The sequence below is a fragment of the Hyla sarda genome, chromosome 1 (genome assembly GCF_029499605.1).
Source record: "Hyla sarda isolate aHylSar1 chromosome 1, aHylSar1.hap1, whole genome shotgun sequence".
Taxonomy (NCBI): Eukaryota; Metazoa; Chordata; class Amphibia; order Anura; family Hylidae; genus Hyla; species Hyla sarda.
In genome coordinates this window covers 261,104,797-262,224,931 of record NC_079189.1, presented here as the reverse complement: position 1 = coordinate 262,224,931, position 1,120,135 = coordinate 261,104,797, and the positions used below count along the sequence as shown (strand labels likewise).

Here is a 1,120,135-nt window from a genome sequence, read left to right as displayed (position 1 = left end):
GCTTGAATATCTGTCGACATTTAAAGGGGTACTCCAGTGAAAACCTTTTTTCTTTTAAATCAACTGGTGCCAGAAAGTTAAACATATTTGTAAATTACTTCTATTAAAAAATCTTAATCCTTCCAGTACTTATTAGCTGCTGAATGCTACAGAGGAAATTCCTTTCTTTTTGGAACACTGATGACATCACGAGCACAGTGCTCTCTGCTGACATCTCTGTCTATTTTAGCAACCATGCATAGCAGATGAATGCTAAGGGCAGCATGGTGGCTCAGTGGTTAGCACTGCTGCATTGCAGTGCTGGGGCCTTGGGTTCAAATCCCACTAAGGACAACAATAAATAAAGACTTATTATAATTATTATAATAATGTCAGCAGAGAGAACTGTGCTCGTGATGTCATCAGAGAGCATTCCAAAAAGAAAATAATTTCCTCTGTAGTATTCAGCAGCTAAGTACAGGAAGGATTAAGATTTTTTTAATAGAAGTAATTTACAAATCTGTTTAACTTTCCGGAGGCAGGAGAACCTAGGAGGACCCCACTGCTGACACAGAGACATATAAAAGCAAGACTACATTTTGCCAAAATGAACTTGAGTAAGCCAAAATCCTTCTGGAAAAACATCAGATGAGACAAAGATAGAGATTTTTGGTAAAGCACATCATTCTTCTGTTTAACGGAAACAGAATGAGGCCTGCAAAGAAAAGAGCACCGTACCTACTGTCAAGGATGGTTGCGGTAGAGGCCTTAAAATGTGCGTGACTGCTGCTGTATAATGTTGAGTGTCGATATAAAGAAATATACACCAGACAAAAATGTTGGTATAAAGCTCTTTCTCAGTAAGAAAACTCAGTTCCCAAGTGTTATCCGAGAGAGTTCTGCTTCATTTTACGAAAGCATATTAGTTTTTACATTTGACAAAAACAAGAGGTTAGTTATGACATCAAAATCATCATGTTACATTTTGAATGGTTATTTGAGCTTTATCTCTGTATATATTAGTATATTTAAGCATTTCTTTCTTTCTTGGCCAAAGTTCACTTATGCAGCTCTTTCACTCAGTCTGGAAAAACCCAAATCTTTGCCCTTCTATACAATCTGTATTTTCTTCAAATGTTTCGTCTTCTGATGTCTCATCTTGAGCCTCCTGGTGTCATTCCAAGGTCTCTCTCTTAGTTGCAAGCAAATAGCTGGATATAGGTTAAGAGTAGGGATCGACCGATATCGGTTTTTTAGGGCCGATACCGATAATCGGTGGAGGTTAGGGCCGATAACTTATACCGATATTCCGGTATAAGTTATCGGCTATTTATCCCCCTCGACACCGCTGCAGAGCATTGATTTAAAGCGGGCGCTTTAAATCAATGCACTGCAGTGTGGCTTTTGCGGGGCCATAGGCCGCCACCACCCGCTTCTCTCTCCTACCTGTCAGGGTGGTCCGGGCCATCCATCCATCCTTCCTTCCTGTAGTGTCCGGCGCCATTCCGGGTGAAGGGTGAACCGGTCCGGGCTGTCCTTCTCCGGGGGTCATCTTCTCCACTCCGGGCAGGCTCCGGCCTAGTACGCTGCATAGACGCCACTGCGCAGCGACGCACCTGACGTAGCGGCATCTATGCAGCGTACTAGGCCGGAGCCTGCCCGGAGTGGAGAAGAGGACCCCCGGAGGGTGGGGGAGGGGCCCGACCGGTATGGGGGGGGGGTGGCCGCGGTGCGGGGCATTATCGGCTTATCGGCAAGGTGATTGCCGATACCGATAATGCCCAAAATCGTGATTATCGGCCGATCCCTAGTTAAGAGTAAGTAACAAATATATATTTTTTGCATTAGAAATGGCATATAAATATATAAGTATTAATATATATTGATCGGCAGTCAGAATCATTTGAATCAACTTGTCAATTCCTCCCTAAAAAGATATTTTGACCTAATCTTTCCCTACAATATACTCTGCTTAACAGTCTCAGGTGGGAAAAAGAAAAAAACGGGTATGGGATGCTTCACTGGTTTGAGACGAGTGGCTCCTTGTGAACCACCCCCCTTTTTTGTACCCAGACTGATCCTTCACCTGAGACTCCTATATTAGATACATGTTGCAGTATGGCATTTATTATTGGTCTCAACTGATCTTTGTACTCATTTGAAATGGCCATGTCCATTAGGCTGGATTGTCCCCAGTTTCCCCTTGAGTGTCCTGCCATGTACAACCCTAGAATATATTCCCCCTGATCTTGTGGGCCAGGTTTTCTATCTTGATAGTAAGAGACATACTAGAACCAGTTTTCCCATTTTCGTTACAGGAGCCCGATTTTGTAAGTGTCTTTCTCTGGACTAGAGACTTGCCGGTATTGTCTTTTCTTTTTTTGGCACTCTGTGGTCTATAGTGCCAGTCAGTCCCTGTGTTCCATCTCACTGCTCCCCAATAGTCACATTTGTTCCCCCAGTAGTCATCCATCACACATATATATATATATTGAAGTGTCATCTCCATACAGAAGACATTTGTTTGGCACCTCGGGACAATTCACTATATCACAGTAGTCAAATTCAAAGGTAGCCACTCGGGCACTGGAAGAGTTATCAAAATGTGGGATACAACTCTTGGGTCATTGCCCAGTCGTCCCAGTTCTGTTGTGGAGTTAAATTGGGTTGCTGGCTTTGCAATCCACTTATACGAATAAGGATATGTATCAGGAGCATGGTGTAGGAACCCTCTTGCAGTGCGAGGCGTGTATCCATGTTGATTTTCCTTCCAGTTTCACCAAGGTCGGAGTTGTCAGTAGAGCCTGGTAAGGGCCTTCGAATCTAGGTTCCAGCGGCCCCCCTCACATGTCTTTACTCTCAGCTCATTGCACAGTGTAATAACAAACTTTACCAGACTATCATTCCCTGCACTAAGCTTCTGAGGGTAGGAACATCCTAGCTTAGGTACTCCCCCCCCCCCCCCCCCCCCCCAAAAAAAAAAAAAAAAAAGTGTCTCATATAACAGAGTACAAAGCTATGGGCAGCACTTCTGGCCATGGAAGGGACAGTTCTTTACTGGCTTTTAGGAATTTGTTCTTTAGGGTGCCATTCAGTCTTTCAACTTTCCCACTGCTCTGGGAATGATATGGGTATGGAGTCCAAGGTCTGCTCCCACCATTTTCCAAAGTTCTCTTGTAATATCCACAATGAAAGCCGGTCCTTGGTCGCTTTCATTTACTTCAGGGACTCCAAATCTGCATACCAGCTCTGTTAGTAAACAAAGGCGAGGAAGAAGTTGGAAGCTTGGTGACGCGCTGCTGTAAAGATCATAATGTTATCTTCGGGTAGGGATGTACTTTTTCATTGACACACAACGCGTTTCAGGGAATTAATACCCCTTTCATCACGCCTGATGAAAGGGATATTAATTCCCTGAAACGCGTTGTGTGTCAATAAAAAAAAAAGTACATCCCTTCCCGAAGATATCATTATGATCAGCGCGTCACCAAGCTTCCAACTTCTTCCTCGCCTTTGTTTCCTTGTGCATGCCGGTGATCCAGCGTGGGAAGCCGCTGCAGCTATTCGTTTATTCACTCCTCCTGGGAGTTGTCAGTGTTGTGCCTGCAGACTGCACAACCTTACCAGGTGAGCACGGTCCTACTGGCTGCTATTTCACACTGTACCCTGAGAACCTTCACATGGAAGCGCTCCTGTTCTTTTCAGCTCTGTTAGTAGTCTCTTTACAGTAGTCATTGCTGTAATATTAGTGACCGGGTAGGCTTCTGGCCATCCTGAGAACATATCCACCGCTACTAGCACGTACTCAAACTTTCCACTTTTGGGCAATTGCATGTGGTCAATCTGGATCCTCTGAAATGGGTTGCAAAGTTTGGCCAAGTGTTTCTGAGAAGTAACTTCTGTTCTTCCAGGGTTACAGGTGTTGCAAATGTCACATCCCTTGACATATAGTTCAACTGGTGTCGTTATTCCTGGTGCAAGGTAGATTTTATTGATAGAAGTGATCACTTGGTTTTTTCCTCTGTGGGTGACTCCATGAGCCCATTGAGTCACTCCCCTGGGTAAAGGGCTTCAGGAAGACAAATCTTGTTTGCTTTTTTCCATAGGCCACCCGATTCACTGAGTTCATTTCCGAACTCTTGTGGACAGATGATACCAAGATGGAGCTTTTTGGTAAACCACATCATTCTACTGTTTACCGAAAAGAAAAGGCCTACAATGAAATATGTTGGAGGTTCAGTGATGTTTTTGGGGTTGTTTTGCTGCCTCTGGCACTGGGGGCCTTGAATGTGTGCACGGCATCATGAAATCTGAGGATTACCAATGGATTTTGGGTCGCACTTTACAGCCCAGTGTCAGAAAGTTCGGTTTGCGTCCGAGACCTTGTGTCTTCCAGCAGGACAATGACCCCAAACATATGTTAAAAAGCACCCAGAAGGGGGCGTGGCCTGAATGGAGAGCTGAGTGATCGTACTCTGCACTTCTCCTGTTAGCCCAGCTCTTATTATCCTTTACTACCCGGTTATCCTGTGGCCTCAACTCACCATTCAGAGTCCCGGATCCTTGGGAGGCTCTGGCATTATTACTACTATTAGACAGGGTCTTGTTGGGGATGTTTTATTTGTATTTTGCATTTGTTTGTGTTTGTGCCCTGTTTGTCTTAGTGCTGTCTTGTCCTGCGTTCTGTTTGTCGTGTGTATGGTGTTTGTTCCCGGAGAGCCTCAGATAGTGGCATTATTTTCTAGGTGCACTTTCCCTACTGTTTTGTGGGAAGGAGGGGGTTCTTTGCCCAGTCGTGTTTCTACTGTGTATTATTTTTCCAGGTATTGATTATGGGGTCACTTAAGATTGAGTTGGAAAGTTAGAGGCCTTTAACTCCAAGTTTAAACTGGCTCTGTGCTTGGACTTTGTAAAGAAACAGTCCCCACACCTGATTTGTTTACACAAACTCCTCTAACTGGTCAAAAAATTCTTGGCTCTTTAAAAGGGCATGGATAGCTAGGGGTTACCACTCCACTTATTCTTTCTCTGCTAGGGGGGTGTCTATTTTGGTAACTAAATCCCTTCCCCTGGTCATTGGTCAAGTAGCTTGCGACCATTTTGGTAGGTTTGTGATTGTTCAGTGTTCCTTACATGCCTTCAGTTTTCTTTTGGTGTCTGTGTATGTCCCCCCCTGTTTCATGTTGATGTCTTAGACTGTGTTAGGTCCAAGTTACTGACATTTCCCTCTCTGCCTGTTCTCCTTTTATAGGTGACTTTAATGCGGTCCCAGATCTCCTTTTACTCAGCGGTACATAAATCATTCTCCAGGATTGATTTGGCATATGCCTCCTCTGATCTTCTACCTCTGGTAGATGTCATGTACACCACTAGGGGGATCTCTGACCATCTCTGTCCAACATTCCACCTGAGAGGTGTAAGAAGCTTATTGATGGTTATAGGAAGCGACTGACTTCAGTTATTTTTTCCAAAGGGTGTGCAACCAAATATTACGTTAAGGGTGCCAATAATTTTGTCCAGCCCATTTTTGGAGTTTGGTGTGACATTATGTCCAATTAGTTTTTTTTTTTCTCCCTTTTTTTTGGTTTAGTTCCAATACACACTAAGGGAATAAACATGTGTATAGCAAAACATCTGTTACTGCAATCTGTGAGAAATACTTCATTCTCATGAAAAATGTCAGGGGGGTCAACATTTACGGCCATGACTATTTGTTTACATATTATTTTTTATTTGATTTTAAATGGGGAAAGAGGGGGGGGGGGGTGTTAAATCACATTTATTAACTTTTTTTACACTATTACATGCAATCCGTAGCATAGCACTGATCGGTGTTATCGGTGCTCTGCTGCTTTGGCCTGCCGTGGCTGAAAGGAGCTTCAGACGAATGATTGGACGGCGAGGAGGCAGGTAAGGGCCCTCCCGCCATCCTCTAAGCTGATTGGGACACCAAGGTTTTACCGGCATGATCCCAATCCTCCCAACTTACAGTGGGGATCAAAAGTTTGGGCACCCCAGGTAAAAATTTGTATTAATGTGCATAAAGAAGCCAAGGAAAGATGGAAAAATCTCCAAAAGGCATCAAATTACAGATTAGACATTCTTATAATATGTCAACAAAAGTTAGATTTTATTTCCATCATTTACACTTTCAAAATAACAGAAAACAAAAAAATGGCGTCTGCAAAAGTTTGGGCACCCAGCAGAGTTAATATCCTGTACTGCCCCCTTTGGCAAGTATCACAGCTTGTAAATGCTTTTTGTAGCCAGCTAAGAGTCTTTCAATTCTTGTTTGAGGTATCTTTTGCCATTCTTCCTTACAAAAGTCTTCCAGTTCTTTGAGATTTCTGGGCTGTCTGTCATGCACTGCTCTTTTAAGGTCTATCCATAGATTTTCAATTATGTTGAGGTCAGGAGATTGTGAAGGCTATGGCAAAACCTTCAGTTTACGCCTCTTGATGTAACCCCCCCCCCCCCCCCCCCGTGGATTTCGAGGTGTGTTTAGGATTATTATCCATTTGTAGAAGCCATCCTCTCTTTAACTTCAGCTTTTTCACAGATGGCATCAAGTTAGCATCCAAAATTTTCTGACATTATATTGAATCCATTTTTCATTCTAGAAACAGAGAGATCAGTCCTCAGTGTCTCACCCAAATGTGTGAGTATGTGATGGATATCTTGTGTAAATAATAAAGCCAGTTACAATATACAATAATAAAATATTAATAAAAAATGTCTCTAAAAGTTGCGCCTCCGCAGGGCCCCTGCGGTAAATAGGCTCACTAAGAGAATATTTTAATACAATTCTTTTATAGAAATAGTGATCCGATATATTACTGTGGTTCACCCTTATATAAATTGTTATATGTAAAAATCATATACAAAACCTGCAAAGAAAATAAATAGAAATAAACCTGTAGAAAATAATAATATTGCCAAAAAATAAAGTCCTGTAGTGGAATAACCTGTAAAAATAACGTCCTGAAAAAAAATAATAATAATAATAATAATAATGAAATGCAAAATCCAATTAATTCCTAGTGTTTTCAATCCTGTAAGTAAATGATATGTCCGAATTTGATACAATAATATTATTCCCAGCAGACATTGTATCTTTAAATTGAGTGTCTCGATGGATATCCTGTTTTGGAGGAAATTTGGCACACTGTGCCACTCACCGCCCTTTGCTCAGATGTTCACAGGGTCTATTATTCCACTACAGAACTTTATTTTTTGGCAATATTATTATTTTCTACAGGTTTATTTCTATGTATTTTCTTTGCAGGTTTTGTATATGATTTTTACATATAACAATTTATATAAGGGTGAACCGCAGTAATATATCAGATCACTATTTCTATAAAGAATTGTATTAACATACTCTCAAGTGAGCCTATTTACCGCAAGGGCCCTGCGGAGGCGCAACTTTTAGAGACATTTTTTATTAATTTATTATTGCATATTAAATAGTTTATTATTGTAACTGGCTTTATTATTTACACCAGATATCCATCACATACTTACAGATGTGGGTGAGACACTGAGGACTGATCTCTCTGTTTCTATATTTTTTCCATTATATTTCTTGAGTGAAGGAATCCAGTTAACCTCGTGTCCCTTTAGTGTGAGCTCCACATGCTCATTTTTTATTTTTTTTATTTTTTTTTTTTTATCTAATTTTTCATTCTACTCGTGAGATGTTCCCTGTGCCACTGGCTGCAATACAACCCCAAAGCATGATTGATCCACCCCCATGCTTAACAGTTGGACAGAGGTTCTTTTCATAAAATTCTGTTCCCCTTCTTCTCCAAACGTACCTTTGCTCATTCCGGCCAAAAAGTTACATTTTAACCTCATCGGTCCACAGAACTTGTTTCCAAAATGCATCAGGCTTGTCTATGTGTTAATTTGCAAAGTTAAAACGCTAATTTTTGTGGTGAGGACGTAGAAGAGGTTTTGTTCTGATGACTTTTCCATGAAGACCATATTTGTACAAGTATCTCTTTATAGTGGAATAGTGTACCACAACTCCAGTGTCTGCCAGATCTTTCTGGAGGGATTGTGCAGTCAAACGTTGGTTTTGAATAGCTTTTCTCACAATTCTGCGAGCTGTTCTGTCTGATATTTTTCTTGGTCTTCCAGATCTTGCTTCAACTTCCACTGTTCCGGATGACTGCCATTTCCTAATTACATTCTGAACAGAAGATATTGACATCTGAAAACGTTTTGCTATCTTCTTATAGCCGTCTCCAGCTTTGTGAGCATCAACTATTTTCAGTTTCAGATTTCTAGACAACTGCTTAGAAGAACCCATGGTGCTGATTGTTGGGGCAAGGTCAGATGAGTCTTGGCATTTAAAACCTTTGAGATTGACATCACCTGGTCTTCCCAGATAATGATTGAGAACAAGCCATGAGACTGGCAGGTCTCAGCTTTGCAAAGGGGCAGTGCATACTATAAGTTCTGCAAGGTGCCCAAACTTTTGCAGACGACATTTTTTTGTTTTCTGTTATTTTGAAAGTGTAAATGATGGAAATAAAATCTAACTTTTGTTGACATATTATAAGAATGTCTAATCTGTAATTTGATGCCTTTTTGGAGATTTTTTTTCAATCTTTCCTTGGCTTCTTTATGCACATTAATATAAAATTTTTACCTGGGGTGCCCAAACTTTTGATCCCCACTGTAGCAGCCGGGATAGTGTGTGTTTTTATTTTTTACATTATGGACACCGCGATCAACTTTCATATTGGCGTCTAAAGGGTTAACGCCAGGCATGACTGCGAATGGTGATGTTCAGAATTGGCCACTGGTCTCGGCGGCATCATTGACATATTTTGATAGATCAGACATTTATGTATGTGCTGATAACAAATATGTTTATTTTTTTTACTCTTTTTGGAGTAAAATTGGGGGGGGGGGAAAGGGGCAATTTTTTTTTTTTTTATGCGGGAGGGGCTAGAAGGCAGACCAGAATAGAAGACCCTGGGAAAGCGATAGTCAGGTGAGGGGACCTCAGTCCACCACCATCTTGGCTGATTTGATCTCCGCAGGCGATCTGATTAGCCATTGCAATTGCCTTAGATGCCATGATCAGTGGTTATCACAGCATTTTAGGGGTTAACACCCGTAAGGACAATGGACATAAATGTACGTCCTGATACAGTGGTACTTAACGCACCAGGCTGTACATTTACGCCCTGTACATGACGCGAGCTCTGGAGCGGTGCTCGCATCATGTATGGCAGGTCCCGGCTGCTATCAGCAGCCAGGGACCAGCCGGTAATGGCGTACATTAACAATCGTGCTGATGTCCACCTATAACCCCTCAGATGTTGTGGTCAATACAGATCATGGCATCTGCAGCATGCGGGCGTTAGTTTGGATGATCGGATTTTCCGCGGCACTGTTGCAGGTATCCGATCATCTAAAATGGTGAACGGAGGTCACCTCACCTGCCTCCACTGCTCTCCCGGCGTCTTTTGCTTTGGTCTGACATCGAGCAGACCAGAGCAGAAGATCGCCGATAATAGTCAGTGCTATGCCTAAGTGAAAAAAAAAAAGTTTAAAAAAAGTGTGAAAAATCCCCTCCCCTAATAAAAATTTACATTGCCCCTCTTTTATAATTTTTCCTCCAAAAAGCATTAAAAAATTTAATAAAAATTCATGAACATATTTGATATCCCCGCATGTGTAAATGTCCGAACTTTAAAAATATAATGTTAAAGAAGTATAATGTAAAAAAAAATGTATCCCTTATCCTAGTTTTAGATTGCAGGGGGACCAAGCGCTGGGGCTCCCCTCAATCTCCTGTTTGGAGCCCCGGCTCTCCTTCACAGCCTGGCGGCATCTCCCCTGCCAGAAGAGCAGGCCGCCGGGCCCTCTCTATATAGCTCTATGGGAGAGCTGAAGATTGCCGAACAGCTCTCCCATAGAGCTATGTGGCAGCAGGAAGCTTCGGGTGGGGGTCGTGGCACACTGCTGTGAAGTAGAGCCGGGGCTCCAAACAGGAGATCTTCTCCTTTTAATGATCATGGACAGTGAACGGCATAAACGTAAAAAAAAAGCCCAAAACTACTGCTTTTTGTCACAGAAAATGTATAAAAATCAACTAAAATGTAATATATATGCAAAAGTGGTACTAAAACAAACTACAGGTCATGGCGCAAAAAATTAGCCATCAAAGTATGTAAATATGGATATAATTTTCATCTTATTGACCCACAGAATAAAGAAGTCATGTCATTTTTACCCTAAAGTGTACAGCGTGAAAACAAAACCCTCCTAAATGTGCAAAATTGCGGTTTTCATTTAAACTTCCTCACACAAATAATAATTTTTGGGGTTCGCCATACATTTTATGGTAAAATGAGTGATGTCATTACAAAGTACAATTAATCGCGCAAAAATTAAGCCCTCATATGGGTCTGTAGATGTGGATTTTAGAAGGCAATTAGGAAAAAAACGAAAACTCGAAAATAAAATTGGCCTGGTCCTTAACCCCTTGAGAACGCAGCTCATTTTCACCTTAAGGGTGCAGCCATTTTTTGCACATCTGACCACTGTCACTTTAAGCATTAATAACTCTGGGATGCTTTTTACCTTTCATTCTGATTCCGAGATTGTTTTTTCGAAACATATTCTACTTTTACATAGTGGTAAATATTCATCGTTATTTGCATCCTTTTTTTGGGTGAAAAATCCCCAAATTTCATAAATTTTTTTACTTTTTTTTTAGCATTTTTCTAACTTTGAAGTTCTCTGCTTGTAAGGAAAATGGATATTCCAAATAAATTTATATATTGATTCACAAATAGTCTACTTTTATGTTGACCTCATAAAGTTGAATTTTTTTTAACTTTTTGAAGACATTAGGGGGCTTCAAAATATATAGCAGCAATTTTAAAAATTTTCACTAACATTTCAAAATTAGAATTTTTCAGGGACCAGTTAAGTTTGAAGTGGATTTGAGGGGCCTTTCTGTGAGAAATACCCCATAAATGACCCTATTATAGAAACTGCGACCCTCAAAGTATTCAAAATGACATTCAGAGAGTTTGTTAACCCTTTAGATGTTTCACAGGAATAGCAGCAAAGTGGAGGAGAAACTAATATGTTCTTGTAGACCCATATTTTTTTTATTTTTACAAGGGGTAAAAGGAGAAAAAGCCCCCCCAAAATGTGTAACCCTATTTCTCTCCAGTAAGGAAATACCTCATATGAGGATGTAAAGTGATCTGTGGGTGCACTAGAGGGCTCAGAAGGGAAGGAGCGACATTGGGCTTTTGGAAAGCGAATTTTGCTGAAATGGTTTTTGGGGGGCATGTCTCATTTTGGAAGCCCCCATGGTGCCAGAACAGCGAAAGACACCCCACATGGCATACTATTTGGGAAACTACACCCCTCACAGAATTTAATAAGTGGTACAGTGAGCATTTACACCCCACTGGTGTTGACAGATCTTTGTAACTGTGGCCTGTCCAAATGAAAATTTACATTTTTAATTTTCACGGATCACTGTTCCAAAAATCTGTCAGACACCTGTGGGGTGTAAATGCTCACTATACCCCTTATGTTCAGTGAGGGGGGGTAGTTTCTGAAATGGGGTCACATGTGGGTATTTATTTTTTTGCATTTATGTCAGAACCAGTGTAACCAGCAGCCACCCCTGAGCAAATCGCCAATTTAGGCCTCAAATATACATAGTGCGCTCTCACTCCTGAGCCTTGTTGTGCGCCCGCCGAGCATTTTACGTCCACATATGGGATATTTCCGTACTTAAGAGAAATTGTCATTTTATTTTTTTTTCCTTTTTACCTCTTATGAAATTGAAAAGTATGGGGCAACACCAGCATGTTAGTGTAAAAAAAATTACAAATGTTTACACTAACATGCTGGTGTAGACCCCAACTTTACCTTTTCATAAGGGGTAAAAGGAGAAAAAAAAAAAACACCCAAAATTTGTAGCACAGATACCCCATATGTGGCCCTAAACTGTTGCTTTGAAATACGACAGGGCTCCGAAGTGAGAGCGCCATGCGCATTTGAGGCTTAAATTAGGGATTTTCATAGGGGTGTACCCAGATGCAAGCGTTCCAAAACTAAAAACTAAAACTGACAGACCGTGCATGCTGGGAGTTGTAGTTATGCAACAGCTGGAGGCACACTGGTTTGGATTGGGAAATGCTGAGTTAGGTAACAGACTACTGCATTGTTTCCGCACCACTGTCTGTTTCCTAACTCGGTGTTTCCCAACCTGTGTGCGTCCAGCTGTTGCAAAACTACAACTCCCAGCATGCATGGTCTGTCAGTGCATGCTAAGAGTTATAGTTCTGCAACAGCAGGAGACACACGAGTTGGGAAACACTTAGTTAGGAAAAAGACAAAGTTTTCCAACCAGTGTGCCTCCAGTTGTTGCAAAACTACAGCTCCCAGCATGCCCAACAAGGACATGTTGGGAGTTGTAGTTATGCAACAACTGGAGGAGAACAGTTTGGAGACCACTGTGTAGTGGAGCGCCACTACAGCTGATCGGTCCTCCGGTCCATCTCCATCATATTTCCCTGTGAACAAAGCGTCACATGGCGCTCGGCCTATCGCTGGCCGCTGCGATGTTCAGCCTGGGCCCATAATAGGCTGAGCGCCGTGTGACGCTTTGTTCACAGGGAAGTATGATGGAGATGGACCGGAGGACCGATCAGCTGTAGTGGCGCTCCACGGGAACCCAGGAAGGTGAGAGATGGTTTACTTTCATTTTTTTTGCAGCCTGGGCAGGACGGAGCAGGAGTACTCCTTTAATGGAGGGGAGAACTAGAAACTCCCAGCATGCCCTTTGGCTGTCTGTGCATGCTGGGAGTTATAGTTTTGCAACAAATGGAGGCACAGTGGTTGTTAAGCACTTCTCTAACTCAGTGTTTCCCATCAGTGTGCCTCCAGCTGTTGCAGAACTACAACTCTCAGCATGCCCACAGTTAAAGGGCATGTAAGGAATTGTAGTTATATAAACGGCTGGAGGTTAAACGGCTGTAACCAGATAGCTGGTCCGGAGCCTCTGGACCTCCAGTACAATCACGGCACTACTTTGGACGGGCAGAGATTTGAATCACCCGCTAGGCGCTGTTATTGGTCAGTCCCTGCCACTTGTGCCACCTCCCTCCTGATGCTGAAGGGTGATTTGTGCTGTCTTGGACAGCACCAATCACAATTATTTTCCGGGTCACCGGAAACCCGATTGGCACAAAAGCGCCGTGACTTACCGGTCGAAATCACAACTATTACTGACCATAAAGGAGGTCTCGGGCACTCCTGGGCAATGTTCCAGAATGACTATTGATAGATATCAGCAGTCATCCCGTTCTGATCACCGCCCGGCACTTTTTATTATTACACTTTTTAATGACACCTGAATTATGAACCAATAATGATAACTGCATAAACATATTTCTGAAAGTAGAGACATGATAACGTAAAGCAAAGTTCATTGGAGGCTCAAAAGGGGAACTGGCTGTGATCTTTTCATATCACTTGCTCTAGCTTTTATTTGCTTACAGCAAGTGTAGTTTGCCCTCCTGCTAATGTGCTGTTAGTGCGCGACTGAGATTGCATTAGAGGTACTCCGGGAAACTAAACCTTATCCTATCTCAGCCGCTGATTGGCTGAATGGGCTGTCACTTTCACTAGTCTCAGACTGTGGGGGCTGAAGGTGGGTGAGTAGGAGGACCCTATACAAAAGAACGTGGCAGGGAGGGGGATGGTCAGCTGTCGGACCCCCTGTGGTCAGACACTCCCTAAAGCACATTTTTTTGGGGAGAACCGCTTTAAATAGATGCTCATTACAAAATCTGATTTTATGTCTACATCTTTCTCTTAACAGATTGTTACAGCAGAAGTTGAAGGATCATGTCCCAAACAGCAAAACATCTAACTGGAGTATTGTGAGTGTTTTTTTTTTCTTTTTTCCTTTCACTTCGTTCGTGATAAATGCACAGCCATCCCAAGTTAAAAAATAAGGGAAACAATATAGGGGGAGACTATATGGATGAGGGTTTTTTTTTTTTTTTTTTCTTTTGACAGTTTTCAATGTTTCTATGAGACTATAACTGTGACCGGTTTTACAATTTCCTCAGCAGAAATTCCATTGAGTGCACAGTGCAATGGGACTCTGCTGCTGCAGTGTAATATATGTGCAGACTTTTTGTGAGCATTTTGCCCTGTAAATATGGCCTCACTCTCCCAGTTACTATTATTTTGACTATTTTGATAATGATACACAGATTACATTCAGGTTTATCACAATGTTAAGTTATATGTAGAAAATAACTCCTTAAAAAATGGTCTCAAGGGGAGTGTTGCTATACTGCTGTGGCTAGCATTAGGCTGGGTTCACACCACGTGTTGTTAATACGGGAGATCATGTTTTCTCCACCACTGAGATTGCCACCTTCTGATTGGGACAAGAAAACAGTGAAGTTCCTCTTCTCTCCCGTGTATTTTTTTGTTTTGTTTTTGTGCTTTAACTAGTGCAGCACATGCAAAACAACAAAAAAGCAATAACAATGCAATTCAGAAAACAAACCATAGGCTGAGAGACAATAAAGTGCAAGGTTGTCCGCAAAGATACAATAAGACACTTCATATTAGACAGGGCATGTCCAAAAGGCATGCAATTCTTGAGCCAAGGTGTGCACTGTACAGTTTATACCACTTAGTGGGAAAGCCATCCGGACCTGAGGTCTTACAATTAGCAGAGATGGCCTTTTAAGTCTCCTCAACTGTAAACCAGAAGAACCTCTATGAATAACGTGAAAATTAAATGTGGTGATATTAAAACTTTCAGGAGATACAGAGTGTCTTATAATAATTGGCCACTAGGTGGTGCTACAACGTTGTGGAGCTGTCCTATTTCTCACTATGCCGGTTCTCTACCGCTGCATAGTGACTCCACACTTACAGCAATCCATACACTTTTTAGACAGGAATACAGTTTGTGTCTAAGTGTGGAGTCACTATGCAGCGGTAGAGAACCCGCATAGTGAGAAATAGGACAGCTCCACAACTAAAGTTGTAGCCCCACCTAGTGGCCAATTATTATAAGACACTCTGTATCTCCTGAAAGTTTTAATATCACCACATTTAATTTTCACGTTTTCTATGGACATTTTAAGAAATAATAATAAAAGTTACATTTTAATTGGGTTATTAGGGTATTGTTCCCCAGGAACCCCCAAGGGGGGTTTCCCCTCCTGAAGGGGATTGGAGATTTATTTAGAGCCTTGCCATGACATCATCTGAGGCCACCCTATGATAGGTGTATATGTACCATCCCCCTATCAGGACGTAGGTCTGACTCCTAACTGAAATATGTAATACCATAAGGTGTCCCTTGAGATCTTGCTGGGCATCAAGCAGTTGGAAGGGAAAAGATTTAGCGACTAGGATTGATACCCCGTGCATTATTAGAGTATGGTATCTGTGACCCACCTCCGCTTCTTTAGGGACAATACTTTCTCATCCTGCAAATTAGTCTCTTGAAAAAGAACAATATCAGGATTATATGTCTTAAGATGATTGAAAACCAAAGAGCGTTTGAACTAACAATTTAACTCGCGTACATTCCAAGGAACAATTTTACACTTAGCCGTTGTCTGCTAGCCTCCTGAGCGGTATTCCCGAGCGTGACTCGGGGTTAACTTTCCCTGCTAGGATCGGTAACCCCGAGTCACGCTCGGGGTAGAATTGCAGAGTTCCCGGCCGGGCTGCACGATATATCGCAATAGCAATGCGATATAGCAATGCGGCCCCCGGGAAAACATGCGATTATCTGCTCGGGTCGGCTCCCGTTGCGGGTGCCGGCCAGAGCAGGTAAAGAAAAATACTAAAAGTCAGTGTTTCCCTACCAGGGGGCCTCCAGCTGTTGCAAAACTACAACTCTCAGCATGCCCGAACAGCCAAAGGCTGTCCGGGCATGCTGGGAGTAGTAGTTTCACAACAGCTGGAGGCCCCCTGTTAGAAAAACACTGAGCTAAGTGTAAAAGGAAGAAGTAGTAAAATAAAAAAAAACTTTTGCTCACCTAGTCCCGGTCCCTGCAGATGCCGTTCCCCTCCGTGCGGTCCGGGTAGTCCTCTCTTCACTATTCATTTTCTAGGACCTTTCACTTTTCAGCCAATCACAGGCCGCAGTGGTGTAAAGCCTGTGATTGGCTGAAGGGGAAAGGGCTTGTTCTGCAGGAAATACACTAGGTTTGAAATCTGCCGGCAAACCCAGTGTATTTGCTGCAAGAATGTGACAGAGGGGGGGAATGTGACAGAGGGGGGGAATGTGACAGAGGGGGGGAATGTGACAGAGGGGGGGAATGTGACAGAGGGGGGGAATGTGACAGAGGGGGGGAATGTGACAGAGGGGGGGGGGAATGTGACAGAGGGGGGGGGGAATGTGACAGAGGGGGGGGGGAATGTGACAGAGGGGGGGGGGAATGTGACAGAGGGGGGGGGGAATGTGACAGAGGGGGGGGGGAATGTGACAGAGGGGGGGGGGAATGTGACAGAGGGGGGGGGGAATGTGACAGAGGGGGGGGGGAATGTGACAGAGGGGGGGGGGAATGTGACAGAGGGGGGGGGGAATGTGACAGAGGGGGGGGGGGAATGTGACAGAGGGGGGGGGGGAATGTGACAGAGGGGGGGGGGGGAATGTGACAGAGGGGGGGGGGAATGTGACAGAGGGGGGGGGGGGAATGTGACAGAGGGGGGGGGGGGGAATGTGACAGAGGGGGGGGGGGAATGTGACGGGGGGGGGAATGTGACGGGGGGGGGGGGATGTGACGGGGGGGGGGGGATGTGACGGGGGGGGGGGGATGTGACGGGGGGGGGGGATGTGACGGGGGGGGGGGGGGATGTGACGGGGGGGGGGGATGTGACAGGGGAGATGTGAAATTCAGTTAAAAAAAATTGTACCGCTTTTGGTACAAATTTCCAGACAGAATCATACCGCCAGGGAGGCTAGGAAGTGAATTAGTGAACCATATACCGGCATAGACAGCTCGCATACCACACTCCCTGCACACACAGTTTTACAGAACCAAGAAACCGTAAACCCATCCTGTCCCACCCAGATCAAACGCACCCAACTTGCTTGAGCCTCCATACCCAAATTTAAGCTTATACTAGCAATTTTGCAATTGTAGAGGCAGTGTGCACCTAAACAGGTGCTCCTGCAGTAAATGGAAGAAGTTTACCCCCAAACTAAACTCCTAATCAAGTAAACAGGAAATTTGCTGTTCCTTCACTTCCTTGGGAAGGAAGGAACCACCAAACCTGTATTATGTAATGACTTGAGAAAGCAGAAAAAAAAAACATCCCAAGGTATTTTGAGAAGGAGACTGCTGGGAAGTGTTTGACTTGCAACCCATGTATCTGATAAGCAGCGCACCCTGGGTGATGCTAGGAGGGAGGACAGGTATGGGAGGGTGTATAGCAGGATACCGGCACGAAGAACATGGAGCAGACACAGTCTTAAACGCACCCCTTTATGTGCAGGGAGTCCCACCAAGACCCCCAGATGCAGAGGTCAAGTGTCCAGGGAAGCGACAGGGCAGGGGGTATAATCTCAATACAGCACTGGGAATCAGGCAGGATACATTGCAGCCAGCAGAGCTTCTAGGCAGAGGGGTTACTGGTCCACAGGCAGGAGAGTGTAGAGACACATTGCACACCAGCGTCCTTGAACAGAGGCAGCCTACAGTCCAGCACAAGCGGGGGTTACAGAGCAGAGGCACAGAAGAGCACTGGGAGTGGAAAGACGAGCAGGAGTGGAGAGACGAGAGTCAGGCTCCAGTCAGTAAGCGCCGCTTGTCACAGGTGCGTCACTAGCCCAGGTTCAGGGGAGAGGAGAAGCACGCCTCACCACCGTGACAATTTTCTGCAGCAGCTAACTGTGAGCTTAGGGCATAGAATGGAGGCACAGAGGAGTGCTTGGCATGACCAGACACTCAGCACCGCTTACGACAGACCTGCACCAGCCTGCACAGGCAGATGGGGCCCGCTGCATGCCGCAGTTAGGAACAGCGCCGTACTCAGAAGGATCAGGCTGTGTGCCTCACCAGCTGCTGGAGGATGTCAGCAGAAGGGAACAGGACACTCTGGGGGAATAGTATATTTCAGCCGTGGGACAGGATATATCCAGTTGGAGCGGGAGCAACACAAATGTCCTCATGCCATCTTGGGCCATTCCCCCTCACCAGTGTATTTTTAAAGAATACCACAGGAAAAAGGAAACTGAGAAATCGTAACAAAAATAACCATGTGAAATGTAAGGGTGCTGTCGTGGAGACTCCTTAGAAAGCAAAGAATGATGACCAAAAGAATCGTCTTGGGGGTTGGGTCATTGACTACAGCGTCGAGAAGCTTGCGGTCGAAGGCCATATCCTCACTAGCTGACAATTCAGATCTATAATGTATGAAGCTTTTTTGCTCTGCAAATTTGTTCTACTGATGCAACACCCTTTTCAGCCCAAGATGAGGAAACTGCTCTGGTTGACTAGACTTTTATTTGTAAGGGGGATATTTTTCCCTCTGTCTTTGCAAGCTTCTGGCCCCTCTAATCCATCATGGAATAGAATTTATTATTGGGACCTGCAAACAAAATAAAAATATTTTATATCCTTCCATGATCATTTTTTGGGGAGAGAAGGATAATGTCTTGAGACCTAAGGAATGGTATCCCCGTTCAGGTAAAAAAAAAGTGGTCTAGTTTAAATATAATTCTATCTAGGACTCTGATTCATAGTTCTTGTATTGATGATGCCTGTAACTCACAGACCATACGAACAAATGTTGTTGCTACTAAAAAAAAAAATAAAAAAAAAAGTTTTTAGGGTCAAATTTTTAAGTGAGATGGCATTAAATATGTTTGAAGGGTTCAGATGACCACATTAAGGGAAGCACACAAATTGGTTATCCTAGGCCAAATTCACTCCATGGCTTTGATAAATCTGGCACATAAAGATTGTCTATTATTCTATCCTTATACAAGGTTACTTAGTCTTTGTCCACACTATGGCCATTCAGCCAGTGAATATCCTCTTGCAGCTGAGCATCACTGAATACTTCGGCGGTATGGCCGTGCAGACATACTTTCTGCAGGCAGAATTCCGCTGTGGCAATTTCACACTGAACAGAGCAGCAGAATCCTACTGAAAACAATAGGACTCTGTTGCATGTGGAATTCTGCTGGCATAATGTCCACAGTGGACGAGCCCAAAGTATGTTAGTGGATAGTCTTAAATAAAAAAAATAAAATAAAAAAAACCACCATGGACAAAAAAACTAAGATCTAGGGGGTTAAAAGTCGTCCCCACACCAGGACATACATTTGCTAAACCTTAGAGTAGATGAAAGAGGTTGTGGATTTTCTACTCTGAAAAACAGTGTGGATTTTTCAACTTCCATGCAACTAAATGCAGGTTTTGAACCTGATGGTAGGAGGCTGGGTTCACACTACGATTTGAACTACGGTTGCCGTATACGGCTGGGAGGAGGGGTGGGCGGGGCTTAATCACGGCGCCTGCACTCAGCCGTATTCGGGAACCTTGGTAATGAATGTCTATGAGCCGACCGGAGTGAACCGCAGCCTCCGGTCGGCTGCTTTTTCGGCCGTATGCGGTTTCCCGACCGCAGGCAAAAAACTTGGTCGGAGGCTGCGGTTCACTCCGGTCGGCTCATAGATATACATGAACTACAGTTCCCGAATACGGCTGAGTGCGGGCGCCGTGATTAAGCCCCTCCCACCACTCCTCCCAGCCGTATACGAGAACCGTAGTTAAAATCGTAGTGTGAACCCAGCCTTAGAAGGTCTGGAAGAGCAAAGAATAGGATTGGCATGTCCTGAGAGGGAGCTTTTAGTAGAGGAAACCAACCCTGCTTTGGCCATGGTGGTACCACCAGTATAAGAGAGCAATTTTGAGATTGGAATTTTCTTAGCACCCTGGGGATTAACAGTAGTGGAGGGAAAGCGTATGTTAGATCTACGGTACAATTCTAAATTTATGCATATACCGCTTGAGGTTGGTCTCTTGGATTAATTAAACATTTTTTTTACTTTGCAATTTTTCTTTAATGTGAGCAGATCTAAACTTGGAAGCCCACACTTACTATCATGTTGAATGCCCTAGGTGCTAATGTACATTCTGGTATCAGCAGCCAGGGACCCGCAAGTAATGGCGGATATCAGAGATCTCGCTGATGCCCGCCATTAGCCCCTTGGATGCCATGATCAATACAGATCACTGCATCTGTGGCAATGCTGACATTATATTGGGTGTTTTGGATCACCCCCGGCATCCGATCATCCAGCATGGCGGCTGGAGGTCCCCTCGCCTGCTCTGGCCGTCATCCCAGGCTCTTCTGCTCTGGTCTGACATCGAACAGACCAGAGCAGAAGATCGTCGATAATACTGATCAGTGCTAGCACTGAACATAATTAGCAATCAAATGATTAGTCCCCTATTAGACATAAAGTGTAAAATAAAAATAAGAAAAAAGTGAAGAATGTAGAATGGAAAATCATTTTACCCCAAAAAGCTTAAAAAAACAATAAATAAACCTATTTGGTAGCGCCGCGTGTGTAAATGCCAGAACTCTCAAAATATAATGTTAATGATCCCATACAGTGTACGGCGTGTAAAAAATAAATAAATAAATAAATCAAAAATAAAATAAAAATTTGATTTTTGGTCACATCACATTCCCCCAAAAAATCTATAAAAAGTGAATAAAAAGTCATAGCCACAAAAGTGGTACTAAATAAAGCTTCAGGACATGGTGCAAAAACTGAGTACTCATACATGCTAGTAAAATTTGAAAGTTAATAGGTGGTAAAAAAAAGGGCGATTTTAAACATACTTGCGTTTTTCATTTACTGTATATACTCTAGTATAGGCAGAGTTTTTCAGCATAATTTTTCATACTGAAAATGCTCCCCTCTGCTTATACTCGAGTGAACTCTCCGCCTGTCAATCCCTTCTCAGTGGTCTTCAACCTGCGGACCTCCAGATGTTGCAAAACTACAACTCCCAGCATGCCCGGACAGACCACTGCGGCCTTCGTCATCATCCAGACCCCCCCCTATTCGTTTTCTTCTCGCCTCCCCTCGGTGGGAAGGAAGGGTGAGCTGGTCCGGGCCATCTATGCTGCAGGGACCGTCCAGTGGGGAGGGTTAGTCGTTCCGGGATGTCCATTTTCACCGGGAGGCCCTCTTGTCCGCTCCGGGCCGGCCCCGGACTAGTGACGTTGCCTTGATGATGACGCACAGGGACGTTCGTGGGCAGGTATGTCTGCTGCGCACGGACGTCCCTGTGCGTCATCGTCAAGGCAACGTCACTAGCATGCTGGGAGTTGTAGTTTTGCAACAGCTGGAGGAACATTGGTTGTGCAACACCGAGAGTTTGTTACTTAAAGGGGTTCTCCGGTGCTTAGACATCTTATCCCCTATCCAAAGGATAGGGGATAAGATGCCTGATTCCAGGAGTCCCGCCGCTGGGGACCCCCGTGATCTTGCAAGCGGCACCCCGTTTGTAATCAGTCACCGGAGCGTGTTCGCTCTGGGTCTGATTACTGTCGATCACGGGGCCGGCGGCGTGTGACGTCACCCCTCCGCTCCCGTGTGACCTCGCGCTCCGCCCCTCAATAAAAGTCTATGGGAGGGGGCGTGGCAGCTATCACGCCCCCTCCCGTAGGCTTGCATTGAGGGGTGGAGCGTGAAATCACACTGGGGCGAAGGTGTGACTTCACACGCAGTCGGCCCTGTGGTCGCCGGTAATCAGACCCGGAGCGAACACGCTCCGGGGACTGATTACAAACTGGGTGCCGCGTGGAAGATCACGGGGGTCCCCAGCGGTGGGACTCCCCGCGATCAGGCATCTTATCCCCTATCCTTTGTATAGGGGATAAGATGTCTAAACACAGGAGAACCCCTTTAACTGTGTTTCGCAACTAGTGTGCCTCCAGCTGTTGCAAAACTTTAACTCCCTGCATGTACAGTCTGCATGCTGGGAGTTGTAGGTTTGCAACAGCTGGAGGCACACTGCTACAACTCCCTGCATGCCCTTTGGTGGTCTGTGTATGCTGGGAGTTGTAGTTATGCAACAGCTGGATGCACACTTTTTTGTAGAAAAAATGTGCCTCCAGCTGTTGCATAACTACAACCCCCAGCATGCACAGTCTACCAAAGGGCATGCTGGGAGTTATAGTTGGAACTCCAGCTGTTGCAAACCTACAACTCCCAGCATGCCCTTTGGCCGTGCCTGCTGAGTTGTTGCTAAGCAACAGCAGGAGGTGAACAAGCCACACCTCCTGCTGTATCATGCCACCGAGACCGCAGCTGCTGCCTCCGCTCCTGCCGCGGGGACCGCCGCTCCTGAGGGGACCCCCGCCGGGCCAGGGAGAGGTAGGAGACCCCCGCTGGCCCTGATCGCCGCCCCGATCACCGCCCAGCAGGGCAGTGATTGGTCGGTCGTTCCGACCGATCAATCACGTGATCGTGTGGTGGCACCCGTGCCAACTTGCTCCTGCTAGATAAGGGTGAATGGGGCTGTCTCGGACCATTCACCCCTTTTTTTTTTTTTTTCCCGGGTCACCAGAAACCCGATTGACCCGGAATCGCCGCAAATTGCCGGTCAATTCAGACCAGCGATTTGCGGCGATTCCGGGTCAATCGGGTTTCTGGTAACCCGGAAAAAAAAAAAGGGTGAATGGTCCAAGACAGACCCATTCTCAGGAACCCCCCCCCCATGGGGTTTGCAGGTGGTGGCTGCTGAATGATTTCAGCAGGCAAACTGGTCCGGTCTCTGCAAAGTGAGCGGCAGGGACCGAAATTCCCACGGGCGTACAGGTATTCCCTGGGTCCTTAAGTACCAAAGAGCCAGGGTGTACCCATGCGCCCTGGGTCCTTAAGGGGTTAAGGCCAAAATGGGCCTGGTCCTTAACCCCTTGGGGACGGAGCCCATTGTAACCCTAAGGACGGGAGCATTTTTTGCAAATCTGACCACTGTCACTTTAAGCATTAATAACTCTGGGATGCTTTACTTTGATTAAATTTGATTCCGAGATTGTTTTTTTCGTGACATATTCTACTTTATGGTAGTGGTAAATTTTTGTCGATACTTGCATCATTTCTTGTGAAAATTCCAAAATTTGATGAAAATTTGAAAATGTTGCATTTTTCTAACTTTGAAGCTCTCTGCTTGTAAGGAAAATAGACATTCCAGATAAATTATATATTGATTCACATATACAATATATCTACTTTATATTTGCATCATAAAGTTGACATGTTTTTACTTTTGGAAGACATCAGAGGGCTTCAAAGTTCAGCAGCAATTTTCCAATTTTTCACAAAATTTTCAAATCAGAATTTTTCAGGGACCAGTTCAGGTTTGAAGTGGATTTGAAGGGCCTTCCTATTAGAAATACTCCACAAATGACCCAATTATAAAAACTGCACCCCTCAAAGTATCCAAAATGACATTCAGTAAGTTTAACCCTTTAGGTGTTTCTCAGGAATAGCAGCAAAGTGAAGGAGAAAATTCAAATCTTCATTTTTCTTGTAGACCCTTGTAGGAGAAAAAGCCTCCAAAAATTTGTAACCCAATTTCTCTCGAGTAAGGAAATACCTCATATGTGTATGTCAAGTGTTCGGCGGGCGCAGTAGAGGGCTCAGAAGGGATGGAGCAACAATGGGATTTTGGAGAGTGAATTTTGCTGAAATGTTTTTTGGGGGGCATGTCACATTTAGGAAGCCCCTATGGTGCCAGAACAGCAGAAAACCCCACATGGCATTCCATTTTGGAAACTACACCCTCAAGGCATGTAACAAGGGGTCCAGTGAGCCTTAACACCACGCAGGTGTTTGACGACTTTTCGTTAAAATCGGATGTGTAAATGAAGAAAAAGTTTTTCACTAAAGTGTAGTTTCTTCCCCAAATTTAACATTTTTACAAAGGGTTATGGGAGAGAATCCCCCCCCAAAATTTGTAACCCCATCTCTTCTGAGTATGGAAATACCCCATGTTAGGACGTAAAATGCACTGTGGGCGAAATACAATGCTCAGAAGAGGAGGAGCGCCATTGAGCTTTTGGAAAGAGAATTCGTTTGGAATGGTAGTCAGGGGCCATGTACGTTTACAAAGCCACCTGTGGTGCCAGAACAGTGGACCCCCCCACATGTGACCCAATCTTGGAAACTACACCCCTCACAGAATTTAATAAGGGGTGCAGTGAGTATCCTCACCCCACTGGTGTTTAACAGATCTTTGGAACAGTGGACTGTGCAAATGAAAAATAAAATTTTTCATTTTCACGGACCACTGTTCCAAAAATCTTACTGCTTACTGTACCCCTTATTACATTACACGAGGGGTGTAGTTTCCTAAATGGGGTCACATGTGGGGGGGGTCCATTGTTCTGGCACTATGGGGGCTTTGTAAACTTATGTGGCCTTCAATTCCGGACACATTTTCTCTTCAAAATCCCAATGGCGCTCCTTCTCTTCTGAGCATTGTAGTGCGCCTGCCGAGCACTTTACATCCACATATGGGTATGTTCTTACTCAGAGGAAATGGGGTTACAAATTTTGGGGGGCTTTTTTTCCTATTTTCCCTTGTGAAAATGAAAAATTTAAGGGAACACCAGCATTTTAGCATTTTTTATTTCATTTTTTTTTTAATTTCTTATCCAACTTTAACGAAAATTCGTCAAACACCTCTGGGGTGTAAATGCTCACTATACCCCTTGTTACGTTCAGTGGGGGGTGTAGTTTCCAAAATGGGGTCACATGTGGGTATTTATGTTTTTGCGTTTATGTCAGAACCACTGTAAATTCAGCCACCCCTGTGCAAATCAAGAATTTAGGCCTCAAATATACATGGTGCGCTCTCACTCCTGAGCCTTGTTGTGCGCCCGCAGAGTGTTTTACGCCCACATATGGGGTAATTCCGTACTCAGGAGAAATTGCGTTACTAATTTTGGGGGCTCTTTTTCCTTTTACTGCTTGTGAAAATAAAAAGTATGGGACAACACCAGCATGTTAGTGTAAAAAATAAATAAAAATGTTTACACTAACATGCTGGTGTAACCCCCAACTTTTCCTTTCCATAAGGGGTAAAAGGAGGAAAAGCCCCCCCAAAATTTGTAGTGCAATTTCTCCCGATTATGGAAATACCCCATATGTGGCCCTAAACTGTTCCCTTGAAATACGACAGGGCTCTGAAGTGAGAGAGCGCCATGCGCATTTGAGGACTAAATTAGGAATTGCATAGGGGTGGACATAGGGGTATTCTACGCCAGTGATTCCCAAACAGGGTGCCTCCTGCTGTTGCTTAACTCCTAGAATGCCTGGACAGTCAGTGGCTGTCCAGAAATGCTGGGAGTTGTTGTTTTGCAACAGCTGGAGGCTCCGTTTTGGAAACCCTGCCGTACAATACGTTTTTCATTTTTATTGGGGGGGGGGGGGGCAGTGTAAGGGGGTGTATATGTAGTGTTTTACTCTTTATGATGTGTTAGTGTAGTGTTGTGTTTTTAGGGTACATTCGCACTGGCGTGTTACGGTGAGTTTCCCGCTAGGAGTTTGCGCTGCGGCGAAAAATTTGCCGCAGACCAAACTTGAAGCAGGAAACTTACTGTAAACCTGCCCGTGTGAATGTACCCTGTACGTTCACATGGGGGGACAAACCTCCAGCTGCTTCAAAACCACAACTCCCAGCATGCACTGACAGTGCATGCTGGGAGTTGTACTTTTGCAACAGCTGGAGGCACACTGGTTGGAAAACCTTCAGTTAGGTTCTGTTACCTAACAGTATTTTCCAACCAGTGTGCCTCTAGCTGTTGCAAAACTACAACTCCCAGCATGTACTAATCGCCGAAGGACATGCTGGAAGATGTAGTTATGTAACAGCTGGAGGTTATGCAACTACAACTCCCAGCATGGTGAGACAGCTGTTTGCTGTTTCAGCATGCTGGGATTTGCGGTTTTGCAACATCTGGAGGGCTACAGTTTATAGACCACTGCCCAGTGATCTCCAAACTGTGACCCTTCAGATGTTGCAAAACTACAAATCCCAGCATGTCTAGATAGCAAAGAGCTGTTTGAGCATGCTAGGAGTTGTAGTTTTGCAAGGTCTGGAGGGATACAGTTTAGAGACCACTATATAGTGGTCTCAAACTGCAGTCCTCCAGCTGTTGCAAAACTACATATTCCAGCATGCCCAAACAGCTGTCTCACCATGCTGGGAGTTGTAGTTTTGCAACATCTGGAGGGCTACAGTCTGACTGTAGCCCTCCAGATGTTGCTAGGCAACTTACCGGCTTCTGTAGGATCCAGGGAGCCGTCCTCTTCTGCCGCCCACGCCGATCACCGTCGCCCGCAGCCTCCGGAGGGGTAAGTGGACCTTCGGTGTTGGGTCCCCGTCGTTTTCCCCGTCCTGCCCCGCCTATTGTGGGTGGGCAGGACGGGGAAAACTAAAGTAAACCCCTTTGTCGCGTCTAGACCACAAATAGCAGGGATAGGAGGGGTGGCACCCCTGCCACCTCACTCCTATCACTGTATGGGGATCGTAGTTGTCTTAGACAACCGCGATCCCCCTTCTATTCCGGGTCACCATAGACCCGTAATGTGAATTCACTTGCGATTTGCGCCGATCGCCGACATGGGGGGGGGGGGGGGGGGGTCTAATGGGCATTTGCACGGGGTGCCTGCTGATGGATATCAGCAGTCACCTCTGTCCGGTCCCCGCCCGGCGGGGACCGAAATTCCCACGGGCGTATGTATTCCCCCCTCGTCCTTAAGTACCAGGACGCAAGTGCGTATGCATACGCCCTTCGTCCCCAACAGGTTAAGGGGTTAAAACTTGTTGTTGTGTGAAAACCTGTTAACTCTTAAGGCATATCATACAGCTTAAACTGCCATTCTGCGTTTACATGGCCTCTGGACCAGTATGTCCTCGGTAGCCCCATGTTTTCCCATAATTGGTAATCGCTATCATCTGATACTGAGACCGATGTACTCCATTCCTCAGATTGGGCACAGAATGCTGTATGCTGCACAGAACTCTGCGATCAGACATCTTCTTCCCTTTCCTTCTTCTTTCCTTTGGATAGGGGATAAGATGTCTAAGGGCGCAATACCCCTTTTAACCCCTTCCCGACCTATGACATACCTGTACGTCATGGGTGGCAAGGTGTTCCCGACCCATGACATACAGGTACGTCATGAACATTACTGCCGCTACTCGCGGCATCCCGCAGCGCCTGGAAAGATGGTGGCTATCACTGATAGCCAGCCATCTTACCGTGCGACCACGGGGGGTTTCATCCCCCACCCCCCCCCCCCAGCGATCGCTGCTATCAGCTGGTCAAATATGACTAGCTGATAGCAGCGTTTCGCTATGAAAATACTTAGCAGCGCGGTGTGTGAGTCCCGATCACGGGGATCGGGACACACACCGCTCTGCTAAGTGTCCCTGACCCGTCCCCCGGCGTCACTTACCCGTCCGAGCGGTGTCCCGAGCGGTCCCGGCGGTCCCGGCGTCCTCCATGCGGTCCCGGCTGCGCTGCGTCCCGGAGGTGAGTTTGCAGCAGCAGTGCGGCATCTTCATTGGCAGCAGTGAGATTGCCGTAAAGCGATCTCACTGCTGCCTCTGGGAGTTTAAAAACTGCAACTCCCAGCATGCCCAGACAGCCTTTGGCTTTCTGGGCATGCTGGGAGTTGTAGTTTTGCAACATCTGGAGGCCCACAGTTTGGAGACCACTGTATAATGGTCTCCAATCTGTGCTCTTCCAGATGTTGCAAAACTACAAATCTCAGCATGCTCAGTCTGTCCAGGCATGCTGGGAGTTGTAGTTCTCTAACATCTGGAAAAGCACAGATTGGAGACCATTATACAGTGGTCTCCAAACTGTGGACCTCCAGATGTTGCAAAACTACAACTCCCAGCATGCCCAGACTGCCCAAGCATGCTGGAAGTTGTAGTTCGGCAACATCTGATCCTTCAGATATTGCCGAACTACAACTTCCAGCATGCCTGGGCAGTCTGGGCATGCTGGGAGTTGTAGTTTTGCAACAACTGGAGGCACACTAGTTGGGAAACATTGTCCGTTTCCTACCTCAGTGCCTCCAGCTGTTGCAATTGTTGCAAAACTATAACTCCCAGCATGCACTGACAGACCATGCATGCTGGGAGTTGTAGTTTTGCAACAGCTGAAGGCACACTGGTTTGGAAACACTAAGTTTGGTTGCAAAACACTTGAAAGTTTATTACTTAACTTAGTGTTTCCAAATCAGTGTGCCTCCAGATGTTGAAAAACTACAACTCCCAGCATGGACGGACAGCCAAAGGGCATGCTCGGAGTTTGCAACAGCTGGATGTTTGCCCCCTACCCCAAATGTGAATGTACAGGGTACACTCACATGGGCGGAGGTTTACAGTGAGTGCTGCAAGTTTGAGATGGCGCAAATTTTGCACTGCAGCTCAAACTTCCAGCGGCAAACTTGCTGTGAACCTCTGCCCATGTGACTGTACCCTAAAAACACTACACTACACTGACACTAACCTAAAATAAAAAGTAAAAAACACTACATATACACATACCCCTACACAGCCCCCCTCCCCTCCCCAAAAAAATGAAAAACGTCTGGTACGCTACTGTTTCCAAAACGGAGCCTCCAGCTGTTGCAAAATAACTCCCAGTATTGCCGGACAGCCATTGACTGTCCAGGCATGCTGGGAGTTTTGCAACAGCTGGAGGCACCCTGTTAGGGGTATTCTATGCCAATGATTCCCAATGTCCACCCCTATGCAAATCCCTAATTCAGGCCTCAAATGCGCATGGCGCTCTCTCACTTTGGAGCCCTGTCGTATTTCAGGGCAACAGTTTTGGGACACATATGGGGTATCGCCGTACTCGGGAGAAATTGCCTTACAAATTTTGGGGGGCTTTTTCTTCTTTAACCCCTTATGAAAAGGTGAAGTTGGGGTCTACACCAGCATGTTAGTGTAAAAAAATAAATTTTTTACACTGACATGCTGGTGTTGCCCTTTACTTTTCATTTTCACAAGAAGTAAAAGGGGAAAAAAGACCCCCAAAATTTGTAACGCAATTTCTCCCGACTACGGAGATACCCCATATGTGGGCGCAAAGTGCTCTGGGGGCGCACAACAAGGCCTAGAAGGGAGAGTGCGCCATGTACATTTGAGGCGATTTGCACAGGGGTGGCTGATTGTTACAGCAGTTCTGACAAACGCAAAACAATAAATATCCATATGTGACCCCATTTTGGAAACTACACCCCTCACGGAATGTAATAAGGGGTGCAGTGAGCATTTACACCCCACTGGTGTATGACAGATTTTTGGAACAGTGGTCTGTGAACATGAAAAATAAAATTTTTGATTTGCACAGTCCACTGTTTCAAATATCTGTCAAACGCCAGTGGGGTGTAAATGCTCACTGCACCCCTTATTACATTCCGTGAGGGGTGTAGTTTCCAAAATGGGGTCACATGTGGGGGGGGGTCCACTGTTCTGGCACCATAGGGGCTTCCTAAATGGGACATGCCCCCCAAAAACCCTTTCAGAAAAACTCACTCTCCAAAATCCCATTGTCGCTCCTTCCCTTCTGAGCCCTCTACTGCACCCGCCGAACACTTTACATACACATATGAGGTATTTCCTTACTCGAGAGAAATTGGGTTACAAATTTTAGGGTGATTTCTCTCCTTTTACCCCTTGTAAAAATTAAAAAATTGGGTCTACAAGAAAATGTGAGTGTAAAAAATGAAGATTTAGAATTTTCCCCTTCACTTTGCTGTTATTCCTGTGAAACACCTAAAGGGTTAAAACACTTACTGAATGTCCTTTTGAATACTTTGGGGGGTGCAGTTTTTATAATGGGGTCATTTATGGGGTATTTCTAATATGAAGACCCTTAAAATCCACTTCCAACCTGAACTGGGCCCTGAAAAATTACTATTTTGAAAATCTTGAGAAAAATTGGAAAATTGCTGCTGAACTTTGAAGCCCTCTGGTGCCCTCCAAAAGTAAAAACTTGTCAATTTTTTTATGCAAACACAAAGTAGACATATTGTATATGTGAATCAATATGTAATTTATTTGGAATATCCATTTTCCTTTCAAGCAGAGACTTTCAAAGTTAGAAAAATGCTAAATTTTCAAAATTTTCATGAAATGTTTAGATTTTTTACCAAGAAAGGATACAAATATCAGTGAAATTTTACCAATAACATAAAGTAGAATATGTCACGAAAAAAACAATCTCGGAATCAGAATGATAAGTAAAAGCATTCCAAAGTTATTAATGTTTAAAGTGACAGTGGTCAGATTTTCAAAAAATGCCCAGGTCATGAAGGTGAAAATGGGCTGGGTCATGAAGGGGTTAAAGGGGTACTCCCATGGAAAACTTTTTTTTTTTTTTTTTTAAATCAACTGGTGCCAGAAAGTTATACAGATATGTAAATCACTTCTATTAAAAAAATCTTAATCCTTCCAGTACTTTTTAGGGGCTGTATACTAAAAAGAGAAATCCAAAAAATAAATGCATTTCCTCTGATGTCATGACCACAGTGTTCTCTGCTGACCTCCGCTGTCCATTTTAGGAACTGTCCAGAGCTGCATATGTTTGCTATGGGGATTTTCTCCTGCTCTGGACAGTTCCGAAAATGGTCAGCAGAGAGCACTGTGGTCATGACATCAGAGAAAATGCATTTCTTTTTTGGATTTCTCTTTTTAGTATACAGCCCCTAAAAAGTACTGGAAGGATTAAGATTTTTTAATAGCAGTGATTTACAAATCTGTTAAACTTTCTTGCACCAGTTGATAAAAAAAAAAAATAATAATAATTCCACGGGAGTACCCCTTTAATGACTTAATGCACATCTGTGCTTTGGAAAGAAGTCTTCCTTTCTGCTAAACCTCCTGGTAACTTATCCTGAATGCACCTTGTTTCTGGTACATCTTCCATATTTAAAGAGGCTGTAATGGTTCTGATAAGCTCCTCAGTGTCTTTTACATAAAAGAAAAAATTCTTAAAGGGGTTATCCAGGAATAAAAAAATTTTTTCTATATTAATTGGCTCCAGAAAGTTAAACAGATTTGTAAATTTTTTTCCTCCCAATGTATATTTTGAGTCTCTTTAATAATATACAGGTTTCATATATATAGTTTGCACTCAATTTATAACTGTTATAGGTGCTTAATAATTTATGATTTTATACCTGTTATGTTTAGCAGAGGGGCGCCTCAACTTTTGGAACGGACAGGGTTAATCCCTGTCATAAGATAGTTGTTTTACTCACCTGTTCCATTAGAAGGCTGGGATATATTCCCCCTCCCCTCTGCTTCCCACCATCCATCTGATGAAAGGTCACATGACCTGAAACGCGTCATGCTTGGCGCTGATTCCTGGAATTTTAAATGTTTCTCTCTCCATGTCGATGATTTTACGTGGTTCCAATAAAGGTGAAGTTTCATTATCGCTGGCATTTACCTGCTTTCTTCGTAGACTTGTAAATTACTTCTATTAAAAAATCTTAATCCTTTCAGTACTTATGCGCTTCTGAAGTTAAGGTTGTTCTTTTCTGTCTAAGTGCTCTCTGATGACACGTGTCTCGGGAACCACCCAGTTTAGAAGCAAATCCCCATAGCAAACCTCTTCTAAACTGGGCGGTTCCCGAGACACGTGTCATCAGGCAGGGCCAGAATGGGAACATAAATAGGCATTTTAGAATAAGCATATCATTTTTTTGGTGGGTGTCCGACTGCAGAGACCCCAACTGATCACCTTAGTTCAAGTGGCTCTCCAGCCGTTGTAAAGCTACAACTCCCATCATGCCTGGAGAGCCACAGATTGGAGTACATTGTCACCCATCATAACAACAGAATTTAGAAGCTCCAGCTCGGATTGGACAGTCGGAAGAATACACAATAGTATCAGTGACCTGATTGACATCTTCTCTGCAGAGTCTGACACCTGGACATCATTGGTTTCATCACATTGATAAATAATCCTCATCCTCTGTATGAAAATAATAATAATTATAACCCTGCCATACACTGTGCCCCTGAATATATCCCTGCCAGAAACACTGCCCCTGCCACACACTGTACCCATATCAATAATAATACTGACACATACTGTTTTTTCTTAATTCACGTGAATCCCTACCCTACACTGTCCATCTCCTCCAGACCCCTCTGTCCACCTCCTCCAGAGCCCTTTGTCTTTCTCCTGGCTTCTCTGTTATCCTCCTCCAGATTCCTCTGTCTTCCTCCTCCAGGCTCCTCTATCACACTTTATCCGCCCTCACCCCCAGCCCCTCAGACCCAAACATCTGTCTACTCACTCAAACACACACTCCCCTCAAAACCCTTATTGTTTCTACAGACTCCTCTTCCCCTCCCCCCCCCCCCCCCCCCCCAAGACATGCAAGTCTCTCAGAGTTCAGACTCATGCATGAGTACTAACTCTCATAGTGCAGCCTGGGCAATGACGAGCACAGCGCAGCTCCCTGCCGGTCACTCAGGCAGATGGGAGCGAGTGCTATGCACGCTGCATGGCGCACCTCCGCTTCATTAAACCATGCCTCCAGTGAGCAAGCTTTGAAAGAGGATTATGAAGGAAATACTGGATGAAAATGAAAAAGAAAAACTGCGGTGTGCAGGTAATGAATAGGTCAGCATACCAGCAGAATAATATTACGCAATGGAGATGGTGGCAGGTACTCTTTAAGTCCAGTGTATGTATGATAGATGTGTGTGGATGTGTGCATGATAATGTGTATATGATAGCCATACATAAACAAACACACACCTATCGTATATACATATATCATACGTATATCTATCTTAGATACATACTTGCTTAGATCTATCATACATAATTGCATACATACATCTATCATGCATGCACACATCGATAATTCATACATCTATTATGCATGCATACATCTATCATACATAATGCATACATCTATTATACATGCATGCACCAGTACAATCACCCTCCTTACCTGGTGATCACCACCACTCATCAGGGTCCGGGGATCAGGTCGGAGGCAACACAGACTATGCTGGCCATCACACCTTGCCCCCACTCGGCGCTGATGGGATTTGTCCAGGACACAAGGAATATTATTACACAGACAGTTGCTGGCTAGGAGCAGACATGCTTGCCTGTGCAGGGAGCATGTCTGCTCCCAACAGCCTCTGCAGCTCCCCGATCTCATGGGACTTTGGGGCCAGTGCTTGGGGCACGCCTCGCTGTCTTAAAGCTGCGGTGGCAATAATTATAGACCCAGGGCTATAGCCCCCTTAGCGCCCCTCCCAGCAACACCCCTGGCCAGATTTATCAAACACTGTGAGGGGGAAAAAAACTGCACAGCAACCAATCACAGCTCAGCTTTCACTTTACCAGAACTTGTTAAGAGGGAAAAGCTGAGCTGTGACTAGTTACTGTTGGAAAATCTTTCCAGTTTTTTTCCTCACACATTTTGATAAATCTGGCCTAAAATCGCTGCATTCTGGAGGTGGGATGTTAATCCAGGTCTATTCTTAATCTATAGTCTATTCTTATTGCCAGACTTAAAGTCAGGAAGGGTTTTGTACCCCCTAAAATGAGAGAAATTGGCTTTGCATTACGGAGTTAACACTGTATGGTACTAGGTGGAACACTATAGAGTCATAGGCTGAATTGGATGAACAAATATGTGTTTTTTCAGCCTTAATAACTATAAGCTAGGGTAGATTTACATAATGTTCTTTAGATATGACACCTACATGGGATAATATTGGGGATAGTGCTGTATGTATGGTTAGCAGAGAGTTACAGTTGTTGTTCTTATGTTCCAGGCATCCTGTGACCAAAACGCATAGTGGGAATTTTATAGTAGCTGTCAAACAGGAGAAGGTTGATGTGCCCAGACCAAGTGGAGAAAAGGGCACAGTAGCTGAGGAAGAGGTAATAAAACATCTTTGAGAGTTTGATGTTACTTTTCTTTGTTTTGTTATGTGTTATTTTGGCACATAAGTATAATGCACTAAAATTACCTAAACAATGTATTCTGAATGTTTAGATTTTTTTTTAAGTTTTCTCTTCTCTATGTGCTTCTAGCCAGTGAAGAAGAGAGGATGGCCCAAAGGGAAGAAAAGGAAAAAAATCTTGCCTAATGGGCCAAAAGCACCGGTTACTGGTTATGTGAGGTTTCTGAATGAACGCAGAGAACAGATTCGAACACAACATCCTGATTTACCTTTCCCAGAGATAACTAAGATGCTAGGAGCAGAGTGGAGTACACTGCCAACGCAAGAAAAACAGGTATTTGATTGAAATGAGCATGGTGATACAGTCATGGCCATAAATGTTGGCTCCCCTGAAAAAAGGAGGGGAAAAAAAAGAAACATTGAATATAATGTCACATAGAGCTGGGCGGTGTGTATCACTGTATTTTTGTAAATTATGGCGGTTCCACTGTATTTACCAGCCCCCCCCCGGTTTATCAGACCAGCGCTGTGCTGTCCCCCACATCGGGGGACTGATCATATGTGACCCGTGGCCGCTGCTTCTCTTCCCCCCCCCCCCCCCCAAATAATTCAGCCGCTGCGCTGTACTGTACTATCCTGTGCCCGGGCTGCAAAAATAAACAAAATAAACTTTAACTCCCCTTCCTACGTTCCCCCGTTACCAGCCTCATGGTCCAGCGATGCGAGCCTCATGCTGCTTCCTGGGGATGGGAACGTCACAGAGCAGTCAGCCTATCACCAGCTGCAGCGATGTCCCGCCTTGGCCGGTGATAGGCTGAGCGCACTGTCATGTAAGAAGCCGGCATTTTACATGACAAGTGCGCTCAACCTATCACCGGCCGAGGCGGAACATTGCTGCGGCCGGTGATAGGCTGACTGCTCTCCATTCCCGTTCCCAGGAAGCAGGTGAGGCCGGTACCGAAGGGGAGTTTAAAGTTTATTTAGTTTATCTTTTGCAGCCTGGGCATAGGGATACAGCGTACAGTACAGAGTTCCAGCGCCGGCGGCCGCAACAAACAGGAGGAAGAGGAGGGCAGCGCTTGCGGGTGACATGTGATTAGTTCCCCCGATGGGGACAGCGCAGCGCTGGGCTGATAATTAATTGGGGGGGGGGGGGAGAAGCAGAACAGCACTCGCGGGTCACATGATTTGGGGGGGGCTGTTAAATACCATGGAACCACCACAAGTTACAAAAATACCGTGATACACAATTTTTGTCATACCGTCTAGCTTAACATAGCGCCACGAAAAGTTTACATGTCCTTAGATTGTTCTTCAGAGTCTGCTTCTCTGGCTATACGAGAGGGCCCGTTTTACTTGGTCAGGGTGAAAGCTGTCAAACTCTATATTTCTCTGACTACATTTTTTGGTGAAGTTTATATTCATGTCATTATTTTCAATATAGTTTGTAAATATATTGAAAGTCTTTTTCCCGTTCCATACAATCAATATGTCACCCAGATATCTGTAATACGAGAATATTTCTTTCAAGAAGGGATTTGTGCAGCAAAGACGGACAAAAAAATATTAGTGAACGTAGATGCGACAGGTGTCCCCATAGCTGCTCTGGTACATTGGGCATACAACCTGTCCTGAAAAATAAAGAAGTTATTCCCCAAGACTAGGCTCAAGGCTTCACAAATATTTCTTCTTTTTGAGCAGCCTCCAGAAACTCTTGGCTAGCACCATTTCTTGCGGGATCCTTGTATAAAGACTTACGACGTCTATTGACGTTAAATTAAAACTGCTCTGCCATGACAATGTTTCTATGGACAGGAGGAGATCGTCTGTTCCTTTACATGAAAGGATTTTCCTGAGCATCGGACGTAAGAGCCATTCAACATACTATGACAGTGGCTCTGTTATGGATCCGATGCTTGCCACTATGGGGCTCCTGAGGGATCTTTCATATTTTTGTAAGTTTTTTGGTTGCACTTCAATTATTATGCCTTCACCTGCAGTAGACTGTGCACCTTGTGGGAGAGTAAAATCCCCTTCTAAATTTATGCTGCTGTATGCACTGTCACTTTAATATTTATATACATATATGTATTTTTATTTTTTTTTAAACTTTTTATGTGATGTATATCTTCATTATCATGTTTACATATATGCACTAGTCACCTTTCTACATGGTATGATACACGTCATTTAGCACTGTCGTTATATGCAGAGTGGTAGATGCATATTCATACACTGGCATATTAACATTCACGTTATACATATAGTTCTTGTCGTTGATCACTTATATTTGTAATCAAATTTCATTACATGTCACCTTTTATACACTTTTACATATTTCTTTTTCATCTTTTATTAGATTCTTTTACACAGCTGTATGGTTTGACAAATTCCCAATAAGTATATATTATGTACTGTACTTTGATTTAATGTATTTATTGGCGTATAACACGCATTTTTTAGGCTAAAATTTTTAGCTTAAAGTCTATCTGCGTGTTATATGCCGATAAACTTGGTTGAAAAAATGCGCAGAAGCCGCTGCAGTTCAATGATTTAAAGCAGGCGCTTTAAATCCATGAACAGCAGCGGCTTTTGCGGAGCCAGAAACCTGCCGTCGCTGCCCGCTTCTCTGCCCCTTGCTATCCTGGGGTCCAGAGACCGCCACTGCCCCATTGCCTCCCCCATCCCCGGTTTTATAATTACAGTATCTGTTCCCGGGGTCCGCACTGCTTCTGGCCCGACACACAGTGACAGCTAAGGACGCCTACAGAGCCAGAAGCAGCGCAGACCCCGGGAACAGGTAATTATAAAACTGGGGATGGGGGAGGTAATGGTGCAGCGGCGCCGATAGCCAGGGGGAGAGAAGCTGCGACAGCAGGACTCTAGACCCCAGGAAAGGCAGGGGCAGAGAAGCGGGCAGGGACTGAGGTCTGACCCTGCAAAAGCCGCTGCTATCAGGGTATTCACATGCACACACACGCACCCTCATTTTACCAAGGCTATTTGGGTAAAACTTTTTTTACTCAAATAGCCTTGGAAAAATGAGGGTGTGTGGTATACCCCGATAAATACGGTAACAATGAATATTTTCTTCTGCATGGTGATGGATTTTTTTTTCACAATTGTTTGTTTTAGGTGTATTCACTTTTTTTCTGGCCAATATACTTACCTGTTTTGAGATTGTTTTGTGCATGTCTCCTTTTTATCTACTGCTATCCACCGGTAACTAATGGGTTAATGCTGCATGTTCTGCTCCAATTCTATCTGTAAGTGAAGTCCCTCTGTACATATCAGAAGTAATCACATGACCGGCCACTGTTGACCAGCGCATATCATCCCCCTTCTATGCCCAGTTTTCTCTTCGATCTCCTGCTCTGACAAGGTCCGCCCTGGACCCCCCGCAAAATCACAGATCTTATCCCCTATCCTTTGGATAGGGGATAAGATTTGTAGGAGCGGGGTACCCCTTTAATTAGCATAACTTACACTTGAGGCACGTGTCACGTCTCGACTACTCAGCTTTGAATTCTATCTGATCTCACAACTGCACCACTGGAGATTATATTAAACCTAATGGGGACAGAAAGAAAAAATTCTACCTAGAGGCACAGTAGAGCAAATACACACTTATCCTTCAATTTTCATTGTACAGTCAGCCAAATCACTTCACTTGCAGTCAATCCTTCGTTTTTCTTTATTCCAGAAAATAAAATCCATCTTTTTTGCACTGCAGCCAAAACCATAACCATATACTTATATACCATATACATCTACTATTATAAGCCATATTGTAAGAGCTATATGTCTGCAGTCCTCCTCATAGTACAGTAATCAGGATAGTATGTATCCAGAATCAGGAGGATTACCGTATATGCCGGCGTATAAGACGACCCCCAACTTTTACAGTTAAAATATAGAGTTTGGGATATACTGGCCATATAAGACTACCCCTCCTAGCTCGATGTACGGTACCTTGTAGTTCCCCCCCACATTAGGTAGGCATCATGTTCCCCCACATTAGGTTGGCAGTATAGTTCCCCCCCACATTAGGTCGGCAGTTCCCCCACATTAGGTCGGCAGTTCCCCCACATTAGGTCGGCAGTTCCCCCACATTAGGTCGGCAGTTCCCCCACATTAGGTCGGCAGTTCCCCCACATTAGGTCGGCAGTTCCCCCACATTAGGTCGGCAGTTCCCTCACATTAGGTCGGCAGTTCCCCCACATTAGGTCGGCAGTTCCCCCACATTAGGTCGGCAGTTCCCCCACATTAGGTCGGCAGTTCCCCCACATTAGGTCGGCAGTTCCCCCCCACAATAGGAGGCAGCTCCCCCCCACAATAGGAGGCAGCTCCCCCCCACAATAGGAGGCAGCTCCCCCCCACAATAGGAGGCAGCTCCCCCCCACAATAGTAGGCAGCTCCCCCCCACAATAGTAGGCAGCTCCCCCCCACAATAGTAGGCAGCTCCCCCCCCCCACAATAGTAGGCAGCTCCCCCCCCCCCACAATAGTAGGCAGCTCCCCCCCCCCCACAATAGTAGGCAGCTCCCCCCCCCCACAATAGTAGGCAGCTCCCCCCCCCCCCACAATAGTAGGCAGCTCCCCCCCCCCACAATAGTAGGCAGCTCCCCCCCCCCCCCCACAATAGTAGGCAGCTCCCCCCCCCCCCACAATAGTAGGCAGCTCCCCCCCCCCCACAATAGTAGGCAGCTCCCCCCCCCCCACAATAGTAGGCAGCTCCCCCCCCCCCCACAATAGTAGGCAGCTCCCCCCCCCCCCACAATAGTAGGCAGCTCCCCCCCCCCCCCACAATAGTAGGCAGCTCCCCCCCCCCCCCCCCACAATAGTAGGCAGCTCCCCCCCCCCCCACAATAGTAGGCAGCTCCCCCCCCCCACAATAGTAGGCAGCTCCCCCCCCCCACAATAGTAGGCAGCTCCCCCCCCCCCCACAATAGTAGGCAGCTCCCCCCCCCCCCACAATAGTAGGCAGCTCCCCCCCCCCACAATAGTAGGCAGCTCCCCCCCCCCCCACAATAGTAGGCAGCTTCCCCCCCCCCCCACACATTTGTAGGCAGCTCTCCCCCCACATTTGTAGGCAGCTCCCCCCCAACAGACATACAGCTTCCAGCCATATACAGTGTATGGCTGCAGGCTGTATGTCTGTACTGGTCTGCCCCCACAGTGTTCCGATCACCCTATGGACTATGGACCATAACAGTAGGTGCCAGGACCGGGGAGCGGTGACCGGATCACTTAAGATAGCATGGCCGGTCACTCACCAGGCCCGGTCAGCGCGCGTCCTCCTGGTCCTGCGCTTCTCTGCTTCTATGGTTGTAGGCACGTGACATCACTGACGTCCCGTGCGTACAACCAGAGACGGAGGACGGAGACGGAGGACACGCCCTGCCGGGGAATGGTAAGTGACCGGCGGACATCCTTATGTCCCGAAAAGATTTTTCGGGAGACAGGGATGTCCGGCATAGGAATACCTATGATTATCTGCCCGGGCCGGCTCCTGTGTGTGGCTGCAGGCGGTGGCCGGCCAGAGCAGGTAAAAACGAATCCTGTATACTAAAAATCAGGGGGCCTCCAGCTGTTGTAAAACTACAACTCCCAGCATGCCCGGACAGCCTTTGCCGTGCTGGGAGTTGTAGTTTCACAACAGCTGGAGGCACCCTGGTTTTCAGTATATAGTATTAGTTTTTACTTGCTCTGGCCGGCCCCCGCCTGCAGCCACACACGGGAGGCGGCCTGGGCAGATAATCAGAAGTTTTCCTATCCCGGACCTCAATACCCGGCGTATAAGACGACCCCTGACTTTTCAGAAGAAAACTTGGGGTTAAAAAGTAGTCATATACGGTAGTTTGTATTGATGACTATTTTTAAACCCGGTGTATACAGAGTTGGTTGCTTAGTCACGTAAGTCACGATTGAATTTAGTTTGTATTTATGTAGCTATATTTTCCTCAAGATCTTGTAATTTTGACTCCATATCATTTTGTAATTTGGTTAATTCAGCCAAACTTTTATAGGGTTCCAATGTTTTTATTATTTTCCAAATCCTAAATTTTTCGTTGTTGTCGTTCTATAAGGATGGCTATTCATTTAAATGAACATTCAGAAAGAGCACTATTCCATCTTTCCGAATATTCATCATCATTTGAAGCAGCGGAGATTTTTCGGATTCTTAAGCCACGAGGAATCACGTTTTTAACAGTATACTGCTTTAAAGTGGTTATATCCCACCATGTCCGTAGCTGTTTGAATTTTAGATGTTCTAAATCCCATAAAGTTTTTTTTCAAATCAAAGGGCACTGCAGTATCTCCATGGCCAGAAAACAAATTGGCAACACGTGTGAGGCGTTCAGCATTGTCCACCTGAAATTCCTTCCCATCCAGTGATGTTCATAGGCGGTGAGCTGGTTCATTTCTCTTATTGACTTTGTTACTATTTCCGCAAAGTAACCGTGCTTCTCCTAAGTGATTTATAATAATTTTGTGAAGGACTTTCATATTAATATACAATTGAAATTTGTTCATATATATTTTTCTCTTAAAATGATACATCATCATGAATTCTCAGACTAGCAGTGATAACACCTTGTCTGTTTCAAATGCATCTACTAATGTCAACTTGGACAATGCTGAATGCCTCACACGTGTTGCTAATTTGTTTTCTGGCCATGGGGACACTGCAGTGCCCTTTTGATTTGAAAAGAATCAAAACAGATATGGCCGATTAAATAGATGATCTCTTGATCATTTGGACGAAGTCCAAAAAAGAAGCATATCGGTTTCTTGACGAAATTAATATGAACAATCTTGGTTTAAGGTTCACAGTGGAATGGGGTGGCAGCTCAATTAATTTTTTTAGATGTCACATTAACTGTTATTCCAGTAAATCATACCATTCAAACAAAATTGTACAGAAAACCGACATCTAGTAACAACATTTTACATTACAACCGCTTCCAGCCCAAACATGTAGTGAACAATTTACCCAAAGGTGAATTCGTGAGAGCCAAACGAGCCTCCTCTAACTATGATCTTTTTCTTGAAACCTGTTCAGACTTAAAACGCAGATTGAGTAAAAAGGGGCTATCCTAGGGGTATCCTTGCCAAAGCAGAAAATGCGGTTGCTCACAGGTCGAGAACAAGCTATCTACAATCTAAAAATCATGGTTCTGCACATAATCATTCAGACATAAATAATGCATCTATAGTTTTTTCTACTGCTTACAGTACAGAATTTACAAAAATAAAAATTATTATTCTCAAACATCTTCCAATCTTATATGAAAAAGAGACCATGACTACTATATTACAACAAGGTGTGAAATGTGTAGCGAAAAGAGGCTGCACCTTATCGAATAGGTTATGTCCTAGTGATTATTTAACATCATGTGCAAACACCAGTCGATCACGGCTTTATATCCAAGGTAATTAGAAATTCTCTCAAAATAGATGTAACTTGTGTCCATACATGCATAAATCCAATATGTTTAAATTGGTCATCACAAATGATGATCATGTAAAATAGTTTATAAACTGTAATTCCACACATTTATTCAGTGATATGTTCAGTTAGCAATGTACAATATATTGGATGCACTACAAGAAAATTAAAACGTTGCATCTATGAGCACCTGCATTTTCCTTCATTCAATACTAAAGGTATGTCTGGTTTGTCCAGACATATATTTGAAGTACACCAAGGTGATACCTTTGAAAATTATGGGTATTGAAAAAATAGTACGTCTTTCTCGTGCTGGAGATTGGCATAAGAATGAGAGAAGTCAGAATGAGAGAAGCTTTTTGGATTTTAAGATTCCACTTGGATTAAATTTCCGTCAAGAATTACATAAAATAGCATGTTTGGTTCCCATCAGTACAGGTGTTTACCTGAGTAATCACAATGCTGTTGTCTCCCCGGAACTCCCGTCATTGATGGGCGTTCCCAATTCCTCCAGTCTGGCGTTCAGTCTTTACATGACTAGAGTATATATAGGATGCATTTGTCACACTAGGTTGTGCCATGACTAAGAACCGCATGGTTAGAAATGCGTCAGCGTTTCTGCTTGTTTTTATTCACAATTTTGGGTATCCTTTTACGATTGGGAGCTGGAATGTTTGCAAAATAGTTTTTTTTTTGCACCATTTTCTTTTTTGGATACTGTTCACTCTATACTCCGTGCTTCCTCCACCATCTGAAATTCCTTCCCATCCAGTGATGTTCATAGGCGGTGAGCTGGTTCATTTCTCTTATTGACATGAAAAGCATGCTTCTTCATGGTCACTTAACGTGTTCGTTTTGCGGTTACGTGAGGCACTGCATGCATTGGTCTTTATTCTTAAAGTAGAGAAGTCAGCGCCTTATGTGCGGCTGTCAGCCGTGGCGCTGTCCCGGGCCGGGCGCTCTCAGTGCCGACTTACTTTCACTTTGCCGCCAGCGCCTTATTCGCGGCCGATAGCCGCGGTGCTTGCCGGCAGCGCCTTATCGCGGCTGATAGCCGCAGTGCTCCTATGAGCTTCTTTCTTTTTCTGCCGGCGTTGGCCGCTCGCTCTATTCCCCCGTGCGCACAAACGGCCGACTGGTGCGCATGGGACAAGGAGTGGATGCCATGACAGTTTCTCTTTGGCGGTCTGTAGCTCCGCCCACAGGGCTGGGAGCGCTCAGAGGCGCAAAGCAGCCTCCAATCAGCGCCGTGGGCGCGAATTTCAGTGGGAAGGGGTCAGTTAGTTAGTGCCTTGCTTCAGGGACCGCCCCCCTTTTCCTATTGGCTGGCCTGGGGACACAGACTAGGGTGAGAGAGTTGCTATCTCCCTTCTTTTCCCACATTATGTCCGTACCCAGAGCTGTTCCTCCCTCTAAACAGAGACCCGGAACCTCGGTGACTTACTATCTCTGTAAGCACTGTAATACCAAGATGTCTGGTTCTGCCAAGCCCACTTGCCCTGCCTGCTCCACTGCTCCCCCAGACCCCCTGGTACCCCCTGATGCCCCTTTGGTCCCGGTGGAGCCAGCCGCTCCCCCAGCCTGGGTTTCTTCCTGACCCAGTATATGGCTGACTTGACCCAAGCAAGTCTCCCGCTCGGTGGCTGAGGCCTCCCGGGAAGTGGTGTCCGCTTTGAAGGGGTCTTCTCTGCGCAGGACTTCTGGAAGGGCTCGCTCTTCGTCGGAGTCGCCGCTCTGCCACTCCAGAGCCGCGTACTCTGTCAGTCTCCCCCCTCCAGGACTGCCTCTACTCATTCCCCTGGTGGACGAGCATCTGACTCGGAGGACTGCCTGAACTCTTTGGTTACAGCCCTAAGAGACACCTATCATCTAGAGGACCCAGGATGTTCGGATGTCAATCCAGGAGTATCCTTTCACCATACCCAGGTATCTGTCTCCATCCGCACTTGTATAGAAGTCCTGGGTCAGATGGTGGCAACTATGGAGGCCATACCTTTTGCCCAGTTTCATTACCACCCACTTCAACTGGCGATTCTCTCCCGATGGAACAGGTCTCCTCTGTCCCTCGATCGTCAGATTGTTCTCCCTCGCAGGGTCCGTCAGTCTCTGCTCTGGTGGCTCTGCTCCCCCCTTCTCAAAGGGCGGTCGTTTCTTCCCCTTCACTGGCAGGTTGTTACAACGGATGCCAGCCTGTCGGGCTGGGGCGGCGTGTTCAGGGATTGGACGGTTCAGGGACTCTGGTCTCCGCAGGAGACCCTTCTTCCGATAAACATATTGGAATTACGGGCGATTCTTCTTGGTCTTCTTCATTGGGAGTCCCATCTTCAATCCCGTCCTGTCCGCGTTCAGTCGGATAAATCGTCAGGGCGGCACTCTCAGCTCGGCAGCCATGGCCAAGGTGACACAGATTCTCTCCTGGGCGGAGAGCAAGGTTCCGGCCATTTCGGCGATTCACATCCCGGGGGTGCTCAACTGGGAAGCGGACTTCCTCAGTTGGTCCTCACCCGACCCCGGCGAGTGGTCCCTACATCCAGAGGTCTTTGTGCAACTCTGTGACCACTGGGGCATTCCGGACGTGGACCTCTTCGCGTCCCGGCACAATCGGAAGATCCTTCCGTTTGTGTCCAAGTCCCGGGACCCTCAGGCTCTGGCCGTGGATGCCCTAGTGATTCCTTGGGCGGGGTTTGCCCTACCCTATCTGTTCCCTCCTCTTCCGCTTCTTCCCAGGGTGCTGAGGAAGCTCAAGGCAGAGGGCGTCCCCGCCATTCTGGTAGCTCCAGATTGGCCCCGAAGGTCGTGGTACGCCGATGTAGTCAGGCTCCTAGACGACGCTCCACTGCGCCTTCCGCTCCGTCCGGACCTGCTCTCTCAGGGTCATCTTTGCCACCTCAATTTACAGTCGCTGCATTTGACGGCGTGGCGGTTGAGACCGCGGTTTTGAGAGCCCGTGGGTTCTCTTCCCAAGTTGTTTGCACCCTGCTCAAGGCTCGTAAGCCCTCCTCTGCAAGGATTTACCACCGTACTTGGAGGTCTTATTTTCGTTGGTGTGAAGTAGGGATCGACCGATATAGTTTTTTTAGGGCCGATACCGATAATCGGTGCAGGTTAGGGCCGATAATTTATACCGATATTCCGGTATAAGTTATCGGCTATTTAACCCCCTGTGACACCGCTGCAGATCATTGATTTAAAGCGGGCGCTTTAAATCAATGATCTGCAGTGGCTTTTGCGGTGCCATAGACCGCCGCCACCACCCGCTTCTCTCCCCTACCTGCCAGGGTGCTCCGGGCCATCCATCCATCGTTCCTGTAGTGTCCGGGGGCGTTCCGGGTGGAGGGTGGTCAGGTCCGGGCTGTCCTTCTCCTCCGGCGGGCCTCTTCTCCACTCCGGGCAGGCTCCGGCCTAGTACGCTGCATAGACGTCGCCTCGCAGTGACGCCCGTGCGCAGCGACGCACCTGACGTCACGGCGTAGCGGCGTCTATGCAGTGTACTAGGCCGGAGCCTGCCCAGAGTGGAGAAGAAGACCGTGGGAGAAGGACAGCCCGGACCGGACCACCCTCCACCCGGAACGCCCCGGACACTACATGAAGGAAGGATGGCCTGGACCACCCCCATTACGGGTAAGTTAAATTTTTTTATTCACTCGGAGGGTGGGGGAGGGGCCCGACCGGTATAGCGGTATGGGAAAAAATCCATACCGGTATACCGCCTAGCATCACGGTGGGGGGTGCGACGCGGTGCGGTGGGTCGGAGGTGCGGGGGGTGGCGGGTGCGGTGGGGGTGGTGTGGGGGGGCGGGGCATTATCGGCTTATCGGCAACATAATTGCCGATACCGATACTGCCCAAAATCGTGATTATCGGCCGATAATATTGGCCATACCGATAATCGGTCGATCCCTAGTGTGAAGCACAGGACTTCTCCCCGGTGACCTTCTCTGTTCCCCGTCTTCTCTCCTTTTTGCAGTCAAGTTTGGAACTGGGGTTGTCTCTCAGTTCCCTTAAGGGTCAGGTTTCGGCCCTTACTGTTCTTTTCCAGTGGCCCCTGGCTTCTAATCCTCATGTCCGGACCTTCCTGCAAGGAGTGGCGCACGCTGTTCCTCCTTATCTGTCACCTTCTCCCCCTTGGGACTTGAATTTTGTTCTGAGTGCCCTCCAGGGTACACCCTTTGAGCCCCTTAGAGAGGTGTCTCTCCGCCTCCTTTCATGGAAAGTGGCGTTTCAGGTGGCTATCACCTCCATCCGGAGGGTGTCTGAATTGGCAGCCCTTTCCTGCCGTTCTTAGTTTCTGGTGATCCACCAGGACAAGGTTGTTTTCCGGCCAGACCCTTCCTTTTTACCTAAGGTGGTCTCGGCCTTTCATCTCAATGAGGATATTGTCCTCTCGTCCTTTTGCCCGGCTCCTTCTCATCCTAGGGAGCGCTTACTGCACAAGCTGGACGTGGTTCGGGCTGTTCAGTCTTCTCTCCATCACTTCTTCCTTTCGTCAGTGTGATTCCTTTTTCGTCCTTACGGAAGGTCGTTGCAAGGGACAACCTGCTTCCAAGGGCACCATTTCTAGGTGGATTCGGTCTGCCATTTCGGAAGCCTATCTCTGTAAGGGGAAGATTCCTCCTTTCAGGGTTGTGGCTCAGTCCACTCGTTCTGTTGGGGCATCCTGGGCTCTCCAGAATAGAGCCTCGGCCTCGCAGATTTGCAAGGCGGCTACCTGGTCGTCTTTGCACACTTTTTCGAGGTTTTACTGATTTCATGCTTTCGCATTGGCTGATGCTACCCTGGGGCGTAAGGTGTTGCAGGCGTCAGTGGATCAGCCGTCTGCCTGATTACTTATCTGCCCACCCAAGGGACGGCTTTGGTACGTCCCACTGTCTGTGTCCCCCAATGGAGCCAATAGAGAAAAGGAGATTTTTTAACACTTACCGTAAAATCTCTTTCTCAAAGGATCCATTGGGGGACACAGCTCCCACCCTTTTTGGTTTTTCCTTTTGGCTCTCTGTCCGAGGGTGTGTTCAGTTATGTTTTTTCTTCTGGTTCTCGGACAGTTTGGGGTTTTTCCGTGACCTATTGGTCTCCTATTGCTCTGGAACTTAAACGGACTAGCTCAGAGCCTGAAGGCGGGTATATCTTGCTGGGAGGAGCTGACTTTTTTTTATTACCATAGTGTCACACCTCCTAGAGACAGCAAGATACACCCACTGTCTGTGTCCCCCAATGGATCCTTCGAGAAAGAGATTACGGTAAGTGTTAAAAAATCTCTTTTTTTTTTTTTTTTTTATTCCAATCTAAATTTAGGAGTCTGAGTCCGTGCATTGTTTGCCGACTCTGACTCCGACTCCAGGTACCCAAAATTTCGTTCGACTCAGACTCCACAGCCCTGCACAATACTGCCCTGTTCAGTCAGATGTGCATGTGTTTTCAGTAAAGAAAGGGAAATAAGCAGTTGCGAACATCTTTGGTGGCTGATTCTATGTTACAATAAAAGACTGGGCACTGAAATTTAACATGCTTGGTCCTTTCCCACTGGCATAATCTATGTGGGTGGGAGCGAGTTTGGGGGCCACCATAAACATAAGATAGTTAGCTGTTTTGTCAAAATTAACACGTTAGGCAGCTTTGTCTCTAATGTAAATTATGCCTTTTTGATGGAAACACCTTTTATTTTAGAGATATCTTGATGATGCAGAAAGAGAAAAGCAACAGTACATAAAGGAACTTAGGGAGTATCAACAGTCTGAAGCTTATAAAATGTGTGCAGAAAAGATTCAGGAAAAGAAGATTAAAAAAGGTGAGATGTTCTCTCTATCCCCTCTTTTTTTTTTATTTATTTTTTTTTTTATAACAAACATTTGCTTTTCTTCAGTATCAGACAAATGATTTGTATACGTAATGTGTGTTTTGTTTTATATATATTTTTTTTATATTTTTTTTTTGCTCTGTTATATTTTTTCTTTGTGCCATTCTATCTACTGTTGTGTGAAATATCTTGGAAGATCAAATTTTCTGCTCTGGATATGCTTTTCTACTAACCCAGAACCTAAATGTATTATTTCACAGGGTCAGTAAACTGGACACTTGATGGGCGCTTGCTGTGTAGTCAGTTAATAAAGCTAGAAAATAACCGTGGAACGGGCACAAACTAATAAACAAATAGAGGTTTTATTTGTCAATATAAGTGACAATGCATTTCAAGGGGACCTGCTCCCCCCTTCCTCAGGTTCGCAGTGAATACAAGTGTGGTCTGGTAAAATAGACCAGACCATGCTTGTATTCACTACGGACCTGAGGAAGAGGGGAGCAGATCCCCTCGAAATGCATTTACCCTTATATTGGCAAATAAAGCCTCAATCTGTTTTTGTGTCTGTTCCCTAGTTATTATCTAGCTTTATTCACTACAAAGCAAGCGCCCATCAAGTGTCCTTTTTCTCCCCGACATGGTGTTTGTTGGTGCTACTACTTTACTTTTAACCCATTAAGGACATAGGGCATACAGGTACTTTAGAGTGTAGTTGCTGCGCTTGCTTCATAGCAGTGGGTGTCAGCTACTCAGTAGCCAGACACTCACTACTGATGACATGACAGGCATCACGTTGTCTAAAATTAAAGTCAAAGTTGCCTGTTGCTCAGGGGAGCATAGATTCGGTGAGCTATCGTCGCGGTGGAGGTCCCCTTACCTACCTCCTGTCCTGATCCAATGATGTAGCTTGGCTTAGCCAGATAATATCGGTGGATCACCAATCCTATTGTGTTATGCTATGTCATAGGCAAATATATTATACAGTAAATGCAATATATTGATTTGAACATAAAAGTCCCCTATGGGCACTTAAAATATTTAAAATAAAAAAGTCTCTAAAAATATATATATCTATAAAACCCCCTGCCCTAATAAAAAAAATCAAATCACCCTTATGCAAAAAATTAGAATAGTGGTCATAAAAGGACAATTTTATAGATACCAATTTAATTAAAAAAAAAATAAAATAAAAACCCTTAACCCCTTAAAGGGTTACTCCACTGCTCACATCTTATCCCCTATTCAAAGAATAGGGCATATGATGTTAGATTGCGGGGGTCCGCTGCGGCACCCCAGTCAATTGATGCATGGAGCAAACTCTCTGCTCCGTGCCCGATGACTGCCTATGCCAGCAGCCACGCCCCCTCCATTCACCTCTATGGGAGGAGGTGTGATGGCTATGTACTAGCGTGTTTCAGGCACCGCCGCTGCCGACCCAGAGCTCAGTAAGCTACCGCAGATTTTTACGTTGCTCTGAAAGCCTCTCTTCAAAGCCACTTAAATTTCCATGCCCGACACTACTAAAACTGCGGATAGGGGATACGTTTTTCTGATCGGGGTCAGAGCACTGTGGCCCCCTGCGATCATCTGTATGGGGCTCCGGCTCTCAGAGTGGTGCGTCACAACCCCTGTCTGAAGCGGAAGGCATCGGGGGGTGTGGAGGCCCCAGCTTCGGCAGGAGGTCATGAGACTTCTTCTTTAAGGGGACGAGGGGGTACCTGTAAGCCCTGCGTCCTTCAGTGGTTAAAGTAGTACAATAATAGAAAACCTATATAAATTGGGTATCTTTTTAATCGCCTTGACCAACAGAATAAAGATAATGTATCATTTTTACCATAAAGTGCACGGCATAAAAACCAAACCCCCAAAAGTTGCAAAACTGCCATTTTCTTATGAATTTCCACCCACAAATAATTTTTACACATAATTTTTATGATAAAATGAAAGATTACAAACTTCAATTGCTCGCACAAAAAAACAAGCCCTCATAAGGGTCTGTAGGTGGAAAAAGAAGTTATACCTCTCAAAAATAGAGGAGGAGAAAAAGAAAAAACGGCAGCCATGGCGTGGGACTATGAAGTCTGTACTGGCTAATGCCATAATATCTCTGATTAGTGTTGTGGTCTGCTTTAACCCTTTAGACGCTGCAAGTTCTAAAATGCAGAAAACAAGTGCCGGTAGCTACGTGGAGCTAATTGGGACTCCCACGGCAATAACATGGGGTCCAGATCAGCTGAGAGGATTGGCAGAGGGTCCCTACATGCCTTCCTTCCGTCCGATGGGTGCAGCAGCCTGTAGTAATGGAGTGCCGATAACACTGATCAGTGCTATGCTATTACACAGCATTTATCAGTGTCTGCAATCAAAGTATTGCAAGTAGTAGTCCCCATGGAAGTTTTTTTCTAACAGTGTACCTCAGCTGTTGTAAAACTACGCTGCTCAAAAAAATAAAGGAAACACTAAGATAACACATCCTAGATCTGAATGAATGAACCAACCGTATGAACTACTTTCGTCTTTACATAGTTGAATGTGCTAACAACAAAATCGCACACAAAATATCAATGGAAATCAAATTTATCAACCCATGGAGGTCTGGATATGTAGTCACACTCAAAATTAAAGTGGAAAACCACACTACAGGCTGATCCAACTTTGATGTAATGTCCTTAAAACAAGTCAAAATGAGGCTCAGTAGTGTGTGTGGCATCCATGTGCCCGTATGACCTCCCTACAACGCCTGGGCATGCTCCCGATGAGGTAGCCAACTCCTGGACAGTCTGGTTTGCATCATGGTGCCAGACATGATGTCCCAGATGTGCTCGATTGGAGTCAGGTCTGGGTAACGGGCGGGCCAGTCCATAGCATCAATGCCTTCCTCTTGTAGGAACTGCTGACACTCTCCAGCCACATGAGGTTTAGCATTGTCTTGCATTAGGAGGAACCCAGGGCCAACTGCACCAGCATATGGTCTCACAAGGGGTTTGAGGATCTCATCTTGGTACCTAATGGCAGTCAGGCTACCCCTGGCAAGCACATGGAGGACTGTGCGGCCCCCAAAAGAAATGCCACCCCACACCATTACTGACCCACCACCACCAAAATCGGTCATGCTGGAGGATGTTGCAGCAGAACGTTCTCCATGGCATCTCCAGACTCTGTCATGTCTGTCATGTGCTCAGTGTGAACCTGCTTTCATCTGTGGCAAATTTGCCAATCTTGGTGTTCTCTGGCACATTTCAAATGCTGTAAGCACAACCCCCACCTGTGGACGTTGGGCCCTCATACCACCCTCATGGAGTCTTTCTGACTGTTTGACTGGACACATGCACATTTGTGGTCTGCTGGAGGTCATGTTGCAGGGCTCTGGCAGTGCTCCTCCTTGCACAAAGGCGGAGGTAGTGGTCCTGCTGCTGGGTTGTTGCCTTCCTATGGCCTCCTCCATGTCTCCTGATATACTGGCGTGTCTCCTGATGTACTGGCGTGTCTCCTGATAGCGCCTCCATGCTCTGGACACTACGCTGACAGACACAGCAAACTTTCTTGCCACAGCTTGCATTGATGTGCCATCCTGGATGCACTGCACTACATGAGCCACTTGTGTGGGTTGCAGACTCCGTCTCATGCTACCACTAGAGTGAAAGCACTGCCAGCAGTCAAAAGTGACCAAAACATCAGCCGGGTAGCATAGGAACTGAGAAGGGGTCTGTGGTCACCACTTGCTGAACCACTCCTTTTATTGCTGGTGTCTTGCTAATTGCCTATAATTTCCACCTGTTGTCTGTTCCATTTGCACAACAGCATGTGAAATTGATTGTCAATCAGCGTTGCTTCCTGAGTGGACAGTGTGATTGACTTGAAGTTACATTGTGTTGTTTAACGGTTCCCTTTATTTTTTTGAGCAGTGTACAACCCCAGCATGTCCGGACAAACTTTGCAACAACTAGAGACTATTTGAAAAATGCTGCCATATGGGGACTAAAAGAATTGTAAAAGGGTGAATAAGGCCCTCCTGTAAAAAAAAGTTTAAATCACCCTCTCTTTTTTTTGCCCCCCCCCCCCCCCCCATTTTAAAATAAAATGTGAAAAATAGACAAACATATGGTATCTCTGCATGCGTAAATGTCCGAACTATAAAAATATAACATTAACTTGTTCAGGATGCAGAGAGTATGTGTATGCCCTTACATTCTGGTACTTAAGGGTGCAGGGCGTACCTGGATGCCCTGGTCCAGTTACCAGGGTTTGAAACATGCTCACGTTCTGAGCACGCTTCAAACCCGGTTGGTCCCGACCATTATTAGTAGCCAGGACCCAGGTTTAATGCCGGGCACTGCTGATCGGGCTGATGCCTGGCATTAACCCTTTAGACACCTAGATTAAAGCAGCATCTAGAACGATTCAGAGTCAAATCTCTGCATTGAACAGTATATGCAATCAGAAGATTGCATGGTATAGCCTCCCATGGGGACTAAAAATAAGTGTTAAAAAAAAAAAAAAAAAAAAAAAAAAAGTTAAAAGTGAATTAACCCCCTTCCCATTTTTCAAATAAAATTTATGTAATAAAAAATAATCGTGTGGTACTGCTGCCTGCGTAAATGTCTAAACTATTAAAATATAAGGTTAGCTAAACTGCACAGTCGATAGCATATATGTAAAAAAAATACCAAAGTCCAAAATTGTGCATTTTTTGGTCACTTCATATACCATAAAAAAACTGAATAAAAAGTGATCAAAAAGTCCCATCAAAACCAAAAAAAAACCTACAGATCACGAAAAATTAGCCCTCCTTTTCCCCATATGTGGAAAAATTAAAGGTATAGGGGTCAGAAGAGGACAATTTTAACCCCTTCAGGACCAAGCCCATTTTGGCCTTGAGGACCAGAGCGTTTTTTGCACATCTGACCACTGTCACTTTAAACATTAATAACTCTGGAATGCTTTTAGTTATCATTCTGATTCCGAGATTTTTTTCGTGACATATTCTACTTTAACATGGTGGTAAATTTTTGTGGTAACTTGCATCCTTTCCTTGTGAAAAATCCTAAAATTTGATGAAAAATTTGAAAATTTTGCATTTTTCTAACTTTGAAGCTCTCTGCTTGTAAGGAAAATGTATTTTACAAATAAAAAATTTTTTTATTCACATATACAATATGTCTACTTTATGTTTGCATCATAAAAGTGACGAGTTTTTACTTTAGGAAGACACCAGAGGGCTTCAAAGTTCAGCAGCAATTTTCCAATTTTTCACAAAATTTCCAAACTCACTATTTTTCAGGGACCAGTTCAGGTTTGAAGTGGATTTGAAGAGTCTTCATATTAGAAATACCCCACAAAAGACCCCATTATAAAACCTGCACCCCCAAAGTATTCAAAATGACATTCAGTCAGCATTTTAACCCTTTAGGTGTTTCACAGGAATAGAAGCAAAGTGAAGGAGAAAATTCACAATCTTCATTTTTTACACTCGCATGTTCTTGTAGACCCAATTTTTGAATTTTTACAAGGGGTAAAAGGAGAAAATGTATACTTATATTTGTAGCCCGATTTCTCTCGAGTAAGCACATACCTCATATCCCCATTTTGGAAACTAGACCCCTTGAGGAACATAACAAGGAATAAAGTGAGCCTTAATACCCCACAGGTGTTTCACGACTTTTGCATATGTAAAAAAAAAAAAAATTTTCACTAAAATGTGTGTTTCCCCCAAAATTTCTAATTTTTCCAAGGGTTAATAGCAGGAAATACCCCCCAATATTTGTAACCCCTTCTCTTCTGAGTATGGAGGTACCCCATAAGTTGACCTGAAGTGCACTATGGGCGAACTACAATGCTCAGAAGAGAAGGAGTCATATTTGGCTTTTTGAGAGCAAATTTTGTTCGGGGGGCATGTCGCATTTAGGAAGCCCCTATGGTGCCAGAACAGCAAAAAAAAACACATGGCATACCATTTTGGAAACTAGACCCCTTGAGGAACGTAACGAGGAATAAAGTGAGCATTTGCCCCCCACTGGTGTCTGACAGATCTTTGGAACAGTGGGCTGTACAAGTTTTCATTTTCACGGACCACTGTTCCAAAGATCCGTCAGACACCAGTGGGGGGAAAATTCTCACTGCACCCCTCATAACATTCCGTGAGGGGTGTCGTTTCCTAAATGGGGTCACGTGGGGTTTTTTTTTTTTTGCGTTTGTCAAAACCGCTGTAACAATCGGCCACCACTGTGCAAATCACCTCAAATGTACATGGTGCGCTCTCCCTTCTGGGCCTTGTTGTGCGCCCCCAGAGCACTTTGTGCTCACATATGGGGTATCTCTGTAGTCGGGAGAAATTGCGTTACAAATTTTGGGGGGCTTTTTTCCCTTTTACCTCTTGTGAAAATGTAAAGTATAGGGCAACATCAGCATGTTAGTGTAAAAAATTTAATTTTTTTACACTAACATTCTGGTGTAGACCCCAACTTTTCCTTTTCATGAAGGGTTAAAGAAGAAAAAGCCCCCCAAACCTTGTAACGCAATTTCTCCCGAGTACAGCGATACCCCATATGTGACCCTAAACTGTTGCCTTGAAATACGACAGGGCTCCAAAGTGAGAGCGCCATGTGCATTTGAGGCCTAAATTAGGGATTTGCATAGGGGTGGACATAGGGGTATTCTACGCCAGTGATTCCCAAACAGGGTGCCTCCAGCTGTTGCAAAACTCCCAGCATGCGTGGACAGTCAACGGCTGTCCGGCAATACTGGGAGTTGTTGTTTTTCAACAGCTGGAGGCTCTGCTTTGGAAACAGTGGTGTACCGGACGTTCTTATTGGGGGAGGGGTGCTGTGTAGGGGTATATGTAGTGTTTTTAACTTTTTACTTTATTTTGTGTTAGTGTAGTGTAGTGTTTTTAGGGTACAGTCACATGGGCAGGGGATTACAGCGAGTTTCCCAGCGCAAAATTTGCTGCATCTCAAGATGCGAGAAACCCACTGTAAAAGCCTCGCCCATGTGAATGTACCCTGTACATTCACAGGGGGGGGGGGGGGGGGATGCACCAGCTGTTGCAAAACCACAACTCCCAGCATGCATGGTCTGTTAGTGCATGCTGGGAGTTATAGTTTTGCAACAGCTGGAGGCACACAGGTTAGGAAACGCTGAGTTAGAAACAATGTTTCCCAACCAGTGTGTCTCCAGTTGTTGCAAAACTACAACTCCCAGCATGCCCAGACAGCTGAAGGGCATGCTGGGAGTTGTAGTTCGGCAACATCTGAAGGGCCAGATGTTGCTGAACTAAAACTCCCAGCATGCCTGGACAGTCAGTGCATGGTGGGAGTTGTAGTTTTGCAACAGCTGGAAGAGCACAGATTGGAGACCATTATACAATGGTCTCCAAACTGGGGCCCTCCAGATGTTGCAAAACTACAACTCCCAGCATGCCCAGACAGCCAAAGGCTGTCTAGGCATGCTGGGAGTTGTAGTTTTCAGACTCTTAGAAGCAGCAGTGAAGATCTTCACTGCTGCCTCTGAGGACTACATACTTACCTGCCGGTCCCGTTGCTGCTCGTCCACGTGGCCGGTCCTGCCGCTGCTCCTCGGTCCCGCCAGGTAAGGCCGCCGGTCCCCTGGTGTTCCCCCCCCCCCCCCTATGCCGCAGGTCCCTGCGAGCCCCCGCAGCCATCGTCCCCCGTTCTGCCCGACTTCCAGGGGCGGGCAGTGCGGGGGATCTGAACTTTCACCCCAGATCACTGTGATTGGTCCACAGGGACCAATCACAGTGATCGCTGACCTGGACCATCAATGGATGCTCCTGGGGGGTGAAGCAGAAGTTGTCCCCTGCTGGAAACAGCGGGACTTCTGTCAGTTAACCCGTGCGATGCTGCGCATTGCCGGGTTAACTGAATGGCATATATAAACGCCGGGATGCGCGAATGCACTGCACAACCCGGCGTTTATATATGACATTCTGCGGGAAGGGGTTAAACATACTAATTTTGGTGCATGTAGTTTATAATTTTTTTTATAGTAAAATAAAACCTACATGAATTGGGTATCCTTGTAACCGTATGAACCTATAGAATAAAGATCAGGTGTAATTTTTACAGAAAAGTGCACTGCATAGAAATGGAAGCCCCCCAAAAGTTACAAAATTTTTTTAAATTTTTTTTCACCCCACAAATAATTTTTTATTTTTTTTTAATTTCCGCTGCAGGTTGTTGTAAAATAAGTGATGTCATTACAGAGTACAATTTAGGATGCAAAAAACAAGCCCTTATATGGGTCTGTAGCTACAAAATTTAAAGCGTTATGATTTTTAGAAGGGGAGGAGGAAAAAACAAAGTTCAAAAACGAAAATTGGCCGGGTCCTTTTAGACCAAAATGAGTCCTTAAGGGGTTAATCAAACTACATGGTCAATGCCATAAAAGTAAAAAAAAAAATAATAAATTAATAGGGCTGCAAGTTTTTGGTCACTTCATATACCAGGAAAAATGTATGAAAAGTGATCAAAAAGTCCCATCAAAACAAAAATGGTATAGACAAAAACTACAGATTATGGCATAAAAATTAAGCCCCCACACAGCTGTGTATGGAAAAATAAGTTGTTTGTGACAAAAGGACAATTTTTTTAGCATACTTTTACAAAAAGATTACATTTTTAGGTAGTGAATTAAAACCAAACCTATATAAATTAATCACTGTGCAAAAATTTGCATACTCCTTTTTCGTACAAAAAATTATAAATCTTTTTTAAAAGTAGGTTTTATTTTGCTTTTACTATCCAAATTGGGTGATGTTGTAACACTGAAACAGAGCAGTCTACATTCCCTCACCACTCCCACCCACATTGCAAGCTAGAGCAACAAAATAGGAACCGGACAATATCTGCCCCCCAAAGTAACAAACTAAGGCATCCGCAGCATCAGAGTTCCATACTGCACCAGCATTCTAGTTCAGTACGGAGCATGGCAAAGAGAGCCCGGCAGGCCTGTTGGTGAATCTAAAATTCATGGGCATTTGGCAATATGATAGCTGCATCCACTTCATCAAAGAAGTGTGTGGTCCCTATGGCAACCACAGAGACGGGCAGGCTACAACCTGGACCACAGCTGCTTCCTGACATCCGTAAATGTGGCCCTCTTCTTCTGGACCTCTGCCGAATAATGTGACATGAAAGAGAGGACATGTCCTTTCACAGGAAGTGGTTGTCTAACCCTGGCCAGCCGCAGGATAAAATCTCTGTCTCGGTAGTGCTACAGTTTCACCAACATAGGACTTGGCGGACTTCTAGGAGGTAACTGTCTGGTAGGGATCCTGTGGGCCCATTCACAGCATAAAAAGGAGTAAGGTTGGAAGCACTAAATATAGGGCTACTCCCCCCCACCATTTCCAGCAACCCCACAATCATCACATTATTCCGGCAGAGCCGATTCTCCAGGTCATCCACCTTGGCTTTCAAGAGAGCAATATCCTGGCTATGTCATGTGCTATCTCACACCAGAGGGACTACAGCATCCTCAACATCGCTGATGCATCGGCTCCGCAGTAGAGATGAGATCCGTTTCTTTAGATCTTAACAAATTAGCGATATGTCAGATTACACTGTGCCACCTTGAGTTGTTAAAGGAAAACTCTCAGCCAGTTCACCCACACTATATTGGGTTTAGTGTGGGTGAACTGGAGTCCAACGAGGGGTCACTTACTTTACTGTGTCCCCTGGCCGCTGTGTTCTCCCCCAATAAAGTTTATTTTTGTCCTCTCTGTACTCTCCCTTTGAAGGCAGTCTCCCGGTGTCCATGTTGCTTTGGGTCCCGGAGGAAGGGGTCTAAGCCCGCCCCCATGGTTTGCATATTAATGTTCTTTACATGCCCCCGGAGCGCAGCGCCCTGTCTGCAGAGCGCATGCGCTTAAAGATTTAACACAGCTCTCATGTCCAGATGACTGCACATGCGCCAAAGCCCTCACTACTCCCAATTTCCGTAGCGAGGGCCCGGCGCATGCGTAGTTATGTTGAGCAGAGAGTTTTCCGGGGGCGCACAGCTCTCAGGTCATCAGGAGGGGAGAGCTATGTAAGATCTTAAAGCGAATGCGCTCTGCAGACAGAGCACTTCAGTCCAGGGGCATGTAAAGAACATGAATATGCAAACCACGGGGGCTTAGACCCCTTACTCCGGGACCCAAAGAAACATGGGCGCCGGCGGACTGCCTTCAGAGTGCGAGTACAAAGAGGACAAAACAGAACATTATCGGGGGAGAACTCAGCGGCCAGGGCACACAGTAAATTAAGTGACCCCTCGTTGGACTCCAGATGGTAGAGGGCCCACAGCCACAGCAAGGTCAGCCAGATAGGTAGTCTGAGTCTGTAGTAGCAGCCTGCATAAGGTCCATAGTCCTCCCAGGTCAGGTGGAGCAGTGAAATCAGCCATTGTCAAGGATGCCCCTCTGTGATCAGGGGAGTCCAGGGACAGGGGACACAAGGTAAATCGCTCCAGCCTTGCCACTACCTCCTGCCGCATAGCCAACTTACTGAGTAGAGCAGAGAATACATTAGTACCCTGCTGCAAAGGTTGCTCTACCTTTTTTATTTCCGGTCCTTCTCCTTATATTAAAGGGGTATTCCAGGAATTTTTTTTATTTGACTATGCTACAGGGGCTGTAAAGTTAGTGTAGTTCATATTATAGTGTCTGTACCTGTGTGTGAGTTTTCTCACAATTCTTATGGCATACAAAATTACTGTTGTCTCAGATTTTTCCGAGGTTGCAATGCGGCCGAGACCTGACTTACTAGTCAGCTGATGACAGGGAGCCTGTCTGCTGTTGCACTGTATAGTATTACAGTTAAAGGGGTTCTCCAGGGCTTAGACATCTTATCCCCTATCCAAAGGATAGGGGATAAGATGCCTGATCGCGGGAGTCCCGCCGCTGGGGACCCCCGGGATCTTGCACGCAGCACCCCGTTTGTAAAATCAGTCAATCAGTCAGCAATCAGTGACGTCACGCCTCCGCCCCTCAATGCAAGCCTACGGGAGGGGGCGTGACAGCTATCAGACCCCCCATCGTAGGCTTGCATTGAGGGGCGGAGCATGACATCACACGGGGGCGTGACGTCACACGCTCCGGGGACTGATTACAAACTGGGTGCCGCGTGCAAGATCCCGGGGGTCCCCTTTGGATAGGGGATAAGATATCTAAGCACAGGAGAACCCCTTTAAGGTTATTGTGTAACATGCTGGGAGTTGTAGTTTTGGTTCGTGTCAGCTGCAGAGCCATAGGCTGTGTCAGGAAATACTGGAAATTGCAGTTTGTAACTACAACACCCAGCATGCCCTGATGCAGCCTATGGCTCTGCAGCTGACCCGAACCAAAACTACAACTTCCAGCATGTTGCACTTTATAGTTCTACAGTTTAGGTTATGGTGCAACATGCTGGGAGTTGTAGTTTTGGTTCGGACGTGTTTGCGTGCATCTGTGGGGCTCTTGGTCGGCGGGTGAGTATGAAGGGTGGGATTCTGGTGGTGCAATTTAGAGCGGGTGGCCAGAAGCCACTAAAAAAAATTTAATAAAATTACTGGCGGCAGCACTGGTCAGTCCGCCCCTGTACAAAACATACATGCATACACATATCATACATACACCGGCCACTGCCCCCTATGTCATACATTACATACATACATCATACATACATACATAGACACACCATACATACATTCGCCGCTGCCCCTCCCAATTAACTCCTGCAGACGTGCGGACCTCGGGCTCTGCCCTCGCTCGGTCCGAATTTTTCATAGGTTTTCTTTCTTTTTTTTTTCACCTCACGCCGGCCCCTCACGTCTGCAAATCTGCTCCCAGCGACAATCACGTAGACAGGCAGAAACACCGGCTGGGGGGCTCTGAACAGCGGCCCCCGGCTACTGAAATCAGCTGGGGGCCGCTGCCGCCCCCTCCATACACTTGCATCGGCTCCTGCGCCTCACACCGGCATTAAAGAAAAATAAGGGGGAAGTCGGTCTGTCCCTGCTTGCCCGATACAGGGCTAAATCTATGAAAAATTCACCTGCCCAGCGCCCGGAACTACATGTCCCGGGTGTCGGGCGATAGGATTTCCACATCCCTGATCGGATTTGTAGTCAAGAAAAGAAAAGTCACACAGGAAATACCAGTCCACAAAAAGCTAGCCACAGTGTTCTGGTAATCTCACAACATAGCCATTTAGCCCCAAAACAAGCGCAGATCCTTCCTAAGCATGTCCATTACTGTCTGCCAGGTACGTACTAAAATCACCTTATGGTGGATAACCCCTTTAACGCCCCATATCAACTCAGTCAAACACTGAGAGGAACACAGCCACGCTGCTTGGTAGGAGATATTAGAGGGGCCCAGGCCAGCACCAGTTAGGGTGGAGAACCATGCAGCACAGGAGAGAGGCAGCAGTGTCCAGTACAGCGGGTAAGGACACTAATGTCCAGCACAGGGGGAGAGGAACTCTGCACTTGCAAGAATAGTACCTGTGTCCAGGACAGGGGCAGAGGAGTTCAGCACTGTGGAAAGAGGAGTCAGGGGATAAGATGTCTAGGGGGGTGGAGTACCCGTTTGTTGCTTATTCTGCGGCCCACTCTTTTTCTTTCTTTCTTTCATTACTAAGTTTATTGCTTTGCCATAAATTTTTGGTATTTCTGTGTTTGAGAAGCGTCTTATCTGCATCTGAAAATACTATCTTACTAACAGTTTTATCCCTTGGATTGATGTGTTTTTTTCTTTCTGTATTTTCAATCCTACAGAAGAGAGCAGTACCTTGTCTACAGCCGCTGTATTGAATGGACACCCACAAAAAGTAAGCTGTGCAATAGTCATATTTTATAATTTTCTTACACTTCTACATCAGTATTAGCAACACTGTTCAAATAAATGTGTATAATGTTTTTTTTATTTTTTTTAAGTAAAAATGTATTTTGTTGCAAAATAATTCTCTGTATTGACCTCTGTGACCCCCAACCAGTCCCCAGCCAGGAACAAATTTGTTGCAGTGCAAATTCATCACTGATTTGCCCTTCCCCAAGCTTCCAGCCACAGAACTGGGTCAGGAACTGCTGCAGTTCATCTGCAGAGCAGGTGGTCTGGTGCCACCGTGCAGGGGAAGAATGTAAGGGAACCTTGGCACTAAATCAGTGCTGCATCCCTGTAACAGCTGCTGATTTAATTTAGGGCTATACCAGGCTAAGGCTATGTTCAGATGGCGGAATTTTCGTGCAAAACTTTTCAGAAGAATTTCTCCAAAATTTACTGTACATTTATTCCAGTTGGATTCTGCTGTCCCATTCAAATAGACTATAGGGCTTAATTACAATAGCCCATCACCTCATATCTATTGCTCTTTGTTCGCCTGAGGATGCAATGATATTGTGCTAGAAACGTGTTTGGAGATTGTTGTTATGGATTGACAATAGGCCATGGTGTTAAAGTAAACCCACAAATATGTGGTAACTGCAAGTTTTTGTAGGTTTCTTTATGATTTGGTGCTGGCCTATTAGAGCACAATCACAAAATTGGTGATTTTTTAATGTATATCTAATAAAGGTTACATTTTACGGCAATTCCCCTAACTCAACACTTTAAGGGTGGTTTATTATTTTACATTTCTATACTGGGAATATTGGGCCCCTTGCAGGCCATCTTTTGATTTTTGTATGCATATGTTTTAATTCGAGTTATGGCTGGTTCACATCATGTTTTTTCCCATACGGGAGCGCATACGCCAGGGAGGAGCTAAAACCTCGCGCTCCCGCATGCCTTTCTATGCGCTCCCATATGTAATTCATTTCAATGAGCCGGCCAGAGTGAAACCTTCGCTCCGGTCGGCTCATTTTTGCGCCATATGCGCTTTATCCCTGGACCTAAAACTGTGGTCAAAAATGAGCCGACCGGACCGAAGGTTTCTCTCTGGCCGGCTCATTGAAATGAATTACATACGGGAGAGAATAGGGATGCGGGAGCGCAAGGTTTTAGCTCCCCCCGCCGTATGCGCTCCCTTAAGGGAGAAAACGTGATGTGAACCCAGCCTTAAAGGGGTACTCTCCCAGTAAAAAAAAATTTTTTTTTTTTTTTTTTATCAACTGGTGCCAGAATGTTAAACAGACTTGTAAATTACTTTTATTAAAAAAATCTTAATTCTTCCTGTAATTATCAGCTGTTGTATGCTCCAGAGGAAGTTCTTTTATTTTTGAATTTCCTTTCTGCCTGACCACAGTGCTCTCTGCTGACACCTCTGTCCATTTCAGAAACTGTCCGGAGCAGCATAGATTTGCTATGGGGATTTGCTCCTACTCTGGACAGTTCATAAAATGGACAGAGGTGTCAGCAGAGAGCACTGTGGTCAGACAGAAAGGAAATTAAAAAAGAAAATAACTTCCTGTGGAGCATACAGCAGCTGATGAGTACAGGAAAGATTAAGATTTTTTAATAGAAGTAATTTATAAATCTGTTTAAGATTCTGGCACCAGTTGATTTAAAAAAATAAATAAAAATTTCAGGGGAGTACCCCTTTAAAAAAGCACTACAGGAAATGTTTTGTTGCTTACATAGTGAAGAACAGGTTATTAAAAGTGAATAATGTATGGATGTTTGTTTTAGCTAATGTTGCATGCATGAGTTGTCTACCATCTTGATTTCTGTTTCCCCAATTATATTTTTTCTAATGCTGCCTACATTTCTTATGATGCCTCTGGCTGTGCAGAGAAAGAAATTACTCTACCCCCTCTAATTGCAGCAAGTGGTAAATTACAGGCATAAACTGTCTGTCCCATTACACCATAGAGTATTATATGACAAACTTGCCCAGATTTATCAATCAACCCTAATTGCCTGGTATCTAAGAGCTCGTTGGATATGAAAGTTGATCTGTGATTGGTTGTTATGGGAAAATCCAGACAATTTGGGCTGATTGATAAATCTGGGCAACTGTCTTTTCTCCCTTTTACTCTGTAGCTCTTACATGCAGGAGAGCAATGTCAGACTCATGACCTAAAACACACTAGAGAGTCTATTTACAACACATAGCGGAGACAAGCAGTGTAATCAGGAAAATGTTGTAACTCTGCACCTAATCACTGAAAAATCACTGACTACTACTGAATGTTACTGCCCTTCTGGTTCCATAGAGATAACTCAGATATAAGTGGTCTACTTCAGTGTGTAGACTAAAATATAACTTTTATTAAAGCCTATTAAAAAAAAAGTATTGACTTCACAAAAAGCTCAAGCTTTGCAAAAAAAAAAAACACCAAATTGAACACACCAAAACAAAAAGTGGCAACTACATTCCACCAAAAAATATATATCAAAAGTATAAGAAAAACTACCACAGTTAAGCAAATAACAGTGTCATTTGCTTAACAGTGGTTGTTTTACTTATCCTTTGGTGTTTTTTTTGCTCAGGTTGAGCTTTTTGTGAAGTCAATACTTCTTTTAATAGGTTTTAATAAAAGTTATGTTTTAGTCTACGCACTGTGAAGTAGGTACCATAGAGGTAGCAGCATTCTATAGAGAGACATACCTATCCGATCCATCCAGGCAAATTAGACCTTTGCCTCACCTATATCTGTTTTTGATAATGTAATCCTATTGCTCAATTGGACTTTTGTCTAGTACCCCTTGCAATATTAATAGGAGAAGAAAGGAGCACCCCGTGTTAACCCTGGCAGTGGACTTAGAATACAGGCTACAAAGCAGAATAAAAAAATAAGGAGCAAACCCCCAGCTACCCAAAATTAATAAAAATATAGTCCCAGTTACTAGAATCAAAGACTTTATGAAGATCCCGTGAATGACATACGGTTGAAGCGTCCTCAGTCCATGCCAATTTAGACCTCACAGAAGAAATAAGGTCAAAAGCCCTCCTAATTTGGTTAGGCAGGCGCCCCACTTGATCAGGATGAAGATACTATGCAAGAAAATAATTAAAGCTTGTCTGCCAAATTTTTGCTAAAATTTTCATATGCACGATAAGGGAGATGGGCCAAAAATATCCAACTACACGGGGTCCAAAGACCTACACTTTTATTTTTATATTTTTGTAATAAAGGTTAGAGAATCCATCTGGGCCAGGAGCTTTCTCATTATTTTTTTTATTTTTTTCTAAAGCCTCAACCTCCTATGGACACAGGACTGGCATGTGACCTAAGCAGCTAAGCACGCTACTTGCCCGGTGTGTCCCAGTTGCTATCAACAATCGGGACCCACAGCTAATGCTGGACATTGATAATTGGTCCGGTTTCCAGCATTAACCCTTTAAACACCCCAATCAAAGTTGAATATGACATCTTAAGGTGGGTAATTTACTTCCCAACTAGCAGGCTGATTAAGACCACTGCCTCAAAACTGCAGTGTCCTTGCTATCTGATTGGCGCTCCAATGCTACAGAAAGCCATGGTAGCTAGAAGCAATGGAACACTGATGATGCTGTGCTATGGCACAGCTTTGAACAGCGTATGCAATCTAAAGTTGGCATGTAATCTGTAAAAAAAAAGTGTTAAAAAAGTAAAAAAAAAGTGTTAATAAATGTAAATGAACTCCTTCCTAATAAGTTTGAATCACTGCACTTTTCCTATTTTTTAAGTAAAGTAATGTAAACAAAATTAAATAAGTGCGTAAATGTCCAAACTATTAAAATATAACAAAGTAAATCGCACAGTCAGTAGCGTTAAAGGAAAAAAAATACCAAAGTCTAGGTTATGCATATTTGTGGTTACTTCATACACTGAAAAAAGAAATCCTAAAATTACCTAAAAAGTTGCATTAAAACAAAAATGATACTGACAAAATTATAAGACTTCTCTTAAATTTTGTGAAATTCCTTTTAGAGCCCTATTGAAGTTCATGGGACTCTAACTTTGAGTGGAATCTGTGCTTTGAAAGCACAGAAATTCTGCTCTAATTTGTGAAAAATCTGCAGTCTGCTTTTCTGAGCGAAATATCAATGTGAACATAGCCTTATAGCTACTTTTCTCTCCTTTTAGACTGAGCTGAAGATGAGATGTGTACAGACTATATTCTTTTTGTCAAAATCTGTCCCTGCTCTCACATTGCTTGCTCTGTGGCCCCACCTCTGCTTGTTTTTTTACTCTTCTTGCAGTGTGCTTATTGTGTAAAGCCTTGTGTCACTCAGTTACGACTATTACGTGTGTGTGTGTGTGTGTATGTATGTGTATATATATATATATATATATATATATATATATATATATATATATTCCCTATCATACACTGCAGGTATGACCAGATGCTTAAAGAAGTAGTCTACTGCAAAGTCCATTGTGCCCGGGCTGCAAAAAGATAAATAATAATAATAATTTTTTGCAGCCCGGGCACAATGGACTGCAAATACTTTAAAAGCTAAGTTGTAGAGAAAATTTTAAAATGGTTATTGTTAAATCGTGACTCAATTTAAATTGTGCTGCTTCCCCTTTAATATCTTACATTTAATGGCACCCAGACATGTGCCTATCCTTGTCCCGGCCTTATTTGTATGGTGGTTTTCTAGCTGTTGACAGTTTTGGGCAGTGTTTCCAATGCGTGGTCGTCGAGTACCCCCAACACAGGTCATGTTTTCAGGATTTCCTTAATCTTTCACATGTGATATAACTAAGGTTAGTGCATCAGCACAAGTGTATGGGATATGTTTAAATCATGACCTGTTTGGGGGTACTAGAGGGCTGCACTTGGGAAACACTGGTAGAGGTAATGACGGATTTTGAATTCTTTGAAAAGTTTTATCTATGAGTAGTTTAGTACTTAAATCCATATTTTATTTTCTTGTCATTTGACTAAACAACTTTTCCTGGTCTTAAATTTATGGAAACAATGAAGCATAATATTTGTCTATTTTAGGCTGGAGATTCTCAGAGTGACCTTTTTTCTGCTTTTGATGTACCGATTTTTACAGAAGAATTCTTGGACCAAAACAAAGGTGACTATTTAATCGTTATTTCAAGAATCTGTGGTTTAAAGGCCACACTTCCAAAAATACAAAAATTAGCAAGCAGTGTTTATTTTTTCTACAGCATTTTCCAGTAAAATGATGGACACCAGGTGGAAATCTGATAAACCTTATTAAAGCCCACGTAATAATAAGAGTGCAGCTGGCACTCCTAGGTGGTAGTGCATGTGTCCTAGGCTGTTCTGAATTAAAGAGGGACTAACTCCAATGGCCATAGCTAGTTGGTGCTCAGCTTACTGAGAGAAGCTTCTCACATTTGAACAGTGTCCAAAGATAGTAGAAGCGGTACATGCTGCATGGTCTTTTTTTTTAATTTTTTTTATTCTTTCTTTTATTGAAGCATAGAGTTCGCACAGTGGGATCAAGCAATAATGCATCGGCACTTTACTCCAGAAGGGCGATGGCTATTTTGTAGTGCCCTGATTCTTCCAACCCTTAGTCAGAGAAGTCTTTCAAACTTCATTGGTGTATGTTATGAAGCTCCATTTTTTTTTACCCCAAACGGAATCTATAACAGAGGCTCTGAATGAGGCTTCTGATGCAGATGTGAATCTAGCATTGCACACACCTGTCAAAACTGATCTTGCAGTAACATTACACATAATGTGTGGAAGCAGGCAGCATTTGGCAATGTATGTAAGCTGTATATAGAAAAAGTGCCTCCAATCTACTGGTCCAGCATTCCCACAGCCTGACTCCAGGATCTTGTGACTAGCCTTTCCCAGAGCTCCCGATAGGCTTGTTTCCTTAGGGGCTGACACACTCCTTCTCAGCCTCTCATGCCACTTGTTTCAAAAAGAAAAGCGCATCACAGCTTCTGTCACCTAGTGGCCTGACCAACCGTAACCCAGGCCAAGATTTTAGTGAGGCATACCGGTTTGCACGCTTTTTGTCTAGGGAACCCACACAGCCTCACTAGGTGTTCCCCACTTTCCACCAGTGATCAGGACCACTTCTCCCATGGCTACAGGGTGTATTTAGCATACTATGAAATCTGCCTCAGTGACACTTACTAGACAGTAATTGTGTTATTATTATGCAGATTAGTTTCCTGTTCAAATGCATAACCGATATACAACACAGTAAAAGAAATTGATGCAGACCTCAAGGTATATATTTGTATGTGAAATGTGGTGTATAATTGTAAGAGTAGGAAATAGTTAGAATAGGATTTGTGTTCGGGGCTCCATACGTGTACTAGTGACAGGAAAGATTGCCTACATACCAATACAAGATTGCCTACATACCGCGTAATGGGGGCACGCCTATAGAGGGCATGCACTATAGTGAAGGAATAAGATAAGGGAGGGTTGGGTGGGTTCCACAAACGTCACGTGCTCCGCCCCTGTAGGAGAGGGGAAGTTATATACACACGCCCCCACCTGTTCCCAATAAGCCCCACCTGGAAGTGCAGGGAGCGATAATTACTTCTGCCCCTCACACAAATACAGCCCATCAGGCTTTATACTTAACAGTATTTTATTAAATTACACAGACTAGTCCAAGCAGGGCCCTTGCTATGAACTAGACAACATACAAATTAATGCAATGATAATATACCATAATAGAAGATAAAATGTAGATTAAAAAAAATAAAAAATAAATAGAAAAGAATTAATAGTAAAAATAATTAGTCCATATAGCAGCCACCTATTGGATAGGAGTTAGTCTGATGCTGACCGTATATCAGTAGACTTTGGCCATAGCTTTTGGCAGATTAGTATAGCGAGTGTTCTGATAGCAATGATTGTAACAGATGGTGTCAGAGTTAGTATCGTAAGTTGCAACAAAAGTTAATAGTTGTAGGTAGATAGTTGTTGGTGCTTCTGCACCACTCACTGCTCCGTATCCCTGAGATGGTAGCCCCTGATGTGCTGGGCTCCGTGGCTGGCTGTGCTGGGCTCCGTGGCTGGCCCGGTGCGTCTGTGCGGTAAAGTCTTAGGGTTCCTCCGTTGGTGTGGAGAGTTTTGCGGCAAGCAGCTGTGGTGAGTGGACGCAGGCAGTGATGATCCAAATACCGTGTATGGACGGTTTTCACTTGGTGGAGTGAGCACTTCCTGGTGGTCCCTTTTGCAAGGGGTTCCAGCTGTTGCAAGTCTGGATAACTTGATTTGGATCCTATAGGTGGTCAATATGGTAGGGTAGAGTGCTAGACGCATTTCGGGGAGACCCCTTTTTCAATAGCTACACCAAGTGAACGCCTTCCATACACGGTATTGGGATCATCACTGCCTGCGTCCACTCACCACAGCTGCTTGCCGCAAAGCTCTCCACACCAACGGAGGAACCCTGAGACTTTACCGCACAGATGCACCAGGCCAGCCGCCGAGCAGAGCCAGTCCGTGCCACGGAGCCCAGCACATCAGGGGCTGCCATCTCAGGGATACGGAGAGGTGAGTGGTGCAGAAGCACCAACCACTATCTATCTACCTACAACTGTTAACTTTTATTGCAACTTACGATACTAACTCTGACACCATCTGTTACAATCATTGCTATCAGAACACTCGCTATACTAATCTGCCAAAGTCTACCAATATACGGTCAGCATCAGACTAATAACTCCTATCCAATAGGTGGCTGCTATATGGACTAATTATTTTTTACTATTAATTATTTTTTATAAAAAAAATTTTTTATCTACTTTTGATCTAATATCCTAATATATTATCATTGCATTCATTTGTATGTTGTCTAGTCCATAGCAAGGGCTCTGCTTGGACTATTCTGTGTAATTTAATAAAATACTGTTATATATACAACCAGTCCTTTCCCAACTATTTCCTACTCTTACAATTATACACCACATTTCACATACAAATATATACCTTGAGGTCTGCATCCATTTCTTTTACTGCTTCCACTAATTGACACGTGGGTTACGTGTTACGCATAAACCTCGGTACATATTTTTCCACATCTATTAGTGTGAGCCCCCAATCTCCTTTTATATTATGATATACAACACAATGAGCCACATTGCCCGTGAACAAAGCAGGAGCAATTGTGTAATATAGATTTGCAGAAATAGATTATCATCGCATCCAAACAGGCTACAGTATTTGTGTTCCAGACAGTGCTGAGCAGCACTCAACAGGCAATCCTAAAAGAAGGAATGTCAGGTGCAGAATATGTGCTGTGTTTTTGTCCTTTTTTTTTTTTTTGCATAGAAACTACAATTAAGTGAGGTAAATGTGAGTCATGTGTTTCAGGTGTTTACCACCCTTACTCATTCCATGTATTGGTGATCCATCTAAAATAAGCAGGATTCCGCTGTTGCTGGAATATTTTCAATGACCAACGACCTTAGTCAAGGGTGAACATGCCTACAGACATTGCCTACAGACATTACATAAACGAGCGAAGAAAAAGACCTTTAGCTCCAAACGCTGCTCACAACATCAGGATCAAGAAATTCTTTTTGGATCCAGGGCAGGATCCAATTTTGAGATAATAAAATACAGGATAACGTGTTTCAAGGGTAGCCCCCTCTTCTGTAACATCTGCATACCTTGTATACTGATCTGAAGGTTTAAATACAATGAAAAGCACAGAAAAAAGGCACCAGAAATAAAGGGGAGTGGCCTGGGTTCAAAGTTCACAGGTACACATGAAAGTAAACAAATGATTCCTACCACATCTGTTATCAAATTATGCAACAGGCATTTCATGTACAAAGTGTATGATTATCTGCTCCGGAGGATAACATGTGTATAGTCGTTAGCGTTTAGCAGGGCTGTAGAGGCAGGAGTGCTAGCCCACTGCGAGGGTCCGGTATCCAGTGACGCGTTGCTAGATGTCCTGGTCATATGGTTCGGTAATCCAATCACACTGAAGGAGGCGAGGCCGGGACGGAACACAGTGAAGGAGCGCACAGATCAAGGGTAATACACGAGGCGCCGTATGCGGTCTGTCTTTTTCCCTCTACTGTACTACAGACATAACAGACCCCTTTCCCCAGCTTTTGCTCTGTACAGTTAGAGTACCCCGGTGAAAAGTAACTTAACCCCTAAAGTAGCTGATTGCGTGGAGTCCGATCACGCGATCTCCAGGAGGGGACCTCTGTGCTCTCAGGGAGGAGTGCGTGTCATCTTCCAGTAGACGGCACACACTCCATTTATTTCTGTGGGGCAAAGACTATGCCCAAGAGCTGTGCTCGGGTCTTTTCGGAACTCCCATAGAAATTAACGGAACGTGTGTCGCCTGCAGCATGCGCTCAAGTAAATTTTTGCCGGCGATCTCCTTTAAAGGTCAATGACTGAATTGCCCCAAGTTGCTTCAGTTCACCTCCAGGACATGATACCTTCTTCAAATTGCAGTTTCTAGATATTCTCCCTTCTCTACTTCAGCTGGAGCTATATAAGAACTACGTGGAATTAATCCATTCTCAAGTTCTGTTCTGCCAGCTGCATTTTTAATCTTAAATGGGCAACTGTCATTCAAATTTTTTTTTTGCATGTGATACAGCAGGTAAAATAAATAAGATTTGTAATTTAATCCCTGTAAGAAGAAAGAAAAAATGTCTTTATGTAATCCTTCATGGCCCTCTAAATCGGGCCACTAGGAGTCTCCCTTCTGGGCTAGACCGCATTCAGTCTGCTCAAAAGCACAGACTTTGGTCTGAATAGCACTTACTATCTGTCTGTGTATGAAACAGGGAGAGCATGTGCTGTTCACTGCCTATGGTCAGACTGCACTTCCTGAGTTTGGTCTCCTGCCAATCCAGCAGGAGACAAGTCTTTGCTTTTGAGCAGACAGATTGTGGTCTAGACCAGAAGGGAGACTCCTAGTGGCCCGATTTAGAAGGCCATGAAAGTGACATAAATACTTCTTTTTTTTTTATTTTATTTTTTACAGGGAGTAAATTACAAATCTTATTTATTTTACCTGCTGTATCATATGCAAAACATTTTTTTTAATGACAGTGCCCATTTAAGCTATAGGCTTCGCAGTTGAAGATGCAATCCTAATGCCTACAGTCATTCAGGTCATTCAGACCATGATCCTAACCAGGAAGCTGACCTCTTTAAACCCTTTTTCTGTACAAGACCTACTGTACTTTCTCGCCCTAATCTTCTTGCTCTTCTGTCCTCCTTAACTCTTCCAAAAGTTATTGGCAGCAACATGTGAAGATTTTTTTCCCCCAAGATGTCACACAGACCGTTCTCACCCTACAGGCCCCTTAGCTCTTGTTATGGCTTTATGGAGAGTCTTCCGCTTAAGTCCATTGAAGAGCCCCCTTTTATCTAATTTCTTGGAATGTTGACTTTCTGATCTCTTCTGCCCTCCCTATCTCAACTTTACCAGAACAAGGTGGTTCTCCCCCCCCCCCCCCCTTATTTAATGGTTTTTTTCTGAAGTTCTGCTCTTTCTTCCACCCAGATGTGGCATTTGTCCTGCTCTCTTTCTTTCCCACTCTTGGTAGCAGATTCTCCGCCTTCTTAATATTGTAAAGGCTACATGCGCACCACTGTCGACACTTTCTTCAGGCAACAGAGCTAGCTGTTCCTCTTATGCACTGACACTAGAGGTTACCGATTTCAAAGGAGACCAAAATCCAGTAAATCCTCTCTAACTTGAGAAATTTGTTGGAAAGAAACTACGCAGAAAGGGGCGAGACCCACCTTCTGTAGTTCTCCTCTCCCTATATGATCCCTGTGTGCTTCTTGGGCAAGTTTGCCATCACGTCTCGGCTCTTCTTGTGGCTGAACCACTGCTCAAGTCTTCGACCCACTTTCTTTATTTTGAAGTTTTAAAGGGTACAACCCTTACTTGCATGCTTACTTGGGGTTGGATGAAATACACTTTGTGTACCCCAGTGTCTGAGTTGCCCCTGCAATAGCATGTTTTATACTGCATGATCAATAAAAGGAGGTTTTTGCCACAGCAGATCCTGAGTTCCACTCGTTGACTTTTTATGTGGGACCAATTGTACTTTGTAATTAAATCACAAATTTTACCACTAAAAACTACAGACAATAAGATTACAATGATACTCAATGAATATAGTTGTTTTATTTTATTTTTTGCAACTTTTTTAACCCGTCCGAACACAGAGCGTATAGTTACACCCTGGCATCCTGGGACTTAAGGACCCAGGGCGTACTCCTGGCTGTAGGGGCAGCAGCGTCTTCAGTGGCGGCGAATGGATACAGCAGGTGAGTTCTTTGCCTCCTGCTGTTGCTTATCAACAATTCCCAGCATGCACTGCCGAAGGGTATGACCACAGCTAGTGGCACAACTACAACTCCCAGCATGCCCTTTGGCTGTCTGTGCATGCTGGGACTTGTAGTTATGCAACAGCTGGAGGCAAACAATTCCTGTGAAACACCTAAAGGGTTAACAAACTTTCTGAATGTCATTTTGCATACTTTGAGGGGTGCAGTTTTTATAATGGGGTCATTTATGGGGTATTTCTAATATGAAGGCCCTTCAAATCCACTTCAAACTGAACTGGTCCCTGAAAAATTCCAAATTTGAAAATTGCTGCTAAACTTTAAAGCCCTCTGATGTCTTCTAAAAGTAAAATAATGTCAACTTTGAGGCAAACCTAAAGTAGACATATTGTGTATGTGAATCAATATATAATTATTTGGTATGTTGTATTTTCCTTATAAGCAGAGAGCTTCAAAGTTTGAAAATGCTAAATTTTAAAAATTTTCAAGAAATGATGCAAGTAACGACAAAAATTTACCATTATGTTAAAGTAAAATATGCCATGAAAAAACTCTGTATCAAATTCATAAGTAAAAGCATCACAGAGTTATTGATGCAAAAATGCTCTGGTCCTTAAGGTCTTAATGGGCTTGGTCCTTAACCCCTTAAGGACCGAGCCCTTTTTCACCTTAAGGACCGGAGCGTTTTTTGCAATTCTGACCACTGTCACTTTAAACATTTATAACTCTGGAATGCTTTTAGTTATCATTCTGATTCCGAGATTGTTTTTTCGTGACATATTCTACTTTAACTTAGTGGTAAAATTTTATGGTAACTTGAAAAAAATGAAAATTTTGCATTTTTCTAACTTTGAAGCTCTCTGCTTGTAAGGAAAATGGATATTCAAAATAAATTTTTTTTGGGTTCACATATACAATATGTCTACTTTATGTTTGCATCATAAAATTTATGAGTTTTTTTACTTTTGGAAGACACCAGAGGGCTTCAAAGTTCAGCATCAATTTTGAAATTTTTCACAAAATTTTCAAACTCGCTATTTTTCATGGACCAGTTCAGGTTTGAAGTGGATTTGAAGGGTCTTCATATTAGAAATACCCCATAAAAGACCCCATTATAAAAACTACATGCCCCAAAGTATTCAAAATGACATTCAGTAAGTGTATTAACCCTTTAGGTGTTTCACAGGAATAGCAGCAAAGTGAAGGAGAAAATTCAAAATCTTCATTTTTTACACTCGCATGTTCTTGTAGACCCAATTTTTGAATTTTTGCAAGGGGTAAAAAGGAGAAAATTTTTACTTGTATTTGAAACCCAATTTCTCTTGAGTAAGGACATACCTCATATGTCTATGTTAATTGTTCAGCGGGCACAGTAGAGGGCTCAGAAGGGAAGGAGCGACAAATGGTTTTTGGGGGGCATGTCACCTTTAGGAAGCCCCTATGGTGCCAGGACAGCAAAAAAAAAAAAACACATGGCTTGCCATTTTGGAAACTAGACCCCTAAGGGAACGTAACAAGGGGTAATGTGAACCTCAATACCCTACAGGTGTTTCACAACTTTTGCATATGTAAAAGGGCATGCTGGGAGTTGTGGTGGTCTGCCTCCTGCTGTTGCATAACTACAGCTCCCAGCATGCCCTTGTTGCATGCTGGGAGCTGTTGCTAAGCAACAGCAGGAGGCTGTCACTCGCCTCCAACGATCCACACTGCAGGTCAGTCCCTCGCAGCCGCCGTCGCTCCTGGGGCCCCGATCCCAACAGACGCCGGGGATCGGGGTCCCCAGCACCCGGGGTCTTCTGCCCGCACCCGCTCACGTCCTCCGGAAGAGGGGCGGAGCGGGTTGTGGGAGTGACACCCGCAGCAGGCGCCCTGATTGGCCGGCCGGTAATCCGGCCAACGAATCCGGCCACCTCACTCCTGCAGGCTCTGGCTGTTCGGGGCTGTCTCTGACTGTCTCTGAGACCCGATTGACCCGGAATCCGCCGCAGATCGCTGGACTGAATTGTCCAGCGATCTGCGGCAATCGCCGACATGGGGGGACATAATGACCCCCCCTGGGCGATATGCCGGGATGCCTGCTGAACGATTTCAGTAGGCATCCGGCCCCGGCTCCCCTCCGGCTAGCGGTGGGGGCCGGAAATGCTCAGGGCGTATCCATACGCCCTCGGTCCTTAAGGACTTGGAAACGGGGGCGTATGGATACGCCCTATGTCCTTAAGGGGTTAATCAGAATTTTTTTTTGTTTAACATTTTATAAAACATACAGCATACAAAAATAAAGAAAAACATAAACCCATAGAACCATCCCACCCACACACATGGTTTTAATTTTATAATCAATTCGGATATAGTAGGTGGGGAAAAGCGCAATCAACCTACGAACTTGGTACAAAATCGCATCCACGCTCAGTTGCCCGCTACCTCTTGATAACGCTACGTTGTAGCGTAACATGTTGAGGAGGGCAGAGTGGATATTTTAACCATGGCAGCGCTTCTGCTCCTAAGCATTAACCCTGTATGACCTGCAGGCATACAGGACAGTTCATTCACAAACAAGAAGCAAAACTAGCAGAGAAGTCTGCATTGAGAATCTAATATTCAAAGGATAACTGGAGCAAACAGCGCTGTTTGATTTTAATATATATGTGTAGAAAATAATAAAGCTTATGGGATTTTTATTTATAATAAGTAGTATATGGGAAATTAGGGTTTTTTTGGATTCCCAAAAGGGAATCTATTGGAAATAAGCATACAAATTTAACCCTCCATATACTGGTCTTACCAGGTATGGTGAATGTGAATAGAGGTTAATTCCCTCTTTTGAAAAGACCAGGCAATATTGCCAACATAAGTGATGGCAGGCTTTTTATCTGGGAAACTAAATCCAGATTCGTTCATTACTCAGGCGCAGCATGTTTTTTCGGCCAATGAATTGCCACTAAATCAAATTGACATTAATTCCGCATTCCGCAATCTCCAAAAAACATATAAAAAATATCTACGTTCCTGGTGGGAGATTGCAAGTCTGGAGACTTATTTGCAACAAAAAATAGTGTATAGGGGATTTAGGATAAACATCACCCCTAACTCACACCAAGAGGATTTGGAGTTCATTAAAGGTTGGCAACAACTCCTAAACGAAAATTCACTTCGGATGTTAGACTATTTAGTCACATACGAGAAAAGGGTTTTTAGTGAGGTTACTAAGCAATTGGAAGAACAGATAGAAGAAATTCATGTCTTTAAATCACAAACAGAATTTAATAATTTAGAACAACAACTCCAGAAGCATATTGAGAGCTTTCAATCTGAATTGAAAGAACGCAAGCATCGAAAATACGTAAGGGATAAAAAAGACTTTGACTCTAGTCTGATATATATAAAAAGAGGCACAGAAAACGCTTACAATCAGCATAATAAATATACTGATATATCAGAGTCAGAAATATCAGAGTCTGATGATCAATTAAGTGGTAAGGGTGCCAATTATAGCACTGGGAGATATAAAGCAAAAAACAAACAAAAATACAGCTATAAGAGACAAAACAAGAATCAGACTAACAAAGGTCAAGGACCTGGGGGTCAACAGTACAATCCGTATAATCAACAACAAAAAAATAATCCCAATCAATATAACTATACAAATCCGAATTACCAACAGCAGCAGACATGGGTACAAAACCCAGGACCTCAAACAATAGCACAACCTATTGGAAACTTGCAGGACTCCTCCTTGGCACCCTATTCCTCTATACCACCATTAACATCTCAGACCCAACAGACTCAACAATTGGCAGTGGTTACTCACCCACACACACAATCTGGAGGAGGAATAAATCAACCACAAACCCATTTTTTAGGAGGAGGTATCCAACTGAGAGACAGGGAGAAATGGGGATACCTACAAAACCCACTACATCCCAGACCCACTTAGGGATAAATGGAGAAATGCAGATATGTAACCTTGCAAAAATACAGCTAACATCAGACCAGAAGTCAATCTTACGGAAGGGGTTATCTTTCACTCCCACCCCTAACTTTAACCCTTTTACATGGGTTAAAGATATTAACCTTTTTGCGAGAAAGCTTGCCTTGCATAAAGTACACAAAAACAACTCAGTTAATTGGAGTGAAGATAGGAGAGATGAACAAGTGATAACTGACCTTACGGACCTTCTGGACGAGAACGAGACAGGAGTCCGGTCGGCGGTGCTTCCACCTTTCTCTACTCTAAAACCTAAATGTAAAACAACACCAACATTCAATCAATTCAATAATATAGACACCTTTGTTAAAATGGTATGTTCGGAAATCGAAAAGATAACACCCAGTAGACACAATAGTAATCTCACTAAGAAAGAAAATCAAGCTCTTCAAGAACTAGAGAAAAATGACCAAATAGTCATTAAGCCCTCCGATAAGGGGGGCAACATAGTAATAATGATGAGAGATGACTATAAAAATATGGTGTTAAGACTCTTAAAAGACCAAAGTACCTATAAGAGGTTAGACTCAAATCCCACAAACAGTTATGTCATAGAGCTAAAAAAACATCCTAGTGGATGGTAAATCAAAGGGCATGATTACAGAAGATGAATACAAAGCAATGATGAATGAAAAACCTACATTGGCAACGTTTTATGCGTTGCCAAAAATTCACAAACAAAAGGATCCGATACCAGGACGCCCGATAGTATCGGGAAATGACAATCTAACAGAAGGGATAAGCCTTTATGTAGATCAGATGTTATCACCTTTTGTGGCTTCCTTGCCCTCATATATAAAGGATACTAGAGACGCTGTTGCCAGGCTTGAAGAGATCACATTCCCATCTGGCACATAGATTGCGAGCCTCAATGTAGAGGCCCTATACACAAATATTGAACATAATTTGGGAATAAAAGCAGTGGAACACTTCCTCACCACTAGAGGCACACAGTTCACTGATCACAACAAATGTTATCACTCTTCTACATTTTTACTCACACATAATTATTTCACATTCGATAGTCACTTTTATTTACAACACAAAGGCACGGCAATGGGCACAGCATGTGCACCTAATTTTGCAAATTTATTTTTAGGGTGGTGGGAGGACACGGTAGTTTTTTCAGATGAGCACGATGAGTTTACTAAGCACATTTTATTTTGGGGGCGTTATATAGATGATGTTCTTTTATTTTGGGATGGCACCACCACCTTATTTCACAAGTTTGTACAAAATCTCAATAATAACCAGATTGATATGCACTTCACATCAGAAATTCATTCTCACGCATTATGTTTTTTGGACCTAGAGATCTCTTTTGAACCTGGTGGCAGCGTCGAGACAAAAGTATACAGAAAAACCACATCTACCAACAGTTTCCTTAACTGGAAAAGTTTCCATCCGAGACCTCTGAAAAGCGGTATACCTATAGGACAGTATCTTAGGGCAAAACGTAATAGCTCCAATGAAGTTGCTTTCTTGGAGGAGAGCAAACTCTTATACCATCGATTTATAGCTAGGGGCTACCCTAAAAAGATTCTGCATCGTGCGTTTGCGAGGGCCAGAGACACCCCAAGGGCGGATCTATTGAGACCAAAAAAGATTGGTGAACAATCACGAACAGTGAGATGTATAGGAACCTTTGATCAAAGTAACAAGCAGGTTTTAGAGATTCTCAAAAAATACTGGCCGATCCTCTTAGAGGACAATGACCTTAAGGAGGTACTTGCCTCGGGTCCCAGTGTGACCTATCGCAGAGGCAGAAATGTGAGAGAGTGCCTGGTACACAGTCACTATAAAGAAGAAAAAACAAACAATGTGGTTAAAATCAAAAGTAAAAGGATCTTATCCATGTGGAGGATGCAACTTCTGTAAATTTATGCCCCAAAAAAAGGAATTTGTTAACGTCACAGATGGACGTAAATATGAAATAAGAGAATTTACTAACTGCCAGACGACCGGAGTAGTTTATATAGTGGAATGCGGATGCCCTAAGATGTACGTAGGGAAGACTACACAACAGCTGAGAAGGAGAATTTCTAAACACCTTAGTACAATTAGAACGGGTGTTGATACTCCTCTAGCTAGACACACCCGTGAGGTACATAGAGGTGATTTGTCAAATCTAAAATTTTGGGGTTTTCTTAAACCCAGTCTGGGCCTGAGAGGTGGAAACCTAGACAAAAAACTGCTAAGAGAGGAGGCTACATGGATATATAGACTAAAAACCCTTAGTCCACATGGACTTAACGAAGGGTTTACTTTCTCCGCCTTCCTCTAAAATTGCCTGCCTATCATTCAATCAACATATTTTATTTTTAACAATTTGTTTATAAATTCAATACTAGTCTACACAAGAGCAGATGTCGTGTCATGAGTAGGAAAAGGAAAAGAACGATTATTAAGCAGGTTGTGCCTATATTAATTTAATGCAGGTTCTGTTGGAATCAAAAAAGTAAGCGCCCTGTAAACTTAAATATCATAATGACTAATCCTAATACCATTTAATAATGCCTAATAGAGATCTTTAGAGCATGGTATGTATGTGTATGTGTGTGTGTATATATATATATATATATATATATATATATATATATATATATATATATATTATATACAAAAAATATGATTCTAGTCGATTCAATACTTACCTGTGGGGAGGACAGATTCGAGTTGTTGGGGATTTGAGGAGCAGGTTCAATCTAGATAAGGAATGAAAAGGTGACACAAAGACATAACAATTATTTGCCATCCTTTTTTATTTTTATTTTGTTATGGTGGGGGAGTGGGGAAAAAAGGGGGAAGGGTAAATAACAATTATTTGCCATCATTTTTTATTTTTTATTTACCCTTCCCCCTTTTTTCCCCACTCCCCCACCATAACAAAATAAAAATAAAAAAGGATGGCAAATAATTGTTATTTAATTCCCATTTATCCTTAATATTCAATGGATAGACCTCATGGTAAGAGGACAGCAGTTTGCAATACAACACAGATATCACACCTTTAGTAGAAATCTGAGTGAACAGATCATCAACCACCACAGATGAGCATCAAGGGCATGTCACAGTTGTAGATAACGATAAATGAGTGAGGCAGAATAAACTCCTCCCGCAGTTGAGCAAATGACTTCAATATCGGCCCATCATACAGCTGCGAAAGATACAAAACCCCATGGATAACCCAAAGGGAAATATCAGGTAGCGAACACAATTCAGGTAGACCAGGATAATGCCATAAAGGAGAATATGTAACAAATATAGGATAGTGCATAAGGGTTTTAAATTTCGTCCACACCTTACGGATAAGTACAAAAGTAGGAGGGGTCACTTTACCAATACGCCTTGAGATTAGATCACCCGTGTGCCCCATGCTCAAAAAGGAAATACCAGTTCACAAAAAGTTAGCCACAGTATTATGGTAATCTCACAACATAAGAGTAAGTAAATAAGGGATCCAAAGAAGACAATTTTAACCCCTTCCCGCAGAATGGCATATATAAACGCCGGGTTGTGCAGTGCGTTCGCGCATCCCGGCGTTTATAAATGACATTCAGTTAACCCGGCGATGCGCAGCATCGCACGGGTTAACTTGCAGAAGTCTCGCTGTTTCCAGCAGGGGACAACTTCTGCTTCACCCCCAGGACCATCCATTGATGGTCCTGGTCAGCGATCACTGTGATTGGTCCCTGTGGACCAATCACAGTGATCTGGGGTGAAAGTTCAGATCCCCCGCACTGCCCGCCCCTGGAAGTTGGGCAGAACGGGGGACGATGGCTTGCGGGGACCTGCGGCATAGGAGGGGAACATCAGGGGACCGGCGGACTTACCTGGCGGGACCGAGGAGCAGCGCGGGACCGGCCACGTGGAGGAGCAGCGACGGGACCGGCAGGTAAGTACATGGTCCTCAGAAGCAGCAGTGAAGATCTTCACTGCTGCTTCTAGGAGTCTGAAAACTACAACTCCCAGCATGCCTAGACAGCCTTTGGCTGTCTGGGCATGCTGGGAGTTGTAGTTTTGCAACATCTGGAGGGCCCCAGTTTGGAGACCATTGTATAATGGTCTCCAATCTGTGCTCTTCCAGCTGTTGCAAAACTACAACTCCCAGTATGCACTGACTGTCCAGGCATGCTGGGAGTTTTAGTTCAGCAACATCTGGCCCTTCAGATGTTGCCGAACTACAACTCCCAGCATGCCCTTCAGCTGTCTGGGCATGCTGGGAGTTGTAGTTTTGCAACAACTGGAGACACACTGGTTGGGAAACATTGTCTGTTTCTAACTCAGTGTTTCCTAACCTGTGTGCCTCCAGCTGTTGCAAAACTATAACTCCCAGTATGCACTAACAGACCATGCATGCTGGGAGTTGTGGTTTTGCAACAGCTGGTGCACCCCCCCCCCCCCCCCCTGTGAATGTACAGGGTACATTCACATGGGCGAGGCTTTTGCAGTGGGTTTCTCGCATCTTGAGATACAGCTAATTTTGCGCTGGGTAACTCGCTGTAATCCCCTGCCCATGTGACTGTACCCTAAAAACACTACATTACACTAAAACAAAATAAAATAAAAAGTTAAAAACACTACATATACACATACCCCTACACAGCCCCCCTCCCCCAATAAGAACGTCCGGTACGCCACTGTTTCCAAAGCAGAGCCTCCAGCTGTTGAAAAACAACAACTCCCAGTATTGCCGGACAGCCGTTGACTGTCCACGCATGCTGGGAGTTTTGCAACAGCTGGAGGCACCCTGTTTGGGAATCACTGGCGTAGAATACCCCTATGTCCACCCCTATGCAAATCCCTAATTTAGGCGTCAAATGCACATGGCGCTCTCACTTTGGAGCCCTGTCGTATTTCAAGGCAACAGTTTAGGGCGACATTTGGGGTATCGCCGTACTCGGGAGAAATTACGTTATAAGGTTTGGGGGGCTTTTTCTTTAACCCTTCATGAAAAGGAAATGTTGGGGTCTACACCAGAATGTTAGTGTAAAAAAATTTAATTTTTTACACTAACATGCTGATGTTGCCCTATACTTTACATTTTCACAAGAGGTAAGAGGGAAAAAGCCCCGCCAAAATTTGTAACGCAATTTCTCCCGACTACAGAGATACCCCATATGTGAGCGCAAAGTGCTCTGGGGGCGCACATCAAGGCCCAGAAGGGAGAGCGCACCATGTACATTTGAGGTGATTTGCACAGGGGTGGCTGATTGTTACAGCGGTTTTGAAAAACGCAAAAAAAACAAAACCCCACATGTGACCCCATTTCGGAAACTACACGCCTCACGGAATGTAATGAGGGGTTCAGTGAGAATTTACCCCCCACAGGTGTCTGACGGATCTTTGGAACAGTGGTCCGTGAAAATGAAAACTTGTACAGCCCACTGTTCCAAAGATCTATCAGACACCAGTGGGGGGCAAATGCTCAATGTACCCCTTGTTACGTTCCTCAAGGGGTCTCGTTTCCAAAATGGTATGCCATGTGTTTTTTTTTTTGCTGTTCTGGCACCAGAGGGGCTTCCTAAATGCGATATGCCTCCCGAGCAAAATTTGCTCTCAAAAAGCCAAATATGACTCCTTCTCTTCTGAGCATTGTAGTTCGCTCATAGTGCACTTCAGGTTAACTTATGGGGTACCTCCATACTCAGAAGAGAAGGGGTTACAAATATTGGGGGGTATTTCCTGCTATTAACCCTTGGAAAAATGTGAAATTTGGGGGGAAACACACATTTTAGTGAAAAAATATATATTTTTTTTTACATATGCAAAAGTCGTGAAACACCTGTGGGGTATTAAGGCTCACTTTATTCCTTGTTATGTTCCTCAAGGGGTCTAGTTTCCAAAATGGTATGCCATGTGAGGGTTTTTTGCTGTTCTGGCACCATAGGGGCTTCCTAAATGCAACATGCCCCCCAAAAACCATTTCAGAAAAACGTACTCTCCAAAATCCCCTTGTCGCTCTTTCCCTTCTGAGCCCTCTACTGCGCCCGCCGAACACTTTACATAGACATATGAGGTATGTGCTTACTCAAGAGAAATTGGGCTACAAATATAAGTATACATTTTCTCCTTTTTACCCCTTGTAAAAATTCAAAAATTGGGTCTACAAGAACATGCGAGTGTAAAAAATGAAGATTGTGAATTTTCTCCTTCACTTTGCTTCTATTCCTGTGAAACACCTAAAGGGTTAAAATGATGACTGAATGTCATTTTGAATACTTTGGGGGGTGCAGTTTTTATAATGGGGTCTTTTGTGGGGTATTTCTAATATGAAGACCCTTCAAATCCACTTCAAACCTGAACTGGTCCCTGAAAAATAGTGAATTTGAAAATTTTGTGAAAAATTGGAAAATTGCTGCTGAACTTTGAAGCCCTCTGGTGTCTTCCAAAAGTAAAAACTCGTCACTTTTATGATGCAAACATAAAGTAGACATATTGTATATGTGAATAAAAATTTTTTTTATTTGTAATATACATTTTCCTTACAAGCAGAGAGCTTCAAAGCTAGAAAAATGCAAAATTTTCAAATTTTTCATCAAATTTTAGGATTTTTCACAAGGAAAGGATGCAAGTTACCATAAAATTTTACCACTAAGTTAAAGTAGAATATGTCACGAAAAAACAATCTCGGAATCAGAATGATAACTAAAAGCATTCCAGAGTTATTAATGTTTAAAGTGACAGTGGTCAGATGTGCAAAAAACGCTCTGGTCCTTAAGGCCAAAATGGGCTTGGTCCTGAAGGGGTTAAGCATGCTCCTTTTCATAAAAAAAAGTTAAAATTTTTTAAAAGTAGTAAACATATATGTATATTTTGTGTATAGTTGTAATCCTAAGGACCTACAGACTAAATAGAGAAGGCCTTATTTACTGAGCCTTTTCTGAGTAGAATTTGTAGGGTTTTCTGCGTCTGATGTGTCGTGCCCCAGAATTTCCAACAAAAAAATCGTTTTAATTCTCCACCTTACTAAAATGTCATGGATTTGAGCTCTGGAAACCAAACAGCTCAGAGCAGATGTAAAAAAAAGCAAATTGTGGGATAAATTTGTAAGTACCATGAAAAAATACCAGTCGGGGGGCGGGTAACTACGTAACACTCTTAATACACTTTTATTCTACAGAATAAGGGTGCGTTCACACGGAGTAATTCAAGAGGAATTTACTCGAGTAATTCCTCTTGAATTCTACACTCCAAATTAATGCACATCTCCTCTGCCCATTGACTTTAAAGGGATACTCTGCCCCTAGACATCTTATCCCCTATCCAAAGGATAGGGGATAAGATGTCAGATCGCCAGGGTCCCGCTGCTGGGGACCCCAGGGATCGCTGCTGCAGCACCGCGCTATCATTACTGTGCAGAGCGAGATCGCTCTGCACATAATGACGGGCAATACAGGGGCCGGAGCATCGTTACGTCACTGCTCCGCCCCTCGTGACGTCACGGCCCGCCCCTGTCAATACAAGTCTATCGGAGGGGGCGTGGCGGTCGTCACGCCCCCTGCCATAGACTTGCATTAAGGGGACGGGCCGTGATGTAATGAGGGGCGGAGCCATGACGTCACGCTGCTCCGGCCCCTGTATCGCCCGTCATTACGTACAGAAGGAACTCGCTCTGTGCAGTAATGATGGCGGGGTGCCGCAGCAGCGATCCCCGGGGTCCCCAGCAGCGGGACCGCGGCGATCTAACATCTTATCCCCTATCCTTTGGATAGGGGATAAGATGCCAGGGGCGGAGTACCCCTTTAATGTTATTTCTGCTGGCCTGTTCACACTGCGGAAATTCTGCTAGCAGAATTCAGATGCTGAATTCCATTCCGCTTGAAGGAAGAACATGTTCAATTGATTTCTGCTAGCGGATTCCGCTTGAAGAATGAAGTCAATGGTAAAAAGAAATTCTGCCCGACATCGTTTTCACGGGCAATTTGCACACAATTTGCGCGGAAATGGCTGAAAAACCCTTCACTTCTTTCTCCCCCATGTCTGCGCGCAATTCCGCGCAAATTGCGCACGAATTTCTCGCAAAATTTTTTCCGCCCGTTAATTTTTCAGCATGAATTACTCTTCATTTACTCCGTGTAAGGGCCAATATGTCATTTTTACTGAAAAGTGCACTAGTAAGAAACCAAAGCCCCCAAAAGTTACAAAATGATGGGAGTTTTTTCAGTTTTGCCCCACAAATTATAATTTTTTTGTTTCATCGTAAATTTGGTGGTAACATAAGTGCTGTGATTACAAAGTACAATTGGTGGTGCAAGTGGTCTGTAAGTTGATATTAGAAGAAAAGGAGAAAAAAAAAGGAAAGTGCAAAAATGAAAAATCCTTAAGGGGTCCAAAAATGTATAAAACTTTAAATGTATATTTCTGACCATTGTCAGGTTAAAGAGCCTAAAAAATGAAGATATAGTTTAAATAGCAACACAGCACTCCAGGAATGTGAGAAAAAAACCAAGTGAATTTAATTTAGCCCATGTCAGCAGCAATATTTCAATTAATCAGTAGAATATTTTTCAAGCAGAGTGATACACAGCATTATGGGGCATTTTATGCCCAGAAAAGTGATTAAAAGTGCACATGTGGGGAATTAATACCTTAATTACATAAAAAGTACAAAATTACAGTGAAGATTGTGAAATTTACATACAACCATGTATGATGTTAAGTGTGAAAAGTGCATATACAGTGGTCCCGCAACATACGATGGTAATCCGTTCCAAATGAACCATCGTTAGTTGAAACCATCGTATGTTAAGGAATCCATGCAATGAAAAGAATAGGAAGTTGTAATCACCTGTCCCCGCCGTTCCAGACCGTGACTGCTGCCCTGGATGTCACCCTCCATCGCTGTCGCCGCGTCCCCGGGGTGTCCCTGACGCTACAGACGTCTCTGCTTCCCCGGGATCCTCGCTCTCCCTCGCCGCCATCACGTGACTACGCACACCGCTCCTATTGGATGACGGGACGGCGTGCGCAGCGACGTGATGACAAAGGAGAGCGCCGGCGATGTAGGGAATCCCGAAGATGATGCTCCGGAGCCCCGAGGACAGGTAGACCATCACCAGAGTACACAGGGCACCGTAAACTGCTATCCGGCGGCAGCTGAAGCAGTCTGCGCTGCCGGATAGCCGTTTATGCATGGCCCCGTCATACAAAAGCATCGTATGTTGATGTTGCCCTCAACATGCGATGGCCTCTGAGAGGCCATCGCATGTTGAAATTATCGTATGTCTGGGTCATCGTAGGTTGGGGGGGGTCACTGTATATACAAAAATTCATAAAAACATCATGAAGATATGTAGAGATACTTATACTAATTAACAATAGTTGAATGGAGTTCAAGACATCATCTGTAAACAATGAATATCATAAATGAGAGGGACATACAAATACTCCGTTCAGTGTGTAAAGATGGCGCCGTTAGCGTGGGTCCAAGTCCACTGCGCATGCGGCCAAACAACTCAATAAACACTGATCATGTGACCAAACAGTACCTAGCACCCAGTGTAAACTAGAAGCCAGATACGATTATGTGAAAGATCACATGATATGTATCTAGGCAACAGAGGACCCGTGGTGTCCATGCGCTGCAGTTTCGCATCAGCTGAAGCACCAGCAGCGCGCAAGCTCCCTGTACATAGGTAATAAGTGCGGTTGCCTGGGAACCTGTGGAGCACTCGACTGAGGACAGCAGGAAAGCCACAATCGCACATGTGAAACGCAACCTTCATGTGAACAGGGGCATAATGTACAGGGGGGGGGCCATATTTTATATGGATACACCTTAATAAAATGGGAATGGTTGGTGATATTAACTTCCTGTTTGTGGCACATTAGTATATGTGAGGGGGGGGGAAACTTTCAAGATGGGTGGTGACCATGGTGGCCATTTTAAATCCAACTTTTGTTTTTTCAATAGGAAGAGGGTCATGTGACACATGATACTTATTGGGAATTTCACAAGAAAAACAATGATGTGCTTGGTTTTAACGTAACTTTATTCTTTCATGAGTTATTTACAAGTTTCTGACCACTTTATAAAATGTGTTCAATGTGCTGCCTATTGTGTTGGATTGTCAATGCAACCCTCTTCTCCCACTCTTCACACACTGATAGCAACACCGCAGGGGAAATGCTAGCACAGGCTTTCAGTATCCGTAGTTTCAGGTGCTGCACATCTTGTATCTTCACAGCATAGACAATTGCCTTCAGATGACCCCAAAGATAAAAGTCTAAGGGGGTCAGATCGGGAGACTTTGGGGGCCATTCAACTGGCCCATGATGACCAATCCACTTGATGTGTTTCCCTCTTTATGCACTGAAGCTGGCACGTTCCCTGAGTTTTTCCAGCAAGATGGTGCACCACCATATTATCGGTGTAAGTTCCAAGCATTCCTAGATGAACAGTTACCTAGAAAGTGGATTGGTTGTCGTGGGCCAGTTGAATGGCCCCCAAGGTCTCCTGATCTGACCCCCCTTAGACTTTTATCTTTGGAGTCATCTGAAGGCAATTGTCTATGCTGTGAAGATACAAGTCTAAGGGGGGTCAGATCAGGAGACCTTGGGGGCCATTCAACTGGCCCACGACAACCAATCCACTTTCTCGGTAACTGTTCATCTAGGAATGCTTGGAACTTACACCGATAATGTGGTGGTTCACCATCTTGCTGGAAAAACTCAGGGAACGTGCCAGCTTCAGTGCATAAAGAGGGAAACACATCAAGTGGATTGGTCATCATGGGCCAGTTGAATGGCCCCCAAAGTCTCCCGATCTGACCCCCTTAGACTTTTATTTTTGGGGTCATCTGAAGGCAATTGTCTATGCTGTGAAGATACAAGATGTGCAGCACCTGAAACTACGGATACTGGAAGCCTGTGCTAGCATTTCTCCTGCGGTGTTGCTATCAGTGTGTGAAGAGTGGGAGAAGAGGGTTGCATTGACAATCCAACACAATGGGCAGCACACTGAAAACATTTTTGTAAGTCGTCAGAAACTTGTAAATAACTCATGAAAGAATAACTTTAAAATCAAGCACATCATTGTTTTTCTTGTGAAATTCCCAACAAGTTTGATGTGTCACATGACCCTCTTCCTATTGAACAAAAGTTGGATTCAAAATGGCCACCATGGTCACCACCCATCTTGAAAAGTTTCCCCCCTCACATATACTAATGTGCCATAAACAGGAAGTTAATATCACCAACCATTCCCATTTTATTAAGGTGTATCCATATAAATGGCCCACCCTGTATATTTTATACTTCTGGTATGTTAAATATAGGGCAAAATATTGCAATCTATAGACTAGGGCTCAGATGCTAAATTACTACAAAAAAAGGAAAAAAAAAACTAAAAAATCAATGGATAGGTGAATAATAAATGATAAATCAATCAATAAATAAAAAAATTCATAAAAAAAAAATAGAAATAGATTATAAGACCTGTACCCATTGCAAACATGTCACATTTATTCATAGGGAAGTCACTATCTCTAGGCCAGGGGATGGCATGAACCCTGACACCAAAATCTGGGCCAGAGCTCATACCTGTAGGGGTGCAGGAGATTGGCACCAACATAGTCATGGCCATCCCCAGCATCACCATCCACTGGCAGCCTATAGAGTATATTGTGACGTTTTTTGTCCCCCCAGTCACTCTTGCATTCAATCATGGGGAAAAAAGGTCTGTATTTTAATGTATTAGTGATACTGCAGGTGTATAAATTAACACTGCCTCGATTATACAACATAAAAAATAAAAAATAATAATAAATTAAAGCAGAAAATGTAATAAATAAAATCTAAAAAAAATGAACAATAAACGGGGAAATTGCCCTTTTTTATCTCCTAGTTGCGTCACATATGCTGACTTTAGCCCACTGCCTCAGTATCAAATACAACCACTTTACCCACGAAAACCGCACAACCACACAAAATATAGAAACATTTTTTTGAAAATATTACAAATAAGATTAAAAAGTATGTATACAATAATAGTTTTTATTTACTTAACATATAACACAAAGTATAACTTCAGCATAACCACTGAACGGGTGTGTTGTCCACTCTCTCACGTATTGTCTTCATAAATTCCAATACTATATTCCATATAATCTGAAAAAAGATGTTACATTTAGTATATGTATACAGAAACAATCATATTTGTGTATCACCCCCTATGTTGAAGAATGAGGTAAGTACTTCTTCCCGGGAAGTCTCATGGGAGAGCCGCCTATCATTATACTATTTTAAAGGGGTATTCCAGGCAAAAACACTTTTATCCACTATCCAAAGGATAGGGAATAAGATGTCTGATCTCCCTGCAGCACCCACATTCTATGCGGGAGATGAGTCTCCAGTTTCAGAATCCTCCGGGTTTCCGGGACTGGGGGAGTGATGTCATGACACACCCCCTCTATTCATGTCCATGGTAGGGGGCGTGATGGCCATCATAGACATGAATGGAGGGGGCGTGGTGTGATGTCATGTCCCCAGTCCCGGAAACCCGGAGTTTTTCGAAACTGGAGATGCAGCTCCCGCATAGAATGCGGGTGGTGCAGCGGCGGGCCCCCCGTGATCAGACATCTTAACAATAAAATGTTTTTGCCCAGAATACCCCTTTTTAAATTCCACATTTAGTCCATGAGGCCGTAAAGTCCCCAACTTGTGGATCCGCCATAGTTCTTTTTTGTTATGGAGAGCTAGTCTGTCTCTTTTCATATAGCAAGTGATCGCTCCAAACCTCACTACCTCCGTTGTGCTCGGGCTGTGGCTTAGCGCCTCCCCTCCTTCAGTACAAGCAGAAAAGAGTAATCCGGCACCAACTGCAGGTAAAAGGATCCACTTTATTGAAGCATAAATATGAAATACCAGCTGGGAACAGCAGGCTGCTGTGCCCAGCTTGTATTTTATATTTATGCTTCAATAAAGTGGATCCTTTCACCTGGCGTTGGTGCCGGATTACTCTTTTCAGCTAATCCGTCTCCACCTCTTTTTGGAATTGGCATAAAATCAATGGCCATAAATTTAAGGTCCCTTTCTGTGTGGCCTGCTTTGGTGAAATGTTTTTAAACGGGTAATTTTAGACTTTTTTTTTCTGATTGAATGCCTGTGGTTGTTTATACGGGTTTTAAGACTCCACATAGTCTGTCCAATATATATCAACTTGCAGGGGAAAGTGACTGCATAGATCACCCAAACGGAGTCACAAATGAGAAAATATCTCAACTGGTAAGTCCGTTGACTCACAGGGTGAATAAATCCACTGCTTTATTTATTATCTGGGGCAATTTACACAGGAAAGGCACTGATAGAAGCCTACCTTTTGGAGTTGTCAAGAATGTCCGTCTCGGCCCACTGGTGGCCACTTGGACATCCGCACGGACTAGCTGGTCCCTTAGATTTTTTTTTGTACGTCTATAGGACATGAGGGCATTCGTTTTAAATTGGAAGACAGGTGACGCGTTTCGGCCACAATACGTAGCCTTAGTCGTCTACTAAGGCTAAGTATTGCCACGCTGGACTCTCTTCATTTCTGCTGCATTTGCTGGACTGGGGTCCGGTCCTGTCCGTGTCGTGGCGAGGGCACAAGGGTGAGCGGTGTCAATTCTGCTCTGCTTCACCCCAGACAATGTCTGAAGTGGTGCGATACATAGACTTGTTCCTCCTCTAGAGATGTTACATACTAGGGATTGACCGATATTGTTTTTTTAGGGCCGATACCGATAATCAGTGGAGGTTAGGGCCGATAACTTATACCGATATTCCGGTATAAGTTATCTGCTATTTATCCCCCCGCGACACCGCTGCAGATCATTGATTTAAAGCGGGCGCTTTAAATCAATGAACTGCAGTGGCTTTTGCGGTGCCATAGACCGCCGCCCGCTTCTCTCCCCCTACCTGTCCGGGGGTCCTGAGTCCTATCACCGACACCGCCCCCCCCCCACTGCCGCACGGCTACAAGCCCCCCCACTGCCGCACCGCTCCCCCCACCGCCGCAACGCTCCCCCCATCGCCGCACCGCTCCGCGCCCCCTACCATGTCGCGTCGCACACCGCACCGGCCCGGCCCCATTGTCTCCCCCATCCCCGGTTTTATAATTACCTGTTCCCGGGGTCCACTCTACATCTGGCTCCGGTGGCGCCCTCCTGAGCTGTCACTGTGTGCACTGACGGTGACGTCACATCACTCGTCATTGCGCACAGCGTAACGCAGGACGCAGCAGGAGCCAGAAGTCGCATGGACCCCGGGAACAGGTAATTATAAAACCGGGGATGGGGGAGGCAATGGGGCCGGGGCGGTGCGGTGGGGGGGGGGTGCAACGCGGCGGGTGAGGGGGGCGATGCAGGGAGCATTATCGGCTTATCGGCAAGGTAATTGCCGATACCGATAATGCCCAAAATCGTGATTATCGGCCAAACCGATAATTGGTTGATCCCTATTACATATAATATTATTACACATACATACACAGAGTAGGGATTTAGTCAGTATTTAGAGAGGCCTGTAATTTTCATCATAGGTACACTTCAACTATGAGAGACAGAATTGGGGGGGGGGGGGGGGGGGGGAGATACAGAAAATAACATTGTAGGATTTCTAATGAATTAAAGGGGAACTCCGATGGAAAACACACACACACACACACACATATATATATACTATATGAAATCTCTCTTTTTTTTATTTTATTTTTATCAACTGGTGCCAGAAAGTTAACAGATTTGTAAATTACTTTTATTGTAAAATCCTAATCCTTCCAGTACTTATTAGCTGCTGTTATGATCCACAGTAAGTTATTTTCTGCTGAGAAGTAGTGGAAAGATTAAGATTTTTTTAATAGAAGTAATTTACAAATCTATTTAACTTTCTTGCACCACTTGATAAAAAAAAAAGAAAAAAAAGAAATATGTTTTCCAGTGGATTACCTCTTTAACCCCTTAAGGACCCAGCTCATTTTCACCTTAAGGACCCGGCCATTTTTTGCACATCTGACCACTGTCACTTTAAGCATTAATAACTCTGGGATGCTTTTACCTTTCATTCTGATTCAGAGATATTTTTTTTCATGACATATTCTACTTTGTGAGTGGTAAAATTTCACTTGCATCATTTCTTAGTGAAAAATTCCCAAATTTTATGAAATGTATTTTTATTTTTTATTTGAAGCTTTCTGCTTATAAGGAAAATGGATATTCCAAATAAATTATATATTGATTCACATATACAATATGTCTACTTTTATATTTGCATCATAAAGTTGACATGTTTTTACTTTTGGAAGACATCAGAGAGCTTCAAAGTATAGTGGTCTCAGACTGTAGCCCTCCAGATGTTGCTAGGCAACTCACCGGCTTCCGTAGGCTCCAGGGAGTCGCATAGACGTCCTCTGCTGCGGGCGATCGTCGCCCGCTGCTGCCGCCGATGGGTAAGTGGACCTTCGGCAACGGTCCCCGTCGGTTCCCTGTTCTGCCCAGCCTACTGTGGGTGGGCAGAACAGGGGAACCGAACGTTAACACCCCCCCGCCCCCGATCTGCTATTGGTCGTCGCTTCTGAACGACCAATAGCAGGGATAGGAAGGGTGGCACCCCTGACACTCCCGATCTTCCTTATTTTCCGGGTCACCAGAGACCCGTGGGGGGGGTCTCAGGACCCCCCTGGGCATTGGCACGGGATTCCTGCTGAATGATTCCTTAAGTGATGGGACGCGAGGGCGTATCCATACGCCCTCCGTTCCCAACAAGTAAGGAGTCTCCTCTGTTCTCCACTTGTTACCTGTATTAATGGCACCTGTTTGAACTTATCAGTATAAAAGACACCTGTCCACAACCTCAGTCACACTCCAAACTTCACTATGGCCAAGACCAAAGAGCTGTCTAAGGACAATAGAAACAAAATTGTAGATCTGCACCAGGCTGGGAAGACTGAATCTGCAATAGGCAAGCAGCTTGGTGTGAAAAAATCAACTGTGGAAGCAATTATTAGAAAATGGAAGGCATACAATGGAGTCAAAATGATCCCAAGAAAGGTGGGCAAAAATCCCAGAACCACATGGGGGGGACCTAGTGAATGACCTGCAGAGAGCTGGGACCAAATTAACAAAGGCTATCATCAGTGACACACTACGCCGCCAGGGACTGAAATCATGCAGTGCCAGACATGTCCCCCTGCTTAACCCCTTAAGGACGCAGCTCATTTTCACCTTAAATGGGCACTGTCACCAACTTAATTTTTTTAAATGTTGTAGTACTTATGTACTACAACATATCTCTAATATACTTTTATTATTTTTTTTGTTTAATTTACATTTAAAAACCGGCCACTGAAAAAGGACTGATTTTGGAGTGGTAATCAGGCTGCACCCGCTCCCTGCCTGTCAGACAGGCGGGAGCGAGCGCATTGGCTCCCCGGCCACTGGCTGGGAGGCTACTCCTCCCGCACATCGCCGTTGCCGCCGCTGTCCCTGCACGCCCGCTGTTGGACTCTGCAGTAACTGCAAGTGTAATGAGGGAACGGGGTATGCGGGGCGGGGGGGGGGAGGAGTGAGCGGGCTAGTGCCGTAGCGGGGGGGAAACGGGCTAGCAAAAAAAAAGATAGGATGGTGGGAGCTACCCTTTAAGGACGCAGCCCTTTTTTGTAATTCTGACCACCGTCACTTTAAGCATTAATATCTCTAAGATGCTTTTACCGATTATTCTGATTCTGAGATTTTTTTTGTGACCTATTCTACTTTATTTTGGTGGTAAATTTTTGTCATAACTTGCATCCTTTTTTGGTGAAAAATCCCCAAATTTCATGAAAATCTTAAAAATTTTGCATTTTTCTAACTTTGAAGCTCTCTGCTTGTAAGGAAAATGGATATTCAAAATAAATTTTATATTGATTCACAAATACAATATGTCTACTTTATGTTGGCATCATAAAATGGACATATTTTTACTTTTTGAAAAAATTAGAGGGCTTCAAAGTATAGCAGCAATTTTCAAAATTTTCATGAAAATTGCTAAATCTGAAGGGACAGATGTTACAGAACTACAACGTCCAGCATACCTGGGCAGTCTAGGCATGCTGGGAGTTGGTTTGGCAACCACTGGAAGTGCACCAGTAAAGATCACTTCACTGCCCCCTTCCTTCCCCCCCCCCCCCCCCCCCCCCACCGTAGCTTCACTACCTGCGCGGCTGATTTCCGCAGTCTCCACTGATGATCGGCGGTCCCCACAGCATCTTCTGTTCAGGTAACCATCGCCATCTTCTCCCCCCGTTCTGCCCGACATCCAGTGATGGTCAGAGCAGGGGGTGTACATGGCAACCCCCTGCCGTGCGCTGCCATTGGTGAGTATTCATTTCTGACTAATGGCAGGGGATAGGAGGAGATCGCAGCACTGCAATCTCGCTCCTATCCATCAGGATGATCGGGGCTGTCACTGCCAGTACATGTCCGGGCCCATCTGAAGTTTGCTAGAGAGCCTTTGGATGATCCAGAAGAGGATTGGGAGAATGTCATATGGTCAGATGAAACCAAAGTAGAACTTTTTGATAAAAACTCAACTCGTTGTGTTTGGAGGAGAAAGAATGCTGAGTTGCATCCAAAGAACACTATACCTACTGTGAAACATGGGGGTGGAAACATCATGCTTTGGGGCTGTTTTTCAGTAAAGGGACCAGGACAACTGAACTTATCCGTGTGAAGGAAAGAATGAATGGGGACACGAATGAATGAATGGGGCCCAGTCTCCAGGACTCAACCCTATAGAAAACCTTTGGAGGGAGTCTAAAGTCCATGTTGCCCAGCGACAGCCCCAAAACATCCCTGCCCTAGAGGAGATCTGCATGGAGGAATGGGCCAAAATACCAGCAACAGTGTGTGAAAACCTTGTGAAGGCTTAGAGAAAACGTTTGACCTCTGTCATTGCCAACAAAGGGTATATAACAAAGTATTGAGATGAACTTTTGTTATTGACCAAATACTTATTTTCCACCATAATTTGCAAATTCTTTAAGAATCAGACAATGTGATTTTATGGATTTTTTTTTTCCACATTATGTCTTAGTTGAGGTATACCTAAGGTCTCTCATCTTTTTAAGTATGAGAACTTGTACAGTTGGTGGCTGACTAAATACTTTTTTACCCACTGTATGTATATATACATATATACACACACATACATACAGTTATGTCATATATGTAAATTATTAAATGTGTGGTCTGAATAGACAGTTTTGCCACAAGAGGGCATAAGTGCTTTCCCCTGCTGTCCTTGAGGCTACTTTTGGGTAGTGTACCTGATGGTGAGAGATTGTTGGTTGATAGACACCCTTAAAGGGGTTATCCAGGAATAGAAAAACATAGCTAACTTCTTTTAAAAACCGCTCCCCGTCTGTCTCACAGGTTGGGTGTAGTTCTGCAGCTCAGTTCCATTGAAGTGAATAGAGTGAAGTTGTAATACCACACACAACCTGGGGACAGGTGTGGTGCTGTGTTTGAAAGAAATTAGCTCTGTTTTCTATTCCTGGATAACCCCTTTAACATGTTTAAAGACATTTTGGGCAGTTCACAGACTTTGAGAGGAGGGAATATCATTGGAATTAGAGAAGCAGGGTGGTGTCTTCATTTTTGATGAATTGACCACCATCTAGTCCATTCTGAACAAGCTGTTAGGACTTGTAAGCAGTGAATATGTGAGGGCACGCGCACACAGTGAACAGGCTCTGGGTGACCCAGACAGACCACCAGTAGAAAGAATAGTTTGATCCACCATCAAGCAACTCCCACAGTTGCCTTATCCACCATCCAGACACAGGTGGCACCTTCATGACACACACATCTCTGCCCAGATCAGTCAGTGTGTGTCTCCACAGAAAAGACAGGACTGAAGTGCTCACCACCAGGCCCTCTATACTCAAACTTAACACCAAAGATTCTTCTGCCAAATGCCTAGAAATGGTCTGGGCAGAGATATGTATGTAATGAAGGTGCCACCTGTGTCTGGATGGTGTATAAGGTAACTGTGGGAGTTGCTTGTTAGTGGATGAAACTATTCTTTCTACTTTCTATTCTTTGCTGCTGCGAGCAGGCCATGGCTAACTTAGCAAAAGTAGTATTTGGGAAGGTTCACATGTAACAGATCCACAGCGTATTTTACACTGAGGATCCGCTCGTGACCCAACCTATTGTGTGCCTGCAGCGGTTGCCACGCCTTGCCCCCTGGCAATCCGCCACTCCGAGCAGCCACACGGGCCTGCGAGTCGCCGAGTGCACTCGCAGTGTACTCAGACATCACTGCTGCTCTGTGATGTCCGAGTGCACTGCGCATGCGTGCTGCAACTCACAGGCCCGTGTATGGCTGCTCGGAGCAGTAGATTGACAACAGCTGGAGGCACACTATGGGTAAGGTCACCAGCGGATCCGCAACGTAAAATACGCTGCGGATCCATTAAGTGTGACCCTACCCTTACATGGTAGCCATTCAAATATATTGCTAACCTTGTAATGTAAGGACATCTGAAGTCCACAGTAGCTGCTTGCACAGAAGAGCATTCTGTTCTGGCTCAAAAGAAAGGTCTATATACTTTCTTTGGACACATGCATAGGGGTTATTTGATATTACTCCTTTTAGTAATGGGTGACAGATAAGATTGTGTCCAAAAATCAAACCCCTTGACTTTTTTGACAGTGAGATGAGACTATAATATTAAGTTTTTGCAATTTAATCTTTTTCCTAAAGTCCGTGAGGCAGAACTGAGGAGATTGCGCAAAATGAACATGGAATTTGAGGAGCAGAATGCCATCTTACAGCGACACACTGAGAGTATGAATAGTGCCAAAGAGAGGCTGGAACAAGAGCTGGCACAGGAGGAAAGGCAAATGATGATCCTCCAACAACAACTACAAACAATTCGACAGATTTTGCTCACAAGTTTCTCATCCCTCCCAATTCCAGGTAAATCATTATTGAACATTTAAATGGGCACTGTCACGATCACACCCTATCGGTCCAGCTACGACTCTAGAGAGAGTGTGATGGTGCAAGGGTTAAAGCCGCCAGACCTCTGGGTATCCACTACTAGTCACCATATTAACCCTTAGATAAACGTGTTTCCACCAGAGCTGCCTTCAGAAAGGTGAGCTCATATATTTAGAGATCAAAGACCAGAGCTGATTAAACATTTAATCTGATAAAAGGTATCACAGTGCTGACTATATAAAAATACAGAAACAAATGACATACAGTTACAAAAATATATAAAAGTTTTGCAAGACAAGTTCAGAAAACAAAAGATTAAGTTCTTACAGCATGATGGTATCAGTCCCTGAGAGTGAGAGTCCAGCTGTTCTTAGGATGGTCTTGTCAGCTTTGGGCACAGCCTTGAACACCCTGAGTCTAGCATTGTTTTAAATATCATATCTGCTTTCTTGGGAGGGAGACTCCATTCCCCCCTCCCCTCTGATCCCACCAGGGAGTCTTCTCTCTTCTTGGCCCCTTATCTGTTTGATTATAGGATGGGACTAGAGTGCATGACTTCAAAAAAGCCTTTGACTTCAAAGGAGATGGAAACAAACAGCCAGACCCCCAATAAAAATGCAATACACAAACCCACAGTCCGAATGACCTCTCCCCCATGGCTTGGATAATACATCACACAGTTATAATTATAATACACATATAGGATTTTAATAATTAGGCCTTGGGCCTGACAGGCACATACAAAAACTTTTGATACATCTTCCAGAGGGTGACTCCCTCCAAAGATTTTTTTTATCTGTTCAGGTCTGGAGACTGGCTAGACCACTCCAGGTCCTTGAGATGCTTCTTAGGGAGCCACTCCTTAGTTAACCTGGCTGTGTGTTTCGGGTCATTGGTATGCTGGAAGACCAAACCACGACACATCTTTAATGCTCATACTGAAGGAAGGAGGTTGTTGCCCAAGATCTAGTGATACATGGTCCCATCCATCCTCCCCTCAATACGGTGCAGTCGTCATGTCCCCTTTGCAGAAAAGAAGCCCCAAAGAATGTGGTTTCCACCTCCCATGCTTCACAGTTGGGATGGTGTTCTTGGCGCTGCAGGATCTTAACCCCTTAAGGACCAGGCCAATTTTCACTGTAGGACCAGAGATTTTTTTGCACATCTGACCACTGTCACTTTAAGCATTAATAACTCTGGGATGCTTTTACCTTTCATTCTAATTCCAAAATTGTTTTTTCGTGACATATTCTACTTTGTTAGTGGTAAAATTTTGTCGATACTTGCATCATTTGTTGGTGAAAAATTCCAAAATTTGATGAAAAAATAGAACTTTTTGCATTTTTCGAACTTTGAAGCTCTCTGCTTGTAAGGAAAATAGACATTCCAAATAAATTATATTTTGATTCATATATACAATATGTCTACTTTATGTTTGCATCATAAAGTTGACATGTTTTTACTTTTGGAAGACATCAGAGGGCTTCAAAGTATAGCAGCAATTTTCCAATTTTTCACAAAATTTTCAAAATCAGAATTTTTCATGGACCAGTTCAGTTTTGAAGTGGATTTGAAGGGTCTTCCTATTAGAAATACCCCACGAATGACCCCATTATAAAAACTGCACCCCTCAAAGTATTCAAAATGACATTCAGTAAGTGTGTCCACCCTTTAGTTGTTTCACAGGAATAACAGCAAAATAAAGGAGAAAATTCAAAATCTTCATTTTATACACTCGCATGTTCTTGTAGACCCAGTTTTTGAATTTTTACAAGAGGTAAAAGGAGACAAATCCTCTCAAAATGTGTAACCCAATTTCTCTCGAGTAAGGAAATACCTTGTGTATGTCAAGTGTACAGCGGGCGCTGTAGAGGGCTCAGAAGGGATGGAGCAACAATGGGATTTTGGAGAGTGAGTTTTTCTGAAATGGTTTTTGGGGGGCATGTCACATTTAGGAAGCCCCTATGGTGCCAGAACAGCAGAAAAACCCCCACATGGCATACCATTTTGGAAACTACACCCCTCAAGGCACATAACAAGCTGTCCAGTGAGCCTTAAAACCCCACAGGTGTTTGATGACTTTTCGTTAAAGTCGGATGTGTAAATGAAAAACATTTTTTTTTTCAATAAATTTTTTCCCCAAATTTACCATTTTTATAAAGGGTAATGGGAGAAAATGCCCCCCAAAATTTATAACCCCATCTCTTCTGAGTATGGAAACACCCCATATTAGGACGTAAAATGTTCTGCAGGCAAACTACAATGCTCAGAAGAGAAGGAGTCACATTTGGCTTTTTGAAAGCAAATTTAGCTGAAATGGTTTTGGGGGTCATGTCGCATTTAGGAAGCCCCTATGGTGCCAGAACAGCAAAAAAAAAAAAAAAAAAACACATGGCATACTATTTTGGAAACTACACCCCTCAAGGAACATAACCAGGGGTACAGTGAGCCTGACTTTTTTGTTAAAGTTGGATGTGTAAATGAGAAAACATTTTCACTGAAATGCTGGTTTTTCCACACATTTTACATTTTTTACAAGGGGTAATAGGAGAAAATGACCCCCAAAATTTGTAACCCCATTTCTTCTGAGTATGAAAATACCCCACATGTGGACGTCAAGTGCTCTGCTGGCGAACTACAATGCTCAGAAGAGGAGGAGCGCCAATGAGCTTTTGGAAAGGGAATTTGTTTGGAATGGAAGTCGGGGGCCATGTGCGTTTACAAAGCCCTCCGTGGTTTCAGAACAGTGGACCCCCCAACATGTGACCCTATTTTGGAAACTACACCCCTCATAGAATTTAATAAGGAGTGCTGTGAGTATTTACACCCCACTGGTGTTTGACAGATCTTTGGAACAGTGGGCTGAGCAAATGCAAAATTACATTTTTCATTTTCACTGACAGTTTTCTGGAACAGTGGTCCGACGCCTGTGGGGCGTAAATGCTCACTGTACCCCTTATTACATTACGTGAGGGGTGTAGTTTCCAAAATGGGGTCACATGTGGGAGGGGTCCATTGTTCTGGCACCATGGGGGCTTTGTAAACACACGTGGCCTTCAATTCAGGACAAATTTTCTCTTCAAAATCCCAATGGCGCTCCTTCTCTTCTGAGCATTGTAGTTCGCCCTCAGAGCACTTTACATCCACATATGGGGTATTTTCTTACTCAGAATACATGTTTTTTTTTTCCCCATCCAACTTTAATGAAAATTTGTCAAACACCTGTGGGGTGTTCAGGCTCACTATACCCCTTGTCACATTCCGTGAGGGGTGTAGTTTCCAAAATGGGGTCACATGTGGGTATTAATTTTTTTTGCATTTATGGCAGAACCACTGTAAAATCAGCCACCCCTGTGCAAATCACCAGTTTAGGCCTCAAATGTACATGGTGCGCTCTCACTCCTGAGCCTTGTTGTGTGCCCACAGAGCATTTTACGCCCACATATGGGGTATTTCTGTATTCAGGAGAAATTGCGTTACAAATTTTGGAGGTCTTTTTTTCCTTTTACCTCTTGTGAAAATAAAAAGTAAAGGGCAACACCAGCATGTTAGTGTAAATTTTTTTTTTTTTTTACACTAACAGGCTGGTGTAGACCCCAACTTTTCCTTTTCATAAGGGGTAAAAGGAGAAAAAGCCCCCCAAAATTTGTAGTGCAATTTCTCCCGTATGGAAATACCCCATATGTGGCACTAAACTGTTTCCTTGAAATACGACAGGGCTCCGAAGTGAGAGAGCGCCATGCGCATTTGAGGACTAAATTAGGGATTGCATAGGGGTGGACATAGGGGTATTCTACGCCAGTGATTCACAAACAGGGTGCCTCCAGCGGTTGCTAAATTCCCAGTATGACTGGACAGTCAGTGGCTGTCCGGAAATGCTGGGAGTTGTTGTTTTGCAACAGCTGGAGGCTCCGTTTTGGAAACACTGCTGAACAATACGTTTTTTTCATTTTTATTGGGGGGACAGTGTAAGGGGTGTATGTGTAGTGTTTTACCCTTTATTTTGTGTTAATGTAGTGTTTTTAGGGTACGTTCGCACTGGCGGGTTACAGTGAGCTTACCGCTAGGAGTTTGCGCTGCGGCAAAAAATTTGACGCAGCTCATACTTGAGGCAGGAAGCTTACTGTAAACCTGACTGTGTGAATGTACCCTGTACATTCACATGGGGGGGCAAACCTCCAGCTGTTTCAAAATTACAACTCCCAGCATGCACTGACAGACTGTGCATGCTGGGAGTTGTACTTTTGCAACAGCTGGAGGCACACCGATTGAAAAACCTTCAGTTAGGTTCTGTTACCTAACTCAGTATTTTCCAACCAGTGTGCCTCCAGCTGTTGCAAAACTACAACTCCCAGCATGGACTGATCGTCGAAGTGCATGCTGGGAGATGTAGTTATGCAACAGCTAGATGTACGCAACTACAACTCCCAGCATGCTGAGACAGCTGTTTGCTGTGTGGGCATGCTGGGATTTGCAGTTTTGCAACACCTGGAGGTCTACAGTTTAGAGACCACTTCACAGTTATTTCAAAACTGTGGACCTCCAGATGTTGCAAAACTACAAATGCCAGCATGCCCAGACAGCAAACTGCTATGTGGGCATGCTGGGAGTTGTAGTTTTGCAAGATCTAGTGGGCTACAGTTCACAGCACAGTGATCTCCAAACTGTGACCCTCCAGCTGTTGCAAAACTATAAATCCCAGCATGACAGCTGTCTGGGCATGCTGGGAGTTGTAGTTTTGCAACATCTGGACAGTCACAGTGTAGAGACCACTGTATAATGGTCTCAAACTGTAGTCCCCTAGATGTTGCCAAGCAACTTACCGGCTTCCGTCGGATCCAGGGAGCCGTCCTCTTCTGCTGCACGACATGCCGCCCGCGCCGATCTCCGACACCGATCGTCGCCCGCAGCCTCGCCCGCAGGGTAAGTGGATCTTCGGCGCCGGTCCTCCATCGTTTCCCCGTCCTGGCCCGCCTATTGTGGGTGGCCAGAACGGGGAAAACGAAAGTTAACCCACCCGCCCTCGATCTGCTATTGGTGGTCGCGTCTAGACCACCAATAGCAGGGATAGGAGGGGTGGCACCCCTGCCACCTCACTCCTATCCCTTCAGGGGGATCCCTTCACTTTCGATTTGCGACGATCGCCGACATGGGGGGGCGCGCGGCAGGGACCGAAATTCCCACGGGCGTACTGGTACGCCCTTGGTCCTTAAGTACCAGGGAGCAAAGGCGTACCTGTACGCCCTTGGTCCTTAACAGGTTAAACCATGAGGGCATAGTATGTTACTAATGGTTGTCTTGGAGACTGTGGTCCCAGGTCTCTTCAGGTAATTGACCAGGTCCTGCTGTGTAGTTCTGGGCTGATCCCTCACCTTCCTCATGACCACGAGATGAGATTTTGCATGGCGCCCCAGACTGAGGGAGATTGCATGTTCTCTTGAACTTCTTCCATTTTCTAATAATTGCGCCAACAGTTGCTGCCTCCTCGCCAAGCTGCTTGCCTATTGTCCTGTAGCCCATCTCAGCCTTGTGCAGGTCTACAATTTTCTTCCTGATGTCCTTACATAGCTCTCTGGTCTTGGCCATTATGGAGAGGTTGGAGTCTGTTTGATTGTGTATTGACAGGTGTCTTTTATACAGGTAATGAGTTCAAACAGGTGGAGTTAATACAAGCAATGAGTGGAGAACAGGAGGGCTTCTTACAGGGGTACTCCTGTGGAAAACATTATTATTATTATTTTTATTTTTTTTAATCACCTGGTGCCAGAAAGTTAAACAGATTTGTAAATTACTTCTATTTACAAATCGTAATACTTCCAGTACTTATCAGCTACTGTATGCTCCACAGGAAGTTCTTTTCTTTTTGAATTTCTATACTGTCTGACCACAGTGCTGTCTGCTGACACGTCTATCCATGTCAGGGACTGTCCAGAGCAGGATAGGTTTGGGATTGTTATTTGCTCCTGCTCTGGACAGTTCCTGACATGGACAGGGGTGTCGGCAGAGAGCACTGTGGTCAGACAGAAAAGAAATTCAAAAAGAAAAGTACTTCCTGGGGATCATACTGCAGCTGTTAAGTACTGAAAGGGATAAGATTTTTAAATACTGGTAGAAGTAATTTACAAGATTTTGTAACTTTCTGGCACCAGTTGATTTAAAAGAAAAAAATTCCCAGAAGGGAGTACCCCCTTCTGTGAGAGACGTAATTCTTACTGGTTGGTAGGTGATCAATGAAATGCTAATTAATTTTTTAAGAATCATACAATGTGATTTTTCAGATATCACAGATATGAAGTAAGCTTGCTTCATAGACCTGCCGCACAACTGTGCCATATATATACAGCGGCAGTCGTTAAGGGGCTAAACACTGTTACACAGGCTGTGCATTCACCACATTAAATTGTAGTAGGTGGTCACTTCTTCAGTATTGTCACATGAAAAGACAAAAAATGTGAGGGATGAGCTTACATGAGATACACGGGAGATAATGAATGTGACTTAGGAGGATGCCTGTATACATTCACCTTTCATTGTTGTACGAATTGATCAAATCATTTTTTACCCTTTCAGGACTGATTTTTATGAGGTTTTGTTTTTTCTTACTTTCCTTCAAATAGACATAATGTTTTTTTTTTCATTTAAAGACCCGTATGAGGGTATTTGTAGGGCAAAATTAAGAAAAAAAATTTGCAACTTTTGTGGGCTTCTGTTTCTACCTGGTGCACCTTTGGGTAACAATGACACATTATCTTTATTCTATAGGTCCGTATGATTAAAATCATACCCAATTTATATAGGTTTTGTTTTATTTTACTACTATTCTAATTCTAACTTTGTGCAAAAATTAGTATGCTAAATCCCTTAAGGATTTTCAGTTTTTGCACTTTTATTTTTTTCCTCACCCTCTAAAAAAAATAAAAATAACGCTTTGTTTTCCACCTACAGACATGAGGGCTTGTTTTATGCACTACCAATTTTACTTTGTAATGACATCAGTCATTTCGCCACAAAATCTATGGCAAAACCAAAAAACAATTATTTGTGGGATAAAATTGAAGAAAAAATGGTTTTGTAAATTTTAGTGGCTTCCGTTTCTACGCAGTGCACTTTTCGGTAAAAGTGACACATTACATACGGTCACAAGTATACCCAATTCATGTAGGTTTTATTTTATTATACTACTTATAATTTTTTTTTTTTTTAACTACATACACCAAAATTAGTTTGTTTAAAATTGCCATCTTCTGACCGCTATAACTTTTCCGCATACAGGGTTGTATGAGGGCTCATTTTTTGCACCGTGATCTGAAGTTTTTATTGGTACCATTTTTTGTTTTGATTGTTTTTTTAAAAATATTTTTCCCAAAATTTTGTTTTTTAGGGTATAAAAAATGACCCAAAATACGCAATTTTGAACTTTTGAATTTTTTCACGTATACGCCATTGACCGTGCAGTTTAACGTTATTTTTATAGTTCGGATATTTACGCATGCAACGATACAACGTGTTAGTTTTTGTTTACATATTATTTTTTTTTTTTTCTTTAAATGGGAAAAGGGGGGTAATTCAAACTTTTATTAGGAAAGGGATTAAATCACATTTCACAAAACAGAAAAACTCTTACGACACTGCGGTGATTCAGGAGATCTATTGCACGGGCTTGGGTGGTTCTTGCAGTTCGATAGTGGCGGTGCTCAGGCTACCAGCAGTGTGCAATCGTAGACATATTCATAAGAAGAAAGACAAAGCTGGCAACTCACCAAAGTCCATTTTCTCGCTTTTATTGCAGCATAAAATACTCACAGATACAAAGGGAGAGGGAGGGAGCGGGGGGGGGGGGGGGGGGTACAATGGCGACAAGCTTCGTTTCGCACTTAGCAAGTGCTTTCTCCAGCCATACAACCTTCTTTAACACCTTAAGGACGCAGACAATTTTATTTTTAAGTTTTTTGTTTTTTCCTCCTCTTTTTCAAAAAATCATAACTCTTTTTTTATATTTTCATCCACAGACTTGTTTTTTGCGTGACCAGTTGTCCGTTGTAATGCCATCATTCACTTTACCATAAAATGTATGGCGCAACCCAAAAAATACTATTTGTGTGGGGAAATTAAAACAGCAATTTTGCTAATTTTGGAAGGTTTCGTTTTCACGCCGTACAATTTACGGTAAAAATGACGTGTTCTTTATTCTTTCGGTCAATACCATTAAATTGATAACATGCTTTTCTATTAACGTTGCGCTTAAAAAAAATTGCAAACTTTTTAACCAAATTAGTACGTTTAAAATATCCCTATTTTGAAGACCTATAACTTTTTCATTTTTCCATATAAGCGGCGGTATGAGGGCTCATTTTTTGCGAAGTGATCTGTACTATTTTATTGATACCATATTTGCTTATATAAAACTTTTTAAATACATTTTTATTAATTTTATTTGAAATAAAATGTTATAAAAAAAAGCAGCTATTTTGGACTTTTTTTTTTTTTTTTTTAATGTTCACGCCGTTTACCGTATGGTATCATTAACATTTTATTTTAACTCCTTAACAACAATGGATGTAAATGTACGTCATGGTGACGTGGTACTTAACGCACCATGACGTACATTTACGCGCCGACATGATCGCGATCAGCAGCCAGGGACCCGCCGGTAATGGCGGACATCTGCAATTGCGCGGATGCTCGCCATTAACCCCTCCGATGCCGTGATCAATACAGATCACGGCATCTGCGGCATTGCGGTACTTTCAATGGATGATCGGATCGCCCGCGGCGCTGCCGCGGGGATCCGATCGTCCAGCATGGCGGTCGGAGGTCCCCTCACCTGGCTCTGGCAGTCTCCCAGGGTCTTCTGCTCTGGTCTGAGATCGAGCAGACCAGAGCAGAAGATCACCAATAATACTGAGCAGTGCTGTGTCCTATACATAGCACTGCACAGTATTAGCAATCAACTGATTGCAATGAATAGCCCCCTATAGGGACATAAAAAGTGTAATAAATAAATAAATAAATTAATTAAAAAAAGTTAAAAAAAAATGAAAATTCCCCTCCCCCCAATAAAGTAAAATGTCCGTTTTCCCATTTTACCCCCCAAAAAGCGTAAAAAAAATAATTAATACACATATTTGGTATTGCCACGTGCGTAAAAGTCTGATCTATTAAAATATAATGTTAATCATCCCGTACGGGGAACGGCGTAAACGTAAAAAAAATTTTAAAGTCCAAAATTGCTGCTTTTTTGTCACATTTTATAAAAAAAATATAAATTATTAATAAAAAGTAAAACCTAAGCAAATGTGATGCTGATAAAAACTGCAGATCATGGTGCAAAAAATGAGCCCTCATATCGCCCCATTTACGGAAAAATGAGAAAGTTATAGGTAGTCAAAATAGGGCAATTTTAAACATACTAATTTTGTTAAATAAAAGTTTGTTAGATTGTATTAATTCTTGTGTTTTTTTCATACTGTCTACTTTTTTTGATGTTTCTGGATATGCTCTCTCCTTCAATCTTGCTTCTAACTCGTCAGCTTGAGCGTGAGAAGACTCTTCTATAGTATTATTCCTTTTTAATCTGATAAATTGCCCATACAGTATTCCTTTTTTTTTTTTTTTTTTTTTTTACTGCGTGTTGATGTGAGTTATTATAATGAAGTAAGGTATTTCTTGCAACTTCTTTTCTGTACCCTTCTCTGATAAGTGTATTGTTCATGATCAGTAGCCTTATGTCCAAAAATTCAAATGTTTCCCCCCCATATTGATGCGCAATTGTCATGTTCACTGTATTGATATTATTGAAGTGACTGACAAAATCAATAAATTGTTGTTCTGACCCTGACCAGATGACTAAAATGTCATATACGAATCTAACGTAGGTCTTAATGTATTGTAGATATGGGTTATTTGAAGTGTAAATGTACCTGTCTTCAAACATTGCTAAAAACTAATTTGCGTAGGTACAAGAGACTGGAGTCCCCATAGGGGTCCCAGTCTCCTGTCCATACCATTCTTCAGTGTCCTTAAATGTATTATTGACAAGTACAAACTGAAGTCCTTCAGTTACAAACTTCCTTAGCCCTGTTGAATTGCAAGAATTCTTCTACAGCCTGTACACCCGGGTCATGCGGGTGTACAGGTTGAATACATCAATTGAGCATAGTTTAACGTTTTCTCCGCATTGAATATCTTGAACTGTATTCAATAAGTGACTTGTGTCCTTTATGTAAGATGGAATTGAGGGTAAGAGGGGATTTAGCAGCCAATTTATGTATTGGGATAAGTGTTCTGTCACTGAGCCGATCCCCGCCACTATGGGTCTACCAGGGGTCGGCCCAGTGACTTGTGCACTTTTGGAAGATGGTACAATCTTGTGGGTCTTGGAGAATCGGGGATTAGTCTCTGGGATTAGTCTGTCTTCCTTGATAGAATTCCTTTCTCTACATATGTATGGAGGAATGATCTCAAATTGTTCATGATCTTGTGGATAGGATCCGCGGACAGGGTGGTGTATGTCTTTCTGTCGGCTAATTGCCTTTCAGCTTCCTCATCATATTGCCTTTCGGCTTCTTCATCATATTGCCTTTTTTTTTTGAATGACTATACTACCATCTTTGTCCGCTCTAATAACCACAAGAGCGTTCCTATTTTTTTTTTTACTTCATAGCTTGAAGCTCAGCTGAAGTGAGATTATGCCCTTTTTGTGGATACATGATGGACTTCACATCACTAATTACAGCTTAAGTAAAAATATTAGATTACTGCCCTGGGGACTTGGGGGTGGGTGGGGGGGATTTTGATTCTTTATCTTTTGTAAACCTCCTAGTTACCTGGGCCTCTTTTATACCTTATGACTGATATTCTGCAAAACCTGTGGCTAACAACGTTACGCATTCCCTTTCCATCTCATCAAATTCAAATGGAAAAAAGCCCAAAGGGCCTATCACGATGGTCTGTTCGCCCTCTAATATATTTTGCTCATGCGTAGGTTTATTAGAGAAGAACGTATACAAATTAATGTCTCTAATAGATCTAGCCAAGTCTATTTCGAATTAGACTTCAAGACCGTAGTTGAGTCCTTTGGACAATAAGGATAATGTTGCTTCGTCTAGGGGGTCGTTGGTTAAGTTGATCACGTTAGACTCTAATTCAGCGGTTTCCAGGCGGTTGCTTTTCGTTTCTTCTGCTCATGTGGTATGGGATCTCTGTCCTTGTTTCCTTCTTCTACCCCATTTCATGTTCTTTTTTTCGTCCTCTAAAGGGACCTGAGGTGGGGCTGAGTGGTCATCTGTTGCCCTTTTAGATTAGGATCTGCGATTTTTAAAGGGACTGTGCAAGAGGCTTCTGATGGAGCTGGCTTGTTGACATTTCCATTTGAATTTTATGAGATTGAAAGGGAATGTGTAATGATGTTAGCCACAGGTTTTGCAGAATATCAACCAGAAGGTATATAAGAGGCCCAGGTAACTAGGAGGTTTACAAAAGGGAAAGAATCAAATTTTTTTATTTTTTATTAAAGCTGTAATTAGGGATGTGAAGTCCATCCTATATCCACAACCAGAGCCTAATCTCACTTCAGCTGAGCTTCAAGCTATGAAGTCTCTGTAAAATAGGGACAATCTCCTGGTTATTAGAGCAGACAAAGGTGGTAGTATAGTCATTAAAGTAAAAGGCAATATGATGAAGCTGAAAGACCCATAGTGGCGGGGATCGGCTCAGTGACATAACACTTATCCCAGTACATAGATTGGCTGTTAAATTCCATCTTACCCTCAATTCCATCTTACATAAAGGACACAAGTCACATATTGAATATAGTTCAAGATATTCAATGTGAAGATAATTTTAAACTATGCTCAATTGATGTAGTCAACCTGTACACCCGCATCCCACATGATGCGGGTGTACAGGCTGTAGAAGAATTCTTGCAATTCACCGAGATATCAACAGGGCTAAGGAAGTTTGTAACTGAAGTACTTCAGTTTGTACTTGTCAATAATACATTTAAGCACTCTGAAGAATGGTATAGACAGGAGACGGGGACCCCTATGGGGACCCCAGTCTCTTGTACCTACGCAAATTTGTTTTTAGCAATGTTTGAAGACGGGTACATTTACACTTCAAATAACCCATATCTACAATACATTAAGACCTACATTAGATTCATAGATGACATTTTAGTCATCTGGTCAGGGTCAGAACAACAATTTATGGATTTTGTCAGTGACCTCAATAATATCAATACAGTGAACATGAAAATTACACTTCAATATGGGGGGAAAACATTAGAATTTTTGGACATAAGGCTACTGATCATGAACAATACACTTATCACAGAAGGGTACAGAAAAGAAGTTTCAAGAAATACCTTACTTCATTATAATAGCTCACATCAACACGCAGTTAAAAAAGAAATACCGTATGGGCAATTTATCAGATTAAAAAGGAAATATACTATAGAAGAGTCTTCTCACGCACAAGCTGACGACTTAGAAGCAAGATTGAAGGAGAGAGCATATCCAGAAACCTTAATCAAAAAAAGTAGACCGAGAACGAATATGAAAAAAAGACCGGATTTAATACAATCTAAACTGAAATACAAACAAGAAAGGCTATAATGTCTCCGCTGTCTCGTGGACACAGCTTCACATCAAGTTTATACCGAATCTCAAGGAAAGACACGCTGGTTTGCTTAACTGATGTAATCTTTACTGAGATATAATGAAAGTGGTAAAACTGTAAAACAAACATATGAAAGACAAATGTAAGCATGGCTATTCAAGTGCCTTACATTATGCATAGCTAATACATAGATAGGGTCTAACATGTGCTCACTTACTACACACTGAAAACACATTATCTATCTACAAATGCCTAGCATCTCTCTCCACAGGCTAACTAACAATTCCGTACTCACAGGCTTTGGTATTTATCAGATTTGCAGTCTGTATTAGCTTTAAGAAGTCCTGTGGATCTGGTCACTGTGGTGGCTGGAGCTGGAATGAATGAGACATGCCGGATCTAGCCCTATGCTTTAGAGAGAAGGCCCGCCTCTAGGCTTCAAGAAAATGGAGGGTCTTAAAGGAACAGTCCCTGCTGAGTGCCAAGCATGTAAAATACATTGCGAAGGCAGCACAAAGGCGTTGTACATTTGTGTTTTCGAAAATTTGCCCATGAACCTTTGATAGAAGCAGATGAGGATCTAAGAAGTGTTGCCAATAGAAAACCTCTGGATGCGTACAGAAAAAATAAAACGACAGGGGACAACCTAAAAAAGAAGGAACAAAAAATTCAAAAAACATGGTTGGGTGACCTTATACCAAAAGGGAATTTTAGCTGCAGGAATTGTAATTTCTGTAAGTATAAAATAAGGCAACAAAAAACTTGACAATAGGTCAAATTTTTCACACAGTTAACGATTTAATTACATGCCGATCTAAAGAAAGAAAGAAAAGTATGATGACAATCCAGAAATCCTGCGATTTGCGGGACTTGAAAAAGTTGAGGCCAAGATAGTAAAACGGACAGACACAATACTCCTGAAAAGAGAAACACATTGGATCATTCAAACCAATGCGACAGGCCCTCTAGGGTTAAATGAAAGAACAGACCTAGCAGTATGCTTCTGATTTTGGGTAACACCCATCCGAGACGTCTGACATGTGTGGGTGAATAACCGGTGTATGGTTACCTGTTTTACTTACCTGTATATCTGTAATGCAGTGTTAAAGAAGGTTGTATGGCCGGAAGAAGCACTTGCTAAGTGCGAAACGGAGCTTTTCTCCTTTGTACCCCCCGCTTCCTCACTCTCCCTTTGTATCTGTGATATATGTATTTTATGCTGCAATAAAAGTGTGAAGATGGACTTTGGTGAGTGGCCGTCTTTTTCTTTCTTCTTATGAATATGTTAAATCACATTTATTAACTTTTTTTACACAATTTTTTTGTCCTCATATAAAAGTTTTTTACATGCAATCTTCTGATTGCACCGTTCAATGCAATGCCATAGCATAGCATTGATCAGGATTATCAACTCTCTACTGCCCCAGCCTGTTGAGCAGGCATGGAGCAGCAGATCAGACGGAGAGGAGGCAGACAGGGACACCCCGTCCTCTTTGATGTTCGGGATGCCACAATTTAACCGCGACAGTCTGGCTATGACACACGGTCGGGCTATGCGACTACTGTCGCCTCACCTACCTACCTGTTACCTGGTTTTTGGATACCGTTTCTTCCTTAATTACTCCTTTCCCCGCAGCAATCCGGTTTGAGGAAGGTCATTATTGACCGAAACGTCTCATAATTTTGGATTGCAAGAATAAAATTTACCCTTATTTTCACTGCAAGTGGAGTGCTATTTTATCATTTCTTTGATTACTACATGGGTTGGGACCCTAACTGTGCACCCACGCCTTGACAGAGAGTGCCGTACCTTCTATCAATACACGGTCGGGCTATGACACACGGACTGCAAACGGTTGGCCAATAAACACATGTAGAGGTATCTAAATCTAACAATATAAACCCAAGGGGTTAGAAAAAAAAAACTTCTATATATACATGTGATATAATTAAATAAAACTTTTATTACAAAATGGCCCTCATTTACTAGTGGAGTGTCGGTTTGTGTTTTTGCAAGTCCTTTACTCCTTTTTTTTTTTTCTGATGCTATTTACTAATCTGTCGCCCAATTTCCCTTTCTTTCTGTCGCAGGTTTTTTTTGTCGCACAAAATGTATTCTGTGCGACAAAAAAGTCTCTGCAAATTCTGACTAAATTAGTGCTTGTACTACTACCCCCATCATGGAACAGGGTCTGTCATGTTGGGGGTAGTAGTAGAGGGGCTGAGGGATTGATCGCACCGGGTCTCACTTCTGAGACCCGATCTGATCAGATGTTATTAAGCAGGGGAGCGGGCGGCATGTTCCGATCCCCTGCAATGTACAGTAAACTTTCATTTTTAAATTCCCCACCGAGGAGCTAATCAGGGCTCCTGGCAGGGTTTTAATATAGAAGCGCTGTAGTGGGCAAAGATGTATAGAATCGCTGGGGGGGGGGGGACGGGACGGGACTATATATCTGGCCCCTCCAGCGTTTCTATATATCTTTCCCCCTGCTGCGCTATATCAAACTTAGTGCCCGCTGTGCTTCAATAAATGTACTGCCCCCCCCAGCGCTATTATATATCTATACTGACCCCCGCTACGCATATACTGACCCCCGCTGCGCATATACTGACCACCGCTGCGCATATATATATATATATTTATATACTGCCCTCCCAGCTGCGCATATTAATATTCATATTTTCTCCCTCCCCTGGCTGCCAATGAATGAAAACTCTATTAGCGGCGGAGCGGAAGGCTGCTGCCCGCTCACGCTGCTAAGAGTTTGTCATTCATAGCGGGCAGCAGCTGCATATCATGCTGTGAGGGTCAGACATATGGATATATGTCTGACCCTCACAGCATACATATACAAATGCCGGCTCACTGCTATGAATGACAAGTAAAGCAGTGCAGGGAGGCTCGCGCTGCTGCTCCTAATAGCTTACTTGTCATTCATAGCGGTGAGCCGGCATTTGTATATGTATGATGTGAGGGTCAGACATATATCCATATGTCTGACCCCCACAGCATGATATGCAGCTGCTGCCCTCTATGAATGACAAACTCTTAGCAGCGTGAGCGGGCAGCAGCCTTCTGCTCCGCCGCTAATAGTTTTCATTCATTGGCAGCCAGGGGAGGGAGAAAATATGAATATTAATATGCGCAGCTGGGGGGGGGGGGGGTGTCAGTATAGATATATAATAGCACTGGGGGGGGGGGGGGGGGAGTACATTTATTCAAGCACTGCGGGCACTAAGTTTGATATAGCGCAGCAGGGGGAAAGATATGTAGAAACGCTGGAGGGGCCAGATATATACCCCCCCAGCGATTCTATACATCTTTGCCCACCACAGCTTCTATATTAAAACCCTGCCAGGAGCCCTGATTAGCTCCTCGGTGGGGAATTTAAAAATGAAAGTTTACTGTACATTGCAGGGGATCGGAACATGCCGCCCGCTCCCCTTCTTAATAACATCGGTTCGGGTCTCAGAAGTGAGACCCGGTGCGATCAATCCCTCAGCCCCTCTACTACTACCCCCAACATGGAACAGACCCTGTTCCATGCTGGGGGTAGCAGGATTCACTCCGTTTTGAGGAAGTTACCGACAGCTGTGACCTGTCGGTTTTCTGTGAAGCAAAACTCACAGGTTTTCCTGTGAGTTTTCTTCACACTCGGAGTGTTTTTTCTCTTTTTGTCGGGAACACACCCCTTTTGTCGGGAAAAGCGCCCCTTTTGTTTTTTTTTCACTCTGAGTGATTTTAATTTTGTCGGGTTGTGTGCCAGATTCGGGCGCAAATTCTGGCGCAGAAAGAGTTCTGGCGCAAAACCCGACAAAAAGTGTCTGGATCCTGTTAGTAAATGAGGGCCAATGTGTTACAAAAAAGTGAGAAAACACACAATTAAAAACAGTATCCCAATTGCATCAGTGTAGTGCCTATTTCTGACAATGTCACTCTCGAGTGACCACAGATTTGCGCACTGGTCAAACAGTTGTTAATGGCCCTAGTGTGCTTATGTACGCACACTTTGAGTGTAATAACAAGTGTCACTATCACTGCCACAGTGGGTATTTGGTGAACTCTGTATATTAGGGGTGCCCATCTACCCTCAGAGCTCTTTGCTCAACTATTTACACTGATTGAGTGTAGATAGCTGAGCTAAGATAAGCAGACTAAGGCTATTAAAAACTGTTTGATCAGTGCACAGATCTGTGGTCACTCGAGAGGTGGTCACCACTGTGATGCAATTGGGATAGTGTTTTTAATTGTGTTTTTTCACCTTTTATACACATTTTGTAACAAAAGTCATATTTTATTATAATGTGTATACCGTATATAGAGGTTTTTTTCTAACCTTTTGGAGTTATATTGTTGTTAGATAGCAGGGGAGTGTCCTTAAGAGGTTAAAATTGTCCTCTTCTGACCCCTAAAACTTTTTTCCCCCATATACTAGGATGTATGAGAGCTCATTTTTTGCGTTGTGATCTGTAATTTTTTATCAGGACCATGTTTGTTTCGATGGCACCTTTTTTGATCACATTTTCTAAATTTCTAGTATATGAAGTGACCAAAAATTCTTATTTCTGGACTTTAGAATTTTTTTACGCTTGCGCTTTTGACATTAACATTATATTTTAAGAGTTTGGTCATTCATGCACGCAGCGATACTACACGTTATGTTTTTTTTTTTTACATTTTATTTGAAAAATGGGAAAAGGGGAGAGATTCAAACTCTTATTAGTTATTACTTTGTTCCATTTGCAGGAACTTAAATAGCGGTTATCCAGCAGGAGGGAAGTTTCAAAACTATGCCCATTGTGTGAAATATTTAGAAAAAAATAAATAAGCCCTTACTTACCTCCAGTGCTTCCGCTTTACTTCTGGTGTCCTTCTCCAAACCCCAATGTGATCGGTTTTCTGTGCAGCAGCGTGTCTGTCTGGCCCGGGAAGCATCCGGTTCCAATGTGTTTTACTACTTTTACGGGACATCCCTGCAGGCAGCGATTCACTGAGTAACCATGAAATTTTGGGCCCAGGTGCTTCCCGTCTCGCTGCAGCTCAGGAAGACCATCGCACTTTGGGACTGGAGCAGGACACCAGAGACATCGTGGGAGCACTGGAGGTAAGTAGAGGTTTATTTATTACATTTTTTTTCATATCCCACACAATGGGCATAGTTTTAACACCCCTCCCCCGCTCTGCCAGCCAGATGAGCCAATTAATTAGGACCTCACAATACCACTGGATGCATTAAACATGCGGAAAACATATTTAACTCCTTAAGTACCAAGCCCATTTTGGCCTTAACCCCTTAAGGACTCAGCGGTTTTCAGTTTTTGCATTTTCGTTTATTCCTCCATACCGTTTAAAAATCATAACCCTTTCAATTCTTCACCTAAAAATCCATATTCTACTTTGCAGTGACGTTGGTCATTTTAACCAAAATCCACGAAGAAACGGTAAAAAAAAATCGTGCAACAAAATTGAAGAAAAAACGCCATTTTGTAACTTTTGGGGGCTTCCGTTTCTACGCAGTGCATTTTTCTGTAAAATTAGCACCTTATTATTCTGTAGGTCCATACGGTTAAAATGATACCCTACTTATGTAGGTTTTATTTTGTCGTACTTCTGGAAAAAATCATAACTACATGCAGGAACATTTATACGTTTAAAAATTTCCTCTTCTGACCCCTTTAACTTTTTTATTTTTCCGCATATGGGAATATATAAGGGCTTATTTTTTTGCGCCGTGATCTTAAGTTTTCATCAGTACCATTTTTGACTTTTTGATCGCTTTTTATTCAATTTTTAGTAGTATAAAAAGTGACCAAAAATACGCTATTTTGGACTTTGGATTTTTTTTTACGTGTACGCCATTGACCGTGCGGTTTAATTAACTATATATTTTTATAGTTTGGACATTTACACACGCAGCGATACCACATATGTTTATATTTTTATTTAATGGGAAAAGGGGGGGTGATTCTGACTGATTAGGGAAGGGGTTAAAACACATTTATTTACATTTTTTTGCAATGTTATAGCTTCCATAGGGGACTATAACATTGCACACACTGATCTCTTACACTGTTCACTGCTACGCATTAACATGGTATTGATCAGTGTCATTGCCGCTCGACTGCTCCTGTCTGGATCTCAGGCACGGAGCAGTCATTCGGCGATCGGACACGCAGGAGGCAGGTAGGGATCCTCCTGGTGTCCTTCAAGCTGTTCAGGATGCCGTGATTTCACCACGGCAGTCCTGAACAGACCGACTGAGCTGCCAGGATGCTTTCAGTTTCACTTCAGATGCGGCGGTCAACTTTGACCGCGATTGGTGATGTCAGGTATTAACTTAGGGTCCCGGCGGCCATCAACGACCTGATATCGTTACATCGTGGGAGTCTGCGCAGGATGTAAATATACATCCTGCGTCCTTAAGGACCTGGACAATTTTCATTTTTGCACTTTGTGTTTTTTTCTATACCCCTTCTTAAATCGTAACTCCTTCAATGTTGCACCTACAGAGCCATATGAGGCCTTGATTTTTGCATCATCAATAATTTCATAACTAAATCTATAGCAGAAAAAAACATATTTGTGGGGTGAAATAAATAAAAAAACTAAACATTTTGTAACGTTTGGGTGCTTCCGTTTCTATGCAGTGCACTTTTCAGTAAAAATTACACCCTATATTTATTCTGTAGGTCCATGTGGTCTACAGGATACCCAATTTATGTAGAATTTTATTTTATTTACTACTTAAATAAAACTATAACTACATGCACCAAAATTTGTATGTTTAAAATTGTCATCTTCTGACCCCTATTACTTTTTTATTTTTCCGCATAGCGGGCTATATTAGGGCTGATTTTGTGCGCTGTGATCTGTAGTTTTTATAAGTACCATTTTTGTTTTGATGGGACTTTTTGATCACTTTTTTTTTTTCATGGTATATGAAGTGATTTAAAGATGTGCAATTTTTGACTTATATGTGTACGCCATCAGCCATGAGGTTTAACTAACCTTATATTTTAATAGTTTGGACATTCACGTACGTGGCAGTACCACATATGATTGTTTATTTTTGATTACATTATTTTACATTATTTAAAACATGGAAAGGGGGGGGGGGGGGGTATTCAAACTTTTTATTTTGTCCCGATAGGGGGCTATAACATGCAGTCTTTTGACATAGTATAGCATTGGAACAGCAAACGACTTGAGTATAAACCAGGATTCAACGGCTCTGTGCAGTACTTCAATCACGGGAGACACCAGGTAACTTGTAAAACTTTACTAGACAATCATGCAATGTCACTACGCATGCGCAGCTTCCTCAGGCATGTCAGTTAGGGACATCAGAAATTTTGGGGCCCCTTACAGAGTTTGTAGTCTGGGCCCCCCTCCCTGCGGCACACGCTGGATTTTATCTTAGTATCTGGCTTAGAAACATAAAATAATATCTCCACTCCATATTAGCCCTAGTGACTAAATAATACCACCATACTGTAAGGAAATAAAATCCACTATATGCAGACCAGTATCCCTAGCAACACCACAATACAGAGGACATATAATTCTGCCACACCATGACTACAGTACTACCATTACCATTGACTAACACTGCTATGTTGAATAAAAACCACTATACAAAAGATCAATAACCCATATATAGAGGTAGACCCATATATAGAGGTAGACCCGGTGAGATCAATCTCTCAGGCCCTGTACTACAACCCCCATCATGGAACAGAGTCTGGTCCATGATGGGGGTAGTAGTAGTACAAACACTAATGTAGCCTCCTCAGCCACCGTCAGACTCCCGCAGACAGGGAACTAATACTCGCATCATGGAAGCAAGTCTGTTCCATAATGGGTGTATTAGTAGTCCCTCAGCACTGCAGGAGTCTGCTAATGTCACCTCTTCTGGGCATTCTCAGAAGTAATAACGGATATTATAAACCAGGTGCAAACGAATGACATAAAGGCTCATCCGTGTGCCATAGACTTCAATGTTAAAAATAACGGACGTTAATTTACCAGTTTCTTGTGACTGAAGAAAAATTTGTGCATGTGCCGTCTTTTCTTCCTTCACAACTAACGTCCGTTATTCATGACTGGCTATAACGGGTCATAATAGATCATCAAAAAATCCCATAGACTGGAATGGAACTTTGTAACGGACGTTTAACAAATGTTTTTAAAGCTTTTCTAACAGATGTTTATAACGGATCTTTTAACGGATGAATTTTATAGTGTGAAAGGGGCCTATGCTTATTCAACCTGGCATGGACCCTATGTATGGTCCAGCCAACATTATTGCAAATTACAGCTGCATTAAAATAGATACACAGCAAAAGAAGTATCACAATGTATACCCTTTTCCGCATATTTCTGTATTTTCTATATGTGGGAAGCCTATCAGGCTGAATTTGTGTGAGGGGGCGGGAATTCCCACACCCCTCGCACCTCTAGGCGGAGCCATGTTAGGGGAAGGAGTATAAAATGTCCCTGCATCATGTAGGCGGGGCGTACGTGACGTTTGCGGAAGGACGTCGGCAGTTGGTCTGGTTCTCTGAGTGGGGCCATGTGTGTATGGTGCAGCAGAGGATGAGCGTAGCAGTTCGAGATAGCGTCAGGAGCGGTTCAGTAAGCGCCGGGCTCCGGCAAGGTTTCTTAACTTTTGGCTGGTGTCCTGAGCCGCAGCATTATGCTCCCCGGGACCCGGCGGGCGGCTTCCGGCACCAGTATTGTTCTGTCCGGCTGTGCGGCTGGTCTGCACAGCTGGCGCTCCCTTGATAACTGATTGCGGTCTACTGGTCTATCCTGGGGGTCTTCGGCAGGAGCCACTCGCTCGTGGCCACGCTGCTGGGAAGGGGCCGGCGTCTCACGGGTCTAGCCTGGGACCGGCATCCCACGTGCTTTTGCTTACTATGGTGATGGCAGGCTTGGTTGCGGCGGACGGCATCTGTTTGCCTCAGCAGGCCTGCGGTACCGGTTTTTAAGCCGCCTGCAGACGGCAGGTGATGCTGTTGTAAAAAAAAAAAGGCTCTGCCTCAGACCTGAGAATTCGGGAGCCGGAGCGCATATGACCAGAGTATAGTATTAATGTCATAGCGTTACCAGCACATAATTGCAGAGGGTATTTAGTGTAAAAAAGGGGGGGGGGGGGGGAAATGTTTGCATGCCGGCAGCATTATATGCTGGACGCCCGTCGCCCTCAGAGCCCCAATGTTGCGTCCTCGGTGGTACTGGAGGGGGGGGGGCCTTCTAGCTTCTCGAGGCAATTTGAGCCATGTCATTATAGGGTGCCAGTATGCAAGTAGTTCCTGTGCTCATTTCATACGGGTTGTAGTGTTTCCACGCTTTCATTCACTGCACCATTACCATAGATTCACTCATAACTGGGCGATCATTATTTGCAAGCCTGCATTCCATGCATTCTTACAACATATTACATATGTACATGGTGCATTTGCTGCATTTATACCGTTCATTACGTTCATTCCGTGTAGTCACTCATTACGTGCAGTCCCTCACAGCATTTATAATGTGCAGTCACTCTTAAGCGCTCATACCATTCCGTGCAGTCACTCATGTTGTTTACCTGCAGTCACCTATAGCGTCCACACCGTGCAGGCACTCATAGCGTTTCACACCGTGCAGTCACTCAAAGCATTTCACTCCGTGCAGGCACTCATAGCGTCCATACCGTGCAGGCACTCATAGCGCCCATACTGTGCAGGCACTCATAGCGCCCATACCTTGCAGGCACTCATAGCGTCCATACCGTGCAGGCACTCGTAGCGTCCATACCGTGCAGTCATTCAGAGCGTCATACTGTGTAGTCACTCATAGCGTTTCATACCGTGCAGTCACTCATAGCGTTCATGCAGTCGTTCATAACGTTCATACCGTACAGTCACTCAAAAAAATAAATAAATAAAAAATGTGTGTGTATATATATATATATATATATATATATATATATATATGGTACATACATGCGTTGTAGCATCATATACAGAAGGTGCAGTTACAGTGTCGTATACAGTACACAAGGTCATAGTAGCATGCAGTAGGTTACAGGGTTAGGCATAGCACATGCACTCGTGGCGTACTTGCAGTGGGTACGTTGTTGTATCGTATACAGTACATACGCTCATAGTGTTATATTGCAGTGATTAGTTAGTGTTGTATACAGTCCATGCGCTCATAGGGTTGTTGCAGTGGGTATAGTTAGTTTGTACACCAGTATATATGCTTATAGTGTTATTTGTAGGGGTTACACTCATAGGTGATGCATACAGTAAATATTCTCCTAGTATCACATGCAGTAGGTACAGTTAGGGTAGTTTGCAGTACATATGCGCAGTGTCATATGCAGTGGGTACAGTCACACTGGTATGGTATACCGTGCATACGTTCATAGTGTTATAGGCGGTAGGCACAGTTAGGTGGCATACAGTGATTATGCTCAGTGTCATATGCAGCAGGTACAGTTAGTATTTTTGTTACAGTACGTACACTCATAGTGTCATATGCAGAACCCACAGTTAGTGTTGCATACAGTACATGCGCCCATAGTGTCTCATGCAGCAGGTACAGTTGCGGTTGTGTACAGTTCACATGCTCGTTGTGTCACACGCAATGTGTACAGATATAGGGTCATACACTCAGACCTTGAGCACTGTTCGTGTGCTTGTCGTGGTCACATTGCACTTATGCGTGCCGTCCTTTCCATACATGCGCAAGTCGCTGTCCAGTACACATGCTCATAACTATTGTTGTATCTAGCTTCGTACGGTCTTACCATACACACGCTCATAGCTTGCTCTGTTCATACGCCCATGGATTCACACGGAATATACTATACATACGTTCGTACTTTCATACTTTACAGATGCTCATAGCTTGTTCTCTACAATAATTAATAGTTACACCGAACATACCTCTGATACGTTTAAGCTTGCACTGAACATATGTTTTTAGCATTCCACGGTGCGTACGTTTGCAGTTTGTGGTCAGCATCAATCTGTTTAGTCCATTCAGGTCAACATCACGCGAGCGTGCATCACGTCCACAGCTTTATTCAAAGACCTGTCACGTCTACAGGTACGAGGTTTGTTAGTTGGTCTTGTTACAGGCACGATGATTACGCAAAGACCTGTCACATCTACAGGCACGAGGATACGCAGGACCTGTCTAATCTACAGGTACGATAGGCACGCGGAGACCGATCATGTCTATGGACACACTGCTTGTGTTAAATACAGCAGGTACAGTTAGTTTTGTTTACAGTACGTACACTCATAAGTGTCACATGCAGGAGCACAGTTGGTATTGCATATAGTACATGCACTCATAGTGTCTTAGGCAGCAGGTACAGTTACTGTTGTGTACATTTCATGCGCTCATTGTGCTATATGCAATGTGTACAGACAGTGTTAGACACTCAGGCCTTGAGCACTGTTCGTGTGCTTGTCGTGGTCATATTGCACTCACGTGTGCCGTCCTTTCCATACATACGCGGGTTACTATCCAGAACATATGCTCATAACTGTTGTTGTATCTAGCTTCATACTGTCTTACCATACACATAACTCGCACTGTTCATATGCTCATTGTGTTATATGCAATGTGTACAGACAGTGTTAGACACTCAGGCCTTGAGCACTTGCACTCACGCGTGCCGTCCTTTCATACATACGCGGGTCACTATCCAGAAACATATGCTCATAACTGTTGACGTATCTAGCTTCGTACTGTCTTACCTTACACATAGCTCTCATTGGTCATACACTCATGGATGCATACGGAGTATATTACACATACGTTCGTAGCTTTCATACTGTACAGATGGTCATAGCTTGTACTCTACAATCACAAATAGTTACACCGCACATACCTCTGTGCCAGTATACTTCGCATACGTTAAATTTGCACTGAATATACAGTGGTAGCAGTCCACGGTGCGTACGTTTGTAGTTCGTGGTCAGCATTAATCTGTTTAGTCCAGTGATGTCAACATCACGCGTACATACTTCACGTCCACAGGCTTACTCAAGATCTGTCACGCCCACAGGTACGAGGTTTGAGTTAGATTGTCTTGTTACGGGCACGATGATTACGCAAAATCCTGCCACATCTATAGGCACGATAGTACGCAGGACCAATCTAATCTACAGGTACGATAGGTACGCAGAGACCGTTAATGTCTTCAGACACAATGCTTCTGTTGATACCTGTCACGCGTTCATGTACGACAGTCTATAGGCGCAATTGTTACACGAGTTCTGTCAAATCTACAGGAATGTGCATGACAAGGAGACCCATCATTCGCTGCAGGTCGTCACTCCTCAGATCTTATTTAGGACGACATGTTGGGCAGGTGAGGGTATGGCTCACTGTTCAGTCGAGTCAACTCTTCAGGCAGGTTGCTTATTTGCTTAATTGGTATAGGCGTCATGCCAATGTAAGGTCATTGTCACCAAAGGTCGGTTATTGTGTCAGGTTGCGTATCACTTGACTAACAGTGGAAACTTTGCCACTTATTAGCAGGGACTGGAGTATGTTATGCCTGGTAAGTTTATCAGTTCCATCTTGCTGCATTTGTCACAGTAAGTAAGTCAATAGGCTCGAATCAGCCAGTATGTAGTCGGGTCCTGTGCCAACGTCAGGCCGTCCGTAGTAGGCGGCTCTACCGTTACTCCTCAGGGTCAGGTACTGCCAATGTGGTCGCGAGCTGGCAGGTTCAACTCTCTTGGTTGCTCGAGGTTAGTTCAGTTAGGGGTAGATAGATATGACTAGTGGTGGTGTGGGTTATCTTGATCAGGAGCAATGTTATCAATCCTATGTCTGAGTTTCTTTTCCCCTCTTCAGGCGTGCCCTCATACGCGGTTATGGGCACAATTCAACCGCTGAGTTAGTCATTCTCATTGGTATAGGTTTAGGTCTGTCTGTAAGGTGCAATCTCAGGTATGGAAGAACTCTAACCTCTTGGTAAGTCAATATGTGTTTATGTGTAAATCGGTAGTCAACTCTTGCAACCACGTGCACGAATGAAAGCCCTGAGTACAAGTGGGAAGCCTATCAGGCTGAATTTGTGTGAGGGGGCGGGAATTCCAACACCCCTCGCACCTCTAGAGGGAACCATGTTAGGGGAAGGAGTATAAAATGTCACTGCATCATGTAGGCGGGGCGTACGTGACGTTTGCGGAACCCTCCCAACCCTCCCTTATTCTTATCAACTCATCACAGGGCATGCCCTCTTCAGGCGTGCCCTCATACGCGGTTATGGGCACAATTCAACCGCTGAGTTAGTCATTCTCATTGGTATAGGTTTAGGTCTGTCTATAAGGTGCAATCTCATGTATGGAAGAACTCTAACCTCTTGGTAAGTCAATATGTGTTTATGTATAAATCGGTAGTCAACTCTTGCAACCACGTGCACAATTGAAAGCCCTGAGCACAAGTATGTATTTTTTATGGTTTATATTCACGTGGTAACATATATGTATTATTATTGCGATTTTACATTGTGCTTATTGTTGTGGAATATTGTATTTGAATAGAAGGGGTTAAAACCCTCTGGTATAAGACTGGGAGGGTTTTCCCTAACTGATATGCCTGAGGAAGCTGCGCTTGCGCAGTGAAATGCGTAGCATGATTGTCTAGTAAAGTTTTACAAGTTACCTGGCGTCTCCCATGATTGAAGTTCTGCACAGCGCCGTTGAATCCTGGTTTATACACAAGTCGTTTGCTGTCCTATTGTTTTGCACAGAAAGGCTGCAATCAGGCTGAACGTCTTCTTACACTTATGCGTTCACCATTGTTGTGTATGTAGGTACCCAACTTGCTCCGGTAGGCTGCTTGTCTTTCCTGCCTGTATATTGTGGTTGTCCTGCACTATGGAGCGCCTCTCCTTTATGTTATAGCATAGCATCGATTGGACGGCGAGGAGGCAATTAAGGGCCCTCTCACCTTCCACTCAGCTAATTGGGACCCTCAATTTCAGCGCGGATGTCCCAATCAGCTGTCCTGAGTTAACTGGCACCATTAACCCTACATTTTAGATGCAGAGATCAACTTTGATTGCAGCATCTAAAGGGTTAATGCTAGGCATCGGCTGATCAGCGAAGCCCGGCTATTACTGTGGGTTCTGGCTGCTGATAGCAGTCTGGACCCACAGGGTATGAAGCGTGCTCTGCTCGTGAGCATGCTTTAAACCCTGGTAAAGGAACCAGGGTGTACAAGTACCAGGACACAAGTGCGTACCTGTACAGCCTTCGTCCTAAAGGGGTTAAAGTGAATCATCTTACTAAACCAGTGATGCACACACTTGGGTTTTAGGTTTTATAAAAAACGTCAATATTGCTTGAGTTTTCCTTCATTACAAGTTTTGAGCAATTAACCCCTTAACGACGCAGGGCGTATATTTACGTCCTGCGCCGGCTCCCGCGATATGAAGCGGGATCGCGCCGCGATCCCGCATCATATCGCGTCGGTCCCGGCGCTCATCAACGGCCGGGACCCGCAGCTAATACCACACATCGCCGATTACGGCGATGTGCGGTATTAACCCTTTAGAAGCGGCGGTCAATGCTGACCGCCACTTCTAAAGTGAAAGTGACCCGGCTGCTCAGTCGGGCTGTTCGGGACCGCTGCGGTGAAATCGCGGCGTCCCGAACAGCTGACAGGACACCGGGAGGGCCCCTACCTGCCTCCTTGGTGTCCGATCGGCGAATGACTGCTCCGTGCCTGAGATCCAGGCAGGAGCAGTCAAGCGCCGATAACACTGATCACAGGCGTGTTAATACACGCCAGTGATCTGTGTAAAAGATCAGTGTGTGCAGTGTTATAGGTCCCTATGGGACCTATAACACTGCAAAAAAAATGTAAAAAAAAAAGTGTTAATAAAGGTCATTTAACCCCTTCCCTAATAAAAGTTTGAATCACCCCCCTTTTCCCATAAAAAAAATAAGTGTAAAAAAAATTAAAAAATAAACAGATGTGGTATCGCCGCGTGCATAAATGTCCGAACTATAAAAATATATCATTAATTAAATCGCACGGTCAAAGACGTACGCGCAAAAAAAATTCCAAAGTCCAAAAAAGCGTATTTTGGTCACTTTTTATACCATTAAAAAATGAATAAAAAGTGATGAAAAAGTCCGATCAAAACAAAAATCATACCAATAAAAACTTCAGATCACGGCGCAAAAAATGAGTCCTCATACCACCCTGTACGTGGAAAAATAAAAAAGTTATAGGGGTCAGAATATGACATTTTTAAACGTATACATTTTCCTGCATGTAGTTATGATTTTTTCCAGAAGTGCGACAAAATCAAACCTATATAAGTAGGGTATCATTTTAACCATATGGACCTACAGAATAATGATAAGGTGTAATTTTTACCAAAATATGCACTGCGTAGAAACGGAAGCCGCCAAAATTTACAAAATGGCGTTTTTTCTTCGATTTTGTCGCACAATGATTTTTTTTTTCCGTTTCGCCGTGCATTTTTGGGTAAAATGACTAATGTCCCTGCAAAGTAGAATTGCTGACGCAAAAAATAAGCCATAATATGGATTTTTAGGTGGAAAATTGAAAGGGTTATGATTTTTAAAAGGTAAGGAGGAAAAAACGAAAGTGCAAAAACGGAAAAACCCTGAGTCCTTAAGGGGTTAAGGGAAGCCTGTTAATTTCACGATGCTCAAATCATGGCCAGCACATGAAACCCTGACAGACACCCTTTTACAATATTCTGTGACTCGCTCTGAATTGCTGTGCAATTTCAGAATACTCATAGTTGTGACTTCAACTGTTAATAGGGCTCTGAGTCATTGGGTTGGTCCGCCAGCTCTGATTGACAGATCAGGGCTGGTATGACATCTGTCTCAGTTTACCCCTTGAAATATCCCTAGAGGATTACCCATATATGGTAGTGCATGCCATATAGTATTGTCTTGATAGAAGTGGCAATGTTTTGGTTTCATTAAATATGGGTACATTGGTGTCCACTTTCATTCCACAGCCAAGATTTATTAGTTGGAATGGGTTTTTATATTTTAATATAGATTATACTTTAGTTCTAAGATTATAGTTATTTATTCAATGCTTATTCTATATTAATCGATGGATAACAATGTGACTACCTGGTCAACACAGGATTATCAAGTAGGTTTTCTGTGAGGCACCCCTAATTGAAGGTAAGCCACAGAAGGAAGACTAATTTGGATAAAGAAACATTTAAAATCTTTGCATTGATTTTGACAAATGTATCTCTGTATTTTGTCTGCTGAGGCTTCAGTAGAAAACAGTTGATAAATCCTGGTTTGCTGTAACACCTAGAAAACCTATTTAGAAGGTTTAAGTCTGTACTTTTGACAATGTCTGTCCTTCGGATATACATGTAATTGCTTTTCTCTTCCACTTTATAGGAACAGGAGAAACTCCAACAGTGGGTAATCTAGACCTTTACATGGCTAAACTCCACAATGTTATAGAGGGTAACCCAGTTCAGCATGAGAAATTGGTCATCCGGATAAAAGAGATTTTATCCAGAATAAATAGGTGAGTTATGCCTAAGACTTAAAAGGGTTGTTTACATTTATGTTGCCATTATAAAAGTTGATTTCCAGAGGATTGTGACCCTTTCTATCTGTTGTTGAAAGTACACCTATCACACAATGGTGGCCAATTGTAGGCATAATCAATAATTAAGTTTGCTCTCTCTATATACCTTTTTTGCCTTGTGCAAGTATTTCTCTTATCAGATAACCCTCCAACTTATCCCATTCAGCAGCATCCTAAGCAAATGCTATGATGTACTTTTATGACATACAATTATTTGTTTGCTTTCATTAAAACCTACAGATTTTCATTAACAATATAAACATAGCCACAGAGGTACCAGAAAAAGAATTTGTTATTGCTGCTTTAACCCCTTAAGGACACATGACGTTCTCATACGTCTCCATTTCCGAGTCCTTAAGGACACATGACGTATGAGAACGTCATGTGTTTTACCGGCCCCCCGCAACCATCTGGAGCGGAGCTGGTCCCCGATGCCTGCTGAAATCGTTCAGCAGGCATCGGGGCATATCGCCCAGGGGGGTCATTATGACCCCCCATGTCGGTGATGGCCGCAGATCGCTGGACAATTCAGTCCAGCGATCTGTGGCGGATTCCGGGTCAATCGGGTCTCCAGTGACCCGGTGACCCGGAATTATTGGCTGATCGGGGCCGTCAGAGACGGCCCCGATCAGCCAGAGCCAGCAGGGGTGAGGTGGCACTGGTGCCACCTCACGATCGCCCTGATTCGTCGGCCGACCTGCTGCGGGTGTCACTCCCGCAACCCGCTCCGCCCCTCTTCCGGAGGACGTGAGCGGGTGCGGGACGTGCACCCCGGGTGCTGGGGACCCCGATCCCCGGCGCCCCTGTTGGGATCGGGGCCCCAGGAGAAGCGGGGCAGCGGAGACGACGAGGGACTGACCTGTGCGGCGAGGATCGTTGGAGGTGAGTGACAGCCTCCTGCTGTTGCTTAGCAACAGCTCCCAGCATGCAAAAAGGGCATGCTGGGAGCTGTAGTTATGCAACAGCAGGAGGCAGACCACCACAACTCCCAGCATGCCCTTATGGGCATGCTGGGACTTGTAGTTTTGCAACAGCTGGAGGCACATTCTTTATGGAAAAGTGTACCTTCAGCTGTTGTGTAACTACAACTCCCAGCTTGCACAATCAGCTAAAGTGCATGCTGGGAGTTGTAGTGGTGCATCTGGTGGTTGCATAACTACAACTCCCAGCATGCCCGTTGGCTGTCGGTGACTGCTGAGAGTTGTAGTTTTGCAACAGCTGAAGGCACACTGAGTTAAGTAGTAAACCAGTGTGTCTCCAGCTGTTGCATAACTACAATCCCCAGGATCCCCAGCCAAAGTAGTATGCCTCCAGCTGTTGCATAACTACAACACCCAGCATGCCCTTCCGCTGTCCGTACATGCTGGGGGTTGTAGCTTTTGCAACAGCTGAAGGCACACTGGTTGCAAAACACTGAGTTTGTTACCAAACTCGGTGTTTCACAACCAGTGTGCCTCCAGCTGTTGCAAAACTACAACTCCCAGCATGCACTGATAGACCGTACATGCTGGGAGTTGTAGTTTTGCAACAGCTGGATGTTCCCCCCCCAATGTGAACGTACAGGGTACACTCACATGGGCGGAGGATTACAGTTAGTATCCGGCTGCAAGTTTGAGGTACGGCAAAATTTCTGCCGCAGCTCAAACTGCCAGCGAGAAACTACTGTGAACCCCCGCCCGTGTGACTGTACCCTAAAAACACTACACTACACTAACACACAATAAAATAAAAAGTAAAAAACACTACATATACACATACCCCTACACAGCCCCCCTCCCCTCCCCAATAAAAATGAAAAACGTCTGGTACGCCACTGTTTCCAAAACGGAGCCTCCAGCGGTTGCAAAACTACAACTCCCAGCATGCACTGATAGACCGTACATGCTGGGAGTTGTAGTTTTGCAACAGCTGGATGTTCCCCCCCCCCAATGTGAACGTACAGGGTACACTCACATGGGCGGAGGATTACAGTAAGTATCCGGCTGCAAGTTTGAGCTGCGTCAAATTTTCTGCCGTAGCTCAAACTGCCAGCGAGAAACTACTGTGAACCCCCCGCCCGTGCGACTGTACCCTAAAAACACTACACTACACTACCACAAAATAAAATAAAAAGTAAAAAACACTACATATACACATACCCCTATACAACCCCCCTCCCCAATAAAAATGAAAAACGTCTGGTACGCCACTGTTTCCAAAACCGAGCCTCCAGCTGTTGCAAAACAACTACTCCCAGTATTGCCAGATAGCCGTTGACTGTCCAGGCATGCTGGGAGTTTTACAACAGCTGGAGGCACCCTGTTTGGGAATCACTGGCGTAGAATACCCCTATGTCCACCCCTATGCAAGTCCCTAATTTAGGCCTCAAATGCGCATGGCGCTCTCACTTTGGAGCCCTGTCGTATTTCAAGGCAACAGTTTAGGGCCACATATGGGGTATCGCCGTACTCGGGAGAAATTGGGCTTCAAATTTTGGGGGGTATTTTCTGCTATTACCATTTTAAAAAATGTAAAATTTTTGGGAAAACAAGCATTTTAGGTAAAAAAAATATATATTTTTTTGCATATGCAAAAGTCGTGAAACACCTGTAGGGTATTAAGGTTCAAATTACCCCTTGTTACGTTCCCCGAGGGGTCTAGTTTCCAAAATAGTATGCCATGTGTTTTTTTTTTGCTGTCCTGGCACCATAGGGGCTTCCTAAATGCGGCATGCCCCCAGAGCAAAATTCGCTTTCAAAAAGCCAAATGTGACTCCTTCTCTTCTGAGACCTGTAGTGCGCCAGCAGAGCACTTTTCACACCCATATGGGGTGTTTTCTGAATCGGGAGAAATTGGGCTTCAAATTTTTGGGGGTATTTTCTGCTATTACCCTTTTTAAAATTGTAAAAATTTTGGGAAACCAAGCATTTTAGGTAAAAAAAAAATATTTTTTTTTACATATGCAAAAGTCGTGAAACACCTGTAGGGTATTAAGGTTCACATTACCCCTTGTTACGTTCCCCGAGGGGTCTAGTTTCCAAAATGGTATGCCATGTGTTTTTTTTTGCTGTTCTGGCACCATAGGGGCTTCCTAAATGCGGCATGCCCCCAGAGCAAAATTTGCTTTCAAAAAGCCAAATGTGACTCCTTCTCTTCTGAGACCTGTAGTGCACCAGCAGAGCACTTTTCACCCCCATGCGAGGTGTTTTCTGTATCGGGAGAAATTGGGCTTCAAATTTTGGGGGGTATTTTCTGCTATTACCCTTTTTAAAAATGTAAAATTTTTGGGAAACCAAGCATTTTAGGTAAAAAAAATATATATTTTTTTTACATATGCAAAAGTCGTGAATCACCTGTAGGGTATTAAGGTTCACTTTACCCCTTGTTACGTTCCCTGAGGGGTCTAGTTTCCAAAATGGTATGCCATGTGTTTTTTTTTGCTGTCCTGGCACCATAGGGGCTTCCTAAATGCGGCATGCCCCCCAAAAACCATTTGTCGCTCCTTCCCTTCTGAGCCCTCTACTGCGCCCGCCGAACAATTAACATAGACATATGAGGTATGTGCTTACTCGAGAGAAATTGGGTTTCAAATACAAGTAAAAAAATTTTCCTTTTTATCCCTTGCAAAAATTCAAAAATTGGGTCTACAAGAACATGCGAGTGTAAAAAATGAAGATTTTGAATTTTCTCCTTCACTTTGCTGCTATTCCTGTGAAACACCTAAAGGGTTAATACACTTACTGAATTTTTTTGAATACTTTAGGGGGTGTAGTTTTTATAATGGGGTCTTTTATGGGGTATTTCTAATATGAAGACCCTTCAAATCCACTTCAAAACTGAACTGGTCCCTGAAAAATAGTGAGTTTGAAAATTTTGTGAAAAATTTCAAAATTGCTACTGAACTTTGAAGCCCTATGGTGTCTTCCAAAAGTAAAAACTCATAAATTTTATGATGCAAACATAAAGTAGACATATTGTATATGTGAACCCCAAAAAAATATATTTTGAATATCCATTTTCCTTACAAGCAGAGAGCTTCAAAGTTAGAAAAATGCAAAATTTTCATTTTTTTCATCAAATTTTGGGATTTTTCACCAAGAAAGGATGCAAGTTACCATAAAATTTTACCACTAAGTTAAAGTAGAATATGTCACGAAAAAACAATCTCGGAATCAGAATGATAACTAAAAGTATTCCAGAGTTATTAATGTTTAAAGTGACAGTGGTCAGAATTGCAAAAAACGCTCCGGTCCTTAAGGTATAAAATGGCCTGGTCCTTAAGGGGTTAAACTAAGTATTGATAAAACAGAGTGAATTAACCTCACTGGCTTAGCCCAGCACATTGACTGACTGACTGACTCTGTCGAGTATTACAGATAAGCCCCATTGAAAGGAATATGTTTGACTCTGTTCACATAACATTTTTTTTAACCCCTTAAAGGAAAACTGTCAGCTTTCTTCCCCCGCACTAACCAGCGGTACTGGCTGGTAGTGCAGGGGATGCTGATCAGTTTGATCCTTACCGTGCCCGGGTCTGCTGCGCCGTTCGGCCTTAATCTTCTATTTTCTGTATATTCAAATGATGTGCTAACTGGCACTCCGAGCCACCCAGCTCATCAATATTCCTCCCCTCTCTCTTCATTAGAGTGGGGAGAAGAGGGAGAGGTGGAGGGAGGGGAGGAATTTTTTTCCTTTTAAAGGGGTACTCCGCTGCTCAGCGTTTGGAACAAACTGTTCCAAATGCAGGAGCCGGCGTTGGGAGCTCGTGACATCATAGCCCCGCCCCCTCATGATGACACACCCCGCCCCCTCAATGCAAGTCTATGGGAGGGACGTGATGTCATGAGGGGGCAGGGCTATGATGTCACAAGTTCCCGGCTCCTGCGTTTGGAATGGTTTGTTCAAAACGCTGAGCAGCGGAGTACTCCTTGAAGGACTCATGATGAGGAGGAAAAAAAAAGTGCAAAAATGAAAAAATCCTAACAGACATATACGCTATTTTGTAACTATTGGAGGCTTCTGCTTCTACACCTTGGACTTTTCTGTAAAAATTACACACTGGCCCTGATTTTTACGAAGAGTGGAGTGTAGTTTTCTTTGTGGGCTTTAATTCCCTACAGGTATTTTTCCATGGTATTTACTAATGCTTCCCTTCATTTTAAACTTTCTACTACATTTTTGCTTTTTTTACAACTGCCCTGAGCTGTGCGGTTTTCCAGAGCTCAAATCTACCACATTTTTTGTGGAAACCTTATTTAAAGGGGTACTCCGGTGAAAAACGTTATTTTTTTTTAAAATCAACTGGTGCCAGAAAGTTAAACAGATTTGTAAATTACTTCTATTAAAAATTCTTAATCCTTCCTGTACTTATTAGCTTCTGAATACTACAGCGGAAATTATTTTCTTTTTGAAACACCGAGCTGTCTGCTGAAATCATGAGCACAGTGCTCTCTGCTGACATCTCTGTCCATTTTAGGAACTGTCCAGAACAGCATATGTTTGCTATGGGGATTTCCTTTTACTCTGGACAGTTCCTAAAATGGACAGAGATGTCAGCAGAGAGCACTCTGCTCATGATGTCAGCAGACAGCTCTGTGTTTCAAACGGAAAAGAATTTCCACTGTAGTATTCAGCAGCTAATAAGTACAGGAAGAATTAAGATTTTTTTTAATAGAAGTAATTTATAAATCTGTTTAACTTTCTGGCACCAGTTGATTAAAAAAAAAAAAAAGTTTTTCACCGGAGTTCCCCTTTAATATGTTGTAATTTATTTATTTTTTTTATTCAGGGACACGCCCTTTCCCTGATGGCCACTCCCCTTTTTCAGGTTTTCTGAGTAAAATGGAGAGTTGGCCGGGTTTCTACATTTTTTTGTGCAAATTCTGGAGCAGACACAATTTGTGGCGCACAGCCCGAAAAAACAATAGTTAATCTGGGCCAATATCTTTATTCTGTTCCTTCCATTCGGTTAAAACTATACCCAAATTATATAGGTTTTATTTTGTCTTACTACTTTAAAAAAATTATCTTTTTGTACGAAAATTAACGTGTTTAAAAATGTCCTCTTCTGACCCCTAAAACGTATTTATTTTTCTGTATACCGGAATGTGTGAGGGCTAATTTTTTGCATCATAGTTACATAGTTAGTATGGTTGAAAAAAGACATGCGTCCATCAAGTCCAACCAGGGAATTGAAGTGAAGGGTGTAAGGGGATAAGGGAAAGGGATGTAGTTTTATAATTCTGCATAAGCATTAATGTTATTTTGTTCCAGGAATGTATCTAACCCTGTTTTAAAGCTGTTCATTGTTCCTGCTGTGACCAGTTCCCGAGGTAGACCGTTCCATAAATTCACAGTCCTCACGGTAAAGAAGGCGTGTCGCCCCTTTAGACTAAACCTTTTCTTCTCCAGACGGAGGGAGTGCCCCCTCGTCCTTTGGGGGGGTTTAACCTGGAACAGTTTTTGTCCATATTTTTTGTATGGGCCATTTATATACTTATATACGTTTATCATATCCCCCCTTAAACGTCTCTTCTCAAGACTAAACAGTTGTAGCTCCTTTAATCGCTCTTCAGAGCTAAGATGTTCCATGCCTCATATTAGTTTAGTCGCGCGTCTCTGTACCCTTTCCAACTCCGCAGTGTCCCTTTTATGAACAGGCGACCAAAACTGAACAGCATATTCCAGGTGAGGCCGTACCAATGCTTTATAAAGGGGGAGTATTATGTCCCTGTCCCTTGAGTCCATGCCTCTTTTGATACATGACAATATCCTGCTGGCTTTGGAAGCAGCAGCCTGACATTGCATGCTATTCTGTAGTCTGTGATCTACAAGTACACCCAGATCCTTCTCTACCAGTGACTCTGACAGTTTAATCCCCCCTAAGACATACGACGCATGCATGTTCTTAGTACCCAGATGCATAACTTTACATTGATCCACATTGAACCTCATTTGCCAAGTGGATGCCCAGACACTTAGTCTATCCAAGTCATCTTGTAACTTATGCTCATCCTCTATAGACTGTACCGTGCTACAAAGCTTGGTGTCATCTGCAAAGATAGAAACAGAGCTGTTAATACCATCCTCTATATCATTGATAAATAAATTAAACAGCAGCGGGCCCAGTACTGAACCTTGGGGTACACCACTAATAACCGGGGACCAATCAGAGTATGAATCATTGACCACCACTCTCTGGGTACGATCCATGAGCCAGTGTTCAATCCACTTACAAACTAAAGTTTCCAAACCCAAAGACCTTAACTTACCTGTCAGACGTCTGTGGGGGACAGTATCAAACGCTTTGGCAAAATCCAGAAACACTATATCCACAGCCATTCCTCTGTCAAGGCTTCTACTCACCTCTTCATAAAAGAAAATTAGATTGGCTTGACAACTTCTATCCTTAGTACACCCATGCTGGCTATTACTTATAATACAATTATCCCCTATGTATTCCTGTATGTAATCCCTTATAAGTCCTTCAAACAATTTACCCACAATGCACGTTAAACTTACCGGTCTATAGTTTCCTGGGGAAGACCTAGAGCCCTTTTTGAAGATTGGCACCACATTCGCCTTGCGCCAGTCCCTTGGCACAATACCAGACACCAGAGAATCTCTAAATATCATGAACAGGGGTACAGATATTACTGAACTTACCTCTCTAAGAACTCTTGGGTGTAGTCCATCCGGCCCTGGAGATTTGCTTACATTTATATCACTTAACTTACCTTGTACCATCTCTACATTAAGCCAGTTCAGTACATTACATGATGTGTTACCAGCACTGACCTGGCCAATGTCAGCTCCTTCTTCCATAGTGTATACAGAACTAAAGAACCCATTCAGTAGCTCCGCCTTCTCTTGATCGCATGTGACAACCTTCCCATTATCATTATTAAGGGGTCCTACATGCTCTGTCCTTGGTTTTTTTGTATTTATATATCTAAAAAAATATTTAGGATTAGTTTTGCTTTCTTTGGCCACCTGTCTCTCATTTTGAATTTTTGCTGTTTTTATTACCTTTTTACAGATTTCATTAAGCTCTTTGTACTGTTTAAATGTTATCGCTGACCCATCAGATTTGATTTTTTTGAAGGCTATTTTGTTGTTGTTTATTGCTCTTTTAACATCATGTGTCAGCCATGTAGGATTTAGTTTTAATCGTTTATATTTGTTCCCCTTTGGTATATATTTAGCTGTATAGTTATTTAGAGTTGATTTAAAGATGTCCCATTTACCTTCTGTATCAGTATTTGACAACACCTCCCCCCAGTCTATGTCCTGTAGTGCAGCCCTCAGCCCAGGGAAATTTGCCTTTTTAAAGTTATATGTTTTTGTCTTCCCCGTCTGTCTCTGTTTTCTACATTTTAAGTCAAAAGTAACTATATTGTGGTCGCTATTACCAAGGTTTTCCCGCACAGTTACATTACCAACCAGCTCTGCGATGTTGGAAATGATCAAATCCAACAAGGCATCACTTCTTGTTGGGTCCTCCACAAACTGGCCCATAAAATGATCCTGCAATAAATTTAGGAATTTTCTCCCCTTTGTAGTTTTAGCCAACCCCGGACCCCAATCTATATCTGGATAGTTAAAATCTCCCATTATTACCACTGTACCTGCCCGGGCGGCCCTCTCTATTTGTTTATACAGCCGACCTTCTATCTCTTCAGTGATATTAGGGGGTCTGTAGATTACACCAAATATAATTTTTTCAGAATTTCCCTCCTTGTGTAATTCTACCCACAGTGATTCCACATCCTCAGAATCATCACACACTATGGCATCGTTCACACTGACTTTCATACCACTTCTTACATACAGACAGACTCCACCACCTTTTCTGTTCATTCTATCCTTGCGAAACAATGTAAACCCCTGCAGATTAACGGCCCAGTCATGCGAGGAGTCCAGCCATGTCTCAGTGACCCCAACTATATCAATATGTTCCTCCAGTATCAAGGCCTCAAGCTTCCCCATTTTATTTGCTAGGCTTCTGGCATTTGTGAACATACACTTTACATTTACATTAAGTTTTACACATATAGTCTCACTAATGGGATTTTCAGAGTTATTGGGGTTAATGTTGTTATTTGAGTTATAAGGGCTAATTGTACTATTTAAGTTATTGGGGCTAACGGTATTTTTTGAGTTAATGGGGCTTATTGTAGTTATTGAGTTATTGGGGCTAATGGAATTTTTTGAATTATTGGGATTACAATTTTTTGGGCTACATTTATTTTTACAGCTGGTTTGTAACGCATGGATCTCCTTATCCACTGCTCTTAACCTCCCCCCACAGGACTCCTCTCCACCCACCATTATGTCCTGACCCCTCTCTAACCTATCCATCCCACTGTCTGCTTTCTTTGCTTTATTATCCTCCGCCACTCACCTAGTTTAACCTCTTAAGGACGCAGGGCGTATGGATACGCCCTGCATTCCGCGTCCTTAAGGACGCAGGGCGTATCCATACGCCCGTGGGAATTCCGGTCCCCACCGCTAGCCGGTTGGCTACCGGAACCGGATGCCTGCTGAAATCATTCAGCAGGCATCCCGGCATATCGCCCAGGGGGGTCCTGAGACCCCCCCATGTCGGCGATTGGAGAAAATCGCATGTCAATTCAGACATGCGATTTTCTCCAATTCCGGGCTGATCGGGTCTCTGGTGACCCGATCACCCGGAAAATAGGGCTGATCGGAGTTGTCAGCAACACCCCCGATCAGCCTAAAGGATAGGAGTGAGGTAGCAAAGCTGCGATCTATTCCTATCCCCTGCCATTACTCAGAACGGAGTTCTGACCAATGGCAGCGCAGGACAGGGGGTTGCCATGGCAACCCCCCGTTCTGCCCGCCCCTGGATGTCAAGGGGCTCTGGAAAGAAGATGGAGGCCGTACCTGCAGGAGAAGATGCCTGGGGACCTGGGATCTTCGCTGGAGCCTGCAGGATCCTGATCAGGTAGGGAATCGACAGTGGGGGGGGGGGGGGGGGGGGGATTGAAAGTGAAAGTAAATCGATCTTTACTGTGGCAACCACTAGGGGGGCCAAACTGCAACTCCCAGCATGCCCAGAGAGCCAAAGGCTGTCTGGGCATGCTGGGAGTTGTAGTTTTGCAACATCTGGAGGGTCACAGTTTGGAGACCACTGTTACAGTGGTGCCCAAACAGTAGCCCTCCAGATGTTGCCAAACTACAACTCTCAGCATGCCTTGACTGCCCAGGCCCTTTAGATTTAGCAATTTTCATGACATTTTTGGAAATTGCTGCTCTACTTTGAAGCCCTCTAATTTTTTCAAGAAGCAAAAGTATGTCCATTTTATGATGCCAACATAAAGTGGACATATTGTATTTGTGAAGAAAAATAAAATGTATTTGGAATATCCATTTTCCTTACAATTAGAGAGCTTCAAAATTAGAAAAATGCAAAATTTTCATGAAATTTGGGGATTTTCCCCAAAAAAGGATGCAATTAACGCCGAAAATTTACCACCAAAATAAAGTAGAATATGTCGCGAAAAAACAATCTCAGAATCAGAATATTCGGTAAAAGTGTTTTTGCGTTATTAATTCGTAAAGTGACGGTGGTCAGAATTGCGAAAAAGGGCTCAGTCCTTAAGGTGAAAAAGGGCTGCGTCCTTAAGGGGTTAAATACTCAGCCACCCCTTCCAGGATTCTCTCCCCCAGCACAGCGGACCCCCTTCCATTCAGGTGCAAATTATCCGTAGAATAGAGTTTGTACCCCAATGAAAAGTCAGCCCAGTGCTCTAAAAACCCAAACCCTTCCCCCTCACACCACGACTTAAGCCATACATTTAACTCCCTAAGCTCCCGCTGTCTTTCCTGCGATGCGCATGGCACAGGAAGTATTCCAGAGAACACAACCTTAGAGGTCCTTCCCTTCAGCTTGGCACCTTGTTCCTTGTAATTATTCTTCAAGGACCTCCACCTACCATGTATTCTATCGTTGGTTCCCACATGGACCACGACAGCTGGGTCATCCCCAGCCCCCCCCTAGTAATTTGTCCACCCTTTCCACCACATGCCGAACCCTGGCACCAGGGAGACAGCAAACCATTCGGTTGAGGTGTTCTTGGCGACAAATTATTCTATCCGTCTTCCTGATTATAGAATCCCCTACCACAACTAACTGTCTTAGCCTACCTGCGTTACCATCCCCCACACTACTAGTTGAGCTGTTCCCCCGGCTGTTAGGGAGACCAGTATCCACTAGGGTTGCCATCTCTGATACTGAGGCCTTCGTATCATCGCCCAACTTGGCAATTTTACTTGGGAGATCAGAAGTGACCTTCCTTTTCCTTGCCCCCTTTCCAGTCCCTCTAACTACATTAACCCAGCTCCCTATTTGGGCCTCCTGGCTAGTTTCTCCAACCTCCATTTCTACCCCACTAACTGCTTGCTCTGTAAGATTGTCAATCGCCCTCAATGTTGCATTTTGCTCCTCTAGATCTCTAATACGAGCTTCCAGGTGGGCAACATGCTCACATGTGTCACAGCGGTATTCACCCTGAAGCTGCTGCTCCAGAGATGTATACATGTGGCACAATGTGCACTGAAGAAAACCTCATGATCTGTATTTTTTTTTTTTTTTTTTATGGGACTATTTGTTCATTTTTTTTAAATAAATTTTTGTGCTTTTTAAATGGGTATGCAAAGTGTCCAAAAATACGCAGTTCTGGACTTTTGTACGTATACACCATTGATCAAGCGGTTTAATTAACATGTTTTTATAGTTTGGACATTTACACATGCAGAGATACCACACATGTTTGTTTTTGTTCATATATAAATACAGTGGGGCAAAAAAGTTTTTAGTCAGCCACCAATTGTGCAAGTTCTCCCACGTAAAAGATGAGAGGCCTGTAATTTTCATCATGGGTATACCTTAACTATGAGAGACATAAAATCACATTGTCTGATTTTTAAAGAATGTATTTGCAAATTATAGTGGAAAATAAGTATTTGGTCAATAACAAAAGTTAAACTCAATACTTTTATATACCCTTTGTTGGCAATGACAGAGGTCAAATGTTTTCTTAACAAGGTTTTCACACACTGTTGCTGGTATTTTCGCCCATTCCTCCATGCAGATCTCCTCTAGAGCAGTGATGTTTTGGGGCTGTCGCTGGGTAACACGGACTTTCAACTCCCTCCAAAGGTTTTCTATGGGGTTGAGATCTGGAGACTGGCTGGGCCACTCAAGGACCTTGAAATGCTTCTTAGGAATCCACTCCTTTGTTGCCTTGGGCGGTGTGTTTGGGATCATTGTCATGCTGAAAGATCCAGCCACATTTCATCTTCAATGCCCTTGCTGATGGAAGGAGGTTTTCACTCAAAATCTCACGATACATGGCCCCATTCATTCTTTCCTTTACACGGATCAGTCGTCCTGGTCCCTTTGCTGACAAACAGCCCCAAAGCATGATGTTTCCACCCCCATGTTTCACAGTAGGTATGGTGTTCTTTGGATGCAACTCAGCATTCTTTCTCCTCCAAACGAGTTGAGTTTTTACCAAAAAGTTCTACTTTGGTTTCATCTGACCAAATGACATTCTCCAAATACTCTTCTGGATCATCCAAATGCTCTCTAGCAAACTTCAGATGGGCCCGGACATGTACTGGCTTAAGCAGGGGGACACGTCTGGCACTGCATGATTTGAGTCCTTGGCAGCATTTTGTGTTACTGATGGTAGCCTTTTTTTACATTGGTCCCAGCTCTCTGCAGGTCATTCACTAGGTCCCCTCTGTGGTTCTGGGATTTTTACTCACTATTCTTGTGATCATTTTGACACCACGGGGTGAGATCTTGCGTGGAGCCACAGATCAAGGGAGATTATCAGTATTCCTGTATTCCATTTACTAATAATTGCTCCCACAGTTGATTTCTTCACACCAAGCTGTTTGCCTATTGCAGATTCAGTCTTCCCAGCCTGGTGCAGGTCTACAATTTTGTTTCTGGTGTTCTTCAACAGCTCTTTAGTCTTGGCCATAGTGGATTTTGGAGTGTGACTGACTGAGGTTGTGGACAGGTGTCTTTTATACTGATAACAAGTTCAAACAGGTGCCATTAATACAGGTAATGAGTGGATGACAGAGGAGACTCTTGAAGAAGTTACAGGTCTGTGAGAGCCAGAAATCTTGCTTGTTTGTAGGTGACCAAATACTTATTTTCCACCATAATTTGCAAATTCTTTAAAAATCTATGTGATTTTATGGATTTTTTTTCTCTCATTGTTTAGGTATACCTATGATGACAATTACAGGCCTCTCTCGTCTTTTTAAGTGGGAGAACTTGCACAGTTGGTGACTGACTAAATAAAAACTTTTTTGCCTCCCTATGTGTGTGTGTGTGTGTATGAATATATATATATGTATATATATATATATATATATATGTATGTGTGTGTGTGTGTGTGTGTGTGTTTTAAATGGGAAAAGTGGAGTGATTCATACTTTTATTAGGGAAGGAGTTATATAACATTTATTAAAGTTTTTTTTTTTTTTACACAATTATTTTTTTAGATTGCATACACTGTTCAATGCTATACCATAGCACAGCTTTAATCTGTGTTTTCAGCGCTCCATTGCTCCAGCCTGCCATGGCTGATTAGAGTATAGGAGCACCAGTCGGACAGCAAGGAGGCAGGTAAGGGCCCTCCCGCTGTCCCCTCCACTGAGCAGCCGGAATAGTGTTTCTTTATATTTCAGACGCCGCTATCAATTTACATGAGCTGCAGTTAATTTGAATTGCTGTGGTTCTTAGCTGTAACTACACAATCAATTTAGTAACAACTTTAATCCTTCAGTTAAATGGTACCTGCCTCTTTGGTGGTGTCAGAAATATTTATCGACACGGGTCCCTTTGCAGAGATCCCCCCCCCGATCTCAATGGTGTGTTCTGCATATCATTATTATAATTTTTTTAATCGCATATCTTTTAACCCCTTAAGGACATGCTCTGTAAATGTACAGTGCTGCAGCGATTAACTTTGTGCACAGGGCCTTACATTTAAGGCAGTGATCGTGCCAGGATGGCTGCTGTTCACCCAGGGGGTCTTACCGGCGAATCACAGCTTTTCCAGGCCAATTGGGTATCCTGTGGTCCTGAAGTTAAGGGTGAATGGTGCTGTCCGAGACCTCCTGATCGGCCTACCGACTAATCACAGCAGCTGCAGGAAATATGTATTCCCGTTCCTCTGCAATAAGCAGAGCGGAGCTGCTGCACCCCGATCTGCTGAACAGAGCGTCTGGCACTTGTAGTGCGCAGGCGGTTGATTGCTGGTGAGTGGTTCTATCTGGGGGTTAGCTGCCTTACCCAGGCAGTACTTTAGGGTGCTGCTGCCTCACCCCAGCTTTTTTTTAGGATTAAGTGTGTGTTGCGTTTTTTTTTTTGGCCATCCATGGTTTGTGCCACCAACAACTGTTTGGTACTGCGTAGCTGGATGGTGATCTATTTTTACTAATCAGCTTTTATGGAGGTTAGGTGTTTTTTTACAGGGGGGATGAAGTGTTTGCAGTACGTGGATATTATTTCTATTCTGTGCAACCTGCCACCACTGAGCATCCCCCCATTTAGACACCTACATCTCTAATTCCCCCCCCCCTCACCCCCCCCCCCCCCCCAAAAAAAATTACAATGACCAAGTCATTCATTAAGTGAGAAGAGGAAGACCCCTCTTTCCTTCTTTTTTCCTCTTCCCTTTCTTTATCATCCGGTGATGATGAGCCCCCCTAGAAGGTGACTCGGCAGGGCAATGCCAGTAGAGTCAACTAAACTAGTGTCCCTTTTCCTCATACCAATTTGCCTGTCCCTTTTACAGATGACCCTGTCTGGACCCCAGTTCTGGACAATTATGAGCCACAGATTCCTGGGTTTGTGGGACATCCAGGAATCCAAATTCACAGGCCTCCCTGAAATTAGACTCTTACATTTTTATTTTTTTAGTGACTACTTTGTCAGTTTGATGGTGAGACAAACAAATCTCTATGCCTAACAATTTTTGACCCAGTACCCTGGATCTTTTTTGGCTAGGCCCGAGAGATGGACCCCCTCAATGCAGTTAAGATGAGGAAATTTTGGGGCCTTGTGTTGCATATGGGCTTTGTAAAAAAAAAAAGCATATGGCAATACTGTAGTGGGGATGTTCTTCACAATACCCCACTTTACCGTGTGGCCATGAAAAGGGCTTTATGCAGATAATGCAACATGCCAGACCAGACATGATCCTGCAAATGACCGCCTGTTTAAAATCGGGTCGGTCATAGATCATTTTACCAATAAATTTGCAGAGGCCTATGTCCCCCAAAAATACATGAAGAGTCCCTTATTAGTTTGAAAGGGAGGCTCCGTTTCCGCCAATTCATTCCCAGTTAGAGGGCAAGGTATGGTGTGAAAGTATACAAACTCTGTGAGGGTACCTCAGGGTACACTTACAGGGTTAGTGCATAAGAAAGAAGGATTCCTGCATTGAACTCCTAGAATGCCTCCCCATCCTGGGAGTTAGTGGGAAAATTGTATGGGAACTGATTTATTTGGTAAAATGTATGATTATATCACATTTTTATTTTACCCCAATGTAGTGTGTGTTACATGAGCCTGGATACAGTGTAGTTCAACTTTTTTTTCCCCCAATGCATTGGTGGCATTGTACAACGCTTTTCTGATTCACCAACAACACAGGGACGTTCCATCAGTCCCTGGTTGTAATAATCAAGGCCCAAGAACTTTGATCCAGGGATTCACTCTGATATGATATCTGCCATATTTGGAGTTGTGTAGTACGGGGCAAATGGCCTCCGCCTTCCTCTGAATCAACACAGTAGGGATATAGGGGGAGATTTACTAACTCTGGAGTTTTGGTTCACTGCACATGAGTAAAGTTCTGTCGCTCTGTCCATTTTCAGTCCGCTAGATTTGCTAAGAGGCGCATGCTTCTTAGTAAATCTAGCGGCTCTATGGTTGCCCCCAGCACAGAAATATACACCACCTATGGAGGTGGTCTATATATTTCCGCACCTTTAGGTGTCGCAAGTTTGGAGGGTGAGCCCCTGGCGGGTGCAAAACAGAGCTCAGGAGTAAGAGAGCACCATAGTGATTCTAATATATTTGGGACAGTGGGCCGTAGACCCAAATTTTTTTATTTAAAGGGGAAAAAGCCCTTCTAAACTTGTAACACACTTTTCTCCTAATTACAGAAATACCCCATATGTGGCCCTAAATTGTTGCTTTGAAATACGACAGAGTCCAGCGAGAGAAAGCACAACGCGCATTTAAAAGGGTTATCCAGGAATAGAAACACACAAGTAATTTTTTTCCAAAATCACGCCGTCTGTCTCAAGGTTGGGTGTGGTACTGCAGCTCCGTTCCATTGAAATAAATGGAGCCAAGTAGTAATACCACACCCAACCCGGAGATAGACAGATGGAGCGGTTTTGGAAAGAAATTACCTGTGTTGTTCTATTTCCGGATAACCCTTTTAAATGTGCATGGTGCTTTTCCTCTCTACTGACATTTTTCAAAAATTATGCAAGTATTGCCGAAAATTTACCACTAACATAAAGTAGAATATGTCACGAAAAAACATTCTCTGGATCAAAATAAGTACAAGCATCCTATAGTCATTAATGCATAAAGTGACACAGGTCACATTTGAAAAATGTGGCTGTGTCCTGAAGGCCAAAACAGGTTGCATCCTTAAGGGGTTAATTGAAGGGAAAAAAATCACAAACATACATATGGGTAAGACCTCATCATACCCCATTCATTTCAATGAGCCTGACTGTGTCAGCTAGTGACTTCGGTCGACTCATTTTTGGACCTTATCCATTTTTGTTGCCGAACTGAAACAGCAGCAGACTACTATTTTCAGTCTGGCAACAAAAAGTGATACGGTCCAAAAATGAGCAGACCGGAGTCACTAGTTGACTCAGTTTGGCTTTTTGAATGAGGTACGCCAAAGGTCCGGCATGGATACGGCAGCAGGCGGTTTTCAAATTCTCCCAATATTGCAGCTCACCAGTACATGTAAATGCAGCCTAAGCCTTTTACTTTTTAGTTTTTTTTTTCCAGTTTTTTTTTTACCAGCTAATTCATATATAATACCGTATATATTTATTCACTTTTTTTTTTTTTTTTTCAGCGATCATCTGTAAGATATGGTTATATATGGAAAACCCAAGACTAACTGGTTTGAAGTTGAAGAATAATATGTGGCTGTCCATGAAGATAATAGAACATTTGTAATTTTTTAAAATCTAATGTGTTGCAAATCTGGGCATGTAAGAATACTGTGGTTTTAGGAAAATAAAATATCAAATAGTTAATATCCCTTGAAATGTTCTTTTTTATTTACTCTATGTGCAGATGCAGATAACTGTATCTGCTGCATGGCTTTCTGTGCATGTGGATGCAGATAGATGTACGTGAAGTTTTGTCAAAACCTTTTCACATGCCTTGTACAGTAGTGTCATTGTGGAAATTCAGTGTAGCTTCTAAAATAAAAAATCTGCAGCTGATAAGTTGAAAGTTTGTCTGGAACAGTGTGCAAAGGCCAGAATTTTGGTATTCTAATTATCTCTACAGGGCTATCCTCTCCAATATTGCAGTTCACCAGTACATGTGCAGAAGGGATCTAAAAGGTAAATGCACACTGGCAGCATTGTTATAAAGGTGTTGCTCACATGTGTATTTTCAGCAACACTACCTGCTGTAGGTCCAATAAATTAAAAAGCTGCAAATCTTTTCATTAAACTTTCTCTCTGAAAATACTGACAGACACCTGGATGTGAGTGAGGACTTACACACAACAGAAAAACGGTTTTGCAAATGAGTAAGGACTTTAAACATTACTGTCACTTTTTAAAAAACTCTTCACAAGTTGTACAGACCTGTTAAGTTTTGAGCTTTTCGGACCTAGGTGTCCACACCCAAACTTGTTGATAGATGGAGCCATGAGAAGTGTGCAGCTGAGTGCTTCACTCCTTGGCTTGCAGCTTTTCTCATCTTGTTGTAGGAATCCAATTCCTTAGTCCTACTTCATAGAAATGGAGAAGCAAGCCGCAAAGAGAGTCGCTCAGACGCTTGCTTCTCCAGCTCGTTCTAGTGATCAGTGGCGCTCTGAACACCCAGACCTGACCAATCAAAGCTTTTGACATATCAGATATGTTGAAAGTGACTATTGTCTTAAAGGGGTACTCCGGTGAAAAACTTTTTTTTTTTAAATCAACTGGTGCCAGAAAGTTAAACAGATTTGTAAATTACTTCTATTAAAAAATCTGAATCCTTCCTGTACTTATTAGCTGCTGAATACTACAGCGGAAATTATTTTCTTTTTGAAACACAGAACTGTCTGCTGACATCACGAGCACAGTGCTCTCTGCTGACATCTCTGTCCATTTTATGAACTGTCAAGAACAGCATATGTTTGCTATGGGGATTTCCTTTTACCCTGGACAGTTCCTAAAATGGACAGAGATGTCAGCAGAGAGCACTCTGCTCATGATGTCAGCATACAGCTATGTGTTTGAAACGGAAAAGAATTTCCACTGTAGTATTCAGCAGCTAATAAGTACAGGAAGGATTAAGATTTTTTATAGAAGTCATTTACAAATCTGTTTAACTTTCTGGCACCAGTTGATTTAAACAAATTACCAATATACAAGGAGGAATATTATCACCATGCATATTAACATCATATTATTACTGACCAAATCCAGAGTACTGGGACCATTATTACCAATAATACCAGTATACATGGAACAGATTATACCACCACACAAAAAGACTGGATAATACGGAGTAAAAACCACTATACATAGAATAATTGGCAGGTATATCCTCAGGAAGTTAGAGTACCATTAAACCTGTCTTTTTACCCCTTAAGGACCGGGGGGTTTTCCGTTTTTGCATTTTCGTTTTTTGCTCCTTGCCTTTAAAAAAAATCATAACTCTTTCAATTTTGCACCTAAAAATCCATATGATTGCTTATTTTTTGCGCCACCAATTCTACTTTGTAATTACGTCAGTAATTTTGCCCAAAAATCTACGGTGAAACGGAAAAAAAAATCATTGTGCGACAAAATTGAAAAAAACAAACGCTGTTTTGTAACTTTTGGGGGCTTCCGTTTCTACGTAGTACATTTTTCGGTAAAAATTACACCTTATCTTTTTTCTGTAGGTCCATACGATTAAAATGATACCCTACTTATATAGGTTTGATTTTGTCAGACTTCTGGAAAAAATCATAACTACATGCAGGAAAATTAATACGTTTAAAATTGTCATCTTCTGACCCCTATAATTTTTTTTTTTTTCCGTGTATGGGGCGGTATGAGGGCTCATTTTTTGCGCCGTGATCTGAAGTTTTTAACGGTACCATTTGCATTGATAGGACTTATTGATCTTTAAATGATATAAAAAGTGACCAAAAATGCACTATTTTGGACTTTGGAATTTTTTTGCGCGTACGCCATTGACCGAGCGGTTTAATTAATGATATATTTTTATAATTCGGACATTTCCGCACGCATTGATACCATATATGTTTATTTTTATTTAAACTGTGTTTTTTTTTTATGGGAAAAGGGGGGTGATCTTTATTCACTTTTTCACTTTTTTTTTGCAGTGTTATAGCTCCCATAGGGACCTATAACACTGCACACACTGATCTTTATCATTGATCACTGGTTTCTCATAGGATACCAGTGATAGATGATTCTGCCGCTTGACTGCTCATGCCTGGATCTCAGGCACTGAGCAGTCATTCGGCGATCGGACAGCGAGGAGGCAGGTAGTTCCTGCAAGCTGTTCGGGATGCCGCGATTTTTGGTGCGGCTATCCCGAACAGCCCACTGAGTTAACCGGCAGTTTTTACTTTCACTTTTAGCCGCGTGGCTCAGCTCTGAGCGCACGGCTAAAGGGTTAATAGCGCGTGGCGCCGTGATCGGCGCTGCGCGCTATTTGGGGTGGGTCCCGGCTTCACTGTGACGCCGCTCCCGCCGAGATAGGATGTGGGGTTACCATGTAACCCCGCATTATATCATGGGAGCAGGACCAAGGACTTACCTGTACGTCCTTGGTCCTTAAGGGGTTAAAAATAAGCTCTATAGACATCATTATTTTCATCTATCACCTTCGGGATTTAAAAAAAAATAAAAAATGTAGCTTTTAAAACAAAGATTCCTACCCATTATGGCTACTCACTGTTGTTCTGCAGCGAGGAGAGGGTGGGGGGCGTTCCCTAGCCGGCGCAACATCATCTGAGACAGTGCTGGGGATCGCTTGTGCCCGCTCTCAAGCTTCACCTGCTTCCACTATGAAAAAGTATTGTTTATCTTATTAAAAAACATAACAAATATTAATTGTCTAGAGCTGATGAGTAATCTTAGAGTAAAAAAACAAACAAATGATGCAAAGTGCCATCCACATATAACACACGTAAATACAGTGACCCCCCGACCTATGATGGCCCCAACATATGATCATTTCAACATATGATGGCCTCTCAGAGCCCATCGTATGTTGAAGGTAGCATCGACATATGATGCTGCTGTGTGTCGGGGCCATCGTACAAACAACTTCAGCAAATGACAGATAGTTGTTTAATGTGCCCCGTGTGCCCCGTTCTGCCTCCTGTTACTCACATGCTGTCCTGCTAACTCACGCAGGCTTCCACTGTGAGCTCCGTGTAAGCCCCACCCCCCAGTGCAGCCATAGCCAATAGCCTGCAGCATCTTGCTGCAGGCATCCAATGAGCTGCTGGCTGCCCTCCCCTTCCTTTCCTATAGAGCTGTAGTCGGCAGGATCGTAATGGAGAACATTCTGCCCCCCCTGAAGGTATTTAAAGAACTGTACAGTACTGTATGCGATGTCACACATCACATACAATACATATACACACTATACACCCCATACATCAATGTTTCCCTATCAGTGTGCCTCCAGCTGTTGCAAAACTATAACTCCCAGCATGCCCAGACAGTTAATGGCTGTACATGCATGCTGGGAGTTGTAGTTGTGCAACAGCTGGAGGCACCCTGGTTTGTTAAACACTCCCCATACACTCCACATACAATGGTCATCCCAGAACCAATTAGCAGTTTCCCATAGACATATATATTCACCATACAATGGTTCCAAGGTCCCAGAACCAATTACCATTTTTACATAGACATATGTACTCGACATATGATGGTTTCAACATATGATGGTTCTCCTGGAACCAATTAATATCATATGTTAAGGGACCACTGTATTGCATCTTACTATTCTGGACATGTAAATGTAACCCTGTGTCAAAATGCTAAATCCCGGGATAAATGCAAAGCTGCTTTCAACCTATACTTATAGGCCCTGATTTATCAAACTGTGGTTCCTGTGGGAAAATGTCTCCAGTTCCCCCCCCCCTCAATTACAGCTCAGCTTTTTACTTTACCAGAGCTTGAAAAGCTGGACTGGGATTTAAGCTATGGGAAAATTACTCTCTTACTCACTTTTTCTGTCACACAGTCTGATAAATCTGAGCCGAAGTCCCTGTTATCTGCTGCACAACTGGAGGTATATGCTCTTTTGCATATATGTCAATTCTATAAGGTGCCCCCACAAAGGGAAACCAATGTTAATTACTCTTACCCATGATTGGGAATGTGGTATTCTCCAACCCCAATGCACATTTTGGAATCATTTTCAAAAGGCTGTGCTGCCCCCTCAGCTCTTTTGTTTGATCAGCTGCAGAGCTACTGATGTGATGGTGTCTGCGTATTCCGTGTTCTCAGATAGATAGTCCCTCCCCAATAGGTAAATAAATCATTAGGGTACTTTCAAACAAGCATATTTTTGGCTGCAGATTTGCTGAAAACAATGGGCAGCAGATCTACAGCAGAAATGTGCACATGTGATTGTACCCTCAGGTAGCAAGTTCAAACGTCCGCCCCCATTAGGTCATTACAAAGTACAATAGGTGGTGCTAAAAAACAAGCCCTCATATGGGTCTGTAGGTGGAAAATATGAAGTGTTATGACTTTTAGAAGTGAGGAGGAAAAAACTAAAGTGCAAAATAAAAAATTAAAAAACCTGATGTCCTTAAAGGGGTACTCTGCTGAAAACATCTTATCCCCTATCCAAAGGATAGGGGATAAGATGTCTAATCACACGGGTCCCCCGCAATTTCCAGGCCCGCAGCAGCGGTGTCTGGAACATGGAAGCTTGGAACTTCCGCATTCGTGAAGTCATGCTACGCCCCCTCCATTCATGTCTATGGGAAGGGGGCGCGTCGACTAGTATGGTTGGGAATCAATGGGATAGGGGACAAGATGTTTTCGGTGAAGTACCCCTTTAAGGTATTAAAGTCTAAGCATATCTGAGGTATGTCACATGCTTAAGGAAGTAGTGAACGGGATATTGAGCATCATATAGAGCTGACAGATTCCCTTTAATCCCTACAGGACCAGGCCAACTTTGATGTTAAGGACCAAGGTCCATTTATGCATTAAATACTTTGAGATGCTTTCACCTATCATACTAATTTATGAAATATTTTACTTTAGGATAGTGGTAAATTTTCATTGATACATGCAGCGTTTCTTTCTGGAAAACTCCAAAATATAAGTAATATAATATATGTACTCTTTGCTTGTAAGGAAAATGATCATGTCAAATAACTTTACATTTATTCACATATCCAATATGTATACCTTATCTACACAAAAATGCAACTCAATATTTAGTGCCCTAATTCTGCATTTTGGAAACTACCCCCCTCCAGGAATGTATCAAGGGTTGCAGTGCACATTTAGACCCCACAGGTGTTTTATTTTGTCATTTTGATGAGGGGTAAAAGTACAAAAAGTCTCTCAAAATTTGTAACACAATTTCTCATGAGTACAAAAATAGGAAGGAGTGCCATCTGGCTTTTGTAGAGAGAATTAGGATGTAATAGGTTATTTTTTTGTCTTTTTTCAATATATTTTAATTAGTTTTAAGTACTCCAGTGAAAAAAAACTTAGCCCCTATCCACAAGATAGGGGACTAGTAGCTGATTGCGGGGGGTCTGACCACTGGGGCCCCTTGCAATCACCGGGACGGAACCCCGGCACCGATGATTCTCCAGAGCTGTACTCGGGTCCTTTCGGCGCTCCCATAGGAATGAATGGAGCACGTGCCAGCTGCAGCACGTGCTCCTCACTGAGCAGTGGGGTCCCATCCCAGGAGTTGGATCCCCCAACAATCAGCTACTTATCCCCTACCCTGTGCATAAGGGATACGTTTGTTTGTTTTGCCGGAGATCTCCTTTAACCCCTTAACGACGCAGGACGTATATTTACGTCCTGCGCCGGCTCCCGCGATATGAAGCGGGATCGCGCCGCGATCCCGCATCATATCGCGTGGGTCCCGGCGCTAATCAACGGCCGGGACCCGCGGCTAATACCACACATCGCCGATCGCGGCGATGTGCGGTATTAACCCTTTAGAAGCGGCGGTCAAAGCTGACCGCCGCTTCTAAAGTGAAACTGAAAGTATCCCGGCTGCTCAGTCGGGCTGTTCGGGACCGCCGCGGTGAAATCGCGGCGTCCCGAACAGCTGATCGGACACCGGGAGGGCTCTTACCTGCCTCCTCGGTGTCCGATCGACGAATGACTGCTCCGTGCCTGAGATCCAGGCAGGAGCAGTCAAGCGCCGATAATGCAGATCACAGGCGTGTTAATGCACGCCAGTGATCAGCATTAGAGATCAGTGTGTGCAGTGTTATAGGTCCCTATGGGACCTATAACACTGCAAAAAAAAAGTAAAAAAAAAGTGTTAATAAAGGTCATTTAACCCCTTCCCTAATAAAAGTTTGAATCACCCCCCTTTTCCCATAAATAATATAAAACAGTGTAAAAAAAAATAAAAATAAACATATGTGGTATCGCCGCGTGCGTAAATGTCCGAACTATAAAAATATATCATTAATTAAGCCGTACGGTTAATGGCGTACGCGCAAAAAAATTCCAAAGTCCAAAAAAGCGTATTTTGGTAACTTTTTATAACATTAAAAAATGAATAAAAAGTGATCAAAAAGTCCGATCAAAACAAATATCATACCGATAAAAACTTCAGATCACGGCGCAAAAAATGAGTCCTCATACCGCCCCGTACGTGGAAAAATAAAAAAGTTATAGGGGTCAGAAGATGACATTTTTAAACGTAAAAATTTTCCTGCATGTAGTTATGATTTTTTCCAGAAGTGCGACAAAATCAAACCTATATAAGTAGGGTATCATTTTAACCGTATGGACCTACAGAATAATGATAAGGTGTAATTTTTACCGAAATATGCACTGCGTAGAAGCGGAAGCCCCCAAAAGTTACAAAATGGCGTTTTTTTTTCGATTTTGTCGCACAATGATTTTTTTTTCCGTTTCGCCGTGCATTTTTGGGTAAAATGACTAATGTCACTGCAAAGTAGAATTGGCGACGCAAAAAATAAGCCATAATATGGATTTTTAGGTGGAAAATTGAAAGGGTTATGATTTTTAAAAGGTAAGGAGGAAAAAACGAAAGTGCAAAAACGGAAAAACCCTGAGTCCTTAAGGGGTTAACAGTTTTACCCAGAGTCAGGACAATCCTTTAACAGTTCAACAAAGTGCGGTAGCTTCATATATTATATATAAATATTATATACTCTAAATAAAGTATAATTGTAGAAACTAAAAAAAATAAAAATAAAAGTTTATCAAGTGAAAATAAGAAAAGATGAATGAAAGTACAGCAAGTAAGGCAACATCCACATAGCATTTTGAAAAATGCATTAAAAAAACCCTACCCCTCACCACCCTTCATCCCTCTCTCCCCAAAACTTAGATTAGGTTAGAAACTTAACACAGATCCCAACAAACAGGCCAATCTTTACAATACAAAACCATATGCAGACCCTGAATGTATGAAAGAACAGTCTGTACAGGATGCTCTCTCTGAGTCGGACTTAGCATGCTCAGGTGTGCTTACTCCTTCCCCTGTCCTGCTGGACTGGAGTCAACTTCTTTCCCAGATCCTGACAAAGGTGGATTTTCACTCGCTCATTGCTGAGGTCAAGGACACTTGCAGGGGAGAAATCATCCCTATGCCGAGATTTGCAGCATGTCTCGGACAGGGTGGAAAACTTGGAGGACGCCCATAACTCTACCAGGGCCTACATTGCTCAACTCCACTCTACTATTGCCTCTTAACCTGTTCAGGACCCAGGGCATAACTTTACGCCCCGACGCCCTGGTACTTAAGGACCCAGGGCGTAAACTTACGCCCTGGCGGTTTCCGGTCCCTGCCACGCGTCGGGCAGAGATCGGAAGTGGATGCCTGCTGAAATGCTTCAGCAGGCATCCAAGGCAAACGCCGAGGGGGGCCATGTAGGGAAATCGCCCTTGCGATCTGCGGCGATACCGGGCTGATCGGGTCTCTGCGGCGATACCGGGCTGACCCGACCGCCCGGTAATTTTGCATGATCCCGGCTGTCACAGACAGCCAGGACCATGCTTAAGTATAGGAGCGAGGTCCCCTGCTGGTTAGTTAACCGACCAATCGCAGGGGGCGGGGGGGGGGGCGGTTACTTCCTCCCGCCCTGCCCGGACCCTGGAAGTCCGGAGGACGCGGCGGGGGACGGGGGAGTGTTGGGGACCGGCCCCGGTACTTACCTCGTCTCTGAAGACCCGAATCCCGGCGAAGAAGACGGCGGCGGCGACAGGTGAGTTCCTCTTCAGCCGCGGTCGGGCCCTTTACAGCAATGCACGTCGCCGTAAAGCGACATGCATTGCTGTATTGGGACCCTGTATACTACAACTCCCAGCATGCCCAGACAGCCCTTGGCATCTGGGCATGCTGGGACTTGCAGTTTTGCAACATCTGGAGGTCCACAGTTTGGAGACCACTGTGCCCTTCCAGATGTTGCAAAACTACACATCCTCAGCATGCCCTTACTGTCCAGGCATGCTGGGAGTTGTAGTTCTGTAACATCTGGCCCTTCAGATGTTGCAGAACTACAACTCCCAGCATGCCTGGACAGTTTTGGCATACTGGGAGTTGTAGTTTTGCAACATCTGGAAGGGCACAGATTGGGAGCCACTGTATTAGTGGTCTGCAAACTGTAGTCCTCCAGATGTTGCAAAAATACAACTCCAAGCATGCTGGGAGTTGTAGTTCGGCAACATCTGGCTCTAAAAATGTTGCCGAACTACTACTTCCAGCATGCCTGAGAATGTTTGGGAGTTGTGGTTTTGCAACAACTGGAGGCACACTGGTTAGGAAACATTGTCTGTTTCCTAACTCAGTGTTTCCCAACCCGTGTGCCTCCAGCTGTTGCAAAACTATAACTACCAGCATGCACTGATAGACTGTACATGCTGGGAGTTGTAGTTTTGCAACAGCTGGAGATCCCCCCCCCCCCCCCCTGTGAATGTACAGGGTACATTCACATGGGCAGGGGGCTTACAGTGAGTATCAGGCTGCAAGTTTGCGATGCAGCAAATTTTGCGCGGCAGCTCAAACTCGCAGCGGGAAACTCGCTGTAATCCCCCGCCCGTGTGACTGTACCCTAAAAACACTACACTAATACAAAATAAAAAGTAAAAAACACTACAACTACACATACCCCTACACAGCCCCCTCCCCAATAAAAATGAAAAACGTCTGGTACGCCACTGTTTTCAAAATGGAGCCTCCAGCTGTTGCAAAACAACAACTACCAGTATTGCCAGACAGCCGTTGACTGTCCAAGCATGCTGGGAGTTTTGCAACAGCTGGAGGCACCCTGTTTGGGAATCACTGGCGTAGAATACCCCTATACAAATCCCTAATTCAGGCCTCAAATGCGCATGGCACTCTCACTTCGGAGCCCTGTCGTATTTCAAGGCAACAGTTTAGGGTCACATATGGGGTATCGCCGTACTCGAGAGAAATTGCCTAACAAATTTTGGGGGGCTTTTTCTCCTTTCACCCTTTATGAAAAGGTGAAGTTGGGGTCTACACCAGCATGTTAGTGTAAAAAAATAAAAAAATTTTCACCAACATGCTGGTGTTGCCCTATACTTTTCATTTTGACAAGAGGTAAAAGGGAAAAAAGCCCCCCAAAATTTGTAATGCAATTTCTCCCAACTACGGAGATACCCCATATGTGGGCGCAAAGTGCTCTGGGGGCGCACAAGGCCCAGAAGGGAGAGTGCGCCATGTACATTTGAGGTGATTTGCACAGGGGTGGCTGATTGTTACAGCGGTTTTGACAAACGCAAAAAAAAAAAACCACATGTGACCCCATTTTGGAAACTACACCCCTCACGGAATGTAATGAGGGGTGCAGTGAGAATTTACCCCCCACTGGTGTCTGACAGATCTTTGGAACAGTGGGCTGTGCAAATAAAAGATAATACAGCCCACTGTTTCAAAGATCTGACAGACACCAGTGGGTTGTAAATGCTCACTGTTACGTTCCTCAAGGGGTCTAGTTTCCAAAATGGTATGCCACGGGGGGTTATTTTGCTGTCCTGGCACCATAGGGGCTTCCTAAATGCGACATGTCCCCGAGCAAAATTTGCTCTCAAAAAGCCAAATATGACTCCTTCTCTTCTGAGCATTGTAGTTCACCCGTAGTGCACTTCAGGTCAACTTATGGGGTACCTTCATACTCAGAAGAGATGGGGTTACAAATTTTTGGGGGTATTTTCTGCTATTAACTCTTGCAAAAATGTGAAATTTGGGGGGAAACACACATTTTAGTGAAAAAAAATTATATATTTTTTTACATATGCAAAAGTCGTGAAACACCTGTGGGGTATTAAGGCTCACTTTATTCCTTGTTACGTTCCTCAAGGGGTCTAGTTTCCAAAATGGTATGCCATGTGGGGGGAGTTTTGCTGTTCTGGCACCATAGGGGCTTCCTAAATGCAACATGCCCCCCAAAAACCATTTCAGAAAAACGTACTCTCCAAAATCCCCTTGTCGCTCCTTCGCTTCTGAGCCCTCTACTGTGCCCGCCGAACACTTTACATAGACATATGAGGTATGTGTTTACTCGAGAGAAATTGGGCTACAAAAATAACAATCCATTTTCTCCTTTTACCCCTTGTAAAAATTCAAAAATTTGGTCTACTAGAACATGCGAGTGTAAAAAATGAAGATTGTGAATTTTCTCCTTCACTTTGCTGCTGCTATTCCTGTGAAACACCTAAAGGGTTAAAATGCTGACTGAATGTCATTTTGAATACTTTGGGGGGTGCAGCTTTTATAATGGGGTCATTTGTGAGGTATTTCTAAAATGAAGACCCTTCAAATCCACTTCAAACCTGAACTGGTCCCTGAAAAATTGTGATTTTGGAAATTTTGAGAAACATTGGAAAATTGCTGCTGAACTTTGAAGCCCTATGGTGTCTTCCAAAAGTAAAAACACATCAATTTTATGATGCAAACATAAAGTAGACATATTGTATATGTGAATAAAAAAAAATATTTGGAATATCCATTTTCCTTACAAGCAGAGAGCTTCAAAGTTAGAAAAATGCAAAATTTTCAAATTTTTCATAAAATTTAGGGATTTTTCACCAAGAAAGGATGCAAGTTACCATAAAATTTTACCACTATGTTAAAGTAGAATATGTCACGAAAAAACAATCTCTGAATCAGAATGATAACTAAAAGCATTCCAGAGTTATTAATGTTTAAAGTGACAGTGGTCAGATGTGCAAAAAATGGCCGGGTCCTAAGGTGTAAAATGGCTGGGTCCTTAAGGGGTTAAACATCCTAGACTTCCTCAGTGATCTCCACTCTCATGTTGAAGACTTGGACAATCGAGGGAGGCAAAATAATATCCGGGTGCGGGGATTACCTGAGGAAACAAGAGAGGAATTATCTCCATGTGACTCTGGAGGCTATTTTTAATCTCATTCTGGGCGAGCCATGCTCCCATAAAATTTTACTGGATAGGACACACAGAGCCTTCCGCCACAAATCCACTTCTGGCGCTCCCAGGGATGTTATCTGCTGTGTGCATTATTTCCAGCTTAAAGAGGCTACCATGGCGAAGGCTGATCCCTGAGGAACTTTGATTTTGATGGGGCCCATATCCAACTCTATCAAGACCTCTCTTGGCTCACTTTACAGAAATGGCGGATGCTCCAGCCTCTCCTAGCAGTCCTGTGATCTCATCAGGTGCCTTACCTGTGGAGTTTCTCGTTTGTCCTTAATGCTCGCAGGGATGGACGCTCTGCGGTTGTGCGTTCTATTGCCGATCTCCCGGCCTTTTGCTCTACGCTGGTTTTACCTGCCACTCAGCTGGTGGACTGGGACTTGACGTCTCCTCCTCTCCCTCCGGTTTGGCAGCCTGTCCGGTCCCGTAGGTCTGGGCACAATCAGAAGTTTATGCCTCCTTGAGGCTCTTCTCGGGCCCCTCCTTGACCTGTTGTGCTATTTGTTTTTTGATTTTTTAATATTTTTCTCTAGGTGGTGGCGTTGGGATTGTTTTTGGACTCTGGTTCTCTCCTGACTTCAGTTATTTTTAAAAGCTTTATATCCTCACTATGTTTTTGCATATTTGGCCACCTGTGTTTTCCATGCTTTTGTCCATTGGGAATGGTCTCGGGATGGGATTTTTACTCCTTTGGTGGCGGTTTTCTGGCTGTAACATTCTCCTACTTCTGCCCCCTGAGGCTGTGACAATGGACTGGATCTTTTTTGGATCCTTCTGTTTCCAGTTTTTTTCTTACATCTTGGCCTCTGCATTGTCCCCTCCTTTTTTATTTTATTTATTTGGTGTTTTGTTTTCTGTTGTCTTGTACTTTTCTCTTTTTCTAGGTTTTTCTGTGTCCCCTTCCTCCTGTTGTGGCCTGGTTGGTGGGTCCCTCTTCGGTAGGTCCTGGTTAATGCTTTTAGTCTCATGAGTGAGTCTTCATTTGCGTTTTTTCTCTTTCCCCGTTCAGGATGGCTAAGTGTGTCTCACTGAATGTTAAGGTCCTTAACTACCCCCTAAACAGCGTCTTTTACAATGGGAGTTGCTTACACTGCATGGCGATATTGATTTCCTTCAGGAGACACATTTTAACCGCACTGGCTCTTTTCAGTTTCTCCATCATCTCTATCCTCAGGTTTTTTCAGCTACCTCTGATAGGAAAGTAGCCGGGGTTGCTGTACTCATCTCTAGATCTTGCCTGCTTCAAGTCTCCTCCTCCTATATTGATCCCCTGGGACGCTATGTGATAGTGGAGGGAATGTTGGTTGGTGCTCCGATATTTCTTTGTAATCTCTATGCCCTCAATTCCTCTCAGATCTCGTTTTTACGTAGGGTCCTAGCTAAGCTCCATAAATATCCTCCTTCTACATGGCTTTTTGGGGGGAAGGGGTTGGGGGGAGGGGTATTTCAATCTTGTTTTTTTTGCCTTCTTTGGATCGCCATTCCCTTTCTGCTGCCCCTCCTCCACCGGCTCAATCACGCTTGGCCTCGCTTTTTCGCCGCCTTATTCGAGCTTCAACGTTGTACGATCTTTGGCGAATTAACCACCTGATGGATCACTCTTTTAGTTTTTATTCCCATCCCCATAGGTTGCATACGCGTATAGACTATTTTTTTCGGTAACCTCCCGATGGTTCGTATGCTCTCAACTGCCTCTTTGGAACCTATTTCCTGGTCTGATCACTGTCCTGTTCTTTCTTTTCCTCCCACCTCCTCTTCTCTCTGGCACTGTCATTGGCGTCTCAATGACTCTCTGCTTAAGTCTCTGCCCTCCCGTGAGTCGATACAGGCATGCCTGACTGAATATTTTGCCACCAATGAGGGTTCAGTTTCCTCTCGGGATGTCCTCTGGGAAGCCCAAAAATCAGTGGTATTTCCCTTAGTTCCCATTTGAAAAATGATGCCCTGGCTCGCTCCCGGGAGCTTAGAGCTTGCATTGCAAACTTGGAGGCTCTTTTACTGTCTTCCTCTTCTCTCTCGATCCTTAGATGATTGGTAGCTGCCTGGGCCCAATTGGCTGAGCTTGCGCTTCACAAAGTTAAGTGTCATTTGTTGTATGCCAAACAGAGGTTTATGAGAAGGGTAATAAGGCTCACACTATGCCAGGTGCCTGAGGGACCGTGCGGCTGCTCAATCCCCTTTGGCCTTGAAAGATTTTTCAGTTTTTCAGTTGTTCTTCATTATCATCCTGCTGATATTTCCTGTCTCTGTTCGCTATTATTCTGATCTTTACTCCCTCCCTTCTCAGCTTCCGTCTGACCCAGTGGAGCATGCTTCGGAACTTGACTCCTATCTCTCTCGATGCGGCCTGCCGACTCTGTCGGAGGCGGAATGTGCTGTCTTGAACGCTCCTATCACCCATGGAGAGCTTCAGGAGGTCCTCAAGCCTCTCCCTGCGGGTCGCTCCCCCGATCTAGATGGATTCACTTATTTATACTATAAGATTTACTCTTCTGTCCTTCTGCCCAGGCTGGTTTCTCTTTTTAACTCCTTTATAGGGGGAGGGAGGGGCGCAATCCTTTCTGCACTCCTTAATCGCTGTGATACCTAAGCCCGGTACGGACCCATAGCCCTTCTTAATTCCGATATGAAGCTATTCTCTAAAGTGCTGGCTGTACACCTTTGCTCTTTTTTCCCCTCTCTCATTCACAAGGACCAAGTCAGCTTTATACATTGCCATCAGGGGGGTGATAATACTAGAAGGGTAGTGGATCATGTTGACCCGATCAATCAAAGATCTGAACAGGCTTTGATTCTAAGCCTTGATGCAGAAAAGGCCTTTGATCGTCTGGGGTGGCCTTTTCTTTTCGCCACTTTGCAGAAGTTTGGTATCACTGGTAACTTCCTTACTGCACTGCAAGGTCTTTACTCATCCCCTACTGCTTCTCTTAAACTTCCTCATGATCCTTCCCCGACCTTTCCTTTGTTTAATGGTACTCGCCAGGGGTGTCCATTGTCCCCACTGATTTTTGCGTTATGTATCGCGAACCCCTTGCTGCTATGATTTGGGGGCACCTGGACATCACTGCCATAACCATTCACCATAGGGAATTTAAGGTTTGTTTGTTTGCTGATGATGTTTTGCTTACTCTCTCCCATCCTTTACTTTCTCTTCCTTGTCTAGATTGGTTTCTGCATGACTATGGGGTGGACTCTGGGTTACAAGGTCAATCTGTCTAAATCTGAAGCTCTCCCTCTTAACCTTCCTTTGCCCCTCTCTACTCTCCTATGTGCGAAATTTTCTTTCAAATGGTTCCCAACTTCTATTAAGTACCTGGGTGTCTATCTTACCCCTTCCTATTCATCCCTTTACTCTACGTATTTCCTCCTTTTTCATGATCTCAGAGACCTCTTGGAGAAATTGAGGTCGCAATATATATAATTTTTTGGGCGTATAGCAGCGGTTAAAATGACGATCCTCCCTAAATTGCTTTATTATTTTGAAATGTTGCCGGTACATGTCCTGCTCTATGCTGTTTGCTCTTTTCGATCGGCTATCTTCCGCTTTATATGGCATGGAAAGCGACATCGTCTTCCGATGTCGATCATGATGGCCAGCCGGGCCATGGGGGATCTTGCAGTCCCTTATGTAACTAAATATAACTAGCACACTAGTACAGTGGCCTGCATCAGCATTATAATAACTACAAGTCCAAGCAAGCCTGAGAGGTTCCCTGTGTCCCGGTCACCTCTGTGGAAGTTGGCTATTTGTAAAGACTGTTTTATGCCTTCTCCAAGTAAAAGTTCAAGTTGCATAAAATCCCTGCTTTGGACTCTCATTCATCACATGACGTTTTTGGGCTGGTTGTCGGTGGTACATTACACTAAACAACTGCCATGTATTCTAATCAAACCAAAAAAATATCCCAGTAGATCTCAGGATTAATAACCAATAATCCAATCCCTTTATGGAAGATAACCCTTCCGGGGAAAAATACCCCCAAACTAAAGACCCACCTAAAATATAACTTTTATTTACCTTCTTAGAATTTAATATAACACACAAAAAGGATTCCAATTATCAGGTAGTGTGCTGAGACACTTTCGATTGCAGCCCTCTAGGTGGTGCTGTTGTGTAAGTTTCAGCCTGTGTTGCTGAATATCATCAGTGGTACAATAAGTACATGACTTATATACACTTATTGTACCACTTATTACATCTGTAGACATTAAGGAGTTAAGGTAGTAATAGAATTCCCATTTAGGTAGTAACAGTAGTCCACTTTAGGAAGAAATAGAACCCCCCCCTTTAGGTAGTTACTATGGCCCCCTTTAGGTAGTAATAGAACCCCCCTTTAGGACGTAACAGTACCCCCTTTTAGGTAGTAAACAGTAGCCCCCTATAGGTAGTAACAGTATCCTCTTTTACGTGGTAATAAAAACCCCTTTAGGTAGTAACAGTAGCCCTCTTTGGATAGTCAAGATTAAAAAAACACACACACACTCGCCTGGGGACCTGGCTCCTGCGTAACATGTCTTCACTTTTCTTCTCCGGTCTGTGCTCTGACACGTGTTGGCATCATTCATGTGTCGGGGGGCAGAGGAAATGATGCTCAGATCTCTTGTGGCAGCCACAAGAATGACTGACAGGGCAAGGAGCCAATGGCTCTTCACTGTGTCAATCAGCAGAGAGTTGCATTTAACTATAGGCACGTCTTATAGTTAACCCCTTAAGGACTCAGCCCATTTTGGCCTTAAGGACTCAGACAATTTAATTTTTACGTTTTAATTTTTTCCTCCTCGCCTTCTAAAAATCATTACTCTTTTATATTTTCATCCACAGACTAGTATGAGGGCTTGTTTTTTGCGTGACCAGTTGTCCTTTGTAATGACATCACTCATTATATCATAAAATGTATGGCGCAACCAAAAAACACTATTTTTGTGGGGAAATTAAAACGAAAAACGCAATTTTGCTAATTTTGGAAGGTTTCGTTTTCACGCCGTACAATTTATGGTAAAAATGACGTGTTCTTTATTGTGAGGGTCAATACGATTAAAATGATACCCATTATTATATACTTTTATATTATTGTTGCGCTTAAAAAAAATCACAAACTTTTTAACCAAATTAGTACGTTTATAATCCCTTTATTTTGATGACCTCTAACTTTTTTATTTTTCTGTATAAGGGGCGGTATGGGGGCTCATTTTTTGCGCCATGATCTGTACTTTTTTTTGATACCACATTTGCATATAAAAAACTTTTAATACATTTTTTATAATTTTTTTTTAATAAAATGTATTAAAAAAGTAGGAATTTTGGACTTTTTTTTTTTTCCCTTCACGCCGTTCACCGTACGGGATCGTTAACATTTTATTTTAATAGTTTGGACATTTACGCACGCGGCAATACCAAATATGTCTATAAAAAATGTTTTTTACGCTTTTTGGGGGTAAAATAGGAAAAAACGGACGTTTTACTTTTTTATTGGGGGAGGGGATTTTTCACTTTTTTTTACTTTTACTTTTACAATTTTTTTACATTTTTTTTACACTTGAATAGTCCCCATAGGGGACTATTCATAGCAATACTATGTATAATGTATAGGACATAGAACAGATCAGTATTATCGGTCATCTTCTGCTCTGGTCTGCTCGATCACAGACTAGAGCAGGAGATGCCGGGAGCCGGACGGAGGAAGGAGAGGGGACCTCCGTGCGGCATTATGAATGATCGGATCCCCGCAGCAGCGCTGCGGGCGATCCAATCGTTCATTTAAATCGCGCACTGCCGCAGGTGCCGGGATCTGTATTGATCCCGGCACCTGAGGGGTTAATGGCGGACGCCCGCGAGATCGCGGGCGTCGGCCATTGCCGGCGGGTCCCTGACTGCGATCAGCAGCCGGGATCAGCCGCGCATGACACGGGCATCGGAGCCCGCGGTTATGCATAGGACGTAAATGTACGTCCTGGTGCGTTAAGTACCACCTCACCAGGACGTACATTTACGTCCTGCGTCCTTAAGGGGTTAAATGAATCCTGGACCGGCCCGTGTAGTAAAGTTTTGATACACCGGCCCTGCGAATCACACTGGCCACCGCACCAATGCTGATTGCCTGGCTGACCTTGATGGGGAATATTTCATGGCGACGCTACTGCAATCAGAGCAGCGCTTTTTTGTACAGGCAGAAAATAGGTTCTCTTCATCTCTCTGTATACTAAAGTTCTGACAGTGTGCAGCATTCAACTCCCTTGAAAAGACATCGTACTTAAATGGACAGATCCAAAAACATTTTATATGTTGTACATCATGGCAAAATATTAACCTTTCTAATATACTTCATACGAAAATGTTATTTATTTTTTATAGAAATCATGGCTTTGTCCAAACTGAAGCACAGGCATGGACACAGTCCAGTATGTCAGGGTGGGCTAGCACTCCTTTGTGCTCTCTCCTGTCTGATAGCACTCCTCTGGGCTCTCTCCTGTCTGATAGGACTCCTCTGTGCTCTCTCCTGTCTGATAGCACTCCTCTGTGCTCTCTCCTGTCTGATAGGACTCCTCTGTGCTCTATCCTGTCTCATAGTACTCCTCTGTGATCTCTCCTGTCTGATAGGACTCCTCTGTGTTCTCTTCTGTCTGATAATACTCCTCTGTGGTCTCTCCTGTCTGATAGCACTCCTCTGTGCTTTCTCCTGTCTGATAGCACTCCTCTGTGCTCTCTCCTGTATGATAATACTCCTCTTTGCTCTCTCCTGTCTGATAGTACGCCTCTGTGCTCTCTCCTGTCTGATAGTACTCCTCTTTGCTCTCTCCTGTCTGATAGCACTCCTCTGTGCTCTCTTCTGTCTGATAATACTCCTCTTTGCTCTCTCCTGTCTGATAGTACTCCTCTGTGCTCTCTCCTGTCTGATAGGACTCCGCTGTGCTCTCTCCTGTCTGATAGCACTCCTCTGTGCTCTCATCTGTCTGATAGGACTCCTCTGTGCTCTCTCCTGTCTGATAATACTCTTCTGTGCTCTCTCCTGTCTGATAGCACTCCTCTGTGCTCTCTCCTGTCTGATAGTACTCCTCTGTGCTCTCTCCTGTCCTATCTGACAAGGAAGAGCACAAAGAAGTGTTAGCCCACCGTCACTTACTGGACTTTGTCAATGCCTGTGCTTCAGCTTGGACAAAGCCATGATTTTATAAGCCATGATTTCTATTAAAAGGAAATAAAAATTTCTAATGAAGTATAGTAGAAAGGTTAATGTTTTACCAAGATGCACAACATATAAAAAGGTATCTGACAATGCCCATTTAAAGGCGAGTCTGCAGCAAGGGGAGGAAAGGGGGTGAAAAAACTTTTTTTTTGCTTGTATCCTAGTGCCACCACCCCCTCAAGATGTGGCCATAGGCTCTGGACCACCAGTGCCTAGTGTCATATACAGCCCTGATGATAGCCTAAGGACAACAGTACATAGCGGTATATGCAATGCAATCTAATTACACATAGTTTTATTACAGATTTCTCCTGTTTCTCAATGCAGACCATGTAGCTTGGACAGGTGAAGGACAAAGGAGTAACTTGAAATAACTCGCAGTTTTCTTTGCTAAAGATCACTGGAAACACGTCCAAGATGGGGGCACAATACATTAACACATGTCTACACAGGCTTGGCTTTGGCTGGAACGGTGTTTAATCAAGGTTAATGTTTCTTCCTTGTGTCATTTTTCTATTCTGTAGCCCTTCTTATTAAGCCTGTTCCTCTCTCCCCGTTGCTAAACTCAACACCCAACCACAGGCTTTGCAAAGACCCCCAGTGCATAAGTTTCCAACCAATTTCCCTACATGATTTTTTGCTGAAATATAAGTCAACCACTTATTCCTTATCAATTGGGGGCTTTCTAAATTAACACATATGTCTAAAAGTATATATTCAGTACTATACATTTTTAGCAAAATATTTTTTTTCACAGCAAGCAGTTTTGTTGTTGGCTTTCATATTTGCTTTTTTTCCCCCCCCCCTCTAGTTCTATATGTATTTTACAGAAGCAGACAATCCGATATTACATACAGTATAAACAACGCCATCTGTAGCCATGACTGAAGGAGTTAATTGGAGTTTGTCTAATTGATAAATAAAGTGACGTGCCTCTAGAGAGAACATTTTTCCATGCACATCCACAGCTATACCTCATTGTTTTCTTATCCCATGAGTTTAGAGCTGACAGAGCGGTGAAGAACCACCTGAGCTGTGGGATTGAGTTACTGCTCTTTATGAGGGATTGTTTTACAAGGTGTATGCTCAGAGCAGCCTAGCATTAATTATTTATCTGTCCAAAGATATCAGCTTCTTTGTGTCTTACCACACCTTTTTGGCAAAGAGGGGAAACTGCGCAAATCAGACAGGAGAGCAAAAAAAAAGACTCAGAGCAACAAGAAACGAAATTCATGGAGAACGGAGTAGATCCTGAGCAGAAAGAATGCAATGGCCCAAGAGAGACAACACACAAGTCAAAGGAAACCAGACAAAATGTACCAGCTGATTCAACGCAGGGCACTGCAGCACCTCCTCACCCACCAAGAGTTCGACCAAGGCTGGTTTTCCATACTCAACTTGCTCATGGCAGCCCAACTGGAAAAATTGAGGGCTTTACCAACGTCAAAGAACTTTATGCCAAAATTGCAGAGGTGTTCAACATATCTCCAACAGAGGTGAGCTTTTTACTATTGTTTTACATTTATTAGGGTATGTCAAACATTCTCATTCATTTTACATTAATTCCATGGTGCTGTACATATTCTGGGCTGGGGAATGAAAATATAACATGAGACAAGAGCAAACCCACAAATATATAAGAAAATCAGGCTGGTACAGAAGTAGAGGAGACTCTATCTGCGAGAGCTTACCATCTACAAGCAATAATTCTAAACATAAATTTCCATCTCAGTAATCCTATTGAATTTACAAATATATATACAAGTAGTATGTGTAGATACATTTATTATCTGCCTCCCACTGTAATAAAGACTGCATACTTTTCACTACTACTACCCACTCTGTCTGATCTAAGATAAAGTCTAATCATTTGGATTTAAAAAACCCTTACTCACCTATAAATTTGCTGCTACTCCAGTGCCACCAGCTTGAAAACCCCCCCAGAAACCTGCACATCCATAAATCTGCCATCGCCACTCCAGTTTTCCTCTGCTGGGTCTGCTGTGGCAACAAACATTGCACACATTCTTTTTTTCCATCCTCACGTAAAATTTTTGAAAATCTTGGAAAACCCTTTTAGGGTACGTCCACACGGGCGGATTACCTGCAGAATTACCACAGTGTATTTGCTGTGGAAATTCCGCAGGTAATCCGCCCGTGTGAACGTACCCTTAGCAGAAGATAAGTCTGTGAAAGTGAGCTTTCCCAGTAGTACCTATAAGCAGGGCAACCTTTAATCATTTGGTTGTGTAAGGCTAAATTTCCACTTGGTTTTTTTTCTGGCAGTTTTTGAAATACTGCCACTGCAGTTTTTGAGCCAAAGCTGGAAGTGTATTCAAAAGAAATAGAACATATAAAGGAAGGACTTATACTTCTCCTCCCTTATGGATCCACTTCTGACTTTGGCTCAAAAATTTTCCAAAAACTGCCAGAAAAAAAACACCAAGTGGAAACTTAGCCTTAGGGTACGTTTACACTAAGGAATTCTGCAGAAACTTAACATTAGTGTGAATGAGTGTCCGCGAGACCCGTTCACACTGCGGAATTTTTGCGGCGGACAATTCCGCCGCTGAAATTGTTCCGCGCAAAGAAAGAACATGTTCATTTTTTTGCGCGGATTCCGCGAGCACTCCATAGCCGTCAGTGGTGACGGCTCAGTGCCCCACGGCCCTAGCGCTGAAGACCCTTCCGGCAGCGGCCGCCAGGCGGAAACTCGGCTTGCGGAATTCAGCAAGCGGAGATTCCGTAGTGGGAACGCATACCCTTAAGGGAAGAAAGGAGTTTGAACACCACATCTTTATTAGGCTTAGTTTCCACACAGGTTTTCTTCTGGCAGTTTTTGGAATACTGCCACTGCAGTTTTTGAGCCAAAGTCAGAAGTGGATCCATAAGGGAAGTAGTAAGTCCTTCCTTTATTTTTCCTATTTCTCTTGAATACACTTCTGGCTTTGGCTCAATAACTGCAGTGGCAGTATTCCAAACAATGCCAGGAAAAAATCTGTGTGGAAACTTAGCCTTAAAGGAGTAGTGCAGTGAAATATAACCTCTCCCCTATCCAAAGGATAGGGGATAAGTTATAGATCGCGGGGGTTTGAATTCTGCACAATATAAGACTGATCTTACATTTTTGCTGAAAGTGGAATTTCCACGGCGAGCAATCCGCTTTCTGAATGGGACTGCGGAAACCCACTGAAATCAATGGGCAGTAAATTTTGGCTGAATTTCCGAATAAAAGTAACAGTGAGACTGAGTTCATCTGTATTAGTGATTTGTGAGATGACATCAAAAATTGTGGTATCATTTATTAAATGTTTTGTATGAATCTTGTATGTTCCAATTTAGAACAGCCAAGGAAACGTATAACCAATTATCAAGATATTCTTAAACTACATATATATATGGTTACTTTTTTTGCATAGATTTTATTCTGCACATTGAACACGCACAAAGTGGACATGCAGAAGCTTCTTGGTGGTCAGATTGGTTTGGAAGATTTTATCTTTGCACATGTTAGAGGAGAAACCAAAGAAGTTGAGATCACCAAAACAGAAGATGCCTTGGGCCTCACAATTACTGATAATGGAGCTGGATATGCATTTATAAAGGTACATTTTTAAAGTTTTTATGATCAAAAAAAAATTAATGTAATCAAAGAGCATGTGTAATTCCCATCAATTTATCCAACAATATAATATACAATGAAAACCAATTTTTTAAGCAATTGATTAAAGTGGATCTATTAGCCTATTTATGCTTCCCTTAGGCTAGGATTCCACTTGTTTATTTTTCTTGCAGTCTTTGAGCCAAAGTCAGAAGTGGATCCATAAGGGAAGTATGAAGTCCTTCCTTTATATTTCCCATTCCTTTTGAATACACTTCTGGTTTGGCTCAAAAACTGCAGTGGCAGTATTCCAAAAACTGCCAGAAAAAAACCTAGTGGAAACTTAGCCTTAGGGTCTTATAACATGTACAGTATCCAGGGCATATTTGATGCACAGGATTTGAAGTTTAAGATTTTATGTTGCAGATTTCAATGTAATCTAACTGACTAATCACAGCATCAAAACTGCAGGATACTGTATGAAGTGAATAGACCCTCAAAGCCTAAATTTATAAACTTATGAATAAGCAGTACCTATGCCTTTTTTGGTGATACTTTGCATATTTTTATTGTAAATGACAAATATGTAAATTGACTGCAGGTAAGTTGGGGGACGCCCACAAATAGTCACCACTGCATCTGTCTCTGCCCACCAGCTGGTAATGACATATTTTTACCTATACAGTGATAGGTAAAAGACTATCAATCTACAGGACAGGGCAGAAAAGCTTAACTGACAGGTTCCCTTTTAAGGGTCTGTTCACACGTAAGGTATTCTTAGCAGATTTGATGCGCAGGATTAGAAGCTGTGCTCAGTCATTGAGTTTACATTGAAATCTGCAGCAGAAAATTCTGTGCATCAAAACTGTGCAGAATACTGTACGTGTGAACAGACCCTAAAAGGGGTTATCTAGTTTTCATGTACCCTATTAGGGAAATAAGTTAATAGGATTCTCATCACTGGAGAGTGGTTACAAAGGGCATGTATTGCTCTGGAGGACTTGTTCTGCTCTATTTTTCCTGCTGTGTTGCAGGGTCAGAATAAAGCCAAATTAAAGGAAGAGCACCTAGGGCTAGCACCTGAGGACCTTTACCACTTGGGAGAAAGTAGGGGCAATGTAGGGTTGCAGGACAGGGAACCACCACCACGTATCCAGCTTGAGGAAAAGAGGGTGGGATCAAGTCACTGGTGGTTGCTAGCACTGGGAAATCCAGGGCACTAGTCCCTGATTCCTGGGTGGGTGACTGCTGCTTTCAACTGTAAATGCTTCTTTAGGACCCATATGCAGTTGACAGAGCAAGGAGCCAGTGGATGTTTGCTCCTTCACTTGATTTTGTAGGTCACACACTGCTGACCTATAAGAGGCACAGGACTTCTGTTCCCCATCCTAGTTGCAGACACATGCATGGATATTAACCCCTTAAGGACCAAGCCCATTTTAACCTTAAGGGCAGGCCAATTTTATTTTTGCATTTTCGTTTTTTCCTCCTCGCCTTCTAAAATCCATAACTCTTTTATATTTCCATCTACAGACCCATATAAGGGCTTGTTTTTTCCGTGACCAATTGTACTTTGTAATGAAACCTCTAATTTTACCAAAAAATGTATGGCGAACCCCAAAAAATATTTTTTTAGGGAGGGAATGTAAATGAACACCACAATTTTGCACATTTTGGAGGGTTTCGTTTTCACACTGTACACTTTACGGTAAAAAAAATGTTTATGCTTTTTGGGGGTAAAATGGGAAAAACTGACAATTTTCATTTTTATTGGGGTATATTTCACTTTTTTGTTACTTTTTATTTTTACATTTTCCAACTTTTTTTTACACTTTTTTTGTCCCCATAGGGGACCATCTATAGCAATCATTTGATTGCTAATACTGTTCAGTGCTATGCATAGGACATAGCACTGATCAGTATTATCGGTTATCGTCTGCTCAATCTCAGACCAGAGCAGGAGACAGACGGAGGCAGGTGAGGGGACCTCCCCTTGCCATTACAGATGATGGGATCGCCATTACAGATGATCAGATCATCTATGGTAACATGTGCATTGCCGCAGATGCCGTGATCTGTACTGATCACGGCATCTAAGGGGGTTAATGGCAGACCGCTGCATGATCGCGGATGTCGGACATTACCAGCGGGTCCCCTGCCGTGTATGATGTGAGCACCACTCCGATGCTCGCGGTCATACACAGGACGTAAATGTACGTCCTGGTGCGCGAAGTACTGCCAAACCAGGACGTACTTTTACGTCCGTGGTCGTTAAGGGGTTAATTCACTGTGCTGCCTGCACCAGAGTGAAAAATAAATAAGGTAATGATGAATTTGAGAGGGAGAAGGTGAGTTTGTTTTGTTTTTGGCAAATGGACACTGACTTGGAGGACCTAGCTACCTACAGGGTGGGCCTATTTACTGGGGGAAACTACCTACTTACTGACCTACCTTTTTACTGTGTGAGGGGGATAACGCAAAGAAGCCTAAGGTTTTTGCCCAGCAGATTCTGCAGGAATGAGCTGTAGCTGGAAAAAGTCTACATGGCTGCCTGGGTTGTAATGAGCAGAAAAGGAAAGACAACAATTCCCAAATGATATCCACTGTGGGTCACTAGATTTAACTGTACTGTAATCACTTTGATATGGTATCTACCACTATATGGTTATTGTATGAGAAACTCTATATAGTGGCTATTATTCAGTAACAGTGTGTGGTTCCTAACCCCTTAAGGAATGGGCTACTTTTAGTTGTTGCAGTTTTGTTTTTTTCCTCCTTGCACTTTAATAGTCATAACTCTTATTTTTTCATCTATACCTGTATTAGTGTTATTGTTTTTTGGGGGAACAATTGTACTTTGTAATGTCTTGAAGGAGTACTCCGCTGGAAAAAAAATTTTCAACCCTTAAGGACCAGGCCATTTTTCACTGTAGGACAACTTTCACTTTAAGCATTAATAACTCTGGGATGCTTTTATCTTTCATTCTGATTCCGAGATTGTTTTTTCGGGACATATTCTACTTTATGTTAGTGGTAAAATTTTGTCAATACTTGCATCATTTCTTCATGAAAAATTCCAAAATTTGATGAAAAAATTGTAAAAACGCCCACATATGGGGTATTTCTGTACTCAGGAGAAATTGCGTTACAAATTTTGGGGATCTTTTTTTCCTTTTACCTCTTGTGAAAATAAAAAGTAAAGGGCAACACCAGCATGTTAGTGTAAAACATTTTTTTTTTACACTAACAAGCTGGTGTAGACCCCAACTGTTCCTTTTCATAAGGGGTAAAAGGAGAAAACGCCTCCCAAAATTTGTAGTGCAATTTCTCCCGAGTCCGGAAATACCCCATATGTGGCCCTAAACTGTTTCCTTGAAATACCACAGGGCTCTGAAGTGAGAGAGCGCCATGCACATTTGAGGACTAAATTAGGGATTGCATAGGGGTGGACATAGGGGTATTCTATGCCAGTGATTCCCAAACAGGGTGCCTCCAGCTGTTGCTAAACTCCCAGCATTCCTGGACAGTCAGTGGCTGTCCAGAAATGCTGGGAGTTGTTGTTTTGCAACAGCTGGAGGCTCCGTTTTGGAAACACTGCCGTACAAGACGTTTTTCATTTTTATTGGGGGGGGGGGGGGGGGGAGAGACAGTGTAAGTGGGTGTATATGTATTGTTTTACCCTTTATTTTGTGTTAGTGTAGTGTAGTGTAGTGTTTTTAAGGTACATTCGCACTGGCGGAGGTTTACAGTGAGTTCCCTGCTAGGAGTTTGCGCTGCGGCGAAAAATTTGCCGCAGCTCATACTTGAGGCAGAAAACTTACTGTAAACCCGCCCGTGTGAATGTACCCTGTACGTTCACATGGGGGGGGGGGGGGGGCAAACCTCCAGCAGTTTCAAAACTACAACTCCCAGCATGTACTGACAAACCGTGCATGCTGGGAGTTGTACTTTTGCAACAGCTGGAGGTACACTGGTTTTGAAAACCTTCAGTTAGGTTCTGTTATCTAACTCAATATTTTCCAACTAGTGTGCCTCCAGCTGTTGCAAAATTACAACTCCCAGCATGTACTGATCGCCGAAGGGCATGCTGGGAGATGTAGTTATGCAACAGCTGGAGGGATCGCAACTACAACTCCCAGCATGCTGGGATTTGCAGTTTTCCAACATCTGGAGAGCAACAGTATAGAGACCACTGCAAACTGTGGCCCTCCAGATGTTGTAAAACTACAAATCCCAGCATGCCCCGACAGCAAAAAGTTGTGTGGGCATGCTAGGATCAAAAACTCCCGGTAGCGCTATCATTGACAAGCATTTTATTAGCAGAGCATCTCTCCAGGAAGCCGCTGCCTGATGCTCTGCTAATGCTCCGCTTGTGAGTGATAGCGCTTCAGAGGCATATGTGTATAGAAGCGAAGTGGGGACCAGACACATAGCGTTATCTATACACAATCCTCCTGAGTACAAACACCACAGCTGCCCCATCGCCTCCCCCCATCCCCAGTGTTATAAATACCTGTTCCCGGGGTCCGTGATCCCTCTGGCTTGGCACTGTCACTGTGCGCTGCGATGCGCAATGACGAGTGACGTCCTCAACGTGACGTCACCGTCAGTGCGCACAGTGACGGCGCCGGAACCAGAAGAATCGTGGACCCCGGGAACAGGTAATTATAACAACAGGGATGGGGGGAGGCGATGGGGCAACTTTGGTGTTTGTACTTAGGAGAATTGTGTATAGAAGCAAAGTGGGGACCAGATAACGCTATATGTCTGGTCCCCACTTCGCTTCTATACACATATGCCTCTGAAGCGCTATCACTCAGAAGCAGAGCATTAGCAGAGCATCGGGCACCGGCTTCCCAGAGAGATGCTCTGCTAATAAAATGCTTGTCAATGATAGCGCTACCGGGAGCTTATGATTGCGCTGTGCGGGGGACATATATACATGCGCTGTGTGGGACATATATACATGCGTTGTGCAAGGCATATGATTGCGCTGTGCGGGGGACATATATACATGCGCTGTGCGGGGGACATATATAACATGCGCTGTGCGGGGGACATATATAACATGCGCTGTGCGGGGCATATATAACATGCGCTGTGCGGGGCATATATAACATGCGCTGTGCGGGGGACATATATACATGCGCTGTGCGGGGGACATATATACATGCGCTGTGCGGGGGACATATATAAATGCGCTGTGCGGGGCATATATAACATGCCCTGTGCAGGGGGCATATATAACATGCGCTGTGCGGGGCATGTGATTGCGCTGTGCGGGGGACATATGTGGTAATTAGCTGGCACAGTTAATTGAATTTTTGGGAGGGGTTGGGTACCTACATATCACCTGCAGCTTACGGCACAGAGTATCGGCTCCCGATCAGGCTACGCATCCGGACTTCCGGTTCCGGCTCCAGTCGTCCAGGAAAGTCTCAGGGCAGGTAAGTGCGTAGCTCTGCTATGTTCCTAAGCTAGTTTTACTCCGGGAAAGGGGGCTTCACACCCGTACCAAGCTCCCTTGAGGCGGCCGCATGCAGGATCTCACTGTCAGCGACGGGCGGCTACACGTGCAGAGCGGCGTCTGCACGTGTACTTTGTTTACCCCACAGGTCCGGAGCTATATGTCAAGAAGCCAGCGTGTACGTGTCAGATGTGTCTCATATGCGGGTGTCGGTGCCGGGCTTAATTTTATGCTCACCACGTCCCCCGGGCTGTTGTTGGTTGCTAAATAAGAGGGGGGGGGGGGGGGGGTTGATCAGCAGGTGCTCCGGTCACGGCCGGCTCTGGCAGTTGGCGCGCCGATCCACTTCCTAGTGATCTCCATGGCAACAGCAGAGCGGCGTAGGGTGCGCTTCCTGCCAGTGCTGGTAGAGGGCTCCATAAGTTCTGAGGGGTACTGCATGATGGGGTAGGAGAGGGGTCCTCACTCCCCCTTTCCTGTGTATGGAGGTCAGTACATGCATCCGAAAAAAAAAAAAAAAAGGGGGGGGGGGTTTCTTCATTAAATTAGTAGAGCAACCTCAACAATCTAGCACAGGGGGGGGATAGATAGCTAGGTGCAGGAACGATTCTGGCGCATCTGCCCGCCTGTACTTCGCAATATCTTAAATAGGTGTGATAGTCATCATGTATTGTTAGCTTGATGCGTGTTTATGTCATGTTTCTTTAGACCCGGTTGACGGTTCTGGCGCTCCATTCCTTATCCCTTGGTTATACACTACCGTGGTAGGGGTTTTTGAAGTTTTTTTTTTTTTCTCTCCTCTTTCCCTTTCGTTATTTTATTATGGTAATGTTGGTTCGGGCTTTAGTATCTAATGCATGTGTTATGTCATTGTCATCTTAGGTTAGTTACCCTAGCGTTTTTCCTACAGCAAGTTGTCCTACAGCAAGCAGTGAGCCTTGAGTTGTACTTCGGCTCAGTCACCGTGAGTAAAAAAAAAAAAAAAATAAAAACACATATATACACATATACATTTTGGTATTTAGACACCTTAAGGCACTATTGGCCGCACCTAGTAATCTGGCTCGCTTTTGATAAGTTATGTGTTAGTCACCTGTGCGTTCATGAGCACCTTTTAGGCAGATTGCTAGTCAATCCACGCGCCTTTCCATAGGTCTCTCTCGCGGTGTAATGGTGGAGCAGTTATTTGTTTTCCTTTCTTAGATCTGTCACAAGATGTGAGGCGGACTACCGGGTTAATCCTCGAGTCCTCAGTCTGCAGTTTTTATGTAACAGAAGGGTCACCGGTAGAGGTGGGTTGCCCGTCAACCCCGCGCCTCGTAGTCCGGCTTGTGATTCTTAAGTTATGAATTAGTCACCTGTCTCGTTCATGTGCACTTTTGAGGCAGATTGCTAGTCAATCCACGCGCCTCCTGTTGGTCTCTCTCGTGGTGTAAGCTTTGATAAGTTATGTGTTAGTCACCTGTTCATTCATGAGCACCTTTTAGGCAGATTGCTAGTCAATCCACGCGCCTTTCCATAGGTCTCTCTCGCGGTGTAATGGTGGAGCAGTTATTTGTGTTCCTTTCTTAGATCTGTCACAAGATGTGAGGCGGGTTACCGGGTTAATCCTCGAGTCCTCAGTCTACAGTTTTAGGTTCTTATGTAACAGAAGGGTTACCGGTAGAGGTGGGTTGCCCGTCAACCCCGCGCCTCGTAGTCCGGCTTGCGATTCTTAAGTTATGAATTAGTCACCTGTCTCGTTCTTGTGCACTTTTGAGGCAGATTGCTAGTCAATCCACGCGCCTCCTGTCGGTCTCTCTCGTGGTGTAATTTAGTAGGGGTGTACAGGTCACAGCCTGATAGCTATTATTCTTTGTTTTAGGAGATGTCGCATATTTCGGAGAATTTTGAAGAGGCAGCTGGTCCCCTGTCACCAGCGAGGTCCTCCGAGCAGGGGAGTGTCCAGTCTCTTAGGACCTGGACCATACCCAGAATTACGGCGGAATTACGTCATCGAGGCATCCCCTTCCTGGCCACAGCCAGGAAGGCAGAGCTGTATAGGATTTTGTGTTCCCAGGGAACACCCGGCCCGCAGGATCAGGCAGAACGGGATCCCCCCTCCCTGGTGCAGATCCATGCGTTGCTTAATACGCTTTCCTCCTCCATGCATAAGTTGGAAGATAGACTAGCCAACCTCGAGGCTCGCCCTAGTCCAGGGGTCCCCGCAGCTACCCCCGAGGCAGCATCATCTCCCGCGGCTGGCGAGCCTTCTGAGGTTGCGGGGCCGTCCGGAGCTGCGTCCGGTCTAGCTCTGGTCATCACGTCAGCACCAGGAACCCCGTCTCCGCTGCCGGGCACCTCAGAAGCTGCCTCAGTACCTTTAGTTTCTACCCCATCAGCTGGGATCGCATGCCCAGGTACGTCATCGTCTCCCATCACGCTCATTCCCGCTCACTTCATCCCTGAGGCCATCAGGAGGGATATATTAGAAGGCAAGGACGTCAACCTGGCCTCCCTTCTGGTGGCCTCACAGGACGTCCTGGACAATAAAACATTTGCATGCAGCGAAGTGTCAGTGGTAGTAAAGGCCAGGGATCCCCGCCTTAACAGGAAGCTCAATATCCCAGAGTTCGTGCTGGCCTTTGGCCTATACAGAGATGTAATCTGCATTAATAGTCCCAACAGGAGGATGGAATTGGATCAATACCTGCATAAATTGGTGGATTTAGGTTACAAATACGGCGGGTATGCGTTTTACGATTACCACCGGTCATTTTCAGCAAAAGCCGCAGCCACCTTTTTCCAATTCCATCAGACTACTAATTGGGCCATACTGGACACAGAGCTTTTCTGCAGGCATTTTGCCGGCCTCAGAGCACCACTATGCATCTGTCAGTCATCCACGCATGCGACCAACTGGTGCTCCAGTGCTATAGCAACACCTTCAGGTTCTGAGCCCGTGCTACCACCCAAGCCTCAGTCAGGTCCTACTGTGGATAAGTTGGGCAGACCCGTGCATTATTTAGGCAGTGCACAGATCTGCAATAACTACAATTTTTCGTCATGCCGTTTTAGTCAGTGTAGACTGTTACACATTTGCTGCACTTGTCATAGGGCCCACCCGAAAAGTCAATGCCCGAAAAAATCGGGACATGAAGCATGACTAGGCGGGGTGAACTCAGAAGTTCTCCGTGTCTATCTGTGTGACCATCCACGCCCGGATCTTGTTGATTTTTTGTGCAATGGTTTTATCGAGGGGTTCAGTACCGGGCTTGTATGTCTACCTCAAGAAACCTTTGAATGTCATAATTTACAGTCAGCTGCAAGTAACCCAGAGGTAGTGGCTGAGTTACTGAGGGACGAAGTTAGGAAGGGTTTTATCATCGGACCTTTTTCTAAAGCACCGTTTAACCAATGGAGGGTCAGTCCCATAGGAGTCGCCTGTGGGAAATTTTCTAATAAATTCAGATTAATTTATGACTTGTCTGCCCCACATTCTTCCACCGTTCCCAGCATAAATTCTTTAATTTCTTCGGAGGAGTTCACACTGAAATATACTTCAGTAGACATGGCTATTCAACGTATCCTACTCCTTGGGCCGGGCGCTTGGCTTTCAAAAGCGGACATTTCCGACACTTTCAAGTTGTTGCCAATTCGACCAGAACTATGGCAATGGCACGGCATAAAGTGGTTTGGACTATACTATTTTGCTACCAAGCTCACGTTTGGGTGAAAGAGCAGTCCTTGGTTATTTGACACGTTCGCAGCAGCACTCGAATGGATCCTGCAAAATCACTGGTCTTGCTCGAACGTGTTACACTACTTGATTGATACTTGATACTATGATTTTCTACTCCTTGAGAGCACGAGCAGCCTGCCCAAGGATTTAGATACGCTTCTCGCAGTTTTCAGCAATTTAAACATTCCCGTGGCAGACAAGAAGGTGGAAGGTCCAGCCACAACTATTACATTCCTAGGCATTATTCTGGATTCAGTTAATCTGGAAGCTAGGTTACCAAGTGACAAACTGGATCGTATCCGGGCAACCATTCACGGAGTGATTCGTTCACCGGTCTCAAGTAGACGTCAGTTACAGAGTTTATTAGGCATGCTTAATTTTGCTATGCGAATCATACCTCAGGGCAGAGCGTTTGTTTCTAGGCTCCTGGCTCTTTTACCAACAGCTCCGGAGGCCGAGTCCCCGGTGGTCCTTGATCAAACAGCCAAAGCAGACCTTATTATGTGGGATCACTTCCTAGCCGAGTGGAATGGGGTGTCAATGTTCATTCCCAATGCTTGTGAATACTCGCCTATAGTTATCACCGATGCAGCAGCTTCCACAGGTTTCGCTGCTATTTCAGCACCACACTGGTTCACAGCACCATGGCCAGCAGAGTGCCTAGCACTGCCAGAGTTTTCTACTACATCCGCCCTGTTCGAGATCATCCCCATCGTGGCCGCAGCTATTACCTGGGGTCACATGTGGCACGGGCAAACAGTAGTTTTCTACACGGACAACACAGCCACCCGGGATATTATTAACAAAGGGAGATCGAGGTCTCTCACCATTATGTCATTTCTTCGGAGATTAACGTTTACAGCCTTGATCAGGAAGTTTCATATAGAGTGTGCACATATTGAGGGGGCTAGGAATGTGGCTGCTGATGCGCTTTCACGTTTTAACTTCCAGGTATTTCGCGAAGCAATGCCGGAAGCGGACGAAACTCCAACTCCGGTTCCCGCCATCAGTTCTCTGACACTGGACTGAATAGTTTATACTTGGAGGCAGTAGGCCTCATCAGGCAGTCATTATCTCACAATACGGCCAGGTCATATAAATTAGCTTGGAGAGCATTTCAGAAATTTCAGGCCATCTACCCTAGTCAATCCCCCTTTGATATTCCATGCATCCTGGCATTCGTGTCATTTTGCCACACATCACTAAAATTGTCACATAGTTCCATACGCCTGTATCTAGCAGGTGTACAGCATTACCGTTCATTATGTTTCCCTAGCCTTCCCTCCCTTTTTTGTGCTCATCCGGTCAAGGCTGCGTTGAAGGGTATTCTGAAGACACAAAAGCCTAGACCCCCTTCTAGGGTACCTTTGACTGCAGAGAATTTTCAAAGTTTCAGTGGCATACTAGACAGCGCCCCCTTTGGGGTGCCCTCTAGTTTGGTCATTAAAGCCGCCATGTACTTAGCGTATTATGGCTTCCTCAGACCAGGTGAGTTCACGAAAACCCAGTATAGTTCACATGTCCTGCTAGTCAAACATTTGTCACCATTAGGCACTGGTTTTGAGCTGATCTTAGAGCACTCCAAAACTCATCAGCTGAGTCCGGTGTCAATTAGGTTTTTCCCCACTGGTAATGCTTGGTGCCCGGTGAGAATTTTCAAAGAGTTGTTGAGCCTGTTACAGGGTCACCCCAGCAACTCACCTTTGCTACAGTTCCCGGTCCTACCTTTGTCATCAAAAGACTTCATCAGACATGTTCGCATTTTGGCCCATACCATTGGCATTGACCCAGCTATAATTTCAGGACACTCCTTTAGGATGGGAGCAGCATCATCTGCCTCAAAACATGCTGTTCCGTCACATGTTATTAAAAAGTTAGGTAGTTGGAACTCCCCCTGTTTCCAAAGATATATACCCGACCCACAATCCGAGATGGCTAATGCTTTTAGTCATCTGGCTGATGTTTAACATGTGCATATCAGTAATAAAAATCTATTCCTACCAGTTTGTGTTTTGCCCCCTTCTTCATAGGCTACTTCAATCAGCCAACCAGGCACACCTCAGGCTTAGTTATTAAGGTAGGGGTCGCATTACTTAACCTGAACACGTTAAGTTAACCCGACCACAAGTGGTAATTAGCTGGCACAGTTAATTGAATTTGTGGGAGGGGTTGGGTACCTACATATCACCTGCAGCTTACGGCACAGAGTATCGGCTCCCGATCAGGCTACGCATCCCCACCCTCCCTCCCTTAATTTTAGATTTCCCCTCTTATTATTATCCCCTAGGGTAGCCCCCTTCTTCATAGGCTACTTCAATCAGCCAACCAGGCACACCTCAGGCTTAGTTATTAAGGTAGGGGTCGCATTACTTAACCTGAACACGTTAAGTTAACCCGACCACAAATACAATTTACCGTGCAACACAATTTCCAACCCGCAGGAATTTTTTTCCCATGCGACACATTAGTAAATCAGGGAGAAAAATACACAGAGTAAATGAAGAAACACTCAGAGATAAACCCGACACTCTTAGTAAATGAGGACCATTGAGTTTTATATATATATAGATTATTTTCTGAAGGCTCCAGATCCAGCACCAGCATCGCCGTCACATGCTCCTGAGCTGCTCAGACCAACAGACATCTTCATCTTTAAACTCCTCTTCATCATACCCACCACTCCTCTCAGTAAGAACTTCTGATGTGTGATCGTGACCTCTTTGTTTCCCCAGTACATTCACCCCAGTACATACCTCAGTACATTCACCATGGTGCCTTGCAGTATCCCCACCACGCCTACCACCACCAGTCCCACTAATGCTTTGCCGACCAATGCATCCCCGTTCACCACCTCAGCAACACTTTCCAAAGACTGACCGTAACACAACTCCTTGTGGCTAGTGCTATCCTTTTGCATAGCAGTAGGGGGGGAGGGAAGCAAAGACAGAGATGAGGAAACAGAGCATCTAGGACGAACAATTCTTTTACCAGACATATTTTGGGGTTTTTGTAAAATATGTTGATGTTATTTTGATCTTTTTGGTAGATTTTTTACTTGCCTACTAGTCAACATGCTTTTTAATGCATTGCTATGTCCCAAATAGGAAGAACTAATGCGTGTTTGATGAAACCAACAATATTTATGAACACTTTATTTACAAGGCAAATGAGTGTCACTTGCACATGCTTGGTAGTTCGCTGCGATCACAAAACTAGGAAGATACAATGCACGTTTGATGAAATCAATAGTATTCACCAACACTGTTTACAGGGCAGTTGCGTGTCACTTGCAGACTCTTTTTACTTTGCTGCTATCAAACAGCTAGGAAGATATAATGCTTGTTTAAGCCAACCAATAATATTTGTGGACTCTGAGTTTACCTAGGAGATGTGTCACTTGCATGAGCTTTTTACTTAGCTGTTATCACATAACTAGGAAGATATGATGCGTGTTTGATGATACAATAATAATAACGAATACTGTTCACAAGGCAGATGTGTGTGTGCACATATTTTTTTGTTAACTGCTATGTAACAACTAAAAAGATATAGTTCTGTTTTGTTTTTGTCGTTTTAACTTTTTTCTGTCCTGTCCTGTTTTAATGCATACCGATTAAAAATGAAGCTTTAACTCTATAGATTATTTTGAGAGAGCTGGATATCAATTTTCCTCTTTTTTTAACCAGAAAGATGTAATCCATGTTTAATTGAATCAGTAAAATAAACGCCCAGTGTCTTTATAAGGCTGATGCGTTTTAATTGCACATGCTTTTGAGTCCTCTGCTATGTTACAACCTGTGGGTATACTGTTTGTGTGATTAATCGCTGGAAATGTGAGTAAAGGCGCTATGCTGCCTTTATGGCGCTTTCCGTATGTATTGCTAAAATACAGGTCTGCTGCAGCACAGCTTTGCTCAGTTCAGTACTTAAGTTTTTTTTGTATGAGCCTTGAAAAAGGCTTGCTGGGCTTTGTGGTACTGGAAAGTCTTAATAAACAAATTACAGTAGAAGAATTGGAGAAAGCCTTAGAGGGTTGTTCGACTACATCAGCCCCGGGATTGGATGACTTACCCTACTCAATATATAGGGAATATAAGGAGATTTTACTACCTATCCTCTGCATAGTTTTGGAGGAGGCTCGGAAGGGAGAGGAATTGCCTCCCTCGATGCTAGAAACTAAAATAGTCCTAATTCTTAAAAAATAGAAAGACAGCATGAAAATAGGATCCTGCCAGCCACTATCCTTGATAAATTCAGATGCCAAGATTCTAGCCAAACTTTTGGCCAGAAGATTGTCCCCCCTCCTCTCTAGTATTGTAGGAGTTGAACAAACCGGTTTCATTCCGGGGTGGTCAATTCATAGTAATTTAGCTCGATCATTGGTTAATATACAGTTGGGATCGGATCCCTTCCGCTACACCCTGTCACTTGATGCTAGGAAGGTATTTGACAGGGTGGAGTGGAGGGTCCTAAAGAAATTTGGGATAGAAGGAGAGATCACACCGGGCCGGTCCCAGCTGCTAACGATAGCTGGGACCCTGGGCTAACAGCATGCGGCACCGATCGTTTTGCCGCGCACTGTTAACCCTTCAGACGCGGCGATCAAAGTTGATCGCCGCTTCTGAAAACGAAAGTAAACGGTTCCCGGCAGCTCAGTCAGGCTGATCGGGACATCGCGATAAATGTTCCGCAATGTTCCGATCAGCTGGGACGCAGGCGGAGGTCTCCTTACCTCTCTCTGCGGCGTCTGATCGGGGATTGATTGCTCCAAGCCTGAGCTACAGGCTTGAGCAATCGAGCCCCTATCTGACTGATCCCTGCAAAGCTATGGCTTTGCAGGGATCAGCATAGGAGATCAGTGTGTTCAGTGCTATAGTGAAAAAAAAAAAAGTTGACAAAGGTCATTTAACCCCTTCCCTATTAAAAGTTTGAATCACTCCCCTTTTCCCATAAAAAAAACTGTGTAAATAAAAATAAACTTAATATGTGGTAAAATAAATATGTGGTATCGCCGCATGCGAAAATGTCCGAACTATAAAAATATATCGTTAATTAAATTGTACGGTCAATGGCGTGCGCGCAAAACGATTGCAAAGTCCAAAATAGTGTATTTTTGGTCACTTTTTATATAATGAAAAAATGAATAAAAAGAGATCAAAAAGTCCGATCAATACAAAAATGGTACCGAACATGGCGCAAAAAATGAGTCCTCATACCGGCCCATACGCAGAAAAATAAAAAAGTTATAGGGGTTAGAAGATGAGAATTTTTAACATATAAATTTTCCTGTATGTAGTTATGATTTTTTTCCAAAGTACGACAATATCCAACCTTTATAAGTAGGGTATCATTTTAGCCGTGTGGACCTACAGACTAAAGATAAGGTGTTATTTTTACCAAAAAATGCACTGCGTAGAAATGGAAGCCCCCAAAAGTTACAAAATGAAATTTTTTCTTCAATTTTGTCACACAATGATTTTTTTTTCCATTTCGCCGTGGTTTTTTTGGTAAAATGACTAATGTCACTGCAAAGTAGAATTGGTGGCGCAAAAAATAAGCCATCATATGGATTTTTAGGTGCAAAATTGAAAGCGTTATGATTTTTAGAAGGTGATGAGGAAAAAATGAAAATGCAAAAATGGAAAAACGCTGTGTCCTTAAGGGGTTAAAAAAGCGGAAAATCTGAGGGGATTTGGGATTACGGGGGTAGAAGAGAAATTTTTGATGTATGCCGAAGACATTCTCCTATTCTTAGAAAACACATATATAGGGGTCCCAACAGCACTTAGGGTCTTTGAGGCTTTTGGGAGGGTTTCTGGTCTCAAAATTAATTGGGAAAAATCATCTCTAATGCCTTTGGTAACAGGTAACATTAATGGACCCATGGGGGTAAAAGTTCTGAAAGAAGATGAGAATATGGATTATTTAGGTATTAAATTAGCACCTGCAAAAGATTTTTTTTATGCAGCTTAATCTCTATTCATTATTGAGTAAGTTTAGGAAAAAGATAGATGCATGGGTCAAATTGCCTCTTTCAATTGCAGATAGGATAGGGTTAATAAAAATGGTAGTCCTCCCTCAGGTATTATATGTTTTGGGGCAGCCCCTTGCTGATTCCTCTAAAATGGTTTTGGGGATTAGAAGCCCTTATGGGTAGATTGATTTGAGGGAGGGGTAGAGTACGTATCAAATATATAAGGTGGGTACACTTGGAAGAAGAAGGTGGAGGGGGTTTACCGGAATTTAGGTTATATTTTATGACGTCACGCCCTGGGGTTAATGTAATGTATTGCAATATTCTTTTTGTGGATTATGTAACTTGTATTTAATAATTTAATTGTTAAAATAAAAAAAAATTATTAAAAAAAATAAAAATAAAAAAATAACTCAATAAAAATAAAAAAATCCATGATTTCCATAAAAAGGAAAAACATTTTTCTTATGAAGTATATTATAAAGTTTAATGTTTTGCCAAGATTTACCACATATAAAACTTTTTTGAATCTGACAGTGCCCATTTAAGCTGGCAGGGTTTCAGTAAGAGGGCTTACCGCTGACATCTTCATGAAAGCAGTCTGTGGTTACTTGCAGAGCCTCTCTCTCTCACACCTATGTTTCCTTAATGTAACGCTGCTGATTGTGTCCTGTCTCTTAATGCATCAGGTAACTTGCTCTGTACCATGTTCTATTGCTTCTGCTATTGCTGCAGTTTCCCCTTTGTTCTCTAGTGGTTGCGCGTGAGCACTGGCTGAGACTTATAGGGCCAGTGTGCCCTCCCTATTGGATTCCCAGCCAATCCCTGCTGGGCACTGTCTATAAAAGAGCACTCCTCCCTTCCTGTGGTGCCTGAGCAATATTGTAGGTTTCTACTGCGAAGGTCTCCATCTCCTGTGTTCCAGTCTGCTGCTCCTGAGCTATCCAGCTATGCTGTTGTTATAGCACCTGCCTACTAAGTCACCTAATTTAGCTCTGCTGCGTCTGACACCTTCTATGGTATCTGTTTCTCCCATTCTGCAAGCTTGTCCAGCTGCCACTTGTGGCACAGTGGGTCCACACCCATGGAAGTTGAGTTGTTCTTTGCAGTCTACCAACAGTGCTCTCTGCTGACCCCTCTGTCTGTGGCTTCAGGAGTCCATATTACTGGATACAGGGAGGAATATTACTAGCTACAGGGGGGAATATTACTGCCTATGGGGGCTACAGAGGAAGCATATTACTGGATACAAAGGGGAAAATTACTAGCTGAAGTAGTGAATACCTATTACTGGCTACAGGGAAAATATTACAGGTTACAGGGGGCATATTACTGTCAATAGGGGACACTATTACCAGGAAAGATTTCTTAATGGTTATACGGGACATTTTTACTTGAGGAGATTAGAGATGAGCGAACTTACAGTAATTCGATTCATCACAAACTTCATCGCTCGGCGTTTGCTGACTTTATCCTGCATAAATTAGTTCAGCTTTCAGGTGCTCCCGTGGGCTGGAAAAGATGGCTACAGTCCTAGGAGAGAGTCTTCTAGGAATGTATCCACCTTTTCCAGCCCACCGGAGCACCTGAAAGCTGAACTAATTTATGCAGGTTAAAGTCAGCAAACACCGAGCGGAGAAGTTTGTGACGAATCAAATCACTGTAAGTTCGCTCATCTCTAGAGAAGATGGCATTGTGGTGGCCTAGTACAGGAGTTTCACCCCTGTACCCTTGCTGCCCTGTCAGGCAGCCTCCATACAGTGCCCCTGGCCCCCCTGCACCTGCTCCCTTGTATATTTGATCCTAAGTACCTGTTATACACAGTGTATTGTACATATGGCATTATGCCATTAAGACCTGCTATCATGTGATTAACCTGTTGTCATGTCATTGTAACCCAGTGAGGTACCAGTGACCATGTGACCTAAGGGTGACCTATGGGACCTCTCAGAGTCTCCCCCATATAAGCCCTGGGTGGAGCCTCTGCTCTCTCTCTCTTGTAGCTAAGTTGCAGTAAGGTCAAGTCCTGCTAGAGTGTGTCTGGAGTCCGGAAGAGGCCAAAGTCTGTCAAGCAGCCACGGATCCACAAGTCCATTAACCCCCAGGTCCAAATCAACGCCTGGTAATCTACAAACGGGGTATAGTCAGTCTCAGTCAAGTCAGTCCAAGTCAAGTCTGTATCAAGTCAGCGGGGCCTGCATCAAAATTGTCCAAGTCCATCATAAGTCCCAGCAGGCCCTGTGGTCTCTGAAGTCACTGGTCACCTCTGTGGGCCTAGCCAAGTTGTATACACTGCTACATTTGTCTGACTCGGTAAAGCTGCAGGGCACAAAAAAAAAAAAAAACCTTTACACTACTTCCCTAAAACTTAACTTTATATAGTGCTGAATAAAATAATAAGTGACAAAGGTGAAGTTAAATATCTGCTGCCACTACAGTATGTTATTGTACTGATCATCAGATGGACAAACCATCTTTGTAAATGTGAGCATCGGAGTCTGCAGTACCCCAAATGCTTTGAACTGTAATGGCCGCATTAAAAACACTTAATTATTGTCCCCCTCTACATGTGCAACAGCAACGTCATCAGGAGGTACGTGAGGCAATCAGGTGATATATATTGTTATGGGGGATCTGAGCTGGGAAGCAACTGCTGACAAAGACTCTAAACAGAGCCTATGGTTGCAGTGACCTTGGCCTTACTTAGTCAACATTTATAACTAATTGCTTCCTTGGTGATACTCGATTGGAACATCTTATTAGTTGGTACATGGCTTGAAGAGGATGGGCAACACTGTCCTATGCAATAGCTAGTTAGGTCATGCCCACATAATCAAAAGCAGCATTATATTATGTTTTGGAATTTACAACTATTCGTTAGGGTTACAGTTCTTGTCGGGAGATGGAAAATGTTATAGCTGTATAATGCTCAATTTAAAGTGGAAGTTGAGGCCAGCTCAATCTTCAGCTTCAGCTCAGATTTTCAGCTCCAGTGTGGAGAAATGGAGGCCATACCAAGGCAACTGTACTACACTTAGCAAAGTTCCGTGGATCTTTGTCTAGGATGGTACAGTTATCTCGGCAACTGTATCGCCCAGCATTTCTTATGTCTTCCCATCCTGGAGCTCCAAACTATGTGGGCCTGAAACTTGGGACATGCTCTTTAATTTTCATAATAAAATTGGTTGCCGTGTTCTTGCAGTGTATTTTTTTTAATGCATGCGTGTGAAGGTAGGGAATGTTTGCAAATTTGTTTGAAGGTGGTTGTATGTACTGTGGCAGTATGGTTAGTGGAGAAGCATAGGTAGGCCAAAAAAAAAAAGCATTTTTTCCTGTTAAAGTTGGATCTACAATCCAAAACAGGAGCAGCATGTGGGAGTTGATTAGGCTTATCAGAAGCCACCTTGGTCCGGTGATTCCAGCCACCCAGTGATGTGTTTGGCACTATCCATATTTGTGAAGTGTTGGTGTAGCACCATGGTCAATCTACTCTGATGCATCTGGCATTGGTGGGTCGAAATCCTGGCTGAACCATGCCTGATTCATCTTCACAAAGGTCAATCTCTCCACATTTTTCGTGGACAGATGAGTTCTTCTTGGGGTGACTATGGCCCCCGCCGCACTAAACATCCGCTCTGATGGCACACTACTGGCCGGGCAGGACAGCTTTTCCAGGGCAAACTCTGCTAGTTGCGGCCATAAATCAAGTTTGGCAGCCTGGAAATCAAGCGGATCTTCAAAGGTTTGTTGGCATGCCCATGTCAAGGTATGCCACCACCTGCTGGTTCAGGTCCTGCTCCATGTCTACCTGCTGCTGATGAGTTGCTTCACTATGCGGGTGAAGAAAGGTACCCATCAACGACTGTAGACTAAGGCTGTTGCTGATGGAGCTGGTACTGCTCCTGCCACCCCACCCCTTCCCAGCAGCCATGGCAGTGGAAGGTGAGCTTAGAGGGCCCCCGAGTAAGACCTGTGAGTGGATGGACGATGGCGCCGATAGGCATCGGCCAACTGACTACGTAGGATTTCTGTGTAGTAGGTGCCCCTCATCCTCCATTGCCCTGACCAGCCATCGTATCCAACACTTGTTTTAGGAAATGATGCAGTGGAATGATGTCGTTCATCCCGTAATCCTGGCGACTTACTAATAATGTGGCTTCCTCAAAGGGCCTGAGCAAATGGCAGGTGTCACGAATGAGCTACCACTGGTTCACATTGAAGTTACACAGGGGAGTATCCCTGTCCGCTTGGATCATCAAGAAATTGGTGATGGCTTTTCTCTGTTCGTACATTTGGTCCAACATATGGAGGGTGGAATTCCAACGTGTGGCAACGTCACAAATCAGACTATGTTGTGGGATACCGTTCTGATGCTGCAGCTCAAGGAGGGTGTGCTTTGCGGTGTACGAGTGGATGAAGTGCATGCAAAGTTTCCTTCACATTGTTAGGATGTCTTGCAAATGGGGGGAACACTTCAGGAACTGCTTCACAACCAGATTGAACACGTGTGCCATGCAGGGCGCATGGCTCAGCCTTCCCAATCGCAGCGCATGCAAGATGTTCTTCACGTTGTCAGTCACCATGGCTCCTATTTCCAGTTTTCGTAGAGTAAGCCATGCTTCGATTTTCTTACGAATGACTTTTAGCAGTTCCTCCCCTGTATGGCTCTTTTCGCCAAGGCAAACCATGTGAAGAACAGCATGACACCGCCTTGTCGTGCACACATAGTATGCTGAAGGGCCACTGATACTTGTCTGGGCAGTGGAGGCTGAGGACACGATAGAGGATGAGGAGGCGGAGTTGCGCACTGTCACAGGACCAACGGGCTGAGAGTGTGGAGGTGGAAGCGGCTTGACCTCTCTAAGTTGGGGTTGTGGCTGTGCCGGAACCACATTCACCCATTGAGCCGTAAAGGACATGTATTGTCCCTGACCGTAGTTACAGCTCCAGACGTCGTCCCTGCTGTGCACTTTGGTACACAACGACAGGCTCAAGGACTGGACCACCTTGTCTTCCACAAAATTGTGCAGGGCTGGTACTGCCTTCTTCGCAAAGAAATTACAGCTTGGTACTCTCCACCTCGGCTCGGCACAAGCCATCAGTTCTCTGAAAGTGCAGAGTCCACCACTTGAAAAGGGAGGGACTGCCGAACCAGCAACTTAGACAGGAGCACATTCAGCTTCTGCGCCAATGGATGAGTGGGCGCATACTGTTGTCTCTTGGACATGGCTTCGCTGATGGATTGTTTGCAGAATGGCTGACTAAAAGTGGGAGGAGGAGGAGCATCTGGAGCAACAGAAGGAGGGTATGGCACAATGCTCCCTTCAACTGAGGTGGTGAAGCCTTGGCTGGCTGAAAGAGGGAGCGGCGTGCCACTGGGTGATGCAGCAGGCTGGACCACTACATTGGAGCCATGGTTCTCCCAGGCAACTTTATGGTGGCAAAGCATATGTTTATGCAGGGCCGTGGTGCCAACATTGGGACCCTGGCCACGCTTCACCTTCTGCCGTTGCATGTGGCCCATATCTTGCATGTGAACCTCCTCCGGATGCTTGATGAAAAACTGCCACACCGCCGAGTAGTTGATTTTCCTATCAACAGTCTGCACTAATTAAATGCTACTGCCGCCGTCTCCAGGAACCCCTCAGCTGCTGCCCACAGGCAAGCTGCAACTCTATTCTCTTGATGATGATGAAGCCCTTTCTGCACCCGGCTCCCAATTGTGATCGGCTTCATCATCATCAACATGTCTGCACGTCTCTGATGTCCTCCTCAGGTTCCTCAACAGTGTCTGCTTCAGGACCCTGAACCCTGGCAACACTGCCTCCCATGTCACTCTCCTCACTACTTGCCAGCCTAGCGGAGGAAGCGGCGGATGTCTCCTCCATTTCTTGGCTGAGCAGTAGCTGCTGACTGTCCTCTATTAGATCGTCCTCAGTGAATAGTAGAGCTGAACCCACAGCATAAGATACTTCTGTAGGAGAGGCAACAGCATAGGATAGGGACTGCTCCCAGGCCATGCCAACTGAGGGTTATGTCTGAGGAACCCTCCGACTGTTGACTGGGGGTGACAGATGTCACTGGTGATGAAGTGGATGACCATGTTAACCAATCGATGACGGCAGATGGGTTGCTGGTTGAGACAAGACCGCTAGCTGATAGCGGGAGCTCAGGCCTCTCGCTGTGACTCCTGCTGCCACTCTCCCCTAGTCTGCTGCGACCTCTGCCTGAAGGATTTAGGCCTCTGCCACTCCTCTGTGCACGTCCTGACACTTCTCTGCCTGACATACTTAGTGTGTATATAAGGGAGTACATTACGCTTCCCTACGCTTAAAACAGTATTTGTCTAGAACAGCAGCAGGTGATTACTTTTGGCTGGCCTTTCACAGTATCTAGGCCCTTGATAGATTAACAGGAACAAAATGGTACACTACTTAGATGTAGGTATGCACTGATGAGGGCAGAAAAATGCTCTACAATATACTTTAAAAAGTATCTGAGTACAATGCCAGCCGATGAGTACTTTTGCCTAGACTTTCACAGTATGTAGGCCCTTGACAGATTAACAGGTACAAAATAGTACACTACTTAGATGCATAAATGCGGTATGCACTTATGAGGGTAGGAAAATGTGCTACAATGCGCCTAAAAACTCTGTCATTTGTTTAGAACACCAGCCGGTGATTACTTTTGGCTGTCCTTTCATAGTATGTAGGCTCTTGACAGATTAACCGGTACAAAATAGTACACTACTTAGATGTACGTATGCGGTATGCACTGATAAGGGCAGAAAAATGCGCTACAGTACCCTTAAAAAAATTTATATTTTTGTAAAACATTAGCAGTACACAACAGTGCTGCAGCCAGAAAAAGCTGTGTACTAAACACAAAATTGCACTCTGTCACAGACTATTAGAATGGACTGCTGTGGTATTATACCGTCTACAGTCTAGTATAAACAGTATATGATTTTTTTGTGGAACAAAGACACTGAATTGCGCTGAAAAATTATTCCTGCCTCCTCTGCTAAGGTTTATGAAGTTGATGCAGCTTGTTGAAATGTATGAGGCAACACACAGCTATCTGCCCCTCTCTGTAATACTATGCCGAAGAAAGTTACTGGGAGGTTAATACCTGCAACTGCAGTAAAAATCAATTTCAGTGAAAAAGACAATGCTCTCCGTCCACGAGAACGCTGATGTGACTAGGAGGATGTTAAACGTTGCTGGAATGTGCTTCTCTCTGCTGTGGAGGCTCAGGTATATATAGAAAAAAAGAAACAGAGAAAAAGCGCACTAATGTGCCATGATTCTGTTGATCAAGTGTATATAGATATAGAGGAATGGTGCTGCGCTCACCTGGGCGTGTTGTGTCCCAGGCACAACACCATTGACTGCTTGTTAGTCCCAGATCACTGGGAGACAGATGGTCTGGAAAGGGCTGCTGGCACCTCACCGTCGCGGGAACCGGTCCTGGACGTCTGATCAGTAGAGGCAAATAAAGGGATCTGTGATCCACAAAAACATGGTGCTCCAAAAGCGCTCCTTTTCAAGGTGATGGTTGGGATTAATAGCCGTGAGTCTTTTTTTTACCTGGCCAGATACATAGAACCAGGAACCAGATATACAGCAGCCTAAGGTCCAACTTGCAGACTGCTCCCCAGTCGCCTCCAGTGTAAACTAAGCACACACACAGGCTGTCCGTCCTATCTCTGTGCAGTGTAATGAATGAAGTGGCTGGCCTCAATATGGCTGCCGATTTATATAGGGCTGTGACATCACAGGGATGACTGGCTGCTGGTAGACTGCATCCTGCATGTGATTCAGGGTCATACCGCCTACTTCCCTTCCTGCCTTGCCTTCCCAGCACCCCTTGCCCCATGTACTGACATGTGGATCTGCCATTTTAGATGCCCTGGAGCCTAGAACGCTGTAAAATGGAGTTTAATGAAGCGATAGAATTGCAGCGATATTCACATTCATTGCGAATTGAATGTTTCCTGAAATTCGTCACTGTCCCTAGTGACACTCTCCCTGCCTACTTGCCCAAACACCCTAAGCAGTGATTCGACAACTTGGAGCCAAATAATATACTTAGTCGGTCACAGGCCAGAAACGGAAAACTAGTGGACAACCAGATATACCAGACAAGATTCAAATACTAACAGGGCAGAACATAAACAAACAAACTGATCGGGAACATAGGACCCTGTTCACAAACAGTTACAAGTACAAAGGACAAAGATCAGATCAACCAAACAGGATATAAATATAGAACACTGTTAACACTGGACACAGATAACTAACAAATAGATTAGGTCCAGAACACAAGACTAGGAAACGGATGAGTCAGGATAGACTCAAGGAGAAAACAGGAATAAAAACTCAATCTCCCAGAAACCTCCAGAAAACAAAGGAATATCTTGATATTAGAACTCAATCTCCGAGAGTCCACCATGGAGCACAGATATATATTGTTCTAAATCTAAATTCCCCAGAGTCCCATAAAAAGGTCACAAGCATGTCTTGTTACAAAATCATAAACATATAACAGACATCACAGTAGTAACAGGTCAATCACCAGCCCAGAACTTAGATTGAGCTGGAGATATATAGACACACCCGCACTGCCATTGGGTGAAAGGATTAACTCTTCCACGCCTAGAAAGGAGAGCACAGAAAACACATAATGCATGAAAAACAAGGTCTGAACACGGAAAAATGCAAAAATAAATAAACGGACATTACAATTTTATATGTAAAATCCTTCCATTCTGAGAGAAGTCCTAGATGAGTAAAAATTATTATGTGGAGTCTGTATGGGTAGAAATAAGGGGAGGGGGTAAAAAAATACATTTGTGATAAGGGTTTGTTATAAATTGCCAAGTATAATGGAAGCAGCACAAAACCTACTAACAAGACAAATAGATGGAGAATCAAAAAAGGGTGAAGTCATTATTATAGGGGACTTTAAAGGGGTTATCCGGGCATAGAAAAACACAGCTAATTTCTTTCAAAAAGAGCTTCATGTCTGTCTCCAGGTTGGGTGAGGTTTTACAACTTGGCTCCATTCACTTCAATGGAACTGAACTGCAGAACTACACCCAACCTGGAGACAGACGGGGAGCAGTTCATGAAATAAAATAGCTCTGTTTTTCAGTTCTGGATAACAAAGGGGGAGGGGGTCCAATGGGCCAGACATAGTGTTCAAAGTAGAGGTAGGTGGGTCATCTTGGTAATAATGACAACATAATAAGTTTTTATGTATCGTATGAGAGGATGTCTACTAGTGGGGCTACAAAAACATTTAACTTTAGGAAGACCGATTTTCACCAACCAAGAAAATACCTTCATCTACGTAAACAAAAATTTTTGATACTGTGCTACACAAAATGTTAGTACATAAAATGAGAATGTTGGAGCTAGGGTATATGGGTATATGTAAATGGGTTAGCAACTGGCTCAGTGATAGGAACAAGAGGGTGGGGATCAATGGAACTTACTCTGGCTGGGTGACAGTTACAAGTTGGGTACCTCACTTGTAGAGGGATTACGGAGTAGATTTTCAATAAACTGGAAAAGGTGATAACCACAGAGCAGGATAACATATTACATAGGGAACTGGGGAAGGTGGAGGCTTGGGCACAAACATGGGAAATTAAGTTTAATGTGGATAAATGTAAGGTTATGCACTTGGGCTTTAAAAACAAAGGCCCTGATTTACTATTGTAAACTCAACATGTTTTGTCAGGTTGTGCGCCAGATTCTGGCACATTGCGCCAGAAATTCTGTCTGTGCCAGGATTTGCGCCAAAATTAAAAAAACAACCTGACCAACTCTACATTTTACTTAGAAAATTCTAAAAGGGGTGTGGTCACTGAAAGGGGTGTGTGTGCCAACAGTTTCACAAAAACATTGGGAATTAAAACCCACAAAGAAAACTACTCTCCACTCTTAGTAAATCAGAGTCAAAATGTACATTTATGTGCTAAATAATAAGACACTAGAAAAAACTTCTACCAAAAAGGACTTACTTGGGGTACTGGTGGACAGTAAACTCTACTTTAGTGATGCCAGGGCTAACAAAGTCATGGGGTGTATCATGAGAGGCATAGAGGCTCATGATGGAAACATAGTTTTGACTCTGTATAAATCACTAGTCAGACCAAATGGAGTATTGGGTTCAATTTTGGGCACCTGTATATAAGGTGGACATGGCTGAACTGAAGAGGGTGCAGAGGAGAGTGCAAAGATAATTCCTGGTATGGGAGGATTACAGGACCAAGACAGGTTATCAAGGTTGGGGTTATTTAGTTTGGAGAAAAGACGTCTTAGGGGCGATGAAGTCACAATGTACAAATATAAGAATGGACAGTACAGAGATCTTTCTTGTGATCTTTTTATACCTAAGCCAGGAACCATGACAAGGGGGCATCCTCTATGTCTAGAGGAAAGAAGGTTTCACCATCATCACAGATTCTTTACTGTAGCAGTGAGACTATGGAACTCTGTCACATGAAGTTGTGATGTCTGACTCAATAAATAATTTCATGGAGGGCATGGATGAAGTCGGGAAGGACATCAGCCTCATGGGGGGGGGGGGGGACCTTGCCTTCTTCTGGATCAACACAGTAGGGTTTTAGGTTAACCTTGATGGACTCAAGGCATTATCTAGGACAGACAACTCTTTTTTAAATTGTCAACATGAATTTTCTGACAGGTCCACATTTATTCCATGCACAGTATACCTTATTCAATACTATCTTTTCTTTTACTTAGTGTCTTTTTTGTCATGATTTTACATGCCTTCCCCTTTAAAGAAAGTGAAGTGTTCATAACATGCATAGTTAAAGGGAAACTGACAGCCTGTCCATCCATACTAAACCCAATACACTGGGTTACAGTGTGGATGAACAGCACTAAAACTTGGTGACACTTACATAAATCGTTTCAACCGTTTTAAAGTTATGGCTCAGGGCAGCTGCATTGCTAAATGTCTTCTGTGCGCCATGGAGTTTTGCCGAGCTTCCCCACCTGCACGATTCCTGTCCTTGATATGCATATTCAATTTTCCAGATTCTTACATCCTAGTGACGTGAGAGCCTTTAGACATATGAGTGCTCTACTATTGTTGGAGAGTGCAGGCGTTGCTCCCGCACTACACTTGTAAAAGGGGCGCCTGCACTGTGCTAGAATAGCATAGCACTCATGGAAATCGAATATACTGATTTATGTAAGTGACACCTCATTGTACTGCTTTTTACCCACACTATAACCCAGTATATTGGATTTAAGGGGTATTCAGCTCCTGGACATCTTATTCCCTATCCAAAGGATCCCCGCAATCTCCAGGATCTGCACCCCTGTTCTGAACATTTATGTTCAGAATGCCAGCTTCAGGCTTCAGTGTTCATGACGCCACATCCCTCCATTAGTGTCTATGGGAGGCGGCGTGGTGGCTGTGGAGCAGAAGTACACAGCCATCACGTCCCCTCACATAGACATGAATGTAGGGGGCGTGACGGCTGTGTACTTCTGCAGTCCTCCTCCCATAGATATAAATGGAGGGGATGTGATGTGATGTCATAAACTCGGAAGCCCGAAGCTGGCGTTCAGAACATAAATTTTAAAAACTCCAGGGTGCCGGCCCGGAGATCATGGGAGTACCAGGGGCTGGATCTTGTCCCATATTCTTTGTACAGAGGATAAGATGTCTAGGGGCGGAGTACCCCTTGAAGTGCGGATGAACAGAATGACAGTTTCCCTTTAATACTAATGGTTGGGTTATATGATTATACACATTCTTATTAAATTCTGTTTTGTAATTAGAGAATTAAAGAGGGCAGCATCACTGACCGACTTAAAACTGTCAATGTGGGGGACAATATTGAAGCCATAAATGATCAGACCATTGTGGGATGTCGGCATTATGAAGTGGCGAAGATGTTGAGGGAACTTCCAAAATCGGAGACATTTACCCTACGCCTGGTTCAACCAAAACGAGCATTTGGTAAGTTTTAATCTTCAAAATCTTTAGTGAATACCAACATTCTGAAAATATTTCCACAAAAAAAATTACATACAGTATCAACTTAAATAATGCATATAGCACTGATATTAAATGGTTTGTCCACAGGCTTTAGAAAAACAAACCAAGACATATTATACTTACAAGCATTCCTACTGTGCAGCCAGCAGCAAAACAAATAAGTATGAAATGTGACTTAAATGATTAGTACAACCCCTCTTTTCTGACAGCCATTAAAAAAAGAAAGCACAGTGGGAAGACATTAATAAAAAAAAATGATGTCACTTTCAAATAAAAGGGTACTCTGGTGGAAAACAATCTTTTTAAAATCAACTGGTGCCAGAAAGTTATACAGATTTGTAAAGTACTTCTATTAAAAAATCTTAATCCTTCCATTACTTATCAGCTGCTGTATGCTCCAGAGGAAGAAGAGTTTTTCTTTTTAGTCTGACCACAGTCCTCTCTGCTGCCACCTCTGTCCATGTCAGGAACTGTCCAAAGAAGAAGAGGTTTGCTATGGGGATTTACTTCTACTCTGGACAGTTCCTGACATTGATAGAGGTGTCAGCAGAGAGCACTGGGGTCAGACTGAAAAGGACAACTCAACTTCCTCTGTAGTATACAGCAGCTGATAAGTACTGGAAGGATTAAGATTTTTTGATAGAAGTACTTTACAAAACTATATAGGTATGTGCAGCTCACAACTAATACGCACCGAGGTCAAACTGGGCAAGCAACTATACCTTAATTGCTAGAAAGGGGAAAACCAAAAAATAAACAATGTAGCCCGGACCTTCTAGGTGAGTAAATGAAAATGGATATACGTGGATCGTGCTTCAATAATAATCGATATTTATTATAAAATATAAATAAGATTCAACACTTCTCACAGGGCCCTTGTGAGAAGAACATACATATTAAAAGGCAACCTAACAATGTATTTAGGCAATAGTAATTAAAACTATAAACCTGGCATAGGATAATAAAATAAGATCTGTACCAAACAACTATGTTAAAGAGTTGCTCTTCTGGGTATTTAGGGTAGATATGACCCTTTAAGATACAGTAGCAAACAGTCTGTAATATTAGAAATTGTTACCGGTCTGTAAATGGTAACTCAGGCGATGGGCGGGAACAACACCCATCGCCTGAGTTACCATTTACAGACCGGTAACAATTTCTAATATTACAGACTGTTTGCTACTGTATCTAAAAGGGACATATCTACCCTAAATACCCAGAAGAGCAACTCTTTAACATATTTGTTTGGTACAGATCTTATTTTATTATCCTATGCCAGGTTTATAGTTTTAATTACTATTGCCTAAATACATTGTTAGGTTGCCTTTTAATATGTATGTTCTTCTCACAAGGGCCCTGTGAGAAGTGTTGAATCTTATTTAAATTTAATAATAAATATCGATTATTATTGAAGCACGATCCACGTATATCCATTTTCATTTACTCACCTAGAAGGTCCGGGCTACATTGTATACTTTACAAAACTGTTTAACTTTATGGAACCAGTTGATTCGGAAAAAAAATGTTTCCACCGGAGTACCCCTTTAATGCTAATTTTAAACTAACTCAATTCAAACTTATACATACATTATTCACCTAAACAATAATATAGTTTTGGTGATAGAAAGGATTCCAGGTGTATATGATGTAAAATGGAGGAAGCGGATGTGAAGCACATAATCTGGGAATGCTCAGAAATACAATTTTTTTGGGGGGGATTAGATATTTGAATAAAAATATGTGCTTAAATAAATATATGCAAGACATACAGCTAATCCCGAAGAATCATCAGGTAAAATTCATTGAAGTGATACTAGGAGAACATGTAAATATGAGCAACTCTGGGATGTTGAGTAGATTGTTACTTTGTGCTAAGATTATGATTTTACAGGTTTGGTTGTCAGACACGGTGCCTGCATGTGAGGTTTGGTATCATCTGATTGAAAAAGTGAAGAAATATGAATATTTGGTAGCTCAGAACTTGATACATTCTTTAAAGGACATCTGCAGCGTGATTAACACTTATCCCCTATCCACAGGATAGGGGATAAGTATTTGATCGCGGGGGGTCCGACCGCTGGGACCCCCTGTGATCCCCTGTACGGGGCCGCGGCTGTCTCGTGCAGGGGGAGTGCTGGCCGCAGCATGACGTTGCAGCCGGCACACCTCCTCCATACATCTCTATGGGAGAGGCGGGGAGGCAGCGTTCGTGCCTCCCCGTCTCCCCCATAGAACGGAGACAGCGCTTTAGCGCTCACCATGAACGCTAATGGCGGCGCCCCGTTAGGGAGATCGCGGGGGGTCCCAGCAGTCGGACCCCCCGCAATCAAACACTTATTCCCTATCCTGTGGATAGGGGATAAGTGTCATACCGCTGCAGTTGTCCTTTAAGTTAATTTCATAGAATGTGGAATAGATGTTTTTTTTTCTATTCCCCTCTCAAACTCTCCATACCTCTCTGATTCCAGTGTTGGGGTGGTGGGTGGGATTTGTTTATAAATTGATTTGTGAATGTGTACATTGGCGTAACTTATTTATCATATACATTGGTAATAAATAAAATAAAAATAAAAAAAATAACCTGCTCTGTATTAGCTAAGAAATAATACAGATAGGGGATAAGATGTCTAGGGACGGAGTACCCCTTTAACCCCTTAAGGACCCAGCTATTTTACACCTTAGGACACGGCCATTTTTTGCACATCTGACCACCGTCACTTTAAACATTAATAACTCTGGAATGCTTTTACTTATCATTCTGATTCCGTGATTATTTTTTCGTGACATATTCTACTTTAACATAGTTGTAAAATGTTGTCGCTACTTGCATCCTTTCTTGGTGAAAAATCCCCAAATTTGATGAAAAATTAGAAAATGTTGCATTTTTCTAACTTTGAAGCTCTCTGCTTGTAAGGAAAATGGATATTCCAAATAATTTTGTTTTTTATTCACATATACAATATGTCCACTTTATGTTTGCATCATAAAATTGACGTGTTTTTACTTTTGGAAGACACCAGAGGGCTTCAAAGTTCAGCAGCAATTTTCCAATTTTTCACAAATTTCCAAACTCACAATTTTTCAGCTACCAGTTCAGGTTTGAAGTGGATTTGAAGGATCTTCATCTTAGAAATACCCCACAAATGACCCCATTATAAAAACTGCACCCCCAAAGTATTCAAAATGACATTCAGTAAGTGTTTTAACCCTTTAGGTGTTTCACAGGAATAGCAGCAAAGTGAAGGAGAAAATTCACAATCTTCATTTTTTACACTCGCATGTTCTTGTAGACCCAATTTTTGAATTTTTACAAGGGGTAAAAGGAGAAAATTTATACTTATATTTGTAGCCCAATTTCTCTCAAGTAAGCACATACCTCATATGTCTATGTAAAGTGTTCGGCGGGTGCAGTAGAGGGCTCAGAAGCGAAGGAGCGACAAGGGGATTTTGGAGAGTACGTTTTTCTGAAATGGTTTTTGGGGGGAATGTTGCATTTAGGAAGCCCCTATGGTGCCATTTTCACAAAAATGTGTGTTTCCCCCCCCAAATTTCACATTTTTGCAAGGGTTAATAGCAGAAAATACCCCCCAAAATTTGTAACCCCATCTCTTCTGAGTATGGAGGTACCCCATAAGTTGACCTGAAGAGCACTACGGGCGAACTACAATGCTCAGAAGAGAAGGAGTCATATTTGGCTTTTTGAGAGCAAATTTTGCTCGGGGGCATATCGCATTTAGGAAGACCCTATGGTTCCAGGACAGCAAAAAATACCCACATGGCATGCCATTTTGGAAACTGGACCCCTTGAGAAACGTAACAAGGAATAAAGTGAGCCTTAATACCCCACAGGGGTTTCACGACTTTTGCATACGTAAAAAAAAATTTAAAAAAAATTCACTAAAATGTGTGTTTCCCCCCCAAATTTCACATTTTACAAGGGTTAATAGCAGAAAATACCCCCCAAAATTTGTAACCCCATCTCTTCTGAGTATGGAGGTACTCCATAAGTTGACCTGAAGTGCACTACGGGCGAACTACAATGCTCAGAAAAGTCATATTTGGCTTTTTGACAGCAAATTTTGCTCGGGGGCATGTTGCATTTAGGAAGCCCCTATGGTGCAAGGACAGCAAAATAACCCCAACATGGCATACCATTTTGGAAACTAGACCCCTTGAGGAACGTAACAAGGGGTACAGTGAGCATTTACCCCCCACTGGTGTCTGTCAGATCTTTGGAACAGTGGACTGTACGAATTTTTTTATTTGCACAGCCCACTGTTCCAAAGATCTGTCAGACACTAGTGGGGGGTAAATTCTTACTGCACCCCTCATTACATTACGTGAGGGGTGTAGTTTCCGAAATGGGGTCACATGTGGGGTTTTGTTTTTTTTTGCGTTTGTCAAAACCGCTGTAACAATCAGCCACCCCTGTGCAAATCACCTCAAATCTACATGGCGCACTCTCCCTTCTGGGCCTTGTTGTGCGCCCCCAGAGCACTTTGCGCCCACATATGGGGTATCTCCGTAGTCGGGAGAAATTGCATTACAAATTTTGGGGGGCTTTTTTCCCTTTTACCTCTTGTCAAAAAGAAAAGTATAGGGCAACACCAGCATGTTAGTGTAAAAATTTTTTTTTTTACACTAACATGCTGGTGTAGACCCCAACTTCACCTTTTCATAAGGGGTTAAAGGAGAAAAAGCCCCCCGAATTTGTTAGGCAATTTCCCCCGAGTACGGCGATACCCCATATGTGACCCTAAACTATTGCCTTGAAATACGACAGGGCTCCAAAGTGAGAGCGCCATGCGCATTTGAGGCCTGAATTAGGGATTTGCATAGGGGTGGACATAGGGGTATTCTATGCCAGTGATTCCCAAACAGGGTGCCTCCAGCTGTTGCAAAACTCCCAGCATGCTTGGACAGTCAACGGCTGTCTGGCAACACTGGGAGTTGTTGTTTTGCAACAGCTGGAGGCTCCATTTTGGAAACAGTGGTGTACCAGACGGTTTTCATTTTTATTGGGGAGGGGAGGGAGGCTGTGTAGGGGTATGTGTATATGTAGTGTTTTTTACTTTTTATTTTATTTTGTGTTAGTGTAGTGTAGTATTTTTAGGGTACAGTCACACGGGCGGGGGTTACAGTGAGTTTCCTGCTGCAAGTTTGAGCTGCCGCGCAAAATTTGCTGCATCGCAAACTTGCAGCTTGATACTCACTGTAAGCCCCCTGCCCATGTGAATGTACCCTGAAGGGCCAGATGTTACAGAACTATAACTCCCAGCATGCCTGGACAGTAAGGGCATGCTGAGGATGTGTAGTTTTACAACATCTGGAAGGGTACAGTGGTCTCCAAACTGTGGACCTCCAGATGTTGCAAAACTGCAACTCCCAGCATGCCCGTATGCCAAGGGCTGTCTGGGCATGCTGGGAGTTGTAGTATACAGGGTCCCATTACAGCAATGCATGTTGCTTTACGGCGACGTGCATTGCTGTAAAGGGCCCGGCCGTGGCTGAAGAGGAACTCACCTGTCGCCGCCGCCATCTTCATCGCCGGGATCCGGGTCTTCAGGGACGAGGTAAGTACCGGGGCCGGGCCCCAGCACTCCCCCGTCCCCCGCCGCGTCCTCCGGTCTTCCTCCCGTCCTCTCCGGACTTCCAGGGGCCGGGCAGGGCGGGAGGAAGTAACCACCCCCCCCTGCGATTGGTCGGTTAGCTAACCGACGGATCGCAGGGGATAGGAGGAGGTGGCAGGCTTGCCACCTCGCTCCTAGCCTTCAGCATGGTCCTGGCTGTCTGTGACAACCGGGATCATGCAAAATTACCGGGCGGTCGGGTCCCAGAGACCCGATAAGCCCGGTATCGCCGCAGATCGCAGGGGCGATTTCTCTTGCGATTTGCGACGATCGCCGACATGGGGGGCCTACATGGCCCTCCTCGGCGTTTGCCCTGGATGCCTGCTGAAGCATTTCAGCAGGCATCCGCTTCCGATCCCCACCCGGCGCACGGCAGGGGCCGGAATTGTCCATGACGTACTAGTACGTAATGGGTCCTTAAGTACCAGGTTGTCATGACGTACGCGTACGGCAAGGGTCCTTAAGGGGTTAAGGAAGAGGGTGGTTTTTGCAAATCTGTCCTGTGTCACTTTATGCATTGATAACTCTGGAATGCTTTCACCTATCATTCTGATTCTGAGATTGTTTTTTTCGTGACATATTCTACTTTATGATAGTGGTAAATTTGTGTTGATACTTGCATTATTCCTTTGCGAAAAATTCAAAAATGTCATGACATTTTTTTAAATTTAGCATTTTTCTAACTTTGAAACTCTCTGCTTGTAAGGAAAATGGATATTCCAAATAAATTATGTATTAAAAAATCTTAATCCTACCAGTATTTATCAGCTGCTGAAGTTGAGTTGTTCTTTTCTGTCTGACAACAGTGCTCTCTGCTTACACCTCTGTCTGTCTCTGGAACTGTCCTGAGTAGGAGATGTTTGCTATGGGGATTTGCTCCTACTCTGGACAGTTCCTGAGACAGACAGAGGTGTCAGCAGAGAGCACTGTTGTCAGACATAAAAGAACAACTCAACTTCAGCAGCTAATAAGTGCTGATAGGATTAAGATTTTTTTTTATATAGAAGTAATTTACAAATCTCTTTAACTCTCTGGAGCCAGTTGATATGAAAAAATAGTTTTTCACCGGAGTACTCCTTTAATTCCCCACAGGTGCTTGACAAACTTGCGTTAAAGTGGGACTTGAAAATGAAAAATTTTATTTTTTCACAAAAATGCTGGTGTTACCCAAAATTTTTCATTTTCACAAGGGATAAAAGGGAAAAAACACCCACAAAATTTGTAACCCTATTTCTCCTGACTATGGAAATACCCCTTATGTGGACATAAAGGGCTTTCCGGGCGCACAGCAGGGCTCAGAAGGGAAGAAGCGCCATTTGGCTTTTGGAGAGAGAATTTGGCTGGAATAGTTTTTGGGGGCCATGTTGCATTTATAAAGCCCCCATGGTGCCCAGACAGTGGAAACCACCCACATGTGACACCATTTTGAAAACTACACTCCTTGCTATTATGGGGGCAGGGAAACTTGTATGAGGGAACTCTACTGGCATTGCCCTGCCGTGCTGCCTTTTAGCACCTTAAGGACCAAGGGTGTACCTGTACTCCCTGGTCTCACTCCCGTGCTATAACTCAGGGTAACGGGCTGACCCTGAGTCATAGTCGGGTGGCCCAATCGGCTATCAGCTGCCAGGACCCGTGGCTAATGCCGAACACCACCGATCTCGGTGATACCCGGCATTAATCCCTAAGGCACGGCAATCAAAGTTGATCACCACTTCTAAAACAAAAGTAAACAGTTCCCGGCAGCTCAGTTGGGCTATTTAGGAGCGCCACGGTGATATCGTGGTGTCCCGAACATCTGAATGGGCAGGGGAGGTTCCCTACCTACCTCCATCTCTGTCCAATCCGCGCTCTGCTGCTCCATGCCTGAGATCCAGGCTGGAGCAGCAGAGCGAGGATAACACTGATCAATGCTATGCTATGGCATAGCATTGGCCAGTGTATGCAATCAGCAGAATGCATATAATAGTCTATGGGGACTAAAAAATGGTGTAAAAGATAGAAAAAAAAGTTAATAAATGTGGTTTAAACCCTTCCCTAATAAAAATTTTAATCACCCTCCTTTTCCCATAAAAAAATGTAAGCATAAATATATGTGGTATTGCCACATGGGTAAATATCCGAACTCTAAAAATATAATGTTAATTAAACCACGCGGTTAATGGCATATACGTAAAAAAATTCCAAAGTCCAAAACTGCGTATTTTTGGTAATTTTATATACCCTGAAAAAAAATATTTTTTAAGCGATATAATAGTCCCATCGAAACAACGGGATATGTTCCTACAGTCCTGTCAGGTTTAGTCCCTGTACGTCCTCATTGCTCTCCTGCAGTGTTCCCCCATAATGTGAATAGGTTGTATATTAAGTGCAAAGGACCTTTGACGTGGGTCACATGATTTTTAGTCACATGATAATGGTTGCCACATGTTTAAGTCATATGTTTGTTACCCAGAGGGCACCAGGTGACCCTCCGTTGGCCGATTGGCTTTTTGCTCAGCACCCCTTTATAAGAGGGGGAGGTACTACAATCTCTTTCTTGTGTTTCACTTTCTGCTTAGGTCAAGTCCAGTCCAGACATCTCAGGGTCAGTGTTCAGCACATCTGGAGGCCTCAACCTAAATTGCAGCCACAAGTCAGTATGCCAAATCATCTTTATCATCTGTCATCCTCTTCAGTCAAGTCAAGTCAATTGTAGTCAGTGTGGCCTGCACCCATAGTCTCTCAAGTCACTGCAAGTCCCAGCAAGCTGCAAGGTCCCCCGTGTTACTCATCACCTATCTGGGATCCTGGCCGAACTGTATAGACTGTACCATCTGTCTACCTCAGTGAAAACTACCGTTTAATCTTAACATGGCCTTGGACTATTATCTGCCCCTGCGTAACCTAGGATTAGCGGTACTACCTTCTGGTGGTTACAGGGCGTGGCAAACCACACCCTGGCGTCACGAACATGAAGGGGTTAATAACATCTACCCCTGGCAACATCATTTGCCCCTTAAACCTCACATCACACCCCAATGACACCACACTAATTTTGCGGCCCCCCCCTTAACCCCACCCATTGTCTCTGCCCTTTGACATGCCCCACCTTACTACTGGGGTGACACACTGTAACAAACACCCTCCTTATGTAGTCTCCTTACTACTGGGGTGACACACTGTAACAAACACCCTCCTTATGTAATCTCCTTACTACTGGGGTGACATACTGTAAGAAACCTCATCCTCATGTAATCACCTTACTACTGAGGTCAAACGCTCTAACACACCTCTTTCTCATGTAATCTACTTACTACTGCGATGTCTGACACACTGTAACAAACTCCCTCCTCGTAATCCCCTTACAACTAGGGTGACAGACTAACAAACGTTGGGGGCGTCGGGAGGAGTGGTGCTGGCTGTGATCGGGTGGTTCGGTTGCTGGCTGGTTAAGTTGCGGCAGGTAGAGCAGCGCCCCCCTCAAGAGGGCGCTCTAGGCGGCTCTCTATTTTGCCTATAGGCAGAGCCGGCCCTGATCCAGAGATAAGCGGCGGTGTAGATGTCTAGGTGGGCTAATGTAGCTTTTAAACTTGGTATTGCTGTAATAGCCACCATCTGTTGGTTCCTTTTTTAAGACTGTAACTGTACTGTTGTCATTTGTTGGTTTGAATGCAGATTGCCGAGGCCTGATGGCATATGAAACTATTGTCTGGCTTAATGTAGGGCGTTCAGTCAGCTGAGGTTGCTTGGTTTGTGACAGGATTCTGCTGGAGCTCTTTAGCAGGGGTTGACTGTGCTCCTGTACCAGAATACAGGCTGTCATCTGACTTAGCATGTTGCAGTACGTAGTCTGAAGTGCATTGCACGTTATTGTAATGACCTGGTTGGGGTTCAAGTATGTTGCTGAGTCCATCGCCTGTGGAGTTTGCTGCTCCCTCTGAAGTCTCTGCTTCTGCCATAGCAGCTGCAGCTTCCTTTTCCACTGCTAGCTTTTCCAGTGTTGCTTGTTGCTCGGCTAGAGCTGCTTCCATTTGTGTTTATCCTATCTTAACCCCTTAAGGACTGAGCCCTTTTTCACCTTAAGGACGCAGCCCTTTTTGCAATTCTGACCACTATCACTCTATGCATTAGTAACTTTGGGATGCTTTTACCGATCATTCTGATTCCGAGATTGTTTTTTCATGATATATTCTACTTTAACACAGTGGTCAATTTCCGTCGTTACTTGGATCCTTTCTTGGAGAAAAATCCCTAAATTTCATGAAAATTTAGGATTTTTCTAACTTTGAAACTCTCTGCTTGTATGGAAAATGGATATTCCAAATAAATTATATATTGATTCACAAATACAATATGTCTACTTTATGTTGGCATCATAAAGTTGACATGTTTTTACTTTTGGAAGACATCAGAGGGCTTCAAAGTTCAGCAGCAATTTTCCAATTTTTCACAAAATTTTCAAAATCGGAATTGAAGTGGATTTGAGGTGTCTTCATATTAGAAATACCCCATAAATTACCCCATTACAAAAACTGCACCCCCAAAAGTATTCAAAATGACATTCAGAAAGTGTGTTAACCCTTTAGGTGTTTTATAGGAATAGCAGCAAAATGAAGGAGAAAATTCAAAATCTTAATTTTTTACACTCTCATGTTCTTGTAGACCAAGTTTTTGAAATTTTACAAGGGGTAAAGGGAGAAAAAGCCCCCAAAAATTTGTAACCCAATTTCTCTCGAGTACGGAAATACCTCATATGTGGATGTCAAGTGCTCTGTGGGTGCACTACAAGGCTCAGAAGGGAAGGAGCGACAATGGGATTTTGGAGAGTAAGTTTTTCTGAAATGGTTTTTGGGGGGCATGTCACATTTAGGAAGCCCATATGGTGCCAGAACAGCAAAAAAACTAAACCCTACATGGCATACTATTTTGGAAACTATACCCCTAAAGGAACGTAACAAGGGGTCCAGTGAGCCTTAACACCCCACAGGTGTTTGACGAATTTTCGTTAAAGTCAGATACGTAAATGAATTTTTATTTTTTTTCACTAAACTGCTGGTTTTCCCCCAAATTTTTCATTTTTTTTCAAGGGGTTATAGGAGAAAATGCCACCCAAAATTTGTAACCCCATCTCTATGGAAATGGAAATACCCCATGTGTGGACGTCAAGTGCACTGCTGGTGCACTACAATGCTCAGAAGAGAAGAAGTCACATTTGGCTTTTGGAAAGCCAATTTTTGCTGAAATTATTTTTGGGGGGCATGTCGCATTTAGGAAGCCCCTATGGTGCCAGAACAGCGAAAAAAAACACATGGCATACTATTCTGGAAACTACACCCCTCAAGGAACGTAACAAGGGGTACAATGAGCCTTAACACCCCACAGGTGTTTGGCAAATTTCCGCTAAATTTGGACAGGGAAATTAAAAATTAGATTTTTTTTCACTAAAATGCTGATGTTACCCCAAATTTTTCATTTTCACAAGGAGTAATTGGAGAAAAAGCCTCCGAAAATGTGTAACCCCATTTCTTCTGAATATGGAAATACCCCATATGTGGATGTAAAGTGCTCTGCGGGCAAACTACAATGCTCAGAAGAGAACGAGGGACATTGGGCGTTTGGTGAGAGAATTTGGTTGGAATAGAAGTCGGGGGCCATGTGCGTTTACAAAGTTCCCCGTGGTGCCAGAACAGTGGACCCCCCACATGTGACCCCATTTTGGAAACTACACCCCTCACAGAATTTAATAAGTGGTGCAGTGAACATTTACACCCCACTGGCGTTTGACAGATCTTTGGAACAGTGGGCTGTGCATATGAAAAATTTTATTTTTCATTTTCACAGACCACTGTTCCAAAAATCTGTCAGACACCTGTGGGGCGTAAATGCCCACTGTACCCCTTATTACATTACATGAGGGGTGTACTTTCCAAAATGGGGTCACATGTGGGGGGGGGGTCCACTGTTCTGGCACTATGGGGGCTTTGTAAACACACATGGCCTTCAATTTCGGACACATTCTGTCTCCAAAATCCCAATGGCATTCCTTCTCTTCTGAGCATTGTAGTGCACCCGCAGAGCACTTTACATCCACATATGGGGTATTTATATACTCAGAAGAAATGGGGTTACACATTTTGGGGGGCTTTTTTCCTATTCTCCCTTGTGAAAATGAAAAATTTAGCATTTTAGTGAAAAAATTTTTTTTTTCATTTTCACATCCAACTTTAAAGAAAATTTGTCAAACACCTGTGGGGTGTTAAGGCTCACTATACCCCTTGTTACATTCCCTGAGGGTTGTAGTTTCCCAAATGGGGTCACATGTGGGTATTTATTTTTTGCGTTTATGTCAGAACCGCTGTAAAATCAGCCACCCCTGTGCAAATCACCAATTTAGACCTCAACTGTACATGTGCTCTCACTCCTGAGCCTTGCTGTGCGTCCGCAGAACATTTTACACCCACATATGGGGTATTTCCGTATTCAGGAGAAATTGTGTTACAAATTCTGGACGTCTTTTTTTCCTTTTACCGCTTGTGAAAATTTAAATTATGGGGCAACACCAGCATGTTAGTGTAAAAAAATGTTTTTGTACACTAACATGCTGGTGTAGACCCCAACTTTACCTTTTCATAAGGGGTAAAAGGAGAAAAAGCCCCCCAAAATTTGTAACACAATTTCGCCCGAGTATGGAAATACCCCATATGTGGCCCTAAACTGTTTCTTTGAAATACGATAGGGCTCCGAAGTGAGAGAGCGCCATGCACATTTGAGGCCTAAATCGGGGATTTGAATCCGCCACAAAAATACCCCATGGCAGTGTTTCCCAAACTGGGTGTCTCCAGCTGTTGCAAAACTCCCAGCATGCCTGGACAGTCAGTGGCTGTCCGGCAATACTGGGAGTTGTTGTTTTTCAACAGCTGGAGGCTCTGTTTTGGAAACAATGCCGTACAAGACTTTTTTTTTATTGGGGTGGGGGGTGGGGGGGGCTGTGTAGGGGTATGTGTATATGTAGTGTTTTACTTTTTATTTTGTGTAGGTGTAGTGTAGTGTAGTGTTTTTAGGATACATTCACACGGTTGGGTTTACAGTGAGTTTCTCGCTGGGAGTTTGCCGCATCTCAGACTTGCAGCAGAAAACTTGCTGTAAATCCACCCATGTGAATGTACCCTGTACATTCACATGGGGGGGGGGTAAACCTCCAGCTGTTGCAAAACTACAACTCCCAGCATGCACTGACAGACCATACATGCTGGGAGTTGTAGTTATGCAACAGCTGGAGGCACAATGGTTGCGAAACACTGAGCGTTTGTTACTTAACACAGTGTTTCACAACCAGTGTGCCTCCAGCTGTTGCAAAACTACAACTCCCAGCATGTACAGTCTCTCAGTGCATGCTGGGAGTTGTATTTTTGCAACAGCTGGAGGCACATTGGTTGTGAAACACAGAGTTAGGTAACAAACTCGGTTTCACAACCAATGTGTCACCAGCTGTTGCAAAACTGCAACAATCAACATCCATTGACAGTGGAAGGGCATGCTGAGAGTTGTAGTTTTGCAACAGCTGGAGGCACACTGCTACAACTCCCGGCATGCCCTTTGGTAGTCTGTGCATGCTGGGAGTTGCAGTTATGCAACAGTGAATGCACACTTTTTCATAGAAAAAAATGTGCCTCCAGCTGTTGCAAAACTACAACCCCCAGCATGCACAGACTACCAAAGGGCATGCTGGGAGTTGTAGTTGGAACACCAGCTGTTGCTAAACTACAACTCCCAGCATGCCCTTGGGCTTTGCATGCTGCGAATTGTTGCTAAGCAACAGTAGGAGGTGAACAGGACTCACCTCCTGTGGTATCCTGCCGCCGCTGTATCCAGCCGCAGGGACTGATCCTGCCGCTCCTGTCGCCGCCACCGATCCTGAGGGTACCCCCCCTGGACCAAGGCAAGGTAGGAGACCCCCGCCAGCGCCGATCTCCGCTCCGATCGCCGTCCCGATCACTGCCCAGCAGGTCCGTGTTTGATCGGTCGGAAAGACCGATCAGTCAGGTGATCGTGAGGCTGCAACCAGGCCACCTCACTCCTGCTGGGTATGGGTGAATGGGGCTGTCTCGGACAGCCCCATTCACCCTTTTTTTCCGGGTTACCGGGTCACTAGAGATCCGATTGACCCGGAATAGCGGAAAATCGCAGGTATGAATTGACGCGCGATTTGCCGCGATCGCCGATATGGGCGATATGCTGGGATGGCTGCTGATAGATATCAGCAGTCATTCCGCTCACCGTGTCTGGAGACGCGGTGATCCAGGAAAGTTGCACCGTATGTACGGCGCTGTGCGCTAAGTACTTCTTAGCAGAGCCATACATTTACGATGCATGTCCTTAAGGGGTTAAAGGAGTATTCCAGGATATGAAAATTGTCATTCATACTGCTGGCAGTAAAAAAGAAAATAGATACATACCTACAGTCGCACCGCCGGCGCCTCAGGTACCCCGCACCAGGTGCCGGGGACAAAAACGTCACATTGCCGCTCAGCCTATCGCCGGCCGAGGCGGGACTTCGGTGCGACCAGTGATTGACTGAGTTCAGTATGACTCACCGACCACCGGCAACCAGTAAGAGGATTGCGGCGGAGGCCGGAGCGAGTTACTGGAGACAGCATGCCTTTTTCTTTTTTACTGCCAGAAGTATGAATGACAATTTTTATATCCCGGAATACTCCTTTAAATTACCTTTCTTGTTCAGCAAATGTTGCTCGCATTTTGGTGGCTTCAGCCTTTGCGGTGTCAATGACTACAATGACTACTCAATTTTGGCTTCTGAAGCTCGCTGAGATGTAAGACCTTGTCAGCAATGGTCAAGTAAGTTCTGCTGCTGACATGGTGACACTATGCACGGGCTTGCACACTTGTGACTGTTGCAGATGGCAATGTTGTGCTGTAGCACTATATAGGGTTCAGTATCATGAAGTCCAGCCTGTGAGAGGCTTCTGATTCACTGCAGCCAGAATGTAAAAAGTCGCAGTTTCTCGTGTCCAGCATGTTAGAAGCCAGATATGTACACAGGAGCATGCTATCCTGTCTAAACAGTATGGTCCCTAGCTGCTAACTATAAACTGTAATAAACAGTAGGAATACATAAAAATACAATAATCATACAGATGCGAACAATATTGTTAGACATGTGGATGTAAATGTAGATTTGTGCAGTTTTTATAATTTGGTCATTTGTGGGGTATTTCTAATATGAAGACCCTTCAAATCCACTTCAAACCTGAACTGGTCCCTGAAAAATTCTGATTTTGAAAATTTTGTGAAAAATTGGAAAATTGCTGCTGAACTTTGAAGCCCTCTGACGTCTTCCAAAAGTAAAAACATGTCAACTTTATGATGCAAATATAAAGTAGACATATTGTAGATGTGAATCAATATATAATTTATTTGGCATGTTCATTTTCCTTATAGGCAGAGAGTTTAAAATTAGAAAAATGCAAAATTTTCACATTTTTCATAAAATTTGGGAATTTTTCACCAAGAAATGATGCAAGTATCGACGAACATTTACCACTAACATAAAGTAGAATATGTCACGAAAAAACAAACTCGGAATCAGAATGAAAAGTAAAAGCATCCCAGAGTTATTAATGCTTAAAGTGAGTGGTCAGATTTGCAGAAAAACGCTCTGGTCCTCAAGGTGAAAATGGGCTTGGTCCTTAACCCCTTAAGGACAATGGACGTACTCCTACGCCCCCGTTTCCGAGTCCTTAAGGACCGAGGACGTAGGAGTACGTCCTGTCCTTTCCCGGCCCCTGCCGCTAGCCGGAGGGGAGCCGGTGCCCGATGCCTGCTGAAATCGTTCAGCAGGCATCGCGGCATATCGCCCAGGGGGGTCATTATGCCCCCCCATGTCGGCGATGGCCGCAGATCGCTGGACAATTCAGTCCAGCGATCTGCGGCGATTCCGGGTCAATCGGGTCTCCAGTGACCCGGTGACCCGGAATTACTGGCTGATCGGGGCCGTCAGAGACGGCCCCGAACAGCCAGAGCCTGCAGGGGTGAGGTGGCACTGGTGCCACCTCACGATCGCCCTGATTCGTCGGCCGGATTCCCGGCCGACCAATCAGGGCGCCTGCTGCGGTTGTCAATCCCGCACCCGCTCCGCCCCTCTTCCGGAGGACGTGAGCGGGTGCGGGACGTGCACCCCTGGTGCTGGGGACCCCGATCCCTGGCGTTAATGTTGGGATCGGGGCCCCAGGAGCGACAACGGCGGCGGCGGCGGGACTGACCTCATGCGGCGATCAAGCAGCAGCAGGAGGTGAGTGACAGCCTCCTGCTGTTGCTTAGCAACAGCTCCCAGCATGCAAAAAGGGCATGCTGGGAGCTGTAGTTATGCAACAGGAGGAGGCAGACCACCACAACTCCCAGCATGCACTTATGGGCATGCTGGGACTTATGGTTTTGCAACAGCTGGAGGCACATTCTTTCTATGGAAAAGTGTACCTTCAGCTGTTGTGTAACTACAACTCCCAGCTTGCACAAACAGCTTAAGTGCATGCTGGGAGTTGTAGTGGTGCATCTGCTGGTTGCATAACTACAACTCCCAGCATGCCCGTTGGCTGTCGGTGACTGCTGAGAGTTGTAGTTTTGCAACAGCTGAAGGCACACTGAGTTAAGTAGCAAACCAGTGTGTCTCCAGCTGTTGCATAACTACAATCCCCAGCATCCCCAGCCAAAGTAGTATGCCTCCCGCTGTTGCATAACTACAACACCCAGCATGCCCTTCCGCTGTCCGTACATGCTGGGGGTTGTAGCTTTTGCAACAGCTGAAGGCACACTGGTTGCAAAACACTGAGTTTGTTGCCAAACTCGGTGTTTCACAACCTGTGTGTCTCCAGCTGTTGCAAAACTACAATTCCCAGCATGCACTGATAGACCGTACATGCTGGGAGTTGTAGTTTTGCAACAGCTGGATGTTCCCCCCCCCCCCCCCCCCAATGTGAACGTACAGGGTACACTCACATGGGCGGAGGATTACAGTAAGTACCCGGCTGCAAGTTTGAGCTGAGGCAAATTTTCTGCCGCTGCTCAAACTGCCAGCGAGAAACTACTGCCCGTGTGACTGTACCCTAAAAACACTACACTACACTAACACAAAATAAAATAAAAAGTAAAAAGCACTACGTATACACATACCCCTACACAGCCCCCCTCCCCAATAAAAATGAAAAACGTCTGGTACGCCACTGTTTCCAAAACGGAGCCTCCAGCTGTTGCAAAACAACTACTCCCAGTATTACCAGACAGCCACTTACTGTCCAGGCATGCTGGGACTTTTACAACAGCTGGAGGCACCCTGTTTGGGAATCACTGGCGTAGAATACCCCTATGTCCACCCCTATGCAAGTCCCTAATTCAGGCCTCAAATGCGCATGGCGCTCTCACTTTGGAGCCCTGTCGTATTTCAAGGCAACAGTTTAGGGTCACATATGGGGTATCGCCGTACTCGGGAGAAATTGTGTTACAAATTATGGGGGGGTATTTTCTGCTATTACCCTTTTTAAAAATCAAAAATTTTTGGGAAACCAACATTTTAGGTAAAATTTTTTTTTTTTTTTTTTACATATGCAAAAGTTGTAAATCACCTGTGGGGTATTAAGGTTCACATTACCCCTTGTTACGTTCCCCGAGGGGTCTAGTTTCCAAAATGGTATGCCATGTGGTTTTTTTTTGCTGTCCTGGCACCATAGGGGCTTCCTAAATGCGGCATGCCCCCAGAGCAAAATTTGCTTTCAAAAAGCCAAATGTGACTCCTTCTCTTCTGAGACCTGTAGTGCGCCAGCAGAGCACTTCTCACCCCCATATGGGGTGTTTTCTGAATCGGGAGAAATTGGGCTTCAAATTTTGGGGGGTATTTTCTGCTATTACCCTTTTTAAAAATGCAAAAATTTTGGGAAACCAAGCATTTTAGGTAAAAAAAAATATTTTTTTAACATATGCAAAAGTCATGAAACACCTGTAGGGTATTAAGGTTCACTTTACCCCTTTTTAAGTTCCCCGAGGGGTCTGGTTTCCAAAATGGTATGCCATGTGTTTTTTTTTGCGGTTCTGGCACCATAGGGGCTTCCTAAATGCGGCATGCCCCCAGAGCAAAATTTGCTTTCAAAAAGCCAAATGTGACTCCTTCTCTTCTGAGACCTGTAGTGCGCCAGCAGAGCACTTTTCACCCCCATATGGGGTGTTTTCTGAATCGGGAGAAATTGGGCTTCAAATTTTGGGGGGTATTTTCTGCTATTATCCTTTTTAAAAATGTAACATTTTTGGGAAACCGAGCATTTTAGGTAAAACATTTTTTTTTTTTTTTACATATGCAAAAGTCGTGAATCACCTGTGGGGTATTAAGGTTCACTTTACCCCTTGTTACGTTCCCTGAGGGGTCTAGTTTCCAAAATGGTATGCCATGTGGTTTTTTTTTGCTGTCCTGGCACCATAGGGGCTTCCTAAAGGTGACATGCCCCCCAAAAACTATTTGACGCTCCTTCCCTTCTGAGCCCTCTACTGCGCCCGCCGAACAATTAACATAGACATATGAGGTATGTGCTTACTCGAGAGAAATTGGGTTTCAAATACAAGTAAAAATTTTCTCCTTTTTACCCCTTGCAAAAATTCAAAAATTGGGTCTACAAGAACATGCGAGTGTAAAAAATGAAGATTGTGAATTTTCTCCTTCACTTTTCTGCTATTCCTGTGAAACACCTAAAGGGTTAATACACTTATTGGATGTCATTTTGAATACTTTGGGGGGTGTAGTTTTTATAATGGGGTCATTTATGGGGTATTTCTAATATGAAGACCCTTCAAATCCACTTCAAACCTGAACTGGTCCATGAAAAATAGCGAGTTTGAAAATTTTGTGAAAAATTTCCAAATTGCTGCTGAACTTTGAAGCCCTCTGGTGTCTTCCAAAAGTAAAAACTCATAAATTTTATGATGCAAACATAAAGTAGACATATTGTATATGTGAACCCAAAAATGTTTTATTTTGAATATCCATTTTCCTTACAAGCAGAGAGCTTCAAAGTTAGAAAAATGCAAAATTTTCATTTTTTTCATCAAATTTTGGGATTTTTCACCAAGAAAGGATGCAAGTTACCATAAAATTTTACCACTAAGTTAAAGTAGAATATATCACGAAAAAACAATCTCGGAATCATAATGATAACTAAAAGCATTCCAGAGTTATTAATGTTTAAATTGACAGTGGTCAGAATTGCAAAAAACGCTCTGGTCCTTAAGGTGTAAAATGGCCTGGTCCTTAAGGGGTTAATGGTCTATTCACATGTACCGTATTCTGCGTAGATTTGATGCACAGGGTTTTCTGCTGCAGATTTCAATGTAAACTAAATGACTGAATACAGCATCAAATTTGCACAGGATACCGACATGTGAATAGACCCTAAATAACATTTTATGCCTAAATAAATCTATGGTAGAGGACAGAGACTCTATCATAGGGGAAGATTTATCAAAACCTGTCCAGAGGAAAAGTTGCCCAGTTGTCCATAGCAACCAATCAGATCAGTTCTTTCATTTTTAACAAGGCCTCTGCCAAATGAAAGGAACAATCTGATTGGTTGCTATGGGCAACTGGGCAACTTTTCCTTTGCACAGGTTTTGATAAATCTCCCCTTATGTACCCAGTAGGATCACAGGTAAGTTTACAAACTTACAATTTCACAAGATCCAAGGAGAAAGAATCACTTTTACAGCCCTACCTAAAACATAACCTTTATTGTATTTTAATAAAAGTGATGATGCACAACAACTTGGTTAAAAATACCTATATCACCAGGGTATTTCCTATAAAGTGCCCTGATAGCTGTGACAATGACCTTCTCGGTGGTGCTTGTTACTGTATTGTATATTCACAGCCCTGTTGGCCTCTTATTATTGTATCATAAAATGCTGCTAGCTCTAGTCCACCAACAAGCTTTTCATATATCTCGGCAATATTAGACTCTAAAATGTAGAGACATCTAACCCTACTGACATGTTTCGCTAGTCAGAGCGTCCTCAGAGGTATGAGGTCATTAACCTCCTGAGATGTTGTGCAACATTACCTGGTAAGTGTAAAAATTACTCCATTTGTTGCATTTTGTTGATCTCTTATCTATTTAAAGGAATACTCCAGGGCAGTAAAACTTATTCCCTATACAAAGGATAAGGGAAAGGTTTTAGATCACCTGCACGGCACCCTGGCAGTCCCCAGGAAGGGAAGGCGTCGACCATGGACCATGCAGGAGATTGCGGGAGATCCCAATGGTTGGACCCCTGTGATCTAAAAATGATCCCCTATCCTTTGGATAAGGGATACGTTTTACTGCACTGGAGTACACCTTTAAGTGTCAACAAGTCCCCTAATGTGGGTGATCTCCTAATTGAGAAACGATAGCTCCCACAAAGAATAGTCTCTAAATGAGCACCCTGAAGTAACCGAGAACAGAGAAGTATGTATTTGGTTGCAGGCTGTGTAGGTAAACGTGTAAATTAGTAGCTATATGTTGTTTTTTTAATTTTTTTCTTATAAATAATGTATGTCAACAGGAAATCGATTCTGCTGTATGTACTGCAGCATCCATTTTTAGCATCTGTTAACGTATATATATATATTTTTTTTCAAGTGTATAAAATATATATGTACAAAAGAAACAAATGCACTGTAACCCAGCCTAGTTAGTGTAAAATAAACATATTTCATAAATTGTTCATAGAGAGGACATGTACCGACAGCCTGGAATTACAGTAGTTCTACTTTAAATGTTTTTGCCAGCAAGTGCTTTTATGGTACAAAGACTGTACTGTGTTCTTTATAAAGTATTAGGCTACCAGATGGAGCTCTCACACCGTACTGGTGGATATTATCTTATTCCTGGTAACTAAGAAAAAGTGTACCTGCTGTAAAATGCCTCACTTCACCTTCATGTTTTTTCAAATGAAAGGTGTCAATAAGGTGACAAACTTCTTAACCCCTTAAGGACCAGGGTTTTTTCGTTTTGGCACTTTCATTTTTTCCTCCTTACCTTTAAAAAAAATCATAACTCTTTCAGTTTTGCACCTAATACCCATACGATGGCTCATTTTTTGCGCCACCAATTCTACTTTGTAATGACATCAGTAATTTTACCCAAAAATCTATGACGAAACGGAAAACAAAATCCTTGTGTGACAAAATTGAAGAAAAAAAACAGGATTTTGTAAATTTTGTGGGCTTCCTATTTCTACGCATTTTTAAAAATGACACCTTATCTTTATTCTGTAGGTCCATACTATTAAAATGATACCCTACTTATATAGGTTTGTGATCATAACTACATGCAGGAAAATTTATACGTTTAAAATTGTCATCTTCTGACCCCTATAACTTTCTTTTTTCTGCATACGGGGCAGTATGAGCGTTCCTTTTTTGCGCTGTGATCTGACGTTTTTAGCTGTACCATTTTTGTATTGATCAGACTTTTTGATCGCTTTTTATTAATTTTTTCATGAAGTAATAAGGGACCAAAAATACGCAATTTTGGACTTTGGAATTTTTTTGCGTGTATGCCATTGACCATGCGGTTAAATTAACAATATATATTTTTATAATTCAGACATTTCCGCACGCGGCGATACCACATGTTTATTGTTATTTACACAGTATTTTTTTAAATAGGAAAAGGGGGGGTGATTCAAACTTTTATTAGGGAAGGGGTTAAATGATCTTTATTAACTTTTTTTTTAAACTATTTTTTTGCAATATTATAGCCTTCATAGGGGGCTATAACACTGCACCGACTGATATTTTACATTGATCTTTGTTATCCCATAGGATAACATAGATCAATGATTCTGCCGCTTGACTGCTCATGCCTGGATCTCAGAGATTAGAGCAGTCATTCGGCGATCAGACACCAGGAGGCAGGTAGGGGGACCCTCCTCGTGTCCTACAGCTGTTCGAGATGCCATGATTTCTCTGCGGCGGTCCCGAACAGCTGACTGAGCTAGCCGGGGGTAGTTTGGTTTCACTTTAGACGCGCTAATCAACTTTGAATCATCTAAAGGGTTAATAGCACGCGGCTCCGCTATAGAAAGGGAGCGAACTCAGGGTGTACAGGTACGCTCTTGGTCCTTAACAGGTTAAAAATACTAAATTTACAGCAGTGTTATTGTCACAATTTGCTAATATTGCTGCATTATGCATTTTTTGCTGCAGTTTGTATAATTGTGGTAAAAGCGCATCATTTTTACAAAAAGTTCAAAAATTCACAGCAAATGTGCAGCAGTATCCCAAAGTGGTACGCCAACATGTGTTCAGAGTCTAAAACAACCTGTTTAGGCAACAAGATAATGGTGAGGATCAAGGGTATATATACAGAGGTTCACCTATTGCCCCTTTAACCCCGGGCAGTTTAGTGATTTACAACTGGCATCTTTTCTTATCAGTGTCATCCTCTTGCATTTTCTTCTTGATCCAGATCAGACCAGTATGACGACTTTCTCCAGCCAAAATGCCATCTCTTTAGTATCTGCAGGACAAACATGCTAGACTCCACATTTTCCGAGTATTCTTCCCACCTCTACATTTTCTCCCCATCTATAGGCCCTTAAACTGTAATAATGACCCTTTTGATATCCTGCACTTTAAAAGTGGGTAAATTAGAAGATCCCACATTAAGTAGATATATTCCCCTATCAGGCAGGTAGGTATGTCCCACCACAGTTTGTTCCCTTATTAGGTAGTCTTTCACATTGGCAGGTATAGAGACAGGCAGGTAGATAAATACATCCTTAGGTAGGTAAATTAATCCCCCTTCCCCAAGTAGGCAAATATGTTGGTAGGTGAGTAAGTAGGTAGCTAGCTTTGTAGGTATGTACCTAGGTAAGTAGGTAGGTAGCTAGCTAGGTAAGTATGTAGGTAGGTAGCCAGGTAGATAAATAAGTAGGTAATTAGATAAATAAATAAATAAATAGGTATATATATAGCTTGGTAGGTAGTTATGTAGGTAGGTAGCTAGCTATGTAGGTAAGTAGGCAGGTAGCTAGGTAAGCAGCAACATAGCAAGTAGCTAGGTAGATGACTAGAACTAGCTATGTAGGTAGCTAGGTAAGTAGCTATGTAGATATGTAAGTAAATAAGTAGGTTGGTAAACAGGTAGGTAACTATGTTGGTTAGGTAGCCAGGTGGTAGCTATGTTGGTTAGGTAGCTATGTAGGTAGCCAGGTAGGTAGTTATGTTGCTTAGGTAGCCAGTAAGGTAGCTAAGTTGTTAAAGTAGCCAGCGGCTTCTAAAATATTATAGCCAAGAAAAACCTGTGAACACAAAAGGTGTCCATCACAGCAACAGCTGCGGGCATAATGTGAACAACCAGAAAAAACACAACAGGCTCCAACCTGAGATTAATCAATAGGGTAGCATCACCAGGTCTAACTCCCCACATTTGCCACAACCTGGCCTTGCAATTCCACCACCAGCTAGATGGTTAAACCTAATAGGAGGGGTGACCCCATAATGCCAGAATCTGATCAATGCTTTATGCATTTGATTATGGGACAACCGTCTATGTATTACATAGTTACATATAGTTACATAGTTAGTACGATTGAAAAAAGACATCAAGTCCAACCAGGGAATTGAAGGGTAGGGGGGTGGCGGGATATTGGGGGAAGGGATGGGATTTTATATTTCTGCATAAGCATTAATGTTATTTTGTTCCAGGAATGTATCTAACCCTGTTTTAAATGTATTAATCGTTCCTGCTGTGTCTAGTTCCTGACTGGAGTAGACTGTTCCATAAATTCACAGTTCTTATGGTACAGAAGGCGTGTCGCCCCTTGAGACTAAACCCTTTCCTCTCCAGACGGAGGGAGTGTCCCCTCTTCCTTTGAGGGGGCTTAACCTGGAACAGTTTTTCTCCATATGTTTTGTATGGGCCATTAATATACTTATATACATTTATCATATCCCCCCTTAAACGTCTCTTCTCAAGACTAAACAATTGTAACTCCTTTAATCGCTCATCATAGCTAAGATGTTCCATGCCCCATATTAGTTTAGTCGCGTGTCTCTGCACCCTTTCCAGCTCCACAGTGTCCCTTTTATGGACAGGCGACCAAAACTGAACAGCATATTCCAGGTGAGGCCGTACCAATGCTTTATAAAGCGGGAGTAGTATGTCCCTGTCCCTCGAGTCCAAGCCTCTTTTGATACATGACAATATCCTGCCGGCTTTGGAAGCAGCAGCCTGACATTGCATGCTATTCTGTAGTCTGTGATCTACAAGTACACCCAGATCCTTCTCTACCAGTGACTCTGCCAGTTTAATCCCCCCCCTAAGACATACGACGCATGCAGGTTATTAGTACCCAGATGCATAACTTTACATTTATCCACATTGAACCTCATTTGCCAAGTGGATGCCCAGACACTTAGTCTATCCAAGTCATCTTGTAACTTATGAACATCCTCTATAGACTGTACCGTGCTACAAAGCTTGGTGTCATCTGCAAAGATAGAAACAGAGCTGTTAATACCATCCTCTATATCATTGATAAATAAATTAAACAACAGCGGGCCCAGTACTGAACCTTGGGGTACACCACTAATTACCGGGGACCAATCAGAGTACGAATCATTGACCACCACTCTCTGGGTATGATCCATGAGCCCGTGTTCCATCCAGTTACAAACTAAAATTTCCAAACCCAAAGACCTTAACTTACCTGTCAGACGTCGGTGAGGGACAGTATTAAATGCTTTAGCAAAATCCAGAAACACTATATCCACAGCCATTCCTCTGTCAAGGCTTCTACTCACCTCTTCATAAAAGCAAATTAGATTGGTTTGACAACTTCTATCCTTAGTAAACCCATGCTGGCTATCACTTATAATACTATTATCCCCTATGTATTCCTGTATGCAATCTCTTATAAGTCCTTCAAACAATTTACCCACAATGCACGTTAAACTTACCGGTCTATAATTTCCTGGGGAAGACCTAGAGCCCTTTTTGAAGATTGGCACCACATACGCCTTGCGCCAGTCCCTTGGCACAATACCAGACACCAGATAATCTCTAAATATCATGAACAGGGGTACAGATATTACTGAACTTACCTCTCTAAGAACTCTTGGGTGTAGTCCATCCGGCCTTGGGGATTTGCTTACATTTATATCACTTAACTTACCTTGTACCATCTCTACATTAAGCCAGTTCAGTACATTACATGATGTGTTACCAGCACTGACCTGGCCAATGTCAGCTCCTTTTTCCATAGTGTATACAGAACTAAAGAACCCATTCAGTAGCTCCGCTTTCTTTTGATCGCCTGTGACAACCTCCCCATTATCATTATTAAGGGGTCCTACATGCTCTGTCCTTGTTTTTTTTGCATTGATATATCTAAAAAAATATTTAGGATTAGTTTTGCTTTCTTTGGCCACCTGTCTCTCGTTTTGAATTTTTGCTGTTTTTATAGCATTTTTACAGATTTTATTAAGCTCTTTGTACTGTTTAAATGTTATCGCTGACCCATCAGATTTGTATTTTTTGAAGGCTATTTTTTTGTTGTTTATTGCTCTTTTAACATCATGTGTCAGCCACGTAGGATTTAGTTTTAATCGTTTATATTTGTTCCCCTTTGGTATATATTTAGATGTATAGTTATTTAGAGTTGATTTAAAGATGTCCCATTTACCTTCTGTATCAGTATTCGACAACACCTCCCCCCAGTCTATGTCCTGTAGTGCAGCCCTCAGCCCAGGGAAATTTGCCTTTTTAAAGTTATATGTTTTTGTCTTCCCCGCCTGTCTTTGTTTTCTACATTTTAAGTCAAAAGTAACTATATTGTGGTCGCTATTACCAAGGTTTTCCCGCACAGTTACATTACCAACCAGCTCTGCGTTGTTGGAAATGATCAGATCCAACAAGACATCACTTCTTGTTGGGTCCTCCACAAACTGGCCCATAAAATTATCCTGCAATAAATTTAGGAATTGTTGCCCCTTTGTAGTTTTAGCCAACCCCGGACCCCAATCTATATCTGGATAGTTAAAATCTCCCATTATTACCACTGTACCTGCCTGGGCGGCCCTCTATTTGTTTATGAAGCCGAACTTCTATCTCTTCAGTGATATTAGGGGGTCTGTAGATTACCCCAAATATTATTTTTTCAGTATTTCCCTCCTTTTGTAATTATACCCACAGTGATTCCACCTCCTCAAAATCAAAAGGGTATATGTTTTATTTTCCTATGAAGCCTATTCCTATTAACTATTCTAACCCCTCCGTCCACTCCACCCCCAGGTACATTAATAATTCCCACCTCTCTATCTATGCTATCTTCCCCCTCTTTTCTGTAGGTTCCCTCCCCCCAAGTCCCTAGTTTAAACACTCCTCCACCCTTCTAGCCATCTTCTCCCCAAGCACAGCTGCACCCTCCCCATTGAGGTACAGCCCGTCCCTACGGTAGAGCCGGTAACCGACAGCGAAGTCGGCCCAGTTCTCCATGAACCCAAACCCCTCCTTCCTACACCAGCTTCTGAGCCACTTGTTTACCTCCCTAATCTCCTGCTGCCTCTCTAGTGTGGCTCGTGGCACTGGTAGTATTTCCAAGCCTTAAGCTTGCGGCCTAAGTCCCTGAAATCATTTTTAAGGACACTCCACCTACCTCTTACTTTGTCATTGGTGCCAATATGTACCATGACTGGCTGGGTCCTCTCCAGCCCTGCCCAGCAACCTGTGAACCCGATCCGCGATGTGCCAAACTCGAGCGCCAAGTAGACAACACACTGTTCGGCGATCCCGGTCTTTGTGGCAGATCGCTCTGTCTGTCCCCCTAATAATTGAGTCCCCAACCACTAGTACCTGTCTGGCCTGCCCTGCACTCCTCCTTCCCTCCTTACTGGAGCAGACAACCCCCTGGCGGTCAGAGGCAGAGTCCTGCTGCAGTACTGCTAGCTCTGAAATTGCATCCCCCTCATCTGCCAAGCGGGCAAACTTGTTGGGGTGTGCCAGTTCAGGACTAGCCTCCCTGACACTTTTTCCCCTACCCCGCTTTCTAACTGTAACCCAGCTAGCTGCCTGACTGTCCTGCAACTCCGTCCCACTGTCCTCCCCCACCTCTACCCCCGAGAGTGCCTGCTCAGTGAGCAGGAGACTCCTCTCCAGGTTGTCAATGCATCTCAAGGTTGCCAGTTGTTCCTCTAGATCCAGCATCTGGGCTTCCAAACGAACAACTCACTCACATCTCACACAACAATATTCACCCTCGAACTGCTGCTCAAGGATTGCATACATTGTACAAGATGCACACCGGACTGCATTTTCCAACATGGAGGCCATTCTAGGTTTGGGGATTGCAAAAATATCAGTAAATAAAAAAAATAAAAAAACAATCAAATATGTCAATTAAAATGTTAAGTCCCTTTCACTTTTATACCCACACTCACTTGTATACTTCACACTCTTGTATACAGCTCAAAACAATCACAGCTCAAACAATCGCTTGTATACTTCCCTCTTTTAGTTAGCAGAGACTTCCTTGCTGTTTCACTGCTGGGAGAGACTGGATGCAAAAAGGAGACAGAGATCTGAATCTAAACTACTCCACACATCATTTTATTAAATTCCAAGTATATGTTTTTCACTCAACTAGATACAGTAATCACCTTAGATCACGTCAATCTAATTGTTAGATACAGTGGTGCAAAAAGTATTTAGTCAGACACCAATTGTGCAAGTTCTCCCACTTAAAAAGATGAGAGGACTGTAAATTTCATCATAGGTATACCTCAACTATGAGAGACATAATGAGAAAAAAAATCCATAAAATCACATTGACTTTTTTAAAGATTTTTTTTGCAAATTATGGTGCAAAATAAGTATTTGGTGAATAACAAAAGTTCATCTCAATACTTTGTTATATACCCTTTGTTGGCAATGACAGAGGTCAAACGTTTTCTGTAAGTCTTCACAAAGTTTTCACACACTGTTGCCGGTATTTTGGCCCATTCCTCCATGCAGATCTCCTCTAGAGCAGTGATGTTTTGGGGCTGTCGCTGGGCAACATGGACTTTCAACTCCCTGCAAAGGTTTTCTATGGGGTTGAGATCTGGAGACTGGTTAGGCCACTCCAGGACCTTGAAATGCTTCTTACGAAGCCACTCCTTTGTTGCACGGGCGGTGTGTCTGGGATCAGTGTCATGCTGAAAGACCCAGCCACGTTTCATTTTCAATGCCCTTGCTGATGGAAGGAGGTTTTCACTCAAAATCTCACGATACATGGCCCCATTCATTTTTTCCGAAGGGAATACGGATCCGTCATCCTGGTGCCTTAGCAGAAAAACAGCCCCAAAGCATGATGTTTCCACCCCCATGCTTCACAGTAGGTATGGTGTTCTTTACATGCAACTCAGCATTCTTTCTCCTCCAAACACGACGATTTGAGTTTTTACCAAAAAGTTCTACTTTGGTTTCGTCTCACCATATGACATTCTCCCAATACTCTTCTGGATCATACAAATGCTCTCTAGCAAACTTCAGACGGGACATGTACTGGCTTAAGCAGGGGGACACGTCTGGTAGTGTTGAGCGGCATAGGCCATATTCAAATTCACGATATTTCGCGACCATGTGGACAAATATTCATCATGTATTCGCAAAATTTGCATATTCGTAATATTCACGTTTTATTTTCGCATATGCGAAATTTGGCATATGCGAAAATTAACATATGCGAAAATTAGCATATACAAAAATTAGCATATGCGAAAATTCCTATATGCGAAAATTGTCACGCCAGTCTCACACAGTAGTATTAGAGCCTTCTTTACAATACACAAGCTGGAAGCAGAGAGGGATGATCACTGTGATGTGTATTGTAAAAAAAAAAAATGCAATATTCGCGAGTAAAATTTGCATTGCGAATATTTGCGAGCAACACTAACGCCTGGCACTGCATGATTTGAGTCCCTGGTGGCATAGTGTGTTACTGATGGTAGCCTTTGTTACTTTGGTCCCAGCTCTCTGCAGGTCATTCAATAGGTCCCCCCCCCCCCCCCCCCCCGTGTGGTTCATTTTGACACCACAGGGTTAGATCTTGTGTGGAGCCCCAGATCGAGGGAAATTATCAGTGGTCTTGTATGCCTTCCACTTTCTAATAATTGTTCCCACGGTTGATTTCTTCACACCAATCTGTTTGCCTATTGCAGATTCAGTCTTCTCAGCCTGGCGCAGGTCTACAATTTTGTTTCTGGTGTTCTTTGACAGCTCTTTGGTCTTGGTCATAGTGGAGTTTGGAGTGTGACTGTTTGAGGTTGTGGACAGTTGTCTTTTATACTGATAACAAGTTCAAACAGGTGCCATTAATACAGGTAATGAGTGGAGGACAGAGGAGACTCTTACAGAAGAAGTTACAGGTCTTTTAGAGCCAGAAATCTTGCTTGTTTGTAGGTGACCAAATACTTATTTTTGCCCATAGTTTGCAAATATATTCTTTTTAAGTGGGGGAACTTGCACAATTGGTGTCTGACTAAATAGTTTTTTGCCCCACTGTATTTAATACTGGGCAACAGAGTGCTAAGTGATGCAGGGGGGGGGGGGGGGGGGGGGGGGGAACACAGGAGGATCTATTAACCCCTTAAGGACCCATGATGTACCGGTACGTCATTAGTCCGCTCCCGTTCTATAAAGCGGGGCCATAGCATCCCGAACAGCTTACAGGACATCTGGAGGGTCACTACCTGCCTCCATGCTGTCTGATCGCCGAATGACTGCTCAGTGCCTGAGATCCAGGCATGAGCAGTCAAGCGTCAGAATCATTGATCAGTGGTTTCCTATGAGAAACCACTGATCAATGTAAAAGATCAGTGTGTGCAGTGTTATAGCCCCCTATTCAAAAAGTGAATAAAGATAAGTTAACACCTTTCCTAATAAAAGTTTGAATCACCCCCCTTTTCCAATATAAAAAAAAGTGTAAATAAAAATAAACATATGTGGTATCGCCGCATGTGGAAATGTCCAAATGCTAAAAATATATGGTTTATTAAACCGCACGGTCAATGGCGTATGCGCAAACAAATTCCAAAGTCCAAAATAGTGCATTTTTGGTCACTTTTAATATCATGAAAAAATGAATAAAAAGATCAATAAGTCCTATCAATGCAAAAATGGTACCGCTAAAAACTTCAGATCATGAGGCAAAAAATGAGCCCTCATACCGCCCCATACGCGGAAAAATAAAAAAGTTATAGTGGTCAGAAGATGACAATTTTAGACGTATGCATTTTCCTGCATGTAGTTATGATTTTTTTCCAGAAGTACGACAAAATCAAACCTATATAAGTAGGTTATCATTTTAATCGTATGGACCTACAGAATAAAGCAAAGGTGTCATGTTTACCGGAAAATTTACTGCGTAGAAACGGAAGCCCCCAAAAGTTACAAAATGGTGTTTTTTTTTCAATTTCGTCTCACAATTATTTTCTTTTTCTGTTTCGCCGTACATTTTTTGTTAAAATGACTGATGTCATTACAAAGTAGAATTGGTGGCACAAAAAATAAGCCATTATATGGATTTTTAGGTGCAAAATTGAAAGAGTTAGGTGGAAAAAACGAAAATGCAAAAACGGAAAAACCCCGGGTCCTTAAGGGGTTAAGTACATGTACAGCGGGGTGCCACGGCTGAGATCGCGGGGGTCCCCAGCAGCGGGAACATCTTATCCCATATCCTTTGGATAGAGGATAAGATGTCTAGGGGAGGAGTACCCCTTTAAGTACCAGGGCACCAAGATGTATATTTACATCCAATGGGGGAGATTTATTAAAACATGTGCAGAGGATAAGTTGACCAGTTGCCGATTGCAACCGATCAAATTGCTTCTTTATTTTTTTAAAAGGCCTCTGAAAATAAAAGCAGCGATCTGATTAGGTTGCTATGGGCAACTGCTCCACTTTTCCTCTGCACAGGTCTTTATATATCTCCCCCAATGTTCTTAAGGGGTTTTCATTCTGATAATACACTGTAACTAAAACCTCCTTATGTCCCGATCATCATGATAACACACAGGCCCGTCGCTACAAGACAGGCAAACCAAGCAATTGCTTGGGGCCCCGAGCACAGCCAGTGCTTGCCCGTCCTATAGCGATTAACAATCCTGCTCTTGGAGTTTGTGCTCCGGGCCCCAGGCACCCAGTTAAACAAGAGGGCCCCCGAATGTCTGACATTTTTTTAAAATAAACTAATTTGCAGCTTTGGAGTTCTTCTCACCTCATCACAATCACACTCCCCCCACCCCCGCTGCACTTGGTATCTTCCCTCAGCCTTCAGCCATCTGAGCAGGAGGAGGGGGGAGGAGAGAGCACAGAGCTGTGAGGAAAGGAGACCGCAGAGGCTGTACAACATGGGGCCTTACTACAGTAGGTGTCCCTGTATATATATATATATATATATATATATATATATATATATGTATAAGCATGTGTGTGGATATATATATATATATATATATATATATGTCTATGTACTGTGCCTGTGTGTGTGCTACTACTGTGGATGACTATATGTAAAGTGCATGTGTGTATCTATACCAGTGTTTCCCAACCAGGGTGCCTCCAGTTGTTGCAAAGCTACAACTCCCAGCATGCCCAGACAGCCGAAGGCTGTCTGGGCATGCTGGGAGTTGTAGTTTTGCAACATCTGTAGGCATCCTGGTTGGGAAACACTGATCTATTCTATCTGTGTGTGTATGAAGCATGTATAGTATGCAATGTGTACAGTATGTGTGTGTATGAAGCATGTACAGTATGTAATGTGTACAGTATGTGTGTGTATGAAGCATGTATAGTATGTAATGTGTACAGTATGTGTGTGTATGAAGCATGTACAGTATATAATGTGTACAGTATGTGTGCTGTGTGTATGAAGCATGTACAGTATGTAATGTGTACAGTATGTGTGTGTGTATGAAGCATGTACCGTATGTAATGTGTACAGTATGTGTGCGTATGAAGCATGTACAGTATGTAATGTGTGCAGTATGTGTGCTGTGTGTATGAAGCATGTACAGTATGTGTGTGTGTATGATGCATGTATAGTATGTAATGTGTACAGTGTGTGTATGATGCATGTACAGTAATGTGTACAGTGTGTGTGTGTGTATGATGCATGTATAGTATGTAATGTGTACAGTGTGTGTGTATGATGCATGTACAGTGTCATGTGTACAGTGTGTGTGTATGATGCATATATAGTATGTAATGTGTACAGTATGTGTGTGTACGATTCATGTACATTATGAAATGTGTACAGTGTATGTGTATGATGCATGTACAGTATGTAATGTGTACAGTATGTGTGTATGATGCATGTACAGTATATAATGTGTACAGTATGTGTGTATGATGCATGTACAGTATGTAATGTGTACAGTATCTGTGTATGATGCATGTACAATATGTAATGTGTACAGTATGTGTGTATATGATGCATGTATAGTATGTAATGTGTACAGTGTGTGTGTATGATGCATGTATAGTATGTAATGTGTACAGTATGTGCGTGTGTATGATGCATGTACAGTATGTAATGTGTACAGTATGTTTGTATGATGCATGTACAGTATGTAATGTGTACAGTGTGTTATGTGTGTATGAAGCATGCATGTACAGTATGTAATGTGTACAGTGTGTTGTGTGTGTATATAATGCATGCAGTGGCAGATCCAGAGGGGGGGAACGGGGCAATTGCCCCGTTCCGTGCGTGCGCCCATTGGAAAGCAACGCGGAGGAGCGGAGCAGCGAACAGGACATGTGCTGGCCAGCATGGTAAGTGACCAGCGGCACATCAGCTTCAGTGCTCCGACCACCGCTCCTCCAGTCCCGGGACCTACTGCTATGGTGGCCGGACAAAAGGAGCAGTGGTCTGAACACTGAAGTAGGGCAGTAAACAGGCATACAGCCTCATACAGGCTGTGTGTCTGTGGGGGAACATACTACACCTAATGTGGGGTAAACTATACTGCCAACCTAATGTGGAGAACTATACTGCACCTAATGTGGGGTAAACTATACTGCCAACCTAATGTGGAAAACTATACTGCACTTAATGTGGGGGACTATACTAATGTGGAGAACTATACTGCACCTAATGTGGAGAACTATACTGCATCTAATGTGGGGAGAACTATACTGCACCTAATGTGGGGAGAACTATACTGCACCTAATGTGGGGAGAACTATACTGCACCTAATGTGGGGGACTATACTGCACCTAATGTGGGGAGAACTATACTGCACCTAATGTGGGGAGAACTATACTGCACCTAATGTGGGGAGAACTATACTGCACCTAATGTGGGGAGAACTATACTGCACCTAATGTGGGGAGAACTATACTGCACCTAATGTGAGGGAGAACTATACTGCACCTAATGTGGGGGAACTATACTGCACCTAATGTGGGGGAACTATACTGCACCTAATGTGGGGAACTATACTGCACCTATTGTGGGGAACTATACTGCACCTAATGTGGGGAACTATACTGCACCTAATGTGGGGAACTATACTGCACCTAATGTGGGGGAACTATACTGCACCTAATGTGGGGGAACGCTGCTACCCTAATGTGGGGAGAACTCTGCTGCACCTAATGTGGGGGGAACTCTGCTGCACCTAATGTGGGGGGAACTCTGCTGCACCTAATGTGGGGGGAACTCTGCTGCACCTAATGTGGGGGGAACTCTGCTGCACCTAATGTGGGGGGAACTCTGCTGCACCTAATGTGGGGGGAACTCTGCTGCACCTAATGTGGGGGGAACTCTGCTGCACCTAATGTGGGGGGAACTCTGCTGCACCTAATGTGGGGGGAACTCTGCTGCACCTAATGTGGGGGGAACTCTGCTGCACCTAATGTGGGGGGAACTCTGCTGCACCTAATGTGGGGGGAACTCTGCTGCACCTAATGTGGGGGGAACTGTGCCGCACCTAACGTGGGGGGGGGGGAACTGTGCCGCACCTAACGTGGGGGAACTGTGCTGCACCTAATGTGGGGGCCTCGTATCGACGTTCGCTCACGCCGCGCTCCCAGCATTCAAGGGCCGGCGTTGCTACGTCCTGATGCCGGCCCTAGAGCATGACATGCGTGAACATCAAGGGTGGGGGGGGGGGTGCTCCATGTCCATTTTGCTTGGGGCCCCCAAAATGCACCTAATGTGGGGGAACTACAGCCTAATAAGGGGGAACTATACTGCACCTAATGTGGGGAACTATACTGCACCTAATGTGGGGAACTATACTGCGCCTAATGTGGGGAACTATACTGCAAATGTGGGGGAACTATACTGCACCTAATGTGGGGAACTATACTGCACCTAATGTGGGGAACTATACTGCACCTAATGTGGGGAACTATACTGCACCTAATGTGGGGAACTATACTGCACCTAATGTGGAGAACTATACTGCACCTAATGTTGGGGAACACTGCTAGCCTAATGTGGGGAGAACTCTGCCGCACCTAACGTGGGGGGGAACTCTGCCGCACCTAACGTGGGGGGAACTCTGCCGCACCTAACGTGGGGGGAACTCTGCCGCACCTAACGTGGGGGGAACTCTGCCGCACCTAACGTGGGGGAACTGTGCTGCACCTATCGACGTTCGCTCACGCTGCGCTCCCAGCATTCAAGGGCCGGCATTACTACGTCCTGACGCCGGCCCTAGAGCATGACATGCGTGAACATCAAGGGGGTGGGGTGGGGGGGGGGTTACGCCTCCATGTCCATTTTGCTTGGGGCCCCCAAATTCCTTCAAACGGCCCTGATAACACACTGTAAGAAACCTCCTCATGTAATCTTCTTAGAATTGGGGTGACACACTGTAGCAAACCTCCTCCTCATGTAATCTCCTTACTACTGGGGTGACACTGTAACAAACCTCCTCCTCATGTAATCTCCTTAGTACTGGGATGACACACTAACAAACTTCTTCCTCATGTAATCTCCTTACTACTGGGACACACTGTAATAAACCTCCTCCTCATGTAATCTTGTTACTACTGGGGTGACACTGTAAAACCTCCTCCTCATGTAATCGCCATACTACTGGGGTAACACACTGTAACAAACCCCTCCCCATGCAATTTCCTTACTACTGGGGTGACACACTGAAACAAACCTCCTCCTCATGTAATTACCTTACTACTGGGGTGACACACTGTAACAAACCTCCTCTTATTGTAATTACCTTACTACTGGGGTGACACATTGAAACAAACCTCCTCCTCATGTAATTACCTTACTACTGGGGTCACACATTGAAACAAACCTCCTCCTCATGTAATTACCTTACTACTGGGGTGACACATTGAAACAAACCCCCTCCTCATGCAATCTTCTTACTACTGGGGTGACACACTGTAACAAACCCCCTCCTCATGCAATCTTCTTACTACTGGGGTGACACACTGTAACAAATCCCCTCCTCATGCAATCTTCTTACTACTGGGGTAACACATTCACAAACCTCCTCCTCATGTAATCTTGTTACTACTGGGGTGATACACTGTAACAAACCTCCTCCTCATGTAATCTCCATACTACTGGGGTGACACACTGTCACAAACCTCCCCCTCATGTAATCTCCTTACTACTGGGGTAACACACTGTAACAAACCTCCTCCTCATGTAATTACCTTACTACTGGGGTGACACACTGTAACAAACCTCCTCCTATTGTAATTATCTTACTACTGGGGTGACACACTGCAACAAACCTCCTCCTCATGCAATTAGCTACTACCTGTGGTGACACACTGTAACAAATCTCCTTCCATGCAATTACCTTACTGGAGTGACATGTGACATGTCTCCTCCAGCTCAGCCCCGCCTCCTCCACAGCATCACTCGGGTCCTTCAGCCACGATCTCTCCTTTTTCTCCACAGCTAAGCCCCGCCCCCAACATATGATGGTGACATCATCACAGGTCCTTCATCTCCAGCATTTAGCAGTCCGGGCCGGGGGAGGAGACGGAGGGAGGGTAAGAACAGAGAGGTCGGTCCTGCAGAACTAATGTAACAGGGACGGCGTTCCTCCTGTGGAAAAAGCAAAGGAACGCCGTTCCTGTGCGTTCCTGCAGGACTCGAGCTCTGCTTTTAACCCCTTTTAACCCCTTAAGGACCCAGCCAATTTTCACTGTAGGACCCGGCCATTTTTTGCACATCTGACCACTGTCACTTTAACCCCTTAAGGACGCAGGACGTAAATGTACGTCCTGGTGAGGTGGTACTTAACGCACCAGGACGTACATTTACGTCCTAAGCATAACCGCGGGCATCGGAGCGATGCCCGTGTCATGCGCGGCTGATCCCGGCTGCTGATCGCAGCCAGGGACCCGCCGGCAATGGCCGATGCCCGCGATCTCGCGGGCGTCCGCCATTAACCCCTCAGGTGCCGGGATCAATACAGATCCCGGCATCTGCGGCAGTTCGCGATTTAAATGAACGATCGTATCGCCCGCAGCGCTGCTGCGGGGATCCGATAATTCATAACGCCACACGGAGGTCCCCTCTCCTTCCTCCGTGCGGCTCCCGGCGTCTCCTGCTCTGGTCTGTGATCGAGCAGACCAGAGCAGGAGATGACCGATAATACTGATCTGTTCTATGTCCTATACATAGAACAGATCAGTATTAGCAATCATGGTATTGCTATGAATAGTCCCCTATGGGGACTATTCAAGTGTAAAAAAAAAATGTAAAAGTAAAAGTAAAAAAAAAGTGAAAAATCCCCTCCCCCAATAAAAAAGTAAAACGTCCGTTTTTTCCTATTTTACCCCCAAAAAGCGTAAAAAACTTTTTTTATAGACATATTTGGTATCGCCGTGTGCGTAAATGTCCGAACTATTAAAATAAAATGTTAATGATCCTGTACGGTGAACGGCGTGAACGAAAAAAAATAAAAGAAAGTCCAAAATTCCTACTTTTTTTATACATTTTATTAAAAAAAAATTATAAAAAATGTATTAAAAGTTTTTTATATGCAAATGTCGTATCAAAAAAAGTACAGATCATGGCGCAAAAAATGAGCCCCCATACCGCCACTTATACGGAAAAATAAAAAAGTTAGAGGTCATCAAAATAAAGGGATTATAAACGTACTAATTTGGTTAAAAAGTTTGTGATTTTTTTTAAGCGCAACAATAATATAAAAGTATGTAATAATGGGTATCATTTTAATCGTATTGACCCTCAGAATAAAGAACACGTCATTTTTACCATAAATTGTACGGCGTGAAAACAAAACCTTCCAAAATTTGCAAAATTGCGTTTTTCGTTTTAATTTCCCCACAAAAATAGTGTTTTTTGGTTGCGCCATACATTTTATGATATAATGAGTGATGTCATTACAAAGGACAACTGGTCACGCAAAAAACAAGCCCTCATACTAGTCTGTGGATGAAAATATAAAAGAGTTATGATTTTTAGAAGGCGAGGAGGAAAAAATGAAAACGTAAAAATTAAATTGTCTGAGTCCTTAAGGCCAAAATGGGCTGAGTCCTTAAGGGGTTAAGTGTTAATAACTCTGGGAGGCTTTAACCTTTCACTCTGATTCCGAGATAGTTTTTTCGTGACATATTCTACTTTTTGTCGATACTTGCATCATTTCTTGATGAAAAATTCCAAAATTTGCTGAAAAAATTGAAAATGTAGCATTTTTCTAACTTTGAAGCTCTCTGCTTGTAAGGAAAATAGACATTCCAAATAAATTATATATTGATTCACATATACAATGGGGGAGATTTATCAAAGGATTTAGACTGGTTTTTCTTGTCCAAATTTGTCGCACAGAAAGTCGCAGTCTAAATATGTGCGACTTTTCTGCGACTTTTGCTGTAGAGGATTTTTAGAACATGATGCATGCAAGTCTATTTGAGACTGAAATGCATTGGAAAATGCATTGGTGCTGAATTTATCAAGTGCGACTTTTCAGCGACAAGTCGCATAGGCTGAAAGTACGCTGAGATGTCAGACCATGTTGGAGCAGGTTTAAATATAGACTAAAGCATAGATCATGCAGTCTGCGCAGAATTTATCAAGAGCTGTGCGCCATTTGATAAATTAGGTGCACAATAGACCAGATTAACCCTCTGTAGTTTGGTCTATATTGATGCGGGACATAGACAGCTTTGATAAATATCCCCCCAATATGTCTACTTAAAGTTGACATGTTTTTACTTTTGGAAGACATCAGAGGGCTTCAAAATTCTGCGGCAATTTTCCACTTTTGCATCTTATTGCCTTTGATTTCTATTGTAAAAAAAACGAAAAAAAAACGTATACTGATATATAATATGTGCGACAACTGCATGTGAAATATGTGATGTGAAGAAAGCCCAAAATAAAGCACCAGTTACTTTAAAACTGAGATATAATAAATCAAAATGGAATATAATAATGTTTTGAAAAGTTCTGTTATTTCAAACTGTTTAAAAAGGTGGTTATTTCTCCTAGATATGATTGGACAAAGAGGCAGACCCAATAAATGTGCTAGTGAAGGAAAAATATCCAGTGGAAAAGAAACTCTTCGTCTCAGAAATACAGGCATGGCTACTTTGGAAGAACTGGTAAGTAAACTGTGTCTAGAATTGTGATGTTCTATAGTATAGAATGGAGGTAGAATAAAAAAATATACATGAGGTTACACTCCAAGGCCTAAGTCCAACAGCTTTTGTAAAGAATAAAAGACTTTGTTTTCCACTGTAACACATTTTGGGGATTTTTATGGTAGAATAGATTAATCTATGTTTTACTATCTATCAACCAGCCCTTATTTACCATTATATACTATACAATATTGGCAATGGTATATGTCTGGTGATGCCACCTATTCTCATGTTACTTCCCTCCTTTTGTTGGAAAAAATTTCCTGGCATGTTACATTTGGCAGGTTATGATGTTATGTAGATATATACAGTATCTCACAAAAGTTAATACACCTCTCACATATGTGTAAATATTTTATTATATCTTTTTATGTGACAACACTGAAGAAATGACACTCTGCTACAATGTAAGGTAGAAAGTGCACAGCCTGTATAACAGTGTTTAATGCTGCTGACCCCTCAAAATAACCCAACACACAGACATTAATGTTTAAACCTTAAAGGGGTACTCCGCCCCTAGACATCTCATCCCCTATCCAAAGGATAGGGGATAAGATGCTTGATCGCGGGGGTCCCGCCACTGGGAACCCCCACGATCTCTCCAGCAGCAGCCCGGAGCTGCACGGAGCAAACTTTGCTCTGTGCCTGATGAGGGGCAATACAGGGGCCGGAGTATTGTGATGTCACGGCCCCGGCCCCTCAATGAAAGTCTATGGGAGTGGGCGTGACAGGTGCTGCTGGAGAGATTGTGGGGGTTCCCTTTGGATAGGGGATAAGATGTCTAGGGGTGGAGTACCCCTTTAACCCCTTCCCGCTATAGGACGTATGCATATGTCCAATCATCCGACATGTTCGTGCATTTGGACGTATGCATACGTCCTAGCGATCTCCGGCACTGCAGGAGATTGGCGACAGCACCCGGCTGTTAATCATAGCAGGAGTCCCACTGCAGCTGCCGGAGCCGCAATCGCGCCGGTCCCAGCAGCATTAACCCCCTAGATGCCGTGATCAATCCTGATCACGGCATCTATGGTGTTGCCAGGGGGAGCGCTCTCCCCTTGTTCTCCAATGGCGGTGCTGCGATACGATCACGGGTCACTGTTGGTTGCTATGGCAGCAGGAGGTCAGATCATGACCTCCTGTATGCCTGCTACGGAAGCCTGTGAGATTCAACCAGAGGCTGGATCACACAGGCTGTAGTATGTGCAGCTCATCAGGTCATACTGTGCTGCAGTACAAATGTATAGCAGCATAGTATAACCTGTAAAAAGTGTAAAAAAAAAAAAAAATAATAATAATCTTCAATAAAAGTATGAAGTGTAAATTTTTTTTGAAAAAATGCCCCTTTCCCAATAAAAGCCCTTTATTATCACGAAAAAAAATATCAAATTCACAAATCATATACATAATAGGTATTGCCACATCTGCAATGACGTGTACTATAAAACTATAATGTAAATTATCCCACACAGTGAACACCGTAAAAAACATTAAAAAAAGCGCAAAATTCGCCAATTTTGGTACAAATAGCGGAATAAAAAAGATCAAAAGGTAGCACATATTGCAAAAATGATACCAATAAAAGTAGAGCTCGTCGTGCAAAAAATAAGCCCTTACTCAATGGCGTAGGACGAAAAATAAAAAAGTTACGGCTGGTGAAAAATGAATGGCAGAAAAAGAATTTTGCTCAGAAAAGGAAAAAGAACATAGAAAGCTATATAAAATGGGTATCGCCATAATTGTACCGACCCACAGAATAAATATAGCATCACTTTTACCGCAGAGTGTACACCATAAAAAGAAAAAGAAACGCCAGAAATTTTCCAGTTTTTCACAATATTTTTAGGTTTTTCACAAAAAATACTGCATGTGTCAACAAAAATGCACCACTTATATAAAGTACAATATGTCACGAAAAAACAATCTCAGAATCGCTCTGCTCAGAAAAAGCGTTCTAAAGTTATTACCATTTAAAGAGATACATGTGAAATTTAAAAAGAAGAGTCATTGAGGTAAAAAATGGGTCCGTCCTTAAGGGGTTAACCCTTAACATTTTGACCTTAAGGACGCAGCTGTTTTTTTGCAAATCTGACCTCTGTCCCTTTAAGCATTAGTAACTCTTGGATGCTTTAACTTATGAATTTGATTCCAAGAATGTTTTTTTCACGACATATTCTACTTTATGGTAGTGGTAAATTTTTGGCAATAGTTTTATCATTTCTTGGTGAAAATTTTCAAAATTGCATGAAAAATTTGAAAATGTTGAATTTTTTTAACTTTGAAATTCTCTGTTTGTAATAAATATTTAAATACCAAATAAATGATATATTGATTCACATACACAATATGTCTACTTTATGTTGGCATCATAAAGTTGACATTTTTTACTTTTTGAAGACATTAAAGGGCTTCAAAATTTAGCAGCAATTTTCCAGTTTTTCACGTAAATTTCAAAATCAGAATTTTTCAGTGACCAGTTCAGTTTGAAGTGGATTTGAGTGACCTTTCTGTAAGAAATACCCATGAATGACCCCATTATAATAACTACACCCCTCAAAGTATTCAAAATGATATTCAGAAAGTTTGTTAACCCATTAGGTGTTTCACAGGAATAGCAGAAAAGTGAAGGAGAAAATTCAAAATCTTCAAATTTTACACTAACATGTTCTTGTAGACCCAAGGGGTAAAAGCAGAAAAGCCCCCCAATATTTGTAACCCAATTTCTCTCGAGTAAGGAAATACCTCATATGTGGATGTAAAGTGCTCTGTGGGTGCACTAGAGGACTCTGAAAGGAAGGAGCGACAATGGGATTGTGGAAAGCAAATTTTGCTGAAATGACTTAACACCCTACAGGTGTTTGACGAGTTTTCAGACTTTGTTAAAGTGGGAGGAGTATTTGAAAAAAAATTCCACAAAAATGTAGTTTTTTCCCCAAATTTACAATTTTTACAAGGGGTTATAGGAGAAAATGCCTCCCCCCCCCCCCCCAAAAAAAAAAAAACGAAAAAAAAATTAAAAAGACTGTTGACTCTGGTTGGTGCTGATGGAGCTGGTGCTGTTCCTGCCACCCCACCCCTCCCCAGCAGTCGTAGCAGTGGAAGGTGAGCGCAGTGGGCCCCCGAATCAGACCTGTGAGAGGATGGACGATGGCACAGATAGGCCAACTGACTACATAGGATGCCTCTGTAGTTGGTCACTTTGTCCTTCCACTCAGTGAGTGTAGCGAGGGTCCAATAAGGTGGATATCCAGAAGTCATCCCGCTGCCGAATGGTGACAATTCTGCTGACACTACGCAAGCCAGAAAGCATGCATTGTGCCATTTGTGCAAGTGGCTCGGAGGGACCCCTCCCACTGCTCCTCCTCCTACAGTTCAGCCCCTACAGGGCTCATGTGGCCGAGAGATGTAGGCACCACGTTTCCAGTGCCCTGACCAGCCATCGTTTCCAACACATGCTCTAAGAAATGAAGCAGTGGAACGACGTCGTTCATCCCGTAATCCGGCGACTTACTAATAATTTGGCTTCCTCAAAGAGCCTGAGCAAACGGCAGGTGTCACGTAAGAGCTGCCACTGGTTCACATTAAAGTTACACAGCGGAGTTCCCCTATCCGCTTGGATCATCAAGAAATTGGTGATGGCTTTTCTCTGTTCGTATAGTCAGTCCAACATATGGAGGGTGGAATTCCAATGTGTGGCAACATCACAAATCAGACTATGTTGGGGGATACCGATCTGACGCTGCAGCTCAAGGAGGGTATGCTTTGCGGTGTGTGAGTGGCTGAAGTGCATGCAAAGTTTCCTTCCCATTGTTAGGTTGTTTTGCAAATGGGAGGAACACTTCATAAACTGCTTCACAACCAGATTAAACAAGTGTGCCATGCAGGGCGCATGGCTCAGTCTTCCCAGTCGTAGCGCATGCAAGATGTTCTTCCAGTTGTCAGTCACCGTGGTTCCCATTTCTAGTTTTCATGGAGTAAGCCATGCTCCGATCTCTTTACGAATGACTTTTAGCAGTTCCTCACCTGTGTGACTCCGTTTGCCAAGGCAAATTATGTGAAGAACAGCATGACACCGCCATGCCCTGCACAAATGGTATGCCGAAGGACCACTGAGACTTGTCTGGGCAGAGGAGGCTGAGGACACGGTGAAGGATGAGGAGGCGGAGTCGCAAACTGTCACAGGACCAATGGCCTGAGAGCATGGAGGAGGAAGTGGCATGACCTGTCCAAGTTGGTGTTGTGGATGTGCAGCAACCACATTCACCCAGTGAGCCGTAAAGGACATGTATTGTCCCTGACCATAGTTACAGCTCCAGATGTTGGTGCTGCTGTGCACTTTGGTACACACTGACAGGCTCAAAGACTGGCCCACCTTCTCTTCCACAAAATTGTGCAGGGCTGGTACTGCCTTCTTCGCAAAGAAATGACGGCTTGGTACTCTCCACCTCGGTTCAGCACATGCCATCCATCAGTTCTCTGAAAGGTGCAACATTTGAAAAGGGAAGGACTGCAGCACCAGAAACTTGGACAGGAGCACATTCAGCTTCTGCGCCATTGGATGAGTGGGCTCAAACTGTTGTCTCTTGGACATGGCTCCGCCGATAGATTGTTGTCGGAATAGCTGACTAAAAGTAGGAGGAGCAGGAGCATCTGGAGTGACAGAAGGAGGGTATGACATAAAGCTCCCTTCAGCTGAGGTGGTGGAGCCTTGGCTGGCTGAAAGAGGGAGTGGCATGCCACTGGGTGATGCAGCCGGCTGGACCACTACATCGGAGCTACGGTTCTCCCAGGCCACTTCATGGTGACGAAGCATATGTTGACGCAGGGCCGTGGTGCCAACATTGGGACCCTGGCCACGCTTCACCTTCTGCCGACATATCTTGCATGTGGCTATGTGAACATCCTCCGGATGCTTGATGAAAAACTGCTACACCACGAGTAGCTGATTTTCCCACCAACAGTGTGCACTAATTGACTTCCCCCATCTACAGGAACCCCTGTTCCACTACCTCCCGGGAAGGTAGGCTGCCACGAAGCAGGTGGTCTCCCCCGGGCAGGTTTGGCTTCAGAATTTCAATTCTGCCACCATGCTGACTGCCAACCATGCTACCACCTTGCTGGCTCAGCTGCTGCCTCACGGGCCACCTGCAACTCTCTTTTCCTGATGATGATGAAGCCCCTTCTGCCCCCGGCTTCCAATTGCGATTGGCTTTATCATTTTTTCATCATCGAGTGTCTGCACGTCACTGATGTCCTCCTCAGGTTCCCCAACAGTGTCTGCTTCAGGATCCTGAACCCTGGCAACACCGCCTCTCACGTCACTCTTCTCATCACTACTTGGCCGCCTAGCTGGGGAAGAAGCAGATGTCTCCACTTCTTGGCTGGGCAGTAGCTGCTGACTGTCCTCTATTAGATCGTCCTCTAGTGGAGCTGAACCCACAGCACAAGATACTTCTTTAGGTGAGGGAACAGCATAGGACAGAGGCAATGGGAGGACAGGGACTGCTCCCGGGCTATGCCATCTGGTTGTGTCTGAGGAACCCACCGACTGTTGACTGGGGGTGTCAGATGTCACTTGTGATGAAGTGGATGACCGTGTTAACCAATCGATGACGGCAGATGGGTTGCTGGTCGAGACACGACCGCTAGCTGATACCGGGAGCTCAGGCCTCTCGCTGTGACTCCTGCTGCCACTCGCTTCTAGTCTGCTGCAACCTCTGCCTGATGAATTCAAGCCTCTGCCACTCCTCTGTGCACGTCCTGGCACTTCTCTGCCCTACATACTTAGTGCGTATATGAGGGGAGTACAATACGTTTCACTACGCTAAAACAGTATTTGTCTAGAACAGCAGCAGGTGTGCACTTTTGACTGTCCTTTCACAGTATCTAGGCCCTTGACAGATTACCAGGTACAAAACAGTACACTACTTAGATGTAGATATATGGTATGCACTTATGAGGGCAGAAAAATGCGCTACAGTACACTTAAAAAAGTATCTGAGTACAACACCAGCCGGTGAGTACTTTTGCCTGGACTTTCACAGTATCTAGGCCCTTGACAGATTAACAGGTTTAAAATAGTACACTGCTTAGATGTAGGCATGTGGTATGCTCTTATCAGGGCAGAAAAATGCGCTACAGTACGCTTAATAAACATATTAGAGTAAAACACCAGCCGGTGATTACTTTTAGCTGTCCTTTCACAGTATGTAGGCCCTTGACAGATTAACAGGTACAAAATAGTACACTACTTAGATGTACGTATGTGGTATGCACTTATGAGGGAAAAAAAATGCGCTACAGTACACTTAAAAAAAGTATCTGAGTAAAAACACAAGCCGGTGAGTACATTTTCCTGGTTTTTCACAGTATCTAGGCCCCTGACAGATTAACAGGTTTAAAATAATACACTACTTAGATGAAGGTATGTGGTATGCACTTATGAGGGCAGAAAAATGCGCTACTGTACGCTTCAAAAATTATTTGAGTAAAACACCAGCCGTTGATTACTTTTGGCTGTCCTTTCACAGTATGTAGGCCCTGGCAGATTAACAGGTCCAAATTTATAAACTACTTACATGTAGGTATGTGGTATGCACTTATGAGGGCAGAAAAATGCGCTACAGTACAATTAAAAAAGTATCTGAGTACAACACCAGCCGGTGAGTACTTTTTGCCTGTCCTTTCACAGTATCTAGGCCCTTGACAGATTAACAGGTACAAAATAGTACGCTACTTAGAAGTACATATGTGGTATGCACTTATGAGGGCAGAAAAATGCGGTACAGTACACTTAAAAAAAAACTTATTTTTGCACAACACCAGCAGTACACAACAGTGCTGCAGCACAAAAAGCTGTGTACTAAACACAAAATTGCACTCTGTCACAGACTATTAGGAATGGACTGCTGGTTATTATAACATCTACAGACTAGTATAACCAGCATATGATTTGTTGTGGAACAAAGACACAGAATTGCGCATATAAATAATTCCTGCCTTTTCTGCTAAGGTTTATGAAGTTGAGGCAGCTTGTTGAAATATATGTGGCAACACACAGCTATGTGCCCCTCTCTGTAATACTATGCCGAAGAAAGTAACTGGGAGGTTAATGGCTGCAGTAAAAATACTTTTCAGTGAAAAAAAAAACACTGCTTTCTGTCCACCAGAATGCTGATGTGACTAGGATGTGAAACACTGCTGGAATGAGCTTTTCCCTTACGTCCTAACCAGTAGCACAGATGGGGTATTCCACCCCCCGCGAACTGGTAGGACAGATGGAAGTTTTATTGAACCTAATTAAACAATCAGTAAGACACACCCACAACCCCCTGTATAAGTAAGAGGGTCATCCTCTGCCTCATTGTGTTTTTTTCTGTCCTCCCGGACAGTGGGACAGATGGTGACCCCCTTACTCCTGTTGGAGGGGGGGGGGGGGGGGGGTTTCTTACTTGCAGTTCTGGGCTTAGTTTGCGCCCATCTGCTTCTATCCTCGGAGCCGCGACTCCAATTGCGGCCCCGGCCGGAAGTGCGTCAGCGGCGTCTGACGTCACTTCCTGTTTCTCTCTTTCGCTCCCGGCTCGGTTTTTTGCGCCGTTTTTGCCAATAATGCGGCGAAACCGAGCGAGGAGCCTCTTCTATAACCCTCTAACAGATAGGGTTCCTTTTCCTCCTGTTTTTTGTAAGACAGGATTTCTTTTTTCTGCAACTCCGCCTTGTGGGCGGAGTCTTGTTTTGGCGCCAGTCAGGAGGATATTTAATCTCCCCCTAGGCTGCCATTCAGCCTCCTAGAGCGCAGAGCTGTTGGTACTTCCACAGTCCTGTCTTTTTGAGTCTAGTAGTGCATCCTTGCGGATACTACTGTTTCCTTATCTCTCTATCTTACCTGGTCTCTTGCTGAGAACTTTGGGTATTTTTATTATATTTTAGCTAGCCGCAATTTTTTCTTGCCGCTACATTATCTAATCCTCCTCTCATATTTACCTAGATATGTCGACCGAGGGCTCAGGGGATCGTGAAGGCTTGGCAAAAAGATCCGCCAAGCGCAAGCACCTCTCTTGCCATGACTGCAATACTCCCCTGGAGGATAATTATGAATTTTCCAGGTGCCCTCCTTGTAGGGCTAAGTCTCTACCTTCCCATCAGACTGAACCTACAGTCCAGGATATGTATGTGTGGGTCTCCTCTAGCATGTCGGCTATGCAAGCCTCTATTGAGGAGCTGAAACACGTTGTCTCTCAGAAACGCGCCAGACCTTCTTCACCTCCCAGAATGGAGATGTCTGTGGATCAGGAGAGAGAAGATTCCAAGTCCTCCTCTTCGGATGAGGAGGTCACTGCATCTTATTTTTTTCCGCTGGAAAAGACCCAGCGTCTTCTGAGATCCATCCGGTCGGGGGACCAGGATGTTGATCCCGGGGAAGCCTCTACCTCCGCCTCTAAGGGACCTAGGGTCTTTAAAGTGGATGATACCCTTCTGTCCATGCTTAGAACGGAATGGAAAAAAACAGAAAAGGGTCCGGTCTTAACTAAAAGATTTAAGACCATGTTTCCTATACAGGAATCTCAGCTTTCTTCCTGGGGCCCTGTCCCTAAGGTTGACATGGCAGTTGCCAAACTGTCCAAGAGGACAGTGGTCCCTGCCGAGGATGGGTCTTCCTTGCAGGATCCAATGGATCGGAAGGCTGACTGTGCCATGAGGCGCTCCTACTCCACTGCTTCTGCGTCTGCATCAGTGGCGATAGCTTGCTCTGAGGTAGCAAACTTTTTGAAGACCCGTCTTTCTAACATCCAGTCGGATTTGGACCAGGGGGTTCCTAGAGATGAAATTCTTTCATCCTTCAAGACGTCCAATCTGGCCGTTGATTTTTTGTGCGATGCTTCCACCCAGCATCTTAAATTGGCCTCCAAGTCTATGGCCCTGGCTTCCGCTGGACGACGTCCTCTATGGTTAAAACCTTGGAAGGTTGACAACTCTTCCAAGAACACCTTATGTGCTATGCCTTACGAACCCGGCATTCTTTTCGGAGCTGAGCTGGACCGCATTATGGAGGGACTTTCTGACAAGAAAGGCAAGTCCCTTCCTTATTCCTCCTTTCGTGGTCGAGGCCGGCGTTCTGGGGGCGGATCAGCCCCCCAGCCTAAGCCTCAGAGAGAATGGGGTAATCAACGCCGGGGCGGAAAACGCTCCCGTGGCTCCAAAGACAACAGAAAGCTCTGACTGCGGGCTTCTACGAAGCTCTGGGTTCCTTGCCGAGGTGACCTTTCCAGTTTCCCATCCTGCCCCCCAGATTCCAGTTGGTGGTCGTCTTCACCACTTTTCAAGCGCCTGGTCCCTCCACATTCAGGATCCTTGGGTCCTGAGATTAATCTCGGATGGTTATTCGATAGACCTCGAATTAATTCCCCCATCCAATTATGTGGAGACAAGAGTTTTTTCACCAATCAAACAGGGGGCGCTAGAAACCTACATTCTGGAATACATCCAGAAGAATGCCTTAGAGGAAGTTCCTCTTTCAGAGCGGGGGTCAGGAATTTATTCTCCAGTCTTCCTAGTTCCCAAGGTAACAGGAGACTGGCGGATGATTATAGATCTGAGATATCTCAATCAGTATGTGAAGCACAAACGCTTTCGTATGGAAACTATTCAATCTGTGGTCAACCTCATCTCGCCAGGGGATTACCTGGCTACTCTGGATCTAAAGGATGCTTACCTTCATATTCCTATTCATCCGGTATCCAGAAAGTATCTAAGGATCGCAGTTCAGGTAGGGGGAGTTCTAAAACACCTCCAGTTTGTAGCCCTCCCGTTTGGAATTTCTTCGGCCCCACACACATTTACCAAAGTGGTGGTAGCGGTAGTCGCTGCTCTAAGGCTCCAGGGGCTCAGCATCATTCCCTACCTAGACGATTGGCTCCTCAGAGCTCCTTCTTCTGCGATCCTGTCCCAACATCTGCAACTAGCAGTATCCTTCCTTCACCAGTTAGGGTGGATAGTCAATTGGGCCAAATCCAATTTTCTCCCAACTACCTCAGTGAGGTTTCTCGGCTTCATAGTCGACTCAATCTCCATGACATTCTACCTCTCTCCCGAGAGGAAATCTCGGGTGCAGGAATCGGCCCTTTTTCTCTCTGTACCCCGGAGAGTTTCCATTCGCACTCTCATGCGGATGTTGGGACTTATGTCCGCTACCGTGGATGCGGTTCCTTGGGCTCTTTGGCATCTACGCCCTCTTCAATCAGAGGTGCTTGCCACTTGGAATCTCAGGCCCTCGGGCCTAAACAAGTGCCACTCCCTGTCTTATCGAGTCAGGTCCTCTCTCAGATGGTGGTCTCACCTCGAGGACGGCAAGTCAATGATCCAACCCCCTTGGATCATACTTACTACCGACGCGTCCCTTGTAGGTTGGGGAGCGCATCTCTTGGATCTGTTAGTGCGGGGATCTTGGTCTCCTCAGGAGAGAGGGTTAACCTCCAATCTCCTCGAGATTCGAGCCATCAGATTAGCACTCCTCCACTTTGCTTCTCTTCTTCAAGGGAAAGCAGTAAAGATCCAATCCGACAGCATGACGGCTGTATTGTACATCAACAAGCAGGGAGGCACTCGATCACAAAGCCTCCTCAGAGAGGTGGGTCTGATCTTGGATTGGGCAGAGAGGAACCTAACCCACCTGTCGGCAGTTCACATTCGGGGATCTCTCAATGTGATCGCCGACCGCCTGAGCAGAGGACTTTCAACTGGAGAATGGTCTCTCCATCCAGAGATGTTCAAACAAATAATACTCAGGTCGGGCATGCCAGAAATAGATCTTATGGCAACAAGGTTCAACACCAAAGTGGTGAGATTTTGTTCCCTGTACAGGGAAGACAACCCAGTAGCAATCGATGCTCTCTCAATCCCATGGAGGTTCAGGCTGGCCTACATCTTCCCTCCAATTTCCTTGATCCCAAGGGTATTGATGAAAATCAGGCAGGACCAAGCCTCTGTCATAGCCATAATTCCATTTTGGCCCAAGAGAGCTTGGTTTACCCAACTCTTGCAAATGAGTCGGGGACAATTCTGGAGGCTTCCCCCAGAGCAAGCACTAGTGTCGGGGGACACTCACAGCTGCTCAAATCTTCAAATGTTCAACCTGACAGCCTGGAGGTTGACCAGTCCCTTCCACATCTAGAAGGGCTTTCTAGTGCGGTCTTGAATACCCTCTCGCATTCCAGAGCGGAGTCCACTAACAGAGCCTATAAAAGAATTTGGACAACTTTTCAGTCTTGGTGCTCCAAGAAACAACTACCTGGACAGAATCCAGCTGTTGCCACAATCCTCAACTTTCTCCAGGAGGGATTAGACAAGAATCTATCTCCTTCCACACTCAGAGTGCAGGTATCAGCCATCTCTGCCTTTCTCAATAAACCATTGTCTCAAGACCCACTAGTCAAAATATTCTTGAGGGGATCCTCAAGGTTAAAACCTACAATTATACAACCTGTCCCAGCATGGGACTTATCGATGGTGCTCAAGGGGTTAGCATCTCCCCCCTTTGAGCCCTTGGAGGAGGTGGACATGAAGTTTGTTACCATTAAAATAACTTTTTTACTGGCAATCACTTCAGCCAAAAGGATTGGGGAACTTCAAGCGCTCTCGGCACTTGAACCATATACTAAATTTTTGCCGGATCGAGTGTTACTCAGATTCATGCCATCCTTTATACCTAAGGTTCCATCATTCCAAAATATAAATCAAGTTATATCCCTGCCAGTATTTTCTCCTCCTCCATCCTCCAATGAAGATAGTTCTCTTCATTGCCTAGATATCTCGAGATGTCTCCAGATCTATATAAGAAGATCTTTGGAGTTTCGGAAGGATGAAAATCTGCTAATTCTCTTTTCAGGACCCAAAAGAGGTCTTAAAGCTTCAAAGCCCTCCATCAGTAGATGGGTAAAAGATGCCATTCGTATTGCCATGGTATCCCAAGGTAAGGAGCCTCCTGAGTTTGTAAAAGCTCATTCCACCAGGTCTGTATCTACCTCCTTTGCGGAAAGGAGTCTTGTTCCCTTGGAACATATATGCAAAGCTGCTTCCTGGAGTTCACTCTCCACATTTATCACCCACTACAGACTTGACAGTAGATTGGCCGATTTTTCCTCATTTGGACGGACAGTATTATCTGCCGTCAGGCATGAGAGCCCTCCCTCATAGGGTTTCTGCTTGCCATTTCCCCATCTGTGCTACTGGTTAGGACGTAAGGGAATCGTTAATTTCTAACGATAATTTGTTTTCCCTTAGTCCTAACAGTAGCACAACTTTCCCTCCCTAGTTAAGTTATTTTCTTCTATTATTTACCTTTAGTTCTTCTTGTTACTACACAATGAGGCAGAGGATGACCCTCTTACTTATACAGGGGGTTGTGGGTGTGTCTTACTGATTGTTTAATTAGGTTCAATAAAACTTCCATCTGTCCTACCAGTTCGCGGGGGGTGGAATACCCCATCTGTGCTACTGTTAGGACTAAGGGAAAACAAATTATCGTTAGAAATTAACGATTCTGTGTCACACACACAGTGATGTCTGTCCTATCTCTATGCAGTGAAATGAATGATATGACAAGCTGCAAACTGGCTGCCAAATATATAGGGCTTTGACATCACAGGGGTGACTGGCTGCTGATAGGCTGCATCCTACATGTGATTCAGGGTCTTCCCGCCTATTTCCCTTCCTGCCTTGCCTTCCCAGCGTTCCTTGCCCCATGTACTGACATGTGGATCCACCATTTTAGATGTCCTGGAGCCTGGTAAATGGAGTTTAATGAATCGATTTGCACGATAGAATCACGGCGATATTCGCATTCCTTGCGAATCGAATATTTCATCCGTAATGAATTTGGGTTTGTCAGCTTCGATTCGCTCATCTCTAAAAAGCAGTATATGGTAAAAGGTTTTCTAGAAAGGTTTGTGCAGTGGTCTTGAATAAATTGTATGCTAATTTTGTGAAAATGCGCATTTTTTGTAACAAAACCTTATACCACAAATCCACACCGGCCCGGACTACACTTGTCTACATCTAGCTACTTTGCACCTCTTTGAACAATGTGGGAGAAGTAAACATGATGTACATCAAGGCTAAAGGGGGGGGAGGGGGTAGAACTTTATTTACACAGACATTAATATATTCCTCCCATTAACTTTAGTTACAGAGTATGAAATGTTCTCTCTCTCTGTTATTAGAAAGTGTTCATGTTTTTTGCACAGTGGACACAGAATATCAGAATGTATTGTCTCTACCAAAATGTAGCTACATGAGAGCTATAAACAGGCTAACTAATGTAGATTTATATTTGATTTTGTAGCCAAGTGATGGGGAGGAAGAGGTGACACGCAAAGTGGATGACTTATTGGAAAGTTACATGGGAATCCGTGATATGGAGCTTGGTAAGTGAATAGTAGAATTTTACCAGTGGTGTTACCTTATGTGTGTAATTAAAACTGGGCTGTATTTTCCCCTATATTCTTAGCTAACCTCTTCTTAATTGTACATTAACCCCTTAAGGACCAGGCATAGGCTTGCGCACGGGGTGTGCCGGGTGTGCACAGGCACACCCTAATCACCGCAGCCGCGGCCCGCTTCTGCAGGACTTTTTTTTTTTCTCACTACTAAACGCCAGCCCCACCGGACATCGCCGACATCACCAGCCCGACCCCCCAGCCACACACCACTCCCCCCACCACCCCACTACCCCGCTCAGCGCCGCAACCGCTACTACACACATTATCCCTACACTGACTGACCTTACATGCCGCCCGGGGCCGCTTTAAGAGCGCGGGGGCTGATGGGTCAGACGTCAGTGCGCACGGCTGCACATGACGTCATGACACACGCGCGCACTGTGTCTGGAGAGCCCGCACAGGAGAGGCCCGCTGCCAGGGCAAGGACAGGAGAAGCCCGGGCCCCCAGCTCTGGAATCTGGACTGCTGGAGAGGGCGGCTAAGGAGAGAGAGGCCTGCAGCAGCAAGTGCCGGTGAGTGGCTGCTGGCCTGCTGCCATACATGATGGGGATGTAGTCCTGAACTGTGAGCCTACATTATGTAGGCTCACAGCTCAGGACTACATCCCCATCATGTATGATTGTGACTGTCTATTATATGTAGGCTCACAGCTAAGGACTACATCCCCATCATGTGTGATTGTCTATTATATGTAGGCTTCATATAATAGACAGTCACAATCATACATGATGGGAATGTAGTCCTGATCTGTGAGCCTGGGCATGTGTGGTGTGGTCAGGGCATACTGGGAGTTGCATCGTGGGACTTGCAGTTACTACTGTAACGCCCTGCATGCCCTGATAGTATCAGGGTATGCTGGGCATTACAGTTAGTATTAACTGCAACTCCCAGCATGCAACTCCCAGTTTGCCCTGATACAGTCTATGGTTTTGCAGCTGACCCAAAACTACAACTCCCATTATGTTGCACTATACTCCTGAGTCCTGGGGAAGCAATGCATTAATTTTGGGACAGCTGCAGAGCAGACCAAGATTGTATCAGGGCATGCTGGGAGTTGCAGTTACTATCTGTAATGCCCAGCATGCCCTGATACAGCTTATGTTTTGCAGCTGACCCAAAACTACAACTCCCATTATGTTGCACTATACTATAATATAGGTTATATGGTGTTACATGCTGGGGGGAGCTGTAGTTTCAGTTCAGTTGCAGAGATATAGGCTGGAATCTGGATCAAGAAATTTCCTTGATCCAGATTCCAGCCTATATCTCAGCAGCTGACCCAAAACTACAGCTCCCCCCCAGCATGTAGGACCATATAACCTATATTATAGTATAGTGCAACATAATGGGAGTTGTAGTTTTGGTCACCAAATATTGTATCAGGGCATGCTGGGAATTGTAGTTGGTAACTTCAAATCCCAGCATTGCATTCCTTCAAGGAATGCTGGGAGGTGCAGTTACCAACTACAATTCCCAGGATGCCCTGATACAATCTATGATGACCAAAACTACAACTCCACACATCTTGCACTATATAGGAGTACAATTTAGATTATGGTGCAACATGCTGGGAGTACTAGTTTTGGGTCAGCTGCAGACTTTTTCAACCAATCTGGTGCAAAAAAAAATTTCTATTTGGAATATTCCCCCCTCTGTGCCACCATCTTATAGTAAAAGCGTTCTTCTGTTTGCCAAGTAAAGAAAAACATGAGTTTTACCATTCAACTTACAATTTTTTTTTCAAATCCACATCAAATGCATCCCTATAAACACCAGCAAACACACACAAGTGGGAGGTCTAGTCAGGGCTGGTTCATGGATTTTTGACACTCTAGGCAAAACCTAATTTTGACAACCCTTTGGCTCCGCCCATTGAACACCTTGGAAAATATAAGATCAGGGGTAGAATTAGTCCCATAAGCCTCATGGTAAATTCTAGACTTGTCTTCCTCCCTACAATTATAACTATACTGCACCCAATGTGGAGGAACTATACTGCAACTAATGTGGGGGAACTGTACTGCACCTAATGTGGGGGAACTGTACTGCACCTAATGTGGGGGAACTATACTGCACCTAATGTGGGGGAACTATACTGTACCTAATGTGGGGGAACTATACTGCCAACCTAATGTGGGGGAACGGTACTGCACCTAATGTTGGCAAACTATACTGCCAACCTAATGTGGGGGAACTGTACTGCACCTAATGTGGGGGAACTGTACTGCACCTAATGTGGGGGAACTGTACTGCACCTAATGTGGGGGAACTGTACTGCACCTAATGTGGGGGAACTGTACTGCACCTAATGTGGGGGAACTGTACTGCACCTAATGTGGGGGAACTGTACTGCACCTAATGTGGGGGAACTATATTGCACCTAATGTGGTGGAACTGTACTGCACCTAATGTGGGGGAACTGTACTACTAACCTAATGTGGGGGAACTGTACTACTAACCTAATGTGGGGGAACTATACTGCCAACCTAATGCGGGGGAACTATACTACTAACCTAATGTGGGGGAACTATACTGCACCTAATGTGGGGGAACTGTACTACTAACCTAATGTGGGGGAACTATACTGCACCTAATGTGGGGGAACTGTACTGCACCTAATGTGGGGGAACTGTACTACTAACCTTATGTGGGGGAACTGTACTGCACCTAATGTGGGGGAACTATACTGCCAACCTAATGTGGGGGAACTATACTGCACCTAATGTGGGGGAACTGTACTACTAACCTTATGTGGGTGAACTATACTGCACCTAATGTGGGGGAAATATATTTCCATCCTAATGTGGGAGATTTATACTGCCAACCTAATGTGTGGGAACTATGCTGCCAACCTAATGTGAATACAAAAATATAAAATTGTACTCTTCTGATCCCTATAGCACTTTTATTTTTCTGTATATGGGGATGTATGAGGGTAATTTTTAGCGCTGTGATTTGTAGTTTTTATCGGTACCATTTTTTATTTTTAGATATTTTTTATGGTATTTGAAGTGACCAAAAATGTGCTAATCTGATTAGTGCACTATTACGACTTTTGGGACCCCACTTCTGATTTTGCCCAGGACCACGCTAAGCCTAAAACTGGCCCTGGATCCAATCCTCCTACACTATGCAAGCAGGAGTGTGTGTGTGTATATGTATGTATATGTGTATATATATATCTATCACACACACACGCGCGTGCGTGGAGTGAGTTTGTGCTTTAGGGTGCACACCCTAATGCAATAGGCTGTGCACGCCTATGGGACCAGGCCATTTTACACCTTAGGACCAGAGCGTTTTTTGCACATCTGACCACTTTCACTTTAAGCATTAATAACTCTGGAATGCTTTTACCTTACATTCTGATTCCTATATAGTTTTTTTCGTGCCATATTCTACTTTATGTTAGTGGTAACATTTTGTCAATACTTGCATCATTTCTTGGTGAAAAATTCCAAAATTTGATGAAAAAATTGAAAATTTTGCATTTTTCTAAATTTGAAACTCTCTGCTTGTAAGGAAAATAAACATTCCAAATAAATTATATATTGATTCACAAATACAATATGTCTACTTTATGTTTGCATCATAAAGTTGACATGTTTTTACTTTTGGAAGACATCAGAGGGCTTCAAAGTTCAGCAGCAATTTTCCAATTTTTCACAAAATTTTCAAAATCTGAATTTTTCATGGACCAGTTCAGGTTTGAAGTGGATTTGAAGGGTCTTCTTATTAGAAATACCCCACAAATGACCCGTTTATAAAAACTGCACCCCTCAAAATATTCAAAATGACATTCAGTAAGTGTGTTAACCCTTTAGGTGTTTCACAGGAATAGCAGCAAAGTGAAGGAGAAAATTCAAAATCTTCATTTTTTACACTCGCATCTTCTTGTAGACCCAGTTTTTGAATTTTTACAAGGGGTAATAGGAGAAAAATCCTCACAAAATTTGTAACCCAATTTCTCTCGAGTAAGGAAATACCTCATATGTGTATGTCAATTGTTCGGCGGGCACAGTAGAGGGCTCAGAAGGGAAGGAGCGACAGTGGAATTTTGGAGAGTGAGTTTTTCTGAAATGGTTTTTGGGGGGCATGTCACATTTAGGAAGCCCCTATGGTGCCAGAACAGCAGAAATCCCCCACATGGCATACCATTTTGGAAACTACACCCCTCAAGGCACGTAACAAGGGGTCCAGGGAGCCTTAATACCCCACAGGTGTTTGACGACTTTTCGTTAAAGTCGGATGTGTATATGAAAAAAATATAATTTTTCACTAAACTGCAGTTTTTGTTTCCAAATTTACAATTGTTGTAAAGGATAATGGGAGAAAATGCCCCCCAAAATTTGTAACCCCATCTCTTCTGAGTATGGAAATACCCCATGTTAGGACGTAAAATGCTCTGCGGGCGAAGTACAATTCTCAGAAGAGTAGGAATCACATTTGGCTTTTGGAAAGCAAATTTTGCTGAAATGTTTTTTTGGGGGCATGTCGCATTTAGGAAGCCCCTATGGTGCCAGCACAGCAAAAATACCCACATGGCATACTATTTTGTAAATTACACCCCTCAAGGAACGTAACAAGAGGTACAGTGATCCTTAACACCTCACAGGTATTTCACGACTTTTTGTTAAAGTTGGATGTGTAAATGGAAAAAAAAAAATCACTAAAATGCAGTTTTTTCCCCAAATTTTTCATTTTTACAAGGGGTAATAGGAGAAAATTACCCCCAAAATTTGTAACCCCATTTCTTCTGAGTATGGAAATACCCCATGTGTGGACGTCAAGTGCCCTGCGGTCGCACTGCAATGCTCAGAAGAGGAGGAGCGCCATTGAGCTTTTGAAGAGTGAATTTGTTTGGAATGGTAGTCAGGGGCCATGTGCGTTTACAAAGCTCCTCTTGGTGCCAGAACAGTGGACCCCCCACACGTGACCCCATTTTGGAAACTACACCCCTCACAGAATTTAATAAGGGGTGCAGTGAGTATTTACACCCCACTGGCATTTGACAGATCTTTGGAACAGTGGGCTGAGCAAATTAAAAATAAAATTTTTCATTTTCACGGACCACTGTTCCAAAAATCTGTCAGACACCTGTGGGGTGTGAATGCTCACTGTACCCCTTATTACATTACGTGAGGGGTGTAGTTTCCAAAATGGGGTCACATGTTGGGGGGGGTCCATTGTTCTGGCGTTATGGGGGCTTTGTAAACACACGTGGCCTTCAATTCCGGACAAATTTTCTCTTCAAAATCCCAATGGCGCTCCTTCTCTTCTGAGCATTGTAGTTTGCCCGCAGAGCACTTCACATCTACATTTGGGGTATTTTTTTACTCAGAAGAAATGGGGCTACACATTTTGGGGGGCTTTTTTCCTATTTTCCCTTGTGAAAATGAAAAATTTAGGGTAACACCAGCATTTTAGTGAAAAATTTTATTTTTTTTAATTTTCCCATCAAACTTTAACGAAAATTTGTCAAACACCTGTGGGGTGTTAAGGCTCACTATACCCCTTGTTACGTTTTGTGAGGGGTGTAGTTTCCAAAATGGGGTCACATGTCGGTTTTTTTGCGTTTATGTCAGAACCGCTGTAAAATTAGCCACCCCTGTGCAAATCACCAATTTAGGCTTCAAATGTATATGGTGCGCTCTCACTCCTGAGCCTTGTTATGCGCCCGCAGATCATTTTACGCCCACATATGGGGTATTTCCGTACTCATGAGAAATTGCGTTACAAATTTAGTGTTTTTTTTTTTCCCTTTTACCTCTTGTGAAAATAAAAAGTAAAGGGCAACACCAGCATGTTAGTGTAAAAAAATATTTTTTTTTAACACTAACAGGCTGGTGTAGACCCCAACTTTTCCTTTTCATAAGGGGTAAAAGGAGAAAAAGACCCCCAAAATTTGTAGTGTAATTTCTCCCAAGTACAGAGATACCCCATATGTGGCCCTAAACTGTTTCCTTGAAATACGACAGGGCTCCGAAGTGAGAGAGCGCCATGCGCATTTGAGGACTAAATTAGGGATTGCATAGGGGTGGACATAGGGGCTTCGGGATAGTCCTTGGATACTGCCACGGGACACGTTTCCACTCAATAAACCCGCAGACAACGGTTATTCATGCAAGCCTGGCACCTTGCCAGCTTTATTTAGACAGGTTGCAGGTAAAAAAAAAACATAATTCAGGAACAAACCAAAGTCCTAGACCGTCCGGTCACTGACTACACACATCAGCATGCCCTGACTACTATCTGGTGAGCTACCCTCAGCCAGCATAAAACATGTGCCCATGCAACCTGTTACTCACAGTTCACATCACTTCTTCACTTCTTGGACCGCTCACAGTTCGCTGTGTGTTTCCTCAACAGGGTCCGTGTGTCTCCCCCTACAGCGACATGCTGTTACCCAGGGAGAGCCCCAACTATTCTGTCTCTTTTCCTTTTAAACACACTTTCCCTTCCTGATACCTCATTAATCAGGCCACAGGTGGAGCATTCTGCAGAGATAGCAAGGGAAATACACCCTTTCCTTGCCACACTGCCACATATCCCCCCTCTGCTCAGACCACTGGGAAGGAGCACTTGTATTCAAAAGGCAGAGTCCAACTGCCTTTCCTTTTCCTTGAACAACTACGTCCAACAGGTTTTGAGGCACTTGGCTTCCTTCATCAGTAGATGTTATCTGCACCACTTCAATGGTGCACCCTTCTTTCATTCGCACTTTCATCAGCCACCGAGCACAAGACTTTTGGTTACCTTTGACAAATTCCTTGTAAAAAGCTCCATTCATGTCACACCTCTCCAACACCAGTTTCTTCATCTTGGTCTGTGCAGTGCTCTGGACACTAGGTGCGGACAAGGCCGATGCTCCAGGCCTTTGTCTTCTTCTGTCACTGGTATGACCATTGCCTGAATTTTTCTGGTGGCCAACTGAGCCTGTATCACCCATTTGCAGGTCTTCTAAGTCATCCTCCACAATTTCAGGAGGCTTCCCTTTAATGCACCTGTCCATCTTCTCCTTGAGATGGACTCCTCTCCAAATTCTACTTCTGCGGACTTTCTTCCGATGTTTTCTGGAACTAATCCAGCGCCTCTCAGGGATTCTACCACGACCCAGTCTTCTATCACAGTGACCTCTTTTTAAGGAGTCTGTTTTCTCATTAGCCCTTTCTTTAGGGACACCAACCTTCACAGGCTCATTTTTAGGCTGAGAACTTTTGGCTCCTTTAGGCAGTTTTTCACCTGCAACTTTAGATGCGTCACTGACTTTACTTGCAGCTTCTGCAGTTATCTCTGGTTTAACTTCTACCTCAGAGAACTTCTCTGCCTCAGAATTTTCACCATCCAATGTCAATATCTCTGCAGCTTCAGAGGACTTACCATATGGTTTCACCTCAGTCTCAGCTTCAGAGGACTTCCCATATGGTTTCAACTCAGTCTCAGCTTCAGAGGACCTTTCATATTGCTTCTTCTCATGGTCTTCAGACTCTTCTGTTTCTTGCGTCCATTGTTCAGACTCCACCTTTTTTTAGAGAAAGCATCGCTGTCTCCAGTAGCTTTTGCCCCACAAGCAGTTTTTCTTCTTTTACACGGATGGCTGTGGCTTTGGCCTCAGTTTCCATCTGAGACACTTTTAACCTCTCGTTAGCCAGTTCTACTATAGCTTGGTCACTGCTTTCTTTTAGAACCTTCATGTCCCCTTCCAGCTTTAAACATTTCTGCTGCTCACTCTTGAGCTTAGCAGAGTTCTTCTTCTCACTTTCCAGCAATTCTGTCAAGTTTTTGACAGTATCCTCCAGGGACAGCAGTTGTTCTCTCATCTGCTCCCTTTTTTTTACCAAGACCAGCGCGTTTTGTCCTAGATCTCTTACTTACAGCGGTCTCCTTACTCTCGCTGCTGGACCTTGAGACATTCTCTTGTCCTATGACAGTCACCTGTCCTTGGCCTGTCTCTTCCTTCAAGCCAACTCGTTCAGACTCTTCTCCACCTTTAGGAGTAGTCTCCCCCTTTTCAAGGGTCTTGGCCACTTGGGCTTCAGGGTAGTTCCTGGACAGTCTCTCTGGACTGTCTCTCTGCTCACTGGCAGACTTCTCTTTCACTTCAACACTGTCTCTCTGCTGCCCAGCAGAAAGGTCTAGGGCTCCTGGGTCTGCAACAACATCTGGTCCAGTGGTTCGACCTTCCTGGTCACGATCCATCTCTGGTCCAGACGTCACATCTCCTTCACTCAGGACTCTGTCTGTGACAGTAAGTGTACTCTCTTCAGTACTTCTGCATTATCCACAGACATCTCTGTAGCTTCTTTTCCAGTCACCTCTTCAGGATGACCGCGCAATTTCAACCCCCCTTTTGGCTCATCTTCAGCTGGCGGATGGAACCCATGTTCCTGGACCTGATACGTTTCTGGTTCCACTGAAGATTCTGTTTCAGTCAGAGGCACACTTGTCACTTGAGTCGCTGGATCCTCTTGGACTTGACTCACGGTCTGGTATTCAGCTCCCCCAGCAGTCTGGCAGACCCCTATCTGACATATATCTAGTGACTGCTGACACTCCCCGTCCTCAGCCTCTGCTGAGTAACTCTCCACTAGTGTGTGGTGCAAGTCAAGTGTTGTGGGCCCATCAGGTGTACCCGCTCTAGTCACCTGACAGTCTTCCCATAATTGCTGAAAAAATTGAAAATCCGTCCCCAGTACTACATCATACTCCAAGGAGGGCTCTATTGCAACCTTGTGACCTATAGTACCATAGGGAGTAGAAATACAGACATTAACCGTTTTATAACCCCAAATACCAGCCTTCATAGACACTATAGCTGGGTCTGGATTTCTGCTGCTGGACTTTACCAGACTTATTACACATCTAGGGTCTAACAAAACCGTCATCTTTTTACCTTCTATTGCCAGCTCCCACAGGTTTTCTTTTGTCCTGTCAGAGGTGGGAATAGTTCTCTTTACATCTGAACACAACATAAGTTTTTCAACAAAAACATTATCAGATTGCACATGTTCAAAATTTACAGGACAGTTCATAGCACTAGGACCTAACTCGGGCAAAGTGTGTTTTGTTACATTTTCTCCCAGTCCTGCATTCAACATTTTCTGTTCACCAGATTTTTTCAATCAGATCTGTACAGTGTGAACAGTCTCATCGGTCTTCATGAGGGGTTCCCCACCCTCACATGATTTTGCAACTGGACATAGGTTGGTACCACCTTGAACACTGTTCACACAGACAACTAGGGAAACACCACCCGCCGCCTCAGCATTTTTATGCACAGTCCCATCATTCTTATGTACAGTCTCATAGTCTCTAAACATGGCCCCCATAACCCCTGGAACAGTCTTACCAGAATCTCTTGCCGTCCAGTCAGTTAAGGGCTGGTGCTGGTGCTGGACACCTCTCACCAGCTTCTCTGCTGCAGAACATTGCTCCACTTGCTCTTTAAGTAGCTCTGCAACTTTAAATCCAGCATCACTGTTAGGCCGCAGTGCACTCTGTAGTATTGCAGCTTGGCTTACTCCCACTTGAGTCAGGATCTCTGTCTTGACTTTCTCATAGTCCCATAAGATCTTTGGATCCAGTTCACAATGAACTTTTTGGGCCTCCACTCCAATGAATCCAAACACCAAGTTTCCCCAGTGTGTCTTGGGCCATGCCTCATGCATAGCAATCCTTTCAAACTCTGCAAAGGTTGCTTCCTCTTGCGCTGCAGCCGTCTGCAACACCACACTTATCAGGACATCCATCTTGCAACACAGCACAGTCCTCTGCCAAAATGTCAGCCGCTTGCCAACCAAATTTTCCATTGCCCCTAGCAACGCCTTTATACTCAGTCTCAAAACTTAATTTGCACTCTGCATGTGGCCCGTCCACCTGTCTCCTTACTTGAGAAAGAGCACCCACTCGCTTGATGCGATCTGTTGCCCTTAGCAACAACTTCACCACAGGCTCAGTCCTGCTCTTGTACTCCACAGCTGGGCTCGTCCCACTGTCTCCTCTCTGAGAAAAAGAGTTCCCACTTGCAACATGCACGATTATTTTCTCTTGGCAACAACTTCACTGCAACTCTACCACTGGTTGCTCCTAGCAACGTGTTTGCCCGCATCAGACACCAATTGTAAGGATTCCTCCTTGGGGATTAGCTCCAGGATCGTCCTGGACACTGCCACTGGACACGTTTCCACTCACTAAACCCGCAGACAACGGTTATTCATGCAAGCCTGGCACCTTGCCAGCTTTATTTAGACAGGTTGCAGGTAAAACAAAAACATAACTCAGGAACAAACCAAAGTCCTAGACCGTCTGGTCACTGACTACACATATCAGCATGCCCTGACTACTATCTGGTGAGCTACCCTCAGCCAGCATAAAATGTGCCCCTGCAACCTGTTACTCACAGTTCACACCACTTCTTCACTTCTTGGACCGCTCACAGTTCGCTGTGTGTTTCCTCAACAGGATCTGTGTGTCTCCCCCTACAGCGACATGCTGTTACCCAGGGAGAGCCCCAACTATTCTGTTTCTTTTCCTTATATCCCCTTAAGGACCAAGGATGTACCGGTACGTCCATGGTCCTGCTCTTCTGATATAACGCGGGGTTACACAGTATCCCCGCGTCATATCATGGCGGGCCTGGCGTCATAGTGAAGCCGGAACCCGCCTCTAATAGCGCGCAGCGCCGATCGTGGCGTCGCGTGCTATTAACCCTTTAGCCGCGCGCTCAGAGCTGAGCCGCGCGGCTAAAAGTGAAAGTTTCCGGCTAGCTCAGTCGGGCTGTTCGGGATAGCCGCGGCTAATCGCGGCATCCCGAACAGCTGACAGGACAGCGGGAGGGCCCCTTCCTGCCTCCTCGCTGTCCGATCGCCGAATGACTGCTCAGTGCCTGAGATCCAGGCATGAGCAGTCATGCGTCAGAATCGTTGATCACTGGTTTCTTATGAGAAACCAGTGATCAGCATAGGAGATCAGTGTGTGCAGTGTTATAGGTCCCTATGGGACCTATAACACTGCAAAAAAAAGTGAAAAAAAAAAGTGAATAAAGATCATTTAACTCACCCCCCTTTTCCAATAAAAAAAAACACAGTGTAAATAAAAATAAACATATATGGTATCACCGCGTGCGGAAATGTCCGAATTATATAAATATATAATTAATTAAACCGCTCGGTCAATGGCGCGCGTGCAAAAAAATTCCTATCAATGCAAATATGGTACCGTTAAAAACTTCAGATCACGGCGCAAAAAAAGATGACAATTTTAAACGTATTAATTTTCCTGCATGTAGTTATGATTTTTTCCAGAAGTCCGACAAAATCAAACCTATATAAGTAGGGTATCATTTTAATCGTATGGACCTACAGAATAAATATAAGGTGTCATTTTTACCACTACGTAGAAACGGAAGCCGCCAAAATTTACAAAACAGCGTTTTTTTTTCAATTTTGTCGCACAATGATTTTTTTTCCCGTTTCACCGTAGATTTTTGGGCAAAATGACTGACGTCATTACAAAGTAGAATTGGTGGCGCAAAAAATAAGCCATCATATGGATTTTTAGGTGCAAAATTGAAAGAGTCATGATTTTTTAAAGGCAAGGAGCAAAAACGAAAATGCAAAAACGGAAAAACCCCGGTCCTTAAGGGGTTAAACACACTTTCCCTTCCTGATACCTCATTAATCAGGCCACAGGTGGAGCATTCTGCAGAGATAGCAAGGGAAATACACCCTTTCCTTGCCACACTGCCACAGGGTATTCTACGCCAGTGATTCCCAAACAGGGTGCCTCCAGCTGTTGCTAAACTCCCAGCATGCCTGGACAGTCAGTGGCTGTCCAGAAATGCTGGGAGTTGTTGTTTTGCAACAGCTGGAGTCTCCGTTTTGGAAACACTGCCGTACAATACGTTTTAAATTTTTATTGGTGGGGGGGGCAGTGTAAGGGGGTGTATATGTAGTGTTTTACCCTTTATTTTGTGTTAGTGTAGTGTAGTGTTTTTAGGGTACATTCACACTGGCGGAGGTTTACAGTGAGTTCCCTGCTAGGAGTTTGCGCTGCGGCGAAAAATTTGCCGCAGCTCATACTTGAAGCAGAAAACTTACTGTAAGCCTGCCCGTGTGAATGTACCCTGTACGTTCACATGGGGGGGGGGGCAAACCTCCAGCTGTTTCAAAACTACAACTCCCAGCATGTACTGACAGACCATGCAGGCTGGGAGTTGTACTTTAGCAACAGCTGGAGGCACACTGGGTGGAAAACCTTCAGTTAGGTTCTGTTCTCTAACTCAATATTTTCCAACCAGTGTGACTCCAGCTGTTGCAAAACTACAACTCCCAGCATGTACTGATCACCCAAGGGCATGCTGGGAGATGTAGTTATGCAACAGCTGGAGGGATTGCAACTACAACTCCCAGCATGCTGGGATTTGCAGTTTTTCAACATCTGGAGAGCTACAGTATAGAGACCACTGCAAACTGTGGCCCTCCAGATGCTGCAAAACTACAAATCCCAGCATGCCCAGACAGCAAACAGTTGTGTGGGCATGCTAGGAGTTGTAGTTTTGCAAGATCTGGAGGGCTATAGTTCAGAGACTACCATATAGTGCAGCCCTCCAGATGTTGCTAGGCAACTTACCGGCTTCCGTCGGATCCAGGGAGCCTGCTGCAAGTCATCGCCGCCCGCCGATCTCCGACACCGATCGTCGCCCGCAGCCTCCGCAGATCAGTAAGTGGACTCCGGCGCTGGTCCTCTGTCGTTTCCCCGTTCTGCCCCGCCTATTGTGGATGGGCAAGACGGGGAAAACGAAAGTTAACCCCCCGCCCCCGATCTGCTATTGGTGGTCGCGTCTAGACCACCAATAGCAGGGATAGGAGGGGTGGCACCCCTGCCACCTCACTCCTATCTCTTCAGAGGGATTGTGAGTCTCTTAGACACCCGCGATCCCCCTTATATTCCGGGTCACCATAGACCCGTAATGATCCGGAATTGCGCAAATGACAAGTGTGAATTCACTTGCGATTTGCGCCGATCGCCGACATGGGGGGGGGGGGGGTCTGATGACCCCCCTGGGCATTTGAGCGGGGTGCCTGCTGATAGATATCATCAGTCACCCCGGTTCGGTCCCCGCCCGGCGCGGCGGGATGCGAAATTCCCACAGACGTATGAGTACGTGCCTGGTCCTTAAAGGGAACCAATCACTAGTTTTACTCTATATAATCAGTGGCAACACATAATAGAGGTTAATATCACGTGTTCTGCCATGTCTGGATGTCCGCTGGTACATCTATAAATATGAAGTAAACAACTTTTATAAAAGGTCACATGCTGTATGTAAATGAGGCTCAGTCGGGCGTGTGGCTGCTAAAGTAGTCATGGCTACCGGAGCAGTAATCATGCCTATTCAGGCTCAAATAACACCTATCTAGGTATGATTGAGCAGCTCACTCAGGGTCTGATGTTATTTCTCAGAGGTAGGCTGTCAATGATGTCTAAATAGGAGTGATTAGAGCCTGAATGAGCATGAGTACAGCGTGGGGAGCCGTGACTTCTTCAGCAGGCCTCATGCCTGGTGACTACTTCAGCATGCCTGGTGACTACTTAAGTCTCATTTACATACTGCATGTGACAGTTATTAAAGTTGTTTTTGCCACATTTACAGACGTGCCAGCAGACATTCAAATATGGTAGGACACATGATATTAACCTCTATTATGTGTTGCCACTCGTTATATATGGTAAAACTTTTTTTTTTTTTTTTTTTAATCAACTGGTGCCAGAAAGTTAAACAGATTTTTAAATTACTTCTATTAAAAAATCTTAATCCTTCCAGTACTTTTTAGGGGCTATATACTACAGAGGAAATGCTTTACTTTTTAGATTTCTCTGATATCATGACCACAGTGCTCTCTGCTGACCTCTGCTGTCCATTTTAGGAACTGTCCAAAGCAGCATATGTTTGCTATGGGGATTTTCTCCTGCTCTGGACAGTTCCTAAAATGGACAGCAGAGATCAGCAGAAAGCACTGTGATCATGACATCAGAGAAATCTAAAAAGTAAAGCATTTCCTCTGTAGTATATAGCCCCTAAAATGTACTGGAAGGATTAAGATATTTTAATAGAAGTAATTTACAAATCTGTTTAACTTTCTGGCACCAGTTTATTTAAAAAAAAAAAGTTTTCCATGGGAGTACCCCTTTAAAGCCTCATGCACACTGCAAAAACACTACTTTCAGGAGTGGTACATTCTAGGACAGTTGAACATTTGACTACAATATTCTGCTTGCGGCCACAGTCACTAAAACAATACAGGCCCCATAAGTTAACCCCTTAAGGACTCAGCCCATTTTCACCTTAACCCCTTAAGGACGCAGCCCATTTGGGCCTTAAGGACGCAGACAATTTTATTTTTACATTTTTAGTTTTTTACTCCTCGCCTTCAAAAAAATCATAACTCTTTAATATTTTCATCCACAGACTAGTGTCAGGGCTTGTTTTTTGTGCGACCAGTTGTCCGTTGTAATGCCATCACTCACTTTACCATAAAATGTATGGCGCAACCAAAAAAAATACTGGTGTGTGGTGAAATTAAAAGGAAAACTGCATTTTTGGAAGGTTTCATTTTCATGCCGTACAATTTATCGTAAAAATGACATGTGTTCTTTATTTCAATACAATTAAAATGATACCCATGATAACATACATTTCTATTACTGTTGCACTTAAAAAAAAATCGCTAACTTTTTAACCAAATTAGTATGTTTAAAATCCCCCTATTTTGAAGACCTATAACTTTTTCATTTTTCTGTATTAGCGGCGGTATGAGGGCTAATTTTTTGTGCCGTGATCTGTACTTTTTATTGATACCATATTTGCTTATTTTTTTTTTGGAATAAAATGTTATAAAAAAGCAGCTATTTGGACCTTAGTTTTTTTCCGTTCACGCCGTTCACCGTACGGTATCATTAACATTTTATTTTAATAGTTCAGATATTTACGCATGCGGCAATACCAAATATGTATATAAAATATATTTTTTAACACTTTTTGGGGGGGAAATAAGGAAAATGGGACAATTTACGTTTTTATAGGGGGAGGGGGTTTTTCACATTTTTTTACTTTTTTTTTAACTTTTTTAACTTTTATTTTTACACTTTAATACGCATAGGGGACTATTTATAGCAATCATTCGATTGCTAATACTGTTCAGTGCTATGTATAGGACATAGCACTGATCAGTGTTATTGGTGATCTTCTACTCTGGTCTGAGGGAAGGCAGATCTGAGAGGACCTCCGTCTGCCGTGCTGGATGATCGGATCGCCGCGGCATTGCTGATGCTGGAGATGATCGGATCGATGCTGCAGATGCCGCGATCTGTATTGATCACGGCATCTGAGGGGTTAATTACGGGCGGGTCCCTGGCTGCGATCAGCAGCCGGGACCTGCCGCGCATGATCCGGGCATCGCTCCGATGCTCGCGGTTATGCTTAGGACTTAAATGTATGTCCTGGTGCATTAAATACCACCTCACCAGGACGTACATTTACGTCCTGCGTGGTTAAAGGGGTATTCCAGGAAAAAACTTTTTTTTTATATATCAATTGGCTCCAGAAAGTTAAACAGATTTGTAAATTACTTCTATTAAAAAAAATCTTAATCCTTCCAATAATTATCAGCTGCTGAAGTTGAGTTGTTCTTTTCTGTCTGGCAACAGTGCTCTCTGCTGACATCTCTGCTTGTCTTGGGAACTGCGCAGAGTAGAATAGGTTTTCTATGGGGATTTGCTTCTACTCTGGACAGTTCCCGAGACAAGTGTCATCAGAGAGCACTTAGACAGAAAAGAACTCAACTTCAGCAGCTCATAAATACTGAAAGGATTAAGACTTTTTAATAGAAATAATTTACAAATCTGTTTAACTTTCTGGAGCCAGTTGATATATAAAAATTAATATCGCTTTTATGTTTTCTTTCCCAGACCCATATGAGGGCTTGTTTTTTGCGTGACCAGTTGTACTGTGTAATGACATCACTCATTTTACACTAAAATGTATGGTAAACCCCAAAAATAATTTTTTTGTGTAAGGAAATTTAAACGAAAATCATAATTTAGCAAATTTTGGGAGGTTTCGTTTTCGTGCTGTACACTTTACAGTAACATTTACATGTTTTCTTTATTCTCCGGGTCAATACAATTAAAATGATACCCATTGTTACATACATTTCTATTATTGTACTGCTTTTAAAAAACTCTCAAACTTTTTTTTTTTCAAAATCAGTATGTTTAACCCCTTAAGGACCCAGGACGTACTAGAACGTCCTGGCACCCTGGGCTTTAAGGACCCAGGACGTACTAGTACGTCCTGGTGTTTCTCCGGTCTCTGCCGCGCCCCAGGCAGAGATTGGAAGCGGATGCCTGCTGAAATGCTTCAGCAGGCATCCAGGGCAAACGCCGAGGGGGGCAAACGCCGAGGGGAAATCGCCCTTGCGATCTGCGGCGAAACCGGGCTGATCGGGTCTCTGGGACCCGACCACCCGGTAATTTCGCATGATCCCGGCTGTCACAGACAGCCAGGACCATGCTAACGTATAGGAGCGAGGTGGCAAACCTGCCACCTCCTCCTATTCCCTACGATCCGTCGGTTAGTTAACCGACCAATCGCAGGAGGGGGGCGGTTACTTCCTCCCGTCCTGCCCGGCCCCTTGAAGCCCGGAGAGGACGGGAGGAAGACCGGAGGACGCGGCGGGGGACGGGGGAGTGCTGGGGACCGGCCCCGATACTTACCTCGTCCCCGAAGACCCGGATCCCGGCGATGAAGACGGCGGCGGCGACAGGTGAGTAGATCTTCAGCCGCGGTCGGGCCCTTTACAGCAATGCACGTCGCCGTAAAGCGACATGCATTGCTGTAATGGCACCCTGTAAACTACAACTCCCAGCATGCCCAGACAGCCCTTGGCGTCTGGGCATGCTGGGAGTTGCAGTTTTGCAACATCTGGAGGTCCACAGTTTGGAGACCACTGTGCCCTTCCAGATGTTGCAAAACTACACATCCTCAGCATGCACTTACTGTCCAGGCATGCTGGGAGTTGTAGTTCTGTAACATCTGGCCCTTCAGATGTTGCAGAACTACAACTCCCAGCATGCCTGGACAGTTTTGGCATACTGGGAGTTGTAATTTTGCAACATCTGGAGGGCTGCAGCTTGGACACCACTACACAGTGGTCCCCAAACTGTTCTCCTCCAGCTCTTACGTAACCACTACTCCCAATATGCCCTTCGGCTGCCTGGGCATGCTGGGAGTTGTGGTTTTGCAACAACTGGAGGCACACTGGTTGGGAAACATTGTCTGTTCCCTAACTCAGTGTTTCCCAACCCGTGTGCCTCCAGCTGTTGCAAAACTATAACTGCCAGCATGCACTGATAGACTGTGCATGCTGGGAGTTGTAGTTTTGCAACAGCTGGAGGTCCCCCCCCCGCCCCCCCTGTGAATGTACAGGGTACATTCACATGGGCAGGGGGCTTACAGTGAGTATCAGGCTGCAAGTTTGCGATGCAGCAAATTTTGCACGGCAGCTCAAACTCGTAGCGGGAAACTCGCTGTAATCCCCCCTGCCCGTGTGACTGTACCCTAAAAACACTACACTACACTACGCTAACACAAAATAAAATAAAAAGTAAAAAACACTACATAAACACATACCCCTACACAGCCCCCCTCCCCTCCCCAATAAAAATGAAAATGTCTGGTACGCCACTGTTTCCAAAATGGAGCCTCCAGCTGTTGCAAAACAACAACTCCCAGTATTGCCGGACAGCCGTTTACTGTCCAGGCATGCTGGGAGTTTTGCAACAGCTGGAGGCACCCTGTTTGGGAATCGCTGGCGTAGAATACCCCCATGTCCACCCCTATGCAAATCCCTAATTCAGGCCTCAAATGCGCATGGCGCTCTCTCACTTCGGAGCCCTGTCGTATTTCAAGGCAACAGTTTAGGGTCACATATGGGGTATCGCCGTACTCGGCAGAAATTGCCTAACAAATTTTGGGGGGCTTTTTCTCCTTTCACCCCTTATGAAAAGGGGAAGTTGGGGTCTACACCAGCATGTTGGTGTAAAAAAAAAAAATGTTTACACTAACATGCTGGTGATGCCCCATACTTTTCATTTTGACAAGAGGTAAAGGGGAAAAAAGCCCCCCAAAATTTGTAATGCAATTTCTCCCGACTACGGAGATACCCCATATGTGGGCGTAAAGTGTTCTGGGGGCGCACAACAAGGCCCAGAAGGGAGAGTGCGCCATGTACATTTGAGGTGATTTGCACAGGGGTGGCTGATTGTTACAGCGGTTTTGACAAACTCATAAAAGAAAAAAAAAACACATGTGACCCCATTTCGGAAACTACACCCCTCACGGAATGTAATGAGGGGTGCAGTGAGAATTTACACCCCACAGGTGTCTGACGGATCTTTGGAACAATGGGCTGTGCAAATAAAATATTTTGTACATCCCACTGTTCCAAAGATCTGACAGACACCAGTGGGGGGTAAATGCTTACTGTACCCCTTGTTACGTTCCTCAAGGGGTCTAGTTTCCAAAATGGTATGCCATGTGGGGGTTATTTTGCTGTCCTGGCACCATAGGGGCTTCCTAAATGCGACATGCCCCCGAGCAAAATTTGCTCTCAAAAAGCCAAATATGACTCCTTCTCTTCTGAGCATTGTAGTTCGCCCGTAATGCACTTCTTGCCAACTTATGGGGTACCTCCATACTCAGAAGAGATGGGGTTACAAATTTTGGGGGGTATTTTCTGCTATTAACCCTTGCAAAAATGTGAAATTTGGGGGGAAACACACATTTTAGTGAAAATTTTTTTGTTTTTTTTTTACATATGCAAAAGTCGTGAAACACATGTGGGGTATTAAGGCTCACTTAATTCCTTGTTACGTTCCTCATGGGGTCTAGTTTCCAAAATGGTATGGCATGTGTTTTTTTTTGCTGTTCTGGCACCATAGGGGCTTCCTAAATGCAACATGCCCCCCAAAAACCATTTCTGAAAAACGTACTCTCCAAAATCCCCTTGTCGCTCCTTCGCTTCTGAGCCCTCTACTGCGCCCGCCGAACACTTTTCATGGACATATGAGGTATGTGCTTACTCGAGAGAAATTGGGCTACAAATACAAGTATAAATTTTCTCCTTTTATCTCTTGTAAAAATTCAAAAATTGGGTCTACAAGAAAATGCAAGTGTAAAAAATGAAGATTGTGAATTTTCTCCTTCACTTTGCTGCTATTCCTGTGAAACACCTAAAGGGTTAAAACGCTGACTGAATGTCATTTTGAATACTTTGGGGGGTGCAGTTTTTATAATGGGGTCATTTGTGGGGTATTTCTAAAATGAAGACCCTTCAAATCCACTTCAAACCTGAACTGGTCCCTGAAAAATAGTGAGTTTGAAAATTTTGTGAAAAATTGGAAAATTGCTGCTGAACTTTGAAGCCCTCTGGTGTCTTCCAAAAGTAAAAACACGTCAATTTTATGATGCAAACATAAAGTAGACATATTGTATATGTGAATAAAATAAAATAAATATTTGGAATATCCATTTTCCTTACAAGCAGAGAGCTTCAAAGTTATAAAAATGCTAAATTTTCAAATTTTTCATCAAATTTTGGGATTTTTCACCAAGAAAGGATGCAAGTTACCACAAAATTTTACCACTATGTTAAAGTAGAATATGTCACGAAAAAACAATCTCGGAATCAGATTGATAACTAAAAGCATTCCAGAGTTATTAATGTTTAAAGTGACAGTGGTCAGATGTTCAAAAAATGGCCGGGTCCTAAGGTGTAAAATGGCTGGGTCCTTAAGGGGTTAAAATTGCCCTATTTTTACCACCTCTAACTTTCTTATTTTTTCGTATTCAGTGATGTGTGAGGGCTCATTTTTTGAGCCATGATCTGTAGTTTTGGTACCAGATTTGCGTATATGTGACTTTTTCATAGCTTTTTATAAAAAATGTTTGCAGTTTTGTGTGACAAAAAAGCAGACATTTTTAACTTTTTTGTTTTTACATTTATGCCATTCGCTGTAGGGGATCATTAACATATTTTTATAGTTTGGACATACCAAATATGTTTATTATTTATATTTTTTTTATGCTTTTATTTATTAATATGCGGAAAAAGGGTGACTTAAAACTTTATTGGGGGAGGGGATTTAAAAAAACAACTTTTTTTTAACATTTATTTTACACTTTTTTAGTCCCCATAGGGGACTATTTAATGCAATCATTAGATTGCTAATACTGTTCAGTGCTATGCATAGGATATAGCACTGCTCAGTATTATTGGTGATCTTCTGCTCTGGTCTTCTGAAAGGCAGATCAGTGAAGAAGACCCAGGAGACGGACAGAGTTGATCAGATCAGCCATTATAAGTGCCGCACTGCCGCAGGTGCCGTAAAATGTATTGATCACGACACCTGAGGGGTTAATGGATGACATCAGTGCGATGGCATGAAGCGAGCGCAGCTCCTGCGCTGGTATCACAGCCGCGCTGTAAATGTACGATGCTGTGCGTCAAGAGGTGCTATGCAGCACCGTACATTTACGTGGCATGTCCTTAAGGGGTTAATTTACCTGAATGGAGCTGTTTTAAAGATCATTTGCTGTTATTTTATACAGCATTGTAGGAAAGCAGTGAAAGGTGTTACAGTGTCGGGCACTTCATGACAATGACCATGCCTCCTTAAAACTGCACAGTGGGTTTTTAGGGAAACCGACATGTAAACAACAGCTACTGTAAGTGTCAGTGTACTAACAGCTATTTATCCATGTCAGCACTTTAGTACATGTTTCCCAGAAAACATTCACTTTAACTCTCTGCTTGACTTGTGTAACTGCTACCATTTGTTGGGCATCCTAACTAACTAAAGAAATGTCTACTTTAATCTCCTCAATCTGACTGACATTCCTGGATGGCAAGGAAGACTTTCTGTATGTCCAGGTTTAAAGGGGTACTCCGCCGGAAAACATCTTATCCCCTATCCAAAGGATAAGATGCCCAGGTGCCGCCGCTGGGGACCCCCGCGATCTCCGGGCTGGCAATGGTGGCATCTGGAACACGGAGTTTTGGAGCTTCCATGTTTGTGACGTCACACCACGCTCCGTCCATTCATGTCTATGGGAGGGGGTGTGATGGCTAGTTAGTAGCCGTCACTCCTCCTCCCATAGACATGAATGGAGGGGGCATAGTGCCTGTAGTAGCTAGTCATCGGGCCCGGAGCGGATTTCACTCCGTGCACCGGATGACTGGGCTGTCACAGCGGAGATCACGGGGGTCCCCAGCGGTGGGACCCCCACGATGAGACATCTTATCCCCTATACTCTGGATACGGGATAAGATGTTTTCCTACGGAGTACCCCTTTAAGTGTACCTTCTATGATGGTTCAGATGACAGAATATCTGTTTACATTTCATGGCAACTTTGTAGCCTGAGACTAATGTGATCAGGAGATGTGTTTACCGGAAGTCCCATGCAAGTCTTTTGGACTTCTTGCAAATTTGGGATTCCAGGGCCATCAACGGAGCTATTATATCCCTGTCAAAAGCAGATTGATGTGGGGGTGGAGGGGATTTTTTGAGGTATGCAGCCTTGTACTTACTAAAGCCAGCTAGGTGCTCTATTGCATTAATTGTTGTACTTTCAATAGAAGCACTCCCTTGAGTCAGAACACTTCCCTTGATGGCAAAGAAAAACTGCCTAAACTATATGGAGTAAGTACTCACAGATGTTTACTGGTGCACTATCCAAGAGGTCCCCAATAGCAGAATGAAAATAAGAGGTCCAGAAGCTGCCAGTCACAGCAGGATTTAAGGCCAACCCATGTGTGTCAGTTATTTGGACATATAAAATAGTCTAGTTGGTATGTGTGTGGGAGGCTCTTTTAGATTTCATTATTTTATTTATATTCACTCCTTTCATGACATCTTCAGACTCAGTTTCAGGAGAGACTTTTGGGACAAATTATTATTATTATTATTATAGTTATTATAGTAGCCTTAGTTACATGGGAAAACAGCCCTGATCTTTGCCCCAAATTCAGAGTAGCTGTCACTATCTGGTAGCAAGAGGCATGAATCAGCAAATCCTCCTCACTAAACGAGTTACAGAATACACTAAATATATGGATTACACTTTTTTTTAACTACAGTTCAGTTACTGACTTGTGTTCTTGTGCAATGAATTTTCCTTGCCATACAGCTTAAAGGAAATGGAAATGATGTAGACATGCTATTTTTCTTTAGAGGAGTTGCACAACAAACTACATGTTACAGTAAAAAAGATATTCGATGATCAGACCAGTAACCTTTTCTTGTGAAGTTTTATTCAAGAACGTCTAATATAAAGTCTAATTTATACCATTCAAATCGAGTTGTGTTTAACATGACAGCTAGTTAAAAATGATTTTCTGTGTCTATGAAAAAATACAGATTTTAGCAACCGCAAATTATACAAATAAATACTATCTACATCTTCTACAGAAACAATATTGAACCTAACATTATACATAAAGAACTTTATACAAAAAGAAGGTTACAGCAGTACTCTTGAAAAACAACAACCTAGAAGCAGTCCTATATACTGTGGTCTAAATAAAATTGGGGAAAACCCAAAACAACCACTAAAAAACCTATAAATACGCCACTACAGCGTATAGGGTAAACCCACCAAGAATAAAAAATGTATATAATAAAATAAATAGGAAATATATTAATCTGATAAATCAATAACCATCAAGTTTAATAAATATAGTTTTATTTTACAAAAAAATATATATATCATACACAAGCAAAAAAGATTGATAATAATATATAGCTATATAACATACATAAAAATAGTAATCATTAGCGCAATTTGATATTGTGTATAATTGTTTAAAAAATTTATTATATATATTTGTAAATAAATGAACTTAAAAAATGCAAAAGATAGCAGGGACGGGAAAAGGATGTAGAAAGGAAAGGCGTAAATGTCGGGGTCAACTGATCACCAATGGATCATAAAAGCACCTATTGCTATAAAATACGTGCAATGTGACACTCTGTTTAAAGCATAAAAAGTGTGTTTAACCTTAAAAATATATGCATAAAGTGCAATGTGCAACACAGAAATATAAGTGTATACAATAAATGTAAAAAAAGCAGTGCAAGAAAACAAAAAATAAGGTGCTAAAGGTGAAGGTGTCAGAATGTAAATACTTGACCCCACATGTAAAAAGAAGATAGGTTCCACGTCCCTGCGATCACCTCCAACGCGTTTCACCGTGACCGGCTTTGTCAAGGAGTATGCATATACTAGATAGGAGCAAGGATATATAGGGTATTCAATAAGGAAACTATTAACACACCTGTGGTATCAGGAAGCGCCTCAGCTAACTACCGGAAATGACCTACAACGCCGAAGATCTCTAGTGTGTAATATAAAAGAACGCACGGGCTACACCAAAATGGTACCCGACGTCCGTGGGGGGGATTGGAAAAAACGTCTCGCTCAAAAAGAATGCAGATGGATTGAAGTTTTGGGCACCAAAGTACCAGCTGGACTAAATGAGATCAACAGTTTTGCATCTTACCTGTAAGTATAAATCTTTTTTCTTCTTTTCTTTTTTCTTGCATTACTCCGTCTTGCTGTATTATTTTCCATTTTTGTTTCATCTCTATTTTTCACTTATATTTCCTTATATATGTATATTTTTTCTTTATATATACTTTTATGCTATATTTATTAATTATTTGCTCTACGCACATGCGTGTAATATAATGTATATATGCATCTATATATAATTACCATTACTATTATTATTATTATCATTATTATTTCATTTTGGCAGTTTTTATAATAAATTTTTTAATTATTTTTTTATATGTCCATACATATTTTATTTTTATCTTATTCTCCCTTTTGTAATGTGCGCTTTTCGTGGTGTTGCTAATTGTTGACATGTATGTTATTAATTTTGTTTTTCTCCTTATTTGTTTTTTTTCAGGTATTCCGTCTGGCCTATTTCCCTCCTTTTTTTCTCCACCCCCTGTCCTTCCTTTTTCGTTTTGTTTGTTTTTCTTTTCTTTTGTTGTTTCATTACCATTATATTTACATTTACACTAATTTATTGATTATTTTTAATTATATGCGTAATATGGATCCATAGATATGGATGCAATTAATTCACCCATGTACATGGACATTACACTATGTGTGTTTATTTATATGTATATACATTTACTCTGTTTTATATATTTTTCATTTATATTTTTTTATGGGGGCCCCCTATTTTTATGTATTAATGTATTTTTTTTTTCATTATGTTAATTTTTTACTATATTATTTATGTTACACTGTTTTTTCTTACTTTATCCTCTATATATGTATATATTTTTTGGTATTTAATCATGTTGGATAATTATGTTTATTTTCCACTTGTCATTATATTCTCTACTGATTTTATTCACATATTTACTGTGGGTTCACATGTATGAATCACATATATATTTATCTATGCATTGTGTGTATGTGTATATATATATACACATATATATGTTTATTTTATTCACCTTTTTATACATTATGATTATTATTACATCATGTTTTATCTTAATCATGATTTTTTTCACTAATTCACTTATTCACTTGCATCATGTCACCACTACATTCATTATGGTCTGTTTTTCCCTTTTTCCTTTTCCCCTTTCCTTGGCCAGTTTCTAATTTTTAATTATATATCTATTATATGAATTATGGTCCGGTTTCAGCTTGCAATTTATTATCTATTTTGTTTATAAGTATATATTAAATTAAATTAACCAACCAATCCCGCTGCTCCTGGTGCGCAGTGTAGACTACGGACGCCATCTTTTCAGAGCCTCTGTTCCCCCTATTATTTCTTATGTAGACGTGCACCCACAGGAATGGCGTCGGGCGCCATTTTTGTGTAGCCGTTGCTCATGGTGCGCAGTATAGACCATGGACGCCATTCTTTCAGAGCCTCTGTTCCCCCTACTATATATATATATATATATATATATATATACCTTTTTATGTAGACGCGCATGCGCAGGAACGGTGTCGGGTACCATTTTGGTGTAGCCCGTGCGTTCTTTTATATTACACACTAGAGATCTTCGGCGTTGTAGGTCATTTCCGGTAGTTAGCTGAGGCGCTTCCTGATACCACAGGTGTGTTAATAGTTTCCTTATTGAATACCCTATATATCCTTGCTCCTATCTAGTATATGCATACTCCTTGACAAAGCCGGTCACGGTGAAACGCGTTGGAGGTGATCGCAGGGACGTGGAACCTATCTTCTTTTTACATGTGGGGTCAAGTATTTACATTCTGACACCTTCACCTTTAGCACCTTATTTTTTGTTTTCTTGCACTGCTTTTTTTACATTTATTGTATACACTTATATTTCTGTGTTGCACATTGCACTTTATGCATATATTTTTAAGGTTAAACACACTTTTTATGCTTTAAACAGAGTGTCACATTGCACGTATTTTATAGCAATAGGTGCTTTTATGATCCATTGGTGATCAGTTGACCCCGACATTTACGCCTTTCCTTTCTACATCCTTTTCCCGTCCCTGCTATCTTTTGCATTTTTTAAGTTCATTTATTTACATATATATATAATACTTTTTTTAAACAATTATACACAATATCAAATTGCGCTAATGATTACTATTTTTATGTATGTTATATAGCTATATATTATTATCAATCTTTTTTGCTTGTGTATGATATCTATATTTTTTTGTAAAATAAAACTATATTTATTAAACTTGATGGTTATTGATTTATCAGATTAATATATTTCCTATTTATTTTATTATATACATTTTTTATTCTTGGTGGGTTTACCCTATACGCTGTAGTGGCGTATTTATAGGTTTTTTAGCAGTACTCTTGATCAAAACGTGTCCTTTATCCACCACGCAGAGATGGTCTCTCAGATGGGACCCTAACACGCTCACTCTACTCACCTCTGTTTGCAATATAGCCTCTGACTATGTCATATGAATGATCTACTATCCATTTAAAAGCCTCCTGTGGAAAGGGAAGGGTGCATGGCTTAAGCCCCTTGCACACTACCGTTGTCACCCTGCAAAATCTTCCGTCATGAACTCCCGTCTGAAAGTTCCTAATATGGCCATCAAAATATCCCATGGGATTTTTTGACCATCCTGCAGCACCAGTTATGTCCGGTTATGACTTACGGCTGTTATTTTTGATGGCACAAAAGACGGTGCATGCAGTAATTTTTTTCCCTTAAAAAAAAAACGGTGGAATAACAGCCGTTAAAATGTTAATATTGAAGCCTATGAGTGATGGATGTTCACAATTGACATCCATTAGTGCCTGTTATTTTAACATCCATTATGATCCTTTATTTGCTCAGAACATGTCCGTTATTTTCACAGAATATCTTTTAAAATAATGGACATTGGTCATCCATTATCATCCGTTATGTTCAGTTATTTTGTCTATTTTTTCATGACCTCTTTCAGCTGAAAAATGGCTGTTAAAATGCAGGAACATGAAGGTAGCATGAAAGACGCCGTAGAAGGGTTGTCACTCCCCCTTACTTGCATTGCAAGAAAAAAAGCCAGCACAACAACCAAATACATGAGTGCTTGCTGCTGCGGCACGGCCATGGAGGGTTGCCACTCCCCCTCACTTGCAATGCAAGAAACATGCAGAAAAGTAGCCAGCACAACTATGTGTCCCCCATCCAGCATCCAAGGTGGCCTTATTTCATAAAGAACTTTATATATTACATATGTTGGGATAAATTTTCTTTGTTAAATCTCACATGACATTAAAATTTCTTAATTGGAATCCTTAAAGTGAAACTGAAAGGCTGTTTAAAAACAGCTTTAAAAAACATCATCAATAACTTTAAGTTGTTGAGTACTTGCAAATTTATGGACCTTTATTCCTTCCTTGCTATTGCGCTTCCTTGGGCAATGGAGGCGGGGGGCCAGCTTGCCGAGTTCCTCTGCCTCCTCCAAATTCATTGTCCGGCCCACCCCTGTAATGAATATATATCTTCACTCTAACATCACTATTGTTGGGAATTCAACAGTGTCAGCACTGTCCAGTTTTTGGTACTCTGACAGAAGGAAGTTCCGTGTTTTTTATTTAGGCTGGGTTCACATAATGATTTTACCATTCAACTTGAGCTCACGATTTTTCACATGAAAATAGTACAAAACTACATATCAAGTCGTATCCATTGACCTCCACTGAGTAATTGCATCCAACATATGCATAATTTTTGATCTGCATCCGATATTGCCCAATCTTGTAACAGGTGGAAAATCGTGGTTTACCAGGATTTTTCACCCGGATTAAAAATCGTATTACAATCGTATCCGATTTTTATATAATTAAGCTCTATGTAAATCGTATTAAATCGCGTGACTGTGCGATTTCATCTGAATAATGGCACACATTTTTAATTTGACACTGTTAAAAATATTAGGAGATGTATTTTTTAATATACAATATCATTGTAATCTGTGGATCAAGGTAATTGTACAACGGTGTACAAATCAAAATGGCTGAACTTACCTTGGAACAAGTAAAGTTGAGCTAGTTGAATCCTATATATAGAATTGCTAAGCCAAGAAGTTTTTTATGACACACAATATACTATTTCAGGGGAATAGTCATGTAATCACATTGAAGTACCATATATATAAGGTTAGTAGTATACAATCAGAAAACAATGTAGCCATGCAATAATGTATACACCCTTGAGATAAATATATATTCAGCCAACCCACTAGGAGGAGATAAATACTATATAGGTATATTTATGGATAGTAGACACAGGATTACTTAGGATAAACACACCCACATATATAAATGACACACTTCACTCATAGTAAACACACCCATAGTTATGGTATAAAAGTTCAGGACTTCAAAGAGAAGCTAAGCTAATGAAGAAAGCTAAGCTAATGAAGGAAGCTAAGCTAACGAAGGAAGAAGCTAAGCTAAGATAACCAAGGAGGCAGGAAGGCGGGGCCAAGCCAGACCAGAGCAAGCCAGCCTGATGAAGGATGACAGCTAAGAGGATGCTAACAGAGGCGGCCATCTTAGGACATCCCAAGATGGATCCAACACACAGGAACCCCAGCTGGTGAGACAAGTCTAAGGACATGCCTACATAACCTTCCTACTGTATCTACACTGTATGCTAAGGACTGTCTTTACATGAAGATATCTTGTTTTTTGTCTGCCATGATGTCAAGAAGATTACAATAAATGTATGTTTTTTATACAAGCACAAACTCCTTTGTTCTCCATGGTTGACCGTGTCATATTGACCGGTAATATTTCACATTTTGGCGAAGCAAGCCATTCGTCTTTGTCAAGCTTGAACAGGGGGAGAGATGCACGCATGCCAAATTCAAGCTTTTGGAAGACGTGAACCTAGAAAACGGACCATTGGAGGGAGGTGCCAGAACTCAGCTGCGGACATTGCTAAAGAAAAGACGTGCCAGATACAGGGAAGTGATCTGACGTACCAGCAAAGCAGGCTGAGGATACAAGTGGGCTATCTTGTGAGTATTGCTTTAAATAATTTTATTATGGCAGGAAAAAGTAATTTTCAATTTCTAGACATGTCTAGTGATAGGATAGACTTAAAAACAGTATGGCTTAATCTTTTTACAGAACGTGAAACTAAGAAAAAAGAACTAGAGAATAAATTAATATCTGTAAATAGTGAAAAAGCTAAGTCACAAAATATTTGTCACATAGTACAAATCTTTATGACTATGTTAACCAAGAAAAGAATACCGATAGCAGTAAAGATATTGCTATACAGTGTGACGTAGCAACTCAGAGTAAAACTATGTATGTGCCGACATATGATACTTTTTTTTTTTTTAAATGGGCTCTGTCACCAATTTTTTTTTTATATGTTGTAGTACTTATGTACCACAACATATCTCTCTAATATACTTAATTTTTTCTTCTTCATTAAAATGGTTTAATTTACATTTAAAAACCGGCCACTAGGGGTCTCCCTCCTAGTGGCCGGCTGCAGCCTGGCGTGACGTCACGCTTGAATTCGGACCGATGCCGGCCGGGCATCAGTCCGAATTCAGTCAGGCTGTGCTCACTCCCAGCCTGTCAATCAGACATGCGGGAACAAGCGCTTTGAAGGAAGAGGATGCACGCAGGCTCCCTGGCCTCCCACGCCGGCCCCGGCTCCCGGGGACAGGTAAAATACAATGCGCAGCTGCTGCTAAGCAGCAGCTCCGCTGTGACTGTTCTCACTGCTTATTCTTTTGCGGGTGGGGGAGTGGATTGAGGGGCGCGGGGTGCGGGCTGCGCGGCCATCACAGATACGTGTTCATCTATACAGTATGCCCCCAGTTGTTTCCCCACTACAACTACCAGCATTCCCTGACAGCTAATAGATGTTAAGGCAAACTGGGATTTGTAGTGGGGAAACAGCTGGAGGTACACTGAATAGGTGAACTAAGGGCGGAAGTGTGCCCCCCCCCCCCCAGCAGGCATCAGTGACGTCGTGCCTGCTGGGGAAGTCTGCCTAGCGAGCATACTACCAGGCAGACAAAAGGCATTTTTAATATGTTAAAAAAATTAAAGGCAGGGACAGATGGGCAATAGGCAGGGACAGAAAAAAGGATGGTGTGAGCTACCCTTTAAAGGGGTATTCCGCCCCTAGACATTTTAGCCCCTATCCAAAGGATAGGGGATAAGATGTCAGATCGCCGCGGTGCCGCTGCTGGGGACCCCTGGTATCCCCGCTGCAGCACCGCGCTATCATTACAGCACAGAGCGAGTTTGCTCTGCACGTAATGATGGGCGGTACAGGGGCCGGAGCATCGTTACGTCACGGCTCCGCCCCTCGTGATGTCACATCCCGCCCCTTTCAATACAAGTCTATGGGAGGGGGCGTGTCGGTCATCACGCCCCCTCCCATAGACTTGCATTAAGGGGACGGGCCATGATGTCACGAGGGGCAAAGCCATGATGTCACGCTGCTCCGTCCCCCGTATCGCCCGTCATTACGCACAGAGCGAACTCCTCTGTGCTGTAATGATAGCGCGGTGCCACAGCGGGGATCCCGGCGGTCCCCAGCAGCGGCACCGCGGCAATCTGACATTTTATCCCCTATCCTTTGGATAGGGGATAAAATGTCTAGGGGCGGAATACCCCTTTAAGTTCTTTATTTTTTCATTTTATAGATATAGAATACAAAACATAGTAGCAATCTCATGATCTTTCCCCTCCCCCCCCTCCCATCTCCCACCCTCACTCTGTGTGAAGGAAGAAGAAAAAAAAAATTAAAGGGGAAAAGAGGATATTGACAGATTGCCTATTTAGTACTAATCACAACCGATACCTCATAGACCCTGCTTAGCTTCTCCAACCATCCTACCACTTACTCTATGTCCTATAAAATTCTCTTTGCTTCTTCTTTGACTTCCTTATTCTAAATCCTTCATAACTTTTGACTCTCTCCACCAAACATATCCACTGTTCTATTGTGTGGGGAACTATGATCGAACAATTTCCGTACTATCAAATATTTAGCAAGGGTTGCTACTTTCAACAATAGATCATTTGAATTCCCAAACTCCTTTATCATACCTAAAATTGCTGACCCAATTTCCAAATTTATTCTTTGCTTAAATTTTTTACCCAAATAGTCGTCTATCTGCCCCCAGAAGCCCCTCACCTTTCTACAACTCCATATCAGATAAATAAAATTTACTTTATCCTCCAAACATTTTGGGCAGGTCGAGTCTTTTTTGCAGCATATCCCTTTAAGAAAAATGGGGGAATAATATAATCTATAAATAATCCTTAAAGGGGTACTCCCGTGGTGTACCAGAAAGTTAAACAGATTTGTAAATTACTTTTATTAATTTCATGGGCTGTATACTACAGAGGAAATGCTTTTCTTTTTGGATTTCTCTGATGTCATGACCACAGTGCTCTCTGCTGACCTCTGCTTTCCATTTTAGGAACTGTCCAGAGCAGCATATGTTTGCTATGGGGATTTTCTCCTGCTCTGGACAGGTGCATAAATGGACAGCAGAGGTCAGCAGAAAACACTGTGGTCATGACATCATAGAAATCCAAAAAGAAAAGCATTTTCTCTGTAGTATACAGCCCATAAAATGTATTGGAAGGATTAATATTTCTTAATAAAAGTGATTTACAAATCTGTTTAACTTTCTGGCACCAGTTGATTTATAAAAAAAAGTTTTTCACGGGAGTACCCCTTTAACTGTAAGAACTGGAACTTTTTATTCGAAGATCCCAACACCACATTATTTAGAATTTTTTCCCAAGTAGGGCCTTCCAATGGTCCTATATCTCTCTTCCATTTATCTTTAATATGATCTTGAAAATTAATAGGTGTTTCATATATAAACCCTTTCAAAATTTTCCTCAAGGGCTCTGTGATTCCAAAATATAAGTGAAAAGTTTATGTGTAACTATATTAAATGTATCTCTATCCTGTGTATATCTATCTGCCTCTTTTAATTGTAAATAATAAAATTCCTTCCTTTCCCCAATTCTAAATTCTGTATTCAATGCTTCGAATGATCTCAACTCCCCATGGTGATGGATCTGATGTACAAATTCAATACCCCCTTGTGCCCATAATCGCTTTTCCAAGCCTCTATTAAATTCCATAAATTTATAGTTCCCCCAAATCCTTGTTCATTGAAAACTGTGTTTTATTCCACAAATACGTTTAATTTCATTCCAAACTTTATAATAAATTCCAAAAATAGAAACATTTTTTAATAAGTGTTCCCTTGGTTGTGATTCTAAAATCTCAAAAATATTTTTGTATTCCCCTGCTTTATACTGTGCTTTTGCGGGAATTAAATAATATTTCAAGTTCGGTAATTCCCATCCTCCTTTCCCTTCCGGGAGAGTGAGAGATGAGTATTTTATTCTTACTCGACCCCGTCCCTATATCAACTTATTGCTTCTAAACCCTTAAACCAGGATTCTGGTATCCAAACTGGGGCTGCCCTAATAACATACATTATCTGCGGAAGAAAGATCATTCTCAATGCTGACACTCTGTCTGCCTGTGATAGCGGTAATTTACTCCATATGTTCACCTTTTTCCTAATTTTTCTTTTAGTGGCTTAATATTGGATACCAAAAAGGATTTACAACTTGCTGTAATTTCTGTTCCTAGATATTTTAGCGACTCACCTGTTTTTAAACATGTCACCCCCTGGTCTAATATCTTTGTACCCTCCTCTACTGGTAATAAGAAGGATTTCTCCCAATTTACTTTCATCCCTGATATTACTCCAAATTCATCTACAATTTCTGTTACTTTTGGTATCATATCATTATCTATGATATCTAGAAATAGAATCATATAATCGGTATATAAGAGGATCTTATTGTTCTCTCCCTTTATCCCAAGCCCTCTTATATCAACTGACCTCCTTATTACCTCAGCCAGAGGTTCTATAAATAATACAAAAAGAAGCGGGGAAAGGGGACAACCCGGTCTAGTTTCCCTTGAGAGCGGAAAGGAGTCAGTCAATCTTTCATTAATAAGAATACTAGCAATTGGGTCATTATATAATAGTTTAACCCATCTTATAAACCTTTCATCAAACCCAAACCGGTCCATAATATGCCAAAGAAACTCCCATTCTACCCTGTCAAAGACCTTAATTGCATCCAATGACAGGGCAGAACGGGAAGAATCCCCTTCCATCTGTATGCCAGCCAACACTTTTGCTATATTGTCGTGAATTTGCCTACCCGGAATAAAGCTGGACTGGTCTACATGAATTAATGTCGGTATTCCCTCAACTAGTCTATGTGCTAAAATTTTTGCTAACATTTTCACATCCACATTTAATAATGATATTGGTCTTAAAGCAGTCACTTCTATTATGGGTTGTTCTTTCTTAGGAATTCATGTAATATTCGCCTCCATCACAGATGGGGGGAGTTTGCCAATCTGCCAGGATTCATTAAATACATTCAGTAATTTAGGCAGCAATACTTCCCCCCATTCTTTATATATCCCCACCGGAATTCCATCCGGGCCCGGAGCTGACTTCTCTGATAGAGAGTGGAGGGCAATTTTCACCTCCTCCAGATCCAGAGGTCTTTCCAAATGGTCCTTCATTGTTTCCGAAAGTTAACTTAATTAACTTAAGGTAATTAATTTTGTTTATTTCTGAGCACATTGAAAATGTATGGTACCTAGTGCTACCACAAACATATATAGGTAATGTCCTAGGCCCAACAGCATAACTAAACCATGTAGTTGCTGAATGACACAGACTGAAGCTGGCTGAAGAATCAGTAAACCATATAGTGGATGAATGGCACAGCCTGGAGGTGGCTGAAACATGAGAAGAGACCATATAGTGGCTGAACAAGACAGCCTGGAGGTGGCAGAAGCAGCATCAGGAGTCCTGAAAGTGACCCGGTGACAGAGTGGTGCGGTGGGTGGCAATACCAGTACCCGGTGACAGAGGTGGGTGAAAAAAGGTCTGATGCAGAGGAATGTTTATAAGTGGGGAGCAGCGCCTTAAATCTGTTTGGCACTATCCATATTTGTGAAGTGTTGGTGTGGCACCATGGTCAATCTACTCTCATGCATCAGGCATTGGTGGTTGGTAATCCTGGCTGATCCATGCCTGATTAATCTTCACAAAGGTCAGTCTCTCCACATTTTTCGTGGACAGATGAGTTCTGCTTGGGGTGACTATGGCACCCGCCGCACTAAACACCCGCTCTGATGGCACACTACTGGCTGGGCAGGACAGCTTTTCCAGGGCAAACTCTGCTAGTTGTGGCCACAAATCAAGTTTGGCTGCCCAGAAGTCCAGCGGATCTTCAAGGTGTGTTGGCATGGACATTTCAAGGTATGCCACCATCTGCTGGTTGAGGTCCTGCTCCAGGTGTACCTGCTGCTGATGAGTTGCTTCACTATGTGTAGAAAGCTACTCATCAGCGACTGTAGACTCAGGCTGCTGCTGATGGAGCTGGTACTGCTCCTGCCACCCCACCCCTCCCCAGCAGTCATGGCAGTGGAAGGTGAGCGCAGGGGTTCCCCCGATTTAGACCTGCAAGACGATGGACAATGGCACCGATAGGCATCGGCCAACTGACTACATAGGATGCCTCTGTAGTAGCTCATTTTGTCCTCCCTCTCAGTGAGTGTAAAAAAAAATCCCCTATTTTGTGGTGGTAGCGAGGGTCCAATAAGGTGGAGAGCCAGAAGTCATCCCGCTGCCGAATGGTGACAAGCAAGTGAGCATGCATCGTGCCATTTGTGCAAGTGACTCGGAGGGACTCCCTGCCTCCATCTCCACTGCATACTGCCACGGTGTATCTAGGTCCTCTGTCTCGCCTTCCTCATAACCCTCTAGCTCCTCTGGCTGCTCCTCCTCTCCGGTCAGATTACTAGAAAAACTGGAGATTTGGCGAAACCTAAACTTTGCTCCACTGTGACCCTCCCCCTCCTTCTCCTCCAGTTCAGCCCCCACAGGTCTCATGTGGCCTAAGATGTAGGCGCCTTGTCTCCAGTGCCCTGACCAGCCATCATTTCCAACACCTGCTGTAAGAAATGAAGCAGTGGAATGACGTAGTTTATCCCGTAATCCTGGCGACTTACAAATAATGTGGCTTCCTCAAGGGGCCTGAGCAAACGGCAGGTGTCACGTATGAGCTGCCACTGGTTCACATTGAAGTTACACAGGGGAGTTCCCCTATCCGCTTGGACCATCAAGAAATCGGTGATGGCTTTTCTCTGTTCGTACAGTCGGTCCAACATATGGAGGGTGGAATTTCAATGTGTGGCAATGTCACAAATCAGACTATGTTGGGGGATGCTGTTCTGACGCTGCAGCTCAAGGAGGGTGTGCTTTGCGGTGTACAAGTGGCTGAAGTGCATGCAAAGTTTCCTTCCCATTCTTAGGATGTCTTGCAAATGGGGGGAACACTTTAGGAACTGCTTCACAACCAGATTGAACACGTGTGCCATGCAGGGCGCATTGCTCAGCCTTCCCAGTCGTAGCGCATGCAAGATGTTCTTCCCGTTGTTTGTCACCATGGTTCCCATTTCCAGTTTTCGTGGAGTAAGCCATGCTCCGTTCTCTTTACGAATGACTTTTAGCAGTTCCTCCCCTGTGTGACTCTTTACGCCAAGGCAAACCATGTGAAGAACAGTGTGACACCGCCGTGCCCTGCACACATGGTAAGCTGAAGGGCCACTGAGACTTGTTTGGGCAGTGGAGACTGAGGACACGGTGGAGGATGAGGAGGCGGAGTAGCACACTGTCACTGGACCAACGGCCTGAGAGCGTGGAGGAGGAAGCGGCTTGACCTGTCCAAGTTGGTGTTGTGGCTGTACAGGAACCACATTCACCAAGTGAGCCGTAAAGGACATGTATTGTCCCTGATCATAGTTACAGCTCCACACGTTGGCGCTGCCGTGCACTTTGGTACACACAAACAGGCTCAAGGACTGGCCCACCTTCTCTTCCACAAAATTGTGCAGGACTGGTACTGCCTTCTTCGCAAAGAAATGACGGCTTGGCACACTCCACCTTGGCACAAGCCATCAGTTCTCTGAAAGGTGCAGAGTCCACCACTTGAAAAGGGAGGGACTGCAGCACCAGAATTCAGCTTATTTGCCGATGGATTGTTGGCAGAATGGCTGACTAAAAGTAGGAGGAGCAGGAGCATCTGGAGCGACAGAAGGAGGGTATGACACACAGCTCCCTTTGGCTGAGGTGATGGAGCCTTGGCTGGCTGAAAGAGGGAGCGGCGTGCCACTGGATGATGCAGCAGGCTGGACCACCACATCGGAGCCACGGTTCTCCCTGGCTGCTTTATGGTGGCGAAGCACATGTTGACGCAGGGCCGTGGTGCCAACATTTAGGCCTCATCTTGGCACTCTGCCTGACATACTTAGTGCATATATAAAGGGAGTACAAAACGCTTCACTACGCTTAAAACAGCATTTGTCTAGAACAGCAGCAGGTGTGCACTTTTGGCTGGCCTTTCACAGTATCTAGACCCTTGACAGATTAACAGGATCAAAATAGTACACTACTTAGATGTAGGTTTGTGGTATGCACTGATGAGGGCAGAAAAATGCTCCACAGTACACTTAAAAAAGTATCTGAGTACAACACCAGCTGGTGAGTACTTTTGCCTGGACTTTCACAGTATGTAGGCCCTTGACAGATTAACAGGTACAAAATACTACAATACTTAGATGTAGGTATGTGGTATGCACTGATGAGGGCAGAAAAATGCTCTACAGATACACCTAAAAAAGTATCTGAATACAACACCAGCCGGTGAGCACTTTTGTTTGGACTTTTGCAGTATGTAGGCCCTTGACAGATTATCAGGTACAGAATAGTACACTACTTAGATGTATGTATGTATGTGGTATGCACTTACAGAAAAATGTGGCACAGTACACTTCAAAAAATGTATTTCTGTAAAACACCAGCCGATGATTACTTTGGCCTGGACTTTCCTAGTATGTAGGCCTTTGACAGATTATCAGGTACCGAATAGTACAATACTTAGATGTACGTATGCGGTATGCACATATGAGGGCAGAAAAATGCACCACAGTATGCCTAAAAACTCTGTATTTTTGTAAAACACCAGCCGGTGATTACTTTTGTCTGTACTTTCACAATATGTAGGCCCTTGACCGATTAACAGGTACAAAATAGTACACTTCTTACATGTATATATTTGGTATGCACTTATGAGGGCAGAAAAATGTGCTACAGTACCCTTAAAAAAAACGTATTTTTGTAAAACACCAGCAGTACACAACAGTGCTGCAGCCAAAAAAAAGGTGTGTACTAAACACAAAATTCCACTCTGTCAAAGACTATCAGGAATGGACTGCTGGGTACCGTCTATAGACTAGTATAACCAGCAGATGTTTTTTTGTAGAACAAAGACACTGAATTGCGCTGAAAAATTATTCCTGCCTCCTCTGCTAAGGTTTATGAAGTTGAGGCAGCTTGTTGAAATGTATGAGGCAACACACAACTATCTGTCCCTCTCTGTAATACTATGCCAAAGAAACTTACTGGGAGGTCAATGCCTGCAGCTGCATTAAAAATCTTTTTCAGTGAAAAAAACAATGCTCTCCTCCCACGAGAATACTGATGTGTTTAGGAGGATGTTAAACGCTGCTAGACTGCGCTTTTATCTTCTGTAACACACACACAGGCTCTGCATCCTATGATCCTTCTGCAGTGTATTGTAGTGAAGTGAGGAGCCGGAATTATGGCTGTCGATTATATAGGGCTGTGACACAGGGGTGACTGGCTGCTGATAGGCTGCATCCTGCATGTGATTCAGTGTCTTCCCGCCAACTTCCCTTCCTGCCTTCCCAGTGTTCTTTGCCCCATGTACTGACATGTGGATCCACCATTTTAGATGCCCTGGAGCCTTCACCGCAGTAAATGGAGTTTAAGAAAGTGATTCACGCGATAGAATCGCGGCGATATTCACATTCGTTATATTCGATATTCACAATCAAATATTTCCTGAAATTCGTAATTAATTCGCGTTCGTCAGCTTCAATTCGCTCATTTCTAATAAAGGCTCTGTGGGGGACAGATATATACCCCCCCCCCCAGTGATTCTACATATCTTTCCCCACCGCATCACTTCTATTTGAAAACCCTGCCAGGAACCCTGAATGGCTCCTCAGTACTGGCCATGCAGGGCTCCCGGTGGAGAATTTAAAAATGAAAGTAAATACATTGTACATCACAGGGGAATGTACCATGCCGCCCGGTCCCCTGTTTAATAACTTCTAATCTCATTGGTCTCAGAAGTGAGACCCAATGCGATCAATCCCTCAGCCCCTGTACCACAACCCCCATCATGGAACAGAGTCTGTTCCATGATGGGGGTAGTAGTACAAACACTAATGTAGCCTCCCCAGCCACCAGCAGACTCCCGCAGCCATGGAACTACTACTCCCATCATGGAAAGAAGTCTGTTCCATGATGGAATAGTAGTAGTCCCGGCTGTGGGATTCTGTAGACATAGGTGTTAAAATTGCCATACATGAGGGATGTTGTAAAGAGTCTTAACGGATGAATATTTATTCAGCTGTTAGCACCTGTTATTTAATCAGTTGTTATACATCTGTTTTTATTCAGAAAATGGATGTTTAATAACGGATGAATGCTCATAGTGTGAAAGGAGCCTTAGGAGTGTATTCAAGTAGTTTTAAAGTGTTTTTAAGGCTCAGTTATGGCACCATGTGGTAACCCATGGTAACTATTCCAGCTCACCCATTTTTTTTTTTAGCTTATTCACACCAAAATAAAGCGCCATAAAGTATCCCTGGTTTTCGGTAGATGCTTGCCGTTAATATGCATGGGAAGATGCTGGCTTTAGCACTGGACACTCTCCCAAAGCCACACTAGAGGGTGGACATGACAGAACAATCATGGCAAACTTGACAAGTTCTGGCCAATAGTCCAATCTAGTGAGCCAGAAGTCCATGGGGTCTGGCTGGAAGTAGTAGGTTTGCCCCAAAAAATAATTTTAATTTTGGCCAGCAGCCCGCCCTCTGCTGGCCAAGTTCAAATTTGTTGTGTTTGCTTTTGCAACTACCCTGCATCAAGCATGGGCTGCTGGCCAACAAAATAAATGTAATTTTTTCCAGCAGCCCTGGCTGGTCACAGGTTGGTTGTAAAGGCAAAAGCCAACCAATAAAAATATGTTGAACTTTGCCCCAGCCAGGCAGCCCAGGCCTTGCTGGAAGTAGCAGGAATGGAGCAAAAAAAAATTTCGGCCAATTATTGCCCCTGGCTGTAGGTACTACACCACGTATCAATGGTGCCATGCAGGGTAAGGCTGTCCCAGAAAAATAATGGTGGCTAGGTATACATTTTGGCCCGCAGCCCTGGCTGGCTGCAGGGTAGTTGCAAAAGCAAACAAAACAAATTTGAATTCGGCTGGCCGCAGGGTGGTTGAAAAAGTGAACAAAACAAATTAGAATTTGGGCAGCAGCCCTTGCTGGCCGCATTGTGTTTGCAAAAGCAAACGCAACCAAATTCAATTTTGCACAATCAAGGTGGCCTAGACCTGGCTGGAAAATCTCACTCATTCTTAAGGATTTCTTTATTGTTATGCAAAAGGAACTGTTTCTGGAAACGAAACTTTTTTTTTTCCGAAAATTTAAACATTTCTTGCACTATTAACCCATTAACGACAATGGACGTAAATGTACGTCATGGTGACGTGGTACTTAGCGCACCATGACGTACATTTACGCGCCGCCTTGATCGCGAACACCGGAGCGGTGCTCACGTTATGCCTGGCAGGTCACGGCTATCAGCAACCAGGGACCCGCCCGTAATGGCGGACATCCGCGATCGCGCGGATGTCCACCATCAACCCCTCAGATGACGTGATCAATAAAGATCAGGCGATCTGATCATCCAGCATGGCGACCGGAGGTCCTCTCACCTGGCTCTGGCTGTCTCCCGGGGTCTTCTGCATCAGTGCTGTGTCCTATACATAGCACTGAACAGTATTAGCAATCAACTTATTGCTATGAATAGTCCCCTATGGGGACATAAAAATTGTTAAAAAAAAGTTAAAAAAAAATGTAAAATAAAAAAGTAAAAAAAATTGAAAAATACCCTCCTCCAATAAAAAAGTTAACCGTACGTTTTTACCATTTTACCCCAAAAAAGCGTAAAAATAATAATTAAAGGGGTAGTCCAGGAAAAAACTTTTTTTTATATATCAACAGGCTTCAGAAAGTTAAACAGATTTGTAAATTACCTCTATTAAAAAATCTTAATCCTTTCAGTACTTATGAGCTTCAGAAGTTAAGGTTGTTCTTTTCTGTCTAAGTGATCTCTGATGACACATGTCTCTGGAAACGCCCAGTTTAGAAGATGTTTGCTATGGGGATTTGCTTCTAAACTGGGCGTTTCCCGAGACACGTGTCATCAGAGATCACTTAGACAGAAAAGAACAACCTTAACTTCAGAAGCTCATAAGTACTGAAAGGATTAAGATTTTTTAATAGAAGTAATTTACAAATCTGTTCAACTTTCTGGAGCCAGTTGATATATATAAAAAAGTTTTTTCTGGATAACCCCTTTAACCCCTTAAGGACTCAGCCCATTTTGGCCTTAAGGACTCAGACAATTTCATTTTTACGTTTTCATTTTTTCCTCCTCGCATTCTAAAAATCATAACTCTTTTATATTTTCATCCACAGACTAGTATGAGGGCTTGTTTTTTGCGCGACCAGTTGTCCTTTGTAATGACATCACTCATTATATCATAAAATGTATGGAGCAACCAAAAAACACTATTTTTGTGGGGAAATTAAAACGAAAAACGCAATTTTGCTAATTTTGGAAGGTTTTGTTTTCACGCCGTACAATTTCTGGTAAAAATGACATGTGTTCTTTATTCTGAGGGTCAATACGATTAAAATGATACCCATTATTATATACTTTTATATTATTGTTGCGCTTAAAAAAAATCACAAACTTTTTAACCAAATTAGTACGTTTATAATCCCTTTATTTTGATGACCTATACATTTTTTATTTTTCCGTATAAGCGGCGGTATGGGGGCTCATTTTTTGCGCCATGATCTGTACTTTTTTTTGATACCACATTTGTATATAAAAAACTTTTAATACATTTTTTATAATTTTTTTTTTAATAAAATGTATTAAAAAAGTAGGAATTTTGGACTTTTTTAATTTTTTTTCGTTCACGCCGTTCACCGTACGGGATCATTAACATTTTATTTTAATAGTTCGGACATTTACGCACGCGGCGATACCAAATATGTCTATAAAAAATGTTTTTTACGCTTTTTGGGGGTAAAATAGGAAAAAACGGACGTTTTACTTTTTTATTGGGGGAGGGGATTTTTCACTTTTTTTTTACTTTTACTTTTACATTTTTTTACATTTTTTTTTACACTTGAATAGTCCCCATAGGGGACTATTCATAGCAATACCATGATTGCTAATACTGATCTGTTCTATGTATAGGACATAGAACAGATCAGTATTATCGGTCATCTCCTGCTCTGGTCTGCTCGATCACAGACCAGAGCAGAAGACGCCGGGAGCCGCACGGAGGAAGGTGAGGGGACCTCCGTGCGGCGTTATGAATGATCGGATCCCCGCAGCAGCGCTGCGGGCGATCCGATCGTTCATTTTAATCGCGAACTCCCGCAGATGCCGGGATCTGTATTGATCCCGGCACCTGAGGGGTTAATGGCGGACGCCCGCGAGATCGCGGGCGTCGGCCATTGCCGGCGGGTCCCTGGCTGCGATCAGCAGCCGGGATCAGCCGCGCATGACACGGGCATCGCTCCGATGCCCGCGGTTATGCTTAGGACGTAAATGTACGTCCTGGTGCGTTAAGTACCACCTCACCAGGACGTACATTTACGTCCTGCGTCCTTAAGGGGTTAATATACATATTTGGTATCGCTGCGTGCGATAAGTCTGAACTATTAAAATATATTGTAAATTATCCCGTACGGTGAACGGCGTAAACGTAAAAAAATGTAAAAAGTCCAAAATTGCTGCTTTATTGTCACATTTTATTCCAAACATTTTTTAGAAAAAATTAATAAAATGTAAAACCTAAGCAAAAGTGATACTGATAAAAAGTTATAGGTGGTCAAAATAGGGCAATTTCAAACATACTAATTTTGTTAAAAGGGTTTGAATTTTTTTTTAAGCGGTACAATTAGAGAAAAGCATATAATCATGAGTATCATTTTAATCGTATTGACCCACAGAATAAAGAATACATGTAATTTTTACCGGAAAGTGTACAGCGTGAAAACAAAACCTTCCAAAATTTGTTAAATTGCAGTTTTCTTTTCAATTTTCCCACATAAATAATATTTGTTTGGTTGCGCCGCACAGCACCACACCAGTGGGAACAGGGTGTTAAAGCTCAATTACCATGCGCTCCCAGTCAGACTGGGAGGCTGCTAGGAGAGAAAAGGCCCTTGTGTAGCTAACTACTACTTATATAGGGTTGGGCTGAGGGGGTGGGACAGAGTGCAGACACATGTTAAAACAAAAAAAAGGAGGGGATAGAAAACACAATGTGAATTCAGGTAGAAAAAACAGACATGGTCGCACATCTACATATTGTATTTTGATCTAATTGCTTCTCAGCATAAATTCAAAACTAACAGGTTGTTAGTATACATTTTGATCAAAGGGTACATGCCTACTCGCCATGTCAAGGCTAATTTGAGTGGGTCCCTAATGTCCCTAGCATAAAAGCGTAGCACTGGGTGGCGACCACCACCGCCGCGACACAAGTGTCCACAGGGGGAACGACCCACTGGCAGAGCGGCCCCAATGCCACTCAAACCAGTCCATGGGTCGCACCTCCACCCACAGACACGGCGCGTTAGGGACCCACTCAAATTAGGTGGCCTTGACGTGGCGAGTGGACTTGTACCTTTTGATCAAAATGTATACTAATAACCTGTTAGTTTTTGAATTTATGCTGAGAAGCAATTAGATCAAAATGCATTATGTAAATGTGCAACCATGCCTGTTTCTTCTACCTGAATTCACATTGTGTTTTCTATCCCCTCCTTCTTTTTTTTTTCGTTTTTGTTTTAAAATGTCTGCACTCTGCCCCACCCCCTCAGCCCAACCCTATATAAGTAGTAGTTAGCTACACAAGGGTCTTTTCTTTCCTAGCTGCCTCCCAGTCTGACTGGGAGCACATGGTAAGTAAGCTTTAACACCCTGTTCACACTGGTGTGGTGCTGTGCGGCGTACGTTGCTGCCGTGGCACCGTGTCTGTGGGGAGGTGCGACCCGTGGACTGGTTTGAGTGGCATTGGGACCACTCTGCCAGTGGGTCGTTCCCCCTGTGGGCACTGGTGTCGCGGCAGTGGTGGTCGCCGCCCAGTGCCATGCCATTTTATGCTAGGGACGTTAGGCACCCACTCAAATTAGGTGGCCTTCACGTGGCGAGTGGGCTTGTACCTTTTGATCAAAATGTATGCTAACAACCTGTTAGTTTTTGAATTTATGCTTAGGGGCAATTAGATCAAAATGCAATATGTAGATGTGCGACCATGCCTGTTTCTTCTACCTGAATTCAGATTTGTAAATTACTTCTATTAAAAAATCTTAATCCTTCCAGTACGGATCGACCGATTATCAGTTTTCACGATTTTCACGATTTTGGGCGTGGGGGGGCGTTCGCGGTGTCGGTGATAGGACTCAGGACCCCAGGACAGGCCGGGGGAGAGAAGCGGCGGCGGTCTCTGGCACCGGAAAAGCCGCTGCAGTTCATTGATTTAAAGCGCCCGCTTTAAATCAATGATCTGCAGTGGTATCGCCGGGGGATAAATAGCCGTTAACTTATACCGGAATTCTGGTATAAGTTGATATAATGATATTGGCTATCAGCCCTAACCTCCACAGAGTATCGGTATCGGCCCTAAAAAACGATATCGGTCGATCCCTACCTTCCAGTACTTATTAGCTGCTGAATACTACAGAAGAAATTATTTTCTTTTTGAAACACAGAGCTCTCTGCTGACATCACGAGCACAGTGCTCTCTGCTGACATCTCTGTCCATTTTAAGAACTGTCCAGAGTTGGAGAAAATCCCCATAGCAAACATTTGCTGCTCTGGTCAGTGCCTAAAATGGACAGAGATGTCAGCAGAGAGCTCTGTGTTCCAAAAAGAAAATAATTTCCTCTGTAGTATTTAGCAGCTAATAAGTACTGGAAGGATTAAGATTTTTTAATAGAAGTAATTTACAAATATGTTTTACTTGCCCCAGTTGATTTAAAAAAAAAAAAAAAAAGTTTTCCACCGGAGTACCCCTTTAACCACTTAAGGACCTAGGGCGTATGAATACGCCTTGACGTCCTGGTACTTAAGGACCCAGGGCGTATCCATACGCCCGTGGGAATTTCGGTCCCCGGACGGGATGCCTGCTGATATCGTTCAGCAGACATTCCGCGCAAATGCCCATGTCGGCGATCGCGGCAGATCGTTGGTGAATTCACACTAACGATCTGCCGCGATTCGGGTCATATGGGTCACGTGTGACCCGCTGACCAGAAGATACAAGGTGATCGGGGGTGTACAATACACCCCCTATCACTTACTGTATCTATGGGGAGGTGGCGATTTCGTCACCCCCCCAGGAGCGCTGCTATTGGCAGCCAATAGCAGCCGGCGGGGGAGGGGTTAACTGCATCTTCTTGCAGCTCTGCCCGTTAACTGAGTTTAATCAGCGGGCAAAGCTGCTCGAAGGTGCCAGGGACCCCCCCTGTGAGGATTGTAGCCCCCCCCCCTGACCCCCTAATAGGTCCCCAAGGGTCTGCCTGAGATTTTTTAGCTTGACCCGGGCCCTATTAGGGGTTCAGGGCGCTGCATTTGGCCCCCCATTTTTTTTTGGGACGCAGCTTTTTATTTTTGTTCATATAACGGTGTGTGATTTCTAATCACACACCGTTATATATAGTATACACCAAGCACACACACTACATACATCCCCGCCACCCCCCACACACAACCCCCCCCCGCTACCGTAGAAAAAGGCGATGGCTCGCCAGGCATTTTCGGCAGCGGAGGCATACGCTTTTCTTGCCTCCGACTCCGAATATGTCTGTGAGGACGATGAAGATCCAACATTCCTGTGTTCTTCATCGTCCTCCTCATCATCTAGTACTGATGACGAGCCCCCTGCACGGCGGCGGAGCCGCCGCCAGGCGAGGCCACGCACCCCCCATGAAAGTGCCCCAGTGGCTGGCATTAGTGCGAGTGGTGATGCCGCTCGTACTAGGAGTCCGACCCCCCAGGCGATTTTACCGGAGCTCCCTTCCGGTGAACCTGTCTGGAGACCCCCAGAGGGTTATCAGCCACGGATTACGGAATTTGTTGGCGACTCCGGAATCCGGATTGACACGGCTGGGTTCACTGAATTTGACTTTTTCAGTCATTTTTTCAGTGACAGCCTGGTCAATCTAATGGTGGAGCAGACGAATCTGTACGCCAGGCAGTTCATCGCCCACCACCCTGATTCTTTTTTGGCCAGGTCCAATGAATGGTACGCCGTCAGTGCAGCCGAAATGAAGACATTTTGGGGCCTTGTGCTGTACATGGGCCTGGTCAAAAAGCCAAGTGTCAGGCAGTACTGGAGCGGGGACGTCCTATACCAGACCCCGCTGTACAGTATGGCCATGGCACGGAAGCGGTTCGAGGCCATTCAGAAATGCCTGCATTATGCAGATAATACGGCATGTCCACCCCGAAGTGATCCCACCCATGACCGGCTTTACAAAGTGAGGCCGGTCATCGATCTCTCGTAAAAAAAAAAAAAAAAAAAAAAAAAAAAAAAAAAACTGATAAGACCTCTGGGGGTATTTTTTCCCTATGGGACCTATAACACTGCAAAAAAAAAGTGAAAAAAAAAGTGAATAAAGATCATTTAACTCCTCCCCTACTAAAAGTTTGAATCACCCCCCTTTTCCAATAAAAAAAACCACAGTGTAAATAAAAATAAACATATATGGTATCACCGCGTGCAGAAATGTGTGAATTATAAAAATATATAATTAATTAAACCGCTCGGTCAATGGCGTGCGCGCAAAAAAATTCCAAAGTCCAAAATAGTGCATTTTTGGTCACTTTTTATATCATGTAAAAATGAATAAAAAGCGATCAATAAGTCCTATCAATGCAAAAATGGTACTGTTAAAAACTTCAGATCACGGCGCAAAAAATTAGCCCTCATACCGCCCCATACACGGAAAAATAAAAAAGTTATAGGGGTCAGAAGATGACAATTTTAAACGTATTAATTTTCCTGCATGTAGTTATGATTTTTTCCAGAAGTCCGACAAAATCAAACCTATATAAGTAGGGTATCATTTTAATCGTATGGACCTACAGAATAAAGATAAGGTGTCATTTTTACCGAAAAATTTACTACGTAGAAACGGAAGCCCGCAAAAGTTACAAAACAGCGTTTTTTTTTCAATTTTGTCGCACAATGATTTTTTTTCCGTTTCACCGTAGATTTTTGGGCAAAATGACTGATGTCATTACAAATTAGAATTGGTGGCGCAAAAAATAAGCCATCATATGGATTTTTAGGTGCAAAATTTAAAGAGTTATGATTTTTTTAAAGGCAAGGAGCAAAAAACGAAAATGCAAAAACGGAAAACCCCCCGGTCCTTAAGGGGTTAAGGGGTTAAATACAACACAACTGTAAAACACTACAGGCTACATATGTGTAACTAATCAACATAATGTAACTTCAACACGCTTTTTGGGGGGCACAGATCACTGCTGTGTTCACAGGCCCATTAGGCATAAATAGTTGCCACTTGAATTAGCTTTGTGGGTGGTACAGATCACTGCACCTTAATGGCTACTGTAGCTGGTTCATGAACACTATTAGAGTCACAAATCACTACTGTCTTCACAGGCCCCATAGACATATATAATTGCCACTTGAAGACACTTTGTAGGTGGGTGGCACAGATCAATGCATCTCACTGGAGCTGGTTCAGGAACACTATTCAATATAGGTATATGCTGTATGAGCCTTGAAAAAGGCTTTGGATTTATGGTAGAAAAAGATGAGCCCTTCAGAGGCTGTGATTAAGCTATTTTGGTGTATAGGAGCCCCTTTAGGATTCTTACATGGGGATTGAATCCTGTTCACACACACACAAATACACGTTCTCTATTTCTAATCTGGATCTCTCTCTCTATCTTTTTAATAACTTACTGTCACTTTTTCTTCTCTCTTTCTAATCTGTATCTCTCTATTTCTAAACACAAGCTGTCCCTATTACTGCCTCTCCTGCTCTCTTCAGTAGCTCAGTCGCTCTGAACACTGTGGGTGACGTCACTCGCCTTTTATCTGTGTCTCTTGCTGCATCCTATTGGCCTTGGTGCTGATTGAAACATGAAAGCAGCCAATCACATGATAGACCTGGGTTATCATTTGATCTATCTACTGCTTTTCCTGCGTTATCTCACCGCCCCCTGCCCCCTTGACCAATATTACCAATAATACTAGTATACAATAAGGAATTTTATCACCATACATATAACCATCATACTGCTTCTGGCCAAATCCTGTACACTGAGACCAATATTATCAATAAGACCAGTATACAAGGAGGAAATATTATCAACATATATATTACAAATACACTGTTACTGATCAAATCCTGTATACTAAGAACAATATTACCAATAGTACCAGTATACAAGGGGGAAATATTAAAACCATACATATTACTATCATACTGTTACTAACCAAATCCTGTACACTGAGACCAATATTACCAATTATACCAGTGTAGAAAGGAAGAATATTATCACCATATATATTACAAATATACTATTACTGACCAAATCCTGTATACTAAGAACAATATTACCAATAGTACCAGTATACAAGGGGGAGATATTATCACCATACATGTTACCACTATACTGTTACTGACCAAATCCTGTATACTGAGACCAACATTCCCAGTACAAAAAACAAAAATGGTGAGCACTTTCAAGCAAAATTCTAAGGATCCTTTTAGACTTGATCTCAGCCATTTTTCCCTTTGTTCACTTGCAAAATGACTATGAACCAGAATATCTTTCAGGTTTGCACACCTATGGAAAGTAATACTGGGCCTATCTCCTTCATCTGATTTTCTTACTGTATGTCCCAAGTGCCACTTACCAAAGGTAAACCTATGACATTGCATCTGGGAATGTGGACAGGTGGCAACTATGTAGGAAGACGTTCCCACAATCAAACGTGACATCTGGGGCTATGACGGTGAATTATCCCATGAACTATATATATATATTATACACCTCATCGAGAATCTGATCCACTGGACTAGGAAAGCTTGGAAAATGAATACATGTCCTAGTATTAGTGGTCAAGGAATGCCTACTCCGACACTGGTTATTACCCTCAGTCCCAAACTACCTGTGAATTCCTTAAGGATTTCTTTATTGTTATGCAAAAGTAACTGATTCTGATCCTTCGAAACACAGAATTGTATACTAAACTTTTTTTTTCTGAAAATGGAAATATTTCTTGCACTAATTAACCAGATGACTTGGAGTTTAGTATATGCGTAGAGTGTAACACTTCCAGCATTTCACCTGGGACTTCTCTAAAGGACTCCTTAGGTAACCTATAACTACCACTCATGCCATAACACAATAGAACAGGTTAATCACCACTATAGGCCAGTATCTGTCAATTTTACTGCATCTAGCTCATATGACTTTTCTTTTATATAGATGGAAAGGGTACGATGGGAGAGTCACACATGAGGAAGTCTGATGGTTTGTTGGTTTTCCATGGTTATTATCACAGATGTACTGGCCTTATGCTTAGATAACAGCACTCCAATGGCCTCTTGTTATATCTACTCAATGTTATGTCTATACTGAATTGTATTCAATGCATGCCAAGACTCTTTATAATTGTTCATGCACTTCTGTGAATAAAGTTTAAAAAAAAATTTATACTGTGTAGGAATTGTGTGGTATCAGCTCCATCCCTCGCCTCTGGCTCTCGTGCTCGGACTGGTGGGTGGCGTTCCCTTCCGTGAGCAAGTAGCAAAAATAGAAAAATGTCCAGCACCAAGGAGGCAGATACAATTCTTCTTTATCGTGGCATCAGTAAAAGTAGGATACACAGAACAAGTAGCCTACGCATTTTAGGCTATAGAGCCCTTAATCATGGCATAAAAACTTGCAGCAACATCATTGTATTTATACAGATAAATGGTGGATCACATGGGTTCTGCAAATGACAAAAAGCTAAAAAATGCAGCATGGATTACAACAGGAATGAGTTGTGAACAGACACATTTCTGACTCAAAAAATGTACTAAAATTTAACCTGAACATATCTGCCCTCTCTAATACTCATGCGGGTAATACCAGCACTTTACAAGTCCAGGGTATAGAAAAAATCCACAGTCCTATTCTGGGAGGTGATGTGAGGCGATTACTCCTTAACAGGGAATCATTTTTTATGTTCCTTCTGGACAGCAGGGAACCAAGGGGTTTAAATTTAAGACAGGATCTTATTCTAACATATTAATTGGTACTTGCATCTTTCCTGTCAGTTACTATTTTGGTTATTGTTTCTGCTTATATTCTGATGGAATGCTACATAAGTGATCTGATCCATTTTTTCCATGTCTTACCATTTCACAACTCATTCCTGTTGTAATCCATGCCGCATTTTTTAGCTTTGTGTCATTTGCAGAACCCATGTGATCCACCATTTATCTGTATAAATACAATGATGTTGCTGCAAGTTTTTATGCCATGATTAAGGGCTCTATAGCCCGAAACGCATAGGCTACTTGTTCTGTGTATCCTACTTTTACTGATGCCACAATAAAGAAGAATTGTATCTGCCTTCTTGGTGCTGGACGTTTTTCTATTTTTAATAAATTAATACTGGGCCTATCTCCTACCACTTGCTTTAGATCAATATCCAGCATAGCATTAGGACCCTCCAGTGTTTTCTGAGAATTCTGGTAACCTTGTTTGAATATGCATTATAGATACCAAGCAACTTATAGTCGCGTCTTAGGGGGTTGTCCTCATGGAGAAGTTGATCTCTATCACTGTAATGAGCTCACTTATAAGCTCTTCAAAGATGTTTTTGGGGTAAATGGGATGTATGAACCTCTCTGTCAAATTCTGACATTTGGCTTAAAAATATTGTTCTTCCAAACAGTTTCTGTGTGTTCGCAGATACTGTCTGATGGGTATCTGCATTATTAGAGCCCTCGGGTGATGACTGCTCCAGGGCAAAATTTGTTGCGGTCGGCTTACTATAGATCATAACTTGAAGATTCAAAGGAGGCAATGGCAACTCACCAATACTGGTCAATTCAGTCTTTATTCAGCGATATCCATGTGCAAATACAAACACTGAGGCGGGGAGCTGCTGAGCTGTTCAGCAGGAGTAAGGAGTCAGCGCTGACTCCTTACTCCTGCTGAACAGCTCAGCAGCTCCCCGCCTCAGTGTTTGTATTTGCACATGGATATCGCTGAATAAAGACTGAATTGACCAGTATTGGTGAGTTGCCATTGTCTCCTTTGAATCTTCAAGTTATGCCTTTGTGATAGCTAAACCACTACAATAGAGCACCACCGACATACCACAATACGTGCAGTTATTCCCTTGGAGTAGCGAAGCCCTCCTGAAGCATAGTTAACCCCACGTTAGCTGAAGTGCAAGACTATACTTATTTTGAATGGCTTACTATAGATGTTTGCCTGTATTTGTCCAAAATTGTAGATCTAGAAAATGTATATCATAAGTAAACTTCATGCCGATAGTATTCCGATTCAGAGTTGTGACAATATCCTCAAAATTTGCAGTATCCCCATCTCAAAAATTAAGAATATTATCAATGTACTACCCTCAAATTAAAATGTGCTTATTGTACCAAATTGAATCATCACAGAAAACGAGCTCATGCTCCTATAATCGCAAAAATAAATTGGAATAAGTGGGGACACAGTGCTTCCCATGGTAGCACCTTTAATTTGATGATAGAAGGTGCGATTAAACAAGGAGAAATTATGTGTAAGTATAAAATGTAAAAGTCATAGAACAAAGGTATTGTGATTAACCCTTTCAGGACCGAGCCATTTTTTTTATTTTTTTTTGGAGGCTTTGTTTTTTCCTCCTCACCTTCTAATAGACATAACTATTTTATTTTTAAAGACCAGTATGAGGACTTGTTTTTTGCCTCCCCAATTGCACTTTGTAATTACTCAATTTACCTCCAAATGTACAGTGAAACAAACAAAAAATTATTGGTAGTGCATTGGAAAAAAAACACACCATTTTGCTACTTTTGGGGGCTTCTGTTTCTATCCAGTACACATTTTGGTAACAATGACACATTATCTTAATTCTGTAGGTCCATTCAATTAAAATGATACCCAATTTATATTTTTTATATTTTTTTGTTTTATTTTATTTTACTACCTTTAAAACATTCTAACTTTTTGTAGGAAAATTAGTATGCTTAAAATTGTCCTCTTCTGACCTCCATAACTTTTTTATTTTTCTGCATATAAGGATGTGTGGTAGCCTTGTGGGGTGTAGGGTAGTTGGGATGTTGTAGTAGGTAAGGGGTTAATGTTAACCCTATAGTTCGTGACGCCAGGCTGAGGGCTAGTATGCTGAGGTAATTCTCCGGCCTATCGCCGCCCTTCCCAGAAACGATAGGTGCATGTAATAAAATGACTGAAGGTCCACAAGGTACTTGAACTTGAACAAACTTTACTTAAGTGCTCGCGATACATCCAGTGAACAATGACAGTCTCAGGAATACAGTCTTTATATAGCTCAATGACTGTCAACTGTTGCGGACCTTGAAATAGACTAAAGTCTCTGAACTTAGGGTAATTATTGCAGATCCGTCCGGATTTAGGGGATAGATAAGGTCCGGTGATCTTGCAGAGTGCGTGGGGATTGATACACTCAGAATTTAGAAGTTATCGGCCATCACCGCAAGGTTCAGGCCTAGACTCACTGATCTCAGCAGCGCAGATGCTTCTGGCTTGCTTGCACAGGAACAAGAGAGCGAGAACATGGCCGCCGCTCCCTTATATAGGTAGGGTGCGGGGCTAATCTGATTGGTCCGAACACCTGTCACTCACTGTTACACAGTGTGATGGGATTGACTACGTCACAGGGACCTCCAAAGGTCCTCAAGCAGAAATACCATAGAGTTCACCTGACCACGTGACCCGCAGGTCCTGCTACGCTTTGGACAGGTAATTAACTATTTATTTACATTTATACAATCTTACACATACAAATCCTAAATGGCTACAGGATAAGCACTATAGGGATGAGAGGTGACTAGGGGTGGATAAGACAATAGGGACCAGACGTCCTAGGGACTCTGGCTATGGGGACCCACAATAAAAGGTACCGGATAGGATACGGTACCGGGACACCACAGATGTATGAGGGTCATGTTTAGATGCCGTGATCAACTTTGATCGTGGCATCTAAAGGGATAATGCCGGACATCAGCTTGATCGGCAATGTCCAGCAGTACCCATGGGTCCTGTTTGCTAATAGGAACCGGGACCCACCAGGTATGACGTGCGCTCAGCAGCTGGGAGCCCGCAGTGGATGTAAAATATACATCCATTTGTGGGAAGGGGTTAGGAAAGCCATTCTCCTATTATCCACAAATGTCTTAACTGCAATGATACCTAGTTTGTGATATATATTTGTGTAAAGAGATTCAACATCAAGGCTTGCAAGTAAAGTCATATTAGTGACCGTGATCTCAGTTATCCTTCTGACCATATCCTTGGTGTGAATATATGGGGGTAAAGTGCCAACAAAAGAACACAAGATTTTTTCCAGGTTAATGCTTGCTCTTGTGTCAGGCTGTCATTGTCATTGTGCAAAGGCAATCCAGCTCACCTCCACCACAAATCCTGTGCCCAGCCAGTGCACGACTTGCAGCAAGAATTCAGGAGTAATCCAGTGCTTGAAAAAAAGCTCAGGCTTCAGATGGACACATAAAAACATACAGGTAGGTACACCTACAACCACGTCAAACGCGTTTCAGGCGCATGCATGCCATTCATCAGGGATTCGTCACTATTCTTTTATGTGTCCATCTTCAATAAAGACATTTTTCAATAAAGATATTTTTCAAAGCACTTGATCACTACTGATTTCACTGTCTGACACAATAGGCCTGTCTGATCGGTATTGTCTTTTTATACACTCTTGAGAATGTGTAGAAGGTTGCCAAAGTTGGACACGGATTATAGCTGAATTAAAATTCATCCTCAGAGATCAATCCACTGGATTTAGCATCACACAGGAGATACCGCAGTTCCTGCAGGAATCTTGCAGTGAGATTATTTTCAAGGGCAACATTATCCAAGAGGCTCTGTACCATCATTACATAATCAAACTTCTCCATATTTACCCCTTTATCTGAAGGTTTTATCTCGAGGTTCCTCAGGATTCTCAGCTCAGCAAAAGCTTGTTTTTTTTTTTTTACCACCAGTTAAATTAAAGTGTATCCTGTCCCTTTTTGGATGTCATTTTCGGATGACTTATGTGTCCATATTAGGAGTCTGTGTTATACTGGGGGTGAATTGTGACTTTAACTTGAGGGTCATTTGTGGAGAGATGAAACTAGGTTCATTACCCTCATTTTCCCTTAGGAGGCCTTCAAAGGCATTAATAGCTTCAGCTTCCCTACCCTCAAGCCAGGGATTATTTTTTTTGCATTTTAGACGATTCCTTCTACCCTTTGTTAAATAATTTATATCTAATACTATATACCTACCAACTAGCTCTTTTGGATGCAATAGGAGACACTAAGGTTAATGCCATGCGCAGGTAGGTGCTCATAGAGCGCAGGTGACTAAGTGCTGACACTTGCGGGCTGGAGTTTGGCATTCCGCTAAGTCAGCTGTCATGAGCAGAGAACCTTGGATGACATGCGCAATCAGGCACACATAGAGTGCCTGAGACTAAGTGCCAATACCTGCACAGTGGGAGCTCGGCACCTCTGCTTTGCTGGTGATGTAAAGTTCCCTACCATCTGTAGAAGACTAAGAGCGCATGCACAGCTTTCCTTCCACTGTGCAGTTAGCGTAGGGCAGCTAGCGTATGTTGGCTCATGCGCAGTTGTTCAGGGGAGTCCGTTAATGTAAAGTTTTCTACGATCTGTGTAAGACTAAGAGCGAATGCGTAGCTTTCTTCCACTGCACAGTTAGCGTAGGTTGGCTAGCGTATGTTGGTGCATGCCGCAGTTGTTCAGGGGAGTCTGTAGTAAACTGTGTACACATGCGCAGCTTCCTACAGACTCTTGGTGTGTAGTTAGAGTAGGTAGCGTAGTGTAGCAGGCAGGGAGTGAGAAAATCCAGCGTAGGGTAAGCGTAGTTTAACATCAGTGTAGCGTAGACAGGATGAAAGGATGCAGGTTAGATTTTAAAGTAAGGCTGTCCAGGCATTCTGGAAGTTGTGGTTTTACAGGTTTAACTGTAAAGGGACTACAACTCCCAGCATGCCCAGACAACTAAAGGCTGTCCAGGCAGGATGGGAGTTGTAGTTTTACACAGGTGTAAAGTAGTTAGCGTAGCGTAGTGATAGTAGTTTTACACCAGTGTAGTGTAGCATAGTGTTTACACAGGTTTAGCATAGTTAGCGTAGCGTTAGCATAGTTTTACACAGGTGTAGTGTAGTTAGCGTAGTGTTAGTGCAGTTTTACACTGGTCTAGCATAGTATGCGTAGCGTAGTGTAAGGGTAGTTTTACACAGGTGTAGTGCAGTTAGCATAGCGTAGTGTTAGTGCCGTTTTACACCAGAGTAGTGTAGCGTAGTGTTTACACAGGTTTAGTGTAGTTAGCGTAGGGTGGATTTACACAGGTGTAGTGTAGTTAGCGTAGTTTTACACAGTTGTATCGTAGTTAGCATAGTGTAGTGTAAGCGTAGTTTTACACCAGTGTAGCGCAGCATAGTGTTAGCGTAGTTTTACACAGGTGTAGTGTAGTTAGCGTAGCGTAGTTTTACACAGGTATAGCGTAGTTAGCATAGTGTAGGGTTAGTGTAGTTTTACCATAGTGTAGTTAGCGTAGCGTAGTTTTAAACCAGTGTAGCATAGTGTTAACGTAGTTTTACACAGGTGTAGTGTAGTTAGCGTAGTGTAGGGTTAGCATAGTTTTACAGCAGTGTAGCATAGTTAGCGTAGCACAGTGTTAGCACAGTTTTACACGAGTGTAGCATAGTTAGCATGTAGGGTTAGTGTAGTTTTACAGCAGTGTAGTGTAGTTAGCGTAGCGTAGTGTTAGCACAGTTTTAAACAGGTGTAGCGTAGTTGGTGTAGTGTAGGGTTAGCGTAGTTTTACAGCAGTATAGCATAGTTAGCGTAGCATAGTGTTAGTGTAGTTTTACACAGGCATAGTGTAGTTAGCGTAGCGTTAGCACAGTTTTACACAGGTGTAGTCTAGTTAGCGTAGCGTAGTGTTAGCATGGTTTTACGCACGTGTAGTGTAGTGTTAGCGTAGTTTACACAGGTGTGGTGTAGCTAGCTTAGTATTACAGGCAGATAAAACGTAGGTTAGAGAGTGTAGCATAGGGTGTAGCTTAGCTTAGTCATACAGTGAAGGGGTTACAACTCCCAGCATGACCAGACAGCCAAAGGCTGTCCAGGCAGGATGGGAGTTGTAGTTTTACAACAGTAGTAGAGGCAATTAAACTCTGCTACGTTAATGACCTGCACTTTTTTTTTATAAAATGGTTAACCAGGGCAGTGGGGGGGAGTGTTTTTCCTAATAAAAAAGTTTTAACTTGTGCATGTGTTTTTAAAAATAATTACATTTCAGCCTTAGTAGTGGGAGACGTCTTATAGACGGAGTCTATTACTAAGCCGGGCTTAGCGTTAGCCCAAAAATAGCTATGGATAACCCCCAATTATTACCCTGGTACCCACCGCCACAGGGGTACCGGGAAGAGCTGATACCAACAGGCCCAGAGCTCCAAATATGTCTAGGCGGTAACAGGCTGGTGTTATTTAGGGTGGGGAGGGCCAGTAACAATGGTCCTCGCCCACCCTGGTAACGTCAGGCTGTTACTGTTTGGTTGGTATCTGGCTGAGAATGAAAAGATGGGCAACCACACACGTTTAAAAAAAAACATGTGTTTCCCTTTCTTTTCATTCTCAGCCAGATACCAACCAAACAGCAACAGCCTGACGTTACCTGGGTGGGCTAGGACCATTGTAAATGGCCCTCCCCAGACTAAATATTGCCAGCCTGTTACTGCCTAGGCCCAAGAGCACCATATTTGGCACCTAGCCTGTTGGTATCGGCTCTTTCCCGGTACCCCTGTGGCGGTGGGTACCGGGGTAATAATTAGGGGTTAGCGAAAGCTGTTTTAGGGGCTTACGGTAAGCCACGGCTTAGTAATGGACTCTGTCTATAAGACTACTAAGCCTGAAAAGTAATTAAAAACACACACTAGTTAAAACAATCACTCCCCCCACAACCCTCGTTAACCATTTTATTAAAACAAAAAAATGCAGGTCATTGTCATAGTCCATCGAATCCTAAATAGTCCTCCGCATTCACATATCTGAAACGAGAAGAGAAGAAAAACACAAAAAAATGGGTTAGTACAATTTTGGGGGTTCTCCCCCTGGAAAGCCTAACTTACCACCCCGGTCCCAGCTCAGAGCCCAAATGGCCTCTGCTACTTTAAAGTACAAGAACGTACTCGCCTCTACTATGTTAATGTAGCAGAGCGCTACTGTTGCAAAATTACAACTCCCATTCTGCCTGGACAGCCTTTGGCTGTATGGCCATGCTGGGAGTTGTAGCCCCTTCACTGTATGACTAAGCTAGGCTACACCATACGCTACACTTTCTAAACTACGTTTTATCTGCCTGTAAAACAAAGTTAGCTACACTACACTTGTGTAAAAACTGCGCTAACACTACACTATGTTAACTACGCTACACCTGTGTAAAACGGCACTAACACTACACTACACTGGTGTAAAACTACGATAACCCTACGCTGAGCTAACTAGGCTGCACCTGTGTCACTACACTACGCTACTCTGGTGTAAATTTGCACTAACACTACGCTACACTAACTACACTACACCTGTGTAAAACTATGCTGTCACTATGCTACACCTGTGTAAAACTACGCTATGCTAACTACGCTACACTTTTGTAAAACTTTGCTAACCCTACACTACGTGTAAAACTCTGCTAACACTACGCTAACCATGCTACACTTGTGTAAAACTACGCTAACACTTCACTATGCTAACTACGTTACACCTATGTAAAACTACGCTAACACTAAACTAACTACACTACACCTATGTAAAACTAGGCTAACACTACACTACACTACGCTAACTACACTAGACCTGTATAAAACTACGCCAAAACTACTATGCACTAACTACATTACACCTGTGTAAAACTACGCAAACACAACTGCACTACACTTGTGTAAAACTAAGCTAACACTACACTACATTAACTACGCTACACCGATGTAAAGAGAAAATTTATACTTACCGTAATTTTATTTTCCATGAGTCTGAAGGCAGCACAGAAGAGTTAATAGCTCCTACCAGTTCATCCTAGGACTGCCCACCTAGCAACAATTAAGAGATTTAACAAGCCGCAGGCTAGGCCTGGCTATAACCATCCATCAGAACCTCATCCACTTGTGTTATTGTCACGATGCCGGCTGGCAGGTAGTGGATCCTCTGTGCCAGATAGGGATTGGCGTGGACCGTGCTAGTGGATCGGGTCTAAGTCACTACTGGTTTTCACCAGAGCCCGCCGCAAAGCGGGATGGTCTTGCTGCGGCGGTAGTGACCAGGTCGTATCCACTAGCAACGGCTCAACCTCTCTGGCTGCTGAAGATAGGCGAGGTACAAGGGAGTAGACAGAAGCGAGGTCGGACGTAGCAGAAGGTCGGGGGCAGGCGGCAAGGTTCGTAGTCAGGGTGGATAGCAGAAGTTCTGGTACACAGGCTTTAGACACACAAAACGCTTTCACTAGGCACAAGGGCAACAAGATCCGGCAAGGGAGTGCAAGGGAGGAGACCAGATATAGCCAGGGAGCAGGTGGAAGCCAATAAGCTAATTGGGCCAGGCACCAATCATTGGTGCACTGGCCCTTTAAGTCTCAGGGAGCTGGCGCGCGCGCGCCCTAGAGAGCGGAGCCGCGCGCGCCAGCACATGACAGCAGGAGACGGGAACGGGTAAGTGACCTGGGATGCGATTCGCGAGCGGGCGCGTCCCGCTGTGCGAACCGCATCCCCAACGGCCATGACAGGGCAGCGCTCCCGGTCAGCGGGACCGACCGGGGCGCTGCGGAGAGAGAGACGCCGTACGCGCTCCGGGGAGGAGCGGGGACCCGGAGCGCTAGGCGTAACAGTTCCCCCCCTCCCTTAGGTCTCCCCTTCTCTTTGTCCGGTAACTGCCTCCCCTGGGATGAGGACACCGGGAAAGGATGGAGGGATTCCTCAACGGCAGGCAGAACAGCAGGAGTAGGAATGGGGAGGGAGGGCAGAGGGCGAGACCTGGCACGGGGCAGTGTGACACCAGGACGAGGGCCATGAGGGGACACAGAGGCTTGCCTGATGGGACTGGGAGGGGGGGAGAGGCATTTCCTGTGGCAGGCAGAGTCCCTAACGACCTTAGGGGGACCGGGTACAGGAGGAACCACAGGGTCACGGCAGGGAGTACTGGGAACCGGTTTAAGGCAGTCCTTGGAACAAGAGGGACCCCAACTCTTGATCTCCCCAGTGGACCAATCCAGGGTTGGGGAATGGTGTTGAAGCCAGGGTAGTCCAAGGAGAATTTCGGAAGTGCAATTGGGAAGGACAAAAAATTCAATTTTCTCGTGGTGAGGTCCGATGCACATTAGGAGTGGCTCCGTGCGGTAACGCACGGTGCAATCCAACCTGGCTCCGTTGACCGCGGAAATGTGGAGTGGCTTGACAAGACGGGTCACCGGAATGCGGAATTTATTCACCAAGGACTCCCGAATAAAATTCCCAGAGGCACCAGAGTCCAGGCAGGCCACGGCTGAGAGGGAAGAGCTGGCTGAAGTAGAAATCCGAACAGGCACCGTGAGACGTGGAGAAGCCGACTTAGCATCAAGAGACGCCACACCCACGAGAGCTGGGTGCGAGCGTGCGTTTCCCAGACGTGGAGGACGGATTGGGCAATCCACCAAAAAATGTTCGGTACTGGCACAGTACAGACAAAGATTCTCTTCCTTACGGCGATTCCTCTCTTCCAGGGTCAGGCGAGACCGATCCACTTGCATGGCCTCCTCGGCGGGAGGCCTAGGCGCAGATTGCAATGGAGACTGTGGGAGAGGTGTCCAGAGATCTAAGTCTTTTTCCTGGCGGAGCTCTTGATGCCTCTCAGAAAAACGCATGTCAATGCGAGTGGCAAGATGAATGAGTTCATGCAGGTTAGCAGGAGTTTCTCGTGCGGCCAGAACATCTTTAATGTTGCTGGATAGGCCTTTCAGTAGGAAACTGGTCCGACATCATCTCCAAGTGCAGAGAACATTGCGAAAGAAAGCCACGGCAAAACTTAGAGTCCCCATTAAATTTGTCCGGCAAGGACAGGCGGAGGCTAGGAGTGGCCACTCGCTGCGGAAGGGGTGCAGGAGACGGGAACGGGTAAGTGACCTGGGATGCGATTCGCGAGCGGGCGCGTCCCGCTGTGCGAATCGCATCCCCAACGGCCATGACAGGGCAGCGCTCCCGGTCAGCGGGACCGACCGGGGCGCTGCGGAGAGAGAGACGCCGTACGCGCTCCGGGGAGGAGCGGGGACCCGGAGCGCTAGGCGTAACAGTTATTGAATAGCCTCAGTTCTGATGCAAAAATATGACATATAGTAGGGAGGGTTTGTATGTGCTGCCTTCAGACTCTTGGAAAATAAAATTACGGTAAGTATACATTTTCTCTTTCCATTTCGTCTTCAGGCAGCACATAAAGGATTTGAATAGCAACATAAGGGGGTGGGGGGATACTTAATTGAATGCCGCAATAAGCACCGCTGTGCCAGAGGCTGGTCCCCAGTTTTGGTTGTCTAGAGTGTAGATTGATCTCTGATAGAATCCGGTGGCTCAACTCCTGTTATCTCCAGAATCATAGACTTAAGCCATTCCACCAAGGTAGCTTTAGACACCTTTCTTACCTTTATCACACCGGCAACTGTACGAACAGATTCTCTTCCACCTAGAGCATCTTGGTTCCATTGTGGTAGCAGATCAGTGCTGTAGACCCATCCAGATGGTGAAGAAACTCGTCCTCATCAGTGGATCCAGTAAGAACTTCAGCAAGCGAATTCCCTGATGATACCTTCAGCAGGACTCCCTCTGGTACAAATCTTAAAAAGGGATCTCATGTGGAGAGCGCTTGTATTTTATCCCAACCTGTGTGCGAATGTTATCGCAATCAGGGAAAACCTTGTAGGTCTTCAGGTCGACTTTCTGCAGAGGCTTAGACACCACCACCGAGGAAGACCCATGACTGGTCTGAGGAAGACCCATGACTGGTCTGAGGAAGACCTATGACTGGTCTGACCTGCTTCAGTGCTGTTAAGAGTCGAGTGATGACTGGATAACTGACAATCTGCTATCCGTGAAGGAATCTATTGAGATATGGACCCTCAATCTATTTGCTCACAGAATTTTCTTGAATCCATCTTGGAGGAAATGCAATATGACTGCAAATGAAAACTCTTCTAGATCCTCCTCCAATGAGCCCATCATATGGAATCTATCCTTCTCAAAGTCCACTCAGTCAAAGGCAACCGCTCTGGCTTTGGATGGAAGACCCGTTCTGTGTCAGCAGGTCCCTGAGGGGAGGAAATTTTCTTTAATTGTAACAGGAGGGAAAATAAAACCCGTCTTGGCCAGTATGGGGCTATCAGGATCACGTCTGGCTTGTCCATCAGGATCTTCCTTATGATTGGAGGCTGAAATAGATAGAGAGACTAGCAATAAGCAACACAGCAATAGCCTAGTATATGCACAAAGCAAACAGACTAGCAATATGCAACACAGCAATAGCCTAGTATATGCACAAAGCAAACAGACTAGCATGAACATTAGCTGGCAGACAGCCCTCCAGAAAGTATCCCCAGATTTGCAGTGTGCCCCCACATACCTTTTAGGGCTCACGATCTGGCTGCCCAGCCCTGTGGGCACCATGACCGGCGCCCTGATGTAGGGCATCCCCTGGCTCTCCCATCGTCCTGCGCCGGTGGCTGATTGTCATCTCCGGAAGCTAATGGCCTCCTCCACTGGAGCTCCCCGTGCAGCGCCATTTTGCAAACATAGTGCAGGATCACACTAGTAGGCAAAATCAATCACCGGGGGCCCCAGGACCGCAGGGGATCCTATGCGGCATTGTAAACAGGTCAGCTCTCCAGGGGGATGGCCTGGCCGGGGCTACACAGCGCCAGCAGCAGGGGGGGGGGGGTGGAGGGATGGATGGTAACACCGCAACAGCCGAATTTAGTCTGCATTTAGGCCAGAACCGTCATGGCCATGCAGAGGGGTCCTACTTGAGCCAGGACCCCCAGGTCTGGCAGACCCGCAGGTTTAATGAGGCTGCAGCTCAAGGGCCAGGGATTCCCCGGTGGCCCCATCTAAGAGAAATAGAAAGGAAAAAAGAGAGATTAGTTGGTGAGCAATAGCAGGCATACACCTGACACCTGTCCCAGAACTAGAGGACATAAAAAAACACAAGTGGATGAGGTTCTGATGGATGGTTATAGCCAGGCCTAGCCTGCGGCTTGTTGATTCTCTCAATTGTTGCTAGGTGGGCGGTCATAGGATGAACTGGTAGGAGCTATTAACCCTTCTGTGCTGCGTGAAGACGAAATGTAAAACTATGCTATGCTAACCACACTACACCTGTGTAAAAACTACTATAACTGTTATGATTCGGCTAGCTGGATGTGGATCCTCTGTGTCAGCGAGGCATTGATGTGGATCGTGTCGGTGGACCAGTTCTAGGGTTGCTACTGGTTTTCACCAGAGCCTGCCGCAAAGCGGGATGGTCTTGCTGCGGCGGTAGCAACCAGGTCGTATCCACCAGCAACGGCTCAACCTCGCTGACTGCTGAGAAGGAGTGGGACAGAAGGACTAGGCAGAAGCAAGGTCAGACGTAGCAGAAGGTCGGGGCAGGCGGCAAGGTTCGTAGTCTATAGTAATAGCAGGAGGTCAGGAACACAGTAATGGTAAACACAGTAGTAGCTTTCTCTAGGCACTAAGGCAACAAGATCCGGCAAGGAAGTGCAGGGGAAGTAAGGTTATATGGACAGGAGGCAGGTGGAAGCTAATCAGACTGATTGGGCCAGGCACCAATCACTGGTGCACTGGCCCTTTAAATCTTAGAGAGCTGGCGCGTGTGCGCCCTAGAGAGCGGAGCCGCACGCGCCAGAACATGACAGCCGGGGACCGGGACGGGTAAGTGAATTGGGATGCGATTCGCGAGCGGGCGCGTCCCGCTATGCGAATCGCATCCCCGCCGGCAATGTCAGTGCAGCGCTCCCGGTCAGCGGGTCTGACCGGGGCGCTGCTGAGAGAGAGACGCCGCGAGCGCTCTGGGGAGGAGCAGGGACCCGGAGCGCTCGGCGTAACAGTACCCCCCCTTAGGTCTCCCCCTCTTTTTGTCTCCTTGTCCCTTTAACTGAGAAGAGAACATAGGGGGTGTCTCTTGAGTTTCCTTCTGGAAAGAGAAGTCCTGGGTAGTTACACCAGTGGCAGGCAGTTCAGAAGGAATGGGGAGGGGGGGGCAGAGGGAGAAGCATGTCACAGGGCAGAGTGTCACCAGGATGGGGGCTATGAGGAGGCACGGCACAGTCCTGATCGGCCTTGGGGAGACCAGGCACAGGAGGAAACACTGAGGCCCAACAGACGGGGCTGGGAGCAGACGTGAGGCATTTCTTGCGGCAAGCAGGACCCCAATTCTTGATCTCCCCGGTGGTCCAATCAAGGGTAGGGGAGTGGTGTTGGAGCCATGGCAGACCAAGGAGGACTTCAGAGGTGCAGTTGGGCAGGACCAAAAATTCAATTTTCTCGTGATGCAGTCCAATGTTCATAAGCAGGGGCTCTGTGCGGTAACACACAGTGCAGTGCAACTTCACTCCGTTAACCGAAGAAATGTAGAGCGGCTTGACGAGACGGGTCACAGGGATGCAGTACCTATCAAGCAAAGAGGCCAGAATAAAATTTCCAGAAGAACCAGAGTCCACGACGGCCACGGCTGAGAAGGAGGAGTTGGCAGAAGGAGATATCCGCACGGGCACAGTGAGACATGGAAAAGACTTCGTACCAAGAGACGCCAGACCCACGTGAGTTGGGTGCGTGCGTGCGTTTTCCAGACGTGGAAAATGTCAGTTCAGCGCTCCCGGTCAGCGAGTCTGACCGGGGCGCTGCTGAGAGAGAGACGCCGCGAGCGTTCCAGGGAGGAGCAGGGACCCGGAGCGCTCGGCGTAACAATAACACTGCGCTTCACTAATTACGCTAAACCTGTGTAAAGACTACGCTATCTATGCTAAACCGGTGTAAAACTGCGCTAGCACTATGCTATGCTAACTACGCTACACCTGTGTAAAACTATGCTACTACTACACTATGCTAACTACACTAAACCTGTGTAAAAAACTACGCTACGCTACAGCCTTCGGCTGCCTGGACATGCTGGGAGTTGTAGTCTACTTCCTTTAAAATCAAGCCTACATCCTTTCACTTTAAAACCTAATCTACGTTAACTACACTACAATCTAAGCTAGCTAGGCTACACTGATGTTAAACTGTGCTAACCCTATGCTGGTTTCCCTCACTGAAAGATAGATATATCAGCTCACCCATAAATCCACATAGACAGATATCGTTCCTCTCAGTACATCTCAGATTGGAAGCTCCGGGCTGAAAACTGAAGCCGTGTCTCCAGGTGGACTCATCAGAAAAAGGTAAGGTGAAAAAGTCCGGCTCCCATGGGAGTAAAAAATATATTTTTATTGATCCATATTAAAATCCAAAAAACACAAATGGATTAAAAGTACATATGCACAGAAGGAAACACCTCCGACGCGTTTTGACTTAACAAGTCTTAGTCATGGAGATAAGTATTATAATACATGTTGCACCTTTTATACCTGGATAACAAATGACCTGTTCTATGGAGAAAGCCAGGGCACGCCCAACCCCATTCAGAGGGGAGGTGACTATTCAGGTGTAAGCATACTTAGACAATCAAATAGGGAACGGGATATATTCTAACTAAATACAAAATGTATATATAAATGTAAGTATACAAAATATGAGAATTTTACTCAATATATATAACTAAGGTCATGCCTATAATTAAGACCAGCTGGGAAGCGTGTGTCAAGGCATAAAATCCAATATGCTTCCCGTCTGAATAGTGTCCTATTCCAGTCACCACCTCTCCGGGGTGGACGCACCCTTTCCAAGCCAGTGAGCTCAATATCAGGAACGACACCTGCATGTTTTTCAAGAAGATGTTTAGAAAACCCTGACATAGATCGATTACCTACTCTTTGGTTGTCAGATATGTTAAGGTGTTCCTGAATACGAATTTTTAATTTACGACTAGTACACCCAATATACTGTAAATTGCATGTTTTGCACACCAAACTGTATATCACATGGTGGGTTTGACAATTGATGAAACTCTTTATGCCATATATTTTGTTATTAACACAAGATGAAAAATTAGAACTGTTGGACATGTATTTACATGTTTTGCATCTATTATGTCCACATTGGTAACTACCTTTTACTGTGAGCCAGGTATCTTTATTATGTTTAGAGGTTATATCACTGGGAGAAAGTTGTTGATGTAAAGATCGTTCCTTTTTAGGCACGACTTTGATACCTTGGCTCACAATGTGCGACATAGTGGAATCATAGTGTAAAACCGGTAGATGTTTAAATATTATTTTTTTGATGTCATAAAATTGATTAGAAAATGCTGTAGTGAAAGTAGGTAAATTATTGCTATTTTCCGCAAAATTGATCTGGGGTTTATCAAGTAAATAATAATCAGAAGATTTAGAATTAACAATGCCTTCCGCTCTAGCAATTGTATGATGTGAATAGCCCCTCTCTCTAAGACGTTTTTTAATATCTGTACACGATGTTATGTATGACTGTTGTTTGGAGGAGGCTCTTCTCGCTCTAACAAATTCACCTATAGGTAAATTCTGTATGACATGTGTTACGCCGAGCGCTCCGGGTCCCCGCTCCTCCCCGGAGCGCTCGCTACACTCCTCTCACTGCAGCGCTCCGGTCGGTTCCACGGACCCGGGGCGCTGCGATACCGCCTCTGGCCGGGATGCGATTCGCGATGCGGGTAGCGCCCGCTCGCGATGCGCACCCCGGCTCCCGTACCTGACTCGCTCTCCGTCAGTTCTGTCCCGGCGCGCGCGGCCCCGCTCCCTAGGGCGCGCGCGCGCCGGGTCTTTGCGATTTAAAGGGCCACTGCGCCGCTGATTGGCGCAGTGGTTCCAATTAGTGTTTACACCTGTGCACTTCCCTATATCACCTCACTTCCCCTTCACTCCCTCGCCGGATCTTGTTGCCTTAGTGCCAGTGAAAGCGTTCCTTGTGTGTTCCTTGCCTGTGATTCCAGACCTTCTGCCGTTGCCCCTGACTACGATCCTTGCTGCCTGCCCCGACCTTCTGCTACGTCCGACCTTGCTTTTGCCTACTCCCTTGTACCGCGCCTATCTTCAGCAGCCAGAGAGGTGAGCCGTTGCTAGTGGATACGACCTGGTCACTACCGCCGCAGCAAGACCATCCCGCTTTGCGGCGGGCTCTGGTGAAAACCAGTAGTGGTTTAGAACCGGTCCACTAGCACGGTCCACGCCAATCCCTCTCTGGCACAGAGGATCCACTACCTGCCAGCCGGCATCGTGACAGTAGATCCGGCCATGGATCCCGCTGAAGTTCCTCTGCCAGTTGTCGCTGACCTCACCACGGTGGTCGCCCAGCAGTCACAACAGATAGCGCAACAAGGCCAACAGCTGTCTCAACTGACCGTTATGCTACAACAGTTACTACCACAGCTTCAGCAGTCATCTCCTCCGCCAGCTCCTGCACCTCCTCCGCAGCGAGTGGCCGCTCCTGGGATACGCTTGTCCTTGCCGGATAAATTTGATGGGGACTCTAAGTTTTGCCGTGGCTTTCTTTCCCAATGTTCCCTGCATCTGGAGATGATGTCGGACCTGTTTCCCACTGAAAGGTCTAAGGTGGCTTTCGTAGTCAGCCTTCTGTCCGGAAAAGCCCTGTCATGGGCCACACCGCTCTGGGACCGCAATGACCCCGTCACTGCCTCTGTACACTCCTTCTTCTCGGAAATCCGAAGTGTCTTTGAGGAACCTGCCCGAGCCTCTTCTGCTGAGACTGCCCTGTTGAACCTGGTCCAGGGTAATTCTTCCGTTGGCGAGTATGCCGTACAATTCCGTACTCTTGCTTCAGAATTGTCCTGGAATAATGAGGCCCTCTGCGCGACCTTCAAAAAAGGCCTATCCAGCAACATTAAAGATGTTCTGGCCGCACGAGAAATTCCTGCTAATCTACATGAACTTATTCACCTAGCCACTCGCATTGACATGCGTTTTTCCGAAAGGCGTCAGGAACTCTGCCAAGATATGGACTCTGTTCGCACGAGGCGTTTCTTCTCCTCGGCTCCTCTCTCCTCTGGTCCCCTGCAATCTGTTCCTGTGCCTCCCGCCGTGGAGGCTATGCAGGTCGACCGGTCTCGCCTGACACCTCAAGAGAGGACACGACGCCGTATGGAGAACCTCTGCCTGTACTGTGCTAGTACCGAACACTTCCTGAGAGATTGTCCTATCCGTCCTCCCCGCCTGGAAAGACGTACGCTGACTCCGCACAAAGGTGAGACAGTCCTTGATGTCTACTCTGCTTCTCCACGTCTTACTGTGCCTGTGCGGATGTCTGCCTCTGCCTTCTCCTTCTCTACAGTGGCCTTCTTGGACTCTGGATCTGCAGGAAATTTTATTTTGGCCTCCCTCGTCAACAGGTTCAACATCCCGGTGACCAGTCTCGCCAGACCCCTCTACATCAATTGTGTAAATAATGAAAGATTGGACTGTACCATACGTTTCCGCACGGAGCCCCTTCTTATGAGCATCGGATCTCATCATGAGAGGATTGAACTTTTGGTCCTCCCCAATTGCACCTCGGAAATTCTCCTTGGACTTCCCTGGCTTCGACTTCATTCCCCTACCCTGGATTGGTCCACTGGGGAGATCAAGAATTGGGGGTCCTCTTGTTCCAAGAACTGTCTAAAACCGGTTCCCAGTAACCCTTGCCGTAACTCTGTGGTTCCTCCAGTAACCGGTCTCCCTAAGGCCTATATGGACTTCGCGGATGTTTTCTGCAAAAAACAAGCTGAGACTCTACCTCCTCACAGGCCTTATGATTGCCCTATCGACCTCCTCCCGGGCACTACTCCACCCCGGGGCAGTATTTATCCTCTCTCTGCCCCAGAGACTCTTGCCATGTCCGAATACGTCCAGGAGAATCTAAAAAAGGGCTTTATCCGTAAATCCTCCTCTCCTGCCGGAGCCGGATTTTTCTTTGTGTCCAAAAAAGATGGCTCCCTACGTCCTTGCATTGACTACCGCGGTCTTAATAAAATCACGGTTAAGAACCGCTACCCCTTACCCCTCATCTCTGAACTCTTTGATCGCCTCCAAGGTGCCCACATCTTCACTAAATTGGACTTAAGAGGCGCCTATAACCTCATCCGCATCAGAGAGGGGGACGAGTGGAAAACGGCATTTAACACCAGAGATGGACACTTTGAGTATCTGGTCATGCCCTTTGGACTATGCAACGCCCCTGCCGTCTTCCAAGACTTTGTCAATGAAATTTTTCGTGATCTGTTATACTCCTGTGTTGTTGTATATCTGGACGATATCCTAATTTTTTCTGCCAATCTAGAAGAACACCGCCAGCATGTCCGTATGGTTCTTCAGAGACTTCGTGACAACCAACTCTATGCCAAAATTGAGAAATGTCTGTTTGAATGCCAATCTCTTCCTTTTCTAGGATATTTGGTCTCTGGCCAGGGACTACAGATGGATCCAGACAAACTCTCTGCCGTCTTAGATTGGCCACGCCCCTCCGGACTCCGTGCTATCCAACGCTTTTTGGGGTTCGCCAATTATTACAGGCAATTTATTCCACATTTTTCTACCATTGTGGCTCCTATCGTGGCTTTAACCAAAAAAAATGCTGATCCCAAGTCCTGGCCTCCTCAAGCAGAAGACGCCTTTAAACGACTCAAGTCTGCCTTTTCTTCGGCTCCCGTCCTCTCCAGACCTGACCCTTCCAAACCCTTCCTATTGGAGGTTGATGCCTCCTCAGTGGGAGCTGGAGCTGTTCTTCTACAAAAAAACTCTTCCGGGCATGCTGTCACTTGTGGTTTTTTCTCTAGGACCTTCTCTCCAGCGGAGAGGAACTACTCCATCGGGGATCGAGAGCTTCTAGCCATTAAATTAGCACTTGAGGAATGGAGGCATCTGCTGGAGGGATCAAGTTCTCCTGTTATTATCTACACCGACCACAAGAACCTCTCCTACCTCCAGTCTGCCCAACGGCTGAATCCTCGCCAGGCCCGGTGGTCTCTGTTCTTTGCCCGATTTAATTTTGAGATTCACTTTCGTCCTGCCGATAAGAACATTAGGGCCGATGCTCTCTCTCGTTCCTCGGATGCCTCAGAAGTTGAACTCTCTCCGCAACACATCATTCCACCTGACTGCCTGATCTCCACTTCTCCTGCCTCCATCAGGCAGACTCCTCCAGGAAAGACCTTTGTTTCTCCTCGCCAACGCCTCGGAATCCTCAAATGGGGTCACTCCTCCCATCTCGCAGGTCATGCGGGTATCAAGAAATCTGTGCAACTCATCTCCCGCTTCTATTGGTGGCCGACTCTGGAGACGGATGTTGTGGACTTTGTGCGAGCCTGCACTATCTGTGCCCGGGATAAGACTCCTCGCCAGAAGCCCGCTGGTTTTCTTCATCCTCTGCCTGTCCCCGAACAGCCTTGGTCTCTGATTGGTATGGATTTTATTACTGATTTACCCCCTTCCCGTGGCAACACTGTTATTTGGGTGGTCGTTGATCGATTCTCCAAAATGGCACATTTCATCCCTCTTCCTGGTCTTCCTTCTGCGCCTCAGTTGGCTAAACAATTTTTTGTACACATTTTTCGTCTTCACGGGTTGCCTACGCAGATTGTCTCGGATAGAGGCGTCCAATTCGTGTCTAAATTCTGGAGGGCTCTCTGTAAACAACTCAAGATTAAATTACATTTTTCTTCTGCATATCATCCCCAGTCCAATGGACAAGTAGAAAGGATTAACCAGATCTTGGGTGATTATTTGCGACATTTTGTTTCCTCCCGCCAGGATGACTGGGCAGATCTCCTCCCATGGGCCGAATTCTCGTATAACTTCAGGGTCTCTGAGTCTTCCTCCAAATCCCCATTTTTCGTGGTGTACGGCCGTCACCCTCTTCCCCCCCTCCCTACTCCCTTGCCCTCTGGTCTGCCCGCTGTGGATGAAATTTCTCGTGACCTTTCCATCATATGGAGAGAGACCCAAAATTCTCTCTTACAGGCTTCTTCACGCATGAAGAAGTTCGCGGATAAGAAAAGAAGAGCTCCCCCCGTTTTTTCCCCTGGAGACAAGGTATGGCTCTCCGCTAAATATGTCCGCTTCCGTGTCCCTAGCTACAAGTTGGGACCACGCTATCTTGGTCCTTTCAAAATTTTGTGTCAAATTAATCCTGTCGCTTATAAACTTCTTCTTCCTCCCTCTCTTCGTATCCCTAATGCCTTTCATGTCTCTCTTCTCAAACCACTCATCCTCAACCGTTTTTCTCCCAAATCTGTTCCTCCCACTCCTGTCTCCGGCTCCTCGGACATCTTCTCCGTCAAAGAAATTTTAGCATCTAAAAAGGTCAGAGGGAAAACCTTCTTTTTAGTGGATTGGGAGGGTTGTGGTCCAGAAGAGAGGTCCTGGGAACCTGAGGACAATATCCTGGACAAAAGTCTGGTCCTCAGGTTCTCAGGCTCCAAGAAGAGGGGGAGACCCAAGGGGGGGGGTACTGTTACGCCGAGCGCTCCGGGTCCCCGCTCCTCCCCGGAGCGCTCGCTACACTCCTCTCACTGCAGCGCTCCGGTCGGTTCCACGGACCCGGGGCGCTGCGATACCGCCTCTGGCCGGGATGCGATTCGCGATGCGGGTAGCGCCCGCTCGCGATGCGCACCCCGGCTCCCGTACCTGACTCGCTCTCCGTCAGTTCTGTCCCGGCGCGCGCGGCCCCGCTCCCTAGGGCGCGCGCGCGCCGGGTCTTTGCGATTTAAAGGGCCACTGCGCCGCTGATTGGCGCAGTGGTTCCAATTAGTGTTTACACCTGTGCACTTCCCTATATCACCTCACTTCCCCTTCACTCCCTCGCCGGATCTTGTTGCCTTAGTGCCAGTGAAAGCGTTCCTTGTGTGTTCCTTGCCTGTGATTCCAGACCTTCTGCCGTTGCCCCTGACTACGATCCTTGCTGCCTGCCCCGACCTTCTGCTACGTCCGACCTTGCTTTTGCCTACTCCCTTGTACCGCGCCTATCTTCAGCAGCCAGAGAGGTGAGCCGTTGCTAGTGGATATGACCTGGTCACTACCGCCGCAGCAAGACCATCCCGCTTTGCGGCGGGCTCTGGTGAAAACCAGTAGTGGTTTAGAACCGGTCCACTAGCACGGTCCACGCCAATCCCTCTCTGGCACAGAGGATCCACTACCTGCCAGCCGGCATCGTGACAACATGTTTTGGGTGACAGCTTGATGCGTGTAATAGACTATTTCCCGCACATGGCTTGCGGTACAGCTTGGTGTGTATGCATGCATTATTTATGTCTCCAATCAGGGAAACATCCAAAAAATCAATTTCTGATTGAGATAAATTCGAAGTAAATACCAGGGAAAAATCATTGCTATTCAAATAAAGAAGAAAATCGTGTGCTTGACATGACGTCCCCCTCCATATAAGGAGGAGGTCGTCAATGTATCTCCCGTACCAACCGACCAAAGATTGGAAAGGGTTGGCAGGGGAGAACAGGATGACCTCCTCCCAATATGCCATGTAGAGATTGGCTAAGGAGGGTGAGAACTTGGAACCCATCGGACATCCGGTTACCTGCAAATAATAGGAATTATCAAAATAAACAAATTATGATGTAAAAGAAAGCATAAGACCTGTAATATATATTCCTGTAAATCCAGATTGTAGTTACTATATTTCTGCAAATGATAAGCTATGGCACTCACTGCCCTATCGTGCGGTATGCACGTATATAGAGCAGTGATGTCACAAGACAACCAGCTTTCGCTCTCTGTCCATCTTATGTTTTTAACTGCTTGGAGTAAAGATTTGGTATCTTTAATAAATCCAGCTGTGCGACCTACTAAGGGTTGCAAGAGATTGTCCAACCACTCACTGAGTCTCTCAAGCAAGGAATCAATCCCCGCAACTATTGGTCTGAGAGGAGGGGGAAATTGATTTTTGTGCAGCTTGGGTAAAGCATGGAAAATGGGACATTTGACGTATGGAGGTGACATATAGTCTGCTTGTTTCTCTGTGATGATTGACAGCGCTACCCCATCCTGTAATAATTTCTTGAGTTTAGTCCTGATTGTGTTTGTGAGGTCCTCATTTAATTTACGATATGTCCTTGTATCTTCCAGCATTTGTAATATTAGTTTGTATAGCATTATATCCATAACTGCCACAGATCCTCCTTTATCCGACTGTCGGATTATTAAAGATTCGTTGTCAGTTAACTCTTTTAAAGCTTTTCTTTGAAGGACCGTAAGATTGTGTTTTTTTATATGTGGTTTTTTCCTGGTACAACTTTTTTAAATCCGCTTCTAGTCTAGTCTGAAAAGTGTCCATACCTTCAGTACGTGAGTTGATAGGATAAAAATCCCAACAGTTCTAATTTTTCATCTTGTGTTAATAACAAAATATATGACATAAAGATTTTCATCAATTGTCAAACCCACCATGTGATATACAGTTTGGTGTGCAAAACATGCAATTTACAGTATATTGGGTGTACTAGTCGTAAATTAAAAATTCGTATTCAGGAACACCTTAACATATCTGACAACCAAAGAGTAGGTAATCGATCTATGTCAGGGTTTTCTAAACATCTTCTTGAAAAACATGCAGGTGTCGTTCCTGATATTGAGCTCACTGGCTTGGAAAGGGTGCGTCCACCCCGGAGAGGTGGTGACTGGAATAGGACACTATTCAGACGGGAAGCATATTGGATTTTATGCCTTGACACACGCTTCCCAGCTGGTCTTAATTATAGGCATGACCTTAGTTATATATATTGAGTAAAATTCTCATATTTTGTATACTTACATTTATATATACATTTTGTATTTAGTTAGAATATATCCCGTTCCCTATTTGATTGTCTAAGTATGCTTACACCTGAATGGTCACCTCCCCTCTGAATGGGGTTGGGTGTGCCCTGGCTTTCTCCATAGAACAGGTCATTTCAGGGGCGGACACAGACAGCAGAGGGCCCCTGTGCAAAAAATGTGCCTGGGCCCCCCCCCCCCCCCCCCAACACAGATGAATATATAAATGCAAATAAAATATATCTTGTTAATAAAAAGACTCCAAGGATGAATCTATATTACACACTTTATTGCTAGGTTGTAACAGAAGTAAGGGTCCATTCACATATAAACTTGGCGCTCTTCAGCAAACCCTCCAGTCATTAGGTGAGTTATCCCTCAGGCATTTTTCCTCAAGGCTGGAGGGGTCGCTAGATGTGCAACAATAAAGAGAACCTTTCCAGCTCCAGACCAGCCTGTTTTAATAGCTTCATGCATTCCCCATGGAATAACAATAACAATGACACTATGTTGTGCCATTCCTTTATTATTTCTACTACAAGTTATGAATGAATTGCTAGCAGTCTGCAGTAAGGATACAGAGGGGTGTTACCAGCTGAGGATGTGTCCTTGCACAGTCTGACAATGGCAGCACTGACTGGATGAAGTGAGACTGTGCAGGTACATACCCCCAATTGGATACCCCCCACTCTGTATTGTTACTGCAGACTGCTAGCAATTCATTCATAACTTCTGTTGGAAATAATAAAGGAATGGCACAACATAGAGTCATAAGAAGATGCTCCAGAATTGTTATAACATGGAGAATGCATGAAGCTATTAACACGGCAGGTCAGGAGCAAGGAAAGGTTCCTTCCCCCCTCACAAACAAAGCATTGTGCTGCTCAGCTGCTGGCTAATGATTTTTGGTGCCAATAAACAATGTTGTGGGTAAACACATAGAACAAAATACTATTAACCAAGGTAATAAACCAAAATCAAGGGAACTGAAATTTAGTTATCAATTCAATGTATGTTTTTTTTCTGTTGACAGAAAACATATGAGAAAAAGTGCAAATGGCAAAGCAAAAACTAATTGTTTGATTCTGCAATTTGCTGGCATGTTTGTCAGATGGTTGATCTACTTGAATCTCATTTTTCTGGCCTTCATTTCTGCAAATTCATCAATGACTTTATTTAAGTCGATCATCCTAGCACGTTCATTTTCTATGGATAACATAGCCAGTCCACTCAGTCTGTCTTGCCCCATGGTAGACCTCAGGTAGTCTTTGATCAATTTTAGTTTGGAGAATGAACGCTCAGCACTTGCCACTGTCACTGGCAGGGTCAAAAACAAAATGAATGCTGTGTATACTTCAGGAAAACTTGAGGTTATTACGTTGTTTTCAACAATTAATAGCTTGGCTATTTCTTCTACAGTTGTCAATTGTGCGATCTGTGGTTTTAAACAAGCTCTGAAAGAAATTAGCTGGTGAGGGAGAGCTGATGAAAAGTCATTTTTGAAGTGCATTGCAAGTTTTTCCCCATCCTTATGTAGTTCCTCATCAGATGATGATAAAAGTGAGCTGGGAAGGATAGCTTTAAATTTTTTTAACAGTCTCGTGAAGATTTTGGAATCTTTGTTTTAGTTGTATTATAATTGTGTCTAAACAGGTGTTATAGATATTTACCTGGAAGTACCTCTCAGCATCATGAAGTCGCTCATCTTCACACAACTCATCATACTGTCGCTTCACACGTCTTGGTCTTCTTTGCTGAAATGTAACTTCTATGCCCCATTTTTCTGACAATTGTATTGCGCTGTTTTTCGCTCCGTCATAATCACTTCTGAACTTCTGAAGGATTTCAACTGCGTTTATAGTAATTGTGTTGCTTTCTCTATATTTGTTTCTTTAGCTTGCAGACACTTTGAAATTGGCCCCACAACATCCAGAATCTTTGCTTGAAGAACAACTATCATCACAAACTCAAAAGAGCTGATGTTTTTCTTTAAGCTAGAGGCATCATTGCTGTCATTAGAATTTTTGTCTGATTTTAGAATGATTTTTGTCAGTGCTTTCTGTATATCAGTGTAACGATACCGCAGTGCTGTTATGGAATCATTCCTGGAAGACCATCTAGTTGGGCACAATCTCTTCAGAGTAATACTTACAGCTTCAGAAGTAGAAGATATTTCTGATAATAATGCCCACCTTTTTATACTGTTGGCAAAAAACTGATATAATTTTTCTATTATATCATAAAATTTTGTTACTTCTGGGATGAATCTGACAGAATCGTTAACAGCAAGGTTTAAATTGTGAGCTGCACAATGTATATACTGGGCACTAGGCTCTCTTTTTGAAATTCTTGCTTGCACTCCTGTGTATATGCCGCTCATGTTGGCTGCACCATCATATCCTTGACCACGGCATCTATTTATGTCAAGACCCCTTTTTTCAATACTTTGTACAATTTCTTTTTCAAGGTTTGCAGCTGTTTGATCACAGATGGCATGAAATCCCAGGAAAACTTCATTTATCTTTAAATTTTGTAACAGCATTCTGTTGATTAGTTTCAACTGTCACATAACGAATAATCTGACTAAGCTGATCAGTTTTTGAAATGTCTTGCGTTGTGTCCATGATTATCGCAAAAAATGGAGTGCTTTTGATCTCATTAACAATTTCTTGCTCTATCTTTTTTGATAATAAAGCAATTATATCATCCTGTACCCCGTGGCTCAAATATCGGACAGATCCCCTTGGCATCTCTAACAACTGCTGCAGAGTAGGGTCATACTTTGCTAGCAACTGTATAATGGACAAAAAAACTCCACTGTTTGCTTGATTTATTACTTCTGTGTGACCTCTAAAAGGAAGATTACACATTGCCAGTGTCAATGTAACACTGATCACTCTATCAAGCACTTGCCTCCAGAAGTTTTTTTGTTTTCTAATTTCTCTATCATTTTCTTCATCTATCGTCCCATGTCTGCGCAACTGCTGCATCAACATGCAAGCATGAATGTGCTGCATGGAGCTTTCATGATAATGTACTGCCTGTGTTAGATGAGACCAGTTTCTTACACCATTCACCCATGCTGAATTATAAGCACCAGAGCTACGATCAGCAAAAAGCCAGCAAGGTTCACAGTAGGCACAATCTAGTTTTGGAGAATAACACAACCATGAACGTTGGAGCAATACTCCAGCTTGTGTTCTCTTTGTGTAAAAATTGGGGGAAAAACAACGTCCTCCCTGTTTTTTATCTCTTGGAAATGTTATGAGTGGCCTACAAGACCCCTGAGAAAGGATGAATCTCTTGGTTTCATTGTCAGTAATATCTGATGGGAAATTACCACGGTCAGTTGGATATTTACTATTAATTGAAACATTGTCTTCAGCAGCAATGATCATATCCTCCAGATATTCTCTGGAAGGTTCCTCTTTCTCTATAGTAACGGTTACACAGGGTTCATTATTTGAAGCTGTCTCAGGACATTCTTTGTTTTTTGAAGCAGTGTGAGAAGCCGCCTCACATGTAACTTCAGCATTTAAATTTGGAGAGTTTTCATTCTCTCCACCCTGGACACTTGCTTGTGAACTAATGTAATCTTCTATAAGGCTAATCTGCCCACTGACATCAGAAATGCTGCTACAGGGGGCTGGTATCTCACTGTGTTCTTTCTCAGCTTGTTCAAGAAATGAGCTAATTTTTGGTAGTTTAGCTGTCTGTGCTAACTCTTCCTTTCTTTGTCTGCGCTTCTGAGCACCACTTTTTGGTTTTGGGCCAGGTGCCATTCTGAAAAAGTAGATAATAATTTATGCTTACTACAGAATGTTACCAGTACGATATACCATATATACTCGAGTATAAGCCGAGTTTTTCAGCACGATTTTTCGTGCTGAAAACACCCCCCTCGGCGTATATTTGAGTGAACTCTCCGCCCTCAGTGGTCTTCAACCTGCGGACCTCCAAATGTTTCAAAACTACAACTCCCAGCAAGTCCGGACAGCCATCGGCTGTCCAGGCATGCTGGGAGTTGTAGTTTTGAGACATCTGGAGGTCCGCAGGTTGAAGACCACTGCCCGGGCCTTCATCATCATCCAGACCCCCTCCCCCCCCTCCCCCCTTTAGTTTTGTACTCACCTCCGCTCGACGGGACGTTAGGGTGAGCTGGTCCGGGCCATCCGTGGGCCCCGGAATAATGACGTTGCCTTGACGACGACGCACAGGGATGTTGCTCATGACGTTGCCCCAGACCAGCTCACCCTAACATCCCGCCAAGCGGAGGTGAGTACAAAACTAAAGGGGGGAGGGGGGAGGGAGGGGGTCTGGATGATGATGAAGGCCCGGGCAGTGATCTTCAACCTGCGGACCACAGATGTTTCAAAACTACAACTCCCAAAATGCCCGGACAGCTGATGGCTGTAGTTTTGGAACATCTGGAGGTCCGCAGGTTGAAAACCACTGTTAAATCAGACATTGACAAACGGTGATGATGAAGAGGGTGGTGTGGGATGATGACAGGGTAATGATGACAGGGGGATGATGATGACAGGGGGATGATGATGACAGGGGGATGATGAAGGGGGGGATCATGACAGGCAGTGATGATGAAGGGGGGATGATGACATGGTGATGATGATGGTGTTAATGACTGGGGTCTGGATGATGACAGGGGGGATGATGTATTTCCCACCCTAGGCTTATAGTCGAGTCAATAACTTTTCCTGGGTTTTTGGGGTGAAATTAGGGGCCTCGGCTTATATTCAGGTCGGCTTATACTCGAGTATATACGGTAACATATATAATATTATTAAAATTATTAAATAATAATGTGATACTCCAAAGCCGGTAAGTAGACAGCTCTCACCTCCCACTGGACTCAGGTGTGCACGGACTGGCGGAAGCGCAACCGCCCAATACAGCAAACAGAAGAGAACGTCCAGCACTCGATGTCCGTAGCAATAGTGTTTATTGGCATAAAAACAGATACGTGAACAGGACAGAGCGTAAGCCTACGCGTTTCAGGTAACAAGACCCTTAATCATGGCATAAAACAACCCCAAAGGTAAAACTATTTATAGTATAACAATTAGTCATGTGACTGCCTCAGCGAATAGAGGTAAAACATGGAACTGGATTACAAATATTTATAAGTTATACATATACGGAGGCAAAGAAATAGACATGGTAACAAAATCTTTACAAGACTAGTTATAACATAAATGGATAAATAATCTAGTATCAAAATTGACTTATACAATGTTATCTCCATATGCTGTGGTTTACCCTGTGTAACCGTGTCATGGAACCCCAGATTATTAGACCCAATGCGACAATGAAACGACTGTGCTACATCATGTCGCAATTGGTATCGGAGTCCCATGACATGGGCGCACAGCGCAGAAAAAGGGGGGGGAAAAGAGAGAGGGCATATCAATACGTAAGAATAAGATCATGTCTTAAATTAAGTCCAGCCGGTTGCCGGGTGCCCAGTAGAAAAATCCAATAGGATTCCCGGTTCAGGAGAGATCTCCTCAAATCACCGCCTCGTGACATTCTCTTAACACGTTCTATTCCTACTACCCTAAAGGACTCTGTGTTGCCCTGATGTACATCCCTGAAATGTTTAGATAATGCTGAGATATTAAATTGTAGATTAGAGCAGTCAGACAGATGTCGTCTAATTCTTACTTTCAATGGTGTGGACGTGCAGCCTACGTATTGGCACCTGCATGTCTCACAGGAGGCCAAATATACCACATATTTTGAATTACAATTAATATATTCTTTGATACTATATTGTTGGTTATTACTGTATGACCTGAAATCCCTCGATACATGCATGTGTCTGCAGGTGACACACGTGTTGTGGCCGCATTTCCAGTTACCTGGACTATGGAGCCAGGTTGGATTGCTGGGGGTAACACTGGTATTAAACATACTAGGTGACAGTTTATTACCCAGAGAGGGGCCTCGTTTAGAGACCATTTTAAACCCTGAAGACGTGATTTTTCCCAGAATCGGATCCTGATACAAAATAGGAAGATATTTCTTCATAATTCGTCCTATTTGGTTAAACTGTCTGCTATACTGGGTAATGAAAAATGGAACAGATTCCCCACTTTTGTGTGTCTCCTTACCCTTGTCTGTATGTATGATAAGTGACTTTCTACTTAGTCTGTCTGCCCTATTCTTGGCTAGTTTGAGTGTTTTGTCATCATAGCCCCTGTCTCTTAGTCTATTATGTAGTTGTTCAGACTCCACCTCGTATATATCATTCTTAGTGCAGTTTCGCCGTAATCTACACCACTCCCCATACGGTATATTAGCCGTAACGTGATGGGGATGGCAAGATGTTGCCTGCAAAATAGTGTTGCCTGCAATATCTTTACGAAATGGAGAAGAAACAACATGCTGTCCATCTGTGGAAAATCTAACATCTAGAAATGGAATATTCAATCGTGAGAAAGATGCAGTGAATTTGAGATTCAATTGATTCTCATTTATATATCTCACAAATTCCCAAAATCTTGACTCGGTATCCCTCCATATCACAATGAGATCATCAATATACCTTCCTATCCATTTTATAGAGTTGTAAAAAGGGTTAGATGTAGAGAAAATGTATGTTTCTTCCCACTGGGACATATAAATATTCGCAAACGAAGGCGAGTATTTAGCGCCCATAGATGCTCCACTGATCTGAAGAAAAAAGCAACCATTGAACATAAAAAAATTGTTCTTTAACAAAAATTCGGTAGCTTCTAAAATGAAAAGCTTCAGATCAGGGGAGTATCTACTGTACAAATCCATATGCCTGGACAGAGCCCGTAAGCCTTCACCCCACGGGATAGATGGGTAGAGTGCAGTGACATCGCACGTTGCCCAGGAGAAATTCTCCTGCCACTGCACTCCATCCATGATATGTAAGATATGCTTGGTATCCCGTATGTACGACAGAGTAATGGAAACAAGAGGCTGTAAAAAACTGTCAACCCACTCTCCCAATCTCTCTCCCAAGGAACCAATCCCAGCCACAATGGGACGTAAGGGAGGGGGGAACACCCCCTTATGGACCTTGGGGAGAGAGTGGAAGACTGGGATGACAGGGTGCTGAACAAATAAATAATCTCTCATTTTGATACTAATGACACCCCGTTGTACTCCATCATCCAGTAATCGACCTAAATCTCTTTGGCTAGTGGGGGTAGGATCTCCTGACAACCTCTTGTATGTGTTCGGATCGTTGAGCATACACATGTTCAGATGCTCATACAGATCCGAATACATCACAACTATAGTACCTCCCTTATCCGAATTACGGATTACCAAATTTTTGTTTTTATGTAAGCTTTCAATGCCCTCCATTTCCTCCTTAGTCATATTGTGATGTTTGAAAACATTTTTTGTTGTACTTTTTAAATTGACCAAATCTCCTTCTACCAATTCCTGAAATCTATCCAGGGCCCCCGGACGGGAGGCCACAGGGTAGAAATCAGGATTGGCAGAACGAAAGGGAATACCTTCATCACACAGGGACACAGACTCATTAGACAATGCATTTAAATTTATCAAATTGATTTGGTCTGAAAAATCCACAGATACAGTAGAACTCGAATGTATATCAGGGTTTGGGGGTGTGGGAGCATGCCCAGGTAGAGATGGAACCTGTACGGGGGGAGAACATACATCCTGCTTCCCAGTGGAAATATCAATCAGGGCAAAATGTCTCTTGAGTGTCAATTTTCGTGCCCACCTATTCACATCCAGAATAGTGGAGAACAGATTAAAGTCACATGAGGGCACAAAATTAAGTCCACGGCATAGTGCAGTGATTTGTGGAGTGGACAGGATGAATGGGGTCAAATTAATGATAGAGTCACTCACTTGTTCGGCTGCCGGGGTCTCAGCATATAGCCTATGTCTCCGGTGCTTGCGCCCCGCTCTTCTCCTAGGTCGTTGCGGCGATGAAACCCCAATCCGGTTTGTTGGCTTACCGGAGTCGTACTTGAGGCCGTGGCTCCGAGAGCCAAACTTTCATTAGAGGAGGTATGATCCTGTGCACTGTCCACATCCGAAAAACTGACCCGCCGTTTTGTATTGCGGTTTTTCTTATTCCGTTTACGAGACCCAGACCTGTTTCTCAAAATGGATTTGGGTGTGGCATCTCCTGTGGTAACCGACTGACGACGTTGGGCCGCCCAGGTGTACACTGCATCTTGTTGGTAATCGTGAATGTCCCGTTTAAATTTTTCTTTTTTGATATCCATTATGTTAGATTCCAATGTGTCCATATTGTTTTTAACTTTTTCTTCTAGGACTTGTAAATCAACACTGCCAACGTACATATTAATTTTGGTTTTAATGTCCGAAATTTCATTTTGTAGGGATGTTAGCTCCAATTGCTCTTCTTCTATGATGTAGCTGATTAGCTCCTGAGAGCATCTGTTTAGGGCTGAGTCCCATTTGTTTTCGAAGGCAGGTGAAAAAATTCTTGTAGGTCTCTTTTTAATACGTAGACCACGAGGAATCATATCTTTTTCTTTGTAAGTGGAAAGAGTAGTAAAATCCCACCACGTCTTTAGCTCTTTACCTTGTGTAATCTCAAGTTGTCGCATGAGGCAGATGAGATCCGGTGGTGCAGCGGGACTCATATTCTCAATACAGGACCCGAAAACAGAGCGTGCTTTTCCTGCTCTATCCAGCTCAGGAGTTTTCTCTGTCGGTCCGGTAATAGATCCCGATGCCTCCACATGCTCTGTGGGCAAGCTGTTCATGTTGTATCTGTAGGCGCCTGTATCACACGTGTGGAGGGAGCACGCCAACGCTGAAAATCCAAAGCCGGTAAGTAGACAGCTCTCACCTCCCACTGGACTCAGGTGTGCACGGACTGGCGGAAGCGCAACCGCCCAATACAGCAAACAGAAGAGAACGTCCAGCACTCGATGTCCGTAGCAATAGTGTTTATTGGCATAAAAACAGATACGTGAACAGGACAGAGCGTAAGCCTACGCGTTTCAGGTAACAAGACCCTTAATCATGGCATAAAACAACCCCAAAGGTAAAACTATTTATAGTATAACAATTAGTCATGTGACTGCCTCAGCGAATAGAGGTAAAACATGGAACTGGATTACAAATATTTATAAGTTATACATATACGGAGGCAAAGAAATAGACATGGTAACAAAATCTTTACAAGACTAGTTATAACATAAATGGATAAATAATCTAGTATCAAAATTGACTTATACAATGTTATCTCCATATGCTGTGGTTTACCCTGTGTAACCGTGTCATGGAACCCCAGATTATTAGACCCAATGCGACAATGAAACGACTGTGCTGGGGTTCCATGACACGGTTACACAGGGTAAACCACAGCATATGGAGATAACATTGTATAAGTCAATTTTGATACTAGATTATTTATCCATTTATGTTATAACTAGTCTTGTAAAGATTTTGTTACCATGTCTATTTCTTTGCCTCCGTATATGTATAACTTATAAATATTTGTAATCCAGTTCCATGTTTTACCTCTATTCGCTGAGGCAGTCACATGACTAATTGTTATACTATAAATAGTTTTACCTGTGGGGTTGTTTTATGCCATGATTAAGGGTCTTGTTACCTGAAACGCGTAGGCTTACGCTCTGTCCTGTTCACGTATCTGTTTTTATGCCAATAAACACTATTGCTACGGACATCGAGTGCTGGACGTTCTCTTCTGTTTGCTGTATTGGGCGGTTGCGCTTCCGCCAGTCCGTGCACACCTGAGTCCAGTGGGAGGTGAGAGCTGTCTACTTACCGGCTTTGGCGTTGGCGTGCTCCCTCCACACGTGTGATACAGGCGCCTACAGATACAACATGAACAGCTTGCCCACAGAGCATGTGGAGGCATCGGGATCTATTACCGGACCGACAGAGAAAACTCCTGAGCTGGATAGAGCAGGAAAAGCACGCTCTGTTTTCGGGTCCTGTATTGAGAATATGAGTCCCGCTGCACCACCGGATCTCATCTGCCTCATGCGACAACTTGAGATTACACAAGGTAAAGAGCTAAAGACGTGGTGGGATTTTACTACTCTTTCCACTTACAAAGAAAAAGATATGATTCCTCGTGGTCTACGTATTAAAAAGAGACCTACAAGAATTTTTTCACCTGCCTTCGAAAACAAATGGGACTCAGCCCTAAACAGATGCTCTCAGGAGCTAATCAGCTACATCATAGAAGAAGAGCAATTGGAGCTAACATCCCTACAAAATGAAATTTCGGACATTAAAACCAAAATTAATATGTACGTTGGCAGTGTTGATTTACAAGTCCTAGAAGAAAAAGTTAAAAACAATATGGACACATTGGAATCTAACATAATGGATATCAAAAAAGAAAAATTTAAACGGGACATTCACGATTACCAACAAGATGCAGTGTACACCTGGGCGGCCCAACGTCGTCAGTCGGTTACCACAGGAGATGCCACACCCAAATCCATTTTGAGAAACAGGTCTGGGTCTCGTAAACGGAATAAGAAAAACCGCAATACAAAACGGCGGGTCAGTTTTTCGGATGTGGACAGTGCACAGGATCATACCTCCTCTAATGAAAGTTTGGCTCTCGGAGCCACGGCCTCAAGTACGACTCCGGTAAGCCAACAAACCGGATTGGGGTTTCATCGCCGCAACGACCTAGGAGAAGAGCGGGGCGCAAGCACCGGAGACATAGGCTATATGCTGAGACCCCGGCAGCCGAACAAGTGAGTGACTCTATCATTAATTTGACCCCATTCATCCTGTCCACTCCACAAATCACTGCACTATGCCGTGGACTTAATTTTGTGCCCTCATGTGACTTTAATCTGTTCTCCACTATTCTGGATGTGAATAGGTGGGCACGAAAATTGACACTCAAGAGACATTTTGCCCTGATTGATATTTCCACTGGGAAGCAGGATGTATGTTCTCCCCCGTACAGGTTCCATCTCTACCTGGGCATCCTCCCACACCCCCAAACCCCGATATACATTCGAGTTCTACTGTATCTGTGGATTTTTCAGACCAAATCAATTTGATAAATTTAAATGCATTGTCTAATGAGTCTGTGTCCCTGTGTGATGAAGGTATTCCCTTTCGTTCTGCCAATCCTGATTTCTACCCTGTGGCCTCCCGTCCGGGGGCCCTGGATAGATTTCAGGAATTGGTAGAAGGAGATTTGGTCAGATTAAAAAGTACAACAAAAAATGTTTTCAAACATCACAATATGACTAAGGAGGAAATGGAGGGCATTGAAAGCTTACATAAAAACAAAAATGTGGTAATCCGTAATTCGGATAAGGGAGGTACTATAGTTGTGATGTATTCGGATCTGTATGAGCATCTGAACATGTGTATGCTCAACGATCCGAACACATACAAGAGGTTGTCAGGAGATCCTACCCCCACTAGCCAAAGAGATTTAGGTCGATTACTGGATGATGGAGTACAACGGGGTGTCATTAGTATCAAAATGAGAGATTATTTATTTGTTCAGCACCCTGTCATCCCAGTCTTCCACTCTCTCCCCAAGGTCCATAAGGGGGTGTTCCCCCCTCCCTTACGTCCCATTGTGGCTGGGATTGGTTCCTTGGGAGAGAGATTGGGAGAGTGGGTTGACAGTTTTTTACAGCCTCTTGTTTCCATTACTCCGTCGTACATACGGGATACCAAGCATATCTTACATATCATGGATGGAGTGCAGTGGCAGGAGAATTTCTCCTGGGCAACGTGCGATGTCACTGCACTCTACCCATCTATCCCGTGGGGTGAAGGCTTACGGGCTCTGTCCAGGCATATGGATTTGTACAGTAGATACTCCCCTGATCTGAAGCTTTTCATTTTAGAAGCTACCGAATTTTTGTTAAAGAACAATTTTTTTATGTTCAATGGTTGCTTTTTTCTTCAGATCAGTGGAGCATCTATGGGCGCTAAATACTCGCCTTCGTTTGCGAATATTTATATGTCCCAGTGGGAAGAAACATACATTTTCTCTACATCTAACCCTTTTTACAACTCTATAAAATGGATAGGAAGGTATATTGATGATCTCATTGTGATATGGAGGGATACCGAGTCAAGATTTTGGGAATTTGTGAGATATATAAATGAGAATCAATTGAATCTCAAATTCACTGCATCTTTCTCACGATTGAATATTCCATTTCTAGATGTTAGATTTTCCACAGATGGACAGCATGTTGTTTCTTCTCCATTTCGTAAAGATATTGCAGGCAACACTATTTTGCAGGCAACATCTTGCCATCCCCATCACGTTACGGCTAATATACCGTATGGGGAGTGGTGTAGATTACGGCGAAACTGCACTAAGAATGATATATACGAGGTGGAGTCTGAACAACTACATAATAGACTAAGAGACAGGGGCTATGATGACAAAACACTCAAACTAGCCAAGAATAGGGCAGACAGACTAAGTAGAAAGTCACTTATCATACATACAGACAAGGGTAAGGAGACACACAAAAGTGGGGAATCTGTTCCATTTTTCATTACCCAGTATAGCAGACAGTTTAACCAAATAGGACGAATTATGAAGAAATATCTTCCTATTTTGTATCAGGATCCGATTCTGGGAAAAATCACGTCTTCAGGGTTTAAAATGGTCTCTAAACGAGGCCCCTCTCTGGGTAATAAACTGTCACCTAGTATGTTTAATACCAGTGTTACCCCCAGCAATCCAACCTGGCTCCATAGTCCAGGTAACTGGAAATGCGGCCACAACACGTGTGTCACCTGCAGACACATGCATGTATCGAGGGATTTCAGGTCATACAGTAATAACCAACAATATAGTATCAAAGAATATATTAATTGTAATTCAAAATATGTGGTATATTTGGCCTCCTGTGAGACATGCAGGTGCCAATACGTAGGCTGCACGTCCACACCATTGAAAGTAAGAATTAGACGACATCTGTCTGACTGCTCTAATCTACAATTTAATATCTCAGCATTATCTAAACATTTCAGGGATGTACATCAGGGCAACACAGAGTCCTTTAGGGTAGTAGGAATAGAACGTGTTAAGAGAATGTCACGAGGCGGTGATTTGAGGAGATCTCTCCTGAACCGGGAATCCTATTGGATTTTTCTACTGGGCACCCGGCAACCGGCTGGACTTAATTTAAGACATGATCTTATTCTTACGTATTGATATGCCCTCTCTCTTTTTCCCCCCCCCTTTTTCTGCGCTGTGCGCCCATGTCATGGGACTCCGATACCAATTGCGACATGATGTAGCACAGTCGTTTCATTGTCGCATTGGGTCTAATAATCTGGGGTTCCATGACACGGTTACACAGGGTAAACCACAGCATATGGAGATAACATTGTATAAGTCAATTTTGATACTAGATTATTTATCCATTTATGTTATAACTAGTCTTGTAAAGATTTTGTTACCATGTCTATTTCTTTGCCTCCGTATATGTATAACTTATAAATATTTGTAATCCAGTTCCATGTTTTACCTCTATTCGCTGAGGCAGTCACATGACTAATTGTTATACTATAAATAGTTTTACCTTTGGGGTTGTTTTATGCCATGATTAAGGGTCTTGTTACCTGAAACGCGTAGGCTTACGCTCTGTCCTGTTCACGTATCTGTTTTTATGCCAATAAACACTATTGCTACGGACATCGAGTGCTGGACGTTCTCTTCTGTTTGCAATAATGTGATACTGTTGTACTGGGAAAGGCTCAAAGGGTGCAACATGCTGTTGAATACCAATCAACACCACAGGTAGGTGTCAGATACATTTATGGGGCAGCTCGTTTCAGTGGTTAGCACTGGTGCCTTGCAGCGCTGGGTTTGAATCTGACCAAACACAACAGCTGAATCGAGTTTCTATATTCTCCCTGTGTTTGCATGGGTTTCCTCAGGGTTCTCCAGTTTCCTCCCACATTTTAAAGACATACTGACAGAGAACTTAGATTGTGAGCCCCATTGGGGACAGCATGAGGCTAATGTCTGTAAAGCCCTGCGAAATATGTCAGCGCTATACAAGTGAGTATAGTAATATTAAATACGGTATATTAATCAAAGAAATTGCTGCAATATAAGTAATTAGTTTTGAAAATGTATAAGGTGCATTTATGAAATATCATGGCTGTATACCTGTCCATAATTATTATTATTATTATTTTTTTTTTATCTTTTCGAAAGATCTGCCCCTGATAGTTTATATATGAATTAGATCTTATTTCCCAAGTGGTTAGTAACCTTGCATTTTCATACAGAAAAGAAGATTACCACCCACTTGGCTACCCTGTCTATATGTTTTGTACAGGTGAAAGGGCTAAAGAAAAAAAGCCATATTGATCAGGAACCTGACCTAGTCATTTTACATTTTGTACATAGCCACAGGTCCTCTTCAATGGCAATAATATAAATACCAAAATATAAATTCACTATAGCCACAACAAAGCTTCAAGTAACATAAAACGTCAGTGTACAAAAGTATAAGGCTACTGGGGGAGCAAAATGTTGTCGTGTTCTCTGTCATAAAAGAAAGCCACAGTACATTGCCAAATTAATCACTCAATTTATACTAGCATCAGCTGATGGACCTCATTTACTGTCAGATTCTGCCAGAAAAAAGCAGAAAAATAATGCATATGATATTTTTTTCCTATCAAAAAATACAAAATCTGCAATAGATCCACCAACAAGGATATCCAAGTTACTTACTAGCAAACTCAGTTGCCAAAAGGTTTTTTCAGGGTTTCAAAAATGATGGCTTAGGAAAGGTCGCCAATCATAAGCTAGGCGTTTTCCTCTCTGATATTGAGATCCGTCATAGGATCTCAATATTGGAGCGGAAAACGCTTCAGTTCTGTCCCCATTCATTGCCGATCGGGACAAAACTGAACTGACGGTAGAAGACTGCACCAGAATGCATTAAATTCTGTTTGGTGACATCCCCATGACGCACACAAAAGCGATGCAAGCAATATTTGACTTGCCACTTGTTGACTTGGTTTTAGTGCCAAATCCATCTTGGCTATTTTAGAGATAATATAACCAGATCCAACGAATGCAGACAGGTGTATTATCATGACGGAAGCGTTTTTGCTGATCACTGCTGGATCTAGCAAAACGCTGATGTGAAAGTAGCCATAGACTGGCAAAGGAAGAGGTGGGTTCTTATCTGGCACACATTGAAAATATCTGGAAGTTCATAGGTCAACACAATGTGTAATGGATGCCCATGGCTAGTGTAGCCCAGATACCATTCTGTTACATAGGAACTAAGAACTTCTAGTTCTACTTCTGAACAGCTTATTTTTAGACACAGGCCCTCATTTACTAGTAGTGGAGTGTCGGTTTGTGTTTTATTTTTGCTCCAACCTTTTTTTCCATGGTATTTTCTAATTTACTTTGCTTTTTGAAACTTTATACAAGCTTTAAAGTGTAGGGTTTTCTTTCCAGAAAATTCACATAATTTTCAGAGTGGTTTTCAGAAAAGACAAGTGATTTTGGATGAAATGTAGGGAACACGCCCCTTTTCCTGAAACCATACCCATTTTGTATTTTTTTTAATTTTTTAGTGATTCTGATTCTGTCGTTTAAAAAAAAATAAAAATCTGGCGCAAATTCTGCCTCAGACAGAAAAAGAGTAGGAATCCTATTAGTAAATGAGGGCCATAGACTCCCACTGATATACTGTTGATGAACCACTCTACAGATTAATCACTAGTATATCATACGGAAATAGCCCTTGAATTAAATGAAATCTGTCATCAGTGTCACCTGCACTAACCTGTTGCTACTGACAGGTGCAGGGGACGCTGGTGACAACGGTACTTACCTTTCCCTGTCCGGCAGAGGGATCTCCTGTAATCCTCTTCGGTAGCTTAACTCCAGCAACCAGCTTGGGCTCGGGCGGAGCTTAATGACGTCACTATGCTTAGCCTGTGGCCCAAGCTGCCGCTGTTTCTACAGTGGCTTGGGTGGAGCATAGTGACATCATTAAGCTCTGCCCGAGCCCCAAGACAGTTCCCGGAGCGAAGACTCTGAAGAGGATTACAGGAGAACCCTCGGCCGGACCGGGACAAGGTGAGTACCATCGTCATCAGTGTCACCTGCACTACCTGTCGGTACCCACAGGTTAGTGCAGGTGACACTGATGACAGTTTTCCTTGAAAAAGCCAAGATGCAATGTTATCACTCACTGGTCTGTTATCGCTGGCTGTATTCCAGAGGGGCAGAGCTGGCTTGATCAATGGTCTACAAATAAAAGGAAAAGCATGCATAGTTTGTAAAAAGAGATGCATGTTGTAATTATTATTCAGTGTGTACCTTGTCACTTAGTAGCCCCAGCTCTATGAAATGATAGCAAAGGGTGATGACACAAATCATAGTGAACTTAACATAGAAGAGAAGTAAGACCTGTGTTTAGCAATTTTATAGTGGTATTTCAGGCTCATTCAGGCCCCACATATCACTGTCCTGAGACAGTGACAGACAGTCCTATCAGACCTCATATCAGACTGCACAGTCACATGACCTGACTGCGTACAGCTTCAGGTCATAGCGCGCGTTTTTCACAGTCAGTCTGGAGGAGACCAGGGAGGAGGCGGACGCCGGAGGGGTAAGTAGAGCTTCTCTCCACTGCCTCTCTTGCATATTTGTGAGCGCTTCCAGAAGGGGACAGGGCTGGCCAAAAACATTGTGCTGCCTGGGTCCAAGAGTGAAATTCTGCCCCCCCCCCCCCCCCCAAAAAAAAATGTAATAAATAAATTAAAAAAATTACCATAAAATTGCACTGCAACTCACATTAATCTGCCAAAAGAACAAATAGTTCAATCAAGAAACAGCAATCTGGCTAATGGGTATGCGGCTACACTGATCCAAGCGGTGCCACATGATATGCAGAGTTCATATAACCGTGGATAGAAGAAATAGAAAATTGGTGCACTCACCCTTCAGGATAAAACCTGTAGCTTTATTGTAGACAAAGTAAAATCCACAGGCTCAAGGACCAGAGTGAGGCAGGCAGGATAGTCTCACCAGGCGGGTGACGGCAGCCGTTTCACATACAGCGGTGAATCTTCATGCCCCTTAGTCAAATTAATCTGCATTAGGTAGGCAGCAGTTTCCTCACATTAGGTAGCAGTTACCCCACATTATGTAGCATAGTTACTCCATATTAGGCAGCATAGATTTGGAGCCCCCTTTAGGCAGCATATATTTAGATCCCCTCTTAGGCAGCATAGATTTGGATCCCCCCTTTAGGCAGCATAAATTTAGAGTCCCCCTTTAGGCAGCATAGATTTAGATCCCCTTTAGGCAGCATAGATTTAGAGCCCCCTTTTAGGCAGCATAGATTTAGAGCCCCCTTTTAGGCAGCATAGATTCAGAACCCCCTTTAGGCAGCATAGATTTAGAGCCCCCTTTAGGCAGCATAGATTTAGAGCCCCCCCTTTAGGAAGCATAGTTTTAGAGCCCCCTTTTAGGCAGCATAGATTTAGAACCCCCTTTAAGCAGCATAGATTTGGAGCCCCCCTTTAGGCAGCATAGATTTAGAGCCCCCCCTTTAGGAAGCATAGTTTTAGAGCCCCCTTTTAGGCAGCATAGATTTAGAGCCCCCTTTAGGCAGCATAGATTTAGAGCCCCCCTTTAGGCAGCATAGATTTAGAGCCCCCTTTAGGCAGCATAGATTTAGATCCCCCATTAGGTAGCATAGATTTAAAGCCCCCCTTTAGGCAGCATAGCTTTAGATCCCCCATTAGGTAGCATAGATTTAGAGCCTCCCTTTAGGCAGCATAGATTTAGATCCCCCAGAATAGATTTGGAGCCCCCCCCTTTAGGCAGCATAGATTTAGATCCCCCTTTAGGCTCTGCTGCCTAAAGGGGGATCTAAATCTATGCTGCCTAAAGGGGGGATCTAAATCTATGCTGCCTAAAGGGGGGCCCTATATCTACTGCATAGATTTAGAGCCCCCCTTTAGGCAGCATAGTTTTAGAGCCCCCCCCTTTAGGCAGCATATATTTAGAGCCCCCCTTTAGGCAGCATAGATTTAGAGCCCCCCTTTAGACGGCATAGATTTATAGCCCCCCTTTAGGCAGCATAGATTTAGAGCCCCGTTTTAGGCAGCATAGATTTAGAGCCCCCCTTTAGGCAGCATAGATTTAGAGCCCCCTTTAGGCAGCATAGATTTAGATCCCCCTTTAAGCAGCATAGATTTAGACCCCCCCCTTTAGGCAGCATAGATTTAGATCCCCCTTTAGGCTCTGCTGCCTAAAGGGGGATCTAAATCTATGCTGCCTAAAGGGGGGATCTAAATCTATGCTTCCTAAAGGGGGGCCCTATATCTACTGCATAGATTTAGAGCCCCCCTTTAGGCAGCATAGATTTAGAGCCCCATTTAGGCAGCATAGATTTAGAGCCCCCCCCTTTAGCCAGCATAGATTTAGAGCCCCCTTTAAGCTATGCTGCCTAAAGGGGGGCTCTAAATCTATGCTTCCTAAAGGGGGGATCTAAATCTATGCTGCCTAAAGGGGGGCTCTAAATCTATGCTGCTTAAAGGGGAGATCTAAATCTATGCTGCCTAAAGGGGGGCCCTATATCTACAGCATAGATTTAGAGCCCCCCTTTAGGCAGCATAGTATTAGAGCCCCCCTTTAGGCAGCATAGATTTAGAGCCCCCCTTTAGGCAGCATAGATTTAGAGCCCCCTTTAGGCAGCATAGATTTAGAACCCCCTTTAAGCAGCATAGATTTAGAGCCCCCCTTTAGGCAGCATAGATTTAGAGCCCCCCTTTAGGCAGCATAGATTTAGAGCCCCCCCTCCTTTAGGCAGCATAGATTTAGAGCCCCCTTTAAGCTATGCTGCCAAAGGGGGGCTCTAAATCTATGCTTCCTAAAGGGGATCTAAATCTATGCTGCCTAAAGGGGGGCTCTAAATCTATGCTGCCTAAAGGGGAGATCTAAATCTATGCTGCCTAAAGGGGGGCCCTATATCTACAGCATAGATTTAGAGCCCCCCTTTAGGCAGCATAGTATTAGAGCCCCCCTTTAGGCAGCATAGATTTAGAGCCCCCCTTTAGGCAGCATAGATTTAGATCCCCTTTAGGCAGCATAGATTTAGAGCCCCCCTTTAGGCAGCATATATTTAAAGCCCCGCTTTAGGCAACATAGTTTTAGAGCCCCCCTTTAGGTAGCATAGATTTAGAGCCCCCTTTAGGCAGCATAGATTTAGAACCCCCCTTTAAGCAGCATAGATTTATAGCCCCCCCTTTAGGCAGCATAAATTTAGATCCCCTTTAGGCTATGCTGCCTAAAGGGGGATCTAAATCTATGCTGCCTAAAGGGGGGACCTATATCTACAGCATAGATTTAGAGCCCCCCTTTAGGCAGCATAGCTTTAGATCCCCTTTAGGCAGCAGATATTTAGAGCCCCCACATCAGGCACTGGCAGCATACTTACATCTGCAGGCGGGTCGGGATGCGAGGACTTCATGGAGGTGCGAGCAATAAGTGATATGTACACGTCACCGCATGTGCCGCGCAGGAAGTCGGCGTAGCGCTGCGCTTGCAATGACGTCACTGCGTGCACCTCCGCCAGGAAGTACCCGCATCCCATGACCCGCAGGCAGATGTAAGTAGCTATTAGCGTCGGGACACGAGAGATACAAATGCCGTGGCACCTGCATCATTCAGGTCCCATGGTAGGGCTGGCCCAGCATGAGAGGGGGCCTGCCGCCGACGGGCCCCCTCTCACGCTGGGCCCCTGTGCAGTTGAACATGTTGAACATGTGATATGTCCGCCCCTGGGTCATTTGTTATCCAGGTATAAAAGGTGCAACATGTATTATAATACTTATCTCCATGACTAAGACTTGTTAAGTCGAAACGCGTCGGAGGTGTTTCCTTCTGTGCATATGTACTTTTAATCCATTTGTGTTTTTTGGATTTTAATATGGATCAATAAAAATATATTTTTTACTCCCATGGGAGCCGGACTTTTTCACCTTACCTTTTTCTGATGAGTCCACCTGGAGACACGGCTTCAGTGTTCAGCCCGGAGCTTCCAATCTGAGATGTACTGAGAGGAACGATATCTGTCTATGTGGATTTATGGGTGAGCTGATATATCTATCTTTCTTTGATCCATTTGTCTATGCCGTGAATTTGTATCGTGCTAGCCCACTTTCTCTATAAGAATACTACAGTGACGGACACGGATATTGTGTCTCCTCCAGTTACTCTATAAGTTCATACTACAATTTAGGTACCAATTCACACAACAATTTTATTATGTCGACATTAACGGATGAAACAAATACATCTGCACCTTTACCTGAACCTGAAATATTGGTGCCTGCCATGCCAGATTTTTCCAGTCTGAATCTTACCACGCATAGAGCCAAAGTTGCTAGCGTTTTTTCAGGCGATGTAACTGCAGCGTGTGTATTTGATCTTAAAAAACTGATGTGGGAACTTGAGGATCTCAAGTCACAAAAATTAAAAACTTGGTGGGATGCAACCACCTTGACACAGTATCTAGAGAAACACATGATTCCAAGGGATCTTCGCATAAGAAAAAAATCTACCATTATTTATGATGAAGATTTTGAAAAACGATGGAATGATGCCCTTACGAGGTGTTCTCTTGAAATAATGTCGCTTATAGTAGAAAAGGAAGAGATTAAATTGGCTGATCTTGAAACAAGTATTAATAAAGTGGTCATTTCACTGGAGCCATACAAAGATTCTGTTGATTTTCTAACGTTGCAGAAAAAAATGAATGACCATCTAACCAACCTGGAAAACATTGTAACTAATATCAAGAAAGCCAAGTTCAATCGAGATCTTACTGATTACAGCTCCAATGCGGTTTATAATTGGCAAAGAAAGAAAACGCCTAAACCAAGATCTATTCTTAAAAATCCACATAGTCACAGTACATCTCAGAACAATAATAATAAAAACGTAAGCTTCAGCTCCTCAGAAAATGATATGACGGACTATGGGACAGACTACACAGACAGTGAAAATGAAAATACAGCTAACAGCTTTAACAATAGAGACATTCAAAAAATACAACCATCAAAAAACGGGAAGGCACCAAATGTGAACATAACGCAATACAGAAAAGAAAACGCAAACGACACAGATCGGGGAGGAAACACAAGAACAGTGTACAAAAGACCCACCAAATATCACCGGAATTACAAGCAATAAATTATTCAGTAATTAATCTTTCAGCACAGATTCTGAGTGAAACACAAATTCAAGTGTTGGAGAAAGGTTTGACATTCGTACCAACATGTGACTTTGATTTATATCAAACACTTCTTGATGTGAATAAATTTATGAGACTTTTGACTGTTAAAAAACATTTTTTTCATATTGACCCGGAGGATAATTTTGCGTCCAATGGTACCACTTACATTGACCCTTTGAATATTCGTGGACATAGTAGGATACCATTGCATAGCGAATTTCAAGATCATATTACTGCACAGATGTTGGTAGATTTGCAACAAGATGTCGATGAGGATTTTGTTTTCTCAGATACAATTCAGACATATTCTACCAGAAATCCGGATTTTTATCCTATCAACTCATGTACTGAAAGTATGGACACTTTTCAGACTAGAGTAGAAGCGGATTAAAAAAAAGTTGTACCAGGAAAAAACCACATATAAAAAACACAATCTTACGGTCCTTCAAAGAAAAGCTTTAAAAGAGTTAACTGACAACGAATCTTTAATAATCCGACAGTCGGATAAAGGAGGATCTGTGGCAGTTATGGATATAATGCTATACAAACAACTAATATTACAAATGCTGGAAGATACAAGGACATATCGTAAATTAAATGAGGACCCCACAAACACAATCAGGACTAAACTCAAGAAATTATTACAGGATGGGGTAGCGCTGTCAATCATCACAGTGAAACAAGCAGACTATATGTCACCTCCATACGTCAAATGTCCCATTTTCCATGCTTTACCCAAGCTGCACAAAAATCGATTTCCCCCTCCTCTCAGACCAATAGTTGCAGGGATTGATTCCTTGCTTGAGAGACTCAGTGAGTGGTTGGACAATCTCTTGCAACCCTTAGTAGGTCGCACAGCTGGATTTATTAAAGATACCAAATCTTTACTCCAAGCAGTTAAAAACATAAGATGGACAGAGAGCGAAAGCTGGTTGTCTTGTGACATCACTGCTCTATATACGTGCATACCGCACGATAGGGCAGTGAGTGCCATAGCTTATCATTTGCAGAAATATAGTAACTACAATCTGGATTTACAGGAATATATATTACAGGTCTTATGCTTTCTTTTACATCATAATTTTTTTAATTTTGATAATTCCTATTATTTGCAGGTAACCGGATGTCCGATGGGTTCCAAGTTCTCACCCTCCTTAGCCAATCTCTACATGGCATATTGGGAGGAGGTCGTCCTGTTCTCCCCTGCCAACCCTTTCGAATCTTTGGTCGGTTGGTACGGGAGATACATTGACGACCTCCTCCTTATATGGAGGGGGACGTCATGTCAAGCACACGATTTTCTTCTTTATTTGAATAGCAATGATTTTTCCCTGGTATTTACTTCGAATTTATCTCAATCAGAAATTGATTTTTTGGATGTTACCCTAATTGGAGACATAAATAATGCATGCATACACACCAAGCTGTACCGCAAGCCATGTGCGGGAAATAGTCTATTACACGCATCAAGCTGTCACCCAAAACATGTCATACAGAATTTACCTATAGGTGAATTTGTTAGAGCTAGAAGAGCCTCCTCCAAACAACAGTCATACATAACATTGTGTACAGATATTAAAAAAACGTCTTAGAGAGAGGGGCTATTCACATCATACAATTGCTAGAGCGGAAGACATTGTTCATTCTAAATCTTCTGATTATTATTTACTTGATAAACCCCAGATCAATTTAGTGGAAAATAGCAATAATTTACCTACTTTCACTACAGCATTTTCTAATCAATTTTATGACATCAAAAAAAATAATATTTAAACATCTACCGGTTTTACACTATGATTCCACTATGTCGCACATTGTGAGCCAAGGTATCAGAGTCGTGCCTAAAAAGGCACGATCTTTACATCAACAACTTTCTCCCAGTAATATAACCTCTAAACATAATAAAGATACCTGGCTCACAGTAAAAGGTAGTTACCAATGTGGACATAATAGATGCAAAACATGTAAATACATGTCCAACAGTTCTAATTTTTCATCTTGTGTTAATAACAAAATATATGGCATAAAGAGTTTCATCAATTGTCAAACCCACCATGTGATATACAGTTTGGTGTGCAAAACATGCAATTTACAGTATATTGGGTGTACTAGTCGTAAATTAAAAATTCGTATTCAGGAACACCTTAACATATCTGACAACCAAAGAGTAGGTAATCGATCTATGTCAGGGTTTTCTAAACATCTTCTTGAAAAACATGCAGGTGTCGTTCCTGATATTGAGCTCACTGGCTTGGAAAGGGTGCGTCCACCCCGGAGAGGTGGTGACTGGAATAGGACACTATTCAGACGGGAAGCATATTGGATTTTATGCCTTGACACACGCTTCCCAGCTGGTCTTAATTATAGGCATGACCTTAGTTATATATATTGAGTAAAATTCTCATATTTTGTACACTTACATTTATATATACATTTTGTATTAAGTTAGAATATATCCCGTTCCCTATTTGATTGTCTAAGTATGCTTACACCTGAATAGTCACCTCCCCTCTGAATGGGGTTGGGCGTGCCCTGGCTTTCTCCATAGAACAGGTCATTTGTTATCCAGGTATAAAATGTGCAACATGTATTATAATACTTATCTCCATGACTAAGACTTGTTAAGTCGAAATGTGTCGGAGGTGTTTCCTTCTGTGCATATGTACTTTTAATCCATTTGTGTTTTTTTGATTTTAATATGGATCAATAAAAATATATTTTTTACTCCCATGGGAGCCGGACTTTTTCACCTTACCCTTTTCTGATGGTTTCCCTCACTCCCTACCTGCTACATTATGCTACCTAACTACACATCCAGTGATGTAAAGTTTTCCTCGATCCATAGAAAACTGAGAGCGCATGCGCAGCACTCCACTGACAATGTAGGGCTAACGTAGGCAGCACTAAGAGCGTAGCCCTGAACATGCGCAGTTGTCCGTACCGCGCAGGGCTAGCGTTGTGATAGTGTAGCAAGCAGAGCACATGCGCAGCTTTCCTCCGTTACGCAGTTAGCGTAGGGAGACTGGCGTATGTTAGCGCATGCGCAGTTGTTCATAGTAGTCTGGCGTTATTTAGTCTGGCTGGCGTTATTTAGGCTGGGGAGGGCAGGTAACAATAGTCCTCCCCACTCTGGTAATGTCAGGCTGTTGCTGTTTAGTTGGTATCTTGATTAAAATGAAAAGACAGGGAACCTGTCGTTTTTTTTTTTTTTTTATAAAAACAAAATAAAGGTATAAAAAATAGTGTGTTGTTCCCCGTCTTTTCATTTTCAGCCTAATATTAACCAAACAGCAACAGCCTGACGTTACCAGGGTGGGTGAAGACCATTGTTACTGGCCCTCCCCAGCCTAAATAACACCAGAATATTACCGCCTAGGCCCAAGAGAGCCATATTTGGCGCTCTGGGCCTGTTGGTATCGTCTCTTCCTGGTACCCCTGTGACGGTGGGTACCAGGGTAATAATAATGGCTTAATAATGGAGAAGGATATAGATACTCTATCCAGAAGGATATAGATACTAGGGATCGACCGATATAATTTTTTTAGGGCCGATACCGATAATCGGTGGAGGTTAGGGCCGATAGCCGATAACTTGTACCGATATTCTGGTATAAGTTATCGGATATTTATCCCCCTGCGACACTGCTGCAGATCATTGATTTAAAGCGGGCGCTTTAAATCAATGAACTGCAGCAGCTTTTGCGGTGCCATAAACCGCCGCCGCCACCCGCTTCTCTCCCTCTGCCTGTCCGGGGGTCCTGAGTCCTATCACCGCCATCACGGCCGCCCCCCCTACCGCCGCTCCGCGACCCCTACTGCCCCACCGCACTGCGCCACCCACTGCACTGCCCCGGCCCCATTGCCTTCCCCATCCCCGGTTTTATAATTACCTGTTCCCGGGCGCGGGGTCCACTCTACATCTGGCTCTGGTGGCGTCCTCCTGAGCTGTCACTGTGCGCACTGACGGTGACGTTGTGTCGCGTCACTTGTCATTGCGCACAGCGTAACACAGGACGCAGCAGGAGCCAGAAGTAGCGTGGACCCCAGGCCCCGGGAACAGGTAATTATAAAACCCGGGATGGGGGAGGTAATGGGGCGGGGGCGGTGCGGTGGGGGGTGCGACGCGGTGCGATAGGGCCGGTCGGTGGGGGCGATGTGGGAGCGGGGCATTATCGGCAAGGTAATTGTCGATACCGATAATGCCCAAAATCGGGATTATCGGCCGATAATATCGGCCAAACTGATAATCGGTCGATCCCTAATAGATACTCTAGAGAGAGTTCAAAGAAGAGCTACTAAACAAGTACATGGATTGCAGGATAAAACTTACCAGGAAAGGTTAAAGGACCTTAACATGTATAGCTTGGAAGAAAGAAGAGACAGAGGGGATATGATAGAGACTTTTAAATACATAAAGGGAATCAACACGGTAAAGGAGGAGAGCATATATAAAAGAAGAAAAACTACCACAAGAGGACATAGTTTTAAATTAGAGGGGCAAAGGTTTAAAAGTAAAATCAGGAAGTATTATTTTAGGAGTAGTGGATGCATGGAATAGCCTTCTTGCAGAAGTGGTCGCTGCAAATACAGTGAAGGAGTTTAAACATGCATGGGATAAGCATAAGGCTATCCTTCATATAAGATAGGGCTAGGTACTATTCATAGTATTCAGATTACAGACTACATGGGCCAAATGGTTCTTATCTGCCGACACATTCTATGTTTCTATGGACACCATTTATAAGATGGCTTCCACTGCTAAGCCTATAAAGTAAAAAAAAAACACACACACACAAGTTACAAATTTTTGTTAGGATAAACACCCCACAGCCCTCGTTAACCATTTTATTAAAACAAAATAAAAAACAATTCAGGTCATCGTCGTAGTCCACCGAATCCGACGTAGTCCTCCACATTCACGTATCTGAAACAAGAAGAGAAGAAAAACTAAAAAAAAAAAATGGGTTAGTACAATTTTGGGGGTTCTTCCCCTGGAGAGCCTAACTTACCACCCCCATTCCAGCACTGTCATCTTCCTGTGTTGCTCCACGTCTAGTGACAGAGCAGGAACGGAGGTGGGTAACTGGCCTTCTGATCACCGTATACAGCCATCTATAAAGATGGCTGTACACCCCTAATGAACTAACTAGCGCAGCTCAGGGCACACTCGTCTCTATTACATTAATGTGGCAGAGTGCAATTGCCTCTGCTACTTTTGCAAAACAACAACTCCCATCCTGCCTGGACATCCGTTGGCTGTCTGGTCATGCTGGGAGTTGTAGCCCCTTCACTGTAAGACTAAGCATAGCTACACCCTATGCTACACTCTCTAAACGACGCTTTATCTGCCTGTAAAACTAAGTTAGCTACACTACACCTGTGTAAAACTGTGCTAACACTACGCTATCTATGCTACACCTGTGTAATATTACACTAACACTATGCTACACTAACTAAGCTACACCTGTGTAAATGAGGTTCAATGTGGATAAATGTAAAGTTATGCATCTGGGTACTAAGAACATGCATGCATCGTATGTCTTAGGGGGGGATTAAACTGGCAGAGTCACTGGTAGAGAAGGATCTGGGTGTACTTGTAGATCACAGACTACAGAATAGCATGCAATGTCAGGCTGCTGCTTCCAAAGCCGGCAGGATATTGTCATTTATAAAAAGAGGCATGGACTCAAGGGACAGTGACATAATACTCCCCCTTTATAAAGCATTGGTACGGCCTCACCTGGAATATGCTGTTCAGTTTTGGTCGCCTGTTCATAAAAGGGACACTGCGGAGTTGGAAAGGGTGCAGAGACGTGCGACTAAACTAATATGGGGCATGGAACATCTTAGCTATGAGGAGCGATTAAAGGAGTTACAATTGTTTAGTCTTGAGAAGAGATGTTTAAGGGGGGATATGATAAACGTATATAAGTATATAAATGGCCCATACAAAAAATATGGAGAAAAACTGTTCCAGGTTAAACCCCCCCCCCCCCCCAAAGGACGAGGGGGCACTCCCTCCACCTGGAGAAGAAAAGTTTTAGTCTAAAGAGGCGACACGCCTTCTTTACCATGATGACTGTGAATTTATGGAACGGTCTACCTCAGGACTGGTCACAGCAGGAACAATTAACAGCTTTAAAACAGGGTTAGATACATTCCTGGAACAAAATAACATTAATGCTTATGCAGAATTATAAAACTACATCCCTTCCCCTTATCCCCTTACACCCTTCCCTTCAATTCTCTGGTTGGACTTGATGGACATATGTCTTTTTTCAACCATACTAACTATGTAACTATGTAATACTATGCTAACACTATGCTACGCTAACTACCCTAAAACTGCAATACGCTAACTACGCTACACTTGTGTAAAACTAAGTTAGCTACACTACACCTGTGTAAAACTGCGCTAACACTATGCAACAGTAACTATATTACACTGTGTAAAACTACGCTAACACTAGGCTATGCTAACTATGCTAAAACTGCGCTAGCGCTATGCTGACTACCCTAAAACTGCACTAACACTACACTAAGTACGGTTAAGAATCGGTTAACGCACTAGTGTTCGACATTCCGGTGTGGCGTGATGCCGCTTTACCTGCATGTCCCAGTAATAAACACGAAATTACTACAACGTGGTGAGTTGCCTGTACTTTCTTCTTAACTATATGGATTTGCATTCACCTTGTCACTATCGCAGTACATGAGCACCACCACATGAAGACATGCTGCTAGCTAGAGTGCGCATATAGACTACTCAAGGGAGAGCATAGAGGGAGAGCAGTGCCAGCACTTCACTTTCTGTTATGAAGCCTTGTGATCACTACACTAAGTACGCTAAAACTGCACTAACACTACACTAACTACGCTAAAACTGTGCTAATACTACACTATGCTAACTACACAAAAACTGCCCTAACACTACGCCACGCTAACTGCGCTAAAACTGCGCTAACACTACACTAACTATGCTAAAACTGTGAAAACACTACACTGCACTAACTACTCTAAAACTGCGCTAACACTACGCTATGCTAAAACTGTGCTAACACTACGCTATGCTAACTACTCTATACCTGTGTAAAACTACAACTCCCATCCTGCCTGGGCAGCCTTTAGCTGTCTGGGCATGCTGGGAGTTGTGGTCCCTTCACTGTAAAACATGCAAAACTACAACTTCCAGCATGCCTGGGCATGCTGGGAGTTGTAGTCTACTTTAAAACCTATAAGCTACCTCCTTTCACTTGAAAACCTAAGCTAGGCTAACTACATTACAATCTAAGCTAGCTATGCTACATTCAGGGCCGCCATCAGGGGGGTACAGACAGTACTCCAGTAAGGGGCCCCATCACCCAGGGGGGCCCAGGCCCCTGCTGCACCCCCCTGCAGCAGCCCCAGCACAGAATACTGCTGTTTAAGCAGCAGCCTGCTGCTTTCACTGGCAGCTGCAAAATACTTCCTGCCATCTGTCCTCTCCTCCCTGGATAAGGCTCTTACAGACGACAGCAGCACAATGGAGCAATAACTGCCGAACATCGGCCCGTGTATGGGAGGCAGAGGACCTTTGGTGATGTCATTACCATGTGATCAGTCACATGCGTGGTAGGAGCCTGACTACTATGCAATGGAGGCCCAGGAAGAAGTTCCTGTATAGGGGAATGTGTATCATGTGAAGGTAACCTATACTACATACTCACACACAAATTACTATGTCTGTGTTTTCCAAAAAGTGTGCCTCCAGCTGTTACAAAACTACAACTCCCAGTATGCCCAGAAAGCCAACAGCTGGAGATACATTGTTTGGAAAACACTGCACTATATAATTCCCACACACTGCATTTAACACTCCCACCACATTTATTGATTTAAGAATCAATAAATAAATGTCCAAACTATTCCAATATAACGTTAATTATCCCACACGGTCAATGGCATAATTGTTAAAAAATACCAAAGTCCACAATTGCTATTTTTTTTAGTAATTTCATATACCATAAAAAATAAATAAAAAGCAATTGAAAAGTCGCATCAAAACAAAAATGGTACCAGCAAAAACTACAGATCAAAGCGCAAAAGATGAGCCCTCACACATCCCAGTATATGGAAAAATGCTAAAGTTAGGCTAGGTTTCCACTTGGTTTTTTTTCTGGCAGTTTTTGGAAAACTGCCACTACAGTTTTTGAGACAAAACCAGAAATGTATTCAAAAGGAATGGGAAATATAAAGGAAGGACTTATACTTCTCCTCCCTTATGGATCCACTTCTGAATTTGGCTCAAAAACTGCACTGGCAGTTTCCCAAAAACTGCCAGAAAAAAAAACAAGTGGAAACCTAGCCGCATAGGGGTCAGAAGAGGATGATTTTAAGTACCGTATACTACTTTTTGCATAAATGGAAGCCCCCAAAAGTTGCAAAATGTTGTTTTCTTTGTGTGTATTTCATGGTAGCATGATTGATGCCATTACAAAGTAAAATTGGTGGCACAAAAAGAAACAAGCCTCATATAGGTCTGAAAGTTGAAAATTAAAAGTATTATGGCTCTAATACACAAGTGGTATAAATATCATGGTCGCAGCTGTCACAATCATGACTGAGCCCCCTGTGACCGGCCACCACTGCTGCCACAATATCTGCCTGATCTGCCGGGGACTGTAACTGTAAGGGTAAAACTCCAAAACAAAGTATCTACATAAAACAAAAAAAGTGTCCACAAATCGCTAAAAGTTTATTTTGTTAACATCAACCAAATTAAAAACATGTATATGAGGCATCAGGAGAAAACCACAAGTAAGCACAGAGGCCACAACACACATGAAATTCAGAGATAATGGGGGAGATTTATCAAATCCTGTGCAGAGGGAAAGTGGAGCAGTTGCCCATAGCAACCAGATTGTTCCTTTTTCTTTTTAAAGGCATCTGAAAAATTTAAGAAACGATCTACAACTGCTCCACTTTCCCTCTGCACAGGATCTGATAATTCTTCCCCATTATCTCTGAATAAAGTGGCGGGGGGGGTCAGGGGGGGGGGATAAAGTGGCAGGGGGATCGGGGGGGGATAAAGTGGCAGGGTGATCGGGGGGGATAAAGTGGCAGGGGGATCGGGGGGGGATAAAGTGGCAGGGGGATCAGAGGGGGGGGATAAAGTGGCAGGGGGGAACAGAGGGGGGGATAAAGTGGCAGGGGGGAACAGAGGGGGGGATAAAGTGGCAGGGGGATCAGAGGGGGGATAAAGTGGCAGGGGGGGATCAGAGGGGGGGGGGGAATAAAGCGGCGGGGGGATCAGAGAGTGGAAATAAAGTGACATGGGGAAGATCAGGGGGGTGGCAAATGATATAGCACAGTGTGGAGTGGTTGAAATGGCACAGGAGGTTGATCAAGGGGGAGAATGCATGGGGGTAGCAGCTCAATTTTTAATGCTGATACTGGTGTCATGTTATACGTCGTAGGACGCGCAACGCGATATGTGCAATTGGCGGTACTGTGAGGGGTGTCCAGGGGGCCCAGGCCTGAGCTGTGTAAGGATCCCCAAAATTTCTGATGGCAGCCCTGGCTACACTAATGTTAAACTACGCTAACTGCGTAGCGGAGGAAACTGCGCATGCGCTCTGCTTGCTACGCTATGACTACGCAATGAACGCTAGCCCTGCGCGGTACCAACAACTGCGCATGTGCAGGGCTATGCTCCTAACGCTGCCTACATTAGCCCTATGCTGTCATCGGAGTGCTGCGCATGCACTCTCAGTTTTCTACAAATCAAGGAAAACTTTACATCACCGGCTAATTCCAATGAAATGCGTGGAGTGTTGTGGCTTAATGCACATGCTGGCGCATACAACGCGTAGGAGGTTCCGGTCATTCTTTACTGAAAGAGTGGAAGGAAAATTGTGTTTGGTACAGATGGCTGGGAAGTGCCTAATGGCTATAACAAGTCTGGAAACTAAGCCTTAGAATATAAGTTATGGTTTGTGCATGTTATTGTTATAGTGCCAGAAAGTGCAGAGTGCGAGAACTTGTGTGTTTGAACTCTGGCATCCTGTCTGCCGTATGTGACATGTGTGGGCTGGTTTTGGGGTGTACATAACTCATTCAGGGGATATTGCAATAGTGTGTAAGTGAACAAAGCTTCCCCTTTACAGTCACCTCCCGAGGTCATGCGTGCAGAGGGGAAAAGGGGGAGGGGAAAACCAGAAGGTTTTAATCATTTTAATAATTCTGTATTTTTTTGTGAAACAAAACCAAATTACTTATTGTCCTAAGTGAAATGATACTGAAAGCAGCATATCCCATCTTTTTCAGCAACAACTCTTGTGGAGACTGCCAAGGAGAAGACAACCCCAGAAGAGTTTGGCCTAGGACTTGACAATTTACTAGGAGAATTTGCTTTTCCTGCTGAGTTCATACTGGAGGTTTGGGAAGCCATAAACCAGGCAAACTGAACTTCATTTCTAGCTTACAGGTGTCCTTCATAGTTAAGAATGATCAGAAATCTGTATTTTTTTGCCATGTGGCTTGAAAGGAACATATGATAATTCTTACATTTTGTATAGATTAATATAGATAACTTCAACATGCATTCCAGGGCTGTTTTTGCTTATATAGTGCAGCACAGGCTAGTAGAGAATAATGTAGAGGTTCTTGTGTATGCTTTGTGCTAACCTGTTTTAGCTAATGTAGCAACAATGGATTTTAGTCATCCTGATTCATCCTGATTTCAGAACAGAAATATTTTTTTTATGCTGCCTACATTTCCCATGATTTCTCTGAATTTACAACAGAGTGTTAAAGGGGTTATGCAGGAATAAAAAAAAAACAGAGCTAATTTCTTTAAAAAAAAAACAGCTCCCTGTCTGTTTTCAGGTTCGGTGTGGTACCAGAGCTTAGTTCCATTGAAGTGAATGAAACCAAGTTGTAATACCACACACAACCTGGGGACAGACATGGAGCAGTTTTTGAAAGAAATTAGTTCTGTTTTTATTCCTGGATAATCCCTCTAATCACTGCAGTTTCACCTAATATCACCCACTAAATCACCTGGCTAGACTTTAGCAACCAGAAGCCTATAGTGCTAAAACTCTTACATGCAGTTTTGATGCATTTCCTGTTCAAAGTGCATTTTTTTTAGAGAAATATTGCTATGAAAGAAACCTATAATCACAATTGGAGATTTGAAGAAGATTTGAAGTCTGCAGACTGTGTTCACATGTTGCATGTTTATTGCATTGTTGACATGTTTTCACATTGTTTTGGTTATGTTTTTGCTGCAATGTCTCAAACCACAATAAAAAAATGTATGTTTTGTCACAATTTTGGTAAATAGCACACTTTTTGCCATGGTTTTAGGGAAATCAGGGCAGAAACAGGAAAAAAAACTTAGCAAAAATGCAATGAATGAACAAAGCCGCAGGGCAGTTGTATAATTACTATATATTCTGATCCCATAGCGATAGTAGCAGTATGCATCACAGGGATTATCCAGGAATAGAAACAGAGCTAATTTCTTCTAAAATACAGTACCACACAACTTGTCTCTATTTACTTCAATCAAACAGGGGCAAAAAAAGGGGAATTGCGCCCCAGTGAAGTACGTTCATGTGGAGGTTATGAGTGGTGGTTAGAGTGTTACTCACCAAGTAGGGTTGTTCTGAGAGCACAACACCTCAGTGGGCTTTACACAATATCCAGACCTGCAGCCACGGTCCTCTGGAGTCAGGCTTCTTCTCCCAGTGGTAAGTTGCATGTAGGAAAGAAAAAAACGACCATCTCTGGCTCTGGTCTGCTGAAGATGATAGGACTAGGACATCTGGTATTCTTATTTTAAAAAGGGTTTATTACATAGTTAAACAAGCTACGCGTTTCTGGTCCGTACCAGACCCTTCATCAGGCAAGTTGTATAACAGTGTGAACAGCCAGGTACTCAGTACGTTCAAATAAAAGGTTATGCTCATTATGGGATTCCTGAACAACATACACAATGTGCTCAGTTACTGCCACTGCGCAAAGTGCATATGAAAGGTTATGTGCACATAAAGTAAAAACAAGAAAATTAAGAAATATCCTATGTAATGTCAAACATATGTCAGATGTCTGATTGATACAGGCAATACACTGGGGTTATTCAATTATAAAAGCAGCCTCAGTGTATGAGAGCCTGCCGAAGTTTTTTCAGAGTCAGCGATCCATTGAAGTGGTTGGTGTAGTGGATCAATGTGTATATGCGCAGACGTGGTTAGTAGCACTGGAAGACGGAGCTATCAACTAGGTGATCAACCAGGTGATCAACTGACTCCAGTGTGTATTCATGCAAGCACATAAGGTCTTCACCTCCGGACCGGAGCGCCCGCCGCCTCAGTCCTCTGCTCCGGGGCCTCGGCGTCTCCCTGTCAGACGTACTGACCGGGAGCACGAGTCTCACAGTGGTAAGGACGCGGCTAGCGTGGCGGCTGGTCCCCGCTCACGCGCCGCGTCCCTGTTCGACTTACCTGCTCCCCGCGCGGCGCTCTGCTCTCCTGGATCCGGGCGCGCGTCGGCTTCAGTAAATTTAAAGGGCCAGCGCACCGGTAATTGGTGCGCTGGTTCCTCACCTCCCACTGGCCCTTCCCAATAAAAGGCACCTGCCCCTTCCTGCCCTTGCCGGATCTTTGTGCCTAGTGCCTTTGAGAAAGTGTTCCCTACTGTGATATTGCCTTGCCAGTTGCCGAACCCATTGCTACCGTATACTCGCCTGTGAACCCTTGCTGCCTGCCCTGACCTCTTCTACGTCCGACTACGCTCTTGCCTGCTCCCTGTGTACCACGCTATATCAGCTGCCTGAGAGGTCGAGTTGTTACTGGGGGATATGACCTGGTAGTTACCGCCGCAGCAAGTCCATCCCGCCTTGCAGCGGGCTCTGGTGAAAACCAGTAACTGCTTAGAACCGGTCCTCCAGTACAACCCGTGCCATCGCCTCTCTGGTCCAGAGGATCCACTACCTATCCTGCCGGTACGTGACAGTAAGATCCGGCCATGGATCCCGCTGATATTCCCCTGCCAAGTCTAGCGGACCTCACCTCCATTGTGGCCCAGCAAGGTCAGCAGCTGGCCCAGTTGACCGCCATGATGCAACAGCTCCTGTCTGCTCAGCAAGAGCCTGCACCACCGCCTGCACCTGCTGCATCACATCCGCCCGCAGTTACCACTGGAGCCAGAATCCGTTTGTCTCTACCAGACAAATACAACGGAGATCCTAAACTATGCCGTGGGTTCCTGTCTCAGTGCTCTCTTCATCTCGAGGTACTATCAGACCAGTTGAGCGAGCCAAGGTAGCCTTCATCCTCAGTCTGCTCTCCGGGAGGGCCCTGGCCTGGGCTACACCGCTTTGGGACCACGCTGATCCAGCCACCGCTTCTGTCCAGAGTTATTGTCAGGAGTTTCGTAGTGTTTTTGAGGAACCTGCCCATGTTACCTCCGCAGAGACTGCTTTGCTAAACCTATCCCAAGGAAATTCTACCGTGGGTGACTATGCCGTCCAGTTCCTCCAGTGCTTCCGAGCTGAACTGGAATAATGAAGCTCTTTGTGCCACCTTTAAGAAGGGACTTAATTGTGACATTAAAGTTGTCCTTGCTACACGTGACCTGCCTACCACCCTGAGTGACCTCATCTTGCTAGCCACCATGATTGACAAACGTTTCTCTGAGAGACAAGAGGAACTCCATCTTGAAAAGGAAAAAGCTCGTTTCAAACGCTGCCCTCGTCTGACTCCAGTGTTCCAGCGTCCACCTCCACCTGTCTCTGGGTTTTTCGCTGTGGAGGCCATGCAGGTGGACCGGTCTCTCCTGACCCCTCAAGAACGGAGTCGCCGTAGAGACGAGAACCTATGTTTGTACTGCGCTAGTACTGAGCACTTCCTTAAGGACTGTCCTCTTCGTCCTGCACGTTGGGGAAACACTCGCACCTAGTGGATGTGGGAGAGGCATTACTAGGTGTGGATTCTTCCTCTCCACGCCTCATTATATCCGTGCAGTTGTTCCTTTCGACCAAATCCTTCTTCTCTACTGCTGCTTTCTTGGATTCCGGCTCTGCCGCCAACTTCATCCACGCCTCCTTGGTCGACAAGTATCAAATTCCTACAACCCGTCTGCCCAAGCCGTTCCTTATTTCTACGGTCAACGGGGAGAAACTCTCTGCTATGGTACAATACCGCACCCAGCCCCTGCAGATGGACATTGGGATATTCCATACCGAGATTCTGGAATTTCTTGTTCTTCCCTTCTGCTCCTCCGAACTCCTGCTGGATTTACCATGGTTGCAACGCCACTCTCCTGTATTGAATTGGTCCACCGGTGAGATTCTGCGTTGGGGTTCCTCCTGCCCTGACCGGTGCTTCAAGCCTGCTCCTATCAAACGGGTCCCGCCAGTTCCTCCGCCACCAGGTATCCCCAAGCCTTACCATCAATTTGTGGACGTCTTCTGTAAAAAACAAGTGGAGACTATTCCTCCTCACAGGCCTTATGATTGTCCCATTGACCTGTTACCGAGCTCTACTCCTCCTCGGGGCAGAATTTATCCTCTCTTCCCTCTAGAGACTCAGGCCATGTCGGACTATGTACGTGAGAATTTACAGAGAGGCTTTATTTGGAAGTCTTTGTCTCCTGCTGGAGCCGGGTTTTTCTTTGTGTCTAAAAAAGATGGTTCTCTCCGACCCTGCATCGATTATAGAGGACTCAATAAAATTACCATTAAAAACCGTTACCCTCTGCCTCTAATCTCTGAGCTGTTTGACCGTCTCAGAGGAGCCAAGATTTTCAACCAAGTTGGATCTCCGCGGGGCCTACAATTTGATCCGCATTCGAAAAGGAGATGAGTGGAAGACCGCATTTAACACCCGAGACGGTCACTTTGAGTACTTAGTGATGCCCTTTGGACTTTGTAACGCACCCGCAGTCTTCCAGGAGTTCGTGAACTACCTCTTCCGGGACCTTCTCTACACTTGCGTTGTAGTATATCTGGATGATATCCTTATTTTTTCATCCAATCTGGATCAACATCGAGTCCATGTCCGGCAAGTTCTCACCCGACTCAGAAGTAACCGCCTCTACGCCAAAATTGAAAAAATGTCTGTTTGAGCGTATTCCTGGGGTATAACATCTCTGCCCAAGGTCTGCAAATGGATCCTGCCAAGCTATCTGCAGTTCTGGATTGGCCACGCCCCTCTGGTCTCCGAGCCATACATAGATTCCTGGGTTTTGCCAATTACTACAGACAGTTTATTCCTCATTATTCCACCCTGGTGGCTCCTCTTGTGGCTTTGACTAGAAAGGATGCCAATCCCAAGACCTGGCCTCCTCACGCTGAAGAGGCCTTTCTGTCCCTGAAAGCTGCCTTTGCATCTGCACCTGTTCTCTGCCGGCCAGATTCTTCCAAGCCATTCTATCTTGAAGTGGATGCATCCTCGGTGGGAGCTGGAGCTGTATTAACTCAAAAGTCTTCCAGAGGCAAGACCATAACTTGTGGCTTCTTCCCTAAAACCTTTTCTTCCGCCGAGAAGAATTACGCTATTGGGGACAGAGAACTGTTGGCAATTAAATTGGCCTTGGAGGAGTGGAGACATCTTCTCGAGGGTGCTCCTCGCCCTGTGACCATTTTCTCGGACCATAAGAACCTAGTCTACCTCCAGTCTGCTCAGAGACTAAATCCCCGCCAAGCCCATTGGTCCATCTTCTTCGCCCGCTTCAACTTACAGATTAACTTCCGTCCTGCTGCCAAGAACATCAGGGCAGATGCCCTTTCTCGCTCTTCGGATGTGGTGGGCGACGTACCCACTCCTCAACACATTGTTCCACCTGAGTGTATCTTCTCGGTAGCACCTGTGGACTTACGGCTACTTCCTCCGGGTAAGACCTATGTTCCTCCTCGCCAGCGGTTGCAAGTTCTCAAGTGGGGCCATGCTTCCTTCCTTGCCGGTCATCCTGGGATTAAGAAGTCTCTGCAGTTAATTTCTCAAAGATATTGGTGGCCCTCGCTAGACAGAGACGTCACTGAATTCGTCCAGTCCTGTGCAATCTGCGCCCGGGACAAGACTCCTCGTCAAAAACCTGCGGGCCTTCTTCTGCCCCTCCCTGTTCCGGAGACCCCTTGGTCACACATCGCCATGGACTTTATCACTGATCTTCCCTGCTCCCATGGTATGACAGTCATTTGGGTCGTGGTTGACCGTTTTTCAAAGATGGCTCATTTTGTGTCCCTGCCTGGTCTCCCGTCTGCGCCTCAGTTGGCCAAACTGGTTTTTTTTTCACATCTTCCGCCTCCACGGTGCAGTTCGTTTCCAAGTTTTGGAGGGCTCTCTGTGGTCAACTCGGAGTCAAGCTGGATTTTTCTTCCTCGTATCACCCTCAGTCCAACGGCCAAGTAGAAAGGGTGAACCAGACTCTGGGAGATTATCTACGCCATTTTGTGTCCTCTCGCGAAGATGATTGGTTGGATTTACTCCCTTGGGCAGAGTTCTCCTATAATTTCAAACAATCTTCTGCCACCAATAAGTCTCCATTTTTTGTGGTCTATGGCCGTCATCCTCTGCCTCCTCTGCCTAGGACCTCCGCCCCCTCCTCTGTACCAGCTGTAGAGGACCTCCTTCTGGACTTCACTTCTATTTGGCGAGAGACCCACTCAGCCCTCCTTAATGCCTCGACCCGTATGAAGCTCCAGGCTGACAAAAGTCGTAGAGCTCCTCCAGAATTCAGTTCTGGTGACAAGGTGTGGCTCTCCTCGAAGTACATCAGATTTAAGGTACCAAGTTACAAGCTGGGCCCTCGTTACTTGGGTCCCTTCAGAGTCAAGATGGAAGAGTATCGGTCCCGTGGTCCCGAGAAAAAAGAAGTGCTTCTATGGGCGCTCACCTCCGTCACAGGTGTGGTCCGTCACAGGTATGTGGATGTTTCCAAGAACTTGGTGAAATAAAACCGCTTGGACACGGATGTATTTGGAAAATAAAAAGAAGGTTTATTCCTTCAGCATGCAATACAGTAACGCGTTTCGAGGGGCGGGGACCCCCTCTTCGTCAGGCTATCTGATTGGGCAGTGCGGATGTCCTTTATTTATACCTCATTTGCCCGCGAAAATCACATATGTGTGTTACATAACATGAAATAAAAAATAATACACAACAACCATAACAAACAAACTGAATCAAAATGAAACAAATAGCTGAAAAGTACACATCCATCCACCATGCGCATGTATGTGGGTGTATGTATTTATACATACACATATGTGTATTCATAGTCATTAAAATAAATGTAATTATCCTTGTGTGGGGAAATGGGTTTCTGTATTTAATATTTAAAATTTAAATGTAGGTTTATGAAAATGAAAATAGAGGGGCAGCACTATTACATGCCGGTGTCATCACACACTGGCTGGGCGAGCTATATCCCCCCTTCTTTATATGTCTCCGTCGCGAGCTGCTTTGCGTTTCTGCATTTCTGTTTAACCTATTGCAAAGGTCTGGTCTCAATCATGCCAGTGTCGCTCTCTTCTTTTGACTGATCGACGCCGGTCCCCCATCCAATAAGCGGCCAGAATGACAGATGTGTGGATGGACCGGCTATGGGTGCCTCAGACCTCTCACCCAGCCACTGCAGATCTCCGAAGGGAGAGTGTTTGAAATGGCCCGACGTCTGCAAAAACATTACATATTACATATGCAATACAAGACAAGGTGCAAAATATAAGGGTTAGTCAAATTGACCATCTGTGGGTTATTTAAAGAATGCTCACTTCCAATGATAATGTAAATGTCTTCTTTTCTATGGATTTTTATTATTTTTTATTTCATGTTATGTAACACACATATGTGATTTTCGCGGTCAAATGAGGTATAAATACAGGACATCCGCACTGCCCAATCAGATAGCCTGACGAAGAGGGGGTCCCCGCCCCTTGAAACGCGTTGCTGTATTGCATGCTGAAGGAATAAACCTTCTTTTTATTTTCCAAATACATCCGTGTCCAAGCGGTTTTATTTCACCAAGTTCTTGGAAACATCCACATACCTGTGACGGACCACACCTGCGACGGAGGTGAGCGCCCATAGAAGCACTTCTTTTTTCTCGGGACCACAGGACCGATACTCTTCCATTCAAGTGACCGTCCTCCGCCGGTGAGGACGGGTCTAGTGCTGGCTGCACTCCAAAATCTGCGTCCCCCAGAATAGTGGGAAACAAGTGTCTACTGGTGTTGTGCCCACGGTACAACACAGAAAGGTGAGCAAACCTAACATATCAACCTAAAACGTTAATCTGGAACGGCTGCTCCCCCCTTCTTTGAAGCCGACATCCATTTTTAATTAAATTTTTTTCTTATACACTCAGAATATCTATTTTTTTTACTACGCTTAGATGCGCATTGTGTCTCCTCTGTCTTTTTCTATATATTTCTGTTCAGAGTCAAGAGCCGCATTAATCCGGTGTCCTACCAGATCCCTCCTCCCTCCCTCAGAATTCATAACTCTTCTCATCTCATGTGTCCCTTCTCAAGCCTGCTATCTTTAATTGTTTCTCTTCTAAACTTCTTTCTCCCATCCCTGTCACTGGTACCTCTGATATTTTTACTGTTAAAGAAATCCTAGCCACCATGCTTGTTCAGGGCAAAAGATTTTTTTTGGTCGACTGGGAGGGCTGCGGTCCTGAGGAAAGGTCTTGGGAGCCTAAAAATAACATCTTGGACCGCAGTCTCATCCTCAACTTCCTTGGTGCCAAAAAAGAGGGAGACCTAAGGGGGGGGTACTGTCACAGCGAGCGCTCCGGTCTTCACCTCCGGACCGGAGCGCCCGCTGCCTCTGTCCTCTGCTCCGGGGCCTTGGCGTCTCCCGGTCAGACGTACTGACCGGGAGCGCGGGTCTCACAGTGGCAGGGACGCGGCTAGTGTGGCGGCTGGTCCCCTCTCACGCGCCGTGTCCCTGTTCGACTTACCTGCGTGGCACTCTGCTCTCCTGGATCCCGGCACGTGCGGCCCCGCTCTCTAGGGCACGCGCGCGCGCCAGCTTCGGTAAATTTAGAGGGCCAGCGCACTGGTAATTGGTGCGCTAGTTCCTCACCTCCCACTGGCCCTCACCAATAAAAGGCACCTGCCCCCTCCTGCCCTTGCCGGATCTTTGTGCCTAGTGCCTTTGAGAAAGTGTTCCCTACTGTGATATTGCCTTGCCAGTTGCCGAACCCATTGCTACCGTATACTCGCCTGTGAACCCTTGCTGCCTGCCCTGACCTCTGCTACGTCCGACTACGCTCTTGCCTGCTCCCTGTGTACCACGCTATATCAGCTGCCTGAGAGGTCGAGTTGTTACTGGGGAATACGACCTAGTAGTTACCGCCGCAGCAAGTCCATCCCGCCTTGCGACGGGCTCTGGTGTAAACCAGTAACTGCTTAGAACCGGTCCTCCAGTAAAACCCGTGCCATCGCCTCTCTGGTCCAGAGGATCCACTACCTATCCTGCCGGTACATGACAATGATCCATTAGAAAAATATTTTATTGATACAAAATGTATTAGAAACAGACAATTGCACACAAGAGAAAATTAAAAACATTAAAATCCCTTGCCTGTTAAAGCCAGCACACAACTTAGGGGAGGGGCCATGAACCCCCTCTCCTAACCTGACACCCACCCTCAATGATACAATAAACGATCTGTGTGTCAGGTCTGTAGTTCGCATTCAATATACAATAATATCAAATATGCAATACGTTACACCATATCCATACGAATACCATATAATGACTACACTGCAGCTATATAGAATAACAAATTACCACATGGAACCAGACATCACAGGCCAGGTAGCGATTGGTGGAGTGAGGGAAGACGGGGTCACCAGAGTCCCCATGCATTCCGTTGCCACACAAAGGCAACTTCCTCAGGGGTGGTTGTATGAAAAGAGAAACACTTGAGTATTTATATTTACAATAATTAGCAAACATACCTAACTGGTGTTCCTGATCGGGCCTCCATGTGCCGTGGCACTACAGAACACTATCCCAGCTACCGTCCGGAAGGTGCAATCACCGCTCTTTCGGAAGTCCCTGCGCTCCACGTGGAACGCATAATGGAACGCACTGTTTCTAGGCGTGATGGGTGGATTAAATGAGGAGCTCTTATTTACCGGATTCTTGGGTGAGTAGATCTGTACCCATGTCTACTTATTTTTATTGTACTCCTTTCTTGTATGGTGATAGGAGGAGGGGGGATTGGGGACTTATTTCTTATGTTTCTCTACAGTGGCCTGGAACAACATCTGTTGCAAATTGAATAGACCTCATTTTCAGTGTGTCAACCAGGTGACACTAATATAGGTAAGCACTTGTTCACCATTTGTACACACTGACTCACATTTATGATCACGCACATATCATTTAGTTTTCACACACATATCCATAGAGATTCACATATGCAGACTCACACATATTTGTACTTTTTAAGTCACACACCTCACATAATACACTACACATTGGCAGCACCAGCCACGTTCATTTAGAGTTAACAGATTACTCACTTATTCACATGTCACATATATATATTTTTTTACCATTTTTCTTTTGAATATATTGTCCTTACATGTTACTTCTAGTTCTCATTATCTTATCACTCCTATATCACACATTATTGTTCACTACCGTATTTTTCGCTGTATAAGACGCACTTATTCTTCCCCAAAACTGGGGGGAAAAAGTTGGTGCGTCTCATACGGCGAATACACCCCTATCGCGGCGGTCCCTGCAGCCATCAACGGCCGGGACCCGCGGCTAATACAGGACATCACCGATCGTGGTGATGCCCTGTATTAACCCTTCAGACGCGGCGATCAAAGCTGACCACCGCGTCTGAAGGGAAAGTGACACTAAACCGGCTGTTCAGTCAGGCTGTTCGCGTCCCGAACAGCCCGACTGAATAGCCGGGTTAGTGCTTACAGGACACCGGGAGGGACCTTACCTGCCTCCTCGGTGTCTTCTCCGTTCAGGGATCCCCTGTATGGCTGGCGCTCTCCTTCATCGTCATCGCCTAGTCGCGTAGGTGCATCGGCGTGCGTAACGATGTGATGGCGGCGACGGAGAGCGAGGATACACGTCCGGCAGCAGAGATGTTCTGGAGCGACGGGGACACGGCGACAGTGATGGATCGACATCCAGGGCAGTGGTGACGGGTCCGGAGCGGCGGGGACACGTGAGTACTACCTCCTATACCAGTGGTCTTCAATCTGCGGACCTCCAGATGTTGCAAAACTAGCTGGGAGTTTTAGTTTTGCAACATCTGGAGGTCTGCAGGTTGAAGACCACTATTGGGTTCAAAATCTTTATTTTATTGGATTTTGCACTTTAGATTTTGCACCTATAATTTGGGTGCGTCTTATACGCCGGTGCGTCCAAAGGGCGAAAAATACGGTATGTATAACCCTGTAGTTGAGAGTTAGGCAGTATTACCTTGCAGTTGAGAGTCATGCTGTCATGGATGTGGTTTCTCACCGCACCCTTGGCGGCATGACTGGTGGGCTATGGATCAGTTTTTTCAGATAACAAATACGATAACTTGGATCTTGATATCACCTTGATGTAATAATCCATTTCCATTAACATTTTACCTATAGTAATTTATGTACCTTGGATAGGGACATATATTTTTTATCTATTTAACAATCTAAGTATATTTGGTCCACGACCGATGTATTCTGGACATGGTCACTTACTTTTAATCATGTGGATCATAACTCTGCCAGGCACACACGTGTGTGTATACCCATACTGGTTATGGACATGTACACATATTACTTATTGTTACTAGTGGATAATAAACACATCTAATTCATATTATCATTACCTCATACACAATTCACAACACACATTTACACATTCACATCACACACATTTGTTCACATTTTCCTTTCTCACTAGAACGACTTGGTAGCCAACACAAATAGGTCAATACTGAATACAGGCTTTACACTACATTAACCATTTTGACCTAGTCCACTATGTCTCATTATCTCTGCTATGTCTCTAATGTCTCCCTCTTTACTAATACATTATCATGTAGGTCTCCCTGTGGATCATTCGTAATATGACACCTTATCTAGGACCTATCTTGGTTTGCCTGGGGATTCTCTTGGACTATTTCTTTTGTTCCTGGACTTTGGATCTTCTTCTCTGGCTGGAGCATGGTTTGACCTGATTGTGGGTGTCTCCATCCCTCTATGGAAAAAGAAAGATGGGATTTACCTGTTTGACAATTGTGGGATGGAACCTTGCAGTGGACTGCCTGCCCACATTATGTACAGAAACTTCAGGGTCTGATGCCTCTACTGATTGATTGGGACATACAGAGGCCCTCTATTTGGGACTTACATCCACCAAGGACTCCTTTCATAAATTTTTTCACCCTTTTTCGTGATCACTTTCAGACGATCACGCTTCATGGCTATTGGGCCTCATGGATGAATTATGGACAGTACTCCTCTCACTTTTCTATTCCTCTTTTTGTGATCACCTCCAGACAATCACATTTTATGGCTATTGAGCCTCACAGATGAACTGTGGACTATACAAATATGGAATCACAAAAATATATGGTAATATCAACCATTTAGAGAATGACATGAATTAATACATACAAAAAATGTACAATATATTAATGAATCCTCATGATTGCACACCTGGAATATCATTATTGTGTATAATTTAAGTTGTGTTCCTCTATATGTATATATTTCTTATAACATATAGTAAAAGAATCTTGGCCGGTATCCTATTTGCCATGATGGTTGCATAAAGCTCTCCATACAACCCTTGTAGACAATTTATTGGACGTCCTTGACACTCTAAAAATAAGAGGGGGGTGGATTAGGGAATATGAAGGGCTATGTCACCCGGACCCTGCTAATCTAGGTCCCTAGGTGGCCGGCGTGTCCACTTACTCACATGTGTCACAGACAAATCCTTTTGACATAATGACCACTTTTAATTAGCTGTCGGCACTATTATGTCTATTTTTCTCTTTTTACTGTATTTAGGGTATTATTCCTTTTTCTTTCCACTGGGTGTTGCTTGACTTTTCCATGCTCTTATACTAAATATCTCTCACTAGTTAGCTATTGTGACTGTTAGATGGACTGAGTATTAGTGAACAGTGGCAATTTATGGGGGGACACTATTCTAGTATAACCTATTTGTCTGTGACTGTTTGATTCACTGGACGCCTTGGCCACCAGGGGCATGTTACCATCCTATATATATATATATATATATATATATATATATATATATATATATATATATACATATACTCCTGTTTATGGCCCTATTGGCATAATATTTTATATACATTAAATAATAAAAACCTTCTTTATGTCTGGTTCCATGTGATAATTTGTTATTCTATATAGCTGCAGTGTAGTCATTATATGGTATTCGTATGGATATGGTGTAACGTATTCCATATTTGATATTATTGTTACCTGCATGCGAACTACAGACCTGACACACAGGTCGTTTATTGTATCATTGAGGGCAGGTGTCATGTTAGGATAGGGGGTTCATGGCCCCTCCCCTAAGTTGTGTGCTGGCTTTAGCAAGCCACGGATTTTAATGTTTTTAATCTTCTCTTGTGTGCAATTGTTTGTTTCTAATACATTTTTTTGCCATGGTTTTAGAGAAATCAGGGCAGAAGCAGGAAAAAAAACTTAGCAAAAATGCAATGAATGAACAAAGCCGCAGGGCAGTTGTATAATTACTATATATTCTGATCCCATAGCGATAGTAGCAGTGTGCATCACAGGGTTATCCAGGAATAGAAAACAGAGCTAATTTCTTCTAAAATACAGTACCACACAACTTGTCTCCATTTACTTCAATCAAACAGGGGAAAAAAAGGGGAATTGCGCCCCAGTGAAGTACGTTCATATGGAGGTTATGAGTGGTGGTTAGAGTGTTACTCACCAAGTAGGGTTGTTCTGAGAGCACAACACCTCAGTGGGCTTTACACAATATCCAGACCTGCAGCCACGGTCCTCCGGAGTCAGGCTTCTTCTCCCAGTGGTAATTTGCATGTAGGAAAGAAAAAAAACGACCATCTCTGGCTCTGGTCTGCTGAAGATGATAGGACTAGGACATCTGGTATTCTTGTTTGAAAAAGGGTTTATTACATAGTTAAACAAGCAACGCGTTTCTGGTCCGTACCAGACCCTTCATCAGGCAAGTTGTATAACACTGTGAACAGCCAGGTACTCAGTATGTTCAAATAAAAGGTTACACTCATTATGGGCTTCATGAACAACATGCGCAAAGTGCATATGAAAGGTTATGTGCACATAAAGTAAAAACAAGAAAATTAAGAAATATCCTATGTGATGTCAAACATTTGTTAGATGTCTGATTGATACAGGCAATACACTGGGGTTATTCAATTATAAAAGCAGCCTCAGTGTATGAGAGCCTGACGAAGTTTTTTCAGAGTCAGCGATCCATTGAAGTGGTTGGTGTAGTGGATCAATGTGTAAATGCGCAGATATGTTTAGTTGCACTGGAAGACGGAGCTATCAACCAGGTGATCCACATGGAACCAGACATCACAGGCCAGGTAGCAATTGGTGGAGTGAGGGAGGACGGGGTCAGCAGAGTCCCCAAGCATTCCGTTGCCACACAAAGGCAACTTCCTCAGGGGTGGTTGTATGTGAAGAGAAACACGTGAGTATTTATATGTACAATAATTAGCAAACATACCTAACTGGTGTTCCTGATCGGGCCTCCATGTGCCGTGGTGCCACAGAACGCTATCCCAGCTTCCGGCCGGAAGGTGTAATCAATGCCCTTCCCGGAAGTCCCTGCGCTCCACGTGGACGCACCCCACCATGCGTCCCACGTGGAACGCACAGTGGAACGCACCGTCACCAGTCGTGGCATGCGTGCAATGAAAAAAGGGGACAGGGTCAATGCGCTCAACATGCATCCATTTGTGGAACTCATGGTGTGCTGGCTTTAGCAAGCCAGGGATTTTAATGTTTTTAATCTTCTCTTGTGTGCAATTGTTTGTTTCTAATACATTTTGTATCAATAAAATATTTTTCTAATGGATCATATTGGGTGTGCTACCATTTATCAGTGATGGCTTTTTCTGGTTCTGGTATTCTGTGCTTTTCTTCACTGGGTAGCACCCCGCATGTACTAGGTTGAGCCCCTCCTGTCTCTTTCTGTATTCATGCAAGCAGGCTACTGTGTTGTGCTGTAACAGAATGTGGAGAAGGCATGACTCCGAGTTGGGTAGGATCAGGCTATATGCGCAGACGGGATAGAATGCGCAAAGTACCTGAGCAATATATGTGCCATGGTGGAGTTGAGAGGAGGCGGGGTTATGGACCTGGTAGACCGAACCTCTCAAATGTTGGATGCTGGGTAAATATTAAGCATTTCGGTGATGGAGGTACTGGATGGGAAGATAGTGGTGCGGTGGGTAATACTTTATTGCAAGGTAGTGGTGTGGATGGATAAATCGAGATAGTGATGCAGTGGGTAATACATTTACTACAAGGGGAAGCTCGAAGATGGTATGTGGAGTCAATGGGATGCGGGACCGCTAAAGATGGCAAAGACTGTGGCACAGCGGGCCATTGGGCTGACAAGGGGGGAATTGGAGGGTCCGGATAACAGAGATGGGAGGGGGAAAAAATAATAATGGCAATAATATATAGTAAGGGTAATAAACAGGTGGGTAGGGGAAGCTAGGCAGAGGTGGATAGTGTAGGAACTTTTGCCGGTTGAGAGTGGGCAGATAAGGATGATATATGGTAGGATGTGGTGAATTCTGAAAAGGATTTAGGTGCTATGTGGGAAGAATTAAAGGGGTATTCCGGGCAAAACATTTTTTTATATATCAACTGGCTCCGGAAAGTTAAACAAATTTGTAAATTACTTCTATTAAAAAATCTTAATCCTTCCAATAGTTATTAGCTTCTGAAGTTTTCTGTCTAACTGCTCCATGATGATGTCACGTCCTGGGAGCTGTGCATGATGGGAGAATATCCCTTACATGATGGGAAAATATCCCCATAGGAGCTGGACAGCTCCCGGGACGTGAGTCATCAGAAAGCAGTTCAACAGAAAACAGCAACTCAACTTCAGAAGCTAATAACTATTGGAAGGATTAAGATTTTTTAATAGAAGTAATTTACAAATCTGTTTAACTTTCCGGAGCCAGTTGATATATATAAAAAAGTTTTTGCCTGGAATACCCATTTAATTTAGTATGGTTTCTGAAATCTCATTCAGTCCGGAGGGTTGGAGGGAGCCACATTTGTATATCCAGAAGACTTCAAGTAGTTTCAGAAGTTCGAATCTGTTTAGAGACATGATCAATTAGGAGAACCTTGAAGGGTCTCATAATTTCTTTGTGGACTGTGGTACAGTCCCTTAATAGACTACGTAGCATAAATCCAGTTATGATGTTAAATCTGTGTTTGTTAATTCTGCTCCTGAGTTTCTGAGTCGTTCTCCCAATGTACTGAAGTCCACAGTGACATTGGATTAAGTAAATCACAAATTCTGAATCAAAAGTTAGGTGATGTTTGATCTCGAAGCTCTCTCCTGTCACGGTTGAGGTGAAGGTATGGCTGTTGTGTATGATTTCTGTGCAACTCATTCATCCTTTCTTCTCACAGCAGAAGCTGCCCAGGGGGCCCTGCTGGGATTCTTTCGGTTGTTGCTGCTTCAGCTGGCTGGGGGCTAGGATATTTTTGATTGATGGAGCCCTTCGAAAAGTTACTGCTGGATTTTTAGATAAAAGTATCCCTCAGGAGACTGTCATTTTGGAGCATATTCCAATGCTGTTTCAATATCCTTTTGATGTCTCTGGATGAGGAACTGTAGGTGGTGATAAAATTGTAGTCCCAATTCTTCTTGGTCACGTCTCTTGACTTCTGTTTCAGGCAGTCTTCTTGAGTTAGTATTTTAGTTGTCTGGTATGCATCTGCAAGCAGCTTGGGGGAATATTTTTGGGCAATGAATCTCTTTCTAAGTATTCCTGCTTGTACCTGGAAATCCTGATCGTTGGTACAATTTTTCCTAACTCTCTTGTATTGTGAGTAGGGAATGTTTTCCAGCCATTTTTTGTATTGGCCACTTGAAAAATCAATGTAACTATTTGTATCAACCCTTTTGAAGAAGGTGGAAGTGAAGAATTGGTTATCATCGTGAGTGATGATTAGGTCTAGAAATTCAATGGAATCTCTGCTGGTGTGTATGGTAAATGTGATGCCACTGTTGTTATTATTGAGGTTTTCAAGTAGGCGATCCGTGGATTTTTCAGAACCTTTCCAGATATATACAAGATAATCTATACATCTTTTATAACAGATGACTTGTTGCATAATGGAGGCAATGCCCCAAATTAATTAATCCTCGAAGGCCCCCATGAATAGATTGGTGTGTGCGGGGGCTACTATAGCCCCATAGCGGTACTTTTCTTTTGCTGTTAGGTGGTACCATTATACATGAAAAAATTGTTATCAAGAATAAATCTGAGACCCAACAGTAGGAACCGTCTCTGGGCTTGAGATATCTTGGTATCTTTGGCCAGGAAAGTCTCCACTGCGTTTAGCCCCAATTCATGTTCGATATTCGTATATAGGGAGTTTAAATCGCATGTGATCATGATGTATTTTGGGTCCCATTTAAGGGATGATAGACTTTGTATAAGCTGGGTAGAGGAAACTGGAAAGGTTGATCACATATTTTTGTAGGTATAGGTCGATGAAATGTGCTAGGTTACTTGTGGGGGAGTAAGTACAAGCTATAATAGGTCTTCCAGGCGGTTTGGTAAGTGATTTTTGAATTTTTGGTAGAAAATAGAAATACGGATGATTATGATTATTAGCTGTCAGGAACGGATGTTCTTGTTTGTTGAGTATGTTGTTGTCAAATGCTTGTTGAAACAGTGTCCCAGGGTCTTTTACCAATTTGGTAAAGGGATCATCCGTAATTTTGCAGTAAAATTCCTTGTCAGAGAGGATGCGTAGAGCTTCCTCATGATAAAGCTGGTAATCCATAATCACCAAGCCCCCTCCCTTGTCCGCAGGGCGGAGCACTAGATCCTGTTTTTTTTTTTTTTTCTGATTTTTTAAGGCTAGCTGCTCATGCCTCCTTATATTAGATTTTACTCTCCTTTTGTTCATAATAGGTAGTTTCTTGAATTCTTCACTCACCACATCATGGAAAGTACTGATTGTGCCCCTGAGAGTGTATAGTATAAAATGTTGAGGGGGCCTTCACTGGTTGATGTTTGATAGAAGTTTCAGTTGCTGGATCTATGGAGGAGACTGTTTGTTCCGGTGGATTCTTGTTATGCTGCATATTAAAGAATCTTTTGAGTGTAATATTCCTTGTGAAGCTATGCAGGTCCAAAACTATCTGTAATGGATCAGGTTGGTGGGTGGGACAGAAGGATAATCCCTTTTTTAAGGAGGGATACCGCATAGGGGTTTAGTTTATACTGAGAAAGGTTGAAGATCTGTATTGTATCTTCAGGTTTTTTGTTCTTTTTGAGGTTAGGCCTGGTTATTCCAATCTTTTTTTTGCCTGCTCGGCATCCTCTAGTTTTTCATTGTTTCCGAGTTTCGAAAATTGGAGCTATTGTGATCTGTTAGGGTGGGTGAGTTTTTTGTTAATTTCCCCTAAAAAATCCTTTTTACCACTGGGAGAATAAGCCTGACTCCATAGGACCATGGCTGCAGGTCTGGATATTGTGGAAAGCCCACTGAGGTGTTGTGCTCTCAGCGCAACCCTACTTGGTGAGTAACACTCTAACCACCACTCATAACCTCCACATGAACGTACTTCACAAGGGTGCAATCCCCTTTTTTTCCCTGTTTGCTATATACACGGAGGAATTAAACCCACCGGCATGAGCTGAAGCTCTGGGCAGTGCTGTCCCCTGCAAAGGTCACGTTAACCGAGGATGGACTACTACAGAAATCAACTTACGAGAGCAACAAATTATCAGGCTCACTAAAGGAATATCTGTGAAAGACACTGAATGTGGATGGTGTCGACAATCAAGAATTTTCCGACACCATTGTTCGGACTATGACTGGGCTCTTCAACACTTTGGAACAGCATTTAAAGACTGAACTTCAACACCAGGTAGATGTTTCCTTTTTAATATCTAACTGTTAAAAAACATTACCCCTAGGGGGCTTAGATTTACTGTTATTCCTACTTTTCCAAATGACGTAGAATATACACAGGAATGGTGTAGACTACTTGATGAGAGTACATTTAATATGTTACGTATGTTGATTAACAAAAGATGTGTATTATGGGCTGATGCTGACACAAAAATTACAGAAATCATGGGGAAATTAGAGAAATATCATAACCATACTAATTTTCACTACATCAACCATAATATCGCCACTACACTTACCAAACTAGAGGCGGATATTATTGACAAAAAGGTGCACAAACTAAACAGGGACAGGGGGGATTACCTTAAAGGGGATCCCTGGAATTGCAAGAGGATACAGGGTCCTCGAAACAGTCACAACAACATGTATATGTGCATGACAGTAATGATAACCATTCCATCCCCACTCCCTACAGTCCAAACACAACATGGAGGTACACCAAAAAATCACATGGAACTCATGTAATAACAATAATAATAACAACAACCACGCTAACCATCAAACTAAACATAAAAATCACAGAAACAGTGATGATAGAAAACCCTCATACCAACCCATATCTAAGGAGGGCATAAAATCCAAATAATTTATTAATACCAACTTCAAACGGAAAAGAGAACCCAATGAGACTTTGGAACAATATCCTAAGCAGAAAAAAAGAATCACTAGGGACCATGGAAATGGGAAACACCTGGATAATCCTGGACCTACTGAACCCTCTGGACAAATTCTGGAATTAACCCCTAAAAGTACTGGAATTCCTTCCAAAAGTACACCACAAAAGGATCCCCAGATGATCAAGGATAAAGGTGTGAACAAAACACAGAATGAAACATCAAACAAAATACAAGAACAAATGGATACAGCCATACTGCGGCTACTACAAGCAGGCTTGAGCTTCCAAAACAAATATGAAGCAACCCTACAAAAAAAAAGAATTTTCACTCATGGGGTCTCCCATATGCACAAAAATCAGAACCACGAGGATCTCCAGAAGTCCAAAAATTGGCTTTATTTACTTCTAGAACCTACCAATTTATGATCACTTGGAGCTTCCGAGTACTCAGATCAATAACAGTGAAGCCCAAAATACCCAGACTGGTACCAAAGAGGTGAGCATTGTAACACTAGATAACACGGCCAATACATCAATGCTGGATTATCTTTCTGTCCCACCCACCAACCGGATCCATTCCAGCTATTTTTGGACCTGCATAGCTGCACAAGGAAAATTACACTCAAAAGATTCTTTAATATGCAGCATAACAAGAATCCACCCGAACAAACAGCCTACTATACCTACAAAAACATGTGATCAATCTTCCCATTTTCCTCCGTGACTCTACCCAGCTTATACAAATGTCAACGGCACCCGGGATTCCCAGCCAGTCTCCCATGCCGGTACTTGCCGGGCCCTAAGCTGGGTAGCAGTCTGTGATCTGAAGAGAGCAGGCGAGTTCAGCTTTGGATGGCAGTTGACAGCTTCTCACTCTGTATACTGTGGATTTAAGCATCAATAAATCCTTTTAGTAATCGGAGCGGAAGGCGGCAACAGAGAAAAACGTCAATGGCACCCGGGATTCCCAGCTATTCTCCCATGCCGGTACTTGACGGGCAGCTGTCTGCGATCTGACGAGAGCAGGTGAGTTCAGCTTTGGATGTCCGTTGACAGCTTCTCACTCTGTATACTGTGGATTTAAGCATCAATAAATCCTTTTAGGAATCGGAGCGGAAGGCGGCAACAGAGCAAAATGTCAACGGCACCCAGGATTCCAAGCCAGTCTCTCATGCCGGTACTTGCTGGGCCCTAAGCTTGGTAGCAGTCTGCGATCTGACAAGAGCATGCTCTTTCAGCTTTGGATGGCTGTTGACTGCTTCACACTCTTTATACTGTGGATTTAAGCATCAATAAATCCTTTTAGGGAGCGGAAGGCGGCAACAGAGCAAAATGTCAACGGCACCCGGGATTCCCAGCCAGTTTCCCATGCCGGGTAGCAGTCTGCTTAGGATGGCCGTTGACAGCTTCACACCCTGTATACTGTGGATTTAAGCATCAATAAATCCTTTTAGGAATCGGAGCGGAAGGCGGCAACAGAGCAAAATGTCAACGGCACCCAGGATTCCAAGCCAGTCTCTCATGCCGGTACTTGCTGGGCCCTAAGCTTGGTAGCAGTCTGCGATCTGACAAGAGCATGCTCTTTCAGCTTTGGATGGCTGTTGACTGCTTCACACTCTTTATACTGTGGATTTAAGCATCAATAAATCCTTTTAGGGAGCGGAAGGCGGCAACAGAGCAAAATGTCAACGGCACCCGGGATTCCCAGCCAGTTTCCCATGCCGGGTAGCAGTCTGCTTAGGATGGCAGTTGACAGCTTCACACCCTGTATACTGTGGATTTAAGCATCAATAAATTCTTTTTGGAATCGGAGCGGAAGGCGGCAACAGAGCAAAATGTCAACGGCATCCGGGCTTCCCAGCCAGTCTCTATTGCCGGAACTTGCCGGGCCCTAAGCTGGGTGGCAGTCTGCAATCTGATAAGAGGAGGCACGTTCAGCTTAGGATGGCCGTTGCTGAATTTTCATCGTGTATGCTGTGGATTTATGCATCAATAAATCCTTTTTGGAATTGGAGCGGAAGGCGGCAACAGAGCAAAATGTCAACGGCACCCTGGATTCCCAGCCAGTCTCCCATGCTGGGCAGCAGTCTGCGATCTGATGAGAGCAGGCGCGTTCAGCTTAGGATTGCCGTTGACAGCTTCACACATTGTATACTGTGGATTTAAGCATCAATAAATCCTTTAAGGGATCGGAGCGGAAGGCGGCAACTGAGCCGAATGTCAACGGCACCAGGGATTCCCAACCCGTCTCCCATGCCGGTAACTAAGCTGGGTAACAGTCTGCAACCTGACAAGAATAGGCGAGTACGGCTTTGGATGGCGGTTCACAGGTTCTCACTCTGTATACTGTGGATTTAAGCATCAATAAATCCTTTTAGGAATCGGAGCCGAAGGCGGCAACAGAGCAAAATGTCAACGGCACTTGGGATTCCCAGCCAGTCTCCCATGCCGGTACCTAAGCTGGGAAGCAGTCTGCGATCTGACGAGAGCAGGCGAGTTCAGCTTTGGATGGCCATTGACTGGTTCTCACTCTGTATACTGTGGATTTAAGCATCAATAAATCCTTTTAGGAATCGGAGCGGAAGGCGGCAACAGAGCAAAATGTCAACGGCACCCGGGATTCACAGCCAATCTCCCATGCCGGTACTTGCCGGGCCCTAAGCTGGGTAGCAGTCTACGAACTGATGAGAGCAAGCACGTTCAGCTTAGTATGGCCATTGCCAGATTCTCATCCTGTATGCTGTGGATTTATGCATCAATAAATCCTTTTAGGAATCGGAGTGGAAAGCGGCAAGAGAGCAAAATGTCAACAGCACTCGGGATTCCCAGCCAGTCTCCCATGCCGGGCCCTAAGCTGGGTAGCAGTCTGCGATCTGACAAGATCAGGTGCATTCAGCTTAGGATGGCTGTGTACAACTTCGCACCCTGTATACTGTGGATTTAAGCATCAATAAATCCTTTTTGGAATCGAAGCGGAAGGCAGCAACAGAGAAAAATGTCAACGGCATCCGGGCTTCACAGCCAGTCTCCCATGCCGGAACTTGCCGGGCCCTAAGCTGGGTAGCAGTCAGCGATCTGACGAGAGCAGGCGCATTCAGCTTAGGATGGCTGTTGATAGCTTATCATGCTGTATACTGTGGATTTAAGCATAAATAAATCCTTTTAGGAATCAGAGCGGAAGGCGGCAACAGAGCAAAATGTTAACGGCACCCAGGATTCACAGCCAGTCTCCCATGCCGGTACTTGCCGGGTCCTAAGCTGGGTAGCGGTCTGCGTTCTGTCAAGAGCAGGCGTGTTCAGCTTAGGATGGCCGTTGACAGCATCACACCCTGCATACTGCATACTGCATACTGTATACTCTGGATTTAAGTATCAATAAATCCTCTTAGGAATCGGAGCAGAAGGCGGCAACAGAGCAAAATGTCAACGGCACACGGGATTCCGAGCCAGTCTCCCATGCAGGTTCTTGCCGGCCAGCAGTCTGCGATCTGACCAGAGCAGGCGCGTTTAGCTTAGGATGGCCGTTGACAGCTTCTCACCCTGTATACTGTATACTCTGGATTTAAGCATCCATAAATCATTTTAGGAATCGGAGGAGAAAGCGGCAACAGAGCAAAATGTCAACAGCACCTGGGATTCCCAGCCAGTCTCCCATGCCGGTACTTGCCGGGCAGCAGTCTGTGATCTGACGAGAACAGGCGAGTACAGCTTAGGGTGGCCATTGACAGCTTCTCACTCTGTGTACTGTGGATTTAAGCATCAATAAATCCTTTTAGTAATCGGAGCAGAAGGCGGCAACAGAGCAAAATGTCAACGGCATCTGGGATTTCCAGACAGTCTTCCATGCCGGTACTTGCCGGGCCCTAAGCTGGGTAGCAGTCTGTGATTTAACGAGAGCAGGCAAGTTCAGCTTTGGATGGCCATTGACAGTTTTTCACTCCGTATACTGTGGATTTAAGCATCAATAAATCCTTTTAGGAATCGGTGCGGAAGGCGGCAACAGAGCAAAATGTCAACGGCACCTGGGATTCCCAGCCAGTCTCCCATGCCGGTACTTGCCAGGCCCTAAGCTGGGTAGCAGTCTGCGATAAGACGAGAGCAGGCGCATTCAGCTTAGGATGGCTGTTGATAGCTTATCATGCTGTATACTGTGGATTTAAGCATAAATAAATCCTTTTAGGAATCAGAGCGGAAGGCGGCAACAGAGCAAAATGTTAACGGCACCCGGGATTCCCAGCCAGTCTCCCATGCCGGTACCTAAGCTGGGTAGCAGTCTGCGATCTGACGAGAGCAGTTGAGTTCAGCTTTGGATGGCCGTTGACTGGTTCTCACTCTGTATACTGTGGATTTAAGCATCAATAAATCCTTTTAGGAATCGGAGAGGAAGGCGGCAACAGAGCAAAATGTCAACGGCACCCGGGATTCCCAGCCAATCTCCCATGCCGGTACTTGCCGGGCCCTAAGCTGGGTAGCAGTCTACGAACTGATGAGAGCAGGCACGTTCAGCTTAGTATGGCCATTGCTAGGTTCTCATCCTGTATGCTGTGGATTTATGCATCAATAAATCCTTTTAGGAATCGGAGTGGAAAGCGACAAGAGAGCAAAATGTTGACAGCACTCGGGATTCCCAGCCAGTCTCCCTTGCCAGGCCCTAAGCTGGGTAGCAGTCTGTGATCTGACAAGATCAGGTGCATTCAGCTTAGGATGGCCGTGTACAGCTTCACACCCTGTATACTGTGTATTTAACCCCTTAAGGACCAGGCCATTTTATACCTTAAGGACCGGAGCGTTTTTTGCAATTCTGACCACTGTCACTTTAAACATTAATAACTCTGGAATGCTTTTAGTTATCATTCTGATTCCGAGATTGTTTTTTCGTGACATATTCTACTTTAATTTAGTGGTAAAATTTTATGGTAAATTGCATCCTTTCTTGGTGAAAAATCCCAAAATTTGATGAAAAAAATGAAAATTTTGCATTTTTCTAACTTTGAAGCTCTCTGCTTGTAAGGAAAATGGATATTCAAATTATATTTTTTTTGGGTTCACATATACAATATGTCTACTTTATGTTTGCATCATAAAATTTATGAGTTTTTACTTTTGGAAGACACCAGAGGGCTTCAAAGTTCAGTAGCAATTTTGAAATTTTTCACAAAATTTTCAAACTCACTATTTTTCAGGGACCAGTTCAGTTTTGAAGTGGATTTGAAGGGTCTTCATATTAGAAATACCCCATAAAAGACCCCATTATAAAAACTACACCCCCTAAAGTATTCAAAAAAACATTCAGTAAGTGTATTAACCCTTTAGGTGTTTCACAGGAATAGCAGCAAAGTGAAGGAGAAAATTCAAAATCTTCATTTTTTACACTCTCATGTTCTTGTAGACCCAATTTTTGAATTTTTGCAAGGGATAAAAAGGAGAAAATTTTTACTTGTATTTGAAACCCAATTTCTCTCGAGTAAGCACATACCTCATATGTCTATGTTAATTGTTCGGCGGGCGCAGTAGAGGGCTCAGAAGGGAAGGAGCGACAAATTGTTTTTGGGGGGCATGCCGCATTTAGGAAGCCCCTATGGTGTCAGGACAGCAAAAAAAAACACATGATATACCATTTTGGAAACTAGACCCCTCAGGGAACGTAACAAGGGGTAAAGTGAACCTTAATACCCTACAGGTGATTCACGACTTTTGCATATGTAAAAAAAAAATATATTTTTTTTACCTAAAATGCTTGGTTTCCCAAAAATTTTACATTTTTAAAAAGGGTAATAGCAGAAAATACCCCCCAAAATTTGAAGCCCAATTTCTCCCGATACAGAAAACACCTCGCATGGGGGTGAAAAGTGCTCTGCTGGCGCACTACAGGTCTCAGAAGAGAAGGAGTCACATTTGGCTTTTTGAAAGCAAATTTTGCTCTGGGGGCATGCCGCATTTAGGAAGCCCCTATGGTGCCAGAACAGCAAAAAAAAAACACATGGCATACCATTTTGGAAACTAGACCCCTCGGGGAACGTAACAAGGGGTAACGTGAACCTTAATGCCCTACAGGTGTTTCACGACTTTTGCATATGTAAAAAAAAAAAAAAATGTTTACCTAAAATGCTTGTTTTCCCAAAATGTTTACATTTTTAAAAAGGGTAATAGCGGAAAATACCCCCCAAAATTTGAAGCCCAATTTCTGCCGATTCAGAAAACACCCCATATGGGGGTGAAAAGTGCTCTACTGGCGCACTACAGGTCTCAGAAGAGAAGGAGTAACATTTGGCTTTTTGAAAGCAAATTTTGCTCTGGGGGCATGCCGCATTTAGGAAGCCCCTATGGTGCCAGAACAGCAAAAAAAAAACACATGGCATACCATTTTGGAAACTAGACCCCTCGGGGGAACGTAACAAGGGGTAATGTGAACCTTAATACCCTGCAGGTGTTTCACGACTTTTGCATATGTAAAAAAAAATATATTTTTTTTACCTAAAATGCTTGGTTTCCCAAAATTTTTACAATTTAAAAAATGGTAATAGCAGAAAATACCCCCCAAAATTTGAAGCCCAATTTCTCCCGATTAAGAAAACACCCCATATGGGTGTGAAAAGTGCTCTACTGGCGCACTACAGGTCTCAGAAGAGAAGGAGTCACATTTGGCTTTTTGAAAGCGAATTTTGCTCTGGGGGCATGCCGCATTTAGGAAGCCCCTATGGTGCCAGGACAGCAAAAAAAAAAAACACATGGCATACCATTTTGGAAACTAGACCCCTCGGGGAACGTAACAAGGGGTAATTTGAACCTTAATACCCTACAGGTGTTTCACGACTTTTGCATATGTAAAAAAATATATATTTTTTTTTACCTAAAATGCTTGTTTTCCCAAAAATTTTACATTTTTTAAAAGGGTAATAGCAGAAAATACCCCCCAAAATTTGAAGCCCAATTTCTCCCGAGTACGGCGATACCCCATATGTGACCCTAAACTGTTGCCTTGAAATACGACAGGGCTCCAAAGTGAGAGCGCCATGCGCATTTGAGGCCTAAATTAGGGACTTGCATAGGGGTGGACATAGAGGTATTCTACGCCAGTGATTCCCAAATAGGGTGCCTCCAGCTGTTGTAAAACTCCCAGAATGCCTGGACAGTCAACGGCTATCTGGCAATACTGGGAGTAGTTGTTTTGCAACAGCTGGAGGCTCCGTTTTGGAAACAGTGGCGTACCAGACGTTTTTCATTTTTATTGGGGAGGGGAGGGGGGTTGTATAGGGGTATGTGTATATGTAGTGTTTTTTACTTTTTATTTTATTGTGTGTTAGTGTAGTGTAGTGTTTTTAGGGTACAGTCGCACGGGCGGGGGTTCACAGTAGTTTCTCGCTGGCAGTTTGAGCTACGGCAGAAAATTTGACGCAGCTCAAACTTGCAGCCGGATACTTACTGTAATCCTCCGCCCATGTGAGTGTACCCTGTACGTTCACATTGGGGGGGGGGAAATCCAGCTGTTGCAAAACTACAACTCCCAGCATGTACGGTCTCAGTGCATGCTGGGAGTTGTAGTTTTGCAACCGCTGGAGGCTCCGTTTTAGAAACAGTGGCGTACCAGACGTTTTTCATTTTTATTGGGGAGGGGAGGGGGGGCTGTGTAGGGGTATGTGTATATGTAGTGTTTTTTACTTTTTATTTTATTGTGTGTTAGTGTAGTGTAGTGTTTTTAGGGTACAGTCACACGGGCGGGGGGTTCACAGTAGTTTCTCGCTGGCAGTTTGAGCTGCGGCAGAAATTTTGCCGCACCTCAAACTTGCAGCCGGATACTTACTGTAATCCTCCGCCCATGTGAGTGTACCCTGTACGTTCACATTGGGGGGGGGGGGGGGGACATCCAGCTGTTGCAAAACTACAACTCCCAGCATGTACGGTCTATCAGTGCATGCTGGGAGTTGTAGTTTTGCAACAGCTGGAGGCACACTGGTTGTGAAACACCGAGTTTGGTAACAAACTCAGTGTTTTGCAACCAGTGTGCCTTCAGCTGTTGCAAAAGCTACAACCCCCAGCATGTACGGACAGCGGAAGGGCATGCTGGGTGTTGTAGTTATGCAACAGCTGGAGGCATACTACTTCTGCTGGGGATGCTGGGGATTGTAGTTATGCAACAGCTGGAGACACACTGGTTTGCTACTTAACTCAGTGTGCCTTCAGCTGTTGCAAAACTACAACTCTCAGCAGTCACCGACAGCCAACGGGCATGCTGGGAGTTGTAGTTATGCAACCACCAGATGCACCACTACAACTCCCAGCATGCACTTTAGCTGATTGTGCAAGCTGGGAGTTGTAGTTACACAACAGCTGAAGGTACACTTTTCCATAGAAAGAATGTGCCTCCAGCTGTTGCAAAACTACAAGTCCCAGCATGCCCATAAGGGCATGCTGGGAGTTGTGGTGGTCTGCCTCCTGCTGTTGCATAACTACAGCTCCCAGCATGCCCTTTTTGCATGCTGGGAGCTGTTGCTAAGCAACAGCAGGAGGCTGTCACTCACCTCCAACGATCCTCACCGCACAGGTCAGTCCCTCGTCGTCTCCGCCGCCGCCGCTGCTCCTGGGGCCCCGATCCCAACAGGGGCGCCGGGGATCGGGGTCCCCAGCACCCGGGGTGCACGTCCCGCACCCGCTCACGTCCTCCGGAAGAGGGGCGGAGCGGGTTGCGGGAGTGACACCCGCAGCAGGCGCCCTGATTGGTCGGCCGGTAATCCGGCCGACGAATCAGGGCGATCGTGAGGTGGCACCAGTGCCACCTCACCCCTGCTGGGTCTGGCTGTTCGAGGCCGTCTCTGACGGCCCCGATCAGCCAATAATTCCGGTTCATCGGGTCACTGGAGACCCGATTGACCCGGAATCCGCCGCAGATCGCTGGACTGAATTGTCCAGCGATCTGCGGCCATCGCCGACATGGGGGGTCATAATGACCCCCCTGGGCGTTATGCCCCGATGCCTGCTGAACGATTTCAGCAGGCATCGGGGACCGGCTCCGCTCCAGATGGTTGCGGGGGGCCGGTAAAACACATGACGTTCTCATACGTCATGTGTCCTTAAGGACTCGGAAATGGAGACGTATGAGAACGTCATGTGTCCTTAAGGGGTTAAGCATCAATAAATCCTTTTTGGAATCGGAGCGGAAGGCGGCAACAGAGAAAAATGTCAACTGCATCCGGGCTTTCCAGCCAGCCTCCCATGCCGGTACTTGCCTGGCCCTAAGCTGGGTAGCAGTCAGCGATCTGACGAGAGCAGGCGCATTCAGCTTAGGATGGCTGTTGATAGCTTATCATGCTGTATACTGTGGATTTAAGCATAAATAAATCCTTTTAGGAATCAGAGCGGAAGGCGGCAACAGAGCAAAATGTTAACGGCACCCGGGATTCCCAGCCAGTCTCCCATGCCGGTACTTGCCGGGTCCTAAGCTGGCTAGCAGTCTGCGATCTGACGAGAGCAGGTGCGTTGAGCTTAGGATGGCCGTTGACGGATTCTCACTTTGTATACTGTGGATTTAAGCATCAATAAATAATTTTCGGAATCGGAGCAGAAACAGAGCAAAATGTCAACTGCACCCGGAATTCCCAGCCAGTCTCCCATGCTGGTACTTACCAGGCCCGAAGCTGGGTAGCAGTCTGCGATCTGCCGAGAACAGGCGCATTCAGCTTAGGATGGCCGTAGACATCTTCACACCCTGTATACTGTGGATTTAAGCATCAATAAATCCTTTTCGGAATCGGAGCGGAAGGCGGCAACAGAGCAAAATGTCAACGGCACCCGGGATTCCCAGCCAGTCTCCCATGCCGGTACTTACTGGGCCCTAAGCTGCGTAGCAGTCTGCGATCTGACGAGAGCAGGCGCGTTCAGCTTAGGATGGCCTTGACATCTTCACGCCTTGTATACTGTGGATTTAAGCATCAATAAATATTTTTTTTAATCGGAGAGGAAGGCGGCAACAAAGCAAAATGTCAATAGCACCTTGGATTGCCAGCCAGTCTCCCATGCCCATACTTGCCGGGCAGCAGTCTGCGATCTGACAAGAACAGGCGCATTCAGCTTAAGATAGAACGGCTTCACATCCTGTATACTGTGGATTTAAGCATCAATAAATCCTTTTCGGAATCGGAGCAAAATGTCTACAGAGCTACAGAGCAAAATGTCAACAACACCTGAGATTCCCAGCCAGTCTCCCATGCTGGTACTTACCAGGCCCTAAGCTGGGTAGCAGTCTGCAATCTGACGAGAGCAGGCGCGTTCAGCTTAGGATGGCCGTTGACAGCTTCACGCTTTGTATACTGTGGATTTAAGCATCAATAAATCCTTTTCGGAATCGGAGCGTAAGGCGGCAACAGAGCAAAATGTTAACAACACCTGGGATTCCCAGGCAGTCTCCCAAGCTGGTACTTACCGAGCCCTAAGCTGGGTAGCAGTCTGCGATCTGACGAGAGCAGGCGCGTTCAGCTTAGGATGGCCATTGACAGCTTCATGCTTTTTATACTGTGCATTTAAGCATCAATAAATCCTTTTCGGAATCGTAGAGGAAAGCGGCAACAGAGCAAAATGTCAATAGCACCTTGGATTGCCAGCCAGTCTCCCATGCCCGTACTTGCCGGGCAGCAGTCTGCGATCTGACAAGAACAGGCACATTCAGCTTAGGATAGCCGTAGACGGCTTCACACCCTGTATACTGTGGATTTAAGCATCAATAAATCCTTTTCGGAATCGGAGCGGAAGGCGGCTACAGAGCAAAATGTCAACAACACCTGGGATTCCCAGCCAGTCTCCCATGCTGGTACTTACCGGGCCCTAAGCTGGGTAGCAGTCTGCGATCTGACGAAAGCAGGCGCGTTCAGCTTAGGATGGCCGTTGACAGCTTCACGCCCTTTATATTGTGGATTTAAGCATCAATAAATCCTTTTCCGAATCGGAGCAGAAGGCGGCAACAGATTAAAATGTCAACTGCACCCGAGATTCCCAGCCAGTCTCCCATGCTGGTACTTACCAGGCCCTTAGCTGGGTATCAGCCTGCGATCTGACGAGAGCAGGCGCGTTCAGCTTAGGATGGCCGTTGACAGCTTTACACTTTGTATACTGTGCATTTAAGCATCAATAAATCCTTTTCGGAATCGGAACGGAAGGCGGCAACAGAGCAAAATGTCAACGGCAGCCGGGATTCCCAGCCAGTGTCCCATGCCGGTACTTACCGGGCCCTAAGATCTGTACCAGTCTGCGATCTGACGAGAGCAGGCGCGTTAAGCTTAGGATGGCCGTCGACAGCTTCACACCTTGTATACTGTGGATTTAAGCATCAATAAATTATTTTCGGAATCGGAGCGGAAGGCAGCAATAGAGCAAAATGTCAACGGCAACCGGGATTCCCAGCCAGTCTCCCATGCCAGTACTTACCGGGCCCTAAGCTAGGTAGCAGTCTGCGATCTGACGAGAGCAGGCGCGTTCAGCTTAGGGTGGCCATTGACAGCTTCATGATTTTTATACTGTGCATTTAAGCATCAATAAATCCTTTTCGGAATCGGAACGGAAGGCGGCAACAGAGCATAATGTCAACTGCACCCGTGATTCCCAGCCAGTCTCCCATGCCGGTACTTACTGGGCCCTAAGCTGGGTAGCAGTCTGCGATCTGACGAGAGCAGGCGCGTTCAGCTTAGGATGGCCGTTGAAATCTACACGCCTTGTATATTGTGGATTTAAGCATCAATAAATATTTTTATTAATCGGAGAGGAAGGCGGCAACAGAGCAAAATGTCAATGGCACCTTGGATTGCCAGCCAGTCTCCCACGCCGGTATCTGCCGGGCAGCAGTCTGCGATCTGAGGAGAGCAGACACGTTCAGCTTAGGATGGCCGTTGACAGCTTCACACCCTGTATATTGTGGATTTAAGCATCAATGAATCCTATTCCGAATCGGAGCGGAAGGCGGCAACAGATTAAAATGTCAACTGCACCCGGGATTCCAGCCAGTCTACCATGCTGGTACTTACCAGACCCTAAGCTGGGTAGCAGTCTGCGATCTGACGAGAGCAGGCGCGTTCAGCTTAGGATGGCCGTTGACAGCTCCACACTTTGTATACTGTGCATTTAAGCATCAATAAATCCTTTTCGGAATTGGAACGGAAGGCGGCAACAGAGCAAAATGTCAACGGCAGCCGGGATTCCCAGCCAGTGTCCCATGCCGGTACTTACCGGGCCCTAAGATCTGTACCGGTCTGCGATCTGACGAGAGCAGGCGCGTTAAGCTTAGGATGGCCGTCGACAGCTTCACACCTTGTATACTGTGGATTTAAGCACCAATAAATTCTTTTCGGAATCGGAGCGTAAGGCAGCAATAGAGCAAAATGTCAACGGCACCCGGGATTCCCAGCCAGTCTCCCATGCCAGTACTTACCGGGCCCTAAGCTGGGTAGCAGTCTGCAATCTGACGAGAGCAGGCGCGTTCAGCTTAGGATGGCCATTGACAGCTTCATGCTTTTTATACTGTGCATTTAAGCATCAATAAATCCTTTTCGGAATCGGAGAGGAAGGCGGCAACAGAGCAAAATGTCAATAGCACCTTGGATTGCCAGCCAGTCTCCCATGCCCGTACTTGCCGGGCAGCAGTCTGCGATCTGACAAGAACAAGCACATTCAGCTTAGGATAGCCGTAGACGGCTTCACACCCTGTATACTGTGGATTTAAGCATCAACAAATCCTTTTCGGAATCGAAGCGGAAGGCGGCTACAGAGCAAAATGTCAACAACACCTGGGATTCAAACCAGTCTCCCATGCTGGTACTTACCGGGCCCTAAGCTGGGTAGCAGTCTGCGATCTGACGAGAGCAGGCGCGTTCAGCTTAGGATGGCCGTTGACAGCTTCAAGCCCTTTATACTGTGCATTTAAGCATCAATAAATCCTTTTCCGAATCGGAACGGAAGGCGGCAACAGAGCAAAATGTCAACGGCAGCCGGGATTTCCAGCCAATGTCCCATGCCGGTACCTACCGGGCCCTAAGCTGGGTAGCAGTCTGCGATCTGACGAGAGCAGGCGCGTTCAGCTTAGGATGGCCATTGACAGCTTCATGCTTTTTATACTGTGCATTTAAGCATCAATAAATCCTTTTCGGAATCGGAACGGAAGGCGGCAAAAGAGCATAATGTCAACTGCACCCGGGATTCCCAGCCAGTCTCCCATGCCGGTACTTACTGGGCCCTAAGCTGGGTAGCAGTCTGCGATCTGACGAGAGCAGGCGCGTTCAACTTAGGATGGCCGTTGACATTTTCACGCCTTGTATATTGTGGATTTAAGCATCAATAAATATTTTTATTAATCGGAGAGGAAGGCGGCAACAGAGCAAAATGTCAATGGCACCTTGGATTGCCAGCCAGTCTCCCATGCCGGTAACTGTCGGGCAGCAGTCTGCGATCCGAGGAGAGCAGGCACGTTCAGGCTTAGGATGGCCGTTGACAGCTTCACACCCTGTGTATTGTGGATTTAAGCATCAATAAATCCTTTTCCGAATCGGAGCGGAAGGCGGCAACAGATTAAAATGTCAACTGCACCTGGGATTCCCAGCCAGTCTCCCATGCTGGTACTTACCAGGCCCTAAGCTGGGTAGCAGTCTGCGATCTGACGAGAGCAGGCGCGTCCAGCTTAGGATATACTTTGACAGCTTCACACTTTGTATACTGTGGATACTGTGGATTTAAGCATCAATAAATAATTTTCGGAATCGGAGCAGAAACAGAGCAAAATGTCAACTGCACCCGGGATTCCCAGCCAGTCTCCCATGCCGGTACTTACTGGGCCCTAAGCTGGGTAGCAGTCTGCGATCTGACGAGAGCAGGCGCGTTCAGCTTAGGATGGCCGTTGACATTTTCATGCCTTGTATATTGTGGATTTAAGCATCAATAAATATTTTTATTAATCGGAGAGGAAGGCGGCAACAGAGCAAAATGTCAATGGCACCTTGGATTGCCAGCCAGTCTACCATGCCCGTACTTGCCGGGCAGCAGTCTGCGATCTGACAAGAGCAGGCGCGTTAAGCTTAGGATGGCCGTCGACAGCTTCACACCTTGTATACTGTGGATTTAAGCATCAATAAATTCTTTTCGGAATCGGAGCGGAAGGCAGCAATAGAGCAAAATGTCAACGGCACCTGGGATTCCCAGCCAATCTCTCATGCCAGTACTTACCGGGCCCTAAGCTGGGTAGCAGTCTGCGATCTGACAAGAGCAGGCGCGTTCAGCTAAGGATGGCCATTGACAGCTTCATGCTTTTTATACTGTGCATTTAAGCATCAATAAATCCTTTTCGGAATCGGAGAGGAATGCGGCAACAGAGCAAAATGTCAATAGCACCTTGGATTGCCAGCCAGTCTCCCATGCCCGTACTTGCCGGGCAGCAGTCTGCGATCTGACAAGAACAGGCACATTCAGCTTATGATAGCCGTAGACGGCTTCACACCCTGTATACTGTGGATTTAAGCATCAATAAATCCTTTTCGGAATCGAAGCGGAAGGCGGCTACAGAGCAAAATGTCAACAACACCTGGGATTCCCAGCCAGTCTCCCATGCTGGTACTTACCGGGCCCTAAGCTGGGTAGCAGTCTGCGATCTGACGAGAGCAGGCGCGTTCAGCTTAGGATGGCCTTTGACAGCTTCACACCCTGTGTATTGTGGATTTAAGCATCAATAAATCCTTTTCCGAATCGGAGCGGAAGGCGGCAACAGATTAAAATGTCAACTGCACCTGGGATTCCCAGCCAGTCTCCCATGCTGGTACTTACCAGGCCCTAAGCTGGGTAGCAGTCTGCGATCTGACGAGAGCAGGCGCGTTCAGCTTAGGACGACCGTTGACAGCTTCACAGTTTGTATACTGTGGATTTAAGCATCAATAAATAATTTTCGGAATCGGAGCAGAAACAGAGCAAATTGTCAACTGCACCCGGGATTCCCAGCCAGTCTCCCATGCTGGTACTTACCAGGCCCGAAGCTGGGTAGCAGTCTGCGATCTGACGAGAGCAGGCGCGTTCAGCTTAGGATGGCCATTGACAGCTTCATGCTTTTTATACTGTGCATTTAAGCATCAATAAATCCTTTTCGGAATCGGAGAGGAAGGCGGCAACAGAGCAAAATGTCAATAGCACCTTGGATTGCCAGCCAGTCTCCCATGCCCGTACTTGCCGGGCAGCAGTCTGCGATCTGACAAGAACAGGCACATTCAGCTTAGGATAGCCGTAGACGGCTTCACACCCTGTATACTGTGGATTTAAGCATCAATAAATCCTTTTCGGAATCGGAGCAGAAGGCGGCTACAGAGCAAAATGTCAACAACACCTGGGATTCCCAGCCAGTCTCCCATGCTGGTACTTATCGGGCCCTAAGCTGGGTAGCAGTCTGCGATCTGACGAGAGCAGGCGCGTTCAGCTTAGGATGGCCGTTGACAGCTTCTTGCCCTTTATACTGTGCATTTAAGCATCGATAAATCCTTTTCCGAATCGGAGCGGAAGGCGGCAACAGATTAAAATGTAAACTGCACCCGGGATTCCCAGCCAGTCTCCCATGCTGGTACTTACCAGGCCCTAAGCTGTTTAGCAGTCTGCGATCTGACGAGAGCAGGCGCGTTCAGCTTAGGATGGCCGTTGACAGCTTCACACTTTGTATACTGTGGATTTAAGCATCAATAAATATTTTTATTAATCGGAGAGGAAGGCGGCAACAGAGCAAAATGTCAATGGCACCTTGGATTGCCAGCCAGTCTCCCACGCCGGTATCTGCCGGGCAGCAGTCTGCGATCTGAAGAGAGCAGACACGTTCAGCTTAGGATGGCCGTTGACAGCTTCACACCCTGTATATTGTGGATTTAAGCATCAATAAATCCTTTTCCGAATCGGAGCGGAAGGCGGCAACAGATTAAAATGTCAACTGCACCCGGGATTCCAGCCAGTCTACCATGCTGGTACTTGCCAGGCCCTAATCTGGGTAGCAGTCTGCGATCTGACAAGAGCAGGCGCGTTCAGCTTAGGATGGCCGTTGACAGCTTCACACTTTGTATACTGTGGATTTAAGCATCAATAAATAATTTTCGGAATCGGAGCAGAAACAGAGCAAAATGTCAACTGCACCCGGGATTCCCAGCCAGTCTCCCATGCTGGTACTTACCAGGCCCGAAGCTGGGTAGCAGTCTGCGATCTGACGAGAACAGACACATTTAGCTTAGGATGGCCGTAGACATCTACACACCCTGTATACTGTGGATTTAAGCATCAATAAATCCTTTTCGGAATCGGAACGGAAGGCGGCAACAGAGCAAAATGTCAACGGCAGCCGGGATTCCCAGCCAGTGTCCCATGCCGGTACTTACCGGCCCTAAGATCTGTACGAGTCTGCGATCTGACGAGAGCAGGCGCGTTAAGCTTAGGATGGCCGTAGACATCTTCACACCCTGTATACTGTGGATTTAAGCATCAATAAATTATTTTCGGAATCGGAGCGGAAGGCAGCAATAGAGCAAAATGTCAACGGCACCCGGGATTCCCAGCCAGTCTCCCATGCCAATACTTACCGGGCCCTAAGCTGGGTAGCAGTCTGCGATCTGACGAGAGCAGGCGCGTTCAGCTTAGGATGGCCATTGACAGCTTCATGCTTTTTATACTGTGAATTTAAGCATCAATAAATCCTTTTCGGAATCGGAACGGAAGGCGGCAACAGAGCAAAATGTCAACTGCACCCGGGATTCCCAGCCAGTCTCCCATGCCGGTACTTACTGGGCCCTAAGCTGGGTAGCAGTCTGCGATCTGACGAGAGCAGGCGCATCAGCTTAGGATGGCCATTGACAGCTTCATGCTTTTTATACTGTGCTTTTAAGCATCAATAAATCCTTTTCGGAATCAGAACGGAAGGCGGCAACAGAGCATAATGTCAACTGCACCCGGGATTCCCAGCCAGTCTCCCATGCCGGTACTTACTGGGCCCTAACCTGGGTAGCAGTCTGCGATCTGACGAGAGCAGGCGCGTTCAGCTTAGGATGGCCGTTGACATCTTCATGCCTTGTATATTGTGGATTTAAGCATCAATAAATATTTTTATTAATCGGAGAGGAAGGCGGCAACAGAGCAAAATGTCAATGGCACCTTGTATTGCCAGCCAGTCTCCCACGCCGGTATCTGCCGGGCAGCAGTCTGCGATCTGAGGAGAGCAGACACGTTCAGCTTAGGATGGCCGTTGACAGCTTCACACCCTGTATATTGTGGATTTAAGCATCAATAAATCCTTTTCCGAATCGGAGCGGAAGGCGGCAACAGATTAAAATGTCAACTGCACCCGGGACTCCAGCCAGTCTACCATGCTGGTACTTACCAGGCCCGAAGCTGGGTAGCAGTCTGCGATCTGACGAGAACAGACACATTTAGCTTAGGATGGCCGTAGACATCTTCACACCCTGTATACTGTGGATTTAAGCATCAATAAATCCTTTTCGGAATCGGAACGGAAGGCGGCAACAGAGCAAAATGTCAACGGCAGCCGGGATTCCCAGCCAGTGTCCCATGCCGGTACCTACCGGGCCCTAAGATCTGTACCAGTCTGCGATCTGACGAGAGCAGGCGCGTTAAGCTTAGGATGGCCGTCGACAGCTTCACACCTTGTATACTGTGGATTTAAGCATCAATAAATTATTTTCGGAATCGGAGCGGAAGGCAGCAATAGAGCAAAATGTCAACGGCACCCGGGATTCCCAGCCAGTCTCCCATGCCAATACTTACCGGGCCCTAAGCTGGGTAGCAGTCTGCGATCTGATGAGAGCAGGCACGTTCAGCTTAGGATGGCCATTGACAGCTTCATGCGTTTTATACTGTGAATTTAAGCATCAATAAATGCTTTTCGGAATCGGAACGGAAGGCGGCAACAGAGCAAAATGTCAACTGCACCCGGGATTCCCAGCCAGTCTCCCATGCCGGTACTTACTGGGCCCTAAGCTGGGTAGCAGTCTGCGATCTGACGAGAGCAGGCGCATCAGCTTAGGATGGCCATTGACTGTTTCATGCTTTTTATACTGTGCATTTAAGCATCAATAAATCCTTTTCGGAATCAGAACGGAAGGCGGCAACGGAGCATAATCTCAACTGCACCCGGGATTCCCAGCCAGTCTCCCATGCCGGTACTTACTGGGCCCTAACCTGGGTAGCAGTCTGCGATCTGACGAGAGCAGACACGTTCAGCTTAGGATAGCCGTTGACAGCTTCACACCCTGTATATTGTGGATTTAAGCATCAATAAATCCTTTTCCGAATCGGAGCGGAAGGCGGCAACAGATTAAAATGTCAACTGCACCCGGGATTCCAGCCAGTCTACCATGCTGGTACTTACCAGACCCTAAGCTGGGTGGCAGTCTGCAATCTGACGAAAGCAGGCACGTTCAGCTTAGGATGGCCGTTGACAGCTTCACACTTTGTATACTGTGGATTTAAGCATCAATAAATAATTTTCGGAATCGGAGCAGAAACAGAGCAAAATGTTAACTTCACCCGGGATTCCCAGCCAGTCTCCCATGCTGGTACTTACCAGGCCCGAAGCTGGGTAGCAGTCTGCGATCCGACGAGAATATGCGCGTTCAGCTTTGGATGGCCGTTGACAGTTTCTTGCCCTTTATACTGTGCATTTAGGCATCAATAAATCCTTTTCGGAATCGGAACGGAAAGCGACAACAGAGCAAAATGTCAACGGCAGCCGGGATTCCCAGCCAGTGTCCCATGCCGGTACTTACCGGGCCCTAAGATCTGTACCAGTCTGCGATCTGACGAGAGCAGGCGCGTTCAGCTTAGGATGGCCATTGACAGCTTCTTGATTTTTATACTGTGCATTTAAGCATCAATAAGTCCTTTTCGGAATCAGAACAGAAGGCGGCAACAGAGCATAATGTCAACTGCACCCGGGATTACCAGCCAGTCTCCCATGCCGGTACTTACTGGGCCCTAAGCTGGGTAGCAGTCTGCGATCTGACGAGAGCAGGCGCGTTCAGCTTAGGATGGCCATTGATAGCTTCATGATTTTTATACTGTGCATTTAAGCATCAATAAATCCTTTTCGGAATCGGAACAGAAGGCGGCAACAGAGCATAATGTCAACTGCACCCGGGATTCCCAGCCAGTCTCCCATGCCGGTACTTACTGGGCCCTAAGCTGGGTAGCAGTCTGCGATCTGACGAGAGCAGGCGCGTTCAGCTTAGGATGGCCGTTGACATCTTCACGCCTTGTATATTGTGGATTTAAGCATCAATAAATATTTTTATTAATCGAAGAGGAAGGCGGCAACAGAGCAAAATGTCAATGGCACCTTGGATTGCCAGCCAGTCTCCCATGCCGGTAACTGCCGGGCAGCAGTCTGCGATCTGAGGAGAGCAGGCACGTTCAGGCTTCGGATGGCCGTTGACAGCTTCACACCCTGTGTATTGTGGATTTAAGCATCAATAAATCCTTTTCCGAATCGGAGCGGAAGGCGGCAACAGATTAAAATGGCAACTGCACCCGGGATTCCCAGCCAGTCTCCCATGCTGGTACTTACCAGGCCCTAAGCCGGGTAGCAGTCTGCGATCTGACGAGAGCTGGCGCGTTCAGCTTAGGATGGCAGTTGACAGCTTCACCCTTTGTATACTGTGGATTTAAGCATCAATAAATAATTTTCGGAATCGGAGCAGAAACAGAGCAAAATGTCAACTGCACCCGGGATTCCCAGCCAGTCTCCCATGCTGGTACTTACCGGGCCCGAAGCTGGGTAGCAGTCTGCGATCTGACGAGAACAGGCGCATTCAGCTTTGGATGGCCGTAGACATCTTCACACCCTGTATACTGTGGATTTAAGCATCAATAAATCCTTTTCGGAATCAGAGCGTAAGGCGGCAACAGAGCAAAATGTCCATTACACCTGGGATTCCCAGCCAGTCTCCCATGCTGGTACTTACCGGGCCCTAAGCTGGGTAGCAGTCTGCGATCTGACGAGAGCAGGCACGTTCAGCTTAGGATGGCCGTTGACAGCTTCTCGCCCTTTATACAGTGCATTTAAGCATCAATAAATCCTTTTCGGAATCGGAAACGGAAGGCGGCAACAGAGCAAAATGTCAACGGCAGCCGGGATTCCCAGCCAGTGTCCCATGCCGGTACTTACCGGGCCCTAAGATCTGTACAAGTCTGCGATCTGACGAGAGCAGGCGCGTTAAGCTTAGGATGGCCGTCGACAGCTTCACACCTTGTATACTGTGGATTTAAGCATCAATAAATTATTTTCGGAATCGGAGCGGAAGGCAGCAATAGAGCAAAATGTCAACGGCACCCGGGATTCCCAGCCAGTCTCCCATGCCAGTACTTACCGGGCACTAAGCTGGGTAGCAGTCTGCGATCTGACGCTAGCAGGCGCGTTCAGCTTAGGATGGCCATTGACAGCTTCATGCTTTTTATACTGTGCATTTAAGCATCAATAAATCCTTTTCGGGATCAGAGAGGAAGGCGGCAACAGAGCAAAATGTCAATAGCACCTTGGATTGCCAGCCAGTCTCCCATGCCCGTACTTGCCGGGCAGCAGTCTGCGATCTGACAAGAACAGGCACATTCAGCTTAGGATAGCCGTAGACGGCTTCACACCCTGTATACTGTGGATTTAAGCATCAATAAATCCTTTTCGGAATCGGAGCGGGAGGCGGCTACAGAGCAAAATGTCAACAACACCTGGGATTCCCAGCCAGTCTCCCATGCTGGTACTTACCAGGCCCAAAGCTGGGTAGCAGTCTGCGATCTGACGGGAGCAGGCGCGTTCAGCTTTGGATGGCCGTTGACAGCTTCACGCCCTTTATAATGTGCATTTAAGCATCAATAAATCCTTTTCCAAATCGGAGCGGAAGGCGGCAACAGATTAAAATGTCAACTGCACCCGGGATTCCCAGCCAGTCTTCCATGCTGATACTTACCAGGCCCTAAGCTGGGTATCAGTCTGCGATCTGACGAGAGCAGGCGCATTCAGCTTAGGATGGCCGTTGACAGCTTCACACTTTGTATACTGTGCATTTAAGCATCAATAAATCCTTTTCGGAATCGGAACGGAAGGCGGCAACAGAGCAAAATGTCAACGGCAGCCGGGATTCCCAGCCAGTGTCCCATGCCGGTACTTACCGGGCCCTAAGATCTGTACCAGTCTGCGATCTGACGAGAGCAGGCGCGTTAAGCTTAGGACGGCCGTCGACAGCTTCACACCTTGTATACTGTGGATTTCAGCATCAATAAATTCTTTTCGGAATCGGAGCGTAAGGCAGCAATAGAGCAAAATGTCAACGGCAACCGGGATTCCCAGCCAGTCTCCCATGCCAGTACTTACCGGGCCCTAAGCTGGGTAGCAGTCTGCGATCTGACAAGAGCAGGCGCGTTCAGCTTAGGATGGCCATTGACAGTTTCATGCTTTTTATACTGTGCATTTAAGCATCAATAAATCCTTTTCGGAATCGGAACGGAAGGCGGCAACAGAGCAAAATGTCAACTGCACCCGGGATTCCCAGCCAGTCTCCCATGCCGGTACTTACTGGGCCCTAAGCTGGGTAGCAGTCTGCGATCTGACGAGAGCAGGCGCGTTCAGCTTAGGATGGCCATTGACAGCTTCATGCTTTTTATACTGTGCATTTAAGCATCAATAAATCCTTTTCGGAATCGGAACGGAAGGCGGCAACAGAGCATAATGTCAACTGCACCTGGGATTCCCAGCCAGTCTCCCATGCTGGTACTTACCAGGCCCTAAGCTGGGTAGCAGTCTGCGATCTGACGAGAGCAGGCGCGTTCAGCTTAGGATGGCCGTTGACAGCTTCACACTTTGTATACTGTGGATACTGTGGATTTAAGCATCAATAAATAATTTTCGGAATCGGAGCAGAAACAGAGCAAAATGTCAACTGCACCCGGGATTCCCAGCCAGTCTCCCATGCCGGTATTTACTGGGCCCTAAGCTGGGTAGCAGTCTGCGATCTGACGAGAACAGGCGCGTTCAGCTTAGGATGGCCGTTGACATTTTCACACCTTGTATATTGTGGATTTAAGCATCAATAAATATTTTTATTAATCGGAGAGGAAGGCGGCAACAGAGCAAAATGTCAACGGCACCTTGGATTGCAAGCCAGTCTCCCATGCCGGTAACTGCCGGGCAGCAGTCTGCGATCTGAGGAGAGCAGGCACGTTCAGGCTTAGGACAGCCGTTGACAGCTTAACACCCTGTGTATTGTGGATATAAGCATCAATAAATCCTTTTCCGAATCGGAGCGGAAGGCGGCAACAGATTAAAATGTCAACTGCACCCGGGATTCCCAGCCAGTCCCCCATGCTGGTACTTACCAGGCATAAGCTGGGTAGCAGTCTGCAATCTGACGAGAGCAGGCGCGTTCAGCTTAGGATGGCCGTTGATAGCTTCACACGTTGTATACTGTGGATTTAACCCCTTAAGGACAATGGACGTACTCCTACGCCCCCGTTTCCGAGTCCTTAAGGACCGAGGACGTAGGAGTACGTCCTGTCCTTTCCCGGCCCCCTGCCGCTAGCCGGAGGGGAGCCGGTGCCCGATGCCTGCTGAAATCGTTCAGCAGGCATCGCGGCATATCGCCCAGGGGGGTCATTATGACCCCCCATGTCGGCGATGGCCGCAGATCGCTGGACAATTCAGTCCAGCGATCTGCGGCGATTCCGGGTCAATCGGGTCTCCAGTGACCCGGTGACCCGGAATTACTGGCTGATCGGGGCCGTCAGAGACGGCCCCGAACAGCCAGAGCCTGCAGGAGTGAGGTGGCACTGGTGCCACCTCACGATCGCCCTGATTCGTCGGCCGGATTACCGGCCGACGAATCAGGGCGCCTGCTGCGGGTGTCACTCCCGCACCCGCTCCGCCCCTCTTCCGGAGGACGTGAGCGGGTGCGGGACGTGCACCCCTGGTGCTGGGGACCCCGATCCCCGGCGTTAATGTTGGGATCGGGGCCCCAGGAGCGACGACGGCGGCGGCGGCGGGACTGACCTGTGCGGCGATCAAGCAGCAGCAGGAGGTGAGTGACAGCCTCCTGCTGTTGCTTAGCAACAGCTCCCAGCATGCAATATGGGCATGCTGGGAGCTGTAGTTATGCAACAGCAGGAGGCAGACCACCACAACTCCCAGCATGCACTTATGGGCATGCTGGGACTTATGGTTTTGCAACAGCTGGAGGCACATTATTTCTATGGAAAAGTGTACCTTCAGCTGTTGTGTAACTACAACTCCCAGCTTGCACAAACAGCTTAAGTGCATGCTGGGAGTTGTAGTGGTGCATCTGCTGGTTGCATAACTACAACTCCCAGCATGCCCATTGGCTGTCGGTGACTGCTGAGAGTTGTAGTTTTGCAACAGCTGAAGGCACACTGAGTTAAGTAGCAAACCAGTGTGTCTCCAGCTGTTGCATAACTACAATCCCCAGCATCCCCAGCCAAAGTAGTATGCCTCCGGCTGTTGCATAACTACAACACCCAGCATGCCCTTCCGCTGTCCGTACATGCTGGGGGTTGTAGCTTTTGCAACAGCTGAAGGCACACTGGTTGCAAAACACTGAGTTTGTTACCAAACTCGGTGTTTCACAACCAGTGTGCCTCCAGCTGTTGCAAAACTACAACTCCCAGCATGCACTGATAGACCGTACATGCTGGGAGTTGTAGTTTTGCAACAGCTGGATGTTCCACCCCCCCAATGTGAACGTACAGGGTACACTCACATGGGCGGAGGATTACAGTAAGTATCCGGCTGCAAGTTTGAGCTGCAGCAAATTTTCTGCTGCAGCTCAAGCTGCCAGCGAGAAACTACTGTGAACCCCCCGCCTGAGCGACTGTACCCTAAAAACACTACACTAACACACAATAAAATAAAAAGTAAAAAAACACTACATATACACATACCCCTACAATAAAAATGAAAAACGTCTGGTACGCCACCGTTTCCAAAACGGAGCCTCCAGCTGTTGCAAAACTACAACTCCCAGCATGCACTGATAGACCGTACATGCTGGGAGTTGTAGTTTTGCAACAGCTGGATGTTCCCCCCCCAATGTGAACGTACAGGGTACACTCACATGGGCGGAGGATTACAGTAAGTATCCGGCTGCAAGTTTGAGCTGAGGCAAATTTTCTGCCGCTGCTCAAATTGCCAGCGAGAAACTACTGTGAACCCCCCACCCGTGCGACTGTACCCTAAAAACACTACACTACACTAACACACAATAAAATAAAAAGTAAAAAACACTACATATACACATACCCCTACACAGCCCCCCTCCCCTCCCCAATAAAAATGAAAAACGTCTGGTACGCCACTGTTTCCAAAACGGAGCCTCCAGCTGTTGCAAAACAACTACTCCCAGTATTGCCAGATAGCCGTTGACTGTCCAGGCATGCTGGGACTTTTACAACAGCTGGAGGCACCCTATTTGGGAATCACTGGCGTAGAATACCCCTATGTCCACCCCTATGCAATCCCTAATTTAGGCCTCAAATGCGCATGGCGCTCTCACTTTGGAGCCCTGTCGTATTTCAAGGCAACAGTTGAGGGTCACATATGGGGTATCGCCGTACTCGGGAGAAATTGTGTTACAAATTATGGGGGGTATTTTCTGCTATTACCCTTTTTAAAAATCAAAAATTTTTGGGAAACCAACATTTTAGGTAAAAATTTTTTTTTTTTTTTTTACATATGCAAAAGTTGTGAATCACCTGTGGGGTATTAAGGTTCACATTACCCCTTGTTATGTTCCCCGAGGGGTCTAGTTTCCAAAATGGTATGCCATGTGTTTTTTTTTTTGCTGTCCTGGCACCATAGGGGCTTCCTAAATGCGGCATGCCCCCAGAGCAAAATTTGCTTTCAAAAAGCCAAATGTGACTCCTTCTCTTCTGAGACCTGTAGTGCGCCAGCAGAGCACTTCTCACCCCCATATGGGGTGTTTTCTGAATCGGGAGAAATTGGGCTTCAAATTTTGGGGGGTATTTTCTGCTATTACCCTTTTTAAAAATGTAAAAATTTTGGGAAACCAAGCATTTTAGGTAAAAATTTTTTTTTTTTTTTAACATATGCAAAAGTCGTGAAACACCTGTAGGGTATTAAGGTTCACTTTACCCCTTTTTACGTTCCCCGAGGGGTCTGGTTTCCAAAATGGTATGCCATGTGGTTTTTTTTTGCGGTTCTGGCACCATAGGGGCTTCCTAAATGCGGCATGCCCCCAGAGCAAAATTTGCTTTCAAAAAGCCAAATGTGACTCCTTCTCTTCTGAGACCTGTAGTGCGCCAGCAGAGCACTTCTCACCCCCATATGGGGTGTTTTCTGAATCGGGAGAAATTGGGCTTCAAATTTTGGGGGGTATTTTCTGCTATTATCCTTTTTAAAAATGTAAAAATTTTGGGAAACCAAGCATTTTAGGTAAAATTTTTATTTTTTTTTAACATATGCAAAAGTAGTAAAACACCTGTAGGGTATTAAGGTTCACTTTACCCCTTTTTACGTTCCCCGAGGGGTTTGGTTTCCAAAATGGTATGCCATGTGGTTTTTTTTTGCGGTTCTGGCACCATAGGGGCTTCCTAAATGCGGCATGCCCCAAGAGCAAAATTTGCTTTCAAAAAGCCAAACGTGACTCCTTCTCTTCTGAGATCTGTAGTGCGCCAGCAGAGCACTTTTCACCCCCATATGGGGTGTTTTCTGAATCGGGAGAAATTGGGCTTCAAATTTTGGGGGGTATTTTCTGCTATTATCCTTTTTAAAAATGTAACATTTTTGGGAAACCAAGCATTTTAGGTAAAACATTTTATTTATTTTTTTACATATGCAAAAGTCGTGAATCACCTGTGGGGTATTAAGGTTCACTTTACCCCTTTTTACGTTCCCTGAGGGGTCTAGTTTCCAAAATGGTATGCCATGTGTTTTTTTTTTGCTGTCCTGGCACCATAGGGGCTTCCTAAAGGTGACATGCCCCCCAAAAACCATTTGACGCTCCTTCCCTTCTGAGCCCTCTACTGCGCCCGCCGAACAATTAACATAGACATATGAGGTATGTGCTTACTCGAGTGAAATTGGGTTTCAAATACAAGTAAAAATTTTCTCCTTTTTAACCCTTGCAAAAATTCAAAAATTGGGTCTACAAGAACATGCGAGTGTAAAAAAGGAAGATTGTGAATTTTCTCCTTCACTTTTCTGCTATTCCTGTGAAACACCTAAAGGGTTAATACACTTATTGAATGTCATTTTGAATACTTTGGGGGGTGTAGTTTTTATAATGGGGTCATTTATGGGGTATTTCTAATATGAAGACCCTTCAAATCCACTTCAAACCTGAACTGGTCCATGAAAAATAGCGAGTTTGAAAATTTTGTGAAAAATTTCCAAATTGCTGCTGAACTTTGAAGCCCTCTGGTGTCTTCCAAAAGTAAAAACTCATAAATTTTACGATGCAAACATAAAGTGGACATATTGTATATGTGAACCCCAAAAAAAAATATTTTGAATATCCATTTTCCTTACAAGCAGAGAGCTTCAAAGTTAGAAAAATGCAAAATTTTCATTTTTTTCATCAAATTTTGGGATTTTTCACCAAGAAAGGATGCAAGTTACCATAAAATTTTACCACTAAGTTAAAGTAGAATATGTCACGAAAAAACAATCTCGGAATCAGAATGATAACTAAAAGCATTCCAGAGTTATTAATGTTTAAAGTGACAGTGGTCAGAATTGCAAAAAACGCTCCGGTCCTTAAGGTATAAAATGGCCTGGTCCTTAAGGGGTTAAGCATCAATAAATAATTTTCGGAATCGGAGCAGAAACATAGCAAAATGTCAACTGCACCCGGGATTCCCAGCCAGTCTCCCATGCTGGTACTTACCAGGCCCGAAGCTGGGTAGCAGTCTGCGATCTGACGAGAACAGGCGCATTCAGCTTAGGATGGCCGTAGACATCTTCACACCCTGTATACTGTGGATTTAAGCATCAATAAATTATTTTCGGAATCGGAGCGGAAGGCAGCAATAGAGCAAAATGTCAACTGCACCCGGGATTCCCGGCCAGTCTCCCATGCCAGTACTTACCGGGCCCTAAGCTGGGTAGCAGTCTGCGATCTGACGAGAGCAGGCGCGTTCAGCTTAGGATGGCCATTGACAGCTTCATGCTTTTTATACTGTGCATTTAAGCATCAATAAATCCTTTTCGGAATCGGAGAGGAAGGCGGCAACAGAGCAAAATGTCAATAGCACCTTGGATTGCCAGCCAGTCTCCCATGCCCGTAAATGCCGGGCAGCAGTCTGCGATCTGACAAGAACAGGCATATTCAGCTTAGGATAGCCGTAGATGGCTTCACACCCTGTATACTGTGGATTTAAGCGTCAATAAATCCTTTTCCGAATCGGAGCGGAAGGCGGCAACAGATTAAAATGTCAACTGCACCCGGGATTCCAGCCAGTCTACCATGCTGGTACTGACCAGGCCCTAAGCTGGGTAGCAGTCTGCGATCTGATGAGAGCAGGCGCGTTCAGCTTAGGATGGCCGTTGACAGCTTCACACTTTGTATACTGTGAATTTAAGCATCAATAAATAATTTTCGGAATCGGAGCAGAAACCGAGCAAAATGTCAACTGCACCCGGGATTCCGAGCCAGTCTCCCATGCTGGTACTTACTGGGCCCTAAGCTGCGTAGCAGTCTGCAATCTGACGAGAGCAGGCGCGTTCAGCTTAGGATGGCCGTTGACATCTTCACGTCTTGTATACTGTGGATTTAAGCATCAATAAATATTTTTTTTAATCGGAGAGGAAGTCGGCAACAGAGCAAAATGTCAATAGCACCTTGGATTGCCAGCCAGTCTCCCATGCCCGTACTTGCCGGGCAGCAGTCTGCGATCTGACAAGAACAGGCGCATTCAGCTTAGGATAGCCGTAGACGGCTTCACACCCTGTATATTGTGGCTTTAAGCATCAATAAATCCTTTTCGGAATCAGAGCAAAATGTCTACAGAGCTACAGAGCAAAATGTCAACAACACCTGAGATTCCCAGCCAGTCTCCCAGGCTGGTACTTACCGGGCCCTAAGCTGAGTAGCAGTCTGCAATATGACGAGAGCAGGCACGTTCAGCTTGGGATGGCCGTTGACAGCTTCATGCCCTTTATACTGTGCATTTAAGCATCAATAAATCCTTTTCCGAATCGGAGCGGAAGGCGGCAACAGATTAAAATGTCAACTGCACCCGGGATTCCCAGCCAGTCTCCCATGCTGGTACTTACCAGGCCCTAAGCTGGGTAGCAGTCTGCGATCTGACGAGAGCAGGCGCGTTCAGCTTAGGATAGCCGTTGACAGCTTCACACTTTGTATACTGTGCATTTAAGCATCAATAAATCCTTTTCGGAATCAGAACGGAAGGCGGCAACAGAGCAAAATGTCAACGGCAGCCGGGATTCCCAGCCAGTGTCCCATGCCGATACTTACCAGGCCCTAAGATCTGTACCAGTCTGCGATCTGACGAGAGCAGGTGCGTTAAGCTTAGGATGGCCGTCGACAGCTTCACACCTTGTATACTGTGGATTTAAGCATCAATAAATTCTTTTCGGAATGTTAACGGAAGGCAGCAATAGAGCAAAATGTCAACGGCAACCGGGATTCCCAGCCAGACTCCCATGTCAGTACTTACCGGGCCCTAAGCTGGGTAGCAGTCTGCACTCTGACGAGAGCAGGCGCATTCAGCTTAGGATGGCCATTGACAGCTTCATGCTTTTTATACTGTGCATTTAAGCATCAATAAATCCTTTTCGGAATCGGAACGGAAGGCGGCAACAGAGCAAAATGTCAACTGCACCCGGGTTTCCCAGCCAGTCTCCCATGCCGGTACTTACTGGGCCCTAAGCTGGGTAGCAGTCTGCGATCTGACGAGAGCAGGCGCGTTCAGCTTAGGATGGCCGTTGACATCTTCACGCCTTGTATATTGTGGATTTAAGCATCAATAAATATTTTTATTAATCGGAGAGGAAGGCGGCAACAGAGCAAAATTTCAATGGCACCTTGGATTGCCAGTCAGTCTCCCATGCCGGTAACTGCCGGGCAGCAGTCTGCGATCTGAGGAGAGCAGGCACGTTCAGGCTTAGGATGGCCGTTGACAGCTTCACACCCTGTATATTGTGGATTTAAGCATCAATAAATCCTTTTCCGAATCGGAGCGGAAGGCGGCAACAGATTAAAATGTCAACTGCACCCGGGATTCCCAGCCAGTCTCCCATGCTGGTACTTACCAGGCCCTAAGCTGGGTAGCAGTCTGCGATCTGACGAGAGCAGGCGCGTTCAGCTTAGGATGGCCGTTGACAGCTTCACACTTTGTATACTGTGGATTTAAGCATCAATAAATAATTTTCGGAATCGGAGCAGAAACAGAGCAAAATGTCAACTGCACCCGGGATTCCCAGCCAGTCTCCCATGCTGGTACTTACCAGGCCCGAAGCTGGGTAGCAGTCTGCGATCTGACGAGAGCAGGCGCGTTCAGCTTATGATGGCCGTCGACAGCTTCACGCCTTGTATACTCTGGATTTAAGCATCAATAAATATTTTTTTTAATCGGAGAGGAAGGCGGCAACAGAGCAAAATGTCAATAGCACCTTGGATTGCCAGCCAGTCTCCCATGCCCGTACTTGCCGGGCAGCAGTCTGCGATCTGACAAGAACAGGCGCATTCAGCTTAGGATAGCCGTAGACGGCTTCACACCCTGTATACTGTGGATTTAAGCATCAATAAATCCTTTTCGGAATCGGAGCAAAATGTCTACAGAGCAAAATATCAACAACACCTGAGATTCCCAGCCAGTCTCCCATGCTGGTACTTACCGGGCCCTAAGCTGGGTAGCAGTCTGCGATCTGACAAGAGCAGGCGCATTCAGCATAGGATGGCCGTTGACAGCTTCACACCCTTTATACTGTGCATTTAAGCATCAATAAATCCTTTTCGGAATCGGAGCGTAAGGCGGCAACAGAGCAAAATGTCAACGACACCTGTGATTCCCAGCCAGTCTCCCATGCTGGTACTTACCGGGCCCTAAGCTGGGTAGCAGTCTGCGATCTGACGAGAGCAGGCTCGTTCAGCTTAGGATGGCCGTTGACAGCTTCTCGCACTTTATACTGTGCATTTAAGCATCAATAAATCCTTTTCGGTATCGGAACGGAAGGCGGCAACAGAGCAAAATGTCAACGGCAGCCTTGATTCCCAGCCAGTGTCCCATGCCGGTACTTACCGGGCCCTAAGATCTGTACCAGTCTGCGATCTGACAAGAGCAGGCGCGTTAAGCTTAGGATGGCCATCTACAGCTTCACACCTTGTATACTGTGGATTTAAGCATCAATAAATTCTTTTCGGAATCGGAGAGGAAGGCAGCAATAGAGCAAAATGTCAACTGCACCCGGGATTCCCAGCCAGTCTCCCATGCCAGTACTTACCGGGCCCTAAGCTGGGTAGCAGTCTGCGATCTGACGAGAGCAGGCGCGTTCAGCTTAGGATGGCCATTGACAGCTTCATGCTTTTTATACTGTGCATTTAAGCATCAATAAATCCTTTTCGGAATCGGAGAGGAAGGCGGCAACAGAGCAAAATGTCAATAGCACCTTGGATTGCCAGCCAGTCTCCCATGCCCGTACTTGCCGGGCAGCAGTCTGCGATCTGACAAGAACTGGCACATTCAGCTTAGGATAGCCGTAGACAGCTTCACACCCTGTATACTCTGGATTTAAGCATCAATAAATCCTTTTCCGAATCGGAGCGGAAGGCGGCAACAGATTAAAATGTCAACTGCACCCGGGATTCCCAGCCAGTCTCCCATGCTGGTACTTACCAGGCCCTAAGCTGGATAACAGTCTGCGATCTGACGAGAGCAGGCGCGTTCAGCTTAGGATGGCCGTTGACAGCTTCACACTTTGTATACTGTGGATTTAAGCATCAATAAATATTTTTATTAATCGGAGAGGAAGGCGGCAACAGAGCAAAATGTCAATGGAACCTTGGATTGCCAGCAAGTCTCCCACGCCGGTATTTGCCGGGCAGCAGTCTGCGATCTGAGGAGAGCAGACACGTTCAGCTTAGGATGGCCGTTGACAGCTTCACACCCTGTATATTGTGGATTTAAGCATCAATAAATCCTTTTCCGAATCGGAGCGGAAGGCGGCAACAGATTAAAATGTCAACTGCACCCGGGATTCCAGCCAGTCTACCATGCTGGTACTTACCAGGCCCTAAGCTGGGTAGCAGTCTGCGATCTGACGAGAGCAGGCGCGTTCAGCTTAGGATGGCCGTTGACAGCTTCACGCCCTTTATACTGTGCATTTAAGCATCAATAAATCCTTTTCCGAATCGGAGCGGAAGGCGGCAACAGATTAAAATGGCAACTGCACCCGGGATTCCCAACCAGTCTCCCATGCTGGTACTTACCAGGCCCTAAGCTGGATAGCAGTCTGCGATCTGACGAGAGCAGGCGCGTTCAGCTTAGGATGGCCGTTGACAGCTTCACACTTTGTATACTGTGGATTTAAGCATCAATAAATATTTTTATTAATCGGAGAGGAAGGCGGCAACAGAGCAAAATGTCAATGGAACCTTGGATTGCCAGCAAGTCTCCCACGCCGGTATCTGCCGGGCAGCAGTCTGCGATCTGAGGAGAGCAGACACGTTCAGCTTAGGATGGCCGTTGACAGCTTCACACCCTGTATATTGTGGATTTAAGCATCAATAAATCCTTTTCCGAATCGGAGCGGAAGGCGGAAACAGATTAAAATGTCAACTGCACCCGGGATTCCAGCCAGTCTACCATGCTGGTACTTACCAGGCCCTAAGCTGGGTAGCAGTCTGCGATCTGACGAGAGCAGGCGCGTTCAGCTTAGGATGGCCGTTGACAGCTTCACACTTTGTATACTGTGGATTTAAGCATCAATAAATAATTTTCGGAATCGGAGCAGAAACAGAGCAAAATGTCAACTGCACCCGGGATTCCCAGCCAGTCTCCCAAGCTGGTACTTACCAGGCCCGAAGCTGGTTAGCAGTCTGCGATCTGATGAGAACAGACACATTCAGCTTAGGATGGCCGTAGACATCTTCACACCCTGTATACTGTGGATTTAAGCATCAATAAATCCTTTACGGAATCGGAGCGGAAGGCGGCAACAGAGCAAAATGTCAACGACACCTGGGATTCCCAGTCAGTCTCCAATGCTGGTACTTACCGGGCCCTAAGCTGGGTAGCAGTCTGCGATCTGACGAGAGCAGGCGCGTTCAGCTTAGGATGGCCGTTGACATCTTCTCGTCCTTTATACTGTGCATTTAAGCATCAATAAATCCTTTTCGGAATCGGAACGGAAGGCGGCAACAGAGCAAAATGTCAACGGCACCCGGGATTCCCAGCCAGTCTCCCATGCCGGTACTTACCGGGCCCTAAGATCTGTACCAGTCTGCGATCTGACGAGAGCATGCGCGTTCAGCTTAGGATGGCCGTTGACAGATTCACGCCTTGTATACTGTGGATTTAAGCATCAATAAATATTTTTATTAATCGGAGAGGAAGGCGGCAACAGAGCAAAATGTCAATGGCACCTTGGATTGAGAGACAGTCTCCCATGCCGGTACTTGCCGGGCAGCAGTCTGCGATCTGAGGAGAGCAGGTACGTTCAGCTTAGGATGGCCATTGACAGCTCCACGCCTTGTATACTGTGGATTTAAGCATCAATAAATCCTTTTCGGAATCGGAGCGGAAGGCGGCAACATGTCAACTGCACCCGGGATTCCCAGCCGGTCTCCCATGCTGGTACTTACCAGGCCCGAAGCTGGGTAGCAGTCTGCGATTTTACGGGAGCAGGCGCGTTCAGCTTAGGATGGCTGTTGACAGCTTCACACCTTGTATACTGTGGATTTAAGCATCAATAAATCATTTTCAGAATTGGAACGGAAGGCAGCAACAGAGCAAAACGTCAATGGCACCCGAGATTCCCAGCCAGTCTCCGATGCTGGTACTCACCAGGCCCTAAGCTGAGTTGCAATTTGCGATCTGACGAGAGCAGGCGCGTTCAGCTTAGGATCGCCGTTGACAGCTTCACACCCTTTAAACCCTTTGTACTGTGGATTTAAGCATCAATAAATCTTTTCAGAATCAGAGCGGAAGGCAGCAACAGAGCAAAATGTCAACTGCACCCGGGATTCCCAGCCAGTCTCCCATGCTGGTACTTACCAAGCCCTAAGCTGGGTAGCAGTCTGCGATCTGACAAGAGCAGGCGCGTTCAGCTTAGGATGGCCATTGACAGCTTCACGTTCTTTATACTGTGCATTTAAGCATCAATAAATCCTTTTCGGAAATGGAACGGAAGGCAGCAACAGAGCAAAATGTCAACGGCACCCGGGATTCCCAGCCAGTGTCCCATGCCGGTACTTACCGGGCCCTAAGATCTGTACCAGTCTGCGATCTGACGAGAGCAGGCGCGTTCAGCTTAGGATGGCCGTCGACAGCTTCACACCTTGTATACTGTGGATTTAAGCATCAATAAATTATTTTCGGAATCGGAGCAAAATGCGTCAATAGAGCAAAATGTCAACGGCACCCGGGATTCCCAGCCAGTCTCCCATGCCGTTACTTACCGGGCCCTAAGCTCGGTAGCATTTTGCAATCTGACAAGAGCAGGCGCGTTCAGCTTAGGAAGGCTGTTGACAGCTTCTTGCCCTTTATACTGTGCATTTAAGCATCAATAAATCCTTTTCGGAATCGGAACGGAAGGCGGCAACAGAGCAAAATGTCAACTGCACCCGGGATTCGCAGCAAGTCTCCCATGCCGGTACTTACCGGGCCCTAAGCTGGGTAGCAGTCTGCGATCTGACGAGAGCATGCGCGTTCAGCTTAGGATGGCCGTTGACAGCTTCACGCCTTGTATACTGTGGATTTAAGCATCAATAAATATTTTTATTAATCGGAGAGGAAGGCGGCAACAGAGCAAAATGTCAATGGCACCTTGGATTGCCAGCCAGTCTCCCATGCCGGTACTTGCCGGGCAGCAGTCTGCGTTCTGAGGAGATCAGGCACGTTCAGCTTAGGATGGCCGTTGACATCTTCACACCTTGCATACTGTGCATTTAAGCATCAATAAATCCTTTTCGGAATCGGAACGGAAGGCAGCAATAGAGCAAAATGTCAACGGCAATCAGGATTCCCAGCCAGTCTCCCATGCCAGTACTTACCGGGCTCTAAGCTGGGTAGCCGTCTGCGATCTGACGAGAGAAGGCGCGTTCAGCTTAGGATGGCCATTGACAGCTTCATGCTTTTTATACTGTGCATTTAAGCATTAATAAATCCTTTTCCGAATTGGAGTGGAAGGCGGCAACAGATTAAAATGTCAACTGCACCTGGGATTCCCAGCCAGTCTCCCATGCTGGTACTTACCAGGCCCTAAGCTGGGTAGCAGTCTGCGATCTGACGAGAGCAGGCGCGTTCAGCTTAGGATGGCCGTTGACAGCTTCTCGCCCTTTATACTGTGCATTTAAGCATCAATAAATCCTTTTCGGAATCGGAACCGGAACGGAAGGCGGCAACAGAGCAAAATGTCAACGGCAGCCGGGATTCCCAGCCAGTGTCTCATGCCGGTACTTACCGGGCCCTAAGATCTGTACCAGTCTGCGATCTGACGAGAGCAGGCGCGTTAAGCTTAGGATGGCCATTGACAGCTTCATGCTTTTTATACTGTGCATTTAAGCATCAATAAATCCTTTTCGGAATCGGAGAGGAAGGCGGCAACAGAGCAAAATGTCAATAGCACCTTGGATTGCCAGCCAGTCTCCCATGCCCGTACTTGCCGGGCAGCAGTCTGCGATCTGACAAGAACAGGCACATTCAGCTTAGGATAGCCGTAGACGGCTTCACACCCTGTATACTGTGGATTTAAGAATCAATAAATCCTTTTCGGAATCGGAGCGGAAGGCGGCTACAGAGCAAAATGTCAACAACACCTGGGATTCCCAGCCAGTCTCCCATGCTGGTACTTACCGGGCCCTAAGCTGGGTAGCAGTCTGCGATCTGACGAGTGCAGGCGCGTTCAGCTTAGGATGGCTGTTGACAGCTTCACACCCTGTATATTGTGGATTTAAGCATCAATAAATATTTTTTTTAATCGGAGAAGAAGGCGGCAACAGAGCAAAATGTCAATGGAACCTTGGATTGCCAGCCAGTCTCCCACGCCGGTATCTGCCGGGCAGCAGTCTGCGATCTGAGGAGAGCAGACACGTTCAGCTTAGGATGGCCGTTGACAGCTTCACACCCTGTATATTGTGGATTTAAGCATCAATAAATCCTTTTCCGAATCGGAGCGGAAGGCGGCAACATATTAAAATGTCAACTGCACCAGGGATTCCAGCCAGTCTACCATGCTGGTACTGACCAGGCCCTAAGCTGGGTAGCAGTCTGCGATCTGACGAGAGCAGGCACGTTCAGCTTAGGATGGCCGTTGACAGCTTCACACTTTGTATACTGTGGATTTAAGCATCAATAAATAATTTTCGGAATCGGAGCAGAAACCGAGCAAAATGTCAACTGCACCCGGGATTCCGAGCCAGTCTCCCATGCTGGTACTTAAAAGGGCCGAAGCTGGGTAGCAGACTGCGATCTGACGAGAACAGACACATTCAGCTTAGGATGGCCGTAGACATCTTCACACCCTGTATACTGTGGATTTAAGCATCAATAAATCCTTTACGGAATCGGAGCGGAAGGCGGCAACAGAGCAAAATGTCAACGACACCTGGGATTCCCAGTCAGTCTCCCATGCTGGTAATTACCGGGCCCTAAGCTGGGTAGCAGTTTGCGATCTGACGAGAGCAGGTGCGTTCAGCTTAGGATGGCCGTTGACATCTTCTCGTCCTTTATACTGTGCATTTAAGCATCAATAAATCCTTTTCGGAATCGGAACGGAAGGCGGCAACAGAGCAAAATGTCAACGGCAGCCGGGATTCCCAGCCAGTGTCCCATGCCGGTACTTACCGGGCCCTAAGATCTGTACAAGTCTGCGATCTGACGAGAGCAGGCGCGTTAAGCTTAGGATGGCCGTCGACAGCTTCACACCTTGTATACTGTGGATTTAAGCATCAATAAATTATTTTCGGAATCGGAGCGGAAGGCAGCAATAGAGCAAAATGTCAACGGCACCCGGGATTTCCAGCCAGTCTCCCATGCCAATACTTACCGGGCCCTAAGCTGGGTAGCAGTCTGCGATCTGACGAGAGCAGGCGCGTTCAGCTTAGGATGGCCATTGACAGCTTCATGCTTTTTATACTGTGCATTTAAGCATCAATAAATCCTTTTCGGAATCGGAACGGAAGGCGGCAACAGAGCAAAATGTCAACTGCACCCGGGATTCCCAGCCAGTCTCACATGCCGGTACTTACTGGGCCCTAAGCTGCGCAGCAGTCTGCGATCTGACGAGAGCAGGCGCGTTCAGCTTAGGATGGCCGTTGACATCTTCACGCCTCGTATACTGTGGATTTAAGCATCAATAAATATTTTTTTTAATCGGAGAGGAAGTCGGCAACAGAGCAAAATGTCAATAGCACCTTGGATTGCCAGCCAGTCTCCCATGCCCGTACTTGCCGGGCAGCAGTCTGCGATATGACAAGAACAGGCGCATTCAGCTTAGGATAGCCGTAGACGGCTTCACACCCTGTATATTGTGGATATAAGCATCAATAAATCCTTTTCGGAATCAGAGCAAAATGTCTACAGAGCTACAGAGCAAAATGTCAACAACACCTGAGATTCCCAGCCAGTCTCCCATGCTGGTACTTACCAGGCCCTAAGCTGAGTAGCAGTCTGCGATCTGACGAGAGCAGGCACGCTCAGCTTAGGATTGCCGTTGACAGCTTCACGCCCTTTATACTGTGCATTTAAGCATCAATAAATCTTTTTCCGAATCGGAGCGGAAGGCGGCAACAGATTAAAATGTCAACTGCACCCGGGATTCCCTGCCAGTCTCCCATGCTGGTACTTACCAGGCCCTAAGCTGGGTAGCAGTCTGCGATCTGACGAGAGCAGGCGCGTTCAGCTTAGGATGGCCGTTGACAGCTTCACACTTTGTATACTGTGCATTTAAGCATCAATAAATCCTTTTCGGAATCGGAACGGAAGGCGGCAACAGAGCAAAATGTCAACGGCAGCCGGGATTCCCAGCCAGTGTCCCATGCCGATACTTACCGGGCCCTAAGATCTGTACCAGTCTGCGATCTGACGAGAACAGGTGCGTTAAGCTTAGGATGGCCGTCGACAGCTTCACACCTTGTATACTATGGATTTAAGCATCAATAAATTCTTTTCGGAATCGGAGCGGAAGGCAGCAATAGAGCAAAATGTCAACGGCACCCGGGATTCCCAGCCAGTCTCCTATGCCAGTACTTACCGGGCTCGAAGCTGGGTAGCAGTCTGCGATCTGACGAGAGCAGGCGCGTTCAGCTTAGGATGGCCATTGACAGCTTCATGCTTTTTATACTGTGCATTTAAGCATCAATAAATCCTTTTCGGAATTGGAGAGGAAGGCGGCAACAGAGCAAAATGTCAATAGCACCTTGGATTGCCAGCCAGTCTCCCATGCCCGTACTTGCCGGGCAGCAGTCTGCGATCTGACAAGAACAGGCACATTCAGCTTAGGATAGCCGTAGACGGCTTCACACTCTGTACATTGTGGATTTAAGCATCAATAAATCCTTTTCGGAATCAGAGCGGAAGGCGGCTACAGAGCAAAATGTCAACAACACCTGGGATTCCCAGCCAGTCTCCCATGCTGGTACTTACCGGGCCCTAAGCTGGGTAGCAGTCTGCGATCTGACGAGAGCAGGCGTGTTCAGCTTAGGATGGCCGTCGACAGCTTCACGCCCTTTATACTGTGCATTTAAGCATCAATGAATCCTTTTCCGAATCGGAGCGGAAGGCGGCAACAGAGCAAAATGTCAACTGCACCCGGGATTCCAAGCCAGTCTCCCATGCTGGTACTTACTGGGCCCTAAGCTGGGTAGCAGTCTGCGATCTGACGAGAGCAGGCGCGTTCAGCTTAGGATGGCCGTTGACATCTTTATGCCTTGTATATTGTGGATTTAAGCATCAATAAATATTTTTATTAATCCAAGAAGAAGGCGGCAACAGAGCAAAATGTCATTGGCACCTTGGATTGCCAGCCAGTCTCCCATGCCGGTATCTGCCGGGCAGCAGTCTGCAATCTGAGGAGAGCAGGCACGTTCAGGCTTAGGATGGCCGTTGACAGCTTCACACCTTGTATATTGTGGATTTAAGCATCAATAAATCCTTTTCCGAATTGGAGCGGAAGGCGGCAACAGATTAAAATGTCAACTGCACCCGGGATTCCCAGCCAGTCTCCCATGCTGATACTTACCAGGCCCTAAGCTGGGTAGCAGTCTGTGATCTGACGAGAGCAGGCGCGTCCAGCTTAGGATGGCCTTTGACAGCTTCACACTTTGTATACTGTGGATTTAAGCATCAATAAATAATTTTCGGAATCGGAGCAGAAACAGAGCAAAATGTCAACTGCACCCGGGATTCCCAGCCAGTCTCCAATGCTGGTACTTACCAGGCCCGAAGCTGGGTAGCAGTCTGCGATCTGACGAGAGCAGACGCGTTCAGCTTAGGATAGCCGTTGACAGCTTCACACTCTGTATACTGTGGATTTAAGCATCAATAAATCCTTTTCCGAATCGGAGAGGAAGGCGGCAACAGATTAAAATGTCAACTGCACCCGGGATTCCCAGCCAGCCTCCCATGCTGGTACTTACCAGGCCCTAAGCTGGGTATCAGTCTGCGATCTGACGAGAGCAGGCGCGTTCAGCTTAGGATGGCCGTTGACAGCTTCACACTTTGTATACTGTGCATTTAAGCATCAATAAATCCTTTTCGGAATCGGAAACGGAAACGGAAGGCGGCAACAGAGCAAAATGTCAACGGCACCCGGGATTCCCAGCCAGTCTCCCATGCCAGTACTTACCGGGCCCTAAGCTGGGTAGCAGTCTGCGATCTGACGAGAGCAGGCGCGTTCAGCTTAGGATGGCCATTGACAGCTTCATGCTTTTTATACTGCGCATTTAAGCATCAATAAATCCTTTTCGGAATCGGAACGGAAGGCGGCAACAGAGCAAAATGTCAACTGCACCCGGGATTCCCAGCCAGTCTCCCATGCCGGTACTTACTGGGCCCTAAGCTGGGTAGCAGTCTGCGATCTGACGAGAGCAGGCGCGTTCAGCTTAGGATGGCCGTTGACATCTTCACGCCTTGTATATTGTGGATTTAAGCATCAAGAAATATTTTTATTAATCGGAGAAGAAGGCGGCAACAGAGCAAAATGTCAATGGCACCTTGGATTGCCAGCCAGTCTCCCATGCCGGTATCTGCCGGGCAGCAGTCTGCGATCTGAGGAGAGCAGGCACGTTCAGGCTTAGGATGGCCGTTGACAGCTTCACACCTTGTATATTGTGGATTTAAGCATCAATAGATCCTTTTCCGAATTGGATCGGAAGGCGGCAACAGATTAAAATGTGAACTGCACCCGGGATTCCCAGCCAGTCTCCCATGCTGGTACTTACCAGGCCCTAAGCTGGGCAGCAGTCTGCGATCTGACGAGAGCAGGCGCGTTCAGCTTAGGATGGCCATTGACAGCTTCATGCTTTTTATACTGTGCATTTAAGCATCAATTAATCCTTTTCGGAATCGGAGAGGAAGGCGACAACAGAGCAAAATGTCAATAGCACCTTGGATTGCCAGCCAGTCTCCCATGCCCGTACTTGCCGGGCAGCAGTCTGCGATCTGAAAAGAATAGGCACATTCAGCTTAGGATAGACGTAGACGGCTTCACACCCTGTATACTGTGGATTTAAGCATCAATAAATCATTTTCGGAATCGGAACGGAAGGCGGCAACAGAGCAAAATGTCAACGGCAGACGGGATTCCCAGCCAGTGTCCCATGCTGGTACTTACCAGGCCCGAAGCTGGGTAGCAGTCTGCGATCTGACGAGAACAGGCGCATTCAGCTTAGGATGGCCGTAGACATCTTCACACCCTGTATACTGTGGATTTAAGCATCAATAAATCCTTTTCGGAATCGGAGCGGAAGGCGGCAACAGAGCAAAATGTCAACGGCAGACGGGATTCCCAGCCAGTGTCCCATGCCGGTACTTACCGGGCCCTAAGATCTGTACCAGTCTGCGATCTGACGAGAGCAGGCGCGTTAAGCTTAGGATGGCCGTCGACAGCTTCACACCTTGTATACTGTGGATTTAAGCATCTATAAATTCTTTTCGGAATCGGAGCGGAAGGCAGCAATAGAGCAAAATGTCAAAGGCAACCGGGATTCCCAGCCAGTCTGCCATGCCAGTACTTACCGGGCCCTAAGCTGGGTAGCAGTCTGTAATCTGACGAGAGCAGGAGCGTTCAGCTTAGGATGGCCATTGACAGCTTCATGCTTTTTATACTGTGCATTTCAGCATCAATAAATCCTTTTCGGAATCGGAACGGAAGGCGGCAACAGAGCAAAATGTCAACTGCACCCGGGATTCCCAGCCAGTCTCCCATGCCGGTACTTACTGGGCCCTAAGATCTCTACCAGTCTGCGATCTGACGAGAGCAGGCGCGTTAAGCTTAGGATGGCCGTCGACAGCTTCACGCCTTGTATACTGTGGATTTAAGCATCAATAAATTATTTTCGGAATCGGAGCGGAAGGCAGCAATAGAGCAAAATGTCAACGGCACCAGGTATTCCCAGCCAGTCTCCCATGCCAGTACTTACCGGGCCCTAAGCTGGGTAGCAGTCTGCGATCTGACGAGAGCAGGCGCGTTCAGCTTAGGATGGCCATTGACAGCTTCATGCTTTTTATACTGTGCACTTAAGCATCAATAAATCCTTTTCGGAATCGGAGAGAAAGGCGGCAACAGAGCAAAATGTCAATAGCACCTTGGATTGCCAGCCAGTCTCCCATGCCCGTACTTGCCGGGCAGCAGTCTGCGATCTGACAAGAACAGGCACATTCAGCTTAGGATAGCCGTAGACGGCTTCACACCCTGTATACTGTGGATTTAAGCATCAATAAATCCTTTTCGGAATCGGAGCGGAAGGCGGCAACAGAGCAAAATGTCAACAACACCTGGGATTCCCAGCCAGTCTCCCATGCTGGTACTTACCGGGCCCTAAGCTGGGTAGCAGTCTGCGATCTGACGAGAGCAGGCGCGTTAAGCTTAGGATGGCCGTTGACAGCTTCATGCCCTTTATACTGTGCATTTAAGCATCAATAAATCCTTTTCCGAATCGGAGCGGAAGGCGGCAACAGAGCAAAATGGCAACAGCACCTGGGACTCCCAGCCAGTCTCCCATGCCAGGACTTACCGGGCCCTAAGCTGGGTAGCAGTCTGCGATCTGACGAGAGCAGGCGTGTTCAGCTTAGGATGGCCATTGACAGCTTCATGCTTTTTATACTGTGCATGTAAGCATCAATAAATCCTTTTCGGAATCGGAGAGGAAGGCGGCAACAGAGCAAAATGTCAATAGCACCTTGGATTGCCAGCCAGTCTCCCATGCCCGTACTTGCCGGGCAGCAGTCTGCGATCTGACAAGAACAGGCACATTCAGCTTAGGATAGCCGTAGACGGCTTCACACCCTGTATACTGTGGATTTAAGCATCAATAAATCCTTTTCGGAATCGAAGCGGAAGGCGGCTACAGAGCAAAATGTCAACAACACCTGGGATTCCCAGCCAGTCTCCCATGCTGATACTTACCGGGCCCTAAGCTGGGTAGCAGTCTGCGATCTGACGAGAGCAGGCGCGTTCAGCTTAGGATGGCCGTTGACGGCTTCACACTTTGTATACTGTGGATTTAAGCATCAATAAATAATTTTCGGAATCGGAGCAGAAACAGAGCAAAACGTCAACTGCACCCGGGATTCCCAGCCAGTCTCCCATGCTGGTACTTACCAGGCCCGAAGCTGGGTAGCAGTCTGCGATCTGACGAGAACAGGCGCATTCAGCTTAGGATGGCCGTAGACATCTTCACACCCTGTATACTGTGGATTTAAGCATCAATAAATCCTTTTCGGAATCGGAGCGGAAGGCGGCAACAGAGCAAAATGTCAACGGCAGCCGGGATTCCCAGCCAGTGTCCCATGCCGGTACTTACCGGGCCCTAAGATCTGTACCAGTCTGCGATCTGACAAGAACAGGCACATTCAGCTTAGGATGGCCGTCGACAGCTTCACACCTTGTATACTGTGGATTTTAGCATCAATAAATTCTTTTCGGAATCGGAGCGGAAGGCAGCAATAGAGCAAAATGTCAACGGCACCCGGGATTCCCAGCCAGTCTCCCATGCCGGTACCTACTGGGCCCTAAGCTGCGTAGGAGTCTGCGATCTGATGAGAGCAGGCGCGTTCAGCTTAGGATGGCCGTTGACATCTTCACGCCTTGTATACTGTGGATTTAAGCATCAATAAATATTTTTTTTAATCGGAGAGGAAGGCGGCAACAGAGCAAAATGTCAATAGCACCTTGGATTGCCAGCCAGTCTCCCATGCCCGTACTTGCCGGGTAGCAGTCTGCGATCTGACAAGAACAGGCGCATTCAGCTTAGGATAGACAGCTTCACACCCTGTATACTGTGGATTTAAGCATCAATAAATCCTTTTCGGAATCGGAGCAAAATGTCTGCAGAGCTACAGAGCAAAATGTCAACGGCAGCCGGGATTCCCAGCCAGTGTCCCATGCCGGTACTTACCGGGCCCTAAGATCTGTACCAGTCTGCGATCTGACGAGAGCAGGCGCGTTAAGCTTAGGATGGCCGTCGACAGCTTCACACCTTGTATACTGTGGATTTAAGCATCAATAAATTATTTTCGGAATCGGAGCGAAAGGCAGCAATAGAGCAAAATGGCAACGGCACCTGGGACTCCCAGCCAGTCTCCCATGCCAGTACTTACCGGGCCCTAAGCTGGGTAGCAGTCTGCGATCTGACGAGAGCAGGCGCGTTCAGCTTAGGATGGCCATTGACAGCTTCATGCTTTTTATACTGTGCATGTAAGCATCAATAAATCCTTTTCGGAATCGGAGAGGAAGGCGGCAACAGAGCAAAATGTCAATAGCACCTTGGATTGCCAGCCAGTCTCCCATGCCCGTACTTGCCGGGCAGCAGTCTGCGATCTGACAAGAACAGGCACATTCAGCTTAGGATAGCCGTAGACGGCTTCACACCCTGTATACTGTGGATTTAAGCATCAATAAATCCTTTTCGGAATCGAAGCGGAAGGCGGCTACAGAGCAAAATGTCAACAACACCTGGGATTCCCAGCCAGTCTCCCATGCTGATACTTACCGGGCCCTAAGCTGGGTAGCAGTCTGCGATCTGACGAGAGCAGGCGCGTTCAGCTTAGGATGGCCGTTGACGGCTTCACACTTTGTATACTGTGGATTTAAGCATCAATAAATAATTTTCGGAATCGGAGCAGAAACAGAGCAAAATGTCAACTGCACCCGGGATTCCCAGCCAGTCTCCCATGCTGGTACTTACCAGGCCCGAAGCTGGGTAGCAGTCTGCGATCTGACGAGAACAGGCGCATTCAGCTTAGGATGGCCGTAGACATCTTCACACCCTGTATACTGTGGATTTAAGCATCAATAAATCCTTTTCGGAATCGGAGCGGAAGGCGGCAACAGAGCAAAATGTCAACGGCAGCCGGGATTCCCAGCCAGTGTCCCATGCCGGTACTTACCGGGCCCTAAGATCTGTACCAGTCTGCGATCTGACGAGAGCAGGCGCGTTAAGCTTAGGATGGCCGTCGACAGCTTCACACCTTGTATACTGTGGATTTAAGCATCAATAAATTCTTTTCGGAATCGGAGCGGAAGGCAGCAATAGAGCAAAATGTCAAAGGCAACCGGGATTCCCAGCCAGTCTGCCATGCCAGTACTTACCGGGCCCTAAGCTGGGTAGCAGTCTGTAATCTGACGAGAGCAGGAGCGTTCAGCTTAGGATGGCCATTGACAGCTTCATGCTTTTTATACTGTGCATTTCAGCATCAATAAATCCTTTTCGGAATCGGAACGGAAGGCGGCAACAGAGCAAAATGTCAACTGCACCCGGGATTCCCAGCCAGTCTCCCATGCCGGTACTTACTGGGCCCTAAGATCTCTACCAGTCTGCGATCTGAAGAGAGCAGGAGCGTTAAGCTTAGGATGGCCGTCGACAGCTTCACACCTTGTATACTGTGGATTTAAGCATCAATAAATTATTTTCGGAATCGGAGCGGAAGGCAGCAATAGAGCAAAATGTCAACGGCACCAGGTATTCCCAGCCAGTCTCCCATGCCAGTACTTACCGGGCCCTAAGCTGGGTAGCAGTCTGCGATCTGACGAGAGCAGGCGTGTTCAGCTTAGGATGGCCATTGACAGCTTCATGCTTTTTATACTGCGCACTTAAGCATCAATAAATCCTTTTCGGAATCGGAGAGAAAGGCGGGAACAGAGCAAAATGTCAATAGCACCTTGGATTGCCAGCCAGTCTCCCATGCCCGTACTTGCCGGGCAGCAGTCTGCGATCTGACAAGAACAGGCACATTCAGCTTAGGATAGCCGTAGACGGCTTCACACCCTGTATACTGTGGATTTAAGCATCAATAAATCCTTTTCGAAATCGGAGCGGAAGGCGGCAACAGAGCAAAATGTCAACAACACCTGGGATTCCCAGCCAGTCTCCCATGCTGGTACTTACCGGGCCCTAAGCTGGGTAGCAGTCTGCGATCTGACGAGAGCAGGCGCGTTCAGCTTAGGATGGCCGTTGACAGCTTCACGCCCTTTATACTGTGCATTTAAGCATCAATAAATCCTTTTCCGAATCGGAGCGGAAGGCGGCAACAGAGCAAAATGGCAACAGCACCTGGGACTCCCAGCCAGTCTCCCATGCCAGGACTTACCGGGCCCTAAGCTGGGTAGCAGTCTGCGATCTGACGAGAGCAGGCGCGTTCAGCTTAGGATGGCCATTGACAGCTTCATGCTTTTTATACTGTGCATGTAAGCATCAATAAATCCTTTTCGGAATCGGAGAGGAAGGCGGCAACAGAGCAAAATGTCAATAGCACCTTGGATTGCCAGCCAGTCTCCCATGCCCGTACTTGCCGGGCAGCAGTCTGCGATCTGACAAGAACAGGCACATTCAGCTTAGGATAGCCGTAGACGGCTTCACACCCTGTATACTGTGGATTTAAGCATCAATAAATCCTTTTCGGAATCGAAGCGGAAGGCGGCTACAGAGCAAAATGTCAACAACACCTGGGATTCCCAGCCAGTCTCCCATGCTGATACTTACCGGGCCCTAAGCTGGGTAGCAGTCTGCGATCTGACGAGAGCAGGCGCGTTCAGCTTAGGATGGCCGTTGACGGCTTCACACTTTGTATACTGTGGATTTAAGCATCAATAAATAATTTTCGGAATCGGAGCAGAAACAGAGCAAAACGTCAACTGCACCCGGGATTCCCAGCCAGTCTCCCATGCTGGTACTTACCAGGCCCGAAGCTGGGTAGCAGTCTGCGATCTGACGAGAACAGGCGCATTCAGCTTAGGATGGCCGTAGACATCTTCACACCCTGTATACTGTGGATTTAAGCATCAATAAATCCTTTTCGGAATCGGAGCGGAAGGCGGCAACAGAGCAAAATGTCAACGGCAGCCGGGATTCCCAGCCAGTGTCCCATGCCGGTACTTACCGGGCCCTAAGATCTGTACCAGTCTGCGATCTGACAAGAACAGGCACATTCAGCTTAGGATGGCCGTCGACAGCTTCACACCTTGTATACTGTGGATTTTAGCATCAATAAATTCTTTTCGGAATCGGAGCGGAAGGCAGCAATAGAGCAAAATGTCAACGGCACCCGGGATTCCCAGCCAGTCTCCCATGCCGGTACCTACTGGGCCCTAAGCTGCGTAGGAGTCTGCGATCTGATGAGAGCAGGCGCGTTCAGCTTAGGATGGCCGTTGACATCTTCACGCCTTGTATACTGTGGATTTAAGCATCAATAAATATTTTTTTTAATCGGAGAGGAAGGCGGCAACAGAGCAAAATGTCAATAGCACCTTGGATTGCCAGCCAGTCTCCCATGCCCGTACTTGCCGGGTAGCAGTCTGCGATCTGACAAGAACAGGCGCATTCAGCTTAGGATAGCCGTAGACAGCTTCACACCCTGTATACTGTGGATTTAAGCATCAATAAATCCTTTTCGGAATCGGAGCAAAATGTCTGCAGAGCTACAGAGCAAAATGTCAACGGCAGCCGGGATTCCCAGCCAGTGTCCCATGCCGGTACTTACCGGGCCCTAAGATCTGTACCAGTCTGCGATCTGACGAGAGCAGGCGCGTTAAGCTTAGGATGGCCGTCGACAGCTTCACACCTTGTATACTGTGGATTTAAGCATCAATAAATTATTTTCGGAATCGGAGCGAAAGGCAGCAATAGAGCAAAATGGCAACGGCACCTGGGACTCCCAGCCAGTCTCCCATGCCAGTACTTACCGGGCCCTAAGCTGGGTAGCAGTCTGCGATCTGACGAGAGCAGGCGCGTTCAGCTTAGGATGGCCATTGACAGCTTCATGCTTTTTATACTGTGCATGTAAGCATCAATAAATCCTTTTCGGAATCGGAGAGGAAGGCGGCAACAGAGCAAAATGTCAATAGCACCTTGGATTGCCAGCCAGTCTCCCATGCCCGTACTTGCCGGGCAGCAGTCTGCGATCTGACAAGAACAGGCACATTCAGCTTAGGATAGCCGTAGACGGCTTCACACCCTGTATACTGTGGATTTAAGCATCAATAAATCCTTTTCGGAATCGAAGCGGAAGGCGGCTACAGAGCAAAATGTCAACAACACCTGGGATTCCCAGCCAGTCTCCCATGCTGATACTTACCGGGCCCTAAGCTGGGTAGCAGTCTGCGATCTGACGAGAGCAGGCGCGTTCAGCTTAGGATGGCTGTTGACGGCTTCACACTTTGTATACTGTGGATTTTAGCATCAATAAATAATTTTCGGAATCGGAGCAGAAACAGAGCAAAATGTCAACTGCACCCGGGATTCCCAGCCAGTCTCCCATGCTGGTACTTACCAGACCCGAAGCTGGGTAGCAGTCTGCGATCTGACGAGAACAGGCGCATTCAGCTTAGGATGGCCGTAGACATCTTCACACCCTGTATACTGTGGATTTAAGCATCAATAAATCCTTTTCGGAATCGGAGCGGAAGGCGGCAACAGAGCAAAATGTCAACGGCAGCCGGGATTCCCAGCCAGTGTCCCATGCCGGTACTTACCGGGCCCTAAGATCTGTACCAGTCTGCGATCTGACGAGAGCAGGCGCGTTAAGCTTAGGATGGCCGTCGACAGCTTCACACCTTGTATACTGTGGATTTAAGCATCAATAAATTCTTTTCGGAATCGGAGCGGAAGGCAGCAATAGAGCAAAATGTCAAAGGCAACCGGGATTCCCAGCCAGTCTGCCATGCCAGTACTTACCGGGCCCTAAGCTGGGTAGCAGTCTGTAATCTGACGAGAGCAGGAGCGTTCAGCTTAGGATGGCCATTGACAGCTTCATGCTTTTTATACTGTGCATTTCAGCATCAATAAATCCTTTTCGGAATCGGAACGGAAGGCGGCAACAGAGCAAAATGTCAACTGCACCCGGGATTCCCAGCCAGTCTCCCATGCCGGTACTTACTGGTCCCTAAGATCTCTACCAGTCTGCGATCTGACGAGAGCAGGCGCGTTAAGCTTAGGATGGCCGTCGACAGCTTCACACCTTGTATACTGTGGATTTAAGCATCAATAAATTATTTTCGGAATCGGAGCGGAAGGCAGCAATAGAGCAAAATGTCAACGGCACCAGGTATTCCCAGCCAGTCTCCCATGCCAGTACTTACCGGGCCCTAAGCTGGGTAGCAGTCTGCGATCTGACGAGAGCAGGCGCGTTCAGCTTAGGATGGCCATTGACAGCTTCATGCTTTTTATACTGCGCACTTAAGCATCAATAAATCCTTTTCGGAATCGGAGAGAAAGGCGGGAACAGAGCAAAATGTCAATAGCACCTTGGATTGCCAGCCAGTCTCCCATGCCCGTACTTGCCGGGCAGCAGTCTGCGATCTGACAAGAACAGGCACATTCAGCTTAGGATAGCCGTAGACGGCTTCACACCCTGTATACTGTGGATTTAAGCATCAATAAATCCTTTTCGAAATCGGAGCGGAAGGCGGCAACAGAGCAAATTGTCAACAACACCTGGGATTCCCAGCCAGTCTCCCATGCTGGTACTTACCGGGCCCTAAGCTGGGTAGCAGTCTGCGATCTGACGAGAGCAGGCGCGTTCAGCTTAGGATGGCCGTTGACAGCTTCACGCCCTTTATACTGTGCATTTAAGCATCAATAAATCCTTTTCCGAATCGGAGCGGAAGGCGGCAACAGAGCAAAATGGCAACAGCACCTGGTACTCCCAGCCAGTCTCCCATGCCAGGACTTACCGGGCCCTAAGCTGGGTAGCAGTCTGCGATCTGACGAGAGCAGGCGCGTTCAGCTTAGGATGGCCATTGACAGCTTCATGCTTTTTATACTGTGCATGTAAGCATCAATAAATCCTTTTCGGAATCGGAGAGGAAGGCGGCAACAGAGCAAAATGTCAATAGCACCTTGGATTGCCAGCCAGTCTCCCATGCCCGTACTTGCCGGGCAGCAGTCTGCGATCTGACAAGAACAGGCACATTCAGCTTAGGATAGCCGTAGACGGCTTCACACCCTGTATACTGTGGATTTAAGCATCAATAAATCCTTTTCGGAATCGAAGCGGAAGGCGGCTACAGAGCAAAATGTCAACAACACCTGGGATTCCCAGCCAGTCTCCCATGCTGATACTTACCGGGCCCTAAGCTGGGTAGCAGTCTGCGATCTGACGAGAGCAGGCGCGTTCAGCTTAGGATGGCCGTTGACGGCTTCACACTTTGTATACTGTGGATTTAAGCATCAATAAATAATTTTCGGAATCGGAGCAGAAACAGAGCAAAACGTCAACTGCACCCGGGATTCCCAGCCAGTCTCCCATGCTGGTACTTACCAGGCCCGAAGCTGGGTAGCAGTCTGCGATCTGACGAGAACAGGCGCATTCAGCTTAGGATGGCCGTAGACATCTTCACACCCTGTATACTGTGGATTTAAGCATCAATAAATCCTTTTCGGAATCGGAGCGGAAGGCGGCAACAGAGCAAAATGTCAACGGCAGCCGGGATTCCCAGCCAGTGTCCCATGCCGGTACTTACCGGGCCCTAAGATCTGTACCAGTCTGCGATCTGACAAGAACAGGCACATTCAGCTTAGGATGGCCGTCGACAGCTTCACACCTTGTATACTGTGGATTTTAGCATCAATAAATTCTTTTCGGAATCGGAGCGGAAGGCAGCAATAGAGCAAAATGTCAACGGCACCCGGGATTCCCAGCCAGTCTCCCATGCCGGTACCTACTGGGCCCTAAGCTGCGTAGGAGTCTGCGATCTGATGAGAGCAGGCGCGTTCAGCTTAGGATGGCCGTTGACATCTTCACGCCTTGTATACTGTGGATTTAAGCATCAATAAATATTTTTTTTAATCGGAGAGGAAGGCGGCAACAGAGCAAAATGTCAATAGCACCTTGGATTGCCAGCCAGTCTCCCATGCCCGTACTTGCCGGGTAGCAGTCTGCGATCTGACAAGAACAGGCGCATTCAGCTTAGGATAGCCGTAGACAGCTTCACACCCTGTATACTGTGGATTTAAGCATCAATAAATCCTTTTCGGAATCGGAGCAAAATGTCTGCAGAGCTACAGAGCAAAATGTCAACGGCAGCCGGGATTCCCAGCCAGTGTCCCATGCCGGTACTTACCGGGCCCTAAGATCTGTACCAGTCTGCGATCTGACGAGAGCAGGCGCGTTAAGCTTAGGATGGCCGTCGACAGCTTCACACCTTGTATACTGTGGATTTAAGCATCAATAAATTATTTTCGGAATCGGAGCGAAAGGCAGCAATAGAGCAAAATGGCAACGGCACCTGGGACTCCCAGCCAGTCTCCCATGCCAGTACTTACCGGGCCCTAAGCTGGGTAGCAGTCTGCGATCTGACGAGAGCAGGCGCGTTCAGCTTAGGATGGCCATTGACAGCTTCATGCTTTTTATACTGTGCATGTAAGCATCAATAAATCCTTTTCGGAATCGGAGAGGAAGGCGGCAACAGAGCAAAATGTCAATAGCACCTTGGATTGCCAGCCAGTCTCCCATGCCCGTACTTGCCGGGCAGCAGTCTGCGATCTGACAAGAACAGGCACATTCAGCTTAGGATAGCCGTAGACGGCTTCACACCCTGTATACTGTGGATTTAAGCATCAATAAATCCTTTTCGGAATCGAAGCGGAAGGCGGCTACAGAGCAAAATGTCAACAACACCTGGGATTCCCAGCCAGTCTCCCATGCTGATACTTACCGGGCCCTAAGCTGGGTAGCAGTCTGCGATCTGACGAGAGCAGGCGCGTTCAGCTTAGGATGGCCGTTGACGGCTTCACACTTTGTATACTGTGGATTTAAGCATCAATAAATAATTTTCGGAATCGGAGCAGAAACAGAGCAAAATGTCAACTGCACCCGGGATTCCCAGCCAGTCTCCCATGCTGGTACTTACCAGACCCGAAGCTGGGTAGCAGTCTGCGATCTGACGAGAACAGGCGCATTCAGCTTAGGATGGCCGTAGACATCTTCACACCCTGTATACTGTGGATTTAAGCATCAATAAATCCTTTTCGGAATCGGAGCGGAAGGCGGCAACAGAGCAAAATGTCAACGGCAGCCGGGATTCCCAGCCAGTGTCCCATGCCGGTACTTACCGGGCCCTAAGATCTGTACCAGTCTGCGATCTGACGAGAGCAGGCGCGTTAAGCTTAGGATGGCCGTCGACAGCTTCACACCTTGTATACTGTGGATTTAAGCATCAATAAATTCTTTTCGGAATCGGAGCGGAAGGCAGCAATAGAGCAAAATGTCAAAGGCAACCGGGATTCCCAGCCAGTCTGCCATGCCAGTACTTACCGGGCCCTAAGCTGGGTAGCAGTCTGTAATCTGACGAGAGCAGGAGCGTTCAGCTTAGGATGGCCATTGACAGCTTCATGCTTTTTATACTGTGCATTTCAGCATCAATAAATCCTTTTCGGAATCGGAACGGAAGGCGGCAACAGAGCAAAATGTCAACTGCACCCGGGATTCCCAGCCAGTCTCCCATGCCGGTACTTACTGGGCCCTAAGATCTCTACCAGTCTGCGATCTGACGAGAGCAGGCGCGTTAAGCTTAGGATGGCCGTCGACAGCTTCACACCTTGTATACTGTGGATTTAAGCATCAATAAATTATTTTCGGAATCGGAGCGGAAGGCAGCAATAGAGCAAAATGTCAACGGCACCAGGTATTCCCAGCCAGTCTCCCATGCCAGTACTTACCGGGCCCTAAGCTGGGTAGCAGTCTGCGATCTGACGAGAGCAGGCGCGTTCAGCTTAGGATGGCCATTGACAGCTTCATGCTTTTTATACTGCGCACTTAAGCATCAATAAATCCTTTTCGGAATCGGAGAGAAAGGCGGGAACAGAGCAAAATGTCAATAGCACCTTGGATTGCCAGCCAGTCTCCCATGCCCGTACTTGCCGGGCAGCAGTCTGCGATCTGACAAGAACAGGCACATTCAGCTTAGGATGGCCGTTGACAGCTTCACGCCCTTTATACTGTGCATTTAAGCATCAATAAATCCTTTTCCGAATCGGAGCGGAAGGCGGCAACAGAGCAAAATGGCAACGGCACCTGGGACTCCCAGCCAGTCTCCCATGCCAGGACTTACCGGGCCCTAAGCTGGGTAGCAGTCTGCGATCTGACGAGAGCAGGCGCGTTCAGCTTAGGATGGCCATTGACAGCTTCATGCTTTTTATACTGTGCATGTAAGCATCAATAAATCCTTTTCGGAATCGGAGAGGAAGGCGGCAACAGAGCAAAATGTCAATAGCACCTTGGATTGCCAGCCAGTCTCCCATGCCCGTACTTGCCGGGCAGCAGTCTGCGATCTGACAAGAACAGGCACATTCAGCTTAGGATAGCCGTAGACGGCTTCACACCCTGTATACTGTGGATTTAAGCATCAATAAATCCTTTTCGGAATCGAAGCGGAAGGCGGCTACAGAGCAAAATGTCAACAACACCTGGGATTCCCAGCCAGTCTCCCATGCTGATACTTACCGGGCCCTAAGCTGGGTAGCAGTCTGCGATCTGACGAGAGCAGGCGCGTTCAGCTTAGGATGGCCGTTGACGGCTTCACACTTTGTATACTGTGGATTTAAGCATCAATAAATAATTTTCGGTATCGGAGCAGAAACAGAGCAAAATGTCAACTGCACCCGGGATTCCCAGCCAGTCTCCCATGCTGGTACTTACCAGGCCCGAAGCTGGGTAGCAGTCTGCGATCTGACGAGAGAAGGCGCAATCAGCTTATGATGGCCGTTGACAGCTTCTCGCCCTTTATACTATGCATTTAAGCATCAATAAATCCTTTTCGGAATCGTAACGGAAGGCGGCAACAGAGCAAAATGTCAACTGCACCCTGGATTCCCAGCCAGTATCCCATGCTGGTACTTACCAGGCCCTAAGCTGGGTAGCAGTCTGCGATCTGACGATAGCAGGCGCGTTCAGCTTAGGATGGCCGTTGACAGCTTCACAGTTTGTATACTGTGGATTTAAGCATCAATAAAAAATTTTCGGAATCGGAGCAGAAACAGAGCAAAATGTCAACTGCACCCCGGATTCCCAGCCAGTCTCCCATGCTGGTACTTACCAGGTCCAAAGCTGGGTAGCAGTCTGCGATCTGACGAGAACAGGCGCAAACAGCTTAGGATGGCCGTAGACATCTTCACACCCTGTATACTGTGGATTTAAGCATCAATAAATCCTTTTCGGCATCGGAGCGGAAGGCGGCAACAGAGCAAAATGTCAACGACACCTGGGATTCCCAGCCAGTCTCCAATGCTGGTACTTACTGGGCCCTAAGCTGGATAGCAGTCTGCGATCTGATGAGAGCATGCGCGTTCAGCTTAGGATGGCCGTTGACAGCTTCTCGCCCTTTATACTGTGCATTTAGGCATCAATAAATCCTTTTCGGAATCGGAACGGAAGGCGGCAACAGAGCAAAATGTCAACGGCAGCCGGGATTTCCAGCCAGTGTCCCATGCCGGTACTTACCGGGCCCTAAGATCTGTACCAGTCTGCGATCTGACAAGAGCAAGCGCGTTAAGCTTAGGATGGCCGTCGACAGCTTCACACCTTGTATACTGTGGATTTAAGCATCAATAAATTATTTTCGGAATCGGAGCGGAAGGCAGCAATAGAGCAAAATGTCAACGGCACCCGGGATTCCCAGCCAGTCTCCCATGCCAGTACTTACCGGGCCCTAAGCTGGGTAGCAGTCTGCGATCTGACGAGAGCAGGCGCGTTCAGCTTAGGATGGCCGTTGACATCTTCACGCCTTGTATACTGTGGATTTAAGCATCAATAAATATTTTTTTTAATCGGAGAGGAAGGCGGCAACAGATCAAAATGTCAATAGCACCTTGGATTGCTAGCCAGTCTCCCATGCCCGTACTTGCCGGGCAGCAGTCTGCAATCTGACAAGAACAGGCGCATTCAGCTTAGGATAGCCGTAGACGGCTTCACACTCTGTATATTGTGGATTTAAGCATCAATAAATCCTTTTCGGAATCGGAGCAAAATGTCTACAGAGCTACAGAGCAACAGAGCAAAATGTCAACAACACCTGAGATTCCCAGCCAGTCTCCCATGCTGGTACTTACCGGGCCCTAAGCTGGGTAGCAGTCTGCGATCTGACGAGAGCAGGCGCGTTCAGCTTAGGATGGCAGTTAACAGCTTCACGCTCTTTATACTGTGCATTTAAGCATCAATAAATCCTTTTCCGAATCGGAGCGGAAGGCGGCAACAGATTAAAATGTCAACTGCACCCGGGATTCCCAGCCAGTCTCCCATGCTGGTACTTACCAGGCCCTAAGCTGGGTAGCAGTCTGCGATCTGACGAGAGCAGGCGCGTTCAGCTTAGGATGGCCGTTGACAGCTTCACATTTTGTATACTGTGCATTTAAGCATCAATAAATCCTTTTCGGAATCGGAACGGAAGGCGGCAACAGAGCAAAATGTCAACTGCACCCGGGATTCCCAGCCAGTGTCCCATGCCGGTACTTACCGGGCCCTAAGATCTGTACCAGTCTGCGATCTGACGAGAGCAGGCGCGTTCAGCTTAGGATGGCCGTTGACAGCTTCACACTTTGTATACTGTGGATTTAAGCATCAATAAATAATTTTCGGAATCGGAGCAGAAACAGAGTAAAATGTCAACTGCACCCGGGATTCCCAGCCAGTCTCCCATGCTGGTACTTACCAGGCCCGAAGCTGGGTAGCAGTCTACGATCTGACGAGAACAGACACATTCAGCTTAGGATGGCCGTAGACATCTTCACACCCTGTATACTGTGGATTTAAGCATCAATAAATCCTTTACGGAATCGGAGCGGAAGGCGGCAACAGAGCAAAATGTCAACGACACCTGGGATTCCCAGCCAGTCTCCCATGCTGGTACTTACCAGGCTCGAAGCTGGGTAGCAGTCTACGATCTGACGAGAACAGACACATTCAGCTTAGGATGGCCGTAGACATCTTCACACCCTGTATACTGTGCATTTAAGCATCAATAAATCCTTTTCCGAATCGGAGCGGAAGGCGGCAACAGAGCAAAATGTCAACTGCACCCGGGATACCCAGCCAGTCTCCCATGCTGGTACTTACTGGGCCCTAAGCTGGGTAGCAGTCTGTGATCTGACGAGAGCAGGCGCGTTCAGCTTAGGATGGCCGTTGACATCTTTATGCCTTGTATATTGTGGATTTAAGCATCAATAAATATTTTTATTAATCGGAGAAGAAGGCGGCAACAGAGCAAAATGTCAATGGCACCTTGGATTGCCAGCCAGTCTCCCATGCTGCTATCTGCCGGGCAGCAGTCTGCGATCTGAGGAGAGCAGGCACGTTCAGGCTTAGGATGGCCGTTGACAGCTTCACACCCTGTATATTGTGGATTTAAGCATCAATAAATCCTTTTCCGAATCGGAGCGGAAGGCGGCAACAGATTAAATTGTCAACTGCACCCGGGATTCCCAGCCAGTCTCCCATGCTGGTACTTACTAGGCCCTAAGCTGGGTAGCAGTCTGCAATCTGACGAGAGCAGGCGCGTTCAGCTTAGGATGGCCGTTGACAGCTTCATTCTTTGTATACTGTGCATTTAAGCATCAATAAATATTTTTATTAATCGAAGAGGAAGGCGGCAACAGAGCAAAATGTCAATGGCACCTTGGATTGCCAGCCAGTCTCCCATGCCGGTAACTGCCGGGCAGCAGTCTGCGATCTGAGGAAAGCAGGCACGTTCAGGCTTATGATGGCCGTTGACAGCTTCACACCCTGTATATTGTGGATTTAAGCATCAATAAATCCTTTTCCGAATCGGAGCGGAAGGCGGCAACAGATTAAAATGTCAACTGCACCCGGGATTCCCAGCCAGTCTCCCATGCTGGTACTTACCAGGCCCTAAGCTGGGTAGCAGTCTGCGATCTGACGAGAGCAGGCGCGTTCAGCTTAGGATGGCCGTTGACAGCTTCACACTTTGTATACTGTGGATTTAAGCATCAATAAATAATTTTCAGAATCGGAGCAGAAGCAGAGCAAAATGTCAACTGCACCCGGGATTCCCAGCCAGTCTCCCATGCTGGTACTTACCAGGCCCGAAGCTGGGTAGCAGTCTGCGATCTGACGAGAACAGGCGCATTCAGCTTAGGATGGCCGTAGACATCTTCACACCCTGTATACTGTGGATTTAAGCATCAATAAATCCTTTTCGGAATCGGAGCGGAAGGCGGCAACAGAGCAAAATGTCAACGGCAGCCGGGATTCCCAGCCAGTGTCCCATGCCGGTACTTACCGGGCCCTAAGATCTGTACCAGTCTGCGATCTGACGAGAGCAGGCGCGTTAAGCTTAGGATGGCCGTCGACAGCCTCACACCTTGTATACTGTGGATTTAAGCATCAATAAATTCTTTTCGGAATCGGAGCGGAAGGCAGCAATAGAGCAAAATGTCAAAGGCAACCGGGATTCCCAGCCAGTCTGCCATGCCAGTACTTACCGGGCCCTTAGCTGGGTAGCAGTCTGTAATCTGACGAGAGCAGGAGCGTTCAGCTTAGGATGGCCATTGACAGCTTCATGCTTTTTATACTGTGCATTTCAGCATCAATAAATCCTTTTCGGAATCGGAACGGAAGGCGGCAACAGAGCAAAATGTCAACTGCACCCGGGATTCCCAGCCAGTCTCCCATGCCGGTACTTACTGGGCCCTAAGATCTCTACCAGTCTGCGATCTGACGAGAGCAGGCGCGTTAAGCTTAGGATGGCCGTCGACAGCTTCACACCTTGTATACTGTGGATTTAAGCATCAATAAATTATTTTCGGAATCGGAGCGGAAGGCAGCAATAGAGCAAAATGTCAACGGCACCAGGTATTCCCAGCCAGTCTCCCATGCCAGTACTTACCGGGCCCTAAGCTGGGTAGCAGTCTGCGATCTGACGAGAGCAGGCGCGTTCAGCTTAGGATGGCCATTGACAGCTTCATGCTTTTTATACTGCGCACTTAAGCATCAATAAATCCTTTTCGGAATCGGAGAGAAAGGCGGGAACAGAGCAAAATGTCAATAGCACCTTGGATTGCCAGCCAGTCTCCCATGCCCGTACTTGCCGGGCAGCAGTCTGCGATCTGACAAGAACAGGCACATTCAGCTTAGGATAGCCGTAGACGGCTTCACACCCTGTATACTGTGGATTTAAGCATCAATAAATCCTTTTCGAAATCGGAGCGGAAGGCGGCAACAGAGCAAAATGTCAACAACACCTGGGATTCCCAGCCAGTCTCCCATGCTGGTACTTACCGGGCCCTAAGCTGGGTAGCAGTCTGCGATCTGACGAGAGCAGGCGCGTTCAGCTTAGGATGGCCGTTGACAGCTTCACGCCCTTTATACTGTGCATTTAAGCATCAATAAATCCTTTTCCGAATCGGAGCGGAAGGCGGCAACAGAGCAAAATGGCAACAGCACCTGGGACTCCCAGCCAGTCTCCCATGCCAGGACTTACCGGGCCCTAAGCTGGGTAGCAGTCTGCGATCTGACGAGAGCAGGCGCGTTCAGCTTAGGATGGCCATTGACAGCTTCATGCTTTTTATACTGTGCATGTAAGCATCAATAAATCCTTTTCGGAATCGGAGAGGAAGGCGGCAACAGAGCAAAATGTCAATAGCACCTTGGATTGCCAGCCAGTCTCCCATGCCCGTACTTGCCGGGCAGCAGTCTGCGATCTGACAAGAACAGGCACATTCAGCTTAGGATAGCCGTAGACGGCTTCACACCCTGTATACTGTGGATTTAAGCATCAATAAATCCTTTTCGGAATCGAAGCGGAAGGCGGCTACAGAGCAAAATGTCAACAACACCTGGGATTCCCAGCCAGTCTCCCATGCTGATACTTACCGGGCCCTAAGCTGGGTAGCAGTCTGCGATCTGACGAGAGCAGGCGCGTTCAGCTTAGGATGGCCGTTGACGGCTTCACACTTTGTATACTGTGGATTTAAGCATCAATAAATAATTTTCGGAATCGGAGCAGAAACAGAGCAAAACGTCAACTGCACCCGGGATTCCCAGCCAGTCTCCCATGCTGGTACTTACCAGGCCCGAAGCTGGGTAGCAGTCTGCGATCTGACGAGAACAGGCGCAATCAGCTTAGGATGGCCGTAGACATCTTCACACCCTGTATACTGTGGATTTAAGCATCAATAAATCCTTTTCGGAATCGGAGCGGAAGGCGGCAACAGAGCAAAATGTCAACGGCAGCCGGGATTCCCAGCCAGTGTCCCATGCCGGTACTTACCGGGCCCTAAGATCTGTACCAGTCTGCGATCTGACAAGAACAGGCACATTCAGCTTAGGATGGCCGTCGACAGCTTCACACCTTGTATACTGTGGATTTTAGCATCAATAAATTCTTTTCGGAATCGGAGCGGAAGGCAGCAATAGAGCAAAATGTCAACGGCACCCGGGATTCCCAGCCAGTCTCCCATGCCGGTACCTACTGGGCCCTAAGCTGCGTAGGAGTCTGCGATCTGATGAGAGCAGGCGCGTTCAGCTTAGGATGGCCGTTGACATCTTCACGCCTTGTATACTGTGGATTTAAGCATCAATAAATATTTTTTTTAATCGGAGAGGAAGGCGGCAACAGAGCAAAATGTCAATAGCACCTTGGATTGCCAGCCAGTCTCCCATGCCCGTACTTGCCGGGTAGCAGTCTGCGATCTGACAAGAACAGGCGCATTCAGCTTAGGATAGCCGTAGACAGCTTCACACCCTGTATACTGTGGATTTAAGCATCAATAAATCCTTTTCGGAATCGGAGCAAAATGTCTGCAGAGCTACAGAGCAAAATGTCAACGGCAGCCGGGATTCCCAGCCAGTGTCCCATGCCGGTACTTACCGGGCCCTAAGATCTGTACCAGTCTGCGATCTGACGAGAGCAGGCGCGTTAAGCTTAGGATGGCCGTCGACAGCTTCACACCTTGTATACTGTGGATTTAAGCATCAATAAATTATTTTCGGAATCGGAGCGAAAGGCAGCAATAGAGCAAAATGGCAACGGCACCTGGGACTCCCAGCCAGTCTCCCATGCCAGTACTTACCGGGCCCTAAGCTGGGTAGCAGTCTGCGATCTGACGAGAGCAGGCGCGTTCAGCTTAGGATGGCCATTGACAGCTTCATGCTTTTTATACTGTGCATGTAAGCATCAATAAATCCTTTTCGGAATCGGAGAGGAAGGCGGCAACAGAGCAAAATGTCAATAGCACCTTGGATTGCCAGCCAGTCTCCCATGCCCGTACTTGCCGGGCAGCAGTCTGCGATCTGACAAGAACAGGCACATTCAGCTTAGGATAGCCGTAGACGGCTTCACACCCTGTATACTGTGGATTTAAGCATCAATAAATCCTTTTCGGAATCGAAGCGGAAGGCGGCTACAGAGCAAAATGTCAACAACACCTGGGATTCCCAGCCAGTCTCCCATGCTGATACTTACCGGGCCCTAAGCTGGGTAGCAGTCTGCGATCTGACGAGAGCAGGCGCGTTCAGCTTAGGATGGCCGTTGACGGCTTCACACTTTGTATACTGTGGATTTAAGCATCAATAAATAATTTTCGGAATCGGAGCAGAAACAGAGCAAAATGTCAACTGCACCCGGGATTCCCAGCCAGTCTCCCATGCTGGTACTTACCAGACCCGAAGCTGGGTAGCAGTCTGCGATCTGACGAGAACAGGCGCATTCAGCTTAGGATGGCCGTAGACATCTTCACACCCTGTATACTGTGGATTTAAGCATCAATAAATCCTTTTCGGAATCGGAGCGGAAGGCGGCAACAGAGCAAAATGTCAACGGCAGCCGGGATTCCCAGCCAGTGTCCCATGCCGGTACTTACCGGGCCCTAAGATCTGTACCAGTCTGCGATCTGACGAGAGCAGGCGCGTTAAGCTTAGGATGGCCGTCGACAGCTTCACACCTTGTATACTGTGGATTTAAGCATCAATAAATTCTTTTCGGAATCGGAGCGGAAGGCAGCAATAGAGCAAAATGTCAAAGGCAACCGGGATTCCCAGCCAGTCTGCCATGCCAGTACTTACCGGGCCCTAAGCTGGGTAGCAGTCTGTAATCTGACGAGAGCAGGAGCGTTCAGCTTAGGATGGCCATTGACAGCTTCATGCTTTTTATACTGTGCATTTCAGCATCAATAAATCCTTTTCGGAATCGGAACGGAAGGCGGCAACAGAGCAAAATGTCAACTGCACCCGGGATTCCCAGCCAGTCTCCCATGCCGGTACTTACTGGGCCCTAAGATCTCTACCAGTCTGCGATCTGACGAGAGCAGGCGCGTTAAGCTTAGGATGGCCGTCGACAGCTTCACACCTTGTATACTGTGGATTTAAGCATCAATAAATTATTTTCGGAATCGGAGCGGAAGGCAGCAATAGAGCAAAATGTCAACGGCACCAGGTATTCCCAGCCAGTCTCCCATGCCAGTACTTACCGGGCCCTAAGCTGGGTAGCAGTCTGCGATCTGACGAGAGCAGGCGCGTTCAGCTTAGGATGGCCATTGACAGCTTCATGCTTTTTATACTGCGCACTTAAGCATCAATAAATCCTTTTCGGAATCGGAGAGAAAGGCGGGAACAGAGCAAAATGTCAATAGCACCTTGGATTGCCAGCCAGTCTCCCATGCCCGTACTTGCCGGGCAGCAGTCTGCGATCTGACAAGAACAGGCACATTCAGCTTAGGATAGCCGTAGACGGCTTCACACCCTGTATACTGTGGATTTAAGCATCAATAAATCCTTTTCGAAATCGGAGCGGAAGGCGGCAACAGAGCAAATTGTCAACAACACCTGGGATTCCCAGCCAGTCTCCCATGCTGGTACTTACCGGGCCCTAAGCTGGGTAGCAGTCTGCGATCTGACGAGAGCAGGCGCGTTCAGCTTAGGATGGCCGTTGACAGCTTCACGCCCTTTATACTGTGCATTTAAGCATCAATAAATCCTTTTCCGAATCGGAGCGGAAGGCGGCAACAGAGCAAAATGGCAACAGCACCTGGTACTCCCAGCCAGTCTCCCATGCCAGGACTTACCGGGCCCTAAGCTGGGTAGCAGTCTGCGATCTGACGAGAGCAGGCGCGTTCAGCTTAGGATGGCCATTGACAGCTTCATGCTTTTTATACTGTGCATGTAAGCATCAATAAATCCTTTTCGGAATCGGAGAGGAAGGCGGCAACAGAGCAAAATGTCAATAGCACCTTGGATTGCCAGCCAGTCTCCCATGCCCGTACTTGCCGGGCAGCAGTCTGCGATCTGACAAGAACAGGCACATTCAGCTTAGGATAGCCGTAGACGGCTTCACACCCTGTATACTGTGGATTTAAGCATCAATAAATCCTTTTCGGAATCGAAGCGGAAGGCGGCTGCAGAGCAAAATGTCAACAACACCTGGGATTCCCAGCCAGTCTCCCATGCTGATACTTACCGGGCCCTAAGCTGGGTAGCAGTCTGCGATCTGACGAGAGCAGGCGCGTTCAGCTTAGGATGGCCGTTGACGGCTTCACACTTTGTATACTGTGGATTTAAGCATCAATAAATAATTTTCGGAATCGGAGCAGAAACAGAGCAAAACGTCAACTGCACCCGGGATTCCCAGCCAGTCTCCCATGCTGGTACTTACCAGGCCCGAAGCTGGGTAGCAGTCTGCGATCTGACGAGAACAGGCGCATTCAGCTTAGGATGGCCGTAGACATCTTCACACCCTGTATACTGTGGATTTAAGCATCAATAAATCCTTTTCGGAATCGGAGCGGAAGGCGGCAACAGAGCAAAATGTCAACGGCAGCCGGGATTCCCAGCCAGTGTCCCATGCCGGTACTTACCGGGCCCTAAGATCTGTACCAGTCTGCGATCTGACAAGAACAGGCACATTCAGCTTAGGATGGCCGTCGACAGCTTCACACCTTGTATACTGTGGATTTTAGCATCAATAAATTCTTTTCGGAATCGGAGCGGAAGGCAGCAATAGAGCAAAATGTCAACGGCACCCGGGATTCCCAGCCAGTCTCCCATGCCGGTACCTACTGGGCCCTAAGCTGCGTAGGAGTCTGCGATCTGATGAGAGCAGGCGCGTTCAGCTTAGGATGGCCGTTGACATCTTCACGCCTTGTATACTGTGGATTTAAGCATCAATAAATATTTTTTTTAATCGGAGAGGAAGGCGGCAACAGAGCAAAATGTCAATAGCACCTTGGATTGCCAGCCAGTCTCCCATGCCCGTACTTGCCGGGTAGCAGTCTGCGATCTGACAAGAACAGGCGCATTCAGCTTAGGATAGCCGTAGACAGCTTCACACCCTGTATACTGTGGATTTAAGCATCAATAAATCCTTTTCGGAATCGGAGCAAAATGTCTGCAGAGCTACAGAGCAAAATGTCAACGGCAGCCGGGATTCCCAGCCAGTGTCCCATGCCGGTACTTACCGGGCCCTAAGATCTGTACCAGTCTGCGATCTGACGAGAGCAGGCGCGTTAAGCTTAGGATGGCCGTCGACAGCTTCACACCTTGTATACTGTGGATTTAAGCATCAATAAATTATTTTCGGAATCGGAGCGAAAGGCAGCAATAGAGCAAAATGGCAACGGCACCTGGGACTCCCAGCCAGTCTCCCATGCCAGTACTTACCGGGCCCTAAGCTGGGTAGCAGTCTGCGATCTGACGAGAGCAGGCGCGTTCAGCTTAGGATGGCCATTGACAGCTTCATGCTTTTTATACTGTGCATGTAAGCATCAATAAATCCTTTTCGGAATCGGAGAGGAAGGCGGCAACAGAGCAAAATGTCAATAGCACCTTGGATTGCCAGCCAGTCTCCCATGCCCGTACTTGCCGGGCAGCAGTCTGCGATCTGACAAGAACAGGCACATTCAGCTTAGGATAGCCGTAGACGGCTTCACACCCTGTATACTGTGGATTTAAGCATCAATAAATCCTTTTCGGAATCGAAGCGGAAGGCGGCTACAGAGCAAAATGTCAACAACACCTGGGATTCCCAGCCAGTCTCCCATGCTGATACTTACCGGGCCCTAAGCTGGGTAGCAGTCTGCGATCTGACGAGAGCAGGCGCGTTCAGCTTAGGATGGCCGTTGACGGCTTCACACTTTGTATACTGTGGATTTAAGCATCAATAAATAATTTTCGGAATCAGAGCAGAAACAGAGCAAAATGTCAACTGCACCCGGGATTCCCAGCCAGTCTCCCATGCTGGTACTTACCAGGCCCGAAGCTGGGTAGCAGTCTGCGATCTGACGAGAACAGGCGCATTCAGCTTAGGATGGCCGTAGACATCTTCACACCCTGTATACTGTGGATTTAAGCATCAATAAATCCTTTTCGGAATCGGAGCGGAAGGCGGCAACAGAGCAAAATGTCAACGGCAGCCGGGATTCCCAGCCAGTGTCCCATGCCGGTACTTACCGGGCCCTAAGATCTGTACCAGTCTGCGATCTGACGAGAGCAGGCGCGTTAAGCTTAGGATGGCCTTCGACAGCTTCACACCTTGTATACTGTGGATTTAAGCATCAATAAATTCTTTTCGGAATCGGAGCGGAAGGCAGCAATAGAGCAAAATGTCAAAGGCAACCGGGATTCCCAGCCAGTCTGCCATGCCAGTACTTACCGGGCCCTAAGCTGGGTAGCAGTCTGTAATCTGACGAGAGCAGGAGCGTTCAGCTTAGGATGGCCATTGACAGCTTCATGCTTTTTATACTGTGCATTTCAGCATCAATAAATCCTTTTCGGAATCGGAACGGAAGGCGGCAACAGAGCAAAATGTCAACTGCACCCGGGATTCCCAGCCAGTCTCCCATGCCGGTACTTACTGGGCCCTAAGATCTCTACCAGTCTGCGATCTGACGAGAGCAGGCGCGTTAAGCTTAGGATGGCCGTCGACAGCTTCACACCTTGTATACTGTGGATTTAAGCATCAATAAATTATTTTCGGAATCGGAGCGGAAGGCAGCAATAGAGCAAAATGTCAACGGCACCAGGTATTCCCAGCCAGTCTCCCATGCCAGTACTTACCGGGCCCTAAGCTGGGTAGCAGTCTGCGATCTGACGAGAGCAGGCGCGTTCAGCTTAGGATGGCCATTGACAGCTTCATGCTTTTTTTTACTGCGCACTTAAGCATCAATAAATCCTTTTCGGAATCGGAGAGAAAGGCGGGAACAGAGCAAAATGTCAATAGCACCTTGGATTGCCAGCCAGTCTCCCATGCCCGTACTTGCCGGGCAGCAGTCTGCGATCTGACAAGAACAGGCACATTCAGCTTAGGATGGCCGTTGACAGCTTCACGCCCTTTATACTGTGCATTTAAGCATCAATAAATCCTTTTCCGAATCGGAGCGGAAGGCGGCAACAGAGCAAAATGGCAACGGCACCTGGGACTCCCAGCCAGTCTCCCATGCCAGGACTTACCGGGCCCTAAGCTGGGTAGCAGTCTGCGATCTGACGAGAGCAGGCGCGTTCAGCTTAGGATGGCCATTGACAGCTTCATGCTTTTTATACTGTGCATGTAAGCATCAATAAATCCTTTTCGGAATCGGAGAGGAAGGCGGCAACAGAGCAAAATGTCAATAGCACCTTGGATTGCCAGCCAGTCTCCCATGCCCGTACTTGCCGGGCAGCAGTCTGCGATCTGACAAGAACAGGCACATTCAGCTTAGGATAGCCGTAGACGGCTTCACACCCTGTATACTGTGGATTTAAGCATCAATAAATCCTTTTCGGAATCGAAGCGGAAGGCGGCTACAGAGCAAAATGTCAACAACACCTGGGATTCCCAGCCAGTCTCCCATGCTGATACTTACCGGGCCCTAAGATGGGTAGCAGTCTGCGATCTGACGAGAGCAGGCGCGTTCAGCTTAGGATGGCCGGTGACGGCTTCACACTTTGTATACTGTGGATTTAAGCATCAATAAATAATTTTCGGTATCGGAGCAGAAACAGAGCAAAATGTCAACTGCACCCGGGATTCCCAGCCAGTCTCCCATGCTGGTACTTACCAGGCCCGAAGCTGGGTAGCAGTCTACGATCTGACGAGAGAAGGCGCAATCAGCTTAGGATGGCCGTTGACAGCTTCTCGCCCTTTATACTGTGCATTTAAGCATCAATAAATCCTTTTCGGAATCGTAACGGAAGGCGGCAACAGAGCAAAATGTCAACTGCACCCTGGATTCCCAGCCAGTCTCCCATGCTGGTACTTACCAGGCCCTAAGCTGGGTAGCAGTCTGCGATCTGACGAGAGCAGGCGCGTTCAGCTTAGGATGGCCGTTGACAGCTTCACAGTTTGTATACTGTGGATTTAAGCATCAATAAAAAATTTTCGGAATCGGAGCAGAAACAGAGCAAAATGTCAACTGCACCCCGGATTCCCAGCCAGTCTCCCATGCTGGTACTTACCAGGTCCAAAGCTGGGTAGCAGTCTGCGATCTGACGAGAACAGGCGCAAACAGCTTAGGATGGCCGTAGACATCTTCACACTCTGTATACTGTGGATTTAAGCATCAATAAATCCTTTTCGGCATCGGAGCGGAAGGCGGCAACAGAGCAAAATGTCAACGACACCTGGGATTCCCAGCCAGTCTCCAATGCTGGTACTTACTGGGCCCTAAGCTGGATAGCAGTCTGCGATCTGATGAGAGCATGCGCGTTCAGCTTAGGATGGCCGTTGACAGCTTCTCGCCCTTTATACTGTGCATTTAGGCATCAATAAATCCTTTTCGGAATCGGAACGGAAGGCGGCAACAGAGCAAAATGTCAACGGCAGCCGGGATTTCCAGCCAGTGTCCCATGCCGGTACTTACCGGGCCCTAAGATCTGTACCAGTCTGCGATCTGACAAGAGCAGGCGCGTTAAGCTTAGGATGGCCGTCGACAGCTTCACACCTTGTATACTGTGGATTTAAGCATCAATAAATTATTTTCGGAATCGGAGCGGAAGGCAGCAATAGAGCAAAATGTCAACGGCACCCGGGATTCCCAGCCAGTCTCCCATGCCAGTACTTACCGGGCCCTAAGCTGGGTAGCAGTCTGCGATCTGACGAGAGCAGGCGCGTTCAGCTTAGGATGGCCGTTGACATCTTCACGCCTTGTATACTGTGGATTTAAGCATCAATAAATATTTTTTTTAATCGGAGAGGAAGGCGGCAACAGATCAAAATGTCAATAGCACCTTGGATTGCTAGCCAGTCTCCCATGCCCGTACTTGCCGGGCAGCAGTCTGCAATCTGACAAGAACAGGCGCATTCAGCTTAGGATAGCCGTAGACGGCTTCACACTCTGTATATTGTGGATTTAAGCATCAATAAATCCTTTTCGGAATCGGAGCAAAATGTCTACAGAGCTACAGAGCAAAATGTCAACAACACCTGAGATTCCCAGCCAGTCTCCCATGCTGGTACTTACCGGGCCCTAAGCTGGGTAGCAGTCTGCGATCTGACGAGAGCAGGCGCGTTCAGCTTAGGATGGCAGTTAACAGCTTCACGCTCTTTATACTGTGCATTTAAGCATCAATAAATCCTTTTCCGAATCGGAGCGGAAGGCGGCAACAGATTAAAATGTCAACTGCACCCGGGATTCCCAGCCAGTCTCCCATGCTGGTACTTACCAGGCCCTAAGCTGGGTAGCAGTCTGCGATCTGACGAGAGCAGGCGCGTTCAGCTTAGGATGGCCGTTGACAGCTTCACATTTTGTATACTGTGCATTTAAGCATCAATAAATCCTTTTCGGAATCGGAACGGAAGGCGGCAACAGAGCAAAATGTCAACTGCACCCGGGATTCCCAGCCAGTGTCCCATGCCGGTACTTACCGGGCCCTAAGATCTGTACCAGTCTGCGATCTGACGAGAGCAGGCGCGTTCAGCTTAGGATGGCCGTTGACAGCTTCACACTTTGTATACTGTGGATTTAAGCATCAATAAATAATTTTCGGAATCGGAGCAGAAACAGAGTAAAATGTCAACTGCACCCGGGATTCCCAGCCAGTCTCCCATGCTGGTACTTACCAGGCCCGAAGCTGGGTAGCAGTCTACGATCTGACGAGAACAGACACATTCAGCTTAGGATGGCCGTAGACATCTTCACACCCTGTATACTGTGGATTTAAGCATCAATAAATCCTTTACGGAATCGGAGCGGAAGGCGGCAACAGAGCAAAATGTCAACGACACCTGGGATTCCCAGCCAGTCTCCCATGCTGGTACTTACCAGGCCCGAAGCTGGGTAGCAGTCTACGATCTGACGAGAACAGACACATTCAGCTTAGGATGGCCGTAGACATCTTCACACCCTGTATACTGTGCATTTAAGCATCAATAAATCCTTTTCCGAATCGGAGCGGAAGGCGGCAACAGAGCAAAATGTCAACTGCACCCGGGATTCCCAGCCAGTCTCCCATGCTGGTACTTACTGGGCCCTAAGCTGGGTAGCAGTCTGTGATCTGACGAGAGCAGGCGCATTCAGCTTAGGATGGCCGTTGACATCTTTATGCCTTGTATATTGTGGATTTAAGCATCAATAAATATTTTTATTAATCGGAGAAGAAGGCGGCAACAGAGCAAAATGTCAATGGCACCTTGGATTGCCAGCCAGTCTCCCATGCTGCTATCTGCCGGGCAGCAGTCTGCGATCTGAGGAGAGCAGGCACGTTCAGGCTTAGGATGGCCGTTGACAGCTTCACACCCTGTATATTGTGGATTTAAGCATCAATAAATCCTTTTCCGAATCGGAGCGGAAGGCGGCAACAGATTAAATTGTCAACTGCACCCGGGATTCCCAGCCAGTCTCCCATGCTGGTACTTACTAGGCCCTAAGCTGGGTAGCAGTCTGCAATCTGACGAGAGCAGGCGCGTTCAGCTTAGGATGGCCGTTGACAGCTTCACTCTTTGTATACTGTGCATTTAAGCATCAATAAATATTTTTATTAATCGAAGAGGAAGGCGGCAACAGAGCAAAATGTCAATGGCACCTTGGATTGCCAGCCAGTCTCCCATGCCGGTAACTGCCGGGCAGCAGTCTGCGATCTGAGGAAAGCAGGCACGTTCAGGCTTATGATGGCCGTTGACAGCTTCACACCCTGTATATTGTGGATTTAAGCATCAATAAATCCTTTTCCGAATCGGAGCGGACGGCGGCAACAGATTAAAATGTCAACTGCACCCGGGATTCCCAGCCAGTCTCCCATGCTGGTACTTACCAGGCCCTAAGCTGGGTAGCAGTCTGCGATCTGACGAGAGCAGGCGCGTTCAGCTTAGGATGGCCGTTGACAGCTTCACACTTTGTATACTGTGGATTTAAGCATCAATAAATAATTTTCAGAATCGGAGCAGAAGCAGAGCAAAATGTCAACTGCACCCGGGATTCCCAGCCAGTCTCCCATGCTGGTACTTACCATGCCCGAAGCTGGGTAGCAGTCTGCGATCTGACGAGAACAGGCGCATTCAGCTTAGGATGGCCGTAGACATCTTCACACCCTGTATACTGTGGATTTAAGCATCAATAAATCCTTTTCGGAATCGGAGCGGAAGGCGGCAACAGAGCAAAATGCCAACAACACCTGGGATTCCCAGCCAGTCTCCCATGCTGGTACTTACCAGGCCCTAAGCTGGGTAGCAGTCTGCAATCTGACGAGAGCAGGCGCGTTCAGCTTAGGATGGCCGTTGACAGCTTCTTGACCTTTATACTGTGCATTTAGGCATCAATAAATCCTTTTCGGAATCGGAACGGAAGGCGGCAACAGAGCAAAATGTCAACGGCAGCCGGGATTCCCAGCCAGTGTCCCATGCCGGTACTTAACGGGCCCTAAGATCTGTACCAGTCTGCGATCTGACGAGAGCAGGCGCGTTAAGCTTAGGATGGCCGTCGACAGCTTCACACCTTGTATACTGTGGATTTAAGCATCAAAAAATTATTTTCGGAATCGGAGCGGAAGGCAGCAATAGAGCAAAATGTCAACGGCACCCAGGATTCCCAGCCAGTCTCCCATGCCAGTACTTACCGGGCCCTAAGCTGGGTAGCAGTCTGCGATCTGAGGAGAGCAGGCACGTTCAGGCTTAGGATGGCCGTTGACAGCTTCACACCCTGTATATTGTGGATTTAAGCATCAATAAATCCTTTTCCGAATCGGAGCGGAAGGCGGCAACAGATTAAAATGTCAACTGCACCCGGGATTCCCAGCCAGTCTCCCATGCTGGTACTTACCAGGCCCTAAGCTTGTTAGCAGTCTGCGATCTGACGAGAGCAGGGGCGTTCAGCTTAGGATGGCCGTTGACAGCTTCACACCTTGTATACTGTGGATTTAAGCATCAATAAATTATTTTCGGAATCGGAGCGGAAGGCAGCAATAGAGCAAAATGTCAACGGCACATGGGATTCCCAGCCAGTCTCCCATGCCAGTACTTACCGGGCCCGAAGCTGGGTAGCAGTCTGCGATCTGACGAGAACAGACACAGTCAGCTTAGGATGGCCGTAAACATCTTCACACCCTGTATACTGTGGATTTAAGCATCAATAAATCCTTTACGGAATCGGAGCGGAAGGTGGCAACAGAGCAAAATGTCAACGACACCTGGGATTCCCAGTCAGTCTCCCATACTGGTACTTACCGGGCCCTAAGCTGGGTAGCAGTCTGCGATCTGACCAGAGAAGGCACGTTCAGCTTAGGTTGGCCGTTGACATCTTCTCGGCCTTTATACTGTGCATTTAAGCATCAATAAATCCTTTTCGGAATCGGAAAGGAAGGCGGCAACAGAGCAAAATGTCAACGGCAGCCGGGATTCCCAGCCAGTGTCCCATGCCGGTACTTACCGGGCCCTAAGATCTGTACCAGTCTGCGATCTGACGAGAGCAGGCGCGTTAAGCTTAGGATGGCCGTCGACAGCTTCACACCTTGTATACTGTGGATTTAAGCATCAATAAATTCTTTTCGGAATCAGAGCGGAAGGCAGCAATAGAGCAAAATGTCAACGGCACCTGGGATTCCCAGCCAGTCTCCCATGCCAGTACTTCCCGGGCCCTAAGCTATGTAGCTGTCTGCGCTCTGACGAGAGCAGGCACGTTCAGCTTAGGATGGCCATTGACAGCTTCATGCTTTTTATACTGTGCATTTAAGCATCGATAAATCCTTTTCGGAATCGGAACGGAAGGCGGCAACAGAGCAAAATGTCAACTGCACCCGGGATTCCCAGCCAGTCTCCCATGCCGATACTTACTGGGCCCTAAGCTGGGTAGCAGTCTGCGATCTGACGAAAGCAGGCGCGTTCAGCTTAGGATGGCCGTTGACATCTTCACGCCTTGTATATTGTGGATTTAAGCATCAATAAATATTTTTATTAATCGGAGAGGAAGGCGGCAACAGAGCAAAATGTCAATGGCACCTTGGATTGCCAGCCAGTCTCCCATGCCTGTAACTGCCGGGCAGCAGTCTGCGATCTGAGGAGAGCAGGCACGTTCAGGCTTAGGATGGCCGTTGACAGCTTCACACCCTGTATATTGTGGATTTAAGCATCAATAAATCCTTTTCCGAATCGGAGCGGAAGGCGGCAACAGATTAAAATGTCAACTGCACCCGGGATTCCCAGCCAGTCTCCAATGCTGGTACTTACCAGGCCCTAAGCTGGGTAGCAGTCTGCGATCTGACGAGAGCAGGCGCGTTCAGCTTAGGATGGCCGTTGACAGCTTCACACTTTGTATACTGTGGATTTAAGCATCAATAAATAATTTTCGGTATCGGAGCAGAAACAGAGCCAAATGTCAACTGCACCCGGGATTCCCAGCCAGTCTCCCATGCTGGTACTTACCAGGCCCGAAGCTGGGTAGCAGTCTGCGATCTGACGAGAGAAGGCGCAATCAGCTTAGGATGGCCGTTGACAGCTTCTCGCCCTTTATACTGTGCATTTAAGCATCAATAAATCCTTTTCGGAATCGTAACGGAAGGCGGCAACAGAGCAAAATGTCAACGGCAGCCGGGATTCCCAGCCAGTGTCCCATGCCGGTCTTACCGGGCCCTAAGATATGTACCAGTCTGCGATCTGACGAGAGCAGGCGCGTTAAGCTTAGGATGGCCGTCGACAGCTTCACACCTTGTATACTGTGGATTTAAGCATCAATAAATTATTTTCGGAATCGGAGCGGAAGGCAGCAATAGAGCAAAATGTCAACGGCACATGGGATTCCCAGCCAGTCTCCCATGCCAGTACTTACCGGGCCCTAAGCTGGGTAGCAGTCTGCGATCTGACGAGAGCAGGCGCGTTCAGCTTAGGATGGCCATTGACAGCTTCATGCTTTTTATACTGTGCATTTAAGCATCAATAAATCCTTTTCGGAATCGGAGAGGAAGGCGGCAACAGAGCAAAATGTCAATAGCACCTTGGATTGCCAGCCAGTCTCCCATGCCCGTACTTGCCGGGCAGCAGTCTGCGATCTGACAAGAACAGGCACATTCAGCTTAGGATAGCCGTAGACGGCTTCACACCCTGTATACTGTGGATTTTAGCATCAATAAATCCATTTCGGAATCGAAGCGGAAGGCGGCTACAGAGCAAAATGGCAACAACACCTGGGATTCTGCCAGTCTCCCATGCTGGTACTTACCAGGCCCTAAGCTGGGTAGCAGTCTGCGATCTGACGAGAGCAGGCACGTTCAGCTTAGGATGGCTGTTGACAGCTTCACGCCCTTTATACTGTGCATTTAAGCATCAATAAATACTTTTACGAATCAGAGCGGAAGGCGGCAACAGAGCAAAATGTCAACTGCACCCGGGATTCCCAGCCAGTCTCCCATGCCGGTACTTACTGGGCCCTAAGCTGGGTAGCAGTCTGCGATCTGACGAGAGCAGGCGCGTTCAGCTTAGGATGGCCGTTGACATCTTTACGCCTTGTATATTGTGGATTTAAGCATCAATAAATATTTTTATTAATCGGAGAAGAAGGCGGCAACAGAGCAAAATGTCAATGGCACCTTGGATTGCCAGCCAGTCTCCCACGCCGGTATCTGCCGGGCAGCAGTCTGCGATCTGAGGAGAGCAGGCACGTTCAGGCTTAGGATGGCCGTTGACAGCTTCACACCCTGTATATTGTGGATTTAAGCATCAATAAATGCTTTTCCGAATTGGAGCGGAAGGCGGCAACAGATTAAAATGTCAACTGCACCCGGGATTCCCAGCCAGTCTCCCATGCTGGTCCTTACCAGGCCCTAAGCTGGGAAGCAGTCTGCGATCTGACAAGAGCAGGCGCGTTCAGCTTAGGATGGCCGTTGACAGCTTTACACTTTGTATACTGTGCATTTAAGCATCAATAAATCCTTTTCGGAATCGGAACGGAAGGCGGCAACAGAGCAAAATGTCAACGGCAGCCGGGATTCCCAGCCAGTGTCCCATGCCGGTACTTACCGGGCCCTAAGATCTGTACCAGTCTGCGATCTGACGAGAGCAGGCGCGTTAAGCTTAGGATGGCCGTCGACAGCTTCACACCTTGTATACTGTGGATTTAAGCATCAATAAATTCTTTTCGGAATCGGAGCGGAAGGCAGCAATAGAGCAAAATGTCAACGGCACCCAGGATTCCCAGCCAGTCTCCCATCCCAGTACTTACCGGGCCCTAAGCTATGTAGCCGTCTGCGATCTGACGAGAGCAGGCACGTTCAGCTTAGGATGGCCATTGACAGCTTGATGCTTTTTATACTGTGCATTTAAGCATCAATAAATCCTTTTCGGAATCGGAACGGAAGGCGGCAACAGAGCAACATGTCAACTGCACCCGGGATTCCCAGCCAGTCTCCCATGCCAGTACTTACCGGGCCCTAATTTGGGTAGCAGTCTGCGATCTGAAGAGAGCAGGCGCATTCAGCTTAGGATGGCCATTGACAGCTTCATGATTTTTATACTGTGCATTTAAGCATCAATAAATCCTTTTCGGAATCGGAACGGAAGGCGGCAACAGAGCAAAATGTCAACTGCACCCGGGATTCCGAGCCAGTCTCCCATGCCGGTACTTACTGGGCCCTAAGCTAGGTAGCAGTCTGCAATCTGACGAGAGCAGGCGCGTTCAGCTTAGGATGGCCGTTGACATCTTCACGCGTTGTATATTGTGGATTTAAGCATCAATAAATCCTTTTCCGAATCGGAGCGGAAGGCGGCAACAGATTAAAATGTCAACTGCACCCGGGATTCCAGCCAGTCTACCATGCAGGTACTTACCAGGCCCTAAGCTGGGTAGCAGTCTGCGATCTGACGAGAGCAGGCACGTTCAGCTTAGGATGGCTGTTGACAGCTTCACACTTTGTATACTGTGGATTTAAGCATCAATAAATAATTTTCGGAATCGGAGCAGAAACAGAGCAGAATATCAACTGCACCCAGGATTCCCAGCCAGTCTCCCATGCTGGTACTTACCAGGCCCGAAGCTGGGTAGCAGTCTGCGATCTGACGAGAACAGACACATTCAGCTTAGGATGGCCGTAGACACCTTCACACCCTGTATACTGTGGATTTAAGCATCAATAAAACCTTTACGGAATCGGAGCGGAAGGCGGCAACAGAGCAAAATGTCAACGACACCAGGGATTCCCAGCCAGTCTCCCATGCTGGTACTTACCAGGCCCGAAGCTGGGTAACAGTCTGCGATCTGACGAGAGCAGGCGCGTTCAGCTTAGGTTGGCCGTTGAAATCTTCTCGTCCTTTATACTGTGCATTTAAGCATCAATAAATCCTTTTCGGAATCTGAACGGAAGGCGGCAACAGAGCAAAATGTCAACGACACCTGGGATTCCCAGCCAGTCTCCCATGCTGGTACTTACCAGGCCCGAAGCTGGGTAGCAGTCTGCGATCTGACGAGAGCAGGCAAGTTCAGCTTAGGATGGCCGTTGACAGCTTCATACTTTGTATACGGTGCATTTCAGCATCAATAAATCCTTTTCGGAATCGGAGCGGAAGGCGGCTACAGAGCAAAATGTCAACAACACCTGGGATTCCCAGCCAGTCTCCCATGCTGGTACTTACCGGGCCCTAAGCTGGGTAGCAGTCTGCGATCTGACGAGAGCAGGCGCGTTCAGCTTAGGATGGCCGTTGACAGCTTCACGCCCTTTATACTGTGCATTTAAGCATCAATAAATCCTTTTCCGAATCGGAGCTGCAGCAGATTAAAATGTCAACTGCACCCGGGATTCCCAGCCAGTCTCCCATGCCAGTACTTACCCGGCCCTAAGCTGGGTAGCAGTCTGCTATCTGACGAGAGCAGGCGCGTTCAGCTTAGGGTGGCCATTGACAGCTTTATGCTTTTTATACTGTGCATTTAAGCATCAATAAATTCTTTTCAGAATCGGAACGGAAGGCGGCAACAGAGCAAAATGTCAACTGCACCCGGGATTCCCAGCCAGTCTCCCATGCCGGTACTTACTGGGCCCTAAGCTGGGTAGCAGTCTGCGATCTGACGAGAGCAGGCGCGTTCAGCTTAGGATGGCCGTTGACATCTTCAGGCCTTGTATATTGTGGATTTAAGTATCAATAAATATTTTTATTAATTGGAGAGGAAAGCGGCAACAAAGCAAAATGTCAATGGCACCTTGGATTGCCAGCCAGTCTCCCATGCCAGCAACTGCCGGGCAGCAGTCTGCGATCTGAGGAGAGCAGGCACGTTCAGGTTTAGGATGGCCGTTGACAGCTTCACACCCTGTGTATTGTGGATTTAAGCATCAATAAATCCATTTCCGAATCGGAGCGGAAGGCGGCAACAGATTAAAGTGTCAACTGCACCCGGGATTCCCAGCCAGTCTCCCATGCTGGTACTTACCAAGCCCTAAGCTGGGTAGCAGTCTGCGCTCTGACGAGAGCAGGCGCGTTCAGCTTAGGATGGCCGTTGACAGCTTCACACTTTGTATACTGTGGATTTAAGCATCAATAAATAATTTTCGGAATCGGAGCAGAAACAGAGCAAAATGTCAACTGCACCCGGGATTCCCAGCCAGTCTCCCATGCTGGTACTTACCAGGCCCGAAGCTGGGTAGCAGTCTGCGATCTGACGAGAACAGGCGCATTCAGCTTAGGATGGCCGTAGACATCTTCACACCCTGTATACTGTGGATTTAAGCATCAATAAATCCTTTTCGGAATCGGAGCAAAATGTCTACAGAGCTACAGAGCAAAATGTCAACAACACCTGGGATTCCCAGCCAGTCTCCCATGCTGGTACTTACCGGGCCCTAAGATGGGTAGCAGTCTGCGATCTGACGAGAGCAGGCGCGTTCAGCTTAGGATGGCCGTAGACATCTTCACACCCTGTATACTGTGGATTTAAGCATCAATAAATTATTTTCGGAATCGGAGCGTAAGGCGGCAACAGAGCAATATGTCAACGACACCTGGGATTCCCAGCCAGTCTCCCATGCTGGTACTTACCAGGCCCGAAGCTGGGTAGCAGTCTGCGATCTGACGAGAGCAGGCGCATTCAGCTTAGAATGGCCGTTGACAGCTTCACACTTTGTATACTGTGCATTTAAGCATCAATAAATCCTTTTCGGAATCGGAACGGAAGGCGGCAACAGAGCAAAATGTCAACGGCAGCCGGGATTCCCAGCCAGTGTCCCATGCCGGTACTTACCGAGCCCTAGGATCTGTACCAGTCTGCGATCTGACGAGAGCAGGCGCGTTAAGCTTAGGATGGCCGTCGACAGCTTCACACCTTGTATACTGTGGATTTAAGCATCAATAAATTATTTTCGGAATCGGAGCGGAAGGCAGCAATAGAGTAAAATGTCAACGGCAACGGCAACCGGGATTCCCAGCCAGTCTCCCATGCCAGTACTTACCGGGCCCTAAGCTGGGTAGCAGTCTGCGATCTGACGAGAGCAGGCACGTTCAGCTTAGGATGGCCAATGACAGCTTCATGCTTTTTATACTGTGCATTTAAGCATCAATAAATCCTTTTCGGAATCGGAACGGAAGGCGGCAACAGAGCAAAATGTCAACTGCACCCGGGATTCCCAGCCAGTCTCCCATGCTGGTACTTACCAGGCCCTAAGCTGGGTAGCAGTCTGCGATCTGACGAGAGCAGGCGCGTTCAGCTTAGGATGGCCGTTGACAGCTTCACACTTTGTATACTGTGGATTTAAGCATCAATAAATAATTTTCGGAATCGGAACAGAAACAGAGCAAAATGTCAACTGCACCCGGGATTCCCAGCCAGTCTCCCATGCTGGTACCTACCAGGCCCGAAGCTGGGTAGCAGTCTGCGATCTGACGAGAGCAGGCGCGTTCAGCTTAGGATGGCCGTTGACAGCTTCTTGCCCTTTATACTGTGCATTTAAGCATCAATAAATCCTTTTCGGAATCGGAACGGAAGGCGGCAACAGAGCAAAATGTCAACGGCAGCCGGGATTCCCAGCCAGTGTCCCATGCCGGTACTTACCGGGCCCTAAGATCTGTACCAGTCTGCTATCTGACGAGAGCAGGCGCGTTCAGCTTAGGATGGCCGTCGACAGCTTCACACCTTGTATACTGTGGATTTAAGCCTCAATAAATTCTTTTCGGAATCGGAGCGGAAGGCAGCAATAGAGCAAAATGTCAACGGCAACCAGGATTCCCAGCCAGTCTCCCATGCCAGTACTTACCGGACCCTAAGCTGGGTAGCAGTCTACGATCTGACGAGAGCAGGCGCGTTCAGCTTAGGATGGCCATTGACAGCTTCATGATTTTTATACTATGCATTTAAGCATCAATAAATCCTTTTCGGAATCGGAACGGAAGGCGGCAACAGAGCAAGATGTCAACTGCACCCGGGATTCCCAGCCAGTCTTCCATGCCGGTACTTACTGGGCCCTAAGCTGGGTAGCAGTCTGCGATCTGGCGAGAGCAGGCGCGTTCAGCTTAGGATGGCCGTTGACATCTTCACGCCTTGTATATTGTGGATTTAAGCATCAATAAATATTTTTATTAATCGGAGAAGAAGGTGGCAACAGAGCAAAATGTCAATGGCACCTTGGATTGCCAGCCAGTCTCCCATGCCGGTAACTGCTGGGCAGCAGTCTGCGATCTGAGGAGAGCAGGCACGTTCAGGCTTAGGATGGCCGTTGACAGCTTCACACAATGTGTATTGTGGATTTAAGCATCAATAAATCCTTTTCCGAATCGGAGCGGAAGGCGGCAACAGATTAAAATGTCAACTGCACCTGGGATTCCCAGCCAGTCTCCCATGCTGGTACTAACCAGGCCCTAAGCTGGGTAGCAGTCTGCGATCTGACAAGAGCAGGCGCGTTCAGCTTAGGATGGCCGTCGACAGCTTCACACCTTGTATACTGTGGATTTAAGCATCAATAAATTCTTTTCGGAATCGGAGCGGAAGGCAGCAATAGAGCAAAATGTCAACGGCACCCGGGATTCCCAGCCAGTCTCCCATGCCAGTACTTACCGGGCCCTAAGCTGGGTAGCAGTCTGCGATCTGACGAGAGCAGGCGCGTTCAGCTTAGTATGGCCATTGACAGCTTCATGCTTTTTATACTGTGCATTTAAGCATCAATAAATCCTTTTCGGAATCGGAGAGGAAGGCGGCAACAGAGCAAAATGTCAATAGCACCTTGGATTGCCAGCCAGTCTCCCATGCCCGTACTTGCTGGGCAGCAGTCTGCGATCTGACAAGAACAGGCACATTCAGCTTAGGATAGCCGTAGACGGCTTCAAACCCTGTATACTGTGGATTTAAGCATCAATAAATCCTTTTCGGAATCGGAGCGGAAGGCGGCTACAGAGCAAAATGGCAACAACACCTGGGATTCACAGCCAGTCTCCCATGCTGGTACTTACTGGGCCCTAAGCTGGGTAGCAGTCTGCGATCTGACGAGAACAGGCGCATTCAGCTTAGGATGGCCGTAGACATCTTCACACCCTGTATACTGTGGATTTAAGCATCAATAAATCCTTTTCGGAATCAGAGCGGAAGGCGGAAACAGAGCAAAATGTCAACGACACCTGGGATTCCCAGCCAGTCTCCCATGCTGGTACTTACCGGGCCCTAAGCTGGGTAGCAGTCTGCGATCTGACGAGAGCAGGCGCGTTCAGCTTAGGATGGCCGTTGACAGCTTCTCGCCCTTTATACTGTGCATTTAAGCATCAATAAATCCTTTTCGGAATCGGAACGGAAGGCGGCAACAGAGCAAAATGTCAAGGGCAGCCGGGATTCCCAGCCAGTGTCCCATGCCGGTACTTACCGGGCCCTAAGATCTGTACCAGTCTGCGATCTGACGAGAGCAGGCGCGTTAAGCTTAGGATGGCCGTCGACAGCTTCACACCTTGTATACTGTGCATTTAAGCATCAATAAATCCTTTTCGGAATCGGAACGGAAGGCGGCAACAGAGCAAAATGTCAAGGGCAGCCGGGATTCCCAGCCAGTGTCCCATGCCGGTACTTACCGGGCCCTAAGATCTGTACCAGTCTGCGATCTGACGAGAGCAGGCGCGTTAAGCTTAGGATGGCCGTTGACAGCTTCACACTTTGTATACTGTGGATTTAAGCATCAATAAATAATTTTCGGAATCGGAGCAGAAACAGAGCAAAATGTCAACTGCACACGGGATTCCCAGCCAGTCTCTCATGCTGGTACTTACCAGGGCCGAAGCTGGGTAGCAGTCTGCGATCTGACGAGAACAGGCGCATTCAGCTTAGGATGGCCGAAGACATCTTCACACCCTGTATACTGTGGATTTAAGCATCAATAAATCCTTTTCGGAATCGGAGCGGAAGGCGGCAACAGAGCAAAATGTCAACGACACCTGGGATTCCCAGCCAGTCTCCCATGCTGGTACTTACCGGGCCCTGAGCTGGGTAGCAGTCTGCAATCTGACGAGAGCAGGCGCGTTCAGCTTAGGATGGCCGTTGACAGCTTCTCGCCCTTTATACTGTGCATTTAGGCATCAATAAATCCTTTTCGGAATCGGAACGGAAGGCGGCAACAGAGCAAAATGTCAACGGCAGCTGGGATTCCCAGCCAGTGTCCCATGCCGATACTTACCGGGCCCTAAGATCTGTACCAGTCTGCGATCTGATGAGAGCAGGCGCGTTAAGCTTAGGATGGCCGTCGACAGCTTCACACCTTGTATACTATGGATTTAAGCATCAATAAATTATTTTCGGAATCGGAGCGGAAGGCAGCAATAGAGCAAAATGTCAACGGCACCCAGGATTCCCAGCCAGTCTCCCATGCCAGTACTTACCGGGCCCTAAGCTGGGTAGCAGTCTGCGATCTGACGAGAGCAGGCGCGTTCAGCTTAGGATGGCCATTGACAGCTTCATGCTTTTTATACTGTGCATTTAAGCATCAATAAATCCTTTTCGGAATCGTAGAGGAAGGCGTCAACAGAGCAAAATGTCAATAGCACATTGGATTGCCAGCCAGTCTCCCATGCCCGTACTTGCCGGGCAGCAGTCTGCGATCTGACAAGAACAGGCACATTCAGCTTAGGATAGCCGTTGACAGCTTCACACTTTGTATACTGTGCATTTAAGCATCAATAAATCCTTTTCGGAATCGGAACGGAAGGCGGCAACAGAGCAAAATGTCAACGGCAGCCGGGATTCCCAGCCAGTGTCCCATGCCGGTACTTACTGGGACCTAAGATCTGTACCAGTCTGCGATCTGACGAGAGCAGGCGCGTTAAGCTTAGGATGGCCGTCGACAGCTTCACACCTTGTATACTGTGGATTTAAGCATCAATAAATTCTTTTCGGAATCGGAGCGGAAGGCAGCAATAGAGCAAAATGTCAACTGTACCCGGGATTCCCAGCCAGTCTCCCATGCCGGTACTTACTGGGCCCTAAGCTAGGTAGCAGTCTGCGATCTGACGAGAGCAGGCGCATTCAGCTTAGGATGGCCATTGACAGCTTCATGATTTTTATACTGTGCATTTAAGCATCAATAAATCCTTTTCGGAATCGGAACGGAAGGCGGCAACAGAGCAAAATGTCAACTGCACCCGGGATTCCCAGCCAGTCTCCCATGCCGGTACTTACTGGGCCCTAAGCTGGGTAGCAGTCTGCGATCTGACGAGAACAGGCGCGTTCAGCTTAGGATGGCCATTGACAGCTTCATGCTTTTTAGACTGTGCATTTAAGCATCAATAAATCCTTTTCGGAATCGGAACGGAAGGCGGCAACAGAGCATAATGTCAACTGCACCCGGGATTCCCAGCCAGTCTCCCATGCCGGTACTTACTGGGCCCTAAGCTGGGTAGCAGTCTGCGATCTGACGAGAGCAGGCGCGTTCAGCTTCGGATGGCCGTTGACATCTTCACGCCTTGTATATTGTGGATTTAAGCATCAATAAATATTTTTATTAATCGGAGAGGAAGGCAGCAACAGATTAAAATGTCAACTGCACCCGGGATTCCCAGCCAGTCTCCCATGCTGGTACTTACCAGGCCCAAAGCTGGGTAGCAGTCTGCGATCTGACGAGAACAGACACATTCAGCTTAGGATGGCCGTAGACATCTTCACACCCTGTATACTGTGGATTTAAGCATCAATAAATCCTTTACGGAATCGGAGCGGAAGGCGGCAACAGAGCAAAATGTCAACGACACCTGGGATTCCCAGTCAGTCTCCCATGCTGGTACTTACCGGGCCCTAAGCTGGGTAGCAGTCTGCGATCTGACGAGAGCAGGCGCGTTCAACTTAGGTTGGCCGTTGACATCTTCTCGTCCTTTATACTGTGCATTTAAGCATCAATAAATCCTTTTCGGAATCGGAGCGGAAGGCTTCAACAGAGCAAAATGTCAACGGCAGCCGGGATTCCCAGCCAGTGTCCCATGCCGGTACTTACCGGGCCCTAAGATCTGTAACAGTCTGCGATCTGACGAGAGCAGGCGCGTTAAGCTTAGGATGGCCGTCGACAGCTTCACACCTTGTATACTGTGGATTTAAGCATCAATAAATTATTTTCGGAATCGGAGCAAAAGGCAGCAATAGAGCAAAATGTCAACGGCACCCGGGATTCCCAGCCAGTCTCCCATGCCAATACTTACCGGGTCCTAAGCTGGGTAGCAGTCTGCGATCTGACGAGAGCAGGCGCGTTCAGCTTAGGATGGCCATTGACAGCTTCATGCTTTTTATACTGTGCATTTAAGCATCAATAAATCCTTTTCGGAATCGGAACGGAAGGGGGCAACAGAGCAAAATGTCAACTGCACCCGGGATTCCCAGCCAGTCTCCCATGCTGGTACTTACCGGGCCCTAAGCTGGGTAGCAGTCTGCGATCTGACGAGAGCAGGCGCGTTCAGCTTAGGATGGCCGTTGACAGCTTCACGCCCTTTATACTGTGCATTTAAGCATCAATAAATCCTTTTCCGAATCGGAGCGGAAGGCGGCAACAGATTAAAATGTCAACTGCACCCGGGATTCCCAGCCAGTCTCCCATGCTGGTACTTACCAGGCCCTAAGCTGGGTATCAGTCTGCGATCTGACGAGAGCAGGCGCATTCAGCTTAGGATGGCCGTTGACAGCTTCAAACTTTGTATACTGTGCATTTAAGCATCAATAAATCCTTTTCGGACTCGGAACGGAAGGCGGCAACAGAGCAAAATGTCAACGGCAGCCGGGATTCCCAGCCAGTGTCCCATGCCGGTACTTACCGGGCCCTAAGATCTGTACCAGTCTGCGATCTGACGAGAGCAGGCGCGTTCAGCTTAGGATGGCCAATGACAGCTTCATGATATTCATACTGTGCATTTAAGCATCAATAAATCCTTTTCGGAATCGGAACGGAAGGCGGCAACAGAGCAATATGTCAACTGCACCCGGGATTCCCAGCCAGTCTCCCATGCCGGTACTAACTGGGCCCTAAGCTGGGTAGCAGTCTGCGATCTGACGAGAGCAGGCGCGTTCAGCTTACGATGGCCGTCGACATCTTCACGCCTTGTATATTGTGGATTTAAGCATCAATAAATATTTTTATTAATCGGAGAGGAAGGCGACAACAGAGCAAAATGTCAATGGCACCTTGGATTGCCAGCCAGTCTCCCATGCCGGTAACTGCAGGGCAGCAGTCTGTGATCTGAGGAGAGCAGGCACGTTCAGGCTTAGGATGGCCGTTGACAGCTTCACACCCTGTGTATTGTGGATTTAAGCATCAATAAATCCTTTTCCGAATCGGAGCGGAAGGCGGCAACAGATTAAAATGTCAACTGCACCCGGGATTCCCAGCCAGTCTCCCATGCTGGTACTTACTGGGCCCTAAGCTGGGTAGCAGTCTGCGATCTGACGAGAGCAGGCGCGTTGACATCTTCACGCCTTGTATATTGTGGATTTAAGCATCAATAAATATTTTTATTAATCGGAGAAGAAGGCGGCTACAGAGCAAAATGTCAAAGGCACTTTGGATTGCCAGCCAGTCTCCCATGCCGGTATCTGCCGGGCAGCAGTCTGCGATCTGAGGAGAGCGGGCACGTTCAGGCTTAGGATGGCTGTTGACAGCTTCACACCCTGTATATTGTGGATTTAAGCAGCAATAAATCCTTTTCCGAATTGGAGCGGAAGGCGGCAACAGATTAAAATGTCAACTGCACCCGGGATTCCCAGCCAGTCTCCCATACTGGTACTTACCAGGCCCTAAGCTGGGTAGCAGTCTGCGATCTGACGAGAGCAGGCGCGTTCAGCTTAGGATGGCCGTTGACAGCTTCACACTTTGTATACTGTGCATTTAAGCATCAATAAATCCTTTTCGGAATCAGAACGGAAGGCGGCAACAGAGCAAAATGTCAACGGCAGCCGGGATTCCCAGCCAGTGTCCCATGCCGGTACTTACCGGGCCCTAAGATCTGTACCAGTCTGCGATCTGACGAGAGCAGGCGCTTTAAGCTTAGGATGGCCGTCGACAGCTTCACACCTTGTATACTGTGGATTTAAGCATCAATAAATTCTTTTCGGAATCGGAGCGGAAGGCAGCAATACAGCAAAATGTCAACGGCACCCGGGATTCCCAGCCAGTCTCCCATGCCAGTACTTACCGGGCCCTAAGCTGGGTAGCCGTCTGCGATCTGACGAGAGCAGGCGCGTTCAGCTTAGGATGGCCATTGACAGCTTCATGCTTTTTATACTGTGCATTTAAGCATCAATAAATCCTTTTTGGAATCGGAACGGAAGGCGGCAACAGAGCAAAATGTCAACTGCAACCGGGATTCCCAGCCAGTCTCCCATGCCGGTACTTACTGGGCCCTAAGCTGCGTAGCAGTCTGCGATCTGACGAGAGCAGGCGCGTTCAGCTTAGGATGGCCGTTGACATCTTCACACCTTGTATAACGTGGATTTAAGCATCAATAAATATTTTTTTTAATCGGAGAGGAAGGCGGCAACAGAGCAAAATGTCAATAGCACCTTGGATTGCCAGCCAGTCTCCCATGCCCGTACTTGCCGGGCAGCAGTCTGCGATCTGACAAGAACAGGCGCATTCAGCTTAGGATAGCCGTAGACGGCTTCACACCCTGTATACTGTGGATTTAAGCATCAATAAATCCTTTTCGGAATCGGAGCAAAATGTCTACAGAGCTACAGAGCAAAATGTCAACAACACCTGAGATTCCCAGCCGGTCTCCCATGCTGGTACCTACCGGGCCCTAAGCTGGATAGCAGTCTAAAATCTGACGAGAGCAGGCGCGTTCAGCTGAGGATGGCCGTTGACAGCTTCACTCCCTGTATACTGTGGATTTAAGCATCAATAAATCCTTTTCGGAATCGGAGCGTAAGGCGGCAACAGAGCAAAATGTCAATGGCACCTTGGATTGCCAGCCAGTCTCCCATGCCGGTAACTGCCGGGCAGCAGTCTGCGATCTGAGGAGAGCAGGCACGTTCAGGCTTATGATGGCCGTTGACAGCTTCACACCCTGTATACTGTGGATTTAAGCATCAATAAATCCTTTACGGAATCGGAGCGGAAGGTGGCAACAGAGCAAAATGTCAACGACACCTGGGATTCCCAGTCAGTCTCCCATACTGGTACTTACCGGGCCCTAAGCTGGGCAGCAGTCTGCGATCTGACCAGAGAAGGCACGTTCAGCTTAGGTTGGCCGTTGACATCTTCTCGTCCTTTATACTGTGCATTTAAGCATCAATAAATCCTTTTCGGAATCGGAAAGGAAGGCGGCAACAGAGCAAAATGTCAACGGCAGCCGGGATTCCCAGCCAGTGTCCCATGCCGGTACTTACCGGGCCCTAAGATCTGTACCAGTCTGCGATCTGACGAGAGCAGGCGCGTTAAGCTTAGGATGGCCGTCGACAGCTTCACACCTTGTATACTGTGGATTTAAGCATCAATAAATTCTTTTCGGAATCAGAGCGGAAGGCAGCAATACAGCAAAATGTCAACGGCACCCGGGAATCCCAGCCAGTCTCCCATGCCAGTACTTCCCGGGCCCTAAGCTATGTAGCTGTCTGCGCTCTGACGAGAGCAGGCACGTTCAGCTTAGGATGGCCATTGACAGCTTCATGCTTTTTATACTGTGCATTTAAGCATCGATAAATCCTTTTCGGAATCGGAACGGAAGGCGGCAACAGAGCAAAATGTCAACTGCACCCGGGATTCCCAGCCAGTCTCCCATGCCGATACTTACTGGGCCCTAAGCTGGGTAGCAGTCTGCGATCTGACGAAAGCAGGCGCGTTCAGCTTAGGATGGCCGTTGACATCTTCACGCCTTGTATATTGTGGATTTAAGCATCAATAAATATTTTTATTAATCGGAGAGGAAGGCGGCAACAGAGCAAAATGTCAATGGCACCTTGGATTGCCAGCCAGTCTCCCATGCCTGTAACTGCCGGGCAGCAGTCTGCGATCTGAGGAGAGCAGGCACGTTCAGGCACGTTCAGGCTTAGGATGGCCGTTGACAGCTTCACACCCTGTATATTGTGGATTTAAGCATCAATAAATCCTTTTCCGAATCGGAGCGGAAGGCGGCAACAGATTAAAATGTCAACTGCACCCGGGATTCCCAGCCAGTCTCCAATGCTGGTACTTACCAGGCCCTAAGCTGGGTAGCAGTCTGCGATCTGACGAGAGCAGGCGCGTTCAGCTTAGGATGGCCGTTGACAGCTTCACACTTTGTATACTGTGGATTTAAGCATCAATAAATAATTTTCGGTATCGGAGCAGAAACAGAGCAAAATGTCAACTGCACCCGGGATTCCCAGCCAGTCTCCCATGCTGGTACTTACCAGGCCCGAAGCTGGGTAGCAGTCTGCGATCTGACGAGAGAAGGCGCAATCAGCTTAGGATGGCCGTTGACAGCTTCTCGCCCTTTATACTGTGCATTTAAGCATCAATAAATCCTTTTCGGAATCGTAACGGAAGGCGGCAACAGAGCAAAATGTCAACGGCAGCCGGGATTCCCAGCCAGTGTCCCATGCCGGTCTTACCGGGCCCTAAGATATGTACCAGTCTGCGATCTGACGAGAGCAGGCGCGTTAAGCTTAGGATGGCCGTCGACAGCTTCACACCTTGTATACTGTGGATTTAAGCATCAATAAATTATTTTCGGAATCGGAGCGGAAGGCAGCAATAGAGTAAAATGTCAACGGCAACGGCAACCGGGATTCCCAGCCAGTCTCCCATGCCAGTACTTACCGGGCCCTAAGCTGGGTAGCAGTCTGCGATCTGACGAGAGCAGGCACGTTCAGCTTAGGATGGCCAATGACAGCTTCATGCTTTTTATACTGTGCATTTAAGCATCAATAAATCCTTTTCGGAATCGGAACGGAAGGCGGCAACAGAGCAAAATGTCAACAGCAGCCGGGATTCCCAGCCAGTGTCCCATGCCGGTACTTACTGGGCCCTAAGATCTGTACCAGTCTGCTATCTGACGAGAGCAGGCGCGTTCAGCTTAGGATGGCCGTCGACAGCTTCACACCTTGTATACTGTGGATTTAAGCCTCAATAAATTCTTTTCGGAATCGGAGCGGAAGGCAGCAATAGAGCAAAATGTCAACGGCAACCAGGATTCCCAGCCAGTCTCCCATGCCAGTACTTACCGGACCCTAAGCTGGGTAGCAGTCTACGATCTGACGAGAGCAGGCGCGTTCAGCTTAGGATGGCCATTGACAGCTTCATGATTTTTATACTATGCATTTAAGCATCAATAAATCCTTTTCGGAATCGGAACGGAAGGCGGCAACAGAGCAAGATGTCAACTGCACCCGGGATTCCCAGCCAGTCTTCCATGCCGGCACTTACTGGGCCCTAAGCTGGGTAGCAGTCTGCGATCTGGCGAGAGCAGGCGCGTTCAGCTTAGGATGGCCGTTGACATCTTCACGCCTTGTATATTGTGGATTTAAGCATCAATAAATATTTTTATTAATCGGAGAGGAAGGTGGCAACAGAGCAAAATGTCAATGGCACCTTGGATTGCCAGCCAGTCTCCCATGCCGGTAACTGCTGGGCAGCAGTCTGCGATCTGAGGAGAGCAAGCACGTTCAGGCTTAGGATGGCCGTTGACAGCTTCACACAATGTGTATTGTGGATTTAAGCATCAATAAATCCTTTTCCGAATCGGAGCGGAAGGCGGCAACAGATTAAAATGTCAACTGCACCTGGGATTCCCAGCCAGTCTCCCATGCTGGTACTAACCAGGCCCTAAGCTGGGTAGCAGTCTGCGATCTGACGAGAGCAGGCGCGTTCAGCTTAGGATGGCCGTTGACAGCTTCACACTTTGTATACTCTGGATTTAAGCATCAATATATAATTTTCGGAATCGGAGCAGAAACAGAGCAAAATGTCAACTGCACCCGGGATTCCCAGCCAGTCTCCCATGCTGGTACTTATCAGGCCCGAAGCTGGGTAGCAGTCTGCGATCTGACGAGAACAGGCGCATTCAGCTTAGGATGGCCGTAGACATCTTCACACCCTGTATACTGTGGATGTAAGCATCAATAAATCCTTTTCGGAATCAGAGCGTAAGGCGGCAACAGAGCAAAATGTCAACGACACCTGGGATTCCCAGCCAGTCTCCCATGCTGGTACTTACCGGGACTTAAGCTGGGTAGCAGTCTGCGATCTGACGAGAGCAGGCACGTTCAGCTTAGGATGGCCGTTGACAGCTTCTTGCCCTTTATACTGTGCATTTAAGCATCAATAAATCCTTTTCGGAATCGGAACGGAAGGCGGCAACAGAGCAAAATGTCAACGGCAGCCGGGATTCCCAGCCAGTGTCCCATGCCGGTACTTACCGGGCCCTAAGATCTGTACCAGTCTGCGATCTGACAAGAGCAGGCGCGTTAAGCTTAGGATGGCCGTCGACAGCTTCACACCTTGTATACTGTGGATTTAAGCATCAATAAATTCTTTTCGGAATCGGAGCGGAAGGCAGCAATAGAGCAAAATGTCAACGGCACCCGGGATTCCCAGCCAGTCTCCCATGCCAGTACTTACCGGGCCCTAAGCTGGGTAGCAGTCTGCGATCTGACGAGAGCAGGCGCGTTCAGCTTAGTATGGCCATTGACAGCTTCATGCTTTTTATACTGTGCATTTAAGCATCAATAAATCCTTTTCGGAATCGGAGAGGAAGGCGGCAACAGAGCAAAATGTCAATAGCACCTTGGATTGCCAGCCAGTCTCCCATGCCCGTACTTGCTGGGCAGCAGTCTGCGATCTGACAAGAACAGGCACATTCAGCTTAGGATAGCCGTAGACGGCTTCAAACCCTGTATACTGTGGATTTAAGCATCAATAAATCCTTTTCGGAATCGGAGCGGAAGGCGGCTACAGAGCAAAATGGCAACAACACCTGGGATTCCCAGCCAGTCTCCCATGCTGGTACTTACTGGGCCCTAAGCTGGGTAGCAGTCTGCGATCTGACGAGAGCAGGCGCGTTCAGCTTAGGATGGCCGTTGACAGCTTCACACTTTGTATACTGTGGATTTAAGCATCAATAAATAATTTTCGGAATAGGAGCAGAAACAGAGCAGAATGTCAACTGCACCCGGGATTCCCAGCCAGTCTCCTATGCTGGTACTTACCGGGCCCTAAGCTGGGTAGCAGTCTGCGATCTGACGAGAGCAGGCGCGTTCAGCTTAGGATGGCCGTTGACAGCTTCACACTTTGTATACTGTGGATTTAAGCATCAATAAATAATTTTCGGAATCGGAGCAGAAACAGGGCAAAATGTCAACTGCACCCAGGATTCCCAGCCAGTCTCCCATGCTGGTACTTACCAGGCCCGAAGCTGGGTAGCAGTCTGCGATCTGACGAGAACAGGCGCATTCAGCTTAGGATGGCCGTAGACATCTTCACACCCTGTATACTGTGGATTTAAGCATCAATAAATCCTTTTCGGAATCGGAGCGGAAGGCGGAAACAGAGCAAAATGTCAACGACACCTGGGATTCCCAGCCAGTCTCCCATGCTGGTACTTACCGGGCCCTAAGCTGGGTAGCAGTCTGCGATCTGACGAGAGCAGGCGCGTTCAGCTTAGGATGGCCGTTGACAGCTTCTCGCCCTTTATACTGTGCATTTAAGCATCAATAAATCCTTTTCGGAATCGGAACGGAAGGCGGCAACAGAGCAAAATGTCAAGGGCAGCCGGGATTCCCAGCCAGTGTCCCATGGCGGTACTTACCGGGCCCTAAGATCTGTACCAGTCTGCGATCTGACGAGAGCAGGCGCGTTAAGCTTAGGATGGCCGTCGACAGCTTCACACTTTGTATACTGTGGATTTAAGCATCAATAAATTATTTTCGGAATCGGAGCGGAAGGCAGCAATAGAGCAAAATGTCAACGGCAGCTGGGATTCCCAGCCAGTGTCCCATGCCGATACTTACCGGGCCCTAAGATCTGTACCAGTCTGCGATCTGATGAGAGCAGGCGCGTTAAGCTTAGGATGGCCGTTGACAGCTTCACACTTTGTATACTGTGGATTTAAGCATCAATAAATAATTTTCGGAATCGGAGCAGAAACAGAGCAAAATATCAACTGCACCCGGGATTCCCAGCCAGTCTCCCATGCTGGTACTTACCAGGCCCTAAGCTGGGTAGCAGTCTGCGATCTGACGAGAGCAGGCGCCTTCAGCTTAGGATGGCCGTTGACAGCTTCACACTTTGTATACTGTGGATTTAAGCATCAATAAATAATTTTCGGAATCGGAGCAGAAACAGAGCAAAATGTCAACTGCACACGGGATTCCCAGCCAGTCTCTCATGCTGGTACTTACCAGGGCCGAAGCTGGGTAGCAGTCTGCGATCTGACGAGAACAGGCGCATTCAGCTTAGGATGGCCGAAGACATCTTCACACCCTGTATACTGTGGATTTAAGCATCAATAAATCCTTTTCGGAATCGGAGCGGAAGGCGGCAACAGAGCAAAATGGCAACGACACCTGGGATTCCCAGCCAGTCTCCCATGCTGGTACTTACCGGGCCCTGAGCTGGGTAGCAGTCTGCAATCTGACGAGAGCAGGCGCGTTCAGCTTAGGATGGCCGTTGACAGCTTCTCGCCCTTTATACTGTGCATTTAGGCATCAATAAATCCTTTTCGGAATCGGAACGGAAGGCGGCAACAGAGCAAAATGTCAACGGCAGCTGGAATTCCCAGCCAGTGTCCCATGCCGATACTTACCGGGCCCTAAGATCTGTACCAGTCTGCGATCTGATGAGAGCAGGCGCGTTAAGCTTAGGATGGCCGTCGACAGCTTCACACCTTGTATACTATGGATTTAAGCATCAATAAATTATTTTCGGAATCGGAGCGGAAGGCAGCAATAGAGCAAAATGTCAACGGCACCCAGGATTCCCAGCCAGTCTCCCATGCCAGTACTTACCGGGCCCTAAGCTGGGTAGCAGTCTGCGATCTGACGAGAGCAGGCGCGTTCAGCTTAGGATGGCCATTGACAGCTTCATGCTTTTTATACTGTGCATTTAAGCATCAATAAATCCTTTTCGGAATCGTAGAGGAAGGCGGCAACAGAGCAAAATGTCAATAGCACATTGGATTGCCAGCCAGTCTCCCATGCCCGTACTTGCCGGGCAGCAGTCTGCGATCTGACAAGAACAGGCACATTCAGCTTAGGATAGCCGTTGACAGCTTCACACTTTGTATACTGTGCATTTAAGCATCAATAAATCCTTTTCGGAATCGGAACGGAAGGCGGCAACAGAGCAAAATGTCAACGGCAGCCGGGATTCCCAGCCAGTGTCCCATGCCGGTACTTACTGGGACCTAAGATCTGTACCAGTCTGCGATCTGACGAGAGCAGGCGCGTTAAGCTTAGGATGGCCGTCGACAGCTTCACACCTTGTATACTGTGGATTTAAGCATCAATAAATTCTTTTCGGAATCGGAGCGGAAGGCAGCAATAGAGCAAAATGTCAACTGTACCCGGGATTCCCAGCCAGTCTCCCATGCCGGTACTTATTGGGCCCTAAGCTAGGTAGCAGTCTGCGATCTGACGAGAGCAGGCGCGTTCAGCTTAGGATGGCCATTGACAGCTTCATGATTTTTATACTGTGCATTTAAGCATCAATAAATCCTTTTCGGAATCGGAACGGAAGGCGGCAACAGAGCAAAATGTCAACTGCATCCGGGATTCCCAGCCAGTCTCCCATGCTGGTACTTACTGGTAGTGTTGCTCGCGAATATTCGCAATTCGAATATTATTCGCGAATATCGCATATTCGCGAATTCGCGAATTTCGCGAATATAGCGCTATATATTCGTAATTACGAATATTCGTTTTTTTTTTTTTTTTTTTTCTTCACAGTACACATCACAGTGATCATCCCTCTCTGCTTCCAGCTTGTGTGGTGTAAAGAAGGCTGTAATACTACTGTGTGAGACTGACGTGCGAAAATTCGTATATACGGAAATTCGCATATGCGAAAATTAGCATATGCTAATTTTCGCATATGCGAATTTACGCGCGTGTTGATTTTGTATGCCAATATACACATGTTAATTTTCGTATACGCGAATATCCGCATATGCGAAAATAAAACGAGAATATAACGAATATGCGAATATTCGCGAATATATGACGAATATTCGTCCATATATTCGCGAATATTCGCGAATTCGAATATGGCCTATGCCGCTCAACACTACTTACTGGGCCCTAAGCTGGGTAGCAGTCTGCGATCTGACGAGAACAGGCGCGTTCAGCTTAGGATGGCCATTGACAGCTTCATGCTTTTTAGACTGTGCATTTAAGCATCAATAAATCCTTTTCGGAATCGGAACGGAAGGCGGCAACAGAGCATAATGTCAACTGCACCCGGGATTCCCAGCCAGTCTCCCATGCCGGTACTTACTGGGCCCTAAGCTGGGTAGCAGTCTGCGATCTGACGAGAGCAGGCGCGTTCAGCTTCGGATGGCCGTTGACATCTTCACGCCTTGTATATTGTGGATTTAAGCATCAATAAATATTTTTATTAATCGGAGAGGAAGGCAGCAACAGATTAAAATGTCAACTGCACCCGGGATTCCCAGCCAGTCTCCCATGCTGGTACTTACCAGGCCCAAAGCTGGGTAGCAGTCTGCGATCTGACGAGAACAGACACATTCAGCTTAGGATGGCCGTAGACATCTTCACACCCTGTATACTGTGGATTTAAGCATCAATAAATCCTTTACGGAATCGGAGCGGAAGGCGGCAACAGAGCAAAATGTCAACGACACCTGGGATTCCCAGTCAGTCTCCCATGCTGGTACTTACCGGGCCCTAAGCTGGGTAGCAGTCTGCGATCTGACGAGAGCAGGCGCGTTCAACTTAGGTTGGCCGTTGACATCTTCTCGTCCTTTATACTGTGCATTTAAGCATCAATAAATCCTTTTCGGAATCGGAGCGGAAGGCGGCAACAGAGCAAAATGTCAACGGCAGCCGGGATTCCCAGCCAGTGTCCCATGCCGGTACTTACCGGGCCCTAAGATCTGTAACAGTCTGCGATCTGACGAGAGCAGGCGCGTTAAGCTTAGGATGGCCGTCGACAGCTTCACACCTTGTATACTGTGGATTTAAGCATCAATAAATTATTTTCGGAATCGGAGCAAAAGGCAGCAATAGAGCAAAATGTCAACGGCACCCGGGATTCCCAGCCAGTCTCCCATGCCAATACTTACCGGGCCCTAAGCTGGGTAGCAGTCTGCGATCTGACGAGAGCAGGCGCGTTCAGCTTAGGATGGCCATTGACAGCTTCATGCTTTTTATACTGTGCATTTAAGCATCAATAAATCCTTTTCGGAATCGGAACGGAAGGGGGCAACAGAGCAAAATGTCAACTGCACCCGGGATTCCCAGCCAGTCTCCCATGCTGGTACTTACCGGGCCCTAAGCTGGGTAGCAGTCTGCGATCTGACGAGAGCAGGCGCGTTCAGCTTAGGATGGCCGTTGACAGCTTCACGCCCTTTATACTGTGCATTTAAGCATCAATAAATCCTTTTCCGAATCGGAGCGGAAGGCGGCAACAGATTAAAATGTCAACTGCACCCGGGATTCCCAGTCAGTCTCCCATGCTGGTACTTACCAGGCCCTAAGCTGGGTATCAGTCTGCGATCTGACGAGAGCAGGCGCATTCAGCTTAGGATGGCCGTTGACAGCTTCAAACTTTGTATACTGTGCATTTAAGCATCAATAAATCCTTTTCGGACTCGGAACGGAAGGCGGCAACAGAGCAAAATGTCAACGGCAGCCGGGATTCCCAGCCAGTGTCCCATGCCGGTACTTACCGGGCCCTAAGATCTGTACCAGTCTGCGATCTGACGAGAGCAGGCGCGTTCAGCTTAGGATGGCCAATGACAGCTTCATGATATTTATACTGTGCATTTAAGCATCAATAAATCCTTTTCGGAATCGGAACGGAAGGCGGCAACAGAGCAATATGTCAACTGCACCCGGGATTCCCAGCCAGTCTCCCATGCCGGTACTACCTGGGCCCTAAGCTGGGTAGCAGTCTGCGATCTGACGAGAGCAGGCGCGTTCAGCTTACGATGGCCGTCGACATCTTCACGCCTTGTATATTGTGGATTTAAGCATCAATAAATATTTTTATTAATCGGAGAGGAAGGCGACAACAGAGCAAAATGTCAATGGCACCTTGGATTGCCAGCCAGTCTCCCATGCCGGTAACTGCAGGGCAGCAGTCTGTGATCTGAGGAGAGCAGGCACGTTCAGGCTTAGGATGGCCGTTGACAGCTTCACACCCTGTGTATTGTGGATTTAAGCATCAATAAATCCTTTTCCGAATCGGAGCGGAAGGCGGCAACAGATTAAAATGTCAACTGCACCCGGGATTCCCAGCCAGTCTCCCATGCTGGTACTTACTGGGCCCTAAGCTGGGTAGCAGTCTGCGATCTGACGAGAGCAGGCGCGTTGACATCTTCACGCCTTGTATATTGTGGATTTAAGCATCAATAAATATTTTTATTAATCGGAGAAGAAGGCGGCTACAGAGCAAAATGTCAAAGGCACTTTGGATTGCCAGCCAGTCTCCCATGCCGGTATCTGCCGGGCAGCAGTCTGCGATCTGAGGAGAGCGGGCACGTTCAGGCTTAGGATGGCCGTTGACAGCTTCACACCCTGTGTATTGTGGATTTAAGCATCAATAAATCCTTTTCCGAATCGGAGCGGAAGGCGGCAACAGATTAAAGTGTCAACTGCACCCGGGATTCCCAGCCAGTCTCCCATGCTGGTACTTACCAAGCCCTAAGCTGGGTAGCAGTCTGCGCTCTGACGAGAGCAGGCGCGTTCAGCTTAGGATGGCCGTTGACAGCTTCACACTTTGTATACTGTGGATTTAAGCATCAATAAATAATTTTCGGAATCGGAGCAGAAACAGAGCAAAATGTCAACTGCACCCGGGATTCCCAGCCAGTCTCCCATGCTGGTACTTACGAGGCCCGAAGCTGGGTAGCAGTCTGCGATCTGACGAGAACAGGCGCATTCAGCTTAGGATGGCCGTAGACATCTTCACACCCTGTATACTGTGGATTTAAGCATCAATAAATCCTTTTCGGAATCGGAGCAAAATGTCTACAGAGCTACAGAGCAAAATGTCAACAACACCTGGGATTCCCAGCCAGTCTCCCATGCTGGTACTTACCGGGCCCTAAGATGGGTAGCAGTCTGCGATCTGACGAGAGCAGGCGCGTTCAGCTTAGGATGGCCGTAGACATCTTCACACCCTGTATACTGTGGATTTAAGCATCAATAAATTCTTTTCGGAATCGGAGCGTAAGGCGGAAACAGAGCAATATGTCAACGACACCTGGGATTCCCAGCCAGTCTCCCATGCTGGTACTTACCAGGCCCGAAGCTGGGTAGCAGTCTGCGATCTGACGAGAGCAGGCGCATTCAGCTTAGAATGGCCGTTGACAGCTTCACACTTTGTATACTGTGCATTTAAGCATCAATAAATCCTTTTCGGAATCGGAACGGAAGGCGGCAACAGAGCAAAATGTCAACGGCAGCCGGGATTCCCAGCCAGTGTCCCATGCCGGTACTTACCGAGCCCTAAGATCTGTACCAGTCTGCGATCTGACGAGAGCAGGCGCGTTAAGCTTAGGATGGCCGTCGACAGCTTCACACCTTGTATACTGTGGATTTAAGCATCAATAAATTATTTTCGGAATCGGAGCGGAAGGCAGCAATAGAGTAAAATGTCAACGGCAACGGCAACCGGGATTCCCAGCCAGTCTCCCATGCCAGTACTTACCGGGCCCTAAGCTGGGTAGCAGTCTGCGATCTGACGAGAGCAGGCACGTTCAGCTTAGGATGGCCAATGACAGCTTCATGCTTTTTATACTGTGCATTTAAGCATCAATAAATCCTTTTCGGAATCGGAACGGAAGGCGGCAACAGAGCAAAATGTCAACTGCACCCGGGATTCCCAGCCAGTCTCCCATGCTGGTACTTACCAGGCCCTAAGCTGGGTAGCAGTCTGCGATCTGACGAGAGCAGGCGCGTTCAGCTTAGGATGGCCGTTGACAGCTTCACACTTTGTATACTGTGGATTTAAGCATCAATAAATAATTTTCGGAATCGGAACAGAAACAGAGCAAAATGTCAACTGCACCCGGGATTCCCAGCCAGTCTCCCATGCTGGTACCTACCAGGCCCGAAGCTGGGTAGCAGTCTGCGATCTGACGAGAGCAGGCGCGTTCAGCTTAGGATGGCCGTTGACAGCTTCTTGCCCTTTATACTGTGCATTTAAGCATCAATAAATCCTTTTCGGAATCGGAACGGAAGGCGGCAACAGAGCAAAATGTCAACGGCAGCCGGGATTCCCAGCCAGTGTCCCATGCCGGTACTTACTGGGCCCTAAGATCTGTACCAGTCTGCTATCTGACGAGAGCAGGCGCGTTCAGCTTAGGATGGCCGTCGACAGCTTCACACCTTGTATACTGTGGATTTAAGCCTCAATAAATTCTTTTCGGAATCGGAGCGGAAGGCAGCAATAGAGCAAAATGTCAACGGCAACCAGGATTCCCAGCCAGTCTCCCATGCCAGTACTTACCGGACCCTAAGCTGGGTAGCAGTCTACGATCTGACGAGAGCAGGCGCGTTCAGCTTAGGATGGCCATGGACAGCTTCATGATTTTTATACTATGCATTTAAGCATCAATAAATCCTTTTCGGAATCGGAACGGAAGGCGGCAACAGAGCAAGATGTCAACTGCACCCGGGATTCCCAGTCAGTCTTCCATGCCGGTACTTACTGGGCCCTAAGCTGGGTAGCAGTCTGCGATCTGGCGAGAGCAGGCGCGTTAAGCTTAGGATGGCCGTTGACATCTTCACGCCTTGTATATTGTGGATTTAAGCATCAATAAATATTTTTATTAATCGGAGAGGAAGGCGACAACAGAGCAAAATGTCAATGGCACCTTGGATTGCCAGCCAGTCTCCCATGCCGGTAACTGCAGGGCAGCAGTCTGTGATCTGAGGAGAGCAGACACGTTCAGGCTTAGGATGGCCGTTGACAGCTTCACACCCTGTGTATTGTGGATTTAAGCATCAATAAATCCTTTTCCGAATCGGAGCGGAAGGCGGCAACAGATTAAAATGTCAACTGCACCCGGGATTCCCAGCCAGTCTCCCATGCTGGTACTTACTGGGCCCTAAGCTGGGTAGCAGTCTGCGATCTGACGAGAGCAGGCGCGTTGACATCTTCACGCCTTGTATATTGTGGATTTAAGCATCAATAAATATTTTTATTAATCGGAGAAGAAGGCGGCTACAGAGCAAAATGTCAAAGGCACTTTGGATTGCCAGCCAGTCTCCCATGCCGGTATCTGCCGGGCAGCAGTCTGCGATCTGAGGAGAGCGGGCACGTTCAGGCTTAGGATGGCCGTTGACAGCTTCACACCCTGTATATTGTGGATTTAAGCAGCAATAAATCCTTTTCCGAATTGGAGCGGAAGGCGGCAACAGATTAAAATGTCAACTGCACCCGGGATTCCCAGCCAGTCTCCCATGCTGGTACTTACCAGGCCCTAAGCTGGGTAGCAGTCTGCGATCTGACGAGAGCAGGCGCGTTCAGCTTAGGATGGCCGTTGACAGCTTCACACTTTGTATACTGTGCATTTAAGCATCAATAAATCCTTTTCGGAATCAGAACGGAAGGCGGCAACAGAGCAAAATGTCAACGGCAGCCGGGATTCCCAGCCAGTGTCCCATGCCGGTACTTACCGGGCCCTAAGATCTGTACCAGTCTGCGATCTGACGAGAGCAGGCGCTTTAAGCTTAGGATGGCCGTCGACAGCTTCACACCTTGTATACTGTGGATTTAAGCATCAATAAATTCTTTTCGGAATCGGAGCGGAAGGCAGCAATACAGCAAAATGTCAACGGCACCCGGGATTCCCAGCCAGTCTCCCATGCCAGTACTTACCGGGCCCTAAGCTGGGTAGCCGTCTGCGATCTGACGAGAGCAGGCGCGTTCAGCTTAGGATGGCCATTGACAGCTTCATGCTTTTTATACTGTGCATTTAAGCATCAATAAATCCTTTTTGGAATCGGAACGGAAGGCGGCAACAGAGCAAAATGTCAACTGCAACCGGGATTCCCAGCCAGTCTCCCATGCCGGTACTTACTGGGCCCTAAGCTGCGTAGCAGTCTGCGATCTGACGAGAGCAGGCGCGTTCAGCTTAGGATGGCCGTTGACATCTTCACACCTTGTATAACGTGGATTTAAGCATCAATAAATATTTTTTTTAATCGGAGAGGAAGGCGGCAACAGAGCAAAATGTCAATAGCACCTTGGATTGCCAGCCAGTCTCCCATGCCCGTACTTGCCGGGCAGCAGTCTGCGATCTGACAAGAACAGGCGCATTCAGCTTAGGATAGCCGTAGACGGCTTCACACCCTGTATACTGTGGATTTAATCATCAATAAATCCTTTTCGGAATCGGAGCAAAATGTCTACAGAGCTACAGAGCAAAATGTCAACAACACCTGAGATTCCCAGCCGGTCTCCCATGCTGGTACTTACCAGGCCCTAAGCTGGATAGCAGTCTGCAATCTGACGAGAGCAGGCGCGTTCAGCTTAGGATGGCCGTTGACAGCTTCACTCCCTGTATACTGTGGATTTAAGCATCAATAAATCCTTTTCGGAATCGGAGCGTAAGGCGGCAACAGAGCAAAATGTCAACGACACCTGGGATTCCCAGCCAGTCTCCCATGCTGGTACTTACCGGGCCCTAGGCTGCGTAGCAGTCTGCGATCTGACGAGAGCAGGCGCGTTCAGCTTAGGATGGCCGTTGACAGCTTCGCACTTTGTATACTGTGGATTTAAGCATCAATAAATAATTTTCGGAATCAGAGCAGAAACAGAGCAAAATGTCAACTGCACCCGGGATTCCCAGCCAGTCTCCCATGCTGGTACTTACCAGTCCCGAAGCTGGGTAGCAGTCTGCGATCTGACGAGAACAGGCGCATTCAGCTTAGGATGGCCGTATACATCTTCACACCCTGTATACTGTGGATTTAAGCATCAATAAATCCTTTTCGGAATCGGCAACAGAGCAAAATGTCAACGACACCTGGGATTCCCAGCCAGTCTCCCATGCTGGTACTTACCGGGCCCTAAGCTGGGTAGCAGTCTGCGATCTGATGAGAGCAGGCGCGTTCAGCTTAGGATGGCCGTTGACAGCTTCTCGCCCTTTATACTGTGCATTTAAGCATCAATAAATCCTTTTCGGAATCGGAACGGAAGGCGGCAACAGAGCAAAATGTCAACGGCAGCCGGGATTCCCAGCCAGTGTCCCATGCCGTAACTTACCGGGCCCTAAGATCTGTACCAGTCTGCGATCTGACGAAAGCAGGCGCGTTAAGCTTAGGATGGCCGTCGACAGCTTCACACCTTGTATACTGTGGATTTAAGCATCAATAAATTATTTTCGGAATCAGTGCGGAAGGCAGCAATAGAGCAAAACGTCAACTGGGATTCCCAGCCAGTCTCCCATGCCAGTACTTACCGGGCCCTAAGCTGGGTAGCAGTCTGCGATCTGACGAGAGCAGGCGCGTTCAGCTTAGGATGGCCATTGACAGCTTCATGCTTTTTATACTGTGCATTTAAGCATCAATAAATCCTTTTCTGAATCGGAGAGGAAGGCGGCAACAGAGCAAAATGTCAATAGCACCTTGGATTGCCAGCCAGTCTCCCATGCCCGTACTTGCCAGGCAGCAGTCTGCGATCTGACAAGAACAGGCACATTCAGCTTAGGATAGCCGTAGACGGCTTCACACCCTTTATACTGTGGATTTAAGCATCAATAAATCCTTTTCGGAATCTGAACGGAAGGCGGCAACAGAGCAAAATGTCAACTGCACCCGGGATTCCCAGCCAGTCTCCCATGCCGGTACTTACTGGGCCCTAAGCTGGGTAGCAGTCTGCGATCTGACGAGAGCAGGCGCATTCAGCTTAGGATGGCCGTTGACATCTCCACGCATTGTATATTGTGGATTTAAGCATCAATAAATATTTTTATTAATCGGAGAGGAAGGCGGCAACAGAGCAAAATGTCAATGGCACCTTGGATTGACAGCCAGTCTCCCACGCCGGTATCTGCCGGGCAGCAGTCTGCGATCTGAGGAGAGCAGACACGTTCAGCTTAGGATGGCCGTTGACAGCTTCGCACCCTGTATATTGTGGATTTAAGCATCAATAAATCCTTTTCCGAATCGGAGCGGAAGGCGGCAACAGATTAAAATGTCAACTGCACCCGGGATTCCAGCCAGTCTACCATGCTGGTACTTACCAGGCCCTAAGCTGGGTAGCAGTCTGCGATCTGACGATAGCAGGCGCGTTCAGCTTAGGATGGCCGTTGACAGCTTCACACTTTGTATACTGTGGATTTAAGCATCAATAAATAATTTTCGGAATCGGAGCAGAAACAGAGCAAAATGTCAACTGCACCCGGGATTCCCAGCCAGACTCCCATGCTGGTACTTACCAGGCCCGAAGCTGGGTAGCAGTCTGCGATCTGCCGAGAACAGACACATTCAGCTTAGGATGGCCGTAGACATCTTCACACCCTGTATACTGTGGATTTAAGCATCAATAAATCCTTTACGGAATCGGAGCGGAAGGTGGCAACAGAGCAAAATGTCAACGACACCTGGGATTCCCAGTCAGTCTCCCATACTGGTACTTACCAGGCCCTAAGCTGGGTAGCAGTCTGCGATCTGACGAGAGAAGGAGCGTTCGGCTTAGGTTGGCCGTTGACATCTTCTCGTCCTTTATACTGTGCATTTAAGCATCAATAAATCCTTTTCCGAATCGGAGCGGAAGGCGGCAACAGATTAAAATGTCAACTGCACCCGGGATTCCAGCCAGTCTACCATGCTGGTACTTACCAGTCCCTAAGCTGGGTAGCAGTCTGCAATCTGACGAGAGCAGGCGCGTTCAGCTTAGGATGGCCGTTGACAGCTTCACACTTTGTATACTGTGGATTTAAGCATCAATAAATAATTTTCGGAATCGGAGCAGAAACAGAGCAAAATGTCAACTGCACCCGGGATTCCCAGCCAGACTCCCATGCTGGTACTTACCAGGCCCGAAGCTGGGTAGCAGTCTGCGATCTGACGAGAACAGACACATTCAGCTTAGGATGGCCGTAGACATCTTCACACCCTGTATACTGTGGATTTAAGCATCAATAAATCCTTTACGGAATCGGAGCGGAAGGTGGCAACAGAGCAAAATGTCAACGACACCTGGGATTCCCAGTCAGTCTCCCATACTGGTACTTACCGGGCCCTAAGCTGGGTAGCAGTCTGCGATCTGACGAGAGAAGGCGCGTTCAGCTTAGGTTGGCCGTTGACATCTTCTCGTCCTTTATACTGTGCATTTAAGCATCAATAAATCCTTTTCGGAATCGGAACGGAAGGCGGCAACAGAGCAAAATGTCAACGGCAGCCGGGATTCCCAGCCAGTGTCCCATGCCGGTACTTACCGGGCCCTAAGATCTGTACCAGTCTGCGATCTGACGAGAGCAGGCGCGTTAAGCTTAGGATGGCCGTCGACAGCTTCACACCTTGTATACTGTGGATTTAAGCATCAATAAATTCTTTTCGGAATCGGAGCGGAAGGCAGCAATAGAGCAAAATGACAACGGCACCCGGGATTCCCAGCCAGTCTCCCATGCCAGTACTTACCGGGCCCTAAGCTATGTAGCTGTCTGCGCTCTGACGAGATCAGGCACGTTCAGCTTAGGATGGCCATTGACAGCTTCATGCTTTTTATACTGTGCATTTAAGCATCGATAAATCCTTTTCGGAATCGGAACGGAAGGCGGCAACAGAGCAAAATGTCAACTGCACCCGGGATTCCCAGCCAGTCTCCCATGCCGGTACTTACTGGGCCCTAAGCTGGGTAGCAGTCTGCGATCTGACGAGAGCAGGCGGGTTCAGCTTACGATGGCCGTTGACATCTTCACACCTTGTATATTGTGGATTTAAGCATCAATAAATATTTTTATTAATCGGAGAGGAAGGCGGCAACAGAGCAAAATGTCAATGGCACCTTGGATTGCCAGCCAGTCTCCCATGCCTGTAACTGCCAGGCAGCAGTCTGAGGAGAGCAGGCACGTTCAGGCTTAGGATGGCCGTTGACAGCTTCACACCCTGTATATTGTGGATTTAAGCATCAATAAATCCTTTTCCGAATCGGAGCGGAAGGCGGCAACAGATTAAAATGTCAACTGCACCTGGGATTCCCAGCCAGTCTCCCATGCTGGTACTTACCAGGCCCTAAGCTGGGTAGCAGTCTGCGATCTGACGAGAGCAGGCACGTTCAGCTTAGGATGACCGTTGACAGCTTCACACTTTGTATACTGTGGATTTAAGCATCAATAAATAATTTTCGGAATCGGAGCAGAAACAGAGCAAAATGTCAACTGCACCCGGGATTCCCAGCCAGTCTCCCATGCTGGTACTTACCAGGCCCGAAGCTGGGTAGCAGTCTGCGATCTGACGAGAGAAGGCGCAATCAGCTTAGGATGGCCGTTGACAGCTTCTCGCCCTTTATACTGTGCATTTAAGCATCAATAAATCCTTTTCGGAATCGGAACGGAAGGCGGCAACAGAGCAAAATGTCAACGGCAGCCGGGATTCCCAGCCAGTGTCCCATGCCGGTCTTACCGGGCCCTAAGATCTGTACCAGTCTGCGATCTGACGAGAGCAGGCGCGTTAAGCTTAGGATGGCCGTCGACAGCTTCACACCTTGTATACTGTGGATTTAAGCATCAATAAATTATTTTCGGAATCGGAGCGGAAGGCAGCAATAGAGCAAAATGTCAACGGCACCTGGGATTCCCAGACAGTCTCCCATGCCAGTACTTACCGGGCCCTAAGCTGGGTAGCAGTCTGCAATCTGACGAGAGCAGGCGCGTTCAGCTTAGGATGGCCATTGACAGCTTCATGCTTTTTATACTGTGCATTTAAGCATCAATAAATCCTTTTCGGAATCGGAGAGGAAGGCGGCAACAGAGCAAAATGTCAATAGCACCTTGGATTGCCAGCCAGTCTCCCATGCCCGTACTTGCCGGGCAGCAGTCTGCGATCTGACAAGAACAGGCACATTCAGCTTAGGATAGCCGTAGACGGCTTCACACCCTGTATACTGTGGATTTAAGCATCAATAAATCCATTTCGGAATCGAAGCGGAAGGCGGCTACAGAGCAAAATGTCAACAACACCTGGGATTCCCAGCCAGTCTCCCATGCTGGTACTTACCAGGCCCTAAGCTGGGTAGCAGTCTGCGATCTGACGAGAGCAGGCACGTTCAGCTTAGGATGGCTGTTGACAGCTTCACGCCCTTTATACTGTGCATTTAAGCATCAATAAATCCTTTTCGGAATCGGAGCGGAAGGCAGCAATAGAGCAAAATGTCAACGGCAACCAGGATTTCCAGCCAGTCTCCCATGCCAGTACTTACCGGGCCCTAAGCTGGGTAGCAGTCTACGATCTGACGAGAGCAGGCGCGTTCAGCTTAGGATGGCCATTGACAGCTTCATGATTTTTATACTCTGCATTTAAGCATCAATAAATCCTTTTCGGAATCGGAACGGAAGGCGGCAACAGAGCAAGATGTCAACTGCACCCGGGATTCCCAGCCAGTCTTCCATGCCGGTACTTACTGGGCCCTAAGCTGGCTAGCAGTCTGCGATCTGGCGAGAGCAGGCGCGTTCAGCTCAGGATGGCCGTTGACATCTTCACGCCTTGTATATTGTGGATTTAAGCATCAATAAATATTTTTATTAATCGGAGAGGAAGGCGGCAACAGAGCAAAATGTCAATGGCACCTTGGATTGCCAGCCAGTCTCCCATGCCGGTAACTGCTGGGCAGCAGTCTGCGATCTGAGGAGAGCAGGCACGTTCAGGCTTAGGATGGCCGTTGACAGCTTCACACAATGTGTATTGTGGATTTAAGCATCAATAAATCCTTTTCCGAATCGGAGCGGAAGGCGGCAACAGATTAAAATGTCAACTGCACCTGGGATTCCCAGCCAGTCTCCCATGCTGGTACTAACCAGGCCCTAAGCTGGGTAGCAGTCTGCGATCTGACGAGAGCAGGCGCGTTCAGCTTAGGATGGCCGTTGACAGCTTCACACTTTGTATACTCTGGATACTCTGGATTTAAGCATCAATATATAATTTTCGGAATCGGAGCAGAAACAGAGCAAAATGTCAACTGCACCCGGGATTCCCAGCCAGTCTCCCATGCTGGTACTTATCAGGCCCGAAGCTGGGTAGCAGTCTGCGATCTGACGAGAACAGGCGCATTCAGCTTAGGATGGCCGTAGACATCTTCACACCCTGTATACTGTGGATGTAAGCATCAATAAATCCTTTTCGGAATCAGAGCGTAAGGCGGCAACAGAGCAAAATGTCAACGACACCTGGGATTCCCAGCCAGTCTCCCATGCTGGTACTTACCGGGCCTTAAGCTGGGTAGCAGTCTGCGATCTGACGAGAGCAGGCACGTTCAGCTTAGGATGGCCGTTGACAGCTTCTCGCCCTTTATACTGTGCATTTAAGCATCAATAAATCCTTTTCGGAATCGGAACGGAAGGCGGCAACAGAGCAAAATGTCAACGGCAGCCGGGATTCCCAGCCAGTGTCCCATGCCGGTACTTACCGGGCCCTAAGATCTGTACCAGTCTGCGATCTGACAAGAGCAGGCGCGTTAAGCTTAGGATGGCCGTCGACAGCTTCACACCTTGTATACTGTGGATTTAAGCATCAATAAATTCTTTTCGGAATCGGAGCGGAAGACAGCAATAGAGCAAAATGTCAACGGCACCCGGGATTCCCAGCCAATCTCCCATGCCAGTACTTACCGGGCCCTAAGCTGGGTAGCAGTCTGCGATCTGACGAGAGCAGGCGCGTCCAGCTTAGGATGGCCATTGACAGCTTCATGCTTTTTATACTGTGCATTTAAGCATCAATAAATCCTTTTCGGAATCGGAGAGGAAGGCGGCAACAGAGCAAAATGTCAATAGCACCTTGGATTGCCAGCCAGTCTCCCATGCCCGTACTTGCCGGGCAGCAGTCTGCGATCTGACAAGAACAGGCACATTCAGCTTAGGATAGCCGTAGACGGCTTCACACCCTGTATACTGTGGATTTAAGCATCAATAAATCCTTTTCGGAATCGGAGCGGAAGGCGGCTACAGAGCAAGATGTCAACAACACCTGGGATTCCCAGCCAGTCTCCCATGCTGGTACTTACCGGGCCCTAAGCTGGGTAGCAGTCTGCGATCTGACGAGAGCAGGCGCGTTCAGCTTAGGATGGCCGTTGACAGCTTCACGCCCTTTATATTGTGGATTTAAGCATCAATAAATCCTTTTCCGAATCGGAGCGGAAGGCGGCAACAGATTAAAATGTCAACTGCACCCGGGATTCCCAGCCAGTCTCCCATGCTGGTACTTACCAGGCCCTAAGCTGGGTATCAGCCTGCGATCTGACGAGAGCAGCGCGCGTTCAGCTTAGGATGGCCGTTGACAGCTTCACACTTTGTATACTGTGCATTTAAGCATCAATAAATCCTTTTCGGAATCGGAACGGAAGGCGGCAACAGAGCAAAATGTCAACGGCAGCCGGATTCCCAGCCAGTGTCCCATGCTGGTACTTACCGGGCCCTAAGATCTGTACCAGTCTGCGATCTGACGAGAGCAGGCGCGTTAAGCTTAGGATGGCCGTCGACAGCTTCACACCTTGTATACTGTGGATTTAAGCATCAATAAATTATTTTCGGAATCGGAGCGGAAGGCAGCAATAGAGCAAAATGTCAACGGCAACCGGGATTCCCAGCCAGTCTACCATGCCAGTACCTACCGGGCCCTAAGCTGGGTAGCAGTCTGTGATCTGACGAGAGCAGGCGCGTTCAGCTTAGGATGGCCATTGACAGTTTAATGCTTTTTATACTGTGCATTTAAGCATCAATAAATCCTTTTCGGAATCGGAACGGAAGGCGGCAACAGAGCAAAATGTCAACTGCACCCGGGATTCCCAGCCAGTCTCCCTTGCTGGTACTTACCGAGCCCTAAGCTGGGTAGCAGTCTGCAATCTGACGAGAGCAGGCACGTTCAGCTTAGGATGGCCATTGACATCTTCACGCCTTGTATATTGTGGATTAAAGCATCAATAAATATTTTTATTAATCGGAGAGGAAGGCGGCAACAGAGCAAAATGTCAATGGCACCTTGGATTGCCAGCCAGTCTCCCATGTCGGTAACTGCCGGGCAGCAGTCTGCGATCTGAGGAGAGCAGGCACGTTCAGGCTTAGGATGGCCGTTGACAGCTTCACACCCTGTGTATTGTGGATTTAAGCATCAATAAATCCTTTTCCGTATCGGAGCGGAAGGCGGCAACAGATTAAAATGTCAACTGCACCCGGGACTCCCAGCCAGTCTCCCATGCTGGTACTTACCAGGCCCTAAGCTGGGTAGCAGTCTGCGATCTGACGAGAGCAGGCGCGTTCAGCTTAGGATGGCCGTTGACAGCTACACATTTTGTATACTGTGGATTTAAGCATCAATAAATAATTTTCGGAATCGGAGCAGAAACAGAGCAAAATGTCAACAGCACCCGGGATTCCCAGCCAGTCTCCCATGCTGGTACTTACCAGGGCCGAAGCTGGGTAGCAGTCTGAGATCTGACAAGAACAGGCGCATTCAGCTTAGGATGGCCGTAGACATCTTCAAACCCTGTATACTGTGGATTTAAGCATCAATAAATCCTTTTCGGAATCGGAGCGGAAGGCGGCAACAGAGCAAAATGTCAACGACACCTGGGATTCCCAGCCAGTCTCCCATGCTGGTACTTACCGGGCCCTAAGCTGGGTAGCAGTCTGCGATCTGACGAGAGCAGGCGCGTTCAGCTTAGGATGGCCGTTGACAGGTTTTTGCCCTTTATACTGTGCATTAGGCATCAATAAATCCTTTTCGGAATCGGAACGGAAGGCGGCAACAGAGCAAAATGTCAACGGCAGCCGGGATTCCCAGCCAGTCTCCCATGCCAGTACTTACCGGGCCCTAAGCTGGGTAGCAGTCTGCGATCTGACGAGAGCAGGCGCGTTCAGCTTAGGATGGCCATTGACAGCTTCATGCTTTTTATACTGTGCATTTAAGCATCAATAAATCCTTTTCGGAATCGTAGAGGAAGGCGGCAACAGAGCAAAATGTCAATAGCACCTTGGATTGCCAGCCAGTCTCCCATGCCCGTACTTGCCGGGCAGCAGTCTGCGATCTGACAAGAACAGGCACATTCAGCTTAGGGTAGCCGTAGACTGCTTCACACCCTGTATACTGTGGATTTAAGCATCAATAAATCCTTTTCGGAATCGGAGCGGAAGGCGGCTACAGAGCAAAATGTCAACAACACCTGGGATTCCCAGCCAGTCTCCCATGCTGGTACTTACCGGGCCCTAAGCTGGGTAGCAGTCTGTGATCTGACGAGAGCAGGCGCGTTCAGCTTAGGATGGCCGTTGACAGCGTCACGCCCTTTATATTGTGGATTTAAATATCAATAAATCCTTTTCCGAATCGGAGCAGGAGGCGGCAACAGATTAAAATGTCAACTGCACCTGGGATTCCTAGCCAGTCTCCCATGCTGGTACTTACCACGCCCTAAGCTGGGTAGCAGTCTGCGATCTGACGAGAGCAGGCGCGTTCAGCTTAGGATGGCCGTTGACAGCTTCACACTTTGTATACTGTGCATTTAAGCATCAATAAATCCTTTTCGGAATCGGAACGGAACGGAAGGCGGCAACAGAGCAAAATGTCAACGGCAGCCGGGATTCCCAGCCAGTGTCCCATGCCGGTACTTACCGGGCCCTAAGATCTGTACCAGTCTGCGATCTGACGAGAGCAGGCGCGTTAAGCTTAGGATGGCCGTCGACAGCTTCACACCTTGTATACTGTGGATTTAAGCATCAATAAATTATTTTCGGAATCGGAGCGGAAGGCAGCAATAGAGCAAAATGTCAACGGCAACCGGGATTCCCAGCCAGTCTCCCATGCCAGTACTTACCGGCCAATAAGCTAGGTAGCAGTCTGCGATCTGACGAGAGCAGGCGCGTTCAGCTTAGGATGGCCATTGACAGCTTCATGATTTTTATACTGTGCATTTAAGCATCAATAAATCCTTTTCGGAATCGGAACGGAAGGCGGCAACAGAGCAAAATGTCAACTGCACCCGGGATTCCCAGCCAGTCTCCCATGCCGGTACTTACTGGGCCCTAAGCTGGGTAGCAGTCTGCGATCTGACGAGAGCAGGCGCGTTCAGCTTAGGATGGCCATTGACAGCTTCATGCTTTTTTATACTGTGCATTTAAGCATCAATAAATCCTTTTCGGAATCGGAACGGAAGGCGGCAACAGAGCAAAGTGTCAACTGCACCCGGGATTCCCAGCCAGTCTCCCATGCTGGTACTTACCGGGCCCTAAGCTGGGTAGCAGTCTGCGATCTGACGAGAGCAGGTGCGTTGAACTTAGGATGGCCGTTGACGGATTCACACTTTGTATACTGTGGATTTAAGCATCAATAAATAATTTTCGGAATCGGAGCAGAAACAGAGCAAAATGTCAACTGCACCCGGGATTCCCAGCCAGTCTCCCATGCTGGTACTTACCAGGCCCGAAGCTGGGTAGCAGTCTGCGATCTGACGAGAACAGGCGCATTCAGCTTAGGATGGCCGTAGACATCTTCACACCCTGTATACTGTGGATTTAAGCATCAATAAATCCTTTTCGGAATCGGAGCGGAAGGCGGCAGCAGAGCAAAATGTTAATGAAACATGGGATTCCCAGACAGTCTCCCATGCTGGTACCTACCGGGCCCTAAGCTGGGTAGCAGTCTGCGATCTGACGAGAGCAGGCACGTTCAGCTTAGGATGGCCGTTGACAGCTTCTCGCCCTTTATACTGTGCATTTAAGCATCAATAAATCCTTTTCGGAATCGGAACGGAAGGCGGCAACAGAGCAAAATGTCAACGGCAGCCGGGATTCCCAGCCAGTGTCCCATGCCGGTACTTACCGGGCCCTAAGATCTGTACCAGTCTGCGATCTGACGAGAGCAGGCGCGTTAAGCTTAGGATGGCCGTCGACAGCTTCACACCTTGTATACTGTGGATTTAAGCATCAATAAATTATTTTCGGAATCGGAGCGGAAGGCAGCAATAGAGCAAAATGTCAACGGCACCCGGGATTCCCAGCCAGTTTCCCATGCCAGTACTTACCGGGCCCTAAGCTGGGTAGCAGTCTGCGATCTGACGAGAGCAGGCGCGTTCAGCTTAGGATGGCCATTTACAGCTTCATGCTTTTTATACTGCGCATTTAAGCATCAATAAATCCTTTTCGGAATCAGAACGGAAGGCGGCAACAGAGCAAAATGTCAACTGCACCCGGGATTCCCAGCCAGTCTCCCATGCCGGTACTTACTGGGCCCTAAGCTGGGTAGCAGTCTGCGATCTGACGAGAGCAGGCGCGTTAAGCTTAGGATGGCCGTTGACATCTTCACGCCTTGTATATTGTGGATTTAAGCATCAATAAATATTTTTGTAAATCGGAGAGGAAGGCGGCAACAGAGCAAAATGTCAACAACACCTGGGATTCCCAGCCAGTCTCCCATGCTGGTACTTACCGGGCCCTAAGCTGGGTAGCAGACTGCGATCTGACGAAAGCAGGTGCGTTCAACTTAGGGTGGCCGTTGACGGCTTCACACTTTGTATACTGTGGATTTAAGCATCAATAAATAATTTTTGGAATCGGAGCAGAAACAGAGCAAAATGTCAACTGCACCCGGGATTCCCAGCCAGTCTCCCATGCTGGTACTTACCAGGCCCGAAGTTGGGTAGCAGTCTGCGATCAGACGAGAACAGGCGCATTCAGCTTAGAATGGCCATAGACATCTTCACACCCTGTATACTGTGGATTTAGGCATCAATAAATCCTTTTCGGAATCGGAGCAGAAGGCGGCAACAGAGCAAAATGTTAACGACACCTGGGATTCCCAGCCAGTCTCCCATGCTGGTACTTACCGGGCCCTAAGCTGGGAAGCAGTCTGCGATCTGACGAGAGCAGGCGCGTTCAGCTTAGGATGGCCGTTGACAGCCAGCTTCTCGCCCTTTATACGGTGCATTTAAGCATCAATAAATCCTTTTCAGAATCGGAACCGGAACCGGAACGGAACGCGGCAACAGAGCAAAATGTCAACGGCAGCCGGGATTCCCAGCCAGTGTCCCATGCCGGTACTTACCGGGCCCTAAGATCTGTACCAGTCTGCGATCTGACGAGAGCAGGCGCGTTAAGCTTAGGATGGCCGTCGACAGCTTCACACCTTGTATACTGTGGATTTAAGCATCAATAAATTATTTTCGGAATCGGAGCGGAAGGCAGCAATAGAGCAAAATGGCAACGGCATTCCCAGCCAGTCTCCCATGCCAGTACTTACCGGGCCCTAAGCTAGGTAGCAGTCTGCGATCTGACGAGAGCAGGCGCGTTCAGATTAGGATGGCCATTGACAGCTTCATGATTTTTATACTGTGCATTTAAGCATCAATAAATCCTTTTCGGAATCAGAACGGAAGGCAGCAACAGAGCATAATGTCAAGTGCACCCGGGATTCCCAGCCAGTCTCCCATGCCGGTATTTACTGGGCCCTAAGCTGGGTAGCAGTCTGCGATCTGACGAGAGCAGGCGTGTTCAGCTTAGGATGGCCGTTGACATCTACACGCCTTGTATATTGTGGATTTAAGCATCAATAAATATTTTTATTAATCGGAGAGGAAGGCGGCAACAGAGCAAAATGTCAATGGCACCTTGGATTGCCAGCCAGTCTCCCACGCCGGTATCTGCCGGGCAGCAGTCTGCGATCTGAGGAGAGCAGACACGTTCAGCTTAGGATGGCCGTTGACAGCTTCACACCCTGTATATTGTGGATTTAAGCATCAATAAATCCTTTTCCGAATCGGAGCGGAAGGCGGCAACAGATTAAAATGTCAACTGCACCCGGGATTCCAGCCAGTCTACCATGCTGGTACTTACCAGGCCCTAAGCTGGGTAGCAGTCTGCGATCTGACGAAAGCAGGCACGTTCAGCTTAGGACGGCCGTTGACAGCTTCACACTTTGTATACTGTGGATTTAAGCATGAATAAATAATTTTCGGAATCGGAGCAGAAACAGAGCAAAAGGTTAACTTCACCCGGGATTCCCAGCCAGTCTCCCATGCTGGTACTTACCAGGCCCGAAGCTGGGTAGCAGTCTGCGATCTGACGAGAACAGGCGCATTCAGCTTAGGATGGCCGTAGACATCTTCACACCCTGTATACTGTGGATTTATGCATCAATAAATCCTTTTCGGAATCGGAGCGGAAGGCGGCAACAGAGCAAAATGTCAACGACACCTGGGATTCCCAGCCAGTCTCCCATGCTGGTACTTACCGGGCCCTAAGCTGGGTAGCAGTCTGCGATCTGACGAGAGCAGGCGCGTTCAGCTTAGGATGGCCGTTGACAGCTTCTCGCCCTTTATACTGTGCATTTAGGCATCAATAAATCCTTTTCGGAATCGGAACGGAAGGCGGCAACAGAGCAAAATGTCAACGGCACCTGGGTTTCCCAGCCAGTCTCCCATGCCAGTACTTACCGGGCCCTAAGCTGGGTAGCAGTCTGCGATCTGACGAGAGCAGACCCGTTCAGCTTAGGATGGCCATTGACAGCTTCATGCTTTTTATACTGTGCATTTAAGCATCAATAAATCCTTTTCGGATTCGGAGAGGAAGGCGGCAACAGAGCAAAATGTCAATAGCACCTTGGATTGCCAGCCAGTCTCCCATGCCCGTACTTGCCGGGCAGCAGTCTGCGATCTGACAAGAACAGGCACATTTAGCTTAGGATAGCCGTAGACGACTTCACACCCTGTATACTGTGGATTTAAGCATCAATAAATCCTTTTCAGAATCAAAGCGGAAGGCGGCTACAGAGCAAAATGTCAACAACACCTGGGATTCCCAGCCAGTCTCCCATGCTGGTACTTACCGGGCCCTAAGCTGGGTAGCAGTCTGCGATCTGACGAGAACAGGCGCGTTCAGCTTAGGATGGCCGTTGACAGCTTCACGCCTTTTATACTGTGCATTTAAGCATCAATAAATCCTTTTCCGAATCGGAGCGGAAGGTGGCAACAGATTAAAATGTCAACTGCTCCCGGGATTCCCAGCCATTCTCCCATGCTGGTACTTACCAGGCCCTAAAATGGGTAGCAGTCTGCGATCTGACGAGAACAGGCGCGTTCAGCTTAGGATGGCCGTTGACAGCTTCACACTTTGTATACTGTGCATTTAAGCATCAATAAATCCTTTTCGGAATCGGAACGGAAGGCGGCAACAGAGCAAAATGTCAACGGCAGCCGGGATTCCCAGCCAGTGTCCCATGCCGGTACTTACCGGGCCCTAAGATCTGTACCAGTCTGCGATCTGACGAGAGCAGGCGCGTTAAGCTTAGGATGGCCGTCGACAGCTTCACACCTTGTATACTGTGGATTTAAGCATCAATAAATTATTTTTGGAATCGGAGCGGAAGGCAGCAATAGAGCAAAATGTCAACGGCAACCGGGATTCCCAGCCAGTCTCCCATGCCAGTACTTACTGGGCCCTAAGCTGCGTAGCAGTCTGCGATCTGACGAGAGCAGGCACGTTCAGCTTAGGATGGCCTTGACATCTTCACGCCTTGTATACTGTGGATTTAAGCATCAATAAATATTTTTTTTAATCGGAGAGGAAGGCGGCAACAAAGCAAAATGTCAATAGCACCTTGGATTGCCAGCCAGTCTCCCATGCCCGTACTTGCCGGGCAGCAGTCTGCGATCTGACAAGAACAGGCGCATTCAGCTTAGGATAGCCGTAGACGGCTTCACACCCTGTATACTGTGGATTTAAGCATCAATAAATCCTTTTCGGAATCGGAGCAAAATGTCTACAGAGCTACAGAGCAAAATGTCAACAACACCTGAGATTCCCAGCCAGTCTCCCATGCTGGTACTTACCGGGCCCTAAGCTGGGTAGCAGTCTGCAATCTGACGAGAGCAGGCGCGTTCAGCTTAGGATGGCCGTTGACAGCTTCACGACCTGTATACTGTGGATTTAAGCATCAATAAATCCTTTTCGGAATCGGAGCGGAAGGCGGCAACAGAGCAAAATGTCAACAACACCTAGGATTCCCAGCCAGTCTCCCATGCTGGTACTTACCGAGCCCTAAGATGGGTAGCAGTCTGCGATCTGACGAGAGCAGGCGCGTTCAGCTTAGGATGGCCGTTGACAGTTTCTCGCCCTTTATACTGTGCATTTAGGCATCAATAAATCCTTTTCGGAATCGGAACGGAAGGCGGCAACAGAGCAAAATGTCAACGGCAGCCGGGATTCTCAGCCAGTGTCCCATGCCGGTACTTACCGGGCCCTAAGATCTGTACCAGTCTGCGATCTGACAAGAGCAGGCGCGTTAAGCTTAGGATGGCCGTCGACAGCTTCACACCTTGTATACAGTGGATTTAAGCATTAATAAATTCTTTTCGGAGCAAAATGTCAACAGCACCCGGGATTCCCAGCCAGTCTCCCATGCCAGTACTTACCGGGCCCTAAGCTGGGTAGCAGTCTGCGATCTGACGAGAGCAGGCGCATTCAGCTTAGGATGGCCATTGACAGCTTCATGCTTTTTATACTGTGCATTTAAGCATCAATAAATCCTTTTCGGAATCGTAGAGGAATGCGGCAACAGAGCAAAATGTCAATAGCACCTTGGATTGCCAGCCAGTCTCCCATGCCCGTACTTGCCGGGCAACAGTCTGCGATTTGACAAGAACAGGCACATTCAGCTTAGGATAGCCGTAGACGGCTTCACACCCTGTATACTGTTGATTTAAGCATCAATAAATCCATTTCGGAATCGGAGCGGAAGGCGGCTACAGAGCAAAATGTCAACAACACCTGGGATTCCCAGCCAGTCTCCCATGCTGGTACTTACTGGGCCCTAAGCTGGGTAGCAGTCTGTGATCTGACGAGAGCAGGCGCGTTCAGCTTAGGATGGCCGTTGACAGCTTCATGCCCTTTATATTGTGGATTTAAGCATCAATAAATCCTTTTCCGAATCGGAGCAGAAGGCGGCAACAGATTAAAATGTCAACTGCACCCGGGATTCCCAGCCAGTCTCCCATGCTGGTACTTACCAGGCCCGAAGCTGGGTATCAGTCTGCAATCTGACGATAGCAGGCGCGTTCAGCTTAGGATGGCCGTTGACAGCTTCTCTCTTTGTATACTGTGCATTTAAGCATCAATAAATCCTTTTCGGAAACGGAACGGAAGGCGGCAACAGAGCAAAATGTCAACGGCAGCCGGGATTCCCAGCCAGTGTCCCATGCCGGTACTTACCGGGCCCTAAGATCTGTACCAGTCTGCGATCTGACGAGAGCAGGCGCGTTAAGCTTAGGATGGCCGTCGACAGCTTCACACCTTGTATACTGTGGATTTAAGCATCAATAAATTATTTTCGGAATCGGAGCGGAAGGCAGCAATAGAGCAAAATGTCAACGGCAACCGGGATTCCCAGCCAGTCTCCCATGCCAGTACTTACCGGGCCCTAAGCTAGGTAGCAGTCTGCGATCTGACGAGAGCAGGCGCGTTCAGCTTAGGATGGCCATTGACAGCTTCATGATTTTTATACTGTGCATTTAAGCATCAATAAATCCTTTTCGGAATCGGAACGGAAGGCGGCAACAGAGCATAATGTCAACTGCTCCCGGGATTCCCAGCCAGGCTCCCATGCCGGTACTTACTGGGCCCTAAGCTGGGTAGCAGTCTGCGATCTGACGAAAGCAGGCGCGTTCAGCTTAGGATGGCCGTTGACATCTACACGCCTTGTATATTGTGGATTTAAGCATCAATAAATATTTTTATTAATCGGAGAGGAAGGCGGCAACAGAGCAAAATGTCAATGGCACCTTGGATTGCCAGCCAGTCTCCCACGCCGGTATCTGCCGGGCAGCAGTCTGCGATCTGAGGAGAGCAGACACGTTCAGCTTAGGATGGCCGTTAACAGCTTCACATCCTGTATATTGTGGATTTAAGCATCAATAAATCATTTTCCGAATCGGAGCGGAAGGCGGCAACAGATTAAAATGTCAACTGCACCCGGGATTCCAGCCAGTCTACCATGCTGGTACTTACCAGGCCCTAAGCTGGGTAGCAGTCTGCGATCTGACGAAAGCAGGCACGTTCAGCTTAGGATGGCCGTTGACAGCTTCACACTTTGTATACTGTGGATTTAAGCATGAATAAATAATTTTCGGAATCGGAGCAGAAACAGAGCAAAATGTTAACTTCACCCGGGATTCCCAGCCAGTCTCCCATGCTGGTACTTACCAGGCCCGAAGCTGGGTAGCAGTCTGCGATCTGACGAGAACAGGCGCATTCAGCTTAGGATGGCCGTAGACATCTTCACACCCTGTATACTGTGGATTTAAGCATCAATAAATCCTTTTCGGAATCGGAGCGGAAGGCGGCAACAGAGCAAAATGTCAACGGCAGCCGGGATTCCCAGCCAGTGTCCCATGCCGGTACTTACCGGGCCCTAAGATCTGTACCAGTCTGCGATCTGACGAGAGCAGGCGCGTTAAGCTTAGGATGGCCGTTGACAGCTTCACACCTTGTATACTGTGGATTTAAGCATCAATAAATTATTTTCGGAATCGGAGCGGAAGGCAGCAATAGAGCAAAATGTCAACGGCAACCGGGATTCCCAGCCAGTCTCCCATGCCAGTACTTACTGGGCCCTAAGCTGCGTAGCAGTCTGCGATCTGACGAGAGCAGGCACGTTCAGCTTAGGATGGCCTTGACATCTTCACGCCTTGTATACTGTGGATTTAAGCATCAATAAATATTTTTTTTAATCGGAGAGGAAGGCGGCAACAAAGCAAAATGTCAATAGCACCTTGGATTGCCAGCCAGTCTCCCATGCCCCTACTTGCCGGGCAGCAGTCTGTGATCTGACAAGAACAGGCGCATTCAGCTTAGGATAGCCGTAGACGGCTTCACACCCTGTATACTGTGGATTTAAGCATCAATAAATCCTTTTCGGAATCGGAGCAAAATGTCTACAGAGCTACAGAGCAAAATGTCAACAACACCTGAGATTCCCAGCCAGTCTCCCATGCTGGTACTTACCGGGCCCTAAGCTGGGTAGCAGTCTGCGATCTGACGAGAGAAGGCGCGTTCAGCTTAGGATGGCCGTTGACAGTTTCTCGTCCTTTATACTGTGCATTTAGGCATCAATAAATCCTTTTCGGAATCGGAACGGAAGGGGGCAACAGAGCAAAATGTCAACGGCAGCCGGGATTCCCAGCCAGTCCCCCATGCCGGTCCTTACCGGGCCCTAAGATCTGTACCAGACTGCGATCTGACAAGAGCAGGCGCGTTAAGCTTAGGACGGCCGTTGACAGCTTCACACCTTGTATACTGTGGATTTAAGCATCAATAAATTCTTTTCGGAATAGGAGCGGAAGGCAGCAATAGAGCAAAATGTCAACGGCACCTGGGATTCCCAGCCAGTCTCCCATGCCAGTACTTACCGGGTCCTAAGCTGGGTAGCAGTCTGCGATCTGACGAGAGCAGGCACGTTCAGCTTTGGATGGCCATTGACAGTTTCATGCTTTTTATACTGTGCATTTAAGCATCAATAAATTCTTTTCGGAATTGGAGAGGAAGGCGACAACAGAGCAAAATGTCAATAGCACCTTGGATTGCCAGCTAGTCTCCCATGCCCGTACTTGCCGGGCAGCAGTCTGCGATCTGACAAGAACAGGCGCGTTCAGCTTAGGATGGCCGTTGACAGCTTCACGCCCTGTATACTGTGGATTTAAGCATCAATAAATCCTTTTCGGAATCGGAGCGGAAGGCGGCAACAGAGCAAAATGTCAACAACACCTGGGATTGCCAGCCAGGCTCCCATGCTGGTACTTACAGTGCCCTAAGGTGGGTAGCAGTCTGCGATCTGACGAGAGCAGGCGCGTTCAGCTTAGGATGGCCATTGACAGCTTCTCGCCCTTTATACTGTGCATTTAGGCATCAATAAATCCTTTTCGGAATCGGAACGGAAGGCGGCAACAGAGCAAAATATCAACGGCAGCCGGGATTCCCAGCCAGTGTCCCATGCCGGTACTTACCGGGCCCTAAGATCTGTACCAGTCTGCGATCTGACAAGAGCAGGCGCGTTAAGCTTAGGATGGCCGTCGACAGCTTCACACCTTGTATACAGTGGATTTAAGCATTAATAAATTATTTTCGGAATCGGAGCGGAAGGCAGCAATAGAGCAAAATGTCAACGGCACCCGGGATTCCCAGCCAGTCTCCCATGCCAGTACTTACCAGGCCCTAAGCTGGGTAGCAGTCTGCGATCTGACGAGAGCAGGCGCGTTCAGCTTAGGATGGCCATTGACAGCTTCATGCTTTTTATACTGTGCATTTAAGCATCAATAAAACCTTTTCGGAATCGTAGAGGAAGGCGGCAACAGAGCAAAATGTCAACGGCAGCCGGGATTCCCAGCCAGTGTCCCATGCCGGTACTTACCGGGCCCTAAGATCTGTACCAGTCTGCGATCTGACAAGAGCAGGCGCGTTAAGCTTAGGATGGCCGTCGACAGCTTCACACCTTGTATACAGTGGATTTAAGCATTAATAAATTATTTTCGGAATCGGAGCGGAAGGCAGCAATAGAGCAAAATGTCAACGGCACCCGGGATTCCCAGCCAGTCTCCCATGCCAGTACTTACCAGGCCCTAAGCTGGGTAGCAGTCTGCGATCTGACAAGAGCAGGCGCGTTCAGCTTAGGATGGCCATTGACAGCTTCATGCTTTTTATACTGTGCATTTAAGCATCAATAAATCCTTTTCGGAATCGTAGAGGAAGGCGGCAACAGAGCAAAATGTCAACGGCAGCCGGGATTCCCAGCCAGTGTCCCATGCCGGTACTTACCGGGCCCTAAGATCTGTACCAGTCTGCGATCTGACAAGAGCAGGCGCGTTAAGCTTAGGATGGCCGTCGACAGCTTCACACCTTGTATACAGTGGATTTAAGCATTAATAAATTATTTTCGGAATCGGAGCGGAAGGCAGCAATAGAGCAAAATGTCAACGGCACCCGGGATTCCCAGCCAGTCTCCCATGCCAGTACTTACCAGGCCCTAAGCTGGGTAGCAGTCTGCGATCTGACGAGAGCAGGCGTGTTCAGCTTAGGATGGCCATTGACAGCTTCATGCTTTTTATACTGTGCATTTAAGCATCAATAAATCCTTTTCGGAATCGTAGAGGAAGGCGGCAACAGAGCAAAATGTCAATAGCACCTTGGATTGCCAGCCAGTCTCCCATGCCCGTACTTGCCTTGCAGCAGTCTGCGATCTGACAAGAACAGTCACATTCAGCTTAGGATAGCCGTAGACGGCTTCACACCTTGTATACTGTGGATTTAAGCATCAATAAATCCATTTCGGAATCGGAGCGGAAGGCGGCTACAGAGCAAAATGTCAACAACACCTGGGATTCCCAGCCAGTCTCCCATGCTGGTACTTACCGGGCCCTAAGCTGGGTAGCAGTCTGCGATCAGACGAGAGCAGGCGCGTTCAGCTTAGGATGGCCGTTGACAGCTTCATGCCCTTTATATTGTGGATTTAAGCATCAATAAATCCTTTTCCGAATCGGAGCAGAAACAGAGCAAAATGTCAACTGCACCCGGGATTCCCAGCCAGTCTCCCATGCTGGTACTTACCAGGCCCGAAGCTGGGTAGCAGTCTGCGATCTGACGACAACAGGCGCATTCAGCTTAGGATGGCCGTTGACAGCTTCACGCCCTTTATATTGTGGATTTAAGCATCAATAAATCCTTTTCCGAATCGGAGCGGAAGGCGGCAACAGATTAAAATGTCAACTGCACCCGGGATTCCCAGCCAGTCTCCCATGCCAGTACTTATCGGGCCCAAAGCTGGGTAGCAGTCTGCGATCTGACGAGAGCAGGCGCGTTCAGCTTAGGATGGCCATTAACAGCTTCATGCTTTTTATACTGTGCATTTAAGCATCAATAAATCCTTTTCGGAATCGGAGAGGAAAGCGGCAACAGAGCAAAATGTCAATAGCACCTTGGATTGCCAGCCAGTCTCCCATGCCCGTACTTGCCGGGCAGCAGTCTGCGATCTGACAAGAACAGGCACATTCAGCTTAGGATAGCCGTAGACGGCTTCACACCCTGTATACTGTGGATTTAAGCATCAATAAATCCTTTTCGGAATCGGAGCGGAAGGCGGCTACAGAGCAAAATGTCAACAACACCTGGGATTCCCAGCCAGTCTCCCATGCTGGTACGTACCGGGCCCTAAGCTGGGTAGCAGTCTGCGATCTGATGAGAGCAGGCGCGTTCAGCTTAGGATGGCCATTGACAGCTTCATGATTTTTATACTGTGCATTTAAGCATCAATAAATCCTTTTCGGAATCGGAACGGAAGGCAGCAACAGAGCAAGATGTCAACTGCACCCGGGATTCCCAGCCAGTCTCCCATGCTGGTACTTTCCGGGCCGGAAGCTGGGTAGCAGTCTGCGATCTGACGAGAACAGTCGCATTCAGCTTAGGATGGCCGTAGACATCTTCACACCCTGTATACTGTGGATTTAAGCATCAATAAATCCTTTTCGGAATCGAAGCGGGAAGGCGGCAACAGAGCAAAATGTCAACGACACCTGGGATTCCCAGTCAGTCTCCCGTGCTGGTACTTACCGGGCCCTAAGCTGGGTAGCAGTCTGCGATCTGACGAGAGAAGTCGCATTCAGCTTAGGTTGGCCGTTGACATCTTCTCGTCCTTTATACTGTGCATTTAAGCATCAATAAATCCTATTCGGAATCGGAACCGGAACGGAAGGCGGCAACAGAGCAAAATGTCAACGGCAGCCGGGATTCCTAGCCAGTGTCCCATGCCGGTACTTACCGGGCCCTAAGATCTGTACCAGTCTGCGATCTGACGAGAGCAGGCGCGTTAAGCTTAGGATGGCCGTCGACAGCTTCACATCTTGTATACTGTGGATTTAAGCATCAATAAATTCTTTTCGGAATCGGAGCGGAAGGCAGCAATAGAGCAAAATGTCAACGGCACCCGGGATTCCCAGCCAGTCTCCCATGCCAGTACTTACCGGGCCCTAAGCTATGTAGCCGTCTGCGATCTGACGAGAGCAGGCACGTTCAGCTTAGGAAGGCCTTGACAGCTTCATGCTTTTTATACTGTGCATTTAAGCATCAATAAATCCTTTTCGGAATCGGAACGGAAGGCGGCAACAGAGCAAAATGTCAACTGCACCTTGGATTCCCAGCCAGTCTTCCATGCCTGTAACTGCCGGGCAGCAGTCTGCGATCTGAGGAGAGCAGGCACGTTCAGGCTTAGGATGGCCGTTGACAGCTTCACACCCTGTATATTGTGGATTTAAGGATCAATAAATCCTTTTCCGAATCGGAGCGGAAGGCGGCAACAGATTAAAATGTCAACTGAACCCGGGATTCCCAGCCAGTCTCCCATGCTGGTACTTACCAGGCCCTAAGCTGGGAAGCAGTCTGCGATCTGACGAGAGCAGGCGCGTTCAGCTTAGGATGGCCGTTGACAGCTTGATGCTTTGTATACTGTGGATTTAAGCATCAATAAATAATTTTCGGAATCGGAGCAGAAACAGAGCAAAACGTCAACTGCACCCGGGATTCCCAGCCAGTCTCCCATGCTGGTACTTACAAGGCCCGAAGCTGGGTAGCAGTCTGCGATCTGACGAGAGCAGGCGAAATCAGCTTAGGATGGCCGCTGACAGCTTCTTGCCCTTTATACTGTGCATTTAAGCATCAATAAATCATTTTCGGAATCGGAACGGAAGGCGGCAACAGAGCAAAATGTCAACGGCAGCCGGGATTCCCAGCCAGTGTCCCATGCCGGTCTTACCGGGCCCTAAGATCTGTACCAGTCTGCGATCTGACGAGAGCAGGCGCGTTAAGCTTAGGATGGCCGTCGACAGCTTCACACCTTGTATACTGTGCATTTAAGCATCAATAAATTCTTTTCGGAATCGGAGCGGAAGGCAGCAATAGAGCAAAATGTCAACTGCACCCGGGATTCCCAGCCAGTCTCCCATGCCGATACTTACTGGGCCCTAAGCTGGGTAGCAGTCTGCGCTCTGACGAGAGCAGGCGCGTTCAGCTTAGGATGGCCGTTGACATCTTCACGCTTTGTATATAGTGGATTTAAGCATCAATAAATATTTTTATTAATCTGAGAGGAAGGCGGCAACAGAGCAAAATGTCAATGGCACCTTGGATTTCCAGCCAGTCTCCCATGCCGGTATCTGCCGGGCAGCAGTCTGCGATCTGAGGAGAGCAGGCACGTTCAGCTTAGGATGGCCGTTGACAGCTTCACACCCTGTATATTGTGGATTTAGGCATCAATAAATCCTTTTCCGAATCGGAGCGGAAGGCGGCAACAGATTAAAATGTCAACTGCACCCGGGATTCCCAGCCAGTCTCCCATGCTGGTACTTACCAGGCCCTAAGCTGGGTAGCAGTCTTCGATCTGACGAGAGCAGGCGCGTTCAGCTAAGGATGGCCGTTGACAGCTTCACACTTTGTATACTGTGGATTTAAGCATCAATAAATAAATTTCGGAATCGGAGCAGAAACAGAGCAAAATGTCAACTGCACCCGGGATTCCCAGCCAGTCTCCGATGCTGGTACTTACCAGGCCCGAAGCTGGGTAGCAGTCTGCAATCTGACAAGAACAGGCGCATTCAGCTTAGGATGGCCGTTGACAGCTTCACGCTCTTTATACTGTGCATTTAAGCATCAATAAATCCTTTTCCTTATCGGAGCGGAAGGCGGCAACAGATTAAAATGTCAACTGCACCCGGGATTCCCAGGAAGTCTCCCATGCTGGTACTTACCAGGCCCTAAGCTGGGTAGCAGTCTGCAATCTGACGAGAGCAGGCGCGTTTAGCTTAGGATGGCCGTTGACAGCTTCACACTTTGTATACTGTGGATTTAAGCATCAATAAATAATTTTCGGAATCGGAGCAGAAACAGAGCAAAATGTCAACTGCACACGGGATTCCCAGCCAGTCTCCCATGCTGGTACTTACCGGGCCCTAAGCTGGGTAGCAGTCTGCGATCTGACGAGAGCAGGCGCGTTCAGCTTAGGATGGCCGTAGACATCTTCACACCCTGTATACTGTGGATTTAAGCATCAATAAATTATTTTCGGAATCGGAGCGGAAGGCAGCAATAGAGCAAAATGTCAACGGCACCCGGGATTCCCAGCCAGTCTCCCATGCCAGTACTTACCGGGCCCTAAGCTGGGTAGCAGTCTGCGATCTGACGAGAGCAGGCGCGTTCAGCTTAGGATGGCCATTGACAGCTTCATGCTTTTTATACTGCGCATTTAAGCATCAATAAATCCTTTTCGGAATCGGAACGGAAGGCGGCAACAGAGCAAAATGTCAACTGCACCAGGGATTCCCAGCCAGTCTCCCATGCCGGTACTTACTTGGCCCTACGCTGGGTAGCAGTCTGCGATCTGACGAGAGCAGGCGCGTTCAGCTTAGGATGGCCATTGACAGCTTCATGCTTTTTATACTGCGCATTTAAGCATCAATAAATCCTTTTCGGAATCGGAACGGAAGGCGGCAACAGAGCAAAATGTCAACTGCACCAGGGATTCCCAGCCAGTCTCCCATGCCGGTACTTACTTGGCCCTACGCTGGGTAGCAGTCTGCGATCTGACGAGAGCAGGCGCGTTCAGCTTAGGATGGCCGTTGACATCTTCACGCCTTGTATATTGTGGATTTAAGCATCAATAAATATTTTTATTAATCGGAGAGGAAGGCGGCAACAGAGCAAAATGTCAACAACACCTGGGATTCCCAGCCAGTCTCCCATGCTGGTACTTACCGGGCCCTAGGCTGGGTAGCAGTCTGCGATCTGACGAGAGCAGGTGCGTTCAACTTAGGATGGCCGTTGACGGCTTCACACTTTGTATACTGTGGATTTAAGCATCAATAAATAATTTTCGGAATCGGAGCAGAAACAGAGCAAAATGTCAACTGCACCCGGGATTCCCAGCCAGTCTCCCATGCTGGTACTTACCAGGCCCGAAGCTGGGTAGCAGTCTGCGATCTGACGAGAACAGGCGCATTCAGCTTAGGATGGCCGTAGACAGCTTCACACCCTGTATACTGTGGATTTAAGCATCAATAAATCCTTTTCGGAATCGGAGCGGAAGGCGGCAACAGAGCAAAATGTTAACGACACCTGGGATTCCCAGCCAGTCTCCCATGCTGGTACTTACCGGGCCCTAAGCTGGGTAGCAGTCTGCGACCTGACGAGAGCAGGCGCGTTCAGCTTAGGAAGGCCGTTGACAGCTTCTCGCCCTTTATACTGTGCATTTAAGCATCAATAAATCCTTTTCGGAATCGGAACGGAAGGCGGCAACAGAGCAAAATGTCAACGGCAGCCGGGATTCCCAGCCAGTGTCCCATGCTGGTACTTACAGGGCCCTAAGATCTGTACCAGTCTGCGATCTGACGAGAGCAGGCGCGTTAAGCTTAGGATGGCCGTCGACAGCTTCACACTTTGTATACTGTGGATTTAAGCATCAATAAATTATTTTCGGAATCGGAGCGGAAGGCAGCAATAGAGCAAAATGTCAACTGCACCCTGGATTCCCAGCCAGTCTCCCATGCCAGTACTTACCGGGCCCTAAGCTGGGTAGCAGTCTGTGATCTGACGAGAGCAGGCGCGTTCAGCTTAGGATGGCCATTGACAGCTTCATGCTTTTTATACTGCGCATTTAAGCATCAATAAATCCTTTTCGTAATCGGAACGGAAGGCGGCAACAGAGCAAAATGTCAACTGCACCCGGGATTCCCAGCCAGTCTCCCATGCCGGTACTTACTGGGCCCTAAGCTGGGTAGCAGTCTGCGATCTGACGAGAGCAGGCGCGTTCAGCTTAGGATGGCCGTTGACATTTTCACGCCTTGTATATTGTGGATTTAAGCATCAATAAATATTTTTATTAATTGGAGAGGAAGGCGGCAACAGAGCAAAATGTCAATGGCACCTTGGATTGCCAGCCAGACTCCCATGCCGGTAACTGCCGGGCAGCAGTCTGCGATCTGAGGAGAGCAGGCACGTTCAGGCTTAGGATGGCCGTTGACAGCTTCACACCCTGTATATTGTGGATATAAGCATCAATAAATCCTTTTCCGAATCGGAGCGGAAGGCGGCAACAGATTAAAATGTCAACTGCACCGAGGATTCCCAGCCAGTCTCCCATGCTGGTACTTACCAGGCCCGAAGCTGGGCAGCAGTCTGCGATCTGACGAGAACAGGCGCATTCAGCTTAGGATGGCCGTAGACATCTTCACACCCTGTATACTGCGGCAACAGATTAAAATGTCAACTGCACCCGGGATTCCAGCCAGTCTCCCATGCTGGTACTTACCAGGCCCTAAGCTGGGTAGCAGTCTGCGATCTGACGAGAGCAGGCACGTTCAGCTTAGGATGGCTGTTGACAGCTTCTCACTTTGTATACTGTGGATTTAAGCATCAATAAATAATTTTCGGAATCGGAGCAGAAACAGAGCAAAACATCAACTGCACACAGGATTCCCAGCCAGTCTCCCATGCTGGTACTTACCAGGCCCGAAGCTGGGTAGCAGTCTGCAATCTGACGAGAACAGACACATTCAGCTTAGGATGGCCGTAGACATCTTCACACCCTGTATACTGTGGATTTAAGCATCAATAAAACCTTTACGGAATCGGAGCGGAAGGCGGCAACAGAGCAAAATGTCAACGACACCTGGGATTCCTAATCAGTCTCCCATGCTGGTACTTACCGGGCCCTAAGCTGGGTAGCAGTCTGCGATCTGACGAGAGCAGGCGCATTCAGCTTAGGATGGCCGTTGACATCTTCTCGTCCTTTATACTGTGCATTTAAGCATCAATAAATCCTTTTCGGAATCGGAACGGAAGGCGGCAACAGAGCAAAATGTCAACGGCAGCCGGGATTCCCAGCCAGTGTCCCATGCCGGTACTTAACGGGCCCTAAGATCTGTACCAGTCTGCGATCTGACGAGAGCAGGCGCGTTAAGCTTAGGATGGCCGTCGACAGCTTCACACCTTGTATACTGTGGATTTAAGCATCAATAAATTCTTTTCGGAATCGGAGCGGAAGGCAGCAATAGAGCAAAATGTCAACGGCAACCGGGATTCCCAGCCAGTCTCCCATGCCAGTACTTACCGGGCCCTAAGCTGGGTAGCAGTCTGCGATCTGACGAGAGCAGGCGCGTTCAGCTTAGGATGGCTGTTGACAGCTTCATGCCCTTTATACTGTGCATTTAAGCATCAATAAATCCTTTTCGGAATCGGAGAGGAAGGCGGCAACAGAGCAAAATGTCAATAGCACCTTGGATTGCCAGCCAGTCTCCCATGCCCGTACTTGCCGGGCAGCAGTCTGCGATCTGACAAGAACAGGCACATTCAGCTTAGGATAGCCGTAGACGGCTTCACACCCTGTATACTGTGGGTTTAAGCATCAATAAATCCTTTTCGGAATCGAAGCGTAAGGCGGCTACAGAGCAAAATGTCCACAACACCTTGGATTCCCAACCAGTCTCCCATGCTGGTACTTACCGGGCCCTAAGCTGGGTAGCAGTCTGCGATCTGACGAGAGCAGACGCGTTCAGCTTAGGATGGCCGTAGACATCTTCACACCCTGTATACTGTATACTGTATACTGTATACTGTGAATTTAAGCATCAATAAATCCTTTTCGGAATCGGAGCGGAAGGCGGCAACAGAGCAAAATGTCAACGACACCTGGGATTCCCAGCTAGTCTCCCATGCTGGTACTTACCGGCCCCAAAGCTGGGCAGCAGTCTGCGATCTGACGAGAGCAGGCGCGTTCAGCTTAGGATGTCTGTTGACATCTTTACGCCTTGCATATTGTGGATTTAAGCATCAATAAATATTTTTATTAATCGGAGAAGAAGGCGGCTACAGAGCAAAATGTCAATGGCACTTTGGATTGCCAGCCAGTCTCCCATGCCGGTATCTGCCGGGCAGCAGTCTGCGATCTGAGGAGAGCAGGCACGTTCAGGCTTAGGATGGCCGTTGACAGCTTCACACCCTGTATATTGTGGATTTAAGCATCAATAAATCCTTTTCCGAATTGGAGCGGAAGGCGGCAACAGATTAAAATGTCAACTGCACCCGGGATTCCCAGCCAGTCTCCCATGCTGGTACTTACCAGGCCCTAAGCTGGGTAACAGTCTGCGATCTGACGAGAGCAGGCGCGTTCAGCTTAGGATGGCCGTTGACAGCTTCACACTTTGTATACTGTGCATTTAAGCATCAATAAATCCTTTTCGGAATCGGAACCGGAACCGGAACGGAAGGCGGCAACAGAGCAAAATGTCAACGGCAGCCGGGATTCCCAGCCAGTGTCCCATGCCGGTACTTACCGGGCCCTAAGATCTGTACCAGTCTGCGATCTGACGAGAGCAGGCGCTTTAAGCTTAGGATGGCCGTCGACAGCTTCACACCTTGTATACTGTGGATTTAAGCATCAATAAATTATTTTCGGAATCGGAGCGGAAGGCAGCAATAGAGCAAAATGTCAACGGCACCCGGGATTCCCAGCCAGTCTCCCATGCCAGTACTTACCGGGCCCTAAGCTGGGTAGCCATCTGCGATCTGACGAGAGCAGGCGCGTTCAGCTTAGGATGGCCATTGACAGCTTCATGCTTTTTATACTGTGCATTTAAGCATCAATAAATCCTTTTCGGAATTGGAACGGAAGGCGGCAACAGAGCAAAATGTCAACTGCACCCGGGATTCCCAGCCAGTCTCCCATGCCGATACTTACTGGGCCCTAAGCTGCGTAGCAGTCTGCGATTTGACGAGAGCAGGCGCGTTCAGCTTAGGATGGCCGTTGACATCTTCACACCTTGTATAATGTGGATTTAAGCATCAATAAATATTTTTTGTTAATCGGAGAGGAAGGCGGCAACAGAGCAAAATGTCAATAGCACCTTGGATTGCCAGCCAGTCTCCCATGCCCGTACTTGCCGGGCAGCAGTCTGCGATCTGACAAGAACAGGCGCATTCAGCTTAGGATAGCTGTAGACGGCTTCACACCCTGTATACTGTGGATTTAAGCATCAATAAATCCTTTTCGGAATCGGAGCAAAATGTCTACAGAGCTACAGAGCAAAATGTCAACAACACATGAGATTCCCAGCCGGTCTCCCATGCTGGTACTTACCGGGCCCTAAGCTGGGTAGCAGTCTGCAATCTGACAAGAGCAGGCGCGTTCAGCTTAGAATGGCCGTTGACACCTTCACTCCCTGTATACTGTGGATTTAAGCATCAATAAATCCTTTTCGGAACCGGAGCGTAAGGCGGCAACAGAGCAAAATGTCAACGACACCTAGGATTCCCAGCCAGTCTCCCATGCTGGTACTTACCGGGCCCTAAGCTGGGTAGCAGTCTGCAATCTGACGAGAGCAGGCGCGTTCAGCTTAGGATGGCCGGTGACAGCTTCACACTTTGTATACTGTGGATTTAAGCATCAATAAATAATTTTCGGAATCGGAGCAGAAACAGAGCAAAATATCAACTGCACCCGGGATTCCCAGCCAGTCTCCCATGCTGGTACTTACCAGGCCCGAAGCTGGGTAGCAGTCTGCGATCTGACGAGAACAGGCGCATTCAGCTTAGGATGGCCGTAGACATCTTCACACCCTTTATACTGTGGATTTAAGCATCAATAAATCCTTTTCGGAATCGGCGGGGAAGGCGGCAACAGAGCAAAATGTCAACGACACCTGGGATTCCCAGCCAGTCTCCCATGCTGGTACTTACCGGGCCCTAAGCTGGGTAGCAGTCTGCGATCTGATGAGAGCAGGCGCGTTCAGCTTAGGATGGCCGTTGACAGCTTCTGGCACCTTTATACTGTGCATTTAAGCATCAATAAATCCTTTTCGGAATCGGAACGGAATGCGGCAACAGAGCAAATTGTCAACGGCAGCCGAGATTCCCAGCCAGTGTCCCATGCCGGTACTTACCGGGCCCTAAGATCTGTACCAGTCTGCGATCTGACGAGAGCAGGCGCGTTAAGCTTAGGATGGCCGTCGACAGCTTCACACCTTGTATACTGTGGATTTAAGCATCAATAAATTATTTTCGGAATCGGAGCGGAAGGCAGCAATAGAGCAAAATGTCAACGGCACCCGGGATTCCCAGCCAGTCTCCCATGCTAGTACTTACCGGGCCCTAAGCTGGGTAGCAGTCTGCGATCTGACGAGAGCAGGCGCGTTCAGCTTAGGATGGCCATTGACAGCTTCATGCTTTTTATACTGTGCATTTAAGCATCAATAAATCCTTTTCGGAATCAGAGAGGAAGGCGGCAACAGAGCAAAATGTCAATAGCACCTTGGATTGCCAGCCAGTCTCCCATGCACGTACTTGCCGGACAGCAGTCTGCGATCTGACAAGAACAGGCACATTCAGCTTAGGATAGCCGTAGACGGCTTCACACCCTGTATACTGTGGATTTAAGCATCAATAAATCCTTTTCGGAATCGGAGCGGAGGACGGCTACAGAGCAAAATGTCAACTGCACCCGGGATTCCCAGCCAGTGCCCCATGCCGGTACTTACCGGGCCCTAAGATCTGTACCAGTCTGCGATCTGACGAGAACAGACACATTCAGCTTAGAATGGCCGTAGACATCTTCACACCCTGTATACTGTGGATTTAAGCATCAATAAATCCTTTACGGAATCGGAGCGGAAGGTGGCAACAGAGCAAAATGTCAACGACACCTGGGACTCCCAGTCAGTCTTCCATGCTGGTACTTACCGGGCACTAAGCTGGGTAGCAGTCTGCGATCTGATGAGAGCAGGCGCATTCAGCTTAGGATGGCCGTTGACAGCTTCTCGCCCTTTATACTGTGCATTTAAGCATCAATAAATCCTTTTCGGAATCGGAACGGAAGGCGGCAACAGAGCAAAATGTCAACGGCAGCCGGGATTCCCAGCCAGTGTCCCATGCCGTAACTTACCGGGCCCTAAGATCTGTACCAGTCTGCGATCTGACGAGAGCAGGCGCGTTAAGCTTAGGATGGCCGTCGACAGCTTCACACCTTGTATACTGTGGATTTAAGCATCAATAAATTATTTTCGGAATCGGTGCTGAAGGCAGCAATAGAGCAAAATGTCAACGGCACCTGGGATTCCCAGCCAGTCTCCCATGCCAGTACTTACCGGGCCCTAAGCTGGGTAGCAGTCTGCGATCTGACGAGAGCAGGCGCGTTCAGCTTAGGATGGCCATTGACAGCTTCATGCTTTTTATACTGTGCATTTAAGCATCAATAAATCCTTTTCTGAATCGGAGAGGAAGGCGGCAACAGAGCAAAATGTCAATGGCACCTTGGATTGCCAGCCAGTCTCCCATGCCCGTACTTGCCAGGCAGCAGTCTGCGATCTGACAAGAACAGGCACATTCAGCTTAGGATAGCCGTAGACGGCTTCACACCCTGTATACTGTGGATTTAAGCATCAATAAATCCTTTTTGGAATCGAAGCGGAAGGCGGCTACAGAGCAAAATGGCAACAACACCTGGGATTCCCAGCCAGTCTCCCATGCTGGTACTTACCGGGCCCTAAGCTGGGTAGCAGTCTGCGTTTTGACGAGAGCATGAGCGTTCAGCTTAGGATGGCCGTTGCCAGCTTCACACTTTGTATACTGTGGATTTAAGCATCAATAAATCCTTTTCGGAATCGGAACGGAAGGCAACAGAGCAAAATGTCAACTGCACCCGGGATTCCCAGCCAGTCTCCCATGCCGGTACTTACTGGGCCCTAAGCAGGGTAGCAGTCTGCGATCTGACAAGAGCAGGTGTATTCAGCTTAGGATGGTCGTTGACATCTTCATGCATTGTATATTGTGGATTTAAGCATCAATAAATATTTTTATTAATCGGAGAGGAAGGCGGCAACAGAGCAAAATGTCAATGGCACCTTGGATTGCCAGCCAGTCTCCCACGCCGGTATCTGCCGGGCAGCAGTCTGCGATCTGAGGAGAGCAGACACGTTCAGCTTAGGATGGCCGTTGACAGCTTCACACCCTGTATATTGTGGATTTAAGCATCAATAAATCCTTTTCCGAATGGGAGCGGAAGGCGGCAACAGATTAAAATGTCAACTGCACCCGGGATTCCCAGCCAGTTTACCATGCTGATACTTACCAGGCCCTAAGCTGGATAGCAGTCTGCGATCTGACGAGAGCAGGCGCGTTCAGCTTAGGATGGCCGTTGACAGCTTCACACTTTGTATACTGTGGATTTAAGCATCAATAAACAATTTTCGGAATCAGAGCAGAAACAGAGCGAAATGTCAACTGCACCCGGGATTCCCAGCCAGTCTCCCATGCTGGTACTTACCAGGCCCGAAGCTGGGTAGCAGTCTGCGATCTGACGAGAACAGACACATTCAGCTTAGGATGGCCGTAGACATCTTCACACCCTGTATACTGTGGATTTAAGCATCAATAAATCCTTTACGGAATCGGAGCGGAAGGTGGCAACAGAGCAAAATGTCAACGACACCTGGGACTCCCTGTCAGTCTCCCATACTGGTACTTACCGGGCCCTAAGCTGGGTAGCAGTCTGCGATCTGACAAGAGAAGGCGCGTTCAGCTTAGGTTGGCCGTTGACAGCTTCATGCTTTTTATACTGTGCATTTAAGCATCGATAAATCCTTTTCGGAATCGGAACGGAAGGCGGCAACAGAGCAAAATGTCAACTGCACGCGGGATTCCCAGCCAGTCTCCCATGCCGGTACTTACTGGGCCCTAAGCTGGGTAGCAGTCTGCGATCTGACGAGAGCAGGCGCGTTCAGCTTAGGATGGCCGTTGACATCTTCACGCCTTGTATATTGTGGATTTAAGCATCAATAAATATTTTTATTAATCGGAGAGGAAGGCGGCAACAGAGCAAAATGTCAACGGCACCTTGGATTGCCAGCCAGTCTCCCACGCCGGTATCTGCCGGGCAGCAGTCTGCGATCTGAGGAGAGCAGGCACGTTCAGGCTTAGGATGGTCGTTGACAGCTTCACACCCTGTATATTGTGGATTTAAGCATCAATAAATCCTTTTCCGAATTGGAGCGGAAGGCGGCAACAGATTAAAATGTCAACTGCACCCGGGGTTCCCAGCCAGTCTCCCATGCTGGTACTTACCAGGCCCTAAGCTGGGAAGCAGTCTGCGATCTGACAAGAGCAGGCGCGTTCAGCTTAGGATGGCCGTTGACAGCTTCACACTTTGTATATTGTGCATTTAAGCATCAATAAATCCTTTTCGGAATCGGAACGGAAGGCGGCAACAGAGCAAAATGTCAACGGCAGCCGGGATTCCCAGCCAGTGTCCCATGCCGGTACTTACCGGGCCCTAAGATCTGTACCAGTCTGCGATCTGACGAGAGCAGGCGCGTTAAGCTTAGGATGGCCGTCGACAGCTTCACACCTTGTATACTGTGGATTTAAGCATCAATAAATTCTTTTCGGAATCGGAGCGGAAGGCAGCAATAGAGCAAAATGTCAACGGCACCCGGGATTCTCAGCCAGTCTCCCATGCCAGTACTTACCGAGCCCTAAGCTATGTAGCCGTCTGCGATCTGACGAGAGCAGGCACGTTCAGCTTAGGATGGCCATTGACAGCTTCATGCTTTTTATACTGTGCATTTAAGCATCAATAAATCCTTTTCGGAATCGGAGAGGAAGGCGGCAACAGAGCAAAATGTCAATAGCACCTTGGATTGCCAGCCAGTCTCCCATGCCCGTACTTGCCGGGCAGCAGTCTGCGATCTGACAAGAACAGGCACATTCAGCTTAGGATAGCCGTAGACGGCTTCACACCCTGTATACTGTGGATTTAAGCATCAATAAATCCTTTTCGGAATCGAAGCGGAAGGCGGCTACAGAGCAAAATGTCAACAACACCTGGGATTCCCAGCCAGTCTCCCATGCTGGTACTTACCGGGCCCTAAGCTGGGTAGCAGTCTGCGATCTGACGAGAGCAGGCGCGTTCAGCTTAGGATGGCCGTTGACAGCTTCACGCCCTTTATACTGTGGATTTAAGCATCAATAAATCCTTTTCGGAATCGAAGCGGAAGGCGGCTACAGAGCAAAATGTCAACTGCACCCGGGATTCCCAGCCAGTCTCCCATGCTGGTACTTACCAGGCCCTAAGCTGGGTAGCAGTCTGCGATCTGACAAGAGCAGGCGCGTTCAGCTTAGGATGGCCGTTGACAGCTTCACACTTTGTATACTGTGGATTTAAGCATCAATAAATAATTTTCGGAATCGGAGCAGAAACAGAGCAAAATGTCAACTGCACCCGGGATTCCCAGCCAGTCTCCCATGCTGGTACTTACCAGGCCCGAAGCTGGGTAGCAGTCTGCAATCTGACGAGAACAGGCGCATTCAGCTTAGGATGGCCGTTGACAGCTTCACACTTTGTATACTGTGGATTTAAGCATCAATAAATAATTTTCGGAATCGGAGCAGAAACAGAGCAAAATGTCAACTGCACCCGGGATTCCCAGCCAGTCTCCCATGCTGGTACTTACCAGGCCCGAAGCTGGGTAGCAGTCTGCAATCTGACGAGAACAGGCGCATTCAGCTTAGGATGGCCGTAGACATCTTCACACCCTGTATACTGTGGATGTAAGCATCAATAAATCCTTTTCGGAATCAGAGCATAAGGCCGCAACAGAGCAAAATGTCAACGACACCTGGGATTCCCAGCCAGTCTCCCATGCTGGTACTTACCGGGCCTTAAGCTGGGTAGCAGTCTGCGATCTGACGAGAGCAGGCACGTTCAGCTTAGGATGGCCGTTGACAGCTTCTCGACCTTTATACTGTGCATTTAAGCATCAATAAATCCTTTTCGGAATCGGAACGGAAGGCGGCAACAGAGCAAAATGTCAACGGCAGACGGGATTCCCAGCCAGTGTCCCATGCCGGTACTTACCGAGCCCTAAGATCTGTACCAGTCTGCGATCTGACAAGAGCAGGCGCGTTAAGCTTAGGATGGCCGTCGACAGATTCACACCTTGTATACTGTGGATTTAAGCATCAATAAATTATTTTCGGAATCGGAGCGGAAGGCAGCAATAGAGCAAAATGTCAACGGCACCCGGGATTCCCAGCCAGTCTCCCATGCCAGTACTTACCGGGCCCTAAGCTGGGTAGCAGTCTGCGATCTGACGAGAGCAGGAGCGTTCAGCTTAGGATGGCCATTGACAGCTTCATTCTTTTTATACTGTGCATTTAAGCATCAATAAATCCTTTTCGGAATCGGAGAGGAAGGCGGCAACAGAGCAAAATGTCAATAGCACCTTGGATTGCCAGCCAGTCTCCCATGACCGTACTTGCTGGGCAGCAGTCTGCGATCTGACAAGAACAGGCACATTCAGCTTAGGATAGCCGTAGACGGCTTCACACCCTGTATACTGTGGATTTAAGCATCAATAAATCCTTTTCGGAATCGGAGCGGAAGGCGGCTACAGAGCAAAATGTCAACAACACCTGGGATTCCCTGCCAGTCTCCCATGCTGGTACTTACCGGGCCCTAAGCTGGGTAGCAGTCTGAGATCTGACGAGAGCAGGCGCGTTCAGCTTAGGATGGCCGTTGACAGCTTCACGCTCTTTATACTGTGCATTTAAGCATCAATAAATCCTTTTCCGAATCAGAGCGGAAGGCGGCTACAGATTAAAATGTCAACTGCACCCGGGATTCCCAGCCAGTCTCCCATGCCAGCACTTACCAGGCCCTAAGCTGGGTAACAGTCTGCGATCTGACGAGAGCAGGCGCGTTCAGCTTAGGATGCCGTTGACATCTTCATGCCTTGTATATTGTGGATTTAAGCATCAATAATTATTTTTATTAATCGGAGAGGAAGGCGGCAACAGAGCAAAATGTCAATGGCACCTTGGATTGCCAGCCAGTCTCCCATGCCAGTAACTGCCGGGCAGCAGTCTGCGATCTGAGGAGATCAGGCACGTTCAGGCTTAGGATGGCCGTTGACAGCTTCACGCCCTGTATATTGTGGATTTAAGCATCAATAAATTCTTTTCCAAATCGGAGCGGAAGGCGGCAACAGATTAAAATGTCAACTGCACCCGGGATTCCCAGCCAGTCTCCCATGCTGGTACTTACCAGGCCCTAAGCTGGGTAGCAGTCTGCGATCTGATGAGAGCAGGCGCGTTCAGCTTAGGATGGCCGTTGACAGCTTCACACTTTGTATACTGTGGATTTAAGCAACAATAAATAATTTTCGGAATCGGAGCAGAAACAGAGCAAAATGTCAACTGCACCCGGGATTCCCAGCCAGTCTCCCATGCTGGTACTTACCAGGCCCTAAGCTGGGTAGCAGTCTGCGATCTGACGAGAACAGGCGCATTCAGCTTAGGATGGCCGTAGACATCTTCACACCCTGTATACTGTGGATTTAAGCATCAATAAATCCTTTTCGGAATCGGAGCGGAAGGCGGCAACAGAGCAAACTGTCAACGACACCTGGGATTCCCAGCCAGTCTCCCATGCTTGTACTTACCGGGCCCTAAGCTGGGTAGCAGTCTGCGATCTGACGTGAGCAGGCGCGTTCAGCTTAGGATGGCCGTTGACAGCTTCTCGCCCTTTATACTGTGCATTTAAGCATCAATAAATCCTTTTCGGAATCGGAAGGGAAGGCGGCAACAGAGCAAAATGTCAACGGCAGCCGGGATTCCCTGCCAGTGTCCCATGCCGGTACTTACCGGGCCCTAAGATCTGTACCAGTCTGCGATCTGACGAGAGCAGGTGCGTTAAGCTTAGGATGGCCGTCGACAGCTTCACACCTTGTATACTGTGGATTTAAGCATCAATAAATAATTTTCGGAATCGGAGCAGAAACAGAGCAAAATGTCAACTGCACCCGGGATTCCCAGCCAGTCTCCCATGCTGGTACTTACCAGGCCCGACGCTGGGTAGCAGTCTGCGATCTGACGAGAACAGGTGCATTCAGCTTAGGACGGCTGTAGACATCTTCACACCCTGTATACTGTGGATTTAAGCATCAATAAATCCTTTACGGAATCAGAGCATAAGGCCGCAACAGAGCAAAATGTCAACGACACCTGGGATTCCCAGCCAGTCTCCCATGCTGGTACTTACCGGGCCTTAAGCTGGGTAGCAGTCTGCGATCTGACGAGAGCAGGCACGTTCAGCTTAGGATGGCCGTTGACAGCTTCTCGACCTTTATACTGTGCATTTAAGCATCAATAAATCCTTTTCGGAATCGGAACGGAAGGCGGCAACAGAGCAAAATGTCAACGGCAGACGGGATTCCCAGCCAGTGTCCCATGCCGGTACTTACCGAGCCCTAAGATCTGTACCAGTCTGCGATCTGACAAGAGCAGGCGCGTTAAGCTTAGGATGGCCGTCGACAGATTCACACCTTGTATACTGTGGATTTAAGCATCAATAAATTATTTTCGGAATCGGAGCGGAAGGCAGCAATAGAGCAAAATGTCAACGGCACCCGGGATTCCCAGCCAGTCTCCCATGCCAGTACTTACCGGGCCCTAAGCTGGGTAGCAGTCTGCGATCTGACGAGAGCAGGAGCGTTCAGCTTAGGATGGCCATTGACAGCTTCATTCTTTTTATACTGTGCATTTAAGCATCAATAAATCCTTTTCGGAATCGGAGAGGAAGGCGGCAACAGAGCAAAATGTCAATAGCACCTTGGATTGCCAGCCAGTCTCCCATGACCGTACTTGCTGGGCAGCAGTCTGCGATCTGACAAGAACAGGCACATTCAGCTTAGGATAGCCGTAGACGGCTTCACACCCTGTATACTGTGGATTTAAGCATCAATAAATCCTTTTCGGAATCGGAGCGGAAGGCGGCTACAGAGCAAAATGTCAACAACACCTGGGATTCCCTGCCAGTCTCCCATGCTGGTACTTACCGGGCCCTAAGCTGGGTAGCAGTCTGAGATCTGACGAGAGCAGGCGCGTTCAGCTTAGGATGGCCGTTGACAGCTTCACGCTCTTTATACTGTGCATTTAAGCATCAATAAATCCTTTTCCGAATCAGAGCGGAAGGCGGCAACAGATTAAAATGTCAACTGCACCCGGGATTCCCAGCCAGTCTCCCATGCCAGCACTTACCAGGCCCTAAGCTGGGTAACAGTCTGCGATCTGACGAGAGCAGGCGCGTTCAGCTTAGGATGCCGTTGACATCTTCATGCCTTGTATATTGTGGATTTAAGCATCAATAATTATTTTTATTAATCGGAGAGGAAGGCGGCAACAGAGCAAAATGTCAATGGCACCTTGGATTGCCAGCCAGTCTCCCATGCCAGTAACTGCCGGGCAGCAGTCTGCGATCTGAGGAGATCAGGCACGTTCAGGCTTAGGATGGCCGTTGACAGCTTCACGCCCTGTATATTGTGGATTTAAGCATCAATAAATTCTTTTCCAAATCGGAGCGGAAGGCGGCAACAGATTAAAATGTCAACTGCACCCGGGATTCCCAGCCAGTCTCCCATGCTGGTACTTACCAGGCCCTAAGCTGGGTAGCAGTCTGCGATCTGATGAGAGCAGGCGCGTTCAGCTTAGGATGGCCGTTGACAGCTTCACACTTTGTATACTGTGGATTTAAGCAACAATAAATAATTTTCGGAATCGGAGCAGAAACAGAGCAAAATGTCAACTGCACCCGGGATTCCCAGCCAGTCTCCCATGCTGGTACTTACCAGGCCCTAAGCTGGGTAGCAGTCTGCGATCTGACGAGAACAGGCGCATTCAGCTTAGGATGGCCGTAGACATCTTCACACCCTGTATACTGTGGATTTAAGCATCAATAAATCCTTTTCGGAATCGGAGCGGAAGGCGGCAACAGAGCAAACTGTCAACGACACCTGGGATTCCCAGCCAGTCTCCCATGCTTGTACTTACCGGGCCCTAAGCTGGGTAGCAGTCTGCGATCTGACGTGAGCAGGCGCGTTCAGCTTAGGATGGCCGTTGACAGCTTCTCGCCCTTTATACTGTGCATTTAAGCATCAATAAATCCTTTTCGGAATCGGAAGGGAAGGCGGCAACAGAGCAAAATGTCAACGGCAGCCGGGATTCCCTGCCAGTGTCCCATGCCGGTACTTACCGGGCCCTAAGATCTGTACCAGTCTGCGATCTGACGAGAGCAGGTGCGTTAAGCTTAGGATGGCCGTCGACAGCTTCACACCTTGTATACTGTGGATTTAAGCATCAATAAATAATTTTCGGAATCGGAGCAGAAACAGAGCAAAATGTCAACTGCACCCGGGATTCCCAGCCAGTCTCCCATGCTGGTACTTACCAGGCCCGACGCTGGGTAGCAGTCTGCGATCTGACGAGAACAGGTGCATTCAGCTTAGGACGGCTGTAGACATCTTCACACCCTGTATACTGTGGATTTAAGCATCAATAAATCCTTTACGGAAGCGGAGAGGAAGGCGGGAACAAAGCAAAATGTCAACGACACCTGGGATTCCCAGCCAGTTTCCGATGCTGATACTTACCGGGCCCTAAGCTGGGTAGCAGTCTGCGATCTGACGAGAGCAGGCACGTTCAGCTTAGGATGGCCATTGACAGCTTCATACTTTTTATACTGTGCATTTAAGCATCAATAAATCCTTTTGGGAATCGTAGAGGAAGGCGGCAACAGAGCAAAATGTCAATAGCACCTTGGATTGCCAGTCAGTCTCCCATGCCCGTACTTGCCGGGCAGCAGTCTGCGATCTGACAAGAACAGGCACATTCAGCTTAGGATAGCCGTAGACGGCTTCACACCCTGTATACTGTGGATTTAAGCATCAATAAATCCTTTTCGGAATCGGAGCGGAAGGCGGCTACAGAGCAAAATGTCAACAACACCTGGGATTCCCAGCCAGTCTCCCATGCTGGTACTTACCGGGCCCTAAGCTGGGTAGCAGTCTGCGATCTGAGGAGAGCAGGCGCGTTCAGCTTAGGATGGCCGTTGACAGCTTCACGCCCTTTATATTGTGGATTTAAGCATCAATAAATCCTTTTCCGAATCAGAGCGGAAGGCGGCAACAGATTAAAATGTCAACTGCACCCGGGATTCCCAGCCAGTCTCCCATGCTGGTCCTTACCAGGCCCTAAGCTGGGTATCAATCTGCGATCTGATGAGCGCAGGCGCATTCAGCTTAGGATGGCCGTTGACAGCTTCACACTTTGTATACTGTGCATTTAAGCATCAATAAATCCTTTTCGGAATCGGAACGGAAGGCGGCAACAGAGCAAAATGTCAACGGCAGCCGGGATTCCCAGCCAGTGTCCCATGCCGGTACTTACCGGGCCCTAAGATCTGTACAAGTCTGCGATCTGACGAGAGCAGGCGCGTTCAGCTTAGGATGGCCGTTGACATCTTCACGTCTTGTATATTGTGGATTTAAGCATCAATAAATATTTTTATTAATCGGAGAGGAAGGCGGCAACAGAGCAAAATGTCAATGGCACCTTGGATTGCCAGCCAGACTCCCATGCAGGTAACTGCCGGGCAGCAGTCTGCGATCTGAGGAGAGCAGGCACGTTCAGGCTCAGGATGGCCGTTGACAGCTTCACACCCTGTATATTGTGGATTTAAGCATCAATAAATCCTTTTCCGAATCGGAGCGCAAGGCGGCAACAGATTAAAATGTCAACAGCACCCGGGATTCCCAGCCAGTCTCCCATGCTGGTACTTACCAGTCCCTAAGCTGGGTAGCAGTCTGCGGTCTGACGAGAGCAGGCGCGTTCAGCTTAGGATGGCCGTTGACAGCTTCACACTTTGTATACTGTGAATTTAAGCATCAATAAATAATTTTCGGAATCGGAGCAGAAACAGAGCAAAATGTCAACTGCACCCGGGATTCCCAGCCAGTCTCCCATGCTGGTACTTACCAGGCCCGAAGCTGGGTAGCAGTCTGCGATCTGACGAGAACAGGCGCATTCAGCTTAGAATGGCCGTAGACATCTTCACACCCTGTATACTGTGGATTTAAGCATCAATAAATCCTTTTCGGAATCGGAGCGGAAGGCGGCAACAGAGAAAAATGTCAACGACACCTGGGATTCCCAGCCAGTCTCCCATGCTGGTACTTACCGGGCCCTGAGCTGGGTAGCAGTCTGCGATCTGACGAGAGCAGGCGAGTTCAGCTTAGGATGGCCGTTGACAGCTTCTCGCCCTTTATACTGTGCATTTAGGCATCAATAAATCCTTTTCGGAATCGGAACGGAAGGCGGCAACAGAGCAAAATGTCAACGGCAGCCGGGATTCCCAGCCAGTGTCCCATGCCGGTACTTACCGGGCCCTAAGATCTGTACCAGTCTGCGATCTGACAAGAGCAGGCGCGTTAAGCTTAGGATGGCCGTCGACAGCTTCACACCTTGTATACTGTGGATTTAAGCATCAATAAATTCTTTTCGGAATCGGAGCGGAAGGCAGCAATAGAGCAAAATGTCAACGGCACCCGGGATTCCCAGCCAGTCTCCCATGCCAGTACTTACTGGGCCCTAAGCTGGGTAGCAGTCCGCGATCTGACGAGAGCAGGCGCGTTCAGCTTAGGATGGCCGTTGACAGCTACACGCCCTTTATACAGTGCATTTAAGCATCAATAAATCCTTTTCGGAATCGGAGAGGAAGGCGGCAACAGAGCAAAATGTCAATAGCACCTTGGATTGCCAGCCAGTCTCCCATGCCCGTACTTGCTGGGCAGCAGTCTGCAATCTGACAAGAACAGGCACATTCAGCTTAGGATGGCCGTAGACTGCTTCACACCCTGCATACTGTGGATTTAAGCATCAATAAATCCTTTTCGGAATCGGAGCGGAAGGCGGCTACAGAGCAAAATGTCAACAACACCTGGGATTCCCAGCCAGTCTCCCATGCTTGTACTTACCGGGCCCTAAGCTGGGTAGCAGTCTGCGATCTGACGAGAGCAGGCGCGTTCAGCTTAGGATAGCTGTTGACAGCTTCACGCCCTTTATATTGTGGATTTAAGCATCAATAAATCCTTTTCCGAATCGGAGCGGAAGGCGGCAACAGATTAAAATGTCAACTGCACCTGGGATTCCCAGCCAGTCTCTCATGCTGGTACTTACCAGGCCCTAAGCTGGGTATCAGTCTGCGATCTGAGGAGAGCAGGCACGTTCAGCTTAGGATGGCCGTTGACAGCTTCACACTTTGTATACTGTGCATTTAAGCATCAATAAATCCTTTTCGGAATCGGAACCGGAACGGAAGGCGGCAACAGAGCAAAATGTCAACGGCAGCCGGGATTCCCAGCCAGTGTCCCATGCCGGTACTTACCGGGCCCTAAGATCTGTACCAGTCTGCGATCTGACGAGAGCAGGCGCGTTAAGCTTAGGATGGCTGTCGACAGCTTCACACCTTGTATACTGTGGATTTAAGCATCAATAAATTCTTTTCGGAATCGGAGCGGAAGGCAGCAATAGAGCAAAATGTCAACGGCACCTGGGATTCCCAGCCAGTCTCCCATGCCAGTACTTACCGGGCCCTAAGCTAGGTAGCAATCTGCGATCTGACGAGAGCAGGCGCGTTCAGCTTAGGATTGCCATTGACAGCTTCATGATTTTTATACTGTGCATGTAAGCATCAATAAATCCTTTTCGGAATCGGAACGGAAGGCGGCAACAGAGCAAAATGTCAACTGCACCCGGGATTCCCAGCCAGTCTCCCATGCCGGTACTTACTGGGCTCTAAGCTGGGTAGCAGGCTGCGATCTGACGAGAGCAGGCGCGTTCAGCTTAGGATGGCCATTGACAGCTTCATGCTTTTTATACTGTGCATTTAAGCATCAATAAATCCTTTTCGGAATCGGAACGAAAGGCGGCAACAGAGCATAATGTCAACTGCACCCGTGATTCCCAGCCAGTCTCCCATGCCGGTACTTACTGGGCCCTAAGCTGGGTAGCAGTCTGCGATCTGACGAGAGCAGGCGCGTTCAGCTTAGGATGGCCGTTGACATCTTCACGCCTTGTATATTGTGGATTTAAGCATCAATAAATATTTTTATTAATCGGAGAGGAAGGCGGCAACAGAGCAAAATGTCAATGGCACCTTGGATTGCCAGCCAGTCTCCCACGCCGGTATCTGCCGGACAGCAGTCTGCGATCTGAGGAGAGCAGACACGTTCAGCTTAGGATGGCCGTTGACAGCTTCACACCCTGTATACTGTGGATTTAAGCATCAATAAATCCTTTTCGGAATCGGAGCGGAAGGCGGCTACAGAGCAAAATGTCAACAACACCTGGGATTCCCAGCCAGTCTCCCATGCTGGTACTTACGGGGGCCTAAGCTGGGTAGCAGTCTGCGATCTGACGAGAGCAGGCGCGTTCAGCTTAGGATGGCCATTGACATCTTCACGCCTTGTATATTGTGGATTTAAGCATCAATAAATATTTTTTTTAATCGGAGAGGAAGGCGGCAACAGAGCAAAATGTCAATAGCACCTTGGATTGCCAGCCAGTCCCCCATGCCCGTACTTGCCGGGCAGCAGCCTGCGATCTGACAAGAACAGGCGAATTAAGCTTAGGATAGCCGTAGACGGCTTCACACCCTGTATACTGTGGATTTAAGCATCAATAAATCCTTTTCGGAATCGGAGCAAAATGTCTACAGAGCTACAGAGCAAAATGTCAACAACACCTGAGATTCCCAGCCAGTCTCCCATGCTGGTACTTACCGGGCCCTAAGCTGAGTAGCAGTCTGCAATCTGACGAGACAGGCGTGTTCAGCTTAGGATGGCCGTTGACAGCTTCTCGCCCTTTATACTGTGCATTTAAGCATCAATAAATCCTTTTCGGAATCGGAACGGAAGGCGGCAACAGAGCAAAATGTCAACGGCAGCCGGGATTCCCAGCCAGTGTCCCATGCCGTAACTTACCGGGCCCTAAGATCTGTACCAGTCTGCGATCTGACGAGAGCAGGCGCGTTAAGCTTAGGATGGCCGTCGACAGCTTCACACCTTGTATACTGTGGATTTAAGCATCAATAAATTATTTTCGGAATCGGTGCTGAAGGCAGCAATAGAGCAAAATGTCAACGGCACCTGGGATTCCCAGCCAGTCTCCCATGCCAGTACTTACCGGGCCCTAAGCTGGGTAGCAGTCTGCGATCTGACGAGAGCAGGCGCGTTCAGCTTAGGATGGCCATTGACAGCTTCATGCTTTTTATACTGTGCATTTAAGCATCAATAAATCCTTTTCTGAATCGGAGAGGAAGGCGGCAACAGAGCAAAATGTCAATGGCACCTTGGATTGCCAGCCAGTCTCCCATGCCCGTACTTGCCAGGCAGCAGTCTGCGATCTGACAAGAACAGGCACATTCAGCTTAGGATAGCCGTAGACGGCTTCACACCCTGTATACTGTGGATTTAAGCATCAATAAATCCTTTTTGGAATCGAAGCGGAAGGCGGCTACAGAGCAAAATGGCAACAACACCTGGGATTCCCAGCCAGTCTCCCATGCTGGTACTTACCGGGCCCTAAGCTGGGTAGCAGTCTGCGATTTGACGAGAGCATGAGCGTTCAGCTTAGGATGGCCGTTGCCAGCTTCACACTTTGTATACTGTGGATTTAAGCATCAATAAATCCTTTTCGGAATCGGAACGGAAGGCAACAGAGCAAAATGTCAACTGCACCCGGGATTCCCAGCCAGTCTCCCATGCCGGTACTTACTGGGCCCTAAGCAGGGTAGCAGTCTGCGATCTGACAAGAGCAGGTGTATTCAGCTTAGGATGGTCGTTGACATCTTCATGCATTGTATATTGTGGATTTAAGCATCAATAAATATTTTTATTAATCGGAGAGGAAGGCGGCAACAGAGCAAAATGTCAATGGCACCTTGGATTGCCAGCCAGTCTCCCACGCCGGTATCTGCCGGGCAGCAGTCTGCGATCTGAGGAGAGCAGACACGTTCAGCTTAGGATGGCCGTTGACACCTTCACACCCTGTATATTGTGGATTTAAGCATCAATAAATCCTTTTCCGAATGGGAGCGGAAGGCGGCAACAGATTAAAATGTCAACTGCACCCGGGATTCCCAGCCAGTCTACCATGCTGATACTTACCAGGCCCTAAGCTGGATAGCAGTCTGCGATCTGACGAGAGCAGGCGCGTTCAGCTTAGGATGGCCGTTGACAGCTTCACACTTTGTATACTGTGGATTTAAGCATCAATAAACAATTTTCGGAATCAGAGCAGAAACAGAGCGAAATGTCAACTGCACCCGGGATTCCCAGCCAGTCTCCCATGCTGGTACTTACCAGGCCCGAAGCTGGGTAGCAGTCTGCGATCTGACGAGAACAGACACATTCAGCTTAGGATGGCCGTAGACATCTTCACACCCTGTATACTGTGGATTTAAGCATCAATAAATCCTTTACGGAATCGGAGCGGAAGGTGGCAACAGAGCAAAATGTCAACGACACCTGGGACTCCCTGTCAGTCTCCCATACTGGTACTTACCGGGCCCTAAGCTGGGTAGCAGTCTGCGATCTGACAAGAGAAGGCGCGTTCAGCTTAGGTTGGCCGTTGACATCTTCTTGTCCTTTATACTGTGCATTTAAGCATCAATAAATCCTTTTCGGAATCGGAACGGAAGGCGGCAACAGAGCAAAATGTCAACGACAGCCGGGATTCCCAGCCAGTGTCCCATGCCGGTACTTACCGGGCCCTAAGATCTGTACCAGTCTGCGATCTGACGAGAGCAGGCGCGTTAAGCTAAGGATGGCCGTCGACAGCTTCACACCTTGTATACTGTGGATTTAAGCATCAATAAATTCTTTTCGGAATCGGAGCAGAAGGCAGCAATAGAGCAAAATGTCAACGGCACCTAGGATTCCCAGCCAGTCTCCCATGCCAGTACTTACCGGGCCCTAAGCTATGTAGCCATCTGCGCTCTGATGAGAGCAGGCACGTTCAGCTTAGGATGGCCATTGACAGCTTCATGCTTTTTATACTGTGCATTTAAGCATCGATAAATCCTTTTCGGAATCGGAACGGAAGGCGGCAACAGAGCAAAATGTCAACTGCACGCGGGATTCCCAGCCAGTCTCCCATGCCGGTACTTACTGGGCCCTAAGCTGGGTAGCAGTCTGCGATCTGACGAGAGCAGGCGCGTTCAGCTTAGGATGGCCGTTGACATCTTCACGCCTTGTATATTGTGGATTTAAGCATCAATAAATATTTTTATTAATCGGAGAGGAAGGCGGCAACAGAGCAAAATGTCAACGGCACCTTGGATTGCCAGCCAGTCTCCCACGCCGGTATCTGCCGGGCAGCAGTCTGCGATCTGAGGAGAGCAGGCACGTTCAGGCTTAGGATGGTCGTTGACAGCTTCACACCCTGTATATTGTGGATTTAAGCATCAATAAATCCTTTTCCGAATTGGAGCGGAAGGCGGCAACAGATTAAAATGTCAACTGCACCCGGGGTTCCCAGCCAGTCTCCCATGCTGGTACTTACCAGGCCCTAAGCTGGGAAGCAGTCTGCGATCTGACAAGAGCAGGCGCGTTCAGCTTAGGATGGCCGTTGACAGCTTCACACTTTGTATATTGTGCATTTAAGCATCAATAAATCCTTTTCGGAATCGGAACGGAAGGCGGCAACAGAGCAAAATGTCAACGGCAGCCGGGATTCCCAGCCAGTGTCCCATGCCGGTACTTACCGGGCCCTAAGATCTGTACCAGTCTGCGATCTGACGAGAGCAGGCGCGTTAAGCTTAGGATGGCCGTCGACAGCTTCACACCTTGTATACTGTGGATTTAAGCATCAATAAATTCTTTTCGGAATCGGAGCGGAAGGCAGCAATAGAGCAAAATGTCAACGGCACCCGGGATTCTCAGCCAGTCTCCCATGCCAGTACTTACCGAGCCCTAAGCTATGTAGCCGTCTGCGATCTGACGAGAGCAGGCACGTTCAGCTTAGGATGGCCATTGACAGCTTCATGCTTTTTATACTGTGCATTTAAGCATCAATAAATCCTTTTCGGAATCGGAGAGGAAGGCGGCAACAGAGCAAAATGTCAATAGCACCTTGGATTGCCAGCCAGTCTCCCATGCCCGTACTTGCCGGGCAGCAGTCTGCGATCTGACAAGAACAGGCACATTCAGCTTAGGATAGCCGTAGACGGCTTCACACCCTGTATACTGTGGATTTAAGCATCAATAAATCCTTTTCGGAATCGAAGCGGAAGGCGGCTACAGAGCAAAATGTCAACAACACCTGGGATTCCCAGCCAGTCTCCCATGCTGGTGCTTACCGGGCCCTAAGCTGGGTAGCAGTCTGCGATCTGACGAGAGCAGGCGCGTTCAGCTTAGGATGGCCGTTGACAGCTTCACGCCCTTTATACTGTGGATTTAAGCATCAATAAATCCTTTTCGGAATCGAAGCGGAAGGCGGCTACAGAGCAAAATGTCAACTGCACCCGGGATTCCCAGCCAGTCTCCCATGCTGGTACTTACCAGGCCCTAAGCTGGGTAGCAGTCTGCGATCTGACAAGAGCAGGCGCGTTCAGCTTAGGATGGCCGTTGACAGCTTCACACTTTGTATACTGTGGATTTAAGCATCAATAAATAATTTTCGGAATCGGAGCAGAAACAGAGCAAAATGTCAACTGCACCCGGGATTCCCAGCCAGTCTCCCATGCTGGTACTTACCAGGCCCGAAGCTGGGTAGCAGTCTGCAATCTGACGAGAACAGGCGCATTCAGCTTAGGATGGCCGTTGACAGCTTCACACTTTGTATACTGTGGATTTAAGCATCAATAAATAATTTTCGGAATCAGAGCATAAGGCCGCAACAGAGCAAAATGTCAACGACACCTGGGATTCCCAGCCAGTCTCCCATGCTGGTACTTACCGGGCCTTAAGTTGGGTAGCAGTCTGCGATCTGACGAGAGCAGGCACGTTCAGCTTAGGATGGCCGTTGACAGCTTCTCGACCTTTATACTGTGCATTTAAGCATCAATAAATCCTTTTCGGAATCGGAACGGAAGGCGGCAACAGAGCAAAATGTCAACGGCAGACGGGATTCCCAGCCAGTGTCCCATGCCGGTACTTACCGAGCCCTAAGATCTGTACCAGTCTGCGATCTGACAAGAGCAGGCGCGTTAAGGTTAGGATGGCCGTCGACAGCTTCACACCTTGTATACTGTGGATTTAAGCATCAATAAATTATTTTCGGAATCGGAGCGGAAGGCAGCAATAGAGCAAAATGTCAACGGCACCCGGGATTCCCAGCCAGTCTCCCATGCCAGTACTTACCGGGCCCTAAGCTGGGTAGCAGTCTGCGATCTGACGAGAGCAGGAGCGTTCAGCTTAGGATGGCCATTGACAGCTTCATTCTTTTTATACTGTGCATTTAAGCATCAATAAATCCTTTTCGGAATCGGAGAGGAAGGCGGCAACAGAGCAAAATGTCAATAGCACCTTGGATTGCCAGCCAGTCTCCCATGACCGTACTTGCTGGGCAGCAGTCTGCGATCTGACAAGAACAGGCACATTCAGCTTAGGATAGCCGTAGACGGCTTCACACCCTGTATACTGTGGATTTAAGCATCAATAAATTCTTTTCGGAATCGGAGCGGAAGGCGGCTACAGAGCAAAATGTCAACAACACCTGGGATTCCCAGCCAGTCTCCCATGCTGGTACTTACCGGGCCCTAAGCTGGGTAGCAGTCTGAGATCTGACGAGAGCAGGCGCGTTCAGCTTAGGATGGCCGTTGACAGCTTCACGCTCTTTATACTGTGCATTTAAGCATCAATAAATCCTTTTCCGAATCAGAGCGGAAGGCGGCAACAGATTAAAATGTCAACTGCACCCGGGATTCCCAGCCAGTCTCCCATGCCAGCACTTACCAGGCCCTAAGCTGGGTAACAGTCTGCGATCTGACGAGAGCAGGCGCGTTCAGCTTAGGATGCCGTTGACATCTTCATGCCTTGTATATTGTGGATTTAAGCATCAATAATTATTTTTATTAATCGGAGAGGAAGGCGGCAACAGAGCAAAATGTCAATGGCACCTTGGATTGCCAGCCAGTCTCCCATGCCAGTAACTGCCGGGCAGCAGTCTGCGATCTGAGGAGATCAGGCTTAGGATGGCCGTTGACAGCTTCACGCCCTGTATATTGTGGATTTAAGCATCAATAAATTCTTTTCCAAATCGGAGCGGAAGGCGGCAACAGATTAAAATGTCAACTGCACCCGGGATTCCCAGCCAGTCTCCCATGCTGGTACTTACCAGGCCCTAAGCTGGGTAGCAGTCTGCGATCTGATGAGAGCAGGCGCGTTCAGCTTAGGATGGCCGTTGACAGCTTCACACTTTGTATACTGTGGATTTAAGCAACAATAAATAATTTTCGGAATCGGAGCAGAAACAGAGCAAAATGTCAACTGCACCCGGGATTCCCAGCCAGTCTCCCATGCTGGTACTTACCAGGCCCTAAGCTGGGTAGCAGTCTGCGATCTGACGAGAACAGGCGCATTCAGCTTAGGATGGCCGTAGACATCTTCACACCCTGTATACTGTGGATTTAAGCATCAATAAATCCTTTTCGGAATCAGAGCGGAAGGCGGCAACAGAGCAAACTGTCAACGACACCTGGGATTCCCAGCCAGTCTCCCATGCTTGTACTTACCGGGCCCTAAGCTGGGTAGCAGTCTGCGATCTGACGTGAGCAGGCGCGTTCAGCTTAGGATGGCCGTTGACAGCTTCTCGCCCTTTATACTGTGCATTTAAGCATCAATAAATCCTTTTCGGAATCGGAAGGGAAGGCGGCAACAGAGCAAAATGTCAACGGCAGCCGGGATTCCCTGCCAGTGTCCCATGCCGGTACTTACCGGGCCCTAAGATCTGTACCAGTCTGCGATCTGACGAGAGCAGGTGCGTTAAGCTTAGGATGGCCGTCGACAGCTTCACACCTTGTATACTGTGGATTTAAGCATCAATAAATAATTTTCGGAATCGGAGCAGAAACAGAGCAAAATGTCAACTGCACCCGGGATTCACAGCCAGTCTCCCATGCTGGTACTTACCAGGCCCGACGCTGGGTAGCAGTCTGCGATCTGACGAGAACAGGTGCATTCAGCTTAGGACGGCTGTAGACATCTTCACACCCTGTATACTGTGGATTTAAGCATCAATAAATCCTTTACGGAAGCGGAGAGGAAGGCGGGAACAAAGCAAAATGTCAACGACACCTGGGATTCCCAGCCAGTTTCCGATGCTGATACTTACCGGGCCCTAAGCTGGGTAGCAGTCTGCGATCTGACGAGAGCAGGCACGTTCAGCTTAGGATGGCCATTGACAGCTTCATACTTTTTATACTGTGCATTTAAGCATCAATAAATCCTTTTGGGAATCGTAGAGGAAGGCGGCAACAGAGCAAAATGTCAATAGCACCTTGGATTGCCAGTCAGTCTCCCATGCCCGTACTTGCCGGGCAGCAGTCTGCGATCTGACAAGAACAGGCACATTCAGCTTAGGATAGCCGTAGACGGCTTCACACCCTGTATACTGTGGATTTAAGCATCAATAAATCCTTTTCGGAATCGGAGCGGAAGGCGGCTACAGAGCAAAATGTCAACAACACCTGGGATTCCCAGCCAGTCTCCCATGCTGGTACTTACCGGGCCCTAAGCTGGGTAGCAGTCTGCGATCTGAGGAGAGCAGGCGCGTTCAGCTTAGGATGGCCGTTGACAGCTTCATGCCCTTTATATTGTGGATTTAAGCATCAATAAATCCTTTTCCGAATCAGAGCGGAAGGCGGCAACAGATTAAAATGTCAACTGCACCCGGGATTCCCAGCCAGTCTCCCATGCTGGTCCTTACCAGGCCCTAAGCTGGGTATCAGTCTGCGATCTGATGAGCGCAGGCGCATTCAGCTTAGGATGGCCGTTGACAGCTTCACACTTTGTATACTGTGCATTTAAGCATCAATAAATCCTTTTCGGAATCGGAACGGAAGGCGGCAACAGAGCAAAATGTCAACGGCAGCCGGGATTCCCAGCCAGTGTCCCATGCCGGTACTTACCGGGCCCTAAGATCTGTACCAGTCTGCGATCTGACGAGAGCAGGCGCGTTCAGCTTAGGATGGCCGTTGACATCTTCACGTCTTGTATATTGTGGATTTAAGCATCAATAAATATTTTTATTAATCGGAGAGGAAGGCGGCAACAGAGCAAAATGTCAATGGCACCTTGGATTGCCAGCCAGACTCCCATGCAGGTAACTGCCGGGCAGCAGTCTGCGATCTGAGGAGAGCAGGCACGTTCAGGCTCAGGATGGCCGTTGACAGCTTCACACCCTGTATATTGTGGATTTAAGCATCAATAAATCCTTTTCCGAATCGGAGCGCAAGGCGGCAACAGATTAAAATGTCAACAGCACCCGGGATTCCCAGCCAGTCTCCCATGCTGGTACTTACCAGTCCCTAAGCTGGGTAGCAGTCTGCGGTCTGACGAGAGCAGGCGCGTTCAGCTTAGGATGGCCGTTGACAGCTTCACACTTTGTATACTGTGAATTTAAGCATCAATAAATAATTTTCGGAATCGGAGCAGAAACAGAGCAAAATGTCAACTGCACCCGGGATTCCCAGCCAGTCTCCCATGCTGGTACTTACCAGGCCCGAAGCTGGGTAGCAGTCTGCGATCTGACGAGAACAGGCGCATTCAGCTTAGAATGGCCGTAGACATCTTCACACCCTGTATACTGTGGATTTAAGCATCAATAAATCCTTTTCGGAATCGGAGCGGAAGGCGGCAACAGAGAAAAATGTCAACGACACCTGGGATTCCCAGCCAGTCTCCCATGCTGGTACTTACCGGGCCCTGAGCTGGGTAGAAGTCTGCGATCTGACGAGAGCAGGCGAGTTCAGCTTAGGATGGCCGTTGACAGCTTCTCGCCCTTTATACTGTGCATTTAGGCATCAATAAATCCTTTTCGGAATCGGAACGGAAGGCGGCAACAGAGCAAAATGTCAACGGCAGCCGGGATTCCCAGCCAGTGTCCCATGCCGGTACTTACCGGGCCCTAAGATCTGTACCAGTCTGCGATCTGACAAGAGCAGGCGCGTTAAGCTTAGGATGGCCGTCGACAGCTTCACACCTTGTATACTGTGGATTTAAGCATCAATAAATTCTTTTCGGAATCGGAGCGGAAGGCAGCAATAGAGCAAAATGTCAACGGCACCCGGGATTCCCAGCCAGTCTCCCATGCCAGTACTTACTGGGCCCTAAGCTGGGTAGCAGTCCGCGATCTGACGAGAGCAGGCGCGTTCAGCTTAGGATGGCCGTTGACAGCTACACGCCCTTTATACAGTGCATTTAAGCATCAATAAATCCTTTTCGGAATCGGAGAGGAAGGCGGCAACAGAGCAAAATGTCAATAGCACCTTGGATTGCCAGCCAGTCTCCCATGCCCGTACTTGCTGGGCAGCAGTCTGCAATCTGACAAGAACAGGCACATTCAGCTTAGGATGGCCGTAGACTGCTTCACACCCTGTATACTGTGGATTTAAGCATCAATAAATCCTTTTCGGAATCGGAGCGGAAGGCGGCTACAGAGCAAAATGTCAACAACACCTGGGATTCCCAGCCAGTCTCCCATGCTTGTACTTACCGGGCCCTAAGCTGGGTAGCAGTCTGCGATCTGACGAGAGCAGGCGCGTTCAGCTTAGGATAGCTGTTGACAGCTTCACGCCCTTTATATTGTGGATTTAAGCATCAATAAATCCTTTTCCGAATCGGAGCGGAAGGCGGCAACAGATTAAAATGTCAACTGCACCTGGGATTCCCAGCCAGTCTCTCATGCTGGTACTTACCAGGCCCTAAGCTGGGTATCAGTCTGCGATCTGAGGAGAGCAGGCACGTTCAGCTTAGGATGGCCGTTGACAGCTTCACACTTTGTATACTGTGCATTTAAGCATCAATAAATCCTTTTCGGAATCGGAAACGGAACGGAAGGCGGCAACAGAGCAAAATGTCAACGGCAGCCGGGATTCCCAGCCAGTGTCCCATGCCGGTACTTACCGGGCCCTAAGATCTGTACCAGTCTGCGATCTGACGAGAGCAGGCGCGTTAAGCTTAGGATGGCTGTCGACAGCTTCACACCTTGTATACTGTGGATTTAAGCATCAATAAATTATTTTCGGAATCGGAGCGGAAGGCAGCAATAGAGCAAAATGTCAACGGCACCTGGGATTCCCAGCCAGTCTCCCATGCCAGTACTTACCGGGCCCTAAGCTAGGAAGCAATCTGCGATCTGACGAGAGCAGGCGCGTTCAGCTTAGGATTGCCATTGACAGCTTCATGATTTTTATACTGTGCATGTAAGCATCAATAAATCCTTTTCGGAATCGGAACGGAAGGCGGCAACAGAGCAAAATGTCAACTGCACCCGGGATTCCCAGCCAGTCTCCCATGCCGGTACTTACTGGGCTCTAAGCTGGGTAGCAGGCTGCGATCTGACGAGAGCAGGCGCGTTCAGCTTAGGATGGCCATTGACAGCTTCATGCTTTTTATACTGTGCATTTAAGCATCAATAAATCCTTTTCGGAATCGGAACGAAAGGCGGCAACAGAGCATAATGTCAACTGCACCCGTGATTCCCAGCCAGTCTCCCATGCCGGTACTTACTGGGCCCTAAGCTGGGTAGCAGTCTGCGATCTGACGAGAGCAGGCGCGTTCAGCTTAGGATGGCCGTTGACATCTTCACGCCTTGTATATTGTGGATTTAAGCATCAATAAATATTTTTATTAATCGGAGAGGAAGGCGGCAACAGAGCAAAATGTCAATGGCACCTTGGATTGCCAGCCAGTCTCCCACGCCGGTATCTGCCGGACAGCAGTCTGCGATCTGAGGAGAGCAGACACGTTCAGCTTAGGATGGCCGTTGACAGCTTCACACCCTGTATACTGTGGATTTAAGCATCAATAAATCCTTTTCGGAATCGGAGCGGAAGGCGGCTACAGAGCAAAATGTCAACAACACCTGGGATTCCCAGCCAGTCTCCCATGCTGGTACTTACGGGAGCCTAAGCTGGGTAGCAGTCTGCGATCTGACGAGAGCAGGCGCGTTCAGCTTAGGATGGCCGTTGACATCTTCACGCCTTGTATATTGTGGATTTAAGCATCAATAAATATTTTTTTTAATCGGAGAGGAAGGCGGCAACAGAGCAAAATGTCGATAGCACCTTGGATTGCCAGCCAGTCCCCCATGCCCGTACTTGCCGGGCAGCAGCCTGCGATCTGACAAGAACAGGCGAATTAAGCTTAGGATAGCCGTAGACGGCTTCACACCCTGTATACTGTGGATTTAAGCATCAATAAATCCTTTTCGGAATCGGAGCAAAATGTCTACAGAGCTACAGAGCAAAATGTCAACAACACCTGAGATTCCCAGCCAGTCTCCCATGCTGGTACTTACCGGGCCCTAAGCTGAGTAGCAGTCTGCAATCTGACGAGACAGGCGTGTTCAGCTTAGGATGGCCGTTGACAGCTTCACGCCCTGTATACTGTGGATTTAAGCATCAATAAATCCTTTTCGGAATCGGAGCGTAAGGCGGCAACAGAGCAAAATGTCAACGACACCTAGGATTCCCAGCCACTCTCCCATGCTGGTACTTACCGAGCCCTAAGCTGGGTAGCAGTCTGCGATCTGACGAGAGCAGGCACGTTCAGCTTAGGATGGCCGTTGACAGCTTCTCGCCCTTTATACTGTGCATTTAAGCATCAATAAATCCTTTTCGGAATCGGAAGGGAAGGCGGCAACAGAGCAAAATGTCAACGGCAGCCGGGATTCCCAGCCAGTGTCCCATGCCGGTACTTACCGGGCCCTAAGATCTGTACCAGTCTGCGATCTGACGAGAGCAGGCGCGTTAAGCTTAGGATGGCCGTCGACAGCTTCACACCCTGTATACTGTGGATTTAAGCATCAATAAATTCTTTTCGGAATCGGAGCGGAAGGCAGCAATAGAGCAAAATGTTAACGGCACCTGGGATTCCCAGCCAGTCTCCCATGCCAGTACTTACCGGGCCCTAAGCTGGGTAGCAGTCTGCGATCTGACGAGAGCAGGCGCGTTCAGCTTAGGATGGCCATTGACAGCTTCATGCTTTTTATACTGTGCATTTAAGCATCAATAAATCCTTTTCGGAATCGGAGAGGAAGGCGGCAACAGAGCAAAATGTCAATAGCACCTTGGATTGCCAGCCAGTCTCCCATGCCCGTACTTGCCGGGCAGCAGTCTGCGATCTGACAAGAACAGGCACATTCAGCTTAGGATAGCCGTAGACGGCTTCACACCCTGTATACTGTGGATACTGTGGATACTGTGGATACTGTGGATACTGTGGATACTGTGGATTTAAGCATCAATAAATCCTTTTCGGAATCGAAGCGGAAGGCGGCTACAGAGCAAAATGTCAACAACACCTGGGATTCCAAGCCAGTCTCCCATGCTGGTACTTACCGGGCCCTAAGCTGGGTAGCAGTCTGCGATCTGACGAGAGCAGGTGCGTTCAGCTTAGGATGGCCGTTGACAGCTACACACTTTGTAAACTGCGGATTTAAGCATCAATAAATAATTTTCGGAATCGGAGCAGAAACAGAGCAAAATGTCAACTGCACCCGGGATTAACAACCAGTCTCCCATGCTGGTACTTACCAGGCCCGAAGCTGGGTAGCAGTCTGCGATCTGACGAGAACAGGCGCATTCAGCTTAGGATGGCCGAAGACATCTTCACACCCTGTATACTGTGGATTTAAGCATCAATAAATCCTTTTCGGAATCGGAGCGGAAGGCGGCAACAGAGCAAAATGTTAACGACACCTGGGATTCCCAGCCAGTCTCCCATGCTGGTACTTACCGGGCCCTATGCTGGGTAGCAGTCTGCGATTTGACGAGAGCAGGCGCGTTCAGCTTAGGATGGCCGTTGACATCTTCACGCCTTGTATATTGTGGATTTAAGCATCAATAAATATTTTTATTAATCGGAGCGGAAGGCGGCAACAGATTAAAATGTCAACTGCACCCGGGATTCCCAGCCAGTCTCCCATGCTGGTACTTACCAGGCCCTAAGCTGGGTAGCAGTCTGCTATCTGACGAGAGCAGGCGCGTTCAGCTTAGGATGGCCGTTGACAGCGTCACACCTTGTATACTGTGCATTTAAGCATCAATAAATCCTTTTCGGAATCGGAGCGGAAGGCGGCAACAGATTAAAATGTCAACTGCACCCGGGATTCCAACCAGTCTCCCATGCCGGTACTTACCAGGCCCGAAGCTGGATAGCAGTCTGCGATCTGACGAGAACAGACACATTCAGCTTAGGATGGCCGTAGACATCTTCACACCCTGTATACTGTGGATTTAAGCATCAATAAATAATTTTCGGAATCGGAGCAGAAACGAAGCAAAATGTCAACTGCACCCGGGATTCCCAGCAAGTCTCCCATGCCAATACTTACCAGGCACGAAGCTGAATAGCAGTCTGCGATCTGACGAGAACAGACACATTCAGCTTAGGATGGCCGTAGACATCTTCACACCCTGTATACTGTGGATTTAAGCATCAATAAATCCTTTACGGAATCGAAGCGGAAGGCGGCAACAGAGCGAAATGTCAACTGCACCTGGGATTTCCAGTCAGTCTCCCATGCCGGTACTTACCAGGCCCTAAGCTGTGTAGCAGTCTGCGATCTGACGAGAGCAGGCGCGTTCAGCTTAGGTTGGCCGTTGACATCTTCTCGTCCTTTATACTGTGCATTTAAGCATCAATAAATCCTTTTCGGAATCGGAACGGAAGGCGGCAACAGAGCAAAATGTCAACGGCAGCCGGGATTCCCAGCCAGTGTCCCATGCCGGTACTTACCGGGCCCTAAGATCTGTACCAGCCTGCGATCTGACGAGAGCAGGCGCGTTAAGCTTAGGATGGGCGTCGACAACTTCACACCTTGTATACTGTGGATTTAAGCATCAATAAATTATTTTCGGAATCGGAGCGGAAGGCAGCAATAGAGCAAAATGTCAACGGCACCCGGGATTCCCAGCCAGTCTCCCATGCCGGTACTTACTGTGCCCTAAGCTGCGTAGCAGTCTGCGATCTGACGAGAGCAGGCGCGTTCAGCTTAGGATGGCCTTGACCTCTTCACGCCTTGTATACTGTGGATTTAAGCATCAATAAATATTTTTTTTAATCGGAGAGGAAGGCGGCAACAAAGCAAAATGTCAATAGCACCTTGGATTGCCAGCCAGTCTCCCATGCCCGTACTTGCCGGGCAGCAGTCTGCGATCTGACAAGAACAGGCGCATTCAGCTTAGGATAGCCGTAGACGGCTTCACACCCTGTATACTGTGGATTTAAGCATCAATAAATCCTTTTCGGAATCGGAGCAAAATGTCTACAGAGCTACAGAGCAAAATGTCAACAACACCTGAGATTCCCAGCCAGTCTCCCATGCTGGTACTTACCGGGCCCTAAGCGGGGTAGCAGTCTGCAATCTGACGAGAGCAGGCGCGTTCAGCTTAGGATGGCCGTTGACAGCTTCAAGCCCTGTATACTGTGGATTTAAGCATCAATAAATCCTTTTCGGAATCGGAGCGTAAGGCGGCAACAGAGCAAAATGTCAACAACACCTGGGATTACCAGCCAATCTCCCATGCTGGTACTTACCGAGCCCTAAGCTGGGTAGCAGTCTGCGATCTGACGAGAGCAGGGGCGTTCAGCTTAGGATGGCCGTTGACAGCTTCTTGCCCTTTATACTGTGCATTTAAGCATCAATAAATCCTTTTCGGAATCGGAACGGAAGGCAGCAACAGAGCAAAATGTCAACGGCAGCCGGGATTCCCAGCCAGTGTCCCACGCCGGTACTTACCGGGCCCTAAGATCTGTACCAGTCTGCGATCTGACGAGAGCAGGCGCGTTCAGCTTAGGATGGCCGTTGACATCTTCACGCCTTGTATATTGTGGATTTAAGCATCAATAAATATTTTTATTAATCGGAGAGGAAGGCGGCAACAGAGCAAAATGTCAATGGCACCTTGGATTGCCAGCCAGTCTCCCATGCCGGTAACTGCCAGGCAGCAGTCTGCGATCTGAGGAGAGCAGACATGTTCAGGCTTAGGATGGCCGTTGACAGCTTCACACCCTGTATATTGTGGATTTAAGCATCAATAAATCCTTTTCCGAATCGGAGCGGAAGGCGGCAACAGATTAAAATGTCAACTGCACCCAGGATTCCCAGCCAGTCTCCCATGCTGGTACTTAAAAGGCCTAAGCTGGGTAGCAGTCTGCGATCTGACGAGAGCAGGCGCATTCAGCTTAGGATGGCCGTTGACAGCTTCTTGCCCTTTATACTGTGCATTTAAGCATCAATAAATCCTTTTCGGAATCGGAACGGAAGGCGGCAACAGAGAAAAATGTCAACGGCAGCCGGGATTCACAGCCAGTGTCCCATACCGGTACTTACCGGGCCCTAAGATCTGTACCAGTCTGCGATCTGACGAGAGCAGGCGCGTTAAGCTTAGGATGGCCGTCGACAGCTTCACACCTTGTATACTGTGGATTTAAGCATCAATAAATTATTTTCGGAATCGGAGCGGAAGGCAGCAATAAAGCAAAATGTCAACGGCACCTGGGATTCCCAGCCAGTCTCCCATGCCAGTACTTACCGGGCCCTAAGCTGGGTAGCAGTCTGCGATCTGACGAGAGCAGGCGCGTTCAGCTTAGGATGGCCATTGACAGCTTCATGCTTTTTATACTGTGCATTTAAGCATCAATAAATCCTTTTCGGAATCGGAGAGGAAGGCGGCAACAGAGCAAAATGTCAATAGCACCTTGGATTCCCAGCCAGTCTCCCATGCCCGTACTTGCCGGGCAGCAGTCTGCGATCTGACAAGAACAGGCACATTCAGCTTAGGATAGCCGTAGACGGCTTCACACCCTGTATACTGTGGATTTAAGCATCAATAATCCTTTTCGGAATCGAAGTGGAAGGCGGCTACAGAGCAAAATGTCAACAACACCTGGGATTCCCAGCCAGTCTGCCATGCTGGTACTTACCGGGCCCTAAGCTGGGTAGCAGTCTGCGATCTGACGAGAGCAGGTGCGTTCAGCTTAGGATGGCCGTTGACGGATTCTCACTTTGTATACTGTGGATTTAAGCATCAATAAATAATTTTCGGAATCGGAGCAGAAACAGAGCAAAATGTCAACTGCACCCGGAACTCCCAGCCAGTCTCCCATGCTGGTACTTACCAGGCCCGAAGCTGGGTAGCAGTCTGCGATCTGACGAGAACAGGCGCATTCAGCTTAGGATGGCTGTAGACATCTTCACACCCTGTATACTGTGGATTTAAGCATCAATAAATCCTTTTCGGAATCGGAGCGGAAGGCGGCAACAGAGCAAAATGTTAACGACACCTGGGATTCCCAGCCAGTCTCCCATGCTGGTACTTACCGGGTCCTAAGCTGGGTAGCAGTCTGCGATCTGACGAGAGCAGGCGCGTTCAACTTAGGATGGCCGTTGACAGCTTCTCGCCCTTTATACTGTGCATTTAAGCATCAATAAATCCTTTTCGGAATCGGAACGGAAGGCGGCAACAGAGCAAAATGTCAACGGCAGCCGGGATTCCCAGCCAGTGTCCCATGCCGGTACTTACCGGGCCCTAAGATCTGTACCAGTCTGCGATCTGACGAGAGCAGGCGCGTTAAGCTTAGGATGGCCGTAGACAGCTTCACACCTTGTATACTGTGGATTTTAGCATCAATAAATTATTTTCGGAATCGGAGCGGAAGGCAGCAATAGAGCAAAATGTCAACGGCGCCCGGGATTCCCAGCCAGTCTCCCATGCCAGTACTTACCGGGCCCTAAGCTGGGTAGCAGTCTGCGATCTGACGAGAGCAGGCGCGTTCAGCTTAGGATGGCCATTGACAGCTTCATGCTTTTTATACTGCGCATTTAAGCATCAATAAATCCTTTTCGGAATCAGAACGGAAGGCGGCAACAGAGCAAAATGTCAACTGCACCCGGGATTCCCAGCCAGTCTCCCATGCCGGTACTTACTGGGCCCTAAGCTGGGTAGCAGTCTGCGATCTGACGAGAGCAGGCGCGTTCAGCTTAGGATGGCCGTTGACATCTTCACGCCTTGTATATTGTGGATTTAAGCATCAATAAATATTTTTATTAATCGGAGAGGAAGGCGGCAACAGAGCAAAATGTCAATGGCACCTTGGATTGCCAGCCAGTCTCCCATGCTGGTAACTGCCGGGCAGCAGTCTGCGATCTGAGGAGAGCAGGCATGTTCAGGCTTAGGATGGCCGTTGACAGCTTCACACCCTGTATATTGTGGATTTAAGCATCAATAAATCATTTTCCGAATCGGAGCTGAAGGCGGCAACAGATTAAAATGTCAACTGCACCCGGGATTCCCAGCCAGTCTCCCATGCTGGTACTTACCAGGCCTAAGCTGGGTAGCAGTCTGCGATCTGACGAGAGTAGGCGCGTTCAGCTTAGGATGGCCGTTGACAGCTTCTTGCCCTTTATACTGTGCATTTAAGCATCAATAAATCCTTTTCGGAATCGGAACGGAAGGCGGCAACAGAGCAAAATGTCAACGGCAGCCGGGATTCACAGCCAGTTTCCCATGCCGGTACTTACCGGGCCCTAAGATCTGTACCAGTCTGCGATCTGACGAGAGCAGGCGCGTTAAGCTTAGGATGGCCGTCGACAGCTTCACACCTTGTATACTGTGGATTTAAGCATCAATAAATTATTTTCGGAATCGGAGCGGAAGGCAGCAATAGAGCAAAATGTCAACGGCACCTGAGATTCCAGGCCAGTCTCCCATGCCAGTACTTACCGGGCCCTAAGCTGGGTAGCAGTCTGCGATCTGACGAGAGCAGGCGCGTTCAGCTTAGGATGGCCATTGACAGCTTCAGGCTTTTTATACTGTGCATTTAAGCATCAATAAATCCTTTTCGGAATCGGAGAGGAAGGCGGCAACAGAGCAAAATGTCAATAGCACCTTGGATTGCCAGCCAGTCTCCCATGCCCGTACTTGCCGGGCAGCAGTCTGCGATCTGACAAGAACAGGCACATTCAGCTTAGGATAGCCGTAGACGGCTTCACACCCTGGATACTCTGGATTTAAGCATCAATAAATCCTTTTCGGAATCGACGCGGAAGGCGGCTACAGAGCAAAATGTCAACAACACCTGGGACTCCCAGCCAGTCTCCCATGCTGGTACTTACCAGGCCCTAAGCTGGGTAGCAGTCTGCGATCTGACGAGAGCAGGCGCGTTCAGCTTAGGATGGCCGTTGACAGGTTCACACTCTGTATACTGTGGATTTAAGCATCAATAAATCCTTTTCCGAATCGGAGCGGAAGGCGGCAACAGATTAAAATGTCAACTGCACCCGGGATTCCCAGCCAGTCTCCCACGCTGGTACTTACCAGGCCCTAAGCTGGGTATCAGTCTGCGATCTGACGAGAGCAGGCGCGTTCAGCTTAGGATGGCCGTTGACAGCTTCACACTTTGTATACTGTGCATGTAAGCATCAATAAATCCTTTTCGGAATCGGAGAGGAAGGCGGCAACAGAGCAAAATGTCAATAGCAGCTTGGATTCCCAGCCAGTCTCCCATGCCCGTACTTGCCGGGCAGCAGTCTGCGATCTGACAAGAACAGGCACATTCAGCTTAGGATAGCCGTAGACGGCTTCACACCCTGTATACTGTGGATTTAAGCATCAATAATCCTTTTCGGAATCGAAGTGGAAGGCGGCTACAGAGCACAATGTCAACAACACCTGGGATTCCCAGCTAGTCTCCCATGCTGGTACTTACCGGGCCCTAAGCTGGGTTGCAGTCTGCGATCTGACGAGAACAGGCGCATTCAGCTTAGGATGGCCGTAGATATCTTCACACCCTGTATACTGTGGATTTAAGCATCAATAAATAATTTTCGGAATCGCAGCAGAAACAGAGCAAAATGTCAACTGCACCCGGGACTCCCAGCCAGTCTCCCATGCTGGTACTTACCAGGCCCGAAGCTGGGTAGCAGTCTGCGATCTGACGAGAACAGGCGCATTCAGCTTAGGATGGCCGTAGACATCTTCACACCCTGTATACTGTGGATTTAAGCATCAATAAATCCTTTTCGGAATCGGAGCGGAAGGCGGCAACAGAGCAAAATGTTAACGACACCTGGGATTCCCAGCCAGTCTCCCATGCTGGTACTTACCGGGCCCTAAGCTGGGTAGCAGTCTGCGATCTGACGAGAGCAGGCGCGTTCAGCTTAGGTTGGCCGTTGACAGCTTCTCGCCCTTTATACTGTGCATTTAAGCATCAATAAATCCTTTTCGGAATCGGAACGGAAGGCGGCAACAGAGCAAAATGTCAACGGCAGCCGGGATTCCCAGCCAGTGTCCCATGCCGGTACTTACCGGGCCCTAAGATCTGTACCAGTCTGCGATCTGACGAGAGCAGGCGCGTTAAGCTTAGGATGGCCGTAGACAGCTTCACACCTTGTATACTGTGGATTTAAGCATCAATAAATTATTTTCGGAATCGGAACGGAAGGCGGCAACAGAGCAAAATGTCAACTGCACCCGGGATTCCCAGCCAGTCTCCCATGCCGGTACTTACTGGGCCCTAAGCTGGGTAGCAGTCTGCGATCTGACGAGAGCAGGCGCGTTCAGCTTAGGATGGCCGTTGACATCTTCACGCCTTGTATATTGTGGATTTAAGCATCAATAAATATTTTTATTAATCGGAGAGGAAGGCGGCAACAGAGCAAAATGTCAATGGCACCTTGGATTGCCAGCCAGTCTCCCATGCTGGTAACTGCCGGGCAGCAGTCTGCGATCTGAGGAGAGCAGGCATGTTCAGGCTTAGGATGGCCGTTGAAAGCTTCACACCCTGTATATTGTGGATTTAAGCATCAATAAATCCTTTTCCGAATCGGAGCTGAAGGCGGCAACAGATTAAAATGTCAACTGCACCCGGGATTCCAAGCCTGTCTCCCATGCTGGTACTTACTAGGCCTAAGCTGGGTAGCAGTCTGCGATCTGACGAGAGCAGGCGCGTTCAGCTTAGGATGGCCGTTGACAGCTTCTTGCCCTTTATACTGTGCATTTAAGCATCAATAAATCCTTTTCGGAATCGGAACGGAAGGCGGCAACAGAGCAAAATGTCAACGGCAGCCGGGATTCCCAGCCAGTGTCCCATGCCGGTACTTACCGGGCCCTAAGATCTGTACCAGTCTGCGATCTGACGAGAGCAGGCGCGTTAAGCTTAGGATGACCGTCGACAGCTTTACACCTTGTATACTGTGGATTTAAGCATCAATAAATTATTTTCGGAATCGGAGCGGAAGGCAGCAATAGAGCAAAATGTCAACGGCACCTGAGATTCCAGGCCAGTCTCCCATGCCAGTACTTACCGGGCCCTAAGCTGGGTAGCAGTCTGCGATCTGACGAGAGCAGGCGCGTTCAGCTTAGGATGGCCATTGACAGCTTAAGGCTTTTTATACTGTGCATTTAAGCATCAATAAATCCTTTTCGGAATCGGAGAGGAAGGCGGCAACAGAGCAAAATGTCAATAGCACCTTGGATTGCCAGCCAGTCTCCCATGCCCGTACTTGCCGGGCAGCAGTCTGCGATCTGACAAGAACAGGCACATTCAGCTTAGGATAGCCGTAGACGGCTTCACACCCTGTATACTCTGGATTTAAGCATCAATAAATCTTTTTCGGAATCGACGCGGAAGGCGGCTACAGAGCAAAATGTCAACAACACCTGGGATTCCCAGCCAGTCTCCCATGCTGGTACTTACCAGGCCCTAAGCTGGGTAGCAGTCTGCGATCTGACGAGAGCAGGCGCGTTCAGCTTAGGATGGCCGTTGACAGCTTCACACTCTGTATACTGTGGATTTAAGCATCAATAAATCCTTTTCCGAATCGGAGCGGAAGGCGGCAACAGATTAAAATGTCAACTGCACCCGGGATTCCCAGCCAGTCTTCTATGCTGGTACTTACCAGGCCCTAAGCTGGGTATCAGTCTGCGATCTGACGAGAGCAGGCGCGTTCAGCTTAGGATGGCCGTTGACAGCTTCACGCTTTGTATACTGTGCATGTAAGCATCAATAAATCCTTTTCGGAATCGGAGAGGAAGGCGGCAACAGAGCAAAATGTCAATAGCACCTTGGATTCCCAGCCAGTCTCCCATGCCCGTACTTGCCGGGCAGCAGTCTGCGATCTGACAAGAACAGGCACATTCAGCTTAGGATAGCCGTAGACGGCTTCACACCCTGTATACTGTGGATTTAAGCATCAATAATCCTTTTCGGAATCGAAGTGGAAGGCGACTACAGAGCAAAATGTCAACAACACCTGGGATTCCCAGCTAGTCTCCCATGCTGGTACTTACCGGGCCCTAAGCTGGGTAGCTGTCTGCGATCTGACGAGAACAAGCGCATTCAGCTTAGGATGGCCGTAGATATCTTCACACCCTGTATACTGTGGATTTAAGCATCAATAAATAATTTTCGGAATCGCAGCAGAAACAGAGCAAAATGTCAACTGCACCCGGGACTCCCAGCCAGTCTCCCATGCTGGTACTTACCAGGCCCGAAGCTGGGTAGCAGTCTGCAATCTGACGAGAACAGGCGCATTCAGCTTAGGATGGCCGTAGACATCTCCACACCCTGTATACTGTGGATTTAAGCATCAATAAATCCTTTTCGGAATCGGAGCGGAAGGCGGCAACAGAGCAAAATGTTAACGACACCTGGGATTCCCAGCCAGTCTCCCATGCTGGTACTTACCGGGCCCTAAGCTGGGTAGCAGTCTGCGATCTGACGAGAGCAGGCGCGTTCAGCTTAGGATGGCCGTTGACAGCTTCTCGCCCTTTATACTGTGCATTTAAGCATCAATAAATCCTTTTCGGAATCGGAACGGAAGGCGGCAACAGAGCAAAATGTCAACGGCAGCCGGGATTGCCAGCCAGTGTCCCATGCCGGTACTTACCGGGCCCTAAGATCTGTACCAGTCTGCGATCTGACGAGAGCAGGCGCGTTAAGCTTAGGATGGCCGTCGACAGCTTCACACCTTGTATACTGTGGATTTAAGCATCAATAAATTATTTTCGGAATCGGAGCGGAAGGCAGCAATAGAGCAAAATGTCAACGGCGCCCGGGATTCCCAGCCAGTCTCCCATGCTGGTACTTACCGGGCCCTAAGCTGGGTAGCAGTCTGCGATCTGACGAGAGCAGGCGCGTTCAGCTTAGGATGGCCATTGACAGCTTCATGCTTTTTATACTGCGCATTTAAGCATCAATAAATCCTTTTCGGAATCGGAACGGAAGGCGGCAACAGAGCAAAATGTCAACTGCACCCGGGATTCCCAGCCAGTCTCCCATGCCGGCACTTACTGGGCCCTAAGCTGGGTAGCAGTCTGCGATCTGATAAGAGCAGGCGCGTTCAGCTTAGGATGGCAGTTGACATCTTCACGCCTTGTATATTGTGGATTTAAGCATCAATAAATATTTTTATTAATCGGAGAGGAAGGCGGCAACAGAGCAAAATGTCAATGGCACCTTGGATTGCCAGCCAGTCTCCCATGCCGGTAACTGCCGGGCAGCAGTCTGCGATCTGAGGAGAGCAGGCATGTTCAGGCTTAGGATGGCCGTTGACAGCTTCACACCCTGTATATTGTGGATTTAAGCATCAATAAATCCTTTTCCGAATCGGAGCTGAAGGCGGCAACAGATTAAAATGTCAACGGCAGCCGGGATTCACAGCCAGTGTCCCATGCCGGTACTTACCGGGCCCTAAGATCTGTACCAGTCTGCGATCTGACGAGAGCAGGCGCGTTAAGCTTAGGATGGCCGTCGACAGCTTCACACCTTGTATACTGTGGATTTAAGCATCAATAAATTCTTTTCGGAATCGGAGCGGAAGGCAGCAATAGAGCAAAATGTCAACGGCACCTGAGATTTCCAGCCAGTCTCCCATGCCAGTACTTACCGGGCCCTAAGCTGGGTAGCAGTCTGCCATCTGACGAGAGCAGGCGCGTTCAGCTTAGGATGGCCATTGACAGCTTCAGGATTTTTATACTGTGCATTTAAGCATCAATAAATCCTTTTCGGAATCGGAGAGGAAGGCGGCAACAGAGCAAAATGTCAATAGCACCTTGGATTGCCAGCCAGTCTCCCATGCCCGTACTTGCCGGGCAGCAGTCTGCGATCTGACAAGAACAGGCACATTCAGCTTAGGATAGCCGTAGACGGCTTCACACCCTGTATACTGTGGATTTAAGCATCAATAAATCCTTTTCGGAATCGAAGCGGAAGGCGGCTACAGAGCAAAATGTCAACAACACCTGGGATTCCCAGCCAGTCTCCCATGCTGGTACTTACAGGGCCCTAAGCTGGGTAGCAGTCTGCGATCTGACGAGAGCAGGCGCGTTCAGCTTAGGATGGCCGTTGACAGCTTCACATCCTGTATACTGTGGATTTAAGCATCAATAAATCCTTTTCCGAATCGGAGCGGAAGGCGACAACAGATTAAAATGTCAACTGCACCCGGGATTCCCAGCCAGTCTCCCATGCTGGTACTTACCAGGCCCTAAGGTGGGTATCAGTCTGCGATCTGACGAGAGCAGGCGCGTACAGCTTAGGATGGCCGTTGACAGCTTCACACTTTGTATACTGTGCATGTAAGCATCAATAAATCCTTTTCGGAATCGGAGAGGAAGGCGGCAACAGAGCAAAATGTCAATAGCACCTTGGATTCCCAGCCAGTCTCCCATGCCCGTACTTGCCGGGCAGCAGTCTGCGATCTGACAAGAACAGGCACGTTCAGCTTAGGATAGCCGTAGACGGCTTCACACCCTGTATACTGTGGATTTAAGCATCAATAATCCTTTTCGGAATCGAAGTGGAAGGCGGCTACAGAGCAAAATGTCAACAACACCTGGGATTCCCAGCCAGTCTCCCATAATGGTACTTACCGGGGCCTAAGCTGGGTAGCAGTCTGCGATCTGACGACAGCAGGTGCGTTCAGCTTAGGATGGTCATTGACGGATTCACACTTTGTATACTGTGGATTTAAGCATCAATAAATAATTTTCGGAATCGGAGCAGAAACAGAGCAAAATGTCAACTGCACCCGGGACTCCCAGCCAGTCTCCCATGCTGGTACTTACCAGGCCCGAAGCTGGGTAGCAGTCTGCGATCTGACGAGAACAGGCGCATTCAGCTTAGGATGGCCGTAGACATCTTCACACCCTGTATACTGTGGATTTAAGCATCAATAAATCCTTTTCGGAATCGGAGCGGAAGGCAGCAACAGAGCAAAATGTTAACGACACCTGGGATTCCCAGCCAGTCTCCCATGCTGGTACTTACCGGGCCCTAAGCTGGGTAGCAGTCTGCGATTTGACGAGTGCAGGCGCGTTCAGCTTAGGATGGCCGTTGACAGCTTCACATCCTGTATACTGTGGATTTAAGCATCAATAAATCCTTTTCCGAATCGGAGCGGAAGGCGACAACAGATTAAAATGTCAACTGCACCCGGGATTCCCAGCCAGTCTCCCATGCTGGTACTTACCAGGCCCTAAGGTGGGTATCAGTCTGCGATCTGACGAGAGCAGGCGCGTTCAGCTTAGGATGGCCGTTGACAGCTTCACACTTTGTATACTGTGCATGTAAGCATCAATAAATCCTTTTCGGAATCGGAGAGGAAGGCGGCAACAGAGCAAAATGTCAATAGCACCTTGGATTCCCAGCCAGTCTCCCATGCCCGTACTTGCCGGGCAGCAGTCTGCGATCTGACAAGAACAGGCACGTTCAGCTTAGGATAGCCGTAGACGGCTTCACACCCTGTATACTGTGGATTTAAGCATCAATAATCCTTTTCGGAATCGAAGTGGAAGGCGGCTACAGAGCAAAATGTCAACAACACCTGGGATTCCCAGCCAGTCTCCCATAATGGTACTTACCGGGGCCTAAGCTGGGTAGCAGTCTGCGATCTGACGACAGCAGGTGCGTTCAGCTTAGGATGGTCATTGACGGATTCACGCTTTGTATACTGTGGATTTAAGCATCAATAAATAATTTTCGGAATCGGAGCAGAAACAGAGCAAAATGTCAACTGCACCCGGGACTCCCAGCCAGTCTCCCATGCTGGTACTTACCAGGCCCGAAGCTGGGTAGCAGTCTGCGATCTTACGAGAACAGGCGCATTCAGCTTAGGATGGCCGTAGACATCTTCACACCCTGTATACTGTGGATTTAAGCATCAATAAATCCTTTTCGGAATCGGAGCGGAAGGCAGCAACAGAGCAAAATGTTAACGACACCTGGGATTCCCAGCCAGTCTCCCATGCTGGTACTTACCGGGCCCTAAGCTGGGTAGCAGTCTGCGATTTGACGAGTGCAGGCGCGTTCAGCTTAGGATGGCCGTTGACAGCTTCTCGCCCTTTATACTGTGCATTTAAGCATCAACAAATCCTTTTCGGAATCGGAACGGAAGGCGGCAACAGAGCAATATGTCAACAGCAGCCGGGATTCCCAGCCAGTGTCCCATGCCGGTACTTACCGGGCCCTAAGATCTGTACCAGTCTGCGATCTGACGAGAGCAGGCGCGTTAAGCTTAGGATGGCCGTCGACAGCTTCACAACTTTTATACTGTGGATTTAAGCATCAATAAATTATTTTCGGAATCGGAGCGGAAGGCAGCAATAGAGCAAAATGTCAACGGCGCCTGGGATTCCCAGCCAGTCTCCCATGCCAGTACTTACCGGGCCCTAAGCTGGGTAGCAGTCTGCAATCTGACGAGAGCAGGCGCGTTCAGCTTAGGATGGCCATTGACAGCTTCATGCTTTTTATACTGCGCATTTAAGCATCAATAAATCCTTTTCGGAATCGGAACGGAAGGCGGCAACAGAGCAAAATGTCAACTGCACCCGGGATTCCCAGCCAGTCTCCCATGCCGGTACTTACTGGGCCCTAAGCTGGGTAGCAGTCTGCGATCTGACGAGAGCAGGCGCGTTCAGCTTAGGATGGCCGTTGACATCTTCACGCCTTGTATATTGTGGATTTAAGCATCAATAAATATTTTTATTAATCGGAGAGGAAGGCGGCAACAGAGCAAAATGTCAATGGCACCTTGGATTGCCAGCCAGTCTCCCATGCCGGTAACTGCCGGGCAGCAGTCTGCGATCTGACAAGAGCAGGCGCGTTCAGCTTAGGATGGCTGTTGACAGCTTCTTGCCCTTTATACTGTGCATTTAAGCATCAATAAATCCTTTTCGGAATCGGAACGGAAGGCGGCAACAGAGCAAAATGTCAACGGCAGCCGGGATTCACAGCCAGTGTCCCATGCCGGTACTTACCGGGCCCTAAGATCTGTACCAGTCTGCGATCTGACGAGAGCAGGCGCGTTAAGCTTAGGATGGCCGTCGACAGCTTCACACCTTGTATACTGTGGATTTAAGCATCAATAAATTCTTTTCGGAATCGGAGCGGAAGGCAGCAATAGAGCAAAATGTCAACGGCACCTGAGATTCCCAGCCAGTCTCCCATGCCAGTACTTACTGGGCCCTAAGCTGGGTAGCAGTCTGCCATCTGACGAGAGCAGGCGCGTTCAGCTTAGGATGGCCATTGACAGCTTCAGGATTTTTATACTGTGCATTTAAGCATCAATAAATCCTTTTCGGAATCGGAGAGGAAGGCGGCAACAGAGCAAAATGTCAATAGCACCTTGGATTGCCAGCCAGTCTCCCATACCCGTACTTGCCGGGCAGCAGTCTGCGATCTGACAAGAACAGGCACATTCAGCTTAGGATAGCCGTAGACGGATTCACACCCTGTATACTGTGGATTTAAGCATCAATAAATCCTTTTCAGAATCGAAGCGGAAGGCGGCTACAGAGCAAAATGTCAACAACACCTGGGATTCCCAGCCAGTCTCCCATGCTGGTACTTACCAGGCCCTAAGCTGGGTAGCAGTCTGCGATCTGACGAGAGCAGGCGCGTTCAGCTTAGGATGGCCGTAGACAGCTTCACACCCTGTATACTGTGGAGTTAAGCGTCAATAAATCCTTTTCCGAATCGGAGCGGAAGGCGGCAACAGATTAAAATGTCAAGTGCACCCGGGATTCCCAGCCAGTCTCCCATGCTGGTACTTACCAGGCCCTAAGCTGGGTATCAGTCTGCGATCTGACGAGAGCAGGCGCGTTCAGCTTAGGATGGCCGTTGACAGCTTCACACTTTGTATACTGTGCATGTAAGCATCAATAAATCCTTTTCGGAATCGGAACGGAAGGCGGCAACAGAGCAAAATGTCAACTGCACCCGGGATTCACAGCCAGTCTCCCATGCCGGTACTTACTGGGCCCTAAGCTGGGTAGCAGTCTGCGATCTGACAAGAGCAGGCGCGTTCAGCTTAGGATGGCCGTTGACATCTTCACGCATTGTATATTGTGGATTTAAGCATCAATAAATATTTTTATTAATCGGAGAGGAAGGCGGCAACAGAGCAAAATGTCAATGGCACCTTGGATTGCCAGCCAGTCTCCCACGCCGGTATCTGCCGGACAGCAGTCTGCGATCTGAGGAGAGCAGGCGCGTTCAGCTTAGGATGGCCGTTGACATCTTCACGCATTGTATATTGTGGATTTAAGCATCAATTAATATTTTTATTAATCGGAGAGGAAGGCGGCAACAGAGCAAAATGTCAATGGCACCTTGGATTGCCAGCCAGTCTCCCACGCCGGTATCTGCCGGGCAGCAGTCTGCGATCTGAGAAGAGCAGACACTTTCAGCTTAGGATGGCCGTTGACAGCTTCACACCCTGTATATTGTGGATTTAAGCATCAATAAATCCTTTTCCGAATCGGAGCGGAAGGCGGCAACAGATTAAAATGTCAACTGCACCCGGGATTCCAGCCAGTCTACCATGCTGGTACTTACCAGGCCCTAACCTGGGTAGCAGTCTGCGATCTGACGAAAGCAGGCACGTTCAGCTTAGGATGGCCGTTGACAGCTTCACACTTTGTATACTGTGGATTTAAGCATCAATAAATAATTTTCGGAATCGGAGCAGAAACAGAGCAAAATGTCAACTGCACCCGGGATTCCCAGCCAGTCCCCCATGCTGGTACTTACCAGGCCCAAAGCTGGGTAGCAGTCTGCGATCTGACGAGAACAGGCGCATTCAGCTTAGGATGGCCGTAGACACCTTCACACCCTGTATACTGTGGATTTAAGCATCAATAAATCCTTTTCGGAATGGAAGCGGAAGGCGGCAACAGAGCAAAATGTTAACGACACCTGGGATTCCCAGCCAGTCTCTCATGCTGGTACTTACCAGGCCCTAAGCTGGGTATCAGTCTGCGATCTGACGAGAGCAGGCGCGTCCAGCTTAGAATGGCAGTTGACAGCTTCACACTTTGTATACTGTGCATTTAAGCATCAATAGATCCTTTTCGGAATCGGAACGGAAGGCGGCAACAGAGCAAAATGTCAACGGCAGCCGGGATTCCCAGCCAGTGTCCCATGCCGGTACTTACCGGACCCTAAGATCTGTACCAGTCTGCGATCTGACGAGAGCAGGCGCGTTAAGCTTAGGATGGCCGTCGACAGCTTCACACCTTGTATACTGTGGATTTAAGCATCAATAAATTCTTTTCGGAATCGGAGCGGAAGGCAGCAATAGAGCAAAATGTCAACTGCACCCGAGATTCCCAGCCAGTCTCCCATTCCGGTACTTACTGGGCCCTAAGCTGCGTAGCAGTCTGCGATCTGATGAGAGCAGGCGCGTTCAGCTTAGGATGGCCGTTGACATCTTCACGCCTTGTATACTGTGGATTTAAGCATCAATAAATATTTTTTGTAATCGGAGAGGAAGGCGGCAACAGAGCAAAATGGCAATAGCACCTTGGTTTGCCAGCCAGTCTCCCATGCCCGTACTTGCCGTGCAGCAGTCTGCGATCTGACAAGAACAGGCGCATTCAGCTTAGGATAGCCGTAGACGGCTTCACACCCTGTATACTGTGGATTTAAGCATCAATAAATCCTTTTCGGAATCGGAGCGTAAGGCGGCAACAGAGCAAAATGTCAACGACACCTATGATCCCAGCCAGTCTCCCATGCTGGTACTTACCGAGCCCTAAGCTGGGTAGCAGTCTGCGATCTGACGAGAGCAGGCACGTTCAGCTTAGGATGGCCATTGACATCTTCACGCCTTGTATATTGTGGATTTAAGCATCAATAAATATTTTTATTAATCGGAGAGGAAGGCGGCAACAGAGCAAAATGTCAATGGCACCTTGGATTGCCAGCCAGTTTCCCATGCCGGTAACTGCCGGGCAGCAGTCTGCGATCTGAGGAGAGCAGGCATGTTCAGGCTTAGGATGGCCGTTGACAGCTTCACACCCTGTATATTGTGGATTTAAGCATCAATAAATCCTTTTCCGAATCGGAGCGGAAGGCGGCAACAGATTAAAATGTCAACTGCACCCGGGATTCCCAGCCAGTCTACCATGCTGGTACTTACCAGGCCCTAAGCTGGGTAGCAGTCTGCGATCTGACGAGAACAGACACATTCAGCTTAGGATGGCCGTAGACATCTTCACACCCTGTATACTGTGGATTTAAGCATCAATAAATCCTTTACGGAATCGGAGCAGAAGGCGGCAACAGAGCGAAATGTCAACGACACCTGGGATTTCCAGTCAGTCTCCCATGCTGGTACTTACCGGGCCCTAAGCTGGGTAGCAGTCTGCGATCTGACGAGAGCAGGCGCGTTCAGCTTAGGTTGGCCGTTGACATCTTCTCGTCCTTTACACTGTGCATTTAAGCATCAATAAATCCTTTTCGGAATCGGAACGGAAGGCGGCAACAGAGCAAAATGTCAACGGCAGCCGGGATTCCCAGCCAGTGTCCCATGCCGGTACTTACCGGGCCCTAAGATCTGTACCAGTCTGCGATCTGACGAGAGCAGGCGCGTTAAGCTTAGGATGGGCGTCGACAGCTTCACACCTTGTATACTGTGGATTTAAGCATCAATAAATTATTTTCGGAATCGGAGCGGAAGGCAGCAATAGAGCAAAATGTCAACAGCACTCGGGATTCCCAGCCAGTCTCCCATGCCGGTACTTACTGGGCCCTAAGCTGCGTAGCAGTCTGCGATCTGACGAGAACAGGCGCATTCAGCTTAGGATGGCCGTAGACATCTTCACACCCTGTATACTGTGGATTTAAGCATCAATAAATCCTTTTCGGAATCGGAGCGGAAGGCGGCAACAGAGCGAAATGTCAACGACACCTGGGATTCCCAGCCAGTCTCCCATGCTGGTACTTACTGGGCCCTAAGCTGCGTAGCAGTCTGCGATCTGACGAGAGCAGGCACGTTCAGCTTAGGATGGCCTTGACATCTTCACGCCTTGTATACTGTGGATTTAAGCATCAATAAATATTTTTTTTAATCGGAGAGGAAGGCGGCAACAAAGCAAAATGTCAATAGCACCTTGGATTGCCAGCCAGTCTCCCATGCCCGTACTTGCCGGGCAGCAGTCTGCGATCTGACAAGAACAGGTGCATTCAGCTTAGGATAGCCGTAGACGGCTTCACACCCTGTATACTGTGGATTTAAGCATCAATAAATCCTTTTCGGAATCGGAGCAAAATGTTTACAGAGCTACAGAGCAAAATGTCAACAACACCTGAGATTCCCAGCCAGTCTCCCATGCTGGTACTTACCGGGCCCTAAGCTGGGTAGCAGTCTGCAATCTGACGAGAGCAGGCGCGTTCAGCTTAGGATGGCCGTTGACAGCTTCACGCCCTGTATACTGTGGATTTAAGCATCAATAAATCCTTTTCGGAATCGGAGCGGAAGTCGGCAACAGAGCAAAATGTCAACAACACCTGGGATTCCCAGCCAGTCTCCCATGCTGGTACTTACCGAGCCCTAAGCTGGGTAGCAGTCTGCGATCTGACAAGAGCAGGCGCGTTCAGCTTAGGATGGCCGATGACAGCTTCTCGCCCTTTATACTGTGCATTTAAGCATCAATAAATCCTTTTCAGAATCGGAACGGAAGGCGGCAACAGAGCAAAATGTCAACGGCAGCCGGGATTCCCAGCGAGTGTCCCATGCCGGTACTTACCGGGCCCTAAGATCTGTACCAGTCTGCGATCTGACGAGAGCAGGCGCGTTAAGCTTAGGATGGCCATCGACAGCTTCACACCTTGTATACTGTGGATTTAAGCATCAATAAATTATTTTCGGAATCGGAGCGGAAGGCAGCAATAGAGCAAAGTGTCAATCGGGATTCCCAGCCAGTCTCCCATGCCAGTACTTACCGGGCCCTAAGCTGGGTAACAGTCTGCGATCTGACGAGAGCAGGCGCGTTCAGCTTAGGATGGCCATTGACAGCTTCATGTTTTTTATACTGTGCATTTAAGCATCAAAAAATCCTTTTCGGAATCGGAGAGGAAGGCGGCAACAGAGCAAAATGTCAATAGCACCTTGGATTGCCAGCCAGTCTCCCATGCCCGTACTTGCCGGGCAGCAGTCTGCGATCTGACAAGGACTGGCACATTCAGCTTAGGATAGCTGTAGACGGCTTCACACCCTGTATACTGTGGATTTAAGCATCAATAAATCCTTTTCAGAATCGAAGCGGAAGGCGGCTACAGAGCAAAATGTCAACAACACCTGGGATTCCCAGCCAGTCTCCCATGCTGGTACTTACCGGGCCCTAAGCTGGGTAGCAGTCTGCGATCTGACGAGAGCTGGCGCGTTCAGCTTAGGATGGCCGTTGACAGCTTCACGCCCTTTATACTGTGCATTTAAGCATCAATAAATCCTTTTCCGAATCGGAGCGGAAGGCGGCAACAGATTAAAATGTCAACTGCATCCGGGATTCCCAGCCAGTCTCCCATGCTGGAACTTTCCAGGCCCTAAGATGGGTATCAGTCTGCGATCTGACGAGAGCAGGCGCGTTCAGCTTAGGATGGCCTTAACATCTTCATGCCTTGTATAATGTGGATTTAAGCATCAATAAATATTTTTTTTAATCGGAGAGGAAGGCGGCAACAAAGCAAAATGTCAATAGCACCTTGGATTGCCAGCCAGTCTCCCATGCCCGTACTTGCCGAGCAGCAGTCTGCGATCTGACAAGAACAGGCGCATTCAGCTTAGGATAGCCGTAGACGGCTTCACACCCTGTATACTGTGGATTTAAGCATCAATAAATCCTTTTTCGGAATCGGAGCAAAATGTCTACAGAGCTACAGAGCAAAATGTCAACAACACCTGAGATTCCCAGCCAGTCTCCCATGCTGGTACTTACCGGGCCCTAAGCTGGGTAGCAGTCTGTGATCTGACGAGAGCAAGCGCGTTCAGCTTAGGATGGCCAGTGACAGCTTCATGCTTTTTATACTGTGCATTTAAGCATCAATAAATCCTTTTCGGAATCGGAACGGAAGGCGGCAACAGAGCAAAATGTCAACTGCACCAGGGATTCCCAGCCAGTCTCCCATGCCGGTACCTACTGGGCCCTAAGCTGGGTAGCAGTCTGCGATCTGACGAGAGCAGGCACGTTCAGCTTAGGATGGCCATTGACATCTTCACGCCTTGTATATTGTGGATTTAAGCATCAATAAATATTTTTATTAATCGGAGAGGAAGGCGGCAACAGAGCAAAATGTCAATGGCACCTTGGATTGCCAGCCAGTCTCCCATGCCGGTAACTGCCGGGCAGCAGTCTGCGATCTGAGGAGAGCAGGCACGTTAAGCTTAGGATGGCCGTCGACAGCTTCACACCTTGTATACTGTGGATTTAAGCATCAATAAATTATTTTCGGAATCGGAGCGGAAGGCAGCAATAGAGCAAAATGTCAACGACACCCGGGATTCCCAGCCAGTCTCCCATGCTAGTACTTACCGAGCCCTAAGCTGGGTAGCCGTCTGCGATCTGACGAGAGCAGGTACGTTCAGCTTAGGATGGCCATTGACAGCTTCATGCTTTTTTATACTGTGCATTTAAGCATCAATAAATCCTTTTCGGAATCGGAACGGAAGGCGGCAACAGAGCAAAATGTCAATAGCACCTTGAATTGCCAGCCAGTCACCCATGCCCGTACTTGCCGGGCAGCAGTCTGCGATCTGACGAGAGCAGGCACGTTCAGCTTAGGATGGCCGTTGACAGCTTCACACTTTGTATACTGTGCATTTAAGCATCAATAAATCCTTTTCGGAACCGGAACCGGAACGGAAGGCTGCAACAGAGCAAAATGTCAACGGCAGCCGGGATTCACAGCCAGTGTCCCATGCCGGTACTTACCGGGCCCTAAGATCTGTTCCAGTCTGCGATCTGACGAGAGCAGGCGCGTTAAGCTTAGGATGGCCGTCGACAGTTTCACACCTTGTATACTGTGGATTTAAGCATCAATAAATTATTTTCGGAATCGGAGCGGAAGGCAGCAATAGAGCAAAATGTCAACGGCACCCGGGATTCCCAGCCAGTCTCCCATGCCAGTACTTACCGGGCCCTAAGCTGGATAGCCGTCTGCGATCTGACGAGAGTAGGCACGTTCAGCTTAGGATGGCCATTGACAGCTTCATGCTTTTTTATACTGTGCATTTAAGCATCAATAAATCCTTTTCGGAATCGGAACGGAAGGCGGCAACAGAGCAAAATGTCAACTGCACCCGGGATTCCCAGCCAGTCTCCCATGCCGGTACTTACTGGGCCCTAAGCTGGGTAGCAGTCTGCGATCTGACGAGAGCAGGCGCGTTCAGCTTAGGATGGCCGTTGATATCTTGAAGCCTTGCATATTGTGGATTTAAGCATCAATAAATGTTTTTATTAATCGGAGAGGAAATTGGCAACAGAGCAAAATGTCAATGGCACCTCGGATTGCCAGCCAGTCTCCCATGCCGGTAACTGCCGGGCAGCAGTCTGCGATCTGAGGAGAGCAGGCACGTTAAGCTTAGGATGGCCGTCGACAGCTTCACACCTTGTATACTGTGGATTTAAGCATCAATAAATTCTTTTCGGAATCGGAGCGGAAGGCAGCAATAGAGCAAAATGTCAACGACACCCGGGATTCCCAGCCAGTCTCCCATGCTAGTACTTACCGGGCCCTAAGCTGGGTAGCCGTCTGCAATCTGACGAGAGCAGGTACGTTCAGCTTAGGATGGCCATTGACAGCTTCATGCGTTTTTATACTGTGCATTTAAGCATCAATAAATCCTTTTCGGAATCGGAACGGAAGGCGGCAACAGAGCAAAATGTCAATAGCACCTTGAATTGCCAGCCAGTCACCCATGCCCGTACTTGCCGGGCAGCAGTCTGCGATCTGACGAGAGCAGGCACGTTCAGCTTAGGATGGCCGTTGACAGCTTCACACTTTGTATACTGTGCATTTAAGCATCAATAAATCCTTTTCGGAATCGGAACCGGAACCGGAACGGAAGGCTGCAACAGAGCAAAATGTCAACGGCAGCCGGGATTCCCAGCCAGTGTCCCATGCCGGTACTTACCGGGCCCTAAGATCTGTTCCAGTCTGCGATCTGACGAGAGCAGGCGCGTTAAGCTTAGGATGGCCATTGACAGCTTCATGCTTTTTTATACTGTGCATTTAAGCATCAATAAATCCTTTTCGGAATCGGAACGGAAGGCGGCAACAGAGCAAAATGTCAACTGCACCCGGGATTCCCAGCCAGTCTCCCATGCCGGTACTTACTGGGCCCTAAGCTGGGTAGCAGTCTGCGATCTGACGAGAGCAGGCGCGTTCAGCTTAGGATGGCCGTTGACATCTTGAAGCCTTGTATATTGTGGATTTAAGCATCAATAAATGTTTTTATTAATCGGAGAGGAAATTGGCAACAGAGCAAAATTTCAATGGCACCTCGGATTGCCAGCCAGTCTCCCATGCCGGTAACTGCCGGGCAGCAGTCTGCGATCTGAGGAGAGCAGGCACGTTCTGGCTTAGGATGGCTGTTGACAGCTTCACACCCTGTATATTGTGGATTTAAGCATCAATAAATCCTTTTCCGAATCGGAGCGGAAGGCGGCAACAGATTAAAATGTCAACTGCACCCGGGATTCCCAGCCAGTCTCCCATGCTGGTACTTACCAGGCCCTAAGGTGGGTAGCAGTCTGCGATCTGACGAGAGCAGGCGCGTTCAGCTTAGGATGGCCGTTGACAGCTTCACACTATGTATACTGTGGATTTAAGCATCAATAAATCCTTTTCGGAATCGGAACGGAAGGCGGCAACAGAGCAAAATGTCAACGGCAGCCGGATTCCCAGCCAGTGTCCCATGCCGGTACTTACCGGGCCCTAAGATCTGTACCAGTCTGCGATCTGACGAGAGCAGGCGCGTTAAGCTTAGGATGGCCGTTGACAGCTTCACACCTTGTATACTGTGGATTTAAGCATCAATAAATTCTTTTCGGAATCGGAGCAGAAGGCAGCAATAGAGCAAAATGTCAACGGCACCTGGGATTCCCAGCCCGTCTCCCATGCCAGTACTTACCAAGCAATAAGCTGGGTAGCAGTCTGCGATCTGACGAGAGCAGGCGTGTCCAGCTTAGGATGGCCATTGACAGCTTCATCCTTTTTATACTGTGCATTTAAGCATCAATAAATCCTTTTCGGAATCGGAGAGGAAGGCGGCAACAGAGCAAAATGTCAATAGCACCTTGGATTGCCAGCCAGTCTCCCATGCCCGTACTTGCCGGGCAGCAGTCTGCGGTCTGACAAGAACAGGCACATTCAGCTTAGGATAGCCGTAGATTGCTTCACACCCTGTATACTGTGGATTTAAGCATCAATAAATCCTTTTCGGAATCGAAGCGGAAGGCGGCTACAGAGCAAAATGTCAACAACACCTGGGATTCCCAGCCAGTCTCCCATGCTGGTACTTACAAGGCCCTAAGCTGGGTATCAGTCTGCGATCTGACGAGAGCAGGCGCGTTCAGCTTAGGATGGCCGTTGACAGCTTCACACTTTGTATACTGTGCATTTAAGCATCAATAAATCCTTTTCGGAATCGGAAACGGAAGGCGGCAACAGAGCAAAATGTCAATGGCACCCGGGATTCCCAGCCAGTCTCCCATGCCAGTACCTACCGGGCCCTAAGCTGGGTAGCAGTCTGCGATCTGACGAGAGCAGGCGCGTTCAGCTTAGGATGGCCATTGACAGCTTCTCGCCCTTTATACTGAGCATTTAGGCATCAATAAATCCTTTTCGGAATCGGAACGGAAGGCGGCAACAGAGCAAACTGTCAACGGCAGCCGGGATTCCCAGCCAGTGTCCCATGCCGGTACTTACCGGGCCCTAAGATCTGTACCAGTCTGCGATCTGACGAGAGCAGGCGCGTTCAGCTTAGGATGGCCGTTGACAGCTTCACACTTTGTATACTGTGGATTTAAGCATCAATAAATAATTTTCGGAATCGGAGCAGAAACAGAGCAAAATGTCAACTGTACCCGGGATTCCCAGCCAGTCTCCCATGCTGGTACTTACCAGGCCTGAAGCTGGGTAGCAGTCTGCGATCTGACGAGAAAAGGCGCATTCAGCTTAGGATGGCCGTCGACAGCTTCACACCTTGTATACTGTGGATTTAAGCATCAATAAATTCTTTTCGGAATCGGAGCGGAAGGCAGCAATAGAGCAAAATGTCAACGGCACCCGGGATTCCCAGCCAGTCTCCCATGCCAGTACTTACCGGGCCCTAAGCTGGGTAGCAGTCTGCGATCTGACGAGAGCAGGCGCGTTCAGCTTAGGATGGCCACTGCCAGCTTCATGCTTTTTATACTGTGCATTTAAGCATCAATAAATCCATTTCGGAATCGTAGAGGAAGGCGGCAACAGAGCAAAATTTCAATAGCACCTTGGATTGCCAGCCAGTCTACCATGCCCGTACTTGCCGGGCAGCAGTCTGCGATCTGACAAGAACAGGCACATTCAGCTTAGGATAGCCGTAGACGGCTTCACACCCTGTATACTGTGGATTTAAGCATCGATAAATCCTTTTCGGAATCGGAGCGGAAGGCGGCTACAGAGCAAAATGTCAACAACACCTGGGATTCCCAGCCATTCTCCCATGCTGGTACTTACCGGGCCCTAAGCTGGGTAGCAGTCTGCGATCTGACGAGAGCAGGCGCGTTCAGCTTAGGATGGCCGTTGACAGCTTCACGCCCTTTATACTGTGCATTTAAGCATCAATAAATCCTTTTCCGAATCGGAGCGGAAGGCGGCAACAGATTAAAATGTCTACTGCAACCGGGATTCCCAGCCAGTCTCCAATGCTGGTACTTACCAGGCCCTAAGCTGGGTAGCAGTCTGCGATCTGACGAGAGCAGGTGCGTTCAGCTTAGGATGGCCGTTGACAGCTTCACACTTTGTATACTGTGCATTTAAGCATCAATAAATCCTTTTCGGAATCGGAACGTAACGGAAGGCGGCAACAGAGCAAAATGTCAACGGCAGCCGGGATTCCCAGCCAGTGTCCCATGCCGGTACTTACCGGGCCCTAAGATCTGTACCAGTCTGCGATCTGACGAGAGCAGGCGCGTTAAGCTTAGGATGGCCGTCGACAGCTTCACACCTTGTATACTGCGCATTTAAGCATCAATAAATCCTTTTCGGAATCGGAACGGAAGGCGGCAACAGAGCAAAATGTCAACTGCACCCGGGATTCCCAGCCAGTCTCCCATGCCGGTACTTACTGGGCCCTAAGCTGATTAGCAGTCTGCGATCTGACGAGAGCAGGCACGTTCAGCTTAGGATGGCCGTTGACATCTTCACGCCTTGTATATTGTGGATTTAAGCATCAATAAATATTTTTATTAATCTGAGAGGAAGGCGGCAACAGAGCAAAATGTCAATGGCACCTTGGATTGCCAGCCAGACTCCCATGCCGGTAACTGCCGTGCAGCAGTCTGCGATCTGAGGAGAGCAGGCACGTTCAGGCTTAGGATGACCGTTGACAGCTTCACACCCTGTATATTGTGGATTTAAGCATCAATAAATCCTTTTCCGAATCGGAGCGGAAGGCGGCAACAGATTAAAATGTCAACTGCACCCGGGATTCCCAGCCAGTCTCCCATGCTGGTACTTACCAGGCCCTAAGGTGGGTAGCAGTCTGCGATCTGAAGAGAGCAGGCACGTTCAGCTTAGGATGGCCGTTGACAGCTTCACACTTTGTATACTGTGGATTTAAGCATCAATAAATAATTTTCGGAATCGGAGCAGAAACAGAGCAAAATGTCAACTGCTCCCGGGATTCCCAGCCAGTCTCCCATGCTGGTACTTACCAGGCCCGAAGCTGGGTAGCAGTCTGCAATCTGACGAGAACAGGCGCATTCAGCTTAGGATGGCCGTAGACATCTTCACACCCTGTATACTGTGTATTTAAGCATCAATAAATCCTTTTCGGAATCGGAGCGGAAGGCGGCAACAGAGCAAAATGTCAACGACACATGGGATTCCCAGCCAGTCTCCCATGCTGGTACTTACCGGGCCCTAAGCTGGGTAGCAGTCTGCGATCTGACGAGAGCAGGCGCGTTCAGCTTAGGATGGCCGTTGACAGCTTCTCGCCCTTTATACTGTGCATTTAGGCATCAATACATCCTTTTCGGAAGGCGGCAACAGAGCAAAATGTCAACGGCAGCCGGGATTCCCAGCCAGTGTCCCATGCCGGTACATACCGGGCCCTAAGATCTGTACCAGTCTGCGATCTGACGAGAGCAGGCGCGTTAAGCTTAGGATGGCCGTCGACAGCTTCACACCTTGTATACTGTGGATTTAAGCATCAATAAATTATTTTCGGAATCGGAGCGGAAGGCAGCAATAGAGCAAAATGTCAACGGCACCCGGGATTCCCAGCTAGTCTCCCATGCCAGTACTTACCGGGCCCTAAGCTGGGTAGCAGTCTGCGATCTGACGAGAGCAGGCACGTTCAGCTTAGGATGGCCATTGACAGCTTCGTGCTTTTTATACTGTGCATTTAAGCATCAATAAATCCTTTTCGGAATCGTAGAGGAAGGTGGCAACAGAGCAAAATGTCAATAGCACCTTGGATTGCCAGCCAGTCTCCCATGCCCGTACTTGCCGGGCAGCAGTCTGCGATCTGACAAGAACAGGCACATTCAGCTTAGGATAGCCGTAGACTGCATCACACCCTGTATACTGTGGATTTAAGCATCAATAAATCCTTTTCGGAATCGAAGCGGAAGGCGGCTACAGAGCAAAATGTAAACAACACCTGGGATTCCCAGCCATTCTCCCATGCTGGTACTTACCGGGCCCTAAGCTGGGTAGCAGTCTGCGATCTGACGAGAGCAGGCGCGTTCAGCTTAGGATGGCCGTTGACAGCTTCACGCCCTTTATATTGTGGATTTAAGCATCAATAAATCCTTTTCCGAATCGGAGCGGAAGGCGGCAACAGATTAAAATGTCAACTGCACCCGGGATTCCCAGCCAGTCTCCCATGCTGGTACTTACCAGGCCCTAAGCTGGGTATCAGTCTGCGATCTGACGAGAGCAGGCACGTTAAGCTTAGGATGGCCGTCGACAGCTTCACACCTTGTATACTGTGCATTTAAGCATCAATAAATTCTTTTCGGAATCGGAACAGAAGGCAGCAATAGAGCAAAATGTCAAGTGCACCCGTGATTCACAGCCAGTCTCCCATGCTGGTACTTACTGGGCCCTAAGCTGGGTAGCAATCTGCGATCTGACGAGAGCAGGCGCGTTCAGCTTAGGATGGCCGTTGACATCTTCTCGCATTGTATATTGTGGATTTAAGCATCAATAAATATTTTTATTAATCGGAGAGGAAGGCGGCAACAGAGTAAAATGTCAATGGCACCTTGGATTGCCAGCCAGTCTCCCACGCCGGTATCTGCCGGGCAGCAGTCTGCGATCTGAGGAGAGCAGACACGTTCAGCTTAGGATGGCCGTTGACAGCTTCAAACCCTGTATATTGTGGATTTAAGCATCAATAAATCCTTTTCCGAATCGGAGCGGAAGGCGGCAACAGATTAAAATGTCAACTGCACCCGGGACTCCCAGCCAGTCTCCCTTGCTGGTACTTACCAGGCCCTAAGCTGGGTAGCAGTCTGCGATCTGACGAGAGCAGGCGCGTTCAGCTTAGGATGGCCGTTGACAGCTTCACACTTTGTATACTGTGGATTTAAGCATCAATAAATAATTTTCGGAATCAGAGCAGAAACAGAGCAAAATGTCAACTGCACCCGGGATTCCCAGCCAGTCTCCCATGCTGGTACTGACCAGGCCCAAAGCTGGGTAGCAGTCTGCGATCTGACGAGAACAGGCGCATTCAGCTTAGGATGGCCGAAGAGATCTTCACACCCTGTATACTGTGGATTTAAGCATCAATAAATCCTTTTCGGAATGGAAACGGAAGGCGGCAACAGAGCAAAATGTTAATGACACCTGGGATTCCCAGCCAGTCTCCCATGCTGGTACTTATCGGGCCCTAAGCTGGGTAGCAGTCCGCGATCTGACGAGAGCAGGCGCGTTCCACTTAGGATGGCCGTTGACAGCTTCATGCTTTTTATACTGTGCATTTAGGCATCAATAAATCCTTTTCGGAATCGGAACGGAAGGCGGCAACAGATTAAAATGTCAACTGCACCCGGGATTCCCAGCCAGTCTCCCATGCTGGTACTTACCAGGCCCTAAGCTGGGTATCAGTCTGCGATCTGACGAGAGCAGGCGCGTTCAGCTTAGAATGGCCGTTCACAGCTTCACACTTTGTATACTGTGCATTTAAGCATCAATAGATCCTTTTCGGAATCGGAACGGAAGGCGGCAACAGAGCAAAATGTCAACGGCAGCCGGGATTCCCAGCCAGTGTCCCTTGCTGGTACTTACCGGACCCTAAGATCTGTTCCAGTCTGCGATCTGACGAGAGCAGGCGCGTTAAGCTTAGGATGGCCGTCGACAGCTTCACACCTTGTATACTGTGGATTTAAGCATCAATAAATTCTTTTCGGAATCGGAGCGGAAGGCAGCAATAGAGCAAAATGTCAACGGCAACCGGGATTCCCAGCTAGTCTACCATGCCAGTACCTACCGGGCCCTAAGCTGGGTAGCAGTCTGTGATGTGACGAGAGCAGGCGCGTTCAGCTTAGGATGGCCATTGACAGCTTCATGCTTTTTATACTGTGCATTTAAGCATCAATAAATCCTTTTCGGAATCGGAGCGTAAGGCGGCAACAGAGCAAAATGTCAACGACACCTGGGATTCCCAGCCAGTCTCCCATGCTGGTACTTACCGAGCCCTAAGCTGGGTAGCAGTCTGCGATCTGACGAGAGCAGGCACGTTCAGCTTAGGATGGCCATTGACATCTTCACGCCTTGTATATTGTGGATTTAAGCATCAATAAATATTTTTATTAATCGGAGAGGAAGGCGGCAACAGAGCAAAATGTCAATGGCACCTTGGATTGCCAGCCAGTCTCCCATGCCGGTAACTGCCGGGCAGCAGTCTGCGATCTGAGGAGAGCAGGCACGTTCAGGCTTGGGATGGCCGTTGACAGCTTCACACCCTGTATATTGTGGATTTAAGCATCAATAAATCCTTTTCCGAATCGGAGCGGAAGGCGGCAACAGATTAAAATGTCAACTGCATCCAGGATTCCCAGCCAGTCTCCCATGCTGGTACTTACCAGTCCCTAAGCTGGGTAGCAGTCTGCGATCTGATGAGAGCAGGCGCGTTCAGCTTAGGATGGCCGTTGACAGCTTCACACTTTGTATACTGTGGATTTAAGCATCAATAAATAATTTTCGGAATCGAAGCAGAAACAGAGCAAAATGTCAACTGCACCCGGGATTCCCAGCCAGTCTCCCACGCTGGTACTTACCAGGCCCGAAGCTGGGTAGCAGTCTGCGATCTGACGAGAGCAGGCGCAATCAGCTTAGGATGGCCGTTGACAGCTTCTCACCCTTTATACTGTGCATTTAAGCATCAATAAATCCTTTTCGGAATCGGAACGGAAGGCGGCAACAGAGCAAAATGTCAACGGCAGCCGGGATTCCCAGCCAGTGTCCCATGCCGGTACTTACCGGGCCCTAAGATCTGTACCAGTCTGCGATCTGACGAGAGCAGGCGCGTTAAGCTTAGGATGGCCGTCGACAGCTTCACACCCTGTATACTGTGGATTTAAGCATCAATAAATCCTTTTCGGAATCGGAACGGAAGGTGGCAACAGAGCAAAATGTCAACGGCACCTGGGATTCCCAGCCAGTCTCCCATGCCAGTACTTACCGGGCCCTAAGCTGGGTAGCAGTCTGCGATCTGACGAGAGCAGGCGCGTTCAGCTTAGGATGGCCATTGACAGCTTTATGCTTTTTATACTGTGCATTTAAGCATCAATAAATCCTTTTCGGAATCGGAGAGGAAGGCGGCAACAGAGCAAAATGTCAATAGCACCTTGGATTGCCAGCCAGTCTCCCATGCCCGTACTTGCCGGGCAGCAGTCTGCGATCTGACAAGAACAGGCACATTCAGCTTAGGATAGCCGTAGACGGCTTCACACCCTGTATACTGTGGATTTAAGCATCAATAAATCCTTTTCGGAATCGAAGCGGAAGGCGGCTACAGAGCAAAATGTCAACAACACCTGGGATTCCCAGTCAGTCTCCCATGCTGGTACTTACCGGGCCCTAAGCTGGGTAGCAGTCTGCGATCTGACGAGAGCAGGCGCGTTCAGCTTAGGATTGCCGTTGACAGCTTCACGCCCTTTATACTGTGCATTTAAGCATCAATAAATCCTTTTCCGAATCGGAGCGGAAGGCGGCAACAGATTAAAATGTCAACTGCACCCGGGATTCCCAGCCAGTCTCCCATGCTGGTACTTACCAGGCCCTAAGCTGGGTAGCAGTCTGCGATCTGACGAGAGCAGGCGCGTTCAGCTTAGGATGGCCGTTGACAGCTTCACACTTTGTATACTGTGCATTTAAGCATCAATAAATCCTTTTCGGAATCGGAACGGAAGGCGGCAACAGAGCAAAATGTCAACGGCAGCCGGGATTCCCAGCCAGTGTCCCATGCCGGTACTTACCGGGCCCTAAGATCTGTACCAGTCTGCGATCTGACGAGAGCAGGCGCGTTAAGCTTAGGATGGCCGTCGACAGCTTCACACCCTGTATACTGTGGATTTAAGCATCAATAAATTATTTTCGGAATCGGAGCGGAAGGCAGCAATAGAGCAAAATGTCAACGGCAACCGGGATTCCCAGCCAGTCTCCCATGCCAGTACTTACCGGGCCCTAAGTTGGGTAGCAGTCTGCGATCTGACGAGAGCAGGCGCGTTCAAGCTTAGGATGGCCATTGACAGCTTCATGATTTTTATACTGTGCATTTAAGCATCAATAAATCCTTTTCGGAATCGAAACGGAAGACGGCAACAGAGCAAAATGTCAACTGCACCCGGGATTCCCAGCCAGTCTCCCATGCCGGTACTTACTGGGCCCTAAGCTGGGTAGCAGTCTGCGATCTGACGAGAGCAGGCGCGTTCAGCTTAGGATGGCCGTTGACATCTTCACGCATTGTATATTGTGGATTTAAGCATCAATAAATATTTTTATTAATCGGAGAGGTAGGCGGCAACAGAGCAAAATGTCAATGGCACCTTGGATTGCCAGCCAGTTTCCCACACCGGTATCTGCCGGGCAGCAGTCTGCGATCTGAGGAGAGCAGACACGTTCAGCTTAGGATGGCCGTTGACAGCTTCACACCCTTTATACTGTGCATTTAAGCATCAATAAATCTTTTTCCGAATCGGAGCGGAAGGCGGCAACAGATTAAAATGTCAACTGCACCCGGGATTCCAGCCAGTCTCCCATGCCGGTACTTACCAGGCCCGAAGCTGGATAGCAGTCTGCGATCTGACCAGAACAGACACATTCAGCTTAGGATGGCCGAAGACATCTTCACACCCTGTATACTGTGGATTTAAGCATCAATAAATCCTTTACGGAATCGGAGCGGAAAGCGGCAACAGTGCGAAATGTCAACGACACCTGGGATTTCCAGTCAGTCTCCCATGCTGGTACTTACCGGGCCCTAAGCTGGGTAGCAGTCTGCGATCTGACGAGAGCAGGCGCGTTCAGCTTAGGTTGGCCGTTGACATCTTCTCGTCCTTTATACTGTGCATTTAAGCATCAATAAATCCTTTTCGGAATCGGAACGGAAGGCGGCAACAGAGCAAAATGTCAACGGCAGCCGGGATTCCCAGCCAGTGTCCCATGCCGGTACTTACCGGGCCCTAAGATCTGTACCAGTCTGCGATCTGACGAGAGCAGGCGCGTTCAGCTTAGGATGGCCGTTGACAGCTTCACACATTGTATACTGTGGATTTAAGCATCAATAAATTATTTTCGGAATCGGAGCGGAAGGCAGCAATAGAGCAAAATGTCAATGGCACCCGGGATTCCCAGCCAGTCTCCCATGCCGGTACTTACCGGGCCCTAAGATCTGTACCAGTCTGCGATCTGACGAGAGCAGGCGCGTTCAGCTTAGGATGGCCGTTGACAGCTTCACACATTGTATACTGTGGATTTAAGCATCAATAAATAATTTTCGGAATCGGAGCAGAAACAGAGCAAAATGTCAACTGCACCCGGGATTCCCAGCCAGTCTCCCTTGTTGGTACTTACCAGGCCCGAAGCTGGGTAGCAGTCTGCGATCTGACGAGAACAGGCGCATTCAGCTTAGGATGGCCGTAGACATCTTCACACCCTGTATACTGTGGATTTAAGCATCAATAAATCCTTTTCGGAATCGGAGCGTAAGGCGGCAACAGAGCAAAATGGCAACGACACCTGGGATTCCCAGCCAGTCTCCCATGCTGGTAGTTCCCGTGCCCTAAGCTGGGTAGCAGTCTGCGATCTGACGAGAGCAGGCGCGTTCAGCTTAGGATGGCCGTTGACAGCTTCTCGCACTTTATACTGTGCATTTAAGCATCAATAAATACTTTTCGGAATCGGAACGGAAGGCGGCAACAGAGCAAAATGTCACTGGCAGCCGGGATTCCCAGCCAGTGTCCCATGCCGGTACTTACCGGGCCCTAAGATCTGTACCAGTCTGCGATCTGACGAGAGCAGGCGCGTTAAGCTTAGGATGGCCGTCGACAGCTTCACACCTTGTATACTGTGGATTTAAGCATCAATAAATTCTTTTCGGAATCGGAGAGGAAGGCGGCAACAGAGCAAAATGTCAATAGCACCTTGGATTGCCAGCCAGTCTCCCATGCCCGTACTTGCCGGGCATCAGTCTGCGGTCTGACAACAACAGGCACATTCAGCTTAGGATAGCCGTAGACGGCTTCACACCCTGTATAACTGTGGATTTAAGCATCAATAAATTATTTTCGGAATCAGAGCGGAAGGCAGCAATAGAGCAAAATGTCAACAACACCTGGGATTCCCAGCCAGTCTCCCATGCTGGTACTTACCGGGCCCTAAGCTGGGTAGCAGTCTGCGATCTGACGAGAGCAGGCACGTTCAGCTTAGGATGGCCGTTGACAGCTTCGTGCCCTTTATACTGTGCATTTAAGCATCAATAAATCATTTTCTGAATCGGAGCGGAAGGTGGCAACAGAGCAAAATGTCAACTGCACCCGGGATTCCCAGCCAGTCTCCCATGCCGGTACTTACTCGGCCCTAAGCTGGGTAGCAGTCTGCGATCTGACAAGAGCAGGCACGTTCAGCTTAGGATGGCCGTTGACATCTTTATGCCTTGTATATTGTGGATTTAAGCATCAATAAATATTTTTTATTAATCGGAGAAGAAGGCGGCAACAGAGCAAAATGTCAATGGCACCTTGGATTGCCAGCCAGTTTCCCATGCCGGTATCCGCCGGGCAGCAGTCTGCGATCTAAGGAGAGCAGGCACGTTCAGGCTTAGGATGGCCGTTGACAGCTTCACACCCTGTATATTGTGGATTTAAGCATCAATAGATCCTTTTCCGAATTGGATCGGAAGGCGGCAACAGATTAAAATGTCAACTGCACCCGGGATTCCCAGCCAGTCTCCCATGCTGGTACTTACCAGGTCCGAAGCGGGGTAGCATTCTGCGATCTGATGAGAACAGGCGCATTCAGCTTAGGATGGCCATAGACATCTTCATACACTGTATACTGTGGATTTAAGCATCAATAAATCCTTTTCGGAATCGGAACGGAAGGCGGCAACAGAGCAAAATGTCAACGGCAGCCGGGATTCCCAGCCAGTGTCCCATGCCGGTACTTACCGGGCCCTAAGATCTGTACCAGTCTGCGATCTGACGAGAGCAGGCGCGTTAAGTTTAGGATGGCCGTCGACAGCTTTACACCTTGTATACTGTGGATTTAAGCATCAATAAATTAATTTCGGAATCGGAGCGGAAGGCAGCAATAGAGCAAAATGTCAACGGCACCCAGGATTCCCAGCCAGTCTCCCATGCCAGTAATTACCGGGCCCTAAGCTGGGTAGCCATCTGCGATCTGATGAGAGAAGGCACATTCAGCTTAGGATGGCCATTGACAGCTTCATGCTTTTTATACTGTGCATTTAAGCATCAATAAATCCTTTTCGGAATCGGAACCGAAGGCGGCAACAGAGCAAAATTTCAACTGCACCCGGGATTCCCAGCCAGTCTCCCATGCTGGTACTTACCGGGCCCTAAGCTGGGTAGCAGTCTGCGATCTGACGAGAGCAGGCGCGTTCAGCGTAGGATGGCCGTTGACATCTTCATGCCTTGTATATTGTGGATTTAAGCATCAATAAATATTTTTATTAATCGGAGAGGAAGGCGGCAACAGAGCAAAATGTCAATGGCACCTTGGATTGCCAGCCAGTCTCCCATGCCGGTAACTGCCGGGCAGCAGTCTGCGATCTGAAGAGAACAGGCATGTTCAGGCTTAGGATGGCCGTTTACAGCTTCACACCCTGTGTATTGTGGATTTAAGCATCAATAAATCCTATTCCGAATCGGAGCGGAAGGCGGCAACAGATTAACATGTCAACTGCACCCGGGATTCCCAGCCAGTCTCCCATGCTGGTACTTACCAGGCCCTAAGCTGGGTAGCAGTCTGCGATCTGACGAGAGCAGGCGCGTTCAGCTTAGGATGGCCGTTGCCAGCTTCACACTTTGTATACTGTGGATTTAAGCATCAATAAATAATTTTCGGAATCGGAGCAGAAACAGAGCAAAATGTCAACTGCACCCGGGATTCCCAGCCAGTCTCCCATGCTGGTACTTACCAGGCCCGAAGATGGGTAGCAGTCTGCGATCTGATGAGAGCAGGCGCGCTCAGCTTAGGATGGCCGTTGCCAGCTTCACACTTTGTATACTGTGGATTTAAGCATCAATAAATAATTTTCGGAATCGGAGCAGAAACAGAGCAAAATGTCAACTGCACCCGGGATTCCCAGCCAGTCTCCCATGCTGGTACTTACCAGGCCCTAAGCTGGGTAGCAGTCTGCGATCTCACGAGAGCAGGCGCGTTCAGCTTAGGATGGCCGTTGACAGCTTCACACTTTGTATACTGTGCATTTAAGCATCAATAAATCCTTTTCGGAATCGGAACGGAAGGCGGCAACAGAGCAAAATGTCAACGGCAGCCTGGATTCCCAGCCAGTGTCCCATGCCGGTACTTACCGGGCCCTAAGATCTGTACCAGTCTGCGATCTGACGAGAGCAGGCGCGTTAAGCTTAGGATGGCCGTCGACAGCTTCACACCTTGTATACTGTGGATACTGTGGATACTGTGGATTTAAGCATCAATAAATTCTTTTCGGAATCGGAGCAATAGAGCAAAATGTCAACGGCAACCGGGATTCCTTGCCAGTCTCCCATGCCAGTACTTACCGGGCCTTAAGCTGGGTAGCAGTCTGCGATCTGACGAGAGCAGGCGGGTTCAGCTAAGGATGGCCGTTGACAGCTTCATGCTTTTTATACTGTGCATTTAAGCATCAATAAATCCTTTTCGGAATCGGAACGGAAGGCGGCAACAGAGCAAAATGTCAACTGCACCAGGGATTCCCAGCCAGTCTCCCATGCCGGTACCTACTGGGCCCTAGGCTGGGTAGCAGTCTGCGATCTGACGAGAGCAGGCGCGTTCAGCTTAGGATGGCCGTTGACATCTTCATGCCTTGTATATTGTGGATTTAAGCATCAATAAATATTTTTATTAATCGGAGAGGAAGGCGGCAACAGAGCAAAATGTCAATGGCACCTTGGATTGCCAGCCAGTCTCCCATGCCGGTAACTGCCGGGCAGCAGTCTTCGATCTGAGGAGAGCAGGCTTGTTCAGGCTTAGGATGGCCGTTGACAGCTTCACACCCTGTATATTGTGGATTTAAGCATCATTAAATCCTTTTCCGAATCGGAGCGGAAGGCGGCAACAGATTAACATGTCAACTGCACCCGGGATTCCCAGCCAGTCTCCCATGCTGGTACTTACCAGGCCCTAAGCTGGGTAGCAGTCTGCGATCTGACGAGAGCAGGCGCGTTCAGCTTAGGATGGCCGTTGCCAGCTTCACACTTTGTATACTGTGTATACTGTGGATTTAAGCATCAATAAATAATTTTCGCAATCGGAGCAGAAACAGAGCAAAATGTCAACTGCACCCGGGATTCCCAGCCAGTCTCCCATGCTGGTACTTACCAGGCCCGAAGCTGGGTAGCAGTCTGCGATCTGACGAGAACAGCCGCATTCAGCTTAGGATGGCCGTAGACATCTTCACACTCTGTATACTGTGGATTTAAGCATCAATAAATCATTTTTGGAATCGGAGCGGAAGGCGGCAACAGAGCAAAATGTCAACGACACCTGGGATTCCCAGCCAGTCTCCCATGCTGGTACTTACCGGGCCCTAAGCTGGGTAGCAGTCTGCGATCTGACGAGAGCAGGCGCGTTCAGCTTAGGATGGCTGTTGACAGCTTCTCGCCCTTTATACTGTGCATTTAAGCATCAATAAATCCTTTTCCGAACGGAAGGCGGCAACAGAGCAAAATGTCAACGGCAGCCGGGATTCCCAGCCAGTGTCCCATGCCGGTACTTACCGGGCCCTAAGATCTGTACCAGTCTGCGATCTGACGAGAGCAGGCGCGTTAAGCTTTGGATGGCCGTCGACAGCTTCACACCTTGTATACTGTGGATTTAAGCCTCAATAAATTATTTTCGGAATCGGAGCGGAAGGCAGCAATAGAGCAAAATGTCAACGGCACCCGGGATTCCCAGCCAGTCTCCCATGCCAATACTTACCGGGCCCTAAGCTGGGTAGCAGTCTGCGATCTGACGAGAGCAGGCACGTTCAGCTAAGGGTGGCCGTTGACATCTTCTCGCCTTGTATACTGTGGATTTAAGCATCAATAAATATTTTTTTTAATCGGAGAGGAAGGCGGCAACAGAGCAAAATGTCAATAGCACCTTGGATTGAAAGCCAGTCTCCCATGCCCGTACTTGCCGGGCAGCAGTCTGCGATCTGACAAGAACAGGCGCATTCAGCTTAGGATAGCCGTAGACGGCTTCACACCCTGTATATTGTGGATTTAAGCATCAATAAATCCTTTTCGGAATCGGAGCAAAATGTCTACAGAGCAAAATGTCAACAACACCTGAGATTCCCAGCCAGTCTCCCATGCCGGTACTTACTGGGCCCTAAGCTGGGTAGCAGTCTGCAATCTGACGAGAGCAGGCGCGTTCAGCTTAGGATGGCCGTTGACATCTTCATGCCTTGTATACTGTGGATTTAAGCATCAATAAATCCTTTTCGGAATCGGAGCGGAAGGCGGCTACAGAGCAAAATGTCAACAACACCTGGGATTCCCAGCCAGTCTCCCATGCTGGTACTTACCGGGCCCTAAGCTGGGTAGCAGTCTGCGATATGACGAGAGCAGGCACGTTCAGCTTAGGATGGCCGTTGACAGTTTCACGCCCTTTATACTGTGCATTTAAGCATCAATAAATCATTTTCCGATTCGGAGCGGAAGGCGGCAACAGAGCAAAATGTCAACTGCACCCGGGATTCTCAGCCAGTCTCCCATGCCGGTACTTACTGGGCCCTAAGCTGGGTAGCACTCTGCGATCTGACGAGAGCAGGCGCTTTCAGCTTAGGATGGCCGTTGACATCTTTATGCCTTGTATATTGTGGATTTAAGCATCAATAAATATTTTTATTACTCGGAGAGTAATTGCCAGCCAGTCTTCCATGCCGGTATCTGCCGGGCAGCAGTCTGCGATCTGAGGAGAGCAGGCACGTTCAGGCTTAGGATGGCCGTTGACAGCTTCACACCCTGTATATTGTGGATTTAAGCATCAATAAATCCTTTTCCGAATCGGAGCGGAAGGCGGCAACAGATTAAAATGTCAACTGCACCCGGGATTCCCAGCCAGTCTCCCATGCTGGTACTTACCGGGCCCTAAGCTGGGTAGCAGTCTGACGAGAGCAGGCGCGTTCAGCTTAGGATTGCCGTTGACAGCTTCTCGCCCTCTATACTGTGCATTTAAGCATCAATAAATCCTTTTCGGAATCGGAACGTAAGGCGGCAACAGAGCAAAATGTCAACGGCAGCCGGGATTCCCAGCCAGTGTCCCATGCCGGTACTTACCGGGCCCTAAGATCTGTACCAGTCTGCGATCTGACGAGAGCAGGCGCGTTAAGCTTAGGATGGCCGTCGACAGCTTCACACCTTGTATACTGTGGATTTAAGCATCAATAAATTATTTTCGGAATCGGAGCGGAGGGCAGCAATAGAGCAAAATGTCAACGGCACCTGGGATTCCCAGCCAGTCTCCCATGCCAGTACTTACCAGGCCCTAAACTGGGTAGCAGTCTGCGATCTGACGAGAGCAGGCGCGTTCAGCTTAAGATGGCCGTTGACAGCTTCACAATTTGTATACTGTGGATTTAAGCATCAATAAATAATTTTCGGAATCGGAGCAGAAAAAGAGCAAAATGTAAACTGCACCCGGGATTCCCAGCCAGTCTCCCATGCTGGTACTTACCAGGCCCGAAGCTGGGTAGCAGTCTGCGATCTGACGAGAACAGGGGCATTCAGCTTAGGATTGCCGTAGACATCTTCACACCCTGTATACTGTGGATTTAAGCATCAATAAATCCTTTTCGGAATCGGAGCGGAAGGCGGCTACAGAGCAAAATGTCAACAACACCTGGGATTCCCAGCCAGTCTCCCATGCTTGTACTTACCGGGCCCTAAGCTGGGTAGCAGTCTGCGATCTGACGAGAGCAGGCACGTTCTGCTTAGGATGGCCGTTGACAGCTTCATGCCCTTTATACTGTGCATTTAAGCATCAATAAATCATTTTCTGAATCGGAGCGGAAGGTGGCAACAGAGCAAAATGTCAACTGCACCCGGGATTCCCAGCCAGTCTCCCATGCCGATACTTACTGGGCCCTAAGCTGGGTAGCAGTCTGCGATCTGACAAAAGCAGGCACGTTCTGCTTAGGATGGCCGTTGACATCTTTATGCCTTGTATATTGTGGATTTAAGCATCAATAAATATTTTTATTACTCGGAGAAGAAGGCGGCAACAGAGCAAAATGTCAATGGCACCTTGGATTGCCAGCCAGTCTCCCATGCCGGTATCCGCCGGGCAGCAGTCTGCGATCTGAGGAGAGCAGGCACGTTCAGGCTTAGGATGGCCGTTGACAGCTTCACACCCTGTATATTGTGGATTTAAGCATCAATAGATCCTTTACCGAATTGGATCGGAAGGCGGCAACAGATTAAAATGTCAACTGCACCCGGGATTCCCAGCCAGTCTCCCATGCTGGTACTTACCAGGCCCTAAGCTGGGTAGCAGTCTGCGATCTGACGAGAGCAGGCGCGTTCAGCTTAGGATGGCCGTTGACAGCTTCACCCTTTGTATACTGTGCATTTAAGCATCAATAAATCCTTTTCGGAATCGGAACGAAAGGCGGCAACAGAGCAAAATGTCAACGGCAGCCGGGATTCCCAGCCAGTGTCCCATGCCGGTACTTACCGGGCCCTAAGATCTGTACCAGTCTGCGATCTGACGAGAGCAGGCGCGTTAAGCTTAGGATGGCCGTCGACAGCTTTACACCTTGTATACTGTGGATTTAAGCATCAATAAATTATTTTCGGAATCGGAGCGGTTGGCAGCAAAAGAGCAAAATGTAAACGGCACCCGGGATTCCCAGCCAGTCTCCCATGCCGGTACTTACTGGGCCCTAAGCTGGGTAGCAGTCTGTGATCTGACGAGAGCAAGCGCGTTCAGCTTAGGATGGCCGTTGACAGCTCCACGCCCTTTATACTGTGCATTTAAGCATCAATAAATCATTTTCCGAATCGGAGCGGAAGGCGGCAACAGAGCAAAATGTCAACTGCACCCGGGATCCCCAGCCAGTCTCCCATGCCGGTACTTACTGGGCCCTAAGCTGGGTAGCAGTCTGCGATCTGACGAGAGCAGGCGCGTTCAGCTTAGGATGGCCGTTGACATCTTTACGCCTTGTATATTGTGGATTTAAGCATCAATAAATATTTTTATTAATCGGAGAAGAAGGCGGCAACAGAGCAAAATGTCAATGGCACCTTGGATTGCCAGCCAGTCTCCCATGCCGGTATCTGCCGGGCAGCAGTCTGCGATCTGAGGAGAGCAGGCACGTTCAGGCTTAGGATGGCCGTAGACAGCTTCACACCCTGTATATTGTGGATTTAAGCATCAATAGATCCTTTTCCGAATTGGATCGGAAGGCGGCAACAGATTAAAATGACAGCTGCTCCCGGGATTCCCAGCCAGTCTCCCATGCTGGTACTTACCAGGCCCTAAGCTGGGTAGCAGTTTGCGATCTGACAAGAGCAGGCGCGTTCAGCTTAGGATGGCCGTTGACAGCTTCACACTTTGTATACTGTGCATTTAAGCATCAATAAATCCTTTTCAGAATCGGAACGGAAGGCGGCAACAGAGCAAAATGTCAACGGCAGCCGGGATTCACAGCCAGTGTCCCATGCCGGTACTTACCGGGCCCTAAGATCTGTACCAGTCTGCGATCTGAGGAGAGCAGGCGCGTTAAGCTTAGGATGGCCATCGACAGCTTTACACCTTGTATACTGTGGATTTAAGCATCAATAAATTCTTTTCGGAAGGCAGCAATAGAGCAAAATGTCAACGGCACCCGGGATTCCCAGCCAGTCTCCCATGCCAGTATTTACCGGGCCCTAAGCTGGGAAGCCGTCTGCGATCTGACGAGAGCAGGCGCGTTCAGCTTAGGATGGCCATTGACAGCTTCATGCTTTTTATACTGTGCATTTAAGCATCAATAAATCCTTTTCGGAATCGGAACGGAAGGCGGCAACAGAGAAAAATATCAACTGCACCCGGGATTCCCAGCCAGTCTCCCATGCCGGTACTTACTGGGCCCTCAGCTGGGTAGCAGTCTGCGATCTGACGAGAGCAGGCGCGTTCAGCTTAGGATGGCCGTTGACATCTTCACGCCTTGTATATTGTGGATTTAAGCATCAATAAATATTTTTATTAATCGGAGAGGAAGGCGGCAACAGAGCAAAATGTCAATGGCACCTTGGATTGCCAGCCAGTCTCCCATGCCGGGCAGCAGTCTGCGATCTGAGGAGAGCAGGCACGTTCAGGCTTAGGATGGCCGTTGACAGCTTCACACCCTGCATATTGTGGATCGAAGCATCAATAAATCATTTTCCGAATCGGAGCGGAAGGCGGCAACAGATTAAAATGTCAACTGCACCCGGGATTCCCAGCCAGTCTCCCATGCTGGTACTTACCGGGCCCTAAGCTGGGTAGCAGTCTGCGAGCTGACGAGAGCAGGCGCGTTCAGCTTAGGATGGCCGTTGATAGCTTTACACTTTGTATACTGTGGATTTAAGCATCAATAAATCATTTTCGGAATCGGAGCAGAAACAGAGCAAAATGTCAACGGCAGCCGGGATTCCCAGCCAGTCTCCCATGCTGGTACTTACCGGGCCCGAAGCTGGGTAGCAGTCTGTGATCTGATGAGAACAAGCGCATTCAGCTTAGGATGGCCGTTGACAGCTTCACACTTTGTATAATGTGGATTTAAGCATCAATAAATATTTTTATTAATCGGAGAGGAAGGCGGCAACAGAGCAAAATGTCAATGGCACCTTGGATTGCCAGCCAGTCTCCCATGCCGTTAACTGCCGGGCAGCAGTCTGCGATCTGAGGAGAGCAGGCACGTTCAGGCTTAGGATGGCCGTTGACAGCTTCACACCCTGTATATTGTGGATTTAAGCATCAATAAATCCTTTTCCAAATCGGAGCGGAAGGCGGCAACAGATTAAAATGTCAACTGCACCCGGGATTCCCAGCCAATCTCCCATGCTGATACTTACCAGGCCCTAAGCTGGGTAGCAGTCTGCGATCTGACGAGAGCAGGCGCGTTCAGCTTAGGATGGCCGTTGACAGCTTCTCGCTCTTTATACTGTGCATTTAAGCATCAATAAATCCTTTTCGGAAGGCGGCAACAGAGCAAAATGTCAACGGCAGCCGGGATTCCCAGCCAGTGTCCCATGCCGGTACTTACCGGGCCCTAAGATCTGTAACAGTCTGCGATCTGACGAGAGCAGGCGCGTTAAGCTTAGGATGGCCGTCGACAGCTTCACACCTTGTATACTGTGGATTTAAGCATCAATAAATTCTTTTCGTAATCGGAGCGGAAGGCAGCAATAGAGCAAAATGTCAACGGCACCCGGGATTCCCAGCCAGTCTCCCGTGCCAGTACTTACCGGGCCCTAAGCTGGCTAGCAGTCTGCGATCTGACTAGAGCAGGCGCGCTCAGCTTAGGATGGTCGTTGACATCTTCACGCCTTGTATACTGTGGATTTAAGCATCAATAAATATTTTCTTTAATCGGAGAGGAAGGCGGCAACAGATCAAAATGTCAATAGCACCTTGGATTGCCAGCCAGTCTCCCATGCCCGTACTTGCCGGGCAGCAGTCTGCGATCTGACAAGAACAGGCGCATTCAGCTTAGGATAGCCGTAGACGGCTTCACACCCTGTATATTGTGGATTTAAGCATCAATAAATCCTTTTCGGAATCGAAGCAAAATGTCTACAGAGCTACAGAGCAAAATGTCAACAACACCTGAGATTCCCAGCCAGTCTCCCATGCTGGGACTTACCGGGCCCTAAGCTGGGTACCAGTCTGTGATCTGACGAGAGCAGGCGCGTTAAGCTTAGGATGGCCGTCGACAGCTTCACACCTTGTATACTGTGGATTTAAGCATCAATAAATTATTTTCGGAATCGGAGCGGAAGGCAGCAATAGAGCAAAATGTCAACGGCACCCGGGATTCCCAGCCAGTCTCCCATGCCAGTACTTACCGGGCCCTAAGCTGGGTAGCCGTCTGCGATCTGACGAGAGCAGGCACGTTCAGCTTAGGATGGCCGTTGACATCTTCACGCCTTGTATATTGTGGATTTAAGCATCATTAAATATTTTTATTAATCGGAGAGGAAGGCGGCAACAGAGCAAAATGTCAATGGCACCTTGGATTGCCAGCCAGTCTCCCATGCCGGTAACTGCCAGGCAGCAGTCTGCGATCTGAGGAGAGCAGGCACGTTCAGGCTTAGGATGGCCGTTGACAGCTTCACACCCTGTATATTGTGGATTTAAGCATCAATAAATCCTTTTCCGAATCGGAGCGGAAGGCGGCAACAGATTAAAATGTCAACTGCACCCGGGATTCCCAGCCAGTCTCCCATGTTGGTACATACCCGGCCCTAAGCTGGGTAGCAGTCTGCTATCTGACGAGCGCAGGCGCGTTCAGCTTAGGATGGCCGTTGACAGCTTCACACTTTGTATACTGTGGATTTAAGCATCAATAAATAATTTTCGGAATCAGAGCAGAATGTCAACTGCACCCGGAATTCCCAGCCAGTCTCCCATGCTGGTACTTACCAGGCCCGAAGCTGGGTAGCAGTCTGCGATCTGACAAGAGCAGGCGCGTTCAGCTTAGGATGGCCATTGACAGCGTCTTGCCCTTTATACTGTGCATTTAAGCATCAATAAATCCTTTTCGGAATCGAAGCGGAAGGCGGCAACAGAGCAAAATGTCAACTGCACCCGGGATTCACAGCCAGTCTCCCATGCCGGTACTTACTGGGCCCTAAGCTGGGTATCAGTCTGCGATCTGTCGAGAGCAGGCGCGTTCAGCTTAGGAGGGCCATTGACAGCTTCATGCTTTTTATACTGTGCATTTAAGCATCAATAAATCCTTTTCGGAATCGGAGCGGAAGGCAGCAACAGATTAAAACGTCAACTGCACCCGGGATTCCCAGCCAGTCTCCCATGCTGGTACTTACTGTGCCCTTAGCTGGGTAGCAGTCTGCGATCTGACGAGAGCAGGCGCGTTCAGCTTAGGATGGCCATTGACAGCTTCATGCTTTTTATACTGTGCATTTAAGCATCAATAAATCCTTTTCGGAATCGAAGCAAAATGTCTACAGAGCAAAATGTCAACAACACCTGAGACTCCCAGCCAGTCTCCCATGCTGGTACTTACCGGGCCCTAAGCTGGGTAGCAGTCTGCGATCTGACGAGAGCAGGCACGTTCAGCTTAGGATGGCCGTTAACAGCTTCACGCCCTTTATACTGTGCATTTAAGCATCAATAAATCATTTTCGGAATCGAAGCGGAAGGCAGCAATAGAGCAAAATTTCAATAGCACCTTGGATTGCCAGCCAGTCTCCCATGCCCGTACTTGCCGGGCTGCAGTCTGCGATCTGACAAGAACAGGCACATTCAGCTTAGGATAGCCGTAGACGGCTTCACACCCTGCATACTGTGGATTTAAGCATCAATAAATCCTTTTCGGAAACGAAGCGGAAGGCGGCTACAGAGCAAAATGTCAACAACACCTAGGATTCCCACCCAGTCTCCCATGCTGGTACTTACCGGGCCCTAAGCTGGGTAGCAGTCTGCGATCTGACAAGAGCAGGCGCGTTCAGCTTAGGATGGCCGTTGACAGCTTCACACCCTGTATACTGTGGATTTAAGCATCAATAAATCCTTTTCCGAATCGGAGCGGAAGGCGGCAACAGATTAAAATGTCAACTGCACCTGGGATTCCCAGCCAGTCTCCCATGCTGGTACTTACCAGGCCCTAAGCTGGGTAGCAGTCTGCAATCTGACGAGAGCAGGCGCGTTCAGCTTAGGATGGCCGTTGACAGCTTCACACTTTGTATACTGTGGATTTAAGCATCAATAAATATTTTTCGGAATCGGAGCAGAAACAGAGCAAAAGGGCAACTGCACCCGGGATTCCCAGCCAGTCTCCCATGCCGGTTCTTACTGGGCCCTAAGCTGGGTAGCAGTCTGCGATCTGACGAGAGCAGGCGCGTTCAGCTTAGGATGGCCGTTGACATCTTCACGCCTTGTTTATTGTGAATTTAAGCATCAATAAATATTTTTATTAATCGGAGAGGAAGGCGGCAACAGAGCAAAATGTCAATGGCACCTTGGATTGCCAGCCAGTCTCAAACGCCGGTATCTGCCGGGCAGCAGTCTGCGATCTGAGGAGAGCAGACACGTTCAGCTTAGGATGGCCGTTGACAGCTTCACACCCTGTATATTGTGGATTTAAGCATCAATAAATCCTTTTCCGAATCGGAGCGGAAGGCGGCAACAGATTAAAATGTCAACTGCACCCGGGATTCCAGCCAGTCTACCATGCTGGTACTTACCAGGCCCTAAGCTGGGTATCAGTCTGCGATCTGACAAGAGCAGGCGCGTTCAGCTTAGGATGGCCGTTGACAGCTTCACACCCTGTATACTGTGCATTTAAGCATCAATAAATCCTTTTCGGAATCGGAACGGAAGGCGGCAACAGAGCAAAATGTCAACTGCACCCAGGATTTTCAGCCAGTCTCCCATGCCGGTACTTACTGGGCCCTAAGCTGGGTAGCAGTCTGTGATTTGACAAGAGCAGGCGCGTTCAGCTTAGGATGGCCATTGACAGCTTCATGCTTTTTATACTGTGCATTTAAGCATCAATAAATCCTTTTCGGAATCAGAACGGAAGGCGGCAACAGAGCATAATGTCAACTGCACCCGGGATTCCCAGCCAGTCTCCCATGCCGGTACTTACTGGGACCTAAGCTGGGTAGCAGTCTGCGATCTGACGAGAGCAGGCGCGTTCAGCTTAGGATGGCCGTTGACATCTTCACGCCTTGTATATTTGTGAATTTAAGCATCAATAAATATTTTTATTAATCGAAGAGGAAGGCGGCAACAGAGCAAAATGTCAATGGCACCTTGGATTGCCAGCCAGTCTCCCATGCCGGTAACTGCCAGGCGGTAGTCTGCGATCTGAGGAGAGCAGGCACGTTCAGGCTTAGAATGGCCGTTGACAGCTTCACACCCTGTGTATTGTGGATTTAAGCATCAATAAATCCTTTTCGGAATCGGAACGGAAGGCGGCAACAGAGCAAAATGTCAACGGCAGCCGAGATTCCCAGCCAGTGTCCCATGCCGGTACCTACCGGGCCCTAAGATCTGTACCAGTCTGCGATCTGACGAGAGCAGGCGCGTTAAGCTTAGGATGGCCGTCGACAGCTTCACACCTTGTATACTGTGGATTTAAGCATCAATAAATTCTTTTCGGAATCGGAGCGGAAGGCAGCAATAGAGCAAAATGTCAACGGCAACCGGGATTCCCAGCCAGTCTCCCATGCCAGTACCTACCGGGCCCTAAGCTAGAGCAGTCTGCGATCTGACGAGAGCAGGCGCGTTCAGCTTAGGAGGGCCATTGACAGCTTCATGGTTTTTATACTGTGCATTTAAGCATCAATAAATCCTTTTCGGAATCGGAGCGGAAGGCGGCAACAGATTAAAATGTCAACTGCACCCGGGATTCCCAGCCAGTCTCCCATGCTCGTACTTACTGTGCCCTTAGCTGGGTAGCAGTCTGCGATCTGACGAGAGCAGGCGCGTTCAGCTTAGGATGGCCATTGACAGCTTCATGCTTTTTATACTGTGCATTTAAGCATCAATAAATCCTTTTCGGAATCGGAACGGAAGGCGGCAACAGAGCATAATGTCAACTGCACCCGGGATTCCCAGCCAGTGTCCCATGCCGGTACTTACTGGGCCCTAAGCTGGGTAGCAGTCTGCGATCTGACGAGAGCAGGCGCGTTCAGCTTAGGATGGCCGTTGACATCTTCACGCCTTGTATATTGTGAATTTAAGCATCAATAAATATTTTTATTAATCAAAGAGGAAGGCGGAAACAGAGCAAAATGTCAATGGCACCTTGGAATGCCAGCCAGTCTCCCATGCCGGTATCTGCCGGGCAGTAGTCTGCGATCTGAGGAGAGCAGGCACGTTCAGGCTTAGGATGGCCGTTGACAGCTTCACACCCTGTGTATTGTGGATTTAAGCATCAATAAATCCTTTTCCGAATCGGAGCGGAAGGCGGCAACAGATTAAAATGTCAACTGCACCTGGGATTCCCAGCCAGTCTCCCATGCTGGTACTTACCAGGCCCTAAGCTGGGTAGCAGTCTGCGATCGGACAAGAGCAGGCGTGTTCAGCTTAGGATGGCCGTTGACAGCTTCACACTTTGTATACTGTGGATTTAAGCATCAATAAACAATTTTCGGAATCGGAGCAGAAACAGAGCAAAATGGCAACTGCACCCGGGATTCCCAGCCAGTCTCCCATGCTGGTACTTACCAGGCCCGAAGCTGGGTAGCAGTCTGCGATCTGACGAGAACAGGCGCATTCAGCTTAGGATGGCCATAGACATCTTCACACCCTGTATACTGTGGATTTAAGCATCAATAAATCCTTTTCGGAATCGGAGCGTAAGGCGGCAACAGAGCAAAATGTCAACGACACCTGGGATTCCCAGCCAGTCTCCCATACTGGTACTTACCAGGCCCTAAGCTGGGTATCAGTCTGCGATCTGACGAGAGCAGGCGCGTTGAGCTTAGGATGGCCGTTGACAGCTTCACGCCCTTTATATTGTGGATTTAAGCATCAATAAATAATTTTCCGAATCGAAGCGGAAGGCGGCAACAGATTAAAATGTCAACTGCACCCGGGATTCCCAGCCAGTCTCCCATGCTGGTACTTACCAGGCCCTAAGCTGGGTAGCAGTCTGCGATCTGACGAGAGCAGGCGCGTTCAGTTTAGGATGGCCGTTGACAGCTTCACACTTTGTATACTGTGCATTTAAGCATCAATAAATCCTTTTCGGAATCGGAACGGAAGGCGGCAACAGAGCAAAATGTCAATGACACCTGGGATTCCCAGCCAGTCTCCCATGCTGGTACTTACCGGGCCCTAAGCTGGGTAGCAGTCTGCGATCTGACGAGAGCAGGCGCGTTCAGCTTAGGATGGCCGTTGACAGCTTCTTGATTTTTATATTGTGCATTTAAGCATCAATATATCCTTTTCGGAATCGGAACGGAAGGCGGCAACAGAGCAAAATGTCAACGGCACCCGGGATTCCCAGCCAGTCTCCCATGCTGGTACTTACCGGGCCCTAAGCTGGGTAGCAGTCTGCGATCTGACGAGAGCAGGCGCGTTCAGCTTAGGATGGCCGTTGACAGCTTCTCGCCCTTTATACTGTGCATTTAGGCATCAATAAATCCTTTTCGGAATCAGAACGGAAGGCGGCAACAGAGCAAAATGTCAACGGCAGCCGGGATTCCCAGCCAGTCTCCCATGCTGGTACTTACCAGGCCCTAAGCTGGGTATCAGTCTGCGATCTGTCGAGAGCAGGCGCGTTCAGCTTAGGATGGCTGTTGACAGCTTCACACTTTGTATACTGTGCATTTAAGCATCAATAAATCCTTTTCGGAATCGGAACGGAAGGCGGCAACAGAGCAAAATGTCAACGGCAGCCGGGATTCCCAGCCAGTGTCCCATGCCGGTACTTACCGGGCCCTAAGATCTGTACCAGTCTGCGATCTGACGAGAGCAGGCGCGTTAAGCTTAGGATGGCCGTCGACAGCTTCACACCTTGTATACTGTGGATTTAAGCATCAATAAATTCTTTTCGGAATCGGAGCGGAAGGCAGCAATAGAGCAAAATGTCAACGGCAACCGGGATTCCCAGCCAGTCTCCCATGCCAGTACCTACCGGGCCCTAAGCTAGAGCAGTCTGCGATCTGACGAGAGCAGGCGCGTTCAGCTTAGGAGGGCCATTGACAGCTTCATGCTTTTTATACTGTGCATTTAAGCATCAATAAATCCTTTTCGGAATCGGAGCGGAAGGCGGCAACAGATTAAAATGTCAACTGCACCCGGGATTCCCAGCCAGTCTCCCATGCTGGTACTTACTGTGCCCTTAGCTGGGTAGCAGTCTGCGATCTGACGAGAGCAGGCGCGTTCAGCTTAGGATGGCCATTGACAGCTTCATGCTTTTTATACTGTGCATTTAAGCATCAATAAATCCTTTTCGGAATCGAAGCAAAATGTCTACAGAGCAAAATGTCAACAACACCTGAAATTCCCAGCCAGTCTCCCATGCTGGTACTTACCGGGCCCTAAGCTGGGTAGCAGTCTGCGATCTGACGATAGCAGGCACGTTCAGCTTAGGATGGCCGTTACAGCTTCACGCTCTTTATACTGTGCATTTAAGCATCAATAAATCCTTTTCGGAATCGAAGCGGAAGGCGGCAACAGAGCAAAATGTCAACTGCACCCGGGATTCCCAGCCAGTCTCCCATGCCGGTACTTACTGGGCCCTAAGCTGGGTATCAGTCTGCGATCTGTCGAGAGCAGGCGCGTTCAGCTTAGGATGGCTGTTGACAGCTTCACACTTTGTATACTGTGCATTTAAGCATCAATAAATCCTTTTCGGAATCGGAACGGAAGGCGGCAACAGAGCAAAATGTCAACGGCAGCCGGGATTCCCAGCCAGTGTCCCATGCCGGTACTTACCGGGCCCTAAGATCTGTACCAGTCTGTGATCTGACGAGAGCAGGCTCGTTAAGCTTAGGATGGCCGTCGACAGCTTCACACCTTGTATACTGTGGATTTAAGCATCAATAAATTCTTTTCGGAATCGGAGCGGAAGGCAGCAATAGAGCAAAATGTCAACGGCAACCGGGATTCCCAGCCAGTCTCCCATGCCAGTACCTACCGGGCCCTAAGCTAGAGCAGTCTGCGATCTGACGAGAGCAGGCGCGTTCAGCTTAGGAGGGCCATTGACAGCTTCATGCTTTTTATACTGTGCATTTAAGCATCAATAAATCCTTTTCGGAATCGGAGCGGAAGGCGGCAACAGATTAAAATGTCAACTGCACCCGGGATTCCCAGCCAGTCTCCCATGCTCGTACTTACTGTGCCCTTAGCTGGGTAGCAGTCTGCGATCTGACGAGAGCAGGCGCGTTCAGCTTAGGATGGCCATTGACAGCTTCATGCTTTTTATACTGTGCATTTAAGCATCAATAAATCCTTTTCGGAATCGAAGCAAAATGTCTACAGAGCTACAGAGCAAAATGTCAACAACACCTGAGATTCCCAGCCAGTCTCCCATGCTGGTACTTACCGGGCCCTAAGCTGGGTAGCAGTCTGCGATCTGACGAGAGCAGGCACGTTCAGCTTAAGATGGCCGTTAACAGCGTCACGCCCTTTATACTGTGCATTTAAGCATCAATAAATCCTTTTCGGAATCGAAGCGGAAGGCGGCAACAGAGCAAAATGTCAACTGCACCCGGGATTCCCAGCCAGTCTCCCATGCCGATACTTACTGGGCCCTAAGCTGGGTAGCAGTCTGCGATCTGACGAGAGCAGGCGCGTTCAGCTTAGGATGGCCGTTGACATCTTCACGCCTTGTATATTGTGGATTTAAGCATCAATAAATATTTTTATTAACCGGAGAGGAAGGCGGCAACAGAGCAAAATGTCAATGGCACCTTGGATTCCCAGCCAGTCTCCCATGCCGGTAACTGCCTGGCAGCAGTCTGCGATCTGAGGAGAGCAGGCACGTTCAGGCTTAGGATGGCCTTTGACAGCTTCACACCCTGTATATTGTGGATTTAAGCATCAATAAATCCTTTTCCGAATCGGAGAGGAAGGCGGCAACAGATTAAAATGTCAACTGCACCCGGGATTCCCAGCCAGTCTCCCATGCTGGTACTTACCAGGCCCTAAGCTGGGTAGCAGTCTGCGATCTGACGAGAGCAGGCGCATTCAGCTTAGGATGGCCGTTGACAGCTTCACACTTTTTGTATACTGTGGATTTAAGCATAAATAAATAATTTTCGGAATCGGAACGGAAGGCGGCAACAGAGCAAAACGTCAACGGCAGCCGGGATTCCCAGCCAGTGTCCCATGCCGGTACTTACCGGGCCCTAAGATCTGTACTAGTCTGCGATCTGACGAGAGCAGGCGCGTTAAGCTTAGGATGGCCGTCGACAGCTTCACACCTTGTATACTGTGGATTTAAGCATCAATAAATTAATTTCGGAATCGGAGCGGAAGGCAGCAATAGAGCAAAATGTCAACAGCACCTGGGATTCCCAGCCAGTCTCCCATGCCAGTACTTACCGGGCCCTAAGCTGGGTAGCAGTCTGCAATCTGACGAGAGCAGGCGCGTTCAGCTTAGGATGGCCATTGACAGCTTCATGCTTTTTATACTGTGCATTTAAGCATCAATAAATCCTTTTCGGAATCGGAGAGGAAGGCGGCAACAGAGCAAAATGTCAATAGCACCTTGGATTGCCAGCCAGTCTCCCATGCCCGTACTTGCCGGGCAGCAGTCTGCGATCTGACAAGAACAGGCACATTCAGCTTAGGATAGCCGTAGACGGCTTCACACCCTGTATACTGTGGATTTAAGCATCAATAAATCCTTTTCCGAATCGGAGCGGAAGGCGGCTACAGAGCAAAATGTCAACAACACCTGGGATTCCCAGCCAGTCTCCCATGCTGGTACTTACCGGGCCCTAAGCTGGGTAGCAGTCTGCGATCTGACAAGAGCAGGCGCGTTCAGCTTAGGATGGCCGTTGACAGCTTCACGCCCTTTATACTGTGCATTTAAGCATCAATAAATCCTTTTCCGAATCGGAGCGAAAGGCGGCAACAGATTAAAATGTCAACTGCACCCGGGATTCCCAGCCAGTCTCCCATGCTGGTACTTACCAGGCCCTAAGCTGGGTAGCAGTCTGCGATCCGAGGAGAGCAGGCGCGTTCAGCTTAGGATGGCCGTTGACAGCTTCACACTTTGTATACTGTGGATTTAAGCATCAATAAATTATTTTCGGAATCGGAGCGGAAGGCAGCAATAGAGTAAAATGTCAACGGCACCCGGGATTCCCAGCCAGTCTCCCATGCCAGGACTTACCGGGCCCTAAGCTGGGTAGCCGTCTGCGATCTGACGAGAGCAGGCACGTTCAGCTTAGGATGGCCGTTGACATCTTCACGCCTTGTATATTGTGGATTTAAGCATCAATAAATATTTTTATTAATCGGAGAGGAATTCGGCAACAGAGCAAAATGTCAATGGCACCTTGGATTGCCAGCCAGTCTCCCACGCCGGTAACTGCCAGGCAGCAGTCTGCGATCTGAGGAGAGCAGGCACGTTCAGGCTTAGGATGGCCGTTGACAGCTTCACACCCTGTATATTGTGGATTTAAGCATCAATAAATCCTTTTCCGAATCGGAGCGGAAGGCGGCAACAGATTAAAATGTAAACTGCACCCGGGATTCCCAGCCAGTCTCCCATGTTGGTACTTACCAGGCCCTAAACTGGGTAGCAGTCTGCTATCTGACGAGCGCAGGCGCGTTCAGCTTAGGATGGCCGTTGACAGCTTCACACTTTGTATACTGTGGATTTAAGCATCAATAAATAATTTTCGGAATCGGAGCAGAAACAGAGCAAAATGTCAACTGCACCCGGAATTCCCAGCCAGTCTCCCATGCTGGTACTTACCAGGCCCGAAGCTGGGTAGCAGTCTGCGATCTGACAAGAGCAGGCGCGTTCAGCTTAGGATGGCCGTTGACAGCTTCTTGCCCTTTATACTGTGCATTTAAGCATCAATAAATCCTTTTCGGAATCGGAACGGTAGGCAGCAACAGAGCAAAATGTCAACTGCAGCCGGGATTCCCAGCCAGTGTCCCATGCCGGTACTTACCGGGCCCTAAGATCTGTACCAGTCTGCGATCTGACGAGAGCAGGCGCGTTAAGCTTAGGATGGCCGTCGACAGCTTCACACCTTGTATACTGTGGATTTAAGCATCAATAAATTATTTTCGGAATCGGAGCGGAAGGCAGCAATAGAGCAAAATGTCAACGGCACCTGGGATTCCCAGCCAGTCTCCCATGCCTGTACTTACCGGGCCCTAAGCTGGGTAGCAGTCTGCGATCTGACGAGAGCAGGCGCGTTCAGCTTAGGATGGCCATTGACAGCTTCATGCTTTTTATACTGTGCATTTAAGCATCAATAAATCCTTTTCGGAATCGGAGAGTAAGGCGGCAACAGAGCAAAATGTCAATAGCACCTTGGATTGCCTGCCAGTCTCCCATGCCCGTACTTGCCGGGCAGCAGTCTGCGATCTGACAAGAACAGGCACATTCAGCTTAGGATAGCCGTAGACGGCTTCACACCCTGCATACTGTGGATTTAAGCATCAATAAATCCTTTTCGGAATCGAAGCGGAAGGCGGCAACAGATTAAAATGTCAACAACACCTAGGATTCCCAGCCAGTCTCCCATGCTGGTACTTACCAGGCCCTAAGCTGGGTAGCAGTCTGCGATCTGACGAGAGCAGGCGCGTTCAGCTTAGGATGGCCGTTGAAAGCTTCACACATTGTATACTGTGGATTTAAGCATCAATAAATCCTTTTCCAAATCGGAGCAGAAACAGAGCAAAATGGCAACTGCACCCGGGATTCCCAGCCAGTCTCCCATGCCGGTTCTTACTGGGCCCTAAGCTGGGTAGCAGTCTGCGATCTGACGAGAGCAGGCGCGTTCAGCTTAGGATGGCCATTGACAGCTTCATGCTTTTTATACTGTGCATTTAAGCATCAATAAATCCTTTTCGGAATCGGAACGGAAGGCGGCAACAGAGCATAATGTCAACTGCACCCGGGATTCCCAGCCAGTCTCCCATGTCGGTACTTACTGGGCCCTAAGCTGGGTAGCAGTCTGCGATCTGACGAGAGCAGGCGCGTTCAGCTTAGGATGTCCGTTGACATCTTCACGCCTTGTATATTGTTAATTTAAGCATCAATAAATATTTTTATTAATCGGAGAGGAAGGCGGCAACAGAGCAAAATGTCAATGGCACCTTGGATTGCCAGCCAGTCTCCCATGCCGGTAACTGCCGGGCAGTAGTCTGCGATCTGAGGAGAGCAGGCACGTTAAGGCTTAGGATGGCCGTTGACAGCTTCACACCCTGTGTATTGTGGATTGTGGATTTAAGCATCAATAAATCCTTTTCCGAATCGGAGCGGAAGGCGGCAACAGATTAAATTGTCAACTGCACCTGGGATTCCCAGCCAGTCTCCCATGCTGGTACTTACCAGGCCCTAAGCTGGGTAGCAGTCTGCAATCTGACGAGAGCAGGCGCGTTCAGCTTAGGATGGCCGTTGACAGCTTCACACTTTGTATACTGTGGATTTAAGCATTAAAAAACAATTTTCGGAATCGGAGCAGAAACAGAGCAAAATGGCAACTGCACCCGGGATTCCCAGCCAGTCTCCCATGCTGGTAGTTACCAGGCCCGAAGCTGGGTAGCAGTCTGCGATTTGACGAGAACAGGCGCATTCAGCTTAGGATGGCCATAGACATCTTCACACCCTGTATACTGTGGATTTAAGCATCAATAAATCCTTTTCGGATTGGAGCGTAAGGCGGCAACAGAGCAAAATGTCAACGACACCTGGGATTCCCAGCCAGTCTCCCATGCTGGTACTTACCAGGCCCTAAGCTGGGTATCAGGCTGCGATCTGACGAGAGCAGGCGCGTTTAGCTTAGGATGGCCGTTAACAGCTTCACGCCCTTTATATTGTGGATTTAAGCATCAATAAATAATATTTCGAATCGAAGCGGAAGGCGGCAACAGATTAAAATGTCAACTGCACCCGGGATTCCCAGCCAGTCTCCCATGCTGGTACTTACCAGGCCCTAAGCTGGGTAGCAGTCTGCGATCTGACGAGAGCAGGCGCGTTCAGCTTAGGATGGCCGTTGACAGCTTCACACTTTATATACTGTGCATTTAAGCATCAATAAATCCTTTTTGGAATCGGAACGGAAGGCGGCAACAGAGCAAAATGTCAACGACACCTGGGATTCCCAGCCAGTCTCCCATGCTGGTACTTACCGGGCCCTAAGCTGGGTAGCAGTCTGCGATCTGACGAGAGCAGGCACGTTCAGCTTAGGATGGCCGTTGACAGCTTCTCGATTTTTATATTGTGCATTTAAGCATCAATATATCCTTTTCGGAATCGGAACGGAAGGCGGCAACAGAGCAAAATGTCAACTGCACCCGGGATTCCCAGCCAGCCTCCCATGCTGGTACTTACCGGGCCCTAAGCTGGGTAGCAGTCTGCGATCTGACGAGAGCAGGCGCGTTCAGCTTAGGATGGCCGTTGACAGCTTCTCACTTTGTATACTGTGCATTTAAGCATCAATAAATCCTTTTCGGAATCGGAACGGAAGGCGGCAACAGAGCAAAATGTCAACGGCAGCCGGGATTCCCAGCCAGTGTCACATGCCGGTACTTACCGGGCCCTAAGATCTGTACCAGTCTGCGATCTGACGAGAGCAGGCGCGTTAAGCTTAGGATGGCCGTCGACAGCTTCACACCTTGTATACTGTGGAGTTAAGCATCAATAAATTATTTTCGGAATCGGAGCGGAAGGCAGCAATAGAGCAAAATGTCAACGGCACCCGGGATTCCCAGCCAGTCTCCCATGCCAGTACATACCAGGCCCTAAGCTAGAGCAGTCTGCGATCTGACGAGAGCAGGCGCGTTCAGCTTAGGATGGCCATTGACAGCTTCATGCTTTTTATACTGTGCATTTAAGCATCAATAAATCCTTTTCGGAATCGGAGCAGAAGGCGGCAACAGATTAAAATGTCAACTGCACCCGGGATTCCCAGCCAGTCTCCCATGCTGGTACTTACTGTGCCCTTAGCTGGGTAGCAGTCTGCGATCTGACGAGAGCAGGCGCGTTCAGCTTAGGATGGCCATTGACAGCTTCATGCTATTTATACTGCGCATTTAAGCATCAATAAATCCTTTTCGGAATCGGAACGGAAGGCGGCAACAGAGCATAATGTCAACTGCACCCGGGATTCCCAGCCAGTCTCCCATGCCGGTAATTACTGGGCCCTAAGCTGGGTAGCAGTCTGCGATCTGACGAGAGCAGGCGCGTTCAGCTTAGGATGGCCGTTGACATCTTCATGCCTTGTATATTGTGGATTTTAGCATCAATAAATATTTTTATTAATCGGAGAGGAAGGCGGCAACAGAGCAAAATGTCAATGGCACCTTGAATTGCCAGCCAGTCTCCCATGCTGGTAACTGCCGGGCAGCAGTCTGCGATCTGAGGAGAGCAGGCATGTTCAGGCTTAGGATGGCCGTTGACAGCTACACACCCTGTATATTGTGGATTTAAGCATCAATAAATAATTTTCGGAATCGGAGCAGAAGCAGAGCAAAATGTCAACTGCACCCGGGATTCCAAGCCAGTCTCCCATGCTGGTACTTACCAGGCCCTAAGCTGGGTAGCAGTCTGCGATCTGACGAGAGCAGGCGCGTTCAGCTTAGGATGGCCGTTGACAGCTTCACACTTTGTATACTGTGGATTTAAGCATCAGTAAATAATTTTCGGAATCGGAGCATAAACAGAGCAAAATGTCAACTGCACCCGGGATTCCCAGCCAGTCTCCCATGCTGGTACTTACCAGGCCCGAAGCTGGGTAGCAGTCTGCGATCTGACGAGAACAGGCGCATTCAGCTTAGGATGGCCGTAGACATCTTCACACCCTGTATACTGTGGATTTAAGCATCAATAAATCCTTTTCGGAATCAGAGCGTAAGGCGGCAACAGAGCAAAATGTTAACGACACCTGGGATTCCCAGCCAGTCTCCCATGCTGGTACTTACCGGGCCCTAAGCTGGGTAGCAGTCTGCGATCTGACGAGAGCAGGCACGTTCAGCTTAGGATGGCCGTTGACAGCTTCTCGCACTTTATACTGTGCATTTAAGCATCAATAAATCCTTTTCGGAATCGGAACGGAAGGCGGCAACAGAGCAAAATGTCAACGGCAGCCGAGATTCCCAGCCAGTGTCCCATGCTGGTACTTACCGGGCCCTAAGATCTGTACCAGTCTGCGATCTGACAAGAGCAGGCACGTTAAGCTTAGGATGGCCGTCGACAGCTTCACACCTTGTATACTGTGGATTTAAGCATCAATAAATTATTTTCGGAATCGGAGCGGAAGGCAGCAATAGAGCAAAATGTCAACGGCACCCGGGATTCCCAGCCAGTCTCCCATGCCAGTACTTAGCGGGCCCTAAGCTGGGTAGCAGTCTGCGATCTGACGAGAGCAGGCGCGTTCAGCTTAGGATGGCCATTGACAGCTTCATGCTTTTTATACTGTGCATTTAAGCATCAATAAATCCTTTTCGGAATCTGAGCAGAAGGCGGCAACAGATTAAAATGTCAACTGCACCCGGGATTCCCAGCCAGTCTCCCATGCTGGTACTTACTGTGCCCTTAGCTGGGTAGCAGTCTGCGATCTGACGAGAGCAGGCACGTTCAGCTTAGGATGGCCATTGACAGCTTCATGCTTTTTATACTGCGCATTTAAGCATCAATAAATCCTTTTCGGAATCGGAACGGAAGGTGGCAACAGAGCATAATGTCAACTGCACCCGGGATTCCCAGCCAGTCTCCCAAGCCGGTAATTACTGGGCCCTAAGCTGGGTAGCAGTCTGCGATCTGACGAGAGCAGGCGCGTTCAGCTTAGGATGGCCGTTGACATCTTCACGCCTTGTATATTGTGGATTTTAGCATCAATAAATATTTTTATTAATCGGAGAGGAAGGCGGCAACAGAGCAAAATGTCAATGGCACATTGAATTGCCAGCCAGTCTCCCATGCTGGTAACTGCCGGGCAGCAGTCTGCGATCTGAGGAGAGCAGGCATGTTCAGGCTTAGGATGGCTGTTGACAGCTTCACACCCTGTGTATTGTGGATTTAAGCATCAATAAATCCTTTTCCGAATCGAAGCGGAAGGCAGCAACAGATTAAAATGTCAACTGCACCCGGGATTCCCAGCCAGTCTCCCATGCTGGTACTTACCAGGCCCTAAGCTGGGTAGCAGTCTGCGATCTGACAAGAGCAGGCGCGTTCAGCTTAGAATGGTCGTTGACAGCTTCACACTTTGTATACTGTGGATTTAAGCATCAGTAAATAATTTTCGGAATCGGAGCAGAAACAGAGCAAAATGTCAACTGCACCCGGGATTCCCAGCCAGTCTCCCATGCTGGTACTTACCAGGCCCGAAGCTGGGTAGCAGTCTGCGATCTGACGAGAACAGGCGCATTCAGCTTAGGATGGCCGTAGACATCTTCACACCCTGTATACTGTGGATTTAAGCATCAATAAATCCTTTTCGGAATCGGAGCATAAGGCGGCAACAGAGCAAAATGTTAACGACACCTGGGATTCCCAGCCAGTCTCCCATGCTGGTACTTACCGGGCCCTAAGCTGGGTAGCAGTCTGCGATCTGACGAGAGCAGGCACGTTCAGCTTAGGATGGCCGTTGACAGCTTCTGGCACTTTATACTGTGCATTTAAGCATCAATAAATCATTTTCGGAATCGGAGCGGAAGGCGACAACAGAGCAAAATGTCAACGGCAGCCGGGATTCCCAGCCAGTCTCCCATGCTGGTACTTACCGGGCCCTAAGCTGGGTAGCAGTCTGCGATCTGACGAGAGCAGGCGCGTTCAGCTTAGGATGGCCGTTGACATCTTAACGCCTTGTATACTGTGGATTTAAGCATCAATAAATATTTTTTTTAATCGGAGAGGAAGGCGGCAACAGATCAAAATGTCAATAGCACCTTGGATTGCCAGCCAGTCTCCCATGCCCGTACTTGCCGGGCAGCAGTCTGCGATCTGACAAGAACAGGCGCATTCAGCTTAGGATAGCCGTAGACGGCTTCACACCCTGTATATTGTGGATTTAAGCATCAATAAATCCTTTTCGGAATCGGAGCAAAATGTCTACAGAGCTACAGAGCAAAATGTCAACAACACCTGAGATTCCCAGCCAGTCTCCCATGCTGGTACTTACCGGGCCCTAAGCTGGGTAGCAGTCTGCGATCTGACGAGAGCAGGCGCGTTCAGCTTAGGATAGCCGTTAACAGCCTCACACTCTTTATACTGTGCATTTAAGCATCAATAAATCCTTTTCCGAATCGGAGCGGAAGGCGGCAACAGATTAAAATGTCAGCTGCACCCGGGATTCCCAGCCAGTCTCCCATGCTGGTACTTACCAGGCCCTAAGCTGGGTAGCAGTCTGCGATCTGACGAGAGCAGGCGCGTTCAGCTTAGGATGGCCGTTGACAGCTTCACACTTTGTATACTGTGCATTTAAGCATCAATAAATCCTTTTCGGAATCGGAACGGAAGGCGGCAACAGAGCAAAATGTCAACGGCAGCCGGGATTCCCAGCCAGTGTCTTATGCCGGTACTTACCGGGCCCTAAGATCTGTACCAGTCTGCGATCTGACGAGAGCAGGCGCGTTAAGCTTAGGATGGCCGTCGACAGCTTCACACCTTGTATACTGTGGATTTAAGCATCAATAAATTATTTTCGGAATCGGAGCGGAAGGCAGCAATAGAGCTAAATGTCAACCGGGATTACCAGCCAGTCTCCCATGCCAGTACTTACCGGGCCCTAAGCTGGGTAGCAGTCTGCGATCTGACGAGAGCAGGCGCGTTCAGCTTAGGATGGCCGTTGACATCTTCACGACTTGTATACTGTGGATTTAAGCATCAATAAATATTTTTTTTAATCGGAGAGGAAGGCGGCAACAGATCAAAATGTCAATAGCACCTTGGATTGCCAGCCAGTCTCCCATGCCCGTACTTGCCGGGCAGCAGTCTGCGATCTGACAAGAACAGGCGCATTCAGCTTAGGATAGCCGTAGACGGCTTCACACCCTGTATATTGTGGATTTAAGCATCAATAAATCCTTTTCGGAATCGGAGCAAAATGTCTACAGAGCTACAGAGCAAAATGTCAACAACACCTGGGATTCCCAGCCAGTCTCCCATGCTGGTTCTTACCGAGCCCGAAGCTGGGTAGCAGTCTGCGATCTGACGAGAGCAGGCGCGTTCAGCTTAATGCACTTTATACTGTGCATTTAAGCATCAATAAATCCTTTTCCGAATCGGAGCGGAAGGCGGCAACAGATTAAAATGTCAACTGCACCCGGGATTCCCAGCCAGACTCCCATGCTGGTACTTACCAGGCCCTAAGCTGGGTAGCAGTCTGCGATCTGACGAGAGCAGGCGCGTTCAGCTTAGGATGGCCGTTGACAGCTTCACACTTTGTATACTGTGCATTTAAGCATCAATAAATTCTTTTCGGAATCGGAACGGAAGGCGGCAACAGAGCAAAATGTCAACGGCAGCCGGGATTCCCAGCCAGTGTCCCATGCCGGTACTTACCGGGCCCTAAGATCTGTACCAGTCTGCGATCTGACGAGAGCAGGCGCGTTAAGCTTAGGATGGCCGTCGACAGCTTCACACCTTGTATACTGTGGATTTAAGCATCAATAAATTATTTTCGGAATCGGAGCGGAAGGCAGCAGTAGAGCTAAATGTCAACCGGGATTACCAGCCAGTCTCCCATGCCAGTACTTACCGGGCCCTAAGCTGGGTAGCAGTCTGCGATCTGACGAGAGCAGGCGCGTTCAGCTTAGAATGGCCATTGACAGCTTCATGCTTTTTATACTGTGCATTTAAGCATCAATAAATCCTTTTCGGAATCGGAACGGAAGGCGGCAACAGAGCAAAATGTCAATGGCACCTTGGATTGCCAGCCAGTCTCCCATGCCGGTAACTGCCGGGCAGCAGTCTGCGATCTGAGGGGCAGCAGTCTGCGATCTGAGGAGAGCAGGCACGTTCAGGCTTAGGATGGCCGTTGACAGCTTCACACCCTGTATATTGTGGATTTAAGCATCAATAAATCCTTTTCCGAATCGGAGCGGAAGGCGGCCACAGATTAAAATGTCAACTGCACCCGGGATTCCAGGCCAGTCTCCCATGCTGGTACTTACCAGGACCTAAGCTGGGTAGCAGTCTGCGATCTGACGAGAGCAGGCGCGTTCAGCTTAGGATGGCCGTTGACAGCTTCACACTTTGTATACTGTGGATTTAAGCATCAATAAATAATTTTCAGAATCGGAGCAGAAACAGAGCAAGATGTCAACTGCACCCGGGATTCCCAGCCAGTCTCCCTTGCTGGTACTTACCAGGCCCGAAGCTGGGTAGCAGTCTGCGATCTGACGAGAACAGGCGCGTTCAGCTTAGGATGGCCGTTGACAGCTTCTCGCCCTTTATACTGTGCATTTAGGCATCAATAAATCCTTTTCGGAATTGGAACGGAAGGCGGCAACAGAGCAAAATGTCAACGGCAGCCGGGATTCCCAGCCAGTGTCCCATGTCGGTACTTACCGGGCCCTAAGATCTGTACCAGTCTGCGATCTGACGAGAGCAGGCGCGTTAAGCTTAGGATGGCCGTCGACAGCTTCACACCTTGTATACTGTGGATTTAAGCATCAATAAATTCTTTTCGGAATCGGAGCGGAAGGCAGCAATAGAGCAAAATATCAACGGCACCCGGGACTCCCAGCCAGTCTCCCATGCCAGAACTTACCGGGCCCTAAGCTGGGTAGCAGTCTGCGATCTGACGAGAGCAGGCGCGTTCAGCTTAGGATGGCCGTTGACATCTTCACGCCTTGTATACTGTGGATTTAAGCATCAATAAATATTTTTTTTTAATCGGAGAGGAAGGCGGCAACAGATCAAAATGTAAATAGCACCTTGGATTGCCAGCCAGTATCCCATGCCCGTACTTGCCGGGCAGCAGTCTGCGATCTGACAAGAACAGGCGCATTCAGCTTAGGATAGCCGTAGACGGCTTCACACCCTGTATATTGTGGATTTAAGCATCAATAAATCCTTTTCGGAATCGGAGCAAAATGTCTACAGAGCTACAGAGCAAAATGTCAACAACACCTGAGATTCCCAGCCAGTCTCCCATGCTGGTACTTACCAGGCCCTAAGCTGGGTAGCAGTCTGCGATCTGACGAGAGCAGGCGCGTTCAGCTTAGGATGGCCGTTGACATCTTCACGCCTTGTATATTGTGGATTTAAGCATCAATAAATATTTTTTTAATCGGAGAGGAAGGCGGCAACAGAGCAAAATGTCAATGGCACCTTGGATTGCCAGCCAGTCTCCCATGCCGGTAACTGCCGGGCAGCAGTCTGCGATCTGAGGAGAGGAGGCACGTTCAGGCTTAGGATGGCCGTTGACAGCTTCACACCCTGTATATTGTGGATTTAAGCATCAATAAATCCTTTTCCGAATCAAAGCGGAAGGCGGCAACAGATTAAAATGTCAACTGCACCCGGGATTCCCAGCCAGTCTCCCATGCTGGTACTTACCAGGCCCTAAGCTGGGTAGCAGTCTGCGATCTGACGAGAGCAGGTGCGTTCAGCTTAGGATGGCCGTTGACAGCTTCACGTTTTGTATACTGTGGATTTAAGCATCAATAAATAATTTTCGAAATCGGAGCAGAAACAGAGCAAAATGTCAACTGCACTCGGGATTCCCAGCCAGTCTCCCATGCTGGTACTTACCAGGCCCGAAGCTGGGTAGCAGTCTGCGATCTGACGAGAACATGCGCATTCAGCTTAGGATGGCCGTAGACATCTTCACACCCTGTATACTGTGGATTTAAGCATCAATAAATCCTTTTCGGAATCGGAGCGGAAAGCGGCAACAGAGCAAAATGTCAACGACACCTGGGATTCCCAGCCAGTCTCCCATGCTGGTACTTACCGGGCCCTGAGCTGGGTAGCAGTCTGCGATCTGACGAGAGCAGGCAGGTTCAGCTTAGGATGGCCGTTGACAGCTTCTCGCCCTTTATACTGTGCATTTAAGCATCAATAAATCCTTTTCGGAATCGGAACGGAAGGCGGCAACAGAGCAAAATGTCAACGGCAGCCGGGATTCCCAGCCAGTGTCCCATGCCGGTACTTACCGGGCCCTAAGATCTGTACCAGTCTGCGATCTGACGAGAGCAGGCGCGTTAAGCTTAGGATGGCCGTCGACAGCTTCACACCTTGTATACTGTGGTTTTAAGCATCAATAAAGTATTTTCGGAATCGGAGCGGAAGGCAGCAATAGAGCAAAATGTCAACGGCACCCAGGATTCCCAGCCAGTCTCCCATGCCAATACTAACCGAGCCCTAAGCTGGGTAGCAGTCTGCGAACTGACGAGAGCAGGCGCGTTCAGCTAAGGTTGGCCGTTGACATCTTCACGCCTTGTATACTGTGGATTTAAGCATCAATAAATATTTTTTTTAATCGAAGAGGAAGGCGGCAACAGAGCAAAATGTCAATAGCACCTTGGATTGAAAGCCAGTCTCCCATGCCCGTACTTGCCGGGCAGCAGTCTGCGATCTGACAAGAACAGGCGCATTCAGCTTAGGATAGCCGTAGACGGCTTCACACCCTGTATATTGTGGATTTAAGCATCAATAAATCCTTTTCGGAATCGCAGCAAAATGTCTACAGAGCTACAGAGCAAAATGTCAACAACACCTGAGATTCCCAGCCAGTCTCCCATGCTGGTACTTACCGGGCCCTAAGCTGGGTAGCAGTCTGCAATCTGACGAGAGCAGGCGCGTTCAGCTTAGGATGGCCGTTAACAGCTAAAGGCCCTTTATACTGTGCATTTAAGCATCAATAAATCCTTTTCCGAATCAGAGCGGAAGGCGGCAACAGAGCAAAATGTCAACGACACCTGGGATTCCCAGCCAGTCTCCCATGCTGGTACTTACCGGGCCCTAAGCTGGGTAGCAGTCTGCGATCTGACGAGAGCAGGCGCGTTCAGCTTAGGATGGCCGTTGACAGCTTCTCGCCCTTTATACTGTGCATTTAAGCATCAATAAATCCTTTTCGGAATCGGAACGGAAGGCGGCAACAGAGCAAAATGTCAACGGCAGCCAGGATTCCCAGCCAGTGTCCCATGCCGGTACTTACCGGGCCCTAAGATCTGTACCAGTCTGCGATCTGACGAGAGCAGGCGCGTTAAGCTTAGGATGGCCGTCGACAGCTTCACACCTTGTATACTGTGGATTTAAGCATCAATAAATTCTTTTCGGAATCGGAGCGGAAGGCAGCAATAGAGCAAAATGTCAACGGCAACCGGGATTCCCAGCCAGTCTCCCATGCCAGTACTTACCGGGCCCTAAGCTGGGTAGCAGTCTGCGATCTGACGAGAGCAGGCGCATTCAGCTTAGGATGGCCATTGACAGCTTCATGCTTTTTATACTGTGCATTTAAGCATCAATAAATCCTTTTCGGAATCGGAACGGAAGGCGGCAACAGAGCAAAATGTCAACTGCACTTGGGATTCCCAGCCAGTCTCCCATGCCGGTACTTACTGGGCCCTAAGCTGGGTAGCAGTCTGCGATTTGACGAGAGCAGGCGCATTCAGCTTAGGATGGCCATTGACAGCTTCATGCTTTTTATACTGTGCATTTAAGCATCAATAAATCCTTTTCGGAATCGGAGAGGAAGGCGGCAACAGAGCAAAATGTCAATAGCACCTTGGATTGCCAGCCAGTCTCCCATGCCCGTACTTGCCGGGCAGCAGTCTGCGATCTGACAAGAACAGGCACATTCAGCTTAGGATAGCCGTAGACGGCTTCACACCCTGTATACTGTGGATTTAAGCATCAATTAATCCTTTTCGGAATCGAAGCGGAAGGCGGCTACAGAGCAAAATGTCAACAACACCTGGGATTCCCAGCCAGTCTCCCATGCTGGTACTTACCGGGCCCTAAGCTGGGTAGCAGTCTGCAATCTGACGAGAGCAGGCGCGTTCAGCTTAGGATGGCCGTTGACAGTTTCACACTTTGTATACTGTGGATTTAAGCATCAATAAATAATTTTCGGAATCGGAGCAGAAACAGAGCAAAATGTCAACTGCACCCGGGATTCCCAGCCAGTCTCCCAAGCTGGTACTTATCAGGCCCGAAGCTGGGTAGCAGTCTGCGATCTGACGAGAACAGGCGCATTCAGCTTAGGATGGCCGTAGACATCTTCATACCCTGTATACTGTGGATTTAAGCATCAATAAATCCTTTTCGGAATCGGAACGGAAGGCGGCAACAGAGCAAAATGTCAACGGCAGCCGGGATTCCCAGCCAGTGTCGCATGCCGGTACTTACCGGGCCCTAACATCTGTACCAGTCTGCGATCTGACGAGAGCAGGCGCGTTAAGCTTAGGATGGCCGTCAACAGCTTCACACCTTGTATACTGTGGATTTAAGCATCAATAAATTATTTTCGGAATCGGAGCGGAAGGCAGCAATAGAGCAAAATGTCAACGGCACCTGGGATTCCCAGCCAGTCTCCCATGCCAGTACTTACCGGGCCCTAAGCTGGGTAGCAGTCTGCGATCTGACGAGAGCAGGCGCATTCAGCTTAGGATGGCCATTGACAGCTTCATGCTTTTTATACTGTGCATTTAAGCATCAATAAATCCTTTTCGGATTCGGAGAGGAAGGCGGCAACAGAGCAAAATGTCAATAGCACCTTGGATTGCCAGCCAGTCTCCCATGCCCGTACATGCCGGGCAGCAGTCTGCGATCTGACAAGAACAGGCACATTCAGCTTAGGATAGCCGTAGACGGCTTCACACCCTGTATACTGTGGATTTAAGCATCAATAAATCCTTTTCGGAATCGAAGCGGAAGGCGGTTACAGAGCAAAATGTCAACGGCACCAGGGATTCCCAGCCAGTCTCCCATGCCAATACTTACCGGGCCCTAAGCTGGGTAGCAGTCTGCGATCTGACAAGAGCAGGCGCGTACAGCTTAGGATAGCCATTGACAGCTTCATGCTTTTTATACTGTGCATTTAAGCATCAATAAATCCTTTTCGGAATCTGAGCGGAAGGCGGCTACAGAGCAAAATGTCAACAACACCTGGGATTCCCAGCCAGTCTCCCATGCCAATACTAACCGGGCCCTAAGCTGGGTAGCAGTCTGCGATCTGACGAGAGCAGGCGCGTTCAGCTAAGGTTGGCCGTTGACATCTTCAAGCCTTGTATACTGTGGATTTAAGCATCAATAAATATTTTTTTTAATCGGAGAGGAAGGCGGCAACAGAGCAAAATGTCAATAGCACCTTGGATTGAAAGCCAGTCTCCCATGCCCGTACTTGCCGGGCAGCAGTCTGCGATCTGACAAGAACAGGCGCATTCAGCTTAGGATAGCCGTAGACGGCTTCACACCCTGTATATTGTGGATTTAAGCATCAATAAATCCTTTTCGGAATCGCAGCAAAATGTCTACAGAGCTACAGAGCAAAATATCAACAACACCTGAGATTCCCAGCCAGTCTCCCATGCTGGTACTTACCGGGCCCTAAGCTGGGTAGCAGTCTGCAATCTGACGAGAGCAGGCGCGTTCAGCTTAGGATGGCCGTTAACAGCTTCAGGCCCTTTATACTGTGCATTTAAGCATCAATAAATCCTTTTCCGAATCATAGCGGAAGGCGGCAACAGAGCAAAATGTCAACGACACCTGGGATTCCCAGCCAGTCTCCCATGCTGGTACTTACCGGGCCCTAAGCTGGGTAGCAGTCTGCGATCTGACGAGAGCAGGCGCGTTCAGCTTAGGATGGCCGTTGACAGCTTCTCGCCCTTTATACTGTGCATTTAAGCATCAATAAATCCTTTTCGGAATCGGAACGGAAGGCGGCAACAGAGCAAAATGTCAACGGCAGCCAGGATTCCCAGCCAGTGTCCCATGCCGGTACTTACCGGGCCCTAAGATCTGTACCAGTCTGCGATCTGACGAGAGCAGGCGCGTTAAGCTTAGGATGGCCGTCGACAGCTTCACACCTTGTATACTGTGGATTTAAGCATCAATAAATTCTTTTCGGAATCGGAGCGAAAGGCAGCAATAGAGCAAAATGTCAACGGCAACCGGGATTCCCAGCCAGTCTCCCATGCCGGTACTTACTGGGCCCTAAGCTGGGTAGCAGTCTGCGATTTGACGAGAGCAGGTGCGTTCAGCTTAGGATGTCCGTTGACATCTTCACGCCTTGTATATTGTGGATTTAAGCATCAATAAATCCTTTTCGGAATCGGAGCCTAAGGCGGCAACAGAGCAAAATGTCAACGACACCTGGGATTCCCAGCCAGTCTCCCATGCTGGTACTTACCGGGCCCTAAGCTGGGTAACAGTCTGCGAGCTGATGAGAGCAGGCGCGTTCAGCTTAGGATGGCCGTTGACAGCTTCTCGCCCTTTATACTGTGCATTTAAGCATCAATAAATCCTTTTCGGAATCGGAGCGGAAGGCAGCAATAGAGCAAAATGTCAATGGCACCCGGGATTCCCAGCCAGTCTCCCATGCCAGTACTTACCGGGCCCTAAACTGGGTAGCAGTCTGCGATCTGATGAGAGCAGGCGCGTTCAGCTTAGGATGGCCATTGACAGCTTCATGCTTTTTATACTGTGCATTTAAGCATCAATAAATCCTTTTCGGAATCGGAGAGGAAGGCGGCAACAGAGCAAAATGTCAATAGCACCTTGGATTGCCAGCCAGTCTCCCATGCCCTTACTTGCCGGGCAGCAGTCTGCGATCTGACAAGAACAGGCACATTCAGCTTAGGATAGCCATAGACGGCTTCACACCCTGTATACTGTGGATTTAAGCATCAATAAATCCTTTTCGGAATCGAAGCGGAAGGCGGCTACAGAGCAAAATGTCAACAACACCTGGGATTCCCAGCCAGTCTCCCATGCTGGTACTTACCGGGCCCTAAGCTGGGTAGCAGTCTGCGATCTGACGAGAGCAGGCGCGTTCAGCTTAGGATGGCCGTTGACTGCTTCACAATTTGTATACTGTGGATTTAAGCATCAATAAATAATTTTCGGAATCGGAGCAGAAACCGAGCAAAATGTCAACTGCACCCGGGATTCCCAGCCAGTCTCCCATGCTGGTACTTACCAGGCCCGAAGCTGGGTAGCAGTCTGCGATCTGACAAGAACAGGCGCATTCAGCTTAGGATGGCCGTAGACATCTTCACACCCTGTATACTGTGGATTTAAGCATCAATAAATCCTTTTCGAAATCGGAGCGTAAGGCGGCAACAGAGCAAAATGTCAACGACACCTGGGATTCCCAGCCAGTCTCCCATGCTGGTACTTACCGGGCCCTAAGCTGGATAGCAGTCTGCGATCTGACGAGAGCAGGCGCGTTCAGCTTAGGATGGCCGTTAACAGCTTTTTGCCCTTTATACTGTGCATTTAAGCATCAATAAATCCTTTTCGGAATCGGAATGGAAGGCGGCAACAGAGCAAAATGTCAACGGCAGCCGGGATTCCCAGCCAGTGTCCCATGCCGGTACTTACCGGGCCCTAAGATCTGTACCAGTCTGCGATCTGACGAGAGCAGGCGCGTTAAGCTTAGGATGGCCGTCGACAGCTTTACACCTTGTATACTGTGGATTTAAGCATCAATAAATTATTTTTGGAATCGGAGCGGAAGGCAGCAATAGAGCAAAATGTCAACGGCACTCAGGATTCCCAGCCAGTCTCCCATGCCAGTACTTACCGGGCCCTAAGCTGGGTAGCCGTCTGCGATCTGACGAGAGCAGGCGCGTTCAGCTTAGGATGGCCATTGACAGGTTCATGCTTTTTATACTGTGCATTTAAGCATCAATAAATCCTTTTCGGAATCGGAAGGGAAGGCGGCAACAGAGCAAAATGTCAACTGCACCCGGGATTCCCAGCCAATCTCCCATGCCGGTACTTACTGGACCCTAAGCTGGGTAGCAGTCTGCGATCTGACGAGAGCAGGCGCGTTCAGCTTAGGATGGCTGTAGACATCTTCACACCCTGTATACTGTGAATTTAAGCATCAATAAATCCTTTTCGGAATCGGAGCGTAAGGCGGCAACAGAGCAAAATGTCAACGACACCTGGGATTCCCAGCCAGTCTACCATGCTGGTACTTACCGGGCCCTAAGCTGGGTAGCAGTCTGCGATCTGACGAGAGCAGGCACGTTCAGCTTAGGATGGCCGTTGACAGCTTCACGCTCTTTATACTGTGGATTTAAGCATCAATAAATCCTTTTCCGAATCGGAGCGGAAGGCGGCAACAGATTAAAATGTCAACGGCACCCGGGATTCCCAGCCAGTCTCCCATGCTGGTACTTACCAGGCCCTAAGCTGGGTAGCAGTCTGCGATCTGACGAGAGCAGGCACGTTCAGCTTAGGATGTCCATTGACAGCTTCACACTTTGTATACTGTGGATTTAAGCATCAATAAATAATTTTCGGAATCTGAGCAGAAACAGAGCAAAATGTCAACTGCACCCGGGATTCCCAGCCAGTCTCCCATGCTGGTACTTACCAGGCCCGAAGCTGGGTAGCAGTCTGCGATCTGACGAGAGCAGGCGCATTCAGCTTAGGATGGCCATAGACATCTCCATACCCTGTATACTGTGGATTTAAGCATCAATAAATTCTTTTCGGAATCGGAGCGGAAGGCAGCAATAGAGCAAAATGTAAACGGCACCTGGGATTCCCAGCCAGTCTCCCATGCCAGTACTTACCGGGCCCTAAGCTGGGTAGCAGTCTGCGATCTGACGAGAGCAGGCGCGTTCAGCTTAGGATGGCCGTTGACAGCTTTTCGCCCTTTATACTGTGCATTTAAGCATCAATAAATCCTTTTCGGAATCGGAATGGAAGGCGGCAACAGAGCAAAATGTCAACGGCAGCCGGGATTCCCAGCCAGTGTCCCATGCCGGTACTTACCGGGCCCTAAGATCTGTACCAGTCTGCGATCTGACGAGAGCAGGCGCGTTAAGGTTAGGATGGCCGTCGACAGCTTTACACCTTGTATACTGTGGATTTAAGCATCAATAAATTATTTTCGGAATCGGAGCGGAAGGCAGCAATAGAGCAAAATGTCAACGGCACTCGGGATTCCCAGCCAGTCTCCCATGCCAGTACTTACCGGGCCCTAAGCTGGGTAGCCGTCTGCGATCTGACGAGAGCAGGCGCGTTCAGCTTAGGATGGCCATTGACAGCTTCATGCTTTTTATACTGTGCATTTAAGCATCAATAAATCCTTTTCGGAATCGGAAGGGAAGGCGGCAACAGAGCAAAATGTCAACGACACCTGGGATTCCCAGCCAGTCTACCATGCTGGTACTTACCGGGCCCTAAGCTGGGTAGCAGTCTGCGATCTGACGAGAGCAGGCACGTTCAGCTTAGGATGGCCGTTGACAGCTTCACGCTCTTTATACTGTGGATTTAAGCATCAATAAATCCTTTTCCGAATCGGAGCGGAAGGCGGCAACAGATTAAAATGTCAACGGCACCCGGGATTCCCAGCCAGTCTCCCATGCTGGTACTTACCAGGCCCTAAGCTGGGTAGCAGTCTGCGATCTGACGAGAGCAGGCGCGTTCAGCTTAGGATGGCCATCGACAGCTTCACACTTTGTATACTGTGGATTTAAGCATCAATAAATAATTTTCGGAATCGGAGCAGAAACAGAGCAAAATGTCAACTGCACCCGGGATTCCCAGCCAGTCTCCCATGCTGGTACTTACCAGGCCCGAAGCTGGGTAGCAGTCTGCGATCTGACGAGAACAGGCGCATTCAGCTTAGGATGGCCGTAGACATCTTCATACCCTGTATACTGTGGATTTAAGCATCAATAAATTATTTTCGGAATCGGAGCGGAAGGCAGCAATAGAGCAAAATGTCAACGGCACCTGGGATTCCCAGCCAGTCTCCCATGCCAGTACTTACCGGGCCCTAAGCTGGGTAGCAGTCTGCGATCTGACGAGAGCAGGCGCATTCAGCTTAGGATGGCCATTGACAGCTTCATGCTATTTATACTGTGCATTTAAGCATCAATAAATCCTTTTCTGAATCGGAGAGGAACGCGGCAACAGAGCAAAATGTCAATAGCACCTCGGATTGCCAGCCAGTCTCCCATGCCGGGCAGCAGTCTGCGATCTGACAAGAACAGGCACATTCAGCTTAGGATAGCCGTAGACGGCTTCACACCCTGTATACTGTGGATTTAAGCATCAATAAATCCTTTTCGGAATCGAAGCGGAAGGCGGTTACAGAGCAAAATGTCAACGGCACCAGGGATTTCCAGCCAGTCTCCCATGCTGGTACTTACCGGGCCCTAAGCTGGGTAGCAGTCTGCGATCTGACGAGAGCAGGCGCGTTCAGCTTAGGATGGCCGTTGACAGCTTCACGCCCTTTATACTGTGCATTTAAGCATCAATAAATCCTTTTCCGAATCGGAGCGAAAGGCGGCAACAGATTAAAATGTCAACTGCACCCGGGATTCCCAGCCAGTCTCCCATGCTGGTACTTACCAGGCCCTAAGCTGGGTAGCAGTCTGCGATCCGAGGAGAGCAGGCGCGTTCAGCTTAGGATGGCCGTTGACAGCTTCACACTTTGTATACTGTGCATTTAAGCATCAATAAATCCTTTTCAGAATCGGAACGGAAGGCGGCAACAGAGCAAAATGTCAACGGCAGCCGGGATTCCCAGCCAGTGTCCCATGCCGGTAATTACCGGGCCCTAAAATCTGTACCAGTCTGCGATCTGACGAGAGCAGGCGCGTTAAGCTTAGGATGGCCGTCGACAGCTTCACACCTTGTATACTGTGGATTTAAGCATCAATAAATTATTTTCGGAATCGGAGCGGAAGGCAGCAATAGAGTAAAATGTCAACGGCACCCGGGATTCCCAGCCAGTCTCCTATGCCAGTACTTACCGGGCCCTAAGCTGGGTAGCCGTCTGCGATCTGACGAGAGCAGGCACGTTCAGCTTAGGATGGCCGTTGACATCTTCACGCCTTGTATATTGTGGATTTAAGCATCAATAAATATTTTTATTAATCGGAGAGGAATTCGGCAACAGAGCAAAATGTCAATGGCACCTTGGATTGCCAGCCAGTCTCCCATGCCGGTAACTGCCAGGCAGCAGTCTGCGATCTGAGGAGAGCAGGCACGTTCAGGCTTAGGATGGCCGTTGACAGCTTCACACCCTGTATATTGTGGATTTAAGCATCAATAAATCCTTTTCCGAATCGGAGCGGAAGGCGGCAACAGATTAAAATGTCAACTGCACCCGGGATTCCCAGCCAGTCTCCCATGTTGGTACTTACCAGGCCCTAAACTGGGTAGCAGTCTGCTATCTGACGAGCGCAGGCGCGTTCAGCTTAGGATGGCCGTTGACAGCTTCACACTTTGTATACTGTGGATTTAAGCATCAATAAATAATTTTCGGAATCGGAGCAGAAACAGAGCAAAATGTCAACTGCACCCGGAATTCCCAGCCAGTCTCCCATGCTGGTACTTACCAGGCCCGAAGCTGGGTAGCAGTCTGCGATCTGACGAGAGCAGGCGCGTTAAGCTTAGGATGGCCGTCGACAGCTTCACACCTTGTATACTGTGGATTTAAGCATCAATAAATTCTTTTCGGAATCGGAGCGGAAGGCAGCAATAGAGCAAAATGTCAACGGCACCTGGGATTTCCAACCAGTCTCCCATGCCTGTACTTACCGGGCCCTAAGCTGGGTAGCAGTCTGCGATCTGACGAGAGCAGGCGCGTTCAGCTTAGGATGGCCATTGACAGCTTCGTGCTTTTTATACTGTGCATTTAAGCATCAATAAATCCTTTTCGGAATCGGAGAGTAAGGCGGCAACAGAGCAAAATTTCAATAGCACCTTGGATTGCCAGCCAGTCTCCCATGCCCGTACTTGCCGGGCAGCAGTCTGCGATCTGACAAGAACAGGCACATTCAGCTTAGGATAGCCGTAGACGGCTTCACACCCTGCATACTGTGGATTTAAGCATCAATAAATCCTTTTCGGAATCGAAGCGGAAGGCGGCAACAGATTAAAATGTCAACAACACCTAGGATTCCCAGCCAGTCTCCCATGCTGGTACTTACCAGGCCCTAAGCTGGGTAGCAGTCTGCGATCTGACGAGAGCAGGCGCGTTCAGCTTAGGATGGCCGTTGAAAGCTTCACACATTGTATACTGTGGATTTAAGCATCAATAAATCCTTTTCCGAATCGGAGCAGAAACAGAGCAAAATGGCAACTGCACCCGGGATTCCCAGCCAGTCTCCCATGCCGGTTCTTACTGGGCCCTAAGCTGGGTAGCAGTCTGCGATCTGACGAGGGCAGGCGCGTTCAGCTTAGGATGGCCGTTGACATCTTTACGCCTTGTTTATTGTGAATTTAAGCATCAATAAATATTTTTATTAATCGGAGAGGAAGGCGGCAACAGAGCAAAATGTCAATGGCACCTTGAATTGCCAGCCAGTCTCCCATGCTGGTAACTGCCGGGCAGCAGTCTGCGATCTGAGGAGAGCAGGCGCGTTCAGCTTAGGATGGCCGTTGACAGCTTCATAAATAATTTTTGGAATCGGAGCAGAAACAGAGCAAAATGTCAACTGCACCCGGGAATCCCAGCCAGTCTCCCATGCTGGTACTTACCAGGCCCGAAGCTGGGTGGCAGTCTGCGATCTGACGAGAACAGGCGCATTCAGCTTAGGATGGCCATAGACATCTTCACACCCTGTATACTGTGGATTTAAGCATCAATAAAACCTTTTCGGAATCGGAGCGGAAGGCGGCAACAGAGCAAAATGTCAACGACACCTGGGATTCCCAGCCAGTCTCCCATGCTGGTACTTACCGGGCCCTAAGCAGGGTAGCAGTCTGCGATCTGACGAGAGCAGGCGCGTTCAGCTTAGGATGGCCGTTGACAGCTTCTCGCCCTTTAAACTGTGCATTTAGGCATCAATAAATCCTTTTCGGAATCGGAACGGAAGGCGGCAACAGAGCAAAATGTCAACGGCAGCCGGGATTCCCAGCCAGTGTCCCATGTCGGTACTTACCGAGCCCTAAGATCTGTACCAGTCTGCGATCTGACGAGAGCAGGCGCGTTAAGCTTAGGATGGCCGTCGACAGCTTCACACCTTGTATACTGTGGATTTAAGCATCAATAAATTATTTTCGGAATCGGAGCGGAAGGCAGCAATAGAGCAAAATGTCAACGGCACCTGGGATTCCCAGCCAGTCTCCCATGCCAGTACTTACCGGGCCCTAAGCTGGGTAGCAGTCTGCGATCTGACGAGAGCAGGCGCGTTCATCTTAGGATGGCCATTGACAGTTTCATGCTTTTTATACTGTGCATTTAAGCATCAATAAATCCTTTTCGGAATCGTAGAGGAAGGCGGCAACAGAGCAAAATGTCAATAGCACCTTGGATTGCCAGCCAGTCTCCCATGCCCGTACTTGCTGGGCAGCAGTTTGCGATCTGACAAGAACAGGCACATTCAGCTTAGGATAGCCGTAGACGGCTTCACACCCTGTATACTGTGGATTTAAGCATCAATAAATCCTTTTCGGAATCGGAGCGGAAGGCGGCTATAGAGCAAAAGGTCAACAACACCTGGGATTCCCAGCCAGTCTCCCATGCTGGTACTTACCGGGCCCTAAGCTGGGTTGCAGTCTGCGATCTGACGAGAGCAGGCGCGTTCAGCTTAGGATGGCCGTTGACAGCTTCACGCCCTTTATATTGTGGATTTAAGCATCAATAAATAATTTTCCGAATCGAAGCGGAAGGCGGCAACAGATTAAAATGTCAACTGCACCCTGGATTCCCAGCCAGTCTCCCATGCTGGTACTTACCAGGCCCTAAGCTGGGTATCAGTCTGCGATCTGACGAGAGCAGGCGCGTTCAGCTTAGGATGGCCGTTGACAGCTTCCCACCCTGTATACTGTATACTGTGCATTTAAGCATCAATAAATCCTTTTCGGAATCGGAACGGAAGGCGGCAACAGAGCAAAATGTCAACGGCAGCCGGGATTCCCAGCCAGTGTCCCATGCCGGTACTTACCGGGCCCTAAGATCTGTACCAGTCTGCGATCTGACGAGAGCAGGCGCGTTAAGCTTAGGATGGCCGTCGACAGATTCACACCTTGTATACTGTGGATTTAAGCATCAATAAATTATTTTCGGAATCGGAGCGGAAGGCAGCAATAGAGCAAAATGTCAACGGCAACTGGGATTCCCAGCCAGTCTCCCATGCCAGTACTTACCGGGCCCTAAGTTAGGTAGCAGTCTGCGATCTGACGAAAGCAGGCGCGTTCAGCTTAGGATGGCCATTGACAGATTCATGCTTTTTATACTGTGCATTTAAGCATCAATAAATCCTTTTCGGAATCGGAACAGAAGGCGGCAACAGAGCAAAATGTCAACTGCACCCGGGATTCCCAGACAGTCTCCCATGCCGGTACTTACTGGGCCCTAAGCTGGGTAGCAGTCTGCGATCTGACGAGAGCAGGCGCGTTCAGCTTAGGATGGCCATTGACAGCTTCATGCTTTTTATACTGTGCATTTAAGCATCAATAAATCCTTTTCGGAATCGGAACGGAAGGCGGCAACAGAGCATAATGTCAACTGCACCCGGGATTCCCAGCCAGTCTCCCATGCCGGTACTTACTGGGCCCTAAGCTGGGTAGCAGTCTGCGATCTGACGAGAGCAGGCGCGTTCAGCTTAGGATGTCCGTTGACATCTTCACGCCTTGTATATTGTGAATTTAAGCATCAATAAATATTTTTATTAATCGGAGAGGAAGGCGGCAACAGAGCAAAATGTCAATGGCACCTTGGATTGCCAGCCAGTCTCCCATGCCGGTAACTGCCGGGCAGTAGTCTGCGATCTGAGGAGAGCAGGCACGTTCAGGCTTAGGATGGCCGTTGACAGCTTCACACCCTGTGTATTGTGGATTGTGGATTTAAGCATCAATAAATCCTTTTCCGAATCGGAGCGGAAGGCGGCAACAGATTAAATTGTCAACTGCACCTGGGATTCCCAGCCAGTCTCCCATGCTGGTACTTACCAGGCCCTAAGCTGGGTAGCAGTCTGCGATCTGACGAAAGCAGGCGCGTTCAGCTTAGGATGGCCGTTGACAGCTTCACACTTTGTATACTGTGGATTTAAGCATCAATAATCAATTTTCGGAATCGGAGCAGAAACAGAGCAAAATGGCAACTGCACCCGGGATTCCCAGCCAGTCTCCCATGCTGGTAGTTACCAGGCCCGAAGCTGGGTAGCAGTCTGCGATCTGACGAGAACAGGCGCATTCAGCTTAGGATGGCCATAGACATCTTCACACCCTGTATACTGTGGATTTAAGCATCAATAAATCCTTTTCGGAATCGGAGCGTAAGGCGGCAACAGAGCAAAATGTAAACGACACCTGGGATTCCCAGCCAGTCTCCCATGGTGGTACTTACCAGGCCCTAAGCTGGGTATCAGGCTGCGATCTGACGAGAGCAGGCACGTTCAGCTTAGGATGGCCGTTGACAGCTTCTTGATTTTTATATTGTGCATTTAAGCATCAATATATCCTTTTCGGAATCGGAACGGAAGGCGGCAACAGAGCAAAATGTCAACTGCACCCGGGATTCCCAGCCAGCCTCCCATGCTGGTACTTACCGGGCCCTAAGCTGGGTAGCAGTCTGCGATCTGACGAGAGCAGGCGCGTTCAGCTTAGGATGGCCGTTGACAGCTTCTCACTTTGTATACTGTGCATTTAAGCATCAATAAATCCTTTTCGGAATCGGAACGGAAGGCGGCAACAGAGCAAAATGTCAACGGCAGCCGGGATTCCCAGCCAGTGTCCCATGCCGGTACTTACCGGGCCCTAAGATCTGTACCAGTCTGCGATCTGACGAGAGCAGGCGCGTTAAGCTTAGGATGGCCGTCGACAGCTTCACACCTTGTATACTGTGGAGTTAAGCATCAATAAATTATTTTCGGAATCGGAGCGGAAGGCAGCAATAGAGCAAAATGTCAACGGCACCCGGGATTCCCAGCCAGTCTCCCATGCCAGTACATACCGGGCCCTAAGCTAGAGCAGTCTGCGATCTGACGAGAGCAGGCGCGTTCAGCTTAGGATGGCCATTGACAGCTTCATGCTTTTTATACTGTGCATTTAAGCATCAATAAATCCTTTTCGGAATCGGAGCAGAAGGCGGCAACAGATTAAAATGTCAACTGCACCCGGGATTCCCAGCCAGTCTCCCATGCTGGTACTTACTGTGCCCTTAGCTGGGTAGCAGTCTGCGATCTGACGAGAGCAGGCGCGTTCAGCTTAGGATGGCCATTGACAGCTTCATGCTATTTATACTGCGCATTTAAGCATCAATAAATCCTTTTCGGAATCGGAACGGAAGGCGGCAACAGAGCATAATGTCAACTGCACCCGGGATTCCCAGCCAGTCTCCCATGCCGGTAATTACTGGGCCCTAAGCTGGGTAGCAGTCTGCGATCTGACGAGAGCAGGCGCGTTCAGCTTAGGATGGCCGTTGACATCTTCATGCCTTGTATATTGTGGATTTTAGCATCAATAAATATTTTTATTAATCGGAGAGGAAGGCGGCAACAGAGCAAAATGTCAATGGCACCTTGAATTGCCAGCCAGTCTCCCATGCTGGTAACTGCCGGGCAGCAGTCTGCGATCTGAGGAGAGCAGGCATGTTCAGGCTTAGGATGGCCGTTGACAGCTACACACCCTGTATATTGTGGATTTAAGCATCAATAAATAATTTTCGGAATCGGAGCAGAAGCAGAGCAAAATGTCAACTGCACCCGGGATTCCCAGCCAGTCTCCCATGCTGGTACTTACCAGGCCCTATGCTGGGTAGCAGTCTGCGATCTGACGAGAGCAGGCGCGTTCAGCTTAGGATGGCCGTTGACAGCTTCACACCCTGTATACTGTGGATTTAAGCATCAATAAATCCTTTTCGGAATCGGAGCGTAAGGCGGCAACAGAGCAAAATGTTAACGACACCTGGGATTCCCAGCCAGTCTCCCATGCTGGTACTTACCGGGCCCTAAGCTGGGTAGCAGTCTGCGATCTGACGAGAGCAGGCACGTTCAGCTTAGGATGGCCGTTGACAGCTTCTCGCACTTTATACTGTGCATTTAAGCATCAATAAATCCTTTTCGGAATCGGAACGGAAGGCGGCAACAGAGCAAAATGTCAACGGCAGCCGAGATTCCCAGCCAGTGTCCCATGCTGGTACTTACCGGGCCCTAAGATCTGTACCAGTCTGCGATCTGACAAGAGCAGGCACGTTAAGCTTAGGATGGCCGTCGACAGCTTCACACCTTGTATACTGTGGATTTAAGCATCAATAAATTATTTTCGGAATCGGAGCGGAAGGCAGCAATAGAGCAAAATGTCAACGGCACCCGGGATTCCCAGCCAGTCTCCCATGCCAGTACTTAGCGGGCCCTAAGCTGGGTAGCAGTTTGCGATCTGACGAGAGCAGGCGCGTTCAGCTTAGGATGGCCATTGACAGCTTCATGCTTTTTATACTGTGCATTTAAGCATCAATAAATCCTTTTCGGAATCTGAGCAGAAGGCGGCAACAGATTAAAATGTCAACTGCACCCGGGATTCCCAGCCAGTCTCCCATGCTGGTACTTACTGTGCCCTTAGCTGGGTAGCAGTCTGCGATCTGACGAGAGCAGGCGCGTTCAGCTTAGGATGGCCATTGACAGCTTCATGCTTTTTATACTGCGCATTTAAGCATCAATAAATCCTTTTCGGAATCAGAACGGAAGGTGGCAACAGAGCATAATGTCAACTGCACCCGGGATTCCCAGCCAGTCTCCCATGCCGGTAATTACTGGGCCCTAAGCTGGGTAGCAGTCTGCGATCTGACGAGAGCAGGCGCGTTCAGCTTAGGATGGCCGTTGACATCTTCACGCCTTGTATATTGTGGATTTTAGCATCAATAAATATTTTTATTAATCGGAGAGGATGGCGGCAACAGAGCAAAATGTCAATGGCACATTGAATTGCCAGCCAGTCTCCCATGCTGGTAACTGCCCGGCAGCAGTCTGCGATCTGAGGAGAGCAGGCATGTTCAGGCTTAGGATGGCCGTTGACAGCTTCACACCCTGTGTATTGTGGATTTAAGCATCAATAAATCCTTTTCCGAATCGAAGCGGAAGGCAGCAACAGATTAAAATGTCAACTGCACCTGGGATTCCCAGCCAGTCTCCCATGCTGGTACTTACCAGGCCCTAAGCTGGGTAGCAGTCTGCGATCTGACGAGAGCAGGCGCGTTCAGCTTAGGATGGCCGTTGACAGCTTCACACTTTGTATACTGTGGATTTAAGCATCAGTAAATAATTTTCGGAATCGGAGCAGAAACAGAGCAAAATGTCAACTGCACCCGGGATTCCCAGCCAGTCTCCCATGCTGGTACTTACCAGGCCCGAAGCTGGGTAGCAGTCTGCGATCTGACGAGAACAGGCGCATTCAGCTTAGGATGGCCGTAGACATCTTGACACCCTGTATACTGTGGATTTAAGCATCAATAAATCCTTTTCGGAATCGGAGCGTAAGGCGGCAACAGAGCAAAATGTTAACGACACCTGGGATTCCCAGCCAGTCTCCCATGCTGGTAATTACCGGGCCCTAAGCTGGGTAGCAGTCTGCGATCTGACGAGAGCAGGTACGTTCAGCTTAGGATGGCCGTTGACAGCTTCTCGCACTTTATACTGTGCATTTAAGCATCAATAAATCCTTTTCGGAATCGGAGCGGAAGGCGGCAACAGAGCAAAATGTCAACGGCAGCCGAGATTCCCAGCCAGTCTCCCATGCTGGTACTTACCGGGCCCTAAGCTGGGTAGCAGTCTGCGATCTGACGAGAGCAGGCGCGTTCAGCTTAGGATGGCCGTTGACATCTTAACGCCTTGTATACTGTGGATTTAAGCATCAATAAATATTTTTTTTAATCGGAGAGGAAGGCGGCAACAGATCAAAATGTCAATAGCACCTTGGATTGCCAGCCAGTCTCCCATGCCCGTACTTGCCGGGCAGCAGTCTGCGATCTGACAAGAACAGGCGCATTCAGCTTAGGATAGCCGTAGACGGCTTCACACCCTGTATATTGTGGATTTAAGCATCAATAAATCCTTTTCGAAATCGTAGCAAAATGTCTACAGAGCTACAGAGCAAAATGTCAACAACACCTGAGATCCCCAGCCAGTCTCCCATGCTGGTACTTACCGGGCCCTAAGCTGGGTAGCAGTCTGCGATCTGACGAGAGCAGGCGCGTTCAGCTTAGGATGGCCGTTAACAGCCTCACTCTCTTTATACTGTGCATTTAAGCATCAATAAATCCTTTTCCGAATCGGAGCGGAAGGCGGCAACAGATTAAAATGTCAACTGCACCCGGGATTCCCAGCCAGTCTCCCATGCTGGTACTTACCAGGCCCTAAGCTGGGTAGCAGATCTGACGAGAGCAGGCGCGTTCAGCTTAGGATGGCCGTTGACAGCTTCACACTTTGTATACTGTGCATTTAAGCATCAATAAATCCTTTTCGGAATCGGAACGGAAGGCGGCAACAGAGCAAAATGTCAACGGCAGTAGGGATTCCCAGCCAGTGTCTTATGCCGGTACTTACCGGGCCCTAAGATCTGTACCAGTCTGCGATCTGACGAGAGCAGGCGTGTTAAGCTTAGGATGGCCGTCGACAGCTTCACACCTTGTATACTGTGGATTTAAGCATCAATAAATTCTTTTCGGAATCGGAGCGGAAGGCAGCAATAGAGCTAAATGTCAACCGGGATTACCAGCCAGTCTCCCATGCCAGTACTTACCGGGCCCTAAGCTGGATAGCAGTCTGCGATCTGACGAGAGCAGGCGCGTTCAGCTTAGGATGGCCGTTGACATCTTCATGACTTGTATACTGTGGATTTAAGCATCAATAAATATTTTTTTTAATCGGAGAGGAAGGCGGCAACAGATCAAAATGTCAATAGCACCTTGGATTGCCAGCCAGTCTCCCATGCCCGTACTTGCCGGGCAGCAGTCTGCGATCTGACAAGAACAGGCGCATTCAGCTTAGGATAGCCGTAGACGGCTTCACACCCTGTATATTGTGGATTTAAGCATCAATAAATCCTTTTCGCAATCCGAGCAAAATGTCTACAGAGCTACAGAGCAAAATGTCAACAACACCTGGGATTCCCAGCCAGTCTCCCATGCTGGTTCTTACCGAGCCCGAAGCTGGGTAGCAGTCTGCGATCTGACGAGAGCAGGCGCGTTCAGCTTAGGATGGCCGTTAACAGCTTCATGCACTTTATACTGTGCATTTAAGCATCAATAAATCCTTTTCCGAATCGGAGCGGAAGGCGGCAACAGATTAAAATGTCAACTGCACCCGGGATTCCCAGCCAGACTCCCATGCTGGTACTTACCAGGCCCTAAGCTGGGTAGCAGTCTGCGATCTGACGAGAGCAGGCGCGTTCAGCTTAGGATGGCCGTTGACAGCTTCACACTTTGTATACTGTGCATTTAAGCATCAATAAATCCTTTTCGGAATCGGAACGGAAGGCGGCAACAGAGCAAAATGTCAACGGCAGCCGGGATTCCCAGCCAGTGTCCCATGCCGGTACTTACCGGGCCCTAAGATCTGTACCAGTCTGCGATCTGACAAGAGCAGGCGCGTTAAGATTAGGATGGCCGTCGACAGCTTCACACCTTGTATACTGTGGTTTTAAGCATCAATAAATTATTTTCGGAATCGGAGCGGAAGGCAGCAGTAGAGCTAAATGTCAACCGGGATTACCAGCCAGTCTCCCATGCCAGTACTTACCGGGCCCTAAGCTGGGTAGCAGTCTGCGATCTGACGAGAGCAGGCGCGTTCAGCTTAGGATGGCCATTGACAGCTTCATGCTTTTTATACTGTGCATTTAAGCATCAATAAATCCTTTTCGGAATCGGAACGGAAGGCGGCAACAGAGCAAAATGTCAATGGCACCTTGGATTGCCAGCCAGTCTCCCATGCCGGTAACTGCCGGGCAGCAGTCTGCGATCTGAGGGGCAGCAGTCTGCGATCTGAGGAGAGCAGGCACGTTCAGGCTTAGGATGGCCGTTGACAGCTTCACACCCTGTATATTGTGGATTTAAGCATCAATAAATCCTTTTCCGAATCGGAGCGGAAGGCGGCAACAGATTAAAATGTCAACTGCACCCGGGGTTCCCAGCCAGTCTCCCATGCTGGTACTTACCAGGACCTAAGCTGGGTAGCAGTCTGCGATCTGACGAGAGCAGGCGCGTTCAGCTTAGGATGGCCGTTGACAGCTTCACACTTTGTATACTGTGGATTTAAGCATCAATAAATAATTTTCAGAATCGGAGCAGAAACAGAGCAAGATGTCAACTGCACCCGGGATTCCCAGCCAGTCTCCCTTGCTGGTACTTACCAGGCCCGAAGCTGGGTAGCAGTCTGCGATCTGACGAGAACAGGCGCGTTCAGCTTAGGATGGCCGTTGACAGCTTCTCGCCCTTTATACTGTGCATTTAGGCATCAATAAATCCTTTTCGGAATTGGAACGGAAGGCGGCAACAGAGCAAAATGTCAACGGCAGCCGGGATTCCCAGCCAGTGTCCCATGCCGGTACTTACCGGGCCCTAAGATCTGTACCAGTCTGCGATCTGACGAGAGCAGGCGCGTTAAGCTTAGGATGGCCGTCGACAGCTTCACACCTTGTATACTGTGGATTTAAGCATCAATAAATTCTTTTCGGAATCGGAGCGGAAGGCAGCAATAGAGCAAAATATCAACGGCATCCGGGACTCCCAGCCAGTCTCCTATGCCAGTACTTACCGGGCCCTAAGCTGGGTAGCAGTCTGCGATCTGATGAGAGCAGGCGCGTTCAGCTTAGGATGGCCTTTGACAGCTTCATGTTTTTTATACTGTGCATTTAAGCATCAATGAATCCTTTTCGGAATCGGAGAGGAAGGCGGCAACAGAGCAAAATGTCAATAGCACCTTGGATTGCCAGCCACTCTCCCATGCCCGTACTTGCCGGGCAGCAGTCTGCGATCTGACAAGAACAGGCACATTCAGCTTAGGATAGCCGTAGACGGCTTTACACCCTGTATACTGTGGATTTGAGCATCAATAAATCCTTTTCGGAATCAGAGCGGAACGCGGCTACAGAGAAAAATGTCAAAAACACCTGGGATTCCCAGCCAGTCTCCCATGCTGGTACTTACCGGGCCCTAAGCTGGGTAGCAGTCTGCGATCTGACGAGAGCAGCGCGTTCAGCTTAGGATGGCCGTTGACAGCTTCACGTCCTTTATACTGTGCATTTAAGCATCAATAAATCCTTTTCCGAATCGGAGCAGAAGGCGGCAACAGAGCAAAATGTCAACTGCACCCGGGATTCCCAGCCAGTGTCCCATGCCGGTACTTACTGGGCCCTAAGCTGGGTAGCAGTCTGCGATCTGACGAGAGCAGGCGCGTTCAGCTTAGGATGGCCGTTGACATCTTTACGCCTTGTATATTGTGGATTTAAGCATCAATAAATATTTTTATTAATCGGAGAGGAAGGCGGCAACAGAGCAAAATGTCAATGGCGCCTTGGATTGCCAGCCAGTCTCCCATGCCGGTAACTGCCGGGCAGCAGTCTGCGATCTGAGGAGAGCAGGCACGTTCAGGCTTAGGATGGCCGTTGACAGCTTCACACCCTATATGTTGTGGATTTAAGCATCAATAAATCCTTTTCCGAATCGGCGCGGAAGGCGGCAACAGATTAAAATGTCAACTGCACCCGGGATTCCCAGCCAGTCTCCCATGCTGGTACTTACCAGGCCCTAAGCTGGGTAGCAGTCTGCGATCTGACGAGAGCAGGCGCGTTCAGCTTAGGATAGCCATTGACAGCTTCACACTTTGTATACTGTGGATTTAAGCATCAATAAATAATTTTCGGAATCGGAGCAGAAACAGAGCAAAATGTCAACTGCACTCGGGATTCCCAGCCAGTCTCCCATGCTGGTACTTACCAGGCCCGAAGCTGGGTAGCAGTCTGCGATCTGACGAGAACATGCGCATTCAGCTTAGGATGGCCGTAGACATCTTCACACCCTGTATACTGTGGATTTAAGCATCAATAAATCCTTTTCGGAATCGGAGCGGAAAGCGGCAACAGAGCAAAATGTCAACGACACCTGGGATTCCCAGCCAGTCTCCCATGCTGGTACTTACCGGGCCCTGAGCTGGGTAGCAGTCTGCGATCTGACGAGAGCAGGCACGTTCAGCTTAGGATGGCCGTTGACAGCTTCTCGCCCTTTATACTGTGCATTTAAGCATCAATAAATCCTTTTCGGAATCGGAACGGAAGGCGGCAACAGAGCAAAATGTCAACGGCAGCCGGGATTCCCAGCCAGTGTCCCATGCCGGTACTTACCGGGCCCTAAGATCTGTACCAGTCTGCGATCTGACGAGAGCAGGCGCGTTAAGCTTAGGATGGCCGTCGACAGCTTCACACCTTGTATACTGTGGATTTAAGCATCAATAAATTATTTTCGGAATCGGAGCGGAAGGCAGCAATAGAGCAAAATGTCAACGGCACCCAGGATTCCCAGCCAGTCTCCCATGCCAATACTAACCGGGCCCTAAGCTGGGTAGCAGTCTGCAAACTGACGAGAGCAGGCGCGTTCAGCTAAGGTTGGCCGTTGACATCTTCACGCCTTGTATACTGTGGATTTAAGCATCAATAAATATTTTTTTTAATCGGAGAGGAAGGCGGCAACAGAGCAAAATGTCAATAGCACCTTGGATTGAAAGCCAGTCTCCCATGCCCGTACTTGCCAGGCAGCAGTCTGCGATCTGACAAGAACAGGCGCATTCAGCTTAGGATAGCCGTAGACGGCTTCACACCCTGTATATTGTGGATTTAAGCATCAATAAATCCTTTTCGGAATCGCAGCAAAATGTCTACAGAGCTACAGAGCAAAATGTCAACAACACCTGAGATTCCCAGCCAGTCTCCCATGCTGGTACTTACCGGGCCCTAGGCTGGGTAGCAGTCTGCGATCTGACGAGAGCAGGCGCGTTCAGCTTAGGATGGCCGTTAACAGCTAAAGGCCCTTTATACTGTGCATTTAAGCATCAATAAATCCTTTTCCGAATCAGAGCGGAAGGCGGCAACAGAGCAAAATGTCAACGACACCTGGGATTCCCAGCCAGTCTCCCATGCTGGTACTTAACGGGCCCTAAACTGGGTAGCAGTCTGCGATCTGACGAGAGCAGGCGCGTTCAGCTTAGGATGGCCGTTGACAGCTTCTCGCCCTTTATACTGTGCATTTAAGCATCAATAAATCCTTTTCGGAATCGGAACGGAAGGCGGCAACAGAGCAAAATGTCAACGGCAGCCAGGATTCCCAGCCAGTGTCCCATGCCGGTACTTACCGGGCCCTAAGATCTGTACCAGTCTGCGATCTGACGAGAGCAGGCGCGTTAAGCTTAGGATGGCCGTCGACAGCTTCACACCTTGTATACTGTGGATTTAAGCATCAATAAATTCTTTTCGGAATCGGAGCGGAAGGCAGCAATAGAGCAAAATGTCAACGGCAACCGGGATTCCCAGCCAGTCTCCCATGCCAGTACTTACCGGGCCCTAAGCTGGGTAGCAGTCTGCGATCTGACGAGAGCAGGCGCGTTCAGCTTAGGATGGCCATTGACAGCTTCATGCTTTTTATACTGTGCATTTAAGCATCAATAAATCCTTTTCGGAATCGGAACGGAAGGCGGCAACAGAGCAAAATGTCAACTGCACTTGGGATTCCCAGCCAGTCTCCCATGCCGGTACTTACTGGGCCCTAAGCTGGGTAGCAGTCTGCAATTTGACGAGAGCAGGCACGTTCAGCTTAGGATGTCCGTTGACATCTGCACGCCTTGTATATTGTGGATTTAAGCATCAATAAATCCTTTTCGGAATCGGAGCCTAAGGCGGCAACAGAGCAAAATGTCAACGACACCTGGGATTCCCAGCCAATCTCCCATGCTGGTACTTACCGGGCCCTAAGCTGGGTAGCAGTCTGCGATCTGATGAGAGCAGGCGCGTTCAGCTTAGGATGGCCGTTGACAGCTTCTCGCCCTTTATACTGTGCATTTAAGCATCAGTAAATCCTTTTCGGAATCGGAACGGAAGGCGGCAACAGAGCAAAATGTCAACGGCAGCCGGGATTCCCAGCCAGTGTCCCATGCCGGTACTTACCGGGCCCTAAGATCTGTACCAGTCTGCGATCTGACGAGAGCAGGCGCGTTAAGCTTAGGATGGCCGTCGACAGCTTCACACCTTGTATACTGTGGATTTAAGCATCAATAAATTCTTTTCGGAATCGGAGCGGAAGGCAGCAATAGAGCATAATGTCAACGGCACCTGGGATTCCCAGCCAGTCTCCCATGCCAGTACTTACCGGGCCCTAAGCTGGTTAGCAGTCTGCGATGTGACGAGAGCAGGCGCGTTCAGCTTAGGATGGCCGATGACAGCTTTTTGCCCTTTATACTGTGCATTTAAGCATCAATAAATCCTTTTCCGAACGGAAGGCGGCAACAGAGCAAAATGTCAACTGCACTTGGGATTCCCAGCCAGTCTCCCATGCCGGTACTTACTGGGCCCTAAGCTGGGTAGCAGTCTGCGATTTAACGAGAGCAGGCGCGTTCAGCTTAGGATGTCCGTTGACATCTGCACGCCTTGTATATTGTGGATTTAAGCATCAATAAATCCTTTTCGGAATCGGAGCCTAAGGCGGCAACAGAGCAAAATGTCAACGACACCTGGGAATCCCAGCCAGTCTCCCATGCTGGTACTTACCGGGCCCTAAGCTGGGTAGCAGTCTGCGATCTGATGAGAGCAGGCGCGATCAGCTTAGGATGGCCGTTGACAGCTTCTCGCCCTTTATACTGTGCATTTAAGCATCAGTAAATCCTTTTCGGAATCGGAACGGAAGGCGGCAACAGAGCAAAATGTCAACGGCAGCCGGGATTCCCAGCCAGTGTCCCATGCCGGTACTTACCGGGCCCTAAGATCTGTACCAGTCTGCGATCTGACGAGAGCAGGCGCGTTAAGCTTAGGATGGCCGTCGACAGCTTCACACCTTGTATACTGTGGATTTAAGCATCAATAAATTCTTTTCGGAATCGGAGCGGAAGGCAGCAATAGAGCAAAATGTCAACGGCACCTGGGATTCCCAGCCAGTCTCCCATGCCAGTACTTACCGGGCCCTAAGCTGGTTAGCAGTCTGCGATGTGACGAGAGCAGGCGCGTTCAGCTTAGGATGGCCGATGACAGCTTTTTGCCCTTTATACTGTGAATTTAAGCATCAATAAATCCTTTTCCGAACGGAAGGCGGCAACAGAGCAAAATGTCAACGGCAGCCGAGATTCCCAGCCAGTGTCCCATGCCGGTACTTACCGGGCCCTAATATCTGTACCAGTCTGCGATCTGACGAGAGCATGCGCGTTAAGCTTTGGATGGCCGTCGACAGCTTCACACCTTGTATACTGTGGATTTAAGCATCAATAAATTCTTTTTGGAATCGGAGCGGAAGGCAGCAATAGAGCAAAACGTCAACGGCACCCGGGATTCCCAGCCAGTCTCCCATGCCAGTACTTACCGGGCCCTTAACTGGGTAGCAGTCTGCGATCTGATGAGAGCAGGCGCGTTCAGCTTAGGATGGCCTTTGACAGCTTCATGTTTTTTATACTGTGCATTTAAGCATCAATAAATCCTTTTCGGAATCGGAGAGGAAGGCGGCAACAGAGCAAAATGTCAATAGCACCTTGGATTGCCAGCTAGTCTCCCATGCCCGTACTTGCCGGGCAGCAGTCTGCGATCTGACAAGAACAGGCACATTAAGCTTAGGATAGCCGTAGACGGCTTCACACCCTGTATACTGTGGATTTAAGCATCAATTAATCCTTTTCGGAATCGAAGCGGAAGGCGGCTACAGAGCAAAATGTCAACAACACCTGGGATTCCCAGCCAGTCTCCCATGCTGGTACTTACCGGGCCCTAAGCTGGGTAGCAGTCTGCAATCTGACGAGAGCAGGCGCGTTCAGCTTAGGATGGCCGTTGACAGTTTCACACTTTGTATACTGTGGATTTAAGCATCAATAAATAATTTTCGGAATCGGAGCAGAAACAGAGCAAAATGTCAACTGCACCCGGGATTCCCAGCCAGTCTCCCAAGCTGGTACATACCAGGCCCGAAGCTGGGTAGCAGTCTGCGATCTGACGAGAACAGGCGCATTCAGCTTAGGATGGCCGTAGACATCTTCATACCCTGTATACTGTGGATTTAAGCATCAATAAATCCTTTTCGGAATCGGAACGGAAGGCGGCAACAGAGCAAAATGTCAACGGCAGCCGGGATTCCCAGCCAGTGTCGCATGCCGGTACTTACCGGGCCCTAACATCTGTACCAGTCTGCGATCTGACGAGAGCAGGCGCGTTAAGCTTAGGATGGCCGTCATCAGCTTCACACCTTGTATACTGTGGATTTAAGCATCAATAAATTATTTTCGGAATCGGAGCGGAAGGCAGCAATAGAGCAAAATGTCAACGGCACCTGGGATTCCCAGCCAGTCTCCCATGCCAGTACTTACCGGGCCCTAAGCTGGGTAGCAGTCTGCGATCTGACGAGAGCAGGCGCATTCAGCTTAGGATGGCCATTGACAGCTTCATGCTTTTTATACTGTGCATTTAAGCATCAATAAATCCTTTTCGGAATCGAAGAGGAAGGCGGCAACAGAGCAAAATGTCAATAGCACCTTGGATTGCCAGCCAGTCTCCCATGCCCGTACTTGCCGGGCAGCAGTCTGCGATCTGACAAGAACAGGCACATTCAGCTTAGGATAGCTGTAGACGGCTTCACACCCTGTATACTGTGGATTTAAGCATCAATAAATCCTTTTCGGAATCGAAGCGGAAGGCGGTTACAGAGCAAAATGTCAACGGCACCAGGGATTCCCAGCCAGTCTCCCAAGCCAATACTTACCGGGCCCTAAGCTGGGTAGCAGTCTGCGATTTGACAAGAGCAGGCGCGTACAGCTTAGGATAGCCATTGACAGCTTCATACTTTTTATACTGTGCATTTAAGCATCAATAAATCCTTTTCGGAATCTGAGCGGAAGGCGGCTACAGAGCAAAATGTCAACAACACCTGGGATTCCCAGCCAGTCTCCCATGCTGGTACTTACCGGGCCCTAAGCTGGGTAGCAGTATGCGATCTGACGAGAGCAGGCGCGTTCAGCTTAGGATGGCCGTTAACAGTTTCACGCCCTTTATACTGTGCATTTAAGCATCAATAAATCATTTTCCGAATCGGAGCGGAAGGCGGCAACAGAGCAAAATGTCAACTGCACCCGGGATTCCCAGCCAGTCTCCCATGCCGTTACTTACTGGGCCCTAAGCTGGGTAGCAGTCTGCGATCTGACGAGAGCAGGCACGTTCAGCTTAGGATGGCCGTTGACATCTTCACGCCTTGTATATTGTGGATTTAAGCATCAATAAATATTTTTATTAATCGGAGAAGAAGGCGGCAACAGAGCAAAATGTCAATGGCACCTTGGATTGCCAGCCAGTCTCCCATGCCGGTATCCGCCGGGCAGCAGTCTGCGATCTGAGGAGAGCAGGCACATTCAGGCTTAGGATGGCCGTTGACAGCTTCACACCCTGTATATTGTGGATTTAAGCATCAATAGATCCTTTTCCGAATTGGATCGGAAGGCGGCAACAGAGCAAAATGTCAACTGCACCCGGGATTCCCAGCCAGTCTCCCATGCCGGTACTTACTGGGCCCTAAGCTGGGTAGCAGTCTGCGATCTGACGAGAGCAGGCACGTTCAGCTTAGGATGGCCGTTGACATCTTCACGCCTTGTATATTGTGGATTTAAGCATCAATAAATATTTTTATTAATCGGAGAAGAAGGCGGCAACAGAGCAAAATGTCAATGGCACAATGCCAGCCAGTCTCCCATGCCGGTATCCGCCGGGCAGCAGTCTGCGATCTGAGGAGAGCAGGCATGTTCAGGCTTAGGATGGCCGTTGACAGCTTCACACCCTGTATATTGTGAATTTAAGCATCAATAGATCCTTTTCCGAATTGGATCGGAAGGCGGCAACAGATTAAAATGTCAACTGCACCCGAAATTCCCAGCCAGTCTCCCATGCTGGTACTTACCAGGCCCTAAGCTGGGTAGCAGTCTGCGATCTGACGAGAGCAGGCACGTTCAGCTTAAGATGGCCGTTGACAGCTTCACACTTTTTATACTGTGGATTTAAGCATCAATAAATAATTTTCGGAATCGGAGCAGAAACAGAGCAAAATGTCAACTGCACCCGGGATTCCCAGCCAGTCTCCCATGCTGGTACTTACCAGGCCCGAAGCTGGGTAGCAGTCTGCGATCTGACGAGAACAGGCGCATTCAGCTTAGGATGGCCGTAGACATCTTCACACCCTGTATACTGTGGATTTAAGCATCAATAAATCCTTTTAGGAATCAGAGCGGAAGGCGGCAACAGAGCAAAATGTCAACGACACCTGGGATTCCCAGCCAGTCTCCCATGCTGGTACTTACCGGGCCCTAAGCTGGGTAGCAGTCTGCGATCTGACGAGAGCAGGCGCGTTCAGCTTAGGATGGCCGTTGACAGCTTCTTGCCCTTTATACTGTGCATTTAAGCATCAATAAATCCTTTTCCGAACGGAAGGCGGCAACAGAGCAAAATGTCAACGGCAGCCGGGATTCCCAGCCAGTGTCCCATGCCGTTACTTACCGGGCCCTAAGATCTGTACCAGTCTGCGATCTGACGAGAGCAGGCGCGTTAAGCTTTGGATGGCCGTCGACAGCTTCACACCTTCTATACTGTGGATTTAAGCCTCAATAAATTATTTTCGGAATCGGAGCAGAAACAGAGCAAAATGTCAACTGCACCCGGGATTCCCAGCCAGTCTCCCATGCTGGTACTTACCAGGCCAGAAGCTGGGTAGCAGTCTGCGATCTGACGAGAACAGGCGCATTCAGCTTAGGATGGCCGTAGACATCTTCACACCCTGTATACTGTGGATTTAAGCATCAATAAATCCTTTTCGGAATCAGAGCGGAAGGCGGCAACAGAGCAAAATGTCAACGACACCTGGGATTCCCAGCCAGTCTCCCATGCTGGTACTTACCGGGCCCTAAGCTGGGTAGCAGTCTGCGATCTGACGAGAGCAGGCGCGTTCAGCTTAGGATGGCCGTTGACAGCTTCTCGCCCTTTATACTGTGCATTTAAGCATCAATAAATCCTTTTCCGAACGGAAGGCGGCAACAGAGCAAAATGTCAACGGCAGCCGGGATTCCCAGCCAGTGTCCCATGCCGGTACTTACCGGGCCCTAAGATCTGTACCAGTCTGCGATCTGACGAGAGCAGGCGCGTTAAGCTTTGGATGGCCGTCGACAGCTTCACACCTTGTATACTGTGGATTTAAGCCTCAATAAATTATTTTCGGAATCGGAGCGGAAGGCAGCAATAGAGCAAAATGTCAACGGCACCCGGGATTCCCAGCCAGTCTCCCATGCCAGTACTTACCGGGCCCTAAACTGGGTAGCAGTCTGCGATCTGATGAGAGCAGGCGCGTTCAGCTTAGGATGGCCATTGACAGCTTCATGCTTTTTATACTGTGCATTTAAGCATCAATAAATCCTTTTCGGAATCGGAGAGGAAGGCGGCAACAGAGCAAAATGTCAATAGCACCTTGGATTGCCAGCCAGTCTCCCATGCCCGTACTTGCCTGGCAGCAGTCTGCGATCTGACAAGAACAGGCACATTCAGCTTAGGATAGCCGTAGACGGCTTCACACCCTGTATACTGTGGATTTAAGCATCAATAAATCCTTTTCGGAATCAGAGCGGAACGCGGCTACAGAGCAAAATGTCAAAAACACCTGGGATTCCCAGCCAGTCTCCCGTGCTGGTACTTACCGGGCCCTTAGCTGGGTAGCAGTCTGCGATCTGACGAGAGCAGGCGCGTTCAGCTTAGGATGGCCGTTGACAGCTACACGCCCTTTATACTGTGCATTTAAGCATCAATAAATCCTTTTCCGAATCGGAGCAGAAGGCAGCAACAGAGCAAAATGTCTACTGCACCCGGGATTCCCAGCCAGTCTCCCATGCCGGTACTTACTGGGCCCTAAGCTGGGTAGCAGTCTGCGATCTGACGAGAGCAGGCGCGTTCAGCTTAGGATGGCCGTTGACATCTTCACGCCTTGTATATTGTGGATTTAAGCATCAATAAATATTTTTATTAATCGGAGAGGAAGGCGGCAACAGAGCAAAATGTCAATGGCACCTTGGATTGCCAGCCAGTCTCCCATGCCGGTAACTGCCGGGCAGCAGTCTGCGATCTGAGGAGAGCAGGCACGTTCAGGCTTAGGATGGCCGTTGACAGCTTCACACCCTATATGTTGTGGATTTAAGCATCAATAAATCCTTTTCCGAATCGGCGCGGAAGGCGGCAACAGATTAAAATGTCAACTGCACCCGGGATTCCCAGCCAGTCTCCCATGCTGGTACTTACCAGGCCCTAAGCTGGGTAGCAGTCTGCGATCTGACGAGAGCAGGCGCGTTCAGCTTAGGATGGCCATTGACAGCTTCACACTTTGTATACTGTGGATTTAAGTATCAATAAATAATTTTCGGAATCGGAGCAGAAACAGAGCAAAATGTCAACTGCACCCGGGATTCCCAGCCAGTCTCCCATGCTGGTACTTACCAGGCCCTAAGCTGGGTAGCAGTCTGCGATCTGACGAGAGCAGGCGCGTTCAGCTTAAGATGGCCATTGACAGCTTCACACTTTGTATACTGTGGATTTAAGCATCAATAAATAATTTTCGGAATCGGAGCAGAAACAGAGCAAAATTTCAACGGCACCTGGGATTCCCAGCCAGTCTCCCATGCCAGTACTTACCGGGCCCTAAGCTGGGTAGCAGTCTGCGATCTGACGAGAGCAGGCGCATTCAGCTTAGGATGGCCATTGACAGCTTCATGCTTTTTATACTGTGCATTTAAGCATCAATAAATCCTTTTCGGAATCGGAGAGGAAGGCGGCAACAGAGTAAAATGTCAATAGCACCTCGGATTGCCAGCCAGTCTCCCATGCCGTACTTGCCGGGCAGCAGTCTGCGATCTGACAAGAACAGGCACATTCAGCTTAGGATAGCCGTAGACGGCTTCACACCCTGTATACTGTGGATTTAAGCATCAATAAATCCTTTTCGGAATCGAAGCGGAAGGCGGTTACAGAGCAAAATGTCAACGGCACCAGGGATTCTCAGCCAGTCTCCCATGCTGGTACTTACCGGGCCCTAAGCTGGGTAGCAGTCTGCGATCTGACAAGAGCAGGCGCGTACAGCTTAGGATGGCCATTGACAGCTTCATGCTTTTTATACTGTGCATTTAAGCATCAATAAATCCTTTTCGGAATCGGAGCGGAAGGCGGCTACAGAGCAAAATGTCAACAACACCTGGGATTCCCAGCCAGTCTCCCATGCTGGTACTTACCGGGCCCTTAGCTGGGTAGCAGTATGCAATCTGACGAGAGCAGGCGCGTTCAGCTTAGGATGGCCGTTGACAGTTTCACGCCCTTTATACTGTGCATTTAAGCATCAATAAATCATTTTTCGAATCCGAGCGGAAGGCGGCAACAGAGCAAAATGTCAACTGCACCCGGGATTCCCAGCCAGTCTCCCATGCCGGTACTTACTGGGCCCTAAGCTGGGTAGCAGTCTGCGATCTGACGAGAGCAGGCACGTTCAGCTTAGGATGGCCATTGACATCTTCACGCCTTGTATATTGTGGATTTAAGCATCAATAAATATTTTTATTAATCGGAGAAGAAGGCGGCAACAGAGCAAAATGTCAATGGCACCTTGGATTGCCAGCCAGTCTCCCATGCCGGTATCCGCCGGGCAGCAGTCTGCGATCTGAGGAGAGCAGGCATGTTCAGGCTTAGGATGGCCGTTGACAGCTTCACACCCTGTATATTGTGAATTTAAGCATCAATAGATCCTTTTCCGAATTGGATCGGAAGGCGGCAACAGATTAAAATGTCAACTGCACCCGGGATTCCCAGCCAGTCTCCCATGCTGGTACTTACCAGGCCCGAAGCTGGGTAGCAGTCTGCGATCTGACGAGAACAGGCGCATTCAGCTTAGGATGGCCGTAGACATCTTCACACCCTGTATACTGTGGATTTAAGCATCAATAAATCCTTTTCGGAATCAGAGCGGAAGGCGGCAACAGAGCAAAATGTCAACGACACCTGGGATTCCCAGCCAGTCTCCCATGCTGGTACTTACCGGGCCCTAAGCTGGGTAGCAGTCTGCGATCTGACGAGAGCAGGCGCGTTCAGCTTAGGATGGCCGTTGACAGCTTCTCGCCCTTTATACTGTGCATTTAAGCATCAATAAATCCTTTTCCGAACGGAAGGCGGCAACAGAGCAAAATGTCAACGGCAGCCGGGATTCCCAGCCAGTGTCCCATGCCGGTACTTACCGGGCCCTAAGATCTGTACCAGTCTGCGATCTGACGAGAGCAGGCGCGTTAAGCTTTGGATGGCCGTCGACAGCTTCACACCTTGTATACTGTGGATTTAAGCCTCAATAAATTATTTTCGAAATCGGAGCGGAAGGCAGCAATAGAGCAAAATGTCAACGGCACCCGGGATTCCCAGCCAGTCTCCCATGCCAGTACTTACCGGGCCCTAAACTGGGTAGCAGTCTGCGATCTGATGAGAGCAGGCGCGTTCAGCTTAGGATGGCCATTGACAGCTTCATGCTTTTTATACTGTGCATTTAAGCATCAATAAATCCTTTTCGGAATCGGAGAGGAAGGCGGCAACAGAGCAAAATGTCAATAGCACCTTGGATTGCCAGCCAGTCTCCCATGCCCGTACTTGCCTGGCAGCAGTCTGCGATCTGACAAGAACAGGCACATTCAGCTTAGGATAGCCGTAGACGGCTTCACACCCTGTATACTGTGGATTTAAGCATCAATAAATCCTTTTCGGAATCAGAGCGGAACGCGGCTACAGAGCAAAATGTCAAAAACACCTGGGATTCCCAGCCAGTCTCCCGTGCTGGTACTTACCGGGCCCTTAGCTGGGTAGCAGTCTGCGATCTGACGAGAGCAGGCGCGTTCAGCTTAGGATGGCCGTTGACAGCTTCACGCCCTTTATACTGTGCATTTAAGCATCAATAAATCCTTTTCCGAATCGGAGCAGAAGGCAGCAACAGAGCAAAATGTCTACTGCACCCGGGATTCCCAGCCAGTCTCCCATGCCGGTACTTACTGGGCCCTAAGCTGGGTAGCAGTCTGCGATCTGACGAGAGCAGGCGCGTTCAGCTTAGGATGGCCGTTGACATCTTCATGCCTTGTATATTGTGGATTTAAGCATCAATAAATATTTTTATTAATCGGAGAGGAAGGCGGCAACAGAGCAAAATGTCAATGGCACCTTGGATTGCCAGCCAGTCTCCCATGCCGGTAACTGCCGGGCAGCAGTCTGCGATCTGAGGAGAGCAGGCACGTTCAGGCTTAGGATGGCCGTTGACAGCTTCACACCCTATATGTTGTGGATTTAAGCATCAATAAATCCTTTTCCGAATCGGCGCGGAAGGCGGCAACAGATTAAAATGTCAACTGCACCCGGGATTCCCAGCCAGTCTCCCATGCTGGTACTTACCAGGCCCTAAGCTGGGTAGCAGTCTGCGATCTGACGAGAGCAGGCGCGTTCAGCTTAGGATGGCCATTGACAGCTTCACACTTTGTATACTGTGGATTTAAGCATCAATAAATCATTTTCGGAATCGGAGCAGAAACAGAGCAAAATGTCAACTGCACCCGGGATTCCCAGCCAGTCTCCCATGCTGGTACTTACCAGGCCCTAAGCTGGGTAGCAGTCTGCGATCTGACGAGAGCAGGCGCGTTCAGCTTAAGATGGCCATTGACAGCTTCACACTTTGTATACTGTGGATTTAAGCATCAATAAATAATTTTCGGAATCGGAGCAGAAACAGAGCAAAATTTCAACGGCACCTGGGATTCCCAGCCAGTCTCCCATGCCAGTACTTACCGGGCCCTAAGCTGGGTAGCAGTCTGCGATCTGACGAGAGCAGGCGCATTCAGCTTAGGATGGCCATTGACAGCTTCATGCTTTTTATACTGTGCATTTAAGCATCAATAAATCCTTTTCGGAATCGGAGAGGAAGGCGGCAACAGAGTAAAATGTCAATAGCACCTCGGATTGCCAGCCAGTCTCCCATGCCGTACTTGCCGGGCAGCAGTCTGCGATCTGACAAGAACAGGCACATTCAGCTTAGGATAGCCGTAGACGGCTTCACACCCTGTATACTGTGGATTTAAGCATCAATAAATCCTTTTCGGAATCGAAGCGGAAGGCGGTTACAGAGCAAAATGTCAACGGCACCAGGGATTCCCAGCCAGTCTCCCATGCTGGTACTTACCGGGCCCTAAGCTGGGTAGCAGTCTGCGATCTGACAAGAGCAGGCGCGTACAGCTTAGGATGGCCATTGACAGCTTCATGCTTTTTATACTGTGCATTTAAGCATCAATAAATCCTTTTCGGAATCGGAGCAGAAGGCGGCTACAGAGCAAAATGTCAACAACACCTGGGATTCCCAGCCAGTCTCCCATGCTGGTACTTACCGGGCCCTTAGCTGGGTAGCAGTATGCAATCTGACGAGAGCAGGCGCGTTCAGCTTAGGATGGCCGTTGACAGTTTCATGCCCTTTATACTGTGCATTTAAGCATCAATAAATCATTTTTCGAATCCGAGCGGAAGGCGGCAACAGAGCAAAATGTCAACTGCACCCGGGATTCCCAGCCAGTCTCCCATGCCGGTACTTACTGGGCCCTAAGCTGGGTAGCAGTCTGCGATCTGACGAGAGCAGGCACGTTCAGCTTAGGATGGCCGTTGACATCTTCACGCCTTGTATATTGTGGATTTAAGCATCAATAAATATTTTTATTAATCGGAGAAGAAGGCGACAACAGAGCAAAATGTCAATGGCACAATGCCAGCCAGTCTCCCATGCCGGTATCCGCCGGGCAGCAGTCTGCGATCTGAGGAGAGCAGGCATGTTCAGGCTTAGGATGGCCGTTGACAGCTTCACACCCTGTATATTGTGAATTTAAGCATCAATAGATCCTTTTCCGAATTGGATCGGAAGGCGGCAACAGATTAAAATGTCAACTGCACCCGAAATTCCCAGCCAGTCTCCCATGCTGGTACTTACCAGGCCCTAAGCTGGGTAGCAGTCTGCGATCTGACGAGAGCAGGCACGTTCAGCTTAAGATGGCCGTTGACAGCTTCACACTTTTTATACTGTGGATTTAAGCATCAATAAATAATTTTCGGAATCGGAGCAGAAACAGAGCAAAATGTCAACTGCACCCGGGATTCCCAGCCAGTCTCCCATGCTGGTACTTACCAGGCCCGAAGCTGGGTAGCAGTCTGCGATCTGACGAGAACAGGCGCATTCAGCTTAGGATGGCCGTAGACATCTTCACACCCTGTATACTGTGGATTTAAGCATCAATAAATCCTTTTAGGAATCAGAGCGGAAGGCGGCAACAGAGCAAAATGTCAACGACACCTGGGATTCCCAGCCAGTCTCCCATGCTGGTACTTACCGGGCCCTAAGCTGGGTAGCAGTCTGCGATCTGACGAGAGCAGGCGCGTTCAGCTTAGGATGGCCGTTGACAGCTTCTTGCCCTTTATACTGTGCATTTAAGCATCAATAAATCCTTTTCCGAACGGAAGGCGGCAACAGAGCAAAATGTCAACGGCAGCCGGGATTCCCAGCCAGTGTCCCATGCCGTTACTTACCGGGCCCTAAGATCTGTACCAGTCTGCGATCTGACGAGAGCAGGCGCGTTAAGCTTTGGATGGCCGTCGACAGCTTCACACCTTGTATACTGTGGATTTAAGCCTCAATAAATTATTTTCGGAATCGGAGCAGAAACAGAGCAAAATGTCAACTGCACCCGGGATTCCCAGCCAGTCTCCCATGCTGGTACTTACCAGGCCAGAAGCTGGGTAGCAGTCTGCGATCTGACGAGAACAGGCGCATTCAGCTTAGGATGGCCGTAGACATCTTCACACCCTGTATACTGTGGATTTAAGCATCAATAAATCCTTTTCGGAATCAGAGCGGAAGGCGGCAACAGAGCAAAATGTCAACGACACCTGGGATTCCCAGCCAGTCTCCCATGCTGGTACTTACCGGGCCCTAAGCTGGGTAGCAGTCTGCGATCTGACGAGAGCAGGCGCGTTCAGCTTAGGATGGCCGTTGACAGCTTCTCGCCCTTTATACTGTGCATTTAAGCATCAATAAATCCTTTTCCGAACGGAAGGCGGCAACAGAGCAAAATGTCAACGGCAGCCGGGATTCCCAGCCAGTGTCCCATGCCGGTACTTACCGGGCCCTAAGATCTGTACCAGTCTGCGATCTGACGAGAGCAGGCGCGTTAAGCTTTGGATGGCCGTCGACAGCTTCACACCTTGTATACTGTGGATTTAAGCCTCAATAAATTATTTTCGGAATCGGAGCGGAAGGCAGCAATAGAGCAAAATGTCAACGGCACCCGGGATTCCCAGCCAGTCTCCCATGCCAGTACTTACCGGGCCCTAAACTGGGTAGCAGTCTGCGATCTGATGAGAGCAGGCGCGTTCAGCTTAGGATGGCCATTGACAGCTTCATGCTTTTTATACTGTGCATTTAAGCATCAATAAATCCTTTTCGGAATCGGAGAGGAAGGCGGCAACAGAGCAAAATGTCAATAGCACCTTGGATTGCCAGCCAGTCTCCCATGCCCGTACTTGCCTGGCAGCAGTCTGCGATCTGACAAGAACAGGCACATTCAGCTTAGGATAGCCGTAGACGGCTTCACACCCTGTATACTGTGGATTTAAGCATCAATAAATCCTTTTCGGAATCAGAGCGGAACGCGGCTACAGAGCAAAATGTCAAAAACACCTGGGATTCCCAGCCAGTCTCCCGTGCTGGTACTTACCGGGCCCTTAGCTGGGTAGCAGTCTGCGATCTGACGAGAGCAGGCGCGTTCAGCTTAGGATGGCCGTTGACAGCTACACGCCCTTTATACTGTGCATTTAAGCATCAATAAATCCTTTTCCGAATCGGAGCAGAAGGCAGCAACAGAGCAAAATGTCTACTGCACCCGGGATTCCCAGCCAGTCTCCCATGCCGGTACTTACTGGGCCCTAAGCTGGGTAGCAGTCTGCGATCTGACGAGAGCAGGCGCGTTCAGCTTAGGATGGCCGTTGACATCTTCACGCCTTGTATATTGTGGATTTAAGCATCAATAAATATTTTTATTAATCGGAGAGGAAGGCGGCAACAGAGCAAAATGTCAATGGCACCTTGGATTGCCAGCCAGTCTCCCATGCCGGTAACTGCCGGGCAGCAGTCTGCGATCTGAGGAGAGCAGGCACGTTCAGGCTTAGGATGGCCGTTGACAGCTTCACACCCTATATGTTGTGGATTTAAGCATCAATAAATCCTTTTCCGAATCGGCGCGGAAGGCGGCAACAGATTAAAATGTCAACTGCACCCGGGATTCCCAGCCAGTCTCCCATGCTGGTACTTACCAGGCCCTAAGCTGGGTAGCAGTCTGCGATCTGACGAGAGCAGGCGCGTTCAGCTTAGGATGGCCATTGACAGCTTCACACTTTGTATACTGTGGATTTAAGCATCAATAAATAATTTTCGGAATCGGAGCAGAAACAGAGCAAAATGTCAACTGCACCCGGGATTCCCAGCCAGTCTCCCATGCTGGTACTTACCAGGCCCTAAGCTGGGTAGCAGTCTGCGATCTGACGAGAGCAGGCGCGTTCAGCTTAAGATGGCCATTGACAGCTTCACACTTTGTATACTGTGGATTTAAGCATCAATAAATAATTTTCGGAATCGGAGCAGAAACAGAGCAAAATTTCAACGGCACCTGGGATTCCCAGCCAGTCTCCCATGCCAGTACTTACCGGGCCCTAAGCTGGGTAGCAGTCTGCGATCTGACGAGAGCAGGCGCATTCAGCTTAGGATGGCCATTGACAGCTTCATGCTTTTTATACTGTGCATTTAAGCATCAATAAATCCTTTTCGGAATCGGAGAGGAAGGCGGCAACAGAGTAAAATGTCAATAGCACCTCGGATTGCCAGCCAGTCTCCCATGCCGTACTTGCCGGGCAGCAGTCTGCGATCTGACAAGAACAGGCACATTCAGCTTAGGATAGCCGTAGACGGCTTCACACCCTGTATACTGTGGATTTAAGCATCAATAAATCCTTTTCGGAATCGAAGCGGAAGGCGGTTACAGAGCAAAATGTCAACGGCACCAGGGATTCCCAGCCAGTCTCCCATGCTGGTACTTACCGGGCCCTAAGCTGGGTAGCAGTCTGCGATCTGACAAGAGCAGGCGCGTACAGCTTAGGATGGCCATTGACAGCTTCATGCTTTTTATACTGTGCATTTAAGCATCAATAAATCATTTTCGGAATCGGAGCGGAAGGCGGCTACAGAGCAAAATGTCAACAACACCTGGGATTCCCAGCCAGTCTCCCATGCTGGTACTTACCGGGCCCTTAGCTGGGTAGCAGTATGCAATCTGACGAGAGCAGGCGCGTTCAGCTTAGGATGGCCGTTGACAGTTTCATGCCCTTTATACTGTGCATTTAAGCATCAATAAATCATTTTTCGAATCCGAGCGGAAGGCGGCAACAGAGCAAAATGTCAACTGCACCCGGGATTCCCAGCCAGTCTCCCATGCCGGTACTTACTGGGCCCTAAGCTGGGTAGCAGTCTGCGATCTGACGAGAGCAGGCACGTTCAGCTTAGGATGGCCGTTGACATCTTCACGCCTTGTATATTGTGGATTTAAGCATCAATAAATATTTTTATTAATCGGAGAAGAAGGCGGCAACAGAGCAAAATGTCAATGGCACAATGCCAGCCAGTCTCCCATGCCGGTATCCGCCGGGCAGCAGTCTGCGATCTGAGGAGAGCAGGCATGTTCAGGCTTAGGATGGCCGTTGACAGCTTCACACCCTGTATATTGTGAATTTAAGCATCAATAGATCCTTTTCCGAATTGGATCGGAAGGCGGCAACAGATTAAAATGTCAACTGCACCCGAAATTCCCAGCCAGTCTCCCATGCTGGTACTTACCAGGCCCTAAGCTGGGTAGCAGTCTGCGATCTGACGAGAGCAGGCACGTTCAGCTTAAGATGGCCGTTGACAGCTTCACACTTTTTATACTGTGGATTTAAGCATCAATAAATAATTTTCGGAATCGGAGCAGAAACAGAGCAAAATGTCAACTGCACCCGGGATTCCCAGCCAGTCTCCCATGCTGGTACTTACCAGGCCCGAAGCTGGGTAGCAGTCTGCGATCTGAAGAGAACAGGCGCATTCAGCTTAGGATGGCCGTAGACATCTTCACACCCTGTATACTGTGGATTTAAGCATCAATAAATCCTTTTAGGAATCAGAGCGGAAGGCGGCAACAGAGCAAAATGTCAACGACACCTGGGATTCCCAGCCAGTCTCCCATGCTGGTACTTACCGGGCCCTAAGCTGGGTAGCAGTCTGCGATCTGACGAGAGCAGGCGCGTTCAGCTTAGGATGGCCGTTGACAGCTTCTTGCCCTTTATACTGTGCATTTAAGCATCAATAAATCCTTTTCCGAACGGAAGGCGGCAACAGAGCAAAATGTCAACGGCAGCCGGGATTCCCAGCCAGTGTCCCATGCCGTTACTTACCGGGCCCTAAGATCTGTACCAGTCTGCGATCTGACGAGAGCAGGCGCGTTAAGCTTTGGATGGCCGTCGACAGCTTCACACCTTGTATACTGTGGATTTAAGCCTCAATAAATTATTTTCGGAATCGGAGCAGAAACAGAGCAAAATGTCAACTGCACCCGGGATTCCCAGCCAGTCTCCCATGCTGGTACTTACCAGGCCAGAAGCTGGGTAGCAGTCTGCGATCTGACGAGAACAGGCGCATTCAGCTTAGGATGGCCGTAGACATCTTCACACCCTGTATACTGTGGATTTAAGCATCAATAAATCCTTTTCGGAATCAGAGCGGAAGGCGGCAACAGAGCAAAATGTCAACGACACCTGGGATTCCCAGCCAGTCTCCCATGCTGGTACTTACCGGGCCCTAAGCTGGGTAGCAGTCTGCGATCTGACGAGAGCAGGCGCGTTCAGCTTAGGATGGCCGTTGACAGCTTCTCGCCCTTTATACTGTGCATTTAAGCATCAATAAATCCTTTTCCGAACGGAAGGCGGCAACAGAGCAAAATGTCAACGGCAGCCGGGATTCCCAGCCAGTGTCCCATGCCGGTACTTACCGGGCCCTAAGATCTGTACCAGTCTGCGATCTGACGAGAGCAGGCGCGTTAAGCTTTGGATGGCCGTCGACAGCTTCACACCTTGTATACTGTGGATTTAAGCCTCAATAAATTATTTTCGGAATCGGAGCGGAAGGCAGCAATAGAGCAAAATGTCAACGGCACCCGGGATTCCCAGCCAGTCTCCCATGCCAGTACTTACCGGGCCCTAAACTGGGTAGCAGTCTGCGATCTGATGAGAGCAGGCGCGTTCAGCTTAGGATGGCCATTGACAGCTTCATGCTTTTTATACTGTGCATTTAAGCATCAATAAATCCTTTTCGGAATCGGAGAGGAAGGCGGCAACAGAGCAAAATGTCAATAGCACCTTGGATTGCCAGCCAGTCTCCCATGCCCGTACTTGCCTGGCAGCAGTCTGCGATCTGACAAGAACAGGCACATTCAGCTTAGGATAGCCGTAGACGGCTTCACACCCTGTATACTGTGGATTTAAGCATCAATAAATCCTTTTCGGAATCAGAGCGGAACGCGGCTACAGAGCAAAATGTCAAAAACACCTGGGATTCCCAGCCAGTCTCCCGTGCTGGTACTTACCGGGCCCTTAGCTGGGTAGCAGTCTGCGATCTGACGAGAGCAGGCGCGTTCAGCTTAGGATGGCCGTTGACAGCTACACGCCCTTTATACTGTGCATTTAAGCATCAATAAATCCTTTTCCGAATCGGAGCAGAAGGCAGCAACAGAGCAAAATGTCTACTGCACCCGGGATTCCCAGCCAGTCTCCCATGCCGGTACTTACTGGGCCCTAAGCTGGGTAGCAGTCTGCGATCTGACGAGAGCAGGCGCGTTCAGCTTAGGATGGCCGTTGACATCTTCACGCCTTGTATATTGTGGATTTAAGCATCAATAAATATTTTTATTAATCGGAGAGGAAGGCGGCAACAGAGCAAAATGTCAATGTCACCTTGAATTGCCAGCCAGTCTCCCATGCCAGTAACTGCCGGGCAGCAGTCTGCGATCTGAGGAGAGCAGGCACGTTCAGGCTTAGGATGGCCGTTGACAGCTTCACACCCTATATGTTGTGGATTTAAGCATCAATAAATCCTTTTCCGAATCGGCGCGGAAGGCGGCAACAGATTAAAATGTCAACTGCACCCGGGATTCCCAGCCAGTCTCCCATGCTGGTACTTACCAGGCCCTAAGCTGGGTAGCAGTCTGCGATCTGACGAGAGCAGGCGCGTTCAGCTTAGGATAGCCATTGACAGCTTCATACTTTGTATACTGTGGATTTAAGCATCAATAAACAATTTTCGGAATCGGAGCGGAAACAGAGCAAAATGTCAACTGCACTCGGGATTCCCAGCCAGTCTCCCATGCTGGTACTTACCAGGCCCGAAGCTGGGTAGCAGTCTGCGATCTGACAAGAACATGCGCATTCAGCTTAGGATGGCCGTAGACATCTTCACACCCTGTATACTGTGGATTTAAGCATCAATAAATCCTTTTCGGAATCGAAGCGGAAGGCGGCTACAGAGCAAAATGTCAACAACACCTGGGATTTCCAGCCAGTCACCCATGCTGGTACTTACCAGGCCCGAAGCTGGGTAGCAGTCTGCGATCTGACAAGAACAGGTGCATTCAGCTTAGGATGGCCGTAGACATCTTCACACCCTGTATACTGTGGATTTAAGCATCAATAAATCCTTTTCGGAATCGGAGCGTAAGGCGGCAACAGAGCAAAATGTCAACGACACCTGGGATTCCCAGCCAGTCTCCCATGCTGGTACTTACCTGGCCCTAAGCTGGGTAGCAGTCTGCGATCTGACGAGAGCAAGTGCGTTCAGCTTAGGATGGCCGTTGACAGCTTCTAGCCCTTTATACTGTGGATTTAAGCATCAATAAATTCTTTTCGGAATCGGAGCGGAAGGCAGCAATAGAGCAAAACGGCAACGGCACCCAGGATTCCCAGCCAGTCTCCCATGCTAGTACTTACCGGGCCCTAAGCTGGGTAGCAGTCTGCGATCTGACGAGAGCAGGCACGTTCAGCTTAGGATGGCCATTGACAGCTTCATGCTTTTTATACTGTGCATTTAAGCATCAATAAATCCTTTTCGGAATCGGAGAGGAAGGCGGCAACAGAGCAAAATGTCAATAGCACCTTGGATTGCCAGCCAGTCTCCCATGCCCGTACTTGCCGGGCAGCAGTCTGCGATCTGACAAAAACAGGCACATTCAGCTTAGGATAGCCGTAGACGGCTTCACACCCTGTATACTGTGGATTTAAGCATCAATAAATCCTTTTCGGAATCGGAGCGGAAGGCGGCTACAGAGCAAAATGTCAACAACACCTGGGATTCCCAGCCAGTCTCCCATGCTGGTACTTACCAGGCCCTAAGCTGGATAGCAGTCTGCGATCTGACGAGAGCAGGCGCGTTCAGCTTAGGATGGCCGTTGACAGCTTTTTGCCCTTTATACTGTGCATTTAAGCATCAATAAATCCTTTTCGGAATCGGAATCGGAATGGAAGGCGGAAACAGAGCAAAATGTCAACGGCAGCCGGGATTCCCAGCCAGTGTCCCATGCCGGTACTTACCGGGCCCTAAGATCTGTACCAGTCTGCGATCTGACGAGAGCAGGCGCGTTAAGCTTAGGATGGCCGTCGACAGCTTTACACCTTGTATACTGTGGATTTAAGCATCAATAAATTATTTTCGGAATCGGAGCGGAAGGCAGCAATAGAGCAAAATGTCAACGGCACTCGGGATTCCCAGCCAGTCTCCCATGCCAGTACTTACCGGGCCCTAAGCTGGGTAGCCGTCTGCGATCTGACGAGAGCAGGCGCGTTCAGCTTAGGATGGCTATTGACAGCTTCATGCTTTTTATACTGTGCATTTAAGCATCAATAAATCCTTTTCGGAATCGGAAGGGAAGGCGGCAACAGAGCAAAATGTCAACTGCACCCGGGATTCCCAGCCAATCTCCCATGCCGGTACTTACTGGGCCCTAAGCTGGGTAGCAGTCTGCGATCTGACGAGAGCAGGCGCGTTCAGCTTAGGTTGGCCGTAGACATCTTCACACCCTGTATACTGTGGATTTAAGCATCAATAAATCCTTTTCGGAATCGGAGCGTAAGGCGGCAACAGAGCAAAATGTCAACGACACCTGGGATTCCCAGCCAGTCTCCCATGCTGGTACTTACCGGGCCCTAAGCTGGGTAGCAGTCTGCGATCTGACGAGAGCAGGCACATTCAGCTTTGGATGGCCGTTGACAGCTTCACGCCCTTTATACTGTGGATTTAAGCATCAATAAATCCTTTTCCGAATCGGAGCGGAAGGCGGCAACAGATTAAAATGTCAACGGCACCCGGGATTCCCAGCCAGTCTCCCATGCTGGTACTTACCAGGCCCTAAGCTGGGTAGCAGTCTGCGATCTGACGTGAGCAGGCGCGTTCAGCTTAGGATGGCCGTTGACAGCTTCACACTTTGTATACTGTGGATTTAAGCATCAATAAATAATTTTCGGAATCGGAGCAGAAAGAGAGCAAAATGTCAACTGCACCCGGGATTCCCAGCCAGTCTCCCATGCTGGTACTTACCAGGCCCGAAGCTGGGTAGCAGTCTGCGATCTGACGAGAACAGGCGCATTCAGCTTAGGATGGCCGTAGACATCTTCATACCCTGTATACTGTGGATTTAAGCATCAATAAATCCTTTTCGGAAACGGAGCGGAAGGCGGCAACAGAGCAAAATGTCAACGACACCTGGGATTCCCAGCCAGTCTCCCATGCTGGTACTTACCGGGCCCTAAGCTGGGTAGCAGTCTGCGATCCGACGAGAGCAGGCGCGTTCAGCTTAGGATGGCCGTTGACAGCTTCTCGCCCATTATACTGTGCATTTAAGCATCAATAAATCCTTTTCGGAATCGGAACGGAAGGCGGCAACAGAGAAAAAGGTCAACGGCAGCCGGGATTCCCAGCCAGTGTCCCATGCCGGTACTTACCGGGCCCTAACATCTGTACCAGTCTGCGATCTGACGAGAGCAGGCGCGTTAAGCTTAGGATGGCCGTCAACAGCTTCACTCCTTGTATACTGTGGATTTAAGCATCAATAAATTATTTTCGGAATCGGAGCGGAAGGCAGCAATAGAGCAAAATGTCAACGGCACCTGGGATTCCCAGCCAGTCTCCCATGCTAGTACTTACCGGGCCCTAAGCTGGGTAGCAGTCTGCGATCGGACGAGAGCAGGCGCATTCAGCTTAGGATGGCCATTGACAGCTTCATGCTTTTTATACTGTGCATTTAAGCATCAATAAATCCTTTTCGGAATAGGAGAGGAAGGCGGCAACAGAGCAAAATGTCAATAGCACCTCGGATTGCCAGCCAGTCTCCCATGCCCGTACTTGCCGGGCAGCAGTCTGCGATCTGACAAGAACAGGCACATTCAGCTTAGGATAGCCGTAGACGGCTTCACACCCTGTATACTGTGGATTTAAGCATCAATAAATCCTTTTCGGAATCGAAGCGGAAGGTGGTTACAGAGCAAAATGTCAACGGCACCAGGGATTCCCAGCCAGTCTCCCATGCCAATACTTACCGGGCCCTAAGCTGGGTAGCAGTCTGCGATCTGACAAGAGCAGGCGCGTACAGCTTAGGATGGCCATTGACAGCTTCATGCTTTTTATACTGTGCATTTAAGCATCAATAAATCCTTTTTGGAATCGGAACGGAAGGCGGCAACAGAGCAAAATGTCAACCACACCTGGGATTCCCAGCCAGTCTCCCATGCTGGTACTTACCGAGCCCTGAGCTGGGTAGCAGTCTGCGATCTGACGAGAGCAGGCGCGTTCAGCTTAGGATGGCCGTTGACAGCTTCTCGCCCTTTATACTGTGCATTTAAGCATCAATAAATCCTTTTCGGAATCGGAACGGAAGGCGGCAACAGAGCAAAATGTCAATGGCAGCCGGGATTCCCAGCCAGTGTCTCATGCCGGTACTTACCGGGCCCTAAGATCTGTACCAGTCTGCGATCTGACGAGAGCAGGCGCGTTAAGCTTAGGATGGCCGTCGACAGCTTCACACCTTGTATACTGTGGATTTAAGCATCAATAAATTATTTTCGGAATCGGAGCGGAAGGCAGCAATAGAGCAAAATGTCAACGGCACCCAGGATTCCCAGCCAGTCTCCCATGCCAATACTAACCGGGCACTAAGCTGGGTAGCAGTCTGCGACGAGAGCAGGCGCGTTCAGCTAAGGTTGGCCGTTGACATCTTCACGCCTTGTATACTGTGGATTTAAGCATCAATAAATATTTTTTTTAATCGGAGAGGAAGGCGGCAACAGAGCAAAATGTCAATAGCACCTTGGATTGAAAGCCAGTCTCCCATGCCCGTATTTGCCGGGCAGCAGTCTGCGATCTGACAAGAACAGGCGCGTTCAGCTTAGGATAGCCGTAGACGGCTTCACACCCTGTATATTGTGGATTTAAGCATCAATAAATCCTTTTCGGAATCGCAGCAAAATGTCTACAGAGCTACAGAGCAAAATGTCAACAACACCTGAGATTCCCAGCCAGTCTCCCATGCTGGTACTTACCGGGCCCTAAGCTGGGTAGCAGTCTGCGATCTGACGAGAGCAGGCGCGTTCAGCTTAGGATGGCCGTTAACAGCTTCAGGCCCTTTATACTGTGCATTTAAGCATCAATAAATCCTTTTCCGAATCATAGCGGAAGGCGGCAACAGAGCAAAATGTCAACGACACCTGGGATTCCCAGCCAGTCTCCCATGCTGGTACTTACCGGGCCCTAAGCTGGGTAGCAGTCTGCGATCTGACGAGAGCAGGCGCGTTCAGCTTAGTATGGCCGTTGACAGCTTCTCGCCCTTTATACTGTGCATTTAAGCATCAATAAATCCTTTTCGGAATCGGAACGGAAGGCGGCAACAGAGCAAAATGTCAACGGCAGCCAGGATTCCCAGCCAGTGTCCCATGCCGGTACTTACCGGGCCCTAAGATCTGTACCAGTCTGCGATCTGACGAGAGCAGGCGCGTTAAGCTTAGGATGGCCGTCGACAGCTTCACACCTTGTATACTGTGGATTTAAGCATCAATAAATTCTTTTCGGAATCGGAGCGAAAGGCAGCAATAGAGCAAAATGTCAACGGCAACCGGGATTCCCAGCCAGTCTCCCATGCCAGTACTTACCGGGCCCTAAGCTGGGTAGCAGTCTGCGATCTGACGAGAGCAGGCGCGTTCAGCTTAGGATGGCCATTGACAGCTTCATGCTTTTCATACTGTGCATTTAAGCATCAATAAATCCTTTTCGGAATCGGAACGGAAGGCGGCAACAGAGCAAAATGTCAACTGCACTTGGGATTCCCAGCCAGTCTCCCATGCCGGTACTTACTGGGCTCTAAGCTGGGTAGCAGTCTGCGATTTGACGAGAGCAGGCGCGTTCAGCTTAGGATGTCCGTTGACATCTTCACGCCTTGTATATTGTGGATTTAAGCATCAATAAATCCTTTTCGGAATCGGAGCCTAAGGCGGCAACAGAGCAAAATGTCAACGACACCTGGGATTCCCAGCCAGTCTCCCATGCTGGTACTTACCGGGCCCTAAGCTGGGTAGCAGTCTGCGAGCTGATGAGAGCAGGCGCGTTCAGCTTAGGATGGCCGTTGACAGCTTCTCGCCCTTTATACTGTGCATTTAAGCATCAATAAATCCTTTTCGGAATCGGAGCGGAAGGCAGCAATAGAGCAAAATGTCAATGGCACCCGGGATTCCCAGCCAGTCTCCCATGCCAGTACTTACCGGGCCCTAAACTGGGTAGCAGTCTGCGATCTGATGAGAGCAGGCGCGTTCAGCTTAGGATGGCCATTGACAGCTTCATGCTTTTTATACTGTGCATTTAAGCATCAATAAATCCTTTTCGGAATCGGAGAGGAAGGCGGCAACAGAGCAAAATGTCAATAGCACCTTGGATTGCCAGCCAGTCTCCCATGCCCGTACTTGCCGGGCAGCAGTCTGCGATCTGACAAGAACAGGCACATTCAGCTTAGGATAGCCGTAGACGGCTTCACACCCTGTATACTGTGGATTTAAGCATCAATAAATCCTTTTCGGAATCGAAGCGGAAGGCGGCTACAGAGCAAAATGTCAACAACACCTGGGATTCCCAGCCAGTCTCCCATGCTGGTACTTACCGGGCCCTAAGCTGGGTAGCAGTCTGCGATCTGACAAGAACAGGCGCATTCAGCTTAGGATGGCCGTAGACATCTTCACACCCTGTATACTGTGGATTTAAGCATCAATAAATCCTTTTCGAAATCAGAGCGTAAGGCGGCAACAGAGCAAAATGTCAACGACACCTGGGATTCCCAGCCAGTCTCCCATGCTGGTACTTACCGGGCCCTAAGCTGGATAGCAGTCTGCGATCTGACGAGAGCAGGCGCGTTCAGCTTAGGATGGCCGTTAACAGCTTTTTGCCATTTATACTGTGCATTTAAGCATCAATAAATCCTTTTCGGAATCGGAATGGAAGGCGGCAACAGAGCAAAATGTCAACGGCAGCCGGGATTCCGAGCCAGTGTCCCATGTCGGTACTTACCGGGCCCTAAGATCTGTACCAGTCTGCGATCTGACGAGAGCAGGCGCGTTAAGCTTAGGATGGCCGTCGACAGCTTTACACCTTGTATACTGTGGATTTAAGCATCAATAAATTATTTTCGGAATCGGAGCGGAAGGCAGCAATAGAGCAAAATGTCAACGGCACTCGGTATTCCCAGCCAGTCTCCCATGCCAGTACTTACCGGGCCCTAAGCTGGGTAGCCGTCTGCGATCTGACGAGAGCAGGCGCGTTCAGCTTAGGATGGCCATTGACAGCTTCATGCTTTTTATACTGTGCATTTAAGCATCAATAAATCCTTTTCGGAATCGGAAGGGAAGGCGGCAACAGAGCAAAATGTCAACTGCACCCGGGATTCCCAGCCAATCTCCCATGCCGGTACTTACTGGGCCCTAAGCTGGGTAGCAGTCTGCGATCTGACGAGAGCAGGCGCGTTCAGCTTAGGATGGCCGTAGACATCTTCACACCCTGTATACTGTGGATTTAAGCATCAATAAATCCTTTTCGGAATCGGAGCGTAAGGCGGCAACAGAGCAAAATGTCAACGACACCTGGGATTCCCAGCCAGTCTACCATGCTGGTACTTACCGGGCCCTAAGCTGGGTAGCAGTCTGCGATCTGACGAGAGCAGGCACGTTCAGCTTAGGATGGCCGTTGACAGCTTCACGCTCTTTATACTGTGGATTTAAGCATCAATAAATCCTTTTCCGAATCGGAGCGGAAGGCGGCAACAGATTAAAATGAAAACGGCACCCGGGATTCCCAGCCAGTCTCCCATGCTGGTACTTACCAGGCCCTAAGCTGGGTAGCAGTCTGCGATCTGACGAGAGCAGGCGCGTTCAGCTTAGGATGTCCATTGACAGCTTCACACTTTGTATACTGTGGATTTAAGCATCAATAAATAATTTTCGGAATCTGAGCAGAAACAGAGCAAAATGTCAACTGCACCCGGGATTCCCAGCCAGTCTCCCATGCTGGTACTTACCAGGCCCGAAGCTGGGTAGCAGTCTGCGATCTGACTAGAACAGGCGCATTCAGCTTAGGATGGCCGTAGACATCTTCATACCCTGTATACTGTGGATTTAAGCATCAATAAATTCTTTTCGGAATCGGAGCGGAAGGCAGCAATAGAGCAAAATGTCAACGGCACCTGGGATTCCCAGCCAGTCTCCCATGCCAGTACTTACCGGGCCCTAAGCTGGGTAGCAGTCTGCAATCTGACGAGAGCAGGCGCGTTCAGCTTAGGATGGCCGTTGACAGCTTTTCGCCCTTTATACTGTGCATTTAAGCATCAATAAATCCTTTTCGGAATCGGAATGGAAGGCGGCAACAGAGCAAAATGTCAACGGCAGCCGGGATTCCCAGCCAGTGTCCCATGCCGGTACTTACCGGGCCCTAAGATCTGTACCAGTCTGCGATCTGACGAGAGCAGGCGCGTTAAGGTTAGGATGGCCGTCGACAGCTTTACACCTTGTATACTGTGGATTTAAGCATCAATAAATTATTTTCGGAATCGGAGCGGAAGGCAGCAATAGAGCAAAATGTCAACGGCACTCGGGATTCCCAGCCAGTCTCCCATGCCAGTACTTACCGGGCCCTAAGCTGGGTAGCCGTCTGCGATCTGACGAGAGCAGGCGCGTTCAGCTTAGGATGGCCATTGTCAGCTTCATGCTTTTTATACTGTGCATTTAAGCATCAATAAATCCTTTTCGGAATCGGAAGGGAAGGCGGCAACAGAGCAAAATGTCAACTGCACCCGGGATTCCCAGCCAATCTCCCATGCCGGTACTTACTGGGCCCTAAGCTGGGTAGCAGTCTGCGATCTGACGAGAGCAGGCGCGTTCAGCTTAGGATGGCCGTAGACATCTTCACACCCTGTATACTGTGGATTTAAGCATCAATAAATCCTTTTCGGAATCGGAGCGTAAGGCGGCAACAGAGCAAAATGTCAACGACACCTGGGATTCCCAGCCAGTCTACCATGCTGGTACTTACCGGGCCCTAAGCTGGGTAGCAGTCTGCGATCTTTCGAGAGCAGGCACGTTCAGCTTAGGATGGCCATTGACAGCTTCACGCTCTTTATACTGTGGATTTAAGCATCAATAAATCCTTTTCCGAATCGGAGCGGAAGGCGGCAACAGATTAAAATGTCAACGGCACCCGGGATTCCCAGCCAGTCTCCCATGCTGGTACTTACCAGGCCCTAAGCTGGGTAGCAGTCTGCGATCTGACGAGAGCAGGCGCGTTTAGCTTAGGATGGCCATTGACAGCTTCACACTTTGTATACTGTGGATTTAAGCATCAATAAATAATTTTCGGAATCGGAGCAGAAACAGAGCAAAATGTCAACTGCACCCAGGATTCCCAGCCAGTCTCCCATGCTGGTACTTACCAGGCCCGAAGCTGGGTAGCAGTCTGCGATCTGACGAGAACAGGCGCATTCAGCTTAGGATGGCCGTAGACATCTTCATACCCTGTATACTGTGGATTTAAGCATCAATAAATTCTTTTCGGAATCGGAGCGGAAGGCAGCAATAGAGCAAAATGTCAACGGCACCTGGGATTCCCAGCCAGTCTCCCATGCCAGTACTTACCGGGCCCTAAGCTGTGTAGCAGTCTGCGATCTGACGAGAGCAGGCGCATTCAGCTTAGGATGGCCATTGACAGCTTCATGCTTTTTATACTGTGCATTTAAGCATCAATAAATCCTTTTCGGAATCGGATAGGAAGGCGGCAACAGAGCAAAATGTCAATAGCACCTCGGATTGCCAGCCAGTCTCCCATGCCGTACTTGCCGGGCAGCAGTCTGCGATCTGACAAGAACAGGCACATTCAGCTTAGGATAGCAGTAGACGGCTTCACACCCTGTATACTGTGGATTTAAGCATCAATAAATCCTTTTCGGAATCGAAGCGGAAGGCGGTTACAGAGCAAAATGTCAACGGCACCAGGGATTTCCAGCCAGTCTCCCATGCTGGTACTTACCGGGCCCTAAGCTGGGTAGCAGTCTGCGATCTGACAAGAGCAGGCGCGTACAGCTTAGGATGGCCATTGACAGCTTCATGCTTTTTATACTGTGCATTTAAGCATCAATAAATCCTTTTCGGAATCGAAGCGGAAGGCGGCTACAGAGCAAAATGTCAACAACACCTAGGATTCCCAGCCAGTCTCCCATGCTGGTACTTACCGGGCCCTAAGCTGGGTAGCAGTATGCGATCTGACGAGAGCAGGCGCGTTCAGCTTAGGATGGCCGTTGACAGTTTCACGCCCTTTATACTGTGCATTTAAGCATCAATAAATCATTTTCCGAATCGGAGCGGAAGGCGGCAACAGAGCAAAATGTCAACTGCACCCGGGATTCCCAGCCGGTCTCCCATGCCGGTACTTACTGGGCCCTAAGCTGGGTAGCAGTCTGCGATCTGACGAGAGCAGGCACGTTCAGCTTAGGATGGCCGTTGACATCTTCATGCCTTGTATATTGTGGATTTAAGCATCAATAAATATTTTTATTAATCGGAGAAGAAGGCGGCAACAGAGCAAAATGTCAATGGCACCTTGGATTGCCAGCCAGTCTCCCATGCCGGTATCCGCCGGGCAGCAGTCTGCGATCTGAGGAGAGCAGGCACGTTCAGGCTTAGGATAACCGTTGACAGCTTCACACCCTGTATATTGTGGATTTAAGCATCAATAGATCCTTTTCCGAATTGGATCGGAAGGCGGCAACAGATTAAAATGTCAACTGCACCCGAAATTCCCAGCCAGTCTCCCATGCTGGTACTTACCAGGCCCTAAGCTGGGTAGCAGTCTGCGATCTGACGAGAGCAGGCGCGTTCAGCTTAGGATGGCCGTTGACATCTTCATGCCTTGTATATTGTGGATTTAAGCATCAATAAATATTTTTATTAATCGGAGAGGAAGGCGGCAACAGAGCAAAATGTCAATGGCACCTTGGATTGCCAGCCAGTCTCCCATGCCGGTAACTGCCGGGCAGCAGTCTGCGATCTGAGGAGAGCAGGCACGTTCAGGCTTAGGATGGCCGTTGACAGCTTCACACCCTGTATATTGTGGATTTAAGCATCAATAAATCCTTTTCTGAATCGAAGCGGAAGGCGGCAACAGATTAAAAGGTCAACTGCACCCGGGATTCCCAGCCAGTCTCCCATGCTGGTACTTACCAGGCCCTAAGCTGGGTAGCAGTCTGCGATCTGAAGAGAGCAGGCACGTTCAGCTTAAGATGGCCGTTGACAGCTTCACACTTTTTATACTGTGGATTTAAGCATCAATAAATTATTTTCGGAATCGGAGCAGAAACAGAGCAAAATGTCAGCAACACCTGGGATTTCCAGCCAGTCTCCCATGCTGGTACTTACCAGGCCCGAAGCTGGGTAGCAGTCTGCGATCTGACAAGAACAGGTGCATTCAGCTTAGGATGGCCGTAGACATCTTCACACCCTGTATACTGTGGATTTAAGAATCAATAAATCCTTTTCGGAATCGGAGCGTAAGGCGGCAACAGAGCAAAATGTCAACGACACCTGGGATTCCCAGCCAGTCTCCCATGCTGGTACTTACCGGGCCCTAAGCTGGGTAGCAGTCTGCGATCTGACGAGAGCAAGTGCGTTCAGCTTAGGATGGCTGTTGACAGCTTCTAGCCCTTTATACTGTGGATTTAAGCATCAATAAATTCTTTTCGGAATCGGAGCGGAAGGCAGCAATAGAGCAAAATGGCAACGGCACCCAGGATTCCCAGCCAGTCTCCCATGCTAGTACTTACCGGGCCCTAAGCTGGGTAGCAGTCTGCGATCTGACGAGAGCAGGCGCGTTCAGCTTAGGATGGCCATTGACAGCTTCATGCTTTTTATACTGTGCATTTAAGCATCAATAAATCCTTTTCGGAATCGGAGAGGAAGGCGGCAACAGAGCAAAATGTCAATAGCACCTTGGATTGCCAGCCAGTCTCCCATGCCCGTACTTGCCGGGCAGCAGTCTGCGATCTGACAAAAACAGGCACATTCAGCTTAGGATAGCCGTAGACGGCTTCACACCCTGTATACTGTGGATTTAAGCATCAATAAATCCTTTTCGGAATCGGAGCGGAAGGCGGCTACAGAGCAAAATGTCAACAACACCTGGGATTCCCAGCCAGTCTCCCATGCTGGTACCTACCGGGCCCTAAGCTGGATAGCAGTCTGCGATCTGACGAGAGCAGGCGCGCTCAGCTTAGGATGGCCGTTGACAGCTTTCTGCTCTTTATACTGTGCATTTAAGCATCAATAAATCCTTTTCGGAATCGGAATCGGAATCGGAATGGAAGGCGGAAACAGAGCAAAATGTCAACGGCAGCCGGGATTCCCAGCCAGTGTCCCATGCCGGTACTTACCGGGCCCTAAGATCTGTACCAGTCTGCGATCTGACGAGAGCAGGCGCGTTAAGCTTAGGATGGCCGTCGACAGCTTTACACCTTGTATACTGTGGATTTAAGCATCAATAAATTATTTTCGGAATCGGAGCGGAAGGCAGCAATAGAGCAAAATGTCAACGGCACTCGGGATTCCCAGCCAGTCTCCCATGCCAGTACTTACCGGGCCCTAAGCTGGGTAGCCGTCTGCGATCTGACGAGAGCAGGCGCGTTCAGCTTAGGATGGCCATTGACAGCTTCATGCTTTTTATACTGTGCATTTAAGCATCAATAAATCCTTTTCGGAATCGGAAGGGAAGGCGGCAACAGAGCAAAATGTCAACTGCACTCGGGATTCCCAGCCAATCTCCCATGCCGGTACTTACTGGGCCCTAAGCTGGGTAGCAGTCTGCGATCTGACGAGAGCAGGCGCGTTCAGCTTAGGATGGCCGTAGACATCTTCACACCCTGTATACTGTGGATTTAAGCATCAATAAATCCTTTTCGGAAACGGAGCGTAAGGCGGCAACAGAGCAAAATGTCAACGACACCTGGGATTCCCAGCCAGTCTCCCATGCTGGTACTTACCAGGCCCTAAGCTGGGTAGCAGTCTGCGATCTGACGAGAGCAGGCACATTCAGCTTAGGATGGCCGTTGACAGCTTCACGCCCTTTATACTGTGGATTTAAGCATCAATAAATCCTTTTCCGAATCGGAGCGGAAGGCGGCAACAGATTAAAATGTCAACGGCACCCGGGATTCCCAGCCAGTCTCCCATGCTGGTACTTACCAGGCCCTAAGCTGGGTAGCAGTCTGCGATCTGACGTGAGCAGGCGCGTTCAGCTTAGGATGGCCGTTGACAGCTTCACACTTTGTATACTGTGGATTTAAGCATCAATAAATAATTTTCGGAATCGGAGCAGAAACAGAGCAGAAACAGAGCAAAATGTCAACTGCACCCGGGATTCCCAGCCAGTCTCCCATGCTGGTATTTACCAGGCCCGAAGCTGGGTAGCAGTCTGCGATCTGACGAGAACAGGCGCATTCAGCTTAGGATGGCCGTAGACATCTTCATACCCTGTATACTGTGGATTTAAGCATCAATAAATCCTTTTCGGAAACGGAGCGGAAGGCGGCAACAGAGCAAAATGTCAACGACACCTGGGATTCCCAGCCAGTCTCCCATGCTGGTACTTACCGGGCCCTAAGCTGGGTAGCAGTCTGCGATCTGACGAGAGCAGGCGCGTTCAGCTTAGGATGGCCGTTGACAGCTTCTCGCCCATTATACTGTGCATTTAAGCATCAATAAATCCTTTTCGGAATCGGAACGGAAGGCGGCAACAGAGAAAAAGGTCAACGGCAGCCGGGATTCCCAGCCAGTGTCCCATGCCGGTACTTACCGGGCCCTAACATCTGTACCAGTCTGCGATCTGACGAGAGCAGGCGCGTTAAGCTTAGGATGGCCGTCAACAGCTTCACACCTTGTATACTGTGGATTTAAGCATCAATAAATTCTTTTCGGAATCGGAGCGGAAGGCAGCAATAGAGCAAAATGTCAACGGCACCTGGGATTCCCAGCCAGTCTCCCATGCCAGTACTTACCGGGCCCTAAGCTGGTTAGCAGTCTGCGATCGGACGAGAGCAGGCGCATTCAGCTTAGGATGGCCATTGACAGCATCATGCTTTTTATACTGTGCATTTAAGCATCAATAAATCCTTTTCGGAATCGGAGAGGAAGGCGGCAACAGAGCAAAATGTCAATAGCACCTCGGATTGCCAGCCAGTCTCCCATGCCCGTTCTTGCCGGGCAGCAGTCTGCGATCTGACAAGAACAGGCACATTCAGCTTAGGATAGCCGTAGACGGCTTCACACCCTGTATACTGTGGATTTAAGCATCAATAAATCCTTTTCGGAATCGAAGCGGAAGGTGGTTACAGAGCAAAATGTCAACGGCACCAGGGATTCCCAGCCAGTCTCCCATGCCAATACTTACCGGGCCCTAAGCTGGGTAGCAGTCTGCGATCTGACAAGAGCAGGCGCGTACAGCTTAGGATGGCCATTGACAGCTTCATGCTTTTTATACTGTGCATTTAAGCATCAATTAATCCTTTTCGGAATCGGAGCGGAAGGCAGCTACAGAGCAAAATGTCAACAACACCTGGGATTCCCAGCCAGTCTCCCATGCTGGTACTTACCGGGCCCTAAGCTGGGTAGCAGTCTGCGATCTGACGAGAGCAGGCGCGTCCAGCTTAGGATGGCCGATGACAGGTTCACGCCCTTTATACTGTGCATTTAAGCATCAATAAATCATTTTCCGAATCGGAGCGGAAGGCGGCAACAGAGCAAAATGTCAACTGCACCCGGGATTCCCAGCCAGTCTCCCATGCCGGTACTAACTGGGCCCTAAGCTGGATAGTAGTCTGCGATCTGACGAGTGCAGGCACGTTCAGCTTAGGATGGCCGTTGACATCTTCACGCCTTGTATATTGTGGATTTAAGCATCAATAAATATTTTTATTAAACGGAGAAGAAGGCGGCAACAGAGCAAAATGTCAATGGCACCTTGGATTGCCAGCCAGTCTCCCATGCCGGTATCCACCGGGCAGCAGTCTGCGATCTGAGGAGAGCAGGCACGTTCAGGCTTAGGATGGCCGTTGACAGCTTCACACCCTGTATATTGTGGATTTAAGCATCAATAGATCCTTTTCCGAATTGGATCGGAAGGCGGCAACAGAGCAAAATGTCAACTGCACCCGAATTCCCAGCCAGTCTCCCATGCTGGTACTTACCAGGCCCTAAGATGGGTAGCAGTCTGCGATTTGACGAGAGCAGGCGCGTTCAGCTTAGGATGGCCGTTGACATCTTAACGCCTTGTATATTGTGGATTTAAGCATCAATAAATATTTTTATTAATCGGAGAGGAAGGCGGCAACAGAGCAAAATGTCAATGGCACCTTGGATTGCCAGCCAGTCTCCCATGCCGGTAACTGCCGGGCAGCAGTCTGCGATCTGAGGAGAGCAGGCACGTTCAGGCTTAGGATGGCTGTTGACAGCTTCACACCCTGTATATTGTGGATTTAAGCATCAATAAATCCTTTTCTGAATCGAAGCGGAAGGCGGCAACAGATTAAAATGTCAACTGCACCCGGGACTCCCAGCCAGTCTCCCATGCTGGTACTTACCAGGCCCTAAGCTGGGTAGCAGTCTGCGATCTGACGAGAGCAGGCACGTTCAGCTTAAGATGGCCGTTGACAGCTTCACACTTTTTATACTGTGGATTTAAGCATCAATAAATAATTTTCGGAATCGGAGCAGAAACAGAGCAAAATGTCAACTGCTCCCGGGATTCCCAGCCAGTCTCCCATGCTGGTACTTACCAGGCCCGAAGCTGGGTAGCAGTCTGCGATCTGACGAGAACAGGCGCATTCAGCTTAGGATGGCCGTAGACATCTTCACACCCTGTATACTGTGGATTTAAGCATCAATAAATCCTTTTCGGAATCGGAGCGTAAGGCGGCAACAGAGCAAAATGTCAACGACACCTGGGATTCCCAGCCAGTCTCCCATGCTGGTACTTACCGGGCCCTAAGCTGGGGAGCAGTCTGCGATCTGACGAGAGCAGGCGTGTTCAGCTTAGGATGGCCGTTGACAGCTTCTCGCCCTTTATACTGTGCATTTAAGCATCAATATATCCTTTTCGGAATCGGAACGGAAGGCGGCAACAGAGCAAAATGTCAACGGCAGTCGGGATTCCCAGCCAGTGTCCCATGCCGGTACTTACCGGGCCCTAAGATCTGTACCAGTCTGCGATCTGACGAGAGCAGGCACGTTAAGCTTAGGATGGCCGTCGACAACTTCACACCTTGTATACTGTGGATTTAAGCATCAATAAATTATTTTCGGAATCGGAGCGGAAGGCAGCAATAGAGCAAAATGTCAACGGCACCTGGGATTCCCAGCCAGTCTCCCATGCCAGTACTTACCGGGCCCTAAGCTGGGTAGCAGTCTGCGATCTGACGAGAGCAGGCACGTTCAGCTTACGATTTTCCATTGACAGCTTCATGCTTTTTATACTGTGCATTTAAGCATCAATAAATCCTTTTCGGAATCGGAGAGGAAGGCGGCAACAGAGCAAAATGTCAATAGCACCTTGGCTTGCCAGCCAGTCTCCCATGCCCGTACTTGCCGGGCAGCAGTCTGCGATCTGACAAGAACAGGCAAATTCAGCTTAGGATGGCCGTAGACGGCTTCACACCCTGTATACTGTGGATTTAAGCATCAATAAATCCTTTTCGGAATGGAAGGCGGCTACAGAGCAAAATGTCAACAACACCTGGGATTCCCAGCCAGTCTCCCATGCTGGTACTTACCGGGCCCTAAGCTGGGTAGCAGTCTGCGATCTGACGAGAGCAGGCGCGTTCAGCTTAGGATGGCCGTTGACAGCTTCACACTTTGTATGCTGTGGATTTAAGCATCAATAAATAATTTTCGGAATCGGAGCAGAAACAGAGCAAAATGTCAACTGCACCCGGGATTCCCAGCCAGTCTCCCATGCCGGTACTTACTGGGCCCTAAGCTGGGTAGCAGTTTGCGATCTGACGAGAGCAGGCGCGTTCAGCTTAGGATGGCCGTTGACATCTTCACGCCTTGTATATTGTGGATTTAAGCATCAATAAATATTTTTATTAATCGGAGAGGAAGGCGGCAACAGAGCAAAATGTCAATGGCACCTTGGATTGCCAGCCAGTCTCCAATGCCGGTAACTGCCGGGCAGCAGTCTGCGATCTGAGGAGAGCAGGCACGTTCAGGCTTAGGATGGCCGTTGACAGCTTCACACCCTGTATATTGTGGATTTAAGCATCAATAAATCCTTTTCTGAATCGGAGCAGAAGGCGGCAACAGATTAAAATGTCAACTGCACCCGGGATTCCCAGCCAGTCTCCCATGCTGGTACTAACCAGGCCCTAAGCTGGGTAGCAGTCTGCAATCTGACGAGAACAGGCACATTCAGCTTAGGATGGCCGTAGACATCTTCACACCCTGTATACTGTGGATTTAAGCATCAATAAATTCTTTTCGGAATCAGAGCGGAAGGCGGCAACAGAGCAAAATGTCAACGACACCTGGGATTCCCAGCCAATCTCCCATGCTGGTACTTACCGTGCCCTAAGCTGGGTAGCAGTCTGCGATCTGACGAGAGCAGGCGCGTTCAGCTTAGGATGGCCGTTGACAGCTTCTCGCCCTTTATACTGTGGATTTAAGCATCAATAAATTCTTTTCGGAATCGGAGCGGAAGGCGGCAACAGAACAAAATGTCAACGACACCTGGGATTCCCAGCCAGTCTCCCATGCTGGTACTTACCGGGCCCTAAGCTGGGTAGCAGTCTGCGATCTGACGAGAGCAGGCTCGTTCAGCTTATGATGGCCGTTGACAGCTTCTCGCCCTTTATACTGTGCATTTAAGCATCAATAAATCCTTTTCGGAATCGGAACCGGAACGGAAAGCGGCAACAGAGCAAAATGTCAACGGCAGCTGGGATTCCCAGCCAGTGTCCCATGCCGGTACTTACCGGGCCCTAAGATCTGTACCAGTCTGCGATCTGACGAGAGCAGGCGCGTTAAGCTTAGGATGGCCGTCGACAGCTTTACACCTTGTATACTGTGGATTTAAGCATCAATAAATTATTTTCGGAATCGGAGCGGAAGGCAGCAATAGAGTAAAATGTCAACGGCAGCCGGGATTCCCAGCCAGTCTCCCATGCCAGTACTTACCGGTGCCTAAGCTGGGTAGCCGTCTGCGATCTGACGAGAGCAGGCACGTTCAGCTTAGGATGGCCATTGACAGCTTCATGTTTTTTATACTGTGCATTTAAGCATCAATAAATCCTTTTCGGAATCGGAACGGAAGGCGGCAACAGAGCAAAATGTCAACGACACCTGGGATTCCCAGCCAGTCTCCCATGCTGGTACTTACCGGGCCCTAAGCTGGGTAGCAGTCTGCGATCTGACGAGAGCAGGCGTGTTCAGCTTATGATGGCCGTTGACAGCTTCTCGCCCTTTATACTGTGCATTTAAGCATCAATAAATCCTTTTAGGAATCGAAGCGGAAGGCGGCTACAGAGCAAAATGTCAACAACACCTGGGATTCCCAGCAAGTCTCCCATGCTGGTACTTACCAGGCCCTAAGCTGGGTAGCAGTCTGCGATCTGACGAGAGCAGGCGCGTTCAGCTTAGGATGGCCGTTGACAGCTTCACACTTTGTATACTGTGGATTTAAGCATCAATAAATAATTTTCGGAATCGGAGCAGAAACAGAGCAAGATGTCAACTGCACCCGGGATTCCCAGCCAGTCTCCCATGCTGGTACTTACCAGGCCCGAAGCTGGGAAGCAGTCTGCGATCTGACGAGAACAGGCGCATTCAGCTTAGGATTGCCGTAGACATCTTCACACCCTGTATACTGTGGATTTAAGCATCAATAAATCCTTTTCGGAATCGGAGCGTAAGGCGGCAACAGAGCAAAATGTCAACGGCAGCCGGGATTCCCAGCCAGTGTCCCATGTCGTTACTTACCGGGCCCTAAGATCTGTACCAGTCTGCGATCTGACGAGAGCAGGCGCGTTAAGCTTAGGATGGCCGTCGACAGCTTCACACCTTGTATACTGTGGATTTAAGCATCAATAAATTCCTTTCGGAATCGGAGCGGAGGGCAGCAATAGAGCAAAATGTCAACGGCACCTGGGATTCCCAGCCAGTCTCCCATGCTGGTACTTACCGGGCCCTAAGCTGGGTAGCAGTCTGCGATCTGACAAGAGCAGGTGCGTTCAGCTTCGGATGGCCGTTGACAGCTTCATGCTTTTTATACTGTGCATTTAAGCATCAATAAATCCTTTTCGGAATCGGAGAGGAAGGCGGCAACAGAGCAAAATGTCAACGGCAGCCGGGATTCCCAGCCAGTGTCCCATGTCGTTACTTACCGGGCCCTAAGATCTGTACCAGTCTGCGATCTGACGAGAGCAGGCGCGTTAAGCTTAGGATGGCCGTCGACAGCTTCACACCTTGTATACTGTGGATTTAAGCATCAATAAATTCCTTTCGGAATCGGAGCGGAGGGCAGCAATAGAGCAAAATGTCAACGGCACCTGGGATTCCCAGCCAGTCTCCCATGCTGGTACTTACCGGGCCCTAAGCTGGGTAGCAGTCTGCGATCTGACAAGAGCAGGTGCGTTCAGCTTAGGATGGCCGTTGACAGCTTCTCGCCCTTTATACTGTGGATTTAAGCATCAATAAATTCTTTTCGGAATCGGAGCAGAAGGCAGCAATAGGGCAAAATGTCAACGGCACCCGGGATTCCCAGCCAGTCTCCCACGCCAGTACTTACCGGGCCCTAAGCTGGGTAGCAGTCTGCGATCTGACGAGAGCAGGCGCGTTCAGCTTAGGATGGCCATTGACAGCTTCATGCTTTTTATACTGTGCATTTAAGCATCAATAAATCCTTTTCGGAATCGGAGAGGAAGGCGGCAACAGAGCAAAATGTCAACGGCAGCCGGGATTCCCAGCCAGTGTCCCATGTCGTTACTTACCGGGCCCTAAGATCTGTACCAGTCTGCGATCTGACGAGAGCAGGCGCGTTAAGCTTAGGATGGCCGTCGACAGCTTCACACCTTGTATACTGTGGATTTAAGCATCAATAAATTCCTTTCGGAATCGGAGCGGAGGGCAGCAATAGAGCAAAATGTCAACGGCACCTGGGATTCCCAGCCAGTCTCCCATGCTGGTACTTACCGGGCCCTAAGCTGGGTAGCAGTTTGCGATCTGACAAGAGCAGGTGCGTTCAGCTTAGGATGGCCGTTGACAGCTTCTCGCCCTTTATACTGTGGATTTAAGCATCAATAAATTCTTTTCGGACACGGAGCAGAAGGCAGCAATAGAGCAAAATGTCAACGGCACCCGGGATTCCCAGCCAGTCTCCCATGCCAGTACTTACCGGGCCCTAAGCTGGGTAGCAGTCTGCGATCTGACGAGAGCAGGCGCGTTCAGCTTAGGATGGCCATTGACAGCTTCATGCTTTTTATACTGTGCATTTAAGCATCAATAAATCCTTTTCGGAATCGGAGAGGAAGGCGGCAACAGAGCAAAATGTCAATAGCACCTTGGATTGCCAGCCAGTCTCCCATGCCCGTACTTGCCGGGCAGCAGTCTGCGATCTGACAAGAACAGGCACATTCAGCTTAGGATAGCCGTAGACGGCTTCACACCCTGTATACTGTGGATTTAAGCATCAATAAATCCTTTTCGGAATCGGAGCGGAAGGCGGCTACAGAGCAAAATGTCAACAACACCTGGGATTCCCAGCCAGTCTCCCATGCTGGTACTTACCGGGCCCTAAGCTGAGTAGCAGTCTGCGATCTGACGAGAGCAGGCACGTTCAGCTTAGGATGGCCGTTGACAGCTTCACGCCCTTTATATTGTGCATTTAAGCATCAATAAATCATTTTCTGAATCGGAGCGGAAGGTGGCAACAGAGCAAAATGTCAACTGCACCCGGGATTCCCAGCCAGTCTCCCATGCCGCTACTTACTGGGCCCTAAGCTGGGTAGCAGTCTGCGATCTGACGAGAGCAGGCACGTTCAGCTTAGGATGGCCGTTGACATCTTTATACCTTGTATATTGTGGATTTAAGCATCAATAAATATTTTTATTAATCGGAGAAGAAGGCGGCAACAGAGCAAAATGTCAATGGCACCTTGGATTGCCAGCCAGTCTACCATGCCGGTATCCGCCGGGCAGCAGTCTGCGATCTGAGGAGAGCAGGCACGTTCAGGCTTAGGATGGCCGTTGACAGCTTCACGCCCTTTATATTGTGCATTTAAGCATCAATAAATCATTTTCTGAATCGGAGCGGAAGGTGGCAACAGAGCAAAATGTCAACTGCACCCGGGATTCCCAGCCAGTCTCCCATGCTGGTACTTACCAGGCCTTAAGCTGGGTAGCAGTCTGCGATCTGACGAGAGCAGGCGCGTTCAGCTTAGGATGGCCGTTGACAGCTTCACACTTTGTATACTGTGCATTTAAGCATCAATAAATCCTTTTCGGAATCGGAACGGAAGGCGGCAACAGAGCAAAATGTCAACGGCAGCCGGGATTCCCAGCCAGTGTCCCATGCCGGTACTTACCGGGCCCTAAGATCTGTACCAGTCTGCGATCTGACGAGAGCAGGCGCGTTAAGCTTAGGATGGCCGTCGACAGCTTTACACCTTGTATACTGTGGATTTAAGCCTTAATAAATTATTTTCGGAATCGGAGCGGAAGGCAGCAATAGAGCAAAATGTCAACGGCACCCGGGATTCCCAGCCAGTCTCCCATGCCAGTACTTTTCGGGCCCTAAGCTGGGTAGCCGTCTGCGATCTGACGAGAGCAGGCATGTTCAGCTTAGGATGGCCATTGACAGCTTCACACCCTGTATACTGTGGATTTAAGCATCAATAAATCCTTTTCGGAATCGAAGCGGAAGGCGGCTACAGAGCAAAATGTCAACAACACCTGGGATTCCCAGCAAGTCTCCCATGCTGGTACTTACCAGGCCCTAAGCTGGGTAGCAGTCTGCGATCTGACGAGAGCAGGCACGTTCAGCTTAGGATGGCCGTTGACAGCTTCACGCCCTTTATATTGTGCATTTAAGCATCAATAAATCATTTTCTGAATCGGAGCGGAAGGTGGCAACAGAGCAAAATGTCAACTGCACCCGGGATTCCCAGCCAGTCTCCCATGCCGTTACTTACTGGGCCCTAAGCTGGGTAGCAGTCTGCGATCTGACGAGAGCAGGCACGTTCAGCTTAGGATGGCCGTTGACATCTTTATGCCTTGTATATTGTGGATTTAAGCATCAATAAATATTTTTATTAATCGGAGAAGAAGGCGGCAACAGAGCAAAATGTCAATGGCACCTTGGATTGCCAGCCAGTCTACCATGCCGGTATCCGCCGGGCAGCAGTCTGCGATCTGAGGAGAGCAGGCACGTTCAGGCTTAGGATGGCCGTTGACAGCTTCACGCCCTTTATATTGTGCATTTAAGCATCAATAAATCATTTTCTGAATCGGAGCGGAAGGTGGCAACAGAGCAAAATGTCAACTGCACCCGGGATTCCCAGCCAGTCTCCCATGCTGGTACTTACCAGGCCTTAAGCTGGGTAGCAGTCTGCGATCTGACGAGAGCAGGCGCGTTCAGCTTAGGATGGCCGTTGACAGCTTCACACTTTGTATACTGTGCATTTAAGCATCAATAAATCCTTTTCGGAATCGGAACGGAAGGCGGCAACAGAGCAAAATGTCAACGGCAGCCGGGATTCCCAGCCAGTGTCCCATGCCGGTACTTACCGGGCCCTAAGATCTGTACCAGTCTGCGATCTGACGAGAGCAGGCGCGTTAAGCTTAGGATGGCCGTCGACAGCTTTACACCTTGTATACTGTGGATTTAAGCCTTAATAAATTATTTTCGGAATCGGAGCGGAAGGCAGCAATAGAGCAAAATGTCAACGGCACCCGGAATTCCCAGCCAGTCTCCCATGCCAGTACTTTTCGGGCCCTAAGCTGGGTAGCCGTCTGCGATCTGACGAGAGCAGGCATGTTCAGCTTAGGATGGCCATTGACAGCTTCACACCCTGTATACTGTGGATTTAAGCATCAATAAATCCTTTTCGGAATCGAAGCGGAAGGCGGCTACAGAGCGAAATGTCAACAACACCTGGGATTCCCAGCAAGTCTCCCATGCTGGTACTTACCAGGCCCTAAGCTGGGTAGCAGTCTGCGATCTGACGAGAGCAGGCGCGTTCAGCTTAGGATGGCCGTTGACAGCTTCACACTTTGTATACTGTGGATTTAAGCATCAATAAATAATTTTCGGAATCGGAGCAGAAACAGAGCAAAATGTCAATAGCACCTTGGATTGCCAGCCAGTCTCCCATGCCCGTACTTGCCGGGCAGCAGTCTGCGATCTGACAAGAACAGGCACATTCAGCTTAGGATGGCCGTAGACGGCTTCACACCCTGTATACTGTGGATTTAAGCATCAATAAATCCTTTTCGGAATCGAAGTGGAAGGCGGCTACAGAGCAAAATGTCAACAACACCTGGGATTCCCAGCCAGTCTCCCAAGCTGGTACTTACCAGGCCCTAAGCTGGGTAGCAGTCTGCGATCTGACGAGAGCAGGCGCGTTCAGCTTAGGATGGCCGTTGACAGCTTCACACTTTGTATATTGTGGATTTAAGCATCAATAAATATTTTATTAATCGGAGAGGAAGGCGGCAAAAGAGCAAAATGTCAATGGCACCTTGGATTGCCAGCCAGTCTCCCATGCCGGTAACTGCCAGGCAGCAGTCTGCGATCTGAGGAGAGCAGGCACATTCAGCTTAGGATAGCCGTTGACAGCTTCACACCCTGTATATTGTGGATTTAAGCATCAATAAATCCTTTTCTGAATCGTAGCGGAAGGCGGCAACAGATTAAAATGTCAACTGCACCCGGGATTCCCAGCCAGTCTCCCATGCTGGTACTTACCGGGCCCTAAGCTGGGTAGCAGTCTGCGATCTGACAAGAGCAGGCGCATTCAGCTTAGGATGGCCGTTGACAACTTCACACTTTGTATACTGTGGATTTAAGCATCAATAAATAATTTTCGGAATCGGAGCAGAAACAGAGCAAAATGTCAACTGCACCCGGGATTCCCAGCCAGTCTCCCATGCTGGTACTTACCAGGCCCGAAGCTGGGAAGCAGTCTGCGATCTGACGAGAACAGGCGCATTCAGCTTAGGATTGCCGTAGACATCTTCACACCCTGTATACTGTGGATTTAAGCATCAATAAATCCTTTTCGGAATCGGAGCGTAAGGCGGCAACAGAGCAAAATGTCAACGGCAGCCGGGATTCCCAGCCAGTGTCCCATGCCGGTACTTACCGGGCCCTAAGATCTGTACCAGTCTGCGATCTGACGAGAGCAGGCGCATTAAGCTTAGGATGGCCGTCGACAGCTTCACACGTTGTATACTGTGGATTTAAGCATCAATAATATCTTTTCGGAATCGGAGCGGAAGGCAGCAATAGAGCAAAATGTCAACGGCACCCGGGATTCCCAGCCAGTCTCCCATGCCAGTACTTACCGGGCCCTAAGCTGGGTAGCAGTCTGCGATCTGACGAGAGCAGGCGCGTTCAGCTTAGGATGGCCATTGACAGCTTCATGCTTTTTATACTGTGCATTTAAGCATCAATAAATCCTTTTCGGAATCGGAGAGGAAGGCGGCAACAGAGAAAAATGTCAATAGCACCTTGGATTGCCAGCCAGTCTCCCATGCCCGTACTTGCCGGGCAGCAGTCTGCGATCTGACAAGAACAGGCACATTCAGCTTAGGATAGCCGTAGACGGCTTCACACCCTGCATACTGTGGATTTAAGCATCAATAAATCCTTTTCGGAATCGGAGCGGAAGGCGGCTACAGAGCAAAATGTCAACAACACCTGGGATTCCCAGCCAGTCTCCCATGCTAATACTTACTGGGCCCTAAGCTGGGTAGCAGTCTGCAATCTGACGAGAGCAGGCACGTTCAGCTTAGGATGGCCGTTGACATCTTCACGCCTTGTTTATTGTGGATTTAAGCATCAATAAATATTTTTATTAATCGGAGAGGAAGGCGGCAACAGAGCAAAATGTCAATAGCACCTTGGATAGCCAGCCAGTCTCCCATGCCCGTACTTGCCGGGCAGCAGTCTGCGATCTGACAAGAACAGGCACATTCAGCTTAGGATAGCCGTAGACGGCTTCACACCCTGTATACTGTGGATTTAAGCATCAATAAATCCTTTTCGGAATCGAAGCGGAAGGCGGCTACAGAGCAAAATGTCAACAACACCTGGGATTCCCAGCCAGTCTCCCATGCTGGTACTTACCGGGCCCTAAGCTGGGTAGCAGTCTGCGATCTGACGAGAGCAGGCGCGTTCAGCTTAGGATGGCCGTTGACAACTTCACACTTTGTATACTGTGGATTTAAGCATCAATAAATAATTTTCGGAATCGGAGCAGAAACAAAGCAAAATGTCGACGGCAGCCTGGATTCCCAGCCAGTCTCCCATGCTGGTACTTACCAGGCCCGAAGCTGGGTAGCAGTCTGCGATCTGACGAGAGCAGGCTCGTTCAGCTTAGGATGGCCGTTGACAGCTTCTCGCCCTTTATACTGTGCATTTAAGCATCAATAAATCCTTTTCGGAATCGGAACGGAAAGCGGCAACAGAGCAAAATGTCAACGGCAGCCGGGATTCCCAGCCAGTGTCTCATGCCGGTACTTACCGGGCCCTAAGATCTGTACCAGTCTGCGATCTGACGAGAGCAGGCGCGTTAAGCTTAGGATGGCCGTCGACAGCTTCACACCTTGTATACTGTGGATTTAAGCATCAATAAATAATTTTCGGAATCGGAGCAGAAACAAAGCAAAATGTCAACTGCACCCGGGATTCCCAGCCAGTCTCCCATGCTGGTACTTACAAAGCCCGAAGCTGGGAAGCAGTCTGCGATCTGACGAGAACAGGCGCATTCAGCTTAGGATTGCCGTAGACATCTTCACACCCTGTATACTGTGGATTTAAGCATCAATAAATCCTTTTCGGAATCGGAGCGTAAGGCGGCAACAGAGCAAAATGTCAACGGCAGCCGGGATTCCCAGCCAGTGTCCCATGCCGGTACTTACCGGGCCATAAGATCTGTACCAGTCTGCGATCTGACGAGAGCAGGCGCATTAAGCTTAGGATGGCCGTCGACAGCTTCACACCTTGTATACTGTGGATTTAAGCATCAATAAATTATTTTCGGAATCGGAACGGAGGGCAGAAATAGAGCAAAATGTCAACGGCACCTGGGATTCCCAGCCAGTCTCCCATGACAGTACTTACCGGGCCCTAAGCTGGGTAGCAGTTTGCAATCTGACGAGAGCAGGCACGTTCAGCTTAGGATGGCCATTGACAGCTTCATACTTTTTATACTGTGCATTTAAGCATCAATTATTCCTTTTCGGAATCGGAGAGGAAGGCGGCAACAGAGCAAAATGTCAATAGTTCCTTGGATTGCCAGCCAGTCTCCCATGCCTGTACTTTTCTGGCAGCAGTCTGCGATCTGACAAGAACAGGCACATTCAGCTAAGGATAGCCGTAGACGGCTTCACACCCTGTATACTGTGGATTTAAGCATCAATAAATCCTTTTCGGAATCGAAGCGGAAGACGGCTACAGAGCAAAATGTCAACAACACCTGGGATTCCCAGCCAGTCTCCCATGCTGGTACTTACCGGGCCCTAAGCTGGGTAGCAGTCTGCACTCTGACAAGAGCAGGTGCGTTCAGCTTAGCATGGCCTTTGACAGCTTCTCGCCCTTTATACTGTGGATTTAAGCATCAATAATATCTTTTCGGAATCGGAGCGGAAGGCAGCAATAGAGCAAAATGTCAACGGCACCCGGGATTCCCAGCCAGTCTCCCATGCCAGTACTTACCGGGCCCTAAGCTGGGTAGCCGTCTGCGATCTGACGAGAGCAAGCACGTTCAGCTTAGGATGGCCGTTGACATCTTCACGCCTTGTTTATTGTGGATTTAAGCATCAATAAATATTTTTATTAATCGGCGAGGAAGGCGGCAACAGAGCAAAATGTCAATGGCACCTTGGATTGCCAACCAGTCACCCATGCCGGTAACTGCCGGGCAGCAGTCTGCGATCTGAGGAGAGCAGGCACGTTCAGGCTTAGGATGGCCGTTGACAGCTTTACATCCTCTATATTGTGGATTTAAGCATCAATAAATCCTTTTCGGAATCGGAACGGAAGGCGGCAACAGAGCAAAATGTCAACGGCAGCCGGGATTCCCAGCCAGTGTCTCATGCCGGTACTTACCGGGCCCTAAGATCTGTACCAGTCTGCGATCTGACGAGAGCAGGCGCGTTAAGCTTAGGATGGCCGTCGACAGCTTCACACCTTGTATACTGTGGATTTAAGCATCAATAAATAATTTTCGGAATCGGAGCAGAAACAGAGCAAAATGTCGACGGCAGCCTGGATTCCCAGCCAGTCTCCCATGCTGGTACTTACCAGGCCCGAAGCTGGGTAGCAGTCTGCAATCTGACGAGAGCAGGCTCGTTCAGCTTAGGATGGCCGTTGAAAGCTTCTCGCCCTTTATACTGTGCATTTAAGCATCAATAAATCCTTTTCGGAATCGGAACGGAAAGCGGCAACAGAGCAAAATGTCAACGGCAGCCGGGATTCCCAGCCAGTGTCTCATGCCGGTACTTACCGGGCCGTAAGATCTGTACCAGTCTGCGATCTGACGAGAGCAGGCGCGTTAAGCTTAGGATGGCCGTCGACAGCTTCACACCTTGTATACTGTGGATTTAAGCATCAATAAATTCTTTTCGGAATCGGAGCGGAAGGCAGCAATAGAGCAAAATGTCAATGGCACTCGGGATTCCCAGCCAGTCTCCCATGCCAGTACTTACCGGGCCCTAAGCTGGGTAGCAGTCTGCGATCTGACGAGAGCAGGCGCGTTCAGCTTAGGAAGGCCATTGACAGCTTCATGCTTTTTATACTGTGCATTTAAGCATCAATAAATCCCTTTCGGAATCGGAGAGGAAGGCGGCAACAGAGCAAAATGTCAATAGTACCTTGGATTGCCAGCCAGTCTCCCATGCCCGTACTTGCCGGGCAGCAGTCTGCGATCTGACAAGAACAGGCACATTCAGCTTAGGATAGCCGTAGACGGCTTCACACCCTGTATACTGTGGATTTAAGCATCAATAAATCCTTTTCGGAATCGGAGCGGAAGGCGGCTACAGAGCAAAATGTCAACAACACCTGGGATTCCCAGCCAGTCTCCCATGCTGGTACTTACCGGGCCCTAAGCTGGGTAGCAGTCTGCAATCTGACGAGAGCAGGTACGTTCAGCTTAGGATGGCCGTTGACAGCTTCACGCCCTTTATACTGTGCATTTAAGCATCAATAAATCATTTTCTGAATCGGAGCGGAAGGTGGCAACAGAGCAAAGTGTCAACTGCACCCGGGATTCCCAGCCAGTCTCCCATGCCGGTACTTACTGGGCCCTAAGCTGGGTAGCAGTCTGCGATCTGACGAGAGCAGGCACGTTCAGCTTAGGATGGCCGTTGACATCTTTATGCCTTGTATATTGTGCATTTAAGCATCAATAAATCCTTTTCGGAATCGGAGCGGAAGGCAGCAATAGAGCAAAATGTCAACGGCACCCGGGATGCCCAGCCAGTCTCCCATGCCAGTACTTACCGGGCCCTAAGCTGGGTAGCCGTCTGCGATCTGACGAGAGCAAGCACGTTCAGCTTAGGATGGCCATTGACAGCTTCATGCTTTTTATACTGTGCATTTAAGCATCAATAAATCCTTTTTGGAATCGGAACGGAAGGCGGCAACAGAGCAAAACGTCAACTGCACTCGGGATTTCAGGCCAGTCTCCCATGCCAGTACTTACTGGGCCATAAGCTGGGTAGCAGTCTGCGATCTGACGAGAGCAGGCGCGTTCAGCTTAGGATGGCCGTTGACATCTTCACGCCTTGTATATTGTGGATTTAAGCATCAATAAATATTTTTATTAATCGGAGAGGAAGGCGGCAACAGAGCAAAATGTCAATGGCACCTTGGATTGCCAGCCAGTCTCCCATGCCGGTAACTGCCGGGCAGCAGTCTGCGATCTGAGGAGAGCAGGCACGTTCAGGCTTAGGATGGCCGTTGACAGCTTCACACCCTGTATATTGTGGATTTAAGCATCAATAAATCCTTTTCTGAATCGGAGCGGAAGGCGGCAACAGATTAAAATGTCAACTGCACCCGGGATTCCCAGCCAGTCTCCCATGCTGGTACTTAGCAGGCCCTAAGCTGGGTAGCAGTCTGCGATCTGACGAGAGCAGGCGCGTTCAGCTTAAGATGGCCGTTGACAGCTTCACACTTTGTATACTGTGCATTTAAGCATCAATAAATCCTTTTCGGAATCGGAAACGGAAACGGAAGGCGGCAACAGAGCAAAATGTCAACGGCAGCCGGGATTCCCAGCCAGTGTCCCATGACGGTACTTACCGGGCCCTAAGATCTGTACCAGTCTGCGATCTGACAAGAACAGGCACATTCAGCTTAGGATAGCCGTAGACGGCTTCACACCCTGTATACTGTGGATTTAAGCATCAATAAATCCTTTTCGGAATCAAAGTGGAAGGCGGCTACAGAGCAAAATGTCAACAACACCTGGGATTCCCAGGCAGTCTCCCATGCTGGTACTTACCGGGCCCTAAGCTGGGTAGCAGTCTGCGATCTGACGAGAGCAGGCACATTCAGCTTAGGATGGCCGTTGACAACTTCGCATTTTGTATACTGTGGATTTAAGCATCAATAAATAATTTTCGGAATCGGAGCAGAAACAGAGCAAAATGTCAACTGCACCCGGGATTCCCAGCCAGTCTCCCATGCTGGTACTTACCAGGCCCGAAGCTGGGAAGCAGTCTGCGATCTGATGAGAACAAGCGCATTCAGCTTAGGATTGCCATAGACATCTTCACACCCTGTATACTGTGGATTTAAGCATCAATAAATCCTTTTCGGAATCGGAGCGTAAGGCGGCAATAGAGCAAAATGGCAACGGCAGCCGGGATTCCCAGCCAGTGTCCCATGCCGGTACTTACCGGGCCCTAAGATCTGTACCAGTATGCGATCTGACGAGAGCAGGCGCATTAAGCTTAGGATGGCCGTCGACAGCTTCACACCTTGTATACTGTGGATTTAAGCATCAATAAATTATTTTCGGAATCGGAGCGGAGGGCAGAAATAGAGCAAAATGTCAACGGCACCTGGGATTCCCAGCCAGTCTCCCATGCCAGTACTTACCGGGCCCTAAGCTGGGTAGCAGTTTGCAATCTGACGAGAGCAGGCACGTTCAGCTTAGGATGGCCATTGACAGCTTCATGCTTTTTATACTGTGCATTTAAGCATCAATAAATCCTTTTCGGAATCGGAGAGGAAGGCGGCAACAGAGCAAAATGTCAATAGTTCCTTGGATTGCCAGCCAGTCTCCCATGCCCGTACTTGCCGGGCAGCAGTCTGCGATCTGACAAGAACAGGCACATTCAGCTTAGGATAGCCGTAGACGGCTTCACACCCTGTATACTGTGGATTTAAGCATCAATAAATCCTTTTCAGAATCGGAGCGGAAGGCGGCTACAGAGCAAAATGTCAACAACACCTGGGATTCCCAGCCAGTCTCCCATGCTGGTACTTACCGGGCCCTAAGCTGAGTAGCAGTCTGCGATCTGACGAGAGCAGGCACGTTCAGCTTAGGATGGCCGTTGACAGCTTCACGCCCTTTATATTGTGCATTTAAGCATCAATAAATCATTTTCTGAATCGGAGCGGAAGGTGGCAACAGAGCAAAATGTCAACTGCACCCGGGATTCCCAGCCAGTCTCCCATGCCGCTACTTACTGGGCCCTAAGCTGGGTAGCAGTCTGCGATCTGACGAGAGCAGGCACGTTCAGCTTAGGATGGCCGTTGACATCTTTATGCCTTGTATATTGTGGATTTAAGCATCAATAAATATTTTTATTAATCGGAGAAGAAGGCGGCAACAGAGCAAAATGTCAACGGCACCTTGGATTGCCAGCCAGTCTACCATGCCGGTATCCGCCGGGCAGCAGTCTGCGATCTGAGGAGAGCAGGCACGTTCAGGCTTAGGATGGCCGTTGACAGCTTCACGCCCTTTATATTGTGCATTTAAGCATCAATAAATCATTTTCTGAATCGGAGCGGAAGGTGGCAACAGAGCAAAATGTCAACTGCACCCGGGATTCCCAGCCAGTCTCCCATGCTGGTACTTACCAGGCCTTAAGCTGGGTAGCAGTCTGCGATCTGACGAGAGCAGGCGCGTTCAGCTTAGGATGGCCGTTGACAGCTTCACACTTTGTATACTGTGCATTTAAGCATCAATAAATCCTTTTCGGAATCGGAACGGAAGGCGGCAACAGAGCAAAATGTCAACGGCAGCCGGGATTCCCAGCCAGTGTCCCATGCCGGTACTTACCGGGCCCTAAGATCTGTACCAGTCTGCGATCTGACGAGAGCAGGCGCGTTAAGCTTAGGATGGCCGTCGACAGCTTTACACCTTGTATACTGTGGATTTAAGCCTTAATAAATTATTTTCGGAATCGGAGCGGAAGGCAGCAATAGAGCAAAATGTCAACGGCACCCGGGATTCCCAGCCAGTCTCCCATGCCAGTACTTTTCGGGCCCTAAGCTGGGTAGCCGTCTGCGATCTGACGAGAGCAGGCATGTTCAGCTTAGGATGGCCATTGACAGCTTCACACCCTGTATACTGTGGATTTAAGCATCAATAAATCCTTTTCGGAATCGAAGCGGAAGGCGGCTACAGAGCAAAATGTCAACAACACCTGGGATTCCCAGCAAGTCTCCCATGCTGGTACTTACCAGGCCCTAAGCTGGGTAGCAGTCTGCGATCTGACGAGAGCAGGCGCGTTCAGCTTAGGATGGCCGTTGACAGCTTCACACTTTGTATACTGTGGATTTAAGCATCAATAAATAATTTTCGGAATCGGAGCAGAAACAGAGCAAAATGTCAATAGCACCTTGGATTGCCAGCCAGTCTCCCATGCCCGTACTTGCCGGGCAGCAGTCTGCGATCTGACAAGAACAGGCACATTCAGCTTAGGATGGCCGTAGACGGCTTCACACCCTGTATACTGTGGATTTAAGCATCAATAAATCCTTTTCGGAATCGAAGCGGAAGGCGGCTACAGAGCAAAATGTCAACAACACCTGGGATTCCCAGCCAGTCTCCCAAGCTGGTACTTACCAGGCCCTAAGCTGGGTAGCAGTCTGCGATCTGACGAGAGCAGGCGCGTTCAGCTTAGGATGGCAGTTGACAGCTTCACACTTTGTATATTGTGGATTTAAGCATCAATAAATATTTTATTAATCGGAGAGGAAGGCGGCAAAAGAGCAAAATGTCAATGGCACCTTGGATTGCCAGCCAGTCTCCCATGCCGGTAACTGCCAGGCAGCAGTCTGCGATCTGAGGAGAGCAGGCACATTCAGGCTTAGGATGGCCGTTGACAGCTTCACACCCTGTATATTGTGGATTTAAGCATCAATAAATCCTTTTCTGAATCGGAGCGGAAGGCGGAACAGATTAAAATGTCAACTGCACCCGGGATTCCCAGCCAGTCTCCCATGCTGGTACTAACCAGGCCCTAAGCTGGGTAGCAGTCTGCAATCTGACGAGAGCAGGCGCGTTCAGCTTAAGATGGCCGTTGACAGCTTCACACTTTGTATACTGTGGATTTAAGCATCAATAAATAATTTTCGGAATCGGAGCAGAAACAGAGCAAAATGTCAACTGCACCGGGGATTCCCAGCCAGACTCCCATGCTGGTACTTACCAGGCCCGAAGCTGGGTAGCAGTCTGCGATCTGACGAGAACAGGCGCATTCAGCTTAGGATGGCCGTAGACATCTTCACACCCTGTATACTGTGGATTTAAGCATCAATAAATCCTTTTCGGAATAGGAGCGTAAGGCGGCAACAGAGCAAAATGTCAACGACACCTGGGATTCCCAGCCAGTCTCCCATGCTGGTACTTATCGTGCCCTAAGCTGGGTAGCAGTCTGCGATCTGACGAGAGCAGGCGTGTTCAGCTTAGGATGGCCGTTGACAGCTTCTCGCCCTTTATACTGTGCATTTAAGCATCAATAAATCCTTTTCGGAATCGGAACGGAAGGCGGCAACAGAGCAAAATGTCAACGGCAGCCGGGATTCCCAGCCAGTGTCCCATGCCGGTACTTACCAGGCCCTAAGATCTGTACAAGTCTGCGATCTGACGAGAGCTGACGTTAAGCTTAGGATGGCCGTCGACAGCTTCACACCTTGTATACTGTGGATTTAAGCATCAATAAATTATTTTCGGAATCGGAGCGTAAGGCAGCAATAGAGCAAAAGGTCAACGGCACCTGGGATTCCCAGCCAGTCTCCCATGCCAGTACTTACCGGGCCCTAAGCTGGGTAGCAGTCTGCGATCTGACGAGAGCAGGCGCGTTCAGCTTTCGATGGCCATTGACAGCTTCATGCTTTTTATACTGTGCATTTAAGCATCAATAAATCCTTTTCGGAATCGGAGAGGAAGGCGGCAACAGAGCAAAATGTCAATTTCACCTTGGATAGCCAGCCAGTCTCCCATGCTTGTACTTGCCGGGCAGCAGTCTGCGATCTGACAAGAACAGGCACATTCAGCTTAGGATAGCCGTAGACGGCTTCACACCCTGTATACTGTGGATTTAAGCATCAATAAATCCTTTTCGGAATCGAAGCGGAAGGCGGCTACAGAGCAAAATGTCAACAACACCTGGGATTCCCAGCCAGTCTCCCATGCTGGTACTTACCGGGCCCTAAGCTGGGTAGCAGTCTGCGATCTGACGAGAGCAGGCGCATTCAGCTTAGGATGGCCGTTGACAACTTCACACTTTGTATACTGTGGATTTAAGCATCAATAAATAATTTTCGGAATCGGAGCAGAAACAGAGCAAAATGTCAACTGCACCCGGGATTCCCAGCCAGTCTCCCATGCTGGTACTTACCAGGCCCGAAGCTGGGAAGCAGTCTGCGATCTGACGAGAACAGGCGCATTCAGCTTAGGATTGCCGTAGACATCTTCACACCCTGTATACTGTGGATTTAAGCATCAATAAATCCTTTTCGGAATCGGAGCGTAAGGCGGCAACAGAGCAAAATGTCAACGGCAGCCGGGATTCCCAGCCAGTGTCCCATGCCGGTACTTACCGGGCCCTAAGATCTGTACCAGTCTGCGATCTGACGAGAGCAGGCGCATTAAGCTTAGGATGGCCGTCGACAGCTTCACACCTTGTATACTGTGGATTTAAGCATCAATAAATTATTTTCGGAATCGGAGCGGAGGGCAGAAATAGAGCAAAATGTCAACGGCACCTGGGATTCCCAGCCAGTCTCCCATGCCAGTACTTACCGGGCCCTAAGCTGGGTAGCAGTTTGCAATCTGACGAGAGCAGGCACGTTCAGCTTAGGATGGCCATTGACAGCTTCATGCTTTTTATACTGTGCATTTAAGCATCAATAAATCCTTTTCGGAATCGGAGAGGAAGGCGGCAACAGAGCAAAATGTCAATAGTTCCTTGGATTGCCAGCCAGTCTCCCATGCCTGTACTTTTCTGGCAGCAGTCTGCGATCTGACAAGAACAGGCACATTCAGCTTAGGATAGCCGTAGACGGCTTCACACCCTGTATACTGTGGATTTAAGCATCAATAAATCCTTTTCGGAATCGAAGCGGAAGGCGGCTACAGAGCAAAATGTCAACAACACCTGGGATTCCCAGCCAGTCTCCCATGCTGGTACTTACCGGGCCCTAAGCTGGGTAGCAGTCTGCGATCTGACGAGAGCAGGTGCGTTCAGCTTAGCATGGCCTTTGACAGCTTCTCGCCCTTTATACTGTGGATTTAAGCATCAATAATATCTTTTCGGAATCGGAGCGGAAGGCAGCAATAGAGCAAAATGTCAACGGCACCCGGGATTCCCAGCCAGTCTCCCATGCCAGTACTTACCGGGCCCTAAGCTGGGTAGCAGTCTGCGATCTGATGTGAGCAGGCGCGTTCAGCTTAGGATGGCCATTGACAGCTTCATGCTTTTTATACTGTGCATTTAAGCATCAATAAATCCTTTTCGGAATCGGAGAGGAAGGCGGCAACAGAGCAAAATGTCAATAGTTCCTTGGATTGCCAGCCAGTCTCCCATGCCTGTACTTTTCTGGCAGCAGTCTGCGATCTGACAAGAACAGGCACATTCAGCTTAGGATAGCCGTAGACGGCTTCACACCCTGTATACTGTGGATTTAAGCATCAATAAATTCTTTTCGGAATCGAAGCGGAAGGCGGCTACAGAGCAAAATGTCAACAACACCTGGGATTCCCAGCCAGTCTCCCATGCTGGTACTTACCGGGCCCTAAGCTGGGTAGCAGTCTGCGATCTGACGAGAGCAGGCGCGTTCAGCTTAGCATGGCCTTTGACAGCTTCTCGCCCTTTATACTGTGGATTTAAGCATCAATAATATCTTTTCGGAATCGGAGCGGAAGGCAGCAAAGAGCAAAATGTCAACGGCACCCGGGATTCCCAGCCAGTCTCCCATGCCAGTACTTACCGGGCCCTAAGCTGGGTAGCAGTCTGCGATCTGACGAGAGCAGGCGCGTTCAGCTTAGGATGGCCGTTGACATCTTCACGCCTTGTTTATTGTGGATTTAAGCATCAATAAATATTTTTATTAATCGGAGAGGAAGGCGGCAACAGAGCAAAATGTCAATGGCACCTTGGATTGCCAGCCAGTCTCCCATGCCGGTAACTGCCGGGCAGCAGTCTGCGATCTGAGGAGAGCAGGCACGTTCAGGCTTAGGATGGCCGTTGACAGCTTCACATCCTGTATATTGTGGATTTAAGCTGAATGTGCCTGTTCTTGTCAGTTCGCAGACTGCTGCCCGGCAAGTACGGGCATGAAGACGGCTTCACACCCTGTATACTGTAGATTTAAGCATCAATAAATACTTTTCGGAATCGGAGCGGAAGGCGGCTACAGAGCAAAATGTCAACAACACCTGGGATTCCCAGCCAGTCTCCCATGCTGGTACTTACCGGGCCCTAAGCTGGGTAGCAGTCTGCGATCTGATAAGAGCAGGTGCGTTCAGCTTAGCATGGCCTTTGACAGCTTCTTGCCCTTTATACTGTGGATTTAAGCATCAATAATATCTTTTCGGAATCGGAGCGGAAGGCAGCAATAGAGCAAAATGTCAACGGCACCCGGGATTCCCAGCCAGTCTCCCATGCCAGTACTTACCGGGCCCTAAGCTGGGTAGCAGTCTGCGATCTGACGAGAGCAGGCGCGTTCAGCTTAGGATGGCCATTGACAGCCTCATGCTTTTTATACTGTGCATTTAAGCATCAATAAATCCTTTTCGGAATCGGAGAGGAAGGCGGCAACAGAGCAAAATGTCAATAGCACCTTGGATTGCCAGCCAGTCTCCCATGCCCGTACTTGCCGGGCAGCAGTCTGCGATCTGACAAGAACAGGCACATTCAGCTTAGGATAGCCGTAGACGGCTTCACACCCTGTATACTGTGGATTTAAGCATCAATAAATCCTTTTCGGAATCAGAGCGGAAGGCGGCTACAGAGCAAAATATCAACAACACCAGGGATTCCCAGCCAGTCTCCCATGCTAGTACTTACCGGGCCCTAAGCTGGGTAGCAATCTGCAATCTGACGAGAGCAGGCACGTTCAGCTTAGGATGGCCGTTGACATCTTCACGCCTTGTTTATTGTGGATTTAAGCATCAATAAATATTTTTATTAATCGGCGAGGAAGGCGGCAACAGAGCAAAATGTCAATGGCACCTTGGATTGCCAACCAGTCACCCATGCCGGTAACTGCCGGGCAGCAGTCTGCGATCTGAGGAGAGCAGGCACGTTCAGGCTTAGGATGGCCGTTGACAGCTTCACATCCTCTATATTGTGGATTTAAGCATCAATAAATCCTTTTCGGAATCGGAACGGAAGGCGGCAACAGAGCAAAATGTCAACGGCAGCCGGGATTCCCAGCCAGTGTCTCATGCCGGTACTTACCGGGCCCTAAGATCTGTACCAGTCTGCGATCTGACGAGAGCAGGCGCGTTAAGCTTAGGATGGCCGTCGACAGCTTCACACCTTGTATACTGTGGATTTAAGCATCAATAAATAATTTTCGGAATCGGAGCAGAAACAGAGCAAAATGTCGACGGCAGCCTGGATTCCCAGCCAGTCTCCCATGCTGGTACTTACCAGGCCCGAAGCTGGGTAGCAGTCTGCGATCTGACGAGAGCAGGCTCGTTCAGCTTAGGATGGCCGTTGACAGCTTCTCGCCCTTTATACTGTGCATTTAAGCATCAATAAATCCTTTTCGGAATCGGAACGGAAAGCGGCAACAGAGCAAAATGTCAACGGCAGCCGGGATTCCCAGCCAGTGTCTCATGCCGGTACTTACCGGGCCGTAAGATCTGTACCAGTCTGCGATCTGACGAGAGCAGGCGCGTTAAGCTTAGGATGGCCGTCGACAGCTTCACACCTTGTATACTGTGGATTTAAGCATCAATAAATTCTTTTCGGAATCGGAGCGGAAGGCAGCAATAGAGCAAAATGTCAATAGCACCTTGGATTGCCAGCCAGTCTCCCATGCCCGTACTTGCCGGGCAGCAGTCTGCGATCTGACAAGAACAGGCACATTCAGCTTAGGATAGCCGTAGACGGCTTCACACCCTGTATACTGTGGATTTAAGCATCAATAAATCCTTTTCGGAATCGGAGCGGAAGGCGGCTACAGAGCAAAATGTCAACAACACCTGGGATTCCCAGCCAGTCCCCCATGCTGGTACTTACCGGCCCCTAAGCTGGGTAGCAGTCTGCGATCTGACGAGAGCAGGCACGTTCAGCTTAGGATGGCCGTTGACAGCTTCACGCCCTTTATACTGTGCATTTAAGCATCAATAAATCATTTTCTGAATCGGAGCGGAAGGTGGCAACAGAGCAAAATGTCAACTGCACCCGGGATTCCAGGCCAGTCTCCCATGCCGGTACTTACTGGGCCCTAAGCTGGGTAGCAGTCTGCGATCTGACGAGAGCAGGCGCGTTCAGCTTAGGATGGCCGTTGACATCTTCACGCCTTGTATATTGTGGATTTATGCATCAATAAATATTTTTATTAATCGGAGAGGAAGGCGGCAACAGAGCAAAATGTCAATGGCACCTTGGATTGCCAGCCAGTCTCCCATGCCGGTAACTGCCGGGCAGCAGTCTGCGATCTGAGGAGAGCAGGCACGTTCAGGCTTAGGATGGCCGTTGACAGCTTCACACCCTGTATATTGTGGATTTAAGCATCAATAAATCCTTTTCTGAATCGGAGCGGAAGGCGGCAACAGATTAAAATGTCAACTGCACCCGGGATTCCCAGCCAGTCTCCCATGCTGGTACTTAGCAGGCCCTAAGCTGGGTAGCAGTCTGCGATGTGACGAGAGCAGGCGCGTTCAGCTTAAGATGGCCGTTGACAGCTTCACACTTTGTATACTATGCATTTAAGCATCAATAAATCCTTTTCGGAATCGGAAACGGAAACGGAAGGCGGCAACAGAGCAAAATGTCAACGGCAGCCGGGATTCCCAGCCAGTGTCCCATGACGGTACTTACCGGGCCCTAAGATCTGTACCAGTCTGCGATCTGACAAGAACAGGCACATTCAGCTTAGGATAGCCGTAGACGGCTTCACACCCTGTATACTGTGGATTTAAGCATCAATAAATCCTTTTCGGAATCAAAGCGGAAGGCGGCTACAGAGCAAAATGTCAACAACACCTGGGATTCCCAGGCAGTCTCCCATGCTGGTACTTACCGGGCCCTAAGCTGGGTAGCAGTCTGCGATCTGACGAGAGCAGGCACATTCAGCTTAGGATGGCCGTTGACAACTTCACATTTTGTATACTGTGGATTTAAGCATCAATAAATAATTTTCGGAATCGGAGCAGAAACAGAGCAAAATGTCAACTGCACCCGGGATTCCCAGCCAGTCTCCCATGCTGGTACTTACCAGGCCCGAAGCTGGGAAGCAGTCTGCGATCTGATGAGAACAAGCGCATTCAGCTTAGGATTGCCATAGACATCTTCACACCCTGTATACTGTGGATTTAAGCATCAATAAATCCTTTTCGGAATCGGAGCGTAAGGCGGCAATAGAGCAAAATGGCAACGGCAGCCGGGATTCCCAGCCAGTGTCCCATGCCGGTACTTACCGGGCCCTAAGATCTGTACCAGTATGCGATCTGACGAGAGCAGGCGCATTAAGCTTAGGATGGCCGTCGACAGCTTCACACCTTGTATACTGTGGATTTAAGCATCAATAAATTATTTTCGGAATCGGAGCGGAGGGCAGAAATAGAGCAAAATGTCAACGGCACCTGGGATTCCCAGCCAGTCTCCCATGCCAGTACTTACCGGGCCCTAAGCTGGGTAGCAGTTTGCAATCTGACGAGAGCAGGCACGTTCAGCTTAGGATGGCCATTGACAGCTTCATGTTTTTTATACTGTGCATTTAAGCATCAATAAATCCTTTTCGGAATCGGAGAGGAAGGCGGCAACAGAGCAAAATGTCAATAGTTCCTTGGATTGCCAGCCAGTCTCCCATGCCTGTACTTTTCTGGCAGCAGTCTGCGATCTGACAAGAACAGGCACATTCAGCTTAGGATAGTCGTAGACGGCTTCACACCCTGTATACTGTGGATTTAAGCATCAATAAATCCTTTTCGGAATCGAAGCGGAAGGCGGCTACAGAGCAAAATGTCAACAACACCTGGGATTCCCAGCCAGTCTCCCATGCTGGTACTTACCGGGCCCTAAGCTGGGTAGCAGTCTGCGATCTGACGAGAGCAGGCGCGTTCAGCTTAGCATGGCCTTTGACAGCTTCTCGCCCTTTATACTGTGGATTTAAGCATCAATAATATCTTTTCGGAATCGGAGCGGAAGGCAGCAAAGAGCAAAATGTCAACGGCACCCGGGATTCCCAGCCAGTCTCCCATGCCAGTACTTACCGGGCCCTAAGCTGGGTAGCAGTCTGCGATCTGACGAGAGCAGGCGCGTTCAGCTTAGGATGGCCGTTGACATCTTCACGCCTTGTTTATTGTGGATTTAAGCATCAATAAATATTTTTATTAATCGGAGAGGAAGGCGGCAACAGAGCAAAATGTCAATGGCACCTTGGATTGCCAGCCAGTCTCCCATGCCGGTAACTGCCGGGCAGCAGTCTGCGATCTGAGGAGAGCAGGCACGTTCAGGCTTAGGATGGCCGTTGACAGCTTCACATCCTGTATATTGTGGATTTAAGCTGAATGTGCCTGTTCTTGTCAGTTCGCAGACTGCTGCCCGGCAAGTACGGGCATGAAGACGGCTTCACACCCTGTATACTGTGGATTTAAGCATCAATAAATACTTTTCGGAATCGGAGCGGAAGGCGGCTACAGAGCAAAATGTCAACAACACCTGGGATTCCCAGCCAGTCTCCCATGCTGGTACTTACCGGGCCCTAAGCTGGGTAGCAGTCTGCGATCTGATAAGAGCAGGTGCGTTCAGCTTAGCATGGCCTTTGACAGCTTCTCGCCCTTTATACTGTGGATTTAAGCATCAATAATATCTTTTCGGAATCGGAGCGGAAGGCAGCAATAGAGCAAAATGTCAACGGCACCCGGGATTCCCAGCCAGTCTCCCATGCCAGTACTTACCGGGCCCTAAGCTGGGTAGCAGTCTGCGATCTGACGAGAGCAGGCGCGTTCAGCTTAGGATGGCCATTGACAGCCTCATGCTTTTTATACTGTGCATTTAAGCATCAATAAATCCTTTTCGGAATCGGAGAGGAAGGCGGCAACAGAGCAAAATGTCAATAGCACCTTGGATTGCCAGCCAGTCTCCCATGCCCGTACTTGCCGGGCAGCAGTCTGCGATCTGACAAGAACAGGCACATTCAGCTTAGGATAGCCGTAGACGGCTTCACACCCTGTATACTGTGGATTTAAGCATCAATAAATCCTTTTCGGAATCAGAGCGGAAGGCGGCTACAGAGCAAAATATCAACAACACCAGGGATTCCCAGCCAGTCTCCCATGCTAGTACTTACCGGGCCCTAAGCTGGGTAGCAGTCTGCAATCTGACGAGAGCAGGCACGTTCAGCTTAGGATGGCCGTTGACATCTTCACGCCTTGTTTATTGTGGATTTAAGCATCAATAAATATTTTTATTAATCGGCGAGGAAGGCGGCAACAGAGCAAAATGTCAATGGCACCTTGGATTGCCAACCAGTCACCCATGCCGGTAACTGCCGGGCAGCAGTCTGCGATCTGAGGAGAGCAGGCACGTTCAGGCTTAGGATGGCCGTTGACAGCTTCACATCCTCTATATTGTGGATTTAAGCATCAATAAATCCTTTTCGGAATCGGAACGGAAGGCGGCAACAGAGCAAAATGTCAACGGCAGCCGGGATTCCCAGCCAGTGTCTCATGCCGGTACTTACCGGGCCCTAAGATCTGTACCAGTCTGCGATCTGACGAGAGCAGGCGCGTTAAGCTTAGGATGGCCGTCGACAGCTTCACACCTTGTATACTGTGGATTTAAGCATCAATAAATAATTTTCGGAATCGGAGCAGAAACAGAGCAAAATGTCGACGGCAGCCTGGATTCCCAGCCAGTCTCCCATGCTGGTACTTACCAGGCCCGAAGCTGGGTAGCAGTCTGCGATCTGACGAGAGCAGGCTCGTTCAGCTTAGGATGGCCGTTGACAGCTTCTCGCCCTTTATACTGTGCATTTAAGCATCAATAAATCCTTTTCGGAATCGGAACGGAAAGCGGCAACAGAGCAAAATGTCAACGGCAGCCGGGATTCCCAGCCAGTGTCTCATGCCGGTACTTACCGGGCCGTAAGATCTGTACCAGTCTGCGATCTGACGAGAGCAGGCGCGTTAAGCTTAGGATGGCCGTCGACAGCTTCACACCTTGTATACTGTGGATTTAAGCACCAATAAATTCTTTTCGGAATCGGAGCGGAAGGCAGCAATAGAGCAAAATGACAATGGCACTCGGGATTCCCAGCCAGTCTCCCATGCCAGTACTTACCGGGCCCTAAGCTGGGTAGCAGTCTGCGATCTGACGAGAGCAGGCGCGTTCAGCTTAGGATGGCCATTGACAGCTTCATGCTTTTTATACTGTGCATTTAAGCATCAATAAATCCCTTTCGGAATCGGAGAGGAAGGCGGCAACAGAGCAAAATGTCAATAGCACCTTGGATTGCCAGCCAGTCTCCCATGCCCGTTCTTGCCGGGCAGCAGTCTGCGATCTGACAAGAACAGGCACATTCAGCTTAGGATAGCCGTAGACGGCTTCACACCCTGTATACTGTGGATTTAAGCATCAATAAATCCTTTTCGGAATCGGAGCGGAAGGCGGCTACAGAGCAAAATGTCAACAACACCTGGGATTCCCAGCCAGTCTCCCATGCTGGTACTTACCGGGCCCTAAGCTGGGTAGCAGTCTGCGATCTGACGAGAGCAGGCACGTTCAGCTTAGGATGGCCGTTGACAGCTTCACGCCCTTTATACTGTGCATTTAAGCATCAATAAATCATTTTCTGAATCGGAGCGGAAGGTGGCAACAGAGCAAAGTGTCAACTGCACCCGGGATTCCCAGCCAGTCTCCCATGCCGGTACTTACTGGGCCCTAAGCTGGGTAGCAGTCTGCGATCTGACGAGAGCAGGCACGTTCAGCTTAGGATGGCCGTTGACATCTTTATGCCTTGTATATTGTGCATTTAAGCATCAATAAATCCTTTTCGGAATCGGAATGGAAGGCGGCTACAGAGCAAAATGTCAACGGCAGCCGGGATTCCCAGCCAGTGTCCCATGCCGGTACTTACCGGGCCCTAAGATCTATACCAGTCTGCGATCTGACGAGAGCAGGCGCGTTAAACTTAGGATGGCCGTCGACAGCTTTACACCTTGTATACTGTGGATTTAAGCATCAATAAATTAATTTCGGAATCGGAGCGGAAGGCAGCAATAGAGCAAAATGTCAACGGCACCCGGGATTCCCAGCCAGTCTCCCATGCCAGTACTTACCGGGCCCTAAGCTGGGTAGCCGTCTGCGATCTGACGAGAGCAGGCACGTTCAGCGTAGGATGGCCATTGACAGCTTCATGCTTTTTATACTGTGCATTTAAGCATCAATAAATCCTTTTCGGAATCGGAACGGAAGGCGGCAACAGAGCAAAATGTCAACTGCACCCGGGATTCCCAGCCAGTCTCCCATGCCGGTACTTACTGGGCCCAAAGCTGGGTAGCAGTCTGCGATCTGACGAGAGCAGGCGCGTTCAGCTTAGGATGGCCGTTGACATCTTCACGCCTTGTATATTGTGGATTTAAGCATCAATAAATATTTTTATTAATCGGAGAGGAAGGCGGCAACAGAGCAAAATGTCAATGGCACCTTGGATTGCCAGCCAGTCTCCCATGCCGGTAACTGCCGGGCAGCAGTCTGCGATCTGAGGAGAGCAGGCACGTTCAGGCTTAGGATGGCCGTTGACAGCTTCACACCCTGTATATTGTGGATTTAAGCATCAATAAATCCTTTTCTGAATCGGAGCGGAAGGCGGCAACAGATTAAAATGTCAACTGCACCCGGGATTCCCAGCCAGTCTCCCATGCTGGTACTTAGCAGGCCCTAAGCTGGGTAGCAGTCTGCGATCTGACGAGAGCAGGCGCGTTCAGCTTAAGATGGCCGTTGACAGCTTCACACTTTGTACACTGTGCATTTAAGCATCAATAAATCCTTTTCGGAATCGGAAACGGAAGGCGGCAACAGAGCAAAATGTCAACGGCAGCCGGGATTCCCAGCCAGTGTCCCATGACGGTACTTACCGGGCCCTAAGATCTGTACCAGTCTGCGATCTGACGAGAGCAGGCGCGTTAAGCTTAGGATGGCCGTCGACAGCTTCACACCTTGTATACTGTGGATTTAAGCATCAATAAATTATTTTCGAAATCGGAGCGGAGGGCAGCAATAGATCAAAATGTCAACGGCACCTGGGATTCCCAGCCAGTCTCCCATGCTGGTACTTACCAGGCCCGAAGCTGGGTATCAGACTGCAATCTGACAAGAACAGGCGCATTCAGCTTAGGATGGCCGTAGATATCTTCACACCCTGTATACTGTGGATTTAAGCATCAATAAATCCTTTTCGGAATCGGAGCGTAAGGCGGCAACAGAGCAAAATGTCAACGACACCTGGGATTCCCAGCCAGTCTCCCATGCTGGTACTTACCGGGCCCTAAGATGGGTAGCAGTCTGCGATCTGACGAGAGCAGGCGCGTTCAGCTTAGGAAGGCCGTTGACAGCTTCTCGCCCTTTATACTGTGCATTTAAGCATCAATAAATCCTTTTCGGAATCGGAAACGGAAGGCGGCAACAGAGCAAAATGTCAACGGCAGCCGGGATTCCCAGCCAGTGTCCCATGCCGGTGCTTAACGGGCCCTAAGATCTGTACCTGTCTGCGATCTGACAAGAGCAGGCGCGTTAAGCTTTGGATGGCCGTCGACAGCTTCACACTTTGTATACTGTGGATTTAAGCATCTATAAATTCTTTTCGGAATCGGAGCCGAAGGCAGCAATAGAGCAAAATGTCAACGGCACCGAGGGATTCCCAGCCAGTCTCCCATGCCAGTACTTACCGGGCCCTAAGCTGGGTAGCAGTCTGCGATCTGACGAGAGCAGGCGCGTTCAGCTTAGGATGGCCGTTGACATCTTCACGCCTTGTATATTGTGGATTTAAGCATCAATAAATATTTTTTTAATCGGAGAGGAAGGCGGCAACAGAGCAAAATGTCAATGGCACCTTGGATTGCCAGCCAGTCTCCCATGCCGGTAACTGCAGGGCAGCAGTCTGTGATCTGAGGAGAGCAGGCACGTTCAGGCTTAGGATGGCCGTTGACAGCTTCACACCCTGTATATTGTGGCCATCCTAAGCTTAACGCGCCTGCTCTCGTCAGATCGCAGACTGGTACAGATCTTAGGGCCCGGTAAGTACCGGCATTGGACACTGGCTGGGAATCCCGGCTGCCGTTGACATTTTGCTCTGTTGCCGCCTTCCGTTCCGATTCCGAAAAGGATTTATTGATGCTTAAATGCACAGTATACAAAGTGTGAAGCTGTCAACGGCCATCCTAAGCTGAACGCGCCTGCTCTCGTCAGAACGCAGACTGCTACCCAGCTTAGGGCCTGGTAAGTACCAGCATGGGAGACTGGCTGGGAATCCCGGGTGCAGTTGACATTTTAATCTGTTGCCGCCTTCCGCTCCGATTCGGAAAAGGATTTATTGATGCTTAAATCCAAAATATACAGGGTGTGAAGCTGTCAACGGCCATCCTAAGCTGAACGTGCCTGCTCTCCTCAGATCGCAGACTGCTGCCCGGCAGATACCGGCATGGGAGACTGGCTGGCAATCCAAGGTGCCATTCACATTTTGCTCTGTTGCCGCCTTCCTCTCCGATTAATAAAAATATTTATTGATTCTTAAATCCACAATATACAAGCCATGAAGATGTCAACGGCCATCCTAAGCAGAACGCGCCTGCTCTCGTCAGATCGCAGACTGCTTCCCAGCTTAGGGCCCGGTAAGTACTGGCATGGGAGACTGGCTGGGAATCCCGGGTGAAGTTGACATTTTAATCTGTTGCCGCCTTTCGCTCCGATTTGGAAAAGGATTTATTGATGCTTAAATGCACAGTATAAAGGGCGTGAAGCTGTCAACGGCCATCCGAAGCTGTCAACGGCCATCCTAAGCTGAATGCGCCTGTTCTTGTCAGATTGCAGACTGCTATCCAGCTTAGGGCCTGGTAAGTACCAGCATGGGAGACTGGCTGGAAATCCCGGGTGCAGTTGACATTTTGCTCTGTTTCTGCTTTGATTCCGAAAAGGATTTATTGATGCTTAAATGCACAGTATAAAAAGCATGAAGCTGTCAATGGCCATCCTAAGCTGAACGCGCCTGAACGCGCAGACTGGTACAGATCTTAGGGCCCGGTAAGTACCGGCATGGGACACTGGCTGGGAATCCCGGCTGCCGTTGACATTTTGCTCTGTTGCCTCCTTCCGTTCTGATTCCGAAAAGGATTTATTGATGCTTAAATGCACAGTATACAAAGTGTGAAGCTGTCAACGGCCATCCTAAGCTGAACGCACCTGCTCTTGTCAAATTGCAGACTGCTACCCAGCTTAGGGTCCAGTAAGTACTGGCATGGGAGACTGACTGGGAATCCCGGATGCCGTTGACATTTTGCTCTATTGCTGCCTTCCGCTCCGATTCCGAAAATAATTTATTGATGCTTAAATCCACAGTATACAAGGTGCAGTTGACATTTTGCTCTGTTGCCGCCTTCCTCTCCGATTCCGAAAAGGATTTATTGATGCTTAAATACACAGTATACAGGGTGTGAAGATGTCTATGGCCATCCTAAGCTGAATGCGCCTGTTCTCGTCAGATTGCAGACTGCTACCCAGCTTCGGGCCTGGTAAGTACCAGCATGGGAGACTGGCTGGGAATCCCGGGTGCAGTTGACATTTTGCTCTGTTTCTGCTCCGATTCCGAAAATTATTTATTGATGCTTAAATCCACAGTATACAAAGTGTGAAGCTGTCAACGGCCATCCTAAGCTGAACACGCCTGCTCTTGTCAGATCGCAGACTGCTACCCAGCTTAGGGCCTGGTAAGTACCAGCATGGTAGACTGGCTGGAATCCCGGGTGCAGTTGACATTTTAATCTGTTGCCGCCTTCCGCTCCGATTCGGAAAAGGATTTATTGATGCTTAAATCCACAATATACAGGGTGTGAAGCTGTCAACGGCCATCCTAAGCTGAACGTGTCTGCTCTCCTCAGATCGCAGACTGCTGCCCGGCAGATACCGGCGTGGGAGACTGGCTGGCAATCCAAGGTGCCATTGACATTTTGCTCTGTTGCCGCCTTCCTCTCCGATTAATAAAAATATTTATTGATGCTTAAATCCACAATATACAAGACGTGAAGATGTCAACGGCCATCCTAAGCTGAACGCGCCTGCTCTCGTCAGATCGCAGACTGCTACCCAGCTTAGGGCCCAGTAAGTTCCGGCATGGGAGACTGGCTGGGAATCCCGGGTGCAGTTGACATTTTGCTCTGTTGCCGCCTTCCGTTCCGATTCCGAAAAGGATTAATTGATGCTTAAATGCACAGTATAAAAAGCATGAAGCTGTCAATGGCCATCCTAAGCTGAACGCGCCTGCTCTCGTCAGATCGCAGACGGCTACCCAGCTTAGGGCCCGGTAAGTACCGGCATGGGACACTGGCTGGGAATCCCGGCTGCCGTTGACATTTTGCTCTGTTGCCGCCTTCCGTTCCGATTCCGAAACGGATTTATTGATGCTTAAATGCACAGTATACAAAGTGTGAAGCTGTCAACGGTCATCCTAAGCTGAACTCGCCTGCTCTCGTCAGATTGCAGACTGCTACCCAGTTTAGGGCCTGGTAAGTACCAGCATGGGAGACTGGCTGGGAATCCCGGGTGCAGTTGACATTTTAATCTGTTGCCGCCTTCCGCTCCGATTCGGAAAAGGATTTATTGATGCTTAAATGCACAGTATAAAGGGTGTGAAGCTGTCAACGGCCATCCTAAGCTTAACGCGCCTGCTCTCGTCAGATCGCAGACTGGTACAGATCTTAGGGCCCGGTAAGTACCGGCATGGGACACTGGCTGGGAATCCCGGCTGCCGTTGACATTTTGCTCTGTTGCCGCCTTCCGTTCCGATTCGGAAAAGGATTTATTGATGCTTAAATGCACAGTATAAAGGACAAGAAGATGTCAACGGCCAACCTAAGCTGAACGCGCCTGCTCTCGTCAGATCGCAGACTGCTTCCCAGCTTAGGGCCCGGTAAGTACCAGCATGGGAGACTGACTGGGAATCCCAGGTGTCGTTGCCATTTTGCTCTGTTGCCGCCTTCCGCTCCGATTCCGTAAAGGATTTATTGATGCTTAAATCCACAGTATACAGGGTGTGAAGGTGTCTACGGCCATCCTAAGCTGAATGTGTCTGTTCTCGTCAGATCGCAGATTGCTACCCAGCTTCGGGCCTGGTAAGTACCAGCATGGGAGACTGGCTGGGAATCCCAGGTGCAGTTGACATTGTGCTCTGTTTCTGCTCCGATTCCGAAGCTGTCGACAGCCATCCTAAGCTTAACGTGCCTGCTCTCGTCAGATCGCAGACTGGTACAGATCTTAGGGCCCGGTAAGTACCGGCATTGGACACTGGCTGGGAATCCCGGCTGCCGTTGACATTTTGCTCTGTTGTCGCCTTCCGTTCCGATTCCGAAAAGGATTTATTGATGCTTAAATGCACAGTATACAAAGTGTGAAGCTGGCAACGGCCATCCTAAGCTGAACGCGCCTGCTCTCGTCAGATCGCAGACTGCTACCCAGCTTAGGGCCTGCTAAGTACCAGCATGAGAGACTGGCTGGGAATCCCGGGTGCAGTTGACATTTTAATCTGTTGCCGCCTTCCGCTCCGATTCGGAAAAGGATTTATTGATGCTTAAATCCACCATATACAGGGTGTGAAGCTGTCAACGGCCATCCTAAGCTGAACGTGCCTGCTCTCCTCAGATCGCAGACTGCTGCCCGGCAGATACCGAAAAGGATTTATTGATACTTAAATGCACAGTATAAAGGGCGAGAAGCTGTCAACGGCCATCCTAAGCTGAACGCGCCTGCTCTCGTCAGATCGCAGACTGCTACCCAGCTTAGGGCCCGGTAAGTTCCAGCATGGGAGACTGGCTGGGAATCCCAGGTGTCGTTGACATTTTGCTCTGTTGCCGCCTTCCGCTCCGATTCCGAAAAGGATTTATCGATGTTTAAATCCACAGTATACAGTATACAGTATACAGCATACAGTATACAGGATGTGATGATGTCTACGGCAATCCTAAGCTGAATGCTCCTGTTCTCGTCAGATCGCAGACTGCTACCCAGCTTCAGGCCTGGTAAGTACCAGCATGGGAGACTGGCTGGGAATCCCGGGTGCAGTTGACATTTTGCTTTGTTTCTGCTTCGATTCCGAAAATTATTTATTGATGCTTAAATCCACAGTATACAAAGTGTGAAGCTGTCAATGGCCATCCTAAGCTCAACTCGCCTGCTCTCGTCAGATCGCAGACTGCTACCCAGCTTAGGGCCCGGTAAGTACCAGCATGGGAGACTGGCTGGCAATCCAATGTGCTATTGACATTTTGATCTGTTGCCGCCTTCCTCTCCGATTAAAAAAAATATTTATTGATGCTTAAATGCACAGTATAAAAAGCATGAAGATGTCAACGGCTATCCTAAGCTGAACGCGCCTGCACTCGTCAGATCGCAGATTGCTACCCAGCTTAGGGCCCGGTAAGTACTGGCATGGGAGACTGGCTGGGAATCCCGGGTGCCGTTGACATTTTGCTCTATTGCTGCCTTCCGCTCCGATTCCGAAAAGAATTTATTGATGCTTAAATCCACAGTATACAAGGTGTGAAGCTGTCGACGGCCATCCTAAGCTTAACGGGCCTGCTCTCGTCAGATCGCAGACTGGTACAGATCTTAGGGCCCGGTAAGTACAGGCATGGGACACTGGCTGGGAATCCCGGCTGCCGTTGACATTTTGCTCTGTTGCCGCCTTCCGTTCCGATTCCGAAAAGGATTTATTGATGCCTAAATGCACAGTATAAAGGGCGAGAAGCTGTCTACGGCCATCCTAAGCTGAATGCGCCTGTTCTCGTCAGATCGCAGACTGCTACCCAGCTTCGGGCCTGGTAAGTACCAGCATGGGAGACTGGCTGGGAATCCCAGGTGTTGTTGACATTTTGCTCTGTAGCCGCCTTCCGCTTCCATTCCGAAAAGGATTTATTGATGCTTAAATCCACAGTATACAGGGTGTGAAGCCGTCTACGGCAATTCTAAGCTGAATGTGGCTGTTCTTGTCAGATCGCAGACTGCTGCCCGGCAAGTACGGGCATGGGAGACTGGCTGGCAATCCAAGGTGCTATTGACATTTTGCTCTGTTGCCGCCTTCCTCTCCGATTCCGAAAAGGATTTATTGATGCTTAAATGCACAGTATAAAAAGCATGAAGCTGTCAATGGCCATCCTAAGCGGAACGCGCCTGCTCTCGTCAGATCGCAGACGGCTACCCAGCTTAGGGCCCGGTAAGTACTGGCATGGGAGACTGGCTGGGAATCCCGGGTGCTGTTGACATTTTGCTCTATTGCTGCCTTCCGCTCCGATTCCGAAAATAATTTATTGATGCTTAAATCCACAGTATACAAGGTGTAAAGCTGTCGACGGCCATCCTAAGCTTAACGGGCCTGCTCTCGTCAGATCGCAGACTGGTACAGATCTTAGGGCCCGGTAAGTACCGGCATGGGACACTGGCTGGGAATCCCGGCTGCCGTTGACATTTTGCTCTGTTGCCGCCTTCCGTTCCGATTCCGAAAAGGATTTATTGATGCTTAAATACACAGTATACAAAGTGTGAAGCTGTCAACGGCCATCCTAAGCTGAACGCGCCTGCTCTAGTCAGATCGCAGACTGCTGCCCAGCTTAGGGCCTGGTAAGTACCAGCATGGGAGACTGGCTGGGAATCCCGGGTGCAGTTGACATTTTAATCTGTTGCCGCCTTCCGATCCAATTCGGAAAATGATTTATTGATGCTTAAATGCACAGTATAAAGGGCGTGAAACTGTCAACGGCCATCCTAAGCTGAAAGCGCCAGCTCTCGTCAGATCGCAGACTGCTACCCAGCTTAGGGCCCGGTAAGTACCAGCATGGGAGACTGGCTGAGAATCCCAGGTGTTGTTGATATTTTGCTCTGTAGCCGCCTTCCGCTCCGATTCCGAAAAGGATTTATTGATGCTTAAATCCACAGTATACAGGGTGTGAAGCCGTCTACGGCTATCCTAAGCTGAATGTGCCTGTTCTTGTCAGATCGCAGACTGCTGCCGGGCAAGTACGGGCATGGGAGACTGGCTGGCAATCCAAGGTGCTATTGACATTTTGCTCTGTTGCCGCCTTCCTCTCCGATTCCGAAAAGGATTTATTGATGCTTAAATGCACAGTATAAAAAGCATGAAGCTGTCAATGGCCATCCTAAGCTGAACGCGCCTGCTCTCGTCAGATTGCAGACTGCTACCCAGCTTAGGGCCCGGTAAGTACGGGCATGGGAGACTGGCTGGCAATCCAAGGTGCTATTGACATTTTGCTCTGTTGCCGCCTTCCTCTCCGATTCCGAAAATTATTTATTGATGCTTAAATCCACAGTATACAAAGTGTGAAGCTGTCAACGGCCATCCTAAGCTGAACGCGCCTGCTCTCGTCAGACCGCAGACTGCTACCCAGCTTAGGGCCCGGTAAGTACCAGCATGGGAGACTGGCTGGGAATCCCAGGTGTTGTTGACATTTTGCTCTGTAGCCGCCTTCCGCTTCGATTCCGAAAAGGATTTATTGATGCTTAAATCCACAGTATACAGGGTGTGAAGCCGTCTACGGCTAACCTAAGCTGAATGTGCCTGTTCTTGTCAGATCGCAGACTGCTGCCCGGCAAGTACGGGCATGGGAGACTGGCTGGCAATCCAAGGAACTGTTGACATTTTGCTCTGTTGCCGCCTTCCTCTCCGATTCCGAAAAGGATTTATTGATGCTTAAATGCACAGTATACAGGGTATGAAGATGTCTACGGCCATCCTAAGCCTGAACGTGCCTGCTCTCCTCAGATCGCAGACTGCTGCCCGGCAGTTACCGGCATGGGAGACTGGCTGGGAATCCCGGGTGCAGTTGACATTTTAATCTGTTGCCGCCTTCCGCTCCGATTCGGAAAAGGATTTATTGATGCTTAAATCCACAATATACAGGGTGTGAAGCTGTCAACGGCCATCCTAAGCCTGAACGTGCCTGCTCTCCTCAGATCGCAGACTGCTGCCCGGCATGGGAGAATGGCTGGCAATCCAAGGTGCCATTGACATTTTGCTCTGTTGCCGCCTTCCTCTCCGATTAAAAAAATATTTATTGATGCTTAAATCCACAATATACAAGGCGTGAAGATGTCAACTGCCATCCTAAGCTGAACGTGCCTGCTCTCGTCAGATCACAGACTGCTACCCAGCTTAGGGCCTGGTAAGTACCAGCATGGGAGACTGGCTGGGAATCCCAGGTGCAGTTGACATTTTAATCTGTTGCCGCCTTCCGCTCCGATTCGGAAAATGATTTATTGATGCTTAAATGCACAGTATAAAGGGTGTGAAGCTGTCAACGGCCATCCTAAGCTGAACGCGCCTGCTCTCGTCAGATCGCAGACTGCTACCCAGCTTAGGGCCCGGTAAGTACTGGCATGGGAGACTGGCTGGGAATCCCGGGTGCCGTTGACATTTTGCTCTATTGCTGCCTTCCGCTCCGATTCCGAAAAGAATTTATTGATGCTTAAATCCACAATATACAGGGTGTGAAGCTGTCAACGGCCATCCTAAGCCTGAACTTGCCTGCTCTCCTCAGATCACAGACTGCTGCCCGGCAGATACCGGCATGGGAGACTGGCTGGCAATCCAAGGTGCCATTGACATTTTGCTCTGTTGCCGCCTTCTTCTCCGATTAATAAAAATATTTATTGATGCTTAAATCCACAATATAGAAGGCGTAAAGATGTCAACGGCCATCCTAAGCTGAACGCGCCTGCTCTCGTCAGATCGCAGACTGCTACACAGCTTAGGGCCCAGTAAGTACCGGCATGGGAGACTGGCTGGGAATCCTGGGTGCAGTTGACATTTTGCTCTGTTGCCGCCTTCCGCTCCGATTCGGAAAATGATTTATTGATGCTTAAATGCACAGTATAAAGGGCGTGAAGCTGTCAACGGCCATCCTAAGCTGAATGCGCCTGCTCTCGTCAGATCGCAGACTGATACCCAGCTTAGGGCGCGGTAAGTACTGGCATGGGAGACTGGCTGGGAATCCCGGTCGCCGTTGACATTTTGCTCTATTGCTGCCTTCCGCTCCAATTCCGAAAATAATTTATTGATGCTTAAATCCACAGTATACAAGGTGTGAAGCTGTCGACGGCCATCCTAAGCTTAACGCGCCTGCTCTCGTCAGATCGCAGACTGGTACAGATCTTAGGGCCCGGTAAGTACCGGCATGAAACACTGGCTGGGAATCCCAGCTGCCGTTGACATTTTGCTCTGTTGACGCCTTCCGTTCCGATTCCGAAAAGGATTTATTGATGCTTAAATGCACAGTATAAAGGGCGAGAAGCTGTCAACGGCCATCCTAAGCTGAACGCGCCTGCTCTCGTCAGATCGCAGACTGCTACCCAGCTTAGGGCCCGATAAGTACCAGCATGGGAGACTGGATGGGAATCCCAGGTGTCGTTGACATTTTGTTCTGTTGCCGCCTTCCGCTCCGATTCCGAAAAGGATTTATTGATGCTTAAATCCACAGTATACAGGGCGTGAAGATGTCTACGGCCATCCAAAGCTGAACGCGCCTGCTCTCGTCAGATCGCAGACTGCTACCCAGCTTAGGGCCCAGTAAGTACCGGCATGGGAGACTGGCTGGGAATCCCGGGTGCAGTTGACATTTTGCTCTGTTGCCGCCTTCCGTTCCGATTCTGAAAAGGATTTATTGATGCTTAAATGCACAGTATAAAAAGCATGAAGCTGTCAATGGCCATGCTAAGCTGAACGCGCCTGCTCTCGTCAGATCGCAGACTGATACCCAGCTTAGGGCGCGGTAAGTACTGGCATGGGAGACTGGCTGGGAATCCCGGTCGCCATTGACATTTTGCTCTATTGCTGCCTTCCGCTCTGATTCCGAAAATAATTTATTGATGCTTAAATCCACAGTATACAAGGTGTGAAGCTGTCTACGGCCATCCTAAGCTTAACGCGCCTGCTCTCGTCAGATCGCAGACTGGTACAGATCTTAGGGCCCGGTAAGTACCGGCATGGGACACTGGCTGGGAATCCCGGCTGCCGTTGACATTTTGCTCTGTTGCCGCCTTCCGTTCCGATTCCGAAAAGGATTTATTGATGCTTAAATCCACAGTATACAGGGTGTGAAGCCGTCTACGGCTATCCTAAGCTGATTGTGCCTGTTCTTGTCAGATCGCAGACTGCTGCCCGGCAAGTACGGACATGGGAGACTGGCTGGCAATCCAAGGTGCTATTGACATTTTGCTCTGTTGCCGCCTTCCTCTCCGATTCCGAAAAGGATTTATTGATGCTTAAATGCACAGTATAAAAAGCACGAAGCTGTCAATGGCCATCCTAAGCTGAACGCGCCTGCTCTCGTCAGATCGCAGACTGCTATCCAGCTTAGGGCCTGGTAAGTATTGGCATTGGAGACTGGCTGGGAATCCAGGGTGCCGTTGACATTTTGCTCTATTGCTGCATTCCGCTCCGATTCCGAAAAGAATTTATTGATGCTTAAATCCACAGTATACAAGGTGTAAAGCTGTCGACGGCCATCCTAAGCTTAACGCGCCTGCTCTCGTCAGATCGCAGACTGGTACAGATCTTAGGGCCCGGTAAGTACCAGCATGGGAGACTGGCTGGGAATCCTGGGTGCAGTTGACATTTTAATCTGTTGCCGCCTTCCGATCCAATTCGGAAAAGGATCTATTGATGCTTAAATCCGCAATATACAGGGTGTGAAGCTGTCAACGGCCATCCTAAGCCTGAACGTGCCTGCTCTCCTCAGATCGCAGACTGCTGCCCGGCAGATACCGGCATGGGAGACTGGCTGGCAATCCAAGGTGTCATTGACATTTTGCTCTGTTGCCGTCTTCTTCTCCGATTAATAAAAATATTTATTGATGCTTAAATCCACAATATACAAGGCGTAAAGATGTCAACGGCCATCCTAAGCTGAACGCGACTGCTCTCGTCAGATCGCAGACTGCTACTCAGCTTAGGGCCCAGTAAGTACCGGAATGGGAGACTGGCTGGGAATCCCGATTGCAGTTGACATTTTGCTCTGTTGCCGCCTTCCGCTCCGATTCGGAAAATGATTTATTGATGCTTAAATCCACAGTATACAAGGTGTGAAGCTGTCGACGGCCATCCTAAGCTTAACGCGCCAGCTCTCATCAGATCGCAGACTGGTACAGATCTTAGGGCCCGGTAAGTATCGGCATGAGACACTGGCTGGGAATCCCGGCTGCCGTTGACATTTTGCTCTGTTGCCGCCTTCCGCTCCGATTCCGAAAAGGATTTATTGATGCTTAAATGCACAGTATACAAAGTGTGAAGTTGTCAACGGCCATCCTAAGCCTGAACGTGCCTGCTCTCCTCAGATCACAGACTGCTGCCCGGCAGATATCGGCATGGGAGACTGGCTGGGAATCCCAGGTGTCGTTGACATTTTGCTCTGTTGCCGCCTTACGCTCCGATTCCGAAAAGGATTTATTGATGCTTAAATCCACAGTATACAGGGTGTGAAGATGTCTACGGCCATCCTAAGCTGAATGCGCCTGTTCTCGTCAGATCGCAGACTGCTACCCAGCTTCGGACCTGGTAAGTACCAGCATGGGAGACTGGCTGGGAATCCCGGGTGCAGTTGACATTTTAATCTGTTGCCGCCTTCCGCTCCGATTCGGAAAAGGATTTATTGATGCTTAAATCCACAATATAAAGGGTGTGAAGCTGTCAACGGCCATCCTAAGCTGAACGCGCCTGCTCTCGTCAGATCGCAGACTGCTACCCAGCTTAGGGCCTGGTAAGTACCAGCATGGGAGACTGGCTGGGAATCCCGGGTGCAGTTGACATTTTAATCTGTTGCCGCCTTCCGCTCCGATTCGGAAAAGGATTTATTGATGCTTAAATCCACAATATAAAGGGTGTGAAGCTGTCCACGGCCATCCTAAGCCTGAACGTGCCTGCTCTCCTCAGATCGCAGACTGCTGCCCGGCAGATACCGGCATGGGAGACTGGCTGGCAATCCAAGGTGCCATTGACATTTTGCTCTGTTGCCGCCTTCCTCTCCGATTAATAAAAATATTTATTGATGCTTAAATCCACAATATACAAGGCATGAAGATGTCAACGGCCATCCTAAGCTGAACGTGCCTGCTCTCGTCAGATCGCAGACTGCTACCCAGCTTAGGGCGCAATAAGTACCGGCATGGGAGACTGGCTGGGAATCCCAGGTGTTGTTGACATTTTGCTCTGTAGCCGCCTTCCGCTCCGATTCCGAAAAGGATTTATTGATGCTTAAATCCACAGTATACAGGGTGTGAAGCCGTCTACGGCTATCCTAAGCTGAATGTGCCTGTTCTTGTCAGATCGCAGACTGCTGCCCGGCAAGTATGGGCATGGGAGTCTGGCTGGCAATCCAAGGTGCTATTGACATTTTGCTCTGTTGCCGCCTTCCTCTCCGATTCCGAAAAGGATTTATTGATGCTTAAATGCACAATATACAGGGTGTGAATGAAGCTGTCAACGGCCATCCTAAGCCTGAACGTGCCTGCTCTCCTCAGATCGCAGACTGCTGCCCGGCAGTTACCGGCATGGGAGACTGGCTGGCAATCCAAGGTGCCATTGACATTTTGCTCTGTTGCCGCCTTCCTCTCCGATTAAAAAAATATTTATTGATGCTTAAATCCACAATATACAAGGCGTGAAGCTGTCAATGGCCATGCTAAGCTGAACGCGCCTGCTCTCGTCAGATCGCAGACTGCTACCCAGCTTAGGGCCCGGTAAGTACTGGCATGGGAGACTGGCTAGGAATCCCGGTCGCCGTTGACATTTTGCTCTATTGCTGCCTTCCGCTCCGATTCCGAAAAAAATTTATTGATGCTTAAATCCACAGTATACAAGGTGTGAAGCTGTCGACGGCCATCCTAAGCTTAACGCGCCTGCTCTCGTCAGATCGCAGACTGATACAGATCTTAGGGCCCAGTAAGTACCGGCATGGGACACTGGCTGGGAATCCCGGCTGCCGTTGACATTTTGCTCTGTTGCCGCCTTCCGTTCCGATTCCGAAAAGGATTTATTGATGCCTAAATGCACAGTATAAAGGGCGAGAAGCTGTCAACGGCCATCCTAAGCTGAACGCGCCTGCTCTCGTCAGATCGCAGACTGCTACCCAGCTTAGGGCCCGGTAAGTACCAGCATGGGAGACTGGCTGGGAATCCCAGGTGTCGTTGACATTTTGCTCTGTTGCCGCCTTCCGCTCCGATTCCGAAAAGGATTTATTGATGCTTAAATCCACAGTATACAAAGTGTGAAGCTGTCAACGGCCATCCTAAGCTGAACGCGCCTGCTCTCGTCAGATCGTAGACTGCTACCCAACTTAGGGCCTGGCAAGTACCAGCATGGTAGACTGGCTGGAATCCCGGGTGCAGTTGACATTTTAATCTGTTGCCGCCTTCCGCTCCGATTCGGAAAAGGATTTATTGATGCTTAAATCCACAATATACAGGGTGTGAAGCTGTCAACGGCCATCCTAAGCTGAATGTGTCTGCTCTCCTCATATCGCAGACTGCTGCCCGGCAGATACCGGCGTGGGAGACTGGCTGGCAATCCAAGGTGCGGAGCGGAAGGCAGCAATAGAGCAAAATGTCAACGGCACCTGGGATTCCCAGCCAGTCTCCCATGCCAGTACTTACTGGGCCCTAAGCTGGGTAGCAGTCTGCGATCTGGCGAGAGCAGGCGCATTCAGCTTAGGATGGCCATTGACAGCTTCATGCTTTTTATACTGTGCATTTAAGCATCAATAAATCCCTTTCGGAATCGGAGAGGAAGGCGGCAACAGAGCAAAATGTCAATAGCACCTTGGATTGCCAGCCAGTCTCCCATGCCCGTACTTGCCAGGCAGCAGTCTGTGATCTGACAAGAACAGGCACATTCAGCTTAGGATAGCCGTAGACGGCTTCACGCCCTGTATACTGTGGATTTAAGCATCAATAAATCCTTTTCGGAATCGGAGCGGAAGGTGGCTACAGAGCAAAATGTCAACAACACCTGGGATTCCCAGCCAGTCTCCCATGCTGGTACTTACCGGGCCCTAAGCTGGGTAGCAGTCTGAGATCTGACAAGAGCAGGCGCCTTCAGCTTAGGATGGCCGTTGACAGCTTCACATTTTGTATACTGTGGATTTAAGCATCAATAAATAATTTTCGGAATCGGAGCAGAAACAGAGCAAAATGTCAACTGCACCCGGGAATCCCAGCCAGTCTCCCATGCTTGTACTTACCAGTCCCGAAGCTGGGAAGCAGTCTGCGATCTGACGAGAACAGGCGCATTCAGCTTAGGATGGCCGTAGACATCTTCACACCCTGTATACTGTGGATTTAAGCATCAATAAATCCTTTTCGGAATCGGAGCGTAAGGCGGCAACAGAGCAAAATGTCAACGGCAGCCGGGATTCCCAGCCAGTGTCCCATGCCGGTACTTACCGGGCCCTAAGATCTGTACCAGTCTGCGATCTGACGAGAGCAGGCGTGTTCAGCTTAGGATGGCCGTTTACAGCTTCTCGCCCTTTATACTGTGCATTTAAGCATCAATAAATCCTTTTCGGAATCGGAACGGGAGGCGGCAACAGAGCAAAATGTCAACGGCAGCCGGGATTCCCAGCCAGTGTCTCATGCCGGTACTTACCGGGCCCTAAGATCTGTACCAGTCTGCGATCTGACGAGAGCAGTCGCGTTAAGCTTAGGATGGCCGTCGACAGCTTCACACCTTGTATACTGTGGATTTAAGCATCAATAAATTATTTTCGGAATCGGAGCGGAAGGCAGCAATAGAGCAAAATGTCAACGGCACCCGGGATTCCCAGCCAGTCTCCCATGCCAGTACTTACTGGGCCCTAAGCTGGGTAGCAGTCTGCGATCTGACGAGAGCAGGCGCGTTCAGATTAGGATGGCCATTGACAGCTTCATGCTTTTTATACTGTGCATTTAAGCATCAATAAATCCTTTTCGGAATCGGAGAGGAAGGCGGCAACAGATCAAAATGTCAATAGCACCTTGGATTGCCAGCCAGTCTCCCATGCCCGTACTTGCCGGGCAGCAGTCTGCGATCTGACAAGAACAGGCACATTCAGCTTAGGATAGCCGTAGACGGCTTCACACCCAGTATACTGTGGATTTAAGCATCAATAAATCCTTTTCGGAATCGGAGCGGAAGGCGGCTTCAGAGCAAAATGTCAACAACACCTGGGATTCCAAGCCAGTCTCCCATGCTGGTACTTACCGGGCCCTAAGCTAGGTAGCAGTCTGCGATCTGACGAGAGCAGGCACGTTTAGCTTAGGATGGCCGTTGACAGCTTCACGCCCTTTATACTGTGCGTTTAAGCATCAATAAATCATTTTCCGAATCGGAGCGGAAGGCGGCAACAGAGCAAAATGTCAACTGCACCCGGGATTCCCAGCCAGTCTCCCATGCCGGTACTTACTGGGCCCTAAGCTGGGTAGCAGTCTGCGATCTGACGAGAGCAGGCGCGTTCAGCTTAGGATGGCCGTTTACATCTTTACGCCTTGTATATTGTGGATTTAAGCATCAATAAATATTTTTATTAATCGGAGAAGAAGGCGGCAACAGAGCAAAATGTCAATGGCACCTTGGATTGCCAGCCAGTCTCCCATGCCGGTATCTGCCGGGCAGCAGTCTGCGATTTGAGGACAGCAGGCACGTTCAGGCTTAGGATGGCCGTTGACAGCTTCACACCCTGTATATTGTGGATTTAAGCATCAATAGATCCTTTTCCGAATTGGATCGGAAGGCGGCAATAGATTAAAATTTCAACTGCACCCGGGATTCCCAGCCAGTCTCCCATGCTGGTACTTACCAGGCCCTAAGCTGGGTAGCAGTCTGCCATCTGACGAGAGCAGGCGCGTTCAGCTTAGGATGGCAGTTGACAGCTTCACACTTTGTATACTGTGCATTTAAGCATCAATAAATCCTTTTCGGAATCGGAGCGGAAGGCAGCAATAGAGCAAAATGTCAACGGCACCCGGGATTCCCAGCCAGTCTCCCATGCCAGTACTTACCGGGCCCTAAGCTGGGTAGCCGTCTGCGATCTGACAAGAGCAGGCGCGTTCAGCTTAGGATGGCCATTGACAGCTTCATGCTTTTTATACTGTGCATTTAAGCATCAATGAATCCTTTTCGGAATCGGAACGGAAGGCGGCAACAGAGCAAAATGTCAACTGCACTCGGGATTCCCAGCCAGTCACCCATGCCGGTACTTACTGGGCCCTAAGCTGGGTAGCAGTCTGCGATCTGATGAGAGCAGGCGCGTTCAGCTTAGGATGGCCGTTGACATCTTCATGCCTTGTATATTGTGGATTTAAGCATCAACAAATATTTTTATTAATCGGAGAGGAAGGCGCAACAGAGCAAAATGTCAATGGCACCTTGGATTGCCAGCCAGTCTCCCATGCCGGTAACTGCCGGGCTGCAGTCTGCGATCTGACGAGAGCAGGCACGTTCAGGCTTAGGATGGCCGTTGACAGCTTCACACCCTGTATATTGTGGATTTAAGCATCAATAAATCCTTTTCCGAATCGGAGCGGAAGGCGGCAACAGATTAAAATGTCAACTGCACCCGGGATTCCCAGCCAGTCTCCCATGCTGGTACTTACCAGGCCCTAAGCTGGGTAGCAGTCTGCGATCTGACGAGAGCAGGCACGTTAAGCTTAGGATGGCCGTTGACAGCTTCACTCTTTGTATGGATTTGTACTGGATTTAAGCATCAATAAATAATTTTCGGAATCGGAGCAGAAACAGAGCAAAATGTCAACGGCACCCGGGATTCCCAGCCAGTCTCCCATGCCAGTACTTACCGGGCCCTAAGCTGGGTAGCAGTCTGCAATCTGACGAGAGCAGGCACGTTCAGCTTAGGATGGCCGTTGACATTTTCACGACTTGTATACTGTGGATTTAAGCATCAATAAATATTTTTTTTAATCGGAGAGACAGGCGGCAACAGATCAAAATGTCAATAGCACCTTGGATTGCCAGCCAGTCTCCCATGCCCGTACTTGCCGGGCAGCAGTCTGCGATCTGACAAGAACAGGCGCATTCAGCTTTGGATAGCCGTAGACGGCTTCACACCCTGTATATTGTGGATTTAAGCATCAATAAATCCTTTTCGGAATCGGAGCAAAATGTCTACAGAGCTACAGAGCAAAATATCAACAACACCTGAGTTTCCCAGCCAGTCTCCCATGCTGGTACTTACCGGGCCCTAAGCTGGGTAGCAGTCTGCGATCTGACGAGAGCAGGCGCGTTCAGCTTAGGATGGCCGTTAACAGCATCACGCCCTTTATACTGTGCATTTAAGCATCAATAAATCCTTTTCTGAATCGGAGCGGAAGGCGGCAACAGAGCAAAATGTCAACGGCAGCCGGGATTCCCAGCCAGTGTCCCATGCCAGTACTTACCGGGCCCTAAGATCTGTACCAGTCTGCGATCTGACGAGAGCAGGCGCGTTAAGCTTAGGATGGCCGTCGACAGCTTCACACCTTGTATACTGTGGATTTAAGCATCAATAAATTATTTTCGGAATCGGAGCGGAAGGCAGCAATAGAGCAAAGTGTCAACGGCACCTGGGATTGCCAGCCAGTCTCCCCTGCCAGTACTTACCGGGCCCTAAGCTGGGTAGCAGTCTGCGATCTGACGAGAGCAGGCGCGTTCAGCTTACGATGGCCATTGACAGCTTCATGCTTTTTATACTGTGCATTTAAGCATCAATAAATCCTTTTCGGAATCGGAGAGGAAGGCGGCTACAGAGCAAAATGTCAACAACACCTGGGATTCCCAGCCAGTCTCCCATGCTGATACTTACCGGGCCCTAAGCTGGGTAGCAGTCTGCGATCTGACGAGAGCAGGCGCGTTCAGCTGAGGATGGGCGTTGACAGCTTCACACTTTGTATACTATGGATTTAAGCATCAATAAATAATTTTCGGAATCTGAGCAGAAACAGAGCAAAATGTCAACGGCAGCCGGGATTCCCAGCCAGTCTCCCATGCTGGCACTTACCAGGCCCGAAGCTGGGTAGAAGTCTGCGATCTGACGAGAACAGGCGCATTCAGCTTAGGATGGCCGTAGACATCTTCACACCCTGTATACTGTGGATTTAAGCATCAATAAATCCTTTTCGGAATCGGAGCGGAAGGCGGCAACAGAACAAAATGTCAACGACACCTGGGATTCCCAGCCAGTCTCCCATGCTGGTACTTACCGGGCCCTAAGCTGGGTAGCATTCTGCGATATGACGAGAGCAGGCGCGTTCAGCTTAGGATGGCCGTTGACAGCTTCCCGCCCTTTATACTGTGCATTTAAGCATCAATAAATCCTTTTCGGAATCGGAACGGAAGGCAGCAATAGAGCAAAATGTCAACGGCACCCGGGATTCCCAGCCAGTCTCCCATGCCAGTACTTACCGGGCCCTAAGCTGGGTAGCAGTCTGCGATCTGACGAGAGCAGGCGCGTTCAGCTTAGGATGGCCATTGACAGCTTCATGCTTTTTATACTATGCATTTAAGCATCAATAAATCCTTTTCGGAATCGGAGAGGAAGGCGGCAACAGAGCAAAATGTCAATAGCACCTTGGATTGCCAGCCAGTCTTCCATGCCCGTACTTGCCGGGCAGCAGTCTGCGATCTGACAAGAACAGGCACATTCAGCTTAGGATAGCCGTAGACGGCTTCACACCCTGTATACTGTGGATTTAAGCATCAATAAATCCTTTACGGAATCGGAGCGGAAGGCGGCAACAGAGCAAAATGTCAACGGCAGCCGGGATTCACAGCCAGTGTCCCATGCCGGTACTTACCGGGCCCTAAGATCTGTACCAGTCTGCGATCTGACGAGAGCAGGCGCGTTAAGCTTAGGATGGCCATCGACAGCTTTACACCTTGTATACTGTGGATTTAAGCATCAATAAATTCTTTTCGGAAGGCAGCAATAGAGCAAAATGTCAACGGCACCCAAGATTCCCAGCCAGTCTCCCATGCCAGTATTTGCCGGGCCCTAAGCTGGGTAGCCGTCTGCGATCTGACAAGAGCAGGCGCGTTCAGCTTAGGATGGCCATTGACAGCTTCATGCTTTTTATACTGTGCATTTAAGCATCAATAAATCCTTTTCGGAAGGCGGCAACAGAGAAAAATGTCAACTGCACCCGGGATTCCCAGCCAGTCTCCCATGCCGGTACTTACTGGGCCCTCAGCTGGGTAGCAGTCTGCGATCTGACGAGAGCAGGCGCGTTCTGCTTAGGATGGCCGTTGACATCTTCACGCCTTGTATATTGTGGATTTAAGCATCAATAAATATTTTTATTAATCGGAGAGGAAGGCGGCAACAGAGCAAAATGTCAATGGCACCTTGGATTGCCAGCCAGTCTCCCATGCCGGTAACTGCCGGGCAGCAGTCTGCGATCTGAGGAGAGCAGGCACGTTCAGGCTTAGGATGGCCGTTGACAGCTTCACACCCTGCATATTGTGGATCGAAGCATCAATAAATCCTTTTCCGAATCGGAGCGGAAGGCGGCAACAGATTAAAATGTCAACTGCACCCGGGATTCCCAGCCAGTCTCCCATGCTGGTATTTACCGGGCCCTAAGCTGGGTAGCAGTCTGCGATCTGACGAGAGCAGGTGCGTTCAGCTTAGGATGGCCGTTGACAGATTCACACTTTGTATACTGTGGATTTAAGCATCAATAAATCATTTTCGGAATCGGAGCAGAAACAGAGCAAAATGTCAACGGCAGCCGGGATTCCCAGCCAGTCTCCCATGCTGGTACTTACCAGGCCCGAAGCTGAGTAGCATTCTGCGATCTGACGAGAACAGGCGCATTCAGCTTAGGATGGCCGTAGACATCTTCACACCCTGTATACTGTGGATTTAAGCATCAATAAATACTTTTCGGAATCAGAGCGGAAGGCGGCTACAGAGCAAAATGTCAACAACACCTGGGATTCTCAGCCAGTCTCCCATGCTGGTACTTACCAGGCCCTAAGCTGGGTAGCAGTCTGCGATCTGACGGGAGCAGGCGCGTTCAGCTTAGGATGGCCGTTGACAGCTTCACGCCCTTTATACTGTGCATTTAAGCATCAATAAATCATTTTCCGAATCGGAGCGGAAGGCGGCAACAGAGCAAAATGTCAACTGCACCCGGGATTCCCAGCCAGTCTCCCATGCCGGTACTTACTGGGCCCTAAGCTAGGTAGCCGTCTGCGATCTGACGAGAGCAGGCGCGTTCAGCTTAGGATGGCCGTTGACATCTTTACGCCTTGTATATTTTGGATTTAAGCATCAATAAATATTTTTATTAATCGGAGAAGAAGGCGGCAACAGAGCAAAATGTCAATGGCACCATGGATTGCCAGCCAGTTTCCCATGCCGGTATCTGCCGGGCAGCAGTCTGCGATCTGAGGAGAGCAGGCACGTTCAGGCTTAGGATGGCCGTTGACAGCTTCACACCCTGTATATTGTGGATTTAAACATCAATAGATCCTTTTCCGAATTGGATCGGAAGGCGGCAACAGATTAAAATGTCAACTGCACCCGGGATTCCCAGCCAGTCTCCCATGCTGGTACTTACCAGGCCCTAAGCTGAGTAGCAGTCTGCGATCTGACGAGAGCAGGCGCGTTCAGCTTAGGATGGCCGTTGACAGCTTCCCACTTTGTATACTGTGGATTTAAGCATCAATAAATAATTTTCGGAATCGGAGCAGAAACAGAGCAAAATGTCCACTGCACCCGGGATTCCCAGCCAGTCTCCCATGCTGGTACTTACCAGGCCCGAAGCTGGGTAGCAGTCTGCAATTTTACGAGAACAGGCGCATTCAGCTTAGGATGGCCGTAGACATCTTCACACCCTGTATACTGTGGATTTAAGCATCAATAAATCCTTTTCGGAATCGGAGCGTAAGGCGGCAACAGAGCAAAATGTCAACGACACTTGGGATTCCCAGCCAGTCTCCCATGCTGGTACTTACCGGGCCCTAAGCTGGCTAGCAGTCTGCGATCTGACGAGAGCAGGCGCGTTCAGCTTAGGATGGCCGTTGATAGCTTCTCGCCCTTTATACTGTGCATTTAAGCATCAATAAATCCTTTTCGGAATCGGAACCGGAACGGAAGGCGGCAACAGAGCAAAATGTCAACGGCAGCCGGGATTCCCAGCCAGTGTCCCATGTCAGTACTTACCGGGCCCTAAGATCTGTACCAGTCTGCGATCTGACGAGAGCAGGCGCGTTAAGCTTAGGATGGCCGTCGACAGCTTCACACCTTGTATACTGTGGATTTAAGCATCAATAAATTCTTTTCGGAATCGGAGCGGAAGGCAGCAATAGAGCAAAATGTCAACGGCACCTGGGATTCCCAGCCAGTCTCCCATGCCAGTACTTTCCGGGCCCTAAGCTGGGAAGCAGTCTGCGATCTGACGAGAGCAGGCGCATTCAGCTTAGGATGGCCATTGACAGCTTCATGCTTTTTATACTGTGCATTTAAGCATCAATAAATCCTTTTCGGAATCGGAGAGGAAGGCGGCAACAGAGCAAAATGTCAATAGCACCTTGGATTGCCAGCCAGTCTCCCATGCCCGTACTTGCCGGGCAGCAGACTGCGATCTGACAAGAACAGGCACATTCAGCTTAGGATAGCCGTAGACGGCTTCACACCCTGTATACTGTGGATTTAAGCATCAATAAATCCTTTTCGGAATCGGAGCGGAAGGCGGCAACAGAGCAAAATGTCAACGACACCTGGGATTCCCAGCCAGTCTCCCATGCTGGTACTTTCCGGGCCCTAAGCTGGGTAGCAGTCTGCGATCTAACGAGAGCAGGCGCGTTCAGCTTAGGATGGCTGTTGTCAGCTTCTCGCCCTTTATATTGTGCATTTAAGCATCAATAAATCCTTTTCCGAATCGGAGCGGAAGGCGGCAACAGAGCAAAATGTCAACTGCACCCGGGATTCCCAGCCAGTCTCCCATGCCGGTACTTACTGGGCCCTAAGCTGGGTAGCAGTCTGCGATCTGACGAGAGCAGGCGCATTCAGCTTAGGATGGCCGTTGACATATTCACGCCTTGTATACTATGGATTTAAGCATAAATAAATATTTTTATCAATCGGAGAGGAAGGCGGCAACAGAGCAAAATGTCAATGGCACCTTGGATTGCCAGCCAGTCTCCCATGCCGCTATCTGCCGGGCAGCAGTCTGCGATCTGAGGAGAGCAGGCACGTTCAGGCTTAGGATGGCCGTTGACAGCTTCACACCCTGTATATTGTGGATTTAAGCATCAATAAATCCTTTTCCGAATCGGAGCGGAAGGCGGCAACAGATTAAATTGTCAACTGCACCCGGGATTCCCAGCCAGTCTCCCATGCTGGTACTTACCAGGCCCTAAGCTGGGTAGCAGTCTGCGATCTGACGAGAGCAGGCGCGTTCAGCTTAGGATGGCCGTTGACAGCTTCACTCTTTGTATACTGTGCATTTAAACATCAATAAATCCTTTTCGGAATCGGAACGGAAGGCGGCAACAGAGCAAAATGTCAACGGCAGCCGGGATTCCCAGCCAGTGTCCCATGCCGGTACTTACCGGGCCCTAAGATCTGTACCAGTCTGCGATCTGACGAGTGCAGGCGCGTTAAGCTTAGGATGGCCGTCGACAGCTTCACACCTTGTATACTGTGGATTTAAGCATCAATAAATTATTTTCAGAATCGGAGCGGAAGGCAGCAATAGAGCAAAATGTCAATGGCACCCGGGATTCCCAGCCAGTCTCCCATGCCAGTACTTACCGGGCCCTAAGCTGGGTAGCAGTCTGCGATCTGACGAGAGCAGGCGCGTTCAGCTTAGGATGGCCATTGACAGCTTCATGCTTTTTATACTGCGCATTTAAGCATCAATAAATCCTTTTCGGAATCGGAACGGAAGGCGGCAACAGAGCAAAATGTCAACTGCACCCGGGATTCCCAGCCAGTCTCCCATGCCGGTACTTACTGGGCGCTAAGCTGGGTAGCAGTCTGCGATCTGACGAGCACAGGCGCGTTCAGCTTAGGATGGCCGTTGACAGCTTCACACTTTGTATACTGTGGATTTAAGCATCAATAAATAATTTTCGGAATCGGAGCAGAAGCAGAGCAAAATGTCAACAGCACCCGGGATTCCCAGCCAGTCTCCCTAGCTGGTACTAACCAGGCCCGAAGCTGGGTAGCAGTCTGCGATCTGACGAGAACAGGCACATTCAGCTTAGGATGGCCGTAGACATCTTCACACCCTGTATACTGTGGATTTAAGCATCAATATATCCTTTTTCGGAATCGGAGCGGAAGGCGGCAACATAGCAAAATGTCAACGACACCTGGGATTCCCAGCCAGTCTCCCATGCTGGTACTTACCGGGCCCTAAGCTGGGTAGCAGTTTGCGATCTGACGAGAGCAGGCGCGTTCAGCTTAGGATGGCCGTTGACTGCCTCTCGCGCTTTATACTGTGCATTTAGGCATCAATAAATCCTTTTCGGAATCGGAACCGGAACGGAAGGCGGCAAAAGAGCAAAATGTCAACGGCAGCCGGGATTCCCAGCCAGTGTCCCATGCCAGTACTTACCAGGCCCTAAGCTGGGTAGCAGTCTGACGAGAGCAGGCGCGTTCAGCTTAGGATGGCCATTGACAGCTTCATGATTTTTATACTGTGCATTTAAGCATCAATAAATCCTTTTCGGAATCGGAACGGAAGGCGGCAACAGAGCAAAATGTCAACTGCACCCGGGATTCCCAGCCAGTCTCCCATGCTGGTACTTACCAGGCCCTAAGCTGGGTAGAAGTCTGCGATCTGACGAGAGCAGGCGCGTTCAGCTTAGGATGGCCGTTGACAGCTTCACACTTTGTATACTGTGGATTTAAGCATCAATAAATAATTTTCGGACTCGCAGCAGAAACAGAGCAAAATGTCAACTGCACCCGGGATTCCCAGCCAGTCTCCCATGCTGGTACTTACCAGGCCCGAAGCTGGGTAGCAGTCTGCGAACTGACGAGAACAGGCGCATTCAGCTTAGGATGGCCGTAGACATCTTCACACCCTGTATACTGTGGATTTAAGCATCAATAAATCCTTTTCGGAATCGGAGCGTAAGGCGGCAACAGAGCAAAATGTCAACGACACCTGGGATTCCCATCCAGTCTCCCACGCTGGTACTTACCAGGCCCTAAGCTGGGTAGCAGTCTGCGATCTGACGAGAGCAGGCACGTTCAGCTTAGGATGGCCGTTGACAGCTTCTTGCCCTTTATACTGTGCATTTAAGCATCAATAAATCCTTTTCGGAATCGGAAACGGAAGGCGGCAACAGAGCAAAATGTCAACGGCAGCCGGGATTCCCAGCCAGTGTCCCATGCCGGTACTTACCGGGCCCTAAGATCTGTACCAGTCTGCGATCTGACGAGAGCAGGCGCGTTAAGCTTAGGATGGCCGTCGACAGCTTCACACCTTGTATACTGTGGATTTAAGCATCAATAAAGCAAAATGTCAACGGCACCTGGGATTCCCAGCCAGTCTCCCATGCCAGTACTTACCGGGCCCTAAGCTGGGTAGCAGTCTGCGATCTGACGAGAGCAGGCGTGTTCAGCTTAGGATGGCCGTTGACATCTTCACGCCTTGTATACTGTGCATTTAAGCATCAATAAATCCATTTCCGAATCGGAGCGGAAGGCGGTAACAGATTAAAATGTCAACTGCACCTGGGATTCCCAGCCAGTCTCCCATGCTGGTACTTACCAGGCCCTAAGCTGGGTAGCAGTCTGCGATCTGACGAGACCAGGCGCGTTCAGCTTAGGATGGCGGTTGACAGCTTTGCACTTTGTATACTGTGCATTTAAGCATCAATAAATCCTTTTCGGAATCGGAACGGAAGGCGGCAACAGAGCAAAATGTCAACGGCAGCCGGGATTCCCAGCCAGTGTCCATGCCGGTACTTACCAGGCCCTAAGATCTGTACCAGTCTGCGATATGACGAGAGCAGGCGCGTTAAGCTTAGGATGGCTGTTGACAGCTTCACACCTTGTATACTGTGGATTTAAGCATCAATAAATTCTTTTTGGAATCGGAGCAATAGAGCAAAATGTCAACGGCAACCGTGATTCTCAGCCAGTCTCCCATGCCAGTACTTACCGGGCCCTAAGCTGGGTAACAGTCTGCGAACTGACGAGAGCAGGCGCGTTTTGCTTAGGATGGCTATTGACAGCTTCATGCTTTTTATACTGTGCATTTAAGCATCAATAAATCCTTTTCGGAATCGGAACGGAAGGCGGCAACAGAGCAAAATGTCAACTGCACCCGGGATTCCCAGCCAGTCTCCCATGATGGTACTTACTGGGCCCTAAGCTTGGTAGCAGTCTGCGATCTGACGAGAGCAGGCGCGTTCAGCTTAGGATGGCCGTTGACAGCTTCACGCCTTGTATATTGTGGATTTAAGCATCAATAAATATTTTTATTAATCGGAGAGGAAGGCGGCAACAGAGCAAAATGTCAATGGCACCTTGGATTGCCAGCCAGTCTCCCATGCCGGTATCTGCCGGGCAGCAGTCTGCGATCTGAGGAGAGCAGACACGTTCAGGCTTAGGATGGCCGTTGACAGCTTCACACCCTGTATATTGTGGATTTAAGCATCAATAAATCCTTTTCCGAATCGGAGCGGAAGGCGGCAACAGATTAAAATGTCAACTGCACCCGGGATTCCCAGCCAGTCTCCTATGCTGGTACTTACCAGGCCCTAAGCTGGGTAGCAGTCTGCGATCTGACGAGAGCAGGCGCGTTCAGCTTAGGATGGCCGTTGACAGCTTCACAGTTTGTAAACTGTGGATTTAAGCATCAATAAATAATTTTCGGAATCGGAGCAAAGTGTCAACTGCACTCGGGATTCCCAGCCAGTCTCCCATGCTGGTACTTACCAGGCCCGAAGCTGGGTAGCAGTCTGTGATCTGACGAGAACAGGCGCATTCAGCTTAGGATGGCCGTAGACATCTTCACACCCTGTATACTGTGGATTTAAGCATCAATAAATCCTTTTCGGAATCGGAGCGTAAGGCGGCAACAGAGCAAAATGTCAACGACACCTGGGATTCCCAGCCAGCCTCCCATGCTGGTACTTACCGGGCCCTAAGCTGGGTAGCAGTCTGCGATCTGACGAGAGCAGGCGCGTTGAGCTTAGGATGGCCGTTGACAGCTTCTCGCCCTTTATACTGTGCATTTAAGCATCAATAAATCCTTTTCGGAATCGGAACGGAAGGCGGCAACAGAGCAAAATGTCAACGGCAGGCAGGATTCCCAGCCAGTGTCCCATGCCGGTACTTACCGGGCCCTAAGATCTGTAACAGTCTGCGATCTGACGAGAGCAGGCGCGTTAAGCTTAAGATGGCCGTCGACAGCTTCACACCTTGTATACTGTGGATTTAAGCATCAATAAATTATTTTTGGAATCGGAGCAGAAGGCAACAATAGAGCAAAATGTCAACGGCACACGGGATTCCCAGCCAGTGTCCCATGCCAGTACTTACCGGGCCCTAAGCTGGGTAGCAGTCTGCGATCTGATGAGAGCAGGCGCGTTCAGCTTAGGATGGCCGTTGACATCTTCACGCCTTGTATACTGTGGATTTAAGCATCAAAAAATATTTTTTTTAATCGGAGAGGAAGGCGGCAACAGAGCAAAATGTCAATAGCACCTTGGATTGCCAGCCAGTCTCCCCTGCCCGTACTTGCCGGGCAGCAGTCTGCGATCTGACAAGAACAGGTGCATTCAGCTTAGGATAGCCGTAGACGGCTTCACACCCTGTATACTGTGGATTTAAGCATCAATAAATCCTTTTCGGAATCGAAGCGGAAGGCGGCAACAGAGCAAAATGTCAACAACACCTGGGATTCCCAGCCAGTCTCCCATGCTGGTGCTTACCGGGCCATAAGCTGGGTAGCAGTCTGCGATCTGACGAGAGCAGGCGCGTTCAGCTAGGATGGCAGTTGACAGCTTCACACTTTGTATACTGTGGATTTAAGCATCAATAAATAATTTTCGGAATCGGAGCAGAAACAGAGCAAAATGTCAACTGCACCCGGGATTCCCAGCCAGTCTCCCATGCTGGTAATTACCAGGCCCGAAGCTGGGTAGCAGTCTGCGATCTGACGAGAACAGGCACATTCAGCTTAGGATGGCCGTAGACATCTTCACACCCTGTATACTGTGGATTTAAGCATCAATAAATCCTTTTCGGAATCGGAGCGTAAGGCGGCAACAGAGCAAAATGTCAACGACACCTGGGATTCCCAGCCAGTCTCCCATGCTGGTACTTACCGGGCCCTAAGCTGGGTAGCAGTCTGCGATCTGACGAGAGCAGGCGCGTTCAGCTTAGGATGGCCATTGATAGTTTCTCGCCCTTTATACTGTGCATTTAAGCATCAATAAATCCTTTTCGGAATCGGAACAGAAGGCGGCAACAGAGCAAAATGTCAACGGCAGCCGGGATTCCCAGCCAGTGTCCCATGTCGGTACTTACCGGGCCCTAAGATCTGTACCAGTCTGCGATCTGACGAGAGCAGGCGCGTTAAGCTTAGGATGGCCGTCGACAGCTTCACACCTTGTATACTGTGGATTTAAGCATCAATAAATTCTTTTCGGAATCGGAGCGGAAGGCAGCAATAGAGCAAAATGTCAACGGCACCTGGGATTCCCAGCCAGTCTCCCATGCCAGTACTTACCGGGCCCTAAGCTGGGAAGCAGTCTGCAATCTGACGAGAGCAGGCGCATTCAGCTTAGGATGGCCATTGACAGCTTCATGCTTTTTATACTGTGCATTTAAGCATCAATAAATCCTTTTCGGAATCGGAGAGGAAGGCGGCAACAGAGCAAAATGTCAATAGCACCTTGGATTGCCAGCCAGTCTCCCATGCCCGTACTTGCCGGGCAGCAGACTGCGATCTGACAAGAACAGGCACATTCAGCTTAGGATAGCCGTAGACGGCTTCACACCCTGTATACTGTGGATTTAAGCATCAATAAATCCTTTTCGGAATCGGAACGGAAGGCGGCAACAGAGCAAAATGTCAACGGCACCCGGGATTCCCAGCCAGTCTCCCATGCCAGTACTTACCGGGCCCTAAGCTGGGTAGCAGTCTGCGATCTGACGAGAGCAGGCGCGTTCAGCTTAGGATGGCCATTGACAGCTTCATGCTTTTTATACTGCGCATTTTAGCATCAATAAATCCTTTTCGGAATCGGAACGGAAGGCGGCAACAGAGCAAAATGTCAACTGCACCCGGGATTCCCAGCCAGTCTCCCATGCCGGTACTTACTGGGCGCTAAGCTGGGTAGCAGTCTGCGATCTGACGAAAGCAGGCGCGTTCAGCTTAGGATGGCCGTTGACATCTTCACGCCTTGTATATTGTGGATTTAAGCATCAATAAATATTTTTATTAATCGGAGAGGAAGGCGGCAACAGAGCAAAATGTCAATGGCACCTTGGATTGCCAGCCAGTCTCCCATGCCGGTAACTGCCAGGCAGCAGTCTGCGATCTGAGGAGAGCAGGCACGTTCAGGCTTAGGATGGCCGTTGACAGCTTCACACCCTGTATATTGTGGATTTAAGCATCAATAAATCCTTATCCGAATCGGAGCGGAAGGCGGCAACAGATTAAAATGTCAACTGCACCCGGGATTCCCAGCCAGTCTCCCATGCTAGTACTTACCAGGCCCTAAGCTGGATAGCAGTCTGCGATCTGACGAGCGCAGGCGCGTTCAGCTTAGGATGGCCATTGACAGCTTCACACTTTGAATACTGTGGATTTAAGCATCAATAAATAATTTTCGGAATCGGAGCAGAAGCAGAGCAAAATGTCAACAGCACCCGGGATTCCCAGCCAGTCTCCCTAGCTGGTACTAACCAGGCCCGAAGCTGGGTTGCAGTCTGCGATCTGACGAGAACAGGCGCATTCAGCTTAGGATGGCCGTAGACATCTTCACACCCTGTATACTGTGGATTTAAGCATCAATAAATCCTTTTTCGGAATCGGAGCGGAAGGCGGCAACATAGCAAAATGTCAACGACACCTGGGATTCCCAGCCAGTCTCCCATGCTGGTACTTACCGGGCCCTAAGCTGGGTAGCAGTCTGCGATCTGACGAGAGCAGGCGCGTTCAGCTTAGGATGGCCGTTGACAGCTTCTCGCCCTTTATACTGTGCATTTAGGCATCAATAAATCCTTTTCGGAATCGGAACGGAAGGCGGCAAAAGAGCAAAATGTCAACGGCAGCCGGGATTCCCAGCCAGTGTCCCATGCCAGTACTTACCAGGCCCTAAGCTGGGTAGCAGTCTGCGATCTGACGAGAGCAGGCGCGTTCAGCTTAGGATGGCCATTGACAGCTTCATGATTTTTATACTGTGCTTTTAAGCATCAATAAATCCTTTTCGGAATCGGAACGGAAGGCGGCAACAGAGCAAAATGTCAACTGCACCCGGGATTCCCAGCCAGTCTCCCATGCTGGTACTTACCAGGCCCTAAGCTGGGTAGAAGTCTGCGATCTGACGAGAGCAGGCGCGTTCAGCTTAGGATGGCCGTTGACAGCTTCACACTTTGTATACTGTGGATTTAAGCATCAATAAATAATTTTCGGACTCGCAGCAGAAACAGAGCAAAATGTCAACTGCACCCGGGATTCCCAGCCAGTCTCCCATGCTGGCACTTACCAGGCCCGAAGCTGGGTAGCGGTCTGCGATCTGACGAGAACAGGCGCATTCAGCTTAAGATGGCCGTAGACATCTTCACTCTCTGTATACTGTGGATTTAAGCATCAATAAATCCTTTTCGGAATCGGAGCGTAAGGCGGCAGCAGAGCAAAATGTCAACGACACCTGGGATTCCCAGCCAGTCTCCCATGCTGGTACTTACCGGGCCCTAAGCTGGGTAGCAGTCTGCGATCTGACGAGAGCAGGCACGTTCAGCTTAGGATGGCCGTTGACAGCTTCTTGCCCTTTATACTGTGCATTTAAGCATCAATAAATCCTTTTCGGAATCGGAAACGGAAGGCGGCAACAGAGCAAAATGTCAACGGCAGCCGGGATTCCCAGCCAGTGTCCCATGCCGGTACTTACCGGGCCCTAAGATCTGTAACAGTCTGCGATCTGACAAGAGCAGGCGCGTTAAGCTTAGGATGGCCGTCGACAGCTTCACACCTTGTATACTGTGGATTTAAGCATCAATAAAGCAAAATGTCAACGGCACCCGGGATTCCCAGCCAGTCTCCCATGCCAGTACTTACCGGGCCCTAAGCTGGGTAGCAGTCTGCGATCTGACGAGAGCAGGCGCGTTCAGCTTAGGATGGCCATTGCCAGCTTCATGCTTTTTATACTGTGCATTTAAGCATCAATAAATCCTTTTCGGAATCGGAGAGGAAGGCGGCAACAGAGCAAAATGTCAATAGCACCTTGGATTGCCAGCCAGTCTCCCATGCCCGTACTTGCCGGGCAGCAGTCTGCGATCTGACAAGAACAGGCACATTCAGCTTAGGATAGCCGTAGACGGCTTCACACCCTGTATACTGTGGATTTAAGCATCAATAAATCCTTTTCGGAATCGGAGCGGAAGGCGGCTACAGAGCAAAATGTCAACAACACCTGGGATTCCCAGCCAGTTTCCCATGCTGGTTCTTACCGGGCCCTAAGCTGGGTAGCAGTCTGCGATCTGACGAGAGCAGGCGCGTTCAGCTTAGGATGGCCGTTGACAGCTTCACACTTTGTATACTGTGCATTTAAGCATCAATAAATCCTTTTCCGAATTGGAGGGGAAGGCAGCAACAGATTAAAATGTCAACTGCACCCGGGAGTCCCAGCCAGTCTCCCATGCTGGTACTTACCAGGCCCTAAGCTGGGTAGCAGTCTGCGATCTGACGAGAGCAGGTGCGTTCAGCTTAGGATGGCCGTTGACAGCTTCACACTTTGTATACTGTGGATTTAAGCATCAATAAATTCTTTTCGGAATCGGAGCGGAAGGCAGCAATAGAGCAAAATGTCAACTGCACCTGGGATTCCCAGCCAGTCTCCCATGCCAGTACTTACCGGGCCCTAAGCTGGGAAGCAGTCTGCGATCTGACGAGAGCAGGCGCATTCAGCTTAGGATGGGCATTGACAGCTTCATGCTTTTTATACTGTGCATTTAAGCATCAATAAATCCTTTTCGGAATCGGAGAGGAAGGCGGCAACAGAGCAAAATGTCAATAGCACCTTGGATTGCCAGCCAGTCTCCCATGCCCGTACTTGCCGGGCAGCAGACTGCGATCTGACAAGAACAGGCACATTCAGCTTAGGATAGCCGTAGACGGCTTCACACCCTGTATACTGTGGATTTAAGCATCAATAAATCCTTTTCGGAATCGGAGCGGAAGGCGGCAACAGAGCAAAATGTCAACGACACCTGGGATTCCCAGCCAGTCTCCCATGCTGGTACTTTCCAGGCCCTAAGCTGGGTAGCAGTCTGCGATCTAACGAGAGCAGGCACGTTCAGCTTAGGATGGCTGTTGTCAGCTTCTCGCCCTTTATACTGTGCATTTAAGCATCAATAAATCCTTTTCGGAATCGGAGCGGAAGGCGGCAACAGAGCAAAATGTCAACTGCACCCGGGATTCCCAGCCAGTCTCCCATGCCGGTACTTACTGGGCCCTAAGCTGGGTAGCAGTCTGCGATCTGACGAGAGCAGGCGCATTCAGCTTAGGATGGCCGTTGACATATTCACGCCTTGTATACTATGGATTTAAGCATAAATAAATATTTTTATCAATCGGAGAGGAAGGCGGCAACAGAGCAAAATGTCAATGGCACCTTGGATTGCCAGCCAGTCTCCCATGCCGCTATCTGCCGGGCAGCAGTCTGCGATCTGAGGAGAGCAGGCACGTTCAGGCTTAGGATGGCCGTTGACAGCTTCACACCCTGTATATTGTGGATTTAAGCATCAATAAATCCTTTTCCGAATCGGAGCGGAAGGCGGCAACAGATTAAATTGTCAACTGCACCCGGGATTCCCAGCCAGTCTCCCATGCTGGTACTTAACAGGCCCTAAGCTGGGTAGCAGTCTGCGATCTGACGAGAGCAGGCGCTTTCAGCTTAGGATGGCCGTTGACAGCTTCACTCTTTGTATACTGTGCATTTAAGCATCAATAAATCCTTTTCGGAATCGGAACGGAAGGCAGAAACAGAGCAAAATGTCAACGGCAGCCGGGATTCCCAGCCAGTGTCCCATGCCGGTACTTACCGGGCCCTAAGATCTGTACCAGTCTGCGATCTGACGAGTGCAGGCGCGTTAAGCTTAGGATGGCCGTCGACAGCTTCACACCTTGTATACTGTGGATTTAAGCATCAATAAATTATTTTCAGAATCGGAGCGGAAGGCAGCAATAGAGCAAAATGGCAACGGCACCCGGGATTCCCAGCCAGTCTCCCATGCCAGTACTTACCGGGCCCTAAGCTGGGTAGCAGTCTGCGATCTGACGAGAGCAGGCGCGTTCAGCTTAGAATGGCCATTGACAGCTTCATGCTTTTTATTCTGCGCATTTAAGCATCAATAAATCCTTTTCGGAATCGGAACGGAAGGCGGCAACAGAGCAAAATGTCAACGGCAGCCGGGATTCCCAGCCAGTGTCCCATGTCGGTACTTACCGGGCCCTAAGATCTGTACCAGTCTGCGATCTGACGAGAGCAGGCGCGTTAAGCTTAGGATGGCCGTCGACAGCTTCACACCTTGTATACTGTGGATTTAAGCATCAATAAATTCTTTTCGGAATCGGAGCGGAAGGCAGCAATAGAGCAAAATGTCAACGGCACCTCGGATTCCCAGCCAGTCTCCCATGCCAGTACTTACCGGGCCCTAAGCTGGGAAGCAGTCTGCGATCTGACGAGAGCAGGCGCATTGAGCTTAGGATGGCCATTGACAGCTTCATGCTTTTTATACTGTGCATTTAAGCATCAATAAATCCTTTTCGGAATCGGAGAGGAAGGCGGCAACAGAGCAAAATGTCAATAGCACCTTGGATTGCCAGCCAGTCTCCCATGCCCGTACTTGCCGGGCAGCAGACTGCGATCTGACAAGAACAGGCACATTCAGCTTAGGATAGCCGTAGACGGCTTCACACCCTGTATACTGTGGATTTAAGCATCAATAAATCCTTTTCGGAATCGGAGCGGAAGGCGGCAACAGAGCAAAATGTCAACGACACCTGAGATTCCCAGTCAGTCTCCCATGCTGGTACTTTCCGGGCCCTAAGCTGGGTAGCAGTCTGCGATCTAACGAGAGCAGGCGCGTTCAGCTTAGGATGGCCGTTGACAGCTTCTCGCCCTTTATACTGTGCATTTAAGCATCAATAAATCCTTTTCCGAATCGGAGCGGAAGGCGGCAACAGAGCAAAATGTCAACTACACCCGGGATTCCCAGCCAGTCTCCCATGCCGGTACTTACTGGGCCCTAAGCTGGGTAGCAGTCTGCGATCTGACGAGAGCAGGCGCATTCAGCTTAGGATGGCCGTTGACATATTCACGCCTTGTATACTATGGATTTAACCCCTTAAGGACACATGACGTACTGGAACGTCATGTGTCCACTCCAGATCTATAACGCGGGGCCACGGCGTGGCCCCGCGTCACAGCGGTTCAGGCCCGGCCTCTAACAACGGCCGGGACCCGTGGCTAATAGCGCGCGGCATTGATCGCTGTGCCGCGCGCTATTAACCCTTTAGACGCGGCGTTCAAAGTTGAACGCCGCGTCTAAAGTGAAACCAAAAGCATGCCGGCTAGCTCAGTGTGCTGTTCGGGATAGCCGCGGTGAAATCGCGGCATCCCGAACAGCTGACAGGACAGCGGGAGGGCCCCTACCTGCCTCCTCGCTGTCCGATCGCCGAATGACAGCTCAGTGCCTGAGATCCAGGCATGAGCAGTCATGCAGCAGAATCATCGATCACTGGTTTCTTATGAGAAACCAGTGATCAATGTAAAAGATCAGTGTGTGCAGTGTTATAGGTCCCTATGGGACCTATAACACTGCAAAAAAAAAGTGAATAAACATCATTTAACCCCTTCCCTATTAAAAGTTTGAATCACCCCCCTTTTCCCATAAAAGAAAAAACACAGTGTAAATAAAAATAAAAATAAACATAAATGGTATCGCCGCGTGCGGAAATGTCCGAATTATAAAAATATATCGTTAATTAAACCGCACGTTCAATGGCGTGCGCGCAAAAAAATTCCAAAGTCCAAAATAGTGCGTTTTTGGTCACTTTTTATATCATGAAAAAATGAATAAAAAGCGATCAATAAGTCCTATCAATGCAAAAATGGTACCGTTAAAAACTTCAGATCACGGCGCAAAAAATGAGCCCTCATACCGCCCCATACACGGAAAAATAAAAAAGTTATAGGGGTCAGAAGATGACAATTTTAAACGTATTAATTTTCCTGCATGTAGTTATTGTTACGCCGAGCGCTCCGGGTCCCCGCTCCTCCCCGGAGCGCTCGCTTCACTCTCCCCGCGGCAGCGCTCCGGGCACGTCCTCTGACCCGGGGCGCTGCGATTCCGCTGCCAGCCGGGATGCGATTCGCGATGCGGGTAGCGCCCGCTCGCGATGCGCACCCCGGCTCCCCTACCTGACTCGCTCTCCGTCTGTTCTGTCCCGGCGCGCGCGGCCCCGCTCCCTAGGGCGCGCGCGCGCCGGGTCTCTGCGATTTAAAGGGCCACTGCGCCGCTGATTGGCGCAGTGGTTCCAATCAGTGTGTTCACCTGTGCACTTCCCTATATCACCTCACTTCCCCTGCACTCCCTTGCCGGATCTTGTTGCCTTAGTGCCAGTGAAAGCGTTCCTTGTGTGTTCCTTGCCTGTGTTTCCAGACCTTCTGCCGTTGCCCCTGACTACGATCCTTGCTGCCTGCCCCGACCTTCTGCTACGTCCGACCTTGCTTTTGCCTACTCCCTTGTACCGCGCCTATCTTCAGCAGCCAGAGAGGTGAGCCGTTGCTAGTGGATACGACCTGGTCACTACCGCCGCAGCAAGACCATCCCGCTTTGCGGCGGGCTCTGGTGAAAACCAGTAGTGGCTTAGAACCGGTCCACTAGCACGGTCCACGCCAATCCCTCTCTGGCACAGAGGATCCACTACCTGCCAGCCGGCATCGTGACAGTAGATCCGGCCATGGATCCCGCTGAAGTTCCTCTGCCAGTTGTCGCTGACCTCACCACGGTGGTCGCCCAGCAGTCACAACAGATAGCGCAACAAGGCCAACAGCTGTCTCAACTGACCGTTATGCTACAACAGTTACTACCACAGCTTCAGCAGTCATCTCCTCCGCCAGCTCCTGCACCTCCTCCGCAGCGAGTGGCCGCTCCTGGGATACGTTTATCCTTGCCGGATAAATTTGATGGGGACTCTAAGTTTTGCCGTGGCTTTCTTTCCCAATGTTCACTGCATCTGGAGATGATGTCGGACCTGTTTCCCACTGAAAGGTCTAAGGTGGCTTTCGTAGTCAGCCTTCTGTCCGGAAAAGCCCTGTCATGGGCCACACCGCTCTGGGACCGCAATGACCCCGTCACTGCCTCTGTACACTCCTTCTTCTCGGAAATCCGAAGTGTCTTTGAGGAACCTGCCCGAGCCTCTTCTGCTGAGACTGCCCTGTTGAACCTGGTCCAGGGTAATTCTTCCGTTGGCGAGTATGCCGTACAATTCCGTACTCTTGCTTCAGAATTGTCCTGGAATAATGAGGCCCTCTGCGCGACCTTCAAAAAAGGCCTATCCAGCAACATTAAAGATGTTCTGGCCGCACGAGAAATTCCTGCTAATCTACATGAACTTATTCACCTAGCCACTCGCATTGACATGCGTTTTTCCGAAAGGCGTCAGGAACTCCGCCAAGATATGGACTCTGTTCGCACGAGGCGTTTCTTCTCCTCGGCTCCTCTCTCCTCTGGTCCCCTGCAATCTGTTCCTGTGCCTCCCGCCGTGGAGGCTATGCAGGTCGACCGGTCTCGCCGGACACCTCAAGAGAGGACACGACGCCGTATGGAGAACCTCTGCCTGTACTGTGCTAGTACCGAACACTTCCTGAGAGATTGTCCTATCCGTCCTCCCCGCCTGGAAAGACGTACGCTGACTCCGCACAAAGATGAGACAGTCCTTGATGTCTACTCTGCTTCTCCACGTCTTACTGTGCCTGTGCGGATGTCTGCCTCTGCCTTCTCCTTCTCTACACTGGCCTTCTTGGACTCTGGATCTGCAGGAAATTTTATTTTGGCCTCTCTCGTCAACAGGTTCAACATCCCGGTGACCAGTCTCGCCAGACCCCTCTACATCAATTGTGTAAATAATGAAAGATTGGACTGTACCATACGTTTCCGCACGGAGCCCCTTTTTATGAGCATCGGATCTCATCATGAGAGGATTGAACTTTTGGTCCTCCCCAATTGCACCTCGGAAATTCTCCTTGGACTTCCCTGGCTTCAACTTCATTCCCCTACCCTGGATTGGTCCACTGGGGAGATCAAGAGTTGGGGGTCCTCTTGTTCCAAGAACTGTCTAAAACCGGTTCCCAGTAACCCTTGCCGTAACTCTGTGGTTCCTCCAGTAACCGGTCTCCCTAAGGCCTATATGGACTTCGCGGATGTTTTCTGCAAAAAACAAGCTGAGACTCTACCTCCTCACAGGCCTTATGATTGCCCTATCGACCTCCTCCCGGGCACTACTCCACCCCGGGGCAGAATTTATCCTCTCTCTGCCCCAGAGACTCTTGCCATGTCCGAATACGTCCAGGAGAATCTAAAAAAGGGCTTTATCCGTAAATCCTCCTCTCCTGCCGGAGCCGGATTTTTCTTTGTGTCCAAAAAAGATGGCTCCCTACGTCCATGCATTGACTACCGCGGTCTTAATAAAATCACGGTTAAGAACCGCTACCCCTTACCCCTCATCTCTGAACTCTTTGATCGCCTCCAAGGTGCCCACATCTTCACTAAATTGGACTTAAGAGGCGCCTATAACCTCATCCGCATCAGAGAGGGGGACGAGTGGAAAACGGCATTTAACACCAGAGATGGACACTTTGAGTATCTGGTCATGCCCTTTGGACTGTGCAACGCCCCTGCCGTCTTCCAAGACTTTGTCAATGAAATTTTTCGTGATCTGTTATACTCCTGTGTTGTTGTATATCTGGACGATATCCTAATTTTTTCTGCCAATCTAGAAGAACACCGCCAGCATGTCCGTATGGTTCTTCAGAGACTTCGTGACAACCAACTCTATGCCAAAATTGAGAAATGTCTGTTTGAATGCCAATCTCTTCCTTTTCTAGGATATTTGGTCTCTGGCCAGGGACTACAGATGGATCCAGACAAACTCTCTGCCGTCTTAGATTGGCCACGCCCCTCCGGACTCCGTGCTATCCAACGCTTTTTGGGGTTCGCCAATTATTACAGGCAATTTATTCCACATTTTTCTACCATTGTGGCTCCTATCGTGGCTTTAACCAAAAAAAATGCTGATCCCAAGTCCTGGCCCCCTCAAGCAGAAGACGCCTTTAAACGACTCAAGTCTGCCTTTTCTTCGGCTCCCGTCCTCTCCAGACCTGACCCTTCCAAACCCTTCCTATTGGAGGTTGATGCCTCCTCAGTGGGAGCTGGAGCTGTTCTTCTACAAAAAAATTCTTCCGGGCATGCTGTCACTTGTGGTTTTTTCTCTAGGACCTTCTCTCCAGCGGAGAGGAACTACTCCATCGGGGATCGAGAGCTTCTAGCCATTAAATTAGCACTTGAGGAATGGAGGCATCTGCTGGAGGGATCAAGTTCTCCTGTTATTATCTACACCGACCACAAGAACCTCTCCTACCTCCAGTCTGCCCAACGGCTGAATCCTCGCCAGGCCCGGTGGTCTCTGTTCTTTGCCCGATTTAATTTTGAGATTCACTTTCGTCCTGCCGATAAGAACATTAGGGCCGATGCTCTCTCTCGTTCCTCGGATGCCTCAGAAGTTGAACTCTCTCCGCAACACATCATTCCACCTGACTGCCTGATCTCCACTTCTCCTGCCTCCATCAGGCAGACTCCTCCAGGAAAGACCTTTGTTTCTCCTCGCCAACGCCTCGGAATCCTCAAATGGGGTCACTCCTCCCATCTCGCAGGTCATGCGGGTATCAAGAAATCTGTGCAACTCATCTCCCGCTTCTATTGGTGGCCGACTCTGGAGACGGATGTTGTGGACTTTGTGCGAGCCTGCACTATCTGTGCCCGGGATAAGACTCCTCGCCAGAAGCCCGCTGGTTTTCTTCATCCTCTGCCTGTCCCCGAACAGCCTTGGTCTCTGATTGGTATGGATTTTATTACTGATTTACCCCCTTCCCGTGGCAACACTGTTATTTGGGTGGTCGTTGATCGATTCTCCAAAATGGCACATTTCATCCCTCTTCCTGGTCTTCCTTCTGCGCCTCAGTTGGCTAAACAATTTTTTGTACACATTTTTCGTCTTCACGGGTTGCCTACGCAGATTGTCTCGGATAGAGGCGTCCAATTCGTGTCTAAATTCTGGAGGGCTCTCTGTAAACAACTCAAGATTAAATTAAATTTTTCTTCTGCATATCATCCCCAGTCCAATGGACAAGTAGAAAGGATTAACCAGATCTTGGGTGATTATTTGCGACATTTTGTTTCCTCCCGCCAGGATGACTGGGCAGATCTCCTCCCATGGGCCGAATTCTCGTATAACTTCAGGGTCTCTGAGTCTTCCTCCAAATCCCCATTTTTCGTGGTGTACGGCCGTCACCCTCTTCCCCCCCTCCCTACTCCCTTGCCCTCTGGTCTGCCCGCTGTGGATGAAATTTCTCGTGACCTTTCCATCATGTGGAGAGAGACCCAAGGTTCTCTCTTACAGGCTTCATCACGCATGAAGAAGTTCGCGGATAAGAAAAGAAGAGCTCCCCCCGTTTTTTCCCCTGGAGACAAGGTATGGCTCTCCGCTAAATATGTCCGCTTCCGTGTCCCTAGCTACAAGTTGGGACCACGCTATCTTGGTCCTTTCAAAATTTTGTGTCAAATTAATCCTGTCTCTTATAAACTTCTTCTTCCTCCCTCTCTTCGTATCCCTAATGCCTTTCACGTCTCTCTTCTCAAACCACTCATCCTCAACCGTTTTTCTCCCAAATCTGTTCCTCCCACTCCTGTTTCCGGCTCCTCGGACATCTTCTCGGTCAAAGAAATTTTAGCTGCCAAAAAGGTCAGAGGGAAAAATTTTTTTTTAGTGGACTGGGAGGGTTGTGGTCCTGAAGAGAGATCCTGGGAACCTGAGGACAACATCCTAGACAAAAGTCTGCTCCTCAGGTTCTCAGGCTCTAAGAAGAGGGGGAGACCCAAGGGGGGGGGTACTGTTACGCCGAGCGCTCCGGGTCCCCGCTCCTCCCCGGAGCGCTCGCTTCACTCTCCCCGCGGCAGCGCTCCGGGCACGTCCTCTGACCCGGGGCGCTGCGATTCCGCTGCCAGCCGGGATGCGATTCGCGATGCGGGTAGCGCCCGCTCGCGATGCGCACCCCGGCTCCCCTACCTGACTCGCTCTCCGTCTGTTCTGTCCCGGCGCGCGCGGCCCCGCTCCCTAGGGCGCGCGCGCGCCGGGTCTCTGCGATTTAAAGGGCCACTGCGCCGCTGATTGGCGCAGTGGTTCCAATCAGTGTGTTCACCTGTGCACTTCCCTATATCACCTCACTTCCCCTGCACTCCCTTGCCGGATCTTGTTGCCTTAGTGCCAGTGAAAGCGTTCCTTGTGTGTTCCTTGCCTGTGTTTCCAGACCTTCTGCCGTTGCCCCTGACTACGATCCTTGCTGCCTGCCCCGACCTTCTGCTACGTCCGACCTTGCTTTTGCCTACTCCCTTGTACCGCGCCTATCTTCAGCAGCCAGAGAGGTGAGCCGTTGCTAGTGGATACGACCTGGTCACTACCGCCGCAGCAAGACCATCCCGCTTTGCGGCGGGCTCTGGTGAAAACCAGTAGTGGCTTAGAACCGGTCCACTAGCACGGTCCACGCCAATCCCTCTCTGGCACAGAGGATCCACTACCTGCCAGCCGGCATCGTGACAGTTATGATTTTTTCCAGAAGTCCGACAAAATCAAACCTATATAAGTAGGGTATCATTTTAATCGTATGGACCTACAGAATACATATCAGGTGTCATTTTTACCGAAAAATGTACTACGTAGAAACGGAAGCCCCCAAAAGTTACAAAACAGCGTTTTTTTTTAAATTTTGTCGCACAATGATTTTTTTTCCCGCTTCACCATAGATTTTTGGGCAAAATGACTGACGTCATTACAAATTAGAATTGGTGGCGCAAAAAATAAGCCATCATATGGATTTTTAGGTGTAAATTTGAAAGAGTTATGATTTTTTAAAGGCAAGGAGCAAAAAACGAAAATGCAAAAACGGAAAAACCTCCGGTCCTTAAGGGGTTAAGCATCAATAAATATTTTTATTAATCGGAGAGGAAGACGGCAACAGAGCAAAATGTCAACGGCAGCCGGGATTCCCAGCCAGTGTCCCATGCCGGTACTTAGCGGGCCCTAAGATCTGTACCAGTCTGCGATCTGACGAGTGCAGGCGCGTTAGGCTTAGGATGGCCGTCGACAGCTTCACACCTTGTATACTGTGGATTTAAGCATCAATAAATTATTTTCAGAATCGGAGCGGAAGGCGGCAACAGAGCAAAATGTCAACTGCACCCGGGATTCCCAGCCAGTCTCCCATGCCAGTACTTACTGGGCGCTAAGCTGGGTAGCAGTCTGCGATCTGACGAAAGCAGGCGCGTTCAGCTTAGGATGGCCGTTGACATCTTCACGCCTTGTATATTGTGGATTTAAGCATCAATAAATATTTTTATTAATCGGAGAGGAAGGCGGCAACAGAGCAAAATGTCAATGGCACCTTGGATTGCCAGCCAGTCTCTCATGCCGGTAACTGCCGGGCAGCAGTCTGCGATCTGAGGAGAGCAGGCACGTTCAGGCTTAGGATGGCCGTTGACAGCTTCACACCCTGTATATTGTGGATTTAAGCATCAATAAAACCTTATACGAATCGGAGCGGAAGGCGGCAACAGATTAAAATGTCAACTGCACCCGGGATTCCCAGCCAGTCTCCCATGCTGATACTTACCAGGCCCTAAGCTGGATAGCAGTCTGCGATCTGACGAGCGCAGGCGCATTCAGCTTAGGATGGCCGTTGACAGCTTCACACTTTGTATACTGTGGATTTAAGCATCAATAAATAATTTTCGGAATCGGAGCAGAAGCAGAGCAAAATGTCAACAGCACCCGGGATTCCCAGCCAGTCTCCCTAGCTGGTACTAACCAGGCCCGAAGCTGGGTTGCAGTCTGCGATCTGACGAGAACAGGCGCATTCAGCTTAGGATGGCCGTAGACATCTTCACACCCTGTATACTGTGGATTTAAGCATCAATAAATCCTTTTTCGGAATCGGAGCGGAAGGCGGCAACATAGCAAAATGTCAACGACACCTGGGATTCCCAGCCAGTCTCCCATGCTGGTACTTACCGGGCCCTAAGCTGGGTAGCAGTCTGCGATCTGACGCGAGCAGGCGCGTTCAGCTTAGGATGGCCGTTGACAGCTTCTCGCCCTTTATACTGTGCATTTAGGCATCAATAAATCCTTTTCGGAATCGGAACGGAAGGCGGCAAAAGAGCAAAATGTCAACGGCAGCCGGGATTCCCAGCCAGTGTCCCATGCCAGTACTTACCAGGCCCTAAGCTGGGTAGCAGTCTGCGATCTGACGAGAGCAGGCGCGTTCAGCTTAGGATGGCCATTGACAGCTTCATGATTTTTATACTGTGCATTTAAGCATCAATAAATCCTTTTCGGAATCGGAACGGAAGGCGGCAACAGAGCAAAATGTCAACTGCACCCGGGATTCCCAGCCAGTCTCCCATGCTGGTACTTACCAGGCCCTAAGCTGGGTAGAAGTCTGCGATCTGACGAGAGCAGGCGCGTTCAGCTTAGGATGGCCGTTGACAGCTTCACAATTTGTATACTGTGGATTTAAGCATCAATAAATAATTTTCGGACTCACAGCAGAAACAGAGCAAAATGTCAACTGCACCCGGGATTCCCAGCCAGTCTCCCATGCTGGTACTTACCAGGCCCGAAGCTGGGTAGCGGTCTGCGATCTGACGAGAACAGGCGCATTCAGCTTAGGATGGCCGTAGACATCTTCTCTCCCTGTATACTGTGGATTTAAGCATCAATAAATCCTTTTCGGAATCGGAGCGTAAGGCGGCAACAGAGCAAAATGTCAACGACACCTGGGATTCCCAGCCAGTCTCCCATGCTGGTACTTACCGGGCCCTAAGCTGGGTAGCAGTCCGCGATCTGACGAGAGCAGGCACGTTCAGCTTAGGATGGCCGTTGACAGATTCTTGCCCTTTATACTGTGCATTTAAGAATCAATAAATCCTTTTCGGAATTGGAAACGGAAGGCGGCAACAGAGCAAAATGTCAACGGCAGCCAGGATTCCCAGCCAGTGTCCCATGCCGGTACTTACCGGGCCCTAAGATCTGTACCAGTATGCGATCTGACAAGAGCAGGCGCGTTAAGCTTAGGATGGCCGTCGACAGCTTCACACCTTGTATACTGTGGATTTAAGCATCAATAAAGCAAAATGTCAACGGCACCCGGGATTCCCAGCCAGTCTCCCATGCCAGTACTTACCGGGCCCTAAGCTGGGTAGCAGTCTGCGATCTGACGAGAGCAGGCGCGTTCAGCTTAGGATGGCCATTGCCAGCTTCATGCTTTTTATACTGTGCATTTAAGCATCAATAAATCCTTTTCGGAATCGGAGAGGAAGGCGGCAACAGAGCAAAATGTCAATAGCACCTTGGATTGCCAGCCAGTCTCCCATGCCCGTACTTGCCGGGCAGCAGTCTGCGATCTGACAAGAACAGGCACATTCAGCTTAGGATAGCCGTAGACGGCTTCACACCCTGTATACTGTGGATTTAAGCATCAATAGATCCTTTTCGGAATCGGAGCGTAAGGCGGCAACAGAGCAAAATGTCAACGGCAGCCGGGATTCCCAGCCAGTGTCCCATGCCGGTACTTACCGGGCCCTAAGATCTGTACCAGTCTGCGATCTGACGAGAGCAGGCGCATTAAGCTTAGGATGGCCGTCGACAGCTTCACACCTTGTATACTGTGGATTTAAGCATCAATAAATTCTTTTCGGAATCGGAGCTGAGGGCAGCAATAGAGCAAAATGTCAACGGCACCTGGGATTCCCAGCCAGTCTCCCATGCTGGTACTTACCAGGCTTTAAGCTGGGTAGCAGTCTGCGATCTGACGAGAGCAGGCACGTTCAGCTTAGGATGGCTGTTGACAGCTTCACACTTTGTATACTGTGGATTTAAGCATCAATAAATAATTTTCGGAATCGGAGCAAAATGTCAACTGCACTCGGGATTCCCAGCCAGTCTCCCATGCTGGTACTTACCAGGCCCGAAGCTGGGTAGCAGTCTGCGATCTGACGAGAACAGGCGCATTCAGCTTAGGATGGCCGTAGACATCTGCACACCCTGTATACTGTGGATTTAAGCATCAATAAATCCTTTTCGGAATCGGAGCGTAAGGCGGCAGCAGAGCAAAATGTCAACGACACCTGGGATTCCCAGCCAGTCTCCCATTCTGGTACTTACCGGGCCCTAAGCTGGGTAGCAGTCTGCGATCTGACGAGAGCAGGCGCGTTCAGCTTAGGATGGCCGTTGACAGCTTCTCGCCCTTTATACTGTGCATTTAAGCATCAAGAAATCCTTTTCGGGATCGGAACGGAAGGCGGCAACAGAGCAAAATGTCAACGGCAGCCGGGATTCCCAGCCAGTGTCCCATGCCGGTACTTACCGGGCCCTAAGATCTGTACCAGTCTGCGATCTGACGAGAGCAGGCGCGTTAAGCTTAGGATGGCCGTCGACAGCTTCACACCTTGTATACTGTGGATTTAAGCATCAATAAAGCAAAATGTCAACGGCACCCGGGATTCCCAGCCAGTCTCCCATGCCAGTACTTACCGGGCCCTAAGCTGGGTAGCAGTCTGCGATCTGACGAGAGCAGGCGCGTTCAGCTTAGGATGGCCGTTGACATCTTCACGCCTTGTATACTGTGTATTTAAGCATCAATAAATATTTTTTTTAATCGGAGAGGAAGGCGGCAACAGAGCAAAATGTCAATAGCACCTTGGATTGCCAGCCAGTCTCCCATGCCCGTACTTGCCGGGCAGCAGTCTGCGATCTAACAAGAACAGGCGCATTCAGCTTAGGATAGCCGTAGACGGCTTCACACCCTGTATATTGTGGATTTAAGCATCAATAAATCCTTTTCGGAATCGGAGCAAAATGTCTACAGAGCTACAGAGCAAAATGTCAACAACACCTGAGATTCCCAGCCAGTCTCCCATGCTGGTACTTACCGGGCCCTAAGCAGGGTAACAGTCTGCGCTCTGACGAGAGCAGGCGCGTTAAGCTTAGGATGGCCGTTGACAGCTTCACGCCCTTTATACTGTGCATTTAAGCATCAATAAATCCATTTCCGAATAGGAGCGGAAGGCGGTAACAGATTAAAATGTCAACTGCACCTGGGATTCCCAGCCAGTCTCCCATGCTGGTACTTACCAGGCCCTAAGCTGAGTAGCAGTCTGCGATCTGACGAGACCAGGCGGGTTCAGCTTAGGATGGCGGTTGACAGCTTCGCACTTTGTATACTGTGCATTTAAGCATCAATAAATCCTTTTCGGAATCGGAACGGAAGGCGGCAGCAGAGCAAAATGTCAACGGCAGCCGGGATTCCCAGCCAGTGTCCCATGCCGGTACTTACCAGGCCCTAAGATCTGTACCAGTCTGCGATCTGACGAGAGCAGGCGCGTTAAGCTTAGGATGGCTGTTGACAGCTTCACACCTTGTATACTGTGGATTTAAGCATCAATAAATTCTTTTCGGAATCGGAGCAATAGAGCAAAATGTCAACGGCAACCGGGATTCCCAGCCAGTCTCCCATGCCAGTACTTACCGGGCCCTAAGCTGGGTAGCAGTCTGCGATCTGACGAGAGCAAGCGCGTTCAGCTTAGGATGGCCATTGACAGCTTCATGCTTTTTATACTGTGCATTTAAGCATCAATAAATCCTTTTCGGAATCGGAACGGAAGGCGGCAACAGAGCAAAATGTCAACTGCACCCGGGATTCCCAGCCAGTCTCCCATGCCGGTACTTACCGGGCCCTAAGCTGGGTAGCAGTCTGCGATCTGACGAGAATAGTCGCGTTCAGCTTAGGATGGCCATTGACAGCTTCATGCTTTTTATACTGTGCATTTAAGCATCAATAAATCCTTTTCGGAATCGGAACGGAAGGCGGCAACAGAGCAAAATGTCAACTGCACCCGGGATTCCCAGCCAGTCTCCCTTACCAGTACTTACCGGGCCCTAAGCTGGGTAGCATTCTGCGATCTGACGAGAGCAGGCGCGTTCAGCTTAGGATGGCCGTTGACATCTTCATGCCTTGTATACTGTGGATTTAAGCATCAATAAATATTTTTTTTAATCGGAGAGGAAGGCGGCAACAGATCAAAATGTCAATAGCACCTTGGATTGCCAGCCAGTCTCCCATGCCCGTACTTGCCGGGCAGCAGTCTGCGATCTGACAAGAACAGGCGCATTCAGCTTAGGATAGCCGTAGACGGCTTCACACCCTGTATATTGTGGATTTAAGCATCAATAAATCCTTTTCGGAATCGAAGCAAAATGTCTACAGAGCTACAGAGCAAAATGTCAACAACACCTGGGATTCCCAGCCAGTCTCCCATGCTGGTACTTACCTGGCCCTAAGCTGGATAGCAGTCTGCGATGTGACGAGAGCAGGCACGTTCAGCTTAGGATGGCCGTTAACAGCTTCACGCCCTTTATACTGTGCATTTAAGCATCAATAAATCCTTTTCCGAATCGGAAGGCGGCAACAGATTGAAATGTCAACTGCACCCGGGATTCCCAGCCAGTCTCCCATGCTGGTACTTACCAGGCCCTAAGCTGGGTAGCAGTCCGCGATCTGACGAGAGCAGGTGCGTTCAGCTTATGATGGCCGTTGACAGCTTTACACTTTGTATACTGTGCATTTAAGCATCAATAAATCCTTTTCGGAATCGGAGCGGAAGGCAGCAATAGAGCAAACTGTCAACGGCACCTGGGATTCCCAGCCCGTCTCCCATGCCTGTACTTACCGGGCCCTAAGCTGGGTAGCAGTCTGCGATCTGACGAGAGCAGGCGCGTTCAGCTTAGGATGGCCATTGACAGCTTCATGCTTTTTATACTGTGCATTTAAGCATCAATAAATCCTTTTCGGAATCGGAGAGGAAGGCGGCAACAGAGCAAAATGTTAATAGCACCTTGGATTGCCAGCCAGTCTCCCATGCCCGTACTTGCCGGGCAGCAGTCTGCGATCTGACAAGAACAGGCACATTCAGCTTAGGATAGCCGTAGACGGCTTCACACCCTGTATACTGTGGATTTAAGCATCAATAAATCCTTTTCGGAATCGAAGCGGAAGGCGGCTACAGAGCAAAATGTCAACAACACCTAGGATTCCCAGCCAGTCTCCCATGCTGGTACTTACCGGGCCCTAAGCTGGGTAGCAGTCTGCGATCTGACGAGAGCAGGCGCGTTCAGCTTAGGATGGCCGTTGACAGCTTCACACCCTGTATACTGTGGATTTAAGCATCAATAAATCCTTTTCCGAATCGGAGCGGAAGGCGGCAACAGATTAAAATGTCATCTGCACCCAGGATTCCCAGCCAGTCTCCCATGCTGGTACTTACCAGGCCCTAAGCTGGGTAGCAGTCTGCGATCTGAAGAGAGCAGGCGCGTTCAGCTTAGGATGGCCATTGACAGCTTCATGATTTTTATACTGCGCATTTAAGCATCAATAAATCCTTTTCGGAATCGGAACGGAAGGCGGCAACAGAGCAAAATGTCAACTGCACCCGGGATTCCAAGCCAGTCTCACATGCCGGTACTTACTGGGCCCTAAGCTGGGTAGCAGTCTGCAATCTGACGAGAACAGGCGCATTCAGCTTAGGATGGCCGTAGACATCTCCACACCCTGTATACTGTGGATTTAAGCATCAATAAATCCTTTTCGGAATCGGAGCAGAAGCAGAGCAAAATGTCAACTGCACCCGGGATTCCCAGCCAGTCTCCCACGCTGGTACTTACCAGGCCCGAAGCTGGGTAGCAGTTTGCAATCTGACGAGAACAGGCGCATTCAGCTTAGGATGGCCGTAGACATCTCCACACCCTGTATACTGTGGATTTAAGCATCAATAAATCCTTTTCGGAATCGGAGCGGAAGGCGGCAACAGAGCAAAATGTCAACGACACCTGGGATTCACAGCCAGTCTCCCATGCTGGTACTCACCGGGCCCTAGGCTGGGTAGCAGTCTGCGATCTGACGAGAGCAGGCGCGTTCAGCTTAGGAAGGCCGTTAACAGCTTCATGCCCTTTATACTGTACATTTAGGCATCAATAAATCCTTTTCGGAATCGGAACGGAAGGCGGCAAAAGAGCAAAATGTCAACGGCAGCCGGGATTCCCAGCCAGTGTCCCATGCCGGTACTTACCGGGCCCTAAGATCTGTACCAGTCTGCGATCTGACGAGAGCAGGCGCGTTAAGCTTAGGATGGCCGTCGACAGCTTCACACCTTGTATACTGTGGATTTAAGCATCAATAAATTATTTTCGGAATCGGAGCGGAAGGCAGCAATAGAGCAAAATGTCAACGGCACCCAGGATTCCCAGCCAGTCTCCCATGCCAGTACTTACCGGGCCCTAAGCTGGGTAGCCGTCTGCGATCTGACGATAGCAGGCACGTTCAGCTTAGGATGGCCATTGACAGCTTCATGCTTTTTATACTGTGCATTTAAGCATCAATAAATCCTTTTCGGAATCGGAACGGAAGGCGGCAACAGAGCAAAATGTCAACTGCACACGGGATTCCCAGCCACTCTCCCATGCCGGTAGTTACTGGGCCCAAAGCTGGGTAGCAGTCTGCGATCTGACGAGAGCAGGCGCGTTCAGCTTAGGATGGCCGTTGACAGCTTCACACTTTGTATACTGTGGATTTAAGCATCAATAAATAATTTTCGGAATCGGAGCAAAATGTCAACTGCACCCAGGATTCCCAGCCAGTCTCCCATGCTGGTACCTACAAGGCCCTAAGCTGGATAGCAGTCTGACGAGAGCAGGCGCAATCAGCTTAGGATGGCCGTTGATAGCTTCTCGCCCTTTATACTGTGCATTTAAGCATCAATAAATCCTTTTCGGAATCGGAACGGAAGGCGGCAACAGAGCAAAATGTCAACGGCAGCCGGGATTCCCAGCCAGTGTCCCATGTCGGTACTTACCGGGCCCTAAGATCTGTACCAGTCTGCGATCTGACGAGAGCAGGCGCGTTAAGCTTAGGATGGCCGTCGACAGCTTCACACCTTGTATACTGTGGATTTAAGCATCAATAAATTCTTTTCGGAATCGGAGCGGAAGACAGCAATAGAGCAAAATGTCTACGGCACCTGGGATTCCCAGCCAGTCTCCCATGACAGTACTTACCGGGCCCTAAGCTGGGTAGCAGTCTGCGATCTGACGAGAGCAGGCGCGTTCAGCTTAGGGTGGCCATTGACAGCTTCATGCTTTTTATACTGTGCATTTAAGCATCAATAAATCCTTTTCGGAATCGGAGAGGAAGGCGGCAACAGAGCAAAATGTAAACTGCACCCGGGATTCCCAGGCAGTCTCCCATGCCTTTATTGGCCGGGCAGCAGTCTGCGATCTGACAAGAACAGGCACATTCAGCTTAGGATAGCCGTAGACGGCTTCACACCCTGTATACTGTGGATTTAAGCATCAATAAATCCTTTTCGGAAACGAAGCGGAAGGCGGCTACAGAGCAAAATGTCAACAACACCTGGGATTCCCAGCCAGTCTCCCATGCTGGTACTTACCGGGCCCTAAGCTGGGTAGCAGTCTGCGATCTGACGAGAGCAGGCGCGTTCAGCTTAGGATGGCCGTTGACAGCTTCACGCCCTTTATACTGTGCATTTAAGCATCAATAAATCCTTTTCGGAATCGGAACGGAAGGCAGCAACAGAGCAAAATGTCAACGGCAGCCGGGATTCCCAGCCAGTGTCCCATGCCGGTACTTACCGGGCCCTAAGATCTGTACCAGTCTGCGATCTGACGAGAGCAGGCGCGTTAAGCTTAGGATGGCCGTCGACAGCTTCACACCTTGTATACTGTGGATTTAAGCATCAATAAATTATTTTCGGAATCGGAGCGGAAGGCAGCAATAGGGCAAAATGTCAACCGGGATTCCCAGCCAGTCTCCCATGCCAGTACTTACCGGGCCCTAAGCTGGGTAGCAGTCTGCGATCTGATGAGAGCAGGCGCATTCAGCTTAGGATGGCCATTGACAGCTTCTTGATTTTTATACTGTGCATTTAAGCATCATTAAATCCTTTTCGGAATCGGAACGGAAGGCGGCAACAGAGCAAAATGTCAACTGCACCCGGGATTCCCAGCCAGTCTCCCATGCTGGTACTTACCAGGCCCTAAGCTGGGTAGCAGTCTGCGATCTGACGAGAGCAGGCGCGTTCAGCTTTGGATGGCCATTGACAGCTTCACACTTTGTATACTGTGGATTTAAGCATCAATAAATATTTTTATTAATCGGAGAGGAAGGCGGCAACAGAGCAAAATGTCAATGGCACCTTGGATTGCCAGCCAGTCTCCCACGCCGGTATCTGCCGGGCAGCAGTCTGCGATCTGAGGAGAGCAGACACGTTCAGCTTAGGATGGCCGTTGACAGCTTCACACCCTGTATATTGTGGATTTAAGCATCAATAAATCCTTTTCCGAATCGGAGCGGAAGGCGGCAACAGATTAAAATGTCAACTGCACCCGGGATTCCAGCCAGTCTACCATGCTGGTACTTACCAGGCCCTAAGCTGGGTAGCAGTCTGCGATCTGACGAGAGCAGGCGCGTTCAGCTTAGGATGGCCGTTGACAGCTTCACACTTTGTATACTGTGGATTTAAGCATCAATAAATAATTTTCGGAATCGGAGCAGAAACAGAGCAAAATGTCAACTGCACCCAGGATTCCCAGCCAGTCTCCCATGCTGGTACTTACCAGGCCCGAAGCTGGGTAGCAGTCTGAGAACAGGCACATTCAGCTTAGGATGGCCGTAGACATCTTCACACCCTGTATACTGTGGATTTAAGCATCAATAAATCCTTTTCGGAATCGGAGCGGAAGGCGGCAACAGAGCAAAATGTCAACGACACCTGGGATTCCCAGCCAGTCTCCCATGCTGGTATTTACCGGGCCCTAAGCTGGGTAGCAGTCTGCGATCTGACGAGAGCAGGCGCGTTCAGCTTAGGATGGCAGTTGACAGCTTCTCGCCCTTTATACTGTGCATTTAGGCATCAATAAATCCTTTTCGGAATCGGAACGGAAGGCGGCAACAGAGCAAAATGTCAACGGAAGCCGGGATTCCCAGCCAGTGTCCCATGCCGGTACTTACCGGGTCCTAAGATCTGTACCAGTCTGCGATCTGACGAGAGCAGGCGCGTTAAGCTTAGGATGGCCGTCGACAGCTTCACACCTTGTATACTGTGGATTTCAGCATCAATAAATTCTTTTCGGAATCGGAGCGGAAGGCAGCAATAGAGCAAAATGTCAACGGCACCCGGGATTCTCAGCCAGTCTCCCATGCCAGTACTTACCGGGCCCTAAGCTGAGTAGCAGTCTGCGATCTGACGAGAGCAGGCGCGTTCAGCTTAGGATGGCCATTGACAGCTTCATGCTTTTTATACTGTGCATTTAAGCATCAATAAATCCTTTTCGGAATCGTAGAGGAAGGCGGCAACAGAGCAAAATGTCAATAGCACCTTGGATTGACAGCCAGTCTCCCATGCCCGTACTTGCTGGGCAGCAGTCTGCGATCTGACAAGAACAGGCACATTCAGCTTAGGATAGCCGTAGACGGCTTCACACCCTGTATACTGTGGATTTAAGCATCAATAAATCCTTTTCGGAATCGGAGCGGAAGGCGGCTACAGAGCAAAATGTTAACAACACCTGGGATTCCCAGCCAGTCTCCCATGCTGGTACTTACCGGGTCCTAATCTGGGTAGCAGTCTGCGATCTGACGAGAGCAGGCGCGTTCAGCTTAGGATGGCAGTTGACATCTTTATGCCTTGTATATTGTGGATTTAAGCATCAATAAATATTTTTATTAATCGGAGAAGAAGGTGGCAACAGAGCAAAATGTCAATGGCACCTTGGATTGCCAGCCAGTCTCCCATGCCGGTATCTGCCGGGCAGCAGTCTGCGATCTGAGGAGAGCAGGCACGTTCAGGCTTAGGATGGCCGTTGACAGCTTCACACCCTGTATATTGTGGATTTAAGCATCAATAAATCCTTTTCCGAATTGGAGCGGAAGGCGGCAACAGATTAAAATATCAACTGCACCCGGGATTCCCAGCCAGTCTCCCATGCTGGTACTTACCAGGCCCTAAGCTGGGTAGCAGTCTGCGATCTGACAAGAGCAGGCGCGTTCAGCTTAGGATGGCCGTTGACAGCTTCACACTTTGTATACTGTGCATTTAAGCATCAATAAATCCTTTTCGGAATCGGAACGGAAGGCGGCAACAGAGCAAAATGTCAACGGCAGCCGGGATTCCCAGCCAGTGTCCCATGCCGGTACTTACCGGGCCCTAAGATCTGTACCAGTCTGCGATCTGAAGAGAGCAGGCGCGTTAAGCTTAGGATGGCCGTCGACAGCTTCACACCTTGTATACTGTGGATTTAAGCATCAATAAATTATTTTCGGAATCGGAGCGGAAGGCAGCAATAGAGCAAAATGTCAACGGCACCCGGGATTCCCAGCCAGTCTCCCATGCCAGTACTTACCGGGCCCTAAGCTGGGTAGCCGTCTGCGATCTGACGATAGCAGGCACGTTCAGCTTAGGATGGCCATTGACAGCTTCATGCTTTTTATACTGTGCATTTAAGCATCAATAAATCCTTTTCGGAATCGGAACGGAAGGCGGCAACAGAGCAAAATGTCAACTGCACACGGGATTCCCAGCCACTCTCCCATGCCGGTAGTTACTGGGCCCTAAGCTGGGTAGCAGTCTGCGATCTGACGAGAGCAGGCGCGTTCAGCTTAGGATGGCCGTTGACAGCTTCACACTTTGTATACTGTGGATTTAAGCATCAATAAATAATTTTCGGAATCGGAGCAAAATGTCAACTGCACCCAGGATTCCCAGCCAGTCTCCCATGCTGGTACTTACAAGGCCTTAAGCTGGATAGCAGTCTGCGATCTGACGAGAGCAAGCGCAATCAGCTTAGGATGGCCGTTGATAGCTTCTCGCCCTTTATACTGTGCATTTAAGCATCAATAAATCCTTTTCGGAATCGGAACGGAAGGCGGCAACAGAGCAAAATGTCAACGGCAGCCGGGATTCCCAGCCAGTGTCCCATGCCGGTACTTACCGGGCCCTAAGATCTGTACCAGTCTGCGATCTGACGAGAGCAGGCGCGTTAAGCTTAGGATGGCCGTCGACAGCTTCACACCTTGTATACTGTGGATTTAAGCATCAATAAATTCTTTTCGGAATCGGAGCGGAAGACAGCAATAGAGCAAAATGTCTACGGCACCTGGGATTCCCAGCCAGTCTCCCATGCCAGTACTTACCGGGCCCTAAGCTGGGTAGCAGTCTGCGATCTGACGAGAGCAAGCGCGTTCAGCTTAGGATGGCCATTGACAGCTTCATGCTTTTTATACTGTGCATTTAAGCATCAATAAATCCTTTTCGGAAACGGAGAGGAAGGCGGCAACAGAGCAAAATGTCAACAGCACCTTGGATTGCCAGCCAGTCTCCCATGCCCTTATTTGCCGGGCAGCAGTCTGCGATCTGACAAGAACAGGCACATTCAGCTTAGGATAGCCGTAGACGGCTTCACACCCTGTATACTGTGGATTTAAGCATCAATAAATCCTTTTCGGAATCGGAGCGGAAGGCGGCTACAGAGCAAAATGTCAACAACACCTGGGATTCCCAGCCAGTCTCCCATGCTGGTACTTACCGGGTCCTAATCTGGGTAGCAGTCTGCGATCTGACGAGAGCAGGCGCGTTCAGCTTAGGATGGCAGTTGACATCTTTATGCCTTGTATATTGTGGATTTAAGCATCAATAAATATTTTTATTAATCGGAGAAGAAGGTGGCAACAGAGCAAAATGTCAATGGCACCTTGGATTGCCAGCCAGTCTCCCATGCCGGTATCTGCCGGGCAGCAGTCTGCGATCTGAGGAGAGCAGGCACGTTCAGGCTTAGGATGGCCGTTGACAGCTTCACACCCTGTATATTGTGGATTTAAGCATCAATAAATCCTTTTCCGAATTGGAGCGGAAGGCGGCAACAGATTAAAATATCAACTGCACCCGGGATTCCCAGCCAGTCTCCCATGCTGGTACTTACCAGGCCCTAAGCTTGGTAGCAGTCTGCGATCTGACGAGAGCAGGCGCGTTCAGCTTAGGATGGCCATTGACAGCTTCATGCTTTTTATACTGTGCATTTAAGCATCAATAAATCCTTTTCGGAATCGGAGAGGAAGGCGGCAACAGAGCAAAATGTCAATAGCACCTTGGATTGCCAGCCAGTCTCCCATGCCCTTACTTGCCGGGCAGCAGTCTGCGATCTGACAAGAACAGGCACATTCAGCTTAGGATAGCCGTAGACGGCTTCACACCCTGTATACTGTGGATTTAAGCATCAATAAATCCTTTTCGGAAACGAAGCGGAAGGCGGCTACAGAGCAAAATGTCAACAACACCTGGAATTCCCAGCCAGTCTCCCATGCTGGTACTTACCGGGCCCTAAGCTGGGTAGCAGTCTGCGATCTGACGAGAGCAGGCGCGTTCAGCTTAGGATGGCCGTTGACAGCTTCACGCCCTTTATACTGTGCATTTAAGCATCAATAAATCCTTTTCGGAATCGGAACGGAAGGCGGCAACAGAGCAAAATGTCAACGGCAGCCGGGATTCCCAGCCAGTGTCCCATGCCGGTACTTACCGGGCCCTAAGATCTGTACCAGTCTGCGATCTGACGAGAGCAGGCGCATTAAGCTTAGGATGGCCGTCGACAGCTTCACACCTTGTATACTGTGGATTTAAGCATCAATAAATTATTTTCGGAATCGGAGCGGAAGGCAGCAATAGGGCAAAATGTCAACGGCAAACGGGATTCCCAGCCAGTCTCCCATGCCAGTACTTACCGGGCCCTAAGCTGGGTAGCCGTCTGCGATCTGACGATAGCAGGCACGTTCAGCTTAGGGTGGCCATTGACAGCTTCATGCTTTTTATACTGTGCATTTAAGCATCAATAAATCCTTTTCGGAATCGGAACGGAAGGCGGCAACAGAGCAAAATGTCAACTGCACACGGGATTCCCAGCCACTCTCCCATGCCGGTAGTTACTGGGCCCTAAGCTGGGTAGCAGTCTGCGATCTGACGAGAGCAGGCGCGTTCAGCTTAGGATGGCCGTTGACAGCTTCACACTTTGTATACTGTGGATTTAAGCATCAATAAATAATTTTCGGAATCGGAGCAAAATGTCAACTGCACCCAGGATTCCCAGCCAGTCTCCCATGCTGGTACTTACAAGGCCCTAAGCTGGATAGCAGTCTGCGATCTGACGAGAGCAGGCGCAATCAGCTTAGGATGGCCGTTGATAGCTTCTCGCCCTTTATACTGTGCATTTAAGCATCAATAAATCCTTTTCGGAATCGGAACGGAAGGCGGCAACAGAGCAAAATGTCAATGGCAGCCGGGATTCCCAGCCAGTGTCCCATGCCGGTACTTACCGGGCCCTAAGATCTGTACCAGTCTGCGATCTGACGAGAGCAGGCGCGTTAAGCTTAGGATGGCCGTCGACAGCTTCACACCTTGTATACTGTGGATTTAAGCATCAATAAATTCTTTTCGGAATCGGAGCGGAAGACAGCAATAGAGCAAAATGTCTACAGCACCTGGGATTCCCAGCCAGTCTCCCATGCCTGTACTTACCGGGCCCTAAGCTGGGTAGCAGTCTGCGATCTGACGAGAGCAAGCGCGTTCAGCTTAGGATGGCCATTGACAGCTTCATGCTTTTTATACTGTGCATTTAAGCATCAATAAATCCTTTTCGGAATCGGAGAGGAAGGCGGCAACAGAGCAAAATGTCAACAGCACCTTAGATTGCCAGCCAGTCTCCCATGCCCTTATTTGCCGGGCAGCAGTCTGCGATCTGACAAGAACAGGCACATTCAGCTTAGGATAGCCGTAGACGGCTTCACACCCTGTATACTGTGGATTTAAGCATCAATAAATCCTTTTCGGAAACGAAGCGGAAGGCGGCTACAGAGCAAAATGTCAACAACACCTGGGATTCCCAGCCAGTCTCCCATGCTGGTACTTACCGGGCCCTAAGCTGGGTAGCAGTCTGCGATCTGACGAGAGCAGGCGCGTTCAGCTTAGGATGGCCGTTGACAGCTTCACGCCCTTTATACTGTGCATTTAAGCATCAATAAATCCTTTTCGGAATCGGAACGGAACGGAAGCGGCAACAGAGCAAAATGTCAACGGCAGCCGGGATTCCCAGCCAGTGTCCCATGCCGGTACTTACCGGGCCCTAAGATCTGTACCAGTCTGCGATCTGACGAGAGCAGGCGCGTTAAGCTTAGGATGGCCGTCGACAGCTTCACACCTTGTATACTGTGGATTTAAGCATCAATAAATTAATTTCGGAATCGGAGCGGAAGGCAGCAATAGGGCAAAATGTCAACGGCAACCGGGATTCCCAGCCAGTCTCCCATGCCAGTACTTAACGGGCCCTAAGCTGGGTAGCAGTCTGCGATCTGACGAGAGCAGGCGCATTCAGCTTAGGATGGCCATTGACAGCTTCATGATTTATATACTGTGCATTTAAGCATCATTAAATCCTTTTCGGAATCGGAACGGAAGGCGGCAACAGAGCAAAATGTCAACGGCACCTGGGATTCCCAGCCAGTCTCCCATGCCAGTACTTACCGGGCCCTAAGCTGGGTAGCAGTCTGCGATCTGACGAGAGCAGGAGCGTTCAGCTTAGGATGGCCATTGACAGCTTCATGCTTTTTATACTGTGCATTTAAGCATCAATAAATCCTTTTCGGAATCGGAGAGGAAGGCGGCAACAGAGCAAAATGTCAATAGCACCTTGGATTGCCAGCCAGTCTCCCATGCCCGTACTTGCCGGGCAGCAGTCTGCGATCTGACAAGAACAGGCACATTCAGCTTAGGATAGCCGTAGACGGCTTCACACAATGTATACTGTGGATTTAAGCATCAATAAATCCTTTTCGGAATCGGAACGGAAGGCGGCAACAGAGCAAAATGTCAACGGCAGCCGGGATTCCCAGCCAGTGTCCCATGCCGGTACTTATCGGGCCCTAAGATCTGTACCAGTCTGAGATCTGACGAGAGCAGGCGCGTTAAGCTTAGGATGGCCGTCGACAGCTTCACACCTTGTATACTGTGGATTTAAGCATCAATAAATTATTTTCGGAATCGGAGCGGAAGGCAGCAATAGAGCAAAATGTCAACCGGGATTCCCAGCCAGTCTCCCATGCCAGTACTTACCGGGCCCTAAGCTGGGTAGCAGTCTGCGATCTGACGAGAGCAGGCGCGTTCAGCTTAGGATGGCCATTGACAGCTTCATGCTTTTTATACTGTGCATTTAAGCATCAATAAATCCTTTTCGAAATCGGAACGGAAGGCGGCAACAGAGCAAAATGTCAACTGCACCCGGGATTCCCAGCCAGTCTCCCATGCCGGTACTTACTGGGCCCTAAGCTGGGTAGCAGTCTGCGATCTGACGAGAGCAGGCGCGTTCAGCTTAGGATGGCCGTTGACAGCTTCACACTTTGTATACTGTGGATTTAAGCATCAATAAATATTTTTTTAATCGGAGAGGAAGGCGGCAACAGAGCAAAATGTCAATGACACCTTGGATTGCCAGCCAGTCTCCCATGCCGGTAACTGCCGGGCAGCAGTCTGCGATCTGAGGAGAGCAGGCACGTTCAGGCTTAGGATGGCCGTTGACAGCTTCACACCCTGTATATTGTGGATTTAAGCATCAATAAATCCTTTTCCGAATCGGAGCGGAAGGCGGCAACAGAATAAATTGTCAACTGCACCCAGGATTCCCAGCCAGTCTCCCATGCTGGTACTTACCAGGCCCTTAGCTGGGTAGCAGTCTGCGATCTGACGAGAGCAGGCGCGTTCAGCTTAGGATGGCCGTTGACAGCTTCACACTTTGTATACTGTGGATTTAAGCATCAATAAATAATTTTCAGAATCGGAGCAGAAACAGAGCAAAATGTCAACTGCACCCGGGATTCCCAGCCAGTCTCCCATGCTGGTACTTACCAGGCGCGAAGCTGGGTAGCAGTCTGTGATCTGACGAGAACAGGCGCATTCAGCTTAGGATGGCCGTAGACATCTTCACACCCTGTATACTGTGGATTTAAGCATCAATAAATCCTTTTCGGAATCGGAGCGTAAGGCGGCTACAGAGCAAAATGTCAATGACACCTGGAATTCCCAGCCAGTCTCCCATGCTGGTACTTACCGGGCCCTAAGCTGGGTAGCAGTCTGCGATCTGACGAGAGCAGGCGCGTTCAGCTTAGGATGGCCGTTGATAACTTCTCGCCCTTTATACTGTGCATTTAAGCATCAATAAATCCTTTTCGGAATCGGAACGGAAGGCGGCAACAGAGCAAAATGTAAACTGCACCCGGGATTCCCAGCCAGTCTCCCATGCCGGTACTTACTGGGCCCTAAGCTGGGAAGCAGTCTGCGATCTGACGAGAGCAGGCACGTTCAGCTTAGGATGGCCGTTGACATCTTCATATATTGTATATTGTGGATTTAAGCATCAATAAATATTTTTATTAATCGGAGAGGAAGGCGGCAACAGAGCAAAATGTCAATGGCACCTTGGATTGCCAGCCAGTCTCCCATGCCGGTATCTGCCGGGCAGCAGTCTGCGATCTGAGGAGAGCAGACATGTTCAGCTTAGGATGGCCGTTGACAGCTTCACACCCTGTACATTGTGGATTTAAGCATCAATAAATCCTTTTCCGAATCGGAGCGGAATGCGGCAACAGATTAAAATGTCAACTGCACCCGGGATTCCAGCCAGTCTACCATGCTGGTACTTACCAGGCCCTAAGCTGGGTAGCAGTCTGCGATCTGACGAGAGCAGGCGCGTTCAGCTTAGGATGGCCGTTGACAGCTTCACACTTTGTATACTGTGGATTTAAGCATCAATAAATAATTTTCGGAATCGGAGCAGAAACAGAGCAAAATGTCAACTGCACCCGGGATTCCCAGCCAGTCTCCCATGCTGGTACTTACCAGGCCCGAAGCTGGGTAGCAGTCTGCGATCTGACGAGAACAGACACATTCAGCTTAGGATGGCCATAGACATTTTCACACCCTGTATACTGTGGATTTAAGCATCAATAAATCCTTTACGGAATCGGAGCGGAAGGCGGCAACAGAGCAAAATGTCAACGACACCTGGGATTCCCAGTCAGTCTCCCATGCTGGTACTTACCGGGCCCTAAGCTGGGTAGCAGTCTGCGATCTGACGAGAACAGGCGCGATCAGCCTAGGTTGGCCGTTGACATCTTCTTGTCCTTTATACTGTGCATTTAAGCATCAATAAATCCTTTTCGGAATCGGAACGGAAGGCGGCAACAGAGCAAAATGTCAACGGCAGCCGGGATTCCCAGCCAGTGTCCCATGCCGGTACTTACCGGGCCCTAAGATCTGTACCAGTCTGCGATCTGACGAGAGCAGGCGCGTTAAGCTTAGGATGGCCGTCGACAGCTTCACACCTTGTATACTGTGGATTTAAGCATCAATAAATTATTTTCGGAATCGGAGCGGAAGGCAGCAATAGAGCAAAATGTCAACGGCACCCGGGATTCCCAGCCAGTCTCCCATGCCAGTACTTACCGGGCCCTAAGCTGGGTAGCAGTCTGCGATCTGACGAGAGCAGGCGCGTTCAGCTAAGGATGGCCATTGACAGCTTCATGCTTTTTATACTGTGCATTTAAGCATCAATAAATCCTTTTCGGAATCCGAGCGGAAGGCGGCTACAGAGCAAAATGTCAACAACACCTGGGATTCCCAGCCAGTCTCCCATGCTGGTACTTACTGGGCCCTAAGCTAGGTAGCAGTCTGCGATCTGACGAGAGCAGGCGCGTTCAGCTTAGGATGGCTGTTGAAAGCTTCACACCCTTTATACTGTGCATTTAAGCATCAATAAATCCTTTTCCGAATCGGAGCGGAAGGCGGCAACAGATTAAAATGTCAAATGCACCCGGGATTCCCAGCCAGTCTCCCATGCTGGTACTTACCAGGCCCTAAGCTGGGTAGCAGTCTGCGATCTGACGAGAGCAGGCGCGTTCAGCATAGGATGGCCGTTGACAGCTTCACACTTTGTATACTGTGCATTTAAGCATCAATAAATCCTTTTCGGAATCGGAACGGAAGGCGGCAACAGAGCAAAATGTCAACGGACACCGGGATTCCCAGCCAGTGTCCCATGCCAGTACTTACCGGGCCCTAAGATCTGTACCAGTCTGCGATCTGACGAGAGCAGGCGCGTTAAGCTTGGGATGGCCATTGACAGCTTCACGATTTTTATACTGTGCATTTAAGCATCAATAAATCCTTTTCGGAATCGAAACGGAAGGCGGCAACAGAGCAAAATGTCAACGGCAGCCGGGATTCCCAGCCAGTCTCCCGTGCCGGTACTTACTGGGCCCTAAGCTGGGTAGCAGCCTGCGATCTGACGAGAGCATGCGCGTTCAGCTTAGGATGGCCGTTGACATCTTCTCGCATTGTATAATGTGGATTTAAGCATCAATAAATATTTTTATTAATCGGAGAGGAAGGCGGCAACAGAGCAAAATGTCAATGGCACCTTGGATTGCCAGCCAGTCTCCCACGCCGGTATCTGCCGGGCAGCTGTCTGCGATCTGAGGAGAGCAGACACGTTCAGCTTAGGATGGCCGTTGACAGCTTCACACACTGTATATTGTGGATTTAAGCATCAATAAATCCTTTTCCGAATCGGAGCGGAAGGCGGCAACAGATTAAAATGTCAACTGCAGCCGGGATTCCAGCCAGTCTACCATGCTGGTACTTACCAGGCCCTAAGCTGGGTAGCAGTCTGCGATCTGACGAGAGCAGGCGCGTTCAGCTTAGGATGGCCGTTGACAGCTTCACACTTTGTATACTGTGGATTTAAGCATCAATAAATAATTTTCGGAAATCGGAGCAGAAACAGAGCAAAATGTCAACTGCACCCGGGATTCCCAGCCAGTCTCCCATGCTGGTACTTACCAGGCCCGAGGCTGGGTAGCAGTCTGCGATCTGACGAGAACAGACACATTCAACTTAGGATGGCCGTAGACATCTTCACACTCTGTATACTGTGGATTTAAGCATCAATAAATCCTTTACGGAATCGGAGCGGAAGGCGGCAACAGAGCAAAATATCAACGACACCTGGGATTCCCAGCCAGTCTACCATGCTGGTACTTACCGGGCCCTAAGCTGGGTAGCAGTCTGCGATCTGACGAGAGCAGGCACGTTCAGCTTAGGATGGCCGTTGACAGCTTCACGCTCTTTATACTGTGGATTTAAGCATCAATAAATCCTTTTCGGAATCGGAACGGAAGGCGGCAACAGAGCAAAATGTCAACTGCACCCGGGATTCCCAGCCAGTCTCCCATGCAGGTACTTACTGGGCCCTAAGCTGGGTAGCAGTCTGCGATCTGACGAGAGCAGGCGCGTTCAGCTTAGGATGGCCGTTGACATCTTCACGCCTTGTATATTGTGGATTTAAGCATCAATAAATATTTTTTTAATCGGAGAGGAAGGCGGCAACAGAGCAAAATGTCAATGGCACCTTGGATTGCCAGCCAGTCTCCCATGCCGGTAACTGCCAGGCAGCAGTCTGCGATCTGAGGAGAGCAGGCATGTTCAGGCTTAGGATGGCCGTTGACAGCTTCACATCCTGTATATTGTGGATTTAAGCATCAATAAATCCTTTTCCGAATCGGAGCGGAAGGCGGCAACAGATTAAAATTTCAACTGCACCCGGGATTCCCAGCCAGTCTCCCATGCTGGTACTTACCAGGCCCTAAGCTGGGTAGCAATCTGCGATCTGACGAGAGCAGGCGCGTTCAGCTTAGGATGGCCGTTGTCATCTTCATGCCTTGTATACTGTGGATTTAAGCATCAATAAATATTTTTTTTAATCGGAGAGGAAGGCGGCAACAGAGCAAAATGTCAATAGCACCTTGGATTGCCAGCCAGTCTCCCATGCCCGTACTTGCCGGGCAGCAGTCTGCGATCTGACAAGAACAGGCGCATTCAGCTTAGGATGGCCGTAGACGGCTTCACACCCTGTATACTGTAGATTTAAGCATCAATAAATCCTTTTCGGAATCGGAGCGTAAGGCGGCAACAGAGCAAAATGTCAACGACACCTGGGATTCCCAGCCAGTCTCCCATGCTGGTACTTACCGGGCCCTAAGCTGGGTAGCAGTCTGCGATCTGACGAGAGCAGGCGCGTTCAGCTTAGGATGGCTGTTGACAGCTTCCCACTTTGTATACTGTGGATTTAAGCATCAATAAATAATTTTCGGAATCGGAGCAGAAACAGAGCAAAATGTCAACTGCACCCGGGATTCCCAGACAGTCTCCCATGCTGGTACTTACCAGGCCCGAAGCAGGGTAGCAGTCTGCGATCTGACGAGAACAGGCGCATTCAGCTTAGGATGGCCGTAGACATCTTCACACCCTGTATACTGTGGATTTAAGCATCAATAAATCCTTTTCGGAATCGGCGCGGAAGGCGGCAACAGAGCAAAATGTCAACGACACCTGGGATTCCCAGCCAATCTCCCATGCTGGTACTTACCGGGCCCTAAGCTGGGTAGCAGTCTGCGATCTGATGAGAGCAGGCGCGTTCAGCTTAGGATGGCCGTTGACAGCTTCTCGCCCATTATACTGTGCATTTAAGCATCAATAAATCCTTTTCGGAATCGGAACGGAAGGCGGCAACAGAGCAAAATGTCAACGGCAGCCGGGATTCCCAGCCAGTATCCCATGCCGGTACTTACCGGGCCCTAAGATCTGTACCAGTCTGCGATCTGACGAGAGCAGGCGCGTTAAGCTTAGGATGGCCGTCGACAGCTTCACACCTTGTATACTGTGGATTTAAGCATCAATAAATTCTTTTCGGAATCGGAGCGGAAGGCAGCAATAGAGCAAAACGTCAACGGCACCCGGGATTCCCAGCCAGTCTCCCATGCCAGTACTTACCGGGCCCTAAGCTGGGTAGCAGTCTGCGATCTGACGAGAGCAGGCGCGTTCAGCTTAGGATGGCCATTGACAGCTTCATGCTTTTTATACTGTGCATTTAAGCATCAATAAATCCTTTTCGGAATCGGAGAGGAAGGCGGCAACAGAGCAAAATGTCAATAGCACTTTGGATTGCCAGCCAGTCTCCCATGCCGGTAACTGCCGGGCAGCAGTCTGCGATCTGAGGAGAGCAGGCACGTTCAGGCTTAGGATGGCCGTTGACAGCTTCACACCCTGTATATTGTGGATTTAAGCATCAATAAATCCTTTTCGGAATGAGAGCGGAAGGCGGCTAAAGAGCAATATGTCAACAACACCTGGGATTCCCAGCCAGTCTCCCATGCTGGTACTTACCGGGCCCTAAGCTGGGTAGCAGTCTGCAATCTGACGAGAGCAGGCGCGTTCAGCTTAGGATGGCCGTTGACAGCTTCACGCCCTTTATACTGTGCATTTAAGCATCAATAAATCCTTTTCGGAATCGGAACGGAAGGTGGCAACAGAGCAAAATGTCAACTGCACCCGGGATTCCCAGCCAGTCTCCCATGCTGGTACTTACTGGGCCCTAAGCTGGGTAGCAGTCTGCGATCTGACGAGAGCAGGCGCGTTCAGCTTAGGATGGCCGTTGACATCTTCACGCCTTGTATATTGTAAATTTAAGCATCAATAAATATTTTTATTTATTCGGAGAGGATGGCGTCAACAGAGCAAAATGTCAATGGCACCTTGGATTGCCAGCCAGTCTCCCATGCCGGTAACTGCCGGGCAGCAGCCTGCAATCTGAGGAGAGCAGGCACGTTCAGGCTTAGGATGGCCGTTGACAGCTTCACACCCTGTATATTGTGGATTTAAGCATCAATAAATCCTTTTCCGAATCGGAGAGGAAGGCGGCAACAGATTAAAATGTCAACTGCACCCGGGATTCCCAGCCAGTCTCCCATGCTGGTACTTACCAGGCCCTAAGCTGGGTAGCAGTCTGCGATCTGACGAGAGCAGGCGCATTCAGCTTAGGATGGACGTTGACAGCTTCACACTTTGTATACTGTGGATTTAAGCATCAATAAATAATTTTCGGAATCGGAGCAGAAACAGAGCAAAATGTCAACTGCACCTGGGATTCCCAGCCAGTCTCCCATGCTGGTACTTACCAGGCCCAAAGCTGGGTACCAGTCTGCGATCTGATGAGAGCAGGCGCGTTAAGCTTAGGATGGCCGTCGACAGCTTCACACCTTGTATACTGTGGATTTAAGCATCAATAAATTCTTTTCGGAATCGGAGCGGAAGGCAGCAATAGAGCAAAATGTCAAAGGCACCCGGGATTCCCAGCCAGTCTCCCATGCCAGTATTTACCGGGCCCTAAGCTGGGTAGCAGTCTGCGATCTGACGAGAGCAGGTGCGTTCAGCTTAGGATGGCCATTGACAGCTTCATGCATTTTATACTGTGCATTTAAGCATCAATAAATCCTTTTCGGAATCGGAGAGGAAGGCGGCAACAGAGCAAAATGTCAATAGCACCTTGGATTGCCAGCCAGTCTCCCATGCCCGTTCTTGCCGGGCAGCAGTCTGCGATCTGACAAGAACAGGCACATTCAGCTTAGGATAGCCGTAGACGGCTTCACACACTGTATACTGTGGATTTAAGCATCAATGAATCCTTTTCGGAATCGGAGCGGAAGGCGGCTAAAGAGCAAAATGTCAACAACACCTGGGATTCCCAGCCAGTCTCCCATGCTGGTACTTACCGGGCCCTAAGCTGGGTAGCAGTCTGCGATCTGACGAGAGCAGGCGCGTTCAGCTTAGGATGGCCGTTGACAGCTTCACGCCCTTTATACTGTGCATTTAAGCATCAATAAATCCTTTTCGGAATCGGAACGGAAGGTGGCAACAGAGCAAAATGTCAACTGCACCCGGGATTCCCAGCCAGTCTCCCATGCCGGTACTTACTGGGCCCTAAGCTGGGTAGCAGTCTGCGATCTGACAAGAGCAGGCGCGTTCAGCTTAGGATGGCCGTTGACATCTTCATGCCTTGTATATTGTGGATTTAAGCATCAATAAATATTTTTATTAATCGGAGAGGATGGCGGCAACAGAGCAAAATGTCAATGGCACCTTGGATTGCCAGCCAGTCTCCCATGCCGGTAACTGCCGGGCAGCAGTCTGCGATCTGAGGAGAGCAGACACGTTCAGGCTTAGGATGGCCGTTGACAGCTTCACACCCTGTATATTGTGGATTTAAGCATCAATAAATCCTTTTCCGAATCGGAGCGGAAGGCGGCAACAGATTAAAATGTCAACTGCACCCGGGATTCCCAGCCAGTCTCCCATGCTGATACTTACCATGCCCTAAGCTGGGTAGCAGTCTGCAATCTGACGAGAGCAGGCGCATTCAGCTTAGGATGGCCGTTGACAGCTTCACACTTTGTATACTGTGGATTTAAGCATCAATAAATTCTTTTCGGAATCGGAGCGGAAGGCAGCAATAGAGCAAAATGTCAACGGCACCCGGGATTCCCAGACAGTCTCCCATGCCAGTACTTACCGGGCCCTAAGCTGGGTAGCAGTCTGCGATCTGACGAGAGCAGGTGCGTTCAGCTTAGGATGGCCATTGACAGCTTCATGCATTTTATACTGTGCATTTAAGCATCAATAAATCCTTTTCGGAATCGGAGAGGAAGGCGGCAACAGAGCAAAATGTCAATAGCACCTTGGATTGCCAGCCAGTCTCCCATGCCCGTTCTTGCCGGGCAGCAGTCTGCAATCTGACAAGAACAGGCACATTCAGCTTAGGATAGCCGTAGACGGCTTCACACACTGTATACTGTGGATTTAAGCATCAATAAATCCTTTTCGGAATCGGAGCGGAAGGCGGCTAAAGAGCAAAATGTCAACAACACCTGGGATTCCCAGCCAGTCTCCCATGCTGGTACTTACCGGGCCCTAAGCTGGGTAGCAGTCTGCGATCTGACGAGAGCAGGCGCGTTCAGCTTAGGAAGGCCGTTGACAGCTTCACGCCCTTTATACTGTGCATTTAAGCATCAATAAATCCTTTTCGGAATCGGAACGGAAGGTGGCAACAGAGCAAAATGTCAACTGCACCCGGGATTCCCAGCCAGTCTCCCATGCCGGTACTTACTGGGCCCTAAGCTGGGTAGCAGTCTGCGATCTGACAAGAGCAGGCGCGTTCAGCTTAGGATGGCCGTTGACATCTTCATGCCTTGTATATTGTGGATTTAAGCATAAATAAATATTTTTATTAATCGGAGAGGATGGCGGCAACAGAGCAAAATGTCAATGGCACCTTGGATTGCCAGCCAGTCTCCCATGCCGGTAACTGCCGGGCAGCAGTCTGCGATCTGAGGAGAGCAGGCATGTTCAGGCTTAGGATGGCCGTTGACAGCTTCACACCCTGTATATTGTGGATTTAAGCATCAATAAATCCTTTTCCGAATCGGAGCGGAAGGCGGCAACAGATTAAAATGTCAACTGCACGCGGGATTCCCAGCCAGTCTCCCATGCTGATACTTACCATGCCCTAAGCTGGGTAGCAGTCTGCGATCTGACGAGAGCAGGCGCGTTCAGCTTAGGATGGCCGTTGACAGCTTCACTCTTTGTATACTGTGGATTTAAGCATCAATAAATAATTTTCGGAATCGGAGCAGAAACAGAGCAAAATGTCAACTGCACCTGTGATTCCCAGCCAGTCTCCCATGCTGGTACTTACCAGGCCCGAAGCTGGGTAGCAGTCTGTGATCTGACGAGAACAGGCGCATTCAGCTTAGGTTGGCCGTAGACATCTTCACACCCTGTATACTGTGGATTTAAGCATCAATAAATCCTTTTCGGAAACGGAGCGGAAGGCGGCAACAGAGCAAAATGTCAACGACACCTGGGATTCCCTGCCAGTCTCCCATGCTGGTACTTACCGGGCCCTAAGCTGGGTAGCAGTCTGCGATCTGACGAGAGCAGGCGCGTTCAGCTTAGGATGGCCGTTGACAGCTTCTCGCCCTTTATACTGTGCATTTAAGAATCAATAAATCCTTTTCGGAATCGGAGCGGAAGGCAGCAATAGAGCAAAATGTCAACGGCACCCGGGATTCCCAGTCAGTCTCCCATGCCAGTACTTACCGGGCCCTAAGCTGGGTAGCAGTCTGCGATCTGACGAGAGCAGGCGCGTTCAGCTTAGGTTGGCCGTAGACATCTTCACACCCTGTATACTGTGGATTTAAGCATCAATAAATCCTTTTCGGAAACGGAGCGGAAGGCGGCAACAGAGCAAAATGTCAACGGCAGCCGGGATTCCCAGCCAGTGTCCCATGCCGGTACTTACCGGGCCCTAAGATCTGTACCAGTCTGCGATCTGACGAGAGCAGGCGCGTTAAGCTTAGGATGGCCGTCGACAGCTTCACACCTTGTATACTGTGGATTTAAGCATCAATAAATTATTTTCGGAATCGGAGCGGAAGGCAGCAATAGAGCAAAATGTCAACGGCACCCGGGATTCCCAGTCAGTCTCCCATGCCAGTACTTACCGGGCTCTAAGCTGGGTAGCAGTCTGCGATCTGACGAGAGCAGGCGCGTTCAGCTTAGGATGGCCATTGACAGCTTCATGCTTTTTATACTGTGCATTTAAACATCAATAAATCCTTTTCGAATTCGGAACGGAAGGCGGCAACAGAGCAAAATGTCAACTGCACCCGGGATTCCCAGCCAGTGTCCCATACCGGTACTTACTGGGCTCTAAGCTGCGTAGCAGTCTGCGATCTGACGAGAGCAGGCACGTTCAGCTTAGGATGGCCATTGACATCTTCACGCCTTGTATACTGTGGATTTAAGCATATATAAATTTTTTTTTTAATCGGAGAGGAAGGCGGCAACAGAGCAAAATGTCAATAGCACCTTGGATTGCCAGCCAGTCTCCCATGCCCGTACTTGCCGGGCAGCAGTCTGCGATCTGACAAGAACAGACGCACTCAGCTTAGGATAGCCGTAGACGGCTTCACACCCTGTATACTGTAGATTTAAGCATCAATAAATCCTTTTCGGAATCTGAGAAAAATGTCTACAGAGCTACAGAGCAAAATGTCAACAACACCTGAGATTCCCAGCCAGTCTCCCATGCTGGTACTTACCGGGCCCTAAGCTGGGTAGCAGTCTGCAATCTGACGAGAGCAGGCGCGTTCAGCTTAGGATGGCCGTTAACAGCTTCACGCCCTTTATACTGTGCATTTAAGCATCAATAAATCCTTTTCCGAATCGGAGCGGAAGGCGGCAACAGATTAAAATGTCAACTGCACCCAGGATTCCCAGCCAGTCTCCCATGCTGGTACTTACCAGGCCCTAAGCTGGGTAGCAGTCTGCGATCTGACGAGAGCAGGCGCGTTCAGCTTATGATGGCCGTTGACAGCTTCACACTTTGCATACTGTGCATTTAAGCATCAATAAATCCTTTTCGGAGGGGCGTGGTCTGGACGCTGACTGAGATGGCTGCTTGAACAGAGCGCTCCTGCACAAGCATCCTTTATTAGCATTTAAATCTGCCACCAGCGACTAAAAGCTACCCTAAAGTGTGGGCGAACAGAATGGCAACATCGGGCAGAAAGCGGAACTCTAAAACGGGAAGATTTAAGCCCCTACAACACTTTTTCCCGGCCGGCATGCAACGGCAGAGGCCTGGAGAAGATGGCGCCGCGGCCCGCGCTCACCTACAGTCGCAGCTGCAGAGCCAGGCAGAGAGAGCGAGAGACTGCAGCTCTGGGAACACGCCGCAGACGAGCCCAGACGGCCCGAGACGCCAAAAGCTGAACCATCGGCTGTCCTTTGAGATCCCGGAGCACTGGAGCTCACCGGACGCCCAGGTGCCGTTGCGGGCTGGTGAGTTCTCTGTGGGGAAGGGAGGCGGCCATACTAGCGAACCCTGGGCGAATGGAGGGGAGGGAGTTCGTGAAGTTGAAATAGGGCTGAATCCTCCTGAATCTCCCCAAGTCAGCCCGCTGAAACAGCGCCCTAGACTGCAGTCTCCTGGGACCCATTCTGACCCACTACCTAGTGCGGACCTGAATACCTTGCCTGACCCTGATCTATTTAAGGCGTACCCTACCTCTAACACAGTGGTCTCTGATACAACGCTCAAGGAGATGCTCCTGATGTTTCGCACTTCTCTGCACAGAGACCTAACCCAGATTGTGCACCCTTTGAGATCATCTGTGCAGGTCCTGGAGCAAAAAATGAATTTCACAGAAAACAATATGGTGACATTTGCAGAAACGCATAACGTTCTGGCGGAGGCTCATGATACCCTGGAGGATAAAGTATCTGCATTACAAGCTAAACTCATAGACTCTGAGGACCGGAATCGCCGTAATAATGTTAAATTCCGCGGCATTCCAGAATCCGTGACGGGTCCCCAGATCCTGCCATTTGTCAAGGAACTGACTAGGAATTTATTACCAGATATGGAAGTTTATGAGTACAGCATTGACCGTGCACACAGGGTGCCTAAGCCGCGCTCGCTGCCTGATGATCTGCCAAGAGATGTACTGGCGAGATTTACATTCTTTCAAACTAAGGATAAATTGCTCCAGTATTCAAGGAAACACCCCTCGCTCCCAGTTCCGTACAGCAATATTCGGATGTATGCCGACTTGTCTGCAGCAACTTTACAGGCCCGGAGGGATCTTAGCCCTCTCACAGGACTGCTCCGAGACCTGACTGTCCCCTACAGGTGGGGGTTTCCTACTAAATTGTTGATTGTACGCCAAGGGAAGACTTATACCATTTCCTCTGTGGATGAGGGCATGGATATGCTTAAGTCATGGGGCCTTCTGGACGATGCACCTACAGGCGACCTACGTTCCGAAAATCAACCACTGAGAGCCGGCCCTCCTCCTCCTCCTGCTGATGATAGAGATCCTGATGGCTGAGTTCCTGATAAGCAAGTGATGCTATGCAGAATGACTTCTGTATTTGATTGATTGTCCTTTTTGTTCCACGTTTACCCCAGAGCTGGCATAGTTTGTTGTGATTCTTGCCGCCAAGTTGTCCACTACCTTTCTTATTTGGTTCTTCCTTTTTCCCTTTCTTATTATTTTGCTCAACTCAGATAGCTAAGTCCATATTGCTATTATCTCTGATTGCATTGCTGTTAGTTGTGACATCCCCGTCTGGTGTCTGTAGGCACCAGTCGGGTTTTTAATCTTGTGGGGAGGAAGTTTAGTTGTCCGTCTCCGAGGTCGACTACTGTTGACACTGTAACCTCAAAATGGGAATTGATGTAATTTCACTGAATGTGAATGGACTTAACAGTCCATACAAGAGGCAGTTTCTGTGGAAGGAGCTGGAGAGATGCAATGCGACCATTGCTTGCATTCAAGAAACGCACTTGTCCTCCACCAACACTCCCCAGCTTCGACACAGAAAGTACCCACATGTTATCCACTCCACTTACTCTTCCAAAAAGAGGGGTGTACTGATTGCAGTTAGAGATAGTGTTGCCTTCCAGATTACAAAGTGTATTATTGACCCGCATAGTAGATATGTCCTATTGGTATGCTATATTGACAATGTCGAGTACACAATTGTTAATCTGTATGCTCCAAATTCTAGACAAAATCGGTTCCTGAGGAAGGTGTTCAGACTCCTTGATCTTCACAAAAGAGGTGAGGTCGTAGTGTGTGGGGATTTCAATTCGATCTCTAATCCCACTGTGGACCTGTCGGATCAATCCTCCCATAGATCTTTCTCCCTTAATTCCCTACTGGGCGACCAGGACTTGTTTGATGTTTGGAGGCTGCAGCATGCCACAGAGAGGGATTATACATACTTCTCCCCCAGATTTCGCTCTTACTCACGTATTGATATGATACTAGTGAGCAGGTCTCTCCTTGATAAAACACTAGACACGTCCATAGGACAAATTACTTGGAGCGACCATGCCCCTGTAAATGTATCATTCTCAGAGCAGTCTCCAAAACATAGTGACTTCGTTTGGAGGGCGAACACACACATTATCTCACATTCAGAACACTCCAAGAAAATTGAGTCTGCCCTGTTAGACTATTTCTCCCTAAATGATTCTCCTACTACTGACAAAAACACGATATGGCTGGCCCATAAGCCAGTTATCAGAGGCACCTTCATACAGTTAGGTTCTATCCTCAAACGTCAGCGGACTACTCAAATTACGACAGCTATTGATCGCATTGCTACATTGGAGGCTATACATAAAGGAGTTCCCTCGCCACAAACTTTGACAGATTTGATGAACGAGCGTATGCATCTCCGTAGGCTTCTATTGTATCAATGTGAAAGGAGCTTTAAAAAGACTAGATTAAAGTACTATTCTCACGATAACAAACCGGGTTCTCTATTAGCAAAGAGGATTAAACCAGCTCACCTCAAGCAACGAATAGCTTGTATCAAACACCCGCTATCAGGTACACCTGTGGCCTCTCCTAGAGGTATAGCTAATGCCTTTAGAGATTATTATGAGAAGCTTTACAACTTGCACACGGACTTGAACACCCCGCAGCCGACCCAGGAGGCCATTGATGGCTTCTTGTCCACCATACGGCTCCCTCGAGTTGACAAACCCGTGCTCGACTGCCTCAATTCACCGATTACTCCTGCAGAAATTCTAAAAGCGATCAACTCGCTCCCAGTGAATAAGGCGCCAGGACCTGATGGGTTGCCTAACGAATACTACCGTAAATTTTGTGGGATTTTAGTCCCTTACCTGCTGAGGGTGTTTGGTGGGGCGATGGAGTCGGGCACTTTACCCAAAGAGATGTTATCGGCCCTTATCACAACCATCCCCAAGCCGGGTAAGAGTACTGAACAGACATCGAATTTCCGCCCTATTTCGCTGCTTAACAGTGATGTGAAAATTTATGCGAAAATACTAGCGGAACGTCTAAAACCAATTATTCCCCAACTGCTACATAGGGATCAAGTGGGGTTTACTAATGGCAGACAGGCCCCGGATAATACGAGAAAGGTGATCTCTCTTCTCCAACATTGCGAACATTACAAAGTCCCGTCTGTTTTCCTGACATTGGATGCCGAAAAGGCATTCGATAGGGTGAACTGGCGATATGCTTTCTCAGCGCTCCGTTCATACGGATTTTCGGGCTCCATTGTGACGGCGATTGCAGCATTGTACTCTAACCCGGCGGCGCAGGTTTTCACCAATGGAGCCCTATCTAACCAGTTCACCCTGTCGAATGGGACCAGACAAGGTTGTCCATTTTCCCCTTTGCTGTTCACACTATCCATTGAACCACTGGCCCAGGCCATTAGAGAGAATCCCAATGTCAAAGGTATACGGATAGGACCGACTGAACATAAACTGGCGCTCTTTGCCGACGATGTGATGCTGACCTTGACGGACGCAGAGGACTCCTTACCTCACCTATTCTCGACCATAGAGACATTTAGCGCACTCTCCTACTATAAACTGAATACATCCAAATCCCAGATTATGCCAGTAGCCTTAAATCCCCGCCTTATCTCCTCCCTACGTAAAAAGTTTCCGTTAGATTGGCAACCTTCCGCATTATCCTACTTAGGTATCCGCCTTACCCACCCTACAACTAAACTGTTCCATAACAATTTCTTGCCACTTGCCCAATCCCTGTATAGCTCCATGCAAGACTATGCCAAATCTATACCTTCATGGTTTGGGCGACTGGCAACGTTTAAAATGATGCTGCTTCCAAAACTGTTGTACTTGTTTAGAACTATCCCGATTATTCTTCCTAAAAAGTATCTCTCTGCCCTTGACAAACACCTCTCACGATTTATCTGGCAAAACAGAAGACCTCGCATTGCTAGACGCATAATGACCTTACATAGGAGAGGGGGGGGCCTCGGCTTACCGCACTTGGAGGACTACCTAATGGCATGCCATTTGGACCACATTACCAATTGGTGGTCTAACAATACTGAAAAATTATGGGTGGAGGTGGAGTCCTACTCCTCCCTTCCTATCTCTCTGAGATCCCGCATGTTATTACAATTGAGGGGTCGACAGCCCCCCAAGTCGCACCTCCTGTCTGTATCTTCATCTGATGCAGCGTGGAGGTATGCTCTGCGTCAAAAGTTATTTTGCATTCCCTGCCCTCTTAAGACCTTCTCACTTGACTACCTAGAATACCTGATCCCGGACCTGCAGATTCGTCATTGGGAAACATATGGCATTAACAATGCCCAAGATCTACTGTCCCCAGAGGGAGATGTTCATTTTCCCACCTTACACGCTACTTTTCACGTTCCCCATAGGGAATTCTATAAAAGCTTACAAATGCGTAGTCTGCTGACCAGAGACTTCTCTTCCCAACACCAGATCCCGAGAGACATACTCACTTATCTAAATAGTGACTCGAAAAAGGGTATTACCTTCTTTTATAATGTTCTCCATGATAAATGTGCCTTATCCAAACATCATTACATGACAAAGTGGGAATCTGATCTGGGGAAGGATTTTACGCTAGAGCAGTGGTCCACTGCGCTGAACTATTCACGTACACTGTTCAGATCTACGAACCACCAGGAAGCTGTATCAAAAACGATTTATAAATGGTATTACACACCCTCCAGACTTCATCTCATTGACAATACTGTTTCTAACTTGTGTTGGCGTGGTTGTGGTGGGGTTGGCTCACTCCTTCACACTTTATGGGAATGCCCTCGCCTCAAGGATTTATGGAAGGGGATTGAAATGCTATCCACCAAAATGCTGCAGTCTCCGAACACCCTTGCCCCGGAGGAGGTCCTTCTCCTCATGAACTTTGATACGGTCCCTTGTGAGGTGCGGTATCCTCTTGCCCACTTATATATGGCTGCCAAATTACATATAGTCAGAAACTGGAAATCGGAAAAAATTCCCTCCCTCAGTGAAGTAGTCAACCTCTTGAACCTCATCTGTAACTATGAAAAGGCTTTCTCCTTAGCTACATATACGCATGACAAATTTCTGACTCGATGGAAATCTTGGATGTCAACTCCCCATTATACGTAGTGTTCTCACCTGGGCAGATGACAACTTAGGTCTGAACTTCTGTACTCTTATTATGTTCTATTACTTAGTTCTTGATCTATTTGGAACCGTGAGTGATGTGCTACACGATCTGGTAAAGTAGCTCACACCTTTATTATTATTATTATTGTTATTTTATTTTCTGTTCTAACCACAATTTGCTATATTCTCACAGATGTTAGCATGGTTTCCTCAGAAGTGGGAATCTTAAGATGTAATGTTGTGCTACTCATTCTTTATAATATGATTGAATTCCTGTCTAATTCTGTGACGTTTGATAACAAGTGAAAAACCAATAAAAAACTTTGAATTAAAAAAAAAAAATAAATAAATCCTTTTCGGAATCGGAACGGAAGGCGGCAACAGAGCAAAATGTCAACGGCAGCCGGGATTCCCAGCCAGTGTCCCATGCCGATACTTACCGGGCCGAAAGATCTGTACCAGTCTACGATCTGACGAGAGCAGGCGCGTTAAGCTTAGGATGGCCGTCGACAGCTTCACACCTTGTATACAGTGGATTTAAGCATCAATAAATTCTTTTCGGAATCGGAGCGGAAGGCAGCAATAGAGCAAAATGTCAACGGCACCTGGGATTCCCAGCCAGTCTCCCATGCCAGTACTTACCGGGCCCTAAGCTGGGAAGCAGTCTACGATCTGACGAGAGCAGGCGCGTTCAGCTTAGGATGGCCATTGACAGCTTCATGCTTTTTATACTGTGTATTTAAGCATCAATAAATCCTTTTCGGAATTGGAGAGGAAGGCGGCAACAGAGCAAAATGTCAATAGCACCTTGGATTGCCAGCCAGTCTCCCATGCCTGTACTTGCCGGGCAGCAGTCTGCAATCTGATAAGAACAGGCACATTCAGCTTAGGATAGCCGTAGACGGCTTCACACCCTGTATACTGTGGATTTAAGCATCAATAAATCCTTTTCGGAATCGAAGCGGAAGGCGGCTACAGAGCAAAATGTCAACAACACCTGGGATTCCCAGCCAGTCTCCCATGCTGGTACTTACCGGGCCCTAAGCTGGGTAGCAGTCTGCGATCTGACGAGAGCAGGCGCATTCAGCTTAGGATGGCCGTTGACAGCTTCTCACCCTTTATACTGTGCATTTAAGCATCAATAAATCCTTTTCGGAATCGGAACGGAAGGCGGCAACAGAGCAAAATGTCAACGGCAGATCTGTACCAGTCTGCGATCTGACGAGAGCAGGCGCGTTAAGCTTAGGATGGCCGTCGACAGCTTCACACCTTGTATACTGTGGATTTAAGCATCAATAAATTATTTTCGGAATCGGAGCGGAAGGCAGCAATAGAGCAAAATGTCAATGGCGCCCGGGATTCCCAGCCAGTCTCCTATGCCAGTACTTACCGGGCCCTAAGCTGGGTCCGATCTGATGAGAGCAGGCGCGTTCAGCTTAGGATGGCCGTTGACAGCTTCATGCTTTTTATACTGTGCATTTAAGCATCAATAAATCCTTTTCGGAATCGGAGAGGAAGGCGGCAACAGAGCAAAATGTCAATAGCACCTTGAATTGCCAGCCAGTCTCCCATGCCCGTACTTGCTGGGCAGCAGTCTGCGATCTGACAAGAACAGGCACATTCAGCTTAGGATAGCCGTAGACTGCTTCACACCCTGTATACTGTGGATTTAAGCATCAATAAATCCTTTTCGGAATCGAAGCGGAAGGCGGCTACAGAGCAAAATGTCAACAACACCTGGGATTCCCAGCCAGTCTCCCATGCTGGTACTTACCGGGCCCTAAGCTGGGTAGCAGTCTGCGATCTGACGAGAGCAGGCGCGTTCAGCTTAGGATGGCCGTTGACAGCTTCACACTTTGTATACTGTGGATTTGAGCATCAATAAATAATTTTCGGAATCGGAGCAGAAACAGAGCAAAATGTCAACTGCACCCGGGATTCCCAGCCAGTCTCCCATGCTGGTACTTACCAGGCCCGAAGCTGGGTAGCAGTCTGCGATCTGACGAGAACAGGCGCATTCAGCTTAGGATGGCCGTAGACATCTTCACACCCTGTATACTGTGGATTTAAGCATCAATAAATCCTTTTCGGAATCGGAGCGTAAGGCGGCAACAGAGCAAAATGTCAAAGACACCTGGGATTCCAAGCCAGTCTCCCATGCTGGTACTTACCGGGCCCTAAGCTGGGTAGCAGTCTGCGATCTGACGAGAGCAGGCGCGTTCAGCTTAGGATGGCCGTCAACAGCTTCACACCTTGTCTACTGTGGATTTAAGCATCAATAAATTCTTTTCGGAATCGGAGCGGAAGGCAGCAATAGAGCAAAATGTCAACGGCGCCCGGGATTCCCAGCCAGTCTCCTATGCCAGTACTTACCGGGCCCTAAGCTGGGTCCGATCTGACGAGAGCAGGCGCGTTCAGCTTAGGATGGCCGTTGACAGCTTCATGCTTTTTATACTGTGCATTTAAGCATCAATAAATCCTTTTCCGAATCGGAGCGGAAGGCGGCAACAGAGCAAAATGTCAACTGCACCCTGGATTCCCAGCCAGTCTCCCATGCCAGTACTTACCGGGCCCTAAGCTGGGTAGCCGTCTGCGATCTGACAAGAGCAGGCATGTTCAGCTTAGGATGGCCATTGACAGCTTCATGCTTTTTATACTGTGCATTTAAGCATCAATAAATCCTTTTCGGAATCGGAGCGGAAGGCGGCTACAGAGCAAAATGTCAACAACACCTGGGATTCCCAGCCAGTCTCCCATGCTGGTACTTACCGGGCCCTTAGCTGGGTAGCAGTCTGCAATCTGACGAGAGCATGCGCGTTCAGCTGAGGATGGCCGTTGACATCTTCATGCCTTGTTTATTGCGGATTTAAGCATCAATAAATATTTTTATTAATCGGAGAGGAAGGCGGCAACAGAGCAAAATGTCAATGGCACCTTGGATTGCCAGCCAGTCTCCCATGCCGGTAACTGCCGGGCAGCAGTCTGCGATCTGAGGAGAGCAGGCACGTTCAGGCTTAGGATGGCCGTTGACAGCTTCACACCCTGTATATTGTGGATTTAAGCATCAATAAATCCTTTTCCGAATCGGAGCGGAAGGTGGCAACAGATTAAAATGTCAACTGCACCCGGGATTCCCAGCCAGTCTCCCATGCTGGTACTTACCGGGCCCTAAGCTGGGTAGCAGTCTGCGATCTGACGAGAGCAGGTGCGTTCAGCTTAGGATGGCCGTTGACAGCTTCACACTTTGTATACTGTGCATTTAAGCATCAATAAATCCTTTTCGGAATCGGAACGGAAGGCGGCAACAGAGCAAAATGTCAACGGCAGCCGGGATTCCCAGCCAGTGTCTCATGCCGGTACTTACCGGGCCCTAAGATCTGTACCAGTCTGCGATCTGACGAGAGCAGGCGCGTTAAGCTTAGGATGGCCGTTGACAGCTTCACACTTTGTATACTGTGGATTTAAGCATCAATAAATAATTTTCGGAATCGGAGCAGAAACAGAGCAAAATGTCGACGCAGCCTGGATTCCCAGCCAGTCTCCCATGCTGGTACTTACCAGGCCCGAAGCTGGGTAGCAGTCTGCGATCTGACGAGAGCAGGCACGTTCAGCTTAGGATGGCCGTTGACATCTTCACGCCTTGTATATTGTGGATTTAAGCATCAATAAATCCTTTTCCGAATCGGAGCGGAAGGCGGCAACAGAATAAAATGTCAACTGCACCCGGGATTCCCAGCCAGTGTCCCATGCCGGTACTTACCGGGCCCTAAGATCTGTACCAGTCTGCGATCTGACGAGAGCAGGCGCGTTAAGCTTAGGATGGCCGTCGACAGCTTCACACCTTGTATACTGTGGATTTAAGCATCAATAAATTATTTTCGGAATCGGAGCGGAAGACAGCAATAGAGCAAAATGTCAACGGCAACCGGGATTCCCAGCCAGTCTCCCATGCAAGTACTTACCGGGCCCTAAGCTGGGTAGCAGTCTGCGATCTGACGAGAGCAGGCGCGTTCAGCTTAGGATGGCCATTGACAGCTTCATGATTTTTATACTGTGCATTTAAGCATCAATAAATCCTTTTCGGAATCGGAACGGAAGGCGGCAACAGAGCAAAATGTCAACTGCACCCGGGATTCCCAGCCAGTCTCCCATGCCGGTACTTACTGGGCCCTAAGCTGGGTAGCGGCCTGCGATCTGACGAAAGCAGGCGCGTTCAGCTTAGGATGGCCGTTGACATCTTCACACCTTGTATATTGTGGATTTAAGCATCAATAAATATTTTTATTAATCGGAGAGGAAGGCGGCAACAGAGCAAAATGTCAATGGCACCTTGGATTGCCAGCCAGTTTCCCATGCCGGTAACTGCCGGGCAGCAGTCTGCGATCTGAGGAGAGCAGGCACGTTCAGGCTTAGGATGGCCGTTGACAGCTTCACACCCTGTATATTGTGGATTTAAGCATCAATAAATCCTTTTCCGAATCGGAGCGGAAGGCGGCAACAGAATAAAATGTCAACTGCACCCGGGATTCCCAGCCAGTGTCCCATGCCGGTACTTACCGGGCCCTAAGATCTGTACCAGTCTGCGATCTGACGAGAGCAGGCGCGTTAAGCTTAGGATGGCCGTCGACAGCTTCACACCTTGTATACTGTGGATTTAAGCATCAATAAATTATTTTAGGAATCGGAGCGGAAGGCAGCAATAGAGCAAAATGTCAACGGCAACCGGGATTCCCAGCCAGTCTCCCATGCAAGTACTTACCGGGCCCTAAGGTGGGTAGCAGTCTGCGATCTGACGAGAGCAGGCGCGTTCAGCTTAGGATGGCCATTGACAGCTTCATGATTTTTATACTGTGCATTTAAGCATCAATAAATCCTTTTCGGAATCGGAACGGAAGGCGGCAACAGAGCAAAATGTCAACTGCACCCGGGATTCCCAGCCAGTCTCCCATGCCGGTACTTACTGGGCCCTAAGCTGGGTAGCAGTCTGCGATCTGACGAGAGCAGGCGCGTTCAGCTTAGGATGGCCGTTGACATCTTCACACCTTGTATATTGTGGATTTAAGCATCAATAAATATTTTTATTAATCGGAGAGGAAGGCGGCAACAGAGCAAAATGTCAATGGCACCTTGTATTGCCAGCCAGTCTCCCATGCCGGTAACTGCCGGGCAGCAGTCTGTGATCTGAGGAGAGCAGACACGTTCAGGCTTAGGATGGCCGTTGACAGCTTCACACCCTGTACATTGTGGATTTAAGCATCAATAAATCCTTTTCCGAATCGGAGCGGAATGCGGCAACAGATTAAAATGTCAACTGCACCCGGGATTCCCAGCCAGTCTCCCATGCAGGTACTTACCAGGCCCTAAGCTGGGTAGCAGTCTGCGATCTGACGAGAGCAGGCGCGTTCAGCTTAGGATGGCCGTTGACAGCTTCACACCTTGTATACTGTGAATTTAAGCATCAATAAATTATTTTCGGAATCGGAGCGGAAGGCAGCAATAGAGCAAAATGTCAATGGCACCCGGGATTCCCAGCCAGTCTCCTATGCCAGTACTTACCGGGCCCTAAGCTGGGTAGCAGTCTGCGATTTAACGAGAGCAGGCGCGTTCAGCTTAGGATGGCCATTGACAGCTTCATGCTTTTTATACTGTGCATTTAAGCATCAATAAATCCTTTTCGGAATCGGAGAGGAAGGCGGCAACAGAGCAAAATGTCAATAGCACCTTGGATTGCCAGCCAGTCTCCCATGCTCGTACTTGCCGGGCAGCAGTCTGCGATCTGACAAGAACAGGCACATTCAGCTTAGGATAGCCGTAGACGGCTTCACACCCTGTATACTGTGGATTTAAGCATCAATAAATCCTTTTCGGAATCGGAGCGGAAGGCGGCTACAGAGCAAAATGTCAACAACACCTGGGATTCCCAGCCAGTCTCCCATGCTGGTACTTACCGGGCCCTAAGCTGGGTAGCAGTCTGCGATCTGACGAGAGCAGGCGCGTTCAGCTTAGGATGGCCGTTGACAGCTTCATGCCCTTTATACTGTGCATTTAAGCATCAATAAATCCTTTTCAGAATCGGAGCGGAAGGCGGCAACAGAGCAAAATGTCAACGGCAGCCGGGATTCCCAGCCAGTGTCCCATGCCGGTACTTACCGGGCCCTAAGATCTGTACCAGTCTGCGATCTGACGAGAGCAGGCGCGTTAAGCTTAGGATGGCCGTCGACAGCTTCACACCTTGTATACTGTGGATTTAAGCATCAATAAATTATTTTCGGAATCGGAGCGGAAGGCAGCAATAGAGCAAAATGTCAACGACAACCGTGATTCCCAGCCAGTCTCCCATGCCAGTACTTACCGGGCCCTAAGCTGGGTAACAGTCTGCGATCTGACGAGAGCAGGCGCGTTCAGCTTAGAATGGCCATTGACAGCTTCATGATTTTTATACTGTGCATTTAAGCATCAATAAATCCTTTTCGGAATCGGAACGGAAGGCGACAACAGAGCAAAATGTCAACTACACCCGGGATTCCCAGCCAGTCTCCCATGCCGGTACTTACTGGGCCCTAAGCTGGGTAGCAGTCTGCGATCTGACGAGAGCAGGCGCATTCAGCTTAGGATGGCCGTTGACATCTTCACGCGTTGTATATTGTGGATTTAAGCATCAATAAATATTTTTATTAATCGGAGAGGAAGGCGGCAACAGAGCAAAATGTCAATGGCACCTTGGATTGCCAGCCAGTCTCCCACGCCGGTATCTGCCGGGCAGCAGTCTGCGATCTGAGGAGAGCAGACACGTTCAGCTTAGGATGGCCGTTGACAGCTTCACACCCTGTATATTGTGGATTTAAGCATCAATAAATCCTTTTCCGAATCGGAGCGGAAGGCGGCAACAGATTAAAATGTCAACTGCACCCGGGATTCCCAGCCAGTCTCCCATGCTGGTACTTACCAGGCCCTAAGCTGGGTAGCAGTCTGCGATCTGACGAGAGCAGGCGCGTTCAGCTTAGGATGGCCGTTGACAGCTTCACACTTTGTATACTGTGGATTTAAGCATCAATAAATAATTTTCGGAATCGGAGCAGAAACAGAGCAAAATGTCAACTGCACCCGGGATTCCCAGCCAGTCTCCCATGCTGGTACTTACCAGGCCCGAAGCTGGGTAGCAATCTGCGATCTGACGAGAACAGGCGCATTCAGCTTAGGATGGCCGAAGACATGTTCACACCCTGTATACTGTGGATTTAAGCATCAATAAATCATTTTCGGAATCGGAGCGTAAGGCAGCAATAGAGCAAAATGACAACGACACCTGGGATTCCCAGCCAGTCTCCCATGCTGGTACTTACTGGGCCCTAAGCTGGGTAGCAGTCTGCGATCTGACGAGAGCAGGCACGTTCAGCTTAGGATGGCCGTTGACAGCTTCACACTTTGTATACTGTGGATTTAAGCATCAATAAATAATTTTCGGAATCGGAGCAGAAACAGAGCAAAATGTCAACTGCACCCAGGATTCCCAGCCAGTCTCCCATGCTAGTACTTACCAGGCCCGAAGCTGGGTAGCAGTCTGCGATCTGACGAGAACAGACACATTCAGCTTAGGATGGCCGTAGACATCTTCACACCCTGTATACTGTGGATTTAAGCATCAATAAAACCTTTACGGAATCGGAGCGGAAGGCGGCAACAGAGCAAAATGTCAACGACACCTGCGATTCCCAGTCACTCTCCCATGCTGGTACTTACCGGGCCCTACGCTGGGTAGCAGTCTGCGATCTGATGAGAGCAGGCGCGTTCAGCTTAGGTTGGCCGTTGACATCTTCTCGTCCTTTATACTGTGCATTTAAGCATCAATAAATCCTTTTCGGAATCGGAACGGAAGGCGGCAACAGAGCAAAATGTCAACGGCAGCCGGGATTCCCAGCCAGTGTCCCATGCCGGTACTTACCGGGCCCTAAGATCTGTACCAGTCTGCGATCTAACGAGAGCAGGCGCGTTAAGCTTAGGATGTCCGTCGACAGCTTCACACCTTGTATACTGTGGATTTAAGCATCAATAAATTATTTTCGGAATCGGAGCGGAAGGCAGCAATAGAGCAAAATGTCAACGGCACCCGGGATTCCCAGCCAGTCTCCCATGCCAGTACTTACTGGGCCCTAAGCTGGGTAGCAGTCTGCGATCTGACGAGAGCAGCTGCGTTCAGCTTAGGATGGCGGTTGACATCTTCACGCCTTGTATACTGTAGATTTAAGCATCAATAAAAAAAAATTTTAATCGGAGAGGAAGGCGGCAACAGATCAAAATGTCAATAGCACCTTGGATTGCCAGCCAGTCTCCCATGCCCGTACTTGCCGGGCAGCAGTCTGCGATCTGACAAGAACAGGCGCATTCAGCTTAGGATAGCCGTAGACGGCTTCACACCCTGTATATTGTGGATTTAAGCATCAATAAATCCATTTCCGAATCGGAGCAAAATGTCTACAGAGCTACAGAGCAAAATGTCAACAACACCTGAGATTCACAGCCAGTCTCCCATGCTGGTACTTACCAAGCCCTAAGCTGGGTAGCAGTCTGCGATCTGACGAGAGCAGGCACGTTCAGCTTAGGATGGCCGTTGACAGCTTCACACCTTGTATACTGTGGATTTAAGCATCAATAAATCCTTTTCGGAATCGGAACGGAAGGCGGCAACAGAGCAAAATGTCAACGGCAGCCGGGATTCCCAGCCAGTGTCCCATGCCGGTACTTACCGGGCCCTAAGATCTGTACCAGTCTGCGATCTGACGAGAGCAGGCGCGTTAAGCTTAGGATGGCCGTCGACAGCTTCACACCTTGTATACTGTGGATTTAAGCATCAATAAATTCTTTTCGGAATCGGAGCGGAAGGCAGCAATAGAGCAAAATGTCAACGGCACCTGGGATTCCCAGCCAGTCTCCCATGCAAGTACTTACCGGGTCCTAAGCTGGGTAGCAGTTTGCAATCTGACGAGAGCAGGCGCGTTCAGCTTAGGTTGGCCATGGACAGCTTCATGCTTTTTATACTGCGCATTTAAGCATCAATAAATCCTTTTCGGAATCGGAACGGAAGGCGGCAACAGAGCAAAATGTCAACGGCAGCCGGAATTCCCAGCCAGTGTCCCATGCCGGTACTTACCGGGCCCTAAGATCTGTACCAGTCTGCGATCTGACGAGAGCAGGCGCGTTAAGCTTAGGATGGCCGTCGACAGCTTCACACCTTGTATACTGTGGATTTAAGCATCAATAAATTCTTTTCGGAATCGGAGCGGAAGGCAGCAATAGAGCAAAATGTCAACGGCACCTGGGATTCCCAGCCAGTCTCCCATGCAAGTACTTACCGGGTCCTAAGCTGGGTAGCAGTTTGCGATCTGACGAGAGCAGGCGCGTTCAGCTTAGGTAGGCCATTGACAGCTTCATGCTTTTTATACTGCGCATTTAAGCATCAATAAATCCTTTTCGGAATCGGAACGGAAGGCTTCAACAGAGCAAAATGTCAACTGCACCCGGGATTCCCAGCCAGTCTCCCATGCCGGTACTTACTGGGCCCTAATCTGGGTAGCAGTCTGCGATCTGACGAGAGCAGGCACGTTCAGCTTAGGATGGCTGTTGACATCTACACGCCTTGTATATTGTGGATTTAAGCATCAATAAATATTTTTTTTAATCGGAGAGGAAGGCGGCAACAGAGCAAAATGTCAATGGCACCTTGGATTGCCAGCCAGTCTCCCATGCCGGTATCTGCCGGGCAGCAGTCTGCGATCTGAGGAGAGCAGGCACGTTCAGGCTTAGGATGGCCGTTGACAGCTTCACACCCTGTATATTGTGGATTTAAGCATCAATAAATCCTTTTCCGAATCGGAGCGGAAGGTGGCAACAGATTAAAATGTCAACTGCACCCGGGATTCCCAGCCAGTCTCCCATGCTGGTACTTACCGGGCCCTAAGCTGGGTAGCAGTCTGCGATCTGACGAGAGCAGGCACGTTCAGCTTAGGATGGCCGTTGACAGCTTCACACTTTGTATACTGTGGATTTAAGCATCAATAAATAATTTTTATTAATCGGAGAGGAAGGCGGCAACAGAGCAAAATGTCAATGGCACCTTGTATTGCCAGCCAGTCTCCCATGCCGGTAACTGCCGGGCAGCAGTCTGTGATCTGAGGAGAGCAGACACGTTCAGGCTTAGGATGGCCGTTGACAGCTTCACACCCTGTACATTGTGGATTTAAGCATCAATAAATCCTTTTCCGAATCGGAGCGGAATGCGGCAACAGATTAAAATGTCAACTGCACCCGGGATTCCCAGCCAGTCTCCCATGCAGGTACTTACCAGGCCCTAAGCTGGGTAGCAGTCTGCGATCTGACGAGAGCAGGCGCGTTCAGCTTAGGATGGCCGTTGACAGCTTCACACCTTGTATACTGTGAATTTAAGCATCAATAAATTATTTTCGGAATCGGAGCGGAAGGCAGCAATAGAGCAAAATGTCAACGGCACCCGGGATTCCCAGCCAGTCTCCTATGCCAGTACTTACCGGGCCCTAAGCTGGGTAGCAGTCTGCGATTTGACGAGAGCAGGCGCGTTCAGCTTAGGATGGCCATTGACAGCTTCATGCTTTTTATACTGTGCATTTAAGCATCAATAAATCCTTTTCGGAATCGGAGAGGAAGGCGGCAACAGAGCAAAATGTCAATAGCACCTTGGATTGCCAGCCAGTCTCCCATGCTCGTACTTGCCGGGCAGCAGTCTGCGATCTGACAAGAACAGGCACATTCAGCTTAGGATAGCCGTAGACGGCTTCACACCCTGTATACTGTGGATTTAAGCATCAATAAATCCTTTTCGGAATCGGAGCGGAAGGCGGCTACAGAGCAAAATGTCAACAACACCTGAGATTCCCAGCCAGTCTCCCATGCTGGTACTTATCGGGCCCTAAGCTGGGTAGCAGTCTGCGATCTGACGAGAGCAGGCGCGTTCAGCTTAGGATGGCCGTTGACAGCTTCATGCCCTTTATACTGTGCATTTAAGCATCAATAAATCCTTTTCAGAATCGGAGCGGAAGGCGGCAACAGAGCAAAATGTCAACGGCAGCCGGGATTCCCAGCCAGTGTCCCATGCCGGTACTTACCGGGCCCTAAGATCTGTACCAGTCTGCGATCTGACGAGAGCAGGCGCGTTAAGCTTAGGATGGCCGTCGACAGCTTCACACCTTGTATACTGTGGATTTAAGCATCAATAAATTATTTTCGGAATCGGAGCGGAAGGCAGCAATAGAGCAAAATGTCAACGACAACCGTGATTCCCAGCCAGTCTCCCATGCCAGTACTTACCGGGCCCTAAGCTGGGTAACAGTCTGCGATCTGACGAGAGCAGGCGCGTTCAGCTTAGAATGGCCATTGACAGCTTCATGATTTTTATACTGTGCATTTAAGCATCAATAAATCCTTTTCGGAATCGGAACGGAAGGCGACAACAGAGCAAAATGTCAACTACACCCGGGATTCCCAGCCAGTCTCCCATGCCGGTACTTACTGGGCCCTAAGCTGGGTAGCAGTCTGCGATCTGACGAGAGCAGGCGCATTCAGCTTAGGATGGCCGTTGACATCTTCACGCGTTGTATATTGTGGATTTAAGCATCAATAAATATTTTTATTAATCGGAGAGGAAGGCGGCAACAGAGCAAAATGTCAATGGCACCTTGGATTGCCAGCCAGTCTCCCACGCCGGTATCTGCCGGGCAGCAGTCTGCGATCTGAGGAGAGCAGACACGTTCAGCTTAGGATGGCCGTTGACAGCTTCACACCCTGTATATTGTGGATTTAAGCATCAATAAATCCTTTTCCGAATCGGAGCGGAAGGCGGCAACAGATTAAAATGTCAACTGCACCCGGGATTCCCAGCCAGTCTCCCATGCTGGTACTTACCAGGCCCTAAGCTGGGTAGCAGTCTGCGATCTGACGAGAGCAGGCGCGTTCAGCTTAGGATGGCCGTTGACAGCTTCACATTTTGTATACTGTGGCTTTAAGCATCAATAAATAATTTTCGGAATCGGAGCAGAAACAGAGCAAAATGTCAACTGCACCCAGGATTCCCAGCCAGTCTCCCATGCTAGTACTTACCAGGCCCGAAGCTGGGTAGCAGTCTGCGATCTGACGAGAACAGACACATTCAGCTTAGGATGGCCGTAGACATCTTCACACCCTGTATACTGTGGATTTAAGCATCAATAAAACCTTTACGGAATCGGAGCGGAAGGCGGCAACAGAGCAAAATGTCAACGACACCTGCGATTCCCAGTCACTCTCCCATGCTGGTACTTACCGGGCCCTACGCTGGGTAGCAGTCTGCGATCTGATGAGAGCAGGCGCGTTCAGCTTAGGTTGGCCGTTGACATCTTCTCGTCCTTTATACTGTGCATTTAAGCATCAATAAATCCTTTTCGGAATCGGAACGGAAGGCGGCAACAGAGCAAAATGTCAACGGCAGCCGGAATTCCCAGCCAGTGTCCCATGCCGGTACTTACCGGGCCCTAAGATCTGTACCAGTCTGCGATCTAACGAGAGCAGGCGCGTTAAGCTTAGGATGTCCGTCGACAGCTTCACACCTTGTATACTGTGGATTTAAGCATCAATAAATTATTTTCGGAATCGGAGCGGAAGGCAGCAATAGAGCAAAATGTCAACGGCACCCGGGATTCCCAGCCAGTCTCCCATGCCAGTACTTACCGGGCCCTAAGCTGGGTAGCAGTCTGCGATCTGACGAGAGCAGGCGCGTTCAGCTTAGGATGGCGGTTGACATCTTCACGCCTTGTATACTGTAGATTTAAGCATCAATAAAAAAAAATTTTAATCGGAGAGGAAGGCGGCAACAGATCAAAATGTCAATAGCACCTTGGATTGCCAGCCAGTCTCCCACGCCCGTACTTGCCGGGCAGCAGTCTGCGATCTGACAAGAACAGGCGCATTCAGCTTAGGATAGCCGTAGACGGCTTCACACCCTGTATATTGTGGATTTAAGCATCAATAAATCCATTTCCGAATCGGAGCAAAATGTCTACAGAGCTACAGAGCAAAAAGTCAACAACACCTGAGATTCACAGCCAGTCTCCCATGCTGGTACTTACCAAGCCCTAAGCTGGGTAGCAGTCTGCAATCTGACGAGAGCAGGCGCGTTCAGCTTAGGATGGCCGTTGACAGCTTCACACCTTGTATACTGTGGATTTAAGCATCAATAAATCCTTTTCGGAATCGGAACGGAAGGCGGCAACAGAGCAAAATGTCAACGGCAGCCGGGATTCCCAGCCAGTGTCCCATGCCGGTACTTACCGGGCCCTAAGATCTGTACCAGTCTGCGATCTGACGAGAGCAGGCGCGTTAAGCTTAGGATGGCCGTCGACAGCTTCACACCTTGTATACTGTGGATTTAAGCATCAATAAATTCTTTTCGGAATCGGAGCGGAAGGCAGCAATAGAGCAAAATGTCAACGGCACCTGGGATTCCCAGCCAGTCTCCCATGCAAGTACTTACCGGGTCCTAAGCTGGGTAGCAGTTTGCAATCTGACGAGAGCAGGCGCGTTCAGCTTAGGTTGGCCATTGACAGCTTCATGCTTTTTATACTGCGCATTTAAGCATCAATAAATCCTTTTCGGAATCGGAACGGAAGGCGGCAACAGAGCAAAATGTCAACGGCAGCCGGGATTCCCAGCCAGTGTCCCATGCCGGTACTTACCGGGCCCTAAGATCTGTACCAGTCTGCGATCTGACGAGAGCAGGCGCGTTAAGCTTAGGATGGCCGTCGACAGCTTCACACCTTGTATACTGTGGATTTAAGCATCAATAAATTCTTTTCGGAATCGGAGCGGAAGGCAGCAATAGAGCAAAATGTCAACGGCACCTGGGATTCCCAGCCAGTCTCCCATGCAAGTACTTACCGGGTCCTAAGCTGGGTAGCAGTTTGCGATCTGACGAGAGCAGGCGCGTTCAGCTTAGGTTGGCCATTGACAGCTTCATGCTTTTTATACTGCGCATTTAAGCATCAATAAATCCTTTTCGGAATCGGAACGGAAGGCTTCAACAGAGCAAAATGTCAACTGCACCCGGGATTCCCAGCCAGTCTCCCATGCCGGTACTTACTGGGCCCTAAGCTGGGTAGCAGTCTGCGATCTGACGAGAGCAGGCACGTTCAGCTTAGGATGGCTGTTGACATCTACACGCCTTGTATATTGTGGATTTAAGCATCAATAAATATTTTTTTTAATCGGAGAGGAAGGCGGCAACAGAGCAAAATGTCAATGGCACCTTGGATTGCCAGCCAGTCTCCCATGCCGGTATCTGCCGGGCAGCAGTCTGCGATCTGAGGAGAGCAGGCACGTTCAGGCTTAGGATGGCCGTTGACAGCTTCACACCCTGTATATTGTGGATTTAAGCATCAATAAATCCTTTTCCGAATCGGAGCGGAAGGTGGCAACAGATTAAAATGTCAACTGCACCCGGGATTCCCAGCCAGTCTCCCATGCTGGTACTTACCGGGCCCTAAGCTGGGTAGCAGTCTGCGATCTGACGAGAGCAGGTGCGTTCAGCTTAGGATGGCCGTTGACAGCTTCACACTTTGTATACTGTGCATTTAAGCATCAATAAATCCTTTTCGGAATCGGAACGGAAGGCGGCAACAGAGCAAAATGTCAACGGCAGCCGGGATTCCCAGCCAGTGTCTCATGCCGGTACTTACCGGGCCCTAAGATCTGTACCAGTCTGCGATCTGACGAGAGCAGGCGCGTTAAGCTTAGGATGGCCGTTGACAGCTTCACACTTTGTATACTGTGGATTTAAGCATCAATAAATAATTTTCGGAATCGGAGCAGAAACAGAGCAAAATGTCGACGCAGCCTGGATTCCCAGCCAGTCTCCCATGCTGGTACTTACCAGGCCCGAAGCTGGGTAGCAGTCTGCGATCTGACGAGAGCAGGCACGTTCAGCTTAGGATGGCCGTTGACATCTTCACGCCTTGTATATTGTGGATTTAAGCATCAATAAATCCTTTTCCGAATCGGAGCGGAAGGCGGCAACAGAATAAAATGTCAACTGCACCCGGGATTCCCAGCCAGTGTCCCATGCCGGTACTTACCGGGCCCTAAGATCTGTACCAGTCTGCGATCTGACGAGAGCAGGCGCGTTAAGCTTAGGATGGCCGTCGACAGCTTCACACCTTGTATACTGTGGATTTAAGCATCAATAAATTATTTTCGGAATCGGAGCGGAAGACAGCAATAGAGCAAAATGTCAACGGCAACCGGGATTCCCAGCCAGTCTCCCATGCAAGTACTTACCGGGCCCTAAGCTGGGTAGCAGTCTGCGATCTGACGAGAGCAGGCGCGTTCAGCTTAGGATGGCCATTGACAGCTTCATGATTTTTATACTGTGCATTTAAGCATCAATAAATCCTTTTCGGAATCGGAACGGAAGGCGGCAACAGAGCAAAATGTCAACTGCACCCGGGATTCCCAGCCAGTCTCCCATGCCGGTACTTACTGGGCCCTAAGCTGGGTAGCGGCCTGCGATCTGACGAAAGCAGGCGCGTTCAGCTTAGGATGGCCGTTGACATCTTCACACCTTGTATATTGTGGATTTAAGCATCAATAAATATTTTTATTAATCGGAGAGGAAGGCGGCAACAGAGCAAAATGTCAATGGCACCTTGGATTGCCAGCCAGTTTCCCATGCCGGTAACTGCCGGGCAGCAGTCTGCGATCTGAGGAGAGCAGGCACGTTCAGGCTTAGGATGGCCGTTGACAGCTTCACACCCTGTATATTGTGGATTTAAGCATCAATAAATCCTTTTCCGAATCGGAGCGGAAGGCGGCAACAGAATAAAATGTCAACTGCACCCGGGATTCCCAGCCAGTGTCCCATGCCGGTACTTACCGGGCCCTAAGATCTGTACCAGTCTGCGATCTGACGAGAGCAGGCGCGTTAAGCTTAGGATGGCCGTCGACAGCTTCACACCTTGTATACTGTGGATTTAAGCATCAATAAATTATTTTAGGAATCGGAGCGGAAGGCAGCAATAGAGCAAAATGTCAACGGCAACCGGGATTCCCAGCCAGTCTCCCATGCAAGTACTTACCGGGCCCTAAGGTGGGTAGCAGTCTGCGATCTGACGAGAGCAGGCGCGTTCAGCTTAGGATGGCCATTGACAGCTTCATGATTTTTATACTGTGCATTTAAGCATCAATAAATCCTTTTCGGAATCGGAACGGAAGGCGGCAACAGAGCAAAATGTCAACTGCACCCGGGATTCCCAGCCAGTCTCCCATGCCGGTACTTACTGGGCCCTAAGCTGGGTAGCAGTCTGCGATCTGACGAGAGCAGGCGCGTTCAGCTTAGGATGGCCGTTGACATCTTCACACCTTGTATATTGTGGATTTAAGCATCAATAAATATTTTTATTAATCGGAGAGGAAGGCGGCAACAGAGCAAAATGTCAATGGCACCTTGTATTGCCAGCCAGTCTCCCATGCCGGTAACTGCCGGGCAGCAGTCTGTGATCTGAGGAGAGCAGACACGTTCAGGCTTAGGATGGCCGTTGACAGCTTCACACCCTGTACATTGTGGATTTAAGCATCAATAAATCCTTTTCCGAATCGGAGCGGAATGCGGCAACAGATTAAAATGTCAACTGCACCCGGGATTCCCAGCCAGTCTCCCATGCAGGTACTTACCAGGCCCTAAGCTGGGTAGCAGTCTGCGATCTGACGAGAGCAGGCGCGTTCAGCTTAGGATGGCCGTTGACAGCTTCACACCTTGTATACTGTGAATTTAAGCATCAATAAATTATTTTCGGAATCGGAGCGGAAGGCAGCAATAGAGCAAAATGTCAATGGCACCCGGGATTCCCAGCCAGTCTCCTATGCCAGTACTTACCGGGCCCTAAGCTGGGTAGCAGTCTGCGATTTAACGAGAGCAGGCGCGTTCAGCTTAGGATGGCCATTGACAGCTTCATGCTTTTTATACTGTGCATTTAAGCATCAATAAATCCTTTTCGGAATCGGAGAGGAAGGCGGCAACAGAGCAAAATGTCAATAGCACCTTGGATTGCCAGCCAGTCTCCCATGCTCGTACTTGCCGGGCAGCAGTCTGCGATCTGACAAGAACAGGCACATTCAGCTTAGGATAGCCGTAGACGGCTTCACACCCTGTATACTGTGGATTTAAGCATCAATAAATCCTTTTCGGAATCGGAGCGGAAGGCGGCTACAGAGCAAAATGTCAACAACACCTGGGATTCCCAGCCAGTCTCCCATGCTGGTACTTACCGGGCCCTAAGCTGGGTAGCAGTCTGCGATCTGACGAGAGCAGGCGCGTTCAGCTTAGGATGGCCGTTGACAGCTTCATGCCCTTTATACTGTGCATTTAAGCATCAATAAATCCTTTTCAGAATCGGAGCGGAAGGCGGCAACAGAGCAAAATGTCAACGGCAGCCGGGATTCCCAGCCAGTGTCCCATGCCGGTACTTACCGGGCCCTAAGATCTGTACCAGTCTGCGATCTGACGAGAGCAGGCGCGTTAAGCTTAGGATGGCCGTCGACAGCTTCACACCTTGTATACTGTGGATTTAAGCATCAATAAATTATTTTCGGAATCGGAGCGGAAGGCAGCAATAGAGCAAAATGTCAACGACAACCGTGATTCCCAGCCAGTCTCCCATGCCAGTACTTACCGGGCCCTAAGCTGGGTAACAGTCTGCGATCTGACGAGAGCAGGCGCGTTCAGCTTAGAATGGCCATTGACAGCTTCATGATTTTTATACTGTGCATTTAAGCATCAATAAATCCTTTTCGGAATCGGAACGGAAGGCGACAACAGAGCAAAATGTCAACTACACCCGGGATTCCCAGCCAGTCTCCCATGCCGGTACTTACTGGGCCCTAAGCTGGGTAGCAGTCTGCGATCTGACGAGAGCAGGCGCATTCAGCTTAGGATGGCCGTTGACATCTTCACGCGTTGTATATTGTGGATTTAAGCATCAATAAATATTTTTATTAATCGGAGAGGAAGGCGGCAACAGAGCAAAATGTCAATGGCACCTTGGATTGCCAGCCAGTCTCCCACGCCGGTATCTGCCGGGCAGCAGTCTGCGATCTGAGGAGAGCAGACACGTTCAGCTTAGGATGGCCGTTGACAGCTTCACACCCTGTATATTGTGGATTTAAGCATCAATAAATCCTTTTCCGAATCGGAGCGGAAGGCGGCAACAGATTAAAATGTCAACTGCACCCGGGATTCCCAGCCAGTCTCCCATGCTGGTACTTACCAGGCCCTAAGCTGGGTAGCAGTCTGCGATCTGACGAGAGCAGGCGCGTTCAGCTTAGGATGGCCGTTGACAGCTTCACACTTTGTATACTGTGGATTTAAGCATCAATAAATAATTTTCGGAATCGGAGCAGAAACAGAGCAAAATGTCAACTGCACCCGGGATTCCCAGCCAGTCTCCCATGCTGGTACTTACCAGGCCCGAAGCTGGGTAGCAATCTGCGATCTGACGAGAACAGGCGCATTCAGCTTAGGATGGCCGAAGACATGTTCACACCCTGTATACTGTGGATTTAAGCATCAATAAATCATTTTCGGAATCGGAGCGTAAGGCAGCAATAGAGCAAAATGACAACGACACCTGGGATTCCCAGCCAGTCTCCCATGCTGGTACTTACTGGGCCCTAAGCTGGGTAGCAGTCTGCGATCTGACGAGAGCAGGCACGTTCAGCTTAGGATGGCCGTTGACAGCTTCACACTTTGTATACTGTGGATTTAAGCATCAATAAATAATTTTCGGAATCGGAGCAGAAACAGAGCAAAATGTCAACTGCACCCAGGATTCCCAGCCAGTCTCCCATGCTAGTACTTACCAGGCCCGAAGCTGGGTAGCAGTCTGCGATCTGACGAGAACAGACACATTCAGCTTAGGATGGCCGTAGACATCTTCACACCCTGTATACTGTGGATTTAAGCATCAATAAAACCTTTACGGAATCGGAGCGGAAGGCGGCAACAGAGCAAAATGTCAACGACACCTGCGATTCCCAGTCACTCTCCCATGCTGGTACTTACCGGGCCCTACGCTGGGTAGCAGTCTGCGATCTGATGAGAGCAGGCGCGTTCAGCTTAGGTTGGCCGTTGACATCTTCTCGTCCTTTATACTGTGCATTTAAGCATCAATAAATCCTTTTCGGAATCGGAACGGAAGGCGGCAACAGAGCAAAATGTCAACGGCAGCCGGGATTCCCAGCCAGTGTCCCATGCCGGTACTTACCGGGCCCTAAGATCTGTACCAGTCTGCGATCTAACGAGAGCAGGCGCGTTAAGCTTAGGATGTCCGTCGACAGCTTCACACCTTGTATACTGTGGATTTAAGCATCAATAAATTATTTTCGGAATCGGAGCGGAAGGCAGCAATAGAGCAAAATGTCAACGGCACCCGGGATTCCCAGCCAGTCTCCCATGCCAGTACTTACTGGGCCCTAAGCTGGGTAGCAGTCTGCGATCTGACGAGAGCAGCTGCGTTCAGCTTAGGATGGCGGTTGACATCTTCACGCCTTGTATACTGTAGATTTAAGCATCAATAAAAAAAAATTTTAATCGGAGAGGAAGGCGGCAACAGATCAAAATGTCAATAGCACCTTGGATTGCCAGCCAGTCTCCCATGCCCGTACTTGCCGGGCAGCAGTCTGCGATCTGACAAGAACAGGCGCATTCAGCTTAGGATAGCCGTAGACGGCTTCACACCCTGTATATTGTGGATTTAAGCATCAATAAATCCATTTCCGAATCGGAGCAAAATGTCTACAGAGCTACAGAGCAAAATGTCAACAACACCTGAGATTCACAGCCAGTCTCCCATGCTGGTACTTACCAAGCCCTAAGCTGGGTAGCAGTCTGCGATCTGACGAGAGCAGGCACGTTCAGCTTAGGATGGCCGTTGACAGCTTCACACCTTGTATACTGTGGATTTAAGCATCAATAAATCCTTTTCGGAATCGGAACGGAAGGCGGCAACAGAGCAAAATGTCAACGGCAGCCGGGATTCCCAGCCAGTGTCCCATGCCGGTACTTACCGGGCCCTAAGATCTGTACCAGTCTGCGATCTGACGAGAGCAGGCGCGTTAAGCTTAGGATGGCCGTCGACAGCTTCACACCTTGTATACTGTGGATTTAAGCATCAATAAATTCTTTTCGGAATCGGAGCGGAAGGCAGCAATAGAGCAAAATGTCAACGGCACCTGGGATTCCCAGCCAGTCTCCCATGCAAGTACTTACCGGGTCCTAAGCTGGGTAGCAGTTTGCAATCTGACGAGAGCAGGCGCGTTCAGCTTAGGTTGGCCATGGACAGCTTCATGCTTTTTATACTGCGCATTTAAGCATCAATAAATCCTTTTCGGAATCGGAACGGAAGGCGGCAACAGAGCAAAATGTCAACGGCAGCCGGAATTCCCAGCCAGTGTCCCATGCCGGTACTTACCGGGCCCTAAGATCTGTACCAGTCTGCGATCTGACGAGAGCAGGCGCGTTAAGCTTAGGATGGCCGTCGACAGCTTCACACCTTGTATACTGTGGATTTAAGCATCAATAAATTCTTTTCGGAATCGGAGCGGAAGGCAGCAATAGAGCAAAATGTCAACGGCACCTGGGATTCCCAGCCAGTCTCCCATGCAAGTACTTACCGGGTCCTAAGCTGGGTAGCAGTTTGCGATCTGACGAGAGCAGGCGCGTTCAGCTTAGGTTGGCCATTGACAGCTTCATGCTTTTTATACTGCGCATTTAAGCATCAATAAATCCTTTTCGGAATCGGAACGGAAGGCTTCAACAGAGCAAAATGTCAACTGCACCCGGGATTCCCAGCCAGTCTCCCATGCCGGTACTTACTGGGCCCTAATCTGGGTAGCAGTCTGCGATCTGACGAGAGCAGGCACGTTCAGCTTAGGATGGCTGTTGACATCTACACGCCTTGTATATTGTGGATTTAAGCATCAATAAATATTTTTTTTAATCGGAGAGGAAGGCGGCAACAGAGCAAAATGTCAATGGCACCTTGGATTGCCAGCCAGTCTCCCATGCCGGTATCTGCCGGGCAGCAGTCTGCGATCTGAGGAGAGCAGGCACGTTCAGGCTTAGGATGGCCGTTGACAGCTTCACACCCTGTATATTGTGGATTTAAGCATCAATAAATCCTTTTCCGAATCGGAGCGGAAGGTGGCAACAGATTAAAATGTCAACTGCACCCGGGATTCCCAGCCAGTCTCCCATGCTGGTACTTACCGGGCCCTAAGCTGGGTAGCAGTCTGCGATCTGACGAGAGCAGGCACGTTCAGCTTAGGATGGCCGTTGACAGCTTCACACTTTGTATACTGTGGATTTAAGCATCAATAAATAATTTTTATTAATCGGAGAGGAAGGCGGCAACAGAGCAAAATGTCAATGGCACCTTGTATTGCCAGCCAGTCTCCCATGCCGGTAACTGCCGGGCAGCAGTCTGTGATCTGAGGAGAGCAGACACGTTCAGGCTTAGGATGGCCGTTGACAGCTTCACACCCTGTACATTGTGGATTTAAGCATCAATAAATCCTTTTCCGAATCGGAGCGGAATGCGGCAACAGATTAAAATGTCAACTGCACCCGGGATTCCCAGCCAGTCTCCCATGCAGGTACTTACCAGGCCCTAAGCTGGGTAGCAGTCTGCGATCTGACGAGAGCAGGCGCGTTCAGCTTAGGATGGCCGTTGACAGCTTCACACCTTGTATACTGTGAATTTAAGCATCAATAAATTATTTTCGGAATCGGAGCGGAAGGCAGCAATAGAGCAAAATGTCAACGGCACCCGGGATTCCCAGCCAGTCTCCTATGCCAGTACTTACCGGGCCCTAAGCTGGGTAGCAGTCTGCGATTTGACGAGAGCAGGCGCGTTCAGCTTAGGATGGCCATTGACAGCTTCATGCTTTTTATACTGTGCATTTAAGCATCAATAAATCCTTTTCGGAATCGGAGAGGAAGGCGGCAACAGAGCAAAATGTCAATAGCACCTTGGATTGCCAGCCAGTCTCCCATGCTCGTACTTGCCGGGCAGCAGTCTGCGATCTGACAAGAACAGGCACATTCAGCTTAGGATAGCCGTAGACGGCTTCACACCCTGTATACTGTGGATTTAAGCATCAATAAATCCTTTTCGGAATCGGAGCGGAAGGCGGCTACAGAGCAAAATGTCAACAACACCTGAGATTCCCAGCCAGTCTCCCATGCTGGTACTTATCGGGCCCTAAGCTGGGTAGCAGTCTGCGATCTGACGAGAGCAGGCGCGTTCAGCTTAGGATGGCCGTTGACAGCTTCATGCCCTTTATACTGTGCATTTAAGCATCAATAAATCCTTTTCAGAATCGGAGCGGAAGGCGGCAACAGAGCAAAATGTCAACGGCAGCCGGGATTCCCAGCCAGTGTCCCATGCCGGTACTTACCGGGCCCTAAGATCTGTACCAGTCTGCGATCTGACGAGAGCAGGCGCGTTAAGCTTAGGATGGCCGTCGACAGCTTCACACCTTGTATACTGTGGATTTAAGCATCAATAAATTATTTTCGGAATCGGAGCGGAAGGCAGCAATAGAGCAAAATGTCAACGACAACCGTGATTCCCAGCCAGTCTCCCATGCCAGTACTTACCGGGCCCTAAGCTGGGTAACAGTCTGCGATCTGACGAGAGCAGGCGCGTTCAGCTTAGAATGGCCATTGACAGCTTCATGATTTTTATACTGTGCATTTAAGCATCAATAAATCCTTTTCGGAATCGGAACGGAAGGCGACAACAGAGCAAAATGTCAACTACACCCGGGATTCCCAGCCAGTCTCCCATGCCGGTACTTACTGGGCCCTAAGCTGGGTAGCAGTCTGCGATCTGACGAGAGCAGGCGCATTCAGCTTAGGATGGCCGTTGACATCTTCACGCGTTGTATATTGTGGATTTAAGCATCAATAAATATTTTTATTAATCGGAGAGGAAGGCGGCAACAGAGCAAAATGTCAATGGCACCTTGGATTGCCAGCCAGTCTCCCACGCCGGTATCTGCCGGGCAGCAGTCTGCGATCTGAGGAGAGCAGACACGTTCAGCTTAGGATGGCCGTTGACAGCTTCACACCCTGTATATTGTGGATTTAAGCATCAATAAATCCTTTTCCGAATCGGAGCGGAAGGCGGCAACAGATTAAAATGTCAACTGCACCCGGGATTCCCAGCCAGTCTCCCATGCTGGTACTTACCAGGCCCTAAGCTGGGTAGCAGTCTGCGATCTGACGAGAGCAGGCGCGTTCAGCTTAGGATGGCCGTTGACAGCTTCACACTTTGTATACTGTGGATTTAAGCATCAATAAATAATTTTCGGAATCGGAGCAGAAACAGAGCAAAATGTCAACTGCACCCGGGATTCCCAGCCAGTCTCCCATGCTGGTACTTACCAGGCCCGAAGCTGGGTAGCAATCTGCGATCTGACGAGAACAGGCGCATTCAGCTTAGGATGGCCGAAGACATGTTCACACCCTGTATACTGTGGATTTAAGCATCAATAAATCATTTTCGGAATCGGAGCGTAAGGCAGCAATAGAGCAAAATGACAACGACACCTGGGATTCCCAGCCAGTCTCCCATGCTGGTACTTACTGGGCCCTAAGCTGGGTAGCAGTCTGCGATCTGACGAGAGCAGGCACGTTCAGCTTAGGATGGCCGTTGACAGCTTCACACTTTGTATACTGTGGATTTAAGCATCAATAAATAATTTTCGGAATCGGAGCAGAAACAGAGCAAAATGTCAACTGCACCCAGGATTCCCAGCCAGTCTCCCATGCTAGTACTTACCAGGCCCGAAGCTGGGTAGCAGTCTGCGATCTGACGAGAACAGACACATTCAGCTTAGGATGGCCGTAGACATCTTCACACCCTGTATACTGTGGATTTAAGCATCAATAAAACCTTTACGGAATCGGAGCGGAAGGCGGCAACAGAGCAAAATGTCAACGACACCTGCGATTCCCAGTCACTCTCCCATGCTGGTACTTACCGGGCCCTACGCTGGGTAGCAGTCTGCGATCTGATGAGAGCAGGCGCGTTCAGCTTAGGTTGGCCGTTGACATCTTCTCGTCCTTTATACTGTGCATTTAAGCATCAATAAATCCTTTTCGGAATCGGAACGGAAGGCGGCAACAGAGCAAAATGTCAACGGCAGCCGGGATTCCCAGCCAGTGTCCCATGCCGGTACTTACCGGGCCCTAAGATCTGTACCAGTCTGCGATCTAACGAGAGCAGGCGCGTTAAGCTTAGGATGTCCGTCGACAGCTTCACACCTTGTATACTGTGGATTTAAGCATCAATAAATTATTTTCGGAATCGGAGCGGAAGGCAGCAATAGAGCAAAATGTCAACGGCACCCGGGATTCCCAGCCAGTCTCCCATGCCAGTACTTACTGGGCCCTAAGCTGGGTAGCAGTCTGCGATCTGACGAGAGCAGCTGCGTTCAGCTTAGGATGGCGGTTGACATCTTCACGCCTTGTATACTGTAGATTTAAGCATCAATAAAAAAAAATTTTAATCGGAGAGGAAGGCGGCAACAGATCAAAATGTCAATAGCACCTTGGATTGCCAGCCAGTCTCCCATGCCCGTACTTGCCGGGCAGCAGTCTGCGATCTGACAAGAACAGGCGCATTCAGCTTAGGATAGCCGTAGACGGCTTCACACCCTGTATATTGTGGATTTAAGCATCAATAAATCCATTTCCGAATCGGAGCAAAATGTCTACAGAGCTACAGAGCAAAATGTCAACAACACCTGAGATTCACAGCCAGTCTCCCATGCTGGTACTTACCAAGCCCTAAGCTGGGTAGCAGTCTGCGATCTGACGAGAGCAGGCACGTTCAGCTTAGGATGGCCGTTGACAGCTTCACACCTTGTATACTGTGGATTTAAGCATCAATAAATCCTTTTCGGAATCGGAACGGAAGGCGGCAACAGAGCAAAATGTCAACGGCAGCCGGGATTCCCAGCCAGTGTCCCATGCCGGTACTTACCGGGCCCTAAGATCTGTACCAGTCTGCGATCTGACGAGAGCAGGCGCGTTAAGCTTAGGATGGCCGTCGACAGCTTCACACCTTGTATACTGTGGATTTAAGCATCAATAAATTCTTTTCGGAATCGGAGCGGAAGGCAGCAATAGAGCAAAATGTCAACGGCACCTGGGATTCCCAGCCAGTCTCCCATGCAAGTACTTACCGGGTCCTAAGCTGGGTAGCAGTTTGCAATCTGACGAGAGCAGGCGCGTTCAGCTTAGGTTGGCCATGGACAGCTTCATGCTTTTTATACTGCGCATTTAAGCATCAATAAATCCTTTTCGGAATCGGAACGGAAGGCGGCAACAGAGCAAAATGTCAACGGCAGCCGGAATTCCCAGCCAGTGTCCCATGCCGGTACTTACCGGGCCCTAAGATCTGTACCAGTCTGCGATCTGACGAGAGCAGGCGCGTTAAGCTTAGGATGGCCGTCGACAGCTTCACACCTTGTATACTGTGGATTTAAGCATCAATAAATTCTTTTCGGAATCGGAGCGGAAGGCAGCAATAGAGCAAAATGTCAACGGCACCTGGGATTCCCAGCCAGTCTCCCATGCAAGTACTTACCGGGTCCTAAGCTGGGTAGCAGTTTGCGATCTGACGAGAGCAGGCGCGTTCAGCTTAGGTTGGCCATTGACAGCTTCATGCTTTTTATACTGCGCATTTAAGCATCAATAAATCCTTTTCGGAATCGGAACGGAAGGCTTCAACAGAGCAAAATGTCAACTGCACCCGGGATTCCCAGCCAGTCTCCCATGCCGGTACTTACTGGGCCCTAATCTGGGTAGCAGTCTGCGATCTGACGAGAGCAGGCACGTTCAGCTTAGGATGGCTGTTGACATCTACACGCCTTGTATATTGTGGATTTAAGCATCAATAAATATTTTTTTTAATCGGAGAGGAAGGCGGCAACAGAGCAAAATGTCAATGGCACCTTGGATTGCCAGCCAGTCTCCCATGCCGGTAACTGCCGGGCAGCAGTCTGTGATCTGAGGAGAGCAGACACGTTCAGGCTTAGGATGGCCGTTGACAGCTTCACACCCTGTATATTGTGGATTTAAGCATCAATAAATCCTTTTCCGAATCGGAGCGGAAGGTGGCAACAGATTAAAATGTCAACTGCACCCGGGATTCCCAGCCAGTCTCCCATGCTGGTACTTACCGGGCCCTAAGCTGGGTAGCAGTCTGCGATCTGACGAGAGCAGGCACGTTCAGCTTAGGATGGCCGTTGACAGCTTCACACTTTGTATACTGTGGATTTAAGCATCAATAAATAATTTTTATTAATCGGAGAGGAAGGCGGCAACAGAGCAAAATGTCAATGGCACCTTGTATTGCCAGCCAGTCTCCCATGCCGGTAACTGCCGGGCAGCAGTCTGTGATCTGAGGAGAGCAGACACGTTCAGGCTTAGGATGGCCGTTGACAGCTTCACACCCTGTACATTGTGGATTTAAGCATCAATAAATCCTTTTCCGAATCGGAGCGGAATGCGGCAACAGATTAAAATGTCAACTGCACCCGGGATTCCCAGCCAGTCTCCCATGCAGGTACTTACCAGGCCCTAAGCTGGGTAGCAGTCTGCGATCTGACGAGAGCAGGCGCGTTCAGCTTAGGATGGCCGTTGACAGCTTCACACCTTGTATACTGTGAATTTAAGCATCAATAAATTATTTTCGGAATCGGAGCGGAAGGCAGCAATAGAGCAAAATGTCAACGACAACCGTGATTCCCAGCCAGTCTCCCATGCCAGTACTTACCGGGCCCTAAGCTGGGTAACAGTCTGCGATCTGACGAGAGCAGGCGCGTTCAGCTTAGAATGGCCATTGACAGCTTCATGATTTTTATACTGTGCATTTAAGCATCAATAAATCCTTTTCGGAATCGGAACGGAAGGCGACAACAGAGCAAAATGTCAACTACACCCGGGATTCCCAGCCAGTCTCCCATGCCGGTACTTACTGGGCCCTAAGCTGGGTAGCAGTCTGCGATCTGACGAGAGCAGGCGCATTCAGCTTAGGATGGCCGTTGACATCTTCACGCGTTGTATATTGTGGATTTAAGCATCAATAAATATTTTTATTAATCGGAGAGGAAGGCGGCAACAGAGCAAAATGTCAATGGCACCTTGGATTGCCAGCCAGTCTCCCACGCCGGTATCTGCCGGGCAGCAGTCTGCGATCTGAGGAGAGCAGACACGTTCAGCTTAGGATGGCCGTTGACAGCTTCACACCCTGTATATTGTGGATTTAAGCATCAATAAATTATTTTCGGAATCGGAGCGGAAGGCAGCAATAGAGCAAAATGTCAACGGCACCCGGGATTCCCAGCCAGTCTCCTATGCCAGTACTTACCGGGCCCTAAGCTGGGTAGCAGTCTGCGATTTGACGAGAGCAGGCGCGTTCAGCTTAGGATGGCCATTGACAGCTTCATGCTTTTTATACTGTACATTTAAGCATCAATAAATCCTTTTCGGAATCGGAGAGGAAGGCGGCAACAGAGCAAAATGTCAATAGCACCTTGGATTGCCAGCCAGTCTCCCATGCTCGTACTTGCCGGGCAGCAGTCTGCGATCTGACAAGAACAGGCACATTCAGCTTAGGATAGCCGTAGACGGCTTCACACCCTGTATACTGTGGATTTAAGCATCAATAAATCCTTTTCGGAATCGGAGCGGAAGGCGGCTACAGAGCAAAATGTCAACAACACCTGAGATTCCCAGCCAGTCTCCCATGCTGGTACTTATCGGGCCCTAAGCTGGGTAGCAGTCTGCGATCTGACGAGAGCAGGCGCGTTCAGCTTAGGATGGCCGTTGACAGCTTCATGCCCTTTATACTGTGCATTTAAGCATCAATAAATCCTTTTCAGAATCGGAGCGGAAGGCGGCAACAGAGCAAAATGTCAACGGCAGCCGGGATTCCCAGCCAGTGTCCCATGCCGGTACTTACCGGGCCCTAAGATCTGTACCAGTCTGCGATCTGACGAGAGCAGGCGCGTTAAGCTTAGGATGGCCGTCGACAGCTTCACACCTTGTATACTGTGGATTTAAGCATCAATAAATTATTTTCGGAATCGGAGCGGAAGGCAGCAATAGAGCAAAATGTCAACGACAACCGTGATTCCCAGCCAGTCTCCCATGCCAGTACTTACCGGGCCCTAAGCTGGGTAACAGTCTGCGATCTGACGAGAGCAGGCGCGTTCAGCTTAGAATGGCCATTGACAGCTTCATGATTTTTATACTGTGCATTTAAGCATCAATAAATCCTTTTCGGAATCGGAACGGAAGGCGACAACAGAGCAAAATGTCAACTACACCCGGGATTCCCAGCCAGTCTCCCATGCCGGTACTTACTGGGCCCTAAGCTGGGTAGCAGTCTGCGATCTGACGAGAGCAGGCGCATTCAGCTTAGGATGGCCGTTGACATCTTCACGCGTTGTATATTGTGGATTTAAGCATCAATAAATATTTTTATTAATCGGAGAGGAAGGCGGCAACAGAGCAAAATGTCAATGGCACCTTGGATTGCCAGCCAGTCTCCCACGCCGGTATCTGCCGGGCAGCAGTCTGCGATCTGAGGAGAGCAGACACGTTCAGCTTAGGATGGCCGTTGACAGCTTCACACCCTGTATATTGTGGATTTAAGCATCAATAAATCCTTTTCCGAATCGGAGCGGAAGGCGGCAACAGATTAAAATGTCAACTGCACCCGGGATTCCCAGCCAGTCTCCCATGCTGGTACTTACCAGGCCCTAAGCTGGGTAGCAGTCTGCGATCTGACGAGAGCAGGCGCGTTCAGCTTAGGATGGCCGTTGACAGCTTCACATTTTGTATACTGTGGCTTTAAGCATCAATAAATAATTTTCGGAATCGGAGCAGAAACAGAGCAAAATGTCAACTGCACCCAGGATTCCCAGCCAGTCTCCCATGCTAGTACTTACCAGGCCCGAAGCTGGGTAGCAGTCTGCGATCTGACGAGAACAGACACATTCAGCTTAGGATGGCCGTAGACATCTTCACACCCTGTATACTGTGGATTTAAGCATCAATAAAACCTTTACGGAATCGGAGCGGAAGGCGGCAACAGAGCAAAATGTCAACGACACCTGCGATTCCCAGTCACTCTCCCATGCTGGTACTTACCGGGCCCTACGCTGGGTAGCAGTCTGCGATCTGATGAGAGCAGGCGCGTTCAGCTTAGGTTGGCCGTTGACATCTTCTCGTCCTTTATACTGTGCATTTAAGCATCAATAAATCCTTTTCGGAATCGGAACGGAAGGCGGCAACAGAGCAAAATGTCAACGGCAGCCGGAATTCCCAGCCAGTGTCCCATGCCGGTACTTACCGGGCCCTAAGATCTGTACCAGTCTGCGATCTAACGAGAGCAGGCGCGTTAAGCTTAGGATGTCCGTCGACAGCTTCACACCTTGTATACTGTGGATTTAAGCATCAATAAATTATTTTCGGAATCGGAGCGGAAGGCAGCAATAGAGCAAAATGTCAACGGCACCCGGGATTCCCAGCCAGTCTCCCATGCCAGTACTTACCGGGCCCTAAGCTGGGTAGCAGTCTGCGATCTGACGAGAGCAGGCGCGTTCAGCTTAGGATGGCGGTTGACATCTTCACGCCTTGTATACTGTAGATTTAAGCATCAATAAAAAAAAATTTTAATCGGAGAGGAAGGCGGCAACAGATCAAAATGTCAATAGCACCTTGGATTGCCAGCCAGTCTCCCATGCCCGTACTTGCCGGGCAGCAGTCTGCGATCTGACAAGAACAGGCGCATTCAGCTTAGGATAGCCGTAGACGGCTTCACACCCTGTATATTGTGGATTTAAGCATCAATAAATCCATTTCCGAATCGGAGCAAAATGTCTACAGAGCTACAGAGCAAAAAGTCAACAACACCTGAGATTCACAGCCAGTCTCCCATGCTGGTACTTACCAAGCCCTAAGCTGGGTAGCAGTCTGCAATCTGACGAGAGCAGGCGCGTTCAGCTTAGGATGGCCGTTGACAGCTTCACACCTTGTATACTGTGGATTTAAGCATCAATAAATCCTTTTCGGAATCGGAACGGAAGGCGGCAACAGAGCAAAATGTCAACGGCAGCCGGGATTCCCAGCCAGTGTCCCATGCCGGTACTTACCGGGCCCTAAGATCTGTACCAGTCTGCGATCTGACGAGAGCAGGCGCGTTAAGCTTAGGATGGCCGTCGACAGCTTCACACCTTGTATACTGTGGATTTAAGCATCAATAAATTCTTTTCGGAATCGGAGCGGAAGGCAGCAATAGAGCAAAATGTCAACGGCACCTGGGATTCCCAGCCAGTCTCCCATGCAAGTACTTACCGGGTCCTAAGCTGGGTAGCAGTTTGCAATCTGACGAGAGCAGGCGCGTTCAGCTTAGGTTGGCCATTGACAGCTTCATGCTTTTTATACTGCGCATTTAAGCATCAATAAATCCTTTTCGGAATCGGAACGGAAGGCGGCAACAGAGCAAAATGTCAACGGCAGCCGGGATTCCCAGCCAGTGTCCCATGCCGGTACTTACCGGGCCCTAAGATCTGTACCAGTCTGCGATCTGACGAGAGCAGGCGCGTTAAGCTTAGGATGGCCGTCGACAGCTTCACACCTTGTATACTGTGGATTTAAGCATCAATAAATTCTTTTCGGAATCGGAGCGGAAGGCAGCAATAGAGCAAAATGTCAACGGCACCTGGGATTCCCAGCCAGTCTCCCATGCAAGTACTTACCGGGTCCTAAGCTGGGTAGCAGTTTGCGATCTGACGAGAGCAGGCGCGTTCAGCTTAGGTTGGCCATTGACAGCTTCATGCTTTTTATACTGCGCATTTAAGCATCAATAAATCCTTTTCGGAATCGGAACGGAAGGCTTCAACAGAGCAAAATGTCAACTGCACCCGGGATTCCCAGCCAGTCTCCCATGCCGGTACTTACTGGGCCCTAAGCTGGGTAGCAGTCTGCGATCTGACGAGAGCAGGCACGTTCAGCTTAGGATGGCTGTTGACATCTACACGCCTTGTATATTGTGGATTTAAGCATCAATAAATATTTTTTTTAATCGGAGAGGAAGGCGGCAACAGAGCAAAATGTCAATGGCACCTTGGATTGCCAGCCAGTCTCCCATGCCCGTATCTGCCGGGCAGCAGTCTGCGATCTGAGGAGAGCAGGCACGTTCAGGCTTAGGATGGCCGTTGACAGCTTCACACCCTGTATATTGTGGATTTAAGCATCAATAAATCCTTTTCCGAATCGGAGCGGAAGGTGGCAACAGATTAAAATGTCAACTGCACCCGGGATTCCCAGCCAGTCTCCCATGCTGGTACTTACCGGGCCCTAAGCTGGGTAGCAGTCTGCGATCTGACGAGAGCAGGTGCGTTCAGCTTAGGATGGCCGTTGACAGCTTCACACTTTGTATACTGTGCATTTAAGCATCAATAAATCCTTTTCGGAATCGGAACGGAAGGCGGCAACAGAGCAAAATGTCAACGGCAGCCGGGATTCCCAGCCAGTGTCTCATGCCGGTACTTACCGGGCCCTAAGATCTGTACCAGTCTGCGATCTGACGAGAGCAGGCGCGTTAAGCTTAGGATGGCCGTTGACAGCTTCACACTTTGTATACTGTGGATTTAAGCATCAATAAATAATTTTCGGAATCGGAGCAGAAACAGAGCAAAATGTCGACGCAGCCTGGATTCCCAGCCAGTCTCCCATGCTGGTACTTACCAGGCCCGAAGCTGGGTAGCAGTCTGCGATCTGACGAGAGCAGGCACGTTCAGCTTAGGATGGCCGTTGACATCTTCACGCCTTGTATATTGTGGATTTAAGCATCAATAAATCCTTTTCCGAATCGGAGCGGAAGGCGGCAACAGAATAAAATGTCAACTGCACCCGGGATTCCCAGCCAGTGTCCCATGCCGGTACTTACCGGGCCCTAAGATCTGTACCAGTCTGCGATCTGACGAGAGCAGGCGCGTTAAGCTTAGGATGGCCGTCGACAGCTTCACACCTTGTATACTGTGGATTTAAGCATCAATAAATTATTTTCGGAATCGGAGCGGAAGACAGCAATAGAGCAAAATGTCAACGGCAACCGGGATTCCCAGCCAGTCTCCCATGCAAGTACTTACCGGGCCCTAAGCTGGGTAGCAGTCTGCGATCTGACGAGAGCAGGCGCGTTCAGCTTAGGATGGCCATTGACAGCTTCATGATTTTTATACTGTGCATTTAAGCATCAATAAATCCTTTTCGGAATCGGAACGGAAGGCGGCAACAGAGCAAAATGTCAACTGCACCCGGGATTCCCAGCCAGTCTCCCATGCCGGTACTTACTGGGCCCTAAGCTGGGTAGCGGCCTGCGATCTGACGAAAGCAGGCGCGTTCAGCTTAGGATGGCCGTTGACATCTTCACACCTTGTATATTGTGGATTTAAGCATCAATAAATATTTTTATTAATCGGAGAGGAAGGCGGCAACAGAGCAAAATGTCAATGGCACCTTGGATTGCCAGCCAGTTTCCCATGCCGGTAACTGCCGGGCAGCAGTCTGCGATCTGAGGAGAGCAGGCACGTTCAGGCTTAGGATGGCCGTTGACAGCTTCACACCCTGTATATTGTGGATTTAAGCATCAATAAATCCTTTTCCGAATCGGAGCGGAAGGCGGCAACAGAATAAAATGTCAACTGCACCCGGGATTCCCAGCCAGTGTCCCATGCCGGTACTTACCGGGCCCTAAGATCTGTACCAGTCTGCGATCTGACGAGAGCAGGCGCGTTAAGCTTAGGATGGCCGTCGACAGCTTCACACCTTGTATACTGTGGATTTAAGCATCAATAAATTATTTTAGGAATCGGAGCGGAAGGCAGCAATAGAGCAAAATGTCAACGGCAACCGGGATTCCCAGCCAGTCTCCCATGCAAGTACTTACCGGGCCCTAAGGTGGGTAGCAGTCTGCGATCTGACGAGAGCAGGCGCGTTCAGCTTAGGATGGCCATTGACAGCTTCATGATTTTTATACTGTGCATTTAAGCATCAATAAATCCTTTTCGGAATCGGAACGGAAGGCGGCAACAGAGCAAAATGTCAACTGCACCCGGGATTCCCAGCCAGTCTCCCATGCCGGTACTTACTGGGCCCTAAGCTGGGTAGCAGTCTGCGATCTGACGAGAGCAGGCGCGTTCAGCTTAGGATGGCCGTTGACATCTTCACACCTTGTATATTGTGGATTTAAGCATCAATAAATATTTTTATTAATCGGAGAGGAAGGCGGCAACAGAGCAAAATGTCAATGGCACCTTGTATTGCCAGCCAGTCTCCCATGCCGGTAACTGCCGGGCAGCAGTCTGTGATCTGAGGAGAGCAGACACGTTCAGGCTTAGGATGGCCGTTGACAGCTTCACACCCTGTACATTGTGGATTTAAGCATCAATAAATCCTTTTCCGAATCGGAGCGGAATGCGGCAACAGATTAAAATGTCAACTGCACCCGGGATTCCCAGCCAGTCTCCCATGCAGGTACTTACCAGGCCCTAAGCTGGGTAGCAGTCTGCGATCTGACGAGAGCAGGCGCGTTCAGCTTAGGATGGCCGTTGACAGCTTCACACCTTGTATACTGTGAATTTAAGCATCAATAAATTATTTTCGGAATCGGAGCGGAAGGCAGCAATAGAGCAAAATGTCAATGGCACCCGGGATTCCCAGCCAGTCTCCTATGCCAGTACTTACCGGGCCCTAAGCTGGGTAGCAGTCTGCGATTTAACGAGAGCAGGCGCGTTCAGCTTAGGATGGCCATTGACAGCTTCATGCTTTTTATACTGTGCATTTAAGCATCAATAAATCCTTTTCGGAATCGGAGAGGAAGGCGGCAACAGAGCAAAATGTCAATAGCACCTTGGATTGCCAGCCAGTCTCCCATGCTCGTACTTGCCGGGCAGCAGTCTGCGATCTGACAAGAACAGGCACATTCAGCTTAGGATAGCCGTAGACGGCTTCACACCCTGTATACTGTGGATTTAAGCATCAATAAATCCTTTTCGGAATCGGAGCGGAAGGCGGCTACAGAGCAAAATGTCAACAACACCTGGGATTCCCAGCCAGTCTCCCATGCTGGTACTTACCGGGCCCTAAGCTGGGTAGCAGTCTGCGATCTGACGAGAGCAGGCGCGTTCAGCTTAGGATGGCCGTTGACAGCTTCATGCCCTTTATACTGTGCATTTAAGCATCAATAAATCCTTTTCAGAATCGGAGCGGAAGGCGGCAACAGAGCAAAATGTCAACGGCAGCCGGGATTCCCAGCCAGTGTCCCATGCCGGTACTTACCGGGCCCTAAGATCTGTACCAGTCTGCGATCTGACGAGAGCAGGCGCGTTAAGCTTAGGATGGCCGTCGACAGCTTCACACCTTGTATACTGTGGATTTAAGCATCAATAAATTATTTTCGGAATCGGAGCGGAAGGCAGCAATAGAGCAAAATGTCAACGACAACCGTGATTCCCAGCCAGTCTCCCATGCCAGTACTTACCGGGCCCTAAGCTGGGTAACAGTCTGCGATCTGACGAGAGCAGGCGCGTTCAGCTTAGAATGGCCATTGACAGCTTCATGATTTTTATACTGTGCATTTAAGCATCAATAAATCCTTTTCGGAATCGGAACGGAAGGCGACAACAGAGCAAAATGTCAACTACACCCGGGATTCCCAGCCAGTCTCCCATGCCGGTACTTACTGGGCCCTAAGCTGGGTAGCAGTCTGCGATCTGACGAGAGCAGGCGCATTCAGCTTAGGATGGCCGTTGACATCTTCACGCGTTGTATATTGTGGATTTAAGCATCAATAAATATTTTTATTAATCGGAGAGGAAGGCGGCAACAGAGCAAAATGTCAATGGCACCTTGGATTGCCAGCCAGTCTCCCACGCCGGTATCTGCCGGGCAGCAGTCTGCGATCTGAGGAGAGCAGACACGTTCAGCTTAGGATGGCCGTTGACAGCTTCACACCCTGTATATTGTGGATTTAAGCATCAATAAATCCTTTTCCGAATCGGAGCGGAAGGCGGCAACAGATTAAAATGTCAACTGCACCCGGGATTCCCAGCCAGTCTCCCATGCTGGTACTTACCAGGCCCTAAGCTGGGTAGCAGTCTGCGATCTGACGAGAGCAGGCGCGTTCAGCTTAGGATGGCCGTTGACAGCTTCACACTTTGTATACTGTGGATTTAAGCATCAATAAATAATTTTCGGAATCGGAGCAGAAACAGAGCAAAATGTCAACTGCACCCGGGATTCCCAGCCAGTCTCCCATGCTGGTACTTACCAGGCCCGAAGCTGGGTAGCAATCTGCGATCTGACGAGAACAGGCGCATTCAGCTTAGGATGGCCGAAGACATGTTCACACCCTGTATACTGTGGATTTAAGCATCAATAAATCATTTTCGGAATCGGAGCGTAAGGCAGCAATAGAGCAAAATGACAACGACACCTGGGATTCCCAGCCAGTCTCCCATGCTGGTACTTACTGGGCCCTAAGCTGGGTAGCAGTCTGCGATCTGACGAGAGCAGGCACGTTCAGCTTAGGATGGCCGTTGACAGCTTCACACTTTGTATACTGTGGATTTAAGCATCAATAAATAATTTTCGGAATCGGAGCAGAAACAGAGCAAAATGTCAACTGCACCCAGGATTCCCAGCCAGTCTCCCATGCTAGTACTTACCAGGCCCGAAGCTGGGTAGCAGTCTGCGATCTGACGAGAACAGACACATTCAGCTTAGGATGGCCGTAGACATCTTCACACCCTGTATACTGTGGATTTAAGCATCAATAAAACCTTTACGGAATCGGAGCGGAAGGCGGCAACAGAGCAAAATGTCAACGACACCTGCGATTCCCAGTCACTCTCCCATGCTGGTACTTACCGGGCCCTACGCTGGGTAGCAGTCTGCGATCTGATGAGAGCAGGCGCGTTCAGCTTAGGTTGGCCGTTGACATCTTCTCGTCCTTTATACTGTGCATTTAAGCATCAATAAATCCTTTTCGGAATCGGAACGGAAGGCGGCAACAGAGCAAAATGTCAACGGCAGCCGGGATTCCCAGCCAGTGTCCCATGCCGGTACTTACCGGGCCCTAAGATCTGTACCAGTCTGCGATCTAACGAGAGCAGGCGCGTTAAGCTTAGGATGTCCGTCGACAGCTTCACACCTTGTATACTGTGGATTTAAGCATCAATAAATTATTTTCGGAATCGGAGCGGAAGGCAGCAATAGAGCAAAATGTCAACGGCACCCGGGATTCCCAGCCAGTCTCCCATGCCAGTACTTACTGGGCCCTAAGCTGGGTAGCAGTCTGCGATCTGACGAGAGCAGCTGCGTTCAGCTTAGGATGGCGGTTGACATCTTCACGCCTTGTATACTGTAGATTTAAGCATCAATAAAAAAAAATTTTAATCGGAGAGGAAGGCGGCAACAGATCAAAATGTCAATAGCACCTTGGATTGCCAGCCAGTCTCCCATGCCCGTACTTGCCGGGCAGCAGTCTGCGATCTGACAAGAACAGGCGCATTCAGCTTAGGATAGCCGTAGACGGCTTCACACCCTGTATATTGTGGATTTAAGCATCAATAAATCCATTTCCGAATCGGAGCAAAATGTCTACAGAGCTACAGAGCAAAATGTCAACAACACCTGAGATTCACAGCCAGTCTCCCATGCTGGTACTTACCAAGCCCTAAGCTGGGTAGCAGTCTGCGATCTGACGAGAGCAGGCGCGTTCAGCTTAGGATGGCCGTTGACAGCTTCACACCTTGTATACTGTGGATTTAAGCATCAATAAATCCTTTTCGGAATCGGAACGGAAGGCGGCAACAGAGCAAAATGTCAACGGCAGCCGGGATTCCCAGCCAGTGTCCCATGCCGGTACTTACCGGGCCCTAAGATCTGTACCAGTCTGCGATCTGACGAGAGCAGGCGCGTTAAGCTTAGGATGGCCGTTGACAGCTTCACACTTTGTATACTGTGGATTTAAGCATCAATAAATAATTTTCGGAATCGGAGCAGAAACAGAGCAAAATGTCGACGCAGCCTGGATTCCCAGCCAGTCTCCCATGCTGGTACTTACCAGGCCAGAAGCTGGGTAGCAGTCTGCGATCTGACGAGAGCAGGCACGTTCAGCTTAGGATGGCCGTTGACATCTTCACGCCTTGTATATTGTGGATATAAGCATCAATAAATCCTTTTCCGAATCGGAGCGGAAGGCGGCAACAGAATAAAATCTCAACTGCACCCGGGATTCCCAGCCAGTGTCCCATGCCGGTACTTACCGGGCCCTAAGATCTGTACCAGTCTGCGATCTGACGAGAGCAGGCGCGTTAAGCTTAGGATGGCCGTCGACAGCTTCACACCTTGTATACTGTGGATTTAAGCATCAATAAATTATTTTCGGAATCGGAGCGGAAGGCAGCAATAGAGCAAAATGTCAACGGCAACCGGGATTCCCAGCCAGTCTCCCATGCAAGTACTTACCGGGCCCTAAGCTGGGTAGCAGTCTGCGATCTGAGGAGAGCAGGCGTGTTCAGCTTAGGATGGCCATTGACAGCTTCATGATTTTTATACTGTGCATTTAAGCATCAATAAATCCTTTTCGGAATCGGAACGGAAGGCGGCAACAGAGCAAAATGTCAACTGCACCCGGGATTCCCAGCCAGTCTCCCATGCCGGTACTTACTGGGCCCTAAGCTGGGTAGCGGTCTGCGATCTGACGAGAGCAGACGCGTTCAGCTTAGGATGGCCGTTGACATCTTCACACCTTGTATATTGTGGATTTAAGCATCAATAAATATTTTTATTAATCGGAGAGGAAGGCGGCAACAGAGCAAAATGTCAATGGCACCTTGGATTGCCAGCCAGTTTCCCATGCCGGTAACTGCCGGGCAGCAGTCTGCGATCTGAGGAGAGCAGGCACGTTCAGGCTTAGGATGGCCGTTGACAGCTTCACACCCTGTATATTGTGGATTTAAGCATCAATAAATCCTTTTCCGAATCGGAGCGGAAGGCGGCAACAGAATAAAATGTCAACTGCACCCGGGATTCCCAGCCAGTGTCCCATGCCGGTACTTACCGGGCCCTAAGATCTGTACCAGTCTGCGATCTGACGAGAGCAGGCGCGTTAAGCTTAGGATGGCCGTCGACAGCTTCACACCTTGTATACTGTGGATTTAAGCATCAATAAATTATTTTCGGAATCGGAGCGGAAGGCAGCAATAGAGCAAAATGTCAACGGCAACCGGGATTCCCAGCCAGTCTCCCATGCAAGTACTTACCGGGCCCTAAGCTGGGTAGCAGTCTGCGATCTGACGAGAGCAGGGGCGTTCAGCTTAGGATGGCCATTGACAGCTTCATGATTTTTATACTGTGCATTTAAGCATCAATAAATCCTTTTCGGAATCGGAACGGAAGGCGGCAACAGAGCAAAATGTCAACTGCACCCGGGATTCCCAGCCAGTCTCCCATGCCGGTACTTACTGGGCCCTAAGCTGGGTAGCGGTCTGCGATCAGACGAGAGCAGGCGCGTTCAGCTTAGGATGGCCGTTGACATCTTCACACCTTGTATATTGTGGATTTAAGCATCAATAAATATTTTTATTAATCGGAGAGGAAGGCGGCAACAGAGCAAAATGTCAATGGCACCTTGTATTGCCAGCCAGTCTCCCATGCCGGTAACTGCCGGGCAGCAGTCTGTTATCTGAGGAGAGCAGACACGTTCAGGCTTAGGATGGCCGTTGACAGCTTCACACCCTGTACATTGTGGATTTAAGCATCAATAAATCCTTTTCCGAATCGGAGCGGAATGCGGCAACAGATTAAAATGTCAACTGCACCCGGGATTCCCAGCCAGTCTCCCATGCAGGTACTTACCAGGCCCTAAGCTGGGTAGCAGTCTGCGATCTGACGAGAGCAGGCGCGTTCAGCTTAGGATGGCCGTTGACAGCTTCACACCTTGTATACTGTGAATTTAAGCATCAATAAATTATTTTCGGAATCGGAGCGGAAGGCAGCAATAGAGCAAAATGTCAACGGCACCCGGGATTCCCAGCCAGTCTCCTATGCCAGTACTTACCGGGCCCTAAGCTGGGTAGCAGTCTGCGATTTGACGAAAGCAGGCGCGTTCAGCTTAGGATGGCCATTGACAGCTTCATGCTTTTTATACTGTGCATTTAAGCATCAATAAATCCTTTTCGGAATCGGAGAGGAAGGCGGCAACAGAGCAAAATGTCAATAGCACCTTGGATTGCCAGCCAGTCTCCCATGCTCGTACTTGCCGGGCAGCAGTCTGCGATCTGACAAGAACAGGCACATTCAGCTTAGGATAGCCGTAGACGGCTTCACACCCTGTATACTGTGGATTTAAGCATCAATAAATCCTTTTCGGAATCGGAGCGGAAGGCGGCTACAGAGCAAAATGTCAACAACACCTGAGATTCCCAGCCAGTCTCCCATGCTGGTACTTATCGGGCCCTAAGCTGGGTAGCAGTCTGCGATCTGACGAGAGCAGGCGCGTTCAGCTTAGGATGGCCGTTGACAGCTTCATGCCCTTTATACTGTGCATTTAAGCATCAATAAATCCTTTTCAGAATCGGAGCGGAAGGCGGCAACAGAGCAAAATGTCAACGGCAGCCGGGATTCCCAGCCAGTGTCCCATGCCGGTACTTACCGGGCCCTAAGATCTGTACCAGTCTGCGATCTGACGAGAGCAGGCGCGTTAAGCTTAGGATGGCCGTCGACAGCTTCACACCTTGTATACTGTGGATTTAAGCATCAATAAATTATTTTCGGAATCGGAGCGGAAGGCAGCAATAGAGCAAAATGTCAACGACAACCGTGATTCCCAGCCAGTCTCCCATGCCAGTACTTACCGGGCCCTAAGCTGGGTAACAGTCTGCGATCTGACGAGAGCAGGCGCGTTCAGCTTAGAATGGCCATTGACAGCTTCATGATTTTTATACTGTGCATTTAAGCATCAATAAATCCTTTTCGGAATCGGAACGGAAGGCGACAACAGAGCAAAATGTCAACTACACCCGGGATTCCCAGCCAGTCTCCCATGCCGGTACTTACTGGGCCCTAAGCTGGGTAGCAGTCTGCGATCTGACGAGAGCAGGCGCATTCAGCTTAGGATGGCCGTTGACATCTTCACGCGTTGTATATTGTGGATTTAAGCATCAATAAATATTTTTATTAATCGGAGAGGAAGGCGGCAACAGAGCAAAATGTCAATGGCACCTTGGATTGCCAGCCAGTCTCCCACGCCGGTATCTGCCGGGCAGCAGTCTGCGATCTGAGGAGAGCAGACACGTTCAGCTTAGGATGGCCGTTGACAGCTTCACACCCTGTATATTGTGGATTTAAGCATCAATAAATCCTTTTCCGAATCGGAGCGGAAGGCGGCAACAGATTAAAATGTCAACTGCACCCGGGATTCCCAGCCAGTCTCCCATGCTGGTACTTACCAGGCCCTAAGCTGGGTAGCAGTCTGCGATCTGACGAGAGCAGGCGCGTTCAGCTTAGGATGGCCGTTGACAGCTTCACACTTTGTATACTGTGGATTTGAGCATCAATAAATAATTTTCGGAATCGGAGCAGAAACAGAGCAAAATGTCAACTGCACCCGGGATTCCCAGCCAGTCTCCCATGCTGGTACTTACCAGGCCCGAAGCTGGGTAGCAATCTGCGATCTGACGAGAACAGGCGCATTCAGCTTAGGATGGCCGAAGACATGTTCACACCCTGTATACTGTGGATTTAAGCATCAATAAATCATTTTCGGAATCGGAGCGTAAGGCGGCAATAGAGCAAAATGACAACGACACCTGGGATTCCCAGCCAGTCTCCCATGCTGGTACTTACTGGGCCCTAAGCTGAGTAGCAGTCTGCGATCTGCCGAGAGCAGGCACGTTCAGCTTAGGATGGCCGTTGACAGCTTCACACTTTGTATACTGTGGATTTAAGCATCAATAAATAATTTTCGGAATCGGAGCAGAAACAGAGCAAAATGTCAACTGCACCCAGGATTCCCAGCCAGTCTCCCATGCTAGTACTTACCAGGCCCGAAGCTGGGTAGCAGTCTGCGATCTGACGAGAACAGACACATTCAGCTTAGGATGGCCGTAGACATCTTCACACCCTGTATACTGTGGATTTAAGCATCAATAAAACCTTTACGGAATCGGAGCGGAAGGCGGCAACAGAGCAAAATGTCAACGACACCTGCGATTCCCAGTCACTCTCCCATGCTGGTACTTACCGGGCCCTACGCTGGGTAGCAGTCTGCGATCTGATGAGAGCAGGCGCGTTCAGCTTAGGTTGGCAGTTGACATCTTCTCGTCCTTTATACTGTGCATTTAAGCATCAATAAATCCTTTTCGGAATCGGAACGGAAGGCGGCAACAGAGCAAAATGTCAACGGCAGCCGGGATTCCCAGCCAGTGTCCCATGCCGGTACTTACCGGGCCCTAAGATCTGTACCAGTCTGCGATCTAACGAGAGCAGGCGCGTTAAGCTTAGGATGTCCGTCCACAGCTTCACACCTTGTATACTGTGGATTTAAGCATCAATAAATTATTTTCGGAATCGGAGCGGAAGGCAGCAATAGAGCAAAATGTCAACGGCACCCGGGATTCCCAGCCAGTCTCCCATGCCAGTACTTACCGGGCCCTAAGCTGGGTAGCAGTCTGCGATCTGACGAGAGCAGGCGCGTTCAGCTTAGGATGGCGGTTGACATCTTCACGCCTTGTATACTGTAGATTTAAGCATCAATAAAAAAAAATTTTAATCGGAGAGGAAGGCGGCAACAGATCAAAATGTCAAGAGCACCTTGGATTGCCAGCCAGTCTCCCATGCCCGTACTTGCCGGGCAGCAGTCTGCGATCTGACAAGAACAGGCGCATTCAGCTTAGGATAGCCGTAGACGGCTTCACACCCTGTATATTGTGGATTTAAGCATCAATAAATCCTTTTCCGAATCGGAGCAAAATGTCTACAGAGCTACAGAGCAAAATGTCAACAACACCTGAGATTCACAGCCAGTCTCCCATGCTGGTACTTACCAAGCCCTAAGCTGGGTAGCAGTCTGCGATCTGACGAGAGCAGGCGCGTTCAGCTTAGGATGGCCGTTGACAGCTTCACACCTTGTATACTGTGGATTTAAGCATCAATAAATCCTTTTCGGAATCGGAACGGAAGGCGGCAACAGAGCAAAATGTCAACGGCAGCCGGGATTCCCAGCCAGTGTCCCATGCCGGTACTTACCGGGCCCTAAGATCTGTACCAGTCTGCGATCTGACGAGAGCAGGCGCGTTAAGCTTAGGATGGCCGTCGACAGCTTCACACCTTGTATACTGTGGATTTAAGCATCAATAAATTCTTTTCGGAATCGGAGCGGAAGGCAGCAATAGAGCAAAATGTCAACGGCACCTGGGATTCCCAGCCAGTCTCCCATGCAAGTACTTACCGGGTCCTAAGCTGGGTAGCAGTTTGCAATCTGACGAGAGCAGGCGCGTTCAGCTTAGGTTGGCCATTGACAGCTTCATGCTTTTTATACTGCGCATTTAAGCATCAATAAATCCTTTTCGGAATCGGAACGGAAGGCGGCAACAGAGCAAAATGTCAACGGCAGCCGGGATTCCCAGCCAGTGTCCCATGCCGGTACTTACCGGGCCCTAAGATCTGTACCAGTCTGCGATCTGACGAGAGCAGGCGCGTTAAGCTTAGGATGGCCGTCGACAGCTTCACACCTTGTATACTGTGGATTTAAGCATCAATAAATTATTTTCGGAATCGGAGCGGAAGGCAGCAATAGAGCAAAATGTCAACGGCACCTGGGATTCCCAGCCAGTCTCCCATGCAAGTACTTACCGGGTCCTAAGCTGGGTAGCAGTTTGCGATCTGACGAGAGCAGGCGCGTTCAGCTTAGGTTGGCCATTGACAGCTTCATGCTTTTTATACTGCGCATTTAAGCATCAATAAATCCTTTTCGGAATCGGAACGGAAGGCTTCAACAGAGCAAAATGTCAACTGCACCCGGGATTCCCAGCCAGTCTCCCATGCCGGTACTTACTGGGCCCTAAGCTGGGTAGCAGTCTGCGATCTGACGAGAGCAGGCACGTTCAGCTTAGGATGGCTGTTGACATCTACACGCATTGTATATTGTGGATTTAAGCATCAATAAATATTTTTTTTAATCGGAGAGGAAGGCGGCAACAGAGCAAAATGTCAATGGCACCTTGGATTGCCAACCAGTCTCCCATGCCGGTATCTGCCGGGCAGCAGTCTGCGATCTGAGGAGAGCAGACACGTTCAGCTTAGGATGGCTGTTGACAGCTTCACACCCTGTATATTGTGGATTTAAGCATCAATAAATCCTTTTCCGAATCGGAGCGGAAGGCGGCAACAGAATAAAATGTCAACTGCACCCGGGATTCCCAGCCAGTCTACCATGCTGGTACTTACCAGGCCCTAAGCTGGGTAGCAGTCTGCAATCTGACGAGAGCAAGCGCGTTCAGCTTAGGATGGCCGTTGACAGCTTCACACTTTGTAAACTGTGGATTTAAGCATCAATAAATAATTTTCGGAATCGGAGCAAAATGTCAACTGCACTCGGGATTCCCAGCCAGTCTCCCATGCTGGTACTTACCAGGCCCGAAGCTGGGTAGCAGTCTGCGATCTGACGAGAACAGGCGCATTCAGCTTAGGATGGCCGTAGACATCTTCACACCCTGTATACTGTGGATTTAAGCATCAATAAATCCTTTTCGGAATCGGAGCGTAAGGCGGCAACAGAGCAAAATGTCAACGACACCTGGGATTCCCAGCCAGTCTCCCATGCTGGTACTTACCGGGCCCTAAGCTGGGTAGCAGTCTGCGATCTGACAAGAGCAGGCGCGTTCAGCTTAGGATGGCCGTTGACAGCTTCTCGCCCTTTATACTGTGCATTTAAGCATCAATAAATTTTTTTCGGAAACGGAACGGAAGGCGGCAACAGAGCAAAATGTCAACGGCAGCCGGGATTTTCAGCCAGTCTCCCATGCCAGTACTTACCGGGCCCTAAGCTGGGTAGCAGTCTGCGATCTGACGAGAGCAGGCGCGTTCAGCTTAGGATGGCCATCGACAGCTTCACACCTTGTATACTGTAGATTTAAGCATCAATAAATTATTTTTGGAATCGGAGAGGAAGGCGGCAACAGATCAAAATGTCAATAGCACCTTGGATTGCCAGCCAGTCTCCCATGCCCGTACTTGCCGGGCAGCAGTCTGCGATCTGACAAGAACAGGCGCATTCAGCTTAGGATAGCCGTAGACGGCTTCACACCCTGTATATTGTGGATTTAAGCATCAATAAATCCTTTTCGGAATCGGAACGGAAGGCGGCAACAGAGCAAAATGTCAACGGCAGCCGGGATTCCCAGCCAGTGTCCCATGCCGGTACCTACCGGGCCCTAAGATCTGTACCAGTCTGCGATCTGACGAGAGCAGGCGCGTTAAGCTTAGGATGGCCGTCGACAGCTTCACACCTTGTATACTGTGGATTTAAGCATCAATAAATTATTTTCGGAATCGGAGCGGAAGGCAGCAATAGAGCAAAATGTCAACGGCACCCGGGATTCCCAGCCAGTCTCCCATGCCAGTACTTACCGGGCCCTAAGCTGGGTAGCAGTCTGCAATCTGACGAGAGAGGCGCGTTCAGCTTAGGATGGCCGTTGACATCCTCACGCCTTGTATACTGTGGATTTAAGCATCAATAAAAAAAAAATTTAATCGGAGAGGAAGGCGGCAACAGATCAAAATGTCAATAGCACCTTGGATTGCCAGCCAGTCTCCCATGCCCGTACTTGACGGGCAGCAGTCTGCGATCTGACAAGAACAGGCGCATTCAGCTTAGGATGGCCATTGACAGCTTCGTTATTATTATACTGTGCATTCAAGCATCAATAAATCCTTTTCCGAATCAAGCCGGAAGGCGGCAACAGATTAAAATGTCAACTGCACCCGGGATTCCCAGCCAGTCTCCCATGCTGGTACTTACCAGGCCCTAAGCTGGGTAGCAGTCTTCGATCTGACGAGAGCAGGCGCGTTCAGCTTAGGATGGCCATTGACAGCTTTATGCTTTTTATACTGTGCATTTGAGCATCAATAAATCCTTTTCGGAATCGGAAGGCGGCAACAGAGCAAAATGTCATCTGCACCCGGGATTCCCAGCCAGTCTCCCATGCCGGTACTTACTGGGCCCTAAGCTGGGTAGCAGTCTGCGATCTGACGAGAGCAGGCGCGTTCAGCTTAGGATGGCCGTTGACAGCTTCACACCCTGTACATTGTGGATTTAAGCATCAATAAATCCTTTTCCGAATCGGACCGGAAGGCGGCAACAGATTAAAATGTCAACTGCACCCGGGATTCCCAGCCAGTCTACCATGCTGGTACTTACCAGGCCCTAAGCTGGGTAGCAGTCTGCGATCTGACGAGAGCAGGCGCGTTCAGCTTAGGATGGCCGTTGACAGCTTCACACTTTGTAAACTGTGGATTTAAGCATCAATAAATAATTTTCGGAATCGGAGCAAAATGTCAACTGCACTCGGGATTCCCAGCCAGTCTCCCATGCTGGTACTTACCAGGCCCTAAGCTGGGTAGCAGTCTGCGATCTGACGAGAGCAGGCGCGTTAAGCTTAGGATGGCCGTCGACAGCTTCACACCTTGTATACTGTGGATTTAAGCATCAATAAATTATTTTCGGAATCGGAGCGGAAGGCAGCAATAGAGCAAAATGTCAACGGCAACCGGGATTCCCAGCTTGTCTCCCATGCCAGTACTTACCGGGCCCTAAGCTGGGTAGCAGTTTGCGATCTGACGAGAGCAGGCGCGTTCAGCTTAGGATGGCCATTGACAGCTTCATGCTTTTTATACTGTGCATTTAAGCATCAATAAATTTTTTTCGGAATCGGAACAGAAGGCGGCAACAGAGCAAAATGTAAACGGCAGCCGGGATTTTCAGCCAGTCTCCCATGCCAGTACTTACCAGGCCCTAAGCTGGGTAGCAGTCTGCGATCTGACGAGAGCAGGCGCGTTCAGCTTAGGATGGCCCTCGACAGCTTCACACCTTGTATACTGTGGATTTAAGCATCAATAAATTATTTTTGGAATCGGAGCAGAAGGCAGCAATAGAGCAAAATGTCAACGGCACCTGGGATTCCCAGCCAGTCTCCCATGCCAGTACTTACCGGGCCCTAAGCTGGGGAGCAGTCTGCGATCTGACGAGAGCAGGCGCGTTCAGCTTAGGATGGCCGTTGACATTTTCACGCCTTGTATACTGTGGATTTAAGCATCAATAAATAATTTTCGGAATCGGAACGGAAGGCGGCAACAGAGCAAAATGTCAACGGCAGCCGGGATTCCCAGCCAGTCTCCCATGCCAGTACTTACCGGGCCCTAAGATCTGTACCACTCTGCGATCTGACGAGAGCAGGCGCGTTAAGCTTAGGATGGCCGTCGACAGCTTCACACCTTGTATACTGTGGATTTAAGCATCAATAAATTATTTTCGGAATCGGAGCGGAAGGCAGCAATAGAGCAAAATTTCACCGGCAACCGGAATCCCCAGCCAGTCTCCCATGCCAGTACTTTCCGGGCCCTAAGCTGGATAGCAGTTTGCGATCTGACGAGAGCAGGCGCGTTCAGCTTAGGATGGCCATTGACAGCTTCATGCTTTTTATACTGTGCATTTAAGCATCAATAAATCCTTTTCGGAATCGGAACAGAAGGCGGCAACAGAGCAGAATGTCAACGGCAACCGGGATTCCCAGCCAGTCTCCCATGCCAGTACTTACCGGGCCCTAAGCTGCGTAGCAGTCTGCGGTCTGACGAGAGCAGGCGCGTTCAGCTTAGGATGGCCGTTGACATCTTCACGCCTTGTATACTGTGGATTTAAGCATCAATAAATATTTTTTTTAATCGGAGAGGAAGGCGGCAACAGAGCAAAATGTCAATAGCACCTTGGATTGCCAGCCAGTCTCCCATGCCCGTACTTGCCGGGCAGCAGTCTGCGATCTGACAAGAACAGGCACATTCAGCTTAGGATAGCCGTAGACGGCTTCACACCCTGTATACTGTGGATTTAAGCATCAATAAATCCTTTTCGGAATCGGAGCAAAATGTCTACAGAGCTACAGAGCAAAATGTCAACAACACCTGAGATTCCCAGCCAGTCTCCCACGCTGGTACTTACCGGGCCCTAAGCTGGGTAGCAGTCTGCGATCTGACGAGAGCAGGCGCGTTCAGCTTAGGATGGCCGTTGACAGCTTCACGCCCTTTATACTGTGCATTTAAGCATCAATAAATCCTTTTCCGAATCGGAGCGGAAGGCGGCAACAGTTTAAAATGTCAACTGCACCCGGGATTCCCAGCCAGTCTCCCATGCCAGTACTTACCGGGCTCTAAGCTGGGTAGCAGTCTGCTATCTGACGAGAGCAGGCGCGTTCAGCTTAGGATGGCCATTGACAGCTTTATGCTTTTTATACTGTGCATTTAAGCATCAATAAATCCTTTTCGGAATCGGAACAGAAGGCGGCAACCGAGCAAAATGTCAACTGCACCCGGGATTCCCAGCCAGTCTCCCATGCCGGTACTTACTGGGCCCTAAGCTGGGTAGCAGTCTGCGATCTGACGAGAGCAGGCGCGTTCAGCTTAGGATGGCCGTTGACATCTTCATGCCTTGTATATTGTGGATTTAAGCATCAATAAATATTTTTATTAATCGGAGAGGAAGGCGGCAACAGAGCAAAATGTCAATGGCACCTTGGATTGCCAGCCAGTCTCCCATGGCGGTATCTGCCGGGCAGCAGTCTGCGATCTGAGGAGAGCAGGCGCGTTCAGCTTAGGATGGCCGTTGACAGCTTCACGCCCTTTATACTGTGCATTTAAGCATCAATAAATCCTTTTCCGAATCGGAGCGGAAGGCGGCAACAGATTAAAATGTCAACTGCACCCGGGTTTCCCAGCCAGTCTCCCATGCTGATACTTACCAGGCCCTAAGCTGGGTAGCAGTCTGCGATCTGACGAGGGCAGGCGCGTTCAGCTTAGGATGGCTGTTGACAGCTTCACACTTTGTATACTGTGCATTTAAGCATCAATAAATCCTTTTCGGAATCGGAACGGAAGGCGGCAACAGGTTAAAATGTCAACTGCACCCGGGATTCCCAGCCAGTCTCCCATGCCAGTAATTACCGGGCCCTAAGCTGGGTAGCAGTCTGCTATCTGACGAGAGCAGGCGCGTTCAGCTTAGGATGGCCGTTGACATCTTCACGCCTTGTATATTGTGGATTTAAGCATCAATAAATATTTTTATTAATCGGAGAGGAAGGCGGCAACAGAGCAAAATGTCAATCTCACCTTGGATTGCCAGCCAGTCTCCCATGGCGGTATCTGCCGGGCAGCAGTCTGCGATCTGAGGAGAGCAGGCACGTTCAGGCTTAGGATGGCCGTTGACAGCTTTACACCCTGTATATTGTGGATTTAAGCATCAATAAATCCTTTCCGAATCGGAGCGGAAGGCGGCAACAGATTAAAATGTCAACTGCACCCGGGATTCCTAGCCAGTCTCCCATGCTGGTACTTACCAGGCCCTAAGCTGGGTAGCAGTCTGCGATCTGACGAGAGCAGGCGCGTTCAGCTTAGGATGGCCGTTGACAGCTTCACACCCTGTATACTGTGGATTTAAGCATCAATAAATCCTTTTCGGAATCGGAGCGTAAGGCGGCAACAGATTAAAATGTCAACTGCACTCGGGATTCCCAGCCAGTCTCCCATGCTGGTACTTACCGGGCCCTAAGCTGGGTAGCAGTCTGCGATCTGACGTGAGCAGGCGCGTTCAGCTTAGGTTGGCCGTTGACATCTTCTCGTCCTTTATACTGTGCATTTAAGCATCAATAAATCCTTTTCGGAATCGGAACGGAAGGCGGCAACAGAGCAAAATGTCAACGGCAGCCGTTATTCCCAGCCAGTGTCCCATGCCGGTACTTACCGGGCCCTAAGATCTGTACCAGTCTGCGATCTAACGAGAGCAGGCGCGTTAAGCTTAGGATGTCCGTCGACAGCTTCACACCTTGTATACTGTGGATTTAAGCATCAATAAATTATTTTCGGAATCGGAGCGGAAGGCAGCAATAGAGCAAAATGTCAACGGCACCCGGGATTCCCAGCCAGTCTCCCATGCCAGTACTTACCGGGCCCTAAGCTGGGTAGCAGTCTGCGATCTGACGAGAGCAGGGGCGTTCAGCTTAGGATGGCGGTTGACATCTTCATGCCTTGTATACTGTAGATTTAAGCATCAATAAAAAAAAATTTTAATCGGAGAGGAAGGCGGCAACAGATCAAAATGTCAATAGCACCTTGGATTGCCAGCCAGTCTCCCATGCCCGTACTTGCCGGGCAGCAGTCTGCGATCTGACAAGAACAGGCACATTCAGCTTAGGATAGCCGTAGACGGCTTCACACCCTGTATATTGTGGATTTAAGCATCAATAAATCCTTTTCCGAATCGGAGCAAAATGTCTACAGAGCTACAGAGCAAAATGTCAACAACACCTGAGATTCCCAGCCAGTCTCCCATGCTGGTACTTACCAGGCCCTAAGCTGGGTAGCAGTCTGCGATCTGACGAGAGCAGGCGCGTTCAGCTTAGGATGGCCGTTGACAGCTTCACACCTTGTATACTGTGGATTTAAGCATCAATAAATCCTTTTCGGAATCGGAACGGAAGGCGGCAACAGAGCAACAGAGCAAAATGTCATCGGCACCCGGGATTCCCAGCCAGAGTCCCATGCCGGTACTTACCGGGCCCTAAGATCTGTACCAGTCTGCGATCTGACGAGAGCAGGCGCGTTAAGCTTAGGATGGCCGTCGACAGCTTCACACCTTGTATACTGTGGATTTAAGCATCAATAAATTCTTTTCGGAATCGGAGCGGAAGGCAGCAATAGAGCAAAATGTCAACGGCACCAGGGATTCCCAGCCAGTCTCCCATGCCAGTAATTACCGGGCCCAAAGCTGGGTAGCAGTCTGCTATCTGACGAGAGCAGGCGCGTTCAGCTTAGGATGGCCATTGACAGCTTTATGCTTTTTATACTGTTCATTTAAGCATCAATAAATCCTTTTCGGAATCGGAACAGAAGGCGGCAACAGAGCAAAATGTCAACTGCACCGGGGATTCCCAGCCAGTCTCCCATTACTGGGCCCTAAGCTGGGTATCAGTCTGCGATCTGACGAGAGCAGGCGCGTTCAGCTTAGGATGGCCGTTGACATCTTCACGCCTTGTATATTGTGGATTTAAGCATCAATAAATATTTTTATTAATCGGAGAGGAAGGCGGCAACAGAGCAAAATGTCAATGGCACCTTGGATTGCCAGCCAGTCTCCCATGGCGGTATCTGCCGGGCAGCAGTCTGCGATCTGAGGAGAGCAGGCACGTTCAGGCTTAGGATGGCCGTTGACAGCTTCACACCCTGTATATTGTGGATTTAAGCATCAATAAATCCTTTTCCGAATCGGAGCGGAAGGCGGCAACAGATTAAAATGTCAACTGCACCCGGGATTCCCAGCCAGTCTCCCATGCTGGTACTTACCAGGCCCTAAGCTGGGTAGCAGTCTGCGATCTGACGAGAGCAGGCGCGTTCAGCTTAGGATGGCCGTTGACAGCTTCACACTTTGTAAACTGTGGATTTAAGCATCAATAAATAATTTTCGGAATCGGAGCAAAATGTCAACTGCACTCGGGATTCCCAGCCAGTCTCCCATGCTGGTACTTACCGGGCCCTAAGCTGGGTAGCAGTCTGCGATCTGACGTGAGCAGGCGCGTTCAGCTTAGGTTGGCCGTTGACATCTTCTCGTCCTTTATACTGTGCATTTAAGCATCAATAAATCCTTTTCGGAATCGGAACGGAAGGCGGCAACAGAGCAAAATGTCAACGGCAGCCGTTATTCCCAGCCAGTGTCCCATGCCGGTACTTACCGGGCCCTAAGATCTGTACCAGTCTGCGATCTAACGAGAGCAGGCGCGTTAAGCTTAGGATGTCCGTCGACAGCTTCACACCTTGTATACTGTGGATTTAAGCATCAATAAATTATTTTCGGAATCGGAGCGGAAGGCAGCAATAGAGCAAAATGTCAACGGCACCCGGGATTCCCAGCCAGTCTCCCATGCCAGTACTTACCGGGCCCTAAGCTGGGTAGCAGTCTGCGATCTGACGAGAGCAGGGGCGTTCAGCTTAGGATGGCGGTTGACATCTTCATGCCTTGTATACTGTAGATTTAAGCATCAATAAAAAAAAATTTTAATCGGAGAGGAAGGCGGCAACAGATCAAAATGTCAATAGCACCTTGGATTGCCAGCCAGTCTCCCATGCCCGTACTTGCCGGGCAGCAGTCTGCGATCTGACAAGAACAGGCACATTCAGCTTAGGATAGCCGTAGACGGCTTCACACCCTGTATATTGTGGATTTAAGCATCAATAAATCCTTTTCCGAATCGGAGCAAAATGTCTACAGAGCTACAGAGCAAAATGTCAACAACACCTGAGATTCCCAGCCAGTCTCCCATGCTGGTACTTACCAGGCCCTAAGCTGGGTAGCAGTCTGCAATCTGACGAGAGCAGGCGCGTTCAGCTTAGGATGGCCGTTGACAGCTTCACACCTTGTATACTGTGGATTTAAGCATCAATAAATCCTTTTCGGAATCGGAACGGAAGGCGGCAACAGAGCAAAATGTCATCGGCACCCGGGATTCCCAGCCAGAGTCCCATGCCGGTACTTACCGGGCCCTAAGATCTGTACCAGTCTGCGATCTGACGAGAGCAGGCGCGTTAAGCTTAGGATGGCCGTCGACAGCTTCACACCTTGTATACTGTGGATTTAAGCATCAATAAATTCTTTTCGGAATCGGAGCGGAAGGCAGCAATAGAGCAAAATGTCAACGGCACCAGGGATTCCCAGCCAGTCTCCCATGCCAGTAATTACCGGGCCCAAAGCTGGGTAGCAGTCTGCTATCTGACGAGAGCAGGCGCGTTCAGCTTAGGATGGCCATTGACAGCTTTATGCTTTTTATACTGTTCATTTAAGCATCAATAAATCCTTTTCGGAATCGGAACAGAAGGCGGCAACAGAGCAAAATGTCAACTGCACCGGGGATTCCCAGCCAGTCTCCCATTACTGGGCCCTAAGCTGGGTAGCAGTCTGCGATCTGACGAGAGCAGGCGCGTTCAGCTTAGGATGGCCGTTGACATCTTCACGCCTTGTATATTGTGGATTTAAGCATCAATAAATATTTTTATTAATCGGAGAGGAAGGCGGCAACAGAGCAAAATGTCAATGGCACCTTGGATTGCCAGCCAGTCTCCCATGGCGGTATCTGCCGGGCAGCAGTCTGCGATCTGAGGAGAGCAGGCACGTTCAGGCTTAGGATGGCCGTTGACAGCTTCACATTCTGTATATTGTGGATTTAAGCATCAATAAATCCTTTTCCGAATCGGAGCGGAAGGCGGCAACAGATTAAAATGTCAACTGCACCCGGGATTCCCAGCCAGTCTCCCATGCTGGTACTTACCAGGCCCTAAGCTGGGTAGCAGTCTGCGATCTGACGAGAGCAGGCGCGTTCAGCTTAGGATGGCAGTTGACAGCTTCACACTTTGTAAACTGTGGATTTAAGCATCAATAAATAATTTTCGGAATCGGAGCAAAATGTCAACTGCACTCGGGATTCCCAGCCAGTCTCCCATGCTGGTACTTACCAGGGCCGAAGCTGGGTAGCAGTCTGCGATCTGACGAAAACAGACGCATTCAGCTTAGGATGGCCGTAGACATCTTCACACCCTGTATACTGTGGATTTAAGCATCAATAAATCCTTTTCAGAATCGGAGCGTAAGGCGGCAACAGAGCAAAATGTCAACGACACCTGGGATTCCCAGCCAGTCTCCCATGCTGGTACTTACCGGGCCCTAAGCTGGGTAGCAGTCTGCGATCTGACGAGAGCAGGCGCGTTCAGCTTAGGATGGCCGTTGACAGTTTCACGCCCTTTATACTGTGCATTTAAGCATCAATAAATCCTTTTCCAAATCGGAGCGGAAGGCGGCAACAGATTAAAATGTCAACTGCACCCGGGATTCCCAGCCAGTCTCCCATGCTGGTTCTTACCAGGCCCTAAGCTGGGTAGCAGTCTGCGATCTGACGAGAGCAGGCGCGTTCAGCTTAGGATGGCCGTTGACAGCTTCTTGCCCTTTATACTGTGCATTTAAGCATCAATAAATTTTTTTCGGAATCGGAACGGAAGGCGGCAACAGAGCAAAATGTCAACGGCAGCCGGGATTTTCAGCCAGTCTCCCATGCCAGTACTTACCAGGCCCTAAGCTGGGTAGCAGTCTGCGATCTGACGAGAGCAGGCGCGTTCAGCTTAGGATGGCCCTTGACATTTTCACGCCTTGTATACTGTGGATTTAAGCATCAATATATTTTTTTTTTAATCGGAGAGGAAGGCGGCAACAGATCAAAATGTCAATAGCACCTTGGATTGCCAGCCAGTCTCCCATGCCCGTACTTGCCGGACAGCAGTCTGCGATCTGACAAGATCAGGCGCATTCAGCTTAGGATAGCCGTAGACGGCTTCACACCATGTATATTGTGGATTTAAGCATCAATAAATCCTTTTCGGAATCGGAGCGGAAGGCGGCAACAGATTAAAATGTCAACTGCACCCGGGATTCCCAGCCAGTCTCCCATGCTGGTACTTACCAGGCCCTAAGCTGGGTAGCAGTCTGCAATCTGACGAGAGCAGGCGCGTTCAGCTTAGGATGGCCGTTGACAGCTTCACACTTTGTAAACTGTGGATTTAAGCATCAATAAATAATTTTCGGAATCGGAACGGAAGGCGGCAACAGAGCAAAATGTCAACGGCAGCCGGGATTCCCAGCCAGTCTCCCATGCCAGTACTTACCGGGCCCTAAGATCTGTACCACTCTGCGATCTGACGAGAGCAGGCGCGTTAAGCTTAGGATGGCCGTCGACAGCTTCACACCTTGTATACTGTGGATTTAAGCATCAATAAATTATTTTCGGAATCGGAGCGGAAGGCAGCAATAGAGCAAAATGTCAACGGCACCCGGGATTCCCAGTCAGTCTCCCATGCCAGTACTTTCCGGGCCCTAAGCTGGATAGCAGTTTGCGATCTGACGAGAGCAGGCGCGTTCAGATTAGGATGGCCATTGACAGCTTCATGCTTTTTATACTGTGCATTTAAGCATCAATAAATCCTTTTCGGAATCGGAGAGGAAGGCGGCAACAGAGCAAAATGTCAACGGCAACCGGGATTCCCAGCCAGTCTCCCATGCCAGTACTTACCGGGCCCTAAGCTGCGTAGCAGTCTGCGGTCTGACGAGAGCAGGCGCGTTCAGCTTAGGATGGCCGTTGACATCTTCACGCCTTGTATACTGTGGATTTAAGCATCAATAAATATTTTTTTTAATCGGAGAGGAAGGCGGCAACAGAGCAAAATGTCAATAGCACCTTGGATTGCCAGCCAGTCTCCCATGCCCGTACTTGCCGGGCAGCAGTCTGCGATCTGACAAGAACAGGCACATTCAGCTTAGGATAGCCGTAGACGGCTTCACACCCTGTATACTGTGGATTTAAGCATCAATAAATCCTTTTCGGAATCGGAGCAAAATGTCTACAGAGCTACAGAGCAAAATGTCAACAACACCTGAGATTCCCAGCCAGTCTCCCACGCTGGTACTTACCGGGCCCTAAGCTGGGAAGCAGTCTGCGATCTGACGAAAGCAGGCGCGTTCAGCTTAGGATGGCCGTTGACAGCTTCACGCCCTTTATACTGTGCATTTAAGCATCAATAAATCCTTTTCCGAATCGGAGCGGAAGGCGGCAACAGATTAAAGTGTCAACTGCACCCGGGATTCCCAGCCAGTCTCCCATGCCAGTACTTACCGGGCCCTAAGCTGGGTAGCAGTCTGCTATCTGACGAGAGCAGGCGCGTTCAGCTTAGGATGGCCATTGACAGCTTTATGCTTTTTATACTGTGCATTTAAGCATCAATAAATCCTTTTCGGAATCGGAACAGAAGGCGGCAACCGAGCAAAATGTCAACTGCACCCGGGATTCCCAGCCAGTCTCCCATGCTGGTACTTACTGGGCCCTAAGCTGGGTAGCAGTCTGCGATCTGACGAGAGCAGGCGCGTTCAGCTTAGGATGGCCGTTGACATCTTCACGCCTTGTATATTGTGGATTTAAGCATCAATAAATATTTTTATTAATCGGAGAGGAAGGCGGCAACAGAGCAAAATGTCAATGGCACCTTGGATTGCCAGTCAGTCTCCCATGGCGGTATCTGCCGGGCAGCAGTCTGCGATCTGAGGAGAGCAGGCACGTTCAGGCTTAGGATGGCCGTTGACAGCTTCACACCCTGTATATTGTGGATTTAAGCATCAATAAATCCTTTTCCGAATCGGAGCGGAAGGCGGCAACAGATTAAAATGTCAACTGCACCCGGGATTCCCAGCCAGTCTCCCATGCTGGTACTTACCAGGCCCTAAGCTGGGTAGCAGTCTGCGATCTGACGAGAGCAGGCGCGTTCAGCTTAGGATGGCCGTTGACAGCTTCACAATTTGTAAACTGTGGATTTAAGCATCAATAAATAATTTTCGGAATCGGAGCAAAATGTCAACTGCACTCGGGATTCCCAGCCAGTCTCCCATGCTGGTACTTACCAGGCCCGAAGCTGGGTAGCAGTCTGCGATCTGACGAAAACAGGCGCATTCAGCTTAGGATGGCCGTAGACATCTTCACACCCTGTATACTGTGGATTTAAGCATCAATAAATCCTTTTCGGAATCGGAGCGTAAGGCGGCAACAGAGCAAAATGTCAACGACACCTGGGATTCCCAGCCAGTCTCCCATGCTGGTACTTACCGGGCCCTAAGCTGGGTAGCAGTCTGCGATCTGACGAGAGCAGGCGCGTTCAGCTTAGGATGGCCGTTGACAGCTTCTCGCCCTTTATACTGTGCATTTAAGTATCAATAAATTTTTTTCGGAATCGGAACGGAAGGCGGCAACAGAGCAAAATGTCAACGGCAGCCGCGATTTTCAGCCAGTCTCCCATGCCAGTACTTACCGGGCCCTAAGCTGGGTAGCAGTCTGCGATCTGACGAGAGCAGGCGCGTTCAGCTTAGGATGGCCATCGACAGCTTCACACCTTGTATACTGTGGATTTAAGCATCAATAAATTATTTTTGGAATCGGAGCAGAAGGCAGCAATAGAGCAAAATGTCAACGGCACCTGGGATTCCCAGCCAGTCTCCCATGCCAGTACTTACCGGGCCCTAAGCTGGGGAGCAGTCTGCGATCTGACGAGAGCAGGCGCGTTCAGCTTAGGATGGCCGTTGACATCTTCACGCCTTGTATACTGTGGATTTAAGCATCAATAAATTTTTTTTTTAATCGGAGAGGAAGGCGGCAACAGATCAAAATGTCAATAGCACCTTGGATTGCCAGCCAGTCTCCCATGCCCGTACTTGCCGGGCAGCAGTCTGCGATCTGACAAGAACAGGCGCATTCAGCTTAGGATAGCCGTAGACGGCTTCACACCCTGTATATTGTGGATTTAAGCATCAATAAATCCTTTTCGGAATCGGAGCGGAAGGCGGCAACAGATTAAAATGGCAACTGCACCCGGGATTCCCAGCCAGTCTCCCATGCTGGTACTTACCAGGCCCTAAGCTGGGTAGCAGTCTGCAATCTGACGAGAGCAGGCGCATTCAGCTTAGGATGGCCGTTGACAGCTTCACACTTTGTATACTGTGCATTTAAGCATCAATAAATCCTTTTCGGAATCGGAACGGAAGGCGGCAACAGAGCAAAATGTGAACGGCAGCCGGGATTCCCAGCCAGTGTCCCATGCCGGTACTTACCGGGCCCTAAGATCTGTACCAGTCTGCGATCTGACAAGAGCAGGCGCGTTAACTTAGGATGGCCGTCAACAGCTTCACACCTTGTATACTGTGGATTTAAGCATCAATAAATTATTTTCGGAATCGGAGCGGAAGGCAGCAATAGAGCAAAATGTCAACGGCACCCGGGATTCCCAGCCAGTCTCCCATGCCAGTACTTACCGGGCCCTAAGCTGGGTAGCAGTCTGCAATCTGACGAGAGCAGGCGCGTTCAGCTTAGGATGGCCGTTGACATCTTCACGCCTTGTATACTGTGGATTTAAGCATCAATAAAAAAAATTTTAATCGGAGAGGAAGGCGGCAACAGATCAAAATGTCAATAGCACCTTGGATTGCCAGCCAGTCTCCCATGCCCGTACTTGCCGGGCAGCAGTCTGCGATCTGACAAGAACAGGCGCATTCAGCTTAGGATGGCCATTGACAGCTTCGTTATTATTATACTGTGCATTTAAGCATCAATAAATCCTTTTCCGAATCGGAGCGGAAGGCGGCAACAGATTAAAATGTCAACTGCACCCGGGATTCCCAGCCAGTCTCCCATGCTGGTACTTACCAGGCCCTAAGCTGGGTAGCAGTCTGCAATCTGACGAGAGCAGGCGCGTTCAGCTTAGGATGGCCATTGACAGATTTATGCTTTTTATACTGTGCATTTAAGCATCAATAAATCCTTTTCGGAATCGGAACGGAAGGCGGCAACAGAGCAAAATGACAACTGCACCCGGGATTCCCAGCCAGTCTCCCATGCCGGTACTTACTGGGCCCTAAGCTGGGTAGCAGTCTGCGATCTGACGAGAGCAGGCGCGTTCAGCTTAGGATGGCCGTTGACATCTTCACGCCTTGTATATTGTGGATTTAAGCATCAATAAATATTTTTATTAATCGGAGAGGAAGGCGGCAACAGAGCAAAATGGCAATGGCACCTTGGATTGCCAGCCAGTCTCCCATGCCGGTATCTGCCGGGCAGCAGTCTGCGATCTGAGGAGAGCAGGCACGTTCAGGCTTAGGATGGCCGTTGACAGCTTCACACCCTGTACATTGTGGATTTAAGCATCAATAAATCCTTTTCCGAATCGGACCGGAAGGCGGCAACAGATTAAAATGTCAACTGCACCCGGGATTCCCAGCCAGTCTACCATGCTGGTACTTACCAGGCCCTAAGCTGGGTAGCAGTCTGCGATCTGACGAGAGCAGGCGCGTTCAGCTTAGGATGGCCGTTGACAGCTTCACACTTTGTAAACTGTGGATTTAAGCATCAATAAATAATTTTCGGAATCGGAGCAAAATGTCAACGACACCTGCGATTCCCAGCCAGTCTCCCATGCTGGTACTTACCAGGCCCTAAGCTGGGTAGCAGTCTGCAATCTGACGAGAGCAGGCGCGTTCAGCTTAGGATGGCCGTTGACATCTTCACGCCTTGTATACTGTGGATTTAAGCATCAATAAATTATTTTCGGAATCGGAGCGGAAGGCAGCAATGGAGCAAAATGTCAACGGCACCCGGGATTCCCAGCCAGTCTCCCATGCCAGTACTTACCGGGCCCTAAGCTGGGTAGCAGTCTGCAATCTGACGAGAGCAGGCGCGTACAGCTTAGGATGGCCGTTGACATCTTCATGCCTTGTATACTGTGGATTTAAGCATCAATAAAAAAAAATTTTAATCGGAGAAGAAGGCGGCAACAGATCAAAATGTCAATAGCACCTTGGATTGCCAGCCAGTCTCCCATGCCCGTACTTGCCGGGCAGCAGTCTGCGATCTGACAAGAACAGGCGCATTCAGCTTAGGATGGCCATTGACAGCTTCTTTATTATTATACTGTGCATTTAAGCATCAATAAATCCTTTTCCGAATCGGAGCGGAAGGCGGCAACAGATTAAAATGTCAACTGCACCCGGGATTCCCAGCCAGTCTCCCATGCTGGTACTTACCAGGCCCTAAGCTGGGTAGCAGTCTGCAATCTGACGAGAGCAGGCGCGTTCAGCTTAGGATGGCCATTGACAGATTTATGCTTTTTATACTGTGCATTTAAGCATCAATAAATCCTTTTCGGAATCGGAACGGAAGGCGGCAACAGAGCAAAATGACAACTGCACCCGGGATTCCCAGCCAGTCTCCCATGCCGGTACTTACTGGGCCCTAAGCTGGGTAGCAGTCTGCGATCTGACGAGAGCAGGCGCGTTCAGCTTAGGATGGCCGTTGACATCTTCACGCCTTGTATATTGTGGATTTAAGCATCAATAAATATTTTTATTAATCGGAGAGGAAGGCGGCAACAGAGCAAAATGGCAATGGCACCTTGGATTGCCAGCCAGTCTCCCATGCCGGTATCTGCCGGGCAGCAGTCTGCGATCTGAGGAGAGCAGGCACGTTCAGGCTTAGGATGGCCGTTGACAGCTTCACACCCTGTACATTGTGGATTTAAGCATCAATAAATCCTTTTCCGAATCGGACCGGAAGGCGGCAACAGATTAAAATGTCAACTGCACCCGGGATTCCCAGCCAGTCTACCATGCTGGTACTTACCAGGCCCTAAGCTGGGTAGCAGTCTGCGATCTGACGAGAGCAGGCGCGTTCAGCTTAGGATGGCCGTTGACAGCTTCACACTTTGTAAACTGTGGATTTAAGCATCAATAAATAATTTTCGGAATCGGAGCAAAATGTCAACGACACCTGCGATTCCCAGCCAGTCTCCCATGCTGGTACTTACCAGGCCCTAAGCTGGGTAGCAGTCTGCGATCTGACGAGAGCAGGCGCGTTCAGCTTAGGATGGCCGTTGACAGCTTTTCGCCCTTTATACTGTGCATTTAAGCTTCAATAAATCCTTTTCGGAATCGGAACGGAAGGCGGCAACAGAGCAAAATGTCAACGACACCTGGGATTCCCAGCCAGTCTCCCATGCCAGTACTTACCGGGCCCTAAGATCTGTACCAGTCTGCGATCTGACGAGAGCAGGCGCGTTAAGCTTAGGATGGCCGTCGACAGCTTCACACCTTGTATACTGTGGATTTAAGCATCAATAAATTATTTTCGGAATTGGAGCGGAAGGCAGCAATAGAGCAAAATGTCAACGGCAACCGGGATTCCCAGCCAGTCTCCCATGCCAGTACTTACCGGGCCCTAAGCTGGATAGCAGTTTGCGATCTGACGAGAGCAGGCGCGTTCAGCTTAGGATGGCCATTGACAGCTTCATGCTTTTTATACTGTGTATTTAACCCCTTCAGGACGGAGCCCATTTTGGCCTTAAGGACCGGAGCGTTTTTTGCACATCTGACCACTGTCACTTTAAACATTAATAACTCTGGAATGCTTTTAGTTATCATTCTGATTCCGAGATTGTTTTTTCGTGACATATTCTACTTTAACATAGTGGTAAATTTTTGTCGATACTTGCATCCTTTCTTGGTGAAAAATCCGTAAATTTGATGAAAAATTTGAAAATTTTGCATTTTTCTAACTTTGAAGCTCTCTGCTTGTAAGGAAAATGGATATTACGAATAATTTTTTTTTTTGTTCACATATACAATATGTCTACTTTATGTTTGCATCATAAAATTGATGAGTTTTTACTTTTGGAAGACACCAGAGGGCTTCAACGGTCAGCAGCAATTTTCCGATTTTTCACAAAATTTTCAAACTCAGTATTTTTCAGGGACCAGTTCAGGTTTGAAGTGGATTTGAAGGGTCTTCATATTAGAAATACCCCATAAATGACCCCATTATAAAAACTACACCCCCCAAAGTATTCAAAATGACATTCAGTCAGCGTTTTAACCCTTTAGGTGTTTCACACGAATAGCAGCAAAGTGAAGGAGAAAATTCACAATCTTCATTTTTTACACTCACATGTTCTTGTAGACCCAATTTTTGAATTTTTACAAGGGGTAAAAGGACAAAATTTTTACTTGTATTTGTAGCCCAATTTCTCTCGAGTAAGGACATACCTCATATGTCTATGTAAAGTGTTCGGCGGGCGCAGTAGAGGGCTCAGAAGGGAAGGAGCGACAAGGGGATTTTGGAGAGTACGTTTTTCTGAAATGGTTTTTGGGGGGCATGTTACCTTTAGGAAGCCCTTATGGTGCCAGAACAGCAAAAAAAAAACACATGGCATACCATTTTGGAAACTAGACCCCTCGGGGAATGTAACATTGGATAAAGTGAACCTTAATACCCCACAGGTGTTTCACGACTTTTGCAAATGTAAAAAAAAAAAAATAATTTTTACCTAAAATGCTTGTTTTCCCAAAATTTTTTTATTTTTAAAAAGGGTAATAGCAGAAAATACCCCTAAAAATTTGAAGCCCAATTTCTCCCGATTCAGAAAACACCCCATATGGGGGTGAGAAGTGCTCTGCTGGCGCACTACAGGTCTCGGAAGAGAAGGAGTCACATTTGGCTTTTTGAACGCAAATTTTTCTCTGGGGGCATGCCGCATTTAGGAAGCCCCTATGGTGCCAGGACAGCAAAAAAAAAAACCACATGGCATACTATTTTGGAAACTAGACCCCTCGGGGAACGTAACAAGGGGTTAAGTGAACCTTTATACCCCACAGGTGTTTCACGACTTTTGCATATGTAAAAAAAAATTTTTTTTTTTACCTAAAATGCTTGTTTTCCCAAAAATGTTACATTTTTAAAAAGGGTAAAAGCAGAAAATACCCCCCAAAATTTGTAACACAATTTCTCCCGAGTACGGCGATACCCCATATGTGACCCTAAACTGTTGCCTTGAAATACGACAGGGCTCCAAAGTGAGAGCGCCATGCGCATTTGAGGCCTAAATTAGGGATTGCATAGGGGTGGACATTGGGAATCACTGGCGTAGAATACCCCTAACAGGGTGCCTCCAGCTGTTGCAAAACTCCCAGCATGCCTGGACAGTCAACGGCTGTCCGACAATACTGGGAGTTGTTTTGCAACAGCTGGAGGCTCCGTTCTGGAAACAGTGGCGTACCAGACGTTTTTCATTTTTATTGGGGAGGGGAGGGGGGCTGTGTAGGGGTATGTGTATATGTAGTGTTTTTTACTTTTTATTTTATTTTTTGTGGTAGTGTAGTGTAGTGTTTTTAGGGTACAGTCACACGGGCGGGGGTTCACAGTAGTTTCTCGCTGGCAATTTGAGCTGCAGCAGAAAGTTTGCGGCAGCTCAAACTTGCAGCCAGATACTTACTGCAATCCTCCGCCCATGTGAGTGTACCCTGTACATTCACATTGGGGGGGGACATCCAGCTGTTGCATAACTACAACTCCCAGCATGCCCGTTGGCTGTCGGTGACTGCTGAGAGTTGCAGTTTTGCAACAACTGTAGGCACACTGGTTATGTATCACTGAGTTTGTGACCTAACTCAGTGTTTCACAACCAGTGTGCCTCCAGCTGTTGCAAAACTACAACTCCAAGCATGTACGGTGCATGGTGTACGGTGACTGCTGAGAGTTGTAGTTTGCAACAGCTGGAGGCACACCGGTCGTGAAACACTGAGTTAGGTAAAAAAAAAACTCTGAGTTTCAAAACCAGTGTGCCTTCAGCTGTTGCAAAACTACAACTCTCAGCAGTCACCGACAGCCAACGGGCATGCTGGGAGTTGTAGTTATGCAACCAGCAGATGCACCACTACAACTCCCAGCATGCACTTTAGCTGTTTGTGCAAGCTGGGAGTTGTAGTTATACAACAGCTGAAGGTACACTTTTCCATAGAAAGAATGTGCCTCCAGCTGTTGCAAAACCATAAGTCCCAGCATGCCCATAAGGGAATGCTGGGAGTTGTGGTGGTCTGCCTCCTGCTGTTGCATAACTACAGCTCCCAGCATGCCCTTTTTGCATGCTGGGAGCTGTTGCTAAGCAACAGCAGGAGGCTGTCACTCACCTCCAACGATCCAGGCGCTGCAGGTCAGTCCCGCCGCCGCAGCTGCTCCTGGGGCCCCGATCCCAACAGGGGCGCCGGGGATCGGGGTCCCCAGCACCCGGGGTGCACGTCCCGCACCCGCTCACGTCCTCCAGAAGAGGGGCGGAGCGGGTGCGGGAGTGACACCCGCAGCAGGCGCCCTGATTGGTCGGCCGGTAATCCGGCCGACGAATCAGGGCGATCGTGAGGTGGCACCAGTGCCACCTCACCCCTGCAGGCTCTGGCTGTTCAGGGTCGTCAGAGACGGCCCCGAACAGCCAGTAATTCCGGGTCATCGGGTCACTGGAGACCCGATTGATCCGGAATCGCCGCAGATCGCTGGACTGAATTGTCCAGCGATCTGCGGCGATCGCCGACATGGGGGGGCAAAATGACCCCCCTGGGCGATATGCCGGGATGCCTGCTGAACGATTTCAGCAGGCATCTGGCTCCGGTCCCCAACCGGCTAGCGGTGGGGGCCGGAATTCCCACGGGCGTATGGATACGCCCTCGGTCCTTAAGGACTCGGGATGCAGGGCGTATCCATACGCCCTATGTCCTGAAGAGGTTAAGCATCAATAAATCCTTTTCGGAATCGGAACAGAAGGCGGCAACAGAGCAAAATGTCAACTGCACCCGGGATTCCCAGCCAGTCTCCAATACCGGTACTTACTGGGCCCTAAGCTGCGTAGCAGTCTGCGGTCTGACGAGAGCAGGCGCGTTCAGCTTAGGATGGCCGTTGACATCTTCACACCTTGTATACTGTGGATTTAAGCATCAATAAATATTTTTTTTAATCGGAGAGGAAGGCGGCAACAGAGCAAAATGTCAATAGCACCTTGGATTGCCAGCCAGTCTCCCATGCCCGTACTTGCCGGGCAGCAGTCTGCGATCTGACAAGAACAGGCACATTCAGCTTAGGATAGCCGTAGACGGCTTCACACCCTGTATACTGTGGATTTAAGCATCAATAAATCCTTTTCGGAATCGGAGCAAAATGTCTACAGAGCTACAGAGCAAAATGTCAACAACACCTGAGATTCCCAGCCAGTCTCCCACGCTGGTACTTACCGGGCCCTAAGCTGGGTAGCAGTCTGCAATCTGACGAGAGCAGGCGCGTTCAGCTTAGGATGGCCGTTGACAGCTTCATGCCCTTTATACTGTGCATTTAAGCATCAATAAATCCTTTTCCGAATCGGAGCGGAAGGCGGCAACAGATTAAAATGTCAACTGCACCCGGGATTCCCAGCCAGTCTCCCATGCTGATAATTACCAGGCCCTAAGCTGGGTAGCAGTCTGCGATCTGACGAGAGCAGGCGCGTTCAGCTTAGGATGGCCGTTGACAGCTTCACACTTTGTATACTGTGCATTTAAGCATCAATAAATCCTTTTCGGAATCGGAACGGAAGGCGGCAACAGATTAAAATGTCAACTGCACCCGGGATTCCCAGCCAGTCTCCCATGCCAGTACTTACCGGGCCCTAAGCTGGGTAGCAGTCTGCTATCTGACGTTCAGCTTAGGATGGCCATTGACAGCTTTAAGCTTGTTATACTGTGCATTTAAGCATCAATAAATCCTTTTCGGAATCGGAACAGAAGGCGGCAACAGAGCAAAACGTCAACTGCACCCGGGATTCCCAGCCAGTCTCCCATGCCGGTACTTACTGGGCCCTAATCTGGGTAGCAGTCTGCGATCTGACGAGAGCAGGCGCGTTCAGCTTAGGATGGCCGTTGACATCTTCACGCCTTGTATATTGTGGATTTAAGCATCAATAAATATTTTTATTAATCGGAGAGGAAGGCGGCAACAGAGCAAAATGTCAATGGCACCTTGGATTGCCAGCCAGTCTCCCATGCCGGTATCTGCCGGGCAGCAGTCTGCGATCTGAGGAGAGCAGGCACGTTCAGGCTTAGGATGGCCATTGACAGCTTCACACCCTGTATATTGTGGATTTAAGCATCAATAAATCCTTTTCCGAATCGGAGCGGAAGGCGGCAACAGATTAAAATGTCAACTGCACCCGGGATTCCCAGCCAGTCTCCCATGCTGTTACTTACCAGGCCCTAAGCTGGGTAGCAGTCTGCGATCTGACGAGAGCAGGCGCGTTCAGCTTAGGATGGCCGTTGACAGCTTCACACTTTGTAAACTGTGGATTTAAGCATCAATAAATAATTTTCGAAATCGGAGCAAAATGTCAACTGCACTCGGGATTCCCAGCCAGTCTCCCATGCTGGTACTTACCAGGCCCGAAGCTGGGTAGCAGTCTGCGATCTGACGAGAACAGGCGCATTCAGCTTAGGATGGCCGTAGACATCTTCACACCCTGTATACTGTGGATTTAAGCATCAATAAATCCTTTTCGGAATCGGAGCGTAAGGCGGCAACAGAGCAAAATGTCAACGACACCTGGGATTCCCAGCCAGTCTCCCATGCTGGTACTTACCGGGCCCTAAGCTGGGTAGCAGTCTGCGATTTGACGAGAGCAGGCGCGTTCAGCTTAGGATGGCCGTTGACAGCTTCACGCTTTGTATACTGCGGATTTAAGCATCAATAAATAATTTTCGGAATCGGAGCAGAAACAGAGCAAAATGTCAACTGCACCCGGGATTCCCAGCCAGTCTCCCATGCTGGTACTTACCAGGCCCGAAGCTGGGTAGCAGTCTGCGATCTGACGAGAACAGGCGCATTCAGCTTAGGATGGCCGTAGACATGTTCACACCCTGTATACTGTGGATTTAAGCATCAATAAATCATTTTCGGAATCGGAGCGTAAGGCGGCAATAGAGCAAAATGTCAACGACACCTGGGATTCCCAGCCAGTCTCCCAGGCTGGTACTTACTGGGCCCTCAGCTGGGTAGCAGTCTGCGATCTGACGAGAGCAGGCACGTTCAGCTTAGGATGGCCGTTGACAGCTTCTCGTCCTTTATACTGTGCATTTAAGCATCAATAAATCCTTTTCGGAATCGGAAACGGAAGCGGAAGGCGGCAACAGAGCAAAATGTCAACGGCAGCCGGGATTCCCAGCCAGTGTCCCATGCCGGTACTTACCGGGCCCTAAGATCTATACCAGTCTGCGATCTGACAAGAGCAGGCGCGTTAAGCTTAGGATGGCCGTCGACAGCTTCACACCTTGTATACTGTGGATTTAAACATCAATAAATTCTTTTCGGAATCGGAGCGGAAGGCAGCAATAGAGCAAAATGTCAACGGCACCCGGGATTTTCAGCCAGTCTCCCATGCCAGTACTTACCGGGCCCTAAGCTGGGTAGCAGTCTGCGATCTGACGAGAGCAGGCGCGTTCAGCTTAGGATGGCCGTCGACAACTTCACACCTTGTATACTGTGCATTTAAGCATCAATAAATCCTTTTCGGAATCGGAGAGGAAGGCGGCAACAGAGCAAAATGTCAATAGCACCTTGGATTGCCAGCCAGTCTCCCATGCTCGTACTTGCCGGGCAGCAGTCTGCGATCTGACAAGAACAGGCACATTCAGCTTAGGATAGCCGTAGACGGCTTCACACCCTGTATACTGTGGATTTAAGCATCAATAAATCCTTTTCGGAATCGGAGCGGAAGGCGGCTACAGAGCAAAATGTCAACAACACCTGGGATTCCCAGCCAGTCTCCCATGCTGGTACTTACCGGGCCATAAGCTGGGTAGCAGTCTGCGATCTGACGAGAGCAGGCGCGTTCAGCTTAGGATGGCCGTTGACAGTTTCATGCCCTTTATACTGTGCATTTAAGCATCAATAAATCCTTTTCCAAATCGGAGCGGAAGGCGGCAACAGATTAAAATGTCAACTGCACCCGGGATTCCCAGCCAGTCTCCCATGCTGGTACTTAACAGGCCCTAAGCTGGGTAGCAGTCTGCGATCTGACGAGAACAGGCGCGTTCAGCTTAGGATGGCCATTGACAGCTTTATGCTTTTTATACTGTGCATTTAAGCATCAATAAATCCTTTTCGGAATCGCAACGGAGCAAAATGTCAACTGCACCCGGGATTCCCAGCCAGTCTCCCATGCCGGTACTTACTGGGCCCTAAGCTGGGTAGCGGTCTGCGATCTGACGAGAGCAGGCGCGTTCAGCTTAGGATGGCCGTTGACATCTTCACACCTTGTATATTGTGGATTTAAGCATCAATAAATATTTTTATTAATCGGAGAGGAAGGCGGCAAGAGAGCAAAATGTCAATGGCACCTTGTATTGCCAGCCAGTCTCCCATGCCGGTAACTGCCGGGCAGCAGTCTGTGATCTGAGGAGAGCAGGCACGTTCAGGCTTAGGATGGCCGTTGACAGCTTCACACCCTGTACATTGTGGATTTAAGCATCAATAAATCCTTTTCCGAATCGGAGCGGAAGGCGGCAACAGATTAAAATGTCAACTGCACCCGGGATTCCCAGCCAGTCTCCCATGCCGGTACTTACCGGGCCTTAAGCTGGGTAGCAGTCTGCGATCTGACGAGAGCAGGCGCGTTCAGCTTAGGATGGCCGTTGACAGCTTCATGCCCTTTATACTGTGCATTTAAGCATCAATAAATCCTTTTCCGAATCGGAGCGGAAGGCGGCAACAGATTAAAATGTCAACTGCACCCGGGATTCCCAGCCAGTCTCCCATGCTGGTACTTACCAGGCCCTAAGCTGGGTAGCAGTCTGCGATCTGACGAGAGCAGGCGCGTACAGCATAGGATGGCCGTTGACAGCTTCAAACGTTGTATACTGTGCATTTAAGCATCAATAAATCCTTTTCGGAATCGGAACGGAACGGAAGTCGGCAACAGAGCAAAATGTCAACGGCAGCCGGGATTCCCAGCCAGTGTCCCATGCCGGGCCCTAAGATGGGTAGCAGTCTGCGATCTGACGAGAGCAGGCGCGTTAAGCTTAGGATGGCCGTCGACAGCCTCATGCTTTTTATACTGTGCATTTAAGCATCAATAAATCCTTTTCGGAATCGGAACGGAAGGCGGCAACAGAGCAAAATGTCAACTGCACCCGGGATTCCCAGCCAGTCTCCCATGCCGGTACTTACTGGGCCCTAAGCTGGGTAGCAGTCTGCGATCTGACGAAAGCAAGCGCGTTCAGCTTAGGATGGGCGTTGACATCTTCACGCCTTGTATATTGTGGATTTAAGCATCAATAAATATTTTTTTAATCGGAAAGGAAGGCGGCAACAGAACAAAATGTCAATGGCACCTTGGAATGCCAGCCAGTCTCCCATGCAAGTAACTGCCGGGCAGCAGTCTGCGACCTGAGGAGAGCAGGCACGTTCAGGCTTAGGATGGCCGTTGACAGCTTCACACCCTGTATATTGTGGATTTAAGCATTAATAAATCCTTTTCCGAATCGGAGCGGAAGGCGGCAACAGATTAAATTGTCAACTGCACCCGGGATTCCCAGCCAGTCTCCCATGCTGGTACTTACCAGGCCCTTAGCTGGGTAGCAGTCTGCGATCTGACGAGAGCAGGCGCGTTCAGCTTAGGATGGCCGTTGACAGCTTCACACTTTGTATACTGTGGATTTAAGCATCAATAAATAATTTTCGGAATCGGAGCAGAAACAGAGCAAAATGTCAACTGCACCCGGGATTCCCAGCCAGTCTCCCATGCTGGTACTTACCAGGCAATAAGGTGGGTAGCAGGCTGCAATCTGACAAGAGCAGGCGCGATCAGCTTAGGATGGCCGTTGACAGCTTCACACATTGTATACTGTGGATTTAAGCATCAATAAATAATTTTCGGAATCGGAGCAGAAACAGAGCAAAATGGCAACTGCACCCGGGATTCCCAGCCAGTCTCCCATGCTGGTACTTACCAGGCCCGAAGCTGGGTAGCAGTCTGCGATCTGACTAGATCAGGCGCATTAATCTCCGATTAATAAAAATATTTATTGATGCTTAAATCCACAATATACAAGGTGTGAAGATGTCAACGGCCATCCTAAGCTGAACGCGCCTGCTCTCGTCAGATCGCAGACCGCTACCCAGCTTAGGGCCCAGTAAGTACCGGCATGGGAGACTGGCTGGGAATCCCGGGTGCAGTTGACATTTTGCTCTGTTGCCGCCTTCCGTTCCGATTCCGAAAAGGATTTATTGATGCCTAAATGCACAGTATAAAAATCATGAAGCTGTCAATGGCCATCCTAAGCTGAACGCGCCTGCTCTCGTCAGATCGCAGACTGCTACCCAGCTTAGGGCCCGGTAAGTACTTGCATGGGAGACTGGCTGGGAATCCTGGTTGCCGTTGACATTTTGCTCTATTGCTGCCTTCCGCTCCGATTCCGAAAAGAATTTATTGATGCTTAAATCCACAGTATACAAGCTGTGAAGCTGTCGACGGCCATCCTAAGCTTAACGCGCCTGCTCTCGTCAGATCGCAGACTGCTACCCAGCTTAGGGCCCGGTAAGTACCAGCATGGGAGACTGGCTGGGAATCCCAGGTGTTGTTGACATTTTGCTCTGTAGCAGCCTTATGCTCCGATTCCGAAAAGGATTTATTGATGCTTAAATCCACAGTATACAGGGTGTGAAGCCGTCTACGGCTATCCTAAGCTGAATGTGCCTGTTCTTGTCAGATCGCAGACTGCTGCCCGGCAAGTACGAGCATGGGAGACTGGCTGGCAATCCAAGGTGCTATTGACATTTTGCTCTGTTGCCGCCTTCCTCTCCGATTCCGAAAAGGATTTATTGATGCTTAAATGCACAGTATAAAAAGCATGAAGCTGTCAATGGCCATCCTAAGCTGAACGTGCCTGCTCTCGTCAGATCGCAGACTGCTACCCAGCTGAGGGCCCAGTAAGTACCAGCATGGGAGACTGGCTGGGAATCCCAGGTGTCGTTGACATTTTGCTCTATTGCCGCCTTACGCTCCGATTCCGAAAATGATTTATTGATGCTTAAATCCACAGTATACAGGGTGTGAACATGTCTACGGCCATCCTAAGCTGAATGCGCCTGTTCTCGTCAGATCGCAGACTGCTACCCAGCTTCGGGCCTGGTAAGTACCAGCATGGGAGACTGGCTGGGAATCCCGGGTGCAGTTGACATTTTGCTCTGTTTCTGCTCCGATTCCGAAAATTATTTATTGATGCTTAAATCCGCAGTATACAAAGTGTGAAGCTGTCAACGGCCATCCTAAGCTGAACGCGCCTGCTCTCGTCAGATCGCAGACTGCTACCCAGCTTAGGGCCTGGTAAGTACCTGCATGGGAGACTGGCTGGGAATCCCGGGTGCAGTTGAAATTTTAATCTGTTGCCGCCTTCCGCTCCGATTCGGTAAAGGATTTATTGATGCTTAAATCCACAATGTACAGGGTGTGAAGCTGTCAACGGCCATCCTAAGCCTGAACGTGCCTGCTCTCCTCAGATCACAGACTGCTGCCCGGCAGTTACCGGCATGGGAGACTGGCTGGCAATACAAGGTGCCATTGACATTTTGCTCTGTTGCCGCCTTCCTCTCCGATTAATAAAAATATTTATTGATGCTTAAATCCACAATATACAAGGTGTGAAGATGTCAACGGCCATCCTAAGCTGAACGCGCCTGCTCTCGTCAGATCGCAGACTGCTATCCAGCTTAGGGTCCGGTAAGTACCAGCATGGGAGACTGGCTGGGAATCCCAGGTGTCGTTGACATTTTCCTCTGTTGCCGCCTTACGCTCCGATTCCGAAAAGGATTTATTGATGCTTAAATCCACAGTATACAGGGTGTGAAGATGTCTACGGCCATCCTAAGCTGAATGCGCCTGTTCTCGTCAGATCGCAGACTGCTACCCAGCTTCGGGCCTGGTAAGTACCAGCATGGGAGACTGGCTGGGAATCCCGAGTGCGGTTGACATTTTGCTCCTATTCCGAAAATTATTTATTGATGCTTAAATCCACAGTTTACAAAGTGTGAAGCTGTCAACGGCCATCCTAAGCTGAACGCGCCTGCTCTCGTCAGATCGCAGACTGCTACCCAGCTTAGGGCCTGGTAAGTACCAGCATGGGAGACTGGCTGGGAATCCCGGGTGCAGTTGACATTTTAATCTGTTGCCGCCTTCCGCTCCGATTCGGAAAAGGATTTATTGATGCTTAAATCCACAATATACAGGGTGTGAAGCTGTCAACGGCCATCCTAAGCCTGAACGTGCCTGCTCTCCTCAGATCGCAGACTGCTGCCCGGCAGATACCGGCATGGGAGACTGGCTGGCAATCCAAGGTGCCATTGACATTTTGCTCTGTTGCCGCCTTCCTCTCCGATTAATAAAAATATTTATTGATGCTTAAATCCACAATATACAAGAAGTGAAGATGTCAATGGCCATCCTAAGCTGAACGCGCCTGCTCTCGTCAGATCGCAGACTGCTACCCAGCTTAGGGCCCAGTAAGTACCAGCATGGGAGACTGGCTGGGAATCCCGGGTGCAGTTGACATTTTGCTCTGTTGCCGCCTTCTGTTCCGATTCCGAAAAGGATTTATTGATGCTTAAATGCACAGTATAAAAAGCATAAAGCTGTCAATGGCCATCCTAAGCTGAACGCGCCGGCTCTCGTCAGATAGCAGACTGCTACACAGCTTAGGGCCCGGTAAGTACTGGCATGGGAGACTGGCTGGGAATCCCGGGTGCAGTTGACATTTTAATCTGTTGCCGCCTTCCGTTCCGATTCCGAAAAGGATTTATTGATGCTTAAATGCACAGTATACAAAGTGTGAAGCTGTCAACGGCCATCCTAAGCTGAACGCGCCTGCTCTCGTCAGATCGCAGACTGCTACCCAGCTTAGGGCCTGGTAAGTATCAGCATGGGAGACTGGCTGGGAATCCCGGGTGCAGTTGACATTTTAATCTGTTGCCGCCTTCCGCTCCGATTCGGAAAAGGATTTATTGATGCTTAAATGCACAGTATAAAGGGCGTGAAGCTGTCAACGGCCATCCTAAGCTGAACGCGCCTGCTCTCGTCAGATCGCAGACTGCTACCCAGCTTAGGGCCCGGTAAGTACCAGCGTGGGAGACTGGCTGGGAATCTCAGGTGTTGTTGACATTTTGCTCTGTAGCTCTGTAGACATTTTGCTCCGATTCCGAAAAGGATTTATTGATGCTTAAATCCACAGTATACAGGGTGTGAAGCCGTCTACGGCTATCCTAAGCTGAATGTGCCTGTTCTTGTCAGATCGCAGACTGCTGCCCGGCAAGTACGGGCATGGGAGACTGGCTGACAATCCAAGGTGCTATTGACATTTTGCTCTGTTGCCGCCTTCCTCTCCGATTAAAAAAAATATTTATTGATGCTTAAATCCACAGTATACAAGACGTGAAGATGTCAACGGCCATCCTAAGCTGAACGCGCCTGCTCTCGTCAGACCGCAGACTGCTATACAGCTTAGGGCCCAGTAAGTACCGGTATTGGAGACTGGCTGGGAATCCCGGGTGCAGTTGACATTTTGCTCTGTTGCCGCCTTCTGTTCCGATTCCGAAAAGGATTTATTGATGCTTAAATACACAGTATAAAAAGCATGAAGCTGTCAATGGCCATCCTAAGCTGATCGCGCCTGCTCTCGTCAGATCGCAAACTGCTATCCAGCTTAGGGCCCGGTAAGTAATGGCATGGGAGACTGGCTGGGAATCCCGTTTGCCGTTGACATTTTGCTCTATTGCTGCCTTCCGCTCCGATTCCGAAAATAATTTATTGATGCTTAAATCCACAGTATACAAGGTGTGAAGCTGTCGACGGCCATCCTAAGCTTAACGCGCCTGCTCTCGTCAGATCGCAGACTGGTACAGATCTTAGGGCCCGGTAAGTACTGGCATGGGAGACTGGCTGGGAATCCCGGCTGCCGTTGACATTTTGCTCTGTTGCCGCCTTCCGTTCCGATTCCGAAAAGGATTTATTGATGCTTAAATGCACAGTATAAAGGGCGAGAAGCTGTCAACGGCCATCCTAAGCTGAACGCGCCTGCTCTCGTCAGATCGCAGACTGCTACCCAGCTTAGGGCCTGGTAAGAACCAGCATGGGAGACTGGCTGGGAATCCCAGGTGTCGTTGACATTTTGCCCTGTTGCCGCCTTACGCTCCGATTCCGAAAAGGATTTATTGATGCTTAAATCCACAGTATACAGGGTGTGAAGATGTCTACGGCCATCCTAAGCTGAATGCGCCTGTTCTCGTCAGATCGCAGACTGCTACCCAGTTTCGGGCCTGGTTACTACCAGCATGGGAGACTGGCTGGGAATCCCGAGTGCAGTTGACATTTTGCTCCGATTCCGAAAATTATTTATTAATGCTTAAATCCACAGTTTACAAAGTGTGAAGCTGTCAACGGCCATCCTAAGCTGAACGCGCCTGCTCTCGTCAGATTGCAGACTGCTACCCAGCTTAGGGCCTGGTAAGTACCAGCATGGTAGACTGGCTGGGAATCCCGGGTGCAGTTGACATTTTAATCTGTTGCCGCCTTCCGGTCCGATTCGGAAAAGGATTTATTGATGCTTAAATCCACAATGTACAGGGTGTGAAGCTGTCAACGGCCATCCTAAGCCTGAACGTGCCTGCTCTCGTCAGATCGCAGACTGCTACCCAGCTTAGGGCCCAGTAAGTACCGGCATGGGAGACTGGCTGGGAATCCCGGGTGCAGTTGACATTTTGCTCTGTTGCCGCCTTCCGTTCCGATTCCGAAAAGGATTTATTGATGCTTAAATGCACAGTATAAAAAGCATAAAGCTGTCAATGGCCATCCTAAGCTGAACGCGCCTGTTCTCGTCAGATCGCAGACTGCTACCCAGCTTAGGGCCTGGTAAGTACCAGCATGGGAGACTGGCTGGGAATCCCGGGTGCAGTTGACATTTTAATCTGTTGCCGCCTTCCGCTACGATTTGGAAAAGGATTTATTGATGCTTAAATGCACAGTATAAAGGGTGTGAAACTGTCAACGGCCATCCTAAGCTGAACTTGCCTGCTCTCGTCAGATCGCAGACTGCTACCCAGCTTAGGGCCCGGTAAGTACCAGCATGGGAGACTGGCTGGGAATCCCAGGTGTTGTTGACATTTTGCTCTGTAGCCGCCTTCCGCTCCGATTCCGAAAAGGATTTATTGATGCTTAAATCCACAGTATACAGGGTGTGAAGCCGTCTACGGCTATCCTAAGCTGAATGTGCCTGTTCTTGTCAGATCGCAGACTGCTGCCCGGCAAGTACGAGCATGGGAGACTGGCTGGCAATCCAAGGTGCTATTGACATTTTGCTCTGTTGCCGCCTTCCTCTCCGATTCTGAAAAGGATTTATTGATGCTTAAATGCACAGTATAAAAAGCATTAAGCTGTCAATGGCCATCCTAAGCTGAACGCGCCTGCTCTCGTCAGATTGCAGACTGCTACCCAGCTTAGGGCCCGGTAAGTACTGGCATGGGAGACTGGCTGGGAATCCCGGGTGCCGTTGAAATTTTGCTCTATTGCTGCCTTCCGCTCCGATTCCGAAAAGAATTTATTGATGCTTAAATCCACAGTATACAAGGTGTGAAGCTGTCGACGGCCATCCTAAGCTTAACGCGCCTGCTCTTGTCAGATCGCAGACTGGTACAGATCTTAGGGCCCGGTAAGTACCGGCATGGGACACTGGCTGGGAATCCCGGCTGCCGTTGACATTTTGCTCTGTTGCCGCCTTCCGTTTCCGTTTCCGATTCCGAAAAGGATTTATTGATGCTTAAATGCACAGTATAAAGGGCGAGAAGCTGTCAACGGCCATCCTAAGCTGAACGTGCCTGCTCTCGTCAGATCGCAGACTGCTACCCAGCTGAGGGCCCAGTAAGTATCAGCATGGGAGACTGGCTGGGAATCCCAGGTGTCGTTGACATTTTGCTCTATTGCCGCCTTACGCTCCGATTCCGAAAATGATTTATTGATGCTTAAATCCACAGTATACAGGGTGTGAACATGTCTACGGCCATCCTAAGCTGAATGCGCCTGTTCTCGTCAGATCGCAGACTGCTACCCAGCTTCGGGCCTGGTAAGTACCAGCATGGGAGACTGGCTGGGAATCCCGGGTGCAGTTGACATTTTGCTCTGTTTCTGCTCCGATTCCGAAAATTATTTATTGATGCTTAAATCCGCAGTATACAAAGTGTGAAGCTGTCAACGGCCATCCTAAGCTGAACGCGCCTGCTCTCGTCAGATCGCAGACTGCTACCCAGCTTAGGGCCCGGTAAGTACCAGCATGGGAGACTGGCTGGGAATCCCGAGTGCAGTTGACATTTTGCTCCGATTCCGAAAATTATTTATTGATGCTTAAATCCACAGTTTACAAAGTGTGAAGCTGTCAACGGCCATCCTAAGCTGAACGCGCCTGCTCTCGTCAGATCGCAGACTGCTACCCAGCTTAGGGCCTGGTAAGTACCAGCATGGGAGACTGGCTGGGAATCCCGGGTGCAGTTGACATTTTAATCTGTTGCCGCCTTCCGCTCCGATTCGGAAAAGGATTTATTGATGCTTAAATCCACAATATACAGGGTGTGAAGCTGTCAATGGCCATTCTAAGCCTGAACGTGCCTGCTCTCCTCAGATCGCAGACTGCTGCCCGGCAGATACCGGCATGGGAGACTGGCTGGCAATCCAAGGTGCCATTGACATTTTGCTCTGTTGCCGCCTTCCTCTCCGATTAATAAAAATATTTATTGATGCTTAAATCCACAATATACAAGGCGTGAAGATGTCAACGGCCATCCTAAGCTGAACGCGCCTGCTCTCGTCAGATCGCAGACTGCTACCCAGCTTAGGGCCCAGTAAGTACCGGCATGGGAGACTGGCTGGGAATCCCGGGTGCAGTTGACATTTTGCTCTGTTGCCGCCTTCTGTTCCGATTCCGAAAAGGATTTATTGATGCTTAAATGCACAGTATAAAAAGCATAAAGCTGTCAATGGCCATCCTAAGCTGAACGCGCCTGCTCTCGTCAGATAGCAGACTGCTATCCAGCTTAGGGCCCGTTAAGTACTGGCATGGGAGACTGGCTGGGAATCCCGGGTGCAGTTGACATTTTAATCTGTTGCCGCCTTCCGTTCCGATTCCGAAAAGGATTTATTGATGCTTAAATGCACAGTATACAAAGTATGAAGCTGTCAACGGCCATCCTAAGCTGAACGCGCCTGCTCTCGTCAGATCGCAGACTGCTACCCAGCTTAGGACCTGGTAAGTATCAGCATGGGAGACTGGCTGGGAATCCCGGGTGCAGTTGACATTTTAATCTGTTGCCGCCTTCCACTCCGATTCGGAAAAGGATTTATTGATGCTTAAATGCACAGTATAAAGGGCGTAAAGCTGTCAACGGCCATCCTAAGCTGAACGCGCCTGCTCTCGTCAGATCGCAGACTGCTACCCAGCTTAGGGCCCGGTAAGTACCAGCGTGGGAGACTGGCTGGGAATCTCAGGTGTTGTTGACATTTTGCTCTGTAGCTCTGTAGACATTTTGCTCCGATTCCGAAAAGGATTTATTGATGCTTAAATCCACAGTATACAGGGTGTGAAGCCGTCTACGGCTATCCTAAGCTGAATGTGCCTGTTCTTGTCAGATCGCAGACTGCTGCCCGGCAAGTACGGGCATGGGAGACTGGCTGGCAATCCAAGGTGCTATTGACATTTTGCTCTGTTGCCGCCTTCCTCTCCGATTCCGAAAAGGATTTATTGATGCTTAAATGCACAGTATAAAAAGCATGAAGCTGTCAATGGCCATCCTAAGCTGAACGTGCCTGCTCTCGTCAGATCGCAGACTGCTACCCAGCTGAGGGCCCAGTAAGTACCAGCATGGGAGACTGGCTGGGAATCCCAGGTGTCGTTGACATTTTGCTCTATTGCCGCCTTACGCTCCGATTCCGAAAATGATTTATTGATGCTTAAATCCACAGTATACAGGGTGTGAACATGTCTACGGCCATCCTAAGCTGAATGCGCCTGTTCTCGTCAGATCGCAGACTGCTACCCAGCTTCGGGCCTGGTAAGTACCAGCATGGGAGACTGGCTGGGAATCCCGGGTGCAGTTGACATTTTGCTCTGTTTCTGCTCCGATTCCGAAAATTATTTATTGATGCTTAAATCCGCAGTATACAAAGTGTGAAGCTGTCAACGGCCATCCTAAGCCGAACGCGCCTGCTCTCGTCAGATCGCAGACTGCTACCCAGCTTAGGGCCTGGTAAGTACCTGCATGGGAGACTGGCTGGGAATCCAGGGTGCAGTTGAAATTTTAATCTGTTGCCGCCTTCCGCTCCGATTCGGTAAAGGATTTATTGATGCTTAAATCCACAATGTACAGGGTGTGAAGCTGTCAACGGCCATCCTAAGCCTGAACGTGCCTGCTCTCCTCAGATCACAGACTGCTGCCCGGCAGTTACCGGCATGGGAGACTGGCTGGCAATACAAGGTGCCATTGACATTTTGCTCTGTTGCCGCCTTCCTCTCCGATTAATAAAAATATTTATTGATGCTTAAATCCACAATATACAAGGTGTGAAGATGTCAACGGCCATCCTAAGCTGAACGCGCCTGCTCTCGTCAGATCGCAGACTGCTATCCAGCTTAGGGTCCGGTAAGTACCAGCATGGGAGACTGGCTGGGAATCCCAGGTGTCGTTGACATTTTCCTCTGTTGCCGCCTTACGCTCCGATTCCGAAAAGGATTTATTGATGCTTAAATCCACAGTATACAGGGTGTGAAGATGTCTACGGCCATCCTAAGCTGAATGCGCCTGTTCTCGTCAGATCGCAGACTGCTACCCAGCTTCGGGCCTGGTAAGTACCAGCATGGGAGACTGCCTGGGAATCCCGAGTGCGGTTGACATTTTGCTCCTATTCCGAAAATTATTTATTGATGCTTAAATCCACAGTTTACGAAGTGTGAAGCTGTCAACGGCCATCCTAAGCTGAACGCGCCTGCTCTCGTCAGATCGCAGACTGCTACCCAGCTTAGGGCCTGGTAAGTACCAGCATGGGAGACTGGCTGGGAATCCCGGGTGCAGTTGACATTTTAATCTGTTGCCGCCTTCCGCTCCGATTCGGAAAAGGATTTATTGATGCTTAAATCCACAATATACAGGGTGTGAAGCTGTCAACGGCCATCCTAAGCGTGAACGTGCCTGCTCTCCTCAGATCGCAGACTGCTGCCCGGCAGATACCGGCATGGGAGACTGGCTGGCAATCCAAGGTGCCATTGACATTTTGCTCTGTTGCCGCCTTCCTCTCCGATTAATAAAAATATTTATTGATGCTTAAATCCACAATATACAAGAAGTGAAGATGTCAATGGCCATCCTAAGCTGAACGCGCCTGCTCTCGTCAGATCGCAGACTGCTACCCAGCTTAGGGCCCAGTAAGTACCAGCATGGGAGACTGGCTGGGAATCCCGGGTGCAGTTGACATTTTGCTCTGTTGCCGCCTTCTGTTCCGATTCCGAAAAGGATTTATTGATGCTTAAATGCACAGTATAAAAAGCATAAAGCTGTCAATGGCCATCCTAACCTGAACGCGCCTGCTCTCGTCAGATAGCAGACTGCTACACAGCTTAGGGCCCGGTAAGTACTGGCATGGGAGACTGGCTGGGAATCCCGGGTGCAGTTGACATTTTAATCTGTTGCCGCCTTCCGTTCCGATTCCGAAAAGGATTTATTGATGCTTAAATGCACAGTATACAAAGTGTGAAGCTGTCAACGGCCATCCTAAGCTGAACGCGCCTGCTCTCGTCAGATCGCAGACTGCTACCCAGCTTAGGGCCTGGTAAGTATCAGCATGGGAGACTGGCTGGGAATCCCGGGTGCAGTTGACATTTTAATCTGTTGCCGCCTTCCGCTCCGATTCGGAAAAGGATTTATTGATGCTTAAATGCACAGTATAAAGGGCGTGAAGCTGTCAACGGCCATCCTAAGCTGAACGCGCCTGCTCTCGTCAGATCGCAGACTGCTACCCAGCTTAGGGCCCGGTAAGTACCAGCGTGGGAGACTGGCTGGGAATCTCAGGTGTTGTTGACATTTTGCTCTGTAGCTCTGTAGACATTTTGCTCCGATTCCGAAAAGGATTTATTGATGCTTAAATCCACAGTATACAGGGTGTGAAGCCGTCTACGGCTATCCTAAGCTGAATGTGCCTGTTCTTGTCAGATCGCAGACTGCTGCCCGGCAAGTACGGGCATGGGAGACTGGCTGACAATCCAAGGTGCTATTGACATTTTGCTCTGTTGCCGCCTTCCTCTCCGATTAAAAAAAATATTTATTGATGCTTAAATCCACAGTATACAAGACGTGAAGATGTCAACGGCCATCCTAAGCTGAACGCGCCTGCTCTCGTCAGACCGCAGACTGCTATACAGCTTAGGGCCCAGTAAGTACCGGAATTGGAGACTGGCTGGGAATCCCGGGTGCAGTTGACATTTTGCTCTGTTGCCGCCTTCTGTTCCGATTCCGAAAAGGATTTATTGATGCTTAAATACACAGTATAAAAAGCATGAAGCTGTCAATGGCCATCCTAAGCTGATCGCGCCTGCTCTCGTCAGATCGCAAACTGCTATCCAGCTTACGGCCCGGTAAGTAATGGCATGGGAGACTGGCTGGGAATCCCGTTTGCCATTGACATTTTGCTCTATTGCTGCCTTCCGCTCCGATTCCGAAAATAATTTATTGATGCTTAAATCCACAGTATACAAGGTGTGAAGCTGTCGACGGCCATCCTAAGCTTAACGCGCCTGCTCTCGTCAGATCGCAGACTGGTACAGATCTTAGGGCCCGGTAAGTACTGGCATGGGAGACTGGCTGGGAATCCCGGCTGCCGTTGACATTTTGCTCTGTTGCCGCCTTCCGTTCCGATTCCGAAAAGGATTTATTGATGCTTAAATGCACAGTATAAAGGGCGAGAAGCTGTCAACGGCCATCCTAAGCTGAACGCGCCTGCTCTCGTCAGATCGCAGACTGCTACCCAGCTTAGGGCCTGGTAAGAACCAGCATGGGAGACTGGCTGGGAATCCCAGGTGTCGTTGACATTTTGCCCTGTTGCCGCCTTACGCTCCGATTCCGAAAAGGATTTATTGATGCTTAAATCCACAGTATACAGGGTGTGAAGATGTCTACGGCCATCCTAAGCTGAATGCGCCTGTTCTCGTCAGATCGCAGACTGCTACCTAGTTTCGGGCCTGGTTACTACCAGCATGGGAGACTGGCTGGGAATCCCGAGTGCAGTTGACATTTTGCTCCGATTCCGAAAATTATTTATTAATGCTTAAATCCACAGTTTACAAAGTGTGAAGCTGTCAACGGCCATCCTAAGCTGAACGCGCCTGCTCTCGTCAGATTGCAGACTGCTACCCAGCTTAGGGCCTGGTAAGTACCAGCATGGTAGACTGGCTGGGAATCCCGGGTGCAGTTGACATTTTAATCTGTTGCCGCCTTCCGGTCCGATTCGGAAAAGGATTTATTGATGCTTAAATCCACAATGTACAGGGTGTGAAGCTGTCAACGGCCATCCTAAGCCTGAACGTGCCTGCTCTCGTCAGATCGCAGACTGCTACCCAGCTTAGGGCCCAGTAAGTACCGGCATGGGAGACTGGCTGGGAATCCCGGGTGCAGTTGACATTTTGCTCTGTTGCCGCCTTCCGTTCCGATTCCGAAAAGGATTTATTGATGCTTAAATGCACAGTATAAAAAGCATAAAGCTGTCAATGGCCATCCTAAGCTGAACGCGCCTGTTGTCGTCAGATTGCAGACTGCTACCCAGCTTAGGGCCTGGTAAGTACCAGCATGGGAGACTGGCTGGGAATCCCGGGTGCAGTTGACATTTTAATCTGTTGCCGCCTTCCGCTACGATTTGGAAAAGGATTTATTGATGCTTAAATGCACAGTATAAAGAGTGTGAAACTGTCAACGGCCATCCTAAGCTGAACTTGCCTGCTCTCGTCAGATCGCAGACTGCTACCCAGCTTAGGGCCCGGTAAGTACCAGCATGGGAGACTGGCTGGGAATCCCAGGTGTTGTTGACATTTTGCTCTGTAGCCGCCTTCCGCTCCGATTCCGAAAAGGATTTATTGATGCTTAAATCCACAGTATACAGGGTGTGAAGCCGTCTACGGCTATCCTAAGCTGAATGTGCCTGTTCTTGTCAGATCGCAGACTGCTGCCCGGCAAGTACGAGCATGGGAGACTGGCTGGCAATCCAAGGTGCTATTGACATTTTGCTCTGTTGCCGCCTTCCTCTCCGATTCTGAAAAGGATTTATTGATGCTTAAATGCACAGTATAAAAAGCATTAAGCTGTCAATGGCCATCCTAAGCTGAACGCGCCTGCTCTCGTCAGATTGCAGACTGCTACCCAGCTTAGGGCCCGGTAAGTACTGGCATGGGAGACTGGCTGGGAATCCCGGGTGCCGTTGAAATTTTGCTCTATTGCTGCCTTCCGCTCCGATTCCGAAAAGAATTTATTGATGCTTAAATCCACAGTATACAAGGTGTGAAGCTGTCGACGGCCATCCTAAGCTTAACGCGCCTGCTCTTGTCAGATCGCAGACTGGTACAGATCTTAGGGCCCGGTAAGTACCGGCATGGGACACTGGCTGGGAATCCCGGCTGCCGTTGACATTTTGCTCTGTTGCCGCCTTCCGTTTCCGTTTCCGATTCCGAAAAGGATTTATTGATGCTTAAATGCACAGTATAAAGGGCGAGAAGCTGTCAACGGCCATCCTAAGCTGAACGTGCCTGCTCTCGTCAGATCGCAGACTGCTACCCAGCTGAGGGCCCAGTAAGTATCAGCATGGGAGACTGGCTGGGAATCCCAGGTGTCGTTGACATTTTGCTCTATTGCCGCCTTACGCTCCGATTCCGAAAATGATTTATTGATGCTTAAATCCACAGTATACAGGGTGTGAACATGTCTACGGCCATCCTAAGCTGAATGCGCCTGTTCTCGTCAGATCGCAGACTGCTACCCAGCTTCGGGCCTGGTAAGTACCAGCATGGGAGACTGGCTGGGAATCCCGGGTGCAGTTGACATTTTGCTCTGTTTCTGCTCCGATTCCGAAAATTATTTATTGATGCTTAAATCCGCAGTATACAAAGTGTGAAGCTGTCAACGGCCATCCTAAGCTGAACGCGCCTGCTCTCGTCAGATCGCAGACTGCTACCCAGCTTAGGGCCCGGTAAGTACCAGCATGGGAGACTGGCTGGGAATCCCGAGTGCAGTTGACATTTTGCTCCGATTCCGAAAATTATTTATTGATGCTTAAATCCACAGTTTACAAAGTGTGAAGCTGTCAACGGCCATCCTAAGCTGAGCGCGCCTGCTCTCGTCAGATCGCAGACTGCTACCCAGCTTAGGGCCTGGTAAGTACCAGCATGGGAGACTGGCTGGGAATCCCGGGTGCAGTTGACATTTTAATCTGTTGCCGCCTTCCGCTCCGATTCGGAAAATGATTTATTGATGCTTAAATCCACAATATACAGGGTGTGAAGCTGTCAATGGCCATTCTAAGCCTGAACGTGCCTGCTCTCCTCAGATCGCAGACTGCTGCCCGGCAGATACCGGCATGGGAGACTGGCTGGCAATCCAAGGTGCCATTGACATTTTGCTCTGTTGCCGCCTTCCTCTCCGATTAATAAAAATATTTATTGATGCTTAAATCCACAATATACAAGGCGTGAAGATGTCAACGGCCATCCTAAGCTGAACGCGCCTGCTCTCGTCAGATCGCAGACTGCTACCCAGCTTAGGGCCCAGTAAGTACCGGCATGGGAGACTGGCTGGGAATCCCGGGTGCAGTTGACATTTTGCTCTGTTGCCGCCTTCTGTTCCGATTCCGAAAAGGATTTATTGATGCTTAAATGCACAGTATAAAAAGCATAAAGCTGTCAATGGCCATCCTAAGCTGAACGCGCCTGCTCTCGTCAGATAGCAGACTGCTATCCAGCTTAGGGCCCGTTAAGTACTGGCATGGGAGACTGGCTGGGAATCCCGGGTGCAGTTGACATTTTAATCTGTTGCCGCCTTCCGTTCCGATTCCGAAAAGGATTTATTGATGCTTAAATGCACAGTATACAAAGTGTGAAGCTGTCAACGGCCATCCTAAGCTGAACGCGCCTGCTCTCGTCAGATCGCAGACTGCTACCCAGCTTAGGGCCTGGTAAGTATCAGCATGGGAGACTGGCTGGGAATCCCGGGTGCAGTTGACATTTTAATCTGTTGCCGCCTTCCGCTCCGATTCGGAAAAGGATTTATTGATGCTTAAATGCACAGTATAAAGGGCGTAAAGCTGTCAACGGCCATCCTAAGCTGAACGCGCCTGCTCTCGTCAGATCGCAGACTGCTACCCAGCTTAGGGCCCGGTAAGTACCAGCGTGGGAGACTGGCTGGGAATCTCAGGTGTTGTTGACATTTTGCTCTGTAGCTCTGTAGACATTTTGCTCCGATTCCGAAAAGGATTTATTGATGCTTAAATCCACAGTATACAGGGTGTGAAGCCGTCTACGGCTATCCTAAGCTGAATGTGCCTGTTCTTGTCAGATCGCAGACTGCTGCCCGGCAAGTACGGGCATGGGAGACTGGCTGGCAATCCAAGGTGCTATTGACATTTTGCTCTGTTGCCGCCTTCCTCTCCGATTAAAAAAAATATTTATTGATGCTTAAATCCACAGTATACAAGGCGTGAAGATGTCAACGGCCATCCTAAGCTGAACGCGCCTGCTCTCGTCAGACCGCAGACTGCTACGCAGCTTAGGGCCCAGTAAGTACCGGTATTAGAGACTGGCTGGGAATCCCGGGTGCAGTTGACATTTTGCTCTGTTGCCGCCTTCTGTTCCGATTCCGAAAAGGATTTATTGATGCTTAAATACACAGTATAAAAAGCATGAAGCTGTCAATGGCCATCCTAAGCTGAACGCGCCTGCTCTCGTCAGATCGCAAACTGCTATCCAGCTTAGGGCCCGGTAAGTACTGGCATGGGAGACTGCCTGGGAATCCCGGTTGCCGTTGACATTTTGCTCTATTGCTGCCTTCCGCTCCGATTCCGAAAATAATTTATTGATGCTTAAATCCACAGTATACAAGGTGTGAAGCTGTCGACGGCCATCCTAAGCTTAACGCGCCTGCTCTCGTCAGATCGCAGACTGGTACAGATCTTAGGGCCCGGTAAGTACTGGCATGGGAGACTGGCTGGGAATCCCGGCTGCCGTTGACATTTTGCTCTGTTGCCGCCTTCTGTTCCGATTCCGAAAAGGATTTATTGATGCTTAAATGCACAGTATAAAGGGCGAGAAACTGTCAACGGCCATCCTAAGCTGAACGCGCCTGCTCTCGTCAGATTGCAGACTGCTACCCAGCTTAGGGCCTGGTAAGTACCAGCATGGGAGACTGGCTGGGAATCCCAGGTGTCGTTGACATTTTGCCCTGTTGCCGCCTTACGCTCCGATTCCGAAAAGGATTTATTGATGCTTAAATCCACAGTATACAGGGTGTGAAGATGTCTACGGCCATCCTAAGCTGAATGCGCCTGTTCTCGTCAGATCGCAGACTGCTACCCAGTTTTGGCCCTGGTAAGTACCAGCATGGGAGACTGGCTGGGAATCCCGAGTGCAGTTGACATTTTGCTCCGATTCCGAAAATTATTTATTGATGCTTAAATCCACAGTTTACAAAGTGTGAAGCTGTCAACGGCCATCCTAAGCTGAACGCGCCTGCTCTCATCAGATCGCAGACTGCTACCCAGCTTAGGGCCTGGTAAGTACCAGCATGGTAGACTGGCTGGGAATCCCGGGTGCAGTTGACATTTTAATCTGTTGCCGCCTTCCGGTCCGATTCGGAAAAGGATTTATTGATGCTTAAATCCACAATGTACAGGGTGTGAAGCTGTCAACGGCTATCCTAAGCCTGAACGTGCCTGCTTTCCTCAGATCGCAGACTGCTGCCCGGCAGATACCGGCATGGGAGACTGGCTGGCAATCCAAGGTGCCATTGCCATTTTGCTCTGTTGCCGCCTTCCTCTCCGATTAATAAAAATATTTATTGATGCTTAAATCCACAATATACAAGGCGTGAAGATGTCAACGGCCATCCTAAGCTGAACGCGCCTGCTCTCGTCAGATCGCAGACTGCTACCCAGCTTAGGGCCCAGTAAGTACCGGCATGGGAGACTGGCTGGGAATCCCGGGTGCAGTTGTCATTTTGCTCTGTTGCCGCCTTCCGTTCCGATTCCGAAAAGGATTTATTGATGCTTAAATGCACAGTATAAAAAGCATAAATATGTCAATGGCCATCCTAAGCTGAACGCGCCTGCTCTCGTCAGATTGCAGACTGCTACCCAGCTTAGGGCCTGGTAAGTACCAGCATGGGAGACTGGCTGGGAATCCCGGGTGCAGTTGACATTTTAATCTGTTGCCGCCTTCCGCTCCGATTCGGAAAAGGATTTATTGATGCTTAAATGCACAGTATAATAATAACGAAGCTGTCAATGGCCATCCTAAGCTGAATGCGCCTGTTCTTGTCAGATCGCAGACTGCTGCCCGGCAAGTACGGGCATGGGAGACTGGCTGGCAATAAAAGGTGCTATTAACATTTTGATCTGTTGCCGCCTTCCTCTCCGATTAAAAATTTTTTTTATTGATGCTTAAATCCTCAGTATACAAGGCGTGAAGATGTCAACGGCCATCCTAAGCTGAACGCGCCTGCTCTCGTCAGATTGCAGACTGCTACCCAGCTTAGGGCCCGGTAAGTACTGGCTGGGAATCCCGGGTGCCGTTGACATTTTGCTCTATTGCTGCCTTCCGCTCCGATTCCGAAAATAATTTATTGATGCTTAAATCCACAGTATACAAGGTGTGAAGCTGTCGACGGCCATCCTAAGCTTAACGCGCCTGCTCTTGTCAGATCGCAGACTGGTACAGATCTTAGGGCCCGGTAAGTAACGGCATGGGACACTGGCTGGGAATCCCGGCTGACGTTCACATTTTGCTCTGTTGCCGCCTTCCGTTCCGATTCCGAAAAGGATTTATTGATGCTTAAATGCACAGTATACAAAGTGTGAAGCTGTCAACGGCCATCCTAAGCTGAATGCGCCTGCTCTCGTCAGATCGCAGACTGCTACCCAGCTTAGGGCCTGGTAAGTACCAGCATGGGAGACTGGCTGGGAATCCCGAGTGCTGTTGACATTTTGCTCCGATTCCGAAAATTATTTATTGATGCTTAAATCCACAGTTTACAAAGTGTGAAGCTGTCAACGGCCATCCTAAGCTGAACGCGCCTGCTCTCGTCAGATCGCAGACTGCTACCCAGCTTAGGGCCTGGTAAGTACCAGCATGGGAGACTAGCTGGGAATCCCGGGTGCAGTTGACATTTTAATCTGTTGCCGCCTTCCGCTCCGATTCGGAAAAGGATTTATTGATGCTTAAATCCACAATATACAGAGTGTGAAGCTGTCAACGGCCATCCTAAGCCTGAACGTGCCTGCTTTCCTCAGATCGCAGACTGCTGCCCGGCAGATACCGGCATGGGAGACTGGCTGGCAATCCAAGGTGCCATTGACATTTTGCTCTGTTGCCGCCTTCCTCTCCGATCAATAAAAATATTTATTGATGCTTAAATCCACAATATACAAGGCGTGAAGAGGTCAACGGCCATCCTAAGCTGAACGCGCCTGCTCTCGACAGAGCGCAGACTGCTACCCAGCTTAGGGCCCAGTAAGTACCGGCATGGGAGACTGGCTGGGAATCCCGGGTGCAGTTGACATTTTGCACTGTTGCCGCCTTCTGTTCCGATTCCGAAAAGGATTTATTGATGCTTAAATCCACAGTATACAGGGTGTGAAGCTGTCTACGGCTATCCTAAGCTGAATGTGCCTGTTCTTGTCAGATCGCAGACTGCTGCCCGGCAAGTACGAGCATGGGAGACTGGCTGGCAATCCAAGGTGCTATTGACATTTTGCTCTGTTGCCGCCTTCCTCTCCGATTCCGAAAAGGATTTATTGATGCTTAAATGCACAGTATAAAAAGCATGAAGCTGTCAATGGCCATCCTAAGCTGAACGCGCCTGCTCTCGTCAGATCGCAGACTGCTACCCAGCTTAGGGCCCGGTAAGTACTGGCATGGGAGACTGGCTGGGAATCCCGGGTGCCGTTGACATTTTGCTCTATTGCTGCCTTCCGCTCCGATTCCGAAAATAATTTATTGATGCTTAAATCCACAGTATACAAGGTGTGAAGCTGTCGACGGCCATCCTCAGCTTAACGCGCCTGCTCTTGTCAGATCGCAGACTGGTACAGATCTTAGGGCCCGGTAAGTACCGGCATGGGACACTGGCTGGGAATCCCGGCTGCCGTTGACATTTTGCTCTGTTGCCGCCTTCCGTTTCCGTATCCGATTCCGAAAAGGATTTATTGATGCTTAAATGCACAGTATAAAGGGCGAGAAGTTGTCAACGGCCATCCTAAGCTGAACGTGCCTGCTCTCGTCAGATCGCAGACTGCTAATCAGCTGAGGGCCCAGTAAGTACCAGCATGGGAGACTGGCTGGGAATCCCAGGTGTCGTTGACATTTTGCTCTATTGCCGCCTTACGCTCCGATTCCGAAAATGATTTATTGATGCTTAAATCCACAGTATACAGGGTGTGAACATGTCTACGGCCATCCTAAGCTGAATGCGCCTGTTCTCGTCAGATCGCAGACTGCTACCCAGCTTCGGGCCTGGTAAGTACCAGCATGGGAGACTGGCTGGGAATCCCGGGTGCAGTTGACATTTTAATCTGTTGCCGCCTTCCGCTCCGATTCGGAAAAGGATTTATTGATGCTTAAATCCACAATGTACAGGGTGTGAAGCTGTCGACGGCCATCCTAAGCCTGAAAGTGCCTGCTCTCCTCAGATCACAGACTGCTGCCTGGCAGTTACCGGCATGGGAGACTGGCTGGCAATACAAGGTGCCATTGACATTTTGCTCTGTTGCCGCCTTCCTCTCCGATTAATAAAAATATTTATTGATGCTTAAATCCACAATATACAAGGTGTGAAGATGTCAACGGCCATCCTAAGCTGAACGCGCCTGCTCTCGTCAGATCGCAGACCGCTACCCAGCTTAGGGCCCAGTAAGTACCGGCATGGGAGACTGGCTGGGAATCCCGGGTGCAGTTGACATTTTGCTCTGTTGCCGCCTTCCGCTCCGATTCGGAAAAGGATTTATTGATGCCTAAATGCACAGTATAAAAATCATGAAGCTGTCAATGGCCATCCTAAGCTGAACGCGCCTGCTCTCGTCAGATCGCAGACTGCTACCCAGCTTAGGGCCCGGTAAGTACCAGCGTGGGAGACTGGCTGGGAATCTCAGGTGTTGTTGACATTTTGCTCTGTAGCTCTGTAGACATTTTGCTCCGATTCCGAAAAGGATTTATTGATGCTTAAATCCACAGTATACAGGGTGTGAAGCCGTCTAAGGCTATCCTAAGCTGAATGTGCCTGTTCTTGTCAGATCGCAGACTGCTGCCCGGCAAGTACGGGCATGGGAGACTGGCTGGCAATCCAAGGTGCTATTGACATTTTGCTCTGTTGCCGCCTTCCTCTCCGATTAAAAAAAATATTTATTGATGCTTAAATCCACAGTATACAAGGCGTGAAGATGTCAACGGCCATCCTAAGCTGAACGCGCCTGCTCTCGTCAGACCGCAGACTGCTACGCAGCTTAGGGCCCAGTAAGTACCGGTATTGGAGACTGGCTGGGAATCCCGGGTGCAGTTGACATTTTGCTCTGTTGCCGCCTTCTGTTCCGATTCCGAAAAGGATTTATTGATGCTTAAATGCACAGTATAAAAAGCATGAAGCTGTCAACCGCCATCCTAAGCTGAACGCGCCTGCTCTCGTCAGATCGCAAACTGCTACCCAGCTTAGGGCCCGGTAAGTACTGGCATGGGAGACTGGCTGGGAATCCCGGTTGACATTTTGCTCTATTGCTGCCTTCCGCTCCGATTCCGAAAATAATTTATTGATGCTTAAATCCACAGTATACAAGGTGTGAAGGTGTGAAGGTGTGAAGGTGTGAAGGTGTGAAGGTGTGAAGGTGTGAAGGTGTCGACGGCCATCCTAAGCTTAACGCGCCTGCTCTCGTCAGATCGCAGACTGCTACCCAGCTTAGGGCCTGGTAAGTACCAGCATGGGAGACTGGCTGGGAATCCCAGGTGTCGTTGCCATTTTGCTCTGTTGCCGCCTTACGCTACGATTCCGAAAAGGATTTATTGATGCTTAAATCCACAGTATACAGGGTGTGAAGATGTCTACTGCCGTCCTAAGCTGAATGCGCCTGTTCTCGTCAGATCGCAGACTGCTACCCAGCTTCGGGCCTGGTAAGTACCAGCATGGGAGACTGGATGGGAATCCCGAGTGCAGTTGACATTTTGCTCCGATTCCGAAAATTATTTATTGATGCTTAAATCCACAGTTTACAAAGTGTGAAGCTGTCAACGGCCATCCTAAGCTGAACGCGCCTGCTCTCGTCAGATCGCAGACTGCTACCCAGCTTAGGGCCTGGTAAGTACCAGCATGGTAGACTGGCTGGGAATCCCGGGTGCAGTTGACATTTTAATCTGTTGCCGCCTTCCGGTCCGATTCGGAAAAGGATTTATTGATGCTTAAATCCACAATGTACAGGGTGTGAAGCTGTCAACGGCCATCCTAAGCCTGAACGTGCCTGCTCTCCTCAGGTCGCAGACTGCTGCCCGGCAGTTACCGGCATGGGAGACTGGCTGGCAATACAAGGTGCCATTGACATTTTGCTCTGTTGCCGCCTTCCTCTCCGATTAATAAAAATATTTATTGATGCTTAAATCCACAATATATAAGGTGTGAAGATGTCAACGGCCATCCTAAGCTGAACGCGCCTGCTCTCGTCAGATCGCAGACCGCTACCCAGCTTAGGGCCCAGTAAGTACCGGCATGGGAGACTGGCTGGGAATCCCGGGTGCAGTTGACATTTTGCTCTGTTGCCGCCTTCCGTTCCGATTCCGAAAAGGATTTATTGATGCTTAAATGCACAGTATAAAAATCATGAAGCTGTCAATGGCCATCCTAAGCTGAACGCGCCTGCTCTCGTCAGATCGCAGACTGCTACCCAGCTTAGGGCCCAGTAAGTACTTGCATGGGAGACTGGCTGGGAATCCCGGTTGCCGTTGACATTTTGCTCTGTTGCCGCCTTACGCTCCAATTCCGAAAAGGATTTATTGATGCTTAAATCCACAGTATACAGGGTGTGAAGATGTCTACGGCCATCCTAAGCTGAATGAGCCTGTTCTCGTCAGATCGCTGACTGCTACCCAGCTTCGGGCCTGGTAAGTACCAACATGGGAGACTGGCTGGGAATCCCGAGTGCAGTTGACATTTTGCTCCGATTCCGAAAATTATTTATTGATGCTTAAATCCACAGTTTACAAAGTGTGAAGCTGTCAACGGCCATCCTAAGCGTAACGCGCCTGCTCTCGTCAGATCGCAGACTGGTACAGATCTTAGGGCCCGGTAAGTACCGGCATGGGAAACTGGCTGGGAATCCTGGCTGCCGTTGACATTTTGCTCTGTTGCCGCCTTCCGTTCCAATTCCGAAAAGGATTTATTGATGCTTAAATGCACAGTATAAAGGACGAGAAGATGTCAACGGCCAACCTAAGCTGAACGCGCCTGCTCTCGTCAGATCGCAGACTGCTACCCAGCTTAGGGCCCGGTAAGTACCAGCATGGGAGACTGACTGGGAATCGCAGGTGTCGTTGACATTTTGCTCTGTTGCCGCCTTTTGCTCCGATTCCGTAAAGGTTTTATTGATGCTTAAATCCACAGTATACAGGGTGTGAAGATGTCTACGGCCATCCTAAGCTGAATGTGTCTGTTCTCGTCAGATCGCAGACTGCTACCCAGCTTCGGGCCTGGTAAGTACCAGCGTGGGAGACTGGCTGGGAATCCTGGGTGCAGTTGACATTTTGCTCTGTTTCTGCTCCGATTCCGAAAATTATTTATTGATGCTTAAATCCACAGTATACAAAGTGTGAAGCTGTCAACAGCCATCCTAAGCTGAACGTGCCTGCTCTCGTCAGATCGCAGACTGCTACCCAGCTTAGGGCCTGGTAAGTACCAGGATGGTAGACTGGCTGGAATCCCGGGTGCAGCTGACATTTTAATCTGTTGCCGCCTTCCGCTCCGATTCGGAAAAGGATTTATTGATGCTTAAATCCACAATATACAGGGTGTGAAGCTGTCAACGGCCATCCTAAGCTGAACGTGTCTGCTCTCCTCAGATCGCAGACTGCTGCCCGGCAGATACCGGCGTGGGAGACTGGCTGGCAATCCAAGGTGCCATTGACATTTTGCTCTGTTGCCGCCTTCCTCTCCGATTAATAAAAATATTTATTGATGCTTAAATCCACAATATACAACGCGTGAAGATGTCAACGGCCATCCTAAGCTGAATGCGCCTGCTCTCGTCAGATCGCAGACTGCTACCCAGCTTAGGGCCCAGTAAGTACCGGCATGGGAGACTGGCTGGGAATCCCGGGTGTAGTTGACATTTTGCTCTGTTGTCGCCTTCCGTTCCGATTCCGAAAAGGATTTATTGATGCTTAAATGCACAGTATAAAAATCATGAAGCTGTCAATGGCCATTCTAAGCTGAACGCGCCTGCTCTCGTCAGATCGCAGACTGCTACCCAGCTTAGGGCCCGGTAAGTACCAGCATGGGAGACTGGCTGGGAATCCCAGGTGTTGTTGACATTTTGCTCTGTAGCCGCCTTCCGCTCCGATTCCGAAAAGGATTTATTGATGCTTAAATCCACAGTATACAGGGTGTGAAGCCGTCTACGGCTATCCTAAGCTGAATGTGCCTGTTCTTGTCAGATCGCAGACTGCTGCCCGGCAAGTACGAGCATGGGAGACTGGCTGGCAATCCAAGGTGCTATTGACATTTTGCTCTGTTGCCGCCTTCCTCTCCGATTCCGAAAAGGATTTATTGATGCTTAAATGCACAGTATAAAAAGCATGAAGCTGTCAATGGCCATCCTAAGCTGAACGCGCCTGCTCTCGTCAGATCGCAGACTGCTACCCAGCTTAGGGCCCGGTAAGTACTGGCATGGGAGACTGGCTGGGAATCCCGGGTGCCGTTGACATTTTTCTCTATTGCTGCCTTCCGCTCCGATTCCGAAAAGAATTTATTGATGCTTAAATTCACAGTATACAAGGTGTGAAGCTGTCGACGGCCATCCTAAGCTTAACGCGCCTGCTCTTGTCAGATCGCAGACTGGTACAGATCTTAGGGCCCGGTAAGTACCGGCATGGGACACTGGCTGGGAATCCCGGCTGCCGTTGACATTTTGCTCTGTTGCCGCCTTCCGTTCCGATTCCGAAAAGGATTTATTGATGCCTAAATGCACAGTATAAAGGGCGAGAAGCTGTCAACGGCCATCCTAAGCTGAACGTGCCTGCTCTCGTCAGATCGCAGACTGCTACCCAGCTTAGGGCCCAGTAAGTACCAGCATGGGAGACTGGCTGGGAATCCCAGGTGTCGTTGACATTTTGCTCCATTGCCGCCTTACGCTCCGATTCCGAAAATGATTATTGATGCTTAAATCCACAGTATACAGGGTATGAACATGTCTACGGCCATCCTAAGCTGAATGCGCCTGTTCTCGTCAGATCGCAGACTGCTACCCAGCTTCGGGCCTGGTAAGTACCAGCATGGGAGACTGGCTGGGAATCCCGGGTGCAGTTGACATTTTGCTCTGTTTCTGCTCCGATTCCGAAAATTATTTATTGATGCTTAAATCCACAGTATACAAAGTGTGAAGCTGTCAACTGCCATCCTAAGCTGAACGCGCCTGCTCTCGTCAGATCGCAGACTGCTACCCAGCTTAGGGCCTGGTAAGTACCTGCATGGGAGACTGGCTGGGAATCCCGGGTGCAGTTGACATTTTAATCTGTTGCCGCATTCCGCTCCGATTCGGAAAAGGATTTATTGATGCTTAAATCCACAATGTACAGGGTGTGAAGCTGTCAACGGTCATCCTAAGCCTGAACGTGCCTGCTCTCCTCAGATCGCAGACTGCTGCCCGGCAGATACCGGCGTGGGAGACTGGCTGGCAATCCAAGGTGCCATTGACATTTTGCTCTGTTGCCGCCTTCCTCTCCGATTAATAAAAATATTTATTGATGCTTAAATCCACAATATACAACGCGTGAAGATGTCAACGGCCATCCTAAGCTGAACGCGCCTGCTCTCGTCAGATCGCAGACTGCTACCCAGCTTAGGGCCCAGTAAGTACCGGCATGGGAGACTGGCTGGGAATCCCGGGTGTAGTTGACATTTTGCTCTGTTGTCGCCTTCCGTTCCGATTCCGAAAAGGATTTATTGATGCTTAAATGCACAGTATAAAAATCATGAAGCTGTCAATGGCCATTCTAAGCTGAACGCGCCTGCTCTCGTCAGATCGCAGACTGTTACCCAGCTTAGGGCCTGGTAAGTACTGGCATGGGAGACTGGCTGGGAATCACGGTTGCCGTTGACATTTTGCTCTATTGCTGCCTTCCGCTCCGATTCCGAAAATAATTTATTGATGCTTAAATCCACAGTATACAAGGTGTGAAGCTGTCGACGGCAATCCTAAGCTTAACGCGCCTGCTCTCGTCAGATCGCAGACTGGTACAGATCTTAGGGCCCGGTAAGTACCGGCATGGGACACTGGCTGGGAAGCCCGGCTGCTGTTGACATTTTGCTCTGTAGCCGCCTTCCGCTCCGATTCCGAAAAGGATTTATTGATGCTTAAATCCACAGTATACAGGGTGTGAAGCCGTCTACGGCTATCCTAAGCTGAATGTGCCTGCTCTCGTCAGATCGCAGACTGGTACAGTTTTCAGGGCCCGGTAAGTACCGGCATGGGAGACTGGCTGGGATTCCCAGGTGTCGTTGACATTTTGCTCTGTTTCTGCTCCGATTCCGAAAATTATTTATTGATGCTCAAATCCACAGTATACAAAGTGTGAAGCTGTCAACGGCCATCCTAAGCTGAACGCGCCTGCTCTCGTCAGATCGCAGACTGCTACCCAGTTTAGGGCCCGGTAAGTACCAGCATGGGAGACTGGCTGGGAATCCCAGGTGTTGTTGACATTTTGCTCTGTAGCCGCCTTCCGCTTCGATTCCGAAAAGGATTTATTGATGCTTAAATCCACAGTACACAGGGTGTGAAGCAGTCTACGGCTATCCTAAGCTGAATGTGCCTGTTCTTGTCAGATCGCAGACTGCTGCCCAGCAAGTACGGGCATGGGAGACTGGCTGGCAATTCAAGGTGCTATTGACATTTTGCTCTGTTGCCGCCTTCCTCTCCGATTCCGAAAAGGATTTATTGATGCTTAAATGCACAGTATAAAAAGCATGAAGCTGTCAACGGCCATCCTAAGCTGAACGCGCCTGCTCTCGTCAGATCGGACCCAGCTTAGGGCCCGGTAAGTACTGGCATAGGAGACTGGCTGGGAATCCCGGGCGCCGTTGACATTTTGCTCTATTGCTGCCTTCCGCTCCGATTCCGAATAGAATTTATTGATGCTTAAATCCACAGTATACAAGGTGTGAAGCTGTCGACGGCCATCCTAAGCTTAACGCGCCTGCTCTCGTCAGATCGCAGACTGGTACAGATCTGCCGTTGACATTTTGCTCTGTTGCCGCCTTCCGTTCCGATTCCGAAAAGGATTTATTGATGCTTAAATGCACAGTATAAAGGGTGAGAAGCTGTCAACGGCCATCCTAAGCTGAACGCGCCTGCTCTCGTCAGATCGCAGACTGCTACCCAGCTTAGGGCCCGGTAAGTACCAGCATGGGAGACTGGCTGGGAATCCCAGGTGTTGTTGACATTTTGCTCTGTAGCCGCCTTCCGCTTCGATTCCGAAAAGGATTTATTGATGCTTAAATCCACATTATACAGGGTGTGAAGCCGTCTACGGCTATCCTAAGCTGAATGTGCCTGTTCTTATCAGATCGCAGACTGCTGCCCGGCAAGTACAGGCATGGGAGACTGGCTGGCAATCCAAGGTGCTATTGACATTTTGCTCTGTTGCCGCCTTCCTCTCCAATTCCGAAAAGGATTTATTGATGCTTAAATACACAGTATAAAAAGCATGAAGCTGTCAATGGCCATCCTAAGCTGAACGCGCCTGCTCTCGTCAGATCGTAGACTGCTTCCCAGCTTAGGGCCCGGTAAGTACTGGCTGGGAATCCCGGGTGCCGTTGACATTTTGCTCTATTGCTGCCTTCCGCTCCGATTCCGAAAAGAATTTATTGATGCTTAAATCCACAGTATACAAGGTGTGAAGCTGTCGACGGCCATCCTAAGCTTAACGCGCCTGCTCTTGTCAGATCGCAGACTGGTACAGATCTTAGGGCCCGGTAAGTATCGGCATGGGACACTGGCTGGGAATCCCGGCTGCCGTTGACATTTTGCTCTGTTGCCGCCTTCCGTTCCGATTCCGAAAAGGATTTATTGATGCTTAAATGCACAGTATACAAAGTGTGAAGCTGTCAACGGCCATCATAAGCTGAACGCGCTTGCTCTCGTCAGATCGCAGACTGCTACCCAGCTTAGGGCCTGGAAAGTACCAGCATGGGAGACTGGCTGGGAATCCCGGGTGCAGTTGACATTTTAATCTGTTGCCGCCTTCCGCTCCGATTCGGAAAAGGATTTATTGATGCTTAAATGCACAGTATAAAGGGCGTGAAGCTGTTAACGGCCATCCTAAGCTGAACGCGCCTGCTCTCGTCAGATCGCAGACTGCTACCCAGCTTAGGGCCCGGTAAGTACCAGCATGGGAGACTGGCTGGGAATCTCAGGTGTTGTTGACATTTTGCTCTGTAGCTCTGTAGACATTTTGCTCAGATTCCGAAAAGGATTTATTGATGCTTAAATCTACAGTATACAGGGTGTGAAGCCGTCTACGGCTATCCTAAGCTGAGTGCGCCTGTTCTTGTCAGATCGCAGACTGCTGCCCGGCAAGTACGGGCATGGGAGACTGGCTGGCAATCCAAGGTGCTATTGACATTTTGCTCTGTTGCCGCCTTCCTCTCCGATTAAAAAAAATATTTATATATGCTTAAATCCACAGTATACAAGGCGTGAAGATGTCAATGGCCATCCTAAGCTGAACGTGCCTGCTCTCGTCAGATCGCAGACTGCTACGCAGCTTAGGGCCCAGTAAGTACCGGCATGGGAGACTGGCTGGGAATCCCGGGTGCTGTTGACATTTTGCTCTGTTGCCGCCTTCCGCTCCGTTTCCGAAAAGGATTTATTGATGCTTAAATCCACAGTATACAGGGTGTGAAGATGTCTACGGCCAACCTAAGCTGAACGCGCCTGCTCTCGTCAGATCGCAGACTGGTACAGATCTTAGGGCCCGGTAAGTACCGGCATGGGACACTGGCTGGGAATCCCGGCTGCCGTTGACATTTTGCTCTGTTGCCGCCTTCCGCTCCGTTTCCGAAAAGGATTTATTGATGCTTAAATCCACAGTATACAGGGTGTGAAGATGTCTACGGCCAACCTAAGCTGAACGCGTCTGCTCTCGTCAGATCGCACACTGCTACCCAGCTTAGGGCCCGGTAAGTACTGGCATGGGAGACTGACTGGGAATCCCGGGTGCCGTTGACATTTTGCTCTATTGCTGCCTTCCGCTCCGATTCCGAAAAGGATTTATTGATTCTTAAATGCACAGTATAAAGGGCGAGAAGCTGTCAACGGCCATCCTAAGCTGAACGCGCCTGCTCTCGTCAGATCGCAGACTGCTACCCAGCTTAGGGCCCGGTAAGTACCAGCATGGGAGACTGGCAGGGAATCCCAGGTGTCGTTGACATTTTGCTCTGTTGCCGCCTTCCGCTACGTTTCCGAAAAGGATTTATTGATGCTTAAATCCACAGTATACAGGGTGTGAAGATGTCTACGGCCAACCTAAGCTGAATGCGCCTGTTCTCGTCAGATCGCAGACTGCTACCCAGCTTCGGGCCTGCTAAGTACCAGCATGGGAGACTGGCTGGGAATCACAGGTGCAGTTGACATTTTGCTCTGTTTCTGCTCCGATTCCGAAAATTATTTATTGATGCTTAAATCCACAGTATACAAAGTGTGACGCTGTCAACGGCCATCCTAAGCTGAACGCGCCTGCTCTCGTCAGATCGCAGACTGCTACACAGCTTAGGGCCTGGTAAGTACCAGCATGGGAGACTGGCTGGGAATCCCGGGTGCAGTTGACATTTTAATCTGTTGCCGCCTTCCGCTCCGATTCGGAAAAGGATTTATTGATGCTTAAATCCACAATATACAGGGTGTGAAGCTGTCAACGGCCATCCTAAGCCTGAACGTGCCTGCTCTCCTCAGATCGCAGACTGCTGCCCGGCAGTTACCGGCATGGGAGACTGGCTGGCAATCCAAGGTGCCATTGACATTTTGCTCTGTTGCCGCCATCCTCTCCGATTAATAAAAATATTTATTGATGCTTAAATCCACAATAGAACATCAAAGAAAAAACCAGGGTATTCAGGGACACAAATTTCAAACTTTATTGTTTTAGAAGAAAGGACATACATTTAAAAACATTTTTAAAAAAGGGGGGTTACAGAATACCAAGATGGTCCTACAAATGCACAACCGGAGGTCCATAAAGCAACAGGTAAATCACCAGGAAATATCTATATATACAAATGGCTATAAAGAGCCTACGTTATAATAACAAAAAGTGTCCCAGCTAATGGCTATGGTAGCAAAAGTATCCCAGCTAGTAGCTATATTTAATCAAATAACAGCCATATACATTCATACATATAGCAAGAGGATGTTAATATCACCTTCTAAGGACACACCAGGACCTCCGTCACCCAACGTTTCGCAATTAAATGCTTCTTCCGGGGCGTAGTTAGCTATGGGTCTGCCGCCTATTTATACACCTGAATAGCCTATCATATGTGTCAACGTAGTATTGCCTCACCTCCGGGTATGCGTCATCTCTATTTCCCTTAACCACCTCAGGCCGACGTAACCAGGGTGGTAACCGTCGCCGTATTGATTATAGGCAACGCCAAGGGGAGAAACGACAAACCAGACAACAATACAATCAGACCCACGCAGGGCAACCGCTAAAGGTAATAAATTTATCTGATAATGTACTTACGCCCATACAGGAACAAATTTTAGGATTGGGGTTATCCTTTTGTCCTGAACCTAATTACGATCTTTTTTCTACAGTAAGGGATATTCACTTATTTGCACGGAAGCTGGTACTCCATAAGCTCCATACCAACCGGTGCAAAGAACAGGATGATATTCTGGGAACTATAGATAATGACCAAATTGTTATGAGAGATCTACAATCACTCTTGGAAGAACAAGATATGACACCTAAAGGCAGGTATCCTGAATACCTGCTTCCAAAATGTACTACCTTTCCACCATTGTCTTTATTTCCAGAGATAGATGTATTTGTCAAAACTGTGATAAGGGAACTGAGAACTATCCCTGAAACTAAAAAATATGATAATCTGACATTCTGCCAGAGGAAGGCGATTAAAGAATTGCAAGAGATGACCAATATAGTGATAAAACCTTCCGACAAGGGAGGTAACGTGGTATTATGGCCCACAGTTTTGTACGAAAAAGAAATGTATAAACAACTAAAGGACACCCAATGCTATCAGAGACTTACATTTAACCCTTTATCCTCCTTTAGGCAACAATTAGGCCAGATTCTCGATGATGCCAAGGAAAAGGGTATCCTAACCGAGAGACAGATGGCAGGCTTGCTACCCGAACACCCACAAATCCCAACAATTTATTTGCTCCCCAAGATACATAAGGACCCGAGTACACCCCCGGGAAGGCCAATAGTATCTGGCAACAATTCTTTAACAGAACCGGTTTGCAGGTTAGTGGACTTTTTCCTTAAACCACTAGTGGAGCTATTACCATCTTACATCAAAGACTCCAATGATATCCTAAAAAAGCTGGAGGGGTTACAGTTGGAAGATAACATGCTCTTAGTGACATGTGACGTTGAGTCACTGTACACTTCTATACGTCACTCAGATGGAATAGCAGCAACAAAATTCTTTCTGGAGGCAAACAATACTGACGTGGATTTATGTGCACTTATCATTGAACTACTTACCTTTGCTCTCAGCAAAAATTTCTTCATGTTTAAAGGGGTCCTCTACCTGCAGCGCCAGGGCACAGCGATGGGGGCGTCTTGTGCGCCCTCATACGCTAACCTGTTCCTGGGGCTGTGGGAGAGGACCCTTTTTACGTCTGATACGGCCCCTCACCTTGACAAGGTGATTTCGTGGGGCCGCTATATTGACGATATTTTGATTGTCTGGCAGGGCACAGTGAATGAATTGGAGGAATTTATAGGCTACCTCAATCAAAATGATTTGAACATACGCCTTACATATAGATGCAATAAAACTAACATCGATTTTTTGGACATTGGTATACAGGTGGCAGAAGACGGCACAGTACAAACCAACCTACATCGAAAAGCAACAGCCGCTAACACCCTACTCCATGCTAAGTCAGCACATCCGGATCACTTGGTAAGGAATATACCAGTGGGACAATTTCTAAGGGCCAGGAGATTATGCTCTGACGATTATTTGTTTGAACAACAGGCACAGGACCTAAAAACTAGGTTTCGAGAACGAGGCTACAGCAATCGTGTCATCAACAGAGCATACTGGCGTGCTAAAAGAAGTAATCGGACTACTTTACTTCATTCACCAAAATCTGATATCCAACCTTCTAAACAGGTGAGATGCATATTTGATTTTCACTCACGCAGTGCAGAAGTAAGGGAAATCCTGGGCCGACATTGGCCAATCTTACAAAATGACGAAACACTTAATAGCATTGTTGGAACAAGGCCATCCATTTCCTTCAGACGTGCAAAAAACCTAAAGGATCAACTTGTACAAAGCCACTACACAATTAGACCTGAACCCTACATTTTTGGTTCAAGGGGACCCAAAATGGGAAGCTATCCATGTGGCAACTGCGTTGCATGTACTAACATGGATAGGTGCACTACCTTTAAAAACTCCACAAACTCCCACACATACGATATTAGACACCACATCAACTGTGCAACCAAAGGTGTCGTCTACATTGCAACATGTCCCTGCGGGCTATTATATGTTGGTAAAACTATACGCCCGCTCCGCAGAAGGGTTCGGGAACATGTGCTCGACATAAGAATGGCCCTAGAGCAACCAGGTCGCCCATGTGTGAAAACTATCCCCCGACATTTTAAGATTAAACATGACTGTGATGCCAGCCTCTTGAGATTCAGAGGCATTGACCATGTACCTGTTGGCCCAAGAGGAGGGAACTGGCAGAAAGTGGTAGCCCAACGTGAAACACGCTGGATATTCCGACTTGACACGATGATTCCCCAAGGCCTAAATGAGGTCAACAGTTTTGTCCCCTTTCTGTAGACTTTTGGGAGTGATGCGAGATCTCTGACATAGGGTTTTAACCTTTTTTCATTTTTTTAAATAATTTTAATCGAATTTACACCTTGCCTTTCCTTCCTTTCTACCTAGGAATACTGAGTTATTAGCCTAATGTAATGAATATCTTCGGATGGTGCGACACCTGATTCCTTAAATCATGGGATATACCCTATACAAGATCAAACATATACTTGCGATCATAGGAAGAATATTTTGGACATTTGTACAATATATATCCTATGGACTAAGTGCAATATGTAATATCTTAAACTGTGACTTTTGCTATATAATCAGATTAAATGCAATATACTTTTGATATTATCCAATGGGGTTCATGTAATATACTGTGGACCGTATAATCCTAATGCTTGATTCACCATATGACGGAGTAACTTGATTCTTTTTCTGTTTTCCTGTTCCCCCCATTTTTCTTTTTTCTCTTTTCACTTCCTTCTTCTCTCCTCTTTCATTCCCTTTTCCTCCTTCCTTTTCCCTCCTCCTTCCCCTTCCCCCTTTCCCCCCTCCCCTTTCCCCCCCCCCCCCTCCCGCGCCTCCCTCCCCTTCCCCCCCCCCTCTCCCCCTTTTCATCCTCCTTTTCACCCCTTTCCTCCTCCCCCCCTCGCCCCCCCCCCCCCCCTTTCTTCCCTTCCCCCCCCCCCCCCCCCTTCCCCCTCCTTCATATGGTACTAGTGTATCTAAGATGCTCAATATCAGGACCCACCTCTCCCAAATAGGGGTTTATTCCTTATACCTAGTGTTTCGCTTAGAATAGGTATTTTAATATGTCAATATATCTATGAACACGTATAATTATTCCCCTTTTCTTTTCTTTTCTTTCCAGTACAGCACAAGATATGTCACGTTTTTTCACAATGGTGGTGGTCACGGTATGTACCTCACGTGGTGTTTTTTGTAATTGTATTAATTTTGTTGTTTTCTTGATTGGTTGTGACATGATGTTTTAGATGCGTGTAATTTAATGTATAAATGTGGGCCCTGTATGTCTTTGTATGTGTTATATGTGGAATCACAATCACAGTTAGTTTATTCACTATGATACTCACACATCATACTTTATTTTCACTTGGCCATTGGAGTACTATCTGTCCTTTCGACGGGTGGTCCTCCATCTTAAACAAAAAGACAATTTTTTTATATATAATTATTTCACTCTGTATACCTGGTGTTACGTGATGTGACTCGACCAAGAGTATATTTGTACCCGCGGTACGAGCCGCATCTTTTAACATCATTTTATAGGTGCTAAGTCACTATTGTTTGCATATAGGGATGTGACTGTACATAATATGAAATTGTAATTTATTGTTGGTATTGTATATAATAGTAATTTGTATGTGTAATAAATTATTGGAGAAGGGGAACAATATTAATTGGATAGGATATATATGGGCAATGAATTGTTGGAGAAGGGGGTGAATAATATGAAACATGTCATTAGGTGTAATACACAGGATGAGAGATATATATAGGTTAAGTTTGTTGAATTATTTAATACCTTAATATCTCTTATATTTACAATTTACAGTAACTGTTTTATATGTCCCAACAGCTGAATTAATGATCTTGGCAAACACTGCACTTTTGCACTTTTGCACTTTTCCCTTTTGTATTTATTTATTGGCATCAATAACTATTGCACTTTTTCTACTCTTAAACTTTCCCCTTTTTTTACCTGTAGAGGGAAATCATCATTTATGAGGTCCCCGTGTTTTGAGGCTTAGTTCCCCGTATCATGCTTTAATCCACGATGTGTCATGTGACCAGAATGGTCACCTGACATGTCCTCGGCTTAGGCAGTGTGTTACTACATGTTGATAGGATCTCGCGATGGTAGGATCTCGCGATGGTAGAATGAATCCCGCGACCCTTCGACCTCGCGATACACAGTCACATGACACAACGTTGTGTCATGTGACACGGCACGAAACAGGGAAATAGAGATGACGCATACCCGGAGGTGAGGCAATACTACGTTGACACATATGATAGGCTATTCAGGTGTATAAATAGGCGGCAGACCCATAGCTAACTACGCCCCGGAAGAAGCATTTAATTGCGAAACGTTGGGTGACGGAGGTCCTGGTGTGTCCTTAGAAGGTGATATTAACATCCTCTTGCTATATGTATGAATGTATATGGCTGTTATTTGATTAAATATAGCTACTAGCTGGGATACTTTTGCTACCATAGCCATTAGCTGGGACACTTTTTGTTATTATAACGTAGGCTCTTTATAGCCATTTGTATATATAGATATTTCCTGGTGATTTACCTGTTGCTTTATGGACCTCCGGTTGTGCATTTGTAGGACCATCTTGGTATTCTGTAACCCCCCTTTTTTAAAAATGTTTTTAAATGTATGTCCTTTCTTCTAAAACAATAAAGTTTGAAATTTGTGTCCCTGAATACCCTGGTTTTTTCTTTGATGTTCTAATTTTGCATGGTATGGGAACATACAAATAAATATTGGCACTTTATATGTTAAATCCACAATATACAAGGCGTGAAGATGTCAACGGCCATCCTAAGCTGAACGCGCCTGCTCTTGTCAGATCGCAGACTGCTACCCAGCTTGGGGCCCAGTAAGTACCGGCATGGGAGACTGGCTGGGAATCCCGGGTGCAGTTGACATTTTGCTCTGTTGCCACCTTCCGTTCCGATTCCGAAAAGGATTTATTGATGCTTAAATGCACAGTATAAAGGGCGTGAAGCTGTCAACGGCCATCCTAAGCTGAACGCGCCTGCTCTCGTCAGATCGCAGACTGCTACCCAGCTTAGGGCCCGGTAAGTACCAACATGGGTGACTGGCTGGGAATCCCAGGTGTTGTTGACATTTTGCTCTTTAGCCGCCTTCCGCTCCGATTCCGAAAAGGATTTATTGATGCTTAAATCCACAGTATACAGTGTGTGAAGCCGTCTACGGCTATCCTAAGCTGAATGTGCCTGTTCTTGTCAGATCGCAGACTGCTGCCCGGCAAGAACGGGCATGGGAGACTGGCTGGCAATCCAAGGTGCTATTGACATTTTGCTCTGTTGCCGCCTTCCTCTCCGATTCCGAAAAGGATTTATTGATGCTTAAATGCACAGTATAAAATGCATGAAGCTGTCAATGGTCATCCTAAGCTGAACGCACCTGCTCTCGTCAGATTGCAGACTGCTACCCAGCTTAGGGCCCGGTAAGTACTGGCATGGGAGACTGGCTGGGAATCTCGGGTGCCGTTGACATTTTGCTCTATTGCTGCCTTCCGCTCCGATTCCGAAAAGAATTTATTGATGCTTAAATCCACAGTATACAAGGTGTGAAGCTGTCGACGGCCATCCTAAGCTTAACGCGCCTGCTCTCATCAGATCGCAGACTGGTACCCAGCTTCGGGCCTGGTAAGTACCAGCATGGGAGACTGGCTGGGAATCCCGGGTGCAGTTGACATTTTAATCTGTTGCCGCCTTCCTCTCCGATTCGGAAAAGGATTTATTGATGCTTAAATCCACAGTATACAGGGTGTGAATATGTCTATGGCGATCCTAAGCTGAATGCGCCTGTTCTCATCAGATCGCAGACTGCTACCCAGCTTAGGGCCCGTTAAGTACTGGCATGGGAGACTGGCTGGGAATCCTGGGTGCCGTTGACATTTTGCTCTATTGCTGCCTTCCGCTCCGATTCCGAAAAGAATTTATTGATGCTTAAATCCACAGTATACAAGGTGTGAAGCTGTCGACGGCCATCCTAAGCTTAACGCGCCTGCTCTCGTCAGATCGCAGACTGGTACAGATCTTAGGGCCCGGTAAGTACCGGCATGGGACACTGGCTGGGAATCCCGGCTGCCGTTGACATTTTGCTCTGTTGCCGCCTTTCGTTCCGATTCCGAAAAGGATTTATTGATGCTTAAATGCACAGTATAAAGGGCGAGAAGCTGTCAACGGCCATCCTAAGCTGAACGCGCCTGCTCTCGTCAGATCGCAGACAGCTACCCAGCTTAGGGCCCGGTAAGTACCAGCATGGGAGACTGGCTGGGAATCCCAGGTGTCATTGACATTTTGCTCTGTTGCCGCCTTGCTCCGATTCCGAAAAGGATTTATTGATGCTTAAATCCACAGTATACAGGGTGTGAAGATGTCTACGGCCATCCAAAGCTGAATGCGCTTGTTCTCGTCAGATCGCAGACAGCTACCCAGCTTCGGGCCTGGTAAGTACCAGCATGGGAGACTGGCTGGGAATCCCAGGTGCAGTTGACATTTTGCTCTGTTTCTGCTCCGATTCCGAAAATTATTTATTGATGCTTAAATCCACAGTATACAAAGTGTGAAGCTGTCAACGGCCATCCTAAGCTTAACGCGCCTGCTCTCGTCAGATCGCAGACTGGTACAGATCTTAGGGCCCGGTAAGTACCGGCATGGGATACTGGCTGGGAATCCCGGCTGCCGTTGACATTTTGCTCTGTTGCCGCCTTCCGTTCCGATTCCGAAAAGGATTTATTGATGCTTAAATGCACAGTATAAAGGGCAAGAAGCTGTCAACGGCCATCCTAAGCTGAACGCGCCTGCTCTCATCAGATCGCAGACTGCTACCCAGCTTAGGGCCCGGTAAGTACCAGCATGGGAGACTGGCTGGGAATCCCAGGTGTCGTTGACATTTTGCTCTGTTGCCGCCTTCCGCGCAGATTCCGAAAAGGATTTATTGATGCTTAAATCCACAGTATACAGGGTGTGAAGATGTCTTCGGCCATCCTAAGCTGAATGCGCCTGTTCTCGTCAGATCGCAGACTGCTACCCTGCTTCGGGCCTGGTAAGTACCAGCATGGGAGACTGTCTGGGAATCCCGGGTGCAGTTGACATTTTGCTCTGTTTCTGCTCCGATTCCGAAAATTATTTATTGATGCTTAAATCCACAGTATACAAAGTGTGAAGCTGTCAACAGCCATCCTAAGCTGAACGCACCTGCTCTCGTCAGATCGCAGACTGCTACCCGGCTTAGGGCCCGGTAAGTACCAGCATGGGAGACTGGCTGGGAATCCCAGGTGTCGTTGACATTTTGCTCTGTTGCCGCCTTACGCTCCGATTCCGAAAAGGATTTATTGATGCTTAAATCTACAGTATACAGGGTGTGAAGCCGTCTACGGCCATCCTAAGCTGAATGCGCCTGTTCTTGTCAGATCGCAGACTGCTGCCCGGCAAGTACGGGCATGGGAGACTGGCTGGCAATCCAAGGTGCTATTGACATTTTGCTCTGTTGCCGCCTTCCTCTCCGATTAAAAAAAATATTTATTGATGCTTAAATCCACAGTATACAAGGCGTGAAGATGACAACGGCCATTCTAAGCTGAACGCGCCTGCTCTCGTCAGATCGCAGACTGCTACCCAGCTTAGGGCCTGGTAAGTACCGGCATGGGAGACTGGCTGGGAATCCCGGGTGCAGTTGACATTTTAATCTGTTGCCGCCTTCCGCTCCGATTCGGAAAAGGATTTATTGATGCTTAAATCCACAATATACAGGGTGTGAAGCTGTCAACGGCCATCCTAAGCCTGAACATGCCTGCTCTCCTCAGATCGCAGACTGCTGCCTGGCAGTTACCGGCATGGGAGACTGGCTGGCAATCCAAGGTGCCATTGACATTTTGCTCTGTTGCCGCCTTCCTCTCCGATTAAAAAAATATTTATTGATGCTTAAATCCACAATATACAAGGCGTGAAGATGTCAACAGCCATCCTAAGCTGAACGCGCCTGCTCTCGTCAGATCGCAGACTGCTACCCAGCTTAGGGCCCATTAAGTACCTGCATGGGAGACTGGCTGGGAACCCCGGGTGCAGTTGACATTTTGCTCTGTTGCCGCCTTCCGTTCCGATTCCGAAAAGGATTTATTGATGCTTAAATGCACAGTATAAAAAGCATAAAGCTGTCAATGGCCGTCCTAAGCTGAACGCGCCTGCTCTCGTCAGATTGCAGACTGCTACCCAGCTTAGGGCCCGGTAAGTACTGGCATGGGAGACTGGCTGGGAATCCCGGGTGCCGTTGACATTTTGCTCTATTGCTGCCTTCCGCTCCGATTCCGAAAATAATTTATTGATGCTTAAATCCACAGTATACAAGGTGTGAAGCTGTCGACGGCCATCCTAAGCTTAACCCCTTCCCGCAAAATGTCATATATAAACGCCGGGTTGTGCAGTGCGTTCGCGCATCCCGGCGTTTATAAATGACATGCAGTTAACCCGGCGATGCGCAGCATCGCACGGGTTAACTGGCAGAAGTCCCGCTGTTTCCAGCAGGGGACAACTTCTGCTTCACCCCCAGGACCATCAATTGATGGTCCTCGTCAGCGATCACTGTGATTGGTCCCTGTGGACCAATCACAGTGATCTGGGGTGAAAGTTCAGATCCCCCGCACTGCCCGCCCCTGGAAGTCGGGCAGAACGGGGGACGAAGGCTGCAGGGGCTCGCGGGGACCTGCGGCATTCGGGGGGAACACGTGGGGACCGGCGGACTTACCTGATCCAGCGGCGGGACCGAGGAGCAGCGCGGGACCGGCCACGTGGACGAGCAGTGAAGGGTAAGTATGTGGTCCTCAGAGGCAGCAGTGAAGATCTTCACTGCTGCTTCTAGGAGTCTGAAAACTACAACTCCTAGCATGCCTAGACAGCCTTTGGCTGTCTGGGCATGCTGGGAGTTGTAGTTTTGCAACATCTGGAGGGCCTCAGTTTGGAGACCATTGTATAATGGTCTCCAATCTGTGCTATTCCAGCTGTTGCAAAACTACAACTCCCAGCATGCACTGACTGTCCAGGCATGCTGGGAGTTTTAGTTCAGCAACATCTGGCCCTTCAGATGTTGCCGTACTACAACTCCCAGCATGCCCTTCAGCTGTCTGGGCATGCTGGGAGTTGTAGTTTTGCAACAGCTGGAGACACACTGGTTGGGAAACATTGTTTCTAACTCAGTGTTTCCTAACCTGTGTGCCTCCAGCTGTTGCAAAACTATAACTCCCAGCATGCACTAAAAGACCATGCATGCTGGGAGTTGTAGTTTTGCAACATCTGGAGGGCCCCAGTTTGGAGACCATTGTATAATGGTCTCCAATCTGTGCTCTTCCAGCTGTTGCAAAACTACAACTCCCAGTATGCACTGACTGTCCAGGCATGCTGGGAGTTTTAGTTCAGCAACATCTGGCCCTTCAGATGTTGCCGTACTACAACTCCCAGCATGCCCTTCAGCTGTCTGGGCATGCTGGGAGTTGTAGTTTTGCAACAACTGGAGACACACTGGTTGGAAAACATTGTCTGTTTCTAACTCAGTGTTTCCTAACCTGTGTGCCTCCAGCTGTTGCAAAACTATGACTCCCAGCATGCACTAACAGACCATGCATGCTGGGAGTTGTGGTTTTGCAACAGCTGATGCAAGCCCCCCCCCCCCCCGCCCCGCCACCCCCGTGAATGTACAGGGTACATTCACATGGGCGAGGCTTTTACAGTGGGTTTCTCGCATCTTGAGATGCAGCAAATTTTGCGCTGGGAAACTCGCTGTAATCCCCCGCCCATGTGACTGTACCCTAAAAACACTACACTACACTAACACAAAATAAAATAAAAAGTTAAAAACACTACATATACACATACCCTTACACAGCCCCCCTCCCCCAATAAGAACGTCCGGTACACCACTGTTTCCAAAGCAGAGCCTCCAGCTGTTGAAAAACAACAACTCCCAGTATTGTCGGACAGCCGTTGACTGTCCAGGCATGCTGGGAGTTTTGCAACAGCTGGAGGCACCCTGTTTGGGAATCACTGGCGTAGAATACCCCTATGTCCACCCCTATGCAAATCCCTAATTTAGGCCTCAAATGCACATGGCGCTCTCACTTTGGAGCCCTGTCGTATTTCAGGGCAACAGTTTAGGGCGACATATGGGGTATCGCCGTACTCGGGAGAAATTGCGTTACAAGGTTTGGGGGGCTTTTTCTTCTTTAACCCTTCATGAAAAGGAAATGTTGGGGTCTACACCAGAATGTTAGTGTAAAATTTTTTTATTTTTTACACTAACATGCTGATGTTGCCCTATACTTTACATTTTCACAAGAGGTAAAAGGGAAAAAAGCCCCCCAAAATTTGTAACGCAATTTCTCCCGACTACAGAGATACCCCATATGTGAGGGCAAAGTGCTCTGGGGGCGCACAACAAGGCCCAGAAGGGAGAGCGCACCATGTACATTTGAGGTGATTTGCACAGGGGTGGCTGATTGTTACAGCGGTTTTGACAAACGCAAAAAAAACAAAACCCCACATGTGACCCCATTTCGGAAACGACACCCCTCACGGAATGTAATGAGGGGTGCAGTGAGAATTTACCCCCCACAGGTGTCTGACGGATCTTTGGAACAGTGGTCCATGAAAATGAAAACTTGTACAGCCCACTGTTCCAAAGATCTGTCAGACACCAGTGGGGGGCAAATGCTCACTGTACCCCTTGTTACGTTCCTCAAGGGGTCTAGTTTCCAAAATGGTATGCCATGTGTGTTTTTTTTTGCTGTTCTGGCACCTTAGGGGCTTCCTAAATGCGACATGCTCCCCGAGCAAAATTTGCTCTCAAAAAGCCAAATATGACTCCTTCTCTTCTGAGCATTGTAGTTCGCCCATAGTGCACTTCAGGTCAACTTATGGGGTACCTCCATACTCAGAAGAGATGGGGTTACAAATTTTGGGGAGTATTTTCTGCTATTAACCCTTGCAAAAAGGTGAAATTAGGGGGGAAACACACATTTTAGTGGAAATTATTATTTTTTTTTTTACATATGCAAAAGTCATGAAACACCTGTGGGGTAATAAGGCTCACTTTATTCCTTATTACATTCCTCAAGGGGACTAGTTTCCCAAATGGTATGCCATGTGGGTATTTTTTGCTGTTCTGGCACCATAGGGGCTTCCTAAATGCGACATGCCCCCAGAGCAAAATTTGCTCTCAAAAAGCCAAATATGACTCCTTCTCTTCTGAGCATTGTAGTTCACCCATAGTGCACTTCAGGTCAACTTATGGGGTACCTCCATACTCAGAAGAGAAGGGGTTACAAATATTGGGGGTATTTCCTGCTATTAACCCTTGGAAAAATGTGAAATTTGGGGGGAAACACACATTTTAGTGAAAAAAAAAAATGTTTTTTTACATATGCAAAAGTCGTGAAACACCTGTGGGGTATTAAGGCTCACTTTATTCCTTGTTACGTACCTCAAGGGGTCTAGTTTCCAAAATGGTATGCCATGTGAGGGTTTTTTGCTGTTCTGGCACCATAAGGGCTTCCTAAATGCAACATGCCCCCAAAAACCATTTCAGAAAAACGTACTCTCCAAAATCCCCTTATCGCTCTTTCCCTTCTGAGCCCTCTACTGCGCCCGCCGAACACTTTACATAGACATATGAGGTATGTGCTTACTCGAGAGAAATTGGGCTACAAATATAAGTATACATTTTCTCCTTTTACCCCTTGTAAAAATTTAAAAATTGGGTCTACAAGAACATGCGAGTGTAAAAAATGAAGATTGTGAATTTTCTCCTTCACTTTGCTTCTATTCCTGTGAAACACCTAAAGGGTTAAAATGATGACTGAATGTCATTTTGAATCCTTTGGGGGGTGCAAATTTTATAATGGGGTCTTTTGTGGGGTATTTCTAATAAGAAGACCCTTCAAATCCACTTCAAACCTGAACTGGTCCCTGATTGAGTCTGAAAATTTTGTGAAAAATTGGAAAATTGCTGCTGAACTTTGAAGCCCTCCGGTGTCTTCCAAAAGTAAAAACTCGTCACTTTTATGATGCAGACATAAAGTAGACATATTGTATATGTGAATAAAAATTTTTTTTATTTGTAATATACATTTTCCTTACAAGCAGAGAGCTTCAAAGTTAGAAAAATGCAAAATTTTCAAATTTTTCATCAAATTTTAGGATTTTTCACAAGGAAAGGATGCAAGTTACCACAAAAATGTACCACCATGTTAAAGTAGAATATGTCACGAGAAAACAATCTCGGAATCAGAATGATAACTAAAAGCATTCCAGAGTTATTAATGTTTAAAGTGACAGTGGTCAGATGTGCAAAAAACGCTCTGGTCCTTAAGGCCAAAATGGGCTTGGTCCTGAAGGGGTTAACGCGCCTGCTCTCGTCAGATCGCAGACTGGTACAGATCTTAGGGCCCGGTAGGTACCGGCATGGGACACTGGCTGGGAATCCCGGCTGCCGTTGACATTTTGCTCTGTTGCCGCCTTCCGTTCCGAATCCGAAAAGGATTTATTGATGCTTAAATCCACAGTATACAGGGTGTGAAGATGGCTACGGCCATCCTAAGCTGAATGCGCCTGTTCTCGTCAAATCGCAGACTGCTACCCAGCTTCGGGCCTGGTAAGTACCAGCATGGGAGACTGGCTGGGAATCCCGGGTGCAGTTGACATTTTGCTCTGTTTCTGCTCCAATTCCGAAAATTATTTATTGATGCTTAAATCCACAGTATACAAAGTGTGAAGCTGACAACGGCCATCCTAAGCTGAACGCGCCTGCTCTCGTCAGATCACAGACTGCTACCCAGCTTAGGGCCCGGTAAGTACCAGCATGGGAGACTGGCTGGGAATCCCAGGTGTTGTTGACATTTTGCTCTGTAGCCGCCTTCCGCTTCGATTCCGAAAAGGATTTATTGATGCTTAAATCCACAGTATACAGGGTGTGAAGCCGTCTACGGCTATCCTAAGCTGAATGTGCCTGTTCTTGTCAGATCGCAGACTGCTGCCCGGCAAGTATGGGCATGGGAGACTGGCTGGCAATCCAAAGTGCTATTGACATTTTGCTCTGTTGCCGCCTTCCTCTCCGAGTCCGAAAAGGATTTATTGATACTTAAATGCACAGTATAAAAAGCATGAAGCTGTCAATGGCCATCCTAAGCTGAACGCGCCTGCTCTCGTCAGATCGCAGACTGCTACCCAGCTTAGGGCCCGGTAAGTACTGGCATGGGAGACTGGCTGGGAATCCCAGGTGCCGTTGACATTTTGCTCTATTGCTGCCTTCCGCTCCGAATCCGAAAATAATTTATTGATGCTTAAATCCACAGTATACAAGGTGTGAAGCTGTCGACGGCCATCCTAAGCTTAACGCGCCTGCTCTCGTCAGATCGCAGACTGGAACAGATCTTAGGGCCCGGTAAGTACCGGCATGGGACACTGGCTGGGAATCCCGGCTGCCGTTGACATTTTGCTCTGTTGCCGCCTTACGCTCCGATTCCGAAAAGGATTTATTGATGCTTAAATCCACAGTATACAGGGTGTGAAGATGTCTACAGCCATCCTAAGCTGAATGCGCCTGTTCTCGTCAGATCGCAGACTGCCACCCAGCTTCGGGCCTGGTAATTACCAGCATGGGAGACTGGCTGGGAATCCCGGGTGCGGTTGACATTTTGCTCTGTTTCTGCTCCGATTCCGAAAATTATTTATTGATGCTTAAATCCACAGTATACAAAGTGTGAAGCTGTCAACGGCCACCCTAAGCTGAACGCGCCTGTTCTCGTCAGATCGCAGACTGCTACCCAGCTTAGGGCCTGGTAAGTACCAGCATGGGAGACTGGCTGGGAATCCCGGGTGCAGTTGACATTTTAATCTTTTGCCGCCTTCCGCTCCGATTCGGAAAAGTATTTATTGATGCTTAAATCCACAACATCCAGGGTGTGAAGCTGTCAACGGCCATCCTAAGCCTGAACGTGCCTGCTCTCCTCAGATCGCAGACTGCTGCCCGGCAGTTACCGGCATGGGAGACTGGCTGGCAATCCAAGGTGCCATTGACATTTTGCTCTGTTGCCGCCTTCCTCTCCGATTAAAAAAATATTTATTGATGCTTAAATCCACAATATACAAGGCATGAAGATGTCAATGGCCTTCCTAAGCTGAACGCGCCTGCTCTCGTCAGATCGCAGACTGCTACCCAGCTTAGGGCCCAGTAAGTACCGGCATGGGAGACTGGCTGGGAATCCCGGGTGCAGTTGACATTTTGCTCTGTTGCCGCCTTCCGTTCCGATTCCGAAAAGGATTTATTGATGCTTAAATGCACAGTATAAAAAGCATGAAGCTGTCAATGGCCATCCTAAGCTGAACGCGCCTGCTCTTGTCAGATTGCAGACTGCTACCCAGCTTAGGGCCCGGTAAGTACTGGCATGGGAGACTGGCTGGGAATCCCGGGTGCCGTTGACATTTTGCTCTATTGCTGCCTTCCGCTCCGATTCCGAAAATAATTTATTGATGCTTAAATCCACAGTATACAAGGTGTGAAGCTGTCGACGGCCATCCTAAGCTTAACGCGCCTGCTCTCGTCAGATCGCAGACTGGTACAGATCTTAGGGCCCGGTAGGTACCGGCATGGGACACTGGCTGGGAATCCCGGCTGCCGTTGACATTTTGCTCTGTTGCCGCCTTCCGTTCCGATTCCGAAAAGGATTTATTGATGCTTAAATCCACAGTATACATTGTGTGAAGCCGTCTACGGCTATCCTAAGCTGAATGTGCCTGTTCTTGTCAGATCGCAGACTGCTGCCCGGCAAGTACGGGCATGGGAGACTGGCTGGCAATCCAAGGTGCTATTGACATTTTGCTCTGTTGCCGCCTTCCTCTCCGATTCCGAAAAGGATTTATTGATGCTTAAATGCACAGTATAAAAAGCATGAAGCTGTCAATGGCCATCCTAAGCTGAACGCGCCTGCTCTTGTCAGATCGCAGACTGCTACCCAGCTTAGGGCCCGGTAGGTACTGGCATAGGAGACTGGCTGGGAATCCCGGGTGCCGTTGACATTTTGCTTTATTGATGCTTAAATCCACAGTATACAAGGTGTGAAGCTGTCGACGGCCATCCTAAGCTTAACGCGCCTGCTCTTGTCAGATCGCAGACTGGTACAGATCTTAGGGCCCGGTAAGTACCGGCATGGGACACTGGCTGGGAATCCCGGCTGCCGTTGACATTTTGCTCTGTTGCCGCCTTCCGTTTCCGATTCCGAAAAGGATTTATTGATGCTTAAATGCACAGTATAAAGGGCAAGAAGCTGTCAACGGCCATCCTAAGCTGAACGTGCCTGCTCTCGTCAGATCGCAGACTGCTACCCAGCTTAGGGCCTGGTAAGTACCAGCATGGGAGACTGGCTGGGAATCCCGGGTGCAGTTGACATTTTGCTCCGATTCCGAAAATTATTTATTGCTGCTTAAATCCACAGTATACAAAGTGTGAAGCTGTCAACGGCCATCCTAAGCTGAAAGCGCCTGCTCTCGTCAGATCGCAGACTGCTGCCCGGCAGTTACCGGCATGGGAGACTGGCTGGCAATCCAAGGTGCCATTGACATTTTGCTCTGTTGCCGCCTTCCTCTCCGATTAAAAAAATATTTATTGATGCTTAAATCCACAATATACAAGGCGTGAAGATGTCAACGGCCATCCTAAGCTGAACGCGCCTGCTCTCGTCAGATCGCAGACTGCTGCCCAGTAAGTACCGGCATGGGAGACTGGCTGGGAATCCCGGGTGCAGTTGACATTTTGCTCTGTTGCCGCCTTCCGTTCCGATTCCGAAAAGGATTTATTGATGCTTAAATGCACAGTATAAAAAGCATGAAGCTGTCAATGGCCATCCTAAGCTGAACGCGCCTGCGCTCGTCAGATCGCAGACTGCTACCCAGCTTAGGGCCCGGTAAGTACTGGCATGGGAGACTGCCTGGGAATCCCGGTTGCTGTTGACATTTTGCTCTATTGCTGCCTTCCGCTTCGATTCCGAAAAGAATTTATTGATGCTTAAATCCACAGTATACAAGGTGTGAAGCTGTCGACGGCCATCCTAAGCTTAACGCGCCTGCTCTCATCAGATCGCAGACTGGTACAGATCTTAGGGCCCGGTAAGTACCGGCATGGGACACTGGTTGGGAATCCCGGCTGCCGTTGACATTTTGCTCTGTTGCCGCCTTCCGTTCCGATTCCGAAAAGGATTTATTGATGCTTAAATCCACAGTATACATTGTGTGAGGCCGTCTACGGCTATCCTAAGCTGAATGTGCCTGTTCTTGTCAGATTGCAGACTGCTGCCCGGCAAGTACGGGCATGGGAGACTGGCTGGCAATCCAAGGTGCTTTTGACATTTTGCTCTGTTGCCGCCTTCCTCTCCGATTCCGAAAAGGATTTATTGATGCTTAAATGCACAGTATAAAGGGCGTGAAGCTGTCAACGGCCATCCTAAGCTGAACGCGCCTGCTCTCGTCAGATCGCAGACTGCTGCCCGGCAGATACCGGCGTGGGAGACTGGCTGGCAATCCAAGGTGCCATTGACATTTTGCTCTGTTGCCGCCTTCCTTTCCGATTAATAAAAATATTTATTGATGCTTAAATCCACATTATACCATGCGTGAAGATGTCAACGGCCATCCTAAGCTGAACGCGCCTGCTCTCGTCAGATCGCAGACTGCTACCCAGCTTAGGGCCCAGTAAGTACCGGCATGGGAGACTGGCTGGGAATCCCGGCTGCCGTTGACATTTTGCTCTGTTGCCGCCTTCCGTTCCGATTCCGAAAAGGATTTATTGATGCTTAAATGCACAGTATAAAAATCGTGAAGCTGTCAATGGCCATCCTAAGCTTAACGCGCCTGCTCTCGTCAGATCGCAGACTGGTACAGATCTTAGGGCCCGGTAAGTACTGGCATGGGACACTGGCTGGGAATCCCGGTTGCCGTTGACATTTTGCTCTGTAGCCGCCTTCCGCTCCGATTCCGAAAAGGATTTATTGATGCTTAAATGCACAGTATAAAAAGCATGAAGCTGTCAATGGCCATCCTAAGCTGAACGCGCCTGCTCTCGTCAGATCGCAGACTGCTACCCAGCTTAGGGCCCGGTAAGTACTGGCATGGGAGACTGGCTGGGAGTCCCAGGTGCCGTTGACATTTTGCTCTATTGCTGCCTTCCGCTCCGATTCCGAAAAGAATTTATTGATGCTTAAATCCACAGTATACAAGGTGTGAAGCTGTCGACGGCCATCCTAAGCTTAACGCGCCTGCTCTCGTCAGATCGCAGACTGGTACAGATCTTAGGGCCCGGTAAGTACCGGCATGGGACACTGGCTGGGAATCCCGGCTGCCGTTGACATTTTGCTCTGTTGCCGCCTTCCGTTCCGATTCCGAAAAGGATTTATTGATGCTTAAATGCACAGTATAAAGGTCAAGAAGATGTCAACGGCCAACCTAAGCTGATCGCGCCTGTTCTCGTCAGATCGCAGACTGCTACCCAGCTTAGGGCCCGGTAAGTACCAGCATGGGAGACTGACTGGGTATCCCATGTGTCGTTGACATTTTGCTCTGTTGCCGCCTTCCGCTCCGATTCCGTAAAGGATTTATTGATGCTTAAATCCACAGTATACAGGGTGTGAAAATGTCTATGGCCATCCTAAGCTGAATGTGTCTGTTCTCGTCAGATCGCAGACTGCTACCCAGCTTCGGGCCTGGTAAGTACCGGCATGGGAGACTGGCTGGGAATCCCGGGTGCAGTTGACATTTTGCTCTGTTGCCGCCTTCCGTTCCGATTCCGAAAAGGATTTATTGATGCTTAAATGCACAGTATAAAGGGCGAGAAGCTATCAACGGCCATCCTAAGCTGAACGCGCCTGCTCTCGTCAGATCGCAGACTGCTACCCAGCTTAGGGCCCGGTAAGTACCAGCATGGGAGACTGGCTGGGAATTCCAGGTGTCGTTGACATTTTGCTCTGTAGCCGCCTTACGCTTCGATTCCGAAAAGGATTTATTGATGCTTAAATCCACAGTATACAGTGTTTGAAGATGTCTACGGCCATCCTAAGCTGAATGCGCCTGTTCTCGTCAGATCGCAGACTGCTACCCAGCTTCGCGCCTGGTAAGTACCAGCATGGGAGACTGGCTGGGAATCCCGGGTGCAGTTGACATTTTGCTCTGTTTCTGCTCCGATTCCGAAAATTATTTATTGATGCTTAAATCCACAGTATACAAAGTGTGAAGCTGTCAACGGCCATCCTAAGCTGAACGCGCCTGCTCTCGTCAGATCGCAGACTGCTACCCAGCTTAGGGCCTGGTAAGTACCAGCATGGGAGACTGGCTGGGAATCCCGGGTGCAGTTGACATTTTGCTCTATTGCTGCCTTCCGGTCCGATTCCGAAAATAATTTATTGATGCTTAAATCAACAGTATACAAGGTGTGAAGATGTCGACGGCCATCCTAAGCTTAACGCGCCTGCTCTCGTCAGATCACAGACTGGTACAGATCTTAGTGCCCGGTAAGTACCGGCATGGGACACTGGCTGGGAATCCCGGCTGCCGTTGACATTTTGCTCTGTTGCCGCCTTCCGTTCCGATTCCGAAAAGGATTTATTGATGCTTAAATCCACAGTATACATTGTGTGAAGCCTTCTACGGCTATCCTAAGCTGAATGTGCCTGTTCTTGTCAGATCGCAGACTGCTGCCCGGCAAGTACGGGCATGGGAGACTGGCTGGGAATCCCAGGTGCCGTTGACATTTTGCTCTATTGCTGCCTTCCGCTCCGATTCCGAAAATAATTTATTGATGCTTAAATCCACAGTATACAAGGTGTGAAGCTGTCGACGGCCATCCTAAGCTTAACGCGCCTGCTCTCGTCAGATTGCAGACTGCTACCCAGCTTAGGGCCTGGTAAGCACCAGCATGGTAGACTGGCTGGAATCCCGGGTGCAGTTGACATTTTAATCTGTTGCCGCCTTCCGCTCTGATTCGGAAAAGGATTTATTGATGCTTAAATCCACAATATACAGGGTGTGAAGCTGTCAACGGCCATCCTAAGCTGAACGTGTCTGCTCTCCTCAGATCGCAGACTGCTGCCCGGCAGATACCGGCGTAGGAGACTGGCTGGCAATCCAAGGTGCCATTGACATTTTGTTCTGTTGCCGCCTTCCTCTCCGATTAATAAAAATATTTATTGATGCTTAAATCCACATTATACAATGCGTGACGATGTCAACGGCCATCCTAAGCTGAACGCGCCTGCTCTCGTCAGATCGCAGACTGCTACCCAGCTTAGGGCCCAGTAAGTACCGGCATGGGAGACTGGCTGGGAATCCCGGCTGCCGTTGACATTTTGCTCTGTTGCCGCCTTCCGTTCCGATTCCGAAAAGGATTTATTGATGCTTAAATGCACAGTATAAAAATCGTGAAGCTGTCAATGGCCATCCTAAGCTTAACGCGCCTGCTCTCGTCAGATCGCAGACTGGTACAGATCTTAGGGCCCGGTAAGTACTGGCATGGGACACTGGCTGGGAATCCCGGTTGCCGTTGACATTTTGCTCTGTTGCCGCCTTCCGTTCCGATTCCGAAAAAATTTATTGATGCTTAAATGCACAGTATACAAAGTGTGAAGCTGTCAACGGCCTTCCTATGCTGAACGCGCCTGCTCTCGTCAGATTGCAGACTGCTACCCAGCTTAGGGCCTGGTAAGTACCAGCATGGGAGCCTGGCTGGGAATCCCGGGTGCAGTTGACATTTTAATCTGTTGCCGCCTTCCGCTCCGATTCGGAAAAGGATTTATTGATGCTTAAATGCACAGTATAAAGGGCGTGAAGCTGTCAACGGCCATCCTAAGCTGAACGCGCCTGCTCTCGTCAGATCGCAGACTGCTACCCAGCTTAGGGCCCAGTAAATACCAGCATGGGAGACTGGCTGGGAATCCCAGGTGTTGTTGACATTTTGCTCTGTAGCCGCCTTCCGCTCCGATTCCGAAAAGGAATTATTGATGCTTAAATGCACAGTAAAAAAAGCATGAAGCTGTCAAAGGCCATCCTAAGCTGAACGCGCCTGCTCTCGTCAGATCGCAGACTGCTACCCAGCTTAGGGCCCGGTAAGTACTGGCATGGGAGACTGGCTGGGAATCCTGGGTGCCGTTGACATTTTGCTCTATTGCTGCCTTCCGCTCCGATTCCGAAAATAATTTATTGATGCTTAAATCCACAGTATACAAGGTGTGAAGCTGTCGACGGCCATCCTAAGCTGAACGCGCCTGCTCTCGTCAGATCGCAGACTGCTACCCAGCTTAGGGCCCGGTAAGTACTGGCATGGGAGACCTGCTGGGAATCCTGTTTGCCGTTGACATTTTGCTCTATTGCTGCCTTCCGCTCCGATTCCGAAAAGAATTTATTGATGCTTAAATCCACATTATACAAGGTGTGAAGCTGTCGACGGCCATCTTAAGCTTAACGCGCCTGCTCTCGTCAGATCGCAGACTGGTACAGATCTTAGGGCCCGGTAAGTACCGGCATGGGACACTGGCTGGGAATCCCGGCTGCCGTTGACATTTTGCTCTGTTGCCGCCTTCCGTTCCGATTCCGAAAAGGATTTATTGATGCTTAAATCCACAGTATACATTGTGTGAAGCCGTCTACGGTTATCCTAAGCTGAATGTGCCTGTTCTTGTCAGATCGCAGACTGCTGCCCAGCAAGTACGGGCATGGGAGACTGGCTGGCAATCCAAGGTGCTATTGACATTTTGCTCTGTTGCCGCCTTCCTCTCCGATTCCGAAAAGGATTTATTGATGCTTAAATGCACAGTATAAAAAGCATGAAGCTGCCAATGGCCATCCTAAGCTGAGCACGCCTGCTCTTGTCAGATCGCAGACTGCTACCCAGCTTACGGCCCGATAAGTACTGGCATGGGAGACTGGCTGGGAATCCCAGGTGCCGTTGACATTTTGCTCTATTACTGCCTTCCGCTCTGATTCCGAAAATAATTTATTGATGCTTAAATCCACAGTATACAAGGTGTGAAGCTGTCGACGGCCATCCTAAGCTTAACGCGCCTGCTCTCGTCAGATCGCAGACTGGTACAGATCTTAGGGCCCGGTAAGTTCCGGCATGGGACACTGGCTGGGAATCCCGGCTGCTGTTGACATTTTGCTCTGTTGCCGCCTTCCGTTCCGATTCCGAAAAGGATTTATTGATGCTTAAATGCACAGTATAAAGGACAAGAAGATGTCAACGGCCAACCTAAGCTGAACGCGCCTGCTCTCGTCAGATCGCAGACTGCTACCCAGCTTAGGGCCCGGTAAGTACCAGCATGGGAGACTGACTGGGAATCCCAGGTGTCGTTGACATTTTGCTCTGTTGCCGCCTTCCGCTCCGATTCCGTAAAGGATTTATTGATGCTTAAATCCACAGTATACAGCGTGTGAAGATGTCTACGGCCATCCTAAGCTGAATGTGTCTGTTCTCGTCAGATCGCAGACTGCTACCCAGCTTCGGGCCTGGTAAGTACCAGCATGGGAGACTGGCTGGGAATCCCGGGTGCAGTTGACATTCTGCTCTGTTTCTGCTCTGATTCCGAAAATTATTTATTGATGCTTAAATTCACAGTATACAAAGTGTGAAGCTGTCAACGGCCATCCTAAGCTGAACGCGCCTGCTCTCGTCAGATCGCAGACTGCTACCCAGCTTAGGGCCTGGTAAGTACCAGCATGGTAGACTGGCTGGAATCCCGGGTGCAGTTGACATTTTAATCTGTTGCCGCCTTCCGCTCCGATTCGGAAAAGGATTTATTGATGCTTAAATCCACAATATAAAGGGTGTGAAGCTGTCAACGGCCATCCTAAGCTGAACGTGTCTGCTCTCCTCAGATCGCAGACTGCTGCCCGGCAGATACCGGCGTGTAGACTGGCTGGCAATCCAAGGTGCCATTGACATTTTGCTCTGTTGCAGCCTTCCTCTCCGATTAATAAAAATATTTATTGATGCTTAAATCCACAATATACAATGCGTGAAGATGTCAACGGCCATCCTAAGCTTAACGCGCCTGCTCTCGTCAGATCGCAGACTGGTACAGATCTTAGGGCCCGGTAAGTACCGGCATGGGACACTGGCTGGGAATCCCGGCTGCCGTTGACATGTTGCTCTGTTGCCGCCTTCCGTTCCGATTCCGAAAAGGATTTATTGATGCTTAAATGCACAGTATAAAGGGCGAGAAGCTGTCAACGGCCATCCTAAGCTGAACGCGCCTGCTCTCGTCAGATCGCAGACTGATACCCAGCTTAGGGCCCGGTAAGTACAAGCATGGGAGACTGGCTGGCAATCCTAGGTGTCGTTGACATTTTGCTCTGTTGCCGCCTTCCGCTCCGATTCCGAAAAGGATTTATTGATGCTTAAATCCACAGTATACAGGGTGGGAAGATGTCTACGGCCATCCTAAGCTGAACGCGCCAGCTCTCGTCAGATCGCAGACTGCTACCCAGCTTCGGGCCTGGTAAGTACCAGCATGGGAGACTGGCTGGGAATCCCAGGTGTTGTTGACAATTTGCTTTGTAGCCGCCTTCCGCTTCGATTCCGAAAAGGATTTATTGATGCTTAAATGCACAGTATAAAAAGCATGAAGCTGTCAATGGCCATCCTAAGCTGAACGCGCCTGCTCTCATCAGATCGCAGACTGCTACCCAGCTTAGGGCCCGGTGAGTACTGGCATGGGAGACTGGCTGGGAATCCCAGGTGCTGTTGACATTTTGCTCTATTGCTGCCCTCCGCTCCGATTCCGAAAAGATTTTATTGATGCTTAAATCCACAGTATAGAAGATGTGAAGCTGTCGACGGCCATCCTAAGCTTCACGCGCCTGCTCTCGTCAGATCGTAGACTGATACAGATCTTAGGGCCCGGTAAGTACCGGCATGGGACACTGGCTGGGAATCCCGGCTGCCGTTGACATTTTGCTCTGTTGCCGCCTTCCGTTCCGTTCCGATTCCGAAAAGGATTTATTGATGCTTAAATGCACAGTATAAAGGGCGAGAAGCTGTCAACGGCCATCCTAAGCTGAACGCGCCTGCTCTCGTCAGATCGCAGACTGCTACCCAGCTTAGGGCGCGGTAAGTACCAGCATGGGAGACTGGCTGGGAATCCCAGGTGTCGTTGACATTTTGCTCTATTGCCGCCTTACGGTCCGATTCCGAAAAGGATTTATTGATGCTTAAATCCACAGTATACAGAGTGGGAAGATGTCTACGGCCATCCTAAGCTGAACGCGCCTGCTCTCGTCAGATCGCAGACTGCTACCCAGCTTAGGGCCTGGTAAGTACCAGCATGGGAGACTGGCTGGCAATCCAAGGTGCTATTGACATTTTGCTCTGTTGCCGCCTTCCTCTCCGATTCCGAAAAGGATTTATTGATGCTTAAATGCACAGTATAAAAAGCATGAAGCTGCCAATGGCCATCCTAAGCTGAACACGCCTGCTCTTGTCAGATCGCAGACTGCTACCCAGCTTACGGCCCGGTAAGTACTGGCATGGGAGACTGGCTGGGAATCCCAGGTGCCGTTGACATTTTGCTCTATTACTGCCTTCCGCTCTGATTCCGAAAATAATTTATTGATGCTTAAATCCACAGTATACAAGGTGTGAAGCTGTCGACGGCCATCCTAAGCTTAACGCGCCTGCTCTCGTCAGATCGCAGACTGGTACAGATCTTAGGGCCCGGTAAGTTCCGGCATGGGACACTGGCTGGGAATCCCGGCTGCTGTTGACATTTTGCTCTGTTGCCGCCTTCCGTTCCGATTCCGAAAAGGATTTATTGATGCTTAAATGCACAGTATAAAGGACAAGAAGATGTCAACGGCCAACCTAAGCTGAACGCGCCTGCTCTCGTCAGATCGCAGACTGCTACCCAGCTTAGGGCCCGGTAAGAACCAGCATGGGAGACTGACTGGGAATCCCAGGTGTCGTTGACATTTTGCTCTGTTGCCGCCTTCCGCTCCGATTCCGTAAAGGATTTATTGATGCTTAAATCCACAGTATACAGCGTGTGAAGATGTCTACGGCCATCCTAAGCTGAATGTGTCTGTTCTCGTCAGATCGCAGACTGCTACCCAGCTTCGGGCCTGGTAAGTACCAGCATGGGAGACTGGCTGGGAATCCCGGGTGCAGTTGACATTCTGCTCTGTTTCTGCTCCGATTCCGAAAATTATTTATTGATGCTTAAATCCACAGTATACAAAGTGTGAAGCTGTCAACGGCCATCCTAAGCTGAACGCGCCTGCTCTCGTCAGATCGCAGACTGCTACCCAGCTTAGGGCCTGGTAAGTACCAGCATGGTAGACTGGCTGGAATCCCGGGTGCAGTTGACATTTTAATCTGTTGCCGCCTTCCGCTCCGATTCGGAAAAGGATTTATTGATGCTTAAATCCACAATATAAAGGGTGTGAAGCTGTCAACGGCCATCCTAAGCTGAACGTGTCTGCTCTCCTCAGATCGCAGACTGCTGCCCGGCAGATACCGGCGTGGAGACTGGCTGGCAATCCAAGGTGCCATTGACATTTTGCTCTGTTGCAGCCTTCCTCTCCGATTAATAAAAATATTTATTGATGCTTAAATCCACAATATACAATGCGTGAAGATGTCAACGGCCATCCTAAGCTTAACGCGCCTGCTCTCGTCAGATCGTAGACTGATACAGATCTTAGGGCCCGGTAAGTACCGGCATGGGACACTGGCTGGGAATCCCGGCTGCCGTTGACATTTTGCTCTGTTGCCGCCTTCCGTTCCGTTCCGATTCTGAAAAGGATTTATTGATGCTTAAATGCACAGTATAAAGGGCGAGAAGCTGTCAACGGCCATCCTAAGCTGAACGCGCCTGCTCTCGTCAGATCGCAGACTGCTACCCAGCTTAGGGCGCGGTAAGTACCAGCATGGGAGACTGGCTGGGAATCCCAGGTGTCGTTGACATTTTGCTCTATTGCCGCCTTACGCTCCGATTCCGAAAAGGATTTATTGATGCTTAAATCCACAGTATACAGAGTGGGAAGATGTCTACGGCCATCCTAAGCTGAACGCGCCTGCTCTCGTCAGATCGCAGACTGCTACCCAGCTTAGGGCCTGGTAAGTACCAGCATGGGAGACTGGCTGGCAATCCAAGGTGCTATTGACATTTTGCTCTGTTGCCGCCTTCCTCTCCGATTCCGAAAAGGATTTATTGATGCTTAAATGCACAGTATAAAAAGCATGAAGCTGCCAATGGCCATCCTAAGCTGAACACGCCTGCTCTTGTCAGATCGCAGACTGCTACCCAGCTTACGGCCCGGTAAGTACTGGCATGGGAGACTGGCTGGGAATCCCAGGTGCCGTTGACATTTTGCTCTATTACTGCCTTCCGCTCTGATTCCGAAAATAATTTATTGATGCTTAAATCCACAGTATACAAGGTGTGAAGCTGTCGACGGCCATCCTAAGCTTAACGCGCCTGCTCTCGTCAGATCGCAGACTGGTACAGATCTTAGGGCCCGGTAAGTTCCGGCATGGGACACTGGCTGGGAATCCCGGCTGCTGTTGACATTTTGCTCTGTTGCCGCCTTCCGTTCCGATTCCGAAAAGGATTTATTGATGCTTAAATGCACAGTATAAAGGACAAGAAGATGTCAACGGCCAACCTAAGCTGAACGCGCCTGCTCTCGTCAGATCGCAGACTGCTACCCAGCTTAGGGCCCGGTAAGAACCAGCATGGGAGACTGACTGGGAATCCCAGGTGTCGTTGACATTTTGCTCTGTTGCCGCCTTCCGCTCCGATTCCGTAAAGGATTTATTGATGCTTAAATCCACAGTATACAGCGTGTGAAGATGTCTACGGCCATCCTAAGCTGAATGTGTCTGTTCTCGTCAGATCGCAGACTGCTACCCAGCTTCGGGCCTCGTAAGTACCAGCATGGGAGACTGGCTGGGAATCCCGGGTGCAGTTGACATTCTGCTCTGTTTCTGCTCCGATTCCGAAAATTATTTATTGATGCTTAAATCCACAGTATACAAAGTGTGAAGCTGTCAACGGCCATCCTAAGCTGAACGCGCCTGCTCTCGTCAGATCGCAGACTGCTACCCAGCTTAGGGCCTGGTAAGTACCAGCATGGTAGACTGGCTGGAATCCCGGGTGCAGTTGACATTTTAATCTGTTGCCGCCTTCCGCTCCGATTCGGAAAAGGATTTATTGATGCTTAAATCCACAATATAAAGGGTGTGAAGCTGTCAACGGCCATCCTAAGCTGAACGTGTCTGCTCTCCTCAGATCGCAGACTGCTGCCCGGCAGATACCGGCGTGGAGACTGGCTGGCAATCCAAGGTGCCATTGACATTTTGCTCTGTTGCAGCCTTCCTCTCCGATTAATAAAAATATTTATTGATGCTTAAATCCACAATATACAATGCGTGAAGATGTCAACAGCCATCCTAAGCTTAACGCGCCTGCTCTCGTCAGATCGCAGACTGGTACAGATCTTAGGGCCCGGTAAGTACCGGCATGGGACACTGGCTGGGAATCCCGGCTGCCGTTGACATGTTGCTCTGTTGCCACCTTCCGTTCCGATTCCGAAAAGGATTTATTGATGCTTAAATGCACAGTATAAAGGGCGAGAAGCTGTCAACGGCCATCCTAAGCTGAACGCGCCTGCTCTCGTCAGATCGCAGACTGATACCCAGCTTAGGGCCCGGTAAGTACAAGCATGGGAGACTGGCTGGGAATCCTAGGTGTCGTTGACATTTTGCTCTGTTGCCGCCTTCCGCTCCGATTCCGAAAAGGATTTATTGATGCTTAAATCCACAGTATACAGGGTGGGAAGATGTCTACGGCCATCCTAAGCTGAACGCGCCAGCTCTCGTCAGATCGCAGACTGCTACCCAGCTTAGGGCCTGGTAAGTACCAGCATGGGAGACTGGCTGGGAATCCCAGGTGTTGTTGACATTTTGCTTTGTAGCCGCCTTCCGCTTCGATTCCGAAAAGGATTTATTGATGCTTAAATGCACAGTATAAAAAGCATGAAGCTGTCAATGGCCATCCTAAGCTGAACGCGCCTGCTCTCATCAGATCGCAGACTGCTACCCAGCTTAGGGCCCGGTGAGTACTGGCATGGGAGACTGGCTGGGAATCCCAGGTGCTGTTGACATTTTGCTCTATTGCTGCCCTCCGCTCCGATTCCGAAAAGAATTTATTGATGCTTAAATCCACAGTATAGAAGATGTGAAGCTGTCGACGGCCATCCTAAGCTTCACGCGCCTGCTCTCGTCAGATCGTAGACTGATACAGATCTTAGGGCCCGGTAAGTACCGGCATGGGACACTGGCTGGGAATCCCGGCTGCCGTTGACATTTTGCTCTGTTGCCGCCTTCCGTTCCGTTCCGATTCCGAAAAGGATTTATTGATGCTTAAATGCACAGTATAAAGGGCGAGAAGCTGTCAACGGCCATCCTAAGCTGAACGCGCCTGCTCTCGTCAGATCGCAGACTGATACCCAGCTTAGGGCGCGGTAAGTACCAGCATGGGACACTGGCTGGGAATCCCAGGTGTCGTTGACATTTTGCTCTGTTGCCGCCTTCCTCTCCGATTAATAAAAATATTTATTGATGCTTAAATCCACAATATACAAGGCATGAAGATGTCAACGGCCATCCTAAGCTGAACGTGCCTGCTCTCGTCAGATCGCAGACTGCTACCCAGCTTAGGGCGCAATAAGTACCGGCATGGGAGACTGGCTGGGAATCCCAGGTGTTGTTGACATTTTGCTTTGTAGCCGCCTTCCGCTTCGATTCCGAAAAGGATTTATTGATGCTTAAATGCACAGTATAAAAAGCATGAAGCTGTCAATGGCCATCCTAAGCTGAACGCGCCTGCTCTCATCAGATCGCAGACTGCTACCCAGCTTAGGGCCCGGTGAGTACTGGCATGGGAGACTGGCTGGGAATCCCAGGTGCTGTTGACATTTTGCTCTATTGCTGCCCTCCGCTCCGATTCCGAAAAGAATTTATTGATGCTTAAATCCACAGTATACAAGATGTGAAGCTGTCGACGGCCATCCTAAGCTTCACGCGCCTGCTCTCGTCAGATCGTAGACTGATACAGATCTTAGGGCCCGGTAAGTACCGGCATGGGACACTGGCTGGGAATCCCGGCTGCCGTTGACATTTTGCTCTGTTGCCGCCTTCCGTTCCGTTCCGATTCCGAAAAGGATTTATTGATGCTTAAATGCACAGTATAAAGGGCAAGAAGCTGTCAACGGCCATCCTAAGCTGAACGCGCCTGCTCTCGTCAGATCGCAGACTGCTACCCAGCTTAGGGCCCGGTAAGTACCAGCATGGGAGACTGGCTGGGAATCCCAGGTGTCGTTGACATTTTGCTCTGTTGCCGCCTTACGCTCCGATTCCGAAAAGGATTTATTGATGCTTAAATCCACAGTATACAGGTGTGAAGATGTCTACGGCCATCCTAAGCTGAATGCGCCTGTTCTCGTCAGATCGCAGACTGCTACACAGCTTCGGGCCTGGTAAGTACCAGCATGGGAGACTGGCTGGGAATACCGGGTGCAGTTGACATTTTGCTCTGTTTCTGCTCCGATTCCGAAAATTATTTATTGATGCTTAAATCCACAGTATACAAAGTGTGAAGCTGTCAACGGCCATCCTAAGCTGAACGCGCCTGCTCTCGTCAGATCGCAGACTGCTACCCAGCTTAGGGCCTGGTAAGTACCAGCATGGGAGACTGGCTGGGAATCCCGGGTGCAGTTGACATTTTAATCTGTTGCCGCCTTCCGCTCCGATTCGGAAAAGGATTTATTGATGCTTAAATCCACAAAATACAGGGTGTGAAGCTGTCAACCGCCATCCTACGCCTGAACGTGCCTGCTCTCCTCAGATCGCAGACTGCTGCCCGGCAGTTACCGGCATGGGAGACTGGCTGGCAATCCAAGGTACCATTGACATTTTGCTCTGTTGCCGCCTTCCTCTCCGATTAAAAAAATATTTATTGATGCTTAAATCCACAATATACAAAGCGTGAAGATGTCAACGGCCATCCTAAGCTGAACGCGCCTTCTCTCGTCAGATCGCAGACTGCTGCCCAGTAAGTACCGGCATGGGAGACTGGCTGGGAATCCCGGGTGCAGTTGACATTTTGCTCTGTTGCCGCCTTCCGTTCCGATTCCGAAAAGGATTTATTGATGCTTAAATGCACAGTATAAAAAGCATGAAGCTGTTAATGGCCATCCTAAGCTGAACGCGCCTGCTCTCGTCAGATCGCAGACTGCTACCCAGCTTAGGGCCCGGTAAGTACTGGCATGGGAGACTGGCTGGGAATCCCGGTTGCTGTTGACATTTTGCTCTATTGCTGCCTTCCGCTCCGATTCCGAAAATAATTTATTGATGCTTATATCCACAGTATACAAGGTGTGAAGCTGTCGACGGCCATCCTAAGCTTAACGCGCCTGCTCTCGTCAGATCGCAGACTGGTACAGATCTTAGGGCCCGGTATATACCGGCATGGGACACTGGCTGGGAATCCCGGCTGCCGTTGACATTTTGCTCTGTTGCCGCCTTCCGTTCCGATTCCGAAAAGGATTTATTGATGCTTAAATCCACAGTATACATTGTGTGAGGCAGTCTACGGCTATCTTAAGCTGAATGTGCCTGTTCTTGTCAGATTGCAGACTGCTGCCCGGCAAGTACGGGCATGGGAGACTGGCTGGCAATCCAAGGTGCTATTGACATTTTGCTCTGTTGCCGCCTTCCTCTCCGATTCCGAAAAGGATTTATTGATGCTTAAATGCACAGTATAAAAAGCATGAAGCTTTCAATGGCCATTATAAGCTGAACGCGCCTGCTCTCGTCAGATCGCAGACTGCTACCCAGCTTAGGGATCGGTAAGTATTGGCATGGGAGACTGGCTGGGAATCCCTGGTGCCGTTGACATTTTGCTCTATTGCTGCCTTCCGCTCCGATTCCGAAAATAATTTATTGATGCTTAAATCCACAGTATACAGGGTGTGAAGATGTCTACGGCCATCCTAAGCTGAACGCGCCTGCTCTCGTCAGATCGCAGACTGCTACCCAGCTTAGGGCCTGGTAAGTACCAGCATGGGAGACTGGCTCGGAATCCCAGGTGTTGTTGACATTTTGCTCTGTAGCCGCCTTCCGCTTCGATTCCGAAAAGGATTTATTGATGCTTAAATCCACAGTATACAAGATGTGAAGCTGTCGATGGCCATCCTAAGCTTAACGCGCCTGCTCTCGTCAGATCGTAGACTGATACAGATCTTAGGGCCCGGTAAGTACCGGCATGGGACACTGGCTGGGAATCCCGGCTGCCGTTGACATTTTGCTCTGTTGCCGCCTTCCGTTCCGATTCCGAAAAGGATTTATTGATGCTTAAATGCACAGTATAAAGAACGAGAAGCTGTCAACGGCCATCCTAAGCTGAACGCGCCTGCTCTCGTCAGATCGCAGACTGCTACCCTGCTTAGGGCCCGGTAAGTACCAGCATGGGAGACTGGCTGGGAATCCCAGGTGTCGTTGACATTTTGCTCTGTTTCGGCTCCGATTCCGAAAATTATTATTGATGCTTAAATCCACAGTATACAAAGTGTGAAGCTGTCAACGGCCATCCTAAGCTGAACGCGCCTGCTCTCGTCAGATCGCAGACTGCTACCCAGCTTAGGGCCTGGTAAGTACCAGCATGGGAGACTGGCTGGGAATCCCGGGTGCAGTCGACATTTTAATCTGTTGCCGCCTTCCGCTCCGATTCCGAAAAGGATTTATTGATGCTTAAATCCACAGTATACAGGGTGTGAAGAAGTCTACGGCCATCCTAAGCTGAATGTGCCTGTTCTCGTCAGACTGCTACCCAGCTTCGGGCCTGGTAAGTACCAGCATGGGAGACTGGCTGGGAATCCCGGGTGCAGTTGACATTATGCTCTGTTTCGGCTCCGATTCCGAAAATTATTATTGATGCTTAAATCCACAGTATACAAAGTGTGAAGCTGTCAACGGCAATCCTAAGCTGAACGCGCCTGCTCTCGTCAGATCGCAGACTGCTACCCAGCTTAGGGCCTGGTAAGTACCAGCATGGGAGACTGGCTGGGAATCCCGGGTGCAGTCGACATTTTAATCTGTTGCCGCCTTCCGCTCAGATTCGGAAAAGGATTTATTAATGCTTAAATCCACAAAATACAGGGTGTGAAGCTGTCAACGGCCATCCTAAGCCTGAACGTGCCTGCTCTCCTCAGATCGCAGACTGCTGCCCGGCAGTTACCGGCATGGGAGACTGGCTGGCAATCCAAGGTACCATTGACATTTTGCTCTGTTGCCGCCTTCCTCTCCGATTAAAAAAATATTTATTGATGCTTAAATCCACAATATACAAGGCGTGAAGATGTCAACGGCCATCCTAAGCTGAACGCGCCTGCTCTCGTCAGATCGCAGACTGCTGCCCAGTAAGTACCGGCATGGGAGACTGGCTGGGAATCCCGGGTGCAGTTGACATTTTGCTCTGTTGCCGCCTTCCGTTCCGATTCCGAAAAGGATTTATTGATGCTTAAATGCACAGTATAAAAAGCATGAAGCTGTCAACGGCCATCCTAAGCTGAACGTGTCTGCTCTCCTCCGATCGCAGACTGCTGCCCGGCAGATACCGGCGTGGGAGACTGGCTGGCAATCCAAGGTGCCATTGACATTTTGCTCTGTTGCCGCCTTCCTCTCTGATTAATAAAAATATTTATTGATGCTTAAATCCACAATATACAATGCATGAAGATGTCAACAGCCATCCTAAGCTGAACGCGCCTGCTCTCGTCAGATCGCAGACTGCTACCCAGCTTAGGGCCCGGTAGGTACTGGCATGGGAGACTGGCTGGGAATCCCGGTTGACATTTTGTTCTATTGCTGCCTTCTGCTCCGATTCCGAAAATAATTTATTGATGCTTAAATCCACAGTATACAAGGTGTGAAGCTGTCGACGGCCATCCTAAGCTTAACGCTCCTGCTCTCGTCAGATCGCAGACTGGTACAGATCTTAGTGCCCGGTAAGTACCGGCATGGGACACTGGCTGGGAATCCCGGCTGCCGTTGACATTTTGCTCTGTTGCCGCCTTCCGTTCCGATTCCGAAAAGGATTTATTGATGCTTAAATCCACAGTATACATTGTGTGAAGCCATCTACGGCTATCCTAAGCTGAATGTGCCTGTTCTTGTCAGATCGCAGACTGCTGCCCGGCAAGTACGGGCATGGGAGACTGGCTGGCAATCCAAGGTGCTATTGACATTTTGCTCTGTTGCCGCCTTCCTCTCCGATTCCGAAAAGGATTTATTGATGAATAAATGCACAGTATAAAAAGCATGAAGCTGTCAATGGCCATCCTAAGCTGAACGCGCCTGCTCTCGTCAGATCGTAGACTGCTACCCAGCTTAGGGCCTGGTAAGTACTGGCATGGGAGACTGGCTGGGAATCCCAGGTGCCGTTGACATTTTGCTCTGTTGCCGCCTTCCGTTCCGATTCCGAAAAGGATTTATTGATGCTTAAATGCACAGTATAAAGGGCAAGAAGCTGTCAACGTCCATCCTAAGCTGAACGCACCTGCTCTCATCAGATCGCAGACTGCTAACCAGCTTAGGGCCCGGTAAGTACAAGCATGGGAGACTGGCTGGGAATCCCAGGTGTCGTTGACATTTTGCTCTGTTGCCGCCTTCCGCGCCGATTCCGAAAAGGATTTATTGATGCTTAAATCCACAGTATACAGGGTGTGAAGATGTCTACGGCCATCCTAAGCTGAATGCGCCTGTTCTCGTCAGATCGCAGACTGCTACCCAGCTTCGGGCCTGGTAAGTACCAGCATGGGAGACTGGCTGGGAATCCCGGGTGCAGTTGACATTTTGCTCTGTTTCTGCTCCGATTCCGAAAATTATTTATTGATGCTTAAATCCACAGTATACAAAGTGTGAAGCTGTCAACGGCCATCCTAAGCTGAACGCGCCTGCTCTCGTCAGATCGCAGACTGCTACCCAGCTTAGGGCCTGGCAAGTACCAGCATGGGAGACTGGCTGGAAATCCCGGGTGCAGTTGACATTTTAATCTGTTGCCGCCTTCCGCTCCGATTCGGAAAAGGATTTATTGATGCTTAAATCCACAATATACAGGGTGTGAAGCTGTCAACGGCCATCCTAAGCCTGAACTTGCCTGCTCTCCTCAGATCGCAGACTGCTGCCCGGCATGGGAGACTGGCTGGCAATCCAAGGTGCCATTGACATTTTGCTCTGTTGCCGCCTTCCTCTCCGATTAATAAAAATATTTATTGATGCTTAAATCCACAATATACAAGGCATGAAGATGTCAACGGCCATCCTAAACTGAACGCGCCTGCTCTCGTCAGATCGCAGACTGCTACCCAGCTTAGGGCCCAGTAAGTACCAGCATGGGAGACTGGCTGGGAATCCCGGGTGCAGTTGACATTTTGCTCTGTTGCCGCCTTCCGTTCCAATTCCGAAATGGATTTATTGATGCTTAAATGCACAGTATAAAGGGCGTGAAGCTGTCATCGGCCATCCTAAGCTGAACGCGCCTGCTCTCGTCAGATCGCACACTGCTACCCAGCTTAGGGCCCGGTAAGTACCAGCATGGGAGACTGGCTGGGAATCCCAGGTGTTGTTGACATTTTGCTCTTTAGCCTGCCTTCCGCTCCGATTCCGAAAAGGATTTATTGATGCTTAAATCCACAGTATACAGGGTCTGAAGCCGTCTACGGCTATCCTAAGCTGAATGTGCCTGTTCTTGTCACATCGCAGACTGCTGCCCGGCAAGAACGGGCATGGGAGACTGGCTGGCAATCCAAGGTGCTATTGACATTTTGCTCTGTTGCCTTCTTCCTCTCCGATTCCGAAAAGGATTTATTGATGCTTAAATGCACAGTATAAAAAGCATGAAGCTGTCAATGGCCATCCTAAGCTGAATGCGCCTGCTCTCGTCAGATCGCAGACTGCTACCCAGCTTAGGGCCCGGTAAGTACTGGCATGGGAGACTGGCTGGGAATCCCGGGTGCCGTTGACATTTTGCTCTATTGCTGCCTTCCGCTCCGATTCCGAAAATAATTTATTGATGCTTAAATCCACAGTATACAAGGTGTGAAGCTGTCGACGGCCATCCTAAGCTTAACGCGCCTGCTCTTGTCAGATCGCAGACTGGTACAGATCTTAGGGCCCGGTAAGTACCGGCATGGGACACTGGCTGGGAATCCCGGCTGCCGTTGACATTTTGCTCTGTTGCCGCCTTCCGTTTCCGTTTCCGATTCCGAAAAGGATTTATTGATGCTTAAATGCACAGTATAAAGGGCGAGAAGCTGTCAACGGCCATCCTAAGCTGAACGTGCCTGCTCTCGTCAGATTGCAGACTGCTACCCAGCTTAGGGCCCAGTAAGTACCAGCATGGGAGACTGGCTGGGAATCCCGGGTGCCGTTGACATTTTGCTCTATTGCTGCCTTCTGCTCGGATTCCAAAAATAATTTATTGATGCTTAAATCCACAGTATACAAGGTGTGAAGCTGTCGATGGCCGTCCTAAGCTGAACGCGCCTGCTTCTCGTCAGATCGCAGACTCTTACCCAGCTTAGGGCCCGGTAAGTACTGGCATGGGAGACTGGCTGAAAATCCCGGCTGTCGTTGACATTTTGCTCTGTTGCCGCCTTCCGTTCCGATTCCGAAAAAATTTTATTGATGCTTAAATGCACAGTATAAAGGGCGAGAAGCTGTCAACGGCCGTCTTAAGCTGAACGCACCTGCTCTCGTCAGATCGTAGACTGCTACCCAGCTTAGGGCCCGGTAAATACCAGCATGGGAGACTGGCTGGGAATCCCAGGTGTCGTTGACATATTGCTCTGTTGCCGCCTTACGCTCCGATTCCGAAAAGGATTTATTGATGCTTAAATCCACAGTATACAGGGTGTGAAGATGTCTACGGCCATCCTAAGCTGAATGCGCCTGTTCTCGTCAGATCGCAGGCTGCTACCCAGCTTCGGGCCTGGTAAGTACCAGCATGGGAGACTGACTGGGAATCCCGGGTGCAGTTGACATTTTAATCTGTTGCCACCTTCCGCTCCGATTCGGAAAAGGATTTATTGATGCTTAAATCCACAATATACAGGGTGTGAAGCTGTCAACGGCCATCCTAAGCTGAACGTGTCTGCTCTCCTCAGATCGCAGACTGCTGCCCAGCAGATACCGGCGTGGGAGACTGGCTGGCAATCCAAGGTGCCATTGACATTTTGCTCTGTTGCCGCCTTCCTCTCCGATTAATAAAAATATTTATTGATGCTTAAATCCACAATATACAACGCATGAAGATGTCAACGGCCATCCTAAGCTGAACGTGCCTGCTCTCGTCAGATCGCAGACTGCTACCCAGCTTAGGGCCCAGTAAGTACCGGCATGGGAGACTGGCTGGGAATCCCGGGTGTAGTTGACATTTTGCTCTGTTGCCGCCTTCTGTTCCGATTCCGAAAAGGATTTATTGATGCTTAAATGCACAGTATAAAAATCTTGAAGCTGTCAATGGCCATCCTAAGCTGAACGCGCCTGCTCTTGTCAGATCGCAGACTGGTACCCAGCTTAGGGCCCAGTAAGTACCGGCATGGGAGACTGGCTGGGAATCCCGGGTGCCGTTGACATTTTGCTCTATTGCTGCCTTCCGCTCCGATTCCGAAAAGAATTTATTGATGCTTAAATCCACAGTATACAAGGTGTGAAGCTGTCGACGGCCATCCTAAGCTTAACGCGCCTGCTCTTGTCAGATGGCAGACTGGTACAGATCTTAGGGCCCGGTAAGTACCGGCATGGGACACTGGCTGGGAATCCCGGCTGCCGTTGACATTTTGCTCTGTTGCCGCCTTCCGTTTCCGTTTCCGATTCCGAAAAGGATTTATTGATGCTTAAATGCACAGTATAAAGGGCGAGAAGCTGTTAACGGCCATCCTAAGCTGAACGTGCCTGCTCTCGTCAGATCGCAGACTGCTACCCAGCTTAGGGCCCAGTAAGTACCAGCATGGGAGACTGGCTGGGAATCCCGGGTGCCGTTGACATTTTGCTCTATTGCTGCCTTCTGCTCCGATTCCAAAAATAATTTATTGATGCTTAAATGCACAGTATACAAGGTGTGAAGCTGTCGATGGCCATCCTAAGCTGAACGCGCCTGCTCTCGTCAGATCGCAGACTGCTACCCAGCTTAGGGCCCGGTAAGTACTGGCATGGGAGACTGGCAGAAAATCCCGGCTGCCGTTGACATTTTGCTCTGTTGCCGCCTTCCGTTCCGATTCCGAATTTTTTTTATTGATGCTTAAATGCACAGTATAAAGGGCGAGAAGCTGTCAACGGCCATCCTAAGCTGAACGCGCCTGCTCTCGTCAGATCGCAGACTGCTACCCAGCTTAGGGCCCGATAAGTACCAGCATGGGAGACTGGCTGGGAATCCCAGGTGTCGTTGACATTTTGCTCTGTTGCCGCCTTACGCTCCGATTCCGAAAAGGATTTATTGATGCTTAAATCCACAGTATAAAGGGTGTGAAGATGTCTACGGCCATCCTAAGCTGAATGCGCCTGTTCTCGTCAGATCGCAGACTGCTACCCAGCTTCGGGCCTGGTAAGTACCAGCATGGGAGACTGGCTGGGAATCCCGAGTGCAGTTGACATTTTGCTCCGATTCCGAAAATTATTTATTGATGCTTAAATCCACAGTTTACAAACTGTGAAGCTGTCAACGGCCATCCTAAGCTGAACGTGCCTGCTCTCGTCAGATCGCAGACTGCTACCCAGCTTAGGGCCTGGTAAGTACCAGCATGGGAGACTGGCTGGGAATCCCGGGTGCAGTTGACATTTTAATCTGTTGCCGCCTTCCGCTCCGATTTGGAAAAGGATTTATTGATGCTTAAATTCACAATATACAGGGTGTGAAGCTGTCAACGGCCATCCTAAGCCTGAACGTGCCTGCTCTCCTCAGATCGCAGACTGCTGCCCGGCAGATACCGGCATGGGAGACTGGCTGGCAATCCAAGGTGCCATTGACATTTTGCTCTGTTGCCGCCATCCTCTCCGATTAATAAAAATATTTATTGATGCTTAAATCCACAATATACAAGGCGTGAAGATGTAAACGGCCATCCTAAGCTGAACGCGCCTGCTCTCGTCAGATCACAGACTGCTACCCAGCTTAGGGCCCAGTAAGTACCAACATGGGAGACTGGCTGGGAATCCCGGGTGCAGTTGACATTTTGCTCTGTTGCCGCCTTCTGTTCCGATTCCGAAAAGGATTTATTGATGCTTAAATGCACAGTATAAAAAGCATAAAGCTGTCAATGGCCATCCTAAGCTGAACGCGCCTGCTCTCGGCAGACAGCAGACTGCTACCCAGCTTAGGGCCCGGTAAGTACTGGCATGGGAGACTGGCTGGAAATCCCGGGTGCAGTTGACATTTTAATCTGTTGCCGCCTTCCGTTCCGATTCCGAAAAGGATTTATTGATGCTTAAATGCACAGTATACAAAGTGTGAAGCTGTCAACGGCCATCCTAAGCTGAACGCGCCTGCTCTCGTCAGATCGCAGACTGCTACCCAGCTTAGGGCCTGGTAAGTATCAGCATGGGAGACTGGCTGGGAATCCCGGGTGCAGTTGACATTTTAATCTGTTGCCGCCTTCCGCTCCGATTCGGAAAAGGATTTATTGATGCTTAAATGCACAGTATAAAGGGCATGAAGCTGTCAACGGCCATCCTAAGCTGAACGCGCCTGCTCTCGTCAGATTGCAGACTGCTACCCAGCTTAGGGCCCGGTAAGTACCAGCATGGGAGACTGGCTGGGAATCTCAGGTGTTGTTGACATTTTGCTCTGTAGCTCTGTAGACATTTTGCTCCGATTCCGAAAAGGATTTATTGATGCTTAAATCCACAGTATACAGGGTGTGAAGCCGTCTACGGCTATCCTAAGCTGAATGTGCCTGTTCTTGTCAGATCGCAGACTGCTGCCCGGCAAGTACGGGCATGGGAGACTGGCTGGCAATCCAAGGTGCTATTGACATTTTGCTCTGTTGCCGCCTTCCTCTCCGATTAAAAAAAATATTTATTGATGCTTAAATCCACAGTATACAAGTCGTGAAGATGTCAACAGCCATCCTAAGCTGAACGCACCTGCTCTCGTCAGACCGCAGACTGCTACGCAGCTTAGGGCCCAGTAAGTACCGGTATTGGAGACTGGCTGGGAATCCCGGGTGCAGTTGACATTTTGCTCTGTTGCCGCCTTCTGTTCCGATTCCGAAAAGGATTTATTGATGCTTAAATGCACAGTATAAAAAGCATAAAGCTGTCAATGGCCATCCTAAGCTGAACGCGCCTGCTCTCGTCAGATCGCAAACTGCTACCCAGCTTAGGGCCCGGTAAGTACTGGCATGGGAGACTGGCTGGGAATCCCGGTTGCCGTTGACATTTTGCTCTATTGCTGCCTTGCGCTCCGATTCCGAAAATAATTTATTGATGCTTAAATCCACAGTATACAAGGTGTGAAGCTGTCGACGGCCATCCTGAGCTTAACGCGCCTGCTCTCGTCAGATCGCAGACTGGTACAGATCTTAGGGCCCGGTAAGTACTGGCATGAGAGACTGGCTGGGAATCCCGGCTGCCGTTGACATTTTGCTCTGTTACCGCCTTCCGTTCCGATTCCGAAAAGGATTTATTGATGCTTAAATGCACAGTATAAAGGGCAAGAAGCTGTCAACGGCCATCCTAAGCTGAACGCGCCTGCTCTCGTCAGATCGCAGACTGCTACCCAGCTTAGGGCCTGGTAAGTACCAGCATGGGAGACTGGCTGGGAATCCCAGGTGTCGTTGACATTTTGCTCTGTTGCCGCCTTACGCTCCGATTCCGAAAAGGATTTATTGATGCTTAAATCCACAGTATACAGGGTGTGAAGATGTCTACGGCCATCCTAAGCTGAATGCGCCTGTTCTCGTCAGATTGCAGACTGCTACCCAGCTTCGGGCCTGGTAAGTACCAGCATGGGAGACTGGCTGGGAATCCCGAGTGCAGTTGACATTTTGCTCCGATTCCGAAAATTATTTATTGATGCTTAAATCCACAGTTTACAAAGTGTGAAGCTGTCAACGGCCATCCTAAGCTGAACGCGCCTGCTCTCGTCAGATCGCAGACTGCTACCCAGCTTAGGGCCTGGTAAGTACCAGCATGGTAGACTGGCTGGGAATCCCGGGTGCAGTTGACATTTTAATCTGTTGCCGCCTTCCGGTCCGATTCGGAAAAGGATTTATTGATGCTTAAATCCACAATGTACAGGGTGTGAAGCTGTCAACGGCCATCCTAAGCCTGAACGTGCCTGCTCTCCTCAGATCGCAGACTGCTGCCCGGCAGATACCGGCATGGGATACTGGCTGGCAATCCAAGGTGCCATTGCCATTTTGCTCTGTTGCCGCCTTACTCTCCGATTAATAAAAATATTTATTGATGCTTAAATCCACAATATACAAGGCATGAAGATGTCAACGGCCATCCTAAGCTGAACGCGCCTGCTCTCGTCAGATCGCAGACTGCTACCCAGCTTAGGGCCCAGTAAGTACCGGCATGGGAGACTGGCTGGGAATCCCGGGTGCAGTTGACATTTTGCTCTGTTGCCGCCTTCCGTTCCGATTCCGAAAAGGATTTATTGATGCTTAAATGCACAGTATAAAAAGCATAAAGCTGTCAATGGCCATCCTAAGCTGAACGTGCCTGCTCTCGTCAGATCGCAGACTGCTACCCAGCTTAGGGCCTGGTAAGTACCAGCATGGGAGACTGGCTGGGAATCCCGGGTGCAGTTGACATTTTAATCTATTGCCGCCTTCCGCTCCGATTCGGAAAAGGATTTATTGATGCTTAAATGCACAGTATAAAGGGCGTGAAGCTGTCAACGTCCATCCTAAGCTGAACGCGCCTGCTCTCGTCAGATTGCAGACTGCTACCCAGCTTAGGGCCCGGTAAGTACCAGCATGGGAGACTGGCTGGGAATCTCAGGTGTTGTTGACATTTTGCTCTGTAGCTCTGTAGACATTTTGCTCCGATTCCGAAAAGGATTTATTGATGCTTAAATCCACAGTATACAGGGTGTGAAGCCGTCTACGGCTATCCTAAGCTGAATGTGCCTGTTCTTGTCAGATCGCAGACTGCTGCCCGGCAAGTACTGGCATGGAAGACTGGCTGGCAATCCAAGGTGCTATTGACATTTTGCTCTGTTGCCGCCTTCTTCTCCGATTAAAAAAAATATTTATTGATGCTTAAATCCACAGTATACAAGGCGTGAAGATGTCAACGGCCATCCTAAGCTGAACGCGCCTGCTCTCGTCAGATCGCAGACTGCTGCGCAGCTTAGGGCCCAGTAAGTACCGGCATGGGAGACTAGCTGGGAATCCCGGGTGCAGTTGACATTTTGCTCTGTTGCCGCCTTCCGTTCCGATTCCGAAAAGGATTTATTGATGCTTAAATGCACAGTATAAAAAGCATGAAGCTGTCAATGGCCATCCTAAGCTGAACGCGCCTGCTCTTGTCAGATCGCAGACTGCTACCCAGCTTAAGGCCCGGTAAGTATTGGCATGGGAGACTGGCTGGGAATCCCGGGTGCCGTTGACATTTTGCTCTATTGCTGCCTTCAACTCCGATTCTGAAAATAATTTATTGATGCTTAAATCCACAGTATACAAGGTGTGAAGCTGTCGACGGCCATCCTAAGCGTAACGCGCCTGCTCTCGTCAGATCGCAGACTGGTACAGATCTTAGGGCCCGGTAAGTACCGGCATGGGACACTGGCTGGGAATCCCGGCTGCCGTTGACATTTTGCTCTGTTGCCGCCTTCCGTTCCAATTCCGAAAAGGATTTATTGATGCTTAAATGCACAGTATAAAGGACAAGAAGATGTCTACGGCCATCCTAAGCTGAATGTGTCTGTTCTCGTCAGATCGCAGACTGCTACCCAGCTTCGGGCCTGGTAAGTACCAGCATGGGAGACTGGCTGGGAATCCTGGGTGCAGTTGACATTTTGCTCTGTTTCTGCTCCGATTCCGAAAATTATTTATTGATGCTTAAATCCACAGTATACAAAGTGTGAAGCTGTCAACAGCCATCCAAAGCTGAACGTGCCTGCTCTCGTCAGATCGCAGACTGCTACCCAGCTTAGGGCCTGGTAAGTACCAGCATGGTAGACTGGCTGGAATCCCGGGTGCAGCTGACATTTTAATCTGTTGCCGCCTTCCGCTCCGATTCGGAAAAGGATTTATTGATGCTTAAATCCACAATATACAGGGTGTGAAGCTGTCAACGGCCATCCTAAGCTGAACGTGTCTGCTCTCCTCAGATCGCAGACTGCTGCCCGGCAGATACCGGCGTGGGAGACTGGCTGGCAATCCAAGGTGCCATTGACATTTTGCTCTGTTGCCGCCTTCCTCTCCGATTAATAAAAATATTTATTGATGCTTAAATCCACAATATACAACGCATGAAGATGTCAACGGCCATCCTAAGCTGAACGCGCCTGCTCTCGTCAGATCGCAGACTGCTACCCAGCTTAGGGCCCAGTAAGTACCGGCATGGGAGACTGGCTGGGAATCCCAGGTGTAGTTGACATTTTGCTCTGTTGCCGCCTTCCGTTCCGATTCCGAAAAGGATTTATTGATGCTTAAATGCACAGTATAAAAATCATGAAGCTGTCAATGGCCATTCTAAGCTGAACGCGCCTGCTCTTGTCAGATGGCAGACTGGTACAGATCTTAGGGCCCGGTAAGTACCGGCATGGGACACTGGCTGGGAATCCCGGCTGCCGTTGACATTTTGCTCTGTTGCCGCCTTCCGTTTCCGTTTCCAATTCCGAAAAGGATTTATTGATGCTTAAATGCACAATATACAGGGTGTGAAGCTGTCAACGGCCATCCTAAGCCTGAACGTGCCTGCTCTCCTCAGATCGCAGACTGCTGCCCGGCAGTTACCGGCATGGGAGACTGGCTGGCAATCCAAGGTGCCATTGACATTTTGCTCTGTTGCCGCCTTCCTCTCCGATTAAAAAAAATATTTATTGATGCTTAAATCCACAATATACAAGGCGTGAAGATGTCAACGGCCATCCTAAGCTGAACGCGCTTGCTCTCGTCAGATCGCAGACTGCTACCCAGCTTAGGGCCCAGTAAGTACCGGCATGGGAGACTGGCTGGGAATCCCGGGTGCAGTTGACATTTTGCTCTGTTGCCGCCTTCCGTTCCGATTCCGAAAAGGATTTATTGATGCTTAAATGCGCAGTATAAAAAGCATGAAGCTGTCAATGGCCAACCTAAGCTGAACGCGCCTGCTCTTGTCAGTTCGCAGACTGCTACCCAGCTTAGGACCCGGTAAGTACTGGCATGGGAGACTGGCTGGGAATCCCAGGTGCCGTAGACATTTTGCTCTATTGCTGCCTTCCGCTCCGATTCCGAAAAGGATTTATTGATGCTTAAATGCACAGTATACAAAGTGTGAAGCTGTCAACGGCCATCCTAAGCTGAACGCGCCTGCTCTCGTCAGATTGCAGACTGCTACCCAGCTTAGGGCCTGGTAAGTACCAGCATGGGAGACTGGCTGGGAATCTCAGGTGTTGTTGACATTTTGCTCCGATTCGGAAAAGGATTTTTTGATGCTTAAATCCACAATATACAGGGTGTGAAGCCGTCTACGGCTATCCTAAGCTGAATGCGCCTGTTCTTGTCAGATCGCAGACTGCTTCCCGGCAAGTACGGGCATGGGAGACTGGCTGGCAATCCAAGGTGCTATTGACATTTTGATCTGTTGCCGCCTTCCTCTCCGATTAAAATTTTTTTTTATTGATGCTTAAATCTACAGTATACAAGGCGTGAAGATGTCAACCGCCATTCTAAGCTGAACGCGCCTACTCTCGTCAGATCGCAGACTGCTACCCAGCTTAGGGCCCGGTAAGTACTGGCATGGGAGACTGGCTGGGAATCCCGGGTGCCGTTGACATTTTGCTCTATTGCTGCCTTCCGCTCCGATTCCGAAAATAATTTATTGATGCTTAAATCCACAGTATACAAGGTGTGAAGCTGTCGACGGCCATCCTAAGCTTAACGCGCCTGCTCTCGTTAGATCGCAGACTGGTACAGATTTTAGGGCCCGGTAAGTACCGGCATGGGACACTGGCTGGGAATCCCGGCTGCCGTTGACATTTTGCTCTGCTGCCGCCTTCCGTTCCGATTCCGAAAAGGATTTATTGATGCCTAAATGCACAGTATAAAGGGCGAGAAGCTGTCAACGGCCATCCTAAGCTGAACGCGCCTGCTCTCGTCAGATCGAAGACTGCTACCCAGCGTAGGGCCTGGTAAATACCAGCATGGGAGACTGGCTGGGAATCCCAGGTGTCGTTGACATTTTGCTCTGTTGCCGCCTTCCGCTCCGATTCCGAAAAGGATTTATTGATGCTTAAATCCACAGTATAGAGGGTGTGAAGATGTCTACGGCCATCCTAAGCTGAATGCGCCTGTTCTCGTCAGATCGCAGACTGCTACCCAGCTTCAGGCCTGGTAAGTACCAGCATGGGAGACTGGCTGGGAATCCCGGGTGCAGTTGACATTTTGCTCTGTTTCTGCTCCGATTCCGAAAATTATTTATTGATGCTTAAATCCACAGTATACAAAGTGTGAAGCTGTCAACGGCCATCCTAAGCTGAACGCGCCTGCTCTCGTCAGATCGCAGACTGCTACCCAGCTTAGGGCCTGGTAAGTACCAGCATGGGAGAATGGCTGGGAATCCCGTGTGCAGTTGACATTTTAATCTGTTGCCGCCTTCCGCTCCGATTCGGGAAAGGATTTATTGATGCTTAAATCCACAATATACAGTTTGTGAAGCTGTCAACGGCCATCCTAAGCCTGAACGTGCCTGTTCTCCTCAGATCGCAGACTGCTGCCCGGCAGTTACCGGCATGGGAGACTGGCTGGCAATCCGAGGTGCCAGTGACATTTTGCTCTGTTGCCGCCTTCCTCTCCGATTAATAAAAATATTTATTGATGCTTAAATGCACAGTATAAAAATCATGAAACTGTCAATGGCCATCCTAAGCTGAACGCGCCTGCTCTCGTCAGATCGCAGACTGCTACCCAGCTTAGGGCCTGGTAAGTACTGGCATGGGAGACTGGCTGGGAATCCCGGGTGCCGTTGACATTTTGCTCTATTGCTGCCTTCCGCTCCGATTCCGAAAATAATTTATTGATGCTTAAATCCACAGTATACAAGGTGTGAAGCTGTCGACGGCCATCCTAAGCTTAACGCGCCTGCTCTCGTTAGATCGCAGACTGGTACAGATTTTAGGGCCCGGTAAGTACCGGCATGGGACACTGGCTGGGAATCCCGGCTGCCGTTGACATTTTGCTCTGCTGCCGCCTTCCGTTCCGATTCCGAAAAGGATTTATTGATGCCTAAATGCACAGTATAAAGGGCGAGAAGCTGTCAACGGCCATCCTAAGCTGAACGCGCCTGCTCTCATCAGATCGAAGACTGCTACCCAGCGTAGGGCCTGGTAAATACCAGCATGGGAGACTGGCTGGGAATCCCAGGTGTCGTTGACATTTTGCTCTGTTGCCGCCTTCCGCTCCGATTCCGAAAAGGATTTATTGATGCTTAAATCCACAGTATAGAGGGTGTGAAGATGTCTACGGCCATCCTAAGCTGAATGCGCCTGTTCTCGTCAGATCGCAGACTGCTACCCAGCTTCAGGCCTGGTAAGTACCAGCATGGGAGACTGGCTGGGAATCCCGGGTGCAGTTGACATTTTGCTCTGTTTCTGCTCCGATTCCGAAAATTATTTATTGATGCTTAAATCCACAGTATACAAAGTGTGAAGCTGTCAACGGCCATCCTAAGCTGAACGCGCCTGCTCTCGTCAGATCGCAGACTGCTACCCAGCTTAGGGCCTGGTAAGTACCAGCATGGGAGAATGGCTGGGAATCCCGTGTGCAGTTGACATTTTAATCTGTTGCCGCCTTCCGCTCCGATTCGGGAAAGGATTTATTGATGCTTAAATCCACAATATACAGTTTGTGAAGCTGTCAACGGCCATCCTAAGCCTGAACGTGCCTGCTCTCCTCAGATCGCAGACTGCTGCCCGGCAGTTACCGGCATGGGAGACTGGCTGGCAATCCGAGGTGCCAGTGACATTTTGCTCTGTTGCCGCCTTCCTCTCCGATTAATAAAAATATTTATTGATGCTTAAATGCACAGTATAAAAATCATGAAACTGTCAATGGCCATCCTAAGCTGAACGCGCCTGCTCTCGTCAGATCGCAGACTGCTACCCAGCTTAGGGCCTGGTAAGTACTGGCATGGGAGACTGGCTGGGAATCCCGGGTGCCGTTGACATTTTGCTCTATTGCTGCCTTCCGCTCCGATTCCGAAAATAATTTATTGATGCTTAAATCCACAGTATACAAGGTGTGAAGCTGTCGACGGCCATCCTAAGCGTAACGCGCCTGCTCTCATCAGATCGCAGACTGCTAACCAGCTTAGGGCCTGGTAAGTACCAGCATGGGAGACTGGCTGGGAATCCCGGGTGCAGTTGACATTTTAATCTGTTGCCGCCTTCCGCTCCGATTCGGAAAAGGATTTATTGATGCTTAAATGCACAGTATAAAGGGCGTGAAGCTGTCAACGGCCATCCTAAGCTGAACGCGCCTGCTCTCGTCAGATCGCAGACTGATACCCAGCTTAGGGCCCGGTAAGTACCAGCATGGGAGACTGGCTGGGAATCCCAGGTGTTGTTGACATTTTGCTCTTTAGCCGCCTTCCGCTCCGATTCCGAAAAGGATTTATTGATGCTTAAATCCACAGTATACAGGGTGTGAAGCCGTCTACGGCTATCCTAAGCTGAATGTGCCTGTTCTTGTCAGATCGCAGACTGCTGCCCGGCAAGTATGGGCATGGGAGACTGGCTGGCAATCCAAGGTGCTATTGACATTTTGCTCTGTTGCCGCCTTCCTCTCCGATTCCGAAAAGGATTTATTGATGCTTAAATTTACAGTATAAAAATCATGAAGCTGTCAATGGCCATCCTAAGCTGAACGCGCCTGCTCTCGTCAGATCGCAGACTGCTACCCAGCTTAGGGCCCGCTAAGTACTGGCATGGGTGACTGGCTGGGAATCCCGGATGCCGATGACATTTTGCTCTATTGCTGCCTTCCGCTCCGATTCTGAAAATAATTTATTGATGCTTAAATCCACAATAGACAGGGTGTGAAGCTGTCAACGGCCATCCTAAGCCTGACCGTGCCTGCTTTCCTCAGATCGCAGACTGCTGCCCGGCAGATACCGGCATGGGAGACTGGCTGGCAATCCAAGGTGCCATTGACATTTTGCTCTGTTGCCGCCTTCTTCTCCGATTAATAAAAATATTTATTGATGCTTAAATCCACAGTATACAGGGTGTGAAGATGTCTACGGCCATCCTAAGCTGAATGCGCCTGTTCTCGTCAGATCGCAGACTGCTACCCAGCTTCGGGCCTTTTAAGTACCAGCATGGGAGACTGGCTGGGAATCCCTGGTGCAGTTGACATTTTGCTCTGTTTCTGCTCCGATGCCGAAAATTATTTATTGATGCTTAAATCCACAGTATACAAAGTGTGAAGCTGTCAACGGCCATCCTAAGCTGAACGCGCCTGCTCTCGTCAGATCGCAAACTGCTACCCAGCTTAGGGCCCGGTAAGTACCAGCATGGGAGACTGGCTGGAAATCCCAGGTTTTGTTGACATTTTGCTCTGTAGCCGCCTTCCGCTTTGTTTCCGAAAAGGATTTATTGATGCTTAAATCCACAGTATACAGGGTGTGAAGCCGTCTACGGCTATCCTAAGCTGAATGTGCCTGTTCTTCTCAGATTGCAAACTGCTACCCAGCTTAGGGCCCGGTAAGTACCAGCATGGGAGGCTGGCTGAGAATCTCAGGTGTTGCTGACATGTAGCTCTGTAGACACTTTGCTCCGATTCCGAAAAGGGTTTATTGATGCTTAAATCCACAGTATACAGGGTGTGAAGCTGTCTACGGCTATCCTAAGCTGAATGCGCCTGTTCTTGTCAGATCGCAGACTGCTGCCCGGCAAGTACGGGCATGGGAGACTGGCTGGCAATTAAAGGTGCTATTGACATTTTGCTCTGTTGCCGCCTTCCTCTCCGATTAAAAAAAATATTTATTGATGCTTAAATCCACAGTATACAAGGCGTGAAGATGTCAACGGCCATCCTAAGCTGAACGCGCCTGCTCTCGTCAGATCGCAGACTGCTACGCAGCTTAGGGCCCAGTAAGTACCGGCATGGGAGACTGGCTGGGAATCCCGGGTGCAGTTGATATTTTGCTCTGTTGCCGCCTTCCGTTCCGATTCCGAAAAGGATTTATTGATGCTTAAATGCACAGTATAAAAAGCATGAAGCTGTCAATGGCCATCCTAAGCTGAATGCGCCTGCTCTCGTCAGATCGCAGACTGCTACCCAGCTTAGGGCACGGTAAGTATTGGCATGGGAGACTGGCTGGGAATCCCGGGTGCCGTTAACATTTTGCTCTATTGCTGCCTTCCGCTCCGATTCCGAAAATAATTTATTGATGCTTAAATCCACAGTATATAAGGTGTGAAGCTGTCGACGGCTATCCTAAGCTTAACGCGCCTGCTCTCGTCAGATCGCAGACTGGTACAGATCTTAGGGCCCGGTAAGTACCGGCATGGGACACTGGCTGGGAATTCCGGCTGCCGTTGACATTTTGCTCTGTTGCCGCCTTCCGTTCCGATTCCGAAAAGGATTTATTGATGCTTAAATGCACAGTATAAAGGACAAGAAGATGTCAACGGCCAACCTAAGCTGAACGCGCCTGCTCTCGTCAGATCGCAGACTGCTTCCCAGCTTAGGGCCCGGTAAGTACCAGCATGGGAGACTGACTGAGAATCCCAGGTGTCGTTGACATTTTGCTCTGTTGCCGCCTTCCGCTCCGATTCCGTAAAGGATTTATTGATGCTTAAATCCACAGTATACAGGGTGTGAAGATGTCTACGGCCATCCTAAGCTGAATGTGTCTGTTCTCGTCAGATCGCAGATTGCTACCCAGCTTCGGGCCTGGTAAGTACCAGCATGGGAGACTGGCTGGGAATCCCAGGTGCAGTTGACATTTTGCTCTGTTTCTGCTCCGATTCCGAAAATTATTTATTGATGCTTAAATCCACAGTATACAAAGTGTGAAGCTGTCAACGGCCATCCTAAGCTGAACGCGCCTGCTCTCGTCAGATCGCAGACTGCTACCCAGCTTAGGGCCCAGTAAGTACCGGCATGGGAGACTGGCTGGGAATCCCGGGTGCAGTTGACATTTTGCTCTGTTGCCGCCTTCCGTTCCGATTCCGAAAAGGATTTATTGATGCTTAAATGCACAGTATAAAAAGCATGAAGCTGTCAATGGCCATCCTAAGCTGAACGCGCCTGCTCTCGTCAGATCGCAGACTGCTACCCAGCTTAGGGCCCGGTAAGTACTGGCATGGGAGACTGGCTAAGAATCCCGGTTGCCGTTGACATTTTGCTCTATTGCTGCCTTCCGCTCCGATTCCGAAAAGAATTTATTGATGCTTAAATCCACAGTATAAAGGGCGTGAAGCTGTCAACGGCCATCCTAAGCTGAACGTGCCTGCTCTCGTCAGATCGCAGACTGCTACCCAGCTTAGGGCCCGGTAAGTACCAGCATGGGAGACTGGCTGGGAAACCCAGGTGTTGTTGACATTTTGCTCTGTAGCCGCCTTCCGCTCCGATTCCGAAAAGGATTTATTGATGCTTAAATCCACAGTATACAGGGTGTGAAGCCGTCTACGGCTATCCTAAGCTGAATGTGCCTGTTCTTGTCAGATCGCAGACTGCTGCCCGGCAAGTATGGGCATGGGAGACTGGCTGGCAATCCAAGGTGCTGTTGACATTTTGCTCTGTTGCCGCCTTCCTCTCCGATTCCGAAAGGGATTTATTGATGCTTAAATGCACAGTATAAAAAGCATGAAGCTGTCAATGGCCATCCTAAGCTGAACGCGCCTGCTCTCGTCAGATCGCAGACTGCTACCCAGCTTAGGGCCCGGTAAGTACTGGCATGGGAGACTGGCTGGGAATCCCGGGTGCCATTGACATTTTGCTCTATTGCTGCCTTCCGCTCCGATTCCGAAAATAATTTATTGATGCTTAAATCCACAGTATACAAGGTGTGAAGCTGTCGACGGCCATCCTAAGCTTAACGCGCCTGCTCTCGTCAGATCGCAGACTGGTACAGATCTTAGGGCCCGGTAAGTACCGGCATGAGACACTGGCTGGGAATCCCGGCTGCCGTTGACATTTTGCTCTGTTGCCGCCTTCCATTCCGATTCCGAAAAGGATTTATTGATGCTTAAATGCACAGTATACAAAGTGTGAAGCTGTCAATGGCCATCCTAAGCTGAACGTGCCTGCTCTCGTCAGATCGCAGACTGCTACCCAGCTTAGGGCCCGGTAAGTACCAGCATGGGAGACTGGCTGAGAATCCTGGGTGCAGTTGACATTTTAATCTGTTGCCACCTTCCGCTCCGATTCGGAAAAGGATTTATTGATGCTTAAATCCACAATATACAGTGTGTGAAGCTGTCAACGGCCATCCTAAGCCTGAACGTGCCTGCTCTCCTCAGATCGCAGACTGCTGCCCGGCAGTTACCGGCATGGGAGACTGGCTGGCAATCCAAGGTGCCATTGACATTTTGCTCTGTTGCCGCCTTCCTCTCCGATTAATAAAAATATTTATTGATGCTTAAATCCACAATAAACAAGGCGTGAAGATGTCAACGGCCATCCTAAGCTGAACACACCTGCTCTCGTCAGATTGCAGACTGCTAACCAGCTTAGTGCCCGGTAAGTTCCAGCATGGGAGACTGGCTGGGAATCCCAGGTGTTGTTGACATTTTGCTCTGTAGCCGCCTTCCGCTCCGATTCCGAAAAGGATTTATTGATGCTTAAATGCACAGTATAAAAAGCATGAAGCTGTCAATGGCCATCCTAAGCTGAACATGCCTGCTCTCGTCAGATCGCAGACTGCTACCCAGCTTAGGGCCCGGTAAGTACTGGCATGGGAGACTGGCTGGGAATCCCGGGTGCCGTTGATATTTTGCTCTATTGCTGCCTTCCGCTCCGATTCCGAAAAGAATTTATTGATGCTTAAATCCACAGTATACAAGGTGTGAAGCTGTCGACGGCCATCCTAAGCTTAACGCGCCTGCTCTCGTCAGATCGCAGACTGGTACAGATCTTAGGGCCCGGTAAGTACCGGCATGGGACACTGGCTGGGAATCCCGGCTGCCGTTGACATTTTGCTCTGTTGCCGTCTTCCGTTCCAATTCCGAAAAGGATTTATTGATGCCTAAATGCACAGTATAAAGGGCGAGAAGCTGTCAACGGCCATCCTAAGCTGAACGCTCCTGTTCTCGTCAGATCGCAGACTGCTACCCAGCTTTGGGCCTGGTAAGTACCAGCAAGGGAGACTGGCTGGGAATCCCGGGTGCAGTTGACATTTTGCTCTGTTTCTGCTCCGATTCCGAAAATTATTTATTGATGCTTAAATCCACATTATACAAAGTGTGAAGCTGTCAACGGCCATCCTAAGCTGAACGCGCCTGCTCTTGTCAGATCGCAGACTGCTACCCAGCTTAGGTCCTGGAAAGTACCAGCATGGGAGACTGGCTGGGAATCCCGGGTGCAGTTGACATTTTAATCTGTTGCCGCCTTCCGCTCCGATTCGGAAAAGGATTTATTGATGCTTAAATCCACAATATACAGGGTGTGAAGCTGTCAACGGCCATCCTAAGCCTGAACATGCCTGCTCTCCTCAGATCGCAGACTGCTGCCTGGCAGTCACCGGCATGGGAGACTGGCTGGCAATCCAAGGTGCCATTGACATTTTGCTCTGTTGCCGCCTTCCTTTCCGATTAAAAAAATATTTATTGATGCTTAAATCCACAATATACAAGGCGTGAAGATGTCAACGGCCATCCTAAGCTGAACGCGCCTGCTCTCGTCAGATCGCAGACTGCTACCCAGCTTAGGGCCCAGTAAGTACCGGCATGGGAGACTGGCTGGGAATCCCGGGTGCAGTTGACATTTTGCTCTGTTGCCGCCTTCCGTTCCGATTCCGAAAAGGATTTATTGATGCTTAAATGCACATTATAAAAAGCATGAAGCTGTCAATGGCCATCCTAAGCTGAACGCGCCTGCTCTCGTCAGATCGCAGACTGCTACCCAGCTTAGGGCCCGGTAAGTACCGGCATGGGACACTGGCTGGGAATCCCGGCTGCCGTTGACATTTTGCTCTGTTGCCGTCTTCCGTTCCAATTCCGAAAAGGATTTATTGATGCCTAAATGCACAGTATAAAGGGCGAGAAGCTGTCAACGGCCATCCTAAGCTGAACGCGCCTGTTCTCGTCAGATCGCAGACTGCTACCCAGCTTCGGGCCTGGTAAGTACCAGCAAGGGAGACTGGCTGGGAATCCCGGGTGCAGTTGACATTTTGCTCTGTTTCTGCTCCGATTCCGAAAATTATTTATTGATGCTTAAATCCACAGTATACAAAGTGTGAAGCTGTCAACGGCCATCCTAAGCTGAACGCGCTTGTTCTCGTCAGATCGCAGACTGCTACCCAGCTTAGGGCCTGGTAAGTACCAGCATGGGAGACTGGCTGGGAATCCCGGGTGCAGTTGACATTTTAATCTGTTGCCGCCTTCCGCTCCGATTCGGAAAAGGATTTATTGATGCTTAAATGCACAGTATAAAGGGCATGAAGCTGTCAACGGCCATCCTAAGCTGAACGCGCCTGCTCTCGTCAGATCGCAGACTGCTACCCAGCTTAGGGCCCGGTGAGTACCAGCATGGGAGACTGCCTGGGAATCCCAGGTGTCGTTGACATTTTGCTCTGTTGCCGCCTTACGCTCCGATTCCGAAAAGGATTTATTGATGCTTAAATCCACAGTATACAGGGTGTGAAGATGTCTACGGCCATCCTAAGCTGAATCCGCCTGTTCTCGTCAGATCGCAGACTGCTACCCAGGTTCGGGCCTGGTAAGTACCGGCATGGGAGACTGGCTGGGAATCCCGGGTGCAGTTGACATTTTGCTCTGTTTCTGCTCCGATTCCGAAAATTATTTATTGATGCTTAAATCCACAGTATACAAAGTGTGAAGCTGTCAACGGCCATCCGAAGCTGAACGCGCCTGCTTTTGTCAGATCGCAGACTGCTACCCAGCTTAGAGCATGGTAAGTACCAGCATGGGAGACTGGCTGGGAATCCCGGGTGCAGTTGACATTTTAATCTGTTGCCGCCTTCCCCTCCGATTCGGAAAAGGATTTATTGATGCTTAAATCCACAATATACAGGGTGTGAAGCTGTCAACAGCCATCCTAAGCCTGAACTTGCCTGCTCTCCTCAGATCGCAGACTGCTGCCCGGCAGTTACCGGCATGGGAGACTGGCTGGCAATCCAAGGTGCCATTGACATTTTGCTCTGTTGCCGCCTTCCTTTCCGATTAAAAAAATATTTATTGATGCTTAAATCCACAATATACAAGGCGTGAAGATGTCAACGGCCATCCTAAGCTGAACGCGCCTGCTCTCGTCAGATCGCAGACTGCTACCCAGCTTAGGGACCAGTAAGTACCGGCATGGGAGACTGGCTGGGAATCCCGGGTGCAGTTGACATTTTGCTCTGTTGCCGCCTTCCGTTCCGATTCCGAAAAGGATTTATTGATGCTTAAATGCACAGTATAAAAAGCATGAAGCTGTCAATGGCCATCCTAAGCTGAACGCGCCTGCTCTCGTCAGATCGCAGACTGCTACCCAGCTTAGGGCCCGGTAAGTACCGGCATGGGACACTGGCTGGGAATCCCGGCTGCCGTTGACATTTTGCTCTGTTGCCGTCTTCCGTTCCAATTCCGAAAAGGATTTATTGATGCCTAAATGCACAGTATAAAGGGCGAGAAGCTGTCAACGGCCATCCTAAGCTGAACGCGCCTGTTCTCGTCAGATCGCAGACTGCTACCCAGCTTCGGGCCTGGTAAGTACCAGCAAGGGAGACTGGCTGGGAATCCCGGGTGCAGTTGACATTTTGCTCTGTTTCTGCTCCGATTCCGAAAATTATTTATTGATGCTTAAATCCACAGTATACAAAGTGTGAAGCTGTCAACGGCCATCCTAAGCTGAACGCGCCTGTTCTCGTCAGATCGCAGACTGCTACCCAGCTTAGGGCCTGGTAAGTACCAGCATGGGAGACTGGCTGGGAATCCCGGGTGCAGTTGACATTTTAATCTGTTGCCGCCTTCCGCTCCGATTCGGAAAAGGATTTATTGATGCTTAAATGCACAGTATAAAGGGCATGAAGCTGTCAACGGCCATCCTAAGCTGAACGCGCCTGCTCTCGTCAGATCGCAGACTGCTACCCAGCTTAGGGCCCGGTGAGTACCAGCATGGGAGACTGCCTGGGAATCCCAGGTGTCGTTGACATTTTGCTCTGTTGCCGCCTTACGCTCCGATTCCGAAAAGGATTTATTGATGCTTAAATCCACAGTATACAGGGTGTGAAGATGTCTACGGCCATCCTAAGCTGAATCCGCCTGTTCTCGTCAGATCGCAGACTGCTACCCAGGTTCGGGCCTGGTAAGTACCGGCATGGGAGACTGGCTGGGAATCCCGGGTGCAGTTGACATTTTGCTCTGTTTCTGCTCTGATTCCGAAAATTATTTATTGATGCTTAAATCCACAGTATACAAAGTGTGAAGCTGTCAACGGCCATCCGAAGCTGAACGCGCCTGCTTTTGTCAGATCGCAGACTGCTACCCAGCTTAGAGCATGGTAAGTACCAGCATGGGAGACTGGCTGGGAATCCCGGGTGCAGTTGACATTTTAATCTGTTGCCGCCTTCCCCTCCGATTTGGAAAAGGATTTATTGATGCTTAAATCCACAATATACAGGGTGTGAAGCTGTCAACAGCCATCCTAAGCCTGAACTTGCCTGCTCTCCTCAGATCGCAGACTGCTGCCCGGCAGTTACCGGCATGGGAGACTGGCTGGCAATCCAAGGTGCCATTGACATTTTGCTCTGTTGCCGCCTTCCTCTCCGATTAAAAAAATATTTATTGATGCTTAAATCCACAATATACAAGGTGTGAAGATGTCAACGGCCATCCTAAGCTGAACGCGCCTGCTCTCGTCAGATCGCAGACTGCTACCCAGCTTAGGGCCCAGTAAGTAGCGGCATGGGAGACTGGCTGGGAATCCCGGGTGCAGTTGACATTTTGCTCTGTTGCCGCCTTCCGCTCCGATTCCGAAAATAATTTATTGATGCTTAAATCCACAGTATACAAGGTGTGAAGCTGTCGACGGCCATCCTAAGCTTAACGCGCCTGCTCTCGTCAGATCGCAGACTGGTACAGATCTTAGGGCCCGGTAAGTACCGGCATGGGACACTGGCTGGGAATCCCGGCTGCCGTTGACATTTTGCTCTGTTGCCGCCTTCCGTTCCGGTTCCGATTCCGAAAAGTATTAATTGATGCTTAAATGCACAGTATACAAAGTGTGAAGCTGTCAACGGCCATCCTAAGCTGAACGCGCCTGCTCTCGTCAGATCGCAGACTGCTACCCAGCTTAGGGCCCGGTAAGTACCAGCATGGGAGACTGGCTGGGAATCTCAGGTGTTGTTGACATTTTGCTCTGTAGCTCTGTAGACATTTTGCTCCGATTCCGAAAAGGATTTATTGATGCTTAAATCCACAATATACAGGGTGTGAAGCCGTCTACGGCTATCCTAAGCTGAATGCGCCTGTTCTTGTCAGATCACAGACTGCTGCCCGGCAAGTACGGGCATGGGAGACTGGCTGGCAATCCAAGGTGCTATTGACATTTTGATCTGTTGCCGCCTTCCTCTCCGATTAAAAAAAAATATTTATTGATGCTTAAATCCACAGTATACAAGGCGTGAAGATGTCAACAGCCATCCTAAGCTGAACGCGCCTGCTCTCGTCAGATCGCAGACTGGTACAGATCTTAGGGCCCGGTAAGTACCGGCATGGGACACTGGCTGGGAATCCCGGCTGCCGTTGACATTTTGCTCTGTTGCCGCCTTCCGTTCCGGTTCCGATTCCGAAAAGTATTAATTGATGCTTAAATGCACAGCATAAAGGGCCAGAAGCTGTCAACGGCCATCCTAAGCTGAACGCGCCTGTTCTCGTCAGATCGCAGACTGCTACCCAGCTTCGGGCCTGGTAAGTACCAGCAAGGGAGACTGGCTGAGAATCCCGGGTGCAGTTGACATTTTGCTCTGTTTCTGCTCCGATTCCGAAAATAATTTATTGATGCTTAAATCCACAGTATACAAAGTGTGAAGCTGTCAACGGCCATCCTAAGCTGAACGCGCCTGCTCTCGTCAGATAGCAGACTGCTAGCCAGCTTAGGTCCTGGTAAGTACCAGCATGGGAGACTGGCTGGGAATCCCGGGTGCAGTTGACATTTTAATCTGTTGCCGCCTTCCGCTCTGATTCGGAAAAGGATTTATTGATGCTTAAATCCACAATATACAGGGTGTGAAGCTGTCAACGGCCATCCTAAGCCTCAACGTGCCTGCTCTCCTCAGATCGCAGACTGCTGCCCGGCAGTTACCGGCATGGGAGACTGGCTGGCAATTTAAGGTGCCATTGACATTTTGCTCTGTTGCCGCCTTCCTTTCCGATAAAAAAAATATTTATTGATGCTTAAATCCATAATATACAAGGCGTGAAGATGTCAACGGCCATCCTAAGCTGAACGCGCCTGCTCTCGTCAGATCGCAGACTGCTACCCAGCTTAGGGCCCATTAAGTACCGGCATGGGAGACTGGCTGGGAATCCCGTGTGCGGTTGACATTTTGCTCTGTTGCCGCCTTCCGTTCCGATTCCGAAAAGGATTTATTGATGCTTAAATGCACAGTATAAAAAGCATGAAGCTGTCAATGGCCATCCTAAGCTGAACGCGCCTGCTCTCGTCAGATCGCAGACTGCTACCCAGCTTAGGGCCCGGTAAGTACTGGCATGGGAGACTGGCTGGTAATCCCGGTTGACATTTAGCTCTATTGCTGCCTTCCGCTCCGATTCCGAAAATAATTTATTGATACTTAAATCCACAGTATACAAGGTGTGAAGCTGTCGACGGCCATCCTAAGCTTAACGCGCCTGCTCTCGTCAGATCGCAGACTGGTACAGATCTTAGGGCCCGGTAAGTACCGGCATGGGACACTGGCTGGGAATCCCGGCTGCCGTTGACATTTTGCTCTGTTGCCGCCTTCCGTTCCGATTCCGAAAAGGATTTATTGATGCTTAAATGCACAGTATACAAAGTGTGAAGCTGTCAACGGCCATCCTAATCTGAACGCGCCTGCTCTCGTCAGATCGCAGACTGCTACCCAGCTTAGGGCCTGGTAAGTACCAGCATGGGAGACTGGCTGGGAATCCCGGGTGCAGTTGACATTTTAATCTGTTGCCGCCTTCCGCTCCGATTCGGAAAAGGATTTATTGATGCTTAAATGCACAGTATAAAGAGCGTGAGGCTGTTAACGGCCATCCTAAGCTCAACGCGCCTGCTCTCGTCAGATCGCAGACTGCTACCCAGCTTAGGGCCCGGTAAGTACCAGCATGGGAGACTGGCTGGGAATCTCAGGTGTTGTTGACATTTTGCTCTGTAGCTCTGTAGACATTTTGCTCCGATTCCGAAAAGGATTTATTGATGCTTAAATCCACAATATACAGGGTGTGAAGCCGTCTACGGCTATCCTAAGCTGAATGCGCCTGTTCTTGTCAGATCGCAGACTACTGCCCGGCAAGTACGGGCATGGGAGACTGGCTGGCAATCCAAGGTGCTATTGACATTTTGATCTGTTGCCGCCTTCCTCTCCGATTAAAAAAAATATTTATTGATGCTTAAATCAACAGTATACAAGGTGTTAAGATGTCAACGGCCATCCTAAGCTGAACGCGCCTGCTCTCGTCAGATCGCAGACTGCTACCCAGCTTAGGGCCCGGTAAGTACTGGCGTGGTAGACTGGCTGGGAATCCCGGGTGCCGTTGATATTTTGCTCTATTGCTGCCTTCCGCTCCGATTCCGAAAATAATTTATTGATGCTTAAATCCACAGTATACAAGGTGTGAAGCTGTCGACGGCCATCCTAAGCTTAACGCGCCTGCTCTCGTCAGATCGCAGACTGGTACAGATCTTAGGGCCCGGTAAGTACCGGCATGGGACACTGGCTGGGAATCCCGGCTGCCGTTGACATTTTGCTCTGTTGCCGCCTTCCATTCCAATTCCGAAAAGGATTTATTGTTGCCTAAATGCACAGTATAAAGGGCGAGAAGCTGTCAACAGCCATCCTAAGCTGAACGCGCCTGCTCTCGTCAGATCGCAGACTGCTACCCAGCTTAGGGCCCGGTAAGTACCAGCATGGGAGACTGGCTGGGAATCCCAGGTGTCGTTGACATTTTGCTCTGTTGCCGCCTTCCGCTCCGATTCCGAAAAGGATTTATTGATGCTTAAATCCACAGTATACAGGGTGTGAAGATGTCTACGGACATCCTAAGCTGAATGCGCCTGTTCTCGTCAGATCGCAGACTGCTACCCAGCTTCGGGCCTGGTAAGTACCAGCATAGGAGACTGGCTGGGAATACCGGGTGCAGTTGACATTTTGCTCTGTTTCTGCTCCGATTCCGAATTTTTTTTATTGATGCTTAAATCCACAGTATCCACAGTATACAAAGTGTGAAGTTGTCAATGGCCATCCTAAGCTGAACGCACCTGCTCTCATCAGATCGCAGACTGCTACCCAGCTTAGGGCCTGGTAAGTACCAGCATGGGAGACTGGCTGGGAATCCCGGGTGCAGTTGACATTTTAATCTGTTGCCGCCTTCCGCTCCGATTCGGAAAAGGATTTATTGATGCTTAAATCCACAATATACAGGGTGTGAAGCTGTCAACGGACATCCTAAGCCTGAACGTGCCTGCTCTTCTCAGATCGCAGACTGCTGCCCGGCAGTTACCGGCATGGGAGACTGGCTGGCAATCCAAGGTGCCATTGACATTTTGCTCTGTTGCCGCCTTCCTCTCCGATTAATAAAAATATTTATTGATGCTTAAATCCACAATATACAAGGTGTGAAGCTGTCAACGGCCATCCTAAGCTGAACGCGCCTGCTCTCGTCAGATCGCAGACTGCTACCCAGCTTCGGTCCTGGTAAGTACCAGCATAGGAGACTGGCTGGGAATACCGGGTGCAGTTGACATTTTGCTCTGTTTCTGCTCCGATTCCGAATTTTTTTTATTGATGCTTAAATCCACAGTATACAAAGTGTGAAGCTGTCAATGGCCATCATAAGCTGAACGCACCTGCTCTCATCAGATCGCAGACTGCTACCCAGCTTAGGGCCTGGTAAGTACCAGCATGGGAGACTGGCTGGGAATCCCGGGTGCAGTTGACATTTTAATCTGTTGCCGCCTTCCGCTCCGATTCGGAAAAGGATTTATTGATGCTTAAATGCACAGTATAAAGGGAGTGAAGCTGTCAACGGCCATCCTACGCTGAACGTGCCTGCTCTCGTCAGATCGCAGACTGCTACCCAGCTTAGGGCTCGGTAAGTACCAGCATGGGAGACTGGCCGGGAATCCCAGGTGTCGTTGACATTTTGCTCTGTTGCCGCGTTACGCTCTGATTCCGAAAAGGATTTATTGATGCTTAAATCCACAGTATACAGGGTGTGAAAATGTCTACGGCCATCCTAAGCTGAATGTGCCTGTTCTCGTCAGATCGCAGGCTGCTACCCAGCTTCGGGCCTGGTAAGTACCAGCATGGGAGACTTGCAGGGAATACCGGGTGCAGTTGACATTTTGCTCTGTTTCTGCTCCGATTCCGAAAATTATTTATTGATGCTTAAATCCACAGTATACAAAGTGTGAAGCTGTCAACGGCCATCCTAAGCTGAACGCGCCTGCTCTCGTCAGATCGCAGACTGCTACCCAGCTTAGGGCCTGGTAAGTACCAGCATGGGAGACTGGCTGGGAATCCCGGGTGCAGTTGACATTTTAATCTGTTGCCGCCTTCCGCTCCGATTCGGAAAAGGATTTATTGATGCTTAAATGCACAGTATAAAGGGCGTGAAGCTGTCAACGGCCATCCTAAGCTGAACGCGCCTGCTCTCGTCAGATCGCAGACTGATACCCAGCTTAGGGCCCGGTAAGTACCAGCATGGGAGACTGGCTGGGAATCCCAGGTGTTGTTGACATTTTGCTCTTTAGCCGCCTTCCGCTCCGATTCCGAAAAGGATTTATTGATGCTTAAATCCACAGTATACAGGGTGTGAAGCCGTCTACGGCTATCCTAAGCTGAATGTGCCTGTTCTTGTCAGATCGCAGACTGCTGCCCGGCAAGTATGGGCATGGGAGACTGGCTGGCAATCCAAGGTGCTATTGACATTTTGCTCTGTTGCCGCCTTCCTCTCCGATTCCGAAAAGGATTTATTGATGCTTAAATCCACAGTATACAGGGTGTGAAGCCGTCTACGGCTATCCTAAGCTGAATGTGCCTGTTCTTCTCAGATTGCAAACTGCTACCCAGCTTAGGGCCCGGTAAGTACCAGCATGGGAGGCTGGCTGAGAATCTCAGGTGTTGTTGACATGTAGCTCTGTAGACATTTTGCTCCGATTCCGAAAAGGATTTATTGATGCTTAAATCCACAGTATACAGGGTGTGAAGCTGTCTACGGCTATCCTAAGCTGAATGCGCCTGTTCTTGTCAGATCGCAGACTGCTGCCCGGCAAGTACGGGCATGGGAGACTGGCTGGCAATCCAAGGTGCTATTGACATTTTGCTCTGTTGCCGCCTTCCTCTCCGATTAAAAAAAAAATTTATTGATGCTTAAATCCACAGTATACAAGGCGTGAAGATGTCAACGGCCATCCTAAGCTGAACGCGCCTGCTCTCGTCAGATCGCAGACTGCTACGCAGCTTAGGGCCCAGTAAGTACCGGCATGGGAGACTGGCTGGGAATCCCGGGTGCAGTTGACATTTTGCTCTGTTGCCGCCTTCCGTTCCGATTCCGAAAAGGATTTATTGATGCTTAAATGCACAGTATAAAAAGCATGAAGCTGTCAATGGCCATCCTAAGCTGAATGCGCCTGCTCTCGTCAGATCGCAGACTGCTACCCAGCTTAGGGCCCGGTAAGTATTGGCATGGGAGACTGGCTGGGAATCCCTGGTGCCGTTGACATTTTGCTCTATTGCTGCCTTCCGCTCCGATTCCGAAAATAATTTATTGATGCTTAAATCCACAGTATATATGGTGTGAAGCTGTCGACGGCCATCCTAAGCTGAACGCGCCTGAACGCGCAGACTGGTACAGATCTTAGGGCCCGGTAAGTACCGGCATGGGATATTGGCTGGGAATCCCGGCTGCCGTTGACATTTTGCTCTGTTGCCGCCTTCCGTTCTGATTCCGAAAAGGATTTATTGATGCTTAAATGCACAGTATACAAAGTGTGAAGCTGTCAACGGCCATCCTAAGCTGAACGCACCTGCTCTCGTCAAATTGCAGACTGCTACCCAGCTTAGGGCCCAGTAAGTACTGGCATGGGAGACTGACTGGGAATCCCGGATGCCGTTGACATTTTGCTCTATTGCTGCCTTCCGCTCCGATTCCGAAAATAATTTATTGATGCTTAAATCCACAATATACAAGGCATGAAGATGTCAACGGCCATCCTAAGCTGAATGCGCCTGCTCTCGTCAGATCGCAGACTGCCACCCAGCTTAGGGCCCAGTAAATACCGGCGTGGGAGACTGGCTGGGAATCCCGGGTGCAGTTGACATTTTGCTCTGTTGCCGCCTTCCTTTCCGATTCCGAAAAGGATTTATTGATGCTTAAATGCACAGTATAAAAAGCATGAAGCTGTCAATGGCCATCCTAAGCTGAACGCGTCTGCTCTCGTCAGATCGCAGACTGCTACCCAGCTTAGGGCAAGGTAAGAACTGGCATGGGAGACTGGCTGGCAATCCCGGTTGCCCTTGACATTTTGCTGCCTTCCGCTCCGATTCCGAAAAGAATTTATTGATGCTTAAATCCACAGTATACAAGGTGTGAAGCTGTCGACGGCCATCCTAAGCTTAACGCGCCTGCTTTCGTCAGATCGCAGACTGGTACAGATCTTAGGGCCCGGTAAGTACCGGCATGGTGACACTGGCTGGGAATCCCGGCTGCCGTAGACATTTTGCTCTGTTTCCGCCTTCCGTTCCGATTCCGAAAAGGATTTATTGATGCTTAAATGCACAGTATAAAGGACGAGAAGATGTCAACGGCCATCCTAAGCTTAACGCGCCTGCTCTCGTCAGATCGCAGACTGCTACCCAGCTTAGGGCCCGGTAAGTACCAGCATGGGAGACTCGCTGGGAATCCCAGGTATCGTTTACATTTTGCTCTGTTGCCGCCTTCCGCTCCGATTCCGAAAAGGATTTATTGATGCTTAAATCCACAGTATACAGGGTGTGAAGATGTCTACGGCCATCCTAAGCTGAATGCGCCTGTTCTCGTCATATCGCAGACTGCTACCCAACTTCGGGCCTGGTAAGTACCAGCATGGGAGACTGGCTGGGAATCCCGGGTGCAGTTGACATTTTGCTCTGTTTCTGCTCCCATTCCGAAAATTATTTATTGATGCTTAAATCCACAGTATACAAAGTGTGAAGCTGTCAACGGCCATCCTAAGCTGAATGCGCCTGCTCTCGTCAGATCGCAGACTGCCACCCAGCTTAGGGCCTGGTAAGTACCAGCCTGGGAGACTGGCTGGGAATCCCGGGTGCAGTTGACATTTTAATCTGTTGCCGCCTTCCGGTCCGATTCGGAAAAGGATTTATTGATGCTTAAATCCACAATATATAGGGTGTGAAGCTGTCAACGGCCATCCTAAGCTGAACGCGCCTGCTCTCGTCAGATCGCAGACTGCTGCCCAGCAGATACCGGCATGGGAGACTGGCTGGCAATCCAAGGTGCCATTGATATTTTGCTCTGTTGCCGCCTTCCTCTCCGATTAATAAAAATATTTATTGATGCTTAAATCCACAATATACAAGTCGTGAAGATGTCAACGGCCATCCTAAGCTGAACGCGCCTGCTCTCGTCAGATCGCAGACTGCTACCCTGCTTAGGGCCCAGTAAGTACCGGTATGGGAGACTGGCTGGGAATCCCGGGTGCAGTTGACATTTTGCTCTGTTGCCGCCTTCAGTTCCGATTCCGAAAAGGATTTATTGATGCTTAAATCCACAGTATACAGGGTGTGAAGCCGTCTACGGCTATTCTAAGCTGAATGTGGCTGTTCTTGTCAGATCGCAGACTGCTGCCCGTCAAGTACGGGCATGGGAGACTGGCTGGCAGTCCAAGGTGCTATTGACATTTTGCTCTGTTGCCGCCTTCCTCTCCGATTCCGAAAAGGATTTATTGATGCTTAAATCCACAGTATATAAAGCATGAAGCTGTCAATGGCCATCCTAAGCTAAACGCGCCTGCTCTCGTCAGATCGCAGACTGCTACCCAGCTTAGGGCCCGGTAAGTACTGGCATGGGAGACTGGCTGGGAATCCCAGGTGCCGTTGACATTTCGCTCTATTGCTGCCTTCCGCTCCGATTCCGAAAATAATTTATTGATGCTTAAATCCACAGTATACAAGGTGTGAAGCTGTCGACGGCCATCCTAAGCTTAACGGGCCTGCTCTCGTCAGATCGCAGACTGGTACAGATCTTAGGGCCCGGTAAGTACCGGCATGGGACACTGGCTGGGAATTCCGGCTGCCGTTGACATTTTGCTCTGTTGCCGCCTTCCGTTCCGATTCCGAAAAGGATTTATTGATGCTTAAATGCACAGTATACAAAATGTGAAGCTGTCAACGGTCATCCTAAGCTGAACGCGCCTGCTCTCGTCAGATTGCAGACTGCTACCCAGCTTAGGGCCTGGTAAGTACCAGCATGGGAGACTGGCTGGGAATCCCGGGTGCAGTTGACATTTTAATCTGTTGCCGCCTTCCGCTCCGATTCGGAAAATGATTTATTGATGCTTAAATGCACAGTATAAAGGGCGTGAAGCTGTTAACGGCCATCCTAAGCTGAACGCGCCTGCTCTCGTCAGATCGCAGACTGCTACCCAGCTTAGGCCCGGTAAGTACCAGCATGGGAGACTGGCTGTGAATCTCAGGTGTTGTTGACATTTTGCTCTGTAGCTCTGTAGACATTTTGCTCCGATTCCGAAAAGGATTTATTGATGTTTAAATCCACAATATACAGGGTGTGAAGCCGTCTACGGCTATCCTAAGCTGAATGCGCCTGTTCTTGTCAGATCGCAGACTGCTGCCCGGCAAGTACGGGCATGGGAGACTGGCTGGCAATCCAATGTGCTATTGACATTTTGATCTGTTGCCGCCTTCCTCTCCGATTAAAAAAAATATTTATTGATGCTTAAATCCACAGTATAAAAAGCATAAAGATGTCAACGGCCATCTTAAGCTGAACGCGCCTGCTCTCGTCAGATCGCAGACTGCTACCCAGCTTAGGGCCCGGTAAGTACTGGCATAGGAGACTGGCTGGGAATCCCGGGTGCCGTTGACATTTTGCTCTATTGCTGCCTTCCGCTCCGATTCCGAAAAGAATTTATTGATGCTTAAATCCACAGTATACAAGGTGTGAAGCTATCGACGGCCATCCTAAGCTTAACGGGCCTGCTCTCGTCAGATCGCAGACTGGTACAGATCTTAGGGCCCGGTAAGTACCGGCATGGGACACTAGCTGGGAATCCCGGCTGCCGTTGACATTTTGCTCTGTTGCCGCCTTCCGTTCCGATTCCAAAAAGGATTTATTGATGCCTAAATGCACAGTATAAAGGGCGAGAAACTGTCTACGGTCATCCTAAGCTGAATGCGCCTGTTCTCGTCAGATCGCAGACTGCTAACCAGCTTCGGGCCTGGTAAGTACCAGCATGGGAGACTGGCTGGGAATCCCGGTTGCAGTTGACATTTTAATCTTTTGCCGCCTTCCGCGCCGATTCGGAAAAGGATTTATTGATGCTTAAATCCACAGTATACAGGATGTGTAGGTGTCAACGGCCATCCTAAGCTGAACGCGCCTGCTCTCGTCAGATCGCAGACTGCTACCCAGCTTAGGGCCTGGAAAGTACCAGCATGGGAGACTGGCTGGGAATCCCAGGTGTTGTTGACATTTTGCTCTGTAGCCGCCTTCCGCTTCGATTCCGAAAAGGATTTATTGATGCTTAAATCCACAGTATACAGGGTGTGAAGCCGTCTACGGCTATCCTAAGCTGAATGTGCCTGTTCTTGTCAGATCGCAGACTGCTGCCCGGCAAGTACGGGCATGGGAGACTGGCTGGCAATCCAAGGTGCTATATACATTTTGCTCTGTTGCCGCCTTCCTCTTCGATTCCGAAAAGGATTTATTGATGCTTAAATGCACAGTATAAAGGGCGAGAAGCTATCAACGGCCATCCTAAGCTGAACGCGCCTGCTCTCGTCAGATCGCAGACTGCTACCCAGTTTAGGGCCCGGTAAGTACCAGCATGGGAGACTGGCTGGGAATCCAAGGTTTCGTTGACATTTTGCTCTGTTGCCGCCTTATGCTCCGATTCCGAAAAGGATTTATTGATGCTTAAATCCACAGTATACAGGGTGTGAAGATGTCTACGGCCATCCTAAGCTGAATGTGCCTGTTCTCGTCAGATCGCAGACTGCTACCCAGCTTCGGGCCTTTTAAGTACCAGCATGGGAGACTGGCTGGGAATCGCGGGTGCAGTTGACATTTTGCTCTGTTTCTGCTCCGATTCAGAAAATTATTTATTGATGCTTAAATCCACAGTATACAAAGTGTGAAGCTGTCAACGGCCGTCCTAAGCTGAACGCGCCTGCTCTCGTCAGATCGCAGACTGCTACCCAGCTTAGGGCCCAGTAAGTACCGGCATGGGAGACTGGCTGGGAATCCCGGGTGCAGTTGACATTTTGCTCTGTTGCCGCCTTCCGTTCCGATTCCGAAAAGGATTTATTGATGCTTAAATGCACAGTATAAAAAGCATGAAGCTGTCAATGGCCATCCTAAGCTGAACGCGCCTGCTCTCGTCAGATCGCAGACGGCTACCCAGCTTAGGGCCCCGTAAGTACTGGCATGGGAGACTGGCATGGGAATCCTGGATGCCGTTGATGTTTGCTCTATTGCTGCCTTCCGCTCCGATTCCGAAAAGAATTTATTGATGCTTAAATCCACAGTATACAAGGTGTGAAGCTGTCGACGGCCATCCTAAGCTTAACGCGCCTGCTCTCGTCAGATCGCAGACTGGTACAGATCTTAGGGCCCGGTAAGTACCGGCATGGGACACTGGCTGGGAATCCCGGCTGCCGTTGACATTTTGCTCTGTTGCCGCCTTCCGTTCCGATTCCGAAAAGGATTTATTGATGCTTAAATGCACAGTATAAAGGGCGAGAAGCTGTCAACGGCCATCCTAAGATGAACGCGCCTGCTCTCGTCAGATCGCAGACTGCTACCCAGCTTAGGGCCTGGTAAGTACCAGCATGGGAGACTGGCTGGGAATCCGAGGTGTCGTTGACATTTTGCTCTGTTTCTGCTCCGATTCCGAAAATTATTTATTGATGCTTAAATCCACAGTATACAAAGTATGAAGCTGTCAACGGCCATCCAAAGCTGAACGCGCCTGCTCTCGTCAGATCGCAGAATGCTACCCAGCTTAGGGCCTGGTAAGTACCATCATGGGAGACTGGCTGGGAATCCCGGGTGCAGTTGACATTTTAATCTGTTGCCGCCTTCCGCTCCGATTCGGAAAAGGATTTATTGATGCTTAAATCCACAGTATACAGGGTGTGAAGCCGTCTACGGCTATCCTAAGCTGAATGTGCCTGTTCTTGTCAGATCGCAGACTGCTGCCCGGCAAGTACGGGCGTGGGAGACTGGCTGGAAATCCAAGGTGCTATTGACATTTTGCTCTGTTGCCGCCTTCCTCTCCGATTCCGAAAAGGATTTATTGATGCTTAAATGCACAGTATAAAAAGCATGAAACTGTCAACGGCCATCCTAAGCTGAACGCGCCTGCTCTTGTCAGATCGCAGACTGCTACCCAGCTTAGGGCTCGGTAAGTACCAGCATGGGAGACTGGCTGGGAATCCCATGTGTTGTTGACATTTTGCTCTGTAGCCGCCTTCCGCTTCGATTCCGAAAAGCATTTATTGATGCTTAAATCCACAGTATACAGGGTGTGAAGCCGTCTATGGCTATCCAAAGCTGAATGTGCCTGTTCTTGTCAGATCGCAGACTGCTGCCCGGCAAGTACGGGCATGGGAGACTGGCTGGCAATCCAAGGTGCTATTGACATTTTGCTCTGTTGCCGCCTTCCTCTCCGATTCCGAAAAGGATTTATTGATGCTTAAATGCACAGTATAAAAAGCATTAAGCTGTCAATGGCCATCCTAAGCTGAACGCGCATGCTCTCGTCAGATCGCAGACTACTTACCAGCTTAGGGCCTGGTAAGTACTGGCATGGGAGACTGGCTGGGAATCCCGGCTGCCGTTGACATTTTGCTCTGTTGCCGCCTTCCGTTCCGATTCCGAAAAGGATTTATTGATGCCTAAATGCACAGTATAAAGGGCAAGAAGCTGTCAACGGCCATCCTAAGCTGAATGTGCCTGCTCTCGTCAGATCGCAGACTGCTACCCAGCTTAGGGCCTGGTAAGTACCAGCATGGGAGACTGGCTGGGAATCCCGGGTGCAGTTGACATTTTAATCTGTTGCCGCCTTCCTCTCCGATTCGGAAAAGGATTTATTGATGCTTAAATCCACAGTATACAGGGTGTGAAGCCGTCTACGGCTATCCTAAGCTGAATGTGCCTGTTCTTCTCAGATTGCAAACTGCTACCCAGCTTAGGGCCCGGTAAGTACCAGCATGGGAGGCTGGCTGAGAATCTCAGGTGTTGTTGACATGTAGCTCTGTAGACATTTTGCTCCGATTCCGAAAAGGATTTATTGATGCTTAAATCCACAGTATACAGGGTGTGAAGCTGTCTACGGCTATCCTAAGCTGAATGCGCCTGTTCTTGTCAGATCGCAGACTGCTGCCCGGCAAGTACGGGCATGGGAGACTGGCTGGCAATCCAAGGTGCTATTGACATTTTGCTCTGTTGCCGCCTTCCTCTCCGATTAAAAAAAAAATTTATTGATGCTTAAATCCACAGTATACAAGGCGTGAAGATGTCAACGGCCATCCTAAGCTGAACGCGCCTGCTCTCGTCAGATCGCAGACTGCTACGCAGCTTAGGGCCCAGTAAGTACCGGCATGGGAGACTGGCTGGGAATCCCGGGTGCAGTTGACATTTTGCTCTGTTGCCGCCTTCCGTTCCGATTCCGAAAAGGATTTATTGATGCTTAAATGCACAGTATAAAAAGCATGAAGCTGTCAATGGCCATCCTAAGCTGAATGCGCCTGCTCTCGTCAGATCGCAGACTGCTACCCAGCTTAGGGCCCGGTAAGTATTGGCATGGGAGACTGGCTGGGAATCCCTGGTGCCGTTGACATTTTGCTCTATTGCTGCCTTCCGCTCCGATTCCGAAAATAATTTATTGATGCTTAAATCCACAGTATATATGGTGTGAAGCTGTCGACGGCCATCCTAAGCTGAACGCGCCTGAACGCGCAGACTGGTACAGATCTTAGGGCCCGGTAAGTACCGGCATGGGATATTGGCTGGGAATCCCGGCTGCCGTTGACATTTTGCTCTGTTGCCGCCTTCCGTTCTGATTCCGAAAAGGATTTATTGATGCTTAAATGCACAGTATACAAAGTGTGAAGCTGTCAACGGCCATCCTAAGCTGAACGGACCTGTTACATAGTTACATATAGTTACATAGTTAGTACGGTCGAAAAAAGACATATGTCCATCAAGTTCAACCAGGGAATTAAGGGGTAGGGGTGCTCTCGTCAAATTGCAGACTGCTACCCAGCTTAGGGCCCAGTAAGTACTGGCATGGGAGACTGACTGGGAATCCCGGATGCCGTTGACATTTTGCTCTATTGCTGCCTTCCGCTCCGATTCCGAAAATAATTTATTGATGCTTAAATCCACAGTATATAAGGTGCAGTTGACATTTTGCTCTGTTGCCGCCTTCCTCTCCGATTCCGAAAAGGATTTATTGATGCTTAAATACACAGTATACAGTGTGTGAAGATGTCTATGGCCATCCTAAGCTGAATGCGCCTGTTCTCATCAAATCGCAGAGTGCTACCCAGCTTTGGGCTTGGTAAGTACCAGCATGGGAGTCTGGCTGGGAATCCTGGGTGCAGTTGACATTTTGCTCTGTTTCTGCTCTGATTCCGAAAATTATTTATTCATGCTTAAATCCACAATATACAAGGCATGAAGATGTCAACGGCCATCCTAAGCTGAATGCGCCTGCTCTCGTCAGATCGCAGACTGCCACCCAGCTTAGGGCCCAGTAAATACCGGCGTGGGAGACTGGCTGGGAATCCCGGGTGCAGTTGACATTTTGCTCTGTTGCCGCCTTCCTTTCCGATTCCGAAAAGGATTTATTGATGCTTAAATGCACAGTATAAAAAGCATGAAGCTGTCAATGGCCATCCTAAGCTGAACGCGCCTGCTCTCGTCAGATCGCAGACTGCTACCCAGCTTAGGGCAAGGTAAGAACTGGCATGGGAGACTGGCTGGCAATCCCGGGTGCCGTTGACATTTTGCTGCCTTCCGCTCCGATTCCGAAAAGCATTTATTGATGCTTAAATCCACAGTATACAAGGTGTGAAGCTGTCGACGGCCATCCTAAGCTTAACGCGCCTGCTTTCGTCAGATCGCAGACTGGTACAGATCTTAGGGCCCGGTAAGTACCAGCATGGGAGACTCGCTGGGAATCCCAGGTATCGTTTACATTTTGCTCTGTTGCCGCCTTCCGTTCCGATTCCGAAAAGGATTTATTGATGCTTAAATGCACAGTATAAAGGACGAGAAGATGTCAACGGCCATCCTAAGCTGAACGCGCCTGCTCTCGTCAGATCGCAGACTGCTACCCAGCTTAGGGCCCGGTAAGTACCAGCATGGGAGACTCGCTGGGAATCCCAGGTATCGTTTACATTTTGCTCTGTTGACGCCTTCCGCTCCGATTCCGAAAAGGATTTATTGATGCTTAAATCCACAGTATACAGGGTGTGAAGATGTCTACGGCCATCCTAAGCTGAATGCGCCTGTTCTCGTCATATCGCAGACTGCTACCCAACTTCGGGCCTGGTAAGTACCAGCATGGGAGACTGGCTGGGAATCACGGGTGCAGTTGACATTTTGCTCTGTTTCTGCTCCGATTCCGAAAATTATTTATTGATGCTTAAATCCACAGTATACAAAGTGTGAAGCTGTCAACGGCCATCCTAAGCTGAATGCGCCTGCTCTCGTCAGATCGCAGACTGCCACCCAGCTTAGGGCCTGGTAAGTACCAGCCTGGGAGACTGGCTGGGAATCCCGGGTGCAGTTGACATTTTAATCTGTTGCCGCCTTCCGGTCCGATTCGGAAAAGGATTTATTGATGCTTAAATCCACAATATACAGGGTGTGAAGCTGTCAACGGCCATCCTAAGCTGAACGCGCCTGCTCTCGTCAGATCGCAGACTGCTGCCCAGCAGATACCGGCATGGGAGACTGGCTGGCAATCCAAGGTGCCATTGATATTTTGCTCTGTTGCCGCCTTCCTCTCCGATTAATAAAAATATTTATTGATGCTTAAATCCACAATATACAAGTCGTGAAGATGTCAACGGCCATCCTAAGCTGAACGCGCCTGCTCTCGTCAGATCGCAGACTGCTACCCTGCTTAGGGCCCAGTAAGTACCGGTATGGGAGACTGGCTGGGAATCCCGGGTGCAGTTGACATTTTGCTCTGTTGCCGCCTTCAGTTCCGATTCCGAAAAGGATTTATTGATGCTTAAATCCACAGTATACAGGGTGTGAAGCCGTCTACGGCTATTCTAAGCTGAATGTGGCTGTTCTTGTCAGATCGCAGACTGCTGCCCGTCAAGTACGGGCATGGGAGACTGGCTGGCAATCCAAGGTGCTATTGACATTTTGCTCTGTTGCCGCCTTCCTCTCCGATTCCGAAAAGGATTTATTGATGCTTAAATCCACAGTATAAAAAGCATGAAGCTGTCAATGGCCATCCTAAGCTAAACGCGCCTGCTCTCGTCAGATCGCAGACTGCTACCCAGCTTAGGGCCCGGTAAGTACTGGCATGGGAGACTGGCTGGGAATCCCAGGTGCCGTTGACATTTCGCTCTATTGCTGCCTTCCGCTCCGATTCCGAAAATAATTTATTGATGCTTAAATCCACAGTATACAAGGTGTGAAGCTGTCGACGGCCATCCTAAGCTTAACGGGCCTGCTCTCGTCAGATCGCAGACTGGTACAGATCTTAGGGCCCGGTAAGTACCGGCATGGGACACTGGCTGGGAATTCCGGCTGCCGTTGACATTTTGCTCTGTTGCCGCCTTCCGTTCCGATTCCGAAAAGGATTTATTGATGCTTAAATGCACAGTATACAAAATGTGAAGCTGTCAACGGTCATCCTAAGCTGAACGCGCCTGCTCTCGTCAGATTGCAGACTGCTACCCAGCTTAGGGCCTGGTAAGTACCAGCATGGGAGACTGGCTGGGAATCCCGGGTGCAGTTGACATTTTAATCTGTTGCCGCCTTCCGCTCCGATTCGGAAAATGATTTATTGATGCTTAAATGCACAGTATAAAGGGTGTGAAGCTGTTAACGGCCATCCTAAGCTGAACGCGCCTGTTCTCGTCAGATTGCAGACTGCTACCCAGCTTAGGGCCCGGTAAGTACCAGCATGGGAGACTGGCTGGGAATCTCAGGTGTTGTTGACATTTTGCTCTGTAGCTCTGTAGACATTTTGCTCCGATTCCGAAAAGGATTTATTGATGTTTAAATCCACAATATACAGGGTGTGAAGCCGTCTACGGCTATCCTAAGCTGAATGCGCCTGTTCTTGTCAGATCGCAGACTGCTGCCCGGCAAGTACGGGCATGGGAGACTGGCTGGCAATCCAATGTGCTATTGACATTTTGATCTGTTGCCGCCTTCCTCTCCGATTAAAAAAAATATTTATTGATGCTTAAATCCACAGTATAAAAAGCATAAAGATGTCAACGGCCATCTTAAGCTGAACGCGCCTGCTCTCGTCAGATTGCAGACTGCTACCCAGCTTAGGGCCCGGTAAGTACTGGCATGGGAGACTGGCTGGGAATCCCGGGTGCCGTTGACATTTTGCTCTATTGCTGCCTTCCGCTCCGATTCCGAAAATAATTTATTGATGCTTAAATCCACAGTATACAAGGTGTGAAGCTGTCGACGGCCATCCTAAGCTTAACGGGCCTGCTCTCGTCAGATCGCAGACTGGTACAGATCTTAGGGCCCGGTAAGTACCGGCATGGGACACTAGCTGGGAATCCCGGCTGCCGTTGACATTTTGCTCTGTTGCCGCCTTCCGTTCCGATTCCAAAAAGGATTTATTGATGCCTAAATGCACAGTATAAAGGGCGAGAAACTGTCTACGGCCATCCTAAGCTGAATTCGCCTGTTCTCGTCAGATCGCAGACTGCTAACCAGCTTCGGGCCTGGTAAGTACCAGCATGGGAGACTGGCTGGGAATCCCGGTTGCAGTTGACATTTTAATCTGTTGCCGCCTTCCGCGCCGATTCGGAAAAGGATTTATTGATGCTTAAATCCACAGTATACAGGATGTGTAGCTGTCAACGGCCATCCTAAGCTGAACGCGCCTGCTCTCGTCAGATCGCAGACTGCTACCCAGCTTAGGGCCCGGAAAGTACCAGCATGGGAGACTGGCTGGGAATCCCAGGTGTTGTTGACATTTTGCTCTGTAGCCGCCTTCCGCTTCGATTCCGAAAAGGATTTATTGATGCTTAAATCCACAGTATACAGGGTGTGAAGCCGTCTACGGCTATACTAAGCTGAATGTGCCTGTTCTTGTCAGATCCCAGACTGCTGCCCGGCAAGTACGGGCATGGGAGACTGGCTGGCAATCCAAGGTGCTATATACATTTTGCTCTGTTGCCGCCTTCCTCTTCGATTCCGAAAAGGATATATTGATGCTTAAATGCACAGTATAAAGGGCGAGAAGCTATCAACGGCCATCCTAAGCTGAACGCGCCTTCTCTCGTCAGATCGCAGACTGCTACCCAGCTTAGGGCCCGGTAAGTACCAGCATGGGAGACTGGCTGGGAACCCCACGTGTCGTTGACATTTTGCTCTGTTGCCGCCTTATGCTCCGATTCCGAAAAGGATTTATTGATGCTTAAATCCACAGTATACAGGGTGTGAAGATGTCTACGGCCATCCTAAGCTGAATGTGCCTGTTCTCGTCAGATCGCAGACTGCTACCCAGCTTTGGGCCTTTTAAGTACCAGCATGGGAGACTGGCTGGGAATCGCGGGTGCAGTTGACATTTTGCTCTGTTTCTGCTCTGATTCAGAAAATTATTTATTGATGCTTAAATCCACAGTATACAAAGTGTGAAGCTGTCAACGGCCGTCCTAAGCTGAACGCGCCTGCTCTCGTCAGATCGCAGACTGCTACCCAGCTTAGGGCCCAGTAAGTACCGGCATGGGAGACTGGCTGGGAATCCCGGGTGCAGTTGACATTTTGCTCTGTTGCCACCTTCCGCTCCGATTCAGAAAATGATTTATTGATGCTTAAATGCACAGTATAAAGGGCATGAAGCTGTCAACCGCCATCCTAAGCTGAACGTGCCTGCTCTCGTCAGATCGCAGACTGCTACCCAGCTTAGGGCCCCGAAAGTACCAGCATGGGAGACTGGCTGGGAATCCCAGGTGTTGTTGACATTTTGCTCTGTAGCCGCCTTCCGCTTCGATTCCGAAAAGGATTTATTGATGCTTAAATCCACAGTATACAGGGTGTGAAGCCGTCTACGGCTATCCTAAGCTGAATGTGCCTGTTCTTGTCAGATCGCAGACTGCTGCCCGGCAAGTACGGGCATGGGAGACTGGCTGGCAATCCAAGGTGCTATATACATTTTGCTCTGTTGCCGCCTTCCTCTTCGATTCCGAAAAGGATTTATTGATGCTTAAATGCACAGTATAAAGGGCGAGAAGCTATCAACGGCCATCCTAAGCTGAACGCGCCTGCTCTCGTCAGATCGCAGACTGCTACCCAGCTTAGGGCCCGGTAAGTACCTGCATGGGAGACTGGCTGGGAACCCCAGGTGTCGTTGACATTTTGCTCTGTTGCCGCCTTATGCTCCGATTCCGAAAAGGATTTATTGATGCTTAAATCCACAGTATACAGGGTGTGAAGATGTCTACGGCCATCCTAAGCTGAATGTGCCTGTTCTCGTCAGATCGCAGACTGCTACCCAGCTTCGGGCCTTTTAAGTACCAGCATGGGAGACTGGCTGGGAATCGCGGGTGCAGTTGACATTTTGCTCTGTTTCTGCTCCGATTCAGAAAATTATTTATTGATGCTTAAATCCACAGTATACAAAGCGTGAAGCTGTCAACGGCCGTCCTAAGCTGAACGCGCCTGCTCTCGTCAGATCGCAGACTGCTACCCAGCTTAGGGCCCAGTAAGTACCGGCATGGGAGACTGGCTGGGAATCCCGGGTGCAGTTGACATTTTGCTCTGTTGCCGCCTTCCGTTCCGATTCCGAAAAGGATTTATTGATGCTTAAATGCACAGTATAAAAAGCATGAAGCTGTCAATGGCCATCCTAAGCTGAACGCGCCTGCTCTCGTCAGATCGCAGACGGCTACCCAGCTTAGGGCCCGGTAAGTACTGGCATGGGAGACTGGCATGGGAATCCCGGGTGCCGTTGACGTTTGCTCTATTGCTGCCTTCCGCTCCGATTCCGAAAAGAATTTATTGATGCTTAAATCCACAGTATACAAGGTGTGAAGCTGTCGACGGCCATCCTAAGCTTAACGCGCCTGCTCTCGTCAGATCGCAGACTGGTCCAGATCTTAGGGCCCGGTAAGTACCGGCATGGGACACTGGCTGGGAATCCCGGCTGCCGTTGACATTTTGCTCTGTTGCCGCCTTCCGTTCCGATTCCGAAAAGGATTTATTGATGCTTAAATGCACAGTATAAAGGGCGAGAAGCTGTCAACGGCCATCCTAAGATGAACGCGCCTGCTCTCGTCAGATCGCAGACTGCTACCCAGCTTAGGGCCTGGTAAGTACCAGCATGGGAGACTGGCTGGGAATCCCAGGTGTCGTTGACATTTTGCTCTGTTTCTGCTCCGATTCCGAAAATTATTTATTGATGCTTAAATCCACAGTATACAAAGTATGAAGCTGTCAACGGCCATCCTAAGCTGAACGCGCCTGCTCTCGTCAGATCGCAGAATGCTAACCAGCTTAGGGCCTGGTAAGTACTGGCATGGGAGACTGGCTGGGAATCCCGGCTGCCGTTGACATTTTGCTCTGTTGCCGCCTTCCGTTCCGATTCCGAAAAGGATTTATTGATGCCTAAATGCACAGTATAAAGGGCAAGAAGCTGTCAACGGCCATCCTAAGCTGAATGTGCCTGCTCTCGTCAGATCGCAGACTGCTACCCAGCTTAGGGCCTGGTAAGTACCAGCATGGGAGACTGGCTGGGAATCCCGGGTGCAGTTGACATTTTAATCTGTTGCCGCCTTCCGCTCCGATTCGGAAAAGGATTTATTGATGCTTAAATCCACAGTATACAGGGTGTGAAGCCGTCTACGGCTATCCTAAGCTGAATGTGCCTGTTCTTGTCAGATCGCAGACTGCTGCCCGGCAAGTACGGGCATGGGAGACTGGCTGGCAATCCAAGGTGCTATTGACATTTAGCTCTGTTGCCGCCTTCCTCTCCGATTCCGAAAAGGATTTATTGATGCTTAAATGCACAGTATAAAAAGCATGAAGCTGTCAACGGCCATCCTAAACTGAACGCGCCTGCTCTCGTCAGATCGCAGACTGCTACCCAGCTTAGGGCTCGGTAAGTACCAGCATGGGAGACTGGCTGGGAATCCCAGGTGTTGTTGACATTTTGCTCTGTAGCCGCCTTCCGCTTCGATTCCGAAAAGGATTTATTGATGCTTAAATCCACAGTATACAGGGTGTGAAGCCGTCTATGGCTATCCTAAGCTGAATGTGCCTGTTCTTGTCAGATCGCAGACTGCTGCCCGGCAAGTACGGGCATGGGAGACTGGCTGGCAATCCAAGGTGCTATTGACATTTTGCTCTGTTGCCGCCTTCCTCTCCGATTCCGAAAAGGATTTATTGATGCTTAAATGCACAGTATAAAAAGCATTTAGCTGTCAATTGCCATCCTAAGCTGAACGCGCCTGCTCTCGTCAGATCGCAGACTGCTACCCAGCTTAGGGCCTGGTAAGTACCGGCTTGGGAGACTGGCTGGGAATCCCGGCTGCCGTTGACATTTTGCTCTGTTGCCGCCTTCCGCTCCGATTCCGAAAAAGATTTATTGATGCTTAAATCCACACTATACAGGGTGTGAAGATGTCTACGGCCATCCTAACTTGAATGCGCCTGTTCTCGTCGGATCGCAGACTGCTACCCAGCTTCGGGCCTGGTAAGTACCAGCATGGGAGACTGGCTGGGAATCCCGGGTTCAGTTGACATTTTGCTCTGTTTCTGCTCCGATTCCGAAAATTATTTATTGATGCTTAAATCCACAATATACAATGCTGAAGATGTCAACGGCCATCCTAAGCTGAACGCGCCTGCTCTCGTCAGATCGCAGACTGCTACCCAGCTTAGGGCCCAGTAAGTACCGGCATGGGAGACTGGCTGGGAATCCCGGGTGCAGTTGACATTTTGCTCTGTTGCCGCCTTCCTCTCCGATTCCGAAAAGGATTTATTGATGCTTAAATCCACAGTATAAAAAGCATTTAGCTGTCAATTGCCATCCTAAGCTGAACGCGCCTGCTCTCGTCAGATCGCAGACTGCTACCCAGCTTAGGGCCTGGTAAGTACCGGCTTGGGAGACTGGCTGGGAATCCCGGCTGCCGTTGACATTTTGCTCTGTTGCCGCCTTCCGCTCCGATTCCGAAAAAGATTTATTGATGCTTAAATCCACACTATACAGGGTGTGAAGATGTCTACGGCCATCCTAACTTGAATGCGCCTGTTCTCGTCGGATCGCAGACTGCTACCCAGCTTCGGGCCTGGTAAGTACCAGCATGGGAGACTGGCTGGGAATCCCGGGTTCAGTTGACATTTTGCTCTGTTTCTGCTCCGATTCCGAAAATTATTTATTGATGCTTAAATCCACAATATACAATGCTGAAGATGTCAACGGCCATCCTAAGCTGAACGCGCCTGCTCTCGTCAGATCGCAGACTGCTACCCAGCTTAGGGCCCAGTAAGTACCGGCATGGGAGACTGGCTGGGAATCCCGGGTGCAGTTGACATTTTGCTCTGTTGCCGCCTTCCTCTCCGATTCCGAAAAGGATTTATTGATGCTTAAATCCACAGTATACAGGGTGTGAAGATGTCTACGGCCATACTAAGCTTAACGCGCCTGCTCTCGTCAGATCGCAGACTGGTACAGATCTTAGGGCCCGGTAAGTACCGTCATGGGACACTGGCTGGGAATCCCGGCTGCCGTTGACATTTTGCTCTGTTGCCGCCTTCCGTTTCCGATTCCGAAAAGGATTTATTGATGCTTAAATGCACAGTATACAAAGTGTGAAGCTGTCAACGGCCATCTTAAGCTGAACGCGCCTGCTCTCGTCAGATCGCAGACTGCTACCCAGCTTAGGGCCTGCTAAGTACCAGCATGGGAGACTGGCTGGGAATCCCGGGTGCAGTTGACATTTTAATCTGTTGCCGCCTTCCGCTCCGATTCAGAAAAGGATTTATTGATGCTTAAATCCACAATATACAGGGTGTGAAGCTGTCAACGGCCATCCTTAGCCTGAACGTGCCTGCTCTCCTCAGATCGCAGACTGCTGCCCGGCAGTTACCGGCATAGGAGACTGGCTGGCAATCCAAGGTGCCATTTACATTTTGCTCTGTTGCCGCCTTCCTCTCCGATTAATAAAAATATTTATTGATGTTTAAATCCACAATATACAAGGCGTGAAGATGTCAACGGCCATCCTAAGCTGAACGCGCCTGCTCTCGTCAGATCGCAGACTGCTCCCCAGCTTAGGGCCCAGTAAGTACCGGCATGGGAGACTGGCTGGGAATCCCGGGTGCAGTTGACATTTTGCTCTGTTGCCACCTTCCGCTCCGATTCAGAAAATGATTTATTGATGCTTAAATGCACAATATAAAGGGCGTGAAGCTGTCAACGGCCATCCTAAGCTGAACGTGCCTGCTCTCGTCAGATCGCAGACTGCTACTCAGCTTAGGGCCCGGTAAGTACCAGCATGGGAGACTGGCTGGGAATCCCAGGTGTGGTTGACATTTTGCTCTGTAGCCGCCTTCCGCTCCGATTCCGAAAAGGATTTATTGATGCCTAAATCCACAGTATACAGGGTGTGAAGCCGTCTACGGCTATCCTAAGCTGAATGTGCCTCTTCTTGTCAGATCGCAGACTGCTGCCCGGCAAGTACGGGCATGGGAGACTGGCTGGCAATTCAAGGTGCTATGGACATTTTGCTCTGTTGCCGCCTTCCTCTCCGATTCCGAAAAGGATTTATTGATGCTTAAATGCACAGTATAAAAAGCATGAAGCTGTCAATGGCCATCCTAAGCTGAACGCGCCTGCTCTCGTCAGATCGCAGACTGCTACCCAGCTTAGGGCCCGGTAAGTACTGGCATGGGAGACTGGCTGGGAATCCCGGGTGCCGTTAACATTTTGCTCTATTGCTGCCTTCCGCTCCGATTCCGAAAATAATTTATTGATGCTTAAATCCACAGTATAAAGGGCGAGAAGCTGTCAACGGCCATCCTAAGCTGAACGCACCTGCTCTCGTCAGATCGCAGACTGCTACCCAGCTTAGGGCCCGGTAAGTACCAGCATGGGAGACTGGCTGGGAATCCCAGGTGTTGTTGACATTTTGCTCTGTAGCCGTCTTCCGCTTCGATTCCGAAAAGGATTTATTGATGCTTAAATCCACAGTATACAGGGTGTGAAGCCGTCTACGGCTATCCTAAGCTGAATGTGCCTGTTCTTGTCAGATCGCAGACTGCTGCCATGAAAGTACAGGCATGGGAGACTGGCTGGCAATCCAAGGAACTATTGACATTTTGCTCTGTTGCCGCCTTCCTCTCCGATTCCGAAAAGGATTTATTGATGCTTAAATGCACAGTATAAAAAGCGTGAAGCTGTCAATGGCCACCCTAAGCTGAACGTGCCTGCTCTCGTCAGATTGCAAACTGCTACCCAGCTTAGGGACCGGTAAGTACTGGCATGGGAGACTGGCTGGGAATCCCAGGTGCCGTTGACATTTTGCTCTATTGCTGCCCTCCGCTCCGATTCCGAAAGGAATTTATTGATGCTTAAATCCACAGTATACAAGGTGTGAAGCTGTCGACGGCCATCCTAAGCTTAACGCGCCTGCTCTCGTCAGATCGCAGACTGGTACAGATCTTAGGGCCCGGTAAATACCGGCATGGGACACTGGCTGGGAATCCCGGCTGCCGTTGACATTTTGCTCTGTTGCCGCCTTACGCTCCGATTCCGAAAAGAATTTATTGATGCTTAAATCCACAGTATACAGGGTGTGAAGATGTCTATGGCCATCCTAAGCTGAATGCGCCTGTTCTCGTCAGATCGCAGACTGCTACTCAGCTTCGGGCCTGGTAAGTATCAGCATGGGAGACTGGCTGGGAATCCCGGGTGCAGTTGACATTTTGCTCTGTTTCTCCTCCGATTCCGAAAATTATTTATTGATGCTTAAATCCACAGTATACAAAATGTGAAGCTGTCAACGGCCATCCTAAGCTGAACGCGCCTGCTCTCGTCAGATTGCAGACTGCTACCCAGCTTAGGGCCCGGTAAGTACCAGCTTGGGAGACTGGCCGGGAATCCCGGGTGCAGATGACTTTTTAATCTGTTGCCACCTTCCGCTCCGATTCGGAAAAGGATTTATTGATGCTTAAATCCACAATATACAGGGTGTGAAGCTGTCAACGGCCATCCTAAGCCTGAACGTGCCTGCTCTCCTCAGATCGCAGACTGCTGCCCGGCAGTTACCGGCATGGGAGACTGGCTGGCAATCCAAGGTGCCATTGACATTTTGCTCTGTTGCCGCCTTCCTCTCCGATTAATAAAAATATTTATTGATGCTTAAATCCACAATATACAAGGCGTGAAGATGTCAACGGCCATCCTAAGCTGAACGCGGCTGCTCTCGTCAGATTGCAGACTGCTACCCAGCTTAGGGCCCGGTAAGTACCAGCATGGGAGACTGGCTGGGAATCCCAGGTGTTGTTGACATTTTGCTCTGTAGCCGCCTTCCGCTCCGATTCCGAAAAGGATTTATTGATGCTTAAATCCACAGTATACAGGGTGTGAAGCCGTCTACGGCTATCCTAAGCTGAATGTGCCTGTTCTTGTCAGATCGCAGACTGCTGCCCGGCAAGTACGGGCATGGGAGACTGGCTGGCAATCCAAGGTGCTATTGACATTTTGCTCTGTTGCCGCCTTCCTCTCCGATTCCGAAAAGGATTTATTGATGCTTAAATGCACAGTATAAAAAGCATGAAGCTGTCAATGGCCATCCTAAGCTGAACGCGCCTGCTCTCGTCAGATCGCAGACAGCTACCCAGCTTAGGGCCCGGTAAGTACCACCATGGGAGACTGGCTGGGAATCCCAGGTGCCGTTGACATTTTGCTCTATTGCTGCCTTCAGCTCCGATCCCGAAAAGAATTTATTGATGCTTAAATCCACAGTATACAAGGTGTGAAGCTGTCGTTGGCCATCCTAAGCTTAACGTGACTGCTCTCGTCAGATCGCAGACTGGTACAGATCTTAGGGCCCGGTAAGTACCGGCATGGGACACTGGTTGGGAATCCCGGCTGCCGTTGACATTTTGCTCTGTTGCCGCCTTCCGTTCCGATTCTGAAAAGGATTTATTGATGCTTAAATGCACAGTATAAAGGGCGAGAAGCTGTCAACGGCCATCCTAAGCTGAACACGCCTGCTCTCGTCAGATCGCAGACTGCTACCCAGCTTAGGGCACGGTAAGTACCAGCATGGGAGATTGGCTGGGAATCCCAGGTGTCGTTGACATTTTGCTTTGTTGCCGCCTTACGCTCCGATTCCGAAAAGGATTTATTGATGCTTAAATCCACAGTATACAGGGTGTGAAGATGTCTACGGCCATCCTAAGCTGAATGCGCCTGTTCTCGTCAGATCGCAGACTGCTACCCAGCTTCGGGCCTGGTAAGTACCAGCATGGGAGACTGGCTGGGAATCCCGGGTGCAGTTGACATTTTGCTCTGTTTCTGCTCCGATTCCGAAAATTATTTATTGATGCTTAAATCCACAGTATACAAAGTGTGAAGCTGTCAACGGCCATCTTAAGCTGAACGCGCCTGCTCTCGTCAGATTGCAGACTGCTACCCAGCTTAGGGCCTGGTAAGTACCAGCATGGGAGACTGGCTGGGAATCCCGGGTGCAGATGACATTTTAATCTGTTGCCGCCTTCCGCTCCGATTCAGAAAAGGATTTATTGATGCTTAAATCCACAATATACAGGGTGTGAAGCTGTCAACGGCCATCCTAAGCTTGAACGTGCCTGCTCTCCTCAGATCGCAGACTGCTGCCCGGCAGTTAGCGGCATGGGAGACTGGCTGGCAATCCAAGGTGCCATTGACATTTTGCTCTGTTGCCGCCTTCTTCTCCGATTAATAAAAATATTTATTGATGCTTAAATCCACAATATACAAGGCATAAAGATGTCAACGGCCATCCTAAGCTGAACGTGTCTGCTCTCGTCAGATCGCAGACTGCTACCCAGCTTAGGGCCCAGTAAGTAACGGCATGGGAGACTGGCTGGGAATCCCGGGTGCAGTTGACATTTTGCTCTGTTGCCACCTTCCACTCCGATTCAGAAAATGATTTATTGATGCTTAAATGCACAATATAAAGGGCGTGAAGCTGTCAACGGCCATCCTAAGCTGAACGTGCCTGCTCTCGTCAGATCGCAGACTGCTACCCAGCTTAGGGCCCGGTAAGTACCAGCATGGGAGACTGGCTGGGAATCCCAGGTGTTGTTGACATTTTGCTCTGTAGCCGCCTTCCGCTCCGATTCCGAAAAAGATTTATTGATGCTTAAATCCACAGTATACAGGGTGTGAAGCCGTCTACGGCTATCCTAAGCTGAATGTGCCTGTTCTTGTCAGATCGCAGACTGCTGCCCGGCAAGTACGGGCATGGGAGACTGGCTGGCAATCCAAGGTGCTATTGACATTTTGCTCTGTTGCCGCCTTCCTCTCTGATTCCGAAAAGGATTTATTGATGCTTAAATGCACAGTATAAAAAGCATGAAGCTGTCAATGGCCATCCTAAGCTGAACGCGCCTGCTCTCGTCAGATCGCAGACTGCTTCCCAGCTTAGGGCCCGGTAAGTACTGGCATGGGTGACTGGCTGGGAATCCCGGGTGCCGTTGCCATTTTGCTCTATTGCTGCCTTCCGCTCCGATTCCGAAAATATATTATTGATGCTTAAATCCACAGTATAAAGGGCGAGAAGCTGTCAAAGGCCATCCTAAGCTGAACGCACTTGCTCTCGTCAGATCGCAGACTGCTACTCAGCTTAGGGCCCGGTAAGTACCAGCATGGGAGACTGGCTGGGAATCCCAGGTGCCGTTGACATTTTGCTCTATTGCTGCCTTCAGCTCCAATTCCGAAAATAATTTATTGATGCTTAAATCCACAGTATACAGGGTGTGAAGCCATCTACGGCTATCCTAAGCTGAATGCGCCTGTTCTCGTCAGATCGCAGACTGCTACCCAGCTTCGGGCCTGGTAAGTACCAGCATAGGAGACTGGCTGGGAATACCGGGTGCAGTTGACATTTTGCTCTGTTTCTGCTCCGATTCCGAATTTTTTTTATTGATGCTTAAATCCACAGTATACAAAGTGTGAAGCTGTCAATGGCCATCCTAAGCTGAACGCGCCTGCTCTCATCAGATCGCAGACTGCTACCCAGCTTAGGGCCTGGTAAGTACCAGCATGGGAGACTGGCTGGGAATCCCGGGTGCAGTTGACATTTTAATCTGTTGCCGCCTTCCGCTCCGATTCCGAAAAGGATTTATTGATGCTTAAATCCACAGTATACAGGGTGTGAAGCCGTCTACGGCTATCCTAAGCTGAATGTGCCTGTTCTTGTCAGATCGCAGACTGCTGCCCGGCAAGTACGGGCATGGGAGACTGGCTGGCAATCCAAGGTGCTGTTGACATTTTGCTCTGTTGCCGCCTTCCTCTCCGATTCCGAAAAGGATTTATTGATGCTTAAATGCACAGTATAAAAAGCATGAAGCTGTCAATGGCCATCCTAAGCTGAACGCGCCTGCTCTCGTCAGATCGCAGACTGCTACCCAGCTTAGGGCCCGGTAAGTACTGGCATGGGAGACTGGCTGTGAATCCCGGGTGCCGTTGCCATTTTGCTCTATTGCTGCCTTCCGCTCCGATTCCGAAAATATATTATTGATGCTTAAATCCACAGTATAAAGGGCAAGAAGCTGTCAAAGGCCATCCTAAGCTGAACGCACTTGCTCTCGTCAGATCGCAGACTGCTACTCAGCTTAGGGCCCGGTAAGTACCAGCATGGGAGACTGGCTGGGAATCCCAGGTGCCGTTGACATTTTGCTCTATTGCTGCCTTCAGCTCCGATTCCGAAAATAATTTATTGATGCTTAAATCCACAGTATACAAGGTGTGAAGCTGTCAAAGGCCATCCTAAGCTGAACGCACTTGCTCTCGTCAGATCGGAGACTGCTACCCAGCTTAGGGCCCGGTAAGTACCAGCATGGGAGACTGGCTGGGAATCCCACTTGTCGTTGACATTCTGCTCTGTTGCCGCCTTACGCTCCGATTCCGAAAAGGATTTATTGATGCTTAAATCCACAGTATACAGGGTGTGAAGATGTCTGCGGCCATCCTAAGCTGAATGCGCCTGTTCTCGTCAGATCGCAGACTGCTACCCAGCTTCGGGCCTGGTAAGTACCCGCATGGGAGACTGGCTGGGAATCCCGGGTGCAGTTAACATTTTGCTCTGTCTCTGCTCTGATTCCGAAAATTATTTATTGATGCTTAAATCCACAGGATACAAAATGTGAAGCTGTCAACGGCCATCCTAAGCTGAACGCGCCTGCTCTCGTCAGATCGCAGACTGCTACCCAGCTTAGGGCCCAGTAAGTACCAGCATGGGAGACTGGCTGGGAATCCCGGGTGCAATTGACATTTTAATCTGTTGCCGCCTTCCGCTCCGATTCCGAAAATAATTTATTGATGCTTAAATCCACAGTATACAAGGTGTGAAGCTGTCGACGGCCATCCTAAGCTTAACGCGCCTGCTCTCGTCAGATCGCAGACTGGTACAGATCTTAGGGCCCGGTAAGTACCGGCATGGGACACTGGCTGGGAATCCCGGCTGCCTTCGACATTTTGCTCTGTTGCCGCCTTCCGTTCAGATTCCGAAAAGGATTTATTGATGCTTAAATGCACAGTATACAAAGTGTGAAGCTGTCAACGGCCATCCTAAGCTGAACGCGCCTGCTCTCGCCAGATCGCAGACTGCTACCCAGCTTAGGGCCCGGTAAGTACCAGCATGGGAGACTGGCTGGGAATCTCAGGTGTTGTTGACATTTTGCTCTGTAGCTCTGTAGACATTTTGCTCCGATTCCGAAAAGGATTTATTGATGCTTAAATCCACAATATACAGGGTGTGAAGCCGTCTACGGCTATCCTAAGCTGAATGCGCCTGTTCTTGTCAGATCGCAGACTGCTGCCCGGCAAGTACGGGCATGGGAGACTGGCTGGCAATCCAAGGTGCTATTGACATTTTGATCTGTTGCCGCCTTCCTCTCCGATTAAAAAAAATATTTATTGATGCTTAGGGCCCGGTAAGTACTGGCATGGGAGACTGGCTGGGAATCCCGGGTGCCGTTGACATTTAGCTCTATTGCTGCCTTCCGCTCCGATTCCGAAAATAATTTATTGATGCTTAAATCCACAGTATACAAGGTGTGAAGCTGTCGACGGCCATCCTAAGCTTAACGCGCCTGCTCTCGTCAGATCGCAGACTGGTACAGATCTTAGGGCCCAGTAAGTACCGGCATGGGACACTGGCTGGGAATCCCGGCTGCCGTTGACATTTTGCTCTGTTGCCGCCTTCCGTTCCGATTCCGAAAAGGATTTATTGATGCTTAAATGCACAGTATAGAAAGTGTGAAGCTGTCAACGGCCATCCTAAGCTGAACGCGCCTGCTCTCGTCAGATCGCAGACTGCTACCCAGCTTAGGGCCTGGTAAGTACCAGCATGGGAGACTGGCTGGGAATCCCGGGTGCAGTTGACATTTTAATCTGTTGCCGCCTACCGTTCCGATACGGAAAAGGATTTATTGATGCTTAAATGCACAGTATAAAGGGCGTGAAGCTGTTAACGGCCATCCTAAGCTGAACGCGCCTGCTCTCGTCAGATCGCAGACTGCTACCCAGCTTAGGGCCGGTAAGTACCAGCATGGGAGACTGGCTGGGAATCTCAGGTGTTGTTGACATTTTGCTCTGTAGCTCTGTAGACATTTTGCTCCGATTCCGAAAAGGATTTATTGATGCTTAAATCCACACTATACAGGGTGTGAAGCCATCTACGGCTATCCTAAGCTGAATGAGCCTGTTCTTGTCAGATCGCAGACTGCTGCCCGGCAAGTACGGGCATGGGAGACTGGCTGGCAATCCAAGGTGCTATTGACATTTTGATCTGTTGCCGCCTTCCTCTCCGATTAAAAAAAATATTTATTGATGCTTAAATCCACAGTATACAAGGCATGAAGATGTCAACGGCCATCCTAAGCTGAACGCGCCTGCTCTCGTCAGATCGCAGACTGCTACCCAGCTTAGGGCCCGGTAAGTACTGGCATGTGAGACTGGCTGGGAATCCCGGGTGCCGTTGATATTTTGCTCTATTGCTGCCTTCCGCTCCGATTCCGAAAAGAATTTATTGATGCTTAAATGCACAGTATACAAGGTGTGAAGCTGTCGACGGCCATCCTAAGCTTAACGCGCCTGCTCTCGTCAGATCGCAGACTGGTACAGATCTTAGGGCCCGGTAAGTACCAGCATGGGACACTGGCTGGGAATCCCGGCTGCCGTTGACATTTTGCTCTGTTGCCGCCTTCCGTTCCGATTCCGAAAAGGATTTATTGATGCTTAAATGCACAGTATACAAAGTGTGAAGCTGTCAACGGCCATCCTAAGCTGAACGCGCCTGCTCTCGTCAGATCGCAGACTGCTACCCAGCTTAGGGCCTGGTAAGTACCAGCATGGGAGACTGGCTGGGAATCCCGGGTGCAGTTGACATTTTAATCTGTTGCCGCCTTCCGCTCCGATTCCGAAAAGGATTTATTGATGCTTAAATGCACAGTATAAAAAGCATGAAGCTGTCAACGGCCATCCTAAGCCTGAACGTGCCTGCTCTCCTCAGATCCCAGACTGCTGCCCGGCAGTTACCGGCATGGGAGACTGGCTGGCAATCCAAGGTGCCATTGACATTTTGCTCTGTTGCCGCCTTCCTCTCCGATTAAAAAAATATTTATTGATGCTTAAATCCACAATATACAAGGCGTGAAGATGTCAACGGCCATCCTAAGCTGAACGTGCCTGCTCTCGTCAGATCGCAGACTGCTACCAAGCTTAGGGCCCAGTAAGTACCGGCATGGGAGACTGGCTGGGAATCCCGGGTGCAGTTGACATTTTGCTCTGTTGCCGCCTTCCGCTCCGATTCCGAAAATAATTTATTGATGCTTAAATCCACAGTATACAAGGTGTGAAGCTGTCGACGGCCATCCTAAGCTGAACGCGCCTGCTCTCGCCAGATCGCAGACTGCTACCCAGCTTAGGGCCCGGTAAGTACCAGCATGGGAGACTGGCTGGGAATCTCAGGTGTTGTTGACATTTTGCTCTGTATTTCTGTAGACATTTTGCTCCGATTCCGAAAAGGATTTATTGATGCTTAAATCCAAAATGTACAGGGTGTGAAGCCGTCTACGGCTATCCTAAGCTGAATGCGCCTGTTCTTGTCAGATCGCAGACTGCTGCCCGGCAAGTACGGGCATGGGAGACTGGCTGGCAATCCAAGGTGCTATTGACATTTTGATCTGTTGCCGCCTTCCTCTCCGATTAAAAAAAATATTTATTGATGCTTAAATCCACAGTATACAAGGCTTGAAGATGTCAACGGCCATCCTAAGCTGAACGCGCCTGCTCTCGTCAGATCGCAGACTGCTACCCAGCTTAGGGCCCGATAAGTACTGGCATGGGAGACTGGCTGGGAATCCCGGTTGACATTTAGCTCTATAACTGCCTTCCGCTCCGATTCCGAAAAGAATTTATTGATGCTTAAATCCACAGTACACAAGGTGTGAAGCTGTCGACGGCCATCCTAAGCTGAACGCGCCTGTTCTCGTCAGATCGCAGACTGCTGCCCGGCAAGTACGAGCATGGGAGACTGGCTGGCAATCCAAGGTGCTATTGACATTTTGCTCTGTTGCCGCCTTCCTCTCCGATTCCGAAAAGGATTTATTGATGCTTAAATCCACAGTATACAAGGTGTGAAGCCGTCTACGGCTATCCTAAGCTGAACGTGCCTGTTCTTGTCAGATCGCAGACTGCTGCCCGGCAAGTACGAGCATGGGAGACTGGCTGGCAATCCAAGGTGCTATTGACATTTTGCTCTGTTGCCGCCTTCCTCTCCGATTCCGAAAAGGATTTATTGATGCTTAAATGCACAGTATAAAAAGCATGTAGCTGTCAATGGCCATCCTAAGCTGAACGCGCCTGCTCTCGTCAGATCGCAGACTGCTACCCAGCTTAGGGCCTGGTATGTACTGGCATGGGAGACTGGCTGGGAATCCCGGGTGCCGTTGACATTTTGCTCTATTGCTGCCTTCCGCTCCGATTCCGAAAAGAATTTATTGATGCTTAAATCCACAGTATACAAGGTGTGAAGCTGTCGACGGCCATCCTAAGCTTAACGCGCCTGCTCTTGTCAGATCGCAGACTGGTACAGATCTTAGGGCCCGGTAAGTACCGGCATGGGACACTGGCTGGGAATCCCGGCTGCCGTTGACATTTTGCTCTGTTGCCGCCTTCCGTTTCCGTTTCCGATTCCGAAAAGGATTTAATGATGCTTAAATGCACAGTATAAAGGGCGAGAAGCTGTCAACGGCCATCCTAAGCTGAACGTGCCTGCTCTCGTCAGATCGCAGACTGCTACCCAGCTGAGGGCCCAGTAAGTACCAGCATGGGAGACTGGCTGGGAATCCCAGGTGTCGTTGACATTTTGCTCTATTGCCGCCTTACGCTCCGATTCCGAAAATGATTTATTGATGCTTAAATCCACAGTATACAGGGTGTGAACATGTCTACGGCCATCCTAAGCTGAATGCGCCTGTTCTCGTCAGATCGCAGACTGCTACCCAGCTTCGGGCCTGGTAAGTACCAGCATGGGAGACTGGCTGGGAATCCCGGGTGCTGTTGACATTTTGCTCTGTTTCTGCTCCGATTCCGAAAATTATTTATTGATGCTTAAATCCGCAGTATACAAAGTGTGAAGCTGTCAACGGCCATCCTAAGCTGAACGCGCCTGCTCTCGTCAGATCGCAGACTGCTACCCAGCTTAGGGCCTGGTAAGTACCTGCATGGGAGACTGGCTGGGAATCCCGGGTGCAGTTGACATTTTAATCTGTTGCCGCCTTCCGCTCCGATTCGGAAAAGGATTTATTGATGCTTAAATGCACAGTATAAAGGGCATGAAGCTGTCAACGGCCATCCTAAGCTGAACGCGCCTGCTCTCGTCAGATCGCAGACTGCTACCCAGCTTAGGGCCCGGTGAGTACCAGCATGGGAGACTGCCTGGGAATCCCAGGTGTCGTTGACATTTTGCTCTGTTGCCGCCTTACGCTCCGATTCCGAAAAGGATTTATTGATGCTTAAATCCACAGTATACAGGGTGTGAAGATGTCTACGGCCATCCTAAGCTGAATCCGCCTGTTCTCGTCAGATCGCAGACTGCTACCCAGGTTCGGGCCTGGTAAGTACCGGCATGGGAGACTGGCTGGGAATCCCGGGTGCAGTTGACATTTTGCTCTGTTTCTGCTCCGATTCCGAAAATTATTTATTGATGCTTAAATCCACAGTATACAAAGTGTGAAGCTGTCAACGGCCATCCGAAGCTGAACGCGCCTGCTTTTGTCAGATCGCAGACTGCTACCCAGCTTAGAGCATGGTAAGTACCAGCATGGGAGACTGGCTGGGAATCCCGGGTGCAGTTGACATTTTAATCTGTTGCCGCCTTCCCCTCCGATTCGGAAAAGGATTTATTGATGCTTAAATCCACAATATACAGGGTGTGAAGCTGTCAACAGCCATCCTAAGCCTGAACTTGCCTGCTCTCCTCAGATCGCAGACTGCTGCCCGGCAGTTACCGGCATGGGAGACTGGCTGGCAATCCAAGGTGCCATTGACATTTTGCTCTGTTGCCGCCTTCCTTTCCGATTAAAAAAATATTTATTGATGCTTAAATCCACAATATACAAGGCGTGAAGATGTCAACGGCCATCCTAAGCTGAACGCGCCTGCTCTCGTCAGATCGCAGACTGCTACCCAGCTTAGGGACCAGTAAGTACCGGCATGGGAGACTGGCTGGGAATCCCGGGTGCAGTTGACATTTTGCTCTGTTGCCGCCTTCCGTTCCGATTCCGAAAAGGATTTATTGATGCTTAAATGCACAGTATAAAAAGCATGAAGCTGTCAATGGCCATCCTAAGCTGAACGCGCCTGCTCTCGTCAGATCGCAGACTGCTACCCAGCTTAGGGCCCGGTAAGTACCGGCATGGGACACTGGCTGGGAATCCCGGCTGCCGTTGACATTTTGCTCTGTTGCCGTCTTCCGTTCCAATTCCGAAAAGGATTTATTGATGCCTAAATGCACAGTATAAAGGGCGAGAAGCTGTCAACGGCCATCCTAAGCTGAACGCGCCTGTTCTCGTCAGATCGCAGACTGCTACCCAGCTTCGGGCCTGGTAAGTACCAGCAAGGGAGACTGGCTGGGAATCCCGGGTGCAGTTGACATTTTGCTCTGTTTCTGCTCCGATTCCGAAAATTATTTATTGATGCTTAAATCCACAGTATACAAAGTGTGAAGCTGTCAACGGCCATCCTAAGCTGAACGCGCCTGTTCTCGTCAGATCGCAGACTGCTACCCAGCTTAGGGCCTGGTAAGTACCAGCATGGGAGACTGGCTGGGAATCCCGGGTGCAGTTGACATTTTAATCTGTTGCCGCCTTCCGCTCCGATTCGGAAAAGGATTTATTGATGCTTAAATGCACAGTATAAAGGGCATGAAGCTGTCAACGGCCATCCTAAGCTGAACGCGCCTGCTCTCGTCAGATCGCAGACTGCTACCCAGCTTAGGGCCCGGTGAGTACCAGCATGGGAGACTGCCTGGGAATCCCAGGTGTCGTTGACATTTTGCTCTGTTGCCGCCTTACGCTCCGATTCCGAAAAGGATTTATTGATGCTTAAATCCACAGTATACAGGGTGTGAAGATGTCTACGGCCATCCTAAGCTGAATCCGCCTGTTCTCGTCAGATCGCAGACTGCTACCCAGGTTCGGGCCTGGTAAGTACCGGCATGGGAGACTGGCTGGGAATCCCGGGTGCAGTTGACATTTTGCTCTGTTTCTGCTCTGATTCCGAAAATTATTTATTGATGCTTAAATCCACAGTATACAAAGTGTGAAGCTGTCAACGGCCATCCGAAGCTGAACGCGCCTGCTTTTGTCAGATCGCAGACTGCTACCCAGCTTAGAGCATGGTAAGTACCAGCATGGGAGACTGGCTGGGAATCCCGGGTGCAGTTGACATTTTAATCTGTTGCCGCCTTCCCCTCCGATTTGGAAAAGGATTTATTGATGCTTAAATCCACAATATACAGGGTGTGAAGCTGTCAACAGCCATCCTAAGCCTGAACTTGCCTGCTCTCCTCAGATCGCAGACTGCTGCCCGGCAGTTACCGGCATGGGAGACTGGCTGGCAATCCAAGGTGCCATTGACATTTTGCTCTGTTGCCGCCTTCCTCTCCGATTAAAAAAATATTTATTGATGCTTAAATCCACAATATACAAGGTGTGAAGATGTCAACGGCCATCCTAAGCTGAACGCGCCTGCTCTCGTCAGATCGCAGACTGCTACCCAGCTTAGGGCCCAGTAAGTAGCGGCATGGGAGACTGGCTGGGAATCCCGGGTGCAGTTGACATTTTGCTCTGTTGCCGCCTTCCGCTCCGATTCCGAAAATAATTTATTGATGCTTAAATCCACAGTATACAAGGTGTGAAGCTGTCGACGGCCATCCTAAGCTTAACGCGCCTGCTCTCGTCAGATCGCAGACTGGTACAGATCTTAGGGCCCGGTAAGTACCGGCATGGGACACTGGCTGGGAATCCCGGCTGCCGTTGACATTTTGCTCTGTTGCCGGCTTCCGTTCCGGTTCCGATTCCGAAAAGTATTAATTGATGCTTAAATGCACAGTATACAAAGTGTGAAGCTGTCAACGGCCATCCTAAGCTGAACGCGCCTGCTCTCGTCAGATCGCAGACTGCTACCCAGCTTAGGGCCCGGTAAGTACCAGCATGGGAGACTGGCTGGGAATCTCAGGTGTTGTTGACATTTTGCTCTGTAGCTCTGTAGACATTTTGCTCCGATTCCGAAAAGGATTTATTGATGCTTAAATCCACAATATACAGGGTGTGAAGCCGTCTACGGCTATCCTAAGCTGAATGCGCCTGTTCTTGTCAGATCACAGACTGCTGCCCGGCAAGTACGGGCATGGGAGACTGGCTGGCAATCCAAGGTGCTATTGACATTTTGATCTGTTGCCGCCTTCCTCTCCGATTAAAAAAAAATATTTATTGATGCTTAAATCCACAGTATACAAGGCGTGAAGATGTCAACAGCCATCCTAAGCTGAACGCGCCTGCTCTCGTCAGATCGCAGACTGGTACAGATCTTAGGGCCCGGTAAGTACCGGCATGGGACACTGGCTGGGAATCCCGGCTGCCGTTGACATTTTGCTCTGTTGCCGCCTTCCGTTCCGGTTCCGATTCCGAAAAGTATTAATTGATGCTTAAATGCACAGCATAAAGGGCCAGAAGCTGTCAACGGCCATCCTAAGCTGAACGCGCCTGTTCTCGTCAGATCGCAGACTGCTACCCAGCTTCGGGCCTGGTAAGTACCAGCAAGGGAGACTGGCTGAGAATCCCGGGTGCAGTTGACATTTTGCTCTGTTTCTGCTCCGATTCCGAAAATTATTTATTGATGCTTAAATCCACAGTATACAAAGTGTGAAGCTGTCAACGGCCATCCTAAGCTGAACGCGCCTGCTCTCGTCAGATCGCAGACTGCTAGCCAGCTTAGGTCCTGGTAAGTACCAGCATGGGAGACTGGCTGGGAATCCCGGGTGCAGTTGACATTTTAATCTGTTGCCGCCTTCCGCTCTGATTCGGAAAAGGATTTATTGATGCTTAAATCCACAATATACAGGGTGTGAAGCTGTCAACGGCCATCCTAAGCCTCAACGTGCCTGCTCTCCTCAGATCGCAGACTGCTGCCCGGCAGTTACCGGCATGGGAGACTGGCTGGCAATTTAAGGTGCCATTGACATTTTGCTCTGTTGCCGCCTTCCTTTCCGATAAAAAAAATATTTATTGATGCTTAAATCCATAATATACAAGGCGTGAAGATGTCAACGGCCATCCTAAGCTGAACGCGCCTGCTCTCGTCAGATCGCAGACTGCTACCCAGCTTAGGGCCCATTAAGTACCGGCATGGGAGACTGGCTGGGAATCCCGTGTGCGGTTGACATTTTGCTCTGTTGCCGCCTTCCGTTCCGATTCCGAAAAGGATTTATTGATGCTTAAATGCACAGTATAAAAAGCATGAAGCTGTCAATGGCCATCCTAAGCTGAACGCGCCTGCTCTCGTCAGATCGCAGACTGCTACCCAGCTTAGGGCCCGGTAAGTACTGGCATGGGAGACTGGCTGGTAATCCCGGTTGACATTTAGCTCTATTGCTGCCTTCCGCTCCGATTCCGAAAATAATTTATTGATACTTAAATCCACAGTATACAAGGTGTGAAGCTGTCGACGGCCATCCTAAGCTTAACGCGCCTGCTCTCGTCAGATCGCAGACTGGTACAGATCTTAGGGCCCGGTAAGTACCGGCATGGGACACTGGCTGGGAATCCCGGCTGCCGTTGACATTTTGCTCTGTTGCCGCCTTCCGTTCCGATTCCGAAAAGGATTTATTGATGCTTAAATGCACAGTATACAAAGTGTGAAGCTGTCAACGGCCATCCTAATCTGAACGCGCCTGCTCTCGTCAGATCGCAGACTGCTACCCAGCTTAGGGCCTGGTAAGTACCAGCATGGGAGACTGGCTGGGAATCCCGGGTGCAGTTGACATTTTAATCTGTTGCCGCCTTCCGCTCCGATTCGGAAAAGGATTTATTGATGCTTAAATGCACAGTATAAAGAGCGTGAGGCTGTTAACGGCCATCCTAAGCTCAACGCGCCTGCTCTCGTCAGATCGCAGACTGCTACCCAGCTTAGGGCCCGGTAAGTACCAGTATGGGAGACTGGCTGGGAATCTCAGGTGTTGTTGACATTTTGCTCTGTAGCTCTGTAGACATTTTGCTCCGATTCCGAAAAGGATTTATTGATGCTTAAATCCACAATATACAGGGTGTGAAGCCGTCTACGGCTATCCTAAGCTGAATGCGCCTGTTCTTGTCAGATCGCAGACTACTGCCCGGCAAGTACGGGCATGGGAGACTGGCTGGCAATCCAAGGTGCTATTGACATTTTGATCTGTTGCCGCCTTCCTCTCCGATTAAAAAAAATATTTATTGATGCTTAAATCAACAGTATACAAGGTGTTAAGATGTCAACGGCCATCCTAAGCTGAACGCGCCTGCTCTCGTCAGATCGCAGACTGCTACCCAGCTTAGGGCCCGGTAAGTACTGGCGTGGTAGACTGGCTGGGAATCCCGGGTGCCGTTGATATTTTGCTCTATTGCTGCCTTCCGCTCCGATTCCGAAAATAATTTATTGATGCTTAAATCCACAGTATACAAGGTGTGAAGCTGTCGACGGCCATCCTAAGCTTAACGCGCCTGCTCTCGTCAGATCGCAGACTGGTACAGATCTTAGGGCCCGGTAAGTACCGGCATGGGACACTGGCTGGGAATCCCGGCTGCCGTTGACATTTTGCTCTGTTGCCGCCTTCCATTCCAATTCCGAAAAGGATTTATTGTTGCCTAAATGCACAGTATAAAGGGCGAGAAGCTGTCAACAGCCATCCTAAGCTGAACGCGCCTGCTCTCGTCAGATCGCAGACTGCTACCCAGCTTAGGGCCCGGTAAGTACCAGCATGGGAGACTGGCTGGGAATCCCAGGTGTCGTTGACATTTTGCTCTGTTGCCGCCTTCCGCTCCGATTCCGAAAAGGATTTATTGATGCTTAAATCCACAGTATACAGGGTGTGAAGATGTCTACGGCCATCCTAAGCTGAATGCGCCTGTTCTCGTCAGATCGCAGACTGCTACCCAGCTTCGGGCCTGGTAAGTACCAGCATAGGAGACTGGCTGGGAATACCGGGTGCAGTTGACATTTTGCTCTGTTTCTGCTCCGATTCCGAATTTTTTTTATTGATGCTTAAATCCACAGTATCCACAGTATACAAAGTGTGAAGTTGTCAATGGCCATCCTAAGCTGAACGCACCTGCTCTCATCAGATCGCAGACTGCTACCCAGCTTAGGGCCTGGTAAGTACCAGCATGGGAGACTGGCTGGGAATCCCGGGTGCAGTTGACATTTTAATCTGTTGCCGCCTTCCGCTCCGATTCGGAAAAGGATTTATTGATGCTTAAATCCACAATATACAGGGTGTGAAGCTGTCAACGGACATCCTAAGCCTGAACGTGCCTGCTCTTCTCAGATCGCAGACTGCTGCCCGGCAGTTACCGGCATGGGACACTGGCTGGCAATCCAAGGTGCCATTGACATTTTGCTCTGTTGCCGCCTTCCTCTCCGATTAATAAAAATATTTATTGATGCTTAAATCCACAATATACAAGGTGTGAAGCTGTCAACGGCCATCCTAAGCTGAACGCGCCTGCTCTCGTCAGATCGCAGACTGCTACCCAGCTTCGGTCCTGGTAAGTACCAGCATAGGAGACTGGCTGGGAATACCGGGTGCAGTTGACATTTTGCTCTGTTTCTGCTCCGATTCCGAATTTTTTTTATTGATGCTTAAATCCACAGTATACAAAGTGTGAAGCTGTCAACGGCCATCCTAAGCTGAACGCGCCTGCTCTCGTCAGATCGCAGACTGCTACCCAGCTTAGGGCCTGGTAAGTACCAGCATGGGAGACTGGCTGGGAATCCCGGGTGCAGTTGACATTTTAATCTGTTGCCGCCTTCCGCTCCGATTCGGAAAAGGATTTATTGATGCTTAAATGCACAGTATAAAGGGCGTGAAGCTGTCAACGGCCATCCTAAGCTGAACGCGCCTGCTCTCGTCAGATCGCAGACTGATACCCAGCTTAGGGCCCGGTAAGTACCAGCATGGGAGACTGGCTGGGAATCCCAGGTGTTGTTGACATTTTGCTCTTTAGCCGCCTTCCGCTCCGATTCCGAAAAGGATTTATTGATGCTTAAATCCACAGTATACAGGGTGTGAAGCCGTCTACGGCTATCCTAAGCTGAATGTGCCTGTTCTTGTCAGATCGCAGACTGCTGCCCGGCAAGTATGGGCATGGGAGACTGGCTGGCAATCCAAGGTGCTATTGACATTTTGCTCTGTTGCCGCCTTCCTCTCCGATTCCGAAAAGGATTTATTGATGCTTAAATCCACAGTATACAGGGTGTGAAGCCGTCTACGGCTATCCTAAGCTGAATGTGCCTGTTCTTCTCAGATTGCAAACTGCTACCCAGCTTAGGGCCCGGTAAGTACCAGCATGGGAGGCTGGCTGAGAATCTCAGGTGTTGTTGACATGTAGCTCTGTAGACATTTTGCTCCGATTCCGAAAAGGATTTATTGATGCTTAAATCCACAGTATACAGGGTGTGAAGCTGTCTACGGCTATCCTAAGCTGAATGCGCCTGTTCTTGTCAGATCGCAGACTGCTGCCCGGCAAGTACGGGCATGGGAGACTGGCTGGCAATCCAAGGTGCTATTGACATTTTGCTCTGTTGCCGCCTTCCTCTCCGATTAAAAAAAAAATTTATTGATGCTTAAATCCACAGTATACAAGGCGTGAAGATGTCAACGGCCATCCTAAGCTGAACGCGCCTGCTCTCGTCAGATCGCAGACTGCTACGCAGCTTAGGGCCCAGTAAGTACCGGCATGGGAGACTGGCTGGGAATCCCGGGTGCAGTTGACATTTTGCTCTGTTGCCGCCTTCCGTTCCGATTCCGAAAAGGATTTATTGATGCTTAAATGCACAGTATAAAAAGCATGAAGCTGTCAATGGCCATCCTAAGCTGAATGCGCCTGCTCTCGTCAGATCGCAGACTGCTACCCAGCTTAGGGCCCGGTAAGTATTGGCATGGGAGACTGGCTGGGAATCCCTGGTGCCGTTGACATTTTGCTCTATTGCTGCCTTCCGCTCCGATTCCGAAAATAATTTATTGATGCTTAAATCCACAGTATATATGGTGTGAAGCTGTCGACGGCCATCCTAAGCTGAACGCGCCTGAACGCGCAGACTGGTACAGATCTTAGGGCCCGGTAAGTACCGGCATGGGATATTGGCTGGGAATCCCGGCTGCCGTTGACATTTTGCTCTGTTGCCGCCTTCCGTTCTGATTCCGAAAAGGATTTATTGATGCTTAAATGCACAGTATACAAAGTGTGAAGCTGTCAACGGCCATCCTAAGCTGAACGGACCTGTTACATAGTTACATATAGTTACATAGTTAGTACGGTCGAAAAAAGACATATGTCCATCAAGTTCAACCAGGGAATTAAGGGGTAGGGGTGCTCTCGTCAAATTGCAGACTGCTACCCAGCTTAGGGCCCAGTAAGTACTGGCATGGGAGACTGACTGGGAATCCCGGATGCCGTTGACATTTTGCTCTATTGCTGCCTTCCGCTCCGATTCCGAAAATAATTTATTGATGCTTAAATCCACAGTATATAAGGTGCAGTTGACATTTTGCTCTGTTGCCGCCTTCCTCTCCGATTCCGAAAAGGATTTATTGATGCTTAAATACACAGTATACAGTGTGTGAAGATGTCTATGGCCATCCTAAGCTGAATGCGCCTGTTCTCATCAAATCGCAGAGTGCTACCCAGCTTTGGGCTTGGTAAGTACCAGCATGGGAGTCTGGCTGGGAATCCTGGGTGCAGTTGACATTTTGCTCTGTTTCTGCTCTGATTCCGAAAATTATTTATTCATGCTTAAATCCACAATATACAAGGCATGAAGATGTCAACGGCCATCCTAAGCTGAATGCGCCTGCTCTCGTCAGATCGCAGACTGCCACCCAGCTTAGGGCCCAGTAAATACCGGCGTGGGAGACTGGCTGGGAATCCCGGGTGCAGTTGACATTTTGCTCTGTTGCCGCCTTCCTTTCCGATTCCGAAAAGGATTTATTGATGCTTAAATGCACAGTATAAAAAGCATGAAGCTGTCAATGGCCATCCTAAGCTGAACGCGCCTGCTCTCGTCAGATCGCAGACTGCTACCCAGCTTAGGGCAAGGTAAGAACTGGCATGGGAGACTGGCTGGCAATCCCGGGTGCCGTTGACATTTTGCTGCCTTCCGCTCCGATTCCGAAAAGCATTTATTGATGCTTAAATCCACAGTATACAAGGTGTGAAGCTGTCGACGGCCATCCTAAGCTTAACGCGCCTGCTTTCGTCAGATCGCAGACTGGTACAGATCTTAGGGCCCGGTAAGTACCAGCATGGGAGACTCGCTGGGAATCCCAGGTATCGTTTACATTTTGCTCTGTTGCCGCCTTCCGTTCCGATTCCGAAAAGGATTTATTGATGCTTAAATGCACAGTATAAAGGACGAGAAGATGTCAACGGCCATCCTAAGCTGAACGCACCTGCTCTCGTCAGATCGCAGACTGCTACCCAGCTTAGGGCCCGGTAAGTACCAGCATGGGAGACTCGCTGGGAATCCCAGGTATCGTTTACATTTTGCTCTGTTGACGCCTTCCGCTCCGATTCCGAAAAGGATTTATTGATGCTTAAATCCACAGTATACAGGGTGTGAAGATGTCTACGGCCATCCTAAGCTGAATGCGCCTGTTCTCGTCATATCGCAGACTGCTACCCAACTTCGGGCCTGGTAAGTACCAGCATGGGAGACTGGCTGGGAATCACGGGTGCAGTTGACATTTTGCTCTGTTTCTGCTCCGATTCCGAAAATTATTTATTGATGCTTAAATCCACAGTATACAAAGTGTGAAGCTGTCAACGGCCATCCTAAGCTGAATGCGCCTGCTCTCGTCAGATCGCAGACTGCCACCCAGCTTAGGGCCTGGTAAGTACCAGCCTGGGAGACTGGCTGGGAATCCCGGGTGCAGTTGACATTTTAATCTGTTGCCGCCTTCCGGTCCGATTCGGAAAAGGATTTATTGATGCTTAAATCCACAATATACAGGGTGTGAAGCTGTCAACGGCCATCCTAAGCTGAACGCGCCTGCTCTCGTCAGATCGCAGACTGCTGCCCAGCAGATACCGGCATGGGAGACTGGCTGTCAATCCAAGGTGCCATTGATATTTTGCTCTGTTGCCGCCTTCCTCTCCGATTAATAAAAATATTTATTGATGCTTAAATCCACAATATACAAGTCGTGAAGATGTCAACGGCCATCCTAAGCTGAACGCGCCTGCTCTCGTCAGATCGCAGACTGCTACCCTGCTTAGGGCCCAGTAAGTACCGGTATGGGAGACTGGCTGGGAATCCCGGGTGCAGTTGACATTTTGCTCTGTTGCCGCCTTCAGTTCCGATTCCGAAAAGGATTTATTGATGCTTAAATCCACAGTATACAGGGTGTGAAGCCGTCTACGGCTATTCTAAGCTGAATGTGGCTGTTCTTGTCAGATCGCAGACTGCTGCCCGTCAAGTACGGGCATGGGAGACTGGCTGGCAATCCAAGGTGCTATTGACATTTTGCTCTGTTGCCGCCTTCCTCTCCGATTCCGAAAAGGATTTATTGATGCTTAAATCCACAGTATAAAAAGCATGAAGCTGTCAATGGCCATCCTAAGCTAAACGCGCCTGCTCTCGTCAGATCGCAGACTGCTACCCAGCTTAGGGCCCGGTAAGTACTGGCATGGGAGACTGGCTGGGAATCCCAGGTGCCGTTGACATTTCGCTCTATTGCTGCCTTCCGCTCCGATTCCGAAAATAATTTATTGATGCTTAAATCCACAGTATACAAGGTGTGAAGCTGTCGACGGCCATCCTAAGCTTAACGGGCCTGCTCTCGTCAGATCGCAGACTGGTACAGATCTTAGGGCCCGGTAAGTACCGGCATGGGACACTGGCTGGGAATTCCGGCTGCCGTTGACATTTTGCTCTGTTGCCGCCTTCCGTTCCGATTCCGAAAAGGATTTATTGATGCTTAAATGCACAGTATACAAAATGTGAAGCTGTCAACGGTCATCCTAAGCTGAACGCGCCTGCTCTCGTCAGATTGCAGACTGCTACCCAGCTTAGGGCCTGGTAAGTACCAGCATGGGAGACTGGCTGGGAATCCCGGGTGCAGTTGACATTTTAATCTGTTGCCGCCTTCCGCTCCGATTCGGAAAATGATTTATTGATGCTTAAATGCACAGTATAAAGGGTGTGAAGCTGTTAACGGCCATCCTAAGCTGAACGCGCCTGTTCTCGTCAGATTGCAGACTGCTACCCAGCTTAGGGCCCGGTAAGTACCAGCATGGGAGACTGGCTGGGAATCTCAGGTGTTGTTGACATTTTGCTCTGTAGCTCTGTAGACATTTTGCTCCGATTCCGAAAAGGATTTATTGATGTTTAAATCCACAATATACAGGGTGTGAAGCCGTCTACGGCTATCCTAAGCTGAATGCGCCTGTTCTTGTCAGATCGCAGACTGCTGCCCGGCAAGTACGGGCATGGGAGACTGGCTGGCAATCCAATGTGCTATTGACATTTTGATCTGTTGCCGCCTTCCTCTCCGATTAAAAAAAATATTTATTGATGCTTAAATCCACAGTATAAAAAGCATAAAGATGTCAACGGCCATCTTAAGCTGAACGCGCCTGCTCTCGTCAGATTGCAGACTGCTACCCAGCTTAGGGCCCGGTAAGTACTGGCATGGGAGACTGGCTGGGAATCCCGGGTGCCGTTGACATTTTGCTCTATTGCTGCCTTCCGCTCCGATTCCGAAAATAATTTATTGATGCTTAAATCCACAGTATACAAGGTGTGAAGCTGTCGACGGCCATCCTAAGCTTAACGGGCCTGCTCTCGTCAGATCGCAGACTGGTACAGATCTTAGGGCCCGGTAAGTACCGGCATGGGACACTAGCTGGGAATCCCGGCTGCCGTTGACATTTTGCTCTGTTGCCGCCTTCCGTTCCGATTCCAAAAAGGATTTATTGATGCCTAAATGCACAGTATAAAGGGCGAGAAACTGTCTACGGCCATCCTAAGCTGAATTCGCCTGTTCTCGTCAGATCGCAGACTGCTAACCAGCTTCGGGCCTGGTAAGTACCAGCATGGGAGACTGGCTGGGAATCCCGGTTGCAGTTGACATTTTAATCTGTTGCCGCCTTCCGCGCCGATTCGGAAAAGGATTTATTGATGCTTAAATCCACAGTATACAGGATGTGTAGCTGTCAACGGCCATCCTAAGCTGAACGCGCCTGCTCTCGTCAGATCGCAGACTGCTACCCAGCTTAGGGCCCGGAAAGTACCAGCATGGGAGACTGGCTGGGAATCCCAGGTGTTGTTGACATTTTGCTCTGTAGCCGCCTTCCGCTTCGATTCCGAAAAGGATTTATTGATGCTTAAATCCACAGTATACAGGGTGTGAAGCCGTCTACGGCTATACTAAGCTGAATGTGCCTGTTCTTGTCAGATCCCAGACTGCTGCCCGGCAAGTACGGGCATGGGAGACTGGCTGGCAATCCAAGGTGCTATATACATTTTGCTCTGTTGCCGCCTTCCTCTTCGATTCCGAAAAGGATATATTGATGCTTAAATGCACAGTATAAAGGGCGAGAAGCTATCAACGGCCATCCTAAGCTGAACGCGCCTTCTCTCGTCAGATCGCAGACTGCTACCCAGCTTAGGGCCCGGTAAGTACCAGCATGGGAGACTGGCTGGGAACCCCACGTGTCGTTGACATTTTGCTCTGTTGCCGCCTTATGCTCCGATTCCGAAAAGGATTTATTGATGCTTAAATCCACAGTATACAGGGTGTGAAGATGTCTACGGCCATCCTAAGCTGAATGTGCCTGTTCTCGTCAGATCGCAGACTGCTACCCAGCTTTGGGCCTTTTAAGTACCAGCATGGGAGACTGGCTGGGAATCGCGGGTGCAGTTGACATTTTGCTCTGTTTCTGCTCTGATTCAGAAAATTATTTATTGATGCTTAAATCCACAGTATACAAAGTGTGAAGCTGTCAACGGCCGTCCTAAGCTGAACGCGCCTGCTCTCGTCAGATCGCAGACTGCTACCCAGCTTAGGGCCCAGTAAGTACCGGCATGGGAGACTGGCTGGGAATCCCGGGTGCAGTTGACATTTTGCTCTGTTGCCACCTTCCGCTCCGATTCAGAAAATGATTTATTGATGCTTAAATGCACAGTATAAAGGGCATGAAGCTGTCAACCGCCATCCTAAGCTGAACGTGCCTGCTCTCGTCAGATCGCAGACTGCTACCCAGCTTAGGGCCCCGAAAGTACCAGCATGGGAGACTGGCTGGGAATCCCAGGTGTTGTTGACATTTTGCTCTGTAGCCGCCTTCCGCTTCGATTCCGAAAAGGATTTATTGATGCTTAAATCCACAGTATACAGGGTGTGAAGCCGTCTACGGCTATCCTAAGCTGAATGTGCCTGTTCTTGTCAGATCGCAGACTGCTGCCCGGCAAGTACGGGCATGGGAGACTGGCTGGCAATCCAAGGTGCTATATACATTTTGCTCTGTTGCCGCCTTCCTCTTCGATTCCGAAAAGGATTTATTGATGCTTAAATGCACAGTATAAAGGGCGAGAAGCTATCAACGGCCATCCTAAGCTGAACGCGCCTGCTCTCGTCAGATCGCAGACTGCTACCCAGCTTAGGGCCCGGTAAGTACCTGCATGGGAGACTGGCTGGGAACCCCAGGTGTCGTTGACATTTTGCTCTGTTGCCGCCTTATGCTCCGATTCCGAAAAGGATTTATTGATGCTTAAATCCACAGTATACAGGGTGTGAAGATGTCTACGGCCATCCTAAGCTGAATGTGCCTGTTCTCGTCAGATCGCAGACTGCTACCCAGCTTCGGGCCTTTTAAGTACCAGCATGGGAGACTGGCTGGGAATCGCGGGTGCAGTTGACATTTTGCTCTGTTTCTGCTCCGATTCAGAAAATTATTTATTGATGCTTAAATCCACAGTATACAAAGCGTGAAGCTGTCAACGGCCGTCCTAAGCTGAACGCGCCTGCTCTCGTCAGATCGCAGACTGCTACCCAGCTTAGGGCCCAGTAAGTACCGGCATGGGAGACTGGCTGGGAATCCCGGGTGCAGTTGACATTTTGCTCTGTTGCCGCCTTCCGTTCCGATTCCGAAAAGGATTTATTGATGCTTAAATGCACAGTATAAAAAGCATGAAGCTGTCAATGGCCATCCTAAGCTGAACGCGCCTGCTCTCGTCAGATCGCAGACGGCTACCCAGCTTAGGGCCCGGTAAGTACTGGCATGGGAGACTGGCATGGGAATCCCGGGTGCCGTTGACGTTTGCTCTATTGCTGCCTTCCGCTCCGATTCCGAAAAGAATTTATTGATGCTTAAATCCACAGTATACAAGGTGTGAAGCTGTCGACGGCCATCCTAAGCTTAACGCGCCTGCTCTCGTCAGATCGCAGACTGGTCCAGATCTTAGGGCCCGGTAAGTACCGGCATGGGACACTGGCTGGGAATCCCGGCTGCCGTTGACATTTTGCTCTGTTGCCGCCTTCCGTTCCGATTCCGAAAAGGATTTATTGATGCTTAAATGCACAGTATAAAGGGCGAGAAGCTGTCAACGGCCATCCTAAGATGAACGCGCCTGCTCTCGTCAGATCGCAGACTGCTACCCAGCTTAGGGCCTGGTAAGTACCAGCATGGGAGACTGGCTGGGAATCCCAGGTGTCGTTGACATTTTGCTCTGTTTCTGCTCCGATTCCGAAAATTATTTATTGATGCTTAAATCCACAGTATACAAAGTATGAAGCTGTCAACGGCCATCCTAAGCTGAACGCGCCTGCTCTCGTCAGATCGCAGAATGCTAACCAGCTTAGGGCCTGGTAAGTACTGGCATGGGAGACTGGCTGGGAATCCCGGCTGCCGTTGACATTTTGCTCTGTTGCCGCCTTCCGTTCCGATTCCGAAAAGGATTTATTGATGCCTAAATGCACAGTATAAAGGGCAAGAAGCTGTCAACGGCCATCCTAAGCTGAATGTGCCTGCTCTCGTCAGATCGCAGACTGCTACCCAGCTTAGGGCCTGGTAAGTACCAGCATGGGAGACTGGCTGGGAATCCCGGGTGCAGTTGACATTTTAATCTGTTGCCGCCTTCCGCTCCGATTCGGAAAAGGATTTATTGATGCTTAAATCCACAGTATACAGGGTGTGAAGCCGTCTACGGCTATCCTAAGCTGAATGTGCCTGTTCTTGTCAGATCGCAGACTGCTGCCCGGCAAGTACGGGCATGGGAGACTGGCTGGCAATCCAAGGTGCTATTGACATTTAGCTCTGTTGCCGCCTTCCTCTCCGATTCCGAAAAGGATTTATTGATGCTTAAATGCACAGTATAAAAAGCATGAAGCTGTCAACGGCCATCCTAAACTGAACGCGCCTGCTCTCGTCAGATCGCAGACTGCTACCCAGCTTAGGGCTCGGTAAGTACCAGCATGGGAGACTGGCTGGGAATCCCAGGTGTTGTTGACATTTTGCTCTGTAGCCGCCTTCCGCTTCGATTCCGAAAAGGATTTATTGATGCTTAAATCCACAGTATACAGGGTGTGAAGCCGTCTATGGCTATCCTAAGCTGAATGTGCCTGTTCTTGTCAGATCGCAGACTGCTGCCCGGCAAGTACGGGCATGGGAGACTGGCTGGCAATCCAAGGTGCTATTGACATTTTGCTCTGTTGCCGCCTTCCTCTCCGATTCCGAAAAGGATTTATTGATGCTTAAATGCACAGTATAAAAAGCATTTAGCTGTCAATTGCCATCCTAAGCTGAACGCGCCTGCTCTCGTCAGATCGCAGACTGCTACCCAGCTTAGGGCCTGGTAAGTACCGGCTTGGGAGACTGGCTGGGAATCCCGGCTGCCGTTGACATTTTGCTCTGTTGCCGCCTTCCGCTCCGATTCCGAAAAAGATTTATTGATGCTTAAATCCACACTATACAGGGTGTGAAGATGTCTACGGCCATCCTAACTTGAATGCGCCTGTTCTCGTCGGATCGCAGACTGCTACCCAGCTTCGGGCCTGGTAAGTACCAGCATGGGAGACTGGCTGGGAATCCCGGGTTCAGTTGACATTTTGCTCTGTTTCTGCTCCGATTCCGAAAATTATTTATTGATGCTTAAATCCACAATATACAATGCTGAAGATGTCAACGGCCATCCTAAGCTGAACGCGCCTGCTCTCGTCAGATCGCAGACTGCTACCCAGCTTAGGGCCCAGTAAGTACCGGCATGGGAGACTGGCTGGGAATCCCGGGTGCAGTTGACATTTTGCTCTGTTGCCGCCTTCCTCTCCGATTCCGAAAAGGATTTATTGATGCTTAAATCCACAGTATACAGGGTGTGAAGATGTCTACGGCCATCCTAAGCTTAACGCGCCTGCTCTCGTCAGATCGCAGACTGGTACAGATCTTAGGGCCCGGTAAGTACCGTCATGGGACACTGGCTGGGAATCCCGGCTGCCGTTGACATTTTGCTCTGTTGCCGCCTTCCGTTTCCGATTCCGAAAAGGATTTATTGATGCTTAAATGCACAGTATACAAAGTGTGAAGCTGTCAACGGCCATCTTAAGCTGAACGCGCCTGCTCTCGTCAGATCGCAGACTGCTACCCAGCTTAGGGCCTGCTAAGTACCAGCATGGGAGACTGGCTGGGAATCCCGGGTGCAGTTGACATTTTAATCTGTTGCCGCCTTCCGCTCCGATTCAGAAAAGGATTTATTGATGCTTAAATCCACAATATACAGGGTGTGAAGCTGTCAACGGCCATCCTTAGCCTGAACGTGCCTGCTCTCCTCAGATCGCAGACTGCTGCCCGGCAGTTACCGGCATAGGAGACTGGCTGGCAATCCAAGGTGCCATTTACATTTTGCTCTGTTGCCGCCTTCCTCTCCGATTAATAAAAATATTTATTGATGTTTAAATCCACAATATACAAGGCGTGAAGATGTCAACGGCCATCCTAAGCTGAACGCGCCTGCTCTCGTCAGATCGCAGACTGCTCCCCAGCTTAGGGCCCAGTAAGTACCGGCATGGGAGACTGGCTGGGAATCCCGGGTGCAGTTGACATTTTGCTCTGTTGCCACCTTCCGCTCCGATTCAGAAAATGATTTATTGATGCTTAAATGCACAATATAAAGGGCGTGAAGCTGTCAACGGCCATCCTAAGCTGAACGTGCCTGCTCTCGTCAGATCGCAGACTGCTACTCAGCTTAGGGCCCGGTAAGTACCAGCATGGGAGACTGGCTGGGAATCCCAGGTGTGGTTGACATTTTGCTCTGTAGCCGCCTTCCGCTCCGATTCCGAAAAGGATTTATTGATGCCTAAATCCACAGTATACAGGGTGTGAAGCCGTCTACGGCTATCCTAAGCTGAATGTGCCTCTTCTTGTCAGATCGCAGACTGCTGCCCGGCAAGTACGGGCATGGGAGACTGGCTGGCAATTCAAGGTGCTATGGACATTTTGCTCTGTTGCCGCCTTCCTCTCCGATTCCGAAAAGGATTTATTGATGCTTAAATGCACAGTATAAAAAGCATGAAGCTGTCAATGGCCATCCTAAGCTGAACACGCCTGCTCTCGTCAGATCGCAGACTGCTACCCAGCTTAGGGCCCGGTAAGTACTGGCATGGGAGACTGGCTGGGAATCCCGGGTGCCGTTAACATTTTGCTCTATTGCTGCCTTCCGCTCCGATTCCGAAAATAATTTATTGATGCTTAAATCCACAGTATAAAGGGCGAGAAGCTGTCAACGGCCATCCTAAGCTGAACGCACCTGCTCTCGTCAGATCGCAGACTGCTACCCAGCTTAGGGCCCGGTAAGTACCAGCATGGGAGACTGGCTGGGAATCCCAGGTGTTGTTGACATTTTGCTCTGTAGCCGTCTTCCGCTTCGATTCCGAAAAGGATTTATTGATGCTTAAATCCACAGTATACAGGGTGTGAAGCCGTCTACGGCTATCCTAAGCTGAATGTGCCTGTTCTTGTCAGATCGCAGACTGCTGCCAGGAAAGTACAGGCATGGGAGACTGGCTGGCAATCCAAGGAACTATTGACATTTTGCTCTGTTGCCGCCTTCCTCTCCGATTCCGAAAAGGATTTATTGATGCTTAAATGCACAGTATAAAAAGCATGAAGCTGTCAATGGCCACCCTAAGCTGAACGTGCCTGCTCTCGTCAGATTGCAAACTGCTACCCAGCTTAGGGACCGGTAAGTACTGGCATGGGAGACTGGCTGGGAATCCCAGGTGCCGTTGACATTTTGCTCTATTGCTGCCCTCCGCTCCGATTCCGAAAGGAATTTATTGATGCTTAAATCCACAGTATACAAGGTGTGAAGCTGTCGACGGCCATCCTAAGCTTAACGCGCCTGCTCTCGTCAGATCGCAGACTGGTACAGATCTTAGGGCCCGGTAAATACCGGCATGGGACACTGGCTGGGAATCCCGGCTGCCGTTGACATTTTGCTCTGTTGCCGCCTTACGCTCCGATTCCGAAAAGAATTTATTGATGCTTAAATCCACAGTATACAGGGTGTGAAGATGTCTATGGCCATCCTAAGCTGAATGCGCCTGTTCTCGTCAGATCGCAGACTGCTACTCAGCTTCGGGCCTGGTAAGTATCAGCATGGGAGACTGGCTGGGAATCCCGGGTGCAGTTGACATTTTGCTCTGTTTCTCCTCCGATTCCGAAAATTATTTATTGATGCTTAAATCCACAGTATACAAAATGTGAAGCTGTCAACGGCCATCCTAAGCTGAACGCGCCTGCTCTCGTCAGATTGCAGACTGCTACCCAGCTTAGGGCCCGGTAAGTACCAGCTTGGGAGACTGGCCGGGAATCCCGGGTGCAGATGACTTTTTAATCTGTTGCCACCTTCCGCTCCGATTCGGAAAAGGATTTATTGATGCTTAAATCCACAATATACAGGGTGTGAAGCTGTCAACGGCCATCCTAAGCCTGAACGTGCCTGCTCTCCTCAGATCGCAGACTGCTGCCCGGCAGTTACCGGCATGGGAGACTGGCTGGCAATCCAAGGTGCCATTGACATTTTGCTCTGTTGCCGCCTTCCTCTCCGATTAATAAAAATATTTATTGATGCTTAAATCCACAATATACAAGGCGTGAAGATGTCAACGGCCATCCTAAGCTGAACGCGGCTGCTCTCGTCAGATTGCAGACTGCTACCCAGCTTAGGGCCCGGTAAGTACCAGCATGGGAGACTGGCTGGGAATCCCAGGTGTTGTTGACATTTTGCTCTGTAGCCGCCTTCCGCTCCGATTCCGAAAAGGATTTATTGATGCTTAAATCCACAGTATACAGGGTGTGAAGCCGTCTACGGCTATCCTAAGCTGAATGTGCCTGTTCTTGTCAGATCGCAGACTGCTGCCCGGCAAGTACGGGCATGGGAGACTGGCTGGCAATCCAAGGTGCTATTGACATTTTGCTCTGTTGCCGCCTTCCTCTCCGATTCCGAAAAGGATTTATTGATGCTTAAATGCACAGTATAAAAAGCATGAAGCTGTCAATGGCCATCCTAAGCTGAACGCGCCTGCTCTCGTCAGATCGCAGACAGCTACCCAGCTTAGGGCCCGGTAAGTACCACCATGGGAGACTGGCTGGGAATCCCAGGTGCCGTTGACATTTTGCTCTATTGCTGCCTTCAGCTCCGATCCCGAAAAGAATTTATTGATGCTTAAATCCACAGTATACAAGGTGTGAAGCTGTCGTTGGCCATCCTAAGCTTAACGTGACTGCTCTCGTCAGATCGCAGACTGGTACAGATCTTAGGGCCCGGTAAGTACCGGCATGGGACACTGGTTGGGAATCCCGGCTGCCGTTGACATTTTGCTCTGTTGCCGCCTTCCGTTCCGATTCTGAAAAGGATTTATTGATGCTTAAATGCACAGTATAAAGGGCGAGAAGCTGTCAACGGCCATCCTAAGCTGAACACGCCTGCTCTCGTCAGATCGCAGACTGCTACCCAGCTTAGGGCACGGTAAGTACCAGCATGGGAGATTGGCTGGGAATCCCAGGTGTCGTTGACATTTTGCTTTGTTGCCGCCTTACGCTCCGATTCCGAAAAGGATTTATTGATGCTTAAATCCACAGTATACAGGGTGTGAAGATGTCTACGGCCATCCTAAGCTGAATGCGCCTGTTCTCGTCAGATCGCAGACTGCTACCCAGCTTCGGGCCTGGTAAGTACCAGCATGGGAGACTGGCTGGGAATCCCGGGTGCAGTTGACATTTTGCTCTGTTTCTGCTCCGATTCCGAAAATTATTTATTGATGCTTAAATCCACAGTATACAAAGTGTGAAGCTGTCAACGGCCATCTTAAGCTGAACGCGCCTGCTCTCGTCAGATTGCAGACTGCTACCCAGCTTAGGGCCTGGTAAGTACCAGCATGGGAGACTGGCTGGGAATCCCGGGTGCAGATGACATTTTAATCTGTTGCCGCCTTCCGCTCCGATTCAGAAAAGGATTTATTGATGCTTAAATCCACAATATACAGGGTGTGAAGCTGTCAACGGCCATCCTAAGCTTGAACGTGCCTGCTCTCCTCAGATCGCAGACTGCTGCCCGGCAGTTAGCGGCATGGGAGACTGGCTGGCAATCCAAGGTGCCATTGACATTTTGCTCTGTTGCCGCCTTCTTCTCCGATTAATAAAAATATTTATTGATGCTTAAATCCACAATATACAAGGCATAAAGATGTCAACGGCCATCCTAAGCTGAACGTGTCTGCTCTCGTCAGATCGCAGACTGCTAACCAGCTTAGGGCCCAGTAAGTAACGGCATGGGAGACTGGCTGGGAATCCCGGGTGCAGTTGACATTTTGCTCTGTTGCCACCTTCCACTCCGATTCAGAAAATGATTTATTGATGCTTAAATGCACAATATAAAGGGCGTGAAGCTGTCAACGGCCATCCTAAGCTGAACGTGCCTGCTCTCGTCAGATCGCAGACTGCTACCCAGCTTAGGGCCCGGTAAGTACCAGCATGGGAGACTGGCTGGGAATCCCAGGTGTTGTTGACATTTTGCTCTGTAGCCGCCTTCCGCTCCGATTCCGAAAAAGATTTATTGATGCTTAAATCCACAGTATACAGGGTGTGAAGCCGTCTACGGCTATCCTAAGCTGAATGTGCCTGTTCTTGTCAGATCGCAGACTGCTGCCCGGCAAGTACGGGCATGGGAGACTGGCTGGCAATCCAAGGTGCTATTGACATTTTGCTCTGTTGCCGCCTTCCTCTCTGATTCCGAAAAGGATTTATTGATGCTTAAATGCACAGTATAAAAAGCATGAAGCTGTCAATGGCCATCCTAAGCTGAACGCGCCTGCTCTCGTCAGATCGCAGACTGCTTCCCAGCTTAGGGCCCGGTAAGTACTGGCATGGGTGACTGGCTGGGAATCCCGGGTGCCGTTGCCATTTTGCTCTATTGCTGCCTTCCGCTCCGATTCCGAAAATATATTATTGATGCTTAAATCCACAGTATAAAGGGCGAGAAGCTGTCAAAGGCCATCCTAAGCTGAACGCACTTGCTCTCGTCAGATCGCAGACTGCTACTCAGCTTAGGGCCCGGTAAGTACCAGCATGGGAGACTGGCTGGGAATCCCAGGTGCCGTTGACATTTTGCTCTATTGCTGCCTTCAGCTCCAATTCCGAAAATAATTTATTGATGCTTAAATCCACAGTATACAGGGTGTGAAGCCATCTACGGCTATCCTAAGCTGAATGCGCCTGTTCTCGTCAGATCGCAGACTGCTACCCAGCTTCGGGCCTGGTAAGTACCAGCATAGGAGACTGGCTGGGAATACCGGGTGCAGTTGACATTTTGCTCTGTTTCTGCTCCGATTCCGAATTTTTTTTATTGATGCTTAAATCCACAGTATACAAAGTGTGAAGCTGTCAATGGCCATCCTAAGCTGAACGCGCCTGCTCTCATCAGATCGCAGACTGCTACCCAGCTTAGGGCCTGGTAAGTACCAGCATGGGAGACTGGCTGGGAATCCCGGGTGCAGTTGACATTTTAATCTGTTGCCGCCTTCCGCTCCGATTCCGAAAAGGATTTATTGATGCTTAAATCCACAGTATACAGGGTGTGAAGCCGTCTACGGCTATCCTAAGCTGAATGTGCCTGTTCTTGTCAGATCGCAGACTGCTGCCCGGCAAGTACGGGCATGGGAGACTGGCTGGCAATCCAAGGTGCTGTTGACATTTTGCTCTGTTGCCGCCTTCCTCTCCGATTCCGAAAAGGATTTATTGATGCTTAAATGCACAGTATAAAAAGCATGAAGCTGTCAATGGCCATCCTAAGCTGAACGCGCCTGCTCTCGTCAGATCGCAGACTGCTACCCAGCTTAGGGCCCGGTAAGTACTGGCATGGGAGACTGGCTGTGAATCCCGGGTGCCGTTGCCATTTTGCTCTATTGCTGCCTTCCGCTCCGATTCCGAAAATATATTATTGATGCTTAAATCCACAGTATAAAGGGCAAGAAGCTGTCAAAGGCCATCCTAAGCTGAACGCACTTGCTCTCGTCAGATCGCAGACTGCTACTCAGCTTAGGGCCCGGTAAGTACCAGCATGGGAGACTGGCTGGGAATCCCAGGTGCCGTTGACATTTTGCTCTATTGCTGCCTTCAGCTCCGATTCCGAAAATAATTTATCGATGCTTAAATCCACAGTATACAAGGTGTGAAGCTGTCAAAGGCCATCCTAAGCTGAACGCACTTGCTCTCGTCAGATCGGAGACTGCTACCCAGCTTAGGGCCCGGTAAGTACCAGCATGGGAGACTGGCTGGGAATCCCACTTGTCGTTGACATTCTGCTCTGTTGCCGCCTTACGCTCCGATTCCGAAAAGGATTTATTGATGCTTAAATCCACAGTATACAGGGTGTGAAGATGTCTGCGGCCATCCTAAGCTGAATGCGCCTGTTCTCGTCAGATCGCAGACTGCTACCCAGCTTCGGGCCTGGTAAGTACCCGCATGGGAGACTGGCTGGGAATCCCGGGTGCAGTTAACATTTTGCTCTGTCTCTGCTCTGATTCCGAAAATTATTTATTGATGCTTAAATCCACAGGATACAAAATGTGAAGCTGTCAACGGCCATCCTAAGCTGAACGCGCCTGCTCTCGTCAGATCGCAGACTGCTACCCAGCTTAGGGCCCAGTAAGTACCAGCATGGGAGACTGGCTGGGAATCCCGGGTGCAATTGACATTTTAATCTGTTGCCGCCTTCCGCTCCGATTCCGAAAATAATTTATTGATGCTTAAATCCACAGTATACAAGGTGTGAAGCTGTCGACGGCCATCCTAAGCTTAACGCGCCTGCTCTCGTCAGATCGCAGACTGGTACAGATCTTAGGGCCCGGTAAGTACCGGCATGGGACACTGGCTGGGAATCCCGGCTGCCTTCGACATTTTGCTCTGTTGCCGCCTTCCGTTCAGATTCCGAAAAGGATTTATTGATGCTTAAATGCACAGTATACAAAGTGTGAAGCTGTCAACGGCCATCCTAAGCTGAACGCGCCTGCTCTCGCCAGATCGCAGACTGCTACCCAGCTTAGGGCCCGGTAAGTACCAGCATGGGAGACTGGCTGGGAATCTCAGGTGTTGTTGACATTTTGCTCTGTAGCTCTGTAGACATTTTGCTCCGATTCCGAAAAGGATTTATTGATGCTTAAATCCACAATATACAGGGTGTGAAGCCGTCTACGGCTATCCTAAGCTGAATGCGCCTGTTCTTGTCAGATCGCAGACTGCTGCCCGGCAAGTACGGGCATGGGAGACTGGCTGGCAATCCAAGGTGCTATTGACATTTTGATCTGTTGCCGCCTTCCTCTCCGATTAAAAAAAATATTTATTGATGCTTAGGGCCCGGTAAGTACTGGCATGGGAGACTGGCTGGGAATCCCGGGTGCCGTTGACATTTAGCTCTATTGCTGCCTTCCGCTCCGATTCCGAAAATAATTTATTGATGCTTAAATCCACAGTATACAAGGTGTGAAGCTGTCGACGGCCATCCTAAGCTTAACGCGCCTGCTCTCGTCAGATCGCAGACTGGTACAGATCTTAGGGCCCAGTAAGTACCGGCATGGGACACTGGCTGGGAATCCCGGCTGCCGTTGACATTTTGCTCTGTTGCCGCCTTCCGTTCCGATTCCGAAAAGGATTTATTGATGCTTAAATGCACAGTATAGAAAGTGTGAAGCTGTCAACGGCCATCCTAAGCTGAACGCGCCTGCTCTCGTCAGATCGCAGACTGCTACCCAGCTTAGGGCCTGGTAAGTACCAGCATGGGAGACTGGCTGGGAATCCCGGGTGCAGTTGACATTTTAATCTGTTGCCGCCTACCGTTCCGATACGGAAAAGGATTTATTGATGCTTAAATGCACAGTATAAAGGGCGTGAAGCTGTTAACGGCCATCCTAAGCTGAACGCGCCTGCTCTCGTCAGATCGCAGACTGCTACCCAGCTTAGGGCCGGTAAGTACCAGCATGGGAGACTGGCTGGGAATCTCAGGTGTTGTTGACATTTTGCTCTGTAGCTCTGTAGACATTTTGCTCCGATTCCGAAAAGGATTTATTGATGCTTAAATCCACACTATACAGGGTGTGAAGCCATCTACGGCTATCCTAAGCTGAATGAGCCTGTTCTTGTCAGATCGCAGACTGCTGCCCGGCAAGTACGGGCATGGGAGACTGGCTGGCAATCCAAGGTGCTATTGACATTTTGATCTGTTGCCGCCTTCCTCTCCGATTAAAAAAAATATTTATTGATGCTTAAATCCACAGTATACAAGGCATGAAGATGTCAACGGCCATCCTAAGCTGAACGCGCCTGCTCTCGTCAGATCGCAGACTGCTACCCAGCTTAGGGCCCGGTAAGTACTGGCATGTGAGACTGGCTGGGAATCCCGGGTGCCGTTGATATTTTGCTCTATTGCTGCCTTCCGCTCCGATTCCGAAAAGAATTTATTGATGCTTAAATGCACAGTATACAAGGTGTGAAGCTGTCGACGGCCATCCTAAGCTTAACGCGCCTGCTCTCGTCAGATCGCAGACTGGTACAGATCTTAGGGCCCGGTAAGTACCAGCATGGGACACTGGCTGGGAATCCCGGCTGCCGTTGACATTTTGCTCTGTTGCCGCCTTCCGTTCCGATTCCGAAAAGGATTTATTGATGCTTAAATGCACAGTATACAAAGTGTGAAGCTGTCAACGGCCATCCTAAGCTGAACGCGCCTGCTCTCGTCAGATCGCAGACTGCTACCCAGCTTAGGGCCTGGTAAGTACCAGCATGGGAGACTGGCTGGGAATCCCGGGTGCAGTTGACATTTTAATCTGTTGCCGCCTTCCGCTCCGATTCCGAAAAGGATTTATTGATGCTTAAATGCACAGTATAAAAAGCATGAAGCTGTCAACGGCCATCCTAAGCCTGAACGTGCCTGCTCTCCTCAGATCCCAGACTGCTGCCCGGCAGTTACCGGCATGGGAGACTGGCTGGCAATCCAAGGTGCCATTGACATTTTGCTCTGTTGCCGCCTTCCTCTCCGATTAAAAAAATATTTATTGATGCTTAAATCCACAATATACAAGGCGTGAAGATGTCAACGGCCATCCTAAGCTGAACGTGCCTGCTCTCGTCAGATCGCAGACTGCTACCAAGCTTAGGGCCCAGTAAGTACCGGCATGGGAGACTGGCTGGGAATCCCGGGTGCAGTTGACATTTTGCTCTGTTGCCGCCTTCCGCTCCGATTCCGAAAATAATTTATTGATGCTTAAATCCACAGTATACAAGGTGTGAAGCTGTCGACGGCCATCCTAAGCTGAACGCGCCTGCTCTCGCCAGATCGCAGACTGCTACCCAGCTTAGGGCCCGGTAAGTACCAGCATGGGAGACTGGCTGGGAATCTCAGGTGTTGTTGACATTTTGCTCTGTATTTCTGTAGACATTTTGCTCCGATTCCGAAAAGGATTTATTGATGCTTAAATCCAAAATGTACAGGGTGTGAAGCCGTCTACGGCTATCCTAAGCTGAATGCGCCTGTTCTTGTCAGATCGCAGACTGCTGCCCGGCAAGTACGGGCATGGGAGACTGGCTGGCAATCCAAGGTGCTATTGACATTTTGATCTGTTGCCGCCTTCCTCTCCGATTAAAAAAAATATTTATTGATGCTTAAATCCACAGTATACAAGGCTTGAAGATGTCAACGGCCATCCTAAGCTGAACGCGCCTGCTCTCGTCAGATCGCAGACTGCTACCCAGCTTAGGGCCCGATAAGTACTGGCATGGGAGACTGGCTGGGAATCCCGGTTGACATTTAGCTCTATAACTGCCTTCCGCTCCGATTCCGAAAAGAATTTATTGATGCTTAAATCCACAGTACACAAGGTGTGAAGCTGTCGACGGCCATCCTAAGCTGAACGCGCCTGTTCTCGTCAGATCGCAGACTGCTGCCCGGCAAGTACGAGCATGGGAGACTGGCTGGCAATCCAAGGTGCTATTGACATTTTGCTCTGTTGCCGCCTTCCTCTCCGATTCCGAAAAGGATTTATTGATGCTAAAATCCACAGTATACAGGGTGTGAAGCCGTCTACGGCTATCCTAAGCTGAACGTGCCTGTTCTTGTCAGATCGCAGACTGCTGCCCGGCAAGTACGAGCATGGGAGACTGGCTGGCAATCCAAGGTGCTATTGACATTTTGCTCTGTTGCCGCCTTCCTCTCCGATTCCGAAAAGGATTTATTGATGCTTAAATGCACAGTATAAAAAGCATGTAGCTGTCAATGGCCATCCTAAGCTGAACGCGCCTGCTCTCGTCAGATCGCAGACTGCTACCCAGCTTAGGGCCTGGTAAGTACTGGCATGGGAGACTGGCTGGGAATCCCGGGTGCCGTTGACATTTTGCTCTATTGCTGCCTTCCGCTCCGATTCCGAAAAGAATTTATTGATGCTTAAATCCACAGTATACAAGGTGTGAAGCTGTCGACGGCCATCCTAAGCTTAACGCGCCTGCTCTTGTCAGATCGCAGACTGGTACAGATCTTAGGGCCCGGTAAGTACCGGCATGGGACACTGGCTGGGAATCCCGGCTGCCGTTGACATTTTGCTCTGTTGCCGCCTTCCGTTTCCGTTTCCGATTCCGAAAAGGATTTAATGATGCTTAAATGCACAGTATAAAGGGCGAGAAGCTGTCAACGGCCATCCTAAGCTGAACGTGCCTGCTCTCGTCAGATCGCAGACTGCTACCCAGCTGAGGGCCCAGTAAGTACCAGCATGGGAGACTGGCTGGGAATCCCAGGTGTCGTTGACATTTTGCTCTATTGCCGCCTTACGCTCCGATTCCGAAAATGATTTATTGATGCTTAAATCCACAGTATACAGGGTGTGAACATGTCTACGGCCATCCTAAGCTGAATGCGCCTGTTCTCGTCAGATCGCAGACTGCTACCCAGCTTCGGGCCTGGTAAGTACCAGCATGGGAGACTGGCTGGGAATCCCGGGTGCTGTTGACATTTTGCTCTGTTTCTGCTCCGATTCCGAAAATTATTTATTGATGCTTAAATCCGCAGTATACAAAGTGTGAAGCTGTCAACGGCCATCCTAAGCTGAACGCGCCTGCTCTCGTCAGATCGCAGACTGCTACCCAGCTTAGGGCCTGGTAAGTACCTGCATGGGAGACTGGCTGGGAATCCCGGGTGCAGTTGACATTTTAATCTGTTGCCGCCTTCCGCTCCGATTCGGAAAAGGATTTATTGATGCTTAAATCCACAATGTACAGGGTGTGAAGCTGTCAACGGCCATCCTAAGCCTGAATGTGCCTGCTCTCCTCAGATCACAGACTGCTGCCCGGCAGTTACCGGCATGGGAGACTGGCTGGCAATACAAGGTGCCATTGACATTTTGCTCTCTTGCCGCCTTCCTCTCCGATTAATAAAAATATTTATTGATGCTTAAATCCACAATATACAAGGTGTGAAGATGTCAACGGCCATCCTAAGCTGAACGCGCCTGCTCTCGTCAGATCGCAGACCGCTACCCAGCTTAGGGCCCAGTAAGTACCGGCATGGGAGACTGGCTGGGAATCCCGGGTGCAGTTGACATTTTGCTCTGTTGCCGCCTTCCGTTCCGATTCCGAAAAGGATTTATTGATGCCTAAATGCACAGTATAAAAATCATGAAGCTGTCAATGGCCATCCTAAGCTGAACGTGCCTGCTCTCGTCAGATCGCCGACTGCTACCCAGCTTAGGGCCCGGTAAGTACTTGCATGGGAGACTGGCTGGGAATCCTGGTTGCTGTTGACATTTTGCTCTATTGCTGCCTTCCGCTCCGATTCCGAAAATAATTTATTGATGCTTAAATCCACAGTATACAAGGTGTGAAGCTGTCGACGGCCATCCTAAGCTTAACGCGCCTGCTCTCGTCAGATCGCAGACTGGTACAGATCTTAGGGCCCGGTAAGTACCGGCATGGGACACTGGCTGGGAATCCCGGGTGCAGTTGACATTTTATTCTGTTGCCGCCTTCCGCTCCGATTCGGAAAAGGATTTATTGATGCTTAAATCCACAGTATACAGGGTGTGAAGATGTCTACGGCCATCCTAAGCTGAATGCGCCTGTTCTCGTCAGATCGCAGACTGCTGCCCGGCAGTTACCGGCATGGGAGACTGGCTGGCAATCCAAGGTGCCATTGACATTTTGCTCTGTTGCCGCCTTCCTCTCCGATTAAAAAAAATATTTATTGATGCTTAAATCCACAATATACAAGGCGTGAAGATGTCAACGGCCATCCTAAGCTGAACGCGCCTGCTCTCGTCAGACCGCAGACTGCTACGCAGCTTATGGCCCAGTAAGTACCGGTATTGGAGACTGGCTGGGAATCCCGGGTGCAGTTGACATTTTGCTCTGTTGCCGCCTTCTGTTCCGATTCCGAAAAGGATTTATTGATGCTTAAATGCACAGTATAAAAAGCATGCAGCTGTCAATGGCCATCCTAAGCTGAACGCGCCTGCTCTCGTCAGATCGCAAACTGCTACCCAGCTTAGGGCCCGGTAAGTACTGGCATGGGAGACTGGCTGGGAATCCTGGTTGCCGTTGACATTTTGCTCTATTGCTGCCTTCCGCTCCGATTCCGAAAATAATTTATTGATGCTTAAATCCACAGTATACAAGGTGTGAAGCTGTCGACGGCCATCCTAAGCTGAACGCGCCTGCTCTCGTCAGATCGCAGACTGCTACCCAGCTTAAGGCCTGGTAAGTACCAGCATGGGAGACTGGCTGGGAATCCCAGGTGTCGTTGACATTTTGCTCTGTTGCCGCCTTACGCTCCGATTCCGAAAAGGATTTATTGATGCTTAAATCCACAGTATACAGGGTGTGAAGATGTCTACGGCCATCCTAAGCTGAATGCGCCTGTTCTCGTCAGATCGCAGACTGCTACCCAGCTTCGGGCCTGGTAAGCACCAGCATGGGAGACTGGCTGGGAATCCCGAGTGCAGTTGACATTTTGCTCCGATTCCGAAAATTATTTATTGATGCTTAAAACCACAGTTTACAAAGTGTGAAGCTGTCAACGGCCATCCTAAGCTGAACGCGCCTGCTCTCGTCAGATTGCAGACTGCTACCCAGCTTAGGGCCTGGTAAGTACCAGCATGGTAGACTGGCTGGGAATCCCGGGTGCAGTTGACATTTTAATCTGTTGCCGCCTTCCGGTCCGATTCCGAAAAGGATTTATTGATGCTTAAATGCACAGTATAAAAAGCATAAAGCTGTCAATGGCCATCCTAAGCTGAACGCGCCTGTTCTCGTCAGATCGCAGACTGCTACCCAGCTTAGGGCCTGGTAAGTACCAGCATGGGAGACTGGCTGGGAATCCCAGGTGTTGTTGACATTTTGCTCTGTAGCCGCCTTCCGCTCCGATTCCGAAAAGGATTTATTGATGCTTAAATCCACAGTATACAGGGTGTGAAGCCGTCTACGGCTATCCTAAGCTGAATGTGCCTGTTCTTGTCAGATCGCAGACTGCTGCCCGGCAAGTACGAGCATGGGAGACTGGCTGGCAATCCAAGGTGCTATTGACATTTTGCTCTGTTGCCGCCTTCCTCTCCGATTCCGAAAAGGATTTATTGATGCTTAAATGCACAGTATACAGGGTGTGAACATGTCTACGGCCATCCTAAGCTGAATGCGCCTGTTCTCGTCAGATCGCAGACTGCTACCCAGCTTCGGGCCTGGTAAGTACCAGCATGGGAGACTGGCTGGGAATCCCGGGTGCAGTTGACATTTTGCTCTGTTTCTGCTCCGATTCCGAAAATTATTTATTGATGCTTAAATCCGCAGTATACAACGTGTGAAGCTGTCAACGGCCATCCTAAGCTGAACGCGCCTGCTCTCGTCAGATCGCAGACTGCTACCCAGCTTAGGGCCTGGTAAGTACCTGCATGGGAGACTGGCTGGGAATCCCGGGTGCAGTTGACATTTTAATCTGTTGCCGCCTTCCGCTCCGATTCGGAAAAGGATTTATTGATGCTTAAATCCACAATGTACAGGGTGTGAAGCTGTCAACGGCCATCCTAAGCCTGAACGTGCCTGCTCTCCTCAGATCACAGACTGCTGCCCGGCAGTTACCGGCATGGGAGACTGGCTGGCAATACAAGGTGCCATTGACATTTTGCTCTCTTGCCTCCTTCCTCTCCGTTGACATCTTCACACCCTGTATACTGTGGATTTAAGCAGCAATAAATCCTTTTCGGAATCGGAGCGTAAGGCGGCAACAGAGCAAAATGTCAACGACACCTGGGATTCCCAGCCAGTCTCCCATGCTGGTACTTACCGGGCCCTAAGCTGGGTAGCAGTCTGCGATGTGACGAGAGCAGGCGCGTTCAGCTTAGGATGGCTGTTGACAGCTTCACACCCTGTATATTGGGGATTTAAACATCAATAAATCCTTTTCCGAATTGGAGCGGAAGGCGGCAACAGATTAAAATGTCAACTGCACCCGGGATTCCCAGCCAGTCTCCCATGCTGGCACTTACCAGGTCCTAAGCTGGGTAGCAGTCTGCGATCTGAAGAAAGCAGGGGCGTTCAGCTTAGGATGGCCGTTGACAGCTTCACACTGTGTATACTGTGCTTTTAAGCATCAATAAATCCTTTTCGGAATCGGAACGGAAGGCGGCAACAGAGCAAAATGTCAACGGCAGCCGGGATTCCCAGCCAGTGTCCCATGCCGGTACTTACCGGGCCCTAAGATGGGTAGCAGTCTGCGATCTGACGAGAGCAGGCGCGTTCAGCTTAGGATGGCCGTTGACATCTTCACGCATTGTATATTGTGGATTTAAGCATCAATAAATATTTTTATTAATCGGAGAGGAAGGCGGCAACAGAGCAAAATGTCAATGGCACCTTGGATTGCCAGCCAGTCTCCCATGCCGGTAACTGCAGGGCAGCAGTCTGTGATCTGAGGAGAGCAGGCACGTTCAGGCTTAGGATGGCCGTTGACAGCTTCACACCCTGTATATTGTGGATTTAAGCATCAATAAATCCTTTTCCGAATCGGAGCGAAAGGCGGCAACAGATTAAAATGTCAACTGCACCCAAGATTCCAATCCAGTCTCCCATGCTGGTACTTACCAGGCCCTAAGCTGGGTAGCAGTCTGCGATCTGACGAGAGCAGGCGCGTTCAGCTTAGGATGGCCGTTGACAGCTTCACACTTTGTATACTGTGGATTTAAGCATCAATAAATAATTTTTGGAATCGGAGCAGAAAAAGAGCAAAATGTCAACTGCACCCGGGATTCCCAGCCAGTCTCCCATGCTGGTACTTACCAGGCCCTAAGCTGGGTAGCAGTCTGCGATCTGATGAGAGCAGGCGCGTTCAGCTTAGGATGGCCGTTGACAGCTTCACACTTTGTATACTGTGGATTTAAGCATCAATAAATAATTTTCGGAATCGGAGCAGAAACAGAGCAAAATGTCAACTGCACCCGGGATTCCCAGCCAGTCTCCCATGCTGGTACTTTCCGGGCCCTAAGCTGGGTAGCAGTCTGCGATCTGACGAGAGCAGGTGCGTTCAGCTTAGGATGGCCGTTGACAGCTTCAAACTTTGTATACTATGGATTTAAGCATCAATAAATAATTTTCGGAATCGGAGCAGAAACAGAGCAAAATTTCAACTGCACCCGGGATTCCCAGCCAGTCTCCCATGCTGGTACTTACCAGGCCCGAAGCTGGGTAGCAGTCTGCGATCTGACGAGATCAGGCGCATTCAGCTTAGGATGGCCGTTGACAGCTTCAAACTTTGTATACTATGGATTTAAGCATCAATAAATAATTTTCGGAATCGGAGCAGAAACAGAGCAAAATTTCAACTGCACCCGGGATTCCCAGCCAGTCTCCCATGCCGGTACTTACTGTGCCCTTAGCTGGGTAGCAGTCTGCGATCTGACAAGAACAGGCGCATTCAGCTTAGGATAGCCGTAGACGGCTTCACACCCTGTATATTGTGGATTTAAGCATCAATAAATCCTTTTCGGAATCGGAGCAAAATGTCTACAGAGCTACAGAGCAAAATGTCAACAACACCTGAGATTCCCAGCCAGTCTCCCATGCTGGTACTTACCGGGCCCTAAGCAGGGTAGCAGTCTGCGATCTGACGAGAGCAGGCGCGTTCAGCTTAGGATGGCCGTTGACAGCTTCACGCCCTTTATACTGTGCATTTAAGCATCAATAAATCCATTTCCGAATCGGAGCGAAGGTGGCAACAGATTAAAATGTCAACTGCACCCGGGATTCCCAGCCAGTCTCCCATGCTGGTACTTACCAGGCCCTAAGCTGGGTAGCAGTCTGCGATCTGACGAGACCAGGCGCGTTCAGCTTAGGATGGCGGTTGACAGCTTCACACTTTGTATACTGTGCATTTAAGCATCAATAAATCCTTTTCGGAATCGGAACGGAAGGCGGCAACAGAGCAAAATGTCAACAGCAGCCGGGATTCCCAGCCAGTGTCCCATGCCGGTACTTACAGGCCCTAAGATCTGTACCAGTCTGCGATCTGACGAGAGCAGGCGCGTTAAGCTTAGGATGGCTGTTGACAGCTTCACACCTTGTATACTGTGGATTTAAGCATCAATAAATTATTTTCGGAATCGGAGCAATAGAGCAAAATGTCAACGGCAACAGGGATTCTCAGCCAGTCTCCCATGCCAGTACCTACCGGGCCCTAAGCTGGGTAGCAGTCTGCGATCTGACGAGAGCAGGCGCGTTCAGCTTAGGATGGCCATTGACAGCTTCATGCTTTTTATACTGTGCATTTAAGCATCAATAAATCCTTTTCGGAATCGGAACGGAAGGCGGCAACAGAGCAAAATGTCAACTGCACCCGGGATTCCCAGCCCGTCTCCCATGATGGTACTTACTGGGCCCTAAGCTTGGTAGCAGTCTGCGATCTGACGAGAGCAGGCGCGTTCAGCTTAGGATGGCCGTTGACATCTTCACGCCTTGTATATTGTGGATTTAAGCATCAATAAATATTTTTATTAATCAGAGAGGAAGGCGGCAACAGAGCAAAATGTCAACGGCACCTTGGATTGCCAGCCAGTCTCCCATGCCGTTAACTGCCGGGCAGCAGTCTGCGATCTGAGGAGAGCAGGCACGTTCAGGCTTAGGATGGCCGTTGACAGCTTCACACCCTGTATATTGTGGATTTAAGCATCAATAAATCCTTTTCCGAATCGGAGCGGAAGGCGGCAACAGATTAAAATGTCAACTGCACCCGGGATTCCCAGCCAGTCTCCCATGCTGGTACTTACCAGGCCCTAAGCTGGGTAGCAGTCTGCGATCTGACGAGCGCAGGCGCGTTCAGCTTAGGATGGCCGTTGACAGCTTCTCGCTCTTTATACTGTGCATTTAAGCATCAATAAATCCTTTTCGGAAGGCGGCAACAGAGCAAAATGTCAACGGCAGCCGGGATTCCCAGCCAGTGTCCCATGCCGGTACTTACCGGGCCCTAAGATCTGTAACAGTCTGCGATCTGACGAGAGCAGGCGCGTTAAGCTTAGGATGGCCGTCGACAGCTTCACACCTTGTATACTGTGGATTTAAGCATCAATAAATTCTTTTCAGAATCGGAGCGGAAGGCAGCAATAGAGCAAAATGTCAACGGCACCCGGGATTCCCAGCCAGTCTCCCATGCCAGTACTTACCGGGACCTAAGCTGGGTAGCAGTCTGTGATCTGACGAGAGCAGGCGCGTTCAGCTTAGGCTGGCCATTGACAGCTTCATGCTTTTTATACTGTGCATTTAAGCATCAATAAATCCTTTTCGGAATCGGAGAGGAAGGCGGCAACAGAGCAAAATGTCAATAGCACCTTGGATTGCCAGCCAGTCTCCCATGCCCGCACTTGCCGGGCAGCAGTCTGCGATCTGACAAGAACATGCACATTCAGCTTAGGATAGCCGTAGACTGCTTCACACCTTGTATACTGTGGATTTAAGCATCAATAAAGCCTTTTCGGAATCGGAGCGGAAGGCGGCTACAGAGCAAAATGTCAACAACACCTGGGATTCCCAGCCAGTCTCCCATGCTGGTACTTAACAAGCCCTAAGCTGGGTAGCAGTCTGCGATCTGATGAGAGCAGGCGCGTTCAGCTTAGGATGGCCGTTGACAGCTTCACACTTTGTATACTGTGCATTTAAGCATCAATAAATCCTTTTCAGAATCGGAACGGAAGGCGGCAACAGAGCAAAATGTCAACGGCAGCCGGGATTCCCAGACAGTGTCCCATGCCGGTACTTACCGGGCCCTAAGATCTGTACCAGTCTGCGATCTGACGAGAGCAGGCACGTTAAGCTTAGGATGGCCGTCGACAGCTACACACCTTGTATACTGTGGATTTAAGCATCAATAAATTCTTTTCGGAATCGGAGCGGAAGGCAGCAATAGAGCAAAATGTCCACGGCACTTGGGATTCCCAGCCAGTCTCCCATGCCAGTACTTACCGGGCCCTGGGCTGGGTAGCAGTCTGCGATCTGACGAGAGCAGGCACGTTCAGCTTAGGATGGCCATTGACAGCTTCATGCTTTTTATACTGTGCATTTAAGCATCAATAAATCCTTTTCGGAATCGGAGAGGAAGGCGGCAACAGAGCAAAATGTCAATAGCACCTTGGATTGCCAGCCAGTCTCCCATGCCCGCACTTTCCGGGCAGCAGTCTGCGATCTGACAAGAACAGGCACATTCAGCTTAGGATAGCCGTAGACTGCTTCACACCCTGTATACTGTGGATTTAAGCATCAATAAAGCCTTTTCGGAATCGGAGCGGAAGGCGGCTACAGAGCAAAATGTCAACAACACCTGGGATTCCCAGCCAGTCTCCCATGCTGGTACTTACCGGGCCCTAAGCTGGGTAGCAGTCTGCGATCTGACGAGAGCAGGCGCGTTCAGCTTAGGATGGCCGTTGACAGCTTCATGCCCTTTATACTGTGCATTTAAGCATCAATAAATCCTTTTCCGAATCGTAGAGGAAGGCGGCAACAGATTAAAATGTCAACTGCACCTGGGATTCCCAGCCAGTCTCCCATGCTGGTACTTACCAGGCCCTAAGCTGGGTATCAGTCTGTGATCTGACGAGAGCAGGCGCGTTCAGCTTAGGATGGCCGTTGACAGCTTCACACTTTGTATACTGTGCATTTAAGCATCAATAAATCCTTTTCGGAATCGGAACGGAAGGCGGCAACAGAGCAAAATGTCAACGGCAGCCGGGATTCCCAGCCAGTGTCCCATGCTAGTACTTACCGGGCCCTAAGATCTGTACCAGTCTGCGATCTGACGAGAGCAGGCGCGTTAAGCTTAGGATGGCCGTCGACAGCTTCACACCTTGTATACTGTGGATTTAAGCATCAATAAATTATTTTCGGAATCGGAGCGGAAGGCAGCAATAGAGCAAAATGTCAACGGCACCCGTGATTCCCAGCCAGTCTCCCATGCCAGTACTTACCGGGCCCTAAGCTGGGTAGCCGTCTTCGATCTGACGAGAGCAGGCACGTTCAGCTTAGGATGGCCATTGACAGCTTCATGCTTTTTATACTGTGCATTTAAGCATCAATAAATCCTTTTCGGAATCGGAGAGGAAGGCGGCAACAGAGCAAAATGTCAATAGCACCTTGGATTGCCAGCTAGTCTCCCATGCCCGTATTTGCCGGGCAGCAGTCTGCCATCTGACAAGAACAGGCACATTCAGCTTAGGATAGCCGTAGACGGCTTCACACCCTGCATACTGTGGATTTAAGCATCAATAAATCCTTTTCGGAATCGAAGCGGAAGGCGGCTACAGAGCAAAACGTCAACAACACCTGGGATTCCAAGCCAGTCTCCCATGCTGGTACTTACCGGGCCCTAAGCTGGGTAGCAGTCTGCGATCTGACGAGTGTAGGCGCGTTCAGCTTAGGATGGCCGTTGACAGCTTCACACCCTGTATACTGTGGATTTAAGCATCAATAAATCCTTTTCCGAATCGGCGCAGAAGGCGGCAACAGATTAAAATGTCAACTGCACACGGGATTCTCAGCCAGTCTCCCATGCTGGTACTTACCAGGCCCTAAGCTGGGTGTCAGTCTGCGATCTGACGAGAGCAGGCGCGTTCAGCTTAGGATGGCCGTTGACAGCTTCACACTTTGTATACTGTGTATTTAAGCATCAATAAATCCTTTTCGGAATCGGAAACGGAGGCGGCAACAGAGCAAAATGTCAACGGCACCCGGGATTCCCAGCCAGTCTCCCATGCCAGTACTTACCGGGCCCTAAGCTGGGTAGCAGTCTGCGATCTGACGAGAGCAGGCGCGTTCAGCTTAAGATGGCCGTTGACATCTTCACGCCTTGCATACTGTGGATTTAAGCATCAATAAATATTTTTTTTAATCGGAGAGGAAGGCGGCAACAGAGCAAAATGTCAATAGCACCTTGGATTGCCAGCCAGTCTCCCCTGCCCGTACTTGCCGGGCAGCAGTCTGTGATCTGACAAGAACAGGCGCATTCAGCTTAGGATAGCCGTAGACGGCTTCACACCCTGTATATTGTGGATTTAAGCATCAATAAATCCTTTTCGGAATCGGAGCAAAATGTCTACAGAGCTACAGAGCAAAATGTCAACAACACCTGAGATTCCCAGCCAGTCTCCCATGCTGGTACTTACCGGGCCCTAAGCAGGGTAGCAGTCTGCGATCTGACGAGAGCAGGCGCGTTCAGCTTAGGATGGCCGTTGACAGCTTCACGCCCTTTATACTGCGCATTTAAGCATCAATAAATCCATTTCCGAATCGGAGCGGAAGGCGGCAACAGATTAAAATGTCAACTGCACCCGGGATTCCCAGCCAGTCTCCCATGCTGGTACTTACAAGGCCCTAAGCTGGGTAGCAGTCTGCGATCTGACGAGACCAGGCGCGTTCAGCTTAGGATGGCGGTTGACAGCTTCACACTTTGTATACTGTGCATTTAAGCATCAATAAATCCTTTTCGGAATCGGAACGGAAGGCGGCAACAGAGCAAAATGTCAACAGCAGCCGGGATTCCCAGCCAGTGTCCCATGCCGGTACTTACAGGCCCTAAGATCTGTACCAGTCTGCGATCTGACGAGAGCAGGCGCGTTAAGCTTAGGATGGCTGTTGACAGCTTCACACCTTGTATACTGTGGATTTAAGCATCAATAAATTATTTTCGGAATCGGAGCAATAGAGCAAAATGTCAACGGCAACAGGGATTCTCAGCCAGTCTCCCATGCCAGTACTTACCGGGCCCTAAGCTGGGTAGCAGTCTGCGATCTGACGAGAGCAGGCGCGTTCAGCTTAGGATGGCCATTGACAGCTTCATGCTTTTTATACTGTGCATTTAAGCATCAATAAATCCTTTTCGGAATCGGAACGGAAGGCGGAACAGAGCAAAATGTCAACTGCACCCGGGATTCCCAGCCCGTCTCCCATGATGGTACTTACTGGGCCCTAAGCTTGGTAGCAGTCTGCGATCTGACGAGAGCAGGCGCGTTCAGCTTAGGATGGCCGTTGACATCTTCACGCCTTGTATATTGTGGATTTAAGCATCAATAAATATTTTTATTAATCAGAGAGGAAGGCGGCAACAGAGCAAAATGTCAACGGCACCTTGGATTGCCAGCCAGTCTCCCATGCCGTTAACTGCCGGGCAGCAGTCTGCGATCTGAGGAGAGCAGGCACGTTCAGGCTTAGGATGGCCGTTGACAGCTTCACACCCTGTATATTGTGGATTTAAGCATCAATAAATCCTTTTCCGAATCGGAGCGGAAGGCGGCAACAGATTAAAATGTCAACTGCACCCGGGATTCCCAGCCAGTCTCCCATGCTGGTACTTACCAGGCCCTAAGCTGGATAGCAGTCTGCGATCTGACGAGCGCAGGCGCGTTCAGCTTAGGATGGCCGTTGACAGCTTCTCGCCCTTTATACTGTGCATTTAAGCATCAATAAATCCTTTTCGGAAGGCGGCAACAGAGCAAAATGTCAACGGCAGCCGGGATTCCCAGCCAGTGTCCCATGCCGGTACTTACCGGGCCCTAAGATCTGTAACAGTCTGCGATCTGACGAGAGCAGGCGCGTTAAGCTTAGGATGGCCGTCGACAGCTTCACACCTTGTATACTGTGGATTTAAGCATCAATAAATTCTTTTCGGAATCGGAGCGGAAGGCAGCAATAGAGCAAAATGTCCACGGCACCTGGGATTCCCAGCCAGTCTCCCATGCCAGTACTTACCGGGCCCTAAGCTGGGTAGCAGTCTGCGATCTGACGAGAGCAGGCGCGTTCAGCTTAGGATGGCCATTGACAGCTTCTTGCTTTTTATACTGTGCATTTAAGCATCAATAAATCCTTTTCGGAATCGGAGAGGAAGGCGGCAACAGAGCAAAATGTCAATAGCACCTTGGATTGCCAGCTAGTCTCCCATGCCCGTATTTGCCGGGCAGCAGTCTGCGATCTGACAAGAACAGGCACATTCAGCTTAGGATAGCCGTAGACGGCTTCACACCCTGCATACTGTGGATTTAAGCATCAATAAAGCCTTTTCGGAATCGAAGCGGAAGGCGGCTACAGAGCAAAATGTCAACAACACCTGGGATTCCCAGCCAGTCTCCCATGCTGGTACTTACCGGGCCCTAAGCTGGGTAGCAGTCTGCGCTCTGACGAGAGCTGGCGCGTTCAGCTTAGGATGGCCGTTGACAGCTTCACACCCTGTATACTGTGGATTTAAGCATCAATAAATCCTTTTCCGAATCGGCGCAGAAGGCGGCAACAGATTAAAATGTCAACTGCACACGGGATTCTCAGCCAGTCTCCCATGCTGGTACTTACCAGGCCCTAAGCTGGGTGTCAGTCTGCGATCTGACGAGAGCAGGCGCGTTCAGCTTAGGATGGCCGTTGACAACTTCACGCTTTGTATACTGTGTATTTAAGCATCAATAAATCCTTTTCGGAATCGGAAACGGAGGCGGCAACAGAGCAAAATGTCAACGGCACCCGGGATTCCCAGCCAGTCTCCCATGCCAGTACTTACCGGGCCCTAAGCTGGGTAGCAGTCTGCGATCTGACGAGAGCAGGCGCGTTCAGCTTAAGATGGCCGTTGACATCTTCACGCCTTGCATACTGTGGATTTAAGCATCAATAAATATTTTTTTTAATCGGAGAGGAAGGCGGCAACAGAGCAAAATGTCAATAGCACCTTGGATTGCCAGCCAGTCTCCCCTGCCCGTACTTGCCGGGCAGCAGTCTGCGATCTGACAAGAACAGGCGCATTCAGCTTAGGATAGCCGTAGACGGCTTCACACCCTGTATATTGTGGATTTAAGCATCAATAAATCCTTTTCGGAATCGGAGCAAAATGTCTACAGAGCTACAGAGCAAAATGTCAACAACACCTGAGATTCCCAGCCAGTCTCCCATGCTGGTACTTACCGGGCCCTAAGCAGGGTAGCAGTCTGCGATCTGACGAGAGCAGGCGCGTTCAGCTTAGGATGGCCGTTGACAGCTTCACGCCCTTTATACTGCGCATTTAAGCATCAATAAATCCATTTCCGAATCGGAGCGGAAGGCGGCAACAGATTAAAATGTCAACTGCACCCGGGATTCCCAGCCAGTCTCCCATGCTGGTACTTACCAGGCCCTAAGCTGGGTAGCAGTCTGCGATCTGACGAGACCAGGCGCGTTCAGCTTAGGATGGCGGTTGACAGCTTCACACTTTGTATACTGTGCATTTAAGCATCAATAAATCCTTTTCGGAATCGGAACGGAAGGCGGCAACAGAGCAAAATGTCAACAGCAGCCGGGATTCCCAGCCAGTGTCCCATGCCGGTACTTACAGGCCCTAAGATCTGTACCAGTCTGCGATCTGACGAGAGCAGGCGCGTTAAGCTTAGGATGGCTGTTGACAGCTTCACACCTTGTATACTGTGGATTTAAGCATCAATAAATTATTTTCGGAATCGGAGCAATAGAGCAAAATGTCAACGGCAACAGGGATTCTCAGCCAGTCTCCCATGCCAGTACTTACCGGGCCCTAAGCTGGGTAGCAGTCTGCGATCTGACGAGAGCAGGCGCGTTCAGCTTAGGATGGCCATTGACAGCTTCATGCTTTTTATACTGTGCATTTAAGCATCAATAAATCCTTTTCGGAATCGGAACGGAAGGCGGAACAGAGCAAAATGTCAACTGCACCCGGGATTCCCAGCCCGTCTCCCATGATGGTACTTACTGGGCCCTAAGCTTGGTAGCAGTCTGCGATCTGACGAGAGCAGGCGCGTTCAGCTTAGGATGGCCGTTGACATCTTCACGCCTTGTATATTGTGGATTTAAGCATCAATAAATATTTTTATTAATCAGAGAGGAAGGCGGCAACAGAGCAAAATGTCAACGGCACCTTGGATTGCCAGCCAGTCTCCCATGCCGTTAACTGCCAGGCAGCAGTCTGCGATCTGAGGAGAGCAGGCACGTTCAGGCTTAGGATGGCCGTTGACAGCTTCACACCCTGTATATTGTGGATTTAAGCATCAATAAATCCTTTTCCGAATCGGAGCGGAAGGCGGCAACAGATTAAAATGTCAACTGCACCCGGGATTCCCAGCCAGTCTCCCATGCTGGTACTTACCAGGCCCTAAGCTGGGTAGCAGTCTGCGATCTGACGAGCGCAGGCGCGTTCAGCTTAGGATGGCCGTTGACAGCTTCTCGCCCTTTATACTGTGCATTTAAGCATCAATAAATCCTTTTCGGAAGGCGGCAACAGAGCAAAATGTCAACGGCAGCCGGGATTCCCAGCCAGTGTCCCATGCCGGTACTTACCGGGCCCTAAGATCTGTAACAGTCTGCGATCTGACGAGAGCAGGCGCGTTAAGCTTAGGATGGCCGTCGACAGCTTCACACCTTGTATACTGTGGATTTAAGCATCAATAAATTCTTTTCGGAATCGGAGCGGAAGGCAGCAATAGAGCAAAATGTCCACGGCACCTGGGATTCCCAGCCAGTCTCCTATGCCAGTACTTACCGGGCCCTAAGCTGGGTAGCAGTCTGCGATCTGACGAGAGCAGGCGCGTTCAGCTTAGGATGGCCATTGACAGCTTCTTGCTTTTTATACTGTGCATTTAAGCATCAATAAATCCTTTTCGGAATCGGAGAGGAAGGCGGCAACAGAGCAAAATGTCAATAGCACCTTGGATTGCCAGCTAGTCTCCCATGCCCGTATTTGCCGGGCAGCAGTCTGCGATCTGACAAGAACAGGCACATTCAGCTTAGGATAGCCGTAGACGGCTTCACACCCTGCATACTGTGGATTTAAGCATCAATAAATCCTTTTCGGAATCGAAGCGGAAGGCGGCTACAGAGCAAAATGTCAACAACACCTGGGATTCCCAGCCAGTCTCCCATGCTGGTACTTACCGGGCCCTAAGCTGGGTAGCAGTCTGCGATCTGACGAGAGCTGGCGCGTTCAGCTTAGGATGGCCGTTGACAGCTTCACACCCTGTATACTGTGGATTTAAGCATCAATAAATCCTTTTCCGAATCGGCGCAGAAGGCGGCAACAGATTAAAATGTCAACTGCACACGGGATTCTCAGCCAGTCTCCCATGCTGGTACTTACCAGGCCCTAAGCTGGGTGTCAGTCTGCGATCTGACGAGAGCAGGCGCGTTCAGCTTAGGATGGCCGTTGACAGCTTCACACTTTGTATACTGTGTATTTAAGCATCAATAAATCCTTTTCGGAATCGGAAACGGAGGCGGCAACAGAGCAAAATGTCAACGGCACCCGGGATTCCCAGCCAGTCTCCCATGCCAGTACTTACCGGGCCCTAAGCTGGGTAGCAGTCTGCGATCTGACGAGAGCAGGCGCGTTCAGCTTAAGATGGCCGTTGACATCTTCACGCCTTTTATACTGTGGATTTAAGCATCAATAAATATTTTTTTTAATCGGAGAGGAAGGCGGCAACAGAGCAAAATGTCAATAGCACCTTGGATTGCCAGCCAGTCTCCCCTGCCCGTACTTGCCGGGCAGCAGTCTGCGATCTGACAAGAACAGGCGCATTCAGCTTAGGATAGCCGTAGACGGCTTCACACCCTGTATATTGTGGATTTAAGCATCAATAAATCCTTTTCGGAATCGGAGCAAAATGTCTACAGAGCTACAGAGCAAAATGTCAACAACACCTGAGATTCCCAGCCAGTCTCCCATGCTGGTACTTACCGGGCCCTAAGCAGGGTAGCAGTCTGCGTTCTGACGAGAGCAGGCGCGTTCAGCTTAGGATGGCCGTTGACAGCTTCACGCCCTTTATACTGTGCATTTAAGCATCAATAAATCCATTTCCGAATCGGAGCGAAGGCGGCAACAGATTAAAATGTCATCTGCACCCGGGATTCCCAGCCAGTCTCCCATGCTGGTACTTACCAGGCCCTAAGCTGGGTAGCAGTCTGCGATCTGACGAGACCAGGCGCGTTCAGCTTAGGATGGCGGTTGACAGCTTCACACTTTGTATACTGTGCATTTAAGCATCAATAAATCCTTTTCGGAATCGGAACGGAAGGCGGCAACAGAGCAAAATGTCAACGGCAGCCGGGATTCCCAGCCAGTGTCCTATGCCGGTACTTACCGGGCCCTAAGATCTGTACCAGTCTGCGATCTGACGAGAGCAGGCGCGTTAAGCTTAGGATGGCCGTCGACAGCTACACACCTTGTATACTGTGGATTTAAGCATCAATAAATTCTTTTCGGAATCGGAGCGGAAGGCAGCAATAGAGCAAAATGTCCACGGCACTTGGGATTCCCAGCCAGTCTCCCATGCCAGTACTTACCAGGCCCTAAGCTGGGTAGCAGTCTGCGATCTGACGAGAGCAGGCACGTTCAGCTTAGGATGGCCATTGACAGCTTCATGCTTTTTATACTGTGCATTTAAGCATCAATAAATCCTTTTCGGAATCGGAGAGGAAGGCGGCAACAGAGCAAAATGTCAATAGCACCTTGGATTGCCAGCCAGTCTCCCATGCCCGTACTTTCCGGGCAGCAGTCTGCGATCTGACAAGAACAGGCACATTCAGCTTAGGATAGCCGTGAGCGGCTTCACACCCTGTATACTGTGGATTTAAGCATCAATAAATCCTTTTCGGAATCGAAGCGGAAGGCGGCTACAGAGCAAAATGTCAACAACACCTGGGATTCCCAGCCAGTCTCCCATGCTGGTACTTACCGGGCCCTAAGCTGGGTAGCAGTCTGCGATCTGACGAGAGCAGGCGCGTTCAGCTTAGGATGGCCGTTGACAGCTTCACGCCCTGTATACTGTGGATTTAAGCATTAATAAATCCTTTTCCGAATTGGAGCGGAAGGTGGCAACAGATTAAAATGTCAACTGCACCCGGGATTCCCAGCCAGTCTCCCATGCTGGTACTTACCAGGCCCTAAGCTGGGTATCAGTCTGCGATCTGACGAGAGCAGGCGCGTTCAGCTTAGGATGGCCGTTGACAGCTTCACACTTTGTATACTGTGCATTTAAGCATCAATAAATCCTTTTCGGAATCGGAAACGGAAGGCGGCAACAGAGCAAAATGTCAACGGCAGCCGGGATTCCCAGCCAGTGTCCCATGCCGGTACTTACCGGGCCCTAAGATCTGTACCAGTCTGCGATCTGACAAGAGCAGGCGCGTTAAGCTTAGGATGGCCGTCGACAGTTTCACACCTTGTATACTGTGGATTTAAGCATCAATAAATTATTTTCGGAATCGGAGCGGAAGGCAGCAATAGAGCAAAATGTCAACGGCACCCGGGATTCCCAGCCAGTCTCCCATGCCAGTACTTACCGGGACCTAAGCTGGGTAGCAGTCTGTGATCTGACGAGAGCAGGCGCGTTCAGCTTAGGATGGCCATTGACAGCTTCATGCTTTTTATACTGTGCATTTAAGCATCAATAAATCCTTTTCGGAATCGGAGAGGAAGGCGGCAACAGAGCAAAATGTCAATAGCAACTTGGATTGCCAGCCATTCTCCCATGCCCGCACTTGCCGGGCAGCAGTCTGCGATCTGACAAGAACAGGCACATTCAGCTTAGGATAGCCGTAGACTGCTTCACACCCTGTATACTGTGGATTTAAGCATCAATAAAGCCTTTTCGGAATCGGAGCGGAAGGCGGCTACAGAGCAAAATGTCAACAACACCTGGGATTCCCAGCCAGTCTCCCATGCTGGTACTTACCGGGCCCTAAGCTGGGTAGCAGTCTGCGATCTGACGAGAGCAGGCGCGTTCAGCTTAGGATGGCCGTTGACAGCTACATGCCCTTTATACTGTGCATTTAAGCATCAATAAATCCTTTTCCGAATCGGAGAGGAAGGCGGCAACAGATTAAAATGTCAACTGCACCTGGGATTCCCAGCCAGTCTCCCATGCTGGTACTTACCAGGCCCTAAGCTGGGTATCAGTCTGTGATCTGACGAGAGCAGGCGCGTTCAGCTTAGGATGGCCGTTGACAGCTTCACACTTTGTATACTGTGCATTTAAGCATCAATAAATCCTTTTCGGAATCGGAACGGAAGGCGGCAACAGAGCAAAATGTCAACGGCAGCCGGGATTCCCAGCCAGTGTCCCATGCTAGTACTTACCGGGCCCTAAGATCTGTACCAGTCTGCGATCTGACGAGAGCAGGCGCGTTAAGCTTAGGATGGCCGTCGACAGCTTCACACCTTGTATACTGTGGATTTAAGCATCAATAAATTATTTTCGGAATCGGAAACGGAGGCGGCAACAGAGCAAAATGTCAACGGCACCCGGGATTCCCAGCCAGTCTCCCATGCCAGTACTTACCGGGCCCTAAGCTGGGTAGCAGTCTGCGATCTGACGAGAGCAGGTGCGTTCAGCTTAAGATGGCCGTTGACATCTTCACGCCTTGCATACTGTGGATTTAAGCATCAATAAATATTTTTTTTAATCGGAGAGGAAGGCGGCAACAGAGCAAAATGTCAATAGCACCTTGGATTGCCAGCCAGTCTCCCCTGCCCGTACTTGCCGGGCAGCAGTCTGCGATCTGACAAGAACAGGCGCATTCAGCTTAGGATAGCCGTAGACGGCTTCACACCCTGTATATTGTGGATTTAAGCATCAATAAATCCTTTTCGGAATCGGAGCAAAATGTCTACAGAGCTACAGAGCAAAATGTCAACAACACCTGAGATTCCCAGCCAGTCTCCCATGCTGGTACTTACCGGGCCCTAAGCAGGGTAGCAGTCTGCGATCTGACGAGAGCAGGCGCGTTCAGCTTAGGATGGCCGTTGACAGCTTCACGCCCTTTATACTGCGCATTTAAGCATCAATAAATCCATTTCCGAATCGGAGCGGAAGGCGGCAACAGATTAAAATGTCAACTGCACCCGGGATTCCCAGCCAGTCTCCCATGCTGGTACTTACCAGGCCCTAAGCTGGGTAGCAGTCTGCGATCTGACGAGACCAGGCACGTTCAGCTTGGGATGGCGGTTGACAGCTTCACACTTTGTATACTGTGCATTTAAGCATCAATAAATCCTTTTCGGAATCGGAACGGAAGGCGGCAACAGAGCAAAATGTCAACAGCAGCCGGGATTCCCAGCCAGTGTCCCATGCCGGTACTTACAGGCCCTAAGATCTGTACCAGTCTGCGATCTGACGAGAGCAGGCGCGTTAAGCTTAGGATGGCTGTTGACAGCTTCACACCTTGTATACTGTGGATTTAAGCATCAATAAATTATTTTCGGAATCGGAGCAATAGAGCAAAATGTCAACGGCAACAGGGATTTTCAGCCAGTCTCCCATGCCAGTACTTACCGGGCCCTAAGCTGGGTAGCAGTCTGCGATCTGACGAGAGCAGGCGCGTTCAGCTTAGGATGGCCATTGACAGCTTCATGCTTTTTATACTGTGCATTTAAGCATCAATAAATCCTTTTCGGAATCGGAACGGAAGGCGGAACAGAGCAAAATGTCAACTGCACCCGGGATTCCCAGCCCGTCTCCCATGATGGTACTTACTGGGCCCTAAGCTTGGTAGCAGTCTGCGATCTGACGAGAGCAGGCGCGTTCAGCTTAGGATTGCCGTTGACATCTTCACGCCTTGTATATTGTGGATTTAAGCATCAATAAATATTTTTATTAATCAGAGAGGAAGGCGGCAACAGAGCAAAATGTCAACGGCACCTTGGATTGCCAGCCAGTCTCCCATGCCGTTAACTGCTGGGCAGCAGTCTGCGATCTGAGGAGAGCAGGCACGTTCAGGCTTAGGATGGCCATTGACAGCTTCACACCCTGTATATTGTGGATTTAAGCATCAATAAATCCTTTTCCGAATCGGAGCGGAAGGCGGCAACAGATTAAAATGTCAACTGCACCCGGGATTCCCAGCCAGTCTCCCATGCTGGTACTTACCAGGCCCTAAGCTGGGTAGCAGTCTGCGATCTGACGAGCGCAGGCGCGTTCAGCTTAGGATGGCCGTTGACAGCTTCTCGCCCTTTATACTGTGCATTTAAGCATCAATAAATCCTTTTCGGAAGGCGGCAACAGAGCAAAATGTCAACGGCAGCCGGGATTCCCAGCCAGTGTCCCATGCCGGTACTTACCGGGCCCTAAGATCTGTAACAGTCTGCGATCTGACGAGAGCAGGCGCGTTAAGCTTAGGATGGCCGTCGACAGCTTCACACCTTGTATACTGTGGATTTAAGCATCAATAAATTCTTTTCGGAATCGGAGCGGAAGGCAGCAATAGAGCAAAATGTCCACGGCACCTGGGATTCCCAGCCAGTCTCCCATGCCAGTACTTACCGGGCCCTAAGCTGGGTAGCAGTCTGCGATCTGACGAGAGCAGGCGCGTTCAGCTTAGGATGGCCATTGACAGCTTCTTGCTTTTTATACTGTGCATTTAAGCATCAATAAATCCTTTTCGGAATCGGAGAGGAAGGCGGCAACAGAGCAAAATGTCAATAGCACCTTGGATTGCCAGCTAGTCTCCCATGCCCGTATTTGCCGGGCAGCAGTCTGCGATCTGACAAGAACAGGCACATTCAGCTTAGGATAGCCGTAGACGGCTTCACACCCTGCATACTGTGGATACTGTGGATTTAAGCATCAATAAATCCTTTTCGGAATCGAAGCGGAAGGCGGCTACAGAGCAAAATGTCAACAACACCTGGGATTCCCAGCCAGTCTCCCATGCTGGTACTTACCGGGCCCTAAGCTGGGTAGCAGTCTGCGATCTGACGAGAGCTGGCGCGTTCAGCTTAGGATGGCCGTTGACAGCTTCACACCCTGTATACTGTGGATTTAAGCATCAATAAATCCTTTTCCGAATCGGCGCAGAAGGCGGCAACAGATTAAAATGTCAACTGCACACGGGATTCTCAGCCAGTCTCCCATGCTGGTACTTACCAGGCCCTAAGCTGGGTGTCAGTCTGCGATCTGACGAGAGCAGGCACGTTCAGCTTAGGATGGCCGTTGACAGCTTCACGCTTTGTATACTGTGTATTTAAGCATCAATAAAGCCTTTTCGGAATCGGAAACGGAGGCGGCAACAGAGCAAAATGTCAACAGCACCCGGGATTCCCAGCCAGTCTCCCATGCCAGTACTTACCGGGCCCTAAGCTGGGTAGCAGTCTGCGATCTGACGAGAGCAGGCGCATTCAGCTTAAGATGGCCGTTGACATCTTCACGCCTTGCATACTGTGGATTTAAGCATCAATAAATATTTTTTTTAATCGGAGAGGAAGGCGGCAACAGAGCAAAATGTCAATAGCACCTTGGATTGCCAGCCAGTCTCCCCTGCCCGTACTTGCCGGGCAGCAGTCTGCGATCTGACAAGAACAGGCGCATTCAGCTTAGGATAGCCGTAGACGGCTTCACACCCTGTATATTGTGGATTTAAGCATCAATAAATCCTTTTCGGAATCGGAGCAAAATGTCTACAGAGCTACAGAGCAAAATGTCAACAACACCTGGGATTCCCAGCCAGTCTCCCATGCTGGTACTTACCGGGCCCTAAGCTGGGTAGCAGTCTGCGATCTGACGAGAGCAGGCGCGTTCAGCTTAGGATGGCCGTTGACAGCTTCACGCCCTTTATACTGCGCATTTAAGCATCAATAAATCCATTTCCGAATCGGAGCGGAAGGCGGCAACAGATTAAAATGTCAACTGCACCCGGGATTCCCAGCCAGTCTCCCATGCTGGTACTTACCAGGCCCTAAGCTGGGTAGCAGTCTGCGATCTGACGAGACCAGGCGCGTTCAGCTTAGGATGGCGGTTGACAGCTTCACACTTTGTATACTGTGCATTTAAGCATCAATAAATCCTTTTCGGAATCGGAACGGAAGGCGGCAACAGAGCAAAATGTCAACAGCAGCCGGGATTCCCAGCCAGTGTCCCATGCCGGTACTTACAGGCCCTAAGATCTGTACCAGTCTGCGATCTGACGAGAGCAGGCGCGTTAAGCTTAGGATGGCTGTTGACAGCTTCACACCTTGTATACTGTGGATTTAAGCATCAATAAATTATTTTCGGAATCGGAGCAATAGAGCAAGATGTCAACGGCAACAGGGATTCTCAGCCAGTCTCCCATGCCAGTACTTACCGGGCCCTAAGCTGGGTAGCAGTCTGCGATCTGACGAGAGCAGGCGCGTTCAGCTTAGGATGGCCATTGACAGCTTCATGCTTTTTATACTGTGCATTTAAGCATCAATAAATCCTTTTCGGAATCGGAACGGAAGGCGGAACAGAGCAAAATGTCAACTGCACCCGGGATTCCCAGCCCGTCTCCCATGATGGTACTTACTGGGCCCTAAGCTTGGTAGCAGTCTGCGATCTGACGAGAGCAGGCGCGTTCAGCTTAGGATGGCCGTTGACATCTTCACGCCTTGTATATTGTGGATTTAAGCATCAATAAATATTTTTATTAATCAGAGAGGAAGGCGGCAACAGAGCAAAATGTCAACGGCACCTTGGATTGCCAGCCAGTCTCCCATGCCGTTAACTGCCGGGCAGCAGTCTGCGATCTGAGGTGAGCAGGCACGTTCAGGCTTAGGATGGCCGTTGACAGCTTCACACCCTGTATATTGTGGATTTAAGCATCAATAAATCCTTTTCCGAATCGGAGCGGAAGGCGGCAACAGATTAAAATGTCAACTGCACCCGGGATTCCCAGCCAGTCTCCCATGCTGGTACTTACCAGGCCCTAAGCTGGGTAGCAGTCTGCGATCTGACGAGCGCAGGCGCGTTCAGCTTAGGATGGCCGTTGACAGCTTCTCGCCCTTTATACTGTGCATTTAAGCATCAATAAATCCTTTTCGGAAGGCGGCAACAGAGCAAAATGTCAACGGCAGCCGGGATTCCCAGCCAGTGTCCCATGCCGGTACTTACCGGGCCCTAAGATCTGTAACAGTCTGCGATCTGACGAGAGCAGGCGCGTTAAGCTTAGGATGGACGTCGACAGCTTCACACCTTGTATACTGTGGATTTAAGCATCAATAAATTCTTTTCGGAATCGGAGCGGAAGGCAGCAATAGAGCAAAATGTCCACGGCACCTGGGATTCCCAGCCAGTCTCCTATGCCAGTACTTACCGGGCCCTAAGCTGGGTAGCAGTCTGCGATCTGACGAGAGCAGGCGCGTTCAGCTTAGGATGGCCATTGACAGCTTCTTGCTTTTTATACTGTGCATTTAAGCATCAATAAATCCTTTTCGGAATCGGAGAGGAAGGCGGCAACAGAGCAAAATGTCAATAGCACCTTGGATTGCCAGCTAGTCTCCCATGCCCGTATTTGCCGGGCAGCAGTCTGCGATCTGACAAGAACAGGCACATTCAGCTTAGGATAGCCGTAGACGGCTTCACACCCTGCATACTGTGGATTTAAGCATCAATAAATCCTTTTCGGAATCGAAGCGGAAGGCGGCTACAGAGCAAAATGTCAACAACACCTGGGATTCCCAGCCAGTCTCCCATGCTGGTACTTACCGGGCCCTAAGCTGGGTAGCAGTCTGCGATCTGACGAGAGCTGGCGCGTTCAGCTTAGGATGGCCGTTGACAGCTTCACACCCTGTATACTGTGGATTTAAGCATCAATAAATTATTTTCCGAATCGGCGCAGAAGGCGGCAACAGATTAAAATGTCAACTGCACACGGGATTCTCAGCCAGTCTCCCATGCTGGTACTTACCAGGCCCTAAGCTGGGTGTCAGTCTGCGATCTGACGAGAGCAGGCGCGTTCAGCTTAGGATGGCCGTTGACAGCTTCACACTTTGTATACTGTGTATTTAAGCATCAATAAATCCTTTTCGGAATCGGAAACGGAGGCGGCAACAGAGCAAAATGTCAACGGCACCCGGGATTCCCAGCCAGTCTCCCATGCCAGTACTTACCGGGCCCTAAGCTGGGTAGCAGTCTGCGATCTGACGAGAGCAGGCGCGTTCAGCTTAAGATGGCCGTTGACATCTTCACGCCTTTTATACTGTGGATTTAAGCATCAATAAATATTTTTTTTAATCGGAGAGGAAGGCGGCAACAGAGCAAAATGTCAATAGCACCTTGGATTGCCAGCCAGTCTCCCCTGCCCGTACTTGCCGGGCAGCAGTCTGCGATCTGACAAGAACAGGCGCATTCAGCTTAGGATAGCCGTAGACGGCTTCACACCCTGTATATTGTGGATTTAAGCATCAATAAATCCTTTTCGGAATCGGAGCAAAATGTCTACAGAGCTACAGAGCAAAATGTCAACAACACCTGAGATTCCCAGCCAGTCTCCCACGCTGGTACTTACCGGGCCCTAAGCAGGGTAGCAGTCTGCGTTCTGACGAGAGCAGGCGCGTTCAGCTTAGGATGGCCGTTGACAGCTTCACGCCCTTTATACTGTGCATTTAAGCATCAATAAATCCATTTCCGAATCGGAGCGAAGGCGGCAACAGATTAAAATGTCATCTGCACCCGGGATTCCCAGCCAGTCTCCCATGCTGGTACTTACCAGGCCCTAAGCTGGGTAGCAGTCTGCGATCTGACGAGACCAGGCGCGTTCAGCTTAGGATGGCGGTTGACAGCTTCACACTTTGTATACTGTGCATTTAAGCATCAATAAATCCTTTTCGGAATCGGAACGGAAGGCGGCAACAGAGCAAAATGTCAACGGCAGCCGGGATTCCCAGCCAGTGTCCTATGCCGGTACTTACCGGGCCCTAAGATCTGTACCAGTCTGCGATCTGACGAGAGCAGGCGCGTTAAGCTTAGGATGGCCGTCGACAGCTACACACCTTGTATACTGTGGATTTAAGCATCAATAAATTCTTTTCGGAATCGGAGCGGAAGGCAGCAATAGAGCAAAATGTCCACGGCACTTGGGATTCCCAGCCAGTCTCCCATGCCAGTACTTACCGGGCCCTAAGCTGGGTAGCAGTCTGCGATCTGACGAGAGCAGGCACGTTCAGCTTAGGATGGCCATTGACAGCTTCATGCTTTTTATACTGTGCATTTAAGCATCAATAAATCCTTTTCGGAATCGGAGAGGAAGGCGGCAACAGAGCAAAATGTCAATAGCACCTTGGATTGCCAGCCAGTCTCCCATGCCCGTACTTTCCGGGCAGCAGTCTGCGATCTGACAAGAACAGGCACATTCAGCTTAGGATAGCCGTGAGCGGCTTCACACCCTGTATACTGTGGATTTAAGCATCAATAAATCCTTTTCGGAATCGAAGCGGAAGGCGGCTACAGAGCAAAATGTCAACAACACCTGGGATTCCCAGCCAGTCTCCCATGCTGGTACTTACCGGGCCCTAAGCTGGGTAGCAGTCTGCGATCTGACGAGAGCAGGCGCGTTCAGCTTAGGATGGCCGTTGACAGCTTCACGCCCTGTATACTGTGGATTTAAGCATCAATAAATCCTTTTCCGAATTGGAGCGGAAGGTGGCAACAGATTAAAATGTCAACTGCACCCGGGATTCCCAGCCAGTCTCCCATGCTGGTACTTACCAGGCCCTAAGCTGGGTATCAGTCTGCGATCTGACGAGAGCAGGCGCGTTCAGCTTAGGATGGCCGTTGACAGCTTCACACTTTGTATACTGTGCATTTAAGCATCAATAAATCCTTTTCGGAATCGGAAACGGAAGGCGGCAACAGAGCAAAATGTCAACGGCAGCCGGGATTCCCAGCCAGTGTCCCATGCCGGTACTTACCGGGCCCTAAGATCTGTACCAGTCTGCGATCTGACAAGAGCAGGCGCGTTAAGCTTAGGATGGCCGTCGACAGTTTCACACCTTGTATACTGTGGATTTAAGCATCAATAAATTATTTTCGGAATCGGAGCGGAAGGCAGCAATAGAGCAAAATGTCAACGGCACCCGGGATTCCCAGCCAGTCTCCCATGCCAGTACTTACCGGGACCTAAGCTGGGTAGCAGTCTGTGATCTGACGAGAGCAGGCGCGTTCAGCTTAGGATGGCCATTGACAGCTTCATGCTTTTTATACTGTGCATTTAAGCATCAATAAATCCTTTTCGGAATCGGAGAGGAAGGCGGCAACAGAGCAAAATGTCAATAGCAACTTGGATTGCCAGCCATTCTCCCATGCCCGCACTTGCCGGGCAGCAGTCTGCGATCTGACAAGAACAGGCACATTCAGCTTAGGATAGCCGTAGACTGCTTCACACCCTGTATACTGTGGATTTAAGCATCAATAAAGCCTTTTCGGAATCGGAGCGGAAGGCGGCTACAGAGCAAAATGTCAACAACACCTGGGATTCCCAGCCAGTCTCCCATGCTGGTACTTACCGGGCCCTAAGCTGGGTAGCAGTCTGCGATCTGACGAGAGCAGGCGCGTTCAGCTTAGGATGGCCGTTGACAGCTTCATGCCCTTTATACTGTGCATTTAAGCATCAATAAATCCTTTTCCGAATCGGAGAGGAAGGCGGCAACAGATTAAAATGTCAACTGCACCTGGGATTCCCAGCCAGTCTCCCATGCTGGTACTTACCAGGCCCTAAGCTGGGTATCAGTCTGTGATCTGACGAGAGCAGGCGCGTTCAGCTTAGGATGGCCGTTGACAGCTTCACACTTTGTATACTGTGCATTTAAGCATCAATAAATCCTTTTCGGAATCGGAACGGAAGGCGGCAACAGAGCAAAATGTCAACGGCAGCCGGGATTCCCAGCCAGTGTCCCATGCTAGTACTTACCGGGCCCTAAGATCTGTACCAGTCTGCGATCTGACGAGAGCAGGCGCGTTAAGCTTAGGATGGCCGTCGACAGCTTCACACCTTGTATACTGTGGATTTAAGCATCAATAAATTATTTTCGGAATCGGAAACGGAGGCGGCAACAGAGCAAAATGTCAACGGCACCCGGGATTCCCAGCCAGTCTCCCATGCCAGTACTTACCGGGCCCTAAGCTGGGTAGCAGTCTGCGATCTGACGAGAGCAGGTGCGTTCAGCTTAAGATGGCCGTTGACATCTTCACGCCTTGCATACTGTGGATTTAAGCATCAATAAATATTTTTTTTAATCGGAGAGGAAGGCGGCAACAGAGCAAAATGTCAATAGCACCTTGGATTGCCAGCCAGTCTCCCCTGCCCGTACTTGCCGGGCAGCAGTCTGCGATCTGACAAGAACAGGCGCATTCAGCTTAGGATAGCCGTAGACGGCTTCACACCCTGTATATTGTGGATTTAAGCATCAATAAATCCTTTTCGGAATCGGAGCAAAATGTCTACAGAGCTACAGAGCAAAATGTCAACAACACCTGAGATTCCCAGCCAGTCTCCCATGCTGGTACTTACCGGGCCCTAAGCAGGGTAGCAGTCTGCGATCTGACGAGAGCAGGCGCGTTCAGCTTAGGATGGCCGTTGACAGCTTCACGCCCTTTATACTGCGCATTTAAGCATCAATAAATCCATTTCCGAATCGGAGCGGAAGGCGGCAACAGATTAAAATGTCAACTGCACCCGGGATTCCCAGCCAGTCTCCCATGCTGGTACTTACCAGGCCCTAAGCTGGGTAGCAGTCTGCGATCTGACGAGACCAGGCGCGTTCAGCTTAGGATGGCGGTTGACAGCTTCACACTTTGTATACTGTGCATTTAAGCATCAATAAATCCTTTTCGGAATCGGAACGGAAGGCGGCAACAGAGCAAAATGTCAACAGCAGCCGGGATTCCCAGCCAGTGTCCCATGCCGGTACTTACAGGCCCTAAGATCTGTACCAGTCTGCGATCTGACGAGAGCAGGCGCGTTAAGCTTAGGATGGCTGTTGACAGCTTCACACCTTGTATACTGTGGATTTAAGCATCAATAAATTATTTTCGGAATCGGAGCAATAGAGCAAAATGTCAACGGCAACAGGGATTCTCAGCCAGTCTCCCATGCCAGTACTTACCGGGCCCTAAGCTGGGTAGCAGTCTGCGATCTGACGAGAGCAGGCGCGTTCAGCTTAGGATGGCCATTGACAGCTTCATGCTTTTTATACTGTGCATTTAAGCATCAATAAATCCTTTTCGGAATCGGAACGGAAGGCGGAACAGAGCAAAATGTCAACTGCACCCGGGATTCCCAGCCCGTCTCCCACGATGGTACTTACTGGGCCCTAAGCTTGGTAGCAGTCTGCGATCTGACGAGAGCAGGCGCGTTCAGCTTAGGATGGCCGTTGACATCTTCACGCCTTGTATATTGTGGATTTAAGCATCAATAAATATTTTTATTAATCAGAGAGGAAGGCGGCAACAGAGCAAAATGTCAACGGCACCTTGGATTGCCAGCCAGTCTCCCATGCCGTTAACTGCCGGGCAGCAGTCTGCGATCTGAGGAGAGCAGGCACGTTCAGGCTTAGGATGGCCATTGACAGCTTCACACCCTGTATATTGTGGATTTAAGCATCAATAAATCCTTTTCCGAATCGGAGCGGAAGGCGGCAACAGATTAAAATGTCAACTGCACCCGGGATTCCCAGCCAGTCTCCCATGCTGGTACTTACCAGGCCCTAAGCTGGGTAGCAGTCTGCGATCTGACGAGCGCAGGCGCGTTCAGCTTAGGATGGCCGTTGACAGCTTCTCGCCCTTTATACTGTGCATTTAAGCATCAATAAATCCTTTTCGGAAGGCGGCAACAGAGCAAAATGTCAACGGCAGCCGGGATTCCCAGCCAGTGTCCCATGCCGGTACTTACCGGGCCCTAAGATCTGTAACAGTCTGCGATCTGACGAGAGCAGGCGCGTTAAGCTTAGGATGGCCGTCGACAGCTTCACACCTTGTATACTGTGGATTTAAGCATCAATAAATTCTTTTCGGAATCGGAGCGGAAGGCAGCAATAGAGCAAAATGTCCACGGCACCTGGGATTCCCAGCCAGTCTCCCATGCCAGTACTTACCGGGCCCTAAGCTGGGTAGCAGTCTGCGATCTGACGAGAGCAGGCGCGTTCAGCTTAGGATGGCCATTGACAGCTTCTTGCTTTTTATACTGTGCATTTAAGCATCAATAAATCCTTTTCGGAATCGGAGAGGAAGGCGGCAACAGAGCAAAATGTCAATAGCACCTTGGATTGCCAGCTAGTCTCCCATGCCCGTATTTGCCGGGCAGCAGTCTGCGATCTGACAAGAACAGGCACATTCAGCTTAGGATAGCCGTAGACGGCTTCACACCCTGCATACTGTGGATTTAAGCATCAAAAAATCCTTTTCGGAATCGAAGCGGAAGGCGGCTACAGAGCAAAATGTCAACAACACCTGGGATTCCCAGCCAGTCTCCCATGCTGGTACTTACCGGGCCCTAAGCTGGGTAGCAGTCTGCGATCTGACGAGAGCTGGCGCGTTCAGCTTAGGATGGCCGTTGACAGCTTCACACCCTGTATACTGTGGATTTAAGCATCAATAAATCCTTTTCCGAATCGGCGCAGAAGGCGGCAACAGATTAAAATGTCAACTGCACACGGGATTCTCAGCCAGTCTCCCATGCTGGTACTTACCAGGCCCTAAGCTGGGTGTCAGTCTGCGATCTGACGAGAGCAGGCGCGTTCAGCTTAGGATGGCCGTTGACAGCTTCACGCTTTGTATACTGTGTATTTAAGCATCAATAAAGCCTTTTCGGAATCGGAAACGGAGGCGGCAACAGAGCAAAATGTCAACAGCACCCGGGATTCCCAGCCAGTCTCCCATGCCAGTACTTACCGGGCCCTAAGCTGGGTAGCAGTCTGCGATCTGACGAGAGCAGGCGCATTCAGCTTAAGATGGCCGTTGACATCTTCACGCCTTGCATACTGTGGATTTAAGCATCAATAAATATTTTTTTTAATCGGAGAGGAAGGCGGCAACAGAGCAAAATGTCAATAGCACCTTGGATTGCCAGCCAGTCTCCCCTGCCCGTACTTGCCGGGCAGCAGTCTGCGATCTGACAAGAACAGGCGCATTCAGCTTAGGATAGCCGTAGACGGCTTCACACCCTGTATATTGTGGATTTAAGCATCAATAAATCCTTTTCGGAATCGGAGCAAAATGTCTACAGAGCTACAGAGCAAAATGTCAACAACACCTGAGATTCCCAGCCAGTCTCCCATGCTGGTACTTACCGGGCCCTAAGCAGGGTAGCAGTCTGCGATCTGACGAGAGCAGGCGCGTTCAGCTTAGGATGGCCGTTGACAGCTTCACGCCCTTTATACTGCGCATTTAAGCATCAATAAATCCATTTCCGAATCGGAGCGGAAGGCGGCAACAGATTAAAATGTCAACTGCACCCGGGATTCCCAGCCAGTCTCCCATGCTGGTACTTACCAGGCCCTAAGCTGGGTAGCAGTCTGCGATCTGACGAGACCAGGCGCGTTCAGCTTAGGATGGCGGTTGACAGCTTCACACTTTGTATACTGTGCATTTAAGCATCAATAAATCCTTTTCGGAATCGGAACGGAAGGCGGCAACAGAGCAAAATGTCAACAGCAGCCGGGATTCCCAGCCAGTGTCCCATGCCGGTACTTACAGGCCCTAAGATCTGTACCAGTCTGCGATCTGACGAGAGCAGGCGCGTTAAGCTTAGGATGGCTGTTGACAGCTTCACACCTTGTATACTGTGGATTTAAGCATCAATAAATTATTTTCGGAATCGGAGCAATAGAGCAAGATGTCAACGGCAACAGGGATTCTCAGCCAGTCTCCCATGCCAGTACTTACCGGGCCCTAAGCTGGGTAGCAGTCTGCGATCTGACGAGAGCAGGCGCGTTCAGCTTAGGATGGCCATTGACAGCTTCATGCTTTTTATACTGTGCATTTAAGCATCAATAAATCCTTTTCGGAATCGGAACGGAAGGCGGAACAGAGCAAAATGTCAACTGCACCCGGGATTCCCAGCCCGTCTCCCATGATGGTACTTACTGGGCCCTAAGCTTGGTAGCAGTCTGCGATCTGACGAGAGCAGGCGCGTTCAGCTTAGGATGGCCGTTGACATCTTCACGCCTTGTATATTGTGGATTTAAGCATCAATAAATATTTTTATTAATCAGAGAGGAAGGCGGCAACAGAGCAAAATGTCAACGGCACCTTGGATTGCCAGCCAGTCTCCCATGCCGTTAACTGCCGGGCAGCAGTCTGCGATCTGAGGAGAGCAGGCACGTTCAGGCTTAGGATGGCCGTTGACAGCTTCACACCCTGTATATTGTGGATTTAAGCATCAATAAATCCTTTTCCGAATCGGAGCGGAAGGCGGCAACAGATTAAAATGTCAACTGCACCCGGGATTCCCAGCCAGTCTCCCATGCTGGTACTTACCAGGCCCTAAGCTGGGTAGCAGTCTGCGATCTGACGAGCGCAGGCGCGTTCAGCTTAGGATGGCCGTTGACAGCTTCTCGCCCTTTATACTGTGCATTTAAGCATCAATAAATCCTTTTCGGAAGGCGGCAACAGAGCAAAATGTCAACTGCACCCGGGATTCCCAGCCAGTCTCCCATGCTGGTACTTACCGGGCCCTAAGCTGGGTAGCAGTCTGCGATCTGACGAGACCAGGCGCGTTCAGCTTAGGATGGCGGTTGACAGCTTCACACTTTGTATACTGTGCATTTAAGCATCAATAAATCCTTTTCGGAATCGGAACGGAAGGCGGCAACAGAGCAAAATGTCAACGGCAGCCGGGATTCCCAGCCAGTGTCCTATGCCGGTACTTACCGGGCCCTAAGATCTGTACCAGTCTGCGATCTGACGAGAGCAGGCGCGTTAAGCTTAGGATGGCCGTCGACAGCTACACACCTTGTATACTGTGGATTTAAGCATCAATAAATTCTTTTCGGAATCGGAGCGGAAGGCAGCAATAGAGCAAAATGTCCACGGCACTTGGGATTCCCAGCCAGTCTCCCATGCCAGTACTTACCGGGCCCTAAGCTGGGTAGCAGTCTGCGATCTGACGAGAGCAGGCACGTTCAGCTTAGGATGGCCATTGACAGCTTCATGCTTTTTATACTGTGCATTTAAGCATCAATAAATCCTTTTCGGAATCGGAGAGGAAGGCGGCAACAGAGCAAAATGTCAATAGCACCTTGGATTGCCAGCCAGTCTCCCATGCCCGTACTTTCCGGGCAGCAGTCTGCGATCTGACAAGAACAGGCACATTCAGCTTAGGATAGCCGTGAGCAGCTTCACACCCTGTATATTGTGGATTTAAGCATCAATAAATCCTTTTCCGAATCGGAGCGGAAGGCGGCAACAGATTAAAATGTCAACTGCACCCGGGATTCCCAGCCAGTCTCCCATGCTGGTACTTACCAGGCCCTAAGCTGGGTAGCAGTCTGCGATCTGACGAGCGCAGGCGCGTTCAGCTTAGGATGGCCGTTGACAGCTTCTCGCCCTTTATACTGTGCATTTAAGCATCAATAAATCCTTTTCGGAAGGCGGCAACAGAGCAAAATGTCAACGGCAGCCGGGATTCCCAGCCAGTGTCCCATGCCGGTACTTACCGGGCCCTAAGATCTGTAACAGTCTGCGATCTGACGAGAGCAGGCGCGTTAAGCTTAGGATGGCCGTCGACAGCTTCACACCTTGTATACTGTGGATTTAAGCATCAATAAATTCTTTTCGGAATCGGAGCGGAAGGCAGCAATAGAGCAAAATGTCCACGGCACCTGGGATTCCCAGCCAGTCTCCCATGCCAGTACTTACCGGGCCCTAAGCTGGGTAGCAGTCTGCGATCTGACGAGAGCAGGCGCGTTCAGCTTAGGATGGCCATTGACAGCTTCTTGCTTTTTATACTGTGCATTTAAGCATCAATAAATCCTTTTCGGAATCGGAGAGGAAGGCGGCAACAGAGCAAAATGTCAATAGCACCTTGGATTGCCAGCTAGTCTCCCATGCCCGTATTTGCCGGGCAGCAGTCTGCGATCTGACAAGAACAGGCACATTCAGCTTAGGATAGCCGTAGACGGCTTCACACCCTGCATACTGTGGATACTGTGGATTTAAGCATCAATAAATCCTTTTCGGAATCGGAACGGAAGGCGGCAACAGAGCAAAATGTCAACAGCAGCCGGGATTCCCAGCCAGTGTCCCATGCCGGTACTTACAGGCCCTAAGATCTGTACCAGTCTGCGATCTGACGAGAGCAGGCGCGTTAAGCTTAGGATGGCTGTTGACAGCTTCACACCTTGTATACTGTGGATTTAAGCATCAATAAATTATTTTCGGAATCGGGGCAATAGAGCAAAATGTCAACGGCAACAGGGATTCTCAGCCAGTCTCCCATGCCAGTACTTACCGGGCCCTAAGCTGGGTAGCAGTCTGCGATCTGACGAGAGCAGGCGCGTTCAGCTTAGGATGGCCATTGACAGCTTCATGCTTTTTATACTGTGCATTTAAGCATCAATAAATCCTTTTCGGAATCGGAACGGAATGCGGCAACAGAGCAAAATGTCAACTGCACCCGGGATTCCCAGCCCGTCTCCCATGATGGTACTTACTGGGCCCTAAGCTTGGTAGCAGTCTGCGATCTGACGAGAGCAGGCGCGTTCAGCTTAGGATGGCCGTTGACATCTTCACGCCTTGTATATTGTGGATTTAAGCATCAATAAATATTTTTATTAATCAGAGAGGAAGGCGGCAACAGAGCAAAATGTCAACGGCACCTTGGATTGCCAGCCAGTCTCCCATGCCGTTAACTGCCGGGCAGCAGTCTGCGATCTGAGGAGAGCAAGCACGTTCAGGCTTAGGATGGCCGTTGACAGCTTCACACCCTGTATATTGTGGATTTAAGCATCAATAAATCCTTTTCCGAATCGGAGCGGAAGGCGGCAACAGATTAAAATGTCAACTGCACCCGGGATTCCCAGCCAGTCTCCCATGCTGGTACTTACCAGGCCCTAAGCTGGGTAGCAGTCTGCGATCTGACGAGCGCAGGCGCGTTCAGCTTAGGATGGCCGTTGACAGCTTCTCGCCCTTTATACTGTGCATTTAAGCATCAATAAATCCTTTTCGGAAGGCGGCAACAGAGCAAAATGTCAACGGCAGCCGGGATTCCCAGCCAGTGTCCCATGCCGGTACTTACCGGGCCCTAAGATCTGTAACAGTCTGCGATCTGACGAGAGCAGGCGCGTTAAGCTTAGGATGGCCGTCGACAGCTTCACACCTTGTATACTGTGGATTTAAGCATCAATAAATTATTTTCGGAATCGGAGCGGAAGGCAGCAATAGAGCAAAATGTCCACGGCACCTGGGATTCCCAGCCAGTCTCCAATGCCAGTACTTACCGGGCCCTAAGCTGGGTAGCAGTCTGCGATCTGATGAGAGCAGGCGCGTTCAGCTTAGGATGGCCATTGACAGCTTCTTGCTTTTTATACTGTGCATTTAAGCATCAATAAATCCTTTTCGGAATCGGAGAGGAAGGCGGCAACAGAGCAAAATGTCAATAGCACCTTGGATTGCCAGCCAGTCTCCCATGCTGGTACTTGCCGGGCAGCAGTCTGCGATCTGACAAGAACAGGCACATTCAGCTTAGGATAGCCGTAGACGGCTTCACACCCTGTATACTGTGGATTTAAGCATCAATAAATCCTTTTCGGAATCGAAGCGGAAGGCGGCTACATAGCAAAATGTCAACAACACCTGGGATTCCCAGCCAGTCTCCCATGCTGGTACTTACCGGGCCCTAAGCTGGGTAGCAGTCTGCGATCTGACGAGAGCAGGCGCGTTCAGCTTAGGATGGCCGTTGACAGCTTCACGCCCTGTATACTGTGGATTTAAGCATCAATAAATCCTTTTCCGAATTGGAGCGGAAGGCGGCAACAGATTAAAATGTCAACTGCACCCGGGATTCCCAGCCAGTCTCCCATGCTGGTACTTACCAGGCCCTAAGCTGGGTATCAGTCTGCGATCTGAAGAGAGCAGGCGCGTTCAGCTTAGGATGGCCGTTGACAGCTTCACACTTTGTATACTGTGCATTTAAGCATCAATAAATCCTTTTCGGAATCGGAAACGGAAGGCGGCAACAGAGCAAAATGTCAACGGCAGCCGGGATTCCCAGCCAGTGTCCCATGCCGGTACTTACCGGGCCCTAAGATCTGTACCAGTCTGCGATCTGACAAGAGCAGGCGCGTTAAGCTTAGGATGGCCGTCGACAGCTTCACACCTTGTATACTGTGGATTTAAGCATCAATAAATTCTTTTCAGAATCGGAGCGGAAGGCAGCAATAGAGCAAAATGTCAACGGCACCCGGGATTCCCAGCCAGTCTCCCATGTCAGTACTTACCGGGACCTAAGCTGGGTAGCAGTCTGTGATCTGACGAGAGCAGGCGCGTTCAGCTTAGGATGGCCATTGACAGCTTCATGCTTTTTATACTGTGCATTTAAGCATCAATAAATCCTTTTCGGAATCGGAGAGGAAGGCGGCAACAGAGCAAAATGTCAATAGCACCTTGGATTGCCAGCCAGTCTCCCATGCCCGCATTTGCCGGGCAGCAGTCTGCGATCTGACAAGAACAGGCACATTCAGCTTAGGATAGCCGTAGACTGCTTCACACCCTGTATACTGTGGATTTAAGCATCAATAAAGCCTTTTCGGAATCGTAGCGGAAGGCGGCTACAGAGCAAAATGTCAACAACACCTGGGATTCCCAGCCAGTCTCCCATGCTGGTACTTACCGGGCCCTAAGCTGGGTAGCAGTCTGCGATCTGACGAGAGCAGGCGCGTTCAGCTTAGGATGGCCGTTGACAGCTTCACGCCCTTTATACTGTGCATTTAAGCATCAATAAATCGTTTTCCGAATCGGAGTGGAAGGCGGCAACAGATTAAAATGTCAACTGCACCCGGGATTCCCAGCCAGTCTCCCATGCTGGTACTTAACAAGCCCTAAGCTGGGTAGCAGTCTGCGATCTGACGAGAGCAGGCGCGTTCAGCTTAGGATGGCCGTTGACAGCTTCACACTTTGTATACTGTGCATTTAAGCATCAATAAATCCTTTTCAGAATCGGAACGGAAGGCGGCAACAGAGCAAAATGTCAACGGCAGCCGGGATTCCCAGCCAGTTTCCCATGCCGGTACTTACCGGGCCCTAAGATCTGTACCAGTCTGCGATCTGACGAGAGCAGGCGCGTTAAGCTTAGGATGGCCGTCGACAGCTACACACCTTGTATACTGTGGATTTAAGCATCAATAAATTCTTTTCGGAATCGGAGCGGAAGGCAGCAATAGAGCAAAATGTCCACGGCACTTGGGATTCCCAGCCAGTCTCCCATGCCAGTACTTACCGGGCCCTAAGCTGGGTAGCAGTCTGTGATCTGACGAGAGCAGGCACGTTCAGCTTAGGATGGCCATTGACAGCTTCATGCTTTTTATACTGTGCATTTAAGCATCAATAAATCCTTTTCGGAATCGGAGAGGAAGGCGGCAACAGAGCAAAATGTCAATAGCACCTTGGATTGCCAGCCAGTCTCCCATGCCCGTACTTTCCGGGCAGCAGTCTGCGATCTGACAAGAACAGGCACATTCAGCTTAGGATAGCCGTGAACGGCTTCACACCCTGTATACTGTGGATTTAAGCATCAATAAATCCTTTTCGGAATCGAAGCGGAAGGCGGCTACAGAGCAAAATGTCAACAACACCTGGGATTCCCAGCCAGTCTCCCATGCTGGTACTTACCGGGCCCTAATCTGGGTAGCAGTCTGCGATCTGACGAGAGCAGGCGCGTTCAGCTTAGGATGGCCGTTGACAGCTTAACGCCCTTTATATTGTGGATTTAAGCATCAATAAATCCTTTTCCGAATCGGAGCGGAAGGCGGCAAAAGATTAAAATGTCAACTGCACCCGGGATTCCCAGCCAGTCTCCCATGCTGGTACTTACCAGGCCCTAAGATCTGTACCAGTCTGCGATCTGACGAGAGCAGGCGCGTTCAGCTTAGGATGGCCATTGACAGCTTCATGCTTTTTATACTGTGCATTTAAGCATCAATAAATCCTTTTCGGAATCGTAGAGGAAGGCGGCAACAGAGCAAAATGTCAATAGCACCTTGGATTGCCAGCCAGTCTCCCATGCCCGTACTTGCTGGGCAGCAGTCTGCGATCTGACAAGAACAGGCACATTCAGCTTAGGATAGCCGTAGACAGCTTCACACCCTGTATACTGTGGATTTAAGCATCAATAAATCCTTTTCGGAATCGGAGCGGAAGGCGGCTACAGAGCAAAATGTCAACAACACCTGGGATTCCCAGCCAGTCTCCCATGCCGGTATCTGCCGGGCAGCAGTCTGCGATCTGAGGAGAGCAGGCACATTCAGGCTTAGGATGGCCGTTGACAGCTTCACACCCTGTATATTGTGGATTTAAGCATCAATAAATCCTTTTCCGAATTGGAGCGGAAGGCAGCAACAGATTAAAATGTCAACTGCACCCGGGATTCCCAGCCAGTCTCCCATGCTGGTACTTACCAGGCCCTAAGCTGGGTAGCAGACTGCGATCTGGCGAGAGCAGGCGCGTTCAGCTTAGGATGGCCGTTGACAGCTTCACACTTTGTATACTGTGCATTTAAGCATCAATAAATCCTTTTCGGAATCGGAACGGAAGGCGGCAACAGAGCAAAATGTCAACGGCAGCCGGGATTCCCAGCCAGTGTCCCATGCCGGTACTTACCGGGCCCTAAGATCTGTACCAGTCTGCGATCTGACGAGAGCAGGCGCGTTAAGTTTAGGATGGCCGTCGACAGCTTCACACCTTGTATACTGTGGATTTAAGCATCAATAAATTATTTTCGGAATCGGAGCGGAAGGCAGCAATAGAGCAAAATGTCAACGGCACCCGGGATTCCCAGCCAGTCTCCCATGCCAGTACTTACCGGGCCCTAAGCTGGGTAGCCGTCTGCTATCTGACGATAGCAGGCACGTTCAGCTTAGGATGGCCATTGACAGCTTCATGCTTTTTATACTGTGCATTTAAGCATCAATAAATCCTTTTCGGAATCGGAACGGAAGGCGGCAACAGAGCAAAATGTCAACTGCACACGGGATTCCCAGCCACTCTCCCATGCCGGTAGTTACTGGGCCCTAAGCTGGGTAGCAGTCTGCGATCTGACGAGAGCAGGCGCGTGCAGCTTAGGATGGCCGTTGACAGCTTCACACTTTGTATACTGTGGATTTAAGCATCAATAAATAATTTTCGGAATCGGAGCAGAAACAGAGCAAAATGTCAACTGCACCCAGGATTCCCAGCCAGTCTCCCATGCTGGTTTTTACAAGGCCCTAAGCTGGATAGCAGTCTGCGATCTGACGAGAGCAGGCGCAATCAGCTTAGGATGGCCGTTGATAGCTTCTCGTCCTTTATACTGTGCATTTAAGCATCAATAAATCCTTTTCGGAATCGTAGAGGAAGGCGGCAAAAGAGCAAAATGTCAATAGCACCTTGGATTGCCAGCCAGTCTCCCATGCCCGTACTTGCTGGGCAGCAGTCTGCGATCTGACAAGAACAGGCACATTCAGCTTAGGATAGCCGTAGACGGCTTCACACCCTGTATACTGTGGATTTAAGCATCAATAAATCCTTTTCGGAATCGGAGTGGAAGGCGGCTACAGAGCAAAATGTCAACAACACCTGGGATTCCCAGCCAGTCTCCCATGCTGGTACTTACCGGGCCCTAATCTGGGTAGCAGTCTGCGATCTGACGAGAGCAGGCGCGTTCAGCTTAGGATGGCCTTTGACAGCTTCACGCCCTTTATATTGTGGATTTAAGCATCAATAAATCCGTTTCCGAATCGGAGCGGAATGCGGCAACAGATTAAAATGTCAACTGCACCCGGGATTCCCAGCCAGTCTCCCATGCTGGTACTTACCAGGCCCTAAGATCTGTACCAGTCTGCGATCTGACGAGAGCAGGCGCATTGAGCTTAGGATGGCCGTCGACAGCTTCACACCTTGTATACTGTGGATTTAAGCATCAATAAATTATTTTCGGAATTGGAGCGGAAGGCAGCAATAGAGCAAAATGTCAACGGCACCTGGGATTCCCAGCCAGTCTCCCATGCCAGTACCTACCGGGCCCTAAGCTGGGTAGCAGTCTGCGATCTGACGAGAGCAGGCGCGTTCAGCTTAGGATGGCCATTGACAGCTTCATGCTATTTATACTGTGCATTTAAGCATCAATAAATCCTTTTCGGAATCGGAACGGAAGGCGGCAACAGAGCATAATGTCAACTGCACCCGGCATTCCCAGCCAGTCTCCCATGCCGGTACTTACTGGGCCCTAAGCTGGGCAGCAGTCTGCGATCTGACGAGAGCAGGCACGTTCAGCTTAGCATGGCCGTTGACATCTTCACGCCTTGTATATTGTGGATTTAAGCATCAATAAATATTTTTATTAATCGGAGAGGAAGGCGGCAACAGAGCAAAATGTCAATGGCACCTTGGATTGCCAGCCAGTCTCCCATGCCGGTAACTGCCGGGCAGCAGTCTGCGATCTGAGGAGAGCAGGCACATTCAGGCTTAGGATGGCCGTTGACAGCTTTACACCCTGTGTATTGTGGATTTAAGCATCAATAAATCCTTTTCCGAATCGGAGCGCGGCAACAGATTAAATTGTCATCTGCACCCGGGATTCCCAGCCAGTCTCCCATGCTGGTACTTACCAGGCCCGAAGCTGGGTAGCAGTCTGCGATCTGACGAGAACAGGCGCATTCAGCTTAGGATGGCCATAGACATCTTCTCACCCTATATACTGTGGATTTAAGCATCAATAAAACCTTTTCAGAATCGGAGCGGAAGGCGGCAACCGAGCAAAATGTCAACGACACCTGAGATTCCCAGCCAGTCTCCCATGCTGGTACTTACCGGGCCCTAAGCTGGGTAGCAGTCTGCGATCTGACGAGAGCAGGCGCGTTCAGCTTAGGATGGCCGTTGACAGCTTCTCGCTCTTTATACTGTGCATTTAGGCATCAATAAATCCTTTTCGGAATCGGAACGGAACGGAAGGCGGCAACTGAGCAAAATGTCAACGGCAGCCAGGATTCCCAGCCAGTGTCCCATGCCGGTACTTACCGGGCCCTAAGATCTGTACCAGTCTGCGATCTGACGAGAGCAGGCGCGTTAAGCTTAGGATGGCCGTCGACAGCTTCACACCTTGTATACTGTGGATTTAAGCATCAATAAATTATTTTCGGAATCGGAGCGGAAGGCAGCAATAGAGCAAAATGTCAACGGCACCCGGGATTCCCAGCCAGTCTCCCATGCCAGTACTTACCGGGCCCTAAGCTGGGTAGCAGTCTGCGATCTGACAAGAGCAGGCGCGTTCAGCTTAGGATGGCCATTGACAGCTTCATGCTTTTTATACTGTGCATTTAAGCATCAATAAATCCTTTTCGGAATCGTAGAGGAAGGCGGCAACAGAGCAAAATGTCAATAGAACCTTGGATTGCCAGCCAGTCTCCCATGCCCGTACTTGTCGGGCAGCAGTCTGCGATCTGACAAGAACAGGCACATTCAGCTTAGGATAGCCGTAGACGGCTTCACACCCTGTATACTGTGGATTTAAGCATCAATAAATCCTTTTCCGAATCGAAGCGGAAGGCGGCAACAGATTATAATGTCAACTGCACCCGGGATTCCCAGCCAGTCCCATACTGGTACTTACCAGGCCCTAAGCTGGGTATCAGTCTGCGATCTGACGAGAGCAGGCGCGTTCAGCTTAGGATGGCCGTTGACAGCTTCACACTTTGCATACTGTGCATTTAAGCATCAATAAATCCTTTTCGGAATCGGAACCGGAACCGGAACCGGAACCGGAACCGGAACGGAAGGCGGCAACAGAGCAAAATGTCAACGGCAGCCGGGATTCCCAGCCAGTGTCCCATGCCGGTACTTACCGGGCCCTAAGATCTGTACCAGTCTGCGATCTGACGAGAGCAGGCGCGTTAAGCTTAGGATGGCCGTCGACAGCTTCACACCTTGTATACTGTGGATTTAAGCATCAATAAATTATTTTCGGAATCGGAGCGGAAGGCAGCAATAGAGCAAAATGTCAACGGCACCCGGGATTCCCAGCCAGTCTCCCATTCTGGTACTTACCGGGCCCTAAGCTGGGTAGCAGTCTGAAATCTGACGAGAGCAGGCGCGTTCAGCTTAGGATGGCCGTTGACAGCTTCATGATTTTTATATTGTGCATTTAAGCATCAATAAATCCTTTTCGGAATCAGAACGGAAGGCGGCAACAGAGCAAAATGTCAACTGCACCCGGGATTCCCAGCCAGTCTCCCATGCTGGTACTTACCGGGCCCTAAGCTGGGTAGCAGTCTGCGATCTGACGAGAGCAGGCGCGTTCAGCTTAGGATGGCCTTTGACAGCTTCTCGCCCTTTATACTGTGCATTTAGGCATCAATAAATCCTTTTCGGAATCGGAACGGAAGGCGGCAAGAGAGCAAAATGTCAACGGCAGCCGGGATTCCCAGCCAGTCTCCCATGCTGGTACTTACCAGGCCCTAAGCTGGGTATCAGTCTGCGATCTATCGAGAGCAGGCGCGTTCAGCTTAGGATGGCCGTTGACAGCTTCACACTTTGTATACTGTGCATTTAAGCATCAATAAATCCTTTTCGGAATCGGAACGGAAGGCGGCAACAGAGCAAAATGTCAACGGCAGCCGGGATTCCCAGCCAGTGTCCCATGCCGGTACTTACCGGGCCCTAAGATCTGTATCAGTCTGCGATCTGACGAGAGCAGGCGCGTTAAGCTTAGGATGGCCGTCGACAGCTTCACACCTTGTATACTGTGGATTTAAGCATCAATAAATTATTTTCGGAATCGGAGCGGAAGGCAGCAATAGAGCAAAATGTCAACGGCAACCAGGATTCCCAGCCAGTCTCCCATGCCAGTACCTACCGGACCCCTAAGCTAGAGCAGTCTGCGATCTGACGAGAGCAGGCGCGTTCAGCTTAGGATGGCCATTGACAGCTTCATGCTTTTTATACTGTGCATTTAAGCATCAATAAATCCTTTTCCGAATCGGAGCGTAAGGCGGCAACAGAGCAAAATTTCAACGACACCTGGGATTCCCAGCCAGTCTCCCATGCTGGTACTTACCGGGCCCTAAGCTGGGTAGCAGTCTGCGATCTGACGAGAGCAGGCACGTTCAGCTTAGGATGGCCGTTGACAGCTTCTCGCACTTTATACTATGCATTTAAGCATCAATAAATCCTTTTCGGAATCGGAACGGAAGGCGGCAACAGAGCAAAATGTCAACGGCAGCCGGGATTCCCAGCCAGTGTCCCATGCCGGTACTTACCGGGCCCTAAAATCTGTACCAGTCTGCTATCTGACAAGAGCAGGCACGTTAGGCTTAGGATGGCCGTCGACAGCTTCACACCTTGTATACTGTGGATTTAAGCATCAATAAATTCTTTTCGGAATCGGAGCGGAAGGCAGCAATAGAGCAAAATGTCAACGGCACCCGGGATTCCCAGCCAGTCTCCCATGCCAGTACTTACCGGGCCCTAAGCTGGGTAGCAGTCTGCGATCTGACGAGAGCAGGCGCGTTCAGCTTAGGATGGCCATTGACAGCTTCATGCTTTTTATACTGTGCATTTAAGCATCAATAAATCCTTTTCGGAATCGGAGAGGAAGGCGGCAACAGAGCAAAATGTCAATAGGACCTTGGATTGCCAGCCAGTCTCCCATGCCTGTACTTGCCGGGCAGCAGTCTGCGATCTGATAAGAACAGGCACATTCAGCTTAGGATAGCCGTAGACGGCTTCACAACCTGTATATGGTGGATTTAAGCATCAATAAATCCTTTTCGGAATCGGAGCGGAAGGCGGCTACAGAGCAAAATGTCAACAACACCTGGGATTCCCAGCCAGTCTCCCATGCTGGTACTTACCGGGCCCTAAGCTGGGTAGCAGTCTGCGTTCTGACGAGAGCAGGCGCGTTCAGCTTAGGATGGCCGTTGACAGCTTCACGCCCTTTATACTGTGCATTTAAGCATCAATAAATCCTTTTCCGAATCGGAGCGGAAGGCGGCAACAGATTAAAATGTCAACTGCACCCGGGATTCCCCAGCCAGTCTCCCATGCTGGTACTTACCAGGCCCTAAGCTGGGTAGCAGTCTGCGATCTGACGAGAGCAGGCGCGTTCAGCTTAGGATGGCCGTTGACAGCTTCACACTTTGTATACTGTGGATTTAAGCATCAATAAATATTTTTAATAATCGGAGAGGAAGGCGGCAACAGAGCAAAATGTCAATGGCACCTTGGATTGCCAGCCAGTCTCCCACGCCGGTATCTGCCGGGCAGCAGTCTGCGATCTGAGGAGAGCAGACACGTTCAGCATAGGATGGCCGTTGACAGCTTCACACCCTGTATATTGTGGATTTAAGCATCAATAAATCCTTTTCGGAATCGGAGCGGAAGGCGGCAACAGATTAAAATGTCAACTGCACCCGGGATTCCAGCCAGTCTACCATGGTGGTACTTACTAGGCCCTAAGCTGGGTATCAGTCTGCGATCTGACGAGAGCAGGCACGTTCAGCTTAGGATGGCCGTTGACAGCTTCACACCCTGTATACTGTGCATTTAAGCATCAATAAATCCTTTTCGGAATCGGAACGGAAGGCAGCAATAGAGCAAAATGTCAACGGCAACCAGGATTCCCAGCCAGTCTCCCATGCCAGCACTTACCGGGCCCTAAGCTAGGTAGCAGTCTGCGATCTTACGAAAGCAGGCGCGTTCAGCTTAGGATGGCCATTGACAGCTTCATGATTTTTATACTGTGCATTTAAGCATCAATAAATCCTTTTCGGAATCGGAACGGAAGGCGGCAACAGAGCAAAATGTCAACTGCACCCGGGATTCCCAGCCAGTCTCCCATGCCGGTACTTACTGGGCCCTAAGCTTGGTAGCAGTCTGCGATCTGACGAGAGCAGGCGCGTTCAGCTTAGGATGGCCATTGACAGCTTCATGCTTTTTATACTGTGCATTTAAGCATCAATAAATCCTTTTCGGAATCGGAACGGAAGGCGGCAACAGAGCATAATGTCAACTGCACCCGGGATTCGCAGCCAGTCTCCCATGCCGGTACTTACTGGGCCCTAAGCTGGGTAGCAGTCCGCGTTCAGCTTAGGATGGCCGTTGACATCTTCACGCCTTGTATATTGTGAATTTAAGCATCAATAAATATTTTTATTAATCGGAGAGGAAGGCGGCAACAGAGCAAAATGTCAATGGCACCTTGGATTGCCAGCCAGTCTCCCATGCCGGTAACTGCCGGGCAGTAGTCTGCGATCTGAGGAGAGCAGGCACGTTCAGGCTTAGGATGGCCGTTGACAGCTTCACACCCTGTGTATTGTGGATTTAAGCATCAATAAATCCTTTTCGGAATCGGAACGGAAGGGCGGCAACAGAGCAAAATGTCAACGGCAGCCGGGATTCCCAGCCAGTGTCCCATGCCGGTACTTACCGGGCCCTAAGATGTGTACCAGTCTGCGATCTGACGAGAGCAGGCGCGTTAAGCTTAGGATGGCCGTCGACAGCTTCACACCTTGTATACTGTGGATTTAAGCATCAATAAATTATTTTCGGGAATCGGAGCGGAAGGCGGCAATAGAGCAAAATGTCAACGGCAACCGGGATTCCCAGCCAGTCTCCCATGCCAGTACTTACCGGGCCCTAAGCTAGGTAGCAGTCTGCGATCTGACGAAAGCAGGCGCGTTCAGCTTAGGATGGCCATTGACAGCTTCATGATTTTTATACCGTGCATTTAAGCATCAATAAATCCTATTCGGAATCGGAAAGGAAGGCGGCAACAGAGCAAAATGTCAACTGCACCCGGGATTCCCAGCCAGTCTTCCATGCCGGTACTTACTGGGGCCCTAAGCTGGGTAGCAGTCTGCGATCTGACGAGAGCAGGCGCGTTCAGCTTAGGATGGCCATTGACAGCTTCATGCTTTTTATACTGTGCATTTAAGCATCAATAAATCCTTTTCGGAATCTTAGAGGAAGGCGGCAACAGAGCAAAATGTCAATAGCACCTTGGATTGCCAGCAAGTCTCCCATGCCCGTACTTGCCGGGCAGCAGTCTGCGATCTGACAAGAACAGGCACATTCAGCTTAGGATAGCCGTAGACGGCTTCACACCCTGTATACTGTGGATTTAAGCATCAATAAATCCTTTTCGGAATCGGAGCGGAAGTCGGCTACAGAGCAAAATGTCAACAACACCTGGGATTCCCAGCCAGTCTCCCATGCTGGTACTTACCGGGCCCTAAGCTGGGTAGCAGTCTGCGATCTGACGAGAGCAGGCGCGTTCAGCTTAGGATGGCCGTTGACAGCTTCACGCCCTTTATATTGTGGATTTAAGCATCAATAAATAATTTTCCGAATCGAAGCGGAAGGCGGCAACAGATTAAAATGTCAACTGCACCCTGGATTCCCAGCCAGTCTCCCATGCTGGTACTTACCAGGCCCTAAGCTGGGTAGCAGTCTGCGATCTGACGAGAGCAGGCGCGTTCAGTTTAGGATGGCCGTTGACAGCTTCACACCCTGTATACTGTGCATTTAAGCATCAATAAATCCTTTTCGGAATCGGAACGGAAGGCGGCAACAGAACAAAATGTCAACGGCAGCCGGGATTCCCAGCCAGTGTCCCTTGCCGGTACTTACCGGGCCCTAAGATCTGTACCAGTCTGCGATCTGACGAGAGCAGGCGCGTTCAGCTTAGGATGGCCATTGACAGCTTCATGCTTTTTATACTGTGCATTTAAGCATCAATAAATCCTTTTCGGAATCGGAACGGAAGGCGGCAACAGAGCATAATGTCAACTGCACCCGGGATTCCCAGCCAGTCTCCCATGCCGGTACTTACTGGGCCCTAAGCTGGGTAGCAGTCTGCGATCTGACGAGAGCAGGCGCGTTCAGCTTAGGATGGCCGTTGACATCTTCACGCCTTGTATATTGTGAATTTAAGCATCAATAAATATTTTTATTAATCGGAGAGGAAGGCGGCAACAGAGCAAAATGTCAATGGCACCTAGGATTGCCAGCCAGTCTCTCATGCCGGTAACTGCCGGGCAGTAGTCTGCGATCTGAGGAGAGCAGGCACGTTCAGGCTTAGGATGGCCGTTGACAGCTGCACACCCTGTGTATTGTGGATAAAAGCATCAATTAATCCTTTTCCGAATCGGAACGGAAGGCGGCAACAGAGCAAAATGTCAACGGCAGCCGGGATTCCCAGCCAGTGTCCCATGCCGGTACTTACCGGGCCCTAAGATCTGTACCAGTCTGCGATCTGACGAGAGCAGGCGCGTTAAGCTTAGGATGGCCGTCGACAGCTTCACACCTTGTATACTGTGGATTTAAGCATCAATAAATTCTTTTCGGAATCGGAGCGGAAGGCAGCAATAGAGCAAAATGTCAACGGCAACCGGGATTCCCAGCCAGTCTCCCATGCCAGTACCTACCGGGCCCTAAGCTAGAGCAGTCTGGGATTTGACGAGAGCAGGCGCGTTCAGTTTAGGATGGCCATTGACAGCTTCATGCTTTTTATACTGTGCATTTAAGCATCAATAAATCCTTTTCGGAATCGGAGCGGAAGGCGGCAACAGATTAAAATGTCAACTGCACCCGGGATTCCCAGCCAGTCTCCCATGCCGGTACTTACTGTGCCCTAAGCTGGGTAGCAGTCTGCGATCTGACGAGAGCAGGTGCGTTCTGCTTAGGATGGCCGTTGACATCTTCACGCCTTGTATATTGTGGATTTAAGCATCAATAAATATTTTTATTAATCGGAGAGGAAGGCGGCAACAGAGCAAAATGTCAATGGCACCTTGAATTGCCAGCCAGTCTCCCATGCTGGTACTTGCCGGGCAGCAGTCTGCGATCTGACAAGAACAGGCACATTCAGCTTAGGATAGCCGTAGACGGCTTCACAACCTGTATACAGTGGATTTAAGCATCAATAAATCCTTTTCGGAATCGGAACGGAAGGCGGCAACAGAGCAAAATGTCAACGGCAGCCGGGATTCCCAGCCAGTGTCCCATGCCGGTACTTACCGGGCCCTAAGATCTGTACCAGTCTGCTATCTGACAAGAGCAGGCACGTTAAGCTTAGGATGGCCGTCGACAGCTTCACACCTTGTATACTGTGGATTTAAGCATCAATAAATTCTTTTCGGAATCGGAGCGGAAGGCAGCAATAGAGCAAAATGTCAACGGCACCCGGGATTCCCAGCCAGTCTCCCATGCCAGTACTTACCGGGCCCTAAGCTGGGTAGCAGTCTGCGATCTGACGAGAGCAGGCGCGTTCAGCTTAGGATGGCCATTGACAGCTTCATGCTTTTTATACTGTGCATTTAAGCATCAATAAATCCTTTTCGGAATCGGAGAGGAAGGCGGCAACAGAGCAAAATGTCAATAGCACCTTGGATTGCCAGCCAGTCTCCCATGCCTGTACTTGCCGGGCAGCAGTCTGCGATCTGACAAGAACAGGCACATTCAGCTTAGGATAGCCGTAGACGGCTTCACAACCTGTATACAGTGCATTTAAGCATCAATAAATCCTTTTCGGAATCGGAGCGGAAGGCGGCTACAGAGCAAAATGTCAACAACACCTGGGATTCCCAGCCAGTCTCCCATGCTGGTACTTACCGGGCCCTAAGCTGGGTAGCAGTCTGCGTTCTGACGAGAGCAGGCGCGTTCAGCTTAGGATGGCCGTTGACAGTTTCACGCCCTTTATACTGTGCATTTAAGCATCAATAAATCCTTTTCCGAATCGGAGCGGAAGGCGACAACAGATTAAAATGTCAACTGCACCCGGGATTCCCAGAAAGTCTCCCATGCTGGTACTTACCAGGCCCTAAGCTGGGTAGCAGTCTGCGATCTGACGAGAGCAGGCGCGTTCAGCTTAGGATGGCCGTTGACAGCTTCACACTTTGTATACTGTGGATTTAAGCATCAATAAATATTTTTAATAATCGGAGAGGAAGGCGGCAACAGAGCAAAATGTCAATGGCACCTTGGATTGCCAGCCAGTCTCCCACGCCGGTATCTGCCGGGCAGCAGTCTGCGATCTGAGGAGAGCAGACACGTTCAGCTTAGGATGGCCATTGACAGCTTCACACCCTGTATATTGTGGATTTAAGCATCAAAAAATCCTTTTCGGAATCGGAGCGGAAGGCGGCAACAGATTAAAATGTCAACTGCACCCGGGATTCCAGCCAGTCTACCATGCTGGTACTTACCAGGCCCTAAGCTGGGTATCAGTCTGCGATCTGACGAGAGCAGGCGCGTTCAGCTTAGGATGGCCGTTGACAGCTTCACACCCTGTATACTGTGCATTTAAGCATCAATAAATCCTTTTCGGAATCGGAACGGAAGGCGGCAACAGAGCAAAATGTCAACGGCAGCCGGGATTCCCAGCCAGTGTCCCATGCCGGTACTTACCGGGCCCTAAGATCTGTGCCAGTCTGCGATCTGACGAGAGCAGGCGCGTTAAGCTTAGGATGGCCGTCGACAGCTTCACATCTTGTATACTGTGGATTTAAGCATCAATAAATTATTTTCGGAATCGGAGCGGAAGGCAGCAATAGAGCAATATGTCAACGGCAACCGGGATTCCCAGCCAGTCTCCCATGCCAGTACTTACCGGGCCCTAAGCTAGGTAGCAGTCTGCAATCTGATGAAAGCAGGCGCGTTCAGCTTAGGATGGCCATTGACAGCTTCATGATTTTTATACTGTGCATTTAAGCATCAATAAATCCTTTTCGGAATCGTAACGGAAGGCGGCAACAGAGCAAAATGTCAACTGCACCCGGGATTCCCAGCCAGTCTCCCATGCCGGTACTTACTGGGCCCTAAGCTGGGTAGCAGTCTGCGATCTGACGAGAGCAGGCGCGTTCAGCTTAGGATGGCCATTGACATCTTCACGCCTTGTATATTGTGAATTTAAGCATCAATAAATATTTTTATTAATCGGAGAGGAAGGCGGCAACAGAGCAAAATGTCAATGGCACCTTGGATTGCCAGCCAGTCTCCCATGCCGGTAACTGCCGGGCAGTAGTCTGCGATCTGAGGAGAGCAGGCACGTTCAGGCTTAGGATGGCCGTTGACAGCTTCACACCCTGTGTATTGTGGATTGTGGATTTAAGCATCAATAAATCCTTTTCGGAATCGGAACGGAAGGCGGCAACAGAGCAAAATGTCAATGGCAGCCGGGATTCCCAGCCAGTGTCCCATGCCCGTACTTACCGGGCCCTAAGATCTGTACCAGTCTGCGATCTGACGAGAGCAGGCGCGTTAAGCTTAGGATGGCCCTTGACAGCTTCACACCTTGTATACTGTGGATTTAAGCATCAATAAATTATTTTCGGAATCGGAGCGGAAGGCAGCTATAGAGCAAAATGTCAACGGCAACCGGGATTCCCAGCCGGTCTCCCATGCCAGTACTTATCGCGCCCTAAGCTAGATAGCAGTCTGCGATCTGACGAAAGCAGGCGCGTTCAGCTTAGGATGGCCATTGACAGCTTCATGATTTTTATACCGTGCATTTAAGCATCAATAAATCCTTTTCGGAATCGGAACGGAAGGCGGCAACAGAGCAAAATGTCAACTGCACCCGGGATTCCCAGCCAGTCTCCCATGCCGGTACTTACTGGGCCCTAAGCTGGGTAGCAGTCTGCGATCTGACGAGAGCAGGCGCGTTCAGCTTAGGATGGCCATTGACAGCTTCATGCTTTTTATACTGTGCATTTAAGCATCAATAAATCCTTTTCGGAATCGGAACGGAAGGCGGCAACAGAGCTTAATGTCAACTGCACCCGGGATTCCCAGCCAGTCTCCCATGCCGGTACTTACTGGGCCCTAAGCTGGGTAGCAGTCTGCGATCTGACGAGAGCAGGCGCGTTCAGCTTAGGATGACCGTTGACATCTTCACGCCTTGTATATTGTGAATTTAAGCATCAATAAATATTTTTATTAATCGGAGAGGAAGGCGGCAACAGAGCAAAATGTCAATGGCACCTTGGATTGCCAGCCAGTCTCCCATGCCGGTAACTGCCGGGCAGTAGTCTGCGATCTGAGGAGAGCAGGCATGTTCAGGCTTAGGATGGCCATTGACAGCTTCACACCCTGTGTATTGTGGATTTAAGCATCAATAAATCCTTTTCGGAATCGGAACGGAAGGCGGCAACAGAGCAAAATGTCAACGGCAGCCGGGATTCCCAGCCAGTGTCCCATGCCGGTACTTACCGGGCCCTAAGATCTGTACCAGTCTGTGATCTGACGAGAGCAGGCGCGTTAAGCTTAGGATGGCCGTCGACAGCTTCACACCTTGTATACTGTGGATTTAAGCATCAATAAATTATTTTCGGAATCGGAGCGGAAGGCAGCAATAGAGCAAAATGTCAACGGCAACCGGGATTCCCAGCCAGTCTCCCATGCCAGTACTTACCGCGCCCTAAGCTAGATAGCAGTCTGCGATCTGACGAAAGCAGGCGCGTTCAGCTTAGGATTGCCATTGACAGCTTCATGATTTTTATACCGTGCATTTAAGCATCAATAAATCCTTTTCGGAATCGGAACGGAAGGCGGCAACAGAGCAAAATGTCAACTGCACCCGGGATTCCCAGCCAGTCTTCCATGCCGGGTACTTACTGGGCCCTAAGCTGGGTAGCAGTCTGCGATCTGACGAGAGCAGGCGCGTTCAGCTTAGGATGGCCATTGACAGCTTCATGCTTTTTATACTGTGCATTTAAGCATCAATAAATCCTTCTCGGAATCGGAACGGAAGGCGGCAACAGAGCAAAATGTCAACTGCACCCGGGATTCCCAGCCAGTCTCCCATGCCGGTACTTACTGGGCCCTAAGCTGGATAGCAGTCTGCGATCTGACGAGAGCAGGCGCGTTCAGCTTAGGATGGCCATTGACAGCTTCATGCTTTTTATACTGTGCATTTAAGCATCAATAAATCCTTTTCGGAATCGGAACGGAAGGCGGCAACAGAGCAGAATGTCAACTGCACCTGGGATTCCCAGCCAGTCTCCCATGCCGGTACTTTCTGGGCCCTAAGCTGGGTAGCAGTCTGCGATCTGACGAGAGCAGGTGCGTTCAGCTTAGGATGGCCGTTGACAGCTTCACGCCCTGTATATTGTGGATTTAAGCATCAATAAATCCTTTTCCGAATCGGAGCGGAAGGCGGCAACAGATTAAAATGTCAACTGCACCCGGGATTCCCAGCCAGTCTCCCATGCTGGTACTTACCAGGACCTAAGCTGGGTAGCAGTCTGCAATCTGACGAGAGCAGGCGCGTTCAGCTTAGGATGGCCGTTGACAGCTTCACACTTTGTATACTGTGGATTTAAGCATCAATAAATAATTTTCGGAATCGGAGCAGAAACAGAGCAAAATGTCAACTGCACCCGGGATTCCCAGCCAGTCTCCCATGCTGGTACTTACCAGGCCTGAAGCTGGGTAGCAGTCTGCGATCTGACGAGAACATGCGCATTCAGCTTAGGATGGCCGTAGACATCTTCACACCCTGTATACTGTGGATTTAAGCATCAATAAATCCTTTTCGGAATCGGAGCGTAAGGCGGCAACAGAGCAAAATGTCAACGACACCTGGGATTCCCAGCCAGTCTCCCATGCTGGTAGTTCCCGTGCCCTAAGCTGGGTAGCAGTCTGCGATCTGACGAAAGCAGGCGCGTTCAGCTTAGGATGGCCGTTGACAGCTTCTCGCACTTTATACTGTGCATTTAAGCATCAATAAATCCTTTTCGGAATCGGAACGGAAGGCGGCAACAGAGCAAAATGTCAACGGCAGCCGGGATTCCCAGCCAGTGTCCCATGCCGGTACTTACCGGGCCCTAAGATCTGTACCAGTCTGCGATCTGACGAGAGCAGGCGCGTTAAGCTTAGGATTGCCGTCGACAGCTTCACACCTTGTATACTGTGGATTTAAGCATCAATAAATTATTTTCGGAATCGGAGAGGAAGGCGGCAACAGAGCAAAATGTCAATAGCACCTTGGATTGCCAGCCAGTCTCCCATGCCCGTACTTGCTGGGCAGCAGTCTGCGATCTGACAAGAACAGGCACATTCAGCTTAGGATAGCCGTAGACGGCTTCACACCCTGTATACTGTGGATTTAAGCATCAATAAATAATTTTCGGAATCGGAGCAGAAACAGAGCAAAATGTCAACGACACCTGGGATTCCCAGCCAGTCTCCCATGCTGGTACTTACCGGGCCCTAAGCTGGGTAGCAGTCTGCGATCTGATGAGAGCAGGCGCGTTCAGCTTAGGATGGCCGTTGACAGCTTCTCGCCCTTTATACTGTGCATTTAAGCATCAATAAATCCTTTTCGGAATCGGAACGGAAGGCGGCAACAGAGCAAAATGTCAACTGCACCCGGGATTCCCAGCCAGTCTCCCATGCCGGTACTTACCGGGCCCTAAGATCTGTACCAGTCTGCGATCTGACGAGAGCAGGCGCGTTAAGCTTAGGATGGCCGTCGACAGCTTCACACCTTGTATACTGTGGATTTAAGCATCAATAAATTATTTTCGGAATCGGAGCGGAAGGCAGCAATAGAGCAAAATGTCAACAACACCTGGGATTCCCAGCCAGTCTCCCATGCCAGTACTTACCGGTCCCTAAGCTGGGTAGCAGTCTGCGATCTGACGAGAGCAGGCACGTTCAGCTTAGGATGGCCGTTGACAGCTTCACGCCCTTTATACTGTGCATTTAAGCATCAATAAATCCTTTTCCGAATCGGAGCGGAAGGCAGCAATAGAGTAAAACGTCAACGGCACCTGGGATTCCCAGCCAGTCTCCCATGCCAGTACTTACCTGGCCCTAAGCTGGGTAGCAGTCTGCGATCTGACAAGAGCAGGCACATTCAGCTTAGGATGGCCATTGACAGCTTCATGCTTTTTATACTGTGCATTTAAGCATCAATAAATCCTTTTCGGAATCGGAGAGGAAGGCGGCAGCAGAGCAAAATGTCAATAGCACCTTGGATTGCCAGCCAGTCTCCCATGCCCATACTTGCCGGGCAACAGTCTGCGATCTGACAAGAACAGGCACATTCAGCTTAGGATAGCCGTAGACGGCTTCACACCCTGTATACTGTGGATTTAAGCATCAATAAATCCTTTTCGGAATCGAAGCGGAAGGCGGCTACAGAGCAAAATGTCAACAACACCTGGGATTCCCAGCCAGTCTCCCATGCTGGTTCTTACCAGGCCCTAAGCTGGGTAGCAGTCTGCGATCTGACGAGAGCAGGCGCGTTCAGCTTAGGATGGCCGATGACAGCTTCACACTTTGTATATTGTGGATTTAAGCATCAATAAATATTTTTATTAATCGGAGAGGAAGGCGGCAACAGAGCAAAATGGCAATGGCACCTTGGATTGCCAGCCAGTCTCCCATGCCGGTATCTGCCGGGCAGCAGTCTGCGATCTGAGGAGAGCAGGCACGTTCAGGCTTAGGATGGCCGTTGACAGCTTCACACCCTGTACATTGTGGATTTAAGCATCAATAAATCCTTTTCGGAATCGGAGCGGAAGGCGGCAACAGATTAAAATGTCAACTGCACCCGGGATTCCCAGCCAGTCTACCATGCTGGTACTTACCAGGCCCTAAGCTGGGTAGCAGTCTGCAATCTGACGAGAGCAGGCGCGTTCAGCTTAGGATGGCCGTTGACAGCTTCACACTTTGTAAAATGTGGATTTAAGCATCAATAAATAATTTTCGGAATCGGAACAAAATATCAACTGCACTCGGGATTCCCAGCCAGTCTCCCATGCTGGTACTTACCAGGCCCGAAGCTGGGTAGCAGTCTGCGATCTGACGAGAACAGGCGCATTCAGCTTAGGATGGCCGTAGACATCTTCACACCCTGTATACTGTGGATTTAAGCATCAATAAATCCTTTTCGGAATCGGAGCGTAAGGCGGCAACAGAGCAAAATGTCAACGACACCTGGGATTCCCAGCCAGTCTCCCATGCTGGTACTTACCAGGCCCTAAGCTGGGTAGCAGTCTGCGATCTGACGAGAGCAGGCGCGTTCAGCTTAGGATGGCCGTCGACAGCTTCACACCTTGTATACTGTGGATTTAAGCATCAATAAATTATTTTCGGAATCGGAGCGGAAGGCAACAATAGAGCAAAATGTCAACGGCAACCGGGATTCCCAGCCAGTCTCCCATGCCAGTACTTACCGGGCCCTAAGCTGAGTAGCAGTTTGCGATCTGACGAGAGCAGGCGCGTTCAGCTTAGGATGGCCATTGACAGCTTCATGCTTTTTATACTGTGCATTTAAGCATCAATAAATCCTTTTCGGAATCGGAACAGAAGGCGGCAACAGAGCAAAATGTCAACTGCATCCGGGATTCCCAGCCAGTCTTCCATGCAAGTACTTACTGGGCCCTAAGCTGGGTAGCAGTCTGCGATCTGACGAGAGCAGGCGCGTTCAGCTTAGGATGGCCATTGACAGCTTCATGCTTTTTATACTGTGCATTTAAGCATCAATAAATCATTTTCGGAATCGGAACGGAAGGCGGCAACAGAGCATAATGTCAACTGCACCCGGGATTCCCAGCCAGTCTCCCATGCCGGTACTTACTGGGCCCTAAGCTGGGTAGCAGTCTGCGATCTGACGAGAGCAGGCGCGTTCAGCTTAGGATGGCCGTTGACATCTTCACGCCTTGTATATTGTGAATTTAAGCATCAATAAATATTTTTATTAATCGGAGAGGAAGGCGGCAACAGAGCAAAATGTCAATGGCACCTAGGATTGCCAGCCAGTCTCTCATGCCGGTAACTGCCGGGCAGTAGTCTGCGATCTGAGGAGAGCAGGCACGTTCAGGCTTAGGATGGCCGTTGACAGCTGCACACCCTGTGTATTGTGGATTTAAGCATCAATAAATCCTTTTCCGAATCGGAGCGCAAGGCGGCAACAGATTAAAATGTCAACTGCACCTGGGATTCCCAGCCAGTCTCCCATGCTGGTACTTACCAGGCCCTAAGCTGGGTAGCAGTCTGCGATCTGCCGAGAGCAGGCGCGTTCAGCTTAGGATGGCCGTTTACAGCTTCACACTTTGTATACTGTGGATTTAAGCATCAATAAATAATTTTCGGAATCGGAGCAGAAACAGAGCAAAATGGCAACTGCACCCGGGATTCCCAGCCAGTCTCCCATGCTGGTACTTACCAGGCCCGAAGCTGGGTAGCAGTCTGCGATCTGACGAGAACAGGCGCATTCAGCTTAGGATGGCCATAGACATCTTCACACCCTGTATACTGTGGATTTAAGCATCAATAAATCCTTTTCGGAATCGGAGCGTAAGGCGGCAACAGAGCAAAATGTCAACGACACCTGGGATTCCCAGCCAGTCTCCCATGCTGGTACTTACCAGGCCCTAAGCTGGGTATCAGTCTGCGATCTGACGAGAGCAGGCGCGTTCAGCTTAGGATGGCCGTTGACAGCTTCATGCTTTGTATACTGTGCATTTAAGCATCAATAAATCCTTTTCGGAATCGGAACGGAAGGCGGCAACAGAGCAAAATGTCACCGACACCTGGGATTCCCAGCCAGTCTCCCATGCTGGTACTTACCGGGCCCTAAGCTGGGTAGCAGTCTGCGATCTGACGAGAGCAGGCGCGTTCAGCTTAGGATGGCCGTTGACAGCTTCTTGATTTTTATATTGTGCATTTAAGCATCAATATATCCTTTTCGGAATCGGAACGGAAGGCGGCAACAGAGCAAAATGTCAACGGCACCCGGGATTCCCAGCCAGTCTCCCATGCTGTTACTTACCGGGCCCTAAGCTGGGTAGCAGTCTGCGATCTGACGAGAGCAGGCGCGTTCAGCTTAGGATGGCCGTTGACAGCTTCTCGCCCTTTATACTGTGCATTTAGGCATCAATAAATCCTTTTCGGAATCGGAACGGAAGGCGGCAACAGAGCAAAATGTCAACGGCAGCCGGGATTCCCAGCCAGTGTCCCATGCCGGTACTTACCGGGCCCTAAGATCTGTACCAGTCTGCGATCTGACGAGAGCAGGCGCGTTAAGCTTAGGATGGCCGTCGACAGCTTCACACCTTGTATACTGTGGATTTAAGCATCAATAAATTCTTTTCGGAATCGGAGCGGAAGGCAGCAATAGAGCAAAATGTCAACGGCAACCGGGATTCCCAGCCAGTCTCCCATGCCAGTACCTACCGGGCCCTAAGCTAGAGCAGTCTGCGATCTGACGAGAGCAGGCGCGTTCAGCTTAGGATGGCCATTGACAGCTTCATGCTTTTTATACTGTGCATTTAAGCATCAATAAATCCTTTTCGGAATCGGAGCGGAAGGCGGCAACAGATTAAAATGTCAACTGCACCCGGGATTCCCAGCCAGTCTCCCATGCCGGTACTTACTGTGCCCTTAGCTGGGTAGCAGTCTGCGATCTGACGAGAGCAGGCGCGTTCAGCTTAGGATGGCCATTGACAGCTTCATGCTTTTTATACTGTGCATTTAAGCATCAATAAATCCTTTTCGGAATCGGAACGGAAGGCGGCAACAGAGCATAATGTCAACTGCACCCGGGATTCCCAGCCAGTCTCCCATGCCGGTAATTACTGGGCCCTAAGCTGGGTAGCAGTCTGCGATCTGACGAGAGCAGGTGCGTTCTGCTTAGGATGGCCGTTGACATCTTCACGCCTTGTATATTGTGGATTTAAGCATCAATAAATATTTTTATTAATCGGAGAGGAAGGCGGCAACAGAGCAAAATGTCAATGGCACCATGAATTGCCAGCCAGTCTCCCATGCTGGTACTTGCCGGGCAGCAGTCTGCGATCTGACAAGAACAGGCACATTCAGCTTAGGATAGCCGTAGACGGCTTCACAACCTGTATACAGTGGATTTAAGCATCAATAAATCCTTTTCGGAATCGGAACGGAAGGCGGCAACAGAGCAAAATGTCAACGGCAGCCGGGATTCCCAGCCAGTGTCCCATGCCGGTACTTACCGGGCCCTAAGATCTGTACCAGTCTGCTATCTGACAAGAGCAGGCACGTTAAGCTTAGGATGGCCGTCGACAGCTTCACACCTTGTATACTGTGGATTTAAGCATCAATAAATTCTTTTCGGAATCGGAGCGGAAGGCAGCAATAGAGCAAAATGTCAACGGCACCCGGGATTCCCAGCCAGTCTCCCATGCCAGTACTTACCGGGCCCTAAGCTGGGTAGCAGTCTGCGATCTGACGAGAGCAGGCGCGTTCAGCTTAGGATGGCCATTGACAGCTTCATGCTTTTTATACTGTGCATTTAAGCATCAATAAATCCTTTTCGGAATCGGAGAGGAAGGCGGCAACAGAGCAAAATGTCAATAGCACCTTGGATTGCCAGCCAGTCTCCCATGCCTGTACTTGCCGGGCAGCAGTCTGCGATCTGACAAGAACAGGCACATTCAGCTTAGGATAGCCGTAGACGGCTTCACAACCTGTATACAGTGGATTTAAGCATCAATAAATCCTTTTCGGAATCGGAGCGGAAGGCGGCTACAGAGCAAAATGTCAACAACACCTGGGATTCCCAGCCAGTCTCCCATGCTGGTACTTACCGGGCCCTAAGCTGGGTAGCAGTCTGCGTTCTGACGAGAGCAGGCGCGTTCAGCTTAGGATGGCCGTTGACAGTTTCACGCCCTTTATACTGTGCATTTAAGCATCAATAAATCCTTTTCCAAATCGGAGCGGAAGGCGGCAACAGATTAAAATGTCAACTGCACCCGGGATTCCCAGAAAGTCTCCCATGCTGGTACTTACCAGGCCCTAAGCTGGGTAGCAGTCTGCGATCTGACGAGAGCAGGCACGTTCAGCTTAGGATGGCCGTTGACAGCTTCACACTTTGTATACTGTGGATTTAAGCATCAATAAATATTTTTAATAATCGGAGAGGAAGGCGGCAACAGAGCAAAATGTCAATGGCACCTTGGATTGCCAGACAGTCTCCCACGCCGGTATCTGCCGGGCAGCAGTCTGCGATCTGAGGAGAGCAGACATGTTCAGCTTAGGATGGCCATTGACAGCTTCACACCCTGTATATTGTGGATTTAAGCATCAATAAATCCTTTTCGGAATCGGAGCGGAAGGCGGCAACAGATTAAAATGTCAACTGCACCCGGGATTCCAGCCAGTCTACCATGCTGGTACTTACCAGGCCCTAAGCTGAGTATCAGTCTGCGATCTGACGAGAGCAGGCGCGTTAAGCTTAGGATGGTCGTCGACAGCTTCACACCTTGTATACTGTGGATTTAAGCATCAATAAATTATTTTCGGAATCGGAGCGGAAGGCAGCAATAGAGCAATATGTCAACAGCAACCGGGATTCCCAACCAGTCTCCCATGCCAGTACTTACCAGGCCCTAAGCTAGGTAGCAGTCTGCAATCTGATGAAAGCAGGCGCGTTCAGCTTAGGATGGCCATTGACAGCTTCATGATTTTTATACTGTGCATTTAAGCATCAATAAATCCTTTTCGGAATCGTAACGGAAGGCGGCAACAGAGCAAAATGTCAACTGCACCCGGGATTCCCAGCCAGTCTCCCATGCCGGTACTTACTGGGCCCTAAGCTGGGTAGCAGTCTGCGATCTGACGAAAGCAGGCGCGTTCAGCTTAGGATGGCCATTGACATCTTCACGCCTTGTATATTGTGAATTTAAGCATCAATAAATATTTTTATTAATCGGAGAGGAAGGCGGCAACAGAGCAAAATGTCAATGGCACCTTGGATTGCCAGCCAGTCTCCCATGCCGGTAACTGCCGGGCAGTAGTCTGCGATCTGAGGAGAGCAGGCACGTTCAGGCTTAGGATGGCCGTTGACAGCTTCACACCCTGTGTATTGTGGATTTAAGCATCAATAAATCCTTTTCGGAATCGGAACGGAAGGCGGCAACAGAGCAAAATGTCAATGGCAGCCGGGATTCCCAGCCAGTGTCCCATGCCGGTACTTACCGGGCCCTAAGATCTGTACCAGTCTGCGATCTGACGAGAGCAGGCGCGTTAAGCTTAGGATGGCCCTCGACAGCTTCACACCTTGTATACTGTGGATTTAAGCATCAATAAATTATTTTCGGAATCGGAGCGGAAGGCAGCAATAGAGCAAAATGTCAACGGCAACCGGGATTCCCAGCCGGTCTCCCATGCCAGTACTTACCGCGCCCTAAGCTAGATAGCAGTCTGCGATCTGACGAAAGCAGGCGCGTTCAGCTTAGGATGGCTATTGACAGCTTCATGATTTTTATACCGTGCATTTAAGCATCAATAAATCCTTTTCGGAATCGGAACGGAAGGCGGCAACAGAGCAAAATGTCAACTGCACCCGGGATTCCCAGCCAGTCTCCCATGCCGGTACTTACTGGGCCCTAAGCTGGGTAGCAGTCTGCGATCTGACGAGAGCAGGCGCGTTCAGCTTAGGATGGCCATTGACAGCTTCATGCTTTTTATGCTGTGCATTTAAGCATCAATAAATCCTTTTCGGAATCGGAACGGAAGGCGGCAACAGAGCATAATGTCAACTGCACCCGGGATTCCCAGCCAGTCTCCCATGCCGGTACTTACTGGGCCCTAAGCTGGGTAGCAGTCTGCGATCTGACGAGAGCAGGCGCGTTCAGCTTAGGATGGCCGTTGACATCTTCACGCCTTGTATATTGTGAATTTAAGCATCAATAAATATTTTTATTAATCGGAGAGGAAGGCGGCAACAGAGCAAAATGTCAATGGCACCTTGGATTGCCAGCCAGTCTCCCATGCCGGTAACTGCCGGGCAGTAGTCTGCGATCTGAGGAGAGCAGGCACGTTCAGGCTTAGGATGGCCGTTGACAGCTTCACACCCTGTGTATTGTGGATTTAAGCATCAATAAATATTTTTATTAATCGGAGAGGAAGGCGGCAACAGAGCAAAATGTCAATGGCACCTTGGATTGCCAGCCAGTCTCCCATGCCCGTACTTGCCGGGCAGCAGTCTGCGATCTGACAAGAACAGGCACATTCAGCTTAGGATAGCCGTAGACGGCTTCACACCCTGTATACTGTGGATTTAAGCATCAATAAATCCTTTTCGGAATCGGAGCAAAATGTCTACAGAGCTACAGAGCAAAATGTCAACAACACCTGAGATTCCCAGCCAGTCTCCCACGCTGGTACTTACCGGGCCCTAAGCTGGGTAGCAGTCTGCGATCTGACGAGAGCAGGCGTGTTCAGCTTAGGATGGCCGTTGACAGCTTCACGCCCTTTATACTGTGCATTTAAGCATCAATAAATCCTTTTCCGAATCAGAGCGGAAGGCGGCAACAGATTAAAATGTCAACTGCACCCGGGATTCCCAGCCAGTCTCCCATGCCAGTACTTACCGGGCCCTAAGCTTAGTAGCAGTCTGCTATCTGACGAGAGCAGGCGCGTTCAGCTTAGGATGGCCATTGACAGCTTTATGCTTTTTATACTGTGCATTTAAGCATCAATAAATCCTTTTCGGAATCGGAACAGAAGGCGGCAACAGAGCAAAATGTCAACTGCACCCGGGATTCCCAGCCAGTCTCCCATGCCGGTACTTACTGGGCCCTAAGCTGGGTAGCAGTCTGCGATCTGACGAGAGCAGGCGCGTTCAGCTTAGGATGGCCGTCGACAGCTTCACACCTTGTATACTGTGGATTTAAGCATCAATAAATTATTTTCGGAATCGGAGCGGAAGGCAGCAATAGAGCAAAATGTCAACGGCAACCGGGATTCCCAGCCAGTCTCCCATGCCAGTACTTACCGCGCCCTAAGCTAGATAGCAGTCTGCGATCTGAGGAGAGCAGGCGCGTTCAGCTTAGGATTGCCATTGACAGCTTCATGATTTTTATACCGTGCATTTAAGCATCAATAAATCCTTTTCGGAATCGGAACGGAAGGCGGCAACAGAGCAAAATGTCAACTGCACTCGGGATTCCCAGCCAGTCTTCCATGCCGGTACTTACTGGGCCCTAAGCTGGGTAGCAGTCTGCGATCTGACGAGAGCAGGCGCGTTCAGCTTAGGATGGCCATTGACAGCTTCATGCTTTTTATACTGTGCATTTAAGCATCAATAAATCCTTCTCGGAATCGGAACGGAAGGCGGCAACAGAGCAAAATGTCAACTGCACCCGGGATTCCCAGCCAGTCTCCCATGCCGGTACTTACTGGGCCCTAAGCTGGATAGCAGTCTGCGATCTGACGAGAGCAGGCACGTTCAGCTTAGGATGGCCATTGACAGCTTCATGCTTTTTATACTGTGCATTTAAGCATCAATAAATCCTTTTCGGAATCGGAACGGAAGGCGGCAACAGAGCAGAATGTCAACTGCACCTGGGATTCCCAGCCAGTCTCCCATGCCGGTACTTACTGGGCCCTAAGCTGGGTAGCAGTCTGCGATCTGACGAGAGCAGGTGCGTTCAGCTTAGGATGGCCGTTGACAGCTTCACACCCTGTATATTGTGGATTTAAGCATCGATAAATCCTTTTCCGAATCGGAGCGGAAGGCGGCAACAGATTAAAATGTCAACTGCACCCGGGATTCCCAGCCAGTCTCCCATGCTGGTACTTACCAGGACCTAAGCTGGGTAGCAGTCTGCAATCTGACGAGAACAGGCGCATTCAGCTTAGGATGGCCGTTGACAGCTTCACACTTTGCATACTGTGGATTTAAGCATCAATAAATAATTTTCGGAATCGGAGCAGAAACAGAGCAAAATGTCAACTGCACCCGGGATTCCCAGCCAGTCTCCCTTGCTGGTACTTACCAGGCCCGAAGCTGGGTAGCAGTCTGCGATCTGACGAGAACAGGCGCATTCAGCTTAGGATGGCCGTAGACATCTTCACACCCTGTATACTGTGGATTTAAGCATCAATAAATCCTTTTCGGAATCGGAGCGTAAGGCGGCAACAGAGCAAAATGTCAACGACACCTGGGATTCCCAGCCAGTCTCCCATGCTGGTAGTTCCCGTGCCCTAAGCTGGGTAGCAGTCTGCGATCTGACGAAAGCAGGCGCGTTCAGCTTAGGATGGCCGTTGACAGCTTCTCGCACTTTATACTGTGCATTTAAGCATCAATAAATCCTTTTCGGAATCGGAACGGAAGGCGGCAACAGAGCAAAATCTCAACGGCAGCCGGGATTCCCAGCCAGTGTCCCATGCCGGTACTTACCGGGCCCTAAGATCTGTACCAGTCTGCGATCTGACGAGAGCAGGCGCGTTAAGCTTAGGATGGCCGTCGACAGCTTCACACCTTGTATACTGTGGATTTAAGCATCAATAAATTATTTTCGGAATCGGAGAGGAAGGCGGCAACAGAGCAAAATGTCAATAGCACCTTGGATTGCCAGCCAGTCTCCTATGCCCGTACTTGCTGGGCAGCAGTCTGCGATCTGACAAGAACAGGCACATTCAGCTTAGGATAGCCGTAGACGGCTTCACACCCTGTATACTGTGGATTTAAGCATCAATAAATAATTTTCGGAATCGGAGCAGAAACAGAGCAAAATGTCAACGACACCTGGGATTCCCAGCCAGTCTCCCATGCTGGTACTTACCTGGCCCTAAGCTGGGTAGCAGTCTGCGATCTGATGAGAGCAGGCGTGTTCAGCTTAGGATGGCCGTTGACAGCTTCTCGCCCTTTATACTGTGCATTTAAGCATCAATAAATCCTTTTCGGAATCGGAACGGAAGGCAGCAACAGAGCAAAATGTCAACGGCAGCCGGGATTCCCAGCCAGTCTCCCATGCCGGTACTTACCGGGCCCTAAGATCTGTACCAGTCTGCGATCTGACGAGAGCAGGCGAGTTAAGCTTAGGATGGCCGTCGACAGCTTCACACCTTGTATACTGTGGATTTAAGCATCAATTAATTATTTTCGGAATCGGAGCGGAAGGCAGCAATAGAGCAAAATGTCAACAACACCTGGGATTCCCAGCCAGTCTCCCATGCCAGTACTTACCGGGCCCTAAGCTGGGTAGCAGTCTGCGATCTGACGAGAGCAGGCACGTTCAGCTTAGGATGGCCGTTGACAGCTTCACGCCCTTTATACTGTGCATTTAAGCATCAATAAATCCTTTTCCGAATCGGAGCGGAAGGCAGCAATAGAGTAAAACGTCAACGGCACCTGGGATTCCCAGCCAGTCTCCCATGCCAGTACTTACCGGGCCCTAAGCTGGGTAGCAGTCTGCGATCTGACAAGAGCAGGCACGTTCAGCTTAGGATGGCCATTGACAGCTTCATGCTTTTTATACTGTGCATTTAAGCATCAATAAATCCTTTTCGGAATCGGAGAGGAAGGCGGCAACAGAGCAAAATGTCAATAGCACCTTGGATTGCCAGCCAGTCTCTCATGCCCATACTTGCCGGGCAGCAGTCTGCGATCTGACAAGAACAGGCACATTCAGCTTAGGATAGCCGTAGACGGCTTCACACCCTGTATACTGTGGATTTAAGCATCAATAAATCCTTTTCGGAATCGAAGCGGAAGGCGGCTACAGAGCAAAATGTCAACAACACCTGGGATTCCCAGCCAGTCTCCCATGCTGGTTCTTACCAGGCCCTAAGCTGGGTAGCAGTCTGCGATCTGACGAGAGCAGGCGCGTTCAGCTTAGGATGGCCGATGACAGCTTCACACTTTGTATATTGTGGATTTAAGCATCAATAAATATTTTTATTAATCGGAGAGGAAGGCGGCAACAGAGCAAAATGGCAATGGCACCTTGGATTGCCAGCCAGTCTCCCACTGTGGATTTAAGCATCAATAAATTATTTTCGGAATCGGAGCGGAAGGCAGCAATAGAGCAAAATGTCAACGGCAACCGGGATTCCCAGCCAGTCTCCCATGCCAGTACTTACCGGGCCCTAAGCTGAGTAGCAGTTTGCGATCTGACGAGAGCAGGCGCGTTCAGCTTAGGATGGCCATTGACAGCTTCATGCTTTTTATACTGTGCATTTAAGCATCAATAAATCCTTTTCGGAATCGGAACAGAAGGCGGCAACAGAGCAAAATGTCTACAGAGCTACAGAGCAAAATGTCAACAACACCTGAGATTCCCAGCCAGTCTCCCACGCTGGTACTTACCGGGCCCTAAGCTGGGTAGCAGTCTGCGATCTGACGAGAGCAGGCGCGTTCAGCTTAGGATGGCCGTTGACAGCTTCACGCCCATTATACTGTGCATTTAAGCATCAATAAATCATTTTCCGAATAGGAGCGGAAGGCGGCAACAGATTAAAATGTCAACTGCACCCGGGATTCCCAGCCAGTCTCCCATGCCAGTACTTACCGGGCCCTAAGCTTAGTAGCAGTCTGCTATCTGACGAGAGCAGGCGCGTTCAGCTTAGGATGGCCATTGACAGCTTTATGCTTTTTATACTGTGCATTTAAGCATCAATAAATCCTTTTCGGAATCGGAACAGAAGGCGGCAACAGAGCAAAATGTCAACTGCACCCGGGATTCCCAGCCAGTCTCCCATGCCGGTACTTACTGGGCCCTAAGCTGGGTAGCAGTCTGCGATCTGACGAGAGCAGGCGCGTTCAGCTTAGGATGGCCGTTGACATCTTCACGCCTTGTATATTGTGGATTTAAGCATCAATAAATATTTTTATTAATCGGAGAGGAAGGCGGCAACAGAGCAAAATGTCAATGGCACCTTGGATTGCCAGCCAGTCTCCCATGCCGGTATCTGCCGGGCAGCAGTCTGCGATCTGAGGAGAGCAGGCACGTTCAGGCTTAGGATGGCCATTTACAGCTTCACACCCTGTATATTGTGGTTTTAAGCATCAATAAATCCTTTTCCGAATCGGAGCGGAAGGCGGCAACAGATTAAAATGTCAACTGCACCCGGGATTCCCAGCCAGTCTCCCATGCTGGTACTTACCAGGCCCTAAGCTGGGTAGCAGTCTGCGATGTGACGAGAGCAGGCGCGTTCAGCTTAGGATGGCCGTTGACAGCTTCACACTTTGTAAACTGTGGATTTAAGCATCAATAAATAATTTTCGGAATCGGAGCAGAAACAGAGCAAAATGGCAACTGCACCCTGGATTCCCAGCCAGTCTCCCATGCTGGTACTTACCAGGCCCGAAGCTGGGTAGCAGTCTGCGACCTGACTAGATCAGGCGCATTCAGCTTAGGATGGCCGTTGACATCTTCACACCCTGTATACTGTGGATTTAAGCATCAATAAATCCTTTTCGGAATCGGAGCGTAAGGCGGCAACAGAGCAAAATGTCAACGACACCTGGGATTCCCAGCCAGTCTCCCATGCTGGTACTTACCGGGCCCTAAGCTGGGTAGCAGTCTGCGATCTGACGAGAGCAGGCGCGTTCAGCTTAGGATGGCTGATGACAGCTTCACACCCTGTATATTGGGGATTTAAACATCAATAAATCCTTTTCCGAATTGGAGCAGAAGGCGGCAACAGATTAAAATGTCAACTGCACCCGGGATTCCCAGCCAGTCTCCCATGCTGGTACTTACCAGGCCCTAAGCTGGGTAGCAGTCTGCGATCTGAAGAGAGCAGGGGCGTTCAGCTTAGGATGGCCGTTGACAGCTTCACACTTTGTATACTGTGCATTTAAGCATCAATAAATCCTTTTCGGAATCGGAACGGAAGGCGGCAACAGAGCAAAATGTCAACGGCAGCCGGGATTCCCAGCCAGTGTCCCATGCCGGTACTTACCGGGCCCTAAGATGGGTAGCAGTCTGCGATCTGACGAGAGCAGGCGCGTTCAGCTTAGGATGGCCGTTGACATCTTCACGCATTGTATATTGTGGATTTAAGCATCAATAAATATTTTTATTAATCGGAGAGGAAGGCGGCAACAGAGCAAAATGTCAATGGCACCTTGGATTGCCAGCCAGTCTCCCATGCCGGTAACTGCAGGGCAGCAGTCTGTGATCTGAGGAGAGCAGGCACGTTCAGGCTTAGGATGGCCGTTGACAGCTTCACACCCTGTATATTGTGGATTTAAGCATCAATAAATCCTTTTCCGAATCGGAGCGAAAGGCGGCAACAGATTAAAATGTCAACTGCACCCAAGATTCCAATCCAGTCTCCCATGCTGGTACTTACCAGGCCCTAAGCTGGGTAGCAGTCTGCGATCTGACGAGAGCAGGCGCGTTCAGCTTAGGATGGCCGTTGACAGCTTCACACTTTGTATACTGTGGATTTAAGCATCAATAAATAATTTTCGGAATCGGAGCAGAAAAAGAGCAAAATGTCAACTGCACCCGGGATTCCCAGCCAGTCTCCCATGCTGGTACTTACCAGGCCCTAAGCTGGGTATCAGTCTGCGATCTGACGAGAGCAGGCGCGTTCAGCTTAGCATGGCCGTTGACAGCTTCACACTTTGTATACTGTGCATTTAAGCATCAATAAATCCTTTTCGGAATCTGAACCGGAACCGGAACGGAAGACGGCAACAGAGCAAAATGTCAACGGCTGCCGGGATTCCCAGCCAGTGTCCCATGCCGGTACTTACCGGACCCTAAGATCTGTACCAGTCTGCGATCTGATGAGAGCAGGCGCGTTAAGCTTAGGATGGCCGTCGACAGCTTCACACCTTGTATACTGTGGATTTAAGCATCAATAAATTCTTTTCGGAATCGGACCGGAAGGCAGCAATAGAGCAAAATGTCAACGGCATCCGGGATTCCCAGCCAGTCTCCCATGCCAGTACTTACCGAGCCCTAAGCTGGGTAGCAGTCTGCGATCTGACGAGAGCAGGCACGTTCAGCTTAGGATGGCCGTTGACAGCTTCACACCCTGTATACTGTGGATTTAAGCATCAATAAATCCTTTTCCGAATCGGAGCGGAAGGCGGCAACAGATTAAAATGTCAACTGCACCCGGGATTCCCAGCCAGTCTCCCATGCCAGTACTTACCAGGCCCTAAGTTGGGTAGCAGTCTGCGATCTGACGAGAGCAGGCGCGTTCAGCTTAGGATGGCCATTGACAGCGTCATGCTTTTTATACTGTGCATTTAAGCATCAATAAATCCTTTTCGGAATCGGAACGGAAGGCGGCAACAGAGCAAAATGTCAACGGCAGCCGGGATTCCCAGCCAGTGTCCCATGCCGGTACTTACCGGGCCCTAAGATCTGTACCAGTCTGCGATCTGACGAGAGCAGGCGCGTTAAGCTTAGGATGGCCGTTGACAGCTTCATGCTTTTTATACTGTGCATTTAAGCATCAATAAATCCTTTTCGGAATTGGAACGGAAGGCGGCAACAGAGCAAAATGTCAATAGCACCTTGGATTGCCAGCCAGTCTCCCATGCCCGTACTTGCCGGGCAGCAGTCTGCGATCTGACAAGAATAGGCACATTAAGCTTAGGATAGCAGTAGACGGCTTCTCACCCTGTATACTGTGGATTTAAGCATCAATAAATCTTTTTCGGAATCGGAACGCAAGGCGGCTACAGAGCAAAATGTCAACAACACCTGGGATTCCCAGCCAGTCTCCCATGCTGGTACTTACCGGGCCCTAAGCTGGGTAGCAGTCTGCGATCTGACGAGAGCAGGCGCGTTCAGCTTAGGATGGCCGTTGACAGCTTCACGCCCTTTATACTGTGCATTTAAGCATCAATAAATCCTTTTCCGAATCGGAGCGGAAGGCGGCAACAGAGCAAAATGTCAACTGCACCCTGGATTCCCAGCCAGTCTCCCATGCCGGTACTTACTGGGCCCTAAGCTGGGTAGCAGTCTGTGATCTGACGAGAGCAGGCGCGTTCAGCTTAGGATGGCCGTTGACATCTTTATGCCTTGTATATTGTGGATTTAAGCATCAATAAATATTTTTATTAATCGGAGAAGAAGGCGGCAACAGAGCAAAATGTCAATGGCACCTTGGATTGCCAGCCAGTCTCCCATGCCGGTATCTGCCGGGAAGCAGTCTGTGATCTGAGGAGAGCAGGCACGTTCAGGCTTAGGATGGCTGTTGACAGCTTCACACCCTGTATATTGTGGATTTAAGCATCAATAAATCCTTTTCCGAATCGGAGCAGAAGGCAGCAACAGATTAAAATGTCAACTGCACCCGGGATTCCCAGCCAGTCTCCCATGCTGGTACTTACCAGGCCCTAAGCTGGGTATCAGTCTGCGATCTGACGAGAGCAGGCGCGTTCAGCTTAGGATGGCCGTTGACAGCTTCACACTTTGTATACTGTGCATTTAAGCATCAATAAATCCTTTTCGGAATCGGAACGGAAGGCGGCAACAGAGCAAAATGTCAACGGCAGCCGGGATTCCCAGCCAGTGTCCCATGCCGGTACTTACCGGGCCCTAAGTTCTGTACCAGTCTGCGATCTGACGAAAGCAGGCGCGTTAAGCTTAGGATGGCCGTCGACAGCTTCACACCTTGTATACTGTGGATTTAAGCATCAATAAATTATTTTCGGAATCGGAGCGGAAGGCAGCAATAGAGCAAAATGTCAACGGCACCCGGGATTCCCAGCCAGTCTCCCATGTCAGTACTTACCGGGCCCTAATCTGGGTAGCAGTCTGCAATCTGACGAGAGCAGGCGCGTTCAGCTTAGGATTGCCATTGACAGCTTCATGATTTTTATACTGTGCATTTAAGCATCAATAAATCCTTTTCGGAATCGGAGAGGAAGGCGGCAACAGAGCACCTTGGATTGCCAGCCAGTCTCCCATGCCCGTTCTTGCCGGGCAGCAGTCTGCGATCTGACAAAAACAGGCACATTCAGCTTAGGATAGCCGTAGACGGCTTCACACCCTGTATACTGTGGATACTGTGGATTTAAGCATCAATAAATCCTTTTCGGAATCAGAGCAAAAGGCGGCTAAAGAGCAAAATGTCAACAACACCTGGGATTCCCAGCCAGTCTCCCATGCTGGTACTTACCGGGCCCTAAGCTGGGTAGCAGTCTGCGATCTGACAAGAGCAGGCGCGTTCAGCTTAGGATGGCCGTTGACAGCTTCACGCCCTTTATACTGTGCATTTAAGCATCAATAAATCCTTTTTGGAATCGGAACGGAAGGCGGCAACAGAGCAAAATGTCAACTGCACCCGGGATTCCCAGCCAGTCTCCCATGCCGGTACTTACCGGGCCCTAAGCTGGGTAACAGTCTGCGATCTGACGAGAGCAGGCGCGTTCAGCTTAGGACGGCCGTTGACATCTTCACACCCTGTATATTGTGGATTTAAGCATCAATAAATATTTTTATTAATCGGAGAGGAAGGCGGCAACAGAGCAAAATGTCAAGGGCACCTTGGATTGCCAGCCAGTCTCCCATGCCGGTAACTGCCGGGCAGCAGTCTGCGATCTGAGGAGAGCAGGCACGTTCAAGCTTAGGATGGCCGTTGACAGCTTCACACCCTGTATATTGTGGATTTAAGCATCAATAAATCCTTTTCCGAATCGGAGCGGAAGGCGGCAACAGATTAAAATGTCAACTGCACCCGGGATTCCCAGCCAGTCTCCCATGCTGGAACTTACCAGGCCCTAAGCTGGATAGCAGTCTGCGATCTGACGAGAGCAGGCGCGTTCAGCTTAGGATGGCCGTTGACAGCTTCACACTTTGTATACTGTGGATTTAAGCATCAATAAATAATTTTCGGAATCGGAGCAAAATGTCAACTGCACCTGGGATTCCCAGCCAGTCTCCCATGCTGGTACTTACCAGGCCCGAAGCTGGGTAGCAGTCTGCGATCTGATGAGAACAGGCGCATTCAGCTTAGGATGGCCGTAGACATCTTCACACCCTGTATACTGTGGATTTAAGCATCAATAAATCCTTTTCGGAATCGGAGCGGAAAGCGGCAACAGAGCAAAATGTCAATGGCAGCCGGGATTCCCAGCCAGTGTCCCATGCCGGTACTTACCGGGCCCTAAGATCTGTACCAGTCTGCGATCTGATGAGAGCAGGCGCGTTAAGCTTAGGATGGCCGTCGACAGCTTCACACCTTGTATACTGTGGATTTAAGCATCAATAAATCCTTTTCGGAATCAGAGCGGAAGGCGGCTAAAGAGCAAAATGTCAACAACACCTGGGATTCCCAGCCAGTCTCCCATGCCGGTACTTACTGGGCCCTAAGCTGGGTAGCAGTCTGCGATCTGACGAGAGCAGGCGCGTTCAGCTTAGGATGGCCATTGACAGCTTCCTGCTTTTTATACTGTGCATTTAAGCATCAATAAATCCTTTTCGGAATCGGAAACGAAACGGAAGGCGGCAACAGAGCAAAATGTCAACTGCACCCGGGATTCCCAGCCAGTCTCCCATGCCGGTACTTATTGGGCCCTAAGCTGGGTAGCAGTCTGCGATCTGACGAGAGCAGGCGTGTTCAGCTTAGGATGGCCGTTGACATCTTTATGCCTTGTATATTGTGGATTTAAGCATCAATAAATATTTTTATTAATCGGAGAGGAAGGCGGCAACAGAGCAAAATGTCAATGGCACCTTGGATTGCCAGCCAGTCTCCCATGCCGGTAACTGCCGGGCAGCAGTCTGCGATCTGAGGAGAGCAGGCACGTTCAGGCTTAGGATGGCCGTTGACAGCTTCACACCCTGTATAATGTGGATGTAAGCATCAATAAATCCTTTTCCGAATCGGAGCGGAAGGCGGCAACAGATTAAAATGTCAACTGCACCCGGGATTCCCAGCCAGTCTCCCATGCTGGTACTTACCAGGACCTAAGCTGGGTAGCAGTCTGCGATCTGATGAGAGCAGGCGCGTTCAGCTTAGGATGGCCGTTGACAGCTTCACACTTTGTATACTGTGAATTTAAGCATCAATAAATAATTTTCGGAATCGGAGCAGAAACAGAGCAAAATGTCAACTGCACCAGGGATTCCCAGCCAGTTTCCCATGCTGGTACTTACCAGGCCCGAAGCTGGGTAGCAGTCTGCGATCTGACGAGAACAGGCGCATTCAGCTTAGGATGGCCGTAGACATCTTCACACCCTGTATACTGTGAATTTAAGCATCAATAAATCCTTTTCGGAATCGGAGCGGAAGGCGGCAACAGAGCAAAATGTCAACGACACCTGGGATTCCCAGCCAGTCTCCCATGCTGGTACTTACCGGGACCTAAGCTGGGTAGCAGTCTGCGATCTGACGAGAGCAGGCGCGTTCAGCTTAGGATGGCCGTTGACAGCTTCACGCCCTGTATACTGTGAATTTAAGCATCAATAAATCCTTTTCCGAATCGGAACGGAAGGCGGCAACAGAGCAAAATTTCAACGGCAACCGGGATTCCCAGCCAGTGTCCCATGCCGGTACTTACCGGGCCCTAAGATCTGTACCAGTCTGCGATCTGACGAGAGCAGGCGCGTTAAGCTTAGGATGGCCGTCGACAGCTTCACACCTTGTATACTGTGGATTTAAGCATCAATAAATTCTTTTCGGAATCGGAGCGGAAGGCAGCAATAGAGCAAAATGTCAACGGCAACCGGGATTCCCAGCCAGTCTCCCATGCCAGTACTTACCGGGCCCTAAGCTGGGTAGCAGTCTGCAATCTGACGAGAGCAGGCGCGTTCAGCTTAGGATGGCCATTGACAGCTTCATGCTTTTTATACTGTGAATTTAAGCAGCAATAAATCCTTTTCGGAATCGGAACGGAAGGCGGCAACAGAGCAAAATGTCAACTGCACCCGGGATTCCCAGCCAGTCTCCCATGCCGGTACTTACTGGGCCCTAATCTGGGTAGCAGTCTGCGTACTGACGAGAGCAGGCACGTTCAGCTTAGGATGGCCGTTGACGTCTTCACGCCTTGTATATTGTGGATTTAAGCATCAATAATTATTTTTATTAATCGGAGAGGAAGGCGGCAATAGAGCAAAATGTCAATGGCACCTTGGATTGCCAGCCAGTCTCCCATGCCGGTAACTGCCGGGCAGCAGTCTGCGATCTGAGAAGAGCAGGCACGTTCAGGCTTAGGATGGCCGTTGACAGCTTCACACCCTGTATATTGTGGATTTAAGCATCAATAAATCCTTTTCGGAATCGGAACGGAAGGCGACAACAGAGCAAAATGTCAACTGCACCCGAGATTCCCAGCCAATCTCCCATGCTGGTACTTACCAGGCCCAAAGCTGGGTAGCAGTCTGCGATCTGCCGAGAGCAGGCGCGTTCAGCTTAGGATGGCCGTTGACAGCTTCACGCTCTTTATACTGTGCATTTAAGCATCAATAAATCCTTTTCCGAATCGGAACGGAAGGCGGCAACAGAGCAAAATGTCAACGGCAGCCGGGATTTCCAGCCAGTGTCCCATGCCGGTACTTACCGGGCCCTAAGATCTGTACCAGTCTGCGATCTGACGAGAGCAGGCGCGTTAAGCTTAGGATGGCCGTCGACAGCTTCACACCTTGTATACTGTGGATTTAAGCATCAATAAATCCTTTTCCGAATCGGAGCGGAAGGCAGCAACAGATTAAAATGTCAACTGCACCCGGGATTCCCAGCCAGTCTCCCATGCTGGTATTTACCAGGCCCTAAGCTGGGTAGCAGTCTGCGATCTGACGAGAGCAGGCGCGTTCAGCTTAGGATGGCCGTTGACAGCTTCACACTTTGTATACTGTGCATTTAAGCATCAATAAATCCTTTTCGGAAACGGAACGGAAGGCGGCAACAGAGCAAAATGTCAACGGCAACCGGGATTCCCAGCCAGTCTCCCATGCCAGTACTTACCGGGCCCTAAGCTGGGTAGCAGTCTGCGATGTGACGAGAGCAGGCGCGTTCAGCTTAGGATGGCCATTGACAGCTTCATGTTTTTTATACTGTGCATTTAAGCATCAATAAATCCTTTTCGGAATCGGAGAGGAAGGCGACAACAGAGCAAAATGTCAATAGCACCTTGGATTGCCAGCCAGTCTCCCATGCCTGTACTTGCCGGGCAGCAGTGTGCGATCTGACAAGAACAAGCACATTCAGCTTAGGATAGCCGTAGACGGCTTCACACCCTGTATACTGTGGATTTAAGCATCAATAAATCCTTTTTGGAATCGGAGCGGAAGGCGGCTACAGAGCAAAATTTCAACAACACCTGAGATTCCCAGCCAGTCTCCCATGCTGGTACTTACCGGGCCCTAAGCTGGGTAGCAGTCTGCAATCTGACGAGAGCAGGCGCGTTCAGCTTAGGATGGCCGTTGACAGCTTCACAACCTTTATACTGTGCATTTAAGCATTAATAAATCCTTTTCCGAATCGGAGCGGAAGGCGGCAACAGATTAAAATGTCAACTGCACCCGGGATTCCCAGCCTGTCTCCCATGCTGGTACTTACCAGGCCCTAAGCTGGGTATCAGTCTGCGATCTGACGAGAGAAGGCGCGTTCAGCGTAGGATGGCCGTTGACAGCTTCACACTTTGTATACTGTGCATTTAAGCATCAATAAAATCTTTTCGGAATCGGAGCAAAATGTCAACTGCACTCGGGATTCCCAGCCAGTCTCCCATGCTGGTACTTACCAGGCCCGAAGCTGGGTAGCAGTCTGCGATCTGACGAGAACAGGCGCATTCAGCTTAGGATGGCCGTAGACATCTTCACAACCTGTATACTGTGGATTTAAGCATCAATAAATCCTTTTCGGAATCGGAGCGTAAAGCGGCAACAGAGCAGAATGTCAACGACACCTGGGATTCCCAGCCAGTCTCCCATGCTGGTACTTACCGGGCCCTAAGCTGGGTAGCAGTCTGCGATCTGACGAGAGCAGGCACGTTCAGCTTAGGATGGCCGTTGACATCTTCACGCCCTTTATACTGTGGATTTAAGCATCAATAAATATTTTTTTTAATCGGAGAGGAAGGCGGCAACAGAGCAAAATGTCAATAGCACCTTGGATTGCCAGCCAGTCTCCCCTGCCCGTACTTGCCGGGCAGCAGTCTGCGATCTGACAAGATCAGGCGCATTCAGCTTAGGATAGCCGTAGACGGCTTCACACCCTGTATATTGTGGATTTAAGCATCAATAAATCCTTTTCGGAATCGGAGCGGAAGGCGGCAACAGATTAAAATGTCAACTGCACCCGGGATTCCCAGCCAGTCTCCCATGCTGGTACTTACCAGGCCCTAAGCTGGAAAGCAGTCTGCGATCTGACGAGAGCAGGCGCGTTCCGCTTAGGATGGCCGTTGACAGCTTCTCGCCCTTTATACTGTGCATTTAAGCATCAATAAATCCTTTTCGGAAGGCGGCAACAGAGCAAAATGTCAACGGCAGCCGAGATTCCAAGCCAGTGTCCCATGCCGGTACTTACCGGGCCCTAAGATCTGTAACATTCTGCGATCTGACGAGAGCAGGCGCGTTAAGCTTAGGATGGCCGTCGACAGCTTCACACCTTGTATACTGTGGATTTAAGCATCAATAAATATTTTTTTTAATCGGAGAGGAAGGCGGCAACAGATCAAAATGTCAATAGCACCTTGGATTGCCAGCCAGTCTCCCATGCCCGTACTTGCCGGGCAGCAGTCTGCGATCTGACAAGAACAGGCGCATTCAGCTTAGGATAGCCGTAGACGGCTTCACACCCTGTATATTGTGGATGTAAGCATCAATAAATCCTTTTCGGAATCGAAGCAAAATGTCTACAGAGCTACAGAGCAAAATGTCAACAACACCTGAGATTCCCAGCCAGTCTCCCATGCTGGTACTTACCGGTCCCTAAGCTGGGTAGCAGTCTGCGATCTGACGAGAGCAGGCGCGTTCAGCTTAGGATTGCTGTTGACAGCTTCACACTTTGTATACTGTGCATTTAAGCATCAATAAATCCTTTTCGGAATCGAAGCGGAAGGCGGCTACAGAGCAAAATGTCAACAACACCTGGGATTCCCAGCCAGTCTCCCATGCTGGTACTTACCGGGCCCTAAGCTGGGTAGCAGACTGCGATCTGACGAGAGCAGGCGCGTTCAGCTTAGGATGGCCCTTGACAGCTTCACACTTTTTGTATACTGTGGATTTAAGCATCAATAAATAATTTTCGGAATCGGAGCAGAAACAGAGCAAAATGTCAATTGCACCCGGGATTCCCAGCCAGTCTCCCATGCTGGTACTTACCAGGCCCGAAGCTGGGTAGCAGTCTGCGATCTTACGAGAACAGGCGCAATCAGCTCAGGATGGCCGTTGACAGCTTCTCGCCCTTTATACTGTGCATTTAAGCATCAATAATTCCTTTTCGGAATCGGAACGGAAGGCGGCAACAGAGCAAAATGTCAACGGCAGCCGGGATTCCCAGCCAGTGTCCCATGCCGGTACTTACCGGGCCCAAAGATCTGTACCAGTCTGCGATCTGACGAGAGCAGGCGCGTTAAGCTTAGGATGGCCGTCGACAGCTTCACACCTTGTATACTGTGGATTTAAGCATCAATAAATTCATTTCGGAATCGGAGCGGAAGGCAGCAATAGAGCAAAATGTCAACGGCACCTGGGATTCCCAGCCAGTCTCCCATGCCAGTACTTACCGGGCCCTAAGCTGGGTAGCAGTCTGCAATCTGACGAGAGCAGGCGCGTTCAGCTTAGGATAGCCATTGACAGCTTCATGCTTTTTATACTGTGCATTTAAGCATCAATAAAACCTTTTCGGAATCGGAGAGGAAGGCGGCAACAGAGCAAAATGTCAATAGCACCTTGGATTGCCAGCCAGTCTCCCATGCCCGTACTTGCCGGGCAGCAGTCTGCGATCTGACAAGAACAGGCACATTCAGCTTAGGATAGCCGTAGACGGCTTCACACCCTGTATACTGTGGATTTAAGCATCAATAAATCCTTTTCGGAATCGAAGCGGAAGGCGGCTTCAGAGCAAAATGTCAACAACACCTGGGATTCCCAGCCAGTCTCCCATGCTGGTACTTACCGGGCCCTAAGCTGGGTAGCAGTCTGCGATCTGACGAGAGCAGGCGCGTTCAGCTTAGGATGGCCGTTGACAGCTTCACGCCCTTTATACTGTGCATTTAAGCATCAATAAATCCTTTTCCGAATCGGAGCGGAAGGCGGCAAAAGATTAAAATGTCAACTGCACCCGGGATTCCCAGCCAGTCTCCCATGCTGGTACTTAACAGGCCCTAAGCTGGGTAGCAGTCTGCGATCTGACGAGAGCAGGCGCGTTCAGCTTAGGATGGCCGTTGACAGCTTCACACTTTGTATACTGTGCATTTAAGCATCAATAAAACCTTTTCAGAATCGGAACGGAAGGCGGCAACAGAGCAAAATGTCAACGGCAGCCGGGATTCCCAGCCAGTGTCCCATGCCGGTACTTACCAGGCCCTAAGATCTGTACCAGTCTGCGATCTGACGAGAGCAGGCGCGTTAAGCTTAGGATGGCCGTCGACAGCTTCACACCTTATATACTGTGGATTTAAGCATCAATAAATTCTTTTCGGAATCGGAGCGGAAGGCAGCAATAGAGCAAAATTTCCACGGCACCTGGGATTCCCTGCCAGTCTCCCATGCCAGTACTTACCGGGCCCTAAGCTGGGTAGCAGTCTGCGATCTGACGAGAGCAGGCGCGTTCAGCTTAGGATGGCCATTGACAGCTTCATGCTTTTTATACTGTGCATTTAAGCATCAATAAATCCTTTTCGGAATCGGAGAGGAAGGCGGCAACAGAGCAAAATGTCAATAGCACCTTGGATTGCCAGCCAGTCTCCCATGCCCGTACTTGCCAGGCAGCAGTCTGCAATCTGACAAGAACAGGCACATTCAGCTTAGGATAGCCGTAGACGGCTTCACACCCTGTATACTGTGGATTTAAGCATCAATAAATCCTTTTCGGAATCGAAGCGGAAGGCGGCTACAGAGCAAAATGTCAACAACACCTGGGATTCCCAGCCAGTTTCCCATGCTGGTACTTACCGGGCCCTAAGCTGGGTAGCAATCTGCGATCTGACGAGACCAGGTGCGTTCAGCTTAGGATGGCGGTTGACAGCTTCACACTTTGTATACTGTGCATTTAAGCATCAATAAATCCTTTTCGGAATCGGAACGGAAGGCGACAACAGAGCAAAATGTTAACAGCAGCCGGGATTCCCAGCCAGTGTCCCATGCCGGTACTTACCAGGCCCTAAGATCTGTACCAGTCTGCGATCTGACGAGAGCAGGCGCGTTAAGCTTAGGATGGCTGTTGACAGCTTCACACCTTGTATACTGTGGATTTAAGCATCAATAAATTCTTTTCGGAATCGGAGCAATAGAGCAAAATGTCAACGGCAACCGGGATTCTCAGCCAGTCTCCCATGCCAGTACTTACCGGGCCCTAAGCTGGGTAGCAGTCTGCGATCTGACGATAGCAGGCGCGTTCAGCTTAGGATGGCCATTGACAGCTTCATGCTTTTTATACTGTGCATTTAAGCATCAATAAATCCTTTTCGGAATCGGAAACGGAAACGGAAGGCGTCAACAGAGCAAAATGTCAACGGCAGCCGGGATTCCCAGCCAGTGTCCCATGCCGGTACTTACCGGGCCCTAAGATCTGTACCAGTCTGCGATCTGACAAGAGCAGGCGCGTTAAGCTTAGGATGGCCGTCGACAGCTTCACACCTTGTATACTGTGGATTTAAGCATCAATAAATTCTTTTCGGAATCGGAGCGGAAGGCAGCAATAGAGCAAAATGTCAACGGCACCCGGGATTCCCAGCCAGTCTCCCATGCCAGTACTTACCGGGACCTAAGCTGGGTAGCAGTCTGTGATCTGACGAGAGCAGGCGCGTTCAGCTTAGGATGGCCATTGACAGCTTCATGCTTTTTATACTGTGCATTTAAGCATCAATAAATCCTTTTCGGAATCGGAGAGGAAGGCGGCAACAGAGCAAAATGTCAACGGCAGCCGGGATTCCCAGCCAGTTTCCCATGCCGGTACTTACCAGGCCCTAAGATCTGTACCAGTCTGCGATCTGACGAGAGCAGGCGCGTTAAGCTTAGGATGGCCGTCGACAGCTTCACACCTTGTATACTGTGGATTTAAGCATCAATAAATTCTTTTCGGAATCGGAGCGGAAGGCAGCAATAGAGCAGAATGTCCACGGCACCTGGGATTCCCAGCCAGTCTCCCATGCCAGTACTTACCAGGCCCTAAGCTGGGTAGCAGTCTGCGATCTGACGAGAGCAGGCGCGTTCAGCTTAGGATGGCCATTGACAGCTTCAAGCTTTTTATACTGTGCATTTAAGCATCAATAAATCGTTTTCGGAATCGGAGAGGAAGGCGGCAACAGAGCAAAATGTCAATAGCACCTTGGATTGCCAGCCAGTCTCCCATGCCCGTACTTGCCAGGCAGCAGTCTGCGATCTGACAAGAACAGGCACATTCAGCTTAGGATAGCCGTAGACGGCTTCACACCCTGTATACTGTGGATTTAAGCATCAATAAATCCTTTTCGGAATCGAAGCGGAAGGCGGCTACAGAGCAAAATGTCAACAACACCTGGGATTCCCAGCCAGTCTCCCATGCTGGTACTTACCGGGCCCTAAGCTGGGTAGCAATCTGCTATCTGACGAGACCAGGTGCGTTCAGCTTAGGATGGCGGTTGACAGCTTCACACATTGTATACTGTGCATTTAAGCATCAATAAATCCTTTTCGGAATCGGAACGGAAGGCGACAACAGAGCAAAATGTCAACAGCAGCCGGGATTCCCAGCCAGTGTCCCATGCCGGTACTTACCAGGCCCTAAGATCTGTACCAGTCTGCGATCTGACGAGAGCAGGCGCATTAAGCTTAGGATGGCTGTTGACAGCTTCACACCTTGTATACTGTGGATTTAAGCATCAATAAATTCTTTTCGGAATCGGAGCAATAGAGCAAAATGTCAACGGCAACCGGGATTCTCAGCCAGTCTCCCATGCCAGTACTTACCGGGCCCTAAGCTGGGTAGCAGTCTGCGATCTGACGATAGCAGGCGCGTTCAGCTTAGGACGGCCATTGACAGCTTCATGCTTTTTATACTGTGCATTTAAGCATCAATAAATCCTTTTCGGAATCGGAGAGGAAGGCGGCAACAGAGCAAAATGTCAATAGCACCTTGGATTGCCAGCCAGTCTCCCATGCCCGTACTTGCCGGGCAGCAGTCTGCGATCTGACAAGAACAGGCACATTCAGCTTAGGATAGCCGTAGACGGCTTCACACCCTGTATACTGTGGATTTAAGCATCAATAAATTATTTTCGGAATCGAAGCGGAAGGCGGCAACAGATTAAAATGTCAACTGCACCCGGGATTCCCAGCCAGTCTCCCATGCTGGTACTTACCAGGCCCTAAGCTGGGTATCAGTCTGCGATCTGACGAGAGCAGGCGCGTTCAGCTTAGGATGGCCGTTGACAGCTTCACACTTTGTATACTGTGCATTTAAGCATCAATAAATCCTTTTCGGAATCGGAAACGGAAACGGAAGGCGTCAACAGAGCAAAATGTCAACGGCAGCCGGGATTCCCAGCCAGTGTCCCATGCCGGTACTTACCGGGCCCTAAGATCTGTACCAGTCTGCGATCTGACAAGAGCAGGCGCGTTAAGCTTAGGATGGCCGTCGACAGCTTCACACCTTGTATACTGTGGATTTAAGCATCAATAAATTCTTTTCGGAATCGGAGCGGAAGGCAGCAATAGAGCAAAATGTCAACGGCACCCGGGATTCCCAGCCAGTCTCCCATGCCAGTACTTACCGGGACCTAATCTGGGTAGCAGTCTGTGATCTGACGAGAGCAGGCGCGTTCAGCTTAGGATGGCCATTGACAGCTTCATGCTTTTTATACTGTGCATTTAAGCATCAATAAATCCTTTTCGGAATCGAAGAGGAAGGCGGCAACAGAGCAAAATGTCAATAGCACCTTGGATTGCCAGCCAGTCTCCCATGCCCGCACTTGCCGGGCAGCAGTCTGCGATCTGACAAGAACAGGCACATTCAGCTTAGGATAGCCGTAGACTGCTTCACACCCTGTATACTGTGGATACTGTGGATTTAAGCATCAATAAAGCCTTTTCGGAATCGGAGCGGAAGGCGGCTACAGAGCAAAATGTCAACAACACCTGGGATTCCCAGCCAGTCTCCCATGCTGGTACTTACCGGGCCCTAAGCTGGGTAGCAGTCTGCGATCTGACGAGAGCAGGCGCGTTCAGCTTAGGATGGCCGTTGACAGCTTCATGCCCTTTATACTGTGCATTTAAGCATCAATAAATCCTTTTCCGAATCGGAGCGGAAGGCGGCAACAGATTAAAATGTCAACTGCACCCGGGATTCCCAGCCAGTCTCCCATGCTGGTACTTACCAGGCCCTAAGCTGAGTATCAGCCTGCGATCTGACGAGAGCAGGCGCGTTAAGCTTAGGATGGCCGTCGACAGCTTCACACCTTGTATACTGTGGATTTAAGCATCAATAAATTATTTTCGGAATCGGAGCGGAAGGCAGCAATAGAGCAAAATGTCAACGGCACCCGGGATTCCCAGCCAGTCTCCCATGCCAGTACTTACCGGGCCCTAAGCTGGGTAGCCGTCTTCGATCTGACGAGAGCAGGCACGTTCAGCTTAGGATGGCCATTGACAGCTTCATGCTTTTTATACTGTGCATTTAAGCATCAATAAATCCTTTTCAGAATCGGAACGGAAGGCGGCAACAGAGCAAAATGTCAACGGCAGCCGGGATTCCCAGCCAGTGTCCCATGCCGGTACTTACCAGGCCCTAAGATCTGTACCAGTCTGCGATCTGACGAGAGCAGGCGCGTTAAGCTTAGGATGGCCGTCGACAGCTTCACACCTTGTATACTGTGGATTTAAGCATCAATAAATTATTTTCGGAATCGGAGCGGAAGGCAGCAATAGAGCAAAATGTCCACTGCACCTGGGATTCCCAGCCAGTCTCCCATGCCAGTACTTACCGGGCCCTAAGCTAGGTAGCAGTCTGCGATCTGACGAGAGCAGGCGCGTTCAGCTTAGGATGGCCATTGACAGCTTCATGCTTTTTATACTGTGCATTTAAGCATCAATAAATCCTTTTCGGAATCGGAGAGGAAGGCGGCAACAGAGCAAAATGTCAATAGCACCTTGGATTGCCAGCCAGTCTCCCATGCCCGTACTTGCCGGGCAGCAGTCTGCGATCTGACAAGAACAGGCACATTCAGCTTAGGATAGCCGTAGACGGCTTCACACCCTGTATACTATGGATACTATGGATTTAAGCATCAATAAATACTTTTCGGAATCGAAGCGGAAGGCGGCTACCGAGCAAAATGTCAACAACACCTGGGATTCCCAGCCAGTCTCCCATGCTGGTACTTACCGGGACCTAAGCTGGGTAGCAATCTGCGATCTGACGAGACCAGGTGCGTTCAGCTTAGGATGGCGGATGACAGCTTCAAACTTTGTATACTGTGCATTTAAGCATCAATAAATCCTTTTCGGAATCGGAACGGAAGGCGGCAACAGAGCAAAATGTCAACAGCAGCCGGGATTCCCAGCCAGTGTCCCATGCCGGTACTTACCAGGCCCTAAGATCTGTACCAGTCTGCGATCTGACGAGAGCAGGCGCGTTAAGCTTAGGATGGCTGTTGACAGCTTCACACCTTGTATATTGTGGATTTAAGCATCAATAAATTCTTTTCGGAATCGGAGCAGTAGAGCAAAATGTCAACGGCAACCGGGATTCTCAGCCAGTCTCCCATGCCAGTACTTACCGGGCCCTAAGCTGGGTAGCAGTCTGCGATCTGACGATAGCAGGCGCGTTCAGCTTAGGATGGCCATTGACAGCTTCATGCTTTTTATACTGTGCATTTAAGCATCAATAAATCCTTTTCGGAATCGGAGAGGAAGGCGGCAACAGAGCAAAATGTCAATAGCACCTTGGATTGCCAGCCAGTCTCCCATGCCCGTACTTGCCGGGCAGCAGTCTGCGATCTGACAAGAACAGGCACATTCAGCTTAGGATAGCCGTAGACGGCTTCACACCCTGTATACTGTGGATTTAAGCATCAATAAATTCTTTTCGGAATCGAAGCAGAAGGCGGCAACAGATTAAAATGTCAACTGCACCCGGGATTCCCAGCCAGTCTCCCATGCTGGTACTTACCAGGCCCTAAGCTGGGTATCAGTCTGCGATCTGACGAGAGCAGGCGCGTTCAGCTTAGGATGGCCGTTGACAGCTTCACACTTTGTATACTGTGGATTTAAGCATCAATAAATCCTTTTCGGAATCGGAAACGGAAGGCGTCAACAGAGCCAAATGTCAACGGCAGCCGGGATTCCCAGCCAGTGTCCTATGCCGGTACTTACCGGGCCCTAAGATCTGTACCAGTCTGCGATCTGACAAGAGCAGGCGCGTTAAGCTTAGGATGGCCGTCGACAGCTTCACACCTTGTATACTGTGGATTTAAGCATCAATAAATTCTTTTCGGAATCGGAGCGGAAGGCAGCAATAGAGCAAAATGTCAACGGCACCCGGGATTTCCAGCCAGTCTCCCATGCCAGTACTTACCGGGACCTAAGCTGAGTAGCAGTCTGTGATCTGACGAGAGCAGGCGCGTTCAGCTTAGGATGGCCATTGACAGCTTCATGCTTTTTATACTGTGCATTTAAGCATCAATAAATCCTTTTCGGAATCGGAGAGGAAGGCGGCAACAGAGCAAAATGTCAATAGCACCTTGGATTGCCAGCCAGTCTCCCATGCCCGCACTTGCCGGGCAGCAGTCTGCGATCTGACAAGAACAGGCACATTCAGCTTAGGATAGCCGTAGACTGCTTCACACCCTGTATACTGTGGATTTAAGCATCAATAAAGCCTTTTCGGAATCGGAGCGGAAGGCGGCTACAGAGCAAAATGTCAACAACACCTGGGATTCCCAGCCAGTCTCCCATGCTGGTACTTACCGGGCCCTAAGCTGGGTAGCAGTCTGCGATCTGACGAGAGCAGGCGCGTTCAGCTTAGGATGGCCGTTGACAGCTTCATGCCCTTTATACTGTGCATTTAAGCATCAATAAATCCTTTTCCGAATCGGAGCGGAAGGCGGCAACAGATTAAAATGTCAACTGCACCCGGGATTCCCAGCCAGTCTCCCATGCTGGTACTTAACAGGCCCTAAGCTGGGTATCAGCCTGCGATTTGACGAGAGCAGGCGCGTTCAGCTTAGGATGGCCGTTGACAGCTTCACACTTTGTATACTGTGCATTTAAGCATCAATAAATCCTTTTCGGAATCGGAACGGAAGGCGGCAACAGAGCAAAATGTCAACGGCAGCCGGGATTCCCAGCCAGTGTCCCATGCCGGTACTTACCGGGCCCTAAGATCTGTACCAGTCTGCGATCTGACGAGAGCAGGCGCGTTAAGCTTAGGATGGCCGTCGACAGCTTCACACCTTGTATACTGTGGATTTAAGCATCAATAAATATCTTTATTAACCGGAGAGGAAGGCAGCAACAGAGCAAAATGTCAATGGCACCTTGGATTCCCAGCCAGTCTCCCATGCCGGTAACTGGAGGGCAGCAGTCTGCGATCTGAGGAGAGCAGGCACGTTCAGCTTAGGATGGCCATTGACAGCTTCATGCTTTTTATACTGTGCATTTAAGCATCAATAAATTATTTTCGGAATCGGAGAGGAAGGCAGCAATAGAGCAAAATGTCAACGGCACCCGGGATTCCCAGCCAGTCTCCCATGCCAGTACTTACCGGGCCCTAAGCTGGGTAGCCGTCTTCGATCTGACGAGAGCAGGCACGTTCAGCTTAGGATGGCCATTGACAGCTTCATGCTTTTTATACTGTGCATTTAAGCATCAATAAATCCTTTTCGGAATCGGAACGGAAGGCGGCAACAGAGCAAAATGTCAACTGCACCCGGGATTCCCAGCCAGTCTCCCATGCCGGTACTTACTGGGCCCTAAGCTGGGTAGCAGTCTGCGATCTGACGAGAGCAGGCGTGTTCAGCTTAGGATGGCCGTTGACATCTTCACGCCTTGTATATTGTGGATTTAAGCATCAATAAATATCTTTATTAACCGGAGAGGAAGGCAGCAACAGAGCAAAATGTCAATGGCACCTTGGATTCCCAGCCAGTCTCCCATGCCGGTAACTGGAGGGCAGCAGTCTGCGATCTGAGGAGAGCAGGCACGTTCAGGCTTAGGATGGCCTTTGACAGCTTCACACCCTGTATATTGTGGATTTAAGCATCAATAAATCCTTTTCCGAATCGGAGAGGAAGGCGGCAACAGATTAAAATGTCAACTGCACTCGGGATTCCCAGCCAGTCTCCCATGCTGGTACTTACCAGGCCCTAAGCTGGGTAGCAGTCTGCGATCTGACGAGAGCAGGCGCGTTCAGCTTAGGATGGCCCTTGACAGCTTCACACTTTTTGTATACTGTGGATTTAAGCATCAATAAATAATTTTCGGAATCGGAGCAGAAACAGAGCAAAATGTCAACTGCACCCGGGATTCCCAGCCAGTCTCCCATGCTGGTACTTACCAGGCCCGAAGCTGGGTAGCAGACTGACGAGAGCAGGCGCAATCAGCTTAGGATGGCCGTTGACAGCTTCTCGCCCTTTATACTGTGCATTTAACCCCTTAAGGACACAGCCCATTTTCACCTCTAGGACGCAGCCCTTTTTTGCACATCTGACCACTGTCACTTTAAACATTAATAACTCTGGAATGCTTTTACTTATCAATCTGATTCCGAGATTGTTTTTTCGTGACATATTCTACTTTAACATAGTGGTAAATTTTTGTGGTAACTTGCATCCTTTCTTGGTGAAAAATCCCAAAATTTGATGAAAAAATTGAAAATTTTGCATTTTTCTAACTTTGAAGCTCTCTGTTTGTAAGGAAAATTGATATTCCAAATATTATTTTTTTTGGATTCACATATACAATATGTCTACTTTATATTTTAATCATAAAATTGACATGTTTTTACTTTTGGAAGACACCAGAGGGCTTCAAAGTTCAGCAGCAATTTTACAATTTTTCACAAAATTTTCAAACTCGCTATTTTTCATGGACCAGTTCAGGTTTGAAGTGGATTTGAAGGGTCTTCATATTAGAAATACCCCATAAATGACCCCATTACAAAAACTGCACCCCCCAAAGTATTCAAAATGACATTCAGTAAGTGTTTTAACCCTTTAGGTGTTTCACGGTAAAAGCAGCAAAGTGAAGGAGAAAATTCAAAATCTTCATTTTTTACACTTGCATGTTCTTGTAGACCCAATTTTTGAATTTTTACAAGGGGTAAAAGGATAAAATGTATACTTGAATTTGTAGCCCAATTTCTCTCGAGTAAGCACATACCTCATATGTCTATGTAAATTGTTCGGCGGGCGCAGTAGAGGGCTCAGAAGCGAAGGAGCGACAAGGGGATTTTGGAGAGTACGTTTTTCTGAAATGGTTTTTTGGGGGCATGTTGCATTTAGGAAGCCCCTATGGTGCCAAAACAGCAAATAAAAAAAACATGGCATACCATTTTGGAAACTAGACCCCTTGAGGAACGTAAAAAGGAATTAAGTGAGCCTTAATACCCCACAGGTGTTTCATGACTTTTGCATATGTAAAAAAAAAAAAAAAAAATTTCACTAAAATGTGTGTTTCCCCCCAAATTTCACATTTTTGCAAGGGTTAATAGCAGAAAATACCCCCCAAAATTTGTAACCCCATCTCTTCTGAGTATGGAGGTACCCCATAAGTTGACCTGAAGTGCATTACGGGCGAACTACAATGCTCAGAAGAGAAGGAGTCATATTTGGCTTTTTGAGAGCAAATTTTGCTCGGGGGGCATGTCGCATTTAGGAAGCCCCTATGGTGCCAGGACAGCAAAAAAAAACAACATGGCATACCATTTTGGAAACTAGACTCCTTGAGGAACGTAACAAGGGATAAAGTGAGCCTTAATACCCCACAGGTGTTTCACGACTTTTGCATATGTAAAAAAAATAATTTTTTTTTTACCAAAAATGCTTGGTTTAGCAAAAATTTAACATTTTTAAAAAAGGTAATAGCAGAAAATACCCCCCAACATTTGAAGCCCAATTTCTCCCGATTCAGAAGACACCCAATATGGGGATGAAAAGTGCTCTGCTGGCGCACTACAGGTCTCAGAAGAGAAGGAGTCACATTTGGCTTTTTGGAAGCAAATTTTGCTCTGGGGGCATGCCGCATTTAGGAAGCACCTATGGTGCCAGGACAGAAAAAAAAAAACACATGGCATACCATTTTGGAAACTAGACCCCTTGGGGAACGTAACAAGGGGTAAAGTGAACCTTAATACCCCACAGGTGTTTCACGACTTTTGCATATGTAAAAAAAAATATATTTTTTTTACACTAAAATGCTTGTTTTCCCCCAAATTTTACATTTTTACAAGGGATAATAGCAGAAAATACCCCCCAAAATTTGTAACCCCATCTCTTCTGAGTATGGAAATACCCAATAAGTGGACGTGAAGTGCACTGGGGGCGAACTACAATGCTCAGAAGAGAAGGAGCATCATTGAGCTTTTGGAGAGAGAATTTGGCCATGTGCATTTCCAAAGCCCCCCGTGGTGCCAGAACAGTGGACCCCCCACATGTGACCCCATTTTTAAAACTACACCCCTCACGGAAGGTAATAAGGGGTGCAGGGAGAATTTACACCCCACTGGCATTTGACGTATCTTTGGAACAGTGGGCTGTGTAAATTAAAAATTTTATTTTTCATTTTCACAGACCCCTGTTTCAAAGATCTGTCAGACACCTGTGGGGTGTAAATGCTCACTGTACCCCTTGTTACATTCCGTGAGGGGTGTAGTTTCCAAAATGGGGTCACATGTGGGTATTTATTGTTTTGCACTTATGTCAGAACCGCTGTAAAATCAGCCACCCCTGTGCAAATCACCAATTTAGACCTCAAATTTACATGGTGCACTCTCCCTTCTGAGCCTTGTTGTGCGTCCCCAGAACACTTTGCGCCCACATATGGGGTATCTCCGTCCTCAGGAGAAAATGCGTTACAAACTTTGGAGGCTTTTTTTCTTTTACCGCTTGTGAAATTTTAAAGTATGGGGCAACACCAGTATGTTAGTGTACAAAAATGTTTTTTTTTTTTACACTAACATGCTGGTGTAGACCCCAACTTTACCTTTTCATAAGGGGTAAAAGGAGAAAAAGCCCCCCAAAATTTGTTAGGCAATTTCTCCCGAGTACGGCGATACCCCATATGTGACCCTAAACTGTTGCCTTGAAATACGCCAGGGCTCCAAAGTGAGAGCGCCATGTGCATTTGAGGCCCAAATTAGGGATTTGCATAGGGGTGGACATAGGGGTATTCTAAGCCAGTGATTCCCAAACAGGGAGCCTCCAGCTGTTGCTAAACTCCCAGCATGCTTGGACAGTCAATGGCTGTCCGGAAATGCTGGGAGTTTTTGTTTTGCAACAGCTGGAGGTTCCGTTTTGGAAACACTGCTGCAGGATACGTTTTTCATTTTTATTGGGGGGGAAGGGGTGGTGGTGGGGGGGGGGCAGTGTACGTGTGTATATGTAGTGTTTTACTCTTTATTTTATGTTAGTGTAGTGTAGTGATTTTAGGTTACATTCACACTGACGGCGGATTACACTGAGTCTCCCGCTAGGAGTTTGAGCTGCGGCTGCTGCAGCTCAAACCTGAAGCAGGGAATTCACTGTAATCCGCCGCCAGTGTGAATGTAACCTGTACATTCACATGGGAGGGGGGCAAAACTACAACTCCCAGCATGCACTGACAGAACGTGCATGCTGGGAGTTGTAGTTTTGCAACAGCTGGAGGCACACTGGAAAATACTGAGTTGGGTAATAGAACCTATTACCTAACTCGGTATTTCCCAACCAGTGTGCCTCCAGCTGTTGCAGAACTACAACTCTCAGCATGTACTGATTGCCAAAGAGAATGCTGGGAGATGTAGTTATGCAACAGCTGGAGGCACGCAAGTACAACTCCCAGCATGCCGAGACAGCCATTTGCTGTTCCTGAATGCTGGGAGTTGTAGTTTTGCAAGATTTAGAGGGGTTCAGGCTGGAGATCACTGACAGTGGTCTCTAAACTGTGGCCCTCCAGATGTTGCAAAACTAAAAATCTCAGCATGCTAAGACAGTAAACTGCTGTCTGAGCATGCTGGGAGTTGTAGTTTTGTAATATCTGGAGGGCTACAGTTTAGAGACCACTGTCAGTGATCTCCAGCCTGAACCCCTCTAAATCTTGCAAAACTACAACTCCCAGCATGCCAACACAGCAAACAGCTGTCAAGGCATGGTGGGAGTTGTAGTTTTGCAACATCTGGAGGGCGACAGTTTAGAGACCACTCTCTAAACTGTCGCCCTGCAGATGTTGCTAGGCAACAGACTCTGCACACGCGGCGTCATACTTACCTCCACCGCCGCCGTGATCACAGCCGCCGCCGGGTAAGTGATCGCCGCCGCCGCCGCTACTGCACGGTTCCCCCCGCTGTGCCCGGACACCGATGGGTGGGCATAGCGCGGGGAACCGAACTTTAACCCCCCCGCCCCCAGTCTGCTATTGGTCGGCCGCTCCGCCGATCAATAGCAGGGATAGGAGGGGTGGCAACCCTGCCACCTCACTCCTATCTCTTCAAGGGGGATCGAGGGTGTCTTGGACACCCCCGATCCCCCTTATTTTATCGCGGCGCCGCGATTGATGGGCAGGGGGAGAGCGCTCCCCCTGCAAACACCATAGATGCCGTGATCAGACTGATCACGGCATCTATGGGGTTAATGCTGCCGGGACCGGCGCGATCGCGGCCCCGGCAGCTGCGGTGGGACTCCGGCTGTGATTGACAGCTGAGTCCCACCCGCGATCTCCTGCGCTGCCCGCGGCAGAGCAGGAGATCGCTTGGACGTATGCATACGTCCATTTGCGCGAACGTGTAATTCGCCTGGACGTATGCATACGTCCAATAGCGGGAAGGGGTTAAGCATCAATAAATCCTTTTCGGAATCGGAACGGAACGGAAGGCGGCAACAGAGCAAAATGTCAACGGCAGCCGGGATTCCCAGCCAGTGTTCCATGCCGGTACTTACCGGGCCCTAAGATCTGTACCAGTCTGCGATCTGACGAGAGCAGGCGCGTTAAGCTTAGGATGGCCGTCGACAGCTTCACACCTTGTATACTGTGGATTTAAGCATCAATAAATTCATTTCGGAATCGGAGCGGAAGGCAGCAATAGAGCAAAATGTCAACGGCACCTGGGATTCCCAGCCAGTCTCCCATGCCAGTACTTACCAGGCCCTAAGCTGGGTATCAGTCTGCGATCTGACGAGAGCAGGCGCGTTCAGCTTAGGATGGCCGTTGACAGCTTCACACTTTGTATACTGTGCATTTAAGCATCAATAAATCCTTTTCGGAATCGGAAACGGAAGTCAGCAATAGAGCAAAATGTCAATGGCACCTGGGATTCCCAGCCAGTCTCCCATGCCAGTATCTACCGGGCCCTAAGCTGGGTAGCAGTCTGCGATCTGACGAGAGCAGGCACGTTCAGCTTAGGATGGCCATTGACAGCTTCATGATTTTTATACTGTGCATTTAAGCATCAATAAATCCTTTTCGGAATCGGAAGGGAAGGCGGCAACAGAGCAAGAAGTCAACTGCACCCGGGATTCCCAGCCAGTCTCCCATGCCGGTACATACTGGGCCCTAAGCTGGATAGCAGTCTGCGATATGACGAGAGCAGGCGCGTTCAGCTTAGGATGGCCATTGACAGCTTCATGCTATTTATACTGTGCATTTAAGCATCAATAAATCCTTTTCGGAATCGGAACGGAAGGCGGCAACAGAGCATAATGTCAACTGCACGCGTCATTCCCAGCCAGTCTCCCATGCCGGTACTTACAGGGCCCTAAGCTGGGTAGCAGTCTGCGATCTGACGAGAGCAGGCGCGTTCAGCTTCGGATGGCCGTTGACATCTTCACGCCTTGTATATTGTGAATTTAAGCATCAATAAATATTTTTATTAATCGGAGAGGAAGGCGGCAACAGATCAAAATGTCAATGGCACCTTGGATTGCCAGCCAGTCTTCCATGCCTGTACTTGCCGGGCAGCAGTCTGCGATCTGACAAGAACAGGCGCATTCAGCTTAGGATAGCCGTAGACGGCTTCACACCCTGTATATTGTGGATTTAAGCATCAATAAATCCTTTTCGGAATCGGAGCGGAAGGCGGCTACAGAGCAAAATGTCAACAACACCTGGGATTCCCAGCCAGTCTCCCATGCTGGTACTTACCGGGCCCTAAGCTGGGTAGCAGTCTGCGATCTGACGAGAGCAGGCGCGTTCAGCTTAGGATGGCCGTTGACATCTTCTCGCCTTGTATATTGTGGATTTAAACATCAATAAATATTTTTTAATCGGAGAGGAAGGCGGCAACAGAGCAAAATGTCAATGGCACCTTGGATTGCCAGCCAGTCTCCCATGCCGGTAACTGCCGGGCAGCAGTCTGCGATCTGAGGAGAGCAGGCTTGTTCAGGCTTAGGATGGCTGTTGACAGCTTCACACCCTGTATATTGTGGATTTAAGCATCATTAAATCCTTTTCCGAATCGGAGCGGAAGGCGGCAACAGATTAAAATGTCAACTGCACCCGGGATTCCCAGCCAGTCTCCCATGCTGGTACTTACCAGGCCCGAAGCTGGGTAGCAGTCTGCGATCTGACGAGAACAGGCGCATTCAGCTTAGGATGGCCATAGACATCTTCACACCCTGTATACTGTGGATTTAAGCATCAATAAAACCTTTTCGGAATCGGAGCGGAAGGCGGCAACCGAGCAAAATGTCAACGACACCTGAGATTCCCAGCCAGTCTCCCATGCTGGTACTTACCGGGCCCTAAGCTGGGTAGAAGTCTGCGATCTGACGAGAGCAGGCGCGTTCAGCTTAGGATGGCCGTTGACAGCTTCTCGCCCTTTATACTGTGCATTTAGGCATCAATAAATCCTTTTCGGAATCGGAACGGAACGGAAGGCGGCAACAGAGCAAAACGTCAACGGCAGCAGGGATTCCCAGCCAGTGTCCCATGCCGGTACTTACCGGGCCCTAAGATCTGTACCAGTCTGCGATCTGACGAGAGCAGGCGCGTTAAGCTTAGGATGGCCGTCGACAGCTTCACACCTTGTATACTGTGGATTTAAGCATCAATAAATTATTTTCGGAATCGGAGCGGAAGGCAGCAATAGAGCAAAATGTCAACGGCACCCGGGATTCCCAGCCAGTCTCCCATGCCAGTACTTACCGGGCCCTAAGCTGGGTAGCAGTCTGCGATCTGACAAGAGCAGGCGCGTTCAGCTTAGGATGGCCATTGACAGCTTCATGCTTTTTATACTGTGCATTTAAGCATCAATAAATCCTTTTCGGAATCGGAACGGAAGGCGGCAACAGAGCAAAATGTCAACTGCACCCGGGATTCCCAGCCAGTCTCCCATGCCGATACTTACTGGGCCCTAAGCTGGATAGCAGTCTGCGATCTGACGAGAGCAGGCGCGTTCAGCTTAGGATGGCCATTGACATCTTCACGCCTTGTATATTGTGGATTTAAGCATCAATAAATATTTTTATTAACCGGAGAGGAAGGCGGCAACAGAGCAAAATGTCACCTTGGATTCCCAGACAGTCTCCCATGCCGGTAACTGCAGGGCAGCAGTCTGCGATCTGAGGAGAGCAGGCACGTTCAGGCTTAGGATGGCCTTTGACAGCTTCACACCCTGTATATTGTGGATTTAAGCATCAATAAATCCTTTTCCGAATCGGAGAGGAAGGCAGCAACAGATTAAAATGTCAACTGCACCCGGGATTCCCAGCCAGTCTCCCATGCTGGTACTTACCAGGCCCTAAGCTGGGTAGCAGTCTGCGATCTGACGAGAGCAGGCGCGTTCAGCTTAGGATGGCTGTTGACAGCTTCACACTTTTTGTATACTGTGGATTTAAGCATCAATAAATAATTTTCGGAATCGGAGCAGAAACAGAGCAAAATGTCAACTGCACCCGGGATTCCCAGCCAGTCTCCCATGCTGGTACTTACCAGGCCCGAAGCTGGATAGCAGTCTGCGATCTGACGAGAGCAGGCGCGTTCAGCTTAGGATGGCCATTGACATCTTCACGCCTTGTATATTGTGGATTTAAGCATCAATAAATATTTTTATTAACCGGAGAGGAAGGCGGCAACAGAGCAAAATGTCAATGGCACCTTGGATTCCCAGACAGTCTCCCATGCCGGTAACTGCAGGGCAGCAGTCTGCGATCTGAGGAGAGCAGGCACGTTCAGGCTTAGGATGGCCTTTGACAGCTTCACACCCTGTATATTGTGGATTTAAGCATCAATAAATCCTTTTCGGAATCGGAACGGAAGGCGGCAACAGAGCAAAATGTCAACGGCAGCCGGGATTCCGAGCCAGTGTCCCATGCCGGTACTTACCGAGCCCTAAGATCTGTACCAGTCTGCGATCTGACGAGAGCAGGCGCGTTAAGCTTAGGATGGCCGTCGACAGCTTCACACCTTGTATACTGTGGATTTAAGCATCAATAAATTCATTTCGGAATCGGAGCGGAAGGCAGCAATAGAGCAAAATGTCAACGGCACCTGGGATTCCCAGCCAGTCTCCCATGCCAGTACTTACCAGGCCCTAAGCTGGGTATCAGTCTGCGATCTGACAAGAGCAGGCGCGTTCAGCTTAGGATGGCCGTTGACAGCTTCACACTTTGTATACTGTGCATTTAAGCATCAATAAATCCTTTTCGGAATCGGAAACGGAAGGCGGCAACAGAGCAAAATGTCAACTGCAGCCGGGATTCCCAGCCAGTCTCCCATGCTGGTACTTACCAGGCCCGAGGCTGGGTAGCAGTCTGCGATCTGACGAGAACCGGCGCATTCAGCTTAGGATGGCCGTAGACATCTCCACACCCTGTATACTGTGGATTTAAGCATCAATAAATCCTTTTCGGAATTGGAACGGAAGGCGGCAACAGAGCAAAATGTCAACGGCAGCCGGGATTCCCAGCCAGTGTCCCATGCCGGTACTTACCGGGTCCTAAGATCTGTACCAGTCTGCGATCTGACGAGAGCAGGCGCGTTAAGCTTAGGATGGCCGTCGACAGCTTCACACCTTGTATACTGTGGATTTAAGCATCAATAAATTATTTTTGGAATCGGAGCGGAAGGCAGCAATAGAGCAAAATGTCAACGGCAACCGGGATTCCCAGCCAGTCTCCCATGCCGGTACTTACCGGGCCCTAAGCTAGATAGCAGTCTGCGATCTGACGAAAGCAGGCGCGTTCAGCTGAGGATGGCCATTGACAGCTTCATGATTTTTATACTGTGCATTTAAGCATCAATAAATCCTTTTCGGAATCAGAACGGAAGGCGGCAACAGAGCAAAATGTCAGCTGCACCCGGGATTCCCAGCCAGTCTCCCATGCTGGTACTTACTGGGCCCTAAGCTGGGTAGCAGTCTGCGATCTGACGAGAGCAGGCGCGTTCAGCTTAGGATGGCCGTTGACATCTTCACGCCTTGTATATTGTGGATTTAAGCATCAATAAATATTTTTATTAATCGGAGAGGAAGGCGGCAACAGAGCAAAATGTCAATGGCACCTTGGATTGCCAGCCAGTCTCCCATGCCGGTAACTGCCGGGCAGCAGTCTGCGATCTGAGGAGAGCAGGCACATTTAGGCTTAGGATGGCCGTTGACAGCTTCACACCCTGTGTATTGTGGATTTAAGCATCAATAAATCCTTTTCCGAATCGGAGCGGAAAGCGGCAACAGATTAAAATGTCAACTGCACCCGGGATTCCCAGCCAGTCTCCCATGCTGGTACTTACCAGGCCCGAAGCTGGGTAGCAGTCTGCGATCTGAGGAGAGCAGGCACATTCAGGCTTAGGATGGCCGTTGACAGCTTCACACTTTGCATACTGTGCATTTAAGCATCAATAAATCCTTTTCGGAATCGGAACGGAAGGCGGCAACAGAGCAAAATGTCAACGGCAGCCGGGATTCCCAGCCAGTGTCCCATGCCGGTACTTACCGGGCCCTAAGATCTGTACCAGTCTGCGATCTGACGAGAGCAGGCGCGTTCAGCTTAGGATGGCCGTTGACAGCTTAACACTTTGTATACTGTGGATTTAAGCATCAATAAATTCTTTTCGGAATCGGAGCGGAAGGCAGCAATAGAGCAAAATGTCAACCGGGATTCCCAGCCAGTCTCCCATGCCAGTACTTACCGGGCCCTAAGCTGGGTAGCAGTCTGCGATCTGACGAGAGCAGGCGCGTTCAGCTTAGGATGGCCATTGACAGCTTCATGCTTTTTATACTGTGCATTTAAGCATCAATAAATCCTTTTTGAAATCGGAACGGAAGGCGGCAACAGAGCAAAATGTCAACTGCACCCGGGATTCCCAGCCAGTCTCCCATGCCGGTACTTACTGGGCCCTAAGCTGGGTAGCAGTCTGCGATCTGACGAAAGCAGGCGCGTTCAGCTTAGGATGGCCGTTGACAGCTTCACACTTTGTATACTGTGGATTTAAGCATCAATAAATTTTTTTTTAATCGGAGAGGAAGGCGGCAACAGAGCAAAATGTCAATGGCACCTTGGATTGCCAGCCAGCCTCCCATGCCGGTAACTGCCGGGCAGCAGTCTGCGATCTGAGGAGAGCAGGCACGTTCAGGCTTAGGATGGCCGTTGACAGCTTCACACCCTGTATATTGTCGATTTAAGCATCAATAAATCCTTTTCCGAATCGGAGCGGAAGGCGGCAACAGATTAAATTGTCAACTGCACCCGGGATTCCCAGCCAGTCTCCCATGCTGGTACTTACCAGGCCCTTAGCTGGGTAGCAGTCTGCGATCTGACGAGAGCAGGCGCGTTCAGCTTAGGATGGCCGTTGACAGCTTCACACTTTGTATACTGTGGATTTAAGCATCAATAAATAATTTTCGGAATCGGAGCAGAAACAGAGCAAAATGTCAACTGCACCCGGGATTCCCAGCCAGTCTCCCATACTGGTACTTACCAGGCGCGAAGCTGGGTAGCAGTCTGCGATCTGACGAGAACAGGCGCATTCAGCTTAGGATGGCTGTAGACATCTTCACACCCTGTATACTGTGGATTTAAGCATCAATAAATCCTTTTCGGAATCGGAGCGTAAGGCGGCTACAGAGCAAAATGTCAACGACACCTGGAATTCCCAGCCAGTCTCCCATGCTGGTACTTACCGGGCCCTAAGCTGGGTAGCAGTCTGCGATCTGACGAGAGCAGGCGCGTTCAGCTTAGGATGGCCGTTGATAGCTTCTCGCCCTTTATACTGTGCATTTAAGCATCAATAAATCCTTTTCGGAATCGGAACGGAAGGCGGCAACAGAGCAAAATGTCAACTGCACCCGGGATTCCCAGCCAGTCTCCCATGCCGGTACTTACTGGGCCCTAAGCTGGGAAGCAGTCTGCGATCTGACGAGAGCAGGCACGTTCAGCTTAGGATGGCCGTTGACATCTTTGTATATTGTGGATTTAAGCATCAATAAATATTTTTATTAATCGGAGAGGAAGGCGGCAACAGAGCAAAATGTCAATGGCACCTTGGATTGCCAGCCAGTCTCCCATGCCGGTATCTGCCGGGCAGCAGTCTGCGATCTGAGGAGAGCAGACATGTTCAGCTTAGGATGGCCGTTGACAGCTTCACACCCTGTATATTGTGGATTTAAGCATCAATAAATCCTTTTCCGAATCGGAGCGGAAGGCGGCAACAGATTAAAATGTCAACTGCACCCGGGATTCCAGCCAGTCTACCATGCTGGTACTTACCAGGCCCTAAGCTGGGTAGCAGTCTGCGATCTGACGAGAGCAGGCGCGTTAAGCTTAGGATGGCCGTTGACAGCTTCACACTTTGTATACTGTGGATTTAAGCATCAATAAATAATTTTCGGAATCGGAGCAGAAACAGAGCAAAATGTCAACTGCACCCGGGATTCCCAGCCAGTCTCCCATGCTGGTACTTACCAGGCCCGAAGCTGGGTAGCAGTCTGCGATCTGACGAGAACAGACACATTCAGCTTAGGATGGCCATAGACATTTTCACACCCTGTATACTGTGGATTTAAGCATCAATAAATCCTTTACGGAATCGGAGCGGAAGGCGGCAACAGAGCAAAATGTCAACGACACCTGGGATTCCCAGTCAGTCTGCCATGCTGGTACTTACCGGGCCCTAAGCTGGGTAGCAGTCTGCGATCTGACGAGAACAGGCGCGATCAGCCTAGGTTGGCCGTTGACATCTTCTTGTCCTTTATACTGTGCATTTAAGCATCAATAAATCCTTTTCGGAATCGGAACGGAAGGCGGCAACAGAGCAAAATGTCAACGGCAGCCGGGATTCCCAGCCAGTGTCCCATGCCGGTACTTACCGGGCCCTAAGATCTGTACCAGTCTGAGATCTGACGAGAGCAGGCGCGTTAAGCTTAGGATGGCCGTCGACAGCTTCACACCTTGTATACTGTGGATTTAAGCATCAATAAATTCTTTTCGGAATCGGAGCGGAAGGCAGCAATAGAGCAAAATGTCAACCGGGATTCCCAGCCAGTCTCCCATGCCAGTACTTACCGGGCCCTAAGCTGGGTAGCAGTCTGCGATCTGACGAGAGCAGGCGCGTTCAGCTTAGGATGGCCATTGACAGCTTCATGCTTTTTATACTGTGCATTTAAGCATCAATAAATCCTTTTCGAAATCGGAACGGAAGGCGGCAACAGAGCAAAATGTCAACTGCACCCGGGATTCCCAGCCAGTCTCCCATGCCGGTACTTACTGGGCCCTAAGCTGGGTAGCAGTCTGCGATCTGACGAGAGCAGGCGCGTTCAGCTTAGGATGGCCGTTGACAGCTTCACACTTTGTATACTGTGGATTTAAGCATCAATAAATATTTTTTTAATCGGAGAGGAAGGCGGCAACAGAGCAAAATGTCAATGGCACCTTGGATTGCCAGCCAGTCTCCCATGCCGGTAACTGCCGGGCAGCAGTCTGCGATCTGAGGAGAGCAGGCACGTTCAGGCTTAGGATGGCCGTTGACAGCTTCACACCCTGTATATTGTGGATTTAAGCATCAATAAATCCTTTTCCGAATCGGAGCGGAAGGCGGCAACAGATTAAATTGTCAACTGCACCCGGGATTCCCAGCCAGTCTCCCATGCTGGTACTTACCAGGCCCTTAGCTGGGTAGCAGTCTGCGATCTGACGAGAGCAGGCGCGTTCAGCTTAGGATGGCCGTTGACAGCTTCACACTTTGTATACTGTGGATTTAAGCATCAATAAATAATTTTCGGAATCGGAGCAGAAACAGAGCAAAATGTCAACTGCACCCGGGATTCCCAGCCAGTCTCCCATGCTGGTACTTACCAGGCGCGAAGCTGGGTAGCAGTCTGTGATCTGACGAGAACAGGCGCATTCAGCTTAGGATGGCCGTAGACATCTTCACACCCTGTATACTGTCGATTTAAGTATCAATAAATCCTTTTCGGAATCGGAGCGTAAGGCGGCTACAGAGCAAAATGTCAATGACACCTGGAATTCCCAGCCAGTCTCCCATGCTGGTACTTACCGGGCCCTAAGCTGGGTAGCAGTCTGCGATCTGACGAGAGCAGGCGCGTTCAGCTTAGGATGGCCGTTTATAACTTTTCGCCCTTTATACTGTGCATTTAAGCATCAATAAATCCTTTTCGGAATCGGAACGGAAGGCGGCAACAGAGCAAAATGTCAACTGCACCCGGGATTCCCAGCCAGTCTCCCATGCCGGTACTTACTGGGCCCTAAGCTGGGAAGCAGTCTGCGATCTGACGAGAGCAGGCACGTTCAGCTTAGGATGGCCGTTGACATCTTCATATATTGTATATTGTGGATTTAAGCATCAATAAATATTTTTATTAATCGGAGAGGAAGGCGGCAACAGAGCAAAATGTCAATGGCACCTTGGATTGCCAGCCAGTCTCCCATGCCGGTATCTGCCGGGCAGCAGTCTGCGATCTGAGGAGAGCAGACATGTTCAGCTTAGGATGGCCGTTGACAGCTTCACACCCTGTACATTGTGGATTTAAGCATCAATAAATCCTTTTCCGAATCGGAGCGGAAGGCGGCAACAGATTAAAATGTCAACTGGGTAGCAGTCTGCGATCTGACGAGAGCAGGCGCGTTCAGCTTAGGATGGCCGTTGACAGCTTCACACTTTGTATACTGTGGATTTAAGCATCAATAAATAATTTTCGGAATCGGAGCGGAAACAGAGCAAAATGTCAACTGCACCCGGGATTCCCAGCCAGTCTCCCATGCTGGTACTTACCAGGCCCAAAGCTGGGTAGCAGTCTGCGATCTGACGAGAACAGACACATTCAGCTTAGGATGGCCATAGACATTTTCACACCCTGTATACTGTGGATTTAAGCATCAATAAATCCTTTACGGAATCGGAGCGGAAGGCGGCAACAGAGCAAAATGTCAACGACACCTGGGATTCCCAGTCAGTCTCCCATGCTGGTACTTACCGGGCCCTAAGCTGGGTAGCAGTCTGCGATCTGACGAGAACAGGCGCGATCAGCCTAGGTTGGCCGTTGACATCTTCTTGGCCTTTATACTGTGCATTTAAGCATCAATAAATCCTTTTCCGAATCGGAGCGGAAGGAGGCAACAGATTAAAATGTCAAATGCACCCGGGATTCCCAGCCAGTCTCCCATGCTGGTACTTACCAGGCCCTAAGCTGGGTAGCAGTCTGCGATCTGACGAGAGCAGGCGCGTTCAGCATAGGATGGCCGTTGACAGGTTCACACTTTGTATACTGTGCATTTAAGCATCAATAAATCCTTTTCGGAATCGGAACGGAAGGCGGCAACAGAGCAAAATGTCAACGGCAGCCGGGATTCCCAGCCAGTCTCCCGTGCCGGTACTTACTGGGCCCTAAGCAGGGTAGCAGTCTGCGATCTGACGAGAGCATGCGCGTTCAGCTTAGGATGGCCGTTGACATCTTCTCGCATTGTATAATGTGGATTTAAGCATCAATAAATATTTTTATTAATCGGAGAGGAAGGCGGCAACAGAGCAAAATGTCAATGGCACCTTGGATTGCCAGCCAGTCTCCCACGCCGGTATCTGCCGGGCAGCAGTCTGCGATCTGAGGAGAGCAGACACGTTCAGCTTAGGATGGCCGTTGACAGCTTCACACACTGTATATTGTGGATTTAAGCATCAATAAATCCTTTTCCGAATCGGAGCGGAAGGCGGCAACAGATTAAAATGTCAACTGCAGCCGGGATTCCAGCCAGTCTACCATGCTGGTACTTACCAGGCCCTAAGCTGGGTAGCAGTCTGCGATCTGACGAGAGCAGGCGCGTTCAGCTTAGGATGGCTGTTGACAGCTTCACACTTTGTATACTGTGGATTTAAGCATCAATAAATAATTTTCGGAAATCGGAGCAGAAACAGAGCAAAATGTCAACTGCACCCGGGATTCCCAGCCAGTCTCCCATGCTGGTACTTACCAGGCCCGAGGCTGGGTAGCAGTCTGCGATCTGACGAGAACAGACACATTCAACTTAGGATGGCCGTAGACATCTTCACACTCTGTATACTGTGGATTTAAGCATCAATAAATCCTTTACGGAATCGGAGCGGAAGGCGGCAACAGAGCAATATGTCAACGACACCTGGGATTCCCAGCCAGTCTACCATGCTGGTACTTACCGGGCCCTAAGCTGGGTAGCAGTCTGCGATCTGACGAGAGCAGGCACGTTCAGCTTAGGATGGCCGTTGACAGCTTCATGCTCTTTATACTGTGGATTTAAGCATCAATAAATCCTTTTCCGAATCGGAGCGGAAGGCGGCAACAGATTAAAATGTCAACGGCACCCGGGATTCCCAGCCAGTCTCCCATGCTGGTACTTACCAGGCCCTAAGCTGGGTAGCAGTCTGCGATCTGACGAGAGCAGGCGCGTTCAGCTTAGGATGGCCATTGACAGCTTCACACTTTGTATACTGTGGATTTAAGCATCAATAAATAATTTTCGGAATCGGAGCAGAAACGGAGCAAAATGTCAACTGCACCCGGGATTCCCAGCCAGTCTCCCATGCTGGTACTTACCAGGCCCGAAGCTGGGTAGCAGTCTGCGATCTGACGAGAACAGGCGCATTCAGCTTAGGATGGCCGTAGACATCTTCATACCCTGTATACTGTGCATTTAAGCATCAATAAATCCTTTTCGGAATCGGAGAAGAAGGCGGCAACAGAGCAAAATGTCAATAGCACCTTGGATTGCCAGCCAGTCTCCCATGCCCGTACTTGCCGGGCAGCAGTCTGCGATCTGACAAGAACAGGCACATTCAGCTTAGGATAGCCGTAGACGGCTTCACACAATGTATACTGTGGATTTAAGCATCAATAAATCCTTTTCGGAATCGGAACGGAAGGCGGCAACAGAGCAAAATGTCAACGGCAGCCGGGATTCCCAGCCAGTGTCCCATGCCGGTACCTACCGGGCCCTAAGATCTGTACCAGTCTGCGATCTGACGAGAGCAGGCGCGTTAACCCCTTCAGGACCAAGCCCATTTTGGCCTTAAGGACCAGAGCGTTTTTTGCACATCTGACCACTGTCACTTTAAACATTAATAACTCTGGAATGCTTTTAGTTATCATTCTGATTCCGAGATTGTTTTCTCGTGACATATTCTACTTTAACATGGTGGTAATTTTTTGTGGTAACTTGCATCCTTTCCTTGTGAAAAATCCTAAAATTTGATGAAAAATTTGAAAATTTTGCATTTTTCTAACTTTGAAGCTCTCTGCTTGTAAGGAAAATGTATATTACAAATAAAAAAATTTTTTATTCACATATACAATATGTCTACTTTATGTCTGCATCATAAAAGTGACGAGTTTTTACTTTTGGAAGACACCGGAGGGCTTCAAAGTTCAGCAGCAATTTTCCAATTTTTCACAAAATTTTCAGACTCAATCAGGGACCAGTTCAGGTTTGAAGTGGATTTGAAGGGTCTTCTTATTAGAAATACCCCACAAAAGACCCCATTATAAAAACTGCACCCCCCAAAGGATTCAAAATGACATTCAGTCATCATTTTAACCCTTTAGGTGTTTCACAGGAATAGAAGCAAAGTGAAGGAGAAAATTCACAATCTTCATTTTTTACACTCGCATGTTCTTGTAGACCCAATTTTTAAATTTTTACAAGGGGTAAAAGGAGAAAATGTATACTTATATTTGTAGCCCAATTTCTCTCGAGTAAGCACATACCTCATATGTCTATGTAAAGTGTTCGGCGGGCGCAGTAGAGGGCTCAGAAGGGAAAGAGCGATAAGGGGATTTTGGAGAGTACGTTTTTCTGAAATGGTTTTTGGGGGCATGTTGCATTTAGGAAGCCCTTATGGTGCCAGAACAGCAAAAAACCCTCACATGGCATACCATTTTGGAAACTAGACCCCTTGAGGTACGTAACAAGGAATAAAGTGAGCCTTAATACCCCACAGGTGTTTCACGACTTTTGCATATGTAAAAAAAAATTATTTTTTTCACTAAAATGTGTGTTTCCCCCCAAATTTCACATTTTTCCAAGGGTTAATAGCAGGAAATACCCCCAATATTTGTAACTCCTTCTCTTCTGAGTATGGAGGTACCACATAAGTTGACCTGAAGTGCACTATGGGTGAACTACAATGCTCAGAAGAGAAGGAGTCATATTTGGCTTTTTGAGAGCAAATTTTGCTCGGGGGGCATGTCGCATTTAGGAAGCCCCTATGGTGCCAGAACAGCAAAAAATACCCACATGGCATACCATTTGGGAAACTAGACCCCTTGAGGAATGTAATAAGGAATAAAGTGAGCCTTATTACCCCACAGGTGTTTCATGACTTTTGCATATGTAAAAAAAAAAATAATAATTTCCACTAAAATGTGTGTTTCCCCCCCTAATTTCACCTTTTTGCAAGGGTTAATAGCAGAAAATACTCCCCAAAATTTGTAACCCCATCTCTTCTGAGTATGGAGGTACCCCATAAGTTGACCTGAAGTGCACTATGGGCGAACTACAATGCTCAGAAGAGAAGGAGTCATATTTGGCTTTTTGAGAGCAAATTTTGCTCGGGGAGCATGTCGCATTTAGGAAGCCCCTAAGGTGCCAGAACAGCAAAAAAAAACACACATGGCATACCATTTTGGAAACTAGACCCCTTGAGGAACGTAACAAGGGGTACAGTGAGCATTTGCCCCCCACTGGTGTCTGACAGATCTTTGGAACAGTGGGTTGTACAAGTTTTCATTTTCATGGACCACTGTTCCAAAGATCCGTCAGACACCTGTGGGGGGTATATTCTCACTGCACCCCTCATTACATTCCGTGAGGGGTGTCGTTTCCGAAATGGGGTCACATGTGGGGTTTTGTTTTTTTTGCGTTTGTCAAAACCGCTGTAACAATCAGCCACCCCTGTGCAAATCACCTCAAATGTACATGGTGCGCTCTCCCTTCTGGGCCTTGTTGTGCGCCCCCAGAGCACTTTGCCCTCACATATGGGGTATCTCTGTAGTCGGGAGAAATTGCGTTACAAATTTTGGGGGGCTTTTTTCCCTTTTACCTCTTGTGAAAATGTAAAGTATAGGGCAACATCAGCATGTTAGTGTAAAAAATAAAAAAAATTTACACTAACATTCTGGTGTAGACCCCAACATTTCCTTTTCATGAAGGGTTAAAGAAGAAAAAGCCCCCCAAACCTTGTAACGCAATTTCTCCCGAGTACGGCGATACCCCATATGTCGCCCTAAACTGTTGCCCTGAAATACGACAGGGCTCCAAAGTGAGAGCGCCATGTGCATTTGAGGCCTAAATTAGGGATTTGCATAGGGGTGGACATAGGGGTATTCTACGCCAGTGATTCCCAAACAGGGTGCCTCCAGCTGTTGCAAAACTCCCAGCATGCCTGGACAGTCAACGGCTGTCCGACAATACTGGGAGTTGTTGTTTTTCAACAGCTGGAGGCTATGCTTTGGAAACAGTGGTGTACCGGACGTTCTTATTGGGGGAGGGGGGCTGTGTAAGGGTATGTGTATATGTAGTGTTTTTAACTTTTTATTTTATTTTGTGTTAGTGTAGTGTAGTGTTTTTAGGGTACAGTCACATGGGCGGGGGATTACAGCGAGTTTCCCAGCGCAAAATTTGCTGCATCTCAAGATGCGAGAAACCCACTGTAAAAGCCTCGCCCATGTGAATGTACCCTGTACATTCACGGGGGTGGCGGGGCGGGGGGGGGGGGCTTGCATCAGCTGTTGCAAAACCACAACTCCCAGCATGCATGGTCTGTTAGTGCATGCTGGGAGTCATAGTTTTGCAACAGCTGGAGGCACACAGGTTAGGAAACACTGAGTTAGAAACAGACAATGTTTTCCAACCAGTGTGTCTCCAGTTGTTGCAAAACTACAACTCCCAGCATGCCCAGACAGCTGAAGGGCATGCTGGGAGTTGTAGTACGGCAACATCTGAAGGGCCAGATGTTGCTGAACTAAAACTCCCAGCATGCCTGGACAGTCAGTGCATACTGGGAGTTGTAGTTTTGCAACAGCTGGAAGAGCACAGATTGGAGACCATTATACAATGGTCTCCAAACTGGGGCCCTCCAGATGTTGCAAAACTACAACTCCCAGCATGCATGGTCTTTTAGTGCATGCTGGGAGTTATAGTTTTGCAACAGCTGGAGGCACACAGGTTAGGAAACACTGAGTTAGAAACAATGTTTCCCAACCAGTGTGTCTCCAGCTGTTGCAAAACTACAACTCCCAGCATGCCCAGACAGCTGAAGGGCATGCTGGGAGTTGTAGTACGGCAACATCTGAAGGGCCAGATGTTGCTGAACTAAAACTCCCAGCATGCCTGGACAGTCAGTGCATGCTGGGAGTTGTAGTTTTGCAACAGCTGGAATAGCACAGATTGGAGACCATTATACAATGGTCTCCAAACTGAGGCCCTCCAGATGTTGCAAAACTACAACTCCCAGCATGCCCAGACAGCCAAAGGCTGTCTAGGCATGCTAGGAGTTGTAGTTTTCAGACTCCTAGAAGCAGCAGTGAAGATCTTCACTGCTGCCTCTGAGGACCACATACTTACCCTTCACTGCTCGTCCACGTGGCCGGTCCCGCGCTGCTCCTCGGTCCCGCCGCTGGATCAGGTACGTCCGCCGGTCCCCACGTGTTCCCCCCGAATGCCGCAGGTCCCCGCGAGCCCCTGCAGCCTTCGTCCCCCGTTCTGCCCGACTTCCAGGGGCGGGCAGTGCGGGGGATCTGAACTTTCACCCCAGATCACTGTGATTGGTCCACAGGGACCAATCACAGTGATCGCTGACCAGGACCATCAATTGATGGTCCTGGGGGTGAAGCAGAAGTTGTCCCCTGCTGGAAACAGCGGGACTTCTGCCAGTTAACCCGTGCGATGCTGCGCATCGCCGGGTTAACTGCATGTCATTTATAAACGCCGGGATGCGCGAACGCACTGCACAACCCGGCGTTTATATATGACATTCTGCGGGAAGGGGTTAAGCTTAGGATGGCCGTCGACAGCTTCACACCTTGTATACTGTGGATTTAAGCATCAATAAATTATTTTCGGAATCGGAGCGTAAGGCAGCAATAGAGCAAAATGTCAACGGCACCCGGGATTCCCAGCCAGTCTCCCATGCCAGTACTTACCGGGCCCTAAGCTGGGTAGCAGTCTGCAATCTGACAAGAGCAGGCGCGTTCAGCTTAGGACGGCCATTGACAGCTTTATGCTTTTTATACTGTGCATTTAAGCATCAATAAATCCTTTTCGGAATCGGAACGGAAGGCGGCAACAGAGCAAAATGTCAACTGCACCCGGGATTCCCAGCCAGTCTCCCATGCAGGTACTTACTGGGCCCTAAGCTGGGTAGCAGTCTGCGATCTGAGGAGAGCAGGCATGTTCAGGCTTAGGATGGCCGTTGACAGCTTCACACCCTGTATATTGTGGATTTAAGCATCAATAAATCCTTTTCCGAATCGGAGCGGAAGGCGGCAACAGATTAAAATGTCAACTGCACCCGGGATTCCCAGCCAGTCTCCCATGCTGGTACTTACCAGGCCCTAAGCTGGGTAGCAGTCTGCGATCTGACGAGAGCAGGCGCGTTCAGCTTAGGATGGCCGTTGTCATTTTCACGCCTTGTATACTGTGGATTTAAGCATCAATAAATATTTTTTTTAATCGGAGAGGAAGGCGGCAACAGAACAAAATGTCAATAGCACCTTGGATTGCCAGCCAGTCTCCCATGCCCGTACTTGCCGAGCAGCAGTCTGCGATCTGACAAGAACAGGCGCATTCAGCTTAGGATGGCCGTAGACGGCTTCACACCCTGTATACTGTAGATTTAAGCATCAATAAATCCTTTTCGGAATCGGAGCGTAAGGCGGCAACAGAGCAAAATGTCAACGACACCTGGGATTCCCAGCCAGTCTCCCATGCTGGTACTTACCGGGCCCTAAGCTGGGTAGCAGTCTGCGATCTGACGAGAGCAGGTGCATTCAGCTTAGGATGGCTGTTGACAGCTTCACACTTTGTATACTGTGGATTTAAGCATCAATAAATAATTTTCGGAATCGGAGCAGAAACAGAGCAAAATGTCAACTGCACCCGGGATTCCCAGACAGTCTCCCATGCTGGTACTTACCAGGCCCGAAGCAGGGTAGCAGTCTGCGATCTGACGAGAACAGGCGCATTCAGCTTAGGATGGCCGTAGACATCTTCACACCCTGTATACTGTGGATTTAAGCATCAATAAATCCTTTTCGGAATCGGCGCGGAAGGCGGCAACAGAGCAAAATGTCAACGACACCTGGGATTCTCAGCCAATCTCCCATGCTGGTACTTACCGGGCCCTAAGCTGGGTAGCAGTCTGCGATCTGATGAGAGCAGGCGCGTTCAGCTTAGGATGGCCGTTGACAGCTTCTCGCCCATTATACTGTGCATTTAAGCATCAATAAATCCTTTTCGGAATCGGAACGGAAGGCGGCAACAGAGCAAAATGTCAACGGCAGCCGGGATTCCCAGCCAGTATCCCATGCCGGTACTTACCGGGCCCTAAGATCTGTACCAGTCTGCGATCTGACGAGAGCAGGCGCGTTAAGCTTAGGATGGCCGTCGACAGCTTCACACCTTGTATACTGTGGATTTAAGCATCAATAAATTCTTTTCGGAATCGGAGCGGAAGGCAGCAATAGAGCAAAATGTCAACGGCACCCGGGATTCCCAGCCAGTCTCCCATGCCAGTACTTACCGGGCCCTAAGCTGGGTAGCAGTCTGCGATCTGACGAGAGCAGGCGCGTTCAGCTTAGGATGGCCATTGACAGCTTCATGCTTTTTATACTGTGCATTTAAGCATCAATAAATCCTTTTCGGAATCGGAGAGGAAGGCGGCAACAGAGCAAAATGTCAATAGCACTTTGGATTGCCAGCCAGTCTCCCATGCCGGTAACTGCCGGGCAGCAGTCTGCGATCTGAGGAGAGCAGGCACGTTCAGGCTTAGGATGGCCGTTGACAGCTTCACACCCTGTATATTGTGGATTTAAGCATCAATAAATCCTTTTCGGAATGAGAGCGGAAGGCGGCTAAAGAGCAATATGTCAACAACACCTGGGATTCCCAGCCAGTCTCCCATGCTGGTACTTACCGGGCCCTAAGCTGGGTAGCAGTCTGCGATCTGACGAGAACAGGCGCATTCAGCTTAGGATGGCCGTAGACATCTTCACACCCTGTATACTGTGGATTTAAGCATCAATAAATCCTTTTCGGAATCGGAGCGGAAGGCGGCAACAGAGCAAAATGTCAATGACACCAGGGATTCCCAGCCAGTCTCCCATGCTGGTACTTACCGAGCCCTAAGCTGGGTAGCGGTCTGCGATCTGACGAGAGCAGGCGTGTTCAGCTTAGGATGGCAGTTGACAGCTTCTTGCCCTTTATACTGTGCATTTAAGCATCAATAAATCCTTTTCGGAATCGGAACGGAAGGCGGCAACAGAGCAAAATGTCAACGGCAGCCGGGATTCCCAGCCAGTGTCCCATGCCGGTACTTACCGGGCCCTAAGATCTGTACCAGTCTGCGATCTGACGAGAGCAGGCGCGTTAAGCTTAGGATGGCCGTCGACAGCTTCACACCTTGTATACTGTGGATTTAAGCATCAATAAATTATTTTCGGAATCGGAGCGGAAGGCAGCAATAGAGCAAAATGTCAACGGCACCCAGGATTCCCAGCCAGTCTCCCATGCCAGTACTTACCGGGCCCTAAGCTGGGTAGCAGTCTGCGATCTGACGAGAGCAGGCGCGTTCAGCTTAGGATGGCCATTGACAGCTTCATGCTTTTTATACTGTGCATTTAAACATCAATAAATCCTTTTCGGATTCGGAACGGAAGGCGGCAACAGAGCAAAATGTCAACTACACCCGGGATTCCCAGCCAGTCTCCCATGCCGGTACTTACTGGGCCCTAAGCTGCGTAGCAGTCTGCGATCTGACGAGAGCAGGCGCGTTCAGCTTAGGATGGCCGTTGACATCTTCACGCCTTGTATACTGTGGATTTAAGCATCAATAAATATTTTTTTTAATCGGAGAGGAAGGCGGCAACAGAGCAAAATGTCAATAGCACCTTGGATTGCCAGCCAGTCTCCCATGCCCATACTTGCCGGGCAGCAGTCTGCGATCTGACAAGAACAGGCGCATTCAGCTTAGGATAGCCGTAGACGGCTTCACACCCTGTATACTGTAGATTTAAGCATCAATAAATCATTTTCGGAATCGAAGCTTAAGGCGGCAACAGAGCAAAATGTCAACGACACCTGGGATTCCCAGCCAGTCTCCCATGCTGGTACTTACCGGGCCCTAAGCTGGGTAGCAGTCTGCGATCTGACGAGAGCAGGCGCGTTCAGCTTAGGATGGCCGTTGACAGCTTCACACTTTGTATACTGTGGATTTAAGCATCAATAAATAATTTTCGGAATCGGAGCAGAAACAGAGCAAAATGCACCCGGGATTCCCAGCCAGTCTCCCATGCTGGTACTTACCAGGCCCGAAGCTGGGTAGCAGTCTGCAATCTGACGAGAACAGGCGCATTCATCTTAGGATGGCGGTAGACATCTTCACACCCTGTATACTGTGGATTTAAGCATCAATAAATAATTTTCGGAATCGGAGCAGAAACAGAGCAAAATGCACCCGGGATTCCCAGCCAGTCTCCCATGCTGGTACTTACCAGGCCCGAAGCTGGGTACCAGTCTGCGATCTGATGAGAGCAGGCGCGTTAAGCTTAGGATGGCCGTCGACAGCTTCACACCTTGTATACTGTGGATTTAAGCATCAATAAATTCTTTTCGGAATCGGAGCGGAAGGCAGCAATAGAGCAAAATGTCAACGGCACCCGGGATTCCCAGCCAGTCTCCCATGCCAGTACTTACTGGGCCCTAAGCTGAGTAGCAGTCTGCGATCTGACGAGAGCAGGTGCGTTCAGCTTAGGATGGCCATTGACAACTTCATGCATTTTATACTGTGCATTTAAGCATCAATAAATCCTTTTCGGAATCGGAGAGGAAGGCGGCAACAGAGCAAAATGTCAATAGCACCTTGGATTGCCAGCCAGTCTCCCATGCCCGTTCTTGCCGGGCAGCAGTCTGCGATCTGACAAGAACAGGCACATTCAGCTTAGGATAGCCGTAGACGGCTTCCCACACTGTATACTGTGGATTTAAGCATCAATAAATCCTTTTCGGAATCGGAGCGGAAGGCGGCTAAAGAGCAAAATGTCAACAACACCTGGGATTCCCAGCCAGTCTCCCATGCTGGTACTTACCGGGCCCTAAGCTGGGTAGCAGTCTGCGATCTGACGAGAGCAGGCGCGTTCAGCTTAGGATGGCCGTTGCCAGCTTCACGCCCTTTATACTGTGCATTTAAGCATCAATAAATCCTTTTCGGAATCGGAACGGAAGGTGGCAACAGAGCAAAATGTCAACTGCACCCGGGATTCCCAGCCAGTCTCCCATGCCGGTACTTTCTGGGCCCTAAGCTGGGTAGCAGTCTGCGATCTGACAAGAGCAGGCGCGTTCAGCTTAGGATGGCCGTTGACATCTTCATGCCTTGTATATTGTGGATTTAAGCATCAATAAATATTTTTATTAATCGGAGAGGATGGCGGCAACAGAGCAAAATGTCAATGGCACCTTGGATTGCCAGCCAGTCTCCCATGCCGGTAACTGCCGGGCAGCAGTCTGCGATCTGAGGAGAGCAGGCACGTTCAGGCTTAGGATGGCCGTTGACAGCTTCACACCCTGTATATTGTGGATTTAAGCATCAATAAATCCTTTTCCGAATCGGAGCGGAAGGCGGCAACAGATTAAAATGTCAACTGCACCCGGGATTCCCAGCCAGTCTCCCATGCTCATACTTACCATGCCCTAAGCTGGGTAGCAGTCTGCGATCTGACGAGAGCAGGCGCGTTCAGCTTAGGATGGCCGTTGACAGCTTCACACTTTGTATACTGTGGATTTAAGCATCAATAAATAATTTTCGGAATCGGAGCAGAAACAGAGCAAAATGTCAACTGCACCTGTGATTCCCAGCCAGTCTCCCATGCTGGTACTTACCAGGCCCGAAGCTGGGTAGCAGTCTGTGATCTGACGAGAACAGGCGCATTCAGCTTAGGTTGGCCGTAGACATCTTCACACCCTGTATACTGTGGATTTAAGCATCAATAAATCCTTTTCGGAAACGGAGCGGAAGGCGGCAACAGAGCAAAATGTCAACGACACCTGGGATTCCCTGCCAGTCTCCCATGCTGGTACTTACCGGGCCCTAAGCTGGGTAGCAGTCTGCGATCTGACGAGAGCAGGCGCGTTCAGCTTAGGATGGCCGTTGACAGCTTCTCACCCTTTATACTGTGCATTTAAGAATCAATAAATCCTTTTCGGAATCGGAGCGGAAGGCAGCAATAGAGCAAAATGTCAACGGCACCCGGGATTCCCAGTCAGTCTCCCATGCCAGTACTTACCGGGCCCTAAGCTGGGTAGCAGTCTGCGATCTGACGAGAGCAGGCGCGTTCAGCTTAGGTTGGCCGTAGACATCTTCACACCCTGTATACTGTGGATTTAAGCATCAATAAATCCTTTTCGGAAACGGAGCGGAAGGCGGCAACAGAGCAAAATGTCAACGGCAGCCGGGATTCCAAGCCAGTGTCCCATGCCGGTACTTACCGGGCCCTAAGATCTGTACCAGTCTGCGATCTGACGAGAGCAGGCGCGTTAAGCTTAGGATGGCCGTCGACAGCTTCACACCTTGTATACTGTGGATTTAAGCATCAATAAATTCTTTTCGGAATCGGAGCGGAAGGCAGCAATAGAGCAAAATGTCAACGGCACCCGGGATTCCCAGTCAGTCTCCCATGCCAGTACTTACCGGGCCCTAAGCTGGGTAGCAGTCTGCGATCTGACGAGAGCAGGCGCGTTCAGCTTAGGATGGCCATTGACAGCTTCATGCTTTTTATACTGTGCATTTAAACATCAATAAATCCTTTTCGAATTCGGAACGGAAGGCGGCAACAGAGCAAAATGTCAACTGCACCCGGGATTCCCAGCCAGTCTCCCATACCGGTACTTACTGGGCCCTAAGCTGCGTAGCAGTCTGCGATCTGACGAGAGCAGGCACGTTCAGCTTAGGATGGCCATTGACATCTTCACGCCTTGTATACTGTGGATTTAAGCATATATACATTTTTTTTTTAATCGGAGAGGAAGGCGGCAACAGAGCAAAATGTCAATAGCACCTTGGATTGCCAGCCAGTCTCCCATGCCCGTACTTGCCGGGCAGCAGTCTGCGATCTGACAAGAACAGGCGCACTCAGCTTAGGATAGCCGTAGACGGCTTCACACCCTGTATACTGTAGATTTAAGCATCAATAAATCCTTTTCGGAATCTGAGCAAAATGTCTACAGAGCTACAGAGCAAAATGTCAACAACACCTGAGATTCCCAGCCAGTCTCCCATGCTGGTACTTACCGGGCCCTAAGCTGGGTAGCAGTCTGCGATCTGACGAGAGCAGGCGCGTTCAGCTTAGGTTGGCCGTAGACATCTTCACACCCTGTATACTGTGGATTTAAGCATCAATAAATCCTTTTCGGAAACGGAGCGGAAGGCGGCAACAGAGCAAAATGTCAACGGCAGCCGGGATTCCAAGCCAGTGTCCCATGCCGGTACTTACCGGGCCCTAAGATCTGTACCAGTCTGCGATCTGACGAGAGCAGGCGCGTTAAGCTTAGGATGGCCGTCGACAGCTTCACACCTTGTATACTGTGGATTTAAGCATCAATAAATTCTTTTCGGAATCGGAGCGGAAGGCAGCAATAGAGCAAAATGTCAACGGCACCCGGGATTCCCAGTCAGTCTCCCATGCCAGTACTTACCGGGCCCTAAGCTGGGTAGCAGTCTGCGATCTGACGAGAGCAGGCGCGTTCAGCTTAGGATGGCCATTGACAGCTTCATGCTTTTTATACTGTGCATTTAAACATCAATAAATCCTTTTCGAATTCGGAACGGAAGGCGGCAACAGAGCAAAATGTCAACTGCACCCGGGATTCCCAGCCAGTCTCCCATACCGGTACTTACTGGGCCCTAAGCTGCGTAGCAGTCTGCGATCTGACGAGAGCAGGCACGTTCAGCTTAGGATGGCCATTGACATCTTCACGCCTTGTATACTGTGGATTTAAGCATATATAAATTTTTTTTTTAATCGGAGAGGAAGGCGGCAACAGAGCAAAATGTCAATAGCACCTTGGATTGCCAGCCAGTCTCCCATGCCCGTACTTGCCGGGCAGCAGTCTGCGATCTGACAAGAACAGGCGCACTCAGCTTAGGATAGCCGTAGACGGCTTCACACCCTGTATACTGTAGATTTAAGCATCAATAAATCCTTTTCGGAATCTGAGCAAAATGTCTACAGAGCTACAGAGCAAAATGTCAACAACACCTGAGATTCCCAGCCAGTCTCCCATGCTGGTACTTACCGGGCCCTAAGCTGGGTAGCAGTCTGCGATCTGACGAGAGCAGGCGCGTTCAGCTTAGGATGGCCGTTAACAGCTTCACGCCCTTTATACTGTGTATTTAAGCATCAATAAATCCTTTTCGGAATTGGAGAGGAAGGCAGCAACAGAGCAAAATGTCCCTAGCACCTTGGATTGCCAGCCAGTCTCCCATGCCTGTACTTGCCGGGCAGCAATCTGCGACCTGATAAGAACAGGCACATTCAGCTTAGGATAGCCGTAGACGGCTTCACACCCTGTATACTGTGGATTTAAGCATCAATAAATCCTTTTCGGAATCGAAGCGGAAGGCGGCTACAGAGCAAAATGTCAACAACACCTGGGATTCCCAGCCAGTCTCCCATGCTGGTACTTACCGGGCCCTAAGCTGGGTAGCAGTCTGCGATCTGACGAGAGCAGGCGCATTCAGCTTAGGATGGCCGTTGACAGCTTCTCACCCTTTATACTGTGCATTTAAGCATCAATAAATCCTTTTCGGAATCGGAACGGAAGGCGGCAACAGAGCAAAATGTCAACGGCAGATCTGTACCAGTCTGCGATCTGACGAGAGCAGGCGCGTTAAGCTTAGGATGGCCGTCGACAGCTTCACACCTTGTATACTGTGGATTTAAGCATCAATAAATTATTTTCGGAATCGGAGCGGAAGGCAGCAATAGAGCAAAATGTCAATGGCGCCCGGGATTCCCAGCCAGTCTCCTATGCCAGTACTTACCGGGCCCTAAGCTGGGTCCGATCTGACGAGAGCAGGCGCGTTCAGCTTAGGATGGCCGTTGACAGCTTCATGCTTTTTATACTGTGCATTTAAGCATCAATAAATCCTTTTCGGAATCGGAGAGGAAGGCGGCAACAGAGCAAAATGTCAATAGCACCTTGAATTGCCAGCCAGTCTCCCATGCCCGTACTTGCTGGGCAGCAGTCTGCGATCTGACAAGAACAGGCACATTCAGCTTAGGATAGCCGTAGACTGCTTCACACCCTGTATACTGTGGATTTAAGCATCAATAAATCCTTTTCGGAATCGAAGCGGAAGGCGGCTACAGAGCAAAATGTCAACAACACCTGGGATTCCCAGCCAGTCTCCCATGCTGGTACTTACCGGGCCCTAAGCTGGGTAGCAGTCTGCGATCTGACGAGAGCAGGCGCGTTCAGCTTAGGATGGCCGTTGACAGCTTCACACTTTGTATACTGTGGATTTGAGCATCAATAAATAATTTTCGGAATCGGAGCAGAAACAGAGCAAAATGTCAACTGCACCCGGGATTCCCAGCCAGTCTCACATGCTGGTACTTACCAGGCCCGAAGCTGGGTAGCAGTCTGCGATCTGACGAGAACAGGCGCATTCAGCTTAGGATGGCCGTAGACATCTTCACACCCTGTATACTGTGGATTTAAGCATCAATAAATCCTTTTCGGAATCGGAGCGTAAGGCGGCAACAGAGCAAAATGTCAACGACACCTGGGATTCCAAGCCAGTCTCCCATGCTGGTACTTACCGGGCCCTAAGCTGGGTAGCAGTCTGCGATCTGACGAGAGCAGGCGCGTTCAGCTTAGGATGGCCGTCAACAGCTTCACACCTTGTATACTGTGGATTTAAGCATCAATAAATTCTTTTCGGAATCGGAGCGGAAGGCAGCAATAGAGCAAAATGTCAACGGCGCCCGGGATTCCCAGCCAGTCTCCTATGCCAGTACTTCCCGGGCCCTAAGCTAGGTCCGATCTGACGAGAGCAGGCGCGTTCAGCTTAGGATGGCCGTTGACAGCTTCATGCTTTTTATACTGTGCATTTAAGCATCAATAAATCCTTTTCCGAATCGGAGCGGAAGGCGGCAACAGAGCAAAATGTCAACTGCACCCTGGATTCCCAGCCAGTCTCCCATGCCAGTACTTACCGGGCCCTAAGCTGGGTAGCCGTCTGCGATCTGACAAGAGCAGGCATGTTCAGCTTAGGATGGCCATTGACAGCTTCATGCTTTTTATACTGTGCATTTAAGCATCAATAAATCCTTTTCGGAATCGGAGCGGAAGGCGGCTACAGAGCAAAATGTCAACAACACCTGGGATTCCCAGCCAGTCTCCCATGCTGGTACTTACCGGGCCCTTAGCTGGGTAGCAGTCTGCAATCTGACGAGAGCATGCGCGTTCAGCTGAGGATGGCCGTTGACATCTTCACGCCTTGTTTATTGTGGATTTAAGCATCAATAAATATTTTTATTAATCGGAGAGGAAGGCGGCAACAGAGCAAAATGTCAATGGCACCTTGGATTGCCAGCCAGTCTCCCATGCCGGTAACTGCCGGGCAGCAGTCTGCGATCTGAGGAGAGCAGGCACGTTCAGGCTTAGGATGGCCGTTGACAGCTTCACACCCTGTATATTGTGGATTTAAGCATCAATAAATCCTTTTCCGAATCGGAGCGGAAGGTGGCAACAGATTAAAATGTCAACTGCACCCGGGATTCCCAGCCAGTCTCCCATGCTGGTACTTACCGGGCCCTAAGCTGGGTAGCAGTCTGCGATCTGACGAGAGCAGGCGCGTTCAGCTTAGGATGGCCGTTGACAGCTTCACACTTTGTATACTGTGCATTTAAGCATCAATAAATCCTTTTCGGAATCGGAACGGAAGGCGGCAACAGAGCAAAATGTCCACGGCAGCCGGGATTCCCAGCCAGTGTCTCATGCCGGTACTTACCGGGCCCTAAGATCTGTACCAGTCTGCGATCTGACGAGAGCAGGCGCGTTAAGCTTAGGATGGCCGTTGACAGCTTCACACTTTGTATACTGTGGATTTAAGCATCAATAAATAATTTTCGGAATCGGAGAAGAAACAGAGCAAAATGTCGACGCAGCCTGGATTCCCAGCCAGTCTCCCATGCTGGTACTTACCAGGCCCGAAGCTGGGTAGCAGTCTGCGATCTGACGAGAGCAGGCTCGTTCAGCTTAGGATGGCCGTTGACATCTTCACGCCTTGTATATTGTGGATTTAAGCATCAATAAATCCTTTTCCGAATCGGAGCGGAAGGCGGCAACAGAATAAAATGTCAACTGCACCCGGGATTCCCAGCCAGTGTCCCATGCCGGTACTTACCGGGCCCTAAGATCTGTACCAGTCTGCGATCTGACGAGAGCAGGCGCGTTAAGCTTAGGATGGCCGTCGACAGCTTCACACCTTGTATACTGTGGATTTAAGCATCAATAAATTATTTTCGGAATCGGAGCGGAAGGCAGCAATAGAGCAAAATGTCAACGGCAACCGGGATTCCCAGCCAGTCTCCCATGCAAGTACTTACCGGGCCCTAAGCTGGGTAGCAGTCTGCGATCTGACGAGAGCAGGCGCGTTCAGCTTAGGATGGCCATTGACAGCTTCATGATTTTTATACTGTGCATTTAAGCATCAATAAATCCTTTTCGGAATCGGAACGGAAGGCGGCAACAGAGCAAAATGTCAACTGCACCCGGGATTCCCAGCCAGTCTCCCATGCCGGTACTTACTGGGCCCTAAGCTGGGTAGCGGTCTGCGATCTGACGAGAGCAGGCGCGTTCAGCTTAGGATGGCCGTTGACATCTTCACACCTTGTATATTGTGGATTTAAGCATCAATAAATATTTTTATTAATCGGAGAGGAAGGAGGCAACAGAGCAAAATGTCAATGGCACCTTGGATTGCCAGCCAGTTTCCCATGCCGGTAACTGCCGGGCAGCAGTCTGCGATCTGAGGAGAGCAGGCACGTTCAGGCTTAGGATGGCCGTTGACAGCTTCACACCCTGTATATTGTGGATTTAAGCATCAATAAATCCTTTTCCGAATCGGAGCGGAAGGCGGCAACAGAATAAAATGTCAACTGCACCCGGGATTCCCAGCCAGTGTCCCATGCCGGTACTTACCGGGCCCTAAGATCTGTACCAGTCTGCGATCTGACGAGAGCAGGCGCGTTAAGCTTAGGATGGCCGTCGACAGCTTCACACCTTGTATACTGTGGATTTAAGCATCAATAAATTATTTTCGGAATCGGAGCGGAAGGCAGCAATAGAGCAAAATGTCAACGGCAACCGGGATTCCCAGCCAGTCTCCCATGCAAGTACTTACCGGGCCCTAAGCTGGGTAGCAGTCTGCGATCTGACGAGAGCAGGCGCGTTCAGCTTAGGATGGCCATTGACAGCTTCATGATTTTTATACTGTGCATTTAAGCATCAATAAATCCTTTTCGGAATCGGAACGGAAGGCGGCAACAGAGCAAAATGTCAACTGCACCCGGGATTCCCAGCCAGTCTCCATGCCGGTACTTACTGGGCCCTAAGCTGGGTAGCGGTCTGCGATCTGACGAGAGCAGGCGCGTTCAGCTTAGGATGGCCGTTGACATCTTCACACCTTGTATATTGTGGATTTAAGCATCAATAAATATTTTTATTAATCGGAGAGGAAGGCGGCAACAGAGCAAAATGTCAATGGCACCTTGTATTGCCAGCCAGTCTCCCATGCCGGTAACTGCCAGGCAGCAGTCTGTGATCTGAGGAGAGCAGACACGTTCAGGCTTAGGATGGCCGTTGACAGCTTCACACCCTGTACATTGTGGATTTAAGCATCAATAAATCCTTTTCCGAATCGGAGCGGAATGCGGCAACAGATTAAAATGTCAACTGCACCCGGGATTCCCAGCCAGTCTCCCATGCAGGTACTTACCAGGCCCTAAGCTGGGTAGCAGTCTGCGATCTGACGAGAGCAGGCGCGTTCAGCTTAGGATGGCCGTTGACAGCTTCACACCTTGTATACTGTGAATTTAAGCATCAATAAATTATTTTCGGAATCGGAGCGGAAGGCAGCAATAGAGCAAAATGTCAACGGCACCCGGGATTCCCAGCCAGTCTCCCATGCCAGTACTTACCGGGCCCTAAGCTGGGTAGCAGTCTGCGATTTGACGAGAGCAGGCGCGTTCAGCTTAGGATGGCCATTGACAGCTTCATGCTTTTTATACTGTGCATTTAAGCATCAATAAATCCTTTTCGGAATCGGAGAGGAAGGCGGCAACAGAGCAAAATGTCAATAGCACCTTGGATTGCCAGCCAGTCTCCCATGCTCGTACTTGCCGGGCAGCAGTCTGCGATCTGACAAGAACAGGCACATTCAGCTTAGGATAGCCGTAGACGGCTTCACACCCTGTATACTGTGGATTTAAGCATCAATAAATCCTTTTCGGAATCGGAGCGGAAGGCGGCTACAGAGCAAAATGTCAACAACACCTGGGATTCCCAGCCAGTCTCCCATGCTGGTACTTACCGGGCCCTAAGCTGGGTAGCAGTCTGCGATCTGACGAGAGCAGGCGCGTTCAGCTTAGGATGGCCGTTGACAGCTTCATGCCCTTTATACTGTGCATTTAAGCATCAATAAATCCTTTTCAGAATCGGAGCGGAAGGCGGCAACAGAGCAAAATGTCAACGGCAGCCGGGATTCCCAGCCAGTGTCCCATGTCGGTACTTACCGGGCCCTAAGATCTGTACCAGTCTGCGATCTGACGAGAGCAGGCGCGTTAAGCTTAGGATGGCCGTCGACAGCTTCACACCTTGTATACTGTGGATTTAAGCATCAATAAATTATTTTCGGAATCGGAGCGGAAGGCAGCAATAAAGCAAAATGTCAACGACAACCGTGATTCCCAGCCAGTCTCCCATGCCAGTACTTACCGGGCCCTAAGCTGGGTAACAGTCTGCGATCTGACGAGAGCAGGCGCGTTCAGCTTAGAATGGCCATTGACAGCTTCATGATTTTTATACTGTGCATTTAAGCATCAATAAATCCTTTTCGGAATCGGAACGGAAGGCGACAACAGAGCAAAATGTCAACTACACCTGGGATTCCCAGCCAGTCTCCCATGCCGGTACTTACCGGGCCCTAAGCTGGGTAGCAGTCTGCGATCTGACGAGAGCAGGCGCATTCATGTTAGGATGGCCGTTGACATCTTCACGCGTTGTATATTGTGGATTTAAGCATCAATAAATATTTTTATTAATCGGAGAGGAAGGCGGCAACAGAGCAAAATGTCAATGGCACCTTGGATTGCCAGCCAGTCTCCCACGCCGGTATCTGCCGGGCAGCAGTCTGCGATCTGAGGAGAGCAGACACGTTCAGCTTAGGATGGCCGTTGACAGCTTCACACCCTGTATATTGTGGATTTAAGCATCAATAAATCCTTTTCCGAATCGGAGCGGAAGGCAGCAACAGATTAAAATGTCAACTGCACCCGGGATTCCCAGCCAGTCTCCCATGCTGGTACTTACCAGGCCCTAAGCTGTATGGCAGTCTGCGATCTGACGAGAGCAGGCGCGTTCAGCTTAGGATGGCCGTTGACAGCTTCACACTTTGTATACTGTGGATTTAAGCATCAATAAATAATTTTCGGAATCGGAGCAGAAACAGAGCAAAATTTCAACTGCACCCGGGATTCCCAGCCAGTCTCCCATGCTGGTACTTACCAGGCCCGAAGCTGGGTAGCAATCTGCGATCTGACGAGAACAGACACATTCAGCTTAGGATGGCCGTAGACATCTTCACACCCTGTATACTGTGGATTTAAGCATCAATAAAACCTTTACGGAATTGGAGCGGAAGGCGGCAACAGAGCAAAATGTCAACGACACCTGCGATTCCCAGTCACTCTCCCATGCTGGTACTTACCGGGCCCTACGCTGGGTAGCAGTCTGCGATCTGATGAGAGCAGGCGCGTTCAGCTTAGGTTGGCCGTTGACATCTTCTCGTCCTTTATACTGTGCATTTAAGCATCAATAAATCCTTTTCGGAATCTGAACGGAAGGCGGCAACAGAGCAAAATGTCAACGGCAGCCGGGATTCCCAGCCAGTGTCCCATGCCGGTACTTACCGGGCCCTAAGATCTGTACCAGTCTGCGATCTAACGAGAGCAGGCGCGTTAAGCTTAGGATGTCCGTCGACAGCTTCACACCTTGTATACTGTGGATTTAAGCATCAATAAATTATTTTCGGAATCGGAGCGGAAGGCAGCAATAGAGCAAAATGTCAACGGCACCCGGGATTCCCAGCCAGTCTCCCATGCCAGTACTTACCGGGCCCTAAGCTGGGTAGCAGTCTGCGATCTGACGAGAGCAGGCGCGTTCAGCTTAGGATGGCGGTTGACATCTTCACGCCTTGTATACTGTAGATTTAAGCATCAATAAAAAAAAATTTTAATCGGAGAGGAAGGCGGCAACAGATCAAAATGTCAATAGCACCTTGGATTGCCAGCCAGTCTCCCATGCCCGTACTTGCCGGGCAGCAGTCTGCGATCTGGCAAGAACAGGCGCATTCAGCTTAGGATAGCCGTAGACGGCTTCACACCCTGTATATTGTGGATTTAAGCATCAATAAATCCTTTTCCGAATCGGAGCAAAATGTCTACAGAGCTACAGAGCAAAATGTCAACAACACCTGAGATTCACAGCCAGTCTCCCATGCTGGTACTTACCAAGCCCTAAGCTGGGTAGCAGTCTGCGATCTGACGAGAGCTGGCGCGTTCAGCTTAGGATGGCCGTTGACAGCTTCACACCTTGTATACTGTGGATTTAAGCATCAATAAATCCTTTTCGGAATCGGAACGGAAGGCGGCAACAGAGCAAAATGTCAACGGCAGCCGGGATTCCCAGCCAGTGTCCCATGCCGGTACTTACCGGGCCCTAAGATCTGTACCAGTCTGCGATCTGACGAGAGCAGGCGCGTTAAGCTTAGGATGGCCGTCGACAGCTTCACACCTTGTATACTGTGGATTTAAGCATCAATAAATTCTTTTCGGAATCGGAGCGGAAGGCAGCAATAGAGCAAAATGTCAACGGCACCTGGGATTCCCAGCCAGTCTCCCATGCAAGTACTTACCGGGTCCTAAGCTGGGTAGCAGTTTGCAATCTGACGAGAGCAGGCGCGTTCAGCTTAGGTTGGCCATTGACAGCTTCATGCTTTTTATACTGCGCATTTAAGCATCAATAAATCCTTTTCGGAATCGGAACGGAAGGCGGCAACAGAGCAAAATGTCAACGGCAGCCGGGATTCCCAGCCAGTGTCCCATGCCGGTACTTACCGGGCCCTAAGATCTGTATCAGTCTGCGATCTGACGAGAGCAGGCGCGTTAAGCTTAGGATGGCCGTCGACAGCTTCACACCTTGTATACTGTGGATTTAAGCATCAATAAATTCTTTTCGGAATCGGAGCGGAAGGCAGCAATAGAGCAAAATGTCAACGGCACCTGGGATTCCCAGCCAGTCTCCCATGCAAGTACTTACCGGGTCCTAAGCTGGGTAGCAGTTTGCGATCTGACGAGAGCAGGCGCGTTCAGCTTAGGTTGGCCATTGACAGCTTCATGCTTTTTATACTGCGCATTTAAGCATCAATAAATCCTTTTCGGAATCGGAACGGAAGGCTTCAACAGAGCAAAATGTCAACTGCACCCGGGATTCCCAGCCAGTCTCCCATGCCGGTACTTACTGGGCCCTAAGCTGGGTAGCAGTCTGCGATCTGACGAGAGCAGGCACGTTCAGCTTAGGATGGCTGTTGACATCTACACGCCTTGTATATTGTGGATTTAAGCATCAATAAATATTTTTTTTAATCGGAGAGGAAGGCGGCAACAGAGCAAAATGTCAATGGCACCTTGGATTGCCAGCCAGTCTCTCATGCCGGTATCTGCCGGGCAGCAGTCTGCGATCTGAGGAGAGCAGGCACGTTCAGGCTTAGGATGGCCGTTGACAGCTTCACACCCTGTATATTGTGGATTTAAGCATCAATAAATCCTTTTCCGAATCGGAGCGGAAGGCGGCAACAGAATAAAATGTCAACTGCACCCGGGATTCCCAGCCAGTCTACCATGCTGGTACTTACCAGGCCCTAAGCTGGGTAGCAGTCTGCAATCTGACGAGAGCAAGCGCGTTCAGCTTAGGATGGCCGTTGACAGCTTCACACTTTGTAAACTGTGGATTTAAGCATCAATAAATAATTTTCGGAATCGGAGCAAAATGTCAACTGCACTCGGGATTCCCAGCCAGTCTCCCATGCTGGTACTTACCAGGCCCGAAGCTGGGTAGCAGTCTGCGATCTGACGAGAACAGGCGCATTCAGCTTAGGATGGCCGTAGACATCTTCACACCCTGTATACTGTGGATTTAAGCATCAATAAATCCTTTTCGGAATCGGAGCGTAAGGCGGCAACAGAGCAAAATGTCAACGACACCTGGGATTCCCAGCCAGTCTCCCATGCTGGTACTTACCGGGCCCTAAGCTGGGTAGCAGTCTGCGATCTGACGAGAGCAGGCGCGTTCAGCTTAGGATGGCCATCGACAGCTTCACACCTTGTATACTGTGGATTTAAGCATCAATAAATTATTTTTGGAATCGGAGCAGAAGGCAGCAATAGAGCAAAATGTCAACGGCACCTGGAATTCCCAGCCAGTCTCCAATGCCAGTACTTACCGGGCCCTAAGCTGGGGAGCAGTCTGCGATCTGACGAGAGCAGGCGCGTTCAGCTTAGGATGGCCGTTGACATCTTCACGCCTTGTATACTGTGGATTTAAGCATCAATAAATTTTTTTTTTAATCGGAGAGGAAGGCGGCAACAGATCAAAATGTCAATAGCACCTTGGATTGCCAGCCAGTCTCCCATGCCCGTACTTGCCGGGCAGCAGTCTGCGATCTGACAAGAACAGGCGCATTCAGCTTAGGATAGCCGTAGACGGCTTCACACCCTGTATATTGTGGATTTAAGCATCAATAAATCCTTTTCGGAATCGGAACGGAAGGCGGCAACAGAGCAAAATGTCAACGGCAGCCGGGATTCCCAGCCAGTGTCCCATGCCGGTACTTACCGGGCCCTAAGATCTGTACCAGTCTGCGATCTGACGAGAGCAGGCGCGTTAAGCTTAGGATGGCCGTCGACAGCTTCACACCTTGTATACTGTGGATTTAAGCATCAATAAATTATTTTCGGAATCGGAGCGGAAGGCAGCAATAGAGCAAAATGTCAACGGCACCCGGGATTCCCAGCCAGTCTCCCATGCCAGTACTTACCGGGCCCTAAGCTGGGTAGCAGTCTGCAATCTGACGAGAGCAGGCGCGTTCAGCTTAGGATGGCCGTTGACATCCTCACGCCTTGTATACTGTGGATTTAAGCATCAATAAAAAAAAATTTTAATCGGAGAGGAAGGCGGCAACAGATCAAAATGTCAATAGCACCTTGGATTGCCAGCCAGTCTCCCATGCCCGTACTTGACGGGCAGCAGTCTGCCATCTGACAAGAACAGGCGCATTCAGCTTAGGATGGCCATTGACAGCTTCGTTATTATTATACTGTGCATTCAAGCATCAATAAATCCTTTTCCGAATCAAGCCGGAAGGCGGCAACAGATTAAAATGTCAACTGCACCCGGGATTCCCAGCCAGTCTCCCATGCTGGTACTTACCAGGCCCTAAGCTGGGTAGCAGTCTGCGATCTGACGAGAGCAGGCGCGTTCAGCTTAGGATGGCCATTGACAGCTTTATGCTTTTTATACTGTGCATTTGAGCATCAATAAATCCTTTTCGGAATCGGAAGGCGGCAACAGAGCAAAATGTCAACTGCACCCGGGATTCCCAGCCAGTCTCCCATGCCGGTACTTACTGGGCCCTAAGCTGGGTAGCAGTCTGCGATCTGACGAGAGCAGGCACGTTCAGCTTAGGATGGCCGTTGACATCTTCATGCCTTGTATATTGTGGATTTAAGCATCAAGAAATATTTTTATTAATCGGAGAGGAAGGCGGCAAGAGAGCAAAAAGGCAATGGCACCTTGGATTGCCAGCCAGTCTCCCATGCCGGTATCTGCCGGGCAGCAGTCTGCGATCTGAGGAGAGCAGGCACGTTCAGGCTTAGGATGGCCGTTGACAGCTTCACACCATGTACATTGTGGATTTAAGCATCAATAAATCCTTTTCCGAATCGGAGCGGAAGGCGGCAACAGATTAAAATGTCAACTGCACCCGGGATTCCCAGCCAGTCTCCCATGCTGATACTTACCAGGCCCTAAGCTGGGTAGCAGTCTGCGATCTGTCGAGGGCAGGCGCGTTCAGCTTAGGATGGCTGTTGACAGCTTCACACTTTGTATACTGTGCATTTAAGCATCAATAAATCCTTTTCGGAATCGGAACAGAAGGCGGAACAGATTAAAATGTCAACTGCACCCGGGATTCCCAGCCAGTCTCCCATGCCAGTAATTACCGGGCCCTAAGCTGGGTAGCAGTCTGCTATCTGACGAGAGCAGGCGCGTTCAGCTTAGGATGGCCGTTGACATCTTCACGCCTTGTATATTGTGGATTTAAGCATCAATAAATATTTTTATTAATCGGAGAGGAAGGCGGCAACAGAGCAAAATGTCAATGGCACCTTGGATTGCCAGCCAGTCTCCCATGGCGGTATCTGCCGGGCAGCAGTCTGCGATCTGAGGAGAGCAGGCACGTTCAGGCTTAGGATGGCCGTTGACAGCTTCACACCCTGTATATTGTGGATTTAAGCATCAATAAATCCTTTCCGAATCGGAGCGGAAGGCGGCAACAGATTAAAATGTCAACTGCACCCGGGATTCCCAGCCAGTCTCCCATGCTGGTACTTACCAGGCCCTAAGCTGGGTAGCAGTCTGCGATCTGACGAGAGCAGGCGCGTTCAGCTTAGGATGGCCGTTGACAGCTTCACACCCTGTATACTGTGGATTTAAGCATCAATAAATCCTTTTCGGAATCGGAGCGTAAGGCGGCAACAGATTAAAATGTCAACTGCACTCGGGATTCCCAGCCAGTCTCCCATGCTGGTACTTACCGGGCCCTAAGCTGGGTAGCAGTCTGCGATCTGACGAGAGCAGGCGCGTTCAGCTTAGGTTGGCCGTTGACATCTTCTCGTCCTTTATACTGTGCATTTAAGCATCAATAAATCCTTTTCGGAATGGGAACGGAAGGCGGCAACAGAGCAAAATGTCAACGGCAGCCGTTATTCCCAGCCAGTGTCCCATGCCGGTACTTACCGGGCCCTAAGATCTGTACCAGTCTGCGATCTAACGAGAGCAGGCGCGTTAAGCTTAGGATGTCCGTCGACAGCTTCACACCTTGTATACTGTGGATTTAAGCATCAATAAATTATTTTCGGAATCGGAGCGGAAGGCAGCAATAGAGCAAAATGTCAACGGCACCCGGGATTCCCAGCCAGTCTCCCATGCCAGTACTTACCGGGCCCTAAGCTGGGTAGCAGTCTGCGATCTGACGAGAGCAGGGGCGTTCAGCTTAGGATGGCGGTTGACATCTTCATGCCTTGTATACTGTAGATTTAAGCATCAATAAAAAAAAATTTTAATCGGAGAGGAAGGCGGCAACAGATCAAAATGTCAATAGCACCTTGGATTGCCAGCCAGTCTCCCATGCCCGTACTTGCCGGGCAGCAGTCTGCGATCTGACAAGAACAGGCACATTCAGCTTAGGATAGCCGTAGACGGCTTCACACCCTGTATATTGTGGATTTAAGCATCAATAAATCCTTTTCCGAATCGGAGCAAAATGTCTACAGAGCTACAGAGCAAAATGTCAACAACACCTGAGATTCCCAGCCAGTCTCCCATGCTGGTACTTACCAGGCCCTAAGCTGGGTAGCAGTCTGCGATCTGACGAGAGCAGGCGCGTTCAGCTTAGGATGGCCGTTGACAGCTTCACACCTTGTATACTGTGGATTTAAGCATCAATAAATTCTTTTCGGAATCGGAGCGGAAGGCAGCAATAGAGCAAAATAACAACGGCACCTGGGATTCCCAGCCAGTCTCCCATGCCAGTAATTACCGGGCCCTAAGCTGGGTAGCAGTCTGCTATCTGACAAGAGCAGGCGCGTTCAGCTTAGGATGGCCATTGACAGCTTTATGCTTTTTATACTGTTCATTTAAGCATCAATAAATCCTTTTCGGAATCGGAACAGAAGGCGGCAACAGAGCAAAATGTCAACTGCACCCGGGATTCCCAGCCAGTCTCCCATGCCGGTACTTACTGGGCCCTAAGCTGGGTAGCAGTCTGCGATCTGACGAGAGCAGGCGCGTTCAGCTTAGGATGGCCGTTGACATCTTCACGCCTTGTATATTGTGGATTTAAGCATCAATAAATATTTTTATTAATCGGAGAGGAAGGCGGCAACAGAGCAAAATGTCAATGGCACCTTGGATTGCCAGCCAGTCTCCCATGGCGGTATCTGCCGGGCAGCAGTCTGCGATCTGAGGAGAGCAGGCACGTTCAGGCTTAGGATGGCCGTTGACAGCTTCACACCCTGTATATTGTGGATTTAAGCATCAATAAATCCTTTTCCGAATCGGAGCGGAAGGCGGCAACAGATTAAAATGTCAACTGCACCCGGGATTCCCAGCCAGTCTCCCATGCTGGTACTTACCAGGCCCTAAGCTGGGTAGCAGTCTGCGATCTGACGAGAGCAGGCGCGTTCAGCTTAGGATGGCCGTTGACAGCTTCACACTTTGTAAACTGTGGATTTAAGCATCAATAAATAATTTTCGGAATCGGAGCAAAATGTCAACTGCACTCGGGATTCCCAGCCAGTCTCCCATGCTGGTACTTACCAGGCCCGAAGCTGGGTAGCAGTCTGCAATCTGACGAGAACAGGCGCATTCAGCTTAGGATGGCCGTAGACATCTTCACACCCTGTATACTGTGGATTTAAGCATCAATAAATCCTTTTCGGAATCGTAGCGTAAGGCGGCAACAGAGCAAAATGTCAACGACACCTGGGATTCCCAGCCAGTCTCCCATGCTGGTACTTACCAGGCCCTAAGCTGGGTAGCAGTCTGCGATCTGACGAGAGCAGGCGCGTTAAGCTTAGGATGGCCGTCGACAGCTTCACACCTTGTATACTGTGGATTTAAGCATCAATAAATTATTTTCGGAATCGGAGCGGAAGGCAGCAATAGAGCAAAATGTCAACGGCACCCGGGATTCCCAGCCAGTCTCCCATGCCAGTACTTACCGGGCCCTAAGCTGGGTAGCAGTCTGCAATCTGACGAGAGCAGGCGCGTTCAGCTTAGGATGGCCGTTGACATCCTCACGCCTTGTATACTGTGGATTTAAGCATCAATAAAAAAAAATTTTAATCGGAGAGGAAGGCGGCAACAGATCAAAATGTCAATAGCACCTTGGATTGCCAGCCAGTCTCCCATGCCCGTACTTGACGGGCAGCAGTCTGCCATCTGACAAGAACAGGCGCATTCAGCTTAGGATGGCCATTGACAGCTTCGTTATTATTATACTGTGCATTCAAGCATCAATAAATCCTTTTCCGAATCAAGCCGGAAGGCGGCAACAGATTAAAATGTCAACTGCACCCGGGATTCCCAGCCAGTCTCCCATGCTGGTACTTACCAGGCCCTAAGCTGGGTAGCAGTCTGCGATCTGACGAGAGCAGGCGCGTTCAGCTTAGGATGGCCGTTGACAGCTTCACACTTTGTAAACTGTGGATTTAAGCATCAATAAATAATTTTCGGAATCGGAGCAAAATGTCAACTGCACTCGGGATTCCCAGCCAGTCTCCCATGCTGGTACTTACCAGGCCCTAAGCTGGGTAGCAGTCTGCGATCTGACGAGAGCAGGCGCGTTAAGCTTAGGATGGCCGTCGACAGCTTCACACCTTGTATACTGTGGATTTAAGCATCAATAAATTATTTTCGGAATCGGAGCGGAAGGCAGCAATAGAGCAAAATGTCAACGGCAACCGGGATTCCCAGCCAGTCTCCCATGCCAGTACTTACCGGGCCCTAAGCTGGGTAGCAGTTTGCGATCTGACGAGAGCAGGCGCGTTCAGTTTAGGATGGCCATTGACAGCTTCATGCTTTTTATACTGTGCATTTAAGCATCAATAAATCCTTTTCGGAATCGGAACAGAAGGCGGCAACAGAGCAAAATGTCAACTGCACCCGGGATTCCCAGCCAGTCTCCAATACCGGTACTTACTGGGCCCTAAGCTGCGTAGCAGTCTGCGGTCTGACGAGAGCAGGCGCGTTCAGCTTAGGATGGCCGTTGACATCTTCACGCCTTGTATACTGTGGATTTAAGCATCAATAAATATTTTTTTTAATCGGAGAGGAAGGCGGCAACAGAGCAAAATGTCAATAGCACCTTGGATTGCCAGCCAGTCTCCCATGCCCGTACTTGCCGGGCAGCAGTCTGCGATCTGACAAGAACAGGCACATTCAGCTTAGGATAGCCGTAGACGGCTTCACACCCTGTATACTGTGGATTTAAGCATCAATAAATCCTTTTCGGAATCGGAGCAAAATGTCTACAGAGCTACAGAGCAAAATGTCAACAACACCTGAGATTCCCAGCCAGTCTCCCACGCTGGTACTTACCGGGCCCTAAGCTGGGTAGCAGTCTGCGATCTGACGAGAGCAGGCGCGTTCAGCTTAGGATGGCCGTTGACAGCTTCACGCCCTTTATACTGTTCATTTAAGCATCAATAAATCCTTTTCCGAATCGGAGCGGAAGGCGGCAACAGATTAAAATGTCAACTGCACCCGGGATTCCCAGCCAGTCTCCCATGCTGATACTTACCAGGCCCTAAGCTGGGTAGCAGTCTGCGATCTGTCGAGGGCAGGCGCGTTCAGCTTAGGATGGCTGTTGACAGCTTCACACTTTGTATACTGTGCATTTAAGCATCAATAAATCCTTTTCGGAATCTGAACGGAAGGCGGCAACAGATTAAAATGTCAACTGCACCCGGGATTCCCAGCCAGTCTCCCATGCCAGTAATTACCGGGCCCTAAGCTGGGTAGCAGTCTGTTATCTGACGATAGCAGGCGCGTTCAGCTTAGGATGGCCGTTGACATCTTCACGCCTTGTATATTGTGGATTTAAGCATCAATAAATATTTTTATTAATCGGAGAGGAAGGCGGCAACAGAGCAAAATGTCAATGGCACCTTGGATTGCCAGCCAGTCTCCCATGGCGGTATCTGCCGGGCAGCAGTCTGCGATCTGAGGAGAGCAGGCACGTTCAGGCTTAGGATGGCCGTTGACAGCTTCACACCCTGTATATTGTGGATTTAAGCATCAATAAATCCTTTCCGAATCGGAGCGGAAGGCGGCAACAGATTAAAATGTCAACTGCACCCGGGATTCCCAGCCAGTCTCCCATGCTGGTACTTACCAGGCCCTAAGCTGGGTAGCAGTCTGCGATCTGACGAGAGCAGGCGCGTTCAGCTTAGGATGGCCGTTGACAGCTTCACACCCTGTATACTGTGGATTTAAGCATCAATAAATCCTTTTCGGAATCGGAGCGTAAGGCGGCAACAGATTAAAATGTCAACTGCACTCGGGATTCCCAGCCAGTCTCCCATGCTGGTACTTACCGGGCCCTAAGCTGGGTAGCAGTCTGCGATCTGACGAGAGCAGGCGCGTTCAGCTTAGGTTGGCCGTTGACATCTTCTCGTCCTTTATACTGTGCATTTAAGCATCAATAAATCCTTTTCGGAATCGGAACGGAAGGCGGCAACAGAGCAAAATGTCAACGGCAGCCGTTATTCCCAGCCAGTGTCCCATGCCGGTACTTACCGGGCCCTAAGATCTGTACCAGTCTGCGATCTAACGAGAGCAGGCGCGTTAAGCTTAGGATGTCCGTCGACAGCTTCACACCTTGTATACTGTGGATTTAAGCATCAATAAATTATTTTCGGAATCGGAGCGGAAGGCAGCAATAGAGCAAAATGTCAACGGCACCCGGGGTTCCCAGCCAGTCTCCCATGCCAGTACTTACCGGGCCCTAAGCTGGGTAGCAGTCTGCGATCTGACGAGAGCAGGGGCGTTCAGCTTAGGATGGCGGTTGACATCTTCATGCCTTGTATACTGTAGATTTAAGCATCAATAAAAAAAAATTTTAATCGGAGAGGAAGGCGGCAACAGATCAAAATGTCAATAGCACCTTGGATTGCCAGCCAGTCTCCCATGCCCGTACTTGCCGGGCAGCAGTCTGCGATCTGACAAGAACAGGCACATTCAGCTTAGGATAGCCGTAGACGGCTTCACACCCTGTATATTGTGGATTTAAGCATCAATAAATCCTTTTCCGAATCGGAGCAAAATGTCTACAGAGCTACAGAGCAAAATGTCAACAACACCTGAGATTCCCAGCCAGTCTCCCATGCTGGTACTTACCAGGCCCTAAGCTGGGTAGCAGTCTGCGATCTGACGAGAGCAGGCGCGTTCAGCTTAGGATGGCCGTTGACAGCTTCACACCTTGTATACTGTGGATTTAAGCATCAATAAATCCTTTTCGGAATCGGAACGGAAGGCGGCAACAGAGCAAAATGTCATCGGCACCCGGGATTCCCAGCCAGTGTCCCATGCCGGTACTTACCGGGCCCTAAGATCTGTACCAGTCTGCGATCTGACGAGAGCAGGCGCGTTAAGCTTAGGATGGCCGTCGACAGCTTCACACCTTGTATACTGTGGATTTAAGCATCAATAAATTCTTTTCGGAATCGGAGCGGAAGGCAGCAATAGAGCAAAATGTCAACGGCACCTGGGATTCCCAGCCAGTCTCCCATGCCAGTAATTACCGGGCCCTAAGCTGGGTAGCAGTCTGCTATCTGACAAGAGCAGGCGCGTTCAGCTTAGGATGGCCATTGACAGCTTTATGCTTTTTATACTGTTCATTTAAGCATCAATAAATCCTTTTCGGAATCGGAACAGAAGGCGGCAACAGAGCAAAATGTCAACTGCACCCGGGATTCCCAGCCAGTCTCCCATGCCGGTACTTACTGGGCCCTAAGCTGGGTAGCAGTCTGCGATCTGACGAGAGCAGGCGCGTTCAGCTTAGGATGGCCGTTGACATCTTCATGCCTTGTATATTGTGGATTTAAGCATCAATAAATATTTTTATTAATCGGAGAGGAAGGCGGCAACAGAGCAAAATGTCAATGGCACCTTGGATTGCCAGCCAGTCTCCCATGGCGGTATCTGCCGGGCAGCAGTCTGCGATCTGAGGAGAGCAGGCACGTCCAGGCTTAGGATGGCCGTTGACAGCTTCACACCCTGTATATTGTGGATTTAAGCATCAATAAATCCTTTTCCGAATCGGAGCGGAAGGCGGCAACAGATTAAAATGTCAACTGCACCCGGGATTCCCAGCCAGTCTCCCATGCTGGTACTTACCAGGCCCTAAGCTGGGTAGCAGTCTGCGATCTGACGAGAGCAGGCGCGTTCAGCTTAGGATGGCCGTTGACAGCTTCACACTTTGTAAACTGTGGATTTAAGCATCAATAAATAATTTTCGGAATCGGAGCAAAATGTCAACTGCACTCGGGATTCCCAGCCAGTCTCCCATGCTGGTACTTACCAGGCCCGAAGCTGGGTAGCAGTCTGCAATCTGACGAGAACAGGCGCATTCAGCTTAGGATGGCCGTAGACATCTTCACACCCTGTATACTGTGGATTTAAGCATCAATAAATCCTTTTCGGAATCGTAGCGTAAGGCGGCAACAGAGCAAAATGTCAACGACACCTGGGATTCCCAGCCAGTCTCCCATGCTGGTACTTACCAGGCCCTAAGCTGGGTAGCAGTCTGCGATCTGACGAGAGCAGGCGCGTTAAGCTTAGGATGGCCGTCGACAGCTTCACACCTTGTATACTGTGGATTTAAGCATCAATAAATTATTTTCGGAATCAGAGCGGAAGGCAGCAATAGAGCAAAATGTCAACGGCAACCGGGATTCCCAACCAGTCTCCCATGCCCGTACTTACCGGGCCCTAAGCTGGGTAGCAGTTTGCGATTTGACGAGAGCAGGCGCGTTCAGCTTAGGATGGCCATTGCCAGCTTCATGCTTTTTATACTGTGCATTTAAGCATCAATAAATCCTTTTCGGAATCGGAACAGAAGGCGGCAACAGAGCAAAATGTCAACGGCAACCGGGATTCCCAGCCAGTCTCCAATGCCGGTACTTACTGGGCCCTAAGCTGCGTAGCAGTCTGCGGTCTGACGAGAGCAGGCGCGTTCAGCTTAGGATGGCCGTTGACATCTTCACGCCTTGTATACTGTGGATTTAAGCATCAATAAATTTTTTTTTAATCGGAGAGGAAGGCGGCAACAGAGCAAAATGTCAATAGCACCTTGGATTGCCAGCCAGTCTCCCATGCCCGTACTTGCCGGGCAGCAGTCTGCGATCTGACAAGAACAGGCACATTCAGCTTAGGATAGCCGTAGACGGCTTCACACCCTGTATACTGTGGATTTAAGCATCAATAAATCCTTTTCGGAATCGGAGCAAAATGTCTACAGAGCTACATGTCAACAACACCTGAGATTCCCAGCCAGTCTCCCACGCTGGTACTTACCGGGCCCTAAGCTGGGTAGCAGTCTGCGATCTGACGAGAGCAGGCGCGTTCAGCTTAGGATGGCCGTTGACAGCTTCACGCCCTTTATACTGTGCATTTAAGCATCAATAAATCCTTTTCCGAATCGGAGCGGAAGGCGGCAACAGATTAAAATGTCAACTGCACCCGGGATTCCCAGCCAGTCTCCCATGCTGATACTTACCAGGCTCTAAGCTGGGTAGCAGTCTGCGATCTGACGAGAGCAGGCGCGTTCAGCTTAGGATGGCCGTTGACAGCTTCTCGCCATTTATACTGTGCATTTAAGCATCAATAAATTTTTTTCGGAATCGGAACGGAAGGCGGCAACAGAGCAAAATGTCAACGGCAGCCGGGATTTTCAGCCAGTCTCCCATGCCAGTACTTACCAGGCCCTAAGCTGGGTAGCAGTCTGCGATCTGACGAGAGCAGGCGCGTTCAGCTTAGGATGGCCCTCGACAGCTTCACACCCTGTATACTGTGGATTTAAGCATCAATATATATTTTTTTTTTAATCGGAGAGGAAGGCGGCAACAGATCAAAATGTCAATAGCACCTTGGATTGCCAGCCAGTCTCCCATGCCCGTACTTGCCGGACAGCAGTCTGCGATCTGACAAGAACAGGCGCATTCAGCTTAGGATAGCCGTAGACGGCTTCACACCCTGTATATTGTGGATTTAAGCATCAATAAATCCTTTTCGGAATCGGAGCGGAAGGCGGCAACAGATTAAAATGTCAACTGCACCCGGGATTCCCAGCCAGTCTTCCATGCTGGTACTTACCAGGCCCTAAGCTGGGTAGCAGTCTGCAATCTGACGAGAGCAGGCGCGTTCAGCTTAGGATGGCCGTTGACAGCTTCACACTTTGTAAACTGTGATTTTAAGCATCAATAAATAATTTTCGGAATCGGAACGGAAGGCGGCAACAGAGCAAAATGTCAACGGCAGCCGGGATTCAGAGCCAGTCTCCCATGCCAGTACTTACCGGGCCCTAAGATCTGTACCAGTCTGCGATCTGACGAGAGCAGGCGCGTTAAGCTTAGGATGGCCGTCGACAGCTTCACACCTTGTATACTGTGGATTTAAGCATCAATAAATTATTTTCGGAATCGGAGCGGAAGGCAGCAATAGAGCAAAATTTCACCGGCAACCGGAATTCCCAGCCAGTCTCCCATGCCAGTACTTTCCGGGCCCTAAGCTGGATAGCAGTTTGCGATCTGACGAGAGCAGGCGCGTTCAGCTTAGGATGGCCATTGACAGCTTCATGCTTTTTATACTGTGCATTTAAGCATCAATAAATCCTTTTCGGAATCGGAACAGAAGGCGGCAACAGAGCAAAATGTCAACGGCAACCGGGATTCCCAGCCAGTCTCCCATGCCAGTACTTACCGGGCCCTAAGCTGCGTAGCAGTCTGCGGTCTGACGAGAGCAGGCGCGTTCAGCTTAGGATGGCCGTTGACATCTTCACGCCTTGTATACTGTGGATTTAAGCATCAATAAATATTTTTTTTAATCGGAGAGGAAGGCGGCAACAGAGCAAAATGTCAATAGCACCTTGGATTGCCAGCCAGTCTCCCATGCCCGTACTTGCCGGGCAGCAGTCTGCGATCTGACAAGAACAGGCACATTCAGCTTAGGATAGCCGTAGACGGCTTCACACCCTGTATACTGTGGATTTAAGCATCAATAAATCCTTTTCGGAATCGGAGCAAAATGTCTACAGAGCTACAGAGCAAAATGTCAACAACACCTGAGATTCCCAGCCAGTCTCCCACGCTGGTACTTACCGGGCCCTAAGCTGGGTAGCAGTCTGCGATCTGACGAAAGCAGGCGCGTTCAGCTTAGGATGGCCGTTGACAGCTTCACGCCCTTTATACTGTGCATTTAAGCATCAATAAATCCTTTTCCGAATCGGAGCGGAAGGCGGCAACAGTTTAAAATGTCAACTGCACCCGGGATTCCCAGCCAGTCTCCCATGCCAGTACTTACCGGGCCCTAAGCTGGGTAGCAGTCTGCTATCTGACGAGAGCAGGCGCGTTCAGCTTAGGATGGCCATTGACAGCTTTATGCTTTTTATACTGTGCATTTAAGCATCAATAAATCCTTTTCGGAATCGGAACAGAAGGCGGCAACCGAGCAAAATGTCAACTGCACCCGGGATTCCCAGCCAGTCTCCCATGCCGGTACTTACTGGGCCCTAAGCTGGGTAGCAGTCTGCGATCTGACGAGAGCAGGCGCGTTCAGCTTAGGATGGCCGTTGACATCTTCACGCCTTGTATATTGTGGATTTAAGCATCAATAAATATTTTTATTAATCGGAGAGGAAGGCGGCAACAGAGCAAAATGTCAATGGCACCTTGGATTGCCAGCCAGTCTCCCATGGCGGTATCTGCCGGGCAGCAGTCTGCGATCTGAGGAGAGCAGGCACGTTGAGGCTTAGGATGGCCGTTGACAGCTTCACACCCTGTATATTGTGGATTTAAGCATCAATAAATCCTTTTCCGAATCGGAGCGGAAGGCGGCAACAGATTAAAATGTCAACTGCACCCGGGATTCCCAGCCAGTCTCCCATGCTGGTACTTACCAGGCCCTAAGCTGGGTAGCAGTCTGCGATCTGACGAGAGCAGGCGCGTTCAGCTTAGGATGGCCGTTGACAGCTTCACACTTTGTAAACTGTGGATTTAAGCATCAATAAATAATTTTCGGAATCGGAGCAAAATGTCAACTGCACTCGGGATTCCCAGCCAGTCTCCCATGCTGGTACTTACCAGGCCCGAAGCTGGGTAGCAGTCTGCGATCTGACGAAAACAGACGCATTCAGCTTAGCATGGCCGTAGACATCTTCACACCCTGTATACTGTGGATTTAAGCATCAATAAATCCTTTTCGGAATCGGAGCGTAAGGCGGCAACAGAGCAAAATGTCAACGACACCTGGGATTCCCAGCCAGTCTCCCATGCTGGTACTTACCGGGCCCTAAGCTGGGTAGCAGTCTGCGATCTGACGAGAGCAGGCGCGTTCAGCTTAGGATGGCCATTGACAGCTTCTCGCCCTTTATACTGTGCATTTAAGTATCAATAAATTTTTTTCGGAATCGGAACGGAAGGCGGCAACAGAGCAAAATGTCAACGGCAGCCGGGATTTTCAGCCAGTCTCCCATGCCAGTACTTACCGGGCCCTAAGCTGGGTAGCAGTCTGCGATCTGACGAGAGCAGGCGCGTTCAGCTTAGGATGGCCATCGACAGCTTCGCACCTTGTATACTGTGGATTTAAGCATCAATAAATTATTTTTGGAATCGGAGCAGAAGGCAGCAATAGAGCAAAATGTCAACGGCACCTGGGATTCCCAGCCAGTCTCCCATGCCAGTACTTACCGGGCCCTAAGCTGGGGAGCAGTCTGCGATCTGACGAGAGCAGGCGCGTTCAGCTTAGGATGGCCGTTGACATCTTCACGCCTTGTATACTGTGGATTTAAGCATCAATAAATTTTTTTTTTAATCGGAGAGGAAGGCGGCAACAGATCAAAATGTCAATAGCACCTTGGATTGCCAGCCAGTCTCCCATGCCCGTACTTGCCGGGCAGCAGTCTGCGATCTGACAAGAACAGGCGCATTCAGCTTAGGATAGCTGTAGACGGCTTCACACCCTGTATATTGTGGATTTAAGCATCAATAAATCCTTTTCCGAATCGGTGCGGAAGGCGGCAACAGATTAAAATGTCAACTGCACCCGGGATTCCCAGCCAGTCTCCCATGCTGGTACTTACCAGGCCCTAAGCTGGGTAGCAGTCTGCGATCTGACGAGAGCAGGCGCGTTCCGCTTAGGATGGCCGTTGACAGCTTCACACTTTGTAAACTGTGGATTTAAGCATCAATAAATAATTTTCGGAATCGGAGCAAAATGTCAACTGCACTCGGGATTCCCAGCCAGTCTCCCATGCTGGTACTTACCAGGCCCGAAGCTGGGTAGCAGTCTGCGATCTAACGAAAACAGGCGCATTCAGCTTAGGATGGCCGTAGACATCTTCACACCCTGTATACTGTGGATTTAAGCATCAATAAATCCTTTTCGGAATCGGAGCGTAAGGCGGCAACAGAGCAAAATGTCAACGACACCTGGGATTCCCAGCCAGTCTCCCATGCTGGTACTTACCGGGCCCTAAGCTGGGTAGCAGTCTGCGATCTGACGAGAGCAGGCGCGTTCAGCTTAGGATGGCCGTTGACAGCTTCTCGCCCTTTATACTGTGCATTTAAGTATCAATACATTTTTTTCGGAATCGGAACGGAAGGCAGCAATAGAGCAAAATGTCAACGGCACCTGGGATTCCCAGCCAGTCTCCCATGCCAGTACTTACCGGGCCCTAAGCTGGGGAGCAGTCTGCGATCTGACGAGAGCAGGCGCGTTCAGCTTAGGATGGCCGTTGACATCTTCATGCCTTGTATACTGTGGATTTAAGCATCAATAAATTTTTTTTTTAATCGGAGAGGAAGGCGGCAACAGATCAAAATGTCAATAGCACCTTGGATTGCCAGCCAGTCTCCCATGCCCGTACTTGCCGGGCAGCAGTCTGCGATCTGACAAGAACAGGCGCATTCAGCTTAGGATAGCCGTAGACGGCTTCACATCCTGTATATTGTGGATTTAAGCATCAATAAATCCTTTTCGGAATCGGAGCGGAAGGCGGCAACAGATTAAAATGGCAACTGCACCCGGGATTCCCAGCCAGTCTCCCATGCTGGTACTTACCAGGCCCTAAGCTGGGTAGCAGTCTGCGATCTGACGAGAGCAGGCGCATTCAGCTTAGGATGGCCGTTGACAGCTTCACACTTTGTATACTGTGCATTTAAGCATCAATAAATTCTTTTCGGAATCGGAACGGAAGGCGGCAACAGAGCAAAATGTGAACGGCAGCCGGGATTCCCAGCCAGTGTCCCATGCCGGTACTTACCGGGCCCTAAGATCTGTACCAGTCTGCGATCTGACAAGAGCAGGCGCGTTAACTTAGGATGGCCGTCGACAGCTTCACACCTTGTATACTGTGGATTTAAGCATCAATAAATTATTTTCGGAATCGGAGCGGAAGGCAGCAATAGAGCAAAATGTCAACGGCACCCGGGATTCCCAGCCAGTCTCCCATGCCAGTACTTACCGGGCCCTAAGCTGGGTAGCAGTCTGCAATCTGACGAGAGCAGGCGCGTTCAGCTTAGGATGGGCGTTGACATCTTCACGCCTTGTATACTGTGGATTTAAGCATCAATAAAAAAAATTTTTAATCGGAGAGGAAGGCGGCAACAGATCAAAATGTCAATAGCACCTGGGATTGCCAGCCAGTCTCCCATGCCCGTACTTGCCGGGCAGCAGTCTGCGATCTGACAAGAACAGGCGCATTCAGCTTAGGATGGCCATTGACAGCTTCGTTATTATTATACTGTGCATTTAAGCATCAATAAATCCTTTTCCGAATCGGAGCGGAAGGCGGCAACAGATTAAAATGTCAACTGCACCCGGGATTCCCAGCCAGTCTCCCATGCTGGTACTTACCAGGCCCTAAGCTGGGTAGCAGTCTGCAATCTGACGAGAGCAGGCGCGTTCAGCTTAGGATGGCCATTGACAGATTTATGCTTTTTATACTGTGCATTTAAGCATCAATAAATCCTTTTCGGAATCGGAACGGAAGGCGGCAACAGAGCAAAATGACAACTGCACCCGGGATTCCCAGCCAGTCTCCCATGCCGGTACTTACTGGGCCCTAAGCTGGGTAGCAGTCTGCGATCTGACGAGAGCAGGCGCGTTCAGCTTAGGATGGCCGTTGACATCTTCACGCCTTGTATATTGTGGATTTAAGCATCAATAAATATTTTTATTAATCGGAGAGGAAGGCGGCAACAGAGCAAAATGGCAATGGCACCTTGGATTGCCAGCCAGTCTCCCATGCCGGTATCTGCCGGGCAGCAGTCTGCGATCTGAGGAGAGCAGGCACGTTCAGGCTTAGGATGGCCGTTGACAGCTTCACACCCTGTACATTGTGGATTTAAGCATCAATAAATCCTTTTCCGAATCGGACCGGAAGGCGGCAACAGATTAAAATGTCAACTGCACCCGGGATTCCCAGCCAGTCTACCATGCTGGTACTTACCATGCCCTAAGCTGGGTAGCAGTCTGCGATCTGACGAGAGCAGGTGCGTTCAGCTTAGGATGGCCGTTGACAGCTTCACACTTTGTAAACTGTGGATTTAAGCATCAATAAATAATTTTCGGAATCGGAGCAAAATGTCAACGACACCTGCGATTCCCAGCCAGTCTCCCATGCTGGTACTTACCAGGCCCTAAGCTGGGTAGCAGTCTGCGATCTGACGAGAGCAGGCGCGTTCAGCTTAGGATGGCCGTTGACAGCTTCTCGCCCTTTATACTGTGCATTTAAGCATCAATAAATCCTTTTCGGAATCGGAACGGAAGGCGGCAACAGAGCAAAATGTCAACGGCAGCCGGGATTCCCAGCCAGTCTCCCATGCCAGTACTTACCGGGCCCTAAGATCTGTACCAGTCTGCGATCTGACGAGAGCAGGCGCGTTAAGCTTAGGATGGCCGTCGACAGCTTCACACCTTGTATACTGTGGATTTAAGCATCAATAAATTATTTTCGGAATCGGAGCGGAAGGCAGCAATAGAGCAAAATGTCAACGGCAACCGGGATTCCCAGCCAGTCTCCCATGCCAGTACTTACCGGGCCCTAAGCTGGATAGCAGTTTGCGATCTGACGAGAGCAGGCGCGTTCAGCTTAGGATGGCCATTGACAGCTTCATGCTTTTTATACTGTGTATTTAACCCCTTCAGGACGGAGCCCATTTTGGCCTTAAGGACCGGAGCGTTTTTTGCACATCTGACCACTGTCACTTTAAACATTAATAACTCTGGAATGCTTTTAGTTATCATTCTGATTCCGAGATTGTTTTTTCGTGACATATTCTACTTTAACATAGTGGTAAATTTTTGTCGATACTTGCATCCTTTCTTGGTGAAAAATCCGTAAATTTGATGAAAAATTTGAAAATTTTGCATTTTTCTAACTTTGAAGCTCTCTGCTTGTAAGGAAAATGGATATTACGAATAAATTTTTTTTTTTGTTCACATATACAATATGTCTACTTTATGTTTGCATCATAAAATTGATGAGTTTTTACTTTTGGAAGACACCAGAGGGCTTCAACGGTCAGCAGCAATTTTCCGATTTTTCACAAAATTTTCAAACTCAGTATTTTTCAGGGACCAGTTCAGGTTTGAAGTGGATTTGAAGGGTCTTCATATTAGAAATACCCCATAAATGACCCCATTATAAAAACTACACCCCCCAAAGTATTCAAAATGACATTCAGTCAGTGTTTTAACCCTTTAGGTGTTTCACACGAATAGCAGCAAAGTGAACGAGAAAATTCACAATCTTCATTTTTTACACTCACATGTTCTTGTAGACCCAATTTTTGAATTTTTACAAGGGGTAAAAGGACAAAATTTTTACTTGTATTTGTAGCCCAATTTCTCTCGAGTAAGGACATACCTCATATGTCTATGTAAAGTGTTCGGCGGGCGCAGTAGAGGGCTCAGAAGGGAAGGAGCGACAAGGGGATTTTGGAGAGTACGTTTTTCTGAAATGGTTTTTGGGGGGCATGTTACCTTTAGGAAGCCCTTATGGTGCCAGAACAGCAAAAAAAAAAACACATGGCATACCATTTTGGAAACTAGACCCCTCGGGGAATGTAACATTGGATAAAGTGAACCTTAATACCCCACAGGTGTTTCACGACTTTTGCAAATGTAAAAAAAAAAAAAAAATTTTACCTAAAATGCTTGTTTTCCCAAAATTTTTTTATTTTTAAAAAGGGTAATAGCAGAAAATACCCCTAAAAATTTGAAGCCCAATTTCTCCCGATTCAGAAAACACCCCATATGGGGGTGAGAAGTGCTCTGCTGGCGCACTACAGGTCTCGGAAGAGAAGGAGTCACATTTGGCTTTTTGAACGCAAATTTTTCTCTGGGGGCATGCCGCATTTAGGAAGCCCCTATGGTGCCAGGACAGCAAAAAAAAAACCACATGGCATACTATTTTGGAAACTAGACCCCTCGGGGAACGTAACAAGGGGTTAAGTGAACCTTTATACCCCACAGGTGTTTCACGACTTTTGCATATGTAAAAAAAAATTTTTTTTTTACCTAAAATGCTTGTTTTCCCAAAAATGTTACATTTTTAAAAAGGGTAAAAGCAGAAAATACCCCCCAAAATTTGTAACACAATTTCTCCCGAGTACGGCGATACCCCATATGTGACCCTAAACTGTTGCCTTGAAATACGACAGGGCTCCAAAGTGAGAGCGCCATGCGCATTTGAGGCCTAAATTAGGGATTGCATAGGGGTGGACATTGGGAATCACTGGCGTAGAATACCCCTAACAGGGTGCCTCCAGCTGTTGCAAAACTCCCAGCATGCCTGGACAGTCAACGGCTGTCCGACAATACTGGGAGTTGTTTTGCAACAGCTGGAGGCTCCGTTCTGGAAACAGTGGCGTACCAGACGTTTTTCATTTTTATTGGGGAGGGGAGGGGGGCTGTGTAGGGGTATGTGTATATGTAGTGTTTTTTACTTTTTATTTTATTTTTTGTGGTAGTGTAGTGTAGTGTTTTTAGGGTACAGTCACACGGGCGGGGGTTCACAGTAGTTTCTCGCTGGCAATTTGAGCTGCAGCAGAAAGTTTGCGGCAGCTCAAACTTGCAGCCAGATACTTACTGCAATCCTCCGCCCATGTGAGTGTACCCTGTACATTCACATTGGGGGGGACATCCAGCTGTTGCATAACTACAACTCCCAGCATGCCCGTTGGCTGTCGGTGACTGCTGAGAGTTGCAGTTTTGCAACAACTGTAGGCACACTGGTTATGTATCACTGAGTTTGTGACCTAACTCAGTGTTTCACAACCAGTGTGCCTCCAGCTGTTGCAAAACTACAACTCCAAGCATGTACGGTGCATGGTGTACGGTGACTGCTGAGAGTTGTAGTTTGCAACAGCTGGAGGCACACCGGTCGTGAAACACTGAGTTAGGTAAAAAAAAACTCTGAGTTTCAAAACCAGTGTGCCTTCAGCTGTTGCAAAACTACAACTCTCAGCAGTCACCGACAGCCAACGGGCATGCTGGGAGTTGTAGTTATGCAACCAGCAGATGCACCACTACAACTCCCAGCATGCACTTTAGCTGTTTGTGCAAGCTGGGAGTTGTAGTTATACAACAGCTGAAGGTACACTTTTCCATAGAAAGAATGTGCCTCCAGCTGTTGCAAAACCATAAGTCCCAGCATGCCCATAAGGGAATGCTGGGAGTTGTGGTGGTCTGCCTCCTGCTGTTGCATAACTACAGCTCCCAGCATGCCCTTTTTGCATGCTGGGAGCTGTTGCTAAGCAACAGCAGGAGGCTGTCACTCACCTCCAACGATCCAGGCGCTGCAGGTCAGTCCCGCCGCCGCAGCTGCTCCTGGGGTCCCGATCCCAACAGGGGCGCCGGGGATCGGGGTCCCCAGCACCCGGGGTGCACGTCCCGCACCCGCTCACGTCCTCCAGAAGAGGGGCGGAGCGGGTGCGGGAGTGACACCCGCAGCAGGCGCCCTGATTGGTCGGCCGGTAATCCGGCCGACGAATCAGGGCGATCGTGAGGTGGCACCAGTGCCACCTCACCCCTGCAGGCTCTGGCTGTTCGGGGTCGTCAGAGACGGCCCCGAACAGCCAGTAATTCCGGGTCATCGGGTCACTGGAGACCCGATTGACCCGGAATCGCCGCAGATCGCTGGACTGAATTGTCCAGCGATCTGCGGCGATCGCCGACATGGGGGGGCAAAATGACCCCCCTGGGCGATATGCCGGGATGCCTGCTGAACGATTTCAGCAGGCATCTGGCTCCGGTCCCCAACCGGCTAGCGGTGGGGGCCGGAATTCCCACGGGCGTATGGATACGCCCTCGGTCCTTAAGGACTCGGGATGCAGGGCGTATCCATACGCCCTATGTCCTGAAGAGGTTAAGCATCAATAAATCCTTTTCGGAATCGGAACAGAAGGCGGCAACAGAGCAAAATGTCAACTGCACCCGGGATTCCCAGCCAGTCTCCAATACCGGTACTTACTGGGCCCTAAGCTGCATAGCAGTCTGCGGTCTGACGAGAGCAGGCGCGTTCAGCTTAGGATGGCCGTTGACATCTTCACGCCTTGTATACTGTGGATTTAAGCATCAATAAATATTTTTTTTAATCGGAGAGGAAGGCGGCAACAGAGCAAAATGTCAATAGCACCTTGGATTGCCAGCCAGTCTCCCATGCCCGTACTTGCCGGGCAGCAGTCTGCGATCTGACAAGAACAGGCACATTCAGCTTAGGATAGCCGTAGACGGCTTCACACCCTGTATACTGTGGATTTAAGCATCAATAAATCCTTTTCGGAATCGGAGCAAAATGTCTACAGAGCTACAGAGCAAAATGTCAACAACACCTGAGATTCCCAGCCAGTCTCCCACGCTGGTACTTACCGGGCCCTAAGCTGGGTAGCAGTCTGCAATCTGACGAGAGCAGGCGCGTTCAGCTTAGGATGGCCGTTGACAGCTTCACGCCCTTTATACTGTGCATTTAAGCATCAATAAATCCTTTTCCGAATCGGAGCGGAAGGCGGCAACAGATTAAAATGTCAACTGCACCCGGGATTCCCAGCCAGTCTCCCATGCTGATACTTACCAGGCCCTAAGCTGGGTAGCAGTCTGCGATCTGACGAGAGCAGGCGCGTTCAGCTTAGGATGGCCGTTGACAGCTTCACACTTTGTATACTGTGCATTTAAGCATCAATAAATCCTTTTCGGAATCGGAACGGAAGGCGGCAACAGATTAAAATGTCAACTGCACCCGGGATTCCCAGCCAGTCTCCCATGCCAGTACTTACCGGGCCCTAAGCTGGGTAGCAGTCTGCTATCTGACGTTCAGCTTAGGATGGCCATTGACAGCTTTATGCTTGTTATACTGTGCATTTAAGCATCAATAAATCCTTTTCGGAATCGGAACAGAAGGCGGCAACAGAGCAAAATGTCAACTGCACCCGGGATTCCCAGCCAGTCTCCCATGCCGGTACTTACTGGGCCCTAAGCTGGGTAGCAGTCTGCGATCTGACGAGAGCAGGCGCGTTCAGCTTAGGATGGCCGTTGACATCTTCACGCCTTGTATATTGTGGATTTAAGCATCAATAAATATTTTTATTAATCGGAGAGGAAGGCGGCAACAGAGCAAAATGTCAATGGCACCTTGGATTGCCAGCCAGTCTCCCATGCCGGTATCTGCCGGGCAGCAGTCTGCGATCTGAGGAGAGCAGGCACGTTCAGGCTTAGGATGGCCATTGACAGCTTCACACCCTGTATATTGTGGATTTAAGCATCAATAAATCCTTTTCCGAATCGGAGCGGAAGGCGGCAACAGATTAAAATGTCAACTGCACCCGGGATTCCCAGCCAGTCTCCCATGCTGGTACTTACCAGGCCCTAAGCTGGGTAGCAGTCTGCGCTCTGACGAGAGCAGGCGCGTTCAGCTTAGGATGGCCGTTGACAGCTTCACACTTTGTAAACTGTGGATTTAAGCATCAATAAATAATTTTCGGAATCGGAGCAAAATGTCAACTGCACTCGGGATTCCCAGCCAGTCTCCCATGCTGGTACTTACCAGGCCCGAAGTTGGGTAGCAGTCTGCGATCTGACGAGAACAGGCGCATTCAGCTTAGGATGGCCGTAGACATCTTCACACCCTGTATACTGTGGATTTAAGCATCAATAAATCCTTTTCGGAATCGGAGCGTAAGGCGGCAACAGAGCAAAATGTCAACGACACCTGGGATTCCCAGCCAGTCTCCCATGCTGGTACTTACCGGGCCCTAAGCTGGGTAGCAGTCTGCGATCTGACGAGAGCAGGCGCGTTCAGCTTAGGATGGCCGTCGACAGCTTCATGCTTTGTATACTGCGGATTTAAGCATCAATAAATAATTTTCGGAATCGGAGCAGAAACAGAGCAAAATGTCAACTGCACCCGGGATTCCCAGCCAGTCTCCCATGCTGGTACTTACCAGGCCCGAAGCTGGGTAGCAGTCTGCGATCTGACGAGAACAGGCGCATTCAGCTTAGGATGGCCGTAGACATGTTCACACCCTGTATACTGTGGATTTAAGCATCAATAAATCATTTTCGGAATCGGAGCGTAAGGCGGCAATAGAGCAAAATGTCAACGACACCTGTGATTCCCAGCCAGTCTCCCATGCTGGTACTTACTGGGCCCTCAGCTGGGTAGCAGTCTGCGATCTGACGAGAGCAGGCACGTTCAGCTTAGGATGGCCGTTGACAGCTTCTCGCCCTTTATACTGTGCATTTAAGCATCAATAAATCCTTTTCGGAATCGGAAACGGAAGCGGAAGGCGGCAACAGAGCAAAATGTCAACGGCAGCCGGGATTCCCAGCCAGTGTCCCATGCCGGTACTTACCGGGCCCTAAGATCTATACCAGTCTGCGATCTGACAAGAGCAGGCGCGTTAAGCTTAGGATGGCCGTCGACAGCTTCACACCTTGTATACTGTGGATTTAAGCATCAATAAATTCTTTTCGGAATCGGAGCGGAAGGCAGCAATAGAGCAAAATGTCAATGGCACCCGGGATTTCCAGCCAGTCTCCCATGCCAGTACTTACCGGGCCCTAAGCTGGGTAGCAGTCTGCGATCTGACGAGAGCAGGCGCGTTCAGCTTAGGATGGCCGTTGACAGCTTCACACCTTGTATACTGTGCATTTAAGCATCAATAAATCCTTTTCGGAATCGGAGAGGAAGGCGGCAACAGAGCAAAATGTCAATAGCACCTTGGATTGCCAGCCAGTCTCCCATGCTCGTACTTGCCGGGCAGCAGTCTGCGATCTGACAAGAACAGGCACATTCAGCTTAGGATAGCCGTAGACGGCTTCACACCCTGTATACTGTGGATTTAAGCATCAATAAATCCTTTTCGGAATCGGAGCGGAAGGCGGCTACAGAGCAAAATGTCAACAACACCTGGGATTCCCAGCCAGTCTCCCATGCTGGTACTTACCGGGCCATAAGCTGGGTAGCAGTCTGCGATCTGACGAGAGCAGGCGCGTTCAGCTTAGGATGGCCGTCGACAGCTTCACACCTTGTATACTGTGCATTTAAGCATCAATAAATCCTTTTCGGAATCGGAGAGGAAGGCGGCAACAGAGCAAAATGTCAATAGCACCTTGGATTGCCAGCCAGTCTCCCATGCTCGTACTTGCCGGGCAGCAGTCTGCGATCTGACAAGAACAGGCACATTCAGCTTAGGATAGCTGTAGACGGCTTCACACCCTGTATACTGTGGATTTAAGCATCAATAAATCCTTTTCGGAATCGGAGCGGAAGGCGGCAACAGATTAAAATGTCAACTGCACCCGGGATTCCCAGCCAGTCTCCCATGCTGGTACTTACCAGGCCCTAAGCTGGGTAGCAGTCTGCGATCTGACGAGAACAGGCGCGTTCAGCTTAGGATGGCCATTGACAGCTTTATGCTTTTTATACTGTGCATTTAAGCATCAATAAATCCTTTTCGGAATCGGAACGGAAGGCGGCAACAGAGCAAAATGTCAACTGCACCCGGGATTCCCAGCCAGTCTCCCATGCCGGTACTTACTGGGCCCTAAGCTGGGTAGCAGTCCGCGATCTGACGAGAACAGGCGCGTTCAGCTTAGGATGGCCATTGACAGCTTTATGCTTTTTATACTGTGCATTTAAGCATCAATAAATCCTTTTCCGAATCGGACCGGAAGGCGGCAACAGATTAAAATGTCAACTGCACCCGGGATTTCCAGCCAGTCTACCATGCTGGTACTTACCAGGCCCTAAGCTGGGTAGCAGTCTGCAATCTGACGAGAGCAGGCGCGTTCAGCTTAGGATGGCCGTTGACAGCTTCACACTTTGTAAACTGTGGATTTAAGCATCAATAAATAATTTTCGGAATCGGAGCAAAATGTCAACTGCACTCGGGATTCCCAGCCAGTCTCCCATGCTGGTACTTACCAGGCCCGAAGCTGGGTAGCAGTCTGCGATCTGACGAGAACAGGCGCATTCAGCTTAGGATGGCCGTAGACATCTTCACACCCTGTATACTGTGGATTTAAGCATCAATAAATCCTTTTCGGAATCGGAGCGTAAGGCGGCAACAGAGCAAAATGTCAACGACACCTGGGATTCCCAGCCAGTCTCCCATGCTGGTACTTACCAGGCCCTAAGCTGGGTAGCAGTCTGCGATCTGACGAGAGCAGGCGCGTTCAGCTTAGGATGGCCGTCGACAGCTTCACACCTAGTATACTGTGGATTTAAGCATCAATAAATTATTTTCGGAATCGGAGCGGAAGGCAGCAATAGAGCAAAATGTCAACGGCAACCGGGATTCCCAGCCAGTCTCCCATGCCAGTACTTACCGGGCCCTAAGCTGGGTAGCAGTTTGCGATCTGACGAGAGCAGGCGTGTTCAGCTTAGGATGGCCAATGACAGTTGCATGCTTTTTATACTGTGCATTTAAGCATCAATAAATCCTTTTCGGAATCGGAACAGAAGGCGGCAACAGAGCAAAATGTCAACTGCACCCGGGATTCCCAGCCAGTCTCCAATACCGGTACTTACTGGGCCCTAAGCTGCGTAGCAGTCTGCGGTCTGACGAGAGCAGGCGCGTTCAGCTTAGGATGGCCGTTGACATCTTCACGCCTTGTATATTGTGGATTTAAGCATCAATAAATCCTTTTCCGAATCGGAGCGGAAGGTGGCAACAGAATAAAATGTCAACTGCACCCGGGATTCCCAGCCAGTGTCCCATGCCGGTACTTACCGGGCCCTAAGATCTGTACCAGTCTGCGATCTGACGAGAGCAGGCGCGTTAAGCTTAGGATGGCCGTCGACAGCTTCACACCTTGTATACTGTGGATTTAAGCATCAATAAATTCTTTTCGGAATCGGAGCGGAAGGCAGCAATAGAGCAAAATGTCAACGGCATCCAGGATTCCCAGCCAGTCTCCCATGCAAGTACTTACCGGGCCCTAAGCTGGGTAGCAGTCTGCGATCTGACGAGAGCAGGCGCGTTCAGCTTAGGATGGCCATTGACAGCTTCATGATTTTTATACTGTGCATTTAGGCATCAATAAATCCTTTTCGGAATCGGAACGGAAGGCGGCAACAGAGCAAAATGTCAACTGCACCCGGGATTCCCAGCCAGTCTCCCATGCCGGTACTTACTGGGCCCTAAGCTGGGTAGCGGTCTGCGATCTGACGAGAGCAGGCGCGTTCAGCTTAGGATGGCCGTTGACATCTTCACACCTTGTATATTGTGGATTTAAGCATCAATAAATATTTTTATTAATCGGAGAGGAAGGCGGCAAGAGAGCAAAATGTCAATGGCACCTTGTATTGCCAGCCAGTCTCCCATGCCGGTAACTGCCGGGCAGCAGTCTGTGATCTGAGGAGAGCAGGCACGTTCAGGCTTAGGATGGCCGTTGACAGCTTCACACCTTGTATACTCCCTTCTCGCCCTTTATACTGTGCATTTAAGCATCAATAAATCCTTTTCGGAATCGGAAACGGAAACGGAAGGCGGCAACAGAGCAAAATTTCAACGGCAGCCGGGATTCCCAGCCAGTGTCCCATGCCGGTACTTACCGGGCCCTAAGATCTGTACCAGTCTGCGATCTGACAAGAGCAGGCGCGTTAAGCTTAGGATGGCCGTCGACAGCTTCACACCTTGTATACTGTGGATTTAAGCATCAATAAATTCTTTTCGGAATCGGAGCGGAAGGCAGCAATAGAGCAAAATGTCAACGGCACCCGGGATTCCCAGCCAGTCTCCCATGCCAGTACTTACCGGGCCCTAAGCTGGGTAGCAGTCTGCGATTTGACAAGAGCAGGCGCGTTCAGCTTAGGATGGCCATTGACAGCTTCATGCTTTTTATACTGTACATTTAAGCATCAATAAATCCTTTTCGGAATCGGAGAGGAAGGCGGCAACAGAGCAAAATGTCAATAGCACCTTGGATTGCCAGCCAGTCTCCCATGCTTGTACTTGCCGGGCAGCAGTCTGCGATCTGACAAGAACAGGCACATTCAGCTTAGGATAGCCGTAGACGGCTTCACACCCTGTATACTGTGGATTTAAGCATCAATAAATCCTTTTCGGAATCGGAGCGGAAGGCGGCTACAGAGCAAAATGTCAACAACACCTGGGATTCCCAGCCAGCCTCCCATGCTGGTACTTACCGGGCCCTAAGCTGGGTAGCAGTCTGCGATCTGACGAGAGCAGGCGCGTTCAGCTTAGGATGGCCGTTGACAGTTTCACGCCCTTTATACTGTGCATTTAAGCATCAATAAATCCTTTTCCAAATCGGAGCGGAAGGCGGCAACAGATTAAAATGTCAACTGCACCCGGGATTCCCAGCCAGTCTCCCATGCTGGTTCTTACCAGGCCCTAAGCTGGGTAGCAGTCTGCGATCTGACGAGAACAGGCGCGTTCAGCTTAGGAAGGCCATTGACAGGTTTATGCTTTTTATACTGTGCATTTAAGCATCAATAAATCCTTTTCGGAATCGGAACGGAAGGCGGCAACAGAGCAAAATGTCAACTGCACCCCGGATTCCCAGCCAGTCTCCCATGCCGGTACTTACTGGGCCCTAAGCTGGATAGCAGTCTGCGATCTGACGAGAGCAGGCACGTTCAGCTTAGGATGGCCGTTGACATCTTCACGCCTTGTATATTGTGGATTTAAGCATCAATAAATATTTTTATTAATCGGAGAGGAAGGCGGCAACAGAGCAAAATGGCAATGGCACCTTGGATTGCCAGCCAGTCTCCCATGCCGGTATCTGCCGGGCAGCAGTCTGCGATCTGAGGAGAGCAGGCACGTTCAGGCTTAGTATGGCCGTTGACAGCTTCACACCCTGTACATTGTGGATTTAAGCATCAATAAATCCTTTTCCGAATCGGACCGGAAGGCGGCAACAGATTAAAATGTCAACTGCACCCGGGATTCCCAGCCAGTCTACCATGCTGGTACTTACCAGGCCCTAAGCTGGGTAGCAGTCTGCAATCTGACGAGAGCAGGCGCGTTCAGCTTAGGATGGCCGTTGACAGCTTCACACTTTGTAAACTGTGGATTTAAGCATCAATAAATAATTTTCGGAATCGGAGCAAAATGTCAACTGCACTCGGGATTCCCAGCCAGTCTCCCATGCTGGTACTTACCAGGCCCGAAGTTGGGTAGCAGTCTGCGATCTGACGAGAACAGGCGCATTCAGCTTAGGATGGCCGTAGACATCTTCACACCCTGTATACTGTGGATTTAAGCATCAATAAATCCTTTTCGGAATCGGAGCGTAAGGCGGCAACAGAGCAAAATGTCAACGACACCTGGGATTCCCAGCCAGTCTCCCATGCTGGTACTTACCGGGCCCTAAGCTGGGTAGCAGTCTGCGATCTGACGAGAGCAGGCGCGTTCAGCTTAGGATGGCCGTTGACAGCTTCTCGCCCTTTATACTGTGCATTTAAGCAGCAATAATATTTTTTCGGAATCGGAACGGAAGGCGGCAACAGAGCAAAATGTCAACGGCAGCCGGGATTTTCAGCCAGTCTCCCATGCCAGTACTTACCGGGCCCTAAGCTGGGTAGCAGTCTGCGATCTGACGAGAGCAGGCGCGTTCAGCTTAGGATGGCCATCGACAGCTTCACACCTTGTATACTGTGGATTTAAGCATCAATAAATTATTTTTGGAATCGGAGCAGAAGGCAGCAATAGAGCAAAATGTCAACGGCACCTGGGATTCCCAGCCAGTCTCCCATGCCAGTACTTACCGGGCCCTAAGCTGGGGAGAAGTCTGCGATCTGACGAGAGCAGGCGCGTTCAGCTTAGGATGGCCGTTGACATCTTCATGCCTTGTATACTGTGGATTTAAGCATCAATACATTTTTTTTTTTAATCGGAGAGGAAGGCGGCAACAGATCAAAATGTCAATAGCACCTTGGATTGCCAGCCAGTCTCCCATGCCCGTACTTGCCGGGCAGCAGTCTGCGATCTGACAAGAACAGGCGCATTCAGCTTAGGATAGCCGTAGACGGCTTCACACCCTGTATATTGTGGATTTAAGCATCAATAAATCCTTTTCGGAATCGGAGCGGAAGGCGGCAACAGATTAAAATGTCAACTGCACCCGGGATTCCCAGCCAGTCTCCCATGCTGGTACTTACCAGGCCCTAAGCTGGGTAGCAGTCTGCGATCTGACGAGAGCAGGCGCATTCAGCTTAGGATGGCCGTTGACAGCTTCACACTTTGTATACTGTGCATTTAAGCATCAATAAATCCTTTTCGGAATCGGAACGGAAGGCGGCAACAGAGCAAAATGTGAACGGCAGCCGGGATTCCCAGCCAGTGTCCCATGCCGGTACTTACCGGGCCCTAAGATCTGTACCAGTCTGCGATCTGACAAGAGCAGGCGCGTTAAGCTTAGGATGGCCGTCGACAGCTTCACACCTTGTATACTGTGGATTTAAGCATCAATAAATTATTTTCGGAATCGGAGCGGAAGGCAGCAATAGAGCAAAATGTCAACGGCACCTGGGATTCCCAGCCAGTCTCCCATGCCAGTACTTACCGGGCCCTAAGCTGAGTAGCAGTCTGACGAGAGCAGGCGCGTTCAGCTTAGGATGGCCGTTGACATCTTCACGCCTTGTATACTGTGGATTTAAGCATCAATAAAAAAAAATTTTAATCGGAGAGGAAGGCGGCAACAGATCAAAATGTCAATAGCACCTTGGATTGCAAGCCAGTCTCCCATGCCCGTACTTGCCGGGCAGCAGTCTGCGATCTGACAAGAACAGGCGCATTCAGCTTAGGATGGCCATTGACAGCTTCGTTATTATTATACTGTGCATTTAAGCATCAATAAATCCTTTTCCGAATCGGAGCGGAAGGCGGCAACAGATTAAAATGTCAACTGCACCCGGGATTCCCAGCCAGTCTCCCATGCTGGTACTTAACAGGCCCTAAGCTGGGTAGCAGTCTGCGATCTGACGAGAGCAGGCGCGTTCAGCTTAGGATGGCCATTGACAGCTTTATGCTTTTTATACTGTGCATTTAAGCATCAATAAATCCTTTTCGGAATCGGAACGGAAGGCGGCAACAGAGCAAAATGCCAACTGCACCCGGGATTCCCAGCCAGTCTCCCATGCCGGTACTTACTGGGCCCTAAGCTGGTTAGCAGTCTGCGATCTGACGAGAGCAGGCGCGTTGAGCTTAGGATGGCCGTTGACATCTTCACGCCTTGTATATTGTGGATTTAAGCATCAATAAATATTTTTATTAATCGGAGAGGAAGGCGGCAACAGAGCAAAATGGCAATGGCACCTTGGATTGCCAGCCAGTCTCCCATGCCGGTATCTGCCGGGCAGCAGTCTGCGATCTGAGGAGAGCAGGCACGTTCAGGCTTAGGATGGCCGTTGACAGCTTCACACTTTGTATACTGTGCATTTAAGCATCAATAAATCCTTTTCGGAATCGGAACGGAAGGCGGCAACAGAGCAAAATGTGAACGGCAGCCGGGATTCCCAGCCAGTGTCCCATGCCGGTACTTACCGGGCCCTAAGATCTGTACCAGTCTGCGATCTGACAAGAGCAGGCGCGTTAAGCTTAGGATGGCCGTCGACAGCTTCACACCTTGTATACTGTGGATTTAAGCATCAATAAATTATTTTCGGAATCGGAGCGGAAGGCAGCAATAGAGCAAAATGTCAACGGCACCTGGGATTCCCAGCCAGTCTCCCATGCCAGTACTTACCGGGCCCTAAGCTGAGTAGCAGTCTGCAATCTGACGAGAGCAGGCGCGTTCAGCTTAGGATGGCTGTTGACATCTTCACACCTTGTATATTGTGGATTTAAGCATCAATAAATATTTTTATTAATCGGAGAGGAAGGCGGCAACAGAGCAAAATGGCAATGGCACCTTGGATTGCCAGCCAGTCTCCCATGCCGGTATCTGCCGGGCAGCAGTCTGCGATCTGAGGAGAGCAGGCACGTTCAGGCTTAGGATGGCCGTTGACAGCTTCACACCCTGTACATTGTGGATTTAAGCATCAATAAATCCTTTTCCGAATCGGACCGGAAGGCGGCAACAGATTAAAATGTCAACTGCACCCGGGATTCCCAGCCAGTCTACCATGCTGGTACTTACCAGGCCCTAAGCTGGGTAGCAGTCTGCAATCTGACGAGAGCAGGCGCGTTCAGCTTAGGATGGCCGTTGACAGCTTCACACTTTGTAAACTGTGGATTTAAGCATCAATAAATCCTTTTTGGAATCGGAGCGTAAGGCGGCAACAGAGCAAAATGTCAACGACACCTGGGATTCCCAGCCAGTCTCCCATGCTGGTACTTACCGGGCCCTAAGCTGGGTAGCAGTCTGCGATCTGACGAGAGCAGGCGCGTTCAGCTTAGGATGGCCGTTGACAGCTTCTCGCCCTTTATACTGTGCATTTAAGCATCAATAAATTTTTTTCGGAATCGGAACGGAAGGCGGCAACAGAGCAAAATGTCAATGGCAGCCGGGATTTTCAGCCAGTCTCCCATGCCAGTACTTACCGGGCCCTAAGCTGGGTAGCAGTCTGCGATCTGACGAGAGCAGGCGCGTTCAGCTTAGGATGGCCATCGACAGCTTCACACCTTGTATACTGTGGATTTAAGCATCAATAAATTATTTTTGGAATCGGAGCAGAAGGCAGCAATAGAGCAAAGTGTCAACGGCACCTGGGATTCCCAGCCAGTCTCCCATGCCAGTACTTACCGGGCCCTAAGCTGGGGAGCAGTCTGCGATCTGACGAGAGCAGGCGCGTTCAGCTTAGGATGGCCGTTGACATCTTCACGCCTTGTATACTGTGGATTTAAGCATCAATAAAAAATTTTTTTTAATCGGAGAGGAAGGCGGCAACAGATCAAAATGTCAATAGCACCTTGGATTGACAGCCAGCCTCCCATGCCCGTACTTGCCGGGCAGCAGTCTGCGATCTGACAAGAACAGGCGCATTCAGCTTAGGATAGCCGTAGACGGCTTCACACCCTGTATATTGTGGATTTAAGCATCAATAAATCCTTTTCGGAATCGGAGCGGAAGGCGGCAACAGATTAAAATGTCAACTGCACCCGGGATTCCCAGCCAGTCTCCCATGCTGGTACTTACCAGGCCCTAAGCTGGGTAGCAGTCTGCGATCTGACGAGAGCAGGCGCATTCAGCTTAGGATGGCCGTTGACAGCTTCACACTTTGTATACTGTGCATTTAAGCATCAATAAATCCTTTTCGGAATCGGAACGGAAGGCGGCAACAGAGCAAAATGTGAACGGCAGCCGGGATTCCCAGCCAGTGTCCCATGCCAGTACTTACCGGGCCCTAAGATCTGTACCAGTCTGCGATCTGCCAAGAGCAGGCGCGTTAAGCTTAGGATGGCCGTCGACAGCTTCACACCTTGTATACTGTGGATTTAAGCATCAATAAATTATTTTCGGAATCGGAGCGGAAGGCAGCAATAGAGCAAAATGTCAACGGCACCCGGGATTCCCAGCCAGTCTCCCATGCCAGTACTTACCGGGCCCTAAGCTGGGTAGCAGTCTGCAATCTGACGAGAGCAGGCGCGTTCAGCTTAGGATGGCCATTGACATCTTCACGCCTTGTATACTGTGGATTTAAGCATCAATAAAAAAAAATTTTAATCGGAGAGGAAGGCGGCAACAGATCAAAATGTCAATAGCACCTTGGATTGCCAGCCAGTCTCCCATGCCCGTACTTCCCGGGCAGCAGTCTGCGATCTGACAAGAACAGGCGCATTCAGCTTAGGATGGCCATTGACAGCTTCGTTATTATTATACTGTGCATTTAAGCATCAATAAATCCTTTTCCGAATCGGAGCGGAAGGCGGCAACAGATTAAAATGTCAACTGCACCCGGGATTCCCAGCCAGTCTCCCATGCTGGTACTTACCAGGCCCTAAGCTGGGTAGCAGTCTGCGATCTGACGAGAGCAGGCGCGTTCAGCTTAGGATGGCCATTGACAGCTTTATGCTTTTTATACTGTGCATTTAAGCATCAATAAATCCTTTTCCGAATCGGAGCGGAAGGCGGCAACAGATTAAAATGTCAATTGCACCCGGGATTCCCAGCCAGTCTCCCATGCTGGTACTTACCAGGCCCTAAGCTGGGTAGCAGTCTGCGATCTGACGAGAACAGGCGCATTCAGCTTAGGATGGCCGTAGACATGTTCACACCCTGTATACTGTGGATTTAAGCATCAATAAATCATTTTCGGAATCGGAGCGTAAGGCGGCAATAGAGCAAAATGTCAACGACACCTGGGATTCCCAGCCAGTCTCCCATGCTGGTACTTACTGGGCCCTCAGATTGGTAGCAGTCTGCGATCTGACGAGAGCAGGCACGTTCAGCTTAGGATGGCCGTTGACAACTTCTAGCCCTTTATACTGTGCATTTAAGCATCAATAAATCCTTTTCGGAATCTGAAACGGAAACGGAAGGCGGCAACAGAGCAAAATGTCAACGGCAGCCGGGATTCCCAGCCAGTGTCCCATGCCGGTACTTACCGGGCCCTAAGATCTGTACCAGTCTGCGATCTGACAAGAGCAGGCGCGTTAAGCTTAGGATGGCCGTCGACAGCTTCACACCTTGTGTACTGTGGATTTAAGCATCAATAAATTCTTTTCGGAATCGGAGCGGAAGGCAGCAATAGAGCAAAATGTCAACGGCACCCGGGATTCCCAGGCAGTCTCCCATGCCAGTACTTACCGGGCCCTAAGCTGGGTAGCAGTCTGCGATCTGACGAGAGCAGGCGCGTTCAGCTTAGGATGGCCATTGACAGCTTCATGCTTTTTATACTGTGCATTTAAGCATCAATAAATCCTTTTCGGAATCGGAGAGGAAGGCGGCAACAGAGCAAAATGTCAATAGCACCTTGGATTGCCAGCCAGTCTCCCATGCTCGTACTTGCCGGGCAGCAGTCTGCGATCTGACAAGAACAGGCACATTCAGCTTAGGATAGCCGTAGACGGCTTCACACCCTGTATACTGTGGATTTAAGCATCAATAAATCCTTTTCGGAATCGGAGCGGAAGGCGGCTACAGAGCAAAATGTCAACAACACCTGGGATTCCCAGCCAGTCTCCCATGCTGGTACTTACCGGGCCCTAAGCTGGGTAGCAGTCTGCGATCTGACGAGAGCAGGCGCGTTCAGCTTAGGATGGCCGTTGACAGTTTCACGCCCTTTATACTGTGCATTTAAGCATCAATAAATCCTTTTCGGAATCGGAACGGAAGGCGGCAACAGAGCAAAATGTCAACTGCACCCGGGATTCCCAGCCAGTCTCCCATGCCGGTACTTACTGGGCCCTAAGCTGGGTAGCAGTCTGCGATCTGACGAGAGCAGGCGCGTTCAGCTTAGGATGGCCGTTGACATCTTCACGCCTTGTATATTGTGGATTTAAGCATCAATAAATATTTTTATTAATCGGAGAGGAAGGCGGCAACAGAGCAAAATGGCAATGGCACCTTGGATTGCCAGCCAGTCTCCCATGCCGGTATCTGCCGGGCAGCAGTCTGCGATCTGAGGAGAGCAGGCACGTTCAGGCTTAGGATGGCCGTTGACAGCTTCACACCCTGTACATTGTGGATTTAAGCATCAATAAATCCTTTTCCGAATCGGACCGGAAGGCGGCAACAGATTAAAATGTCAACTGCACCCGGGATTCCCAGCCAGTCTACCATGCTGGTACTTACCAGGCCCTAAGCTGGGTAGCAGTCTGCGATCTGACGAGAGCAGGCGCGTTCAGCTTAGGATGGCCGTTGACAGCTTCACACTTTGTAAACTGTGGATTTAAGCATCAATAAAAAATTTTCGGAATCGGAGCAAAATGTCAACTGCACTCGGGATTCCCAGCCAGTCTCCCATGCTGGTACTTACCAGGCCCGAAGCTGGGTAGCAGTCTGCGATCTGACGAGAACAGGCACATTCAGCTTAGGATGGCCGTAGACATCTTCTCACCCTGTATACTGTGGATTTAAGCATCAATAAATCCTTTTCGGAATCGGAGCGTAAGGCGGCAACAGGGCAAAATGTCAACGACACCTGGGATTCCCAGCCAGTCTCCCATGCTGGTACTTACCAGGCCCTAAGCTGGGTAGCAGTCTGCGATCTGACGAGAGCAGGCGCGTTCAGCTTAGTATGGCCGTTGACAACTTCTTGCCCTTTATACTGTGCATTTAAGCATCAATAAATCCTTTTCGGAATCGGAACGGAAGGCGGCAACAGAGCAAAATGTCAACGGCAGCCGGGATTCCCAGCCAGTCTCCCATGCCAGTACTTACCGGGCCCTAAGATCTGTACCAGTCTGCGATCTGACGAGAGCAGGCGCGTTAAGCTTAGGATGGCCGTCGACAGCTTCACACCTTGTATACTGTGGATTTAAGCATCAATAAATTATTTTCGGAATCGGAGCGGAAGGCAGCAATAGAGCAAAATGTCAACGGCAACCGGGATTCCCAGCCAGTCTCCCATGCCAGTACTTACCGGGCCCTAAGCTGGATAGCAGTTTGCGATCTGACGAGAGCAGGCGCGTTCAGCTTAGGATGGCCATTGACAGCTTCATGCTTTTTATACTGTGTATTTAAGCATCAATAAATCCTTTTCGGAATCGGAACAGAAGGCGGCAACAGAGCAAAATGTCAACTGCACCCGGGATTCCCAGCCAGTCTCCAATACCGGTACTTACTGGGCCCTAAGCTGCGTAGCAGTCTGCGGTCTGACGAGAGCAGGCGCGTTCAGCTTAGGATGGCCGTTGACATCTTCACACCTTGTATACTGTGGATTTAAGCATCAATAAATATTTTTTTTAATCGGAGAGGAAGGCGGCAACAGAGCAAAATGTCAATAGCACCTTGGATTGCCAGCCAGTCTCCCATGCCCGTACTTGCCGGGCAGCAGTCTGCGATCTGACAAGAACAGGCACATTCAGCTTAGGATAGCCGTAGACGGCTTCACACCCTGTATACTGTGGATTTAAGCATCAATAAATCCTTTTCCGAATCGGAGCGGAAGGCGGCAACAGATTAAAATGTCAACTGCACCCGGGATTCCCAGCCAGTCTCCCATGCTGGTATTTACCAGGCAATAAGGTGGGTAGCAGGCTGCAATCTGACAAGAGCAGGCGCGATCAGCTTAGGATGGCCGTTGACAGCTTCACACATTGTATACTGTGGATTTAAGCATCAATAAATAATTTTCGGAATCGGAGCAGAAACAGAGCAAAATGGCAACTGCACCCGGGATTCCCAGCCAGTCTCCCATGCTGGTACTTACCAGGCCCGAAGCTGGGTAGCAGTCTGCGATCTGACTAGATCAGGCGCATTAATCTCCGATTAATAAAAATATTTATTGATGCTTAAATCCACAATATACAAGGTGTGAAGATGTCAACGGCCATCCTAAGCTGAACGCGCCTGCTCTCGTCAGATCGCAGACCGCTACCCAGCTTAGGGCCCAGTAAGTACCGGCATGGGAGACTGGCTGGGAATCCCGGCTGCCGTTGACATTTTGCTCTGTTGCCGCCTTCCGTTCCGATTCCGAAAAGGATTTATTGATGCTTAAATGCACAGTATAAAAATCATGAAGCTGTCAATGGCCATTCTAAGCTGAACGCGCCTGCTCTCGTCAGATCGCAGACTGTTACCCAGCTTAGGGCCCGGTAAGTACTGGCATGGGAGACTGGCTGGGAATCACGGTTGCCGTTGACATTTTGCTCTATTGCTGCCTTCCGCTCCGATTCCGAAAATAATTTATTGATGCTTAAATCCACAGTATACAAGGTGTGAAGCTGTCGACGGCCATCCTAAGCTTAACGCGCCTGCTCTCGTCAGATCGCAGACTGGTACAGATCTTAGGGCCCGGTAAATACCGGCATGGGACACTGGCTGGGAATCCCAGGCTGCCGTTGACATTTTGCTCTGTTGCCGCCTTCCGCTCCGATTCTGAAAAGGATTTATTGATGCTTAAATGCACAGTATAAAGGGCGTGAAGCTGTCAGCGGCCATCCTAAGCTGAACGCGCCTGCTCTCGTCAGATCGCAGACTGCTGCCCAGCTTAGGGCCCGGTAAGTACCAGCATGGGAGACTGGCTGAGAATCCCAGGTGTTGTTGACATTTTGCTCTGTAGCCGCCTTCCGCTCCGATTCCGAAAAGGATTTATTGATGCTTAAATCCACAGTATACAGGGTGTGAAGCCGTCTACGGCTATTCTAAGCTGAATGTGCCTGTTCTTGTCAGATCGCAGACTGCTGCCCGGCAAGTACGAGCATGGGAGACTGGCTGGCAATCCAAGGTGCTATTGACATTTTGCTCTGTTGCCGCCTTCCTCTCCGATTCCGAAAAGGTTTTATTGATGCTTAAATCCACAGTATAAAAAGCATGAAGCTGTCAATGGCCATCCTAAGCTGAACGCGCCTGCTCTCATCAGATCGCAGACTGCTACCCAGCTTAGGGCCTGGTAAGTACTGGCATGGGAGACTGGCTGGGAATCCCGGGTGCCGTTGACATTTTGCTCTATTGCTGCCTTCCGCTCCGATTCCGAAAAGAATTTATTGATGCTTAAATCCACAGTATACAAGGTGTGAAGCTGTCGACGCCATCCTAAGCTTAACGCGCCTGCTCTTGTCAGATCGCAGACTGGTACAGATCTTAGGGCCCGGTAAGTACCGGCATGGGACACTGGCTGGGAATCCCGGCTGCCGTTGACATTTTGCTCTGTTGCCGCCTTCCGTTTCCGTTTCCGATTCCGAAAATGATTTATTGATGCTTAAATCCACAGTATACAGGGTGTTAACATGTCTACGGCCATCCTAAGCTGAATGCGCCTGTTGTCGTCAGATCGCAGACTGCTACCCAACTTCGGGCCTGGTAAGTACCAGCATGGGAGACTGGCTGGGAATCCCGGGTGCAGTTGACATTTTGCTCTGTTTCTGCTCAGATTCCGAAAATTATTTATTGATGCTTAAATCCACAGTATACAAAGTGTGAAGCTGTCAACGGCCATCCTAAGCTGAACGCGCCTGCTCTCGTCAGATTGCAGACTGCTACCCAGCTTAGGGCCTGGTAAGTACCTGCATGGGAGACTGGCTGGGAATCCCGGGTGCAGTTGACATTTTAATCTGTTGCCGCATTCCGCTCCGATTCGGAAAAGGATTTATTGATGCTTAAATCCACAATGTACAGAGTGTGAAGCTGTCAACCGCCATCCTAAGCCTGAACGTGCCTGCTCTCCTCAGATCACAGACTGCTGCCCGGCAGTTACCGGCATGGGAGACTGGCTGGCAATACAAGGTGCCATTGACATTTTGCTCTGTTGCCGCCTTCCTCTCCGATTAATAAAAATATTTATTGATGCTTAAATCCACAATATACAAGGTGTGAAGATGTCAACGGCCATCCTAAGCTGAACGCGCCTGCTCTCGTCAGATCGCAGACCGCTACCCAGCTTAGGGCCCAGTAAGTACCGGCATGGGAGACTGGCTGGAAATCCCGGGTGCAGTTGACATTTTGCTCTGTTGCCGCCTTCCGTTCCGATTCCGAAAAGGATTTATTGATGCTTAAATGCACAGTATAAAAATCATGAAGCTGTCAATGGCCATCCTAAGCTGAACGCGCCTGCTCTCGTCAGATCGCAGACTGCTACCCAGCTTAGGGCCCGGTAAGTACTTGCATGGGAGACTGGCTGGGAATCCCGGTTGCCGTTGACATTTTGCTCTATTGCTGCCTTCCGCTCCGATTCCGAAAATAATTTATTGATGCTTAAATCCACAGTATACAAGGTGTGAAGCTGTCGACGGCCATCCTAAGCTTAACGCGCCTGCTCTCGTCAGATCGCAGACTGGTACAGATCTTAGGGCCCGGTAAGTACCGGCATGGGACACTGGCTGGGAATCCCGGGTGCAGTTGACATTTTATTCTGTTGCCGCCTTCCGCTCCGATTCGGAAAAGGATTTATTGATGCTTAAATCCACAATATACAGGGTGTGAAGCTGTCAACGGCCATCCTAAGCCTGAACGTGCCTGCTCTCCTCAGATCGCAGACTGCTGCCCGGCAGTTACCGGCATGGGAGACTGGCTGGCAATCCAAGGTGCCATTGACATTTTGCTCTGTTGCCGCCTTCCTCTCCGATTAAAAAAAATATTTATTGATGCTTAAATCCACAATATACAAGGCGTGAAGATGTCAACGGCCATCCTAAGCTGAACGTGCCTGCTCTTGTCAGATCGCAGACTGCTACCCAGCTTAGGGCCCGGTAAGTATTGGCATGGGAGACTGGCTGGGAATCCCGGGTGCCGTTGACATTTTGCTCTATTGCTGCCTTCAACTCCGATTCCGAAAATAATTTATTGATGCTTAAATCCACAGTATACAAGGTGTGAAGCTGTCGACGGCCATCCTAAGCGTGACGCGCCTGCTCTCGTCAGATCGCAGACTGGTACAGATCTTAGGGCCCGGTAAGTACCGGCATGGGACACTGGCTGGGAATCCTGGCTGCCGTTGACATTTTGCTCTGTTGCCGCCTTCCGTTCCAATTCCGAAAAGGATTTATTGATGCTTAAATGCACAGTATAAAGGACAAGAAGATGTCAACGGCCAACCTAAGCTGAACGCGCCTGCTCTTGTCAGATCTCAGACTGCTACCCAGCTTAGGGCCCGGTAAGTACCAGCATGGGAGACTGACTGGGAATCGCAGGTGTCGTTGACATTTTGCTCTGTTGCCGCCTTTTGCTCCGATTCCGTAAAGGTTTTATTGATGCTTAAATCCACAGTATACAGGGTGTGAAGATGTCTACGGCCATCCTAAGCTGAATGTGTCTGTTCTCGTCAGATCGCAGACTGCTACCCAGCTTCGGGCCTGGTAAGTACCAGCATGGGAGACTGGCTGGGAATCCTGGGTGCAGTTGACATTTTGCTCTGTTTCTGCTCCGATTCCGAAAATTATTTATTGATGCTTAAATCCACAGTATACAAAGTGTGAAGCTGTCAACAGCCATCCTAAGCTGAACGTGCCTGCTCTTGTCAGATCGCAGACTGCTACCCAGCTTAGGGCCTGGTAAGTACCAGGATGGTAGACTGGCTGGAATCCCGGGTGCAGCTGACATTTTAATCTGTTGCCGCCTTCAGCTCCGATTCGGAAAAGGATTTATTGATGCTTAAATCCACAATATACAGGGTGTGAAGCTGTCAACGGCCATCCTAAGCTGATCGCGCCTGCTCTTGTCAGATTGCAGCCTGCTACCCACCTTATTGCCTGGTAAGTACCAGCATGGGAGACTGGCTGGGAATCCCGGGTGCAGTTGACATTTTAATCTGTTGCCGCCTTCCGCTCCGATTCGGAAAAGGATTTATTGATGCTTAAATCCACAACATACAGGGTGTGAAGCTGTCAATGGCCATCCTAAGCCTGAACGTGCCTGCTCTCCTCAGATCGCAGACTGCTGCCCGGCAGATACCGGCATGGGAGACTGGCTGGCAATCCAAGGTGCCATTGACATTTTGCTCTGTTGCCGCCTTCCTCTCCGATTAATAAAAATATTTATTGATGCTTAAATCCACAATATACAAGGCGTGAAGATGTCAACGGCCATCCTAAGCTGAACGCGCCTGCTCTCGTCAGATCGCAGACTGCTACCCAGCTTAGGGCCCGGTAAGTACTGGCATGGGAGACTGGCTGGGAATCCCGGTTGACATTTTGCTCTATTGCTGCCTTCCGCTCCGATTCCGAAAATAATTTATTGATGCTTAAATCCACAGTATACAAGGTGTGAAGGTGTGAAGGTGTGAAGGTGTGAAGGTGTGAAGGTGTGAAGGTGTGAAGGTGTGAAGGTGTGAAGGTGTGAAGGTGTGAAGGTGTGAAGGTGTCGACGGCCATCCTAAGCTTAACGCGCCTGCTCTCGTCAGATCGCAGACTGCTACCCAGCTTAGGGCCTGGTAAGTACCAGCATGGGAGACTGGCTGGGAATCCCAGGTGTCGTTGCCATTTTGCTCTGTTGCCGCCTTACGCTACGATTCCGAAAAGGATTTATTGATGCTTAAATCCACAGTATACAGGGTGTGAAGATGTCTACTGCCATCCTAAGCTGAATTCGCCTGTTCTCGTCAGATCGCAGACTGCTACCCAGCTTCGGGCCTTTTAAGTACCAGCATGGGAGACTGGCTGGGAATCCCGAGTGCAGTTGACATTTTGCTCCGATTCCGAAAATTATTTATTGATGCTTAAATCCACAGTTTACAAAGTGTGAAGCTGTCAACGGCCATCCTAAGCTGAACGCGCCTGCTCTCGTCAGATCGCAGACTGCTACCCAGCTTAGGGCCTGGTAAGTACCAGCATGGTAGACTGGCTGGGAATCCCGGGTGCAGTTGACATTTTAATCTGTTGCCGCCTTCCGGTCCGATTCGGAAAAGGATTTATTGATGCTTAAATCCACAATGTACAGGGTGTGAAGCTGTCAACGGCCATCCTAAGCCTGAACGTGCCTGCTCTCCTCAAATCGCAGACTGCTGCCCGGCAGTTACCGGCATGGGAGACTGGCTGGCAATACAAGGTGCCATTGACATTTTGCTCTGTTGCCGCCTTCCTCTCCGATTAATAAAAATATTTATTGATGCTTAAATCCACAATATATAAGGTGTGAAGATGTCAACGGCCATCCTAAGCTGAACGCGCCTGCTCTCGTCAGATCGCAGACCGCTACCCAGCTTAGGGCCCAGTAAGTACCGGCATGGGAGACTGGCTGGGAATCCCGGGTGCAGTTGACATTTTGCTCTGTTGCCGCCTTCCGTTCCGATTCCGAAAAGGATTTATTGATGCTTAAATGCACAGTATAAAAATCATGAAGCTGTCAAAGGCCATCCTAAGCTGAACGCGCCTGCACTCGTCAGATCGCAGACTGCTACCCAGCTTAGGGCCCAGTAAGTACTTGCATGGGAGACTGGCTGGGAATCCCGGTTGCCGTTGACATTTTGCTCTATTGCTGCCTTCCGCTCCGATTCCGAAAATAATTTATTGATGCTTAAATCCACAGTATACAAGGTGTGAAGCTGTCGACGGCCATCCTAAGCTTAACGCGCCTGCTCTCGTCAGATCGCAGACTGGTACCCAGCTTAGGGCCCGGTAAGTACCAGCATGGGAGAATGGCTGGGAATCTCAGGTGTTGTTGACATTTTGCTCTGTAGCTCTGTAGACATTTTGCTCCGATTCCAAAAAGGATTTATTGATGTTTAAATCCACAGTATACAGGGTGTGAAGCCGTCTACGGCTATCCTAAGCTAAATGTGCCTGTTCTTGTCAGATCGCAGACTGCTGCCCGGCAAGTACGGGCATGGGAGACTGGCTGGCAATCCAAGGTGCTATTGACATTTTGCTCTGTTGCCGCCTTCCTCTCCGATTAAAAAAAATATTTATTGATGCTTAAATCCACAGTATACAAGGCTTGAAGATGTCAACGGCCATCCTAAGCTGAACGCGCCTGCTCTCGTCAGATCGCAGACTGCTACGCAGCTTAGGGCCGAGTAAGTACCGGTATGGGAGACTGGCTGGGAATCCCGGGTGCAGTTGACATTTTGCTCTGTTGCCGCCTTCCGTTCCGATTCCGAAAAGGATTTATTGATGCTTAAATGCACAGTATAAAAAGCATGAAGCTGTCAATGGCCATCCTAAGCTGAACGCGCCTGTTCTTGACAGATCGCAGACTGCTACCCAGCTTAGGGCCCGGTAAGTATTGGCATGGGAGACTGGCTGGGAATCCCGGCTGCCGTTGACATTTTGCTCTATTGCTGCCTTCCGCTCCGATTCCGAAAAGAATTTATTGATGCTTAAATCCACAGTATACAAGGTGTGAAGCTGTCGACGGCCATCCTAAGCTTAACGCGCCTGCTCTCGTCAGATCGCAGACTGGTACAGATCTTAGGGCCCGGTAAGTACCGGCATAGGACACTGGCTGGGAATCCCGGCTGCCGTTGACATTTTGCTCTGTTGCCGCCTTCCGTTCCGATTCTGAAAAGGATTTATTGATGCTTAAATGCACAGTATAAAAAGCATGAAGCTGTCAATGGCCATCCTAAGCTGAACGTGCCTGCTCTCGTCAGATCGAAGACGGCTACCCAGCTTAGGGCCCGGTAAGTACTGGCATGGGAGACTGGCTGGGAATCCCGGCTGCCGTTGACATTTTGCTCTATTGCTGCCTTCCGCTCCGATTCCGAAAAGAATTTATTGATGCTTAAATCCACAGTATACAAGGTGTGAAGCTGTCGACGGCCATCCTAAGCTTAACGCGCCTGCTCTCGTCAGATCGCAGACTGGTACAGATCTTAGGGCCCGGTAAGTACCGGCATAGGACACTGGCTGGGAATCCCGGCTGCCGTTGACATTTTGCTCTGTTGCCGCCTTCCGTTCCGATTCTGAAAAGGATTTATTGATGCTTAAATGCACAGTATAAAAAGCATGAAGCTGTCAATGGCCATCCTAAGCTGAACGTGCCTGCTCTCGTCAGATCGAAGACGGCTACCCAGCTTAGGGCCCGGTAAGTACTGGCATGGGAGACTGGCTGGGAATCCCGGGTGCCGTTGACATTTTGCTCTATTGCTGCCTTCCGCTCCGATTCCGAAAATAATTTATTGATGCTTAAATCCACAGTATACAAGGTGTGAAGCTGTCGACGGCCATCCTAAGCTTAACGCGCCTGCTCTCGTCAGATCGCAGGCTGATACCCAGCTTAGGGCCTGGTAAGTACCAGCATGGGAGACTGGCTGGGAATCCCGGGTGCAGTTGACATTTTAATCTGTTGCCGCCTTCCGCTCCGATTCGGAAAAGGATTTATTGATGCTTAAATGCACAGTATAAAGGGCATGAAGCTGTCAACGGCCATCCTAAGCTGAACGCGCCTGCTCTCGTCAGATCGCAGACTGCTACCCAGCTTAGGGCCCGGTAAGTACCAGCATGGGAGACTGGCTGGAAATCCCAGGTGTTGTTGACATTTTGCTCTGTAGCCGCCTTCCGCTCCGATTCCGAAAAGGCTTTATTGATGCTTAAATCCACAGTATACAGGTTGTGAAGCAGTCTACGGCTATCCTAAGCTGAATGTGCCTGTTCTTGTCAGATCGCAGACTGCTGCCCGGCAAGTGCGGGCATGGGAGACTGGCTGGCAATCCAAGGTGCTATTGACATTTTGCTCTGTTGCCGCCTTCCTCTTCGATTCCGAAAAGGATTTATTGATGCTTAAATGCACAGTATAAAAAGCATGAAGCTGTCAATGGCCATCCTAAGCTGAACGCGCCTGCTCTCGTCAGATCACAGACTGCTACCCAGATTAGGTCCCGGTAAGTACTGGCATGGGAGACTGGCTGGGAATCCAGGGTGCCGTTGACATTTTGCTCTATTGCTGCCTTCCGCTCTGATTCCGAAAAGAATTTATTGATGCTTAAATCCACAGTATACAAGGTGTGAAGCTGTCGACGGCCATCCTAAGCTTAACGCGCCTGCTCTTGTCAGATCGCAGACTGGTACAGATCTTAGGGCCCGGTAAGTACCGGCATGGGACACTGGCTGGGAATCCCGGCTGCCGTTGACATTTTGCTCTGTTGACGCCTTCCGTTTCCGTTTCCGATTCCGAAAAGGATTTATTGATGCTTAAATGCACAGTATACAAAGTGTGAAGCTGTCAACGGCCATCCTAAGCTCAACGCGCCTGCTCTCGTCAGATCGCAGACTGATACCCAGCTTAGGGCCTGGTAAGTACCAGCATGGGAGACTGGCTGGGAATCCCGGGTGCAGTTGACATTTTAATCTGTTGCCGCCTTCCGCTTCGATTCCGAAAATAATTTATTGATGCTTAAATCCACAGTATACAGGGTGTGAAGCCGTCTACGGCTATCCTAAGCTGAATGTGCCTGTTCTTGTCAGATCGCAGACTGCTGCCCGGCAAGTACGGGCATGGGAGACTGGCTTGCAATCCAAGGTGCTATTGACATTTTGCTCTGTTGCCGCCTTCCGCTCCGATTCCGAAAAGGATTTATTGATGCTTAAATGCACAGTATAAAAAGTGTGAAGCTGTCAACCGCCATCCTAAGCTGAACGCACCTGGTCTTGTCAGATCGCAGATTGCTACCCAGCTTAGGGCCCGGTAAGTACCAGCATGGGAGACTGGCTGGGAATCCCAGGTGTTGTTGACATTTTGCTCTGTAGCCGCCTTCCGCTTCGATTCCGAAAAGGATTTATTGATGCTTAAATCCACAGTATACAGGGTGTGAAGCCGTCTACGGCTATCCTAAGCTGAATGTGCCTGTTCTTGTCAGATCGCAGACTGCTGCCTGGCAAGTACGGGCATGGGAGACTGGCTTACAATCCAAGGTGCTATTGACATTTTGCTCTGTTGCCGCCTTCCTCTCCGATTCCGAAAAGGATTTATTGATGCTTAAATGCACAGTATAAAAAGCATGAAGCTGTCATTGGCCATCCTAAGCTGAACGCGCCTGCTCTCGTCAGATCGCAGACTGCTACCCAGCTTAGGGCCCGGTAAGTACTGGCATGGGAGACTGGCAGGGAATCCCAGGTGCCGTGGACATTTTGCTCTATTGCTGCCTTCCGCTCCGATTCCGAAAATAATTTATTGATGCTTAAATCCACAGTATACAAGGTGTGAAGCTGTCGACGGCCATCCTAAGCTTAACGCGCCTGCTCTCGTCAGATCGCAGACTGGTACAGATCTTAGGGCCTGGTAAGTACCGGCATGGGACACTGGCTGGGAATCCCGGCTGCCGTTGACATTTTGCTCTGTTGCCGCCTTCCGTTCCGATTCTGAAAAGGATTTATTGATGCTTAAATGCACAGTATACAAAGTGTGAAGCTGTCAACGGCCATCCTAAGCTGAACGCGCCTGCTCTCGTCAGATCGCAGACTGCTACCCAGCTTAGGGCCTGTTAAGTACCAGCATGGGAGACTGGCTGGGAATCCCGGGTGCAGTTGACATTTTAATCTGTTGCCGCCTTCCGCTCCGATTCGGAAAAGGATTTATTGATGCTTAAATGCACAGTATAAAGGGCGTGAAGCTGTCAACGGCCATCCTAAGCTGAACGCGCCTGCTCTCGTCAGATCGCAGACTGCTACCCAGCTTAGGGCCCGGTAAGTACCAGCATGGGAGACTGGCTGGGAATCCCAGGTGTTGTTGACATTTTGCTCTGAAGCCGCCTTCCGCTTCGATTCCGAAAAGGATTTATTGATGCTTAAATCCACAGTATACAGGGTGTGAAGCCGTCTACGGCTATCCTAAGCTGAATGTGCCTGTTCTTGTCAGATCGCAGACTGCTGCCCGGCAAGTACGGGCATGGGAGACTGGCTGGCAATCCAAGGTGCTATTGACATTTTGCTCTGTTGCCGCCTTCCTCTCCGATTCCGAAAAGGATTTATTGATGCTTAAATGCACAGTATAAAAAGCATGAAGCTGTCAATGGCCATCCTAA

The 1,120,135-nt window shown here is 48.1% G+C and overlaps 2 protein-coding genes and 558 pseudogenes across 6 annotated transcripts in view; 122 read left to right on the top strand and 438 right to left on the bottom strand.

Moving 5' to 3' along the window:
• Positions 1 to 141,937, top strand: part of HMG20B (high mobility group 20B) — a 207,893-nt gene extending 65,956 nt beyond the window's left edge. For 3 of the 5 annotated variants that reach the window (XM_056571322.1, XM_056571303.1, XM_056571333.1), the window contains exons 2-10: positions 13,853 to 13,913; positions 33,888 to 33,996; positions 34,150 to 34,353; positions 47,135 to 47,255; positions 60,021 to 60,073; positions 65,125 to 65,203; positions 95,117 to 95,332; positions 124,409 to 124,541; positions 141,749 to 141,937. In XM_056571322.1, the coding sequence (XP_056427297.1) occupies positions 13,879 to 13,913; positions 33,888 to 33,996; positions 34,150 to 34,353; positions 47,135 to 47,255; positions 60,021 to 60,073; positions 65,125 to 65,203; positions 95,117 to 95,332; positions 124,409 to 124,541; positions 141,749 to 141,761 (963 nt within the window). In that variant the 5' untranslated portion in view covers positions 13,853 to 13,878 and the 3' untranslated portion in view covers positions 141,762 to 141,937. Of the gene's footprint in view, positions 1 to 8,121; positions 8,237 to 13,852; positions 13,914 to 33,887; positions 33,997 to 34,149; positions 34,354 to 47,134; positions 47,256 to 60,020; positions 60,074 to 65,124; positions 65,204 to 95,116; positions 95,333 to 124,408; positions 124,546 to 141,748 lie in introns of those variants that run through there. The other 2 variants (XM_056571312.1, XM_056571340.1) reach the window with 2 other exon arrangements.
• A 19,651-nt stretch (positions 141,938 to 161,588) lies between these two features.
• Positions 161,589 to 348,067, top strand: GIPC3 (GIPC PDZ domain containing family member 3). The gene is made up of 6 exons (XM_056571276.1): positions 161,589 to 162,215; positions 164,139 to 164,324; positions 191,311 to 191,491; positions 229,676 to 229,788; positions 243,167 to 243,248; positions 347,096 to 348,067. The coding sequence occupies exons 1-6, from the start codon at positions 161,952 to 161,954 to the stop codon at positions 347,233 to 347,235; spliced, it is 966 nt and encodes a 321-aa protein (XP_056427251.1). The 5' UTR covers positions 161,589 to 161,951; the 3' UTR covers positions 347,236 to 348,067.
• Positions 348,068 to 377,366: 29,299 nt separating this feature from the next.
• On the bottom strand, positions 377,367 to 377,486 carry LOC130352423 (5S ribosomal RNA; annotated as a pseudogene).
• Positions 377,487 to 378,969: 1,483 nt separating this feature from the next.
• LOC130352457 (5S ribosomal RNA) lies at positions 378,970 to 379,089 on the bottom strand (annotated as a pseudogene).
• A 2,845-nt stretch (positions 379,090 to 381,934) lies between these two features.
• On the bottom strand, positions 381,935 to 382,054 carry LOC130326174 (5S ribosomal RNA; annotated as a pseudogene).
• An 82-nt stretch (positions 382,055 to 382,136) lies between these two features.
• On the bottom strand, positions 382,137 to 382,256 carry LOC130352683 (5S ribosomal RNA; annotated as a pseudogene).
• An 869-nt stretch (positions 382,257 to 383,125) lies between these two features.
• LOC130352119 (5S ribosomal RNA) lies at positions 383,126 to 383,245 on the bottom strand (annotated as a pseudogene).
• A 4,070-nt stretch (positions 383,246 to 387,315) lies between these two features.
• On the bottom strand, positions 387,316 to 387,435 carry LOC130322538 (5S ribosomal RNA; annotated as a pseudogene).
• An 890-nt stretch (positions 387,436 to 388,325) lies between these two features.
• LOC130329820 (5S ribosomal RNA) lies at positions 388,326 to 388,445 on the bottom strand (annotated as a pseudogene).
• A 7,402-nt stretch (positions 388,446 to 395,847) lies between these two features.
• Positions 395,848 to 395,967, bottom strand: LOC130351729 (5S ribosomal RNA; annotated as a pseudogene).
• Positions 395,968 to 397,430: 1,463 nt separating this feature from the next.
• On the bottom strand, positions 397,431 to 397,550 carry LOC130330582 (5S ribosomal RNA; annotated as a pseudogene).
• Positions 397,551 to 398,811: 1,261 nt separating this feature from the next.
• On the bottom strand, positions 398,812 to 398,931 carry LOC130329251 (5S ribosomal RNA; annotated as a pseudogene).
• A 2,078-nt stretch (positions 398,932 to 401,009) lies between these two features.
• Positions 401,010 to 401,129, bottom strand: LOC130329724 (5S ribosomal RNA; annotated as a pseudogene).
• Positions 401,130 to 401,609: 480 nt separating this feature from the next.
• LOC130353045 (5S ribosomal RNA) lies at positions 401,610 to 401,729 on the bottom strand (annotated as a pseudogene).
• Positions 401,730 to 402,801: 1,072 nt separating this feature from the next.
• On the bottom strand, positions 402,802 to 402,921 carry LOC130328921 (5S ribosomal RNA; annotated as a pseudogene).
• A 1,478-nt stretch (positions 402,922 to 404,399) lies between these two features.
• LOC130346757 (5S ribosomal RNA) lies at positions 404,400 to 404,519 on the bottom strand (annotated as a pseudogene).
• Positions 404,520 to 405,600: 1,081 nt separating this feature from the next.
• On the bottom strand, positions 405,601 to 405,720 carry LOC130315932 (5S ribosomal RNA; annotated as a pseudogene).
• Positions 405,721 to 407,395: 1,675 nt separating this feature from the next.
• Positions 407,396 to 407,515, bottom strand: LOC130317941 (5S ribosomal RNA; annotated as a pseudogene).
• Positions 407,516 to 407,787: 272 nt separating this feature from the next.
• On the bottom strand, positions 407,788 to 407,907 carry LOC130346566 (5S ribosomal RNA; annotated as a pseudogene).
• A 474-nt stretch (positions 407,908 to 408,381) lies between these two features.
• On the bottom strand, positions 408,382 to 408,501 carry LOC130352878 (5S ribosomal RNA; annotated as a pseudogene).
• Positions 408,502 to 409,574: 1,073 nt separating this feature from the next.
• On the bottom strand, positions 409,575 to 409,694 carry LOC130351972 (5S ribosomal RNA; annotated as a pseudogene).
• Positions 409,695 to 409,966: 272 nt separating this feature from the next.
• On the bottom strand, positions 409,967 to 410,086 carry LOC130352877 (5S ribosomal RNA; annotated as a pseudogene).
• Positions 410,087 to 410,969: 883 nt separating this feature from the next.
• Positions 410,970 to 411,089, bottom strand: LOC130349038 (5S ribosomal RNA; annotated as a pseudogene).
• A 272-nt stretch (positions 411,090 to 411,361) lies between these two features.
• LOC130320825 (5S ribosomal RNA) lies at positions 411,362 to 411,481 on the bottom strand (annotated as a pseudogene).
• A 474-nt stretch (positions 411,482 to 411,955) lies between these two features.
• On the bottom strand, positions 411,956 to 412,075 carry LOC130352875 (5S ribosomal RNA; annotated as a pseudogene).
• Positions 412,076 to 413,154: 1,079 nt separating this feature from the next.
• Positions 413,155 to 413,274, bottom strand: LOC130351971 (5S ribosomal RNA; annotated as a pseudogene).
• Positions 413,275 to 414,549: 1,275 nt separating this feature from the next.
• LOC130317824 (5S ribosomal RNA) lies at positions 414,550 to 414,669 on the bottom strand (annotated as a pseudogene).
• Positions 414,670 to 414,941: 272 nt separating this feature from the next.
• LOC130320814 (5S ribosomal RNA) lies at positions 414,942 to 415,061 on the bottom strand (annotated as a pseudogene).
• A 474-nt stretch (positions 415,062 to 415,535) lies between these two features.
• On the bottom strand, positions 415,536 to 415,655 carry LOC130352874 (5S ribosomal RNA; annotated as a pseudogene).
• Positions 415,656 to 416,734: 1,079 nt separating this feature from the next.
• LOC130351970 (5S ribosomal RNA) lies at positions 416,735 to 416,854 on the bottom strand (annotated as a pseudogene).
• Positions 416,855 to 417,126: 272 nt separating this feature from the next.
• Positions 417,127 to 417,246, bottom strand: LOC130352873 (5S ribosomal RNA; annotated as a pseudogene).
• An 883-nt stretch (positions 417,247 to 418,129) lies between these two features.
• Positions 418,130 to 418,249, bottom strand: LOC130317715 (5S ribosomal RNA; annotated as a pseudogene).
• Positions 418,250 to 418,913: 664 nt separating this feature from the next.
• On the bottom strand, positions 418,914 to 419,033 carry LOC130352872 (5S ribosomal RNA; annotated as a pseudogene).
• Positions 419,034 to 420,111: 1,078 nt separating this feature from the next.
• On the bottom strand, positions 420,112 to 420,231 carry LOC130321264 (5S ribosomal RNA; annotated as a pseudogene).
• Positions 420,232 to 420,719: 488 nt separating this feature from the next.
• LOC130351718 (5S ribosomal RNA) lies at positions 420,720 to 420,839 on the bottom strand (annotated as a pseudogene).
• Positions 420,840 to 422,306: 1,467 nt separating this feature from the next.
• On the bottom strand, positions 422,307 to 422,426 carry LOC130351709 (5S ribosomal RNA; annotated as a pseudogene).
• An 883-nt stretch (positions 422,427 to 423,309) lies between these two features.
• On the bottom strand, positions 423,310 to 423,429 carry LOC130317610 (5S ribosomal RNA; annotated as a pseudogene).
• A 272-nt stretch (positions 423,430 to 423,701) lies between these two features.
• On the bottom strand, positions 423,702 to 423,821 carry LOC130320803 (5S ribosomal RNA; annotated as a pseudogene).
• A 474-nt stretch (positions 423,822 to 424,295) lies between these two features.
• Positions 424,296 to 424,415, bottom strand: LOC130352870 (5S ribosomal RNA; annotated as a pseudogene).
• A 1,079-nt stretch (positions 424,416 to 425,494) lies between these two features.
• Positions 425,495 to 425,614, bottom strand: LOC130351969 (5S ribosomal RNA; annotated as a pseudogene).
• A 272-nt stretch (positions 425,615 to 425,886) lies between these two features.
• Positions 425,887 to 426,006, bottom strand: LOC130352869 (5S ribosomal RNA; annotated as a pseudogene).
• Positions 426,007 to 426,889: 883 nt separating this feature from the next.
• On the bottom strand, positions 426,890 to 427,009 carry LOC130317489 (5S ribosomal RNA; annotated as a pseudogene).
• A 272-nt stretch (positions 427,010 to 427,281) lies between these two features.
• LOC130320792 (5S ribosomal RNA) lies at positions 427,282 to 427,401 on the bottom strand (annotated as a pseudogene).
• Positions 427,402 to 427,875: 474 nt separating this feature from the next.
• LOC130352868 (5S ribosomal RNA) lies at positions 427,876 to 427,995 on the bottom strand (annotated as a pseudogene).
• Positions 427,996 to 429,074: 1,079 nt separating this feature from the next.
• LOC130351968 (5S ribosomal RNA) lies at positions 429,075 to 429,194 on the bottom strand (annotated as a pseudogene).
• A 272-nt stretch (positions 429,195 to 429,466) lies between these two features.
• On the bottom strand, positions 429,467 to 429,586 carry LOC130352867 (5S ribosomal RNA; annotated as a pseudogene).
• Positions 429,587 to 430,469: 883 nt separating this feature from the next.
• On the bottom strand, positions 430,470 to 430,589 carry LOC130317368 (5S ribosomal RNA; annotated as a pseudogene).
• Positions 430,590 to 432,452: 1,863 nt separating this feature from the next.
• LOC130321144 (5S ribosomal RNA) lies at positions 432,453 to 432,572 on the bottom strand (annotated as a pseudogene).
• Positions 432,573 to 433,052: 480 nt separating this feature from the next.
• On the bottom strand, positions 433,053 to 433,172 carry LOC130351698 (5S ribosomal RNA; annotated as a pseudogene).
• A 1,467-nt stretch (positions 433,173 to 434,639) lies between these two features.
• Positions 434,640 to 434,759, bottom strand: LOC130351687 (5S ribosomal RNA; annotated as a pseudogene).
• Positions 434,760 to 435,643: 884 nt separating this feature from the next.
• LOC130352413 (5S ribosomal RNA) lies at positions 435,644 to 435,763 on the bottom strand (annotated as a pseudogene).
• Positions 435,764 to 436,451: 688 nt separating this feature from the next.
• Positions 436,452 to 436,571, bottom strand: LOC130353068 (5S ribosomal RNA; annotated as a pseudogene).
• A 1,073-nt stretch (positions 436,572 to 437,644) lies between these two features.
• On the bottom strand, positions 437,645 to 437,764 carry LOC130352896 (5S ribosomal RNA; annotated as a pseudogene).
• Positions 437,765 to 439,033: 1,269 nt separating this feature from the next.
• LOC130336484 (5S ribosomal RNA) lies at positions 439,034 to 439,153 on the bottom strand (annotated as a pseudogene).
• Positions 439,154 to 440,439: 1,286 nt separating this feature from the next.
• Positions 440,440 to 440,559, bottom strand: LOC130320770 (5S ribosomal RNA; annotated as a pseudogene).
• A 1,275-nt stretch (positions 440,560 to 441,834) lies between these two features.
• LOC130333544 (5S ribosomal RNA) lies at positions 441,835 to 441,954 on the bottom strand (annotated as a pseudogene).
• Positions 441,955 to 442,446: 492 nt separating this feature from the next.
• On the bottom strand, positions 442,447 to 442,566 carry LOC130351676 (5S ribosomal RNA; annotated as a pseudogene).
• A 1,276-nt stretch (positions 442,567 to 443,842) lies between these two features.
• LOC130328833 (5S ribosomal RNA) lies at positions 443,843 to 443,962 on the bottom strand (annotated as a pseudogene).
• Positions 443,963 to 444,436: 474 nt separating this feature from the next.
• LOC130314496 (5S ribosomal RNA) lies at positions 444,437 to 444,556 on the bottom strand (annotated as a pseudogene).
• A 1,085-nt stretch (positions 444,557 to 445,641) lies between these two features.
• On the bottom strand, positions 445,642 to 445,761 carry LOC130331371 (5S ribosomal RNA; annotated as a pseudogene).
• A 1,282-nt stretch (positions 445,762 to 447,043) lies between these two features.
• Positions 447,044 to 447,163, bottom strand: LOC130353012 (5S ribosomal RNA; annotated as a pseudogene).
• A 486-nt stretch (positions 447,164 to 447,649) lies between these two features.
• Positions 447,650 to 447,769, bottom strand: LOC130352633 (5S ribosomal RNA; annotated as a pseudogene).
• Positions 447,770 to 449,023: 1,254 nt separating this feature from the next.
• LOC130348427 (5S ribosomal RNA) lies at positions 449,024 to 449,143 on the bottom strand (annotated as a pseudogene).
• A 284-nt stretch (positions 449,144 to 449,427) lies between these two features.
• On the bottom strand, positions 449,428 to 449,547 carry LOC130316175 (5S ribosomal RNA; annotated as a pseudogene).
• A 3,485-nt stretch (positions 449,548 to 453,032) lies between these two features.
• LOC130321647 (5S ribosomal RNA) lies at positions 453,033 to 453,152 on the bottom strand (annotated as a pseudogene).
• A 681-nt stretch (positions 453,153 to 453,833) lies between these two features.
• Positions 453,834 to 453,953, bottom strand: LOC130327668 (5S ribosomal RNA; annotated as a pseudogene).
• A 467-nt stretch (positions 453,954 to 454,420) lies between these two features.
• On the bottom strand, positions 454,421 to 454,540 carry LOC130335806 (5S ribosomal RNA; annotated as a pseudogene).
• A 277-nt stretch (positions 454,541 to 454,817) lies between these two features.
• LOC130314485 (5S ribosomal RNA) lies at positions 454,818 to 454,937 on the bottom strand (annotated as a pseudogene).
• A 1,280-nt stretch (positions 454,938 to 456,217) lies between these two features.
• Positions 456,218 to 456,337, bottom strand: LOC130331363 (5S ribosomal RNA; annotated as a pseudogene).
• A 1,770-nt stretch (positions 456,338 to 458,107) lies between these two features.
• Positions 458,108 to 458,227, bottom strand: LOC130353014 (5S ribosomal RNA; annotated as a pseudogene).
• A 284-nt stretch (positions 458,228 to 458,511) lies between these two features.
• LOC130352118 (5S ribosomal RNA) lies at positions 458,512 to 458,631 on the bottom strand (annotated as a pseudogene).
• Positions 458,632 to 458,713: 82 nt separating this feature from the next.
• LOC130352632 (5S ribosomal RNA) lies at positions 458,714 to 458,833 on the bottom strand (annotated as a pseudogene).
• Positions 458,834 to 460,692: 1,859 nt separating this feature from the next.
• Positions 460,693 to 460,812, bottom strand: LOC130333420 (5S ribosomal RNA; annotated as a pseudogene).
• Positions 460,813 to 461,304: 492 nt separating this feature from the next.
• On the bottom strand, positions 461,305 to 461,424 carry LOC130351665 (5S ribosomal RNA; annotated as a pseudogene).
• Positions 461,425 to 462,873: 1,449 nt separating this feature from the next.
• On the bottom strand, positions 462,874 to 462,993 carry LOC130351654 (5S ribosomal RNA; annotated as a pseudogene).
• Positions 462,994 to 463,277: 284 nt separating this feature from the next.
• LOC130316164 (5S ribosomal RNA) lies at positions 463,278 to 463,397 on the bottom strand (annotated as a pseudogene).
• A 480-nt stretch (positions 463,398 to 463,877) lies between these two features.
• LOC130330834 (5S ribosomal RNA) lies at positions 463,878 to 463,997 on the bottom strand (annotated as a pseudogene).
• Positions 463,998 to 464,079: 82 nt separating this feature from the next.
• Positions 464,080 to 464,199, bottom strand: LOC130316540 (5S ribosomal RNA; annotated as a pseudogene).
• Positions 464,200 to 464,464: 265 nt separating this feature from the next.
• LOC130328211 (5S ribosomal RNA) lies at positions 464,465 to 464,584 on the bottom strand (annotated as a pseudogene).
• A 3,646-nt stretch (positions 464,585 to 468,230) lies between these two features.
• LOC130323178 (5S ribosomal RNA) lies at positions 468,231 to 468,350 on the bottom strand (annotated as a pseudogene).
• A 272-nt stretch (positions 468,351 to 468,622) lies between these two features.
• On the bottom strand, positions 468,623 to 468,742 carry LOC130335190 (5S ribosomal RNA; annotated as a pseudogene).
• A 677-nt stretch (positions 468,743 to 469,419) lies between these two features.
• On the bottom strand, positions 469,420 to 469,539 carry LOC130321636 (5S ribosomal RNA; annotated as a pseudogene).
• A 286-nt stretch (positions 469,540 to 469,825) lies between these two features.
• LOC130322315 (5S ribosomal RNA) lies at positions 469,826 to 469,945 on the bottom strand (annotated as a pseudogene).
• Positions 469,946 to 470,229: 284 nt separating this feature from the next.
• Positions 470,230 to 470,349, bottom strand: LOC130352000 (5S ribosomal RNA; annotated as a pseudogene).
• Positions 470,350 to 470,621: 272 nt separating this feature from the next.
• LOC130320759 (5S ribosomal RNA) lies at positions 470,622 to 470,741 on the bottom strand (annotated as a pseudogene).
• A 1,478-nt stretch (positions 470,742 to 472,219) lies between these two features.
• LOC130314474 (5S ribosomal RNA) lies at positions 472,220 to 472,339 on the bottom strand (annotated as a pseudogene).
• An 81-nt stretch (positions 472,340 to 472,420) lies between these two features.
• Positions 472,421 to 472,540, bottom strand: LOC130352415 (5S ribosomal RNA; annotated as a pseudogene).
• Positions 472,541 to 476,833: 4,293 nt separating this feature from the next.
• On the bottom strand, positions 476,834 to 476,953 carry LOC130314462 (5S ribosomal RNA; annotated as a pseudogene).
• Positions 476,954 to 477,427: 474 nt separating this feature from the next.
• On the bottom strand, positions 477,428 to 477,547 carry LOC130335235 (5S ribosomal RNA; annotated as a pseudogene).
• A 1,465-nt stretch (positions 477,548 to 479,012) lies between these two features.
• On the bottom strand, positions 479,013 to 479,132 carry LOC130317555 (5S ribosomal RNA; annotated as a pseudogene).
• Positions 479,133 to 482,799: 3,667 nt separating this feature from the next.
• On the bottom strand, positions 482,800 to 482,919 carry LOC130352612 (5S ribosomal RNA; annotated as a pseudogene).
• Positions 482,920 to 483,203: 284 nt separating this feature from the next.
• LOC130352241 (5S ribosomal RNA) lies at positions 483,204 to 483,323 on the bottom strand (annotated as a pseudogene).
• A 284-nt stretch (positions 483,324 to 483,607) lies between these two features.
• On the bottom strand, positions 483,608 to 483,727 carry LOC130316185 (5S ribosomal RNA; annotated as a pseudogene).
• Positions 483,728 to 483,999: 272 nt separating this feature from the next.
• On the bottom strand, positions 484,000 to 484,119 carry LOC130322571 (5S ribosomal RNA; annotated as a pseudogene).
• Positions 484,120 to 487,779: 3,660 nt separating this feature from the next.
• LOC130315921 (5S ribosomal RNA) lies at positions 487,780 to 487,899 on the bottom strand (annotated as a pseudogene).
• A 2,435-nt stretch (positions 487,900 to 490,334) lies between these two features.
• LOC130342426 (5S ribosomal RNA) lies at positions 490,335 to 490,454 on the bottom strand (annotated as a pseudogene).
• A 1,292-nt stretch (positions 490,455 to 491,746) lies between these two features.
• LOC130330678 (5S ribosomal RNA) lies at positions 491,747 to 491,866 on the bottom strand (annotated as a pseudogene).
• A 296-nt stretch (positions 491,867 to 492,162) lies between these two features.
• Positions 492,163 to 492,282, bottom strand: LOC130316388 (5S ribosomal RNA; annotated as a pseudogene).
• Positions 492,283 to 493,362: 1,080 nt separating this feature from the next.
• On the bottom strand, positions 493,363 to 493,482 carry LOC130328094 (5S ribosomal RNA; annotated as a pseudogene).
• A 285-nt stretch (positions 493,483 to 493,767) lies between these two features.
• LOC130353074 (5S ribosomal RNA) lies at positions 493,768 to 493,887 on the bottom strand (annotated as a pseudogene).
• An 878-nt stretch (positions 493,888 to 494,765) lies between these two features.
• LOC130347305 (5S ribosomal RNA) lies at positions 494,766 to 494,885 on the bottom strand (annotated as a pseudogene).
• A 2,651-nt stretch (positions 494,886 to 497,536) lies between these two features.
• LOC130320748 (5S ribosomal RNA) lies at positions 497,537 to 497,656 on the bottom strand (annotated as a pseudogene).
• A 674-nt stretch (positions 497,657 to 498,330) lies between these two features.
• On the bottom strand, positions 498,331 to 498,450 carry LOC130322304 (5S ribosomal RNA; annotated as a pseudogene).
• Positions 498,451 to 498,734: 284 nt separating this feature from the next.
• Positions 498,735 to 498,854, bottom strand: LOC130316277 (5S ribosomal RNA; annotated as a pseudogene).
• Positions 498,855 to 499,720: 866 nt separating this feature from the next.
• Positions 499,721 to 499,840, bottom strand: LOC130328167 (5S ribosomal RNA; annotated as a pseudogene).
• An 876-nt stretch (positions 499,841 to 500,716) lies between these two features.
• On the bottom strand, positions 500,717 to 500,836 carry LOC130322293 (5S ribosomal RNA; annotated as a pseudogene).
• Positions 500,837 to 501,120: 284 nt separating this feature from the next.
• On the bottom strand, positions 501,121 to 501,240 carry LOC130316266 (5S ribosomal RNA; annotated as a pseudogene).
• An 866-nt stretch (positions 501,241 to 502,106) lies between these two features.
• On the bottom strand, positions 502,107 to 502,226 carry LOC130328156 (5S ribosomal RNA; annotated as a pseudogene).
• Positions 502,227 to 503,494: 1,268 nt separating this feature from the next.
• On the bottom strand, positions 503,495 to 503,614 carry LOC130347990 (5S ribosomal RNA; annotated as a pseudogene).
• A 1,074-nt stretch (positions 503,615 to 504,688) lies between these two features.
• On the bottom strand, positions 504,689 to 504,808 carry LOC130352331 (5S ribosomal RNA; annotated as a pseudogene).
• A 1,288-nt stretch (positions 504,809 to 506,096) lies between these two features.
• On the bottom strand, positions 506,097 to 506,216 carry LOC130353015 (5S ribosomal RNA; annotated as a pseudogene).
• A 1,477-nt stretch (positions 506,217 to 507,693) lies between these two features.
• Positions 507,694 to 507,813, bottom strand: LOC130347199 (5S ribosomal RNA; annotated as a pseudogene).
• Positions 507,814 to 511,871: 4,058 nt separating this feature from the next.
• On the bottom strand, positions 511,872 to 511,991 carry LOC130316255 (5S ribosomal RNA; annotated as a pseudogene).
• An 856-nt stretch (positions 511,992 to 512,847) lies between these two features.
• Positions 512,848 to 512,967, bottom strand: LOC130327809 (5S ribosomal RNA; annotated as a pseudogene).
• A 1,268-nt stretch (positions 512,968 to 514,235) lies between these two features.
• Positions 514,236 to 514,355, bottom strand: LOC130347979 (5S ribosomal RNA; annotated as a pseudogene).
• Positions 514,356 to 518,636: 4,281 nt separating this feature from the next.
• LOC130335445 (5S ribosomal RNA) lies at positions 518,637 to 518,756 on the bottom strand (annotated as a pseudogene).
• Positions 518,757 to 519,073: 317 nt separating this feature from the next.
• Positions 519,074 to 519,193, bottom strand: LOC130328696 (5S ribosomal RNA; annotated as a pseudogene).
• Positions 519,194 to 522,271: 3,078 nt separating this feature from the next.
• LOC130347096 (5S ribosomal RNA) lies at positions 522,272 to 522,391 on the bottom strand (annotated as a pseudogene).
• A 271-nt stretch (positions 522,392 to 522,662) lies between these two features.
• Positions 522,663 to 522,782, bottom strand: LOC130346587 (5S ribosomal RNA; annotated as a pseudogene).
• Positions 522,783 to 523,463: 681 nt separating this feature from the next.
• On the bottom strand, positions 523,464 to 523,583 carry LOC130330461 (5S ribosomal RNA; annotated as a pseudogene).
• Positions 523,584 to 524,853: 1,270 nt separating this feature from the next.
• LOC130326077 (5S ribosomal RNA) lies at positions 524,854 to 524,973 on the bottom strand (annotated as a pseudogene).
• A 2,462-nt stretch (positions 524,974 to 527,435) lies between these two features.
• Positions 527,436 to 527,555, bottom strand: LOC130315430 (5S ribosomal RNA; annotated as a pseudogene).
• Positions 527,556 to 528,425: 870 nt separating this feature from the next.
• LOC130352307 (5S ribosomal RNA) lies at positions 528,426 to 528,545 on the bottom strand (annotated as a pseudogene).
• A 284-nt stretch (positions 528,546 to 528,829) lies between these two features.
• On the bottom strand, positions 528,830 to 528,949 carry LOC130334870 (5S ribosomal RNA; annotated as a pseudogene).
• A 4,641-nt stretch (positions 528,950 to 533,590) lies between these two features.
• Positions 533,591 to 533,710, bottom strand: LOC130331062 (5S ribosomal RNA; annotated as a pseudogene).
• Positions 533,711 to 535,376: 1,666 nt separating this feature from the next.
• LOC130346538 (5S ribosomal RNA) lies at positions 535,377 to 535,496 on the bottom strand (annotated as a pseudogene).
• Positions 535,497 to 542,746: 7,250 nt separating this feature from the next.
• On the bottom strand, positions 542,747 to 542,866 carry LOC130348367 (5S ribosomal RNA; annotated as a pseudogene).
• A 2,665-nt stretch (positions 542,867 to 545,531) lies between these two features.
• Positions 545,532 to 545,651, bottom strand: LOC130327580 (5S ribosomal RNA; annotated as a pseudogene).
• Positions 545,652 to 548,916: 3,265 nt separating this feature from the next.
• Positions 548,917 to 549,036, bottom strand: LOC130346984 (5S ribosomal RNA; annotated as a pseudogene).
• A 272-nt stretch (positions 549,037 to 549,308) lies between these two features.
• On the bottom strand, positions 549,309 to 549,428 carry LOC130342547 (5S ribosomal RNA; annotated as a pseudogene).
• Positions 549,429 to 549,510: 82 nt separating this feature from the next.
• LOC130351643 (5S ribosomal RNA) lies at positions 549,511 to 549,630 on the bottom strand (annotated as a pseudogene).
• Positions 549,631 to 552,106: 2,476 nt separating this feature from the next.
• On the bottom strand, positions 552,107 to 552,226 carry LOC130346494 (5S ribosomal RNA; annotated as a pseudogene).
• A 5,224-nt stretch (positions 552,227 to 557,450) lies between these two features.
• Positions 557,451 to 557,570, bottom strand: LOC130326088 (5S ribosomal RNA; annotated as a pseudogene).
• An 872-nt stretch (positions 557,571 to 558,442) lies between these two features.
• On the bottom strand, positions 558,443 to 558,562 carry LOC130351621 (5S ribosomal RNA; annotated as a pseudogene).
• Positions 558,563 to 560,614: 2,052 nt separating this feature from the next.
• LOC130346768 (5S ribosomal RNA) lies at positions 560,615 to 560,734 on the bottom strand (annotated as a pseudogene).
• A 1,266-nt stretch (positions 560,735 to 562,000) lies between these two features.
• Positions 562,001 to 562,120, bottom strand: LOC130318687 (5S ribosomal RNA; annotated as a pseudogene).
• A 4,837-nt stretch (positions 562,121 to 566,957) lies between these two features.
• On the bottom strand, positions 566,958 to 567,077 carry LOC130352776 (5S ribosomal RNA; annotated as a pseudogene).
• An 82-nt stretch (positions 567,078 to 567,159) lies between these two features.
• On the bottom strand, positions 567,160 to 567,279 carry LOC130329503 (5S ribosomal RNA; annotated as a pseudogene).
• A 2,494-nt stretch (positions 567,280 to 569,773) lies between these two features.
• LOC130346204 (5S ribosomal RNA) lies at positions 569,774 to 569,893 on the bottom strand (annotated as a pseudogene).
• A 286-nt stretch (positions 569,894 to 570,179) lies between these two features.
• LOC130352129 (5S ribosomal RNA) lies at positions 570,180 to 570,299 on the bottom strand (annotated as a pseudogene).
• Positions 570,300 to 571,967: 1,668 nt separating this feature from the next.
• LOC130347795 (5S ribosomal RNA) lies at positions 571,968 to 572,087 on the bottom strand (annotated as a pseudogene).
• Positions 572,088 to 573,754: 1,667 nt separating this feature from the next.
• LOC130351610 (5S ribosomal RNA) lies at positions 573,755 to 573,874 on the bottom strand (annotated as a pseudogene).
• Positions 573,875 to 573,956: 82 nt separating this feature from the next.
• On the bottom strand, positions 573,957 to 574,076 carry LOC130330340 (5S ribosomal RNA; annotated as a pseudogene).
• A 2,075-nt stretch (positions 574,077 to 576,151) lies between these two features.
• LOC130352893 (5S ribosomal RNA) lies at positions 576,152 to 576,271 on the bottom strand (annotated as a pseudogene).
• A 1,276-nt stretch (positions 576,272 to 577,547) lies between these two features.
• LOC130333773 (5S ribosomal RNA) lies at positions 577,548 to 577,667 on the bottom strand (annotated as a pseudogene).
• Positions 577,668 to 580,936: 3,269 nt separating this feature from the next.
• On the bottom strand, positions 580,937 to 581,056 carry LOC130327090 (5S ribosomal RNA; annotated as a pseudogene).
• A 272-nt stretch (positions 581,057 to 581,328) lies between these two features.
• LOC130324109 (5S ribosomal RNA) lies at positions 581,329 to 581,448 on the bottom strand (annotated as a pseudogene).
• A 1,281-nt stretch (positions 581,449 to 582,729) lies between these two features.
• Positions 582,730 to 582,849, bottom strand: LOC130314451 (5S ribosomal RNA; annotated as a pseudogene).
• Positions 582,850 to 583,133: 284 nt separating this feature from the next.
• Positions 583,134 to 583,253, bottom strand: LOC130323600 (5S ribosomal RNA; annotated as a pseudogene).
• Positions 583,254 to 584,326: 1,073 nt separating this feature from the next.
• LOC130325118 (5S ribosomal RNA) lies at positions 584,327 to 584,446 on the bottom strand (annotated as a pseudogene).
• A 1,074-nt stretch (positions 584,447 to 585,520) lies between these two features.
• LOC130314440 (5S ribosomal RNA) lies at positions 585,521 to 585,640 on the bottom strand (annotated as a pseudogene).
• A 486-nt stretch (positions 585,641 to 586,126) lies between these two features.
• On the bottom strand, positions 586,127 to 586,246 carry LOC130326356 (5S ribosomal RNA; annotated as a pseudogene).
• An 82-nt stretch (positions 586,247 to 586,328) lies between these two features.
• Positions 586,329 to 586,448, bottom strand: LOC130322040 (5S ribosomal RNA; annotated as a pseudogene).
• Positions 586,449 to 586,720: 272 nt separating this feature from the next.
• LOC130320737 (5S ribosomal RNA) lies at positions 586,721 to 586,840 on the bottom strand (annotated as a pseudogene).
• A 277-nt stretch (positions 586,841 to 587,117) lies between these two features.
• On the bottom strand, positions 587,118 to 587,237 carry LOC130326783 (5S ribosomal RNA; annotated as a pseudogene).
• A 1,287-nt stretch (positions 587,238 to 588,524) lies between these two features.
• LOC130318698 (5S ribosomal RNA) lies at positions 588,525 to 588,644 on the bottom strand (annotated as a pseudogene).
• A 688-nt stretch (positions 588,645 to 589,332) lies between these two features.
• On the bottom strand, positions 589,333 to 589,452 carry LOC130323423 (5S ribosomal RNA; annotated as a pseudogene).
• Positions 589,453 to 589,729: 277 nt separating this feature from the next.
• Positions 589,730 to 589,849, bottom strand: LOC130324998 (5S ribosomal RNA; annotated as a pseudogene).
• Positions 589,850 to 590,111: 262 nt separating this feature from the next.
• On the bottom strand, positions 590,112 to 590,231 carry LOC130328594 (5S ribosomal RNA; annotated as a pseudogene).
• A 486-nt stretch (positions 590,232 to 590,717) lies between these two features.
• Positions 590,718 to 590,837, bottom strand: LOC130352923 (5S ribosomal RNA; annotated as a pseudogene).
• Positions 590,838 to 592,651: 1,814 nt separating this feature from the next.
• LOC130348582 (5S ribosomal RNA) lies at positions 592,652 to 592,771 on the bottom strand (annotated as a pseudogene).
• A 284-nt stretch (positions 592,772 to 593,055) lies between these two features.
• LOC130343239 (5S ribosomal RNA) lies at positions 593,056 to 593,175 on the bottom strand (annotated as a pseudogene).
• A 272-nt stretch (positions 593,176 to 593,447) lies between these two features.
• LOC130327101 (5S ribosomal RNA) lies at positions 593,448 to 593,567 on the bottom strand (annotated as a pseudogene).
• A 4,491-nt stretch (positions 593,568 to 598,058) lies between these two features.
• LOC130329810 (5S ribosomal RNA) lies at positions 598,059 to 598,178 on the bottom strand (annotated as a pseudogene).
• Positions 598,179 to 603,044: 4,866 nt separating this feature from the next.
• LOC130348023 (5S ribosomal RNA) lies at positions 603,045 to 603,164 on the bottom strand (annotated as a pseudogene).
• A 1,288-nt stretch (positions 603,165 to 604,452) lies between these two features.
• Positions 604,453 to 604,572, bottom strand: LOC130324928 (5S ribosomal RNA; annotated as a pseudogene).
• Positions 604,573 to 604,856: 284 nt separating this feature from the next.
• Positions 604,857 to 604,976, bottom strand: LOC130327635 (5S ribosomal RNA; annotated as a pseudogene).
• Positions 604,977 to 605,260: 284 nt separating this feature from the next.
• Positions 605,261 to 605,380, bottom strand: LOC130352569 (5S ribosomal RNA; annotated as a pseudogene).
• A 682-nt stretch (positions 605,381 to 606,062) lies between these two features.
• LOC130352568 (5S ribosomal RNA) lies at positions 606,063 to 606,182 on the bottom strand (annotated as a pseudogene).
• A 1,269-nt stretch (positions 606,183 to 607,451) lies between these two features.
• On the bottom strand, positions 607,452 to 607,571 carry LOC130324885 (5S ribosomal RNA; annotated as a pseudogene).
• Positions 607,572 to 609,425: 1,854 nt separating this feature from the next.
• LOC130314433 (5S ribosomal RNA) lies at positions 609,426 to 609,545 on the bottom strand (annotated as a pseudogene).
• Positions 609,546 to 610,018: 473 nt separating this feature from the next.
• Positions 610,019 to 610,138, bottom strand: LOC130314425 (5S ribosomal RNA; annotated as a pseudogene).
• A 278-nt stretch (positions 610,139 to 610,416) lies between these two features.
• Positions 610,417 to 610,536, bottom strand: LOC130318878 (5S ribosomal RNA; annotated as a pseudogene).
• Positions 610,537 to 611,793: 1,257 nt separating this feature from the next.
• On the bottom strand, positions 611,794 to 611,913 carry LOC130332546 (5S ribosomal RNA; annotated as a pseudogene).
• A 1,270-nt stretch (positions 611,914 to 613,183) lies between these two features.
• LOC130314403 (5S ribosomal RNA) lies at positions 613,184 to 613,303 on the bottom strand (annotated as a pseudogene).
• A 278-nt stretch (positions 613,304 to 613,581) lies between these two features.
• Positions 613,582 to 613,701, bottom strand: LOC130318869 (5S ribosomal RNA; annotated as a pseudogene).
• Positions 613,702 to 614,958: 1,257 nt separating this feature from the next.
• LOC130332535 (5S ribosomal RNA) lies at positions 614,959 to 615,078 on the bottom strand (annotated as a pseudogene).
• Positions 615,079 to 616,538: 1,460 nt separating this feature from the next.
• Positions 616,539 to 616,658, bottom strand: LOC130314392 (5S ribosomal RNA; annotated as a pseudogene).
• A 473-nt stretch (positions 616,659 to 617,131) lies between these two features.
• LOC130314381 (5S ribosomal RNA) lies at positions 617,132 to 617,251 on the bottom strand (annotated as a pseudogene).
• A 278-nt stretch (positions 617,252 to 617,529) lies between these two features.
• LOC130318861 (5S ribosomal RNA) lies at positions 617,530 to 617,649 on the bottom strand (annotated as a pseudogene).
• Positions 617,650 to 618,906: 1,257 nt separating this feature from the next.
• On the bottom strand, positions 618,907 to 619,026 carry LOC130332524 (5S ribosomal RNA; annotated as a pseudogene).
• A 1,460-nt stretch (positions 619,027 to 620,486) lies between these two features.
• LOC130314370 (5S ribosomal RNA) lies at positions 620,487 to 620,606 on the bottom strand (annotated as a pseudogene).
• A 473-nt stretch (positions 620,607 to 621,079) lies between these two features.
• LOC130314358 (5S ribosomal RNA) lies at positions 621,080 to 621,199 on the bottom strand (annotated as a pseudogene).
• Positions 621,200 to 621,477: 278 nt separating this feature from the next.
• Positions 621,478 to 621,597, bottom strand: LOC130318850 (5S ribosomal RNA; annotated as a pseudogene).
• A 1,466-nt stretch (positions 621,598 to 623,063) lies between these two features.
• On the bottom strand, positions 623,064 to 623,183 carry LOC130333302 (5S ribosomal RNA; annotated as a pseudogene).
• A 474-nt stretch (positions 623,184 to 623,657) lies between these two features.
• On the bottom strand, positions 623,658 to 623,777 carry LOC130314931 (5S ribosomal RNA; annotated as a pseudogene).
• Positions 623,778 to 624,673: 896 nt separating this feature from the next.
• LOC130352432 (5S ribosomal RNA) lies at positions 624,674 to 624,793 on the bottom strand (annotated as a pseudogene).
• Positions 624,794 to 625,070: 277 nt separating this feature from the next.
• On the bottom strand, positions 625,071 to 625,190 carry LOC130328550 (5S ribosomal RNA; annotated as a pseudogene).
• Positions 625,191 to 625,474: 284 nt separating this feature from the next.
• On the bottom strand, positions 625,475 to 625,594 carry LOC130313027 (5S ribosomal RNA; annotated as a pseudogene).
• Positions 625,595 to 626,865: 1,271 nt separating this feature from the next.
• LOC130353024 (5S ribosomal RNA) lies at positions 626,866 to 626,985 on the bottom strand (annotated as a pseudogene).
• Positions 626,986 to 627,067: 82 nt separating this feature from the next.
• Positions 627,068 to 627,187, bottom strand: LOC130324128 (5S ribosomal RNA; annotated as a pseudogene).
• A 284-nt stretch (positions 627,188 to 627,471) lies between these two features.
• On the bottom strand, positions 627,472 to 627,591 carry LOC130324917 (5S ribosomal RNA; annotated as a pseudogene).
• A 284-nt stretch (positions 627,592 to 627,875) lies between these two features.
• LOC130335434 (5S ribosomal RNA) lies at positions 627,876 to 627,995 on the bottom strand (annotated as a pseudogene).
• An 82-nt stretch (positions 627,996 to 628,077) lies between these two features.
• LOC130322034 (5S ribosomal RNA) lies at positions 628,078 to 628,197 on the bottom strand (annotated as a pseudogene).
• Positions 628,198 to 628,671: 474 nt separating this feature from the next.
• On the bottom strand, positions 628,672 to 628,791 carry LOC130326772 (5S ribosomal RNA; annotated as a pseudogene).
• A 284-nt stretch (positions 628,792 to 629,075) lies between these two features.
• Positions 629,076 to 629,195, bottom strand: LOC130352727 (5S ribosomal RNA; annotated as a pseudogene).
• An 883-nt stretch (positions 629,196 to 630,078) lies between these two features.
• On the bottom strand, positions 630,079 to 630,198 carry LOC130323125 (5S ribosomal RNA; annotated as a pseudogene).
• An 890-nt stretch (positions 630,199 to 631,088) lies between these two features.
• On the bottom strand, positions 631,089 to 631,208 carry LOC130352264 (5S ribosomal RNA; annotated as a pseudogene).
• Positions 631,209 to 631,485: 277 nt separating this feature from the next.
• LOC130333478 (5S ribosomal RNA) lies at positions 631,486 to 631,605 on the bottom strand (annotated as a pseudogene).
• Positions 631,606 to 634,877: 3,272 nt separating this feature from the next.
• LOC130323412 (5S ribosomal RNA) lies at positions 634,878 to 634,997 on the bottom strand (annotated as a pseudogene).
• An 82-nt stretch (positions 634,998 to 635,079) lies between these two features.
• On the bottom strand, positions 635,080 to 635,199 carry LOC130352421 (5S ribosomal RNA; annotated as a pseudogene).
• Positions 635,200 to 635,487: 288 nt separating this feature from the next.
• On the bottom strand, positions 635,488 to 635,607 carry LOC130314347 (5S ribosomal RNA; annotated as a pseudogene).
• A 284-nt stretch (positions 635,608 to 635,891) lies between these two features.
• Positions 635,892 to 636,011, bottom strand: LOC130312961 (5S ribosomal RNA; annotated as a pseudogene).
• Positions 636,012 to 636,485: 474 nt separating this feature from the next.
• LOC130352741 (5S ribosomal RNA) lies at positions 636,486 to 636,605 on the bottom strand (annotated as a pseudogene).
• A 2,055-nt stretch (positions 636,606 to 638,660) lies between these two features.
• LOC130320725 (5S ribosomal RNA) lies at positions 638,661 to 638,780 on the bottom strand (annotated as a pseudogene).
• Positions 638,781 to 640,466: 1,686 nt separating this feature from the next.
• Positions 640,467 to 640,586, bottom strand: LOC130352646 (5S ribosomal RNA; annotated as a pseudogene).
• A 479-nt stretch (positions 640,587 to 641,065) lies between these two features.
• On the bottom strand, positions 641,066 to 641,185 carry LOC130336026 (5S ribosomal RNA; annotated as a pseudogene).
• Positions 641,186 to 641,469: 284 nt separating this feature from the next.
• LOC130316222 (5S ribosomal RNA) lies at positions 641,470 to 641,589 on the bottom strand (annotated as a pseudogene).
• An 82-nt stretch (positions 641,590 to 641,671) lies between these two features.
• LOC130318838 (5S ribosomal RNA) lies at positions 641,672 to 641,791 on the bottom strand (annotated as a pseudogene).
• A 284-nt stretch (positions 641,792 to 642,075) lies between these two features.
• On the bottom strand, positions 642,076 to 642,195 carry LOC130351945 (5S ribosomal RNA; annotated as a pseudogene).
• Positions 642,196 to 642,277: 82 nt separating this feature from the next.
• LOC130315910 (5S ribosomal RNA) lies at positions 642,278 to 642,397 on the bottom strand (annotated as a pseudogene).
• Positions 642,398 to 642,669: 272 nt separating this feature from the next.
• LOC130336092 (5S ribosomal RNA) lies at positions 642,670 to 642,789 on the bottom strand (annotated as a pseudogene).
• Positions 642,790 to 643,264: 475 nt separating this feature from the next.
• On the bottom strand, positions 643,265 to 643,384 carry LOC130328583 (5S ribosomal RNA; annotated as a pseudogene).
• Positions 643,385 to 643,870: 486 nt separating this feature from the next.
• Positions 643,871 to 643,990, bottom strand: LOC130324976 (5S ribosomal RNA; annotated as a pseudogene).
• Positions 643,991 to 644,465: 475 nt separating this feature from the next.
• On the bottom strand, positions 644,466 to 644,585 carry LOC130328572 (5S ribosomal RNA; annotated as a pseudogene).
• Positions 644,586 to 644,869: 284 nt separating this feature from the next.
• Positions 644,870 to 644,989, bottom strand: LOC130352577 (5S ribosomal RNA; annotated as a pseudogene).
• An 82-nt stretch (positions 644,990 to 645,071) lies between these two features.
• LOC130352635 (5S ribosomal RNA) lies at positions 645,072 to 645,191 on the bottom strand (annotated as a pseudogene).
• A 265-nt stretch (positions 645,192 to 645,456) lies between these two features.
• On the bottom strand, positions 645,457 to 645,576 carry LOC130326522 (5S ribosomal RNA; annotated as a pseudogene).
• Positions 645,577 to 646,446: 870 nt separating this feature from the next.
• Positions 646,447 to 646,566, bottom strand: LOC130315888 (5S ribosomal RNA; annotated as a pseudogene).
• Positions 646,567 to 647,230: 664 nt separating this feature from the next.
• On the bottom strand, positions 647,231 to 647,350 carry LOC130320714 (5S ribosomal RNA; annotated as a pseudogene).
• A 1,470-nt stretch (positions 647,351 to 648,820) lies between these two features.
• Positions 648,821 to 648,940, bottom strand: LOC130342659 (5S ribosomal RNA; annotated as a pseudogene).
• A 2,674-nt stretch (positions 648,941 to 651,614) lies between these two features.
• LOC130353112 (5S ribosomal RNA) lies at positions 651,615 to 651,734 on the bottom strand (annotated as a pseudogene).
• An 871-nt stretch (positions 651,735 to 652,605) lies between these two features.
• Positions 652,606 to 652,725, bottom strand: LOC130336080 (5S ribosomal RNA; annotated as a pseudogene).
• Positions 652,726 to 653,200: 475 nt separating this feature from the next.
• LOC130328561 (5S ribosomal RNA) lies at positions 653,201 to 653,320 on the bottom strand (annotated as a pseudogene).
• Positions 653,321 to 653,806: 486 nt separating this feature from the next.
• On the bottom strand, positions 653,807 to 653,926 carry LOC130352624 (5S ribosomal RNA; annotated as a pseudogene).
• Positions 653,927 to 655,773: 1,847 nt separating this feature from the next.
• LOC130317379 (5S ribosomal RNA) lies at positions 655,774 to 655,893 on the bottom strand (annotated as a pseudogene).
• An 871-nt stretch (positions 655,894 to 656,764) lies between these two features.
• Positions 656,765 to 656,884, bottom strand: LOC130352459 (5S ribosomal RNA; annotated as a pseudogene).
• Positions 656,885 to 656,966: 82 nt separating this feature from the next.
• On the bottom strand, positions 656,967 to 657,086 carry LOC130353154 (5S ribosomal RNA; annotated as a pseudogene).
• Positions 657,087 to 657,559: 473 nt separating this feature from the next.
• On the bottom strand, positions 657,560 to 657,679 carry LOC130321022 (5S ribosomal RNA; annotated as a pseudogene).
• Positions 657,680 to 658,246: 567 nt separating this feature from the next.
• On the bottom strand, positions 658,247 to 658,366 carry LOC130315877 (5S ribosomal RNA; annotated as a pseudogene).
• Positions 658,367 to 660,826: 2,460 nt separating this feature from the next.
• Positions 660,827 to 660,946, bottom strand: LOC130353111 (5S ribosomal RNA; annotated as a pseudogene).
• A 1,072-nt stretch (positions 660,947 to 662,018) lies between these two features.
• LOC130320902 (5S ribosomal RNA) lies at positions 662,019 to 662,138 on the bottom strand (annotated as a pseudogene).
• Positions 662,139 to 662,705: 567 nt separating this feature from the next.
• Positions 662,706 to 662,825, bottom strand: LOC130315866 (5S ribosomal RNA; annotated as a pseudogene).
• Positions 662,826 to 664,481: 1,656 nt separating this feature from the next.
• LOC130346489 (5S ribosomal RNA) lies at positions 664,482 to 664,601 on the bottom strand (annotated as a pseudogene).
• Positions 664,602 to 666,694: 2,093 nt separating this feature from the next.
• On the bottom strand, positions 666,695 to 666,815 carry LOC130346265 (5S ribosomal RNA; annotated as a pseudogene).
• Positions 666,816 to 667,223: 408 nt separating this feature from the next.
• LOC130327646 (5S ribosomal RNA) lies at positions 667,224 to 667,343 on the top strand (annotated as a pseudogene).
• Positions 667,344 to 671,408: 4,065 nt separating this feature from the next.
• LOC130352137 (5S ribosomal RNA) lies at positions 671,409 to 671,528 on the top strand (annotated as a pseudogene).
• A 1,876-nt stretch (positions 671,529 to 673,404) lies between these two features.
• Positions 673,405 to 673,524, top strand: LOC130329086 (5S ribosomal RNA; annotated as a pseudogene).
• An 845-nt stretch (positions 673,525 to 674,369) lies between these two features.
• Positions 674,370 to 674,489, top strand: LOC130320781 (5S ribosomal RNA; annotated as a pseudogene).
• Positions 674,490 to 674,762: 273 nt separating this feature from the next.
• On the top strand, positions 674,763 to 674,882 carry LOC130352130 (5S ribosomal RNA; annotated as a pseudogene).
• Positions 674,883 to 675,368: 486 nt separating this feature from the next.
• On the top strand, positions 675,369 to 675,488 carry LOC130325958 (5S ribosomal RNA; annotated as a pseudogene).
• A 2,270-nt stretch (positions 675,489 to 677,758) lies between these two features.
• On the top strand, positions 677,759 to 677,878 carry LOC130351599 (5S ribosomal RNA; annotated as a pseudogene).
• Positions 677,879 to 678,737: 859 nt separating this feature from the next.
• Positions 678,738 to 678,857, top strand: LOC130351984 (5S ribosomal RNA; annotated as a pseudogene).
• A 284-nt stretch (positions 678,858 to 679,141) lies between these two features.
• Positions 679,142 to 679,261, top strand: LOC130314336 (5S ribosomal RNA; annotated as a pseudogene).
• Positions 679,262 to 684,451: 5,190 nt separating this feature from the next.
• Positions 684,452 to 684,571, bottom strand: LOC130315855 (5S ribosomal RNA; annotated as a pseudogene).
• A 1,444-nt stretch (positions 684,572 to 686,015) lies between these two features.
• LOC130324305 (5S ribosomal RNA) lies at positions 686,016 to 686,135 on the bottom strand (annotated as a pseudogene).
• A 475-nt stretch (positions 686,136 to 686,610) lies between these two features.
• LOC130346714 (5S ribosomal RNA) lies at positions 686,611 to 686,730 on the bottom strand (annotated as a pseudogene).
• A 1,674-nt stretch (positions 686,731 to 688,404) lies between these two features.
• LOC130351590 (5S ribosomal RNA) lies at positions 688,405 to 688,524 on the bottom strand (annotated as a pseudogene).
• A 284-nt stretch (positions 688,525 to 688,808) lies between these two features.
• Positions 688,809 to 688,928, bottom strand: LOC130316421 (5S ribosomal RNA; annotated as a pseudogene).
• Positions 688,929 to 689,408: 480 nt separating this feature from the next.
• On the bottom strand, positions 689,409 to 689,528 carry LOC130347740 (5S ribosomal RNA; annotated as a pseudogene).
• A 680-nt stretch (positions 689,529 to 690,208) lies between these two features.
• On the bottom strand, positions 690,209 to 690,328 carry LOC130343136 (5S ribosomal RNA; annotated as a pseudogene).
• A 250-nt stretch (positions 690,329 to 690,578) lies between these two features.
• Positions 690,579 to 690,698, bottom strand: LOC130315833 (5S ribosomal RNA; annotated as a pseudogene).
• Positions 690,699 to 691,768: 1,070 nt separating this feature from the next.
• Positions 691,769 to 691,888, bottom strand: LOC130328522 (5S ribosomal RNA; annotated as a pseudogene).
• A 2,254-nt stretch (positions 691,889 to 694,142) lies between these two features.
• On the bottom strand, positions 694,143 to 694,262 carry LOC130315844 (5S ribosomal RNA; annotated as a pseudogene).
• An 873-nt stretch (positions 694,263 to 695,135) lies between these two features.
• On the bottom strand, positions 695,136 to 695,255 carry LOC130314325 (5S ribosomal RNA; annotated as a pseudogene).
• Positions 695,256 to 695,936: 681 nt separating this feature from the next.
• On the bottom strand, positions 695,937 to 696,056 carry LOC130330332 (5S ribosomal RNA; annotated as a pseudogene).
• A 250-nt stretch (positions 696,057 to 696,306) lies between these two features.
• LOC130352081 (5S ribosomal RNA) lies at positions 696,307 to 696,426 on the bottom strand (annotated as a pseudogene).
• A 2,067-nt stretch (positions 696,427 to 698,493) lies between these two features.
• Positions 698,494 to 698,613, bottom strand: LOC130328413 (5S ribosomal RNA; annotated as a pseudogene).
• Positions 698,614 to 699,289: 676 nt separating this feature from the next.
• On the bottom strand, positions 699,290 to 699,409 carry LOC130347216 (5S ribosomal RNA; annotated as a pseudogene).
• Positions 699,410 to 707,595: 8,186 nt separating this feature from the next.
• On the bottom strand, positions 707,596 to 707,715 carry LOC130328943 (5S ribosomal RNA; annotated as a pseudogene).
• A 681-nt stretch (positions 707,716 to 708,396) lies between these two features.
• Positions 708,397 to 708,516, bottom strand: LOC130352948 (5S ribosomal RNA; annotated as a pseudogene).
• Positions 708,517 to 708,766: 250 nt separating this feature from the next.
• LOC130352079 (5S ribosomal RNA) lies at positions 708,767 to 708,886 on the bottom strand (annotated as a pseudogene).
• Positions 708,887 to 709,746: 860 nt separating this feature from the next.
• LOC130331207 (5S ribosomal RNA) lies at positions 709,747 to 709,866 on the bottom strand (annotated as a pseudogene).
• Positions 709,867 to 710,115: 249 nt separating this feature from the next.
• LOC130320668 (5S ribosomal RNA) lies at positions 710,116 to 710,235 on the bottom strand (annotated as a pseudogene).
• An 874-nt stretch (positions 710,236 to 711,109) lies between these two features.
• Positions 711,110 to 711,229, bottom strand: LOC130352297 (5S ribosomal RNA; annotated as a pseudogene).
• Positions 711,230 to 712,702: 1,473 nt separating this feature from the next.
• On the bottom strand, positions 712,703 to 712,822 carry LOC130352332 (5S ribosomal RNA; annotated as a pseudogene).
• A 2,260-nt stretch (positions 712,823 to 715,082) lies between these two features.
• Positions 715,083 to 715,202, bottom strand: LOC130320703 (5S ribosomal RNA; annotated as a pseudogene).
• A 1,662-nt stretch (positions 715,203 to 716,864) lies between these two features.
• LOC130318752 (5S ribosomal RNA) lies at positions 716,865 to 716,984 on the bottom strand (annotated as a pseudogene).
• A 1,859-nt stretch (positions 716,985 to 718,843) lies between these two features.
• LOC130346062 (5S ribosomal RNA) lies at positions 718,844 to 718,963 on the bottom strand (annotated as a pseudogene).
• A 1,057-nt stretch (positions 718,964 to 720,020) lies between these two features.
• Positions 720,021 to 720,140, bottom strand: LOC130316399 (5S ribosomal RNA; annotated as a pseudogene).
• A 1,466-nt stretch (positions 720,141 to 721,606) lies between these two features.
• On the bottom strand, positions 721,607 to 721,726 carry LOC130320693 (5S ribosomal RNA; annotated as a pseudogene).
• Positions 721,727 to 722,014: 288 nt separating this feature from the next.
• Positions 722,015 to 722,134, bottom strand: LOC130352465 (5S ribosomal RNA; annotated as a pseudogene).
• An 82-nt stretch (positions 722,135 to 722,216) lies between these two features.
• LOC130351034 (5S ribosomal RNA) lies at positions 722,217 to 722,336 on the bottom strand (annotated as a pseudogene).
• Positions 722,337 to 725,189: 2,853 nt separating this feature from the next.
• On the bottom strand, positions 725,190 to 725,309 carry LOC130322633 (5S ribosomal RNA; annotated as a pseudogene).
• Positions 725,310 to 728,169: 2,860 nt separating this feature from the next.
• On the bottom strand, positions 728,170 to 728,289 carry LOC130327624 (5S ribosomal RNA; annotated as a pseudogene).
• Positions 728,290 to 728,573: 284 nt separating this feature from the next.
• LOC130321973 (5S ribosomal RNA) lies at positions 728,574 to 728,693 on the bottom strand (annotated as a pseudogene).
• A 1,658-nt stretch (positions 728,694 to 730,351) lies between these two features.
• LOC130320686 (5S ribosomal RNA) lies at positions 730,352 to 730,471 on the bottom strand (annotated as a pseudogene).
• A 677-nt stretch (positions 730,472 to 731,148) lies between these two features.
• LOC130330007 (5S ribosomal RNA) lies at positions 731,149 to 731,268 on the bottom strand (annotated as a pseudogene).
• A 272-nt stretch (positions 731,269 to 731,540) lies between these two features.
• On the bottom strand, positions 731,541 to 731,660 carry LOC130352496 (5S ribosomal RNA; annotated as a pseudogene).
• Positions 731,661 to 732,532: 872 nt separating this feature from the next.
• LOC130331945 (5S ribosomal RNA) lies at positions 732,533 to 732,652 on the bottom strand (annotated as a pseudogene).
• An 82-nt stretch (positions 732,653 to 732,734) lies between these two features.
• On the bottom strand, positions 732,735 to 732,854 carry LOC130351953 (5S ribosomal RNA; annotated as a pseudogene).
• Positions 732,855 to 740,657: 7,803 nt separating this feature from the next.
• Positions 740,658 to 740,777, bottom strand: LOC130317357 (5S ribosomal RNA; annotated as a pseudogene).
• A 620-nt stretch (positions 740,778 to 741,397) lies between these two features.
• Positions 741,398 to 741,517, bottom strand: LOC130320675 (5S ribosomal RNA; annotated as a pseudogene).
• A 1,268-nt stretch (positions 741,518 to 742,785) lies between these two features.
• On the bottom strand, positions 742,786 to 742,905 carry LOC130329130 (5S ribosomal RNA; annotated as a pseudogene).
• Positions 742,906 to 743,585: 680 nt separating this feature from the next.
• LOC130327394 (5S ribosomal RNA) lies at positions 743,586 to 743,705 on the bottom strand (annotated as a pseudogene).
• Positions 743,706 to 744,977: 1,272 nt separating this feature from the next.
• LOC130352566 (5S ribosomal RNA) lies at positions 744,978 to 745,097 on the bottom strand (annotated as a pseudogene).
• A 474-nt stretch (positions 745,098 to 745,571) lies between these two features.
• Positions 745,572 to 745,691, bottom strand: LOC130320657 (5S ribosomal RNA; annotated as a pseudogene).
• An 878-nt stretch (positions 745,692 to 746,569) lies between these two features.
• On the bottom strand, positions 746,570 to 746,689 carry LOC130351579 (5S ribosomal RNA; annotated as a pseudogene).
• A 3,273-nt stretch (positions 746,690 to 749,962) lies between these two features.
• On the bottom strand, positions 749,963 to 750,082 carry LOC130352565 (5S ribosomal RNA; annotated as a pseudogene).
• An 82-nt stretch (positions 750,083 to 750,164) lies between these two features.
• LOC130352916 (5S ribosomal RNA) lies at positions 750,165 to 750,284 on the bottom strand (annotated as a pseudogene).
• A 272-nt stretch (positions 750,285 to 750,556) lies between these two features.
• On the bottom strand, positions 750,557 to 750,676 carry LOC130322496 (5S ribosomal RNA; annotated as a pseudogene).
• Positions 750,677 to 751,554: 878 nt separating this feature from the next.
• LOC130351557 (5S ribosomal RNA) lies at positions 751,555 to 751,674 on the bottom strand (annotated as a pseudogene).
• A 681-nt stretch (positions 751,675 to 752,355) lies between these two features.
• Positions 752,356 to 752,475, bottom strand: LOC130352422 (5S ribosomal RNA; annotated as a pseudogene).
• Positions 752,476 to 754,156: 1,681 nt separating this feature from the next.
• LOC130329119 (5S ribosomal RNA) lies at positions 754,157 to 754,276 on the bottom strand (annotated as a pseudogene).
• Positions 754,277 to 754,956: 680 nt separating this feature from the next.
• On the bottom strand, positions 754,957 to 755,076 carry LOC130327383 (5S ribosomal RNA; annotated as a pseudogene).
• A 1,272-nt stretch (positions 755,077 to 756,348) lies between these two features.
• On the bottom strand, positions 756,349 to 756,468 carry LOC130352564 (5S ribosomal RNA; annotated as a pseudogene).
• Positions 756,469 to 756,942: 474 nt separating this feature from the next.
• On the bottom strand, positions 756,943 to 757,062 carry LOC130320646 (5S ribosomal RNA; annotated as a pseudogene).
• An 878-nt stretch (positions 757,063 to 757,940) lies between these two features.
• Positions 757,941 to 758,060, bottom strand: LOC130351546 (5S ribosomal RNA; annotated as a pseudogene).
• Positions 758,061 to 761,333: 3,273 nt separating this feature from the next.
• LOC130352563 (5S ribosomal RNA) lies at positions 761,334 to 761,453 on the bottom strand (annotated as a pseudogene).
• Positions 761,454 to 761,535: 82 nt separating this feature from the next.
• Positions 761,536 to 761,655, bottom strand: LOC130352915 (5S ribosomal RNA; annotated as a pseudogene).
• A 272-nt stretch (positions 761,656 to 761,927) lies between these two features.
• On the bottom strand, positions 761,928 to 762,047 carry LOC130322485 (5S ribosomal RNA; annotated as a pseudogene).
• Positions 762,048 to 762,925: 878 nt separating this feature from the next.
• Positions 762,926 to 763,045, bottom strand: LOC130351535 (5S ribosomal RNA; annotated as a pseudogene).
• Positions 763,046 to 766,318: 3,273 nt separating this feature from the next.
• On the bottom strand, positions 766,319 to 766,438 carry LOC130352562 (5S ribosomal RNA; annotated as a pseudogene).
• Positions 766,439 to 767,114: 676 nt separating this feature from the next.
• LOC130352914 (5S ribosomal RNA) lies at positions 767,115 to 767,234 on the bottom strand (annotated as a pseudogene).
• Positions 767,235 to 767,506: 272 nt separating this feature from the next.
• Positions 767,507 to 767,626, bottom strand: LOC130322474 (5S ribosomal RNA; annotated as a pseudogene).
• Positions 767,627 to 768,504: 878 nt separating this feature from the next.
• Positions 768,505 to 768,624, bottom strand: LOC130351524 (5S ribosomal RNA; annotated as a pseudogene).
• Positions 768,625 to 769,305: 681 nt separating this feature from the next.
• LOC130352419 (5S ribosomal RNA) lies at positions 769,306 to 769,425 on the bottom strand (annotated as a pseudogene).
• Positions 769,426 to 771,106: 1,681 nt separating this feature from the next.
• Positions 771,107 to 771,226, bottom strand: LOC130329108 (5S ribosomal RNA; annotated as a pseudogene).
• Positions 771,227 to 771,906: 680 nt separating this feature from the next.
• Positions 771,907 to 772,026, bottom strand: LOC130327372 (5S ribosomal RNA; annotated as a pseudogene).
• Positions 772,027 to 773,298: 1,272 nt separating this feature from the next.
• On the bottom strand, positions 773,299 to 773,418 carry LOC130352561 (5S ribosomal RNA; annotated as a pseudogene).
• A 474-nt stretch (positions 773,419 to 773,892) lies between these two features.
• LOC130320635 (5S ribosomal RNA) lies at positions 773,893 to 774,012 on the bottom strand (annotated as a pseudogene).
• An 878-nt stretch (positions 774,013 to 774,890) lies between these two features.
• LOC130351513 (5S ribosomal RNA) lies at positions 774,891 to 775,010 on the bottom strand (annotated as a pseudogene).
• A 3,073-nt stretch (positions 775,011 to 778,083) lies between these two features.
• Positions 778,084 to 778,203, bottom strand: LOC130348030 (5S ribosomal RNA; annotated as a pseudogene).
• A 475-nt stretch (positions 778,204 to 778,678) lies between these two features.
• On the bottom strand, positions 778,679 to 778,798 carry LOC130352560 (5S ribosomal RNA; annotated as a pseudogene).
• An 82-nt stretch (positions 778,799 to 778,880) lies between these two features.
• On the bottom strand, positions 778,881 to 779,000 carry LOC130328953 (5S ribosomal RNA; annotated as a pseudogene).
• Positions 779,001 to 779,272: 272 nt separating this feature from the next.
• On the bottom strand, positions 779,273 to 779,392 carry LOC130322453 (5S ribosomal RNA; annotated as a pseudogene).
• Positions 779,393 to 780,270: 878 nt separating this feature from the next.
• LOC130351493 (5S ribosomal RNA) lies at positions 780,271 to 780,390 on the bottom strand (annotated as a pseudogene).
• Positions 780,391 to 781,468: 1,078 nt separating this feature from the next.
• On the bottom strand, positions 781,469 to 781,588 carry LOC130352418 (5S ribosomal RNA; annotated as a pseudogene).
• Positions 781,589 to 783,654: 2,066 nt separating this feature from the next.
• LOC130352944 (5S ribosomal RNA) lies at positions 783,655 to 783,774 on the bottom strand (annotated as a pseudogene).
• A 2,256-nt stretch (positions 783,775 to 786,030) lies between these two features.
• LOC130335102 (5S ribosomal RNA) lies at positions 786,031 to 786,150 on the bottom strand (annotated as a pseudogene).
• A 486-nt stretch (positions 786,151 to 786,636) lies between these two features.
• Positions 786,637 to 786,756, bottom strand: LOC130353140 (5S ribosomal RNA; annotated as a pseudogene).
• Positions 786,757 to 787,034: 278 nt separating this feature from the next.
• LOC130348352 (5S ribosomal RNA) lies at positions 787,035 to 787,154 on the bottom strand (annotated as a pseudogene).
• Positions 787,155 to 789,428: 2,274 nt separating this feature from the next.
• Positions 789,429 to 789,548, bottom strand: LOC130327079 (5S ribosomal RNA; annotated as a pseudogene).
• An 878-nt stretch (positions 789,549 to 790,426) lies between these two features.
• LOC130351482 (5S ribosomal RNA) lies at positions 790,427 to 790,546 on the bottom strand (annotated as a pseudogene).
• Positions 790,547 to 792,402: 1,856 nt separating this feature from the next.
• Positions 792,403 to 792,522, bottom strand: LOC130317401 (5S ribosomal RNA; annotated as a pseudogene).
• A 266-nt stretch (positions 792,523 to 792,788) lies between these two features.
• LOC130314314 (5S ribosomal RNA) lies at positions 792,789 to 792,908 on the bottom strand (annotated as a pseudogene).
• A 1,282-nt stretch (positions 792,909 to 794,190) lies between these two features.
• On the bottom strand, positions 794,191 to 794,310 carry LOC130353128 (5S ribosomal RNA; annotated as a pseudogene).
• A 1,075-nt stretch (positions 794,311 to 795,385) lies between these two features.
• LOC130351471 (5S ribosomal RNA) lies at positions 795,386 to 795,505 on the bottom strand (annotated as a pseudogene).
• A 266-nt stretch (positions 795,506 to 795,771) lies between these two features.
• Positions 795,772 to 795,891, bottom strand: LOC130314303 (5S ribosomal RNA; annotated as a pseudogene).
• A 284-nt stretch (positions 795,892 to 796,175) lies between these two features.
• On the bottom strand, positions 796,176 to 796,295 carry LOC130335146 (5S ribosomal RNA; annotated as a pseudogene).
• Positions 796,296 to 796,970: 675 nt separating this feature from the next.
• LOC130329936 (5S ribosomal RNA) lies at positions 796,971 to 797,090 on the bottom strand (annotated as a pseudogene).
• Positions 797,091 to 798,342: 1,252 nt separating this feature from the next.
• LOC130351963 (5S ribosomal RNA) lies at positions 798,343 to 798,462 on the bottom strand (annotated as a pseudogene).
• Positions 798,463 to 799,513: 1,051 nt separating this feature from the next.
• On the bottom strand, positions 799,514 to 799,633 carry LOC130346649 (5S ribosomal RNA; annotated as a pseudogene).
• A 6,696-nt stretch (positions 799,634 to 806,329) lies between these two features.
• LOC130347285 (5S ribosomal RNA) lies at positions 806,330 to 806,449 on the bottom strand (annotated as a pseudogene).
• A 664-nt stretch (positions 806,450 to 807,113) lies between these two features.
• LOC130347377 (5S ribosomal RNA) lies at positions 807,114 to 807,233 on the bottom strand (annotated as a pseudogene).
• A 1,626-nt stretch (positions 807,234 to 808,859) lies between these two features.
• LOC130322336 (5S ribosomal RNA) lies at positions 808,860 to 808,979 on the top strand (annotated as a pseudogene).
• Positions 808,980 to 810,243: 1,264 nt separating this feature from the next.
• On the top strand, positions 810,244 to 810,363 carry LOC130352092 (5S ribosomal RNA; annotated as a pseudogene).
• Positions 810,364 to 810,629: 266 nt separating this feature from the next.
• On the top strand, positions 810,630 to 810,749 carry LOC130351460 (5S ribosomal RNA; annotated as a pseudogene).
• An 879-nt stretch (positions 810,750 to 811,628) lies between these two features.
• On the top strand, positions 811,629 to 811,748 carry LOC130348336 (5S ribosomal RNA; annotated as a pseudogene).
• Positions 811,749 to 815,009: 3,261 nt separating this feature from the next.
• Positions 815,010 to 815,129, top strand: LOC130351449 (5S ribosomal RNA; annotated as a pseudogene).
• An 879-nt stretch (positions 815,130 to 816,008) lies between these two features.
• LOC130348329 (5S ribosomal RNA) lies at positions 816,009 to 816,128 on the top strand (annotated as a pseudogene).
• A 1,068-nt stretch (positions 816,129 to 817,196) lies between these two features.
• Positions 817,197 to 817,316, top strand: LOC130352091 (5S ribosomal RNA; annotated as a pseudogene).
• Positions 817,317 to 817,582: 266 nt separating this feature from the next.
• LOC130351440 (5S ribosomal RNA) lies at positions 817,583 to 817,702 on the top strand (annotated as a pseudogene).
• An 879-nt stretch (positions 817,703 to 818,581) lies between these two features.
• Positions 818,582 to 818,701, top strand: LOC130348322 (5S ribosomal RNA; annotated as a pseudogene).
• A 4,260-nt stretch (positions 818,702 to 822,961) lies between these two features.
• LOC130348315 (5S ribosomal RNA) lies at positions 822,962 to 823,081 on the top strand (annotated as a pseudogene).
• A 480-nt stretch (positions 823,082 to 823,561) lies between these two features.
• On the top strand, positions 823,562 to 823,681 carry LOC130326823 (5S ribosomal RNA; annotated as a pseudogene).
• Positions 823,682 to 823,965: 284 nt separating this feature from the next.
• LOC130346930 (5S ribosomal RNA) lies at positions 823,966 to 824,085 on the top strand (annotated as a pseudogene).
• Positions 824,086 to 825,729: 1,644 nt separating this feature from the next.
• On the top strand, positions 825,730 to 825,849 carry LOC130351958 (5S ribosomal RNA; annotated as a pseudogene).
• A 64-nt stretch (positions 825,850 to 825,913) lies between these two features.
• LOC130345081 (5S ribosomal RNA) lies at positions 825,914 to 826,033 on the top strand (annotated as a pseudogene).
• A 665-nt stretch (positions 826,034 to 826,698) lies between these two features.
• LOC130315822 (5S ribosomal RNA) lies at positions 826,699 to 826,818 on the top strand (annotated as a pseudogene).
• A 291-nt stretch (positions 826,819 to 827,109) lies between these two features.
• LOC130352085 (5S ribosomal RNA) lies at positions 827,110 to 827,229 on the top strand (annotated as a pseudogene).
• Positions 827,230 to 831,309: 4,080 nt separating this feature from the next.
• On the top strand, positions 831,310 to 831,429 carry LOC130325880 (5S ribosomal RNA; annotated as a pseudogene).
• A 272-nt stretch (positions 831,430 to 831,701) lies between these two features.
• LOC130315811 (5S ribosomal RNA) lies at positions 831,702 to 831,821 on the top strand (annotated as a pseudogene).
• Positions 831,822 to 832,501: 680 nt separating this feature from the next.
• On the top strand, positions 832,502 to 832,621 carry LOC130323340 (5S ribosomal RNA; annotated as a pseudogene).
• Positions 832,622 to 833,695: 1,074 nt separating this feature from the next.
• Positions 833,696 to 833,815, top strand: LOC130336125 (5S ribosomal RNA; annotated as a pseudogene).
• A 620-nt stretch (positions 833,816 to 834,435) lies between these two features.
• On the top strand, positions 834,436 to 834,555 carry LOC130320624 (5S ribosomal RNA; annotated as a pseudogene).
• Positions 834,556 to 835,420: 865 nt separating this feature from the next.
• LOC130353023 (5S ribosomal RNA) lies at positions 835,421 to 835,540 on the top strand (annotated as a pseudogene).
• Positions 835,541 to 836,424: 884 nt separating this feature from the next.
• On the top strand, positions 836,425 to 836,544 carry LOC130331934 (5S ribosomal RNA; annotated as a pseudogene).
• Positions 836,545 to 836,821: 277 nt separating this feature from the next.
• On the top strand, positions 836,822 to 836,941 carry LOC130324316 (5S ribosomal RNA; annotated as a pseudogene).
• Positions 836,942 to 842,921: 5,980 nt separating this feature from the next.
• Positions 842,922 to 843,041, top strand: LOC130322507 (5S ribosomal RNA; annotated as a pseudogene).
• A 1,080-nt stretch (positions 843,042 to 844,121) lies between these two features.
• On the top strand, positions 844,122 to 844,241 carry LOC130317753 (5S ribosomal RNA; annotated as a pseudogene).
• A 477-nt stretch (positions 844,242 to 844,718) lies between these two features.
• On the top strand, positions 844,719 to 844,838 carry LOC130327972 (5S ribosomal RNA; annotated as a pseudogene).
• A 277-nt stretch (positions 844,839 to 845,115) lies between these two features.
• Positions 845,116 to 845,235, top strand: LOC130352897 (5S ribosomal RNA; annotated as a pseudogene).
• Positions 845,236 to 851,102: 5,867 nt separating this feature from the next.
• On the top strand, positions 851,103 to 851,222 carry LOC130346852 (5S ribosomal RNA; annotated as a pseudogene).
• Positions 851,223 to 853,822: 2,600 nt separating this feature from the next.
• LOC130352909 (5S ribosomal RNA) lies at positions 853,823 to 853,942 on the top strand (annotated as a pseudogene).
• A 1,068-nt stretch (positions 853,943 to 855,010) lies between these two features.
• LOC130317813 (5S ribosomal RNA) lies at positions 855,011 to 855,130 on the top strand (annotated as a pseudogene).
• A 688-nt stretch (positions 855,131 to 855,818) lies between these two features.
• LOC130332074 (5S ribosomal RNA) lies at positions 855,819 to 855,938 on the top strand (annotated as a pseudogene).
• Positions 855,939 to 856,215: 277 nt separating this feature from the next.
• Positions 856,216 to 856,335, top strand: LOC130351432 (5S ribosomal RNA; annotated as a pseudogene).
• A 1,874-nt stretch (positions 856,336 to 858,209) lies between these two features.
• On the top strand, positions 858,210 to 858,329 carry LOC130338720 (5S ribosomal RNA; annotated as a pseudogene).
• An 878-nt stretch (positions 858,330 to 859,207) lies between these two features.
• On the top strand, positions 859,208 to 859,327 carry LOC130334000 (5S ribosomal RNA; annotated as a pseudogene).
• Positions 859,328 to 860,600: 1,273 nt separating this feature from the next.
• Positions 860,601 to 860,720, top strand: LOC130353108 (5S ribosomal RNA; annotated as a pseudogene).
• Positions 860,721 to 865,012: 4,292 nt separating this feature from the next.
• LOC130353107 (5S ribosomal RNA) lies at positions 865,013 to 865,132 on the top strand (annotated as a pseudogene).
• Positions 865,133 to 865,825: 693 nt separating this feature from the next.
• LOC130353105 (5S ribosomal RNA) lies at positions 865,826 to 865,945 on the top strand (annotated as a pseudogene).
• Positions 865,946 to 866,234: 289 nt separating this feature from the next.
• LOC130314281 (5S ribosomal RNA) lies at positions 866,235 to 866,354 on the top strand (annotated as a pseudogene).
• A 276-nt stretch (positions 866,355 to 866,630) lies between these two features.
• LOC130351421 (5S ribosomal RNA) lies at positions 866,631 to 866,750 on the top strand (annotated as a pseudogene).
• A 462-nt stretch (positions 866,751 to 867,212) lies between these two features.
• On the top strand, positions 867,213 to 867,332 carry LOC130352766 (5S ribosomal RNA; annotated as a pseudogene).
• A 1,080-nt stretch (positions 867,333 to 868,412) lies between these two features.
• Positions 868,413 to 868,532, top strand: LOC130348560 (5S ribosomal RNA; annotated as a pseudogene).
• A 1,823-nt stretch (positions 868,533 to 870,355) lies between these two features.
• Positions 870,356 to 870,475, top strand: LOC130327547 (5S ribosomal RNA; annotated as a pseudogene).
• An 82-nt stretch (positions 870,476 to 870,557) lies between these two features.
• Positions 870,558 to 870,677, top strand: LOC130317075 (5S ribosomal RNA; annotated as a pseudogene).
• A 1,255-nt stretch (positions 870,678 to 871,932) lies between these two features.
• Positions 871,933 to 872,052, top strand: LOC130353091 (5S ribosomal RNA; annotated as a pseudogene).
• Positions 872,053 to 874,359: 2,307 nt separating this feature from the next.
• On the top strand, positions 874,360 to 874,479 carry LOC130322073 (5S ribosomal RNA; annotated as a pseudogene).
• A 2,269-nt stretch (positions 874,480 to 876,748) lies between these two features.
• LOC130352239 (5S ribosomal RNA) lies at positions 876,749 to 876,868 on the top strand (annotated as a pseudogene).
• A 5,227-nt stretch (positions 876,869 to 882,095) lies between these two features.
• On the top strand, positions 882,096 to 882,215 carry LOC130352600 (5S ribosomal RNA; annotated as a pseudogene).
• A 1,074-nt stretch (positions 882,216 to 883,289) lies between these two features.
• On the top strand, positions 883,290 to 883,409 carry LOC130352589 (5S ribosomal RNA; annotated as a pseudogene).
• A 284-nt stretch (positions 883,410 to 883,693) lies between these two features.
• On the top strand, positions 883,694 to 883,813 carry LOC130347108 (5S ribosomal RNA; annotated as a pseudogene).
• A 2,859-nt stretch (positions 883,814 to 886,672) lies between these two features.
• Positions 886,673 to 886,792, top strand: LOC130352012 (5S ribosomal RNA; annotated as a pseudogene).
• Positions 886,793 to 887,064: 272 nt separating this feature from the next.
• Positions 887,065 to 887,184, top strand: LOC130316487 (5S ribosomal RNA; annotated as a pseudogene).
• A 2,671-nt stretch (positions 887,185 to 889,855) lies between these two features.
• LOC130322227 (5S ribosomal RNA) lies at positions 889,856 to 889,975 on the top strand (annotated as a pseudogene).
• Positions 889,976 to 891,445: 1,470 nt separating this feature from the next.
• Positions 891,446 to 891,565, top strand: LOC130322105 (5S ribosomal RNA; annotated as a pseudogene).
• Positions 891,566 to 892,644: 1,079 nt separating this feature from the next.
• On the top strand, positions 892,645 to 892,764 carry LOC130334633 (5S ribosomal RNA; annotated as a pseudogene).
• Positions 892,765 to 895,848: 3,084 nt separating this feature from the next.
• Positions 895,849 to 895,968, top strand: LOC130326411 (5S ribosomal RNA; annotated as a pseudogene).
• A 1,067-nt stretch (positions 895,969 to 897,035) lies between these two features.
• LOC130351410 (5S ribosomal RNA) lies at positions 897,036 to 897,155 on the top strand (annotated as a pseudogene).
• Positions 897,156 to 897,237: 82 nt separating this feature from the next.
• On the top strand, positions 897,238 to 897,357 carry LOC130347085 (5S ribosomal RNA; annotated as a pseudogene).
• An 864-nt stretch (positions 897,358 to 898,221) lies between these two features.
• Positions 898,222 to 898,341, top strand: LOC130330494 (5S ribosomal RNA; annotated as a pseudogene).
• Positions 898,342 to 900,599: 2,258 nt separating this feature from the next.
• On the top strand, positions 900,600 to 900,719 carry LOC130346095 (5S ribosomal RNA; annotated as a pseudogene).
• An 883-nt stretch (positions 900,720 to 901,602) lies between these two features.
• LOC130316509 (5S ribosomal RNA) lies at positions 901,603 to 901,722 on the top strand (annotated as a pseudogene).
• A 486-nt stretch (positions 901,723 to 902,208) lies between these two features.
• LOC130317599 (5S ribosomal RNA) lies at positions 902,209 to 902,328 on the top strand (annotated as a pseudogene).
• Positions 902,329 to 905,578: 3,250 nt separating this feature from the next.
• LOC130330483 (5S ribosomal RNA) lies at positions 905,579 to 905,698 on the top strand (annotated as a pseudogene).
• A 2,626-nt stretch (positions 905,699 to 908,324) lies between these two features.
• On the top strand, positions 908,325 to 908,444 carry LOC130346084 (5S ribosomal RNA; annotated as a pseudogene).
• A 1,490-nt stretch (positions 908,445 to 909,934) lies between these two features.
• LOC130323783 (5S ribosomal RNA) lies at positions 909,935 to 910,054 on the top strand (annotated as a pseudogene).
• A 1,263-nt stretch (positions 910,055 to 911,317) lies between these two features.
• On the top strand, positions 911,318 to 911,437 carry LOC130352967 (5S ribosomal RNA; annotated as a pseudogene).
• An 883-nt stretch (positions 911,438 to 912,320) lies between these two features.
• On the top strand, positions 912,321 to 912,440 carry LOC130347905 (5S ribosomal RNA; annotated as a pseudogene).
• Positions 912,441 to 912,515: 75 nt separating this feature from the next.
• On the top strand, positions 912,516 to 912,635 carry LOC130313550 (5S ribosomal RNA; annotated as a pseudogene).
• A 3,252-nt stretch (positions 912,636 to 915,887) lies between these two features.
• LOC130352384 (5S ribosomal RNA) lies at positions 915,888 to 916,007 on the top strand (annotated as a pseudogene).
• An 82-nt stretch (positions 916,008 to 916,089) lies between these two features.
• On the top strand, positions 916,090 to 916,209 carry LOC130332704 (5S ribosomal RNA; annotated as a pseudogene).
• A 1,656-nt stretch (positions 916,210 to 917,865) lies between these two features.
• LOC130346919 (5S ribosomal RNA) lies at positions 917,866 to 917,985 on the top strand (annotated as a pseudogene).
• Positions 917,986 to 919,261: 1,276 nt separating this feature from the next.
• LOC130346485 (5S ribosomal RNA) lies at positions 919,262 to 919,381 on the top strand (annotated as a pseudogene).
• A 474-nt stretch (positions 919,382 to 919,855) lies between these two features.
• Positions 919,856 to 919,975, top strand: LOC130352224 (5S ribosomal RNA; annotated as a pseudogene).
• Positions 919,976 to 920,252: 277 nt separating this feature from the next.
• LOC130352191 (5S ribosomal RNA) lies at positions 920,253 to 920,372 on the top strand (annotated as a pseudogene).
• A 474-nt stretch (positions 920,373 to 920,846) lies between these two features.
• Positions 920,847 to 920,966, top strand: LOC130352223 (5S ribosomal RNA; annotated as a pseudogene).
• A 1,594-nt stretch (positions 920,967 to 922,560) lies between these two features.
• LOC130351399 (5S ribosomal RNA) lies at positions 922,561 to 922,680 on the top strand (annotated as a pseudogene).
• An 883-nt stretch (positions 922,681 to 923,563) lies between these two features.
• Positions 923,564 to 923,683, top strand: LOC130351377 (5S ribosomal RNA; annotated as a pseudogene).
• A 1,448-nt stretch (positions 923,684 to 925,131) lies between these two features.
• Positions 925,132 to 925,251, top strand: LOC130327525 (5S ribosomal RNA; annotated as a pseudogene).
• Positions 925,252 to 925,744: 493 nt separating this feature from the next.
• On the top strand, positions 925,745 to 925,864 carry LOC130352089 (5S ribosomal RNA; annotated as a pseudogene).
• Positions 925,865 to 925,939: 75 nt separating this feature from the next.
• LOC130352559 (5S ribosomal RNA) lies at positions 925,940 to 926,059 on the top strand (annotated as a pseudogene).
• An 82-nt stretch (positions 926,060 to 926,141) lies between these two features.
• LOC130321995 (5S ribosomal RNA) lies at positions 926,142 to 926,261 on the top strand (annotated as a pseudogene).
• Positions 926,262 to 927,731: 1,470 nt separating this feature from the next.
• Positions 927,732 to 927,851, top strand: LOC130321874 (5S ribosomal RNA; annotated as a pseudogene).
• Positions 927,852 to 928,930: 1,079 nt separating this feature from the next.
• Positions 928,931 to 929,050, top strand: LOC130334622 (5S ribosomal RNA; annotated as a pseudogene).
• Positions 929,051 to 932,134: 3,084 nt separating this feature from the next.
• Positions 932,135 to 932,254, top strand: LOC130326400 (5S ribosomal RNA; annotated as a pseudogene).
• Positions 932,255 to 932,722: 468 nt separating this feature from the next.
• On the top strand, positions 932,723 to 932,842 carry LOC130351369 (5S ribosomal RNA; annotated as a pseudogene).
• Positions 932,843 to 932,924: 82 nt separating this feature from the next.
• On the top strand, positions 932,925 to 933,044 carry LOC130347074 (5S ribosomal RNA; annotated as a pseudogene).
• Positions 933,045 to 933,908: 864 nt separating this feature from the next.
• LOC130330472 (5S ribosomal RNA) lies at positions 933,909 to 934,028 on the top strand (annotated as a pseudogene).
• Positions 934,029 to 936,654: 2,626 nt separating this feature from the next.
• On the top strand, positions 936,655 to 936,774 carry LOC130346073 (5S ribosomal RNA; annotated as a pseudogene).
• Positions 936,775 to 938,264: 1,490 nt separating this feature from the next.
• LOC130323772 (5S ribosomal RNA) lies at positions 938,265 to 938,384 on the top strand (annotated as a pseudogene).
• A 1,263-nt stretch (positions 938,385 to 939,647) lies between these two features.
• Positions 939,648 to 939,767, top strand: LOC130352966 (5S ribosomal RNA; annotated as a pseudogene).
• An 883-nt stretch (positions 939,768 to 940,650) lies between these two features.
• LOC130347883 (5S ribosomal RNA) lies at positions 940,651 to 940,770 on the top strand (annotated as a pseudogene).
• Positions 940,771 to 940,845: 75 nt separating this feature from the next.
• Positions 940,846 to 940,965, top strand: LOC130314707 (5S ribosomal RNA; annotated as a pseudogene).
• A 2,856-nt stretch (positions 940,966 to 943,821) lies between these two features.
• Positions 943,822 to 943,941, top strand: LOC130332608 (5S ribosomal RNA; annotated as a pseudogene).
• Positions 943,942 to 945,597: 1,656 nt separating this feature from the next.
• Positions 945,598 to 945,717, top strand: LOC130342848 (5S ribosomal RNA; annotated as a pseudogene).
• Positions 945,718 to 946,993: 1,276 nt separating this feature from the next.
• On the top strand, positions 946,994 to 947,113 carry LOC130346481 (5S ribosomal RNA; annotated as a pseudogene).
• A 474-nt stretch (positions 947,114 to 947,587) lies between these two features.
• LOC130352222 (5S ribosomal RNA) lies at positions 947,588 to 947,707 on the top strand (annotated as a pseudogene).
• Positions 947,708 to 947,984: 277 nt separating this feature from the next.
• On the top strand, positions 947,985 to 948,104 carry LOC130352190 (5S ribosomal RNA; annotated as a pseudogene).
• Positions 948,105 to 948,578: 474 nt separating this feature from the next.
• On the top strand, positions 948,579 to 948,698 carry LOC130352221 (5S ribosomal RNA; annotated as a pseudogene).
• Positions 948,699 to 950,292: 1,594 nt separating this feature from the next.
• On the top strand, positions 950,293 to 950,412 carry LOC130351358 (5S ribosomal RNA; annotated as a pseudogene).
• Positions 950,413 to 951,295: 883 nt separating this feature from the next.
• On the top strand, positions 951,296 to 951,415 carry LOC130351347 (5S ribosomal RNA; annotated as a pseudogene).
• Positions 951,416 to 952,863: 1,448 nt separating this feature from the next.
• Positions 952,864 to 952,983, top strand: LOC130352578 (5S ribosomal RNA; annotated as a pseudogene).
• A 493-nt stretch (positions 952,984 to 953,476) lies between these two features.
• LOC130352087 (5S ribosomal RNA) lies at positions 953,477 to 953,596 on the top strand (annotated as a pseudogene).
• A 75-nt stretch (positions 953,597 to 953,671) lies between these two features.
• Positions 953,672 to 953,791, top strand: LOC130352558 (5S ribosomal RNA; annotated as a pseudogene).
• Positions 953,792 to 955,062: 1,271 nt separating this feature from the next.
• LOC130352412 (5S ribosomal RNA) lies at positions 955,063 to 955,182 on the top strand (annotated as a pseudogene).
• Positions 955,183 to 955,264: 82 nt separating this feature from the next.
• LOC130353055 (5S ribosomal RNA) lies at positions 955,265 to 955,384 on the top strand (annotated as a pseudogene).
• Positions 955,385 to 955,852: 468 nt separating this feature from the next.
• Positions 955,853 to 955,972, top strand: LOC130352139 (5S ribosomal RNA; annotated as a pseudogene).
• A 467-nt stretch (positions 955,973 to 956,439) lies between these two features.
• Positions 956,440 to 956,559, top strand: LOC130352557 (5S ribosomal RNA; annotated as a pseudogene).
• A 1,298-nt stretch (positions 956,560 to 957,857) lies between these two features.
• LOC130328146 (5S ribosomal RNA) lies at positions 957,858 to 957,977 on the bottom strand (annotated as a pseudogene).
• A 75-nt stretch (positions 957,978 to 958,052) lies between these two features.
• Positions 958,053 to 958,172, bottom strand: LOC130335069 (5S ribosomal RNA; annotated as a pseudogene).
• A 2,452-nt stretch (positions 958,173 to 960,624) lies between these two features.
• On the bottom strand, positions 960,625 to 960,744 carry LOC130352308 (5S ribosomal RNA; annotated as a pseudogene).
• A 676-nt stretch (positions 960,745 to 961,420) lies between these two features.
• Positions 961,421 to 961,540, bottom strand: LOC130320613 (5S ribosomal RNA; annotated as a pseudogene).
• Positions 961,541 to 962,822: 1,282 nt separating this feature from the next.
• On the bottom strand, positions 962,823 to 962,942 carry LOC130324443 (5S ribosomal RNA; annotated as a pseudogene).
• Positions 962,943 to 964,802: 1,860 nt separating this feature from the next.
• Positions 964,803 to 964,922, bottom strand: LOC130329075 (5S ribosomal RNA; annotated as a pseudogene).
• Positions 964,923 to 965,598: 676 nt separating this feature from the next.
• LOC130324436 (5S ribosomal RNA) lies at positions 965,599 to 965,718 on the bottom strand (annotated as a pseudogene).
• A 1,860-nt stretch (positions 965,719 to 967,578) lies between these two features.
• LOC130321768 (5S ribosomal RNA) lies at positions 967,579 to 967,698 on the bottom strand (annotated as a pseudogene).
• Positions 967,699 to 968,374: 676 nt separating this feature from the next.
• Positions 968,375 to 968,494, bottom strand: LOC130324425 (5S ribosomal RNA; annotated as a pseudogene).
• Positions 968,495 to 969,769: 1,275 nt separating this feature from the next.
• On the bottom strand, positions 969,770 to 969,889 carry LOC130320593 (5S ribosomal RNA; annotated as a pseudogene).
• Positions 969,890 to 970,768: 879 nt separating this feature from the next.
• On the bottom strand, positions 970,769 to 970,888 carry LOC130320582 (5S ribosomal RNA; annotated as a pseudogene).
• A 486-nt stretch (positions 970,889 to 971,374) lies between these two features.
• LOC130353063 (5S ribosomal RNA) lies at positions 971,375 to 971,494 on the bottom strand (annotated as a pseudogene).
• A 1,860-nt stretch (positions 971,495 to 973,354) lies between these two features.
• On the bottom strand, positions 973,355 to 973,474 carry LOC130329064 (5S ribosomal RNA; annotated as a pseudogene).
• A 685-nt stretch (positions 973,475 to 974,159) lies between these two features.
• Positions 974,160 to 974,279, bottom strand: LOC130327613 (5S ribosomal RNA; annotated as a pseudogene).
• A 278-nt stretch (positions 974,280 to 974,557) lies between these two features.
• On the bottom strand, positions 974,558 to 974,677 carry LOC130320571 (5S ribosomal RNA; annotated as a pseudogene).
• Positions 974,678 to 976,139: 1,462 nt separating this feature from the next.
• On the bottom strand, positions 976,140 to 976,259 carry LOC130321757 (5S ribosomal RNA; annotated as a pseudogene).
• Positions 976,260 to 976,935: 676 nt separating this feature from the next.
• Positions 976,936 to 977,055, bottom strand: LOC130324414 (5S ribosomal RNA; annotated as a pseudogene).
• Positions 977,056 to 978,330: 1,275 nt separating this feature from the next.
• Positions 978,331 to 978,450, bottom strand: LOC130320560 (5S ribosomal RNA; annotated as a pseudogene).
• Positions 978,451 to 979,329: 879 nt separating this feature from the next.
• LOC130320549 (5S ribosomal RNA) lies at positions 979,330 to 979,449 on the bottom strand (annotated as a pseudogene).
• A 486-nt stretch (positions 979,450 to 979,935) lies between these two features.
• Positions 979,936 to 980,055, bottom strand: LOC130353062 (5S ribosomal RNA; annotated as a pseudogene).
• A 1,860-nt stretch (positions 980,056 to 981,915) lies between these two features.
• Positions 981,916 to 982,035, bottom strand: LOC130329053 (5S ribosomal RNA; annotated as a pseudogene).
• Positions 982,036 to 982,711: 676 nt separating this feature from the next.
• LOC130327591 (5S ribosomal RNA) lies at positions 982,712 to 982,831 on the bottom strand (annotated as a pseudogene).
• A 2,847-nt stretch (positions 982,832 to 985,678) lies between these two features.
• LOC130329042 (5S ribosomal RNA) lies at positions 985,679 to 985,798 on the bottom strand (annotated as a pseudogene).
• A 1,460-nt stretch (positions 985,799 to 987,258) lies between these two features.
• On the bottom strand, positions 987,259 to 987,378 carry LOC130348593 (5S ribosomal RNA; annotated as a pseudogene).
• Positions 987,379 to 987,650: 272 nt separating this feature from the next.
• On the bottom strand, positions 987,651 to 987,770 carry LOC130320527 (5S ribosomal RNA; annotated as a pseudogene).
• An 879-nt stretch (positions 987,771 to 988,649) lies between these two features.
• On the bottom strand, positions 988,650 to 988,769 carry LOC130320516 (5S ribosomal RNA; annotated as a pseudogene).
• Positions 988,770 to 992,029: 3,260 nt separating this feature from the next.
• Positions 992,030 to 992,149, bottom strand: LOC130328500 (5S ribosomal RNA; annotated as a pseudogene).
• Positions 992,150 to 992,821: 672 nt separating this feature from the next.
• On the bottom strand, positions 992,822 to 992,941 carry LOC130326856 (5S ribosomal RNA; annotated as a pseudogene).
• Positions 992,942 to 993,230: 289 nt separating this feature from the next.
• On the bottom strand, positions 993,231 to 993,350 carry LOC130353011 (5S ribosomal RNA; annotated as a pseudogene).
• Positions 993,351 to 995,467: 2,117 nt separating this feature from the next.
• Positions 995,468 to 995,587, bottom strand: LOC130315800 (5S ribosomal RNA; annotated as a pseudogene).
• Positions 995,588 to 995,859: 272 nt separating this feature from the next.
• Positions 995,860 to 995,979, bottom strand: LOC130352853 (5S ribosomal RNA; annotated as a pseudogene).
• A 2,252-nt stretch (positions 995,980 to 998,231) lies between these two features.
• On the bottom strand, positions 998,232 to 998,351 carry LOC130320505 (5S ribosomal RNA; annotated as a pseudogene).
• Positions 998,352 to 1,000,226: 1,875 nt separating this feature from the next.
• On the bottom strand, positions 1,000,227 to 1,000,346 carry LOC130315789 (5S ribosomal RNA; annotated as a pseudogene).
• Positions 1,000,347 to 1,000,618: 272 nt separating this feature from the next.
• LOC130352842 (5S ribosomal RNA) lies at positions 1,000,619 to 1,000,738 on the bottom strand (annotated as a pseudogene).
• Positions 1,000,739 to 1,000,820: 82 nt separating this feature from the next.
• On the bottom strand, positions 1,000,821 to 1,000,940 carry LOC130322260 (5S ribosomal RNA; annotated as a pseudogene).
• Positions 1,000,941 to 1,005,211: 4,271 nt separating this feature from the next.
• Positions 1,005,212 to 1,005,331, bottom strand: LOC130327853 (5S ribosomal RNA; annotated as a pseudogene).
• Positions 1,005,332 to 1,006,988: 1,657 nt separating this feature from the next.
• LOC130319044 (5S ribosomal RNA) lies at positions 1,006,989 to 1,007,108 on the bottom strand (annotated as a pseudogene).
• A 1,276-nt stretch (positions 1,007,109 to 1,008,384) lies between these two features.
• Positions 1,008,385 to 1,008,504, bottom strand: LOC130325425 (5S ribosomal RNA; annotated as a pseudogene).
• A 284-nt stretch (positions 1,008,505 to 1,008,788) lies between these two features.
• Positions 1,008,789 to 1,008,908, bottom strand: LOC130352739 (5S ribosomal RNA; annotated as a pseudogene).
• A 1,280-nt stretch (positions 1,008,909 to 1,010,188) lies between these two features.
• On the bottom strand, positions 1,010,189 to 1,010,308 carry LOC130315778 (5S ribosomal RNA; annotated as a pseudogene).
• A 272-nt stretch (positions 1,010,309 to 1,010,580) lies between these two features.
• LOC130352830 (5S ribosomal RNA) lies at positions 1,010,581 to 1,010,700 on the bottom strand (annotated as a pseudogene).
• An 82-nt stretch (positions 1,010,701 to 1,010,782) lies between these two features.
• LOC130347916 (5S ribosomal RNA) lies at positions 1,010,783 to 1,010,902 on the bottom strand (annotated as a pseudogene).
• A 2,263-nt stretch (positions 1,010,903 to 1,013,165) lies between these two features.
• LOC130352668 (5S ribosomal RNA) lies at positions 1,013,166 to 1,013,285 on the bottom strand (annotated as a pseudogene).
• A 2,278-nt stretch (positions 1,013,286 to 1,015,563) lies between these two features.
• Positions 1,015,564 to 1,015,683, bottom strand: LOC130316196 (5S ribosomal RNA; annotated as a pseudogene).
• A 284-nt stretch (positions 1,015,684 to 1,015,967) lies between these two features.
• On the bottom strand, positions 1,015,968 to 1,016,087 carry LOC130335047 (5S ribosomal RNA; annotated as a pseudogene).
• Positions 1,016,088 to 1,017,089: 1,002 nt separating this feature from the next.
• LOC130348305 (5S ribosomal RNA) lies at positions 1,017,090 to 1,017,209 on the bottom strand (annotated as a pseudogene).
• A 3,278-nt stretch (positions 1,017,210 to 1,020,487) lies between these two features.
• Positions 1,020,488 to 1,020,607, bottom strand: LOC130320494 (5S ribosomal RNA; annotated as a pseudogene).
• Positions 1,020,608 to 1,024,054: 3,447 nt separating this feature from the next.
• Positions 1,024,055 to 1,024,174, bottom strand: LOC130352734 (5S ribosomal RNA; annotated as a pseudogene).
• Positions 1,024,175 to 1,026,639: 2,465 nt separating this feature from the next.
• Positions 1,026,640 to 1,026,759, bottom strand: LOC130330322 (5S ribosomal RNA; annotated as a pseudogene).
• Positions 1,026,760 to 1,028,815: 2,056 nt separating this feature from the next.
• LOC130320483 (5S ribosomal RNA) lies at positions 1,028,816 to 1,028,935 on the bottom strand (annotated as a pseudogene).
• Positions 1,028,936 to 1,031,022: 2,087 nt separating this feature from the next.
• Positions 1,031,023 to 1,031,142, bottom strand: LOC130324031 (5S ribosomal RNA; annotated as a pseudogene).
• A 1,870-nt stretch (positions 1,031,143 to 1,033,012) lies between these two features.
• Positions 1,033,013 to 1,033,132, bottom strand: LOC130320472 (5S ribosomal RNA; annotated as a pseudogene).
• A 2,672-nt stretch (positions 1,033,133 to 1,035,804) lies between these two features.
• On the bottom strand, positions 1,035,805 to 1,035,924 carry LOC130320460 (5S ribosomal RNA; annotated as a pseudogene).
• Positions 1,035,925 to 1,042,170: 6,246 nt separating this feature from the next.
• LOC130333064 (5S ribosomal RNA) lies at positions 1,042,171 to 1,042,290 on the bottom strand (annotated as a pseudogene).
• Positions 1,042,291 to 1,043,169: 879 nt separating this feature from the next.
• LOC130320449 (5S ribosomal RNA) lies at positions 1,043,170 to 1,043,289 on the bottom strand (annotated as a pseudogene).
• An 882-nt stretch (positions 1,043,290 to 1,044,171) lies between these two features.
• LOC130353009 (5S ribosomal RNA) lies at positions 1,044,172 to 1,044,291 on the bottom strand (annotated as a pseudogene).
• Positions 1,044,292 to 1,044,760: 469 nt separating this feature from the next.
• Positions 1,044,761 to 1,044,880, bottom strand: LOC130352148 (5S ribosomal RNA; annotated as a pseudogene).
• A 672-nt stretch (positions 1,044,881 to 1,045,552) lies between these two features.
• On the bottom strand, positions 1,045,553 to 1,045,672 carry LOC130348094 (5S ribosomal RNA; annotated as a pseudogene).
• Positions 1,045,673 to 1,048,144: 2,472 nt separating this feature from the next.
• Positions 1,048,145 to 1,048,264, bottom strand: LOC130332063 (5S ribosomal RNA; annotated as a pseudogene).
• A 4,584-nt stretch (positions 1,048,265 to 1,052,848) lies between these two features.
• On the bottom strand, positions 1,052,849 to 1,052,968 carry LOC130353079 (5S ribosomal RNA; annotated as a pseudogene).
• A 5,474-nt stretch (positions 1,052,969 to 1,058,442) lies between these two features.
• LOC130334773 (5S ribosomal RNA) lies at positions 1,058,443 to 1,058,562 on the bottom strand (annotated as a pseudogene).
• Positions 1,058,563 to 1,059,243: 681 nt separating this feature from the next.
• On the bottom strand, positions 1,059,244 to 1,059,363 carry LOC130315767 (5S ribosomal RNA; annotated as a pseudogene).
• An 879-nt stretch (positions 1,059,364 to 1,060,242) lies between these two features.
• Positions 1,060,243 to 1,060,362, bottom strand: LOC130331356 (5S ribosomal RNA; annotated as a pseudogene).
• A 474-nt stretch (positions 1,060,363 to 1,060,836) lies between these two features.
• LOC130314270 (5S ribosomal RNA) lies at positions 1,060,837 to 1,060,956 on the bottom strand (annotated as a pseudogene).
• Positions 1,060,957 to 1,061,414: 458 nt separating this feature from the next.
• LOC130329470 (5S ribosomal RNA) lies at positions 1,061,415 to 1,061,534 on the bottom strand (annotated as a pseudogene).
• A 272-nt stretch (positions 1,061,535 to 1,061,806) lies between these two features.
• LOC130352836 (5S ribosomal RNA) lies at positions 1,061,807 to 1,061,926 on the bottom strand (annotated as a pseudogene).
• Positions 1,061,927 to 1,062,798: 872 nt separating this feature from the next.
• LOC130331923 (5S ribosomal RNA) lies at positions 1,062,799 to 1,062,918 on the bottom strand (annotated as a pseudogene).
• Positions 1,062,919 to 1,063,000: 82 nt separating this feature from the next.
• On the bottom strand, positions 1,063,001 to 1,063,120 carry LOC130351952 (5S ribosomal RNA; annotated as a pseudogene).
• A 284-nt stretch (positions 1,063,121 to 1,063,404) lies between these two features.
• On the bottom strand, positions 1,063,405 to 1,063,524 carry LOC130353086 (5S ribosomal RNA; annotated as a pseudogene).
• Positions 1,063,525 to 1,064,408: 884 nt separating this feature from the next.
• Positions 1,064,409 to 1,064,528, bottom strand: LOC130353085 (5S ribosomal RNA; annotated as a pseudogene).
• A 480-nt stretch (positions 1,064,529 to 1,065,008) lies between these two features.
• Positions 1,065,009 to 1,065,128, bottom strand: LOC130353022 (5S ribosomal RNA; annotated as a pseudogene).
• A 272-nt stretch (positions 1,065,129 to 1,065,400) lies between these two features.
• LOC130317346 (5S ribosomal RNA) lies at positions 1,065,401 to 1,065,520 on the bottom strand (annotated as a pseudogene).
• A 620-nt stretch (positions 1,065,521 to 1,066,140) lies between these two features.
• LOC130320438 (5S ribosomal RNA) lies at positions 1,066,141 to 1,066,260 on the bottom strand (annotated as a pseudogene).
• Positions 1,066,261 to 1,067,528: 1,268 nt separating this feature from the next.
• Positions 1,067,529 to 1,067,648, bottom strand: LOC130352631 (5S ribosomal RNA; annotated as a pseudogene).
• A 680-nt stretch (positions 1,067,649 to 1,068,328) lies between these two features.
• Positions 1,068,329 to 1,068,448, bottom strand: LOC130327350 (5S ribosomal RNA; annotated as a pseudogene).
• A 677-nt stretch (positions 1,068,449 to 1,069,125) lies between these two features.
• Positions 1,069,126 to 1,069,245, bottom strand: LOC130327339 (5S ribosomal RNA; annotated as a pseudogene).
• A 474-nt stretch (positions 1,069,246 to 1,069,719) lies between these two features.
• Positions 1,069,720 to 1,069,839, bottom strand: LOC130352555 (5S ribosomal RNA; annotated as a pseudogene).
• A 474-nt stretch (positions 1,069,840 to 1,070,313) lies between these two features.
• Positions 1,070,314 to 1,070,433, bottom strand: LOC130320427 (5S ribosomal RNA; annotated as a pseudogene).
• An 878-nt stretch (positions 1,070,434 to 1,071,311) lies between these two features.
• LOC130352535 (5S ribosomal RNA) lies at positions 1,071,312 to 1,071,431 on the bottom strand (annotated as a pseudogene).
• Positions 1,071,432 to 1,072,112: 681 nt separating this feature from the next.
• On the bottom strand, positions 1,072,113 to 1,072,232 carry LOC130352417 (5S ribosomal RNA; annotated as a pseudogene).
• A 2,067-nt stretch (positions 1,072,233 to 1,074,299) lies between these two features.
• LOC130347632 (5S ribosomal RNA) lies at positions 1,074,300 to 1,074,419 on the bottom strand (annotated as a pseudogene).
• A 676-nt stretch (positions 1,074,420 to 1,075,095) lies between these two features.
• Positions 1,075,096 to 1,075,215, bottom strand: LOC130329925 (5S ribosomal RNA; annotated as a pseudogene).
• A 1,455-nt stretch (positions 1,075,216 to 1,076,670) lies between these two features.
• LOC130351336 (5S ribosomal RNA) lies at positions 1,076,671 to 1,076,790 on the bottom strand (annotated as a pseudogene).
• Positions 1,076,791 to 1,077,674: 884 nt separating this feature from the next.
• LOC130327068 (5S ribosomal RNA) lies at positions 1,077,675 to 1,077,794 on the bottom strand (annotated as a pseudogene).
• A 677-nt stretch (positions 1,077,795 to 1,078,471) lies between these two features.
• LOC130351325 (5S ribosomal RNA) lies at positions 1,078,472 to 1,078,591 on the bottom strand (annotated as a pseudogene).
• Positions 1,078,592 to 1,078,857: 266 nt separating this feature from the next.
• LOC130346560 (5S ribosomal RNA) lies at positions 1,078,858 to 1,078,977 on the bottom strand (annotated as a pseudogene).
• Positions 1,078,978 to 1,079,059: 82 nt separating this feature from the next.
• Positions 1,079,060 to 1,079,179, bottom strand: LOC130329916 (5S ribosomal RNA; annotated as a pseudogene).
• A 272-nt stretch (positions 1,079,180 to 1,079,451) lies between these two features.
• On the bottom strand, positions 1,079,452 to 1,079,571 carry LOC130351314 (5S ribosomal RNA; annotated as a pseudogene).
• An 866-nt stretch (positions 1,079,572 to 1,080,437) lies between these two features.
• On the bottom strand, positions 1,080,438 to 1,080,557 carry LOC130348294 (5S ribosomal RNA; annotated as a pseudogene).
• Positions 1,080,558 to 1,081,233: 676 nt separating this feature from the next.
• On the bottom strand, positions 1,081,234 to 1,081,353 carry LOC130351303 (5S ribosomal RNA; annotated as a pseudogene).
• Positions 1,081,354 to 1,082,237: 884 nt separating this feature from the next.
• Positions 1,082,238 to 1,082,357, bottom strand: LOC130327058 (5S ribosomal RNA; annotated as a pseudogene).
• Positions 1,082,358 to 1,083,236: 879 nt separating this feature from the next.
• LOC130351292 (5S ribosomal RNA) lies at positions 1,083,237 to 1,083,356 on the bottom strand (annotated as a pseudogene).
• Positions 1,083,357 to 1,083,622: 266 nt separating this feature from the next.
• LOC130346549 (5S ribosomal RNA) lies at positions 1,083,623 to 1,083,742 on the bottom strand (annotated as a pseudogene).
• A 673-nt stretch (positions 1,083,743 to 1,084,415) lies between these two features.
• Positions 1,084,416 to 1,084,535, bottom strand: LOC130348283 (5S ribosomal RNA; annotated as a pseudogene).
• Positions 1,084,536 to 1,085,819: 1,284 nt separating this feature from the next.
• LOC130353117 (5S ribosomal RNA) lies at positions 1,085,820 to 1,085,939 on the bottom strand (annotated as a pseudogene).
• A 1,075-nt stretch (positions 1,085,940 to 1,087,014) lies between these two features.
• Positions 1,087,015 to 1,087,134, bottom strand: LOC130351281 (5S ribosomal RNA; annotated as a pseudogene).
• A 266-nt stretch (positions 1,087,135 to 1,087,400) lies between these two features.
• LOC130326010 (5S ribosomal RNA) lies at positions 1,087,401 to 1,087,520 on the bottom strand (annotated as a pseudogene).
• Positions 1,087,521 to 1,087,804: 284 nt separating this feature from the next.
• Positions 1,087,805 to 1,087,924, bottom strand: LOC130335135 (5S ribosomal RNA; annotated as a pseudogene).
• Positions 1,087,925 to 1,088,582: 658 nt separating this feature from the next.
• LOC130314259 (5S ribosomal RNA) lies at positions 1,088,583 to 1,088,702 on the bottom strand (annotated as a pseudogene).
• Positions 1,088,703 to 1,088,784: 82 nt separating this feature from the next.
• Positions 1,088,785 to 1,088,904, bottom strand: LOC130335080 (5S ribosomal RNA; annotated as a pseudogene).
• A 1,846-nt stretch (positions 1,088,905 to 1,090,750) lies between these two features.
• LOC130346640 (5S ribosomal RNA) lies at positions 1,090,751 to 1,090,870 on the bottom strand (annotated as a pseudogene).
• Positions 1,090,871 to 1,096,363: 5,493 nt separating this feature from the next.
• LOC130324575 (5S ribosomal RNA) lies at positions 1,096,364 to 1,096,483 on the bottom strand (annotated as a pseudogene).
• A 2,262-nt stretch (positions 1,096,484 to 1,098,745) lies between these two features.
• On the bottom strand, positions 1,098,746 to 1,098,865 carry LOC130319022 (5S ribosomal RNA; annotated as a pseudogene).
• A 688-nt stretch (positions 1,098,866 to 1,099,553) lies between these two features.
• LOC130352756 (5S ribosomal RNA) lies at positions 1,099,554 to 1,099,673 on the bottom strand (annotated as a pseudogene).
• A 1,096-nt stretch (positions 1,099,674 to 1,100,769) lies between these two features.
• Positions 1,100,770 to 1,100,889, bottom strand: LOC130352156 (5S ribosomal RNA; annotated as a pseudogene).
• A 1,063-nt stretch (positions 1,100,890 to 1,101,952) lies between these two features.
• On the bottom strand, positions 1,101,953 to 1,102,072 carry LOC130314247 (5S ribosomal RNA; annotated as a pseudogene).
• A 677-nt stretch (positions 1,102,073 to 1,102,749) lies between these two features.
• LOC130346193 (5S ribosomal RNA) lies at positions 1,102,750 to 1,102,869 on the bottom strand (annotated as a pseudogene).
• A 2,061-nt stretch (positions 1,102,870 to 1,104,930) lies between these two features.
• LOC130314236 (5S ribosomal RNA) lies at positions 1,104,931 to 1,105,050 on the bottom strand (annotated as a pseudogene).
• A 284-nt stretch (positions 1,105,051 to 1,105,334) lies between these two features.
• LOC130335124 (5S ribosomal RNA) lies at positions 1,105,335 to 1,105,454 on the bottom strand (annotated as a pseudogene).
• Positions 1,105,455 to 1,105,727: 273 nt separating this feature from the next.
• On the bottom strand, positions 1,105,728 to 1,105,847 carry LOC130346182 (5S ribosomal RNA; annotated as a pseudogene).
• Positions 1,105,848 to 1,106,131: 284 nt separating this feature from the next.
• LOC130352456 (5S ribosomal RNA) lies at positions 1,106,132 to 1,106,251 on the bottom strand (annotated as a pseudogene).
• Positions 1,106,252 to 1,107,338: 1,087 nt separating this feature from the next.
• LOC130352323 (5S ribosomal RNA) lies at positions 1,107,339 to 1,107,458 on the bottom strand (annotated as a pseudogene).
• A 272-nt stretch (positions 1,107,459 to 1,107,730) lies between these two features.
• Positions 1,107,731 to 1,107,850, bottom strand: LOC130320405 (5S ribosomal RNA; annotated as a pseudogene).
• Positions 1,107,851 to 1,108,711: 861 nt separating this feature from the next.
• Positions 1,108,712 to 1,108,831, bottom strand: LOC130318248 (5S ribosomal RNA; annotated as a pseudogene).
• A 2,233-nt stretch (positions 1,108,832 to 1,111,064) lies between these two features.
• LOC130315238 (5S ribosomal RNA) lies at positions 1,111,065 to 1,111,184 on the top strand (annotated as a pseudogene).
• A 1,080-nt stretch (positions 1,111,185 to 1,112,264) lies between these two features.
• Positions 1,112,265 to 1,112,384, top strand: LOC130327329 (5S ribosomal RNA; annotated as a pseudogene).
• A 3,735-nt stretch (positions 1,112,385 to 1,116,119) lies between these two features.
• LOC130352818 (5S ribosomal RNA) lies at positions 1,116,120 to 1,116,239 on the top strand (annotated as a pseudogene).
• A 3,487-nt stretch (positions 1,116,240 to 1,119,726) lies between these two features.
• LOC130320394 (5S ribosomal RNA) lies at positions 1,119,727 to 1,119,846 on the top strand (annotated as a pseudogene).
• The last annotated feature ends 289 nt before the right edge of the window (positions 1,119,847 to 1,120,135 follow it).

Bases quoted from the DNA above. Each gene is read 5' to 3' on its own strand.
- GIPC3 (XM_056571276.1), top strand. From the start codon at position 161,952: ATGGAGAACGGAGTAGATCCTGAGCAGAAAGAATGCAATGGCCCAAGA. The intron at 162,216-164,138 runs GTGAGCTTTTTA...TTTTTTGCATAG, and splicing joins TCAACATATCTCCAACAGAG to ATTTTATTCTGCACATTGAA. The intron at 164,325-191,310 runs GTACATTTTTAA...TTTTGTAATTAG, and splicing joins CTGGATATGCATTTATAAAG to AGAATTAAAGAGGGCAGCAT.